This window comes from Gopherus evgoodei, chromosome 9 (assembly GCF_007399415.2).
Source record: "Gopherus evgoodei ecotype Sinaloan lineage chromosome 9, rGopEvg1_v1.p, whole genome shotgun sequence".
Taxonomy (NCBI): domain Eukaryota; kingdom Metazoa; phylum Chordata; order Testudines; family Testudinidae; genus Gopherus; species Gopherus evgoodei.
In genome coordinates, this window is record NC_044330.1 from 13,502,841 (window position 1) to 14,507,172 (window position 1,004,332).

At 41.1% G+C, this 1,004,332-nt stretch overlaps 2 protein-coding genes and 1 long non-coding RNA gene across 5 annotated transcripts; all 3 read right to left on the reverse strand.

Moving 5' to 3' along the window:
* Positions 1–26,285: 26,285 nt before the first annotated feature.
* On the reverse strand, positions 26,286–27,489 carry LOC115657657 (translation initiation factor IF-2-like). The gene is made up of 2 exons (XM_030575735.1): positions 26,794–27,489; positions 26,286–26,715 (listed from the first exon to the last, which is right to left on the reverse strand). The coding sequence occupies exons 1-2, from the start codon at positions 27,474–27,476 to the stop codon at positions 26,295–26,297; spliced, it is 1,104 nt and encodes a 367-aa protein (XP_030431595.1). The 5' UTR covers positions 27,477–27,489; the 3' UTR covers positions 26,286–26,294.
* Positions 27,490–34,643: 7,154 nt separating this feature from the next.
* NAALADL2 (N-acetylated alpha-linked acidic dipeptidase like 2) lies at positions 34,644–956,305 on the reverse strand. Of its 3 annotated transcripts, none has more exons than XM_030575533.1 (16): positions 956,190–956,305; positions 903,309–903,371; positions 732,606–732,697; positions 555,716–556,217; positions 440,547–440,820; positions 414,103–414,222; positions 371,038–371,188; positions 274,096–274,239; positions 264,540–264,632; positions 257,689–257,894; positions 255,466–255,585; positions 207,773–207,919; positions 163,398–163,493; positions 88,359–88,452; positions 78,641–78,839; positions 34,644–36,554 (listed from the first exon to the last, which is right to left on the reverse strand). In XM_030575533.1, exons 4-16 carry the CDS (start codon positions 556,207–556,209, stop codon positions 36,356–36,358), a joined length of 2,337 nt encoding a protein of 778 aa, XP_030431393.1. In that variant the 5' UTR covers positions 556,210–556,217; positions 732,606–732,697; positions 903,309–903,371; positions 956,190–956,305; the 3' UTR covers positions 34,644–36,355. The 3 variants fall into 3 exon arrangements, with proteins under 3 accessions (XP_030431393.1, XP_030431394.1, XP_030431392.1); XM_030575534.1 differs by lacking the exon at positions 956,190–956,305 and adding an exon at positions 906,875–906,943; XM_030575532.1 differs by lacking the exons at positions 732,606–732,697; positions 903,309–903,371; positions 956,190–956,305 and adding an exon at positions 701,627–701,695.
* Positions 956,306–969,376: 13,071 nt separating this feature from the next.
* LOC115657864 lies at positions 969,377–971,661 on the reverse strand. The gene is made up of 2 exons (XR_004002080.1): positions 971,563–971,661; positions 969,377–969,789 (listed from the first exon to the last, which is right to left on the reverse strand). It is a non-coding gene; the product is annotated as an uncharacterized LOC115657864 (long non-coding RNA).
* Positions 971,662–1,004,332: the final 32,671 nt, after the last annotated feature.

Here is a 1,004,332-nt window from a genome sequence, read left to right on the forward strand (position 1 = left end):
TCCTAAAAAACGTGGGCAGGAAGGGATGTGCTCAAAAGTTTCATGTACTGTGCTGAATCTTTGCATAATGCTGCAGCATGTTTCAGGTTTGTCATGAATCAAATCACATTTGGCAGATTTATACAGGTCAATTTGTGACTATACTGACTGATCTGCAGAGTAAGTAGGCTTAGCAGAATTAAATTTTTATTTTTTAATAACTTTGACAGCTAGTATCAATGTTTATTTAAGCATTTTAATTTTTGAAACCAGTATAAAATGTTTACGTTTACAAAAATTATGGGAGAGGGTGTCAGACAACAGGGGGCATCCGACAATAATTATTTAATGACAGTAGGTGCTGAGATTCAAAAAGTTAAAGCTTTTAAATGGTTAAAACACAAAATGTCAACATCATATGTCAAAATGTACAACGCAAATATCCTTTAATCAAAGTCTAAAAAATTCTCAAGCAGCATTTTTTTTTTATTTTGCCTCTCTATAAAAATTAGATCATCGTTGATGGAAATATTTTTGTCTGTTTGTGGGAGGACAGTGAAATTGACTTCACTGACATTCACCAATAACAATCTTATCCTTCCAAATCTAAGAATAAGCTACATGCTAGTTAAATGGAAAAGGTTACACTGAAAGTATTGAAACAAGAGACAAACTGAATACAGAACAGATATAAAAGCATTTTTCTCACTGCTCTCCTTTTCTTTATTTGTCTGTCTTTGTGTTACAAGCTACTAGAGCTGAATGCTAATAAGGCAAATCCAGCTAATAAACAAAACAATAATATCATGCATTTACCTAGGATAGTGCCTTTCATCCCAAAAGATCTCAAGGACTTCATAAACTTAAAATGATGTATGAACTATTTCTTCATTCATCAATGGAATACAGCCCCCTCTCCAAATACAATATGGTTTAACAGTGCACAAAATTCTACAGCCAGAAGGGTATCATATACCCAACTGAAATTGTAAAAAAGAAATTAGGGCAACACTCCTCGTGTTACGAAAAATTGAATGACCATACATGAAAAGGACCTTGGTTTTATAGCTCAGTAGAAAGATGGCACCTCCAGACACACAATGCCAGCTTAGCAGCACGCTGGCACATTAGTTTAGTACTTACCAGCACCACTTTTTTGGAGCACCTAGGTTTTTCTGGAGGTCTCCCATCTAACCATTGCCCAGGCATAAGCTTGCAAGGTATAACAGGATCACAGCAGAAGGTGGTTTGGCTGCAGATAATGTGCCATTATCCTCTGGGAAATTGGTAATGCCTAAGTGTTATCTAAGCAGCTGGGAATTTCAATTCCCATCAACCTCCATTGCACCCCTGACATTTTCTGTCTCATCAACCTTCTGATGAGTTCAGTACATACATTAATTTGATGCAGCATAATCCCAAGGTTTTTCTTTTGCAGTGTCTGAGATGTAGTTATTTATTACAATGAAATTAAATGCAGGAGAATGCAGTAATGATTCTTTTTTTAATGTATGCAAAATGATTTGTGAATTAATAGAGCAGTTAATTTCCCTTTTGTTTATCTTAGTAACCCAAAATGTGTCATCATTTGATGTCAACGTTACCACACATTCTGAACATGGAGTGGAAAGGATCCTTACCTACAGGCTGTCACATTAAGGATGAGAGAATCCTTATCAACTACAGAATGAATTGTCTATGGCTAATGCCAGAGTACTTAAAAGTACATTTGAAGTGACTTTTTAAGACTGATAGCTTTTCAGTCGAATGGTTTAAATAACTTTTGGTTTTCTTTTTCTCTCCTTCTTCCACCAGCGCCAAAAAAGCCTGTGGATTTAATACAAAATATTTACAGGGGTTTCAGCTGTCTACTCGCTTTTCCTCTTGCTGTCTGCACACAAAAGGGTTTTGAGGTAGCTATTTGTGCAAAGGAACATTTCTTTAAGAAAACAGATGGTCAAGTTCATTTTATTGAACACACCGTAGGGAACACTAACAGCAAGCATAAAATATGAACTCTAAATTAGACACGGAAGGCTTTGTTCTTATGTATTTGGTCTAAACGTATCACGGAAATGGCTGTATTCATAATTTTGGAGAAGAGAGGAGGAAAAATATTGTGTCTTAATGAAGACAAACAACACGGGAAAACACTAAATCTTGCCATTTTCAGCATGCAAGAATGTATGATAAAATCTTTACTGGCTGATTGATTAATTGTATATCAAAATCTACAGCAAACCCGGAAAAGGTTGAAAAAAACAGATAGTCTTGGCACCTACAAATATTTTTTTTAAATGTAATAATCAACATTTTTACCTTAAAAATCATGTGTGTATAGATGCTCAGATATCACAGTGATGGGCATGGTATGAGAACCCAAACAGAAAAAAAGTAAAGCATTTACACTTGCTAGTCAAAGACCCCAATTCACTGTAGGCTCCATAGGGAAGATCTTCAACTGGTGTAGACTGTCCAAGCTCCAGGGAAGTCAGTGGAAGTATGACATTGTACACCAGCAGAGAATGGTCCCCTAGATCTATACATCAAGTACCCAATAAATGCAGCCTTTCCCCATTCTTGCTCCTCCTCCTCCTCCCCCCACCTCCTCCTGCTGTTTTCTAACATCTTGTGCCTTGTCTTAACTTAGGCCCCAATTCTACAAAAAGAGGCACATAGGCAGAATCCTGCACCCCCAGGGACCCACGGAGCCCCTGTGTCTATGACACACTTCTGCTTGTTTTTTTCACATGGGCAAGCCTCAGGTGCACAAGTAGCTCCATCTGCTTTCAAGGTGAGATCAAGCCCTTGGGCTGTAAGCAACTTGGGACAAGCTCTGCATAGTGCTATATAGGGAGGCGATGTGTGCTAGTGCACAGCACACTGGACTGGGACTATTCTTGACTCTGCCATTGGCCTGCTGAGTGACTTTGGGCAAGTCACTTCATCTCTCTGTGCTTCAGTCTCCTCGTCTATAAAATGGGGATAATGATACTCACCTTGCTTGTAAAGCACTTTGAGATCTACTGATGAAAAAACACTATATAAGAGACAGGTATTATTATTACATAATAAAAAAATAGATCCATGCATCTCGGTAACATTTCAGACATGTATCTTTGAGACACAGGCCATTATAGCCATTCAGAATGATTCACATCATAAGAGTTTAAATGTCCCCATTTGCTTGTATTTATTCACGTATTTGTTTATAGGGCTCTTGTTTTCCTGAAATGTTTTAAATCAACATGGATCATGGGATTGGAAACATTCCCAGTAGTTTTAATCTTAGTTATCATGAATTGTTTTAGTGGCCAATGTTATAAAAGGAACTTTACAGACAATGAATGAATGAATGAAGCAGTCCTTTTCCCAATGAGTGTCCCACCCCATTTTAGACATGATGTGAGAAGTATCTGAATAATAGGAGCAAATAATAGGAGATGTAATGAGGAGAAAGGTGGATTTCAGCAATGAAATCATGTGGCTACTTAGTGTAGGCCTATCTCTTTCACAGAACCCCTAAGTTGTTGTTGCTTTTAATAAATAATTATTCTTATTCGTTTCTTACAGACATTATGAAAAAAAGTAAGCCTGGAGTGAGAGAACTGACCTGGCAAAATACAGTTAAGAAGGACATTCCATTTATATGGGATGCTGTGGAGAAAGGGACCGAAACACTTTGGGAGAAGCAGACAAACGGTCATCAAGGCTGGCAGAGTTGGGCAGATGAAAGGCTTGGAATAGGAAAAAAAAGAGTAAATGTTTTTAAAGCATTTAACTGACTTACAAGCCTACTTGTTATTTTGAAAGAAAACTTAGACCTTATCTACACTACCGGTTACTTTGGTATAACTTACTTCGCTCTGGGGTATGAACTATCCATACCCCCGAGCAACATAAGTTACACTGACCTAAATGCCTGTGTAGACAGTGCTGTGTTGGCATGAGAGCTTCTCCTGCTAACATAGCTACCCAGGAGCAGCGCCAGGGTTTTTGGAGCCCTAGGCGGGGGTTCTACCGCGCTCCCGGTTGTTGGCGGCAATTCTGCGGCTGTGGGGTCCTTCTGCGGTTCCTGGTCTTCGGGGCACTTCGTAAGTAAGCCTGGAGCGAGTGAAGGACCCGCCACAGAATTCCCACCGAAGATCCGGAGTGCAGAAGGACCACCCGCTGCCGAATTGCCGCCGAGGGTGGCAAAATGCCGCCCCCCCCAAATCCTAGTGCCCTAGGCAACCGCCTAAATGGAAGCGTCGGCCCTGTAGCTACCGCCTCTCATGGACACAGGAGTTATTACGCCTATAGGAGGACTCTCTCCCGTCGGCTTAGAGCATCTCCACTACAGCGGTGCAGCTGAGCCATTGTAAGTGCTGCAGTGTGGGTATAACCATAGGCACTTAGGAGCTGAGGGTGCATTGACTTTGAATGAGACTTGAGGCCTAACTCATCTTTGAAAATGAGACTAAGAGCTTGTCTAGACTGAGTTAATGGGTGGCAAACTGAAGTGTGAATCTACAGTGCATTAGCACGCTGCACAGTAACCAGCCATGTGGACCCTGCCACCATGAACTTACAGATCCCCAGTGCACACTGACCTACTCCCGTTTCAAAGCGGAGCACATCAGAGCACAGTACAGAACTTTTAGTGCACCGTAGCAGCATCCACAAAGACAGTTGATGCACAGCACATTAGCATGCTGTAGATTCCCAGGCCAGCTGGCTGCACATTCTAGTCACAGTCTAGACAAGCCTTAAACCCCTTAAATCACATAGGAAAATGTTACTCTAGCTCAGATATGCAGAAAGGGGTATGCAGTAGCTCCAGAGGCTATCAATAATCTGTCACTGACCATTTCCCTACTGTTTTGAGAACATCCTTTCTGTTTTTCTGGCACCTCACACTAAACATAGTGGGGTTTGCTACAATGTTTTTGCTACATCAGCTTTCAAACTGATTTAAAAAAAGGTTGGCTCTCAGACATATAAGAACTGAGCTTCACTCAACTAAAGACCATTTAATTTCCTAATTACCACTTTGTCATATTTGCTGTCACCATAGTCTTAATATGACCAGATGTGAAACAAACATTTAATCATTTCTCTATTAGTAGGAAGATCCAACGATATTGTATTTCAAAATATTGTTTGCAGTGTTGTTCCTTACCTCACCCACCTTGTCTTTCAAAATATTGCCAGTGATAAGATCAAAACAATGGGCGTCTTCTTGAATAAACAGATGCATATTATACTGTAATATATATTATTCAAAAACATATTGACCTATGCAGAAAGGCAAATAAATAAACTAGGGGAACAGATGGTTTTGACATTTGGTATGACACCATTTTTTTCTTTTGTGGGGCAAGTCATTTAATCTCTCTGTGCCTCTGTTTCTCCTCCCATTCTTTGTCTGTCTTGCTATTTAGACTGTAAGCAATTTGGAGTAGAGACTGTCTCTTGCAATGTGTTAGTACAGCACCTAACACAATAGGTGTCTAATCATAGCTAGAATTTACAGGCATTTTTATACTCTGAATAATTTATAATGATGAGTTTTTCAGCATTGCCCATGTGTTTGTTACGTTAATTTTTGGAGTTCTGCTTGGCTGTACCACAGGTTACCTTTCACCTAACAAAGTGAGTCTGGCCATTTCCTCTCCCTTTAATAAGAAACTTCTCCACTGCTACAGTATATACAGCTTTGTGTGGACTCAGAATGAAATCCAGGCCCTATTGAAATCAGTGCGAGTTTTACCATTGACTTCAATGGAGCTAAGATTTTATCTTTTGTCTCTGGATGAATTTCCACTTTGGTGATCAATAGAGAATACTCCCACTGCAGAATCTGCATATTCAGTAGGAAAGGTAAAAGGTCACTAACAATTTGTTTTGTTGGGAGATTTACTCATTCACTGGAAAGCGTAGGTTCTGTTGGGGAAGTCCAGACCTGGCCGACTTGGCAACTTCTTTTCTATTGCGGGGGGCAGAATGAGGGAGGAAAAGCTTGACTATGCACCCAGGCCTCTTTCACCCTGTATGCCCACTTTCTGCTGATCATGGCATGTTGGTCTTTAACTTCCTACTCTGATATTAGTCAATTACTTTCTGTAAATGTGAGAGAATATTGCCTCTGCCCTCCTTTTTCTTTGCCTTGACACTAATCTTTTCCAGTGGTTTCATGCTTTCAAGTATTTCGTGTCTATTATAGATGCACAAGCTATCTTTGTTTCTAAACGGCTTTGCTGTCCTTCAGTTAGAAAAAAACATCAAGGAATTTTGCAACCTTTAAAACTGAACACACATTAGAATTTCCTGGAGAAAGATAGTTGTTGACTTTTGGATTTATATTAATTGGGTGATATTTTCCCCTCTTGCCATGCACAGAACATCCATTAACATTAATATGATTGTTGCTGCAGAATAAGTTTGACCTTGTATATTGAGCACCACGGCTTGATATTAATATTTTCTGTACTTAACAGCAATCAGGGAAATCTAGCCAGTCATGTTGAATGATACATTCCTACCGTTGCACTATGCTCCTACTCACTCAAGAATTTAAGGCTTAGATAAGGGTGTTAAACATGTTATTCCTTTCCTTTTAACAGTGAATGACTCTGCTTGGTATTGAGAATGTTTAAAAATCAATATTAAATGTTTGATCTTTAAACACTTACATTTATCAGTGGTTCAAATACAATAAGTGAACTGAAAAGTAATTGTGGTACATTTCTGAAGTCAGGCAATCAAATACATGGATTTGTTTGATTTAATCTGAGTTTTTCAAAATTACGCTAGGTTAAAATTTATCTGAACACATTCAGAATGCTAAGGAAAAAACACATTAAATTAACGACTTAGTACCACATTGGTGATTTTTCACAACACGCACATATCTCCAAATCTGAGTAGCGAGTGCTAGGAACCAGAAATCTACAAGGTTGCCAAAAATTAATTAGAAGAGGTTTTTGTATAGAACTACGTGATGCTTATGCAGAGTAGAAAGGGGATACATAGTAGGATACTAACATGAATAAGAAGTGCTTTTGAATACAAAGAGAAGTTTGCCGAAATAATATAGAAGCAGGACCCCAAGAAATTCTCAAGCATTGGCAAAAGCAATCCTGTTAAGGAAAGGGCTGAGAAGTAGAGTTGTGTTCATAATCAGTGTTTTCAGTTAGGTGGCTGAATACAATTAAAAATAATAAAATTAAAGTAAAATTCAAAATTACAAGTCATTTTGACTTGAACAGTTGAAACATTTTTTTTAGAAAATATTAGAACTAAATGTTTTGACTTCTTTGGATTTTTTTTTAAAGCTAAGAACTCGTAAAATGTTTTGGTTGACCCGAACCTGCATTTTTTGGTGAAAAAAAGTTTTGTCTGCAAAATTTAACTAGCTGCACTGAGAACACTATATGGCAAAGAAATTAATTATAGGACACTAGTAAAGTCCCACAAAAGAATATAGAGAAAAGTGGAATTACATTGGGGAAAAATTTGACTCACACTACTTAACAATATCAATGTAACACTTCATTTAAATGGGTGAGAAGTAGAACAGCAGTACCAAAAGGGTGTCAATAGAAGTGTCAAACAGATTATCCTTGAAACCAGGTAAGGATTGTAAAAAAAATCCTGTTTCCTGATTGGTCCTCTGGTCAAGTGCTTCAGGTGAAAGAGACATTAACCCTTAGCTATCTGTTTATGACAAGGATCTACAGCAAGAATTTAAAATGACATGAGAATAGAAATCCATGCCTAAGGCCTTAGTGAAGACAAGAAGCATAGAAATAAACATGCTAGTTATTAATAAATTATTAACTTGACCTGCCAGTCACTTAAAAATAGAGCAGCCTTCAGGACAAATACAATGGAGCATTATTTTTAAGGATAACTTTATGAACAATAATCCCATGTATAGTTATGCAGGATGAGCTAAAACAGGGTGGTCAAATCTAATCTAGCGTATAGTTGGATAGGTACACTGCGTGTTCTTACCACTTCCCCTTGAAACATTAGAGAATGGCTTTGGCTGGAGACGGGACTTGACAGACTAATGGATTTACCTGGTGTAGCAAATCCTTTGGGTATGTTCCTAGAATTCAGGAGGAAGGGGCCATGGCATGCTACTAACCTTTCAAGTGCAGAGCTCTGAACTGGCATGTGGTATTGTTGATGGTCCAGTCATGCTCCTCTGTCATTTTTCACAAACCACTGCAGAGTTGACCATACTTGGTGGCCTTTGCTTGGAATTGTTTGGACGTTGCAAGTCAGGCCTGAGGTGCATTGAGCAAAGCCTGTTGGGGAAATGTGGATAGCATTTGAGCTACAATGCTTGACTTTAGCCAACCTTTTTTTTCCAGAACTAAAGCAAAAAATATTTTTGTAAACTCTTGAACTGAGATGATTGAGAGCTTGTGGAATACAGATGGGCACCTCTTAGATGATTATGGTTTTTTTGTAATGGATTACCACATTACAGAAGAATCTCATATTTCTTGTGATTGTATGGGATGAAATAAATCATATTAGATCCACTCAAGACCCATTCCATTAGATTGGGGAAAAAAGAAAAAGTTGAAAGGTAATATAATTTAAATTGTTAAAGAAAACATGTGTGTTATTCCTCTAACTTTGGGCATGTCACAAGTGTCCCTGTTTTATTACCTGTGGTGTTAATTACTTTAAAAACATTTTGTTGTAAGAGTACAAAAGCAAAAGTCATGAATAAAAAAGGAACTCTCAGACTTGGACATTGTTATAAGGCTGAACTTGTGGTTCAATTGTGTGTGTGTGATGCTATGCTTATGTTAATGGCTTAGATGAAATTTGCTTTGCTTCTCTTTTAAATGTGCTAAAGATAAGTAAATATATACTGCTAAGCTAAAAAAAAGCACAGGTGGTTCACTTTGTGAGTATTGTGATATAAGAAAAGACCATTAAAAGCCTTCGAACCAATATATTTCTCTGTTTTACTCTACTGCCTAAAGCACAATCACAGACCAAATTGAGAAAATTTAAAGGCTATTGAACACTGGAAATGTGAAATCAGCACCAACTTATTTAGCACAGATGCTAGAATGAAATGCAGGGGAAATTCACTGTATTCAAGTATCAGAGGGGTAGCCGTGTTAGTCTGGATCTGTAAAAGCAGCAAAGAATCCTGTGGCAGCTTATAGACTAACAGACGTTTTGGAGCATGAGCTTTCGTGGGTGAATACATGCATGGTTGCATCTGAGGAAGTGGGTATTCACCCACGAAAGCTCATGCTCCAAAACGTCTGTTAGTCTATAAGGTGCCACAGGATTCTTTACTGTATTCAAGGACCCTCAAGCTCACACGTATAATTGTGTTGCGTGGCGGGGTAGTCTAGTGTTTCATACGATGGGTTGTATTATAAAATATTAAAATACTTGTTTAAGTCTGTTTCCTCCTCATATCCCTCGCCCCCCCCAAAACGTCTTGGTAGTTTACGTGAGCTCCGAGCCCCACTATCAACATGTGCAACTGATTTCACCCAGTTACACCAAGTTTCATTAAGTCAGCATTTCAACAGCTTTTTAATAGCATTAAAAATTGTGCTCCGATTCCAAAAGGCCCTATGTGCATGGTGCTGAGCATCCTTACCTTTGCTGTGTGATAAGGGCACTCAGTAATGCTCAGCACTGGGCCTTAAATTTAGCTGAGCTACAACACAAAAATAGGGCCCAAGGTCTAAAGCATTAGAGGCTTGCTTCAGTTTAGAGCATCACTTATATGTACAGAAGCTTATCTGAATCATAGATGAACTAAGGTCCTGATCCAGCCAGGCACATAAGCACAAGTGTGACTTTAAAACCACGATCAGTCACACTGAGAGCTTCATGAGAATGTATAGTGGAACTACTCATGTGCATAAAGATACACTTATGCTTAGTTCTTTGATGAATTGGGGCTCTGGAGACATGGGAAATATCGGTGTGGTTATGATGGGTACGTTGTTATGGAGTTAGATAAAAAGGGGAATCAAGCAGGAACAGCAACAATGGCCTATTGACTCTAATAACAAACTGTGCAGATGACACAAACACTGCAGGAGTGGTAAATAAGGAAGAGGACAAATCACTGCTACAGAGTGATCTGGATTTCTTTGTTAACTGAGAGAAAGCAAACAATATGGATTTTAATATGGCTAAATGAAAATGTATACATATAGGAACAAAGAATGTAGATTATATTTACAGGGTGGGTACTCTGTCCTGGGAACCAGTGGCTTTGAAAAAGATTTGGGCGGGGATCATGATGGATAATCAGCTGAACATGTGTTCCCAGCGTGATTGTGGGGCCAAAAGACCTAAAGCTCTCCGTGGATACATAAACAGGGAAATATTGAGTAGGAATGGAAAGCAGCAAAGAATCCTGTGGCACCTTATAAGCTAACAGATGTTTTGGAGCATGAGCTTTCGTGGGTGAATACCCACTTCGTCAGATGCAACCATGCATCTGACGAAGTGGGTATTCACCCACGAAAGCTCATGCTCCAAAACGTCTGTTAGCCTATAAGGTGCCACAGGATTCTTTGCTGCTTTTACAGACCCAGACTAACACGGCTACCCCTCTGATAGTAGGAATGGAAAGGTTATTCTTACTTCTGTATTTTGCACTGGTGCACCCTCTGCTAGAATACTGTGTGAGTTCTGGTGTCCACAATTCAAGGATGTTGCTAAATTTGAGAGGGCTAAGACAAGATTAAAGGATTGGAAACCATGCGTTATTATGATAGACTCAACAAGCCCAATCTAGTTAGCTTAACGAGGGGAAGGTTAAGGGTGACTTGATTAAGTTTCTAAGCAGCTACACATGGGAAATAAACTTTTAGTAATGGGCTCTTCAATCTAGCAGCGAAAGACATAATCCAATGGCTAGCTAGATGAAGGCATAACTGGAAATAAGGCATAAACTTTTGACAGTGAAGGTGCTTAACCATTGGCACAATTTACGAATGGTTATGGTGGATTCTCCATCAATGCCAATTTTTAAAATCCAGATGGGATAGTTTGCTAAAAGACATGCTGTCCAAGTTATTTTGGGAGGAGTTCTACAGCCTATGTTATATAGGAGAGCAGACTAGATGATCACAGTGGTCCCTTCTGGTTTTGGACTCTATGAAGTATCCCAGCAAACCCAGCAGCCCAGTTAATAGCTGTGAAGAAGCAACTCCTCAGCCCTCATTACATAGCTGTTTTGCCAAGGTTGATACCCTGGAAATCAAAAGATACTGATCAGTAAAAAGATCTGCCCTGCAGGAGTGAGAGGTCAGCTGTGGCAGATGAATGGACAGTTAGGGTCTGTTGCAAGCAGGCTGTAACTTGGTGCTAAAGAGAAGAAAGGGCTTCAAAGGTAAATTCTATCTTCTTAGGGGCTTGAGGTGAATGCTAAGTATAGGTAAGGCACTTTGTGTATAGGTCTTTTGCTATTTTAGCTCCATTTTTTTCAGAGTGCTGTGTACTGGGTAAATAAATCATACTTTGTTTTGGAGAAGCTGCCTCAGCATCATTGCATACTGTTACTGTCCACAGGCTCCTGAAAGAAAATTCTTGCAGGTGCAAATATCAGAATTGGCAACCAGCGGGTGTAACTTGGAGACTCAATCAGACAGTGGGTGAATCATGGAGTCCCATCCACAAAGACAAGTGGAGGCATGGGCCTGTCACTTGAAAAGGGTGTACTAGGAGGACTGAGTGAGGGTCCCACAGAAAGAGCAGTTTACCCAGTGACCATGACATCAGCCTATCTAAGAATTTTGATGAATTTCCTCTTAAGACTTCCCTTTGTCAACAGGTGGTGGATAGCCAGAAGTAGCACTTTCTGGGGAAGCATTGGCCATGAGTCCATCAACAGGCGTGCGGAGAACCTCTCCGCAGCAGTAGGTGGGAGTGCTAGGATTGCTGCTGCTCTACTGAATACTCTTGGATTTCTCTGGTACTGTTGTGCCAAACTGTTTATGCACTCTGGTGAAGCCACGATCATGGACATTCCCAGAAAGAGGAGCACAACTAATATGAAATCCTGCTAGTAAAACAGGTGAGAATGCGGGGTAGAATTACCTGACCTAGTGCTGAAACTCAAGGAAGCTATTGATTTGGTTCAGTCTGAGGGAAGGTTCTGGCTGGGAAATCTCTGGCATGTCATCAAATTCACATTGGTGTCACTGAATGCAGAATTTGATCCCAACATATGTGATCTTGTGAAATATTAGAATCATGTAATTCAATGTTGTATACATTCAATGCAAGTCTTCTCCTTAATGATCAAGTTCTGCTCCGAGCTGCAACTCCAGAGTAATTCCATTGTCTACATCTATTTATTTTGAAGTCAATGGAATTACTTTGCATTTGCACCAGCATCACTGAGAGCTCTGAAGTCTATTTCTGCTCTCATAATCCTTTCTACTTTGAATTTCATGAGGTCAGATGTGAAGATGAATTTGTTGTTTAAGCTTCTTTCTCCTGAGGGCAAGCTTTATCATTTTTTCTACTGATCTTGTCTATAGACAAATCGATGGATCATGTTATGAATGGTATGTCATGAATAAGTGATTTATTCCTGGGCAGTTCAAATATGATATTGCTTAGGTTTTTGACTATTACTGCATATAAAGATTTATTCAAAGTACAGTATCAATGGCTAAGGGAAAGAATTGTTAGCTTTTGCCTTATGTCCTTTTGGAAAAGATGTATGCAATTGTACCCTTCAAGTTCAAATATTAGACCTGGTAGAATTTCTGTACTGACAGGCTAGGCAAGGATGGTCCAGTGGATAGGCCTCTAGCCTAGAACACCAAAGACTAGGCTTCCAGTCCTTGCTCTGCCACATACTTCCTGTGTGACCTTGGGTAAGTGCCCTAGTCTTCCTATGCCTCTGTTCCCCATCTGTAAACAGAAGATAACAGCAATTCCCTGTATCATAGGGTTGTTGTGAAGACAAACTGTGAGGTGCTGAGCTGTTATGTTATTGAGGGCCACATAAGCACCACTTGTCCTTGTTGAACCTTATCAAATTTCTTTTGGCCCAATCCTCGAATTTGTCTAGGTCACTCTGGACCCTTTCCCTACTCTCCAGCATATCTACCTCTCCTCCCAGCTTAGTAGTATCTGTGAACTTGCTGAGGGTGCAATCCATCCCACCATCCAGATCATTAATGAAGATGTTGAACAAAACCGGCTCCAGTACTGATCCCTGGGACACTCCACTTGATACCGGCTGCCAACTAGACATCAAGCCATTGATCACTACCCATTGAGCCTGACAATCTAGCCAGCTTTATATCCACCTTATAGTCCATTTATCCAATCCATATTTTTTTAACTTGCTGGAAAGAATACTGTGGGAGACTGTACCAAAAGCTTTGCTAAAGTCAAGATATATCACATGCACTGCTTTCCCCATATCCACTGAGCCAGTTATTTCATCATAGAAGGCAATGAGGTTGGTCAGGTATGACTTGCCCTTGGTGAATCCATGTTGACTGTTCCTGATCACCTTCCTCTCCTCCATGTGCTTCAAAATGGTTTCCTTGAGGACCCACTCCATGATTTTTCCAGGGACTGAGGTGAGGCTGACAGGTCTGTAGTTCTCCGGGTTCTCCTTCTTCCTGTTTTTAAACATGGATCTCCAATGTAGTTTGTTTCTGCTCCTCTACCCAGAGCAGTCACCTCAGTAAATCCAGCTTCAGATCCTTCTATTTTCATTGGGTCTCCTGGATTTGTCAGAGGACAGCCAAAATCCGTTTTGATGTCTCCACCTACTCCAGCAACTGGGGCAGGAACTCTGGCAACCACATCTGTGCCCCCACAGTCTGGCTTGGGAAAAAAGAACTTCTCCTGGCAAAGAGGGCTTCCATGTATTTCTGCTCCATCCCTCATTTGTAACTGTTCCCTCTTTCCTTATTCCAGGGGCCAGTCAGATCCCATTTCTGATATCTCTATTTGGTGGGACACACACACAGTCTTGGAGCACCCCCTTGCAACTGTGTATAATTTTGCCAGCATCCTTGGCTCCAGGATCTCTTCAAGGCTATCTGCCTTTTGCCAGGTCTTCAGTGGCTCAATCCTCCAGCCAAGTCACAAGTTCAAACCCTTTTGGAGTAACTACTAAGTCATGGGCCATGCTGAGTCACGCCTGTCTTAAAGTCAGCTTACGGAGCAACAGTGATTTTCCCAGCTGAGAATCTGGTCCATAGATCTTTTGCGAAACAATTATGTGGGAATCTGTATTTTTGAATATCTACAGTAGCAGGTGCAGCATGATGAAACATATGCTACTACCAGTTATTATAAATCTGCTTCTGTCAACCCTCCTGACAAAGCATCAGTAGAGTATGTCATGGACTATCAAGCTAAATGCTTCATGTATTAATTACTATGTTACATTGAATATTTCTCTGTTTGCACTTCATGCTTTATACAAATCTGCCTTTTTATTTCAATTGTGGCTCCCCTTGCTATTTTATAATAGCACATGGTAACAAAGTTATTGTTTGCTTATAGGATAATAAATTACCTTAGTATGAATAGAAGGCAATTACTCACTCATGGTGCTCCGCTTATGTCAGGCTAGGAGTGTGTGACTTGAACACTTTATAAATGTCAAAGTTTAGTTCTGTATTCATTGCAGGGGAATCCCACTGGAATTTGCTATATGAACTTTATGAGAGCAGGCATGTTAATTGTTCCATACTTACTGCATGTTAATATCTGCATATCTTGTGTCCTTATAGTTCTGGATCTTCGCTGTAGGTTAATATCATGTCCTTTCTCTCTGGAAAATGCAGTGACACACCACACAGAGGAAATTTACTCTGTTTTGCCCACCTTTCCTATAGAGTCCTGCATAGATAAACATCTGCTTGTCACCTGGTCAAGGCACCAATCCAAGTGTGAAACCTTTAGGGATTTTGATTTTGAGCTCTATTCGTATTCAGAGGAAAAAAGAGCAAAAGGATGCTTGAAATGTCAGGCTCGTATTTTATGGAGTGAACAGGGTGGTAGTTGCAGTGGTGGATGGATAGACTGTTTTCTTCTTCCTCTTCTATGGTTGCTATGTTCCAGTTTTGGCTATCAGAAGTCCCCTTTTTTATGGGTAGTAGGTATTTCTCAAAATGTAGGACTTCATTCTGCTCTCTTACTGCTCTTACCCCAGTGTAACTCCATCAACTCTGTGGTGTTATACCTCACCTACACGAATTTAACTGGGAATGGGAGCGGGTCCCTCACTGCTAATGTCTCTATATTCCCCAAGCAGCTCTTCACACTTGGACTGCTCCATCAATATAGAAGGCCCGAGTCACTTTCTCTCTTCCAGCCCTCCCATTCACTTCAGTCTAGACCCCGTTCCCCGACAACCCCTTAAACTTTCATCCCAAATTACATCACCACAGTTACATTTCAACTCTTCTTCATGATAGTCCATCTCTGTGCAGCATTTTCCCCTTTCTACCATACAAGGGTAATCGACAACACTTTCTCTCTAATTTTCCTCTCCAAACAGCGTTCAGTGATACTGAAGGACACTATATGAACCGAGATTGTGTTGTATAGTGGAACAAATAGCAGACACTTAAGGACTGACAGATAACATTCTCTTTAAGAGAGAGGGTCAATTTCCAGTACAATAGTTGCTAGCCAACAGATTATGAAAGGGAAATAAAGACAAGGCTGGCTTTTAGTTTTTAAGTGTATTCCCGATTGTGCTGGCAAAGTAACCCTGGACACAATGGATCAAATTAATCCCGGACACAATGCTGTTTATCTGTACTACACCAGGGATGAATCTGGCCCATTGGCTCCAAACCCTCTTGGATAGCTCCTGAAATCATATGGTGAATTTATATCAGAAAAGAGCTTTAATGTGTTTGAGGCTGAGCTACAAAAGGGTCAGATCTCCAGCTGGGGTCAGTTGAGTGTAGCCCAGAGTTTTTGGACCTGAGAGGTGAAGACTGCAAGTAGAAAGAGACACAAGTACGGTGGGAAAAAAAAAGAGTTGAAGAACAGTGTGAGGGGGCATCCCCCTGCCATCCGAATCAGGAGAAGGTTAACGAGCTCTTCTGGACTCAATCCTTACCTGCAGAACCTGCTCCAGCTGGAGGAAGCAAGCTTAAAAAGGAGAGCTGGTCACAGGAAAGGATGGCAACCAGTAGAAGGAAAGCTGCTGCCCCTTGGAAGGAGCTGTCTAGTTACAGAGTAGTGGAGAGGGAAACAGTTGACAAGCTTCCGCTGCCCACAAAGACTTACTAAAACCCAGAAAGACCTTTGAAAGGGTCGGTGGGAGAGAGGTTCTGAAACTGAGTTAGACCCTCACAAGAAACGCCCTGCCTATCACAGACAGCACCATGAAAGAAATCTTTGCTTTAGTGTCTTTGTATGTCTGCTTCAAGAAAATTTGTAAGGGTTTATACACTCTGACACTTATTTAAAGATAGATCTTGTCGAGCACCTTGGACTTCCCAATCTATTTCTTTCCCATTACTGGGAAGGTGATGAGCCAATTGTTGCCCTTAAGTACCACAGAATTGATTCAGCTCTCAGGACTACTCTCATAGCTACTTTTATATTCACTCCCTATAGGATACTAAGGCTAACTCGACAAGGCAGTTGAATTCTTTTTCAAGGGCAGAGGATTAGATGGTATTTCTAGAGGTTCCACAAGCTACTATTTTACACAGGATTTTTTTTTAAATGATCTATATCTCCAGCTAAACGAGATCAATGCAAAAGCGAACTGCCATTGCTAGTCTAAACTGGATAACTGAGTTTATGGGTCTGCTGGTATCAACATACATAGTTCCACTGAGGAATTTGAGGTAGGCTCTTCATTATATGCTTTTATGGTACTTAGCACAACATGGCCCTAACCCATGATTGGCATACCTAAGCACCGCTGCAAAATAAATATAATAATTGAACCAATGGAGCTATATCTACCCACACCAGCAGAAAATATAGGGCCCTGTATTACTTGCCAGAGTGGAAGATTTACCCAAGATATTTTTTTTGTTATATTCATAATCATTCACCATTTATACAAGCTACCAGGCTCTTTAAATTTAAAAATACATATATATGCTGGAAAGTACCATGAGAGCTTTATTAGACCTCATACTCTGAAAAAAGCTAGTTCCAGTGGAAGAAGACATCAGTTTCATAACATGGATGCCAAAGCGAAACAGCACTTTAAATTGATAACTAAAAAAATCTCACATACTCAGCTTGAATTGGTTACCTAAAACCAGCTAAAGATTTAGGACAGTGATAAAAAGTTGAATCTGTTTAAAAGTTTATGTTACCAACAGAGCTGAGTGAAAATTTTTTGCCAAAAATTGCAGATTTGAGTCAACTGAAATTTTTCATAAATTTATGTTTGCCAAATTACTTCAGTCCAAGAATAAAAAAACCACCAAAAAATGTAAACATTGTTCAACATTTTGTAAAGCAAACATTTCAGCTTTTCAATTCAAAATAACTTCTTTGCTCTGAATATCAATTCTATTTTTTCTTCTAAAAAAGAGGTTAAAAACCTTCAAAAATGGAACAAAACATTTCATGTAATCTGAAACAATTTAGTTCAACATTCATGGTTTGCTGACAATTGTGAAAAAAATTGTTTCAGATAGATCCAAAACACTTTTTTTTTTCACTTTTTTGGTTTGATCACTAAACTAAAAAAATCAGATATTCACACAGCTCCAGTTAGCAACTGCACACAGATACGACTGCAGGATCAGGACTTCAGATACTTGTATCAACTCCTTGATGTACAACTGACTTTTGTGTTCACAACAAAATACTATTTAAAGATAACTTTTCACAGGAAATATGTCATTGGTTCAAGCCTGAACTTGTGGCCAAAAACAAATCCTTATGCATCATATAATCTGAGCAGCTACCTTGAAAGAAAATGGGCTATTTTGGATATTATCTCCATTTTATTTGCTGAGTTCCATTGCTCTACTTGGGTAGGGTAGAGTCTATCAGAGGTTTAGTGCCAAAGGTAACCTTGTATTATTCACCAGAGTGTTCCCAGATGGCTTTTTAAGGACATAAGAGAAACTGAAGAGGCAATGAAATGTTAATTTCTCCTGTCTAGAAGTGGACTAATGTAACCATTCCTTGGTCAACATAAGCCAGATGAGAATTTTAGGAATTCTGGTTAATTATTGTAATTTAGGGATCTATCTTTTCATTACTTACCCTCATCAGTTAGATTTACATCTTAAAAGAGAAAGGGAAACCCTTTAAAATATTGGATTTGAGGATTCTGAGGGAATGACCAGAACAGGTAATGATCAAGTGATTCATCCCATTGCCCTTTCCCAGCTTCTGGAAAACAGAGGATAAGGACATTTCAGAGCATGGTTTTGCATCACTGCCTCTCCTGACTAATAGCCATTGATGGACATGTCTTCCATGGACTCATTTAGTTCTTTTTTGAACCCCGTTATAGCGTTGGCCATCATCCTTGGCATTCTCCTTTGTACAAAATCAGTGAATTATTTCTCTTCATATTCTGCCTGTTATTCAAAAATAACCACATATAATTGTTGTTATTATTTTAATGTGGAGAAAAGGAAAGCAGTTTGGGAATAAAACAACATAGTGTGGAAAAAACATAAATTTGGAAATACACATTCATTTTACAATGAGAACAATTCATTACAGCTCTTGAGTGCTTCATGAGTGTGGGAAAACTCTGCAGCTTCATCCAAACATTCCATAAATCTTACAGACAGAGTAGGCAACTCCTATTTTCCTGAGAGAGTAAGCACTTCTTTGTAATTTTAGGACATTTGTAATACAGGCAAACCCTAACTAGCAGGATTTCAGATGCTCTGAAATTTAGATACTATGGTCAAGGTTTTCAAACGGAATGTGTGACTACTTGAGTAATGCTGAAAAGAGTATTCAGAGTAGATGTTCAGCATTTTCTGCAAATTAGGCTCCCTCTAAGTATTTCAAATCGGGCACCCAAAATCATTAGCTATTTTGCAAACCTTGGTCACCCTAAGTATGAAATCCACAAAGAACACAGTTTTCTTTATCTGAAATTCCAATTATCGGATGTGTTGGATCTCTGCCCATCAATTCCTGGAACATTTGGGTAATTGGGATGTACCTATCGGTAAATTGTAATTAACATTTTAAAATGGTTCTGAATGTCTATTGATGTCCCGAGTGGCATTAGCTATTGCATCCCAGGTTCTTTTTTATATTCTCCGAGGTTCTACCATATTTTAGGGCCCTAGGATCCATGTTATGAACCAGCAGTTTGAGAGGAAATGGTACAATTCATTGACAAAGCCAATAAAAAATCAAAGCAAATGAAAAGAATTCCATATAATTCAGTGCAATGCATATTGGATTCATATCTTCATATTCCAGTTTAATCTCTAAAAAAATATAATTCAGGAAAAAATAAAGACTAATTCACAATTACAACCACTTTCACGTCATGTCAGTTTCTGCATTCCATTTCAGTGTCTTTCTTTATCAACACTGATATATGATGTAAAAATTATAGCAATGGTATAAAACAGGTAATGTGTGCTTCTTAATCCAAGTATGTAGAATCTACTTGCATTAATAGCAATTTTATCTTTTTTATTATACTATGTTACAAATTCATACAATGTAAACTATTTTCCAGAAAGAAGCTGTTATACCTCCACGCTGTGCCCTTTAATGTATTATAAAAATCAACCTTTCATTGCACATTTCCACACAGTATGAGATTTATTGGTTCCCTGGAATCACTATATCAAGTCTATATTACTGCAGGGTCAAAATCCTGGTTACTTAATCTTCTTCTGAATTGACTAGCTATCATTTACTATAGGTGAGCGTATTTTGTATGTTAACTCTATTTTACTATTTGAAAAGTTAGAAGGAGACAGAATGAGAGAGGCATACATTCACTGTGTTTCTCATATTCTGAGTCAAAGTTGTTCATTGATGATGCAATTTGATAGATGCTTTTTATAGCATTTTATAAAATGTGGAAATATTTGCATATTGCATCTGATCAGATAAATCCCATAAGAAGTTATGGGACACAGTTTCAGCATGAACTAGTGTTTTGAACATTAGCACTAATGACAGCACTAGGATTAATCCCCATGGGACAAGGCAGTGATATGAGGGCTCAGAGGTATAGAATGCATAGGTATGAGTACAATATTAAAATCCTTTACTGAAGCACAACAACAGAATTTTCCATAAGAAAACATCTGCTTATACTTCTTCACTTCATTCTTGTTCTCTCTCGTTGTGTACAAATGGTTAAAATATTTGAGTATAAAGTGTTCCCTGAATTCTTTCTGCTTTCATTGGATGAGGAATTACATTCATTTTCCATTTCTCTTAGCATACCAAATCATAATATACATGATAAGAGTATGTTGCCCACTAACTTCCATAGACTGCAGATGGAAAACAAAGAGCTTTTGTCTTTATCTCATCTGATGCAAACATGAAATATTAAGCATCTCCTTAATTCCCCTCTAGTGGACTCATAGAATGTAAAAAAATGCAGATGCTGAGGCCAGGAAATGAGGGCAGATGGGGGGAAAAAGTCCAGCTGAATGTATGAAAAGCCACAAATAGTGTACAATACCAGATTGCCACAAGGCAGAACATTCTAGTAAGTACTGGAAACCACTAGTGCCTTAATGTTCTGGGTGGGGCTGCAAAGCAGCCTCAAAACTGCTCTATCCTATATCAGCTGATCAGGGCTCAAGGTTATGCTAACTGGGAATCACAGGAGCACATTGGGAGCTCTGAACCATCTCGCCATTGTGACATGGACACAAGGGGCCTGGAGAAGGGGGAAGTCACAGGAATTCTCTGTGAAATCTCTAAACCCCTATGCACACTGGCAGAATTCCCAGCTGGCCAATTAAACCAACTTTCTAAATATTGTAGTTGAGGATTTGGCCCAATGACTGTGAACGTGCCAGTCATGCCTGATTTCCTGTCAAATAAAAGACGGTTACTCACCTTTGTAACTGTTGTTCTTCGAGATGTGTTGCTCATATCCATTCCAGTTAGGTGTGCGCACTGCGCATGCACATTCGTGGGAAGACTTTTACCCTAGCAACTCCAGTGGGCCGGCAGGTCACCCCCTAGAGTGGCGCCGGCATGGCGCTCGATATATACCCCTGCCAGCCCACCCGCTCCTCAGTTCCTTCCTGCCGGCTACTCCGACAGTGGGGAAGGAGGGCGGGTGTGGAATGGATATGAGCAACACATCTCGAAGAACAACAGTTACAAGGGTGAGTAACCGTCTTTTCTTCTTCGAGTGATTGCTCATATCCATTCCAGTTAGGTGAATCCCAAGCCCTACCTAGGCGGTGGGGTCGGAGTGAGAAGTCGCGGCATGGAGCACTGCAGAGCCGAAGGCCGCGTCATCTCTTGACTGCTGGACCAGGGCATAATGGGAAGCGAAGGTGTGGACGGAGGACCAGGTCGCCGCCCTACAGATCTCCTGGATGGGCACGTGGGCGAGGAAAGCCATCGATGATGCTTGCGCCCTGGTGGAGTGCGCAGTCACATGGCCCGTAGGGGTGTGGGCTTGTCATAACATTTTTCCCAGATCTGGACCTTAGCGTCCAAAATATGGTGTTAGCATGAAAACCTCCAAGCTTAGTTACCAGCTTGGACCTGGTAAAGCTGCCACCAGCCAGGAATTATACAGTGCCTAGCTCACTGTGGTCTCCCCAAAACCTTCCCTGGGGGACCCCCAGACTCAGATGCCTTGAGTCTTACAACAAAGGGAAATAACCCCCTCCCCTTGTTTCCTTGTTACTTCCTCCCAGGCTCCCCTCCCTGGACGACCCTAGGAGATTCCCTGCTTCCAGTCCTGGAAACACAAGTACCGAGAGATCTAATCTCTCCCCCTCACCCAGAGGGTATGCAAAGTCAGGCTTAGTAAATCTAACACAAAGAGATTTTCCCCTTGACTTCTTCCTCCCACCAATTCCCTGGTAAGCTGCAGACTCAATTCCCTGGAGTCCCCACTAAAGAAAAACTCCAACAGGTCTTAAAAAGAAAGCTTTATATAAAAAGAAAGAAAAAAGGACATTAAAAATAGGCTCTGTATCAAGTTGACAATATACAGGGTCAATTGCTTAAAAGAAAAATGAATAAACAGCCTTATCCAAAAAGAATACAATTTAAAACATTCCAGCAACTACACACATGTAAATACAAAAGAAAACAATATAAACCTATTGTCTTACTATCCTTGTAGTTACAATTTGGAAACAGAAGATTAGAAAGCCAGGAGATAGAAAAATCACTCTCAGAGCCGAGAGGGTCAGACCCAAGACAAAGAACTCACACCCAAAACTTCCCTCCACCCAGATTTGAAAAAGTCTTGTTTCCTGATTGGTCCTCTGGTCAGGTGTTTCAGGTTCCCTGTGTTAACCCTTTACAGGTAAAATAACATTAACCCTTAGCTATCTGTTTATGACAGGGCCAAGTCATAACAGATCCTGATACAGGACGTCACCCACGAGGAGATCCTCTGTGAGGAAATGGGTAGCCCCTTGATTTGGTCCGCTACCGCCACGAAGAGCTGGGGGGATTTGCAGAGCGGTTTGGTCCTTTTCACATAAAACGCGAGTGCCCGGCGGACATCAAGCGAGTGGAGCTGTTGCTCCCTGTGGGACGAATGGGGCTTTGGAAAAAAAATGGGGAGAAAGATCTCCTGGTTGACATGAAAGGCTGAGACCACCTTGGGGAGAAAGGCAGGGTGTGGCCTCAGCTGCACCTTATCTTTATGGAAGACAGTATACGGGGGATCTACCGTGAGGGCCCGGAGTTCCGACACCCGTCTGGCTGAGGTGATGGCCACCAGGAAGGCAGTCTTCCATGAGAGAGAGAGCAGGGAGCAAGTTGCTAACGGCTCAAATGGAGGACCCATGAGCCGAGTCAGAACCAGGTTGAGATCCCAGGTAGGGGCAGGGGGTCGAACCTGGGGGTAGAGACGTTCTAATCCTTTTAGGAATCTGGTCACCATAGGGTGAGAGAAAACCGAACGGCCATCTCCCCCCGGTGAAAGGTGGAGATAGTTGCCAGGTGAACCCGAAGGGATGATATCGCCAGGCCCTGCTTCTTGAGGGACCAGATGTAATCTAGAATATTGGCGATAGAAACCTCAGTGGGGAGGAAACCCCTCTCCGTGCACCAACAGGAGAAACACTTCCACTTGGCTGAGTACGTCGCTCTAGTGGAAGGTTTCCTGCTGCCCAGGAGTACTTGACGTACCGGGGTAGAGCACCGTAGTTCAGACCTGGTCAGCCACGCAGGAGCCACACCATGAGGTGCAGAGACTGGAGGTCCGGGTGAAGGAGCCTGCCGTGGTCCTGGGTGATCAGGTCCAGGTGAAGGGGCAGGGGGACTGGGTCGGCTAGAGACAGGTCCAGCAACATCAGATACCAATGTTGCCTGGGCCACGCTGGAGCTATCATAATCAAGCGGGCCCTGTCCCTGTGCACCTTCAGAAGGATCTTGTGGACGAGCGGGAACGGAGGGAACGCGTAGAACAGGTGCGTCGTCCACGGAATAAGGAAGGCATCCGCTACCGACCCTGGTTCCCGGCCTTGAAAGGAGCAGAACTTCTGGCATTTCCTGTTCCCATTGGACGCGAAGAGGTCCATCCGGGGACAACCCCACCTCTGGAAGAGTGAGAGGGCGACGTCCGGGCGAAGGGACCATTCGTGCGAAAGGAAGGATCTGCTCAGATGGTCCGCCAGCGTGTTCCGTACTCCAGGAAGAAAGGATGCCATGAGGTGAATGGAGTGGGCTATACAAAAGTCCCAGAGCCGTATCGCCTCCTGACATAGGGGAGAGGATCTCGTGCCACCCTGCTTGTTGATATAGAACATGGTCGTCGTGTTGTTGGTGAATACCGAGACACGGCGACCTTGAAGCTGATGGGAGAATGCTTGGCAAGCAAGGCGGACCGCTCTCAACTCCCGTATGTTGATGTGGAGGGCCACCTCCTGAGGAGACCACTGACCCTGTGTCCTCAGGGATCCGAGGTGGGCCCCCCAACCCAGATCTGAGGCATCCGTTGTTATGGACACCGAGGGCTGGGGCGGATGAAATGGGAGCCCCGCACACACCACAGACTGGTCTAGCCACCACCGCAGGGAATCCAATACCTCCCGGGGGACGGTGATAACCGCGTCCAGCCGATGCCTGGCCGGATGGTATTGGCTGATAAGCCAGGACTGGAGGGGCCTCATGCAAAGCCGCGCATAACCCGTAACGAAGGTGCAGGCCGCCATGTGGCCCAAGAGGATTAGGCACGTCCTTACAGAGGTCAAGGGAGCCGCCTGTAGACGCCGAATGATGGCCGACAGCGTCTGAAACCTGGACAGCGGCAGAATGGCCCTGGCCAAGGTGGAGTCCAGAATGGCTCCAATGAACTCTATCCTCTGTGTGGGAAGCAGAGTGGACTTGTCCACATTGAGGATAAGGCCCAAATCTCCAAAGAGCCTGCTGACCGTGCGGACATAGTTGAGGACCTGCGACTCTGACGTGCCTCGAATCAGCCAGTCGTCGAGGTAGGAGAATACGTATATGCGACTGCGTCGAAGATGGGCGACGACGACAGCCATGCATTTCGTGAATACCCTCGGGGCCGTGGAGAGGCCAAACGGGAGGACCGCAAATTGATAATGGTGGTGGTCGAACACGAACTGAAGGAAACATCTGTGTTGCGGGAAAATGGCTATATGAAAATAAGCATCCTGCATGTCGAGGGCGACGTAACAGTCTCCAGGATCCAGAGATGGGATAATGGTCCCCAGGGATACCATGCGGAACTTCTTCACATATCTGTTGAATTCCCGCAGGTCGAGGATGGGTCTGAGGCCCCCCTTGGCTTTGGGGATCAGAAAGTAGCGGGAATAAAACCCCTTGCCCTTTTCGTTCTCTGGAACTGCCTCTGTGGCTCTTTTGTCGAGGAGCGTCTGCACCTCCTGAAGGAGGATTTGCTCATGAGAGGGGTTCCTGAAGAGGGACGAGGGTGGGGGGCGGGAGGGAGGGTGCGAAATAAATTGCAGACGGTATCCCGTTTGCACCGTGCATAAGACCCATCGGTCGGATGTTATTTGGGTCCACACCAGGAGGAAGAATGAAAGACGGTTGGAAAACCGAGGGGACGGATCCGTGGAGAAAACTGGTACAGCATCCTCGGGTGCACCTTCCAAATGAAGGTTTTGGGCCAGGTGGGGCTTTAGAGGAGTTCTGATTCTGGCCCTTTTGGTTGCCCGATTGTCTGCGCCAGCCATTCCTGCTTCGGGGCCTGCTAAAGTCTCGATGCTGGTGGGGCTGGGAATAGGGCCGGCGCTGCTGCTGCTGAGGCCGGAAGGGCCTGCGCTGTGTCCCAGGAGTGTGCATCCCTAGTGAGCGCATGATGACCCTATTGTCTTTCAGGCTTTTCAGCCTGGGGTCAGTCTTCTCTGAAAACAGGCCCTGACCTTCAAACGGAAAATCCTGGATGGTGTGTTGGAGTTCCGGAGGAAGGCCAGAAACCTGTAGCCAGGAGATGCGGCGCATGGTAACTCCAGAAGCCAGAGTTCTGGCGGTCGAGTCTGCTGCGTCCAAGGATGCCTGCAATGAAGTTCTCGTGACCTTCTTGCCTTCATCAAGAATTGCAGCGAATTCTTGACGCGCATCCTGAGGCAACAACTCCTTGAACTTATCCACCGCTACCCAGGAGTTATAGGCATAGCGGCTAAGGAGTGCCTGTTGGTTAGACACCCGGAGTTGGAGGGTGCCCGCTGAGTAGACCTTCCGGCCTAGCAGGTCCATGCGCCTCGCCTCTTTGGATTTCGGTGCTGGGGCCTGCTGCCCGTGGCGCTCTCTCTTGTTCACAGACTGCACGACGAGGGAGCACGGGGGCGGGTGGACATGCAGACACTCATACCCTTTGGAGGGTGCCATGTACTTGTGTTCCACCCCATGTGTAGCCAGAGGTATGGAAGCCGGTGATTGCCAGATGGTATTGGCATTGGCTTGAATAGTCCTAATGAAGAGAAGGGCGACTTTGGTGGGAGCATCCGCTGAGAGAATGCTCACCAAAGGAGCTTCGATTTCCAAGACCTCCTCAGCCTGCAAGTTCATGTTTTGCGCTACACGCCTGAGGAGGTCCTGGTGCGCCCTGAGGTCGAGTGGGAGGGGACTGGAGGATGATGTTCCCGCCACTGCCTCATTGGGGGAGGATGAAGAGGAGACCCCCGGTAGGAGCGGGTCCACGGGGGGCTCTGTCTTTACCAATGCCTCTGATCCTGGAGGGAGCTCAGGGTACTGCTAGTTAGACCGGTCTTCCCCCGTCGGAGAAGGGGGAGGGCGAGACAACGAGGTCTCCGGAGCCCGGCGCTCAGATGTCGCTGGTCGTGGTAAAATGTGCTGAGAGCTCTGGGCTTGATGGTACTCCCAGGGTGTCCAGAAGCCCCACTGTTGTGGGTCCCTGTTCCTGCGGGGGGGGGGAAGTCTTGGAAGAGGGCAGCAGGCCTATCCATGTCCAGAGCGTACATGCTGTCTGCCTGTGATGAGACAGACGGCTGCTGGGACGGCCATGGTGGGGCCGAACGGGGCTGATAGGGCTCCCTCGGCCTCGACGTCGAAGAGCTCCTCGGTGCCAGGGACCAGTACCGAGAATCGTACCGGTGCCGGGATTGGGACCGGGACCTGCCGCCAGCGCAGTGCCGGGAGGTCGACCGGAACCTGCCACCGGTGCAGTGCCGGGAGGTCGACCGAGACCGGGACCTGCCGCCGGCTCGGTGCTGGGAGGTCGACCGGGATGCTGACCGCCGACGAGAACGGCTTCTCGAGTCTCGTTGCCGGTAGCAGCGACTCAATCCAGACCGGTGCTGGGAGTAGCGAGACCGCCTGGAAGATGACCGGCGCTGCAAGTACGACCGGTACCGCCGTGGGGAGCAGTGCCGGGACTGCGAGCGGCGCCTGGAGCGAGAACGTCCATGGTGCCGGGACCTCGATGGGGATCGGTGCCGGCTGGGCGAGCCCGGAGACGGCGCTCGCATGGTCGCAGGCTTGCCTCTAGATAGAACCCGCACCAGAGGCACCGGGGGTTGAGGCAGCGTGGGCTCAGTCAGAGCAATTAGGTCCCGTGCCGAAGCGAATGTCTCGGGCGTCCAAGGGACCAACAGCTCAACCCTGGATCTTATAGGGGAGCTATGAGGGACCAGACTCGACGGACCTCCGGGGCCCGGAGTCGACGGAACCCCTGGCGGCGAAGCCGCGGCAGAGGTAGGTGCCGGGCGCTCCGCTTGAGTCTGCGAGGTTGGAGTGGCAGACGTCGAGGGCCTTGCATCGAGTCCCGGTGCCGGGGAAGGTCGGTGCCGGGGCGTCTTTCCGGAGCTGGCGCGGTCCGGTGCTGGAGCGGGGCCGGCGCTCTGTGTCGGGGCCACAGGGTTAAGTGCCGCTTCCATCAGGAGAGTCCTTAACCTCTGGTCTCTCTCCTTCTTTGTCCTAGGCTTAAAAGCCTTGCAGATGCGGCACTTATCTGAAATGTGCGATTCCCCCAGGCACTTCAGACAGGCGTCGTGGGGATCGCTCGTTGGCATCGGCTTCTTGCAGGCCGAGCACTGTTTGAACCCCGGCGAACCGGGCATGGGCCCGGTGCCGAGTGCAGGAAAGGGCTAAAGCTCAAGCCCGCTAACTAAGTATATACAGCTATGCACTAAAAGTTAACAATAACGAGAAGTTCAACTACAATTACAACTATCTACAACTATGAGAACAATGAAACAAAGGAGAGCTAGGGACGTGGAGGACAGCTATGCCGTGCTCCACAGTTCCAACGACCGACATGGCAGTAAGAAGGAACTGAGGAGCGGGTGGGCCGGCAGGGGTATATATCGAGCGCTATGCCAGCGCCACTCTAGGGGGCGACCTGCCGGCCCACTGGAGTTGCTAGGGTAAAAGTCTTCCGACGAACGTGCATGCACGGCGCGCACACCTAACTGGAATGGATATGAGCAATCACTCGAAGAAGAATACTGCTTTGTGAAGTTTAGCACTGAATAAGCTTTTCATATGGCGTTAATTGAATTGGATGAATAAAAATTCTAACTAAGAATGCATCACAAACTGAAAATGTAGTATAACCATGAATTGTAGGCATAAACAAACATAGGAAAGAAAATATCTCCACAATCCCTGGCAGAGGAACCTTATGATTGTCTCTAGTCTTCAGAGCTATCTTTTTTTTTTTAAATCAATGCTAGGAGGACAAAAAAAAAAATCTTACAATCAACAGTCAGGGAGTTTTTTGTACCAGTAAATAGATTATGTTCTCAGTGTTAATATTTTGAAGGTTGCAATGAGGAGGTGCTCTTAAGAATCCAGAATAAAAGCTGAACCAACTGCTCAACTAGCAGTCCTTCCCCCAGCTCACTCCAAATGTGGCAGATGGACTAGGTCTCTGGAATCTGATTACACCACCACATTCAGCTCTCTCAGGTTAGTGCCTCAAAATGTCATCTTGGATACCTATAGTGACTCTATAATAAAGACACAGTAAAAGCCACCTAAGTGAGTTACGTTCAATACACTAGTGAATCTGTAAAGAACCTCCTTCCCAAGAGACTGCTTCAAAACCATACCACTTTAACTCAGAGGGCTTGTCTTCATTGTGGGGGTAAGTCAACTTAAGTTATGCTAGTCCAGCTACATAAATAACATAGCCGAACTTGATGTAGTTTAGGTCGACTTACCCCGTGCTGTGCTGCGTCGATGGGAGACGCTCTCCAGTCAAATTCCCCTGCTCTTCTTGGAAAAGTGGAGTACTGGGATTGACCTGAGTGTGCTTTGCCATCGATTTAGCGGGTCTTCACTAGACCTGCTAAATCGATCCGTGCTGCATCGACTGCAAGAGCATCGATCTCTCCGTAGTAAAGATCAGCCCTCAGTTCTGCCTATCAAACAATGCATGATAATGATCAGATAAAGAGGCCTTAATACCATTCTAAAGCAAGATGAGCTTCCCAACCATTGTGTAACATCGTTTAAAAATATTAAAGGCAGCAAGCACTTAAAAAAAACAACAAAGAATAGGTGCTTATTTCATTTTTAAAAGCCTCGTTGGGGAAAAACAACAGAGAAAAGTAGCTTAAACAAAATTCTTTTTTTTACCAAATGAATAGATAGCTGAATAAGCATAAAACTGTACTTACAAATGAAAAAAAATTCTGTTCAATACCTGTGTTCTAACTATATTTTTTAAATTAAGCCTCTGTTCTTATTCCAGGCCTGTGTATTTCCAAGACTAAAGGATTTACATTAATATATTCCAACATTTTTAATAAGCATCATGATTGTACCAGATTACAGTATATCACATATACATACACTATATACACTTATACTCTGTCTTGTGCTTTATATAGTACTGACCAAAGAACGTGAAAGGTTCCTGCAAACTTTTAAAAAGTTGATCCTACCTTTATTATCATATGCCGAGGGACACAAGGAATTAAGCAGAATATAAATAACTAATGCTCCTTACAAAATGTTTTGGGAAATGTTATCATTAAGCCAGCTTCTGTCAAAATTACTAATAAGTATTTACACTTGATTATGTCCACCCACTTTGTAGACTAAGCTATGGAAGCCTTCAATATGATTTATTCCATAAGTAGAATACTTAATGAGACACATTGAAATAACCTATTACGCCGATGATGTGATGACATCTTGTAACCCTGCATGAGCACCAAAATAATTGTTATAGGTGCGGCTGGTAGCACCACCTCTTATAGTGTTCCCAGCACTTCCTATTAGAAGACCCTGTTTTCAATTGCTTATAACTTTGCCAAACTTTTACCATTTGGACTGAAAATTTCCAGGCTGGGTGTTTTCCTCAGTCTGAGTATTAGTAATTATTGTTAGTACTACTACTGCTATTGGAAATTTTCAGTGAAAATGGTTCAATCGTTTCTGAGAATAAGGCTAGGGAAAAATACATTGTTTTGCCTATTTTCACAATATTTTGACAATGTGTAATTGAGAAGATCTAGCACCCTCAGGGAGTTGAAATTTTGCAGAGTAGTGGCCTTTGCGTCAGAGACGGGCCTTTTGCCATTCCCATGAAAATTTGCCCAAATTTGGCCAAGTGATAAACCTTTTACAAAAAATCACAGTTTGCACAGGCTCAGAAGAGATGACCAACATTTTAACAGATTAAAAACCTCACAGTAATTGCAGACAGCTCTGGCTGCCCTGGTCATGTTGGGACTTAGACCCTCATCTGAGAGGAGGGACCCTGTGCTCTCAATGCTCTCTCTGCTGGCCCCAGGCAGTGTAGAGGAGGAATCTGCCCAATTTGAATGCAGAGGGGAATAGACCCAAACCTGGGGAGGGGCTCAAGGAGTATAGACTGGTACCAAGAGCCTGGGGCTAGATACTGGGAACAGACAAGGAGCATGGGGAGAGACTAGGACTGGTGAAGAAAGAAGATGAACTGAAATCCAGTGAGGCAGAGGGAAGGAGGTGGAGAGAAGGGGAGACAGATGTTTATCATTATGATGCAACATGATGGAATTTGCTTTTTCGCTTTGCTATTTGAAAGACGTAGGAAATAACACACACAAAAGTATAATGTTAAAAGAACATTAAGGCTGCAAAGTCAATCACTCCAATTTAGGAAATGCCATATTTAAAGTTTTCTACATAAACTTGTTACCTCTTGTGCATATGCATGATGTAACAGTCTTTAATTACATAATCACATACTGTTTTTCCACAGGGCTCCTGCCTTATTCAGTGCACAGAATGAACAAGCTCTGAGGATCAGTCAGGGCTGTGTAGTGAAGGAGGCTTAGGACAGCACTAGGATTAATCCCTATGGGACACGCCAGCGGTACGAGGGCTCAGAGGTATAGAATGCATAGGCATGAGTACAATATTAAAATCCTTTACTGAAGCACAACAGAATTTTCCATAAGAAATCATCTGCTCATACTTCTTCACTTCTTTCTTGTTCTCTCTCATTGTATACAAATGGTTAAAATATTTGAGTGTAAAGTGTTCCCTGAATTCTTTCTGCTTTCATTGGATGAGGAATTACATTCATTTTCCATTTCTCTTAGCATACCAAATCATAATATACATGATAAGAGTATGTTGCCCACTAACTTCCATAGACTGCAGATGGAAAACAAACAGCTTTTGTCTTTATCTCATCTGATGCAAACATGAAATATTAAGCATCTCCTTAATTCCCCTCTAGTGGATTCATAGAATGTAAAAAAATGTAGATGCTGAGGCCAGGAAATGAGGGCAGAGAGGGGGAAAAAAAGTCCAGTTGAATGTATGAAAAGCCACAAATAGTGTACAATACCAGATTGCCACAAGGCAGAACATTCTAGTAAGTACTGGAAACCACTAGTGCCTTAATGTTCTGGGTGGGGCTGCAAAGCAGCCTCAAAACTGCTCTATCCTATATCAGCTGATCAGGGCTCAAGGTTATGTTAACTGGGAATCACAGGAGCACACTGGGAGCTCTGAACCATCCCGCCATTGTGACATGGACACAAGGGGCCTGGAGAAGGGGGAAGTCATTAGTTTGGAAAGATGTATAGTGAACAAGATGGGGATTGTGAGGAGAAAAAGCACAGTCTCATGGTCAAAGCAGTTGGATACTGTCCTGGAGAACTGGATTTTATCCCTGCCTCTGACACAAAGTTCCTTTGTGGTGCTGGACAAATCATTTCAACCAAACTTTACAGAGGTGGCCACTAACTGTCCTAATTTTCTGGGTGCCTGACTTGAGACCCCGGGGTCTGTCTTGTAGAAGTGTTGAGCACTTACAGAAGCAACAGAAGTCAATGAAGCCAGGCTTTAAACATACAAGTGCTAGGTGCTAAGTATGCTGCAAAATCAGACCCCAGACCTCTGAAACTGGACTTTGCTTTTCACTCCTAAATTGGCAGGAACTGGTAGTGCAGTGCTAGAAAGAATTTGCCTTCAGAGCAAAGGGAATGACACTCAGGCAACCACCTATCCAAGTTAAGGTCTGATCCTGAGAACCCTGAAGTCCCACTGAGAGTTAAAGGAACTTAACTTCTTCCACCCCACATAGCTGGACCTTGGAAGAGTGACATTAACATATTTTAGGGTAGTCACTTCCAATTATCCTTAGCTCAAAGGATGATAGCCCAAAATACAAGGCTTTGAGCATGGGCCCATCTCTTATCATTGTTCTCTTGAAAATGTATCTAAACCCAAACTTAGCATTCTCTCTCTCTCTCTCTCTCCCTCAAATGAGTCATAAATTTTAAGACCAGAAGGTATCATATTATGGTCATCTAGTTTGACTTCCTGCATAATACAGGCCACAGAATTTCATCAAACTCGTCTGGAGGAAAATATGTAGTTTATGATATTTAACTATCTCTATGTATTTTTCCCTATGAGTTTACACCCTTCTCTAGATTTCCTAGTGCATCCTGCTTTCTCTAGATCCATCTCTTAGACAGTATGTGTGATGACCACCTTCGTGCTTATGGGCATGGATTGAAAAGGGGATCTCCAGAGATAAAAACATGAGTCTTTACAGCTTGAGCTAATGGACTTGCAAGTCATATTTCTTTGTCCAATAAATAATGGCTTTGGAATCCCAGACAATTAGGCTGAGATTTTTCACACCAAATTCCCTGTAAAATGAATGATAAATTAATATTATAATAATGTGCATTCTTCAAATGCATACAGTAATAATGATTAAAGTGGGTAAAAAACATATGAAAGAACTACTCCTAGGGAGAAAAATGTAGTTAACTGAGAGACTGATTTGTTCCCCATGCATTGCTGCAGTGCCCTTCTTACAGCTCCTTAGATTTGAACAAGTCCTAGAAGCTATGATAATGGACAGAGGGCAGGTGAAGCAGTCAAGTGTATGGTAAATTCATTCTTGAATTTATCACATGGGTATCACCTCCATCTATGTGGGTGGGGATGGTACCATGTATATAAATTAGTATATGCACAATACTTGAAAAATAAAGGCACTATACAAGCAATATGTTTATTTGTGTATACTGTACAGCAAAAGGGGCTTGTTTTTCTTGGGTGAGAAAAACAATTCACTGTCCACTATGAAGTTAGTGCTGAAATTCCAGCTTCAATGTCCTTGTTATTTATATGATTTGATTATATTTTAGTTCTTTATGGACTCACTAAAATATGCACTAATAAAATCATGTTAGCCTTTTATTATCAACTACTTTACCATACAACTATCGCAAGCCTTAGGATTTCTGGTCCCGGCGAGTAGGAGCTCTAGCAATCAATGTATTTGTTATGCTGGGTTTGGCAATCGATGCTCATGAAAAGGTAACAGATTTTTTTTTAGTATCCCTTCAAGGAGTTTGCAAACATACCGCATTTTTAAAAAGGGCATTTCATTTATTTCAACACAATACCAGAAGGAATTTAGTTTGAGTAAACTATTACAAACACCTTTTCTTACCTGTGGAACAATTGGCTGAGAGAAAGATTCTATATTAGAAATTCACTATATATTTAAGGTTTTATCTTGCTATCAATTCCCTGACTCTACCAGACTACATGTAAAAAAACATTGGCAAGAGATGGCCTGCAGTACCTTTTCAAAAGAAAAGTGGTGCAAAAATTACCTGTGAGCACCCACTTACACCTCTAAAATCAGACGAGTTAGCATCTAGTAACCCATCAAGCCTATGCCCCGCAGGTGCAGGGGATCATCCCTAGGCAGACATATACTATAATGGTGTTATCTGAAGTAGAATACGTCAAGGTCTGTGACTTTAAAACTGGTTATGGTCTAACATCACTGGAGGAAGGTGGAAAGGAAAGTTAGTCAGGAATGATGAAGTTGTAACAAATGACACAGTCGTCTCAAAAAATCTCAATTTATACAATATTGGAAATGACAGAGATTGGATTAATGGAGATTGGGGGATTTTACATTTTAGACCCAGAAAGGGCTACTAGTCCTTTCTGGAAGAAGGAAACTTGCCAAGAGGTGTTGGTCTATATTTTAGGGCCCTTTATTGGAGCCTGATTCTGAACCACTGAAGTCAATAAGCACTTTACCATTGACTTCAATGGGAGCAGGATCAAGCTTGAGGGGATCAGTAACCCAAGGAAGACCTGGCACTAACCTCACAGCTGGGAGATTGCTCCTCCTCAACAAATACAATACAAATCTAGTGCATGCAATAAATTGTTAAATATTGTTGGCAAATACAGAACACACATATGAAGCAGTTCCAACCAGTTAGAAACCACGGGGAGGGGTGCTATTGGAAACCCGATGGCAGAGAAGATGTGCTATGGCAGAAGAAAATGGTGCCATGCCATCTCTTTAGAGTAGGTTTGGAAAGTCAAATTGCTCACCTGCTCCCTCCATATTAGAAGCACCTAGTGTTAGCTGAAAGGTAGAGAGTAAACCCTTTCCTGCATTAATAATGTATGACGAAATGTGATAAAAGCAAAGTTGCATGCACTCTATATCAAACATTGCAGCTATAGAAGTATGTTTTTGAAGAACAATATGTGGGGAAATAAAGACTCAGAGTTGTGATAAAACTCCCTCTTTTTACTTTGAGAACAGTACTGACATGAAGTTGCACCCTTTGGACAAATTTGCAATTTTCCTCAGGTGAAATTTTTCTACATTCAAACAGAAATGTGGCTGTTTTCATTATAAATTGAAATATCTCCTTTTTATTTTCATGGGCAAATTTGAGGCAACAATAAACTATTTAGGATCCCAGACAGCAACTCCTTTTTCAGTCTGGAAGTCCCGGTGACGTCTGATCATTTTTTCCTTGCAGCTCTAATGCCACACTAATCATTCTTAAAATTGTGTTTCTCTATATGCTCTACATTTTATTGTATGGAGTTATAATAATTTATGGATTTAAAGCCCTAAGTCCCAGTAAACTTTGGCCCCTTCAGTCACCTGTTTTGCAAAATTAAATGACTAGCATTCCAGTTGTCCTGTGTGCACTCACATTCACCTCAGCAGCGCAGGGAGGTACAAACTGTACCTGCTTCACCCATCAATAATTCCATGCTATGCAGTGGTAGAGGTATTACTGTTTCCCTCAGACAGGATTCCATTAAGGGAATACTGGTTTATGTTTCAGACAAGAGACATGCTTAATCTATTTGGGTTGTGCTGGCTATTCCAGAATCTCTGGAGGGGTGGGAACTGTAGATGGCTTGCATTACTATGATTGCACTGCTGTGAGTCCACAGCCTGAGTCCTGCCAATGAAACAATCAAGCCCTGTATCTTAAGAACTTTCCTAGGATTTTTAGATTTTGATTCTCATTTACGGTAAGGCCCCCTTATACCACTCTAGGAGAGACGGGGGCCCGTATAATGGATGCCATTATAAAAGTTGACAGTTTGTTAACCAGGGTAGTACTACTAGTTCTGTAAGGTTAGGCACTTCATTTCATAAATATAAACATTCAAAATGTTTTTGGTCAACTCTGTCGACTAATTCAGATCTTCCTAAATCATCTGAATTGTTAAAAACAAAAAAAAAAAACACACATGCTTTTCATTGCAATTAAAATTCTCCTTTTCTGGTGCAGAAACAGGATAATCAAAGGTTCTTAACGCTCCCAGAACCTAAGCAACATTCAGACTATATGCATCATCCACAGGAGTAAGGATGGTCTCAGAATGTTGGACTCTACCTGTAAGGTATTGAGTGCCACCTCCTTAGTCCTGCATGCCCTGAACACCAATAGAATGAACCCACATCCCTCAACTTCCTCTCCCCAGACATAAAGGGGAAAGAACAAAGATGAATTTGTTGTGGAGGTGTAGCAAATCTGGGTATTGGAGGACTTAAGGGTGAACCAATGAATTTTAGGGTACTGCAGTCATGATTTGCTGAGGTGCTGAACATTCACAGCTCTGAGATACTTACAACAGTGGGTGTTCCTCACCTCTGAAAATCAGGCCCTTAGCATTTTGCAGCAACTGTTCAGCACTTTGCAAGATGGAGCCCTTAGTCATAAAAATATATTTTACATATAAAAATACAGCAGATTTCCTTCTAAAAATCAAATCTTGAGTGTTATTCCCCCCAAGTATGTTTTTACACATTCTCAAAGAGACATCTGGGATTTACCGTGAACAGTGCAAAAGACTGTTTTATAGTTATTAGAATACACACTGTAGTACCTTTAAACACCGATTGAAAAAAAAAAGTTGAAAAAACTTTTAATCTCAAAGAAATGCTGGTCCGACTCGAACTTTTGCTTAGTGAATTGTAAACAAACTTCTTAGAATGCTGAGAGTTTTCTCATTTCTTTCCAGCAAAGGCAGTCTCAAACACATCAAGTCCTGCACTGAAGTAAACCTGAGCTGAATTGATGCTGTTCAGCACCTTTGACAAGGCTGCTTGAAGGGTCTCATTTGACTGATGTAGCTTGCAGTGCTCCAGTGCCTCTAGTAGTACTGAAAATTGGCTCATCTTTTCATCCAGCCTGTAAAGTATGTTTCTAAAAGAGAACAATGGAAAATGGTAAACACTTTACTCAAACAGATGAAAACAATTACTTCATCACAAATCATCAGGGATCCCTCAAAGTACCAGCTACGCTTTATAAATGATACATATCTATAGCAAACCTAGCCTGCAGCACACTGAAAAGATGTGTACATATTTATTCTGGTTTTCGAAAGTGCACCTGTCCATCGCTCTAGGTGCATGTACACTAAAAACATTTACAAAGCCTATGCAAGAACACCCAGATTCTTCCTTGTTCACTCAGTCATTCAAGATTCAATTGAACTGACACACTTAGGCCCACAATACCTCTCTTGAAGTATCTCATGTTCTCAGCAGGATTGCGTTTATTCCCTTTTAAAAGATTTAAGTTATTACTGGGGAACCTATATATGAAAGAAATATTTTCTTTCCTCTCTGCTCCTATTGCTTATTTCCCACTTTAATATTAGGGAGAAATCCTGGTCAGACTGAAGACAATGCAAAACTCTCACTAACTTCAGCAGGAATATTATTTCACCCAGAGTCCTCTGTGACATCATCACCAGTGCAACCATCTTTAACATTGCAGACTAAAGTCAGAGAATACACTAAAGCAGGGATCAGCAACCTTTGGCACGTGGGAAGCGGGAACCTCTGCGGGGAGCAGCCTGGGACGAACCTGCAGACGGTCCAGGTAAACAAACCGTCATGGCCCGCCAGCGGATTTCCCTGATGGACCACGTGCCAAAGGTTGCCGATTCCTGCACTAAGGAATAGCAAAACTCTTACAAAACAAAAACTGGTGTTTTCAGGCAACATCCTTACGAATTAACAAAAAATAACTAAAGATAAATACAGACAACATAAGATAAAAGCAGAATTATTCATACAGGATCCAATCCTGAAGTTGCTATTGCAGGAAAACCTACTGCCAGATTCTTTGGGAATTTTGTCTGTGTAAGGTGTTGCAGGATTGAAATTAAAGCTATTCAATGGTTTTCATGAGACTTCTGTAGGTCTTTTAAAGCAGTAATCTAAACGCAGTAGTAAATGCAGAAATCATTATACCAATTAAATAATCATGTAAATATCATAAAGCTCTACCCTAGGGGCACCTTTGATTGCAAACCAAAGTGTGTGAAGTTTCAGTTAAAAAGGCCATAAGTGATTCTGTGCAGGGCTTTATCCAGAAAAACACAGGGAGGAAGAAATTCCATAGCACGAACATGAAAACAGTAACAAAGAAAGCAGGACAGCCAAGACACTACATTAGTAACTTAATTACAAGACAGGCCCAGTGGCAACTCCAAATTAGTAATAAAACTGCCAGGGATATTCACCTGGAAGATAGAAGACTAGAAAAGAGTATCTGCTGCAGACTATTATCAGAGCCTTCTAATTACCAGAGGGAGTGGTAATGAAGTGGCAGGATAAATGGCAACTCAGAACAGCCACTTATGCTCAGTAGTATTTTGTGTATAGCAGTGTGTAACAAAATGCTATGAATCAAGTGTGAACTCTTCCGAGTATATGAAACAGCTCAGATCTTTAAAAATGTATTTCTTACTAGCCTTACCTATTTCTAATTCGTTTGCTCTTACAGGGAGTATTAAATACCCAAACAATAATTAGAATAGTGCTGTAGGAATGATAATCTTTGTATCCTCCAACAGGATAGCACCTAGCATATTTTGAGTGCTACACCAAAAAATAATCATTATGAACCTGAGTGTGTGTGTGTGGGGGGGGGAACTGCACGAGTAAAACAGGGCAGTGCCCACTTCAAAGATCTGTTTAACATGATTCTGTTACATGTGAACATGATGTACCGTAAATTTAAAGGCGACTGGATGATGCTGCCTGTAGTTACAGGACTTCTGTGAAGTATAATGAGTGAAATAGGTGCATGCTGATAGCCAGAGAGGTTTTTTTAAAGGTGAGTTGAGGGAGGACTGCTAGCCTCGCACTGGGTCCCAGAGCAGTCATGACCTTAGGGAAGTTACAGGTGAATGAGTTATTTAGAATACCATACTGCTCCTTGAGGGCTGGATCCTACTTGCTCTGAAGTCCAGGTTTCCGCATTTACTTCAAAGGGAGTAGGGTCAAGTTCTTTCAGAGGATATGTGCATGCCCCCCTCATGTAGTGTTCATGACATACTACAGCACACATGCTGGGGAGACTGGATGCCTGGTCATACTCTCAAACCATCAAGCCACACAATCTTGTGGGCAGTGGCCAGCACAGAAGCCAGTCACCTTCCTTCTTGACAGGTATGTTGCAGTCCTGTCTGGCAACGGGGTGAGGTGGAAAGAAGCAGCTCACTGTATGCTCTCTCTCCACTAAAGCATCCTTTACATGAAATAGAGGAAAATAACATTGATAATTTAAAATTATTTCAACAATGGCTTTTTTTTTTAAAAGGCTGAATTATGCCTAGCAATGAAACATACCATGGCATTAAGAACAGGAATACTTGTGGCACCTTAGAGACTAACAAATTTATTTCAGCATGAGTTTTCGTGAGCTTTCATGAGCTACAGCACACTTCTTCTTAGTCTCTAAGGTACCACAAGCACTCCTGTTCTTTTTGCGGATACAGACTAACACAGCTGCTACTCTGAAACCTGTCATGGCATTAAGGGACACAATTTAAATTGTTGAAGTCAATGGGAGTTCTCATTGACTTTGACGGAGCCAGAAGTTCATCCTAAGTACCTAAATGTTTTGGCACTGTCGTCTGCATTTAGGTACCTAGAGAAAGCTATAGGGCCAGATCTTCAACTTGTGTAAATCTTTATAAGTTAACTGAAAACAATGGAGCTATGACAATTTACATCAGCCACAGATCTGGCCCATAGAGAAGAAATGGCAACCTAAAGATGGCAAGATTTTGAGGTCAATTAGAAAGTGCATTTTAGAGGTGTATAGGGACCTATCTTTACCACTTCCACCTTGAGTATTAAAATTTACTGTAAACAAGACACATGAATAAAATAGATTGTTTATCTTTATGAACATCTATTAGGATCTTAACACATTTTCACTCTGCTGCAGTGATTCCAATGGCAGGTTGGTTACAGGCTATTATTTAAGTAGGGCTGTTGATTAATCGCAGTTAACTCACGTGATTAATTCAAAAAAATTAATTGTGACTAAAAACTGCGATTAATCACACTGTTAATAAAATACCAATTGAAATTAATTACATATTTTAGATATTTTTCTACATTTTCAAATATATTGATTTCTATTACAACACAGAATACAAAGTGTACAGTGATCACTTTATATTATTATTTTTATTACAAATATTTTCACTATAAAAATTATAAACAAAAGAAACAGTATTTTTCAATTCACCTCATACAAGTACTGTAGTGCAACCTCTTTATCGTGAAAGTGCAACTTACAAATGTAGATTTTTTTTGTTACATAACTGCATTCATAAACAAAACAATGCAAAACTTTAGAGCCTACAAGTCCACTCAGTCCTACTTCTTGTTCAGTCAATTACTAAGACAAACAAGTTTGTTTACATTTACGGGAGATACTGCGGACTGCTTCTTATTTACAATGTCACCTGAAAGTGAGAACAGGTGTTCGCATGGCACTTTTGTGGCAGCATTGCAAAGTAATTATGTGCCAGATATGCTAAACATTCATATGCCCCTTCATGCTTCATTCACAAATCCAGAGGACATGGTTCCATGCTGTTGATGATTGTTAAAAAAATAATGCATTAATTAAATTTGTGATTGAACTCCTGGGGGAGATTTATATGTCTCCTGTTCTGTTTTACCCATATTCTGCCATTAATTTCATGTTATAGCACTCTCAGATGATGATGCAGCACATGTTCATTTTAAGAACACTTTCACAGCAGATTTGACAAAATGCAAAGAAGGTATGTCATAAACAGATAGCTAAGGGTTAATGTGTCTTTCACCTGGAAAGGAGTAACCTGAAACACCTGACCAGAGGAGCAATCAGGAAACAAGACTTTTTCAAATCTGGGTGGAGGGAAATTTGGGTGTGAGTTCTTTGTTCTTTGTCTTGTGTCTGTGCCCTCTCGGCTATGAGAGTGATTTTTCTATCTCCTGGCTTTCTAATCTTCTGTTTCCAAGTTGTAAGTACAAAGATAGTAAGACAATAAGGTTTATATTGTTTTCTTTTGTATTTACATGTGTGTAGTTGCTGGAATGTGTTAAATTGTATTCTTTTTGGATAAGGCTGTTTATTCATTTTTTTCTTTTAAGCAAATGACCCTGTATTTGTCACCTTAATACAGAGAGACCATTTTTATGTCCTTTTCTTTCTTTTTATATAAAGCTTTCTTTTTAAGACCTGTTGGAGTTTTTCTTTAGTGGGGACTCCAGGGAATTGGTGGGAGGAAGAAGTCAGGGGGAAAATCTCTTTGTGTTAGATTTACTAAGCCTGACTTTGCATACCCTCTGGGCGAAGGGGGGTGGTGGAGATATTAGCTCTCTCGGTACTTGTGTTTTCCAGGACTGAAAACAGGGAGGGTGGAGTCCCTCTGTTCAGATTCACAGAGCTTGCTTCTGTATATCTCTCCAGGAACCCAGGGAGGGAACACCTGGAGGGGAGGAGGGGGAAGGGAAATGGTTTATTCCCCTTTGTTGTGAGACTCAAGGAATCTGAGTCTTGGGGTCCCCCAGGGAAGATTTTGGGGAGACCACAGTGAGCTAGGCATTGTATAAATCCCTGGCTGGTGGCAGCGTTATCAGGTCCAAGCTGGTAACTAAGCTTGGAGGTTTTCATGCTAACACCCATATTTTGGACGCTAAGGTCCAGATCTGGGAAAAATTTTATGACAAGGTACCAATGTGAGATTTCTAAGTATAGATACAGCACTTGACCCAAGATTTAAGAATCTGAAGTACCTTTCAAAATCTGAGAGGGATGAGGTGTGGAGTATGCTTTCAGATGTCTTAAAGGAGCAACACTCCGATGTGGAAACTACAGAACCCGAAAAATAAAATCAACCTTCTGCTGCTGGCATCTGACTCAGAGAATGAAAATGAACATGTGTCCATCTGCTCTGCTTTGGATTGTTATCAAGCAGAATCCGTCATCAGCATGGACGCATGTCTTCTGGAATGGTTGTTGAAGCATGAAGGGATATACGAATCTTTAGTGATGCAAGCTACAACAATGCCATGCGAACGCCTGTTCTCACTTTAGGTGACACTGTAAACAAGATGTGTGCAGCATTATCTCCTGCAAATTGTAACCAAACTTGTTTGTCTGAGCGACTGGCAGAAGTAGGACTGAGTGGACTTGTACATTCTAAAGTTTTACATTGCTTTATTTTTGAATACAATTATTTTTTGTACCTAATTCTACATTTGTAAGTTTAATTTGCATGATAAAGAGATTGCACTACAGTATTTGTATTAGGTGAATTGAAATATACACTTTCTTTTCTTTTTTACAGTGCAAATATTTGCAATAAAAATAAATATAAAGTGAGCAATGTACACTTTGTATTCTGTGCTGTAATTGAAATCAATATATTTAAAAATGTAGAAAACATCAAAAATATTTAAATAAATGGTATCTTATTATTGTTTAACTGTGCGATTAATCACGACTAATTTTTAATCGCTTTACAGCCCTATATTTAAGACAAATACTCTTAACTGACCAGAGTACAAATCAACATATAATGAGGCATATTTAGTTGACTAGTGAATGTAAGAGACAGGAGCGCTTTCATCATCATGTAAAAGAAGATCTTAACTTCTGTAATAATAATATAATTTAGGAACAGTTGATCTATTGCACAGCATGGTAGAAGCTTTTTGTGATGTATGACAATACTTTAAAAGCATAACAAGCAACATTAGAAGTATCTTTTAAAAAAGTTCTTCTATGGATTCTCACCAGGATCTTATATTTTCCAATTACTTATCTCTGCATTGCAAACCATACCACTTTTTTTTTTGCTGCATATAACGAATTCTCTTTATGAATCCTTACAAAGAGTCAGCGAATAGTATTTCATTTTGCTATCACCAGGTTTCATCAAATGAAAAAATGGCTATAATGGTACTCAGTTTTTAAATTTTCATGTATTTTCCAGTCAGTAAAAAGTGTTTTAATTAAAAATTACAACTGCTTTGAAAAATACCTCGCCATTTCACTTGCATGCATTAATATTGATATTCAATTGCTATACATAGACCTACACCTACATTTACTCTATGTAATTCAATCACTAAAACATTCTGCAACTGAAATCGTTTTTGTAGCCTACACTTTTAAAACAACATTAATTCCACCCTCTTGCCTAATCGTTTAAATATCTTCCTTCATCTTTAATTATTTTGATCTTAAAAATATAATTCATATAGTCAGCCTGACCCACACAAAACAGAGAGACTACTAAAAGGAAAGTGTAATACATTCTTGATGACACTAATGAAATTACAACACACATCACTCATCTTAATGGGTCTGTTTCAATGATACATCACAGTGACCTGAAAAGTACAGCTCCAACTAGGACACCTAATTAATAACTCCAGACAGTACTACTGAAAGAGATAAAGCATCTTCATATAACTGACAAATCAGTCTTCATAAACTAAGGCAAAGGGGCATATAAAATGAATTTTTTAAAAAAGGAATCTATAGTCCGTACAATGAGTCATTTCCATGTCTGCAAGCATGCCTGTCGCTGATGGAAGTAATGACTTTGTATTCTAATGCTGATTTTCATTATCATAACTGGGCATGGAATGCCACTCCTTACACAACTGAAATTAACAGGCATTATACCTCATGCCAGGAAGCTTCTCAGCGATAAATCACACTTGATAATAAGTCATGTCTTTCAAAACAGACTAAGCTGTGTATAAAGCATCAAAGAGTCCTGTGGCACCTTACAGACCAGTGGTCAGCAACCTATGGCACGTGTGCCAAAGGCGGCACGTGAGCTGATTTGCAGTGGCACTCACACTGCCCCAGTCCTGGCCACCGGCCTGGGGGCTCTGCATTTTAATTGAATTTTAAATGAAGCTTCTTAAACATTTAAAAACCCTTATTTTCTTTACATACAACAATAGTTTAGTTATATATTATAGACTTATAGAAAGAGATCTTCTAAAAGCATTAAAATGTATTACTGGCACGCGAAACCTTAAATTAGAGTGAATAAATGAAGAGTCAGCGCACCACTTCTGAAAGGTTGCTGACCCCTGTTATAGACTAACAGATGTATTGAAGCATAAACTTTTGTGGGTGAATATCCACTTCGTCAGAGGCATGACGAAGTGGGTATTCACCCATGAAAGTTTATGCTCCAATATATCTGTTAGTCCATAAGGTGCCACAGGACTTTTTGTTGCTTTTTACAGATCCAGACGAACACGGCTGCCTCTCTGATACTTAAGCTGTGTATACAATACTGTGTATAATATAGGGACCAATATATACCCCCAAATTATTTTAGAAGTTATATTGAAGCAATGGGATTATTAAAAGTAGATTACTGTATTTACCTTGCCACTGAAAGAGATTATTTTATTTGGGAGACAAGCATGTACAAACATATGAGGTGAATTATTGTGCCATTCAGATATATCTTCTATCCAAAGGGTTCAGGTTTGGATTTTGCAGACCAAAAGTAATTACTAAATCATTAGAATGTGACAGCAAGCAAAAGGTCCCAGATGAGTTGAGTTCACATTGTCTCAATGGGATCACACTAAAATCACTTATGGGAAAGTGCAATGAGTATCTCTGTCTGTTCTACTTATAATCAAATGTGCTGTGACTAGAGCTGTTTCAATACTCTTACAAATTCATTTTATGTATCTCTGAATGATTTGTAATTATGGTTTAGGGAAAAAAAAGTGATTTCTGACATCCTTTTTTATTTCCCCTCTCATCGTCATGAAAATTTTCAGTTCTGAATACACCTTTCTTAAAGGCAGGGAGCTTGTCCACTTTCATTTTTGTACAACACCTAATGCATTGCTGTGTTATGTAAACAAATAAATTATTGTAATAAATATTCCCATGCTGAGATTTTTAGATTCACAGGGTCTGGATTTATTACAGGATCTAGAGCACTATATATTCACTATCACTAGATTTGCATGAGATTTAAAAAAACGTGGTATACTAGTTTGTACCTATGAAAACTTTTTAAGGTTGGTGGAGACGAAGATTCCCCCTCTTCCTTTTCTGCTACTTATGTTTCCTACCTCAATCCTTTTCCTCTTCTTTCCTTCCTTTCGCCTTAAAATAGTTTATTCTGAAGTGGTATGACTATGGTATTGTCAAATGGTATGATGATGACAAAAGAGCAACATATTGCAAAATTCTGTCCATGGTGTATAATTTTTGTTGATCAGTAAAAATATCATTAGCTTTCTCATCATCATCGTCAAGATGGATGAGTAAGATTTTGTTCCTGGGCTGGTAAACTGTCATGAAATATTTGCAAGTCTGATTAAAGGTAAGAGGTCCTTCCCCACTTTCTTACTTCATCCTGTCTCCTCTTGTCCTGTTCTCCAATTCATTTGCATACTGCATTCTTAGTGGATGAAATGTTTCCACTGACAAACTAATCACATACTCTGTACTCTATACTCTCTGGAAAGCCACACTGTATTCAAGTATAACTAATGAGCACTTCTATGCATAAATAATAATACCTCTCTCTTACATAGTGCTTTCCATGAACAGATTTCAACATGCTTTACAAAGGAGGTAAGTATCATTATCCCCATTATAAAAAGTTGTAGGGTCAGATTTCACTCACAAACTTCTACTAAGTGGATTGCAAGAATGTAAATGAGGGCAGAATATGACTTGCAAGGCCAAATTCTCCATTTATGTACAACAGCGTAATCAGGCCAAACTACACTGATGTCAGCGGTGTTTCACTAGCGTAAAGAGAGAGCAGGATAAGATCCAATGTGGTTAGCTCAGGATAAAAAGTCAAATCTTGACTGCTCGGCAGAGTTGAGGATTTGGACCTTCAGACTAGAACTGAGCAACTAACTGATTTTTTCAATTTGGTGGCCAAACCAGAATATCCAGAAAAAAATCATTCATTTTGAACAGAAACTGAATATTTCTGGTTATTCTTACTGAAACTAACACTCCGCCAACCAATTTTGTTCAGGTCAATTTGAACTGACATTTCATTGAAAAAACCTTTTGAAATGAGAATGTCAAAATGATTCATTTAGGCAATGTCAAAAAGAACCAGTTCAGCATCTTTGAAGAAAAAAAAATCTGTTTCCTTTTTTTTCTTGGATGACTTATTTGCCTAATTCAATTCAATTTGTGAATAGTTTCAGTCATTCTAAAACTTCATTTTTGGGTGAATTTTATTATTTGACAAAAAAGTTTGGCCAGCTTTACTTACATTTATGAAAGAAAAGGAAGCTGGACATGAGATTCTTTCTTTAATTGCTCATGACAAAATACCAGCATTCACATGTTTTAAAGTATATAACAAATCATTCTAGCCTTGTGCATAGACAAAGCTAGCACAATTACCATCATAAAACTAACAGAATGTAAATCTTGATTTTCTGTTAATAAGACACTGATCTGTAAGTCCTTAGAAAAGATTTCAGACAGAAGACTGTATCCATAACAACATGCAGCCACATAGTTTAACTTTCAGCACATAAAATAGTAATTGCTTTTTTCTTTGACATTTTTATATTTTTATGGTTTACAACAGCAAAAATGGCCTCCAGTATTTCCTGACAGTTAATCACTGACTCAGTTATGGGCCCAGTAAGATGTACCTCTTCAAGTCAGCCTGGCATCAGCTGGCAGGAAATGTTCTCCCTGATGGACATTCAATGAATTGTATTAGCACCTGTATTCCAAATTCTGCACCTTGTACTGCACAGAAGGACTTCACTGGAGTTCTGTGCAGGGATAGGGGTCCACCGACATGGAACAAAATGCTGTATTGGGATCTACGAATGTACTATTTTTCCATAAATATAGAAATGCCAACAACCTTTCTGAGAGCTGCAGCATTTTTAAGCTGTCATAAAGAGAGTAACATTAAATTCCAATTTTTAAAATTTAATTACAGATAACTAATCCTCACAGCAAGCCCTGAATATCAGGTGAGACACAGATTGGTGTGCACAACTGGTATAGAAAAAAACACCTACATTTTTATAGAATACTTCAATTTGCTCTTTAAAATTCAGTTCTGCTCTTATCAAAGTAACTTCTGTAGCACCAGATTTTGATCTCACTCCCATGCTTTTTCCATTGAACTCAGTGGGGTTGTTCCTGATTCACTGTGAGGTAAAAGAAATCAGAATGAGGCCCACTGACTTCAGGAGAGCAGATTCAGGTCCAGGTCCAGTACAGCAGAATCAGAGCGTAAAGGGAAGTATCAGGAAGGCAGATGGTCTTCAGGAGCCACAAATGGATGTCTTCACTGTTAAAAAACAGTCCTGTGTAATGTATAAGGCATGATTCCCTGAAAGGTTTTATAGAAATTAATTAAATAGATTTCCCTAGAAATCAGTGTAAAAACCCACACAAAGTATCAGATCTTTTCAAAAGAATTTTAAAACCATCTTCTAGAACTGAATAGAAAGTGATACATCTCTTACAGAAATGTATAGGTTGCTTTAAAAATTCTATAGGATTTTTCTGTAGGCTCTTGGACAGTGGATTTGTACCTCTGAAAGTGATTAAGGCATATTGTTTAAAAATTAAAACAACTGTATCTTAAAATATGCTATTTGCTGTGAACATGTGGGTCAATGGTGTCAAATATGCTTTCTGTTATTTGTTGACTGATATTTAAAATATAACTCTAATTACCTCCACCAGTAGCAATAAATCTGAGTACGTTCCTCATTGGTAGATTTATGTTATGCTATTACATTGCACAGGAGAGCAGCATATGTTCACGTTGAACAATATAAAGCCTTTTTTTTGTTACAAGGATATCTCAGCCTGGGATATTGATTCAAATAATTGTTGTGCTACCATTTGAAGAAACTGAGTGTGGGTGAGCTCTGAATGTTTTCCGAATGGTGCTCACCTTATGTTCAGCAGCTACTGCAGGAATTTAGAACACAGGTCAGACAAATGGTGATTCCCAGTGCGGAAAAAATTCTAATTCAAAAAGTAGGAGGCAGCATCCAGTAGTTAAGAGTAGTACACCCTGGGAGTCAGGTGTCCTGGGTTCTATTTCCAGCTCTTCCATTGAACGCTTCTACCTTTTCTGGATTAGTAGTGATAATTCTAGTAATGGACCAATACTATTAAGATTATTTTTGTTTCCAATATACTTATTTCTTATTGTCCTTAACTTTGCTGGCCATAGATTTATCCTTGTGTCCCTTTGCTTCCCTTATCAATCTTCTAAAATTTCTAGCTTCTGATTTATATTCATGACTATCAACTTCCCCTTTCTTCCATTTGTTTTACACTATTTTTTATTGCTGCCTTCATCTCCCCTTTAAACCAGGTCAGTTGTTATCCAATGTGAGCTTCTTCCTCAACTGTGGGATTATGTCTTTTTGGACATCCAGTAAAGTTTTCCTAAATAACTCCCAATTATCATTCACGTGTTTTTAATGAAATTCTTCCTCCCAGCAAATCTGGCTCATAATTGTTTTTAGTTTTGTGCAACTGGCTCTATTAAAGCAGCAATTATATATATCACTGGTCTAGACTTTAATCTGTTTTCACATTTAAATGTGATCAAGTCTTGAGCATGGTTACCTAAGTTACCATTAATTTTTAGTTCTATAATCAGTTCCTCATTGCTCTTTATCTGTCAAGACATAGTCTAATACAGAATCCCCCATGTTGTGATGCAACACTTTTTGAGTTAGGACATTGTCATCTATAATGCTTAGTATTTCCAAGCATGTTTTAGTATTGGCAGCATCAGAACTCAAGCATTTGTCACTTAGATTGAATTTTCCCATGATCACACAGCTGTTTTCCTTCACATTATAGATAGGTGCATAAAGAACTGGTCATCTTGTTCCCCAGTGCGATTTGGTGGTCTGTAGCAGACAGCAACTAATAGCCCATCTTGTGCATTATCTGTTAGGACATTGAACCATAAGCATTCACAGTCAGTTTCTTATGAGATATCCGTGACTCAGAAACAGGTAATGCCATTTTTAGTATAGAGTGCTAATCCTCTTCCCATTTTGCCCACTTGATCCTTCTTAAATAGGTTATAACCATTGGTTTTAACTTTCCAATAATGAGAAACACCCCACCAGGTTTAAGTAATGCCAACTAGATGAAATTTATGCTCATAAATGAGCAATTCCAATTTCTTGTTTGTTACCCAGGCTCCTAGCATTGGTGTATAGGCAATTAAAGAATTTCTTCTCTTTGTGTCCTTTGGTTCCTTGATTAATTGTATTCTCCACAGCTCAATTTTATGCTAATAATGTACTCATATCTTCCCTCTTTTTACCTCCCCTTTTGTTATTAGTGTACCACCCTCCTGCCTACTCTAGCCAGCCTGCCCCCAAGACAATTAGTCCCCTTTCTATGAAGATGGAAGCCATCCAACCTACACAGCCCTTTATCCCCAGAGAAGGTGGACCAGTGTTTCACAAAACCAAAACCTTCCACCCTACGTTAGTCATTAGTGCAGATATGAATCCTCACCAACGGAGCCTTTCCTGTTGATTTCAAAAGCCTATTCAGTCAGAGTGACGTCTCATGTCTTGGCTCCAGGAAGGCAGCACATTGCCCTGTTGTCCATCTATCCCTTGCAGAATGTTGCTTTGATTCTACTGAGTACTGAATCCTCAAAAGGATCATTTGTCTTCCCTGGAGATTTGGAGAATCGTTTGTGGAGAAGCGTGATTTTCTTACAGGTCAGGCTGAGCTGCCATTCACAGATGTGTCCCCTACATATCTCCATTCCTTTGGACCAGCTGAAACTTGGTAGGTATCTTCCACAGTTTACACATAGAGGACCTGGTATTGACTGGAAACTTCTAGCTGTGTGGAATTCCCCCTGGTCCTCTTCTCTCTGGTGGCCAAAGCCTGCCCCTCCTCATCTATCTCCATCCAGGCAGAATGCCACTATAACCTCTTGCCTTCAGTGGTCTCCTCTCTGAATTCCTCTTTCTCGAGCTCCTTTCTTCTTTGAACCAGAGATACTGGTAATTTCTCAGCCTGGATGCCCATGAATTCCTCAGCTTCTCTGCTCCTCACGAGTGTCTCTACTTTTTCTTCCAATCCAAAAACCTCCTCCTCCAGCACTGCCACCAAACTTGCATTTAAAGCACAGGAAGTCCCTTCTAGCTTCAGATGGAAAGAAAACATGGCAGATCCGCTGCAGTTCACCCCCACTGTTCGACTCAAATTTAAAAGCTACTTATAAAAGTTAGCTACTTCCCATTTTTCTTCCAATATCCAGCTGTGTACTAATGATAATCTACATTAATACATTGCAAATTACAATGAGATCCCATTGTCAACCACTTGACATTGAAATCTGAATCTGTCAAAGGGAGATACAATAATAGTATGCACTCTGCTGTTACCATAATTGTAGCTATATTTGTCTAAAGATCAAACATGTTCTTACAGCTAAATTAATTCTCTATTTAGCTTGCCATACTTAATAAAACAAATCAAAACCAGAAGTGCAGAGCAGATAAAAATATACAAGCAAACCTTTGCTGAATATGCTAGAATAACACAACAGACAAGGTGGGTGAGGTAATATCTTTTATTGGACCAACTTCTGTTTGTGGAAGAGAAGCTTTCAGGTATCACAGAGCTCTTCTTCAGTTCTGGAAAAGGTAACCAGAATGTCACAACTAAATATAAGGTCAGACAGACTATAAAGCCTAAGGGGTTAACACGTTGCAAGAATCCACGTAAAATGAAATGGGAAATTGCGGAAGATGACCTTCACTGGCAATGCCACCTAGTGGTCAGGCAGGGCTGTGGTTGGTGGTCCTCCTTTCTTCTACAATACCATCCTGTGGGTTCAATCACTTCTTTCGGGCTCAGCTGTTCGTCCGGGTCACACATTCTAGTCCACCCCTTTCAGGGTAAACATAAAGGAAAGTCCAATAATGAAGACATCTTTTGGTGCCCAGGAGGGCTTCAGGACGTTCTCCCTATCTCTGGGACTTCCATCTGGACCATTGTGTATTCAGGGTTTTCCCCAGCTGAATTCTCTGCCAAGGGGACTCCTATTATTGTCTCACCTTTAGGTGCTGGTAGGGGAGCCTGGGCCCATCCACTCCACCGGGTTTCGATCCAGGGCCCAATGGTGGGCAGCTATATTCTGTACCTTGGGGCGCTAAACAACTGCCTCCCTGAAACACTTCCTACACCCGAGTGCCGCCTCTTTCCCCCCTGCAGGGTAAATTAAAGAACTGAACTGAAAATGAGGTTTCTGACCTTCCCAAACAATCATCAGATTCTCCAGGCTTGGTCAAGTAGGTGTGATTAGGCCTCAGGCAACAAGGGCTCCTCAGCTGTTGTTTCCCCAGTGTTCAGGCTTGTTCCCTTCCACTGCTTTTCCCCTTTTGAGCCTCTCTGCTTCACCGTTTAAGCTACACCTCTAGGACGTGCAGGCTTTGCGGTGCGGTGGCCTGGGCCCAGAGCTGCTCATTATCACTGTTCTCCAGTGTGGGGTTTCAACATCCCATCACAAGCAATTGACACCTCTGCAGTCATAGGACAAAGGAGGGTTAGTATGTTACAATTTGTTGGCATGAGCCATAAACCAGTTTCTCTTTTGAGACCATGATTTTCAGTATCTAGCAGTTATTAATTTAAGTTCCTGTGCTTGTCTTTTGAAGCTGTTGTGCAGGTTTCCTTTGAGGATAGGGACAGAGGTCAGATATGAATGGATCACTTGTGAAAAGGATTTGCCCCAGGTAATATGATGTTTTCGTCTTCTTTCATTTTTCTGTGCGAGTTCATTCAAGAGTGCAGTGATTTTCTGGTTTCACCCACATAGCTGTTGTTGGAGCATTTGAGGTGAACCTCATCCAGTGCACAAAGCGATCCTAGAAATTACAAGATATTACCTCCCTACTTTGTGTGTCTCATGTTCTGGTGCCAGCCCAGCTACAATATCACTGTGCCGTGAGGTGGCCAGAGGGGACACGAGCTAGGTTGTAGCATGCACGAATGCATGCAGTCACCCAGGAGGAGATCCTCTGAGAGGAGATTGGTTGACCCCTCATCCGTTCTGCGACCGCCACAAACAGCTGAGGGGACTTCCGGAATGGCTTTGTTTGCTCAATGTAGAAGGCGAGCGCTCTGCGTACATCTAAGGAGTGTAGCTGCTGGTCCCTCCGAGAAGAGTGGGGCTTCGGGAAGAAGACCGGGAGGAAGATGTCCTGGTTGGTATGGAAGGCAGACACAACCTTAGGGAGGAACGCCGGGTGGGGTCGCAGGTGTACTTTGTCCTTATGGAAGACGGTGTAGGGTGGGTCCACTGTGAGGGCTCTCAGCTCGGAGACCCTTCTGGCCGATGTAATGGCCACCAAGAAGGCCGTCTTCCAAGACAGGTACGTGAGCGAGCAAGTCACTAGTGGTTCAAATGGCAGGAGCGTGAGCCTGTTTAGGACCAAGTTAAGGTCCCAGGTAGGAGTGGGGCGGCGTGCGGGGGGGTAGAGACGCTCCAGGCCTTTAACAAATCTGGCGACTAGGGGGTGGGAGAATACGGAGCGGCCACCCTCCCCTGGTCGAAAGGCGGATATGGCCACTAAGTGCACCTTTAAGGAGGATGACGCCAGGCCCTGCTGCTTAAGGTGCCAGAGGTAGTTTAGGACCGTGGGAATCGGGGTCTGCATAGGGTTCACCCCCTGAGTAGCACACCAGCAGGAGAAGCGCTTCCACTTGGCCCTGTACGTTGAGCGAGTGGAGGGCTTCCTACTGTTAAGGAGGATATGCTGGACCGGTGCGGAGCAGCTGAGCTCCGCCGCGTTCAGCCATGCAGGAGCCACGCCGTGAGGTGCAGGGCTCATAGGTCCGGGTGACAGAGCCTGCCGTGATCCTGCGTGATCAGGTCTGGGTGGAGAGGAAGGGGAATTGGAGGGTCCACAGACAGGTTCAGCAAGGCGGTGAACCAGTGCTGTCTGGGCCACGCGGGTGCGATCAGGATTAGATGCTCCTTGTCCCTGCGTAGTTTCAACAGGACTTTGTGCACCAGAGGAAACGGAGGGAAGGCATACAGTAGGTTGTGGGACCATGGTAGGAGGAATGCGTCCATGATCGACCCGGGAGAGAGGCCCTGAAAGGAGCAAAACTCCTGGCACTTCCTGTTGGATTTGGTCGCAAAGAGGTCTATGCGGGGAAATCCCCACCTCTGGAAGATGGAATGAATGACATCCAGTCTGATCGACCATTCGTGGCATAGGAAGGATCGGCTGAGTCTGTCCGCCAGTGTGTTTTTGACCCCTGGGAGGAAGGATGCCACCAGATCTATCGACTGGGCTATGCAGAAGTCCCAGAGTCGAATGGCTTCCTGACATAGGGGAGACGAACGGGTTCCCCCCTGTTTGTTGATATAGTACGTGGCCGTTGTGTTGTCCGTGAGTACGGAAACACAACGGCCGTGCAGACGTCGTTGAAACGCCTGGCAGGCGAGGCGGACTGCCCTCAACTCCCGGACATTTATGTGGAGTGACAGCTCTTGGGACGACCAGAGGCCCTGGGTATGCAGGTGCCCTAGGTGGGCCCCCACCCCAGGGATGATGCATCGGTTGTTAGAGTCATCGACGGTGGCTGCGGTTGGAACGGCATCCCCGCGCATACTAGGGATGGGGTCAGCCACCAGTCGAGGGAGCGGAGAGGGTCGGGGGGGACCGTCACCAATACATCTAGGTGGTCCCTGCCCGGGCGGAATACGGAATGAAGCCACGTTTGGAAGGGCCTCATTCGGAGCCTGGCATACTTCGTCACGTAAGTGCATGCGGCCATATGCCCTAGTAGTGCGAGGAAGGTGCGAGCCGAGGTGATTGGGGAGACCTGCAAGCTCTGTATGATCAAGACGATAGTCTGGAAGCGGGGCTGAGGTAAGTACGCCCTGGCCTGAGTAGAGTCCAGGGACGCGCCTATGAAGTCCAACCTCTGTGTGGGGACCAGGCTGGATTTCTTGGCATTGAGAAACAGGCCTAGCTGGGAAAAGAGGTCTGTAACCACCTCGACATGTCACTGCACCTGTGACTGGGAGGACCCCTTTAGGAGCCAGTCGTCGAGGTACAGGAACACGTGGATTTCCCGCCGACGGAGGTGGGCGGCCACAACGGCCATGCACTTGGTGAACACCCTCAGGGCTGTGGAGAGGCCGAAGGGTAGGACTGCAAACTGGAAGTGCTGATGTCTGACCGTGAATCGAAGGTACTTCCTGTGCAGTGGAAAGATGGCGATATGGAAGTACGCGTCCTTCGTGTCGAGGGTGGCATACCAGTCTCCAGGATCCAGGGATGGGATAATGGTTCCCAGGGAGATCATGCGGAACTTCAACTTGAGCATCCATTTGTTGAGGCCCCGCAGGTCTAGAATGGGTCTGAGACCTCCCTTGGACTTGGGGATCAGAAAATATCGGGAGTAGAACCCCTTGCCTCTCTCGCCTAGAGGTACCTCCTCTATAGCTCCTGTTGTGAGGAGAGAATGAACCTCCTGCAGAAGGGTTTGCTCGTGAGAGGGGTCCCTGAAGAGGGACCGGGAAGGGGGGCAGGAAGGGGGTGAGGAAGCAAATTGCAGGTGGTATCCTTGCTTCACTGTGCGCAGCACCCAACGGTCTGAAGTTAACCGGGACCACGCCAGGCGGTTGAAGAAGGTAGGGGAAGGATCCTGTCTTGCGTCTGGTACGCCGTCCCCGGGCGCACCTTCAAAAGCCGGACTTGGAGCCCGGTGGTGCCTTGGAGGGCCCTTGGTTTTGGCCTCCCTGGGAGCCGGACTGGCGTCTGCGGCCCCCCCGACCACGCCGTCTACTGAGGTCCTGCCTCTGGTGGGGTGGGAAGTATGTGCGTTGTGCTTGGGGCCTGAAGGGTCTACGCTGGGTGGAAGGTGTATGCATCCCCAGCGAGCGTATGATGACTCGATTGTCCTTCAGGTTTTGCAATTTGGAGTCCGTCTTGTCCGAGAATAACCCTTTCCCATCAAAGGGTAAGTCCTGGACGGTATATTGGAGTTCCGGAGGTAGGGTGGAGGCCTGGAGCCAGGAAATGTGCCTCATGGTTATTCCCGAGGCCAAGGTTCTGGCTGCTGAGTCAGCCGCGTCGAGGGAGGCCTGGAGAGAGGTCCTGGCCACCTTCTTACCCTCCTCCAGGAACGCATTAAACTCCGGGCGGGAGTCCTGGGGTAGAAGCTCGGAGAACTTACCCACTTCCGCCCAGATATTATAGTTATAACGGCCCAGTAGGGCCTGTTGGTTGGCCACACGGAGTTGCAAGGCTCCAGCTGAATACACCTTGCGCCTCATGAGGTCCATTCGTCTAGCTTCCTTGGCCTTGGGGGCGGGAGCCTGTTGGCCGTGCCGTTCCCTGTCGTTGACCGACTGGACAACTAGGGAGGAAGGAGGAGGGTGAACATATAGGTACTCCTACCCCCGAGAGGGTACCATGTACTTCCTCTCCACTCCCTTAGCTGTCGGCGGGATGGAGGCTGGTGACTGCCACAGGTTATCGGCGGTAGACTGGATAGTCTTTATGAATGGGAGGGCTACCCGGGTAGGTGCATCGGCAGAGAGGATGCTCACTACCGGGTCCTCAACCTCTGGGACCTCCTCTACAGGTAGGTTGACATTAAGGGCCACTCTATGGAGGAGGTCCTGGTGGGCCCTGAGATCTATCGGTGGGGGTCCTGACGCTGAAGACCCAGCCACAGCCTCATCTGGCGAGGAGAAGGAGGAGGATACTCCGGGGATGAGGGCATCCTGTGCGGTCTCCTGCTCCTGGACTAGTTCCTGCTCGAGTTGACCCGGGGAGTCTGGTGGCGGCTGTTTATCCGACTCAACCACGGGGGGGCGGGAAACAGTGGCCTCTGGCACCCGATGTTCTGAGGCGGTAGAATGTGTCCGGGGCACGGGGCCACCCTGGGTCTGATGATATGCCCAGGGTGTCCAAAAACCCCACTGTTGGGCACCCGCGTCCTGCGGGCAGGGGTCCTGGAACTCTCCCAGCGGTACTTCGGGATCCTGGTCCCGTTCGTAATACCTACCCGCCTGGGAGGATGCCGACGTGCCTCTAGACGGCCAAGGTGGAGCGGCGAAAGTTGGCGCCGAGGTACCGACAGACCTTACACCTCTGGGTTGTGGTGAGCGGTGTCTGTATTGGTGATGGTGTTGAGAGCAAGACCGGGACCTGTAACCGGCTCGGTGCCGGGAGGTCGACTGAGATCTCGAGTCCCTCTGTCTCGATCTGCTCCTGGAGGCGTGGCGCCCACCGCGGTGCCGTGAGCTGGAGCGGTACGGCGAGTACCGGGTTGACGCCCGGGACGTCGACCGGTTAGCCGGGAGCCTGACTGGTGCCGGAAGCGTGAGCGGTACCGAGGTGATCGGTGCTGGGAGCCTGACCGGTGCCGAGGTGATCGGTGCCGGGAAGGTGATCGGTGCCGGGAGTCTGTCCAGTGCCGAGACCGAGATCGACGTCGAGAGCATGAGCGACGCCTCGATGCAGAACGTCCGCGGGACCGCGATCTGGAGCGGTGCCGGTCTGCTACACTGACCGAAGCTGGTCTGGTCAGGGTCGGTTTGCCCATGGAGTGCAGTACCCGCACCGGCGGTGCCGGGGGTAAGGGCAGCGGTGCCTCTGTGATCGCGATCAGATCCCTCGCTGCGGCAAACATCTCCGGGGTAGAAGGCGAAGCAGGCTCTACCACGGTGTGCACCGGGGAGCTGCCAGGTGCCGGACTCAACGGCCCTCATGGGGTTGGAGTCAACGGTACCGGCTTAGGCGGTGCCATGGCAGGTATCGGTGCCGGGCTGTCCGTCTTTGGCGCAGGCTCTAACTGCGAAGCAGTTGATGTCGGGATGATCTGCACCTTCGCCGCCTTCGGCCTCGGGGAGAGGGAGCGGCTCGGAGTCGGTTTCGGTGCCGGCGGAGGCCGGTGCCGTGAGTCCTTGGTGGCAGCGCTCGGCTTGCTTACCGGCTGACTTGTGCTCGGTGCCGAGGGCGGAGGTGTCAGGGCCGCTTCCATAAGGAGCTGTCTTAATCTAATGTCCCGCTCCTTCTTGGTTCTCGGCTTGAAAGACTTGCAGATCGAGCACTTAGCCGATAAGTGCGACTCCCCGAGGCACTTCAAGCAGGAGTCATGCGGGTCTCCAACTGGCATGGGCTTGTGACAAGCTGAGCACTGCTTGAAACCCGATGAGCCGGGCATGAGCTCCGGCTCCCGGTGCGGGGAAGGGGGGGGCCCCGATCCCCTCAAACTACAACTAATAACTACACTAATAACACTAGTTAACTTACTGACTAATAATTATATATATATTTGTACAACAATAAACTATAACTACTATATACAACGATAGCTAAATGAGCTGCTAGGGAGTGTGGAGGTCAGCGAAGCCGCGCTCCACAGTTCCAACGACCGACACGGGCGGTAAGAAGGAACTGAAGGGTGGCCGGGTCGGCTGGGATATATATTGGGAGCCATAGCGGCGCCACTCCAGAGGGCGCCCAGCCGACCCGCCTGGGTTGCTAGGGTAAAAGTTTCTCTGACGAACATGCACGCGGCACGCGCACACCTAACTGGAATGGATATGAGCAATCATTCGAAGAAGAACAAGTTTTATGGAGTATTTTTTTCCTTTAAAAATTCTTCTTCCACTGAGCTATACTTTATCTGTGGACACATTCTCAAGCACAACGTTTTCAATCTACAGGCCTATGCTGCTTTCCTGCCACCTCACTGAAGTCAACAGAGTTTCACTTTTGTAACAGAGAAAAAATGGGTCTGATAATTAAGATGTCTCTGTGACACTACCTCAAAGCAGCACCATGGAACTCCCATATTCACCATTGTCATATAATTGTGATATTTTTGTACAAAGTACGCCTTGTGAGGTATCATTTTGAAAGTCTTGATCCGTTGAACATTAATATCCTATTGGATTGTATGTGTTATCATTGGATGTGAAGTTTTCAAGTCTTGCTGTGTGTTACTGAAATGTGTTGTGAGTTCGGGAACACCCACAAAAAGCCTTTCTGGTACAACAATGGAATAGCCAGATAGCGATTAATGGCTCATCAACACCCATCAAGAACAGAATCCACTATCTTGGAGACTTCTCAGATGAGGTACGAATGGTATAGGGGCAGGCTAGCAGATGTCACAGCAAAGGTCTTTTCAGCAAGCGGGAAGAAAATATAGAAGAGGGGAAGTGACATCATCGCTAGGCCTCTCCCCTCCCTCATATTTTCCCCTTCATGAAAATATCTAACAGCATGGAAATTTCACCCATCTTTTCCTGCAAACACTTTCCAAAAGACTATACATTTCAGGATAAAATGAATAATTTGGGGAAACTCAACAGAAACTACTAGATAATCCAAAATTTCCACAGAGTATCTAATTCTTGCAGAAGTATTGAAAAGATTTTAATGTTCTCTGTTGAACTGATTTTTTAAAGTCAATCATAATTAAAATCACTGTTGATTTATCTAATATTCAGCATTGACTAAGTGGCAATTTCTCTTTAAAATGTGAAGAAAATTGCAAGACAAGCCAAAGTCATGGTTAGAGTAAGACATGAACATTCTACTTCACGCTGTGTTTAATCACATATTTGTGGTTTGCAGATAGAATCCATTTGTGTTGCCACAACAATATGGCACACTGTGAAGGATCATAGTGTTTATTACAGCATTTATCAAAAATTTATGCTCAGTACCTTGCTCTCTGAGAGGTGCAAAAAGATCAGACATTTAGAGCATGGGTTATGCTGAAAGTACTGCCTCCTAGAAGTATTAGAAAACAGCATGATAGGGCATGATTAGCAATAATGATAAAAGACTACAACCACAACAGGAGTTTGTAAGAGCATTATCATTATGATAAATCTACTTCTCCAAAAACAGCTGAATATTAGGCCCAGTCATGAGTAACGCATGGTACCGGTTTGCATCACCCCAAGGGGAGCTTGGGGGAAGACTGAAGCACAATACTCCCAATGCATGGGAGACATATGTGCACACACTCCACACTATGCTTTAGGATAGGGCAGACTGCTCCCATGATGCACCCTACCCATTCTGCAGTATGGTGTGGAGGGGACAAGGCCTTGCTTTGTCCAACCCCCTTTCCTCTCCTTCAGGGCAATTTTCACCTCCAAGGGCTCAGGAAGGAAGCGGTGCTTGTGCTTCCTCAAATGCATGGCTGTGACTATCCCAAGGGCTTGCATGGGCCACGCATGCAGTGTGTCTAGGAAAGCTTCTTGTGTCATTCAGGAATACAACTTATTCTTTGTGCTGCACTGGTCCTGCTCAGCAGGCTGGCCCAGAGGACGGCAGGGCTATGGTCTTATCTCCTCCCTGACCCTCCTAATCCCTTTTTGGGTATTTTGCACCACTCAGAAGAATAGGAAGTGACTATAATTATAGCTGTTTCTTTTTCTGGCCACTTAAGGGGGAGGAAGGCTCCTTTCTCCCTCTCCCCACCTGTGTAAGGGTTGGTACAATCTAGAAAGAAGAAGTTCTGAGAAAGCAACAAAGACATTTTCATTCCATGAGATTCCACTGGTGAAACCAACACATGAATCTGGCTCAAACTATGGAATTAACTAAAATGAATGTAGCAAACGTTATTTCAATTTTTTATAAGTTAGAATTAGTTATATAAGTGCTATTAGAATGTTCAGAATTTAATTGGAAATGATATCATTATTACTTTGTATGGTTTGCACAATATATATTTAGTGAGGTGTGGGTGTTCTCAGTATAATTCAGATCCCATGTCTCTCATGCATTAATTGCAATGGTATTGTCTCTTATTTCTTTAGGAGGTAAATTGGCAATTAAGAATTGCTATAATGCTTTTATCAATTATTTTTAAATAGAAAGAACTTGCACAAAAGATTTTCTGTATACTTAGTTCTACGGTCCAAACCACTTTTAACTATGTTGTGAAAGTGTTGAATATCTGACTTATAGTGTATTTATTGTCACTAGTCTTTACTATCCAAGCAATTTACAAGACATGAACTAAGACACATATTCTAACCTGAAGAGCTCACAAACCCAGGCTCTAATTCTTTTGTGGTATCTGATAGCACAGAGTTGGAGTAAATTGCCTGCCAAGAAAGTCCATATCCCGTTTATATCAAACAAACCTTAGTTTTATCAAATAAAGTATAATATCTTGTAAAAAAGCGATAAAGAGTCCTCTTTGTCGCTTTTTACAGATCCAGACTAACACGGCTACTCCTCTGATACTATATTATCTTGGATACTATACCGGTAGACGGTGATTAGTTTTCAAGTCTCTTGAAAATACTAGTTGTCTTCTCATATTTTCAGCACACTGAATATCTTTGCTTTATTTCCTGTGAATTATTTCTTCTTTAGTAGTTCAAGACCTGGAAATCTTAGGTTATGTCTACACTGGCAATTGAACAACAAACTTTTGTCTTTCAAAGCTGTTAAATCCCTCTCTCCCCCTGAAAGAAAAAAGTTTTGCTGTGACAAGTGTGAAAAGTGCACTGTCGGCAGGAGCACTCTCCTGCTGACAATGCAAACACTGCTCATTGCGGGTGGAAGGTTTTTGTCAGCAGGAGAGCCAACAAACAGCGGCTACACTGCACAACGTTCAGTGGCACGACTGTAACGACACAGCTCTGTCACTAAAAGCTGTGTAGTGTAGATATAGCCTTAGTGGCATTGCGTGTTGCTTTTTCAATTCCTAATATTTGATTGCATTATCTTTGATTTAAACCAACACAAACTACAGCTGAATTGCCTAGTAGCAGAAGAGATGTAAAGTAAACAAGATCGGGGAGAGGTTCTTGTTGAGAAAAGCAAGGTAGGAAAAGCATATCAAGAGGCAGGGAGGCTGAAGAGAAGATTATAGCGTACAGGGCAAGAAATGACTATGACGTAGAGAAGGATTTTAGCAGTGAGCATTGATTAGAAAGGACTTTTTGGTGGTACAAAAGACAACATAACAAGACTTTCAGTCAGAATATGTGGGTAACAGGACTCAAAGATGTCTCTGGAGTTGAAAGTCTGACAACATAATGGAGTTGTCAGCAGTGATAGAGAACTGCCATATAGGAGAAGGGTAAAGGAAGATAGATAAGTAGTCCTATTTTGGAAAAATGGAGTTTTGAAATGGCAGCCGAACACACAGCAAGAGCTATTGATGGGGAAAAAAAAAAGGAACTGAAAGTTTGGACAGACCTGAAGACACCAGAGATGGAAAAATCTGATTCACAAGTCATCAGCATGGACGGAGAAGAGGAGAGAATTTGCTTATCCTTACAGGATGGCAAGAAAATGATAAGAGACCTTCTTTAATTCTGAAAAACTTACAATTTCCTCCTCACTCTCCAGCATAACACACAGTGTTACATTTATAAATATCATAGCAGGTTTTATGATAAAGTGGATACTTATCATCTACCACAGTTAATTTAGCATGGTCTTTCTGGTATTCCCCATTTTAAAGACCAGAAAGACCATTGAACACATTTGGCTCAGGTCTCCAGTCAAAAATCTTCATAGATCCAAACTGACAGAATTATAATAAAGTTTGTTTAAACATTAAGTTACATGTTGCAAAACCACAAAATGAGCTCAAAGTGCAATACAAACTTGCAAAGTGTTTGTGACAAAAGAATTACTGTAATTCAACAGTTCTTTTTGCTGAAGTTTTTGTGTGTGTGTGTGTGTGTGTGTGTGTGTGTGTGTGTGTGTGTGAGAGAGAGATATTGCATTACATGAGTATCCATGTTACAATATAGGATTGGCAGGTCTTCTGGGAATATTTGTATCAGTAAAGCTTGTCCTCCATAAAAAACAATGAGAAGTTTGTTTGCACACAGAGATTTTAAAAGGGACTTCAATTTTCTTAATAAACATATCTTCTGAAGATGGAATCCTGGGGCATGTGAATTTTGTCACCTGAGAACCTACTGTAGCTTATCAGCTAAACAGAAATATATCAAGTAGACTTTGTACATATATCAGGAGTGAATAAATGCAACAGGGAAAGACAAAACTCAATCTGAAAGAAAAACATTTGCTCTAATGAACAACAAACACTTCAGTGGTATGAGATTAGCAGTAATGCAAAGCACATTATCATGTGGTGCTAAAAGTGTTTTTTCCCAGTGCCTCAATATCATTACGTTGAATTTAAATTTTAGACCAAAGTAGTCAATTATTTTTTGTCAAGGTACAAATTTCTTGGTTAAGGTTCAGACTCCAGAGAAACATTTTTCACACCGCAATAAAAATAATGGTAATAATAAATAAAAATATTTCACGGTCTGTTCAAGATCTCTCGTGGTCCAGATTTGGCCCACAGTCTGCCTATTGACTACAACTGTTCTAGATCCCTTTTTTCCCTATACTGTACTATTTCACATTCTAATGATGTTGTAGACTGCTGATCTGCCTCCTCAGCCCAGGATGTAACCAGTGCCATGTCTGAATCTGCTTCAAGCCTCTTGTCTCAGGGCTTCAGCTTTATTTCTTCCAAACAATTCAAATTCAGTACATCAATCATCCCTTCCCTAAGATTTCCTGCAGGAGCTGGCTAGTCTCCTGTAGCACTCCACTAGTCCTCCTGCAGGCCACCTGCCTGGGAGGCACCTCGCTCCAGGACCCACCATACTTCCTGTAGTTCTCCACATCCAACTGAGCCATTTGCTGGCTTTCATAATCACTTGATCATTAACTGATCAGTAATTGATTCATCACAGATGAGGCTGGGCACAACTCCTCTGTGACAGGAGTATTAGATAGATTACTTCAAGACATTAAAAAAATGCAGTCACTGAAAAATATTATTCAAAAAATGCATCATCCAGGGAATAAGAGTTTAGAAGCAGTCTTGTATTAGAAAAATGAATAACAACATACATTGCCGGAAGTCCTTCTTGAAAAAGGTAGCTGATGACAAGCTTACTTCTCCAGCACTCTATGTAATCATTTATGATCTCCACCAAAGTAGTCACAACAACTCAAGTATGATTTTATGCAAAAATTGTGACTGATAGATATAGCTTTAATGGACTGGGCAAAATTGGTAAGGTGCAGTAGGTGGACCTCAGCAATGGGTTTTATGCAAAGCTGAGTTTAGGGAAGGGCTTTTGTAGAGTCACGACAAACCTGTGTCAGTGCGGAGATACCTGTGCTTGAAGTGGCAGCATAATAGGAAGAATAAAAAATAGCTAACTGGAGCAGAAGTGACAGGCTAATCCCTTGCATGTAGTCTTCGCTCTCTGCCTTTTTAAGACTGAAGAGACTAGTAGTTTGCTTTTGATTCTGTTTTTTTTGTTTTTAGTGTCTCCTTCAGCTAAGAAAAGTATGGTGGGAACATCAAAGGAAATTTCAGAAACATCTGCAGTGAAAGAGAGTATCTCTAATGTAAATAACAAGTAATCTCAAGATGTGGTTGAGTTGTTAAAATGGACCACAAGGAATGAAACATACACCAAGCGAGGAAACCAATCCTGTTTGCATAGTATGTGTGTCATGAAAATACTGTTTGAAGTTCTCTCAGTTTCACTGTTGTGTTTGGAATATTATTGAATACTTCATAAGAACATAAAAATGGGTGTACTGGATCAGACCAAAGGTCCATCTAGCCCATTCTGTCTACCAACAGTGGCCAATGCCAAGTGCCCCAGAGGGAGTGAACTCAACAGGCAATGATCAAGTGATCTCTCTTCTGCCACCCATCTCCACGCTCTGACAAACAGAGGCTAGGGACCCCATTCCTTACCCCTCCTAGCTAATATCCATTAACAAACTTAACCTCCATGAATTTATCCAGTTCTCTTTTAAACGCTGCTATAGTCCTAGCCTTTACAACCTCCTCAGGCAAGGAGTTCCACAAGTTGACTGTGCACTGTATGAAGAAGAACTTCCTTTTATTGGTTTTAAACCTGCTACCCATTAATTTCATTTGGTGGCCCCTAGTTCTTGTATTATGGGAATAAGTAAATAACTTTTCCTTATTTACTGTCTCTACATTACTCATGATTTTATATACCTCTATCATATCCCCCCCTTAGTCTCCTCTTTTCCAAGCTGAAAAGTCTTAGTCTCTTTAATCTCTCCTCATATGGGACCCGTTCCAAATCCCTAATCATTTTAGTTGCCTTTCTCTGAACCTTTTCTAATGCCAGTCTCCTCTTTTCCAAGCTGAAAAGTCTTAGTCTCTTTAATCTCTCCTCATATGGGACCCGTTCCAAATCCCTAATCATTTTAGTTGCCTTTCTTTGAACCTTTTCTAATGCCAGTATATAATTTTTGAGATGAGAAGACCATATCTGTATGCAGTATTCAAGATGGGGGTGTACCACGGATTTATACAAGGGCAATAAGATACTCTCTGTCTTATTTTCTATCCCCTTTTTAATGATTCCTAACATCCTGTTTGCTTTTTCAATCGCCTATGCACACTGCGTGGATGTCTTCAGAGAACTATCCACAATGACTCCAAGATCTTTTTCCTGATTCGTCATAGCTAAATTAGTCCCCATCATATTGTATGTATAGTTGAGGTTATTTCTTCCGATGTGCATTACTTTACATTTTTCCACATTAAATTTCATTTGCCATTTTGTAGCCCAAACACTTAGTTTTGTGAGATCTTTTTGAAGTTCTTCACAGTCTGCTTTGGTCTTAACTATCTTGAGCAGTTTAGTATCATCTGCAAACTTTGCCACCTCACTTCTTACTCCTTTCTCCAGATTATTTATGAATAAGTTGAATAGGATTGGTCCTAGGACTGACCCTTGGGGGCCACTGCTTGTTATCCCTCTCCATTCTGAAAATTACCATTTATTCCTACCCTTTGTTTTCTGTCTTTTAACTAGTTCTCAATCCATGAAAAGATTTCCCACTTTTCCCATGACAACTTAATTTACGTACAAATCTTTGGTGAGGGACCTTGTCAAAGGCTTTCTGGAAATCTAATTACACTATGTCCACTGGATCCCCCTTGTCCACATGTTTGTTGACCCCTTCAAAGAACTCTAATAGATTAGTTAGACACAATTTCCCTTTACAGAAACCATATTGACTTTTGCCCTACAATTTATGTGCTTCTATGTGTCTGATAAATTTTATTCTTTACTATTGTTTCGACTAATTTGCCCAATACTGACATTAGACTTATTGGTTTGTAATTGCTGGGATCACCTCTAGAGCCCTTTTTAAATATTGGCGTTACATTAGCTATCTTCCAGTCACTGGGTACAGAAGCCGATTTTAAGGACAGGCTACAAACCATAGTTAATAGTTCCGATACTTCACATTTGAGTTCTTTCAGAACTCTTGGGTGAATGCCATTTGGTCCTGGTGACATGTTACTGTTATGTTTATCAGTTAATTCCAAAATATCCTCTAGTGACACCTCAATCTGTGACAAGTCCTCTAATTTGTCACCTGCAAAAGCCAGCTCAGGTTTGGGAATCCTCGGCAATGAAGACTGAAGCAAAGAGTCCATTTAGTTTCTCCGCAATGACTTTAGCATCTTTAAGCGCTCCTTTTGTATTTCAATCATCCAGGTGCCCCACTGGTTGCTTAGCAGGCTTCTTGCTTCTAATGTACTTACAAAACATTTTGTTATTACCTTTTGAGTTTTTGGCTAACCGTTCTGCAAACTCCACTTTGGCTTTTCTTATTACATTTTGACACTAAATTAGGCAGTGTTTATTGTTTTTACCTTTCTATTTACCTCACTAGGATTTGACTTCCACTTTTTAAAAGATGCCTTTTTATCTCTCACTGCTTCTTTTACATGCTTGTTAAGCCACGGAGTATCTTTTTCAGTTCTTTCACTGTGTTTTTTAATTTGGGGTATACATTGAAGTTGAGCCTTATTATAGTGTCTTTGAAAAGCATCCATGCAGCTTGCAGGGATTTCACTTTAGTCACTGTACCTTTTAATTTCTGTTTAACTAACCCCCTCATTTTTGCATAGTTCCCCTTTCTGAAATTAAATGCCACAGTGTTGGGCTGTTGAGGTGTTCTTCCCACCACAGGGATGTTAAATATTATATTATGGTCACTATTTCCAGGCAGTCCTGTTATAGTTACCTCTTGGACCAGCTCCTGCGCTCCACTCAGGACTAAATCGAGAGTTGCCTCTCCCCTTGTGGGTTCCCGTACCAGCTGCTCCAAGAAGCAATCATTTAAAATATCAAGAACTTTTGTCTCTGCATTTCATCCCGAGGTGACATGTTCCCAGTCAATATGGGGATAATTGAAATTGAAATCCCCCACTATTATTGAGTTCTTAATTTTGATAGCCTCTTCATCTAGTCATAGAAAATGTTGATAGTTCAACATTTTTTAAAGCATAAACACATTCAGTTAGGTGGTGGTGCAAAAATGGGCTTTCAGGTGAGATTTTCATGAAATGATGGCAGAAGGTTTTTTAAAGGAGTTTCAAGGATAAGAGACTGCAGCGCAGAAGCTGATGAAGAGGAGATACAGTACTCAGCATGGATGCATTGGTCTGATTGTCTAACAAATCAATGCTTATATATAGAAATTAATTTTGTCATCTTGTCACAATGAACCAATGGAGCTTTTATTCCCCCATGTGGAGAGTTGGTTAATTAGTATCACTGTAAGGTATCAGTTAACATTTCCATTGCCAGCAATTTCATCCAGGTTTCTGCATTTTTTGAGAAAGGGAAATATCTTCTCCTTTCCTTGGCATCCAGGTATACCTGTGTAGTGGGTGCAGATGGGATTAAGATGTTTTGACTTATCAGCATCTATAGAACTAGTTTTTATTACTGCTGATACTGACCACCAGACTGAGAGGATGAGATGGAAGAGAATTCTATTAGTGGTAGTGATAAACTCATGTTTACAAACATCACCTATTTGCCATCAATTTGATGATCTAGACCCTGTCCAAAGTTTCAGGGCCTCATCTTACTAAAGCAAGGAGAGGATCCTGCCCTGCTCTGAGGAAAGGCAAAGTAAGGGGACTCCTTTCTGTTCAAGCCAGCCAGTATTCACAACATTTGTCTCCAGATTCATCCCCAGCATACTGTCCACATTGGAAGGTGCCAGGGAGGGATCTGGGGGTTGAGATAAATTGTGTATATTGGAGGTTGGGGAATTTGTTGATGTGTTACTACTTATTAACCCTAAACCTTTCCTTCCCCAGATAATATATTCCTGTTCCCAATAAAGTTTCCATGTTATACTGTTATTTTGGGGGGTGTCCATTGTTTGCTGGGGTTTGTGTTGATGTACTTCATCGTTTCTTGTGTATTGAGTTCTATGCTCCTATCCAGCAGTGGTAGCATTATTCATTTTCCCAATGGACAGCACTCCTAATGTGTCAGGCCCAGTGAGGAGTCACCAGGCATCATGAAAAAGAAGTCAGCCCATTCAAGGAAAGGGGAGAAGCCACAGCAAGCACCTGGGAGAAGACTTGAGCTACATCTTGTGGAGGAGGAGGGGGACTATACTCCATCACTGTGGAAGTGGAAAGAACTGGGGGCATAAAAACTGTCCCTAAGAGGTTATATATTCACTGAAATATACATGTTTTGTAAAACTTCACAGAAACCTGAGTCATTTGATTGAGGACTTGTATTCAATTTGGAACACTATTTCTCCTCTGCTTTGTTTACAGACACACCAGGTGGTTAAGCACTGGAATAAATTGCCTAGGGAGGTTGTGGAACCTCCATCATTGGAGATTTTTAAGAGCAGGCTAGACAAACATCTGTCAGGAGTGGTCCATATAATTAGTCCTGCCATGAGTGCAGGGGACTGGACTAGATGACCTTTTGAGGTCCCTTCCAGTTCTAGGATTATATGATTTCTGGGGTTTTGTTTAAATGCACACACATTTTATTTTAACTTCAATGAAAGGTTTAGTTCAGGTTTGGACCAAGATTTGGGATGGTTTTTATTTTGTCTGATCCTCTTTTCCATAAATCCTTGCCACCTTTTCTCTGAGCTAAAAAAATAATCTTCCCACTATAGTGAGATGCTCTTTGTGCAATTAAATGAAATATTAGAGAATGTGGCCAAGAATTGTTGGAAGCTGTAGTCTTTAAAAGCAGCAAAGAATCCTGTGGCACCTTATAGACTAACAGACGTTTTGGAGCATGAGCTTTCGTGGGCGAATACCCACTTCCTCAGATGCATGTAATGGAAATATCCAGGGGCAGGTATATATATGTGTGCTAGCAAGCAAGCTAGAGATAACGAGGTCAGTTCAATCAGGGAGGATGAGGCCCTGTTCTAGCAGTTGAGGTGTGAAAACCAAGAGAGGAGAAACTGGTTCTGTAATTGGCAAGCCATTCACAGTCTTTGTTCAATCCTGAGCTGATGGTGTCAAATTTACAGATGAACTGAAGCTCAGCAGTTTCTCTTTGAAGTCTGGTCCTGAAGTTATTTTGCTGCAGGATGGCCACCTTAAGGTCTGCTATAGTGTGGCCAGGGAGGTTGAAGTGCTCTCCTACAGGTTTTTGTATATTGCCATTCCTAATGTCTGATTTGTGTCCATTTATCCTTTTCCGTAGAGACTGTCCAGTTTGGCCAATGTACATAGCAGAGGGGCATTGCTGGCATATGATGGCGTATATTACATTGGTGGACGTGCAGGTGAACGAACCAGTGATGATGTGGCTGATCTGGTTAGGTCCTGTGATGGTGTCGCTGGTGTAGATATGTGGGCAGAGTTGGCATCGAGGTTTGTTGCATGGATTGGTTCCTGAGCTAGAGTTATTATGGTGTGGTGTGCAGTTACTGGTGAGAATATGTTTCAGGTTGGCAGGTTGTCTGTGGGCAAGGATTGGCCTGCCACCCAAGGCCTGTGAAAGTGTGGGATCATTGTCCAGGATGGGTTGTAGATCCTTGATGATGCGTTGGAGGGGTTTAGCTGGGGGCTGTATGTGATGGCCAGTGGAGTCCTGTTGGTTTCTCTCTTGGGTTTGTCTTGCAGTAGGAGGCTTCTGGGTACACGTCTGGCTCTGTTGATCTGTTTCCTTATTTCCTCATGCGGGTATTGTAGTTTTGAGAATGCTTGGTGGAGATTTTGTAGGTGTTGGTCTCTGTCTGAGGGGTTAGAGCAGATGCGGTTGTACCTCAGTGCTTGGCTGTAGACAATGGATCGTGTGATGTGCCCGGGATGGAAGCTGGAGGCATGAAGGTAGGCATAGCGGTCGGTGGGTTTTCGATATAGGGTGGTGTTAATGTGACCATCACTTATTTGCACCGTGGTGTCAAGAAAGTGGACCTCCCGTGTAGATTGGTCCAGGCTGAGGTTGATGGTGGGGTGGAAGCTGTTGAAATCATGGTGGAATTTTTCCAGAGTCTCCTTCCCATGGGTCCAGATGATGAAGATGTCATCAATGTAGCGTAGATAGAGAAGGGGCGTGAGTGGACGAGAGCTGAGGAAGCGTTGTTCCAGGTCGGCCATGAAGATATTGGCATATTGTGGGGCCATGCGGGTGCCCATAGCAGTGCCACTGATCTGGAGATATATATTGTCATCAAATTTGAAATAGTTGTGTGTAAGTATAAAGGCACAGAGCTCAGCAGCCAGTTGTGCTGTGGCATCATCAGGGATAGTGTTCCTGACAGCTTGTATTCCATCTGTGTGTGGGATGTTTGTGTAGAGAGCCTCTACATCCATGGTGGCTAGGATGGTGTTTTCTGGGAGGTCACCAATGCATTGTAGTTTCCTCAGGAAATCAGTGGTGTCGCGGAGATAGCTGGGAGTGCTGGTGGCATAGGGTCTGAGTAGAGAGTCCATATATCCAGACAGTCCTTCAGTGAGAGTGCCAATGCCTGAGATGATGGGGCGTCCAGGATTTCCGGGTTTGTGGATCTTGGGTAGTAGATAGAATAACCCTGGTCGGGGCTCTAGGGGTATGTTGATTTCTTCTGGTGTTAGTGTAGGGAGTGTCCTGAGTAGATGCTGTAGTTTCTTAGTGTATTCCTCAGTGGGATCTGAGGGAAGTGGCCTGTAGAATTTGGTATTGGAGAGTTGTCTGGCTGCCTCCTTTTGATAGTCAGACCTGTTCATGATGACAACGGCACCTCCTTTATCAGCCTCTTTGATGATAATGTCAGGGTGGTTTCTGAGGCTGTGGATGGCATTGCGTTCTGCACGACTTAGGTTGTGAGGCAAGCGATGTTGTTGTTCCACGATTTCTGCCTGTGCACGCCGGCGGAAGCATTCAATGTATAGGTCCAGGCTGTCATTTCGACCCTCAGGAGGAGTCCATGTGGAGTTCTTTTTCTTGTGCTGTTGGTGGGAGGGCACCCGTGTATCAGTGCACTGTTCAGTGTTGTCCTGGAAGTATTCTTTGAGTCGGAGACGGTGAAAGTAGGCTTCCAGATCGCCACAGAACTGTATCATGTTGGTGGGGGTGGCAGGGCAGAAAGAGAGTCCCCGAGATAGGACAGACTTTTCTTCTGGGCTGAGTGTGTAGTTGGATAGATTGACGATATTGCTGGGTGGGTTAAGGGTACCACTGTTGTGGCCCCATGTGGCAGGTAGGAGTTTAGACAGCTTACAGTCCTTTTTCCTTTGAAGAGAGGTGAAGTGAGTAATGTAGATCTCCTGTCTTATTCTAGTGAAGTCCGTTTGTATAGAAGTTTGGTTATTAATGAGAGTCTCCAGGTTGGAGAGCTCTTTTTTGATGTTTTCCTGTTTGCTGTATAGGATGCTGATCAGGTGGTTCCTCAGTTTTTTTGATAGAGTATGGCATAATCTCTCACTGTGGTCTGTGTAGTATGTAGATAGCAGTGGATTTTTTACCTTTAGTCCAACCATCCTAGCCACCATGGATGTAGAGGCTCTCTACACAAACATCCCACACACAGATGGAATACAAGCTGTCAGGAACACTATCCCTGATGATGCCACAGCACAACTGGCTGCTGAGCTCTGTGCCTTTATACTTACACACAACTATTTCAAATTTGATGACAATATATATCTCCAGATCAGTGGCACTGCTATGGGCACCCGCATGGCCCCACAATATGCCAATATCTTCATGGCCGACCTGGAACAACGCTTCCTCAGCTCTCGTCCACTCACGCCCCTTCTCTATCTACGCTACATTGATGACATCTTCATCATCTGGACCCATGGGAAGGAGACTCTGGAAAAATTCCACCATGATTTCAACAGCTTCCACCCCACCATCAACCTCAGCCTGGACCAATCTACACGGGAGGTCCACTTTCTTGACACCACGGTGCAAATAAGTGATGGTCACATTAACACCACCCTATATCGAAAACCCACCGACCGCTATGCCTACCTTCATGCCTCCAGCTTCCATCCCGGGCACATCACACGATCCATTGTCTACAGCCAAGCACTGAGGTACAACCGCATCTGCTCTAACCCCTCAGACAGAGACCAACACCTACAAAATCTCCACCAAGCATTCTCAAAACTACAATACCCGCATGAGGAAATAAGGAAACAGATCAACAGAGCCAGACGTGTACCCAGAAGCCTCCTACTGCAAGACAAACCCAAGAGAGAAACCAACAGGACTCCACTGGCCATCACATACAGCCCCCAGCTAAAACCCCTCCAACGCATCATCAAGGATCTACAACCCATCCTGGACAATGATCCCACACTTTCACAGGCCTTGGGTGGCAGGCCAATCCTTGCCCACAGACAACCTGCCAACCTGAAACATATTCTCACCAGTAACTGCACACCACACCATAATAACTCTAGCTCAGGAACCAATCCATGCAACAAACCTCGATGCCAACTCTGCCCACATATCTACACCAGCGACACCATCACAGGACCTAACCAGATCAGCCACACCATCACTGGTTCGTTCACCTGCACGTCCACCAATGTAATATACGCCATCATATGCCAGCAATGCCCCTCTGCTATGTACATTGGCCAAACTGGACAGTCTCTACGGAAAAGGATAAATGGACACAAATCAGACATTAGGAATGGCAATATACAAAAACCTGTTGGAGAGCACTTCAACCTCCCTGGCCACACTATAGCAGACCTTAAGGTGGCCATCCTGCAGCAAAAAAACTTCAGGACCAGACTTCAAAGAGAAACTGCTGAGCTTCAGTTCATCTGCAAATTTGACACCATCAGCTCAGGATTGAACAAAGACTGTGAATGGCTTGCCAATTACAGAACCAGTTTCTCCTCTCTTGGTTTTCCCACCTCAACTACTAGAACAGGGCCTCATCCTCCCTGATTGAACTGACCTCGTTATCTCTAGCTTGCTTGCTAGCACACATATATATACCTGCCCCTGGATATTTCCATTACATGCATCTGAGGAAGTGGGTATTCGCCCACAAAAGCTCATGCTCCAAAACGTCTGTTAGTCTATAAGGTGCCACAGGATTCTTTGCTGCTTTTACAGATCCAGACTAACACGGCTACCCTCTGATACGTGGTCTTTAAAAGCAGTGGTAAAAATGTTAAATTCTGGGCAATTAGTGTACATCTTGTTTTCAGGGTTAAACAATCGCCATGTGTGAAGTCAGGTAGAAATTTTCCCTCAGGTCACATTGACAGTGACCATGGGTTTCTTTTCTCCTTTCTCTGCAGCATCTGGATGTGGGACATTTGCCAGGATTATCTGGATATATATCTCACTTAATTATTTCCCTGCCATTGTGAGGGCCTCAGGCACTAGGACACCTCATTCCCTCCTATTCTCTGCTTGTGGCACATAACAGTTTAGTCTCCTGTGGGATGTAATACTTTGGTCTCAGTTCCATTGTTGGACTCAGTGTGTAGGCGCTGGGTGGTGTTGGCCTGTGATACACAAGAGGTCAGACTAGATGATCAGGTGATCCCTTTTGGCCCTAAGCTCTATGACTCTAAATAAAAGAATAAGCATATCATGACAGAGAATTCATTAAACCTAATAACAAAAAATATCAGCAACAGCGTCTTAGAGCAAGCAATGGAAATCATCTCCACTTGATACAAGAGAGTAGCAGAAACAAACAAATCAGTAACCATCAGGCTAACAGGCTCAGTTTACACACACTGAAGATAATACAACACTGGCACAGTCATCAAAAGAAAAGACAAAATATCAGGTTCAATGTATTAGGTCCTAAGAGCCTGGAGTCCTGACTCTGCTCCTTTTCCTGTTCATGGAGCTCCCTTTCCCTCCCACCTCTGACTCAATCCCTTCACTACCCTCTCACCACAGCAAACCAACAGCCTTATGTTCCTTCTGTTTTATGCCCCCTGCCAAGCCTCCCCTCAGAACAGAATGACTTTGGACTTCTGCTAACAAGTCCCTACTCTCAATCTGTCTTTCAAATGCCATCTCTCAATACTGGCTCCTGATCTGAGGGGGTTGGGCTCAAAACCCATCAGCTGGGGAAGTATGGCTTATCAGGCACACATGGTTTAATAGATCAAAAAGGCACATGAATTGAATGTTTTCCAATTGCGGAGTCTGATAGGAAAAAGAACAAACTAAGTAAGGTTGGAAATGACTCCCCTGATACTGAGAAAATACAAAGACCTGGTCACTTTCGTGAACAGCTGAATAGCCACCTCATTGTCCTCCTTCCAATTCATTTGTAACGATGCCTAAAAGCTTAACAGTTAGGCAACAGGTGTTCAGAGATCACTGCCTATCATGCTGTCCAGTACTGTTTCATTGTGCTCCCCTTCTTGTTTTATACTTAGATTGTAAGCTTTGGAGCACAGATAACCTTTCATAGAATATCAGGGTTGGAAGAGACCTCAGGAAGTCATCTAGTCTAACCCGCTGCTCAAAGCAAGGCTAATCCCCAAACAGATTTTTTGTCCCAGATTCCTAAATGGCCCCCTCAAGGATTGAACTCACATGCCTGGGCTTAGCAGGCCAATGCTCAAACCACTGAGCTATCCCTGCCCCCTTTTTAAATATGCATTTTAATAGTGCCTAGCACAATGGGATCCTGACCCATGTCTGAGACTCCATACTACTATTCAAGTCAATATTATTAATAATAAAATAATGACTCAAAAATAAGAAAATCAAGAAAGCAGAACTGCACAGCAAAAACTGTGATAAAAAGTAAATTGGAAGAAAGAATGTGGCTAGCTGAAAGAAAGAAGAAACACAGGTTATGTACACATCATGCCTTCAAGAGAATAAAAAAAAACAACGTTCAAATAACCATCAATTTACAATATAAGGGCAGATTCAATTATAAGAACAGGAAGATGGATGGAAAATATCCAGTAGCTTTCAAACCTGGCCCTTCTTGATAATATCACAGTGAAAGAGGAAGGGAAAATATCAGGTTTAGGATTAGCGAACAGAGAACTGATTCATATACAATTTCTAAAAAAATGAGTTTTCATCCAAAAGTCAAATCAAACTTGAAAATAACCTTTTGTGAGGCAGGAAAAACTTTATCATCCCATTATTATTCATCTTTGTCCAGGTTTCTGGTTAAGACAACAAGTAGAAAGCCCTAAAATTTCCTGGTGGAAGCTACTGTAGTATATTTCCACTATGGTTGGGACCAGGAAATCTTGAGAGAGAGAGCATGTTATTGTGAGATTTTTCAATCAATGTTGCCAGATAATATAGATAATCATTCAAATGCTAGTGTTTTCCTAAACTAGACTGAACAGGCTTTTAGGGTTTGCTCATCACAGTAAGTTTATTAAAAGGGCATAATTATGTATGAAAATGATCAAAAATCAAAAGAACTTGAATTCCATCAGTTTACTAGAGTTATACAGTCACTCATTATTACTAATTATTTAATTGCATTAAAATAGGTCCAACTGACATCAGGGTCCTATTGTGCTAAGCACATACAGACAAGTAGTAAGAAACACTTGCTGTGCCAGAAATTTTACAATCCATGTAGACAAGACAGAAAAAAGGAAGGATCACTATCCCCATTTTACAGATGGAAAATTGGGACACAGGGAGGTTAAGTAACTTGCCCAAGTTTGCCCAGGAAGCCTGTGGCAAAGCACAGCCTAAATGTCTTGAGTCCCAGTCTAGTGCCTTAGCCACAAAAGCCATCCTTCCTTTTCAGCTTAGATTCTAGAAAAGAAAAATATAGCATAGGTTCAAAGACCTAAGGATTAAGGATAAACACCAGCCTGCCAATAGTGATTGAGAAGTGATGCCTGAACTTCAGTGCATTTTGTCAAGTACTTTGATTGAGCTTGAGAATATGAGTCCAAATGAATATACAGGAAGAAATATTTTTTTCATGAAGAATATGAGCTTTTTTAGTGCACACACATTCTTCCTTCAAACGACTATAAATTACAGTATTTATGGAATCTTAATGATGTAAACACAGTTGGAGCTTGAAGGTCAAGGCTGCAAACTGCATCCTAAATTTCTGTTTACAGATGAAGTACAGTATTTATTGTGGCACTGCTTGTGCTGCTATAGCTAAAGGTCTGCCTGCGTTGCCATTATAAACCACTATTTCAGAGGTTTATAACTTGCCCATCAATCTTCACATTGGGATGAAACACAGCACACAAGGTCTCAGCTTGGGATTGATTTTTGTTGTTGTTGTTTTCTTTACCAAATTACAAAAAGAAATTCATCTGGTAAGTTTTAAAGTTATGAGAGCAATAAAATAAAGGTCACTTGTTTCAAATACTTCTATTGTATAACCCAACTATAGCTTCAGTTTTAAGACAAATTTTACAGGCTAATTATACATAATTAGCACTTAATTCTTTAAATAAGGAATTCTCACCCCTCCTCCTGAAATCATTAAAAATACTGCAAATAAAATTGCATCAGTGGGTTAACATTTCCCTCCCAAAACGAGGCTATGGTGCATCTTGTTGTTCTTAAAACAAAAACAAAAAAAACAAGGAAATCAGATTTCTAGTTGTAGGATCTAAAGCTGGAGGATAAATTTAAAACGCACGTACATGCTAGCTTTGATAGTGCTAGTGTGCTACATATAGAGGAGCCACAGTGGTGCAGGCAGGCTGCCCGACTGTATACCTATGTTATCAGATGGGATTGTACATGAGTGGCTATCCTGCACCACTGTAGTTACACTGCTACTTTTAGTTCACTATCTCAATCAAAACTAGCTTGTGTATGTCTCGCTGAGCTGGAAATTACACTTAAAGCTGCAGTATAGGCATAAGTCTCCTTTACTATGTCTCCTGGCTATGTACAGGGGCTTTAAAGGATGCATACCATTTACTTAGTGTGAATGAGAATCAGGCCTGTTGTGTAAGGCACCTCCCCTTAAAATGGTTTGACTAGAGTCTTAGTCAAATGGCATTGTGGGATTCCATGTATTATCTCTTAGTGGCTCTGGATCACATTTGCTTAGTTTCCAAGGTGTATCAAATGGGGGTCTGTCCTGGGTCCAGTACTATTCAATATTTCCATCAATGACCTGGATAATGGAGCAAAGATTATGCTTATAAAATCTGCAGATGACATGAAGCTGGGAGGAGCTGCAAGCACTTTGGAGGACAGGAATAGAATTCAAAACAACCCTGATAAATTTGAGAATTGGTCTGAAATCAACAAAATGAAATTCAGTAGAAACAAGCACAAAGTACTACACTTAGGTAGAAAAAAATCAAATGCCTACAAAATAGAGAATAACTGGAAAGGTAGTAGTACTGCAGAAAAGGACCAGGGGGTTATAATGGATCACTAACTGAATATAAATGATGAAATTGTAATGATTCTGGGGTGTATTAATTGGAATGTCATGTAAAACAAGGGGAGGTATTGTTCCACTCCAGTAGCAAGCAGAGAGGCCTAAGTCAAAGTACTGTGTCCATTCTGTGTGCTGTACTTTCAGAAATGTGTGTACAAATTGGAGAGAGTCCAGATGAGAGCAACAAAAATTATAAAAGGTTTAGAAAACCTGACCTATGTGGGAAGATTAAAAACTGGGCATGTTTAACTTTGAGAAGAAAAGACCGATGGGGGACCTGATAAGTCTTCAAATATATTAAGGGCTATTATAAAGAGGATGGTGATCAATTGTTCTCCAGGTCCACTGGAGGTAGGCCAAGAAGCAACAGGCTTAATCTGCAGCAAGGGAGAATTAAGTTAGATATTTCGGAAAAAAACATTTTAACTAAGCACTGCAATAGACTTTCAAGGGAGGCTGTGAATCACTGTAATTGGAGATTTTTAAGAACAAGGTGGACAAACACCTGTCAGGGATGACCTGGGTATACCTAGTCCTGCCTCAGTGCAGAAGGCTGGACTAGATAAGCTCTTGAGGTCCCTCCCAGCCCTAGGTCTCTATGATTGTGTGATCTCCATGCTATTGTGAATTGCTCTTCACACAGGAAGGCAGAAGTACTTCTTAGATCAATTTCTGTAGACTGGAGGATAGTGAAAAGTTAAATTTACATTTTACTTCCATACAGAACAATTACACCTTATCAAGGAACACAAGATGATAAACATTGAAAGGATATGAAAATAAGGAGAATACAATATGACCCAATGGAAGTATTTCTCACTATTCAGAATCTAGACATTGCCTATTTAAAAAAAAATAATAAAAAGTACACATTTATATTAGGACAGATGCACCAGAGTGCTCTTGTGATGTAAATATAGTCATCAACCTATTTGAAGTGGTTTATAAAGCCAAGGATATGGCTGCTTTGTGATGTCAGAGCAACTCAGAGCAGCCAGTGAGTACTGCTGAATATGGTCTATCAGTCGTTCTTTGGTGAACATCATCCTTTATGCCACATGCTCAACTACTGTGAGAATGACATTGATTGGTCTCGCTGCAAATTTTACTCTTCTGTTAATATCCCCTTCATTATAGCTATAGGACTGATTCATTTGCATTCTAGGCTCCCCCTACAATCTACTTTTCTTATACAGTTACACCTGTTTCATACGATCCTCAATGCTTGGAATAATACCCCTCTTCTTAAGTACCAAACTTTTGACTCTCCTCCAAATCCTCCCTGGAGGACCCAAACCAATTCTCTTGGAGTAATTAAAGAGAGGAAGTCAGAAAAAGAAAAACATTTCCCATCTATTCATTTTGAGAAAACCATAAAACAACATGATCACTACTGAGCAGGACTTAAATTCTAAACATTTGGGTCTGGAAAGTTGTTTAGAACTATTTTAAAACATATGATTGGAACAGTCAAATGGTTGCCCTTAACCTAACATATTTTTTTAAACTAAAAAGGAGTACAAATTTCTCCAACTACCAAGTCAACTCAAGAAGCTGAAGTGACGAAGGCTCATTCTTCCTTCTCCAGAAGATGAAAGGTGGACTGCTTGAGACATTTAAAACTAGTCTCGACAAAGCACTTGAATATTCGATAGGGAACAATTTAGGAAAGTGGGTTATGAACTAAATGCCCCCAAAGCTTTAAAACTCTAGTTTTTATGAGAGGGAAGTTATGGAAGATGGCTGACTAAAGCTCTACCATTCAGACCAAGGTACTATCTTTGTCCCATTGAAAGTACCTAGACAGGGAAAGATAAATTAGCACACAAGTGCAGATTTTGTATAACACGATTCTGGATCTTCTGTAACTCAGTGTTGTTTAAATTTTTTTTGTAAAGTTTTTAATAAAACATTGAGAAGCATGTCAAATACCATTAGATTTCAAAATATTTTTTTTGAAAGCTTGCTGTACCATCTAACATAAGTATCTGTCATGCTGCTTGAGTTCCTATAGCACAGAACATCTTGTTATCAGTGATGTCATGACAGAAATGTTACAAAGATGCACTCTAATCACCTCCTGCACTGGTATGAATTTAATTTTTTTGCTGTAAGGATGATTTTTTTAAAATTTACCTTTCAACTTGGATTCTCACCGAGACTTTTAAAAGACGCATGACAGTTTTGAAAGCTAAGCAATGTGAGATGATTATTTTAGTTGGAATAAATGAATGGAGAACATACTGAACATCCTACCTGTAAAACCCTGGAGGAGCTTGTTGAACTAAGAAGTTTTTCTCCAAACCTTGCAGAACGTCATTAAGCATTCTCACTCGGATAGGAGCTCTCTCCTTGGGGTCATTAGCTGGACGCATCTCATCTGACTGGAACAATTCTGCACTGTCTCTCAGTCTTGAAGCCATTGCCAGCAACTGACGGGTGTCTAATTGGTCACCTAGTAATGATAACAGAAAGACACTGGTCTGTAAATGATTCAAAAGGCAATAATTTATTGCTGTCGATAAAATAACTTACACTTTTTTAAAATGGCCACGTTGTCTTACGCTGAAACAAAGGCATCTCCAGTGGAGTTAAAACCATGGATCAATGGAGCCTATAATCTATTTCACATGTACAGTAATTTTTGCAGCAGTACCAACTTGTGCAGTGATCTCTTAAAATCTTACAAGCTAAGAAGAGTCAGATCTGGCCAGTATTTGAACGGGAACCCCCCAGTGAAAACTCAGTTCTGCAAGAAGTGATGGTTAAATATCAGTAGCTGGAACTCTTCTTTCTGAGACAATACTGATCCAGTGCTGTTAGATACTGCTTCTCATGCCACAGATTCTGTACGTTAGTCTACTGCATATGAAAACCTATCCCTATAGTATATAAGCACCAGCTCCTGTCCTTTCTCCCTTTCCTCTCTCATAAAAAGCATAAAAGCGTACACACCAGAGCAAGAATTTGCTTGAATTCCATCTGTCATCTTAGAATACTAAGGATACTTAAACTTTGTAGTCCATAAGGTTATCTTGCCTTTATTATATTCAGCAGTCATGCAAGGAACCTATAGGCCTGTATGCTATAAGACATTAGCTTCAGCAGTTATCGTAACGTTTGAGGCTATAAACTTTGGCACAAATAAACAGCCCGACATTAACCCCTAAGTTTGGGGAACAGAGTGTGAGGGGGAGTTTTGTCCAAAGTGACACCAGCCAAAGGACACATGAGCTAACACCAGCTTTTGGAAAGTTTTGGAAAGAACATCCAACCACAAGAGTGTCATGGCAATGAATTGACATATTTGATAATAAGCTGAGATCATTAATATACTAACCTGTAGAAGGACATCCCAACATTAGTACGGTGAGGAAATACAAACAAGGAAGAGGAGAGAAACTCCTATTGGCACTATACATGGTGGCGTCGGCATAACGTATTATGAAAGCTGTGTCTCAGCCTGTGTGTACTAGGGGAGAAAGAGAGATGTGGCCCTTGAGACTGTCAGAATGACGGCCACTGGTGGTGATGATGAGGAAGATAATGGCTAACATTTTGGGTTGTTCTGCAGGAGATGGTGTGAGTGTGGATGTTCAGATGTACCTTCTGTATTATCTCTTATCTACTGAGTTAGAGTGTTTGTGACTTCGCTAAATGTATTAATAAATTATTGTAAATATAGAAGGTTTCCTATAATGTGAGTGTTGCAGCTGTTCACATCGGGGTTCCCAAATATTTACTAATTTTAATAATACTGGGCCTGATCTTGGAACAAGAACCTGTCAACCCTCAAAGTGGTAACTGAGAATTCTTAAGTAATCGATAAATATAAATATATTTAATAATCTGTAGATTGGGCTACAACTTCTTAAAAGGTTAATGACATTTGTAGAAGGAATTTGAAATGATTCCTCTAAGTTACAACTGTACCAGTTAACAGAGTCTGCATTTATTTACAGTTTAACACTTTAATGGACATTTAAGTGTTATACGCCAATGAGCTCAGTGTTTTCAAAATTATTAACAACACAGTGAGAGTTAACCTGACTTGATATTGAACAAATGAGAGCTTATACAAATGAACAGCACAGATTCAGTTGAGATTATTCCTGATTTACAGAGAAGGAAAAAAACTGAGATGCATGAATTGGAGAGTCTTTCGGCTTATGCAGTGTATTCCCACCTGCAGTACCGGGTATGCTCTCCTCTCAGTGCGTGCACAGATCCCAGTAAGGTTCACAGAATCAACAATGTTCCGGTAAGAGTAAGATCTACCTGGCCTATTAATGATGGAAAATGAAACCAGCAATTCAAATAAACCTCAAAAATTTTAAATGCTAAATTTGATCCAAACAAAACTTTCAGGACTTTAGAAATTTACCCATCAGTAGCTGAAAGTACAAATTTCAAATATTTTTGGATCTAAGATTTTAGCTCATGAGTATGTATAATTAACAGCAAGAGAAGATTACACAATTCCAAGATTACAAGTTAAAGGTACCAAAGTTGCTTGGTTATTAGATATAAACGGATATCAGAACTGCCACCAAAACCTCTTTGCGTACATGGATGGGTGGACTTTGGTGGGAAGAGTGCGTAACCATGATAGAAATAACATTATGAGGCTGAAGGATCACCCTGAACTTCCCACTGTTTCCTTGCCCTGAACAGAGTACTGGCTATTGATTATATTTTAGAAAGGGGGAGGGGAATTTACAGATCTCCCACACATTCTTCTGTCCACTGCATTCAAATATGGTGCACTCTGGAGTGATCCAAAATGCATCATCATGGTGGAGAAGATAGCGGCTGGGGTAGCAGAGGTTGCAACATTTGCTTAAGTATCAATATGAATTTCAGCCCAGGGAGAAGTCATCTTGAGGGGAAAAAGTGAGAGAGGGTGGATTAGAGTCAGATTCAGTTTTGGGATAAGATTTCTTTGAGGCATAGAGGAAGGAAAGCTTGAGCTGTTTCTAACTTTTTTTAACCTGTTTGCTATAAGGATGGATGATAGGCAGTAATTCTGTACCACTGTATTGACATAGTTATGGATTAGAACTGTGAAGTTTAGTTACATTTGTTGACAACTCAGTCAAATTTTATTTGAAGACATACAATTTAATCATAAAACGCAGAAAAAATTTGGAAAAATATTGCATAAAAAAATTAATGCTCTTATCTATCCAAGCTTATCTTCTATCCATGTTGGGTCCCAACAGCACAGGTTTTAGGTTAGGTGCTAGATTTCGGCTGATTCTAAACGGTTTGCCATAGAAGCACACTTCATATGTCTCAAAGTATATTAGACTGTATTAACCATCCTAAATAATCAAATGACAGTCCAGTCTTTTCATAAAACTGTGACATTTAAAGGAAGAGAAGCAATAATCTAATCACAAAATGTATTAAGTAACAGAAGTTTAATCTTTATGCTAATATTTTCCTTTGTAAAATCTTGTACTTTACTCAGAACTCTTCTCTTTCTGCTAATAAGCAATCAGCAGCCAACTAGAACTTATTGGTGTGATAATGAAAAAGCAAAGAAATTTATGCTTTGACCTAGATTTACATGACGCTATCTCCTGCTGTTTTGAATGCAAAAGACGTGAGACAATTTGCTGATTTGGTTTTTAGTGGCTTCTTGAAATAGCTTAATAGAATCACGGTGTTACTCCTCTCTTTTCATACATCCAGTAAAATACCTTATTTTTTTCCCTTGGATCTGAACATCAAGTTTGGGGTTTTTTGGATATCAACAAACTAACCCAATTTTTGGTGTGAATAAACATATGCTTGAATCAACCCAACAATCTCATTAGGGCCCAGTTATACTGTGTAAGTATAAAACTGTACCCTGCAAAATCCACCTGACAGTTTTAAAATATCTACTGAGATCAACAAAATGAAGGACAAGGCAAATTTATGGTTGAATTTGTTCATTTTAATTTTGAAATATTTAGATCTCTGCAGAGAGTGCATATGAAAAGGCCTTGGTCAGGGGTCCCCAACGCAGTGCCAGCGGGCGCCATGGCGCCCGTGGGTGCATCTAAATGCGCCCGCATCCTGGCTGGCGGTGGAGCATCCGCCGAATTTCAGCGGCATTTCGGCGGCAAGGCCTCTTGTTGATGCTGCTTCCTGCCGACAAGTGACATCATCAAGAGGCGTTGCGGCCGAAATGCCACAGAAATTCGGCAGCATTTCGGTGGATGCTCCACTGCCGCTACGGTCCTCACCTGGCGCCCATCAGACAAAAAGGTTGGGGACCGCTGGCCTAGGTTATTTCATTTAGAACCACCTTAGGGGGAATCCTGGCAAAAACCCCTTCTTGAGCTCCAAGCAGGGTAACGCAGATGTTACACCATGTCCAGCTCCCCATTCTTGGCCAGCACTGGTAGCCATGGACTCTCCATCTTCATGTCTCCTTTTGAAGCACCCAGGAGGAGCAGTAAAAACGTAAGCGAAATCTCCTTCTCATATCAGCAAAAGTGCAAGGATCATATACAAATAATGAAAGCTATTGAACAATCCAATGCAAGCATCATGTCTAGCTAAGGATACCCTTACATATTCTATGTATAATAGAAGGACTATTCATGTATGATCATTGCATTCTTGCCAGCATGAAAGGTTAAAATTCACTGCATTAGGAACATCTATTTAGTTTCATCAGCAACGTTTATATACCAAGCAGCATGCAATATTTAGAACTGTCATTCTTAATATAATACAAATGATTGTGCATATCAATGAAGCCACTCCAACAGTGAGTGTGAGCTTAGGGGAATAGTTCATCATTCTATATCTGGAAATGAGGCAATGTAGACCATCCTTTTTAACATAAAAACAAGTGAATGCTTATATTGGAATTTTTTGTTTTAAAACAGTGTGAGGTGTATTTTGCCCTCAAACTCACTACATCTCATATAAAATGATGAGCTATATATACTGTGTGTATCACACACTACAACTGCACTCATTATATGAAACAAATAATTTCTTTAATGTCTCTCAGAAAACATTAAGTATTTATAGATATTGAACTCATAAGGAATTAAAAGGGCATGAGAAATCATGTTATCCTAAGACAGTGGACTTCACAGATGAGACAAAGTGTGATTTATGTTATGTATAAACACAGAGGCTGAAACTGGAAGGGCAGATGATTCAGAAGAAAAGGATGTGTTAACTAACATCATTTTAAACATCTTGTGACACCACTCTAGAGAAAAGAGAAAAAATTATAAGTGTTATTTCACTTAAGGGAAAACAAGGGCACTTTATTATTCTACATTTTCTATTCTTTGTGCTGCACACTCCAGTATGAATCATGATGAATCATCTAGCTAGCTATTTAAAGTTGTTAAATAAATAAAAATGCAGGTACCAGAAAGGGACTTGGGATCCTGCATTCTGTTGATCACTGAATTATACAGCTGACTTTCAATGCACATGCTGTATGTGGATTTTATTCAAAGACAGGCTGCAATGGATAGATATTTATTCTAGGCAGCTGGATTAAGTGCAATAATGTTTCGCTTGTAACCAATTGCTTTTATAAAAAAAAGTACTGTGGAGGCTCAAGTATTTAAAAAGTACATTTAAGCCCTCTGACAGTAATATATTTCCTCACGACCATTTGGAAGAGCGTCACTGGTTGCAAGCAAATCAACCAATTAGAAAAGACCTCTCGAAATAGATGTTTGTGAGAAACAACTGATTTGTTCTGTGAATGGCTAGAGTCTGCAGGACCAGTTAGGGTACATTACTATCTTCATGTTTAGAAGATTTTGCACATTTAGAAAATCTTCTAAAAGCATCTCTATAAATCTTCTAAACATAAATCTTCTAAATGCTTTTATACAGTCATCAGTAAACCTCAGAGAACTTTACATTGTCCTCATTTCACAGATGGAAACCTGAGGCACAGAAGTGAAGTGACTTGCCCAATGTCACCCATCAGGCCAGTGGCAGAGCTAGTAGTCCCAGTCCAGTGGTTTTCCACTAGATCATATGGTTGCTATGTGATTCCTCAGTACTCCTCCTCCTTCCTGTACATTTTGTTACAACGGAATGGGGATAATGGTCATGCTTGAAATGTTTACAATGGGTGGTTGATAACAGGGCTGGTGAGAGAAATCTCGTCCCTGCTCTATGTCCCAAAACCTTAACAGTTTTATTACATGCCTGCTGTAGTAATGAAGTGTGAAAGAAGACCTGTGGTGTCTGTCTCTCCTTCTCCACCCTGCAACAGGTAGCCCCCCATCACTTCCAGCTCCTCTTTCCAGTCTCATCCGATTAAGCCATTATCTGGTACTACAGACACCATCAACATATAAGAAATTGTTCCTTTCTATTTTCTGCGTACACATACTACAGGCAGCAGTTTACTGGAGGGCCACATGCTACCTTGGTGATATAGCCCAAGCTGCACACTGAGCTGGGCCTCTTACTCCCACTACCCACCTCCATTTGCTGCTGTTTGCCCCAGGCTTCTCCAGCCATGCCTCAGGTCCATTCAGTCCATCTCCCCTTCAAACTGGGCTCCTCCCACAAACACTGGCCAGCTCTCTCTGCCATCCCCTCACACACAGGTGACAGGCATCTTAACTATTCATTGTCTGAAGTTCAGATGTTTAACTTTTTGTTACCTTCTTTCCCCCATCCCAGATCCCAGCTTGCATGGAAGGACAGGGACAGGAGCTCAGACTCTCCAAGAGGAGCAGGCTTTCCCACATCCCACAACACACAGTAGGCAGGGAGAAGGACTGCAGAGAGGTAGGACAATGTCAGATCCCAGCACAGACATAAGGGAGAATTCAGGGCTGACTTATACGCTCCTAACCCCCCAATTTCCTCTGCGACCCCTCACATTCTCCAACCCCTCCCATCCTCTCTCCTTTCACTGCCTCTAATCCCAACCTCTTTTCCTGACCCCTCTTCCCTCCCTTACCACCCATTTGCATTTTCCTCACTCCCCTGTAGCCGTAGCCCTACTCCTCTCTCCCCCCCCAGTGAGCATTCCCATGTATTATTTTCTTTTCAAAAAATAGTTTCAGTACCTTCTGAATATGCTGCTGTACTCAGATTACAATTCCCCAAAACAAAAATGCCCCTTTCATAGAGGCATTGGAACTATGCCTGCTTTTTTTACTTCAGATTTCTGCCCTGGGTTGAATTTCAGCTCACAGGGTGGATTCATGCTCAGATTCAATGACCATAACATACCCTCAAATCACCCAGGTCGGGCAATATAGAGGCAGTTTTCCAGATAGCTATATCTTGGGAACCACTTGGTGAAATGGCCCCAAATCTGGATCACTAACAACCCTGTACCCCCATGATGCACATCACATTTTAAGGCAATATGATTACCTATGTGGATTTTACAGTATTTAGAACAGTCCATCTTTAAACAGAAAACTGGTTTTAACCTTAACTATACCAGAATTGTCATTCTGCTACAATACCCTTACTAATTGCAGAATGTCAGCAGATTGTGTCTTTGGAAGGCTTAAGGGAAGGTGGTGGTGACTCATGGCAAGGACGGATGTTTTTCAGTATTACGACCATGCCTTGTGTAGCAAGTGCTTGCCATATTTTGCACATCTATGAGCACCAAGGAAGACAGCTTGGATGACAGGGAAGGGGGCTGGAGGTGTCAAGACAGGCCCACCGACAAGGATGGGCAAAGGTGGCAATTGCCTAGGGGCCTGTAAGATTTAAAAGGGTCTGGGAAAAAGTTCCCTGTAAGCTGTGTGGCTGCACAGAAGCCTATTTAGTGCCACGCAGGTGCTCAGGGAACTTGTCCAGGGCCTGGCCCCCAACCTGCTGTGGTGGCCCGGACCTGCCGCAGCCAGGGCACCCCTCCCCTGGCCCCAACTCTGCTGCGGCCTGGACCTGTTGAGGCCAGGGCACCCGTACCTAGGTGTGGCCGGGGCAGCCCAGCCCGGACCCAGGCGTGGCCAGCCCAGACCTGCTGGGGCCAGGGGGAGGGGTGCCTATTCTGCAGCCCCAACCCTGGAGCTGCGGTAGGGAGAGAGAGCTGGGAGGAGTCCTCTCTCCCTGCCGTAGCCCCAGAGCACCCTCCTGCACCCAAACCCCTCATCTCCGGCCCCATGCCAGAGCCCGCACCCCCAGCCAGAGCCCTCACACCCTTGCACCCAACCATCTTCCTCAGCCCTGAACCCCCTCCCACACGCCAAATCCCTCAGCCTCACCCCCACCACATGAATTTTGTGATGTGCACCAATATGGAGGTGATGTGTCACACATCACCTCTATATTGATGCACATCACCAAATTGGTTCCGCACATGGGTGGGAAAAATTAGAGGGGACATGGTGGCAGTGGCTGGGAGCCCCGCACCCTTTTAAATCACCCAGGTGGGCTGCAGGGCTCCTAGGCATGCACAGGGTGGTATCAGCAGCGGTGAAGGCAGTCGGTCGGCATGTGGAAGCCCTGGACATGCCAGAAGAGCACAGCTGGCAGCTCACCGGGCACAAGCCAGCGCAGGCTCAGCACTGCCCAAATGTCAGGCGGACCTTTTTAGGGGGCCCATTGACTGTTCTGCCCTGGGGCATGGAATTGCTGTTGGCAGGCCTGTGTCAAGACTTTCGGAAAATTATGGACAGCCAGAGAGGGTGCCTCCCAAAAACTATCCGAGGAGTGAGAGGGACAGGGATACATTGTGCTTGTACTTTGAAGTGAAGGAGTAGTTGTGGGAAATGTCTGAAGTGTTATTAAGAATTAATACTAAGGGGATGTGTCATGTCATGAGCCATTCCTCGGTGAAAATTTTCAGCTGAACTGCTCCAAAATAAAGTTATCGAGCTAATAAATAACCCAGGTAACACATTACTTCTTGTTTAACAAAAAATTAACCAAGAACATGGTGCAAACTTATGACCAATTAAACTCTGGCACTGCCAAACCAAGGAGGGCTCACAAACTCCTGTAGTTGATGTGCTGCAAAGAATTCTCATTCTCCATGTCTTGGGGGGTGGGATTTAATGGTTGTGAGACAGACCTGCAGTTAGCTGGATTCAGACAGTGGCACCACTATGGTATGCACGACAGTGCGTGGTTGGGGTGCAGAGCTAGACCTTTGTAACAAAAGGTGCTGCATCACAACTGTTTGCCTCTAATACATGTCCCTTTCCAGGACCATGCACTCCAATTCAATCCTTTGTGAATGCTCCAGGAAACCATCCCACCATACTTTTGCCTTTGCACTCCTCTGTTGGGATGCATTCACTAGTACCGCGAACATATCCTCTCCTCTCCCCGCCTCAACTGGAGACATGTCTGCCTCTCTATGGGTAATAATTCCCCTGCATGTGTGGGCCATGATGCAGCAAGTGATAAGGGAAATCTCTACTTTCTCCATGCAGGAATTGTCTTTTTCCCTTCTCTCAGCCTGTGATCCAAACACACAAACCAAGGTCATACAGTTTCAAACACAGCGCTTTCAGGATCTAACTGATAAATCAACTCAGACAAATTATTCAACAGTACATTATCCTGTGAAAACAGAGGCAAGTTGGAGTGATCAGCTGCCAATGTGAACTAGAGTATTAAATAAACAAGCAAGATGGCCACTTGTCAAATCGTAAAAGTTACAGAGCCTAAATGGCTGTGAAGTTCAGAGTCCCCTTCCTGCTTGTACTGAATATAGCATTAAATGGAAACAAAATCTTGCAGCTCAGTCATGGAAGTTGTTTATCTTTGACAGTAATTATGAGATGTTAATGTTAATTATCGATTAAACTGTTTTAGTAAGATCAGAAGAAATGTAAACAATTTATCCTATGTTAAACTAAAATTATGTTTCAATCAACATCATAGAAAGACACTGTTTGAGTAATAAAATAAGCAGGTATTGTTTACACTGAAACTGAGAATCTCAGTATTGAAATGTAGTTGAACCTTTTTTTTATGTTAGCTGAGATTAGTCTTGCTCGAATAAAATTACCTTTAAGGCTGTTCTGAACTTCTAATGCAATGTCCAGGGCATTAAACGGTAGAACCGGTTCACTGGCAATTTGCAAAGTCACCTCTCCTGTTAGCTGAAAGAAATCAAGAGAGATTAAATAATTTCTAACACATTTAATACTCAGCATTTCATTTGGAATACCATACAACTTCGTTACATTGGTCTGCCAGGGAAGCTGAATAAAACACACAGCTTCTTAAGGACAAGCTGAAAACACCTACACAAGACCCGCTGTTAACAAAATAATTCTAGTACAAAAAATTATAGCGAGATTATAATTTATGACCACGTTTGCTCAGTACTTTCCTATGGCATAGGATACTATTGGAGAGGTTTTTTTTAAAGAAAGTGTTCTTCTATTTCTAAAAGTAGGAAGCAAATTTAAAATGTTTCTTTTTAAAAAAAATTTACAGTAGAAAGGTGAACTGCTAAGACACTAAGGGCTGGATCCAAAACCCAATGAGGTCAAAGGGAATTTTTTCCACAGACTTTAGCAGGCTTTGGAGCAAGCTCTTAGCACTGAATCACATGAACGCAAAAAAACTGAGCTGACTACTCACAGCGTCTAGGGAGCATGTGATGGCTTGACATGAATAACAGCTTAAAGAAGGTGTTCTGACCCCACCTCTGTTGAAAAACCCCAATAACTTTCAGATCAAACACCCTGACCCTGTGATATGGAGGTCTCGGTCCAGCTCCAGGTGGATAGTAGCCCATGTTACAAATTTCATTACTACAAATGGCACTTTTGTTGACAATCTCAGAGGTAAGGCCAAGGACTGAACGGGCTTTGGAGGAGAATGCCTGTCATCTACAGGAGGTAGTCTCTCAGGCTTGCTTTGCTGCTGCGCTGTACCCACCCTGTGATTAAACAGAATTTCAGTGTCCAGGGCCATCAAGCCCATCGCCATTCAGGAGCACTATAAAAATACACTGACAAAAACCTGGGGAGTAAAAAACACTCACTCATCTCCTTCATCACTTGGCATTGCAAAGAAAGCTACAGGGCTATGCTCCAAAATGGAAGGAAGACTACAGGTCATGGTGGCAATGATAAGAAAAATGTGGATTGAATGGAATCATATTGTACAATACTTTAAAAGGCATCAGAAGACACTGATATAAGAAAATGTACCTTCCAAAAATCTACCAGAAGGCTAGAGGCTGAAAGTAGCATTCTAACTTTGCAATACAAAGTGGTGAGGAAAGACAACAGTGCTAACTGAGACACAATATTGGAGGAACTGAAAAGAAAACATCATTCTCTGCTGCACTCACTCCAAGAACAGATGAAGATGAAGCAACATCCCCCCCCCCCGTCCCCCCAAAAAAATCTTTATGGAAGGAGAAGATAAATGGAATCCCAGAACATCTCTAAAAAAAGCACTAGAAGAAATATGGTATTTGATCTGCCCACTGATTGATTTCAGCACGGAGATAGAAGGAGCACACTGTCCACAGCCTGAAACTCACATCCAAGCAGAGACCTGTTGTGAAGCTATTAAGATTTATACCTAAAGAAATAATACTGCAACTACCATATATTGAGGAAGAACAATGGTAAAAATAGATGATATCCCAGGACTTCATCAGAGAAGCTGGAGAACAGAGGAAGAACTGTAAGGGGGTGGGGGGAATGTCAATGTTAAAAGGTATGGAGTTCTAGCTGCTGCACTGATATTTGGACTTGAAATTAGGACAATTCTGTCCATAGCATACCAATGTTTGGAGGCCATTTAAAAAAAAGTGTCAATGCATATATTCAGATAGGAAAGGTTTTCTGTAAAAAGCATTGGGAAATGCTGCTTTTTGTGAAATATCGTGGAGATGCTATGGAAGAGAAGTAGCCCAAGAGAGGAAATTCCCAGATGCAGCAGAAATCTACAGAAACCAGGCTTCCATTACGGATCCTGAGCACTTGAAAGTTCAGCCCTAAACTCTGATCCCAAAAGGCCAAAGCCTGCAAATCCTTCCTTGTGCTAATACCACATGTGAAATGGACTCAGTTGCCCTTTACCCTAATCACACATCAACATGTATAAGTTGTTAGGGAACAACATGGCTCTAGAACAACTATCCTATTAAATGACAATGAACTGTGGGGAGGAGGCATAGCTTGGTGGTTTAAGCATTGACCTGCTTAAACCCAGTGTTGTGAGCTCAATCTTTGAGGGGGCCATTTCAGGACCTGGGTAAAAATCTGTCTGGGAATTGATCCTACTTTGGGGACGGGGTTGGATTAAATAACCTCCTGAGGTCCCTTCCAACCCTGATATTCTATTATTTCAAAGATAAAAAGTCCTAAGTATTGGGATACTGTCCAAAATATTTACACTTAAAATCATTATTGGCTCTTAATTTGATCAATACAAACCTTCACTAAATTTTGATTCATGATTATATAAATTTCTCTCAGTCTCCACACATCTTTGGGCTATGAATGCTATGAGACTGTTGCAGCTTCTGTCCAATGCATAGTTTGATACAAAACATTTGAGACTTGAAAAGCACTGGAAAATGCTTCTGTTGTGATATATCAGATGTGCTATAGAACAGAAGCATCCCAGGAAGCTGCTCCCCCTTTCACCTTCATCCCTAACAGCATCAATTTTGACTATGCTAAATTCCTCCTCCTATGTATGTTTCTCGAAAGCAATTTTGTTTTGCTTCTCAGCTACAAAAGATGAACACCCTATTGTGCTATCCATTAGATTAGGCAATACCAAGAAAAAAAAAGTTATGACTGAAGCAATTTGCAAATCTCATAGTTACAGTATTACATATTGCTGTGGACACTTTTGTATGTTTGTTAATGAAGTAATTGTAGTGTTTATTAAATCACATACATGGTAAGTTAACCTGAAGAAATCAATCACTGAGAGGAAAGCTCAGAGCATTGATTTGAGCCGAGTGAGTAATATTGCTGCAGAAACATACATCAAGCCCATGTAATGCAGCAAGACAGAAAAGGCCACTAATATCTTATTTATAGTCTTATTTTTGGATATTCTATCCCCAGAGAATACACATGCAAAATAAAGATGTGTTTCTCCCCCCTTCAAAACACGGTTCAGACTGACTACTAAATTATTAAATAGGAGGCTACTTTAGGGAAAGATACAGACAACATTCCTTTCACAAACTGAAATACTAAAACAAGAAAAATAATAATTGATTCCACCACCACATATTACCAGTTGTAATTATCAATGACAGTTCCTCATACAAGGATCACAATACACAATAACTGGTGTAACATACATGCAATTATCCAGTCTGAAGAACAATATTATAGTTAGTATACCAATTGATTGTGAGCTGTTTCTATTCTGTGATTTAGTATGGAAAACAACACTGAATTATATTTCTATTTCACTAAAGCTTTGGGTATCTTTTGAGAAATTGTTTCCTTAAATAATCGGTAACCTTTATAGTGCAGATCCAATTATTTTCAAGAGAAATGCTAGTATAAAAGGTTCTGATAATAGCAGAGTGCTACTGGGTATGTTACAAAAGGACTGAAAGGGAGCAGCATACGATTATTTCTTTGAACTGCTGCTTCCATCAAAAAGTTTTCAATATTCAAAATATATTTGACCTTTGCTGTACATAATCATGTTTTTTATGCTGTTTCACTGTCCAGCTAAAACATAATAAGAACTGCTACAGGTGATCCATTGACAGGCAGACATGAGATCCTAAGCAAAGGAAGAAATCTCCTTATAAAGCTCAATGGGTGAGTAACTAAGAAATTCCCAGGGATGAACTGAATGCCTCATCTAGCAAACACCTATTACTAGGCACAGTTCTTCTTAGCATATGTAGCCCCTTGACTTAAATAATGAGAAGCACTGGTTTAGAGACTAGACCTGGTAATATTTGCAGCATTAGACACTAAGTATCTAAGTTATGCTTACAAAGTATTCATGCACAATCACCTAGCTGAAAGCACAAAATACCATTAAAACAAACCCAATAGGCACAAGTTATGGGAAAAGGCTCTTTTGTCCCAGTCATATTTGCCTCAACTTCAAATTCAACGTATAGAAAATAATAATTATGATTATTTTGGTCTGACAAATGTAGTTTGGTTTCTGAAGTTAGGGTAGCTGGGAATGTGCTAGTCAATAATAAAACCTGTTTTCTAAATTTAATGTTTCTTTCCCTGGCTCTGCTCTCTTCCTTCTGGCTTCCGATGCACACACATCCATGCCCATCTGTCCCTCCTGGAGTCGATTCCCCTAGTCTGACCACCTACCCCTTAAACCCGTAGTTTGCACATGAAGACTCTTCCCATTCTGGCTTGTCTCCTCCTGCCGCTTACTCCTTTGCACCTGTTCCTCCATTCTGTCTCTCTCACCTCCCCAACAGGAACCCCCTAAAGCAGCTGTGCACTCTCCTCCTCCCTGCTCTCCAGCAGCACCAGGCTGGCTAGACAAAAGCAGGGAGAGCACAGAATGGAAGAAAAGAGATGCTCTCTGCCCTCAGTGACAATGTCACAGGGGTCATAAGGGAGGAGAAACACTTCTCACTTCCTGCGGCCCTGCTGTATGGCTGGGAGAGAATTCAGTTTACGGTGGGAAAAGCATAAAAGAAAATCCCCATGTGATGACCCATCACATTTTCTTATTTTCAGTGGGAGAATTTCAGACCACCAATCACTAGCCACTGCCCAACCCTCTCCAATGGGGCCAGGCCCTGAAATTTGAGAAAGCCTTTCTTAAGAAGGGATTCAGCATCATGTGACACTTTTTTAGGATAGCTGTATATTTGAATGTATTTTCCCTCCATCCGATCATCGACATCTTAGCATATCTGCTCAACAAGGAGCTCTACTTGCTGGCAGTTTTACCCAAGTTTCATCCAGCTCACGGATCTAAATGGACTATAAAAGCCAGCACTCAGGGACATCATGTGGATTTGTGACATTACTTGGAGGACTGCAAGGCTATAAACAATGAATGGATTACACTCATCTATAGATGTAGTTTTTCATCTGTGACAGATGTAATATTGGTAATATTCCTCATTTAATTCTTCACCACTTTCTCCAAGTGTACTTTCTACTATTCTAAATTGGAAATATTCTGCACTTTAACTTCCACAATATCTGAGGAAATCCAAGCAAATGGAAATTGCTTTTAAAAAGAGGGGCAGGGGGACTGTAGTGAAATGAACAGCATGTCACACTCTTATTATGGCCACTGAGACAATCACACCCCTTGTGGTAGACCACAACCCCCAAAATAGCATGTAATATGCCTTTACCTTACAGAATATGTATGCCACTTACCACAAAATGCTGCAGCAGTAACTGCCACTTGTTTACTGTCTCTACAAATGCGGTGTCCATCCTAACACCTCCAAGTACTTTCCCCAGCATGTACAATCTAGAAAAAATACAAACTTGCTATAGCCAAGAGTAGGCAACCCTAATTAACAAAATATATAATCAACCACCAAAATGATTACCTCACCTGAATAGCTCAGATCCAAAGCCAACCCACCACCTGACTCCCAATACAAAACCCTGAGATGCGGCAACAAATTTGGAACCTAACAAACCAGTAGGATTAGCAAATTCCAGATTTGTGGACCACTCACAGTGTCCTACCACTCAGTTTTGTCCCTGATGTAAGGAAAAAACATTTTAGCTCTACAAATTAAGGACAGGAAAGATAGCTCTGTTAATCTTGACAAAGGTGCTGATTTTACGCCAGCAAATTAGACTCCTACACAATTGTCAGTAATCCAGTATTTATTTAGGGCCTGACCCAAAGCCTGTTGAAATGGGCGATGGGGGCCTCAATTGACTACAATGGACATCGGATAAGACTGAACTGATTATTCTTGTGCTATTTTGAGCAAATCAATCATTTTTGGAGATTTGTATTCTAAATGTGAGATGTTTTATAAATTTCAATTTATTTTTCTTTTTACTATCCCAAAAGATGTTTTTCTTGTTACTTGATTTCTGTTTTGTCCACAAAGCAAAGATATTTACAAATTCCTAATATCAATCTTACAACATTTCTGTACGTTTTGTCATAGGTTATGAATTAAACGACAGTTATTCTGACATATATTAAATATGTAATCGCAGCAGTCATATATAGGATATGTGATCACTGAAGTCACATATATGGTAGGAAGAATAGCAGCATTGGTTTTTCACTCATATGTATGCTAGTTGAGCTATTGTTTACTTGCACTTTCAGAAAACGGTTTTGTATTCACGACATAATACTAAACTCAGTAAGGTATTGGGGTTTCCTGCACAAAGTCAGTTGCAGGACTGGGGGATGCACTGGTATATTCAATGTCTGGTAGAGAAACAGCTTGGAAATCTGACCTGGACAGGACAGAAAAATGAGGGGCCATAATAGACAGCCTCCACCTCCACATGCAAACTATGATGAACACAGTGATCATATTTAGCGGACACTGTGATATGAAAACCCTGTCCACAGTGAAATATACACATAAGAACATAAGAACGGTTCTACTGGGTCAGACCAAAGGTCCATCTAGTCCAGTATTCTGTCTTCCGACAGTGACCAATGAGAACAGAACAGGTAACCATCAAGTGATTCATCCCCTGTCACCCATTCTCAGTCTCTGGCAAACAGAGACTAGGGACACCATCCCTGCCCATCCTGGTTAATAGCCATTGATGGATCTATCCTGCATGAATTTATCTAGTTCTCTTTTGAACCCTGTTATAGTCTTGGCCTTCACAACTTCCTCTGGCAAGGAGTTCCACAGGTTGACTCTGCATTGTATGAAAAAATACTTCCTTTTGTTTGTTTTAAACCTGCTGCCTATCAATTTCATTTGGTGGTCCCTAGTTCTTGTGTTATGAGAAGGAGTAAATAACACTTAATCACTTTCTCCACACCTATCATGATTTTATAGATCTCTATCATATCTCCCCTTAGTTGTCTCATTTCCAAGCTGAAAAGTGCCAGTCTTATTAATCTTTTTCTTTATATGGCAGCCATTCCATACCCCTAACCATTTTTGTTGCTCTTTTCTGAACCTTTTTCAATTCCAATATATCTTTTTCGAGATGGGGTGGCCAGATCTGCATGCAGTATTCAAGATGTGGACATACCATGGATTTATACAGAGGTGATATTTTCTGTCTTATTATCTATCCCTTCCTTAATGATTCCCAACATTCTGTTCGTTTTTTTGACTGCCATTGCATATTGAGTGGATGTTTTCAGAGAACTATCCACAATGATGCCAAGATCTCTTTCTTGAGTGCTAACAGCTAATTTAGAACCCATCATTTTAAAGGTATAGTTGAGATTACGTTTTCCAATGCGCATTTCTTTATCAACACTAAATTTCATCAGCCATTTTGTTGCCCAGTCTCCCAGTTCCGAAAGATCCTTTTGTAGCTCTTAGCAGTCTGCGTGGGACTTAACTTCTTGAGTAGTTTTGTATCATCTGCAAATTTTGCCACCTCACTGTTTACCCCTTTCTCCAGATCATTTATGAATATGCTGAATAGGACTGATCCCAGTACAGACCCTTGGGGGACACTACTATTTATCTCTCTCTGTTCTGAAAACTGACCATTTATTCCTACCCTTTGTTTCTGATCTTTTAACCCAGGGATCGGCAACCTTTGGCACGTGGCCTGCCAGTGTAAGCACCCTGGTGGGCCAAGCCAGTTTGTTTACCTGCTGTGTTCGCAGGTTCGGCCGATCGCGGCTCCCAATGGCTGCGGTTCGCTGCTCCAGGTCAATAGGGGCTGCAGGAAGCGGTGGCCAGCATATCCCTCGGTCCGTGCCACTTCCCGCAGTCCCCATAGGCCTGGAGCAGCAAACCATGGCCAGTGGAGCAGCAATTGGCCAAACCTGCGAACGCAGCAGATAAATAAATTGGCCTGGCCTGCCAGGGTGCTTACCCTGGTGGGCTGCGTGCCAAAGGGTGCCGATCCCTGTTTTAACCAGTTGCCAGTCCATGGGAGAAACTTCCCTCTTATGCCATGACTGCTTACTTTGCTTAAGAGCCTGTCAAGTACAGATAGATGTGCCAAAATACACATCAGGATACTGTCTGTGTGGTTTTGTTGTTTTAGCACTGAGCTAACCCACATCTTAAGAGTTATTCCTTTTTGTCAGAAGTGTGCCCGAAGACTAGCTACATGCTATGCAAATCTCAGCGGGTGCAAGCCTTGAGCCTGTATTTGTAATACCTTTGGACATTTTTAGCTACACCAAGTGTAGAATGCCAAACAGACATCTCAGAACTGTTTGTGCCAAGTTACAAACAAAATAACTTTAAAAGGTAGGTAAACTGCTATATTTATCCTTTTGTGAACACTGCTCTTCAGCACTGGATTCACACCAATTCTATCTGCTACAGCAAATTAGAAATAGGTACTTGAAGTTTGAATTGAGCACCAGCTCCTCCTTTACATGTCAGTGTATTACTATACTGGACTTCCTATCCTCTCCTGTGCATGATCATTTTGTTCTGTGTTAGCCATTACTTTGTATTGTGCCATGCATTAAGAAAATGACCTTCTGATCTGCATGCACATATCATCATGTATTGGAGAAAATCAGTACATGCCCAGAAGCTGATTTTACTAGATACATGGTGATACACTTTAGAGTAAATAAAGGCAGAGAAGAAATTTACAGTAGCTGTGGTACAGGCGACTGAGTCTGTGACTGGGATTTAAGAGACCTGGGGTGTATTCCCAGTTAGGGTTGCCACCTGTTCAGATTTTCCCAGGCCAGGATCATTTCTTTTTTGAGGTAGCTGTCCTGGGAAATTGATACGTCTTCTCAGGACTTTAAAAGTCTTGGTATTTCTCAGCTGAGTCCCCCTCCTAGCAGCAGCCTGAGAGGTGACTTATCTTCCCCCTCCAGGGTGCTGCTGTTCCTCCTTCCTCCCAGCTGTTCCAAGGCTCCCCAGCAGTTCTTAAGAACTGTTAAGAAGCTGCAGCTTCCCACCTGACCAAAAAGCTGCTGACAGCAGTGAAAAGAGCTTAAGGCAGCACCCTACAGCACCCTGCTTTGCACCATGGTGGCAGCTGTTCCTGCTCAGCATGGCCCTGTTCCCACTCCCTGGAGAAATCTCCTATTTTCTCCCCACCCCCGTGCTCCTCTTCCCTTGCTAAGGGATCTCCCTTGTTTGTTTGTTTGATTTTTTGAGCCTCGGGGGTGGCAACCCTACATCGATTCATTGTGTGACCTTGGATGCAATGCTTGATTTGTGACAGAAGAGGTAAGGGGACCCAAGCAATAATGATGGCCTCCTCCATGCAGAGTAACCTGGTACTCACCATATGTGGGAGGCCATGCCTTGCATGCCACTGACAGAAGAGGAACCAGGGCTCTGCCACCAGAATGATAAGAGCCCCACCACAAATTAAGATCTGCTTGGATGATGAATTTAAACTCTAGGGCTCAGTTTTCCAGCCTCCAAAATAGGCACAATCTGATTGGTCATGTTTTCGCATCTATACCCATGGGTGGACAGTTGAAGGTGGGCACAGAAAGATAACATGCTGGCTGAGTTACTTGGAATATGGGGGTAGGAGGGAGTGATTCAGGTAATTTAGTTTTTAAAAGTAAATCACAAGACAAATTTAATATGATGCTTTTATGTCGCATGGCCATTATTTTCTGTCTTGCTTTACTGTCCTCATTATTAGCTCTTCATGGCAGGGACATCTTCCCAGGTATATGTACAGTGACCAGCACAATGGAGATCTCACTTCAGGTCTTTGGGAACCACACAACACAAGTATCAATAGTAGGAGTGTCTTGACCTTAATAAATCATAATATTCTGCATATACTTATTCTCTTTCATCAGAGAATCTTGGTGCTTGACAACCTCAAATATTCAAAAATCATGAATGACTCCGAAAGTCATGAATTTTTTTTTAAGAATAATAAATGTGGGGTTTTTTTATTTGCCTTTTGGTTTTTCAAAGTGCACTTGCTTCACATTTGAAAGTTTTTGTCTGCACAAAGGATGCTGAGGTTGGTTTTTTTTTTTAAATAAAAGCAGAGATTCTCATGCAATAGGATGATTCCTGCATCCAGGACTGTAAGAAAAACACAAAAAGTCATGAGATTCATGATAAAAATCAAAAGAGTTGACAACACTGGAATCTGAATGTGTATAAGCAGTGCTTATAGAGCAATCAAGCATCACTAAACCTATTATTGCACCCATTTATAGATGGGGGAAACTATGGCACAAAATAAATAAGTGAAGTGACTTTTCTCAAGATCATACAAGAAAAGATTAGACTGAGGCAGGAACAAGACCCAATTCCTCTGACCTCCCAGACTTCTGCTTTACCCACAAGACCTTCTGGGTGTGTGTGTTTTGGAGGGGGGAGGGGAGAAACATCTACTTAAAAAGTACAACTGCTAAAAATAATCAATTAAGCTTTGCCTACCTAGTCTATGTGGAAATGTCTAGATGAAATTACTATGAGCGGATTGAAAGACTGTATGCAAAGTGTAGTTATCAATGGTTTGCTGTCAAACTGGGAGGGTGAATCTAATAGTGTCCCACAGGGGTCAGTTCTGGGTCTTGTACTTTTCGATATTTTTATTAAAGACTTGGATAATAAGAAGTGGAGAGTATGCTTATAATATTTGCAGATGACATCAAGCTGGGACAGGTTGCAAGCACTGTGGAGGACAGGGTGAGAAATCAAAAAACAACCTTGACAAATAGGAGAACTGGTCTGAATTCAACAAGATGAAATTCAATAAAGACAAGTGGAAGGTACTTCATTATGAAAGTTGAAAAAAATCAAATGCACACCTACAAATGGGGAACAATAAGCTAGGTGGTAGTACTGCTGAAAAGGGTGTGAGGGTTAAAGTGGATCACAAATTGAATAAGAGACAACAGTGTGATGTAGCTGCAAAAAAAGGCCAATATCATTCTAGGGTGTATCAACAGTAGTGTCATGTAATACACAGAGTTAATAGTCCTGCTCTTCTTGGCACTGAGGAGGCCACAGGTGAAGTACTGTGTTCAATTCTAAGTGCCACACTTAAGGAAAGATGTGGACAAATTAGAAAGAGTCCAGAGGAGAGCAACAAAAATTATAAAAGGTTTACAAAACCTGATCTATGAGAAAAGGTTAAAACAATCATCATGTTTAGTCTTGAGAAAAAACCAGAGGCAGGACCTGGTAACACATTTCAAATATATGTTAAGGATTTTTATAAAGAGGATGGTGATCAATTGTTCTCCATGTACATTGAAATAGGATAAGTAATAGTCTGCAGCAACAGAGATTTAGATTAGATACTGAGAAAAACTTTCTAACTAAGGGCTTGTCTACATCAGAAAGTTGCAGCGCTGGTGAGGGAGTTACAGCGCTGCAACTTTGAAGGTGTACACATCTGCAGGGCACCACCAGCGCTGCAACTCCCTGTTTGCAGCGCTGGCCGTACTCCCGTTTTGTCTCGGGTGTAGAGGATCCAGCGCTGGTGATCCAGCGCTGGTAATCCAATGTAGACAGTTACCAGCGCTTTTCTTGACCTCCGTGGAAGGAGGAAGCCTCTGGTAATCAAGCTGGCTTCCTTTCCCGGTTTGCTCTCTCGGTCCCGGAGCCACCCAGCAAACCGCAGGGAAGGAGACCTGCTTGCTCGGGGTTCCGGGACCGAGAGAGCAAACCGGGAAAGGAGACCAGCTTCGCCGCGGTTTGCTCTCGCGTTCCCGGAGCCAGCCAGCAAACCGCAGGGAAGGAGACCTGCTTGCTCGGGGTTCCGGGACCAAGAGAGCAAACCGGGAAAGGAAACCAGCTTCGCCGCGGTTTGCTCTCTCGGTCCCGGAACCCCGAGCAAGCAGGTCTCCTTCCCTGCGGTTTGCTGGCTGGCTCCGGGACCGAGAGAGCAAACCGCGGCGTTCCCGGTTTGCTCTCTCGGTCCCGGAACCCCGAGCAAGCAGGTCTCCTTCCCTGCGGTTTGCTGGCTGGCTCCGGGACCGAGAGAGCAAACCGCGGCGTTCCCGGTTTGCTCTCTTGGTCCCGGAACCCCGAGCAAGCAGGTCTCCTTCCCTGCGGTTTGCTGGGTGGCTCCGGGACCGAGAGAGCAAACCGCGGCGTTCCCGGTTTGCTCTCTCGGTCCCGGAACCCCGAGCAAGCAGGTCTCCTTCCCTGCGGTTTGCTGGGTGGCTCCGGGACCGAGAGAGCAAACCGCGGCGTTCCCGGTTTGCTCTCTCGGTCCCGGAACCCCGAGCAAGCAGGTCTCCTTCCCTGCGGTTTGCTGGCTGGCTCCGGGACCGAGAGAGCAAACCGCGGCGTTCCCGGTTTGCTCTCTCGGTCCCGGAACCCCGAGCAAGCAGGTCTCCTTCCCTGCGGTTTGCTGGGTGGCTCCGGGACCGAGAGAGCAAACCGCGGCGTTCCCGGTTTGCTCTCTCGGTCCCGGAACCCCGAGCAAGCAGGTCTCCTTCCCTGCGGTTTGCTGGCTGGCTCCGGGACCGAGAGAGCAAACCGCGGGGAAGCTGGTTTCCTTTCCCGGTTTGCTCTCTCGTCCCGGAACCCCCCTTGAAGCCGCCCAACAGCGCTGCAGTGTGGCCACATCTAACACCACTTGCAGCGCTGGTTGCTGTAAGTGTGGCCACTCTGCAGCGCTGGCCCTATACAGCTGTACTAATACAGCTGTAACAACCAGCGCTGCAAAATTTTAGATGTAGACATGGCCTTAGGGTAGTTAACTCTGGCATAGCCTTCCAAGGGAGATTGTGGAATCCCTATGATTGGATGTTTTTAAGAACAGGTTCGACAAACACCTGTCAGGGATGGTCTAGGTTTACTTGGACCTGCCACACCGCAGCAGGCTGGACTTGACTTCTTAAGGTCCTTTCTAGTCCTGCATTTCTATGTTAACAAGCTTTGGCTGTAACTAAGTGTAGTTTTGGTGGACAGATTAAGAAACAGGAGATTTATATATATATTTTTGTTTAAATTTTTATTTATTTATTTTTTAAACAAAGGCTGTTAAATTACCCTTGGAACATTTTTATCAGCACTTATGGAGCGGCAAATGTATTATTTGTTCTTTCGGTTTAAAGCTGCCTCAGGACTAGGTCATGTTCTGAAAATCAGGGACAGATATATTTGTATATTTTTAACACTCAGTTGAACACAAGTTATCTGGCAGCTTGCATTTCAGGTCAGCAGAGGGCTCTCCGAGAGAAGCATACAGTGACTCTAAGGCTATAGCAGATGAACTAGAGAATAATCATTCACAAGATATAGTTGTTTCTGAACAAGGGAAAGTATTCATCATACTATGACATGTTATAAATATTAAATGCATTACTCCAAAAGGAAAACATTTCACCTAATATCAATTTATTCTCAGTTCAGGAAATATTGATCAGGAAGTAAATGAGTTAATGGACAAAAAATTCTCTGTGCGTGTGTGTGTGTCTACACACACACACACACACACACACACACACACACACACACACACACACACACACACCTACATTAAAATAACACTAAGGTTGCAAAGTCAAGCACTCAGAAGTTAGGAAATGCTAGAATCAAGATTGCCTGTGCAACCTTAAAACACCCCCTGGTGTATATGCATTATGATTTAGTCTTTAATTACATACTCACATACTATTTTTCCTACAGTATCTCTGCCTCATTCAATGCTTGTGATGGACAGTGCTCACTTAATAAGCAACTATACATTTTATTTTCTCCTTCTTGTTCTGAGTGTGATCTCATGCCTTATTTACAACATTTTATTCAAACCCTACCTGAAGACAGCACTGTTTGTTTCCTTATGGACTTTTCTATGGCATTTTTCAATATAGTGTGAGACAAGGGGGTATTATTATTTCCCATTTACCAGTGGGTAATTGAGGCACAGAGACTAAGGAAAACATCCACTGATTTTGGGAGCCTACTTTGATGCTTAGCACCTAACTTTACAGAGTAATTTAGCATTATATAATTATTTATATGTTCAAAGCACAGCTCCATTGATATTAGTTGCAGCTGTGAGAGCTCAGCACTTCTGCAAATCAGACCCAGGTTCTCAAGTCAGGCATCTAGAAAATAAGCAACTTTAATAATGTTCTTTAACACAGTTGTGTGTATTTTATATATTATATATAATTTAAATGTTCTCAATTTCTAACGGCAGACCATAGCCCAGCCTATAAGGCTACACAGGACAGGCATAATGGTAAGACAGACCCTGCTTATCTTGGTCCAGGGGGAATTCTGTGCCACTACTCACATGCAGAATTCGTATCCCCCACAGATTCTCCCTCCCTCATCCCCGCAGAAAACAGATTCAATCACATGGGGCTCCGAGGGGATGTCACAGAGTGGGATTCAGAAGAACTAATGGGGAGACAGTATTGAGCCGGGGCTGAATGGGAGCAGGGATGCAGGGACAGATGGGGGCAGGACAGGCTGGGGTCAGCCACGGTCTGTATGGGGGAGGCTCCCCAACAATCCTCCCCACCACCGCAAAACACCCTGTTCTATACTTCTCCCACCCGCAACCAACAACTCTCCAGGTTCACTCCTAGGCTCCTTCCCAGTAATTAGTTCCCTCGCCCTCAGCTCCTCCGTTATCCCTGACTCCCCCAAGCCTTTGCACTGCTTCTGAGAGATGCAGGAATTACATTTCTGTGTTGTAGTTTAAATTAATTATTACTCAAAGTTCTGTATTAATATGCCTAATAAGGAATCTATTTGTCAAAAAAACATTTCCTGGATCTTTTTTTGTTGTCTGTATTAGTGCAGACACACTTGCTGACAGGTATTTTGAAATAAGTTACCAAAATAATTGAAACTGGCATGAATGTGTTATTTTGACAAATAAAATATGCAGTGTTTTGCAGAATTTTATAATACTGTGCACAGAATTTTCAGTTTTTTGGTGCAGAATTCCCCCAGAAGTATTATCTCCATTCACCTATATGGCCTACCTGCATTACTACTGCAGGTCCTGCTGAGAGGGTGTAAAGGTGTGTTCCTGCATTTGTAGGTGGTTGGGGATGTGGGTAGAAATGGGCAGAGCCTTAGGTCCTTCCCCCAGCACACTGGCCAGCATAGCTGAATTGCCACAGAAATTAATAATCTGCTAATGGTCATGGCTTTCTGAGGCACAGTTCCTTCTATGAGCTGCTCCTGGATAACCCACTACATGCCACCCATTACACAAAGGTGGATGCAAAGGGACAATCTAGACGTAATTATTTTATTCTTGTTTTGTACCCATAGATGAAGGGAGAGCAGAAACAGCATGGAGAGTCTTCGGGGCATGCATGTAACACGCATTGCTGCCAGTAAGGGTTCATGCTTATATATATATTTATATCTGTTGTGATACAGCATGGCCAGAGGGCAGCAGGCGAGGGTTAGAAGGGAGCCTTATTCCCTATAAGGGGAAGAAAGTTTGCTATAGATTAATTAGAGCACCTGAAGCCAGTCACATGATAAAAACCCCTGCTTCAATCAGATAGTGTGGGAGTTGGAGCAGAGAGGAATTGGTGCTGGAGCAGAGAACAGTTTGAAGGGAAGCAGAGGACAGTTTGGAGAAGTGCTGCTGTGAGCTAAGAAGTCCAAGATGCTAGGTAAAGGGGCACCTGGCTTGTACAGAGGGAGGGCAGGAAGCCCCCCATAAGCAGAAGGGCAGGAGAGGGAAGTAGCCCAGGGGAAGGAAGTTCACTTCAAGTGGTTCACTACTGTCCTCAGGGCCCCTGGGCTGGGACCTGGAGTAGAGGGTGGGCCCAGATCCCTCCCTCTCCACTCCCCTCCTCTAGGACACTAGTGGGGCAGTTAACATTCCACTGTAGGGGCAAGAAATGGTGCCCTGAACCCTCCCCAAAGAAGAGAAAGTGTGAGACCCATCAAAATAGTGCCGGCAATTTCCCACACTATTGAAACTCTAATCTTTAGGTGTGCCTAAAATGTAAAAATAGTCCCAGATTTGGACCTTAGTGTCCAAAATATGGGGGTTAGCATGAAAACCTCCAAGCTTAGTTACCAGCTTAGACCTGGTAAAGCTGCCACCACCCAAAAAATTAGAGTGTTTTGGGGCACTCTGGTCCCCCCAAAAACCTTCCCTGGGGACCCCAAGACCCAAATCCCTTGAGTCTCACAACAAAGGGAAATAAACCTTTTCCCTTCCCCTCTTCAGGTGTTCCTGGAGAGATACACAGAAGCAAGCTCCGTGAATCTAAACAGAGGGATTCCACCCTCTCTATTTCCAGTCCTGGAAACAGAAGTACTTCCCTCTTCACCCAGAGGGTATGCAAAGTCAGGCTAGTAAATCTTAACACAGCCAGATTTCCCCCTGACTTCTTCCTCCCACCAATTCCCTGGTGAGCACAGACGCAATTCCCTGGAGTTCCCCACTAAAGAAAAACTCCAACAGGTCTTAAAAAGAAAGCGTTATGTAAAAAGAAAGAAAAATACATAAAAATGGTCTCTCTGTATTAAGCTGACAAATACAGGGTCAATTGCTTAAAAAAAATATGAATAAACAGCCTTATTCAAAAAGAATACAATTTAAAACATTCCAGCAACTACACACATGTAAATACAAAAAATATATAAATCCCTATCTGATCTTTTGTACTTACAACTGGGAAACAGAAGATTAGAAAGGCAGGAAACAGAGATCCTCTCATAGCCGAGAGGGACAGATTTAAGACAAAGGACTCCCACACAAACTTCCCTCTACCCAGATTTGAAAAAGTCTTGTTTCCTGATTGGTCCTCTGGTCAGGTGTTTCAGGTTACTTCTTTCCAGGTGAAAGAGACATTAACCCTTAGCTATCTATTTATGACAGGCCCCTCCTCTAAAACTTCCTGCTATTACAATTATTCACAGTTAGGTTTTTTCTGAGGAATGTGGGCTAAGTCAAGTGTTACGAACATGCATTGAGGAAGGGGTACAGTAAAATACACTTCACTTTATGCCATCACTCCATATCCATAGCTCATGCCAATAAAATCTTTGTCATTATAAACTATGTGTTTTTCTGAAGGAAAAGCTTTTTTTTTTAAAGCATTTTAAGAGTTTGCATGTATATTAATTTTATGTATCCCTTCAACTGTAAAGCCAGGTTGCCTTGGTTACCATGTGCAGGCCTGAATGAAACAAATATAGAAGATTGTTTTTAAATCCCAACAATTTTGCACAAGAACTCCCCCATTAATCAGGATGCCACAACTGTAGGGCAAAATGACCTTGTAAATTTCTGAATTTCTTTGACCCACCTTTGGAACAGGGAAAAGAAGGGGGAGAAATTATGTTGGATCCTTTTACAATAAACAATGGTGACAGAAGCTGGATAGTAGAAGTCTCAGAGAAGGTAGATTAACTGCACTGGAGTGCATGAGAGATGGGCAGTGGTGCATGTATAAGAAGATATAGTTCCCATTAATTGTTTTAAGCATAATTTGATGACAATCATACATTTACATAACACCTTCCATCTTGAAGGATCATATAATAGGTGACTGTCAAAATTGATATGAATTACAAATCAGTTTATCTTTATCCACCACTGAAACAAAGTCACATTTGGGGTAAAATGCAGCAACTATTTAACAGTGCACAGCCACACAACAGCACAATTTAAGACAGGAAGTGAAGAATACCTTTTCCAGTTTAAACTATTAGGTAGGAAGAGTACATTTACCAAGGTGGAATTTCTTTAGGACAATAGAGTTACCTCCTATTATGTACTGTTATGAAAAACACCACAGGAAGTTAAAGATGGCATGAGGTCAGAAGCTGGGATATCCAAAACAACAACACTGTGCCCTCCAATATTATCTTTGACCTTGGTGAGTGAGGGCCACCTCCAGAGCAGTCAACATCACTTCCTGAAGCACCTAAGTGTTTATTAGGGGCTCCTATCTGAGTCCTGATTCAGCTCAATCCTGTATAGTTATAAGAATGGACAGGGTCACAGCACAAAGCGGCACGACTTCAGAAAGCTGAATTACACCAATGATCATTTTCTTAGTGGATGTATGTGCCATTCTATACAGGCAACAGGAATCAAGCAATCAAAAGGGGTGGTGGTAAAAGTATAGCTTTAATTGCATATGCTGTCATAGGGAGGTTCAGAAGTCCTGGAGCAGCAGCAGCTCCAGCTTGACAAAAACCATTTGCACAGCAAATAATACTTTGTTTTATGGCCCTGATTAGTCAAGAAACTGCTCGCATTCTTAAAATTACACATGTAAACTAAGTATCTTGTTGAACTGGGGCCTATGCAGGATCTTCTATCCAAGAACAACAAAGCGCTTGCCAAAGTGCCATTTCATCACTAAAGACAATTCTTATGCTAAATCTGTAAGAGAGTCAATCAATCAGACTAAAACTTCTGGCACTGTAAAAGCTAGATGATAGTCACCAGAGGGTAGCAATAACAGATAATTCAGTAATAGGAATCTTGAACCAAAGCTTACAGTATAGGGCCTGATAACATCCCTCTAATCACTTGCCATTTACAGAAATGTATTTGATTTAATTGAACTTATAAAAAAAGCGCATCTCTAATCATACCTCATCAGCACACACTTATTATTCAAAAAGAAGCCATATGTATTACCAAGCACTCAATTAAAATAATGCATATAATCTGCTTCTGTATCTCATAGTCTTTTTCCTCTGATTATTCTATCGTAATTCTTTTCCTTCCATCAATTTTTAAAAAGAAGTTGTTCTTTTTTTCCCCTTCTGTACACTGCTTCTATTTATAGACTCTTCGGTGTCAAAGATCATAATGTCAGCAACAGGAAATGCTCCTATGGCAGTGAGATGTGTAACCCTTCAAGCCTCAGTGCATAATTATGACCTTCAAAATATGCAGCTACATGGGACCTGACTCAGCATGAAGGTTAGCAAGGAGGGGCTGATGAGGAGATGTTGTCCTGTTTTCTGCAGCTCAGAGCCTTCCCGAACAGGCAGTCTGTGTCCTGCCTGGCTGTGATCCTCTCTGACCTTTGACTTCTCATGAACATCCAGAGTCCCAGGAGAGCCTGGGAGCCAGGAAGAAGTCAGTCCTGGAACTAGAGGAGTCAGATTTGAAGAGAGTGAGGGGCAGTAGGAAATAAAGGAAGAGTATGAATCTCTGGGCTGGGGGAGCAGAGAAGCAGCTGCAGGGAAGCGATAAGGCAGTGGGATTTTGGGGACCAGGGCCAAAGAAATGTATCACAAATTCTGTCTACACTGCTTAGATTCAGTATTTATGAAAAAGGTCAGAGTTGTCTTTTGTCTCTCCTTCCCAACACACCTTACTGTGTGTTAGGTTAGTAGTTTAATCTGAACAACACTCCCCATCTCCCAATGCATAGTTGTGTGCATTTTCCCACTTTGGTCACCCTAACCAGTGAGGACTGGCACATCGGCAGCTGACTAAAAACAACACATTAGCTTGGAGGGACAGAGACTGGCCTACTGCACTACCAGGGAACCACAGGAAGCTGCAAGTATGTAGGATTGTAGTCACTAGAGATGGAAAAGACTGCTAAGATTATCAAGTCTATCCCTCTTCAGGGACACGTTAAGACAGGTCAGACACCACACTGATACTTCATAAAATCATAGCCAAAATGGAGGGCTATACAACACAGAGCTCATTGCAGACTTTCCAGGGAGGCTCAGTTTGAATATTCTATTAGACAACTCTTTTAATTAGGGTGAAATTAGGTGTGTACGCTTGTTGCTCATGGTCTAACTCAAATACATAATTTCTGTGCACTTGTTCCAGCTATATTTTTTAAGCAGCATGTCAATTCAATTTTGTGTAACTATAACTATTTATACAGAGCATGACACTTAGAATAAGAGGCAAGTACTAGACTGATATGAAGACTGATTAATACCTTTGGGAAATGGAGAGGAAAAAACACCTTCCAACTCATACCACTTTCCCTTAATTAAACCATGCGACTTACATGTTTTTTGTTTTGTTTTGTTTTTTTAAAGAAAACATTAAGGATGCATATGTTTGGGATTGAGTGAGCTCCCCTAAGGCTTTGTGACAATGCCTGGGCTGACATACTCCTTAAGCGTTAGGAAATCTCCGGCCACTTTGATGTACCTGCTGAAGTATTTTATTATTAGTCTGCATGCTCCCGAGGTTACTGATTTACCTGAAAAAAACCCAAAACCAACATTCTTCATCTTTCAAATCCATCTCCGAGTAACAAAGAAGAAAGAACTACGCGGCAACATTTCTCATTTCAGACTATTTATATGACTACTGTGAATTGTCTCTCATTTGCTTCTAGTGCTAGTGCACACACACATTGAAAACCTACTACTACTACCGGTTACTCCATTAGTTCAAGCGGCACAGGTCTGTTTGGTGCATCTAAGGTTCCAATTCTGGTGATGAACCATGTGAGTGTCAATGTGATGCCACTGATTTAATTTCTGGGTTTTTTTCACTTAACTTTTTACACACAAAAATGATATTAAAATAAAAATAAGGTTGCAAAATCAATCACTCAAAATGTTTTGAAATGCCAGAATTAAGGTTGCCTGTACAACTTAATCCAGCCCCATAGTGCATACGCATTATGGTACAGTCTTTAGTTACATGGTCACATACTACTGATTCCACAGATTCCCTAATTCATTCAGCGCACTGAAGAGACACTGCTCACTTCATATGCAATTGTTCAATACTTTGGTTTTTTCCCCCCTCATTGTTCAGTTTCAGGCCCCATGCTTTATTTACTGCTGTAGGGAAGAGACCTCAATATCGATGTAAACTTCATAGTAATAAAACTATTGTAATTTTTTATTCAGTTGTTACAACCTTGTTTGCACCTTATTGGATGTTAAGATATAGTTACATGTATGTTATAGCCAGTATGCTTAAAATATAGCCATGCTATAGCCAGTTAAGTAACAAAATGTTAAACCTAATCAAATACATTTCCGAAGGCTTCTGCTTTTGTCTTCCAAGGACAAGAAAAGATCAAGATGACAAACTGTGTAGAACATTCACGTTTTTAGCAAAAGATGTGACTCTGAAAGGAATTCAGGGTATGTGATCAGAGCAATAAAACTAGGTAAAGTGTACCAACGCTCACCGTCATGCATGAAATCCTGCTTGTGTTTTAAAATTTAAAGGAAAATGTAGTTAGAAATGTTTTAAATGTAGTTTATTTCTTAAATGTTGAAATGGCAAAAACATTTGTGAAATTCATACTTGCAAATATATTAGCTAAATGCAAAGCTGCTAATAGAGCTAAGTAAATGGTAATATACTTTATACACCAATTCGGAACCTAATGTTCTTGCTAAATTAGTGTAAGAAGCCATTTAATGATAAAATATTTACAATAATGGAGAATTAATTAATTACTGGCAGTGTGCAAACAAACCCTCACCCAGCTCGGAAAGCCAAGAAAAATCACAGTTCCAAAAACTGTCACGTAGAGTCAACAACTTAAGCTAAAGACTTTCTAAAAGTTATTGAATTTTAAAAGACTATTTTGAGAACTAGAAACTTTTATATAAAGAACAAGAGTATTTGGACCTTTTGAAAAGAGAATTTCATTTCCTGTCAAATTCTAATAAAATGTAAATAATATGGAGTGAATAAAAGGAGAAATATAATGAGCTTTGAAAGTTATCTGATGCTTCCCTGCCACAGGAAGCACAAAAGCAATTAAAGAAATACTGCATATTAATTAATAAACGCCACGTTCATAAGATAAAAAGGCTCCGAAGGACTACCCAAGAAGGTGTGGAACCACTGAATGAGTGACAGCAGCCAATTTGAATCTAAAAAAGCCTTTAGATGTGTTTTATTATAATTTCATGGAAATAGAAAGATATGAGAGACTCTGGAGTGAGCACCCACTGCCCACCCACTTTTCTAAAGCAGCAAGCACTCCACAACTCAATCCTGTCCATCTCTACAAGCAAGCTGCCACTGATAGATAAGACAAACACAAAGAGAATTTGGGGGTGTGGGGAGGAATCAGAAGAAGAAGAATGCAGCAATTGCTGACCCAAAAAAAGGGAAAACGCAAGCTTCACCATCCTTGCTGCCACCACTCCCACCATATCTTGAGACTCTGAGATCTACCACTGGGCCTTGTCATCCTGATCCAGAGAGAAGTTCTGCCCAAACCATGCCAAATGGAGAAATCCAGATGACATCAGCATCTCCATCAGCTCCAACTAAGTCCCACACACCCTTTGGGATGTGAGACTTTGTCTCCTGCCTCCCGCTCTCCCATATGTCCTTTTCCTTCAAGTTGTTTGTTCTCTTTCCTATCTCTCTCTTTTCCCCTTCTGTCTAATAAAAGTCTGGCATAGCTAGCCAAGACTATGTATTCTGCAACCCTGCTGTGAGCCTGTGACCAGAGAGGCAGATAAAAGCAAGGCCCTAAACAACCTGAGGCTAGTTTGCTAGATTTGGAGTGGCTAATTAGGCAATGTGCCATACCTGTGTTTTTCCAGCAGTAAGATTGCAAGTGAGAGTCGGTACCAGAGACAGAAGCTGGATTTCCTATCTTTGCCATTCTTCTCTCTTACGGCTTGTGTGTGTTTTGTCTTGTTTTCTGTTTTTGGAAATGGAATCGGCAACTCCATCCCATCCCAGCTAAACTCTTCTCTCTTTCTCCAAAATGAAACCTATTACTAATCTTGGCAGAATTCTATTGATAGATTTTTATCATTTCAAAGGATACAGATTTTTTTAAGCTTTTTTATATTTTTATCCATTTACATTTTCACAGTTATGGGAAACTATTAGGGAGTCAGGCAATAGATTTTTAATGACAGTAGACATTAAAATGAAAGAAATTAAAGCTTGAATTGTGCAAGACTATCAACATCACATGCCAAAATATACAATGTACATACCCTTAAAATTAACTATAATAAGTTCTTAGTCAGCATTTTTCTTACGTTGCATATCAGTAAATTTCAAATATCAATGGAAATACTTTTTGTCGGCTTGTGTGTGTGCAGTGAAATTGACATTTACAGATACAAATCCATTCCTTCCCAGCCTAGTTATTACCATCTAAGACAGCTATTCTCAAACTGTAGGTCAGGATCCCAAAGTGGGGCGCGAACCTGTTTTAATGGACTGGCTTAGGCTTGCTGGGCCTGGGGCCAAATCCATAGCCCAAGCCCAACTGCCCTTGGCTGAGGCCGTAGCCCGAAGGCTTCAGCCCTGGATGGCGGGACTCAGGTTGCAGGCCCCCTGTTGGGGCTGAAGTCCTTGGGCTTTGTCTTTCCCCTCTCCTGCCTGGGGTGATGGGGCTCAGGCTTTGGCTATAGCCCCCCCACCTCGGGCAGCTGGGTTCAAGTGGGCTCAGGCTTCGGTCCTCCCTCCTGGGATTGCGGTGCAATAACGTTTGAGAACCCTTGATCTAAGAGACTGTCAAACAAGAGGGTTTTTCCTTCCTAAGACTCTACAGATAAGGGGAAAGCAAACAAATACCATTACAATAAATGCCTTATTTAATAGTTTGCATTTCAAATACTTTAACTTTCTTTCTTTTCTGTATTTTTAATGAAAGAAGTTAAAAGATTTTTAATGGTGTGTTTTGTTTTCCATAGTACTAAGCAGGCTGAGGTTTCTGTATACCAAACCTTGTTTAAAACTGTTTTCATGTAGAACCATTTCAGGGTCAGATTAACACCTTTGACTCTTTGGGCTCATTTTATTCCATCTGAATTAATATAATCATTAATACTACAGGTCAATAGATCTGGACTATTTCAGACCAAGGAGGGGGAGTGAATGCAAAGCTGAGGGCCTTTTGGGGGGAACCTCCTCCTATCAATTCCCACTCTTTTAATCCAGTGGGGACCCAGGTTGAGTTTCTCCAGTGAATGCAGCTGAGCAACATCTCTCAGATAGACATATCCTAAGGCATGTTGGACTTTATATATGTCAAAACCTAATGCAAATGTAAACATATGGTATCCTATGCAATTAGCTAAGAAATGAAATCACTAAAACCGCCTCTGTAACAGATGCTGAAAAATACAGTTCCTGAGCTAGCTTCTCAACATGAATATGAAAGTCATTGTTCTGGTGGGATATATATGTCCAGAAGAGAAAGTTGCTATTTAAAATTACTGCACAGTAGCAATGTTCCACAGAAAGAGTCTGACTACAAACATTGCAATATAGTACATGCTAATGAAAAGAAACACACAATTATGCAAGACAATGTATATTTTAAGATCTGTTTAAGAGTAATTCACACAATTCCAGCAAATCCCCCCAAAAGTAGGCAAGGATACAGAAATCGATTGTTAACAGCTTCTTGATTACAAGCGTGTTCAGCTTATAAAGCATTGCTAAGAGCTTCTAAAGAGCCTTACTTAAGTACTGCCATTAAAAATATGTTGTCACTGTCCTGAATGATTTATAATCAGTGCTGCAAGTCTGAATATAAATATATTAAAGGGATAAGTTCTTCATGTTTTTATAACCTGACTGTCAGTGTTGTTAGACACCTCAAGCATAATGTATCCCTGGAGACCTAGGTTCAAGCTTTACTTTGGTTACATGTAATGCCTGTAGTGATTTCAGTCTAGTCCATGCATAAATAGCAATTGTCTTTTAAGTTCTTCAAGTCTGTGTCCAGGGAATGACCATTGCCTGGGATAATAGAGTCTTGGATCATAGCTGTGAGAAACATGATAGTGTGTCTTTGGGCAATACTATCCTTACTATCTTTCAAAAGCACCAAAAAGGCTCACTAGTATTCTGTTTTCTCAAATACAAATATACACACACACACACACAAATTCTGTTTTCTCAAATACACACACACACACACACACACACACACACACTAAGTCAACAACAATGCATAATGATTGCTGAAAATGGGATGGCGGAGTACATGACAAGTGAAAAGTGCATTTTAGGGGGCAAAGGGCTTTTATTTTTATTGTTAAACATTCTCAGAAGACTTGCTATTTTTTCTGTGTTCCACATCAGTGATCCAATTCAAACTGTGAGCTAGTAAACTTGAAAGAGTTTTACTGAAATCCAGCATACTTCAGTAGTCTACATCATAAGTTTTCTTCATTCTGTACAGAACTCCATCTATACTTTGCATTACAACACGAGCAAGTTAACGAACAGCTTTAATATAATCCATAGCGATCTCACATGTCCATGAGAGATTTACTCATCACTCAAATAAAGACTGTACAAGCAACAAACACAAATATATTAATTGTACCATATTTAGTAGGTGTGACATTCTAGGTACACAAGAGGGATTTCCAATTGATGGAAACACATGTTTGCTTTTTTGTATATCTTATGCTAAATATTGTGTAGAAAAACATATTTCTGCTAATTAATGCTTCTTCAACGAATCTAAACAGCATCTGAAAACAAACCATCTCATAATAGTTTAATCAACCAATATTTTACTGTGTAGAAAGATTATCCCTAAACTTGAATTGAACGATTGGACAGAGAATCCCTGGTAGAATCAATATAATTGAATTCCCAATTAAGTTTTAGTATATATGGAATGTATTGTCATGACTTTGATTTTGGGTTTTTTTTATCCCCTCAAAATACTTTAGCAAAATGAATGCACAGAAACTGAATTGTAACTAGAAAAAAAGTCTTTTTAAAATAAATTGAGCAAAAATGTTTTGTCCATTTTTGCATTTCTCACACATTCCTGAGATGTGCACATGTTCATGTCCTTTGTTTTCTTTTTTTTCCATCTAATTTTGGAATGTCTGAACTATTAGATGAATCATCAGGTGTTAAAATGGAATAATTAAGGGAAAATCCACAAGTGTTGATAATCTTCATAAAATTATCAAGCAAAAATTATCATAGCTCCAAATTTGCTGCTGCAATCGCCACAAACAATGAGCATTTATTTTATTTTCTCTGGAGATATTGCTACTGGAATAGCTGATGTTCTTAAAATAAGACAGGCAACCAGCAACCTGACTAATGGTTTAACATCAACAAGGTTTTATCCAGTTTCTTTCCAATGCTGCAAACATGTGAAGGACCTACACATCCAGCATCCAGTTGGGGTAAGAAAAATCAAATAAACCCTATTCATTGTTACACGCTAGCAACACAGTCGTCTACAAGAGATCAGAATCTGAAAGACTGTCAAGGTCTGAAGGTAGCTCTACATATTGGCAACGGGGACCCAGTTCAATTCTCAGACTCGAGGTTACAATCTCCAGGGGAGTTGAACCCCTCTACCTGAGGTCAGAATTGGGCCTGGTGTCTTTCAATAGGGGGCTAACTCTGACTAAATGACATCTGCCATGCACATTATTATGAATCATACACTTTCCCACAATGTGAGGAGTGCGTGTTGGAGGGAGAAAAATTATACATACAATTAATCTACAAAGTATTTTTAAGAGACACAGCGTTGTTCTTTGACAACTAGAATAGCATCATAGGACAAAAGTGCCTATTGTATTTTGGGACATTAACCTGCATATTTATGTGCTCGGATCTATTTTTTTTTTTTGCTTACTTTCTCTTCACTGAAGCAAAAGGCTCCAGACTATCTTTCTTGTCCTCCCAGTTGTAAAGAATGTCTTGCCTGAACTAAAAGATGGCTAGATATTTTTAAGATCAAGCTAATTCTTTATTTTCAAGGCAGTTCCTATGATCTGTTCATTACTAAAGGGCTTGTGAAAAAAATTCCATCACTGCAAGCCAGGCTGTAATCATATATATCGTAGGAAGGTACTTATTCCTGTGGACAGTGGCTAATATAACAATATACAGTACTAAAATAAAACACTTGCAGGGGCTCCATAAGTCTACTTTATTTTGCCTTCACACTCTTATTTTGTCTTCTTTTTTTCACTGCTGTGGCCACACAGCCCTCGAATGTGCTGCTAATGATCTGCATTTCATGGGATATGTCTTGCTTTTTTAAGTCCTGTGGAGAAATGTCTATATTTGTGATTGACGTTTTGATATCAAATTTTTAACCTGATGAATGTTATTGACCCATTGTGAGTGTGAAAGAGATGGCTTCAGAATAAAATGAAACTACAAGTCAGTGGGAAACCATACAGTCTATATCCTGGTAGCTTACTAGACATAGTGATGAAGCGTTGATGGTTAGATTTTTTTTCCCCTCCTGAGATCAGTTAAAAAGATTTAATAAACAACCTTACAATGTTCTTCTCTTCCTTCCAGTTGTCTCTGTCACTGTTCTTATAAAGCTGCTTCCAAATGCGTCTCTTTGTGACTTATTTCTGATACAGTACAGTAAGCCCCCATCACAGTTCTGCACGGAGCTATTCCTCTATGAATCTCTGGGTATCTCTAACAATAGTGAACAGTGACCCTTAATTTTAACAGGAAAATCAGTCCAATGGAAGGCTTCAAAGTCCTTCCTCATTCTCCTCCGATACTGCTACTTAGCACTGGCGTAGGGCTTCATCCAGAGTTCATTGAAGTCAATAGGTCACTTCCAATAGTGCTTTGAAAATATTAACTAATAGTCACACCATCACTGTGACATAGGTTAAGTGATGTAGCAAAGGCCACACAGGCAGCCTGTGTCCCTTGATGTGAGATGATCCAAACGTCCACAGCTGAAGTCAATGGTAGTTGTGTAGGGATGCTCAACACCTCTTGAGGTTTATAGGTCCTTAGTTGACTTAACCATTCTGCCTCACACTATTGTGTTGCCCTACCATAGTAAGAGGGTACATTAGCTACTCAGTAGAGGAACAAACAACTCAGCTGCAGGGAGTTAGCTGGCAAATGGAAGGGAATTTGTGGTGGATTTAATACCAGTTTAGGGGCCTCTTCTCTCCCATAGACATTAATTGGTCTGGCCTCTACCTAATAAAATATATCACAATGACTAGCTCTAGCTTCCATTTCCCAAACTCTTCAAAATTAAGTTGAGATGATATTAGTCATCAATAGGGTAAAAAATCAGCGGGGGGCACAGCTGCGAACTTCACACATCCAAAGGTCACCCCTACTAATGACCAATCCTCCAGAAATACACCAAACCGACTGTGCAATGCTCCACGCATGCAGAAGTATTTCTTCCTAACTCCTGCAATGATCATTGTATGTCCTGACTCATAATATTTAACTACCATCACAGGTATAACTACCAATGTTAGTCATAAGCTTATTTAAGTAGCTACTGTTTTAAATCAACCTTGGTATTTTACATCATTTAATGAGCTATCTCACACTATTTCAGGTGGCAAAGTAGCAAAAATAAAATAAAATAAAAATAAATAAAAACACCACCCAAAGAGCCAGTATATTTTAAATTATAGAATACACTCATGGGCCAAATTTGTCCCTGATGGAACTCTGTGTTTGGTACAATATTTTCAAAGTTGATGATCTCCCCCAGCAATAGCAGAAGATAAGGTTTTTAACTGATCCTTCTAGACCCATCAACAGCTTTTGATATGGCTAATCATGAGATTTTGTTGACCCACAGACCCAACGAGGGTAAATGGAATAGCTTTTGCGTGACTCTGTTCATATCTGGGAGGACTCATATTATAGTTGTGGGCATTTCTTCCTCTTTGCTGAGGGATTTCTCTTGGAGAGTACTACCGATTTCCCATAAAGACCTCCCTGAGGAGGTTCTATACTGTTTCCTCTCCTCTTCAATGTGTACATAAATTTGCTGAAATGATTAATGAGGAAACATGGCTATGATGTATTTTGTATGCTGATAACCTCAAGCTCTACATTTCCACCACAGCTGCTCTGACTGGAGCAGTGGAATGAGAAACCCACTCCCTGCAGGAATTTGAAGCTTGCATGAGGATTAGCTGGCACAAATTAATCCGGACAAGACTGACATGGTGATGGGATGGGAGAAGCAGATGGGACAGATATCAGCACCCTTACTGAGGATGTTTGACCAACAATTAGGTGTGTTTTTAAATTCCAATCTTCTTCTTAATCTACCAGTTGTGGCCAAAAGTACTGTTTTAATCTGCTGTTGTTAAGCAGAATGGAAATCATTTCTGTATGTGAGGCTGCACCTGCAACCACACAGAAACTGAAGCTAGTGGAGAATGTATCATCTGCATGCTGAGTGGTATTCCACACCAGATGTACATTGCATCAGTGTTTCTGGATTCTGCAGTGGCTGCCAGAATTTCTCCAGTTTTAGTGCTAATCTATAAAAACATAAATTCTGTATCATACTCCACTGCAGAAAAGGAGACTGGCCTTGTCATTAAGGAGAGGAGAGCTGGGTTCAGTTCCTGGCTCTCATATAAATCTTCTGGGTGACTTTGAACAAGTCACTGCTTGCCTTATCCAAAGCCCACTGAAGTCATTGGAAGGACTCGTTGACTTAAATGGTCTTTGGATCAGAGTCTTAATTCGTACCTCAGCTCCCACTTCACAGGGTGTTGTGAGGACAATCTTGTTAATGCTGGAGAAACTATAGTGATGGAAACTTTTTTTATGATTTGGATTTTTATGCACCAAGATTTGATATTTATATGGGGCTCCAGACTGTAACTGCTGAGTAAATATCACATGGTAATACAGTAATACAATACAACTGTTATTGCATAAAGTGCAGTTTTCAGTTCTCATGTTGCCAGTGCAGAAGAAAAGGGTGAATTGAATTAAGAATTTCCAGTAGGCCCTATGTTATCATCGCTGACATTGACTTTTAAATAAACCTCTGTCAGAGAACAGCCCCATGCATTTACATTGGCTATTGCTACACTGTAATTAGAATTCAGTTACATAGTAGCTTGTAATCTGTGCAATAAAGCAATGCCCAAGGAGAGCTGAAGGCCTTATATTTGAAGGTTTCTTTTATCAGTAAGCAAGTGGTAGTTGTCTTGATTTTAGCTGCCTTGGGTTTCTTAATATATTTTATTTCTAATGTTCAGAAGTCTGTGGAATTTCTCTCTTCTGTTTTTAGTTGTTAGGAGAATGCTAATTGGCTTAGTAAAGGAGAATTTACCAATACCGGGTTAAATTCTACTTTCATTTACAGCAGTCTAAACCAGGGGTGGGCAAACTATGGCCTGGGGGCTGCATCAAGCCCTTCAGATGTTTTAATCTGGCCTTGAGCTCCCATTGGGGAGTGGGATCCAGCCTGCCCTGTGCCAGCTCTCCAGCTGGGGAGTAGGGTAGGGGGCTTGCCCCACTCCACATGTGCCATGGCTCCACATGGCTCCCAGAAGCAGTGGCATGTTGCCCCTCCAGCTCCTACATGTAGGGGCAGCCAGAGGTTTTCGCATGCTGGCCTTGTCCCCAGTGCCACCCCCGCAGCTCCCAGTGGCCAGGAACCACAGCCAATTGGAGCTGCAGGGGCAGCGCCTGTGAACTGGGCAGTGCTCAGAAGCACCTGGCCATACCTACACGTAGGGGCTGGAAGGGGAACATGCCACTCCCTCCAGGAGCTGCTTGAGGCAAGCACTAACTGGAGCCTGCACTCCTGACCCCCTCCTGCCCTCCAAACCTCTCCATCCCAGGCTGGAGCACCCTCCTGCACACCCAACACCTCATCCCCAGCCCCACCCCAGAGTTTGCACCCCCAACTTTAGTGTCCCCCCTCCCCTGCATCTCAACCCTCTGCACCAGCCCACAGCTCCCTCCTGTACCCTGAATTCCACATTTCTGGCCCCACCCCAGAGCCCACACCCCTAGCTGCAGCCCTCACCCCCTCCCAACCCCCAATTTCATGAGCATTCATGGTCCGCCATACAATTTCCATACCCAGATGTGACTCTTGGGACAAAAATTTGCCCACCACTGCTTCTATTGTAATGACATGGACTTCAGAGGAGTTACTCTGACTCCATACTGGAGTAGCTGAGATCAGAATTTGGTCCCTTGAATTTTGAGCAGTGTTAGAAGAAAGGCTGAATAAATGCCTGTATGCATGTTGACAAGTTTCAGAGGGGTAACGGTGTTAGTCTGTTTCAGCAAAAACAATGAGGAGTCTTGTGGCACCTTAAAGACTAACATATTTTATATGGAAAGATTTTAGAATAAAGTTCCACATGACAAGCTCCTGTTTGCTTATGTCCTATGGCAGTGTTTCCCAAACTTGGGACACCGCTTGTGTAGGGAAAGCCCCTGGCGGGCCGGGCTGGTTTGTTTACCTCCCGCATCTGCAGGTTCAGCCGACCGTGGCTCCCACTGGCACAAGCTGAGGGACATGCCCCTCCCCATATACACTTTGGTCAGAACTAGGGTGACCAGCTGTCCTGATTTTATAGGGGCAGTCCCGATTTTTGCAGCTTTTTCTTATATAGGCTCCTATTACCCCCACCCCCGTCCTGATTTTTCACACTTGCAATCTGGTCATCCTAGTCAGAAACCCAATTGAATTGGGTGAAAACTGGTAAACTTGAAAAGCCTGATTTTACCAAAAATTAAGTGTTTCATCCAAATCAATAGGGTTCTGACCAGAAAAGGGGTGGCAAGTGATCCAGCTGGGAGTACAGCTTGACCTATTATTAACTATTATTATTATAATTAATTGTATTTGTATTGCCATAGTGCCTCGGAGCACCAGTCATGGCGCAGGACCCTGTTGTTCTAGGTGCTATATAAACACAGTACAGAAAGCTCCAGAGAGCTCACATAAGTAACAAAATGTGCGATCCACTAGTACAGTATCTAATGCTTAACATTATCCTCTGGCTACTACAATGTCTATGGCTGTTCCACCACCCTAGGCATTAGCTATTCTACTCCCTGTTCCTCCCTTCTCTGTGTCTAATTTTACCCATCTTTAAACTAAGGATAATGATACTTACACATATTTGTGGGCTCTGTAGATGAAAAGTGCAAAATCAGGGCTAAGTAGTGCTATGGAAAATGTTAAAATTCCTCTGGTGGATCTAGGATTCTTTTCCCATGATAAATGAGTTTATTTTTTAGTCTATCACTTTCTTTTCCCATCGAGTAGCAAAGCTGTAAAATAAATCCCAATTCTCCTTTCTCTCCCTTTAAGCAAATGTGTTTTATCATAAGTATTGTGTACTCTGCTGGGGCTTTGGACTCAAGAGATATGTCTGTTTAAATTACTCTCGTAATTTTAATAGTGTCATCTGTCTTCTAGTCAGTATTATATTTATCTCTTTTTAAAATTACATCATGTTACTTAATAACTGTAACTTTTAGTATCTGAAGTTGTAAGAACTTTTTTTAAACATCAAAGTAAGACTATCAACCACTTGAGATCAGAATACTGCTCTGGTGGTATTGTTGCCTCCAGCAAGCAGGCATCTGGCATCTACAAGACAAACAGAAACATGCAGTCCTTCCATAGAGGTTTCAAACCACAAGTCCTGTGACTATAAGGGCTGAAATAACACCTCACAGCAATCAACATGATGTTAATAAAACACTGGGCAGTCAGCTCACATTGCACTGAGTTTTGCTGTCATTTTAAATAAAAGATAGTGATCTGCATAAATTACATTTGGTATGTTTCATGATCTTGTGAAGAGCTTAGGTCTCCCTGCTTTACACATTGGTTAATATTGGTATTACAAGCATGCAAAATTCTAGTCTATCATTGTCAGATTTATCCTGGGGTGCTGCAGATCTGCCCAGAATGTAGTTCAAAAATGTGCGTGTAAAGGTGGTTTAAAATTCACCTTTGTACTCACCCAGGCCTGGTGCGGCCTCTACATGTGGCTTAGTCTACTCCGCCAGGTTAGAGCAGCATAAAGGACCAAAAGGCTGAAACCACAGCAGAAGATTTGAACAAAATGCCTGGACTTTCTGTCTACACCCTTCTTTCCTTGCTGTGCCATCAGCAACAAGAAGAAAGGGCTTAAGAATCTCTATTTGAGATGATCCTTCCTGCACCAGTTACACTAGCTTTAAGGACACATTCTGCTGGTAGTGTAATTTAAACTGGAAAATCTGGCCCTGAGTATGTAGCTTTGTATTAGAATTACTTTTGCCTAGTCATTTGGCTTGTATTCATTTATTTATTAGATTCCGCTATTAAATTATGATTATTTTTGTATAAGACCCTTGCATGCATAAGACCCTGTCGAGACATGAAAATCATCCACTGGGTCAGTGTCATATCATTTATCCTTCTTTTTGCCAGTGCTTGAAGTGAATGAGAATGACAGAGAGTGAGAGACCCTGATGAGATGAATGGAAACACATTAAATTTATGAATGAAAATTTAGAGTGTCATTCTACTCTTAAAAGTGACCGTGTACAAGCAGCATCTTCCTGCCCAGCAACCTGTTCCTTATCTAGCCTATCTAATTTATCTAGCCTTTACTATGGTATGCTTTATTGTAGTATCTGAACACATGGTATTCTAAAGAGATTATCTTCAGAACATCCCTGGGAGATATCGGTTAACCCTGTTTTACAGATGGGGAAACTGAACCTCAGAGAATTAAAGGGACTTGCCCAAGTGTAACTCTCCCCGTTAGTTTATTTTTCTTGAGGATGATGAATTTGTAATAATGATAATAAAAAAAACAGATTCTAAATTTTCATGGCTGTGTTTCTCTCACTGGAGTAAGCACCACCTCACTGAACACTGCAACAAAACAGGGAGTGTGCACGTCCAAAATGTCTTTTTACTATTTAACTTTTGGAATGCATTGAAAGTGAATTTTATTCTGCAGTGGAATTCCGGTGAACATTGAGCTCAGAAGGACAGTACTAAACCATACTTTGCACACAATAAACCGAACACCTTTGCTCAGCCACATGGTGCCATTACCACTAGCTATATAATTAAAATTGGCTGCAACATAAAAGTCCTTTTTGTTTATCCCACCATTAGAGGTGTTTGGAAAATGGTATTTTCTGTGAAAAAAAGTCCCAAACTGTCTGCTTAATGTTCAGAGCTTTGTCCTTATTTAGCAAAACACTACTCAGTAAAGGAAAGCACATTTAAGGATTGTGATGTGTACAGAGTATGGTGCCCTATTTTACCTAATAGATGATTCTTTCATTCGAAACACTTAAATACCTGTCTCCCACATGAATGGAAGTTGAATGGACACAATGCCCAGGGGTATTTTACTGATGAAGAACATTTTTTCAAAAGAATTTAAGCAATAATAAAACATTCCTGTTATGTAGATATAATTCTTATTAATGTCTCATGAAATTATTACTATTAGTATACTACAAATGATCATTTTTAATCTCAGATAAGTAAATAAACTGATATAACCTTCCCTGTATGTCACAGTCATGCCTAGATTGAGACAAGGCACCAGAATCATCTAACTCCATTTGACTAAAGGAACCTTGGTCCTATTAACTGGCTATACGTAAAACACAGGCTTCTGACAGGGGTTGGGTCATCACCCAAGCTATAAACCTTAGAGGAGCCTTGTTAACTGCAAGCCATGCTTCTGCTCAACTGCTATCAACAGCAGCATATCTCTTTGAAACTGACTGCATTCCATGTGGGAACCACCCCATTTGTTTGTTCCTAGATACCAGCTTGGTCAATGTATGATCTGGAGTCCCACCAGGGCAGCACAGCAAGACTTGGGCACTTAGGCCTGGGCTATACTAGCGGGGCAGGGGGAGGGTTTAAACTAAGATACGCAACTTTAAAGTCGAAGTATCTTAGTTCGACTTACCTGGCCGTCCTCATGGCGGCGAGTCGACTGCCATGGCTCCCCCATCCACTCTGCTTACTCCTCCTGCCGAGGTGGAATACGGGCGTTGATTAGCGGATCGATTTATTGCATCCAGACGAGATGCGATAAATCGATCCCCGATACATTGAACACTACCCGCCAATGCGGTAGGTAGTATAGATGTACCCTTAGTCGCTACCTTGAGGTTGGAGTGTGTGTGTGGTGGGGGGGATGGGGCGCAAGTGTTATGCAGAAGCCTGAGTAAATACCTCCCACTGAAATTTTCAAACTCTTGTGCAATACAGCGGGTGCTCTGGGCTGCATGGAAACATTCACAGGCATATGATTCCACAGAGTGAGATGCTCTGAAAGATTTGAAAGTGTCTGTACATAGCCAGATCCTGTCATACTAGCCTTGCTGAAAATGTCACAAGGCCAATGTGTTAAGAACAGCCCAAGGGGAGAGGGCAAGGGATACCTTGATATCTAGCATGGAGTTCCAGCTGGCCTGCCCAGCCCAGCGTACCCACCTCATTCTTGGTTACAATCTGTATGTGAAAGGTGTTATGTAATACGTCCTTGGAATGCTCATGACTCACTGATTATTAATATCACTGTGTAATGTGGGAGCAAACAACTGATGCAAAGGTATGAACATGAACTAAATTATAATTCTTAAAATGTGTTTGCCAGGCAAACAGAAGTTACCCCAGCCTAAACAAAGGAAAGTGGTTTCTCCATCTGGCAGTAATTTCCCAAGTACTTTGAAATACAATGAGAATGCATTGGCTACACCTAGGAGAGAAGAAATATTTTACCTGAGCTATAGAGACAGAGCAGGCTAAACCTCAAATAATAAGCAATTGAATCTACGGATTGAATACAAAGTTAGCGTATCATATAAAGTCTTTTATGAATGCCTGTAACATGCTGATGATTAATTGCATTGTAATTAATATTATTAGCACTATAGGAAGAATTATGAATACTCATTGATATTATGTTTTTAAGTGCCTAGCCAAACAAAGGAAGGAACAATCCCCACCCAGACAGGAGGGGGCAGCTATTTACCTGCTGTCTCCTGTGTAAATTAACCATGGTAGAATCAAAACAACAGAAGCCCAATTTATGTACAGGGGGATGAGGAAGGGAAGGGAAGGAACAGCAGGAGGTCATCTTCCTGGTGGACTCAGCAAGCTGAGCACCCAGGAGGGCTTCCTGCGTCCTGAAGCAGTCATTGAACTTTGGGAGATAAGAGCAAGGACAGAAAGCCATTATTATGTTTTGAGCTATGCAGAAAAGGGCTAGGGGCAGGTAGCTCAGTGGTTTGAGCATTGACCTATTAAACCTAGGATTGTGAGTTCAACCCTTGAGTTGGGGATTGGTCCTGCTGTGAACAGGGGGTTGGACTAGATGATCTCCTGAGGTCCCTTCCAACCTTAATATTCTACAGACACTTAAGGGCACAGAGTTTGGGGCTGGGAGTGCATAGGGGTAATCTTGCTGCCTTGTAACCAAGGCTGGTAAAAGCCAGAGTGGGGTTCTAGACAGGCTTCTCAGGGTCAGAGCTGTCTAAGCACACAGACACTCACAGTGTGACCTGCATGCTTCTTGCTGACTGTGAGCACCCCAGGCTGAGGTAAGGCATCATAGGGCAAGTGGTGAAACAATCCCTCACTGGTCCAGACTGCACCCCCCCTGCAATTAGTCCTGGGTAAATCCAATAGATGTTCAGTGTCTGCAAATGCCAGTTGCTCACACTATAGCAGACAACACAAACTACCAGTTCTTAAGGCTGCTTTGATACCATTGCCCAAAAATCAAATGGTAAAGCATCCAGCCACCTGAACCATCACTCTCAACTGGCACTGTAGACAGGATGATTGGTCTCTTTTGTTTGCACTCCTCTTCCACCCCTCTCTCACAATATAGATAGAAATACCTATTTGCAATATAAACCTGTCACTCCCATCCCCAACCTTGGGGAAAGTTTCAATCTAGCTTCAGAGTAAACTGACCTAATTCCTTCTGGGATTACAGCTACGGGTCTGTGTGTGTGCCTGTATGGTGTATTGCAGCACTTCTCAACCGGGGGTCTGCAGTCCCTTTTCAGGGGGGCTGCAGAGCCCCACAGCTGAAACCTGGTGCCCCATGTCCCAGCGCTGAAGCCGGTGGCCTCACTGCCCCAGCCGGGAGCGGCATGGGGCTGAAGCCGGCAGGCCACCTCCCAAGCCCCCGAAGCCAGGAGCAACATGGGACTGAATCTGGCAAACCTCCTCCCCAAGCCAGGGGCAGCAAAGTACTGAAGCCGGGAGCCGCAGTACCCCCTCCTGAAGCTTGGAGCCACACTGGGAGGCCCCTGCCCATATACAGCTTCTAGCTACCCCTTCGCGGCACCCTAAGTGGTTTTCAAACTTTTTGAACTGAGTCCCCGCTTTGAGTTATATTTTTTGGTTGCACCCCGCCCCCCCGCCACACACAGCACAAACAGGCTGGGTAGCCTCCTAAATAAGTCAGGGGATAGGTGCTCCATCCCTGGACCCTGCTGCGTGGAGCTGGCTTAAGTCCCACCAGCCCTTGCCCCCCCCCAAAATTGAAGTTAAACTATGCCTATGCCCAAGGGTTCCCCATTTTGGTCCGGAGCCCTGTGCTCCCCTAGCCCACGTGTGTTTTCATAGCATGTAGAGGGTGTACATAGGACACAAGAAACTCAAAGTGTTCCCTTCACACCTTTGCTTGCATTTTTGGCTTAGCTGTACCACTAAGCTAACTAAGTTCTGAGCAGCCCCTATGCACCTCTTAGCATTTAGAAAGTTACCACTTCAGTGCCAGACCAGGCCCCAAACCTGCTCCTTTGGAATACACAGTTCTTAGGGGGTTCAGCTGACTGGGGCACATCCAAACACAAAAGCCCCCTACGTGCCCAACTACCACTTACGCCTCTTTCTGGACACTTAAGAGACTATTTACACGTAAGCAGACATTTGAAAAATTCAGCCCTAATTAATACAGATGGCTCTTCCTTTGTCCACTGACTTATCTGAAAGGATGGATGTATACAGGGCCAACTCCAGGAACCAGTGGAGGAAGCACGTGCTTGGGGTAGCATTCTATCCATTCTAGAGGCGGGTTGGTTTTTTTTTTTTTTTTGGCTTCAGCAGTTTGGATGGCAGTCTGAGCAGCTTTTTTTTTCCTGTTTGGGGTGGCAAAAATGGTAGAGCCGGTCCTGGACGTATAAAGTCATTTCAGATGAAAGGCAGAACTGAGTTAGTCCTACAGTTGCATATGAAGACCATAAATTTTCCAGAAAAATGGTGAAGAACCAAAATGAACATGTGACACAACCTAGGATTGTAAATCTATGTTTCTCAGAGCCTGCTTTTCATTAACTCATGAAAAAAATTGAAATAATGTTTACAGGTTTATCTAAAATATGCATTTAATTAAGAGTCAAAGAATAAAAAGGCCTTAGCAGATTTAGAGCAAACATCTCTCAAATTGATTTACAGATCCTACCATGCAACAGATTTAAAAGTCCTACAACAGATATACAAAACTTGCCAATAAATTTGAATTGATTTACAAAACTCTGACTATGCATTGCAAGGATACAAGGATTTTGGAACTGTGCCATTAGGATCAGATTACAAACCCACCTTTAACACACTAGCTCTAAGGTTGGCTTTATAAATTCTGATCAGGTTGTCTGCCTCTATTTCCTTAAAGTTCAGAGTTAGTAATGATCTCCATAAAAGTTTATGCAATTTGTTTCCTGTCTTCCTCCAAAGCTCAACATGACGCACACTTCACCCACTAGGCATCCTGGCTATGTTGCAATGTGACAATATGTTACATTTTGTCACTTTTAGCCATGAGGTTTTGTATAATTTTATAGCAATAACAATATGTATTTTTAAAAGTGACAATAGATAAGTTTTTTTTAATTAAAGAGGGGTGTTTGGGTAGCTGTACATTATACGGTCAGCTTTTTGCACTGTGCACAGGAAATTAAGCTTTCTAAGGACTAGATTTTGACATGCTAACTCACACTGTGCTGTATCTGACTTAAGTGTGACAATGGGAGGTGCTGAGTTCTTCTGAAAATCTGCCCCTTATTTAGGTGCCTGAATGGAATATGAAATCTTTTGAAAATCTAGTCTCAACTGAGGGTGCTGAGCATTTGAAAATTTGATTCTACTTGTTTGATTCTACTCTGTTTGTGGCAGAGATGGACAGAGTGGTGAGATAGAGGAGAGAAGAATGGTGGAATTAAAGTGATTGGGGGTGGGGGGATAAATACAGAAGTGGAACCAGAGTGTACACAAGGTAGGAAAAGAGAAAGAAATAAATGGGTAGAGGAAGACAGAAAGGAGTCACTGAAGACAAAAGAGAAAAAAGATCCATGATTTGTGATAGGAAAAATAAGAGAAAATTGAGTGAAGACAGGAAGGAAAACAGATATAACAGCAGCAAGAGAAATTTAGTATGTTGCATTTGAAAAAAAAATGTATTCAAACAGAATATTGATAGACATATTGTAGTTAAATGCAGTAACTTGTACAAGGCTGCCGGAAGTATGTCTTTACAGGACTTGGCATCACAGGTGTTTTTAGGGTGACCAGATGAAATGAAGAAAATATTGGGACACAGGGTGGGGAGGGAGGGTGCCGGGTGCGGGACAACCACTCAAATATTGGGACGGTCCTGATTTTATCGGGACATCTGGTCACCTTAGGAGTTTTTCATCCTGGCTAGTAGGCATAGTCCTCCAGCTAATAAGTGCCAGGGAAATTTCTCAAGAGCAGATCATGGCAATCCTCACTACAGCAGCACATATCTAATGCGACATACTGTTCTGAAACCTGTTCAGCACTCACAGTATTTAAACTCAGAAACCTGATCACAATGACAGGGCTTTACATTCCTGATGAATCTGTGAACAGTGCCCCAGGTAGAAGAAGCATTGAGGCCTGCTATCAGTTATTAGCATTAGCTCTGTGTTTGTGGCAAGATGTGAATATCCTCTTGTTGATTTATAGGTGAAGTTGTTAAAATCTCCATACTGTGCCGTGGAACAAGCACATTCCATATAAACTTCCCCACAGTTGTTAGACATTAGCAGGGCCTTGATCAGGATTTTTGCTGTATGAGAATTAGACAGGTTTTACTGACTCTGAGCCAAAGAAATTAAGCAAATGCTTTAATTAAAACAGAAAAATTCACTATGAGAAGGGTTGATTTCGCTTCATAAAGTAAAATGAGGTTTTAAAGAGATTTTAAATCAATCAAAACTGAAAATCATCATCTATATTGCAGAATTAGTGATTAATCTGTTTTAGATATTTCTAGGGTGCCAGTCGTTGTAGCATGTAAGAGCACTATAGAATTTTAAGGGAAGCATTAAAGCCAACAAAAGGACTTTGCACTCTTGCCAGTCTATGGTTTGACTGCTTACACTTGATTTTCTCCCTCATTAGTGCAGAGAGACTTGTGCAAGGAGTCCTGGATGTGGTCAGAATGTGTCTTTTTCTGATCTCTTCCAGTAGGTTGTTCCACGCTCTGAACCCAGTTATACGAATGGCTTGCCTTTTGCTCCTAAGAGATTCACTCTAGGCCCGTCTAATTTCCATGTCTGCAGTGAATACAGTTATCTTGGTGGGTCATATATGGAGAACCAGTCATTAAGGTTGCCTTTTCCAATACAACATATGCAGAGCCAAGATGCTGACTTGGATCTGAGAACAAATAGGGAGCCGGTGACGATACAGAGAACTGGTGTGATATGCTCACAGTGGCTAGTCCTTCTCAGGAAATGGGCTGCTATGTGTCCCACTAGTAGTTTTGATGAACCTTGACCTACAGCCCTAGATGGAGTGAAGCAGAGTAACCCGCCTTGCGGTGATGAACGTATAGACTGTGGTTGCCTGATCCTTCTACAAGAGGAATGAGTGTAACTACCTGGCTAGCAGGAGGTAGAGAACATGTCTAATTTCTGTCACTATTATTATTAAAATGTCAATATGCTCAGTCCTGTACATAAAGACACAAACTAAGATATACAGTTCCTGCCTTGAGGAGATTACAATCCAAGACCCCAGGCCTACAATCAGCTCCACATGGAGCCCTACTAAAGGCCATGGGGCTCTGTATGGGCTCAGTGGTTTGCCTGCATACAGCAGCATGGTGGATTGGGACTAAATAGGCATAAATTTGAGATAAAAGAAATTATTTTATTCTAGTTTAAATACTGTGGAGGAAAATCTACAATGAGCCTCCACAAGGTAACTGTGGTGAATTGACAGTAAGATGTTGCCTAGAAAGACCACTCATTAATTGTGTCACCCAACCTCCCTAATATAGCCTTGCAACAAGATCAATAAATTCCAAGGCCAGAAGGGACTATTATGATAATTTAATCTGACTTCCTATATAACACAGGCCATAGAATTTCCCACAAATAATTCCTTGAACGTATGTTTTAGAAAAACATCCCAGCTTGATTTTAAAATGGTCAGTGATAGAGAATCCACCACAGTGTTTGTTAAATTGTTCCAACAGTTCATTAAATTCACCATTAAAAACGTATGCCTTATTTCCAGTTTGAATTTGTCTAGCTTCAACTTCCAGCCAATGGATCATGTTATGCTTTTCTCTGTTAGATTGAAGAGCTTATTATCAAATATTTGTTCTCCATGTAGGTATTTACAGACTAATCAATCACCCCCTAACCTTCTCTTTGTTAAGATAAATACTTTAAGCTCCTTGAGTCTGTCACTTTAAAGCAGGTTTTCTAATCCTTTAATCATTCTCACGGCTCTTCTCTGAACCTCCACTAATTTATAAATGTCCTTCTTCAATTGTGGACATCTACATCCTGCTCTTACATCACAAATCCACTACCACAAATATTACTAACTGACAGCATTGTTGGTAAGCTTAGTCGAGAGACCATAGACCAAAGCCCCGACTCAGCAAAGCACATGTTTAACTGTAAGTGTTTAGGGATCGACTTAAATAGGTGCTAAAGAGCTTTGCTCAGTTGGTCCCTGTCTGAGCATGGAAAGTGGATTACCCTTTAACCCTGGGAAATCTTCCCTTCAAGTTAGGGTTGAAGCATGTTTGCTGGGTAATGTGTGTAAGTGTATATTGCTAATGTTTGTTAATCCCTGTATAAATACAGCGCTTCAACCACTATGGCTCTCAACCTGGTACCTTCCACAAAGTGATTTTCTTGTTGTAGAAAGATTTTGAGAGGGTGAAATATTTTTTGGAAAACCCATAGAATTTTTTACTATATTCATTCAGAAATCCAAATTTGAAAATTTCTGAAAGTTACCCAGCCTTTGTCCAGGAAAAATCAGGCATGTTTTTGAGCACAGGACACTGAAAATGTATCAATCCTCCAGTTAAAGGTGACATTTTTGGTAACTAAAATGTTTATATTATTATTACTATTTAGACTGGAAACTCTTTGGGGCAGGTATGATCTTTTTATCACATGTACTTTGCCTAGCAATATGGGGCCCTAATTCCTGAAATTATCAGCATCCTACAAACAATAAAATGTATTCAGAAGATATTTCTATCTAAAAAGGGAAGCAGTTTGAATTGCGCTTTGTAGCTGGTACACTGAATTTTATTGTTTCCATCCATAAGATTTTTGTTTATGAAAAAAGAGTGAAAATGAATGTTTCTTTTTTTTTTTTTTTTTCAAACTAGGGTTACTCATGGCTCACAACATATTAACAGGCTACATTAAATGATGCATCAACTACACATCAGAGGTGGCAAAAATTGTACTGTAATAAGGTATAACTATACAAGGTGACCCGGAGATTACTATTTGACTTACAAAAATATTTCTTTGAATTGTGTAACAAATGCTATTTTTTATTTGTAACATTATTTCAAGTGTGATAATGTTACGAAGCAGCATGTCATACCTAACACACAAGTAAGGAAATATACCTTGCTTGCCTGTTTTCCATAGAAAACAATTACTAACTTAAAATAAGCTGAAAGGTGCAAGAGGCTTTTGGACTATTATGAAATTATAGAATCATAGAATATCATGGTTGGAAGAGACCTCAGGAGGTCATCTAGTCCAACCCCCTGCTGAAAGCAGGGCCAATCCCCAACTAAATCATCCCAGCTAGGGCTTTGTCAAGCCTGACCTTAAAAACCTCTAAGGAAAGAGCTACCACCACCTCCCTAGGTAACCCATTCCAGTGCTTCACCACCCCCCTAGTGAAAAAGTTTTTCCTAATATCCAACTTAAACCTCCCCCACTGCAACTTGAGACCATTACTCCTTGTTCTGTAATCTGATACCACTGAGAACAGTCTAGATCCATCCTCTTTGGAACCCCCTTTCAGGTAGTTGAAAGCAGCTATCAAATCCTCCCCCTCATTCTTCTCTTCTGCAGACTAAACAATCCCAGTTCCCTCAACCTCTCCTCATAAGTCATGTGTTCCAGCCCCCTCATCGTTTTTGTTGCCCTCCGCTGGACTCTTTCCAATTTTTCCACATCCTTCTTGTAGTGTGGGGCCCAAAACTGGACACAGTACTCCAGATGAAGCCTCACCAATGTCGAGGGGAATGATCACTTCCCTCGATCTGCTGACAATGCCCCTACTTACATAGCCCAAAATGCCGTTAGCTTTCCTGGCAACAAGGGCACACTGTTGACTCATATCCAGCTTCTCATCCACTGTAACCCCTAGGTCTTTTTCTGCAGAACTGTTGCCTAGCCATTCGGTCCCTAGTCTGTAGCAGTGCATGGGATTCTTCCATCCTAAGTGCAGGACTCTGCACTTGTCCTTGTTGAACCTCTTCAAATTTCTTTTGGCCCAATCCTCTAATTTGTCTAGGTCCTTCTGTATCCTATCCCTACCCTCCAGTGTATCTACCACTCCTCCCAATTTAGCGTCATCTGCAAACTTGCTGAGGGTGCAGTCCACACTATCCTCTAGATCATTAATGAAGATATTGAACAAAACCAGCCCCAGGACCAACCCTTGGGGAACTCCACTTGATACCAGCTGCCAACTAGACATGGAGCCATTGATCACTACCCATTGAGCCCGATGATCTAGCCAGCTTTCTATCCACCTTATAGTCCATTTATCTGCCCCATACTTCTTTAACTTGTCGGCGAAAATACTGTGGGATATCGTATCAAAAGCTTTGCTAAAGGGAAGGAATAACACATCCACTGCCTTCCCCTCATCCACAGAGCCAGTTATCTTGTCATAGAAGGCAATTAGGTTAGTCAGGCATGACTTGCCCTTGGTGAATCCATGTTGACTGTTCCTGATCACTTTTCTCTCCTCTAAGTGCTTCAGAATTGATTATTTGAGGACCTGCTCCATGATTTTTCCAGGGACTGAGGTGAGGCTGACTGGCCTGTAGTTCCCCAGATCCTCCTTCCTTTTTTAAAGATGGGCACTACATTAGCCTTTTTCCAGTTATCTGTGACCTCCCCCGATCACCATGAGTTTTCAATGATTCTTCTCCTTTCCCACCTTACACAATATAGCGCGGCGCCTGCATATTCCATGGAATTTGCCACATAGTTGTTCTCTGGAACCTACATCTTCATGTTCTTTTTTTTTTTAAATATTTGAACAATTGTTTCTGGTCCTTATTTTCAAGGAAATAATGCGAGGTGAAATTCTAGCCCCACTGAAGTCAATGACAAAACTTCCACTGACTTCAATAGAGCCAGGATATAGGTTTAGCCACCACTGTTTCATGGTTTCAAGACAACAGGCTGTGGGGTAGTTGGTTGCTGTTAAGGGTTGTGTGATGGGAAATGAGGAATTTGAATTTGAATTATTAATCTTCACCAACTGGAAGTCTTTCCTGTCCATAACATTTACTTTCCTCACCGGTGCCAAAAGTGCAAGAAAAATAATAATGTCCTCAATCTTCCCTACACAGGGATCAAGGTTCTCCAGAAGATGAACACTGGTGGGGTAAACTCTGTGGAGACAGTCTTGGTGTCTTTCTGTTCACTGAAATATCCCAGAATGCATCATTGTTTGATATCACAAACCCATTAATGGCAATGAGACTTCTGGTACAAAATTTGTCACATTGTGCGATACTGTCAGCAAACTAGGAAGTATTGAGAGAAGTTAAAATATATTTCTATGCTGAGTGTGCCCCACAGCCATTTTAGCAGAGATGTTCAAGGAGCAAGTTTGAGCTTAACTCAGTTTTTCACTTTTGCTCTGTACTTCACCTTTAACATTTAAAAATAGCACAGCTGTTACCAGACACCATAAGGCACAGAATCTGCTGGAGTTTCCGTAGTAAGATACATCAGTCTGACCATCCCTCATTACCATCAGTCAATCCTATTGGCCTCTAGCTGTAAGCAATCTCAGTCAGGGAACTTTGCCAATACTACAATGGTTGTGTGTCAAAGGGGAAGGTGATGACTGCAGCATGTGGACAAATCTTCCTGACATTACTGTCAGTGGTACTTCTGAAAGGTCTGTTCCAGAGCAATCTACTATTCCTATAGTAGACAGTAATCCAACGGCACCAACAGAAAACCCATTAAAATATTGGAGTGAAAAGAAACAAACATAGCCAAGACTAGCACAAATCACTTGCAAATGTACTTTTTTCTGCGCACCCGTGGGTGTTTGTTCTGAATGAATTTTAAGAGCTGCTGGTCTTGTGGTCATTGAAGAAGAAACAAATGTCACACCTGAAACCACAGAAATACTGAGAATTTATATCTCAATGCATTTTCGTTTTGATCCTGGGACACCTGGTTCTTTTACACTGCTCTAGGTATGTGAAGTATTTAAATTGCTAAAGGAACGCTAAAGTAGAACTGGAAACATAAAGACAAGTTATAATAGTATTCTTCAGGCTATCACACAGATAACACCGCAAATGAATTCACATAATAACCCCCCAAGATTTATAGCTGAGTACAATACTTACTAAAATAAATACAAGTCTCTCTCAAATAGCTACATAAAATATGCTTTAAAGATATTTTGCAATTTAAAGACTCTGCTCAAAAACTAGGCTGTCAATTCCTCTCCTTGTCATAGTACATAATCTAAAAATCAGAGGTCACGCAATGTTCTGCAAGATAGTACTGCAGAGACAAAAGAGTGGTAGTCATTATTTAACTGAAAATAAAGAAGTCAAGAAAGGATGTGGTCTCCTATTATGCTGATGCAGCTGATCTACCTTTTCATAATAATACTTAGCACTTGCATTGGAGAGCACTTATTCAACCGAGCTACATCGATTTAAGTAGTGAAACTGAAATAAGTATTTGGTTCTTAGTCTTCAAAATCTTTTTCAGTTTTTGAGCTACACTTATCTCAGCTACGGCAATGTAAATCTGGCATTATACTGGATGTGCGCTGTTTGTAGAGGAGCAGAATATGGCTTATTATTTAATTCCCAAAACGGTGCAGTATTTATAAAGCAGGAAAAAAAGCAGTTTTTATTCTGAGTCACAATGAATCACATTTGCAGCAGCTGCTGCCTCTGATTTTGCACCTGCAAATAAGAGTGCGCATCTGTGCTTATGGGCCCAGACTCAAAGTCTGGCTTGTGAGCTGCTTAAATCTGTCCAATTTTTTCTTTATATGCACACTATGAAAACATGTATGGCTTGATTCTGAACACCCTTACACCAGTGTAAACAGTGAGCAACTCCACTGAAGTGAGTAGAGGTCAGACCGGTGCACGTGAAATCAGGATTGCCCGGAGGGGGAGGGGGCAAGTGGGGCAATTTGCCCCAGGCCCCACTGGGGCCCCGCGAGCCCTGGCCCGGCAGCGGTCTGGGTCTTTGGCGGCGGGGGGCCCTTCAGTGCTGCCAAAGACACAGAGCGACTGAAGGGCCCCCTGCTGCTGAAATGACCTGGACCGCCGCCGGGTGAGTACAAGCGCCACAGCTCCCCCTCTTTGCCCCAGACCCCCTGAATCCTCTGGGTGCCCCACGTGAAATCAGAATCAGGCCTATATGTTCATGCCACATCCATTTGGTATGAAAGGGGTCACTAGCAATAAATTTTAACACAGAGGGAAATGTGAGTAATTAATAAAGGTTACACACTTGTACAGATGTGACTAAACAGATGCAATATCAAATCTTATTATTTAAATCAGATTCCCCAGAACCATATATCCATGGTTACAACTTGAAGAGAAAACAATGCTTACAGTATTTTGCCACTTTCTTTTTACTCATTTTCATTACTTAACATGAATTTTTAAAAAGACTTATTAGAAATTCTGCCTCCAGGAACAGTAATGATATTTTCAACATGAGCTGAAATCACTGAAATCTGGTTGCTTTTGTTTCATTGGATGCTTTGAAAAGCTTTACATGTGCCCACAGACTGGCAGTACTTTGTAAGGTTCTAAATAGTTTGGAGTAGGAAGTCTCTTCTTTATATCTGGTTGATTTTTTTCATTAATACTTTATTCTTATTATTATAAAAATAACTTTTCCATCAAAACATTTTCTTGGAAAAATATATGTTGGTAGAAATTTTCCAACTTGATTCCCCCTTCCCTCCAATGTTCATGATTTAGAAAAACCAAAATTTTCACAGAAAGTTAAAAAATATTGCCCTGAATTTTCCATGAAAAATAATTGGCAGTTACAACCAGTTTTAGTTTTTCAATATATGTTTGAATGGTACTAAGAACAATGGGGTCTATCCCTGAATGTGACCTCTAGGCACTACTGTAACACAAACAATATATAATAATAATTTGAAAACATTTCCTTGCCTAAAACAGTGGTTCCCACAATACCTTACTTCAAGACATGAAAGATTATAACCTTTTCTGCAGCTTCTTAGTTCTCTGAGAGACCACTGGGACTGCAACTGTTTACAGTGGATGCCCCTTTAGCTTAGCCATTAAAGTACAATTTTAACTAATCAAATGCTTTTGATAAATCTATGAAAATCATTTTACTTTTGTCACTGAAATAATGGTATAATTCCGTACCGTTAAGGAGAGTAATAGTATTGATGGTGTAGAGATAATCATGGATGATCACATGGAAGGACAAGGAAATAATTTCAGATAAAATAAGAATCCTTCTCACCTGTTCCAATACTGTTCTGTATCAGAAGTGAACATGAGAAGAATTTTTTGTTTTGAGTTTCTGAAATATTTACATAGGTGATCCTTCATTTCCAGTATCTCTCAAGTAGCAGGACAGTAAGTGATAAAATACCAATTTAAATGCTTTACTCTGTTCTCTTTTTGAAGTAAAAGGGCTGATAATCAATTAGGAAAGCCTGTTTCCTTGAGATGTTGTAATGGGGTCTACAAACCCCATACTGAGCTTAGGCAGTAGGGGAAGACAGGGAGGCAAGCAGCTTGACCACACCCACACACAGCTGCCAACCCTAAAGGCAAGTCCTCACAGCTGTGCCCAACAGAGGAAACAAGACCTCTGGTAAAGGAGAGAGTGCAGAGAGGGAGGGGGAGGCAGAAAGGCTTGGGACAGCAAAGGGGCAACATCCCTGCTCCAGACTGCCTTTCCGAGCACAGCTAGAAACTGAGGTAGGCTTCAGTCAAAGTTCAGAGTCAAAGAACACCCTGACCAGGAGCAAACTAAGGGGTTCCTAGCAAGCAGCGACCTTCCAAAGGACCACACCTGGAGTCAGTGACATATGCCCAGTCCAATTTTTTTTCCAGAGTTGCATGGTTTGAGATAAACATCAACATTTTTGGATGGTTTTCCAAAATGAATTTAAACTTTTGAGGTTGGCCTATTATAAATTCAGAAATGATGGGTAGCTGTAAAAACTTTTCTTTGATTGAAAAAGGGGGCTCTGATGATGGGATAGAGTGTCATCTCCACTACAAAATACACAAAAAATCAACTTAAAATGTGAAACATTTTCTAATCTGTTGAGATATGAGTTTATAGGATTTGCACCATGTTTAATCTAAAGTTAGAGATAAGCATTCAACCTGAGAGGTTGACTTATATCAGCTTTACTGCATGTCACCTTTCATCCTATCTTGATTACACAGCTCTCATTTTCTTACTGCATGTTTCAAAATTTCACTGAGCTTTCATCATGAAATTTTGATGGATAAGCCACGCTGTTGTGTCTGTCCAGGCAGATGTGCGATTAATGTCTGGCCAAGCTATGATCTTTGGGTACATTACTCTCCTAGACTACAATATATATTGATGAGTTGTGTCAGTTTTCATATACACACTTGTCAGTTGCATTACCCAGGTGATGAAAGCATAAGTTAAGAGTGCCATCAAAGTGAAAGGAGAAAATTTTTCAGTGTCATGAGAAATTAGTGAAGGATAACTCACAAAAATCTTACATTAAATCTGATGAGGCAAAATGTACAGAGAATCACAAACTTTAAAACAGGAGTTTTAAAGCAAGCCACATCTTCAAGATCCAGCAAAATTGTCATTCCTTTGGTGATATTGGAAGTGACTATAATTAAAAACATTTTGGATTTCTAGATTACATGTTCAAGTCAGTGCTTCATTCTTTTTGAGAATAAGCATGTGCACCTTGAGAAGTCACATATCATTACACCCACTGCCAAGAAGAAATTACTGTTGAACTATTTGTAGTCATTTGCTTTTATTTCTGATTCTCACATTGTAAACCAACAAGAATTTGAACATGTGTCTATAAACATTTCATAGAAGTACCATAGTTTTCAATTAGAGTATATGTTTTTATGACTAAATCTGTGCTAATACTGCTAGAAGTTCACCTGTTCAGATATTTATGATCAGCAGAGAGATAATGGTTTACATTGTCACCTGCTGAAAAGAAATTAAGATCCACAAGAACACTGAAAGACTTGAGAGATCTGATGAAGTAATGGTGAACATTATATTTTCATGAAGGGCACTTTGAGAGAAGTTTAGGTCACATTATATAACAATAGATTTGATTATTGCAACTTCCTTTTACCTTCTGCACAATATAAATTGTGTAGTTACTAGAGGTAGTGAAGCGAAGAGCACATGCTGAGGGTTCTGGCATGTAACAGAATTTAACTTCACAATTACTAATACTCTTTCTGTAAGGCAAATTTTATGAATGTCATGGTTCAATGAACCTGGACTTTTTTTTCCAAATCTAATAATCAGTGCAAGTTTTTGCCAACAATAATTTCAGTCATTTTTATTAAGAATTTCAACAAACAGTGATGACAATGATTATGACCCCCCCCTCCTCTAGAAATCTTTGAGAACTTTACACCTTTCATTAAAAGTTTCTTAGGACCAAATTCTGTACTCTGTCACAAGTCTGGAGTAATTCCATTAATCTCAACATCTGTTTAGTCATAGAATATTAGGGTTGGAAGGGACCTTAGGAGGTCATCTAGTCCACCACCCTGCTCAAAGCAGAGCCAAACCCCAGACAGATTTTTACCCCAGTTCCCTAAATGGCCCCCTCAAGGATTGAACTCACAACCCTGGGTTTAGCAGGCCTAGTGCTCAGCTTCTCTAAAAAGCAGTTCACTTATTTAGGTGCTTAATTTTAAGGCACCATTTATGAAAATCTTGGCCATTATCTGTAACATTGTTTTTATGTCTTTGTAATCAGCTATAAAAAAGCATTCTAATAAATGACCTCTGATTATGAAATAGCAATGACATTTTATTGTAGGTAAGAATAAAAGAATATGTGCATAAAATAAAGCTGCCTTGACAGTCAGGATATAGAAAATGAATGCTGCTTGCCAATTATTTGGATTGAGTTTGAACAGCTGTTGTAAAGAAATGTGCTGTCTGGTTATATTTTCAAAAGTGTATTCATTTGTATATTACAAAAACAAATTCACTGTGTCAGAATTCCTGTGTATTTAAAATTCTACCTCTGAGCCAGTTTGTTTTTTGAAAATTAGGGGTTATTCACTGATCACTCTTTTTACCAGCCTGCACTGAATGATGCAATGAATTCCCATCAGAAAAACAAAACAAAAGGCATAAGATTTCATCACATTGCAAATGCAAATATTAACTCCCTGCATGGCAGAAACAACGTCACAGAACGACAACATTTTGAGCATTGTGTGTTTTAAGTGTAAAACATTAAGCTGAAGTATACGGGAAATATTCTAACAAAGAGGAAAGTGAAAAATAAAACATGAAACATATCCATCTGCTGAACATGAGACACTTGTGCCCAGCTTCAGCAATAATTAAAATGAGTTTATCAGTCAGGTTTCTATCAACAGATGTCACTGCTGTCTATGAAAATTACCAGCGCAGGTTCCCAAGTAGAACGGATTGAATACATTCCAAAAACATTAAGCAAATACTGCTTTATAAAATGAGAAAGAGCAGGTAGATGATTGTCTCCTACTATTGTCATTCTCTGAAACAGGGAGAAAAGTTGAGAAAGCAGGAAAAGAGCTAAAAAAACCTGGTGGGGAGATGTTCCCTCCAGCTCCACTTAGGCCCCAATTCAGCAGAGCTTTAGGGCAGAATTTAAAAAACAAATGAACAAAAACTCAGGCCCAGGTTTGAAAAAGTATGCTCAGTACTCAATACACACTCACAAATGCAGAGCTCTTTCAAATATCTGTCCATAAGTGTTTTGTGGAATAGGAATTGGCTTAAGCACATGGTTAAGTACTTAGGTGAATCACAGCACTTAATAAGAGAGTACTCTCTGGAAATGGAAGTCATCTCTGCTGCCTGGGTTAGAGAGTCAATCCCTTACACAGCGCCATTCCCCCTGACCTGGGCCCCATACAGTAGCCCTCATGGTCCAGGCCTCCATGGAAAGGTGAGTGGGAATAAGGGGAAAATGAACATGCCCCCCCCATTCACACCCAAATATTTGTTCAGCATATTTCTTTTCGTGTCCCCTCTCTGCACAGTGGACTGTTCCTGAAAGCTGCAGACAGTGCAAGATGCCCTAGCAACATGACTCCAATGCAGGAGGATTTTGACAACTGTATATACCCACACCACCCTACAACTGAGGACACAATGGACACCAATTTCAAATTAAACTGCAGAGACAATCAAGATAGGCAGAATATAGTTACTCACACATTGCCATTTTGTCCTGGACACTAGTATTACTTTGACCTCATACATTTCTGTTTTACATCAGGATGGATGTTACAAGATAGTTACAAGAGGGTCCTTCCCCTGTACTGTATTCTCTCTTTGTTGGGAAAGAATATATAGTGTATTGTAGGAATTATTTTACTCTCTGGGTAATGAAGAAATTTGCATAATGCAAAAATAAAGACTGAACTGAAGCTTAACAGCAAGAAGGGACTGTACATTTAAAACTGCACCATTTGTTTACTGTGAAGAACATAAGATATTGAAATAGAAAACAGAATACCAGAATTTTAATTTGATTCTTCACCTATTTCTTGATGCTGATAAGAGGGTAGTTTTATATATGGCTGCAGTTCATTGTGATCTTTTGAACTACTGCTATGAAAACTAACCACTCAGCTTAACAGTTTGAATCATTAACTGGAATTATTATTCACATTGCTTTAGATTGTGACATATTCCAGACATCATAAATGACATTTATACTTACATTCTGTAAAGTATAAAGTGCTCTGAATTGCACAGGTTTCTACAGGTCTGTAACAATGTATTAAATGTAGTCCCTTCTCTGAATTGCAATTCACATACTATTGAGAGAAGGTGCAAGACGAGACTACAATGGTACTTGAGGATTTCATGATAATTGCTACACTGGTTGGCATTTCAAAATGAATATGGTCCTTTCACTGACATCTTTCATCATGTAGGGCCAATACTTTGTCCTTGATCCAGGCATTATATTACTTTTTACATGAATGGATATTCCATGCTAGAATCGAGGCAAATAATACAGTATTTAACAGGTAAGAGTTGTTAGATCTGGAGTTCATGGTACTCATCTGGGGATGGATCCTGCTCCCATTCAAGTCAATGTAAAAAACGCCACTGAGTTAAATATTGCAGGATCAAGCCCCTGAAACATAAGTGTTTTAACATGTTGCATTAGAAAACTGAAAAACTTTCAGAACAGAGATACCTATGTAATTGCTGTGCCAGTAAAGAGAATGATAACAGTACATTTGGTCAAATAAAAGATCATTCAATAAAATCCCATAATGAAGGCACTAGAGTACTGCATCATCTCCACATACTATGTTCTTAAGAGAAACTCAGCTGTAAGGAGAGTGTTCTACTAACCACAGGGAGCAGACTAGGAAATGGACTGTCTTTCCTGGAATTGTTTGTATAATGCCTAGGTTGTGGGGGGGTGAGGGGGGACATGCGGGGAGGGCTGATCCCTAATTAGGACTTCAATATGCTACCTCAATATAAAATGAATTAAATATAATACTTCCACAGTGTGAATTGAAAGCATCAGTGATCTCTCTTAGGAAAGAAAGAGAACAGCAAATTAATGCAGTTTTTGAGCAGCCAATGAATTAGGAAAAACACCATTAAAGCAATACAAAAAATTCTGAAATATCTGGGGCTTTTTCTGTTTTTTTCTTTCTTTGTGTAGACACTCATCTTAATAAGCACATGCCAACAATGAGGATAGAGCCTTTGGTAACTGAATTACCTTGACAGCCAATAATGTGTGCTCTTAGCAGTGCTGACATTGAAGAACAGGTCATTGCAATGCTACTTTTATGAAGTTTGATTCAGTGTTTGAACATGTACAACTGGTGCAGAATGAGACAACTGGAAATGTGGGAAGGACTTGAATAACTCCAGGCATGTTCTTCAGCCCTTCCAGTTAGGACAGCAAGTATCAGGTTGGTTCTTTCAATTATTGGATTTCAGGTTAGATGGGCAAGGATTTGGGTTGTAGTGTCTTTTCAAAATGTGTGTAGTAGTCCAACTATACTGCATTTGAAATAACAGCCAGCTGCTCCATGGAAACTAATTTGGGATGGGCTAGGGTGACCAGATAGCAAGTGTGAAAAATCAGGATGGGTGTGTGTGAGGGGGAATTTGTGACTATATAAGAAAAAGCCCCCAAAATTGGGACTATCCCTATAAAATATGGACACCTGGTCACCCTAGGATGGGAATCAATGGCACTTACATATTCAAAAGTACAATTAACAGAAACAGTAGATGCAAAATATTTTCATCATTCAGTATGGTAGCATTTTGTGGCCAAACAACCCACAACAAACAAAACACACCTTTAGAGTCCATGATAACATGGACTCTTTCAGGAAAATATACTAGTGGCTTCTTTGTATTGCAACAATGAGTAACAACATTCAGCAGAAAGAGACAGCTGTCAGGAGGGACTACCTCCATTATAGCCATTAGTGGCCAGCTAGTGGTGTAGCTGCAGCATTACAATCCCTAACAGACAGGGAAACCCACCATAAACCAGGATATTCCCTGGTCAGTATACCCTCTTTCAAGCGGGAGTAAGCTTCACCATTACAAAATAGATAGTTTGCCTATCTATACATTAACGGTTTGCAATTATACTAGTGGCTGGTGACAGATAGCTGTAATTGGACTAAATCCCTTGTTTGGATGATCCACCAGTCAGGAAGAACTGGGCAGATTACACTTGAGCAGGCAATGTTTACAGGCTTTTCCAGACTCTTCCCTGAGTAGGGTGAGCAGTGCTGTCCTGCAAAAGGATTGTTTAGTCACCTGGGATGATTTAGAACATCCTTGTTGCCCAGGATTCAAGGCTGATGACTTGAATCCCAAGCCTGCATTCAGGTTTGTAGTTATGGTTCCCAGTGTTCATCTACACATGAGCCTTCAACATTCACCTATTACCAAAGGATTCTTTCTTAATAATGAGTTAATGTCATCACATAAAAAACCTCATGCATGAAGACAAATGCACAGGGGCAATCTCACTCTCTCAGCTGCTGAAGTCAAAGACTTATGGCCTGACAAGTCATAATGACTGGGAACTTCATTAGGTGCAGCGATTGATGTCTTTTGTGCATTGTCAAGCCTTACATATTGGTTTGAGCATTGGCCTGCTAAACCCAGGATTGTGAGTTCAATCCTTGAGGGGGCCATTTAGGGATCTGGGGCAAAATCAGTACTTGGTCCTGCTAGTGAAGGCAGGGGACTGGACTTGATGACCTTCAAGGTCCCTTCTAGTTCTATGAGATAAGTATATCTCCATATTCTACAGTGCATTGTTGCATTGCCTTTCCAGCCATTGGGCCAACATGTCTCCTCTGCATAGTCTGCCAAAGGAGATTTAATATGCTGGGGATAGGAGTTTCCCCTCATGACTACTCTCTACCTGGTTCAACCTGTCAGTCAAAGCAGTGACCTGTGGTGTGGCCACTGCCACCACCACTGTGGCATAGTAGCAGCTACTTGGAACCACAGGTGAGAGCTGGGTGTGAAGTGAGGATCAATGAAAGAACCACTCAAAGAGTGCAGCTCTCCTGTCTTTCAGAGAACTACTCCTTCTATACCCCAGGCACCCATAACTTTTACATAATGATTAGATTGTGCTTAGTACAAATTAGCTGAGTGGCTATATATCCTGATGTTTTTTGCTTAAATTGCAGTTCTACTTTAAAAAGTGACATCAAAAATATATTGCTTGTTGTGTCTTAAAGAGGCCAGATAATTTTTCTTCATTAACAGATGCGCCCCCAGAGTAAAACAAGTAGGGTTTGGGCCTCAGAGGAACTGGGGGAATCAGGATCTGTAAGATTCTAGAAAAAAACAATGGCCTGAATTCCTCTGAACCTTAATTGAAAATATCTCTCAAGGTATGGCTACATTTGGAATTTCAAAGCGCTGCCGCGGCAGCGCTGCGGGAGCGCTGCCGCGGCAGCGCTTTGAAGTGTGAGTGTAGTCAGAGCGGCAGCGCTGGGAGAGAGCTCTCCCAGCGCTGCATGTAAACCACATCCCTTACGGGTGTAGCTTGCAGCACTGGGAGCCGCGCTCCCAGCGCTGCTGCCCTGATTACACTGACGCTTTACAGAGCTGTATCTTGCAGCGCTCAGGGGGGTGTTTTTTCACACCCCAGTTGCAGCGCTGTAGAGTGTGAGTGTAGCCAAGCCCTCATTGAAGTAAATGGGACTTTTGTTTTAGAACTGTATTTGCCTGAACACTGTAGAGAGAATGGACATAACTCTTAAAAAGCTGGGACTCGGAACATCATGAGTGTGCTGTGCCTTGATCTGACTTTAGGGAATCAGGATTTAATCCTTTTCTGGAACCCAAAGAATGGAATGGTTGGAAGTGTATCTATGTGAACCATGAGCTATGCCCGCATAAAACTGGGTGCAGTCTAGCAATGGCAAAGATACTCTAAAGCAGCCAGCTTCAATGGGGAAATGGCCACCACTCCCTGTTTAGCTGCACAGTTTTATGATGATCACAGCTCTGGCAGACTTGAGCACTCTAAATCCACCAGCTGGTAACAGTGCCCAAGAGACTGCATTGGAGCACAGTGTTTTCCGGCCATTCCAGCTCCAGCCGAGGATGCATGAAAGGGTGGCATAGCAGAGTGGCACCATGTGAGCAATGCAAAGGAAATGGAACAGGCCAGAAAATCAGGTCCAAAATAAATATCTTGATCAACAACTCTGCAACTTTAACTGATTTTTATTACCGGTACTTTTATTCCTCCCCACACACCACCCCTCAGCTATTTGAGTTCAAATATAAGGTGCAGAATTCCTTGAAGAAACTGGCTTTTATTAACAAAGAACATGTGGGCTCCCGGAAAATTCTAATCCTAGGAGAAGTTACAGCATACAGCAGTGTAGTATACAGTATCTGACCAAAGGCAGCTTGATTGTGTGTCAGAGCTCTTATTATCTTTACAAGAAAAAGAGGCCTCCTTTTACATGTGGCACTGAAAAAAACCCTAGACTTGATTTTTCCTTTTGAATCCTGTTATTGCCCTGTTCATCACACTTCAGACAGAATGCCAGATGAGGTGAAGATTCAGTGCTGCTTCATGTTGCCAGGTCTGCCTCTTGGTTTCATTATTCCATAGCGATTGTCAGCAACAAAGTATACATTTCCAGAATGGAGCTTTGTACAGAACATCTTATTTACTCACTGCTTGAACTGCCCTCTTTCATGGAGGAAGGATGGGTTGGAAAATAAACCACCTCACCTGTACACTTGAGAGAATATGTGTTAACTTCAGCCATTCCAATGAAACATGACTACGCGTCTTTGCAGAAAAACAAGTTCTGTCTTTGGACCAGCTGATCCAGATTGTTATTGCAGAGCAGAATTCTACAGTGCATATTCTGAGCTTCACTAGACTGAGCTGTAAACTACTAGTGACCGGCAGCATAGACTCAGTGTAAGGAAGGCTCGTAAATCAAGGGAAAGCCTGGTGCCTTAACTAAGGATGAGATTGTCTGGCAAATAGAATAAACATCTTAGGAAAGTGTTTCCACTACTAAAACTGAGATTCAGGCTATGTCTACACTTCCCATAGTTTACACTACAGTGGGATGCACCAAATTGCTGCACTGTAATTCACCCATTTGGACACTGCAGGGGTGACTAAAAGTTTCCTAGTTCACATTAAGGTAATCCTGTTTGACAATGATTACATTAACGCAAACTAGGAACCTTTTAGTTCACGCCAGCAGCATGCACTTTGGCACACACTGATATTCACAACCCCATAGTCTGAACAGCAGGGCGGTGTAGATAAGCTCTTAGTGAGAAGTCCAGAATCTGAGGCCAGGTAGTAAGAAGAAACCACCCTGCCAAAGTACAAGAGTGTGCTAGAATGTCAAGAGGCTTGACTGAAAAGGAGCAGGAGTTTGGACAATGGTGAAGAACTGTCCAGCTGGTTGACGGAAATGAACCATTTGCTTTGTTTTTAAACCAGGACTGTGGCTGGAAACAGTGTTTGAATTGTACTGTTCTACTCCTACACAATATTGTTCAACCTTTCAGTTGCTTCTACAGTAATTAAAGAAAATAAATGTGTGTAAGCTAAGGGGCAAAATACTAAAGTTTTTGTTCCCTGATCTTTTTCTCATAGTTTCAACATCACAACTATCACAGCAGTTCTAAGTTAAAGAAAGCAAGCAGGAGGGGAAATAAAAACCACCCTGGGATAAATTGTGGCAAATGTTTTTGCACATTCTCTCCTCCCTCCCCCCTCCACCAGTTTTCAACCAACTGTAGGATGCAATGAAATGTTTTCAGTTTCAAACCTGATGAAATTTCATATGTAGAAGTTTTAAATTTCTAAATTTCAAAATTTGATTAAACAAATCACATGTGATTTTTTCTCCCGTTTCTTCCAGCTATATTTAATAACAATATAGTCTCCCATTATTCTTCCTGAATGAACAGTTGCAGAATATGTTGTGCTTTTGAATCTCAGGAATGCAAGTTTTGGCTCTAGTCTGACTGCATTCAGGGAGTTACTATGACAGAATGGAAGAAAATACAGAAGAACAATCAGCAAGATGAGAATGAAATTATGTAGTATGATTGGGACATAACACTGAATAATCTAATAGCAGTGCTGCAAGACCCAGATTATAAAATGAAGGAACTCCTATAGTGAAACACCAGTGGGTTTTTTTCAGATTGTAGACAGATATTCATCCAAAGTACACATGAACTTATTATTAAAGCAGTGGTTTTTCTCCTACATATACACAAATGTCATGGGGTTGGTGTTCTTTCAAATACAAGGAGAAAGAATTACCGTAAGCAGCCCTGTTTGTTCAGTTAAATACCATCTCTTAATATTTCTGAGGCTGCACACTCTTGCTCTGTTGAACATGCCTATAATAGCTAAGGGGCTAGCTACACAGCCTTCTGGAGTAAGTGTGCTCATCTCAAGTCTGGGCCTCCTGCTCTGACCTGTCTCTGGTTGGCATCTCACAATTCTTCCACCCTTGGACTAATACATACCCTGTGTATACCAATCGCTTATCCCCCTTCAGTACCAGCTGTGTGTCAGGCACTTGCATGTCTTCTGTTCTGGAACTTGCAACCAGCAATATTGGCCAACAGGCTTCTTCAAACAAAAAATATTTTTATTTAGTAGGTGGAGTAAAACACAACCAGCCTAGAGTCGTACTTGGCCTCCTCTAATCTTAAGCTTCCCTACAAGCTAAATACTCAAAAGAGTTGGGAAAAAAGCCATTTCACCTAACCTGAATTTTTTCATTAAAGTATATAAATTCTGAAAAAAATTCCCACAATCTTTTTTCTGAAATGAAAACAATGTAGAAAAAAATTTCAAAAAAATCAAATTGTTTCAGTTTTCAAAAATGTATATTAATCTTTTACAATATTTCATGATGTCAGTAGTTTCACTATGTACGGTATGTCATCATACAATATAATCCTACAAAAGTCCTATTCTATTCTATTTTTAGATTATTTTATTTAGTGTTTGAGAAAACATTAAAGGCAGCTGCTACTTAGTACAGATTGAAACATCTTATTTTCTAGCTCAATTTATCTTCTGTCTGTGTTGTAACATAACCAGCTAGTGCCTCATTTACATACAAATGCAATGGCACCTGTTACACATTTGTTTCTTTTTCCTACTGGCCCCTCTTCTCTCTCTATTTTAGCAGTGAATGCAAACATTGTTTTAAGACCATTTTAAAAAGCTGTTTAAGAAAAAAACAAAAACAAATAAATATACAGGATGTTGCTGCAGTTGCAGCCAGTGGCAGGCTCCAGGGCTCCTCCTCCCCCCAAGTCCCAGCTCTCAGCAGTACATGGACCATGTCAACACTAATGCTCCTTTCAGTGGTAGCTGTTACTTTTGCTCTGCAGTGACTGTCAGTATTCAAGCTGGAGAAGGGAATATTTCCCTTTTTTTTTACTTCTACATTTCTTGTTTGTGATGTGCTTGCCCTTCCTGCTCTACTTACTTCCAAACAGCATTAGATCTTTAAGTAAGTATAGCCTATTATAATGCACCAGTGGAATAGTTCATATAAAGTACGGCTGTTATGCTGTTTTTCATTATAGTTTTCATGTCCCATCTGGAACAAAAATGTACATACAACTTGTTTGCAAATGCTATAGGGAGCTTATTTTATGTCAATCTATATTATCTCGAGTGTCAAGTATAAAAATGGTCCTTCAAATATTACAGCCCACTCACAAATAGGATCTAACATCTGTAGGTATGGAAGAAAAGAAACATATCTTTCCACATGGGATCACTTGAAAACCATTTACATGAACTAATAGAAGAGGTGCAGCTGGTTTCAGATGGTGCAAGCAGTGACAGGAGGATATTGGAGGGCATCTCTTGAGTGGGGGTAGCAGATGCATACGGAAAAACGTAAGGAAGACCAGTAAACTCCATGTTATGGTTTTCATCATACCCCACAGGATTTGAATGAAGGGGGATGAAATGGTGTGCACCACTCAAAGCAAAATGTACGAACACATGCAGAAGTAGTCAGAAATCATGGTCACTAAGGCTAAACTTGTAAAAGGTATCCTAGGATCCAGAGATTCCATGATTTTCACATTTCAAAACATGCATTCCTGACCTTAGTCATTGTGGAAGGTTTGCCATTTTCATATTAATTCCTACATGCTTTAGTATTTGATCGTGCATCGATTCAATATGTAAAAATATGCTAAGCGGGGGTCGATTTATCGCGTCTAGTCTAGACGCAATACATCAGCCCCCAAATGCTCTCCCGTCAACTCTGTACTCCACAGCAGCAAAAGGCGCAGGCAAAGTCGACAGGGGAGCAGCAGTGGTCGTCTCACCACAGTATCTTCACAAAGATCTAGGTAGCTGAAGTTGCATAACTTACATCAATCCCCCCCAAGTGTAGACCAGGCCTTATAAGTTATATATTTTCATATAGTTAATATGTTTGTTTTTGTAATATAGAATGAAAAATACAAAGATACTCTAAAGTGTAGAGAAAACAGGAATTGGTACATACACAAACATTTAATATTTATATAGTATGTAATAAATGAGATGTTTGTGATCAAAATGGATTACTTACAAAGGAAATGTCAGAGCCTACGTCCACACTACAGCTTTAAATCGATATTAGTAAAATCGATTTTATAAAACAGGTTTTATAAAATCGATTTTACGCGTCCACACTAGGGCACATTACTTCGGTGGTGTGCGTCCATGGTCCCAGGGTACCATCGATTTCCGGAGCGGTGCACTCTGGGTAGCTCAGTAAAAGAATAGGACCAATAACTTCGATATCCGTCCACATTAACCCTAAATCGATTTAGTAATATCGATTTTAGGGTTACTCCTTTCGTTTAGCTGGAGTACAGAAATCGATTTTAAGACCCCTTAAAATTGATTTTAAGTGCCTTGTAGTGTGGATGGTTACAGGGTTAAATCGATTTAACGCTGTTTAAATCGATTTAACACTGTAGTGTGGACCTGGCCACAGATAGTGATACTGCTGTATTCCTGGTACAGCTTCCTATAAAGTTTAGCTCCCTTGCTCTCACTCTCAGCAGAGAAGCCAGTGATTCAATAGGCACGGATACTTAAATGCCTCCTTCGGCCTCAAAAGGAAAGAAAAACTGAAATGCATTTGTGGACACTTTGTGCATTGCCAATTCTTGTGCTACACCTGGTCTCTGGGTCAAGAGTAAACTTCATTTACCCCAAAGTCTTGCAGTCATTCAGTTCAATTTCAAGAAAAGTGTTCATTTGTAGCCTCACCTAAAGAGAAGGAGTTGGAGTGTAATATATCTTTTGTATGTCTATAACCTGAATGGGACTGAGATATTTTAACTCAAGAAGAAACAAAGGGTACTTCTCCCAGAAACAGAAAGGGGGGGAGTATTTACTAAGGGATATTTGAAACACACCAGTTATTAAGGTATAAAGGCATAAAGATTATAGATTATACAACTCCCTCATCGAAATTTAGTGTAATCAGCATCACTGATAACTTTCTCAAGAGCTAGTGGTCAGAAGCCAGAACTCATCATAGAGCCAATTATGACATTTCTAGCACGCCTTTTGTCAGTTTGGTCCCTGCCAAAGTAGAATCAATGCAAAGTTTTCATTGCTGAGAATCCAAGTGCTGGTGAATGGCCCCACTGGCATTCTCTCAAGCACTGCCACTAAAGCTCTCAGCAATGTACAGTTCCTAAACAACGCATGTTGCCTATTAAAAGTTACACAAAAATATTTTAAAGCTAGTATTATTAACTCACATAATCTCAACTAGTTGATATGAAACTCTGTGAGACAGCTGCAGAATTGTATCGATGGGTCTTACTGAAACAAGTTAATATACTGTTAATGTTAATGGAATATCGCCAGATTTACCCCAGTGTGCAAAGAGATTCAGGTCCAAGTTGTTTGCACTAATTCACATATTGCCTATTCCTATGGTTAGGTACATTCCATGTCCAGCTGTAACAGTGCCTCGAGGCTCCAGCTGACAGATCACTAACTGTTGTTCGCAACTTGCTCCAATAATGAAGACGGGCCAATGCTTGTTTATACTTTGGTTACTTTGCCATTATAACACCACTTCTTCTACCATCAGGCAGTCCATATATTTCTCCCATTGTAAAAAATCTTTTAACCCATCCCAGGCCTTCCAGAAAACAACTCCAAATTTGCCTTCAAACTACTTGTTTTTAACATATGCTGATCTGACAGCTATTCAGAGCCATCTGAGCACCTGCATGCTCTGATTATACACTGTTTGCCTCTTAATTAGACATTCATTCACCATTAATTTCACCTGGTGACTCCAGGAATACCTTTACCTTGAGGGTATTCATTGGGTTAGATTAGTTATGCTAATCAGCCACCATAGGCTGACAATTAACCCTAATTAGCTAATCCTTTACTCTTAAACATAACCCCAGGTATTTATGTTTTAAACTTTTCATAGATTCTAGTACTAGATAATTCACACATTAGATTTCATTAAGGTTCCATGGTACCTCTCTTTGAAAATGCAGCCAATGGGGGCTTTCCCAGTGACTCCACTGGGCACAGGATCAAGCCTTTTATGCACAGAACAAGTGCAACGTAGGCAGTTGCAGTTGAAGTTTCTCCCACACTGATCTTGCCAGTGTGCGTCTGCTGCTCTGGGTGAAAGACAGTCTCAGTCTCCGTGATCTGTTTGATCTGTGGCCTCTTTTTTTAGACTGACACTGAAACGCCAGATGTGGTAGTGGTCCTGTGCTGTGAATAGCTAAGAACTAGGCTAAGACCACTGTGTCAGCAGGCTACCTAGAAGCCAGTCGACAAGCCACACTTATTCTAGAAACAGACAGGTTTGGTGACCTAGTTTACCCACAACCATTTTAGCTCTCTGTGTGGACAACAGCCATTATGAGCCAAGTATTTCACAAGCCACACATATCTAATTTACATGCAGTTTGGCATTTGATAATATTGTTTTAACATTTATTTTGTGCATATCTTTAATTGTACAGCATCTTCACAGTTGGATCAGAATAAATAAATCCCGATTTAATAAAGTAATAATCACTATCCAGCATATGAATTTCTTAATACTGTGATTTTAACATTTTCTCAGCTTCTAAATCTCAATTTGATATGACAAAGTTACTCTGGCTTCAGTGCATATATACTAACTGTGTCCTAAAAAAAAATTATGTGTAGATCTTCCAAGGGACATAGCATCATTCAAATCAAGCCCAAGCTGGTCACTAAAAAAATCATGATTGTAATAAGCAGCTGAGAAAGGGCAATGTTCTAATAGCATGGCACTCAGACTTCGATGCTTTCTAGGGAGATTTTTCTTTGGGCATTACAATTTGCTCAAGGAAAATTGAAGATTATGTATAGAGGCATAGATTACTGTTAAAATATTAATTTGCACTAGCAGCTGATGGACACTACTCAAATTAGGAAATGCCAGGATTTGAAGCATTACACACATGATTACAATATGCTATTGCCTGCTTTTTAGGCCTTAGCATGGACCAAGTGTCACAGATTATCATGTATAAAGTCCTGGGGTAGTCCACAATTCTCTGAGTCTACCTATATTCAGACGTAATCATCATTTTACCACACACATAAAACATTGGGAACAGATCCATGACCTACAGCTCCAAAAATACAAAACAAGCCATCACCACCACAGGTCAAGGCTGGCTTTAGGCCAATTCCACCGATTCCCCTGAATCGGGCCCCGCGCCTAAGAGGGCCCCACGCCTAAGAGGGCCGCCGGGCAGTGGGAGGGCAAGTGATCAAGAATCCCTTCCCTGGTGAGAGGCTCCTTTTTAATTTTTACTCACCCAGCACTGCTCCGGGTCTTCGGCAGCACTTTGGCGGCGGGTCCTTCACTCGCTCCAGGTCTTTGGCAGCACTTCAGTGGCAGGTCCTTCAGTGCTGCTGAAGACCAGGAGCGAGTGAAGGACGCGCCACTGAAAACTAGGAGCACCGCCTGGTGAGTACAAGCCCCACATGTTTTTTTACGTATTTTTTTTTTTTTAGTCATCTCTGCTGGGGCCCCATCAGAACTGTTCGAATTGGGCCCCGCGCTTGCTAAAGCCGGCCCTGCCACAGGTGTCTCTGCCTCTTGAGATAAGCAGCATAATTTTTCTAGCTCAGCAAATACTTGAATCAAATACCTGATATTTATTTTTACATCCCCTAGACAGCAGTGGTTCAATGTTCATATATATAGTATTTACAGACTAAATCAGCTGTTTAGAGCAAAACTTGTAAAAACTTTGTTTCTTCACTCAGAGATTTGTAGAAAAGACAGGTTGATTGAAAAGACATATGGCGGATATGCACATGGCTTATTGCTAATGAGGGCGTCACTCTCACTGTTACATTCATAAGGGCAGTCTATTAATTGGTCGATGCATTTAAAACATACACGATGTATTATTTTCTGAGTGTAAAGTGCAGAGAGTTTAAGAAAAACTCCCATTTGAAGATGGGATGGTACCACAGCTGGAGAAGCTGGAAGAGATGTATCAATTTTTAAGTGATACATGCAATTGTGGCAAGTACACTGATACTGCCTTTTCCATTTGTTTGTTTGATTTCATGTCATAAGTCAGCAGGATTCTGTCCTCTATGTTTAAGTTGGGTACAGAACAGCTTCAAGAATAGAAGTCAGGCTGGTGAGGAGGGAGTCTTTAAAAAAAAGCTTCTATGTCCGAGGTATGTAATTTAGCAGCAAAAATACCCCGAGTGCATGAGATAAGCTTTTCATACAACTGTGGGTGCATCCACGCTGCAACAAAAAAAAACCTCACACCAAATCTCAGAGCTCAGGTCAATTGACCCAGGCTCATGGAGCTCAAGCTGCAGAACTAAAAATTGCAGTCTAGACGTTTGGGCTCTGGCAGGAGCCTGGGCTTTGAGACTTTCCCCCATCACAAGTTTCAAAGCCCAGGCTCCAGTGTGAGCCCAAAGATCCACACTGCAATTTTCAGCCATGCAGCCCAAGTCAGCAGACCTAGGTCAGCCATGGCCATGCTGCGAGTGTTTTATTTCAATGTAGACATAACGTACCATAAAACTCACAGAATGCAAAGCACTTTGTAAGTATCTATTCACAGTTACCAAAAATCAGACACTAGGTGCTATATTCTCAGGTAGGGTAAATCCATTACACCAGCTGAAGAACTGGCCCAGTACTATAATAATTATATTAGTTATACAGGGGTAAGTGGGAGTAGGCCCACCAGTTGGTATTCTCTATGCATTATTCAGGTTCATGCATTTTAGTGTGCAAGACAATTTCTTCTCATCATTTTATGAATATGCAGGAAGCAGAGTCAGATTAAATATGATAACCAACACTATCCATGAACCAAACAGCATGCTGCTTTGAATTCTGACAGCACTGTCAGGGACCTCAATCAAATTTGAATTGCATTGTGCCAGAACTTCTAGGGTCAGCTCTAGTCAATACAATTCAAGAAAGCAGGACTCACATGCAGTAGGAATATGCTCATTTTTAAATCATAACCGGTGTGCCTATCAGTACAGTATATTTGGTGAAATGCTAGCCATGTATTCCCTTCATTTTGAAAAGACAAAATTCCTTTAACATGCTACATTATTTGATGAAAGGACAATGCAATGATTAGCTTCAGTTTAAAAAAGGAATCAATTGTTGAAAGCCTCATTTTAAGGAGCAATGTGCTTATAAGTAAGAAAAGCAACTAACTGCAGAAGCTATAATATTTCAAGTAATATAATGAAAAACAATAAAATAAAGCTCTCTGTGATGGAAAACATGTAGTCAGTATAAACTCCAATTTCAGCAAATGAAACCCTTTGTTTCAATGTAACTATACATTTGTGAATGAAGAAAGGCAAGACATGTCTGATATTTCCCTCGTGGGAAAGAGGGGTGTTGTAAAAACCTAGATCCAGTTTATGGGAGTTTGATTCTTTATTAGAAACAACACTCACTCTCCACATTTTACAGGTATATGCACTAGTATATTTTTTCCACTTATTTAATATGTCAGAAAACATATAGTGCATCGCTCCATATAGATACTCTGCATGGAATAACAATAATTTGATATAAAAAGAGAGAGCTTGGACTGTTTTTAAATAAGGCATAATTTGAGCACGTAGCTTCAGAGTATCACACAGAAAACGTAAAGTATCCTTTCAGATTAAGCAACAGTATTAAAAATGCTTATAAATTTATTTAATTGACTATCTTTCTTTACTTCTTAAATCTAAATGATATTTCCACTTTAGAGACTCTGGGTATGTCTACACTACCTGACGGACCAGCAGGTAGTGATCGGTTTATCAGGGATTGATATATTGCCTCTCATCTAGATGTGATATATCGATCCCCGAACGCACTCCTGTGGACTCCGGAACTCCACCAAAGATAGCGGAGATAGCGTAGTTGACAGGGGGAGCTGTGGCTGTCAATCCCGCGCCGTGAGGACTGGAGGTAAGTCGAAATAAGACACTTCGACGTCAGCTACGCTATTCCCGTAGCTGAAGTTGCGTATCTAACATCGACCCCGCCCCTTAGTGTAGACTAGGCCTCTGACAAAAGCCTGATCATTCAACCTGCCAAGATACATCAAGATTTCCTAGGTGTCTAGAGAATCGCATCAATAATTCTATTGACATCATTAATGCAACTTGGCTTTGAAAATCAAAAGACCAAATAAAAGAAGGTTATTTTGTCTCTCTGTTTAATTCATAAAAGGCTACAGAATTTTATTTTCAGAGTTACAAGATCTTAAGAGATATGTTTCTGTATTCCTATCCACTACCTCTGTTTTACTTTCACTAGAATAACAATGCAGATCTTTATTTTCAGGCTGCAGTATTCCAAGAAAAACCAGCAGGCATACAATAACTAGTAAACTCAAAAATATTCTAAATGGTTTGCTTTACAATGGGACAAAAAGAAAAAAACCCAAAACACAAAAGAACCAAGTCTCATTTATCATTCATAAGTGTGAAGTACAATAGGCTGACTTCTACTACTATTCATATAGTGACTGTGGACAAATGATCAAAAATAGAATGGGTAGAACAGGCACAGTTTAAATGATCTATATCACCATGTAACTGAAATTTCCTTTCTTTTACTAGATCAGACATTTCCATTAAGGGTAAACTGAAATGTGTTTTTTTCTTTTTAAAAGAAATAAAACTTTATTGAGCCTTTTCCCCCTTAGGGGGATCACACTGAAAATCAATACGCATACAGAAAATATATTTAGAGTTGGGAACATGCAGATGTATATATACACTGTCAGATTTTGTTCCCTACTAGTAATGTGAAACCCATGAGTTCTAACAGCTGAACAGATCATACAATTATTCCTTTTCAAGCATTCTCTCTTTTTTCCCTTTTCTCTCACTATAATTAATAGTTAGCTAAGTAACTTCACAAACTGTACAAAGACACAGCAAAACGGAGCGTAGCGGTATAGAACCTAAAAACTGACTCTGTTTTGCCAGGTAGCTTTTGATACCAAAGAGGACTGAGAACATCAATAAAACGTTTTTAAAAGTCTGACCATGAAGGCAAGAGAAGAAGTAGGACTGATTCTTGAATGCTGTTGCCCTGGATGAACTTCAATGTGTGCAATGATTCAAACCCATGTTTTTAAAACTATTCTACTGGGCTATTTATTACAGAATTAAGCTTTCTGCTGTGTAATAATTACAAAAAAAAATCTTACTATATCTCCTTTGTGTTTGCATTTTTCTTCTCGCTCTTGTTTGTTTCTGAATTCTCTTTTTCTTCCTCGATTTCCCTCAGTTTTATATTTCTATGGCCAGAAACTGTTCTCTCTGTCATTTCATCTCACTTCTTTCCCCTGATGCCTTTGTCTGTGTTGTGTTCTCTCCTGGTATCCCAATTTAAAATACAAAAATAAAAAATTCCCTGTTCCCTTTCAATTTCTCTCTCCTCCTTGCCTGTCTTTTTCCCATCCATCCTTCCCTTTGGATAGCAAAGGAAGTTCACTTCCGAGTCAGGACTGCAGAAGTAGGCCTCAAACATACAGATTCTGTCAAGCAAAGTGAATTAAAATTTGTATTTAAAGACCTTAGTGATGTGCGTGGTGAGCACGATATATTTGTGTGAAAGCAAGTCCAGAACTCCCGGCAAGTCCAGTTTGCTGTTTTCTGAACAACAATATGAATGAACAGTGTTATCCATGTCAAACAGGGATAGGAGTGCGGACATCTCGGCCCACCTCTGCTGCCTGATACACTTGAGATTTTCTGAATTCTCTTCCTGTCCTCAAAGGTTTTAACTGCAGATCAGTAGTGCCATCAGGAGAGGAGGGTTAAGACAATAGAGAACCTATCAGCACTATTATTTGACCCCAGTACTGTTTGATTTTTATACAGGCCCAAGCTACATGAAAATATACAGGCTTTGGCACTCCAATAGATTGGATGCCTGCAATCTATTGAGATATGTCTCCCCTGGAGCTAGAGGTGTGACCGCCAGCTTGAGGAGACATAACTGCACTAGATCTGATTGAGACAGTGCACTGCAAATAGAACCATTAGCACAGTGGCGCGAGCAGCAGGATGAGCTAACCACCTGAGTACAATCCTGTCCGAGACTCTAAGTATGTACTTGAGTGGCTAGTCTCTCCAGCCACAATAGCTGCAATTCTATTTTTAGCACACTAGCTTGATGAGAGGTAGAACTAGTATGTCTCCTCAAGCTGGAAATTATACCTTCAAGATACTGTGTAGACATACCCACAGTCGGAATACACTCGGGTGAGTGGTGTCCTCAGAATACAAGCTGACTGTACTCTACCCTGATCTCTTTAACGGTCCCACTGACTAGTGATGTTCTCGTGCAAAGGAACATGAGAAAAGACGATGTATGACTCTGAAGTCAACAGTATTCCCAGCCCCCAGCATTCAAAAATTATGAATCAGGCCCTCAAAAAAATCACAAAACTATTAAATAAAATTATGATTTTTAAGCCAATAAATTTTAAGCTCTCTTTGCCCTCTGGATTTTAGAGACTAAGCTGTGCTCAGGTCATGTTTTCCAGCTTTTCTCTGCAACCAGGAGGGCTAATGAAAGCTGAGATTCTCACAAATCCAGGAGTTGGAGCCTTAAGAAAAAACAACAAATAAAGTGAGACATGCTATAAAATCACAGGAGCTGTCAGCACTGTAACACTCAAACTTTCAAAGTTATACAGTCTGTTAGTGCTACAGCAAACTACAAGCATTCATCATCATCTACACTGCTGCTCTGCAAGACTTTTAGGACTTGGATCTTTTCTTATAGAACTTTGACTATCTGATATTAATTTTTGCATTTGAGAGTGGGTTCACATGAATAAATAAAATATTAAGCTCTTGGTAAGCAATCTACACTGTAGTATCTGCTCTGTATCATCTCCTCTGGAGTCCGACTCCTGACAGTCAGACTTCTGATAGAACCGTATACTTTATTCTTGCTATTTCACTACACATATATTGTATATAAAAAGATGCCCATATCCATATTGTACATTCTAAGCATGGACATCACTGAATGTACACAGTAAAATGGCAGTTGAGCCAAAATGTTTTGCAGTACATTTATGCTACCATATCTGGCCAGAATAATTTCAGCCTCTTTCTTTTATACGTTACCCCTTTACCTAAATTTCTCCAAGTACATACCTGTACTTTGAAAGAATTAAAAGCAGGTACCATTAATCATGTAAAAAATGATCTGTCACATTGTAACCCATAGCATGGAAATCAGGGTCAGCTAAAAAGACCAGTGAAATAGTTTCTAACAAAAAGAACCCTGATTACATATCCTGAAACTCTTTGGCATGGACATGCAGCCACCAGTATCAAATGTAGGGTTGACAGAAAACAAGCTTGCCAAGGAAAAATAGAAATGATATGATACCTCAGGCTCAGACACTAGAATACAATGAACAATTCAGGCTTTATAATTAATAACATGACTTACAAAGATAAGTTAAAGGAGCTGAATTGTTACAACAAGCAGCCATAACAGGCTGTAATTAATAGGTTATTGGCGACAGATCCAAAGTCCACTGAATGGGAATCCACTGACTTCAATGGTTTTCAGATCACACCTGAGGCAGTTAGAGGTACTCAAATCAGAAGGCGCCTAGGCTGTGCATCACTGGCCTTCTAAATGTTCATCTATTTATGGCTGACAGCTCTTGCTATCCAGTACAGCCTTGTTGCATCTCTCCACCATACAGGATGTGAGTATGAGAGAGAGAAAATTTTAATTTCATGGACCATATCCTCAGATGGCATAATCTGATTTAGCTTCATTGACATCAACGGAGCTACACCAATTTACACAAGCTGAGGATCTGGCTCCATGACTCTATGTTATATTTATCTCCATAAGAGTATTTTGGGATATAGCAAGAAACACACTGAGAAAATAAAGCTGTAGCATACAGTAACTCCTCACTTAACGCTGTTCCGATTAACGTTGTTCCATTGCTAATCTATTCGGGAACAAGCTTGTTAAAAGTTGCACAGTGCTCCCTTATAACGTTGTTTGGCAGCTGCCTGCTTTGTCCATGGCTTGCAAAATTCTCTGGAAGAGCAGTCCCTCCTTGTGGGGATTAGGACTATGGGGGTGTCATAAACAGATAGGTAAGGGTTAATGTCTCTTTCACCTGAAACACCTGACCAGAGAACCAATCAGGAAACCGGATTTTTTCAACTTTGGGTGGAGGGAATTGGGTCTCTGAGTCTTTTGTTTCTGTTTGCCTGCTGTCTCTGAGCTTTGGAGAAGTAGCTCTGTTTTCTAATCTTCTGTTTCTAAGTGTAAGGACAAAGAGATCAGATAGTAAGTTATATGGTTTCTTTTCTTTGGTATTTGCATGAATATAAGTGCTGGAGTGCTTTGATTTGTATTCTTTTTGAATAAGGCTGTTTATTCAATATTCTTTTAAGAAATTGCCCTGTATTGTGTTATCTTAATACAGAGAGATCATTTGTATTTTTTCTTTCTTTTTATATAAAGCTTTCTTTTAAGACCTGTTGGAGTTTTCTTTACTTCAGGAAAATTGAGTCTGTACTCACCAGGGAATTGGTGGGAGGAAGGAATCAGGGAAAGCTGTGTGCGTTGAATTGGCTAGCCTGATTTTGCATTCCCTCTGGGAGAACAGGAAAGTTCTTTTGTTTCCAGGATTGGAAACGGAGAGGGCAAGTCCCTCGGTTTGGATTCACAGAGCTTGTGTCTGTGTATCTCTCCAGGAGCACCTGGAGGGGGGAAGGGAAAAAGGATTATTTCCCTTTGTTGTGAGACTCAAGGGATTTGGGTCTTGGGGTCCCCAGGGAAGGTTTTTCAGGGGGACCAGAGTGCCCCAAAACACTCTAATTTTTTGGGTGGTGGCAGCAAGTACCAGGTCCAAGCTGGTAACTAAGCTTGGAGGTTTTCATGCTAACCCCCATATTTTGGACGCTAAGGTCCAAATCTGGGACTAAGGTTATGATATGGTGGCAGTAGGTGGGATCTAGACAGAATCCAGAAGCCAGTAGGAATATTATATTTTTCTTTTCTCTGCTAAGGGCTTTTTAGCAGAGAGAAACAGTTTGGTTTTAAAAGGGAACCAGAGAGAATTTTTTTTTTCTGCTCTCTCTAGCAGTTTGTGGTTTGCATGTTAAGCGAGAAGCCATTAAGAGACTGTTGAGGGTCTTTTGTCATGCAATAGCCCTCCCATTAGGAGGCAAGTACCAGCACTTATATGCATGCAAATAAAGTGGTTTTTCTGGTTTCCCTTCATTGAACATTAGCTAGAGAGAGAAAGGGAAAAAAGCACTGTTGCTAGGCAGACTCCAGGAGGGAACAGAGCCTGCAGTTCAGAAGATAAACACCGGAGGGCACCCCAACACAAGAAAACAGGAACCATGTCTACCAGGACAAAAATGGAGGCCGAAGACCAATTCAAAGAAGCTGAACACAGGCGAGAGATGGAAAAACACAAACAGGAACTAGAAATAAAACAAAAAGAGATGGAGATAAAAGAAAAGGAAGAAAACATGAAACTGGCAGCCTTCCAAAGAGAACAGGCAGCCCAAGAGGCAGCACACAAAAGAAAAAATACAAATGATCTCTCTGTATTAAGATAACACAATACAGGGCAATTTCTTAAAAGAATATTGAATAAACAGCCTTATTCAAAAAGAATACAAATCAAAGCACTCCAGCACTTATATTCATGCAAATACCAAAGAAAAGAAACCATATAACTTACTATCTGATCTCTTTGTCTTTACACTTAGAAACAGAAGATTAGAAAACAGAGCTACTTCTCCAAAGCTCAGAGACAGCAGGCAGACAGAAACAAAAGACTCAGAGACCCAATTCCCTCCACCCAAAGTTGAAAAAATCCGGTTTCCTGATTGGTTCTCTGGTCAGGTGTTTCAGGTGAAAGAGACATTAACCCTTACCTATCTGTTTATGACAGGGGGGCCGGCAGCCCCTCCCACCATCAGCTCCGCTAAATCCCCTGTAAGGTATGTGACTCGGCAGCTGCCCAGCATCAGTTCAGCTGTCCCTCCCCTCACTGCCATGTCGCTCCTGCTCTGCCCTCTGCCTTGGAGCTGCTCCAGGAGCTTTCAGCTTGCAGAGGGAGGGGGGAGAGGGGTGCTGATATCAGGATTTCCCCCCTGCCTCCCCAGCTGCTCCATACCCCCTCTCCACAAAGAGGAGGAAATATTTCACCCTCCCTCTTCACCACCTCAACCAAGCTTCACAATCATTAATTGCTGTGTTCAATATTAAACTGTTTGTTTAAAATTTTTTAAAAGTTATACTGTATATGTATATAATATCTTCTGTCTGGTGAAAAAATTTCCCTGGAACCTAACCCCTCCCATTTACATTAATTCTTATGGGGAAATTGGATTCGCTTAACAGCGTTTTGCATAAAGTCACATTTTTCAGGAACATAACTACAACATTAAGTTAGGAGTTACTGTACTGAATTCTACATAGTTTTATCCCAAGAGACTTGCAATGAGAAGTTGTGAAACTACTATAAAATCATATGCGATATTCCAAAATATTAAGAGGCAACTCTCTCATTACTTTATTAAAGCATGTTTTTTCTAAACTAATCAACATGTATTAAGGGACTATTCAAAGGCAGATCATTCATCATGGTCATGGTTCATCATGAAACTATGATTCATTAAATGATTCACACCTCCTCCAGCCTCTGGGTTCAAGGATGGGGTTCTTAGGATCTCCTTTTAAGTTGCTTTGGCATGACGGACCCATGTCATAACAACCATGTTTCCTGCCAGGAAGGACCAGAGGGGATTCCCTCATCATTACTGCTCCTTAATCTTCTGTGCTCCCAGCCTCTTGCAGCCTGAGGTTCAAAAGACCATGTTAATTTTTTTTTTAATCCAGAGGAGTTACTATCTGTCTTGTCAGTGAAGCTACAGTGCCTGCATGATAAAATCTGCACCCTGATAATCCTCAGGATTTTTTTGTTAGAAGTGTGTCCACAGCAGCTGCTTTTCTAAATGAAATAACTCCAAATGTGCAAAGAATTCAGTTCACAAGGCCCATGTATTTGTAGCTTATAAGACATCCTGTTCTTACACTCTTATAACTTAAGAAAAAGCATCTGATTGCATTAAGTTCAATTTGTTTGTAGTCTTACATCTTGTTAGAGCCAGGGCTTATTGGAGATGTAGCAGGGTTTATTCACAGCTGGGGAGGGGTGGGGTCTACTAGTGGCTGCAGCTGGGGATTAGCTCTCTCATAGTTGCAGTGCTTCCTCTTAATGGCATGGCCCTCTAGCCAGGTTATTATACAGTTTTCCCCTTCAAGGGTAAAAACGTCTCACCTGATCAGCTGTCTGGGTGCCATTCCAGGCATTCTTCCATTCAAGACTGACACTTTCTCTGAGGAATTTAGGCCTGGCTACTATTCCAGGTTCCAGTGGAGGGACCCAAGGCCCAGCTCCTCCCTACGGCCCTTTTCCTAACACCAAATTTCTCTCTTTATAAGCCTATTCCAGCTCCTCCCTCAGCTAGGCTTCATCAGTCATTAGGCCTTATCAGTCCTTGGCTCTCCTGCAGATGCAGCATGTAAGGTTAATTGGCCTATTTCACCTGTTCAGGTTTTGTATGGGGTAGACACTCCATCACAGGAAGGATGTGAGGAGGAAAGAGGAAATGAGGGCATCATGGAGGATCAGGGAAAGGTTGCTAGGATATACTAGCAGGTTGTTTGAAGGGATGCTCAGGTCATATTAGAAGGCTGAGAGAAGAGCCAGAAAATATTCAGATGTTTTAGATAAGCATTTGACCTTTGTCTTGTCAGTTTGGCCATTCATCAGAAGCTAGCAGGCAATACAATCATACTATATCTCTTCCACTGGCAGAACCCAAGTGAGGGGTTATCCAAAACCAAAAAGTCATACAACCTCCAATAACCTCTTCTCTACTGGGGAGGCTGGTGCCAGCCAGTGTAGCTCAGAAAGTGAGTTGGCCACCTTACCTGGAAGGTGCACTGATTCAGTGCCACCCTTCTGAAGGATCCAGGAAGAATTCCTGTGGTGTCCAGACCTATAACTTAGCCATTCACTTGTAGTAGATTTCCCACAAAAAGGATATTGATGGATGTGCAACACTCTGCCATCCATTTGGAGTCAATCTACTGCACCAATGGTACCAATTCAACTGTGCAACGTGTCACTGACCACGAGACAGAAAGTTACATAAAATACAGCTTATATAGGTTTACAAGTTTTCTTGGCTCATGCAATCTCATCAGTATCCCTAGTAGTGCACATAGCAATACTAATTTGACTGAAAGACGTTACTTTTAGCTATGAAATAAACAGACCCCTAGGAAGGAGACATTTCATCTTTGAAAACAGCTTGTCCGACTAACAAGCACAATTTGTCAACATGAAATAAAGCATTTGTGACTCAGGTAAGGCGTCTCAATTTCCCTTACCTTAGCAATGGTCTCATGCAGGTTGAAGAAGGGATCCAGCTCTTCAGTTACTGTGTTATGTGCAGGAAAGAGAGCTTCAAAGAGAAAGCTTGGACTCTGTGGAAAAAGGGAAGAGAAACCTCTTAGGACTCCAAATGATTTCTTTCGTCAGACGCTTATTGGATTTCGTTTCAAGATTCAAAGGACTGCACATTGTTTTAAAGTTTGTGCTGATTATTAGAGTTCATCTTACTGATCTAAACGACTCATTCCAAGCTGCTGAAACAGACACCAAGAGCCTAGTTTTATAACTGTTTCTGGAAGGATGGTTGTCTTCATAATTATATTTCCCAATACAGTTGAGTCTTCTACCTAGAAGAAGAAGATCCACACTGATTTCATTTTAAGCTAGCTAGCAATTTGATATTTGAGATGATCAAGTATGTTTAGTGTTCAGAAGATATACACATATGATAATAAGGGGGAGAGAAAGAGATCCTGTGTAAGAGTAATTCCACACACACATACAGGTCATTAATTTTTATGTGATGTGCACTTCTTTTTGTACAATAAGCAAGGAGGAGGTCAGATTGGCCCTGTCAAAGGCTCACACAAGCCCAGCCCCTTATGGAGTGGATTTGCCTCAGACTTCCAGAAAACAAATTAATGCTGAACTCAAGATAGCCACCTACATGTTAAATTCCTTAACATAAACAATATTCATTCACAGAGGTACACAGCAAATACTAATCAAGTTGTGGTCCTGACTGGCCAGGTTACTTGGCTTAGAGCAGGGAGATCGATCCTTCCTTTCCTCCCTCCCTCTCCTGGATTTACCCAAATGTGTCCCCCTAGCAGAAACAGCCATCTCTTTTTATCTGGCCTGCTGGGCCTTGATTGGCCTCTACCTGCTCTTGCCCCATCTAGGTGCCAAAGGACCAACTCTTGCTGGTTCTGCAGGCAGCTCATCATGGCAGGCCCCTCTAAGCCACCCTTTGAGAGGTAAACTTGCTCTTCTTCCCTTGCAGTAGGATACCTTCTTAGGGTGGGATGCACTAAGGCAGGGTGCATGAAGGCAGTGGAGCCTCTGGCAAGGGAGAACTGCCAGGTATATCCCCAGGAGCGGCGCCAGGGTTTTTGGTGCCCTAGGCGCAGGGCCAGCTCACCGGTCCCGCGGCTCCGGTGGACCTCCCGCAAGTGTGCCTGTGGATGCTCCACTGGAGCCACGGGAGCAGCGGACCGTCCGCAGGCACACCTGCGGGAGGTCCACCGGAGCAGTCTGCCGCCCTCCCAAATCCTGGTGCCCTAGGCGATCGCCTAGGTCGCCTAAATGGAAGCACCAGCCCTGTATACCCCCCACATCAGATCCCCTTTGTTGTCACAAGCAAGAATTGTGCATACTGTAATGTACTCCATACTGTAATGTACTCCACATGGAATCTAAACACCATACTAAACTTGCTCTCTCAAGTGAAGTTTGATTTAATTTATTTATTTTTATTTTTATTTTTTTACAAAAACTGATCAGGATCTGGTTGGATTTAGAATATTATGAAGCCAAACCTGATTCTAAACTGGCTGGGGATCTGGATTAAGAGAGTTCAATGCATAAACACTAACACCCAGAAAAACTTTCTAAAACCAAACATGAGAAATAAGTGCATGAAATAGTTAGGAAAAGAAATCTGCACCATTGTTTTATGTTTACAGTGAGCAGTGTGTGCAGGGAGAGAAAGGAACAGAGCTGTTAATCTTATTATTTGTACCACTTCACTGGACTCTGTATAAATTGAAGGGTTTCTTATGAATTCTCTGCAGAATGGCTGCTATCCTATAATCCTTTTTCTGAAAACTCTCCCAGAATTTCTAGAATCCAGTTTCCAATTAAGGCAGGGCAATCTCAGAGCAGATGTCTGTCTTCTTTCAGAGGCCACTCATCTTTCTCTGTGAAGGGGACACAGTGCTCAGACATTAACTGCCACTCATCAAGGGGCTAAGAAGAGAATGTATTATTAGTGAAATTAATTTATATTTAAGGTGCAAATAATGGCATCTTGGGGCAGGAATTGTGTCTTCATAGGGTTTTGTACAGCACCTAGTAAAATGTGCCCCCGATCCTCACTGGGTCCTCAGAGTGCTATTACAATACAAATAATACTACCATCAAGTAAGCTGAATTTGCACCCTCAGATCAGAAATGCCTAAATCATTCTGCAGTACTGTGTTTACATGGCTATACAATTAACTGGTGCATGCCTAAATTCTTTTGGGACTAAATTGCAAGGAGGATGGAGCACAGACTATGATATGGCTGAAGAAATCTTGAATTTGAGTTGACTATCTTATCTCTTCTGGCTTTTCTTTCCCAGCTGATTACTCCATGACAGACCTGTGGGCAATACTGACAGATATTACAGAACATTCTTAGAGGCATTTTCTTTCTACTGGACGATGAACCGATGGATATCTATGCCTGTCAGATTAACATCTTTGACATTTCTCCATCCAGACGTTTATTGACGTTCAATAGCCTCTGCCCATATCTGCCAGAAAAGACTCCTACCTAGTATGCACATATATTAAAGTTGTGCCTTTGGGAACTGTAAATCTGGCAACCATGTTTAATCATGTAGCCAGACCATTATTTCCAGTTAGAGATTGCAAGCTGTGAAGTGGTGAAACAAAGCTTTGGTTAAAAACAATGTTAACACTGCTCTGATCTTTAACTGGACTCACGTGTAATGCCTGCACCCTCCAACCTTTTCCACTTGCTTCTGATACCTAGGAACATTCTCAGGAAGTGAGCTGGAGGGAGAGAAACTAGAGGCTTTGTTTTAGCTCATGCACAATTTATAACCATGGCTGAGCCTGGCTCTTTCATACAATGGGTTTTAGGTTTTGTGAAGGGGAAGTAGAAACGCTATTTTGGCAAAAGCTTTAGTTGGTCTTAATTCCAATGAAGTCTGATCCTTCCAAGTTAAAATACTAACAGCCCATAAAAGATGTATGAATTATGCATCCACTGGTGAGTACAGTGGTATCTCTGTAATATACATATTGAGACATGGCAAGTCAATGGGAGCAGTGGGTGGGCAGGTAAAATTTGTCCCATCATTTGTAATTCTATAACACTTTGAAGTTTGGAGGAAAAACAGATATATCGATACATAGACATATAAAATGTATCAGTCAATGTTCCCCTTTCATCCTGGGGTGACTTTTTCTGATGGTTTCCCACTAGTCCCAAAACTTCCTTAAAAATAATATGATGGAATTAGCACACAGATGTATGAGTGAACACAAAGATTTGGACATTGTATAATTTGTCATAGAAGTATTGGAATAATAAATGATGTAATACATTGCTTGACGTTATTCTTCCCCTCAGAGGAATATCACATTTTTTGTAAGATCTCAGCTAAGAATACATATGAAGTCATTTATTATAAAGATACAATACAGACATCAGGACTGATTCATAACACCTATTCATCTTTATTTTAAATGTTTATACAGGAATTGGCTCTCAGAGCAAGACCACTTCAGTTATGGCGGGTAGTCTGTCTAACGCAGCAGCATTAATGCACTTAATTATCCACACAACTGCAATCAATCAATAAATAACTTAGAAACTGTCAAGGTTCCTTCCCCACTCTGAACTTTAGGGTACAGATGTGGGGACCTGCATGGACACTTCTAAGCTTAATTACCAGCTTAGATCTGGTATCGCTGCCACCAATCACAAGCACCACTTTTCTTCCCTGGGTAGCCTTGAGAGACTTCACCAATTTCCTGGTGAACACAGATCCAAACCCCTTGGATCTTAAAACAAGGAGAAATTAACCATCCCCCCTCCTTTCTCCCACTAACTCCTGGTGGATCCAGATCCAACCCCCTTGGATCTAAAAACAAGGAAAAAATCAATCAGGTATTAATAAAAAGGCTTTAAATTAAAGAAAAGAAAGGTAAAAGAAAACCCTCTGGGAGAGATTAGCATACCAGCTACTCTCACAGACAACAGATTCCAAACATAGAGGATGTTCCCCTGGGCAAAAATCTTAATACACACAAGAATACTCAAATTTGATAATTTCCTTAATGGTACCAAGACAAGTTACAAAGAAAATAAACATAAATCTATTTATCCCTTTCTAAAACTTACTACTCTGATAAGAGGCTGGTTCCTTGATCTTTTTCACTCAGGCTGAAACTGAAACTCTAAACAAAGGAAAATTTCCCTCCTTCCTTTTGAAACACCTTGTTCCCCCATTGGTTCCTCTGGTCAGGTGTCAGCTAGGCTAGGTGAACTTCTTAACCCTTTATAGGCAAAAGAGGCATTAACCCTTAACTATCTGTTTATGACAGAAATAATTACATTATTTTTCCTTATTCTTATGTACCTTATTAAAAGTAACTGAAGGAAACAATTACATTAGATTTGCCATATCAGATATGATAATTGGTCCACCTAGTCCTGTACTCTACCTCTAGACTTGATGCATCAGATGTAGCACATACACACACATATATCCCTTTGTAGTGAAGTTGTATTTGTGTATGCTGTTTGGGATGTCTGTCTCTTTTAGACGCTGACCTCTGTATGAACTTCCTATGTGTCCCCCTTTTCTATGTGCAGGCACTTCCTTCCAGACTACTATAAGCTAGGCAGTGAGACATACATTCATAAACATGTTCCTTATACATTCATAAACATGTTGCATCTGAGGAAGTGGGTATTCACCCACGAAAGCTCATGCTCCAAAACGTCTGTTTGTCTATAAGGTGCCACAGGATTCTTTGCTGCTTTTACAGATCCAGACTAACACGGCTACCCCTCTGATACATGTTCCTGTTGTTACCTGTACTTGAATCGGCTGACTGTCTGTTCCCAGGAAGACACAATGCCCATTATCCCAATGACTGTATCAATTAGGCCTAAGATATATGTAGAAGGAAAATTCCTTCCAGCTTCTGGAGGCAAACAGCTAACCCCATGAATCACAAGGTTTATTTCTTAATCTCATTCTTGCCTTAAACATCAATTTGTGAATTGCTCAGTTCAGCATTTATACTCCAGAAAATCCACATTTTACTCTGCACCACTGCAAAAGTGTGGAGAATGCTCTGAAAGAGAAGATACCTTCTTTGTGTATATAACAAAGCAGCCTCTGAAAGAATCTGCAAATATCTATTGCCAAATAGACCAAGATCATCAAAAATAGAATCCTAGATTCTGGCTCCTAAGACACCTACGTAAGTGGCTAGATTTCCTGAAGTGCCGATCATTCAATAGCACTCACTGAAGTTAATTGGAGCTTTTTTGTAGCCAACAGTTTTGAAAATCAGGCCACTTGTTTAGGTGCGGACAGATAGCCAATTTTAGGCTCCTAGTTTTAAAAAAATCTTGTCCAAAGCTTTTATGCTAAAATCTATTTTGAGCAGAAATGTCCTTTTAACCCACCACAGTTTTTATATATAAAGAATCAATGTATGTCATAAATAAAAGAGCTGTGTGCCGCATCCTAGTACTACATTCTAAACTATTTTAATTACTGTACTGTTGACTTGTTAATCCCTCCCCCTGGTTATTCTGCATTGCTAGAACTTTAAGCAAAAGGTGCTGCACAATACACACCAGAAGTACTCTGAATGTGCACAAAATGGCAGCACAAAATGGCACCTGGCATATGGTGATCATCATCATTAGCCAACAAGGAAACAGAATCGGTGCACAATCCTGTTTGATGCCGCGAGAACTTTGATCAGCAGCCATCAATCAAAGCTCTTCTTTTTTCAAATGGAATTACACAAACATAATTTTCTGTCACATTACAGCTGATGCAGAACACCATATGACTTTATCATTGATGTAAGGGCTTCAAAAAAAAACCATTGACATATGTCACAGCACTGGAAGCAGAACAGCTAGCTTTTGCAATATTTCTAAGGTGAAAAGTTAAAATAAGTGATGTGAGGGCAGAGATGGCAACACAGCACATTCATTATTACTCAGATCAGAACTTATTCATGCTGTGGGGGAGGGGACATCATCAGAACTAGTTCAAACCTCTGTGTGTCAAAGTTTGAATCTGTTTGGTTTTAATACTCAACCCCCATCACCCCGCCACCATTAGGATCTTTCTTTAAGTCCTTTCTTCCTTTTGCTAGTCACACAATTCTCATAGATCATCCCTACACACAATCTGGTAGCCTCCTGAACTACCATAGCTCAGCAGCCAAAGGAGAAAGTTATATCAAATATCTCTAATTAAAGTCAAGTAAATACGGTCTTTAATGGGGACTGGCAGATAAACCACTAGTTGCCACTTTCAAAATGTGTGGAGGAGTGACTAGGAGCCAGATTACCTTCCTCCTCTAGGAAGTGACAGCACCTCTTGGAGGACCTCCTCACAGAACTTCTTCTGCATCTGCTGCTCAAGTAAGAGAGATTTTGGTCTTCCAGATCTGTACAGTGGATACTCACCAAGGCACCCCAGGAGAAATAGGTTCTATCCCCATAGATACTAGCTCTGACTCCCACTGATGGTCTGATTGCCTCCGGAACAATGTTGCCATTACTTATTCCACCCCTGTGCTTGCATCCTCGCCTTTTGTTGCTCTGACAGTGGTTTAGAGTTCTCATAATATAATTTTCATAACATATATAAAAGTGCTGCATGTAATCCCCAAAGTCCCAGTGTAATGCCTTTTGCTCCTCTTTAAATCTGTCTTCTTAAAAGGAAAAACTGACAGGCAAAAAACACCTTTATTTTGAACTCAGCTCCAGAGAGCATCCTTTTCCCTTCAGCTTCCTTTCAAAATTATCAGTTATCCTCATCTTCCCAGTGCTCATTTAATGAAGCATTCTGTAAAAGTAGAAAGACATTGATGTTCCATTTTTCAAACAATGGGTCACTTCTGATTAAACTTCGATTGAACATTCAACTTTCAATCTTAAAACAAATTGTCTCCTTTTCTTTTTAATTTGGACCCAATTTCCTGCTGCCCTCAGGTCTCTTGACAGTAATTAATTGATTTATGAATCAATTAAAGGGGATGGGAAATGCAAAAAACCACCTTGCTTCCTTTCATTTATTTACGAGGGATATATGAATTGAAAGCTACTCTGTTTACTAGGCTCATTTTCTTGACTAATCCCATCCTTTCCCAATTAATAAGCTATACAGAATGGTTCCCTTTCATTTTCTAGGCACTACATTTGCAATCCCCTGTGTCCTCAGTTACAGTGCTCTTTCTATTTAGATTGCACCTTTCATCCAACACATTTTAAACGTTAATTAAACCTCACAGCATCTTTAGGTATTGAGTTTAAAATGTGGAAAGTATCATTCCATGTTTTAGAGAGCCACAGTTGATGCCATTAAAAATCAGCATTTACCACACAGTGCATTTCCCCTCTATTTAGAATAGCAGGGCTGACCTTATCATGAGGCAAACTGAGCCAGCCGCCTTAGATGTCAGATGGGGGGGTGGGGTGTGTGCCACTAGGACTCAGAGTGTAGAAAATTGTGCCTGCTGCTGTGCATATCTATTCTCTCTGCTCTAGATGCACAGAGATGGTGGAGTGCTGTGCTGGAGAAAGGAGGGCACAAGAGACATAACAGGCAGGCAGGAGAAAAGATGAGAGGGAATAACAGAAAGCAGCAGGAGCTTCAGGAAGAGAGAGGAGGAGCCTCCTCTTATGTACCTCTCGAGCACCCCCAGGAGCCTGGACTGAGTAACACCAGCTTCTCAGGGAGCTTCCTGTTTCCTGCTGTTTCCCTGAACCCACTTGAGGAGAACAGGCAGTTAACTGAAGTAGTTGGAGCCAGTTAGGCCCTTAAAATGCTAATATCTTCCCTCACTCAGGTCCTGCAATCAGCCTGCTTATTTGTCCCCTTCAACTGAGTGTTGAGAGCCACTATAGCTGGCACAGAACAGCAGTCATGAGTGAAAGAAGAAAACACCCCTCTGGGCAGCATTCAGAAAAAGAAAGCAAGCAAAGGAAGCTTTTCTATCTAAGCAGAAAGGAGCTCTCCTGAGATACATAGACACAAAATGTTCATGCTGAGCCTTCCAGCGCCAGTGAGGATGTGAATGGTGAGGAGATGCCTGATCTTCCAGTTAGTCAGAGTGCAGGTGACCTGGCAGCTACTGCAGCATTCATATCTCCATCTCAAATGGATGTAACCATGCACATTCCTGAAACAAAGTGTAGATCAGAGAAGAGTGTGGTGGAGGTGCAAGAAACAGCTGCTTTAGTTCTTTAAGTCTAGATGATCCAGGATTGTGGACCCACTTGAGCAGTAGCTGAGGGACTTCCTTGTACTGCATGGGCCACAGCAAGTAAAAAACTTCATGTTTCCCAAAGACAATGAAAATCGAAGTTTCCATCCAATACATTACTGGCGTGAAATCTCCAATGGTGACAAAGTGGAGAGGCCATTGCTTATGTACTCAAAAACCCAGAATGCTGCATACTGTTTTTGTTGCAAACTCTTCCAGTCTAATGTTTCAGCCACATTTGGTTCTACACGAACAAAGGACTGGAAAAATCTGGCTAGAAATCTGGCATGCCATGAGAAGGCAGCAAATCACCAAAGAACATTCCATAGGTGGAAAGAGCTTGAAATGAGACTAAGGTTAAAAGCCACCATAGATGATCAGCATCAAGAGAAGAGCGGCAAAGAATCCTGTGGCACCTTATAGACTAACAGACGTTTTGGAGTATGAGCTTTCGTGGGTGAATACCCACTTCATCAGATGCATGTATTGGAAATGTCCAGGGGCAGGTATATATATGCAGGCAAGCTAGAGATAATGAGGTTAGTTCAATCAGGGAGGATGAGGCCCTGTTCTAGCAGTTGAGGTGTGAAAACCAAGGGAGGAGAAACTGGTTTTGTAGTTGGCAAGCCATTCACAGTCTTTGTTTAATCCTGAGCTGATGGTGTCAAATTTGCAGATGAACTGAAGCTCAGCAGTTTCTCTTTGAAGTCTGGTCCTGAAGGTTTTTTGCTGCAGGATGGCCACCTTAAGGTCTGCTATAGTGTGGCCAGGGACGTTGAAGTGTTCTCCTACAGGTTTTTGTATATTGCCATTCCTAATATCTGATTTGTGTCCGTTTATCCTTTTCCATAGCGACTGTCCAGTTTGGCCGATGTACATAGCAGAGGGGCATTGCTGGCATATGATGGCATATATTAAATTGGTGGACGTGCAGGTGAGTGAACTGGTGGTGGTATTGGCGATGTTGCTGGGGCTTTGAGGGTGCCGCGGTTGTAGCCCCATGAGGCAGGTAGGAGTTTAGACAGCTTACTGTTGGTACCCCCAACCCACCCAGCAACATCGTCAATCTATCCAACTACACACTCAGCCCAGAAGAAAAGTCTGTCCTATCTCAGGGACTCTCTTTTTGCCCTGCCACCCCCACCAACATGATATAGTTCTGAGGCGATCTGGAAGCCTACTTTCGCCATCTCCGACTCAAAGAATACTTTCAGGACAACACTGAACAGCACACTGATACACAGGTACCCTCCCACCAACAGCACAAGAAGAAGAACTCCACATGGACTCCTCCTGAGGGTCGAAATGACAGTCTGGACCTATACATTGAATGCTTCCGCCGACGTGCAGAGGCAGAAATTGTGGAAAAACAACATCGCTTGCCTCATAATCTAAGTCGTGCAGAACGCAATGCCATCCACAGCCTCAGAAACCACCCTGACATTATCATCAAAGAGGCTGATAAAGGAGGTGCTGTTGTCATCATGAACAGGTCTGACTACCAAAAGGTGGCCGCCAGACAACTCTCCAACACCAAATTCTACAGGCCACTTCCCTCAGATCCCACTGAGGAATACACTAAGAAACTTCAATATCTACTCAGGACACTCCCTACACTAACACTGGAACAAATCAACATACCCTTAGAGCCCCGACCAGGGTTATTCTATCTACTACCCAAGATCCACAAACCCGGAAATCCTGGACGCCCCATCATCTCGGGCATTGGCACTCTCACTGAAGGACTGTCTGGATATGTGGACTCTCTACTCAGACCCTATGCCATCAGCACTCCCAGCTATCTCCGTGACACCACTGATTTCCTGAGGAAACTACAATGCATTGGTGACCTTCCAGAAAACACCATCCTAGCCACAATGGATGTAGAGGCTCTCTACACGAACATCCCACACACAGATGGAATACAAGCTGTCAGGAACAGTATCCCTGATGATGCCACAGCACAACTAGCTGCTGAGCTCTGTGCCTTTATCCTCACACACAACTATTTCAAATTTGATGACAATATATATCTCCAGATCAGTGGCACTGCTATGGGCACCCGCATGGCCCCACAATATGCCAATATTTTTATGGCCGACCTGGAACAATGCTTTCTCAGCTCTCGTCCACTCACACCCCTTCTCTACCTACACTACATCCACCTGTACAGTATGAAGCACAAAGTTGTGCCAGTGCCCAAAACTTATTACCCAACAGCAGATGCTGACAACTGATTGGCTTCATCTGTATTCAGGACCAATGCCAAAGTCTGTCATAGCATGAAGGAGAAAGACACATAAGAAGAAAAGATAAAGGGAGAGCAGTGAGCAGAACAAAAATACTTCTGAAATCTGCACTGCAGGCTCTCTCACTAATTCCTTCTTCCCACTTATCCCAAGTCAAGCAACTGGCACATGGTGCTTTGGCAGAAAACACACAATTGTATGCTTCTGTCAAATAGGTGTTTCATCTGCTATCAGCAAAAGTGCCAGCTTTCTCTGTTGTCTTTTTCTTTTGTTTACTTTTTGGGGGGGGGGGGGGGAGGGAAGCAGAAGACACACTTGGAGAAGCTTCAGAGAAAGACAAGAGAAAGCAGCTCATAAGCTACTACTTTTAATTCATTAGCAACCTTCTGGCCAATTTTTTTTATGAAGGGTTATATGATCTGGGAAGCTTTCCAACTACATCTGTAGAAAAGTGGAACATACAATACTAATTATACCAAGGGCCAAATTCTGTTCTCAAATGCATGGGCCAAGTTAATGTATAGTGTAACTCCTTCAGTATCAATGAATGTATGACATGCGGGTATCCAAGGGCAGAAGTTCCCAAGGAAAGGATATGGGGCACCCTCATCAGCAGAAGTTACATACATTCTAGTTACACAATGGATTTAGGGAAAGTCAGAACATGTTTCTGGGAGAGCAGACCACAGCTGATCTCTCCCAATCCAGTAAACGGACTGTGACATGTACTATATTTATGTAGAACATATTCAAAAGGAATGTGTAAAGTGAAGTAAATGTTGCTTTGCATATGGAGGCTGCCAGCACAAAAATTATTTAACAACAAAAAAGCATAGTTTTGTCATTGGCTGTGACATAACACAGTGTAAAGGAGCCAAAAATATCATTGCAAGCAGTTTTGCCTTCTGTGTGAGAATGAACACAGCCAGAGAAAGAACTTCAGCCAAGAGGCTTTTCTTTTATAATTTCCCTATTTTGCTCGGCACTAAAGAACTTTCAGTAAACAACAAAAACAAATCTATTGCTTGTGAACTTTCTGTTAAGGATATGCACTGACCTCATGAAATCACCAAAAGCAACTGCACATGATGGAAAACATTAATAATGCCTGCCCACTCAGAACAGACAGAGAATACAAGGCACAGAACTGAAGTCAATTTGGTTTACTGTTAAGCTGAAATGTAGCCAGACAAGCTCAAACCAACAATCATCAGAGAACAGAAGAATGCAAGCATTCTACATTTGTTTCCTTTAATTTTTTCTTCTTCACAGTTAGACGCAAACTGAAATGATCGCTGACAGAACCATAAATTCAGAGACTGCCAGACACAGGATGTGGTTTTTGATCTAGTAGAATGCCTGCCTAGCTTTGTTCCTGTCAAGGACCTTGCTACCTTATTTTACTCCCTGCTACTTGACTGCAACACTGAGGATACAGTGGGTATAATAAGTGGTAGTGATGGCCCCAGCCCTGAAGTTTGCAACCAGACTGAAACGTCTCCAAAGTCCCTGGAGCTTAGGAATCAACGTTCCAACTCAGAGCTATCACATGATAGTGGTGAAGAAAATATGACAGAGGTCTATAAAATCATGAATCATCTAGAAAAAATGTGTATTCCCACAATACAAAAACAAGGGGTCACACAATGAAATTAATAGACAGCAAGGATAATACAAAAAAAAGTACTTTTCCATACAATGCACTAATAACCTGTGGAACTCATTGCCATAGGATGTCATGATAGCCAAAATTATAATGGGGTTCAAACAAGAACTAGATAAGTTCATGGAGGATAGGTCCATCAATGGATATTAGCAAGATGGTCAGGGATGCAATCCCATGAGGCAAACCTAAATCTCTGACTGCCAGAAGCCAAGAGAGGAAGATGGGGTGGAGCTCTCCAAATTTGCCCTGTTTTGTACACACCCCTGAAGCACTGGTACTGGCCATTGTCAGAGACAGGATACTGGGCTAAATATACCATTGATCTAACCTAGTGTGGCAGTTTTTAATAATGTAGTTAAGTATATTCTTGCTCAGTGGCATCTAAGCATGCCAAAATACATTGATATGTTGTGGGCAATGGCTATTTACCACTCTCACAGTCTTAGATAAATAAATAGTGTTACCTCAGTATTTGCACTCATAACAAAGTATTCCCAATATTAAGTATCTGAGGCAACTGGCAAGTTTTTAAGCATGAGCACTTTACATATACATATCCTATATACATATACTGTATGTACATTTAAACTCATGATAGATCTACAGCTCTCATTACCCATCTGATTTGTACCTCTGTGTGGTCTTTTATACATTTATATGTTATTCAGACTTGCCATTAGCAAATCCAAGGAACTCAAATATTTGTGAATATTAAAATAATGCTCATGCAGAAACTGTGACATGCCTGCAGGATCATACTTGGTGCCTACGCATATAGCAATAGACTCCAACTTTGTGGGTTCTCCGGCATTCAAGCACCCACAAGCTGCCAGTAGGTGTAGGAGCACCTGGTGCACAGTGAAACTGGAAGGTGGAAAGCACCCACTGGCAAAAACAAAAAAGTTAGTGCTTGTGGCTATATGTACTGAATACTGGCAGCAATGCAGTTGACAGATACATATGTTAGGAAGCACAATGCTTTTATTTCATGAGCTGATGCATAAACTTCCAGTTTTTATCTTTGGCGCTTAGCATAAATTATTGAATTTACTGCACAGCAGAATGAGATCCTCCTTTTATCCATAAGCCAGATAGTGTGTGGGTGGGACTGTCACCATGCTGCAATACCAACTGGCTTCAGTTTTTGCTAAGAACAATAAATATCTGTGTGGGTGACAGGATGATTTATTCCTTGTGTCAACCATTTCTTGGCTTTTTAAAGTGGGGAGGAAGGAGGGAAATGTCAAATATGTGAAATTCCAATTCTTCTCTTGTAAGTATATTATGAACTTTTAACTTGCCCAAAATTCACTAGAGGTATCATACACATGAAGCTACAGATTTATTCAACTTATCAAAACAAACTTTTTTAAAAAAAATATTTAACCCAAATTTTGTAGCTGAAAATAAAACCTCTCTTTATAGTTTACTTCTACCAAGCAACGTGTTTAATAGATTTTGGCATTTAAACGCATAGTTCCATACAAAGATGTTTTCAGATCTGCACAAATGTTAGTGAGTTCTGCATTTAGTTCCAATGAATATAAATAAATTTGACTGGCATATGGAAGTTTACGTATTCCTGTGATATTTAGATTAGCCTTTAATAACCTAAGTAGAGAACAAAATGCTCTGTATAAATATTTGGAAGATGATGGGTATGCTGATGAGGTAAAGCTGTGAATTAGCAATCTTTCATCGTTTTTCTAATATTACCATTCCTGCCTGTTGCTGGGGATATTTTTAACATACAGAACATGCTGGAAAAGGAAACATCTTAATACAAAGCCTATGTTTGCATATAATGACCTGATGGCGTTTAACATGGAATATACTCAGATACTCTGGCATCTGTCAATTTTGCAAAATACGTTGGGTCAAATTAACCTCTGGTCTAATTTTATTGGAGGGATCCATTTGTCCTTTTGCCTGGAAGGTGAGTATCATGATCCTTTTTCCATTAAAGTGAAGGCTATGAAAGGATCCTCATCTCTGAGACTGAGGTTTCTACTGAGATTGGCAGAAGGACTGGATTTTAGGGATACTAATGAGTTGCATTTCAAGGACGATCTTGGGTTCTTTGGGCCTCTTCACTAACATCTTACCTTTCTGTCTATCTCACTCCTTTCTCTCTTCACATGCTACCTGCTTAATGATCTCACTGACTCCTCGCTAATACTATTCATACAACAGGAAGATAAGGAATAGAGAAGGCTCCTATCTGTGACCCGGAGATGAGATCCAATGCTGTGTTGGTAGGAACTTGTAAAACAATAGTACGGTACATTCTGGAGTAATCCCCAAAAAGACAACCATTGAGAGCCAGAGTCTGAATTGAGAAGTGTCAGGAATTGGCTCCCAGCTGCAGCAACTCTGACAGAGAAGGGATGCCCCATGGAATCATCAAAATAAGAGGGGTGGTAAGTGGCAATTTACAATAGGTCACAGAGGAGGAGGAGGGAGTTATGAGCTGGAACTGGGAAGCCATGATATACAGAGAAAAGGAACAATCTTCTGCACATCCCCAAATATAATACTAGCTTTTACTTATTTAATTCATGAATGTTTGCTAATATTTAGTTGTACACCTACATTTCTGATTTGTGTTTTCCATTTGTTTCATGGTTATGCTAAATGCAGTGAGATTTGCATCTATGCATTCTGAACTGCAATTAAGTCCAATGTATCCATTCTTCTTCAGAAATATTTTTGCTTCAGCACCAGAATTCTTGCTGGAAAAACAAAGCCAAGAGATGAGATGAGGAAATGCATTCAGCTCTCTAAGGGTCCAATCAATCATCCATTAAAGTTAATGGGAAGACTCTTATCAACTTCAGTGGACTGGTGAATCAGGCCCTTAATTATGGACCCAATTTCAAGCATAAACTGCATAAAAAGAAACAGCTTGGGATGTCATTGCAGGTTATCTGTTTAGAAAAATTCCAGAATTTACACTGGGCCAAACAAAAGGAAGACACAAGATGCACATTTCCAGTGATTAATGCAAAGTAAATGGGTTTAAAAAGATATTCTGAAAAAGTGCTCTTTAAAAATAAGCCCACCAAGCATGATAAGAATTAAATTTATGTAGGTGCAGTAAGGAAGGTTGGGATTTTTCAAAAGACCATAAGAGTTAGGTGCCAAAGTCCCACTGAAATCCAGTGGGAACTGGGAGTGAGATACTAGCCTAGATGCTTTGCTGGATCAGGGCCTTACTCTGCAAAAGATTTACAAGAAATAAAGAAAGACTCAAAGCATTGGGTAGGGTTTTATTTTGGCTATTTGTGGGATCATTATAAATGAGCAAAAATCCACTGTATATTCTTTGTAAAAGTGGGGTCAGAGGACTAAAAGATCTGTTTATATAAGCCAGTGATTCTTTCTGAGCTTTATTTTTGACATGGCCTCAATTCTAACTGCAGTTTCATTAAGCATGCAATCACTGCCATTTTACAGCCAGGTACCAATTGAGGCAAGTGCAGATTTTTTTTTTTAAGATCTCACACAGGAACTTTTAGGACTTTTTAGTGTTGCAAATTGATTGGTCTCATGATTAATAGCTATAAAATACTAACTGAAATGAGCCCAGTTAGACAATTTAGATTCTTCATTTTCTCAAAGCAGCCACAAAAGCTGCAGCACAGCTGATCATTGCCATATCTCTGTCTTATACATATACTCATTGTATCCAATAACCGCCATCACTGCTCCATTATTTAGAACAATTCATTTGCCTTTCTTTGTTTTTTACCAAAAAGTAAGTATAAAATGAATGACAAATGAATTGCAAAAGACATTTCTTTAACTCACATCATGAAGTCAGCATTCTAGCACAGATGACACAACAAAAAGATCATGTATCAGAGGGGTAGCCATGATACGTGATCACAACAAAAAGATCCTTGCCTTTACCATGATTGTGATTTGCTATTTCCCCCCCCCCCAACACTGGTCAACCACAGAGCTGAGAAAATGCCATTCCATTTTCTGTGCAGAGTTTATTGAATTTTAGTTACACTAGCTTTTGTTTGCTGTCACAAACATTTTTGCTGTGGTTTTACGGGCATAAGCAGCACATTTCAAAATCACATGCAAGCTTATTTGTGGAAAGTGAATGATAAATTTGCTTCAAACAATATTCACATCAGAAGAGCATTCAAACTCCTCTAGTCAGGGAGCAGGAACAATACCATCAGATTAACATGACAAAGCACAACTAGCGAGCATCCTCACATTTTAAATGTCAAATAGACAAAGACGTGCTGATGCTCAATCCACATCTTAAAAAAAAAAGACAACAAAAACAAATCAACTACACTCTGAATGGTTGTATACTTGATAATGGGTAAATATGAGGAAGTTTAATAAAAACTGAAGGAAAAAGTTAAGACAATTGCAAACTCACCATATAATTTAAAGGGAGAAAATAAATACCTACAGCTGGTCCAAATCGTGCTTCTTAGGAAAATGACTAACACTAGGAAAGTCAATAAAGTGTACAATCCAAAAGGAAAACTGAATCCAGGAGGCGGTAGGGGAGATGTGCTCCTTTCCAGCATTCTCTCTTTCAACAGCACAGATTTCTGGGTATGCAGTAGGGACATGCCACAGTTTCACCCCTCCTAAATATTCACCTTTGATAGGTCATCAGTTCTGGATGTACTAGATGCTCTAACCACTTGCCTTGGACTCTGCTATTCCATGGATGGGCGGTGTGTACAACCACCTCTTTCAACTTCCACTTTCAGTGTCTCTATCATGGGGGAACCATTATTTGATGTTATGCTGTCAACTTTCTGCTCCAGCCTAGACTACAGTATTAGCAGTTTATTCAATGATTACTTTCTAAAATGTATAATTTTATCAATTGCAAACATAATGAAATTGATATGAATTTTCAGTGAATTACAGAATCAAGGAACCTCATCACTATATTTTACAATAAAATAGCACCGTCTCATATTACCAATGCACCAAAACAAATTGCTCAGGGAGAAATCACATTTCAAAGCAAGCATTTTGGAAATGAAATTCCGATAGATCTTGCATGTCATCTTCTATGGGATCCTTTTAGTGTCAGGAAGAGAAATTTTACCCTCATTAGCTTTTGCTAAATGTCTTATATTTCCTTGATAGAGAGACTCTTGTGGCTTTAATCAGTCCTGTACTGAACATCAAGTTTTCATCCTAATGGATTTGGCTTAATATCATAAAGTACGCTAGTACATAAGCAAAGAAATTCAAAACTACACAGCACAGAATGGAAAGGTCAGTTTTTTCAGCAGTTCTTATAGTGTTGTATTTAGTATGATGTATTAGAAAGGTCTACAAACCATGTAATGTGCTTGAAGATAGACAAAGAATATTACAAGGAATAATTAAGATAATCAGATTTCGGGAAAAATTCTCACCTCCAATCTCGTATGATATACTACTCTCTCTTCATGAATGGTATTCTCAATTCCACCCATGGAACAAGAGCAGAATATAATTTACAATGTGAATCCAAGAGAAGTTTTCATATAGTGATTAGAAGAATTTGAGCTTTTTTAGTTGGAAAGAATTTTTAAAATATATTTGCACCATATATCTGCTGTAAAATGGCTTGATCCATAAGACAATTAGAGTCTTTCCACTGACTTGAGTGAATTTTGGATCAGGCCACAAAAAGATGAGCTGTGACAGGGTGTACTAGGCCCTGAAGCCCCCTGCTGGAGGCTTTGCAGTCCTATCACAGGTGAATCTTCCAGAGAGGCTGCAGGGAGCAGTCGTAGAATATCAAAGTTGGAAGGACCTCAGGAGATCATCTCATCCAACCCCTGCTCAAAGCAGGACCAATCCCCAAATTGCCCCTTCAAGGATTGAACTCACAATGCTGGATTTAGCAATTTGTTTTGGTGCATTGATGCTGAGCTATCCCTCCACATCAATCAGAACCCAGCAGCCTCATTAAAAGGAGCTGCAGGGCCTGAGCTGATTCAGTTTGTTGACTGGAGCCATAGGAGCAAGGATTGTGCCCCTGGCTAGCTGCAGGGCTGGAACGATTAGCTGCTGGCCAGAGCCAGGTGGGCAAGAAAGGTACCGGCACTGAGAAGGGAAGTGCCTTAGGGAAATGCAGCAGCAATTAGTAAAGGGATGCAGCAGGCGGTTGCTGTTTGTAGGATCCTTGGTTTGGGACCTGTAATAGTTGGTCTCCCCACCAGCCACTGGGGAAGTGGCTTAAGCCCTGAGAAGGGAAGCTTAAACAGGCCCAGGGAATAGGACTGCAGATGAAAACCCTGCCAATGAGGGTACTGTGATAGGCCCTGTTGGATTAGGACTGAGCCTAGAGATAGGGCTGCAAACAAAGACTGTACTGAGGGCACTGAGATAGATCCTGTTGGACTGTGTAGCCCAGAAGGGGTCTGGTTTGTGTGTATTCATATACGGATGGCATGTGACTCAGCTGAATGGCTGAATCACTGAAAATCCATCTGAGAAGTTCACTGACAACAGGGGTCACTGCAAGAAGCACAAGACAGAGAGCATGCAGGTGTGGGCACACCCAGCCGGCAGTGGCACTCATGTGAGATGAGTCACCCTGTCACACAGCCCAAAAACAATGGGATAGATTTGGATCTCAGAAGTACCCTTTGCTCAATGCATAATTGAAAAAATCTTCATTTTCCTCAGTTAAGTAGCAGGACTAGCCAGAAAGCAATTCCATTTTGCAAAAAAATAAAAACGAAAAATGTAGTTTTGAAATTTGTTTTTGTTCAGATACACAATGAAAAATGATTTCTTGGGGGGTGATACAGAGGGAACAAAATCTCAGAACGACCAATAGCCTAGTGGTTAGCACACTTCCCTCGATATTCAAGTTCCTGGTCTCCCACATCCCAAGTGAAAGCCCTAATCACTGGGCTATTCTGGAGTCCCTCATTCTCGTTTGCTTGCATCCTGGATCTGATTCACCTCCCTAATTAATTGTTTTTTATCTAAACAGATGTGTTTCCACAAAAAACATTTCAATTTTGATTAACTAGCATTTTTCAATGGGAAATAGCTTCATCAAGCAATAATAGTTGAATCTCGGTATCTTTCTTATATTTAGTCTGTTCTGTTTAACAAAGTATTGGAACAATATAAATCCATTGTCCCTAATTTCCTATGTTTTTTTTAAATAATGAGGAAAAGCAAAGCAACTTCCATTCTTTATACAGAACATTCTATAGGTGCATATTTTATGGAAGATTAGGACCATAGTCTCTCTGACTTATTCGTGATGAATAGTACCTTACTCCATGAGCACTCCCATGTTACATCTATACAGCTATTTGTAGAGTAGGGGACTACTCAACATAACGGTGGCAGAATTTGGCCTTTAGTAATTTTCTTACCACCTTTAGCCAGGTTCTGCCTGCATTTTTGTGCATGAAGTTGCGAATGGATTGCTAAATGCTAATTCACTGCAGAATGAATTGTAGAAGTTTGCACTAACCATCAGTAGTCCCTGTTCTCAGAACAAACACCATGACAGTGGTTTAAGAAATGAAAACAAATAAATACATTTCTATGCACTGCCCAAAAGTATATAGATACAAGCTCTATCATCCTCGTAGCTATTTATTATTAATATCTGTTTCACTAATTTTAACATTTATTCCTTATTCTTCAACAGTGCACCTTCACCTGCTCAGTGATTAAGTTATCTATAAAACAAATGTCTCTTCATCGCTTCACCCTTGCATCGCATTGAACTCTTTCCTCCACGCAATTAGAGGATTAGGCACATAGATGAAGATCACCTTCAGTCATACTAGCTCAGATAACAATCACAAGGGATATAAAACTTCATGCTTCAGGGCATGATATAATCTACAGGAGGCATGAAAAAAACATCCTCCACACCTCCAGAATAATATTGTACAGGTCGCCAAGTACATTTGTTCTCCTCCACTCCTAGCCTTTTCTGAAACATCCAGTCTAGCCATCTAGACTTAATACCAGACTAGATGACCCTTGGTATGATCTTGCATGGTAACTTATATGTTGGGGGTGTTCACAAAGAAAAACCTTCAGGATTATGTTAATTTTGAGACAATGCCATTTGGAAAGGGCTGAATCTGTAACTAGTTGATAGGTACCAAATACAAAGAGGATGTTAACAGAATACTGCAAGGCCATTTGTTATTCTGCTAAATTGTTCTTCCATGATATTAAGCAACACTGTATTCAAAGTTATTCACATTGATCAGTAAGACAATTCATGCAATTAGTGTGTTGACTCAATGTTTCATAAGACATTAACTTTAACAATGGCAGTGTGTTCTTACTAGCAAATCAACTAAAATGTTAAGGGGAATATTTAAGAGCCCACTTCACATATAGCAATGTATTAATGGCTTCTATTTAACTGAGCATCTCTTGAATGCACTACAAAGGGTTTAGTAAACACTGAAGTATGGTAAAGACGGTTAAAAAATGCAGCCCCTTTGGACAGGCAAAGAAAAATGGAGTACGCAAAATGGATGCATGCCAGTTAGAGGGGCATTGTAGTCAAAGAGAAAGTAAGGCAGGATGCATAGATATCTGTGATTCAGGCTCATAGGTTAAAGGTGACTCTAATGGCAATGAGTTAGAAAAGTAGGAAGCAGTCAAGTGGCTGACTACTTGCAGGGGTGTATTTGGGTCAGCTCATTTTGGAGTCTGGTCTCCTTGTCTTGGGGGTGGAGAGAGTGGGGGAGGAAATCAAACCTACATGCACACACTGCTAGATCTCTCAGCATTCTTTCATCTCATTAACCACTGAGTGCGGATGCCATGCGTATGAGTCCTAGAAGAAATAAACTGAGCAGCACTAAACATCAGCCAACTCTATTACTTCTGAGAGAACCCAGGAAGTCATTCTGAGCATCTGCTGCTCCTCCTCACAACGAACCCTCAATTTGTGGAGTCCAACAAGCACCAGCAATTTCAATCATCCCCTTCAACATATGCATGAGGTAGCTCCCACAACTCACACATCACTTTTGTGTAGAGGACACTCAGCTATACTTCTACTCAAACACAGCCTCCATTGTTTCCAAGGTCTCCCAAAGCCTGGAAGAAATAAACCAATGGAAGAAAAGCTGCTGGTCCAAAAATCCTGGGAGAAGAGAAATGATAAAAGGGAAGAGGAAACTACTTGGACATGTTTGTCAAAGCAGTAACATCCCCACCACTGAAGGTCACATAGCTGCAGATCCTCAGGGTAGCTAGCACACTCCTTTGAGTCCTGCTGAACTCTTCATTACTCTGGACAGAGAGCAGAACAGTGGGAAAGACTATCTTTTGACACATCCACTCAGACAAGGACCCACCACTGTGGGCCATGTCTCCAAGACTTAATAGTCAAACTACTGGAGCCCATTTTCTCTTGAGACAATGAAGGCAGAAGCCAAGTGGCAAAAAGTAGTTCACCCTCTTAAGCAACTGAGGCTGAAGAGAGCAAATCACTTCTTTGTCCACACACTTCCTGTTCACTTCCAGACTGAATTCAAAGTCCCAGTGACTATTCTATCAGACCCTGAATATTTTCGGATTAGCCTCTCTCAGAGGCTGCGTCCCTTTATATGATCTTTCAAAACAGCACTCTGCAGGACTAATGCCATGGGAGAAGCTAGGTTCAGACTCTCAAGTGTTAGATGTAGAGAATGCTCTCAAAAATGGGACCCTGGGGAATGCCTTGCTGGAGGGTATTTAACAAAGCCCTACTCCAGAGATTCAGAACAATATGCTAGATCTACCTTTCACTAAAAGTTATAGGATGTTGGTCATAGTGCAGAGAGATAGGAAAAGAACTGTACAAATAGAGGAGAGAGGGGGTAATCTAGAATTGGGGTAAAGATAAGACCAGGTGACAAAGTGCTGAAATGTTTAATAAATACCTATAATACAATGGTGAGAGAACCTCAGAAATACTTACAATGGAGACAAATCAAGTACTTCGAAGTAAAAGAAGGAAAAGGACCATTGTGATAGGGGTTTAGTAAGCCTTAGGTGCCTCTATGTTTTGTCCTCCATCATAGACCTAACAGACAGGAGCAGTAAGAGTAATTGTGATACTACTGACAGACAGACATGGTATCACAGGCAGGGATGAACTACCAGTATTTTGGGTTAGTAGCACAACAGCTGTGACTGTGTCAACATGATTAACTGTGAGACCAATTCTTTGTTTGCTAAGGCATGCGGTGCAAAATTTTTAGTGCAGTAAGTATTGTAGTTGGGACAAGGATGTACAGTGCCTAGCACAATGGAGTCCTGGTCCATAACCATGGCCGCTAGGCACCAGGGTAATACAGATTATTATAATATTGAATATTGTTAGGCAGACTCCACAGCCTTCTAATTTGTTTTTAAATACTGTAATTTGAACTGCAAATCCCATTTATGCTACGGTGTGATTTGTCAATAGATCAGATTATAGGTCATGGGACAAACCAGGGTTGAAATATTTACACTGTGAGATAGAGTTCTTTGCCTTACACATCAGATGGTTTGCCAAGATAGCTAGACCACTGGCTGTGTTGTCTTCCACAGTGTCATCTTGATATACTGTATATACAAGAATGCTTCACAAGAGCCCTGCTGGAGGGGAGGGAAGAAAACTCCAGTCAGGAATTTACAGTGGCAGAATCAGTGTTTGTTTGCAATACCTCCAGCTGCTTCCCATTAAAATACATGTTACATTCTCAGGTAAATTGCAGCTCAGATGTTGCAGCAGTGAAGACAGACTTTGTGACTGCCCCTGGGGAATATCTGTCTCTCTTGCACATGGTTTACTGGCTGTTTTAAGTTCTGTGGGCATATTCAGTCCACTTGAATCAATGGAGGGAAAAGTTCTATTTTTTTTTTTTTAAACAAGGCAATAGCAGTGGGGCAGGACAGTCAGTCAAAAGGATGGTGACAGCTGGGTGGTAGGTAGCACTTTTCTTGATTTCCATTTTGTACTTGTACTGTGAAATCTGGGAAACGGTAGGTTTTCTTTTTTATGCCCTTTTGAATAAAATCCTGAACAAATAATCTGCTAGAGAGTGTAAATTTTAACGGCTTACGTATAGTGAATAATTATCAGCCACGATCCTTACAATAAAATGTTTATGTTTGCATCACAGTTACTGGCAAATTGCTCTTTAGACATCTTTTAGTCTCTCTTAAGTGCGCCCCTTGGGGGACAGGTTTTGCTACCACCCTCTCTGGGTGTAATCACACAGTCCACCCCCTGTTGGGGGAAGTCTGCTTTGAAAGTGGGGTGTGAATGGCAGCTTGTGTAGATATACGTGTGCTAAAAGCAGCAGCAAGGATGCCACAGTGTAAGTACATATGAGGGAGGGTCAGGCAGGCTTGTATAGCTGAAGCCCACATCATAGTGTCCTCACCGCTGTATTTAGCGAGATAGCTAGCGTACAGCTAGCATAGGGTGTCCTACAGGAGCTGCCACTCACACTCCCAGTTGCAGTATAGACATACCTTCAAGACTGGCTCTCTGGGCTGCAGATCCCCTGTTCATCAATAGTATTAACCCAACAGGCCCAGCCGTGTTTGTGCCTGTGACAGCAGCAGATTAAAGGAACTCAAAGACAACTTCTTCAAAACAAAGGTTATTTGTTTACCCAAAGGTAAGTGAAAATCAGAGACAAAGGATAAAACAATAAAGGCCGAGATGGATATTTCCCCTTATCTAAACTTCTCTCTTCTTGCTAATACAGTCTATCCTTTAATCAAAAGTCCATGAACAAGAGAGGTCAAAACTGAGCTTCTTGGTTTAATTGGTGCACTGATGACCAATAAGTTATTTGGACTGATTACAAGGAAGTTAATTATTTACCTCATGTTACTTTCTAGCATATATGAGTCTTTAGCTAAGCCAAAGATGGGAAGTGCAAGTGGAGTTTTCTGTTGATTCCATCATTTCACCTACTTCAACTCGGCTGAAATCAATGGAACGTGATTTTCTTACAGTTACCATGAGCCAATAATAAAAACTCCGCTATGCATGAAGAAGGCAGAAAGGTTCACAAAAACCCAAACAAACAACAATGCTTGTTCTTTGTTACTCTTTGGGGATATATAGAAGCCTCATGGATGCTGCTGTCAGCCCCTCCCCGCTACCATTGGTACGAGTAGCCAGCACAAAGGAGTATGCTTGTGCTTCCACGTGAGACAGGCCACAATCTGGCCCACAGTGAATAGATGTTAGAGCCTGGTGCCCCTCAGATATTAGAGAAATGGAGGTGGCAAAAGTTTTTATGCTCAGTTTAAAACTGTACAAGTCACTAGCTTTCACAAGCAGATCAAAAAAACAAAACAAGTCATACAAAATGTCTCAGAGAGATTCAACCGCATATTTCTCATTGACCTAAATGGGTTCATGCTGCAGAATCCCATTCACTACTTTAAAACACACGAGGGCAATATATATTGGAGCTCTCCCAACACACAAATAAAAAAAGCAAGGATAGAAAAAAAATAAAAACATAACATGAAAGTTATTTAGACCCTAAATTCTCCCTGTCAAGGACAACTTCTGTTTTCCTTTCATGTTAACAATGGAATTTTGTTTTCTATTTTCTCCAAAACAGCATATGGTGTGGAAGCCTAGGCATCTAAATAATCAAATCAAGAAGCAGCAGTAAATTTCTCTAAAAAATAGTGAAAAAAAAGAAGAAAGAGTAAGAGGGGGGAGAGGCATAGACTTACATTCATTCTCTTAAGAGTTAAGATTTGGCAGCCTTTGTTTTTACACTGATGGTGGAATATTCACTCTTGAGGGCTCTAATGAAAGCTGAAAGTTACCTTCAAAAAGTTATGCATATTTCAACAGAAATAAAAATTATGCATTCTCTCTAAAGAGGATACAATCTCCAACTGTCAAAATTCTAAACTCTTCTACATATATTACATATCAATGGCCCTTTTAAAGAAACTCTTTTTTCATTTTTCTTCTAAATTAGCTTAGCGGGCCATGGTATTGAATTCTTCTGGTCCAGCCTGTGAATAATGTGACAGATAATTTTTACACTTCTTTTTGCCTGTACTTAAGTTTGACTGAAGATATGGAAAACAACTTTTATGGAATAGGTGGTAAAAGTAAATGTTCTGTAAGCCTTACATAGCCAGAGCTTGGATAGCTAGTATAAAATATTTTGTGATAAATTTATGTTCTGCAATAAATAATAAAAAAAAATCTAGGTACTTTTTTTTTTTTTTATAATTTACACTAAATTATTTTCTCAAAACAAACTGATAATGCTAGCAGTAATCTTGATGTACCCTGCCATATTATTGGAGAGGGAATGTAAGCTTCTGTTATGAGAGAACCATTATATAACTGGATGTGCTGAGAAGGATGAATAGTAAGTAGATAACATTCAAAACCGACTAGCTGTAATTTTAAGAATTTGTTTCTTTGTGAAACTGTAGAATGGTACGCTACCAAAAATGTCGTAATGGTAATAGTCTATTTCAATCTCTACAAAGGATCAAGACACTCCCGCCCTGCACATGCCTATGATTGCAAATGACATGAAAGTTATTTAAAATGCTGAACAATGTAACTTTAGTTAGTTTATAATGATCATGATTAAATCGAAACACAAAAAAATCACTAACTGGAACCACAGCAAATCAAGGTTTTATTTTCTACCTTATGCAGTCATGAAGAAGCCAAGACAAAGTTTTTAAAGCAGGGTTTCTCAAACAGGGGTTGCCGCTTGTGTAGGGAAAGCACCTGGCGGGCCGGGTCGGTGTGTTTACCTGCCCTGTCCGCAGGTCTGGCCAATCGCGGCTCCCACTGGCCACTTCAGCAGCTCCCATTGGCCCGGAGCAGCGATCCATAGCCAGTGGGAGCCACAATCGGCCAAACCTGCAGACGGGGCAAGTAAACACACCGGCCCAGCCCGCCAGGGGTTTTCCCTACACAAGCGGCAACCCCTGTTTGAGAAACCCTGCACTATACCCAATATCCAATTAGAGTAAATCAAAGTAACCTTGTTACAGCTGACTGCAAGCATGTCAAACCACAATTTCTTGAGGAAATGCTACCTGTGGCTTGTCTACTTCACCTATGAGAAAGTGTCCAGAAACCAAGTCTCTGGAGGCTTACAAAAATGTCAAGAAAAGGGGTAAAAGGGAATGCTTTATTATAAACCATCTACACCACAGTTGCAACTAAGGGCCTCAATCAGATTGTGGTCCCACTGTACCAGGCATTATATAATCACCTAATTCATTTCAGTCCCTGTCAAATGTATTCACATACATGTGCATTCTGATTTGCGACATCTGGAAAGGAGAAAGGCTGACTCTCAATATATGGCAAAGGCTTCTGCAATTGAGCTTGCACGGACCTCACTGATCCCAGTATTCCATACAGAGGGGGCTTCACTCAGGTGAAATGCAATTGGAATTCCATGTTTTGCAAACCTGACTTTACCTTTTTTAGGCTCTCTCATTAGCAGTGTTCCCTCTGAGAGGCAACACAGCCATGCACAACACAGGTGCCATCTCCTTTCAGAAAATGCAGAAAGACTGGGCTTTTTGAAATCGACTCTCACTGCACTTGAATGTAAGCACTGATGGCTTTTATTTGTAATTGCCAAAACGCTTTTCCAGGTTTTCTGTCTAATGTATTGCACTATAAATTTAGCCTCAGAGAGCTTTCAATGTTTATTAACTCATAACTAAAGCACTTACCAAATATCCCATAGTTTACTTTTGAGTTTTAAGCTGATCTGCTAGCACTTTTAAACTAAGCCATATTTTTATCATCTCAATGTCTTTATCTATGAAATATTCATCCCAGCTATGCTATGTAATGATAAGTGTAGTAAATCAGTAGGAACACAGTAAATTCCTTTTTCTAGTAAAAGCCATCAGGGCCAAATTGCATCTGGAACCTGGCCTGGTGCACAAGGAGAAAGAGACAGCACAGCAGCCTCCAGTCCACCCTGTTGCTTTTGGTATTATAATTATGCAGTAGGGTTGCCAACTGTCTAATCCAGAGGCGTCAAACTTTCTGGCCTGAGGGCCACATCCGGTTTCTGAAATCGTATGGAGGGCCAGTTAGGGGAGGCTGTGCCTCCCCAAACAGCCAGACATGGCCCAGCTCCCAGCCCCTATCTGACTCCCCTTGCTTCTCGTCCCCTGACAGCTCCCCCGGGACTCCTGCCCCATCCAACACCCCCTGTCTGCCTCCGGAACCCCATCCCCTGACTGCCCCCCGCCACCTCATCCAACGCCCCTCCTTCCTGACTGCCCCCTCGGGATCCCTACCCTCATTGACCACTCTGACCCCTATCCACAACCCCACCCCCTGACCACCACCACCCCGAACTCTTCTGCCCCCTTACTGCGCTGCCTGGAACACTGGTGGCTGGTGGCACAGCTAGCAGCAGGACAGGCAACTGCACCGCCTGGCAGGAGCTGGCCACGCCTCTGTGCAGCACAGAGCACTGGGTCAGGCTGGGCTCTGCAGCAGCGCTGCCCCAGGAACTCGCAGCCTCACCGCCCAGAGCATTGCACTGGCGGCGGGCAAGCTGAGGCTGCGGGAGTGGGGAACAACAGGGGAGGGGCCGGAGGCTAGAATCCTGGGCCAGGAGCTCAGGGGCCTGGCAGGAGAGTCCCACGGGCCATAGTTTGCTCACCTCTGGTCTAATCACACAAACCCAAACACCTTTGCTCTGCCCCTTCCCCGAGTCCCTTCCCCTGTCCTACCCCACCCCACTCCCTCTCTCCTCCCTCCCTCCATTGCTTGCTCTCCCCCACCTCACTCATTTTCACTGGGCTGGGGCAGGGAGTTGAGGGGGGTGCAGGAGGTGGGGTAGGCTCTGGACTGGGGCCAAGGGACTCAGCGTGTGGGAGGGGGCTCCAGGCTGAGCCTGAGGCAGGGGATTAGGGTGCAGGATGGGGGTGAGGGCTCTGGGAGGGAGTTTGGGTGCACGAGGGGATTCCGAGTTGAGGCAGAGGGTTGGGCTGCAGGAGAGGGTGAGGAGTGCAAGCTCTGGGAGGAAGTTTGCATGCAAGAGGAGGCTTCAGGCTGGGGCAGGGGGTTAGGGTGCAGGATGGAGTGAAGGATGTAGGCTCCGGGCAGTGAGGCTAAGGCAGGTTCCCTGCCTGCTCTGGCCCCACACCTCTCTGGAAGTGGCCAGAATGTTCATGTGGCCCCTAGGGGGGGAGGAGGTCCGCATGCTGCCCCTGCCTGCAGGCACTGCCCCCACAGCTCCCATTGGCTGCAGTTATTGGCTGTTAGTTACAATTAAAATGAAAGAACTTAGTTTACCCTCAAAATTTCCTCTATTTCTAACTAATACTGCTAGTGCTTCCTTGTGCTGGAAAGTTAACAATAGTACTAACCTGCTGCAAAATGCTTCAGAGGTAGGGGGAAATAGGCTATTTTTTAACTCCTGTACCTGTGCTTCAGATGTCCTTTTGTAAAACAGCTGATCTGACTACTTGCCCCCAGTGGAGTTTATTAGTCCAGCTACAGGGAGTCTACTGAACATGCAGAAAACTACCTAACCCAATTCCAGAAACTTCTGGGAACGGCATGCTAATTGTGCATTTGCCTAGCAATGGTGACCCAGACACAATTCATTCCTTTTTCCTCCTTTGCTCTAGATGTCTTAGAGAGAGATCTCTCCCTATTTGGCACATGAGTACACTAGCAGGTAGTACAACTGTTAACTACAAACCTGTTCACCCATCTGCTAGGCTGTGAAACAGTTTCAAAGACTTCAATCAGATTTACTTAGATTATGAAGGACATTTACAAGAGCGGAGTTCAACCTGTGGTGGATGTTATTTCATATGAAAGAACATAGCTATCCATTATTCATCTGAAGTAAACAGACTTATATAAAACTACTGTATTAGTGAGATAAAAAAAGAATAGAAACTGAGACAGAGGAAGAAAGAAAAAAGAAAGAAAGCAATACGCAAGGGCAGAGGAAGAGGGGAAATAATTAAGTGATGAAAGGATAGTCTCCATTATACCAGACATGCAAGCACTTACAATCAATCAATGCACAGAACTGGAACCAAGAACCACCAAACAGAAAACTGAATTCCCACACAGAAACTGATTCTGATCTCACATTACTGTAATGCCACTGACTTCAATAGTTGTTCCTGATGTTCAGAAATGAAGCTGAGAGCAGTATCATTAGGTCAGATTACAAAGGATGAATACAGGCAAACAACACAGGAATGCAGGGGCAAGATTAGAAAGGCAAAGGCACAAAATGAGCTCAAACTAGCTATGGGAATAAAGGGAAACAAGAAGATTTTTTATCAATACATTAGAAGCAAGAGGAAGACCAAAGACAGGGTAGGCCCACTGCTCATTGAGGAGGGAGAAACAGTAACAGGAAACTTGGAAATGGCAGAGATGCTTAATGACTTCTTTGTTTCGGTCTTCACTGAGAAGTCTGAAGGAATGTCTAACATAGTGAATGCTTATGGGAAGAGGGTAGGTTTAGAAGATAAACTAAAAAAAGAGCAAGTTAAAAATCACTTAGAAAAGTTAGATGCCTGCAAGTCACCAGGGCCTGATGAAATGCATCCTAGAATACTCAAGGAGTTAATAGAGGAGGTATCTGAGCCTCTATCTATTATCTTTGGAAAGTCATGGGAGATGGGAGAGATTCCAGAAGACTGGAAAAGGGCAAATATAGTGCCCATCTATAAAAAGGGAAATAAAAACAACCCAGGAAACTACAGACCAGTTACTTTAACTTCTGTGCCAGGGAAGATAATGGAGCAAGTAATTAAAGAAATCATCTGCAAACACTTGGAAGGTGGTAAGGTGATAGGGAATAGCCATCATGGATTTGTAAGGAACAAATCATGTCAAACCAATCTGATAGCATTCTTTGATAGGATAACGAGTCTTGTGGATAAGGGAGAAGCAGTGGATGTGGTATACCTAGACTTTAGTAAGGCATTTGATACGGTCTCGCATGATATCCTTATCGATAAACTAGGCAAATACAATTTAGATGGGGCTACTATAAGGTGGGTGCATGACTGGCTGGATAACTGTACTCAGAGAGTAGTTATTAATGGCTCCCAATCTTGCTGGAAAGGTATAACAAGTGGGGTTCTGCAGGGGTCTGTTTTGGGACCAGCTCTGTTCAATATCTTCATCAACGACTTAGATGTTGGCATAGAAAGTACGCTTATTAAGTTTGCAGACAATACCAAACTGGGAGGGATTGCAACTGCTTTGGAGGACAGGGTCAAAATTCAAAATGATCTGGACAAATTGGAGAAATGGTCTGAGGTAAACCGGATGAAGTTCAATAAAGACAAAGGCAAAGTGCTCCACTTAGGAAGGAACAATCAGTTTCACACATACAGAATGGGAAGAGACTGTCTAGGAAGGCGTATGGCAGAAAGAGATCTAGGGGTCATAATGGACCATAAGCTAAATATGAGTCAACAGTGTGATACTGTTGCAAAAAAAGCAAACGTGATTCTGGGATGCATTAACAGGTGTGTTGTAAACAAGACACGAGAAGTCATTCTTCCGCTCTACTCTGTGCTGGTTAGGCCTCAACTGAAGTATTGTGTCCAGTTCTGGGCACCGCATTTCAAGAAAGATGTGGAGAAATTGGAGAGGGTCCAGGGAAGAGCAACAAGAATGATTAAAGGTCTTGAGAACATGACCTATGAAGGAAGGCTGAAAAAATTGGGTTTGTTTAGTTTGGAAAAGGGAAGACTGAGAGGGGACATGATAGCAGTTTTCAGGTATCTAAAAGGGTGTCATCAGGAGGCGGGAGAAAACTTGTTCTCCTTAGCCTCTAATGATAGAACAAGAAGCAATGGGCTTAAACTGCAGCAAGGGAGATTTAGGTTGGACATTAGGAAAAAGTTCCTAACTGTCAGGGTAGTTAAACTGGAATAAATTACCTAGGGAGGTTGTGGAATCTCCATTTCTGGAGATATTTAAGAGTAGGTTAGATAAATGTCTACCAGGGATGGTCTAGACAGTATTTGGTCCTGCCATGAGGGCAGGGGACTGGACTTGATGACCTCTCGAGATCCCTTCCAGTCCTAGAGTCTATGAATCTATGAATCAGACTTGTATTGCTCATTACAGCCCCCTCAGACCATAGGTAAGGAATATAAAGGAAGCTGAAACAAAAACACTTCTAGAAGATTCATCCCTAAATAGAACTTTTATAAACACAGTGACCAATGTGTCAAATACTGTGGTTTGGCAATTATGCATATGTACTTTCCAGCATCATGGAGCACATTAATCTTTTATATCAAATGCTCTATTTACTGATATGAAGCCACACCATTGTGAAAATACAAATTTAGTACATTCAAGAATATAGAAATGCACTGTAAAAAAATAGAATGAAAAGAATAGCACTTGAAATTTACCCTTTCCGTGGGAATGTCTGTTGAGTCTAAGATTTTGCACCACTGATGTAGATAGTACACAACATGTAGAGTTACAATGATGGACCAAACTACTATGCTTTAGAATGTCTTCCATTTGTGTGGTTCTGAGTAAGATTGTTTCTGTAATAGTACCATTACGTGCCATTGAGCAAAGGAAGACATAGTCATGGACCTTCAGTTATAGTCTACATATCTTAGATACTTATATGGCCCCCACCACGTAATATCTAAGCACCCTCACAATCTTTAATGTATTTTTCCTTGCAACACTATTGCAAGGGAGAGCAGGGCTGTTATCCTCATGGTATAATGGGGAACTGAGGCACAGAGAGGCTAAGTGACTAGCCTGAGGTCACACAAGAAGTCTGTGGTGGAGCTTGGAACTGAATCCAGGTCACCAAGTCGTAAGCTAATGCCCTAACCACTGAACCATCCTCTCTCTATTAGGAGAGCTCAGATGTGTTCTCAGCACAACTCCTCACTGCTTCTATAGACTCCTCCACTGTTGCTTAAGATTTCCTACAATTAGCTTGAATAGTTTAGAAAACTGTTCTACACCATTTGTTTCTTGGTCAGATTCCACTTCAAACAGGGCCCAAAGAGCAAGGGAATCAGTGAATACCAACTCTCCAGTTGCTTGTGTATTAAACTTGGGCTTCCTCTTGTTGACATGATGAATCAATGTGACCTTCAAGCTGTTATCCATCCTAGAGGTAAAGCTAATGCCCCATAGCCTATGGAGACAGAGGTTCCCCTGAAGCAATAACAGCAGGACCCTTAGACAAAGGAGAGATTAATACTGTGGTTTTCCTGCTTGAAAACTCTTCTGACTTTATTTCTTACCAGGAGACTAAAATGCTGTGTATTTCTCTTAGTAAACAGATGAACTACATTTCACTTAGTACATTTTTATCCCAGCGGTTGGGCACTTAGTATGCAGTCTGCTTGCTCAGTTCTAACCAAAGGTGTTTGCCATCAAAATCGCACCTCCCTGAAACATTGCTTCAGTAGTTTAGCTAATTTCAAAAAAGATATTTTTTGCTCACTCTTCTGGTCTGAGCATTTCCTCTTACATTGCCTGCCAATTTACAGTTTTTATAACCTTCTCTCTGAGGATCAGCATTGCACATACCATGCAAGAAATATGTTTCCGTAGCTGAGCTGTAACTGTTGCTCTGTATATGACACTAGGGGGAGCACTCTTTGACCCTTTTGCCAGAGAGAGGTACTTTGAATGGACCAATTCTTAGATGAGTTGCATTGGTTTTACATGATACCATATGCTGTTTGACAGGTGTACGAAACAAACAACTATTGTACCTGCCAAAAGTTACTAAGCTGTGCATTGGACCTTCCTGCAAGATATAATAGAATGGATGCAACATCAGCATAATTTGTGCCTCTCTCAGAATGGTGCTATCATTTTTTGATACTCCCAGCCTCCTCCAGAAAGCAGATTTAGCATCCTTAAATTGCTCCTGAACTGCTCATGTCTGGTAGTATATAGCATACTATGAGAGCCACTGAACCAGTTTCATAAGGAAATGTTAATAAATCAATGAAGTGGCATATAAATGATGGAAGATTAACTGCTCACATAACCAATACAATAAATAATCAAGAGAATCCAAATTTAATCACGCTGAGTAACTTTGCTTGTACGAAAAACCCATCCACTTGCCTACATAAATTTGCATATTTTGCTAAGTGTTTCATTTCTCACATAAAGCAGATATCATGAGGTTCAGGGCAAAACACATTAAGGTCTGAAAGGTGCGGTACATCAACTTCAAGACTGGAGATAATATCTATCACATAATTTACTTTCAGGTATTAATTTACAATATGAGAGATAAAGTAACTGGATTTTCAACAGAGTGCGGTGCCTTAAAAGGTCAAATTCATTGTGTGACATTTAATCGAATGCACAAATATTTTCTTCTACAAGTTTAGCTATATTGCTCCATTATTTTCAAAACAAAATGATAATGAATAGTTGTAAAAATAACCTGAAGATGGAAAATGAAACTTTCTATAGAAGTAAAATAAGCAATATTTATGGGAACTTCAGTGTTAATACCATAAATGTTGCTACGGTTTTGATACAATGGAGTTTGCAGATTCTTTCACATGCCTTATACATAGTGAATACCCAGATCTGGAACAGAAACTACATGCAACAGCTGTTAAGTGTGTATTGGACCACAAGCCTGTCATAAATGTTGCCTCTTAATCTGAGAGCATCTGTTTTTTCATTTCCTTTAAACCAACCTCTGCATTGTACTTAATCTGAAACAGAATGATTCTCCTAATAGGTGCAACAATGTTTACAAATTGAAAACCTTCTTATTAAACCAAAGCTTGTGACTACAGACATTTCAATTAACACCATAATATCTTCTAAGGAGGATCACTCTAACATTTGGCACATCCATAGGTTACTCTGCATTTGTGAAATTGAATCATTAGCAAATTAGCAGTGCAGATGCCAAGCAAAGCTAAGGATGAAAAGAGATCCAGCCCTATTATTCAGTTGAATTTTTGTATCTAAACTGCTATGGGAACAAGTGTAGGCACAGAAAGTGCTTAACATGACAATGAAGGAAATTTGATGTTAAAATGCTTTCATGGTTAGAAATAAGAAAACAGATACCATTTTTATGTCCTCTTCTATCCACATGGTAGATTTTCATAAACATTGGCACCAATTTTCAAAGGTGTTTAGAGGTATTGGATGTCTAATTTGAGACACTTTAATATATATTTTCAGAAGGCGAGTGCTCAGAATTCCTGAATATCAGGACCCTATAAGATGTCTCAAGTTAGACAATGAAAAATTCACTTTTGAAAATGTAGACTATTACTTGAAAGGAGACATGATAAAAGTATGTAATATAATGAATGATCTAGAGAAAATAGCTCACAAACTTCTATTCTTCCTGTTTCCCAACCAAAGAATAAGGGGACATTCAATGAAAATAAAAGATGAGAAATTCAAAGTGATGAAAGGAAATATAATTTTCACACAACCTGTGATTAAACTGTGGAATTCACTGCCACATGAAGTTGCTGAGGCCAAGAATTTAGCAAGATTAAAAAGGGGATGGACATTTATATGGATAACAAGAATATGCAGAGCTACCATAATTAATTATAACAAACACATTTGTGGAAGAGATGTTAAACTTCATGTTTAAAGGCTTCAGAGTAGCAGCCATGTTAGTCTATATCAGCAAAAACAATGAGGAGTCCTTGTGGCACCTTAGAGACTAACACATTTATGTAGGCATGAGCTTTTGTCAGCTATAACCCACTTCATTAGCTGCATGGAGTGAAAAATCCAGTAGGCAGGTATAAATATACAGCATATGAAAAGATGGGAGTTGCCTTACCAAGTGGGGGGGTCAGTGCTAATGAGGCCAATTCAATCAGGATGGATGTGGCCCATTCCCAGCCATTATGTTTATGTTTAAAGGCGTAAGACTATCTCTAGTTGTTTGAGTTTAGGAGAAGACATAAATGTGGAGGCTAGATTACTTCACATCTTCCTTCTTCCTACACATTTATCAGAAGTGTCTGGGTTTGGCCACTGTTGGAGACAGGACACTGGACTAGACACTCAGTCTGATCCAGTACAATCTCTGTGATCCCAAATTTTCATGGATCTTCCACAATTTTTTGTTAGCATCAAATAAAATGCTAGATCTTCTTGTTAGCCACAAAGAATCCATACACAGAATACCCAGACTCTGCTCAGAAGAGTTTCATGTTACCCTGAATGCCTTTCCAAATCAGTTATACAGAAACAACAACATTTGAACAGGGAAACAGTGTACTTATCTGACCACATAGAAACTCTGTCTTTCTAAAGCTTAACATACAAGTTACACATCAGGAGTGAAATTCCATATCTTAAGTTGTAATCAAGTGGTGCATAGGGCCTTGTGCAGGTCTTCCTACACCCTGGGTGACTTTCACTCCATATTAAAGAAAAATAATCAGTTAATAATAAATCTCATTTTAGTTGATGAGTACAACCATGTGCATGGTGCTATAAAGAACAGTAAATAAGACACAGTCCTGACCTTCACATGGTGTGAGAAATAATAAAATGACATTCTAACTAATCACAGAATATTTTTTAAATGTTGGTCTTTATTTTCTTTCCCTTTTGAACCCAGGTGAAAATACCGAAATGAAAAAGACTCAATAGAATTTACTTCTCCACAAGCATTGTGTACCGTATTTACTTCATTCACCATAAAGGAAATAGTCAGTACGCATTGTTTATAATCACACTTGCTGATAATACTCCCATTTTGAAGTTGTCTCCAAAAATAAAGTTAAAGTCAGTCATTTTTGACTTCAGGGAAATCTCTCTGTTGATATTGTGACAGATGTTCAGTAAACCAAATGCTTGTTTTGTTACATCCCAGTCTCTCTCTCATACAAAAGGACAAAAAAATTGATCTAAATTTCCCCACAAGGAGTTACCTAGATAGGAACGTTTGCTGATTGCAGTATATTACTTCAAATGAGAATTGTCTTGATTTATTTTTAAAGTAAATAATAATAATAGAAGCAGCCTGAAAAATGTTTGATTCTTGAAAGAAAACAACAAGAAGGTTTTGTTGGCACAAAATATTTTTAATTAATTCTATCAACCTTCAAACTTCCCCTTTTGTTGACAAAAAATGCACTGCTAAAGTATGCTGCCATTTTGCAATGACTCTGGAAGGATTGAAGACTAATAACTTATGTGCACAGGGAGAGAAGACATCTAGAAGGATAATAGTGGGATTTCTGTTCATCTAAGGAGAGCAGAATATTTCAGTGCCTGGTGGTTTCACTCTACATGGCCAGAATGCTGGAATTACCAGTTCTCTTCCATGCTATGGAAATGGCAACACAGTTTACCTCTGCAATTAATATTGCACATACGGAGTCAAATTCACCCCCGTGCACAAGGCCAGCAGAGGCCAATGCATTGAGAACAGTGGGGTAGATTCTCCACTCTGCTTCAGTGCAGTGCAGTGCAGTGTGAGTAGTACAGGGAACCAATTGTGTCTTTATAATCCTCAGCCACCTAAACTTGGGACAAATTAGACCTGTGCCAGAGCAAGGTAGAATCAGGATTAGTGGTGCTCCCCTCCACCACAGTGATCTCTGTCCCACTAAAACTCCACCACAGAACACTGTCAGGATACACTCCAGATATACTCAGGCTAGGGGGAGAAGCAGGGGTTTATGCCATGGAAAGTCATCTTAGTGGATTGGGGAATCTAACTTAGTAGATGGAAGTTAGCAGCCGCTTGTAGATTGTAGAGTACAATTTTGCCCATAGTTTGGAGACAGATGTAAAATGCATTTTGAGGTTTTTCTTTCCTTGCCAGACAGAACAACAGAAACACACAGATATTCATTTTTTCTAGTAGCAGGCTGTCTGTCAAGTTGGGTTGGCTAATCCATACCGTGTAATTTCTTAGATGACATGGAGTCTTAAACATGTCCTTCAAAAGCAAGAAATTAAAAAAACCACTTCACATATCATGGGGTTACTGTGAATGCTGAAGATTACAATTATATTTTGATATTAATCTTACTATTGCAATTTGATTGTTGTGATCTGCTCTATCAAAATGCAAAAGACAGTATAAATCTTTTTAAATAGAACGGTATACCACTGCAAAGAACTGAGGTTTCTAAGTACTATAGAAACTTCCAAACATCTATAATAATCCATTAAAATGCAACCTACGTGGCATGGAATATCACACTGACATAACCTTATTCCCGGATTCTGGACCTTAGCGTCCAAAATTTGGGGGTTAGCATGAAAACCTCCAAGCTTAGTTACCAGCTTGGACCTGGTACTGCTGCCACCACCCAAAAAATTAGAGTGTTTTGGGGCACTCTGGTCCCCCTGAAAAACCTTCCCTGGGGACCACAAGACCCAAATCCCTTGAGTCTCACAACAAAGGGAAATAATCCTGATTCCCTTCCCCCCTCCAGGTGCTCCTGGAGAGATACACAGACACAAGCTCTGTGAAACTACGCAGAGTGAGTCCCCCTCTCCGTTCCCAATCCTGGAACAAAAGCACTTTCCTCTTCACCCAGAGGAAATGCAAAATCAGGCTAGCAATCCAACACACAGCTTTCCCCTGATTTCTTCCTCCCACCAATTCCCTGGTGAGTACAGACTTAATTTCCCTGAAGTAAAGAAAAACTCCAACAGGTCTTAAAAGAAAACTTTATATAAAAAAGAAAGAAAAAATACAAATGTTCTCTCTGTATTAAGATGATACAACACAGGGTCAATTGCTTAAAAGAATATTGAATAAACAGCCTTATTCAAAAAGAATACAAATCAAAGCACTCAGCACTTATATTCATGCAAATACCAAAGAAAAGAAACCATAGAACTTACTATCTGATCTCTTTGTCCTTACACTTAGAAACAGAAGACTAGAAAATAGAACTACTTCTCCAAAGCTCAGAGGAAACAGGCAGACAGACAAAAGACTCAGAGACACACTTCCCTCCACCCAAGGTTGAAAAAATCCGGTTTCCTGATTGGTTCTCTGGTCAGGTGTTTCAGGTGAAAGAGACATTAACCCTTAGCTATCTGTTTATGACACGCCCCCCAAATTGCAGACAGTGGGGGAGCTCACTGGCGGCAATTTTCTTCTAGAACTTGAAAATAAACAGATTAATACAACACATGCACCTCTACATATACTACTAAGTATATAACTAACAGACTTTTACATTTTAAGAACACTTTTTAACTACTGGATTCTGGGAAACTCTCACGGGAGAGTGCATCAGCAACTTTGTTAGAAGCTCCTGTGATGTGTTGAATTTCAAAATCAAAATCTTGGAGAGCTAAACTCCACCGAAGAAGTTTCTTGTTGTTCCCCTTGGCAGTATGAAGCCACATTAGTGCGGCATGGTCAGTTTGTAGTTGGAACCGCCGTCCCCAAACATATGGGCGTAGCTGTTCCAGGGCGTACACAATGGCATAGCATTCCTTTTCACTGACTGACCAGTGACTTTCCCTCTCAGACAGTTTCTTGCTGAGAAACACGACAGGATGGAAGTTGTGATCTGTTGCTTCCTGCATGAGCACTGCTCCTATACCACGCTCAGATGCATCTGTGGTTACTAGGAATGGCTTGTTAAAGTCCGGGGCCCTGAGCACAGGGTCAGACATGAGCATCGCCTTAAGCTGGGTAAAGGCTTTTTGACACTCATTAGTCCACTTAACGGCATTTGGCTGGGTCTTTTTGGTTAGGTCGGTCAATGGGGCAGCGATTTGGCTGTAGTGTGGTACAAATCGCCTGTAGTATCCGGCCAAGCCTAAGAAGGATTGGACTTGCTTTTTGGACCGTGGGACAGGCCACTTTTGGATAGCATCCACTTTGGCCTGTAGGGGGTTTATGGTTCCTCGACCCACCTGGTGCCCCAGGTAAGTCACTCTGTTTTGGCCTATTTGACACTTTTTGGCCTTAACAGTTAGTCCTGCCTGCCTGATGCGCTCAAAGACCTTTTCCAGGTGTAGTAGGTGTTCTGGCCAGGAGTCTGAAAAAATGGCCACATCATCGAGGTAGGCAACTGCGAATTCTCCCAGTCCAGCTAGTAGACCATCTACCAGCCTCTGGAAGGTGGCGGGCGCATTTCGAAGGCCGAAAGGAAGGACATTGAATTCATACACCCCCGCATGGGTGACGAATGCTGACCTCTCCTTGGCGGGTTCATCTAGCGGTACTTGCCAGTACCCCTTGGTTAAGTCTATTGTAGAGATGAACTGGGCACGTCCCAACTTTTCCAATAGCTCATCAGTGCGTGGCATTGGATAGTTGTCCGGACGAGTTACCGCATTTAGCTTACGGTAGTCCACGCAAAAGCGTATTTCCCCATCTGGTTTGGGTACCAGAACCACTGGAGATGCCCATGCACTGGTAGATGAGCGGATTATACCCATCTGTAGCATGTTCTGGATCTCCCGTTCTATAGCAGCTTGGGCATGAGGAGACACCCGGTAGGGTGGGGTTCTGATTGGGTGAGCATTACCTGTATCAATGGAGTGGTATGCCCGTTCAGTCCGTCCTGGGGTGGCTGAGAACAATGGGGCGAAGCTAGTGCACAGCTCCTTGATTTGTTGCCGCTGCAGACGTTCCAGGGTGGTTGAGAGGTTCACCTCTTGCACGCCACCGTCTTTTTTCCCATCGTAGTAGACACCGTCAGGCCACTCAGCATCATCTCCCTGGACTGTAAACTGACAAACCTGTAAGTCTCTGGAATAGAAAGGCTTGAGAGAATTAACATGGTACACTTTAGGCTTTAGTGGGGAATTGGGAAATGCTATGAGGTAGTTTACAGCTCCCAGGCGCTCTTGGACCGTGAATGGCCCTTCCCATGATGCTTCCATCTTATGGGCCTGTTGCGCCTTCAAGACCATAACCTGGTCTCCTACCTTGAAGGAACGTTCTCTGGCATGTCTGTCATACCAGGCCTTTTGCTCTTCTTGAGCATCCTTTAGGTTCTCTCTAGCAAGGGCTAAAGAGTGTCGGAGGGTGCTTTGTAGGTTGCTTACAAAGTCCAGAATGTTAGTTCCTGGAGAAGGCGTAAACCCCTCCCATTGCTGCTTCACCAACTGTAATGGCCCCTTAACCTCGTGACCATACACAAGTTCAAATGGTGAAAACCCTAAACTGGGATGTGGTACAGCCCTGTAGGCAAACAGCAACTGCTGCAACACTAGGTCCCAATTATTGGAGAATTCGTTGATGAATTTTCTTATCATGGCCCCCAAAGTTCCATTGAACCTTTCCACCAGGCCATTGGTTTGATGGTGGTACGGGGTGGCAACCAAGTGATTCACCCCATGAGTTTCCCACAGTTTTTCCATGGTCCCTGCCAGGAAATTAGACCCTGAATCTGTAAGGATGTCAGAGGGCCAACCTACCCTGGCAAAGATGTCTGTTAGGGCCAGGCACACAGTGTTAGCCCTGGTGTTGCCTAGAGCTACTGCTTCTGGCCATCGGGTAGCAAAGTCCACTAAAGTCAGTACGTACTGCTTTCCTCTGGGCGTCTTTTTTGGGAAAGAGCCCAGAATATCCACAGCTACTCGCTGAAATGGGACCTCAATTATGGGGAGTGGCTGGAGAGGGGCCTTGACCTGGTCTTGAGGCTTACCTACTCTTTGGCATACCTCACAAGACCGGACATACTTGGCAACATCCTTGCCCATCCCCTCCCAGTGGAAGGACTTCCCCAACCGGTCCTTGGTTCTGTTCACCCCAGCATGGCCACTGGGATGATCATGGGCTAAGCTTAAGAGCTTCTCCCGGTACTTAGTTGGGACCACCAACTGTTTGTGCGGCTGCCATTCTTCCCGGTGTCCACCAGAAAGAATTTCCTTGTATAAAAGTCCTTGGTCTATAACAAACCGGGATCGATTAGAAGAGCTGAGAGGCGGTGGGGTGCTCCGTGCCGCCGCCCAAGCTTTCTGAAGGCTGTCATCTGCTTCCTGCTCAGTCTGGAACTGTTCCCTTGAGGCTGGGGTCACCAGTTCTTTCTCAGACTGTGGACTTGGGCTTGGTCCCTCTGGAAGCGATGTAGGTGATGGGGTTGTTTCCGTTGCTGGTGAACCGCTCTCCGCTGGTGCACCTGAGGGTATTTCAGGCTCTGGCTGAGCCTTTTGGGTATGGCTGTCTTTTGCTTCTGCCAGTTCTGGCTTGCTGGCGCCCTCTGGCGTTGAGTTTGAAGATGTGGTTGCACTTGTTGGTACTGGTTGCTGTTCCAGTTCCGGGCCTGGGACTGGAGATGCTGTGGCTGTTTCAGTGGTAGGCATGGAATCCGGGTCCACTACCTCTGTCTGGGTCTCTGGTAACACAGACGGGGCGTCTGTGGATGGCTCAGGAACAGGAATGGGTCTGGAAGCTTGCCTGGTTTGGCTACGGGTAACCATTCCCACTCTCTTGGCCCGCTTCACTTGGTTGGCCAAGTCTTCCCCCAGTAGCATGGGGATAGGATAATTGTCATAGACTGCAAAAGTCCACATTCCTGACCAGCCTTTGTACTGGACAGGCAGTTCAGCTGTAGGCAAGTCTACAGCTTGTGACATGAAGGGGTAAATGGTAACTTTGGCCTTTGGGTTGATGAATTTGGGGTCAACGAAGGATTGGTGGATAGCTGACACTTGTGCCCCCGTGTCTCTCCACGCAGTAACCTTCTTTCCGCCCACTCTCAAATTTTCCCTTCGCTTCAAGGGTATTTGAGAGGCATCCGGGCCTGGGGATCTTTGGTGTGATGGTGGTGTAATGAATTGCACTCGCATGGTGTTCTTGGGACAGTTGGCCTTGATATGTCCCGGTTCATTACACTTAAAGCATCTTCCATCTGATGGGTCACTGGGCCGAGGTGAGTTACTGGAGACTGGTGAGGTTGAAGAGTAGGGTATCTGTGGCTTTACTTGGGTGGTATGTAGGGTCTTTGGCTGTCCTCGGTTGTAGGGTTTATGGTCTGTGTGCCCCCTGGGGTAATCGTTCCCCTTGACAGTAGCTTTTTTGCTTTCTGCCAGTTCCATCCATTTGGCTCCAATCTCCCCCGCCTCAGCGATAGTTTTGGGATTTCTATCTTGTATGTACCGTGTGATGTCTTCAGGAACACCATCCAAGAACTGCTCCATTTGTATGAGGAGGTTCACTTCTTCCAAGGTTTGAATGTTGTTTCCTGTTAACCAGGCCTCATAGTTTTTTGCAATGTAGTAGGCGTGTTTGGGAAATGACACCTCTGGTTTCCACTTTTGGGTTCTGAAGCGCCGACGGGCATGATCTGGGGTTATCCCCATCCGGTATCTGGCCTTGGTTTGAAAAAGTTTATAGTCATTCATTTGCGGCTTGGGCATTTCAGCTGCCACCTCTGCTAAAGGTCCACTGAGGTGTGGCCTTAATTCTACCATGTACTGGTCTTCGGGGATGCTGTACCCAAGACAGGCTCTTTCAAAATTTTCCAGGAAGGCCTCGGTGTCATCACCTGCCTTGTAGGTGGGAAATTTCCTGTGCTGTGGAGCAATAATTGGCGCCGGGTTGTTAGGGTTGGCTGGCACATGCAGCCCAGCTTTTGCCAAATCCAGTTCATGTTTTCTCTGTTTTTCCTTCTCTTCATTTTCTTTTTCCATTTGTTTTTGTTGTTTTTCCATGTCTCGGCGGTGGGCCGCCTCTTCTTCTTCTTGCTTCCTTCTGTGGGCCAACTCATCTTCTTCTAGTTTTCTTTTGTGTGCTGCCTCTTGGGCTGCCTGTTCTCTTTGGAAGGCTGCCAGTTTGAGGCTTTCTTCCTTTTCTTTCATCTCCATCTGTCGCCTGTGTTCAGCGTCTTTGATTTGTTCTTCGGCGTCAATCTTTGCCTTAGAAGTCATGGTTCCTGTTTTCTTGTGTTGGGGTGCCCTCCGGTGTTTATTTTCTGAACTGCAGGCTCTCTGTTGCCTCCTGAAGTCTGCCTAGCAACAGTGCTTTTTTCCTTTTCTCTCTCTAGCTAATGTTCAATGAAGGGAAACCAGAAAAACCACTTTATTTGCATGCATATAGAGTGCTGGTATGACTCTCAATGGGAGTGCTATTGTGTGACAATAGACTGTCAATAGTCTGCTAATGGCTTCTTGCTTACTATGCAAGCCACAAACTGCTAGAGAGAGCAGAAAAAAAAAATTCTCTCTGGTTCCCTTTTAAAACCAAACTGTTTCTCTCTGCTAAAAAACCCTTAGCAGAGAAAAGAAAAATATAATATTCCTACTGGCTTCTGGATTCTGTCTATCTCCCGCCACTGCCACCATGACATAACCTTATTCCCGGATTCTGGACCTTAGCGTCCAAAATTTGGGGGTTAGCATAAAAACCTCCAAGCTTAGTTACCAGCTTGGACCTGGTACTGCTGCCACCACCCAAAAAATTAGAGTGTTTTGGGGCACTCTGGTCCCCCTGAAAAACCTTCCCTGGGGACCACAAGACCCAAATCCCTTGAGTCTCACAACAAAGGGAAATAATCCTGATTCCCTTCCCCCCTCCAGGTGCTCCTGGAGAGATACACAGACACAAGCTCTGTGAAACTACGCAGAGTGAGTCCCCCTCTCCGTTCCCAATCCTGGAACAAAAGCACTTTCCTCTTCACCCAGAGGAAATGCAAAATCAGGCTAGCAATCCAACACACAGCTTTCCCCTGATTTCTTCCTCCCACCAATTCCCTGGTGAGTACAGACTTAATTTCCCTGAAGTAAAGAAAAACTCCAACAGGTCTTAAAAGAAAACTTTATATAAAAAAGAAAGAAAAATACAAATGTTCTCTCTGTATTAAGATGATACAACACAGGGTCAATTGCTTAAAAGAATATTGAATAAACAGCCTTATTCAAAAAGAATACAAATCAAAGCACTCAGCACTTATATTCATGCAAATACCAAAGAAAAGAAACCATAGAACTTACTATCTGATCTCTTTGTCCTTACACTTAGAAACAGAAGACTAGAAAATAGAACTACTTCTCCAAAGCTCAGAGGAAACAGGCAGACAGACAAAAGACTCAGAGACACACTTCCCTCCACCCAAGGTTGAAAAAATCCGGTTTCCTGATTGGTTCTCTGGTCAGGTGTTTCAGGTGAAAGAGACATTAACCCTTAGCTATCTGTTTATGACACACACTGAGTAAAACCAGATTCTGCATTTTTTTTATTGTGTTGTCTGTTTCCATTCACAATTACCTCCAATATTTTGATGTCTTCGTAAGAAAACTGCACAGTGGGAATCCCAAGATGGTTGATGAAATAATCAGAATCACCCTGCATCTGCACAGAACTCACATTGGATCCTGGGCACTTCATTTTCCCCAGACAGGTGAGGCTCTGTCTCTGAAAAAAACAAAAACAAATCAAGAGTTCTAGTTATTTAATTATTTGCAACTGACCTATAATGACTCACAATGATATCTGATATTTATGCAGTATTTCAGACTGAAGGACCCCAACACAATTTAAAAAACACAGGCCAGATCTTCTGCTGGTGCAAATCAGCATGCATCAGTTCACACCAGCTTAGGACCTGGCTACATATATAGACAGGAATAACTTAATCCACCATTTAAAGGCAGCAATCTCTGTGATGGAATGTTAAGAATGCACAGCACCATGACTGATTATTTCAGAGTAGGAAGTGAAGGTGAATATCATTTTCAAATGAAAGAGTGGTGCGGGAATTTAGGTAGGCAGATGCAATTACCCAAATTGGATATGATTTGTAGGGTTAGCATCCTAGTCTTATAAAGAGTGCCATGGGATTTTTAATGACCATGATGGGATAAAGTTTTTATTTGATTAGCACAATGTTCCTCTGACTGGGATCCTATGTGGGGGGCCACACAGAGATTACCCAATCAGGGCAAACTGCAAAGAATGGGGCAGGTTAATGAATATTTCAGATCTTACCCAAATATAACCTCACAGCCAATTCTTATTAACTAAACTAAAATTTATTAAAAAAGAAAAAAGAGAAAGAGTATAGGTTGAAAGATCATTATGCATACAGACATGAATAAAATCCTTAGGTCAGTTTCATAGTAGAGATGGTGAGCTTTACAGTTGCAAAGAGTTCTTTCAGAATTAGTTCCATAAATTATAGTCCAATGTTCAATATCAGGGTGACCCAGTCTGGAGCTGGGAACCTCAGTCTTGTGACTCAAACTTCCCTTCATGAAGCCTTAGCAGATCTGAGATACAGGATCAGGGCCGAAGAGTTCTTTTTATGGAATCCTCTTGACAGTAGGTGAATAACAGGTGAAGTATTGTGGCTTTGAAGTAGACCTATTTCCTAAGCATCACTGATAATTAGCTACATGGATTAGCATAGGGCAACTACCTATCATCCCCTGTTTACATAAAGTTTATTACATACTTCAAAGAGAAATGAAGACAATGATATTACCACATTCACAGTTCATCTAAATGTTAACATTCCATTTTGATCTTTGAATCAATAGAACACAGTGACAGACCAGAACTGTCTGGTTACATCATTAACCTCTAACAAGTTATAGGTAAACATAGACTACTACAATCACTATTTTTTTCCAATTCTCTAACAATACAAGTCTACATTTCAAAGATGTAGTCTATCTAACATGGCTATGTTAGCTATTTATAAGAAATTGCCTTAATAACCATTTACATACTTTCCTAATATGTCTTTAAAAGTAGAATTTAGATCATTTAGCCTGCAAATGGCTTAACTCTTTCTGGCTCAGTGTCACAGCTCCCTAACATCAGAGCGCTGCAGCAGATATCTGGTCATCTCACTTGAAATGCCAGTGATCCATGAAATGTGGACAATTTAAAGGACTGTGCTACAGTGGCTCACAGACAAGGGGTTAAGGAGTGAAATGCAATGAAAAGATTGAAACTACATAGTACACATTTTCTGTGCTATTGATTTAAAAAATTCTGTGCAATAATATCTTCATAATCCTCGTTCCACAGGAGTTCTTAATGGCAAAATCTTAGCAAGAAAAGTGCAGTAAATGAAAGCTGAAAGCTAGAAAATAAACCCAAGACTGAGTACTAGCATCATGTACTAATGTAGCTTTCAAATGCATTAGGTAATTACAAATAGGCAAAAAGGCTTTCAACATCTATTATAGAAAATAAACTGCCTAGCTTTTTTTAAGAATAGTAAAAGGTTAAAGTAGTCCACACTACTTGGACAACAGTCTGTATAGTATATTACAACTCCTTAGTGCCCTCTTTGTAATTTAATAGTCTGTTTCACAAGTGGTTTGTTCATCCTTTAACATTTAAAAAAACAAATACACGAGACTAATCAATTACAAATAAAGAGCCAGGTCCCTCTTTCTTCCTCATATAAAATAGAGCATGTATGACACCACAAGTAGTGTCATCTCTTTCAGTCAGATTGGGCTGGAGGAATGCATAATTCAACATGAATAAGAGCATTGGAATCTGGCCCAAAATTTATTTAAAGTACTTTGAGATGATATTCCGACTCTGACTCCAACTGCCAATTATTTTGTGGTTTCGCACTCTCATTTTCATTAAATTCTTGATTATTTGTTTCTCTCCTACTGCTATGTGAAGACCCATCCAAGCATCAAGGGAACCTGGCTGACTATCTAGCCAGAAGAAAAAATGGATCTGTCTCTAAACAAAGGGCCAGCTTCTCAGCTAATGTAAATTAGAGTAGCTCCATTGACATAAATGGAGCTAGAACAGTTTAAACCGGCCAAAATTCTTGCTCTTTAAAGTATAGAGAGAATATAAACAAAAACAGATATGAAAATTAAAAATTAATCGTATGTGCTCCTTGTAATCATAACTGTTAAAACATTTCAGACAGAAGTTTAAGTTGATGGAGTCCTTTCATTCCTGGTATCTCACTTAACCTCCCATTCTTTAAATAGTAGTTTTCAAACACATTAGGCAGACATTTAACAATTTCACAATGTGTGACTGTTTAAAGTGAAAAATCCATCCACTCAGTACTGTTATGAAACCAGCCAGACCCTGTACGCTATGTACTGGGAAAGGTTGTGTATAGATTAATGTGTTTAGGTGTCTTATGTGATCAAAAGGAAAGAAAAGGCAACCTTCACTTTTCAGAAATGTTGGAATCCATGTCTAGAGAGAGTGGTATACTAGACAGTATCTATCATTGGCCTTCCGTATGGGCCTGATTCTGTAACTCTCACTCATGCCGAGAAGTCAATGGCTTTATTTGATAAAACTGAAGTCACATTAGAAGCTGCAGAAACTTGTCTGATGCTCCTTATATACTCAGTTCAATAAAGAGATATTTAAAAATAACTAACAATACCTGCTCCTTATATACTCAGTTCAATAAAGAGATATTTAAAAATAACTAACAATACCTGACTTTCATACTTTAACGTATATGATCCACATAAAAAATGCAATATGACTTATGTGTCCACATACAAATACACGTACATAATATTAAACACACACATACACACCATTTAAGAGTTTCTGTTTGTGGAAACGATGCAGCAAACACAACTGCTTAGTCAAAGACAAATCATGTCGTGAAAATGTGTATACTATAGGTTAAAATGGATGTGTTAAGTCCAAATTAATTGTTATATATCTCTGACTATGAGTTATAATTTTCATGGGTCCCCTAAGAAATATCAGTCTAGAAGCATATTTAATTAGTGGCCTTCAGTAACTCCGTTGCTCCCTGCCCCCACAGCAGAGAAACACACATCTACTGTACAGTGCTAGTACATGGTTTCAATACTGAGTACCTTTTTGTTTCCTATATGACAATGTTACAGACCCCATCCCTCTGTACTTTGTATTAGAGTAATCTGACTACTATCAGGATTATGCAAATTGGTAAATAAGGTCTGGAAATGTATATCACAAAATGGGATGTTCACAATAAACCAGGGATTGGCAACCTTTGGCACACAGCCCATCAGGGAAAGCTGCTGGCGAACTGGGACAGTTTGTTTACTTGCAGCATCCACAGGTTCAGCCAATCGCAGCTCCCACTGGCTGCGGTTCACTGTCCCAGGCCAATGGGGGCTACGGGAAGAGGTGGCCCGGCCCATGCTGCTTCCCGCATCCCGCATTGGCCTGGAATGGTGAACCGTGGCCAGTGGGAGTCATGATTGGCCGAACCTGCGGATGCTGCAAGTAAACAAACCGTCCCGGCCCACCAGTGGCTTTCCTTGATGGGCCATGTGCCAAAGGTTGCCAATACCTGCAATAAACCATTAACATTTGCAGGTTTACTTGTATCTTCATGTAAAAACGGATCTTACTGCTAGTGAAAACTCAGAGTTGGAGCTATTGAATAACTACAGTATTTCACGAAAATGTCCAACATTTTGCCAAGTCAGAACATTTTTGGGAAAACAATGAAATGTGAAAATGTCAAATGCAGAGCTTTATTAATTTAACTGATAATATTTCAGAGAGATCTAATTGTCATGCATTACATTTTACATGCTAAATTTAAAATGATTTTTCCTCACTCACACTCTGATTTTCAAAGATCCAAGCATCTGTAATAGAACCTATGGATGCTCAATATCTCTGAAAAGAAAGATTGTGTTATAGGTGAGAATAATGGTGACTTGGCCAGAGGGCTAAGCCATAAAGGAGAAGCACTGAAGCTCCAGACCAGTGAGAGAGAAGCCAGAGAGTGAGTGAGTGACTGAGGTAACAGGCTGAGCGACCACTGGAAAGGATGCTGACAGTGACGAGCTGATTCCCCAGATGAGCCACAAGGAGGCACTGCTGAGCAGCGAATAGCAGACCCTGTGCTAGTCTGTTATTGGATTTCTGGGCATTTCATCTACATTAGATATTATGGGTTGTATTTCCCTTTCTATCTTCTGCAAATGACCTAATTGGTTTCAGATTTACTCTGTTAACGTGATTAGAATGCAATGGAAGCCATGCTATCTCAAATGGAAGAACTGTGCCAATAATCTACTTTTTCTCCTATGCGTATCAGCAGGGTCACTCTAGATTCTGAGGTTGGTCATTCATTACAGTTTTAGATATTTTTACAGTATTTTTTCTATAATCAGAGCTAACTCAAAATAAGTAACTGAAGCTCTGATCCAAAGGCCACTGAAGTCAATGGGAGTCAACTGGATCAGGCCCTACAATGGCTTCGTGTCTCCTAGAAAACCTCTCAGGAACTGCTACAGACTGATTTAGACTCTTGTGAGGCAGTAATGGACCAATCACATGTTTGACAGGACACAAGATGCCAAGGGAAAATTAAAAAGAAAGACAATGTTTCACAAGATGAATAAGATGCAGACCTTCAGAAACTTTCAATCTGATACATAAGAAGTGAACAGGTTTTATGGTCAGCATGACTGTCCAGATCAAGTTATATAATATCCATCATTGTGACATCTCTCATCTGTGTTCCAAAACCTACTCGTTTAGCATCAGCAGTGTAAACAAAGATTTTTTTAGTCATCCCACAAGGGAGAGCTGCTTTAAAAGTGTAATCCAGGATCCACAGAAGCAGCAGGGGGTGCCCAGCAGATGGGCTGCATCTGTACATCCCTTGGCTGCATCACTGCAACCCTTAACTCACCTGCTATGCCCTCTTCCTGGCCGGCTCTCCCCACTCTGGGGGCAAAGCTTGTCAGCTGAAGGACCCCCAGTGGAATAGGGGTTTCAAGCCCCTTGTAAACTTCTGACTCTCATTTAGGTCAATGGACCAAATCCAGAGTTCCTTACTCAGTCCTTACACAGACATGGTAAATAAGATCTGAGTTAAAAAAAAAAGGGGGGGGGGGAATTAAAGACTCAGGAAAGTCTGGCCCACTGAAAGTTGCAGGTGCCCTGCACCTCAAGATTTTGCCTTATCTGCTTAATACTTTTGTGGGTCATCAGACTTCATTCAACAAAAAGTGGTCCTTTGGTTGTTGAAAACTGATTGTACAATTTGGTCTCTCTGAAACACTTGTTCCTTAAAAACAATTCCTCATTGCCGTATATAGAACAACATAAGGGAAGACTTTTTACTATGACAGTCTAATAAAGTCTGACATTTTGTGACTGTTTCAGAGTGAATGCTCACTGACTATCACATAATACTTCATGCTTTTCGCAACAACACAATAAACTTGGGCTTGTCTACATGGGGACACTCAGGAAAGTTAATCTGAATTAACTACAGGTGTGAATTTAAACTGGATAAGTTAAACCTCAATAACCACCTACATGGATGCTTCTATTCAGAATTAAAGTAGCCTTAATTTGGTTTCGATTAATGTATTTTCCCCTTAGAAACAGCCACTTTTTAATTCTGATCAACAGGATTCTTAAAATGAAAAGCTTCAAGACAAAAGAGGATATCACAACACAAATACATGTTCACTTCAAACTACATCCATTTCATTCCGTTCATCAGTCTGCAAGTACTGAATCAAAGAACTACTTCTCACCATGAATGAATTGTGAAATGCAGTGGAAAAGAATATTGGCATTTCTGAGTCGACTGCTGGTGATCTTTCTGAAAAAGTGAGAGCATTGTGACACTCTAGCAATATGGAATAAATAAAAGCAAGTAAAAGATTCCTTATTATTAATTATTTTTATTATAGCGTTAGATAGTGGCACCGATGGAGGATGGCTGGACGGCACTCTGCTAGGCACAGTAAACAGTTGCTGTCCCAGAGAGATCTCCATCAAGGTTATAAGACAAGACACAACAGGTGGATGAAGCAAACTGGAAGGGGAGAATGAAGTAGTATTAACTTATTATAAATAACAAAGAGCACTAGTATTCAAATGATGGGGCAGATGTATGTGTAGTCATGACAGTGCATTTCGATACAATATTCTTTAAAACAACATGTATATAAGAATGTGACACACCCACAATGATTAGGGTTTGTCTACGTGGAGACAGTGTGTGTAGCAAGCTAGGATGTGAGTGTACAGAGTGTATCACAATTTGGAGTCAGAAGGCCTGTATTCAACTTAAACTTCATTCAGCTTCACGCTTTATGAATGAAATGTGGTGGCAGCATTTGAGCTGTATGTTCTCTGCAATGCAGCAGCTGGAGTCATGGAACTTGGTTTGAAGTCCCCCGAGCCCTGGATTTTGCAGATGCAAACTTAGCCTAGTGATGGACCTGGCAGAAGGAAGAGATCAAGCTGCATACCAACCTGGTCATGCAGAGGGATGACAACAGCAGGAAAGTAAAACTGATATTTTACCTTATTGGAGAACAAGACAGAGAGGTCTGCAGCACTCTGAAGATCACCACTGCCTCCAGCCTCAGCACAGCATCCCTATTGCTCCCCAAAATAGAATCAAACTGTAGAGTGATATAGGTTTTTCACTACTGAACACTAATCTGAAGAGGAGGAGATACAGCCTTATGTTACAGTCTTACACACACTAGTGGCTACATGCAATTTGGGGGACTTCTGAGGATCCTGCCACTACAGAGAGACACCAGGAGTGGACTAAAGGAGTTGTGAGGTGTGCAGTGGCACCCAGATATGAGGTGACTACACAAGAGGGATGAGTGATCTGAGCCAGCAGACACAAAATCCATAGAGATCCTACAGAGTAAGGATATAAAATGTTAATTGGTTAACCGGTAAACAGTCTTCTTGGTTAACTCACCTTAACTGTTACTCCTGGGCCAGCCGGCTGGCTGGCCCCAGCTACCCCACACCAGCTGGAGCGGCCCCAGCTATGCCACCTGGCCAGAGCAGGTGGAGTAGTACTGCCTGGCTGGAGCAGCCCCAGCCCCCGCCGGATCAGCCTCAGCAGCGGCAGCCGGTTCAGCCCCAGCTGTGCCAGCCAGCCTTCGATTAGTTGACCATTTAAACAAAGTATTTTAAATCATTTAAATGGTTAACTCTTTAAATGGTATTTACATCCCTACTACAAAGATACTGAGATTATCCATCCAGAGGCCAATCCCACATAGGGAGGAGACTCCAGAGAAACACATTTTACTAGACTTGAAGACAGGTGAATAGGATACAGAAATAGGTCACTCTCTGTGTGATCGTCTGTTGAGGAAACCAAACTATCCCAGACTATGTAACTGACTGAGCTTGTGGTAAAGAAGGGACTGCAAGTTGGCTACGTGCTAGCAACTTCTGGCCAAAGGGACATAGGTTGGGGATCTAGGTGTCAATTATTTGTTGTTAATATTTTATATTAAAATGTTTGTAAAATAGGGAATTGTATCATGATCAGTGGAACTGGAGTCAGAGGACCCAGGTTCACTGGAGAATTTGTTATTGAGGGAGCAGGGAATGCAGGGAATTAGACTGGAAGCAACTCTGCCACATGGACAGAGCAGTTCAAAGGTTAAATAAAGTTCCACTTGTTCAACGTAAGCTGCACTCAGCTTCACACTTGCTGGATGCACAAAGCCCCATGTTTTCGCAAATGCAAAACAACACAAAATGAAACAAAGAAAGAAAGATTAAAATGACAAAACAAAAAACTCACCCTGCAGCAGTGGCTCCTGCAGCTCCTCTCAGGGATGGGACTAGCTCCCCACCCCAGGTGCTATGACCTGGCTACCTGCAGCACCACTCATTCAAATGTGGCCCAACTGCCTCTCCGCCATCATGACAAAAGGACAGTTGACCCAAACCTGAGTAGTGCTGTGACCCTGTGCACTACGTCACAATGCCTCGAGCAAGAAGCCAGACCCAGCCCTATGGGACAAAAGCCATCGTTATGTGTGAGTTCAGGGTGGGCTTGCTCTAGACTGCCTGTCGGAGGTATGTTCTCAGACTCTTGTTTCCTTTCACACACACAACACAAAATCCAGGAAACACCTATGCACATGCTTAATTTCAAGCATATGAGCAGTTCTAGTGACGCCCGTGGAACTATTCATGTGCATGAAAATTACACAGACTAAAGACTAAAGTCTGAGGTCTACAAGTTCTGCTAAAACTATGACTGCAAAGCAAAAATGGTTTCCTTTAGCTTTTCATTACACGGTAGAATAACTTTCTCTAGTTTTTAATTCTATGGAGAAAACATATTTGGCCAACTAATAGAGAAAAAATAGAATATTAAAATATCTTCATTTTCCATTACTGTCCATGCACACCATACTTTTGTTAATATAGACCCTGGTCCTACCAGCATTTAGGCATATGTTTATCTTTATGCGCTTGATTAATCATAATGAAATCACTCAGATTGTTCATGTGAGTAAAGTTAAGTATATGCATAAAGGCCCAATTCTGCACCATTCAAATCAATGGGTGTTTTGCCATTGAACTGAAAGAGCATAGGCTCAAACCCCAAATATTTGATAGGCTGGGGTCTAATACTATCTACGTATTCTCTTTCTTTACCTTTTATATACCTATGGCAGCATCCCGAAAATTTTTGTTCACATGAACAATCCTTACTCATGTGAGTTATCCAATTAAAAAAATCTGGAAGGAATACATCTTTTTTTTTTTTTTTACTCAGTGCTTACTTGTACACAAGAGAACGTCTGTAAATACTATGCTTCTAGAAGCTAGCAGGACCGGGCCCTCTCATTTCATCCTACACCTTCAGAATTAAGCCCCAACCTGTTTTTTTGCTCAAGTGGAACAAAGATGAAGTAATAATTCTATGAGCCACCAAAAACAATAAAAAAACAAACAAAACATGAAATAGAGATGTAATCTATGTAATTACTCTATATTATAATTAAATAATGAGAAGGTTTGATGTTTTAAAATATCATTATCCTTCATGGTCCAATAGCGATATATTTGTGACACCAATGTACAAGATCAGTAGTTCTAGTATCTTAATGTTTAACTGCTTGGTTCCAGTTTTAGTTTACTAACAAGCACCAGAATGTAAAACACCCTTTAAAACATGAAGCTGTGAGGCCAATTAACACTATAAGAATAAGTTCACCCATAAATATTTAACACTAATATACAGAAGGAATGTTTTACATGCACCACACTGCTTTTCCCAGTTTATCTTCCTTATGAAGCAGATTCCAAACCATCAGTATTCTTTAAGCTAGTGGTCCTCATAATGTGGGCGCATGCCCTCCCTAGAAGGGAATGAAGGAATGTGCGGGAATGGGGAGGTTGGCGAGAGGGCCCAGACCAGCCCCCACAGAGAGGGAGTGCCACCTAGCTCTGCCCCACTCTCGGCCCCTGGTCCCAGCTCCACTCCCAGCTGCAGCTCCGTTTCTGGGCGGCGGATGTGGACATATTCCCTTACCGGTAAGGGAGGACATCAGTGCTTTAACCATTATGAAAGAGCAGTAAAGTTCATGGAAGCTGTTTTATATTTATTAAATAAAAGAAAATTTTCCAAAATGCAAGGGCTATTTTAAAAGAATAATCATTTTTGCAATAAAGAATATCTTATCCATTAAGACAAATTTGCAAACAACTCCTAATCAGTGGGAAAGACATAGAATAACCGCCCACTATACACAGCCCATCACACTTAATACCCACACAGGAATAGTGAGGAAGGTCATTAGGAACCTGCATTTACAGAATAAAGAAACATTTACCTTTAGCTCTTATTTTCCTTAGATCCCTATTATAATATATCTGCCTAGCACAAACTTCACATCTCAAATGTGGTTCATTTCTCTTTGTTTCCCTTTTCCATACTTTGTGAAGATGGCCTGCTTTAATGGTCACATTTTTCCTTTTTTAAAACTCAATAGATAATTTGAGTGTATGAAAATATTCTGGACTAAAAATAAGGAAATTCTGATCAAATTAGGCAGATCTACATTTGCCTGTCTCTTCAGAATAGGAAATTAGATCATAGGTAATATTTATTTCTTACATCATATAGTATGTAATGCTCCATTAAAACCATACAAATCAAGGTTATGTGTGTCTCCTCTTTGACTATTTTTTTTTAAATAGTGATTTGACCATTCTTAAATTTATGCTAGATAGCAAAATCAGTATAAAAAAAGTGCAACTAAGTTGATTAAACTTTTCTTTTTAACCTAAAAATGGAATTTCTGATTTCCAGTCTGCATTCTTTACATCAAATACATTTCCATAGGCTTCAATGGAGATTTGGTATGAGTCGCTCAAAATAACATTCTTCTTCCCTGAAGGCTGGAAAACTGAATTTTCACTGCGCCTCAAAATGAGGTGAGACTACACTTCGAATACTATCAACAGTTCTGAGGACCCAAAAGATATACACAGAGGGAATTCAGAAAAAATACAACAAAAATCTTTAAGATCATGGAGCAAGTGACTATGTAACCCCAATATTCTCAGAATGTCACCTCTTCCCAGCTTGTAGATCAGGGGTTCTCAGACTTTTGAACTAGTGACCCCTTGCACACAGCAAGCCTCTGAATGTGACCCCCCCTTATACATTAAAAAACACTTTTTTGTATATTTAACACCATTATAAATGCTGGAGGCAAAGCAGAGTTTGGGGTGGAGGCTGACAGCTGGTGAACCCCCATGTAATAACTTTGTGACCCCTTGAGGGGTCTCGACCCCCAGTTTGAGAACCCCTGTTCTAGATGGCACCTATGCATCAGCCAAGACAAATCAAAGACCTCCTACCCCTCATCATCAATATGGATCAAACCTGGGATCTTCAGTACGAGAAGTAAAGTAACTCCAGTGACTTATTTGCCATGACCTGAGGCTCAGTTTGCATGTTTAATGCCCTTCCGTTATTTATGAAGTAAGCCAGAAAACAAACTCAAGATCACAGTGTGTAAAAATCCAATCCCCAAAGCAGAGAATTTCCAAAGACATAACTAGGAACTCAAAATTTATTATAAGGGATAAAAAAAAATCGTAGGATGCATTGGACTAGCACAATTTCTATTTTGAATCTATTTGTTTTAAATGGCTTACTGCTCTGATGCAGGAAGCCAGTGGTGTTTATAAGCAATGCACACATTCATTATATATATATTTTTTTGACTGGCTAAAACATTTAGAGTACTCTGCTTGACTGAATAGTGCCAGATCTTTTCTTCCAAGTACTTAGCAGTACACAAATAAAGGTCAGTCCTAACTGTCGTATACATACAGAACTGTTATAAAACACAGCTGTGCTAAATGCAAATGAATCAGAGCTTTAGTACAAAACCTTTTGATAAATGGGGACCTGCTAAAAAATGCATGAATCGCCTAATGTTTTCTGTTGTACTAACATTTGTTGCTGATATAAAAACATTGGTTAAGTAGGTCCAGAATTAAGATTTGACAAGTATGACCTCCTTTTCAAAGTGGCTGATATTTTATATTCCATGGAAAAATGGATGTGGGTTGTAGATCATTGTAAAGGGCTTGAGGCATTCTCATTCTATCGTATATAGAAATAGAAATGTAGTGAACTTACTTCAATGCATTTCAATGGAATTTTACTCCATTATAATCAGGTTCCACTGAGCTAGTCCTGTTATAATTCAGCACTTATCATTGCCCAGATAGGTATTAAATAATGCATGCCACTAGGCTGTAGCCTCTCCTCTCACCTCTCAGCAAACTGGTAGAGGAGAGGACAAAAGGAGATAGAAGGAAGAATCCCTGACTCCTGTTTTGTTGCCGCTTCTTCCTTTTGGGAATGCAGATATGACTTTCTGAGTTTCCCCCACGATTACAACCGATTTCTATTGTAGTACTTCCCAGATGCCCCTCACAGTCAGGCTGAGTGCTACAGGAACATGCATAATATTACCACAATAATATTACCACTTATGTTTGTTCCTCCACTGACCCCCAGGTCCGTTTAACTTTGGAAGAAACCGTTTATTCTTGTCTTCTGAACTCTGGGGCTGCCCTTTCCACTGTTACTGCTAAGCCAAAAAAAAAAACACCTTACAAATAAAAGCATTCCGGTAATAAGTATAGGCAAAAAGCCGTTTAAGTGTCCTGTATTGCAAAAAGCTGCTGTAAAAATTTCTGGTGTCTCAGCCTCCCATGCATTTTTGCTGGCTCCTGACAGCCCAGTTAATCTTTTGGGCAAAAACCTGCTGTGTAAATTACGTGCTCAAATTCCCCCACCACCCCGCACCTACTGGCCGCTTCTAATCTATTAAGGGGGGTCAGCCAGCTTTCACATCTGCTTCCAGAGAGTTTACAATCCAGAGAACAGGTACAAATCAGACGAGAGGATACAAACATAATATTAGCTGGGCATCAGCTGTCCTTTAATTTACAGGATATGCCCTGTTGCTGCTTTAGACTGAAAATGAAAAACAAACAGAAACAAACCTATAAAAATAAGCATGTGGATTATTTTAAATGAGTCAAGTCTGCTCAATTAGTATGCACAAGATGTATTGACAGAAGTTATGCCTTGTACATTAGACAATCAAATTGCTTGAATTATCTGCTCATTCTATTCCAAACCCAATAGCAAATGACAATATAATACTGGTCAACCTATGTCTTACAATACTGAAATTCCATTTCCATCATTGCTATGGGTAATGTTAAAAGAAGCATTAGGAAAACCATTAAATACTGTACTGTGGATACCAAGAAATTATATATCCAGCCTAATTTCTCTTTCCCAAACCCATTAGTACCAGTTTGCCACTTTCCTTCTTTTTACACTAGAGACGAGACACTGGACTGCAAGCTTCTAGTTGAAAAGTTCTTTGCCACTACTGGCGAAAAGAACAGCTGTCAGAGCAAGTGTAAATCTGCTCACCAAAGACATCCTACCAAGTCTAATCAGAAAGCTGATTCAAAAAGACTGATGTGCAGAGCTCCAGTAGAAAGTCAATCTATTACCCTTTCATCCTCCCAATGGATTGGCTTACCATGCTGAGATCTAGACTCCTTCTGCTTGGTGTGTTCAACCCAATCTAACTGATATTCCTAGGAACAATTAAAGTTAAAAATATCTTCCCTGTCCAATGTGCTCCTGCTTCACACACATGCATCTGACGAAGTGGGCATTCACCCATGAAAGCTTATGCTCCAATACGTCTGTTAGTCTATAAGGTGCCACAGGACCCTTTATTGCTTCACACTGGGTCCTCTATGTTTCACATAATAACTTTTCTTTAAAAGAAATACTTAATGGCTCAGTCTAGCATTAACTCTTTTCAAACATATTACCAAAATATTTATTCCATGATATTGAAAATTGTCTTTTGTGTACTTTACTGCATCCTTTAAATTTTGCTCTAAGATACATATAAAGCAAAGCATTTTTTAAAAGTGATCTAGCCTTATGAACTAAGACAGTCTTTTTAGTTTTGGTTATCCTACTACATCATACGGATTCCCTTATTTAAGAATGTACAGCCAATTATCTTTCCACTAAACACTAAGTGACATCAATAGAATATTATTTGTGCTCTTTTTACTGAACCCAATAAAATCAGAATTACAAGCAATGACATTTCAGATATTGTTTAAAACAACAAAAGAGATTACTCTCAGAAGCATAAAACCTGCTTAGGAATAGTCATGCCGGCATTTATTCTGCATACTGAGGTGATTAAAAATATAGTTTGAAAATTTCCCCAATTTTTTTTTTGAACAAATCGTTTCAATAATATTTTGGGACAAAGTCCTCAGTTGTTATATATCAGCACACTGCATTGACTTCAGTGGAGCTATATTCATTTCTTCCAGCTGAGGATCTGCCCATTCTCCTTTCTTGCTGGTTTGGATTTTATGGCCACGTCCAGAGTAGGTATTAAAATCGATTTTAGGTACGCAACTTCAGCTACGGGAATAACGTAGCTGAAGTCGAATTTCTAAAATCGAGGTACTCACCAGTCTGGACGGCGCGGCATTGATGTCCACGGCTCTCCGTGTCGATTCCGGAACTCCGTTCGGGATGATGGAGTTCCAGAATCGATGTAAGCGCGCTCGGGGATCGATACACCGCGTCCAGACTAGACGCGATATATCGATCCCCGAGCAATCGATTTTAACCCGCTGATGCCGCGGGTTAGTCTGGACGTGGGCTTAGCTTGGTCTCTTTTGAATAATGCTCTCTGTTGTTGTTGGTTTTTTGTATTTTCTGTTTTAAGGACAGCAGAACTATATTAGAGAAAATGCCAGAACTCTTTCCCTATTGTGAGATTCCTTTCTTCACAGTGCAGCCCACACTTCGAAGAATTAATTGCATTTACCTTCCTTTGTCTTTAAATGTTTAGAGGACAATAACTGCTTCAGGATAATTTAATCACGCTACTCAGCACATGAACAAATGCACAGACCCCATAGTCATTGACCTAGTAGTTTTTCTCCCACTCCTTTTCTATCCCACATCCATCCTATATTCCAGGACCTAGAGAGCTTTGTTCCTTCCTGGGCAGTGATCAAAGAACACTCCATGGTTTCCCCAAATTCTCCTCAATCAATACTTTGTGCTGTGGACCTATATTGTAGTCAAGGTCCTCTGCAAAACGGGGCAGTACATGGCCCGTAGATAATATGCGAGCCAAATAAGAGGCCAAATACGCCAACCCTCCCACCCCCTCAAAAAAAAAAAAGTACAGCAGGGCAGTAAAATTTGCAACCATACACACGGATGCAGGGATCTTTTGCAGTCTCACCCTGTTACCATAAGTTAGAATCAGGATAAAGCTGCTGATTAAGTTCACACTGCCCTGTTGTGGCGGAGACTCCTTGTTAAATCTACCAGGAAAGGAGAGGTAGGGCACGATCCCTCTGGTCAAAGAGTAGAGAATGAGACAGGAAAGTCCTGCAGGAAACACAAGGAACCGTCAGGCCTGGGGGAAAATCTTAGGTTGAGGTTTATGTTTTGCAATTAGAACTAGAGTTACTAGTAAAGCCAATCCCCAGGAAGGGTAGGTTTGACAGTATACAGAGTGTGCAAATGTTTTGGAATAGTTTAGAACATCACAGATGACTATCATGGAAAAACAAAAGGAACATTCTTGTCCCAATGGTAAATTATAATTCTTTCCAAAGGCACAAGTTTAACCCTGGAAAATAACCAATGTAATTTACAGTTGGCAAAGCTTTTAACTTGCACTGAAACCACGATCTAACATTTAAGTCCCCTGATTGCATCCATGAATAAACAAGTCACTCCTTCTCTAGCCAATCTTTGAAATAGTAAGTTGCTTCCAAACATCATATAGAACGTTGGCTCTCAACCAGGGTTCTGGAGCCCCCTTGGGGGGGGGAGGGAGCAAGTTTCAGGGGCCGTCAAGCAGGGCCAGTTTTAGACTTGCCGAGGCTGATAGCAGAAAGCTGAAGCCTCCCTGTGGGGCTAAAGCCCAGGGCTCTGAGCCTTGCCACCAGGGGCTGAAGTCAAAACCTGAGCAACTTAGCTTTTCGGGAACCTCTGTGGCGTGAGGCCTCGGGCAGTTGCCTGGCTTGCTACCCCCTAATTGTGGCCCTGGCTTTCATAAGCAGAAAAACAGCATTGTGGCACTGGTGGGCCACGGAATTTCTATAGCATGCTAGGCAGGGCCTCAGAAAGAAAAAGGTTGAAAATCCCTGATATAGAACATGAAAAGCTACATGCTACATGCAAAACTCCCACTGATTTCAATGGGACCTGTGAAAACGGAATAATAGCACTATATGGCCATTCACAATCATCATGCTATCTGTACCAACTTCATTTTTCAGAAAGATCAGCCTGGAGCAGACTTATTAAAGCAGAGTTGAGGGCACTATGACCCTTGTCCTGCAGACAGCAATACAGATGGATGAATCAAATGACCCAAGAGATGCCATGTGATTATATTTTCTACAATATGAATCATTGCATGGTAGTATCATACACAGTTTACTGGCAGAAACTACTAATTCAGACCTCCTGTGTTTTCTCTGAAACACTAAATCTGAAGCCAAATTTTCTTCAACACTTCATCAGCCTATAACACAAGATGATTTCAATATTGTAGTATTTGTATATATTCCTGCCTTTCATCCAAAGATCTCAAAGTATTGAACATACACTTTTTGAGACTCACAATACTCTTCTTTAATAGGTCTTAAATCATTTTGATTAAACAAATGAGAGGAGGAGGGGTGAAGGCACAAAAGTCAACATTTTCAAGGCTCTCACTGGTTTCTGGTGCCTCCAATTTTGCTTGCCCAACATGATTTTCAGATGTGTTGACCGCTCACTACTCCAACTGAGATCAATGGGAACCATGTGCCATCAAAACTTCTGTGCATCAGGCTCAATGTGTCTCAAAATTGGGAACTCAAAAATGGAAGCAACCAAAAGGAGAGGTCACTTTTAAAAATTCTGGCCAAAGATTTTAAGTGAGTTGCTAGTGGTCATACTGCAAGTCAATGGTCAAGTCCTAATCCTGTCTTCCATTTAACCAGCAAGCATTTTCCCTTTGTTATGTGCTACACTGTAAAAAAAAAAAAAAAATTGGCAATAGCTTGTTTTATATCACTACCATTTAATTATAAGAATCCTAGTCTGAAAAAAGAAAAAACACAAATAAAATCTCAGTATTTTAAAATTTATATAATTAACCTTTCCTTTAATTGCAGATTTTTCCTGGGGGCTGAGGCAGGATTGTTGGACGTTGTCATGGTATAATCCCCTACTCTGAACCTTAGCGTCCAAAAGATGGGGTACCAGCATGAATTCCTCTAAGCTTAATTACCAGCTTAGAACCTGTAGCGCTGCCACCAACCAGGAATTCCAGTGCCTGGTACACTCTGGTCCCCACAAAACCTGGCCTGGGGACCCCCAAGACCCAGACCCTCTGGATCTTAACACAAGGAAAGTAAACCCTTTCCCCCACCATTGCCTCTCCCAGGCTTCCCCTCCCTGGGTTACCCTGGAAGATCACTGTGATTCAAACTCCTTGAATCTTAAACAGAGAGGAAAATTCACCTTCCCCCCTCCTTCTCAATCCCCCTCCCAGACTCTCCCTGAGAGAGAAAGTAATCCTAACACAGAGAGAAATTAACCTCTCTCTCCCCCGTCCCTCCTTTCTCCCCACCCATTCCCTGGTGAATCCAGACCCCGTCCCCTGGGGTCTCACACCAGAAAAAAAAACAATCAGGTTCTTAAACAAGAAAAGCTTTTAATTAAAGAAAGAAAAAACAGTAAAAATTATCTTTGTAAATTTAAAATGGAATAGGTACAGGGTCTTTTAGCTATAGACACTGGGAATGCCCTCCCAGCCTAAGTATACAAGTACAAATTAAAATCCTTTCAGCAAAATACAAATTTGAACTCCTTCCAGCCAAATACACATTTGCAAATAAAAAAAACAAACATAAGCCTAACTCACCTAATCACCTAGTACTTACTATTTTGAATCTATAAGAACCTATATCAGGAAGATTGGAGAGAAACCTGGTTGCACGTCTGGTCACTCTCAGAACCCAGAGAGAACAACCAAAAACTAACAGCACACACAAAAACTTCCCTCCCTCAAGATTTGAAAGTATGCTGTCCCCTGATTGGTCCTCTGGTCAGGTGACAGCCAGGTTCACTGAACTTGTTAACCCTTTACAGGCAAAAGAGACATGAAGTACTCCTGTTCTATTAACCCTTAACTATCTGTTTATGACAGACCTCTTTCCCCTATTAGACTCTTCCAAACCCACCTGTATCTGAGCAATCCCCTTTCTCCTCTACTCATAGAATGGAGAAAGAGATCTGTATTTCCTCTGTGTGCAGGGCAGGAGCAGGCTCTTGAGAAGAGGAGCAGGGGTGGAAGAGGAGTAGAAAGGAACTGTGGTGCTAGCTGGCAGGAGGGAAAGGAGCAGAGACAACTGGAGCAAGTACTGGTCTTAATCTTTCCCATTAGCTATGGAAGGGTACTTCTCCTCAGGCTTCCAAGATCTATGGACTATTGTTTAGGTTTGGGAAAGCTTGTTGTTTCTCATAGCCTACTTGCACTGACTGGTAAAATGCAGAGAGATCCAATTATTTTCTTAATGTGTACTTGATGTGTTATTTCACTAAAATGTACAGGAATGGAGCCTGGGGAATACATTCATAACAGCTTAGGCACCCAGTATGTTTTTACCACGGCTGATTGATCAGAGTAAGCTCTTAGTTATGTGCTTGCAAGACATGTGCTGTAGTGTTCTCTTACCTATTTGACATCAAGTGCTGTAGGACTAATGTCAAATTTAAAATCTGTTCAGGAAAAAGTGGGGTTTACTATTTACAGGTTTCAAGAGTTATTTGGCTAGGCTTTTTCTTCTAACAAACAGGCAAATCCTACAAAGGTTGATAATGTGTTTTATCTCAGAATTTATTAGATCAGACCTTTAAGGAGTGAAAGCTGATAGTTTCTAAATGTTGCACAATATAATTTAAGATGAACATATATTACATTATCTTTCAGGTTTTTATCCTTTAGAAGGTGACCTTCAAAAATTACTTTTGCAGCAATGAAGCTGAACTTTCAAGAATGATGCATGCATGGTATATAAAAGATATAAGTGTTTACATGGCACACATTGCAAAAGATAAATTGGCAGATCTGGTAAAGTGTAATCTATATCTGCCTACCCTTTTCAGATAGCAAAGAGCAGTAAAATCTGTATATGCACATTTCTGTGGAAGATACTGAGAGCCCTGGAGAGTTTATATCTACTTTGAAAGATGCAGATCACAGACACCATTATGGAATAAGATTTACTCCACTTAATAGAATAGAGTTGTTGTTCCAGCTACATAAGAAAGCTCTTTTCTTCTTTTTTTTTTAAACTCAAAGTTAAATCTTCCTCAGAGCACCACATCATCTGCATTTTGTTTCCTCCATCTTGATGCTGCAGAAACTTATACACACAAGTAACTTTATACATGAGTAGGCCCACTAAATTAAATGGGAATTACTCATATGCATAAACGAAGCATGAGTGAGAGTGTTTGCAACATCCAGACATTTGATTTTAACATCTCCAGGACATTGCTATCTTCATTCTATCTTGTACAGTATTAAGAAGATCATTGGGACTTAGCAAATAATAATAATCTCAGTGCTTTCTTTTCAGAAAATAAGAGCATTTTTGAGATTCTCTCTTCGCTTACAATTCACAGATTGTAAGGCCAGAAGAGACCATTAGATCATCTACTATCACCATCTGTATGTCATAGGCCATAAGAGATGGAGAATCCACCATTTCTTTTTGTAGTTTACTACTATGGTTAATCACCCTTACAGTAAAGCCTTTATGCCTTATTTCTAATTTGAATGTGTTTGGTTTCAGTGTCCATCTATGGTTTCTTGTTATGCCTTTCTCCACTAAATCCACAAATTTTATGAGCAGCAGTGATTTTATATTTATTTCCAGATCATTATTAAAATGTTGAATAGCATCAGGTCTAGCATTGACTCCTGCAGAACCCTACTAGAAAACACCCTCATTCAATGATGATTCCCCACTGACAACTATTTTTTTAGATATGTCAGTTAGCCAGTCCTTTATCCATTTAACATGCACTTTCTTGGCATTGTATAGTGCTAGTATTTTAATCTGAATGTTGTGCAATACCAAGTCAAATGCCTAACAAATGTCTAAATATATTACATCTACACAGTTACCTTTATCAATCAAACATGTATCGCATCAAAAAATGAAATCAGGTTTGTTTAACAAGTCCTATTATCCATAAAACCATGTTGACTAGAACTAATTATAATCCCTTTAATCCTTTAATTTTTTTATTACTTGAATTCTGAATCAGCTTTTCCATTATTTTGTTTGATACCATGCTAACTAGCCTATAATTACCTGGGTCATCCCACTTGCCCTTTTTGAAATATTGGTGGAATATTAGCAGTCTTCTGGAATTTCCCTGGTATTCCAAAATTTATTAAAAATTAACATCGGCAGGCCAAGGATCTCCTCAGACAACTCTTTTGGGACACTGGTGCAAGTTATTTGGGACTGCTGATTTTAAAATCTTTATCCCTAGTAGATGCTGTTTAACATGCTACCTATTTACAAAAGCACTGGAAAGTTCTTCATCTTCCTCATTTGATTTGAGTACAGCATCCTGCTTGTTTCCAAATATTGAACTGAAATATTTACTGAACATTTCTGTTTTTCTGCATCATTATTAACAATGTGTCATCTCTATCTAGTCATGGGCCTATTACACTGTTAGGACTTCTTTTGTTTCTAATAAACTACTTATTGTCCTGACAATCCTATCTTTAGCTTCCCACTTGGTAGCTATTTGCTATGTAATAATAATAATAGATGGAGATATATCTATCTCATAGAACTGGAAGGGACCCTGAAAGATCATTAAGTCCAGCCTCCTGTAGCAGGACCAAGTACTGATTTTGTCCCAGATTCCTAAGTGGCCCCCTCAAAGTTTGAACTCACAATGCTAGATTTAGCAGGCCCATGCTCAAACCACTGAGCTATTCCTCCCTCCAACATACATACAACAAGGATGCCCATTAGGGATGTCTCCTGTAGCTTTCTGTTCCTGTATTGGTATCATGCTTTACTACAGGGGCAGGCAAACTTTTTGGCCTAAGGGCCACCCTGAGTTTCGGAAATTGTATGGAGGGCTGGTTAGGGGAGGCTGTGCCTCCCCAAACAGCCAGGTGTGGCCCGGCCCTGCTCCCTATCTGAACCCCGCACTTCTCGCCTCCTGATGGCCCCCCCCGGAGTCCTGCCCCATCGAACCCCCCCGTTCCCTGACAGCCCACCCGGGACCCCTGCCCCATCCACCTCCCCTGCTCCCTGTCCCGACAGCCCCCAAAACCCCTGCCACGACTACCTCCCATTGCCCCATCCAACCCCTCTTCTTGTTCCTGTCTGCCCCCCCTCTCCCCCCCAGGACCACTGCCCTTTCCAACCATCCCTTCTTCCTATCCCCTGACTGCCCACAGCCTCTGCATCCAACCCTCACTCCTTCCTGACTGACCCCCCGGGACCACTGCCCCCATTCAACCCCTCTTCCCCACCTTCTGACCACCCCAACCCCATCCACACCTCCACCCCCTGACCACCATCCCGAACTCCCCTGACCTCTATCCAATCCCCTTCCCCTATTCCCTGCCCCCTTACTGCACTACCTGGAGCACCGGTGCCTGGTGGTGCTACAGCCACACCGCCTGGCTGAAGCCAGCCATGCCACCACATAGCACAGAGCACTGAGCCAGGCCAGACTCAGCAGCTGCGCTGCCCCAGGAGCTTGCAGCCCTGCCACCCAGAGCATTGCACCAGCAACGGGGCGAGCTGAGGCTGCAGGGGAGGGGGAACAGCAGGGGAGGGGCTGGGGGCTAGCCTCCCAGGCCAGGAGCTCAAGGTCTGGGCAGAAATGTCCCGCGGGCCAGATGTGAGCCACGGGCCATAGTTTGCCCACCTAGTCTGCTTTAATACATTATGTTCCACCTCTCTAGACTGTGTACTGGAAACATTAGTTTCCTAGTGAAGTCACAGAACTAATCTGACTTTTCAAAATTAATACCACCACCAAAAGAGCAACTGCATTGGTGGCAGCAAAGATGTACGTGCTCACAAGTCTTGAGATAGCTAGTGTTTGCCTTAAAACCGTATCTGCTCCTGAATCATATGATAACACTGGTCTACAATTTTTAAGAAGTTGTCTGCTTCAGAGATAAAATGTGATATTTATTATGTATTTTGATGTACTGAATTCAAATATGACAATTAAAACAACTGATTGGCTACTGTTTCTAAGATACTTAAGTTTTTACATTTTATGTCTATGTATATTGTGTAGATAGTAGAGTTTTAATCATAAATTGTAAACCTAGGTCTTTTCATGTGTTTATGGTTGCTTTACATGATAATATTTCACCTGTCCTGTTTATGTAACACTTTAAAAATCAGCAAAAGGGTTATATAAATAAAATTTATTATGAAACAAAAGGCAAAAAACTATTATTTACATAGTTTAGTCCTATTCAGTGTCTACTCGGCACTTCTTGGCTTGTCTCTTGTATTCATTAAATGGAGCATCTCTTGTCACTGTCCAGCAATAGTCTGCAAGCATTGATGGGCTCCATTTGCCCTGATAGCCTGCCAGGAGATTCCACTGCTGTAGTCTGGAGCCCAACAGCTCTGCCTTACTCTTGGGTAGTTCCAAATCCCTGACAAGGTCATTCAGTTCATCTTGGGTTATGAGGTGTGGTTCAGAGGAGGAGGATGGGAGAAAATGTGGGTCCTGTGACATTGATGGTTCAGGACCAGAAGTTTCATCCTCTTCCTCTTCCTCGTCTGACTCAAGTGAGAATGATTCTGGTGCATCAGGAACCAGCAGTCCTTCTCCATGGGGTACTGGGCGTATAGCTGATAGAATGTTTGGATAATGCACAGTCCACTTTTTCTTCTTTGACACACCTTTCCCAACTGGAGGCACCATGCAGAAGAAACAATTGCTGGTATGGTCTGTTGGCTATCTCCAAATCATTGGCACTGCAAAAGGCATAGATTTCCTTTTCCTGTTCAACCTCTGGCAAAGACTTGTTGCACAAGTGTTGCAGCATATGTGTGGGGCCCACCTCTTGTCCTGATCTCCAATTTTGCAGCCAAAAGAAAGGTGATAGGCTTTCTTAACCATAGTGGTTATACTGCGCTTTTGTGATGCAAAAGTCACTTCACCACAAACATAGCAGAAGTTATCTGCACTGTTCACACAAGTACGAGGCATCTCTGCTCACTTTGGCTAAACAGAAATGTGTCCCTTTGCAAAATCAAACACTGACAAATAAGAGAGCAAGACACTGTATGATTTCTAGAGCTGATATAGGGCAATTTGTTCAGCAGAGTGATGTAAGCTTCGTTATGATTGCATCATCCATGACTTCTAGGAATTACATGATGCAATTCATATCATGTATGATGCAATACCAGCTTCAGATTGCATCATTCATTGTTTTGCCTCAAAAGCAAGTACTGTCCAAACCTAGTCATAGATTTATTCATAGATCCAGTCAAAGATGTATTTTAGTCATTTCTGGTTTAAATTGAGATCCCTTCCCTTTATAACTCACTTATCCTCCGCCATTCCCAAGTCAAGGGTCGTATATACTGACCCAATAGCATATCTTGAAAACTAGACCCAATCAACAATTTTAAGCATCATTTTCATTCTCAGTGACCCAGAATTAGTAAAGTTGGACTACATTTATTTCAGACGCATTTTGGCTGTAGAGCAGTGCAATATGAGTATCTCAATTTTTATTTTAAAAACATTTCTAGCCCTCATGGTTGTGGAGAAAAGACTGAAAATGTAATGCCTTAAAGGCTTAAAAGGTAGAAGCAAATAAAAAATCCCCCAAATGTATTACTTTTAAAAATCTAAGGATTTGGAGGGTCTGATATAACTTTTGAACTTTTGAGGTAGGCATTTCTGAGGATAAACCAGATGACCTATTATATCTTTTTCTTTTTTTACTTATGATTCTGTGGATTTTAGAACAACATTAATCTGGGCTCTTCATTTCAGTTATAGAGGCAAATTAAGAAAACATACAAAACACTACTCTCATCACAGTTAATGCTAAATAAAATCTAGTGCCCTTTGTCTCTGGCTTTCATCTGCACGTGTCTTTAAAAGAACTATATAAAAAATCAGCTCATTAGCTGTTAATTCATACTGCATAATCTCTAACTCTCCTCCAATATTTCTACAAGAAAAAATGGACTAAATGTTGTTAAAAAATGCTGTATCTAGCCAATTTGGTATTAATCTTAGCTCAGATATGCACTCCTGTGAACCCTGTAAGGAACCATCTCCATATTTAAAAACACGGTTTGAGGCAGAACTTTCAGACAGAACATAACCCAATATCCATCTATGTCTTCTAGATTGTACAGAATTACATTTAAATTGTTAGATGGCTGTGTACACAAAGGATTAATTCAATAAATGACTGGATTTCTAGGCTTTCTAAACACCGACCATATTACCAATACATAACTAAGAGACATATAAAAAGAAACAAAACCAAATCTTCTTACATGTTTTAAAAATTATACCCTCTGAAGATTGTCTAAGAAACAGATCAAACTGTAGTGAAACTTACATGCAAAAAAGGTGGATGGTGATCATTTTAATTTGCATTTAATTCACAATGAATAATGCATTCAACACATTTTGCCATTTCCACTCTTGTTTTTGAACTGTCTGTGAACTGATCATGATTTTCTCCAGTTCGTCCATTATTGAAAAGTACTTGCTAAAAAAATCACTGCAAACACTTCTGGTTCTGTAGCCCAGGTGCAACTATTTAATATTCAGAATTCCAGCTGTTTTGATTGGAGATGCAGGCCAAATTTTTCAAACTTCAGAATTAGCCTCCTAAATCCGTATTCAGGAAGCTAAATAAAGGCACCAGATTTTCAAATCTGCTGAGCATCTGAGTCTCTCATTGACTCTTGGATTTTTTGGGTGCTCAGCAGCATCCATTGACAATGATACTGCTTTTATGAAGGCACAGGGTTGAGAAGTGACCAGCCTCAGGTCACCAAGCAGATCAATGACAGAGCTGGGAATTGAACAAAAGCCGCTTGATTGACTCCCAATGTCATAGTCTATCCACAGGCCCACACAGGTTTTGACTACAATAGTTTGGATACTTTTCTGCAGAATTAATTTGGAAGTCCCAGGTTTTATGTTATTTCTGATTCCAGAAACACCCCAGAATTGGCCACACCATCAGCATCTCTGCATTCCACATCAGGGTCCAGCTGTAACATGGAACTGCAGGCATGCACACAAGTGAAAAACTGTGATTTTAAAAAATATATATATTAACCAATCTATTTAAAAAACTGGATGAGGTTTTTTGTCTTTTGGGTGAAGGTTTGGTAGGTAAAAGTGACATGGAGGGAGTATTCTTATTTTATTCTAATCAGTTAGCCCATCTGTACTTTCAGCGTTGAACTAACCATCTGAGTTGTAATTGACAATTTTTCTTCAGTATTAGGTTCTATTATGAGTGACTCAAAGGAAAGTCTTCATTAAAAATAAGATTGCTGTAAAGTTTATAAAGTTCAATGGATCATTCAGTTGTTCACAGACTATAATCAGTCAGATTCCTCCTATACTAGTAAAACCTATAAGGAAAAGCTGACTCACTGCTTGTTTGTTTGTTTTTCCAATGTCATGAGTTCGCTGCATTATTTTATTTGCCAGAAAACAAAAATCAGCTAAGGTTAGAGCCAATATTAGATTATAAACAATTCAGCTTTTCCAGCCAGAGCCTTGTGATGCCAGGAGTGTATTAAAATCTTAACATCTATATGTCAGCAGAAAAGTAAGAAAAATGTGGTGGAAGAGAGAGAAAAAAACCTTTGAGATTTGCTTATGGAGAGGCACATACCAAAAACCTTTCCATTTTCTTGCTTACTGTCTTGAACACATTTTTCCAGATTCATTAACATGACATAAATAACTAGATAAATTGAACTATCAACATACAGACCTAATTTAACTCAACATAGAGGGCTTCCATAAAGCCTACGTGCCATGTAACGATTGGTTTAAGGAGCAGTTAAGTGGTTTCTAGGACTTGGTACATTCCCTCTGCACTGTGATGAATTTCACACCATACTAACTTAAATATGATGAAAGAAAAAGTTAAACTATAACTTCCTATATTTGCTTTTATACTTGGAAGACAACCACTGTGTTTCATTGCATTTCAGTCTTCAGAATGGAAAGTACTGTAATGTTTCTAGGAATATCCTTCATTTACTCACACCATTTCTTCCATGACTGAGCCTGAAAAATCTTTCCCAACCTACCCTATGAATCCAGTCCATACACTATGTAGGTTCTAACCTCATCTCTTTCGTGGGTTTGGCACTAAGATAAAGTCCAGCTCAAACTTCTGCTAGCCTTGGATGTTCTAGAGTGCCTTCCTCGCCACTATTCAGCCCACACTCTTGATTCTCTAATTATGGCCTGATCTAGTAAGTACCCACAAATTCCACTAAAGTCAGTGGGTGCTAAAGAGTTTCAGCAATTTGGATTAAAACAATTTGGCCTTATTTTCAATCAGTTTGACTATGTATGTGGGAAAGTTTACTAGAATCATTCAGTAGTAATAGTAGTAGTAGTACTTTGAAAAAAACAATCTCACTCCTTTTGAAGTCAACAGTAAAAGTCATGTCGACTTCAAGGGAGAACAAGATCCAGACCTGTACTTAGTAGAGAAGAAAAGGGACATAGTAAGTTGTTATGGAGGATATAAAAGGACCACACTGTATGACAAACCTGTGTAAGTGAAAAGTTGCGTACGATTTCCACACATCCTTTTCATAATCCACAAATTTGCCTTCCCCTTCAAACTAATAGCATACAAGCAGCAAGGAACATGCATTAGGAAACTCATCTAAGCTTCCTCATATTGGCACCACAAGGAAACACTAATAATATTGTTTATTACAGTAACATTCACCTTCTTGTTGAACGGCATTGCATGACATACCTATGCTGAATTTTTAGTAATTTATGTCTCAAAATCTGTCACTTCTATGGCTCTTTAAAGGTAGTGATCAAAAATGAGTTCCTGGAGCTGCAAAGTCTATTTCAAGGGGTTTATCTAACACACAAGAGTGCAATCTGATTGACTTCTCAAAACACTGGAGAATATGCTGCAATTGGAGTCAGTCATGCTAACTAAAAGGTGTTATGGGAGGGTGGGAGGAAATGCTTCTAGAATTCAACACAAAGAAATAAACAGTATTATTCTACATTAAGATACTTTCCATCTGAAAGCATTAAAGGAATTTTTATGTCGGGAATTATTTGAACTTGTTTACCACAGGTACATATTAAAACAAGTTTTGAAAACTGATATTGTATCACTGAAAATCCTCTATATAGTCTACAATCTTCCAGCAAGCTTGAACATATCCTTCTGCATGTCTCAAACGGCAAAATTATGTTCCCAGATTAGACAAATTCTATAGGTCATAAAAGTTAAGGGATCAAAACAACCTAATAGAGTCATCAGCAACACATTTTTCAAACTTCAGTGTTTAAAGTGAGGCAACTACCACCTGATTTTTAGAGTTACTAAGAACAAGCAGCTCACCCCGATTTAAATTGGGGCATGTCTACACCTGAATTATCAATTGAATGTAACATCTGTTAACTATCAACTCTGAAAACTGTAGAACAGATAAGGAGACAATCCTTTTAACTGCCTGTGGTTAATCCTAAGGGTCATATAGGGTTAACCACAATCAGCTAAAAGAGTTGTGACTTTGCTTACCTTAGAATTTTGAACCATGCTAAATTAAATGGTGTTAAAACATGAAGGTGCAGAGAATCCTCCAGCAAGTGACCCGTGCACCATGCTGCAGAGGAAGGCAAAAAACCTCCAGGCCTCTGTCAATCTGCCCTGGAGGAAAACACCTTCCTGACCCCAAATATGGTGATCAGTTAAACCCTGAGCATGTGGGTAAGACTCACCAGTCTGCACCCAGGAAAGAATTCTCTGTAGTAACCACATCTAACATCCTATCACAGACCATTGGGCATATTTACCTGCTAATAATCAAAGATCAATTAATTGCCAAAATTAGGCTATCAAGCTTAGTCTTGAAGCCAGATATGTCTTGTGCCCCAACTACTGCCCCTGGAAGGCTGTTCCAGAACTTCACTCCTCTAATGGTTAGACACCTTCATCTAATTTCAAGTCTAAACTTCCTAGTGCACAGTTTATATCCATTTGTTCTTGTGTCCACATTGGTACTAAGCTTAAATAATTCCTCTCCCTCCCTGATATTTATCCCTCTGATATATTTATAAAGAGCAATCATATATCCCCTCAACCTTCTTTTGGTTAGGCTAAACAAGCCAAGCTCTTTGAGTCTCCTTTCATAAGACAGGTTTTCCATTCCTCGGATCATCCTAGTAGCCCTTTTCTGTACCTGTTCCAGTTTGAATTCATCCTTCTTAAACATGGGAGACCAGAACTGCACACAGTATTCCAGATGAGGTCTCACCAGTGCCTTGTATAACGGTACTAACCCCTCCTTATCTTTACTGGAAATACCTCGCCTGATGCATCCCAAGACCACATTAGCTTTTTTCAGCCATATCACATTGGCAGCTCATAGTCATCCTGTGATCAACCAATTCTCTGAGGTCCTTCTCCTCTTCTGATACTTCCAACTGATGTGTCCCCAATTTATAACCAAAACTCTTGTTATTAATCTCTAAATGCATGACCTTGCACTTTTCACTATTAAATTTCATCCTATTACTATTACTCCAGTGTACAAGGTCATCCAGATCTTTCTGTAGGATATCCTGGTCCTTCTCTGTATTAGCAATACCTCTCAGCTTTGTGTCATCCGCAAACTTTATTAGCACACTCCCACTTTTTGTGCCAAGGTCAGTAATAAAAAGATTAAATAAATTGGTCCCAAAACTGATCCCTGAGGAACTCCACTAGTAACCTCCCTCCAGACTGACAGTGCACCTTTCAGTATGACCCGTTGTAGTCTCCCCTTTAATCAATTCCTTATCCATCTTTCAATTTTCATACTGATCCCCATCTTTTCCAATTTAGCTAATAATTCCCCATGTGGAACCGTATCAAATGCCTTACTGAAATCAAGGTAAATTAGATTCACTGCGTTTCCTTTGTCTAAAAAATCCGTTACCTTCTCAAAGAAGGAGATCAGGTTGGTTTGGCATGATCTGCCTTTTGTAAAACCATGTTGTATTTTGTCCCAATTACCACTGACCTCAATGTCCTTAACTACTTTCTCCTTCAACAATTCTTATAGTGATCACACAGACAAATAAAGTTGTAGGGACAAGTTCTTCCCGGACACCTATGAAAGCTCATTCATTTCAATAGAGTCATACCGGTGTAACTGAGGGCAGAACTGATCTCCGTCTTTTGCTCTTTATGCCTCATTTAACATCAGCTGGAAATGAACACGCGCTGCTGAAAAACACAAACGTTTGCCTCCCCCTGCTCTCTCTTTTTTATTTTGTCTCTAAAACTTTAAGGGCCAGATTGTGGCAGAGTGTTAAAGTCAAACCATGTGACTCCTTGACCTCTTCCCTCAACACACACACTTCTCAGCACAGCCTCCCTGTATCTTTGCTGCAAATACAGGGTGATAGCAGGGATTGTGCACCTAGTTCTGGTGGGCAAGAAATGGGCACAGAGAGGCAGAGAGTTTGGTAAAACCTTGGCTCTGCCTCCATCAATTAACCGCCCAGCCCTGCTGAGCTAGTATGGGGAAAGCAGGAACAGGTTACTTTCCCCTTGAGCCAGGGGGGCTGTGAGCAAAATCCTCATGTAGCTCACAGCATGCACCACTCCTTACACAGGAATGAGTCTAAAGGTTCAATCTATCCATTAAGCTGAGAGTGCAAAGAAGTGGAAGGAAACATTTTAAATGTCAGTGAATTTAGTGCTTGTGACTCTTTCCTGTGCACTCAGCCTGTTTACATTTGCCGTGGACAATGCACAAACAGTGGCAGCACAAGCTTTCCCTCATTGCCCTGGCAATCTAAGAACTTTGAGGGGTTGTGTTTTTTCAGTAAAACAAGAGCAAGAGAGACATACCCAATAGCATAGTGATCAGGGCTCTCAAGTAACCATCTGTTATGTGGGAGATCAGGGTTCAAATTCTGGGTTGAAGCAACAACCTGACTTTTGCTCTCCCACATCCTAGATGAATGTTCTAACCACTTGACATTTTGACCAGGAATTCCATTCTAGACATGAACAACATTCCCCGAATGTTTCACTAAAACTAATACATTCCTGCAAAATGTTTTGGTTTCGACCAAAAAAAAAAAAAAAAGCATGTTGCTGAAAAAATCCCAACCAGCTCTAGTCTCATATCATGACCTGAACGGACTCCCGCTAGTGGGACAGTGATAGCCAGGTATCCACACCATTCATATTACTGCCTGGTACCTCTGCTGAAGGTGTCAATTAACATCAAGGCAGCCAGTATTTTTGGAAAGTGGATACCTGCCTATTAGGAATTGCTGTGAGACCATTTCCATAGGTTAGCAAATTATTAATGACAATATCCTGGACTGGATTGGAACTGGTGACGCAGACCCAAAATGTGCCATGTTCTGGCACCAATCCCCTGAGCTGTTCAATCCCCCATGTGTCTTTTTAAAAGTACATATTAAAGAAAATAAAATGTCGAATTCCCATGTGTATCTCACAGAAGCCCAGTTTGTCCTTTATAGGGGGTCAGAAGTTGTATATTGCTCATCTCTACCCTAAGGAAATTATACTTTTTTGCACCATGGTAGTTTTCCTCTATCTATCTATCTATCTCACACAGATACCCACACATGTTCATTTATATCTGTGCATAAATATAATAGCTGGCTTTCAACTTTGTTAGGTCATGAGTAGGAGGATGAATTGTACCTCAGGAGAAGAAAATTTGGTAGTACCTTCCTTTAGTGGTATTTTAAATAGTTACTGGATATACTGCAGACAGAGTCAAAAGCAAGATGGTCAGTATTGTATTTAACAAAAATAAGAATAGACAACATTTGTGTTAGTTTTCTTTTCATGAAGCAAACTGAGTCCTTGCATCATTCAGAAGTTGCCCAATGTCATCTGCCTACCTCTAATTAGTTGATGCCATTGACAACCAGTCTCTGATGTACAGGATCAGACGCTGTGAAACTGACAGACTGATCAACTGGGGTGTTGTGACGAGTTGAATCACAGAAACCCCCTTGGGAGCTGCCACCTGATGTGCCAAGAGTACCTGTGCTCCTGCCTTCCCTGCCAACTTGGGACCCCATCACCCTGTCTTACTGAGCCAGACACTCCCGTCTGCTCCAACACAGACCCAGGGTCTGAATTACTTGCTCCAAAGCTGCAGGTTTATCTGAAAGCAGCTAACAGAAGTGTGCTTGTCTTTAACACTCAGATGCCCAACTCCCAATGGGGTCTAAACCCTAATAAATCCATTTCACTCTGTAAAAAGCTTATACAGGGTAAATTCATAAATTGTTCACCCTCTATAACACTGATAGAGAGAGATGCACAGTTGTTTGCTCCCCCAGGTATTAATACATACTCTGAGTTAATTAATAAGTAAAAAGTAATTTTACTAAATACAGAAAGTAGGATTTCAGTGGTTCCAAGCAGTAACAGACAGAACAAAGTAAGTCACCAAGCAAAATAAAATAAAATACGCAAATCTATGTCTAATCAAACTGAATACAGATAATCTCACCCTCAGAGATGCTTCAGTAAGTTTTTTCCTCAGACTGGACATCTTCCAGGCCTGGGCACAATTCTTTCCCCTGGTACAGCTCTTGTTCCAGCTCAGGTGGTAGCTAGGGGAGTCTTAATGATGGCTCCTCTCCTCCCTTTGTTCTGTTCCTCCCCTTTATATATCTTTTGCATAAGGCGGGAATCCTTTTGTCCCTCTCTGGGTTCCCATCCCCTCCTTCACAATGGAAAGACACCAGGTTAAAGATGGATTCCAGTTCAGGTGACATGATTACATGTCACTGCAAGACTTCAAGCCTTCATTTCTCAGAGCCTGACTCACAGGAAGGCCTGCCTGCAAACAGAGCCATCCAGTCAATTGCCTTGGTTAATGGGAGTTCATCAAGATTCCAAACCACCATTAATGGCTCACACTTTACATAATTACAATAGGCCTTCAAAGTTATATTTCATATTTCTAGTTTCAGATATGAGTGGTACATTTATACAAATAGGATGATCACACTCAGTAGATTACAAGCTTTGCATGAAGCATATTCCCGTTACTTTATATTCACTCATTAGCATATTTTTATAAAATCATATAGGCTGTAACATCGCAGGTATGACCCATCACAACTCAACGAGAAGCACTCAAATGTAATCAAAACAATCCACTTGTATGTGAATTTCAAAGAGATGTCCTAGACCAGCAATCATTAACCCATTTATTTGTAGTAAGAGAAATCAAGGCTAGATACTAAGTCTATTTGTCTGTGTTTACCTGTATCTTGTTAGAAGTTTAACAATGTGATCTAATTCGCTTGTAAATGCTAAAATCCTGTTCTTGTCCCACAATGCTTCATTACTGTATTCTGTTGATTCAGAGATCAAAAGGGGATATTATCATTTAGATGTGACTTGAGGTGTAGTAATATTTTTGTCCCAGGCCTTGGCTACACGGGAGAGTTGCAGCGCTGGTGATGGGTTTACAGCGCTACAACTTACTCACCGTCCACACTTGCAAGGCACATACAGCGCTGCATCTCCCTGGCTGCAGCGCTGGCTGTACTCCTGCTCTGCCTGGGGTATAAGGATTGCAGCGCTGGTGATGCAGCGCTGCTCTGCAAGTGTGGCCACCAAAAGCACTGTTATTGGCCTCCAGAGTATTCGGAGGTATCCCAGAATGCCTGTTCAGCCACTCTGCTCATCAGTTCGCACCCTACTTCCCTGGCCTCAGGTGATCCGCCCTTTAAATGCCCCAGGAATTTTAAAAATCCCCTTCCTGTTTGCTCAGCCAGGTGTGCAGTGCAATCAGAATCTTTCCAGGAGACCATGTCTCCACGCGCCAAACGAGCCCCACCATAGAGCAATGGCGAGTTGCTGGACCTCATCAGTGTTTGGGGTGAGGAAGCTGTGCAGTCACAGCTGTGCTCCAGCCGTAGGAATTACGATACCTATGGGCAGATCTCAAGGACCATGCTGGAAAGGGGCCATGACCAGGATGCAGTGCAGTGCAGGGTTAAAGTAAAGGAACTGTGGAGTGCCTATTGCAAAGCCCGCGAGGGAAACCTCTGCTCAGTTGCTGCCCCCACGACCTGCCATTTTTACAAGGAGCTGGACAAAATACTTGGGGGTGACCCTGCTGCCAATCCGACAACCACGATGGACACTTCAGAGTGGGTGGGGGAGGGGGAACAGAGAGGGGAAAGGGGGGGAGGAAACCGAGAGTGAGGGTACTGTGGTGGGGGGAGACATCCCGGAGTCCCAGAAGGCATGCAGCCAGGAGCTCTTCTCAAGCCAGGAGGAAGGTAGCCAGTCATAGCAGCTGGAACTTGTTGGTGAAGGACAAGCAGAGGAGCGGGTTCCCGGTAAGCAGCTTTTATTTTCAGGATGGAAATGTTTCGGGAGAGGAGGGGGGGTTAGGGCTGCATGCATGCATGCCTACATGTGGAATAGCCCATTGATGTGGTCTATCACGTCACGGTAATCGGCCTTGGTAATCTCTTCAAAAGTTTCAGCCAGAGCGTGGGCAATGCGCTTGCGCAAGTTTATAGGGAGAGCCACTGTGGTCCTTGTCCCAGTCAGGCTAACGCGTCCGCGCCACTGTGCCGCAAGGGGTGGGGGGGACCATTGCTGCACACAAGCAAGCTGCATAGGGGCCAGGGTGGAATCCGCATTGCTGTAGAAGACCCTCCCGCTCTTCCCAGGTGACCTGCAGCAGCGAGATATCTTCCAGGATTAACTCCTGTGGAAAATGTTGGGAGAGTGTTCAGTGTAGATGCCCCCTGCAGTACTTTGCTTTCCCCAATGCACAGAAACCCCTGTATATCCCTGAAGCAATCATTCCCCCTTACTCACCATTTCCTGCCTCCTGTGGGTTAGGTGCGCTCTGTTTGGTATGGGAAAAGTATGCTAAAGTGAAGACTGTAAACTCCTTCACTGTGTGGGAATAACTGTCTGGGTGAGATTATAAACAATGCAGCCTGTGTTAACTGTTGCCATTTTTGTCTTTCGAACAGTGTCCTTGACTAATGGACTGCCCGTATCATCCACTGGCCAGAGGCTACAAAACCTCAGGAAGAAGCCGTGAAAAAGCAAAGAAGACATGCTGAAAGCAGTTATGGATCACTCTGTCAGAGAGAGTAAAAAACTGCAGGACTGGAGGAAAAAAGTCCAGGACTGGAGAGAAAGGGAAAGCAGGATCCGCCAGAGAAACGCAGCGGCTAAGAAGAAAAGCACAAAGCAGCTAATAAGCATCCTGGAGCGCCAAGCGGACTCTATTCAGTCACTCGTAGCCATGCAGGCAGAGCACTACCGTGCAGGCCCCCCCCCATCCCAAAGCTCTTTCCCTTGTGCCCCAATGTCAGCTCCAAACCCCCTTCTCCAGCATCCAGGTTCTTACCACCACCAGCTGCCCCCAACACCTGTACGTTCACCAACCAGCCCTGAGAACTAGGACCCTTACCCTCTGCACTCAACCCCCATCATCATGCAGTATTTTCATCCTGAAGTGCAGCAATCATTGCACAGCACTCCAGACAGGACATATTCAAACCTCTTACTGTACAGTTCACCACCCGACCCTCCTGCCCTTTTAGGTTCCCAAAACGTTGTATGTCTGTCAAGAAAGTTATTTTCTTTTCAATAAATGAATTCTTCGCTTTGAAAACAGTCTTTATTATTGCAGAAAGTGAAAGATACCATAGGAAAGAAACAGGCACTGCAAATCATTTTAGGAAAAACAGATTCCTACTAACATTGTAACCACTGCACTTCACTCCCGTGCATGGCATCAAACATTACTGTTGGTTTTCAGCCTCAGATTCCTCCCTCAAGGCATCCCTAATCCTTGTAGCCCTGTGCTGGGCCTCTCTAGTAGCCCTGCTCTCTGGCTGTGCAAATTCAGCCTCCAGGCGTTGAACCTCGGAGATCCATTCCTGGCTGAATGTTTCACCCTTCCCTTCACAAATATTATGGAGGGTACAGCATGCGGATATAACCGCAGGGATGCTGCTTTCCCCCAAGTCTAGCTTCCCATACAGAGATCTCCAGCGCCCTTTTAAATGGCCAAAAGCACCCTCCACAGTCATTCGGCACTGGCTCAGCCTGTAGTTGAACCGGTCCTTGCTCCTGTCAAGCTTCCCTGTATACGGTTTCATGAGCCAAGGCATTAATGGGTAAGCGGGGTCTCCAAGGATCACAATGGGCATTTTGACGTCCCCTACTGTGATCTTGCAGTCTGGGAAAAAAGTCCCGGCCTGCATCTTCCTGAACAGGCCACTGTTCCGAAAGATGCGTGCATCATGCACCTTTCCAGGCCAGCCTGTGTTAATGTCAATGAAATGCCCACGGTGATCCACAAGCTCCTGGAGAACCATAGAGAAATACCCCTTCTGATTAATGTACTCGGATGCTAGGTGGGGTGGTGCCAGAAAAGGAATATGCATCCCATCTATCGCCCCTCCACACTTAGGGAAACCCATTTGTGCAAAGCCATCCAGAATGTCCTGCACATTCCCCAGAGTCACAGTTCCTCTTAGCAGGATGTGATTAATGGCCCTGCAAACTTGCATCAACATGATTCCAATGGTCGACTTTCCCACTCCAAACTGGTTCGTGACCAATCAGTAGCAGTCTGGAGTTGCCAGATTCCAGATTGCAATAGCCACCCGCTTCTCCACAGGCAGGGCAGCTTTCAATCTCGTGTCCTGGCGCCGCAGGGTGGAGGCGAGCTCCTCACACAGTCCCATGAAAGTGGCTTTTCTTATCCGAAAATTCTGCAGCCACTGCTCGTCATCCCAGACTTCCATGACGATGTGATCCCACCACTCAGTGCTTGTTTCCCGAGCCTAAAAGCGGCGTTCCACGGTGCTGAGCATTTCTGTGAATGCCACAAGCAATTTAGTGTCATACGCGTCAGGCGACTCGATATCATTGTCAGATTCCTCACTGTCACTTTGGAGCTGAAGGAATAGCTCAACTGCCAAAAGCGATGTGCTGGCGACACTCATCAGCAAAGTCCTCAGCAGCTCGGGCTTCATTTCCCACAGAAATCGCGCTGCACAGAAACCATTGGGAGACTCACAATGGCGCCAAACATGGACGGAAAAACAGTGACTGCTGGGATGTGAAGCGATGCACCACGGGGTGTTGAGACAGGAAGCGGAATGACCCGCACCTTTCTTTCCCCTTCCCACAACCCACGGCACCAAAATGGGACAAGGTGCTTTGTGGGATAGCTGCCCACAATGCACCACTCCCAACAGCGCTGCAAATGCTGCAAATGTGGCCACACTGCAGCACTGGTAGCTGTCAGTGTGGCCACACTGCAGCGCTTTCCCTACACAGCTGTACGAAGACAGCTGTAACTCCCAGCACTGTACAGCTGTAAGTGTAGCCATGGCCCTAATCTCTCCTCCAAATTTGTAATTCCCCATAGTGAACTGTCTTGATAGTTTGAATGGCTAATTACCTTATGTTAATGAATACAGCCAGTTTACCTGTGTGTGCAAAGAAAAGAGAAGATTAGCTTCAAAACAACACTTTGCTGTGCCTGTTCTTCACTGGAGAAAGGTCCTGCTGTGACAATTGCTGTCAAGAAGTTTATCAACTTGCTAGAAATCTATAAAGAAAAAACCATGGGCCTGATCCTTTTTATCTCAGATCTGCTTAAACTTTGACAGGGAAAGTCTAAGTCACAAGACTGAGTTCTCCAGGTTTACTCTGAATTTACCTTGGAATTCTCATGGAAGAACTTGAACAAACTCTTCACCAGGACTGCCTATTGGACTATAAACTTTTAAATTGATTCTAGAAAGACTTTTACACATCAGCAGCCTGCCCATCTCTACTATGAAATTGTCCTAAGGACTTTTCACATATCTGTGTGTATACTGATCTCTTAACTACGGCAACTCTCTTCCTTCTTTTTTCCTTTTATTACTAAAACCTTTAGTTTTAGTTACTAAAGGATTGGCATCTGTGAGATTATTGGGTAAGATGTGAAACTCATATTGACCTGGGGATCAGTGTCTGGTCCTTTGGGATGGGTGGCCCTAATATATGGTGAATCTGGTTTTCAGTAACCACTCACTATATTAGACTTGGCTGTCTATATGGGAATCAAGCGCCGGGATGCTTAAAGGGGACTTTATTTGGTGTCTTGGAAACTAGTATGGTATTACAGAGCTGTTTTGTTACTGGTTTGGTGAATCTAAATATAGAATAAACCAGTTTTTAAGATTCTCTGCCCTATTTCTTGGTCTGCCCTGAGTATAGCATCCTCAGGTTGGCCCATCCAGGCACCCAGTCACAGACGCATTCTGTAGTTCTTGCATATTCTTTTATTCCAACATAGACATAATTATCTTTTCCTATAGAATGCAACAGAATTGGGGCAGAACACCGTCTGTCATTCTTACAGGGAAATAACACAGAACCCAATTCTCCTCTCCCTTACCCCAGTATAAACCAGGAGTAATTATACTTAAATCCATTGAGTTACACCTGTTTTCCAACAGAGTTAGTAGTGAGATAGGAATTAAATCTTTAACCTCACTAGGTGAATGATAATAATAAATAAAATAATAATGATTGCATCATAACATTAATACAGATGACACTTTATGAACAAAGTAAGACATGCTCTGCCCTGAAATGTTTAGATTCAAACACAAGAAAAACCATGGGACAATAGCTCAAAGAAGAGATCACTGGTGAGAAATGAAAGTGAGTCTGAAGAAGGAATTTGGAGGAGGAGAAAAGAGCTTGTATGATAGAGAGTGGGAGACTCTTCCAAGCTTAATCAAGCTGTGTTTTAACACAGGACCTTTCCAGGTTCATTAGCTAGTTGGCTACTTCAGTTCAGCGAGACACATTTAGAAATCTTTATTGCAAATGCCCTGCTTTGCATTCAATAAATGTTATTTCATAATGAATCAGAAATCTGTTTGTATTTACAGCAATACAAGCATACTGTAAATTAAAGCAAAATATATGTTTCTGTTCTGATATGGTCACTCACACGGCATCTTCTACCTTACATACATTTTTGTGCCATTTTAAGTCAGTTAAAATATTACCTAGAGAGTCATGTGCCTGACGTGATAATCTTCTGCAAAACTGAAGTTAATGAAGCACAATCACATGCTTACCTGAGCCGTATTAGTATTTCAAATACTAGATTTCCCACTAACATGTATGAAGATGTATTGATTCTCTGAAAATATAATTCCTGTTATAAAAGGTGTAATTGTTTTTGATCTACGTGCAATTTCCTTTCTTTGATCAGAAACACCTGTTTTTTTAATTGTATTGAGGTCTTGGCTGATAGAAAGTCCTTCAGAGCTGTAACCGTTACATGTTTAAGGCTAATAGATTTTCAAGATTGAATCCGTCAAAATACATTTAGAAATTTTGGATTTAATACAGAAAAACAACTACCCAGACACTCTGGGATTTAACCAGCTTCCTGAGTAATTGGAAAGATTCACTATACCCAAGATCATTATGACCTTAGAAACCTCACAATCTAATGATTGCTTAAACTCCGTGTTGACACTGAGATGTGAAAGGTAATGTTTCTGATTAAAGTTCCTCAGAAGAGAATGTTTCAGTTCTTCTAATGCTAAATTCCCTATTAAAGTCTAAAAGTTTAACCTTCTCCAAGTAACTATACAATAAAATATCCACCACCAAGAGGAATACACAGTACAAAGACATGGAGTACCTAAACATTTACATCTTAAAATAGATATCTACAAAACAGATTTTGCCGTCATCTTTGTGGCTATGGTTCAAGAAACAGAGGTTTGAAGGGTCTGACCTGTTTGAAGTACTGAAATTTTTTATTTCTAGAAAGCCTGAGAAAACTGCAGAAATATGCTACTAATATTTTAAGAAGCCACAAAATTTTTCCTCTTTACACATGATCAACCCCAAATCCCCAAAGTGTGTATATTCATGAGGCAATATATTTGCGTGATCAATTCTACAAATATATTTTCTGATAGGAGGTAAGATAGGTCAGCAAACAAACGTATATTACATGTAGTTGGTTGTTATCTAAAGGAAGAGTAGATTCCATATAAGACTTGGGAGATTATCCTAATTATCTGTTCAATTTACTGAAGGACTGGATGGCTTACACAATTGGTAACAGGACAGGGAGCTTTTCGAAACTAGATGACTAGGTGTTTGAAAACAGCTCTAGTGAGTTGTCACAGAAAGTTATTTTATTGCTGTTCAGTGGCGTATGTGAAATGTGCTGGTAATATCAGTTCATATCCTATTGGATTTTTCTTAAACCACCACAATTGCTGCCTTTATTGAGAGATCCAGCAGTAAAGGAAAGAGACAGGCAGGCCATGAAGACTGAGCTACTTCCCAACTGCTAGAGATAGTCTAGCTGTTAATGATCATTACTGTTCAAATTAATGCTCAGCGGCACAACAATGGCAGAAGAGCGTGGGAACAGTTTTCAGTGAAGTTGTACCCGATCTCTGGTGAACCAGATGATTTAAAATCTGCAGGGTTGTGAATCTGGCATCTTTCATGAGCACTAGACGTTCAGTTTCAACTATCTACCTGAAACACCTTTTACTGTCATGAAGAAGACAATTTCAAAGGGAAATGATTAGAAGTAAACTGTTCTTGTAAATAATATACCTTATAGCATGAGTCATTTTGAACTGGACTGGACAAAGCATTCCTCTAGAAGGAAAGATCCTGTACTGGTTGAAGAACAGAGTAGGAAGCTTAATAGATCTTTTTCCATCTATAATTTCTAAAATACAAAGAAGTTAGGAGCTACTTAACACATATTTTTATCTGAGGTCAAACTAAAATAACAACTTTAATTTCTGAAAACCAAAATGAATGTGAAAGTCACATATTAGCTGAATCACATACGTTTTCAATAGGGGTTGCTGAAAAATTCCAATTATTTTTTGCAGGATTTTCACCTCACAACGTTTAGTTTTCTTCAGTGAAAACCCATAACATTAAACCAAAATGAATTTTTTCTGTCAAATGTTTTATTTTGCTTGTAAAGCATTTTTTTTGCTGAACAAATTAAAATGTGGGCTCTTTGGATATTTTTTTGTCTAAACTGATGGAAAGACTCCAATATTTAACCCAAGCCCTCCTGAAATATTTGAAAATTGGACTGGCTAGGTCCTATTGTTCACTGGTCTCTCATGTGGAAGCACCCTGAGAGAAGTTCAGACTCTGCTAAAAGATGATAATCTTTTGAAGGCCAAATGATCAATGACTTGATTTAAAATAAATTAAGATTTACAACACAACCATGCATATGGTTGTCTATCAGAGGATACATTTATTGAAGTAAGATACTTTCTGTTAAAAGTTCATTTTAAAACAGAAAAGGCCACCATATAAAAAATAAATAATAATGTGCATTTATAAAATACACTCAATACAAAAACTCAAGGCTTTAAAGTTTTATTTTTTAAACTTGTGTTTCCCTCTCAAGTATTTATATGGCATATTTGACATATAACATATTTATATGACATATCCGAGAGTACTTTGATACTAGAACTGTTTAACTCTACCTTCAATCTGTGAATCAAAATTTACTATTTTAAAAAGCAAAGAGGGAAGTGATGAGATCTTCAAGATTCTTTTTACATGTCTTAGGCTTACTAGCAGAGCTGATAGAAAAATGGTGTATTTCATGAAAAATTTGAAAAACATCACATTTTAAAATATTGTTTATAAAACAATTAGAAATTTTCTGACTATATATGTTTTTATAACTGATAAATTTTTGTTTTTTCAATTGTTTGGGTTTTGTTTTCTTCTCTCTTTTCTTTCTATTCCCCCTTCCCACATACCTTTTCCAATGACAAATGGCAAAAAGAAAAAAGGAGTTCCAGAGAAAAAGAAAAAGAAATAAAAGAGGAAGAAGGGAGAAAAAACAATAACCAAAACAACACATGAAAAATGTCAAGAAAAAGAAAACATTAGCTTCCTTTTCAGGCCATTTTGTTTACTTAAAATATATATATATATATACATACTTACTAAGAAACTGCCCAGAAGAGAAAGGGGATTGGTGGTGTAAAGAGAGGGATAGGAGCAGGGAGCTTGGTTTGCTAGACTCTAGGTACTTCCAGAAGGTGCAAAGGGCATCTAGTAACGACACTCCCTCTCACCTCCCCATTGCTTAAAAGGCAGAGTGGTGAATATAATTATGAGGTGAATGGCATGGTATATGTGCTTTGTGTTCCATCTCATAAAACCCTCATGGCTTTTTGGAGGAATTTAGTGAAGGTTTTCAGTAGCTGTTTTTCTAAGAAAGAAAGAATCAGCAGGGTTTTTTGGGTTCAGTAAAAGTAATTGCTCTATAATGTTATCAGCACTGACCATAGCATCAGGCTGAAAAGAAAATGGCAATTAATTTGTCAATCACAGTAACTTTTATACTTGTGAAATGTTAATTCTAGACAAATCCACTACTAGTCTTATTTAGGGGGACAGATTGCCAGCACCAAACAATCCTGAATTGTCAATGACAATCTGCCAGCAAATGGTGATTCATTAACGTAGCAAGTGAGTATATGGTAACTTTCCTTACAAAATAGTCAGAGGCACAAATGTTACTTGGCAGCATCTCTCTTTCATTAATGTGGACAGTAATTAGCATGCCTGAATAAAAAGAGTTCACACTAAACAGGTCAAGGTCTCAGAATTGTTTGAATTCCTCTTTGGCTAAATAATCCAAATATTTAAATTAGCCTTCTTCCTTAATTCAGTTTCTCAGACAGAATCCCACTGAACAGTCCAATTGACAGGCACATGAAATTAGTACTTGCAGATTGTTTCTGTATCAAGAAATAACACTCCCTCTGAATCTGCTAATTAAATGAAGATGTGACCTTCTATATGACAAACTATTCTAAAAAAATATTCCTCTCTGAACAGACCAAGTCCTTACTCTGTCCTTCCACAGAACTCACAGTTCCCAAGTTAGTACCCAACACACCACCTTCCCGGGCTTGGTATTATTGATAACTCAATAATAATAATACTAAATAAATCTCAGCTTGAAGCTCCTCTCTGACACTGGCTGTTCCTAGAGTTTCCCTGCAGGACCTCCTCTGCCTTAGGTCCCTACTTGCCTCTCCCCAAAGAGACACTCCTAACTCTTTTATTGGAACGAATGGACCCATTAGACAGCATGATTCAGCAGTAATTAATGTTAATGCATGGTGTTGGCACCTAAGGCTAGTGTGGGTCAGCAGAAAAATCCTGCATGGGACTCTACTCAGGGTCTTCGGGTATGCCATCCTGTTAGCTTCTCATTCGGTAAACATCTCAAGATGGGCAAAAGATATAATATGAACCTCTCCAAACTACTGCCCATCTCTTGGAATGAGAAGCTGAAATGAACCTTTCAGCAGATTAAAAATGTTTATTAAGTTCTAATATGAGAGAGAGATTTTGAACCCAGTCAAAATCACAAAGTGCAAGAAGCCTCATAGAAATAGTTTGTTCTTAAGAGATCCGAAGATCCAATTTTAATGCCTTTCTTTTGCTAAGAAGAGAGAAGAGAGTTTGTTCTAGGAGATGGACTGATGAAAACATTAGAGCTTTAGAGGTGCTCAGAAAGAAATATTCACTGCATATGGGCTGTAACATTTGGTGCCCCATCCTTGCCACACTCTTTGCACTCAAGTAAGCTTTCCCTATGTCACTGCTGACTGCAATCAGTGTTTTGGTGGCATTTCTTAGCAAGTTGCCATAGCTGAGTGCTCTGGGAGAAGTATATTTTTCTTCCCAACATCCTCTCACAGAATAAAACAAATTATTGTTTTCCCTTACGGAGGTACTGTAGTGGGACTGATTACGTGGTTAAATTAAAAATGGGATTTATTAAAACTGGAGAGAAAAAAATCTTTAAAGAAAGATACACACTAAAACTCCAAGATTTGTGTGACAGCTAGTTTTCATCTGTACCAGCTATTCTACATAGGTACCAATCATCTATCCACAGGAAAACAAGCAATCCTTTTAGGCAGGCTGTATGTCAGCGAAATCGGCCTCTAGTCTCAGGGGCAGAAAGGAAGGAGACACATTTTTTGCAAGAGTTTTTGTTAAAAATTTGCCTCCTCCTCTTTTTTTTTTGTACTAGCTTTGATTTCAGGTATGGGGAAGGGATAGCTCAGTGGTTTGCATATTGGCCTGCTAAACCCAGGCTTGTGAGTTCAATCCTTGAGGGGACCATTTAGGGAAGTGGGGCAAAAATCTGTCTGGGGATTGGTCCTGTTTTGAGCAGCATATTGGACTAGATGACCTTCTGAGGTACCTTCCAACCCTTATCTTTATGATTCTATATCATTCTCCCATTCTGTTTCCTTCCCCTTCCTAGTTTCTAAGGGTCCCCAGTGTTTAACCTGCAGCAAACACCAAAAATAAGCATTTTAGGTCCTCAGAACAGTGATATTCTTGCATTATTTATTTATTTAGTTAGTTAGTTAGTGTGTGTGTATTTTGAGTATTCAACAAAATATTGCTGGTGGTCTCTGAGACCCTCTGGCAAAGCTAGCAAGGAAAGTCCCATTCAGGAGTAGAACAGTGACACAAGTTGTGCTGCTGTGTTGAGAAGCTGAAGAGGTGCTTTCATGCCACATATACCTGCCATGGGTCCACAATATTTCACATTTCTATATGGCAAAACCAGAATAGCCATTTCTCTGTTCCCTTCTAAAACAGGTTTATAAACCCTGAATTACAGATTTCAGCTCCAGTTTCTGACAAGCCTTTTCTCAAAGGACCTTGTTTCTGATGAACTGTTAAATATAAACTACAGTATTTACAATTATCTTTGGCACTTGCTGGAGTTTTTCAGCACTTTTTACAACCTGCCTCTGTTAGCAAGAATCTAATATGAATGAATTGACAACTTCTGCAAGAGGAGGCAATTTCCAAAAAAACAGAACTCACTCCATTTAAGCTGATGTACCTTTGAGGTAATCTCATAAATATCTGGCCTTTTCAGCAACTACTAGAAGCGATATTAATATTCTTTATAAGAGGATCATTCTTCTCTTTAAAGTGAGTAGCACGGAAGTGTCCTAAGCAGATGGCAAATTGAGAGCACTCATGGGAACAGACAAAAGATCTGTGTCTGGCTTTTCCAGCCTTCAGGATATACTTGACATGAACTAACAATTCTGGCGAGTTTTTGGAAGCAGTACTTCACATAATTTTTTTTAAATGTCACAACCAGTGTGGCATTTATGCTAATTAAAAATGATATCACTGTACAAAAAATACAGGTTCCCTTTGTGGTATTTTAACATTGTCTTGTTTCTTTAACATTTTTGTGTGTCAGAGAAGAATGCAGAAATCCATAACTGCATTGTTTAGACAAAATATTGCCCTTGCTATAAAAAAGCAGATTGGGTGAGAAAAAGCTGGCTCCTGGAAGGAAAGAGTGATGATGATCTAGCCTTGCTTAGGATTCCTTAGCTACATGAATGATGAGAGAGGCTGGAAAAAAATAATGCACCTACTGCTACCACAGACATGATTGTATGGGACTGAGGATTGACCTCCAACATTTCCAAGAATATGCTGGTGTTTGGGCAGAGTGGGAGAAGAGAGATTTCATTTGCCTTCCATTACAGGGCAGCATTTTATTTCTACTATTATTATCTATATTACAATTGCATCTAGGACCCCAATCCAGGATAAGGGCCCTGTTATGCTGGGCACTATACAAGCAAGTAACAAGGCAGTTCCTGCCTCAGAGAGCTTACCACCTAGGCATTAGACAAGGTAAAACAGGTGGACAAAACAGACAGATAATCAGGATGGGGTAGGATAGGAAGAAAAAGTAACAAAACAAACAGTGTTTATCAGAAAAACAGAATACCTCATGGACTTAATGCCTTAAATATATGATTTAAAATTGCAATTTTCTGAGAGGAGCTGGATCCAGTTTTCACGGAAACAAGACTGCAAATTCTGCATAGTGGGATTTGCAGTCTATCAACATGGCACCATATATATATATATATAAAACATCTCTTTAAACCTTTATAACAAAATAAACCTTGATAGGTCCCAGGAATGATTATAATCATACCTATGGTTCTATACAAAATGTTCAGCCAAAAAAGGCCCCCTTTTTTTCCTGAGGTGAGGGGAGAGCCATCTTATATGTCAGTAATCAGTCAATCCTGCCTGGAATCCACGAACCCTGGACAAGAGAATATCTTTCTTTGCTCTGTTCCAGAATTTTTGCTTCTGATGTATGCTGGGATCCAGAAGTAGAAGCTGCCCAGGAAAGCTAAATTAATCCAACATTTGAGTCAGACTTGGGTCCTTTCTTATTAGCCGGTATGTTACCCTTTAACCAGGTGGTGTGACTCCCAGCTTGATGAGACATAATCACACTATGTGACCTCTCATTGAGCTAGTGTGCTAATAATAGAGTGTAGCTGTGGCAGCATGACCAGCAGGCTGAGCTATCCAACCCATTTATGTGCCTAGGGTCTCAGACAGGTAAATAACGGGGGATGGCAAGCCCCTCCTGCCACTTGTGATGTGACAGCTACATTCTGTGCATGTAAGTGTCCTTGAGCTAGGGATCACATCCTGGGGTTAACCCTGGGGTTAAAGCATAGAAACACCCTCAGATTAACTGGTTCACTTTTCACTGATAATAGCGTCTTACTCCTTCAGCATTGAACTGTGCTTGGCTACAGAAATTTGACACTCTGTTTACGATAGGAATAAACAAGTAATTGACTATCAGAGTTCCTTCCTTAGTTCTTTCCATATATGAGTATACAAAACCAAAAAATTGGCACTGAAATACATGGGTGGCTTGGTTATTTTCCATATGTCTTCCCTATGCTCAACTCCTATGAAGTGACAAAAGATTCCATGTTTTAATATCATCCTCATTAGTACTAGAAAACAGCATTCCCAGGTATGATGCCACTGCTTCAGTCAATCTGCAGCTTCTGATTCTCTTATATAACAATAAATCAGGATAATGGGAAAAAAGAATAAGGTACCAGCTGAGAACACGTAGGAATATGGGTGGCAAATTGTATGTATCTCCATTGATCTAGTCGGTCAGAAATATGTCCTGGGAAAAGCAACTAAAATGCAGGATGTAGAGCTGGGTGAAAGAGTGATTTTTCTCAATTGTGGCTGAACCAAGAATATTGAAAAGAAATTTTGTTTTGCATCTGACAATTTTTGTTTTAATTTCTTGCTGAAAGAAAATATTTTATTTCCATTAGACATTTTAAATAATTTGTTTTCGAAATGCTGAAACAAACCATTTCAGCATTTCCAATTTTATTTATTTATTTATTACCAAAACCATTCACCAAATGCACATTTTTAACCAAAAATCTATTTGCATGAAAAATTTGCCCAGCTCCACTAGGGTTTTCATTCAACATTCTTCAAAATATTTCCATTTCATTTTAAATGATATTGAATTCTGTAATCTTTGAGAAATTATAGAAAGCTTATTAGACCAATTTCTGAGCTCCATTATACCAGGGTAACTGTGGAATAACTCCAATGACTTCTTGCTAGCTACAATGGTGTAATAGAGTTCAGAATTTGACCTATTCACTTTATACACTGCTGATTATAGGAGCAGTAATTGTTTCCCTTTGTGCAAATTGTTACCGCTGGTAAATTTACAAGTTTAAATGCCATTTGATAAACAGCTTTTAAAGATCATAAAAGGAAGAGAAAAATGTGAATTGTGCTAATGAATAGGAAATATGTTACTTTAAAGCTGCCAAGAAGTGGAAAAGCTGAAGGGCATGTAAGCATAGTGAGACTTAGTATAATGAACTCTTGAGGGCTTTCCGTAGAGCTAGTATAGAAATGTAGCTTATCCTTTCTGCCCACTGTTTAATCTGTATGATAAGTATTTAAGTCTGTTTAGTGTGTTTACTTGATTGAAAACAGTCACTGAATATCAAAAAGGTTACAGTGAAGATGTTTTCTTTCTGTGGCACATAATAGTCTAGTTGCCTGTGAGCTGTAAGACTTCAGTCTAATTTCGGTTGTTGGGGGTAGTGTGTGGGTGGTGGTGTTGGCTTCTGATACACAGGAGGTCAGACTAGATGGTCTAGTTGTCCCTCTGGCCTTAAACTCTATTTGTCAGTATTCACTCAGAAGGATCTCATTGTGAAATTAAGTAAAAGCAACCAACGTAAATGGAAGAATTGTATCATCTGAGAAGTTGAGCTGTAAGGAGAATATCATATCTCTAACCTCTGTTGCCAGTTGCTGAAGAGAAGGAGATGCTACAGGATGCAAACTTGAGTTGCCTCTTACTGGGTTATGAAGGCTAACATAAGCCACAATGTTTCTCTGGAGAACTTTCTTGAGATCCTACAACATAAGCACAGCAATGGTTATTAATATGCATGATTATAATTAAGGCTTGTTTTCTTACTTTAGTTCCTTTAAGGGAAAAAATACACCCTATGTTTTTCCTCCACTATTATTCCCTAAGTATTACTTAACTTTATTTTCCTATAATATCATTTTAAAATCTTCAAAGGATATTTGAGTTTTAATTCTCTGTAGCAAAAGTTATAATTCCATTTCACACATGATCCGAACAAAATGCAAACAAGCCCTGGAGGAATTAAGAATGACTATAGCTTCAAAGCCAAGAGTGAAAACATTACATACGGTGAAACAACAAGAAGGGCTTTTAAACTTGCGCCTGACAGAAGCCAAATTTCAAAAGTAATCATTATTAAACAGTTAAATGCACTTGAATTTTCAGACCAGGAGCCCAAATTCAGATTTGAATTGCATAATTTATCCAGTGTTGTCATTTGACTACATTTTAAACAAGGGAAGTAGTATGTATGAACCACTTCAATTATCTTTTTTAAAAGATCCTCTTTGCTTTCTCAATAATGAGCTGCTCTTTGCATGAAGTGGCTCTTTATATTGAGTAGAAGAGGGGTAGCACCATTACATCTGATGTAAAGCTGACTTCAAGTGGACCTAAACAAATTTTGCTCCCACTCAGCCACATGGATTCTTTCAACTTGATTTTTTATCTCCCCTCTTGTTTTGAAGAATAATCAGGTTGGAAGGATGAGGTTTTGATAAGTGCTTGCTGCTTCCAACAAATGATAAGCAATTAACCCTTTATTTATCTATTATTCTAATTCAGCAGCCAGGAACTTCACTGCAGGCTTCTTTTTTTCAATTGATCAACGGCAATCCATTGGAATCTTATTTAAGCTGGATAGCATGTCTGATAAGCTATTTTCATTGAGTTGCTGCTGATTTACCATTCAGTTGAAGCTAACCGCCCAGGAATAGTGCATGTCAAATTGAATCTAACTTTTAAACCCACCTGGTTGATAACTGAATAGTTATTAGTCACGGGGACTCCAAAACATATACGCGATTAATGGCTTGCATGTATGGAAACTTCCTTCTCTCACTGTTCAGCTACACCAGGAGAAGGGCAGGAGACAGTGGATGCGGTTTACATAGTCTGCAACTTTATTTCTAAATGTCAGGGAATACCCAGCAGATAAATGTGTATAGTGCAGTTAATGTCATTCACAGCTGAGGTGGCCTTTTGTCAGCCCTGCATCAAGCACCGCTGAGATGCCAACATCTATTGCTAAGATTAATATGATTTAACCCAATTGCTACATACATAGGTGCCAACTCCACAGGTACTCCTGGGCTGGAGCACCTGTGCGGAAATCCTCCCCTTCAAAAATCATAAATTCCCCTCTTATCCTCATGTTTTTCTATCAGCTCTAATCAATGTGTTTTTGAAGCTCTCTGATCTATGAGTATTTATGCAATTAGTTAAATGTCCTATCAGTAGTCTCTCTTTTTTTTTTGTTAGTAAAAATATAATTCTCCTAATCATTTTCCACAGTAAAACAAATGTTATCTTGCTAGCTAACCAGGGTGCAGCTTTGATGGCACTAGGAGAGAGAGGGAGGAAAAATCTCATCCAGAAGCATCTGTCGTGGTTCCAATAGGATGAGTTCAAAGGGTCCAAATTGAGGTCCATGTAACTCAGTAGGCTAGATGGACACTGACATGAGTAAAACACTGCACAGTGGGGCAATATGTTTCCATAGGTCTCTTGCAGCTCCCCTCTCCAACCTCCAGCATGGAGGAGGGGAACAGTTTGGAACCTTGGTTTCCAGTCAAGGTCCCTGGGCAGGTCTGAGGTGTGGAACAGGCATGGCCTCCATGCTCAACGTCAGGCTTATAGTCCACCCAGGTCATTGGTGCCAGCTGTGGTGCCAGTTGAGTTCTGCACAGGAACAACCCTGCCACATAGTTTGGACTGTTTATCCCACTTAAGTAATTGTTTTAATATAGCTGCGGCTTCCACACAGCCATATTGTAGTGTCTGCTTTTCAGTTTCCATGGCTACATCATCAAATGTTTTCATTAATGACATTATCTCTTTCTCTCCTTTCTGTTTATAGTTTTTACCTCTGCCCATTCATATGAGCCAATGTTGCCAAATGATGTTCCTCCCCATGAGCAGAAAACAATGGTTCGATCAGGCCTCCAGCCTCTCTTAACTTTTAGCATCAAGGCTTGTATAAATGCTGTGATGACAGCAGTGCTACTGGCCCATTCTTGTCCACTGTAACCATATACACTGTTGTGGTGGCTACCAACTATGACATATCTATCTGAAAAGAAAAACAACACCATCGAAACATTTACTTCAGTTAGACTTTACCAGTAAAATAATTCCCAAAATAAAGGCTGTACTGTGCCCACACTTGATGGTGTCACAGATACAGATATTTAAGTACTGTCAACGCAAGCTTGCACGATCCTACCAAGATCTGTGCAAGATATATACAACTCTCTCTACTTGACCTACACCATCCTAATATAAGTACATGTGCTCCAATACAGAAACCAAATCAAGATGTTCACATGCTTTAAATGAGAAACCTATGATATAATTTATTTGGATTTATACTAAAGTACAATGAAGATTATCCATTCAACGCTCTGGACATACCTGACAATCTTTTAAAACAACTCTAATGGAGTTAATTTAAAATTTTATGACAAAACAGTTTTTCATTGGAAAATGCTGATTAGATTAAACTGAAATGTTTCATGGGAATATATTGATTTCATCAACATTTTCTATGAAAAATTATGAAAGCACTCCATATCAACGTTACTATTTTGACTGTATGATAATAGTCAAAATGAAGAACTTAGACTTTATCAAAATTAAGCACTTCAACCTGATAGAAATGAAACATTTTGATTAAGTCACTTCAATATTTCTGAATTCTTTTTTTAAAATTTTGTCTTATGGGAAATTTAGAAATTTTTTACTTTTTGTTCTGAGTTGGACAGAAAGGGCATTTCAAAATGTTAGAATTTCCTACGAAATTCTGAGTTTTGGCCAGCTCTAGATGCTAATAAAAAAACAGACCCATCAGTTATGACCCTTGTACTTTCATTCCTTTTCCTGATCTTCACTTATTGTGTCATGTCTACTGTTTAGATAGCAATAGAATCCTAAAAATCACTGGGTGTCAGGTTGGGTCTAGAGAGCAAAAGGGGCTTGGAGTTTTTTGAATCCTTTATTTTATCCAAACTGATTCATCCATTCTTTTTGTCAATTTGCTGAAGTGCAACAGGATATGTATAAATTGTCCACACGTTAAATCGCCTATGAAATTAAATGCTATACATTCCTTGGGGATATTTTCTGTGATTACTACCTACAAACACTTTTGAATTTGACATGTGCTCTCTAATTATAAAACTCCTCTCTATCAAAGTGGGTTTTTTACCAGAGTTTTGGTCAATGTAATACCCAGGGACATTCATAGACTCATTGACTCATAGACTCTAGGACTGGAAGGGACCTCGAGAGGTCATCGAGTCCAGTCCCCTGCCCTCATGGCAGGACCAAATACTGTCTAGACCATCCCTAATAGACATTTATCTAACCTACTCTTAAATATCTCCAGAGATGGAGATTCCACATTCTCCCTAGGCAATCTATTCCAGTGTTTAACTACCCTGACAGTTAGGAACTTTTTCCTAATGTCCAACCTAAATCTCCCTTGCTGCAGTTTAAGCCCATTGCTTCTTGTTCTATCATGGGAGGCTAAGGTGAACAAGTTTTCTCCCTCCTCCTGATGACACCCTTTTAGATACCTGAAAACTGCTATCATGTCCCCTCTCAGTCTTCTCTTCTCCAAACTAAACAAACCCAATTCCTTCAGCCTTCCTTCATAGGTCATGTCCGCAAGACCTTTAATCATTCTTGTTGCTCTTCTCTGGACCCTCTCCAATTTCTCCACATCTTTCTTGAAATGCGGTGCCCAGAACTGGACACAATACTCCAGTTGAGGCCTAACCAGCGCAGAGTAAAGCGGAAGAATGACTTCTCGTGTCTTGTTTACAACACACCTGTTAATGCATCCCAGAATCACATTTGCTTTTTTTGCAACAGTATCACACTGTTGACTCATATTAAGCTTGTGGTCTACTATGACCCCTAGATCTCTTTCTGCCATACTCCTTCCTAGACAGTCTCTTCCCATTCTGTATGTGTGAAACTGATTGTTCCTTCCTAGGTGGAGCACTTTGCATTTATCTTTATTGAACTTCATCCTGTTTACCTCAGACCATTTCTCCAATTTGTCCAGATCATTTTGAATTTTGACCCTGTCCTCCAAAGCAGTTACAATCCCTCCCAGTTTGGTATCATCCGTGAACTTAATAAGTGTACTTTCTATGCCAACATCTAAATCGTTGATGAAGATATTGAACAGAACCGGTTCCAAAACAGACCCCTGCGGAACCCTACTTGTTATACCTTTCCAGCAGGATTGGGAGCCATTAACAACTACTCTCTGAGTATGGTTATCCAGCCAGTTATGCGCCCACCTTATAGTAGCCCCATCTAAATTGTACTTTCCTAGTTTATCTATAAGAATATCATGCGAGACTGTATCAAATGCCTTACTAAAGTCTAGGTATATCACATCCACCGCTTCTCCCTTATCCACAAGGCTCGTTATCCTATCAAAGAATGCAATCAGATTAGTTTGACATGATTTGTTCTTTACAAATCCATGCTGGCTATTCCCTATCCCCTTACCACCTTCCAAGTGTTTGCAGATGATTTCTTTAATTACCTGCTCCATTATCTTCCCTGGCACAGAAGTTAAACTAACTGGTCTGTAGTTTCCTGGGTTGTTTTTATTTCCCTTTTTATAGATGGGCACTATATTTGCCCCCTTCCAGTCTTCTGGAATCTCCCCCGTCTCCCATGATTTCCCAAAGATAATAGCTAGAAGCTCAGATACCTCTTCTATTAACTCCTTAAGTATTCTAGGATGCATTTCATCAGGCCCTGGTGACTTGCAGGCATCTAACTTTTCTAAGTGACTTTTTACTTGCTCTTTTTTTATTTTATCTTCTAAACCTACCCTCTTCCCGTAAGCATTCACTATACTAGACATTCCTTCAGACTTCTCAGTGAAGACTGAAACAAAGAAGTCATTAAGCATCTCTGCCATTTCCAAGTCTCCCGTTACTGTTTCCCCCTCCTCACTGAGCAATGGGCCTACCCTGTCCTTGGTCTTTCTCTTGCTTCTAATGTATTGATAAAAAGTCTTCTTGTTTCCCTTTATTCCCATAGCTAATTTGAGTTCATTTTGTGCCTTTGCTTTTCTAATCTTGCCTCTGCATTCCTGTGTTATTTGCCTATATTCATCCTTTGTAATCTGACCTAGTTTCCATTTTTTTTACATTGTTTAAGTAGAGTACAATAATACGGTATCAGATTTTACTGAAGAGGTTGCTGCAATGTATCCGCAACATAAGCACTTTTTAATCATATCTCATGGCTGTTTGCATGTGTTTTTAAACAAATATAAAAATGAAAATCTATTTGTAAAGGCAACTATTTCTTAGATTATAGCTTCACCGGGTGGTACTGACAGAATCATTAAAACAAAACTGTACAGCTTGTCAGCAAAAATTAAATCTAAGCATACATAATTGAATATAATGAGAAATATAACTAATATAATTAGATTTCTGTATCCTGTGGCAGGAAAAAAAACTTATTAATATAATGCAATGGCAATGGGAAGACCTAACTCTTTAAACCAGCATGAGGATATCTTCCCTCATGTGGAGACAGGACATTCATGGATGTAAATTTCACCTTCTGCATTCCTTAGGGACCCACAAGTGCCTGCAGGAACCACTTCTATAACTAGATGTCTTGATTTTATAGAGACAGTCCCAATTCTTGGGTCTTTTTCTTATATAGGCTCCTATCACCCCCCACCCCCATCCTGATTTTTCTCATTTGCTGTCTGGTCACCCTAGCTGTAACAGTGGGATTAATGTAGGGTAACCAGACAGCAAGTGTTTAAAATCGGGACATGGTGTGGGGGGTAATAGGCGCCTATATAAGGCAATGTTCCAAATATTGGGACTGTCCCTATAAAATTGGGACATCTGGTCACCCGAGATTAGTTGGGATGCAAAGACTATATTTCACCACCCTCTCCGAATGGTCTATGGAAGGAAAGGATGGCAGAAAGATAGAAAGAGACCTTACAGGAGATGGCAGAGAAACAGTAGGTGGTTGAGAAAGCTGCCAAATGCCATCTTCACTCCAGGAAGTTCCTGCTGATGGAGAGGAGCATGGACAAGAGCAGATGGCTCTTTTGAAGCTACTTACCTGCCCACACCCCTCTCACCTGAACACTCACAGAAGCCCCCAGAGGCAGCTGGCTGCAGGAGCAGCACATGAGGGATAGCAGTCACCCATACAGCAGAGTAGCAGATAGGCAGCAGCAGCAGCTTCTCTTGCCAATCACTTGCTGGAGTAGGCAAGGAAACTGAGAGAGCATGACGAGAGGAAAGAGAAATAAGAATTGTGGGTCCCAAGTGGAGTAGGAAGAACCACCAAGTACTGTGGAGAGTTAGGATTTAGGCATGATAGGCAAGGACTGGGCAGCGTGGAAAATGTGAAATACAGGTGATTTCGTACAGTGTTTTCCTCTATCAGTTACACCTCCCTTTTGTACAGTGCCAGACCATTTGCTGTTTGCAGTCTATAAAACCCACATACATTTGATTACTTTTTAAAATTCCCCACAGTGCCTGCAAATAACCTACGCATTTATGCTTTCCCTTATTCCTTTAACATTATGGCTGGATTTCAAATGCTCTGGGAAAGTTTTTAAACTCTGTCTATAATACTTCTTAAACTAAAAATCAAAACAGATGGCTTGAGAATTGGAAGCCTTTATGGAGTAAAATCCATCCCTGATGCAGCTCCTTGGTTTTCAGTGTAATTACACCAGGGATCAATTTGGCATTCCCTCTGTACTCATAGGAGCACCAGGGAGAATAGCATGTACACATAAAACTAAAAAGAACCACATCAAAATGCCAAAGTAACAAATATTCCAGGAAAACATCAAGTAGGGAGGGATACAGCTACAATACAGCTAGGAGTCCCATTGATTTCAGGGTGACTACATGTTCTTAAAATTAGGATGTGCTTAAGTACCTACATATATTATCATTAAGTTTCATGTGTTATGCAAAATATTGAAGTTGATTAAAGTATTACAAGATGCACTGTGGGAAGCTGATGTTAGGGGTGAATATATGCCTGTTTCTTATTTGTTTGTTATTCTATTTTTAATTTGCAATTCAGTTGGTAGACAGATTTTTTCTAAACATGCTATTTTCTACTATTCAACCGTAGCTATTTTTCCAAGATAGCCATTTGCAAATATGCAGCAAATGAGAACATCCAATTACAAGTTCTTGTGGAATAAAACCTCTAACTGAAATTAAATACTCAAATAGCAATTGTTCTCAATTTTTTATAAAATGGACTTTGTTCTGGTGAAAGGTGCTGAATTGAGAGTGCTGCAAGGTGCAGACATTATTTCACTGACAGACGAGATAATGAAAGCTTTCCCTATTACTCCACCTCAGTGCCTCAAACCTGACCTTAATGGACAACCTCTTGTGACAGAGTAGTTAAATCAGCAATCTCTCTGCAGAAACTGTCAACAAGAGTGCTAACCCCGGGGAATTTTGATGATGGTTTGGGGAATGATTCCATTTGTCCATTAGGAATTGGACTGAGACCACCAATGCTCTGCCACATGCTGGTAAACAGCAATCAGACAACAGCTTTCACTACCGGCTGAAGTAGCCTTCCCTCCTTCCAGCCAAAGAGTTCCCATGGGGAGATTCCACTCATGTTCTACTTGTGCTGATCTTGATGACCTCCTATTACTATTATTATTTATTTATTCTCTGTATTACCGAAGTGCATATGATGTCTCCACGATTGCACTCTTTACTACTAGTATTAGAGCTGCGAAATGTTGTGAGCTGAGTGTGTTTTGTTGTCACAGTTGCTATTAGGGCCTGATTCTGCCACCCTTATTCATGTTGAAAAGTATCTTATTCCGAGAGTGATATCAACGTGAATACTCATGGTATAGGCTACTACTTAACATAAAGAAGGCTGCAGAACTGGGTCTTAAATTTTATCAAAGGTAAAACTGCAAAGGTTTGCATGCCCATCATCTCCACTAAAAATACAGTAGGTTCTAGTTCCTGGATTACATGGCTAAAGATTGTTCTAGGTCTTCTTTTCTATTAGCAATATGTCCACAATCGAGCCACAGTACAATCAGCTGCTACATATACAAATCACACACAGTGAGATTCTTGCATTCAATTACTTCTTAAAAAAAATTCATTCTATTTGCAAATGGATTAGCCACTAACATAAGAAAAGCCATGGACTTCCACTATTTTGATTGATGCACTGCACCTGCTTCCTGCAATACTAGCCAATATATAATTAAAAATATACTGTAACAATAGTCCACACTTAAGAAGAATTAAGCCTTTGCTAAGGTCAGATAGACTGTTTACATAGAACAAGTCAAACAAAGTAGTTTCTAGAATTTGAAATCCTAAGACATTTACTTAACATAAATGACAAAACAGTAATTTCATGAATGTTTCTAAAGACAATTATTGTTTATTGTGCAAGAACATGTTCATTGTACTGGTACCATCTCTCCTTGCTTTTTAAGCAATTCTCTATTTAATCCTCCTGTTGCTTCCTGGCATAAATCAAAGTATTTGGAACTATAATGGCCTTTTTAATTGAATATTTGTACAGCACATAGCACAAAAGGAACATGATATTTGATTGCAGTCCCTAGGATTACTGTTGTACACATAATTAATAATAATAAAGGTAATAATAGAAGTCATAGAGGTCTACGTACCGGGAAATGTAGATCCTTTTAAATACCCAATAACATTAGAAATTGTCTTGTATGTTGGGACTGTCTGAACATTTAGACTGATTATTCTCTTTTCTGTTGAGATAAAAACAAAAAATGCGAACATTTTAAATCAGCATTTATCAAGCCACAGAATCCTGTAGGCCATCAATTTCCCTTCTTTCCTTCTACCCACAGAAAGAGAAGAATATATTTTACACTTACTAAATTACATAGATTTCAGACAAAAAAAGGTAACTATCCTATCTCCCACACTCAGGTAACACTACAACCCTGATTGGTACCTCAACAGTGGGGACTGAATGACAGACTTCTAGATTCCAGACACATGAGCCTCTACTGACTGAGCTGAAAGACTCAGCTTCTTAAATGAAACTTTCAAGATATTTGCTAGGAAAAGTGCTTTACAATTCATATCATACAGAGCCTAATGCAAAGCTCAGTTTATAGTAGCCTCATCAACCTCTATGTATGGCCCAGTCACCACTAGAGGAGGACACATCCAACTCTCATCCCTATACGGGCTGTCAATTCTAGTCTCTTAAGGAGCTCCATGATGTTTGGAGTTGCATCTAAATGGCATAATTGGGCCAAAATCAGTATCAACATCCTTATCTGAAAACTGACTCAACCAAAATAAAATGTTCTGTGGAAAGATTGTTTTGTTCTTAAGCTCATAGACTATTATCCTTCCAGTGTTGTATTTTCTTAAACATTTTGTTTTCAAGTCTTGCTCCCTGATCTGTCTGAAGTGTTTAAATGATGAATGCATTGGAATATTTAAAATAAAACTAACTTGTGTCTGTCTTTATCAGAAAGATTTTCAAGCTCAGGTTCATTCTCTGATACTTTTGTAATGAGTTGATTTTAAAATTATATTCAGACTAAAACCATTTCAGTTTCATTCATTTCCTAGACCTCAGAAATGGATGGCCAGTTAATGATCGAAGCAGGTACAACAACGCCGAGATTCTTCCTTTGCTTTTAGGAAAATAGTTTAAAAAAAATAAATGACAGGTCATAACTTCAAATTATTATTCAATGCCTTATTCAGGCAAAATGTTCAGTATCATCAATGGATATGCCATCGTGTAAAAACTCGGTAAGAACTTAATAAGCACTTTGGCTCTGCCACAGAGTGCAATGGAAATGCCGAGTGAAGTTGGTGGAAGTCATGAGTACAGTTCAATAGAAAATTCAGATCCTATTAGTATATAATCACCACTGATAATTTCCATGGTGAGTCTTGTCTCATACTGATGTTAAGGTTAGTGTTCTGATTAACCTTATCCTTCTGACATTTTTGCCATATGTGTCACTGACACTCCTGAAGGAGAATGCCTTTGTTGTTTTATAAAAATCTCAAACTGTAACCTGGAATTTCAACTAGAATTTCTAGCTTTGCACAATAATGAATCCAAAGAATTCCCAGCATTGGCTTTTATAAAAAAACAACTTGAAAATGCTTTCTGGTATATGCTCTACAAATTATTCCCAAGACCCAATTTTTGATAGAAAACCATTCTAGAGCTGAACTGCTCACTCCTTTTAAAGCATTTTCAAGCCAAAGCTGATTTGACTTCTTTGTTCTAATCCTACAGCATTTAATAGTGGTATGTTTTATTAGGCCCCAATTCAATAAAGCTTAAACACATGCTAAACCCCACAAGACAACTAGACTTAACCATGTGCTTAAGTGCTTTTCTGAGTTAGTGTCTTAATCAACACTGGCTACTGAGACTTCAGTTGACAACAAAGCAACACAATATTTTCTTCTGGCAAGTGAGATGTTCTGGAATCAGATAATAAAATGAATAGACATACTGTACAGTACTCCAGTTTGAAGTGGCTTAGGCTTAAAGGCTTAGTACACCTGACAAAAAGGCTCAAGGGGGTTTCCATGGCATATACAGAAAAAAGTAAAATCTAATATTCTTTAAACAGTTCTGACAACAAATCTCGGTTCCTGATGCTACACGTCTGATGAAAGACTTTAAAGGTCTTGACAACATTATCTCTTTTCCCTAAATTCTCTGGCAAGCTATAAGAAGATTTTAGCTTAATACTGCTTGAAATACACTTTGTTTATCTAAGCCATAAAAATACTTCAGAAGTAAAAGAAAAGAAAGTGATTTATCAATATCATTAAAAAATTTTATGTTTTTTTCTTTTAACTTTCTCTTGACTTGAAACCTGCTAATTGTTACCTAGCTAATATACATAATCATTTGTTCCAACCATGGTTATCCATCACACAAGTAAAGACAAAAATGCTCAGCATAATTTCAAATATGTGTCTTCATAAACAAGGAAACATGCCTGTTTCATCTAAAATTGGATCTTGATGCTGGTCAACAAGTCAGCAAAACATTTTGTATTTGATAATTTATGCATTGCATTGCATCTCTGAAAAAACATAATTCTTGCATAAGAGTATATCAAATGGCATATGCAGAAAATTGATACTGAATATATTGCAATGTGCAAAATGCTAAGTATACTGTAAACATCTTTGACATAGAAGAACAGATGAATTGAGGTTCCTGCAATAAAAATCTTCCTTTCACTCTCTTTACTCATGCAAGTGACTGATCATCTAAATTCAGTCTCTTTGTGAAATCTGAAACATCCCTAATTATTTTCTCAGTAGTCTTTGATTGATTAGCAAACTAATATTGTCCAATATCGAAACCATTCTTCTATTAACTTGGATATTCATAATACCTGGCTTGGTCTAAAGACTTTCATAATTAATTTTTTCACTACTTGATTGAATCCTGTGGACCTAGACTAAAGAGATCAGGAATAAAACTATTTATACGAAAAGTTTCTGAGTGTAAAGAATGTCTGGAACTCAGTACTTAAAATTGGCTCTAAAGAGGGCAGACCTGATCTGGTATGGAGCAGATGTGTCCCTATGAATATCTGAGACAACTGTGAACTTCAAAACAATCCATATTTCATAGATAAATCTTGCCATATCCCACTCTATTTGGCAGAAGTAAAGATGTTATTTTTTCCGAGAGACCCAGGCTGCTGTTTTATGACCTATCAACCCAGAAGAATAAGTATTCTCCTCTTTTGGGACAAACACTCAACAATGAAAGCTTTTTTGGAGTGGGGGGAGAGAATGCAACTAATATGTCTTGGTCTCTTATAACTATGAAGCCTGTAAGGGTGATCTTTGAGGAATAATAGAAAGAAAGATATACTACAAGAAAATGCTGTAACATGATGATTAAGAATGAATATTGGCAGCATATAGTTTAAGATTACTTCTTTCTATAAATTTCTATGAAACAATAAGGCTTCCATTTCAAATAGTCACAGGGCAGCAACACCTAAGTATACTTGTGCCATCTAGACGTGGTAACATACATCACCAAGCTCCCTTGTGGCATTTTCCTCCATTTGCTCTTCTGGATTTATAATATAATGCTCATGTACTATGTCAAGAAACGACAAAGTTGTTCGCATATTGATATAATTGACTGATGGCACTGTTAGCATTATTAAATGAGGTTCTTTCTTTCAGCAAGCTCTGAAGAAGAAACACATATAACAGTATCAGAGTGCTCCATTCTACTGCTGACTGAGAGGATATATATGTGTGATTCATGATTCAAATTTCACAAATGAGGTCTGAATGTAAATCACAACAGAATGACCATTTGACATGTGGAATTGTGTGAAGCTAAGATGAAACAGGTTCAATATTTTAAAAAATATTTATTAAAAGATATTAAAAATATGCCACAAAACCTCTTTGGTTGCATTCAGTCATTTTCAGTTACAGGTATGTTTTACTTCTCCCTACTTTGCCAATGGTTGGTGTGATTTGCTTGCAGACTATAATAAAGTTTTGTATTACAGTAATTAAGGAGATTCAGTAATGATCAGTAATTACATTTTGTAGCTATAAGAGTGGTTATAAAACATGAAGTGATTCTACCCAGACTACAAACATTTTCACCTGAGTATGTGTTAGTGGTTATAACACGGTACTAGAAGTCTTTCTATTCCTGGTTCTCTTATTAACACCATTTGGTCTTGTTCAAGTTCTTTAACCTATCAGTGCTTTCGCTTACCATTCTGTACAAATGGATATAAACAAGTCTACCTCAGTGCAAAAGATATTATGAAGTTTATTAAGTCAATGTTTGTATAAAATCTAAAGATTCTCGAGGCTCTGTCTACACATAAAAAGTGTGAAGTTTTAACTCTTCTGGTGTAGTTAAGAAATATGCCCCTCCCCACTTCTTCATGTGGACAGTTACACTGATATAACAGTGCTTACCCCATTACAGTTTATTCCAGTAAATGTAGGGGAATAAACTATAATGATACAAGTGTGACGATGTGGTTCTGGCGGGACCCAACTGAGAGTGCCAATTTAGGACCAATTGCTCAAACAGGGCAGTCACAGCCTAAGGCTGGGGTCTTTCCGTCTCTAAGGCAAACCAAACCAGCCAGACAAAAATGACTTCGGTTTCACCCCACTGGCCAACCATAAGTCACACAAGCAATTTCCTTAGACACTCCAGTCTCCCAGTATCACCACCAGTCCCACTCGTCCTGGGGAAGAATGGTTATGAAAACCAACACCTCAATAAAAGAAAAAGGCTCTCTCGATCCCAAAGAATCAAGCCTCAGACCCAGGTCAATATACACATCAGATCTTACCCACAAATCACACTGTTGCCAATACTTTAGAATCTAAAATCTAAAGCTTTATTCATAAAGGGAAAAAGGTAGAGTTGAGAGCTAGAATTGGTTAAATGGAATCAATTACATACAGTAATGGCAAAGTTCTTAGTTCAGGCTTATTACTGCTCTGCAGGAGAATTGAACAAATTTTCTCCAGTTACCGTCAAATTAAAAAAAAGAAAAAAAGTAGCACATGTTTTGGTGCAATGATGGAAGCATCCACAATTTAAACATTATTTATAACTTCAGTGGCAAAGGGTCCATAATAAAGCTACAGTATGGGTGTATGGGCTGATGTTCTCCATATTAAACACACCAAGAAGTTTGCCAAAGAATAGGGGAGTGTTGGCATAGGATAGGAGTTAAATCTCTCTTCATCTTGCTGGAGTGTTTTGAGGTAACATTAATGAATTTTGTTGCTTTTAAGACCCACACCCCCCCCCCCAGAGACACCTACGATGAATACATTTTTAGAAACAACTACCAAAAAAGACTTACATCTTACTTACAGTAATATAATGTTAGGGCTATGACTACTAGAGTCAGAACCTGTACAGTAGCTGCTAAAAGCAAGCAGATGAATCTTTTAAACAATTTGTATCTTTTATGAGAACAAACCACACAAGCATTTTTCTAACAGTAAATCCAGACTGCCATTAAATAGATCAAAGTAGTCCAAATGCATTTAGCATGTGAGAAAGACAGCTTACCACATCTGTGGATATGATGCTCATGATGGTAAAAAACTAACACTAGTAACCAAGCAAAGTGAAGTTCTGCTAAATGCAAACCTTCCCACATAGCTCTTTCATTGTAAAAGTCAAATTCTTGAGTCAACCTCCCTGATATACAAGTCCTAGAATAGCATTGAACAGAGGCTGTGAAATATACCAAACTGAGCCATATTAACATAGCAATTTTGTGGTGTGCATCCAGCATCCTGCATTAACACAACTCCACAAACCTCATTTTCACTTATGACCCAAGGCAAAATTTTAAATACAGGTCTCAAGTGCTTGTAAGGCTTGAATATTAACCCACCTTCATCACTAAATCTCCAAAAAATAGTGCTAATAAGTGATTAGAATGTTCCTTGCAGCTACAGCTGTAAAAGATAGAATTGCTCAGATTCAGAAGTATTTCATGTGCGGGATACCTTCACAGATAAAAGTACATCAGAAACTCACTAATAGGCACTAATAACTCAGAGATCCAATTTAAATGATTGAAATTCATGAATCGGTAAGTAAGTGAATGAACAATAACAAAGAAAGGTTTCTGCAACACAGAACATACTTTGTTTATGTTGATAAATGTATTTTAGTTTTATGATAATACTTCATAAAGTTCTAGTAAATATGCCATAATATAGTCTGTAAAAATAAGGTCTATAGTATTATGAGACCTCACTACAGTACACTGCTCTTAAATCTTTGCTAAGATGCAGGGAGAGACCACAATATTTTTATTTTTACTTTATTCTTGGGGAGGTGGGAGGGGGTTATAAAATGTCTGGATTAATGAGGTTGTACAGCAGTAAACAAAACGCAAAACAAAATATAGGGCAAACTTTTATCCCTACAGTTTATTTCATAGCTGGTAACTATTTAGTATGCCTGAGATGTTTCCCTCCCGATCCTCCCAACCCCTTTGTCACATTACATCACTTGAAAACTGCAGGGCTGGGGGGAAAAGGAAGCAACATAAGAAAACTCTATATAAATGCTTAATCATTACTGACTTTTACAGCTTTTTGAAACACACTGACAAGAGAATGATGAGCATTTTATCCCAACAAATTTTAAGCCACCCAGTTGTCTGAATTGCTCATTCATCTCTTTTGACATCTAAGTGATGAGTTCTACATCAGAAGTGAAATATTTCTTATGCTTTCTTAGAATCAACTGGGAGTCTGAAGTATCAGCCTTCTAATATGTATCATTTTGCTCAGCAGGCAAATTTTTAAAATAGGTTAAATAGTACATAGATACATATCAGCTCAAATCTTTGATTCATTCCAACGAATCCTCAGCAAGGATCATAGGGTCTCAAGGACTGTGTGTCCACTACATGAAAGCAAGACACATTTTTTAGCTTTATGTGAAGTTGTTATTACAGACTCTCTTATTTAAAATCCAAGAATGCTCCACCTTGGTAACTTTAGATTCTATTTGGAATCAGACATAAGCTGTTCCCTTCCGGTCCAAGCTAAGATGAACCATGGCCAGATTTTTCCTAGGCAAAGAGTCTGACAAGCCCTTTACTCCCAGAAAACATGCAACTCCTGGTGTTCCAGGAAAATACAACAAACTGAAATAAACAATCAATCACCCAACCCCAAGGCTACCAGGCAAACAAAGCTGAGTGCCTATCCTTAGGATGATTCTGCCCTGGACCCTGAAAGCAGAAGTCTTGTAGAGCTGGAAGAAGGGCAGATCCTGTCCCTTTCTAGAACAAAGGTTGCCCATCCCAAACACACTTTTAAGGCTTGCTTGCTTCCCGAAGGTAGTTCAGCTGTTAGCGTTCCCTCTAAACTAGAGAGTTCACACATCTCATCTGGGATGGACAGGCACTTCTTTCTTCTGAAGGGAAAGTTCTTTAACTACTCCACTTGCTGATCACATTGCTTTACATTTTGTTGCACTGCCTCTGGCACTTCCTCCACCCTTGATGCCTTTGGGGAAGATGAAGTCCCTCTATAAAAAACACCTAGTCAAGTCTGCACAGAGGAAAATATTCCTTCCTGACCTCAGCAGTAATCACTTTATGTCCAGAAGCATGAGGTCTCACTGCCTTGAGATCTCACTGCCTTCATTCTTAGTACATATAAGTACAAATGCTAAGAGTGGTCATAAACTTAACCAACCTTTTTATGTTCTTGTTTTATTATATCCTTATTCCACAATAACTTCCTTAAAGTTGTAAACAACTTATACAACTACACACACACTGTACAATGGTTGCCCCTAAAAATGCATTTAAGGTTTGCTTTTTACTATAGTAATTGTTTATCACCTATAGATAGTGCAGGGAATACTGTATTAATGTTATTTATTTACAAAGGAAATTGGCAAAGCCTTTTTAAAGGATGGTGTTAACATATAGACCTAAAGCTGTAAGTTAGGTTAAAAAAACTGTTAATCAAAATTATCATGAAGGTTTGCAAAATTAGGCTAAGAAAAATAATAAAAAATGATAGCAAGCAAATTTTACATTGCTTATGGAGTGAAAAATATATCTAAAGGTCATGACTTATTTTTGCAGTCACTTAAACATATATGCTTGTAATTAGCACTAGATACTGTACTTGAACAACAAGTTATAAGAGTATAAGAAAAACTATGAGAAAGGAGTAAGTCTTTCAAAAGCATAAAATGTTCCAACTGCAAAGGGGAAAAAAGAAGTGATTAATTAAGAAATGTTACTATCTTTGTCGGCCAAAATTGTTGTGATCTTTTATACACTGGAAAATTGGTGTGTGTTAAATGTAACTGTCTAAACAATTAATCACAAGGTAGTCATTTGCTAGTAATAAGACAATAATAAGTTACACATTTAGCCACAAACTGTAATTTGAAATAAAAAAGGGGGGAATATAAGAAACGTGTACACTTTGAACCACCTCGGCCCGGTAGGAATAGCAGCCTTGTGGCCCCAGAGTGGGTCAGTAATTGCGTCTCTTCAATGTGCTGTTGTTTTCTTTGGTCAGGCAACCTGCTTTAATCAATTCAGTTGGCATTTACTATTTGAGGTTTCAGTAATCAATACTTTAATAGAACCCATTACTTACAATAGCCACACCACCTACATATACAAACAATACTGCAAATAGACTGGGTTACATAGATGAGACAATACAATGTGTGGCCTCGCTGTATTTTTCCTCTTATAAAAGATAGGCAAACGCAAAATAAAGATCAAGGGAGTATTTCTGTTTGAAACATGCAGTTCTCCTGGAAGGTTCTCTACACTTATTCCTTCATTTAATTTCTATGCAGCATCCTTTCTGGCAGACTATAGTTAACCATTTTTCTCAAATCAGTAATCAGTTTGTTAAGGCAACAATCTGAATGGGTATGGTCTTTGTAGAGGCATTCTGAATGCATTCTCCCTTTTCTCCCAGCCCTACTCAACACATTCCTTTCTACTGCTTTTGTTGACAGAATGCAGCCATCTCCAGGTAAGACATATGGAAAAAGTCCCCTTAGATATGGACACAAATACACATTACTGATGTTTATTTTCTAGCAAACAGATACAAACTAAATAATATGAAAAATGGTTCACCATTTAGAAATACTACATATGTGCTGGAGGCAGAAATAAGACACAACCCATTGCATTAATATGGTAGTTCAAATGCTCCAACAAGACCTAACAAACTGCACTGCATCACTAGCAACATCTCCAGGGTGATGATGCATAAAGTCAGAGGGATTTTCTAGTCAATAGCAGGAATTAAACTTTAATGCCTTGTACTAAGAGACTTCATACTCCTGAAATGTGACTTATAAAAACTGAATCTCGGCAGATGCAGTGTTTGCTGAAGCTGAAACTTGGAAGCAATGTGAATATGGTTTCTGAAACTAATGCACAAAACGCCTTATTTTAAAAATGGCTCTTTTATAGTACTTCACAGAATTTTGTTTTCACTCAGCCTCAACTTAGCAGATCTTTAGAGTGTAATTTATGGGCTTTTTCATAGCCTATTCTTAAAAGGCTGCTAGCAGAACATACTTACAATCAGACAAACCCTAAATTACATCCAATTACCCAGAATGTATTTGAAGTGCTTAAGGACCATTCCATAATGAATAGAAACCATCATCACCTGTCACAGGCAGTTTGAGAGGGATACACCCATCACTTTTGCTTCTGTTCTCAGGTAAAGAAACAAGTTTTTTGACTAGCAGTGCAGATATGGGTTGCACTAACAGTGATGTAAGGTTCGATCGGTTCTGTCTGTAGTTTCCATCTGAAAATGAATAAGAGAGAGCAAACAGCAATTCAGTAAATGAAAAATTAAAAAGGAAAATATTTCCAGAGTCTGCATAGGTCTTAAAACAGACAGTATACAGTTTATGATATAGCAGACTCACCCCTACAATGAAAAGTTGGATTTAGATTAGCAGCCATTACTCTGCACTTACATTAATGAAACAATTTTCAAGCTCTTCAGTGAAGTATACTACAAATACACAATATAGAATTTGGGAGAGTAATTTCTAAAGAAGCAAATCATCTAAAAAAAAAATCTCCTGTAGCACATATTAAATTGTCTGTGTGGTACAGATATGAAATGAGGGTGGCATGTAGTAAAAGGAATCAAAAAAGAAAAGAATTATTGGGATTCTATGGTTACCTTTGTTCAGTAAGGAATGAATGAGATGATACAATAGTATTAGAGGTGTAACGAGGCGGTGTGGCTCCCCTCCTCATCCGGGAGGGTTGAGCCCCATCACTCACCCAGAGGGGCGGGGCCACCAAGCGGAAGTCCCGCCCCTCAAAGGGTCAAGCGGCGACTCGGAAGGATAAAAGCCGGTCCTCAGCCCTCAGTTGGGGCCCAGCCACCGGCAGGAGCAGACCTGTCAGCGGGAGCTCCTGACTGGGAGGCTGCTGAGGCTGCAGGCCGGTGTACGGACTCGCCGGGACCTCCCGACGCTCGCTATACCGAGGAGCTGCCAGAACTTCCCTGCACCTGCTACAACGAGGAGCCGCCAGAACTGTCCCGCCCCTGCTGCGGCCCTGAGGACACCCTGGAACAGGCCTGGCCGGACTTCCCGGAGGAGCTGCAGGACTTGCCGCCCAGCCCTGGCCGTGAAGAGCGCCGTGGTGGGACGTCCCCGAAGCGGGTCTCATGAACCAGGTAGGCTCGGAGGGGGATACTGGAAGTAGCCTGGGGGCAGCCGACCCAAGTCAGGCTGCAGATTTCCTGATACCCATGGCAATGTGTTGCGGTCAGGATCCCCACTGACCACCTGCAGCGGTGATCACCGCTTCTAGGGCCCCGGGCTGGAACGCAGTGGAGTGGGTGAGCCTGCGTTCCCCCTGCCACCCGTCCACAGGTAGCAGAATTTCCCTCCCCCCCTCGGCCTGAAGAGGCCAGCTAAACGGAGATAACTGTGTATTGGTGCCCCACCCAAACCTAAGCCTGGGCCCCCTTTGACTGTGCCACTGCTCGGTCCTGTCCCAAAGGGCCCGAGTGACCCACACCCTTGCCAGTCCGTCCCTGAACCAAGAGGGCCGGAGCTGAGGTAACTGTGTATTGGTGCCCCGTCCAACCAAGGACTGGGCCCCCGTTGACTGTGCCGCCACCCAGTTCTATCCCCAGGGACCGAGCCACCCAGACGGTGAGCTACAGTTCCAAGGACCTAGACCCTCAGATGACAAGTCGAGGCCGGTGTGGCTCCCCGGCACTGCCCCCGCTTACAGAGGACAAAACAGACATTAAACACAATGCTGGATTCCAGAGCAAACAGATGCATAGAGAAATGCAAGCACAGTGCCAAATTGACTGGATTGTTTAGCTTTGCACAGATTTTTAAATGACACAAAAAATAGCAACATATAGCACTGGTGTTATTCAAGGAGCAAAAGACCTATATTACCATACAGAGCGAGGCTTTCACAAGAATTCTGAAAATAAAACAAACAAAGTAGACCAAACTGCACAGAACAATAGCCTCCTAAGTGTTCTACTCAGAGATCCTGACTTCTTGATGTGAGGAGAGCCAACATGCATATATCCCAAGCACAAAAATAAGAAATATATTCTTTCTTCTTTAAAGACCAAATCCTGCTCATTTCATTGATGCAAATGGGAGTTTCATTTGACTAAACTGAACAGGATTTATTCTCTAAATGCAAGTATGTTTTTGTAATGTAGGGGTGAAGGTTCAGCTGTGGGATTTCTGCCTGATTTCTTATGGACTCATGCTGAGCAGATGTCAATGGGGGACAGCTTACGTAAAAGCAGAATCCTGCAAATACAGCTACAAAGAACTTCGGAAGCAGTAGCATAAGCCTGGCCATATCAAAAGGTTCAAGCCAACTTTCAAAATCTCCCCCAAAATGACAGCAAAATTAATACACTTTGTGAGGTTGGAAGCCCAGAAGGGGGGAACAGTTGCAGTGAATTGATCCACGAGACAAGCTGGAACCTGAGCTCTCTCATTTGAAGCCATAATGCAAGCCATTTGAGAAAGTAATGGGAAAGGAAAAATCTCTTAAAAGATTGATGCAGTAAAGGAGGAAATGACTGTTATGAGAACAAACAAAAAATATTTAACATTAAAAAGGTAGAGTGAGTGAAGGAGAAAAACTGATTATTTCACTAGGGGACAAATGCAAGATGCTTGAGGAGGAAAACTCCTGACTTAATAAAGGATTCTCAACATGCCCTGGAACAAAAAGACTGATGACCTGAAAAACAGTCTAGGTAAAATCATGTTTGTTTAATTGGGGTCTTAGGATATGCTAAACTTCACAAACTGGAAGAATTTTCAGAATCCATGCACCAAAATGCCTTTCAGCTCAATGATAATGATTTGCCTATTACCAAGAGACATCCTGCAAGGAACTCACCTCTAAGAGCAACTAGGATCCACTGTTATGCAATTTCCAAACTCCCATGTACTGAAACTGGTTCTATAGCAAGCTAGAAAAGCCAGCAAAATCTGCTGTACCCCTGCCCAGACCACATAATTTCTAGTCTGGAAATCCAAAATAAGGGTAGATATTTGATGAGATTAAAAATAAACTCAGTGATAAAAAAAAAATCTGTTTAATCCAGCCTGGTTGAGGCTCGTGTGCAGTGCTTTACAACACCAAAAGACAGCTGGCTATTCCCTGTGATCTCCAAAATGCAGTCACAGGATGTTGGACCCATCAAGAATCAATAATATGCACTCTAATCAAATTCTACAAAATTACTAACAAAAATCCTGTTAGTAAACTAGCACTGAATTAAATTCTACAAACATCTGCATGTATGCTTCCTTTGCAGACAGTGCTGGAAATACTAGAGGCGTTCCAAGGTTCCATAACTGGCCTTCACAAAAAGCTAGTGTATTTTGTTATAGAGAAGAACCTATAGTATGCCTAACATACAGCAGAAACGCTTTCAGTCTGAGGAGGCTTGTAGAGTCCTGAAGCTAGCAAGGTAATGCTCAGTTATGTCTCTGAGGAGGCACAACCATGCTGTGGAGGGTAAAAGAGCACCATTCAAATAATGGAATCATAGAATATCAGGGTTGGAAGGGACCTCAGGAGGTCATCTAGTCCAACCCACTGCTCAAAGCAGGAACAATCCCCAACTAAATCATCCCACAGCCATAGGGCCCCTGGTTCACTCTCTGGGTTGTAGGCACCCAGGAAGAGGAATCACAGTCTAGGTTTCTACATATGAAGAAGATTTCTGATAGCAGAGAGCTTTTTAATCTACTGGACAAAGGCATAACAAAGTGCAGTAGCTGGAAGCAGAAGCTAGACCAGACCAGATGGTATTCACCCAAGAATTCCGAAGGAACTCAAATGTGAAATTGCAGAACTACTAACTGCAGTTTGTAACCTATCATTTAAATCAGCTTCTGTACCAAATAACTGGAGGATAGCTAATGTGATGCCAATTTTTAGAAAGGGCTCCAGAGGTGATCTCGGCAATTACAGGGCTGTAAACCTGACCTCAGTACCAGGTAAACTGGTTGAAACTATAGTAAAGAACAAAATTGTGAGACACATATATGACCATAATTTGTTGGGGAAGAGTCGACATGATTTTTTAAAGGGAAATCATGCCTCACCAATCTAAAAGAAATCTTTGAGGGAGTCAACAAACATGTGGACAAGGGGGATCCAGTGGATAAAGTGTGCTTAGATTTTCAGAAAGCCTTTGACAAGGTCCTTCACCAAAGGCTCTTAAACAAAATAACCTGTCCTGGGATAAGAGGGAAGGTCCTCTCATGGATTGATAACTGGTTAAAACAGAAACAAAGGGTAGAAATAAATGAATCCGTTTTCAGAATGGAGAGAGGTAAATAGTGGCGTCCCCCAGGGGTCTGTACTGGGACCAGTCCTATTCAACATATTCATAAATGATCTGGAAAAGGGAGTAAATAATAAGTTGGAAAAAATCTACAAATGATGCAAAACTCCTCAAGATAGTTAAGTCCCAAGCAGACTGTGAAGAGCTACAAAAGGATCTCACAAAACTGGATGACTGGGCAACAAAATGGCAGATGGAATTCAATGTTGATAAATGCAAAGAAATGCACATTGGAAAACAATCTCAATTATACATATAAAATGATGGGGTCTAAATTAGCTGCTAACATTCAAGAAAGAGATGTTGGAGTCGTGCATAGTTCTCTGAAAACATCTCCTCAATGTGCAACAGCAGTCAAAAAAGTGAACAGGATGTTGGGAACCATTAGGAAAGGAATAGATAATAAGACAGAAGATATCAAATTACCTCTATATAAATCCATGATACACCCACATCTTGAATACTGTGTGCAGATATAGTCGCCCCATCTTAAAAAAGATATATTGAAATTGGAAAATACTCAGAAAAGGGCAACAAAAATTATTAGGGGTATGGAACGGCTTCCGTATAAGGAGAGATTAATAAGACTGGGACTTTTCACCTTGGAAAAGAGACAACTAAGGAGAGATATGATAAAAGTCTATAAAATCTTGGCTGGTGTGGAGCAAGTAAATAAGACAGTGTTATTTACTCCTTCTCATAACACAAATTCAGACTACAGTAAGATGCATTTTTTTAACAGTGGGGACATTAAGTACTGTTGGAACAACTTATCAAAATATTTGAGTGGTTTGTAGCTGTGTTGGTCCAAGGCTACTAGAAAGAGGAGGTGGGTGAGGTGATATCTTTTATTAGGTCAACTTCTGACTGCTACTTACAACTCCAAATATGCTAAAGAGCTCTGCAGAAGGACTTAAGAAAAACTCAGCAACCATCTCCTGCACCTCAGATCTCTTTCTTCTTTGATGCGAGTATGATGTCTGCCAAAGAGGTTCATTGATGAGTTTTTTAGGTGGTTGAGGAGCCCAATTCATGCCCTGCATACCTTCCCACAGAAGTGACAGGTGTGATCTTGAAGGAGACAATAATTGTTGGCTTTAGTGTTGTGCCATCTGTCTCCTGAGCATGTCTGTTCTCCTCAAAGTGGGTTGTGGCTTGGTGTATAGTGTGTCACCACTGTGTTTTATTCTGTGCCGAGTCCTCCCAGTTTGTTGGGTTGATGCCTTCCTATTTAAGGTGTTTTTTAAGTACATCCTTGAAGCACTTCCACTGCCCTCCATGAACCCTTCTTTCCTGACTTAACTGAGAGAAGAGTAGTTGCTTCAGGAGGCATGTGTCAGGCACACATACACAGTGACCAGCCCAGCGGAATTGATGTTTCATGACCTGTGCTTCTACACTGCTGATGTTGGCTGCAGAGAGAATGCTGATGTTAGTACGTCGATCTTCCTAGATGAGGCAGCGCTGCCGGAACCCTCCAGAAGCTTGAGCTGTAAGTTACCCAGGTCTCACACCCATACAGAAGTGTAGGGATAACAACTGCCTTGTAAACCAATATCTTGGTGCTGGTTTGCAGATCCCTATCATTGAAGACTTCTCTGAGCAGTCTTCCAAAGGATTTGCTGACACAGCGGATCCTGTATTTGATTTCTGTGTCAGTGCTGGCTGTTTGGGAGAGTTAGCTGCCAAGGTACGGAAAATGGTCCACATTTTCCAGGGGTTTTCCAATGATGGTGATTAGTAGAGTACAAAGTGTAGTTTGTGCAGGTGAGGTCTGGTACCTTGATTTTCCCGATGTTGAGACAGAGGCATATGCAAAAAAATTTAGGGCACTTTGCAGGTCGGCCTCTGTGTGAGCAAAGATGATGCAGTCATCTGCATACTGAAGATCAGAGATGCCAATTCTTGTGAACTTAGATTTTGTCTGGAGACGTCGGAGATTGAGGAGTTGACCATCCATACAATACTCAATCTCAATTCTGTCAGGAAAGCAGTTACTGATGAGGATCAGGATAAGGATCACAGCAAGGTAAATGGAGAAGAGTGTTGGAGACACAGCCCTGCTTGACACCAGTGCAAATGATGAATGGTTTGGTCTCTGAGCTGTTGCAGAGAATGGTGGCAGTCATCCCATCCTAGAGTAGTCTGATAATGGAAATTAATTTCTGTGGACAGCCAAACCTACAAAACGCTTTCCATAGGACATCATGACTGATAGAGTCAAAGGCCTTGGTTAGGTTGATAAATGCCAAGAACAGTTCCTGGTTTTGCTCTCTGAACTTCTCCTGAATCTCTCATGCCACGAAGATCATGTTCATTGAGCCTTGGGATGGCCTGAAGCCACACTGTGATTCAGGGAGAAGTTCCTTGGCCAGGAGAAGGAGGCATATTCACTGATGACCGTGGCATATTGGTTGTGTGCTGAGCTTGAGCTGAAGAATTATGAGACACTCGTTGATCCCCACGGGAAGCTCCAAAAGCTGACTGGCGATCTTATTCTTGATGGCAAAGCCAATCCCGTGAACAGCTATCTCTTCAGGTGGTGTTCCTTTCCAAAAGAAGGTGTAGCCACCCCCATCGGTCCGGCGGGTCTTACTAAGGGCTGCAATGTGAACGTTAAGTCTTGCCAATTCTCTGGCAATTGTGGCAGTTCTTCTTTCTGGGCATTCACTGTGCTGAGAGTCCATAAGGATGCAGACATTCCAGGTGGAGAAATTCATTGTCTTATATCTCTTATTTTGGCTGCACTGTTGAGTGATACCACAGACTGCAACCATGTAGTCAGAAAAGTGTGAGACAGCCTATGTTTGGGGCACCTTTTTCAGCCCCCTCCGCATCTGGGTTGAGCAGAAGGGATCCTGAAAAGCCCTGCTCTGTCACAGCTGCTGCTGTTGAAATGCATTTCTGTTTCATCTAAGCACAAGATAACCGTCACAATGCTGCCGTCTCCATGCAGATTTGTGATTGAAGACTCCCAGAGATTGCTGGGCCTGTCTTCACCACCACTCATCCGTCACTGCAGGGCTTTGTATGGGTGTGAGCCCTTTGGCAGAGGCCAGCATGTGAAATCTTTTCATGTAGGGAAACAGGTGCTCGAGTGGTAACCACACGAGACTTGACAGGAGGAAAATCCCAACCCAATGGCAAAGCAATCCAAGAGAACCAGGGACCTCCCTCCTGCTGCAGCCCTCATCCACCTTCACAGCCACAGAGTACTACAAGGTCCTCTTATGCGCCCAATTCACTGTTGGGGTCTTGCACCTCACATATACCAGAAGGAAGCACTGCAGACAAGAAATCAGCTCATGCTCTCACATGCTGAAAGGAAAAAAAATATCAGGAAACCTACCTGGAGCTCATGCAGGAAATTGAAAACAACAGAAGTTGGTCCAATAAAAGATATTCCCTCACCCAGTAAGGATGTGACACATTCTCCACCAGAAGTCTTTAAATCAAGATTGGATGTTTTCTCTAAAAGATACGTGCTACAGAAGTGATGTACTTGATGCAGGAACCACTGTATGAAATTCTATGGTATGTGCAATGCAACAGGTCAGACTAGATGATCATAATGGTTTCTTCCAGCCCTAAAATCTATGCGCCTAGAGGGAACGAGTGACTTAGTGGTCAAGAATGAAAATGAGGGACAGAAATGTCACCTTGAGGATATCCATGTTTACTTAAATGTACAAGTAGTAAGCAACTGAAACAAAGGCACATGCAATAACAAAAAGGACTACTACCTCACAATTAATTACAAATTAAATATGACTTGAATGGGAATAAACTGTTTAAATATATTCATGTCAGAAGTATTCTGACATATCTGATAAATGATGAAGAACAAGTGAAAGGGATGTTTGAATAAATGAACTCACTGAAGGACAACCAACATACTAGAAATATAAACTTTATAAATGGACATCCAATCCTAATGTTGTAATTACTTTGCCAAGAAAGGCACACTGAGGAAAGGATCTGTAAATGCTGTTCTACTAAGTTTCTTTTCGCAACACCCTTCATTATGATGTGGCAATAGCAAATTCCTGGCACATTATTCTAATTATGTTAATAGTGCTTAATGTATAAACCCCTTCATGAGACCTAATGAACACCACTGAAGTTACTGAAAATAGAGGAAAAGGAAAACATAATTTTAATCTCAAGTGCTACACCCCAACTTGAAATTTCATGTATTGGATGGGATTTACAAAGGGTCTTAAAAGAGTTAGGTACTCAGGCTAGGATTTTAAAAGGAGCCTAATGCAGTTGGGTGCCCAAATCTCATGGGGTTTCAATGGGAAATGGATACTTAGAGCCCTTAAAACCTTTGAAAATCCCACCCTTCTCATGGGACTGTACCTATAGGGAGGGAAGGGATAGCTCAGTGGTTTGAGCATTGGCCTGCTAAACCCAGAGTTGTGAATTCAATCCGTAAAGGGGCCATTTAGGGATCTAAGGCAAAAATCTGTCTGGGGATTGGTCCTGCTTTGAGCAAGGGGTTCTACTAAATCATCTCCTGAGGTCCCTTCTAATCCTGATATTCTATGACTAAAGACAAAGATTACAGATGCAGGGCCATATTCTGCTCTGAAATCATAGTAACCATGGAGTAACTCCAGTGAAACCTATGGAGTTGTGATAAATTTATACTGTTGTAACAAAGAGCAGAATATATAGTCCATGTAGCCAATCAGTGTTAAAAACAATTTGCAGTCCACACATGAATTTAGCAAATTAACTGCTTGCTTTAAGGGAGCTAACCAGCTGAGTATGAGTAAAGTTTGCAAGCTCAACCCTGTATCTTATGGAATCCAAATCCTAAAGCCTTTGGGCAAGCAAAACTCCCAATGACATCAAAACTTAATTTAAAAAAAATGAACTCAAACAATAATTTGTATCATTTGCTTTATTCCTGATGAGAAGTAAAGATTTTAAGGCCCGAAGAGATGATTAGATCATCTAGTCTGACCTTCCATACAACACAGGCCATTGAACTTCATCCTGTTGCACCATTATGATTCAAATGTGGGTTCTTTTCCTAGTTGTTTAACATGCTGTATCACTTTTTACAAATAACAGCATCCTTGTATCTCAGTTTCCATATCTGTCAAATGGGGATAACAGTTTGTCCCTATTTTCCAGGGGTGTTGAGCGACTTAATTCATTACAGTTTGTACTGTGCTATAACGTCCTTGGAAAGTTGCCATTGTGAGAATATGATAATTACACTTCTACAGCACCTTCCATTAAATTCTTTATGCATCCACGTGCAAGCATAATCTTTCACACTGTCCTTGGAATAAAGAATCATAGGGAGAAGGGGGAAGTGCAAAAAATCTAAGAGGGACTGGGAAAGATTATGGACCTTTTTTACCCTCCTAACCACAGCATATTATTTTATCTCTAATTTCTTACTTTAATATTTCCTGATTATTTTTAAATACAGAGGAGTGTGTGGTGCAGGAATTATTTTGTGTTTGTTTTGATCCAGGTCCAGTGCACAGAAAAAGGGAGGACGGTATTACTATATGTTGCCATTTCTGTTTATTCAAGTCACCCTCTACAACGATCAGATCAAGCAAAAGAAAGTCAATAAACAAATGTGGCCCAAAATGTATTCTATTATTGACAAAATTCAGTAAAATAATTCCCCTTTTATGCCCTAAAATACTATTTTAATGATCTAAAATATATTTGAAAAAAGATTAACTGCGACTGAACACCGAGCCATAATTGTACATACATCTTTGACTTTCTGGTGCATTAATAATAAAATGGTATTCGTTTTGAAATATCTGAAGTGCATGCCTCATTAAATTTTCACCTAAAGCTTAATGGAAATTTGACAAAGTTTTATGTTGAGAACAGATACCCCAAGCAGGACTTTATAGCACACTACGAAAATTAAATTATGGCATAAAAAACAGAATAAAGTGTGTTTTGTTGAGTAAGAGGTTCTCTCCTGTTAATCCCCTTGACTGAAGAGTTAGTTCAGTGCATTTCCTTTGGTGATATAGATGTGTGTATTCTTAGCATTGCATGTGACCGCACTCTGACAAACACTTGATCTTGCACTAAGCCTGATGAAAATGTACCCGCTAGGTGAGAATCTCTGGCACTTACAGAAGTACTCTTTCAACAGAAATTCACCTCATTTTTTTCTGATTGAGTCAACACTTGGTGTGCCATCCCTGCTGCTTATTGTATTAATCATGATTGTTTCAGTTACCTTGTCTTTCTCCCACCCTGCCTCCCTATCTTCATTGTATCCATCTGTTGTTTCTAACTGTATGCTGAGAAAGGAATGAACTGTCATTATTAGGTATGTACAGTGCTTAGCATAATGGGATCCCAATCCCAGATTAGGGCCTCTTGGAGAGACAAGGACTTTATTATGATATAAATCATAATAATTCTGCTCTGCAACCCCTGTTCTCAAACCCTCAGTGACGACTATTTACTTTCTGTCACAGCAATCACTATTCCTAATATTGATGTGATTCTGCCTACCTGTCATCCTCTGTATTAATGCTGATGGAAGAAAACAAGTTGCGCTGTTCAGTTGTGGGAGAGATCAATGAATGTGTGAAAGGTTGTTAGATCCCTTCTACACCTTTAGAGTTGAGAAGCTCTGTGAAAACCACGTACCTTCTCCACAAACAGAGGTCTGGAGGCCATCTATGTTTCTCTCCCTGGGCAAATATAGCCCAGCAGATGGGATGTCAGTCCCCCCACCCATGTCTCAAATACGGAGAGTTCCATGGAAGTGGGTGTCGTGCAGTATGCATGTAAGGGGTGAGGTATATCAGAGGAAGAAGGTCATTTTGTGGGCATACTTGAATGGACTGCATACTTGAAGACTGCCTTATAGTGGTGGAAGGAGAAAATAACTTAAAGGTGGAAGGTGTCCTGAGAGGTATAGACTAAGGCCTGGTCTACACTGGGGGATCGCTCTAAGATACGCAACTTCAGCTATGAGAATAGTGTAGTTGAAGTCGACATATCTTAGATCGAATTAAAATTACTTACTTCGCATTCTTGCAGCGCTGGATAGACGGCCGCGGCACCCCTGTCGACTTTGCTTCCGCCTCTCGTACTGCTGGAGTTCAGCAGTAGATGGGAGAGCGATTGGGGATCGATTCACCGCATCTACACTACACGCAATAAATTGATCCCTGATAGATCGATCACTACCCGCTGATCTGGCAGGTAGTGTAGATATACCCTAAGTAATTGAGCATGCATGGGAAAACGTAGCCCTGGTATAGGAGAATACTACATTAGGAAGGAGTGCTCCCTGGAACAGATGACTATGGAGCACAGCTGGTCACAAGCAACCTCCCCTACTATTTTCATTCATTTCCTAATGAAATAAGCACAACTTAAAGAGCCTAGTAATGTGTGTCAACTCAGGAGTATTCTGTTTTCCTACCACTATCATTATTGGTAAGTGAAGGCAGAACACCACTTATGGTCTTTGTAAAAAAGGTCCAAAACTCTGAGATTCTGTAAGCAGGGTTTTAGTGAATTCACATGACTACAGGAATTGGGGTTTGGAGAAAACCATAAAATATCACCAGACTCTTGAAAAAATTGTGTATTGGCAACACCATGTGTGTTTGTTTATATACTTTCACACTGATTTGACTTTTTTTTTTGGTGGTGGCGAGGGGGTGGAATTCATCTTGGTTTACACTAATTGAGAGCGTCCCTTTAAACAAATGCTACTTTTGTTCTTAAAAACAAAACAAAACAAACAAAAACACCAAACAGGAGCACTTTGCAAGATTGGAACCCATGTCTCTAGAGGGAAAAGAATCTTGCATGATGGTCACTGTCATTTCATCCCCCGTCCCCACCCCCAACAAATCTGCTCAACCATAGAAAAGAAAAACGTCACTCCTCTGTCTCTTAGTACAAATCGCTTGGTCTTAATACCCACTTAATGTACTATAAAAACACTGTCAGTCTTGTTTCTTTTTACGTTAAATGGAACAGAAAGAAACATTTATTTTGCAAAGGCAAAACCACTGATACATGTTGAGGCAAAAGCACATTCCAGCTGCTGCACCTGCTCTCTCCCCACTTGCATTCCTTCCCCCGCCCCCGCTGTAGAATATTTAATAAAATAAAATACAAAAAAAATCTTTTCACAATGTTTTTATCACGTTATATCCCTCTTTCCACTCAGCTTGTTATAGTCACTTATCATTAAAATGACACAAACGTGGCTGAAATAAAGCAAAATTAAGAAATGTTTCTTCTAGGCCAATGGACTTGGTAAGTCAAGAATTTCCACCTCACAAATATCCCAGAGTTTTGTTAAATATTTAAATGAAAAAAGGAAATACAAACTTGGCTACAGTGAACAAAAGGGAAACAATCAGTAGGAAAATCATTTCCTTTTCCATACAATAGATGGAAAAGGAACTCCAGTAGCTGAAGGAGTTAATTATTTCATAAGAAATAAAAGTCCAAACTAACTAAAGAAAGGTACTTCTCTGATCTGATTGTGAATATGAACTTGGCCACTACCACTTGAACTAAAAGAAAATCTCCATTGACTGTCAGCAGTATAGGCCCTATGATATATACTTGAGCAGTTTGTATTCTATCTTGCAGATGGAATTGGTAGACATATACACTAGCAAATTCATCAAAATATACACAGTTCTATAAGACTTGATAAGAAGAAACATTATTATAGTAATTATCCCCCCCAAATCATGAGTTATGACTATGTAATGATGTCTACAAACCCTCTACTGAACACACACAGAGGGGGGAGGAGACTGTGACATACCAGGGTACTATCCAGACCAGTGGTGGGCAACCCACGGGCTGCCAGTTTGTTTACATTTGCACGGCTGCCCGCAGCTCCCAGTGGCCGCAGTTTGCCGTTCCTGGCCAATAGGAATTGTGGAAAGCAACACGGCTGTGTGTAATTGCAGCCTGCTGGCTACACTTGGATTACACTGTACTCTCACCATCCTTGGTTATACTGCAGTGTGACCGCAACACACTCCCAGTTTCAGATTGCCCCCAGAAATATATGCCCTGTACTGCCCTGCCCAGCCCTCTCCTAGACAGCACACATAATTTAAGTCTGTTACTCCTTTAAGGAAATAATATGTCAATTTATTATCTCAAATAGTTATTCAAACACTTCAGTTTAAACACTCTGAATCAGATAAAACAGTAAAACAAGATTATTAACTCCAAAGAGATAGATTTTAAGTGAGTACAAGTAATCAGGCATAAAAGTCAGAAATGGTTACAAGAAAAACAAAGATAAGATGTTTACTAATGCCTAACTTAAACTTTATTAGAGTCAAGCACATTTTTCACCACCTGCTCAGCAGATTACTGACCAAACTATCAGGTCAGGACACTTTGCCTCCCCCCCTGCTGCCAAGTCTAATGACTACTTAAAGTTTTCCTTTCAGGTGCACTGAATGCAATGAGCAGGAAGAGAGAAACAGGTATCATGAGGTGTTTGGCCCTCCTTTTTACAGTTTCAGCTCCCCTCTTGAAAAACAGTCCCTGCTGTGCACCAGGAGACCAAGAGTCTGTGTAGAAGGATTTTCCCTGCAGGCTCTTTCTCACTTGTTTTAGCTTTCTTCATTTCCCTCCCTGCTAAATTACTCTGTTTACTGCATTAATTCAAATTAAGCAGATCACACATTCCTTAGTTTAGGACAGACCTATTTGCCAATGTCTGTTTGGGCAGAGCTGTGGGGTTTGGAACATATGTAAATACCACCATACAGTAGGGTTGCCAACTTTCTAATCTCACAAAACCAAACACCCTTGCCAGACCTCTTCTCTGAGGCCTCGTCCCCACTCGCTCCATCCCCCATCCTCTATCATTCGCTTTCCTCCACCTTCACTCACTCATTTTCATTGAGTAAAGGGTTGGGATGCGAGAGGGAGTGAGGGCTCCACTGGAGATGCAGGCTTTGGGGTGGGGCCAGGGATGAGGGGTTAAGGTGCAGGAGGGGGCCAACAGGTTCGGAGTGTGTGAGGGGGCTCTGGGCTGAGGCTGGATGTTGTGGTGTGGGTGGGGGCATGGGTTCTGGGCTGGGGGTGCAGGCTTCAGGTTGGGCCAGAAATGAGGGGTTTAGGGTGCGGAAGGGGGCTCCAGTGGGGGGGGGTGAGGGCTCCAGCTGAAGGCGTGGGCTCTGGGGTGGGGCTGGGGATTAGGGGTTTGGGGTGCAGGAAAGGGATCCAGGCTCTGGCCAAGGATCTTGGAGTGCAGGAGGCAGTAAGGGCTGGCTTCCAGAGGAGGAGGCACTTACCTGAGGTGGCTCCAGGGAAGTGGCCAGCATGTCCCTCAGTTCCTAGGAGCAGGGGTGGCCAGGTGGCTCTGTACACTGCTTCCACCCATAGGCACTGCCCCTGCAGCTCCCATTCACCATGGTTTCTGGCCAATAGGAACTGTGGCGCCAGCACTTGGGGCAGGGACAGCACATGGAGCCCCCGTGGCTGGCCCTCCACCTAGAAGCCAAGAGATATGTCGCTGCTTCTGAGGAGCCACACAGAGTCAGGTAGGGAGCCTGCCTGTGCCACCAACTGGACTTTTAATGCCCCAGTCAGCCTTTTAAGCTTATTTAAGTGCAGCCTGCTAGCAACAGTCCAGTCAAAACTCTGGCTTCCACCAGCCTCAGTTACCACTTGCAGGGTGACCCAACACACCCCCATTCCCAGATTTTCTCAAAATACATGTGTTCTGCACTGACCAGCCCCCTCCTGGACAGTTCAGATATTAGAGGCCCGTTGCCCCATAAGGTGTCAATATATAACAGTTTGCTACTTTAATTAGAGTTACCAACAAATTCAGTTTAAACACAATACTAGATTAGTTTTGATTAAAGAATAAAACAAGCTCATTTAAGTGCAAAGAGATAGATTTTAGGTAAGAACTAGTACAAGGTATTAAAGTTAGAAATGGTTACAAAAGATGAGGAACCAAGTTTGACCAGTAGAAATGGGATAAAACAGTCTGTCTCCATCAGCAAATAGCTTTCCAAAAGCCAAAGGCATCTGGAAGGGAGAAGACTGAGGTCCTGCACCAGCCGCCTGGGAGTTGTCCTGTTGACATCAAGTATCTATCTCCTATAGGTACCTTTAACTGTCTCTATTTCCAGAATTCAGCTTGCCCACTAATGCTCTGGGAAAAGACTATAGTCCTGTCTGTCCTTCACTTCACCTTTGCAGAGTCAACTCCTACTGTGAACAATAACTGAACTGAAAGCTGAGCAAAGATCTGGTGATAAGTAACACACAGACTTACCATATCAGTCAACTGACCACTTCCTGAAACTCGATGTCTACAACACCCGCTGGATAGGCGGGTAGTGATCGATCTATGAGGGATTGATGTATCGTGTCTCGTCTAGATGTGATATATTGATCCCCGAATGCGCTCCCCATTGATTCCGGAACTCCACCAGGGCGAGAGGTGGAAGCGGAGTCGATGGGGGAGCAGCTGCCGTCGATCCCATGCTGCGAGGACGCGAAGTAAGTCAATCTAAGATGATCTAAGATACGTCAACTTCAGCTACGCTATTTTCGTAGCTGAAGTTGCATATCTTAGATCAATCTCCCACCCCCCCCATATAGACCAGGCCGAAGTGTACACACTTGTGTATGTGCACTAAAGATTGTCTCAGAGCTACTGTGAGCCTTTGTTTTGGAACAAGTTTCAGTCAAGATTGTTGTAAAATATGTTTAAAACTGAACTAGTTAACTGTTAACTAAGATTATAGACCATTGTGCACATGTCTACTATAGTTAATGGTTTCACACTGCCTTTTAAGTTTTAGCTATATAGAGACATAAAATGAGACCAAGCATGCAAGTTTTCTGAATTGTACTCAATCTATACAATCTGTCATAAGTGTAGGAATTTATTTTAGGTACTTCCAAATTCCAGTCAGATCCTGGGGCTAATATCATTTATTGGGAAATAGGTAACTAGGATCGGCTAGCGTACATTCATTTGGAAGGAGACCTTGATAAACTGGCAAATACTTAACCAAATGTTTTTGTGACCAAGCTATGAAGTGCTGTTCCTCTGTTGCATTAGCAGCACTAAAGTTGATAACTAATCGGTACAACTGAGGTCCTGGTCTGAGAGACAGTCAAAAATCTAAAAAAGTCACTTTCCAAAGACAGTAATTGAGTGTAAGTGCTATTTTCTAATGTGATTGTGGGATTTGATTCTGAAAACCTGAATGGTTAAATCGACCAATTTTCTAATTTGTGTTAGCCAAATCATAGTTCAATAGCACTTTTGCCTTCTTATATTCTATACTATTAATTGCTGTTAAGGACATTTAAGAAACTCTGCAAAACTAATTTCAATTGTTTCTTTAGTTGAGCAATCAAAATTAAAAGAACTCTAAAAAGGTGGTCTGGGTAATCAATTAAGCAGTTGTTTAATGAAGGAATGACTTATACCCTATCTTTCTTTAAAAAGTTAAAGATTTTACTAATATAAATAAATTATAAAATTTCACATTTATGCAAATTGCTTTTCACATGCAAAGGACTTTTCTAAATTTCCCAAATGTGGCCACTGATTTGTGGTGTACAACTTGAGACCCTTTTGGACTGATTTCAAGAGATGCTTAGCATCTGTAAATTTCACTGAAATGTGGGTGCTCAACACTCTTAGAAAAAAAAATCAGGCCCAAGATGTCTCCTCTGGGGCACTGAAAAATCAGTGACCTCTTTAAAAATGCTGACCACAGTACATTACACACACTGTGATCGTGTTACACGCATCTTAAATTGGGTACAACACAACATTAAGGATTGTGCACAAAAGAAAATAAATTCTTACTTAATGCTGCCCATTGTCCCAAATCACCTTCTGTTGCACAAATATCAGGGCTGGCTCTAGGCACCAGCATTCCAAGCATGTGCTTGGCGTGGCACTCCGTTTTTTATTTTTAGTTTTTTTGCTTTGGCGTCAGCACTCCGGCTTTTTTTTTTTTGCTTCGGCGGTGGCAGTCCAGCTTTTTTTTTTTTTCTGCTTGGAGCAGCAAAAAACCTGGAGCCGGCCCTGACAAAATTTATTTATAATAAAATATTCCTAATGCAAAATTGTGTCATGATGGAAATACTACCTGACGTGGCATCATAAAATGTACTACAGTAGGAATTAATTGGTGTTTCACTCAGAACAGTTTGGAAATGTTATTGCTCATGCTCAGGATTATGGTTTTGAATGAAATTTTTATCTATTAAACATTTCTGATTTTTTCCCAGTGATTAGTTCACTTCAGGAATTATATGTTTGCAAAGCGTGTATCTCAAATGTAGCTGCCTTTGTGCCCCTAGAGAACAGACCCCTGAACTGTGCTATGTCCTTCAAAAATACGAATCAAATTTACCTACCAAGTTTGACTGCGATAGCTTTTTATATTGAAATACCGTAGGCCATTTTGACTGAAAGTACCAAGTGGATTATAAGGTTTTTCTTCAACTTCATTAAAAAACATTCTTTGTGTAAGATCCATTTGGGTGTCTCTCGACTGCTTGTGTGCACTGGGGCCAATTCTTCCATACCATAACCCCACATGAGTGTTTGTGTCCATGATTAATTTAGCTCACCGTACTGATATGGAAACACATCCATTCCCATGGAATCTATTACTCTTCTTTTACTATAAGTCTGGATCATTCCCTTAAGAGTTCTTTGAAAGTGAGAACTTTGAAAACATAAAATGACACCATAAGAATAAGAAACCAATCAAGAGACACAAAAAACATTCACTTTATAGTTTATTCCTACCAGGATATTCCGTGCTCATAAAATTGGAATGATTGACCATCTGCAAGCTGTAGCCCTTTATATATTCACAAGCTAAATGCCGAGACAGCTCTCAGCAGTGCAAGCTTCCTTGCTTGGGATTTTATTGATAATATTCCCTTTTAATCCTGAAGGCTGTGTGTGTGTGTGTGTGAGATGATTCGTTCAGTATCTTGTTATGGAAAGCAGTAATTTTACATTTTTATAAGGCGAGGAAAAATTAGCCAGGGTGATTTGTCCGTAAAGAGCTTTTTTAAAAACAAACAAACAAAAAATCAACATAGCACAGTCACTACATGTGTCTACCCATTCATACCACCCCAAGTTGCTGACCATGCATTCATTGCTGGAGGAAGTTTTAATCCTGGCTGGGAATATTTCATATCAGCTGGAGTAATTTTTTTATTCAGTGTTGAGATGTTATTTATGAATGAAGCCCTTCTGAGGGTGAACAATGTTAGAATGCATAAGATATACAGAACTGCCCTCTTCTCTACCTCTCTTCCCCAGTAGATTAATACTGCTATGTGTTCCACACACAAGTCTTGGCTTGGGTGGATCTGACTAGGGTGACTGTTCCCTGCTCCCTATCTAGCTGCAGCACATCAGAATGAAATAACAATGATAATAATGCTCCAGCTGTAGATTTCAGAGTGCTTTGCAAAGGTGGGCAAGTGTCATTATCCCCATTTTACAGATAGGGTAACCGAGATGCAGCATAGCTAAGTGTATTGCCTTCCCTCAGGCTTCCCACTGGTCCTGGGATCCACACAGGGAAAGAAGGTGTGTGGGAGAGGAGCAGGCAGCTCCTGTATTATCTGCACATACCCTGCAGAGGTCACTGGAGCAAAATAACACAGCCTCTAGGTTTCCTTCCCCTTTGCATCATGGATCAACCATAAAGGATGGTTCTCAGAGTAGCCACCGACTGCAGGAGCTCTGTCAGCCAGGGTCCTTTGAGATTACAGTTTCAGATAAGGGGGTACCACAGACATGAGGCTCCATGTGGATGACCTTTAATTCTTGCTGAGCCCCCAGGGTATGAGTGACTCTTAGGGTATCCATGAAGTTGATGGGCTGGCCCTCTGGCCACTTGGGTGAAGGGAGAAATCCTGCCTTTTCCTAGGAGTGCTCAGATACCCTGGCGATAGGCACTGTGTAAGAATCAGTGGAATAACTCCTTCCTGCAGGAGAGGGTGATCAGGCCAATGGGTGGCAAAATAACTGCCCTGCTTATGGTTTAGCAAGTTTACAGCAACCAGAATCAGCATTTGGAACACACTTGACATCTTTAAATGAGTGTTCTGTTATGAACAAGCAAGCAATATTATGTACCACCTGATTTATTATTATTAAAAATAATAAAAATCTTATAACACACTATAAGGGAATGGAATGGAAATATAAAATCTTTAGGAAAACAGTGATTGTGATAGCTTTAGGATATCAGTGATTCAGAATCTCTCACATCCAGTATCTATGTTGCAGAAAATGCAAAATAAAGTTGCATGTGCTACCTGTAGTATGGGATGTGTAACCTATAAAAAAAATATGCATTAAATGATTTATTCCTCCATACATGTTTGAAAACCACAAAGCTATGCTTTGCTAGATAGTCCCATGCCCCTGACATGAGGTGACTTATTTTGGGCCTTGGTCTTGCCCTTGCCCTTCTTTGGATGTCATTCCAGAAGCTATTCATTGCTTTAATAACTTTGATGCTCTGTACTTCACTTTCCCTCAGCTTTTTTCCTCTCTTTTAATCTAATCTAGTTAAATCTTGATTTGGGAGAAAGTGTCAAGTGCCCTTACATTTTCATTATAAGGAACTGACTCTATGATCTTCAGACAGGACAAACTTCTTACATAAGGGATAAAGGATTTGGTACTTATTTGGAAAACTGATCAGAAGTCATATTTATGTAACAGCTATGTCGTGGCTTATGGGAAATGAGCTGATAATTTCAGTCCAGTTCCTATAGAATGGATGTCCATATCACACACAAAAAAAACAAAAACATCATCACCACCACCACCAGAAAAGGCGCACACTGTCAGCCCAAGTAAATATGAACACTAATTTATTCTCTTGCCCCTGGATATGGTCACTCTAGGCCAAGGCTGGGACAATTTGTCAGTAACACTTTCATTGCCTATGAAATAAAATGATGTCTTATAGCTGTTCCGTGAATTAACAAGGGACACCATCCTTAAGGATTTCAATCCTTGTTTATAATCCGGAGCATTTCATATGTACTAAAATTCCCTTTTAGAATTTACTTTTTTAGAAGTGGTTATTATATTATGTACCCCTCCTGTGTAATAATCTAATATTCTGATTATCAGGTAACAAATCTGTAGAAGAGGCATGCTGTATTGCAGTGCAATAAGGTACAGAACAACATAGACATCGTATTCCTCCTCCTCTTTGTTTCTTTGCTATAGTAATGAACGTCAAGTCATTTTTGCTTCGGCTTGGTCTACACTGCTATGTCAGTCATGGGTGTGAAAAAACCAGACTCCTGAACAACATAGTTATGCAGACCTAACCCCCAGTGTAGCCACAGCTATGTCGACAGAAGAATGCTTCTGTTGATGTAGCTAACTTTGTTCAGGGATTTGGTGTTCCTACACAGACAGAAAAAACCCTTCTACTGCATAGGCTGCTTCTACATCATGGCATTATGCTGGCATAGCTATGCCAGTATAGTGCCTATGGTGTAGAGACAGCCTCAGATTGCTTATTTCTCTCACAGTCACTTTGCTTAGCTCTTTCTACAGTTCCCATGCTTGTTTCTGATCTTATCATGCCTTTGTGTATAATGGCAGATACTTATCATTGCACTTGAGAAAGAGTAGTAAGACAATCCCCTTACTTTCTCTTTTGACTGCCATCTGTTAAAGCGTCGCCTCAGACAAATCAACAACATTCCATACTGGAACTCTGAATTGCAAATATGTCAACATCTGAAAACCTTATGAAAAATAATTTCCTCTGGAAAAAATAAGAGTCTCCGCTAGAAATTATTGCAGGAGACTAAATTAAGCTATATGGGAGGCTCTCCATGGATTTTACGGGGAGGCTGACGGTGGACCCTATACAACCAAAAAGAGGAAGACTACGGGTATGTCTACACTTAGAGCTGGAGGTGTAATCTTCAGTTTCAGGAGACAGACACATGCTAGCTCAGTCAGAGCTAGTGCACTAAAAACAGAATAGCTGCTACGGCACAAGCAGGGTCAAAGACTAACCTTTTTTTCCATTTGTTTTTTGAGAATGATCATGCAAAATACCCTCATAGTTTTGCTTTTCCCCATGAGTAATGCACAGCACTTAGTTTGTACTGAAAGACCTGCCGGGGCGCAAGCAATTAGGTACTAAGGCTCATTTTATATCTGCAGCAAGCCCAGAGGTGCTGGGGCTATGAACTTCCAAGCCTAGAGGTGCCTGGACTGAGCCCTGGAAAGCTCGGGCACAAGTTAAGCACTGGTAATGCATAATAAATCAAAAAAAATAAAAATAAAAGTTTTCTACCATCTACTCTTCAGCATTCTCACTCATAAAATAAACCAAAACATGTGTCTTGATTTTACAGTTTGCAGCAACATAAAAATAAATTATAGGAAAGCTACAATGTTAATTTTAGCTCTGTGTGATGTTAAAGTAAAAGTAATTTCTAACAGATATAACGATTAATCCAGTTACAATGTATCTATTGGTACCACTATATCTGAACGATTCCTGGGCTAATATTAAATTAAATGTCACGCATATGACAATGCAAATGCATACGCATACGCGCAAATGCATATGACAACCAAGTACCAAATGAATTACTACGATAAATGTGAAATTCCCATGCAATGATAGGATGATTAAAATAAAGTGAACCCTCTATATTTATGCATTGTTTTAAAGGTCTTTTAGCTAATGCTAAATTATAGCAAACCACGTCTTAATACACAGAAGAGTTACCTGATCAAAACACCCTGTAATCATAGTGTTATAAGATCTGCTTTCATAGTAAGCTTTCATACCCTCTGCATTTTGGAAGATGACTTTTTCATTCAGTGTCTTAAAAGCAAAAATTCTATTACTGCGATGTGCAGCTGCTTAAATAATGTAGAAGCTTGGCTCGTGTACAAATAGTAATTTGATTGCAATTGTTAGGGAGGTAAAAGTATGGCAAATTAAGCAAAAATGACATTTTTTCCAGAACAAAGGGGAGGATATCATCAGGATCCTCACATGACCTCCATCTGCAGTACATGTTCATTCTTGGAACAAGTCAATAAAACCTTAAGGCAGCAATTTTCAATTTTTATGTTCTCTAGGCCCAATTCATAAGTCATGTAATCTCTGTGCATGAATGACCTACACGACAGTTACATGGGAGTGGGGTTGGAGATGGGGGAGGGGGAATCACCTCTCACAGAAGACAGTATTAATAAATTTGAGTTGCTTGGTGTTAATCTCTCCCTCTGGGATATACCACACCCATCACTTAAGGCCAGATTTTCAAAGGAGTTTGATTGTACAAAGATGCAGATAGGCATCTAGTAGGATTTTCAAAAGTACTTACCTGCCTAGCTCCCATTTATTTGAATCTGACTTGGGCACCTAGGTGATTTAGAAAATTCCATTAGGTATCTATCTGCCTCTTTAGGTGCCTGAATACCTTTACAAATCTGCCCCCAAGAGCCTAAGACAACTGGGGCCTTGGGGGTTTTGTGTGTGTACATGATGCATTAGTCTGGCCCAGAACGTGTAAATTCTAATATGCATTATCATGTTGCATACCAACTGGCCTGCATAGATACTTCTGAAGTGCACTAAAAGTTCCCTAGTGCATGTTAACATAGCCCCATTTCAAACAGTTCTACAGTAACTCCTTGCTTAACGTTGTAGTTATGTTCCTGAAAAATGCGACTTTAGGCAAAATGATGTTAAGCAAATCCAATTTCCCCATAAGAATTAATGTAATGGTTGGGGGGGGTGGGTGGGAAGAGGTTAGGTTCAAGGGAAATTTTTTTCACCAGACAAAAGATTATATTATATATATGTATACACAGTATAAGTTTTTTTAAAAAAATTAATATTGTACACAGCAATCATGATTGTGAAGCTTGGTTGAGATAGTGAAATCAGAGGGTGTGATATTTCCCAGGGAATGCTTTACCGCTAAATGATGAACTAGAACTCAGCTGAGCCCTCAAAGTTTAACATATTGTTGTTAATGTAGCCTCACACTCTACAAGGCAGCACGAATGGAGGGAGGGGAGACAGCATGGCAGACAGGGACAGAGACACACAGTGTGTGTGAGAGAAAGAGAGAGAGATGCACATTGCCCCTTTAAGTACGCTGACTCCACTCTAAGTACATTGCCTTTTTAGATCAGGAAGTTGAGACAGCCACTGCTGCCTGCAAGGTCCCTCCATCCTGAGCCCTGTTGTCTCCTCGCCCCCGCTCTATGGAGATAGTGTAAACGGGTGGCGGGGGACACCCAGATATTAGCCTCACTCTTCCTCTCCCCCTCACAGCAAGCAGGAGGCTCCTGGGAGCAGCTCCAAGGAGGGCAGGAGCAGCACATGGCAGTGGAGGGAGGGACATCTGAACTGCCGGCAACTGATAGCCTGCTGGGCGGCTGCCACACAGGGAACTTAGGGGAGTGGGGAGCTGATAGGGGGGCTGCTGGTCCATCCTGGTTCCAAGCCCCCACCAGCTAGCTGCAATGGGCTGCTCTTTCTGCAAGCCGTGAACAAAGCAGGCGGCTGCCAAACAACCTTATAAGGGAGCATTGCACAACTTTAAGCATGTTCCCTAATTGATCAGCAACGTAACAATGAAACAATGTTAACCCAGATGACTTTAAGTTAGGAGTTACTGTACTCTGATACACATTAGGAAACTTTTAGAGTGCAGAAGCGGCATTCACATGGATCAGATAGTGTATGAGATGCTAGGACATGCTAGTATTTACACGCCTCTGGCATAGACTAACACACTGAGTAGACAAGCCCGTTGTCTTATTGATGATTAATGGGACTTAAGGTCCTATGCCATTTAGGCAATTTTGCACAGTTTACCTTTAATTAAACACTTGTCTGTCTACATTGTCTGTATTTGTTTATACTCATTCTGTAAGGAAAGTACAATCTCCATTAGTTTAATCCTTTGGGACCAAATCCTGCAACCAACTGTGTGGGGAGAACACTCTCTTGATAGTAGGGTCAGCACCCCATAGAAGTATGTGATTTGTAGTTTTGCTATTTTTGTGATTCAGTTAGAAGAATCTGCGTAATGAGTGATTAAATAATTTTCCTTCTGTTTACCCTTAACTATTCCCAATGAAGCCTGTTGCTTAGACAAACTGATGTACTCCCTTATCTGGCTGCCCTACTGAAGTGCTAAAATGTCTAGTCAAAGGTTTTCCTATTAGCATGAGGTCGTCATGGCATAGCCTAGATCAGATATTATGCACATTCTTTACATACCAGAATACACCAAGTGCAAGAAAAGTGGAGAACTTGGGGTTTTGTGTGTGTTTATTTTCAGTCCTACAAAGCAGCTGAAGTGGCTGGGTTGCAAAGATCTGCTTTCTTGTCCTAAACTATCTTCTTTTATTCTCCACTGAAGTAACTAATCAGGGCTACCCAGAGGACTCAGGGGGCCTGGGGCAAAGCAATTTCGGGGGCCCCTTCCATAAAAAAAAGTTTCAATACTATAGAATACTATATTCTCATGGGGGCCTCCTGCAGGGCCCAGGGCCTGGGGCAAATTGCCCCAGTTCTCCCCCCCCCCCCGCCGCCTTCGGGCAGCCCTGTAACTAATGCTGGTGCTGTGTGTTACAGGTCAACTTCTGAGTTGGTTCAAGAAAGACAGGAATATTGAAGCCTCAGCTAAATAAAACTTGGCTGTTGGATTTTCAGCAGAGGCTGAGGGTGCTGTGCCTCTCTACAGCATTCAGCTAAATCAGGGCCCCCATTTTACTGAAGAGAATTGTTTTACCTTTTTTCGGTTGTAAAGAAAAGATTATTGTTGTACAGTGGTGAAGAACTGTAGTGTTTATTAGAATGTCAGGCGAATAATGTACAATTTACAACTGTGGAGCACTTTTACAACTGGTAGTGAAAACTAATTATTCCCTGTAATATTTCTGTAAACCACCACTCAAACTTACTTCACTATGTACATTAATAATAATTATGGACACTAATCTAATCTATACCTATACTTTTTACAGGAAATAAGGAAAAAATTCTCCCCTGTTTGAATTATTCCTTATGTCCAGTAGAAATGTAAAGCATCATTGCTGGAAACAATGATAATCAACTCCACATATTAAGATTTACTTCAGAGTCTCTGATAATTTGCTACTGCTTTTCTTCTGTGAATCATAACTCTCTGATGACTAATGCTTCACTTATCAGTAGAATACTTCTCTCACCCAACCCACAGCAGAATTCTTAAGAAAACAGTTTGTACTCTGATCTCCAATACCTTGTCACTTGCAATTACAGCAAATTAGCCGTTTCATGCCTTTATAGCTAATGAAAAAAGGTCAGAAGTTTTTTTTTAAGCAGTGTAAGGCTGGCTCCCAGAGTCAAGGATTGGAGTGACCTAGCAGATCACCGGTCCAGATAACACTAGGGGAACATCACAGCATAACAGGCTACATTTTACTAACAGACACTTATATAGGGAATAGAAGCACAAGCCCCAGTTACAAAAGGGGTTTGAGACAGTGTTTTTCAGTAGTGCTTTGAAAATGCCCACATGTTCTACTGAGAATTTTTTTTTAAATGTAATATTCATTACAAGCTGAATTATAGCAAATGTTGCATCTGCTCCTGGCTTGTATCACAAAAAGTTTTGATTCTTCACAGTACTCCACTGACTCTTCATAGTCTTGTACGCAATTGCATTAACATTTCCTCCATCATGATGCTCTTAATGGAGAAGAGAATTTGACCCAGAATTTCACTGGCAACAAGCTATTTGTTAGTACTTACTGGAGAATGTAAATTCCTCTCCATAGTGCATATTAGTTTCTGGAACCATTCTCCTTGTAAAGAAAAGGACAAGAGTTTCTTTAAATAGTTTTCAAGTTCATTGTTTTGGTGAAGCTGGGGCTGCCAGGGAAGAAAGGTTCTATGTGACTAGTTTATATAAAATTTATATGATTCCAAGTATTTAAAGTTCATTCAGCATTGCTTTAACAGCAGAAGTATAACCATCCTTCTATTGATTTCGTCACTCTTATTTTTTAATATAAAATGTTCTATATGATTCTTGAACTTACCCTATCCTAGAAAGGAAGCAAAGTAATCTAGTCATCAGTATATGGTCCTGTAATCCAGGATTCTTGGTTTCAATTCTCTACTCCATCTTGTGGTAAGTAATTAAACCTCTCAGTATGACTGACGGTCACCGGCAGTTGGGGAAGAATAGCACCTCCTCGTTCTGCCCGAGGCCGGCCCTTCTCCTCCCCTCCCCTCCCCTCAGCCCAGGCCTGCCAACAGCAATTCCAGGCCCCAAGGCAGAACAGTCAATGGACGCTCTTCCACATATCTGCCCGGCTGCCTTAACTGCCGCCAGTACCACACCACCTGCGTGCCTAGGAGCCCTGCAGCCTGCCCAGGCGATATAAAAGGGTCAGTGGCCCTTGACCCTTTTAAATCACCTGGGCCACTTGGCAATTGCCCCCTTGCCTCCACCCCCCGGCCAGCGGGCCTGCCTTCGGTAGTGCCCCTGCCCCTCTCCATACCCTTCTGTCCCCTTCCCCACTCTGGAGCCCAGAGCAGCAGAACCCCACCACAGCTGCTGCTCCCCTGCTTCCCGCCTCAGGCCAGTGGCTCAGCCCCATCCCCAGCCCAACCCAAGAGTGCAAGGCGGGCAGTGCGACTGCAGTGCCCGCAACCCCAGAGTGTGGGGTAGACAGCACGGCCTCAGCCCCCTCCAACCCCAGCCCCAGAGCACCAGGTGGGTGGCACTGCTTTAGCACCCCCTAGCTTCCTCAAGTCCTAGGAGCAGGCCATCCGGCCCCAGCCTGGGCCACGAAAGAGTGGAAACTCTGAGGCACTTCTGGGGATGGATCGTGGACAGGGCCACGCCAGCTGTTAGGGGAGGCTCAGCCTCCTCCAGCCTATGATACCCACTGCCCATGCTTCTCAGATAACCAGTCTACACAGTATGAAACTGACAAAACGTGGAGAGAATAACTATCAGTTGACTCATTGCGTTCCAAGCCTGAAACTGGAAAAGGCATTTGTTCCAAAGTGTGAGATATTCCATGAGAACAACTTTTACTTATTTTGTGATTTCCTGCCCCTCTCACAAGCTCAAAAGCAGAAATGGACTTTTCCCTGGGTTGTGAATCCAGATTAGGAATCACAGGTCCAAACACTGCTGAAGCAAGTAGGTTCTGAGGGCAGGAATTCTGGTACAAGCTCTGCCGCACTTAGTTGTAAGGCTTCATGACCATTCATAAAGCATTTTAAGATCCTCAGATGAAAAGTGTTATATGGCTCTTTAACGCAGAGCTGAGATCTCTTTCAACCGTTCCCCCTCCCACCCCCTACCCCCTTGCAAAAAAAAATCCCCAATCCTGGGCATCTTCCCAGAGGGTGAATTCCAAACCACCCCACCATGGTACCTAAACATGTCCATCCAAAATTTGATAGTAGTTCTCCCTTTTTTCCTGGCAGATGGGGAAGCATAATCAAATCAGTTTATATACTGTTGATTACAGTTTTATAAAAGCATAGTATAATGATCAGTTGAGACAGCACCTCCATGGTGCTGTATCTTTGAGTGTTAAATTGTTGTGGTCTTGTATGTTATTTATGTCGTTAGAGTTCACTGGGGGATTTAGCAGGAAGTTCAGTCTTGTCTATGCATGCTGGAGCTGGTACTTGCAGCATTCAATAAGTCCCCATGATTTTTATAAGTGAGTATGACAAACGATGGTAGCAGCTTCAAGCTGGCAAAAGCACTTCTGCCTGAGAAGAAATTTCCTGGTCATGCAGATGAGACGGGAGTCTGAAAGTACCTCACAAGCTTCGAGCTGTTGCTCACTGTGAATGAGTAGACTGATGAGAAAGCAACACAGTACCTAACAGGGGGTTAGGATCAGTGGTGCAAGTAGATTTTAACTCTTACTGGTATGGTACCAACCTCTCCCCCTCCCCGGCTCCTGGAGCGTCGGCCCCATGTTCTGCTCCTTTTGCCACTGTGGTTCCCAGGAGAGCTCTGCGGTTCAGCAGATACCTATCCATGATACCTATCCATCTATCCATGGATATCTGCATCCGTGGGTATATATTTTTATCCGTGCAGCGCTCTACAATTCATTCTTGAAAATGTTTCTTTCTGGTACGGCGTACCAGCAATAAATATCTTAATAGTACAGCATACCCGACTGTGCCGGCTTACTTGCACCACTGGTTAGGATGCCAATACAAGTAATGGGATAGTGAAGAGAGTACACCGCACCAATGGTTCCATGCTTATAGGCTTAGGGCATGTCTACACTGCCCCACAGTTCTAGGGGTGTATGAATAGCAATGTGCACAAAAGTGCTGCGCTGCAACTCCCCCGTGTGGATGCTGCAGGTGTGAACTTAAAGTCTGCACTAACATAGTCCTACTCGGCATCCACAGGGGGGAGTTACAGCGCAGCACTTTGGTGAACGCTGCTATTCACACCCCCTTTGTGCAAACCGAAGGGCAGCATAAACACTCCCTTAGTCAGTGAAGAGCAACAAGACTGGGATATGAAGACATCTTTTGTCATCTTTTCACAGAACACCGGCCAGCACTAAGCTATCCATTACTCTGCTTGTGAGATTATTTTTGGACTTTGTATACTCCTGCTCCCCTGTGACCTGATGTTCAGGGAGCAGGAACTGGCAAAGGCCCCTTCACCTACACAGGAGAAAGACATGACAGAGTCTATATCAGTGACCTGACGACACTCCAGGAAGTAGAGGAACATGATGAGCCAGAAGCAGGCATTCCAGGCACAAGGTGGCTGAAAGAAGCAGACTATGTGCCCATCCAGGAAGGAGAGAAGGTGTGGCTACACAACTAGAAAAAGCAGCCTGGAAAAAATCCCAAACCTACTTCTTTTTTGAGGGACTTTACATGGTAATTTAAAAACTAAGCAACTTATTTTTGCTGACACAAAAAGCAAGAGCTTGTACCTCTGTAAGTATCCAGAACTGGTCCACATAGTGTCATTAAAAGAAAGGGGAGGACAAACACTGAGGATGCTCACCCATCATCCCAGAGGGATGCAGAGGAAGATTTGGAAGTTCCTGTGGCTCATAGAGGGAGACCACTTGTGGAAGAGGAATCCCCAAGGTGTCCTACTCTTGGGGGAATTCTGTGCCCTGCAGGGGACGCAGAATTCAAACCTTCTGCAGATTGCTTGACTCCCCCACAGAAAAATGGAGGAGCAAAGAAATCTGTGGGGAACATATGCCCCTTCTTCAGCTGCCAGGGCACAACTGCTGGCAGCAGCCAGCAGCAGAGAGCAGATCCCCTCTTGCCAGAGTGGTGTAAAGGAGCTTTATTGTAAATGACAGTAACAGAATCCTCAGCTAGGAAGAGCTATATGTGCTTTCTAGCTTTTTTTCCTGTGCCAGAAAGTCACAATGGGGTTAGATTACAGCTCAGGATCTATTTTACATATCCATTTTTTTAAAAAATGCAGGACAATGATTAGTAGAACTGTATGACTTTTATGTGTGAAAGTCTGAGCAATTTAAAGCAACAGTCACTAGAACTGTAAAAAGAACACCAACCACCAAAATAAAAGTTATGTCACTTACATGAAAATCCAGGATTATACCTGGAATGTATGGTCTTAATTACCAAGTATTTGTAACTTAACTTTCATGTGTTTAGGAAATGCTGAACAGTTATTGTGATATTTTTTTCTGTATGGTAGTTTAAATAAATTACCAAAATAAGTGAAATTGGTGTGATTATATTGCATTATTTTGACAAATAAAATATGCAGAATTTTGGATTTTTTGGCTCAGAATACCCCAGGAGTAATGCCCATGGGACCTCAGTACTCTTTAATCTTCAACAGTGTGTCAAAACAGATAGGCTTCATCTAAAGGACATGAACCCTGAACTAGCTGATAATCTAGATCCAACTGAATATAGTACAGTAACTGAATACAGAACTTCATCATCCTGAAAACCTGTGTGGATGCACACTAGCTGGTTTCCTAGGCGTTACTGTTTTAAATTCTTATTTAACTAGATGGGGCAAAGAAAGTTGTAATGACCTGTGCAGACACCACTTCCACTATTAGATGGTGCTGTATCGTTATCTTAGTTGTCTTGTATGTTGTTGGATCTGACCTGAGGCTCAGGGTTTAGCAGGCAGTTCTGTCCTACCTGTGTGTGCTGGAGCTGGTACATGCAGTGTTTCAGTAAATCCCTGTGATTCTATAAACAACTAAGCAAGTACTAAATTAGAAAACTTAAGAGATACAAAACATTTGATTTGGGATGTTCAGGACACAGAGCAACACACAGGATATGCCTACAAATGCAACGTTTGTACACTATTCTGAGAGTTGCGGGCAGATTTTTAAAGGTATGTAGGTGGCTAAAATGAAGTTAGCTCACTAATGGGTTGTTCAAATGTGCCTAAGCAGGTTAGGTGCCTAACTCCCTTTGAAATCTAGAGAGTTAAGCACTCTTTAAAACCCTTCTAGACACCTAACTTAATCTTGAGGTGCCTAAATATCTTTGGCACTGACAGCACTACTTCTATTCAAATGCTAGTCACTGTTTCAGTTGAATGGATTTTTTACCTGAAGTTACAGCTGAACAAAGCTGGTAAGATGCAACCAAAACTTTGCAAAAAGTAAAAATGATAGATGCTTTTGTCTGGTGCAGTTGAATCCATCATACTTATAAACACAAGCATGCACACACAGACAAAAATATGGTTAAAATGAAAGTAGCCAAATAATACAAATAAAAAGTATAGTTGGACTATTATGACAGCATGGGTTAAAGAATAGTTCTTTTTATAACAGAAATGTGTCACAAGTAATCATCACTTCCATGGTGTTTCATCTCTTTTCCAATATGGGTGGAAATAAATAGATGCCTCATTTGTAAATTTCATTGACACCGTACCATTAAAATGACATTTGATATATTATGTGATTGCCTCTTTACAACAGCTAACATCTTTTTTTTATTGTTCCAGGTATTGAGTTTCATATGAATGTGTAATCTAACAGTTGCAGTTTATAATAAACTCCCTTTTTCCTGCCACTGGTATCATCAGAAAGTTGTAGTTTGTCTTCAAGGATCTTTTTCTGCTGACAAATAAATAATTATTTATTGCTGCTTGAGTGTCAGAAACTATTTTCCCATCAACTACCAACAATATCTCAATTCTTGTAATGCTAAGGTTTGAGATAGCCTATCATATATGTCAGATATAATGGATTACACTTTTATTTTAGTTCTGTATCACCATTTATTACAAAGGAAAAATCAAGTGTTTTTCAGCCTTCATGTCAAGATACAAAATCATAACTTGATTTCAGTGCCAGCAACAGAACTGCTGAAGCAAGCCTAATATTTTCAGAGCAATAACAGAAGAGATGGCAAAATTCTATTCTCTAATCTCCAACAGAGAGCTGACCTCTGTTATTCCACTCTCCCACTTACATCAGGATCATAATTTTGTGCAAATTATTAAACTCCGTGAAATGGCTAGAAATCCACCTTCTGCACATGCACGAACTATTTTATTTGCATCTTCTTGTACAGAGAAATATTTTGTTTTGCTTAAAAAATTAAAAATAAACACAAGGCGGGATCTTAAAAGTGGGAGCCTAAAGTTAAGCTAATTCCATATTTAGCCTTTTAGATAAAAATGACCAGATTGACTCAGTACTCAGTAACACACTGAACTCAAAGGGAGTTGCTAGGTACTGAGCATTTTTTTTAAATCAGACTACTTTTCTTAGAAGTATAAATAGATGGCTATGAATCTAACTTTAGACACTGCTTTTTTAAAATCTTGCCCACAATAGCCATCTGATATTTAAACTACTGCATTTTGGACTATTAAATAAACATATTTGAAAAAAATTCTGCCATTCCATTCACATTGAGAATTTCCTTACTATGTAACTGGACAACTAGATCAAATTGTCCTTAGTTGGATCTATATGACATAATGCAGAATTTGGCTCAGTGACTTGAGTGGGTCTTCTCACAAAGGAAGGTAATAGTGAATATGAATAAAGCCTTCTAAAGCAGTCCCTTAATCTGATTGCAATTGTTAAACATGTCTGGTCTCCTTGGTAACAGGAATCAGCATCACCATGTCGCGCGACGGACACTTGACAAAATTACCACACTTAGCCCTGATCTACACTATGAGTTTAGGTCGAATTTAGCAGCATTAGATCAATTTAACCCTGCATCCATCCACACGATGAAGCCATTTTTGTCAACTTAAAGGGCTCTTAAAATCAATTTCAGTACTCCTTCTCGATGAGGGGATTAGCGATGAAATCGACCTTGCTGGGTCGAATCTGGGGTAGTGTGGATGCAATTTGACGCTATTGGCCTCCGGGAGCTATCCCGGAGTGCACCACTGTGACCGCTTTGGAGAGCACTCTCAACTCCGATGCACCGGCCAGGTAGACAGGAAAAGCCCTACAAACTTTTGAATTTCATATCCTGTTTGGACAGCTGATCAGCATAGGTGACCGTGCAGTCCCAGAATTGCAAAACAGCTCCAGCATGAACCCGAACATCTGGGTCTGATCGCTGTTTGGGGAGACAAATCGGTGCTATCAGAACTTCGTTCCAAAAGACGATATGCTCAAATATTTGAAAAAACCTCCAAGGGCATAAAGGACAGAGGCTATAACAGAGACCCGCAGCAGTGCCGTGTGAAACATAAGGAGCCCGGGCAAGCCTACCAAAGAACAAGAGAGGTAGAACCCCAGACATGCCACTTCTATGATGAGGTGCATGCCATTCTAGGGGGTGCCCCTACAATTACCCCACCCCTGTGTGTGGACTCTGTCAATGGATTCTCACGCAACAGGGATGCGGATTTTGGGGACGAGGAAGGTGAGGAGGAGGAGGACGTTAAAGATAGCGCACAGCAAGCAAATGGAGAAAACGTTTTCCGTCCTCCATGGTAGGACACTTTACCATGCCAGACCAGTAGCACGTAGTCTGGAATCATTGTATACCAAAGCATGGCAGATTATGGTCCCGGTGTTTGCTGGCATTCAAGCAACATCCATTCTTTATCTTGCTGTGTTATACTCAGGGGAGTGATATCATTCATGGTCACCTGGTTGAAATAGGGGAATTTTATTAAGGGGACATTCAGAGGTGGTCATTCCTGCTGGGCTGTTTGCCAATGGCTGAACAGAAATCATCCCTGTTGTGTGCCACGCAGTGGGAGGAGGGGTGAGGCGATCATCCCAGAGAATAGGGAGTGTATGGGGAGGGGCGGTTAGTTGGGTTTGTGCTGCACGTTAACCCGAAAACTGCAGCCCCTCCTTTTAAATGGCAAACCCATCTTAAATGGCCAACCCAACGGGTGCTTGGTCTGGGAAATGAGGGCACTGCTGTTTGAAACCATGTAATGTTAACAGCTTGGTTCACCGTGAAAGAGTCTACCCATTGTTCTCTAAAATGTGTTTTTTTAAATACTACTCTCCTTTTTTTCCCCCTCCCACAGCTGCAAATATTTCAACGCTCCCCGTATCATCTGTGTCCCAGAGGCTCTCAAAGATTAGAAGGCAAAAAAACTGCACTTGCGATGAAATGTTCTCTGAGCTCCTGCAGACCTCCCACACTGAAAGACCCCAGCACAATGCATGGAGGCAGACACTGTCAGAGTGCAGGAAAGCACTAAATGAACGTGAGGCCATGTGGCAGGATCAAGATGATAGGTGGCATCAGCGTGATGCGAGGAGGCAGGATGCAAACCTGGAGGCTACTAGAAGATCAAACTGAAAGTCTCCAGCATATTGCTGAGGTGCAGGAAAGGCAGCAGGAGCAAAGACCACCGCTGCATTCCCTGTGTAACGAACTGCCCTCCTCCCAAAGTTACAGAGCCTCCTCACCCAGATGCCCAAGAACGCAGTGGGGGGGCCTCCGGAAGTAGACTGAAACAAGGGGGTGGGTTTTCATCAAGGATAAACAAACAGAACTTTCACATCGTAGCCTGGCCAGTCACAAAACTGGTTTTCAAAGCTTTTCTGATGTGCAGTGCGCCCTGCTGTGCTCTTCTAACCGTCTTGGTGTGTGGCTGTGCATAATCAGTGGCCAGGCAATTTGCCTCGACTTCCCACCCTGCCATAAACATCTCCCCCTTACTCTCACAGATATAGTGGAGAACAGGAAGCAGTAATAACAACGGGAACATTGGTTTCGCTGAGGTCTAACCAAGTCAGTAAACTGCACCAGCACGCTTTTAAATCTCCAAAGGCACATTCTACCACCATTCTGCACTTGCTCAGCCTATAGTTGAACAGCTCCTAACTACTGTCCAGGCTGCCTGTGTACGGCTTCATGAGCCATGGCATTTAGGGGTAGGCTGGATCCCCAAGGACAATTACAGGCATTTCAACATCCCCAACGGTTATTTTCTGGTCTGGAAGGTAAGTCCCTTGCTGCAGCCATTACAGACCAGAGTCCCTAAAGATGTGAGCATCATGTACCTTTCCTGGCCATCCCATGCTGATGTTGGTGAAACATCCCTTGTGATCCACCAGTGCGTGCAGCACCATTGAAAAGTACCTCTTTTGGTTTATGTACTGGCTGCCTTGGTGCTCCAGTGCCAAGATAGGGATATGCGTTCCATCTATCGCCCCACCACAGTTAGGGAATCCCATTGCAGCAAAGCCATCCACTATGATCTGCACATTTCCCAGAGTCAGTATCCTTGATAGCAGCAGCTCAGTGATCATGTTCGCTACTTGGATCACAGCAGCCCCCACAGTAGATTTTCCACTCCAAATTGGTTCTCGACTGACTGGTAGCTGTCTGACATTACAAGCTATCGCCACTCGCTTGTGAACTGTGATGGCTGCTCTCATCTTGGTATTCTTGCGCTTCAGGGCAGGGGAAAGCAAGTCACAAAGTTTCATGAAAGTGCCCTTACCCACGTGAAAGTTTCGCAGCCACAGGGAATCATCCCAGACCTGCAACACTATGCGGTCCCACCAATCTGTGCTTGTTTCTTGGGACCAGAATCGGCGTTCCACAGCATGAACCTGCCCCATTACCACCATGATGTCCAAATTGCCAGGGCCCATGCTTTCAGAGAAATCTGTGTCCATATCCTCATCACTTTTGTCACCACACTGCTGTCACCTCCTCGCCTGCTTTTGCAGGTTCTGGTGCTGAATACACTGCAGGATAATGCCATGGTGTTTACAGTGCTCATAACTGCCACAGCGATCTGAGGGGGCTCCATGCTTGCTGTGGTATGGCATCTGCACAGAAAAAAGGCACGAAATGCTTCTCAGCCCTTGCTCTCACTGAGGGAGAGGGCCTGATGACATGTACCCAGAACCACCCACGACAATGTTTTTGCCCCATCAGACACTGGGAGTTCAACCCAGAATTCCAATGGGTGGCAGAGACAGCGGGAACTGTGGGTTAGCTACCACAGTGCAACGCTCTGAAAGACGATGCTAGCCTCAGTACTGTGGATGCACTCCACTGACTTAATGCACTTCGTGGGGACACACACAATCGACTGTATCAAACTGATTTCTAAAAATCAACTTCTATTAAATCGACCTATTTTCGTAGTGTAGACATACCCTTAGTGATGAACATTTGGGTGTGGGGGTTATGTCATTCAATTTTTGAAAAATTACCACAGCGCTCAAAATTCTTACCATGGACACGTTGCTGACCCCTGCTTGGTAATTGCATCTCTCCTAGCCACTGATATTTCACCTTCCTGCCAACTATTTATATCCTTAGGCTCCTATGTCAGTTAGGTGTTATAACACTGTGTGAAACAATGGCTAAATACCTTAAAAGTCTAGGCCTAAACTCTTAAAATTTTAGCCCCAATGATGGGTGCTGAGCATTTGGAAAAGTAGCCAAAGGCTCATCGAAAGATGAGCTCATCAAAGTCTTATCAAAAGCTTAAAGAGCTACATCAAAGGCAATCAATAAGGTTTTCTTCAAATATAGTGGAGAACTGAAAGAAGTCATGAAGTTAAGTAGGATTTCAGTTTGAGTTTACTAAACACCAATAAATAATACACCAATAAATAAAAGTATATTTCTCTTACATGTAGGCTGGTACAGAACCAGTATTGATGAGACATGATGTATTTATGCATGTACATGCCTTGATCACAATAAGATTTTGAGTTATAAATGCAGCTCTGAATGTTTAAATAATTATTCCCTCCCCTCCCCTCTTCCTCCACTCCCCCTGCCCTGCCCCTCTCACCCCCACCCCCAGCTATTATTGAACAGAATAAGGCATTACTTGAGATTAATAGGGCTAATTATGTTCACTTTCAAAATCTGTTCAATAATTTTCTGGTTCTTGCTTAAGAATAATTATCTTACGGTAGTTTGTTTTTTAACCTCTACGTAAAATCCTTAGAGGGAAAAAGGGCTGGTATTGTATAAATAAATAAATCCATTCAAAATCTGCTAAAACTGGGGTATTTTTTCTGCTGATAGGCTGGCCATGTGTATTCCCCATCTATTGCTTTGTACTCTAGCTATATATTTGGAAAAGGAAACTATTTTACTGTCTTGTTCTTGCAAGGTTCTTATTATCAAAATAAAAATTCTTGGAACTGTTGAGCTCCCAAGGACTCTTGAATTGTTTTATTACTTTGCTGGAACTGCATGTTATTGAAAATTGTATCGACTGGGGCTATTAGGTTTATGAAAAGGATTTATGAGTTCACTCCACTTGCTTTCACCAATCCTTTGATACCACTATTTAGACAGTGACTCTTTCTGTTTAGGGTAAGAAAGAATCTGGTAGAAATTCTCCTGATCCTTCATTCTGACCATCATTTAGTTGTTCATTTATTTTTGTTATATGTGCTTTTTAAATCAGGCCTGAAGACTATTTTGGTCAACACAATAAAGCACTGGCTTCCCCATAATCACCATCCGTGATCCCATACAAATAGCTCAAGGAAATAATGTACATGTTGTTATTCTGTTTCAAACAACTCAACTGAAAAGTCTTTGGTACTGTGGTGTGGCTTTGAAGCTCTAAACCCATGTTGAGTATCCCTCAGACTACACAAAGTTGACTATTTGTTGCCGCTTAGCTCACAGCACAGAGAAAGCCCCCGTCAGATTCTTTGGAGATATGTTATTAAACAGACAGTAAAAGTTCCTTGAGTACCCTCCCCAGCAGTCTCAAATACATCAGATAGATTAGTGTGCAAACAGTGAGTAAAATCTCATATCATATTACAGCATTTAGATTACTGCATTAGTTCTTTCTCTGATAGTGCATATGCCTTAAAAAGTCCATTAGTAGATATAAATAGCTTTGCATGTCCTAGGGCCAATCATACAACTAAGTCAATTGATACCTACCAGTGTAACAGAGGAAGATCACTAACCATCTATGCTGATCTACAAATTTCCATCTTTTGGAAGAAAAACTTGTTTTATATGTTAGAATTAGTCCTGGGCTTTTCCATCCCATCTGATGTGATATTTTGGGGTAATTGTCACAGGGAATAAATCAAGGCCTGTAACCTTAACTACTTTTGTTTTCTCTTTAATTTACAAGAGGGAGAGTGAGAGAGACCTATTAATTGACCTGCCATAGTAGAGACATTTCATATGCCTATCTTTTATGGGGATTCACTTTGTCTGTAATATGCTTATACTAAAAAGCAATGCAGTGAACACCCACCAGGATTATGTATTCATATGAGATGCTGATAATACCAATGATCATTTAGACAAATCTATCACCTAAATACTGTCCCAGTCAAGTCAAAAGGCTCTTCACAGGTGCAGGTGTCCTCTCACACAGGTTACATTGGAACCTAACACTGCATGTTGCTGCGTATGGTTCAATGTTCTTCAGTTGTAATTAATGCATTAAACCATAAGTATCAGGACACCACTCTTCTCATGCTATTTCCAGTCACACTAGAAGAAACAAGTAATATTGGAAATCTTATAAGGATTCTTGCTGTCAAGAGACTGGCAGTTCAATGTTTTGCTGTGTGTGTGCATGCACATACAATTTTAGTGCTTATGAAAGGCAAGCGTCTCCAAAATAGTCCAGCCATGTGTCTATAATCTGCAAACTGAACTGAGAGCAACTTAATGGTCAGCCACCAAACGGCAACACATTTCAATCACTAGCAACCTAGCTAAATTTGAACTAGCAGCCTAGAGGTGAAAAGCTCTAACACCTATTAACCATCCCCTTGCATAATCGAAATATCTTAACCTTCGGGTACTTCTTCAAACCAAGCTTTATTAAAGTTCATCCCACCATTAAAGCACTATACCCTGGGCCCTTTCAGCAGTGGTGCCTCTTAGCTGCATATCGTTTAGAAAGGCACCACACAGACAGCTTCAGTGGTGAAGTCAAGACGGACTACATGACCTAACTTCCACCCTCTAGATAGCCCTTCTATATAGAACACATCTACATCTGATAATCTGTAGATATGCGTTTACCACACAAAACATTGGAACAATTTACCATATATTCTCGATCATAAGCCGGTTTGTTTATAAGCCGCCCCCCCCCCCAAGATGGATAAGTAAAAATGGAAAATTTTTATGACACGTTCATAAGGCAACCCTATAATGCAGGGGTTGGCCAACTTTGGCTCCCGGGCCACCAGGATAAGCCGCTGGTTCGGCACTCTGGGGTGGGGGGAAGTTGATTTTCCTTTTGGTTCGGCAGGACGGCGCTCCGGGGAGGGTGGCGGGGGTGTTGATTTTCTTTTTGGTTCGGCAGGGCGGTGCTTTTTTCTTTTTTTTGCTTGGGGTGGCAAAAAAGTTAGAGCCAGCCCGGCCTGCAATGGCTTGGAACTGATTAAGTGAAATATACCCAGATAATCCTGGCCAGTGACTAGCACCCACATGCTGCAGGGGAAGGCAAAAGTTAAACAAACAAACAAACAAAAAAACCCAAATTCACTGCCAATCTGACTTGGGGAAGAATTCCTTCCTAACCCCACATACGATCAGTTAGGCCCTGAGCATGTGAGCAAGAACCAGCCAGAAAAACATGTGACTGAGAGAACGCTCAGTGCTGTCTCAGATTACTAACCCACCTCGTCCAGTGTCCTATCTCGAACTGTGGCTCAGCCTGATGCTTCAGAGAAAGGAGACAAAAAGACAAAAAATAAACCCTACAAAACCCATAGTAACACATGGGGAAGCAGGGTAAAATCCTTTTCTGATCCCCTTCCCCACAGGTCACTGGTTGAAGCCCTGAGACATGAGATTTTAGGAACACAAGACAAACCAGATAGGACCTTTATGGCCCCCACTATACAATCCAACTCATAAATTTGTCCCCCTCACTCTTAAAACTAATTAAGCTGTTTCCCCCTCACAATTCCTGTTGGGAGGCTGTTCCAGAACATCACCCTTCTGACAGTTGGAAACCTTCTTCTAATTTCCAGCCTGAATTTGTTCATGGGCAGTTGATACAAATTTGTTCTTGTGCCATCATTGTCCTTGAATTTGAACAGCTCTTCACCCTCCCTGGTGTTTATTCCTCTGATGTATTTATAGAGGGCAATCATATCCCCTCACAGCCTGCTTTTTGATAGGCTACACAAGCCACGCTCTTCCAGTCTCCTCTCATAAAACAGGCCTTCCATTCCCCCCATCTAAAAACATTAAAATGTATTACTGGCACACAAAATCTTAAATTAGAGTGACTAAATGAAGACTCGGCACAGCACTTCTGAAAGGTTGCCGACCCTTGCTCTAACCTCTCAGTCAGTTCTTTTTAAACCCTTTAAAAAAAAGTTATGTATAATGAGAAACATTAGATAAACAAGTGTTAAGTCATACTCAGAGTACGTTAACAGTAACAAATTCCTCCTGTAACCGAAGATCTGCCATCTGTGAAGGTACTGAAAAGTTTTTTCTCAAATATGCTAATTATCTTATCAAGGGGCTTGTTAATAACTGATTAATCCATCCAATAATTATATAGTTCAGCTAAAATCTGTATAACAATTAAATTGTTTTAATGCTTGATAATTATCGCCCACGCTGATTAGTGTGTGCTAGCAGTAAAGATTACCAACTTATATCTGAATGTCTATCACATATTTGAACTATACATGCTAATCAGGATGGTAAGAGAGATACCAAAATGTAAATCAATAAAAACAAAAACAAATTCCAGCAAATGATGTTTTTTCCGAAAAAAATATTGCGCAAGAGACTTGCACGTCAATAAGACATGCTTAACTTTACTACCATGAATAGTCCTATTGAAATCCACAGAATTACTCCTGGTAGCAAAGTTAAGCATGTGCGTATTTGCAGGATCAGGGCCCCAGGACTACTCACATGCTTAAAATTACTGATGTGCTAAAGTGCTTTGCTGGATTGGGGCCTGCACCAAAACTCTTATTAACTTCAGCGGTGCGGATCAGGCCTAAACTTCCTATGCTTTCAGATTTCCTGAAAAATATTGTATATTTATACTTCTATTACTCACAGAGATGGTTTTCATTATTCATTACTGCAGTAATTCATTACTCCTTAAAGGACTTTGAGATCCTCAAATGGAAGGCACTACAGACTGCAAATATAATCTCATTATAATGCCTGTCATCTTAAGTGATCCCACAGACTTTTAAAAAACTGACTTGATACATACTTTGTATGTATTTTTCCTCTTACCCCAAAATCAGCTTTACTTCACCTATCGTATCTGATGCAACTGAAAATTAGAGGCTTCCAGCTAAAGGAATCAAATCATTGCATGTTCCACAACAACTTTCATCTCATTTTAGTAAATGAAATAAAACAATTTAAAAAGACAAAAAGTCAGTCATCATTAGCAAAATAGCATTAGGAAAATATTTTGAGCCATTTCTCAGTGCTAAGCCTTAAACAACAAATTAATCGGAATGATTCATGTAAGTAAACAATATTTTAAAAAGCGGATCAGGAAGGTATGCCTGATCAATGCTATCACAAGCCATGTCTGCAAACTGCAACTTGGCACTTAACCCAATTTATATGCCTTCTGCTCCTTTCTCCTGCTATGGCTACATTACAAACCTATACAAGTGGAAAAAGAGAATCCCAAATGACTTTTGGCAATTTTTCCATCAATACCACTGCAACTATGGATCTCAGAGTTCAATATAACTACATTTAAAATTAAATATCAGGATTAACATGCAGCTCACACACAAAGCTGCAAAACAACTTCTGGAGAGTGCCTGTAGGTGTTCTTTGGATACCCTTGTATAGAATTTGGGTACTCTAGGAAAGTTGTTACACGAAGCACAGAGGGATGACAAATCAATTTCTCTTAAAAAGTCTTTTATGTTTTCCAGACCTGAAGATGAAGCTTTGATTGACGTAAGTTTATTGTTACAGTGTACATTCAAATAAATGAACTCTGACATAAAAATAGGAGTTTGAATGTAGTTTAAATATGTGACAGGTAGTCTCATGTAAAAAAATGATCCAACTGGAGATTTTTCCACATATTTATGCCTTTCCCTAATTTAAGAAATCTCTTGAATGCAATTTATTCCAATCAGAGCAAAGCAGAAGGGTAACTGTTATAAAGCTTTTAAAAATACAAACATTCAGGAGGAAAAAATCAACATTTTAAAAGTGAAGTGCTGCAGGCTCTCAATTCATTTCACTCCACAAAGGAATAAATTTAAACTCTTTAAATAACATGATATTAGCAACTCCTCATGTTCTTATGTGATATTTTCTACAATAAAGAGCTATATATCTAGATCATCTATAGTGTTCAGGCTACTTACAATACTCATTGCTCCTTAACAGATAACAAGCATTTATATTACTATATCAACTCCCTCGTATATTTACATAATAGACATTAAACTCCCACACAGATTTCCACCATAACTTCAACAACTACCACCTGTCCATTAAACTGTCTCTGGAACACTCCCACACCAGCATCCACTTTCTAGACACCACAATCAGCTTCAGCAATGAAATCCTTCAGACAACTAGGTACAAGAAACCCACAGATCACCACACCTACCTTCACAGATCCAGTAATCGCCCAATACACACCAAGAAATCTGTTATCTACAGCCAGGCACTCAGATACCACAGAATGCTCAAAGAAGAAAGTGCGGGATAGACACTGTAATACACTCAAAATCGCCTTCACCAAACAACGACACTCCACCAAAGAAGTAGATTGCATCTTTGAATGGGCCACACAAATATCCCGAGAGAACCTGCTTCAATACAGAAATAAAATCCCCTCCGATCGCAAACTGCTAGTTGTCATCTACCATTCCACACGGGAGCCCATACGGCGTATCAACAAACAACTGCAACCCATACTCAATGGGAACCCCATCTTGAAATAAATCTTTCCTGAACCCCCATTTCTGACCTTCAAACAATCCCTCAACCTCTTCAAGCTCAGCAGCAGCAGCAAGCTTCCCACAGACCAGGACACACTGACTCAAAGCAGCACCAGACCAGGGGTCCTACACAGGCCTGTCACAAATGTGGTGTACCTCATCCAGTGCACTAAATGCCCCAACCGCAACTATGTGGGTAAAACCAGACAATCACTGTGCTCTCAAAAGAACTCACACAGGAAAATGATTAAAAAAAAACACCCTGTCACCTGCAGATGAATACTTTTCATAAAGTGATCACTCCATATCTGACCTATCAGCCCTCCTCAAAGGGGGCCTGCACAACACTTTCAAAAGATGAGCCTGGGCACTTAAATTCATAACTTTGCAGACCTAAAATTCATGGACTGAATAGAAACATTGGATTTATGGCTAATCACAACAATCTATAACTCACTAACAACCTTCCCCACCCGCACTGAGCTGATTTTTTCATTTCCTTCCCTCTCTTCCTTATGACTGGAGGGGTGTTAACAGGCCTCTTCAACCTGAATGGTCCCTTGAAATGTGAGACAACTACTTATGTTAAACAATGTGTTCTATCTTGTATTTAGTTTCCCAGACCTGAAGAACAGCTCTGTGTAAGCTTGAAAGTGTTTTCTCTCACCAACAGAAGTTGGTCCAATAAAAGATATTACCTCACCCACCTTGTGTCTCATGCATTTATATTGTTGTTTTAGTCATTTAAGCAGGGCTTTCTTAAATTACTTTATGGTAGCATTTCTGTCTTTCTTCTTCTCCCACAAAAACAACACATAAGAGTATATTTCCCAAAATCTTCAGATTTTCCAGCCAAGTGTTTCTCATTGACTTTAATGAGATTCATGTTGCTGAAACCTCACACTGTGTATTGTGAATGTAAAGATTAATGTAACCATGGTTGTGAAAACAAAAAATTCTAACCCAAGATTTAAGATTTTAATAACCCTTTATGTATTTAGTCTTTGCAAATAACATTCCTTTCTAGCTAGCAGCATATACATTTGCATGGTGATATAATGTGACCCAACATGACATACTGCTAGCAACATGACAGCATTTTGACACTTTGTGAGACCTCATACAAGGAATGTTACATGGCAGAAGAAGGCATTCCACATGCAAAGTTGTATTTGTACATAAATGCCCATGGTAAATATTTGATCCAGACTAGTTTGTGTTAACCATTATACAAGAAGTAGTTTCCATAGGAGTTTATAATCAGAGGTGAAAGCAGCAAAGAATCCTGTGGCACCTTATAGACTAACAGATGTTTTGGAACATGAGCTTTCGTGGGTGAATACCCACTTCGTCAGATGCATCTGACGAAGTGGGTATTCACCCACGAAAGCTCATGCTCCAAAACGTCTATTAGTCTATACGGTGCCATAGGATTCTTTCCTGCTTTCACAGATCCAGACTAACACGGCTATCCCTCTGATACTAATCAGAGGTGGAGATCCTCACCTGAGGTAAACTGAAATTAATTTACACCATTGAGGATCTGCCCTACAAATAGGCATGGAAAGATTAGATTTTTACTGATATATGTCAGATGTTGATTTCACTATACACACCAAAGCCAATAAAAATGTCCATCAATACTAATTAAAATTTACAGGTAATATTGAAAGAAAAATACTGCTTGAGAACTTGTTAGCATTTGATTTTGTACATTTTGAAATGTGATGCTGACAACTTGTGTTTCAATGGTTATAAAGCTTTAACTTTTTGAATCTCAACTGTGATTAAATAATTATTATCTGGCTGCCCCACATATACATAATTTCCCACAACTGTGGAAAATTTAAACAGATAAAAATTGAAGAAAAAAATGCCTAAAATTTAACATTGCTATCCATTGAAATTATAAAAAAAATTCTGCCAAGCCTACCTATAAAACTTCCAAATATGCTAAAATTCTAAGGTCAATGTTTTCAAAATGATGTTGGGTGCCTGATCTGAAATGCCCTAAAGGGGCTTGATTTTCAAAAGGCAGATTCTCCGTACTTATTGAAAACTCAGTCTTCTTTGACGTATCTCCGACTGGGAGCCAACAATCACTAGTCACTTTTAAAAATCTTTTTTTCTGTTATCTGCAAAGACATGTTTATTGAATGAATGACATTTGTTTAATGTTTACAATACTCTGTACAGTTATACACTGATAGAATCTACATTAAATACATGTTCTTAAGGCAGGACTTTAAACAATCAAATGTTAATCAACAACTGTAATATGTTATTTTCTACATTTATTTACCTCATTATTAGTATAACCTTTTTACTGTGTTTTTTTTCCCATTGTTCCCAAAGTAATTTTACTGCAATACACAAGAGAAGAAAAAAATAGAATTTAACTTTATATAGCACTTTCTGTACTGAAGGCGTCTTACAGTGCTTTACAAAATAATGAGTTCAAAGTATTGGTAGTTCAGAGACTTTGAAGGCACATTGAGCAATCATTATATGTTTAGCATCAGAAAAATTTCAATAATAGATTTTTTTTTTCTGTAAGAAACAATATTTGCTACTGTACCTACATTATTTCTCTGCTTGTATTCTGTGGTTAATTCTCAACCTTTACTAAACGTAGTCTAGATCTAAGCTGTCAGTCTGACAGAAAGAACAACGTGCTTTTTACCCACAGAACAGACACAGTACAGACAGCAGCATGCAATATCCCTCTAGTCTGTCCATCACTAGGATTCCTCAGATTCTCTGCTGAGATGGCCACAATTAGTGCCAGTTGTGATGGTTTCCAGCTCCTGAAAACAATCATCTCCAATCACATAAGGTAGAGGCTCTCAACCTTTCCAGATGACTGTACCCCTTTCAGGAGGCTCATTTGTCTTGTGTACCCCCAAGTTTCACCTCACTTAAAAAAACTACTTGCTTATAAAATCAGATATAAAAATACAAAAGTGTCACAGCGCACTATTATTGAACAATTGCTGACTCTCATTTTTACTCTATAATTATAAAATAAATCAATAGGAATATAAATATTGTATTTACATTTCAGTGTATAATATATAGAGCATAATAAACAAGTTGTTCTCTGCATGAAATTTTGATTTGTTCTGACTTTGCTAGTGCTTTTTACCTAGCCTGTTGTAAAACTGGGCAAATATCTAGATAAGTTGATGTACCCATAGTTGAGAACCATTGACATGAGGCAATGAATAGCCAGCTGATAACTTTCAAACTATTGTGAAGATCAGGTCCTCAGTTGGTGTATGATATAGGTATGAAGTCAGTCGATTCAGTTACTAGACCTCTGAGCCACCTAGTCCCCTTTATTTATTTTTATAAATGCCCTGGAATCTAACTTTCATTTTGACAACCAGAAATAGAGAGAAGGGATCTCACATTAATGTATCACCTCAACCAACCAAACCAAAAAATGTTCAACAGTGTCACACGTGCCTCACTCTGAAATATGGCCTTGGCATTATCTCTGAGCCTAAATCCTGCTATAAAATCTTGAATGGATGACCTAATCTGGATTAATAAAAAGAGACAAATCCTGCAATCCTTAGTAATACAAGGATCCCACTGATTCTTCAGTCAGAAGAAAATTCAGTCATTGCTGCATACTCTCATTCTGTTTTCTTATTTCGCTATTTCTAAGTAGATACATATCTTATTAAAATCAATGTAGCAAATATTCATTGTGCAAAGATGATTCGGTTTAGTTAACAAATGAATTTTGTAGGTTAGAATGGAAACTATATTGTTTACCCACTAGAACATAATTCCAAAGTACATGTACAGTAAATTCATATTTAGAAAACACTTAAAACCTGAAAATGACATTCCTTTCTTTACATATTGGTGTTCCCATTCACTGCATATAAAATTCAGATTTTACTGGATTTTTATCAGGGTGAATTCTGTTGGGTCTATACAGAGAAAAATCCCATTGACAACAGTTTTTTTTTTTTTCTGAGTAAGGACTGCAGGCTTTAGCTTAACATTTTATCTCTCATTCTAAAGTGCTTTAAAACAACGTATACACAGGAATCACTTCACCCATCACCTCTGAGATGGAATCTGGCAGCTGTTTCTCAGTTCACCGCAGCATAACAAATCAGTTTAAAATGGGGACTACAGATGTACATCGTACCAAGTTAAAACAGTGTGAAGCATTTAGGTAGGCAGAATGTTGCTGCTAGAAGCATGCAAAATACGTATATCAAAATGCCAGTACTCTCGTGTAATTTTTTTTCTGTTTTGCTGAATATAGAAAATGGGTTGATTTTTGCAGGAAAATTTTGCAAAGGCACGAACATTTTGCACAAAAGTAGACCCATTATTTAGAGAAAGTTTTGAGCAAAAGCAGGCCCATTTCCAAACAAAAATGAGACCCAAAGGGACCATTTTACTAGCAAAAGTGTTTTTGAATTGAGAGCATGCAAAATATTAACATATCACTTGCTTTTTCTGCAAGAATAGTCATAGAATGAAAATTGCAAATATAGTTCAAGTTGATTAAATGATGAAAATTTTCAGGTAAATGCTGTGAAACAAAAATTATATATTTTGTGTACTCTAACAGCTACCAAAGCTGAATCAGTTCATAACATTGGGGTCAACACTACCTACTTTTGTGAATTTTATCGTTGTGCCATAAGATCTTTAGTGTTAATTTTTTAGCACCCGGGCCTCTATATTGGAGCACTGATTCAGAGGTGAAATTGCCACTTACACCTTTTCTTCCAGCTAGTCGTAGGTCACCCTCTTTTAATATTGATGGTTGTATCATACATATAGGTTTACTGCAGTGACAATACTAAAATACTGCCATACATTTAAATCAGTTTATTAGAGAACCATTTTATGAATTACACAATAGTCGTTTTAATAAAAACTATGGTATCAAATAGGGCCTTATTATTATAATTGTACAACACATTAAGAAGAAAAATAGCATGTGTTCTAATGAACTAAGAGAAAAGAACAGTGGTTACTATCTAGTTAAATGAAAGATCATTAAACAGGTGCATTAGATGAATAGTTTACTCTCTCAAATTTGCTTGCAAACTATCACTTAATAACCACTCATGTTACTGAATGGTGGAGGGGATGTTGCATGAACCCCTACTCAGAGAAAAGAAGAGATCTATTAAAGCACAGGAAATGAACAAAGAAAGAAGGGATTCACATTAAAAACTATCAGAGGAAGGCTTGAAGCTGCCTGTAAAATCTAGAAGAACATTATTTTATGCTTTTAATAAGGATATGCTTAAAATACCTTGAGGTGAAATTCAGGGTAGATATCTGAACATACTAGTGTTGCTATAGGATTGGGCAACATAGAGGAACAATTTCATTGAGTGTGTTGATGTAAATTGTAGAAATAAGCAATTATATAAAAATTATATCCTTGTTCTATAGTTCAGGAACTTTGTTATAATTATAAAAAATGTACAATGCCATTAAAATATTAATATTTTTTAAAGTTATTCTAAGCATGGTTTTAAATGACAAAACATTTTGTTTTCTTGATAAAATATGATCTGCTCAGAAATATATGACACACAAGAAATTTGCCATTAAAAAAGAGAAAAGAAAACACAGTTCTAAGTGAATTACGCACATAGGCCAAAAATGTATTCTAAAAGCAGGCAGAGCAGGCAAGATGCACAATGATCACTAGGCACTATCAAGAATCCAGTCTTCCCATGTTTGGCTAACTGAAAACGCTAACTCTACAAGTGCTCTACCCCTATATAGCGAATCAGAACGGTCATTAGCCCAATCCTCAGATGCCTCTACTTTTCTGTGATGTCAACAGATCCCACAAGTGACCACAGAGAAGGACAACCAACTGCCATGATAGTCCAAATTGACTGAATTTAATCTCTAAAAATTGCTATTCCACCATTTGAAGCTGTTAGTGTTTTGATTGCTGGTATCCCTTCAACGGCCTCACCAGCAGTCATTCTCAAGATAGGATCTCTAGTTAAATATATCATTTGCAATATCCAAAAAGTGAACCTACCAGGATGAAATAATCAGGAGCAACCTGTATCCTAGAATTTCCTTGACAAATTTTGGAGGTAAAAGCATGGTTTACATTTTTCCTGGGTCAGCTGATGTGACTGACAAATTCACATCACTGGCACAGCTACTCAGGAAGCATGATCAACCATACCAGTAAATATTTTCAGAACCTCTCCCCCAACTGTACAAACTTAAAACTCAGAGGATATCACTGGAGAAAGGCAACAGTGCAGCTGCCTTCCCTATCCCTCTGTGGTTGCCTTCCCTAAGAATCTTGTCCATGGAATCAAACACTGCACAAGGGGTGTCATCCTTCTCTTTTTGCTGGCTGTCACGTGGCCTGGGCACCTGGTCATCCCGCTGCTGCATGCAGCTGCTTGTCTTCAGCTGCAGGCAGTACACCCTTATCCATCTTGCAGCAGATGATGGATACCGCAGAAGAGCTACCAAGTTAGCTATCATGCTGTGCCCTCCTCCAATGCCACTGATAAGCAGCTGCATGGCAAGGCAGGCTGCCACAAGGCCTATGGAAAGGTGAAGGAGGAGCTAATAGGCTAGAATCAGTCAAGAGATCTGCTTCTCAATCTTCTATCAGTTCCTGCTGGTCAGTACGGTATACAAACTTGCCCAGCATGTCCCCAAAGGATTCCTCTACAATGCAGAGGGTTTGGTGCTAAACTGATCTATGTGCAGCTGCAATGCTGAAAGAGCAGGGAAGTAGAAAGAGCATAAAACCGTGATGGTAACAGTGGCAACCACTAAAAGAGGCTGAGAAGTGGCAAGGAAACCAGGCAATGTGATAATACAGGGTAGGGGCAGGGGAAGGTGAAGTGAGAAGGGTAAGAGGTGCCCCAACCAACCCCTAACCCAAACCCCACTTTACTCCCAAGAGGAGATTTCACCTCAAAAAGTAGAAGTCCACTATTGCTATTGATTTTACGTGGAAGGTGCTCAGATACTAAGGGTATATCTTCACTACCGGCTGGGTCAGTGGGCAGCGATCGATCCAGCGGGGACTGATTTATCGCGTCTAGTCTAGACACGATAAATCGATTCCCAAGCACGCTCCCGTCAAATCCTGTACTCCAGCTCAGCGAGAGGTGCAGGCAGAGTTGACGGGGGAGAGACAGCAGTTGACTCACCGTATTGAAGATACCACAATAAGTCGATTTAAGTACGCCAACTTCAGCTATATTATTCATGCAGCTGAAGTTGTGTCACTTAGATTGACACACACACCCCCAGTATAGACCAGGCCTAAGAGCTTTATACTGCCGCCCATCACCAAAGACAGATTCAACAGGAAGGTTGCATATGAACAGAAGATGAGAGCAGAGGCAGAACTAGAATGACTGAAGAACATACAGGGAGGTAAAAGTGCTAGGAGGGACGGGTTACGAGGTCACCTCATGTGAAAAAGGCCCAATAAAACAGCTCTGTCTCATACTGTCAGTTTTTATGCTTGGAGAAACTATTTTCAATAATATATACAAGTCATAGCAAACCTACAAAACTGAAGCTATTTGGTGCTCTTGTTTTTAAAAACACCCCTGATATCTACTACATTTCTTGCACTTGCCTGATACACTGATATTACTGAAAACAAAACTGTCATAAACAGATAAGTAAGAGTTAATAGAACAGAAGTACTCCATCTCTCTTTTGCCAGTAAAGGGTTAACAAGATCAGTGAGCCAGGCTGTCACCTGACCAGAGAACCAATCAGGGGACAGGATACTTTCAAATCTTGAGGGAGGGAAGTCTGTGTGTGTGCTGTTAGTGTTTGGTGGTTGTTCTCTCTGGGTTCTGAGAGTGACCAGATGTGCAACCAGGTTTCTCTCCAATCTCCCTGATACAGGTTCTTATATGTCCAGAATAGCGAGTACTAGGTAGATAAAGCGAGTTAGGCTTATGTTTGTTTTCTTTATTTGCAAATGTGTGTTTGGCTGGAAGGAGTTCAAATGTGTATTTGGCTGGAAGGATTTTAATTTGTACTTGTATACTTAGGCTGGGAGGGTATTCCCAGTGTCTATAGCTGAAAGACCCTGTAACATATTCCATCTTCAATTTACAAAGATAATTTTTACTGTTTTTCTTTCTTTAATTAAAAGCTTTTCTTGTTTAAGAACCTGATTGTTTTTTTATTCTGGTGAGACCCCAGGGGACTGGGTCTGGATTCACCAGGGAATTGGTGGGGAGAAAGGAGGGAAGGGGGAGAGAGAGGCTAATCTCTCTCTGTGTCAGGATTACTTTCTCTCTCAGGAAGAGTCTGGGAGGGGGAAAGAGAAGGAGGGAGGAAGGTGAATTTTCCTCTCTCTTTCAGGATTCAAGGAGTTTGAATCACAGTGATCTTCCAGGGTAACCCAGGGAGGGGAAGGCTGGGAGAGGCAACGGTGAAGGAAAGGGTTTACTTTCCTTGTGTTAAGATCCAGAGGGACTGGGTCTTGGGGGTCCCCGGGCAAGGTTTTGGAGGGACCAGAGTGTACCAGGCACTGGAATTCCTGGTTGGTGGCAGCGCTACAGGTACTAAGCTGGTAATTGAGCTTAGAGGAATTCATGCTGGTACCCCATCTTGTGGACGCTAAGGTTCAGAGTGGCGATTGTACCATGACAAAAACGGATGCAGCAATTCCAGTCAGACTTCACATTGCAGCTATGACAAATATTCTCTTAGTGCGGTAGCAACACTGAAGAGAAAGAGAGACTCAGATTGTAGAACCTGAACAAGGATTTTTTGTTTCTCTAAAAATAGCAGCAGAAGCAAGGCAGACCTCAGCCATAAAGGTCTTTCCCATACATCTGAAGCACTGCCTTTAGATTCAACTAAATGTTTGCCCTCGTTTTTCTACATAGTCAAACCAACAAAAATATCTTATTCGGAGAAATTTTGTGCTACATTAATGTCATATTAATACTGTATATTAAAATGATACGGTTGCTTGTGGGCGTAAAGTACTGCTGTCAAAGAAGCGGCAAAGACCTCAAAAGCAGCAAATAAATTTAATCATAGTTCTGAATTGCTAGCTGCTCCTGAGCATGACAACATTTGCTCTGGGATTTTGAGGAGAAGAAAAAAAAATCTATTTGGTGATGCTTGGTTCAATCTACCTGTTCTAATAACTACTGTTCCCAGTGGAAATTCATACAGAAGAAGTATTATCCCATAGAATGGGAGGTAATAGAAGGTTAGTGATATATTACCTCTGTAATAAAGAAAGGGACTCAAAGTTCCCCCACACACACAACTTGAATTGCAGAAGAAACTTTTTACCAAAACCTCAAAGCTTCTTCATCATCAGTGTACGTAAACGAATACAAATATCCTCCACATCAACTTCAAACAAGTAATTCTACAAACCAAATTAGTTAAATCCTTACTGAGTGACATTGCAATATGGTGTTGTGTCAGATGTTCATTGCTGTATTAAAAGAAGTAATATTTTGTCAATCTGGCGAATTTGCTAAACGGACTTTGAAGTCTTCCTGGTGTTTGCTAAAGAACGTTAATTACCTACACAAAAATGCCTGTATTAAAAGATTAAATCTAACTTATTTAATAACCTTAAAAAATAACGGTGCAAAAACATATTTATAAATATCTTTAAAATACAGCATTTCTTTGAAAGAAAAAAAGATAAGTTCACTGAAACAAGGTGTGAGAATAGTTCAGTGATACATTGCCAATATTTAACAGGCAAACCTATAAACTTTTCTGCTCAACCTTTGGTTAAATCCGTTGAAGCAATATTCATGTGTTGGAAGGGTGAAGTACTGTCAAATCGAAACTCTTTTTCTCTATTGAAACAAAGCTGCTTCATCATAACTATAATCAATGAGGGAGGCAATGCCACTCGGGAAAGCTTATATTTGAGGCAGTATAGTTAAGGCCCAGAGCCTGAAAAGACTTATGCATGTGTTTAACTTTCTGGACTCTAGGTAATCCCGATGATGTCAACGGAACTACAAAGAGTGCATAAAGATAAACATGTGCATACATTTTAGCAGTATCGGGGCCTAGGTATTCAACTTGTGTAATTTGAAATGTGTGAGAAGAGGGGTTAAGATACTGAACCCAGGGCCACCCAGAGGATTCGGGGGGTCTGGGGTAAAGCAATTTCGGGGGCCCCTTCCATAAAAAAAATTGCAATACTATATTCTCGTGGGGGACCCTGCAGGGCCAGCACAAATTGCCCCACTTGCTCCCTCCCCACCTCCACAGGCAGCCCTGGTAAAAATAAACCTTCCGCATCTTGGCACAACCCCAGTTTTGAGAAAACTTCTTTACAAGGTATCACTGGTTCTCAGCATTAGCTAGTGCTAAAAGGCACTAAAGCTCATTAAAATCACGGACGTCTGCTTTCCTTCAAAATGTGTTATGTTTTTTTTAATTGAAAAGCTGAAATTAGTCTGCCAAAACCTGAATATGGTTTGGGGTTTCAGAAGTGTGTGGCCATCTATTTGCTGCTTGCTGTTTGATTGTTTAAAGAAACAATAAAAAAATTCTGCTTAAAAAAAAATCCATACCTTCTGAACCACCTCAGCTTGTGACCAAATGCCTGAGCCCATCCACTCAGATATTTTTCCAGGTTTCTGATACTCTCTTGGCTTCCTTGACTCGTATCTGTCTCCATAACTTTGGATTCATTTAGGTTAGAACATAAGAATGGCCATACTGGATCAAACCAAAGGTCCATCCAGCACAGTATCCTCTCTACTGACAATGGCCAAATGCCAAGTGCCCTAGAGGGAGTGAACCTAACAGGTAATATCAAGTGATCTCTCTCCTGCCATCCATCTCCACTCTCCGACAAACAGAGGCTAGGGCACCATTCCTTACCCATCCTGGCTAACAGCCATTAATGGACTTAACCTCCATGCATTTATCTGTTTCGTAGAGACTGGCTCCATGGGATCCCTCACAAACTGGAGATGGTTACTGTGGGTTGGTCTTTACTACAGACTATGTACATACTCCACGAACCGAGCATTTGAGCTTGTCCCAGATTCTGGGACAAGCCTATGTTGTGAAAACTACAATGCTCAAAACAGCACATGCATGTGAATGGACACAGGATGCTAAAATTAAATTAACCCAGGGGTTCTCAAACTGGGGGTCAGGACCCCTCAAGGGATCATGAGGTTATTACTGGAGGTCGCAAGCCGTCAGCCTCCACCTCAGACCCCGCTTTGTCTCCAGCATTTATAATAGTGTTAAATATATAAAAAAGTGTTTTCAATTTATAAGGGGGGGAGAGATCGCATTCAGAGGTTTGCTACGTGAAAAGGGTCACCAGGACAAAAGTTTGAGAACCAATGAATTAACCCCTCTGAAGCCTCAGAGAATGCAGGGGAGGGGTGTCTCCCTTGGTAGGGTTGGGAAGGAGCTAGGTGATGCAGGATATTGCTCTTCTCATGTGATCCCCCCACCAGTGGCTAATTTTAAATGAAACTATTCTCCCCTAACATGAATCTCCCTATGGCACTGAAATTAAATATAAATTATAGTTTGGCATTTGAGAAGTGAAAGGGATGGTAGCCCTAATGGAAAACCTAACAGCTTGGCTCTTCTGCAAGCCTCAAACTGCTGAATGAGCTTCAGAGTAGCGAAGGCTGTGCCTCCCGAAGCAGCCTGGCCCTGCCCCCTATCCGACCCCCACCCATTTCCTGTCCCCCAACTGCCACCCCCCTCAGAATCCCTGACTCATCCTGCTCCTTGCCTCCTCACCATTCCCCAGAGACCCCACCACCTGGGACCCCACCCCTGCTCCCTGGGACCCTGTCCCCTGACTGCCCCGACCCCTCTCCAGCCCCTCGCTGAGTCCTGACAGACCCCAGGAACGCCCATGACCCCCGTTCCCTGTCCCCTGACTGCCCCCCGAACCTCTGCCACCTCCCTATCCCCTGACAGCCCCCCCACCTCTGCCCCTCCCTGTCCCCTGACTGTCCCCAAGACTCCCTGCCCCTTAGCCAACCCCCCCCCCCAGTCCCGGCCCCTTAGCCCCGGCTCTCCCCTCACCCGGAGCCTCAGCGCATCCAGGAGCTTCGCTCAACAGTGGCAGCGTGGGTCCGGCGGGGCCTGAGCTCTGCCCCGCTCAGAGCCAGGTGGTCAGGGGGTGGGGCTGCCAGCTCCACGCCAAGCGGAGGAAGCTCAGGCCCCGCTGGAGCTCGCAGCCCCACTCCCTGACCACGCAGCTCTGAACCGGGTGGAGCTCAGGGGCCCCACCAGACCCACGCTGCAGCGCTGTTCAGGGATGTTGCTGCGTGTGCTGAGGCTCCGGGAGCGGGGCGGAGGCTGGGTGGGAGTGGGTTGGGGCTGGGGCGAGAGCCTCAGCCATTCTCTTGGGGGCCCCTGATGAGCTTGAGGCCTGGGGCAAATTGCCCCACTTACCCCCTCCTCCGGGTGGTCCTGACTGAACCAGATCCTCAGCTGGGATAAATCACTGTTGCTCTATTTCCTATCAAGCCTAGTGACAAAAAGTTACAAAACACCATAGTAACTCTACTGCAAACTCCAGTATTTTATACCATCACCGGAGAACAATTTGTGTGTGTGTGTGTGTGTGTGTGTGTGTGTGTGTGTGTGTGTGTGTGTGTGTGTGTGTGTATTAATAAACAAAATAAAGAACAATTCTACAATACACCAAAAAAAAAAAGAAGTAAAATAGCAAAAGTAGAATACAAAATAAAAAGTTTTGTAAGAAAAGTGCGCACATTAAAGTGTCCACACCAGATGTCATGTATGAAGTTTTCGGTGAGATAATCAAAGTGAATAACAGTCCAGTTCAGATTTTGCTGGTGTAATTGGAGTAATCTTACTTAAGGGTGACCTATTCTCGGACAAGTTATCAGTGTATTTGGCACAAATTAGTTTCTCATAAAGGTCAGGCATAATGTACATGTCTTTTTGTTCTCTTTTATATTAACCTCTCCACCCCCATTGTTCTGCTTTAAAATAAATCCTATCACCCTTGATGCTGGCCTTATTCTATTCCAATGATGAAATAATGACTCTTAGTCCCACATCTTTGTCTTTAATTTAGAATTCTCCTGCATCTTTCCAATGCTATAGAACAACGCTGAGTGTTCAACAACCTATCACACTAGGTCAAAAAGAAGAATATATGCCTTTTCCCTGACTGCTTGAGTTTGTACAATGGCACCAGCAGTACAGGGTATGAACACAAGCCAGAAACTCTTAGACCTCAAACATTAATCAGTACAAATGAAACAACTGACATAGCTCTCTGACATCATGCTGAGTGGCACTACCTTTGTATTACACTTCTGTTAACTTTGGCACTAGCAATTCTTTGGCAAATCTAGGTTAATTTTACTCATCTTGGAATTTGAATGTCAAAAGTGTCCCTCTGATCCAATTAGAAATACTCAACACAAGCAGAATCTGTGCCGCAACATTTGTTTCCCCAGCATCATTAACTGAATATCAGCATTATTCATGCAAAAAGAATTATTGATTGATTGATTGCACTAATGGCAGAAGCTACAGATGCAGCAAAATGTCTCACTTCTATTTAGGCCTTGTCTACACTACACAGTTTTGTCAACAAAAGTCAGGTTTCATTGACAAACTAGTGCATGTGTACACACAAAAATGCTCTGCCCATCAATATAACTTTTCTCCTATGCCAACACAATAAAACTGCCAAGAGCCCCATGGATACTTTGTGGGGGCCTAGAGGCAATAACCAGTGGAGTCACCCCAAGGATAAAGTGGTGGATGAGGAGGTCGAGTTGGAGGAGGATGTGGGAGAACTGACATGCTTGTCTGGTGGCATGGCAAGCCAGGACCTCTTTTTGATGCCAGAAGGGTTTAACCAGTGCAAGCAGTCCAGATCTGGAGTGCTTAAAGAAGAAGATGGGAGCTCTGGTAAGTACTCCTTGTTCTTTAACAGTGCACAGCTACATAAGGTATATGTGTCCTTTACTTTGTTACATGGTGCACATGGGAGAAGGGATTGAAAGTGGAAACATGGACAATCATTAAGGATAAATACAAAAGAATAGTGGAAGCATGTAGAGACAAAATTAGAAAGGTTAAAGCACAAAATGAGTTACACCTAGCCAGTGACATACAAGGCAATAAGAAGAGGGTCCATAAAGAGAAAGATGAGGGAAAGTGTAAGTCCACCACTTAGCAGGGAAAGAGAGCTAATAACAGATGACATCAAGATGGCTGTGATGTTTAATGCCTGTTTTGCTTCAATCTTCAGTAAAAAGGTTGATTGTAACCAGATGCTTAACACAATATTAACAAGGGGAAAGGAACAGAAGCCAGAATATGGAAAGAACAGGTTAAAGAATATTTAGATTAGATAGATGTATTTAAATTCGTGGGACCTGACAAAATTCACCTCAGAGTATACAAGAACTTAGAAAATCTGTCTTATGAGGAAAGGTTAAAAAATGGGTATGTTTAGTCTTGAAAAAAGACAAATGATGGGGGGACCTGATAACATTCTTCAAGTATGATAAGGGCTGTTATACAGAGGACAGTGAGCAACTGTTTTCCATGTCCACTGAAGGTAGGACAAGAAGCAATTGGGTTAATGTGCAGTAAGGGAGGTTTAGGTTAGATATTATAAAAAACTTTCTAATTATAAGGATAGTTAAGAATTGAAACAGGCTTGCAAGAGAGGTTGTGGAACCACCATCACTGGAGGTTTTGAAGAATAGGGTAGACAAACTTCTATCAGAGATGGTCTATGTATAACTGGTCCCCCTACAGCACAGGGGGATGGGTCCTTCCACCCTATATGTCTACGCTTCTAAATGGCAACTAGCACCTTGTATTGCTGCATACCGGTCAATTTAAAATTTGTTTGCTATTCAGTGACATTGACAAAATGCCAACTCTCATTAAAATGACCCTTTTGTCGTAGTCTCTGTCCTCAAAATGAGCCTTATGCTACTGTCACTGTCCTCAAAATGCCTATTTTAAAAAGTTTAAAATGAAACTAAACAAGTTATATTTAGTCATGTAAGTGATCAAAGAACAATTCAGCAGCAATTTCACCCAATTTAATTGAGGCCGACTCAGAGGGCAATAATTTGCAATTAACAAGATCAAAGGGTATAGCCAGATCAATATTCTTATTGATTACTGTCCATGGCTGTAGAAATATCACTGGCTACTTTGAGAAGAGCAATAATGGATGCACACAGCCTAAAATATCTTACTGTACTGGCAGTGATTTATGTCTATACAAAAAAAAAAAGCACCATTAGGTGATGGTACACAAACTATTTTAAGTATTCAGTCAAAGGAAAAAAAAGGATATTAAGAAATAGGTTGACAGCTCCATTTATCAGCAGCTGGTCCTAGGTAAAGATGGTGAATTTCCTGTACCTTTCTGAGTAGGGTTACATTACATGCTATCAGTTATCATGAAAATAGGAAACTGTATGTGCCTCAGGGAGTGCAGCCCAAATACAATGATGGAGATTATACACACATATAAACAAAAGTAATGACAGCAGAAAAGCACATGTGGACATGCATGGGCACAACTTCAGAACATTTTCTGAAGAGACACCTGCACAAACTACACAGGTGTGGTGACTTTTGATCTCAATTGACGTGGATTTATGGCAGCTAAAAGGTGAAAAATAATGAGTGAAGCCCTAACCCCGGTGAAGTCAATGTAAAAAGCACCCTTTGACTTCTATAGGACCGCGATATGGCTATGACGACACTTGGTTCTGGGGCGCGATTCCCAGCTCACATAGACATACTCGTGCTGGTCTGTCCCCTTGTTCCATAACTTGCATTATACAAAAAGGTACTGCAGCCAGTTAATGAAAATCAAACTCTCCATTTTAATCTGAGTTGACTGATGGCCCTTTAACCCATTATCTGACTTTAAAATATACATTGGCAAGGACTGTTACTGACAATAAATGTGGTATTTAGAGTTTTTCAATTACAAGCTCTTCACATATATTTGTGCAGAATCTATCACAATATTAGCCTAGTCTCCTGTGGGTATCGTTTACTTCACTCTCATTTCACTTGTTGGGTTTTGTGATGTGGGCTGTGATTTACAGGAGGTCAGACTGCAGGATCTAGTGGTCCCTTCTGGCCTTCCACAATATGACTCTATAACAATAGGGCTATGACCTTTAGTGAGGGCTCTGGGCCATCTTGTAATACTAATATTAAGGGGGGGGATTTTCAAAAGAGTGTAACAGACTTAAGAACACAAGGTAAGTCAATGGGGTTCGTGATCCTAAGCCCTTTAGTGTTATTGGAAAATCTTCCCCTAGATAAATAAATAAAATTAACACAGTCCTGATCTGACCTATTATATTTCAAGATGTCTGCCACTTGGTAAAGGGTGTTCTCATGTTATAAGGTATCAGTCCTGCCATCTTTACTCAAGCTGAGTACCTTATTTGGTGAGTAGTCTGACTTCAGTCAATGGGACTGCTTGCAAAGTTAGCAAGGACAACAGAGCTGGGTCATAAGTATTTATATCTCACCAGAAATATGAAAAAAACCACTGTGTAACCCTAGAATATTTACTTCGCTGCTGCAAAATCAGGAGCCAGCAGAAAGACTTATAGTCAACTGAATTTCCAGAGAAATGCACAGTATTATGACAGGAAAGTGTTACTGCTTTCTAAATATTCTCTAAATCATATAACTCAGAAGACTTCTCCAATTATCCCTCAGGTACAAACACGACAGCGAGTGGTGCTGACATCCTGATATCATCAGTGATGCTGATGAATATCAGCAAAGTAAACAATTCAGACACATGCTGGTTTGTGCTCAATAAAGAGACGGGAAAGTCAATAAAATAATAAGCATTTATATGGCACTTTTCATCTTCAAAGAGATTTACAAAAATGTTGCCAAATGGAAAAGGACAAAACTCATGTTATTTTTTAAGCTTCTAAGAGTATATAACAAACTGTACAAAATTTTTAAAAAGACAAATTGTTTAAAAAAAAAAAGGGCTGCACAGCTCAGGAAATAAGAATACATTAGTCATCTAGTGTAAATCAAACTCAGGTGCTTGGCATCTATTCAGTGAACTATGGCCTTGATCCTGCACCGCTGAAGTCAACAGGAACCTGTGCTGATTTACAGTCTGGTGGCTAGATTCAATCCTGAGTTAGTCCATAGTGCAAAGTCTGCCGGGAGGGGTGTAAGTTTGTAAGGTTCCCACAAGACCCATAACGTAGCACAGCAACAATAATTTAAGAGAGGAAGCAAAACATAAGAGGACATGTTCTCTGCTGCTATAATTCAACGGAAATCAGTGGAGTTACATCAGCAGTGAATTTGGTCCACTATTTCCAGTTTACATCATATGTAGGCAGAATACAATTATTCAAACTAGATCTTAGCCAGAACACGAGAGCTATGTCTTTAATTTGTGTGAAAAGTGTTACAGAATCTTTAATGACCATGATTTTGCTTCCAAAATTTCTTAAAACTGGCTTCATTTTTAAATTAGCCTCAAAAATGCAGCTGCATCTGTTTGTATCTGCAAAATCCCACATTTACACACAAATCCAGGAACCAAGTGGCTAACTACCCAATTTATTTCCTTGCCTGGTTGTATGTTCAAATGGTTTCATCTTTACATTTTACAAGGGAGCCTGTGGAGGCCAGTTGAAAATCCGACTCACAGTACCGACAGATACAGAAAGCTGATACTCTGTTGATTCATTTCCCACAAAAAGAGATTAAAGCAAAACCAATATTTAGCTTCACAAACCAACTTAACTCATCAAAATTAAAAAGAAAGGGCTATTTCTCCAACAGTGTCCAGGTTTGGACTGAGACACCAAAAACTGTCGAGTATAAACATATAGCTTAAGTTAGTGCCAAAAGGCAAGGCCAATCTCTGTGTTTCACTGCATACATAATGCTAACACAGGTTTTTAAACTTACAGGATAAAGTCACTGCAAATTCCATCATGCATTGCCAGAACAGTCAAAATGATTTGACTGTACCTTAGCTTATCTTTTCACAGACAAAAAGCGAGGGCTGAAGCAATTATTAGCTAGTCATCAATCAGCTTAGAATATAACTGGCTATAAAAATAATGCTATTTTTCATTTCATGTACCAACTATCTGTAATAGAACTAAATCATCATCACTTATATTAACATTTTTCATGCAAAGATCTGAAAGCATTTTATAAACCTTACTTAAGCTTCATAAATAGAGCTGACTGGGAATTTTCCAACAAAACAGAGTCCCAGGGTGTGTGGCTCTGGGAAGTCCTGTCATTGGGAGAGCCCTGGACTGGGATGCACAGGCCTTTCAGACTCCCAGGTGAGCTGGTTCAGTGGTTTTCTTGTATAGGTTTAAATGCTCTACTTCTCTGCCTCACCTCCAGCTCTGGAAGGGCAGAGAGGTAGAGCACTACCTGCCTTCCCCCTAGCTCCAGGGGCCAGGTAGCTCCTTTCTGGCTTCTGGATCTAGGAGTCGGTAGAGAAGTAGAGAAGCCAGGGTTTTTGCCTCTCTGGAAGCCGAGCTGGAAGGCAGCTGAGAGGCTAAATAATTCCATTTCAGTTCTCATGAAATGAATTTGTTCTTTAAAACAACTTTCCACAAAATTTTTTGGCATTGTTGACATTTCATTCTACTTCAGGACAAAACTTTTTCTCTTAAAAACACAAAATATTTTACAGAAAGAAATTCCCCCTTTTCAGAGAGCTCTAGATGCTGGTGGCTGAGACAGAGAGAGGCAGTGTCTGCAAAGTGAGCTGAAGTTTCCCACAGCATGAAAATCTATAAAAAAAAAAGCTATGAAGAACTCTGATCTGATTCAAAACAAAAATAAAACTGACCTTTAAGTCACACATTTACTTCAAACACAAATAGTTTGTCGTGGGTGATCAACTCATGTTTTGCCCAGATGCTTACACCCTTGCAGTTTTTTTAGGGAAGTCATCTTTGATGGAAAAGTTAAAAGAAATGACAGAAAATATTAAAACTAAGCTGAAAACAACTCCCGCAGATCTCAATCAGGAACCCAATGAGGGAGTCTAAGAAGATGAGACAAATCATAGAAAAAACATGTGTGACGGGCTCACCATTTAACTATGGGAACCTGTGCTTTCTCATCAAGGAAGGGTTTTCTTCAACTGTATGAAAATAAGTGATACAAACATACAAAAATGATGGGGTCTAAATTAGCTGTTACCATTTAAGAAAGAGATCTAATTAAATCAACAGGAATTAAAGAGTGATCAGCATTCTGCAGGATAGGACCTATAACTATTAAAATATCATTAGCTATGTTGGGAAGCCAGTGCTGAGGGAGATCTTTAGAACCCTGGATACAGACCACGTTAACACTCTCAGTTTACAAGAGGTTTCTCTTCAGATGTTGAGGCCAACCAAGGTAATATCAAATAAAAACACAGTATGACACAAAAGTTGGGGAGTCTGATGGGGTTCTGGGAGAAGAATAATGGAAAGTGGTGGATTCAGATGGACCCCTTCATAAAAATTATGTACAAAGAGGAATAGCAAATGGCATAACTTTACACTAGGGATGAGTCTGATCACTAACCCTCAGTCCAAGCCCCTGCTCATCTCCCCGACTTTGGGGAAGACAATATCTAGATCCAAAGCCAAATCCAAATTCCACAGGCGGAGCCTGCTTCTCCAATGGGCCCAGAGTGGAATTTAGATTTTAAAGACTCAGATTCTGTGGTGGTGCCAATTTCAAACTCCATGATTCTGACCTGCTACTTTATACCACCTCTCTTCCATGGTAAATGATACTACTTAACTAAGATGTTGGAGAAGCTGATGTTAAGAGTTACCAGTTCTTAAAATTACAGAATTCTGGTTTTATTATATTTTTCTATTTTTAAAGTTTTAATATATTTTACATATTTTTTCTAGTCACATGGCAATGTAATAATAATTTTTGGATTTTAGTCTAAATAGGTGTTTGTTTTAGTGAAAGCCAACTTGTATAAATAAATCATGCTTTATAAAGGTCCTTCAGTCAGTGTACAGGTTACTTTATAATCTTTTGATACACTCAGCAGTAAGATTCACAAAGTAACAGTTGATGCTTGCCATGCATTACTTAAATAGGTATGATAATCTTGTTAGCTGAATAGTTGTGCCTCTAGCCACCCGATTTCACCCCAAAGTCAAGTCGCGAGAGGCCCAAGTACTCAGATTCACAACTGCATTTGATTATAGGCCTAGAAGATGGGCACAAATTACACTCACCACAAATGGAGACAATCCGTTGGAAAATGTGGCCCTCTGAGCCTTAAATCATACAGGATAACTTTTTGAGAAACTGTTGAACTAACTTTTAGATTTGCAAAACTAGTTCAAACACAAAAATACAAACCGTTTTTACACTGCAATTTAAACCTGTGTCCCTCCCTCACCTCTCTCTCTTCCCAAAGAATATATCTACTTAAAAAGTCAAGTTCTAGCTAAAGGGAAGCCAGCGCTATACATTAGTGACAGAAGAAAATCTCAAAACCTAGGCTGGCACAAATAAGTGTCTCAAGCATGGTATATAACTTGATTTTGTTTTTCATTTCTCTTTACTTCTCTGTTCCTTTCCAATAATGTTTAAATTCAATTTTCAAAACCGTCATGTACAAGTGGGTTTGAAACCAAGCAAATCATCCATAGTAATAATCACTAAACATTTAAACTACTACCATTTTTGCCTCTTCGAAACTACAGATATTTTCAGCAAACTATAAAAAGAAATATAATTGAACAAATCCATAATTACAACTATATTAGGAAGACATTTTCTATTCATATCGAGTATTAGGAGCTTAGATGCCTCATATAATTTGTCATTTATTTGAATTAATTAGACAAAGAAACAATCTATATCTTTCCCCTAAGGTCAAACAATTTCAAAAACAATGTAGAAATCTTAACTTTTCCAGTTGTCTGGTGTGTACCCTCATTAAGATAGTAGCACTAGAACTCCCATGACCTTTAACTAGTGGTACAAATGGAAAGAGATGAAGAATAGGTACTATGGGATCTGGAATGAAAGCACATTGTATAAGTAAACTGAATGATAGAAGAGATTTAACATGACAGTGATAAGTCAAAACATGATGTTTTCACCATTATGGATTTAAACTAAACATAGTTTATCTGATTCAATAACAATTTGGTACAGCAGTGACATAAACCACTGTGTTGATCTACATAGTTAGACAATACAAAATCCATCATTATATAGTCAGCTAATCCCATTTTTAAAGACAGAAAAGAAACAGGCAACCCTAATCCTGACCCTAAACTAAAATTAAAATTCACCCAGATTATCTACATAATCAAACCTGAATTAAAATAGTCACACATCTACAGGATAGTAATACACACTTATCTTCCCAGAAAATAAATCTGAAATTTCTAACAGGACAAAGAGAACCACAAATATTCCATTAAAATTAATTGTCACTAATCATTTTAATGTATTAAGAACGCAACAGAACTGTGAAAAATTTAATATATACTACACACAAACAAATGCTCTAATTTGTGTTAATATACAGTATATGTTTTTACATTATTATTTAGTGTTGGTCAGATTAGTCCTTAGGAATAATGTGTGTTCTGAATAGCATTTGTCACAAATTCAGCCCTGCTATGGTTACTAAATCAGTCACAAAGCAATCCTGATTTTCCATTAATATAGTTATTATTTTCTATATAGTTTGAAAGAAAAGCATCATTTTCCAACCTAGGTTATTCATTAACTGTTTGCTTTGATGATTTGTAAATCATTTTTCCATAGTGTGAGTTTAATCATCTAAGTCACATGGTATTGTTTCTACTCTTTGACTGCATGACAAATGTTTTGAACAACAGACTAACGAATAGATACCTGCCAACATGGGTCCAGTACAAATGTGTGGATGAATCAATCATAGTAATACTGATGAACCATTTGGAATTGAAAACAACAGTGATGGTCCAAATGCCCCTCAGAAATAACGCAAAATAATGCTAATTGAACTCGATGCGTTTGATGACTATGTTTGGTGCTCCTCTGTTGTTGATGGGCAAAGGCAAGAATGTAGATTGGAGGGGAAAAGCCATTCCTGTGATAGTCATGCTCCCAGGGAGGATGGGGGATACAAGGAAGTCCAAAAGGCAACTGTAGCACTATAGACTTGAAGCTTGGTTTCCTTGTGGAAAATTGAGCTCTGCAGAATTTCCAGGATCCCTGCAGAGTTTCCAACCATGCATTCCCTCTCTTGTGGAATTTTCTACAGTAGAGTTTGATCAGGCCCAAAAGTCTGTTCTTTTGTTCTCTTTTTTTTTCAGACAGTTTCTCAAAGTCAATTTAATTTTTTGACTGGAAAAGACAGTACCTGACTTTAAAAATGCCCTTGAGTTTGTCTGCCTGAGGCTACCTTCAGGTGTGTGCTATGAATGCTGCAGTACATACCAGCCCATCATTGGAAGAAGTGAAGCAGAAACCTGGCTTTTCTTAGGATTTTTTTTGCAACACGTCTCTCAATGAGCAAGTCTTCTCTGGCTGTCTGTAAGTGAACGAAGAAGGGAAACTCTCCCTGCCAAAATGCGGAAGCAGTTCTAAACAGGAGGTCAGGCATTTCCAGCATTTGTTGTATTTCCCAAGTTTACAGTTACTGCAATGACAGAGCTTGTGAAGAATCCATTTTGAACATCAGATACTTGGAGACAATATACTGGGTTTTTTAGCTTTGGACCACCTGGTGTAAGTTTACCCTTCAAACATTTCAGTCTACAGGGGAAATGAAATAGTTTCATCCCAGAGGGGTTCATAAGAACAGTTCTGATGGACACCCCAGGGAAGGGATTATTTTTATCCATGAGCCTTCCCTTGGACCATTTTCAGTTCTTTTCAAAACATGTTTTCATCTTGGAGGGTGGAAAATATAGCAGCTTTTCGATCCTCTTCGCTGTCCTCCTCCTGTCTTACTGACATCCTAAATTAAAAGTCTCTTCTGAGAGTGCTTAAGATTCTGTGTCGAATACAGGGCAGGACACAGCAGTCAGTTCAAGAGGAGGACTGAAGAGCAAAATGGTAGACAGCGGGTTAATAAGAAAACTAGGGCATGATAGGGAGCCCATCAAAACTGAATAACCTGGTCAAATAACAGACATGCAGCAAATAGATTCCGGACAGTCTCCTTTGTTGACAGCTTCTATTCACGTAGTGGGGCCTCACTCTAACCTATCTAAGAAACGGTGTCCACCTTTTCCTCTCAACTAAACAGGACAGAGGAGGTGATTTTGAATGACTCTTGTTTCTCGACCTTAAATTCTGAAGGAAAAAAAAATCCTCTTTGAGGTACAAAGTGGTAGAACAGAGATTCTACCTTAACTCAATCTCTTTCCCTTTGTGGATTTCAGACCTTTAATGTTATTTGAAGATGGCTTTTTCTGTGTTTTAATGGGATTAACATTTCTTAAAGGAGCCTCTCAGTTCAGTATGGATATGGCCAGCAGCTTTGAGAACTAACAAGGCACAAAGAGCTTTAAATAAGTTAAAAGAATGGTGGCTTCTCCTCCCCACAGCAAGAGCATGCTTCCAATATCTCTCTGTCCTCTCCCTGCACACTTCCGGTGCTAATACAGATGCTAAAAATGGAAATATTCCAGTATTTGAGATTCAGGGACATGAGGCAATGTCCCAATCCCTAACAATCTACTTTTGTTTCTCCTATAAACTTTGTTCGATATCGAACCTAAGACACTATGCAGTTTTAATCTCTGACAGTTCATGACAAATCAGCTGTTTCTAGGCCTGAGCTTGCCAGGTGCCTAGCACCTTGCTGAAATTGCTCAGCACCTTGCAGTATTGGGTGTGATACCAACTGCATTAAAGTCAGTGGAAATATTCCTGTTGACTTCAGTGGCTTTGAATCAGGCCCTTTCTGAATCACCCAACCTGTTGGCTAAAAAAAAAAATGCTTTGAAATTAAAGCAAAAAATCGGAGTCACAAAAGCCATGAGTGAAAGGGTGGCTATTAAAATGTAAAGATGCTGAGGTTGGGTTGTTGTGGGTTTTTGTAAGCATTCTGTTGTATTTCATTTCTTAAAATGCTGCAAGTAAGTCTCCTGAATTTTCAGATTATCTATACAACGTACAAAGGTATGTCTCATAAGCAACCCAGAGAATAACCATTAACACACCAAGTTAAATTCACCTACAACTAAACCAACTACATTTTTCACTTAAAATAGTCAAAAATCCCTAAGGGAAAAGAAAAAGGTCCTAATGAAATAGCACTATACAGGGCATTTACTGCACTTGTGTTAAATTACCATCTTTTCTCCCTCTTTTCTGTACAACACCGTACAGAATACTGTAAAATACTAAATAGGACAGACATTATATAAAATGGATATCTAACAAACTCCTCATTCTTTACAAATTACATCCACTGTACACTAGTGTTAGTGCACTGATTTCGATGGATACATTCTTGACTTTCATTGGGGAAAGGGAGAGCAGAATCAACCCAGTATCTTGATCCAAAATACAAAGTAAAGCCCCAGTCCTGCACTGAGAAATATGCAGGTGGACTCCTATGAGCATACAGTGCCTCATCAAAACAAATTGGATCTATGTAGGTGCAGGGGTCTAACTGCAGGGTTCTCAGTGCAGGACCACTCTCTTTATGTTTGCATAACATAAATGATGCTACTAGCCAACATATAAGGAAATGGTTTTCCCTTTCAGGGTGAGCCTGCTGTATTCATATTCAAAATAAACACAGTTACAAATAGTAATGCAGTTGGGAATTTAGCTCAGTTGGAATCAACATTTTAGTGGCACATATTCAAAGGCACAAAGGGTGGTTAGGTGCCCAACTCCCACTGAAAGTCAACGAGAGTTGCGTGCCTAAGTTCCATTTATACCTTTGAAAGTCTTTCCTCTCATGCTCAGCTTTTTAACCAAACCTATTGTGTCTGCAAAACTGAGTTAGAATTCTCATGAGAACAGACTTATGTTCCAATACTGCCAGTGTCACACGAAAAAGCTATTTTCATGTTATTTGTGTCTTCTGGTCCCAGCTGAAATCCAGCAAGGTGCACCCAGAAAAATGTTACCTCATCCTTTCAAAACAGAACCTAAAAAATGATCCCGTTCAATTCTAAGAAAAAGAGATTTAGAGATATTATTTTATCAAAACCAGATCAACCATCCTTAATTGCAATGCTAATGATTTGAACTGCACAGCTAATTTGGTAGGCACCAGCGAGTTTCACTATCTGCAAATATTCAAATATGCACAACCACATCTCCCTTAAAAAATGGTAAGAACAATTTTTTGTACATACTCAGTATTTCAAAGGTCATAGGGATCTTTCAGATTTGCAGATTTAGGAAGGAGTTGTAGTTTTCAGTTCTAGTAGTTATCTGATTAATTTTAAAGGGCTTGTGTGATACATTAATTGATCAGTTTCCATACAAGCAGAGTGGATAATATTGCCTTGGCATTTGACTTCAGTCTTGTAAGTTCTTCTACACTTCAAGAATTACACTATTTTCTGTGAAATAAAAGGGCAACCAAGCAAAAAGATCCTTGTGCAATTCCTGAGTTTGCATCTGTGCAAAATCTAATGAAAACATAATGTTATTAGGATCTTTTACTTTATAAGTAAACTATCTTATTCCTAATCACCAGTTCTGGAAATTGTGTGGCAGAAAAGGGGGAGAGGATAGGTAAGATGAGGAGCTGTTTGTTTGTAACATAGGTCCATATTCAGACCACAAGCTCAGCTTTCATAGGCCACTGGACAGATATCTGATGGCAATCACTCTTGGTAATGACCAACCTGGGCCAGATTCAAGCCAGCAACCTAGAGGTAAAGATTCTATATTTTAGAAATAACCCTTTATCTCAATAACTTCCCCTTTCAATTAGCAAGCACAACTGATTTGTTTTCCCCAACATCTTTGCCTTAGTAAAGTTACCCAAAATTCATAATTTTCAGTTCATGGGAAATGTTATTTTTCAATTTCCTGCAAACCAGAAATGCCACAAAAAATATTTTGGAAACATTCAAAATGAAATATGCTCTTGGGATCCCCTGCAGCTTCCCACTGAAATTGACATGATTCATGTCAGTTTCACTGCAGTCCACCAACTAGCCTGGGTGAAACTGATATGGAACACGTCAGCTGCTGGGTATCATGCACACTGCAAGCTCCAGAATAGTTCAGCCATGCAGACTGCACCAGGGCCTGGGACCTCAGAGCCTCTAAACTCCCAGGTCAGCTGATTCCCCAGGATGCCTGACTCCTGGAAGTAGAGTCATGGTAACTATTAAGTGAAACGGAGTCATTTTTGCATCTTCTATTAAGCAAAACATTTCAGCCTTACTGCATTGTTTATCTGACATCTCCATCTGTGTCTATTACTCTCTTCCATGTTGTGCACTATTAATTGAAAGCCTTCCCTAGGTCTTGGTCACTATCATCTCATCATTCAAAACACGCCTTGAGACTCATTACTGCAACACCTCCAAGAAATGAGCTAGTTTATATCCAGGACTGGTGCTAGGGTTTCTCGCGCCCTAGGTGCACGGCCATTTCACCGCCCCCCGCGCAGTCATGCCTGCGGAGTCATGCCTGCGGGCGGTCCACCGGAGCTGCACGAGCAGCCGACCGTCCGCAGGCATGACTGCGGCAGCTCCACCGGAGCCACGGACCAACGGATCCTCCACAGGCATGCCTGCAGCAGGTCAACTGGAGCCGCCTGCCACCCCCCCGGCAAAATGCCACCCCCCGAATAATCCTGGTGCCCTAGGATTATTTTCACCCACCTTTCATCCTTTATTGCCTTTCTGAATGGAAGCTCCTCATGGTAGAGAAGATACTGGGGCAGTATCTCTTATGTTTGAAAGGTAAGTATCACATTGTGGCTGTACTGAAACAGAAATAACAATATCATAAGAGGCACAGTGCACTGTATTTACATGTTTTTATCTGTCTCTATATCTACTGGTGGGAAGTTTTACTTTTTTGGTTGAACCCCTGATTGGAAGGGGCTTCCATAGCTTTAAGTCTCTGGCAGTTACTGCTTATAATTTTTATTTCTAAAAAAGAGAGAGACATAATAATTATAAAAAAGAAATCTCCCCATTATTCTTTTAAACAAATTCTTTTGTATTAATAGAATTTGAAGTCAGAAGGAACAATTATGATCATTTTGTGTGACCTCCCACATAACACAGCCTGTAGAATTTCACTCAGTAATTTTGTTTAGTGAGCTCATAACCTCTCTGGGCTATGGAGTATCTTTTAGCATGATAATCCGTCTGGATTTAAAGACTACAGGTGATGGAGTATCCACCACATTCCTAAGTAAATGGTTCCAATAGGTAATTGTGCAGCTTATTTCTAGGCTGAATTTCTCTAGCCTCAGCTTCCAACCACTGGATCTCGTTATGCCTTTTTCTATTGGATTAAAGAACTGTTTATCATCAGAAATATCTTCCCCATGTAGGCACTTGCAGATTGTCATCAAGTCACCTTTTAGCTTTCTCTTTGATAAATAAAACAGATTGACCGTCCTTAGTCTGTCACTGTATGGCATGTTTTCCAGACCTCTTTTAGCTCTTTTATTAACCACCTTCAGTTTTTCAAATACTCTTTAAATGAGGTTGGCAGGCTCCAGAACTGGACACATTATTCCAGTAATGGTCTCACTAATGTTATATGCAGATAAAATAACACTTCCCTTCTCCTACTTGATACTCTTCTCCTTATACATCTAAAGACTATCTGCCCTTTTAGCTAGCCACAGCAATTCATTGGTAGTGCATGTGCAACTGGTTATCTACCATGACTGTTAAATCCTTTCCAGAGTCACTGCTTCCCAGGATACAGTCGCTCATCTTATAAATGGGACCTACATTCTTTGTTCCCAAATTTCAACCACTAGTGGTCACAAGTGGTAAGTACGCAATAATTAAGAATGGCAGTTCCCTGAATGCCTTCTTCAGCTGACGCTACATATAACAAATCATATATTTATGAGAAGTGAGCATATACAACCTACAACAATTAAATCCTCAGGACAAAAAGAGAGAGACGCAAAATATAGGAAGCCCAAAGGTAATGACATATAAGTACATTTTATGAAGTTACAATTTTTAACATGATTGTCGTCTTTAGAGAAACAGCTTTTACTCTTCAACACCAAACAGCTACTCTGAACTGAGTTTGAGATACCATAGTGGCATTCTGACCTGTAAATAACATATTCTGTTACATTTTGAGGCACAGCGCTGCTGTACTATTGTGTTCTAGTACATAATTTAGTAATTTACAAAAAAAAATGTGAAGGAAGAAATCAATACTGTGAACTAGTGTGTCAACTTTTCTCAATGTCATAATCCCTCAGTTCATGTAGCAGATCAGTACATTTACTAAATTAGCAAACAGGAAGGTCCAGTATCAAGCAATGAAATCATGATTAGGAGTCCAGTATTCTATATCCAGATCTGCTGCTAACCAACTCTATAATCCCGAGTAAGCCACTTAAACTCTTTGCCTCAGTATCCCTAACTGAAAAAATGGGGATAGTAATGATACTTAACTTCTTTGGTAAAGCATTCTGAGAACTGAGTATCATTATTTTTAAAATATGATGGCAGCTGAAAATGAAACATCCTCCTAGTGATTGCTGTTGAAAACTCACCATTTATCCAATTATAATTTTTAATAGCAGAACATTTTTAATACATAAAACAAGCTATCAACCCATCAGTCAGGTTAGCTATTCCAGGTTATTTTTCTAAATATTCTAAGGACCATCATGTGGTTAATTCTAGCTAAATTTTGATTCTTTAACGGTGATCTCTGTATGTAATTGTTTTCAGTTTAATTTTTTGAGTATTTTTTTTTAAATCCTAGATATTAGACATGTGGATCCTATATTCGGAGTGCCCTTCCAGTAATTAAAACCATCACCGTAATCAATAATTACACAGAACTGTTAAAATTGACTGCCAACCACAAACATTATTCATCCACCTCCCATAACTCTTTTAGATTTGCAGTGTGTGTGTGTGTGTTGGTTGTTTATTAACAGAATGCAAACACACATGGCCAGAAACATGGAGTAACCAAGAAAAGAGAAAACCATACCTGCATAAATAATGACAATAAACAGTTTTTCTAGTGCTGCATGGCAAACAAATAAAAATGCCAGTGATGATATTTGCAGAAGCATCAATGACTAAAATGGGCAAAGAGATAGCATTAGTGATGAGTGCTTCTGGAAATCTCACCCCATTTATATAGAACTATCAGACTATTTCCAGATATCCATTTAACATATTGCTAACTGGACACAGGAGTTATTTTTCTCACAGGGAGATTTCACTAAGAGTAACTTATGTGCAGCTTTGCTTTGTAAAGTACTAGCCAAGATAAAACAGCTTTATTGGGGTTTTCTTTTTTTACCCATAATCTATAGTTATGGATAATGGAGAAGTAATTTGGCAGGCTGCTTGCTCTCTGGCAAAACAATAACTTGCTCTCTTTCCCGCATCCACTTAGCGGAAAGAGTCAGATTGATGTAAGAGCTGGCTCACTCTTATGAAAACAGTCATTATGACCAAACAAGTTTAGACAGCTTCTTCTTGAAAAAGTATTTCTATGAGAACTGTATAGATTACTGCAAATTGCATTACTCCAACAAACTATCTACAGTCTGAGTTTGCCAAAGAATATGTACGTACACTGAAATTAAGATACATTTCTGTATTTAAAATTGTACAGGAACAAAAGGACTAACTGGAGTCTTTCCATTAATTTCAATAGGAGTTGGACTGAGGCCAATATAGATTTTAAAAAGTTATAGCAAATTCCCACAGGGTCTGTTACAGATTCAGGGAGCTAAATTTGGAATGTCTAACATCCTTGTTGTACACACAAAATGGACAAACATGCAAGTACCCATTTGCACAGAGAAACAATGGTTTTGCACATTAAACAAGTGTGCATGCACATTTTGGGAATGCCACCTTTGAAAATGTGGCCCAGAGAATAATCTCAGTATTTTATCCCTATTTATCTGTTACGAAGTTAGCAAGCAGTATTTAGATTCTTTATACTACTTTCATATAAACTATTGTTTATACTATGTTGATGTTACATGAGTGGAGTGAAGTCCATTTAACATGCAAATAATGCTTTTTGCTGCAGTATTATCACACAATAGTGATACATGTGTGAAATACTGTATCAATAATTTTGAACAAACCCCTTACTAAAAATTAACAAGAATTTTTTATTCTCCACAGCTTTATAAAAAAGAGTCAGGGATAAGTTGAAAAGTTCTTATCCAGATCCACCGAAGAGGAAGGGTATTTAGACCTAGGCTTTTTGTTTGAGGCTGATTTCTTTAGGACAGGAACTTTCTTTTATTTCTGTGTTTGCACAGTGACTAGCCTAATGGGATCCTGATCCATGACCATTGCTTATTGGTGCTATGGTAACGCAAATAATAAATACTACTATTGCTGCTTATTTATATTGGCAGGTGCTGTATAAACACAAAATAAAAAGATACTCCCTCCTCCCAAAAGTTTATCACCTAGCCATCAGACACTTGGAAATAAGATTTCTTTTCTCATCAGCCATCAATCAAACCCTGAAAGGTGCTCACTTCAATAAAGGCTACTCTTCTGAATTTTCCTTTGTTTCAAATGGGAGTTGAAGTTAATTTTTTCCCTCTTGAATACTTCCTGTGCATCTAATAATGGATTATGTTAGTGCAATTTACTGCTGATTCAGAAGTGCGGAATCACACCTTTACAGATAAATATAAATAATGAGGCATGAATGGTATTGTTTGAGCTTTTTTTTTTCCCTTCAGGTCATGGTGGAAGATACTTGAAACCTGTAGGACCTTCTCCAACAGATCATATTAATGCTACAGTTGAGCACATCAAATTTTGGATTTTTAGTACTTGATATTTGTCTTGTCCATGTCACTCTAGTTCCTGGCAGAGGTGCGCAGCTGGGAGGTGGGGGGAGGAAGCAGGCACATGGGTCCCCCCAATAATTGGCAGGGGCACAGAATTCCTCCGGCTCAGGGCTGAGGTGGTGGGGAGAACCAGCTCCTCTCAGCCCAAGGGCTGTGGGGACAAGCGCGAGCTCCTGCCAGAACTGGGATGGGGGCAGAAGAGAGGGAAGAGTGAGCTCTGGCCAGGTGGGGGTGGCCCCACAAAATGTGCCCCCGCAAAATGGGTCAAAGTTAAATTTCTGCCCATGCCCCTGGTTCTTGACATTTCTTTCTAACTGCAGCTGACATGCTTCTTCACTCAATCACTAAAACAGTATTTTTTTTTTAAAATACATGTAAGGACTATATGTGCACTCTTGTAAGTTACTTCTGTCTAAGCAAATCATGGTGATATGAAATCAGATCTTACGCAGAACTTTGTTCAATTCTTTGAACATATAAACTTTAATTAACCCAATTATATGGACGGAGGAAAAAGAGGGAGAGATGGCTCACTAACCCCTCAAAACAGCCTATTAATGTCTCTCTCTATTAAAAGAAATCTCTCTTATGGAAATATTTCAACTGTTGGATGTTAATAATTTTATAGTAATAAAGGACTCAATTAATGTCACACGGTCCCTTTTTATGGTATAGTTAAAATGTAATGAAGTGTAAGTGAGATGTCTGAGTTTCCTAGTTAGCCATAGAATAAGTAAAACCCACAGAATGGCAATAGAACCTTCCCCAAGTATCCTCCTCCTTCAAAGCCCCCCAATTTCCTATAGGCACAAGTCTGTACTTTGGACTCTTAGGAAACACAGAGCAAGGTCTCTGGCCGAGAGATGAGTACACCATTAACTGCAGCAGAAGCTAAGAGTGCTCAACATCTTGCAGAATCAAGCCCTAATAGGCCTGATCCAAAGCCCATAAAACTCAATGGAAAAACTCTTAATGACTTTGAAGGGTTTTAGATCAAGCCATAAAAGAGGGAATCTCAAGAAAACTCCACTGTCTTGTATATTTGGGAAAACAACTGAATGATTTGTTATGTAAATCACAATTGGCATCAGAAAGCACCTAGATTTTCTCAGTACATCATGCACTGACTGCATTGGACACAAAATGTGTCACCACCTCTCAACTGAGCCCCATGACCTACACCTTGATATAGGTTATATTCCTCATTCTCTCAAAGATTAGAGAGAAAACAAATTATGTATAGATGAAACACTGCTAATCAAATAAACCAAGTGGAATAAAAATAGTGTGGCTTGGATATAAAAACATTCAAAGGATGATTCTCCACTGGGGAAAAAAATGGATCTGTCAGCTAAGGAGAACAAACGGAAGAATGATTGATTGAAGTACTGCCATGAGCTGAAAATATTTTAACAGGCAGCAGTCCTACCACAGTCCTGAACATTAATATATTGTTTCCTAAATCTTTTTTATAGTGGTTGAAATGGTTGAACTTTACGGTCCAACAGTATGTATAAGAAAATATACTAATTGCAGTAATAGTCTATGAATTCAATGAGCTGGAAAAAAGATACAACTGCACTGCTACCTTTTAAAGGAAGAGTCTTCATACTTAGGGAAAGATCTGACATGACTAATAGGCTGCATCAGCAATCCTTCTTTCTCAAACATAACACATCCTAATATTCCTCTTGTTGCATCTCCAGTAGGGTCTGAGTTTTATATGGGACTACAGGATATGTTAACCTCTATTTCTGTATGTCTGAAGTATACACTGGCCTGACCAATCCTGAAGTTATTCAGATCACTGAAAAAGGGGGAGCAAAAAGGTTCTATAACTGGGTCACTGTCAAAGTCTAAGAGATGGTATTGTTGCTCATTCTTCTGACACCAGTGTCACCCCTTTGCTGAGCAATATCAGATGTCTGGGGTCTTGCAGGTCAGCTTCCCAGTGAATGAGAAATCAGTGACAATGTCTGGGAATTTTCTAAGCATAACTTGCTTTATTTACACATATACATCAGCTCTGGACCAGACATGATCACAAAAAGCACTCAGGCATTCTTCTCTTCAGTAAATCTCAGCCCACATACCACTGCCTACTTCCCATGAAGCTACTTTGAGACCAAGAATGTATGCTAGCTAGACAGATTAAGGCAGACAACAAACTCTCCTGAAACTTAACACTGCTTTTCTCTACCCAGAACTATACAAGTATTTCTTCCAAAACTAAAAATTTGCTCACACACTATGAAAAAGTACTTAGAAGACTTCATGTAACAGTGCCACCTGGTGACACATGCCATAACTTTCAAATGGTCTTCCAATACCTTCAAGCAGCCTTTCATGGATCCTGGCCTACAACTCCTCCAACCATGATCCATTGAGGCTACCATGAGCCTGGGGTTATAGAAGCCACACAAAGTTGTTACAAAGAGGGCAGGAGACTAGAATTGCTCCAATAAATATTATTAGTATTTAAATAAATATCAGAAGTATTTAAAATATGTTCTGCTTCCCTCCAACCCACAACACTTATACTGTATTTTTTTTAATTTTTGTTTTTCTTCAGTTGCCCGTTTAGTACCTTTCTTTCATCAGATCTGTAGTTGTTTCTGCATATGCATGGTATTAGCTAGAAAGTGCAGGTTACCTCCCCCATCTAGAAAAAAAAAAGTACTTTGGTAACTAAGTGAATAAAATGGGGGAGGGAAGTTGTGTCCTTCTCCATTCCTTTCCAGTGGCCTTAATAAGGTTTTTTTTAATCATTTTTTTCTCTCTGCCAACAACTATGTTGGTGAGCTGTCAGATGGATCTACTCAGCAAGTTGCATGCCCCCTTTAAGGTCCTGTGATGGAATGAAGACAGGTATTTGGTGAAACAGCACTCTGATCACTCTGGCACTAATTAACTTCCCCAGAAGGTCTGATTGGGGAGTGGAATTTAATTAGCTAATATGCCTGGCAGGCTGAGCTAAAAGATCAATTAGACCATCAGCTGAAGACTGATAAAAAGGGCACAGGAAGGAAGAACAAGAGAGAGAAAGGCTATCTGATCCCAGAGTCAGACATCTCCAGGAAGGGAAATCTCTTCTTCTCTAGGGCCCAGAAAAAAGAGCTGAGGAAACAAGAGATGTGGTAAATAGTATTGCTGCAAAAAACTGTAGAGAAATTGGTGGAAAGAATGTAAACACATGGTGTAGCTATCCAATCAACAGAGTCTGAGCAAGTTCTGTGGTGCCAGAAGGCAGGAGAGGAATGTGTTCTGCTTCAGGTCCTCAACAAATACAGTAAGCCATCAAGGCCTACCTTCAACCACACAGAGTCAGAGAAGCTACCCAAGTGATAAAGGATTGCAGGACTGGCCCATAACCAGCATTCACTTCACAAACCATTTATCAAAAAATAGAACAGATCAAAAACAATCCCCACCATGTATCAAAGGGTCTTTAAATAAGACCTAATAAAAATATTACATCCCTGCCATCCACCTCATTGCCCAGCAGCCACTGTTGTTAGAGGGCTATTATTTGATGTTTGCAGTTGAGGATAATAATAATATATCCCAGTATTTCATCCATTTAATTCCCCACTTAAACTTACAGCTTCCACATTAAAATTCAGCTGATGCTTCTAATTCAGACAATTGTGTTTCCATTTTTAGTCCCTAGATTGGGTTACGAATGACACCTCATAATTGTGTTGGAATGTACTGCCCTTATATGTTTCCACCTTAGGCATTGCATCAGTTACTCATTCTCTTGCAGGTCATTGGTAGCAAATGCAACAGCAACTTTTCCTTTCCTTATTGTCATTCTAAATGACAAAGTAATGAAGTGGTTCTATGCTCTCTATAGTTAACAAGAAGTTTTCCTACTTTATTCTTGGAAAAAATGGGGGAGTTAAAACAAACCACTGAACAAGAGTGAAGGAAAACAGACCAAACCTACAATATAGAGCAGTGGTTCCCAAACTGGGGTTCGTGAACCCCTGGGGGTTCGAGAAATGTTACAGGGGGTTCTTGGGGAAAAAATCCCTAATGGCGGACAGAGCTGTCCCTACGGACGCTGGACAGCACAGGGCCAGCAGCCCAGAGCCCCTGGACTTCCAAGAGCTAAGCAGATCAAAGCAAGCATATCGATCACACTGAGGAGATTTAAACTTCAAGACTCCTTATAAGAAATGGAAAAGGAGGTTGATATTTTTTGCTGTTTTTAAAATTAAATAGGCAGCTAGTATTGTTTTTAAAATTATTATGAAGAACACGTTTAAACTTCGTTGTAACGTGCGTTGTTTGCCTGGACTGCTCAAGACCTGAATGCTTGTGTAAGAGGAACTCTTTGAGTTGGCTTCTTAAATACCTTCATACTGTTTCACATCTGACACTCCTTGATGAAACATAGGAGCCTTGTCTTATAACAGGCTTTTTCAAAGTGATAAAAGCTACGAAAATGAGATCTTGGAAGAGTGTTGCTGTTTTCATAATGTAATAAAAATATTGTAATGATAAATAACAATTATTAATAAATAGTGTGTAATAAATAGTGTGTCATAAAAACAAATTTTATATTCCCAAGATCACTGCTTCTATAATTTATACTCAGGTAAAGGAAAAAATCCCTGGAAATATTCATTTTTACGAGGGGGTTCGTGAGACTTGACATTTTAGTAAAAGGGGTTCACGGGTTGTTAAAGTTTGGGAACCACTGATATAGAGTAATACTTGACTTAATTTAAAAGAGAATTGGCTCCAGTTAATATGGAAAGTTGACATTTTAATTGTGCCAAAATCATAGTTTGTTCTCATTCTTTATTTTGTTAATGGACTGCTTGGAAGCAGAAACTATAAAAAGGTTACTAAAAGACTTTATAGAAATATCAGAGGGGTAGCCGTGTTAGTCTGGATCTGTAAAAGCAGCAAAGAGTCCTGTGGCACCTGATAGACTAACAGACGTTTTGGAGCATGAGCTTTCGTGGGTGAATACCCACTTCGTCAGATGCATGTAGTGGAAATTTCCAGGGGCAGGTAACTTACACTTAACTTTCCACTACATGCATCTGACGAAGTGGGTATTCACCCACGAAAGCTCATGCTCCAAAACGTCTGTTAGTCTATAAGGTGCCACAGGATTCTTTGCTGCCTTTATAGAAATAGTTCATCAACACATACAATGGAGCTTCTGCCTGCTTAGAATTGCCACAATACTCTGTTTATCTTTCTCCTGTCCAATTCTGCTTTTCCAGAAGGTGTTGAGTTTTGGACAGCTCTTTTCTACATGCTGGCTACTGGAAGGATTCTTGGGCCTTACAGCATGTATAAGAGCTGAGTACGTTCTTTCCATCCTAATATAGTTCACATATATTCAATATTATCAGTACCACCAAGAATTGGTTGTCAGACTGAATTTATTCTAAACTTAGCTGCACACTCAGTTTGCAAATCATAGACACAAAACCAGGCGAATCAGAAGGAAAGACAGTCAAGAAATTCAGGACCAAATCTTCTCTCATCCTGCAATCATCATCCAAGAGATGGAATAGCATGCATTTGCAGACAGCAATAGTGAGCAACCAGCATATGATCAGATGATAATTTGGTTGCATGGCAGCACTTTTGCGACCACAGTTCTTTCACTACATTGTAATATGCATGTCAGGAAATGTTTTTCACTAATAACATCGAGTTACTTACGCTTTAAAATCTATAATGAGGAAAAGTTAACAAAGCATGTTTTAATCAGCAGTAGGTCAAAGTGAACTACAGAATTTTTAGTGCACGGCAGCAGGTTCCATGCAGCTGAAGAGTCACACATTGTCACGCAACACATCACCATGTAGACACACCATAACAAAAGGGGGCTGAGACTCAAAGTAATTAATTGATTTTGCCAAGGTCACAATGCAAGTCTGTGGCAGAGCCGAAAGCTGTACCGGGATCTGCTGAGTCCTAGTCCACCTCCCTAGCCACAAAACCACCTTCCATTTATTATTTGTTTTAAATAGAAGTTAAGAGATTTTTAAAACTTTATTGTAGATATATTGTGAAAAACACTGAACTCCTGGGGGCATGACCTATAATTTCTCTAATGTCTTCCATGCATTTGACCCACTCCCATTCTGAGGATCCTCTAATTATAGTGTTGATTCATTGGACCAAAAGCCTCAAAACAAAATGCAAAAATATAACTAGCACTACTTTCTTGCCAAATAAAAAGGCAACAGGAGACGCACAACAGCACTTTGATACATGATGCCTGTCATTCTGCTGTCATTAGTTTTGAAAAAACAAACAAACTATGAAACAATTGTTTAAGCAACACTGAGTGACTGATTGTGGCCAAACACTGCGGGAGTCGGTGTCATGCTTAGCACCCAGTTGTTATCTGTCACTGTATTTCCTCTTTAACTCCCTCTTTGTATTTGTTAGGGGGGCAGTGGAGTAGAATAGAAATACTGCTCTGAACAGTAAGTTTATTGGATAAATTCCATTGTCCTCCTCTCTCTACTTGAGTGCATGGACAGAGTTAGTATTCTGAACCCTCTTGTTGCGAGGAACTGATGGAAAATGGAGGCTCGAAGAAGTAACTTCTACAATGTAAGCATTGTAGGAAAAAAATCATAAAAACAGAACCTGACCTGAAATGGACGGACATTAAAACGCAAAAGAAAGCCTTACCGTGATCACAGAGCTCCTGACTTAGAAACAAGAATTGTGTATGTCAAGTGTTAAGTAAGGATTTGTACTGTTAAAAATCACTGTGTTAACATTTATGGTGTAATCTGCAAATCTTTTTGCAGATTTGCAAATTGACTTCCTGACTCAGAAAGCAGCTGAAAGCTGTACCTAAATCCTATATTAATTTTCAAATCAAAGCTTTGTGGGTAAGACTTACTGGCTGGCTATGAGAGTCAGAGGGTAAATCCTCACACTCTGGGAAGTGCATGTCTATATAGCCAACATGGGTGAAATCCACTCCATGTGGGGGGCCAACACAAAGCTCTATGGCCCACTTAAGCCTTTAACTTGGGTGTGACGGGATTCAGGGGCTCTGCTTGGTCCCTAGTGAACAAAGGGTTAATTACAGCTCGGCTTCCCCTGCCCTTTCTGCAGATGCACAGAGCAAAGATTTTCTGAATGGCTGCTTGGATAGAGAGAAGGCGTTAGTTTATCATCCTCTGACTTCACTGGCAACGCACTGATTTATATGAGCAGAGGACCCGGCCAGGACCGGCGCTAGTGTTTTTAGCGCCCTAGGCTCACAGCCATTTCGCCGCCCCACACGCTGGTCCCGCAGCTTCCTGCGGACGGTCTGCTGGTCCGCGGCTCCGGTGGAGCTGCCACAGTCATGCTTGCGGGAGGTCCACCGGAGCCACGGGAGCAGTGGACCCTCCGCAGGCATGACTGCAGCAGGTCAACCAGTGCCGCCTGCCACCCCACCTGGCAAAATGCTGCCCCCTAATAATCCTGGCGCCCTAGGCAATTGCCTAGGTCGCCTAAATGGAAGCGCCGGCCCTGGACCCGGCCCAAGATCTTTGGGAAGGTACCACATGAAGGGTTCAGAGACTGGGCTGAAACTCAAAACAGGAATATTTTCTGTTTCCTTTCTGATCATGCTAAATTATTCTAATTCCTTGTTCTACACACAAATACCTGAGGCAAAGATCTTGGTGACAGCAACTGTTCCCCCCACCCCACTCGCTGCTGAATCAGTCCACAGACTTAGAATGGGGTTTAAGTGATGCACAAGGCCTTGTGCCCACTCTCTGAACACGAGTAAATGTTGCCCTGTGACAATTAATAGTAAAACAGGAATCAGTCAACTACATACATTCTTACAGATCTCTACTTTTTCTTTTGATACCCATATGTCTGTAAGGGCGTAAAACCAAACTCACTTGCTAGGATGTAGCACTCTGATGGAATGATGCTGGGGTCTCAGCCAACCATCATCTCCGCTCCTATTTCATGATTATTCACTGATATTTCTGATACTTTTTTGGGGGCTGGGGTGGGAATGAGATGGCACAGTTTGTTTTATTGCCAACGCCAATCATTCTGAAACAATGAGTCAGGCTCTAAAAAATCATAAAATTGGGTTAAAAATCATGAGGTGTTTTTAAAAAAAATACATTTCAAGTTGTTTATCTGAATTCTGCTTATAGACATAGAAAGAGAGAGAAACAGAGATTTTTATGATTGGACTCAGATCACATTTTCAAGCTGTTCTCCAGAACCATTAGAGCTAGAGACTTACTTAAAAGCTTTTCACCATAAACATGACAGTTAGAGATTGCAACTCCCCCACCCCTCCTGAAAGAAAGAAAGAAAGAAAGAAAGAAAGAAAGAACACAAGCTCAGATTCTCAGTTGGTAACAGGACTCCAGGAGATGAGGATTTTAAAAAAATGCAACATACGATTAAATCACAAGATTTGACAATACTGAATGTGGTATCTACATTCACATTACTTCAAAACTGTCTGTCAACCACGCTCTCACTAAAAGAGAACATGGTACAGTTGTGGTAGTTTGTTTAGTTATTTACTAAAATATATTTATGTTGAGGCATTATTTATATAAATTTTACCTAAATATTTATTAGCCCTTCTAATTTTAAGGGTTTTCTATTTCTTACTTTTGAAAAATACTCCATTGATGCTACCTTCCAAAAGCCCAGCCTTGCTCATACTGGACAACCATTAGTCTTTCTACATGTTAACGTCTCATCTAGTAATTAGGTTTCTCTGAGATCTTCCATGACAGCCTATGTAACTTTTCTTTCAATGGATTAGGAACACACTGTGGTGTTACACAAAGGAGGTAGGTAGGCAATATTGTTCACATCACTAATAAATCACAAAAGCACCATCTCTATACAGCTGCGTTTCTGAAAGGGTTTTTTTGAGAGGTTGGAATGGAGAGGGGTTTGTTTGGCAAGGCATTGACACATTACTTTTTTCATTGCCTAATGCTGGGTTGCTAGTATGAAAAGTAAAAATAATGTTATACAATATCTAACAGCTTGCAGGAATTACAGCCGCTTGACTCTTAACTGTCAATGGCTTGGCAATATCGGTTCAGTTCTGTCTGAATGGCAGAATATTATTGAAAATCCCTTGTAGGACTGAAATAAATTGTTGGTGGAGATTATGCAGTGGAAAAGCTGAAAGATGTATGACTTCTGGGAATCAAGAAAGATTCGAGGTGCTCTAAAACACAAGTAGATCCCAGCTGTTCTAAAAATGGTCTCGTTGTCATGAATGTTATATTAGAAAGGAATGTACTGTCACAAAATGACAACTTTAGCTGACATCTGTTGTAAGGCATAAATTTTACCTCCCAAATAGATAGCACAAGCATTTGTTCATTACATATTTTGTACAGTGAAGTCCCAATAGCATACAATTTTAAATAAATATGCAAATCATTGTGTTATTATTCTAAAACATCTATGACTTCAACAAGGCTTTTAAATAACCCAAGAGGCTTTGTTCTTTTTTACTCACTGAATAGACCCAACTGTCAGCCACCTAAAAGTAACACATAAGAGGTATTTGAAGTTATACACATTTTCTGCTCATACGTGTTGTAACTGAAAATGAAACAGCTATCATAGTTTCAAAAATTTATTCAAACCATTCTCATGGCCTAGTTTTTGCACATGAAAAACATGTCAGGAAACAAAAGCATTTCGCAAGAAACTGATTATTTCCCAACCTCGCTTTGTGCACATCACACGGGTGAACACTGATCAGCATCATCTCGTAAGGGATCCCTTCCATGGGATTGAGAGATCAAGCTCTTTAAACTGTCATTTCCTCTATTCCGTTAATCTCTTTTGGTTTAGGCCCAACTCACATTGTTGTGGTTCTTTCTAACAGGGTTTTTTCCCCCATACTTGTAAAAGTTCCCTTGAAGCGCACAATTAACAACTCCGCTGCTATCTCCTGTTAACTGTCCCTTATACCCTGTTCCCCACCTGGAAGCTCTACAATGGCACAAAACCACCACCAGGTGATTTGGGGGGACAGAAGGAGGAGCACACTCTTCTCTCAAATGTTAATGTTTCCATCTCCCAAAACTTATGCCAACCCCTGTACTAAGTACTCTTGCAAGCTTGTACTGATGGTGGGAACTGTCCTGGTCCCACTGAATGGGAGCAGTACCACACTGCTGCCTTTAGTAGTACAAAGATACAGCTATATGTGCTTCAGAGTCTAATTGTGTGGAGATCGTTGACTGAATTTGTCTCTTCAGCTTCTCACATCACCCCAGTGAAACAGAATTTTGGGCTGTGCCCAATAAAAAAATGCTTCCCAGCCTTCACTACATCCTGCTCTTCTCATTTCCAATGGGATAAAATTTGTTGTGGAGGAGGAGGCAGACAGGGAAAACCACGAGACTACATGAAGTGTGAAAAATGAACAAATACTTTTGTGTTGGGAAGATTGAAAAAAAAAGAATATTATGATAAATGTTGCCTTTAATCTAATTTCCCTCTGTGACTTTATGCATATAATATGATAGTAGGTATTTGTGTAATGAAAAAAGCAGTTTTCATACCCCCACCTAGAGAGGAATTGTTTTAGTAGTGGGGAGTATTTGTCTGTCAGTAAGTGGTACATTGTAGTATTATCTTTTTTAAATAGCTGCTGAGCATGGCTAGCAATGGGCTGGAACAGAGATCAAGCTGAGTTAAAGATTGGTTGGTTTATTCTATTTTGCTCAATTCAGGCTACACAAGGCAAAATTTCAATTATAAATCTAATTACACCTTTAACTGCCTAAACAATCAGCCAGCTGACTTTCCAGCGATTGCTTCCTGCGAGTCAAATGCAGGTGCACTTGCAGGCGTTAAGTTTGCTGCACCTCAGAGACACTGTGTACAGTCCCAGCCTCCTAGCACCCTTTGTCCAAGAACATTGTACAATTTCCTCTGAACATCTGGCAGAGTTCAACTCTTCACTGAACTGTATGAGCAAATGTATCCATGTAACTGAAGTTCACATATACAGCTAGGTTGATAGCCATAGCAGGCCCATTTCACCATTTCTTTACCTCTCCAGTTGTCATTTACACCAGTGCAAAGTCAGTGTAACACACTACCCAATCAAAAAGGTAAACTTTTACATTCATTTTGCCCTTGTGTAAAATGGCTGCACAAGGTGCAAGGCAATGGTGAACTGCGCCCAGCGTGTTCAAGCAATGTCTATGGTGAGAACAAAGAAAAGAGGTCATTCCATCGTCTTGGCTTGTTGACACCACATTTCTGTATAAGTGCAACCCTTCTGCCTAGTCTCACTAGGGAGACATGAGCTTTGAAAATAGTGGCAAATATCATTGTTGAGGAATGCAGAATAGGTCAGCTGATTTCTCCCCTGGTTGTCTGAGAGAGAGGAGGGCAATCTTGTAACACAGTGATCCACTGCTGAGGAAGAGAAGGCCAAAGTGGGAGAAGAGCAGTGATGAGGTTAACCTAAATGGGTACCCTAATTTTGGCTGACTCCTGAAGTCTCATATATAGACACAGAGTAGAGAGGACCAGGAGGAACCAGTTGTAGGGTGCTCATTATAGAATTAGTATTCATCACTCCATTCGTCAGTCCCTCCTTATAGAACTAAATGTCTCAGATACCTTAGGGAAGTATCCATCTAAAGAGATAGTCACCTCCTACTATAGATCCCCCTTGGCTTTAGAGGCACTGAAGAAGCCACTGCTGCCTACATGCTGCTGAGAGGTCCCATCTTGAATTGCTTCGGTGAGCCTAGGTGCGCACCGCATTTATAGCTTCACAAAGCCCCAAACAGAGACACAGAACTACATTCTCCAGCTGAAATAAAACAGGAAATTGCAAATAACTTATCAAAGGGGTAGTCGTGTTAGTCTGGATCTGTAAAAGCAGCAAAGAATACTGTGGCACCTTATAGACTAACAGACATTTTGGAGCATGAGCTTTCATGGGTGAATACCCACTTCATCAGATGCATGTAGTGGAAATTTCCAGGGGCAGGGATTCTTTGCTGCTTTTACAAATAACTTATGTTTGCCCTACACATAGGAGCTGGAGGGAAATGCCAGCTGCTTCTGGGAGCCTGCCTTAGCTCTGCTGTGCTGCCGACTGGACTTTTAGTGGTCTGGTCAGCAGTGCAGACCGGAGCCGCCAGGGTTCCTTTTCGATCAGGCGTTCTAGTCAAAAACTGGATGCCTGGCAACCATAGGCCTTGTGCTGTTGGAGGTACAAACATTCTTGGGAGTCTATCTAAATTTCTGGTGCAGCTTCATAAGGATACATATTTCTTCACTTTCTGTGCTAAACTGAGGTAAGTTGTCATCTAGTGGCTGAGTATGGGAACTAGCTGCTCTTTTTTATTTTGTCAATGAGCTACTGCGTGACCTTTGACAAGTCACTTAACTTTTCTCACCTTGTGTCATTTGTAAAAGGGGGACAATAATGCTTACCCACCACTGTAACATCCCTCCCTCTACTGATGAAAAATACTATATAACTACATAATACTATTGCCGAACTATAGCGTAATTTTACCATGTGCTGCTCAGTAGATGTCATGTTTCAGTCCAGAACTAGAGCAGATGCAATGATAGATGCAGTAATATCTGTATACTCTATGTGGGGACCTAAAATTAGGCACACCAATTAATTGTCTGATTTTCAGATGTTCTGAACATCTGAACTCACATTGAAAACAAGAAAAAAAAATCAGGCCACTTATTTAGCAGCTGAAATGTGGTATATCAGATCCAATGGTGTGGCACCTGGTGGCAAACACTGGATTTATACAATTTATGGATGACATAAGTTCAAATGCATTTGCTTTTACTGTTTGGAATCATTAGGTTAATATATTCTGTTATACTGCATGCAGAGCATGTATACGGGGAAAATTAATAATTCTTTCCACAGTATAGACCCGATCCCAAACCCACTGAAGTCTATGTAAGTCTTTCCAGTAAACATAATGGGGCTGCATGAGGACCCATGTGCAGTTAAAATTCATTCATAAATATTTTCATGCATTTATGGGAGAACAGACCTAAATACTGCATAATCATACAACCAAGTGGGTATGTAGCACTTTATCTATTTCTAGCATTTAAAATAAATATGAATCTACATTTTCATACTGAAAAATGTATGATTCTCTGTTATAAAACATTTGTTAATTACATTTTAAAAACTATCCAAAAAAGGAAAAAAAATCTTTGGAAATGATATATAGCACTTTCAGATCAATAGAATTACTCTGTTAGTTATAAGCTTTTGTTCTGAAATTTACTTCTCAAATGTAATTTTACATTGAGGCTTTCCTCATGTCATTAGGAGACTTGTAAACACAGATTTTGTATAAAATACTTCAAACTATTTACACAGCAGAAAAGGTAAATGTGCAATAGAAAAAATATGTTGATATTAAAAGCTGAGTTTGTGAAATACACTTCTTTGAAAGAACAAACAAGTAAGCGCAATACGGATCATGTACAAATCAGAACGGTTTATAAGAAAACACCTTAGAACAGGTCATCTTGCACGTGCATGATAGACATTGTTAGACAATGCTGCTTTCTAGTTAATTTCTCCTCAACTTGCTGCTTCAAATAAGTGAAATATCACAAAGCAAAGGACAGTGAGGACAAGCTTAGGTAGAAAGCAGCAAGTCTCTAAACCTACAGAATCACTGGATTCACTACAAATAAAGCAGGCATATAATTGCATCACATTCCAAGTGGTCCTATGTAAATACTGCAGAATAATTGACTGAGCTCAATTATATATATATATATATATATATATATATATATATATATATATATATATATATATATATATATATATATATATATATAAAGCAGGATGGCACAGGAGACAATTATTGTAGGTGAAGCTCATTTGCATTCACTTTCCCAGCCCACTCTCTATGACTTTTTAAAGTTCAGCTCATTTTTCCTCCTTTTTAAAGCAATGTTCATCTTTTTAAAATGAAAGCAAATACATTGGAATATTTTTTTCCTAATTAACCTGCTCATCTCATCTAAGTCCCACATCACTTCTAGCCCTGCCCTTATGACACAGTCCTAAACCATCAAGTTTATACCACAGTGGAAAAGACACCAGCGCTGCAAATTAAATATACTGTCTTGGCTACTGAAGATTAACAGATATGTCCATAGCAAATGCACTGCACTAACATGCCTTCGGTCTCAAGCAGTGCAGTTAAAGAGCACTATACAGCTTTTTTTAAAAAAACACATTATTTATAAAACCAGAAGACAACAGAGGGAACATGAAAAATCAATATGTAAGACAGGAAACTCATTGCAAAAATTGACTAAAAGGCTTTGGTAATGGAGGAAGAAAATTCATTTACAAATGACAGGCAAAAATACTGTCTACTTATTAAAATCTAGAGCTCGTTCCTTTTGCAATCTCCCTCTGACCTCTTGTATTAAAGAGCTCATGGTATCTGCATGTTGTGAGAGATGAGACAAGAGTATCTATGTGTTTTCTCATATTTAAGCCTTTTAGAACCTCTGAGTCACTCTTTGAGATAATGACTGCCTTTCTCTGGCTACCCCATCTGTGGAGTTCAAAATTCTCAAGATTTATAAAAATTCTCTTTGTTTCTACACTGTAAAAGTAATGCCTCAGAGACTCAGAGGTACTGAGCACCTCCAGCTCTGATTGTCTTCAATCTGTGGGTGCTAGGCACCTGAGAAGATCAGTCTAATGTCCCGAGCCCTGAAATAATGAATAATTTTATTCTTCTCCCCATAGGTCTGTATCCAACTGCCATGGAAATGAATGGGAATCTATCTATCGTGTTCAGAGAGCGGTGAATCAGGTCTTATTTGAATACAAATTGCTCGCACGCAATGTGCGTATTCAATTAAAGCTGAACTTTTCCTTCCCAAATGCGACCTCAGGTTTCCAACCTCATTAGGAGTAATGGGGTACAAAATATTTAAACAATAAACAAAAGATAAAAAAGTAACTTCCTCACTAGCAAATGGCAACTTTTACTTTTAAAGCAACTAAAAAGGGGGAAACATCTAGGGCTTTTAGATTTGAAATGTTGTGAGGGGTATATTGCTAGTCTCTAACGTGCACTAGGGCTAAACAGTGTCTCTAAAGTACTGTGGACTATAAAAGGTCAGAGGAGCTTTTAAACAGGGCTGGGGAAAAGCCAACAGTTGTGCAGGAGCCTACAGTTCAGACAGAGACATCCCTTGGGGGAGGATTTATTAAAGGAGAAATTCTATATCCTACTAAAGAGAAGAAGATTAAGACAAACAATTAAATACTGACAAATGTTATAAATGCTTGCATACAAATGCTAAAAGCCTGAATACTAAAATGGGCGAACCTGAATGGCTGGCATTAAATGAGGATATTGGTGTAATAGGCATAAGAGAAACTTGGTGGAATGATGATAATCAATAGGACATGGTAATACAAAGATACAAAATATATAAGAATGACAGAGTAGGTCAGGCTTGGGGGGAGTGGGGAGTGGCACTAAACGTAAAAGATCTTGGAGTCATCATGGATAGTTCTCTGAAAACATCTCCTCAATGTGCAGCAGCAGTCAAAAAGCTAACAGAGTGCTAGGAAGCATTAGGAATAGGGTGATCAGATGTCCTGATTTTATAGGGACAGTCCTTATATTTGGGGCTTTTTCTTATATAGGCACTTATTTCCCCCCACCCCCTGTCCCGATTTTTCACACTTGCTATTTTTCACCCTAATTAGAAAAGAGATCGATAAGAAGACAGAAAGTTTCATAATGCAACCATATAAATTCATGGTGTGCCCACACCTTGAATACTGCAGGTAGTTCTGGTCACCTTGCCTCAAAAAAAGATAAATAAGAATTGGAAAAAGTACACAGAAGGTCAATGAAAATGATTAGGGGTATGGAACACCTTCCATGTGAGGAGAGATTAAAAAAAGTGGGATTGATCATCTTAAAAAAGAGAGGACTAAGAGGGGGTATGATAGAGGTCACAAAATTATGAATGGTGTGGAGAAATTGAATAACGAAGTGTTATTATCCCTTCACATAACACAAGAACCATTTCACCTAATGAAATTAATAGACAGCATGTTGAAAACAAACACAGGGAAATATTTCTTTATACAACGCACAATCAACCTGTGGAACTTGTTGCCGGGGGATGTTTTTGTGAAGGCCAAAATATAACTGAGTTCAAAAAAGAATTGAACAAATTCATGGAGGATATATCCATCAATGGCTATTAGCCACGACTGTCAGGAATGCAACCCTATGCTCTGGGTGTCACTAAACCTCTGACTACCTGAAGCTGGGACCAGATGACGGGGGGTGGCTCACTTGATGATTTGCCCTGTTCTGTTCATTCCCTCTGAAGCATCTGGCACTGGCCACTGTCAGAAGACAGGATACTGGGCTATATGAACCATTGGTCTGACCCAGTATGACCAGCCTTATGTTCTTACACAATATTTTAGAGAAAGAGACTCCTCTGACTAGTACCAAGATGCCTTATGGTCTGGAGTGGAGGAATTTTCTGGGAAAATGGCTTTTTATTGTAATGGAAAGAGCAAGTTAAGGCAGCTTTCAGTAAATTTTGACATAAGAGCTATGTAAGGAGAAAATAAAGAGTGGATTTATAATTAATAATGAATAATATTTATCACTTACATAGCACCTGACAATCTTCAAAGAGCTTTTAAATCAATGAACAATGTCTTGCAATACCATGGGGAGGCAAAGTAGTAAAATAAATAGTAATGCTTAAAAATGTACCCGAGGGCTAGATTGTGCAAATTGCATAAAATGTAACACATAAAAAGGGAAGGATCATCTCAGGGGGATCTCTTAGAAGCCTTCAGGACAGAATTCCGTCCTTGATTTATGTAGGTGACAATAAGGAAGAGAGGCCCCTTACTCCCTCCTCTCCAATTGTGCACCCATATAAAGATTAGAGAGAATCTCTCCCTTAGATACCTAAAGTATCTTAACCTTGGTATTTGCAACATTCTCTAAAAATACTGCAAGCACAGAGATGAAGCTATCTAAAATACAACTGGCAAGTTTTTATGCGTGACTATTCTGTTATGACCCACATTTCCTTTTCTTACAGACTGAGAAAAAGAAGTGTCTTCTTAAGGTCACACAGGCAGGGGCAGAGAAACAATAAAGAACATAAGAATAGCCATACTAGATCAGAATAATGGTCCTTCCAACCCAGTGTCCTGTCTTCCGACAGTGGCCAAAGCCAGGTGAAATCCAGAAACACTGATTCCAAGTCCTGTGCTCAAGGGACAGCACTATCTGTACTTGACTGACAGTATCTGCTTGAAAACCTAACCCTATTATTCTGCCAGATTATATTTAATGGATTTTGCCAATTCTCCATTTAAAGTGGGTTGCTGTCCAACCCAGATGTAAGGCGGAGAGCAGGGAGGTGGGCACGAGAGGGTATCGCTAAGTCCTAAATTACGGGCTGAATAATCCTCAAAGAGGAAGCCTGCAAGCATACAAAATTGAGAATAAGCCTTGGGCTGGATTTTGTACTGTTTTATTTTGAGTTCCTTTTGTGAATGGGCCAGTTTTGACTGGCAACAAGCTGTGTGAACTCTGTTTGGAGCAGGGTGTGGACGTCACCTGCTCACACCCTCCTTTCTCTCCATGATCTAAATGATGCAATCCTTGAATTCAGTGAAAGTTTTATCTACGTACTGTTTGAGGACTGCGGGATTTGATCTCATATGTTTAAACAACACTTGCTTTATATCTTTATTTGGAAGATGTCACTCTGTTAAATTTAGTTACTTTCCCTTGCTGCTTGTATGGTAAAAGGGCAGGTACTAAAAGAATGTGAGTAATGAAGATATACTGTGCTATATTGCAATAATAAACATCTCTGTAAACCATGCTGTTCAGTTCTCCATTCGCCAAGATTTGGTTGCTACTACCCAATTCCTACTACATGATAAGCGTCCAGAATGTATTTACAAAATAACAACAGGAAAACCACCATCAACATTGACACTTCTCTGAATAGAGCCGGTCAGAAATTTTCCAGAAGAACATTTCTCTGTCAGAAAATGCTCATTTGTCAAAACTGAAACGTTCTGAGGAAGGTGTTGATTTCTACAAAATTCTGACAAACCAGGCAGTTTCTGATGGAACCATGCATGGTATTATCCTGTCAGTTCACCAACCTGGCTCCTTTGCAGCCTTCCTAGTGAGCTGATGAGAAGCCCAGAGTCTGGAAGCCCTGGCTCCTAGCTTCTCAGCAGCCAGCCGGGTAACTTGTGCCAGAGTCAGCAAACCCAAAGCTCCCAGTTCCTCAGAATTCCTGGCTCCTAGGTTCCCTGTGCTGCCCAGTTTCCCACATGGCAGGTTGCTGAGGCCCTAGAGAGATCAGAAGAAGCCTCAAAAATATTTAGAAAAAGGTCAAAATGAAATGTCATTTTGACTTTTCCTAAATGAAGTTTTGGAATTCCTGTTCCTTGGGGAATTTCAAAATTTCATGTTTCATTTGATTTTGGAATGACTTTTTTTTTAAAAATTGGTGTTACCCATGGAACAGGAGTTCAAGTGTCTGGCCAGCTCTGTTCATTAATAATCTCAGCAGAGAAGTCAAAGACTGAATAAACATGGAAATTAAACTGCTCTCTCAATCCAAACGGGTCCCTGGACATAGTTTAAGTACACTGGAAGAATAAAGAAGAACACCTCCAAACCCTGCTCTTCTATGAGAGAAAGGTGAGGAAAGAGAATGACAAAGGTGACTATTGTACCTATTCTGTGAATAGAAAACCATGTTGTTCCAGTAATGTGGATAGAAGATATCAGTACCTGGGAATGCTCAGACAGGATATTCCATGAAACTGATTCTACCACCATTAATCACTTTATTAACACATCACTATGCATGCAATCTCATTTAATTTTATGCGAGTGGGCACATGGGGGAGCTATTTACCATTTCCCTATACCAGCTGCAAATTATGTCACTACCACCCCGTGCCATTTCAGTTGCACTGACCAGCTCACTGGATGTGGGGGGAAACTGAGTCAATGCATCAGTCACTCACAGACTCTCCCTGCCCTCTCCTTTCCCATCTGCTTACTCCTGTGTGCCCATACCTAAGGTCTAGGTAGCCCATGCAGAATATAAGAGGTGGTGAGTATTAATTCCCCTTACACCTCTGCACACAAGTCGTTCACATCACACCCACTCCCACAAGCCTTTTGCTTTATTATAACTGATTTCGCTCCCATCCGTTTTATGGCTCACATAACTAGCTGTGCACAGGGATCTGATGTACAGAATACTTCTGAACAGTTTATATCTACTTTCTTTAGTGCTATAATTTCTCTGTGAAATTCTTGAAAAGAACATTACACTGGATATTCCTCTCAATATAGTAGGATTGTATTCAATTGAGCTGTTATATTTCAGCATTTAAAACTGATAGCCGTTTCTATCATGCTTTCTGAAGAATTCTTCATGATGTAATTTCCGTTCCCCCACTGCATAGATAGGAATTCTATTACTGAGTGCCTTATCTTAGGCACAGGGTTCTTACCACTCATAGTGAGGACACTTTACTATTTACATACTAAGATTGACAAATAGGTTCTGTCCGTATCTTCGTTCACTGAGCCATTTTTTTGTCTGAAGACAGATTTGGTTTGAAATGATTCTGAAGTGTAGCAATAGCAAAACCAAACATATCTCTGGCACAGCAAGCTGGGCAAGAGAAAGTACAACATTCAAAAAGTGAAAATACAAAAAATGAGAAGGGAAACTCATCATACTTCTCTGTAATGCACTTTCCTATGATCCCCCTTCTGCCTATTGATGTCCCCAGAGCCCTCGCAGCTCCCTAGATCTCATGTTTCCTCCACTGCAGGGCTCCTTAGCCCCCAATTCCTAAATCCAAGTCCCAAGCATTGAACCCCTCAAATTCAAGAGTGACACAAGGTAGACTCGAAGAAAGATTCCTGAGAAATAGACTGTCCTTAAAAATCAAAACCAGGCAAAACGGACAGAGGCTGACAAAGGCCCAAAGGACAAATGGCTGTTATAGTGGAGAAGCAGCAGAACCAAGATTAACAATGTCAAATTAGGAGCCAAGGACATAGTAAAGGGCCCAAAAGATGCAAACAAGGCAGTAGCTATCTTTACAGAGGAGCCCCTGGACGACTCCTTGCCAAAGCTATATTGGTTGCCCTTTACAGGCAGATAAAGGGATTGTGCCACTAACAGATATGAGGTACATTCATCCTTCACCCAGCATATCATTATTGATAAGTCCTAAATTGATCCACATATTGAAGCTCTTCATTTTGTCTCCATCTTCATAAAAGGAACACTGAAACTTTTCACAAATTCGGTCCAAATTTGGTGAGCAGTTTTGGATGATAAACAGGTCAAAAGGATTACTTTCAACCATTTCAAACCAAAATATTTCAAAATTTTTGTTTCAAAACAGTATTTCATTTAGAAATTTAACTAATATTTTTTAAAACCACACACACACACAATGGTAGAGAATTGGGAACCCCCCCAAAATGATCTGAAATGAAAAAGAATGATTTTTTGGATCAAACAGAATGTTTCATTTGATCCTTTTGGCAAAAAATAACTAACTAACTAACTAACTAAATAAATAAAACAACCAAGAAAATTCAGTTTAAATTTAAAACACACCATTTTTTTTCAGTTCAACCTCTAAATAATAATAATCATAATAATAATTAAAAAACCAAGTATTCATTCAGCTCTAATTCTGAGGCCAGGGCGAAATTTACTGTGGGGAAAAGAAAAGAAGATTCACTACAAACAGAAAGAGGCTGATCTGCACACTGTACATATTATGTAGGTCTTATTAGGACATTTATTAACTTTGCACCCATGTCATTTAGTACAGTGGCGGGAGTAGCGTGCAAAGATTTGCTTAATCAATGATTACCTTTGGATCACTCATAGGTCTACAGGTTTCCTACTAAAATGGGACAAAGTCTGCTGCTGTCATCAGTTTTCAGTTACAAATTACATTAAAATCCCCATGCTCTTTTTCCTTTACAGATTTTGAAGTTTTCACCAAAGACCATTCCTTTTCTGATCTATCTCATGTGTGTTACAGATTACACTTATCCCAGGACAGTAATGGTAACAGTTTACACTCTCCCCTTGGCAATGGATAAAGTGCAGATGGTACCCTCCAGACAATGATGTGCTGCCAATATTTTAAGCATGGGCTTCCACAAAAATCCCTGCCTGGAGTCTGTGATAAACTCAATTTACCAGGGGCTATGTGCTGTGCTTGCAGGGAAGAGGGGTAAGCATCTGGACAACCCTGAGTATTTGTCCCCCAAATTTTTTTTTTAAATACCTGATGCAATATTACAAAGGTAAAACATTTGCTTTCCAGTCTTATTTGTATACAGCCCAGACACAAGTTAATTCTGGCCAAGGTGATTTATTGGCCTTCAGAGAAGTAGGAAAATCATCAGAGACAGAGAAACCATTCCAACTTGCTCCACCATTTGGTGACACAGCTTTTTAACAAGAGGATCCCAAGAGTTCTCTTCAGAATCCCTTCAGTTTATCATTGCATCCAGATTATCACAAATACATGCATCTGACGAAGTGGATATTCACCCACGAAAGCTCATGCTCCAATACGTCTGTTAGTCTATAAGATGCCACAGGACTCTGCTTTTACAAACACTGATGAATGTTGTTTAGAGACTTAAAAACAGGTGCAACATACATTAAGGTTCTAGCACAAATCATCAGCCTTCTTAATTCTCTCTGTTCCTCTGTTAAGGTTATCAGCTTTTTTTCTTGCAGTTCCCTCCGAAACTAGAGATTGGAATCTACACAACCCAAAAGAGCATTTAGTGTAACTGTCAGGAAAACAACAAACAAGGTTTAGACAATAACCCGGCATCCTACTATCAGCGTATCAGTTGTAATTAACTTTATTTTTCATGTAGCGTAAATGAAATGTTATGCAGTCAGCCAGACTGATAAACAGACCACTTTTCACAGGGCTTCATGAAAGGATTAAGAATAAAGCTCAAAGAGTGCTACATTTACTTCTGTAGTTCCCACGGCAGTTCTAGGTCAGGTATAGTGAGACACTGAGAAAATGTGCAATTCCTTTCCCATTGAGCTGTCAAGACACTTCATGATGTGAATAGCTAACACCCTTCTCTGACAACTAGGCCAATGTTTCTATTTTCTGCCATTCTAGTCATGAAGCATCTCAGCATTGCCTCAGTTGAAGTAATGCCAATTCGAGTCAGCCTTAGGATGTCTGTGTTAGTAACTGGACCAAATATTCTTGATGAAGCCTTGTCACAAACTCATAGCATGATTCTTAATACTTTTTTCCATCTAGCTAGATATTAAAGGAGGTTGTAAAGCAGAAAAGATAGCAGACAGGCAGAACACATGTTCACTGAACTGACAGAACAAAGATTTTAAACAGAACGTATAGTCTGATATGCTGCAGGTAGAAATTATTTTCAAAACCATTGTTGTGGCACACTAACATTTATGTTTAATTAACATCTTTTTTTTTTTATTTCAGATATTTCAAAAAATGCATTTGCCCTCCTATCGCTTAACAAAGCAGAAGTTCATTAGCTGAAATGACCAAGTCTGTTCAGGCAGAATTGAAACTAGGCAAGTAGAACGTATATCATATGAAAGTGTTATTGGCAAAGATTGTACAAGAGATCATTGCTATAACCTCTTCTGATTACACTGCACTTACATCTATAGCCAAATGCCCCCACCGCCCACAACATGCCAGCACAAAGCCCAGTATGTAATGGAAATTGATTCATTAGTGGTGGCCAGATCCTGGAGAGCCCAATTCAACACAAACCTTTGAGCTGTGAAGAGAATTGCTGCACAGTGACTTTCTACAAGGATTAAAGGTGGAGTGTGAATGTACTGACAAAAGCCAGCATGAGGAGGTGTGTAGTCCACCTACTCCTACGAAGAGTCTGCAGTAGCCTTTGGATGCCAGTTATGCAACACTATAGCCTACATCTAGGTTATGAGAGTGGATTCTATCCCTTCAACCATATTGCTCCTCTGTGTAAAGCCCTTTCACTCAGGGTTTGTGCCTGAGATCAGGACTGGGCTTATTGTTTCAGCTCATGTATTATTTACAAGCACATTTAAAATGCCACTTAGTGGGCAGACCTAAAATAGTACTTACCAATACTGGGATAACCAGGTGTCGATGGGTCTCCTCCACTGTTTAGGGAAACCATGAATGCTTTACCACTAAGATTTTGAGTCTTTGGTAAATCGCAAGGATCAACATAAAGGAGGACGCCTCCAAACCCCGCCTCTTCTAACAGAGAAAGCTGAGGAAACAGAGAAACAAAGGTTAATCTTAACAAAAAGCTTTGACACCACAACACAGTAGCTTCTATATTAAAAAAAAGGAAGAAAAGAAAAACAAAGTGATTTAACTCTGTTTCCCCACATTTACCTAAAAGACATTTTCCAAGCATAATGGCAAAAATAAGTTCTCATGCAAACATAAATTAAACAGCACATGAAATGAATTGATCTGACAATATCAATCTAAAGTCCATCTCAATTTTGCAAAGTATTGTATTGTAACTACATTACTTAGGCCCTGATACAGCAAGGTATGGAGGCACATGGCTAACCTTAAGCATATGAGCAGTCCTGTAGAAGTTACTCAAACGCTTATGCACATAGCTTAATTGGGGCCTTGTCAATTATATGTCATATTTTAAATAACTTGAGTAGATAAAAATAATCCCTTCATTTTGAAAATTAGACAATTTTTGCTTATATTTTAAGAAGGTTATACTATGTCAATTTAGGAGTTTATATATCAACGGACAGTTAATATTGAAAACTGGGGGGGAAATGCTGGTGTGGAAAAAAAAATGTTACTCTTACTTTTTTTAGTCTCTCCAAAGTAGTGTAACATGATGCAAAATGCTGCAAATTTCAATCTTTCATTTAAAAGGGGTGGGGGTGTGTGTCTTCCAGTGGCCAGTATGTAGGCATCACAATGTAAACAGATTTGTTTCTGCCCAGATAAATCAGGCCTCCACTAAAATGATAGAGAGATTAATTTACTGTAGAGATTCAGATTCTAGATTCCTTCATTAGCACTAAATCAATAATGAGCTGTTAAAAATGTAACAAGGAGCTCCTCTAGAATCCAGCACATCTACAGGTGAAACCATCTATTTCCCAACTGTTGGCGTATTGGGTGGCTGGTTGAAGAATGATCCTATTTGGATTTTTGAAAAAGGGCAACCTGACTTCTGGCAACATCACCAAGTGGAAACCTGAAGTGGGTGAGGGGCATGGGCTCAGGTGGTCAATGTGAGGCCTCTAGGGTGACCAGATGTCCTGATTTTATAGAGACAGTCCAGATATTTGGGACTTTTTCTTACATAGGTGCCTATTAGCTCCCACTCTCTGCCCTGATTTTTCACACTTGCTATCTGGTCACCCTAGAGGCCTCAGAGGTGGACCACAGCTACAAGCTCCATCCCAATACCAGCTCTGCAAATAGGAAGATTGACGTGCCTCTATATAGGATGGGGTTTACTGGGTTGTTTTTCCGACAGGTGAAATGGCAGATGACGGAAAGAGGAAACTACCCAGGGAAAAGTCATGGGAGCATATCAGTAGAGCTGGTCAGAAAAAAATAATGACAAAACAGATTGTCTTTGGAATTTGCCAATTTGTTGAAATCAAAACAAGCTGCAGAGATGGTTCAATTTCGGTGAAATTTGTCTGGAAATGAGACAGCTTTGGAAACCTGCCTTCTTTCCTGCCAGCTCACCAGCTGCACTGCTGAGGAGCCTGAGTTTACAGGATCCACAGCTTGGGGTCAGCCAGCAAGGAGAACTATCCTGGGGCTAGGAATGCCAGGGTTCTCATAGTCTGTAGCTTCAAGGCGGCCATCCATGCAGATGGTCTCTGATCTGGAGACCCTCGGGCTTTCCCTTCTGCAGAGAATTATGAAATTTTGGGGTTTTGTTCTGAACTGGAATAAAAAACAAATTTCAACATATTGAAATCCTCCAGGAAACAGAAAGATCTTTCTCCACACAGCCCTGTATATCAACCTGTACTATGTCTGAGGCCACTCCGGCATTTGAGAGGTGTGTCACCAAAGCTGGTGTTGCCCTCTTAATCCCAAGTCTCTGCTTTTCAAAGAGAACACTGTTTATTCTGGGAACTCAAACCTTCTGCTCTAAGACCTTCTTGCAGACAGAGACCTCCTCAGTTCGCAGCTACAGGCCAGCCTCCTCTTGCAGCAGCAACACATACACTGAACACTCTACTCTGAATTAGCTCACTCAGTGTTCCCCCATCCTATTCTTAAAAGTGCAGCACCCATATTTCTTATTATATATTTTATATCACCACTAACAAAAATATATACAACAGATAAATGTTCAAAATTATTACTCAATATGCACAATTTGGATCTATTTCTAAAACATCTGTTCCAAGGACCTCACACTGGCGCTTCATGTTTTGGCCTCAGGGTGGAAAATGTTTTTAATGGCCTTCTTTGCTAGTACTAAGCTTACAGTGATATATGGTCCTTAGCCCTTGTTTCCAAAGCATGGGTCAAATTCAGATGTTGTGTAAAAAGGTGCAACTCTACTGTAGTTTTATGTAACATCATAGTCCATCCTACAAATCTTACTCAAATAAGTAACCTCTGGAAGACAGTAGGACTATCTGCTTGAATAAAGACAACTCATATGAGTAAGAGTTTGCAGAATCAGATTTTAAATGAGTATAATAGATGTTTTTTAAAGGGTTAATATGGGTGAGAGTCCTAAAATGTCGCGAATGAGCAATAATAAAAAGTGGCATGTCAGTTAGCTATTGCAATGTTCTGCCTCCTGTTTTTACTTCCATCTTCAGATAGTCATCCAGATAATAAATAGTGTAGGCAATCATTGAGAAGAGAAAGAAGCAGCATTAAAAACCAAGTTGTTTGACAGTGTGTTTAAAGTTACAATTGCCTCTTTTCCTCAGTGCCCATCGCCTTCTCCAGTTACATCTTTTCCTTCATCTCTCCATTTATTATAATAAATAATAATAGAAATAGAAAAGTCAGTAAACATATACAAAGTCATTTCATTTATTTGAAATGTATTTTAAAAACTTGACATTTAAAAAAATATTTTTCCAATATTAAATTCTTCTGTTTCATTAAGAAAGGCTGCATGTGTCATAGTCACATAATGCAACAGCTGCTGCTTCTGCCATGGTTACAGAGAAAAGGATGTTGTATAAGTGAAATTATGGGGGCAAAGGGAAGTCTTTTTGAACCAGAAAATGAAACTTTTCATTTTGAAAATGTCAAAACAAGATATTTCAACAATTTCAAAAACAGTTTCAAATTTTTTTTCTTCAGTTTGGGAGATTGTGGAAACCAACCCTTTCCCGCAAACAGTTCCTGTTTTCATCAATCAACAGTTTCGGACAAAACCATTTTAACCAGCTCAAACTACTACATTCTTTTAAAAAGATGAACAAACTGAGGCACAGAAAAGATGGACCTTTACGTTGGGATTTTTCACGGTTGCCCTAACTGCTGGGAGCACAGCTGAGCTAATGTTGAGAGCTCTTGAAAATCTCACTTTTAGGCCTTAATTGTCTTGCCCCAAGTCATACCGAGAGACAGTGGCATAATTCAGGATCAAACCCAGGAGCTCTTACTCCCAAGCCCTGATTTTCACTGGCAAGTTGGCAACAGTGCACAATTAAGAGAATCAATGGCTGTTGATGCAATAAAGGCCTAACATTTTACAAAGGCTTTTGGAGAGTGAAAAAGCTGATCCATGAACAGGGAAGTGTTGGGGAAAGTCTTGGTTTGGTCGGGGAGCTTTGTTTGGGGCAGGTTTTATTGTGGGATGACTGCTCAGTTTTAATGGAATTGGCTCTAAATTTTGTCAAAAGAGCCTAGGATAACAGATGCACAACTTTTTGTGTGCGGTATAGTAACTTTGTCACAATTCTCAGGATGCTGATGGATTATACGGATACTGAAAAACCCTCTCTCCCCCAGCCTCATTTGCCTAAATAGGAGTCTTGGTGATACAAGTTAAGTCAAATAGTCTACTTGTGTTTGAAGGGGAAACTTGCCAAACTATAGCAAGGTTATTGTCTCTTTGTAGGCAGGGGCAGGGCAGGAGAGGGCGCTGGTGAATGGCCTCCCTGAGGGCAGTTTCCTTGAAGACTTCCAGGATTCTCCCCTGGGAGCTATAGTCTCATATCTGGTCTTTCCCTATGTACAGCAGCTGCTGGGAACTGCCTTCTTTTACGTCCTTATTCCACTCTGACATGATGGACAGGGTCAGAGGGGCAGTGCCAGCCTTGGCCACAGCAGTTCTGTAACTCCTCTCTCACTGGTGCAGGATTTATAAACCCCATCACAGGCATGTTATAAACTGAACTAAATAATAAAACCACAATGGGCACCTGACCTCTGGTCACTTTAGTTCACTCTCAATCACACGTTATATTAAGACTCCATCTGTCAGGGATTTATAAAGGGTTAATATGTCATAAGCATGTCACAGTCAAGAGTAGTATGCATGAGCACATCAGTAGATGTTATGTTTTGGCCTGTTGTGCACTGTAACAATTGATAAACCACTCATAAGAAGAGCTATTGATCACCACTGACTCGTAATAATCTAATTATAAATCAAACCTTAATATAAAGTGTGACCAGACTCATGCAAGCCCCAAATCTGCAACAGACTGTTCATGAACATGTCTTTGTGTTCATCTGAATCCCCTCTGAAGTTAGCAGGACTCTCTCTGTACATACAGTCAGTTGCAGTATAAAGGTCTGTTTGCCTATCCTCCTCCCTGTTCCTGTCACCCCTCACAACCTTATTTCTTGATTCCCATCTCCTCTGCAATTTCTACGCTCTGCAGCAGCGGTTCTCAAACTTTAGCAACCTGAGGACCCCATTTTGATTGAAAATTTTTCATGGACCCCCAAGCCAGCTTATAATTTTCCCTGGCTGTGCTCAACCCGCACCTCTTCCCACTCCCGCTCCGCCCTTGCCCCTCTTCTTGCCAACCCCTCCCCTGAGCGTGTCCCATCCCCACTCCTCCCCCACAATGCCTCCTGCATGCTGCAGAACAGCTGTTCAAGCAGCATGCAGGAGGCACTGGGAGGGAGGGGGAGGAGTTGATCAGTGGGACCGGTGGCCCCAAACATGACTTGCGGACCACCTGGAGTACCCTCGCAGACACCCAGGTATTCACAGACCCCTATTTCAGAACCACTGCTCTATAGGATAATATCAGAAGCAACCCTGTTGTTATTGTTAAATATTTCATATTTCCAATGGAAGAATTTTTCATGTAATACCGTACATAAGATGTAGGAGCAGGATTTTATAATTGTACTATGAGAATTAATGTATGATTTGATTTTATCCTGTCAGCCAACCTTTTTGAACAGCAGAAAGGAATGACAGACCAGAACAACCCTTATGACTGATTATGGTCACCCCAGGTGCTTATGGTGATTATGGTCACCAGCGCAGGAAGCAGGTGCTTGGGACAGCCAATGGAAGGGGATGGAATGTCCAGGTCTTCAGTGGCAATTCGGTGGCAGGTCCCTTGGTCCCTCTTGGAGAGAAGGACCTGCTGCCGAATTGCCGCTGAAGAATGAAGCAGTGCAGTAGAGCTGCCACCAAACTGCCGCCAATCGTGGCTTTATCTCCCCCCCCCCCCTTCACCGCTTTGGGCAGCAAAAAAGCTGGGGCTGGCCCTGGGTCACCTTTTTGTTTTAGGGTAAGTTACAAAGTCTACTATGGTTTCTTGTATGTATTACAAATTAGGTACTCTAGTTAAATATACATTTCTTTGTTTTACGGTTTAGAAAGTAAGAGACAGGATCTTGTATTGTGTCTATGATAAGGAGATTAGAGGAACGTTGAAGGCCTGGGCCCCAGTGTAAAATGTTTTGATTATAAGACTTAGGAAAGCTTAATTTACAATGCCTTTTCTTGCTCAACATAAAAATTGCTGTATAGCTTTAACTGTAAAAGACAGTTTGTGTGAATGAGGATTGTATGAATCAGGAAAAGCTAAGGTGTGAAGGCCATTGTTATAGCCAAATGGTCAAGGAAGGAGGCGTGAAGAGACTTAAGGACACCATCAATGCACATCCATAATGAAGAAAGAACAGACTGATGACCCTGAGGTGAAGGCTGGCATCCCTAAAGACAATTGATTAAACCTAAACCAGGATAAGATGAACCTCTCGGAGGTGTATTGGAATGTTTACACCAATTAAGAAGTAACCAGTCAGAAACTGACACAGCAAAATCCATAGACTTCAACAGAGAAAAAAGACTAAGAACAGGGTGCTTTGCCCTGGTGTTTGGGTTGCCACACTCCAGGAGCATCGGTTGGCAGGACTCTGTGTGTGTGTGTGTGTGTGTGTGTGTGTGTGCGTGTGCGCGCGAGACACTAAAAAGCATATGCTAACTGCTGTATTCTCAATAAATGCAGCATTTTTGCCTACTCCTCTACAAAAGATCCAGTGTGCTTTGTACAGCATAACAAAGATACATATTAAAGCACTGCATATTGATTTACAATCTTGTATAGCAGATTTCTGCTGTCACAGGAGATGGCATTCTTCTGGAAAATGGCTAGCACAAACATTACACCTCAAAACACTAATTTAATTTTAAAAAAACCAACAAATTAACTTCCAAGTGCATTTCACAGTTTATAAATGCTGAGAAGTGCTTTTCATCACTGTGATAATTCAGACTGCTGTTCTGAGAAAAAACAAGACCTCTTTCTTATTTAATTATTTTAGCACTACTCAGTATTGCTGGTGTACTGGAAAGAATCTCACCACATACAATTCCGAGTACTGACACCCTTATATACAGGAAGGTAAGATTATTTTATTTATTATTTATATTGCACTAGTGCCCAGAAACTCCAGTCCTGGAACAGGGCTCCACAACACAGAACAAAACAAAACAAAAAAAGCCCTGCCCCAAACAGTTTACATTGCTGCTGTACTCGCCACTTGTCACATTCTGTAAAGAATGAGTATGTCTTCATAGCAGACTTACCCTGAGTTATCTTCACTTGAGGTGAAGTGCCTCTCAAGATAGCCTAGCTCAAAGGAGAATGGTCTCACTGCAAAATGACTCTCAGGTTATATCAGAAGGTTGTGTTAGCAATTGACAAGCTCTGTCAATTCAATCTGTAGCCAATAGCACCTGGCAGGCAAGCCAACTCAAGTTAACAGCACCACCGCACTCAAATTAAGTGTTTGTGTATGCGAATGCAATTTGAATTAGGAGCAACACTTAACTCTGCAGTGAAGACAAGCCCATGTATCATGAAGCAAGGACATGACAAACAATATCCATCACTGGAGATCATGTGTTGTGAAACATGAGAGGGCAGAGATAGGATTGGGAAAGCAAAGAAGAGGATACAAAGATAATTACCAGTAAATTATTTTATCTTGTAGAGTTTTTCTTCCCCAATCCCACAACACACCAGAGACTAGGGGCCAAAATCAGAAGTGATAATTAAGGTAATGTAAATTAAACCTTTTATACTAACTTAAGACTCCCTTGAACTCAGATTGTATGAGGCCCAGTTACACCAGATCTATCAATGGGTGAGGGAGAGCAAAATTGGTTTAGCTTGTACACTAAGGAGTTGAAATAAGGGTGTAAATTTAAGTACTTCTTAATTTGATTTAATGTACACTTTCTCACACCATCTTCCAGCTTCCTTCCTGCAGCTGCAACTTTCCCTCTTCCAGCCTGAAGATGGAGGGAAGGTAAAGTAGTAGCCAAGGACAAGTGGCCAAAGTCTTAGAAAACCCTAGTGACTGTCCCAGGATACCTAGAGAGGATGCATGGAATCAGGTGCTCCCCCCACAGGAATCTTGACTTGGCTTTCAGATCTGATCTGACACTCTCATCTGTCTCTCTTCTAATCCTTTTTCTCTCATCTTTATTCCCTTTTCCCTCTTCTTTCTTTGCTGACTCTAGAAGAATGGGAAAGGAACAATGAGGCTGGGGCAAAGCTAGTGTTGGCTCTTAATCTCCTTCATGAGTGACTACCTATTTTTACCTGCTTGCTTCTCAATAGGTGGACACGTACCATACACTGGCCCTGACCCTCCATTGCAGTGTACCTTGTGCAGTCAAAGTGAGCGGAATATGCTTCCAATGTTACACAAGGTGCAGGGCAGTGGAGAATCAGGTCCTAAATCCGCCCCACTGTAGGATAAGAAAAGACATGACACTCGGCAATACAATTTTACTAAACATAAGGGGGCCCCCATTCAAGTAAGAGATCACTTTTACTACTCAATCTCAGCTACAACCCAAATCAAGTGACATTTTTCTCTCTCTCTTACTGGGTCATAATCCACTCTCAGTTACATTATGCAAACCCACTGTGTGTGATCACAATATAATGACTATAAAATAACTATGGTACATTTTCTAGCAGTGGATTAGTGTTCAATTTTTTTCATTTTATCTGGGTTATTATATATTTTAATTATTAATATACTGCCAGCGGCACTTAAAACAGCTTACATTTCCTAAAGGGCACTGAGCACAGCATGCTATCATATGCTGAAATTAACTTCAAATATAGGACCCTGTCTCCATTAAACATTCATTTTAGCCATATGCTACTATTTTTTATGACCAAATATGTATAGTTAATATAAATCCAACCCTTTTTAATGCAGAAAATGTGCCTATGTGTCTTTAGGTCCTGATTTTCATTTATATTAAGGCTCCTTTACACCACTCGACTAGTGTAAAGAGGCCTAAAAGTGAGTGGAGAAGTATAACAGTTATCAGTGTGTGGAAAAAAATATGCCTATTACTGGTAAAGTAACCTTAATTCTGAGATAAGTCATTTTATTTAGCAAATGTAATAAAAGCAAGTTTTTTTTTATTAAACTCAATTAGAAAACTCCTAAGTAGGGGCTTTCTAATCACATTGGGGCATTTCAGGCTCTGTGGGTCCAAGTTTCCACCTTTCCACCTAACGTAGTCATTGGAATCTGTACCAAGTGAGCGTCAAGCTACTACTAAACCATAATATTTTATATTGCATTTGTAACGACACCACAAGGAACCAGCCAATGGAGAATCAGGGTTTGTATGTGTCACCAGGATACGGCCAAATGCACGAGGCAATGCATCCAGGGAATGTGGCAAAATCAACAACACACCACATGGCCCAAGTCTCTCTTAGAATATGTCTATACAGCAATTAGACACCCCTGGCTGGCCCATGCCAACTTACTCAGGCTCACAGGGCTTGGTCTAAGAGGCTGTTTAATTGCACTATAGGTGTTCTGGCTCAGGCTAGAGCCTGAGCTCTAGCACCCTGCGAGGTGGGAGGGTCCCAGAGCTCAAATATCTACACCACAATTAAACAGCACCTAGGCTGAGTCAGCTAGCACATCCTAGACCAGAGAGGATGCAGAGGGGTGTTAATTGCAGTGTAGACATACCCTGAGGTTCTCCTAAACTTTTGCCTACTTTTGGATTCAAATGCCTCAATTCTAGGAGCACCATGAATCCTTTATGGTACAGCTGGTTCTTCACTGTTACTGTAGCAGGGCCTGATCATTGCCTAGGCATTTAGATAATAGGAATTTTTTAGACCTTCTCCATTGATAGCTATTCTCGGAATCTGCATATTGCTGCCACCCCTTATTTTCTCTCCTGCCCAGAAAATGTGAGCAGATATAGCCTAACGTTTCTCCCCAAGATCGATGCAGATGTGGTTCTTTGGGACAACCTACGTCTTCTCCTACATGGAAACCCTGTGATGTGTAAGAAGTGCATGAACTGGAGTACCCTTTGTACCAATGACACACTTAGGAGTTTATTCAGTAAAAGTAAAAGTTTATTAATATACAGAGAATCAGAGATAACACCTTTCAGAATAATGTATACATAAAGAAAACAACTGGAGGAACTATAAACATCTGAGTCATGCAGCTTTCTATGTGTGTTTCAAAGCAGAGGTGAATTACTTTTCAGGTATAAGATACTTTTGGAAAAAACAACGGTAAAAAGCACCAATCTTCACAGAGACCAACAAAGACAGGAATGTGTGAAATTAAGTAGACCAAAAAAAATGTACTGGGATTTCATACAAATTTCAATACTATAAAATTCAATATTCAAATATATTAAAAAACAATCCAAATAGCTTGAAATTGATTTTCTGGGTTGTTTTGTTCCGGGGTTTTTTGAGGTGGGGGGGTTGGATTTCTCTCAAAGTTTGTGGAAAAAACTTCCACCCAATCATAGGATTTACCTTTGACAGATTGGGTTTTGTTTTTTATTAGCCATATCAAGGGAGCATTGCCTCCATCTTAACTATGTAGGAGGGAGTCATCTCTGTATAATGTTTGATAAATTGTTAAAACAAAAAGCTGCTTCCAAAAGGTTGAACTAAGAGCCCCTTCTATGTTTTCTATGAGAAAAGCAGTAGTACGTGCACTACACACACACACACACACACACACACACACGCACACACACAGGCAGCATTTCTTGTCCATTACAATACTAGGACAGCAATCCTACTTAACCCCTGTGCCCATAAGTTTATAGTTAAATAGTCTCACTGAAGTAAATGAGACTAGTCATTTGTTTAAAATGAAGCATGTGCATAAGTGTTTGCAGGATCAGGACCTAATATTATAATTACACTTCTATGCAACATGGCTAGTTGGCGTTGGTTATAATAAATAACCTGACTCAGTTTGAACAGGTGCGGTTTGTAATGGGCAATAGGAGTTGTTCATTACTGACTCAGAGGTCCTACTTTACTAGCTGGACAGGTTACAAGTTGTTAGTGAATTATTCTTCCCTGCTGACGTCCCAATTAATATAATAAGGCCTTGCAAGCAATTCCCTTCTATTTTACTAATTGGAAATGCCTAACACTATCAATTGGGAGGATAACACCATTTCAGCTGTTCGAGAACCTCATGGATATCCTGCTTTTTAATTTCTAAAGCAAATTTCCCAAGGAGAAAAATAAAACTTTGCACAGTGCAGATTTAATTGGATGCTACCACCCTCTTATACATTTGCTATAAAACAGTAAGTTCATGAGCTTCTATAGTATCACAGTTGAGACTGGAGGGAAAAAAGATGTATGCACATCTACATTTTTATATAAATCTTCTAGCCCACATCTTTAACAAATGAGGTAGCAAAGGTCCATTTTAGTTCTGATCTAATTTTTGAACACAATATTAAATGTTTAATCATGCTGCTACAATTCCCATCATAGATGTCTAGGGGCAGAGTTCAAGAGAATTTTTTGGTTAAATAGTATCCCAGGAGGCTTACACATTCACTGATCCACCCCAAGGTGCTCTGTTAAGATAGTATAGTAGATGGGTGACATATCCAGTTTAATGCCTGAGTGCTCTGGGATGATGAAAAGAATACCTCTTGGCTATACAGCTCAAACACTGTCCTTGTCTAATGAATGACACTACAGCAACATTGAACAAACAAGACTGGGAAAAGGACCCAGGTGCTTAAAACTGCAAGTAGCTGGCAATGTGGGTAACTGATCTTATAAATGACAGGTTGTTCCTCACAAAAGATTAAGAAGGTGGAAAATGTACTAAATTTGAAGTAAACAAAACTCTTCTTGGCATAATTCTGAAGTTCTATAAAACTTAAAACACAGACAGAAATTTGTTGGTACTACTTACCACACCAAAGCATCATGGCAAAATGTTCAGCCTTCGATGAATTTATTGTCATATGAACAACAGTTAGAAATTTATAAATTCATAGATGATAACGCCAGAAGGGATCAGTGTCATTATCCAGTCTGACCTCCGGCATAGCATAGGCCATAGGACTTCCCTGACTCAATTCCTGTTTGAACTACAGTATATCTTTTAGAAAAAAAAAAATCCAGTCATTATTTAAAATTGCCAGTAACAGAGAACCCACAATCACCCTTGCTAAGTTGCCCCAATGATAAATTACCTTCACTGTTATGAATTTGCATCTTTTGTCTGAATTTGTCTAGCTTCAACTTCCAGCTAACAGTTCATGCTACACCTTTCTTTTAGATTGAAGAGCCCATTATCGATGGTTTTTTTTTGTTCCTCATGTAGGTACTTATAAACTATAATCAAGTCACCCCTTAACCATCTTTTTTTTTTTTAAGATGAACACACTGAGCTCCTAGAATATGTAACTAAAAGGCATGCTTTCCAATCTTTTAAACACCAATTCTGTCTTGAACTGTGGACACCAGAACTAGATGGTATTCCAGTAGTAGTTGTACCAATGCCAAATACAGAAGTACAGTAACTTCTCGCTTAACATTGTAGTTATGTTCCTGAAAAATGTGACTTTAAGTGAAACAATGTTAAGCAAATCCAATTTCCCCATAAGAATTAATGTAAATAGGGGGGGTTAGGTTCCAGGGAAATTTTTTTCACCAGTGTAAGGGTGCAGACTCACGCTTGCGGTGCCTCCTGCTGGTTGGCTGGTGATCCACCTTATCTCACTCAGGACCCCGTGCCCCTTCCAGGACCCAGTGCCCCTTCACTGGGTTTCTGCCCCCTTGCAGAACTCCTCAGTCTCAGGGTCTCCCCTCCCAGGGGAACACCCACCCATTATTCCTACTTCGCCTCAGTCTTGGTTACTGCCAGTCATCACTTAGCCCCCGTTCACTGGGGCAGACTGCAGTTTCAGCCACTTATCACAGACAAACGGGTTTGGACCTGCTGCCTGTGCCTACCCATGGGCTGCCCCTTTGCAACCCCAGTACCCAGTTGGCCTGCAGCCTGCGGGTTTCCAGGCCAGAGCTCCCCAGATCCTCTTGCCTTCCCCCAGCCCTGCTCCACTCAGGTTCCCTGTCTCTAGCTCCCTGCAGCCAGGCTCATCTCCTTCTATAAACAGAGAGAGACTCCCTGGGCTTCTGGCTCACAGCCTCTTATAGGGTCCAGCTGGGCCTGATTAGGGCATGGTCCCAGCTGAGCCTACTTTCCCCAATCAACCCGGACTTCTTGCCCCAGCCACAACCCTCTCCTGGGTGGTTTTAAGCCCTTCAGAGCAGGAGCGGGGGTCCACCCTGCTGCAACCAGCCAGGGGGAGCCGCAATTGGCTGAACCTGTGGACGTTGCAGGTAAACAAACTGGTCTGGCCCGCCAGAGTGCTTACCCTGGAGGGCCACGTGCCAAAGGTTGCCAATGCCTGCTAAAATATAACCCCTCTACTCCTACTTGAGATTTCCCTGTTTAAATATCCACCATGGTCACATTAGTCATTTTGGCCACATCATTACACTGGGACCTTGTGTGGAAACTAGCAGTGCTGTGGATCTATCACAGCATCAAGCATGGGAAAGCAGCCTGCATGGTACTGCTGCTCGCTCTCCAGCAAAGATGGGTGGGGAGTAGGGTGACCAGACAGCAAGTATGAAAAATCGGGACAGGGTTTGAGGGAAATAGGAGCCCATATAAGACCCAAAAAATTGGGACTGTCCCTATAAAATCAGGACATCTGGTCACCCTAGTGGGGAGTGAGCAGAGTTTTGACAACTGAGCCAACACAGAGGAGGAAGTAATCTGATCAGGTAAAGGGCTGAAACAGATTATTTCCCTGTGAAGCAAGAGGATACCAGGGACCAAACTCTGATTCGGAGTCACAATTCCGTCCATGGCCTGCTCCTGGGTGCTGTTCCCTGGGAGCCTTGCATAATATTTCTCCCCTGGTTTTACCCTGGTAGGGCTTTTTTGGTTTGTTTCCCCTCTCCCGCAATCTCTAAACTGATTAGATACTAAAAAACAATTTGGCCCATTCCTGCAATCCTTATACAGGCAAAACTCCTAAGGTCACACTTGCAAGGACACAATACCAAACGTATACAGAATTCAATATTTTGTCCCATATTTTCAATCTGTGCTTGTCATGATTGCAGTTGTATAAAATAAAAGCAATTTGTTACACAACAGCAGTTTTTAAAAATGGAAATTTTTACAATAGAATACTTGGATGTTTAAATATAAACCAGATATACTGCCAGTTCCCCACACTAGATTTCAGGAAGCTTTAATACAAACGAAGTGCATATTTTATTGCCGGATCTTGCTATCCAGTGCGAAGAAATCCACAAAGTTCAATTCTAATTAAAATTGAAATTGAACTACAATTCCCTGGAAACTAGGGCTGGTTGGACTCAATAAACTTTACTTAATTTATTTCAGAAACAAAATAATTGAATTGCTTACAGTCCAGAAAAAAATGCTTACATTATTTGATGAGTATATGACACAAAATCTTTTACACTATTATTGCATTCCTTATTCTCCATGAAATACTATATATTTTAAGTAACCATTTAGTGGAGCACAGTGCGTGTAATAAATGCCATTAAACATTTCAACAAGCATACAAAAGAAACATTCCAAAACTCTGATAGCATTTCCTTGTAAATAATGGATGTATTATTCTATCTGATGTTTATAACTCCATTTTAGACTATTTATTTCCAAAATTTTCTCTCTCTACTGAGTGAGCACTCAACGCTGCCAGGCCAAATGCCAGCTCTGGTCCAGGCTGCAGGCTTTAGCTAAGAACTGGCAAACTCATAGCTGGAGATCAGACCAGTTCACATGTATATTAGGCCTGGTCTACACTACGCGTTTAAACCGATTTTAGTAGAGTTAAACCGATTTAACGCTGTACCCGTCCACACTACGAGGCCCTTTATATTGATATAAAGGGCTCTTTAAATCGGTTTCTGTACTCCTCCCCAACGAGAGGAGTAGCGCTAAAATCGGTATTACCATATCGGATTAGGGATAGTGTGGCCGCAAATCAAGGATAGGCCTCCGGGCGGTATCCCACAGTGCACCATTGTGACTGCTCTGGACAGCAATCCGAACTCGGATGCACTGGCCAGGTAAACAGGAAAAGCCCCGCAAACTTTTGAATTGCATTTCCTGTTTGCCCAGTGTGGAGCTCTGATCAGCATGGGTGGTCATGCAGTCCCAAATCCAAAAAGAGCTCCAGCATTGACCGTACAAGAGACACTGGATCTGATCGCTGTATGGGGAAACAAATCTGTTCTATCACAGCTCTGTTACAGAAGACGAAATGCCAAAGCATTTGAAAAAAATCTCCAGGCTATGATACAGAGTCCACAGTACAGTGCTGTATGACAAGTGTAACAGAAAGCCAAAGAATCAAATGGATGCTCATGGAGGGAGGGAGGAAGGGAGGGGGTATTGAGGAGTCCAGCTATCCCACAGTCCCCGCAGTCTCCAAAAAGCATTTGCATTCTTGGCTGAGCTCCCAAAGCCTGTAGGGTCAAACACATTGTCCAGGGTGGCTCAGGGTATAGCTCGTCAATGTACCCCCCCCCCGCGTGAAAGAAAAGGGGAAAAAAATCGTTTCTTGACTTTTTTCAGTGTCACCCTATGTCTACTGCATGCTGCTGGTAGACGTGATGCTGCGGCAGTGAAGAGCAGTATCCACTCCCCTCCCCTCCCCAGTGGCAGACGGTACAATATGACTGCTATCCGCTCATAATCAGCTCATAATCAGCTCGTGAGTGCTCCTGGCTGGCCTCAGGTGAGGCTGACCGGGGGCGCCTGGGTAAAAATAGGAATGATTCCTGGTCATTCCCAGTAGATGGTACAGAACGACTGGTAACCATCCTCATCATAGCAACTGGGGGCTGAGCTCCATCAGCCCCCCCCCCCCACTTCATGTATAAAGAAAAGATTCTGTAGTGCCTGGACTATCATAGCAGCGGGATGCTGGGCTCCTCTCCCCCGCACTGCTTAATGTCCTGCCTGGACTATCATAGCAGCTGGAGGTTGCCTCCCCCACATTTTATCTCAGTAACAAGTCAGTGTGTTTCTTATTCCTGCATTCTTTATTACTCCATGACACAAATGGGGGGGACATTGCAACGGTAGCCCAGGAAGGTTTGGGGAGGAGGAAAGCAATGGGTGGGGTTGCTGCAGGGACACCCCCTAGAATGGCATGCAGCTCATCATTTCTGCGGGATCTGACATGGAGCGGCTGTGCTCTCTGGTTCTCTGATACACTGGTTTTCTAGTACACTTGCCCCATATTCTAGGCAGGACTGACTCTATTTTTAGATACCATAAAGGAGGGAATGACCCCCTGGGTCATTCCCATTTTTGTCTTTGAGCCCCCGGCCGACCTCAGCCAGGGGCACCCATGACAGCAGCAGATGGTACAGAATGACAGATAACCGTCATCTCATTGCCAATTTACAATGGCGCAGCAGACGGTACAGAACGACTGCTAACCGTCTCTGCCGTCATGCAAAGGCAAATGAATGCTGCTGTGCAGCGCTGCAGTATCACCTTTGTCAGCGGCATCCAGCGCACATATGGTGACAGTAAAAAAAAGCTGAACGGGCTCCATGGTTGCCGTGCTATGGCGTCTGCCAGGGCAATCCAGGGAAAAAGGGCGCGAAATGATTGTCTGCCGTTGCTTTCCTGGAGGAAGGAATGACTGACGACATTTACCCAGAACCACCCGCGACAATGATTTTTGCCCCATCAGGCACTGGGATCTCAACCCAGAATTCTAAGGGGCGGGGGGAGACTGCGGGAACTATGGGATAGCTACGGAATAGCTACCCACAGTGCAACGCTCCAGAAATCAACGCTAGCCTCGGACCATGGATGCGCACCGCTGAATTAATGTGTGTGGCTGCGTGCACTCGACTTTATACAATCTGTTTTACAAAACCGGTTTATGTAAAATCGGAATAATCCCGTAGTGTAGATGTATCCTTAATGTTGCTCAAAACAGGTACTAGTCTTATAAGAAACTCTGTGAAAGGTTTGTAAATTGCTGCGTGCATTAACCTCACTTGTAATGTTGGTATTTCATGCTATAAGAAAATATGTAAGTTTTGCTTTATAACTTTGAAAATATTTTCTCTGAACTTGTGAACCCAGGCACAGGAATCAAAGACTCTAAGCTGAGACAGAGATCCCCAGAGGTAACCCCTGGGTCTGCTCTGAAAAACATAGTCTGGGGTGTCCTGAATTTGGCATCCTCAGCTGTGACCCACTGAGGCATGATGACACAGATCCTCCCCCCTAGCCAGGGTGGGGCAATGGTACTGTCTTCTTTGGGGCTTCTAGCTCTGCTGTTGGTTTTAACCCTTCCAGTTCTTGCACTAAGTGAGGACAAAGACTAAGAAATGTTGTTACCTGCTGCACAGAGCATATGTAAGGGGAAGGCTTCTCACGCATTTTCTGCCCCCGTCTTGCGCATTCACAGTCTAGCCTGGTATACTGAAGGATGAAGTTCACTATGTAATGGTATGCTCCAAATATGATAGAGAGACCCATATTCAAAGTAAATTCCTTCTGAAAATAAAATACACTGGTATGATAGAACTGGAAAAATTTTCTTCAATTAAAAACAGTTCATTTTTTTCGAAATGAACATTTTCAGGTTATTTTAAAAGAAGTTTCAATTAAAAAAACTGAATAGCACCTTAATCTTTTTTTTCTTTTCAGTTTTCAAAAGCCAGAAACAATGTACAAAACTGTTTTTTTCAATAAAGCAATAAAAACCCTCAAAATTTCCATGAAAAGTTTGAAAACATTTTTCATTTCTTTCAAAAATTGTCATGGAAATTCTTAGAATTATTCAAGCAACTCTAAATACAAGTGAGGGAAAAACCCCTCCTAAATAAGACTTTTATGACTCTTCTGAAGTACAGTATTTGCATACAGCAATGTTTTGAAACATAGCAAACTGGAAGAATTTAATCATAATCCAAGGTAAATTAAAGGGCAATGGTATGAGGGTAGATTAGATCTCTTCAAAGCAGCCTAACCATGTCCCTAACCCCAGATCAGACAAAGTGTCCAGCAGTGGAGCTTCTGATCTTGAAGCTGTCAAGCACACACCCTGTGAGTGGCAATGAATTTTAGCTTTGCTACTGGAACAGTATACAAAAGATTGCTCAAGGAAAGTTTGTTCTGTAAAGCTATCAACAGTGTTACATCTAGTTGAGCCTCATCCTCCCTGATTGAACTAACCTCGTTATCTCCAGCCTGATTCTTGCTTGCATATATATACCTGCCTCTGGCAATTTCCACTACGTGCATCCGACGAAGTGGGTATTCACCCATGAAAGCTCATGCTCCAATATGTCTGTTAGTCTATAAGGTGCCACAGGACTCTTTGCTGCTTTTACAGATCCAGACTAACACGGCTACCCCTCTGATACTGATTTAATAAACTATTATAATTTTCTGTCTGATATTTACAAGTCAAAATTGTTGTTACATTTTAGCCCATGTTCCTGATGATAATTTAATGCAGTGTCCTAACAGGTAATTTAAATAAAAAATGATGTTAAATGTATTCAAGAAGTGCTATTTATGTTTATGCATCACTGAATACATTCCAGCTTGTTTTTTTGCCATAGGCTACATCTACTGAATGTTCTTTATTTTTTGGCTATACACAGTGCAAATTGATAAAGTGGGCATCAATTGCAATGGGATATTTTAGAGAAAAGTAGGAGTGGGGTAAAGTACTTTTCATTACAATAAATAAAATGTTGCAGGGACTGGGTTGTGTTACAAGCAAGAGCATTTCTCAAAGTTTGTAAGTGAATGTATCCTTCTAAAGGCAGCAAAAAGAAACAAAAACTGTAAGTTAAAACTTCTGAAATTCATAGCTTGGACTTCCATCTTTTGGCCACTGAATTTGTGACAGACATTGGTGCCAGTGTGAGGGGGACTGGGAGTATTTACAAAATGCACCAGTTGCAGATATAATATATGTCCCATTTTTGATACGGATGGCATAAGACAATATGCACATACTGCAAGCGGCATGGACACTGTTCAGCTTGGTGCAGCTATGTGTGGATGCACTGTGTCCACAAATGGTTTATTTTTAAGAGGTGAGATGTTACACATCTGAGCCCTACTAATAATGTTATTTTATAGTTAAATATGACCACCGTCTGCATTTCCAGTGTTATCATTGTTATTTATATTATAGTAGTGCATTGTACAAGCACAGAACAGATAGTTTGTAAGCTCTTCAGGACAGGAACAAAGTAAGACCACCACAGGCACTAACAAGAACACAAATCCAGAACAGACAGGCATGCACACAGATAGCAGAATTAATACTGCCTGTGCTGCATTGCTAAACATGATAAAACAGCAGTGGAGTATTTACTGAATTCATATGACAGTCTGAAGTGTTTATTTTCATGTGCTTCTGACTTCCATCAACTGTGGTACGTTACAATTACTCCTGGGATTTTGGATGCCATTCCTATTATTCATTTAGCTTCTACGTTAATGCTGCATAATTGCCAATGTTTACAAACATTTTCCCTGAACTTGTCTCCAAATAAATTGGGCTCTGTATGTGTAATGGCCCCAAGCCACTGAAGAGTTCTGCAAGTAGAGGATATTTGGGAGTAGTTTACACTATCCCACTTTAAAATTATTTTGGAGAATATTTTTCCTTGAACAAACTTAAGCTGGTTTTTAATATGGCTATGTTGATAATTTCAGAAGTATTAAAATGTTCATAAACAACCAGATATGCTAATATTGATCTGAAGCAATGGAGGCATCATAGACAAATGTGACTCTGCAATCTTTCATCCCCCAACAGCCTCTCCTCACTTTATGTAAAATTACAACTTAAACTCTGCAGTATTCCCCCATCAGTTCCCTAACTACATTTGTTAATCACTGCAACTCAAAACAATCACGTGGAGATAAACGGGCTAAAGCCTTCCTAGTGCCACTCTCTGGAAAATGACAGAAGCCTTGTGGTTTTACTAGCCCCATGTGTGTAAATGTTGTAGCCTGTACCTCAGTATTAGCATATGCTCTTCAAAGCGACATAAATTACAATTAACCTTAGTCTTATAATAATTTAAGGAACATTTACTTGATTGGTAATAGGCGTTTAAGATCTGTAACAGCTGTTTTTAAATGCAACTGTCTTCAATTATACTGAGAAACAAACTTTCTCTTATTTCACTATTCTCACAACTACTGTCTAGTAATCTTGTACGAAAAGCTATTTCTTATAAAAGCAAAATAAATTTATTCACTGCTCTTCCTGCTGACTGTGTTCTATAGGCCAGTACACAGCACTAAGGTTTGGTGCTTTTAGAATAACGCTTTGAAGGCAACAGCACAGCCCATATATTGCCAATACCAACTGTGTATTTAGATATTTATTTTTTGGTTTAATTTTATGTTTTTAAATGCAATACATAATGCAGAATATACTGTATAAAATTTCAGGCACAGCTATACATCATCTGGGGAACTACATAATATTAATTGGTTGATTAATATTTTACTTTCATTTACAGAGATGAGCCAAGGAATTTTCACTACTTGGTTAGCATGCCTTTAAGTACATCAATACAGGAAAATGAACTTATTTATCTTACTTATTAGAAAAACAGTCACAAGTCAGCAACGATAAAAGAAATGAACATAAAAAGTGTGCCTTGGTGGAGAAACTCCTTTTGAAAGCCATAAATATTAAAGACATTATTAAAAAACTTTAGTTGTGTAAGTTCTTTATAAACTATCAACATTAATCCTCCACTTGCAAGTTCCCCTGGAAATCCAGAAATTCGAACTATATTAAGCCTGCACTGTTTTCATGACTGAAATATTACACTGGAAGTTCTCAAGAGTGCCTTTTCACTCATTGTGCTATACAGTGGACATTCATAGTGAACATTTTGTGTTAGTGACTTATATGACGAAGAACAGTTGCAGCTTCTGTGCAATTTGGGTGAAGTATAATTGCAGGAAAGAGATGAACAAGTCAACAATTGCTAGTTTTAGTTCCTAAAGTTCTTACTTTTTCATTGTTTCCATTCAGCACACTGATAAATCAGAGCTTTGCCACCCTGTCTGACCTTCTAAATATCCTGTTTCACTAAAATGAAATAGTAGAAAGAGCTTCTTGGAGAAGGTCTGGAGCTAAAGTGCTTGATGAGACCAGAGATGGCAGTTGTATTAGTCTGGCAATCACAGAACACTACAGAGTCACTCATTCACTCGGTGAGAAAACATCCTCCGCACAATAACACCAGTATGCTATTAGACCCAGAAGCATTAATACACAGTTATGCCCAAACCTTGTCAGCAAGGAAGGAGTGGAAAATGAGAAAAAACTGCCAGATGTATTGCCATGAAGATGGACTACGGAGTGATTAGGAAAGGAGGGATTCAGTATCAGAGCAAGGACATTCTGAGGATATTCAGAAAGCTTTGCTAGTAACAATGACCCCCAAAACAGGTAATGGGCAGCAAAAGTACTAAACTCATTCTTGTGATTCACTAGGTCAGTTTCCTTCTTTCACCAGCAATTCTTTGGGGAAGTTGAAAGAAAATATATTTCAGAACCTTATATGTGCTAGAAGCAAATGCAATTCTGCCAAGATAGGTTCACCGAAAAAGATTTAGCACCACTTTAAGTTTCTAAGAGTCCATTGAACTGACATCTAGGAAACATAAACATGCAATAGTATAGTTAGAAGATGACAGGGAAAGAAACACAGTAAAATTGGTAACACATCAATTACAGTTAACACTCGAGTTTTATTTTAAAAGACAAAACTTTTAGTAAAAGCTTTCAGGAGTCCAAAACCCCATCAAAATGCAACACCATACTGTGACAGGTTCTCCCCAGGGTGCTACTTGGAACTGAGGTGCAACTGAGCCCCCCTAACCCAACAGCCTGGGCTCCCTTTTACTCTGTACTTCTGTGACAAGCTGCAAAATCCTCTCTAGCCTGCATTTTCACCAGTATACATACAGTTAGGGACATACTCAGCTGCAGTTTCATGCAGGCAGACCCTCTGCATGGGAAGACTCCACCTAAGGCACCTTCCAGCTCCTCCTGGAGTGTAAACCCAAAATTATACTGTCATGCACCGCAAGGGGACCTGTACAGAGTAAGCTCATAAAAGTCACCCGCTCCCTCAATGAGGAAAGGAATATGCAACAGCATTTTGCCCCAAGTTATGATTCCCACATACTGGTTTAGATAGAGCAAAAATAAGTTTATTAACTACAAAAGATAGACTTTAAGTGATTGTAAGGGATAGCAAATAAATCAAAGCAGATTACCTAGCAAATAAACAAAAAACACAAACTCAGCTTAATATACTAAACAGATATGGTGAGAATCTGCTATTCATAACCAAAGTGATGACACAAGCAGGCTGCAGATTCTTAAGAAGTAAGCTGAATTTGCTTATAGTTTGGATCCCCAGGTTTTCCATTCAGACGCTAAAAATCCCTTTAGCCTGGGTCCAGCACTTCCCCCGGTTCAGCCTTTGTTCCTCAGGTGTTTCCAAGAGTCTTCCTGGGTGGGGAGTCAGTGAAGAATCAAGATCATGTCACTCCCTTGCCTTATATAGTTTTTGCATATGGCGGGAACCCTTTGTTTCAAAGCTTGGTTCCCATGTCAGTGAGTAGAAAAATGCTGACATCTCGAGATGTAGTCCAACAGCAGGTGACCTGGTCACATATCCTCGTAGAGTCAGAGCAGCCATCTCCCACTGGCTGTTTATCTCCCAGGTGGTAGATAAAATTCTAAGGCCTATTGTTTTTAACTAACGGCTCATTAACCTAAATGGGCCCTTTCCAGCCAGCAATCCAGACTGAGATCATTTTGCCGAGCGGGTGTTGCACAGAAATAGCTACATGTGAAATAGATACATAGTCAATATACATAACTTTGGATTCAAAATGATTCAGGCATACAAACAGGATAATCATATTCAGCAAATCATAACCTTTCCACTGACACCTCACCTCACGTAAAATACATTATAATTTTGATATAATTATATCATACTAATATCACTATGAAGAATACGGGATGCGGTGTCACACATACAATGAATGAAAAGACTGACAGTGAAATGAAGGAAGCATTCAGATACCACAGTGATGAGCACTGTATAAGAACCTACACAGAATAGTAGGAACTCGGTCTGGCATGATCTTGTGCAACAGCTTTGTGAGTATAGCAGGAAGTGTAAAGAGTAAATAGAAATTTCTCTTCTCACCCACTAATTCCTTTTCTCTGGTGACAGCACGGTTGACAGCTGTGATTGATGAGAGATCTTTGCACTTACCAGTGCTTGCATACAGTATGTAATGTGAAAAGAAAGCCAGTCTGAGGACACCTAGCCAGATTACTCTTTCAAAACTTAATAACAGAAAAATAAATATTTTAAATATAATGGAACCATTAACAATTACATAAAACATCATAGCCTTGATTCTCCACCTCATTACACCAGTGTAACGTCACTGAATTCAGTGGATTTACACTGGCATAAAACTAGTGTAATGGAGAATCAACCCCATAATGATTTACATATGGAGAACATAATTCCTATCAACAGCAGGAATAATGAAAAAAATAAATACTAGGGCAGACAAACTATGACCCAGTTTGCCAGTAACTGATGAAGAATATGATTAAAACAGCTGTTATAGAAGTTTAATCAGCAACAGACATAATACCCACTCACATGGATGGGGATCACTCTGCCAGTCATGCATTCATCAGAGAAACAACAATGACAAAAACATTCCCCTTTCTCTGACAAGTGGCTGGGTGTCGTCACTGACGGAAAGTGACAAGCTGTACAGAGTTGAGTCCTGGGAGGGTAATTAATGCAAGACAAAAAATTTTTCTAAGTCTACCAGGCGGACCTCAATAAGTCCACAGGATTTTTTATATATATATACATAAAAAGAACGAGTGTGTGTATGTGTGTTATACAAACACATATTTATACATATACATGTATATGTATAATGTGTGTGAATATGTACATGTACATGTGTATGTAAGTCTTAGAAAATGAGTCCTCCTGAAGACATTATTGCCCACACCACTAGGTCAATGAGTACTTTGTGGGCTGAGAACAGGGGAGCGTCGTCATTAAAGGACATCAACATGGTAGCCATTGGGATGGACATTTGCGAACTGATCTCCAACCATCTGTTCAATTCACACTTCAGTTTACAAGCTTCATGAAGAAAGGTGAACAGTTGGGGCAAGGTGAGAAAGACAAAGAGAACTTATTCTTAAATGGGAGAAAATCTATAGAAGGACTGAACCACCTCCTTGGTTTCAAGTGACAAAAACAATCAACCGCGAAAGCACAAGAGAGATTTTTTTTTTTTTACTCAAAGTGAATTGGCTCCCATGTAACAGGCACACATACCAAGCAAGTCTGTAACAGGGATAAATCAAAGTCTGCTTTATTCCTTACTGGTTTCTTGTAATCATTCAGGCTCTGCCCATGAGGCCTTGGTGCAAAATAAAATTTGCTTAAATCTCTAAAATAGGATGATTAATCTCTGTTAGAGGAAGAAGAATCATCAGGGTTATAACGAGACAAGAGGTCCAATGGGGAATCTTAGATCCAAACACTTCCCATTATCTTTGGCAGGGCCGGCTCCAGGAGTTTTGCTGCCCCAAGCAGCCAATAAAATAAAATAAAATAAAATAAAAAGTAAAGCCACGATCACGATCTGTGGCAATTCAGCGGGAGGTCCTTTGCTCCGAGCAGGAGTGAGAGACCCTCCGCCGAATTGCTGCCAAATACCTGAACATGCCGCCCCACTCTGGAGTGGCTCCCCCAGGCACCTGCTTGCTAAGCTGGTGCCTGGAGCTGGCCCTGATCTTCAGAAAAGTTCAGATCCATAAATATGCCTTTGCACTGTGGCTCCTCTCTCACAACAAAGAGCTCAATTGTGTCATTAAGGCACTGATCTGGTTTGGAGCCATGTCACCCCTGGGGAAGATCAGAAAAGCAGAATTTCTCACCAATCTCCCCCGGAACACAAGTACTGCTAAGCCCTTTCACAGGATGGGAGGGATAGCTCAATGGGTTGAGCACTGCCCTGCTAAATCCAGGGTTGTGAGTTCAATCCTTGAGGGGGCCACTTAGGGATCTGGGGCAAAAATCAGTACTTGGTCCTGCTAGTGAAGGCAGGGGGCTGGATTTGATGACCTTTCAAGGTCCCTTCCAGTCCTAGGAGATAGATATATCTCCTATTATTATAGGGTGCAGCTTACTTCCCCTGCTGCACTAGGCTTCACTGCAGGCCAGTGCAAAGGTCGTGTGTGGCAATGGTTTCTCTCTGCCTCTTTGGGTGCACCATGTTCACCCAGGGTTAGCAGAAATTGAGCAGCCCTGAGTTCCAGGGGGAATAGACCTCCTTGTATCATCCCCACACTGTGTCCTCACATAAAGGCCGGAGAAAATCTGGCCCAGGCACAGCATGACCCCTAGCACCATACTGAGGCGTTGGTTCAGTAATTATTAGGGGAAAAGAGTAACTTGCTAAAGCATCACTTTTGTATCCTTATCTCTGCCTCACAGGTCTGACAATCAGCCACATTTTTGGCCTAGCTTTACTCTACCCACCTGGTGAGGCCTGACAGAATCACAGCACAAGGTAGCACTGACTGTAGAATTCCATAACCCACTTACAACAGATGGAATAATGTCTCCTTAGCAGAAGTAGCCAGTTTTGATTTTGATACTTTTCAAAGAGTCAAGTTTGAAAATGACTCAATAAAACAAAATGGCCTACTGTATGCAGCTCAAGGTCAAGATATTTCAGAGCAGCCCAAGTCACTGTTGAAAAAACAATACTCAATGAGAGGTAACAAGTAGAACTGTATGAAACCCCGCAGTTTCACTTTGTGAGGGCTCACGAAAATGTTTTCTATGTTGTGAGGATATTATTTTGTAAGTAAAATGAAATAGTCACCAGGTCAAAAAGCAAATGAAGAGAGAAATATTTAGGCCCTATTCTTGGGTTTCTTCATTTTTGGGTAACAGCCTGAATAAGCTGGGCCAGGTTTTCAAAGGGGCTAAAAATCTGCAGCTCCAACAGAAGCTGCAGGTGCTCAGCATAAAACCCTAAATACCTCAAACTGGATGCCTAAAAACGGAGGCACCAAAAAGGAGTAGACTCTTTAGAAATGTGAGTTATATACACCCAGATTTTGAGTGGTGTCCATGAAATTTATGATTTAGTGGGTTGGTTCCCCATTGGGAGAGAAATTAATGAGACAGTGAGTCAGGAAATTTCTTCTTTGACTATTTCACTGGAGCCTAATCTTCTTCACAAAGAGAGCAAACACAAGAGTACAGTTTCACAGAATTAATTCTAATTGCAGAACTCCAAGTGGAGCACCCCAGTCCTGGGGCTCCATTCCTTTCAGTAAGTATTGTGAAATTGAGCATTTTATTCTTAATTGGAATGAAACCAAATTTCAAAATATCAAAATCCTCCACAACATAGAGTGGGTTGTCTAATGGGTGAGTATGTAATAGACCCAGGCAAAGTGACCGAGCAAAAGACTGTTTAAGGTGAAGTAGGCAGTGAAGTATCTTTGGTATTGAGGCCTGGGCTAAGTCCAGGCCATTTCAACTGGCCAATATCAGGAAACAGTTCGACTTATGTCCTAGATGCTTTTCTGTTTTGTGTCAGTATTTCCTGGACTTGTAGAAAGCAGTATCCACCTCTGATGCTCAGCCATGCCATCAAGTGCCGTAACATTGGGTTTGGAGTATCTGACCACGATGCTGGGAGAACAGGTCTTGGTGGGCAGGGAGCTGGATTGGAGGCTGAATAGATATTTGCATCAGATATGTCAGCCAGGACTGGTCAATATGGAGCCACGAGAATGATCATGGTTTTGAATCTCATTATGTTTGAAATCACTCTGGGACTGAGGAGATAGTATACAGCAAGTCTCTGTCCCATCACAGGAAGAAGACATCTGGTAATAACCCTGAACTGCGGCCTCATCTGCAGCAAAGTTCTCACATTTTGCATTGTCCTCGGTGGGGAACTGAACTGAGGCAATATCGATTGTGTGATGGAGTGTGAAAAGACCATTTGTATTTGGTCAGTGACTGCTTGCTCAGGAAGTCTGCTAAGACAGACTTTTCTTCTGGCTTCACCAATGGGCTGGGGTACCAAGAGTCAGCTCTAGTGAGGATTTTGTCAGTGCCTGGGGAACTGGTGCCAAGGCTAGTGCAGAGGGTTGATACCAGCTCTGTCAGTCCCATTGCTGAGGTAGTTGCCTGAGTTGGCTGCATTGACAATCCCAGCACCCTGTAATGATTTTGATGAGGTTTTTTTCTCTGCCTTCCTCTCGCTGCTGGACCAAGCAGTGTTGTGTCTCTGAGAGGAGCACTCACTGAGGATGACCCCTCAGGTTCCTAGGAAAGGGAATATCTCATCTGGTTCTATAGTGATGCTCATTGATTACTCAAGTGGATGTAGCTTGAACTTCATGTCCCTTGACGTGTGGGACTTCAATGAGAAGGACTTTCACACCACAGAGGATGTGACTTTTCCCCAAACAGAAAAGGTTTTGGCTCTCCCTATCAACAAAGGGGATGAATCTGTTGCAGTTCAGATCAGACTTAAAATGTGAAGGTTTGGAATCTTCCAGTGCTGATTACATGTGCACCTCACCCCACTGTACTGGGGATATGCAGTGGGAGTCTCGCTCTAGCTTCTCTTTTTATTTGGGGTGGGGAGAAGGTCCAAACTAAAAGGGAAGAAGGATTTGTTCCAAATAAAAACAGCTTAGAATGAGTTTGAGGCTCAAGATAAAAACAGCAGGTTGAACACTTCCCAGATTCTATCCTGCTGCCACAGACAGTAAAAGGACACCGAGGGAGGGTCATGGTTGCTCCACCCTTTATATCCTCACACAGGAGCAGAAGGAAGCATAGGATGCATTCACAGCCCCAATGGACACTTCTATTAAAAAAAAAAATCTGATCTCCAATGCTTGCAGCACAGGTGCAACTACAATGGGATCCACACTGACATATCTCGAAGAAGAAAACTTTTTGAACTGCTTATTTTGTTAAGAAAAATAAAAGCTGCTACCACTGGTATTTCCTTCCATAAATATATACTCTCTCATACTGCTCAAACACAGGAATACTGCTTATTTATTCAATGATTAATTTACATAACCATATATTTTCTGTCTATATGCAGCTTGTATTGTTCCACTTTATAATACATAAATTTGCTAATATGTACAGGAATTATATTTAGAGACTGTTGTAAAATTCAGTCATATTTTATCATGCCTTTCCCACTGACATTATTATTCCAGATCATTCTGCCCTCTGTAAAATTCACAAAGCAATAAAATACCATGCAATATCCCTCAGCATAAAAAGCCCAGATGATTTGAGCTAGAAGATTGAAGTACATTAATGACAAGAGGCATGGCATAATACGCAACTTTGACCCCCCCATCCTCTCCCCCCCCCCAAAAAAAAGGGATGAAAAAAACTAAATCAAGAAGCAGATTTCCAAGGAGTTCCAATTTAAAATAAAATTCCTGAAGTGTTAAAATGGTAACACCCCAAGAGACTGAAACCAACATCAGCAGACATGGTGAGAAGCATCACTACCCTTTTGAGTGGGGGTGCGTGGCCACCATCTATTACGCAATTTGTTCACAAGTAATGGGTACTGTCGGATCCCCAGTTAGACAATGGTAATGGTAATGGTTAGATAATGGTAATGACCAGGATATATGTCTGTGACCATTTTCTCTGATGTGGACTTTGCCAATATGATCCATGCCTTTATCATATTAGACTACAACTATTACCACACTGCACCCTACATAGAACTATGGCTTGACACAGTTGCTGGCAGGATATTTGCATTAGACATGGAAATCACTCCTCTCTTCTGCTGGTTCTAATTAGCCCACACCTTTTGATCTTTAGGTCAAGATGCAAAGTCCATGTGTTCCACAGGCACTTGGAGAGAGAGGGCTGAAATTTGTTCACTAGGGTCTGCAGGAGTGGGGTTTTAAAAATATTGTTTCCTGAGTTTTGGGGGGAGGCTGCTGTATCTATTTTTGTATTTTGGAATTTATGGAAAGGTGCATAGAGCTCTGGATAAGTGCTTTCCTTAATGCTTACACAAATCTAAACAAAGAAAGAAATCTGTTCAAGGCAAAACATGTATCAGACAATGCTTTCTTTAATCCAGTGGCTCTCAACCTTCCTAGACGACTGTACCCCTTTCAGGAATCTGATTTGTCTTGTGTACCCCTAAGTTTCACTTCACTTAAAAACGACCTTCTTACAAAAATCAGACATAAATATACTAGTGTCAGAGCACCCTATTACTTAAAAATTGTTGACTTTCTCATTTTTACCATATAATTAAAAAAATTGGAATATTAATATTGTACTTACAGTTCAGTGTATAATATATAGACCAGTATAAAGAAGTCATTGTTCGTATTAAATTTTTGTTTGTACTGAGCTAACTAGTGCTTTTTATGTAGCCTGTTGTAAAACTAGGCAAATATCTAGATGAGTTGATGGACCCCCTAGAACAGGGGTTCTCAAACTGGGGGTTGGGACCCTTCAGGGGGTTGCAAGCTTATTACATGGGGAGTCAGGAGCCGTCAACCTCCACCCAAACCCCGCTTTGCGTCCAGCGTTTATAATGGTTTTAAATATATATTAAAAAGTGGTTTTAATTTATAAGGGAGGGTTGCACTCAGAGGTTTGCTATGTGAAATGGGTCACCAGTACAAACGTTTGGGAACCCCTACCCTAGAAAATCTCTCTGTACCCCTGGTTGAGAACCACTACCCTAGAAAATCTCTGTGTACCCCCAGGGATATGTGTACTCCTGGTTGAAAACCACTGCTCTAGTCAATAGGAACTCAGCTGTGGAACACTGCAAGCAGCTCATCATTTTGGATGAGATACTATGCATGTGTTTCATATCTCCACAGTTCATAACATCAATATTTCAATAATTACAGTATTAAATGGACTTCAAGAGAGTTTTTTTCCAGAGCAAGGACTGCGGAGATAAGATTCCTTCGCTAAAGGAGATTTGGATCTTTCAATGTGCTGAATATTCTGGCCCTTAACCAGCAACACACTTAAGCATGTGTTTAATCTTAGGCAAATAAGTAGATCCACTGAAGTCAACTGAGACTGCTCACATACTTAAAGTTATGTGTGTTTCAGCGCTCTACTAGACTGGGGTCTGAATGCTGAGATCCTTGCAAGCCTGAGCCCTAAATCTCTATTGAGAGGTAATCTCTGTTAAATATTAGTCTTAAATAAAGCTCCATTGAATTTGATTTCAGGTTTTAAAGTTCATGTTATACTTGCTCATTGAATATTAACATTATTAAGCCTTAGCCTCATTGCTCAAGCAAATAGTTTTTATTCACATTCATGGTCCTATATACTTCACTGGGTCTATTCCCATAGTATGGACTGTTTGTGTGAGTAAAATTGTGCAGAGTTTGGCCCAATGGAATTTATCAAACACATTGTGATGACTGGATAGATGAACATCATATGATACAATATCACAGTCCTCTAACTAGAACATTTTATAGGTATTCATTCCACAAGGAAAATTGAGCTTGCTTTGTATTTAATTTGCACTGTTACACCACATCCTGTGATAAAACACAATTCCACTATAAGCAAAAAATGTAAATGTCCTACTTACAACACAGAATAAGGAAACTTTTAGGGTTTGAAATACATGTGAAAAATTTCACTCTGCACACAAACTTGGCAGCCAGTTCTGTGAATTATTTAAGCAAGGTTTTGGACCAGATGCAGGCCCACACTAGGCTCTCAGCTGTCACTCAACCCCCTTACTTCTGACCCCTAAGGTATACAGCAGTTTTTTGTTCATCTGATTTTGAATGGACTGGGGTTTGTTACCAGCTGTTACATTTCAGACCAGCCCAGGATAATACTGGGGGAAACAGTGTTAAGCCACCACCATCACCACAAAACACTGCACACCTGGGTATTCCTTATTTGGATGGGGAAGGGGGAGCACTAGATCAAAACTGAACTGGGGGTGGATTAATCAAGTCCCAACTAAACAAACTACATCATTTTGTTAGTCCTCATCACCCTCCCTTTTGAATCTTTCACTCACTGACTCTGCTTTCTACCAGAATATCCAGTTCAAGTTTCTTGTCCTAAACTTCAAGGTCCCTCAGAGTTCTTCACCCATCTCTCATTGTGTTGCTGTCACATTGCCCACTTCTGCCTCCATTCAATCAACGTCCCCAGCCACAAGAAGGCACTTGTTCACGTATCCCAGGAATGTCTTCGTGCTTTCTTTCATCCATCCTTAATGTATTGAACATTGTCCTTAGAATGATCCACAAGTCTGCTGCCCGCCTCCACTTTCAAATCCTTTTCCAGGACCCACTTCTGCAGTGACAACTATAGAAATCAGTGAACTATGGCTAGGCTGAGAGAAAGCTGGGAAAATCTATAATATTAATAAACCAGACGTTATAAATATCAACTACAGTATTGCTAACTCTCAGCATTTAAAAATCATGCATCAGGCCTCAAAAACATCATAACATTGATTTGGGATTTTTAGAAGTAATAGATGCTGGGTTCTGTTTAGTTGCCATCTGTTTCTGAGCCTCTAGGATTCATGTTTCCAACTCTTTCTCTGCAATGATAGGGGCTAGAAACTTTTTTTAATGAAATCTGAGATTCTCACATATCATATGTCTCCAGGAGCTGGGACTTGAAAGAAAAATACCAATTAATCTAATCTGCAATGTATGCACATGCCATAGAAAAGGAACAAAGTACATCTAAATACGCCTCCCTGGACTCAACATTTTGCTGTTTTTATCTTATCTGGCTCCTATTTACTATGGTATTAGTTTCTGCAGCAGCATCCACAGGCTTTGATGCCTTACGCTATCACCCCTGCAATGCCATTTTCCTTGGCCAAGGCAAAGGATGTCCTTCAAAGACTCCTTCCTCTGCAGCAAAGTTTATACTAATGTGCAAATATGGTACTCAGACAATTTCTTAAGTATGGTATGACAAACAGGATGAAAGATACACAATTATCACAGCTACAAGTAGGTTCTTAGCACATTTGTCCATTAAGGTAGGGTATGTAATTTTCTTCTTTTATTCCAGATGCCTTCCATGCATTTCATTTTTAAGGTTCTTGTGCACTGTCTCAATGAAGAAGTACCTTATATTGCAAAGCACAATGAGAGCCAATAAAGTCTCTGTAAACTTCAAAATTTATCTGATGTCAAAAGTGGCAGGTCTAATGCATCAACTAAGTCACTGGAAGTTAATCTGACATTAAAATGATAAACATGGTTATTAAAGGAGAGAAAGACCTACAGTAGTCAGATGCACTGAGCTAATTAATCTCTGATCTGTCATAAAGATTCCTTAAAACTGAAATTCTAGCATCATCTGAATCAGCAGATTTGGACTCACCTGGCAACCCACATAGTTCACTGTATGATAAACAGGAGTAGGACAAGGTTAAGTGGATTACATTTTATCTTTTCTCCTTCGAGATCCTGGTAGGAATCCAGTCTGAAATTAGTTTGTTGGGTCAATTCCCCAATGGACAGTTTATATCATAAAAACATCCCATAACTGAATACTGCTATAAAAGGCAACACAATCAGTTTCTACTCTGGGGAAATTCAAGATTGATTTAGAAGTGAAAAATACGTCTCTTTCTCACGGAAAGGGTGTTCTTTCTAGGTCATGTTGAGCTCATTTGTGAGGCTGTGTGGGGAGGTTCTTATAATGCCGGCATAATAACCTGTGGTGGAATGTCATAAATAAAAGGCTCAATTGTCAGTGCAGATGTTCCTATAACCTTCACAAAATGCAAACTCTCTCTCCTCTAATTTAAACCACTGCATGCTGTACTGGTAAATCTCTATCGCTGCACTTAATGTCTATTTTCAATTACAAAGCCAGGATTATCATTATTAGGAATTATGTTTCTCTGCCTTTATTTTTTAAAATCTTTGGCTAAAATGTAGATTTCTTGTGGTTGTATTTTTAAGATTTAAGGTCATGGGGATTCAGGAGATACTCATGAAAAGATACTGGCTAGTGACTTTTACTTCAAAATATTCCCCATGAATATTAGCCTAAATTTGCATTATTCTTGTGTTCTTTCTCAGTGAAGTCAGGAGACAGATCTTTTCTAGTATAAGTATCTTTGGGTGAAACTATGTATCAAAAGTGTTCACATCCTTATCTAATCAGGGAAAAATAGCATGTTACTTTTCTGACCAATCACCGCTAATCACCACAGCTTAAATTTCGAATTTGGAAAATCAGTTGCTTACAGCAAATTGCTCATGATCAACTCAGAGAAGCTTAAACATAATTTTAAAGAATGTGCAGAATATATTAGAGTAGCAAATACATTCAAGAAAACTGCAGTCTATTTAAAGAGAGATACCATGAATAGAAAGGCAAGGCTAAATTTGTTGGATAAGTTGTGCTCTGTGAATTATTCACTCACATCTTGTGACAAGTAATAAAAGGCCCCAATTCTTTTCTGAAATACACATTCTTTTACAGTTACTGAACATGCAAATTGTAGAGGAATTTTTGTGTGTGCAAAAAATGTAGTTTACTGCTTTCTCCAAGCAAAGTAAGTGAGACATTCCAATTTATCACTGCTGCAGCAATTACATTTGTACCCACAATAGGCTCAATCCTGCTCCTATTGAAACCACTTTAGAGCACTGACTTCAGTGGGAATAGAAGTAGGCCCCAAAGGCCAATGGTGAAATCCCTACTTTAGGGGGACCAGGATTTCACCCCATACTCCACTGTGTGGAATGGAAGGAAGGCAGCAAAAGGTGCAGAACACCTTAAGCAGCCTGCTACCACACTTTCTGACCCAGAGACCAAAGAAGCTCCTCCATGCAAAAATCACTTGGTGGAGGCTCCAGGAAAGGTCAACAACTGCATGGCATCAATTCCCCTGAAAAATGAGAATTATCTGTGTAGAATGATACTGACCAATCGGTAATGTTGTATATACGTTTCCTCTCCGGATTTAAGAACCCACCCTCAGGGTAATCCTCAAGTGAAGAGGCCATGAAAACATGAGCACTTCAGGAGCCATGTTACCATGAAGTGTGGGGGTTGGGGAAAGTATGGAGACAAAAGGCATCCTCAGGGATCACCTTGGTCTCCAATAGGTGTCTTAACATCCACGTGTATCTTGTGCTGCAGGATGAGGGAAGCAGATTCCACCCCCAATACAACTATTTGGAGGAAACTTAACCACTGAAAATTCATTGCATGTCTTAACCCTTACATGTTTTTTTGTGCATAAGGGGCAACCTAAACCTGAACATATTTCCTTGTGACTCAGGAAAACCAATTTTTCTTATACCCCTATTAGGCCACTTCCTCATTATTCAGCAATGTTTCCAAAATAAATCAGACACATAGGGAAAAAATGGGAAAAAATTATTACATTTAAAAACAATATTTTTTTACAAGGGACAAGAAATAAAATCATCAGACTTTTCTGAGGATTTAATTAGTAATTTTTATTACTTATTAACTTTTAGTACTAGCAAGTCGAGGCTATTGTATGACTGCTGTATCGTTACTGCTAAAAACAGTTAACTACTGTTCCTTTACTATACCTGCTGTGTTGCTGGCACTCGCTTTAAATCGCACTGTAATCAGTGGAAGGTTAGTGCACACTTGGGTAGGTTCATTCTACTTCAGTGTATCTAGAATGTTTGGAATCAGTCAGTGGTTAATATAATACAGAAATCTTGTCAACTCCAGTGAGCTATCAGACATACAAAAACCTGTGAGACAATTCTTATTACATATATAGCAACATTTCCCAGTTACAAATTCTTCTTGTCCAACACAGAATATAGACCTTGTGACAGAGTGCTGAAAGCAAGCAGCTGACCCAGCACTCTGGTCACTTAGGCTCAGTTTCACCCCAGAGAAACCCTGATTGAGGGACCAAAAACTTAATTACCTAATCAGACTATGGGCAAATGAGCTAAGGGGCTAATGATCCCATCAGCTGAGAACGCAGTTAAAAAGCTCAAGAAGGAAGTACAGAAGAGAGGGGCTAGTAGAACCTAGGGGAAGCTAGGTCTCTGGCTGGTGAGATTGCTTCTGCTTCCTCTCCCTGGAGAAAGGGCTGGAGATTGAATGACATTGTGGGTAGAAGTGTTGCACAGGGATTGTGATGGTGGCTTGGTGGAGGTAACAGAAATAAAAACTTTCAGATGTGTTGACAATCAAAAGGTATCCAAGACTGCTTGTGAGGAACTCCAGGGCATGAAAGGAGCATCCCCAGTTACAGGCTCTGATTTAGTAACATACTTAAACACTTGCCTCAACTTAAGCACCTGTGTATTGACTACTAAGTCAATAAGATTACTAAAATGGTTTCAAATAGTTGCATGCTACAGAACCATGCTGAATTAAGCATTTAGTGATATCACTTTGAGGAACAAGTAGCTAGCCTCACCCGGAAAGAAATATGTTCATAAAATGCAGCTACAGTAGGCCTTAAGATACGACTATAGGTGTGAATTTTGTAAATTTGCTAAGGTATCAGATTTTAAAACTGAAATTTAACAAACTAGATTTGCCAATCTGATGAGTATTATAGCCAATATTAGAATGGAATCTAATACGATAACACCTTCTCTATTGAATTCAGGAAGCAACAGCCTACTAATTTAACACTAGGTTCTTTCCAGGTCAACTTTTATCCTGAACAGCATTTCTTACATCAGGACACTCAGCAGAAATGCTAAGTTCCTGTTCTGTTAGTGGGCCATGCAGTGGCAAGGTATTCCATACTACGCAATATGGACACAGAAGATCTGTCCTTGCAGGCCTTGTTGCCATGAGGATCACGCTGAAAAGTTTTTATGAAGAACAAAAGGATGAAAACTTCATGCTGGAGAGGAGTAGAATCTCACCCCTTTCCAGTATCATTCAATATCTTATCAGCTATATGGTTTTGAAAGCCCTGGATTACATATACATGCGGCTAAGAATTTATTTCATCAGCTGTGCTATACTTCAAAGCAATTTCCTCACAGCGTAGCCATTTCACTTGACTTTGCTTCATTTATCAGGAGTTGGCATATAGACAGTAGATTGGATGCTTGAATTTACTACTCATTTACTTTTTAAAAGCTTGGTAAATAGAAAATTATGTCTGGATTCCACACATCCAAAATCTGCATAAAGCCTCAGAACCCTCCAGAATCAAGTTTTAGTATTTGAGGCATCCTCCAATTTTGAATAGATGCCAAATACATTTTTATTCAATGTAGCCCTTAGCAGATATAATACATTGTCAGAGGTGGAGGAGGAGGTCACCCATCTTTTAGAAAATAGTGATTCTTAACCTGAACAGGAATAATTTTTCAAATGTGCAATTAAACAACTAATTAAGCATACAAATACATAGAACTATTTTCTTAAGTGAAAATTAAGTACTGATTGATATTGAAAATAACTCACTATTTTCCTATCCATGGCTCACTCAGAACTCAGGGTACACTCCTGCAGAGAGAGGTTCCAGGCACTCATTAGTGATCCAGTGGCATCAATTTGGGTCAGGCCTTCCGTTTGGAGCCCAACTATCCATGCAAAACAGTGTCAGGTTTTCAAAACATTCAGGGAAAAACTGTTGCATCAGAACTGCAGTAGTCAATATCTTCTTTTGCTCATTAACTTATACATTCCCTCCTTTGCCATTCTAATAACTTGTTTCTCCCTCCATTTAAACAACCCCCAGATTCTGAAACCAAAGACGAAGTAAGCAGCAAATGACAGTAGATTTTTATTGATGAAACCAAAATGATGATTTTTTTCTACAATTCCATTTCCAACTCCTGCCAGATATTAACTGCATGTGTCAAGACCAAGACCAAGCCTTCAAAATATTGTACTTGTTCCTTCACAAGAATCTTCCCCCTCCCCCATGAATCTTTTGCCATTTGGGCCTTTCTCTTCTCATTTATTTCCATACGTTTGATCAATAGGATTAGATGTAGGAAGATCTGTTAGCCACTTCATATTTATCTGGACTGATAGGGAAAGATTCACATTTGCAGCTGAGTTGATTATAAGGGGGAATAGCATGTTGTTCCACCTGGGTCTATAGCTCCAACTCATGGACTCACATGATCATATTCATCTATTGGGAGGAGATGGGTTTTGTATTTTGCTGGGATGGGAGTGGACATAATGTATCTAGCCCAACTGCATGTGAAGAAAACCTTGAAAATATGATCCTAGCATGGTCCTCCTAAAACAGGGTGAGATGGTCCTGTGAGGTGGGAGGCCCCACCCGCACAAAGAGAAATGGTATTGGATCCCCACCAGACCAGTCCATGCCCCAGCTATCTCAAGGAGGGGTAGAACCATGTCAGAGAGAAGGGGTCACAAGGATGTGTCTAGGGCTTCAGATTACCTTAATCAACCCTAGGTTGCATGGCTGACCATCTGACCCATTAAACTGATGTGATGTAGGACTATCTCCCACTCAAAGATTAAGAGAGTAATTGTTATAATCCAAAACTGGGGGAACAAGGCAGAGTGATAATGTGTGCTTCTTATAACCTGTCTTAAGTGTGACACACTTTTCTCCATAATCCTTACATACACAGGCTGGGATTTTCAAAGGGCATAGGGAAGAAATTCTCCCAAATCCCACTTTTGCCCCCCACTTACCCCACTTCTGCCCCGAGACCCCGCCCCTGCCCCGCTGCTTCTCCAAGTCTCCGCCCTGCCCCACTCCATGCTCCTGCCCTCCATCGCTCACTCTCATCCACTCTCACTCACTTGTTCATTTTCACTGGGCTGAGGCAGGGGATGTGCGGGAGAGGGAGACGGCTCTGGCTGGGGGCCCAGGCTCCGGGATGGAGCCACAAATGAGGGGTTCAGGGTGTAGGATGGGGCTCTAGGCTGGGGCACAGGTTTGGAGTGAGGGAGAGAGTGAGGATTCTGAGGTGGGGCTAGGGATGAGGGTGCAGGAGGGGGCTCCAGGCTAGGGGTGGAACTGAGGGTTTCAGAGTATGGGAGGGTGCTCTGGGCTGGGGCAGAGGAATGGGGTGCAGGAGGGGGTATGGGCTCTAGGATGGGGGTGTGGGTTCTGGCCTGGGGCCAGAAATGAGGGGCTCAGGGTACCTGGCAGCCCAATTCCTCCGGAGTGACAACAACGCATTCAAATGTCTCCCCTATCAACTTTCAGTGGTATTTCCTATTACTCCCATTTAAGCTAAGTAGAAAAATATCTAGTGTCCCAACTCAGAGATTTTAGAATGCTATTTTCTCAATTACATTGTGCTAACCATAAAAGTGGGGAGGGGCTGGAGAGACAAACAAATAATGTTTTCTAAAAATTGATATTAACATAATGTATTGAAGTTAAAAATTATGACATTTCCCAGTGTAATTATTAAAAATGGGCATTTTTGAAAAACAAAGGATTTTTAATATTTACTATCAAGTAAAACCTAATTCATAAGTGCAACCCACTAACCTTTGCATAAATGCACTTTTCCAAAAACTTTATAACAGTTAAAAAGCAATCATGTTACTATTTATGAAGACAGTAAATTATTAAAATAAATATAGATATTTCTGCATTAAAATAACATTTCATGTAATGTATTTTTTAAACTATGTTAAACTGTGAACATTTTTAAGCTAGAGTGGTCGGATCCTTGAGGTTATTAAAAGTTAATTTAGGACTGAAGTTATGCTTTATATTGAATCCCAGTTCCAAATGATTAAATCATGATTGGTATCTATGAGATTTCTGAGAAAGTGAATCAGGCCTTTAGTGCTTCTGAAACAAGAAATAAGTTTGCATGTTATGATTACTGTCTCATTCTCACCTGTCCTAGAGGACAAGATTGCTGCTTGTTTTATGTGTCCAGGCCGGTTGAAACAGGGGGTATATACATTACATGGGCTATGCACCTTGAACTTCACACCACTGTGGGGAGAGCAGGACTGCTACTACCCTCCTGTCATGGTCTATAGGGAGTGCTCAGAATCTCTCCCCACCAACCACTTCCAAATGCACCCAACAGGGCATAGTGAGTTTGTGCAGAGGGCAAGTAATCTGCTACTATTACAGTAAGGGAATAAACAGGAAACGAACTGTGATTCAGGCCACATCCACACTACAGAGTAAAATCGAAATTAATAAAATCGATTTTATAAAACAGATTTTATAAAATCGATTTTACGCGTCCACACTAGGGCACATTACTTCGGTGGTGTGCGTCCATGGTCCCAGGCTACCATCAATTTCCAGAGCGGTGCACTCTGGGTAGCTCAGTAAAAGAATGGGACCAATAACTTTGATTTCCATCCACACTAACCCTAAATCGATTTAGTAATATCGATTTTAGGGTTACTCCTTTTGTTTAGCTGGAGTACAGAAATCGATTTTAAGACCCCTTAAAATCGATTTTAAGTGCCTTGTAGTGTGGACGGGTACAGCGTTAAATCGATTTAATGTGTTTAAATCGATTTAAGGCTGTAGTGTGGACCTGGCCTCAGAGTCACAATTCATTCCCAGAAGCAGGGCAGCTATGCCAGCCCTTTACTTAGGGCAGATTGTGAAAACATAAACTGCATTTATCTTTTTGTCATCCTGCATTTTATAGCATCAGATTAGGAAATTTCTATCTTTGAATGGAATAGATGAGTCTGAATGCTGTCTCTTGAGTAGGTACTTTTAATCACGAACTGGTTTATTAGTCACCTATAGTGAAATTCATCACCTTCACTCTATAGTGAAATTCAACACCATTCCTCACATAAAGATCAAGTGACCCATCTTATCAATTTCTATATCTATGGGAGATGGAGGGTAGATTTAACAGGAGGATCAAAGTTCAACAACACAGCTCCTCTACAGCCACGACTCCAGTTGCATCCCCCATTCTGAATCCAAACAAAATGTAGGACCTGATTCTGCAAACGTTACTTGCACCGAGTAGCCTTTACTCATGCGAGTAGTCACACTGAAGTCAATGGACATCTACAGAATCTGGCCCAAGGTAAGTGTCATAGTTCTTTCCTTTTTCCTTCTTCCCCAGGCTTCCCATCCCGTAAACTGTCTTCAATAGACCCATATAAGATACTAAAGATGGGATCAAACCAAAAGACTCTATTCAAACACCCCAAAAAGGGTTTAGAATTTGATCACAGATGCAAATTTTGCAGTCTGCCAAATCTCTATAATGGACCAAACAAACTCTGGATCTTAATTTTGTAGCTGGCCAGAACTGCATAAATCAGTGCCATGGGAAGAATGAAAACTGCATATCCAAAGACCCAGAATGCTGAAGGCTTCAAAAATCCAGATCTATATCCATATTTTACAAGTTCTATATAAATTGTCACCAGGTGCGTATCTGAATGAACAACTGTTTTCCACACACACAAGTTGCTTTTTGCTGAGTATGATCTATAAAACCAAGGAAATGTGCTTCTTGTGAACTCAGGCCTAGCTTTGCTAGTAGTAAAAATGTACTGTGGTCTTGTGGACTTTCTCCAGTGGACTCAATAAGGAGAGAGAGAAAGAGGAGGCAAAAAAAAAACAAAAAAACCCAATATGGGCGGGATATGAAGGACAAAGAAACGATAGAGGAGATTGCAATAAAGAGATACAGAGACAAACGGATTGACAAAGTAAAGAGGGGGGGATTAAAAAGTAAGGGGACAATTGTAAACTACAGGACAAGGATGATGTCTCTGCATATACCTGCCATGGTAGCACCCCACTCTTGATTAGGACCTTTGGACGCTACTGTAATATAAATATAATAGTTTTAATATAATCATGAGGGATTAAAGTTCATTAAATAAGGTAAATGTGAGTTAAATACAAAATTTAGGATGAAAAACAGGAAATAAGATATTATAATTACAGCTTCGCTTGGAATCAACTTTCTGTTTTAACATGCTGTAAAACAAAGTACGTGGAAGAAAGAGAAGGAAAAATAGGCAAGGAGGAGGGGAGGGTCTGGACAAACAGAAATGGAAGACTCAGTAAGTACGTAAACACAAACAGAATGGAGAACAGTTTTAAAAAATTCAGGGGTAAAATCCAGGTTCTACTGAAATCATTGGGAATTTTGCCAGGGATTTTAATGGGCCAGGATTTCACCACAGTAACATAACAAGAATGGTTAGCCCTACGTGTTTTTTCATTTAGAAATATTCCATACCAAAGATTAATCTCTTTCATATATTTTTCCACTACTTTAACAGAGAATACAATTACTTCAAAGCCAAGTAGGACTCATCTCAATCTGTATCCTAAAAATGAGGGCTTGGGACCAAGAAAGAAGAATTATTAAGGGAGGGCAAATCTTTCCACATATTGGCTTTAGTTCCCAGGCAGACGAGAAAGGCGGGTATTTTAGACTTCAGTAGGACTTCCTGACATGTTTAAAGTCCAGAATGTATAAGTATTAGCAGGATCAGAACCTTAAACCTTAAGAAATCCTCTTTGTAGGTGATGTATATAGTGGCATTACCCTTTTTGTACTGCAAACTTTGCTTCTTATTCAAGACTGTACTAAACAAACCCTGATTGCAATTTCATTGTTACTGGCATTTAACAATGAAATGCAGCATAAGATCTATGCGTGAGGCTGCTGCACATGTCAAATTCTGACAATGATTACTGACCTTTCATGTATATAATGAGATTGGCTCTAAATAATTTAGATACATAACTGAAATTATTCTGTTGAAAATGGCATTTTCATTGCAACAAAGATTGTTTCTATTCAAAAAATATTAAGCAGCTATTTTATGAACCAGTGTCCTGGTCTTCATTGTGATTTCTGTGGCCAGTGGAGCAGCTCTGGATTCCTTTAATTATAAAATCTGGAGATACTGGTCTTTTATAATTGCTTCTGTGAATTGGGCATGAAGTGTCTTGTTTAATTATTCACTAAGCCAGCAGAGTGTTTTGAAATACCAAACTAATGTAATTCTTATTTATAAAATATTCACAATAAAAATAGGGTTTTTAACATCAAAAATATAAGTCAATTTTTATATAATATTTGGATCCAAGTTGAGTCTCAGATGAAAATGAACAAACGTGTTTAATCTCTGTGCTCTCCACCAATATCAGAGATGGAAGGAAGCACACACACACACACACACACACACACACACACACACAGCTAGACAGCAAGAAAGGAGGGAAAACAGAAACTACACAATATGCTCGTTCTGAGCTGGCAGTTGGCCTTTTATATGTCTCTTTAAAATGTCTTTCGGGTTGTCCGCTATATCAGAGGATGTGGCTGGCCTGCAGCGAAAGTGGAGAGCTAAAGTAAAGTACAGATGCTTTAGGCAGCATGCCCTCACACATTTTATGGCAGAAAACTCCATAAAAGTTAATGATGTTTTCATCTCTACAGTTCTTCCCTCCCTCAGAGGTAGTATGAATGGGAAGGAAAGCTATGAAGCCAATGGCAGCATTGCCACTCGGCCAGCTTGGGTATGTATAGCATATACAATTAAACCAGGTTAAAGCAAACAATTGTGAAGACCAAGAACTGTCTCATTTGCAGCCTGCCTGATAGGCCCCATCTGTTTATTCCTCCTGTGCTGTATTTTTATTGAGGATCACTTCACAATTTCAATGTCTGTAGAGCACAGTCATAGCAAGTTAAGCAGCTATGGATTTTGAAGGTAACCCAGCGGGCTTGGGAAGATCCTCAAAAGCCTGAGGTTAAGCAGGCACAGGCTGCACTCAGCTTCACCTCAGGGCATGTTTAAGCCTCCAGCAGGCCAAGTACTAGTTATGATGTCTGAGTCAGAGATTTCAGTCTAAGACGACATGCAAATTTCAGACAGACAAGGCTCCAGCTACCCCTGCTCTCAGTCGCTTCTTTTCTTGGACTCATTCCCTCTGTCTCCTACAGATCCTTCCCTAGCTGTAAGATTTACACCACCAAGGGAAAATATGGCACTATCAACAGGCAGCCTCTGATTCTGCATTATACAGTTCAATAAAACAGATGGCATATCAAAACTGGAACTAAGCAAATGCCGCAGACACTTGCAAGAAAGAATTAAGGAGTCTATTAAATGCCAACAAATACTGGCCTGCTGCGATAGAAATGGCAACACAAGGCCCCATTTTAGAATGTGGAAATGAACAACAAAAGAAATTACTCAGATAAAGTACATCAGACATGTAACTAACCTTATAGAGTAAAGGTGATTTTCCTAGCTTCAGAAGTGCGATTTTATTGGTCACATTTGTCATGGCTTGAATCAGGACTAAATCTTCTACAGTTCCATACTGCATATCAATGACTTCTGCCTGTAAACAGAAAAGGTAATTAAGGCTCTACTGTTAGCCATTTACCATTAATGCTTGTCCATGGTGCATTAGTCAGCACAAGAGGGAAGTAAATTCTACTGGACATCAGTATGTTGCGCACTGACTGGTCCGTGTGGACCCTGCTACTGTGCTCTAAAAGTTCCCTAGTGCAGAGTAATGTCTCGCATTAGGGAACTTGCAGCGTCCAACATGCTAGTGTGCACTAGAATTCACACCCCTTTAGTAAGAATTGACACACAGTGTAAACAGGAATTCAGTGTGCTCTTGCCACTGAAACAAAATTACCTGTAGAGCAACAAATTGCTCGATCAAAGTTCTATGATTAACTTATCTCTATTTCCCAATCATCTTTAAAAACTCCAAAGAGCTTGAGAATTAAACATGACTGTTAAATACACTTCTTTCCGCAGTTTTCCACCACAATCATTGGCTGTGATTTAAGGGGCCCAACAATGTTCAGCTATGATAGTGATTTGGCAATGATTCCTGTAATCTAAGTTCATTAATGTAAATATAACATTCCATGCTCTACATACTCACTGTAGCTGTAGGATCCAAAATCAACAGAATTATGCAGATGCAACCAGAACTGAGAAATCTGCTAATTCATTTTAGTGATTTTTTGAAGTGAAATCACAAATTCATATAATATTTCAAATAAGCAAAAAATTATTATATTAGTCACTCAGGACAATAGCCTAATTCCCCCGAGTCTGCCACATTTGTCTTGTGAGATATGGTTCATATGGCTCTTGAGCTCTCTATGTATAGCATTAAAAACCCTGTTTCTAATTATCTATCCATCATCCAGGCATTTATGATGAGATTATCACTGTAGTATTTGAATGACTGCCTCTGAAATTCTGCCATTAAGAAATGGACTTCAAAAAAATTTTCGGACTTCCCATGTATGTGTTAGCCAGCCCATGTGGAGTCTATAATTCCTTATTGAGCTACTGCATAAGGACACTGTGAGGCCTTACTAAATACTGTTTGTAGAGGGCTATATAAGTCAAAATGTTATTAAAGCCAAGCACTAGGAGGAGTGGAAAAATAACTCACAAATTCTTTTTTTTTATACTGGAGGATTTCTTTTCTCCCTTCCCTCATAATTAAAAAATGACAAAAGAGATTTCGTTCATTGTTTCCACACAAATTCACCTTTGGGCAGAAAGGAAGCATGGAGGAATGTCAGCCTCATGTTGTCATTTTGGAATATTGTCCAAATATTGGTTTTGTCAGGATTAGGGATATAATATGCACTGTGACCACCGCACAGAAATACTTCACCAAGAAATCAATCATACAAACAGCTACAAATCAGTGCAGGTACAAGAACATTCTTTCAGTGTAATAATAATTAAAAATAATAATAATTAATAACAACCACCACACACCTCTCAGGGAAACTGAATAAAATCAAAAGAATTTATCAAAGTAAGATTCAAATAATCCATAGAGGAACTGTACAGTACAAAAAGGGCTTACTCCATAGTAAGCAAATTTTGAGCAGTTGTAAACCTTAATGCTAGTAAATTTAAAGGCCAAATTTTTTAAATGTAGACATCTAAACAAATTTATTTTTAGAAGCTGATTGTGGATGCTAAGCACCTTTGTAAATCAGGCTATTTAGCTGGATGCCTAAATATATATGGAGTCAGGTGTCCAATTTTAGGCACTCATATCTGAAAAATTTGACTGAAATCTATCTCTCAAAGTCTGAGTTGAACTGGTAAGAAACCCATGTCTTGAAGCCCCTTTGTTCTTGAGTTTACTCTTCACTAAATTTTCAGGATAACAAGTTTCTTTCTAAGACGGAAGCACAGGGATTGCTGTGATGCAAAGCAATGCATCATGGGGCATTGGGACTGGACCCAGGATGCCCTGCGACCCCCTCAACCTTCCCACAAGTCTTAGCAGCAAAAGAGAAAGAAGTGCTTTGTGGGACAGCTGCACAGAGAGCACCGCTCCAAATACTCCTGCAAGTGCCACAAGTGTGAACACGCTATTGCACAGGCAGCTGTCAGTGTGAACACACAATGGTTTTCCTTCTGTGCTCTGTGCGCGGCGCTGTAACTGCTGGCGCTGTAAGTTCGCCTATGTAGACGAGTGCCCTAAATATGCCATGTATAGTGAGTGCTGCCAAAACCATGATCCTGATGTGTCATGCAATGTAATAAAATGCTTCAGCAACAGGAAGACATTACCTTTAAAAATCAAATACTGAAATGCAAGGGCAGAAAATCTTATAGTTTACACAGGTGATTTTTAAAAATGTGTTGTTTCTAATGTCTAGAGAGCATGAGAACTGCTTACTAAGAAAACACAAATGGGAGCTATAGTTCAGATAAAATTTAAAGTATATTATTGGTGTTGTGAAGATGTTATTTGAGAGAGATGACAATAGCACAGTTCATGAGGTTTTAAAGATAGTGGAAAATATTTCATGTTTTTACCTACACAGATAGTGCCAACTAAAAAATTTTGCAGAAGGAACATGAGCATAAACCACCCCTGACAACTGAGAACAAAGAATTCACTAATGTACTGTATGGAAGTTTACACAAAATTTTACATCATTCTATAGCTCCCAATTTTTCTTTCACAAAGTGCCCTTGGAAAATACATATTATAAACAATAATTACTTGGAGTCTCAAAAGCCAGAATGGTTTGAGAGGTTATAATAAAAATATATATGCTGCATTCTGAGGAGGCCTCTGATCTAGTTCCTTTGTGAAATGTGCCTTTTCCACTTATCCTCAAGCAAACTGAAAATCACAGATTTCACTGCTCAGATGGAAAAAACCACATCGAATTTTCTCCAGGCACAAATCCGTATACAAAAATATAATAGGGTAAATTGTCAATCCATTTGCTTCCACAATGTGCCTTTGTGAAAATGAGGTGCTCATTTATATTCATAAGAATGGCCCTATGTCAGACCAAAGGTCCATTTAGCCCAGTATCCTGTCTTCCGACAGTGGCCAGTGTCAGGTGCCCCAGAGGGAATGAAAAGAACAGGGAATCATCAAGTGATCCTTCCCCTGTCGCTCATTCCCAGCTTCTGGCAAACAGAGGCTAGGGACACCATTGCTGCCCATCCTGGCTAATAGCCACTGATGGACCTATCCCTCTGTGAATTTATCTAGTTCTTTTTTGAACTCTGTTATGGTCTTGGCCTTCACAACATCCTCTAGCAAGGAGTTCCACAGGTTGACTGTGCGTTGTGTGAATAAATACTTCCTTTTATTTGTTTTAAACCTGCTACCTGTTAATTTCATTTGGTGACCCCCTAGTTCTTGTGTTATACGAAGTAATAACAATACTTCCTTATCTACTTTCTCTACACCAGTCATGATTTTATAGACCTCAATCATATCTCCCCTTAGCCATCTCGTTTCCAAATTGAAAAGTCCCACTTTTATTAATCTCTCCTCATACAGAAGCTGTTCCATACCCCTATTCACAGTTGTTGTCCTTTTCTGACCCTTTTCCAATTCCAATATATCTTTTTTGAGATGAGGCAACCACATCTGCACACAATATTCAAGATGTGAGTGTACCATGGATTTATATAGCGGCAACATGATATTTTTTGTCCTATTATCTATCCCTTTCTTAATTATTCCCAGCATTCTGTTCACTTTTTTTGGCTGCCACTGCACATTGAGTAGATGTTTTCAGAGAACTATCCAGAATAACACCAAGATCTCTTTCTTGATTGGTAGCAGCTAATTTAGAGCCCATCATTTTATATGTATAGTTGGGATTATGCTTTCCAATGTGCATTATTTTGCATTTATCAACATTAAATTTCATCTGCCATTTTGTTGCCCAGTCACTCAGTTTTGAGATATCCTTTTGTAGCTCTTCGCAGTCTGCCTGGGCCTTAACTATCTTTAGTTTAAGATACCTCTATTCAAGATGCCTCTGCTTGTATCATTCCTACTAAGTACTCCTAGTTAGGCCTTCCCACCTCTCACTTCCCTTTGTATAAAAGAACTATAAGTGTGCACAGTTAGCTATTTGCACACTTCCTGCTTCACAAGTTATGAACTAACTTCCTGGTGAATGTTGTATCTTGATCTAAGACACTATATACTGTGCTTTTCTAAGTCAATACATGATCTCGGCAGGAACTAATTCATTGAAAAGTCTTACAAAAATATGATTTACTAGGTACCAAGATGGTGCTCACTGCTGTGTATAATACTAAGGAATACATGTTTTTTTGCTGTAAGGAGTTTACAATGTAAATTAAAGGTAGGATCAAGAGCTCAAGTTAATTAACTATTCTCATGAAAAAACTCCACGTATAAAGGGTGTAGTCCACTTAAGAAAGAACAGTTGTTAGGTATAATATATGTTAAGGCATGGGAATGGTTAATTATAAAAGGTAATTTAATTACTTTTCTTTCACTTACAGGAACTGTGAAAGTTCATTATATTAAGGGTTCTTCTTATGTGAGTGGATCACCCAGGGCTTCTGTAAGTATCTTGATTCTAGGAATACTCATGCCCCCTGCATTTCTCTATAATTTCGAACTGTTTCTCTTGCTGTCAGTTCTCTTTGATATCTCATTTCACCTTTTGAGGGATATGGATAAACCAAATGCACTTGGTGTACTAACCTGAAGCACCAAATCTGAGTGCCAAAGTAAGATGTCATATGTAGTCAATGAGTGCCCTTAAAAGATATTGCTAAAAGTTTGTATAACAAAACCTCAGTGGGGCAAATGACAACACTGCCCTAAAATCTAGCATTGAAGTTACCATGCGCTGAAAAGAAACATATGTTATGTAAAACCATACAACAAAAATTCAACTACTGCTATTAAGGAAATTACTAATCAAGAGAGTTAGTAATGAGTCCATATACATTTGGTAGTACATTTCAGAAACCCATAGATGAACATTGGTGCATTTGGTGTAACCATGCAATACCCATTGACTCCAGTAGAGGTTTTTATGAGGGAAGAGCTTTGTCCCTGGAAAAAAAAAAGTAATTATTTTTATTGATTTTCATAAGAAAGAAACAATAAAATGGTTAATGAGGTAATTTGCAGCTTGTAAATGTTTCTAAATGCTTCACAGGACTCTCAATAGAATTGTGGAATTATACCACTGGTAAAAGCTGATTTAACAGAGATCTCTCATTAAATACATTGTAACATCATAGAGTCAGGATCAGTCATTTAGATTTGTAGTGTTTAGCACAATGGGATTCAGGCTGGTGGAAACCTTTAAGTGCTAATTAATCTAAATTATAAACTATAACTATCACATAATTAAAGCTGTGCTTATATTTGATTTTTGGGTTTACTTGCTGATCCAAAAATTAAAAAATATATATATTTCAGGTCAGCCTGACCATTTTTTAAAAGATGTTCAGCAAACTGAACAGCCAAAAAAAAGTTCAAACTAAAACAAAATGTTTTGATTAGTTTTGGAGCTTTTAAAAACTTGAGGTGTTTTTTTTAAATAAAACTGAAGTGAATTTTGTAAAAATAAAAAGAAGTAATTTGGAATTGAAAAATCAAAATGTCTTGGTTTGAAAATGACTGAAACAATTTGGTGAATTTCACATAAATTCACAAAATGTTTCTGTCAACCCGAATCTGCATGATTGAGGGGAAAAAATAAAGTTTAATCCAAAAATTTCATCCAGCTCAAAAAACATTGAAATATGTTGTTAAGGTATTTTACTAAAGTGTGTTACCATGTCAGTAATCTATTCCAAAATCTATGTCATAAAATATAATTTATGCCTTGTACACCTATGTTTAATTTCTATATATATCCCCAACATAACAAACCCTAATTCAATGAATACAAAGATTAGACTCTGCCTTTTTGTTTTTGTTTTCAGAGATGCTTACAACAGGATATAATCCTGATCCTATACATTCTGAATATGGAAAAACCCCAAACACTGGAAGCAAACTACTGAAAAACTGTTCTTCTTTGGTAGAATAATGCTATTTAAAAAGAAAGAAGAAATCATCCTTTTAGGTGCCAAAAAAAGAACTCTTGTGTACATGGTTTAGATATGCAAGGGAAATCCTTTTATGCTAAAATTGTGAAACTACTAAACAACGAGTTGTCTCATCCATTTGAATTGGGTACTTACTCTTTGAATTATTTCATGGTATGCAGTTTGAAAGGCATGACTATTTAAAAACGAACTCTGATGTACTGTATGGAATTAAGCAGTATCTCCCTAAGCATGAAATGAAGTAAGGGTAGGTAACAAAACAACATTTTTAGAAGAAGATTTTATTATTTTTAGAAATCCCAACAAGCTATTTGAGGCACTGTAAACAGATAATTACATACAAGAAACTATATTAAAAGATTATTATAGCTGCAAAATCAAGCACAGAACAGCAGAAGGTGCAGTAGAGTGCTCCTGCTTTGACTTCTGCTGAGGACAGTTGGCAGAGAATGAGAGACCTGGAACTGACTGCCTATGGCTGCCACTGTACACACTCAGCTGTCACCATCCACTGCCCAAGAATAGTTCAGACACAGTGGAGAATTATGGCCATAAAGAATAAAACACCACTAGATCTGTTATTGAGGAGATTTAACTATTCTAAATCTACCTTCCAACTTTTTGTCCTGCCTTTTACATTGTCCTAAAAAGAAACTGAAGAGTCTTTTGATGTTGTGGGCATGATTCCCGTCTCTCACTTTAAGTTGGAGCAAAAACAGACACATGATGCAAACGGTGTCAGAGAGAAGAAGGAGAGGGTAGATGATGAAGGATTTTTTCCCCAAAGATAGGTTATTGTTTCTTGTTTCTGCTGGAAAATAAACCCAACCATATTTTCATTGATCCATGTCTGATTTAAAAAACAATAATAAAAAAGTTGTTCTTCTAAACTTATTTCCTTCCCATATGAAGCACAAAAACACTAACCCCCCGCCCCCCAAACCCACTATGCTTATAAATGTTCCAAGACAGACTACCTCCTGAGTCTTCTGGGGAGTTTTGCATTGTCTATTTAGTTCATAAGTAATTCACATTAGGAACTCTATGACCTCATATGCTGTGTCCAGTCAGCAAATAATAAGGTATTAAATCTATGATATCTTTCATAGCTATCGTTTCATCCATCCATGGGTCATCTGGAAGGGCTTGATATACTTTCAGATAAACTTCAGGTCATTGCAAAGAGAGATCCCTTTATCAAAGCCCCTAGTGTAGGGATGAAGGTCAAAGTTTTAAGTTTCATTTATTAGGGAACGTTTCCCAAGGGTAAATACTAATACGGGCCTGATTCTCATCTATCTTACACTGGTATGAACGAGGCGTCACCCTAGCGAAGATAATGGAGTTACTTCGACCTTAGTTCCTCCTGTGCTGCTGACACATTGGGCAGTCCAGTTCCTGCACTGATTACAGTTGATTTCTAGTTGTGGTAATTCTTCCCAGGCGATGCCAGCACATTCAATATCCTCTGTCACTGTCTTCTGCCAGCTCTTCCTTGGACTTCCTTATTTTTATCTTTCCTCCCTTGGGTATCAAATTCAGTGCTTGTTTAGCATGTCTCCCATCTTCCATACGGTGCACATGTCCCCACTACTTGAGCCTTCTTTCTTTGATGATATTTTCTATCATATGCTACTCTATCACATCCCTTATTCTCCTATTTGTTATTCTGTCTTTCCATGAAATCTGTGATATCTTCCTCTGCTATCCGTGATAGGCACCCTCCAATTTTTTTGTTGTTAGCTACGTTCAGCAGCCAAGCCTCTGCTCTGTACAGTAGTGTGCTCTGTACAATCAGAAGTATAATCTTAACTTCAATTTGGTATGGAGACCTCTTTCACCAGATATTATTCATCATTCCAAAAGTAGTTTGCTTTTCCTAATCTTGTATGGATTATCTTTATCACAAACACCTTCAAATCTCATCACACTTCCCAGATAGAATTCTACCTGTTTGATTTCTTTTCCATCCACATACACTTTTGCATCTCTTGTCCACTTTCCTCTTTCTGTTTTCTACGCATTTATTTTCAACCCAATTTTTGCTGCTTACTGTTCTACCTCTGAAGTAAGGCCAGTTGTTCTTTCCATGTCATACTTAGTAAAGCAATGTTGTTGTCAAAGTCAGCATAACTCTCTGCTAACCATTTTACACCATCTACCCCTTCACTCAGTCTATTGCTAATGCAAAGATTGTTGATAACACATTCTGGTCTAACTCCAGTCACAATATTCAACTGTTCACCCTGGCCTGTATCTGACTTCACTGTGCATCTTCTTCCATCACATAAACTCCTTATTATGATGATCAATTTATCTGTTACCCCATACATTCTAGCAATATTTCATGGATTCTCTGTCTCGGTACTATCAAATGCTTTCTTAAAGTCAATAAAGTTTTTGCCAATCAGTAGATTTTTTTGGTGATCTGTCAAAGAATGAATATTTGTTGACAACATAATCTACCTGGAAGGAAGCTACCTTGTTCTTCCAATACCATCTTATCCACTGCCTTCTTTATTCTACTAAGCATGATGGTAGCCAATACTTCGTCCAGGACTGATAGCAGTACAATACCTCTATAGTTTGTGCAATGAGTAAGATCATGCTTTTTTGGCAATGCCATGATGATACCATCTTTCAAGATACCTTAGTGCCAGTGGAGTTGCACTTATGTAAAATCAGCATGAGACTTGATTCAGGCCATTAGTAGCAAACAGGTCCTTAAACCTTCAGAAAATATACAGGAAATTATTGACTTGGGATCCCTAATCAGTAGCTGAACATCCAACCACCATAAAAATGTCTCAGCATGTTGTGCAAAATGATCAGAGTTAGGGTGATTTTTTTAAGGCAAAAAAGTCACTACCCTCCAGATCAGAAATGGCTGCTCTCTCTTCACTTAACCTCCAATTTCTAACTACCCAGGACTCTCTCTTCTATCAACTCCTCTATATGTGTTTTGGAGATTGACCATAACTACAAAGTCTAGGTGCATTTGGATTCCAGGGTTTTGGTTTCTCTCTCTTGTGGTAGCATTGCAGCAGTCATAGCTATGACATCTTATTGTTTCCTACAAAACAAGTAGGGAAGCCCTAGGTTCTATCACACAGAAAACTCTGTATTATAGTCTTCATCAAATTATTTATACATACTTACATTTTGCAAGCCGGTTTGAATAGATATGAGGTCCTGCTTCATGAAGTAACTAGTCCCCTATTCTGTGAGTTCATTAAAATACTTGTTATTCCTATCTGTGAATAATTGCACATCCTACAAAAGATTTACAGGGCCAGGTTACACTGGTTACACAGGTTACACATTGACTTCAATTGACCTTCTTGTAGTAAAAGGTTCTAGTAAATATGACTAAGAGTATTAGAATCTGGCCCATAATGTCTGTTTAGAGTAGAAAGAGATTTTTCACACCCATATTTGCTTTAGATATTTTAAACTGCACATAGCATTGCATCCCACCTAAAATCAGTCATCTGCTCAGGCACAGATAGTTCAGTGCTTTATCGAAGACAAAACCAACTTTGTATTTCTTGGAGCTGAACGTTTTGGTAGTAAACTTGGCCTTCACGATAAGTTGAACTTACATATCTATATATCTTCCTCTTCTTGAAAACATCTTTAGTCAGCTATGTTCCATTTAGCATTCCACTGAGGGAAAATCTCCTGAAGTTCAAGGTTTTGCCTTGTTCCCATTTTCTGGAATGACACTGTGAATATTTTTCACATTTATACTAGTTTTTTCTTTTTTTTTAATTCCCAGGGTTACTGAATTAAAATTGAAACATATTTCTAGCCAAGAGGAAGAACTGTGCTATGTACTAGGGATCCAAGACTGTCACAAAATCTAAACCTACATAAATGAACACTTCCCAGGTAATCTTTCCATAACCTTTTTTCTATTCTTTCTGTTGTATGCTTCATATTTTCATCCTATTTATTTATTATTCTTTTCTCTCCGTTCTTCCATCTCCACTCCTTTTCTTCTACAGTTTCTTAACCAGAATAAACCTAATAATAAATGTGTCAAACTTTGGAACACACAAAATCCAGTTGAGTTTAAAATGAGGCAAACATAGTTTCCCTATCTTTTCTAAACAGATATAATATACAAATTCTGGCTTTTTGTGTAACCTAGAACCAGACATTTCTACCTCTGATGAATTTACATTCTGGTAATTACCTTTGATTTTTACACATAAATGGGTCTCTCAAACAAACAACTTTGCCTTTGCTACAAATCATTGCAGAATATGGGAAATTTTCAGACTTAAAAGCATCATCAGCAATTTTCACTTTAAAGTCTTTAAACTCTGTTCAGGAATGTCTGATTATCAGCCATCTCCCAAAGTTCACTAGTCTGACATAAACTTGTAGCCTCTCTAATTATTTTTTGTTATTGTTTGCCCACTGTAATTTGCATCCCTCTCCTTATAACAATTTACTGGACTGATATATTGTCAGTGATAATGCTTTTCTAAGCAGAAATAACAACCTAAAGTTACCACTTGTCTTGATATGGGAATAATTATTCATATAATTATGCAAAAGGCCGTCAATTACACAGGCTAAACTAGAACTTATGGCCACTATAAATTAATCAAAACAAAAGGAAAAACCCAGAAAAGTCCATCTAATAAAAACGTAAAAGAAAAATGTGTTGCAACTTCTCTACAAATAAATACGTTATACACCCTACCCTCAAACAATATATTATATGTAGTTATATAGGCATGAATTCAAGCTGGTTGAAAAAATTTCAAGAAAGCAGTTTTCCATGGGAAAATGATGTTTCAGCAATATTGAAATGTTTTGTGGCAACTGTCAATTTTAATTAAATTTGACTGAAAAGTTCTGAAACTATTCATAGCATTTTGTATCAACTTTCCTATTTTATTTTTACTTCTATATTTATATATATTATATTTACATATAATATTTACTATTATATTAAAATTTTTCAATATTATCAGAACATTTCAGCATAAGATCATTTACATGTTTCTCAGTTTAAATATTTCAGAACTTTCATTCCATTTTCCAACCAAGTCTACACACACACACACATATATCCATAAGTATAAGTAAGTGTATGCATCCACATTGTGTTATATACGTGTAAGTATGTGTGTAGATAGAAAGATAATATGTATCTATAAAGATATAGCTACACATAAATGTGCAAAGGATGAGATAATCTACTATTCCATGAAAACAATGAGGAGTCTGGTGGCACCTTAAAGACTAACAGATTTATTTGGGCACAAGCTTTTGTGGGTAAAATACCACTTCTTCAGATGCATGGAGTGAAAATGACAGGTAGAGGCATAAATATACTGGCACATGAAGAGAAGGGAGTTAACCTTACAAGTGGAGACCCAGTGATGACAAGGCCAATTCAATCAGGGTGGATGTGGTCCACTTCCAATAATTGATGAGGAGGTGTCAATACCAAGAGAGGGAAAATTGCTTTTGTACTGAGCCAGCCACTCCCAATTCCTATTCAAGCCCAAGTTAATGGCGTTAAGTTTGCACATGAATTGTAGCTCTGAAGCTTATCTTTGAAGTCTGTTTTTGAGATTTTTTTTGTTGCAGGATGGCTACTTTTAAATCTGTTATTGAGTGTCCAGGGAGACTGAAGTGTTCTCCTACTGTTTTTTGTATATTACCATTCCTGATGTTTGATTTGTGTCCATTCATTCTTTTACATAGAGACTGTCCAGTCTGGCCAATGTACATGGCAGAGGGGTATTGCAGGGTTGGGGTGTACTCTGCTCCCCAGTGGCGAGAGGCCCTGGGCAGCTATCCCTCTTTCCCGGTAGGGAATGGTTAGAGGAGAAGGCTCAGGTGGTTTCCCCTGGCTCTCGGTGGGGAATGGGTAGGAGAGAAGCCCCCCCAGACGGCTTCCACCCACTTCCGGTGGTGAGCAGCCTGTCAGAAGTCTGTGAGCCTGTGAGGCAGCCAGGCTCCTAGCAGGAAGCTGCCAGAAGAGCTGAGACCAGGCTCTCAGCTCCTCACATTGCCCTTCTCAGGTTGGTTGAAACACTCCTGGGGAGGACACGCACCTCCGACTCAAGGAGAGTGGTGTGGACATGCACCACCTCAGTAATTAGTAACCTAATAAAGCTCCATGAGGGGAGTAGCTACCAGCGCTGGTGCACTGTCTACACAGACACTTTACAGCGCTGAAACTTGCAGCATCCCTGAGTGAGAAAGTTGCAGTACTGTAAAGTGGCAGCATAGACAAGGCCTTAGGATATATCTACACTACAAACCTAAGTAATTCTTAATTTGTCCTTTCCTTAGTTTAGCTTCAGATGCTACCCTATGTAGACTGATGCTCATTGTGTTAGTCATCTCATCACTGCTAACCTTTTTGGTGAAAACTGAAGCAAAGATTGCATTTAACACTTTGGCAATGGCTGCATTTTCTATTATTGTCTTTCCCTCCTCATTGAGTAATGGGTCTTGCCTGTTCTTGGTCTTCCTCTTGTGTCTAATGTATTTGCAAACATGTTTTCTTGTTACCCTTCATGTCCCTAGCTAGCTTAATCTCATTTTGTGCCTTGGCCTTTCTATTTTTATCCTTCAGCGCTTGTATCATTGTTTGTATATTCATCCTCTGTAATTTGACCTAGTTTCCATTAGTTCTACCTAGTATTCCACTTTTATTAGAGTTGATTTATGGATATGTACTTTGTCAACAATGCATGTCAAAATATACAATTTGTGTTTTAATAGTTAGAAAGTTTTACCTTTCTGAATGTGTCTACTGTCAAATAACTATTGTCTAACCCTACCCCCACAGACATTATTGTCCGACCCCACAGTTTCCTGCAACTGTGAAAATTTAAATAGCTAAAAAAATTAAGAGCATTGATATTATCCACTGAAATTTATAAAAAATCAAATTCTGCCAAGCCTATTTAGAAAACTGCATACGTGAATTGGCTGGCTAAACATGATCCATGTGAATATAATCAGGCAGAGAGATGCATGAACATGTAGTACTCCAAACATAAATCAAAAAGTTAAAGAAGCTTTAATCAATCTAGATGAGCAAAAGGGTAGTTTTGACAACTGAAATGACAACTTTCACATTTAATGTGAATTTACTTGCCTTAAATCATTACACAAACTATTGAACTAAATCAATTCTTTAGGGAAAAGGGCGTGTGAAAACATTACAAAAATGTTTTAAAAAGCACTAAGGCAATGTTTTAAAAAGAATACTGGATGAAAAACACAAAATATTTCTTTGAAAGTGGAGTCAAGTATTTTTCTTACAGATATTTTATGCAAATATCATTTAATATTATAGAAACTCAACCAAATCAATAATCAAATAAGATTTTTATGTGAGAATAATATAGTTTTATTTGATGTTTAATCAAGTAGATATTTGCATTTTTCAGACACTAAACATTCTGCAAAGCAGCTTTGTCCCCTTACAAAAAGTACAGAAAGGGTGGTCTGGAGAATCAGATAGTACCTTGATTATAGAGAAGTGGCAAAAAGTCAGATCATACAGGTTTTCAGTATCTTCTGATGTTGGCTTTCCAATTTCATTTTAAAGCTACACTCATTTTTTAGCACTGTCATTAATTATAGTTCTGTATTGATTACTAATGGGTTTCAGATTTAACAAATGAATGGCTAGAGTGCTTCAAACAGCAAACATTTGTGCTATGAGTACATTATTCTTGATGACTGATAGCAGGGGACAGAGGCAGTCACAGAATGGGATTCTGCCACATACTCTTCCCTGTTAAACTCAGTTGTACCGTAGATATGTTTGTGGCCTCTGCTGCTCCTAAGCAGGGGCAACTACTTTCTTGAATTGTGCCAAATTGCCTGTCAATGTTTAGGACAGTTATCCAGGCCCCATGTCTGGCCTGAGACTGAGTCAGGTGACCAAGGATCATGTGAGAGAAACCTGGAAGCAGGGCTGCATATTGCACAGCAACTGAGACCTGCAGGGAGCAGGAGACATAGTGGACTTCTGGACTAGAACTGTGGTAGAGTTGGAGAGAGCCAAGTTGTGGGAAGAACCTAGGTTCCTGTACTCAACTAGTGGGCTTTTTTATTATTATTTTATAAGGTGATATACCTATCTCATAGAACTGGAAGGGACCCTGAAAGGTCATTGAGTCCAGCCCCCTGATTTCACTAGCAGGATCAAGTACTGATTTTGCCCTAGATGGCCCCTTCAAGGATTGAACTCACAACCCTGGGTTTAGCAGGCCAATGCTCAAAGCATTGAGCTAGTCCCCCAGAGTGACTAGGATAGGAACTGCTTGTACCTAGTGAACTGTTTATTTCTTGTTAAGTCTCATTAAACCAGACCCCAAAAGGTTGTGTAGGGAGGACAGACATTATCTGAAATGTGTGTGTTTATTGGAGAGCCACAGAGGAAACTGAGGCCAGGATGACTAGGTGCCAGGATAGGTTAGCCTGACCCTCTGACACTAGGGTGACCAGATGTCCCGATTTTATAGAGACAGTCCCGATATTTGGGACTTTTTCTTATATAGGCACCTATTGCCCCCCAGCCCCTGTCCCGATTTTTCACACTTGCTGTCTGGTCACCCTACTCTGACATCATCCAACTCATTTAGCAACTCTCTTATGTGGATAAGGCCCCACAATACTCATGCAACAGCCAAGCAGGATACCCAGTTTGTCTTCAAGTTCTGGGAGGAGTTATTCCCTAAAGCAGAGGTGGGCAAACTATGGCCCACGAGCCACATCCGGCCCACAGGACCCTTCCCTCTGGCCCCCGAGCTCCTGCCAGGGATTGGGGTCAGGACAGGCTTGCGGAGGAGCCAGCCCAACGTCCCAGCAGTGCAGTGAGCAAGGAGGAGGCTAGCCCCTGGACCCGCCCTTTCTGCGGGGCCAGGCCATGCCTTGCTGTTTGGGGAGGCATAGCCTTTCCCAGCATTCCCTACCCAGCCCTTCATACAATATCTGAACCCAATATGGCCCTAGGGCCAAATATTTTGCCCACCCCTGTCCTAAAGCTACATTTGAATCTTGAAAAGAGTTTACATTAAATCCCATGCCATCTGGTATTCAGCATTGTCTCCCCGACATATGTTAGTTAAAGGGGACAAATGTGTGGCATTCCATTTACATTTATTGGTCTTGTTAAACCCCTGAGGATTAGCATAAGCATAAGTAAACTGCCTGGTTTAATTTTTTACAATTATTAAATGCATATTTTAATGGGAAATACCAATAGGTAGAAGAAAGAAGGCCACCTCTGGCAGAAAAAAACATGCTGGAGTATGGCCCTGGGGAAGACAACTGTACATAAATGTTCTTCCCAAGTCACTCCGTCAATGAGAGGGAAGGTGTATGGGTCCCAGGGCCAACAGATATCTGATGATCCACTAGAAGCTCAGCAACCCTTTTCCTCTGTACCTGCTATGGACATCCTGCTTACCCTCCAGTCCCTGACAAACTCCCCAGCTATTGAGATCCTGTGTCATGGGGCAGTTCCCCAACACAGAGGAAGATGCCCTGATGGTGGGATCACCAATCAAAAGACAGGCATGCAGATACCATAGTGATGGGCATGGTGTGAGAATTAGAATAGTCAAGGGACTTCGTGGACAAGTGAATGTAGACTGAGTATGCATTAGATGGATTTATAGCTGGTGCCACAGATACAAAATGGGGAGAAAAGGAGGGGAAAGGAAAGACAAGTATGTTATAGTTCTGACATAGACCTTCCCCTTCTTACAAACAGGACCTGATGAGGCTCTTCTACATCTTGTGCACAGAGAGGATTGCTAGTCCACCTTCATGTGAGACAGGGAGATCTGATGGGAAGGGTCTCCTGTCTGTCACTAGTGCATGGTCTGATGAGATTGGGATTAAATTACATTGTTTCCAGCAATCGTGGTAGATTTTTGAGGAAGCTGGAGACTTACTGCATGCATACTTAGATACAGGCAATATTTAATAGTAATATAATTACCTGCCACCCTTAGAATAATTACGGACATTATTACAGAACTGTCATCTCATGAATACACTGAAGAAAACCTAAACCAAATTCTTCTTGACCCTCTTTTTATGACCCACATGACCTTGACCAATCAATATTCCAGAGTAATGAGTGTAAAACTGTCAGGAAATAGAAAACCTTCTCACTACAAGCAAAGAGCTTAACATGCACTCATCTAAATTCTGATTAAGATGCAAATTTCCCTAATAATCTATCATTCAACATCAAAAGTCCTATTCCTGAAATTCTACAAACACCATTTGTCTTAGTCTCGGCATTGTGTGCAAAATTGGATTGTAAATTTGATAAACATCATAAACTTTGCACCATAGCCACCCTTAAAAATACTTAGCAATTTTGCCTTAGATAAATATTAGATGAGGTCACCTTTGTGTTTGCAGATCTCCCTGTACACTGCATATAAAAATTGTAGAGAACACTGCAGTAACCATTTCTATTTAAGACAAAGCTGGAAAGTTTTGCATATTTTTGGGTTTTCAAAGAGTGATCATTGATTAGTCACAATATATTCAGTGAAACATTTAAGTTGAAATGATCCACGTCATTTTTTGGGCTCCCCATAGGAGTAAATGGATGAAATTATATGGCCTGTGTTATGCAGGAAGTCAGAGGAGATGATCATAATGGGCCTTTTTGGGCTTAAAAGTCTGTGAATTTTAGAAGTAAATGCTAGCACTAACATGGATATTTAGAAAAAAAAAACCTAAGGAATTGAAGTCTTAGTTTAAAATCTTATTTACTGATATTTCATTTCTAGATTATCATCCTATTTTAATCCTCTACAAATACTTTTATGATTAGATCATGCCTGAAAGGCATTAGCTTGCATCAAGTGGAAACCTTCCTCCTAGATGTCAATGCAGCATGCTCTCTCCTTCAGGCCCGGCAGCTTGGTTGGCTGAAGCAGATGAGGGTTGAGACCATGGCCTAGCCTTCTCCCTCATCCACCACCGCTAGAAAGTGCTAGGGTGAAGCAGTCTCTCAGTCTGTAGACGACAGAGGGTATAATTTTGATTCATCTCTGAATGATGGCATAATTCTGCACAGGGTGGTGCAAGGGGAGGAGGAGTAGGGGGTGGTTGGGAAGCACCTTGCAACACCACCCCATAATGGTATTTAATCACCTTCTCTTTGAACTGCGACATACAGGGACATATGACAAATGGGAATAAGGCTGGTATTTCTCATTACTAATTCACTTATTAAGGCCCCTAATGAATGAGAAAGAGAGTACTGCCTATTTATTATGAAAGTCAGACACAAGACATTTTAGTCTTTAGATTAATTTATAGTTAATAGTAAGGAGGGTGGGGGAGGAGGAGGGAAGCTCTCTAGAATCCAACCAAACTTTTAAGCTCGGAGTTGTTTACATATGTCTTTTTTTTTCTATTTTTAACTTGTGGAATAATTCTGGGACTGGAATCAGAACTGTGAGGCACAGCAAGAAGTGCATTTCTGAGGTATGTCTAGCCACAACCAGAAGTAGAGATGGAAAACATGAGACAACGCCTCTTCTCATGACTCTTCCAGTCTGATTTGCAGATTCAGGAATTTGGATAGCTGAAATAGGCACCTGCTTATCCAAACTGCACCTTGATGCCAAACATTGGCCTACCTTTTTTTTTTTTTTTTTTTTTAAAGAATTTTAAATTTATGCATATCTTGGTGCAACTGTATCAACGTCAAGACTACTTTCTTCTGGTTTCTTCATCTTTCTCTGAAAGATTTTCAAGAGACCTTTGCCAAAAAGAGTCTTCACTAGGAGAGGCTATGTTAGCTGTTTGTTTCAAATATTCCAGTTTGGTCATCTTACAATGGCTTTGAGCCTATGGCTTTCTATGGTTATACAACTCCTGAATGCAGTCTGTAAACAGGCCACCATCCACTTTCTTATAGAAAATCATGTAGTAAAGCTTTTAGAAAGTTCTGTGAAATCCATCCTCAGCAGAACTATTCTGAACTATTTGTCACCTGATACTTCGAAAGAATCAAGTATTTTAATCACACCTTTTATTAAAGAAGCTATAAAAATAGTTCTCTTCTTGATCTGTTTAGCTTAACATGTTCCTGTGAATTTTTCTCTTAATAAAAACTGATTGGCAGTGTCCTCAAGTGGTGATCTAAGAAGACTTATGTTGTTGACTGTCATCTTGTCCTAGTAGGTTGGAAATTACAGATTTTATCAATGTTGCCATTATTTCAAAGCATTAAAAAAGTGGGTTTTTTCGCTCTCCTAGACAGAGAACAGCTATCTTGTAGAAAAGTATCCATGGATTTGATGCCATTGCAATAGTACAGGACAGCTATTTCTTTTTTAGAGTCTATGACAATATGTCTAAATAACATGCAAGATAGGACATATTGTTAAAGGCTCCTTCTGACATGATATATCATGCTGTATCAAAGAATAAAACATCCCATTGCTTATATGTCCAGCTCTAATTCACAGCACATTCCAGTGTTATTTATATTTACTTCTTTTTTCCTGCTCACCAAGCACTTAAAATTAATATTCAGTGCAGTGATCCAAAATGTTTATTTTTATAGTGTGTCTATTTCAAGTTCTCATGGTAGTCTGACATATTGCTGGTAGAGCAAAGATCAGATTATTATGGCCAATAAAACAGTATGAGAGCCTTACTGCTCCCTGTGGTAGAGGATTAAATATCAGATAAGCAGGGATGTCCAGGCAAGATAATATGTTATCTATCTCCAACTACAGTGACTTTATATTGACAGTGTTCCTACAATTTTAGCACTTACTGTCCTTATTTTCTGAGGAACAGAAGCAAGTGATGTCTTATTCTTTATTGTATTTTATAATCATCCATAAATACCACAGTGTTGAAGGGACTATTAAATAGCTGTTTACCCGAAAGGTTATTTAATTTTTAGATTGCAAGTTGTGCAGTTGCTTAGAGTAACAGGAATTCAGGGTTGTAGAAATACAGCATTTCTTACTATACATAGTTCTAACACTAGCTTTAGTTAGTGGGGGAGGGATAGCTCAGTGGTTTGAGCATTGGCTTGCTAAAACCAGGATTGTGAGCTCAATCCTTCAGGGGAGCCACTTAGGATCTAGGGCAAAAATCTGTCTGGGGATTGGTCCTGCTTTGAGCAGGGGGTTGGACTAGATGACCTCCTGAGGGCTCTTCCAGCCCTGATATTCTATGAACAATTCCAAAATGGTTTCTATTATAAGCCCATTTTCACAGTCACAACTTTCACCTTTCAATCTGACATTTTCCATATTGGCTCTCCATCTGGAGGTGACATTTTTTGTTAAAGTTTGAACAAATTTCCTACAAATCATTTCTGAATACTGAGACTGGAAAAAACAAACAAAAATAACCCCCCACCCACTTTACTTCATTTTAAAACAAACCAACAAAAGTCCCACCAGAGAGGAAGAATAAACTAGGGTTTGAAATGTGAAATATAGCCTGAAAATACTCTTAAGGACTAGCATCTTTGCATGGCTTGAGAAAAACTGCTATTTAACACAAATATATCATGAGAAAATTGCATACTAGAATATTCACTTGAACATTTCCTTAAGCCTACATGTGTACTTTTAAACTAGACTTGGACAATTTTTTTTCAGAGTTTATTCAATTAAAAATGCAATTTTGATCACCCCAAATCTATTCACAAATTTGATATGAGTAGTTTCAGCCATTCACAACACAGGCAAAGGAGGAGGAGGGGATGCTGCTGCTGCTCACCCCAACTTATAAATTTTAGCCCAGCAGTTAGGGCACTCACCTGGGATGTCAGAAAGACAGGTTCAAATTCACACTCTGCAACAGACCCGAAATGGACTTGTTTGTGTCACCAAAAAATCCAAAATCATTCATATTTTATTTGATCCTAACAAAAAAAAATATACTTGGAACTACGAAACTGAAAAAAAAGATGAGTTATTTGCCTAGTTCTAGTTAAAACAGATGTGTTACCCATGTGCTCACATTTGGTTCAAACAGCTACGAGCTGCTGAAAGAAGCCAATTGGTTACCACTGAGCAAGCAGGGCATGTTCAGTCATGATGCAGAGAGGCTTCCACATAGTTTGGTATAAGCTTTATGCCTGCATTGACAAAAAGTATCGGAGTTCAAGGCTGTAAGGAGCCTCAGATCATCCAGTCTGTCCTATACACCACAGGCCACAAACACTACCCAGCACTCACACACTAAAACCAAATTAGACTTTTAGTCTCCTTCCCCTCCATAATTTTCCTGGTCCGTTCTATACAATTTCAGAGAAAATTATGTCTAAGGGTCAGCCACTGACAGAAGTACTTCCGCTGATTCCCATGAAACAATCTCTCTTCCAGGTGGCTTTCTCGGTGCTTCAGTGACTAGACTGAGCACACTTCAATCCTGATTAAAAGTGGTGCAACTATTGACTTCTGCCTTGTTAGGCCACATCTATAATACGGGCGCCACAGCAGCACAAAAGACAGTGCTGTAGCTACTCCCCTGTAGCACAGTCACTTAGATGTCTCCTGCAGCAATGGAAGGAGCTTCTCCATCTCTGTAGAAACTCCAGTTCAGTGAATGATGGTAGCTGGATGGAAGCATTCTTCCATCGACCTTGCTGTGAATTCACACCCCTGAGCGCTGTTGCGATGTCAACCTAACTTTAAGTGTTGACCAGGCCTTACACTAGTGTTCAGCTTGATGCAGTATCCTCATCATTCCATCAACCTCCAGTGCCTTTACCCTTCCATTTACTTCACAGCACTGGACTATAATCAACACACCATGATTTGCAGTCCTCACCAGTGGATCAGCACTGCTCTTTCTCATCCATTCCTAGCAGCGCAAAGATATTAGCGCATGCCTGATTAAGTGCACAGATATGTAAGTGTTCATTGATTGGTCCAACAAGTTTACAAGATCCATAGTCAGAATTTGTAAGTCCACCAACCCAGCAGCTCTTTTTAAAGGAGATTGAAAATGCTGTAGCTGAATAGTTAAGGAATAAAAAAGACAAAAAATCTTCAAGAATATCTAGTAAGTTATAGGGGCGGGAAAGTTAGTGCAGCACTCAGGTAGCACAGTTAAAAATACAAAAAAGCAGAAGATTAAGCATGATATTTTCTACTAATTGCCATTTGTGCCTTTGAAAAATCTACGCCTCAATAGTTAAACTTCTACCAACAACATTGCTCTGGCCGCAGCACACAATGTTCTCTTTTGTTTTACTAGCAAAATCTGTAGTTTGAAATATGAAACGTTATGCCTTAAACAGATACCATAAAAAAAATAAGAAAATGTGCAACATGCCTTTGTGAAGGCTGTCATTGTGAGGATAACTTTTGTACTTCCTGATCATGATTTTAATTGTATAACCTTCACATTGCATTAACACAGCCTTTGGCATATAATTATAGCAGAGTGGCAGCTATGCTATAGTTAGGGTTGAGCATCACTTTCTGTTTAAAGGTCAGCTGTCCTTGAAAATCCACACGCTTTCCCAGATAGTCTTAAAATTTGCTGTGCTTCTTAGGGGTGTAGGATAGAGTTAATAGTTCAAATACGGGATCATTTGAGCAAGGAGCTCTCAAGATATAGTCCCCCTCAAATAGAAGGTCAGCTGTTTATCAAAAAACAGCTGATTTTTTGGGGGGTACATCTGGGACTCAAACTACAGCTGTATCCTCCCCAAACCAATCTCAGTCACTTGGGATTTATCTCAACTAGTGCATAGCAGCGACTGTCTGTCTGGAGAAGCAATAGTGAAAAAGTTACTGGAGGAAAATTTGAAACTCCGTGTTAGTAGATGCTAAAATGTATAAAAGAATGAAGTGTGCATACACAGGAAGACTAAGGTTCAGTTCAAGCCAGGCGGTTTGCAGTCAGTGTTCTCTCACACTAACCAGACAGCTCAAGGGGATTTGCTGTGGTTACTGAACCTGAGCTGCACCCAAACAGTGTGATTGCAGGTAGGCATATCCATGCTTGTTTTAGTCTGGCTAGCACATCTAGCAGACAATAGTTATGAAGATGTGAAGGCACAAGCTTCAGTGTGGACTAGAAACCAGAAGAAGTAGCCAGGGACTTCTGGTGGGTTTGTACTGGGGCAGCTAGCCCACACTGAAGTCTGTGCCCCAATACATACTAGCACTCTTCCTTTACAGATGCTACAGAGTACATGAGTACTGTAGGATTAAGTTTAACACCTTCTCTTTGCTACATCAAAATTTAGGTTTAGGTTAGCATAGCATAGCAAACAAAAGCTACATGCACCTGGCCTTCATCCAAACATCAATGGTACTCCATACAACCACCCCAGGCTTTTACATGTTATTGCCCCTTCACTCTGGCCATTCCTTCTAACACATTGCCTCATTAAGCTCTGGAGATCACTGACACACATCCCAACAGATTGCAGACAATTCCTGTGGCAAGAAGACATCTCTATTGATGCAACCTACAAAATTCAGCTTCAAAATGAGGCATACTTGATCCTCTCCTCCAGGGGCAGCTCTAGGTATTTTGCCGCCCCAAGCACGGCAGGCAGGCTGCCTTCAGCGGCTTGCCTGCGGGAGGTCCCTAGTCCCGTGGATTTGGCGGCACGCCTGCAGGTCGTCCGTTGAAGCCACGGGACCAGCGGACCCTCCGCAGCATGCTGCTGAAGGCAATCCGCCTGCTGCCCTCGCAGCGACTGGTGGAGCGCCCCCTGTGGCTTGCCACCCCAGGCACACGCTTGGCATGCTGGTGCCTGGAGCTGCCCCTGCTCTCCTCATATCATAGTTATAAACTCTGCCAAGCTGCTCCAATTAATCCCTCAACCAGTCAATACAGCTACACCTAATACAGTGAACACAGCTGGAGTTCATTCAAAACTTTGGACCACAACACAAATAATGGCATATTCTCTTAGAGCTTTTGCATGTGTATTTATTATGCCATCCCACCTCCACCAACCCCCTATACTGAATCATTCCTGATTCAACAGGACAACCTTCAGGTTGCATTGCTGGGGTGGTGCGTACCTTCACTTTCAGTTTTCATTACCTTCATTCTCTCTGTCCTACTTCCACATTCTGGAAAGGCACGAGCACTACTGCGTAACCTTAATTCTGCATTAAGAAAGTTTTGGGGCAATTAACAAGAAGCCAAACTGTCTTTACTTACATTACAATAATTTATCTCCAACCTGTGTTTGTAGCCAAGGCTTCTTAACGAGTATGGGAATTAAGAACCTGGTACTGCAAGGTTTTCAGCACTTTGCAGGGCCAGAATTGGGGTGAAATTCACCTGTGCTCAGAGAACTACTAAAGCATCTATGCACCACTTGAGTCATATTTAAGCTCTACTTGGCTTAGATGGTGTATTAGCTATGTGCTGGATGTCTCAGAAAAGGGGTAAATTTAACTCTAAATGCATAATTTAGATGCAACATATTTTCCTTTTTTAATATAATCTGTAGTTAGCCACATTTTTCCCCTATTTTCACAAAGTAGGCAAAGTGTTTAATCTTGCTATTAAATTGTGGTTGATACTCAACTTGTTAATAAAAATATATTACAAAAGTGTCATTATTTCTTCAAGATGACCTGGTTTATGCTAATTTATTTACATAACCCTTGTAATATGTATTTCACAGCTGACACAGCAGCTCTCTTCAGAGCCCTACTGTGACATGCTTCTCGTTATGACGGGGTAAACAGTGTCACCTTTCCAGTGCACAGTGAATTACAGAGAAGTAGCAAGGCATGTCATCAATCACATTGCATTAAGTTGGCTTTTGAAGTAGATTTCAGATATCACAAATGCTATTTAGGCTGTTAGGGAATGTACAAATTGGACAGCTCGTATAAAATGGCCATATGATGAATGGACATGACAGGTCTTCAAAGAAAAGGAGCATTGCTAGTCTACAAATAACTTTGTCAAAACAAAAGTAAGACTGCAGCTGTTTTGGTAGCCTGGCTACTACAATTTAAGAATTATTTAATTGCTTTTTCTGCTAGAAGTTCAAACAAATATCATTGGTATCAGAAACTCATGTTTATTTATGGACCGTAAATTCTATGTCAAGCTAGCCCCTGCTAAGAATTTGCATTAGGTTTTGAAAATTAAAATGATCCATATTATGCCAAGTTTGTTACAAAGTATCTTTTACAAGAAAAACGGAAAAAAAACCCAACCCTGCAATGTTTCAATCACAGGCAGGCTATTTGACATCCAAAGTAAATGTAATTTGCTGCCTTACTTCATGTGATTATGTCTCCCTCTACTGGCTTATTTTAGTAACGATGACAACCTGCTACTCACAGTTTAAGATACTTACACATTTAGCTCAAATGTTAGTGATCTGTGCTTTAGGCATTCCAAGTCCAAGGTTAGATCACTGCTAATAACAATGTAGTCTAGATAAATATATATGTGGTCATGGTTCATTACCACCGATGGGACTTGCACTTTGTGGACCTATAGACACTGAGGAAAGCCTTTTCTAAGAGCACATGCATATAATCCATTGGGGTCTAGCCTTTTCTAAAACAACATCCGTATAAACCAAAGATCATATCTCTAGCTGCTGTTCTGAAAACCCTGATATAGCTAAAGTAATTATTCCTTTGGCTCAAGTGATAAGGGTGCGTCTTTTGCTTTTCCTGCTGCAAGATCCAGGGTTCAATCACCACTAATGTCTATGCAGGCTGTGTGTATATGCTCCTGCTTCATTATGCAGAAGTCCTAGTAAATAAAGAACAATTTTGAAATGTAATTTAAATTGCTGTGTGGTGAGCTGACATTGGTAAAAAAATCTTTGATTTTGCAAGAGTCTTCATTTTAGTCCCCAGAGAGGCTAGCTCTCTTTTAGCCTGCAATTTATGAGGCCCCTTATTGGTTAAGGATACTCTGACACTTGTGGGATTAATCTCAGAAACTACAACTGTATTTTTATCTCATTACAATTAATGCTATGGGTTTATTAAAACAAAGGGAAACTGTATATTGAATTTTTCCAGTTGACAAGACTCCCACAGGGCATTATATCCTATCAATACCTGCATATACTGTGCTCGGGATGTCTACTCAATCAGCTGTTGAACAAAAGGTAGGAATACCCAGAGGAAATAGAAGTCATGTGGACTTTGAAAATTCAGTACTGTCACAAAGACAATACAAGCAAAATGTAAAAAAAAGGTATTGTATTGCAGGTATCCAAGTCACTACGGGTATGTCTCCACAGCAACTAGACACCTGTGGCGGGCCCGTGCCAACTGACTCAGGCTCAAGGGGCTTGACCCTGCGAGGTGGGAGGGTCCCAGAGTTCAGTCTTTAGCCCAAGCCCGGAAGTCTACACAGCAATGAAATAGCCCCACAGCCCGAGGCCAAATCAGCTGGCAGAGGCTGGGTTTTTCTTTGTTGTGTAGACATACCCTAATATACTATAAAGCTCATAGTGATGGGCAATGTTCAGAAAGTATAAAGGTTGAGGGCTGCAGTGCGAAACTCAACTTCCTAGCCACACTTCTTTGGTCTATTCATATTTTAGCCATGAAAACAAACTAAATTTATTTTTGAAGCATGGGGAAAGAAAATAAGATAAAAAGCATCTGCTTCATTGTGTGTGACACATCATGTCGTGGAGAGGAGAAAGATGACACTAATAATATCAACAATGGAATTTATATTGCATTTGCCTTCTTCAGAGCACTTTACAAACATTTATGCAGCCTCACAACATCCCTGTTGGCTAGGTAAGTAAGATTTATAACCCCCATGTGGACACTGAGGCAGAGATATTAAATGAGTTGCCCAAGGCCAGAGATGGAGAATGTGTCAGACCCAGGATTATCATTCATGGGTTTCTGGCACCTAATCCTGTCCTTAAACCAGATCTCACTGCTAAGAAACTCATCCTCCCTTCTCTGAGTGCCTCTCTCAAGTGTTAGTTGGCAGGGCTTGCTCAACAGTGCCTTCATGCAAGCATAGGGAGAAGATAAAGTTCTAGACAAAGCTCTCTCAGATTCTTATATCCAGTTGAAAGCAGGAAGCGTAGGCCCACCATTTGAGAAACAGCTGACATTTAATTGTAAAAATACAACAAAACAGATCATTTCAGGTTCATTTCAAGGTCTGAGCTGAGGAGTGGGCTACATCTTATGTACCTGAATCTGTTTGCTCATCTCTAGCCTGAAGTTTTCACCATTATTCCCATGACTTGCCAGTTAAAGACAGATGGAAATTGTTTTCTAATTCTATTTCACTGTAAGTGACAAAAACAAATGACTGTATTACCTCAAGAGTTCCTTTGGCAGAGTAAGCGGCATATGAGTACAGAAGGTCTTGGCTGTGAAGTTTTTTGGTCTCCCTGTAACACTTCTGTCCACTAGGATAAAAGCATTCACCACTATTTTTCAGAGTTACTGTATTTGAAGAAGAGCCTGGCAGGTCAAGCAAAACAGAGTAATTTACTAGCTGAACATCTTCAAGGCCACAAGACGTCCATCGAACCAGAAGTTTCATCGCAATGTCTGTATCTTCTTCTTGCCTAGGCAACTGTATCAAATCTCTGGGGGTGGGAAAAAAAAAACCAGAAATAGTACATTTTTTCAAAAACACATTCATCTTGTACAGATATAGCAGTTCACAATTTCATTAATGTGAGGCAAGGAATTCATGATAGATTATCATATAATACAACAAAGCACATTTCATTATCTTTGCATGTAATTCCTATCGGTCATCAGAAAAATAAAGAATAATTGTTGTCTTTTAAGAAAAATATCCTATTGGAATTCCAAAATCCCTCAGAAGTGATTTCAAATCATGGTATAACTTGTAAAGCATTCAATATTTACATGTAGAATTTGCACTTCCATGCTGAAGTATCTGCTTGATAAATCTCTGGGTGCTGGCTTTTATCCCTATAGCTACTGTGGCTACAAAATTATGTTCAGAGGAAATATTTACTTTTTAACCTCAGACCTGATCAATTCTAAACAAGATTAATATTTAAAATTTATAAAATAACTTTCATTTATGAGTTTAAACATTAGAAACATTAATTCCACCTCACAAAACCTTACAAATTAGCAGCAAAGAATCCTGTGGCACCTTATAGACAAACAGATGTTTTGGAGCATGAGCTTTCGTGGCTGAATACCACTTCGTCAGATGCATTAGGTACATTTTACAGATGGGCAAACTGAGTCACCCATTATCACACTGTGATTAACTGACTGAGCTTGCAATAGAAATCAGGGATGGAATCCTGGCCTCAGCGAAGTCAACGACAAAGCTTCCATTGACTTCACTAGGGGGTCAGGATTTCACTCTATGCATCTCGAGAAGTATGGGGAAAGGCTCCACATTTTGATCCACTGATGAATGTGAAAACAAGTTCTAAATATTTATGTCCAGTTTTTTTTAAACTAAGTCTACTAATTTTTAAACTTTTTTTTTAAACTAAGTCTACTAATTTTATATTTAATCTATTTAAAAGAATCTTTCTAAATTCTATAGTATTACAATCTCCACAAAGTAGTGGATCATAATTAAAACATTGCACAGGAGTGTGATAGGGTGATGCTGTCTGGAGCACACTCCTGCAGCAGGCTGGGAAATGACAGGCACTCCTACCTTAGTTACCCTTTTCAGAGTTCCCAGAGTTTTCCCAAGTGAGGTTAATTTATTACAAAAGTCCCATGCGCATAAATCATAATAAAAGTCCCATAACGATAATCCTGATTTACCCCATGATAGTCCAAACAGCATCTCTCACCATGCCTAAACATCTCTCACCACATCCCAGCTCTCCATGTGGCCCTCGCCTGTCCTTGTACAAGGATGATCCCCACCCCCCTTCAACTCGAGTGCAACCCAGCTCTTCCCAGTGGGACCCTCACAGCCTCTGTGCTGGGATCATCTTTGCCAAAGGAACATTCCTCACTTCCCCTGGGCCTCTCACAACTCCTCTGAGTCCAGCTCTTCAACTCCAGAGATTCCAGCAGTTAAGCACCTTCGCTGCTCCCTGCCTTCAAGGCTCTTCAGCCCTGGCCCCAGCTCAGGGTCAGGAGGCAACTCCCTCTGCTACTACTGCTTCTCTTGCTTTCAGCCCTGGCCGTGACTTGGGCACATCAGCCAGCAAACCCCTTTTGCTGCTGTCCTACCTTCAGCTTTTGACCAGGTCTGAAACATAGTCTCCCAGACAATCCCTCCCTATTCCTAGGGAAGGCCTGTCATGAGCATTCTGCTCACAGCAGCTTTCCCCAGGGACTATCTCTTGTCTTCTGACTTTTCCACTGACTCACCAGGACTCCCCCTCAGTGGCTTGCTCCCTGACCTTTTCTAATTATAATAATAGGAGACATACCAATCTCCTAGAACTGGAAGGGACCTTGAAAGGTCATTGAGTCCAGCCTCCTGCCTTCACTAGCAGGACCAAACAACCCTGGGTTTAGCAGGCCAACGCTCAAACCACTGAGCTCTCTCTCCCCCCAGTCCTTAGGTGCAGCTCTGCCCTCTTAATTGTCCAAATGGAAGCACCTGCTCTGGCATACAGGAGCTGGATCTGCTTCATTCACAATGCGCAGCCACCCTTTGACAAGGAAACTCACAAAATCTACGATCAGTAGCTTTGGAAGGGTTGGCAATTGTCCATTATCAAGAGATTAGAACATCTCAGTGGCATAATCTATGTTGAATTTTAAGACAGCCAAAGACATACAAAATTAAGGCATGGTTACAGGGGTTATACTTTGCTGTAAAACTGCATCTTTAACTTGATTTTCAACCACTGCTAACAATTGCCATAATAATAACCATTATTTTATAGCATCCAGCAGTGCCATAGTATGGTACTTTACAATGGCAACAAAGTTAAGGAATTTACAGTTTAGTTGAAATACAAGGCCATCCACAGTGTAACAAAAGAGCAGAAACTCCACGTTCAAGAAGTTCAGAAGTCAGTGGCACAACTAGATTTTTAAGAAATAGCCCAATTTTTTTTAAAAACTCCTTATTTAATGAAAAAATAACTAATATTCACTGGGCACCCACTAGGTTTTTTTGTTTTGCTTTTCCAAAAGTCCCAGCTTTACAAAATGATTGGTTTGAATCAAATCTATCCAACACAGGAGAGTTCATCTGATGTAATTTCGTAGGGGGCTGGAGGGAGGGGATGATGCTGGAAACTAGCTACAGTTAAACATTTAGCCTATATTCACTGAGCAAAACAATTTGCAAAGCTGAAAAGAGCAGTTTCACTAAGTATCATAATATATTATTTGACAGAAAGTTTTCCTCAGCCTTGATATCCACAATAAAGGGTTGTCCGGGCAGCACAGTGAAGTGTCATGCAAAACACCCGAGCCTAGAAATGATTTGTCAATACTCCTCAGTAGGCTGACAGACCACGAATAGGTTGATTTTGGCTTTTCTGGGCCAAATACAGTTTATATCACTGCTGAACACCTGCTACTGGATGATCCACAGAGTGGCATTAATGAAAGAACTGAAGGAAACAATGAATCTAGTCTGACCAGCTTCAGAATGAACGCCAAGTGAATAGCACTGTACATCTAACAGTAATTTTAGTGGGAAAATGGAAAACTAAAATGAAAGGAAGATAAAATACATTGATCAATATAACATACCCTCCCCTTCCATCCCCAACTCAGAATCATTCACCATACTGTGGGGAGCTCTGAAGAGTAGTAGCCTTGTTGGCATGCTGAAAGGGTACTAAAAGGTCTTTGCTTGGATATGTAAACTGCCTGCCATACAAAATGTCATTAAATGGGAAATCATCATTGAGTGGGTGTGTTTCCAGAGGGATCCCCTGAGAATCAGTTTCTGACCATATGCAATTCAACATTTTTATTAAGGACATGGAAGAAAACAAAATCCTCATTGATAAAGTTTGCAGCTGACACAAACATTGCAGAAGTGGTAAATGATTAAGAGGATAGGTCACTGATACAGAGTGATCTGGATATTAGCCAGGATATTAGCCTAGCTATGAGCCAGGAGGAGCAGAGCCTCTATCTGCCAAAAGCTGAGAATGGGTGACGAGCGAGGATCACTTGATAATTACCTGTTCTGTTCACTCCGTTGAAGCACCTGGCATTGGCCACTGTCAGCAGTCAGGATACTGGGCTAGATGGACCTTTAGTCTGACCCGGTATGGCTGTTCTTATGGATAGCTTGGTAAGCTGGACACAAGCTTACCAAGCAAAAAAGATGCATTTTTATATGGCTAAATGTAAATGGATACATCCAGGAATGATGACTGTAGGCGACACTGAGAGGATGGGGGACTCTATTCGGGGAATCAGTGACTCTGAAAAATGGGTTGTGGTGGATAATCAACTGAACATGAACTCCCAGTGTGACACTGTGACCAAAAGAGCAATCCGGGGAGGCACCCTGAAGAATCTCAAGTAGGAGTACCGTGGTTATTTTACCTTTATATTCATCACTGGTCCGATCACTGATGGAAAACTGTGTTCAGTTCTGGTACCCACAATTCAAGAAGGAGGTTTATAAATTGGAGAGGATTAGAGAAGAGCCACAAGAATGAATTAAAGGATTAGAAAATGCCTTATAGTGATAGACTCAAAGAGCTCAATCTATTTACCTTACTAAAGAGAAGGGATGACTTGATTACAGTCTATATGTATCTACATAGGGAACAAATATTTAACAATGTTCTCTTCAGTTTAGTAGAGAAAGTTTGGCTTGAAGTTTAAGTTAGATAAATTCTGAATAGAAATAAGGCAAACATTTTTAAAGGTGAGAGTAATTAGCTATTGGAACAATTTACTGAGGGTTGTGGTGGATTCTCAATCACTGACAATTTTTAAATCAAGACTGGATACTTTTTAATAAAAAAAGATCTGCTCTAAGAATTATTTTGAGGAAGTTCTGTGGCCTGTGTTATATAGGAGGTTAGACTAGATGATAACAATGGTCCCTTCTGCCCTTGGAATCTAGGAATCTATAAACAAAGTAACAGGCTTCAGAAATTTTATATTGAACTGAATTAACAATTCAGTTGTGTTAGGCCTGAAAAATACATGATTATACAACTGAGACTCAGAGATATAACCCCAAACCAACAGTTAGTGAATTTAGCTTAGACCTCGCTTGTACTCCTTAGACTAGCTTGTGACATTTGCTTTTCTGTGCTTAAAGGGCTACATTTTTAAAGGTATTTAGGCATCTAAAGATGAAGATAGGCACCGATTGGGATTTTCAGAAGCGACAAGCTGCCTAACTCCTAGGGTAATCAATGGATGAACAAAACAATGAACAATTGCTAAAACACCCGCAGAAATCCATTGGAGTAAGGGCCCAGACAATTTTGAAAATCTCACTAGTCGCCTATCTGCGAACCAAACAGCCTCAACCAAAGTCCACTGAAATCAATAGAAAGACTTACACTGACTTCAGTGGACTTTGGAACAGAAAAACATTACAGGAAAAGGGTATTTAAACCTCTCTTTTTAATAATACTATCTTATAATTTAAAACGCCATTAGTTAAGGAACATTTACTATAAACACAATGTCACCCACAACCTTATAAAAGTGAAAAAGATATATCATATCATATTGGTGATGCATTAACAACCTTGCGTGACAACATGTTACAACTGCACCCCAGGGTATAGTACACTTCAATGGCTAATGCCACCTACAGGACATTAGAGGTTGCAGCATATGTTATTGATTGCACATGCAGACCAAAATATTTGAAAAACCTCTACTGAAAGAGACTAGATATATTATATCTGAATGTAATCTGTACAATAGTCAGAGACTGCTGTACAGAGTTCAACTTCTTTACAAGAATGCTGGGCTTATTTTAAAGACTTCAGAGATCCAGTCAGGAGGAATAATTGTCAAAGGTCACTCTCCAGATTTAATCTTTTTAATTTATCTAAAATAAATCTTCAAGCAGGTTGCACAAAATGGGCAAGTTAATCCAATCAGTAGTACATTACAAGTCTCCAAGTTCATCTGCTATGCTCTTTAATGCAATGACAAACTTGGACAGTACAGAAACATACGAAGTCATTTTATTAACACAGTCACTACTTCAAGATCCACATTTCCCACAGGTGTTAGAAACAGTAATAGAATAAATAATTGGAAGAAACCCATCCCATACAAATAAGGTTATGGCACATTTCAACAGCCACCACTCTGTTGCAATAAAAGGCAGTTTAATTTTTTTTTAAAGGACACAATTATCAAATTGTTCCCTCAATAATAACGAAAGATGCTTTTTACTCTATAATTAAATGAAGCATGCCTTTGAAACTTTTGTGACAATATACTTGACTGAATTACAGAAATGAATATACTTTCTATTTACTTCATAAATTTCCTTACACCCTATTAAAATCAAATTGCAAATCATGGCACATGTGTTAAACAACTCAGCAGATACTGGGTGTCTTTGATAAGTCTAATGGAGAACAAAATAACACAAACACTTTTTGGCAGTTTAATTAAAAAGATTGAGCCAAATTTCCCCCTGATGTAAGTCCACTAATTTCATTGATTTACATCAGGGATTAATTTGGACCATTATTGTTTGTGACAGGCTGGTTAGATAACAGAAACAATGCCACAAGAATAGTATTTCCGACAGTACTCCAAATTCAGAAACCCAGAAAGTACTAGAAGGGTTTTTTTTTTTCTTATCAGTTAATGAGAAAAAGCAACATTACACCGGACACATTGCAGAGTCACTTTCTGCATCCTACTAAAGTTAATTTACTTATTTTTTTTTTAATTTACAGAATATTAAGGCTGGTAACAAGATAGCATGTGTGAGCTGTAGAAAAGAACAGAGTGTCTGCATCATCATGCAGTTGCTACTGAGAATGTTTTCAGTACCTAAAGCTTCAATAGAAATGTTATGGCAATTTTCATTTACACTGCTGCCTTGAATGGTGAGCCAGTTTCTGATACCCTTATTCGCTTTATAATTTGTAATACTCTATTCAGCAAGTTGTTCCATGGAAATCAATAGTGATACTGCCAAGTGAGGTACTACCCTCGGGGCCACATCTTCAGCTACTCTAATTCTGCACAGCTCTATTGAAGTCGGTGGACTTTCATTGGCTAATGATCTTCATGTACATAAGGGTATTAGAATCTGTCACAAGTACATTACATGAATAACAACAGCAGAATAATATAATGGCTTTCATCTGCGGATTTCAAGAAGCTTTTCCCAAATTAAGCTTTAGAACACCCTCAGAAATAGGCAGACACAAAAGACTTAATCCTCCTCTTACTTCAGACAGAAGAAAGTCATCAGAATGTGAGTAGGGGGCCCTACTGGGATACAGGCAGCAGAAGAGGTAAGGCAACAAGCCCCCAGAACAGGTGTGCTGACCACCTATTTGCTGCCACCTCCCTGAGCCAACGGCCACCTGTCCTACCTGTCTCTATCTCCCCACACACAGCGATCGCTGATCTCTACCCTCTCCAGGCACTGACCATGTGGGGTGTGGGGGCTGCTGCCTCCCTTTCTCTGTGAGGGCAGTCCCCATCACCGTCCTTGAAGCTAGGGGGTCTATAGGCAACTAATCTCCTCATTCTTTCTTCCCCTCCTAGTTAGCAGCAGACCTACCTTCCTCCTCCTTCCCTTTACTGGCCTCTGGGAGTGGCCACAACAGTTTCAAAGCAATACCGAAATAAACCACTGGCTGCACATGTCCTAAAAACAGCACACAGCTATTTCTCTGTGATGACTATAAGAAGTGAAAAATAAAAAGTAAACAAAAGGTTAACTATCAACATAACCACATGATCTTGTTACCATAATGCTTGACTTGCCTTTCATTTCCCCTTGTTTTGGTTTAGGACCCTTAACTGTGTTCCCATAAGGAAAGCTTTGCAGGTACAACATTCTGGTATAGACCATGCCTTGCTGGTTTCATGACTGAATTTCAGTGATAAACTCATTAGGGCAGGGAGGATGCCTTTACTTGTGTCTGTTATGTACCTGGCACACTTTTGCACCTTGGGTGCAGTGTATAATGTTACCTATTACGTAATCAAATTTAGAAAACCTGCTGAACTGAAGCATTGAGACAGCCAGTAGGAGCAAAGAAATCTGATACTGGTGTCATTAAATCTGCTTTCCTTGGTCTGTGTAACCAGTATTGGTCCTCCTGTGCAAAGTGGATTGATTAAAAACACTGATTTTAATCAGAGTTTACATTAACAAGCAGAAAACCTTAATTTAAACTGATTTAGTTTTTATTAATAAGTGTACTATTTAATTATTTTCCCAAAGAAAGGTTTACTCTCATTGGTTGGTATAACCATTAAAATATGTTTATTTGCAACCTAAAATTCGTACTATTCCTCACTAAGCAGAAGCGTACACTCTATCGATACACATTTATTTATACAAAATTATATAGTTTAACATACATTTATGCACATTATTAACTATTCCCTTTTTATGTTAGAAAGAGGTGAATGAAGCTACATTTCTTATTTACTAAATTGTGTTTTGTTATTCAGGATTTCTGTCAAGCTGCATTTGGATGTAAACTGGAATTCAGTTACACTTGGCACCAGGGCCGGCCCATGCATTTAGACGGCCTAGGCAATCACCTAGGGCGCCAGGATTATTGGGGGGCGGCATTTTGCCGGGGGGGGGTCAGCAGGCAGCTCCGGTGGAGCTGCAGCAATCGTGCCTGCGGAGAGTCCGCTGGTCCCGTGGCTCCAGTGGAGCTGCCGCAGGCATTTCTGCGGACGGTCCGCTGCTCCCGCGGCTCCAGTGGACCTCCCGCAGGCACGACTGCAGCAGCTCCACCGGAGCTGCGGACCAGGGGACCCTCCACACGCACAACTGCGGCAGGTCCACTGGAGCCACAGGACCAATGGCCCTGCGCCTAGGGCGCTAAAAATACTAGCGCCGGTCCTGCTTGGCACAAGAACAAATGGGTATAAACTAGCTATGAATACATTTAGGATGGAAATTCCTGAGGTTTCCAACATCAGAGATGGGGTAAGGTGCTGGAACAGCTTTCTAACAGCAGTGAGGGCGTGGGGGGGAAACAAAACCTAACTAGTTTTAACATGGAGATTGATAAATTTATGAATGAGATTATGACTAGGTGCTTGTGATAGCAGGAGACTGGATTTGATAGCCCATGAGGTCCATTCCAGTTCTCTGTTCCTAAATACTTAATTCCCTCCTGTATACCTTGTGCAGCCATAATGGAGATAATAGGTTTTACAGGCTGAATGTGAGGGCAGCACTAGACTCAAACATTAATTAACGAACTAGGAACCAAGACAGAGAAAGAGGACACAATGTTTCATTAAGGCCAAGATGCAAATCTTAACTGGTTTTCCTTCTTTGAAATGATGAAAATATCAGGAAAACTTTGAGGAAGACATATTCTTGTGCTTCTTCTCGAAGACAGAAGACAGTTTATAGTCCCTGACTTGCAGAATGGCCCAGAGACTAACTGCAAGAGATTACAAATTGGCCAGTATTCTTTAAGCCTGGAAGTGCTAAAGATGATAAAGTAGTTTACAAGATGATGAGCTGCACAGGTAGCAGTCATAATGTTAGGCTTTCCATCTCAACACAGCAGAGTGACAACATCAAAACACAAAGCTGTACCGGGTGACTATAAAGAGAAATGAACACATGCGCAACAGAGGAATTTCATTTTAAAACTGATGACCGTGGGGAGAGTAAGGGTAAAGCAGCGCAGTGGATACTTATTTGCTCTAGCAACACTTCTTTCACCATTGCTTGCTAAAAGAGATAACTAGTCATATCAGATAATAGGCCAGATGTGCACTGCTGAAAGCACATCAGAAGACTTGGAAATACATGAAGTGATTGCTGAAAAACTGAGATTTCTTGCTCCCTAAATCAGAAGTTAAATTTGGAATAATTTCCCTATTAACACCACATTGCCCTTGTCTAATGGATATAATAATGATAATCACTAAGATATAGAGTCCTTTATCAGAAATTCCTATTTGATATAGATGCAAACAGTAAGGTTCTTAATAAAAGACTGATAGAATTCTATAGTTCTGAGAGAAAAACTATAGAGACAGATTTTTTTTCCTTCATGTGTGAAAAATCTTTAATGAGGACTTTGAGAGGAAATATCTGCAAGGATTTTAAAATTGAGATTCTCTATCCACTTTCTCCCTGGGAGTGGGGGGTTGCCCTAGAACTGGTTGAAGAACCAGTTTTTAAAAAATACAACTGTCAAAGTTATTTCAGTTTTTTTTAATCAAAATTATTTTGTCATCACCAAGTCATCAAAATATTTAATAAAATAGCCATCAACAATTTTTTACTTCATGAAAACTCACTAACAAAAAAATTTCAAACACCTCTTTGCTAACAATTTGCTCCAACAGTGATTTTGATAAGAATTTCAAGAATGATGTCACATTTTTAATTAAAAAAAATAAATCAGTTTCTCTCCAAAAAAAATAAGGGTTGGAGGTGGTCAGTTTTGACCAAGAAAAACTGCTCTCCAGTAATGCTAATCTACCCTAGTTTACCCCCACCACAAAAGAAAAGCTGCTTCCATACCTGACAGATCACAGGGGATTCATGGGATGCCAGGGCCTTTTTGTCAAAGACTTTGTACAATAGCAACCTCAACATTTTCCTTCTCCCGCTCCCTCATAGCAATGCAGCTGTGTTACCAGGCAATCACCCTCAGCTGCACTAGTTCCTGGAGACCAAAAATCTGTGACTGTATTAACTTCACAGGCTGTCATAATTTTTATACAAGGCCATGAAATGAGACACATGTCCTTGCATGCTGTGAGTTATCTCTGCATGCAGACAGGCATTTTCTTCTCATGTCCCTTCCTGCAGGCTTTTATGGGACTTTGCACAGACATTCTACAGTAGCAAATTCCAGGACAGAATCAAGTTCCAAGACAGCATAAGAACTTTGGCCCAGACCATCACCTCTTGCAGAAAAGACACCTTCACATAATCTCCTCTGCAAAGCAAATGTGTCTCATTCAAATTATGGAAGAAGTGACATGGAAAATATCTGTAAAGAGTTGTTTTTTTAAATGGAAAGAAGTACCACAAGATTTAAAGCAGAAGATAAATTATTCTGTGGTATAAAAGTAGAAAACCATAAGAATTGATTGTTTCTAAGTACAATATACCTGTATTTTGTATGAAGCATAAACAGTTCTTTAGCAATATACAGCAACTGTGCTTTATTACTGACAAGATGCATGTCATAGCATAGCACTGGCTGGAATGCTCTCATGAGGTAGGCAGCAGTGTGCCAGATGTGTCTGCCTCAGCTTCCCCTCCAGAGCTCCCAGAAATAGTCCTTAAAGGCTTGCCAAGGGTCTTGGATATAAATCATAAAATTCCATAACCACAGTCCAAAATTCCCCAATATAGTCTAAACAATATATGCAACAGAACAGCCCCCGCATCTTTCCTTTACTGGCCCTCTGGCTCAGAACCAGCATTCATCTCATTCTGCTGCTCTCAGCCTTCGGCTCTCTCCAGACTTCTTTGGCCAGGACTCACTGACTCAGGAAGGTCAGCGGGCTAGCTCCTCCAGCTTCCTGATAATCCCACACTTCCAGGGAAGGTCAGTGGAAAGCTTTCTGCTATCTGCAGCACTGCCCAGAGACTTCCTCCAGTGTGAATTCCTAGGCAGTTTGGACCTGCCCTTTCCCTCATTGACCCAGATAATTTCCCCTTTTCCAGACCGACTCTGTGCTCTAAGGGTCACCATATTTCTCTCTTTATAGGGCTCAGGTGCCCTCTTTTAGCCCAATCGGTGAGTCACAGTTGACATTGGCCCTGCTCCCTCTTAAAACACCAATGTCAACCTGTGACATAACCAAATTCTGCTCTCCTTAAAATGATACTTTTCACTGGTTAAGTTCCCAGTCCCAAAATGATGTAATGAAAGATATCTCAAACAAACACACACCTCTGTACTTGTACACAATGAATTTGCTCAAGACAGGTAGTGATGCACATGATGCATCAGAAGTTAGAATCTGCGTAAATATTCCCACAGTTCATCTGATTAAAACTATTACCATAAAATACTGTAATACAATCAAAATGGAGATTGTTTTGAAAGGTCATGCTACAGTACACATAATAATTTAGAAACTCAGATCCATGACCAAAATAACCTAAGAGCAATCAAGCAGAAAAGATGATCATCACATTATTTATAAAATTATTTTTCTTTCTGCTTCCTCACTAGCACAGAAAGCAGGATCTACATTTCTATCTACCCACATACTTGTTTACGTATTGTTTTTTAGTGTGTCTACCACCGAAGTGCTCTGAAATATTATGCAATCTTTAGCTTCTCTGGTGAGTATGTCAACAAGGATGAAAATTATCATGCAGGGTGTGTATATGTGGGTTTGTGTGTGAGATGTGGATATTTGTTTACTAAGAAGTAGACTAACACCAATAGCCCATTTCACTATGAGCACCAAAGAGCTGTCTTATGATAATGACCCTTGATCTTTTGATCTGAGCCTGAAATAAGATAATTCTGCAGATCCCCTTTATCAATGCAGCCATAGAATCAATCATAGAATATCAGAGTTGGAAGGGACCTCAGGAGTTCATCTAGACCAACCCTCATCTAGTCCCCCAATTTTGTACATTTGTTTCCAATTTTATATTTAAAATATGTCAATGCAAATGGTATTGTACCCAGTGCTTCTTTATTCTGGAACTTGGACAGGCAAGATGGCAGCATTGACACATGCTAATTTTGTGATGGCTGTGGGCTACAAGAAATTAGAGGAATTCAGCACGGGATGTATTAACCTAACCCATACACCTCCTGTGTATGGTGTTCTGTCCCATGTAGTGGCACCGAGACCACTTAGAGAGAGAAATTAATGAGTTTGCTCTACAGCCTTGGCTAACAGCCAGCTGGCTTTTAGTTCATGCGGTACAGGCTCATGCAGGTTCAATCCTGCCCACCGATGACTGGGGTCTGTCGGCATTACATTAATGATACTGCATACTTTTCCCTTACAGAAAGATTTGAGTATAGTGGTTGCTTGTCTAATCAGATTTAGATACACTTCCTAAATCATAAACAAGAGAAACAATGCCTGTCTACAGTGCCAGCCACAAATGCAAAACCATAGTAAAACATTATTTTCAGATGCTCAGTATGGTACAGCAATTAAATAGGGTGCAAATTATTATTATGAGAGGTCTGCTTTTGCTATGCATCATCTTTATGGGCAGTGCCATTCCACCTGCAAGTCAGTCCCAACACCTGGGAATAGCTAACAGTAACTTTCCTGACAAAGGTTAGCAATTGCTATCTCAGCACTGTGGCTCACTCTCCAAGCCATATTCCTTGAAATCCAGTTCTGGCTGACATGGCTGACGGAACAATTCATGCGTAGCTCAACACAGTGATGAACGTATTGTTTGTCCTAATAGAAGGGAAAATTAGAAGCATATTCCACTCTATTGTAACATATTATAGGAGCATTTGCAAATCTTGATATATATATATATATATCTGCTTTCTGAATGTTGTAATATGGTACCTACAGTATAGTGATGATGCTATTAACATAAAACAGTATGATTTATGGTGGGTTTTATTTCCCATATAGTATAGTATAAATTTGATTTATAAAATTGAAAACAAAATAATAGAATGTTGTGGTTTCAGACACTTTTACAGTCCTATAACAGAAAAATGGTTTTGATTTATTTCCAGGATTTCAGTATATTGTGTGGACAAGTGCCACTGGGTAATTTTGAGGAAAATACTGCAAGAGACCGGACTCTTCCATTTAGAAAAGGATGTATTGTGCATGCCTGGTAATATTTTTTTAGTGAGAATGTCAATTTTTTTTTTTTGCACCATCACAGTGGCTGGTTCATTCATTTGTATAGAGACAGAATGAAGTGCCTGTAAACTGGTAGTATTAACATGATATAATACACAATAGACACAGGCCAAATTTTCCATCTTCCTAGGAGATCCTTTGTTGATAGATTAAAGAACAGTCATAAACCTCTGTCTAAGATTCCTTTTGAGCCTGGCTGTACATATTTTTCTCTGCAAGCCTCTATCAGCTTACTTCTGTTTCCAACAGCATCAAACAGATATTCACATTTTTTAATACTTTTTTTGTTTGAACTAAAAGGATACTCCTGAAATGACTGCCAAGGTGAGTCAGAAGGCAAGCTCTGCATCTTAGTGCAGGGTGTTAGGAATGGACAATCTGTCATACAGTAGAACTTGAATTACGAACACCTCGGGAGTGGAGGTTGTTTGTAACTCCGAAATGTTCGTAACTCTGAACAAAATGTTTTGGGTGTTCTTCCAAAAGTTTACAGCTGAACATTGACTTAATACAGCTTTGCAACTTTACTATGCAGAAGAAAAATGCTGCTTTTAACCACCTTAATTTAAATGAAACAAGCACAAAAGCAGTTTCCTTCTCTTATCAAATTGTTATTTAACTTTCCCTTTAGTTTTTAGTAGTTTACATTTAACACAGAACTGTACTATATTTGCCTTTTTTTTTTTTTTGCGGGGTTGAGGGGGGTCTTCTGCTGCCTGATTGTCTACTATCAGTTTGTAACTCTGGTTCTACTGTATTACCATTTGTGTTCCTGAAATTTGCATAGGTAAGTCTCATCTGTAACAATGGGAAAACAGACAATTTATTGTTCATGTATTGTTCATGTACACTAAATTTTAAGAAGTCAGTAAACACACTATGGCTGAGATTTCCTAAGCTGCCTAAGAGATCTGGATGCCTAATGAGTTTTGACTTCAAATGGAAATACGGCAGCCAGATCCCTTAGGCAGCTTTGAAAAATTAAATTTAACTGTATTCCTAGAGATCACTTTCTATATTTTCCTGCAATAAGTTGGCACCCATAAGATGATCTGAAAAAGAGTCCGGGTCTTAACTATGAATTGCTTTGGTTTTGTTGATGCAGGTGACAACTTTTCCTGGTACACCTGGCATCTGTGCACATCTTTTTCTGTAAAACAGCAGTTGTTTAGTCTAGTGCTTTACTAATTTCAGTGGAACATCCACTTGAAGCAGCATTAGGAACAGAAACACAACATGGTAACGTGCATTTTGTGTGTGGCAGTACTGTATATGCTTCAAGTGTCCATACAGTGGCCTTTTAACTGCGTTATTGTGCGGAAAAGAGCAATTTTATTTGGAACATTCTCTTGTAATATATCACCCATTTAAACAACATTAAAAAAAACTGTTCTGCAGATTAAATCAATATTAGTTTTAAATGTTTAATAACTCCATACAAATTCACATTGTTTTAAACTGACATGATCTCTCCCTTTTGTGTTAATATAAAACTAAATTTTTTAAAACCACAACAATGAGATATCTGATGACTGAGATTAGATGAAGTTATCTTTCTTTTAGACTATCAATTCTACTCAACTCCTATGCACATATTTTAAGGGTTCAGAGGACCCCCCCATGTTATTATAGGTCATTTATTCATATGAATTATAGCCCAAGTAAAGAAGAAAAATAATATTGCTCAAACCATTTTTAACCCACCACGGTATTGTTAGCCTAAACAAGCCTTCTGAGTAGAAATGTTATACAAAACTACGATACAGGAAAGAGTTTTGCAGTGTGGTGGTTGTTTTAAATTCATTCTCTTTTAATATCTGTGAGATTCAAGATTGATGTTACATTTTCAGTTACTAAGCCTGTAAGTTTAATTCTATGAGAATTATTAAGGACTCACATGTATATTTTAAGATAACTGATCTGTGCAGATATTTGTTGACATCCATGACAGATGTAGAAATGGGGAGAAATTGTAAATACGTTCTGTATTCATTCCCGTCTTGTCAAGACCCTATGGTGGCAGAAAACATGACTTTTCACAAAATCTGGCTCTTACATTTTTTCAGGAGACAGATACAGAAGACAGATGATAAGCAATATCTTAACTCTTATAACACAAACAGTACCTGGCTAGATCCATCAAAAAAATCAGCAATTGATGTTTGCACAAAACACCTCAATTAATCCACAGCTTCAGTTTTAAAAGATAAATATCTATCAATAAGCAGTTCTGCACAAATGCATTTTATATTTGCAAGGGGTGTAGTACACACTAGCCTTGTTTATATGATGCCCGTTCATGTCTCCTTTTAATCTGAAAACATTTACCCTTATTTTCAATACTGATCAAAAATATAAATCATTTCCAAAGCACGTATTTCATTCTTCAAATTTAAAATACAATCTAGCATAACGGATGATATAATTAAACTGTAGAATTTCAGGATTCATTTGCATCCACAAATTCTGTGCATGTAAATCTTGCATATATGACACATATGTCCTGATGTTTCACTGTGGACTGAATCCAGGAACTGCAGAGCTAAGAATACGACCCTCTATCCGGTATCTATAATCCTTTGTGGACCAGCCACTAGAAGCAGGGCATATAACATACTGAACAGTAAGTTACATATGCATCATTTGCTGGGACATCTGTATTGGAACAGTTAGAAATTTGGCTTATACATTTGACAAGAATCATCTTAGAGGAGCCATATTTTCAACAACTTCCTTTGGCTAGTGCAAATTTCACCTGCAAAATTATGTGCCACATTTCTGCATCTTGAAGTTATATTTCATGTGGAAAGCTAACTGCTCAACCACAGGTGCAAATCCAGCAATTAGAGGTACAAATACTCTAATATGCACCAATAATTCATTCACAGATACAAAAATATGAGTATAAATGTTTCAGGTGTCAACTGCCAATGGAAAAGGGAGGATTTTAAACTCTTTCGAAAATACACCCACAAATGATCCTGTGGTGAAGGAAATGCCCAGGGACTCAGAAGATCTAGGTTCAGTTCATGACTCTGCCACAGGCAAGATTGTTTGATTTTGATAAATAATTTAATCTCTTTGTGCCTCAGGGAGAAAAATCCTGCAGCAGTGAGTCTGAGAGCCCGGGTCAACAGATTTAGCCTTGTGCCACCAAGCTAAAAATGACAGTGTAGATGCTCAGGCTCAGCCTCTGAAACCTGGTGAGGGGCAAGGTGTCATAACATTTTTCCCAGATCTGGACCTTAGCGTCCAAAATATGGGTGTTAGCATGAAAACCTCCAAGCTTAGTTACCAGCTTGGACCTGGTAAAGCTGCCACCAGCCAGGAATCTATACAGTGCCTGGAGCACTGTGGTCTCCCCAAAACCTTCCCTGGGGGACCCCAAGACTCAGATGCCTTGAGTCTCACAACAAAGGGGAATAAACCATCTCCCTTCCCCCTCCTCCCCTCCAGGTGTACCCTCCCTGGGTTCCTGGAGAGATATACAGACGCAAGCTCCGTGAATCTAAACAGAGGGACTCCACCCTCCCTATTTCCAGTCCTGGAAAACACAAGTACCGAGAAAGAGCTAATCTCTCCTCTTCCTCCCTCACCCAGAGGGAATGCAAAGTCAGGCTAGTATATCTAACACAAAGAGATTTTCCCCCTGACTTCTTCCTCCCACCAATTCCCTGGTGAGCTGCAGACTCAATTCCCTGAAGTCCCCACTAAAGAAAAAACTCCAACAAGTCTTAAAAAGAAGGCTTTATAAAAAAAAGAAAGAAAAGGACATAAAAATGGTCTCTCTGTATTAAGGTGACAAATATAGGGTCATTTGCTTAAAAGAAAAAAAATGAATAAACAGCCTTATTCAAAAAGAATACAATTCAAAACATTCCAGCAACTACACACATGTAAATACAAAAGAAAACAATATAAACCTTATTGTCTTACTATTCTTGCACTTACAATTTGGAAACAGAAGATTAGAAAGCCAGGAGATAGAAAAATCACTCTCATAGCTGAGAGGGTCAGACACAAGACAAAGAACAAAGAACTCACACCCAAACTTCCCTCCACCCAGATTTGAAAAAGTCTTGTTTGCTGATTGGTCCTCTGGTCAGGTGTTTCAGGTTACTCCTTCCCAGGTGAAAGAGACATTAACCCTTAGCTATCTGTTTATGACACAAGGATCTTAGTGCTCCAGTCTGAGCCTTAACATCTACACTGTTATTTTTAGCAACATAGGCAGGGCCGGCGCTACCATTTAGGCGACCTAGGCAATGGCCTAGGGCGCCAGAATTTTTTGGGGGTGCTATTTTGCAGCGGGGGGCGGCATGCGGGTCCGGTGGACCTACCACAGTCATGCTGGCAGACGGTCCTTTCCGCTGCTGGAAAGGCTCCGGTGGAGCTGCCGCAGTGATGCTGGCGGACGGTGCGCTGGTCTAAAGGCTCCGGCGGACCTACCGGAGTGTTGTTGTGAGGTGCTCAGATAATATGGTGATGGTGGTCACAGTAATACTTGGAGAGAGAAACAGAAATTCAACCCTTACAGTTTAACATAATAATTTCTTGACATTTTCAATAACTAATGATAACAGAAAGTTATTGTAATGCAGCTAAGCAAAACTCCCCATTGATGCCATATGAAATTAACAAATTTACCTATTTAATACTGCAGAGGTTCTCAGACCTTTCCATACTTCAGGCTATACCTGAACAGAGATGTTTTTTTACATATCCAGCTTTCCTCTCCCATGTACAATAGTGCAAAACACCTCCCCCCCCCCGCAACTGTGATCACATAGTGGCAATAACAGCAACTGCATATATGAAAACATAATATTAAGAAACCATTTAATACATTTTCCACTGCCTTGTAATGTCATTCAGCACATGAAAGTACTGAGCCAGACCCTCCATTTCACTGGAGCTATGCCAATTTGCCCTGCCTGGGAATGTGGCCCAGTAAAAAGAGTTGGCACAATATGAGAAGCCAAGCTTGCCACAGACCACTACTAAATTTTTATTTTTATTTCTGATGTAAGACAGGGTCTGAATGAGCTCTCCCCTCGCATCTATTGAGGAGCAGGCTATATTTGCACAGCTACATTTACTTTGCCTACTCAGAGGCAGATTAGCGGTTTGTGGGCCCTGAGCAAGAACAAGTGAGGGCACCTCCCCATCCCTTCTGCCTGCAATCCCGCCACCTCCACCGCCCAGCACTCCTCCTGGGGAAATAGGGTCAGGGCATGGGGGCTTTCCCAGTTTACCCAGGACTCCTGTCAGGGAATGAGGTCCGAGTGCAGAGGGAGCAGGGCAAGCCCTCATGCCCCAATCCCGCTCCCTGGCAGGAGCACCAGGTGGAAGGGTGCACGGGACTGCCCATTTTTCCAGGGGCACCTAAATTGGCCAGGGCCCCTGGGCACGGGCCCCATTGGCCCAGTGGCTATTCCATCACTGGATCAGCAAACAGACCTGCTTTGCCAAAGTGATAAATTTTGGCTGTTTTGAGTTAAAATTAACTAGGCTTGAATGCAGATGTGTTTAAATGTTATCTTTATTATATGACTAAAGAGAAGAACTATATCTAATATGCCTTAATTGAGAGGTCATTCTAATTTAGTGATGCCATACTCAAGTGGAAGTCAGAGGGAAGTCAGGGTGGGAATGGATTTTGCTTCATGGTGGTGTGCCTCGCTTTAAAGAGTCCTACATACTGTTTGATTTCCCCACCTCAGTGATTGAAGAAAGAGCTGATCAGACTCAATTTAGAGTCCTTGTTTCTGCTTAGTGATCACTAGAACTGAAATCACAGATGAGCAGTAGGGCTGCCAACTTTCTAATCGCACAAAACTGAACACCCTTGCCCACCCCCTGCCCTGCCCCACCTCTGAGACCCCGCCCACACTCACTCCACGCGCCCTCCATCGCTCGCTCTCCCCCACTCTCACTCACTTTCACAGGGCTGAGGGAGGGGGTTGGGGTGAGGGAGGGATGATGGCTCCAGCTGGGGATGCAGTCTCCAGAATGGGGCCACCAATCAGTGGCTCAGGGTGTGGGAGGTGGATCGGGTGTGAGAGGGAGTGAGAGCTCCAACTGGGGGAGGTGCTGGCTCTGGGGTGGGGCCGTGGATGAAGGGTTTGGTGTATAGGGGGTGCGGGCTATGGGAGGGAGTTTGGGTGCAGGAGGGAGTTCTGAGCTGGAGTAGGGGGTTGGGGTGTGGGAGTGGGTTCAGGGTGCGGGTCCGGACGGGCGGTGCTAAATGATTCTAAGTACAATTTAACTTACCCTCTCAGTGACACACAGATTACTTAATTATCAGGCGTGGTGCAATACAACAATGACTGTCAGTTGGTATTTCTCCCCCATGGTGAAATATTCAAAAAATATTTTGCTATTTATCCACATTCAAGATAGCTACTGAACTGCAACAATCTTATTACAGAAGATAATAACAGTTCCAGACCCCCAACATTGTCTACTTCTATTTTTCAGTAGCCCAATGAAATTGAAGAGATAAGTGATATCCCTCATATTATCCACAGGGAAACAAGAAAAGCTTAATGTCACGGACCCTTTGTCAGTTTTTGCATATGAAAGATTTGGGTGAAAGGCTGCATTTTTGCTGGCAAAGCAAGACTGACCTCTCTCTGCCTGATAAAGAGGTTTTAGTCTTTAAATGCTTAAAAGAAAAGGACTAATCCTACATGCAGTTCCTTTCTCACACACAGTAAATTGTAGTTAATAGAGGAATTTACTATTAAAAGCTTCTGTATACAACAGAAGCCATTTTAATTAGCAAACCTCCCATCTTAAAATGATACCCCAAAGTGTTCCATAAATCTCAAATAATTTGTTTGGTCAATCATCACTAGAATACCACCCACTTTTTATCAGTTGCTAAAGTTTAGCATAGGCCAAGTTTCACTGCATATTACATATGATGATAAAACCCCAAGCACACAATATCACAGGACATGGTTAGGCCCCAATCCTGGCTACTCCATTTGTAATAAACCCATTCTGTGCCTCAGACTGAAGAATCAGGCATCCTACACATAATTGCTCTTGCAGTTATGATAGCAGCTGTCATGAATATAGGGGGAAGGGTAGCAACCTTTATGTATGCAGTAGCATAAAATCCCTCCTTGGCAGCTGTACTGGATTGCCTTCCTGTACAGGGTTGGCATCTGACCAGAAGGACCAAAGAGGAAAGAAGATACTTCAAATCTGGGGGGCGGGGATTTGGGGTTTTTTTGTTCTGTGTGTGGTTCCCTCTGTCCAGAGTAGCCAAGCAGGTACAACATCTCCTGAAAATAGACCTGGAATAATCCACTTAAAACAACAGAAATTGTGAGCACGGCAAGGAAATGTCTTAGGTTATCTTTTGTTTTGGCTTGTGAATTTTCCTATGCTACAGAGGTAGTTTTATCATGTTTTTGCAACTGTGAAGCTGAGCCCAGAGGGGAATCTTCTGTGTTTTAAATCTTTTTATTACCCTGTAAAGTTATCTTCTATCCTGAATTTGCAGGTGTGACTCTTTACTTTTTTCTTTATAAATAAAGTTCTTCTTTTAAGAACCTGATTGATTTCAGTGTCCTGAAATCAAAGGGTCTGGTCTGTGCTCACATTGCTAAGGCAACTAATTTGTAGCTTATTCTCAAGCCTCCCCAGGAAAGGGAGTGAAAAGGCTTGGGGGGGATATTTTGGGGGGATAAGGATTCCAAGTGATCCTTCTCTGAATTTTTGTGTAAATCACTTGGTGATGGCAGCAATACTGTCCAAGGAGAAGGAAAAGAATTTGTGCCTTGGGAAGTTTTAACCTAAACTGGTAGAGTATAAGCTTAGGGGTCTTTCATGAGGGTCCCCACATCTCTACCCCAGAATTCAGAGTAGGTGGAGGGTAACCCTGACAGTAGCATTTTCACAAAAAGTTGCTTAGCCTCCCTTTTAGATGCCACATTGCAGATAGAGACTCCTCTTTCAAAATTATGGGCCTGATTAGTCTCTTTCTTATACTGGTTTTATACAGGTGTAAAAACTCCCTACTTAAGTGGAGTTACTCCTCATTTATACAAGTATGAGTGAAGAATCAAGCCCTCTAAATTCCAGATAGCACATGTATGAAGGTTTAGATGGGTTAAAAGACCACTGCCAATGAATCACTGCAGTGAAGAAGGGGGAAAAAAATCCCCTAGGAGAGAAGTGCTCACATATAACCCCTTTTTTTGTAGTTAAAGCACTGACCCAGCAAGACTTCACAAGGATATAATTTTCTTTTCTTCACAAACTATAGGGAACATGTCAATGTCTCAGTAAAATTTGACCAGCCACATAATGAAGTCCAAGTGGCATCTTTTACTTCCCAACGCAGTTCCATTAGCTTAGCTCAAGAGAGGACTATGTATCTGAATAGCAGTGGAAGCTTTTTCCAATGCTTTTTATACATAAAATCCACTGATCATAAAATCTTGAACCTTTTAGCCCAGCTGGTGGTGTTTTGTCCGTTTCAAATTAATCATTAGTCTTCTCTGTGAACCTGAAAAGTGATTAGATTGCATCACTGAGTCTGTATGTCATAGCTAATGGGCATTTTTGTTTAAACTGTATGATTAAGTTCCTTTTAAATAGGAGTCTAGTTCCTGATGAACACTAAGGAATTAATAAGTAAGGGCTGGTAATTGAAGTCCTAGAGAAATAGAGTAATAATTAGGGAAACTACCTACTGGTTAAAGGGTCCATGCCACTCATGTAAATCACAGTGATTTAGAGGATAAATGATTCCCTAAATAAACATTTAATCTTTGAAAATAAAATAAATATGGTAGATAAACTAAGTTTCTAGCTCAAAAGGTTAGAAACAGTTAACCATATACAGGACACATATGGCCACTTATGAAATTAATAATAGTATGTCTCCATTTCTTATCACTGTACATTAAATTTATAGTGTAATGCAATTGGGATTGCAGATTTCCAGCTGACATTGTGGAAATTTAGATTTATTTGTTAAATGTTTTATTGTAATTGTGCTTGAGTCTAGAGCATTTTGTCAGACATTACATAAACTGCAGTAACAAATATATAAACAAACAGAGAAAGGAAAGAGGCCTATCACCATTTACACCAAATTATATAGCCAAAAATCCTCATGTGAATTTAATCACACTGACATATACCAAATACATTTAATCTCATCAGCTACTCTTTAGGAATTGTATCTCACTTAAAATTTAATATATTACATGGGCACACGCATGCACACCAGGCCCTCACATAGTAAAAGCTCTAATATCTGTAATAAGGTTGACCTTCCAACTCTGACATGAGACTGAAGATACCACTCCTGACCACCAACAAAAATCCTGGTTTAGGTGGAAGTAATCCCAAATCCCCTCCAAGCCAAGTTTCTCATGAACATGAGCAATCTCTCCAAGAAGATAAAACATACACAACACCGAGATTTAAGATAAACTCAACAGTTGAATGATTATCAGAAGTTTGTTGACCACTTTTAAGGTCATGCTTTTGTCTCCTTACTCTTCTTTCTCCTCTCCAATCATTCTATTCACCTGGCGCTCAAGAGGCCCACTGGACCCACAAATTCCAGGAGGTCTCCTTCCTATGTGGGTAATCTGTTATGGGAGATAGAGGCCTTGAGCACGACACTGCCTGTTGTGCTCTCACAAAGCGGGGCAAGATTATGTAAAAAGCTCGGCTCAGATTTTCAAGTGCTCAGCACCCACCATTGGGTCCAGATTTACAAAAATTCTCAGCTCACATTTAGGCAACCAAATATGTGTCAGATTTTCTAAAGAGCTCAATATCCAAATTGCAGCACTCTTTTGAAAATCTGGCCACTTCAATTTGGGCCTAAATGGGAGTCAAGCACTTTTGATATCTCACATATATTACAGGTCAGGGAACCCAGACTGCACTAAGAACACATTTTATCCCGGGAAGCCCCAAAACTCATTTGATTAAAATAACCAGCCAATGGTATTGCCATGCCACGGAACCAGAGATACATTTTGGTGAAGGCAGAGGCATGTGGAGGGTCCGAGGGACAAAGTAGGTTAGTTTAAAGTGTGTTTCTACTGTAACTAGTAACTCCATAAAATGGAATGGTAAGATGCCATGTTTATTGCATTTCAGTGATTCAATTTTGCCCATTTTACAAGTAAAAAGATTTTGTTGTCACTGACAAATCCACAAACTTACCTTGGGAATAACAGTCAAGACGGGTTCTTTCTTCCCTGAACATTATCACCAATAATAAACAATCTGCTGGCCAAATTATTTTCTTACTTACATTTCTGAAACCCCATTTTCTTCCAGTTATACCTTCCTAATGATATTTGTGCAACACTGTTACATTTTCTCTGAGAAAATCATTATTCCCCTTCAACCTGTTCTTCAATGGATATTATGACAAAAGGAGGGAGAGAGACACCATGAGACTGCCCATTTTAGTGTATGCAGACTCACTTCCTACCTCCTGAAAATGACTTTTTATTTCCCTCTTGAGACCAGAATTCACTTGCTTACTTCTAAAGGCTGCTCTACACTAATGCTGTAAGTCCATATAAGTTACACTAGTTCAGTTACGTAAGTTACGTAACTGAAGTCAACATAACTCAGGTCAACTTACAGCGGTGTCTACACTGCACTATGTAAATGGGAGATGCTCTCCCATCGACATAGCTTCCGCTTCTCGGGGAGGTGGAGTACGGACGTTGACAGGGGAGCGCTTTCCTTTCCTTTCCGTAGTTCCTTTTACTGTAGTTCCCATGGTGTAGCTGACTCTACATAAGGAACTTGTTCTCTAAATTTAAGACAAAAGCTTGCTTGTTCATTCTATTTTTCTCCCCGAGTTTTAGCACTTTTCTGTCTGACAGCCATCCAGCCATACAACAAAAATGAGCACTAAATAAAAGTGCATTTCCCCTCCTGTATTGCATGGATAGTCTGCCCCACTCCTAGAATCCAATCCAAAAGGATACACTTATCCCAAAACACAGTTCATATGACAATATTAAAATGGTCTAAGTCATCTACAGTGTTTCCTGCGTTCATAAAACTAAAACTTCAAGGCAACATTTGAACAACTAAAATACAAGTAAGAGAAAAAGCAACTGCAACATGCAGATGTTTGGGAATTAGAATCAAGATTTCAAGATGTCCCCTAGTATTAACTGTGCTTTAATGTGCAATCACCTGAATTGCTTACCGAAAGTATAAATTGTAGAATGTGAATGTTAATACCGAAGGCCAGATGGAGGTAGCTGTTACTAGGCAATAAAGAAGAAAGTAAGCTACGCAGAAACTGCAATATCAATTAAATCTTTGGAAAACTAAAGCAGAATCATTACATGTCAAAGGTAAATTCTGGTTTATTTTCTTACCTTCCTCTCCACAAAGAAATTGAGGTTCTGAGCCTCAGCTTGTTCTTACCGTGATATTAAATAAGTCACACATACAAAAACAAACAAAACAAAACAACAAACAAGAGCATTCAGTACTGCACTGGAATGATGCATATTTCCAGTGAGACTATAGGTTCAAAATAGAGTAATATTTTTTACATTTCAGAGGGCACAAAATATTGGCATGGTCTTCTTTTATTGCTTCTTACGTCTACCCTTAGGCTGAAAAGTCATCTAGTAGCTATTGATTTGGTGGAGGGATTCTGGAAGACAGTGTGCCAACAATTATTAGCATTAATACCATTTATATTCTGTAAAAAGTATGAACAAAGCTAGACAATCACAACATGCCATCCCCATGTTCTCAAGACTCTATGACACATTTACTAGCATTCTAAGGATAAATATCAAAATGGCATAACTAATAAAAGATTGGGGGTGGTCCTTGATATACTTTATGGAGGAAGACAATCTATAGCAAATTTGCATCTTTTAAAACAGAACTTTACCAACCTACCCACAAGTGGAGAAGTCTATAAAGGTTGTCTGAAACATGAATGTAATTATACGTTAACCAGTGCTTCTCCAAGAACCCTGCTGTTGGAGAAAGTCATGGTCCCATCAACAATTTGCCCCCTAAAGATCCTGCAGTATAAAGTAAAAACAAGGGTGCGGCTTTCATTCAGTTCAATCAACTAATAAAATAAGTATGCTGTGTAGGTAAATTCAATCTCCAAAAGTTCAAGGTACACCTCTACTCTGATATAATGCGGTCCTCGGGAGCCAAAAAATCTTACTGCATTTTAGCTGAAACTGCGTTATATCGAACTTGCTTTGATCCACAAGAGTGTGCAGCCCCGTCCCCCCGAAGCGCTGCTTTACTGCGTTATATCCGAATTCATGTTAAATTGGGTCATGTAATATCGGGCTAGAGGTGTACCTGTAATCCTCTGTGCTAACAGATTCTTCAAATAGGGTATATATTTTCCTACTGTGCCTGTAAAATATATCATATTTGCCAAATAGCTTGCTCTCGTAACCAGAAACTAGTACAACAAACAATAATAAATAGTTAATAGGCTGCATAACAACAGTTCAAATTATAACCTAATTAATGTGAGATTATTGGAACACAAATGGTTTTGATAAATAATAGCTTTTAGCATCAAACTTGTACTTTGTCCATTAACGTAAAAGAAGAATATCCAATATATTCAAGTTGTGTGCTTCTGAGTAAAGCCCTGCTGCTACAGTTCTTCCCAAAATGTAGCACTGTTGCAATTCATGTTTAGGTGAAGCTTATGGTTACATTTAGCAGTGACTTTTATGGTGGAAGCTTTCCAAAGCACATAAGAAATTTAGGAGAAGTCTCACTGAAAGTCAATAGGACATGTGACCCTAAATTCCTTAGGTGTTAGAAAAAATCTCCCCATATATTGTTTCACATATCAGGATTTTCATAGCTAACATAACTAATGTCACAAAAATCCAGGGTGCCAGCATATTGTATAGACAGAACAGAAAAAGCTTCAGACACACAAATATCTGTGTCAGTCAATCTGAATTCAGAAATAAAATAATAGAAAACTAAATTTGTAAAAGGGAGCTGTCCTCTTTGCTTTGTCATCCTTCTCAGGCTACCAGCTGCTTTTGACTCTACCTACTCTGCCCCTTACTCCTCTCTCTGGTCTTTTGTGACTTTGTGCTATCTTGGTTTCTCTTACACTCCTGAAGCTGTTCATCTTCCCTTTTCCTAGTTTGTCAAAGTCTCTCATGGCTCCTTCCTCAAAGTCTTCTTCCCCCTATATCAGGGATGGGCAAACTACAGCCCGCGGGATTGCTCCCTGTGGCACTGCAAGCCCCGCACCGGTCTGCAGATGCGGCCAGCACCACGTCCTTGCGGCCCCTGGGCGGGGGGGCAGAGGGCTCCGTGAATTGCCCATGCCAGCAGGCACTGACCCCGCAACTCCCATTGGCCAGGATCGGGGAACCATGGCCAATGGGAGCTTCAGAGGAGGTATCTGGAGGCGCGGCAAGGGCAGAGCATGTGGAGCCCTCTGCCCCTCTTCCCCAGGGGCCACAGCGCCACCTTGGAGCTGCTTTAGGTAAGCAGCGCTGGGCCAGAGCCTGGTGCGCAAACCCCTCCTGCATGTCACCCCCAACTCCATGCCCTAAGCCTCCTGCCCCCCTCTCCTGAGCCCCTTCATGTACCCCGCACTCCTCCTACACCCCAACCACCTGCCCTGAGCCCCACGTGCACCCTGCACCCCAACTCCCTGCACTGAGCCCCCTCATACACCCTGCCCCCTCCTCTTCCCCAATCCCTTGTCCTGAGCCCCTTTCTGCACATTGCACCTTCTCCCACACCCCACACCCCCTCACGCACCCCAACCCCCTGCCCTGGCCCTGCATACAATTTCCCCACCCAGATGTGGCCCTTGGCCCAAAAAGTTTGCCCACCCCTGCCCTATATACATGCTGCTTGGGTGACCCAATAACTCAAATCCACCTCTCCTCCCTTATCTCACCTCACATCCCTTCATGCATGTCCATGTGGCAACTCAAACTCAACACTGCAGCACTCACTGGCTCATTTTATAAGCTCACTGGTGAGTCTCTATAAATCAATAATAAAATAATGCCAATAAACCACTGGATTAAAAACAAACAAAATCCCAAATAATTAACCTGCCTTACAAACCGAGAGGAGACCATTAATACCAGCTACTTGAGCGTGGAAACTGACAACAGCTGTCTCCCCACAGCGACTGTCTGGCAACTCAGGATGGGAATGCTCCTGGGCAAAACTGGAACAGATGCAGCTTCAGGAGACATTCCAAAAAGAATGTGCTTATGACAGTAATTTACTCATAGTGTTTGTCCAGACCAGGGGAGTAGACCTATCGCAGAATACAGAGAGACTTTAGCTGCTAGAAAACATTTTGTCTTATTAAATTTTGGCTGGAAAAATACAACTTCTGCCTTTGCCATTTGGACCACTCTTCTGACAACAACATTGCAGGTTATCTGTACTGCACCTGGATCCAGTCAATCTGAGTCTGTTACACTTGAACATTTAAGGCCTGATTAGAAACCCAGTGAAGCCAATGGGAAAGACTCCCATTGGCTTATATCAGTTTTGAATCAGGTCTTTATAGCACAGTGGCAAAACATCCAAGGCTCCATATGATTAAAACTTTCAGCAAAGGTCTAGAATTCGTAGTTATAGCAAGGAAAATTAATATTAGAGTGACAAAATCAGAAGTGAAAAAAAAACAGTCTTGAATATGGGGATGCCAGAGACAAGGTGGGTGAGGAAATATTTTTATTGGACTAACTTCTGTTGGAGATCCAGAATGGTTGTCTGTAGGGTTTCACTGTGGAAGCTAATTGTGGTTGTCCAGGAAGCTGATGCTAGAGTGAGACTGCCTCACAAATTTGCACCATAACTTCAATAACCACAACACATCCCTTAAACTCTCTCTGGAACATTCCCACACTAGCATCAGTTTTCTGGACACCACGATCAGCTTCAACAATGGAACCCTACAGACAGCCATATACAAGAAACCCCTGGACGACTACACCTACCTTCACAGATCCTGTGGCAACCCCAAACACACCAAGAAATCTGTTATCTACAGCCAGGCACTCAGATTCAACAGAATATGCTCTGAGGAGAAAGTCCAGGACATACACCTTAACTCACTCAAAACTGCCTTCACCAAACAAGGACACTCCACCAGAGAAATAGATTGTACAATTGAATGGACCACCCAAATACTTCAAAAGAATGTGCTTCAATACAGAAAATAATCCCCTCCTACTGCACACTGCCAGTTGTCACCTACCGCCCCATATTAGAACTTACATCATCATCATCACCACCACCATTCCCACAACCACATTGGTAATTGGGGCACCACCACTGATGAGCAATCAACCAATTGTCTCCACCCCGACAATTGTTTGTCAGTGCTTGAGTCTCTCCGAAGTCCATTCCTGTCCACTCTTTTATGTTGTCAATCCATCTCTTCTTCCATGTACCTCTTCTTCTCTTCCCCTGTATTGTCCCTTGGAGGATGATCTTAGATAGGCCAGATGACCTTGTTACATGGCCGTACCACTTCAACTCGCACTTCTTCACGGTAGTCAGGAGGTCTTCATATGACCCAGCATATTGGGTGATGATGTTGTGGACCTCTTCATTAGTAACGTGGTCGAAGTAGAAGATGCCCAGGATTTTACGGAAGTATCTCATCTCTACTACCTGTATTTTCTGTTCAAGTTCTGCCGTAAGGGTCTGCGTCTCACACGAATACAGAAAAATGGAGATGACCAATGTGTGCAGCAGTTTACATTTGGATTCCAGGGAGATGTTCTTATTCCTCCGCATTGGCTTCAGCTTTGCCACTGCTGCTGCTGTTGTTTGCAAGGTTCTTGCCCGAATTTCTACCTTGGATCCTTCATCAGTGATGATTGCCCCCAAACACTTGGAACTGTTTCACTGTCTCCAGCTCTTGTCCACTGACAGTGATATGTGAGCTGATGCTAAGGTGACCAGATGTCCCGATTTTATAGAGACAGTCCTGATTTTTGGGTCTTTTTCTTATATAGGGTCCTATTACCCCCCACTCCCATCCCGATTTTTCACACTTGCTGTCTGGTCACCCTAGCTGATGCCATCACGTTTGTTTGTCATATCAGTTACATTATCTGAAAAGCACTGAGTGCTATTCTACATTGGGCTAGCATCTAAATGTAGCAGACCTGTTGTTCCCTTTCAAAATTTATCTATTTCCTACACAAATGATTAACAGTTCAGTTCAACACTTTTTTTTTTAACCAAGACAGTTAACTCCTACCATTTTGCTCTTCATGAAATCCAGTAGCACTACTTTCTCCATCTAGGATTCAGAACAATTAAAACTAAACACTGGAAACCCACAAGGAAACCACTATTTTCTCTCAATATTTCATAATGGCAATAAACATATGTTGGACAGCCTATTATTTGTAACATGAGGACTAGCTAGGTAAGTGTGCACTCAAGCCAATCTTTATCAAACTAAATTTAGGATTAGAGTATGGGACTGGGAGGAAGGGATCCAATGCTGGGTTCAATTCTGTGTGATGAGACAAGTCTTTGTGCCTTAATTCACTTGTTTCTAAAATGGATAACATCCAGGGCCAGTGGTACCATTTAGGTAGCCTAGGCAATCGCCCAGGGTGCCAGAATAAATGGTGGGCGCCGTTTTGCCAGAGGGGGCGGCAGGCGGCTCCGGTGAAGCTGCCGCAGTGGTGCCTGCGGAGGGTCCGGTGCTCTGCGGCTCCGGTGGACCTCCCGCAGGCATGACTGCAGCAGCTCCACCGGAGCCGCGGAGTACCGGACCCTCCACAGGCACCACTGCGGCAGCTCCACCGGAGCCGTGGGACCAGCACACGGGGTGGCGAAATTGCCATGCGCCTAGGGCGCTCAAACCCCTAGTGCCGGTCCTGATAACATCAGTATTCCAGAACCTACCTTGCAGGAGTGTTTTGAATCTTAAGGTTTGAAAAGCATTCAGAAATTCAGATTAAAAGTCTTAGTCCAAATTACTAGTAATATTACAAAACAAGACCAGCTTACCTCTCTTTGGGGGCTGATCTGCAAAGTGCTGACTTCTATAAGCTTACTAGTGCAAGGACTTGCTTAAGTGCTTGCTGTACTTCCACTAGCATATCATCCATTCACTTTGGCTAATAATAATAGGGGCACCTAATTTGTCATCTGTCTGCAACAAACAATGGCTGTGTAATTTAATATACTAAGTGGCCCAATTATGTTTTTAAACTGCCAGAATTATCCACTTTAGCTATACGTGTAAATGATCAGAAAACCTCACACAAAGGTCAAATTAAAGAAAAAAAAGCCTGCGTGCCTAAAGTTAGGATCCTAAATCCATATTTAGGCATGTAAATAAGTAACCTGACTTTAACAGGAGTTGCTGGATGCTCTGTTGAAACTCAGGTCACTTATTTAGAAGCCTAAGTAATGAGTAACTGACTGACAATCTTCTGGGGGAAAAGGGTTTTTCAGAAGTAATTGGCCAATCACCCTTCTCCACCTTCTTCCTAGGTCTCATGGGACACAGCAAAGGAGCTTCTATTTACTCAGCAAGGGAAGTTGAGGGGTCAGAGAGAGGATATTTCTTTCATAGGATGTGCATAGAGTTGCATTAACAGTATGAGTTTCCTAATACTCTTTTAGTATAAACAATGAGGAGTCCTTGTGGTACCTTAGAGACTAACACATTTATTTGGGCATAAGCTTTTGTGGGCTAAAATCCACTTCATCAGCTGCATGGAGTGGAAAATACAGTTGGGAGATATTAATACACAATACATGATAAGATGGGAGTTGCCTTAACAAGTGGGTGGTCAGTGCTAATGAGCCAATTCAATTAACATGGAAGTGGACTATTCTCAACTGTTCTGATCTCTGAAAGTAAAATACTTCACAGAACAGTAATAATCAGAAGGACCTTTAAAGCTGTATTACTAATCAGATATAACCAATCAGCTAATACTGCTCCACTCTTTAAAAATAGACCGAAGACCTTCTATGTAGTTCAAAATTACATAATTTTATAGCAAATTTTCCAAACAACTGCATTTTATATGCTCAAAAGTCAATCCAAAAATATCTTATGAATTTGCTACATTGAATAATCAGTGACTGGAAGAGCCTTGACAACTGCATAACCTGCATCCGTTATTTTCAAATCTAAGTCTGATGGTGAACAAACAAACAAACAAGATGTCTGGAACACAACCTGCTTTTTCTACCTTGGACATGTCTAGCTACAGTTCAACTCGTCTCCTGCTAGATGAAGTATGAACCCTATGAGACATAGCTACATTGGTGTTGCTCCTTGATCTAGGAAGCATTCTGCACTCAATGTCATTCAACAAAGCCTTGGAGAAAGCTTTGCAATAGTTTTCAACCTCTCTTTTAAAGGAGGGGAAAAATGCATTAGGCTGTCCTGCTGGGTGGACACATTCACTTATTTCTCTGGGTTTCTTTGTAAAATGTCCCTTTAACTCTGAAGAGTCATGCCTGTCAGAAATAAATGAACACTGAAAGGGAGAAAAATGGACACTTTGTTACAAACTAGGAAAGGAGGATTTTTTTTCCTTGAGAATTTTAATGTTGATGTCACACTCCAATGCCCTCTCTCTCAGGGATTCCCCGGGGAAGGCAGATCAGTATTGTATGTGGCTAACACTGCTGCAAGCATCACAAAGCATTTTGGGGAGGGTCAAAGGTGTGAAAGTGGGGAATGGAAAATTCCTTTACAGGAGTATGAGAGGCCAAGGTGAGGGGGGGAGAAGAAAAGCAGAGAGTGGGTTAACTCCACGCTCCTGCTAGGCCAAAAGATAAAATGCTCAAGGCCACAGCACACATCTGACTCTCAGCTGCCAGCCAAGAATGAGGGGGGGCGCAGAATGGAACAGACAAAGATGCTGCAGAGCTAGCCATAACAGCCCAGTTTGAACTGTCACAAAAAGCACCAGGAACAGAGGTCACGGAATTGAACACCCCCAAAGGAGCCCAGAACTTAAAACCCTCCTGAGAGCTGGAGCAATTCGGAGAGCACAGCAGATTCTCGGATGCCATAGGCCCAGGACAGCACTCCTGTCCATCTGTCTCCCGCCTCTTCTTCTTACGTTACACCCAAGCCTGGCCAGCTTTGGGGTAGTGCATGTGTGAGTATGAAAGTGGGTTAGGGCTTGGGGCTCTAATGCTTTCTTTCTTCCCCTGAGTGACGTGAAGGGGCTAATTTTTCCAAGGGGATACTGAGCAACTACCATTCCCATTGACTGAATTCAGATTTGTGGCTGTCCAGCAGCATTGAAAAATCAGACAATTAAACCTTCACAATCCAGTGATGTCAAAGGATGTCTCATACAAACAGCACCTTTGAAAATCAGTCCCTAGATCACAACATTACTATACATACGGCACTATGGCTTTCTAATTAGGTTAATTTCAGAGCAAGTCCAAGGTGTTGCACTCAAACCCAGAAAATGTTGGTACCACACAAAGAGTAAAACATCAGGCTTAATTGGTCTAGGGTTGTCAAATTTCTAATTGCACAAAACCAAATACCTTGCCCCAGCACCTGTCCCGCCCCTTCCCTGAGGCTCTGCCACCCCTTATCCCGCCCCTTCTCTGAGTTCCCATCCCCCGCTCACTCCATTCCCCCCTCACTTTCACCAAACTGGGACAGGGGGTTGGGGTGCAAGAGGCGTTGTGGACTCTGGAGTGGGGCCAGGGGTGCAGGAAGGGGCTCCAGGCTGGGGCAGAGGGGTTCAGAGTGTGGGAGGGGCCTCAGGGCTGGGACAGAGAGTTGGGGTGCAGGAATGGGTGTGGGCTCTGGGGTGGGACCAGGATGAGGGGTTTGGGGTGCAGGAGGGGACTCAGGGCTGGGGCAGGGGGTTGGGGTACAGGAAGGGGATTAGGGCTGGAGCAGGGGGGTTGGGGTGGAGGGGGAGGTTTGGGGTGTAGGCTCTGGACAGGCGGCACTTATCTCATGTGGCTTCCGGTAGCAGCCGGCTTATCCGGCTCCCAGGCAGAGGAGCTGGAGCCTCTGCAGGCAGCGCCCCCACAATTTCCATTGGCCACATTCCAGTTGAAAACTGGATGCCTGGAAACTGTAAAATGGTCACAGTATCACACATTCAGCATCAACAAAAATTAATGCACATTACTGAACATCTTTAAAAAGTAGTAGCTTTCCTCGCCTCCTCCTTTCAGAATACTCAATGTCATCGGTATGTGACAAGTTGAAAAGCAGTTGTGTTATAAGTTATAGAAACATGTCAGAGGTCAGCACTTACAGAAAGCATTATTTAAAGCATCATTTCAAGAGTTTTCTAATGCAGAAAATAAGTGTTTTGTAGTGATCCTCCTGAGTCACACATATGAACTGATCAAATCAAAATAATTCTACCAATGAAGGGATATTTTTTCAGACAGAAGATCTCTTGTAAAAACACAGAGGCAAAGTACGTGTTCATGTTCATTTTCTTACAAAGTTAAATTTTATAAACCTAGCAAATCTTTTCATCACCCACAAGGTGCTCCTAATTTCAAGTATTTTCAATCATTTTTATGACTTGAAAATTACTTAGAAATTGTGATTTATTATCTAAAAATAAATATGCAAAAAAGAAAAGAAAAGTAGATGCTTCTTTGCAACTTCTCTTTGTTACTACGGCATCTCACTTTAAAAAAAAAAAAAGATGCACCTTCCATTAAATGTGGATGTGACAGATTGCTGTAATTTTCAGCAGCTAAATGCCTCTGTCAAACCCCTTCAGGCATTTTTAGAAAGTGGTTCTTAGCCTTAGAGGTAGCAATTCTGAGCTGCTTTTTTTGATGGGGATGGCATGGGCAACAGCTTCAAACTGTATTCATTTTTGTCTGAAGCTTTTGTCAGCATCTTTCTAAAAGAAAGAAAATGACAAATCTACTAAAAATAGCAACTGACACCATGAGACCAATCTGATTCAACCTGTTAATTTTAGAGGTAATATAAAATAGTTATTAAAGTCAGTGAGCAATAACGCTTCTTGTCTTTTAATGCTGATATCTTTAAGAATAATGAGTGCAGCTCTGAAGCAGTCTGCACCGAGGTCTATCATTTACTAAATATAAAATGTATTAATTAAAATTGTGAGTTGGTGTTTGCGAAAGGTTCAGCCTTAACAGCCCCAGAGGACTTCTACCTCCATCTATCCACAGAATAGGTGCAAGCAACACAGGCAGCCATAGTGCAAATTTCCCTGCATTGCCCCACAACATACAACATTCACATACCCTTGGCTTTTCTGTTGACTCTGACAAAGATGTTGTGTACCAATTATGGTATTGGTCCTGTGATACAGGCCCTTGTCTAATATGAACTATACTAAGACCAACAATCAATTAGGTATTCTATTTTAGTAACAACCTTCTATAGTAATGAACTACTTTAGCTTTTCATTGTACCAATATTCTATTGTGCTACATAAGTTTCCCATGTAACTGAAAAAAATACGGAAGTGATAAATCTGAAAGCTTAATAGGCACTTAAATAGCAAGTTGACAGGTAGCTTATAAACACATAAAAACAACATATGAGATGAATTGTGATCTGATTTTTTCCCCCAGCAAATATTTCCAAATTGATTGAGAATGTAAAAAAGTAAACTGCAATTATTATACCTCAGATTGTCAAATAATTTCTAGTCAGCATAGCATTGGAACTTCTATTACAACTGAAGACTACAGTTGTAAGCTGATGGCTGTATAATGATATGACACTCTGCATATGGTCATAAGAAGGAAATATGTGATTAGTTATTTTTGACAATAGCAGAGTGAGCAAACATGAATTTAAATGTGATTATCTTTTCAATCTCTTGACAGTCAGCCATAGGAGAGAATGACCATTGTTTTGAACCCCAAAGTTCTGCTGTTTGTGTTTGGGGAAGTTTTACAACCTGCATTTCACGGGAAGCCAGAGGAGATGATCACTGTGGTACCTTCTGGCCTTGAAATCTATGAATCTAAGAGGCATATTGTATAACCCTTGTTGACTATGCTGAACAAACATATGTTATTAATTATTATGATATGCAGTGTTGTTATAGTTGTGTCAGTCCCAGGATATTAGAGAGACAAGGTGGATGAAGTAATATCTTTTTATTGGACCAACTTCTGTAGGTCAGAGAGACAAGCTTTCAAACTTACACAGAGCACTTCTTCAGGTCATTTTATGATTTATGTCATATTTATTATACGTTCATCAGTTGACAACCGTAGTCTTTAATTTTAACAGTGATTCCAATGCTACTATGACTAGAATTATTTGGCAATCTGAGCTATAAAAAATTGAGTTTACTTTTTGACATTCACAAATCAGTTTGGAAATATTTGCTGGGGGAGAAAAATCAGAAAATGTCCTGAAGAAGAGCTTTGTGTAAGCTCAAAAGCTTGTCTCACTCACCAAGACAAGCTGCCCCAATAAAAGATATCTCACCCAGCTTCTCTCATTAATGTATAGTTACAATTATCATTATTATTATTCTGCCCAAAACTATGTGAGGCACTTTACAAAAACAAGTAGACCCAGTGATTGTTCCAAAAATGTACAATCTAAATTGTAAACAAGGGTCATAAATGGACAAAATAGGGTGAAATGGGAGGGGAAGAATGGAGATGACAAAAAGATCACACACTACTTCTGGCTACTTCATTTAGGCGCCCACGTGGGAAATGAAGTTTTCTGAACATCTGGCCTAACGTGTATATCTCTATTATGATTGTGATCGTTATTGTGGTAGCTTTGAAGATACAAATGCAGTTCATTAATTAAGCTCTTTTTTTTCTTGATGTGATGTGTTTTGATAATTGCAAAAGGGCCTGAAGCAACATATGAATATTTTTGGCAGTGCTACCAATATTGCAATTTTATCAAGAGTTTCACAATATTTTGTGAAGGGATTTTAAAGTCTCAGCTCCTGGAATGGTGGAATAGTGTGAGAATCTCAGCTTTAAAAAAGTCAGTCTCTAGCATTCACAGTTGCAAGGAAAAGGCTGAAAATGTGATTCAAAGAAGGCTCAAAAATAAGGATCAAAAATAAGAAAGCAAATAAAATCCCCTCATTTTAGAAATCTCATTATTTTAAGCCAATCACTTGATTTTTTGGGAGGTGGGGGGGGGATGGAATATTGCCTACTTATAAAATAAAATTATACAGGTGGCAAAACTGAGGCACAGAGGGGGTAAGTGGCTAGCACAGTCTACAGGGAGTCAGTAGCAAAGCCAGGAACAGCACACAGGAGTCCTTTGCCCTAGCAACTAGAAAACCCTTGGTCCTATCATCACTAAGTTATAAACCAAACTACAGGGTTTATGTTTCTGTAAAATGATGGAGGAATAATAAAAGTGCTGAGACAAAATCCACTTTGATTTCTACTGATGAAGGGAAAAGGACTTAAACTAGTATGTTTAAGTAACACTCATTTGCTGTAGAATAAAGAAAACTATTTTAAACAGAGCTCCTACTCTGGAAAAACCCAAGGCTAACAATTGAATTTTTTACTACAGAGGCATTACCGTTGTTAAATCAACAGCTAGAGAGGGGTTTTTACTTTTTCCTATACGTATATTATTAATGCTTTCATTTTCTTTTGTAATCTTGCACCAGATGGAGTACACATCTTGCAACACTTTCTGGGAAAAGAACAATGAACACCACAGTTCCATTTTATAGGTTTTAGATAATTCCAAAGAAAAAAGTATGGTTTAAAGTTAACTGCACATGCTAAACTGAAGTAATTGTTTGGCATACAATTTAACTAATTAGTGGGCTGTTTCTCACAAATGATTACTAATGAACTAGACACCGACATTATTTTTAAGAGGAACTAAAGGGTTCATTTGAGGTCATTCTTGGGATAAAAAGATGGGTTAGTCAGTTATGCAATTACCCCACCTCCTCTCCCGATTACAAACAGAGTGTTAATTGGTAAAAGGTTCATTCTTTTAAACTGTGCTTGTTAGTGTAAGATTGAAATGTTCTTTAAGAAACGGGAGTGGGTAGAGAGGAGTCACACAGAAGTGTTCTGAATGCTGTGAATAAACTTACTGTAGAAAAAGGAACTTAACTGAGATCCACTGGGCTAAGCATATTTCTTAATTGTCCTTTATAAAGCATATTTCTTAATTGTCCTTTATAAAGAGATGGCTAATTTAAGGTGCAGTCTTGCAGTTCTGAAGCAGACAGAAATCCTGTTGAGTTCAGTGGGAGTTTGAATGCCATAGGAAAACAGGATTGAGCCAAAACTCTGTTTATCCCATGTTAAGCTAGTCTTCAAACATTGGTCATAGTTCTGTTTCTTATCTACTGCTGTTTTGTGACAGATTCAGTAAATACAAGCCTTGCCATAATTCATGACTTCCATAATAGTAACCACCTTGGCCCACTTTCAAAGGAGAACATAAGTCCTGAGAAAAGGCACCTGAGTAGCCCCATAAATATGTCATTACTGTCCTCCTCTATAGGAATTAACTAATGTGTTTTTTAAAAAGGTATGATGTGATGCCATGCATTATAATTTGAAATTGTACTATAACCTACTAAGGTTAATGCTACCAGCACACCATTTCAATATAGAAACCAAGCCAAGTCCTCTGCCGTTACAGTAGCTCTCACTGCCATATATAACAGCACAGAGCAATAAAAACAGTGTTTGTGTTCAAATTAATCTAAAATGCATTTTCACCCAGGCTTGAACAAACTTTTAAAATCTTAATTCGCTGACCTTCCTTAACATAGCTAAGTCAAAAAAATGCATTCATGCATGGAAAATCTGTGGTACACTAGTAGACCACTTCTCAATCAGTGTATAAGGAATAATATACCCTTACTGTACATGCTACATCTGTAATTGTAGCCACTGGCTTCATGTGTGAGACAATATCTTTTGTTGGACCAACTTCTGTTGGTGAGAGAGACAAGCTTACACAGAGCTCTTCTTCAGATGATCAGTCTCTTACCAGTGCTTCTCTGTGTTGCACCTTTACTGGAAAAGCCTTAGCAATATGGTATTGAAAATATCTGTCTCAAGGAGCTAACTTTCTTCACCATTCACATGAGTTCTTTATTTGCAGGAAAGATGTGCCTTCAGACACCAAGTCTGCATCTAGAATTGCACTTCCAAAGCTCTTGTGTTAGTAGCAAACACAACTCTATTAACAATCAGGATGTTTTTATGTCTTTATTTGTCCATTGCTGACAGTTTCTTAGTGTGATGAATCTGCTGAGAATTGGATTCAATAATTTTCTTCCCTTCTGGTGACTCAGAGCATCACACACTAGCTGGAAGGGATCCAGCAGCAGAAGCAGCTGGCAACAGGAGAGCTGATGTCCAGGAGGAGGTGAGTGATAAACATAAAACAGAACCAAGTAAGCAGGATAAGGACCAGCAGCAGCAACAATAGGATATAAGGAAAACAGCCTGCAAGCAAGGGGGATAAGGGAATCGTTATGTCTAGACGACAGAAGAAAAATGCAGAGGCATTGAACAAGATAACAGGACTAACATCTAGTATTGAATTAATACCATTATTAGGATTCTTTCAGTTCCTTATTTACTTTAAAACTCCTTATTGTCCTTAACTGCTGGTCATAGATGTCTCCTTGTCTCCCTTTGCTTCCCTCATTAATATTCTACTGTTCCTAGCTTCTGATTTATATCCAGTACTATCAGCATCCACTTTCTTCCATTTCTGTGTCTATATATTTTAATAGCTACCTTCAGTTCCCTGCTAAACTAGGTTGGGTTTTCAACCATTCCGTCTTATAGACTCATAGACTCTAGGACTGGAAGGGACCTCGAGAGGTCATCGAGTCCAGTCCCCTGCCCTCATGGCAGGACCAAATACTGTCTAGACCATCCCTAATAGACATTTATCTAACCTACTCTTAAATATCTCCAGAGATGGAGATTCCACAACTTCCCTAAGCAATCTATTCCAGTGTTTAACTACCCTGACAGTTAGGAACTTTTTCCTAATGTCCAACCTAAATCTCCCTTGCTGCAGTTTAAGCCCATTGCTTCTTGTTCTATCATTGGAGGCTAAGGTGAACAAGTTTTCTCCCTCCTCCTGATGACACCCTTTTAGATACCTGAAAACTGCTATCATGTCCTCTCTCAGTCTTCTCTTTTCCAAACTAAACAAACCCAATTCCTTCAGCCTTCCTTCATAGGTCACGTTCTCAAGACCTTTAATCATTCTCGTTGCTCTTCTCTGGACCCTCTCCAGTTTCTCCACATCTTTCTTGAAATGCGGTGCCCAGAACTGGACACAATACTCCAGTTGAGGCCTAACCAGCGCAGAGTAAAGCGGAAGAATGACTTATTGTGTCTTGTTTACAACACACCTGTTAATGCATCCCAGAATCACATTTGCTTTTTTTGCAACAGTATCACACTGTTGACTCATATTAAGCTTGTGGTCCACTATGACCCCTAGATCTCTTTCTGCCATACTCCTTCCTAGACAGTCTCCTGCCATTCTGTATGTGTGAAACTGATTGTTCCTTCCTAAGTGGAGCACTTTGCATTTATCTTTATTGAACTTCATCCTGTTTACCTCAGACCATTTCTCCAATTTGTCCAGATCGTTTTGAATTTTGACCCTGTCCTCCAAAGCAGTTGCAATCCCTCCCAGTTTAGTATCGTCCGCAAACTTAATAAGTGTACTTTCTATGCCAACATCTAAATCGTTGATGAAGATATTGAACAGAGCCGGTCCCAAAACAGACCCCTGAGGAACCCCACTTGTTATACCTTTCCAGCAGGATTGGGAGCCATTAATAACTACTCTCTGAGTACGGTTATCCAGCCAGTTACGTACCCACCTTATAGTAGCCCCATCTAAATTGTACTTTCCTAGTTTGTCTATAAGAATATCATGCGAGACAGTATCAAATGCCTTACTAAAGTCTAGGTATATCACATCCACCTCTTCTCCCTTATCCACAAGGCTCGTTATACTATCAAAGAACGCTATCAGATTAGTTTGACACGATTTGTTCTTTAAAAATCCATGCTGGCTATTCCCTATCACCTTACCACCTTCCAAGTGTTTGCAGATGATTTCTTTAATTATCTGCTCCATTATCTTCCTTGATTGTGACGTTTTGAGCATCTAATAAAGTGCTCTTAAACAATTCCCAAGCATCATTCACATTTTTCTGATTAAATTCTTCCTCCCATGAGTCTCATAATTCTTTCCAGTGTTGTGAAATTGGCCCCTTTAAAGTACCAATTACATAGATATTACTGGTTTGGACTTTATTCTGTTTGCACATAACAAACATGATCAAATCATGATCACTTGCTCCTAGGATACCATTAATTTTTTAGTCTGTGATCAGTTTCTCTTTATCTGCCAGGAAAAGGTCCAATATAGAATTCCCCTATGTTGGTTGCAATATTTTTTCAGTTAGGAAACTACTGCATTAATGGAGTACAAGCTACTGCAATAATATTTATGCTAACTGAATAAACCATTGAACTAGGCCATTTTCACCCTTTCCTTTCTACCAGGTTTAGTAAATTATAATCCTTTTCATGTGCTTACTGAGAACCCGCCAGGTGCTAGAACCTGTAAGGCCTAGTTGCTTAAGCTTGCTTTTGAGCTGATGATACAACAAGCACTCTACCAAGAACCTCAGTGGCTTGTGATCCAGTGTTCCAGGGATCCCTACAGATGGGACCAAGAACACCATTTTAGAGCCAAATTGTGGCTGACTCTTATGTTGGTTCACAGGGAAAGGAGGAGCAAAGCAGGAGGAAGTGGAGCAAGGAATCTCATTTCTCCACGCAGCCCACACAGGCCAACCACAACCTGCAGTCCCTGCACTCCGGAATCACTTCCCTCTTAGTGCACCCTGGGTAGTCAGGGAAGACATAAGCTTCTGGCCTCCCTTCTTCCCTGAATCCCCAAACACAAGGCTATACCTTAATCTAGCTTTTCCTTTGGCTTTGGTTCCTCAGTTTCTCTTTTGATTTGTGCTCTGGGGGGGGGGGACTTTGCTGTTCGGAAGGCTTCATTTACATGCTCTTCAAGTTTAACTGAAGAACAAGAACAAATGGGGCTGTTCCCTCTTGCAACAACATAGTTTTCTCTCTCTAAACCTGCTTCTGTGCTTATGGTCACCTCCCAATTATGCTCAACTGCTTTAGTTTACATGAGATTTCCAGCCCCTGCTAAATTTATTAGTTATCAGATATTAAATCCAGGATTAGTCTGGGGGAAGAGTTTAGTAGTACTATGCATATAACGAATGTTTCATTTCAGTGGCCAATCCAAACCACACCACACCACATTATTTTGGGTCAATACTAAATGTTTTGTGTGATCCAAAATGAAATGTTTCATTTAATTTGTGAGTTTTACCTTTCTTCATTAAACTGAAGCAAAATTCAAAATGAAAAGTCATTTTGAATCAGAAAGTTGAAATGTTGTATCTCAAAAATGTAATCAAATGGTTCAACTTTTCCAGAATTTTGGGTTAGTTTTCCAACCAAAACAATTAAATTAATTCTACATGATTCACAAAATATTTCAGTCAACCCAAACCTTCATTCTTCAGTGAAAAAAAGTTGCCTGCAAAATTTTGCAGCACTCTAGTCGTCAGTCTGGGAACAGCACCTAGCACCTAGTCTGGGAACAGCACCTAGCATCTTCATCTTCATCTCATTTGACCCAGCTGAATGAATGAACCAATGTCAAGAAGATTTTGGGGAATCGATGACGGCTAGTTCTGAGGCTCAACTGAGATAAAACAGAGGTCACGTTGGGTAGGCTCAGGGGAAAAAAATGAAGATTTGGCATATAGGTTAACATTTTGGGGGATCTTACAAGTGTTGGGATGATTCCTGGATGTTCAAACAGCAGCTGTGGCCCAAGAGAGTTTTCATCTCTGTCTGTTGAAAGGAGCACAACCATTTCTCATAGATATGGCTATTATAAAGTACATTCCTTTTAAAAAGATAGTACCTCACCAAAAACCTCAGCCAGCCAGATTACATTATATTTCAAACAGTGAGTACATCATTAATTGGATTCACCTTTTAATTTGAAGTGGTATGTATACACACACTATGGCTCAGAGGGCTCCTAATCCCATCCCTCTGAAAACCCAGACATAATTCATCCCAGGGGATGTCAGTGAGAACACAAACTGTAAACTCAAAGCTGGAGGGTTTTGTTAGAATTGCCAGGTTTTCAGGATGTAATTATAGTCTTACTCTCTGTGTATTTTGCAATGACATGTGGGATGTTATTTAATAATGCTAACAATACAAACCTATCTTCCCCTCAAGACCATGTTTCCTTGTTAACCTCACTTCTCCTCTGTCATCTTAGGGCTTGGCTACACTTGAGCTAGAGCGCAATAAAGGAGCCCCAGGCACTCTAGCTCACTCCCCGTCCACACTGGCAAGGCACGTAGAGAGCTCTGACTCTGTGGCTACAGCGCTGCTGGTACTCCACCTCAGCGAGTGGAATAACGTTTGCTGCCCCCCCGTTGGAGTGCTGCGGTGCCAGTGTGGACGAGGTGTTGCATTACTGCACTCTGATCAGACTCCGGAAACGTCTCATAATCCCCTTAAGTCAAGCGGCCACTCCTGTCATTGTTTTGAATCACTGTAGGAACGCATGATATAAAAAAGCTAAGTATTACTATGATTATGTCTATTGCAGACACACTTTTTATAACAGAGACCTACATACTGTGCTGCATAGCTTTCTGAAACCATTGCCTGTAATACAACAGCAGGGCGTATCATGAATAAAGTCACACTTCAAAATCACAATGAATACTGGCAATAATGATTATGACTTTAATATACTAGTAAGGTAAGTCTTATATTAACAGCATCTGCAATCATGCAAACATAAAAATATCACCCAGCAATAATCAAATATTTTAAAATATGCACTGCTAAATTATACTGTACCGTGTGCTAGATTAAGAACTCTTAGATATCTAGTAATTGGGGGCATGATATGGGTTCAAAGACCTTGAAATGCTCTATAATAGATCACAAGCTAATATTAACTAAGAAAACAGTTTATTTCTTGACTTATGATGCAAACAAAGAGCTGCCTATGGGAATAAGTACAAATTAAATGCAGTTAATATACTGTACCTCCCCCAAACTCCATAGGTTAGAAGCTGAGGGAGGAATAAGATAGTAATAGGAGGAGTGTTTTTTAATCAGTTCTGCACTGCAAGGACAAATACTAAAGTCCTTACTCAGTTGTTTATATAGAGCAAACACATTTTCAGCAGTTAAGGTGATTAACTACTGGAACAAACTACTAAGGGAAAAGGTGGAGTCTCCATTTTTTGATGCCTTCAGATCAAGTCTAGACGTATATCTGATGTGATCTGTTCTGTTCAATATAGAAGAAACTGGATGAAATTCTATGGCCTTTGTTAAACATGAGGTCAGACTATATTATCAGAAATGGTCCCTTCTCACCTTAGAATCTATGAATCTCTAAACCTAACCCAGTTACAATTCCCTTATTGACTCAGTCAGAGTTTTCTATAAGAACAATCATTCTGGGTCAGACCAAACGTCTATCTAGCCCAGTAACCTGTCTTCCAACAGTGGCCAGTGCCAGGTGCTTCAGAGGGAATGAATAGAACAGATAAACATCAAATGTTCCATCCCCTGTCACCTATTCCCAGCTTCTGGCAAACAGATAATAGGGAAACCATCCCTGTCCATCCTGTCTAATAGCCATTGATGGACCTATCCTCTATGAATGGGGACTGAACAAAACATGAATAAGAACCTGAGGATTTGGCCCATACAAAAACAAAATGGTCAGGAGATTGAGAGTCAGATTTTCATTTAAAAAGTGAACCCAATCGTTGCATGTTTGATTTTTAAATTAAAAAAAAAAATACTGTGACCAGGTACACACATTCTATCTTGTAACCCTGTTACAGGGAAACCTCACCACAGTTTTCTATAAAATAGAGTATCTAGAATGTTATGTATTTGATGTCTTAAATCAAAAAGAGTTCAGTAAAAGCGAATCCAAATTCAATACATTTTGGAACTAAAATCAGGTATACTTGTGTTTCAGCAAAATTATAGTTAACTCAAATCAATACACATTTTAATTAATTCATTGCCTGTTAACTATACTTTTTCAGATTAGTGGTTACAGCAACTACATTTTGGCAGTTTTACATCAGTGATTGTAAATAAATACCTATGGCCTGCTTAATGTGTTACAATAAAAACAATCGAAACAATTGAAATATACCCAAAATCTGAGTAACTGGAGTTATTGAGAGTGTATGCATAGAGATTAGGTTCTGACTACTATTAAAATAATGCTACACTATAAACTTAATGCGTTTTTTTGTCAATGGAATTTTAAATTTGGATTTCCACATGACAAGGAGGTGGATTGGGCTGTAAGTCAGAAGGAAGCCTGATTCTAAAGGCCTGTCTACAATGCCCCACATTTCAGACTATGAGAGACTGAATAGCAGTGCGCACCAAAGTGCTGCACTGTAACTCTCCCATGTGGACACTATGGTCACGAGTGAAAAGGTTCCTAGTTCACATTAATGTAACCCTATTTAAAGGAGATTTTAAATGAGGAACATTTTAGTGTGTGCTCACAGCATCCACACGGGAGACATTACAGCGCAGAATGTTGGTGCATACTGATATTCACACCTGGGTAGTCCAAACTGGGAAGCAGTGTAGACAAGCCTTTAGAAGCTGATGATTGATTGTATGTTATCCTCATATCTTAAAATAAACAATGGGAAACAAACAAGGACTATTGGCTGTCAAGGACAAGTATACTTCCATTATTCCATACCTCTGGTTTGATCTTGTGGTTAGCTGGTCTTTAAAGTGGTCTGAAAAGCCTTTCATAATCTGGGAGAAGCAACATTGGCAAAACAGTGTGCAAAGCATGCCCCTCAATGACTGATCTTGATTTATTTTTTGGGAGGGAGCAGATCTGCATCCCCTCTCCCCACACACACCCATGCTAAGCACTGACCTGGCCTATTGTTAGGGCAGGGTTGGCCAACCTGTGGCTCCGTAGCCACATGCGGCTCTTCAGAAGTTAACATGTGGCTCCTTGTATAGGCACCGACGCTGGGGCTGGAGCTACAGGCGCCAACTTTCCAATGTGCCAGGGGGTGCTCACTGCTCAATCCCTGGCTCTGCCACAGACCCTATCCCTACTCCACCCCTTCCCTGATCCTGCCATGCCCTTGCTCCTCCTCCTCGCCCCTCAGAGCCTCCTGCATGCCATGAAACAGCTGATTGGGAGGTGCAGGGAGGGAGGGGGAAGGCACTGACTGGAAGAGCTGCCGGTAGGTGGGAGGTGCTGGGAGCGGTGTGGGAAGCTGATGCAGGGGGCTGCTGACGTATTACTGTGGCTCTTTGGCAATGTACATTGGTAAATTCTGGCTCCTTCTCAGGCTAAGGTTGGCCACCCCTGTATTAGAGAATCAAATGAATAGTGTGTGAGGCTCTGAATTCTTTTTGTTTTTAAACCCAATGTTTTCACTGTTCTTTTAACAAATATATTTGAATTTGAACTGCATTCCAGAAATAAAAATGAGATGATTAGAAATGTTCTTTTTTTAAAATCAGACTAAATAAAGAATATTCACTAATGAAAAAGTAAAAAGGAAACAGCTAACTATTTAAAGGAATAGGAAATTAAGCTGAGTATAGGGCGATGATAAAGAAGCTTGCTTGATTAATGTAGGTAATTATACATGATCCGTATTTCAAGATTTACATACAGTAGGTGAGGGAAATACTATAATGGTATTAATTAAGCCCCAAAGCCTAAAATAATTTAGCTCTGAAAGGGAAATACTTTAGAGAGTTGCCTGGATCAGATCTTCCAGAAATCTGTCAGTAGCATTAAGTTATTTAAAGGTGAAGTATTCCAGAAGGAACTCACCTCTTATCACTTTGTTCTAGCAAGCAAAAAAAGGAGCCTCTGGAGACACCCAAACACAAAGAACGGCCTTGCAAGCCCAGTACAACAGTCTATATTCAAGTCTTTTCCTCAGCGTGATCAATCACTTTATCAATGGCTAGGTACTCAGTGTGCTTTGCAAGTGGGTTAAGCCAATGTCTAAAGTGTTAAAAGAGTTCTGTAGCAGTGTTTCAAAAGTAAGTCTTTTTTCTTCCTAATGGCTAGCAATGCCTGTGGTTTTTGGATGGGAAAACTTGTTTGTTTCCATTTGCATCTGCATTATGGGTACATCAGTTGTGTAACTCCATACTTAAAAGTGAGTCTAGATTTCCACTCTAAATCCTTATTTTCTACCCTATCTGCCATTTGGGTGAGTTGTTGTTTGCAAATCGATATGCTTACAACCAGACATGAGAAGAATTAGTTCTCAGAATCTGGAAAATGCTGGATTAAAGATGTTTAGGTGCTACTTTGATTTTAATTCCTCTTCCCCTCTCCAAGCATCTCATGATTTTCTGGTCTAATTTCTAGCAAGGTTCAGAATACATTCACAGAGTCATTTCCTGAGCACATGGTATTGGCCCAATACATAGTGTAGCGTGCTGTCCTGTAACGGGATGTCCATTGCGCCCCTGCGTATTTGGCCCCTTGGCCCCACTCCTCACAGACTCAGGGGCACTCCAAGCTGGAGCAACACCCAAGCTCTTTATTTGTGGCTGTTTCCCACTACCAGTTTCCTACTATATACAGGCTATTTACAATGGCTTGGCCTAACACAGGTCTGGTCAGCAACAGAGTAAAAGGCTCCTACTGCTCACTGAGCCTCTCTTCCCTCCTGGTTTCTGCCCCCCTCTTCACTCGGGGTACGTCTACACTACGGGATTATTCCGATTTTACATAAACCGGTTTTATAAAACAGATTGTATAAAGTCGAGTGCATGCAGCCACACTAAGCACATTAATTCAGCGGTGTGTGTCCACGGTCCGAGGCTAGCGTCGATTTCCAGAGCGCTGCACTGTGGGTAGCTATTCTGTAGCTATCCCATGATTCCTGCAGTCTCCCCCGCCCCTTAGAATTCTGGGTTGAGAGCCCAGTGGCTGATGGGGCAAAAATCATTGTCGCGGGTGGTTCTGGGTAAATGTCGTCAGTCATTCCTTCCTCCAGGAAAGCAACGGCAGAGAATCATTTTGCGCCCTATTTCCCTGGATTGCCCTGGAAGACGCCATAGCACCACAACCATGGAGCCCGTTCAGCTTTTTTTTACAGTAACCGTACGTGTACTGGATGCCGCGGACAGAGGCGATACTCCAGTGCTACACAACAGCATTCATTTGCTTTTGCATGATAGCAGAGACGGGTACCAGTCGTTCTGTACCATCTGCTGCTGGTGTAAATTGGCAATGAGATGACGGTTATCTGTCCTTCTGTACTGTCTGCTGCTATCATGGGTGCCCCTGGCTGAGATCGGCCGGGGGTGCAAAGGCAAAACTGGGAATGACTCCCCGAGTCAATCCCTCCTTTATGGTTTCTAAAAATAGAGTCAGTCCTGCCTAGAATATGGGGCAAGTGTACTAGAGAACCAGTGTATCAGAGAGCACAGCCGCTTCGTGTCAGATCCCGCAGAAATGATGAGCTACATGCCATTCACGGGGGGTGCCCCTGCAACAATCCCACCCGTTGCTTCCCTCCTCCCCCAACTTTCCTGGGCTACCGTGGCAGTGTCCCCCCCATTTGTGTCATGAAGTTATAAAGAATGCAGGAATAAGAAACAATGACTTGTTAGTGAGATAAAATGAGGGGAAGGCAGCCTCCTGGTGCTATGACAGTCCAGGCAGGACATTAAGCGGTGTGGGGGAGAGGAGCCCAGCATGCCGCTGCTATGATAGTCCAGGCAGGACAGAATATTTTCTTTACACAGGAAAGGGAGGGGCTGATGGAGCTCAGCCCCCAGTTGCTATGATAAAGATAGTTACCAGCCGTTCTGTACCATCTACTGGGAATGACCGGGAGTCATTCCTATTTTCACCCAGGTGCCCCCGGCAAGCCTCACCTGAAGCCAGCCAGGAGCACTCATGGGTTGATAACAAGGACGGCTACCAGTCCTACTGCACCGTCTGCCACCAGGGAGGGGAGAGGAGTGGATACTGCTCTTCACTGCTGCAGCATCGCGTCTACCAGCAGCATTCAGTAGACATAGGGTGACATTGAAAGAAGTCAAGAAACGATTTCTTTCCCTTTTCTTTCATGGGGCGGGGGTGTAAATTGACGAGCTATTCCCTGAACCACGCCGGACAACGTGTTTGAACCTACAGGCATTGGGAGCTCAGCCAAGAATGCAAATACTTTTCGGAGACTGCTGGGGACTGTGGGATAGCTGGAGTCCTCAATACCCCCTCCCTCCCTCCATGAGCGTCCATTTGAGTCTCTGGCTTCCCGTTACGCTTGTCACGCAGCACTGTGTAGCCTGTAGATTTTTTTTCAAACGCTTTGGCATTTCGTCTTCTGTAGCAGAGCTTTGCTAGAACAGATTTGTTTCCTCATACAGCAATCAGATCCAGTATCTCCCGCACGGTCCATGCTGGAGCTCTTTTTGGATTTGGGACTGCATTGCCACCCATGCTGATCAAAGCTCCACACTGGGCAAACAGGAAATGACAATCAAAATTTCGCGGGGCTTTTCCTGTTTACCTGGCCATCACATCCGAGTTCAGATTGCTGTCCAGAGCGGTCACAGTGGTGCACTGTGGGATACCGCCCGGAGGCCAATACCATCGATTTGCGGCCACACTAACCCTAATCCGATATGGTAATACCGATTTTAGCGCTACTCCTCTCGTCAGGGCGGAGTACAGAAACCGATTTAAAGACCCCTTTATATCGATATAAAGGGCCTTGTAGTGTGGACGGGTACTGCGTTAAATTGGTTTAATGCTGCTAAAATCGGTTTAAACGCATAGTGTAGACCAAGCCTCACTTCCTCCCAGCCATATAGCTACCTAACGAGGCTGGCAGGTGCTCAGTCAGTCAGTGATTAGGAAAACCTAGGCTATTTACCCAGCCTCAATTCACTTCCCCTGATTGGGGCCAGAGTAGCAAGAGCTGATTGAGACTTCCCCAGCAGCACCCTGCCACAGGTCCATATTATACACCTGGTATTTCCTATACATGAAGGGCCTATCCCAGGGAAAATGACTTTGGTATCTTTGTCCAGTGGGTGCCATACAAAGTAGGAAAAAAATCAGGAGAAAGAAACCTGGTAAGTGTCTTGTCTGATCCCTACTATTTTTTGGGACTCTGGAGCTGGTGAAGGAAAAGGTGGGGACTGGAGAAAGGGACCTGATGTGGAGGAAGCTGGGGTCACAATGAGGGAAAAGCAGGTGGGGCAAGTGAATAAATAATTTCAGTTAGTCAAGACAACAGCAGAGAGCCAAGAGGACCCTAATAAGCACAGGCAGCACAAGGAGAGGTGGAATTCAGAATTGGCAAGTGCAAGGTAATGCTCACTGGAAGGAATAATTTTTAATATTCATACATATAACTGTAACCAACCAGTATCACTGTGGACATCTCAGTGAAAGCTTCTGCTCAACAGACAAAACAGTGACAAAAGCAAGCAAAGTGTTACAGAGAATTCAAAATGGGATAGAGCATAATACTGAATATATTACAAAGCCATTATACAAATAAATGTTCACCAAGAATACAGTGCTCACTTCTGGTCACCCTGGGTAAAAGTTTCACAGAGTGACTCAGTGAGCTTATTTTCAAAAGGGAATAGGCACTTAGAGCCAAACTTAAGTATTTGGATGCTTAAAGATGCATACAGGCACCTACTGAGATTTTTCAAAAGTACTTAGGCACTTAATCCCATTGGAATCATCCATAAAAATGTCTAACCCCTTCTGAATCTTATTCAGCTTTTGGCTTCCATTATAGAAATCATAGAAATGTAGGACTGGATAGGACCTTGACAGATCATCTAGTCCAATTCCCTGCACTGAAGCAGGACTAAATTTTATCTAGACAATCCCTGACAGGTGTTTGTCTGAACTTTTCTTAAAGACCATCAATGACAGAGATTCCATAACCTTTCTAGGTAATTTGTTCCAGTGTTTAACTACTCTCACAGTTAGGAAGTTTTTCCTAATGTCTAACCTAAATCTCCATTGCTGCAATGCAAGTCCATTGTCCTCAGTGGATAAGGAGAATGATTTATCACTTGCCTCTTTATAAGAACCTTTTGCATACCTGAAGACTGTTATCAGTCTTCTCTTATCCAGACAAAACAAATCCAATTTTTTCAATCTTTCCTCATAGGTCACGTTTTCTAAACTTTTAATAATTTTGTTGCTCTTCTCTAGACTTTATCCAATTTGTTCATACCTTTCCCAAATTATGGTGCCCAGAACTAGACACTGTACTACAGCTGAGGCCTTATCAGTGCTGAGTGGAATAATTTCTTCTCCTGTGCTGCTAATAAATCCTAGAATGATACTCACTTTTTTGCAACAATATTACATTGTTGACTCATATTTAGTTTGTGATCCACTATAACCCCCCCAATTCTTTTCAGCAGTACTCCTTCCTATGCAGTCATTTTCCATTTTGTATTTGTTTAATGGATTATTCTTTCCTAAATGTAGTACTTTGTAAGTGTAGTAGCATTTGTCCTTATTGAATTTTGTCCAATTTATTTACCATCATTTCTCTAGTTTGTCAAGATCATTTGAATTCTACCCTCTTACGCTACCTGTGCAGCACAGCACTTGTAGCTCCTCCCTTTACATTCCATGGCAGAGAGTTCCACAGATTAATTAGGTATTGTATAAAAATGCACTGCACTTAACCACTTTTAAATTGGTCACCTTTCAATTTCATTAAATGCCTCCCTTTTCTTATACTTCAACAGAGGAGCCATTGGAGAATCCAAATTACCATCTTTGATAGCATTTCTTCTTAGCTCGGTATACTTTTATCATGTTCCCTCATGTTAATATCCTCTCTAAAGTAAACATTCACAATTGTTTCTGTCTTTTCTCAGATGGAAGCCTCTCTGTACATTTAACATTTTTTGTTACCCCAAACTCCTTTTTCCACACTATCTTTTTAGAGATGGGGTAGAATGTTCAGAAGTGCCTGCATGACTTTGGAGCAAGAATCACATTTTCAGAAGTGAATTGGTATCCTAACTCTCATCGAAAATAAATGGCACTTAAGGATCCAATGGCTAGATTCTAGGTATTTAGGATCCTAAAAATGCAGATAAGCACTTAATAGGATTTTTCACAAAAGCACCTAGATGCCTAACTCCCACTGAAATCTTAAAAGATAATCATATAGTATGTTACCAGTACGTTTCAACACTTTGAAATGTCTGGCTTTAAGTTTAATCTCAGCTTTGAATGTCCTCGGTTTCTATTGTTTGATTACTGTACTACAGCATTCTTGGGAAAGGTTTTATTTTTAAAAAACCTTAAAATTACAGACATACTCTCAACTTTAACTACATCTTACAGTGTTATTTTTTTTGCCTGGGATTCTAATCAAATTCTTTGCCTGGAGACAGAGCACTGTATATAAAAACAGCTTGAGAACTGCTCGTGAGAAGACGATTGGCTTCTGGAATATGGTTAGAGTATCTGTTTTGCTATCTTGCTCCTGGAACCTACCTTCTGTATGTAACTAGAAGCTACATATTAGTTAAACATATTTAGGTGGGAATCTTGTCATTCTTTAATATAAAACTTTACCTGTGTGGGAGAATTTACGACAAAGGCAGCAGATGTACTGTGTACAAGTGAATATCTAAAATCAAATTTCAGCAAGGACGATGTTTTGCATGCAGCCTCAATGTAAGTGACATAAATTGCCAAATATTTTTAACATATGGAAATGTCTATATTAGTTTTTGCATATTTCACAGGGAAAGATGCACTCAAGATCTCTGCTTAGTATATATATATATTCTTTGAGTTGATTATAGAAATTTCTATGTTTGAAGTAGTGTCACTAGATCCATCTTCCTAGGCTTTAAAATGGTGTTGATTTCAGTTTAATTAGCACTGGGAAGCATTTGACAATTATGCCCCTGAGAAAGACCAACTGAAAAAATAGTAACTCCTCCACTGAGATAGGGCTGGCAAAATCCAATCTTTAAAAATAACCAAGGGTGAAAGTAACTCACAGGACTTACTGGTTCGGCCAGAGTCCTGGGGGGTGGAGGGAGGGACCTCATTCGGAAGAGGTGGGGCCTCAACTGGAAGAGGCAGGGCCTCAAGATTTAAAGGCCCTGGGGCACCAGCTGTGGCTGAGAGTCCCAGGACCTTTAAATCTCCCAGGGGGCTCCCAGCTGCAGAGGTGGCTGGTAGCCCCCGGGGGGAACTAAAGGGCCCGAGACTCCAGCCACTGTGGAGCTCTGGGCCCTTTAAATGCCAGTCCCAGCCCAACTGCCGGATATGCGGGCTGGGGCCAGGGCCAGGATTTAAAGGACTCCTCTGAGTTCCCCACCGCAGTGGGGAGCTTGGAGGAGCTCTTTAAATGCCGGCCCCAGCCCTGCTGCTGGAGCTGTGGGCTGGGATTTAAAGGGCTCAGGGCTCCCCGCAAAGCTCTTTAAATCCCCGCCGCAGAAGCCAATGCGGTCCAGCACGGCATACTGGCTCTTGCTGGTATGCCGTACCGGCTTCCTTTCCCCTCTGAAAATAATCCTCAAATAGAATCTGGCATGCAGATAATGGGGGAAAAAATCATGAACAGACAACTCATGTTTATTTCACAAATGTTAGAAGACATTAAGTACCATCCTAAAACAAACCCTGAAAATAAAAAACTTGTCCAGGTTGCCCAGACCCTAAAGTGGTTGTGCAGATGTTTGTCAGGAAAGCCAGGATCACCAATGATGGACAAAGAAACAACACATGAGGCCCCCAAATAAATGAAGTATGCTTGACAATATTCCAAGCCTATAATTTGTTGGCTATAGTAAATAAGCAGAGTTCAAAGCAATGTAATAAAGGGATCTCCATTCTAAACAAACTGAGGCGCTGCCTGCAGTCATTGGGGGAAAAGCCATGCAAGCTTGGGTGAATCTTGACCTCTTTCATCATTGTGGCTTGTGATTGGATGTTAGATGGAGTGGGATCTGAGTTACTACAGATAATTCTTTCCTGGGTGTCTAGCTGGTGAGTCTTGCCCACATGCTCAGGGTTTAGCTGATCGCCATATTTGGGGTTGGGAAGGAATTTTGCTCCAGGACAGATTGGCAGAAGCCTTAGGGGTTTTTCACCTTCCTCTGCAGCGTGGAGCATGGGTCACTTGCTGGAAGGTTCTCTGCCCCTTGAAGTCTTTAAACCATGATCTGAGGACTTCAATGGCTCAGACACAGGTTTGATACAGGAGTGGGTGGGTGAGATTCTGCAGCCTGCATTATGCCGGAGGTCAGATCATAATGGTCCCTTCTGACCTTAAAGTCTATGATTCTATGAAGAACAGCTTCACAGAGTGACTGCTCAATACTCACATAGTAGGTGGCCTGTTGATGCACCAGGGAAATACATAGTCAATACTTCAGTTAAAATGGACTGATGAATGTCCAATGAAGAGGGTCCATTCAGTTTACTAAGAAGATGTCATTTGTATTGGTTCTTTCTAACACTCTGCCTGTTCCACAGAGAACATTTCAAAATACACATTATGAAATTAAGATCAAAGCATACGAGTACATGATAAAAGAACCACTGGAACACATATTTGTAGCCTACATTTGCAATATAATAAAAAGGAATCATAGCTAAAGGAGTCATATGTCACTGACTTTTAGCATCCTAAAAGGTGACCATCACAAAATTACTGCAACTGTATTAACTGATTTTAAAAGTATATATTTACCCACAGTTACTCCACAGTGGTTGGTCTGAAATGTTGAAATATTTCTCTAAACTTGGAACAAGAAATAATGACTGTATTTCCATTTAGAAACTCAGTAAATGTTGATGGGGGTCAGGCACGGCCGGTGCAAGGATGTTTCATGCCCTAGGCAAAACTTCCACCTTGCGCCCACCCCGCGCCCCCACTCTGAGCTCCCCCGCCCGCTGCAGCTCTCCCCCCTCTGCCCTGAGGCACCCCCCTTGCGGCAGCTCCCCACCCCCCACCCTCCGCCCTGAGCCACCCCACCCCAGCTCACCCCTGCTCCGCGCACGAGCACGCTGTGGCTGCTTCACTTCTCCCGCCTCCCAGGCTTGTGGCACCTAAGCTGAAGTGAAGCAGTTCACCCCTGCCCTGCCTCCTTCCTGAGCACGCCGTGGCTGCTTCACTTCTCCTGCCTCCCAGGCTTGCAGCACCTGCACCCGCGTCCTCCCCAAGCACGCCGGGCTTCTTCACTTCTCCTGCCTCCCAGGCTTGCAGCACCAATCAGCTTAGGCACTGCACGCCTGGGAGGCGGGAGAAGTGAAGCAGCCATGGCGTGCTCAGGGAGGAGGCGGGGCAGGGGTGAGCGGCGGTGGGGAGTTCCCCTGCATGCCGCCCCCCCTTACTTGCTGCAGGAGGCCCTCCCCGTGCTCCCCTGCCCCAGCTCCCTCCGCCTAACTGCCGGCAGTGACTGGGACAGCCGAAGATCCGGCCGCTACGGTCGTTGCCGAAGAAAATGGTGCCCCCCAAATCCCAACGCCCTAGGCAACCGCGTAGGTCACCTAAATGGTTGCACCGGCCCTGGGGTAAGGGGAGAAGAGGGTGATAGGGAAGACATTGCTGTATCAGACAGGAAAAGTTCTAAGAGAATGCCAGGAAGGAACTGGGAAGCCATCTCAAGTGAATTGCATCATGGAAGCGCTAACAGGCTGACTAGAGACAGTATGTTGGATGTGCCATAAGAATGCAGTTTAAAGTCCTGCTGTAAGGTGATCAACTCAGAAAGTGGCAACTAAATGCAAGACAGTAGATGCAACTGTGACACTGGCAGACCAGGTACCACCTCATGCCAAGGGCCCTAGGCCTCACTGTACACTGACAAATGCATAGCTAGAAACCGGGCTGGCTCACCTGTGTGCAAGTATTGTTAAAATAGAATCATAAGACTGGAAAGGACCTCGAGAGGTCATCTAGTCCAGTCCCCCAAACGCATGGCAGGAAAAAGTATTATCTAGACCAGGTATTAGATTTTTGTGTCTGGACTTTATGACATGCTTGTAAATTGCTTCATGCCTTAATCTCACTTATAATATTTATATCCTATGTTATAAGGTAATTTTTACATATTTGCTCTGTAACTATAAAAGTGGTTGCTACAAAACTGGAAAATCTCCCAGTCAGAAGAGACGCATTACCAGGTGTGAAATATTAGTTATTACAAGAGGTTTTGTCTCCTGACCAACAGAAGAAGGCCTATAGACATCAAACAAGCCATTGAGGGACATCAGAGAACAAAATACTTTGTTGATGGCTCCCCCTCCCCCTCCGTCCCCTCACCCCCGTCCATGAAGAGGAGACATGTACAAAGGCCCATCCCATTAGCTTGAGCTCTGGGGAAAGGGAAGGAAAATCCCTGTCAAGAGAAATTGTTATCTCTATAAAAACAAGGAGTCCTTGTGGCATCTTAGAGACTAACAAATGTATTTGGGCATAAGCTTTTGTGGGCTAAAACCCACTTCATCAGATGCATGGAGTGAAAAATACAGCAGGCAGGTATATATATTACAGAACATGAAAGGATGGGAGTTACCTTAACAAGTGTGTGTGGGGCGGAGGGGGGGAGATCAGTGCTAACGAGGCCAATTCAAACAGGGTGGATGTAGCTTATTCCCAACAGTTGACAAGAAGGTGTGAGAATGGGCCACATCCACCCCTGTTAGCACTACAAAAAGTAACTTTCCCTCCGTTGATATTTACCCTTTCTTGTCAACTAATTACCCCTTCTTCACAGTCTGCCCGAAAGGCTTGTATTTATACTCATGAGCCACTCCAGGCAGTTTGATAGTAACAGTGAACCAAATTCTGTCCTTGGTTAAACTGATTTAATCACACCAGAATTACACAGGTGCATCTGAAGCTAGGTTTTGGCCCAATGTGTTACTGTATGTAGCGTAGCATGAACAAGGCATTAAACTGCTACAAGTAAGGACATAAAATTGAACAGATAGTCCTCATTCAGCACCTGTAAAGCTAGAGAGCTGAAAACAATGCTAAATTGCTTAAGTTTGCAGCATCAATAAGCTATATCAGGAAGTTACAAAATGTGTCTCATGACATCCATTCCTACTCATAGACTCATAGACTCTAGGACTGGAAGGGACCTCGAGAGGTCATCGAGTCCAGTCCCCTGCCCTCATGGCAGGACCAAATACTGTCTAAACCATCCCTAATAGACATTTATCTAACCTACTCTTAAATATCTCCAGCGATGGAGATTCCACAACTTCCCTAGGCAATCTATTCCAGTGTTTAACTACCCTGACAGTTAGGAACTTTTTCCTAATGTCCAACCTAAATCTCCCTTGCTGCAGTTTAAGCCCATTGCTTCTTGTTCTATCATTGGAGGCTAAGGTGAACAAGTTTTCTCCCTCCTCCTGATGACACCCTTTTAGATACCTGAAAACTGATATCAGGTCCCCTCTCAGTCTTCTCTTTTCCAAACTGAATAAACCCAATTCCTTCAGCCTTCCTTCATAGGTCATGTTCTCAAGACCTTTAATCATTCTTGTTGCTCTTCTCTGGACCCTCTCCAATTTCTCCACATCTTTCTTGAAATGCGGTGCCCAGAACTGGACACAATACTCCAGTTGAGGCCTAACCAGCGCAGAGTAAAGCGGAAGAATGACTTCTCGTGTCTTGTTTACAACACACCTGTTAATGCATCCCAGAATCATGTTTGCTTTTTTTGCAACAGTATCACACTGTTCACTCATATTAAGCTTGTGGTCCACTATGACCCCTAGATCTCTTTCTGCCATACTCCTTCCTAGACAGTCTCTTCCCATTCTGTATGTGTGAAACTGATTGTTCCTTCCTAAGTGGAGCACTTTGCATTTATCTTTATTGAACTTCATCCTGTTTACCTCAGACCATTTCTCCAATTTGTCCAGATCATTCTGAATTTTGACCCTGTCCTCCAGAGCAGTTGCAATCCCTCCCAGTTTGGTATCGTCCGCAAACTTAATAAGCGTACTTTCTATGCCAACATCTAAATCATTGATGAAGATATTGAACAGAACCGGTCCCAAAACAGACCCCTGCGGAACCCCACTTGTTATACCTTTCCAGCAGGATTGGGAGCCATTAACAACTACTCTCTGAGTACGGTTATCCAGCCAGTTATGCACCCACCTTATAGTAGCCCCATCTAAATTGTACTTTCCTAGCTTATCTATAAGAATATCATGCGAAACTGTATCAAATGCCTTACTAAAGTCTAGGTATATCACATCCACCGCTTCTCCCTTATCCACAAGGCTCGTTATCCTATCAAAGAACATTATCAGATTAGTTTGACACGATTTGTTCTTTACAAATCCATGCTGGCTATTCCCTATCACCTTACCACCTTCCAAGTGTTTGCAGATGATTTCTTTGATTACCTGCTCCATTATCTTCCCTGGCACAGAAGTTAAACTAACTGGTCTGTAGTTTCCTGGGTTGTTTTTATTTCCCTTTTTATAGATGGGCACTATATTTGCCCCCTTCCAGTCTTCTGGAATCTCCCCCGTCTCCCATGATTTCCCAAAGATAATAGCTAGAGGCTCAGATACCTCCTCTATTAACTCCTTGAGTATTCTAGGATGCATTTCATCAGGCCCTGGTGACTTGCAGGCATCTAACTTTTCTAAGTGCTTTTTTACTTGCTCTTTCCTTATTTTCTCTTCTAAACCTACCCTCTTCCCGTAAGCATTCACTATACTAGACATTCCTTCAGACTTCTCAGTGAAGACCGAAACAAAGAAGTCATTAAGCATCTCTGCCATTTCCGAGTCTCCCGTTACTGTTACCCCCTCCTCATTGAGCAGTGGGCCTACCCTGTCCTTAGTCTTCCTCTTGCTTATAATGTATTGATAAAAAGTCTTCTTGTTTCCCTTTATTCCCATAGCTAGTTTGAGTTCATTTTGTGCCTTTGCTTTTCTAATCTTGCCTCTGCATTCCTGTGTTATTTGCCTATATTCATCCTTCGTGATCTGACCTAGTTTCCATTTTTTATATGCCGCCTTTTTATTTTGTAGGTCACGCAAGATCTCAAGGGTAAGCCAAGGTGGTCTTTTGCCACATTTTCTATCTTTCCTAACCATCGGAATAACTTGCTTCTGGGCCCTTAATAGCGTCCCTTTGAAAAACTGCCAACTTCCCTCAGTTGTTTTTCCCCTCAGTTTTAATTCCCATGGGACCTTGCCTATCAGCTCTCTGAGCTTACCAAAATCCGCCTTCCTGAAATCCATTGTCTCTATTCTGCTGTACTCCTTTCTACCCTTCCTTAGAATTGCAAATTCTATGATTTCATGATCACTTTCACCCAAGCTTCCTTCTACTTTTAAATTCTCAACAAGTTCCTCCCTGTTGGTTAAAATCAAGTCTAGAACAGCTTCCCCCCTAGTAGCTTTATCAATTTTCTGAAATAAAAAGTTGTCTGCAATGCAGTCTAGGAACTTATTGGATAGTCTGTGCCCCGCGGTGTTATTTTCCCAACATATATCTGGATAGTTGAAGTCCCCCATCACCACCAAATCTTGGGCTTTGGATGATTTTGTTAGTTGTTTGAAAAAAGCCTCATCCACCTCTTCCGCCTGATTAGGTGGCCTGTAGTAGACTCCCAGCACGACATCACCCGTGTTTTTTACCCCTTTTAGCCTAACCCAGAGACTCTCCACCCTTCCGTCTCCTATGTCCATCTCCACCTCAGTCCAAGTGTGTACATTTTTAATATATAAGGCAACACCTCCTCCCTTTTTCTCCTGTCTATCCTTCCTGAGCAAACTATACCCATCCACACCAACATTCCAGTCGTGTGTATTATCCCACCAAGTTTCAGTAATGCCAATAATGTCATAGTTGTATTTATTTATTAGCACTTCCAGTTCTTCCTGCTTATTACCCATACTTCTTGCATTTGTATAAAGGCATCTAAGATACTGGTTTGATCTTGCCTCCCAGCTTCGCCCTGACCCTCCTTTCTCTCTGCCATTATAGCCCGTGCTCCCTCCTGTTTCCAACCCATCTCCCAGGTCTTGTTCCCCACTTACCTGTGGGCTTTGCTCACCTGTCCCCGTCGAACCTAGTTTAAAGCCCTCCTTACTAGGTTAGCCAGTCTGTGCGCAAATAAGGCCTTTCCCCGCTTCGAAAGGTGAACGCCATCTGTTCCTAGCAGTCCTTCCTCCAATAGCATCCCGTGGTCGAGGAAGCCAAAGCCCTCCTGGCGACACCATCTTCGCAGCCAGGCATTCACCTCCACGATGCATCTGTTTCTGCCCAGACCCCTACCTTCAACAGGAAGAATCGAAGAGAATACCACCTGTGCTCCAAACTCCTTAACCCGTACTCCCAGAGCCCTGTAGTCACTCTTGATCTGCTCAGCGTCACACCTCGCAGTATCATTTGTGCCCACATGGATGAGTAGCATGGGATAGTAGTCAGAAGGCCGGATAATCCTCGACAAAGCCTCTGTAACATCTCGGATACGGGCCCCTGGCAGGCAGCATACCTCCCGGGATGAACGGTCAGGGCGACAGATGGGTGTCTCCGTCCCCCTCAGCAGAGAGTCTCCAACCACCACTACCCTACGTTTCTTATCAGTGGTGGCAGCAGACCTCCCAGCCTTAGGGGTACGAGGCTTCACCCCCTTAACTGCTGGGGGTGATTTCTTCTCTCCTGTATCAAGAAGAGCATAACAGTTATCTTTTACCACAACAGGAGGGTTCGCAGCAGCGGTGGAGCACTGCCTGCTGCTAGAAGTAACCAGCTGGCTATGTCCACCCTGAGCCTCCTCCTCCACTGGTGTGTCAGATACACCCTGAGGCATCTCCTCCTCCACTGGTGTGTCGGTAGTCCTGTCAACTGGGACAGCACCATCAGCTGTCTCCACATGAATACTGTCCAGGAATTGCTCATGGACATAAATGTTCCTCAGCCTGGCCACCTCCTCCTGTAGCTCTCCCACCTGCTGCCTGAGAGATTCCACCAGCAGGCACCTTTCACATTGGATGCCACCCCCAGCCTGGATATCAGTAAGTGGAAATTGCAAATTACAGTCTTTGCAAGCCCACACCAGAATCTGGGTAAAAGCATCCATGCTTTGGTGCTCTGTCTGGCTACAGGCACAGGTGGAGGAGACAGAAGCAGTGCTGGCACAGGTGTTGCGGGTCCTCCTCACCATTGTAAGCTTCCCTCTGTCAAACTCTCGCAAATTCCCGTCTACAGTTCCCTGTCCGCTCCTCTCTGCTGTAAACAGAAAGATTTTTGATGTGGCTCAGGTTATGGGTTCAGGGGACCAATGGGTCACAGATGAGACCGACAAGGGACCCCCCCTTCCTACTCCCCTTCCAAACTCCCTTGCAAAACTCCCTGTTAGCAGCTCCTGTTCTCTAAGCTCCCTGGTCGCTTGTGCGCAGCTTTATAAAGCCCTGGCCTGAGTGAATGCCCCGCCCACTGGTTAAGGTTCAGCCAATTACCAGAGGCTTCTAGCTTTCAAACCTTCCTAGTAGCTCCACCTCCAACTGCCAGCTACAGCACACGGTCCTTCAAACAAACAAAACAAACAGACTGACAAACACAAGCTCAGCACACAGCAAGTAACCCCCAAACACACACACAAACCCAAACACTGCAGACAGTCACTTACCCCACAGATGCTGTCTGTGCTCCTCCTTCACCTGGAGAACTCCCTTGCAAAACTCCCTGTTAGCAGCTCCTGTTCGCTGCTAACTCAACATATAACTAAACAATAAAGCAGCAAACATCAAAGTCAAGTCGAACCTACATAATGACTCACTTAGGGAAACTTCTACATTCACAGTTTATGAAACAACTAGCGAATGATAACATGAGGAATGCAGAAAGCTAGAATGTAAAAATGTGGGGACACCATGCTGGAAAAATGAGAAGCCATAAAGGGCCCTTTTAACAGTGTAGTTCAGGCACAGGAGCCAGCCAAGCCAGTAATGACTGGCCCTAGCTAAATAGGGGACTCATTCTGGAGGATGCCAAGTGTACCCTGCTCTTGAGTACATTCAGCACCTCACAAGTTCTGCCACAAAGGCAATAATTATGGCCCATAACTTCAACGTAAAACCAACACAAAAGCATGCCAAACCCATATAAACAGTCTCAATTGCTATAACCCATAGTTTAGTAACTAGAAGCCCAAGTCAGAAGGAGACTCCTCAGTGGTGTCCACGTGCACATAAATTACAACACAGTATAGCCCAGGTGTGCTCATCTTGAACAAACGTCAGTTTTCAGTTATCTCCCTAAGGGAAATAGCTCTTGTGCTCCCAGATCAGTGGAAACATTGGCAGGGAAATCCTCCTTGCCTTCCTGAAGTTGCTGCTGTCTGTCGCTAAGAGCAGTTGTACATATGTGTGTGTGGACAGCAAGTTTGGAGGTTGTTGTGAGGCACATGGTGGCAGTGGAGGGCAGACATGCCCATTCTCCACCCTGGCCCCTGTTTTATACTGCAAACTTGCAAGAAAGCAATGAAAGACCTAATCCTGGTGCCATTAAATCAACAGAGAAACTCACATTCATCTCAATAGTTCAGGATCAGACCCCAGATGCACAAGGACATCAAGACCCATTACAGTGTAATCTAGAGTTTAACTTTATTTGCCCCAACTCACACTTGTGCTGGAGTGCAAAAATCTTCTGCACCAAACCAATATTTGCATGATTCAGACCATCATTCTATTTGTACAACTCAAAGAGGGCTTCCATGAAGCAATTTCACCACACAATGGATAAACTGCACTCAATCTTCAAATGTGTTTGTAGATTAATCACATAACACATGGAATTATAGTGCAATTTATTACTTGCAATTAAAAAAAGTCTAATTTTCTTCTTTAAAATGGAAAAATTTCTTTTGCTTTATTCACACACAAAGCTAAAGTAAAACAGCGTACTAAAACAAAACAAAAACAAAGCAAAAAAACCCATCCCTATTTTAAATCAGACAAACTGCATTCAACATATTTACACTCATAAAAGTACAAAATGTGACTTTATATGGCAAGATCTACAGATGGCTTTAACTCCTCACTTATTTTTAGTGAATGGGTATGCTACTATATTTTTGTTTGCTTATGTTCTTCAACAAAACTTTCCTTTTCCGGCAAAGAGTGGGGTACAGAAAGTGTCTGCATCATTTGCATTGGTATTTTGTACAATTCTCAAGAACAAATGCAATCCTCACCATTTCCAGCTAAAATATTGTATGCATATTCATGATTCATTACATTCCCCTTTCCCTGTGTGAAATTAGCTGCCTCTTATTCACCCAAGACTGTGTTAAAAAGGCAGCAAAGCAAACACAATGGCATCCATCTACTCAAAATGTACGTACAGTAATTTTTGAAAATTCAGTTGTATGGACATTGAAGGGAAAATAAAAGATATTAAGTTATATTGGTCTCATTTTTACAATGTATGTTAGATACCATTCAGTGATAAGTATTCATAGCCCAAATCAGATAAAGAAACATGCTGGGCTAAATTCTGTTCCCCGATGACACTGGTGTAAATTCAGAGTATCACTAGTGTGGGTACTTCAGATTTACACAAGGATTACTAAGATCAAGATTTAGCCCACTGTGTTATTTTTATTTTACAGAAAAGAAAGCAGAAGGCACTGTATAGAGTGATTGATACAATGTAGAGAAAAAGCACCAGGAGACTATTGTCTCTCTCAGCATAAACATTACTCTCCATAGACCTAAGGAAGAAAAACGCTAATGAATCTGAAGTTTAAATTCTTGAATAAGGGGTTGGTCGCTTTTTAAAGAGGGTGGATAGGAGTTTATGCATCAGTAGTAATCATGTGACAAAAAGGCCTTCTTCCCTTGCATCTCATGTCTTTTTGCTAGCAGATCCTGTCCTGCATCTGAAAGCTGTCCTGCTTCTTCAATAATTCGATATCTAGTCTGACGTTACCCAAGGTGTACTTTGAACTTGCTTCTGCCCTGCAGCAACAGGACCGTATCACATATTTGTTCAGCACAGTATGCTAGTCCCTTACTCTTCCAACAAGAAACACTGTCACACACTTGAGCCCACAATCAGAGAGAGTCAGAAGACGATGGCCATTGTTTGCAATATATATTTCTTGGAAGTCCCCTTCTGTTTTCAGGAAGAAAAATAATAGAATCATAGAAATGTAGGGCTGGAAGGGACCATAAGAGGTCATTAAGTCCAGCCCCCTACTCTAAGGTAGGACCAAGTAAACACAGACCATCCCAAACAGATGTTTGTCCAATGCGTTTTTAAAAACCTCCAGTGACAGGGATTCTACAACCTTCCTTGGAATCCTATTCTAAAGCTTAACTAGCCTTGTAGTTAGAATTTTTTTTTCCTAAATCTCCTTTGCTGCAGATAAAGCCCATTACTTCTTGTCCTACCTCCAGAGGATGTGTAGAAAAATTGATCACCATTCTCTTTATGACAGCCCTTAACATATTTTAAAACTGTTACCAGGTTCCCCCCACCTTCCACAGTCTTCTTTTCTCAAGAATAAACATGACCATTTTTTTTTAAACCTTTCCCCATAGGCCACATTTTTGAAAACTTTTATCATTTTTGTGGCTCTCCTCTGGTCTCTCCCTAATTTATGCACATCTTTCCCAAGGTGTGGCGCCCAGAATCGGACACAGTACTCCAGCTGAGTCCTCACTCATGCCAAGTAGAGCAGGACAATTACCTCTTGTTTCTTATATAAGACAGTCACGTTCATACATCCCAAAATGATATTAGCTTTTTTTGCAACTGCATCACATTTTTTTATTCCTATTCAATTTGTGATCCACTATAACCCCAAGATCCTTTTCAGAAGTACTACCACTTAGCCAGCTATTCTCCCTTTTGTAGTTGTGCATTGACTTTTCCCTCCTAAGTGCAGTACTTTGCACTTGTCTTTATTGAATATCATCATGTTGATTTCAGATCATTAATATTTTCATTAATGACTTGGATAACAGATTGGAGAGTATACTTATAAAATTTGCAGATGACCCCAAGCTGGGAAGAGTTGCAAACATTTTGGAGGACAGGTTTAGACTTCAAAATGACCATGAAAAATGTAGAACTACTTCAAACTCTCCCTTACCATTGTGAAAATTACTATCTTCTTTTTCTCTCTGTCAGCATAATTAGCAACTGTATTAGAAGTGAAGCCATAGTTCTCTCTCCTAACAATGGAATCATGAGCATATGCACAGTTGTCAGTTTACTCTTTTGCTCTGCTGGGCGGCAGAGACTGGGATGAAAGTAGTTAATTAACTCCATCCTTAGGGTGTAATGGAGTGGTTCACATTACTCAATTGAAACTTCTGTGGGCAAGGAGCAGGGCTAACTTGCACCAAAATTCCAGCCAACAACTTCCAGGGGTTTATAGCAACAAAGATGGTGCCTTGGACTCAGACTTCTGAGGCTGATTCTACAGAGTGAAAGTTGGCATTTGCAAAGGTAGTAGTTTGTCCTACTTCAAGAGAAACAAACTCACCTTAAAAATACTATCATCACTACTTTACCTTCAGAGTCACATTAAAATGTCAACCAGTTTTGCAAATAAGCATGATTCTCCACTCAGCTGAGTTACTACTGGTTTACATAGGTGTAAGTGACACAAGAATCAGTCCCACAGTCCTTAATCAGCCTTGATTTTGGTATTGCCAATCATCCTTACTTTTTACACTCCTATTAAAAATTCAGTCATTTAACAGACATCAGGGAACTAGGGAATGGGAGATTCAGCCACCATATCAAGACAGCTATGAGGAATGTCAACAGAACATAGTGGCATGGGAACCCTCTCCAACCTACTTACCTTCAAAATTGAGTTGGGTGGGTTTAGATGGCCAGGAGTTCCCTATGAGCTAGTCTGCTACATAGCCATCATTTTACTAAATGAGTGTTGTGCAAAGAACCATGCATATCTTAGTAGCATCAAGAGGAATAATGAAAAACACATGGATTAAATACAATATCCAAAGCAGTAAGAGTTGAGCAATATTTTTATGCATGTACTATCTTTTAAACAGTTGTCTTGGGTTTTTCTACTGTTGGGAGGGAGGGGTGGTGGTTAATTTGCTACAATTTAGCTGTATTTCTTTAAGCAAAACTACATAATAGTCTAATTTTTTGACACCACTATTGATACAAGAGTTAATACCAAACTAAAAATAAAAAGACAAGTCTACAGGCTTCTCACAATTAGGATTCCTTTATAATTACAATCCTAGACGTCCCTTTTTTCCACAGCCTTCAAAACCAGTGACAGGTAGGATTTCAATGTTCAAATTAAAAACAAATATAGAGACTAGTAAGTAAAATTAATTACTGATCACATTACACATAATTCAATATATACTAATAATACATGTTGTCCACTTATAATGGACTTCGCCCACACAAGCATATTCACATTATCTTTGTCTTCTAACTAGTGCAGATATTTATAAAGACAGTTCTGCTAGACAAAACCTGTGACACTGGGCATCCTGCAGCGATTACAATCTGATTTCAAATCTACGCCACTTTATAGTTTGCTGTTAAAATAAGAAGATGAGGTTATTGAAATAATACTAAACTCCACTCATTTTCTGAAAGCCATCTGATTGGGCTTATGTGGGATGCACCCCTATACAAAGGCAAAATCTCAAATATTAATGTATACATGTGACAAAACCAGGCATAAATGTTACAGATAGGAAGACAACACAGTTTAGCAAACAATATAAATATTCTTCTCTCAGTAAAGTTTTACTCTAGTAACTCATTTTGCTAATATAAATCAATTAGTTAATCTGAAATTACAGCAGTGTAAGAAAAGAAGCAGGTCCAATACTATTTTATATTTACATGGCACTTTTCACTATGAAAGATTTCAAAGTGCTATATATATTGTATATATCACTGAACCAATGAAAGGCAGCCATACCTGGAGTGAACAGCAACCCACTCACATGGCATGCTGCACAGGACTTGTGGAAGGGAACTTCTGTCCAAAACAAACTCCTACTCATGACATGTTCACTAGAGCTGGGGATTAAATGCAATTTTTCCTCTTTTTTTCCTTTCCAACATTTTATTCTACATGTTATTAGGGTTGCTAGACATCCAGTTTCGACTGAAATGCCCGGTGGAAAAGGGACTGTGGCAGTTCCATTCAACATAGCTGACTGAGCTGCTAAAAGTCCAGTCGGTGGTGCAGCAGGGCTAAGGCAGGCTCCCTTCCTGCCCTGGCTCTGAGTGGCACCCAGAAGCAGCAGCATTTCCTTGCAGCCCTTAGGTGCAAGAGCAGCCAGGGAGGCTCTGTGTGCTATCCCCACCCTGAGTGCCAGCTCTGCAGCTCCCATTGGCCAGAAATGTGGGGTAACTGTTTGTATGCTATATATTTTGAAATAAATGATTTTTGTTTCCCATGTCCTTTCAACTGCCCTGACATCTGTGCTGCTTTGGCTGAGCTATACATATTCATCCAATTTTTAAAAATGAATGCACCTTGACTGCGTTCATATCTCTGTTGCACTTGCATTTCTTGATATTCTAGTGAGGAAGTTTGACGGCAGAAATGTTTGTAGACAGTGCATACTGACAGCATACTGGACAATATTAGTGGATAATGTGAGCATTTGCCCAGATGTCTGAGTCTCAGAGGAATGTTCTGCCAATCAGAGAACAGAAACAATGACATGTGACCTTGGCCCAAATCCAAACCAAGCAAGGCAGCTCAGATATGGAATACTCTCAATAAAACGTTTGTGAATAATCTACACTGCAAGAATTATTCAGTATCTAGTAAGTCACCCAGCACCCAGTAAGTGAGGAAACAACAACTGGATGCCATGGTTATGGATGCAGTAGAAGAACTTGAATAAAATAAAACAATTCGAAACCCCTACGAATGGTTAAAAAACAAAGCATCCTATAGAGTCTTCTGTTGTAATTCATAATAGAATTTGTAGGTGAACAAAAACAAGAAAAACCCTACTCTCTGAAAGCTAAAATAAATCAGAACAATCTGAAGTCTTATGAATCTGACTTCAGATTTAGAATCAGCAAGAGAAGAGACAAAATTCTTATATATTTTAGGGCCTGCTCTTGCAACCTTTAGTCATTTAAACCATCTCATTGAGCCAAATACTGCACTTATTCCCACAAGTGTATTAAAAACAAAATTTACCCTGGCTAATGCAAAGAAACTACTCATATAAATAAAGCAATGCAGGATTGGGTCCTTAAAGGTCTAGAGATGAGAGGGATTTAGCTAATCAGTAACGTCAAGTTCAGGTAACTAGGGGATCTGCATTCTGTTCCTGGCTCTGCTAGAGACTTGTTATGTTATCTTAGAAATTTCAATTATTAATACTGCTGTACATGACTGCCCTATAAAAATGCAAAACATTAATGTAATACTGGCCATCATACTGGACTCAAGGAATTTCACACTAGGGCATTTACTCCCACTCCCGCAGATGTCCAAAAATAGAGCTTGCTTTTAAAAAAAATCCAATATGTATTAGAAATGAATCCTGCAGCTAATAATGTCAGATTTTATTTTTCAGTGAAAGGCTGCCCTTACAAATTAGTTGCAGATTCTTGTTACTTGAATTAAAATTCCTGATATTATTGTTTTAGTGCAGTCTAAATATTGGTTTTAGAATACCTCTGTAAACACACAAGTACACAAAAATCACAGCTGTCATATTCTTTTTCTAATAACACTCTGAAAGAGAGATGTGAGCGGGAAGGCAAGAAGAGGACTTTACAGCTGAGATAAGCAGAGCTGAGGTACTTGCCATTCGTTGGTACAAAATCCGATAATCTTATTTATGAGTGGCTCCAGGACATAGTGCAAAACCAGCAGAGGCTCTTGTCATCAGCTTTCACATGTAATAGACTATCTTACATATTTTGGCAGCAACCACAATAGCTCTTGAAGCTGGTATTCAGAGAAAACAAAATATTTTCCATTCACATCCTCTGTGCTTTTTTTAAACTTTCAAACTGCATAAAAACATAAGATCAATTTTAATCTGCATATTACATGACATCCAGATAGCTCATCTCCAAAGTTGAGGAAACATATGCTGTCAGCAAAGGACAAAATGATCTCTTTGATTCTAATACCTGTGATAGTAGCATGATAATAACTGTGTGTGACAACTTCTCCCTCCTCTCAAAATAATTATGGCTCTCCAGAATTCAGCATCTGTGTTACCAGATGTTCCTGTCAAACATGTAAGCAATGGGCACAGGCACAGCATAAGTCTGGCCAGCATGCATACTTCTTTGTCTGAAAACCTCAGCAGCTGCAGGTGGTTTTCAGAAGCCCAAAATTTGAAACACCATACCATGCAAATCCGGTTACATGAACAGGGAAAGAGCATCAGCAAATAATGCATTGTGTCCACAGGGGTTCAACACAACCACTTTAGTTTGACTGAGACTGACATTTCTCCCACCATACTGCAAGATGATGTCAGGACAATGCTAACTGATCTCAGACCAGAATATAAATAAATTAATTAATTAATCGCAAACTGGCAAGAACAAAAATGAATGTCACTATAAATTTCTGATAAACTGCATGTTGAAGTTAAGGCAACCAACCACATCTTAATGAAGGTTTGGAGGAAAATGCTTTAATAGTCAGGCATAATATTTGACAGTTGAATGACACATTAGCTATTTAAAAAACAGATATGTGAAGCAGAATTTTGAAACATAATCAAATGTATACATCATTCTGACTTAAGACAGATACTTATAACTTGACACCAAGCTCATTGCTTGCGGATGATAGCAAAGGTTCTCATATAGCAGAGATTTCATAGAGAATGTTACTTCACATTTACCACTAAAGTGTTGCAATTTGAAATCAAATTATCTTCAGTAAGGAAGGAGTCCAAACCCTAGCTAAAATTTGTGATCCAGAGTATGCATATATAGAGGGCCAAATTAATTGTAGCCATGATTACAAAAATTTGCCCTTTAGCATTTTAGACATACAAGATTACTGTGCTGTAATATTTAATAATGAAGTTACCTGGCATTAGTATAAGAATTAAAAAGCAAATGAAATAATCCATCAATCACTTTATTTATATACGGCTTTTTCATAGTAAGCATCTCAAAACATTTCGTAAAAGAGAGCTCAAACCTTTAACTGAGGTTAGAAAAATTCACATAAACATGTCTTTGTGTAACAATTAGTTTGTAAATGAAAAAAGAAAAAAATAAAGCCTGTTTATAACCTAGATATGAAAAAACTGACAAGTGGAGAGTAAATTTAGAACATTCTGGCACAGTGTTGTGCAGCCAAAGCACAAAACTACAGAAAGTCTGTTAGCCAAAGATTGCATCCATTATTTAGTGACTGATCTCAAAGGAATACCGGGTCTATATCAACCTAGCCCTCCAGATAAATAATCAAGGAACAAATCACTAACGGTCTTGTTTTAGAAGCACCCTCAAGCATTCCAATAGTAAAATCTGTCAATGTTTCCATTATACACTACTTTTTCATAGATGTATAACTTGGTTGTAAGAATTTACTCCATGCAGACACACTGTTTGCAAGGTCTCAGCTTTCCAGCAAATTACATAAACTGTGTCTAAACATGTTTAAATTAGGGCTGTCAATTAATCACAATTAACTCATGCGATTAACTTAAAAAATTAATCGCGATTAAAAAAACTAATTGTGATTAATCACACTGTTAAACGACAGAATACCAATTGAAATGTATTAAATATTTTTGGATGTTTTTCTACATTTTCAAATATATTGATTTCTATTACAACACAGAATACAAAGTGTACAGTACTCACTTTATATTATAATTTTTATTACAAATATTTGCACTGTAAAAATGATAAATAGTATTTTTCAATTCACTCATACAAGTACAGTAGTGCAATCTCTTCATCGTGAAAGTGCAACTTACAAATGTAGATTTTTTTATTATATAACTGCATTCAAAAACAAAGCAATGTAAAACTTTAGAGCCTACAAGTTCACTCAGTCCTCCTTCTTGTTCAGCCAATCGCTAAGACAAACAAGTTTGTTTACATTTACAGGAGACGCTGCTCCCTGCTTCTTATTTATAATGTCACCTGCAAGTGAGAACAGGTGTTCACATGGCACTTTTGTAGCCGGCGATGCAAGGTATTTATGTGCCAGTATGCTAAATATTTGTATGCTTCTATGCTGATGATGCTCATTAAAGAATAATTAGTTAATTAAAATTGGGAGTGAACTCATTGGGGGAGAACTGCATGTCTTCGGCTCTGTTTTACCTGCATTCTGCAACATGTTTCATGTTATAACAGTCTAGGACAATGACCCAGCACATGTTTGTTTTAAGAACACTTTCACCGCACATTTGACAAAACTCAAAGAAGTTACCCATGTGAGATTTCTAAAAATAGCTACAGCATTCGCCCCAAGGTTTAAGAATCAGAAGTGCCTTCCAAAATCTGAGACGGATGAGGTGTGGAGCATGCTTTCAAAAGTCTTAAAAGAGTAACACTCAGATGCAGAAACTACAGAACCCGAACCACCAAAAGAGAAAATCAGCCTTCTGCTGGTGGCATCTGACTCAGATGATGAAAATGACATGGGTTGGTCTGCTCTGCTTTGTATCGTTACCAAGCAGAACCCATCATCAGCATGGACGCATGTCCTATGGAATATTGGTTGAAGATGAAGAGACGTATGAATCTTGAGTGCATCTGGCATGTAAATATCGTGTGATGCCAGCTACAACAGTGCCATACAAACACTTGTTCTCACTTTCAGGTGACATTGTAAACAAGAAGCGGGCAGCATTATTTCCTGCAAATTATAACCAAGTTTGTTTATCTGAGTGATTGCCTGAACAAGAAATAGGACTAAGTGAACTTGTAGACTCTAAAGTTTTACATTGTTTTATTTTTGAATGCAGTTATTTTTTGCACATAATTCTACATTTGTAAGTTCAACTTTCATGATAAAGAGGTTGCACTACAGTACTTGTATTAGGTGATTTGAAAAATATTATTTCTTTTTGTTTTTTACAGTGCAAATATTTGTAATAAAATAAATATAAAGTCAACACTATACACTTTGTATTCTGTGTTGTATCCAAAAATAATTAAATAAATGGTATTCCATTATTGTTTAACAACGTGATTAATTTTTTCATCGCTTGACAGCCTTAGTTAAATGATAGAAGAAGTAAATTAATTAATAAGTTAAAATGGTGAGGTTTACTGGATTTTAGTTGTGTCTTGTAATCTGAACTAGAAGATCTGGGGATATTTTAAAACAAAAAAGCACTTTACAAGCTCTAACAAAACTCTGTGGATTAAAGCTGGCTCTTGAACTAGAGAGTAAAATTAAAGTATGTAGAACTTGATTATCAGCTCCACTTGGACTCAGCCTCAGGCTTTGTCCTTACAATTGATGTCATTTTATACAATTATAACTGAGTGTGCATATCAGGCAGTTTGGCATTTGAACAACATAAGCTACACCTGCAATCACTTGTTCTTGCAAAATGATGACATTATTATTGAATAATAATAATAATTCAGTAGCTCCTAGAAGCTCCAGCTGAGGTAAGGACTCCAAAGTGCTGGGTACAGTATAGGCATAAAATGAAATACATTCCCTGCCTCAAAGATTTACAATCTATATAAATGAGTTGCCAGATTTTAAAAATCAACACAATAAATTGTTGACTTTGTTACTTCAATCAGGATGCACAGTAAAGTTTCTTCCGAATTATTTTAGCAAACATGTGCATATCAATGTGGTATCTATCAAGCTGTATGATTTACTCTATATAGTGATTATCTCAAAACTATAGATTTATGGCATTTTTTTTCTTTTGGTCTAAAAATAACCTCCAGCATTTTATTTCATTTAGCACATATCTGCTAACACTTTCAAGGCACTTCACCAACCAAACAGAAAATATTAGAATAATTCAAGATCACATCATGGTGCCATAAGCTTTAGAAATATATAAAGGGTAGATTCTGAACTCAGTTACAGGTCTGTCACATCTTACGCACATTTAACATGCGCAATTTCAGCTTTACGCAGTCGGCAAAAACAACAAAAAAAGAGAAAAATAACAATTTTAATACTGTAACTGTAGTGCGGGTCATTCTGCCCGCCATTCAACTCAATGTAATTTTAACTATACGCGGTTTTTGCTTTATGTGCTAACCGCAAAACAGAACCCCTATGTAAGATGAGACTTGCCTGTACACTGTTGTGAATACAGATAAACTCCAATGACACTGGAGTAATTTACATCAGAATGCAGAGCAAAATTATTGACCACTTTCAAAGTCGGCTAAATTGTGAGCACTTATTTAGTAACAAAATATGGTATTCCAGAGAGTTAGGGCTAATGCAGCAAAAATACAGGCAATTCCTGTTTCATCCCTTATATGCAATCAGAGCCAAAAGTGTCATAGAACTAAGCAGGAGAGGCAGTACATAGATTGAGAAGTGTGGTAGGGTGAGTGACCTAATGGATTAAGCTTCTATCCATCTAGCACTTCAAATGTTAAAACAAAAAAATTAAACTTAAATCCTTTATAAAAATATACTTCGCCTTTGCCATAGAAGAACAATCGTTCCTGTACCATATGACAGGAGTCATTAGGAGAAACCACACAAACCATACACATTCTGAATCTACTTTTCTTAAACACAGGGCCGCCCAGAGGATTCAGGGGGCCTGGGGCAAGGCAGGGGAGCTGCGGCGCTTGTACTCAGCCGGTGGCGGTCCGGGTCTTTGGCGGCATTTCGGCTTCGGGGGGCCCTTCAGTTGCTCCATGTCTTCGGCAGCACTGAAGAGTCCTCCGCTGCCGAAATGCCGCTAGAGACTCGGACCACCACCGGGCCAGGGCTTGCAGGTCCCTTGTGGGGCCCGGGGCCTGGGGCAAATTGCCCTTCCCTCCCCCCGAGCGGCCCTGCTTAAACAGTTCACTTAGACACAACATAGTGAGAGTTACTGTACTGTATAGGAATTGGGTAAGTATCTCTTTCAATACTTTGTGAGCCCTCTACTGGTATCTGCTATGGTGTTCTGGGTTTCAGAAACTAACCACAGCAAGTGTGCATGTTACTGGGCTTCGGAGATGTGGATATTGGGACCCCACCCACTATGCCCATGTGATTTCTTCATACTATTATTGTTGTGTTAAGGACAAGAGGCACAATAATTGCTAATTAACAGAACCACTGAGAGTCCCTCGTGGTGCCACAGCTGTAGTAGATGAGAGGAGAGATGGGGGCCCCTGTGAAGATGGCCCTGGCCTCCATTGGATAAAAAAGGATCCACAGTTTTAATACGTGAGCCACATGATCTCTTCCATGTAGTAGGGTGACCGGACAGCAAGTGTGAAAAATCAGGATAGAGGGTTAGGAGAGCCTATATAAGAAAAAGACCCAAAAATCAGGACTGTCCCTATAAAATCAGGACATCTGATCACCCTACCATGTAACAGGAGGGCGAAACACCACCTCATCATGAATAGAATAATAGAGGGGAATAGTTCAAAGAGGATCCTCATGGATATTTCCTAAAACTGAGCCAGCTGCCATAGGAGGGGACAACACAGCCTTAAATTTCAGCCTTAACTCTATTGGCTGTAGGGATGTGATCTGGTAAGATCTTCAGTGTTTTCAGAATATAGGGTTGGGGTTTTTTGGTTTTTTTTTGTGAGCCTCAAGTCATTGCAAAGTCAGGAGAAAATAAAATGAGACTTCAAAATTTATGAAGTTTGCTCTTCCTAAGGGAACCACAGACCATTGTTGCTGCCACAATCTAAATATGTTGCAATTTTTGCAATAGCGATGCTGGCAAAGCAGCAAAGAGGGAATTAGATTAATCCGGTTGGGATGTGACGAAAGCATGGAAAAACAATTTCCAAATCCATAGCAGTCAGGCAGGATTTAATTTTTATATTTCTGAAATAATATTAAAAAAAATCCCCTTGTTTTAATAGATAATGCCCTAAATTCCTCATATCAGTGGGAATGGGCATGTGAGAACATTCCAGAGAAAATATTACCGAGGTCGGTTTGGCTTAGACATTCATTACTGCCAAGAATCAAATACTCAGTTTTATTTTGTAAAAGCAGCAAAGAGTCCCGTAGCACCTTATAGACTAATAGAAGTATTGGAGCATGAGCTTTCATGGGTGAATACCCACTTCGTTGGATGCATTTTATTTTGGTTTAGTAAACAAAATTGAATATCAATATCAACTCCATCAGACACCATAATGGCATCTCTGTATGTTATAATTAAGGATAATATTGTGGCACGGATTCTGTGAGTTTCAGAGAGCCCCATACATCTTCTGCTTGAGCCACGAGGTGGTAGGGCCGGAGCTCATAGGTGCTGGAACTAGGGGTGCTGGGGGTGCTGCAGCACTCCCTGGCTTGAAGTGGTTTCCATCATATACAGGATTTACAATTTGGTTCAGTGGTTCTCAGCACCCTCACTATATAAATTGTTCCACCATCCCTGCCAGAGCTGTCAGCCAGCAGCAGCCCTCTCCATAGTGGCAGGCCCCTCCGGAGCCATCAGCCTCTGTGAGTGGTGGGTGTCGCAGAGGGGCTTGGGCTTTCATGCCCCCTGCCTGCTCGGGCTTCAGTCATCCCCCTGTCAGTCTCCCCTCCATTATTTTTAGTAAAATCACAGACAGGTCATGGGCTTTCATGAATTTTTGTTTATTCACCGTGACCTGTCCATGACTGTTACTAAAAACAACTGTGACAAAATCTTAACCTTAGTTATAATGAAGAAAAATGAAGACACAAACTCCAAAATGCAACAGTACTAAAGCTGTAAAGGCCAAATGCTACAGTCTTTAATCAGGCAAAACTCGCTTTGACTTCTTTAGGAGCTTTGCTCAAAGAAAGTCTGCAGAATTTGACCACAAATGACAAAATATGGACAAATCTTTCAAAAGGAGATAAAGACATTAGTGGGACTACTTACAGAGGAAGGTACTACCCAATGTGAGTAAAAGAGGCAGAATCTAGCCCTTTATAGCTTTAACTTACTCTGCTGTTCTTTGTTTTGGTAGTTTGGTCTGATGTTAAATTACTAGAAATCACAGTATTTTACATTCATATTTGGCCTTTTACCCCAAAGGGCTTTTATAAACTACACTGTACGATAAACAGAATTCACTTCCACCATCACTGAAATTGTCATTTCCTGATTGGACAACAGCAACGGATTAGATGTGTATATCAAGCTTAATATAAGAAATTAGCAACAACATCGAATCCAATTTAAACTGCAGGTGGAGTTTAGGTAGGCATAATGCAATTACCTATATTAAAATCTCATCAAGAAAGCAGAGCTAATATTCCTACTTTGGAAGGAGGAGGAGAGAGTAGGAATTCTGAGGGTAGGAATTCTGATGACAAAAAACAACAACAAAATCCTGCAAACAAACAACAGACAAAATCTTGTCGAGGTTCTGGTTTTATGTCTTATCTAAAGCCAGCACTTCAGCAACACTAATTTCTCTAGGATATTAGTTGAGTGCTGACTCAGAAAGAAAAAGAATACCACTCACCGACAAACCAAAATCCATTTCAGGTTTGCTCAATTATTTTCCATCAAAGTAATTACCAAGTCCAACACTGCTTAGCTTACAACATCACAGGCTCAGCTGTTCATTTTTGTGTGTGATTTATTGTTTTTTTATTTTTAATAAAGGTATATATCTCCTGCCGAAATCATACAAGATCCCAGTCTTTTCTGGACCTAATGCAATTTCAAAGGAAACAATTATTTCATTGATATTGTGATGGTTATGTGGACACTATTTGATCTCTGTAAAAGTCTAGGGCAGCTGTTCTCAAACTGTGGGTCAGGACCCCCAAAGTGGGTCATGTAGTAACTTTGTTGTCAGAAGGGGGTCATGGTGCGATGAAGTTTGAGAACCTCTGGTCTAAGGCAATTGTATCAGATGTCTCAGCCACAACATTTCAAGCCATACATGAATAGGTAATATTATTCTCTATTTTCAAAATGTTGAGTTATTTCCAATTATTTTGGATATGAAGAGGACCACCTTCTTGCAGCCCCCCATGGGCCTCGAGCGATTGGCTGAACCTGCGGACGCGGCAGGTAAACAAATCAGCCTGGCCCACCAGGAGCTTTCCCTGAAAAAGCGGCGGCCCTAGTTTGAGAACCACTGCCCTACACAGCTCTCTACACACCCAAACAGTGCTTCCCACATCTACACTGCTATTTTTAGCACTGTAGTGCTAAATTTTAACTATAGTTAAATAGAATTATAACTATATTTAACCAACTATAATCATAATACTAATGTACACAGGGTGTGTAAGGTATGTGTGGCTACATGCTGCAGTGAAAAGCAGGCTGCATATACACTGAAGCATGTACCTATACACGGCTGTGTGTGGCTTCACATGGTTCACATGGCAGTGAAAGGCTCTGGCAGAAGGGAGACAAAGGGGAAAGGTTCTGGCAGCATGGAAATATTCTAGCAGGGAAAGGCCCTGGCAGGGCCTTCCCTTTACCAGAGACTTCCATTGCTGTGTGTAGCTACATTTCGCATTGTGGACACCACCTACTTTTCACTCCAGAATGCAGCTACACATACCTTGTAGATAGGTATAGATAAGGCCTATGGCTATAATATTGATAATATAATGTTAATCTTAATAATGTTCCTAAGATTTCTTCTCACAAAAGCACTTTCTATTGAATAGTTTTGCTTTACCCTAATATTTGAATGACGTTGTTTGTGGCTATGATAAATGTATAACTATATAGAGTGCATGAATCATAATAGTGGATTTTGAAACAAATTTAAACCATGTAACAAAGTCAGCGTCAGCACTGACATCAAGCCCAAACCATAATGGTTTGAAGAATCTGCAAGGTAGAAGCAGGGCTTGTTTTATGAATAGGAACATTATAGGTAAAATCAAAGAGACCATTCCTTCTTGATGGAAGTCCTAGATAAAGGTTGAGGCCATGGCTACGCTTACAGTTCTGCAGCACTGGTAGTTATAGCTGTGTTCGTATAGCTGTGTAGGGCCAGCGCTGCAATGTGGCCACACTGATAGCTACCAGCGCTGCAGTGTGGCCACATTTGCAGCATTTGCAGCGCTGTTGGGAGTGGTGCATTGTGGGCAGCTATCCCAGCATTCAAGTGGCTGCAACGTGCTTTTCAAAAGAGGGGGGTGGGGTGGAATGTGACAGGGAGCGTGGAGGAGACACAGAGAATGGAATTTTGGAGTTGACGCTGTTCTCAGCTCCCTGCCTTGCAAGTTCTAAGGACTGGAAGACACACAGTGCCCATTTTTAATCATTTTAAAAGTTCTGACCCCCTTCCCCCACCCCTCTCTCATTCACTAAATGCAAATTATGCACTCCTAAATAGCCGTCAGACCAGATAAGCATCTGCTCAACATGGACTTCCCCCTCCCCCTCTGCCGTGTGAGCATGCTGTTTCTCTCTTCAAGCAAACAGCTGTGAACATTCCAAAGTAATTCCCCTGCCTGCCTCCGCTCACTCAGCAAACACTAGCTGTGTTTGTTTTTTAAATAAGCAGTTTGGCTGAACTCCGAGCTCTCCCTTTCTTCCGGTTTGTTGTGGACAGGAATTCTGGGATACCTCCTTATACCCCGGAGGTCAATAAAAGCGCTGGTGGGCGTCCACACTTGCTGACCAGCGCTGGATCACCAGCGCTGGAATCGCTACACCCGAGGCTCGACCGGGTGTACAGCCAGTGCTGCAACCAGGGAGTTGCAGCGCTGGCCGTGCTTTGCAAGTGTGGCCACATCCTAAGTTGCAGCGCTTTAACCCCCTCACCAGCGCTGCAATTCTCTAGTGTAGCCATGGCCTAAGATAAGGAAATGCAATTCGTTGTCTATTTAGTACAATCTTTTCAAAAGAGTAGTGCGTTCATAATTGGGGACAGATTTTCAAAGTGCTCATCTCCCACACAGGAGTCAAAATAAGTACACATTGGGTACTGGGCTCCTTTTAAAAACTGGTTTTCAGTGTCACAATAGGAGCTGCTGGCTGTTGACAGCTCTTGAAAAACTGGCCTTCATTTTAGTGCCTAAATATGAGGCAAAACCTTTGAAAGATTGGCCATATTAGAGGCCTAGTTTGGAAATCACCTGTTCCATAACTGTAGCTACAAAATGATGAGAATGCTTGCAGATAACTCATATTCTATTTATAACAACATATAAACATGGAGTTTATGCAAACAGTCTAAATAATAAGGGGGGAGATTTTCAGAAGCACAAATGAGAGTTGGGGCTTAACTGCCCTTTGTGCCTTAGAAAATCTGCCTTTAAAGAGAACAAAACTAATAACGTTAACAGAATGATTAGGCAGAAACAGACCACAACATTGGGAAGAAAATGAGGCACAAAAAGAAACTTCCTGATTGTGCAACCATAAGTGATGTAAATCAAATCCTGCCAAAAGCTCAAGGGAAAGACCGAGTCAATGACTGAAAAATAAGATTCAGATCCAAACAGTGCTAGAAGGGAAGGAAATCCTGTAGCGCCATTATGAAAATTATGCACAGCATATGAACAGTCAGATGTCCTTTTTTCTGGCAGGAAATAGTGCTGTCAGATGAAGCTTTAGGCAAAAGAGTTATCGGATTCACATTATTTAACTATGGCTGAACACCTTCGTGACACACAGCTCTGAGAAGGGATCAAGGAAGACATTTCTGGGTGAGTTCAAAACAGCTGTAGAATTCAACCACACTGTTTGAAAAAACTCAAACTTCCTACATGAATAAGCCAACACTTCACCTAATATATACAGTGAATATTCGTGCTAGTCAGAATTTTTTTTATCAAAATGGTTTGTCAGTTAAAAACACTATTTACATCAAAATCAAAATGTTTAGAAAAATGTGTTGATTTTGATGAAAATTCCCACAAAAAATATATATCTAAATGGAATTTTTTGATTTGGAAAAATATTTATTGGGGGAATTCCGAAATTTCATTTCAAATTGTATGTTTTTCATTTTTAATATTACTTTTACATTAGTTCATGACATAAAATACACTATTACTACTGAGATGTTATTGATAATAATGAAAAAAAGATTTCCAACACTTTTTGTTTTTTATTGAAATTTGTTGCTATGTGGGAAATTTTGAAAATATATTCCTGTCTAGTTCAGAACAAAAAATGTCAAAACATCAAAATTTCCTGTGAAATGGAAATGTGTTTCAACCAGCGCTAGTAAATATATTCAAACCCAATTTGTACCAGTCAACAGCTACCACTACTGGACACAGTAATCTTATTTTATTCTGGTTTCTTGGGTTGTGAAAGAAAGAATCTTACCTTGTGAACAGGTAGTGCACACTAGAAACTAGAGAGGTCTTCTGTGAGAAGATTTAATCAGAATGCAAAAGTATCTCCTTGATTTACAGAAGAAAAATAGATGGATAGGTCAGTTATGCATCTCTCTCTCTTCCTTACCAGGTTCAATAGTCTCAAATGAAAAATAAGATTGAATATAGTCTTTCTGATTCCCTTGAAAATAGAAAGTAATGGGAGAAAAAGTTCTTCAGTCTTAGAACAATTTCTAGAGAACCAGATTTACCAATGTACTCTCAGTGCTCTTCTACAAGATCCCCCATCTCAAGAGGCCCTGATGACTAAGGGGGGTGTGGGGGGGGAACTGAGCAGTGTTGAGACCCTGTGTGCCAGGTCACAATGTCACTTGTTTAAACCATGATGAAGGAGGAGCGGCTATGCCAAACATGAGCAGTGAGACATGTGAGTATGAGGCAGGCAATGGGAGCTGGACAGCTGGGATTGGGAGGAGCCACCCTAGCCTGGGATGGGAGTGAAGCTCTCAGCTGGGGAAAGAGGCGACACAAATGAGTGGTGGGGAAGGTCCTGGGGGACAGGGCCGGCTCTACCATTTTTGCTGCCCCAAGCAAAAAAAAAAGCCGCCCAGACTGTGCCACCCCAAGAATGGATGGAATGCTGCCCGTTAGCATGTGCCGCCCCAGGCATTGGCTTCCTCCGCTGGTGCCTGGAGCCGGCCCTGTTGGGAGAGGTGGGTGTGGGACTGGCAGTGACTAGCGGGCTATTGGAGTGGGGAGAATTGGGGGGCTGCAAGTGAGAGATTGAGGTAAATGGGGGATGTTGGTTGGGGGCATGAGTTGTGGGGGCTGTGGAGGGAATGAGGGATGCAGGGAGCAATGGGGTTGGGGGCTGAGATATTGGAAGCTGAGGCACGGCCGGCTCCAGGTTTTTGCTGCTCCAAGCAAAAACAAAAAGCAAAACAAAACAAAACAAAAAAACCACCGGAGTGCTGCCTCTTGAAAAGTGCAGCCCCAAGCACATGTTTGGAATGCTGGTGCCTAGAGCCGGCCCTGAGCTGAGGTCAGCGGGATCTATGTCAGGGCTGTTGGGATGTGCATGGGGGCTATGAGGATAAGTGAAAGCTGTTGGAAGGTTGCTAGGGTATATGTGGGGTGGGAACAGGGGCGGCTCTAGGCACTACCTAAACAAGCAGTGCTTGGGTTGGCAAAATATATGGAGTGGCATAATGCTGGGGCCCCAGCTCAAACCTGAGGCAGTGTCCTGTCCTGGATCTTGACCACCCCAGGGGGTGGTAACCAGCTTGTTGTTCTGCCACCAGGGTGTGGAGGGGCAGGGAGCTGGTTAAGTGGAGAGGTGTCACGGTATAATTCCCCACTCTGAACCTTAGCGTCCAAAAGATGGGGTACCAGCATGAATTCCTCTAAGCTCAATTACCAGCTTAGTACTTGTAGTGCTGCCACCAACCAGGAATTCCAGTGCCTGGTGCACTCTGGTCCCCCCCAAAAACCCTGCCCGGGGACCCCCAAGACCCAGACCCTCCGGATCTTAACACAAGGAAAGTAAACCCTTTCCCTCACCGTTGCCTCTCCCAGGCTTCCCCTCCCTGGGTTACCCTGGAAGATCACTGTGATTCAAACTCCTTGAATCTTAAAACAGAGAGGAAAATTCACCTTCCCCCTCCTTCTCTCTCCCCCTCCCAGACTCTTCCTGAGAGAGAAAGTAATCCTAACACAGAGAGAAAATAACCTCTCTCTCCCTCTTCCCTCTTTCTCCCCACCAATTCCCTGGTGGATCCAGACCCCGTCCCCTGGGGTCTCACACCAGAATTAAAAAAAACGATCAGGTTCTTAAACAAGAAACTTTTAATTAAATAAAGAAAAAACAGTAAAATTATCTTTGTAAATTTAAAAAATGGAATAGTACAGGGTCTTTCAGCTATAGACACTGGGAATACCCTCCCAGCCTAAGTATACAAGTACAAATTAAAATCTTTTCAGCAAAATACCAATTTGAACTCCTTTCAGCCAAATATACATTTGGAAATAAAGAAAACAACCATAAGCCTAACTCGCTTTATCTACCTAGTACTCACTATTCTAACTTATAAGAGCCTGTATCGGAGAGATTGGAGAGAAACCTGGTTGCACATCTGATCCCACTGAGCTCCCAGAGTGAACAACCACCAAAAACTAACAGCACACACAAAACTTCCCTCCCTCAAGATTTGAAAGTATCCTGTCCCCTGATTGGTCCTCTGGTCAGGTGACAGCCTGGCTCACTGATCTTGTTTACCCTTTACAGGCAAAAGAGGTATGAAGTACTTCTGTTCCATTAATTCTTAACTATCCGTTTATGACATGAGGGTATCCCTGTCGCTCTCTCGAGGGCAGCGGCCACCCCCACCCCAGGCAGGAGCCAGTAGCACAGCCCTGCCCCGGCTGCAGAGGACAGGTGGAACATGGGGCCCAGGCGAGCTGTTCATCCTCAGCTTGTCCCCGCCTCTGCCTCCTCCTCCTCCCCCCTCTGCTCCACCTCCTGCCAGGGAAGGGTAGAGGGGAGTGGAGTGGCAGCCCAGGGTAAACCGAACTTGGGCCGAGGCCAAGGCGAAGACCAAGGATGAGTGGGGCTGGGATCCAGCAGCAGCCCCAACCCCCGGGACCGGCAGCAACGGGAGATGAATCCACCTCGGGTCAGATCCACAGCAAGGTAAGAGTTGGGCAGGACGGGAGGATCCCTGGGACCCCTGGGGAGCTTCTGCCTGCTGGAGCCCCAGAGGCTGCAGCCTCCCTCTCCAGCCCTGCAGAGCGCGCCGGTGCCTGGAGTTTCCTTCTGCCTCCTCCCCTGCAGGGGGCGAGTGACCTGGCAGAGAGGGGCAGCATCTGTCCAGCAAGTCCAGCACCTCTTCCTTGACTCCTCCAGCCCCAGAGCTCTCTCCATTGCATGCCCCTCGGGTTCCCAGTTGGGAGACCTCAGCACTGGGAAAACGCCAGCAGGGCTGGGTCCAGTGTGTATCTGAGCTTGTGGCAAGCTCTCTTGTTCCAATGACTAGTGCCTTACCTATGGCAAGTATAGTACTGAAATAGGAGCGTGACATGAAAAATATCATATCACGTTCTGACATGATCACTTAAATCTGTTTTGCGTTGGTGCCAGTGGTTATAGGGATAAAATGCCGGGACAAAAACGAAAATGACTTTCCGGTGCTGCCTACCAATAACAAAGAGAGAAATGGTAAAACGACTTAGAAAAACTATCTCATACTTCAAAAAAGTATTTTAAAAAAGTCAACAATCAAGAAAAAAGCCCTAAGCAATGCATTGAAGGTGATTATTCATCAACTGATGAAGACCAATCGAACCAAAGATTACCTTTATCAACTGATAAAGATGAACAACAATCTGCAAAGATTAATCTTCACTAACTGATAAAGACAAACAATCACAATCCATCCAAAGACTTACTACTTCAGCTGAATAGTCCAGAAACTAAGAACTGTTATCCTAAGGGTCTAAAACTGAAGAACAATTATTGGAAGGTGGAGAGGCTGACATAGGATCGGATCTAAGTACATGGCTGACAATAATTACTGATGCAATGCGAATGATTATTGTGAATAAAGATAATTCAAAACTAGATCCTATATTTGAATATCCATTTAATAAGTTGAATCATCGATTTATGCCATCCAGTATGAAGAAAAAAAAGGAAAAAAGGGGAACAAATTAATAGATCGTGGTTAGTGTATTCACAGAGCAAAGATGTAGTTTTTTGGTTTTGCTGCAAACTCTTCTGTAACTCGGACATTCTTCTGAAAACTGCAGGTTTTAATGACAGGCGAAATTTGCATCAGCATTTGAAAGAACATGAAACATCAAAAAATCATTTACGCTCATTGACAAATTGGATTGAGCTGTCAAACAGATTACGTTCGGTACAACAATCCACGTGGTGCAGCAGCGTCAACTAAATTCAGAAATTCTAAGTTCGCAAACTGTGTTGGAATGTTTACTGGCAATCATTAATTTCCTAGCCAAACAGTGCCTCGCATTCTGTGGATCCTCGGATATTTTATATGAGAATAACAATGGAAATTTCTTAAAATTGGTTGAGTTATTGGCAAAATTTGATAATGTTATGGCTTAGCATGTACGAAGAGTGAAAGATGGAGAGATTCACACCCATTATTTGGGTAAAAATACACAAAATGAGATAACAGAATTAATTTCTCTTCGAGTGCGTAATGAAATTTTAGCAAATCTGAAACATGCCAAATATTACTCAATTAATTTAACCAGCTAAGTTATGCAGAACATAACCATAGACATATCCGAGGCAAAGATGATTTTGAATAAAATGCTGGAATATTTTAAAAAATACCATTCAGATGAAGGATTTGAAGAAACTGTCAAAGAAGCAACAACAATTGCAGAGGATCTTGATTTTGAACCGACGTTTGTATCTCAACAATTCATTCGTCCTCGGAAAAAAAACAAGATAGTTTTTTTATGTGGCTCATGATGATCTTATTCTCGATCCAAACAAAAGGTTTAAAGTTGAATGTTTCTATTGTATTTTGGATGTAGCTATAACTTCCATTGAAGAAAGATTTTGTCAGCTGCATGGTCATTGTGAAACTTTTGAATTTTTATATGATACTGGAAATATTAAAAATCAGTTTTCCAAAGAAGACCCCATGAAGCACTGCCAAGACCTACATTTAGCGCTCACTACTGATAACGCTAAGGATTGGACCTGTTTCTTTGACCTTGGGACAGGCCACTTTTGGATAGCATCTACCTTGGCCTGTAGGGGTTTTATGGTTCCTCGACCCACCTGGTGCCCCAGGTAAGTCACTCTGTTTTGGCCTATTTGACACTTTTTGGCCTTAACAGTTAGTCCTGCCTGCCTGATGTGTTCAAAGACTTTTTCCAGGTGTTCTAGGTGTTCAGGCCATGAATCAGAAAAAATGGCCACATCATCAAGGTAGGCAACTGCATATTCTCCCAATCCTGCTAGCAGACCATCTACCAGCCTTTGGAAGGTGGCGGGTGCATCTCGCAGGCAGAAAGGAAGCATATTAAATTCATACACCCCCGCATGGGTGATGAATGCTGACCTCTCTTTGGCAGGTTCATCTAGCGTTACTTGCCAGTACCCCTTGGTTAAGTCTATTGTAGATATGAACTGGGCACGTGTCCCAACTTCTCCAATAGCTCATCGGTGCGTGGCATTGGATAGTTGTCTGGACGAGTTACCACATTTAGCTTATGGTAGTCCACGCAAAAGTGTATTTCCCCATCTGGTTTGGGTATCAGAACCACTGGAGATGCCCATGCACTGGTAGAGGGGCGGATTATACCCATCTGTAGCATGTTTTGGATCTCCCGTTCTATAGCAGCTTGGGCATGAGGAGACACCTGGTAGGGTGGGGATCTAATTGGGTGAGCATTACCTGTGTCAATGGAGTGGTATGCCCGTTCAGTCTGTCCTGGGATGGCTGAGAACAATGGGGCGAAGCTAGTGCACAGCTCCTTGATTTGTTGCAGCTGTAGACGTTCCAAGGTTGTGGAGAGGTTCACCTCTTCCACACCACCATCACTTTTTACTTCGTAGTAGACACCTTCAGGCCACTCAGCATCATCTCCTCCCTGGACTGTAAACTGACAAACTTGTAAGTCTCTGGAATAAAAGGGCTTGAGAGAATTAACATGGTACACTCTGGGCTTTAGGGAGGACTTGGGAAATGCTATGAGGTAGTTAACAGCTCCCAGGCGCTCTTGGACCATGAATGGCCCTTCCCATGATGCTTCCATCTTATGGGCCTGTTGCGCCTTCAAGACCATAACCTGGTCTCCTACCTTGAAGGAACGCTCTCTGGTATGTCTATCATACCAGGCCTTTTGCTCTTTTTGAGCATCCTTTAGGTTTTCTTCAGCAAGGGCTAAAGAGTGTCGGAGGGTGCTTTGTAGGTTGCTTACAAAGTCTAGAATGTTAGTCCCTGGAGAAGGCGTAACCCCTCCCATTGCTGCTTCACCAACTGTAATGGCCCCTTAACCTCGTGGCCAAACACAAGTTCAAATGGTGAAAACCCTAAACTGGGATGTGGTACAGCCCTGTAGGCAAACAGCAACTGCTGCAACACTAGGTCCCAGTCATTGGAGTGTTCATTCACGAATTTACGTATCATGGCCCCCAAAGTTCCATTAAACCTCTCCACCAGGCCACTGGTTTGATGGTGGTAAGAAGTGGCAACCAAGTGATTCACCCCACGAGTTTCCCACAGATCTTTCATAGTTCCTGCCAGGAAATTAGATCCTGAATCTGTAAGGATGTCGGAGGGCCAACCTACCCTGGCAAAAATGTCTGTTAGGGCCCGGCACACAGTGTTAGCCCTGATGTTGCTTAGAGCTACTGCTTCTGGCCATCGGGTAGCAAAGTCCACGAAAGTCAGTATGTACTGCTTTCCTCTGAGGGTCTTTTTTGGGAAAGGACCCAGGATATCCACAGCTACTCGCTGAAAAGGGACCTCAATTATGGGGAGTGGCTGGAGAGGGGCCTTGACCGGGTCTTGTGGCTTTCCCACTCTTTGGCACACCTCACAAGATCGGACATTCTTGGCAACATCCTTGTCCATCCCCTCCCAGTGGAAGGACTTCCCCAACCTGTCTTTGGTTCTGTTCACCCCAGCATGGCCACTAGGATGATCATGGGCCAAGCTTAAGAGCTTCCCCCGGTACTTAGTTGGAACCATCAACTGTTTTTGTCGATGCCAGTGTTTCCAGTGTCCACCAGAAAGAGTCTCCCTGTATAAAAGTCCTTGTTCTACAACAAAACGGGATCAATTAGAAGAGGTGAGAGGCAGTGGGGTGCTCCGTGCCGCCGCCCAAGCTTTCTGAAGGCTGTCATCTGCTTCCTGCTCAGTCTGGAACTGTTCCCTTGAGGCTGGAAACACCAGTTCCTCCTTAGACTGTAGACTTGGGCTTGGTCCCTCTGAAAGCGATATAGGTGATGGAGTTGTTTTCGTTGCTGGTGAACCGCTCTCCGCTGGTGCACCAGGTGGTATTTCAGGCTTTGGCTGAGCCTCTTGGGTATATTTGTCTGCTGCTTCTGCCAGTTCAGGCTCGCTGGCGCCCTCTGGCATTGGGTTTGAAGATGCGTTTGCAAGCGCTGGCGTCAGTGCTGGCAAGGGTTCTGGTGCTGGTTGCTTTTCCAGTTCTGGGTCTGGGACTGGAGGCACTGTGGCTGTTGCAGTCGTTGGCAGGGGATCCGGGTCCACCACCTCTGTCTGGGTCTCTGGTAACACAGACGGGGCCTTTGTGGATGGTTCAGGAACAGGGATGGGTCTGGAAGCTTGCCTGGCTTGTAACCATTCCCACCCTCTTGGCCCGCATTACCTGGTTGGCCAAGTCTTCCCCCAGTAGCATGGGGATGGGATAATTGTCATAGACTGCAAAATTCCACATTCCTGACCAGCCTTTGTACTGGACAGGCAGTTCAGCTGTAGGCAAATCTACAGCTTTTGACACGAAGTGGTAAATTGTCACTTGGGCCTTTGGGTTGATGAATTTGGGGTCCACTGAGGACTGGTGGATAGCTGACACTTGTGCCCCAGTGTCTCTCCACGCGATAACCTTTTTTCCGCCCATTCTCAAAATTTCCCTTCGCTCCGAGGGTATTTGAGAGGCATCTGGGCCTGGGGATCTTTGGTGTCTTGGTGGTGTAATGAACTGCACTCGGTTGGGGTTTTTGGGGAAGTTAGCCTTTATGTGTCCCAGTTCATTACATTTAAAGCATCGCCCAGCTGACTGGTCACTGGGCTGAGATGGGTTACTGGAGACTGGTGAGGTGGGAGAATAGTGAGTCTGGGGCTTTCCTTGGGTTGTAGGTGGGGTCTTGGGGTGCCCTCAGGTATAGAGTTTATTGTCTGTGTGCCCCCTGTGATATTCGCTCCCCTTGACAGTAGCTTTTTTCTTTTCTGCCACTTCCACCCATCTGGCTCCAATCTCCCCCGCCTCGGTTACAGTTTTGGGCTTCCGATCTAGGATGTACCTTTCTATTTCCTCAGGAACACCCTCTAAGAACTGCTCCAATTGTATTAGGAGGTGCATCTTGTCCAGAGATTTAACATTGGCTCCTGATAACCAGGCATCATAATTCTTTCTAATGTGGTAAGTGTGCCAGGTGAATGACACATCTGGTTTCCACCTTAGGGCTCTGAACCGCCGATGGGCATGCTCAGATGTTAGTCCCATTCTGATCCTGGCCTTGGTTTGAAAAAGTTTATAATCGTTCATGTGTTCCTTAGGCATTTCAGCCGCCACCTCTGCTAAGGGTCCACTGAGCTGTGGGCTCAGTTCTATCATGTACTGGTCTTCAGAGATGCTGTACCCAAGGCAGGCCCTTTCAAAATTTTCTAAGAAGGCCTCAGTGTCATCACCTGCCTTGTAGGTGGGAAATTTCTTGGGATGGGGAACAATAACTGGCGACGGGTTGTTGGGATTGGCTGTGTCTTTCTGCTTAGCCTGTTCTAATTCCAGGGCCTGCTGGTGTGCCTCCCTTTGTAGCTCTATTTTTCTTTTGTGGTCCGCCTCTTTGGCTTTTTGCTCTCTTCGTGGGCTGCCTCTTCCCTGGCTATTTCTACATTTATTAGTTCCATCTTTCTTCTATGTTCGTTGTCTCTTTCTATGGCTTCTAGCTTTGCTTGTTCCTGTCTAATGGCTTTCTTGGAACTCATGGCTCTTGCTTTTTTGTGCTGGTTGCTCCCTCTGCTGTTGAGTGTCTGGAATGCTGCAGCTCAGGGTGGCTTGGCACAGAGACTTTCCAACACTTCCTAGCTAGTTTTGCTTGCAGAATTAGAAAGAAAAAAAACCATTCACTTGCAAATGTGTTTTCCTGGTGTTTGCTGACTCACAGCTGGAGTCCCTTTGTTTAACAAAGATCCTTGTTAAACCCTAATGCCTCTGCCTTCAGGCAGTCTTTCTGCACAACCAGAAAGGAGAAAAGGGGAAAAAATTGTTTTTCTGGCTGTAGTTTTAACCCCACCCCCACCTTGCCTGCTTACAAACAGCTAGCAGAGAGAAAAGAAACAAAATAATCCTACTGGCTTTTGCTTTTAAACTCACTGGCTTTTGGATTCTATCTTTCGCACACGCTGCACACCATGTCAAGGTCTGATTCCCCACTCTGAACCTTAGCATCCAAAAGATGGGGTACCTGCATGAACCCCTCTAAGCTTAATTACTAGCTTAGAAATGATAGAGCTGCCACCACCCAAAAATATAGTGTTTTGGGACACTTTCTGGCCCCCAAATCCTTCCCTGGGGACCCCAAGACCCAAAACCCCTTGGGTCGCACAACAAAGGGAAATAAACCATTCCCCCCTCCTTTCTTCCTCCCAGATTCTCCCCTCCCTGGGTAACACTGGGAGATCCCTGTGATTCAACTCCTTGAATTTTAAATCAGAGAGGAAATTCACCTTCCTCCCCTTCTCTCCCCCTCCCAGACTCTCCCTGAGAGAGAGACAGTGATCCTAAGACAGAGGGAAATCTGGCTTTTCCTCCCCTCTTCTCTCCTCTCTCCCACCGATTCCCTGGTGAGTGCAGACACCCCTCCCCTTGGGTCTTACACAAGAAATTAAAAAAAAATCAGTCAAGTTCTTAAAAAGAAAAGCTTTTAATAAAAGAAAGAAAAAAAGTAAAAATTGTCTCTGTAAAATCAAGATGGAAAATATTACAGGGTCTTTCAGCTTATAGACACTAGGGAGAATCCTCCCCACAACACAAATACAAGTTGCAGCAAACAGAGATGCAATCCTTCCAGCAAAATACACATTTGCAAATAAAGAAAACAATCAAAAGACTAAACTGCCTTTCTAACTGGTACTTACTAAATTGAACAGAAGAGGCTGTTTCAGAAAATTGGAGAGTCTGTGTACATGTCTGGTCCCTCTCAGAACCCAGAGAGAACAAAGAAAAAACCCAAAAAGCACAGATAAAGGCTTCCCTCCACCGAGATTTGAAAGTATCTTGTCTCCTGATTGGTCCTCTGGTCAGGTGTTCCAGGTTAACTGAGCTAGTTAACTCTTTACAGGTAAAAGAGACATTAACCCTTAACCATCTGTTTATGACAGCTGCTGACACTGATGCAGTAGAATTGTGTGATGAATTAATAACTTTATCTGAGCTAAGAAGTCCTAAAACTTCTTCTCTAAAAGTATTAGAATTTATAGCAAGAAATGATTTTTTCACTCCAAACACTGCTATAGCATTACACATTCTTTTAACATTACCAGTATCAATGGCTTCTGGTGAGTGCAGTTTCTCAAAACTGAGATTACTAAAAAATTATTTGAAGTCCATCATGTCTCAAAATCGTTTGTCAGGACTCGCGTTGATTTCAATTTAAATTACTATTGCAAAAAAAATTAGATTTCACTGACTTATTAAAAGACTACACAAGTATAAAAACCAGAAAAATGCAGTTCATATAAATTCTTTTAAATTATGAGAAACTGGAAGACACTAATGTTTTTCATTAGTGTATAGCTGAACTCTAATTGTTTGTAATTGTGATTTTGTTAAAATTAAATGACTACGCAAGTATAAAAACCAAAAAAAATCAGTTCATATAAATTCTTTTAATTTATGAGAAACTGGAAGATACTAACATTTTTCATTAGTGTATAGCTGAACCCAAATTGTTTGTAATTGTGATTTTGTTAAAATTAAATATTAAAATTGCACTGGTAGGAAATTGTTTTATGTCACTAACTACAAATTCTGTTTTCATTTTTTTTTTTAATTTTAAACAGTCAGAACAAAACTGCAAAGTGCAAACGTGTAAAACCAAAAATAAGAGGTGAGGGGGAGCCAATTTTTTTTTTCCTTGGAGCAACAAAAAACCTAGAGCCAGCCCTGGGTGGAAAGAGCACTTGTGGGGGGGGCTCTGTGTGGGGTTGGGAGGAAAGAGGGGTATTCTGGGGTCTTCGTGGAATGTGGTATGTATGGGTGGGGGTGCTTTGCTGTTTAGTTTACAGAAGGTTGGGCCCTCCCCAATGTTTATTTGAGCCTTGAATATTGGCTTGTGGAGAGTCATTCAAAAAGTGAGCTGATTAATTCCATTATTTTCACAAATAATCAGGCAAACCATAATGTCATGACTTCTTTTCATATTCAAAAACACAGGGTCATTGTAACTCAGTGGTCCCCAACGTGGTGCCCGCGGGTGCCATGGCACCCACCGGGGCATCTATGTGCACCCGCGTACTGGCCGCCGGACAAGCATCCGCCAAAATACCGTCAAAAAGCAGTGTCATCAAGAGGCATCACTGCCGAAATGCCGCCAAAAAGCGATGTCACCAAGAGGCATTGCCACCGAAATGCCGCTGATTTTCGGCGGCATTTTGATTGTGACGCCTCTTGACGTTGCTGTTTCTCGGTGGCATTTTGGCAGGTGCTTATCCACCGGCCCCGGTCCTTGGTGGCTTGTCATCCGGCTCCCGCCACCCAGAAAAGGTTGGGAACCACTGCTGTAACCTGTTACTCTAGAAGCTGGGATTCAGTCCAGAATCCTTAGAAATCAGAAATCTGCTAACATTGGTTGTCTTGCACAAATCATTTTTTTCTAAATTGATATCAGAGATTTCAAAGCATTGGGGTATTTCTGAAGAACAGCTTTAATTACCACTGACATTTCTGTGCAAGAGAAGTAAATGTATATGATGGATTTTGATTTCTCTTCTCATGAGCTATATTTTATAAGAACTGCTTATAATAAATTGCTGTACCTGTGAAGTGCCATTTTTAAATCAAATTCACTTTTTTATACAAATGATTTGATCTCAAGACTTTTGAGAGAGAGAGAGAGAGAGTGTGTGTGTGTGTAATCCTTCAGAATCACAAGTCATTGAATTTCACCCAGTTACTCCTGTGTTGAGCCTCCTGTTTTGTGTATGGTTAAATTATATCTTCAAATCAAGACTGCATATTCTTCAGGGGGATATCAAGAAATGGAGAATCAACCGCTTCCCTTGGTAGTTTGTTCCAATGGTTAACTGCCCTTTTTTTAAAAAAAAAAAAAAAAAAAAAGAAAAGTGCCTTATTTCTAATTTGAGCTTGTCTGGTTTTTGTTATGCTTTTATCTACTAGATTAGAGGCCCCACTACAGCCCAGTATTTTTCCCCATGAAGGTGTTTATACACTGTAATCAAGTCACCTCTCAATCTTCTTTTTGATAAGCTAAACAGATTGATCTCTTTTTAGTCTCTCATCGTACATCATTTTCTCCATGTTGTGTTTCATTTGAAAAATGGCAAGAAAGTAAACTCCTTTCACCTATACACTAGGCTTACAGAAATATTTACTACTATAAAACAAACACAGAACAGGAGATTATGTCACAGGGAATAAAGTGCTGACTTGCAGCTGAAATAAGTACAACATAAGAATTTTAGATCTTGCATGAAAACCAGGACTCTGCCAATTATTGCTCCCATTGAAGTCAATTGAGTTATGCAAGAACTTTGGAGGTCAGGATTAGAATTCAAAATGACCTTGACAAACTGGGGCAAGTAAATAGGATGAAATTCAATAAAAAAATGCAAATATTACACTTAGGAATGAATAATCAATTGCACAAATACAAAATAGGTAATGACTGCCTAGGAAGGAGTACTGCAGAAGAGGATCTGGGGGTCATTGAGGATCACAAACTAAATACTTGCAATACTGTTGAAAAAAAGTGAACATCGTTCTGGGATGTATTAGCAGGAGAAGCAATTTTTCCACTCTACTCCACAATGATAAAGCCTCAGCTGGAGTATTGCGTCCAATTCTGGGCATCACAGAATGACGTGGACAAATTGGAGAAAGTCATGAGGAGAGCAACAATAATGATTAAAGGTCTAGAAAACGTGACCTACCAGGAAAGATTGAAAAAAATGTGTTTGTCTAATAAGAAGAAAAGAAGTCCAAGAGGGCATGATAAGGCTTCAAGTAGATAAATGGTTTTTATAAAGAGGAGGGTGATAAATTGTTCACCTTAACCACTGAGGACAGGACAAAAAGTAATGGGCTTAAATTGCAGCAAGGGAGATTTAGGTTAGGCATTAGGAAAAACTTCCCAACTGCAAGAGTACCTTTGTTAAGCCCTGGAACAAATTCCCTAGGGAGGTTGTGGAATCTCCATCAGTGGAGGTTTTAAAGAACAGGTTAGACAAACACCTGTCAGGGATGGTCTAGAAAGATAACATTTAGTCCTGCCTCCGTGCAGGACACAGGACTAGATGACCTATCCTACATCCTATGATTCTGTGATTTCAGCAAGAACGAGACAAGGCTCTACAAATGTTATCTGCACAGCACTTGTATACACATTTATACACATTGTATAAGGTGGTGATAATAAGTGCCCCATGACAAAATGCAGAACCATTTGAGAAAATGCATTAAACGTATACGCCTTGTGAGGTGCTGAGAGACCTTTACTCTATCTGACTTCACTGAAAATTGAGGGCACTGGTAGGATTGAGCCCTTAGTATCTATCTAGGCATTTATACCACATTCATCATCTTCATGGTGTCTGAGCTCCAGCAAGTCGACAAGAGCTATAGGTACTAGAAAGGGAGAGGCAGGTAAGATTAGATTAGAAATCAGGCTTGAACCTTAACCATGGTGAGCAGCAATAGTGAACACATAGGGTATGTAATATAGGCAGTATATCTATAGCTAATATATATGGCCTGGTCTACACTGGCAGTGACGTGTAAGGTCCACATAGCTACATGCCACAGTGAAAAGCAGGCTGCATCCATACTGCAGGAGTCTTTTCCCATTGCCTCCCCCGTGCCAGAGCCTTTCCCTGCATCAAAGAAAGGCTCTGGCCTTAAAAATAGCAGTGTAGATGTGGGAGGCACTGCTTGGGCGTGTAGAAAGCCAAATAGGGAACATACCCTAGGATTCGGGCATGTCTTTACATGCCTAAACAGTGCCTCACTGTCTAACATCACTATTCATACCTGTGCTCGGGTGGGGCAGGCGGTAGGAGCCTGCAGTGTTTGTACTCCCCAGGCCACTGCAAGTGTAGGCATAGCCAAAAAATAGCTGTGTGTGTGCACATACACACAACACCAATATAAATTAAAAGATGGGCATATCTAACTATTGCGGTCACATCACAGGAAATGGCCTTTATGGAACTCATTTCAAGTGAAAAAACTAAGGAAATTAGGTTTTCCATTAAGAGAAAAGACATACCCATACTACCTCCCCAAACACAATATCTTATTAATCTTCTTAGCACGTAAATAAGCCACCATACAGAATTAACTCTTTCCTTCTCATAGAAGGAAGTGTTCATAAAACAAATGCTCTCCAGAAATGTTAACATTGAAAAATAAGTTTATTGATACTGAAGAATATTATTTGTACTATGTAAGTTATTTGCATTGCTAGCAGCACAGTGGCAGCTTCCATTTGCCTTACACTGAGAACACCATGAATAATTCATTCCTTGCCTCAATCTCTACATCAGTGACAAGAAATGGAAACCTTATTCATAACAGTATGCCTTTTTTTCTAAGCTTGTGTATATTTAATAGTGTACGTCATTGTCCCCATCATGCCAATGCTGGGGTGTATTTATTAAAAATAAAAGCATTCAATAACTATTGCCAACAAATGGTCGTAACACAAATCATTTCCCAGCATTAGCACCTTTTGCTCCTGAACAATATTCATAATATTTATAGATTGACAAAAAATTGAATTATATAGTTGAGACTTGAACTGCATCAGACTTGGCCTTGGGGGGGAACTTCCGCTGGGAGCAAATTCCAAAATTATTAAGAAAACTCTCCCTGTTCTACTAGGATTTCAACAGTAAGAGTTATCAGTACAAGAGCATTCTGACAATTCCCAGCTGCCACGACAGAGCAGAGGGGAGGAATTCCTTGACTTTTGTCATTTAAGGATTTTTACACAACCACCATCTTCTGGAATTGTGCTCAGAACTAAACTGGGAGGTCTTCTATAGCAAAGTCCAAATGCTGGGTATTCAAGTGAAACTATCATCTTTTAAAATTGGTGGCAATTATCTACACAACATGAAGCTCCTGAGTAGTCTTTAAAAAGGTAGCCACAATTTCCAAGGGAAAAAAAATTCCTGCCCTCTCTAGTCTCACCCATAGACTTCTATCACCATATCCCACTGAAGTATAACTCTCACATGCTTGTATTCATGCACACCTCTTTCCTATGGACTTGCTAAACTTTGCTGAAGTAGCCATGTGTCAGTGGGCCTCAAAATATGGAGAAGCAAAGCTCTCCTTTTTGAGCCTTCTCTACCAATCTAACATACATTTTTAGCCTTCATAAAAAAAATCCAAACACCAACCACGGAAAGTTCCCACACACACAAAAAGAAAAGACAAAAGAATTACTATGAAAGGTATAAAAACAACGGGGAGTCCTTGTGGCACCTTAAAGCCTAACACATTTATTTGTGCATTAGCTTTCGTGGGCTAAAATCCACTTCATCAGATGAAAGATGTGTTTCAGTAGAGTCCAGTCAACATTAAAAAACAAATTACACTTTTTTTGCAAAGATAATAGTGAGTGATAAAAGATTATATGGTAAAAGGGAATTGGCTGGGTCTCTTAGCTGCTCCTTTCTAGGATTTGTAATGTGTTTGTGTTTTAAAAGTGGTGTAGAACTTTTGTCAGGAAAGCATAATTTGTTATTGAGTGGTCAAAGGTGAGGGTTAGCTACATTACACTGAAACACACTTTAAACCGTAAAGCTTTTGTTAACAATTTTATTTGGGAATCTAAAATTAAAATAAATTAGATGTAAATAGAAAAATAGGGAGGGAAAAAAGTCCTATATGTAAATAATCTATCTAGGCTTTTGGGGGCAGGAACCAACTTTTTGTTAAGTATTTGGCATTAGGGTCTATGCGCAGGGCTCCTATGTACTTCTGCAAAACAAATAATAAATAATAATGTATGGTCAGACCTTACTTTAAGAGGTTAGAATAATCCCTACCAAAGGCTGACACTTTACTGTTATCTGTGTTAGTGAAAACAAAAGACGCACTGATTCTTACTTCTAATAGACTTTCATAATACTACTGTAATTGCATGGTTACAACAATGTCTCTATGGGAGTATGAGGAAAAAAGATTAACTTGTCACACCAGGCAGATGGATGAAAAACACTGTGTTTAAATTATTTAAATTAATATACAAAGACAAATTAAGATACAAGAGCTGGTCAGGAAAGGGAATTTTGTTTTGTAGAAAATTCTGACATTTCAAATTTTATTATGTTATATCCATACATAGTTTAATATAATATAAAAGTTGAAATTTAATTAATTAAAGAAACACAATGCAAATTAAGTGTTTCAACTGTTTCTAATTTTAAAATGTCATCAAAATAGACACACTCCCATGAAACATTTCAATCTAGATAGAAAAGTGTTTCAGCAAATATTTTTTCACCAGCTCTGTGAAACTGATACAAAGTTTTCACCATAATACTCCATAAGCTATGTTTACGGTTCTCCTAGTCCAACAGACTACTAATATAAATCAGATCTGTATTAAATGTTTTCAAAGGAAAACATTGACATACAAATTGGACATCTGATATTTTGATTATCTACTGGAACTGAAGACAACAAGGAGAACTAATAAATTATGCAAATTACATATACATAAACTTTCTGAACTTTTAGCTTGCTGGCTGCAAAATGAAAGGACATTCATGGAGATATGTTTATGTATAACAAGGAAATGTAATGCTTTCTAATGCCCCTTAAATAATCTTGATTAATTGAAAGAGACTTTTTAAATATTATTATCAGTGCACAAAAATGCTTGTTTGTTTTGTGTATGAAACAGTGTTAACCATAAAGGTCATGATACTGTAAATGCTAATGCAGGAAATGAACTGCGTATGTACATAAAGTTGCTCACCAAGTAAGAGTCTGGAGAATTATACACTAAACATGCAAAATAATAAAAAAAAGATATATTTCCTTGGAATATTTAATAAAATAAATTATGCCTATAATTTAATTAAAGGATTCTTTTTTTAGATGCCTCACATATATAGTGACATTCTTTCCTGAAATAAGAATATTCAGAGTCATTTATTTCAAAATCAACAAACAGACTGGCACATTTTTCAGAAGTTTAGCTGGTTCGAATTTAAAGAAGTGCCTATGAAAAATATCCACATAACCATGTACTGGTATCACATAATGGAGTCTATTTAATTTTGATTTCATTGATTTAGAACATACTCAGCCTTGATCCTGCATTCAAAAACGCAAAGGTGCAACCTTGACCTCACATGGTTCTCAATGCAGGATCAAGGCCTATAACATGTAGGTGGAAGGTGACTTGTGTTATGCTAATGGGCAAAGATATACAAAATCCAATCCTGTAATCTTCAATCCTGCAAATAGTCTCACTGGACCAGATTGGGGCTGGTTGGATGATCCCAGTGGGATACTGCAAGAAGCTGTCACCATCTTGCAGTCCCAGTAGACTAGCCAGCTATAGTGACAGTCCCTGAGCTCTCCTGAAGACAGCTACTGCTTCCTGTTAGCAGCCCTTGAATACAAGCATCCTAAAAGAGGACGTGTGTGAAAGACTTCTGATAAGCAGTGTGCATCTTTGAGATAAATAATTCCAGTGATTCTTCTGGAGTGAGGCACCTCTGTACAACACAACACAGTTCTGTGGCTAACAACCAGAACTGAGTCTATTGACACAAACAGGAGTGTGTGTATACAAGGATAGACAGACCAGGGCTTTACATCCAATCTTTATCCAAACACAGGAACAAAATCTGCCATCAGAGACATGGGCAGGTTCCCATGGAAATGGCAGACTTAGTACTTCAGAGGGTTTATATCACCAGCACAATTCCATTTTCTTGAGGCTGCTGTTTTTTCAGTATGGTCACAGGGCTGGATTCTAATCTCACATACACCAGTTTTATGTCCTTCTAACTCCATCAATCTCAAAAGAATTACTCTTGTTGACACTGATGCAAGAGGAGAATCAGACCGCTTGTGTCTGAGCCTAGCAGTGTTCCCTGAACTCTTTCCCCAGAGCTGTACTTGCAATTATCTTGTGACTGACTTACCACAGGCAAAAGTATTCACTGCACAAACCCAAGTTAATGCTTCTAATGATTCATGTGATGACACTTTCACAGCAAATTCTAACCTCTTAATTCCTGTGAAAAGCTAGCAGCACTCAAGGTGTTTGTAACATTGCTTTGGAGTGGAAAAGAAAAAAAAACAAAAGGACCCCTGTGTCTATTAGTATCTATCCTAAGACTGTTCAACATAACATGGAGTACCTGGGCTTTACTTGCCAAATAAGGTTAAGGAAGTACTGGCTGCCTGCAATTCAGCTGAGAGGAAAAGCCCATGTCACACTCCACCCATGCCATAACTAGTCTCCCACATCAGTAATTCTCTAACTAGCCACATCCAAGTTGTGGCTTCCACATTCTGGTGTAGTTTAAAACAGCCAAGAGGTGTTAACGGAAAGTGTTTCCATCCCTCTAGGCAGGGCTTTATTTACTATAGGGGTAGGCAACCTATGGCACGTGTCGAAGGCAGCACGCAAGCTGATATTCAGTGGCACTCACACTGCCCGGGTCCTGGCCATCAGTCCAGGGGCTCTGCATTTTAATTTAATTTTAAATGAAGCTTCTTAAACATTTTAAAAACCTTATTTACTTTACTTACAACAATAGAATAGTCATATATTATAGACGTATAGAAAGAGACCTTCTAAAAATGTTAAAATGTATGACTGGCACATGAAACTTTAAATTAGAGTGAATAAATGAAGACTCAGCACACCACTTCTGAAAGGCTGCCGATGCCTGATTTAGTACCTAGGCAGCTTGAAAGCACTCATGAACCCTGACTCCTACACTGAGAATCATTCTTGCCTGTGTGGATAACTTGTAGGGAAGCAAAAAGATGACTGGACAAGGGGGAATGGCGAGAGAAATGGGGAGGGATAGAAAGCTGGAGGCTGGGGAGGATGACAGGAAGTGATGGGGGGGTCTATGCTTAAGTAGGGGGAATGGCACCAGCAACATGACAAAAAGGGTGGGGGAGGAGGGTTAGAGAAGGCAAGTGCACAGAAAAATTAGAACACAACCTGGGAAGAAGATATGCTCAAATACCACACTGATGAGCTTGGTAAAAAAAAAAAAAAAAAAAAGGATGGAATGCACACTAAAGAAATTGAAAAGAAACACAAAATGTGTCACGACAACCACTAATGGTATGATACTTCTTTTAAAAATGAGCTGGCATGTATGGACAGGGAAGGAAATACAATAAAAATAGTGAGACTGAGAGAAACATTCTGAGGCAACAGAAGGATAAATACTGTTTTCAGTCATTTTATCCTGCTCTGCTTTCTTCTGTAATATTTGCATTTTATCTTGTTCTGAAAGAAGAATGTCACAAGGATGCTTTATTGTGGGACAGGGGAGTTGGTTAACTAGGTAAGAGGGAGCACCGTTTCTCACACCCAACTACCTCATCCCTGTCCCCATGACACAATTTTCAGTCTGTGATCTACATTACAAACGGACTTCAATTCTTACAGTTCCACATCTAAGACTGTGAATAGGTCACAGCCCAGCACCATATGCCTTTGGTATTCTGTCCTATCTAAACCTAAAAATGTAGGGCAATATTTTCTATCATCTCTTCATTATTGTTAGTAATGTATGCAACCATTACAGTCCACATATGTTGCTACCCATTACTTATGTGCAAATGTCCATTTTTATGCACTGATGTAGACTTTTACTTGGGCAAATAGGTGCCCTTGGATATGCTGCAGGCTTTACTAAGGATTCCAGGGATTGGACCCTACAGAAATATACAGAAAAGTGATTTCATCAAAAGAGCTAGGTCTGTTTTGAGACGTGTCATACTATAAAGTCACAATTTTACAGGAAAAAGCCCTTCCTTTTAATATATTTTATATTTGCTTCTGTATGGCAACTTCTGTACCTTGGAACCACATGTGCTTTCCAGCTGAACTGAACTGAGAATAGCAGCCTCTTATTGAAAGGCTATTGTAACATACAGTTATTAAAATTGATTACTATTCAGACAATATCAATTTCATTATCCCTGATTGATTCCCAGCAATGCTCCTTAAGAGCCTTCATTCTTGTCGCTTCAATTATGAGTGCTCCATGAACAATAGCCCAGTACTGCACAACTAATTGCAGTCCTGCTGCTCTCAGTGAGATTGGAGGCAGTCTGCCTTATTAGCAGGCCTCAAGTAAATGGCTGTCATAGATGCTGACGACAGAAACCTGGATATCACAGCCACACCAAATAGGGATGAAAAAAATCAAATAAAAGCCTTCAGGAGCATGAGATTATGTACACAGGTCAGGATACTGTATTAACTGCCAATTGTTTCAGTGTATGCTGTGGAATTGAAATACTACACTTAGAAGTTGTGCCTGGAGGGCACAATGGATTTATGTTTTCCAGGAAGTGCATCCTAAAAAGAAGTTTGATGACGTTGAAGATTCTGTGCCAAGGAAGGCCTTGAGACGTTTCCCAAAGAAACCCCTTCCCAATGCTCACTGCCAGGATCCCTCACTTTTGGAAAAATGAATGTCAAGCCCTAACTGCATTGTACTGTATGATAAAGATGCTGAGAGCTAATAGAGATAACTCAGTAGGAGCGAAACCCTTCTAGTTGTTCAAGCAATTAGCTGACATTCAGTGGATTCAGTATAACTAATTAAATTGCTAAGGGATTTTGTTCTGAAAGGTTTGCTTTTCAATCTCTCTCCAGCTATGCCCCTAGGACCAAAATTGCTGACTCTCCTCCTCGTTTTAGGTTACTAACATTGGATAGCAATGTCTGGTTTCCGGATACCTTTGCATTTTGTTACTGAAAGCAAATGGCTTAAAATGTAAATAACTTGCCTGCTGAGTATAGTATGTGTGTGATTCTGTCAGATTCGGTTCCTTCAAGAAGCTAATAGGTGGCTGCAGCTGTGAGACTGGCAGGGGTGGCACTGTTTATGGAGACAGATGGCAAATAGGTCCATGGCCCAAAATGCTGCCACTTAGTCAATTTGTGAGAGAGTTACAGAGAGGTTTTCCTGCAGACAACAGAATATTCAAACATGTCTGGCACAGTATTTTTAGTTATAGTCTAATGTAGAGTCCTGAAAGCATGGGAGACCAAAAAGGAGATGAGCACATAAAAGCACCATGAAAAACTAGTACTGGAAAAGTGTAGGGCAACAAAAATGATTAAGGGTATGGAACAAATTCCGTATGAGAGGAGGTTAAAAAGACTGGGACTGTTCAGGTTAGAAAAGAGACGACTAAGTGAGGAAATATGTTAGAGGACTATACAACCATGAGATGTATGGAATCACAGAACTGAATTGAACTGTAAGACTGGAAGGGCCCTTGAGAGGTTTTCTAGTCCAGTCCCCTGCACTCAAAGCAGGATTAAGTATTAGCTAGACCATCCCTGGCAGGTGTTTGTCTAATCAGCTCTTAAGAATCTCTAATTACAGAGATTTCACAACCTCCCTAGGCAATTTATTCCAGTGCTTAACTACATGACAGTTAGGAATTTTCTCCTAATGCCCAAACTAAACTGCCCTTGCTGCAATTTAAGCCCATTGCTTCTTGTCCTATCTCCAGAGGTTAAAGAGAACCATTTTTCCTCCCTGTTCCTTGTAACAACCTTTTATGTACTTGAAATATGTTATCACCCCACTCGTATTCACGTCTCCAGACTAAACAAACCCAGTTTTTTCAATCTTCCCTCATAGCTCATGTTTTTTAGACCTTGAATCATTTTTGTTGCTCTTCTCTTGACTTTCTCCAATTTGTCCATAATTTTTCTGAAATGTGGCACCCAGAACTCGACACAATACTCCAGTTAAGGCCTAATCAGCTTGGAGTAGAGTGTAAGAATTACTTTTTGTGTCTTGCTTATAACACTCCTGCTAATACAATGAGAATGTGAGGAGGGAAGTGTTATTTACTCCATCACGTAACACAAGAACTGGGAGCTACCCAATGAAATTTACAGCAAACAGGTTTATAACAAACCTAAAGAAATACTTCTTTCCACAATACACAGTCAATTTGTAGAGATACCAGGAGATGTTGTGAAGGCCAAAAGTATAGCTGGGTTCAAAAAAGAATTAGATAAATTCATGGAGAATAGGTCCATCAGTGGCTATTAGCTAAGATGGTCAGGGATGCAACCCCATCTCTGGGTGTTCCTACACCTCTGACTGCCAAGTTGGGACTGGATGAGAAGGGATTGATCACTCAGCAGTTGCCCTGTTCTGTTCATTCCCTCTGAAGTATCTGGCACCAGCCACTGTCAGAAGAGAGGATACTGGACTAGATGGACCATTGTTCTGACCCACTATGGCCATTCTTATGTTCTTAATATTTTGTGATTCATAGATGGCTACAGCCTGTACCCATTTGTCATGTTGCAACAAAAACAATGCTCAGAACTGATTTTTCCAAACACTATTCATTTATCCTTCACCTAAGGATAAGTTGGTGACTCTGCCTCAGATTGTGTAAGAGTCAGTGCTTAGATGTGCTGCCCCAAGAACAGCCTAGGGAAGGAAATATGATTCAGAGAATCACAATTCCCTCCCTAACTCCCCTATCGATTCAGGAAATGGGAGGCATAATGCCATCCCTTAACCAAGCATTTTATTTCTCTTCTTATGCTTGTTCAGCTCATTCTAGTGCCTACTGGGAAATGTAGTATGTCACAAAAGCCCCCATTCCACTTGGGACTAACTTAAACCGCTTTAGCTGTCTATGAGAGCTGGGCAGGTACTCAGTGGACATGGACACTGGACTGCCATCTAAGCCCTAACAATAGTTTTGCCACAACAAGGTTGAGGCACACTGGCAGGGTGATCTCAGTGCCCATGCTTTCCTTGTTCTGTACTTAAAATAAATGACAGCAGTGCAACCCAAAAAACATAGGTTATCAGAGAAAATTTACGTTGTGTCGAGATATTGTTACTGGGGGATGATTACACGCAGCATTCTAAATTAAGCAAGAAAACAAATATAGTGTTCTGAATGATCACACTTAACTTTATAGTGAAGTACTGTATCTACTGGACTTCTACACACTGATTTTAAGAATTAATCCCTTTGGATTGGTTTTATTGTTATGAATTTGATTGACAGACTATAACAGTAGTGTTTATATAGAACTCTTCCTGCACATCAAAATTAGGCATGCTTTTCTTCTTCACTGGAAACAAAGGACTTAGAAGGCTGGGAAATTCCTCCTTTGTCTTCAATTCCATCATTGTTTGATCTGCACATTACAGAAACCAGTTAAGACATTTTTAGTGATTTAAAGAGTTTATAAACTGGTAATTTGTCCTGAATTTGTGATTTTCTTTCTATTTTCCCTAGCACAATACTACGTAATATTAGCGAGAGGCAAGCTATAAGAAGAAAGTCATTAGGCTGGGCTGTCTTAGATAATAAGGAAATTTCACAAGGGACTAGTTACTTATTATGCCAATATGTATGCAAGACTCATTTGGGTTTAATTCATTACTATATCACACTGGTGTAGTGCTTAGGGAAATGATTTTTAAGCAATAGAATGCACTTCACTTATATAGGACATATCTAGAACACAAAATGATTTCCCAAATCAAATATCTAAGCTTCGTTTTTTAAAAGGTTATCGTTAAAAAAATAATCAACTGTGGGGGCAAAATGCCTTCTGAGAACCACACTGCGGACCTGAGATACAAAATGTTGTGGGCTTGTGATGCTGAATACAGTCTTGAATCAACAAATTTTGGGTGAAATTCTGACCTTTCTGAAAGTCAGTGGGAGTTTCCTGATCATCGACTATAACTAGCATTAGAAGGATTAAATTTACACTCTTGGACCTCCCTGTTTCATATTCAGATTTCACTATAACCAAACATAGTTTATAGATTGCAAGACCAGAAGGGAGCGCTGTGATCATGTAATCTGACCTGTATAACTCAGTCCACAGAACTTCCCCAACATAACTTCTAGAGCATATTGTTTAGAAAAAAAATTCAATCTTGATTTAAAAATCGTCAGTGACAAAGAATCCACCACAACCCTTGGCAAATGGTTCCCGTGGTTAATTACTCTCACAATTAAAACATGCATGCCTTATTTCTAGTCTGAATTTGTCTAGCCCTTGGATCATGTTATTCCTTTCTCTGCTAGACTGAAGAGCCCATTATTAAGTATTTGTTCCCCATGTAGATACTTACAGATTGAAATTAAGCCATCTCTTAACCTTCTCTTTGTTAAGATAAATAGATTGAACTCCTTGAGTCTGTCACTATAAGGCATGTTTTTTGATCTTTTCATCATTTTCTTGTGGTTCTTCTCTGAACTCTCTCCAGTTAATCAACATCCTTCAATTGTGGGCAACAGAACTGGACACAGTATTCCAGCATGATAACACCAGTGCCAAATACAGAGGTAAAATGACCTCTTTGCTTCTACTTGAGATTCTCCTGTTTATGCATCTAACCATCACATCATCCCTTTTGGCCACAGTGTCACACTGGGAGCCCATGTTCAGCTGATTATGCACCATGACGCCCAAATACTTATCAGAGTCTCCCTTCCTGACAGTATGGCCTACATTATTTGTTCTTAGCTGCATGCAATTACATTTAGCCATAGTAGAATGCATGTCGTTGCTTGCACTGAGCTTACCAAACTATCCAGATCACTCTGAATCAGTGACCTGGTCCCATCATTATCTACCATCTCCTCATTGTTTGTGTCATCTGCAAACTTTATCAGTAAGAGTAAAGAACTGTTTACAGTTACATTTTGAGGCCTATCAGTTAGCCAGCTTTTTTTTACTCCATTTAATGTATGCCATGTTAAATTTACATACTTTCTAGTTTATAATCAAAATATTGTGCAGTACCAAGTCAAATAGCTTACAGACCTTTAAGTATATTACATCAACACTATTACTTTTAATCAATCAAAATTTTGATCTCATCAGAAGAAGATTTTCTGCATTATTATTGATAATTCAACCATTTCTATGTAGTAAAGGACCAATACCATTGTTAGGATTCTTTTTATTCTTAATATACTTAAAAGCTCCATATTGTTCTTAACTCTGCTGGCCACCAGTTTCCCCTTGTGTCCCTTTGATTCCCTTATCAGTTTAATAGAATACTTAGCTTTTGACTTATATTTGTTACTATCACCTTCCCTTTTCTTTCTCTCTCTCTCTCACCCACACATGTAGAGAGTGAGAGCTACCTTCACTTCCTTTCTAAACTAGGCCAGTTTTTTTTTACTTTGTATGAGCTTCTGACTTGATAGTGAAATTGTGGCTTTTTGAACATCTAGTAAAGTGTTCTTATACAATTCCCAATTAACATTCATATTTTTCCGATTAAATTCTTCCTCCTAGCTCATTTGGCCTACAGCGGTTTTCAGCTTTGCGAGACTGGCACTTTGCAATCACCAAGAATATATATATATTTTACTGGTTCTGATTTTACTCTGTTTGCATACTATAAATGTGATAAAGTAATGATCATTGATATTTAAGCTAACATTAATTTTTAGTTTGTGATCTACTCCTCTTTGTCTGTCAAAAAGAGGTCTCACATTAATCCCGCCCAACCTTAGGAAAACAAACAAAAGGGCCACACTGATCTTCATAAGATATTAATACAAAGAGAAACAGAATGTATATGATTCCTTTACATAAAAATCCACAAGACCCAGAGACATCTTTCCTTTGAATATTAATAATCCATAAAATTCAGTATAGATTTTATTGCAACCGTCTGGGTCTTGGATTTCTAGAGGTTTCCAAGAGATCCATAGTCCATATCCTACCAGTTTTTTAAAACATATTTCTATGTTCTCCAAGTTATTATGCATGGGTATGGAGAGCACTGGGATAAGGTGAAGAGCGATATACTTCATGCAATTTGTTTGGCTTTTTTTTTTTTTAAAGAAGTCTTGTACTTCCACCTATATTTAATAGGCGTATTAATAATTAACACATATATCGATACTAATGACCCCCAACTGACCACATAGTTTGTGGAATGGAAATCTGTAGATTCACTTGGCCAGTGGCTGCCAAGGAGGGTGCTGATTTCAATTTCCAAAGAGCTAATAAAGAAGATTCCAACTTCAGTCTAAATGCATTTAAGCCATAAACTTTTCTTATGGAGGAACACTTAAACTTGCATTCTAGAAGGAGGCTGCAATACAGTAATGGAGAAATGATCCTTATCTCAGGCTCTGCACTCCACCATACACACTCACCAAAGCACCATATACACTCACCCCCACTGGTATGACTGAGCCAGAGTTTACTGTCCTTTAACTGAAGGCTGCAAGACATATTCTCACAGGCTTTTGTGTAAGAAATGGTTTAAGGGTTTGAAGATTTTTTTTGTAGCATTTTAAGTCATTAAGCTTAAATTACGGATTGCATTGTACACCAGTGACAAATCAAATCTTAACAGAGATGGATTTGTGAGATTCTGAAGGGAAGATCACCATCTGGGATCAGGACCAAATGCCCCCTATAGTACAGTGAATTACAGCTATGCATATTATGAAGGGATCTACACCTTTCTCTTGTAAAGTCCTAGCTGTTGCTATAGGGAATGCCAGTTTCACAGTGAAGAGTGTGAAGGATATATGGAATGAGAAACAAAAGATAATTGCTGGTAGAATCTGCTACCCCAAACAGAATGGGAGAAGAACAAGAGGGGAAAAAATCCATCTCCCAAGGTACTTACCATATGTTCCACTCTATGCATCTGATGAAGTGGGCTGTAGCCCACAAAAGCTTTTTCTCAAATAAAATTGTTTGTCTCTAAGGTGCCACAAGTACTCCTGTTCTCTAAGCCACTGGCAACTGTATTTAAGTTGATGGAACATAGTTGATTGTGAGACTAGTTGAATGTGATATTAATAGAGTAAGTGGGAATCTGTAGTTATGGTCTACTTGAACTCAGTATAGGAATAGGATGACAGAGGGCAGAAGTACAAAGGGTATTAGATTTCAAGAAATCATAATTTGGAGAATTTAGAAATCTGATGAGTAAGGTACAACAGAAGGAAGTAGTAACATCCTTCGGTGTGGGAAAATGTTAAGGATTCCTGAGAGGCAGTCTAATTAAGGCATAACAGACTACAGTTTCTGTGATAAACAAAGAAAGCAGCAAATAGGCTAAGTCCAGTGTAGCTCCCTGAGGGGAAGCAAAAATATATGAGGGTAAATGAAAACTTGTCCTGGAAAGGGAAAATGAGGAAGCAAAAATATTCAGATAGGCACAGCTTGCAGGGAAACAGAAGGGCAGAGAAAACAAGTTAATGCTAGCCAAAGCAGTCCAGGGGATTCCATAGATATATCAAGTGAAAAAGTACCTGGGAGAAAGTAGAACCAACGTGGGGGATGAAATTAAAACTGAGATAGCTGAGATAGAACTCCCTTGTCAAATCTGTCTTCACCATGAAAAATATGGAGGTTTATATAATGAGTTACAGAAAGCAGAACCAGTCATACTAACCACTGATAAAGAACAGGTAAGTAAATAGTTAAAGGAAAATTTAAATATAAATGAATCAGCTAAGCTAAGGGCACAGCTACACTAGAGAATTTACAGTGATGCCACTGCACTGGTGGAGCTGCGCTGCTGTAAGCTCTTTGTGTAGCCACTCTCAGTCAACAGGAGAGAGCTCTCCTATCATCTTAGCTACTCAAGCCCCCACGAGCGGAAGTAGCTATGTTGGTGGGAGAAGCTCTCCTGCGGACATAGCGCTGTCCACACTGATGTTTATGTCAGTATAATGTACATTGCTCAGAGGGATGGTTTATTCACACCCATGAGCAATATAAATTATGCCATCATAAGCTGTCGTGTAGACATAGGCTCAGCCTCAATACTGCTACAGGTGCCTTTAGCCAGGGCCGGCTCCAGGCACCAGCAAAGGAAGCAGGTGCTTGGGGAGGCCAATGGGAAGGGGCGGCATGTCCAGGTCTTTGGCGGCAGGTCCCTTGGTCACTCTCGGAGGGAAGGAGAAGCGGCGCGGTAGAGCTGCCACCGAAGTGCCGCCGATTGTGGCTTTATCTTTTTTTTTTTCTTCGCTGCTTGGAGTGACAAAAAATCTGAAGCTGGCCCTGCCTTTAGCTCAAGGATGTGGTAAGCTTTGCTGTTGCCGGAAAAGATACCCAGTTTTACTCTACTATGAAGTCTATTTGGCATGGAACAGCTGATTTCTATGGACCATGTAATCATTTGTTTCTGAAACGTCACCAGTCACTGTCAGAAACAGGATTTCAGGCTAAGGACAAACTTGATCATTTCTGCTCCTATCAAGAACTTTGTAAAACAAGGAAGTCACAGACTTCAGGTTAAAAAACTGCAGCATCTCTCATCCATTACCGCTGAAAATAACTCATTTGGTTTGTGAAATTTATTTTTGCTTTCCTTGGCAGAATAAACAGATAAATGTGCCAAATTCTGTCACTGGAACACAATCTGCAAAAAAATCAGTTGTCTTATGAACTGATCTGGAAAGAAATGCAAGTTTTAAAACTGCTGTAATATTCCATAATAAAGTTCTGGTACTTGAGACATTTCTATCGGTTACAGCTGAAATTCCTACCTACTAGTCACCGCAAACAATATAATTATTATATTATATTTCTCCTATCCAAATGCATTTGGTTTGTCAAAAATATAATACACCAGAAAGGAAAACCATTCCATTTCAGAAATTATATTCAAATGTACACCAGCATTCACTCAAATATATTAAGGACTTTGAAGAAGAGAGACATAGTTTTGCTTCCTTTCATCCTTTGACAGTCTGGTCTATCTGCATGTTCTATGTCTAGCACAATGGGACATCAATCTCGGTCCGAGCCTCTAGGCACTACTTTACTAAAATAATAAGTTAATAATAACAGTGATTTAATTCAAAGAGGGATGGCAAGGAATAAAATGCTTTACGATGTACTAAAAATAATACTTGCAATACACTCAAAATTAATTCTCGTTGACATTATTACAAAAGTTCCCGTAACGCATATAGCAGAATGCACAGACAGCAGTAGCACAAAAAGGTAGAACCATTCAAATCAAGCAATCAGACACAGACTCTTTGAAGTTTAAGACCATTCCAGATATTTTGGCTGTGTATGTTTCTTAAGTATCAAAAGTTGTGTTTATAATTATACTGTCAAGTTGTTTGCATTCTTATACTATCACATTTCTATGGTGAAACTGAACCAACAAATCTAAAGGTTGTTTGCTAACTGGAAATCTTTTTCCATTACTGCCCTTCCCCCCCCCCCACGTCTGTCTAAAAGGCACATGAAATTCAATTATCTCTATCCGACCTCATAAAAATGAATCTTCATGACATGGCTGATTAGAATAGTCAGCATTACATATTTATGTTTATGGAAAATTCCTGCCTTTAGGCAGAGATGAAAGTAACTTAAAAGGACTTACTGGTATACCGGAGTCCTGAGTGGAGGCATGGCCTCAACATGAAGAGATGGGGCCTTTCAAGATTTAAAGGCCCTGCGGCTCTGGCTGTGGCTGGGAACCCTAGGGCCTTTAAATCACCCCAGAGCTACCAGCTGCAGAGGCGTCTGGCCCTGGGGCTCGGGATGAATTAAAGGGCCTGGGGAATCCCTGCAGAGGCCAGATCATCGGACCCTTTAAATCCCTGCCCGAGCCTGGCTGCTGGAGCTCCCGGATCTCCCAGCAGTGTCCGGAGCGCCGGGCCCTTTAAATTCCCATCTGATCCCGGCTACCAGAGCTCCAGCTGCACTTTAAAGGGCCCGAGACTCCCTGCAGTGGCCAAAGCACCAGACCCTTTAAATCACCACCACGGAAGCTGGTCCAGTCCAGCACAGCATCGTACTGGCTCTTGCCGGTACACTGTAGCGGCTTACTTTCACCTCCGCATTTAGGGATCAGTTCAGTATTTAAAGGATAAATGCATACATTATATTTATGCAGGAATTTAGTTCAAGTGCAGCTACTCTGGCTGTATTTTTAGATGACTGCAGAGAATAAAATATTGCAAAATATATTCATAAGCGTTCATTTGCACAGAAACCTCAAATTCACTTTGATGGTATTTACAATTGCAACCCTTATATATTTGTTTTCCCACAAACATTCATATGAACTTTTATTAGTCTCATTTATTGTTCACAAGAAATTATAGAGTGAGGAAGTGCTCAAGAGAGTTCAGGACTGCACTTGCATCTGGACTGAATTAATCTAGCATCTAAAAGGTAACTGACATTTAAAATCTATTTATATGAGTTAAATTGGAGTCCAGTGTACGGTATTGTATTCCTATTGGCTAGAGATGCTTGGGAACATTGAGACAATATGCTGTTGCAACTCCTGTTCAGGATTGCACCTGTGTCCAATTAATTCTGGAGTCTTGTCTCTACGAAGGGAGAGCACCTTCAGGAAGCTGAGAAGAATAGCCTTGAAGATCTATGATTCTTTGAAATTCTGTGTTCTTTCTTTCTCTCTTTTTGATTATTAAATGTCAGCATTTTCAATCCTATCCTTTAGTTCAGGGGTAGGCAACTTACGGCACGCGTGCCGAAGGCAGCATGCGAGCTGATTTTCAGTGGCACTCACACTGCCCGGGTCCTGGCCACCGGTCTGGAGGGCTCTGCCTTTTAATTTAATTTTAAATTAAGCTTCTTAAACATTTTAAAAACCTTATTTACTTTACATGCAACAGTAGTTTAGTTATATATTATAGACTTATAGAAAGAGATCTCCTAAAAATGTTAAAATGCATTACTGGTACGCAAAACCTTAAATTAGAGTGAATAAATGAAGACTTGGCACATCACTTCTGAAAGGTTGCCGACTCCTGCTTTAGTCTTTACTCAAAAATATTCCCACTGAAATCACTTGTTAGGAAACCAAGCTGATGTTTTGTGGTTCCTCAATATACAATGTTAACAATAAAAACATTGAGTGAAATTCTTGTACCACTGAAGTTAATGCCAAAGTCCCATTGTCGTCAATGGAGCCAGAAAATCACCCATTGTGCTATATCTTACATTATTGTTTTCCTGTAAAATATTATAGGGCAAGGGCAAAATATACTGAAGATGTAGGGAAAGAGAACTGACATATTTTACACTACAGTACAAATGATATACTGCTGTTCATTAGTTTGGGTAAGTTCAGTTTACTCATTACAAACACCCTTCCTCCTTCCTCCAGGCCACCCATACAGTTCACCTAACCATACATATAGTTCACTTAACCAAAGTTTATCCAAAGTTTAGGACTTAGGCCATTTTCCTCCACAGTATCTACCGTGGTCTTTTTGAAAATCCCACTAGATGCCTATCTGCATCTGCCCTAACCGCTTGATCAGCCTTCTCCAACTATATACAGTATGGTCTGTCCCTATAACTTTCTTCGATCTCTCTCTCAAAGAAAATTATGAAGACAAGTTAAGCCATTAACAAGTGTCGTTCCATTAGGGTCACAAAATTTGATTGTCGTCAATGGAGTTGGAGTTATATCAGGGTTGCATTTAGCCTATAATATGTTTCTTTTATAAATATGTATTTAAGCAATTTAATATTTAGACAACTTAGAAGGTTCTACCGGTATAATTTATCATGGTTTCTGTGGCACTGAACAATGAGAAGGCAGAACAAAACAGTTTATTTTACAGTGAGTCTTTGTTGCCTTTCAGCGATCTGAGATGATCTTAGTCCTGCTAAAAGATTGGACCATTTACAGGCACTAGACAGATTTCTATTCTTATTGTGCATGTTTTTCAGTATTTCCCTACTGGGGGTTTTACATACTTTAGGAAGATAATCCTTACCTAGGCTGTGTCGCTAATTAGAACATTTAACCAAAGCCAATAATTACAACTGTGCTAAATCGCACTGAAATTTTACATTGAGTATGTTCCATGGGGGAAAAAAGGTCTAAAGAACAGAAGATAAAAGCCAAAACAGTATTTTATTGGCTGAAGATCTCTAGCATTCTGTCTGGTGGGTTAGGGTAGTATCCACGCAGGAGGCAGAAGGCCAACATTAGACTCATAGAAGTCCTGCATAGTGGCTGATCTCAGGGGTCACAGATGGAGCCATTGCACAGGGATGTCTGTGCACCCTATTTTCACCTCAGAAAAGATCTCCTTACTGCCCCTGTAAAGTCTAGTGAGGACAGACTCAGTCAGAGCAGGACCACTGTTTCATACTTAAGTGGATCTAGTTGCCTTATACCCCATACAACCTGTGCAGAGAAAGTACAGCTTCTATCTCACATAAGGCCCACTCCCTAACCCTGTGTTTGGCAGGTGACTTTTACTGCACCCACACAGAATCTGAGCCAAAGCTCAATGAAATCAATAGAAGTCTGTCCATTAACTTCAATGAGTGCTGGAAAGGTCCACAAGGTATATCTACACTGCAACAAAACACCCACAGCTGCCCCATGTCAGCTGACTTGGGCTTGCAGGGCTCGGACTGTGGGGCCATAAGTTCAGTGTAGATGTCCGAGCTCGAGCTGGAGCCCAAGCTCTGGACTCCACAAGGGGGAAGGGTCCCAGAACCTGGGCTCCAGCCCCAAGCCCGGAAGTCTACACTGTAATTTTATAGTCCCATGTCCTGAGCCTTGTAAGCCCGAGTCAGCTGACTCAGGCCAGCCATGGATGTTTTATTAGATACCATAAGGTCCAACAATTCAAGCTTTAGGGGGGTGCAGCAAGTTCTTACTCTGGCCCTCACCACATATGAAGGTGACACAAATGTTGTTAATGATTAGTTTTAAACCATCATGAACTATATCAGTTTTCTTTCCTTCTATATCTTATTTAGGATTGTAAATACAGTCTTTTCTCATTGTTGAGTCTGGGCCAAGAAGTAAGTTAGGAAAATTAAATTAATGCCATTCCACCCTAACATTTAGAAAAGGCAAGTTAAGCAGCTGCCAGCTATTCTAAGTAATTCAAAGTACATTTAAAAAAAACTTACAACAATATATAGTCCATCTTGTCAGTTTGTTTTCAAGCTACATGTATGATGTGTTCTATATTGTTTATATTACATATGAACAGATTTCCTTGCAATAGCTCTGAGGCTTGCCAAACAGATGTTGAGGGAAAACAACTTAAAACATTCAATTTACAAAACAGAAAACTCAGTTTTTCTAAGGCCAACATTTTGGCCTGAGGCCATCTTTTGGGTAATAATGCATACTAAAAACAGTGTTTATCTATCTATCTATCTATCTGATAGAGTATTGATAGCCAGCCACTCAAAACTCTTGTCCGATAATACTTTATCAAAAGACTAATGCTACTGTAACGCCGACAGACCCCGGTAGGCAGCAGGTGGGACTGAACTAGGGACCTCTGGAGCTTAATGCATGAGCCTCTTCCGCGTGAGCTAAAAGCCGCCTGGCTCTTAGCTAAGGCTATAGAGCAGGCTCATTTTAACTCTCTCTAAGTGGTCTTGGTGCCACTAGATGGGACAAAGCACCACATCCAGGAGGTGTGTGGGTTACACTACCACAAAGAAAAGCGACCAGCCCCTCAAAATTAAACAGGTTAAACAGATAACAGGGTAACAGCTGTATAAACATTCCCATTCAGATTCTCCATAGGGTCCAAACTATCTGTGTAAAGCTTTCTCTATATGTAAGGTCCATACTTTCTTTTTAAGTTCCAATCCTGCTACAAATCAGCAATCAGACTTGACAGTGTCCTGCTTCACAAGAGTGTAACATGCAGAGCTCGGCTCAAAGGTATGTAAAACCTCTTGTCCTCAGCATTCACAGTTGCAGAAAAACGGTCAGAACTTCCAAACACATAAGGCCTGATTCCATACTCTGATACCACAGTGATGTGTCCTGTATAAATAGTTTGATCAATGGCTACTTCCCCAATAAAAAAATCAGTGGTTTCAATAAGTGTTTTGCAGTATTGCCCACCCTCAGAATTCAAAGGTTATAAACTAGTCCCCCAAAAATCATGATATTGGCTTTAAAAACATGATACTTGGGGAAAAAACATGTCAGTCTTTTTATTTGTCTACTGGTTTGAGGACCTTCAGTGTTCACATTTTCAATCTTGTCTTTGTATCCATGTGGATGGGATCTTTCATATTTAAAAAAGTAAGCCAACACTGCCAGGTAATCACCTGTCTCCTTGAACTAGGGCTTTAAGAAAAAAACACCAAAAATCATGTCAGTTGTCAACACTGGTTTTGAGTGAGCCAGGACTGAATCCAAAGAGATGATATTACTCTATTTTTCATTATACTCTTGCTTCTACAATCCTGCACACATCAACACTGAAATATCTGGAGGGTGTCTGTGTACATATACACACACTTGTTTGCTTTTAAATAATTACAACCTTTACATCAGAATCTAGAGATCTGTCAGATAAATATGGCTACAGCCCAACACCTTTTTAACATAATAAACCTATAAAAAGACTGCCAGCTTTAGCACTTGCTTTGAATGGTCTGAATTTGTCAGTCTGTGCACATCCAAAATCATTTCAGGGTTTAACAAAATAATGTTCCCTATAAAAATAATCCCTCATTTTACAATAGGATTTGGGTCATTATGGAAGTATTTTTTTAACAAAGTTCTGCATTAATTTTATACATTTTTTTTCAAATCATTCTAAGCCCCTTACAAGTATATCTGATGCAAGTGTCACAAACATCATGAGAAAGTTGAACACAAGCAGCAGAATTGATGTTTGCAAACAACATACTGTACAGAAGAAACAAAAGATTAAAAGAAAGTGTTTACATATTATCAGAAACGTTAGCTACCAGTGCTAATAATAAATCTTAAAGGTACATACCTGAAAATCTTTTGAATATTTTCAGCTTTGATTTCCTTGAGAATCTCGTGGTAGAAATGAGGGTCACTTGGTTCTGAAGAAGTGGGGGAAGGAGGACATTTTTTTTGTGCATAATATCCTATTAAAATTCCAAAAATAAATAAAATCAAAACAGTGCAAAATAGTTTAAATATCCGACAAAAGCTGCAGCGGTTGCTCTTTGGTGCGGGTCTTGTATAATGTGACACATAGTCCGGGTCTTCCTGAAGTCGCTGAAATCTTCCTTTAGGGGATGCTGAGGGCTGAATAGGCTCGAGATCAATGTTAGTATTTTGTGAATTTCCTGAATGGTGATCAACTATGCCATCCAGTTGGAAATGGTCAAAGCCAGGCTCCTCCAGCTCTTTTTCCATGTCCCATTCTAGTTCCAATGTGGTGGCCTGGAGGTCATCATTGTCAAGGTATTGAGAGTGCCCCTGTATTCTCTGGTCTGCGTTCACTTTGCGATAAGCCATCTTTTTTTCTATTAAAAAATGACAGAAAGCAGTATTTAAATATTTTCGAGCATCAGTTCTGTCTTCATATGCAATAGTGTGTGACTCTCATCACACTTAGAGGGATGTGTGTGTCCATATTTAAAGAAAAAATTGAGTCCACAATGTTGCATTCTTCCTAAGCATAACCTTCTTTAATTTTTTTCTCAGTGTCATTATACTGTCAGTGTTTCTATTAGCAATTCCATTTGGTATTAAAGAAAAGGTTATAATAATGGTAATAGCATATTAAAAAGCATGAGGATGTAAGGAATATTTCAGTACTAACAAGGGAACATACAAGTTGTCCTAGTAGTTTTTTCTGCATCTTTAATTTCTATAGTTCTCTAATATAGCATTAATCCAGTGAGTACAAATGTTATATTTTCAAAATGTCCAAAACAAGTATTTATCAATATACTTCAACATCTTTTTGGAGCTATTGCACATGGCACATGTCAATTTCTGTACACAGATTTCATTTCACTTGACATCTAAGTCAACCATGCTGCTCAAGTAAAATACAGTGTCTAGTACAATGGGGTACTGGAACACGTCTAGGACTTGTAGGCTTTATGGGTAATACAACAAATAAATAAAAATAAAGTTAAAGAAAACATAAATAAAATAGCTTTATTTGTCTGATTGCAAAGACAAAGGAATGCGGGATTAAAGTTTGAAATTTGAGGGTGACACTCAACTTTACTTACACATCAATAAAAGGCTTCCATTTGGATAGACTGTTCTATTATTTACTGGTATTAAAATGCATAGTTTCTGAATGACTGATGAATTTACTTTGAAATTGTCCCAGCTGCTTTGCTCCAGTTAGTTTTTCCATTTTAATGAATCAAATTACTGCCAGGTTGAGATTCTTACCTAAAGCATTTACTTAATAGTAAAGCATAACTCTAGCAATTCTAGACATTTCTACAGCTGTGTGAGCCTTCTAAGCGGAACTCTGACCTCTAATACAAACATTCAAAGTCAATTCTCTACAAATCATTTTTAAACTGACTGCAGTGATGAGGCTCAGTTTTCATCCATACTTTGACAATAGACATTCCATCACTTGAGCATCAGCAATTTAATGCTTTTCAAACATCAGACAGACTCATCAATTAGAATGAAATGCAGATACACATATTAACGCCTCACAATCATGGATATCTGAGTGACATCCGCACTGCTACCTTCCTTGTTGCACATTAATACATTTTCTTGATCTAAGACCTCGCTTCCAGATGGCATTTTCTGGGTCACATACTGGATGAACCCACTTTATATGACAAAATAGAAAAAGAGTTTAGCCATAATCTTTGAAAAGAACAAAAGGTTACAAAACAGTATGATCTACTGAAACAGCATATCATACTTTAAAAAAAAAATTGTTTTGCTCTATACAGTATCTAATTTACAAATCCTGTTTCCCTACAGAACAGCTGCCATTTCAATGTCCCTTTCCTAAAAACAGACACAGCAGACAGGCTTACAACAGCCAACAGGATATCCACTTAAGTTATACTATACCGGATTTTATAGCACAGCTCCCACATACATTTTGCACCCGATCCCTCCATCCCTACTCAGACAAAACTCCCACTGACTTCAGGGGAAGTAGATACAGATGCTAAGATATGACCCAAAACAACATTTTAGAGGGTCAAGGTTACAGTCAGATTAGCAGCCAATTAGAGGAGCTTAAGACCATGCTTGAAAGAGATCAGCAGTCTTCCCAACTTTCAAGGCTGAAAGTCCATTGCCAGTTTTACCTAAGGCTACTGCAGTATCCGCATCATACACTTGTATTTCTCAGTTACCAGTGTACTACTCTGTTAGTTACTACAAGGGAATAACTTCAATATTGCAAATATAGGGGTTATCTAACTGCAAACATTTGGACCATGATTTACCCATAGATTTAGCTTTACGCTTATATGTAGTCCCAGTGAACTTCTTAAATGATTGGAACAACTTTAAATCAGAAAAAATAAGTCTGTGAAAGTCTGGTTTGCTTTTAAAGGAATAAAAACACAAAATGTACATTTAATTAACCTTTCAAAAGAATTTGACACAGCTAAGAGTTCAAATAAACATGCCAGTATTAACTCATTCAATTTTGCTGGGATGGGACATTGTTTTTTTTATTTTAACAATGACCTGGAGTGATGTTCTTGAAAATCTTGCTACTGCTCTTAGATAAACAAGGGCTTGATTGTGCAAGGTGCTGAGCACTGTACCCTCCATCTAGCAAAACCTGTAGGCATGTCCTTAAAATTATGCATGTGCTTCAGTGCTTTGCAAAACAACATCTAGAATCCCAAGAAGGCCCTGAGCCTGCAAAAGCTCTCACACACATTTAAATTTATGCATATGAGTAGCCTCACTGGGTCTCCAGCTCCTTTGTTAGGGGTGGAACTGGGTTGCATATCATCAATATACTGTGGTCACAATTAAAAACAGTCAGCCCTTATGGACAGCTGCCAAACCACAAGATCTTTGCAGACCTGTATTTTACTGATTTCTATGATGAATTAATTTAAGCTTTTGTGTATATGTTCCTTTAAACACAAACCAAAACTTTTTTTTTTTAAAGCCATTTCAATCAATTAAAATGTCAGCATTCCACAACAGGTAGAAAAGAAATAACTACCCTATGTCAGATCGTGTGGTGACAACTGTCACTAACTGCTAACTTTTTATGGTGGCCACTGTATACTGGGAGTATGCAATTAATGTATGTATTTATGACATTTAAAATGTATGTTTCAATTGAATCTATATTAATAAAGGTCATTTAAATATCAGCTTAAGCACATTACAAACATTTCTTTAAAGTGTTGTTATTCTGCATAAACAGTAACCACCTTTTCTTGAAATTTAATAGTGCAGCCATTTTATTTTTACTCAAAATACCACAATCAGTTAGACCATTTACTAGATCAGGGATTGGCAACCTTTGGCATGTGGCCCGTCAGGGAAATCTGCTTCCCTCTATACTCACCATAAGAAATAGTATGGGTGGTTGGAAAAAATGACTTCTAATGGTGTTTTTTCATCTTGATTTTTTGCATGTCATTGGTGGTTTGTCTCATTGTTCTTTATCCAGATTGTTTTTGTTGTTGTTGTTTTAAGCCCTTATAATGATTTTGTACCTACGACTACTGTGGGTAGGTGGGAAGACAATATTGAGTCTCCTTACAGGATTTCAGCTCAATATTGCCGCAGTTATGGAAAGTTAAAGTGCCTCCCCTCAAAGCTAACACAATGTCAACTGTTTAAAGGGAAAAACAGCTGCCCTCATTCCTGAAATCAAAATACTACACACACACACACACAAGGGATGGGAACTTTAAGGTAGTAGAGGGTCACAAAATCCACTAAAACCCTTTGGTGGACCAGGGTTGGGTGATGCAGGAGGGTTGGGAGCATTGGGTTCTGCCATGCCGGGGTTATGTGAGCAGAGGGAGGGGAGACCTTTGGGGGAAGGCAGGATTAGAAATAGAGCCCACCCCTCACTCACTCCATGGCAGCTCCTGTCACATGGGTCTGAGCCTGGCTCCTCACTCCAACCTATTAGCACTTGCCATAGTGTCACATGATGCACAAATCCACACATAGGCATGGACCTCCTCCTGTGATACTCCACCCAGTTCCTGGCACTACTGGATCGCCTAATCTTAGATGGGATGGGCCAGCCTGATGTACCCCCTGTGCAACCAGTTTCACATCCCTGAGACAGATATTTCAGAAAGCCTTTGAAGAGATCCCACACCAAAGGCTTCTAAGCAAAGAACACAGTCATGAGATAAGAGGGAAGGTCCTCTAATGAATAAGTATCTGGTTAAAAGACAGGAAACAAAAGGTAGGAATAAATGATCAGTTTTCACAGTGGAGAGAGGTAAATAGTGTACTGGGACCTGTGCTGTTCAACATATTCATAAACGATCTGGAAAAGGGGTAAGCAGCAAGATGGCAAGTTTGCAGGTGACACAAAGCTATTCAAGATAGTTAAATCCAAAGCTGACTGTGAAGAGTTAACAAAGGGTTCACAATGCTGAGTGACTGGACAACAAAATAGCAGATGAAATTGAAAGCTGATAAAAGCAAAGTAATTCATATTGGAAAATATAATCCCAACTATATACAAAATGATGGGCTCTAAATTAGCTGTTACCACTCAGGAAATAGATCTTGGAGCCATCATGTATAGTTCTCTGAAAACATGTGCTCAATGTGCAGTGACAGTCAAAAATACTAACAGAATGTTTGGAACCATTAGGAAAGGGATAGATAATAAGACAGAAAATATCATGACAACACTATATAAATCCATGGTACGTCCACACCTTGAATATGGTGTGCAGTTCTGATCACCCCATCTCAAAAAAAGATGAATCAGAACTGGAAAAGGTAGAGAAGAATAACAAAAACGATTAGGGGTATGGAACCATTTCCATATAAGGAGAGATTAAAAAGACTAGGACTGTTCAGTTTAGAGATGCAGAGACTAGATGACAGGAGATGGATCATCCAGTAATTGCCTTGTTCTGACATTTCCCCCTGAAGCATTTGGGCACCAGCCACTGTCAGAAGACAGGATACTGGGCTAGATCTGGATACTGGATCGCTGGTCTGACAATGTATGACCATTCTTATGTCCTTACCTATAGATAGCTATAGATATATGATACACACAATATTTATATATATACATATATGGGCTGTCAATTATTCGCAGTTAACTCATGCGATTAACTTAAAATTAGTCACTATTTCTCACAGCTTTAATTGCACTGTTAAAAACTAGAATACGAATTGAAATTTATTAAATTTTTTTTTATCTTTTTCTACATTTTCAAATATATTGATTTCAATTACAACAAAGAATACAAAGTGTACAGTGCTCACTTCATATTATTTTTTATTACAAATGTTGGCACTGTAAAAATGATAAAAGAAATAGTTTTTTTTAATTCACCTCATACAAGTACCGAATCTCTTTATCATGAAAGTGCAACTTACAAAGGTATTTGTTACATAACTGCACTCAAAAACAAAACAATGTAAAACTTCAGCACTTACAAGTCCTCTCTGTCCTACTTCTTGTTCAGCCAATCACTACAATACACAAGTGTGTTTATATTTACATGAGATAATGCTGCCAGCTTCTTATTTACAATGTCACCCGAAAGTGAGAACAGGTGTTCTCATGCAACCTTTGTAGCTGGCATCGCAAGGTATTTACATGCCAGATATGCTGAACATTGGTATGCCCCTTCATGCATCGACCACCATTCCAGAGGACATGCCTCCATGCTGATGACACCCGTTAAAAAAATAATGTGTTAATTAAATTTGTGACTGAACTGTATGTCTCCTGCTCTGTTTTACCCACATTCTACCATATATTTCATGTTATAGCAGAGTCAGATGATGACCCAGCACATTGTTTGTTTTAAGAACACTTTCACTGCAGATTTTATGAAATGCAAAAAAGTTATCAATGTGAAATTTCTAAAGATACGGCACTGAACCCAAGGTTTAAGAATCAGAATCTTTCAAATTCCAAAAATCTGTGAGGGACAAGGTACGGAGCATGCTTTCAGAAGTCTAAAAAGACCAACAGTCTGATGTGGAAACTACAAAACCTAAACCAGCAAAAAAGAAAACCAACTGTCTGCAGGTGGCATCTGACTGAGATGATGAAAATGAACATGAGTCAGTCTGCGCTGCTTCAGAGTCTTATCGAGGAGACACCATCATCAGCATGGATGCATGCCCTCTCAAATGGTGGTTGAAGCATGAAGGGACATATGACTTCAAAAGGAGCAGTAGTAGGCCAAAGGTAAAACTTTCAAAAGTGCCTAAGTGACAAAGGATCCTAGGTGCCATTTTCAAAAGTAACGTAGACATTGTGATAGAAGCAGAGCTGCTCTGTGGTAATTTTTGAATACTGCATGTTGACCTAGCTATTGGAATTTTTACCATATGAATATATGGGTTCAGTTGAACAGCGGGCTAATAAGGAAAAAAGTAGGAAGGAAGAATAGCTCAAAATAAGCCACCCTCATCAAACACTCCAGGGTTGTTACAGGACAATGGCAGAGCTATTGGTTCTGAGGAGTCCGGCTCAACCTACTGAACTGTTTTTTAATGAACAGAGCCAACTCCCTCTCCCCCCAGAACTGACAAGAACAAAAACTCCAGTTGAATAAAAAGAGACTATTTCCAGAGGGGTGGTAATTACTGGGGAGGTTTCTGGGGAAAGCAGACAGATACAGACTCCCACTGGGGTGTCTGCGGAAACTCGGCCTGCTTAGGTGCCCTTCAGGGGATGGTAAGCCTTTACGTAAGACAGACGTCCATGAAGCCTGTCTGTTTTAATATCCTTTCTCTTTAAATTTGTTCTATTGTGAAAATAAATAAAATTTGGGTTAAAAAGGTTGGCTGGTCACTATCTATATTCACCACTGGTCACAAACTCCCACAGGAAAGTATCACAGGTGCTGAACCCAGCTGGACTTGTTTAGTAAGCATGGTGGCTCCACAGGGCCTAATCTAAGGGTGGGACAATTGTGTGATAGCTGTAGTTCTGTCCCTGAGCTCTCTGAATGGAACCCTTCAGCCTCATGCCTTTACTTCTTCCGAGGATGCAGCAATCTCTCTGTCCCCATGACAGGATCCTAAGATAGCCTAAATCTCACAGGAAGTCAAAGTGCCTAAATTACTTTTGAAAATGGGACTTAATCTCCTAAATCAATTAGGTATTGCTGAATGATAGGCATAAGCAGAGGTGATGCACTGGGAGGATGAGGGGGGAAGGCATGCGGGGTCCTATCCCCCCCAGATTGCTCAGTCACAGGATGAGCTAGTGAGGTGCAAGCAGCATCAGGAAGAGAGAGCCAGAGGCAGGAAGAACAGCTGGGAGCTGCAGGAAGGGGGAAGAGGGGTGCTGCTTTCCAGGAGGAGGGATTTGGCTGTGGGAGCATGATTTGAGTTGTTCCGGGGTTGTGCCTCCCACTATCAGCAGGCATAGGTCGTCTCCGGGAACAAGGCAATAGAAAATTAGGCCTTCCTCAAATTCCAAAATTTGAGGGCCAGATTTTCAATTCCTCAGCACTCACGACTGAGGCCAGATATTTCAGAGAGTTCAACTCCTACATATGTATCTTTATAAGGGCCAGATTTTCAAACATGACCAGCACCCAAGAGTTCCCATTGTGACACCTATGGCTATACATTCTAGAACTGCTCAACACCCAATCTGGCTACTTTTTATTTTCATGCCTAAAATGGGAGGCAAATCCCATTTGCAGGTGCTGAGTTCTTTTGAAAACCTGGCTCTTCGGACCTACTCTGAAGACAGAGGGATTTGCATAGATGCAGATAAGGGTAAAATTTGGCCAAAGATCTTTTATAACTGGTAGTGATGCACAAGATGAGAAGAATGACTTGATTCTCAGACTTAGGATGAGATAACAACAGGGCTGGTAATTAGGGGAAAAATCCATTTCTAAGCAGAGCAAAGTTGATATGGAAATCAATGTGAAGTACAATGAATATGGAGCCCCACATTGCTCTTTTACAAAGCCATGTTTTACAGTAGAAACTTTTAAACTCACTGATATTTGTAACGTGCTTTCAGATAATAACATCTTATGTCTAAATATCTGAAGGCACTTTACAACACTAAAAAAAATGAAAAATTACAGTTTTTTTTATAACATACATTCTGTAAAATGTCATTCTCAGTTGTTTATTCAGTGGGATTAATTGAGTTTTATCAATTTCAATCCTGAAGTGGGACCTCTAGAAATAATAGATTATAGAGCTAAAGAAGGCAAGATTTATAATTGGGCTATATTGGTGTTTATGGCAATCTATCAAAATATAGCAAATCATTTTATGCATGGCTTATAACAGAAAATAGACTAACATTTTCTGCTTTTTGGAACTATTTACATAATTTTCTGCATTTTTAAAATATTTGTATCTGAAGAATTCAGAGAACAAGCAAATATATTTCACCATTGTACAAAGTGTATTTTCTGGGTGAATTCCAAAATGTTAAAGCTAAAGTTGCCATGACAACTGCTGCAGCAAAGCATACAGTATGTGTATGAACATATATTTACTGAGACATATATATACACATTAACTGACACACCATAATTATTGCTAATTAATCTATCCAGTCACATATATTGGACACAGTTCTGCTCTCAGAAAATCAAACAATATGCTAATTTAAGTCAACTGGGCTATTCCAACCCATAGAAAAACCAGAGGGAAAGCAGAATCATTGTGTGTATGATATACAGAACAAGATGGTTTCCAAATACCAGTCAGTAAAGCCTTCAAGCTATAACCACTTCTTCTTGGAACTCAATACAAAGGCCAAAATCACTATAAGATATTATATTGCAGAGTTTGGGCTACTACAGCTATGGGCTAACAGTGTAGTAGTAATCTGTCTAGTAACCTTTGACCTTCTTTTTTGAGTCTCTTCTGAAATAAGCTGTCAAATCTCAGAAATGCCCAAGTTTGATCATTTGGGTCTGCCTAGAGGTGTAATTTTGCATGGTGTACAATTCCTGTGAATTCATCACAATGTGTTATTTCACACATACTCAATGTGGTGTGACATGCAGCCTCCTGAATGAAACTGAATGTCCTAATGTGCAAATCCTGAACTGAGCTTTATTCCTTCACTTTAAAAACAAAAACTCACATGCTTTAACTCAACTCAAACAATCAGTGAATTTATACATATAATATAAATGTATCCCTCTTTTCTGTTTTTCATTTCTTGATAGAACAGCAGTGCCCTGGATACACAGCCCCCATACTAGATACTAATCTGTTCAGTCTCTCTGTAAGCATCTGACCTAAAATCTAGTATGTTTGTATTCATAAGACAACGCTCATTTTCCAAACACACTTAGGTCCCGTATGATGGAGTAAATCTACATTTAAAGCTATATATCTCAGCTGCATATCTGCTTTTGATAATTTCTTATTGGGTTTTTCCTCTTTATTTTGAAGTCAATCCTCAGTATTACATAACATAAACAAAAATTGTTGTAGCTGGAACTGACGCTCTTCCAACCCACCCAGTTGTGACCTTGGGATAGCAGATAAATGTTCTGTCCTTGGGCATGTGGCTGGAGGCGAAGATGCGCTGCTAATTCATTTGATAGACCCTGTTTGTTTCATTTCACTTTATAAAACATTCTCAACCATTCTTCTATGTATCTGCTGAGAGGAATGAGGATGGGGTATTATACTAAATAGAATAGGAAAAGCTACCACTAAAAGATCATCTCCATCGTTCATCCATCATGCCACCATTCCATTCTGTAGTAATCTATGTTATTACTCATTGGAAGTTAACACTAATGCTGTTAATGGACTTTCAAGTAAAACAACTTCAATGTAGCACTGCATGTGTTTCATTTTCAGAATGTATAGCCACCACTATCCTGGATTATTACCAGAGACTGAACCTCAAACATCCAGCATTAAGAACATTGGTTTGTATCTGTTGAGTTAAAGGATTATCATCTTAACTGTTAGCTCCAGTAGACTCGTATCCTATGTAGAACTGTCTCTAGAAGGGGCGCAACAAACTGAACAATCAGTTACATGTGCATTTTACAGTTCAGCTCCTTTAACAGCAAGACTTTTCAATTGGTCTTCTTCACCTTTTAGACTAGGCAACATTTTTTTTTAAATTAAAGTGAATAATTTAGTTATTTAAGCTTAAACTGCTTAATGTTTAGACCAGTCATTCTCAACTCTTCTGAACTATTGTACCTCTTTCAAGAATCTGGTTTGTCCTGCATACCCCAAGTTTCACTTCACTTTAAAATTGCTTGCTTACAAAATCAGACATACTAATACAGAAGTGTCACAGGCCACTATTACTGAAAAATTGCTGACTTTCTCATTTTTACCATATACACCTCTACCCTGATACAACGTGATCCGATATAACATGAATTTGGATATAATGTGGTAAAGCAGTGCTCAGGGGGAGAAGGGGGGCTGCGAACTCCGGTGGATCAAAGCAAGTTCGCTATAACATGTTTTCACCTATAGCACGGTAAGATTTTTTGGCTCCCGAGGGCAGCATTATATCGAGGTAGAGGTGTAATTATAAAATAAATAGATTGGAATATAAATATTGAACTTACATTTCCGTGTGATACTCAAGCTTGTTTTTCACTTGTGAGCCTTGTCTGAAGCCTGAACCCCAGGTGATGGGACTGACGCATGTAACTTAGGTTTGCGGGGCCCTTTGTGGAATGGGGCTCTAAGCAATTGCCCTGTTTGCCACCCCTTAATGCCAGCCTTGCACTTGCGATCCCCCTAAACCCATCCCATGGCAACCCTGGGGGCTGCAACCCCCAGATTGCAAATAACTGATCTACCTGAGTTGAGTGCCCCCTGGAAGACCTCTGCATACCAACAGGGTACACGTACCCCTCGTTGAGAACCACTGATTTAGAGAGTACCTCCTTTGTTTTAAAGAACACATTTGTGTACATAATTGAAGATGAGGGAAACTGTGCACTAAAACTAGGAGAACAAAAAGGATTTCATACAAGGGTACTTAGTAAGCTGAGTTAAAGCAGAAAATCGATTGTTCTACCCTCTAATATATGGTTAACCTAGATTTTGTGAGGTATTTCAGCAATAGCCATTTGAAAAAGCATAATGCGTTGAGATATAGACAAGAAGGCTGATGGTTTGTATTAAATCAGTAAAACACATACAAATAAAATGTAATTCAAACAAGATAATTTTGGACTACAGAATATTTCACATAGATCATTAAACTTCGCCTGGATACCTCTCTGAAATTGGCAATTGAAAGCTAGTAGCATCAATGTGAAGTTTATACATTGTCAGAATGTTCTTGGCTGAGTTTCTCCATAACAGTACTGTGAATCAGAACTGTGTTTGCTTTTTCTAATGTAAGTGCTTTAGTGGTATGCATTGGACATCCCTGATCTCTGTCAACAAAGAGTACATACCATATTCAGCAAAGGAAGGCTATGTTCTGTTTTGTTAGACATATAATGCACTTGCATGTTCTTTATTACTTTTAGTATATTAGGAAGATTTAGTAATAGTACTATAAATTACATGGCTTTATGTAGATCTAACATGGTTTGTATTTATTTTCCAGGAATGCTAGATATACTATATAGAGGGCAGTGTTCTATGGAAGAATAACTAATGAATCAAGATTCAGATGATCCTGAAGTCTAATCCTGGCTCTGTAACTGACTCGCTATGTGACCTTGGACAAGTCATATTACCTTATTGTCTCAGTCCCCCAATCTGTAAAGTGGGGATAATAAAAAATGTATCCAATAATGTCCTAGGAGTGTTGTGAGGATTGATTAATGATCAATCATTTGAATATTTAAAGCATTAAATATTACTATATACCGGCATTAACCAAATGGGCCTAAAATTACAGGCATCCAGTTTTAATTGGGTACTTTGTACCAACCGCAACTCCAGCAATCATCAATTCCAACAACTCAGCATGAGTATAACTGTGATATTTACTCAGGCAAAACGGTCATTGATTTATGAACTATCAGTGAAATCGATGGGAGTTTTGCCTGAGTAAGGACAGCAGGATTGCAGCCCATTACTCTACCAATCTGCTCCGAGTCCTGGAACTTTGAGTTTGTCCCCCTTTTCCAACCTACCGCAAAAGGCCACTCCCACTGGACTCAGAAATATTCCCAACTGTTCATTTTGTATCTTCTTTGTCCACTGGCTACTCTGCACTCACAGCTCCTTTTCAAGAAACCCATAAGCATTTTAAAATAATGCCCAAGGTCACAGGAAGCCTATGAATTTAGCGATGCAAACGTTTGCAAAAGAAAGGCAATTTTATTTCTTACTCTTTTCAAGTCTTAGTTTGTATTTGTTATCAAACCAGTTGCAACAGCTAATCTCAGTGCAAAGGAAAACAATCAGTCAGCCAGCACTATATTTGGTGTCAATGTTAATCTGATTTCCTCAGTCATTTCAAAGATCTTCCATAGCAATGTTCTGTCCTTCACTGCAGTCTGCAGAGATCTTCTACCTCAAACTCACCAAACCTACACCAGTCTATAAAACAAGGAAGCCCAGTTTTGAGCAAAACAGATCTCCCAAAACCATTATATTTTCCCTCCTATGAAATATTAAAACAAGCTTATTTGCAGGAAAATGAAGCCTGTTTATAAACACAATTCTCATGATTCCCCGTGATAAAACCTCCATAGATAGTAAATATTAAATAGAGGGATACCTCTCCATCTTCTTTCATTTCTGGATTATTAAGTAAATCCATTTATTCATGTCTGAATACTGGGGATATCATTGAAGAATTTTCCAAAGCTTTCGTGATCCATTCCTAACTTCAAGCACTCAAGAGCTGACTGACTGTCCAGTGATATGCCACACACCCTTTTTCCAGCTCCTCGTTAGTCATCCCCTACAATGATGACCCTCCTCTATTCCGCCCATGATAACTTTCTCTAGGTCATTTACATCTCTATACGTGATGTGCACAGACAAGTTTGTGTCTGTTAATTTTCAACATCAAGGTCTGCATCGCTCTATTAATATTTTTAACATAAGCATTAATCTTTTCTGTCCAGGATATTCACAAAATCTTGAGTATCATTTCAGGATTGCCACATGTAAACCTTCTGACTCTGAATCCAAATCCTTCCTGCCATGTCACCCATAACTTAGGGCCTGAAAAACTGCTGAACAACACACGCTTTGCTGGAATGGCTAACTTGGTGTGTTTCTAAGCTTAACTCTTTTTATGAGCATGAGTTTTTGAAGACATAAGGGACCCAAACCTGCTTCCACAGGCTTCAGTGAGAACAGGAACAGGCCCTCAGTATTTAAAATAAGACCCACTTCTTCACTTACACCGGATTTACAATGGAGTGACTCCTTTATTTCAGTGGATATAGTTGACTCCTTATTTGAAACAGTGTAAGTGAGAGGAAAATCAGGTCCAAAGTCTCGAGTGAAAAAGTTATCTGAGCTGGTTAAATATTAAAAACAAAATGACTAAATGTATAATTAAGTAAAATCAAGAAAGTGATATCAGGAAGCATTTTGTACATTTGGTTACTGTAGTTTCAAGAATTACAAATTTTATTTGCTGCTTTTGTACAGCGTGTTTAACAGCAGTATACACTGTATTTTACATACTCAGGTATATTTATAGTTTTTAGATGAATTAAAACTATTACAAAGCCTACCATGAACTATTTTAAGTACTCCTCACAGCTTATATATTTTATTTATGAATAGGTATATTACTAAAAATAAAAGATCTCCAATGGCACATAAAAGTAACACTGTTATGAGATTAAATGTCAGGCAACTGGCATGAAAATGTAATATTCATTAAGTCATAAAATATAGACAGCATTATCACAGGATCTTTATACTGTCAACATGCAGTCCGAAACAACCATGTTTATTACAATAAGGTAAATACAATGACTAAATATGCCTCTAATTTCAAGTGTAATTGTTCCATTAAATAAATACAGTATTTTTTCAAACCTATTTCTATTTGTACCTAAGATCTGTCCTTAGTACAGATTCAAAACTGCACTATACACACTTATATACTGCACTTTTAGTACAGATTTAGCTGCACAATAAATATTTATAGTGTATGATAGCATAAAGTGTACATGGCAAAGAAAACAGCTTAATTACTTGTCTTCATATACTTGCCAAGAAGGCTAATATAATGCAGTAAAAGATGTGCCAAAAGAATACTCCCTCAAAAGTAGAAACAGCTACAATAGGTTAAAAGAGACTATTGCATCATGGGACTATGTTAGAAGATATACATTATGATTGTAAATCTAGATATCTTGAAAATCCACTCACTCCTACGTTTACTTATGGGCTTTGAGAATAGTTAAAGATTATAATTTGCCTGATTAAATGTGGTACATTGTTATAGATCTGAGCTGGAATTTTCTATTTTACTCCTTTATAAAAATTTAAACCAAAATAATCACAATAGATTGAATTATCTATTGCAACCAGCATCAGGGACATGAATGTAAATAAATTATAGCTTGAATAATTAAGGTATTTATTAGACCTAGAATGTCACCACTGCTGGAGTCACATATTAAACTTATCTCCACTGCATATTCTTATTCACTGATGTCAAACAGGTAGACATTATGACCAAAAGCTTCAACCATGAGTGGCTAAAGTTCCACAGGATGCATGTGACATGATGGGGATAGCACTGGACAGGGATTCAAGAGAACTGGATTTGACTGCCCTCCTGCTCACTGGCCTGGTGGCTGATCTTGGTCATATCACTTCATTTCTGTACATTAGGGATAATGATACTTACCTTCCTTTGCAAAGCACTTTGAGATCTATGAATCTGAAGGGTTAATTACAATACCACCAAACCCTTACATATGATATAAAAGTGACCTGATTTTCAGAGATGTAGAACATCTGGAACTCCTATTGACTTCAGTGACAGTTGTGGGATCTCAATTTCTGTGCAAAATCACTACGTCACTTTTATTTAGATGACTTCCTATGAATTGAGGTGTCCAACTTTAGGCATCGACTTTGAAAAAAACTGGTCTCCATAATGTGAATTCTATGAGAGGACTAAAATCTGTAATTCAGTCAAAAGACTAAATATTTTAGCAAGAAATATGCAAAGGGTATTAACTTGAGATATGTTGAAAAAAGCAATAAGGACAAGAAGCTAAAAGGACCTGGGGGCAGTTGACACTTATTTTGCCCAGATGTAAATGATTACAAGATGCGCAAGGAACAGGAGAATCAGGACCATATTATCTATTATTGGTAGTATACAGAGCAAAAACATCTTAGCATATGACCTTTACAATATGTGCACACTGCTCTTAGAGCCAAATATGACTGGAATGAAAAGCAAAATCTGTCATCTGAGTTTTGTGTTTTTTATATACTCACATGTATTGATAAATCTTGATTTAATCCTGTGGTTTCAGATCTAAGGTCAAGCAGTATTATATCCAGTTTGTGCAACATATTGTTATATCCAGAGCCGGTGCAAGGATATTTTGTGCCCTAGGCGAAACTTCCACCTTGCGCCCCCCACCCTTTGCACATCAGTTCATTGAGGGGCAAATCCCAACGAACCTTTATAGCTCTAACTGCACCTGTTAACTCTTGATTATTAAAAAGAGATTTCTTAATGATCAGTAATGAATACAATCATACAATACAAGGGCAGAGGGGATATTTTATTATTGGGTTGTAAATCTTTTTCTCTTATAATATAATTCATACATGCTGCTAAGAAGGAAGGTCTTGTGTGTGAGTCACATGCCTGGGAATGAGCAATTCCATGTTCTATTCCCAGCTTTTCCTCAGAATTCCTGCAACACACACATTTTTCTCCCTTGCAAGACAACCCAGAGGAACATCTAGAAGAGTTAGCTCTTGCACAGACATATCCTTGGGCCAACGTGACACCCATATGCCTCATTTTCCATTGAATAGGCACATTGCCTCCCAAGAACTCCAGAAAGCAGGGATAGGGAGTGTGCATGCTACACCATCCCTAGAGAACATGCTACCATATTTGCAACCAATGTGAAGAAAGGTGTAAGGGGAACATGACCAAGTCTGCAGCCCAGCACCTTTTGAGGGAATCTGTGCACCAAGGGTACCCAGAGTGAGTCCCTTAAGCAGGACTATTTGCAATCATGTACTATGTGTCCTAAGGTGCAAGGCAACAGTAATATGCCAGTTTATGGTTAAAGAGCACTTCAAATGCCATTGCATCTACTAACTGATGATTAGACAATACAGCACTGAAGCACTTGCATAACTTCAACCATGTGAGTAGTCCTGCTATGTTTAAAGTTACTCACATGCCTCAGTGCGTATAGCACGGGGGTTGGAGAAATGCTGCTACTCTGGATGGAGTTACGTATTACAATTCCTATGGCACTGGGTTTTAAAAATATTAATATTAAACACTTATATTGCCAGAGGCGTCAACCAAGTTGGGGCCCCATTGTGCTAGGAACTAAATTGATACATAGTAAATGATAGTCCCCAGGTGTTTGCAGTCTAAAGACATGATATAACAGGTGCACAGACAAACAACTGGGCAGGTTGTCAGTGGTGCCTATAGCTGTGGGATGTTTCTTTTAGAATTAAATCCAAATTAATAAATAAAGTCACTTGGCATAGCCTACCAAGAATCAGCTTTGCAGTTGACAAATCCCACTCAGTTGATTGCTCCTCTGACTTTCAGCAACTTTCATGAAAATCTAGGCTCTTTATCTCAGATAAAAAAATGTATTTCTCTCTCCCCATCCTCTGGAAACCTAACTACTTGGTGGCTTCGTTGGTATGAGTTCATTGATTTTCATTTGACTTTCAAAATATGCTGTGCAAATATTTGAGTAACAGTACCTCAAAAGGCAGAAAAGGGAAGAAAAAAAAAAGCTTGCTTTTCCATACTTAATTTTCAAAGTCATTTTCTTTCTTTGTGAATTTTTAACGATATTAAAGTTAGTAAAACAAGACTTTTTTTAAGATGTGACGGTCCAAGTATAAACAAACTCACTTTGTATAAACACATTAAAATACTTTATATTTACTTCTCAACCATATAATTGGTCTTTTTTATCTGAAATCTGAAGAATATTCTCATTTTGCATGTTAAGCTATAATCTAGTACTTCTTCTGAATTCTGTACCATTGTTCTGGAATGTAACCAAGATTTTCAGTGGTGAATACCGAATCTGCTTTTCAAACACAGAAGGCCAAAAATGCAATGTTATGGGATATTAAGTTATTGAAGAACCCTAAATACAGAGGCAGAGCTCTTCTGACTCACACTGGCAGACAAACTAAATCAGTCTTATGAGCGCGTAGGAGGATACCAGCCCTGCAAAGATGGCGGTGCTGCTAGAGGGAGCAGCCGTGCCTGCCGCCCCTCCTGCTGAGGCTGTAGCCTGTCAACCCCCCCGGCCCCCTGGGGGCTCCTGCAATGGATGCATGTGGGCTCCAGCCCCCATGCACCCCCTACCCTGGCTCCTCGCTCACCACACTCGGGCTCTGCGGCTCTCGGGAGCGTGAGCCGCTGCTGCCCCTCCCCAAGCAGGCTCAGGGCCCTGTGCCCCAGCAGCAGCTCACATGCCCGGGAGCCGCAGGGTCCAAGCACAGCAAGGGGGGGTCCAGGGGGTACATGGAGGCTGGCACCCGCATGCATTTGTGGCAGCCTGCAGAAGCCCCGGGGGGGGCGCATCAGGCCGCAGACTGGGCAGGAGGGGCAGAGGGTGCTGCTGCTCCCCGCTAGCAGTGCCGCTGCCTTTGCAGGGCTGCTGGCCCCCCCTGCGCCGTGCCGGCTCCTCCATGGCTGGGGCTCGCGGCCCCCACAAGCCGACGCTCTGGCTTTCCGGTGCCTCTGGCTTTCTTGTGCCCGAGCCAGGGCACCGCTTTTTGGTGCCCCCAACCACTTGGTGCCCTAGGCAACCACCTAGTTCGCCTAGTGGTTGCACCGGCCCTGATTATATCTATGAAACACAGTCCCCAGATGTATTTGAGACAGATTTCCCACGTTTTCTGTTCAAATAAGGTCTGACCATAGAAAAGACTGAGCATCTCCTGTGAAGTGCTAGGATTCCTTAACTCTCATCAGTAGCAATGGAAGATAGGGGTACTCAGTAGCTTCCTGTAGGATCAAGCCAACAACAATTTTCCACCATACATCAGAATTCAGTATCTTACCAATTAAGCTGCTGTTGTTTAGGTTTGGCTCTTTCTATACATTCAGACTTTGGTAATTATCACTAAGATCTTTTATTATTTATTGTACCTAACATGCAATCTAAAGAATAGGAATGGTGACAAATATCATATGTTGTAGAATCTTTAACCCAAGACTGGGCTATTACAATATGTTCTGTGTTTGGGAGGCAGTGAAAGTTACAATTTGTTAAATTCATGGTTGCCCATCTCCTAGGTATTACAGGCTGATCTGAGCATGTCATCCCAATAATCCACACCTCATCCTGGAAATCCAATACCAGGTCTGTTAACAAGATCCTGGATCTTGTCTTCAATGTTCTAAATGGGCAGATAGCTCGTGGGTTATCGACCCACAGAAGCAAAAGGAAAGGAGGTCATTTTGTTGTCTGTATATTGTGTCTTATAATATAGAGGACTCTTCCCCTGCTTTCTGCAGAAGAAGTTGTAAGGTAGCTGACATTTCGCTTCTTTTAGGATACAGAATGTGACAGAAGGAGTCACTGAATGAAATCCAGTCCCAAGTGAAGCAAGTGGGAATTTTTCCATTAACTTCAGTGGAGCCAGGATTTCACCCACTGTGCTCTGTCTTACACAGAGATATATTTGTATTTTGTTTTTTTTTCCTCACTCTGAAGTCAAAATTATCTAGGATAAAATTACATTTTGTGTTTTGGTTTCTGTCTACCACCAGCTCTGCACAGAAGTTGCATTTTATGGGGATATGAAGACTGATAGAGCCAGGGTTTCCAGGACCCAGGCATGTGCTTAACTTTAAGTACACAAAAACACCCACAGATCTCAGAGGGATACTCTCATGCTTAAAGCTAAGCACACATTAAATGCTTTGCTGGCTCAAAAGCTTAAATGTCTACTGTTTAGTAGACCCACTATATACACCCACACTAGATGCTCAGCTTCTTAACTATGTTTATTGCACAGGGTAGGGAAGAGCTAACAAACTGAAATTTCTTATTCTTAAGAACAATGATTCAACTGTTTTGAAATAATAAACTATATAATAATGATCTCCTAAGGCATATGTAGAAAATATGTAACATTTATCTACAAACATAATGCATTTCTTTACATCTTCATTCCAGAAGTAATAATTTGTTATTACAAATACTTTACTGCCATCTTTTGAGAAACAATAATTAAATCTAGAAAAAATGCTTAACTATACCCAAAACAATCAAGGCTAACAGCCTGGAGGGTGAAGTTGCCCAGTACATCTGCTGAGTATATTTACTGCCTTTTTAGCACTTTCTTCAATTCATAAAACCCACATAAAAGAAGGTTACAAATATTTCTAAAACATGTACACAGATGGTGATACAGCAGGTAATAATTTAATTAAATGACTCCTACAGCATGAACAAATTGTTCCAAAGGTAAGTAAACAATATTTATCCTTCAAAAAAATAATTTCAAGTCTGATTTTTTTAATTGCAGTGAAAATCCCTAGGTTTTTTTGAATTGAGCAATGATTTTCTACTCTTCTCTCACATACTTAAAAGCAGTAAATTAACAGCAAATGCATTTTTCATCATATTTCATTCTAGCAAAAAAAAATTATACAAAAACATAAAAGGGAAAAATGCAAAACTAAAAAAACCACTGCATATCAACATCTTCTGTAAGACAGGAAAATAACTATATTCACTCAGTAACCGAACAAGACGCATTAGCTATTTTGCAGACACAAAGAGGTCAGAAGGATGTATACATGATAGACTCTCTTAAGTCAAAACAGAGCATCTTCTCTGTAAAATGTGAAAGCATCAAGGAAGTGTTAGGCTTAATACTTTTTTTTTTTTTTTTTGGACAGACATAATGATCAAAGTGAAGAGGATGAGAAAGGAAAGCAAGCAATATAAATAATTACAAGGAAGATTTTTTTTATGATTATTATTTCTAAACTGAATTAAGCTCATTAAAACAGTACATTCCCAACCAAAAATTCAAGGGAAGAAATCAAGACTATTTGGAGAATCTTTGGGTGACTGGTAAGTAGTACTCCCTACATAAGAAAAGGAAGTGTCATTTTGGATACATGGAGTAGAAACATGAGATTCAAGAAACTAAGTGGAGTCCAAAACATATAGGGTTTAATTAACACCCCATCAAAGTCAGTGGGAGATCTTTCCATTAACTTCAAGGAGCTTCAGATCAGGCCCATGGAGATTTATCCTGAGCATCCCATGGGTATGAGAATAAATGGGTAAGAAAGACAAAGTAAAATCACAGAGAGGTAAAGCAATGTCATGTTTGAAGAAATAAGAGAAGGTGTGTTACAGTGGTGCTGTTACAAGACTCATTCTGTGCCCCAGCAATATCTCTGTATCCCTCAGAGAAAGAAATAACGTAGCATCAAAATCACTGTGGAGTGACAAATAGTCCATATATATATATATATATATATATATATATATATATATTATACATATATATATATATATACTGTCTTTTAGTGAGACTTCATAATTTGAGAAGATAGGAGATGCCACAATGTGTTTACAGTGCAATGTAATGTTAAATAATGGAATTCCACTGTAAAATATGGGATGGGAGCTGACTTGCATTTGCCAGAGAACCTTGTCTTCCTGTTAAATGAGAAGATGGATACAGGGATTTAATGGGGATTCTTTATATTTAATTTATTGCTGATCAAAAATTACATATCATCTATATAATAAGATTAAAGGACTGTCACTCTGTATGTCAGTGTGAAATAATGGAAAACAATTACAAGCATGGTCAACAGCTCTTTTTGTTTAAAATATCACCACGTTGAATCATGACTGAGAGTCATAAGTTCTCAGTCATTTTTGTTTTGCTTTGTTTTTTACACATTACTGATTATATGCATATGACAACACGGGCTTCCACCTAGTAATAGGTTATATATTATGAACAATTGGTTCAAAACCACTGTCTAATAAATCACTTGACTAATACTGTCCACAGTTTACCGAGCTGGTTGATTGATGTGAAAATGTATTTGCCTAATGACTTAAGCAACTAAAATGCAAACATTCACTGAATAAAGTGTTCAATTCATATTATTTGACCAACTCTAATTAGAATGCATGCATTTCCTAGCTGGCTCCAAGAGTGCCTAGGATGTTAATAGTTCTGCCATGGATTTTGTGATGAGGGCAGAATTTACCATATTAATGTATTTTCATAATGTTCTGTTTTATAGATAAACCAAGTTCATCATGTTAATTCTAGTAATGTGCCCTTTAAGCTCCAGATGGGTGCATGACTCCCTTGTGGGATACAGAGGAGAAGACTAAAGCAGCAGTTTATTAAAGTGCCATTTTGTCTTAGCAATACAGCTCTTTTTCTAGTTTTGTTTTTTTTCTGAGTACTGTACAGCGAAGTGTTAGAACAAGTAATATCCTAAAGACATAAAAGGGTAAAAAAAACTGGATGGGAGGAATATTTGCAACAGTTTTGTTCTCATTTCACTGTGTGTGTTCTCACAGTTTGTTGCCTTTTGTATTAGCAAAACAATAAATAGAAGCATCACAAAAGGTCACTTTGACGTAAAAACATCAAAATCCCCAGTATTTTTTTCCAAACTGGCTTATGCATTTGTAGCTTGAAATGTTAAATGAACAGTGAAAATGTATTAAAAGAATTCTCTTAAGAAAAACATCTTCACAAATATTTTGTGCTGTGCTCATTACTGGAAGAGGCAGATCTTAATAAACATGACATACTACTGACCACTGATTCATTTTTCATCTCAAAATAAGCAGATTTTTGTTTTTACATTAAATGCAGCTTGATGAATCTTCAGTTTACCTTCCATTCTGCCTACCCTGAATGGTAAAAGACAAACTATTAAGTCACAACATGTAGTTAAAGTCATCATATTGGTCATAATGTACTATTATATAACATCATATGCTGATTTTTATAGGAATGCATGACAATATTGAACTGTACATAAAATGCTTGCATGTTGTCAATACTATTCACAGACAAAAATCTTTGCTAACTGTTAGTTAAGGTTGCTCTCATCGATAAACTAAATAAAAAAAATAGGAAAGAGAAAGTTAAGAATTAAATAGGATTAAAAGGCTGCAAAATCAAGGACTCTCAAGTTAGAAATGCATGAATGACCATTGCCCATGCAACCTTCATTCGTCCCCTTTGTGAGCATGTATTATGATCTTGTCTTTAATTAGGTGCAGAAGTGACTAACTGTGAAAAGTCTGGTGTCAGTGACTTGCCCAGCATCACATAAGAATGAAAGGCAAGACTATTACCATGCTACATTGGCACAGCTGCACTGTGTGCTCTCCCGTTCAACAAGAGGCGGAAGCTATGTTGTGGGGAGAGTGTCTCCGCCGACATAGTGTGGGGTAGACACTGCTCTAAGGCCTGGTCTACACTGTGTGTAGGGTGGGGGGTGGGGAGGGGTTATCGATGTAAGTTACACAACTTCAGCTATCTGAATAACGTAGTTGAAATCGATGTACTTAGATCTACTCACCACAGTCACTTCGCTGCAGTGAGTCGACTGCTGCTGCTCTCCGTCGACTCTGCCTGTGCCTCTCGCGGCAGTGGAGTACTGCAGTTGACAGGACAGCACTCGGGGGTCCATTTATCACAACTAGTCTAGATGCGATTAATCGACCCCCACTGGATCGATTGCTACCTGCTGATCTGGCAGGTAGTATAGACATTCCCTAAGTCGATGTAGCTTACGTCACTCAGGGCATGGCTTTTTCACACCCAAATGACGTAAATTATATTGACTTAGGCAGCAATGTAGACAAGCCCTCAGTGGCAGAGGCAGGAATAGTATCCATGTGTCGAGGGTGAATTCAACTGCCTTAACCATGAGACTACCTCATTCACTACAAACTTCAAACTTCTGCAACAAGTCACCAGGGTTTCTACAGACAAAAGCCTCCTTGACTACACCACTAGGGTGGCCAACTGTCTAATCACACAAACCCAAACACCATTGCCCCGTTGTCTGCCCTGTCCCTTCCCCAAGGCCCCACCCCTGCCCTGCCCTTTTCTGAGACCTCACTCCCCCCCTGTTCATTCCAGCTCCCCTACCTCCCTCACTCCCCACCACACTCACTTTCACTGGGCTGGAGCAGGGGCTTGGAGTGCGGGAGGCAGTGCAGACTCTGGGTTTGTGGGGTGGGGCCGAGGGGTTCAGAGTGTTGGAGGGGGGTCTGGGATGAGCCTGGAGTAGGGTTGGGGTTTAGGAGGGGATGCAGGCTCTGGAAGGGAGTTTGGGTGTGGGAGGTGGTGAGGAGTCAGGCAGTGGGAGAGAATTTGTGTGCAGGCTCTGGGCTGAGGCAGGGGATTGGGGTGTGGGATGGGGTGCAGACTCTGGGCTAGGGGGTGGGGCCAAGAGATTCAGAATTTTGGGAGGCGGCTCTGGGCTGAGTCTGGGGCAGGGGATTGGGGTGCAGGAGGGGGTGCAGGCTCTGGGAGGGAGTTTGGATGAGGGAAAGCGACTGGCACATCCCTCTAGCAGTGGCTCCTAAGTGGGAGAACCAGGTGTCTCCGTGAGATGCCCCTGTCTGCAGGCACCTCCCCTGCAGCTCCCACTGGCCATAGTTCCTGGCCAAAGGGAGCTGCGGAGTCAGTGCTCGAGTCTGCAGCAGGGCGCGGAGACCCCCTGTCCCCCTCCAGGGGCCGCAGGTACATGCCGGTCACTTCTGGGATTAGCATGGGGCCAGAGCAGGCAGGGGGCCTAACTTAACCCCACTGCGCCATAGGAATTTTAGCACCTAAAATCTCCCAGTTTGGCATCAGTAGCCTCCGGGAGAGAGGGCCTGATTCCAGGGGACTCCTGGCAAAATTGGGAAGGTTGGTAACCCTATACACCACCCAAATTCATCCTCAGTGCAAATCTATCCTATGCACAGAATGAACCAGGGATCCTGAGTAAAAATATGGGATCATGTAATTAAAGCCTGTTTCATAATGCATATGCACAAGGGGTCAAATTAAGTTTGTACGGGCAATATTAATAGTGGCATTTCCTAATTTAAGAGAGTTTGACTTTGTAACCCTTTATGCTTTGAAATCCTTTACTTTGTATTTCCTAATCTGTACGGTTTAGGTATTGATGAAAGCAACCTTAACTAATGTTAAACCAAGTTTTTTGTTTATGAATTTCCAATTTTTTAAATAGAAAATCGCCTATGTATGTGATATTTAAATAAAGCCCTTACACATTTTTGCCTTCAATGTATATTTTATTGCCACTCCTATCTCTGCAAGGATCCATATTCCACCACTCAATGCCATGTTGACCAATACATTGAAAGTAATTAAATTAAACTGTATTCAAACAAAACAATTTTTTTAAATGCAACTTAAGTTTTACTGCAACTTTTAAATTACTAGGGACTTATAATGATAATTTCCTGGTTTTTTTTCAAATGGTAACTATTAAAAAAGCAGAAAAACAATTCACAAGGAAAGGAGCTGGAATACGCTAATTTATTTTCATGTACCCCTTTTTGAGGAAAGTAACAAACTGAACTTAGCACCAGAATAGCAAGAGCAAAACAGGCATTCTAGAAGAATAAATATCCACTGAGAAAGGACATAAATCTGAAGACTAAATTCCACTCTTAAAACCTTGTATTTGGTGTGTATTAAATTATAACTGTGAAACATGGACATTTGACCAATCGATAAAGAAATTAGAATTCTTCAAGCTATGGTGTTACAGAAGAACTATAAAACTATAATGGACAGTCCACATAACCAATGAAGTAGTACTGAAGATTATTGGAACTCAGCAAACACTAGTCAGAGATCTTATGAAAAGAAAGATTAGATTTGCAATGCATATTTTAAGAGATTCAGTGGGTGATGCATCTTTACAGACACCGGAAGGGAAAGCCAATGGCAGAAGAATGTGAGCCAGAAAAAAAAAAGATCTTGGATGGATGATATTGTATCCTGAGGGGATCCAAAGGACTATCCATCCACAAGAGTCTAGCAGAGGCCCATACAGAATAAGCTACTATGGTTGCAAACCTCCAGTAATGGAGATGCCACATAAAAAGAACAGCAGCAACACATAATTACCCTCAGTGCAACTTACCACAATGCAAACCAAAAGGAGCATGGCAGAAACATATCCAATCCCAGTCTGCTTTCATTACACTTCCTCCTAGGACTCTGCTTTGTAATAATGTTATGGGAGTCTGAGTTAAATCAGTTATCAAAGACAACTGCTACCATGACAACCAGAGCCCTAATGGCTCTCCTTAAGCATGCAAATGACTGAAGGGAGGGAGCAATGAGTGGCTGATTATCTTGGATGTCACAATTAGGGCTGTCAAGTGATTAAAACAAATTAATCGTGATTAATCATGTGATTAATCGTGCAGTTAAACCATAATAAAATCAAATTTATTTAAATATTTTTGGATGTTTTCTACATTTTCAAATATATTGATTTCAATTACAACAACAAAATACAAAATGCACACTGCTCACTTTATATTTATTTTTTATTACAAATATTTGCATTGTAAAAAACAAAATAAATAGTATTTTTCAATTCCCCCACTAGAAGTACTGGAGTGCAATCTCTTTATCATGAAAGTTGAACTTACAAATGTAGAATTAGGAACAAAAAAACCCTTCTACATTCAAAAATAAAACAATGTAAATTTTTAGAGCCCAAAAGTCCATTCAGTCCTACTTCTTGTTCAGCCAATCACCCAGACAAACAAGTTTGTTTACCTTTACAGGAGATAATGCTGCCTGCTTCTTATTTACAATGTGAGCTGAAACTGAGAACAGGCATTCCAATGACACTGTCATAGCTGAAATCACATGATATTTACATGCCAAATGCGCTAAAGAGTCCTATGTCCCTTCATGCATCAACCACCATTCCAGAGAACATGTGTCCATGCTGATGACAGGTTCTAATCTATAACAATCCAGAACAGTGCAGACCAATGAATGTTTATTTTCATCATCTGAGTCAGATGTCACCAGCAGAAGACTGATTTTCTTTTTTGGTGGTTCGGGTTTTGTAGTTTCTGCATTGGATTGTTGCTCATTTAAGACATTTAAAAGCATACTCCACACCCTGTCCCTCTCAGATTTTGGAAGGCACTTCAAATTCTTAAAGCTAGAGTTGAGTGCTGTATCTATCCATAGAAATCTCACAGAGGTACCTTCTTTATGTTTTGTCAAATCTGCAGTGAAAGTGCTCTTAAAATGAACATGTGCTGAGTCATCATCCGAGACTGCTGTAAAATGAAATATATGGCAGAACGCGGATAAAACAGTGTAGGAGGCATAGGAGTTCAGTCACAAATTTAATTACTGCATTATTTTTTTTAACGAGCATCATCAGCATGGAAACATGTCCTCTGGAATGGTGACTGAAGCATGAAGGGGCATATGAAGTTTAGCATATCTGGCACGTAAATACCTTGCAATGCCAGCTACAGAAGTGCCATGCAAACATGTGTTCTTACTTTCTGGTGACATTGTAAATAAGAAGTGGGCAGCACTATCTCCCGTAAATGTAAACAAACTTGTTTGTCTTAACGGTTGGCTGAACAAAAAGTAGGACTGAGTTGATCTGTAGGCACTAAAGTTTTACACAGTTTTGAGTGCAGTTATGTAACAAAAAAATCTACATTTGTAAATTTCACTTTCACAATCAAGAGATTGCAGTACAGTACTTAAGAACATAAGAACGGCCATATTGGGTCAGACCAAAGGTCCATCTATCCCAGTAACCTGTCTTCCAACAGTGGCCAATGCCAGGTGCCCCAGAGGGAATGAGCAGAACAGGGAATCATCAAGTGATCCATTTCCTGTCGCTCATTCCCAGCTTCTGGCAAACAGAGAGTAGGGATGCCATCTCCAAACTTCTATTCTGTGTTGTAATTAAAGTCAATATATTTGAAAAAGTAGAAAAACATCCAAAAATATTTAATACATTTCAGTTGGAATTCTATTGCTTAACAGTGTGACTAAAACTGCAATTAATCGTGATTAATTTTTTTAATCAGGATTATTTCTTTTTTAATTCATCACATGAGTTAACTACAATTAATTGACAGCCCTCGTCACAATGTTACCGCTCAGGCAGCTGTAGGGGGCAGCAAATGTTTGGGGTGACGGAGAAAAGGGAGAAAGCAGTGTTCTGGTTTTCCCAACTTTCCTAAAAAATTCAACAGTATGCAAACACAAACTACATATTGGAGATCACTCCACACATATTAATTAGTGGCTGAAATTTGGTTCCAGTTCCATATGGCGTGTTTACAAGAAAGGGGTCTGTAAAATAAGGTGTGCCACTGAGGTACAGACCATAAAAAAGAACATTTTCATGCCACCTTAATTATGGTCATGCTACTGTAAGACAATACTATTACTTATTTACTGCAATATATTTAAATACAAAGTATTTGTACGTTATTTGAGCAAACTTTTGTTTTAAATAAGTGCCAAGTTTCACTGTCTGGGACCAGAACCTGACCTCTGATGAAGATGCCTTGTGATCAGACTGCTGCAAACCAGCCTTATCTCTGTTCTAACCAGGTATCTGGGGACTCCCCTGACATCAAGGAACAGCCAGCTATCACAGCGCTAATACAGCCAGCTCAAAACCACCTGTTCCTGGCCCTCCCAACACAGGGGTGTTACAAGAGTGATAAATCAATGAGATATCTGTATATATATGAATATGTAGACAGTTAACATGTATACTGCCAACTACTAGCACATAAGACTAAATAACAGTGTTCATGAGTTGGTACGCTGAGTAAAGTTATTGCTATGCACTGCACAAAGGTGTCGTCATCTCAGTTATCAACAGGGGTTATGCCAGAAGCATGTCCAGAGTTCATTGAACTCTAACTATGTATGCTGGTGTAATGGCGTCTAGGCAATCTATACAAGCCAGTCCAGGTTAGAGTATCCCTGAGGCCGCTCTAACTTAGGTTGAGGCCAAACTGACCCTGTCTACCCCAGGGATCAGCAGAGGGCAAAGTTTCACTTAGAGTCAACTTTGTTCCTCTCCTACTCCCAGCTGTGATGGGAAGAGCTCTAATGCAAATGAAAATTTGTACCCTAACAGTTTACCCATTGACATTTTTCATATGGAATTCATTGTTCAAAAGGTTTTTATATTATAGTACAGAGTAGTGGTAAGTAGAAATGTGAATATTCAGTGTTAAAACTACATCAGTCTACCGACTGATAAATAGTAATGTTAGCTCTAAAGAAAGAAACCTATGCCCTAAAATTCTAACTAAATCCCATTACTAAATCCATAGTGATACACCCACATAGCTTTAAAAGATGTCAAATACTATTCATATTTCCTCTTTCCTCTTCCCTCCTCCTCCCATTCAGGCTTTTAGAACTGCCTAGTTATTGCACAACCTTCTCCTTACCTGCAATAATTTGGCAATACATTATTTCGTCAAATGGAATATTGGACATATCCACATTGAGTGTATCATTCTAGTGTCAATCACTCCGTGTGAAAAAAAAAGATGGCATTGACCAGTAAGTTGATGGAGTGGATAATACTACAGAACTATAATAATTTCTCTCTTTCAAGGTTTTCATGATACTCTGCGCAAACATTACAAGTGAAACCAAGCTGTGTTTAAACTAAAGTAAGCCAAGTACATTCATGCAGCATTGGACTAACTTTTTTGAACAGATTCTCCGGTAACCATCAGAATGTATACATGCATAATGGAACAGCATTGTCAAGCCTGAGAAAGCCATCTCATTAGAGTACTGAACAACCATGACTATGTCTCTCCTTTTGATATTTGCATATATACTTTTTATGGTAAAAAAAATAAAATTACTGCGATTGTGTCACAATCTGGTAAGTAAAGGTACATGTGCTGAGATTCAGCCTCAGAGCTACAGTTGGCCAATAAGTATTTTTCTGTGGAAAATGTCACTTATCTTCAAAAATGTTTGGATTAAATTGGCTGAAATCTGGAAAAATTATTTTGTGGGGTTTTATTTTTTTGACAACCTCCCTTTCCCCAAATTTTCATGAAAATTAAAAATAAAAAAAAATGTTTTCAGTTAAATTCTTGTGTGCAGAAATTAAATAAATTTCCCAATCTGCTCATTTCCCAATCTAGTCACTTTGTAGAGTTACCAACTCCTGTGATTTTATCTCAAGTCTTGCAATAATTGTTTTTGTCTTAAATCCTCAGCTCCTGGATTCATGTAATAATGTGAGAATCTTGTCTTTTAAAGTAAGTTACTATCCCTTCAGGTTGTAGATAATATATTAAGAATATGAATCCTTAAGATTCATAAACCAGAAATAAAATAAGAACCCAAAATGTATTTTTTTTAAATTTAAATTTTTTAAACCAAATTCATGAATTTCAGGAGGCCTGACTTGTGATTTTTGAAACTTTGGGATTGACAACGTTGCTTTATGTGTAATAAAAATTCAGAGTTGGGGGCGGGGGAATTACTTGGACTCCCAAAAATGTATATATAAAGAGAAAAAGTTATAACACTGTCTTCCCCTCCTTTCTCACACCTTCACATGCTAGAGATCCAGAATTGTATAAAACATAGCTGGCCAAATTCATCCCTGAACTAACTCGCTTTACTTAAATGGAGTTATACAAGGCATGAATATGGCCGAATAACTGACATAAATGGAGACTACAATCCTAAAGCTTACAGGGATTTTAAAAGATGCCTACTTGACCAGTATATCTCCTGAGATTTACTGTTTTATCATTGCACAAAGAGGTATGAGACAAACATGCAGAAGAGCATAATGTTTCTACAAGAGGATTAGTTTTACAGTCTATATGTTAAAACAAATAAATTGTACATTCATGGGCAGAAGTAGGCCACATGCTGAAAAAGCCACTGGACTCGTTTCAGAGAAATATTATATGATTAGAAAGCCTTTGCTGTTCAACAGACTTCAAAGCCAGGTCCAGTGGTTATAAAATGAATTTGTAATGATTCAGTTATAATCGGGGAGACTCTCTAAGTGCTGAATGGACTCAGTGACTAAATTAAAATACTAGTTTTAACAAATTCCTGGTACCTACAATGGTCTAATAATTTTCCATTTAAATTATTTGTAGAGATATATATGATAATGTTTTATGAAGACAGGTGAAGCTATGAGCATATACAGATATAGATAGCTGTAGGCACCCTTCGCTAGAGGGGCATCTGAACTTTACTGGGAGTGTTCCAGTTGGGAAGAGCCTGTGTGCTGCATTCAAGCCTGAGAGACCACAACTCCCATGATGACTTGGGGGAAGAGTGAGAGACTTTCTCTTGCAGGCAGTGCAGGCAGAGCAGCTGGACAACTGCATTTTGGGGAGAGGAGCCAGATTGCTGTCCTCTGTCCATACCAGGAGCTGCTGCTAGGAAGCCAGAAACTGCTGCTGAGAGCCCGCAGGGGCTTTGATCGAGCAGGGAACCTCCGAGGCTATTGGTGGCTTCCCTGGAGTCAGAGCAGAGACTGTTGCTGTGCTTAGAGCTGACTGAGGTGGGCCTGCAATGAAGAAACTGTGAGTAACCCCCACTCTGGTTTGGGAAAGTACTTCCAAGGGAAGAGGCACAGCAGAGAGACTGAGCCTGAGGAGGGGCAGAGTGATCTTCCCACCAAACCAGGACCCAGAGCGGCTGACCTTTGGTGGGGCCAGCTCCAATCGTCAGCGGGGTTGTGCAGCCGTTTGCCTTGGCTGGACTGATACACAGAACCAACAAAGTGCTGTCTCCAGCTGCAGATCTTCCAGTGCGCCCACACAAGCGTCTAGGACTCTGAAATCCAGAGAAATGTACATTGTGGGGAGAGGGGGTGAATGGTGGCAGTGCAAATGCCAGTTAAATACATTTCATTCATTACTGTGTAATATATTTAATTGATTTTATTCAACTGTCCCCTGTGGATTTAAATTAGTAGTGACATTTAATCTTAGTCTGTTATATCCTGTTTCTTTAAGTTGTTAAGTAAAGGTGTGTTAACTCTAATTTAATTATACTAGACACATATTATTTATAATTGGGATTTTGGAGTTAGATCCATGCCACAGATTATTATTAATTATTATTATAATAGGTTTATTCCTGGAGGTTCCCAAGGCACGCCATTGACTGTGTACAGGGGCCAGCTAGATGGAGGCACTGTCAATTGTAAATTCCTTTAGGAGTGAAGGGACTGCAGCAAAGGGGTCATTAGAAGATTTCTACCTATCCAACATACCTAGGATCTCCTTTAACATCAACAACATCAGGTACTCAGGCGACTGTTGCCAGGGCGGAAAGGGGGGTTACATATACATATATATATTTAACAATAAGCTTTGATGTCCATCTTCCACTTTTTTTTAAAGTCATGCAAAAGATACATCAGACAAATATTTATATACAATGGATTTTAATACAGATATTAGAGAGTCTAAAAGTTTGTCACTAGCATGGTGACATTTTAACATGAGGTTGCATATAAGAGCTGCTCAATTTGAAATCAAATTATGTAATGCCTCTGTATTTGTGGTCTTTGGCTGATCCAAAACCCAGTGAGATCAATGAAACTCTTCCAACTGACTTGAATACACTTTGAATCAGGCTCGTTAGCCCAAAGAAAAGCCAACAGAAACCTAATGCAACATGTTCAAGAACATATTCTGATCCCACTGATGTCGAAGGCGAAACACCTAGGATGGACATCAGGCTAGATGGCCTGACCCGCTTGACGGACAAGAGTCTGTCTTGATAGTAGATGACAGATTTCCAATATCTTTGAATCTTAATAGCTTTCTGATCACATGGCCACTTCTTGTTTTTCAAACATTTGCTTCTACAGTGACTTGTTGAGGTAGAGCCACCTTCCATAGCCTGCATTTGCCACTCCTGGTGTTTTTCCTTTGTCAGGGACACAGTAGACACATTACTTCTATCAATACACATTAGGGGTAACTGCATAGCTTTCATGTAGTATTTCTTCTGTTTTTGTCTCCAGGCTACTTCATAGTTAAGTGCCTTTCGCTCAGGAACCTTAACAGATGTTGACCCCCTGAACATAAGACTCCAGAACATACACACAAAAAACCCATCCCCAAACCTTGAGAACCCAGTAAGCCTCAGTGAAATTTAAATGAAATTCAGCTTCAGTTTAAGTTTTCAGCTGAAGTAAGATGTTTGTTATCTGTTTCCTATTATAGTTCTAGTATTGAATGACAACTGCTGAAAGGTAGTAACAGGGATGAGACTTCACATGGGAACTCCATTTAAATTTAGGATAGCATTTAGATGGAAGCCTGCTATAATATTATAGCAATTAAAAATGACCCAAACAGCACGCTTCTGCTCTATTGTAACAATATGTTTCATGGATGTTAATTCTGCGTCAGATTTCCCTCTTATGGTATGTCTGCACTGCAGTCAGAAATGCACTTGCAGCATGCGTAAACACACTGGAGTTAGCGTTGATCTAGCTAGCTTGAATAATAATAGCAAGGAAGCAGTGACAGCATGGATGTCAGAGTGAACTAGCTACCTCAGTATATATGCAGAGTCCCAGGTGGGCTCTTACAGCCCATGCTGCCATTGCTCCACTGATATTTGTAGTTGCACTAGCTAAATCAAAGCTAGCTCAGGTATGTCTACATGTGCTGCAATCGTGCATGCTGCAGTGTAGCCATACACTCAGATACTAACATTTCCAATTCTACTTCAGCAATTTGCAGCAGGAAAGACTTCCCATTTGTCAGTTATATCAGTGTGCAAAAGAATTAACAACATAACAGGATTGGTGATGCCTTAGGTAATTTACTCTCAAATGAAGTGTGTTCATTAATATAGCTAAGCAGGTGTACTTAGCTATTATATTTACATTACATTCTACTCAATTTGGAATTATATATCTGGATGGACAGTGAAATACAAATGCATTAATGCAGCATTACTATGTCTGTGATTTCTATTTCTAGTAGTCAGTTCTTTTTTTATGTGCTTTAGGTTCTTCAAAGCTAAAGCGTCCCCAAACTGGAAATCTGGGGGGTTGAGCTTAAGGAGATTTGTTTGGGGTGTGTGTTATTTTAAATTATTTTAAATTAAAAATACAGGAATAAATACATTTCTTCAGAGCATAAGGCATGTGCCAGTCTGTAGCCCAGAAAATTTTTGCTAGGGCTAAATTTTAAACTTCTTGAAAAATGTATTTATGATGAAAACCCAGGCAACCCCTTAATTATAGTAGTGACAGTGTGACAGATGCTGCTAGGAAAAGCAATGGTATACTGTGAAGCTACCACTCATATTTCTATATGATACCCGGTTAAAGATTTACTCTGCTATAATACCAGAGGTTCCAAGTGGGGTGTGACAGAACTTTGAAAGGATCTTTGAATGACCAGTCCGTCTAAATGGTTGAGGAAAGCAACCAATGATTTATATGAGCTAGGGTAAACATTGTCCCAAATCATCTCTTACACAAAGGGGGGTGAAAACTCCAGTACCACCCCTTCTCCATGAAGAGCAGAATATACCTCCTTGCAATGTCCTTCCTGACTCCAAAGAAACTCCTTCATTGACCTGGGGGTGTCTTTGCATGGGAAAGTGATATATGGTGTCCGTTCGCCAGTCCCATGGGATTCCATACAAAAGTCAATACTGATCATGGACTTTGCTGAATGTCCTTACTCTTATCCCCATCCTGTGAGTTTTACCAAGGGATGCAGTGGGATCCAATGCAGTCTCCCATGCCCATTTTCACTGGTTATTTTTAAAATAGACAGTTACTGTGACAGACAGCCCTCCACAAATACAATTTCTATAGGATCTTTATCAGCCTGTTTAGTTTTCTGATGAATGCATCATGAAATTCACCTAATTGGAAAATAGTTGTTGCCCATTGTTAAGTCATGGTCCCTCCCCTGGCCCAGTACTTAAATATGCAAATACTTTCTCCAATTCACAATATACATAGCTGAGGGAAAATAATAAACAGACTTCAATTACATTTTATTTCCTGATTATCAGAAAGCAGCAAGTATTAAAGTACAAATTCACAATACCAAAGATACAGTAAAGGTTGGAAGAATATTACTCTAAAGGTCACATTATCTTAATGAAGTTCCACTATTTGACAACATGGCAATGGTATTAAAGCAATATACTCCATTTAACGGAAAATGCTCTATGAGATCCATGCCCTCTGCACTCTAAACAGAGACATTAGTAATTTTCTTAAAAGGTCACACACACAATGTGTTATTTAAAAGCAGGCCTTTCCCAGTGATGAATATATGAATAAGGAACATCAGACATAGAAGTATAAGATTGTTCTTTTAAAATGCCATGGTCTTTTTCATCCTCATGTGAAATAAGATTTGTCAAAAACAAACAAAAAACCCCTCTCTCTCTAGACCACCTTTTTTTTTTTTGCGCTGTGGGCATCGTAGTCCAAAATTCTGCCTCTGATGTGTGCCTGGGATCACTGAATTTGGCTTGCAACTTTCAGACAGACTTGAATTTCAGCCTTAGGCTTCTGTAATTCTGTGTTATAAGCAGAACTCTTCTCCATCAATTTGTTTTCATAAAGTGTTTCGCTCTAGAGTCACTGCTTCCTTTCAGCATGCAGGAAAAGCAACACAACATTCACTTCTTAAGTGTTGCCGATGTTTTGTATATGAAAAAGTGGACACACTGGTAAAATGTAACACCAAGTACCTTCCTCCTTTGCTTTGAATGTGAAAGTCTGCACATTACTCTAAAGTTAGCAATGTTACATAAGAAATCACTAAAGTGAGTTCCTGGGAACTGTTCCATAACAAAAGAATATGACAGCACATTAATGTGCCACTGAGCTGTTATGACTCAGATAACAACATATGAGAAATACATTGCTGCCTGGAACAATATTTTCTCTATCCCTTTTTAAACCCTCATGGCACAGTAGCTTGTATGCCAACTGGGAATGGGATCCTATTTAAAGGTTATTAAAAGGGCAAAACCCAAGAAAACATGATCAGTTCTGAAAGCTCACTGTTTTAATGCACTGACATTTTTGGATATGAAACATGAAGTTCTGAGATGAAGCAAACACGATGAATAACAACGCAAACGAGGATGCCGACCTTGCAATAACTCCACCCACACAGAGGTCGTGCAGGATCAGGGCTTAGGAAATGTGTTTAAAAGCTCATTCGTTATTTTAATCTTAACTTACCAAGCTTTTCATATTTGTTACAGAAATTTAAACAGCAAAAAATCAAACAAGCTTGAGTGTTATGAGAGTAGATTCTCAAAGGAACACAAATTATAATTTAGCCTGAAAACACTGTTTTCATGTAAATAGTTTATTAAAATGATACTCCCTTGTTAACCTTCTTTATCTAACCTTAGTAGGTTGTTTCTATTTGCATTTTAATTATGATATTTGGGGGAAATAGTCTTAACAGTTTTGCAGAAATATTAGCATGGTGAAATATTATTAGTCACGTATGAATTCAGAAAACACTTCACCTCTGCCATAAGATATGTAGATTTATATCAAAATCAACTGAATCTGGGCCTGGACTACACTACAGAATTACTTTGGTATAACTACGTGTGGAATATTCACACCCCTGAGCGATGTACTTCTGCTGGCATAAGCGCTGGCATAGAGCTGCTCCCACTGAAATAGCTATTGCCTCTCGCGGAGGTGGAGTTATTAAGCCAATGGGAGAGCTCTCTCCAGTCAGCTTAAAGCATATTCACTAGACGCGCTACTACAGTGCAGCTAGCCGCGCCAGCGTAAATTTCTTGTGTAGACCTGCCCCAAGCAATTTAGGGTATGTCTACACTGCAGTTAGATACCCACAGCTGGCCTGTGTCAGCGGACTCAGGATCATGGGCCTCAGGCTAAGGGTCTGTTTAATTGCAGTGTAGATATTTGAGCTCAGGCTGCAGCCTGAGCTCTGGGACTCTAGAACCCTGCGAGGTGCGAGAGCCCAAGCCTGAATGTCTACAGACACCACAACTAAACAGATCCTTAAGCTCAAGCCCCACAAGCCTAGTCAGCAAGAATGAGTGAGTTATCTAATTGCAGTATAGGCATACCCTTAGGGCCTTTCTGGTGTCCTGGTCCTTACTGAGGCCAAAATCCTACTGGGTCGGAATACCCGCTCCCATGGTGAAACCCACACGCAGGGGAAAAAGAGGGAGGGAATTCTTGACAGAATCCACTTGCAGACTCCTTTCTCATCGTCCTGTCCCAGATAGGTTGCCTGCCACCCCTACACAGACCATGGGGTCCACTCAGAAACCTTGCAGATATGCATTGGAAGCCAGGACCATTTGTGTGGAGATAGTTCTATGTTCCAGGCAAACCACCCTTCCTATCCCTGATAGCACAGGGAACAATGCTACCAGAGACTCCCAGGGTATAAAAGACCTGTGGTGTGGCCACAGTTGGTCCAGGTCAGATGCCTTCGGTGCCTGGGGCTCAAAACTGCTGTGTAGACCCTCCCCCCTTGCAGGGTCCCAGAGTTCAAGCTCGAGACTAAGCCCAAACAGATACACAGCAACTTTACAGCCCTGCAGCCCGAGCCTTAGTGAGCTGACCTGGTCAGCCAGAGGTGTTTAATTGCTGTGTAGATGTGCAACCAGTGGCCATGGCTTCCTCATGCGCTCCCTTAAATGACAGTCCCTACCACAGTGTGGGTTCTGTGGAAAAGATAAGGTAGCCCCAGGCTAGATTACATATGTTGGGGGATCTATGTAGGATTGGTTGGAGGATGACGTGCTTTTCCTCTGGTATGCCCAGTCATCTCTTGGTCCACCCAGTCCTCACTCATCCTGCACATGCAGTTCCCCCTTTGCTTCAGACCACTCACTGCAAGGTTTGGAGGAGGTTGCCACAATGCCACAGAGGTGACTGAACCCCCATTTCCACACAAGTGTGGTGAGATCCTCTCATGTACATCAGGGCAATAGGCATAAACTCCTTCTCTCCACATGAACTGAAATTAAGGGAGGTGAAAGGAAAACTCCTAAGGGGAGGAAAGATGGTCTTGTGAGCAGAGCAGGCCTGGGACAAACTTCAGTTCTACTCCTATCTCTGCCACAGACTGTACTATGACCGTGGGCAAATCAATGGCCTATATTTTCAAAAATGGGCTCTAATTTTGGGTGCCCAACTTTATATATCTACAGTCTCATTTTCAGGATTGCTATCTGACCGCCCTCAGCTTTCATTAACATTATGGTCTTCAGCGTAAGCTATGGGCCTTCAGGACTTCTAAAAATGCAGGATGTCTAAAGTTGGGCACCCAAAACAAGGGGCCATCTTTGGCACTTGTGGCTATTTCTTCTCTGTGGCTCTGTGTCACCATCCTGTAAAATGGAGCTAGTGATACCTACTAACCCAGGGTGTTATAAAGCTAAATTAATTAATATTTGTAAAATGCTTTGACATCCTCAGGAGGAAGGTACTATAGAATTAGAAAAAAATATATACAATTCCTGTAAAGGGATTTAGACCTTACAGATCAGCTATTAGTAATATAAATACTTTTTTAAAAATAAACAAATTATGACTGATATAGTTTTTGCCAAATTAACAGGGTAGTGCTTTTTTGGAAGTACACTTCTGTACCTTATTACTGCAATCACATTTTAATTTCATGCTTCCTTAACTTTTCTGCTGTTAATTTTACTCCTTTAATTCTATCTAATTTCTAACATTTTTCTATTGTGTGTTGTGAAAACTGGAAGAAAATCATAGTTTTCAGACCATTTTAATTAACACAAAGTATATATATTTTCCCAGTGTGCTTATTTATTTCCACTACTAGAAGTCTTCTGAGATCCCATGGTATCCTATGTATATTTCATCAAGTCCTGTCAAAATCTTTGACAACTGCAGCAGAAACCCACAGCAGACTTAAAACAACTGCAATCAAAATAAAAGGAAAGATACCAACTGACTTCAATAGGTTTTGGATCAGGCCCTATAAGTGTTGAGATGATATGTGGTTTTGAACATGTAAGTCTTCAGTCAGCGCTGACTAAAGTCCAAATTAAGTGATAATTTGATTATAATTACAGCTGGTCAAAATTTCTCATATTTTTTTTTCCATTGAAAAATGTCCTTTTTTCAATTTTTTGGTGAAAAATTCTTATTGATAGAAATTTACTTTTCAAAAAATTTCTGAGATATTTCTTACCAACATTTTAATGAAAAGTCACTTTTGAAATTTTAAGAAAATACTATTTTTGGCAAATAAAAACAATCAAAAATATTTTGATAAAAATTGTAAGAGTTATAGAAAACTATGCAAAATAACCCCAAAACTGGTTCATTCTGAACCCTGCAAAAGGAAGACAACTTTGAATTTTTTGCACAATTATTTTCCTGATTTTCAACCACCTCTGCTCACGGCAATGGATAATTTATTTTCAGTATAACGCTGAGAAATGACATGGATTCTTTTCAACTTGGGTTCTTGGCCATTATATCACTCTTTTCCCAAGTATCAGGGATGCTTGTCAGCTTCATAACCACACTACAACCACTCCTCAATGAGCAATGCAAACAACATCTATATAAGGAGATTCCACGGTTGTGAGTTCGAATCCTAGAATATCTGTTTAGTCAGTGAAGTGATGGAAACAGTTACAAGAATGGCAGAGAGCTCTTTTTATTGAAAATATCATCAGGTGGAATCACACTGGGATTCATGGTCTGTCACTGCCCAGTTTTTAAGTTCTCAGCCATTTTTGCCTTTTTTTACATTTTACAAATTACACCTGTACCGATAACATGGGCTGTCACCTAACAGAAAAATAATCTATCACAGTACAATCTTGTTTATCAGAAAGTCATGCATTCAAAATTAAATCAATGAGACTATTCATGTAAATAAAGTTACTCATGTAAACATTTACTGGCTCTGAATCTGTTACCAATGAGCCAGATTCAATGCACCACAGACTAACCTGCATTTACACAAAGAACATAATGCTTCTATATAACAGTGTTATATAACAAACTGGTATCAGAGTCTAACCCAAATAATATCTGCTCCATCTCGCCACCAATGGATATTAAGGGGGGCATATTTGGAACTTTTGCAAATGTGATTTTTCACAAATCTTTCACTGTTGTTACTGAACTTCCTATATATGCAGTCATGCTTTCTGTTATCTTTTACAATTGTCATAGCTTACCTAAAGCAAAATGTAATTACAGCAATTCTGTGAGGGACTCTGAGCAATATGCTGAGAGAAGAATGTAGAAGTTTCAGCTTCTTCCTTTATGATTTTACTATATTAATTTGAAGTGATATGGAGCTTTTCTTACCATTATTTGGTGCCAAGTAATAATAAAAGAAAAGAAACACTTTATTTTAAATTTAATATCTCAGGGAAGTTACACCAATACCTTACAGTTATTAAAAAAAAAAAAAAAGGATCCAGATAAGGACTTCTTGGGAATGAAAAATCCTTTCCATACTTTTAGCAAGACAAGCTACAAGTATCTTAAGATGAGGGCACATCTGTTGGTAGACCACTTTTTCAAAAAAATCATGCCAACAGTTTAGCAAGCTTGACTGCCAACCAAATGCTTTCATGAGCTAAATATTTTCTTAAGTACTGTTCCAAACACATTTCTGAGCTAGTTTTGATAAGGTGCCGAATGGTGATATACAAATTTTATCAATCAGTATGATCTAAGATGGCAAGAGTACAATAAATAGTCTGTTCAAGAATTTTACATCCAATGGTGGAATGTGTTATTGCAAAGGAATGGGATAAGATCATTTTTATGTTAAAAGGGGAACAAACTGGGCTTTGAATCTTCAGTATGTTGGAAATTTCTTTCATCTTGGTTTCAACTCCAGCTTAATCTAGTGTGGGATTTTAGAACAGAATAATTGCATTTCTCTTGGTCATTAAGTATCATGCAAAGATGCTAGAAATAATATGTTTAGTAACCCGCAACATCATATCACTACATTACCATGTCAGCCTAGTCCCTTATGCTGTGGGCATACCGTGTTTTGCACCTTAGCCTGTCCTTTTGCAGCTTTGTCCTGTATTATTTTCAAAGCTGCTATGCTAAGACATCTCTTCTAAAATGAACAAAATGACCATTCAGTGTTATTTTCCATTGGCATAATGTTCTCAGCAAGCAGTACAGATTTAAAGTACGTCTGTCCTTTGAGCTGGGGGTGTGATTCCCAGCTCAAGATGACCTATTCACACTAGTTCTCGTCAAGCTAGTGTGACAAAAATAGAGTACACATGGTGGCGCAATCAGTCAGACAGGCTAACTGTCCCTAGTATGTGCCTCTGGTCCCGGGTGGATACATACTCAGGATGCCTACCTACTCATGCCAGCTTGGCTATGCTCTATTTTTAGTACACTAGCTCGATCAGATCTAATGAGAGTATGTCTCCTTGAGCTGAGAATCAGACCCCCAACTTGAAGGGCAGACATACGACTAGAGGGCTTCCTGCCATATGGGTAATCAAGCTCCATTGATTTGTCTTTCAACTTTCCTTTTATCCTCTATAGGTTACTCAGCAGGGACCAGAGTTCTTTGAGATGGTCTCTACATATTCACAGAGCAATCTGGGTGGTGAAATCTGGCTATGACACTGTCCACTTGGGGTGCTCTTGCAGTCCCAGTTGCCCTGGGCTCACTGGTCTCGAACATTCTGAATGCAAAATTAGGAAAATGGGGCATGGCACAGCTGCCTCATTTCCTTCCACCACCTCCGCAGCGCTGAGATTGTAATTAGAATTTGGCAGAAGAGGGGAAGATGTACAGGGAGTGTGATCATGCTGATATATTTATGTTTCTGTGAGAAGCCAAGTGGTTGTTGGGGCCTTACATGGACTGTTGCTTTAATATCCTGAGTTCTTCCAGGGTTAAATTTGGCGAGCATGAATGCATATGGGTTTAAAAGGAAGGAAAGAAACATTAACATGAACTCCTGCAATAAAACAACCAAGCTTCTCACAATCCTTCGTAAGGTACATAACGATTTACATAAGGAATAAATAAACTAACACTATAAAGCTTCTGTGCTCAGCTAATCATTATTTACACACCTCCCTCTTCTCAGCAACGATTTCTTTCCTTTCTTGCTAAAAGCTGATTTGCAGTCAGTAATTCACCATCACTCCACAAAAGAATTCTGTAAATTAAACCACTGTGGCCCCAACCAGTACAAATGATAAATGCACACACTTATCTCAGACCAAGTCTACCGGATATGTTTTAACTCTAGGCTATGCCTCTGGGAGAGGAGCAACTAAAAATCCCATCCAAATCTGCTCTCAAGCTTTTTAAGCTTGACTTCTCCTATTATGTCATTTACTGCTCTATATTACTATGTGACTCAAGTGTCACAACAGTGGGTGAGAGTTTAAATGTTCCCCCTCCCCGGCTCTCCTGCAAAATGTAAGTAAGTGTGACTTCACTGAAATAAAATGAGGTAGAAAAGATAGCTGGCTAATGGACTGTAATATTTTAATTTGCTAGAAAACGAAAGAAATGGAAGCACAGAAGGCGTTTCCTAGACCAGCTAACTGTGATGGAGCTTGAAGGACCCTTTGTCCCTAAAGGCACACTGCTGAATCAGAAACACGCATAGCAAGAAACATCTGATTAAACAACAAGTGCGCAAAAGCAAAAGGCAGAAGCCTCCAGGGCCTTGTTAATTATCTCAGGGTTGAAGTCAGTAAGAAGGCTGTCTCACAGATTCTAAGGCAGTCAGATGGCAATGCCAACGCACTAACGTCCCCAAGGTCTTGCAGTTACAGCACCGTCATATTTCAAATGACAGGTAATACTTATGAGCACGCCGACACTAACCTCCTCAATTATATTCAATGTCAAGGTTTTACTACTGAAGGAACTGCTAATATCCAACATATATATTTCCTGACAAAAGGTACTTTATCAAAGGGAGGAGTTTGGGGTATCTGTTGCAAGATGCTAAGGAAAGCTTTTTGACACTCACAATGGGAATAATGTCCTTTTTGCAAGCTCCCAACTGATGAAATAAATATTGCCTTAACTTAGTGTAGCATATAAAAATCATATTTACTTTGCTGACTGTGAGTGCCTTCTCATGGAAATCTTTCTCTGCCTTCAAATGCTGTGTAGATGCGGAAAATATTCTCTTGGCATTTATTTGAACTTCCTCTGAACAAAAAGGCACAAGGGGTGTCTTTTATTGTAATGCCTCAGGTGCACCAGGAGGCAAAACTAAAAAGACAGAATGCCTTCCACTATCCAAAAAGCGTAATCATGCATGCCCTGGAACAGTTTAGTGCAATTATAAAGAAAAAATAAGAACTGAATTTAAATAGACATGAAAATATGCTTTCCCATTTATTAGGAAATCTGCTCTTTTCAGAATTTAACCAAACATACTAACTACTGAATTGATGACATTTAACTTTATAGTAAAGAAATTAGCTGACACAGATATGGCCCACAGGTTAAAGAATATTGTCTCATTAAAGCTTTCTATCTGCTCTGGATGCACCTATCCCACTTTCAATTGTTAATGTGAATTGGAGGTACATTCCACTTTGAGTAACACCAGTTTAAATCCAAACTAACTCCCAGCTGCCCCCCATTTGCATTAATGATCAGAGAAGGTACAGCGAGATGAGGCATGTCCAAAGCAGGCATAAAACTCTAAAGCCAGGTCTACACTACAAACTTATATCAGTATAACTATATCGCTCAGGGGACCTAGTCCCCTGGTGTAGACAGCGCTATGTGGATGGGAGACTTTCTCCTGTTGATGTAGCTACTGCCATACGTGAATTAAGTATGCCAGTGGGAGAAGCTTTCCCATTGGCATAATGGTGTCTTCACTGAAGCACTACAGTCACACAGCTGTGCAGCTGCAGTACTGTATGTGAAGACAAGCCCTAAGCATTAAAATAGCACACTGGGACACAGACTATTTAAATGTTGTACTTCAGTTGGAACCTTTTTTATCCGCTATTGTGATAGGTAATACCTACGATTCCTATAACTGCAAGGGATTAGAGGAAAAATAATTTTTCCTTCTGTTTTTTCAGTCTGTTTACTTTGTATTTAGAGAGACAAGGTGGTTAAGATACACCTCTACCCTGATATAACGCAGTCCTCGGGAGCCAAAAAATCTTACCATGTTATAGGTGAAACCACATTATGTTGAATGTGCTTTGAGCCGCTGGAGCACGCAGCCCCCCCAGAGCGCTGCTTTACCGCATTAAATCCGAATTTGTGTTATATCAGGTCATGTTATATTGGGGTAGAGGTGTAATATCGTTTGTTGGACCAACTTCTGTTGGGGAGAGAGGCCCACTTTCGAGCCACACAGAGCTCTTCTGCTGTTCTGGGAAAGGTACTCCAAGTGCCATAGCTAAATGCAAGGTGGAACAGATTGTTCAGCATAAGTAGTTGACACATATTCTAAGGGGACATTCAAGGTATGGTGGCCCATTAACTCTGCTGTAGTCATAGGACAAAAAGGGGGGGTTAATGGGCTACAGATTGTTGTGATAAGTCATAAATCTGGTGTCTCTGTTCAGTCCATGATTTTGAGTGTCTAGCAGAGTTACGAATTTATGCTCCCAGGCTCATCTTTTGAAAGTGTTGTGTGGGTTTCCTTTGAGGATGAGGACTGATAGGTCAGACAAAGCAATCACTTTGTGAAAAGTGTTCACCCAGCTAGGGTGTTTTTATCATTTTCCTGTGAGTTCATTCAAAAGCATAGCGGTTATCGAGTTTCACCCACATAGTTATTGGGGGATGTGTAGGACCATGGATCGTGAAAGGAGTGTTGTGGGTTGTGTCGATCATTGTAGCAGTGGAGATATGTCTGCAGGTTTTACATCTGTTCTGTGAGGGGCTGGTGCCACTTTGAGTTCATGTGTCCTGTGAGGAGCTTCTGTCTGATGATGAGATTGGAGAGGCAAGGAGGGTGGGGGATGTTTGAAGGCAGAAGTGGAGGTTCAGGAAAGGTTTCTTGTGTAGACCTGTCCTAAGCAATTTAGGGTATGTCTACACTGCAATTAGAAACCTACAGCTGGCCTGTACCAGCTGAGTCAGGATCCTGGGGCTCAGGCTAAGGGGCAGTTTAATTGCAGTGTAGATGCTAAATCTTATTCCTATTTATTGTAACTATGCCATCAGGATGCAAGGAGGAAGGAGAAAATACCCCACCAGACTTATTCAATTTGGCCACAGCGGGAAGAAAAAATTGCTTCCTCATGCCAAAACAGGTGATCGGTAAGACCCACAGTCTCCAAAACTACAGTTACATTGAGGGGGTGAAGCTACTGAAATAGAGCAGAGAGGCTCCTTATGGCCGGAATTAGGGTTTAAAATAATGAAAGGACAGAGCAAGGAATGAATCATCACCCTTCCTCCTCTGGCTGGCCAACGGGTGGATAGAGCCTCTGGAGAGGGAGTGGTCACCCTTCTGCCCCTGCCAGCTAGTGCTCTCCTGCCCCTTTCTACTGGGCTGTTCCAATCCCTGCTAAGGTGGATGCATGGCATTCTGGGCAGTGCTATGGCTCAGGGTAGCCTGGGCAGGTGGCCAGGGGTCCTCAGTGATACCCAAGTTAAACAGGGGCATTCCAGCTCCTGGTGCAGCCCAGGATCAGGAAGGTACACAGATGGTTTAAGAACCACTTGAATTCCCCCCAAGCTGTTAGAGGGGTAGTTTACAAGGAGACATTACTGTATGTGACTTTCAGAAAGCCACCCAGCAAGTCAGAATATAAGAGTTCTATCTCCCACTCTTTAGACACTAGGCAAAGCAGCAGGGTTCGCGGGGAGGGGTTGTTTATTTGTTTTCAAGCTGTTGACTGTTTGTTTTTTTTACCTTCTGCAAAAAAAGGTTACATTCTGCTATATTATATTAGTTCAATAAACTATCACTATATTTCTGTATCCAGTTATGGTTGTATTATACTGAAATGGTACACACATGAAAATGAAAACAGAAGCAAGTGGGATAAGAATATCATATAGTATAATTGCTATAATACTGTCATAGGACTTTTTTTTAATCTTTGTCATTATTGTATTACACTGGCCTATTTAAATTCATTTGTAACAGTGACTATGAATACAAGGTAATGACATGCATTTTTATGTTTTTGAATGAAATTTTACCCATGTTCCAGATGGGAACCTGGGCTATATTTTTATAGGAACAATGAGACATATCTCCAGTACTAACATTCTACATAAATTTGCATACATTACACTTATTTAAATGAAGAGGCAAAAGTTGTTTGTACTATGAATCACACTGAAGAAAAATGCTGAAAGATTCCACTTTGCAGAAAAATACAGGCAATTTGCCTTTTTTTAAAGTAGACTTGAGTAGATGAAAGTGGCACTTTACCTGAAAAACATCCAACTCTATGCTGAAATTCCATTTATTTCTTATTATGGGCCCTAATATAGTTCTAATTCTATGTACACTATGTATTTTATTCTTCATGATCTACATTTGATAAATAGATTACACTAATCCATCACCCTTTGGAAAGGAAAGCACCAGAATTTAATACCAATTCCTTTTCTTTTTTTAGAACACAACAATCGCATTAAATATTGGCCCAGCAACTTCCTTTTTCTCGTCTACATTCTGAAACACATTAAGTGATAAATTCTGGCTTTTAGGCACTGCCCGCACTGAGGGGTAGGAAAGGGCTATGCGTCAGTGGCAAATAGAGGAAGAATTGTGTCTGAGGCAAATACAATGCCTCCTAGATCTCAGGGGGATCACTCACACTCACACTCTGTCATATCGTTTAACAAGCCAATATATACCACCCCGTGTTGACCCAGCTCTGCTCGGCTATGCAGAAGACCAAAAGGGGTATAGGTGATGTAAGGGTTGTGTGTGTATGAATGAGTGAGGCTGACCTCTATCAGGAAGTTCTTGGGGTTAAGCAGAATAAAGCCTGTGTTTTTAGACCAGCACCAGTTCCACAGGTGTGTGTGTGTATGAGATTTAGATAGCACATAAGTTTGCAATAAATAGATTCACTGCAGAGTGGAGACTCGAGTACTGCAGACAATGGTCTTGCCCAGCACTTGTGGAGTCACTTTTATTGCTACGAGTGCCATATTTCCCACATCTTGAGAGTTAAGAATTATGGGAGGTATTTTCAAAGGCACAAAGGAGTTAGGAACCTACTTCCCACTGGTTTTTCAATCTACCCTTGAATCAGGGTCAGGATCGGGAGCAATCAAGACATTTTTCCCTGGGGTAGAAGGAGGCAGTGGATGTCACAGTGAAATTGTTGTGGGAGTGGTGGGAAAGCTAAAATAATGAACCAATCAAGTTGGGAGACATTACAGGGAAAACATGAGGGCAATCATCTGGGACTTAAAAAAATGGGAGGGAAAAGTATTCATTATATTTTACACAATAGCACAAGTCATAAAGTAAATGTTTGGGTTTAGAAACTGGATTAGGTCTGGATTTTCTAAAAAAACTGTATTTGCTTAAATATAAATGTACAATAAAAATATTTAAGAGGGTGTGTGAGTGACAGAACTGTAGATATAATAATACACAAGTCTTCTGTAACACAACTGTACATTTTTAAAACTTTGAAGACGTCCAATGGGGCTTCGCACGAATCAATTGCCTGGCTGGAAATTTTTGATATAATTTATATACATATGCCTATGTGCCTTATTAATTTTGAACTGTAAAAACAAAACATGTTATATTAAAGCCATAATAAATCTGTTTATCTCTGTCCTCTATTTCCTGAATAGGGTAAGGAGAGAGTGAAAGAAAGAGAAGGAAATACATACAAGTGTCTTTATATGGCATTTATGGGACAGAACCTGTCACTCATTCTATGTTGAGTAACAACTTGTTCCAGGAGCAGGCCCAACTTTCGTCACTAGGACTACTAGGGGAGTAAGGTACTATTCAACATCTTATTCATCTTCTTCAAGAAGTCTACTAAGAGAATAAGGGTAGCAGAATCTGGCCTTATGTCTATACAAACTTAGAGCCTTAAATTTATCCTGCCCTGATAGGCAAAGTCCATTAAATACCATGAAGTACTCGTAAAATGTCGCTTTTCTCTGCACGTGGAAATTTAAGGCTCTAGGACTATATCAGGACACTACATGCTTGCAAAGCTGTATTTCAATATTAACAGAGGCTCTTGAGGGCTTATTTGAGATAATTTAGTGTCTGGCTACTCAGTCCTTTTTGAGCAAACAGCTGGATCTGTAATAAAAAGTTATCATGGGTTTTCTACCAACAATTCCAACTTTAAAAGTCAGTGCTCATTGGAATTTATTTAAATCTTTACACCTGCCCGTATAGAATTATAGGACTGAAAGGGACCTTGAGAGATCATCTAGTCCAGTGCCCTGAATTCATGCCAAATATCATAGCAGATTTAAACTATTTGCTCCTTTATCTGAGCATCAAAATGCACCACCAGTTTTCTATTTAGTTCCTGCTGCAGAGTGTTGCACTAAACCTCATTAATTGTTATGTTATGTTACTTTTAAAAATCATCTATTATGATCTGGTGTTGAATATCACATTTCTATATAATTCACAGTTTTCATCATCTTGTTAGCCTTTCCAAGCATCTGTGTCCAAATCGTGTGACCTACATCTGTGCTTTCAGCTCTGACTTCCTTTTTAAGCAAACAAATAGTAGGCAGAATATCTCAGAATATCAGTCTGTCCCTTTGGCATCACCCAACACATGGCAGGGATATGTAATTGCAGCTTTCACATTTTCATCTCTTGTGGATGAATTTCTGACCACACGTATAGGTCACTTGCCAAACTCAGGGCCTGGAGAATTAGTATTTTTCTTTTTTCATCGAGATAATTTTTCCTAGCATCTGTCAATTCCCTCTGTTATGGATTGTCAAAGAGGGTTGCAGTTATGGTGCTCCCTGCTCTGTGGTTTTTTGTTTTTTGCAAGTGGATCTATGTTGGGACATATTAGTTATTATGTAGGGCAAGGTTCATATTCTCCATGAACTTAGTTACACTATTTTTCCTTTATTTGGTCATATTCCCAGAATCAATATATTAAAGCTTCTTCCCTATCCCTTTCACTAAGTTGTGTTGAGTAGTCTCATTTCTAAATGGTTGCTGCAAAATGTTTGTGGTATTCTTGTATATGTTCAAACATTTTTTCACCTTCTAGAGCTGCCATTTTGGCATGAAGACTATATTCTCATTCACTGATTCCATATGAATGGATATTCACTTAAACAGAGATGGACAGCAGTAATAGTGAATTGTACTCTGCCTGTCTGGAAAAAGGCAATTATTTTCCCTTAATTCTTTAGTTTGGGGGTATCATCACCCATGCCCAGATAATTAATACTGCAAGGGCCTGATTCCAGAAGGTCTTGAGCATGCTGGCCTTGATCTAGGAAAGTGTTTAAAGTGCACAATAAATCCTATTAACTGCAACGATACTTCTCACATGCTCAAAGCTTAGCATGTGTTTAAGGACTCTGCTGATCAGGGCCAGATTACTCAGCACCTTGCAGGATCTGAACCCAGATGTCATGAGTCATAATCCAATATCTTAACCATAAGATCTCTCAACCCTGACAGGTCAGTAGCTTACATACACTCACCTTTCACCTCTGGAGTCTCAGCTTCAAATATCACAAATGAAAATAATGTCCATAGTGGAAGTTTTTTTCATCATAAGACCACAACTCTGAATTTATCCCATTTCTGCAAAACTGGAAGTCTTCATTCACGAGAAGCCCAGGAATGGAATGAGGGGGTGATTAATTTAATTTGTGTTTGAAGGAAACAGAACATTTCCATACCATAAGATCTTTTCAACACTATTGGCCCTGAGCTTTCAAGTTCCCCAAATTCACAGGTAATTTAAAAAAGAAAATAACAAACCAAGCCATTGTTAGAGAACAGTTTTAAAATAAAGACAGCCTGTCACATGAGACTAAAGTTAACTAGCAGAAGAATTCCAAATATTTTTTTAAAATAGGAAAAAAGGCTTCAAAAACAAGGAACTATACACAGTCTTTACCAGCAGCTGAAGAAAAAAAAAAATCTAACAAAAGCCCTGAAGCAATTTTTGAAATGCTGCTTTTAAAGCTCTCTAACTTAAATCATCGCAAAAGATAACATATTATTTTAGACACCCTCATTTTCCTCACCTTTCTTCCTGCTTAATAAACATTTAACATAAAATCCTATTTGTATGTCATGTGTGGGTGGCAATACAAGTGAGATTCTCATCTCTCTTATTGTTATATATCACTTAGAAATTTCAGAGGATCCTTCCCACTACTCACTGCTCCAGAATACACAGGTTGCTCTGACAACGAAAAGCCGGTACTTGCCACTGTAGTGTATATAATTTTGTCAGCCAAGTCAACCTGTTGGCAGCTTATTACAAAGCAAAACCGCAGAGAATAAGCAAGGTCTCACCCCTTTTTCATGCACAGTAATATCCTTTATCCTAAACAGTGAATTATTTAAAATTAAATGGAATATTTGAATCTCCCAACTATAATCCACTCTATGCAGTTTAATATATTACACAATTTCTGTATGCTCTTTCTTAATGCCCTTCATAGCTCCTAAATGAGCAGGCTTTAAATACGGCTTTTCTGTTACCATTGCTTTTCTGTTTTGCAGTTCCCAACAGTCCACTTAATAATTTAACATTTTCCCATTAGATGTAAACATTGCACCTCAAATGTGAACCTTAGTGATATACACTGGAGATGGGTCCAAAGGTGAACCTTCATCCTTTGACCTGTACCGCCAGTAAATGACCTTTGTGATGCTTTCTATGGAGCTCTGGCTGCAGTTTAAGGCTGTCCTCCCCTCAGAAGAAACCCTGAGGGAGGGCAAGCAGCAGGGTTCAGTTTACACCACCTGGAGCCAGTTTGGTTGAATGTAGTCTGTTCATGAAAATACATAAGGCCAGGCACAAAATCTCACCCATCACTATCACGAAGATGATAATGGTGACGATAAAGATATTTTATTCTCTGATTCAAAAAGACTTGATCATCGTGGGCAAGTAGAATTTTATGAGGCTCCTTTAGTGTTCCTGGACAGTAACATTTCCAAAAATCATTTCAATTCTAATATTTTCCTTTTCCGAGTCCACTTTCTATGCAGCTTGCAGTCCTAATCAATTGACAGGCTTAGCTAAAGGCCCTCCCTGCCCCAGTCTGCATTGGATCTGATTTGCTTGCAAGGAATTCCAAGCCTGATTTTCAAAGGTACTTAGCCTCAGAAATACCCAGTTGGCTTTTGATTTGTGGATATGCAGTGCTTTTGAAAATCAGGCCACTATTCTTTAAAAACAATGTCATAGCAACTTTGCTGTTATTTTAATGGATGAATACCGTGGCATGGAGTGCAGAAAGACATATATATTTGGACAGTTCCTTGAAATGACAAGTATGAAATCCCAATAGGAAACTGCTTATATTCTAATGAAGATATAATAGAGCAATCTTAGTGTCTGAACAATGAAACATCAGAGCTCGAGTCTGACAGTGTTTAAGGTCAGACGTTCAGAGTTATACTCTGCAGTCATTCATTATGAACAGAGCTTATACGCACCTCAATATGACTGATAAAACACTATGTTTCCCAAGTTAAGAAAAAGAAAAAGCTGCAAAGAAGAGTATGTGCACCAAGGAGGACATTCCAGCTTTGATCATCGAGACTTCTGGTTAAAGCATTAGGACACAAACTGTGGAGGGCCTGGTCTCTTGTAGAGATAACTGGTCTATATCACTTGGAACTTCCCAAAAGTATCACCATCATTTTTTTCCAGTTTGGGGGAGGGGCGGGATTTGTAAATATTTATATGAATTTTCTTATATTTTCACTTTAAAAAAATCTAAAACTAACAAAGCATTTTCAGCAGCTTTATTAAAAGCAGTTATTTGGAGATAAGAAATACCTGAATGCCCCAATCTAATCTACCCTCAACTTTTGGAAGGTTGGGATCCGAAGCTGAATCTATTATTTGCAGTTGACCACTAAAAATGATTAAACCAAACCCAGGAACAAAAGCCCCAATCATTTGGGGGTTTTTTTTTGTTTGGTTTTTTTTTTATTATATCCTAACTTTTTGGCTCTTCTCTGGTTACACTTTTAATTTTCAAACATTGGTGTAATCCTAGTTAGCCATTTAGAAAGTGAAGCTTGGATTTATTTTCTGTTGGTAGTAGCAGTAAGCCATAGTTAATTAAAGAATTACAAATTACAAACATTTTAGCAGTCTTATTTGGTTACTTCGATTCTAAACTGCAAAATCCGTCTTGTGTGAAATTTTGGCCAGATTCTCTGATGTTTGCCACCTATCAGGAAAATTGAGACAAATTGTGCACAGACCTCAGCTGGCTTATGATTTTCACTGGAAACAAGATAGAAAATCCAGTTTCATCTGGTATTTTGAACTTGATCTTGGCAAAATTCAGTGCTTTCATATTTTTTTTTTAATCTGAATTTTCAAATTCAGTCAAATCCTAAACTCCAAATCAATCTATGGGGATACAAACACAGCAAATCAAAAGATAGGTTTACACAAATCCTGGTGAACCAACATTTCTGAGCGTCTCCCACTTGTACTGGATACTGGCATAGTAAAAAAAAAAAAAAGTGTTGTTATTAGCATTTAATCCACGGAAAAAGAAAACAAATCAGGAAAAGACAAACATCCATCAAAATTCCTCAAACTCTCAGCATTCATCAGTTATTTTCATATACAAAGCAAAATATTTTAAAATCGTAAAAGCCAAAATCAGTGTTACTCATGCAAAACGACCACTGGTATAATGTTATGTCTTGTGGAATGTGGCTCGGAATATGAAACCCAGTGAATCCAAGATACAGAGGCTGACAGTGTTATGTTCTACAATTGCTTTATACAGTTAAAATACAATCCACCCCAAAATAATAAAGAAACTGAAATTAAATTACCAGCAAACTCATAACTGAGGTCCCTATTTGGTCAGTTTTCTAACCAAATTATTCTATTTGATTCGTTTCTCAGGAACATAGATAAGTGCCAGCCCAGTGTTCTGTGACATATCACTGATAAGGATCTGCCTTTTCTTGTTTAACCTTATGAGCTATGAAAACAAAACTACTTTGGATCTGTTGCAGTTCTTCTGTATGCCACGTTGTAGATATAGTACAGGGGAGACGTCTTATTCTCACTGTAGATTAGTTTGGCAACAGGGGAGAGTTATGGTGTGAAATAAGCTTCCTAAAAAGAACATTCCCCCCACCCTCCGCCACACACTAATTTTTATTTAGGTGCTGTTTGTGCCTTGCCCATGATCCAAGAAAGCTGCCTTGAGCATGCAAAAAGACAGAAAGGACCTCACTGCTTTCACTGGAGGGTGATGAAAGGCTGCATGCTGACAGCAGTTCCTAAGAGTTTCCATGCCTGACGGGAACAATGCCTTGCAATTCTCTTAGAACACTGCACCATCTTTTTGCAAAATGTAGCACATGCTCTCCCAGTGTTTGTCCTCTCCTTTACACATCCTATACTCCAGAGATTATTACTGATCCCTTGTGGGGGAGTGGCAGGAAGTCAGTAGAAGCAGAATGCTTACATATCCATGCAGGGCCAGACAATAACATAACGTACTAGGCATTAGTGGGGGACTGGTCCTGCTTTGAGCAGGAGGTTAGACTAGATGAGCTCCTAAGGTCCCTTCCAGCCCTGATATTCTATGATTGTACATTTTACAAATGGAGAAACTGAGGCACAGAGGGAAGGTGGCTTGCCCACAGTGCTGATTCCCAGTCATATATCCTTGTGTCTAAAAAGTACTGTTTCTCAGACAAGACTGTTAAATCCTCAGATTATAATCCTGGAAGGCCCTGACATTTGTAATGAACTGATTTATTTTTAAGTAAGTTAGAGGAGCAAAATACAAAAATAAAACAGATGTTAAAAGCATGTTAAAGAAAACCTCATCGAACAAGTAGTTACAACAATTAAAATGAAAATTCTGCAGTAGTTATTGGTCGTTTTTTAAAAATAATTTCAAATAGTTGGGAAACTGTGAGGCTCATAAAAGTAGCTACAGGGCTCCAAACTTTTATAGCAATATTTTTCCTGTAAATGATTATAATATATTGATTATTGGTAAAAAGACCATAACATGGTTACTATGTTGCTCACAAGATGTTTTTCAGCAAATTCATTTGTCTGATTTTTACTATCTGATGCAAATGTCTCAGATCCCCTATAACGTGTCAGAATGTTAATGTGTAGAACTTTTTAAAAAGTTTATATTGTTATAAAAAGGACTTTAACCCTACCCCCTTATTAAATAGGCCTCTTGATGTTATATTAGCAGATTATTCAGCTAAAAACCAAGAAGTAGACAAATACTATTGACATGTAACAGCTACAGAGGTGTGAAGTATTTGCAACAGAAGATGAAGCTATCTGAAATGTTAACTGTTTCACATTTCTTTATAAAGTAAAAAAAATGGACCAATTTCACCAAGCAGTGTTTTTCAGAATTTTGCCCTCAGAAATAGGCCTCTTTCCCATGAGAGCTAAGTAAAAGATTGAACATGCTCGGAGTAAAAGCAGACTTTGATTATTAACATTTTGCAACTTTCTAATTATTTTGCAACTGCAAATATTTTCAGCTGTTGTATGCAGCTAAGAAAGTGCAAAGACATCTGATTTTAGCTACTGGAGAAGACTTAAAAAGACGCCTTTAACTCTGGTTTTAGTAAAAAGATCACTTTGCCTTTAAAATGCTAGAAAAGATCAAATACATATGGCAACTTTTACCCAGAGACTTTCCACAAGTTTTTTTGTTTTTTTTTTTAACCAATTACAACAGAAACATTTTTTGTCAGGACAGTTCAACATACATTCATACATGTGTCATGCTTAGTACACTGACAGAGCTCCTGGGATGTGAATGGCTTTGGAACAAGAAAACTGGTTCTGATGGAGAATTTGCTACACCTGTATCTGAGTTAGCCGTTCCTCAAAGATTAGTATGTTTCCTACAGATGAATAAGATACCCATAAAAAAAAAATCAAAATAGCAATTGGCAACTCAGAGTCAACTCACTTCTTTTTAACTTCATAATGCCTTGTAGAGTCACAAAAAGTCCTATGTGAGATTTTCAGGGAAAGGTGTGGATTTTCTGACTTCCAATCAGTTACAGTTAATGGAAAGCGAGAGTCAGATTTCGCCACCTTTGGAGGCTACATGTTTTGCCAGGGGAAACCAGTGCAGTATCGGACAGCCAATCCTTGTCATCAGTTTTCAGGGAAAAACAAAAGACACTAACCCCCAAGAACGGGACTTTGAAACAAACAGCTCTACTTCCCCCTACTAGTGACGTTAACGGATGTTTTATGTACCACATTTGACAATGACAAGAGATTCCAGCATGAAATAGCCCTTTCAGTATTTCTTCACTACAACTGGGAATGTTGCTACTAGCTGACAAGCAAGTCAGTATATTAAGAATGATTGACATCCCTGAATATAAACATGGAGGCTTTTCATCTAAGAGATGGTGCAACTGCTACAGATACGGATATAGCTTTTGATGCTTGTTATGACGACTGTGCCACTACATTGTGTTCAGAGAAGGCCAACAATCTTTAAGACTCTCCCCTCAACCTGCTCCATTTTCTGTGTGGTTCCCATGCTTCCCTGCTTTGCTTTCTTTTCTGGTAGCAGCCAAGTGAAAACTATGAATATTCTGATCCCTGAAATACCCGTGCAGAAAGTTTCATGGACTCAGATGTTACACTGCTTCTACTAGTGCGAATGGAACTGTCAAATAGGGGGAAAAAAGATGAACGGGGGGGAAGGGGCACAGAGACCCAACAAGGGTCGACAGCTAGGGAATAGCAACCGGCAAAAAGAAAGAGGAGAACGAAGAAAAAACAGATGAGCTGAGCATCCTACTTGTACCTGGATTTCCATTAATTGCACCAACACTAGTGTTTTTCTCCTCCTTCGGCCACACTTTTTCTTCTTTTCTCAACAAGAAAACACTAGAACAGTTACCTCGATGCCCCAGTTGCTTCTCTGGAACAACAGTGATTGTTAAAAGTCCAGCATCTCCTAAGAGCCAAACTTGTTCCCCGGCCTTTAATCTTATTAATGAAAAAAAGCCATTCTCTCTCGTTTCTGAAAGCTGAAGCAAGCCTGACATCAGACTTGTATGTTCATCAAAATGAAACCAGCCCACAGAACATTTCACAGGCTTTTGCTTATGTCAAGAAAGAATTTTTCTGGAAAGTTTGAGGAAAATGGGCCAATGGGTTCTAGAGACATGAAAGTTAAAAAAATGAATGAAGTCATCTCCTTTCTTGAATGTTTTCTTCATTTTGTTATTTAGTCGGTTATTTTTATCTGTCGCTCTTTTAGGAACTGAAATATTTCACCAGTTTTGGGGTAGATTTAAGGGAAAATGTGCTTATTAAAAATCTGTCAATGTATATTATGAACATTGAAGTTTATAGTGTCTTCATTGGGATCAGATTCATAATACCTGATACAGATTTAAGAGAAGACCCACATACATACTTTATTATCTATTCTTGACTATTTACAGCCAGCAGAGGGGCATTGCTGGCATATGACCTAACCAGATCAGCCACACCATCACTGGTTCATTCACCTACACATCCACCAATGTAATATACGCCATCATATGCCAGCAATGCCCCTCTGCTATGTACATTGGCCAAACTGGACAGTCTCTACGGAAAAGGATAAATGGACACAAATCAGACATTAGGAATGGCAATATACAAAAACCTGTAGGAGAGCACTTCAACCTCCCTGGCCACACTATAGCAGACCTTAAGGTGGCCATCCTGCAGCAAAAAAACTTCAGGACCAGACTTCAAAGAGAAACTGCTGAGCTTCAGTTCATCTGCAAATTTGACACCATCAGCTCAGGATTGAACAAAGACTGTGAATGGCTTGCCAATTACAGGACCAGTTTCTCCTCTCTTGGTTTTCACACCTCAACTGCTAGAACAGGGCCTCATCCTCCCTGATTGAACTGACCTCGTTATCTCTAGCTTGCTTGCTAGCATATATATACCTGCTCCTGGAAATTTCCATTACATGCATCTGAGGAAGTGGGTATTCACCCACGAAAGCTCATGCTCCAAAACGTCTGTTAGTCTATAAGGTGCCACAGGATTCTTTGCTGCTTTTACAGCAAATTAAATGTACATTTTTTTTTAAAAGTCAGAAATAAAAACACATGCAACTATAACATTTGCTTCTCCTTTTATCCTCCTGGCTAGATAATCAGAACATTCCTTGTGGCTTGAGCTCACTAGCAACAGCTGCAAGGAGCAACTGCCTACACTTGGAGCTGGGGGTCTGAATCCCAGCTCGTGTACATATACTTATCCATCTAAGACCACAAACACCTTCTCAGGATGGCTAACCCACTCAGTCGCTTGCATCACCTCAGACACACTCTAATTTTAGTGCAGTAGCTCGATTAGCACTAGCGTATGTTTCCTCAAGCTCCAAATGTAGACAAAGCCTTAGACTCACCCATTTGGCTACAGGGGGCAGATGGCTCATGATTGCTGTGTATCGAACAGTTGCTGTTTTCACATCCAAGATAGCTATGTAATGAACTTGGAGGAAAAAATAGCCAACCCTGGTATTTTCTGTGCTTAACACCAAGGATCATTGTACTCCTTGAATTTGGAGACAAGAACTTAATACACAGAAAGCACTAATGGACTCAAACAACCTCTCAGACTTTGTGGGGAAAAGAACTACAGCCAAGCCACAAGTTTTGAGTGAGATCCTCAGTTACTGTAAATTGACTCCAAATTTACAATAAATAGAACTTCTTGCGTAACCTTGGGCAAGTCCTTCAGTCTCCCTGTGCCTCAGCTCCCCATCTGTTATAGGGGATAATACCTCACAGAGGAGTTTTGAGGATCAATAAAGATTGTACCACTCTTTGAACTTTACTTATGAAGAGGCCTCTGTAAGAGATAAGTATTATTATTATTACTACTGATCTTGCACATTACCATTTATTTCAGCTTGCTGAAACTACTGAGAACTTTGGCAAATTTAACATTCAATCATCAAATAGCAACAACATTATTTTAATAAATCAAATATGAGAATCACTATGTTGAAGTCTAACATTCCACAATCTGTCAATGCTACCAGGACCTTAATGGACCACCAGAAATGCTTACAGGACCAATATATTTTCCCAGACAATCGTTCTGGACCCAGTAAGATGAAAAAAAAAACAAATTTCTGAAGTACCTTAGCATACCACACATGCAGAATTATAGTCCATTTAAGAGCACATACTCATCTCTTTACAATGCGTAATAAAAGATGCCTGGTATGAAATCAAAAGCTCTAAGTTTGATGGGTTTTGAAAATATTCCTGTACAAAGTATTTATTTTTTGTAAGCTTTCTCTTCCCTTTCAAAATCATTGTTTTTAATCAGGCCTTCTAATATGGCCATAAGCAGTAAGGCAGAAAAAAGAATAAATATTTCTTCTTGTGTCGTCTCAAATTTGATACTTTTATCCAAATGCCAATTCCTTCCATGGATAATGATATTTTATGAGTTATGTTTCTATTTGATCTCATATCATGGGTGTAAAAAATTAATATTACAGTAACATGATGACCACTCATGCAGGAACCATACTGAAGTCAACATGCGTCTCCTGTGCTAGCATATGAGAAGTTTTTATTCCTGGCCTATTGCTTTAATCTCTGCATGCTTGTTGTGGGGTTGATATACCCCGCTGGACCGAGAGAGACAAAAAACAGAGGTTACAACTCAAGTGGCAAGAATTCCCTCGGCTGTCTCTTGTCCCTAGGCTAACAGGGCCCGGTCTCCAGGTTCAATACAACTGCCCGTCTTCAGAGAAGTGCAGCCTAGTGGCCAAAATCTATGTGGCTGCCCTTGAGCAGTAGTGTGTGCTCTTCGGGGTGGTGACTGCATCCAGTGGTGGGTGCGGAGTAGGATAGAGGGACTCAGGCCCACCCTATTCCATTAGGTCCTGACCTGGGGCCCTGAGGGACTGGTACTCCTGCATTCAGGCTTGGTCTCTCTGCAACAGTTCCGCTCCGTGGGTCGCATCCTACCCTCACTTCCAGCATCAGTAGTCTCCCAGTGTCAACTCTTTTCCGTCATCCTCGGCAGTTGATTGGGTGTATACAGGGGCCTCGGCGCAGTTGGCCCCTGCAGTCTGGGGCTTCTGCAGCTTCCTGGCAGAAGCCTGCAACACATATCTGCTCTCCTCCTCAGTCAGCCCAGACTGAGCTGAGCTGCTCCCTTTTATGCCTTGCTTCTAGTCCGAGCATACCCAGCAAGGGCCAGGGGGCAGGGCCTCTTTAGCCCATAGAGTGTAGTTAACCCTAGCTGGGCCAGTGTGGGTTACAATGCCTCTCATAGTTCTTAGGATATTTTGAATAGATACCACTTATCTTGTAGATTCAACAAACAAAAACAAAGTGGTTAACTAAAAGCTGGCACGAATGCCTGTAAAACAGTGCGCACTCTCAGTGGCTAAACAAATCACCAGGTGCCAAGCTAATAACAAAGGTTAAGTTGATCAAGTATTGCAGAGCTCTCTGTTCTCAAAACCTTATTCAAGAAAGTCTAATAACCAGATGTTTACAACCAAGTTTTTGTACTTAATGGTGACCTTTAGAAGTACTATATGTTTCCATGGCAGGAAATGCATGTTATTTGGTCATTACATTTATAAGTTGAATTAGTCGGGCACACTCTAATTATTGAATAACTGTTTTGTGAGCAAGAACAATAAAAGCCTTTACCATCTTGTTTTCCTTGAAATGAGCTACTAAGATTAGTGTAATCCTCAAAAGAACAAGTGCAGTGGCTGTGTCATAGAAATACACTTTATTGCAGCTGCTATTCTTTCCCTGAACGTTGTATATAAAACCAAACCATCAATTTGTATAAGAAGTTAGAGGACAGTAAGAGGAACAAATACTCTTTAGATGGTATGCTCTGCATGGGTTTAAATCAGCAAAACAGATCTATAAGAAAGGCCTATTATTTCACAAGATGATATCTGGCTGTAGAAATATTATAGAGAACAGTCAATGTTTCTCTTTTGCAACTCGACATCTTCCATCTTTAAAAGAATGCCACGCTTGGATATATTCATTGTACCTATTAGGTATGCAAGTTGCATCACAGCCCCCTGAAAGGTTGACAGATCAACTGCTGGAAGAGTATGCCTGGGGGGCGGAGGGGGAGAGGAGAAATGTTATACTTAAATGATCGAGCCTTAATGAAGCCTTCAAGCAATATTGGTTTAGGCACGTTGTCAATCATTTACATTCAGCGTACTTGTTAAAAGAGCCACCATATAGGCACCTGATGCACAAAACTCATCCTTACTAACAGGAGGTGCAATATGAGGAGGGAAAAAAATCCTCTAACTAGCCACAAGCTAAAAACAGACACCATCTGATGCAGGAAGGGTGAAATCCTCACCCCACTGAAGTCAATGGCAAAACTCCCACTGAATTGAATAAAGGCAGGATTTCAACCAACGATATGTTTTAAGGACAAACTGCAATCCTTACTCCTGTGAGTATTCACTGAGGCCAATGGCCTCAATTTTGCATGAAGCTATGCACAGGCTGACTCCTGTGTCCACTTAGAGTTGCCGGGCATCCAGTTTTTGATCGGAATGCCTGGTCGAAAAGGGACCCCAGTGGCTCCTGTCAACACTGCTTACCGGGCCATTAAAAGTCCGGGCAGCAGCACAGCGGGGGCCTGGGGCTAAGACAGGCTCCCTGCCTGCCCTGGCTCTGTGCAGCTCCTGGAAGCAGCACCAGGTCCCTACGGCCCCTAGGCACATGGGCGGCCAAGGAGGCTCCATGTACTGCCCCTGCTTTGAGAGCCAGCTCTGCAGCTTCCATTGGGCAGGAACCGCTACCAATCGGAACTAGGGGTGGCACCTGCGGGCACGAGGGCAGCAAGCAGAGCTTCCCTGGCCGCCCATGTGTCTAGTGGCTGCAGGGACCCAGTGGTAGCTTCCTGGGAGTCGTGGTAAGCACTGCTGGGACCCTGCACCCCCTCTCCCACCCAAACTCTCTCCCGAAGTCTGCACCCCCACCCCTACCCCCATCTCCAGCCTAGAGCCCGCTCCTGTACCCCAAACCCCTTATCCCCGGCCCCACCCCAGAGCCCCTACACCCAGCAGGAGCCTTCATCCCCCTGCACCCCAACTCCCTGCTCCAACCCAGATCCTGCTTCTGCACCCCAAACCAGTAGTGTAGCTGGGGGGGGAGCGGGGCAGCAGCTGCACCCCCACTGAGCACAAGTGGCGCCTTGTCACTTTCCTGGCGCCTTTGTACTCACCCAGGGGAGCGATAAATAAAAAGGCACCACCTGTTGCAGTGTTTTTATTTTACTCACCCGGCGGCACTCCGGCGGCAGGTCCTTCAGTGCTGCCGAAGACACCCAGAGCGAGTGAACGGCCCGCGACCGAAGACTCGGAGCGCCTCCGGGTGAGTAAAAGCGCCGCAATGGGTGGTGCCTTTTTTTTTTTTTAATCGGTCCCCCTGTTCCCTCCACCTGTCTACACCACTGCCCCAAACCTCTCATCCCCGGCCCCACCCCAGACCCCGCACCCCAACCCTCTGCCCCAGCCTGGTGAAAGTGAGTGAGGGTGGGAGACAGCGAGGGAGGGGGGATGGAACAAGTGGGAGGCAGGGCCTCAGAGAAGGGGCAGGGCGGGGGAAGGGTCTCAGGGAAGGAGCAGAGCAATGGGAGGGGCATGGGTGTTCAGTTTTGAGCGATTTAGAAAGTTGCCAACCCTATGTCCTCTGCAGCATTGGAACCTATAGGCGTGAGAACTACTGACATCAGTTAGCAAGATCAGGAATTTAGTGTATTGAGGAACACAGCCGATCTAGAATTGTAACTCAAGAAGTGCATTCGTCAGAGGGCACAGTTAGTTTTTAGGTTTTTAATAAGAAAATGAGTTTCAAGAACTAGCACTAGCATTGAGACATGTCTGTCATTCAAGCCCAGCCAGAGTGACAGTGGAAGCAAATCCCCAGCACATCTCTGCACCAGCCACTGATCCCCAGGGTGTAGAGTGGAGCAGCACAGCCCCTCTCCTGGCATTTTGCAGTCTATGGGAAAGGATTCCCCTCTCCTACCAGAAACCTCTGCATCAGCACCAGGTACTTGCGCTACATGCAGCTCAGGAAGGATTTCTGCCTCAGTGAACAACACCGGCGTTTTTTTTGTTTTTTAAAGTCTCTCTAGCTTCTTTCACTCCTTGCAAGGTCGTAATGAAATTGACTTCCAGAGCCTCAGCCAGAAGAGAATTGAGCCCCCTGAGCAGCATTTCCTATACGCACTCAAAGCTAGAAACACTCAGCTCCACTTGACAATCCTAGAGCAGTTTCAGGAATATAGACAGACTAATTAAGTGGTACATAAAAGAAGCACCTAACAGGAGGCCACTCCACATACTAGATTATATTCCCTCTTAGTGCTCCTCATTACCCATGCATGCAAATATATTGTCCCAAGACTTTCCTTCTAGGATAATAGACTTTTTCTGACAAATGAATTGGTCTTGCAGATAAATATCCGAAGTATCCAGTTTACTAATGCTGCCTCGTGTTTCCTTTCACTGGAAGGTGCAGAATTGAAAGTGCCGGTATTTCTGACATGGATGCACTGATGCAAAGATGACCCTCCTATTATGAGACCAGCTCTGCAAGGGGCTGATCACCCTAAACTTCCACAGGACTTGATTTTGTTCAGACCGTATGCCTATCAGTAGAGGGAGAGAGAATGCCAGGAGCCTTTCCCTTCACCCCCACATACTTACATGGCTGTCAGGATAATGCAGAATTGCTGTCATGCAGGGGATATTCCAACCCTACTTAGTGTCACAGAACTTAAGGCCAAAAAGGAGCATGAGATCATTTAGTTTGATTTATCCCATGGCACCAACACCATCCAGTATCTGCACACTAAACCCAACAACCAAAATTAGATCAAAGTCTTAAAGCCCACAGGAGACTAGATTATTATGTGCCACAGGTGGAGAATCAGAGGACCTGAAGTATATCAGTGCCCAAGGCCCACACAAAGGCAGGGAAATGATGAAATATATATATATATAAATACACATACCCAGATATACCCAGATAATCCTGGCAAGTGACCCACACACTGCAGAGGAAAGTGAAAATCCCCTGCGGTCACTGCCAATCTGACCTGGGAGAAAATTACTTCCCGACCCCACATATGGCAATCAGTTACACTCTGAGTGTGTAAGCAGGAACCAGCCAGCCAATCACCTGAGAAAGAGAATGCTTGATGTCAACTCAGAGCTCTAGCCCACTGTATCCAGTGTCCCATCTCCAGTCATGGCCATCCTTGATGCTTCAGCTGAAGATTTAAAAAACAAAACAAAAAACAAAAAAAAAACCAGAATACATTGGTGGGAGGGAGAGAGCGAATCCCTTCCTGACCTGCAGGGGCTGGCTAAAACCCTGAATCATGAGCTTTTATAAACATAAGACAAACAGGAAGTTTGCTAAGCCCTGACACCTCCATCACAGGCAATCCTGTCATGTTAGGGTTAGGGTTATGGTCACACTCATATAATTCGTCCATTTTTAAAACTAATTAAGATGTTTTCCCCCACAACTCCTATTGGGTGGATGTTACAGTAACTCACCCTCTGATAGTTAGAAATCTTCTAATTTCTAATCTGAATTTGTTCATAAGTTTATAACCATTTGTTCTTGTGCCAACATTGTCATTAAATAGCTCTTCATCCTCTCTAGTTTTAAACCACACCCCTACCCCAGATATATTTAGAGAGAAAAATCATATCCCTCTCAGCCTTCTTTTTGCTAGACTAAACAAGCAAAGCTTTTTCAGCCTCCTCTCATAAGATGTGATGGCTAGGGAAATGGAGACTGTTGTGATTATTGAATATGAGTGGTCCCAAGACTGATCCTTGAGGAACTCCACTAATAACCTCCCCTCCAGTCCAATAATTCACCTTTCAGCACAACTCAGTGATATGGTTCGACGCAGCCCCACACAATAGGCCATACCAGAAAGATCTAGATCAGAAAGATGAAGGCTATTGGTGCTGAAACTATCACTACCCCTTCTTTGCTTAGTGAAGGTTTTCCTTCTTTCTGCACCATTAACAAATGTATTTATTATTCTGCAAATAAATCTTCATAGCAATTAAATCCTTAGTTATTATGAAAATGCTTCCATACTGTTGTAATAACAGAGGATAATACAGTCAATGCCACTAATCAAGAGGTTATTCTTTAAATAATTGCTGTATTTATGAGTAATCAGTGATAAATATATGTTGTTATTCAGTACACTGAGTACACAAAATCTAAAACTTTTCAGATACATGTGATTATTGTTACACTAACCTTCAAGTGAGGCATGTATAGAAACATCTTCCAAAACTACTGTGGAGTAACTTACAAGTGACCCACCTCTCACACAACTCTCTCTCTTCCAAGGAACTGAAAATTTTTTACAAACATTAAGTAAGTCTCACAAGTCTCCTGAGAGATTAGTATTATTACCTTACTTTTACAGATAGGCAAAGTGAGCAAAAAATTTAACAGACTTTGCATAATGCTACATAGCACAGAGCAGCAAATCCAGGATTAACACTCAAGTTTCTCTGTGCTTTAAGCCAATAGATCATGATCCCTTAATATTTAAACAGAAATCTTTCATGTTCTCTTTAACATTTAGGGCTTCAGACTGAAGTTCAGTCCTTACTGAGAAAAGAACTCCTACTGAGTCATTTATTATAGTACACAAACAATTTATAATAAAAATAATCAAATATCCACTTTAACTATAAAATGCAATAATGTTTCAATCTACTTAATTCAATTCTGAGACACTTATTCAAGAACCAGGCATTCAATATGTATTAATGTACTAGTACATTTTAATTCCTGAACTCATTTATTCCATTTATCTACCTGTTGCTCCAGTGAGACAGGTTGTATCAGTGGTTCACTGATAACTGTTATCTATAGAACAATTACATTCATGATAGATGCTTGAGATACGAAGTTAAATTACTGATACATATGAAAACGCCCAAAGCTATATCTGTCCCCCGCATCAATAATTTATGCAACTGAATTTTTAAAGAAAAAAGTACACCCCTTTCAAGGTACCAAGCAACAGAAGTTTCATTTTCATTCGTTTTTCTTTGTTTGTTTCTCTTCTCCCCTGTGCATTTGGACAGTGTAACTGTGGTCAGATTATTTATACCTTGCATTTTGAGAGGTTATTAGAAACGTTGATTATTCTTTTAAATCAAAAATATCACTTAAATATTTGATATTTACATTGTAGGTAAAGAAGATGAAATAGGTAGCATCACCAGCCTTGTTTCTGGACTCCATTCCTGGAATTTGTTAATTGCCTGAAGCACTCAATCTTCTCTTTTGTTTCATCTATTGTAAGGTTTCTAGTTTTCAGTCCTTTGGTATATGGCAATGAAGCAAGGAACTCCTGACATCAGAGTAGATTACTTGCACTAATCTTAGAGATTTGTAGCAAGATATGAGGAGCATATAAAATTAACATGTAAGCAAACTTGATCACCTACAAAGCACAGTCAACCAATAAAATTTTTTAAAATCCTACTCTGGCAGCCTGTGAAATCAAACAAAATCTTAATTATCTTTACTAGTAGAAGGACATTTTAGAGAAAGAGTCCTATCTAACTTTTTATTTGCAAATTAAAACAAAATTTAATGTCCTCCTAAAGGTGATTTACACCTTGAGACTAGCTACTTTCTTATGGACATGGAAGACCATATGGTAGTGTACTGAAGCAGGAAGGGACTGACACAATAAGAAAATGGCAGATCATAACCTGTAAGATGAACAAGTCCTGACCTCCCCTGACCACAGCTTACCCCCTTAAGCAGGCCTCTGTCCTAAATATGCCTCCCCAACTCAAGCTGCTTGGTCCCTTCATCACTCATGCTAGGAAGCAGCAGGGGCAGTAGACACTCAAAAAGAGAGAGAGATCGGATAATTAGACAGAATCTTCCACGGTGCCCAAAGCAGTTCTGTGCAGAGGGTTGGCAAAGTTAGAGTATCTCTTCTAGCACTCATCAGGATACGCAAGGGGAAGAACTAGAGGGATGAGAGAGTTCTAACTAAAGAAGTGAGGAGATGGAAGTTCCAGGAGCAAAAAGGAAGATAGAGCTACATATGGGAGGAGAATGGTAAGAGCAAAGTTTTCTTTGGTTCTAGTCCGCTGCTTAATGATATTCCAATGACCAATTAAATTTAATTTTAAAAAAAATTGCATCAGAACATTAGGGTTTACAAGAAATACCAATAACATTCAGAATTCAGTTTGCCATTGTGAAGTCTTAACTCACCTTGAACTTATAATTTCTATGCAGAACAGATCTTGAACCAATATGTGCTGCAACATTATCAGTATAATGAGATGAGCATCAAAAACAATCCCAAAATATTCCTGATCACGCAACTAATACACCTCTACCTCGATATAACGCTGTCCTTGGGAGCCAAAAAATCTTACCGTGTTATAGGTGAAACCGTGTTATAGTGAACTTGCTTTGATCCACTGGAGTGCGCAGCCCACCCCCTCGCAACAGTGTTTTACCGCGTTATATCCAAATTCATGTTATGTCGGGTGGCGTTATATCGAGGTAGCGGTGTAGTTTCAATATGGTGCTCTAGGACAGAGATTCTCAAACTGTGGTCTGCAAGCTCCATTCAGGTGGTCCATGGATAGCTCCCTCTAAGGTGCGTGCCTGGGGGGCCACAAGAGAATGTAGGGCCACCCACCTAATTAGTGGAGCAGGTGAGGCTCCACTAATTAGATGCCTGGATGCTGGAGAAGATTCACATGTAAGGTGAGCTGGTGGCCTTGGGGGGAATAAGAGATAGGTGGGAGGGGGTAGTGGGGTGAGAAGAGGGGGTGGAGGGAATTTGGGACATGCAGGGCTGTGGCAGCCAGAGAAAGAGGTGACTTTCCCCAGCTCCAGGGCTGTGGCTGCCGGGGAGAGACGTCCCTCCTTCCCATCCTCAGTTCTGGGGCTGCTGTGGCAGGGAAGAGACCTCCGCCTCCTTCCGAGCCCCAGCTTGGGGACTGCTGTGGCAAGGAGAAGACCTCCCTCCTTCTGAGCCCCAACTTGGGGGCTGCTGTGGCGGGGGAGAGAAGGCACATCCATCACACTGGAAAGGTAAGACTACTGATATTAAAATATGAGTAGTGTGCTTTTATTTGTAGAACAAAAGATATTAATTATTATTAAGCTGTTTTTTTTAATATAGCGCTTTTATCCAAAACGCTTCACAATAGTTAGCTTATGGTACAAACAACATTTGGAAAGATCATTACATGGTCCGCCGAGACCCTCAGCAATTTTCAAGTGGCCTGTGGAAAAAAAAAGTTTGAGAACCACTGCTCTAGTACATAAGGTTCATAAAGCAATCTAGGTTATGATGACCTAAAGCTCTGGGATGAAGCCTGTGCTCGACAACTTTGCTCCTCTGGCACAACACAACTCTCTAAATTAAGGATAAAGTTTGTCTGTACCAGAGACAGAACTTTCTCAGGAGCAAGTACAAGACTGCAGTATGAACTCCCCCAGGAACTAAGGACCACAACATCACCACCTACCATTCCAAATATAAGATACATTTCTTTGATTTTTCCTTCTCTAACATAAACACACAGCAGCATACATATTCAAAAAAAAAAAACACAACCAAAACAAGACATTCCACTGCACACACTTCTTCCCTCTGGGTAGAGGATGAGAGAACAAACAACACGTGGCAGATGTTAGACAGACCACTTACCGCAACACTGGAAGGTGAGCAGACACTACAGTTTCCCCATCTGTAAAATGAAGATACCAACCTCCTTTGTAAATCACTTTGAGATCTACTGATGAAAAGTGCTATATAAGAGACAGGCATTGTTATTATTATGGTAGTTAGTGAGGTATAAGTACCTGGAGAGGAGAGAACATCATCTGTTTTCATAAAGATTTGGGTGATCTTTCATGGAAGCTGCATAAGAAAAAAATTCAGGGTCCTGTGGATACTGGGAAAAACTTCTCTTCCTTTCTGAGTTATGGGACTATAGGACAATCTGCCATAGGATGTCTTGGGAGCATTAACTCAAAGATGCCTACAATGGTTCTTGTTGGAAAGTTTCATTTTGCCCATACTGCTTAGAATGGGAATATGCTGGAATTGATACTATCTCTCAAAATAGAAAAGACTTCTTGGAATTCAAACACAATAGCTGGGTGTGCCTGCCAATTAGCAAAACCCACTTCATGGCAACAAAGGAGAAGTATGGACTAGGAAGACTTCAGATGAACGTCTACAAATTCTTATTTGAAAAAAAATCACTGTCTAACATAGCTGATTAAAGCCTTATTTTGTTTAAATTTCAAAGCACCGGACCCTTTATACATCTTGATTGGAAACTATCATGCCACGTGTTGAGCATAACCCAAATTCCTAATGTATGAGTTGGTCCATAAAAAAATCATAAAGCTGTTTCTCTTCCTATTGATTAGATAAGACAATGGCAAGTACTGGTAGAAATATCTAAAAGCATAAGCTAATTCTACTAGATAAGGGCCGAGGAAACAAACCAGAAGTCACATGTCTGCATAGTTTTTCATTATCTGATTGAACAGAACTGGCACAAAGATTAGACAAATCACCACATAATTCTACTTTTGAAGCTCTCATAGGCATCTAATCTCTAAAGGTCAAATTATCTCTTTCACACATAAATGCTTGCAATAAATGACCTCTATCCATCTCAAGGAGCATGTGGTTTAGTGGATAGTGGGAACCCAGAAGGGAGGAGGAAAAGGAAAGGAGATTTTAAAATGTTGAAAGATAAATTTAAAAAATGAAGGAAAAAAACCTCAAGAGGAGAAAGAATAGAAATTACCAGAAAGAAAAAGGCAAGAGAGAAAAGGAGGGTGAAGGCTGAGACATAGGAAAAAGATGAGATGGAGATGTATGCCAATCAATTAAATGGGCATGGCTCCATCTAAGAAAGGTCAGAAACCATTGACCTTGACATGGATTATCAAGTAATTGTTTGGCAGTACAGTGATATGACTAGTGTTTGATATGGCTCCCAGCTCATCACATACAGCCAGAAGAACTGCAGCAATACATGTCCATGAAATACTTTGAAATAGAAGCCTAGGCCAAACATTATATAAGGTAGGGCTTATGTTTGTCCTTCATTTCAAATTCCAGATATCATGGCCTCCATTTGTGCAAGAAATCAAAACAGTTTCTCCATTTTCCCATGGCAGGCTCAGACTTCAACCTTCCAACTTGAAACTCAGACCAAAAGGGCAAAACATGGCTCATCCTTTCTCAGACCAATACCATGCTGCGCTACTTCACAGAGAATGATTCAGACCAAAAGAATGACTGGAACCTGGCAAAGGACTAAGCAGAGATGTATTCCTCTAATGAGGCATTTAATCTATTTTCTTGTACATGATACTACACGAGCTTCTGTTGGGTCTTTATGGGCCAGCAAATGGTGGTATCACATACAACGCAAATGTCAGAGAACATTATAGGCACACAAACAGAGCAGCTGGAGATGTTGTTAAAGCAGCATAGGTCAACTGCACAGCCATTTGCTTTGGGAAGCTTAAACTTGCCCCAGGCAAGCTATTTGATAAAATGTAGCTCATCACTTAATGGGTTTGATGTTAACCTGTTGCAAAGGATGTTATCGACTAGCTGAGCAACAAGTTATTCATCTGAAATCAAGCAGTTTCAGAGAGAAGTTACAAATTCAGAATGGCACATTGCACACAGGCAGTACAGTCTCACGTTGGCATAAAATAACTATTTCCCATAGAATGTTCTGCCCTACTGTTGTGTTCTGGCAAACAGATGTGTTCTGCTGACTACATTTCAAACCCAAATGGAGGTCTGTGAATCCCATTATTCAATCCTCTTTCTGTCATCTTTAATTTGCCAAAATGGACAAATAATCCATGATATAAATGTGGTCATTAGCCCATCCTATTGTAAGAAAACAGCTGATTTGCTTTTGCCACTATTAACATAACTTTATCTTGTTAAAATGGGCCGTATTGCATGTACTGTGCTGTGGATAACACAGGTTTCACGCCAAAACATGTCGAATTGAGTATTACTCTGTGCTGTATATCACCAGACACCTTAATCAAAGACTGATCAAGAAGTATCTAGAATAATATATCCTGAAAAAAAAGAAGTTAAGGTGAAATTAATCTTCTAATATAAAATCATATGTCTCATAACTATGTCTGATTATATGCAAAATGCAATAAATGTACAGCAAGACAAAAGAAAATATCTCAGTCATCTATTACAGTCAAATAAACAAGTCAGATTACTTTCCTTTTCAGAAGAATAGTGCAGGTTAGTCAGGCAAAGCACTTTATTAGAAAATCCCTTCCAAAATGGCAGATTAAAAATTTCATGGAGAGATGAACTTTTAGCTGAACTGTTGCTTCTGGTTTCATGCCCAGTAAATGTTTTTTTTCTATTTGAATTTCATATTACTATGCCAACCATTAGTACACATGGTTGGAGTCCACCTCCTTCTTTTGCAAAAAGCATCATTTACTGCTGCTATTATGTTTCAATCAAACATAGAAAAACTCACCCACCATCTACAGAGCTGTTTTCTGAGTCCAAACTAGACAACTGCATGTCAACAATATCCAGTAGTGTCTTCTTTTATTTTTATTTTTTTTAATTTCAGACATCTCAAGTACATCTATCCCAGGATACAGACACACTGCCAGATCATAAAAAATGTAATCAACCAAAGACAGAAACAGCAATAAAAACTCCAACATCCTTTTTCTGTACAAAACTAGCTGCTCCCCATTGCAAACTCCAAAACCCACTCCTACTCAGACCTACCCAAAAGGTGGGCTTAGCCCTAAGGATGAACAGATTTGACTTATTTCCAAGCAAGGTAAGAAGGGATTTCTAAAATCACAGAGCACTTACAGAAATACTATTTCAACCTCAGCTGCTTTTCTTATATACCAAGGATATACCCACTTGCATATCCACATTCATTTCAGCTGTGGCTTGAAACAGGGCAATAAGACTGTTTTCCTAGGAGGCTGTGATGGAGAATAAGCTCCAAATCAAAACACTGAAGTCTCTCTGGTACCCTTGGAGTGATGGAGTCTTCCGATCCTTCTTTGCTTCCCCTTCCCCTAGGAAGTGGCTATAATTACATTTGTCTCATGTGGGGAGCTTTCACAAGTGCTCTCAGACAGGAGACCCTGTAAGAGGAGGAAAATTCTCTCATCTATATCTGTGCCACATACTGTAGTAGCAATTTGTAGCAACTTGTCATTTTATTATAGGGATTGGAAATATAGCAGCATAGCAAGTGATCTTCCAGAATGGTAAGGTATGTATTTATCTAGATTATATACTTGCTTTTCTTAGCTAAAACAAATTCTTTCCACATTTCTAAGAATCTATTTTGGATAATTAGAGTCAAAAATACTGTTTTATCCTGCTCAGCTACATTCATATATTTTTAATTTGATGGAAGAAGCAGAAAAACTCGATTCATCTAGGACCTGGATGCTTAATTGATGTGGCCTGATATAGAGTCTAGACTGATTCGATTTAGTGCTTTAACTTTGTCTATAAGGAAAAGAATGGCATCATCTGGGTATCCCTCATTTATTTCCCTGTCACTGCAGGACCTTGAGAATTGGTGTACCTCCATTCCTCCTGATCTCCTCCTGTGGCACACAATAGTTAGGTGCTTGAGGGCTGTAATACTTTGGTCTAATTCCAGTTGTTAGGTTTAGTGTGCGGATGGCTGGAGAAGGGGAAACAACGAAATTTCCAGTTCACTGTTAGGTGGGGGGGAGGGGCTGGATGGAGGAAATGGATTAGACCTGAACTGAGCTGGAAAATTCCACAAAACTTTGGCAAATTGAAAAAGTTAGCAAAAAATGGATTTCAGGTTGAATGAAATGATTTGTTTCGCCCAAAACGAACCACTGCACTTTTTCCCAGGCACTTTTTAATATGAAAGTAAAACACACACACGCATGACTAGATTCACAAAACAGGAACTGGAGGAAGTGTTGGTGCAGTGGTTATGGCACTCACATGGGATGTAGAAGACCGAGGTTCAATTTCCACTTTTGCCTGAAGTAGAAAAGGGATTTGAACTTGGGGCTCTCACATTGCAAGACTGCAACCTGCACAATGGGTTATGGGACATTTTGGTGTAAGTATTTTGCAGCGTCTCCTGTTGAAACTGCTCTACTATTTACAAACAAATTGAACAGTCACTGGAGCAGAGACTTGAACTGGGTTTCCCACTCCCCAGGTGAGAGCCCAGTCACCAGGCTATCATCATTCTCACTATCTCAGGCCCAATGACTATTCAAGTATTTTATACAATGTGGAACAGGTTTATAACATAAGAACATAAGAATGGCCATACTGGGTCTAACATATGTTCCATCTAGCCCAGTATTCTGTCTTCTGACTGTAGGAGGCTCCAGATGCTTCAGAGGGAAAGAACAGAACAGGACAATTATCCAGTGATCCATCCCCTATCATCCAGTCCCAGCATCTGGCAGTCAAAGGTTTAGAGACACCTAGAGCATGAGGTTCTGTCACTGACCATTCAGCAGAAGAAACTCACCCCAGTCTATCCTGTAGCCCAGGGGTTCTGGCCATTGCCTACAATGAGGGAGAGCCATTTCAAATCCCTTCTCCACATCAGGCAGGGGCAAATTCAACCCTCATATTCCAGGTGAGTGACATAACCACTGGACTGAGTGTTATAAAGTAAGTGTGCAACACAACCACCACTGTTGTCATGCCAAATTCACAAATAGTTTTGGGTAGACTGAAACTGCACTTTTTTGGTAAATAAACTATTTGTCCAAAAATTTTCAGCCAGATTTATTTAGAACTTCTAATTCTTGTTACTTTATCTACTGGTTTCATATATATTCACATGCAACTAGTGCATCTAAATGTACAATACCTGCTTATCCTTGAATAGCAAAGTTGGATCCTTTTTTAATAGTTCTAGTTTGGTTCCTAATGCCACTCTACAAATCTCCCATCTCTGAGAAGTACCAAATAATTCAGTCAATTATCAGTAAGTTAATACAAGAAATACATTAGATTCCCTATGTTATCAGCCTCCTTAGGTCACTGCTGCATGGGTTCCCAACTACTGTACCTTGAAAAATTGTTCATCTTGGAGGGTCCAAGGACATGCTCTAGGGCCAAAGGACTCTTCCGGTGTTTGCTCTTTGTGAGACTGCTACCAGCCAGAGGTCTCAGCCTTTCAAGACTGTATTTATTAATCTCGTAATAAAAGGTTAAGTATGCCAATAGGCAACAGTCCAGCAAAATTCTGCAGTTATCCAAAACCCTGTAACACTATTAAATCAGTATATTCATATTAATTGTACTAAACTAAATTAGATTAATTAAAATTAGAAGCTAAATTCACGAGAAATGATCGGACATCTTATTTCCCTTTTTTTATTGCCTGAAATTTTGACACTCGCTTGTGCCATCTTCCCTCCCCTCCCAATAAAAGTACTTAGCAGTACTCAGTCAAGTTAACTAATTACTTATTACTTTATGTTGCATAAGTATCTGATTAAGCACCTGATTAAAAGTGTACCTCTGTTAAGTTGAAGTGTATCAACATGGACTAGCTCCAATGTGTTTAAATGTAAATTAAAACTTTCTGAATTAAACACATGGCCTGATGATAAAAAATGGGAAATACACCATGTGCATCTGCCCGGTCAATTTAACCCTTTCAGCCCCTGTCAGTTCTGCCATCTAGCCCCCCACTTCTCTAGCTCTCATATCTACCCAGCCTCCCCCCTCCATCAGCTGTGCCCTCCCCCAGCCTCATCTCTGAGCCTACTGTGGATCTTTAGCCCCCTCTCCCAGGCTGGGAGGGGAGCTGCAGTAGGGTCCTCCCTGGGGAGGAAGTACAGAGGTTCTTCACCCTCCATGCCCTTCACAGGATGGGTGTTATGGGGGTTGGGGTGTAAAGGGAGCGTCCTTGAGCAGCAGGGCGTTTTTTGTTCCCTCCTGCCTTCCTGTGAGCAGGGGCAGCTCCTCCACTCCTTCCCTGTCCCCTCCTGTGACAAACAGGCTAGACTGCTTAAGGGAGAGAGAGAGAGGTCTGCTGTTTCCTGAGCACTCTGATTGGTTGTAGCTTCCCAGGAGCCAGGAGGGAACAGCTGACTCCAGGGGGCCAAATCCCTTGTGGACAGATCTGGCCCATAGCCACTCATTGAAGAAGAGCGCAGTAAATGACATATTTTGGGGACCCTTAAAAATCCAAGGCCCCTGGCTGCAGCCCCTAAGAAACCTGTGTTAATCCAGCCCTGCTCCAACGCATAATACTTGAGTATCCCAGTTAACCTTTTCATGCCCACTTTACCACTGGGACCAACCCAATGTCCACTGAAGTCAATGGGAGTCCATTGACATCAGTAGGGACCAGGCTGTGTTTTAAGGCTCTGCAGGCTTCTGTCTTACATCTCTGATGGATGGAATGTTCCTCCAGTACAGTTAAAGTCTTCTGGAGGATGGCCAGTTAAGCACACTCTCTCATTGTTGTAGAGATGGAAACTAAAAACTTCGGCTCCACTGCTGCCATATCTTGTTCTGGATGTGGGCACTGAACCAGCTGTCCAAGTAACAAATGATGGCCCTAATTATAAATGTATTTCTTCAGTGTTCCACACAAAATGTAAGAATCTAATATTTTGCAGCTGATTTATATCCTTTAGGGGTGGAGTCAGTTTTAAAAGAGTCCATTTGTCTTTGGAACCAAGAAAACACCCCAAAATTTACTCTTCAGGATTTATACAGAGGAGACACACCTCTTTCTCTTTTTAACTGGATGACAGTAGAGAAGGCTTTATATGTGTGAGAGGAGCAGTCTGCGTTTCCAGCTAGCAAATGCCTTATGAATATCTCTGCTCTGAGAATGTGTGACTGTATCGTGAAAGGGAGCTAACCTTATTCCTTTGTATGAAACAATACATTTGAATGGAATTTTATACAAATCTAGCAGCAATTGAGATATTTTACTTAATGAGAGATTCCATGACTATCAGCCTGGTTTTTGCTTGAGTCCCTCAACCATGACAATATAATTAAAAGTTGTGAATGAGCTATCAAGTGCCATATACAAAGATGAATTGACAGAAGTCATTTTTACTACTCAAAAGCCTTCAGCTTCATATATCATAATATCCTGTTAAACAAGCTCACTGATACAGGCTTGAATGCTAAAGCAGTAGCTTGGTATAAACCCCATTGCACTCTTCAAATAGGCGTTTGTGTTTCTTGCTAATCACTAGGACTATGTACATTGCTACAATTAAATTTTGTATCCTTAATTATCTCATTTCTTTATTAAATACTCACTAAAGATTGGGAGGCAAAGCTTGCAGTGCTCTTGTATACCAGTGTTCCAGTATTCAGCCTCAACTGTTTTATTTGCAATGTTTTATTGTCGTGATGAGATGTTTTACTTGTTTGTGTATAAGTTTAATACTGCAGTTGAGTATAGTTGGTGATGATCAAAATAGCTATCATCAACTCTTCTCTTAGTTTGGTGTTGTAATCTCATCAAGGCAGGGACCATATGTTTGTTATGTGTATTGTGCTAGGCACTGAACAAAATGATACCTAGCTCTTATTTAGTACTTTTCAGCTGTAGATCTCATAGCACTTCCCAGTCTAAGATTTTGATCCTCACAACTCTCCTGTGAGGTAAGGAACTATTATAATACCCATTTTACAGATGGAGAATTGAGGCACAGAGAGGGCTAAGTGATTTGCCCAGGATTATACAGGAAGTCCATGGCAAAGCAAGGAATTGAACCTGGATCTCCCAAATTCTAAGCTAATATCTTAAACACTGGACTATAAATGGGGCACTAAGGCATGACTGGGCCCCCCTAGGCATTACCACAAGGCAAATATTTATTATTATATTTGAGCAACCCAGTTAACACATCTAGGTTATTCGAATAAAATGAAATCTTAGAGGCAATGAATGCTCAGATTGGCATTTTTTAAAAAAAGTCTTATTCTCTGAGGAGGATAAGATGTAAACCATCACCCTAAAACACTGATTATGGTGAAAAAATATGTGGAAAAGCAGTTATAAACCCAGCTTCATTTTGGGGGAGTATTATACTGCACTTGTTGGGTTAATAATAGATCTGATTCCACCACGAGGGAATTTGCTTCTATCCCTGGGCTCCTCTGCAGAAAATGTGAACTTAATCCCTAGAAGAAACGCACTCCTTTACAAGAACAATTGAATGACAGCAATTTTGATCAGAAAGTGTGGAATTCACCCCAGCTTAAAGGGCCAATGCCAGGACTATACACTGCTTAAGCTCTATTTTGAGTGGGTTAAGTGGGACAAAGCGATGAACAGACTTTTTTCTGGCTCTCCACATGGGTAAATTTGACCTAAAGTGTCTATCCAAATAGGTTCTCCTTTCTCCATATTCATGTTATTCTTGCATCTTTGCTAATCTGGTCAGTTTATCTATACTGCGCAACAAGAAGCTGTTATTTCTATCAGCGCTACAGAGCCAATGTTGCAAGAAGGAGAAAACAGGGAGAAAACTGGAGAAGTTCTTACTGCAGAATCAAGATAGATCACAAAGAAATCTGAAAACAGATCACTGCAGCCCAGTGAGTAAATCACTCCATGGCTGCAGAATTTAGCACAGGCTTTAGGAAGATCTCATGTGCCGACACTAAGCATTGCTGTCCATGTTAGTCATCCGTGGGAGTTAGAAAGCCAGAGAGATTGTAAGTTGCCTGCCTATTTCCAGCACATTACCTAAAAGTTTTGAATTAATTACAACAGAATCCCATGCCTTTTATCCATGGGAACACTACCGGCACAGCATGATTTTCAGATATCAGGCTGAGCTTCCAAATTAGAAAAATCTTGTCTGGTGTTGTTAAACAGCACAAATTTGATATTGAAGTTCTAGCTGAGAATAAGATAAGATTCACCTCAGAGTCATTGTCTGGCTATGCTAGAAGGAGGACAGAAGGCACTGGATGTAGTTTAATTAGGCCGCAACTTTATTTCTAAATGCCTGGTAATACCAGGAGATAACACTGTACAGTGCTAGAATTCCATCATCATTTAAATACACCCGAGGGGACCGCTGTCAGCCGTTCTCCTTTACCCACCCTGGTCTGCAGTCAACCTGCTGCTGGGATGTCCCCTTCCCCTCAAACGAGTGTTAAAGGGGGGCTATAATGGAGGGGGGGTTGAGTCCCTTCTGTATAGTAATAGGAGCCCCAATCCCCCATTTCTGCTCCTTTAAAGAATACATCCTTTAAATCCTTTACCAATCCATGTTATCTGATCACCATATTCCTTCCCTACAGGATACCTGCTCTGTACATCGGCCCCATAATGCCTTGCAACATCATAACCTAACCCTCATTTCATTTTTTGCCCAAACTAAGCCCGCAGCCCATTCTGAGGAAGGTGAACCCTCCCACACACCTTGCCATGCCCCTAGCATAACACCCACAGCGGCTCATGACAAAACCTGGTCTTTAACTACTTCCATGGGTGGGAGGATGAGTGCTGCTCCACTTGGTCCAGGTGAAAATGGGCTTTTCCTGCACTGGCGTGAACACAAACAGTCACCATTGCCCTTCTGGTCATGTGGGGGGCAGATGGATTAGGGACCCCAATACTGATCTGGTATGAAGCAGCCACAGTAAGTCACGCTCCGGCTCTCTTGCCCTTTTAGGGGCCACACACCTTTTCCAACAAGCCAGACAATGCCTCCTACCACTTAGCGTGTGGTGAAGTCACCCTAATATCAACTCTTTCAAGGACAACTGGATTTTAAGTGATAGAGTAAAAGTGTATACTTGTTTTTGGTTTTACTTGTTAAATGTATAACATTAAAAATGTTTATATAGCTAACACATGCAGGACCAAATTTGCAATAGTGGTGTGCAAAGGAGGTACTATTTACATGCACACACTCATGAAGTCCGTAAATAGAACGCACACACGAACATTCTCAAATTTTTGATTTACTTATGTACATTAGGCATTGCGTGTGCACCCTCATTTCTGTACCATTAAAGATTCTAGCTGCAGCAAGCAGCATTCATTTGCTCATACTTTTAGAAAAGGATGCTGCACGTCATTTTACAACCCACAACTCCAAATATTTTTGTTAGGGCTCACCCGTTTCCACTTCCAATGCGAGAAAGAGGTGAAGGTGATAACTTTGTTAAGCTGTTCCTGAAGCCTATCTGTTACCTATGTCACTTTCTCAAATTTCAACCCATCCATCCACATCCAATAATACTGTGATCTTAGTCAGAGCACATCCATAAAAAAAAAAGATTAATCGTTGTTATGCAGCCACTTGATGATAATGGCAAAGTTGACATCTTAAATCACAGCTATTTCCCTACGATAGCCAAGGGTCTAAGAAATACCTTTTAAAATAGAGGCAAGTGTAGATTAGAGAAACTATACAAAAGCAACATTTACCATAAAATGTGATACAAACAGTCCTGGGCAAAAGTGTTATAAAAGCAACTCACTACATAAATTAGGCTTTATATATTCATTTAGATATTTTACAAGTTAACAGCTGTAGTCTGATATAAATCATTCTTCTCCATGTAAATGTTAATACTATCAAGAATTTGCTTATGTCTCTGGGTTAAAAATACAGAATTTTACAACTAGATTTTAATTCTAACTGGGAAATACTCTGTTTTCAAAGGTTTCAGAGTAGCAGCCATGTTAGTCTGTATCCGCAAAAAGAACAGGAGTACTTGTGGCACTTTAGAGACTAACAAATTTGTTTTCAAAATTGTATAAAAGTGTGTGGTCCTGAAAAATAAGCCCTTCATATACTTAGTGCCAAGTAAGTACAATGTAGTTCATTCACACTCTGTTTAAGCATCTCAACCATAATGTAAAGAAGGAACCTTCAGCAGTGATACTAATAAAAACATACCCTGCATTTGATATAGGTTCATTAAAACAAATAGAGATAGGGCAATTCTGGCCTGATTAATCTGTGCATGCCTGGCACCTGATGACTGAAACAGTTCCAAGTATGTGTGCGTTTTAAACTAGGAGCATCTGTACTGTGTATGAGATCCATCCTGCATTGTGCTGATCATTCTGACCATCCGGCGAAATATATATGCATGCAAGTGGCCCCATTGACTTAAACATCACCACTTGCGTGCTTAAGGTTTAGTATGTGTTTAAGCACTTTGCTGGATCACAGCCAGTATTCCCAGCACAGTGCAGGATTGAACCATATATATGAGCTATTCAGTTTTAAACTGATTCAAGGACATCAGATCTGATCAAAACTCCCACCCTCTGCGGTTTTAAAGGATACTTAGTATTGTGTCTTTGCACAATAACAAAAGTGTGATGGATACTTTACAGCCAAAAAAGAAAAAAATGAGTGGGGGCACCCCAGTAGAGGTGCAAGTGATGAATTGTTATTTCTATGCATACGACTCATTAGTTCTATGATTTTTCAGAAGGGCTGCGGGAGAGTGGAAGGTGCAGTGTTGGTTCTGTTCGTTAGAGTCAGGCACCCTGCTCATTAAAACAAACTGTCATTGGAGTTGTGCCCACTTCCCGCAAGACTCTATTTGCTTCATTGATTGTAAGGTGTTTGCCACTGATTAAATAATATGTGAAGCCTGGCAGGGTTTCTGAATAAGCACTGTATGAGCTTAGATAACCCACTGAACTTGTAAGACTGCAGTTTGATTTCTGGACCCACCAATCTAGCCAGTAATTGCAATCATACCAATATACTAAAATTAAAAAAAAAACACCTTGCCTACTGTATGGTACATCAAACAGGTAATAAATTATTGTAAAGCTAGTGGTGGGGGGGAAGAAAAGTCTCAGAAAATCAAAGCAAGATGTTCTGAATCTAGCACAGCTGAATAATTGCTTGTACTAAATAGGTTACCTCCAGTTACATTTTTCATAAGATAGTTGAAAAAGTACACAAAAATTACACGTAAAGGGACAGTCTGAAAGAATTTACAGCAGTGAGTAAAGATCAGACTGTTTCTTACCCAAAGTAAGGGAGACAAAGCCTATGCCGTCTCTCCTGAGGAGCTTCCAATGGAAGGTAGATCTTATTTCACAGCCTGCTGCTGTGGGAGAAGCCCAGTGGCTGATGAACATGTTACACCTCAGCTTTCTCTTAATGATATTTTTGTCACATGATGATTTATAACTTGGAGTATGGATTAGGTGTTGCTCTGGATTTAAGGGTGTGTATACCCCTGAATGTGATCCAGCTAATCACAACCATATTATGTGCATTCAGCCACCCAGAAATAGAACACGGCATAGTTAAGGGTTAATTTGGACACAGGCTTTTAGAAGCAAGGTCATATCTAGCTGGCAGTTTCTGTTAATCAGAATGGGAGAAAGGGACAGACCAGTAAATAATTGAGACTAAACATCTTGGCAGTTCAAAAATCTTGAGTCTAGACGCCACTGACATTACAAAGTTTATTGAAAGTTAGAAAAGTGATGATCCAGTTAACTGAAGGACACACCAGGTTCTTGGGACTTATCCCTGCAGTGAATGCAAACTCCAAGAGCATCAGTAGGAAGGATTTCAGTCACTTTAAAAAAAAGTAGCCATTGCAGGCCTCTACTCAAGAAACGAATGATAGGCGGAGGAGGGGGGGGAAGGAATCTTCCAGAAGAGGTCCTCCCTCCTGATCGCAACCTTGACCTGCAGTTTAATAATAATATTATAATAATTATCTCTTTGATTGGGCTTTTTGTTCATAGATCTCATAGACTCATAGACTCTAGGACTGGAAGGGACCTTGAGAGGTCATCGAATCCAGTCCCCTGCCCTCAGGGCAGGACCAAATACTGTCTAGACCATCCCTAATAGACATTTATCTAACCTACTCTTAAATATCTCCAGAGATGGAGATTCCACAACTTCCCTAGGCAATCTATTCCAGTGTTTAACTACCCTGACAGTTAGGAACTTTTTCCTAATGTCCAACCTAAATCTCCCTTGCTGCAGTTTAAGCCCATTGCTTCTTGTTCTATCATTGGAGGCTAAGGTGAACAAGTTTTCTCCCTCCTCCTGATGACACCCTTTTAGATACCTGAAAACTGCTATCATGTCCCCTCTCAGTCTTCTCTTTTCCAAACTAAACAAACCCAATTCCTTCAGCCTTCCTTCATAGGTCATGTTCTCAAGACCTTTAATCATTCTTGTTGCTCTTCTCTGGACCCTCTCCAATTTCTCCACATCTTTCTTGAAATGTGGTGCGCAGAACTGGACACAATACTCCAATTGAGGCCTAACCAGCGCAGAGTAAAGTGGAAGAATGACTTCTCCTGTCTTGTTTACAACACACCTGTTAAGCACTTTACAGGTTGGTATTATTACCCCCAGTTTACAAGCAGGGAAACCAAAGCACAGAAGTATAAGGTGACTTGCCCAAGGACACAGAGCAGGTGAGTGGCAGAGGCTAGAACACAACCCAGGTCTCCCGACTCCCACTCTAGAGCATTATCCACCAAGTACTGCTTTCCAGTAGCACACTCTTCTGCCATCCTGGCATCTGGAGTCTCCTGAAATTCACATATTGGGTAAATGCATACATAAGGCTATTGGCTTCCTCTTGTGAGTACCAAAAGGCAGAGTACAACTCTTAAGCAGTCACTGGCAAAAACGTTAGGATATAACTTTTTATATTTAATATTATTGAATGATGAAGTCCATGACAGAGCTGGTCATGAACTTTTTAACTACTATTTTTGGTCAGAAAATGCAGATTTGTCAAAATCAAAGCTGTTTATTAAACGCAGTCAGGATCAACATTCTGTCTCAATAAAATATCAGAATTTTTTTTGAAATTGTCATAATTGAACACCGACAAGTTCAAAATAAAAAATTCCAGTTTTCTGGTTCGAAATTCCTTTTTCTGTCTACATAAAGCTAATTAGACTGAAAAAAAAAATTAAAAAATACAAGGTCATACTCAAAATGAAACACTTGGATTTACCTGAAAATGAAAAAATAATATTTTTGGTTCATTAATATTTTTGCAATTCTGACTTTTCATACCAGTCTGAGACAGAAAAAAAAAAATCAAACTCTTTAAAATGTTTGTGCAACAGACAAACCACTTCTGCCCTTACTTTGGTCAATCATTGGATGGCTAGAGCACTTTACATTTAAATTGATCAAAAACTCGAGCCACAAAAGTTTTTTGGGGGAAAACTTTGCCAAACTGCTTGCTCTGATGCAGAAGGAAATGAGATATCTGTGAGACGCTAGCAGATCTGACTGGTGACATCTGAAAGCAGGTAGAGACAGTGATTTTCTACCTTGTCTTTCTGAAAGATAGTAATATGTTATCATTTGGCATGCAGAATTTTTGCTTAGGAAGCTTTAAATTCAAAATCTCTGCTTTCCTGAAGTTTTCATCGATGTGTTAACGTTGTTAAATGTTAGTGTATGTTATTTTATTCCAAATTTCCGAAACACCATTTTAAGGAGTAAGGCTCAGCCCTGGAACTTCAAGGTCCAGCTAGGCCATTAAGAGAATCTGAAGACTTTTGACACACTGGGACCAAGTGGTGGCGTGAATCCTAATGAAGTCTGAAGTTTTCACCAAAGTATACTACTCCACAAAAGAACCAACGTCCTAATCCAAAGTCCAGAGAAATCAATGGAAAAAGGCTCCCTCTGACTTCAATGGACATTAGATCACATTCCAGACTATCCATTCCCAAGAGATTCAAGGGAGAGAGAAGCAGAGTGAAGCACTCCATGAGGATCACACTGTCTGACTGTTCATTAGGTAAGAGTTTATCTGGAGTGGAGAGCAGAAGTGGTATGTGGCTTCCCAGTGTCTGTGGTTCTTTAGACAGTCTCAGACACAAAGGAAGTATGCAGGGAAGACGGACTCCTCTGTTCCATTCATTCCCTTTCTTCTTTACCAGAAACTACAGAATGGACTCTGTAGGGTTTCATACAGTAAACTCTGAAGATCCACAGGAGATTACTCTCTTCCACTCACAAAGCAGAGGGGACTACAACATGGGACTATACTTTTAGACACCCATCCTCTGCTGGGATCCTCACAAGTGGACTGTTACACCTATATAGAAGCTCACCAATATTCATGGGTCTTCATGCAGGTGCAGCAGTCCAATCACATGCTGTCAATTACAGGATAAGAACATTAGATCAGATCAAGAAAATAGTCTCACAAATGAAAATATACCTTGGATAAATTTGTATTTACTTTTGCTTGAATTTCGGCCTCCACACAAATTAAATAGAGTTACAAACAGTTAGAAGCCAGTATGTCCCTGGTTAGCTGGGCAGGTTCCTAAATTAAAGGTTACTAGACAACTTGCAGAACCATCACTGCTGGAAAATGGAGAAAGTGAAAAAAAATGCTCCTGAGAAACACTATCACAATTAAATTAACGGGATTTTGAAAGGATCCAGGAAAGTTCCTGCAGCTTCTGCCTCCTTTATAATGTCATGTTTTTAATTTACCTCATTTATATTAATGAATAGTGGATTGCACAACTATTAGCATGATTGAAAATTGCACTAATGCTCAGTAAATCTACCTCTAATTATTATGATTAATGAGAATTTGATCATCTTGGACCAGCTTAACAACCTAGAACACTTGAAACTGAGTAAAAGAGTTGTTTTTTGGTAAATCGGGTCTTCAGTCTTTTTTATTTAATGAAAATCTAAGCAGTCCACTCAACAATATTACCTCCTAATTCACTATAATCATCCATTTACAGATATCTGCATAGGTTATGTCTCCTCCACCTACATATTTACCTGAAATTAATTTACTTCAAAATTGCATTAAACTTAGCCCTATGATTAGTTTAAGACCGTAGGAATGTTCCATTCTGTAGTTGGATAACAACTGTAGCCCTGCTGCTTTTTCACCACTTAGCTCCTGAACATGTGCAGGGTGCAATTATTTATGTCTTACTCCCAGTTAGACACATTGGTATTCACTGCCACCCATTTGAAAGAAAATCTTCTCAATTTGATACATAGTTGCTGGCATCCTGAAACCACCACCTATCACACTAACCAATCTTGTCTGACCACTTCCTTGTATTTCCCCATCTATCAGTCTGCACCGTCTTTTGTCTTAAATTTACTCTGTAAACTCCTTGAGGCATGGACTGTCTTTTTTAGTCTGTGTTTATACAGGACCTAGCACAATAGGGTCTTGGTGCATGACCAAATGGGGCTTGTAGGCACTACAATAATACAAATAATAAAAATCAACTTCCAGACATTTTAAAAGGCCACAATCAACTTCAAATGTAGTTTGTGGGAGTTTTCTTCCCTCCTCTCACATCTGTTTTTAAATCACTTTAAATAGTTTCAGGGACTATACCTGATCTGTGGTTTGTGTGATGGGATGTCCACCCAACACAAAACTGACAGGAGCTAAGGTGGCCAGGTAGGTCAATTAACTTCACAGGCTGCACCTGGAGCAAGAACCAGGGAGCAGGGAGCTAACTGGAAGCAGGTTCAGCTGTGCAGGAACAGGAGGGGCTTGTATAAAGTCCAGGAGAGGTGAGCAGTAAAAGGACTGATGGGAAAGGCTGCAAGAAGGCAGGCAGCAGTCAGTCCCTATGAAGAGGGAGGAGGGTTTTGGAGCTAGTACACCCAGAGTGAGAAGGGGAACCAGGTGTGGTAGGAAGCAGTCCAGGGAAGGAGTATTGAGGTCTGAGAAAGGAAAGCCCAGAATTGCTAAGCTGAGGGTTCCTGGAGTGGAACCTGCAGTAGAGGGTGGGCCCGGATTCTGCTATCAGCCACTGAGGGAGTAGCACCATGGGGCAGTGAGAGGGAAGACTGCCTAGGACTTCTAGGGAGAAGGGACTTTGCTACCCCAGAAGGGGGGAACACTGTATTGCCACATGGAGGGCCGAGTCACAAGGAGGATGTTGCAGGTCCTGGAACTAGAGGAGCTGCAGACCAGAGAAAGGGAGAGAGTCGGAGTGAGGGCATTCAAACCATGGACTGGGGTGGCAGCCTTTAGAGATAATCCCCAGGGTGACCCCGGGAGGAGGCACTAGCACACCAGTGAATGGTGTACCAGGGACAGTTTGACAACCATATTTTTTATAGAATGTTTTTCTCCCATTTCTGTGGGAAAAGACAGGAGAAACACAAACGGGGAAACAAACGAGGGGAGAAGTGAAAGTGTACACAAAATGTGGTCAAAAGCACAAAGGAAACTGGAAACAGAAACAGGTTTATTATGTTATCAGTTATAGTAATCTTACAAAAAACTTTTTTTTTTTTTTGTGAAAAATCCATTAGCCACGCAGGTCTATTTATAACAGTAGATACAAAATTTTCAGATGACGTGCTTTTTAAATTAACAGTCCCTTTAAGTTAATATGAAGAATTTTTATTAAGTTTACGGACATGTCTGAGCCAACAAGTTCAAGTCCAAAATTAGACCCAAAGTTTCAAGAAGTTCAACAGTGTTCAGATCTGGGATTATAGCAGTAGGAAGACAGCTGCCAAGTTGCAGAGAGGCAGACATCCATCCAAAAAGGATTCAACATTTCAATTAGGACACATCACTAGTTAAAATATGAATTTCCCTTCTCCTTACCTTCCTCAAATAAAGTCACCCATCTCTTGAAATTAACGAAGAGTTCTTTAAGAAATATTACAAATATTTGGTGTAAAGGACCAGTTTACAAAGTGATAGAGAGGGCTCTATATAAAACTGATCTGTCCTCATTACTATTTACAATCCACCAGTCGGTGTATCATCGCCAATGTTATCAGTAATTACTTAATTTTCCTCAAAACAATTGCTTAAAATATTGAATTGCATTGGGCTGAGTACTGATCCTTTCAGCACTTTACTGATCCCACCTTGTTGAGGAGTTCCCATTAGCAACTACCTTTTGAGATCTATCACGCAGCCAGTGGTAATCCATTTAATATGTTCTATACTGATTTTTAATATTTCCAATAGGACTTTTCTGACACAGTATTAAAATGAATAGCTACGAAGGTTCTATTTTAAAATATAGATCAAAAGTCCAGGAACTGAAAACTACTGACTGAGAAAAAACTTGCTCCTACTTGAAAGTTTCATTTATAAGCTGTAAATTATATACCAGGTTTAAACAAGTTTGAGTACTGTACTTCTCTCACATTTGAGGTAAGAACATTCATTCTTTCGGATGTGTGATTCACAGAAACAGCATAGATTAAAAGAGAAAGTTGGTAGCTAAACAGCAGGGTGGGAAACCTTACAAGTCATCAGTGGGAAACTTTTCTTGAAGTGGAAGAACCAGCCTCAGAATTCTCACATCAGTCAGGGAGTGTCCTGCACATGACTGCCTTAGCCTTTAAGGCTCTGTCACTGATCTGGGGGGCAGTTCTTTACTTAGCATTTGCATATTCACAGAGCCTAGCAATAGTGTTCGTAGTGGTCAAGTGAAGCTCTCTGAGCCCACCGCTGAATTTGGTTAGCGGTCACTCCTCAACAACGTGTATCATTGTTTGATCTGCATCGCCACTGCAGCTTGGACTGTCTTGAAGACCCCAATGGTGCTGGTTGGCTGCATAGAGGCCTTGCCCAGTCTGGAATCAGTTAAGAAGGGCCTGCTGATGATGTGGCAGGTTGAATCCAGGCAGGTGGGCAGTAGGGTCTCTGACAAGGAACTGACTGGTGGTTGAGATTAATTACCAGTCTTCCTGCCACAGGGACTCTGATGACACGTCCTAGCATGACAGCATTGAAAGAGGTGTAGCTGGTGAGCTAAAAAAGGTTGTTGAACAAGGGCAAGCTTGGGTTGGCATGTACCTTCTCAAGCAACTTGCCAGCTGCAATCTCCCTCCTAATGTAAGGAGGAGTAATGTGGCTCAGAATTGGAAGCCATGGAAAATGGGATGGTCAGAGAATTCCTGTGATGATGCGCATTGCTGAGTTGAGTTTAATACCAATAAGTTTGGTGTATGCTGACCAGCTCCATACTGGTTGTACTCTGCTATTGAGTATGAGGTGGCAAGGCCTGAGGTCCTTAGGGTTGGAGCATCCACCCCCTATGAAGAACCTGCCAGTTTGTTGCTATCTTGCTCAGATGGCTTTTGTATATCTGTGTTTGGTAGAGAGTCATGCCTAAGTAAACTGAGTATGCTTCATGCTTCAGCCTCTGGCTATTCATTATGATGTTTAATTTCCTCTTAACATTGGCATGGTGGGGGTGGAATATGCTAGAAACTGCCTTGCAAGTGGCTAGCGTGAAGGCACCATATCTTCCAGTAGTCAGCCAGCTTTGCAATGTCATCACTCAGAATCTTCTCCAGCTCAGAGAAAGTTGGAGCCCGTAGCCTGCAACAGATGTCATCTGCATAGATAAACTTCCATGACTAGGTTGGTGGCAGGCCATTGATGTATAGATTGAACAAGGTTGGGGCTAGAACAGACCCCTGGGATAACCTGTTCATCTGGGACAGTTAGGCACAAGTGCATTCCAATACAAAGGGGTGTATGAACACTCTTCAAGCTCACTAGCAAAGCTGTGCAAACCTCACCTGTTTTGGTTTGCAGGAGGTTCAGCAAATCTCTGGTGAATTAAGTTTGCAAAAGGTGTAGGCCCCCACCTCTATTGTAAACTGATGCATTACAAAGCAGCCATATAAAGCCTTTTGTTAAATAATTTTACCTTTACTAAGAGTGAGACTGACTTCCAAGAAGCAATAAAAGTGAAAACAGAAGCACATCATCTCTGGAATTAGACAGGTGCAAGCTTGGATTTTAGTAATTACAATATACCAAATTTTTCCTGTTCCCAAGCACTTACAACTAGTTGAAATGAATCACATATGATGCAGTGTTGTAATTAACGCATGTGTAACAGACTCAGATAATTAATGCTGGAGTAGTTCGCTGTGCTGCAGAGTATATCCCAAACATCTCTTACTTTAAGTTATCCTCTGGAGACAAGCAAGAGGCCTCATGGCCTCTACCCAAACATGTTTAATCCTGTTATCTCCTTCTAAATCTTCAGTGAGGGCTTATCCCTTCTCTTTCTCCAGTAGCAGGACTTGGAAAGATTTTTTAGTCATGTTTCTGCCACTTCTGTTGGTTCTTTCACTCTGGGAATAAGGTACCGAGAGTGCCTCAAGCTAATAAATTCAAGCTCTTCTGCTGATGGTCTGAAACCATATAAATTTCATCTGGTTTCAGCCTCACGGGGAAATTTTCACACAGCCATGCACATTTAAGATGGCCTTGTAGAACCTAGAGCCCCTTTGCTATGTACTTTTAGCCTTGATTGACCACACAAGGAAGGTCCCACTCAGACGCTGAGGGGACTGAAAACATAATTTGCTACTATTACATATATAAGATAAACATATCTGAAAGCATCCATGTGTGTAAAATTACTCTAATCTTACAAAATATGTTTGTGCCTGATAGTATATTACACAACATTCTTTCATCTATCTGCTTACCTTACTGCTGTTATCATAGATTTTCATCAAAGAGTGGAAAGTGTTTTAAATATAGGTATAGCTCTGCCAACAGTAGATTGGGTGATAGTGATCAAGATTTAGGAGTAACATCAATACATCTGCTCCATTAAGTAAGACCATTGAACTAATACAGTGGTTTTCAACCTGTGGTCCACGAACCCCGGGGGTCCACAGACTATGTCTAATCTTTCCAAAGAGGTCTGCACCTCCATCTGAAATGTTGTAGGGGTCTGTAAATGCAAAAAGGTTGAAAACCATTGCATTAATGACACTGGAAAGGAAGGAGGATTATGCACCACCTTTGGAGTTACACTATTTCCACTGATGGCTACTAAAAAGAGTGTGTAAAGGATCACAATAACTAGGGGCCGCATACTTTGTTTCAGTAGGCCAAGCTTATTACATACACGAGGGGCTCTTTGCATCCATCCATTCCCCACACAAGCTCCTTGTGTTTCACTCTCCTGTCCCTCTCTTTTTCAGGAACTTCCTGCAACTCCTCATGGCCTCCCTGCCAGGGTTCTGTGTTCCCTCCATTCCCCTTCCTTTGGCTTGACTTTACAGCTACAACCCAGCTCAACTGCTCTCCTCCTCAACCAGCTCCTAAATGCTGGGCTTTCTCCTTTTGTAAATCCTACTGCAGCATACATGTGGCAGGGAAGTGCTAATTAAAAAAAGATTGGCTAGCCCTAGGCATCTTGGCCCTTAAAGGGGCAGGCTATCCCATGACCGCTTGCTCTGTGTGAACCCTCATTCCTCCCCTCACCCACATCAGATGCTCCATCTGGCCCACATTACTAGCTTTCCTCCTTGCTAGGAGCTCTATGTGTCGTCCCCCCTTCCCTACCCCTGGTTCTCCCAGTCTCCCCTGGCCAGGGCTTCTGTTTGTCCTATTCCCCCCTTCCCCCATGCTTCTCCATTCCCTCTATTACCATCATTCTTCTTTCTGACTGGGTGATAAGTCATTCAGGGTGTCAACAAGTTAAACTCTATTGGGAGGATAAGCAGAGATGAGATGGGCTGCTATTATGCTGGAAGGCATTAAAGGTTGCTATCAAAGAAGTTTGATCTATAGACAATTGCAAAAGGGCTTCAAGCTGTGACTGTGCTAAAGAACTGGCCAAGGCTTCGTATGTTCCCTGTTTTCACACTTTCAGTTTTCCAGTCATCACCAAAATGCACAGGGTTCCGTACATCGCTGTCTAGAACAATTCCTGACATTTAGAATTGACTGATACAGAACACAGAGTTCAGAAGTTATCGCATTACAGACAGAGAAACGCCATTGAGCATAAGGCCTTCACAAGCTTAGCCAATAATCAGGGGAATGTGGTAATGAAAGATTAAGACAAAATATGAGAACCTAGTTTAGATGAGTGTCCTTTGATGAGAGTCTCTGTGATACCAGCATCTCCTTGGTGTTTGCTCCTTTAAAAAAATGCACATGTAAGAGAATCCTAATTCTGATATTTGTGGCACCTTGCACAGCAAGAAGTGCTATTTACAAACAAGAAAATATTGTAAAGCCCTTCTCTGTTAGTTGGGTCACTTTTCTGTTTTACTCCTCTGTCTATAATTACAGGGAATTCAGGAAAAATACAGTTTGCTGCAAGGAGACATGAAATAAATTCATGCTGGGTCTTATTTCTGTGTGTGAATAGAAAAAAATGCACCTACCTTTTATTTTTGAAACGATCCCTAGGAAATCCCCACTGATTGCACCACAGCTTTTTTAACACAAAGAAGAGATAATGCATGGGGTTCTCTACTGGTAAACTTAAACAACAGAACTCCAAATATCTGTGGTTTGTACAGTGCACTATGAAAAAAAATGTTTGCTTTCACATCCAGAAGCCAATAATGGCATATTCAAGACACCAATCGCTGCTGCTCACAAAATCTAGGACCAAGGCAAACCCTGAAGAGTTTGTGGTATCTTTGCACTTGAAATGGTTAACCCAAGGATTTCAAAAACAGGTGACTAAAGGATATACTCCTAAATCCATAGTTAGATATCTAAAGAAAGTGCCCTGATTTTCAAAAACATTGAGCAATGGAAACTGCTAGGTGGTCAACGGTTTTAAAAATCTGGTCCCTTTATTTAGGTGCCTAAATATAGATTTAAGAGTATATCTTTTAGTCACCAGTTTTTAAAAATCTTTGCCTTAACTTAGTGCTGTATTTTTTCAACATTTAAATTCAATCCTTTTCTTTTTACAGCAATACCAACGTTATACAGGTAACATGAATTGGTAGGGGAAGGAACGAACAATTTGAAATATATAAACACAGAGAGTGTTCTACAATCCTACGGACACAACAGATCCATAATCCACAAAGCAGAGATGTCACCACACAAACTATTATCATTAATGCAGGAAGTAGTATTAGATAGGAAGACAGATAAGTGGGCTAACAAAAGTCCTAGGGGAGAATAACCAAGAAATCTAGCCTCCAGGAAATCTAAAAAGAAATGGCGTGATATACATAATGTGTTCCTGCCAGTTCCCGTGATCTGCACTTTAAAAGACTGGAGATGAGCCTTTTCTATATAGGGGCACACTATTTTGCTAAATACTGCACATCTGCTTTTCATAGACCTTCATCTTTCAAAGGCTTCCCTCAAGAATACAATACTTTCTTGAGAAACCCAATTATGGAAAAAACAGCAGGTGAATGTGTTAGAGTAAAATGAAAAGTAAACCTGGTCCTGAGGCACCTTAGGACATCATAAAAACAGTGCAAGGAGGGCTGCTTATATAGAGAGATAAGTTAGCAAACTGAATGAAGATGGAGGTTTTCCCCTGTGTGTCGTTAGATGAATGTAGCCATTTTTTTTCTCCCAGGTGGACCTCGGCATATCACATGCAACTTTGTGAACCCTCTGCTGACTACTGGCATGTATGTGTGGCCCTGTTGTGCATTCTTTGGAAATAAATGTAGAATTATTTTTATAGAGCATGTGATTTTTCGTTATAAATATTCTGTAAGACATTTATTCTCAGCAAATCACTTTGGACCAAGTCAGCATAATACTATGAAGTGCCCACAGATGTCTTAAAATTTCTTAAATAAACAAACTATTTTTCCTCCAAAAGAGTTATGATGGCAAGATTCATTATTATTGGTGAATGGCAAAAGAATATTCAGCTAACAAAGCAATTGATCTGGCTGAAGTTCCAGAGAGGCTTTGTTATAGCTGATACAATATACTTTATTAAAAAAAATTGTATCCTTGCCAAAAAAAGGAAATCAAAGGTTATTTCCTAATGTCTAGTTACAAAGGAATATTTCTGTTTAAATGAAAAGGTAGCTAAAAAGATTCAGCAAATAGTTTAATAATGTTTGAATTACTTGCCTATATCCAGTTCATATGGGAAACACTTCTCATTTGCTAGCATTAAGTTCTTAATTAACTCTCTAACAGTTCCCAACTCTCAGATCTACCTACTCTGGTAGAAAGGATGCAGCCTATCACCAACAAACACAGCACATTGTGAAAATCTAAACTAGCAACATCAGGAGGTCAAGTAGAGTGTTTAAATATTTTATTCAATTAACTTTCTTCTTCTTGAAAATATTACCTTTGGCTGTATAGTCACTGAAGTTTGCCTGTTTTCTGATAGTGGCCAATGCCAGGTGCACCAGAGGGAATGAACAGAATGGGTAATCATGAAGCGATCCATCCCATTGCCCATTCCCAGCTTCTGGCAAATAGAGGTTAGGGACATCATCCCTGCCTATCCTGGCTAATAGCCATTGACGGACCTATCCTCCCTGAACTTATCCAGTTCTTTTTTTAACCCGGTTATAGTCTTGACCTTCACAACATCCTCTGCTGAAGAGTTCCATAGGTTGACTGTGTGTTGTGTGAAGAAATACTTCATTTTGTTTGTTTTAAATGCCTATTAATTTCATTTGGTGACCCCTAGTTCTTGTGTTATGTTAAGCAGGGAATAACGCTTCTTTATTCACTTTTTCCACACCAGTAATACATTGCAGTTAACAGGCCCATAAATGGATGAATATTACTTGTTTTTAAGCATACTCACAGCTACCATGTTGAGAAGTTACTTTGTAGAACAAGCTGGTCTTACAAAAATGAAGTTTGATCCCTGCTACCAACAAGCTGGAAAATACATTCCGACCTACCAAACAGTTTAAGAGGAATACCAAGCTAGCCAAGTCTCTGAAGTTCTGAGCAGGAATATTTGAGAGTTTACATGACCTACCACTGACTTGGCTTTTATATTAGGGAAATCTGCAATAGCACTACAGCATTGTGTATACACCACAGTGAAAAAATCAGGAGACTAATGTATCTGGCAGAAGTAAAGGAGAGAGGTAATCCCCTAAAATTAAACCCAGATTTCCTGGAAGAAATCCTCATCTACTGATATGGTTAACCAATAAGTAATGAAAGCCTTCAAATACCAACTTTATAGGTCTATTACATATAATACCAATCTAGGAAGAGTACTAAGCATGAACATGCATACTGCAGATAGCATACGATAGTGAGCTGAAAAAAAATTATGAATTCTCTGTAAAAGAAAACCCAACCCAATAAACTGATTTCACATTTGCTATATTCACTGAAGTTCTGTAATAGTTCTAACAGCTATTTCTTGTCCTCCTTATTATATTTCTTACATCCTTCCAAAACTATAGAGACCTGAGATGCACAACATATTTAAATCATGATCACACTAGGGCTGTGATATGTAATATGGCAATTACCTTCATAGTGTTAGATATGATTTTTTACTCTCTCTCTCTCTCACTCACACACACACACACGCACACGCACACAGAGTCTGATACCTTTATTAGCAAAAATACTGCACTATTAGCTCATTTTTAATTTACTCTAGTATCACCCCTTGGTAATATTAGAGACCAGATTATATACTTTGCTGGAAACATTTAACATTGCTACGTATTTGATAAAGAGAACATGGCTGCTGAGCTGGTGATCTTTTGCTATGAAAACATACTGTTCCAAGTTAGCCAGAGCAGAAGGAACAGCACAAGTAATAACATAAATGGGCAATAAAGTTGAAATGAACTTTCCAAGAAAGAGACAGACAGGTGACAGTAGCAGGAGTAGTGAGTATCTGACCTCAGAGCTCTGTCAATGCCCATCCTTCTGCAATCATAGGAAATTGATTGTTTGGGGAACCCCCACTTGACCCTAACAGATGATCCTGGCTCAGTGTTCTGGAGAAAGCTGGAAAGCAAGTTCCCTGTATATCAAACCCTGGAAGAAGTATTTATTTTATTCCCTTGAATGCTAGTCATAGAATAGAATATCAAGGTTAGAAGGGACCTCAGGAGATCATCTAGACCAACCCCCTGCTCAAAGCAGGGCCAATCCCCAGACATATTTTTCCCCAGATCCCTAAATGGCCCCCTCAAGGATTGAACTCACAACCCTGTGTTTAGCAGGCCAATGCTCAAACCACTGAGCTATCCCTCCCCCCATAATAAAGATATCCTATCTCCTAGAACTGGAAGGGACCTTACAAGGTCATTGAGTCCAGCCCCTTGCCTTCACTAGCAGGACCAAGTACTGATTTTTGCCTCAGAGGCCCTCTCAAGGACTGAACTCACAATGCTGAGTTTAGTAGACCAATGCTCAAACCACTGAGCTATCCCTCCCCTCTAGTATGTATATGTTAGTAATCAATTGCTGCTGGAAGTTTGGTTCCCCACCATCACCCTAGCTTTACAAGAGCTGGCAGCTTTACTGTAACCAAACAAATCGAATACAACTTCTGAATATAGAACCCAGCTTTTAGATAGATAGATAGATAGATAGATAGATAGATAGATAGATAGATAGATAGATGCTTAAAAACTGATCTACACCACTTGAGGAAGAGAGTGAAGAAATTACATTTGCTTTTTTAGTAAGTCATATTGAAATAGTGTGACACAAAAAGTTCAATACTCAATCTGCAGCTGACCCCTTTTCTTTGCGCCAAAAGTGGGAGATTCTGTGCAAGGACAGCTGGGCTTGCTAGTATTAATATTGAAGGAATAGATGTTTGTTCAGAAAGTTTGACATAAACCCTGCCTACTTTTCTTATACAAAGATGTGTAAATATAAGGAGCCCTACCCAAGAAATGTGTGTTATTTAGAAGTAAAAACCACAAGATTCAGGAAAAAATTCAAGGAAACAGCATCCAGGTTTATTACTGACGTCTATTTTCACTAATAAAATAGAAGTTTAAAGAGAATAATGAACAATGATTGCCACATTCTGCCTTATATCTGTCCTTGAAAGACATTAGCACTGTCAAGGGAATAAAAGGGAAAGCTATAGTATAATACAGCTATTCGTTACCTTGATCAGTATTTAAAGGAGGAATTGCTATTCTTAGAGAAAGATTATATTCAGATTACTCCTATAAATTTCGTAGAAGAAAAACCATCAAACAGCAATCTTAGACTTTGCTTTTCCACTAGGCACTGTAAATTCTCTTCTGCAGTGGCTGGGTTCAACCTGACTAATATTTAATTGTGTGCAGCAAGAAGGATGCTTTCTGAGCACAAAGCTATTCCACAAACAAGAGCACAGGATGCTAATGCTGCGTGATGCTGGCTTTAGCCTGTAAACTGATCAAAATAACTGCAATATAAAGAGCATAAAATATATGAAATCTCTGTGACAAAAAAATACGCTCTTGACCTTCTTTGTGAAACATGCACTACTATGTAAGTCATGGTGTTGCCATTCTGTGCTTCAACCAATTATCCCCTTTAAGCACTCTCATAGATCAGGCAGATTACAGGACTGCGGTCAGAGGTGAGGATTTAGGTGAGCAATGGTTCTACCTTCAATAGCCAAATTATGTGTTCCATTGTGGCTAATAACGTCTGCATTTCATTAATCATTTCAGTAAGTCACCTGTCTGAGTATGCTTGATTAGAAATGAGCTGTGTGTCTGTATGCTGTAGGCTGCTAAAAAGTATCCTAAAAGACTGGTGTAATGCAAGCAACAACAACAAAGAAGTGCAGATTAACATAGGGCTCAGACTCTGACCTCAGTTTCACAGGTGTAAATCGTAAATAACTGAGAGTCAATGGAATTTCTTGGGATTTACATCAGTGTAAACAAGATCAAAATGTGAACCAACTACTGCATTTTCATACTCTCTACAGTGAGATACGTCCTGATGTTGGTGTCTCCCCCCCCCTTTTTTTTTTTTTAAATATTAACACTGGTCATGGTATTAAGCTTCTAGCAAAGCTGTGGGGACGTTCCCCTCTTGTGTGATCTGGACCGGTGATCTGCTAGGTCACTCCAATCCTTGCTCTGCTGTGAGAACCCCCACTCCTGAGCTGTTCACACACAGCCTCTAGCCTGTAAGCTGCTCCTTGGATTGTGCAACCAAACGATACTAGCCAATATCTCCAGTCCCAGAGATAACCCTAGGAACCTCCCTCTTGCAGTGTCCAGTTATGCCCACTGGATGATGCAAGCTTATATGAGTTCATCAATTTAACAAAGGAACTGATATGCACCAGGCTTATTATCCCAAGGGGAGTCTCTGACATGCTTCACACCAAATGCACCGCTTCAGATAGAATAAACAAACAAATGTATTAACTATAAAGATAGATTTTAAGTGATTATAAGTCAAAGCATAACAAGTTAGATTTGGTCAAATGAAATAAAAGCAAAATGCATTCTAAGCTGATCTTAACACTTTCAATGCCCTTACAAACTTAGATGCTTCTCACCACAGGCTGACTGGTTGCTCTTCAGCCAGTTCTACCTTTTGATCAGCGCTTCTGTCGCTTGGTGTGGGTGTCTGTAGATGGAGGTGGAAGAGAGAAGAAGAGAATGGCAAACCTCTCTCCCTTCTATCATGTCCTTTCTTTCCTCTTGGCTTCCCCCCCCTTCATAGTCAAGTGGGCTTTACCTCATTGCCGTCCCAAATTGACCAAAGGAAAGGGGGTGACTCACTCGAGAGTCCAACAGATCCTTTGCTGTTGCCTAGGCCAGGGTTCTTTGTTCCTTTGAGGCTGGGCTGGGTTTGTCCCATACATGCCCTGATGAGCTGTGAACTGCCCCTCTGTTTTGAGTTTTTGCCTGGGTTTCTTTAAGCCATGAGGATACATGTTCAGCCTCATAACTATATGCATGAAATTATAACCTACAACATTACTGTAACAACAATTACTATAACATCACCATAACAATTCCCAGAGCATCATGAGCCTTCCAAAGACACCCAGCATGACAAACTTTGCATTAGATACCACACAATCATATTATAAGGATGAACATGGGGGTGTTGGGTGTTCCTCCGAGGTACAGAACATCACACTGTGCTTTTTTATTTGCTGTTGTATTTATTGAATATAGCCACACTGAAAATTATATTTTCTAATTAGTCATGTAACTGTCCTAAAATATACCATGAAGCTATTTTCTCAAGTTTTTTGGTAATGCCTCTACTTGTACCTGTTACTAATCAGAAAGCTCGCTGAACTTGGTACTTGCCTCCTACAAAAGGCACCAATGTCACTGTATGATAGTTATGGCCCTTATAATGAAACAGTTGGTTCGCCATCATTTTAAAAAACTGTACCTCCCAACTCTATTCTATATTTAGCTTCTGTCTGCCTAGTGATTCAGAGGCGAGCATTATTTTAAACAAACGCTCAGGACTACTCTATAATCAGTATAAGTTCTATTATACACTAGACTCATGACCCTTCAATCTATATTATCTCAGCAATTAGCCTTTTGGTCTGCAGAATAAATCAGATGGATTCTAATCTCAACTTCCCACATCTCATGTCCGCATCACAACTCTCAGATACATGGTCATAGTATAACAGACTTGCAGCCCTATACAGCACAGATCAGTTGAGTCCTGTCTAAACCCTAGCTTCCAAGTTTGCAGGATATAATATGTAAAATGGCTTCTATCAGTTTCCAAACCCTTAGAAATCTACAAAAACAAACCATTCTAATTATGCTAATCAGCTATCTGGTTATCCAGAAAAAATTCTCAGGAGGCTATTTTTCTTTCCCTCTGCTAATCACACACTGATGTAAAGTGAGACTCGCCAAGTCAGTGTGTCAGGACTGCTAAATCTTTTATATTTTCCTCCTTTGCTCCTTTATTCTTGGACAACATTTTGCTCCAATGTTGTTTTATTTTGTCTATCTAGGTTCACCTATTGCTCCCATTACTGCAGTAATTGAACACTTCATGCCCCTTACTGCCTAATCATGATCTCCACCTTGATGGGAAAACCCAAGGAGATGTCCCTGCTAATATTGATATGCAGTTAGCAGACTACAAGGCACTCAACCCATGTGCATCACTTTCTCAGTACTTCATATTCAGCAAACACAAACCTTACTTCTCTCAAACCGTAGACTGTTGCTTAACTTGAGGGCTGATTTTGAAAATGTAATTTCTTATTATCAAAAGGGGGGGGGTAAAAATAAAAAAATAATTGGTGAAAATGGAAAACTGCTAAGCTATCTAGGTCCCGAATATCTCTTGTTTCATAAATCACTTTCCGCTCCCACCCCTATTTCAGTTAGTTAATTATGACAACTACTAGTTACACAACATTGCATTTCTAGACATTGTTTTTACAGAATGAATAAATCTACTTCCACATTATCCTTATAGGACAGTAATATAACAAATGGAAAGTAATAAGCACTATAACGAAGGTACACACTAAGTTATTACTTCTAAACCATCCTCATTATCAATCAAATGAATAAACTGGTCAAACTCATAAGACTCCCAGTACACTTCTGCACCTCAGTAGAAACTGTAAGAAATGTAATTAGGGCTATGAATGTAAAAAAAGACAAATTGCTTCCTCCAGCATTCATTTCTCAAAATTCAAATGCTATGTTCTATTTTTTAAATCAACAAAAACTGTCACTATGGCCTGGGTTATACAGGAGCTCGGACTAGATCATCACAATACTTTCTGGCCATAGAGTCTCTGAATGAATGCATCTCTCTTTCTCCAGCATGCCAAAACAGATCGCATACTCACTCTAACTGAAATCCTTAAGCAAAATTCTTAGCTAACCCTAGATATTCTCCTATAATTGACACAATTTCTATTTGCTGCCACACTTTTCATGCATTTGATACATGTTCTGAATTTTTTTTAAACCGTGCACTAAAAAAAATAAAATAAAAAAAAAATCTGCCCAATCTAAGTAAATTTGAGGACTTTCAAGGGCTATGTTCTGCATATCATGGAAAAAAAATACACAGGAGGTAAAAGCTGTTCTCAAGTTCACTAAGTATTATGTGGTAGTGTGTGTGTGGAGGGGGGGTGGATACTTCCCTGAGAAATGGACAGGAGGAATAGCTCACCAATATAACAGGAACTGGTTCATTGTAGCTCCTTATTCTCAACCTTATCTTTAAGGCAGCACAATTCCTTCAGGACTTGAATTCCTCCTTATTTCTATCAATCCACCCAGCTTCCTATATGGCACCCAACAACAGGGAATCAGAGTGCCTTATCTCCAAATTGCCAAAGGTTTTTTACAGCATAAGGCAGAAACACACAGAAATCTACACTGGAAGTGTTAACTTCCCTGGGTTTTCCACAATGGCATGACTTTCCAGCATAGATACAAAAAGGCTTTCATAAATTGGGATGAGGGCAGGACACCTGCCATGTTGGATCAGTTTACCTCCCCGCAACAGATTTTGGGCCACTGTTTTCTTCTACATATACCCACTACTCAAGATATAGCGTTCGGATCAGATATCATGGTGTTGTGGGCAGTATCAAAATGGAAATAGATTAGATTAAGATAGTTTGGAATGAATTAGGGTAGAAAAACAGACAGGGATAGATCAAGATAGCCAGATTACACAGATTAAAATAAATTGATAATATGGATAGTATATGACCCCTACTACATTCTCTCCCAAATGAGAATTTATAAATAGGCTTTCTGAGGTTCAGAAATGAGTTTCATTGTTGTAGAAAATTTTAAAATATTTCGAATCATTGATGAGTGAAAATGCACACAGTGATTTATCAGGGATATATTGTCAGTTGTTTTATGTGTACAATACAGCATCTTCCTTTCACTTTTGGGAAGAGGGAAGGGAATTTTTTTTAAGAGATCCCAGATATCTCTTGTTCTCGAGGCCTCTGTTGAAATGTGTATATTTCTGCCATTGGAAGTGTTGTAGTGCTTGTCTATGCAGCTCCACATTTCAGACTACAGGGATGAGAATTGCAATTAGGGTGACCAGATGTCCCGATTTTATAGGGACAGTCCTGACGGTTGGGTCTTTTTCTTATATAGGTGCCTATTACCTCCGCCTCATCCCGATTTTTCACACTTGCTGTCTGGTCACCCTAATTGCAATAGACGCTAGCATGCTCTGCTGTAACTCCCAGTGCAGATGCTGCAGGCACAAACTAAAAGGTACCTAGTTCATGTTAATTTAGTGCTGTTCTGGATAGGAACAAACCTCAAAAAGGGGACAAAAAGATCATTTTAAAGCATAGCTAGAACCAGTTTATCTATTCTAATGCAAAGTAGTTTAGGCTTTCCCCCAGAGGGGCTGGGATTTGGATATTTTAGGGGATGGACATATTATCTGACAATGGGAAAGAGTGAAAGGCCTGTCAGATGAAAGATAAAGAAAAGGGAGCCTTTTTAAACAAAAAATGAGAACAGAAGAGTTAGTGCATCGCTGAAGTCAAATTAAGCTCAATGAGAGCAGGAGCAAGATACTCGTCACCCTTCCATAATTTCTACCATTCAATAAATAGCTGCACAAAGCCAAAGAGAGAAGAAGCATCATCTTAATAGATGTAGCAGGGCTTTCTCTAGAAGGATTCTTTTAGGTCTTCTTGACCAACAAGTGTAGTTCTTCCACTGGTAACTCACTGACCGAGTCATAGAATTATAGAAGATTAGGGTTGGAAGTGACTGCAGGAGGACATCTAGTCCAATCCCCTGCTCAAAGCAGGATCAACTAAGTCACTTATTTGTAAGATAGAACCATGGATCTGGAGGCCTATTTTTGATGAAATTTTGCCACTAGTTTCTCCACAAACTTTAGACGAGGGGTCGGCAACCTGGGGCATGTGTGCTGATTTTTAGTGGCATGCTGCTGCCAGCCGGGGTCCCAGCTGCCGGCCCTGATCAGCACACTTCCAGCTTGGATTACAGAATCCCAGACCAGCAGCACGATAAGCTGCTTAACCCGCTGGCGGTCTGGGGTTCTGGCCGCCGGCCCCTTGCCAGCTGGGGTCCCGGCCTGTATGGATGGAACCCGGGCTGGCAGCAGGCTGAGCGGGGCTGGGACCCTGGCTGGTAGGGGCCAGTGGACAGAACCCCAGACCGGCAGCGGGTTGAGCGATTCATCTCGCTGCCAGTATGGGGTCCTGGCACTGGTCCCACTCAACCTGCGCTGGGGATCCATCTGCTGCCTGCGCTGCTGGTCTGGCATACGAAACCTTTTACTGGCACATGAAACCTTACATTAATGAAGACTTGGCACACCACTTCCTAAAGGTTGCCGACCCCTGCTTTACACTCTATGGTGGGAGAGCCTTCTATAAAATCATTCATTCTATTTAATAAGTCAAAACTGTATCTAGCTGGATAGGCTCCAAAGGTACTTATTTAAGATTGACAAGAATTAGTAGTCTGGATCTTCCTGTTAGAGTCCAATGACATGGACACTTTTCCAAGAAGGCTTTGAAATAATTCTTTTAAAAAATAATCATTATTCTTCTGAAAGACTATGGAAATTATACTGTTGTCAACATTTGCCATGAACTGACAGATTTATCTCCTCAAGAGACCTTGCTGGAAATGTATAATGATTTAGGTTGCATAGGATTATAATTAAGCATTCTCCAGAAGGAACCTAAGAAACCTTTTGCAATAAAAACGTCAGGAAAAGGAAGGTTGAAAATACAGAACCTTTTAATCAGAGGTCTAAAAAGCACAAATCTGTCCACAACAAGGCCATCATAAAGTCCCTACAAATTTGTTTTTCAAGAGAGGGCAACACAGATCTTGGAGAAAAAATTCATTCTCTAAATCACAGAGAAAAATAACAAAAGAGAGAGACATTGACCAAAGTGTGATCGGTGCCTTCCCTGTTGTATTGAATACTTTAAAACAGTTTACTACAGTGTATTGTGTATTGCATGTAGTGATGCTGAAACGATTCTAAAACATTATTTGGAGTCTCTTCCTTAGCCATATTTAGAATGCAATGCCCTAGAATGCCCAATTGTTCTTAACTCTGACATAGTTGTCAACATCTCCTCTCACTTATAAAGAGGTGAGAATGAGAATTGATGGTGCTGCATGACGCCCCACACAAATAACACACCATTGTTATTTTTAAATTACCTTGAATCTCAGTCTGAAAAGCAATTCTGATCGCTGAGGGGTAAGCGAGGTAGTGAATCAGATGAAATAGAACCTGTAGGGGGATGCAGGGGAAGCAAGCAATCCCTGGATGAACACAATTTTCACTTTTATACAGACCTCAAGGATCCTGTCCCATACTTCAATGCAAGCATGGCCAGTTGGATTTGAAATGCAACTGAAGCATGTGATTCTAGTAATTATCATGCTAAAAGGAGAGGGATGAAGGAGATTTCTGAACTTAGATAACTAGCAAAAAGTAATTCAAAACAGTTTTTATAGTGTGCTCCTGTTATACTGAGCAAAAATAACCCCTATGGTTATCATCAAAAGCTATGAGAAAGCCTACATTGTTTGTACTACCACCCCTGTGCCTAAGGGTGAGCCTATAACAGAAGTTGTTCAGCTATTTGTATGGTTACCATAAGTCTCTTGCAAAAACCAATGCAGAGCAATGTTGGAGGATAAGAAAGAAATGAATGAGAGTGGTCGAGAGACAGTAAAACACAAAATGTGACAGCTCTTGAGACCACAAGGTCAATGAATACTGCTTGACATACAGAATCCATGAGAACTTTCTTTCATCCTGGAAAATTTATATTTAAAAACCAAGTAATCCTGCATATGATACTGCCTGCCTAATTTTAGTAGCTATTTCTTCCTCTGGGACAGGATCAGTGGTTTGAACATTGGCCTGCTAAATCCAGGGTTGTGAGTTCAATCCTTGAAGGGGCCATTTAGGGATCCGGGGCAAAAATCTGTCTGGGGATTAGTCCTGCTTTGAGCAGGGGGTTGGACTAGATGACCTCCTCAGGTCCCTTTCAACACTGATATTCTATGAATAATTTAAGATGTTCTTACATTTGGAAGCAGCATTTCTGAAAAAACTCTAGCTATACCTGTGCATCATTCCCTTGTTTGCAAAATCAAGTGTGTTTCTGCACTGTTTGGCTCGCTCCCATTAATTTTTATTTATTCATAATACTTGGATAAAGTATGGCACGCTCAACAAGCTGCTGTTAAAACTGAACTACATAATCAGTTATATAGCTCGTAATCCAGAAAATCCATATTTTATTAACAAAGGGCACTTTTCAAGATTATAATCCAGGTTTTTTAAATACTCAAGAGATCAGCTATTAAAATGCCCCACATGTAGGAAGTAATTTAAAGAAGTAGCTGTGAGATTCCTGAAATGTAAATAATTTAGAAATGTTACCAAATGTAAAGTTTTTCCTCTGCATTTATCTTTGCACCTGACAGACAACTGCTACCCTCTGAGATGTTCTCAGTGGGCCAGATTCTGCTTTCAGTTATGCCAGAGTAACTGTGAAGCAATTCCATTAACTTCAGTGGAATTAATCCAGATTCATTCCTCTCTTACCAAAAGCAGAATGTGGCCCATTAGATGTCAACTATCTGCTGTGTTGAATAATAAAATTCTACTAGCTAATGTGTCATTTGAGCCTATGTTATCTTCCAAGCCAACAGTAAGTATTCAAACTGAGCCAAATTCAGCCATGCATTAAACAGATGTAATTCCATCAATACCAGCCTCTTACAAACTCAATGTTCCTCAAATGCAGCTGCCCAAAAGAGTCCTGACTAATAGTACTTCTGGGAAAAGAAAACAGTCTCAGGTTGGGCCCCAAGAAATGGAGGCACCCAAAATCACTAGTCACTTGTGAAAATCCTGCCCTAGAGTTTTGTGATTCTATAGTATCTACACACTCGCACTGCTGCTTCAATGAGCACAAGTTGTTTGCTTCAGTTTATTTTCTTTTTAAATAAGAAACAAATATTTCAAGCAGAAAAGAATGTGACCCAAAACCCTACAGTCAAACACCCCAGAACTTTGATGGACATTAAGAAAGTAATGTTTTTCTTGTGTGGAATTAGAGACAGTTGATTTTATTTATTTTAAAAGGCAATAAAATTATTTTGAATCATCAAGCTGTCCCTCACTAACCTTAGTAGCTATTGGGAATGGGCAACAGGGGATGGACCACTTGATGATTACCTGTTCTGTTAATTCCCTCTGAAACACCTGGCACTGGCCACTATCAGAAGATAGGATACCGGGCTAGATGGACCTTTGGTCTGACTCCAGTATGGCCGTTCTTATGTTCTTCCTCTGCCTTCTTTACTTTGGTTTTGTCATACCATTTTACTGCATCTGGTCTCAAATTAATTCATAGGCTCTGCCACACTGGAACCAGATCTACTTGTGTGTTTTTACTGTACCTAGTACAATACAGCCCTGAGCTTGCTGGGGCCATTAAGTGCTAGTATAACAAATGACAGTTTTTTCAGACCATTGCCAAAAAAGATCAGACTCCTACACTATAAACTGTATATTGAACAGGCTTTCAAACTGTGTATCATGAACCACCGGTAGCGTGCAGAGGGGTGAATAGAGAATGGTCTGGTCACAAGGCCCAGGCTCCTCCTTATTTCCAGCTATTAAAACTTCATAAGGACAGCTAACATTAATTTTGCACCTACAGAGGGATATTATGCACCTATGAATGGAAGGTGAGTGGTGCATGTAATTAGGAACTGGAGAAGAGGTGGTCACAGGGCAAACTTTCTACTAAGAAGCTGTCCATGCTATGAAAAAAATTGAGAACCATATTTATATTGGCAAAAGCCAAACAGAAAGTACTATGCACATCCAAAACAGGATCCTTTGATTTAAGGCAAAAAGTAAGTGATATTGTCGGCATCACGACTGTTATAGGGATAATTATCTTGACTCGCTCTTCACACAGAGAAAAAGTCGATTAATGAGAGTTTTCTCTGAGTACTCACTTCAAGATTTGTCTCAGCAGTATTAATCTGGTAGGAGTTCAAAAGGCTGTTCTGTTTTTAAAACCTAAAGATTTGAGTTTCTTTGATTTGGTTTGACTCTTGCGGAAATTCAGTTGTACCAAAATTCTATTCCGCAGTTGTATACTGTATGCTCTGATGACACAGATGGTGATAAATGTATGCTTGTCAATGCCATGTCTCAAATTTAATTTCAAAGCACACAGCAAATAAATTCTATGAGATGCTTATGCCGCAATCTACTTTGATGTTTAGATACATGGTTGATCTATAATTCCATCTTTCCTGTGTGGATCACTATTGCACAATGTCAAAGCATACACAGGCCTAATGGGGGGAAAAAAACCTCATTTCAATACTACTTTCCAACCAACTCTAAGGAAATAACACCACAATGTTACTTCCTGCAGTAAATCTTCTAGTTGTTACTATCTCAGTCCTGGGATTGAAGGATAAAAAATTTTATGAGGAAAGCCTAATTTAACAAGATGAACCATTAACTGGGAATATAAATTTATATTTTCTATATGTATTATTTGCTAGATAAGTAGAATTTACCAGATTTTTTTTTGTTTTCCTTTAGATGCATCTAAATACAAACAGGAAAAATATATCTTCTAAGGAGCAAACGTTACTTTTTTCCCCATCTTTGATTTTTAGCTTCTCTTTTTAACTTTCATTAAAGTTTTGCAAATAAGAAAGTACAGGCTACAAAAGAAGAAGTCATATTTAATAGACTACAATAAGTCATAGTTCAATCAATCCGTATTAAATAAATATAGTGTATGATGCCTTTAGGAGAGAGAAAGTGAAAGTTGCACCGGCAGACCTGCTCCTCCTACTAGTTTCTTCATTTCCTTCCGTTCACAGCTCTGTGCCATTTTTCATACCATTATGCCTAGAGCCAATCCCCTATTCCAGGGGTCTAAGCAGCCTCATTCAGCTTCTATAAGTTTTTCCTACAAACTCATTTCTTTCAAGTAGGCTTCCAACCATATTGTCCAGCCACATGTTCTTATTATTTGTGGCACATTAGTTCCTAAGGTCACACTCAAGTTCAGAACTCCATTATACCAGGTGCTGTACAAGCATATAGTAAGACACATTCTGCTCTGAAGAGATTACTGTCTAGTAGATAAGGTGGAGGACCATGGGAGAAAGGAAGTATTAATTCAATTTTACAGATGGCGAATTGAGAGAACAGGCAGATAGACTGATTGGCTCAAATTCACAAAGGCATTAAACACATCCCTCTTAAGTCCTAGGTCAGTTCCTTGACCACAAGACCAGCCTTTCCTCTTGCTTCATACACACTGTAATTAGCTCACATTGTAGCAAAAACATGTTGGGAGGATTTTTTTTTAAATGACTCTGGCACTAATAAGACTGGTACCAAAGAAAATCACTCTGCTTTTCTACACTGCATCCTTTACCCACTCCTTTGTCTGTATTATGCCTGTTTAGATTCGTGGCAGGAAACTCAGCTTTTTGTATGTGAGTAAAGCTCCATGCACAACAATAAAGCTCTATCAGAATAATAAAAATATTTCCTCCAAATACAGCTCTTGGAAATCACAAACTAACAAGACTGAAGATGCTGCACTTCTCTCTCTTTTTTTTAAAATAAATTAGGCTTATTTTAGTTAACTGAATTTGATTAATAGAGTAATAGATTTGCTAGTAGAACAAATCGAAGAGGTATTTGTGTGAATGTTTCATACTGCACACATACAGCTACCAGCAAGAATCTATAATATTCTTTTACTCCCTGATGTGTCTCAGGATATACAACAGAAAACTTTTTCTGGACACTGTACGAAAAACAATTGCACTATCAACCTCAATGTATTATTATGCACCATATATAGCATGGAGTTTTACTTAAGTCAGGTTCTAAAATATAACGTTTAGAAATAACTTCATTTGGGATTTCTATTTCACAGAAGCCACTCAGAGCAGAAATTAGCTGTTGCCCAACTAACATAAAAGCAGAATTAATAATAGCATGTGGTACCATAAATTGTCATGGAGTGCATTATTATTACTATAGGCAGGGCTGGTAGCACTGTTTATTATGAAGGTGTCCCAACATTTCCGTTATAAGACAGAGTCCTGTGGAAAAAGTAGTACATGATCATGCAATCAAAAACTTTATCATCATGCATACATGCAAAGGGGACGGATTAAGATTGCACAGACCTAACGTTCCAAAGCTTGACTCTGCAAGCTTAATAATATTCATTTAATGTAGCTGTGTGTGCATAACCTAATATTTATAGCGTGGTCCACTGACTGTGTCCACAGATTTGAACGGTAAAAAGGAGGCTAGACAGACATTCCCTGCACTCATTTGCTTGCACTAAATGCAGAGATTTTGAAGGCTTCTGGGCTAGGTCAGTAGTGAGGAGGCAGTCAATTAGCACATTGAATTAACTGATTGGCACTGAAAGAGGAGGACACGCTGTGGCAAGCTGGGGATGAACCTGATGCTAAGACCTAAAGGGGGATTTACTCTTCCTTGCTGGAGTTTCCTTGGTATGAGCACACTTTGGACACTTGCCTCCACTCATAGCCAACACAAATCTGCATGTAATGAGCCAGATCCTCCTGCTGGTGTTAATCAGCATAGCTCCATCTAAGTCCTTAGAGCTACATCCCTTTATGTTAGCTGAGGATTCAGCCTGTACTCCTTTAATTATAAGTTCTGTTGAGGGAAGCATTGATGTATTTGACTCTTAAAAGGGGTAAGCCATTCTTTGTATATCTAGTAAGTAACAAGCATATTTAAACTACATGTGGCATGCAGAATCCTTTGCTGCCGTGAGCCTCTCAGAAAAACCCAAAAGACACATCATAATAGCACCTTAACTAGAAAGTATAAAACAAAGAAAACTTTAAAATCCAGTTAAGATTTGTTAATGTAATTTATCTCCTATCATTTTTCAGAGCTTTCTCTCTTTCTTTTCGGCTCAAGTCCCACAAAGTATATGGCGGAATGCATTTACGAGGGGCTGTTACCCATAAAATGATGCTTATTGATGTGGGCACAGCAGCAAAATGAGAACAGACACATGCATGGAATTGAGTGGCAGGCCGCAACTTTTATTAAACTTCAACAGAAAGGAGGGGCACTATCCACCCATCACCCATACTCTCCTATACTAGGCATTTAATTGGTTCCAGTCTGGGGATCCCAGGGCTCTTTATCATATAACCCATAACTGGTGCCTGGGTTACATGACTCCTTACCATATAACCCACAAACCATGGTAGACTCTCCTCTCTTTGAGTCATAGTGTAACCCACACACCTCCTGGGTGTGGTGTTCTGTCTCATCTAGTGGCACCAAGACCACTTAGAGAGAGACAAAATGAGTCTACTCTACAGCCTTAGCTAACAGGAAGTTGGCTTTTAGCTCATGCGGTAGAGGCTCATGCACTAAGGTCCAGAGGCCCCAGATTTGATCCCACTCATTCTGTCAGTGTTACAGTAGCATCCTCCCCCTCATTGAGGAGGTTGAGTGTGCAGCAGGATGGGGACCTCAGCCCACAAAGGCCACAAGGTCTCACCCTGTCACATGAGCCCAACACCAAAATCCCAGGTCTTTTACCTCTCAGAACCATTCATTTTATTCTCTTAACCACACTGGAAACCTGCTGCAACTTGTGAGAAGCAAACACCACCCTCTCAGTAATGTACCATGCGTATTCCTACTTAAGCCACTGTGGCCTGCAGGTGCTGCGAGGAAGGCAAAAATCGCCCTCGTCCTCCGCCAACTGGCCCATGGGAGAATACAATATGCCTTCCTGCCCCCTAAAGAGGTGATCAGCTAGTCCCACGGCATCTGTGAGGCCGGGTTTCAATTCTTTGTTCTGGTGGGTAGGGTGAGCTGCTGGAACGGAATGGAAAGAGCTTCCTGGGTGGATCTAAATTCTGGGAGCTGAGGAATGCTGGCAAATCAGCAGCCCTTTCCCCCAAGCTGGCCAATAGGTGCCAGGCATTCCCAGGGGAGGAGCTACCTATTGTCGCCTGGCGAGTGTCTCACTCCCTGGTTACTGGGACTGTCCCCCTTTCACCACTGGCCCCATCAATTTCCCTCACCGATTCATCCAGGTGGGTGACATTTTATTTTGTTTTCTTCACAGACTAGAAACTATTTAAGGCAACTGGTCCAAGGGTGAAACAGTTCTCCGATTTTAACATGGCAGCATTTTCTGAAGCGCTAACATCATATTGAAATATCAATATTTCATACGCAGGGCCGCCGAGAGCGGGTTCAGGCCCCGGTGAAAAAAATTTTGGGCACCCCAGCAAGGGCGGACCGGCTAACCAGGGCCAACGAAGCTGGGGAAGCCGGGCCCCAGGCCCCCTTCTGGACCGCTGGGCCCCAGTAATTTGTACCGGCTTCTGCCTACTCCCCCCTCATTGGCCCTGTTCATATGTAATACACTGGATAAAAGGATCAGCACTAGAAGCCAGTTCTCCCCACATTCCTGGCTTGTCTAGCAGCTCTGAAGTGGTTAATTTCTGTAGCCTCAGGGCAGCATTAACTCCTGTATTGACAATTTACAGATGTTTTACTCACCTAATTTGTTCCACTATTCACAAAAAGATGCAGTACTTCAGTAACTGCCACATTGCATTTTATCTCTAAGCTACAGAGCTCTCTCTTTTCTAAAAAACAAACTCCACAAATGCACTGATATCACATGTAATTTTGGGTATTAGTTCCAGTCATTTCAGGGAAGACATGCAAATAAGACAAGTGTAACAAATACAACCTTCTGGATTTTTTTTTTTATTGTAATGGCTGTTTGAAAGTCATTTATTTATCAACAGCTTTTCCTTTGTAAGTTTAATTTATTTTACCTGAACCTACAGTATGTTGGAATTATTTCAGTAAGGCGTGCGTGTGCGTGTGTGTGTTTTGATGTAAGGCCGTAACTGGAGTTTGCGTGATGATTAATGAACTTTGTTACTCAGAAGAGAGTGAGAATTGGTGTGTGTGTCAGGGTGGAACTGAAGTTACTAAATGATGGAATGAATACCTTAAAGGCTTCTGGCCCAAAAAGTTGATTTCTGGACCCAACTAATGATACCTGAAAGCATAAACAACTGTTTTTAAATGAAATTGATTGGTAAGGTGCAAAGGCTCTTCTACAGTCAATGGCATCTTCACCCTTGAGAAGGGAGATCACTCTGGTTTACCCGGAGCAGTGAGAATGGTTGAGTCTAATCCCTTTCCCTCAGATACAACATACTGTACAGAGCAATGGGCTGTTCATCACAGCATTGCCTTGATGTCCTAGTAGAAATGTTCTTTGGTTTGCTTTTTATTTATTTTAGATTAAAAGTGCATTTGGGGTCAAATCCTGATTCTACTTAAGTCAGTAGCAGGGGGAACACCCACTGATATCTGTTGGAGAAAGATTTGTCCCTAGGGACTAATCCAAAGCCTACTGAAAACAATGGGAGGAGACTTCAATTGACTGTTGATCAAACATAGGACCTTGATTAAGGAAAGCAGTGAACCACATGCTTAAGTGCTATCCTATGTAGGGATGGACTTGAGCATGTGCTTAATCTTGATTTCAGTGTGCTTAAGCATGTTTAAAGTTAAGCATAAATACTTTGACTCAGTCTTTAATAAGGATAATGAGGAGCTTAGGGATAATAGTAGGATGACAAATGGGAATGAGGATATGGAGGTAGATGTTACCACATCCGAGGTAGACGCCAAACTCGAACAGCTTAATGGAACAAAATCGGAGGGCCCAGAAAATCTTCGTGCAAGAATATTAAAGGAACTGGCACATGAAACTGAAAGCCCATTAGCAAGAATTTTTAATGAATTGGTAAACTCAGGGGTTGTACCATACGACTGGAGAATTGCTAACATAGTTCCTATTTTTAAGAAAGGGAAAAAAAGTGATCCGAGTAACTATAGGCCTGTTAGTTTGACATCTGTAGTATGTAAGGTCTTGGAAAAAATTTTGAAGGAGAAAGTAGTTAAGGACATTGAGGTCAATGGTAATTGAGACAAAATACAACATGGTTTTACAAAAGGTAGATCGTGCCAAACCAACCTGATCTCCTTCTTTGAGAAGGTAACAGATTTTTTAGACAAAGGAAACACAGTAGATCTAATTTACCTCAATTTCAGTAAGGCATTTGATACAGTTCAACGTGGGGAATTATTAGTTAAATTGGAAAAAATGGGAAACAATATGAAAATTGAAAGGTGGATAAGGAACTGGTTAAAGGGGAGAATACAATGGGTCGTACTGAAAGGTGAACTGTCAGGCTAGAAGGAGGTTACTAGTGGAGTTCCTCAGGGATCGGTTCTGGGGCCAATCTTATTTAACCTTTTTATTACTGACCTTGGCACAAAAAAAGCGGGAATGCACTAATAAAGTTTGCGGATGACACAAAGCTGGGAGGTATTGCTAACACAGAGAAGGACCAGGATATCATACAGGAAGATCTGGATGACCTTGTAAACTGGAGTAATATTAATAGGGTGAAATTTAATAGTGAAAAGTGCAAGGTCATGCATTTAGGGATTAATAACAAGAATTTTAGTTATTAATTGGGGACACATCAGTTGGAAGTAACAGAGGAGGAGAAGGACCTTGGAATATTGGTTGATCACAGAATGACTATGAGCCGCCAATGTGATATGGCCATTAAAAAAGCTAACGCAGTTTTAGGATGCATCAGGCGAGGTATTTCCAGCAAAGATTAGCGGGTGTTAGTACCGTTATACAAGGCACTGGTGAGATCGCATCTGGAAAACTGTGTGCAGTTCTGGTCTCCCATGTTTAAGAAGGATGAATTCAAACTGGAACAGGTTCAGAGACGGGCTACTAGGATGATCCGAGGAATGGAAAACCTGTCTCATGAAAGGAGACTGAAAGAGCTTGGCTTGTTTAGCCTAACCAAAAGAAGGTTGAGGGGGGATATGAGTGCTCTTCATAAATATATCAGAGGGATTAATATTAGGGAGGGAGAGGAATTATTTAAGCTTAGTACCAATGTGGACGCAAGAACAAATGGATATAAACTGGACACTAGGAAGTTTAGACGTGAAATTAGACGAAAGTTTCTAACCATTAGAGGAGTGAAGTTCTGGAACAGCCTTCCAAGGGGAGTAGTGGGGGCAAAAGACATATCTGGCTTTAAGACTAAGCTTGATAAGTTTATGAAGGGGATGGTATGATGGGATAGCCTAATTTTGGCAATTAATTGGGCAACTGATCTTTGATTATCAGTAGGTAAGTATGCCCAGTGGTCTGTGATGGGATGTTAGATGGGTTGAGATCTGAGTTACTACAGAGAATTTTTTCCTAGGTACTGGCTGGTGACTCTTCCCCACATGCTCAGGGTTTAACTGATCGCCATATTTGGGGTTGGGAAGGAATTTTCCTCCAGGGCAGATTGGCAGAAGCCCTGGAGGTTTTTCACATTCCTCTGCAGCATGGGGCACAGGTCACTTGCTGGAGGATTCTCTGCAGCTTAAGATCTTCAAACCACAATCTGAGGACTTCAGTAACTCAGACATAGGTTAGGGGTTTGTTATAGAAGTGGATGGGTGAGATTGTGTGGCCTGCATTGTGCAAGAGGTCAGACTAGATGATCTTAAAGTCTATGAGTCTATGTGTTGAAGTGTTTTCCTGAACCAGAGCCTTCGTGAATAAATTTCATTTGGAAAATGTCTTGTATTTTGTTGATTGTGTGACTTGTCCATAACAATAAAAAACAGTATGCTTGAATTTCACATGACTGCTCTATATGGTGCACTTGTGCCTGTTTGAATATGGCATGGAATTTTTTATTTTGCTTTCTGCAAATCACAGACCCCTTCCAAAGCTTCTCATAAACAACAGGCTAAATGAAAACATAGCTGGGGCAAGGATCTTTTAGTTTTGCTTTTTATTGAACAGGAAGTTAAATTCTCAAACAAACGGGCAGCACAGCAGCACATAAAGGCAATACTTTTTTTTAGGTATTCGTCAGTACTAAGTGCAATTCAAACTTTTGAAGTTTAATTACAATTAAGATGTTGGCAGAGCAACCTAGTGTCCCTACAGTTGTACCACTAGTTAATCTGATAATGGCTTTTCAAATTGGTTCTAACTAGAGATGAGCTGAAGAAGCCCCAAAATTCAAATCCCAGCCTGTGTTTTGAACACTTCAAAAACAGTGGTGGGCACCCTGCGCCCACATGTGGACCATCAGGGTAAACCACTGGCAGGCCACCAGATAGTTCCCTGCAGCCCACACCACTTCCCGCACCCAGGAATGGTGAACCGTGGCCACTGGGAGCTGTGAGTGGCTGTGCAAATATAAACAAATTGTCTGGTGGCCAGTCAGCGGATTACCCTGATGGGCTGCAGGTTGCTCACCACTGCTTCAAAAGTTTTGCAGTGTCAAAGACAGGGTTTTGGCATTTTTTTCCACACCATAAGCATTTACACAGTTCTTGTAGTATTCTGCTTTATGACACTAAATATTAACTTATTAGTATATCCTTGTTTAATTTAGAATTAGGAGAGTCTTGTCAAAAATCACATGACCTTAAAAACCACAGTTGGACACAGCACTATCATCTGATGGACAGAGTATGATTTGTGGCAGAGCTATTCTGGTGTTCTCTGTAGGTTTGCAGGAAGTTGGTAGGACACGAATGGTACCTGGAAAATCATGGAAGGGTAGAATAGGATTTTTTTTCCCCCTTCATCAGTGTATGTGGATAGGATGCATATTGGGGATAGGAGTTTTGCTGAACAGTTCTTGCATCGATATACCCATATTTTCAGTGTTATTTTTAAAATTACAAATGTTTCATTTCCCCTCTGTTATCCCTTATAAGGACCTGACAACTAGGGAATGATGGTGGTGGTGGGGGAGAGAAATATATATTATATATATATACACACACGTTTGTATATATATATATATATATATGTGTGTATGTGTGTGTGTGCATATATCTATATATAGATATAGATTAGATACACACATATATATATACATATATGTATATCTATATCTATATAGCTATATATATATCTCAAAAATTTCAACAAATCAAAATTTTTAAGAAAATGAGGTGGAAAACTCAAGGAAATCCTGGTTTTATTTATTTATTTATTTATTTTTGGTTGTTGTTCTAAACAGCTCTAAGTAAGAGGCACCTTCCAAACACATTGGATTGTCTGAAAATCTGGTCTTAAGAGTGATCAAGTACCTTAAAACTTGTCCATGTACCTTCTAAGTAAACAGTTTACTGCCAAATTGTGGGACAGATTATTCAATGAGAATTCTTAAAACATAAAAGTTTCTACTACTATAATTTCCAGGAGAATGAAATAAATCTTCATTTTGTGAAAGTGTGTTACTCATGTTTCTCTTTACATCTAAAAAGGGATCATTAACATTTAAATTAAAAAAAATACTGAGTTCTACGCCTAAGAATGAATAACCCGCAAAGCAGGAAATAGTATCTAGCATCCAGCAAATTGCTCCCAATTATGACATGTCAGATTTGTTATTCAGGCAGTACTGAGAAGACTTGGTGCAATATCATGTACCCAGAAGTGACATGATTCACAAGCAGAAAGACACCCAGAGTGCCCTTACAACAGTCACTGCTGCAGTTTTGCACGAGGGGAGGGGAGTTGTTGAAATTTCAGCTATCCTCTTACATCAGCAAGCAGAAGACACAATTAACCATAAATGATGGGCCCTCATGTATCACTATATTGTTCAAGTGACATTGGTATTATGCAACAGTAGATACACAAAGAACAAAACATGCCCTTTCAGTCTGGAATTCCATTTCATTTCAATTTAAGGAAATCTCCAAAAAGAAAGAACAAAAGTGAAGTCCCCTCGAGAGGGTCTAACCCAAACTCTAGTACAGTCAATGGCAGTCTTTCCATTGACTTCAGTGGGCTTTGGATCAGGCCTACAGAAAAGCCGTTTTGTTCTCAGAGCTACTAATGGATTCTATACAGTAGGGTGACCAGATGTCCCGATTTTATAGGGACAGTCCCAATATTCAGGGCTTTTTCTTATATAGGCACCTATTACCCCCCACACTGTCCCGATTTTTCATACTTGCTATCTGGGCACCTTAGTATACAGGGAGCATTCTATGACATTCAAAATGTGCAGTAGACAGACATCACAATATCATAGCTACATTCACCACCATTAGGACAATATCATGTTACTTCAGGACTAAGTTTTAGAAAATGTAAATAAAGTTTGTGTTCCATCATGCATTTGCCCTTCTTCAGAAAGCTCGGTGCAGACCTGGCATTGAGTGTAGCTCCAAAACATTATTACTGGTATCGCAATAGCATCTAGACAAGACACCAACCAAGACTGAGCCCCTATTGTGCTTGTCACTATACAAACACATAGTAAGAGACAATCCTTGCCAAGGATAGCTTATAACCTACACAGACAAGACAGGCAAAGATTTTTTTTTTAAATAAGGGCTACAGAACAGTTCTTGGATTTCGTGTGTGTGTGCTCCTACCCACAATCTTACACTTACATTGTTACCTCAAAGCACTGTGGGCAAGGTATGAGTTGTATCCCAAGTGGAACCAGGTTCATAATGACAAGCATTTTATCTTTATGGTTTTCTTAATGCATAAGAACCATACAAACTGATTTTGATTGTAATCAGTCAGTTCATGAAGTTTATGGCTCTTCCTTAAAAGACAACAAAGCCTGCCCACGGCAATCCATTTCCTAATTTCTGACCCACTTATGGCAAAGTAAGCCACGGTAGAGAAGTTTCACAAATGTATTGTTAAAACAGATAAACCATCACCACATCATAAATTAAATGAACTGTCTCAGCCTTCAAACATCAGGTATCTGCCATGACCCAATATAGGGAAAGAAATGTTCATGGGTCAGGCTGAATTTCCCTTCTTCTCTGTTACTCTCCCACCCCATCTCCCGGTGAAATTAATGTTGGTGAAATGATGACAAGCTGAAGACTGCGTGCTGTTTATTCATGAAAAATGTAGAGTGGAAACAGCAGTGGAAGCCTCTGCCAATCTGCTTCTAAGGAGCTGCTGAAACGGTGAAATAATAATCCAGCCCCTGTACCAACGCAGCCCTAACTCAATTCAATGCCAGTACGCTAGGTCACCAACCAGTGCTGAAATGGATAACCAAGGTAAAAGAAAATAAAAGTAGTTAAGCTCTGGAATCAAATGTTAATTCTGAATTCTTATTTTCTAATTCCTTCCTGTTCAGTGTGCAAACTAAAAATCTTTTTGAATGAAACAATTTAAATAGAATTGCAAAAGTACCATAATATGACTAACACCATTAATTATTTTTGCATTGATATGGTACCTTTCATCTGAGACTATTATAGGTGGTGACAGGGTGCCCCACCCCACACTGGGTTCTCAGGAGTTAATAGAGCCCTAGGGAGACTGCGCAGGAGGCAGCCAATCAGAAAAGGGCTGCGAAGAGCAGCCAACCAGGGCAAGGCAGGCCTACATAAGGGGCTGCAGACCAGAGCAGTCACTCTATTTTTTTCCCCCAGTCACTCCTTGGAGCTTGAGGAGGACTGGCTGCCTTGCAGGCAGCAAGCAGCCTGGATAGAGTAGTGCTCGAGGCAGCGACCTGGGGAGCTAAAGGCAGCTCCCGGAGGGCTGCAAGGACCTGCAGGCTGAGGCCAGGGCAAAGAAGATGCGTGGGCCATGGGGAAGTGGCCCAAGGAAACGTACTGAAGAGATGGAGCAAGCACCACAAGCAACAGCCTTCTACAGAGTCCCTGGGCCGGGACCCAGAGTAGCGGGTGGGCTTGAGTCCTCCCCACACGCCTCGCCACTGAGGAAGTGGGCCAGACAGTTGCCACTGAAGGAAGTGGCTGGACAGCAGACTGTAGGTCTCCCGGAACGGGGAAGCACAGAGTGTGGCACAGCCGGAGGACTGTGTCCTGAAGAGGATGCCACATGCCTTGGAGTAATGTGGATCCTGGATCAGAAGTGATGGCGACAAGAATCACCAAAAGAGAGGGAGCTGGTGAGCAAAGCTAATCCCCAGGACAGCCAGCAGGAGGCACCACAGTGGTGAGTGGCACCCAGTCTCACATATGGCTTTAGAAATACTTCTGACATATAACATCAGATACACAGACAGATAAATTGAGGCACAAAGAGGTTAAGTGACATGCCCAGGGGCCACAGAGTGAGTCAGTGGCAGAGACAAGAATGAACCCAGGAGTCTTGACTACCATGTCCCTTGCTCTAACCGCTAAACAAGAATCCTTCCCTAAAATACAGTAGCTTCAGTTCTTTCACACTCTACAGTTAAGGGTATGTCTACACTGCAATTAGATACCGATGCCTGGCCTGGGTCAATTGACTCGGATTCCCGGAGCTTGGGCTAAGGGGCTGTTTAATTGTGGTATAGACACTTGGGCTCAAGCTGGACCCCCGAGTGTCTCAGAGCTCAGGTTCTAGCCTAACATCTACACCGCAATTCAACAGCCCCTTAGCCTGATCCCGCGAGCTCAAGTCAGCTGACCCAGATCAGCTCTGGATGTCTAACTGCAGTGTAGATGTACCCTAAGGTACAGCAAGTAGTAGCAAGTCTCAGAACCTGGGTCAATGGATACAGGCTTGTAGGACTTGGGCTACTATGCTAAAAATAGCTGTGTAAACTGTGTGCCTCTTGCTGGAGCTCAGGTTCTGAAGCAGCTCACCCCTGTCACAGGCTTCAGAGTCTAAGCCACAACATCTACCTGCTATTTTTAGCAAAGAACCCTGAACCACTCAAACCTGAGCCTGTCAACCCGGGCTCTGAGATGCACTGCCATGGACTGCCTAGACATCCTCTTCGACTGATTAGCAAGGTTTCTGGTTTTAATTTTTTTATTATTTGTTCCTAAATGTACTTGAAACACCAAGTGTCACCCCGCAATGAATTACTGTGGCCATGGTGCAGGACTGGGCCCTAAACCTCCAATGAAAGGAATCCCAACATGAAGCCATGCTATCATCTTCAATATTTTATTATGTATAAGCCATTGTTTAAACACTTACAACCCTTTGGGAACCTCTGCATGACAAAGACATGCAAAGAACAGGATTTCACTGAGGACATTAGTTTTGCCCAGTGACTATGCTTAATAACAGCAAGGTTTTATAAGTAGCAAGTTCTTAACAAAACCAAGCAAAGAACTAGATTACCACAAATCGTTCTGAAAACTAACCACCGCAGAAATAACTTGTATTTTGCAGTTAACCGCACAAGTAATTTGACTAAATTTATATCTTTCGGTTGATACAGTAAACACAATTCAGCACCAACGTAATAACTGACTTTTTAAAAAGTCTGTTACTAGCAAAACAAACCATATAATTACATATTTATGCTAGTTACTGCTAGACAATGGAACACAGGAACAGCATACTAATGCAAATGGAGCACAGGTGGTTAGCCAGATAAGAGCAATGCCCTGTATTATAATAGGGTAACTGTGTCTTACTTTTTAAGATTTTAAGATACCGGCCATTGTGTCTCTTACAAAAGATGAAGTCTCATGTTGAATGAGCCTGTCATTTTCAGTGAATTTCCATATCATGTCAGCAGTGACAATGCAATATAGATGCTCCTGACAGGCACTTTGGTGAAATTGTAGGAGGAAATTTAATCAGCAAGAGGTGAACTGTTTGTATACAGGAACCAAACAACACAGCAAGAGACCCCGAAGTAAGGTTTGCTATAAAATGTGGTTCATTAGTTTTTTCAAGTTGGACTTCAATTTGGAGTGATAAGCTAGTTTATATCACATTTTCGGGTTGGTTGTCTTACTTGTTGGTTAATTTTATAACAACTTAGAATCCAAAATTAGTTTTGATTTCTGAAAGCTAAGACCTCCTGAGTCAAAACTTAGAAGTTCTGTCCACATGAAGATGGATACATGTTCCTCTTTGCTTTGGATTTAAAAATCTATCTAAAAATTAAAAGATAGAAGCTTTGGGGACAGAAGCTTTGGGGACACAAACTTGGTATGTGAAATACAAGAGGTAAGTCATATTTTACAATTATGATGATATATAAAATGGCTAATATGATAACACTTGAGTTTAATAACACAATATACAGATTCATTGTCCCAACAGACTCAATAAATCAGCCAAACACTGTTCAAAATGATTCATCTTTGATATACTCTCTTGCCACCTGAGCTTTGCTGAAGCCACAGCATCCCTGAGTGCATCTGAAAACATCAATTACTCTTGCATGAAATTGAACTTTATGAAGAACAGGAAGTTACTGATGATCTTCAAATTCTGCAGCATAATGTAAATGTTTATCTTTCTACTTGGCATAATTTAAACATTTATACACTAGTAATTTAGAATAGTTGAAATAGCTGCACAGTTTACAAACAATGACTGCACAATAAAGTAACATTTTAAACACCACTCTTTTCAAACATATCTTAGCACTGTGATATGCAGTTCTAACACTCCTATTACAGTATTCCTCCCTCAAAATTGTATCTTTACAACAGATGTGCATATTCAAAGAATCAAATGCTAACTTTCCAAAACAGATATTCAAAGGAAAATAAAAACTAACGTAAAATGAGAAGCATAGCCAATGCTGACCTTTTAGCCACTAGAAAATATGAACTGCACAAGTCAGGAAATTACACTAGGAAAATAATATTGTCTAAAAGCAATGTTCATCAAGGAAAAAGAGAATACAACTATATAGATTTCTTATTCTTTGAGAAATGTTAGTGAACATCTATGGAGAATTCTTAACTAAAATGTGATTTCCTGAAGAAGATTTGACAATTCTTCTTAAACTTCAATTGCTGGATAGATTCCTGTAGACAAACGCCTCTGAACATAACTCCAGACAGACAATAATTGATAAAGTGTAACTAAAGACAGCTTCACACAGATATATAGGAGATGCTTCTACTATGTAAAAAGCCCAAAAAATTATTTCCCATGTGCAGATATTGTTGCAAGGACAAGTCAATATGGCTATATAGGGCCCAATTTTGCATCCACTGAAGTTAAGACTAAGCTCCCGTTGATTTCAGTGGTAAAGGATCATGACCACACTCTACTTCACGTGTGCTTGAAACTCCCAAAATCTACATGCAACTCAATGGCTGTTTAAGGATCACAGAATTTTCTGGACCCATCTAACTAAAAATCACAGCATTGACAGCAACATATTTCATGGATACTCTTCATTTACTATTTAAACTGCTACGGAAAACAGTCGTGGACTGAGAGCTAACATTTAATGGACTGAAAACTAGTTAAGGGGTAGAAAACAAAGAACAGAAGGAAACAGTATGTTTTCAGCATGGAGCGAAGTAGGTGCCCCAAAGACTGATCAGAAGTCAGCGCAGATAATTGCAAGGACAATGATTGCTGCCATACACACAAAAAAGCTCACTGCTAGAGCAACTTAGGGCTGAGGTAGAGACATATTTTCCAGGGACCATACACAAATTTTAATGTTTTTCATTCTCACCTGGAATTTTTCTTAAAAGCAAAAGGCAGCTTGTACAGACTGCACGGCATCATATTCACAAGTTGATTTTGACTCATGGTGGCCAAGAAGAGAAAACAGTGCACATGATCCTGTGCAAACATCTAAGAGCAAATAGGGATTTCATTTTGGAAAGCTCATTCAGTGGCACTTTTGCTACTGGTTCCTTGCTTTATGTACCCTTCATCACACTTCTTTTTCTTAAACACAGATTTTGTCCTTTTTGTCTGAATAACTTTTTTGTGTGTGCGTGCACACTTGGGTGCCCTTAGAGGCACAGTAATAATGAGTTTGACATACACACACAAGATGAAATGGTTTTACTGAACAGCAAGGGGGGAAAACATACTTAACTTTCTCCATACCCTTTGACAAAAAGAGAAATTCAGCCAAATCCTCTGGGTAATGGAACTTACTCTTATAATAGAAAGGAACCATGATGGGTAGAACAGATTGAATCTAATGGAAAAAATGGACTCAGTAAAAAGGTCTTGTTAAGATGTGTATGACTGCAGTGAGGCAAAAGTTTAAGAAGTTGGCTTTGGTTCCAAATTTTATCCAAACACTGGCATTTGTGTACTAGATTGGAAATCTCCTACAAACAAACTCCGTCATAAGATTGTATGTATCTGTCTACTTAACAGCATGTCAAAAATACAACAGAAAACCACCTTTCCAGCTACGTAAAAACAAAACAAAACAAAATGACCATATTGGGTCAAAACCTATGGTCCATCTAGCCCAGTATCCTGTCTTCTGACAGTGGCCGCTGCCAGATGCTTCAGAGGGAATTAACAGAACAGGGCAATTTTGAGTGAGCCATCCCCTGTCATCTAGTCCCAGCTTCAGGGAGTCGGAGGTTTAGAGACCCCAAGAGCACTGGGTAGGGTTTTTATGCAGTTTTACTTACGTTGTTTTATGTCCTGGCTAATAGCCTTTGATGGACCTAGTCTCCATGAACTTATCGAATATTTTTTGAATCCTGTTATACTTTTGGCCTTCACAACATCCAGTAAAAATGAGTCCGACAGGTTGGAAGCGTGTTGTGGGAAGAAGTACTTCCTTTTGTTTGTTTTAAACCTGCTGCTTATTAATTTCATGGGTTGACCCTGAGCTCTTGTATTATGTGAAGGGGTAAATAACATTTCCCTACACCATTCATGATTTTCTAGACCTCTGTCATATCCCTCTTTAGTCATTTCTTTTCTAACCTGAACAGTCCCAGTCTTTTCAGTCTCTCCTCACACAGAAGCTGTTCCACATCCCACGTCTAATATATCTTTTTCGAAATGGGGTGACCAGAAATGCACACATGCACCATGGATTTATATAGTGGCAATAAGGTATTTTCTGTCTTACTTTTTCTAATGGTTCCTAACATTCTATTAGCTTTTTTGACTGCCACTGGGCAGATGTTTTCACAGAGCTATTCACAATGACACCAATATCTCTTTCTCAGGTGGTAGCAGCTAATTTAGACCCCATTATTTTGTATGCATAATTGGGATTATATTTTCCAATGTGCATTAGTTTGCATTTATCATAATTGAATTTCATCTGCCATTTGGTTGCCTGGTCAGATCCCTGTGAGAGCTGTTTTTAATTCTTTGCAGTCAGCTTTGGACTTAGCTATACACTGTATCTGAACAAGAAAGAATGAAGACCAGTGAACATGAAAAATATTGGATGGCAGGGGATACAAAAGAGGCAGACCAATTTTTTTGAAACTCTACAAATTTTAAAGTTTCGGATCCTATTTGGTCCAAACTGGATTGCCCATCATTAACTACAGGTATCCAGTTCAGATTTAAGTTCCTGCATAATTGAAATGCAGGGAAATAATCAATATTCATGGGCTTGCTTCACTAGCAACTGTGTTGCTTTTCCTGGGACACTTAATTCCCTGAAAAAAACATAAGCCCCATTCACGGACCACGGCACGCTGAAGACTCTTATTAGCTTGGTTCTGAGGCAGTTTCAGTTACTGAAGACTGGTACAAAATTAAGTGACGAATTAAGTCTGAGCCCAAGTTCATCAACTGTCTTTAAACAAACATCTGTTTCTGAAACCACAGCAAAAGGACATTTCATTTAATTAAAGAAGCATTTTAGAATTATGAAGGTGGTTTTTTTGTTTAATTTAATTTAAAAGGTATCAATTCACATCATCTGGAGCTGACATCAAGCCGCAGAATGAATGATCTAATTCTCCTTGGCTCAATAGCACACTTTAGTCAAAGATAGGCTCTGCTGGACCTTACTCTACGAAGTAATGATAGTACAAGCTGCAAAATTAGGACAAAATTAGGACATAAACAATTTTGTTGAGCTTAATAATGTCTTTTGCTGTCTACATTCCAGAGAAGGCAATAAACAGGAACAAAGTTAAAATGACCTCTTCTCATTACATAAATAAAATAAACAAAAGTAACCTGGGACTACACATGTTCTGTCATGGAGCCTGCTCCAGATTTTAGAGCCAAACAATTTTTCCTCCTTGTTCTGCATCTTGCTTTTGGCTAAATCTACAGGACATGCCTCTTCCACCCCATGCCAGGCCCAGTTAAGGAAGCGGACAACAGAAGGGCTAATCCGATTATTCTCGGTGAACATGCTGCCAGCTCCATGGGTTTCAAGAGTAATCACAAGCAGTTGTTATAAAAAAGGTAGGGAGAGCAGCAGGGATGGTGGGGTTTATTTTAATTTGAATGTAAAAGATGCCAGATTGAAAGGCCTGAAAATTGAGATGCTGTGTTTAGCCACAGAACAGGTACAGAAAGGACAGCAATAAATGGTTTACATTCTATGTCCATACAGTGCAAGGCAATATACCAAGATATGTTGCTGATTTTTAAGATGTTTGCTTAGACCTGAAAGGAGATCATCAATACTACTGCAGGTAGGACAGAGTTTTCATGTATTAATGAATTTTAGACATTACAGACCTAGAATGGAATGCTGAATGTATAATTTTACATGCATCTTTGGTGCGCAAGGACTTTGCAAACAAGTAAGAGACAGGAACTGATCCACAAGAGGTACAAGTGGTATTTTAAAAACAGACAAAACTTGTAAACAATAAGACTGTGTGGGCCTCTCCCTGGGCTTGCTGTATGTCCAACTCTCTCTAGGCCTTTCCTCTACTCTCTAGCAACCGGTGCAAAAATTGTCTTCTCTCTTCCTGCAACCCTCCTCCTTGTATTTTAAGGTGCAGCAGAGTCACACTGCCAGTCTATAACCACTAGGTGCCGGATTTCAGGTTCTATAGTTCAATCTCTCTCCTTTCCCACCATTTAAAAAAAATTGTAATATTGCTTTCTTAATGATTCCCAATTTTCCTGATGCTTTTACCAGGTATTTAAGGGTAACTTTTGTCATTTAAAATCCCCTTTGCACATTTCACACTGCCTTTGCTTTGTGTTTATTGAGACCAAGTTACTGTTTAAGCCACAGTATCTGATAAGTATTTGAGATAAAGCTATCTCAGTCTTTTGCTCAAGTTCTTGCTGTATGTCAGCATTTCTGATTAGGGCATCATCATGAAATCCTTTCCCTGTTGTTTCTTTTGTCCATACTTCCTGACACTCCCCTCTTAGTTCATTAGTTTAATTTTAAATTCTTATTGAAAGGAATCTGCCATTTTGCAATTTTTACAGCATTTTTTGCTACTTTGTCTGCCACCCTCATTTTTTGCTGTCCCAATATGCTGTGGGATCCATGCTATTTCAATTGTGTACTCCCATCTGCATCACTTCTGTTGTCAGTAACAATATTTCACATTAATTATATCATTTCTGCTGTCTGAATCTGACAAGATGACAATGGAGGTAGGTCGCACATCCAGTATCTAGTACAGGGGTGGGCAAACTTTTTGGCCCGAGGGCCACAATGGCATTGCGAAACTGTAGAGGGGGCTGGCTAGGGAAGGCTGTGCCACCCCAAACAGCCTGGCCCCCACCCCCTATCTGCCCCCTCCCACTTCCTGACCCCAACTGCCCCCCTCAGAACCCTCGACCCATTCAACCCCCCCTGCTCCACACCTTCGTCTCTAACTGCCCCCCAGGACCACACCCCCTATCCAATGCCCCAGAGCAGTTCCCTGACTGCTCTGACCCCTATCGTAGGGTGACCAGATATCCTGATTTTATAGGGACAGGCCCGATTTTGGGGGCTTTTTCTTATATAGGCACCTATTAACCTCCCACCCCCATCCTGATTTTTCACACTTGCCCTCTGGTCACTCTACCCTATCCACACTCCCACCCCGACAGCTTCCCCCCCCCCAGGATTCCCACACCTATCCAGACCGACTGTTCCCCATCCCCTCACCGCCCCCCCAGAACCTCCACCCCATCCAACCACCTTCTGCTCGCTGTCCCCTGACTGTCCCCAGGGACGCCCTGCCCCTTAGCCAACCGCCCCTCCCCCCAAACCCTTACCATGCTGCTCAGAGCAGCAGGAGCTTGCAGCCATGCCGCCCCTGCTGCCCGGCAGGAGAGGCGGGCCAGAGTGCTGGCAGGGCGGGCCAGGAGCTCAGGGGCTAGGCAGGATGGTCCTGCAGGCCATGTAGTTTGCCCACCTCTGATCTAGTACACCACCACCATCATCTCTGCTAGTTTGTCTATCATAATGGCAACAAAATGTGCTAGACTACTGTATTTTTTTATTCCAAATGTTGGGATACAGAATGCTGCCTCCACTCTCCCTATTTTCTCATCTTTAGATCCATCCACAAATATCTGGCAAGGTTTGCCCTGTTTATCACACATATATTGAGTTGCTATTTTTAATACATTTAGTTCTCCTTTCCAATTTTAATGTCATTATATAGTTCCACATTTATATCAGGGAGACGGGTGATTCTCCACCCATAATACTTTTTCCCAATAACTGCATATGCTAATATCTTTTAGGTCTTTCTTTTCTCTTAGTTGCTTTGTCTGTACTTCAGTCCTATTAACAAGGCATTTTTGGTCCTGTCCATGTTGTCCACTGAATTGCCAGCATTCTTCATATATTTGTTTAGTGTGGCCAGCTTCCCTGTCTCTTATGACTTCTGCCCAGAAGGTTAAGTCCAAAAATTTCATTCTCAATGCTACAGGCATTTCACCTGCAACTATTAGCATTACATGCAAAGGGGTCATGATGAACATACCACATGCAATGCATAATGGACTTGGATTGAGTCTAGCTTCCTCAGATTCATTTTTGATGCTGAACTAAATGCTTGGCATCCATACTTCAATAATTGGTCTTATTATTCCCTTATGAAGCATTACCATTGCTTTCTTACTCATGCTTCAGGTGGTGCCTAACATACTTTTAAGTAGATTGATTTTACCTTTGAAAATAATGTAGATAAATGTAGTGTGGTCCTTCCATGTTAGCTTGCTATCAAATGTCACCCCCAGGAATTTGTAGCTTTTAACTATAGCTGTACGTTGTTCATATACAGACAATTTACAGTCTTTTCTCATTTTCTTTTAGTGCATATTATTCCTGAGAATTGAAAATGTAAAGCCCCATATTTCCCCATTCTTTACTTCTCCTAAGGGTTTCATTTACAGTATTTGCTTCTCAGCTATTTCCTGCTTTCTGTTTTTAGTCCATATGGCACAGTCACCTGCAAACGAGGAAATGCCTATTCCTGAACTCATCTTTCCTTTGGTGATTATTTATCATTACATTGAATAAGGTAGGGCTGATGACACTCACCGGTGAAGTACAATTTGCGATTATATATATACTAGAATAGGATTTCCCTAATCTGACCTGCATAGTTCCTTTACTTAAGAAATCCTTATCTATATACTTCTCCTTTTATGCCCATGGATGCTATTTTATGCAAAAAGCCCCGTCTCCATAACATAACATATATGCTTTTTGACTATCTAGGAAAACTACCATCCTATATTCATTGTTTCTCATACTTTTGTGCTTCCATCTGTACTCTGACTATATGATCAGCTGTAGTCCTTCCCCTTCTGAACCCACTTTGCCTGTTGTCTGTCAGTCCACTTCTCTCCAGATATGTTGTTAATATTTCAGTCACCATTCTTTTCATGGCTTTATCCATATATGATATAAGGGCAATTGGTCTGTACACATCTTGTATCACAGCTTACTTCGTTTCCACACTGGGGCTACAACAGCATGTTTCCACTCCACTGGTAGTTCACCTTTTCCCCATATACTGTGCTACAGTTTTTAACTCCCTTCATCCAGGTGTTTTAGCAATTTGTTACCTATGCCATCATTCCCTGATGCAGACTTTTTGTTATTATTTATAGCTTTTTAAAGTTCCTTCATACAGAAGTTTTCATGTAGTATTGTATTCTTTTCCTCCCCCCACCTCTTCCCGTTCTCATGTTTCTCTTTAATTATTTTTCCCCTTCATATGGATTTCTATAATCTGATTTTCACCATTACTAATGTGTGGAATATTTCTACTAGGGTTTCTATTTTTTTCTTCATTATAGCTTTTTAACCCTGGGCTTTCTACAATTAGCCTTGGTACAGAACTACTACTCCATATTCCATTTATTATCTTAATCTGCATATATATGTCTGATGTTTTCATATATATTTGTGTTCGCCACCATACTTTCTCCAGCTTTCTTTTTTTGACTTTTTAATAGCCCTCTGCACGACTGCCTTGGTTTTTTTACATTTCAATAAGTCCTCATTGTTCATTGTATTTTTTGCTTTCTTATATGCCTTGTTCCTTTCCTTATTTTTTTTCCATTCCTCAGTCCACCATGGTATACAGTTGCTACCTTAGGGTGACTTGATATCTTAGGTATAGCTAACTTCGCTGCCATCATGAGTCCCTTAGCTATATTGCTACTAACATCCTCAGTGTCATCACTTATACACTGTTCATCAATATTTCATTGTATTTGCTTCAAATACTTCTCAGTTTGCTTTTTTAAATATTCCAAGTCATGGGCCTTCCTCCATCCTCAGCAGTACTGTTACCTTGGCATCCTGTAAGTAATGATCACTTCTCATTCCCTCTTGTTTATGGGCTTCCCAGATACATTTGTTTGCTATACCACTTGGCAATTCTGAGGTCTAGACAGGAGAGATTTCTGTTGGCTGTATTAAACCTAGTGGGTGTAACATCATTCAATAGGACTAGATTATTTTCACCAATTAATTTCTCTAGACAGTTGCTGTTCTTATCCTTTTTTCCACTTCCCCATAATCCGTTATGGATTCTTGGGTCTCCTCATATATTATGTCAAGTATCAGAGGGGTAGGCGTGTTAGTCTGGATCTGTAAAAGCAGCAGAGCCCTGTGGCACCTTATAGACTAACAGACGTATTGGAGAATGAGCTTTTGTGGGTGAATACCCACTTCGTCGATGCATGTGCTGCTCATATATTATATGGGTCTATTGCAACTTCAATTATTTCTGTTAGATCCTGAATTTCCAGTTTTTCACAGGGGTTGTAAACATTATATATTCTCAAAAATGGGAAATTAATTTTCATTGAACTCACCATGCAGTTACACTCTATCTTGTAATTGAGGTGAAGAAACTACAATGAATTCATTTGTTTTCCTCAATGAACGTAAACACTCCTTCCTACTTCTTTATCTTGCCATAGATGCCATATCCTGGGATTCTGAAATCTAGTTTTCCTATTCACCATGTTTCTTGTATGCAAATGATATCAGGTTTAGTAGCCTTATCAAGGATATTAGACAGTTGTTCCTGTCTGTCCATGTGCTATTCAGCTATATGTACTCCAACTGTAAACAGTCAGTACTATTCTATTTATCCTTCAGTATTTCCTTTAATTAGAATTTTCATATTATCTGTTCCCCCAGTCTGTGATATGCAGTTTATTACTTCAGTCATCAAAGCTATTAATGTCTATTTGTCTATGGATATGTCTTCTCCTATTTTCCCTGTAACACCCATCGTATCCTTTGATTTATTCTGTTGTGTGTTTCTCTCTTTATCCTTACTAAGTTTCCTTTTCTCTTCCCCTTTTGGTCTTAAATGTCTCCTATTAGCTTCCACCTATTTTTAATTTTTGTTTTTTTGTATCTCCTTAGCTTGTTTTGGCAATATACAACCTCCATATGCTGCAAGTGCTTTCCTCTACACTTGAATTCTGTCCCTCTACACAACTGTGATGGAAGAGCTCTCTTCCACATTTACTGCATCTAATTTTCCCTTTACATACATTTGCCACATGTCCAAACCTTTGGCACCTGTTGCACTTCACTGGGGGTGGAATATATGGTTCTAATCAAAAAATCTGATATCCAGTTATTGTCTCTTCCCCCTGCTATCTCCTTTCATCATCTTCTAGACTGGTTTCTGTATTCTCCTTTGTATCTTCTGTCACCCCTCCATGTACAGTTCAGCCAGGTCGGCTGAGCTGCCCTACCAAGCCAGCCTGATTGTAGCCTGGATCCCTCAGCCTCCAGCCCAGACCCTACCAGCCTTGGGCCACCTCCATTGAGCTCTCAGCGAGATTGCCACTTGATCTTCTCCCCCTCCTTTGGCCCTTATTAAGGTGCCTAAAGGACAACTGAGTTCTTGTGGTGATCTGGCCCCAATTGTGAGTTAAGGGTTTGGTATTCTGTGATCCTGGTTCTATATCAGGGTTCTCATTATGCTTTTTTATTTTTTTTAAACAAATTTTCCTTGCTTGAATGTAAAGAACAAACCTTCCTCACTCTGTGCATTATATCCTACCCAATCAGGGAACATGAAAAGATTTATTGCAAAAAAACCCCAAACAAACCCAACAACATGTGTTAGATATTTTTTCTTTTGCCATTATTGAACTGGAATTAACTTGCAAAGGAGAAACAGCCTGTCTGGCTTATTTACCTTCAAATGTTGACCCTCTTTCCAAAGGCCTAGAGACAATCTACTGTTCCATATACCCACTGTCGCTCTGACTGCTAAAGATGGTCTCCCAGGGCTGTTCTTCATAGCATTCCAGCCAAACAAAATGCCTCACATTAATATGACATGTTTTGTCACCCAGTGTGTTCTTAATCGCTTTACCATGTACCTGCTGGAATGCAATCTGTCAGTTTGCAACCTCAGATACCTGCAAGCACCATAGTGTTCTCTCATCCTTTGCTCAGGTACTTTAGTTAGGAACAGATACATTAGAGAAAGGGATGATGCATCAGGCACTTGCACTTAGGGAGGAAGGACTTCCTGTAGAAGAGCTTCCAGTTACCATCACAAGCGGCTCATCTGAAATCAACTTTGGTCATCACCTATGTCCTAGTTCATATAATCTGCTGTCTGATGAGTAGCGAGCAAACCCACTCCATACTCACCATGCAATGCTGACACCAGTCTTGCAGGGCCGGGCTAGGCTCTTTGCTCCAAGCCTTGAGACCTGTCGCATGGGACTGCAGCATTATTCAGGCTTGCTTTGGCTCTGTCATGGTAGAAGGGTGGCTGGGCCAAACTTGAGTGGTGCTGTGACACAGTGATCTCTGTGGCTTCAGTTGAGCTCATGAACCCACGCTAAGCAGTTCCTGGATAGGATTTACATGATGAAAGTATGCATGCCAGGTGAACCAGAGACACCATTCCACCAGGGAAAAGAGGACTTACAATTTAACCTCTCTTTCCCTTGGGTTTCCTCTGAGAATGATTTCATACTACTTTTAAATGCAGTGAGCTGTACTCTGGCTTTTGAAGCCAATTCTGCATGAACAAGGGGGAAGGGTTTAAGCGTATCAGATAAATTAAAGCAGGGAGATGGGGCCTAAGGCTATAACTACACTGCGCACTTTACAACAGCGCCGCTACAGCTGCTCCGTTGTAAGGTAAGCAGTGTAGCTGCTCTTTATTGCCGGGAGAGAGCTTTCTCAGCGACAAAATAAAACCACCTCCAAAGAGGGGCAGTAGCTTCATCATCGGGAGTGCGGCTCCTGCCGACGAAGCACTGTCCACACCCGCACTTTTTGTCATTTAAAACTTTTGTTGTTCGGGGGGGGGGTGTTTTTCACACCCCGGAGCAAAAGACATTTTAGTGACAAAAGTGTCACTGTAGACAAAACCTAAGCACATCCAGTGCGCCAGCAACAGTTTCAAGAGGAGGATGTTGGCAGATACTTTGCCCTGAGGGTTGCTGGGCGGAGTGCAGCCCGAGAGCACAAAAATACTTTTTTAAAAGGGTGCAACGCGTGCTACTTTAACACATGTGGAAAAGGTGTGTGTGTGGGGGGGGGGCTGAATGGAGGCAGAAGAATTCCCAGCACCTTGCACTCAATGAGCGATCACCAGACGTATTCTGGCTTCCTCCAGCACAGAAGGGAAGTCAGCATTTAGCTCCCAGGTCACATTCCAGCCTGTCACTTGCAGTACTTAACACCGCTGGCTGGATAACACCTTTAAAAGAATGCTACACCCGTTATCCCCAGTACGATACTGAACTCAATGAGGGAAGCAGCACCTCTCTCCATGTGCAGTCTGACAACTGTATCTGAAACTGAAAATTGTAATTCAGCTCCTTGGTTCTGAGCCTGCTCTGTCTACCTAAATGGTAACAACTTGTGACACTGAAAAAAATACGAGGACCTAAATTTCCATAACTCACTTTCTATTACACTTTACTACAGGCTTAGCAAATTGAAAAACTACAGTGTACTGATTTCCCTGTTTTTTTTTTTATTTTATTTTTTTTGAGTGGTCATGAAATTCAAGCCCTCTTGAATACAATGTGAGTTTTGTCACTGCCTTCAAGGTCAAAATTTCACCGTTCACATTTTAATGAGATGCTTGAGGTTTACACGGTGACATGAGTGTTCGATCTGTCAGCCCAGTTTTAAAGCAGGAAGGATGGAAGCTGGTTTCTAATTGCTGGCATTTGGCCCTTAGAATTGTCACTTTTCCACAGCACTGAAATACCAATTTAATGATAATTGTTGTTTCAAATCCAGTTTGCATATGGCAAGAAGCAAATCTTATGTGAATTTCAACATGTTAGAATTGGCAATATATGGGTGGAGCTGAGATGTTCTCATTTCCTCCGGAAAATGCAGATTTGTCTTATTACTGATGTTTAAAATATAAAAATAAACAGAGAGGCCCAAGGCTTCCATTCTTGAATTATTCTGGAATAGCAGTTAATATTTTCTTGCGTCCGAATTTGCATTCCCAGAGTCTGGAATGTAAATTTCTCCAGAAGTGGCTGAAAAAAAAAATCTGGTAAAAATACTCTTCAGCAATAAAATATTTTTAGCATATAACCCTCCCACAATTATTTTTAGTATTACTATTTTACATTTGTGCATCTTCAAATCCTGTGACATTTTTAATTTTTATCCTATATGGCAATACTATTCAGGCTTAGCAATAAACAAACAAGCAACTTTTCTGATGCCAGAAGCTGAAGATCAATAGCTATTTCACAAAGTTTATGGCATAATTAAAATGTGTAACAGGAATAATTTTCTTTTCAACCCTCAGGCTAAGTCAAGAATTACTGACTAAGACAAAGTTATGTGGAGTAAAGTTTTTATTATGTTTATGGATAATATAAAGGAGTTTATGGTTTTTATATGTAATCTGATGAGTATAGAAACAGTGAAGAGGAAAATTCCTCTGCATGGGCAAAACATCAATTGTAAAAGTCATTTTAGGCAGGTGTGTGGAGGTAGATTTGCCACTTTCCTTTCATTCATGATCACCTAAACTTTAACCTGGAAGCATGTGAATTTAAGAGAATTAACTTACACATGAGTATTTGCATTCATTTCAATGGTGCTCATATACTTAGAGCATTGTGAAGTCTTTGCAGGATTGGGCTCAGAGGGACTGTGTGGCTTTTGTTTCAAAACAAATGAAAGGGGATCTTACAACCCACTCCTTCAGTTGCATAAAAGAAACAAAATCACTGAGAGAAAGTGACCAAAATGCACACAAAGACGACAAATATGAATCAGTCTATTTTCATTTGTTTCAGTTTTTGTACATTGGCAACAACTCAAAGGAACTTCAGGCAGTATTTGCTGAGTGTGCCGTAGGGATGCCAACCAATCACTCCAGAAGTAACTGACTCATTGGCTGAAGAGAGCCACACGTGGGTGTCTAAGAGCAAAGGGGAAACCTGACACCTCGTCCAACAATGGTTGATAAAACATGCATGGTAAGAACAAACAAAATTGCAAATGGGAGTGTAAAATTATTTGATGCATTGTACTTCTGCTCTACTTCTTATCAAGGTGCATGCAAACAACCTGACATAATACACTTTTGGTGTCCAGTGGACACTGCTTGAATGTCTACAGCATTTATTTCTAGTTGAACAATTCATAAACAGCTTTATGAAGCAAAAATCAAGCAACATACCTGTAAGAGTTTATATTATTGTGGTCACCACTTTTACAAGACTATATGATAAGTTTGTACCAAGTATACCCTGTGAAATATCATTTGAAAAGTCATAATATGCTGAGCATCATTATCCTGTTAAAATATGTGTAATGTCATTATGTAAAGTTACAAGATTCTATTCTATGATCGTTACTTAAATATGTTGTAATTCTAGATAGCAGCCTCAAACCAGTTTTTCAAAGACTCTAAAGACACACTAGCACTGTAGACAAGTCACCTACTTAAGCAGCCATCCTCCAGCAGTTGGGAGAAGGTGTGAAGAAATTTACAGTTCATCACAGGGATGATTCAAAAATCATGTCCAGAATGCATTGCATATCACAGTGACTCAGCAAATGTGCTCATGACATCAACAGCTCTCAAAGAACTGAATTATGGGAGAGTGGTCCCAGGCTGAAAGGAGGCACAGCCTGTGACATGTACAACGGTGTATGTTAAGACAAAACCTTTGCTTTCAAGTTCACTCAGCTTGTTAAGTTAGGCATTAGCTTACTTATTACTCTTACTTTCTTTTGTAACCAATCCTGACCTTTATGCATCATCACTTGTAATCAATCAAAATCTATCTTTCTGTAGTTAATAAACTTATTTTATTGTTTTATCTTAACCAGTGTGTTTCGATTAAAGTGGGTGGGAAACTCCACTGGGATCAGTGGCATAGCCAGGTTCCAACATCAGGGGGAGCGAACACATTAAAAAAAACCACCACCTGACATATCAAATTACTAATTACATACTTTTAAATTCGTTGTACATATTTATTTTGTACTTAAAATAAAAACACAAGAATGATATTGTTTTACAAGTACGTGTGTTATTTTGCATTTAAAATATAAAAACAGTTTTACAGTATGACATCTATTTATATTGCACATAAAATCAAAACAATAAAAACACGTTATTTACTTATTTTATATTTCAAAGATAAGATCAAAACAATATGATAATCTATGAAGCAACTACAACAGCCTCTTTCGTCTAAGCTTCATTCTAGCAAAGTTATCTATTACTTTATTATAATCTACTTCAGTAGCCAATTATCTTTCAATGGAGAGCAAAGCTAACCCAGACAATCTATCTTCACCCACTGTAGAGTACAAGTAGGACTTTGTAAGTTTGAGTCAGCTAAAGGATCGTTCCGCAACTGCGCTACTTATTGGCAAGGTTAGAAAAAAGTGGTACAATCTCGGAAGGTTAGGATAAATGGAACACATATATCATTGGTGATCATGAATTTCAGCACATTGTTGATGGTGAGTTTCTCATCGACACTTGACTTTACCCTACCGCTAGTGTTCATTGTCTCTTTGTATATGTCTTTAAATGAAAGAAACTCTTCCACAGTTTTGGGTTGACTGTTGATCACATCTGAGTACGTGTCTGCCAAAAATTCTAATTTGTTCACATTATCCGCGTTGTCAAAATGCTTTGGATCTAAACCAGTAAATTTGGCAGCCACATTTTTAAAATGCTTGAATCTTTTACTTGTGCTATTTATAACAGAATCTAAGGACACTAAATAGGATTCAACTACGAATTTCTCCCGGGCATCAAATATTCCTTCTTCATCCTCTGCAATTGCCTCATGGAATCTTTTTCTCTTATGTATTCTGTGCTGCTTATATTCCATAGTAATATCATGTTTTTGAGCTAACTCGGTTGCTTCATTCTCAATCTGTTTGAATTCAGATTCAAATTCACTTTGGATGTTTCTCACATCATTTTCAAAAATCTGAATCAAATGAGAAGCTGTTACCAGATCTAGACTACTTTTCTGTAAATATGCGGATAAATGGAAAGCCTTCTTTAGCACTTTACTCCAGAATATAAGAACTACTAAGAATTCGTAAGTATTGAGAGTTGCCAGAATACTCTTTGCCTCAATGAGCTGTTTAGGAGTACAATTTTTTTTATCTCACCATCCACAATTCTTTGTAGGGCAATTACTAGTGCTGGTAAATTTTGCAAGACTGCCTCTACTGCTGACTTTCTGGACACCCATCTGGTATCATAAAGTTTCTTTAGAGTTAGTGAGAAAGATTTGGTAAGATTGCAGTGTTCTCCATTTAGCATTGAAAGATGAGGTAAACTGCCAGAAAAAAAAGTATACAGACTTTCTAGAATTCCAAAAAACAACCGAGTTTGAATACTGGAGCTTAATGCATCAATCAGAATTAAATTAAAATTATGTGCACAGCAGTGCGTAAAGAGTGCATTTGGAGCAATTTCCCATATCCTTGTTGGAGACCTGATATTTCACTTGACACGGTGCTTGCTTTTGCTCCATCGTAAGACTGACCATAACACACAGTTATTGACAGCCCCAAGTTTTTGATTGTTGAAAGAAGAATGTTGAAAAAATCTTCGGTACTTGCTCCAGGTAATTCGCCGAACGGTATAAATCGTTCCACTGCATCACTGTTTACTATTACATATTGTAAGGATAAAGAAAACTGATCAGTTCTGATATCAATAGTAGAGTCAAGAATTACAGCAAAGTACTTAGCTACTTTGATTTCAACTACTATCTTTGATAGAAGCTCAGCTGATAAGGACTGTATAAGATCATTTCTTATGTCAGGGTCAAGATATGTTGCATTTTGATCACTCAGTAATAAATGTTGTTCCAGTAATGTATCATTTTAGCCAACAGCTTAATAAATTCCAAAAATTGCCTTCATTTGTACTTGGGGAACCTAAACCTCGATACTCGCGATGACCGCGGAATGCCAATCCCTGAATTCCGAAAAAGAGAACTGCATCTGTGATACGTTATAAAATCATCCTATTTTTTTTCTCTCTCTCTTTCCTTTTCTTTCCTGGTTAGAAGACCAGCCAAGACTGTTCTATCATTGCACGAAGGAATTTGGTAAGGAAAAGTTCTCTTTCTGCTTTTTTGTGACTTTCACTTTTTTCGTGTTTTTCAATTTTGTGCGTATCTTTAGCAAATTTCTTGCAACCAGTCTTTGGATCACTCCAAGCATCTGACTGGTTTGCAAAAAGCCAACAAGCAAAACATATCAGAGTGTTTGCTCTTGGTGAGTAAACCAGCCAGTGCTGGTCAACTCTACGACCACTTTTCACTTGTTTTTGTTTGCACCAAGTTGCACTGAAAGGACGTCCAGCTTCATCTTTTGGAAAATTGTCAAAATTATCTTTACGTCCTTGCTGACAAGGGCCTAACTCAAGCAGAGCATGTACTAAATCAGGCATTACAGGTGTGTCACAAAACAAGTGTGGATCTGCTGGGTATTCCCTATGTGTGTCAACAATAGCACGGAGTCTTGCTGTGTCATTCTTGTCCTCTGCATGATAGTCTGCCGAAGTAATCAGGTCTTCTGAGGACTCCATGTCCACTACCTGTGCAGCCACAGGAGCCTGGATGCTGTAACCAGCTCCTAGGTTGAAAGCAGGTACTAGCAAGTCTTCAGAGGGTTTTACCTCTGGTGAAGCTGCAATGGCTGGGGCACCATCTCCAGCTCCTGGGCTGAAGGTAGGTAGCAAGTCTTCAGAATGTTCCACCTCTCAAAAGACGTGGGCGTGTTGAATGAAAAGTAGGCCTCCACCTTCACATATTTTGACAATTCTTTTACTCGATTTGCATCTTCCTTCATCTTCTTTGTGTCCCACCCAGGTAGTTTCTTCTTCTTAGGGCACTTATCCATCCCTTATCAGAAACAAATAAAATAAATATGAATAATATAAGATTGTTTTTAAAATGTGATTTATTTTAAAAACTGTCCACACGGCAGCCAGGTCAATTTCACAGCTCTATGAATTTGACGCCTGTCGAATTTGGTCAGCAAAGTGTTAAATGATTTGTTGAAAAGGCACCACTTTATTCAAAACTAGAGGAGAAGCAAAAACAATCCACACACTAAGAAGTAATCAAACAGACTGAACACTTTGAAATTATCCAAAGGGTTCAGCACTTGTTTATACTGCAGGAAACAATTCTTATGAGTACGCGCACTTGTGTGGGTGCCTGGATGAGTGAGTGTACATGTCAACCGATAAAAAAATGCACCAACAAAATGGCGAAGACAAAATGTTTAAAAAAATGTGGGTTTCTTGGCTCTTGCAAGGGATTCGCATGTTACAAGACTGACTAATGCTATAGGGGTAAGTGTTACAAGTGTACAGACGACGTTTCTACTGCATTTGATTATGTGATGGAAGCTACTGCCCAATACCAGGGGCTTTCCTCCCCCCATGCACCATACCCCCTGCAATGCCAGATTTGCTGTGTCACAAGCCCAAGGCTGGGTCCAAGCGGGGAGGTCCCACCCTTCCCCACTCTGCAACCCCCTCTGCCAGCTCGGGAGAGGCACCAGAGCTAAGCACTGCGAAGTTGGCCCAGCCCCTGCAGCCTCAGCTCCCTGCATTGTCTGGAACCACCAGATTTCTGCCTTTTTTAAATTTTAAAAGCTCCAAAGGAGAAGCAGATTGCTCATGCCAGGTTCACCTTCCCTGCGCATTGCACGGCTGGAGTCCCGGCACAGCAGACTCAGGAGTGGGCTGGGGTCTGGGGATGACCAGCTACTGACTTGATCCTTTGGGCTCCGCCCCTGTTCTCAGCTCAGCGCCCGGATCCACTCCAAGCAGGGCCACCTCCAGGCACCAGCTTATCAAGCAGGTGCTTGGGGCGGTAACTCGGGAACGGGGTGGCACTTTTATGTATTTGGCAGCAATTCGGTGGAGGGTCCCTCACTGCCGCTTGGAGCGAAGGACCTCTCGCTGAATTGCTGCAGATCACGATCACGGCTTTTTTCTTTTTTTTTTTTTTTGGCTGCTTGGGGCGGCAAAACCCCTGGAGTCGGCCCTGGCTCCAAGTCCCCAAGCACTCTGGCTCGCAAAGGCAGCAGTACTCCCCCCCACCCCTTAATGCAATCCCAATACTGCCGCCCCAAGGCACCTGAGCCCCCAGGATCCCAGTGAAAAGGGCTGGGGGGGAAGGAGTTGGTTTGCTTTCTGAAAGGCAAATTCTGCACAAAAAAAGCAAGTCCCACTGATGGGGGACGCCCTAGCTCCCAGACCACGGCTGCAGCCCCAGGGCTGGAGTAGCTCTAGCTTCCTGTCTTGGCCTCAGGGTTGGGGGAGCTCTCACTCTCGCCGCAGCCCAAGGGCCATGGCAGGAGGGGGAACAGAGCTTCTTTGGTCTTGGGGCCACAGTCAGGGGGCAGAAAGGAACAAACAGGTTGCAGGGCCACAGTAGGGGGGCAGAATGGGGCAGACCGTGAGTAGAATGGGGTGGGGCTGTAGGGGGAAGGAGCAGAACGGGGTGTGACTGTGGGAAGGGCGGCAGGCGGAAGGGGCAGGACAGGAGCGGGACTACAGGCAGAAGGGGTGGGGAGGGGCCCCACACTTGATCTGGCCCAGGGCCCCACGAAATCTTAATCCAACTTTGGGTGAGATGTTTACAGAAACCTCAGAGGATTCTGTTTTGCAGTCAAATCCAAAAAAGCTGAGCCTGGTTTTGGGGATCTGCCACAAAAAACATTTGCACAATCCAGGAAAACACAGCCTCTGTAATACCTCCAGTATCAGTGCCTTCAGGCATCAACTGCTGCATGCACATCACATTTAACTAAAGCTGCCCAGAGGCAGCATGAGCATCTGCACACAATTATTCCAAATATTCTTCCCCTTCCATACAGGCACAAATGTATGTTCTTTGCTTGTTAAGCACAGTTGCTGCTCCCTCCCCACTCCTAAATTATCCTCCTGATTTAGCTGACAAACAGGGCTGATAACAGGGGTGCCGCTGTCAGGAAACGCTGACCAGGCCCCTCTACCTGGTCAACTCAGTCCTTTTATTGGAAAGCGTTACTTTCATGAAGGCTCTATTTCTTCCCTCTCTCTTCAACTGCTTTCCACTGCCAAAGCTGGCCCCAGCCCCTGCTCGAACTGTCACAGAGAGGTAAGAGAGAACCCGGCTGCTCCTTTCTGATGGGCACAGTAAAGGAGATGGAGTACAACTGCCTCCTCTACCTGGTCCCTCACTTTGTTCCCTCTCACTACAGCCACTGCTGGGATCAGGAAAGATGGAAAATGTGCAAGAAAAATTCACACGAGCAACTCAAAAGTGAGAGATCTCAAATTATCTAGGAGGGGCTCCGGGCCAATGCAGGAGGCTGGGGTGTGTGGGAGGGGGTACAGGCTCTGGGCTGGGGGTGCGGGTCCCAGGGTGGGGCCAGAAATTAGGGGTTCTAGGTGCGGGAGGGGGCTCTGGGCTGGAGCATGGGGTAGGGATGCAGGGGGGTGAGGGCTTTGGCTAGGGGTGCAGGCTCTGGTGTGTCACCAGGGATCAGGGATTTGGGATGCAGGAGTGGGCTCCAGGCTGGGGCTGAAGGGTTCAAAGTGCGAGAGGGGCCACTGGGCTGGAGGTTTGGGGGTGTGTGGATTTGAGGGCTCCAGCTGGGGGTGCAGACTCTGGGGTGGGGCTGGAGATGAGGGATTTGGGGTATAAGAGGGTACACCGGGCTGGGATTAAGGGATTCAGAGGGCAGGAGGGGGATCGGGGTGGGGCAGAGACGCAGAGGGGTATGTGTGCAGGCTCCGTGCAGTGCTTACCTCAAGCTGCTCCTGGAATGAGCGGCATGTCCCACTTCCCCCTCCGGCTCCTACTCAGTGGCGCAGCCAGGAGACTCAACGCGTTGCCCTGTCTACAGGCACCGCCCCTGGCAGCTCCTATTGGCCACAATTCCTGGCCAATGGGCTGGGAGCCATGGAGTCAGCACTCGGGGAGAGGGGACGCAGGCAGCGTGTAGAACCGCCTTGCCACACCTCCACCAGCAACAGGAGGGACCAGAAGCAACTTGTGTGAAGCTGCCCATGAGCACTCTCCATGGACCTCAAAATGTTTACCGCGGACACAGTTTCGGTATCCTAGGTAGACATATTTTGTAGGGATATACAGGATTTATATTTAAATTTCAAGAGTTTCTGTTTGTCTTTTATAAAGTTTAACCTGTATAGGCAGACATCTTGGGTAAGATCTGAACTTCTCACAGCGTCTGAGTAGGAGCAGCCCATGAAATCATAGGCAAAAATAAAAATATATATGGGTTTATTCTAGTTGCTGCAAAATGAGAATGCATAGTCCAAATATTTAGGAGCCTCCATTGTGGCTTTTTAGCTTGTGAAATCGGATCTGTATCATTTGCACCTTTATCTAAATATGATCAGTTTAAACATTCACTTGGACCTGCAGAGGCAGTGGCCAAATGTGAACGGAGAGCTCATAAAATAGAAATAACTTTTATATGGAAATCAGAATTCAAAAGCATGGTTGAGTCAGAAACTCAATGTACAGCAGCAGTCAAAAAAAGCGAACAGAATGTTGGGAATGAATAAGAAAGGGATAGATAATAAGACCAAAAATATCATATTGCCTCTATGTAAACCCATGGTACACCCACACCTTGAATACTGCGTGCAGATGTAGTCACCCTATCTCAAAAAAAGATGCACTGAAATTGGAAAAGGTACAGAAAAGGGCAACAAAAATGATTAGGGATATGAAACAGATGAGAAACATGACGAGAGATTAATAGGACTGGGACTTTTCAACTTTGAAAAGAGACGACTAAGTCAGGATATGGTAGAGGTCTATAAAATCATGACTGGTGGGGGAAAGTAAATAGGGAAGTATTATTTACTCCTTCTCATAACACAGGAAGTAGAGGTCACTAAATGAAATTAATGGGCAGCAGGTTTAAAACAAATAAAAGGAAGTATTTCTTCACACAATGCACAGTCAACCTGTGGAACTCTTTGCCAGAGGACGTTGTGAAGGCCAGGACTATAACGGGGTTCAAAAAAGAACTAGATAAATTCATGGAGAATAGATCCCTCAGTGCCTATTAGCCAGGATGGGCGGGGATTGTGTCCCTAGCCTCTGTTTGCCAGAAGCTGGGAATGAGCGACAGGGGATGGATCACTTGATGATTACTTGTTCTGTTCATTTTCTCTGGGGCACCTGCCACTGGCCACTGTTGGAAGACAGGATCCTGGGCTAGATGGACCATTGGTCTGACCAAGTATGACCGTTCTTACATTATGTAACTTATCCTAGTATGTCCAGTTTGTATAGGGGAAGGTCAGCAGACTCCAGCTGTTAGATTATTGGGATTGAAAGAAAAAAAAATATGCCAGTCAAAAAATTTACAAAATATTCTTTGTCCTTTGAAGTGGGAAACTAAAACAAAATAAAAATCACCAAATACATGCTTGTAAAACTCTCCAGGGTCAAATTCTCAGGTATGCATGCAGCTCCCACTGGAGTCACACTGTCATTGAAAATGGCCTGAACCTTTGAAAATGAGGATGACTACTGACTACACTTAGTTGATTTCCGCTCTCCAGAATATATTTCTCAAATGGGTGAAGGATGCTAAAGGATGGTGGGCAAAAAAAAAAAAAATGGGGCTCATCAGCATTTGAGGTTTATATAGGTCATCCAGTAAGAAAAATGATGTGCAAGAAAAAAAATTCTAAAATAATTTTCCATGTAGTAAGTCAGAATCTGCTTTCTGCTACATTCCCCAGCTGCAAAAATGTTGTTAGCGCATTCTAGTGCATTTTAGGATTTGACTTCCTTCAACTTCATCATCAAAACAAGGGAAATGACAATTTTCTGACTATTCCTTAAGATCTTCCCCTCCTCTCCCAAAAATCCACTACCTCCTTCAATCTCTGCCCCACTTATTGCATTGACATGTGCTATTCCCCTAGCAATGGGCTCCTGTTTCAATAACAGGCATGCTATATTAAGAAGCAAATCATGCCAGCACACCTGTGAAAACTGGGAAAGGATCCTAATTTAAAAGCAATCAGTAGCTGAGAGCAGGGACTGAACATCAGAAATCCAGGGTTCTATTTCGAGCTCTGCAACTGACTCAGTTGATCACCTTAGGTAAGACAACTAACCCCACTGTGCTTCAATTTATCCATCCTTAACACCAGTATTTTAAGGTTTTATTATTATTATTTTTTACTTGTTTAGTGAGCTGGGTTGTTTCTGTCAAGCCAAAACTAAAATCCAAACAGCTGTTCTCAACCACAATTGAAGCGAGGAAGCAAAGCAATAAAGATTACATCTGTGATGAAAGAGTTAAAACATTTGGCTAGTGTTATAATGGTTTATGCTGAAGTCAAGCAAAGTGCTCTGCAGTGATCCAGGTGCTGCTGGCTCTGTGGGACTGTTTGAATCACATACTTTTGATAGCACCTGGACAGTGATCAGTACATACTTCCTCAGTTCTCTACATTTGCCACTTGGAAATGGAAGTCAGGAATCTACAGGAGGCAGCAATAAAATGAATTATTTTAAACTACCCATTGTGATCGCTCCTCGTTGGTGAATAGAGCCAATCTATGTCAGACATGTGACCACAGAATACTCTCGCTATTATCATTCAAAGCGCCAAAAGGAGTCCAGTGATGTTCCACTAGTACTTTTCCACAGACCAAACAGGCACTGAAATGTTCAAGGACTAGGGTCATTATGTGCAAAAAAAAAAAAGCATTTTACAATAGGCCTTCAGAATTAGTACCTTCTGCTACAAATCCACCATTAATAAGTAAAACTGATTGCACTGCTAAAGAGCATTATTCAGAGTGCTCCTAACTTCTGAGCCATACTTTGTTAATTCACAAGGGGGCTTACTCATCCTGACAATGCAGCTGGCTGGAGTAGACACCAAGGCCCTGGGGTTCTCTGTGTAAGATAGGGTTGCCAACTTTGGTTGGTTCCTGGAGATTTCATCAGATGACATAATCTTTAAATAAAGATTAATCTTTAATTCCTGGAGATGCCAGGACAATCCTGGAGGGCTGGCAACCCTGGTGTAGGGGGGAGAATCTAGAGGATCCATGGAGAGACATCTTCTGGACCACTCTCTTCCCAACCCCAGTTTTACTCTGTACCATGCAGTGGGTGCACATTCCTCATGTGGGCCCCTGAAATCATCTTCATACCCCTTTGTGTAAGGGGAAAAGGGGATTCTCATTCAGGCCTGGCCTAAATTAGAAAAGTTGCACAAGGGTAACTACATCAGCGTAAAAATCTATGAAGTTATCCCAGCTGAAAGCCCTAAAGAAGACACACTGTGGGCTCAATCTGAAACCTGTTTACATCAATGAAAGAATCCTACTGACCTCATTGGCTATTGTATTAGGACCTTAACCAGTTGCTGCTTCTCAACCCATTGAAACCTTACTTAACTATTAAGCTAAACTAATCTAAACGTATGTCCACATTCAATTTTTAAAAAGTGATTTAATTATACCAATGCAATTTTTATCATACAGACAAGTCCTAAGAACAAAATAAAATATTTCTAGCTGACATTTTGATAATCCTCATATGTGACAGTGACCTCCCAGGCCTCCACCACCAAAAGCTTGAGCTGCTATAGCTTGAACTAAAGCACTAAACCTCTCTGTCTGCAGCTGTGAATAAGATTTGGGGAGAGGGCGGAGTAGTTGGGGGCGGGGGCGGTGGGGAGAGAACCATATTATACATTCTCACCAGACAGACTAGACTCTCTTTGGTCATCTTTCATTGCTTATGGGATGCAATAAATTAAAACACAAAACAATGTCCTCTTGAAAGCAAACATAAGTTACTAATGTTATTAGCCCTCCACATACTGTTTCCAAATTCTCCAAATCGCACATTAAGATTAAAGAAAGCCATGCAAAGGGCACTGCATGCAGGGATGCATCTTGATTCAAACTGTAACAAAATGCACAAGCATGGTAAAATAATATCACAGAGTTTTCTCTGCAAGTGTAAAAATATAGTAAGTGTCCATGGATTTTTAAAATACGCTCAGTTGAATCATTTTGAACCAGGAATCAATTTAAAATCAACAGTCAAAAGGCCTATTGTTCTCTGTTTACCCATTTCAGAGCCGCACCCAGACCCTCTGAATGCAAATTCAAATGAAAACGAAAGTGTACAGCATTTCGACATCAGCGTCTGAAAATATTTACAGAGCAGATCAAGTGATAATAGCAGCAAGAGAGTTAAGGAACAGATTTCTCAAGTTACTTTAGTTGGAGTGAAACAGAAAATTGCAGTGGCAGTGTGACCTTGTATTTCTGATTGACCAGATGGCTGGAACTGTCTGATTTATGAAAGCCTGAAGCAGAAATACACCTTTCTTTATCATCTGATGCTATTCAGTGAAATGACGTGGCAGCCCCCAACCAGTCACTAGTGTACAAGTTTCCTCATCTCAAGACCATCAATGGCATTAATTTTCACGCTTATAGGCAGATGTTGCAGAGAGGCTAACGAATGAATGGGACTGGACTTCTGGGACTCTACAAGTGGTTCCCCCACAACAGAACATTAAGAGAGAGAGCAAGGAAGTTTGAGCACCCGCTGCTCACGCTGTACCTATTCTGTTAATAAATGAGGCCAACCTCCAGGACAGTCAGTCTGGCACCTTCAGCAATTCACACAAGCACTACATCCACTACAAATAAATACATAAAGAAAGAATAAATGCAGCCATCTTGTCATCAGTAACTTTGAGAGGTCTTTGGCGCAAACTCTTTAGTTATTGATTTTAAACATCAAATCTCTAATTATTTTGGAGCATTTCTAAAACAAAACAACCCAGAAAGAATCTAACTTTCAGGGCAGAAATGCAGAAGAACAGGATGTTTTGTAAGATACAAAGGATCACATACACTTCTTATTTTTCTGAAAAGAGCCCTTTCACCTGATGATCCTAATTCCAACCTCAGTTACACTGCTGTAAGTCAGGAGTGACGCCATTAAAGTCAGTGGAATTATGCTGGTGTAAAAATGGTACAAATCAGGTCAGGTTCAGGGCCATGTACATTGATTGAGTTACATAAGACACAATGGGATTACCCAGCCCTCATTTTACACCAGTTTTGCACTGATATAATTCCTCGGGTATCAGTGAAGTTACTCCTCATTTACACCAGCATAACTGAGATCAGAATCAAAACTGATATGTCTGAAGAGTATGCAGCCGTATGTTTTTCCACAATTCAAAATGAAAAAAAAATAAAATAAAATCCTCCTGTCATCATCATGACATGCAAAGGACTTTCAGACTCTCAGGCTAGAAGAAAAGGGTCATGTTACCTTTTCTTGCTCCCAGAAGCAAAAACCCTGGATAATACTCAAGTCAGTGGTGCAGTTTATGTTAGTAAGTGGCTGCAGAATCAGGCCTAGAGAGAGAAAGACTATGACACAAAAGGAGCAGAGAGAGAAAAATATTCTGATAAAAAATAAAAGCCTGATTCTTCTCTCTCAACAGTTTTACGCTGCAGTAACTCCATTGATCATAATGGAATTAGTCCTGATTTATATTAATGAGAGGAGAATCACACCCTGAGTATGGTTAAGTTCACACACACACACACACACACACACACACACACACACACACCATATGTGGGGGTACTTGTGCCAGCATATCTTTTGAGGAAAGCAACAGAATCTGCTTCCCTTTGGCTAGAAAGCCACCCGCTGATTTCAATTGTAGGACAAACGTGTGAACTAAAAGTAGCTTTGTGATCCTTGCCAACCCAAAGAGTAGTTAGACTCCAATTCCATGAGTTTTACCCATCAGCAATATGCAGAATTAATGGGGACTTCTCAGTTTCACACTTGGAGAAGATTAAAGAAAGAATGAATTGAGCAAAGGGAAAATTTAGGCTGAATGTCAGGGAAAACATCACAACTGGAAAGATCTAGAAAGTCATGGAATAGCCTCTCAAGAAAGTGTCACAGTTTGGAGTATTCAAAGCTGGACTGGAGAAATGAAATCCTCATATTAACGACACAATAAACAAGGACAATGCAAGCTTCCCAACCACCCCACTCAGACTTCTACTAAAAAAAGACCAGTGTTCTCAGCAAAGATCATGGAGTTCTTTTCTAACAGCTACCCTTGGTGTTGGTACTGCTTACAAGAGCTGCCTTAGCATTCACAAGTCAATGTTATGTTAGCACAAAATGACAAAGAAAAAAATGAATAAAAACGGGAACTGAACAGGAAAAATGATGTATATTTTTCATTCCTGGCTGCGCCCAGCTCTAAACACCTGTTGCATGCGTCTGTAGTACCAAGATAAAAACCACAAAGCCGATTATCTCCTAAGTAAAATGGTTGGGAAATAACTAAACTTCATTAGAAACAGCAACCTACAAAATCCACAGGTAACCTTATGGTTAAACACTGAGCTTCTCTCAACAATGGAAGACTTCCACACACTGCTAACTGCTACCACAACTGTGGCATACTCTCCCACACTCCTCTGGGTTAATGCGGCATTTCACAAAAAAGAACAGGCTGCAAGCCCCGAAATTTGGCTTTCCTTCTTTCTCTCAAAATGCTTGCACATGCAGAAACAAGTCACCGTCTGTATGTCAAGCAGCACATGTTGCTGTTGCTGAAAGCAAAACAGAAACATACATCCATTGTGACCAACCTAATACCCTTTCTTTCAGACCACGGAGCTGTTTCATACATTGTGTGTACTTACCTTGCAGGGATGTATTAGGTAAACTTGTTTCATTCTCTCCCATTTAAAAAAAAATTCTGTATTAAGCAGCCAAGCAGTCTCAAGTTGAGTCAGTTACTGTGCAGGTTTTGACCTCCAAACTTTCTACTGTAGCGCTGTAACCGTATACCTGACTTTCTTCTGTGAATAATTAGTATCCTGCTTCCTGAGTTACCTGGGCTTGCCTGACCTGTTTCTCTATGAAGTGACATCACACCCTTTGATCTCTCATGCTGCATTAACATGTGCTTCAGACAACATTGCTTTGTCTAACTTAGGACACTTCTGTTCATTTTCCCCAATTCCTTTTATTACTTTCACTTCTGTAGGCAAAAAGCTCTTTGAACAACTTTTATCATGAGCAGATAGTGTCACAGTCAAAACGCTGAAGCTTTTAGAAAGTAGTCATTGATTTTAAAGATTCTCTACATTTCCATTTCAGAGGGGAAGCTAAAAATAAAATGTTGACTGTCATGCTAGTCTATGTGGGAGAGAAACTTTACAGGCACAACTGTTGAGCACAGAGAAAGATGAAAATTTGAGGTAGGGTGGCATTGGCAAAATCCTCATCAGACAAATTGTGTGTGTTTCACAAAAATTATCTCCAAGAAAAATGATTTACCTCAACACTGCAATTTCAAGACTGTTTTGACTGTATCATTGAAGAAGGAAGGGGAGTACAAACAAAACAAAAGGGTTATTTTCTTTCTCTACCCTTCCCGCTCTAGCCCAAGGACACAAATGCGAAGATAATCTTACCCAAACTGCAAGTTTGTGGTCTGAGGAAATATTTACTCTGTTCTCTTACATGAGGCAAACAAGAAGCATTTTCATATATTCATGCCCAATTTACCAAACAAGTATCATTGGCTTTTTAACTACTTTATTTTATTTTATCTTGACATTTACATGCATATCTACAAAATATAAAACAGTGCTGATAAACTGGAGCTATAACATTACTCTGAGGGAACAACTACAACAGAAATTGAATTAAATACTATTAAGGAGATACGGCAATATTCAGCTGTGTTTAGATCACTTATGGGTATGTCTGTGCTGCAATCACGGGATGTGATTGTAGCGTGTATGGACATATGCGAGCTAACTTTAATCTAGCTAACATAGGTACTGGAGAGTGAACCTGTTACAACATGGGTTTCAGCACGGGCCGTACAAGGCTGCCCAGAACGTTGGGAAATTGCTCGTTGGGCTGGCCTGCACTGATGCCCAGGCTGCCATGGCTCCACTGCTCTGCCACCTAAGCTAGTTAGATTAAAGCTAGCTTGGGTATGTCTACACAAGTGGCAATCACACCCAATGGTTGCAGTGTTGACATACATGATGAGTACAATCCAATCAGTAACGCTAGACATGAGTCCCTTCCTTACAAAAAAAGGCATATATTTTTAATGTTGATTTTTAATGTTTTTCTTCCTCTAGCTGCAGCAAAGCACGAGAAGAATGGTTTCAGAGTGTGAACAAAAGCATAAAGAAATAACTGAGCTTAACATGCAGTATGAAGATTTCAGTGTTATCTAGCAGCTTCCTCTGATACACTAGTAACTTAATGGCATTTTATTTCATACTCACTAGACAATTTCTCTTATCTACACACACAAGTATTTTTCAAACATCCTCAAAGAACCACCACCCTATTACAAGAGACACAGCCTAGCAAAAAGAGCACAGACTGTGTGCCAAGACTGCTGTGTTCTACTGCAGATTCTATCACTAACCCGCTGTGACACCTTGGGAACTCACCTCTCTGTGCCTTGGTTTACAGTATGTAAAAGGGGAAGGCTCATACCATACTGATTGTCATTTAGAAACTGCACCAAAACCTTTGATTAAAGCAGAGATGACACAACTGTTGATAGCGGGGGCGTAATTTAAAGGTTCTGAGAGGAATGTGACTGCCACATAGAGGTTTTCAAACTGTGGGGTGCACCCCCCAGAAGATTGTTGAGGGGTGGGGCGGGGTGAGTGGCGACGCCAGGCGGCTTGGGCCAGCGACACTAGGCAGGGGTTGGTTGGGCCAGGCCTCGCACGGTGGGGCTCAGGGAGGGAATGCCACCTCCACCCCCATTCACCTCAGCAGGCCACTCAGCCTGTCTGAGTTTGGCATGCAATCAAAAAACTGGGGAGGGGGAGATGGGCATGACCCCATACACCGCCCCCACGTGTTGCCTCTGGATTAAAGGCAGATATAGATGCAATATTTTTCATTTGCACATTTATTAAGTAAGGGAACGAGATCTTCTTTCACAGAGGGATAAACAAGCATAGTGTGTAGAAAATGTTCTATACTTTAAAAAACATGAATGGAGAAGGATATTTAGTCTCCAGAACATGAAACATTCATACATAAAGCTTGAGGCAGGCAGAGAGAGGACGCAGGAGTCTCATACGCTTTCACCGCACAACTGTGACAACAAAATCTTCATTCCTCATCTTCAATGCACAATATTACAAGCCATGGTCCTTCCTTGAGCAGAGTATATCATTAAGTTAAAGTATAGGCTGTGGTGGTTTTATGATGTACCTGAAACGAGGCCCAAATGAACCCATTACATATGCTTTCCTGAACATACTACCTATACCAGGATTTGTTTCCATCATACGCGAAACCCCGAAGATAGAAGGCATGTTGAAAATGCTTTAGTGAGGATACACCATTCCTGCTTCTCATACCATGTTTCTCTGCAAAGTACTTCCAACTGCACATTTACAAACATTAAACTCTTTGATGCCCTGTGGGGGAATCTGAGTCCAAATTAGAGCTTAATCCTCTGTTTGTTCAACCCAACGGGCTGGGCTAGAGCCTGCTCATTTCTTAGCTGGAGGGAATGGTTTATGTCTACCTGAGTAACTCCTCCAGCCAATGTACTTCAAGAGGGGTATACATAGGCCACAAGAAAAGCTGTATCCAGCTCCCCTTGGCTGGAAAATGGGTCAAGTCCAATGCAAAAAGCATCTATGGCTAAATCCTACTTTCACCCCAGTTACCAGGCCCTGTACTGGGACTGTCAAGGTAGCAGGGATGGCATCCTCCTGTCATGAACGATGGGTCTGAGTTCACTCAGCTGACTATGGGGCTAATTGGCTCAGCCCTGAGGCCAGTTAACGAACCTAGCTGGGATGTGGCAGAACCATCTGACTGGCCAGCCCACCCTATTGACTGCAAGCAGCCTACAGGTCTGTATTTAATCTCAGCAGCAGCGTGTCACTGGCTACCCAGGGCTCACATCCCCAACTGGGATCGTTCCTGCTCCAACCTTGTTCTCAGCCTTGCTCCAGTCCTGCTCCTATCCTAGTCAAGTCTGTTCCCCTGTTTGGTTCCCGACCCTCTGCTCTGACTCTTGGCTCTGATGCCAGGTTCCTGACTCTGGCTCTGATCCCCGGCCTCTGACCACTAAGCCCGACTGCCCATGCCCCAGTCCAGGACACCCTCTGCCTATGTTACAGAGGGCTAGTGGAGCTGCTCTGTGGTTTTTGTGCACCACTCCGCCCTCTATGCAACCTGAAAACCCCTGTGCACTGGATTGCTCCATGGCACACAGAAGGTACAAACCTCCCCTCATTCGTACGTTGCCCCCTTGTGGAAAAGACCCTCACTAGTTCAGGGCTTTCCACTCCCATGCATGGGGAGCGTGATCTGCTCAATATTAAAGACACTGTCAGGGCAAAAAAAATCTAAATCCTGAATCCCAGTTAGGTTCTCTATTGCAAAGTATGCAGTATTCTGTTATTATTCTGTCTACATTGGTCTCTCTCACACATGCACATGCGCACGCGCACCTAAATGTCTCATTCTATTACCATTTCTAAACAAAGAGGAATTTATCATGATTTGTATGTTCTTTTACAACTGTGCAGAGGTTGTATTTTTCCATTGAAGACTATGCACTCATTTTTTTTCCAGCAATGAAAAAAGAAGTCTGAAGCAACAAAGAGAAATGTTCATTCTAGCTGCTGAGTGCTGACATTCTGCATTTGGCGGCAGGATTCCTTCTGATTTTAAACTTTTAGCGCCTACTGAAGTGTTCTGTGGCTCTTCAGGTTCCAAAGTTTTATCACATCGCCTTCTATTGATTTTTTAAAAATATATTTAAGCTTCTGAGAGTTAAGGGAATGACAGTTTTGAAAAGGTTTCTTCTATTTTAAAAGAAACTTACATTCAGAAACAGTGCAAAAAGGACTGGAATACAATTGTTTTCACACTCCCTTTTCAACAACTGCTTCTAGTGGGGTGAGGTGGTTAGTTCCATTTTATGTTCCCCTAAAACTATTCATTATGCTCAACTACGTGTAGCAATTTAAATGGGCTGTTTCCCAAAGAATCAATCCTAGTTCACCTAATTTATCTGTAGAATGACCCAAATGTAAAATACAGGAGTTTCCACCCCCCAAAAAAGCACTAAAATTGCCTTTGTTGTAAGCATAGAAAAATGCAAGTCAACAGAGGCAATTTTAGTTGCTTTTTGGGTCTTAGGAGGTCATTGATGAAGAATGCAGGGAAATGTAGTTTGCTAGGGTGTAAAACTGGTTTTCAATTATATTTCTGTTGAAAGAGAAAAGGTAAATGTTGACTCATATGGAGGTACATGATAAAACAGGTGTGTGTAACATAATGAAAATAACAAATCAGAGATATAGCAGGTGCTCCTGAAATTGAGTACTTCCCACCTACAGAAATTAAGCTTACTATGACACTTGAAAACTGGCACTTGCCCAAGTACCCTGGGGAAGTTTTTATAACACAGCAAGAACATAGGTGTGTCAAGCACACTTACTGGACTCTGAGCATCTGACACCTCCACAGATCTTCCCCAGACACCATAGCTAACACTTGCTGCATATCCAGGTCTTATCTGGATGAAACACTCCCCATGAAATCAAAAACCAGCACCCAGAAAGCTGATCACTAGATACTTACCAGTCAAACAACTGTAGGCAAGTCAGTTCACATAAGCATACAAGACTCCACACCCCTACGATCCCATTACACTAAGATCCCAAGCTTCTAACAATCTGCACAAGGTCACTGATCTGTAGGGTGACCATATTTCCCAAAGGGAAAATGGGACATTGTGTGGGGTAAGCCCGAGCCCTCCCTCCACTCCCCTTCACAGGGCTGGTCCAAGAACGCTCACCTGAGGCCCCCTCCCTGCGCAGGGCTGGTGTTGCAGCTCACCAGAGCCCTGCCTAACCCCTGCACAAGGCTGGGGCTGACATCGCAGCTTGCTCAAACCCTGCCTGCCCGCTCCTGAGCCCTGCCTCCTTTCCTTGCATGGGGCTGGCATTGCCGTTTGCCTCCATGCATGTTCCTCCTCACCCCACTTTGTTGACAAAAGTGGGCATTTGTCCTGTTTGCTCTTGCCAACTTGATCAAGTTGGCAAGAGCAAACAAGACTAATGCCCACTTTTGCCAAAAAAGTTGGGATGTCCAGGACAGGTTTAAAAAAGGGACTGTCCCAACATGGATGTATGGTCACCCTACTGATGAGGAGGCCTTTCACCATCTACAATCTCTTTATAAGAAGCCCACAATCTGTCTCACATTATGCAAACATAGCTGGATGATGCTGCAGGCCCAGTATTAGCACATCAAGTCACCCCGTCTACTCAAAATACACTACAGACCTAGGGCCATTACAAGGCAAGGACAGAGGGGGAGTAGCCATCATAATCCAGTATAACTTTCTATGGAAAAGGGATCACCTTGACACAAAAACCTTTGAGGGTATCCAAAAGCTTTGCAGATCCAGAGAGTAGTCCAAACGAACAGCCTACTAATCCCAAAAGCAAAGGTTTCCTACAGGAGCTGCCTGAGATGCTGTTTGACATGGTGATAAAGCTCTCAAGTCTTGTTTTCCTTGAAGACTTCCAACATCTGAGAACACCTCTGATGCAATGGCCCTACTTATTAATCTCTGCATAGTCATATTTTGGACCTGATTTTCGGACTGGATGTAGCTAAAGGGAAGACAAGAAACACCGTACTTATCCCTTGACTGGCCTCTGCCTCTTTCAGGCTGAGATCAGAACCTACCCCTGCTACCCAAATAAAATGAATGAGTTTATGAAGGTCCATCCTGGAAGCTCATGGACCCAAATCAAATTCCATTTACCTCTTGATTACTGTAATTAATTAAACACTATGGAATTGCACCCTGAAAAGGCTTCATGTAGCTCATTCAAGACACAGCAAGCCACCCACTAAGCAACACAGACTACCAAGCATACATCATCCCTGTGATCTGTCTCTCTTTGCTAGTTTTGTAGGGATTGCAGAGTCAGGTTCAATATTTCAGTCCTCCTCTTTCAACAGCTTCAAACAACAGCTCCCAGTTACTTAGGGACTACTACACTCTATATGTTCATGACTTCCACTTACCGTTAGAACAATGGAATGGTCATCTTCAATAGTGAAATAAACCTGGGCAGATAACAGCTTTCTTGGCAATAGGCCCTCCAACCTGGAACTTGCTCCCAGAAATAAGGCTAACAAATGTCAAAAACTTGAGGGCAAAATGCAAAACCCACTTCTTTGACATAGCTGGCACATATTAATCCCATTTCAAAATAATAGACTATAGTCCAGGTCTTCCAGTTGGAGGTGAGAAAGAGAATTGGGCAAATGATTAGCGATTTTGGGTGCCCAACTTTAGACATTTTGAAGGAGTCTGATTTTGAGAAAGTGCTGAGCATCTGAGCCTCCGAAGAACCAGGCCTCTCTAAAGGTGCTTCAAGTTGTGCACCAAAACCTGAAGCACAAAATCATCACCAGTCACTTCTGAAAATCCTGGCCAACATCTTTATGTAAAAACTTGATAAGTTGCAGAGGTATTCAGATAACACGCTGATTGGGATCATATTAGAATCTAGATAGATGGATAGGTAAGAATAGACACATTACGGTGATAGGCCAAGTGCCATAAAAATCTGGCACTTCACTATTATTTATTATTTGTAATGCAGTGACACCTACTAATCACAGCCCAAATGTGCTAGGCACTATAGAAACATACAACAGAGTAGGCCCCTGTCTCATAAAGCGCACAATCTCAGTGAGGGTATTAAGTACATGTGAAATTTCAGTGATATAATTGATTTTCTTCCCAGGATTTGGAACAGAAAATTCAGAAAGTACAGAAAGGTCTTTTATGCAATGAACTTTATTCACTTTCTGAGCCAGTCACCCTATAAACATGCGACAAGATTAACAGTAAAGGTACTGTGAGAGGGACAGCCCTTGCACAAAGCCTGCTGGTAGTGACTGAACTGCCATTCAAGACACTGCTTAGGGATTACATCCATTAAGATAATTAGTACCTAGCTTTCCGCAGTGGTAAAAATGCCAGTAGAGACAGGGGAAGACATGGTGATGGCACGTTTGTTTGTTTGTTTGTTTGTTTGTTTGTTTGTTTGTTTGTTTGTTTGATGGAGAGAAGAGGGACACGAATATCTTATTTCATGCATAACATAGGAGTGTTATGGATAGAATTATAGCCCCTTTCTTTAGTCTCCTAAATTACAGCCAGTCACTCATTCAGCCTACAACCTCTATTAAAGCTGGAGAGGAGAAAAATAGATTTGTCCTTGTGTGTGCCTGTTTTTACAGAGAAAATTGTCTACGCATAAAGCAAGAAGAAATAGTCTTGAAACACAGGAAAATATACTTTCCATGTCTGTACAAATGACAGATCAACAAAAAGGTGACTGAACATTAGCACACACTGGCTGAGAGTCTGTGGAATTGAGTCTGAGCTACCGCAAAGTGGAGTTTATAGAATCTAGACATGAAATTACCTTCCTTCATCAAAATTAGAGGACAGTTTTAATGAATTTAATTCTGAAAGGGACCTGAGCAAATATCAATCTCCCTTTGCTCAACAGCAGAGCTAGAAAATAGCCTCTCTGGGTGAAATTCACCTAGCAACACAGGTCCTGCAATATGAGACAGACACAGCTGACAGCTGCAGAGCACACAAGGGGAGATGGGGTGATGGAGAGAGGTGGTAGAGCCATGGCTGTCCTACTTGCCTTCAGCAGATCTCACTTCTGCACTAGGAGGGGGCAGGCACCAGAGTGTGGCCAGGAGGCAACAATTTTGTTTGGCAAAACTACTGAGGTTTCAAATTTTGTTTTAATTCTGCATTGGGGAAAAAACACCCAAGACTTTTGGAATGTTTTTGTGAAAATGTAATTTTCAAAATGTCTGTTTTGGGATGAAAATTTAAGGGAAGGGACGCATGAGTCACAGCAGAGCATTTTATCCCAGATCACCTGAAATCAGGGAGAGTAGTCTCTTTATCATGAGCCTTTCATATCCCAGGCCAACACCCTATATATCAGTGGCCAGCTTGCCTGCAGTTTGGTGGAGCCACTGACCATGAACTCCTGCATAGGCATGCACACAAGTCACCACTCCGAAGTTGGAGCAGTTTCCTGTCTCTGGACCAGAGAGATCATTTTCTTTTATTTTGAAGTATTTATTATTAGAGTTAGTGGGGGATTTTTCACAATTTTTTTTAATCACAAAGTGTGGATTTATAGACGTCAAAACTTTTAGCAAAAACACAGTTCTGACTAAACTTTTGCTGGGAAGGTTTCTCCTGTCTAGGATGGAACTTCTGGTTCGAGAGAGACAGAGAGAGAGACAGAGAGAGAGAGATCCAGAATAGCCAATAGCCCATTTGGGGATAGGTGGTTGTCTCTCGTTTTTCAAGAAAAAATTCAAAAAGATCTAGGTTTCATTCCAATGTGGAATGAAAACAAATATTGAAAGCCTGAAAAAAAGTGTCTCTGAAGAAGTGGGTTTTTTATCCACGGAAGCTTATGCCCAAGTAAATCTGTCAGTCTTTAAGATGCCACCGGACTCCTCATTGTTTTTGTGGCTACAGACTAACATGGCTACCCCTCTGATAATTGAAAGCCTGAAATCATTCATGAAAAATGTTTGGTGTTTCGGCCAGCCCCATTTATTATCGCACTCATCACCACCTCAGCGGCTGAGCACTGCACAAATGCAAATGTATTAAGCATCATATTGTTCTTAAGTATTTTATCCTCATTTGAGAAACAAGGAAACAGGCAGAGCAGGATTAAGTGACTTTTTCCCAGTCTCGTAGAGAGCCTGAAGCAGAACCAGAAATGGGCCTCAGATTTTCCAAGTCCTAGTCCTATGCATTAACCCTGACCCCATCCTCTCTCAGACTTAATTCCAACCCTCCTTCCCATCCAGTCCATGAATGATTCACTTGCACAATATCCATTAATTAGGGTTGTCTACAGATGTGAGAGAGAGACAGAAATTCTCCCAAAGGAAGCAATGACTGGCTAACACTAACCAGCCATAGCAAGCAATTTATATGCTTTCACTGCTGTCTTTATTGATACTATTTTATAGCACAAAGAAATGTGAGGAAACCAATACCGCCAATTAAATAGCTACAACATTAGGTCAGACTTACCCAACAGTAGTGTCTAATCTGTTATCCATGTGCCATACAAATACTATCAAAGGAGGAAGGTAATGAGGTTGAAGCTGGGAATCAGAAATCTGCCACTGACATCTGAATTCTTCCTGTGCCATCAGATGTTGCTCAGGGCATGAACGGACTCTACCATTCCTGTCTATACTGGGCCACCCTTTGCATGTTCTCTGTGTTGTTAAGTCCCATACATTTTCCTTTTTGGAATAGTGTTTGATGAAGGCCTCTTTTACATGTTCCCCAACAGTCCAATGGCAAACCCATCATGGCAGAAGCTCTTGCTTCATAACATATGTCCCCAATATTTCCATCTTCTTTGCTGACATGATATTTGACAATGCCTCAGTTTTCCTACCTGTAAAAAGAAAACATTTTCTTTTTCCCTACCCTGTGCCTGGCCTGTCTATTTAGATTGTAACTCTTTTGAGCAATAAGTCTTGAGATCTATGTACAACTGCTAATACAATGGGGCCTGATCTCAGCAGAAGCCTTTGTTATTATTTGTACGACAGTAACACCCAATCACTTCCTTGCACATAAGAATATTTAGCTACCTCAGGCTCAATTATTTAGGGTAAGGATGGCACTTTGAGACTGAAGGAAGGTAATTAGAACAACATGACCAGAAACATAATAAAACAGCAGATATTTTGCAAAAAAAATGGAAAAAGAGAGAAGTTTGATGCCACAAGCTTTATAAAAAGAGAAAGCATGCTATCTGGTAATAGAACCCAAATTTAGGATGAAGGAAAAGAGGGCTGGATTTTGTCGCTAGCCATCAAATAATATTATGTTAACTTTCTGCATGAGACATGAAGTGTCATGTTTGGAGGGATCTTATGGCAAGTGAAATTTAGGCTCATTTCCCAGAATTCTGAAAGTAATCTTCTCCATTGGCACAATCTGCATCATCAACTCCAAGCCTTTCACTTCAAGCCAGTAAAGCAGAACTGCTCTTTTTGCCCACAAAAGAAGTTTATTTTCCATCCTTTAAGATAAGCTTTCCATCCATGCTCACTCCGAAAGGGACAGAGGTAGCTGAGAAATAGCAAGAATAAAAAGCGAACAGCTTCATGTTGGTGTCTGCAAATTCCTGTTATCAAACAATCCATAAATAGAAGTGCAGAATGTTTTCTACCTTTTTTTTTTAATTCTTTGGGGGGCAAGAACTGTCTCTCTCGGTATATGTACAAGAACTAAGAAGCATCTAAACTGTACCTGACAGGGAACAATATGAGCTCTTTATGTATGAGGATTATCTCGGTGTCTGCTAAATATAACACAGTGAAGTCTTTTTATCCACAACTCAGGCAGAAGATGGGACAGCAGCATTACAGGCATCCCTATACTGCACTGTCAGTATGCTTACACCTGTCGTGGAAGCACCAGCTGTCGAAGGCAAGAGAATAATTCAGTCTCTATACCCATCCAGTCCTTAGCCTCAAAACTGCATCTGAGGACAGTTGTGCCAATTAATTCCAGCTGCCTGGAGGCTCATTTGTTTGGTACTTAGCTGAGACCAGATGTTAACGAGCATATCAGATGCTAGCTGGCCAAAGCAAAGCCCTACACTCAACTCATTACTCTGTCTGTAACATGGTAACTTTGGAGTGCTGCACATGATCAACTCCAAATTTTCAGGGACTATTCTGGGCATCCATGGGCAGAACCTTGTTGATTTGGGAGCAAATATGAACATCAGAAAAGTCTGATCCAGAGGAAAATCAGGGGCCCCAGACTTCCAGCTGGGAAGGCAAAGGAACCTCTCTGATATGTGTGGGCAGCAGCAGAAGGTGACAGAGGCAGAGGAAGGCAGGGGGCAGAGACACAGAGGGGAGCACAAGGTGCCTGCTGTGGTGGAAAGGAGAAAGGAGCAGGGAGGAGGAGGACAGAGCTCCTTGCATAAAGGAGAGGATAGGGGAATTTGCACCGAGTTCCTGACAGAGCTGTAGTGGGAAATAAACACAATTACTGATTCCCAGTCCCAGCCCCACCTCCCCCAACTCCAACTATTAGACAAGACTCCTTCCCTGTAAATGTTATACAGGACTAAACATAGTTTATAGGCTGATTGCGGGATCTAAATTCAATATTATAACCTGGCTTCTTTCTACGCTTGATGCTTATGTTTGTGGCTGAGTTGTGCACTCCTGCCTTCATAAACAGTTTCCATTTTCACCAGGCCCTCTCCAAGTTGCATCTCCATAGTGCCTGCACACCTTGGCTCATATGTGCAGTAAAGAAAACAGTCAGCAGGGCTAACTCCGACATTTTGTGATGGATTTGCAAAACTATCTCTCTCACATAGTTTCTGTGCACTCAGGATCACGCCATTATATGTAAAGCTTCCCTGAAAATCATCTGCTGATCCTGCCCAAAATTCCTAACTTGTTCTATCTGATTTTTGGTTCTGTTCCCCTACTCTTCTACTTCAGGAGACATGGAGCTCAGCATGTAAATTTGTTTCCTATGATATTATATACACAACTAATTCATGGGAACTGGGACGGTGCTGCATGAAATACACACCCCTAAAAGTATCATGTTTCTGAACCAATGCAATATTAGTAACACACTTGTTTTGGCTATTAAAGGGCCAAGACAGACACATGCGATCCAGCTCGGAAACCAAAACACCATCATAGGTAGGACATCTTACTATAAACCTTTTAGGTATAAAAGAAAAATAAATGAACTAATATAGTATTTACTTTAAACAAAACACGACTTCTGGTGTTCAATTCATCCTTGATGAAAAGGACACCAGATGCTTGGATTTTTGAAATGGCTTTTCTAAATGTACAGAAAAGCACTTCACATTTGTAAGGAAGAAAAACGTGCCTGTTCTTGAGAAAAACTCCTTCATTTATTTCTGATGCAGAGAAAAACAGCCCATGCTGCGCTGAAAAGCATTAACATTTCATACATTCGCATACAAACTGACAGTTGCAATATATTTTCCACACAATTATCTACGTACACTAAAAATTGCCGTAAAGCTCCATTTCAGAGACAGCTCATACTACATAGGGTGTAATAGTCTTTTTTTCATGTTCTGAGCAATATAAACGTTTCCCCTCCAGGAACATTGTCACTTTTGACCGATGTGAGATCTCACAAGTGGAGATGAGGCAGACGCTTAACAAGACTTAAGGTCAGTAAGAAAATCTCTCAAATGGAACATTTTAATTAGGTCCACCAATGAAAACAAACTGCAAGGAGGTACAAGGAAGAAAATAAAGGGAAAAGATTTTTTAAGAAAATCATTAGATACTTGTGGAAAAGAAGAAATAAGGGTAAAGATTTCTACAGTGCTTTTATAAAGTAACAGCCTTCTGACTGTCATTCCCCCTCCCACCTCCTATAGGTGTCAAGTGATTTTAAATTTTGTTTAAACAAATGCGTAAACTCAAATTCACATTTAATTAGGATTCCTCCTCACTGTATAAAAGTAGCTGGTAGGGGGCAGCAATATGGGACACCTTTTCTTCATGGAATTAAGGTACAATTTTATACAAACCATTTTGTTCTCTATAGTTTCTTATGCCACTGTCATCACTGTAGTATCTAGGCACCATCCATTAATGTATTAAGTGATTAACTACATCTACCACATGTAGTTCATTGTGAATCTCAAGGTGCCCCGGGAGGATGAATGGATGTACAATGGAGTGTACCAGTTTGGAGCAGAAAAGGGGAGTTCAAAACTTTCATGATTTTTTTTAGACAGTCTTTGGTAATCCACTTGTAAAATCTGTGTTACATCCTGTAATGCCTAATTCATTACATAATTATGAACGTATGTACTCATTGTTTCCAACAAATGAATTAAGTGGCCCAGGAGCTGTGACACACCAGAGGCAATTGTGATGTGGTAGATTGGGAGTCTATGTCCAAGGTTCTGACCCAGCTGACACCAATGGAATTGTGACTATGGACAAGTCCTTTAACCTCCTTCTCTCCACCTCAGTTTTATCATCATTTTGGGGACTGGTGTTTTTCCATAGAAAATATCCATTTTTCATTATTATTTTTTTTGAGGAAAAATGAACACTTCAGTTTTCAGCAACCAAAACGTTTTGAAAATGTTTTGTTTTTTGGCAATTAAACACTGAAAAAGTTCAGCTGGCAGATTTCATTGTTGTTGTTTTGGGGAGGTTGGGGCCCTACTGGCTAAATTTTTTAAGCTTTCAGATGCCAAAAACAAAAGAAGGGGAGGTGGAAGGGGGAGGATGGTTATCAAAACCTCAAAAATTCTGTAAAAATATATATATTATCAACATTTTTCATGGGGAAAAACAACTATTTCCTAATTAGCTCTAATGCTCACCTATTTTTTTGTGAAGCGTGTTGAAATATATGGATGAAAGATCATGTATAAGTTCTGTTATTTTTAGCAATATTGTGTGTAGTTATTATTAGCAATATTTTTATTCACTATTTATATTGTGGTAGTGTGACAAAGTGGGAATTTTCTGTCATATTTTTATGAATCCTATGTGTGCGTCGATTTCCCTTATATGCCATATTGTTACCAGTGAGTAGAAAAGGACTGTTTGCTCTCAGGGCAGACTAGGATGTGCTTGAGACTAAGTAAAATTTAGCTTTAAGTGAAAGAACTCTTGTGTTGTCCTGTTTGTGCCAGCCATCTATTGGTCATATGGCCGTGTCTCTCCTGATTTACTTCTTGACACCTCCTCACACAGAGTAAAGTTACCAAGAGCTTTGGGTTGAAAGAACCCTGGGTAACAAGGGGACATAGGTATGAATCTCACCTACCTGTCTGAGATTAAACAGGTCATTGGAAAGAGACTGATTGAAGCTGACCCTGTATCAACAGAGAATTTGTGAAGCCAATGGTGAAGTCAGTCAGCAGGACACTGACACGTAGGGACCAATGATCCATAGGGAGATAGAGTTCCCCATCTCTCAGCAGAGAAGCTAAGCAACATCCTCCAGCTCAAGAACAAGGGACTGGGAATCTGTGAGGTGAGGGGATAAGAGTTGGAATGAGCTGGCGCTCTATCACCAGGAGTCTCACCATGGAGATCAGACAGAGAATTTGAACAATGGGGTTCACTACAGCTTGGCTGGGCTCTGTACTAACCAGAATGGCCTATACTTTAACCTTCAGTTCCCTATGTTAATCTCAGCGTGTTCTATGTTGTGTTCCAGTTGGCTAATAAACCCTATTGTTTGAGTGTCAGGGCTTGGCTACACTGGCACTTTACAGCGCTGCAACTTTTGCGCTCAGGGGTGTGAAAAAACACCCCCCTGAGCGCTGCAAGATACAGCGCTGTAAAGCCTCAGTGTAATTAGTGCCACACTGTAAATGCTTTCGAGCTACACAGAGTTCTTCAGGTCTGGGAAAGGTACAGAGTGTCACAGCTAAATACAAGATCAAACAGATACTTTAGCATAAGGAGTTAGCACATATTCTAAGGCCATGGCTACACTCACACTTTACAGCGCTGCAACTTTCGCGCTCAGGGGTGTGAAAAAACACCCCCCTGAGCGCTGCAAGATACAGCGCTGTAAAGCCTCAGTGTAATCAGGGCGGCAGTGCTGGGAGCACGGCTCCCAGTGCTGCACGCCACAAAGCCGTAAAGGATGTAGTTTACATGCAGCGCTGGGAGAGCTCTCTCCCAGCGCTGCCGCTCCGACTACACTCACACTTCAAAGCGCTGCCACGACAGCGCTTTGAAATTCCAAATGTAGCCATACCCTTAGGGACAGTTCAAGGTGAAGAGGCCCATTAACACCCCTGTTGTCATAGGACAAAAAGGGGGATTAGTGGGCTACAGACTGTAGTAACAAGCCATAAATCCAGTGTCTTTATTAAGAGCATGATCTCAACAGAATATATTATTATTAAAATAGTCACTAGTAAAAACAGTGCTTTTCACCTTCAAAGCTCTTTACAAACATTAAAGAATTTAATCCACACATTATTAGATATGGAAGCTAGTAACTCCTTAGCTGCAATCCCAGCTCTTCTGCTGACTTGAAGTGTGACCTTGGGAGGTCACTTAGATTAGGACACATTCCTCAGCAAGCGGAAATCTGTAATGGCTATTAGCCAGGATGGGTAAGGAATGGTATCCCTAGCCTCTATTTGTCAGCTGGTGGAGCTGGATGTCAGGAGAGAGATCACTTGATCATTAACTGTTAGGGTCACTCCCTCTGGGGCACCTGGCATTGGTCACTGTCAGTAGACAGGATACTGAGCTAGACAGACCTTTGGTCTGACCCAGTACGGCCGTTCTTATGTTGTGCCCCCAGCCAGCCAGAGGTGCCTACTTTTTTCTGCTCTCCACATTTCAGTTCCCTGGTCCAGAAAATAGGGATAATAATACTGACTTCAGTAACACAAGTTTAGTTATGTTGCTGAACGAAGACATTGGCATTGAAGGTGAAGTGGGGTTCTGTGGCCTGCCTTGTGCAGGAGGTCAGACTAGATGATCAGATTGGTCCCTTCTGACCTATGAGTCTATGAGTCTAAGTGATGAACAGAGCAGTAACAAACTCATTTTCAGTCCACAGCAAGAAAGAAAACAAATATTTACTCCCCCTCCCCATTAATTTGGCTTTGAGTCAAAGTATGAGGATTAAGCAAATTTAATTTGTGTACAACAAGTTTAAACGACCAATGTATGTGAGATGATACTTTCTTCGTTGCAGGCTCAGAAAACACCCCCGTAGATTAGTATAAAGGGAAAAGAAAAAAAGGATTTTGCTGCCTTTCAATACACCCCATCATTTATAATGGTGAAGAATTGCAAGAATTTATTTTTTTGCAAGATTATATTTTTACTCTAAAATCTTTGCACCGCTAATTTCCACCAACTCTCATCTTGGTGAACATGTAGTCGTCATCAAAAGCTTGAAATCAAAGGATAAAATGAATGATGAAAGCAAGCAGGCTTAAAAAAATACCCAAGGGACTGAAAAGTGCTTTTCTAATATTTGTTGGCAAGAGAACTAAAATGCTTATAAATGCCAACTAACGCTGAACTTTATCTTGCACAACTAAGAAGAAAAGCTCACTGCTCTGAAAACCATACTGAGAAGGTTGAAGTGTAAAACCCTTGGTGAAATGAAATCAAAGGCTTTTCCTCTTTTTAAAATCTATTTTTCCTTCAGAAACTTTTGGAAATCTACCCTATAAAGTATGTATGAGGTGGATAGAATCCTTCCATTGGAAAGGGTTAATAACTTCTACAAATCACCCTGCCCTGTAGCAGCAAATGAGGAATTTAGACAATTGATACTGTATTACCACATTATTTCTCTTGATGGTAGCAGGGCACTCCTACCAGCAGCTGTTTCCCTGAACATACCAAGTCAGACTGTATCCTGTGGAGCAACAAAAGCTGGCAAATGGCTCCCAGGCTAAGAAGTATATTTCAGTGCCACCCTAGGAGATAGTTTTGACTGACACCTGATCCCCACACTGAGAGATCAGTTTTGATTAACAGTGTTAACTTAAGGAATGAATTTGGGACCACTTCACTGCAGATGCCCTTGAGAGGGTATAGACACAGGGATCACCTTCTGGCTCCTTATCTTCCCAAAAAGAAGACAGGCGAGCACTCCCCAAGTGCAGGGGAGGAGGTGCTGCCAGGAGCACTGAACAATCTGGAAAGGAGTATGCGAGACAGATTGGAGTCACGCCTGTAGCACTACCATCCCAGCACAATGGCATGCATCAGTGGCCTGTGCTCAGTCAGCTGCAAGCTAAACCTTCTCTAAAGATTTAGGAAGGGTAACTGGTGAGCGTGCTCTCCCAGGTACTCTTGCAGGGCACCTAATCTTTAGGCACTTTCTTTCCCCAAAACAGTACAACTCTGACACTAGGAATCTTAACTGAGCCCTAAAGATTCAGGCCAACATTTTCATGTGTGCATTAAATTTGAGTTCCCGGCCTGAGACACCTGGGGCCTGATCTTCCCCTCACTTACAATGGTGTACAGTCCATGAAATTACACCAGTGCAAGTGAAAAGTAAATCTTTCCCAAGGGACTGATTTACACATATGTTATGCACCTGCATTGGCATTAATGGCAGAGGCAGGTGTTCAGTGCCTTTCAAAAATCAGGCCTATGGCAGCTCAGAGGTTGGGCACCCAAAACTCAGGGTACTCAAAATTAGTTGACAGTTCTGAATATTTTGGCCCTGGCATGCTGACAGGGATTGCACTACTGTGTCCTGGAGTAGTTGCAGACCCAGCTAGAGGGTATAGATAGATAGATAGATATAGATATAGATAGATCCGTATTTATGAAGCTCTACACTTTGAGCTATCCCCTGATTTTAATATCTAAAATACAAAATAAAGCATCCTCGGTCTGTCACCACTTATTTCCTTTCCCAAATAGCTCACTGTTGGAGTCCAAATTTCCCAATGATGGTGGGAAAAAATCATGTTAAAAACGTGAATTTTGCAGAACTTGGAGGATCATAAAGAACACTGAGTTATTTGCTATTTCTTTTTTGCTCTCTGTAGGTAGCAGGTTCAGATTTATTGAAAAACAAGGTGGGGTATTCTGCAGGGTATAGTGTTACCTACCAATGGGGTAGGCTATAAACGAATAGAAAATGTATACAGTGTATAAGTTACTGTGGGTTGGCAGCAGTGAGAACTTTTATAAATAACATTTTGTGTAATACTTATGCCTCATCTCTCAACCACCAACCAGTTTATTAAGGAAACACAAACATCAGGTTGCCATGGGAACAAAACTGTTTGATGTGTTGCATCTTCCACAGATTCCAGGATTGCAGGAGCTGTGAGTTCCTGCTGAGTGCCTGGTAAGCCTGACTAGAATGCACATGGAGTGTGACAGTTTAAACAGAATGGACCAGATTCATCCACAGTGCTACCATGAAGTTATTTTTTCAGCCTTTAGAGAGCAATGCTAGCAAGTGTTTATACTGGCTCCTTTATCACCATCCATACTAAGAAAATCCTTGTGTCCTGCAACTCCCTACTCTTCATTAAACGTAACCTTCTCCACTTCATGGCTTAAGCCTTCCCAAAAGAAGTTGGGGAAATCCCTCCCCTAGAAGGAAGAGCCTACTGCTACGATCTCAGAGAGGAGGTCAGAAGAGAGCCACACTCAAAACTCAAATGAATCCGAGGAGGTTAATTCAATTCGTGCACTGCCATAGGCCCTGAACTTGCACACATGGAAGTCAATCAGTTTTGCCATTGAATTAAATGGAACAAGATGAGGAAGAGAAAGCCCATAAACAGCAGACCCCTGTAAGCATAATAGCCAGCTATTTACAACAGAAGGAACTGTCTCCTTTAACCCAAGTGTTACGAGTTTGTGGTTTTGTTGCTGAAGGTCCCAGGTTTGACCCCAGCTGACAACTGATTTATATACCAGGCCACATTTCGTTACATTTGTAACTCATCATCTCCCCCTTCCCAATTGCTTTTCAGTTCAAGTTACCCATCAGCTATGATTAAAAGAAATGCCACATTTTGGGGAACAAAAGGTTAAATGTGATGGAGATAGGAATTTGAGGTGCAAGGGAGAGAGGCTGAAGAGCATTATTTTGATCTATCACGTTACTGCCATTTTAAAGGAAAGCAACAAAATTGTGAGTCAGACCACACTGGCTAATTGATGTCCTATCTAAACTACAGATGTTAATTCTGTCATCAGACTGCCACACTTAATTAGGCCCCCGTGATTCACTGGTGCAAAATCTTATATATAGGGCATGATTTTTCTGAATCTGTGGCTTGACTTCTGCATACGTTATTAAATTAATGTGACCCAACTGCACAAGGGATTTTTTAAAAAATGAATGCAGCCCCTGGGTGAAAGAATAATTACCATTGCAAAACTGTTAGTTTACAAAGATCTTCAGAACTCAATCCTTTTAGCCTGACTAAGAAACATTTATAAGGATTTAAAATGTACAGTCCTGAAGGTAGGGATAGGATGCCCATTTTTAAAACAAATATATCCCATATAGCTTATTCCTACAATGTGTGTGTTCTTAACCACTAAACAAGATCAACTAGAATGTCTTATATAGAGCATTTCTGCCATGGAGTATCATTTCACACTATCCTTTCATGAATCTCTTTTAGGATTAAATACTATATTCATGCATTATTCCTAAAACTATTCAATGCATATGTTCTAGAGGAAGGAAAGACACAAACCCATATCGTCTCCAGCTGGAGAAAAGCTGACTTTTAGATCAGCACAGTTCTTCCATTCTGCTGAAATTTGCAATAACGCATTACTTTTCTCACTTCCAGGCACTATGCTGTATTTTAGAATCTCACAGCTATTTGCTCTGTATTTACTTAATACATAAATACTGTGTTTAAACATATCTCTAAAGATGTTTTAATTCCAAACCAACACTGAAAAGGAGATCTAAAATTCATCACACATGCCCCTTTCTGCCATTCATACTCCATGCTTTCGTCTGATGTGCCTTAATCAATAAACTGTCTTAATATAGCTGATAAAGTGGAAGCTAAGGCAAAGCAAACAGCACAGAGGCCAAATGCAAAAACAAAACATTTTTCACAGAGACATTAGCTATGTGTTCATAATTAAAGTAGGGAATCGGAATCCTTTCCAGGCTGCCAAATGTTGCTTACGGCACATACAAAGTTTTGCCATCCTAGGCCACTCTTTGCACATGCTCTTTGTTATAAAGTCCCAGGAGAAAACTAAAAGCCCAGCAAAGGAATATCTGAATGTTACAGAATGAAGAAACCAATTTAAATATGCATTTAGCAGTAAGAATAGTTCTTCCACTTCATGCCAGCTGTGACTTGCAAATAAAACATACTAGTTATATGCAGACATTTCTCGAGGAAATTGCCACATTAGTTGGATCGTTACCAGACATGCCAAAGGAAAGGCTTTGTCTTGTATGTGTATTTTTCACTCGTGTCTCTCTGTATAGCTGTTATAGCATAATGTAGTACTGTAGTGCTATAATAGAGAAGTAGCACAATCTAGTCAACTGAGTAGGATGACCAGATAGCAAGTGTGAAAAATTGTGACGGGGTGGGGGTAAATAGGTGCCTATATAAAAAAAAGTCCCCCAAATCAGGACTGTCCCTATAAAATCAGGACATCTGGTCTCCCTAGAACTGAGCATGATGCTAGGAACCCCTTCAGTTTTGCTCCTGCTGCATTGTGCAGTCTCAGATACACCCTTTGACTGCTCTGGGTCAGATTCTCAGGTGTGGCATGGCTACTTTGTTCCATACCTCAGGTGTAACCGTTCTAGGGAGGATCACCCAACATAAGTGTGATCTTCCCATACCGTAGAGATATCATATCTGCTCTCACACCATCCTTTTTCCCAGCTGCCAGCATAACTAGAGAAAAGCAGCATGGCCAGGATATGCTACATCATGCTGACACCAATCTCTGACATTGTTTCCACCACTTGTAGTTGTTTTAAGGTAGAGCAGCCCTGAGACTGCCAACTGCTGAGCTCAAAGATTTTATTCCTGAGTCTCTCACACACATACACACACACCCCAAAGCTCAGAACACCAAAAATCCATTTGAGTGGCCTGGCTTAATGTCTTATATATGTTACAACAGAGCATAAAAGATGTACAAATACATACCAAAACAGGACAGGTAAAATATGCCTCATTAACCATAAAGTTGTATATTCACGCTCCTACTACTCAGTCAATTTCACTGTGTGTCAAATCCTGCCCTCCTTGCTCAGTCTAAACTCCCACTGAAGCCTGTAGCCACTGCTGGACAAAAGTGGATGTTTTAAATCACCAGAACCTAACTTTCCATTCTACCATAACTGAGTTCCACCTGGGAGAAATGTAACACCTTTTTGGAAGGAGCCACTCCTTTGTACTCCTGCATGATGAACACATTGGCTCCAAAAATGCCAATGTTGTAAAAAAAAGCATAGAGAGTGTGGAATGGAGTGGTGAAGCACTAGAATGGGTTACCTAGGGAGATGGTGGAATCTCCTTCCTTAGAGGTTTTTAAGGTCAGGCATGACAAAGCCCTGGCTGGGATGATTTAGTTGGGAATTGGTCCTGCTCTGAGCAGGGGGTTGGACTAGATGACCTCCTGAGGTCCCTTCCAATCCTGATATTCTATGATTCTATGAGCCTCTGGGTCTATGCTTCACAAATCCTGGTGAATGGGAATCCCTAGCACAAAGACAGCAGTTGGCAATTCCAGCCCACTGGGATGGAGCAGCACCGTAATAGTGCTGCTTCCCCAGAGCTTCTTCCTCAGACTCAATGGAGAATACCCACACAAACACCTGTTACTTTGAGATCATGTGGGTTTCCTGTATTGCACCTCGCAAGCCAGTTCTACTACATGCTTGAGGGAGCTTTTCAAAATTGCCTAAAGGAATTAGGAGGACAAGTCCCATGCTCCTAAATCCCTTGCACACTTCTGAAAATTCCACCTTCTGTGTTTATATGTCATGACGATAGGACTCTCATTCCCACAAGACTGAGTCAAAATAGTCTAGTTCAGTTTCATAAAAGAACAGCCAACGAAAGCGTTATAGCAGTTTCCGAGGATACAATGCCAGTTCCACAAATATTTTTGATAACAGGAAACCACAAGGTTGTACACATTAGAGAAATAAGATTCTATTATATTCCTGAGCAACAAAATTAGAATTAAGAAATGCTGACAACAGCAAGTTTCTTGTTCAATTACCATAGCGTCCCATTAAACAGGCTATATAGTTTTCAGTTACCTAACAGAGAAACTTTATAGTTTGCTCCAAGGTATAAAAACATAATTAGTAACGGAATTTCTGCACAAGAGGTTGTTATCCTCTGGACAATTGTGCTGATGTTCCTTTGGAAACAGTCTCGCTCTGTTTTTTAGTGCTTTTGAACAGAATATGCTTTGTGATGCAGCGAGGAAAATCTTACATTGTTTAGCATTGCAGGGAGTCTCGCTACAATACAGATAAAAGTGGTGCTGTATAATGCATTCAGTTGGCATAAAACATACTAATTACTAACGTGGGTTCAAACCAAAAACTTGGGCCCAAATGTCCATGAAATTGAGTAAGTTTCTTTCTCTTATTACTACTATTGATTCATGAAGATGCTACCTTCATCTCCTTCAAATCTCTCCTCAAGACCCATCACAAACACAAACCGTACATCCAAACAATAATGACTAGACTGAGGGGCAGTCAGGGAGATGTTGGGTTTTTTTTTTCTTTAATTCAGATGATTGATTATGCACACGGCTAGACTATGTAATTTATCTTATTACTGTTAGCCTCATTCTCTAACCAGCCTCCTATTGCTTGTGAGGATACTTGCTTGCATCTTGTCTTAAATGAAAATGTAAACTTTTTGGGATACAGACTGTATTCATATCCATTAGTACAGGTACAATGTCTAGCATTGGGTCCCTGGGAACTACTACAGTAGTACAAATAAATAGATGAGATTATCTAACAACAGCGCCGCCCAGAGGATTCAGGGGGCCTGGGGCAAAGCAATTTTGGGGGCCCCTTCCATAAAAAAAATTGCAATACTATATTCTCGTGGGGGCCCCTGCAGGGCCCAGGCAAAGTGCCCCACTTGCTCCCTGCTAGAGGCAGCCCTGGGAAAAATAAACCTTCCGCATCTCGGCACAAATCCAGCTTTGAGAAAACTTCTTTACAAGGTATCACTGGTTCTTAGCATCAGCTAGAGCTAAAAGGCACTAAAGCTCATTAAAAGGGCTGGACAAATATCTTCTGTCAAAACTTTTTTTGGATCAAAAACTAGGGGTTTTTAAAAAGCAAAAAAAAATCACGGACAATGTCTGCTTTCCTTCAAAATTTGTTGTGGGTTTTTTTAATTAAAAAGCTGAAATTAGTCTACCAAAACCTGAATATGGTTTGGGGTTTCAGAAGTGTGCCGCCAAATGTTTGCTGCTTGCTGTTTGATTGTTTAAAAAAACACTAAAAAATTCTGCTTAAAAAGATCCAAAACTTTTGAACCACCTCAGCTTGTGACAAAACGCCTGAGCCCATCCAGTTAGAGATTTTTCCAGGTTTCTCAGACTCATATCTGTCTCCATAACTTTGGGTTCATTTAGGTTAGAACATAAGAACAGCCATACTGGGTCAAACCAAAGGTCCATCCAGCCCAGTATCCTGTCTACCGACAATGGCCAATGCCAACTGCCCCAGAGGGAGTGAACCTACAGGTAATATCAAGTGATCTCTCCCCTGCTATCCATCTCCACCCTCTGACAAACAGAGGCTAGGGACACCATTCGTTACCCATCCTGGCTAATAGCCATTAATGGACTTAGCCTCCATGCATTTATCTGTTTCCTAGAGACTGGCTCCATGGGGTCCCTCACAAACTGGAGACGGTTACTGTGGGTTTGTCTTTAGTATAGCTTATGTACATACTCCATGAACTGAGCATTTGAGCTTGTTCCAGAATTTGGGATGAGCCTATGTTGTGAAAACTGACATGCTCAAAATAGCACATGCATGTGAATGGACACAGGGTGCTAAAATTAAATTAACCCAGGGGTTCTCAAACTGGGGGTCGGGACCCCTCAGGGAGTCACAAGGTTATTACTGGGGGTCGCAAGCTGTCAGCCTCCACCTCAGACCCCGCTTTGCCTCCAGCATTTATAATACAGTTAAATATACAAAAAAGTGTTTTCAATGTATGGAGGGGGAGTTGCACTCAGAGGTTTGCTATGTGAATGGGATCACCAGGACAGAAAAGTTTGAGAACCACTGAATTAAATCCTCTGAAGCCTCAGGGAATGCCCGGGGGCCGGGGGGTGAAGGTGTCTCCCTTGGTAGGGTCAGGAAGGAAGTAGGTGGTGTAGGATATTGCTCTTCTCATGTGATCCCTCCCCCAGTGGCTAATTTTAAATGAAGCTACTCTCCCCTGACATGAATCTCCCTATGGCACTGAAATTAAATATAGACTAATTTGGCATTTGAGAAGTAAAACGGATGGTAGCCCTAATGGAAAAGCTAACAGCTTGGCTCTTCTGCAAGCCTCAAACTGCTGAATGAGCTTTAGAGTAGGGAAGGCTGTGCCTCTCAAACAGCCTGGCCCTGCCCCCTATCTGACCCCCTACTTCCTGCCCCCCAACTGCCCACCCCCTCAGAATCCCCAGCCTATCCTGTTCCTTGCCCCCTCACCATCCCCAAGAGACCCACCACCATGACCCCGGGACCCCACCCCTGCTCCCTGTCCCCTGACTGCCTCGACCCCTAACCACCCCCCCACTAAGTCTTGACAAACCCCCAGAACACCCACAATCCAACCCCCCCATTCCCTGTCCCCTGACCCCCCCACCTCTGTCCCCTCCCTGTGCCCTGACTGTCCCCAGGACTTCCTGCTCCTTAGCCAACCCCCCCGGCCCCGGTCCCTTACCCCTGGCGCCCCGCTCACCCGGAGCCTTAGCGCATTGTATCCAGCAGTGTCCCTGAACAACGGTGCAGCATGGCTCTGGCGGGGCTCCTGAGCTCCGCCCCGCTCAGAACCACATGGTAAGGGGGCGGGGCTGGGAGCTCAGGAGTCCCGCCGGAGCCACAGTGCACCGCTGTTCAGGGACACTGCTGGATCCATTGAGGTTCCAGGTGAGGGGCAGAGGCAGGGTCGGGCTAGGGCGGGAGCCTTGCCCGTTCTCTTGGGGGCCCCTGTGGAGCCCGGGGCAAATTGCCCCACTTGCCCCCCGCTCCCCCCCGAGTGGTCCTGTCTAACAATAGTCTAACTGGATTTTTAGTGGAAGACGGGTACAATTTTCAAAAGTCTTTAAGAGACTTAGATGCCTAAGACCTATTTTCAAAAGTGATCTTGATACTTAAGACCCTGATCCTCAAAGGAATTTGAGCTGCCTAACTCCCATTGAAATTATGCTATTTCCTCAGTCTACAAATATCAGCTATATACAAGGTACTTGCTACACATAGCCATCTGCACTCATGAGCCATTCACATGTTTTCCCAATTACACTCAGTTATACAATTTAAGACAATCTCTTTGTGAAATAGGAATAAAGTTGCTAAACTCAATACGTAGCCTCAAAGACTGTTACATTTAATCCGACTTGCAATGGAAATCACCAGGGCCGGATTTAGGGGCAGGCAACCCAGTCAACAGCCTGGGGTGCCAGGCTTGGGATGCTGGTTTTTTCGTTAGCATAAGTAAATACAGATTTACAGATCCTAGTGTGCAAATGTATCGTCTTATATGACAGGGATAAATCATGCATGCAAATCGATCAAAGTTGTGAAATGGGCTGCAAATGCCATTAAAAATAAGGTATACAAAATTTTAACAAATGAAGGGTGGGAGCACCAAAGACACTCCTCTCCTGGGGTGCCATCTGGTCTATGGCCATCCCTGGAAATCACCTTTGAACTCCCATGCTTGGCACTGTGAGCTGAATCTAGTGCTAACCACCAATGTATCTTCTATCTACAAAGATCTTCCAGAGAACAGCCATCAACAGCCACAGACCATATTACCTCTCCCTAATGAACCAAAGAACACAGACAATTAACAAACTAGAAGGGAAAGCCACTTCTTGGGCTAATGCTAACCCCCCACTGTTCAAAACAATTCTCACTGAAAGAGCAACTCTGATAGTTTAAGCCAGTCAAGTCTCTTGTATTCCTTGTTCCACAAGATCAGGGACTGGATGAATTCACAGCCTGAGATGGTGGGAACATGGGAAACAAAAGTAGATTAAAAAATATTATATTTTACCTACAGCACCATATTCTGAGTCCCAGATAATTCATTCTATTTAAGATCCAGAAGTCTCAGTTTATCACTATTAGGCATTTAGCTAATTGGTGTTAATTCCCAGAGTGGTCTTCGACTAAGCCAGTAATGACTCCACCTTGAAGAGGCTACTACAGAGATCACAATTCAAAGCAAGCTTACCCCTATGCTTCACTAACTTCTAAAAGCAGATGTTTCCTGAGTTTGCTGTGTATTACTGATCCTTACCATTCCATCACCAAATACACAGAATTCTCAAAAATCCAATGATAGTCCATTTCAGGTCTAGCAATGCAATATTTCTTACTGAATGTGCTTATCAGCCTTAAAGCAAAACACCCTTAAGGAATACAGAGTGGGAGTTCACAACATGCTGCCTCTTTCTTTAAATAACTATTGGATTTTCTGTCATTCCCCTTGCTTTTACAGAAGAGCGTGCAAAGAAAGATGGGCAACATATGAATCTAACTCATCTACCATTACACATTAAGATATTAAAATCCCAATGCACAAGTCAGTCTTCAACAGCTCTAGAGATGACCCAAACTGTTGCTGAATCTTTGTTTATTCTTTGGGGCCTTCAACAGATCTTCCCCAGTTGCCAGGCAACTGTGATAATATTGTTAGGTTCATGGTAACAGCCATAATGGCTACCTTAAAAAAAAAAAGATGATAACAATTATGTAAAATATGATTACTTTCTTTGTGATCAAAAGTATCATCATTTTGAATATTAATGTCTAAAGTTCCTCAGTCAAACCACACAATTCATATAATTGCTCTGTTAAAAGTCAGCGTTAATAGCAACCCTTTAGAATATCTCTAAAGCATGTGTTATTAGATTCAATTATTTGAATTATTCCAAGTTCTGTACAGAGCAGCTGCAGGAGAAAGAAACATGTACACAACCCTTCCTTTTTATGTAAAGGATTGCTAGGAAAAAACACAGTTCAGGCACATCATGGTTGAAGCTTACTGTGCTTCTTTAAATAGAGCTCTTGGGTATTTTACAATATCTCCCATAAAATTTAAGATGTCCTGGATGGGGAGAAAACAGGTGATGCAAGATACATATATTGCAGGGAAACAACCCTACGCTGGAAAGAGGAACTAGATGAAAAGAGAACTTCTGCACTTCTACAATTCTAAGAAAAACATCTGATTTTATCACTGTATATACTTTAGCCATTGCACAACTCCAGCTTGCTTTTTAGGGTGATCAGATGTCCCTATTTTATCAGGACAGTCCCAATTTTGGGTTTTTTTCTTATATAGGCTCTTATTGCACCCCACCCCCCTGTCCCAAATTTCACATTTGCTGTCTGGTCACCCTATTGCTTTCAGATGTGGGCATGCACATGGCTGTACTTGTCATAAAACTGGCTTCTGCTCACGTCCGTGCATGCAACAACAGAAACATCTTTACAAGCTAGAAGAGTGTATTGTGTGTGACACCAGGGTCAACATCAAAAGGTAGATGGTTCAAGAGCCCACATTCCAAAGAAAAGAAACAGGAAGACTGTTCCTGCCTTCTATTCCAATCTTGAGAACTTAAAAGCCGAAGTAGAAATTCTCTTGTCATTTCCAGAATCCAGTTATAGGACTTTTGTTATTTTTTCCACTAAGAACCTACAGCATGGAAATAGGGATTTCATGTGTACAATTTTATCTAAATTTATTTTGTTACATCAAACAATTGGAGGCACATACAGTGGATGACTAGTCACAATTTCTACACTCTTAAATCTGAGATACTGCAGCTGTTTCCCATTGAAGTACATAGGGAAACTGCTGCATTTCAGGTCTTGTCTACATTACCCACTGGATTCACAGGTAGCGATCGATCCAGTGGGGGTTGATTTATCACACCTAGTCTAAACATGATAAATCGACTGTCGAGTGCTCTCCTGTTGACTCCGGTACTCCACCAGGATAAGAAGTGCAGGGGGAGTTGACAGGAGAGCGTCGGCCATCCACTTACCGTAATGAAGACACGGCAGTAAGTAGATCTAAGTATATCAACTTCAACTATGTTATTTACATAGCTGAAGCTGGGTAACTTAGATCAATCCCACCCACCCACCCCGCCACACACACCTAGTGTAGGCCAGCCCTCAGCTATTACTCTGTGGTAACTGCTGGCAAATAATGAATACTTAAATGGCAACCACAATAATTCCCTCAATATATTTTAGTGAAAGTTCCAGTGTCACAAGATTTCACCATTATAAGTTCCTTCCAACTCCCTTCATCAGCAGTTTATTAAAGCTTCTTAAAATTATCTTTTTATACACCTTTGTCCAATGAGCGCAATTTAGGTAAATACAGTGCTCACAACAGCTTCCCCAGCACTTACCTACCAGTCATATATGAATAACTGTGGTATTTCCCAGAGAGCTCAGATACTGTGTCTGTCATTAACTGCAGTGTTTTAAGTACCAACCTCTGCATATTAACTGTAAAAAAATTTTTAACTCTTGTAATGGTCTCTGAGGGATATTCCCCATTTGATGAGTGTTCAACTTCCATTAATGCTGAAGGAAGGACAGGTCAGCCAGTTACATAGTGGTATGACCATGAGGAAGAACAAATCAGTTACAACAGAAGAAGGCAGGTGATAGGATATTTGTTTTGCAGTCCCACCCTAAAGAGCTGAGGTTAGCCTTGTACCCTCATCAAGAGGAGAATTCACTAATTTTTAAGTATTATTAAAAACCTGATCAGGGTCTCCATACTCAGCCAAAACTTCTATTAGACTTGATCAGGCTCTAAGTAACTATCTAGCTCTAAATATCAAGAGACAGGTCTGAACCAAAACCAGGCAGCTGAACACTTTTGAATTTTTGAGATGTTCAAAATTCAAACTGTCATCCGGATCACAGTTCTGAGGCATGATCCAATATCTGTTAATAATAGGGGATGAATAGGGCTCACAGGTAAATCTGAGAATTAGGGAAAACAGCCTACATATTAATATTCAGCTGTTTAAAGTTTGGGGAAAGGTTAAATAATTGTACTTGCAAATTAGAACTGGATTCTTGCTTCCCCTAATCTTCAGTTCCCATGCATGCCACGCTACTGAGATCCAAAGGCTTTATTAATTGAAGAATACTCATTTTGCATGATTTGAAAGAGAGAGAGAGAGAGAGAGAGAGAGAGAGAGAGAGAGAGAGAGAGAGAGAGAGAGAGAGAGAGAGAAAAATAAATTATGCTTAAGGTCAGTGCTCAGTATATGTAACATTGAGAATAGTTACCTATAGAATATAGATAAGTAAGAAAGACCTTGCAAAGTTATTATGTGATACATTTTCATGATTTCTCTTGTGCACTGACATAGGCCTGCCACACTTTGCCATAAAACATATAGTAAACTACGCAATAATCATGAGGATTGGGGCAGAACACAAAGCTGCTGACTCAACTCATAATGTTTTAGGGCTAGTGTACTAGATGTGAGAAATGCGAGTGAATAACGTCAGGAAAAAAGAACAATAAAATGTACAACATGACAGAGCCTGCATTCCCTTAAGATATTTAATTGTTACCCTTATTTTTAACACTTTGCTCTTTTTTGCACCATAAAAAACAAACATAAAGCTTACTTTGTTTTAAACACACTTAAAAGATAAAACAACGAGGAGTCCTTGTGGCACCTTAGAGACTAACAAATTTATTTGGGCATAAGCTTTTGTGGGCTAAAACCCACTTCATCAGATGCATGGAGTGAAAAATACAGTAAGCAGTATATATATGAAAAGATGGCCACAAGGACTCCACAAGGAGAAGGACTCCTCATTGTTTTTGCTGATACAGAGTAACACGGCTACCACTCTTAAAAGATAAAGCAGTCTGGGGTGATTGTGTTTTTGTCTGTTTCGTTTTTAAGAACATAGCAACACTGTTTCAATGTTGTAAGCAGGACACGGAAAGTAATTCTTCCATTCTACTGAGCTCTGATAAGGCCTCAACTGGAGTATTGTGTCCAATTCTGGACACCTCGCTTTGGGAAAGATGTAGACAAATAGGAGAAGCCCAATGGAGGGCAAAATAAATTATTAAGAGTATAGAAAATGACTTACAAGGAAAAATTGAAAACATTGGGTTTCTTTAGTCTGAGGAAGAGAAGACTGGGGGAGGGGGGCATGAAAATCTTCAAGTACGTAAAAGGTCATTATAAAGAGGAGGGTGACTTTTTTCCCCCTAACCACTGAGGACAGATTCAGTAGTAATAGTCTTAAATTGCAGCAAGGGAGATTTAGATTAGCTATTAGGAAAAACTTGTCAGGATAGATAAGCACTGGAAGAAATCCCCTAGGGAGGTTGTGGGATTCCTGTCACTGGAGGTTTTTAAGAACAGGTTAGATAAACACCTGTCAGAGATGATCTAGATAATACTTAATCCTGCCTTACTGTAGCAGGTATGGACCAGATGACTTATCAGGGTCTCTTCCTGTCCTACATTTATATTATTCTATATTTCAGAAGCTTGGGAGAATTGCAATTGCAACATGGCTTTAAATTATTAATCTTCTGCTGCCTTAATAATGCAAACTTCTCATTCAATTCTAGTGATCTGACTTTCAAATACATTTTTCTCCTTAGCACAATGGCAAAACTCTCTCCACAAAGTGAAAGTAAATAGTTACTATGAAACAAAAAGGTAGAAGCAACATGCAGTATAACAGGTTGTTTCACATACCTTAAAGCCAAGACAGCAAGGATCACTGTTTGCAGACACCTTTTCATGAAGGCATATTTCTAGTCTTGAGTAACAATCTCTAGATTAATCCGCTGAAAAGGAAGAAATTATTCTATTACATTTCATGACAAATTTCATAAGGAAATCCAAGAAATTGGAGACGGTTCAGGTAACAGTCCTGGGAATAATAAAAGGATTAGAAAACCTACCTTATAGTGATGACAACATGCTCAATGTATTTAGCTCAACAAAGAGAAGGTTATGAGGCGACTTGATAACAGTCTATTAGTAACTACATGGAGAACAAATATTTGATAATGGGCTCTTATACCTTTCAGAGAAAAGGTATTACAAAATCCCATGGCTGGAAGTTGAAGCAAGACAGGTTCAGACTCAAAACGAGGCATACATTTTTAACACTGAAGAGGCTTCACCACTCGAACACTTACCAAAGGGTTATGGTGGATTCTCCAAGATGGCAATTTTTAAATCAAGCTTGGATTTTTTTCTTTTTTTTTAAAAAGATCTGCTCTAGGAACTATTTTAGGGAAGTTCTATGGTCTCGGAATCCATGAATCTAGTTACCATTATACAGTAGTATTTAGAAACAAACAAACAAAAGTTACTGTTTCCTTGATATCCAAAACCCCTCACAAGATACATTTATGAAGGCTTTGTTACTCCTTTTCAAATGGTTTGCATTTAAACAAAGAGTTTTCACTCTATCTGAAGAATTTAGAGCTAATTTTTATTCAAAAACAAAGAAACAAAAACCTTCTGTTCAGCATGATCTAATAAATAGGATCATAGGTTAAGAGGCAATGAGGTAGGTTCCACTCCTAGCTCTGTTATTAACCTGCTAAAGAAAGCTGGGCAATCTCTCGGTGCCTTGTTTATCCCATCAATGAAATAAAGACAAAACTACTTATCTTCCTAAACGGGGCACTTGAGACCTCCTATCACATCAGGCAGAGGACCATGCCTGGCACTTAATCTGACATGGTTAATAGCATTCCCTTTCATTTGTGCTGGACCACAACAACTTTGCATTCCCTGCTGCATATCACATATGGACTTGCAGGATCAAGAACTCCCTGCACACCAAAAAAACAAACAACCCACATTTTGTTCACTAAAATCTAATGTAGAACCCATTTTCCCCTACAAGCAGGATGAGACTTGTTTAATACATGAGAGAGGAAACCAAAGCTGTGTGGACATCCAGGTGTTCTCATGTCAGATCAAACTGTCTATATTTATTTCACAGACCATTAATCAGGGTATAAAACATTGCAATTGCTTTTGGTTGATTACTTCTTTATTAAGAGTTGCTTTACTAAAAAGAGCATTTCTTAAATAATCTATCACGTCAGCAATACAACTCTCACTCCAATTCCACAGCCAGCTCTGAGTACTAAACATTTATTCTCTAACTAAAATATTTCACACATTGAATTAATTATAAATTAATTATAAATGCAATCTGTCATCTGTAGCTCACAAATCTCCCCCTCCCCCCCCATTCCAGTTCTCTGGAATGTGGGATTCCATACTCCTCCGCTGGCCAACCTTGTCACAACCTGTGCACTGAAATAAAAAACAGCCCCCCACCCCCATCGTGTGAAATATAAGAGCATCTATTTAATTATTTTCTCAAACACATCACACACAAAAGCAAAATGTCTCACTCAGTAATGAGAAGGCAGGTTGGTGCAAACTTAAACAGAGCTGCTACTTGTCCTGCAGGATCTTGGTACTGATGCACTAACTGTAAACTAATACAAAGATACTACAGATAATAAAGTAATCCCGCCGCTGCTACACAATCTCTGGCAGCGCAATATGCATTCAATTAGAAAGAAGGATCGATAATAACTGAGAGGTGCTTATTATAATCCACTGAAAACACAGTAGCATGCTGGTAATGAAAAGGCTGTATTAGAAAGAAGGGCAGTATCACCTCCTTCCAAGGTCTGCCATTGAAATTCACATTGGGAATCCATAAAGCCATCAGAAATGCTCAATTTTAATTGCAAAGGCTTCAAACATCACCAAGCAAAAGAAAGAAATAATGCAATAAAACGGTATGACTGCAATGTGGGCCCATAAAAATTGAACCATTTGTACAATTGTATTGCTAGAACATAATAACTATGTTTAGCAGTCACACTAGAATCAAATATTCTGCCCATTGGAAAAAAAAGAGAATAGAAAAGGATGAGGCTCTCTAGATATGCTAGGACTGTATTCAAAAAGTCAAAGGGGAACCTGGTTTTAAATAAAAGAACCAAAGCTGTAAGGTTCATAGGAGCACCCAGTGCCAAGTTTAGCAGCCCCCTGGACAGCCTCTTGGGAGGTAAGGCATTTTACAGCTAGGGAACTGAGGCACAGAGAAATTAAGTGACTTAACCAAACCACACAGGAAGTCTGTAGAGGAACATGGAACTGAACCCAGTGCTAGAGTCCTATCACAGCCCCCTAAGCAATAGTCCATCCTTTCCCCTTAGCTAGTGTAGCATTTGCTTTGCACTGAAAAAGCTGAAGATGAAGTAGTCAAGTGCAGTAGTAGAAAGCCAAGCAGTCCGTCAGTCACAGTGCATCTTCACTACAAGGGACTCAGCCTGGCAAGCGAGACAATAAAACAAAACACTGCTGCCTTCAAAGAAGAGAAAGAAACACCATTAGCTCCACAGTTAAGCCATATTTTGCCCTTCAAAGTACAGACAGAAAGATAATTAAGGTGACAATGAATATCAAAGCCGCAGAAGTTTAACATGATGAAGCAAATGATATTTCATTTGGGGAAAAAATAATTCCTTGACAGTCACAAACACATATTGTACTTTTTTTCCTTAAAAAATAAGAGACTTTGAAATGGTAATGTCTGTAGTGGTGCATATTACACTCATTATTTATTGGGCCTGATACAAAAACAGCTCTTTCCCTGGGCCATCAATAGGCATGTTTGCTCAGATGAAAGCTTCACTTTAGCAAAGCAGTTTATCCGTCTTACAGTTTTATTGCTTAAAAGATGAATTATAAGATTAAATCCTCCTTACTGCTAAGCCCCAGAGAGAGCCACATTATAAATATCTCATAAGAGGTTAGGAGTTTGGACATTAATAGTTGATATTAGAAATCTGAGACAGGCATTCCAAAAAGGCATTAACGGTAATGGGGCTTACACACACGAATCAACGGAGAACAGCCACTAAGTTATGGGGCTAGTCAGTTATGATACATATTGTTGTAAGAAAACCAACACTAAACAACTATTAAATAGGAGTATGTTCTAAATCAAGGGTTCTCAAACTTCATTACACCACGACTATCTTGTGACAACAAAAATTACAACATGACCTGGGAGGAAGCACTGAAACCTGAACCCGCCCAAGTCCCGCCACTGGGGTGGGGAGAGTGGGGGCAAAACCAAAGCCCAAGGGCTTTAACCCCAGGCAGGGGGCCCATAACCTGAGCTCCAACACCCAGGGCCAAGCAGTGGGGCTCAGGTTCGTTTTTTTGCCCCAGAAAGTCTAACGCCAGCCCTGGTGACCCCATTAAACCACTTTGGGGGCCCAACCCATGGTTTGAGAACCAGTGTTCTAAATAGTTTTCCAGAATACATCCACTTAGAAGAAATAAAAAACAATTAGGTCCAATCAGCCTATGACAAAGAAATCAAAATAAACTAGACCCCCATTTTGCAAAGGTTTAACCATGTGTGTAACTTTGCTTGTGTGAATAGTCTTGCTTAGGTCGATGGAAATACTCGTATCAGTAAATATATTCATATGCTTAAGTGCCTGAAATGCCAGGGAGCCAAGATTTACATTGGAACTAAAAGAATTAACAGGATGGAAGGTGAATTGTAAAGTCCACAACCTCTTTGACCGCAAACAGGGTAAGGTTCTTTTTCCACTTCAGTTGTGCCGTGGACTCATTCTGTACTTGGGTAAGTCACCTGATTGGTTTAAGTTTCTCCATTTTTACAATGGGGACAGCTCTACATAACCTCAGAAGTCCCTCAGACATATTTAATTAATCTTATTGAAAGTTTAAGAGATCCTTAATGAAAGATGCTAATGTGTTATTAATATAAAACTAAATCTCCTTACAGATTGAGGAATTAGTTTGAGGCTGCGTGGTCTAGTTTTTAAAGGGTCTGGGGCTCCCTGCAGTTGCAGGAACTCTGGGCCCTTTAAATCCCCACCTGAGCCTGGGTGCCAGAGCTCTGGCGGTGATTTAAAGGGCACAGGCTCCCCGCAGCAGCTGGAGCCCTGAGCCCTTTAAATCACCACCGGAGAAGCCAGTACAGTCTGGCACGGCATACCGGCTGTTGCCGGCAGGCCTGGTACAACCATTTAGGAGACATAGGCAGTCGCCTAGGGCGCTAGGATTTGTGGGGGCAGCATTTTCTTCAGCAGCGACCGTGGCGGCCATATCTTTGGCCGCCCCGGTCACCCTGGTGGCCGCTGGCATTTAGGCGGAGGGAGCCGGGGCAGGGGAAAGCAGGGAGGGCCACCTGCAACAAGTAAGGGGGGGGGCAGCACGCAGAGGAACTCCTCACACCAGCTCACCCCTGCCCCGCCTCCTCCCTGAGCATGCCATGGCTGCTTCACTTCTCTTGCCTCCCAGGCTTGCGATGCCTAAGTTGACTGGCGCCGCAATCCTGGGAGGCGGGAGAAGTGAAGCACCGACAGTGTGCTCGGGGAGGAGGCGGGGCAGGGGTGAGCTGCTTCACTTCTCCGGCCTCCCAGGCTTGCGGCGCCAATCAGCTTAGGAGCCGTAAGCCTAGCAGGAGGGAGAAGTGAAACAGCCACGGCATGCTCAGGGTGGAGGCGGAGCAGGGGTGAGCTGGGACGGGGGAGGGGGTGCCTCAGGGCAGAGGGTGGAGTGCTGCCGTGGGGGGGGGCACCTCAGGGAGAGGGAGGGGAGCTGCCGCGGGGGTGGGGCTCTGCGCAGGATGGGGGATGGGGGAGGGCGCAAGGTGGAAGTTTCACCTAGGGCACGAAACATCCTTGCACAGGCCCTGGTTGCTGGTATGCTATACCAGATCGTACCAGCTTACTTTCACCTCTGGATTGCAGTCACTTGCAGAATCACACTCTCTCTTATACATGGCTAGAGCTCAGCCAACAGCTAGCCTCATATCTTAGGTCACATCTACACTACAAAGTTCAGTTGACATAAGTTACCGACAAATTTGTATATTGCTCCAGGCACATGTGTAAGCCACACACACACACTTCTAGAGAGAGATTAAGGAGTTTACTCAACGGCCTCAACTAACCGCCGGTTAGCTTTTAGTTCATGCGGTAGAGGCTCATGAAATAAGCTCCAGAGTTCCCAGGTTCAATCCTGCCTGCCAACGACCGGGGTCTGTCAGTGTTACACATGCACACTTGCCTGCTTGTGTCAGTGTAACATCAATGTTCAAGCATGGTGCACCACAGGTAGGTATCCCAGTGTGTCCTGTGTGGTGCCTTTGGGGACATTTTCACGGTACTTTGAGGGATAATAGGAAGTCACCCTTGGATTTCTAGGAATTAGGGGTCAAATCCCCACTATGCCACCTTCTGCATCACATAACACTTTTCACATCCCATATTTTTTGTGCAATTTTAAAAACTTCTACAGCCCAGCGCTGCACTTTTCAGTGTCCTCCCTCTCTCTCTGACAGAAGCATGGAGCCTGAAGAGCTGAGCACAATTCTCCTGTGTGTTGCTAATATAGGATACATGATTCTCCAGTATTTGCACAATCAGGATTGTGATGAGGATGATGTGGAGATTGTTGAGCACACTAACTGCACAGTGAAAAAACAATACCAGGTTGCTGCTGGCATTCATGGAGCAGCACCGCACTATGCAAGAAACGAGCATGGACTGGTGGGATTGCATCATAATGCAGCTTTGGGACAACAAGCAAGGATAGCAGAACTTTCAGATGTGCAATGTTGCATTTCTTGGGCTGTGAGCTGAGCTTACCCTAACCTTCTGCATAGTGGGAAAAGGACCAGGAGGAGCAGCAGGAAGTGCATGAAAACATCATGGGATTGCTCAGGCAGCAAACCCAAATGTTGCAGGCCCACAACAGTTTTTCTGTGGTGATGTTGAAGGTCAAACAACTTTCTCTTCACATGTGTCAAAGGGGAAAAGCATTGTAAAGTTTTTCAAACAATCAAACAAACAAACACCAGCAATAATTTTTCAACATCCTTTAGTACAGCAGTTAATTTCATCCACGAGTAAGCATTGTTGTAGTCAATGTGCATCTTCTTCTATTAAATGTCTCAAAGATATTCAAATATGCAAGAAGGCTCATCAATCAGCTACTGTTGAAGAGATGACGACCAGATGTTGCCCCTGAGTGATCCACAAGGACATTCTTGATGACAATGTCTTTTGGATTCAAGTGTCAAAATTCGTCTCACTGTTGAGCCCATACCTCAGTTCATTCAGAATATGGAAATGATAGTTATGTATTGTCCAGTCTGATACCAAGAACAAGTTCCTGAACATAAAGGAAAACTTATTTGTGGGTCTACTGAATGCAGTCCACTTACAAAAGCTGAAGAGAAAAAGATAATTGACAAAATAATATTGGGGGGGGGGGAGAGGAAGAAATCAAGAGATCACTCCTGCAGATATTGTTGCCTGCCTTCTTGATCCATGCTTCCAAGGCCAAGACATTTCTAATGATGAATTCAATTAGTTTGTTACCTTATAGTGGCTCTTGAAATTTTAAAGGATATAGAAACAAAAAATTCAGACAAATGACACAAAGCAAGACGCAGCGCGTTCAGTAGTAAAACAATGTGGAGTGCAATCAAAGCAGTTGATTCAAATCAGTTTGCTCCTTTGTCAAGGTGAAAAGGGTTGTGTTCTCCTTGCACTCCAGGTACAGTAGCAGAAATTCTTAACACTTCTGTGTACTACTGCATGCATGGAACAAAACTGGTCGGTTTGAGGAATCATCCATTCAGAAACTGAAGTAGACTGAAGACCTCTAACTCCACTGCTGGCAAACGGGTGACCATATATCCCAATTTAAGATTAAATGAGGAAGTGGCAAATGAAGAATGGACTCAATATTTATCAGATGAAGAGGAAAAAGGAGATACCGATGAATTTCATGATGGCAACAAATACATAGGTAAAGCACTTAAACTGATAAAGAAAAAGATGATACTGAAAAGCAACATGCCTGAAAAACTTGGCCTGCTGCCTACCCAACATAAGTGCCTTTAAAAATGACTTTTTTCCCTTTATAGTTGCAATGTGTTTGTTTTATTTCTGTTTAATTTCATTTCTCTTTCTTTTGGTAACTGTTCAGTCTCGAACAGCATTGACATTTAAATGCTAACCTAACATTGTTTAAAAAGTAGCAATTTTTTTTAAAACTTCATTTCATGTTTTTCTGAGTTAAAATAACTTGATTAAGTAAAATTTAGATTTTGTAAGTAGGCATAAGTAAACTCAGCCTTTTAGAGACCATAAAATCTTACTCTTTTCTGTTACTCTTCTAATAAATTACTGCTTTAAAAACATTTGATTTAAAAAAAAAAACACTTTATTTGACAATGTTTGGCCAATTATTTTCAGACCAGTCACATTTCCAACCCTACTCCTGCATGACACAGGCCTTAGAATTTCATTCAAGTACCTCTGAAACATAGACCCAGTAATATCTTTGAGATTTGCTCTCCTCCTCCTATTCCACTGAGCTCAACAGATCTGGAAAGAGTCCAGTTAACCTTACACCTTGCCCTTACTCATGTTCAAGAGACAATGAACTGCAGTTAACCACACTAAGCAGGCAAGTTTGTTGTTTAAACATAGCCAAGTTATCAACAGGACACAGAAAAATGCTGCTAGAAGCAGCTTCTTATAGGCAATATCGAAATCCCCAAAGAACAGCCAAAATACAGTAGGAAATGAGCTGATTGACTCCACGCAAAACAGTGAGTCTGATATGGCACCACTAGGAGCCTTTCCCCAAATAAATGGGCCAGGTTTCAGAGACAACCTATAATGAGGATGTCAGCAGTGGGGCTGCCTCCTTAAATCTATGCCGTCTCTCTTCACCTCCATGGCAATAGTTAGCTGCTCTCTCGTCTCCAGGGCAATGGTCCTACCATTGTGAAGTCAGCACTGATTGTGCTCTCTAGCCATGTAAAGGTCACTTTTTAAACTCACTGAATTTTCCTGTAAAAATCCCAAAAACATTTAAATACCAAGAATCTCCACTAAACACCAAGTGAACAAATAGTTCCCAAAATATGGCAGGCATCGAATGCATTCCAAATAGAAAAAAAGTCACCTTGCCTGTTCAAGCCTGCTTCAAACAAGAATGTATTTGAAAGAAGATACTCCAGTCCTTAATCCTAGCCCGGGGGCTTCAAAGAAAGCTTCCCAAAAAGTATCTGAGTCCTTTAAAACTAAATGTATATACATCTGCAAGTCAATATGACCCACATGTGTATGCAACTCCTGTCACTTTACCCAAAGGGAAATAGGTGAAGAGAAGTCATTTGGCACTTGGTCAAAAAATTAGTGCATTTGAGTGTTTAAAATATTTTTTACATTAATATTTGGGATAGTTTTGCATTCTAACGCTAGTGATGCTTAACAAAAATCTTTGAAACAGCTCCTTCCTCTGTCCACTCTAAAATGTGGAGGGAGAGACGGATAACTAATACACAATGACTTAAGTACCTCTTTATGAATCTATGCATTTCCCATGAACAGATCATGATTTTCTCAAATGTTTCCATCATTCAAAATATAATTATCACGTGAATAATCTTGTCAGTAGCAAGTAGTCCATCAATATTTGTAATGAATTCAGTTTTGACTAGGCACATAGGTCACATGGTATGTATCTGTCCCCTGATTGGATAAGCATACCTTTTAGGATCAGATTTCCAGTGCAAATATTTTCAACTAAACAATTTGCAACATTGGCTAAAAACTAGAGCTGGTTAAAATTTTTGAAACAAAAGAGATTGTGGTTAAAATTGACTTTTTTCCTTAATTTTTTAAAAAATCTGAATATTTTAAATTAAATTTTCAGAATTAAAAAAAAAATTCTATTGTTAGATCAAATGGGATATTGAATTATTCTTTTGTTTTTGTAGGAAAGGGAAAAGGAAAAGTGTAGGAGGAAAGTGTTAAGGAAAGAGAAAACAAAAAAATGAACAAAAATTAGAAGAAATATTTTCAATAACATTATTTGTGAAGATTTTTGAATCAATGAAAACTCATTTCTTTTTAAAATCTGTAAAATGAAAACTTGAGTAAGTTTTTTGTTGATCCCCCCTTCTTTTCAACCAGTTCTACTTAAAATTCACTTACGCCACAATCATGCTTGTCATTTAAACTTATTTGCCAGAATTCTTACAGAAAGCAAATAGAAAGGAAGAACAAATACAACCTAAGTGATTTCTGTATATGATCATGAAAGCTTTTTCAAGTATTTTCCCACCACTAGTTAGACACTACAGTTATCCATGTTTCTTATGGATTTTTACTGGATCCAATATAGATCTAAAATCTCGCTAAATAAATCTCCCCATGTTCTCTTTTACTGCGCAGCACACAGGAAAGCAAGACTGCACAAAAACTGATTGATGACAATCAATGGGGAACGGTTGTATCATGATCAGGAGAACTGGAGTCGGAGGACAATCCATAGGGTTTAATAAAGTTTTACTTGTTCCACTCAAACTGCATTCAGTTTCACACTTTGTAAAATGAAACAGCGGAGGCTTTACCACACATTTTCCTTAACTAGCACACACCACTCCACACAAACACTATGTAACTGGGTGCTATAGAAATTTATGGGGGTTTATGAGATGTAAGTAACTAGTAACTAGATGCTGCATAATTTCCTTTTAATGTGGTGGTTGAGTTTATTCTGTATGGAACAATATTAACAGCCCTTATAGTCTATGAGTTCATGAGAGAATGTGCAGATGAACTGAGCTGTAGAAGTACTTTTTCTCTCATTTTGCTCTATGCATATTGCAGAGTCAAATCGATTGTATTCTTTTAAAGGAGACTTTTTTTAAGAAGTGGTTTGAAAAGGGCTATTATTTGGAACCACAAAATTTAAAATGTGAGTTGTAGTTGACTTTTTTGTATCATCATTGGTGATCCCTCAATGTTGAGGATGATCTCTTTCACAGGTTTTATTTTTCCACGCGTTGACAGACATTTCAGGTGGTGTTGGAAGACAGGGTTGCGCCGTGATTGCTGTGTAACAGTTATCTTTCCTTTCTTTTCTGGCATTTTTCTGTGGCCAGGGAAAGGCGATTTTCCTCAGAAGTGGATGTTCCCTCTCTGACAAGTCTTCAACTGTTATCCCTATCCTGGGCTGCTGTCTCCCAGTGTGTGATGTCAATGCCATATCTCTTGATGTTTATGTTGAAGGTGTCTTAAAAGCGTTTCTTTTGGCCTCCCCATTTCCTTTCTCCTTTGGTGAGCTGGGCATACCACAGTTCTTTTGGTAAGCATACATAAGGCATGCGCGCACAGTGTCAGCTCCACCTCAGCTGGTGCTGGACACTGACATTAGTGCGATGATCCTCCCACTTTATGTTGAGGATCTTCTGAAGAAAATGCTGGTGCTGGCATTCCAGGGTTTTCAGGTGTTTTCTAGAGGTCACTCAAGTTTTACAGCCATAGAGGAGAGTTGGTATTACCACTGCTTTATAAACTGAAAGTCTCGTATGTGTTCTGATGTGACTGGCAAGACTGGCACAGTGAACTGTGTATTGAATCTCGACATCTATGTCTACCCTCTGTGAGAGATGGCTGCCAAGACAGGCAAAGTAGTCTACATTTTCTAGAACTTCTTTGTTGATGTAGATCTTCCATGCTGAGTATGATGATTGCCAAGGACTAGCTGGTAGAGAACTTTTGTTTTCCCAATGTTCAGAGTTAGCCCTAGGCTTTTGTAAGCTTCAGAGAAGCAATTAAGGGCTGTTTGTGGATCCTCCTTTGAGTGTGTTTTTATATATATGCACATGTTAAAGCAAATGCATTATTTCTGTTTCAGTTGAGGTGAAGTTGGATGGTATTTCATTCTTTACTGACTGAAACTTTGCTCTTCTCTTGCCTTTTAATGCCTCAATATTTCTGAAGGCCCAAATTCTAATCTGATTCCATTAGCTCCTGGTAGAATTCTGCCCAACGTTTTCTGTATTCAGTCACACACAAAAGTAATATTTTTCAAATATAAAGAGCATATATTCATCTTGTAATATATCCAATAATATATATACTCAATAATCCCATACTCATGAAATTATGCATGATATACATACAAAATTCAAAGATGACAAAGTGTATTTTATTCACTTACATAACAAAACTGTATTATACATATTGATATTTGCTATCAAATTACACTTCAGTCAAAGAGAATGTTCTTTCTTAACCACTTGAATTGAGTCCTTCTGGAGGTAACACCTTTCACTGAAGTATAAACTTGAACTCGGTCAGGGGCATACATTATTCTCTGTATCACTTACTTGCCACTAAAACTCTATTTTTAGTCTAGTACTTTACCAGCCTGAACATAGTAAACAGCCTTCTCAGTGGTGTAGAGAGACGTTATACCAACCAAAACACTGTCCACGTGGCTTCCCAGATTCTTACCCAGGAACAAGAGAACCTTATCTTGATTCTTCTTCTGGATAAGTTTTATGAAGTTGGAGAAGGAGAAATCATCTAATGTAGGGATTGAGCCTGTACTCAGTGAAGTTCATGGGTAAATTCCCATTGGTTTCCCAGGGGGAGGATTCATCAAGCCCATATACAACGTAAGCAAATTTTCAAAGAGAACTACAGAAACAACAAGGAGTCCGGTGGCACCTTCAAGACTAACACGGCTACGCCCATACTTGACACAAAGAGAGCTACGTCAGGTACAGCTTTGCCTGCCCTGACATGAGTTCTGTCTTCCTCGCGAGTTTAATATTTGGGTCTAGACTGTGCCTGACCCTTGTGTATGGATAGTGCATTCACTTCCCAATAGGCTCCCAGAACAAGGCTCAGGAATAATGACAGCCTTGGTGCTAAAGAAACTACACATACTGCTCTTCTTGGTTTGCCATCCCATGCACTCCTCCATAACACCCAGCAGAGCAGGCTATATGCACCATCCTAAGGGACTGGTAAAGGTGTGTACTCTCACCCTGTGCCACTGTATCTTCAACACTTATAAGGCCCCTATTACTAGAATATCTGAGCACTTCTCAGTCTTTCATGTATTTATCCTCAACACCCCAGTAAGGCAGGGAATTACTATTATTCCTGTTTTGCAGATGGAGAAATGAGGCACAGCGAGGGTTAGTAACTTGTCCAAGATCACACAGAGATTTGGGGCAGAGCAGGCACTTGATTCCAGTTCTCCCAAGCCCTAGGCTAGTGCCATAACCACTGGACCATCCTCTCAGTGCTGAAGGGAATCTGCCAGAGGAGGGTATGAGCATAAAGGGAGCTCAATAAAATCAGGCATTTGTTCTAATACTGGTCCAATGCATCTTCAAGACGAGCAGAACAGAGCCTGCCCTGGAACCCTCTTATCTTATCTTATCTCAATGCAACTTATGCAAAGATCCAGTGCAGTAACCATTGTAACCCCTCGGGGTTTAGAAAGCATGGCCCTTTTAAATCTTTTTCCTAAGGAGGGAGGGGAGCAGTGAGAAAAAGAAGGAAAACTCCAGGTGGGGCTCTGGAGCGGAAGAAAGGAAGAAGGGCTGCAGCAAGCAGGCTCTCCAAAAGTGAAGCAGCAGAAAACCTACCTAAAGCCTGGGAAGGACAGAGTGGCCATGGGGGACACCTCAGAACAGGAGCCAGGAGGAGCACTGTGCCAGGGAAGAATCGCCCGAGAAGGACAGGCCGGAGCTGGACCCAGTATCACTGCTGCCCAGAGCTGCACGGGGCTGTGAGTACTGGGGCTCGTGACTCTGCATTGGAAATATGAAGGGAGGCTGCTAGCTAGTTAAGTGAGGAGGTAGTCGACTTGTGTGGCTTTGCAGAGAGCGGCAGAAGAGGGCACCGGAGGGAGTTGTTGGGGAAACTTTAAGGGCACCGAAAACAGCCAGGAGTACCCAAGACTCAGCATTGGACTGGAACTTTGCTCAAGCCTCCTGAATTGTATGCAAACATATTGCTCATCATCTGCCCTTTCAGACTGTGCTACCACTGGGTCTGTGGGGCCTTGGTTTGAATGCAGCCCTGTTTTACTACTTCCTCTATATTTCCCCTTGTTGTTTTTCTCCTCTCATCCTTCTGTAAATAAATATCTCCCTTTCTTATATCCGTTGTACTTTTCTGGTGTGCGTATTCACACTGGGGGGTTTGGAACAGGTGCCCCTGGGGTGAAAGGAACTTTCCATGCTGCATTCCTGTGTGTACCTTCTCTTGGCGCTAAAGTTACACTATATTATATTCAATGTCTTGCAAAATTGGATCCCATAAGAAGGCTAATGCTGCTCCTCTTTCTGCATTTTCACTACAGACAAAGACATCAAGCCATTGTGATAGCTATTTTTGCAGGGCAATATTTTCTTGCAGTGAAGTTGCTGGAGCCACTACAGAAAGATGGCAGCTTCACCATTACAAATCCAAACTTTTAGTGTGTTTTGGATTATGTGTTAAAAAAAAATGATGAGCTAAATCTTGGGTAACAATGTCTCCAAATAACTATTATAAATGTGTTTTTTAAATCTACTTGGTTATTTTTTAAGTGCCCAGGGTTTAACAGAGTTTAATGGCATTAACTCCCCCAATCAGCAGGATTTGTCAGGACTAGAAAGGAGACAATTAGTTCAAGAAATAAATAAATAATAATAATAAGCAGCAACCCCTGAGGATACTCCCCAAAGAATGGCTGTTTGACTATCCACAGATAAAGCCGCTGCTTTGCTTAGCACTTTATACAAAATATTTACCGTGTCAAACTCTGACACCTCTATGTTTTTTTAAACGCTACTGGACCCCATTCTGACTACATAGCAATGTTATATTGGCATAATTTCATTGAATTCAATGGAGTTACTCCTTCCTCATTTGTAGTGATGTAAATGAGATCAAAAACTGGGAAGCTGGTTATCAGAGCTGGCTGAAAAATGGTAAATTTTACTGATGAAAAATGTGTCCTTTTTTATGATCACAAATTTCAAATATTTTAAAATACTTTTAAATTAGACTTTAAGAGCACTCAGAAGCTACCCAAATTCTGATACTGAATTCACACCCACACCTAGATTTTAATTGAGTTTGCCAGGAATATGGATCATGCCATGAAATGGGCAAAGTTATAAGCGCCTGAAAGATCCCATTAGCACACCAGTCACTGCTTTTCATTTTTGTTTTACTGATCTTAGACACTTTCTTCCCCTCTACTACTGAGGGATAGCTCAGTGGTTTGAGCATTGGCCTGCTAAACCCAGGGTTGTGAGTTCAATCCTTGAGGGGGCCATTTAGGGATCTGGGGCAAAAAAATCTGTCTGGGGATTGGTCCTGCTTTGAGCAGGGGGTTGAACTAGATGACCTCCTGATGTCCCTTCCAACCCTGATATTCCATGAGACCAGAAAGATTATTAGATTAAATCTATATTCACTACTACTTAGAGCAGCAATATCAATTGTTTCACGTCTACTGAAGGTAGAATAGAAAGTAACAGGATTAAAATTTCTAACTGCAAGGGTAATTAAATTCAGCAATAGGCTTCCAAGGGAGGTTGTGGAATCCCCATTATTGGAGGTTTTAAAGAACAGGTTGGACAAACACTTGCAAGGATGGTCTAGGTTCACTTAGTCCTCAGCAGAGTAGACCAGACTTGATGACCTCAAGGCCTTTCCCAGCCCTATATTTCTATGATTCACATGCAAAGTTTCTACAGCAACTTTTTTTATTCACTCATTAAGCAAAATACCAATTAGCTTTTTATTATAGACAATTAAAAATCTGCACGCTAATTGACATCCTCGCTACTCAGTTTGAATTTAAAGTCTATTCAAAAGGAAATTGCAATGAAAATTCCAGTGGTAATAGTTTACCATTGTATTCTTCCCTCTTAACAAGTAGTAAATTATTCCTGACAAATATTGCACACATATTTTTAATCTAAGTCATTTAGAGACACAGAAGCAACCTATCTTGTTATCCATTAAACATCACTGAAGCCTGAAGATTACAGGTTTCAGAAAAGCAACAGAAATGTAATCAACTGACTTATTTCTGCATGACAGGAAATTGGGCCTGGGCGTATGCACCTGGAAATCATGTAAGTGAGAACAGGCAAAGTGTTGCTTTATGAAAACTATTTAGGTGCTTTGAGCTCAAGGAACAAATGAAAAAACAAACAAACCCCACAGTGTGAGCGTGGCTTCATTCAGTTACAATTACACCTGAAAAAGATCAACCTGGCTGAAATGGCAGCTTGGTTTCTGGTAGCAGATATAAAAAGACACTAATTGGAGGAGCGTGATTACACACACACTCATGTGCACACACACAAAGAGAATATCAGGAGATTAATTAACAACAAAAAGCCTAATTATCCTCTCCACTAGGAAGCCCTGAACGAGGGGAAAAAGCCTCTTGCAAACTTTGAGATTCACTTTACAGTACTCCCTTCTCATCCTCTCCTCCACTGCGGAGGTTGAAGAAACAACCCAAGACATCAACATGGGGGTGAAGGGGCTGCTTCTGTAGGGCCTAGGCTAACTCCTCTGAGGAAAACTGATGATGCCAGAGGAGGATGATTATTGTTTGGGGACAGCCTTAAAAACCACTAGTTCTCAAGAGGACTATGAAACAGCTGTTCCCTGGTTTCGGTCCTAGAAAGGCCCCAAATCCCACTGAAGCTCACATTGCACGGTTTGCCAACTGCAATGAGGTTACCAAAAGCAAGGAATTAGTGGAGGCAAGACAACAGGTACATTCAACCCAGTTCTGCCCATGGAAGTGCAAGGGTGCACTGAACCCAAGCAGATTTACCATTATGAATTTGAACCTAGACTCAAAAACATGGTGGTCATTTAGACAGCCAATACCGCAGAGATGATTGTTTCGCACAGAGTTCGTTCACTTGCTCTCCATGTTTACCCCTACTTTTTCTCTCCCCCCCCCCCGACATCATCTTCTTCGTCCATGTCAAAAGGCAGACTATCACACTATCACGTGCAAGCACAGGATAGTCTGAGTGTCAGGAAGGAGGATCTGTAATCTACACATAGAGTGTTTAAACAAGGCTTTGTTGGGAGGTTTCACATAATTCCACCAGGGAACAGATCTTCAGAAGCAACCTCTTCCTGTGAATGAGAATGCCAGCAAAGCTTAGGGCCCCAGATAATCTCTCACAGGTGGGTCTGACAGTAGGTGATCTAGATAGCCACCTCTGAGGGCTGTACTTGGAGTTTGAGGGGTTATGTGATCTTTCAACAGCACTGCAGCAGAGAAATGAGAGACATATCCTCCCGTGGAACAGACATCTCACCATTAGCTTGGAGTGATGGAGATTGTCCGCAGGAAGACATCATCTGCCCAACCACAAAAGAGCCTGAGGTTGCCAGGCACCAGTAGGTGAAGACCTCTTATTCTTCTGGAAACCTTTGTGGTCTGTGCAATGGGCAAGGGCTCCACAGATGCATGAGGCCAGGTTCACTGGAGCTGAGCAACACAGTTGTAGGTATTAAAAATCCTTTTATTTCTGACCCTGTGGAGAGATGAACTTGCAAACACATACCTTTGGTTACACCAGCAATCCCATAAATCTAAAGCATACCAAGTACAGAGCCACTCGCCCTCTTTGTTATATGGCCCTATGTCCTGTAAACAGCTTCACAGGCCCAAGGTCCAGCAGACAGATCTCACTGGCCCATGACCTAGAGAGAGTGTATTTCTGACAGGAACAAAGGGTTTCTCCTGTAGTCTATCCACAGGCTTTAAGGCTTTCTTCTCTAATATGCTCCAACTGTCAGCTCCTCCATACATTTTTAAGAAAGGAGAATGTAGTTAGGACACTGTTTTAAGGCAGCCACTAATTGCACAATTATGCAGGTGGATACTGTGCACCAACAACAGCGGTTCCCCTACAGATCTTAGTTTTGAGTATCAGAGGTGCTCAAGCTGCTGGTGATGACAATTGTCCTCATACAGTTCATGCACAACATTGGTGGGGATCTTTGCCTCTCTCCTCAGTTTTGCTCTTTGCCCAGTCAGACTGCACTATGTAGTCATGTTCATTTGGATAGGCAGGTGTTTTGTCATGGTGGGAATAAAATAAAAGATAAGATTTCTGGCACTTTCATCCTTGAAAAGAAAACACCTTTTACAGTCTAAAATATAAACCCAAGCCAGCTGTGCAGCTGTCCGGAATCCTTGGATAAATGCATTTCCAAATTAAAACTATCATGTAACATAGAAGTACACTGACTGACAATGACAAAGCTTAAATCAGGGGTAGGCAACTTATGGCATGAGTGCCGAAGGCGGCACGCAAGCTGATTTTCAGTGGTACTCACACTGCCCAGGTCCTGGCCACCAGTCTGGGGGGCTCTGCATTTTGATTTAATTTTAAATAACACTTCTTAAACATTTTAAAAACTTTATTTACTTTACATACAATAGTTTAATTATATATTATAGACTTATAGAAAGAGACCTTCTAAAAACGTTAATATGTATTACTGGCATGCGAAACCTTAAATGAGAGTGAATAACTGAAGACTCGGCACACCACTTCTGAAAGGTTGCCGACCCCTGGCATTTCTCCACCTCTTATGTTACCATTATTTAAGACAATTATTATCTGTTCAAAGTCTCTTTTGCACACTGCATTAAACTGTATCCATCAAATTGCTTGCAGGCACAAAAAGATAGATAGCCATCTTATTAACACTATTCAAGCTAAAACCAAATCCTTCTTTGGCTTTTCTGCTGTTTGCAAGTGAGACTTGTTGCGACCAGACTAATCTGTGAGGGTGCAAGACTGAGACAGACAGCAAAAATATTCTGGTATTTGAATGGATTGGACGGCTTTGCTGCTTATCAAAGATGTCTACACTCCCACTGATATGACCTGATGCAGAACTTAATGTGGGCTAAAATAACAGATGGAATCACAACTGGCCAACAATGGATTTTCAACAGTTTGAAACAAAATTATCCTCTTATGGGACACTGTCAGATCAAATTTGGCCTAAAATTTAGGTTTTATGGAAACAAACTTTGCAAAACCAAAGACAGAAACAGCTTCCATGGCCTTTGGCCGTTAAAGTTCCAAGAAAGATTGTTTTAAAACAAACAAAAAACAACACACATTTTTCCACAACATATACAACGCAAACACTGTTGGGCTTTGAGCCTTGTAGTGCCTGAAAATCAGGAGCTAAAACAGACTAGAAACCAAAGTGACACTAAAGTATTTTCAATATCCAAGGTAAGAGAAATATGAGTTAAACAGCAAAAGAAAAATCTAAATTCCATTTTGAAACCTTTGTTTTAATAGTCTAAGTTGTTATGAGTAAAAATATGTAGGAAGTGTGGGTTTAATATATTTTTAAGATGACAGTGTCTCTTGCCTCCTTTCACCCACTTTTTCGAATTTGAAATGCAATGAAATGTAGGAACATGAATAGGGTAAAACTTGAATAGGTCAACTAATGTTTAGTGCACATTTTGCTTAATAGGAGCCGTGTCAGGGAATCTCTGCAGCCCCCTGATAATGGTGTTTCATTTTGGCATCTCAAGAGGGTCGTGCTTGGTTTTTGGGCACAGCTTAGAAGAATACCACTGCTTCCCTAACCCCCAGTTCAACCTCTGCAAATCAGTGTCCGCAACCTAAACACTGCAGCCTTCTGCTGGCTAATGAGAGCCTGAGAGTGAAGGTGACTCTAAACAAAGCTGAAGTGATTTTCATTGTTCAAGTTGAATAATGAAAGAAAGTAAACACAGTGACAAGTAAATCAGGTTTATAAAATTCCTTCACTTTAATAATGTGAAGTCTAATAACACAGTTAAGGAAATTTGATTTTTATTAAAAGATATATCTTTATCCTAACAGTGTCCTTTTAATACTTTTCATAAGTATTTTTATTTACTCTTAATATTTTGCTTCTATTGTAGATCCATGTACAATAATCTGAATGATTCAATGCAACCTAAATGTAACGATGAAACCTACTTCTTCCTTTTTCGTTATTTTAAAGCCTGCCTCAGTGGCTGAGAGAGATTATTTTATCATCTATACTAATTGCATTATTGCATAGAAATATGGGGTTCAAGGGAAGGATTGATCATTTATGTGCAACATTGACTTTTGAATTCAAATAGCTAATCCTTTGATCAAAAATTTGAGGCCAAGTCAACAACCACACTTGTGACATTTGGGTTAATTCTAAAATCTGAAGTTGTGAGCAGGTACCACATAGAAGAGAATATGTAACCACAGATAGAGCTTCTAACTTGCTGAACAAGAAGAAAAACGCACCACAGCTCACCCTAACAATTGCTATCTGCTTTGCATATTGAGATTTGTGAGGTTTTTCTCAATCAAAAAAAAATGAAAGTGATCTGTTCACAGCTGCAGTAGTTGAACTCAGTTTGTCCACACATAGGTTTCCTTCATTGAAGGCAATAACCTGCTCTCCCTAAGGGAGGCTGTGGGGGACAGGGGCTCTCTAAACCCCCCTACAGACCCAGCTGTCCATCACTTATGCTGTCTTTCCTCCCTCCAGTTCTTGGCACAGAAGGGGTTCTCTGAGTCAAACAAACAGGCAAAAGAAAGATCACTTCACCTCTCTTTCCTTTATGAGAGAGGGGAACCTGAGTGAAAACAAAGAAATGCAGAAATGGTCTGTCTCTCAGGCGGTCTCTCTGGATCCAGGTCTATGAGCTCGGTCCATCCGAGTCTACTGCCCCTTAGTGGGACCTAGATTCAACCCCTCCTCTTGGGGCAAACTGCTTTGCTCCTGGTTCATATGGCTTTGGGAGCAGTGTGGCTTGTTACTGTCCCTTTCTCAGCTGATCCGTCTCTGGTGTCAGCCGTTTCTGGGTTGGAGCAACACTGCTCCTCCTTCTCCTCTTCACCCCACCTTTCCTGTGGCAGATTTCCCTTTTTAACTCCTCCCCCTCCAGGCAGAACAAATCTGGCAGATGCAGCTTATAGTGCTGAACAGGCCTAGAAGAGCTCATTAGTCTCCTCTCCACCAAAGTGAGGGCATGTCCCTTCACAAAGGCATTGAAACGCTCCACCTGCAGTGAACCTGGTTCTTCCCTGTTGGCCCTCAAAAACCAAGCTAAATATGAAACCATAATGCAGATTGTGACAGGAACTATTTCTACATCATTAGCGTGTGTCACTGGCCATAGCTCAATTACAAAAAAAAGAAAAAGTAGTGTTAGAACGCTCCCAAAGGTCACTCTCCGATCATGAAAACAGATGCTCTTTTTAGATCAGTCTAAATCGGGTGATTTTCTCCATTAAGTAGCATGAAATTTAATCCAGGTGGTTTGATTAATGGAACTAACTGTTGGAAAAACTGCTTTGGAACAGGAAATTGACAACAGGTCAATGCTTCAGTCAGAGACCCAAATTTGAACCCCAAGGCAGAACATGCTAAGAGTTTCACAGAATAGGAGGCCAATCAAGAAAACAAATATTAGCACCTCCCAAGAACAAGAGTTGAATGAAAAATATCAGTGCTGAGTACAGCAAATTAACAAAGCCACCAACATAAAATGCTAAATAATGACAAGATGTTTTCTTAAACAAGAAATATCTCCTGAAAAATAATCTCTATTAGTTGTGGAGTTAATGACTGCAAGTCTGTCTGGGGATTGGTCCTGCTTTGAGCAGGGGGTTGGACTAGATGACCTTCTGAGGTCCCTTCCAATCCTGATAGTCTATTATTCTATTATTCTAAGTGAGTTTGGTTCACCCACACAGACACAAGAGGACAAAGAGCACAGCATAGGCGAGAAAATGCTGCTAATATTTTAATCGGAGGCTTTCACAAAGTGTTTCTCCTAGTCTGTGAGAAATTCCATGTACCAAGTGTGCCTGTGCTTCCCGGGAGAGCGAATGAGGGCACAGATAATCTGTTTATTTTCATATTTATACAAAATGACTTTCATAACCAAGAATGGAAACAACACGATGGTAAATTTGGTTGTATGAAGTTACCTGTAACTGAAATTGTGTAGGTTTTATTAGCAAAACCATAACCTGTGCACACTGAAGGTGTAAATACCTGCCAATTTGATGCACTCGGCTTTGTTTCAAAAGCGAACAATTTGCCTTTCAGATATATTTTTACAATACCCAGGGAAAATTCATAATTTGGCAATATCCAGTAAGGGAATGAACTCTACCAGAGAAGAGGCAATCATTGGAACTTCCCTTCAACTTCCTGACAGCATTTAATAATGAGCCCCCCCGTGAGCCCGCAAAAGCCTTCTTCAACATATCACTGAGTAAAGGTAACTCAGGCCATGTCTACATCTAAAATTTTGCAGCGCTGGTTGTTACAGCTGTATTAGTACAGCTGTATAGGGCCAGCGCTGCAGAGTGGCCACACTTACAGCAACCAGCGCTGCAAGTGGTGTTAGATGTGGCCACACTGCAGCGCTGTTGGGCGGCTTCAAGGGGGGTTCCGGGAACGCGAGAGCAAACCGGGAAAGGAGACCAGCTTCGCCGCGGTTTGCTCTCGCATTCCCGGAGCCACCCAGCAAACCGCAGGGAAGGAGACCTGCTTGCTCGGGGTTCCGGGAACGAGAGAGCAAACCGGGAAAGGAGACCAGCTTCGCCGCGGTTTGCTCTCGCGTTCCCGGAGCCACCCAGCAAACCGCAGGGAAGGAGACCTGCTTGCTCGGGGTTCCGGGAACGAGAGAGCAAACCGGGAAAGGAGACCAGCTTCGCCGCGGTTTGCTCTCGCATTCCCGGAGCCACCCAGCAAACCGCAGGGAAGGAGACCTGCTTGCTCGGGGTTCCGGGAACGAGACAGCAAACCGGGAAAGGAGATCAGCTTCGCCGCGGTTTGCTCTCGCGTTCCCGGAGCCACCCAGCAAACCGCAGGGAAGGAGACCTGCTTGCTCGGGGTTCCGGGAACGAGAGAGCAAACCGGGAAAGGAGACCAGCTTCGCCGCGGTTTGCTCTCGCGTTCCCGGAGCCACCCAGCAAACCGCAGGGAAGGAGACCTGCTTGCTCGGGGTTCCGGGAACGAGACAGCAAACCGGGAAAGGAGATCAGCTTCGCCGCGGTTTGCTCTCGCGTTCCCGGAGCCACCCAGCAAACCGCAGGGAAGGAGACCTGCTTGCTCGGGGTTCCGGGAACGAGAGAGCAAACCGGGAAAGGAGACCAGCTTCGCCGTGGTTTGCTCTCGCGTTCCCGGAGCCACCCAGCAAACCGCAGGGAAGGAGACCTGCTTGCTCGGGGTTCCGGGAACGAGACAGCAAACCGGGAAAGGAGATCAGCTTCGCCGCGGTTTGCTCTCGCGTTCCCGGAGCCACCCAGCAAACCGCAGGGAAGGAGACCTGCTTGCTCGGGGTTCCGGGAACGAGAGAGCAAACCGGGAAAGGAGACCAGCTTCGCCGCGGTTTGCTCTCGCGTTCCCGGAGCCACCCAGCAAACCGCAGGGAAGGAGACCTGCTTGCTCGGGGTTCCGGGAACGAGAGAGCAAACCGGGAAAGGAGACCAGCTTGATTACCAGAGGCTTCCTCCTTCCAGGGAGGTCAAGAAAAGCGCTGGTAAGTGTCTACATTGGATTACCAGCGCTGGATCACCAGCGCTGGATCCTCTACACCCGAGACAAAACGGGAGTACGGCCAGCGCTGCAAACAGGGAGTTGCAGCGCTGGTGGTGCCCTGCAGATGTGTACACCTTCAAAGTTGCAGCGCTGTAACTCCCTCACCAGCGCTGCAACTTTCTGATGTAGACAAGCCCTCAGTGACGAGGGGAGGAAGTGCCTCAAGCAACATCTCCTTTCTTCCCAGTGCTCAGAGCAACACTGTAAGGATTCAATAAATCCTGCAAACTGAAAGGGAAACGAGCTGGAAGCAGACTCTTATGATTCAAGGCTTTCTTGGACTGCGATAGGGATATTACAATACAAGATCTTGGTGAAGGAAGAAGATATTGAAGGAGAATCACCCGTAAAAAAATCCGTTATTTTTTTCCCAATCTAAGGGTATGGCTACACTTACAGCCATACAAGCGCTGCCGCGGGAGCGCTCCCACAGCAGTGCTTTGAAGTGCGAGTGTGGTCGCAGCGGCAGCACTGGGAGAGAGCTCTTCCAGCACTGCAGATACTCCACCTCCCCGTGGGGATTAGCTTACAGCACTGGGAGCAGCGCTCCCAGCACTGGGAGCAGCGCTCCCAGCACTGGGGCACTGTTTACACTGGGGCTTTGCAGCGCTGTAACTTGCTGCGCTCAGGGCTGTGTTTTTTCACACCCCTGAGCGAGAAAGTTGCAGTGCTATAAAGCACCGGTGTAGCCAAGGCCTAAATCTCCAAGAAGAAGGAACAAGTAGTATGATTCCATTAGTAGCAGAGGTGTGCAGGCACACTCACACACACACACACACACACACACACACACACACACACACACACACACACACACACAAAATATAGCGGGAATCAAGCAGTGCAGTTCAACTCTCAATGTGATAGAATAGATGTACTGGTCTAGCGACTGCCAGGTAGCACGCTGGAATCAACCAACAATTGCAATGCCTCTGGTCACTCTTGCAATGCTGATTGTTGCAGCAACCGTATGTATCTCAAACAAAGAACTGCAGGAAGAAAGACCCAGGATAAGATATTAAGCAGGGAGATAAGTTGTACCTTATGCTTATAGTATATATATATTGTCTTCAAGATAAGATCTCCAACAATTTAGCTCAAAAACGTTCACGAAAAAGCTAAAGAAAAGTAATATCTAGCACTTAAATCAGAGGATAAATATCTCTGCCTTGACTTGATAGCAGAAGGTCAAGAAAAAATCTTGTTATTAGCTACAAAGAAGTCTAACATCAAGAAGTGGAATAATATTGTATCTCAGGGGGGGAAAAAGTATTACCTATCTTTTCTATTCCTGATGGAATCCCATAAGGTTTCTTTCTTGTCAATTTCAAAAGGCCAGTCACTGTCTCAGAGTGCTTCTTGTCAATTTTAAAGCCACAGTCTAGTCTTTGATACCAAGATAAAAGCAGCAGTTGCTGGTGTAGAGCAGCACAAACTGAGAATAAGGCACATTTCAGTATTTCAAAGAGGCAAGAGTTGCAAAAGGGTTAGTACGAGTAGACTAAGAAGGAGACAGATAAGGTAATATTCTGAAAGAAAACAGAAAATAACTTGTTGATGTTATACTCAATGATAAAGTTCACTTTGGGCCCGATCCAAAACCCTTTGAATTTGATGGGACTTGTATTGACTTCAACAGGCTCTGAAATCTCCTTTATCTCCTGTGAAATTATATCAAGAATGATCTTTTAGTTACCTTGGTTTAGTTGGCATGTATGGCACATTTTGCATTCAACTGTCATTCCTCTGAAGAAAGCCAAAATATGCTCAAAATATCTGAAGACATGGGAAAGAAGAGGATGAGTGAAAAACTGTGTTTCTCAGTCATAGGACTATGACAATTAATTTGTTTTCAAACTGTGCTGTCCCCTTAAAAATAAAATGACTTATTTTTCAAAACTTGTATTTCTCATCAAGATTCATTCTGCATATCTATTTTCTAATGGAGTGAGTGTGTGTACATATATATAAATAAAAATCCTACCAAAAACTCAATTTCCAGCTTTACACCTATTTTTCCTAAAAATTTCTGCATTTTGCAACTGCTAAATTATAAAGTTCTCAAAAATGAAATTTATTATGACATAACTATAGATAATGGTGTGTCAGCATTTTTATTCAATTATTTCTTTCTGTGGGGTTTATAAAATCAGCAATAAAAATGTATTCCAGACTGAACCTTAACATACAAGGTCTCAAGGTTGCTTTTAACTTAGAGCTTTAAAAAAACTATTCACTTTACATTCCTTGTCTGCCCTGCTTCAGCAACAACCTCTCCACAGTTTCTATACGAGTCAAATGCTAGCCATTTTGTTAAGGAAATCCAAGAGCTTATTCAGTGATTCTTCAATCCATAGCACAAGCGTAAAAGAGGTTTCCTGCCGTAATGGACATCTAGCCACATTAAACAAAAGTAACGTACAAGGACAGCATAGCTAACATACACTGCTCAACAGAGCGTACAAAAACCAAAAAACACCCAACCAGGAATAGCAAAGGGCTGATTCAGGCAGCCCTAAAGTGCATTAGTAGAGCTGTATGAAGAAGGTCACACTGTCTATGTGGCTGCCTTGCTTTCGCTAGTGCTATTAATCCCTCATTTTCATAAGCACCAACATTAATGCAGAAATCTTATAACCACTAATTGATTTCCTCAATAGGTACTTTTTATACATGATACTATTCACAATTGGCTTGGCTAATCCAAATCCAGCTAATCCACCAATAATAGGCACTCCAAAAGGTATGATACAATGGCTTCATTGCTCTAGTGAGTATGAATTGCAATGGTCTCTACATTATGAGTGATCTTTCATCCCATAAATTAGCTAAGCATTCAGCAGCAAGATATACATTTTATATGCTGTTTTGCTCTGAATTACCTTCTTTGCCTGGGTGTTGGTCAACCCCTTAGCAATGTATGTTTGTAATTAGTTACTGACACTCTTAACTATCCGCTCACTAGCAAGTGCCATTATAAATCATATTGATTTTTAAGACTGTACACTGTAAAAATCAATATTCTCGTAGGTGCGGCAGAGATGACATCAGAATAACAGAGACCTGCCTGCTCCGGTGTATAAAACAGAAGGCCCAAAACCAGGGCAGTTCCACAAAACAGAAATATACCTGAGAGCAAGAAACAAGCATTACTCAACCTACGACTGATCTACATTCATGCTAGAGCACAATCTTATGCGCATCTCAAACTAAATGTATAAAGTAATATTCATATTTGACAAGACAAAGGATGCAATTTGACTTGTTCAAAGGTCATGGAACAATGACTTATAATCATTCTGCAGAGTGAAGGAGAAACAAACGGTTGGATTCTCTTCTTTGGCCTGGTCTATGCTTAAGAATTAGTTCAACCTAGCTAAGTCACTCAGGGTTGTGAAAAATCCCATGCCCTGAGCACTGTAGTTAAGTCAACCTACCCATGGTGAAGAAGCACCAAGGTCGATGGACAAATTCTTCTGCCTCTCAAAGAGGAGGATTAATAGAAGCCGTAGAGCATTTACACTATGGTAGTATAGCAAAACAGCTGCAGAGCTGTAGCTAAGCCACTGTAGTATACACATACCCTCAGTTACATTAGTGCAAATCAGGAGTAACTACACTGATAACGGAATTATGCTGGTGTAATTGGGATCAAAATCAGTCACAACCATTATCAGTATGCCATCTCGTAATATATATTCTTATCTTTTCACAACCTCTGATTGCCGAATATTCATTTAGTAAGAAACAGATCAGGAGAGAATATTGGTGTCTGCAATGTACCCTGCATATGTAGTGTAACATTTGCAAATCTGTATGGCCATATTAAGAAACAGTGTCAACTATTCACAGCCCATTCACCAGCTCCAAGCTTGTACTATAAAAACCAGGCCAGTGTGAACTAAACAAATCCAATACTTGGAAACACATATGGTAAAGATAAAAGAGCTAATAGTAAAAATCTGTGACTATTACAGTCTGACTGCAAATTCAGGCATTTAAGTATCTCTCAAATCCCTTAAACCTCATGATATGTCAAGTCTAACTAAAATCAAGAATTGTTAATTTCAGGAAATGTTGTTAGGCCATAAGAAGCTGTAACCTTTAAGCAAGTTACAAAATGCTTTTTACTCTTACTACTGCAAAAATTCACTTGTTACCAAAAGTTTAATTGCAAAGTCAGAAAGCAACCTGGCAGCTTAAAGGGGTTCTAAGCGCTTTGATTTCTGCATTTTTTGAACTACCTGCTTACCAGTTTAGTATATACCTCTAAACAGAGAATATCTGCTTTAAGTCAAGGACCAGAAGATGTAACCATAATGGGGTCTCTTCTGAACCACATTCCATGTGGCTCAAAGTATATTTAATTGAGGCACAATATTCATATAATACTATCAGAGGGGTAGCCATGTTAGTCTGGATCTGTAAAAGTAGCAAAGAGTCCTGTGGCACCTTATAGACGAACAGCAGTTTTGGAGCATGAGCTTTCGTGGGTGAATACCCACAAAGATGCATGCAGTGGAAATTTCCAGGGGCAGGTATATATATATATGCAAGCAAGAATCAGGCTGGAGATAACGAGGTTAGTTCAATCAGGGAGGATGAGGCCCTCTTCTAGCAGTTGAGGTGTGAAAATCAAGGGAGGAGAAACTGGTTTTGTAGTTGGCAAGCCATTCACAGTCCTTGTTTAATCCTGAGCTGATGGTATCAGATTTGCAGATGAACTGAAGCTCAGCAGTTTCTCTTTGAAGTCTGGTCCTGAAGTGTTTTTGGTGCAGGATGGCCAGCTTAAGATCTGCTATTGTGTGGCCAGGGAGGTTGAAGTGTTCTCCTACAGATTTTTGTATATTGCCATTCCTAATATCTGATTTGTGTCCATTTATCCTTTTCCGTAGAGACTGTCCAGTTTGGCTGATGTACATAGCAGAGGGGCATTGCTGGCATATGATGGCATATATTACATTGGTGGACGTGCAGGTGAATGAACCGGTGATGGTGTGGCAGATCTGGTTAGATCCTGTGATGATGTCGCTGGTGTAGATATGTGGGCAGAGTTGCCACCCAAGGCCAAGCTCGAGCTAAAACCCTCCAATGCATCATCAGGGATCTACTACCCATCCTGGATAATGACCCCACACTTTCACAGGCCTTGGGTGGCAGGCCAGTCCTTGCCCACAGAAAACCTGCCAACCTGAAGCATATTCTCACCAGTAGCTGCACATCGCACCATAGTAACTCTAACTCAGGAACCAACCCATGCCACAATCCTCGATGCCAACTCTGCCCACATATCTACACCAGCGACACCATCACAGGACCTAACCAGATCTGCCACACCATCACCAGTTCATTCATCTGCACACCCACCAATGTAATATATGCCATCATATGCCAGCAATGCCCCTCTGCTATGTACATTGGCCAAACTGGACAGTTTCTACGGAAAAGGATAAATGGACACAAACCAGATATTAGGAATGGCAATATACAAAAACCTGTAGGAGAACACTTCAACCTCCCTGGCCACACAATAGCAGATCTTAAGCTGGCCATCCTGCAGCAAAAAAACTTCGGGACCAGACTTCAAAGAGAAATTGCTGAGCTTCAGTTTGTCTGTTACAGCTATCCCCCTATTCCATTTTGTTTCTTACAGCTGTCCCCATACTCCATTTTGTTTTTGTTCTCCTCCTGTGGCCACCCTTCCCTGGCTGTTAAGTTGCTTACCAGGGCCACTGCCCTTCTCAAAGGGAGGGCCTCTTAAGTTGTTTAACAAGAGCCATTGCCCTTCTCAAAGGGATGGCCACTTGTGCTGCATGCTAAATGGGACCACTGCCCTGTTCAAAGGGTTGGTCCTGTTATCACCTCATTGAACCTGGGCTCGGTGTGGGGCAGGCAATGTCCAGAGCTGCAAGACCTATTGTGTTTTTAAAATCCTGGGCATGAGTCATAGGCCTCATGTGCTTTCGAGTCACCTATTGCACAGGACTCTGCCCAGACATGTTTCTGTGCTCAGCTGCCTGGTTTTTCCCTGTGCCTCCTCCCCTGTGACAGAGGGAGCCTATCAAGATTACTGGCGGGAAACTGCCTGAGTTTGCCTTTAAAAACAGACATTTTTTAAACCAACTTCAGAAAGGTTCCTGCATTGCTGCCTGGTCTGATCAGCCTGGGGTTTTGGGGGGTCCTTTCTCCGCTCTCGTTTTATTTTTGAGTGTACCCCCGGTTTTTAAACTCCCCCCCCCACGAAGAACGAATTGCTACCTGAGAGATCTCCTGATTGTTGAGACTGTACCGAGCCTTCTGATGTTCTTGCTGCTTCTGCCTTTGCTGCTGCCTTGGGGACTGGTAAGAATCCCTCTGTGAAACTTTCCCTACTTTTATTTTATAATTTTAGCTGCTGGCTCTGTTTCCCCAGGACACAGACTCAAGCTAAACCTTGGTCTGTGTCTTAAAACCTCTCAAACTCTGCAGCGTTTTGCTGCTAAAAATAAGTTTGTGCCGCTGCTAAGCTCTGCTCCTGTGGGCTTTGCCTCGGGGCTCCCTGCTTTCAGCTGTATCTCTTGGCTTCCGCCACCATCCCTTGGCTTCCTTGGGGGCTGCCTTGGGAGCTGTATCCTGGGCACATACCACTCTGCCCTCTGTGACTTCCCCATAGCATAAGGTGCACCATAGGTTTTGTTTTTTTAGTTTAATAAGTCATAGTTTGTTAAGATTGTAGAGCTTGTAAGTTCACCTGCCTTGTTATAGTTTACTGTTTTGTTGCTCCGTATAGTTGCTTATTATAGTTTTTCTTAGAATTGTGATATTTGTTGTTTTGCCTAGTTGTTGGTTAAGATAGATAAGGTTTTTGCTGCTTGAATTCGTCTCCCCGCTGTCCCGATCTCTCCCTGAACTTTCCTGTGTCTGTTTTTCCCCCGCTCCAATTCCCCCCTCTGTGTACTTCTCCATGTCTCCCTGTTAACCCTTTGCTGCTTCCCCCCCCTCCGCATCTGCATCACCCTCCGAACTTCCCCACACTCCTTGCTGCTTCTCCCCCTGTGAAACTTCCCAAACCCTTTGCCGCTTTTTTCCCTTTGTTTTTGGTGTCCACTTGTTGCTTAAACCTCTCTCTATTTTTACACTTCTCCGCTGCCCCTCCCCTACCGAAGATCACCATCACACTGCTCCATTGTCCTTACCCTGCAGGGCTTCAGAGTCTCTCTGCTGCTTCCAGCTGCACTCTCCTCTCATCAGTTACCACTAATCATTCACTCCCCTCCCCCTTCCTGTTCCTTGACAGATTATCTGCTATCCTAGCCTCACAAATTAAGTCATTACTTTTCTTTTATACCGTTACATTGCATAAGTTCACTTATATTCACATTTTACTTGTAATTATAACACCCCATTGGTTGCTTCCACTTTTCTGATATACTTTGTATTTGCATTGATACCATTGTGTTACATTGTATATAAGGCCACTAACCACTTAATACATTCTATCTAAGATTGTTGACCATTTTATATAGAAGCTACCATTTTATTTTGCATTTCTTTTTGATACGCTTATTGACTGTACTGTATCCCAATTGTGCTGAACCCCACTTACTGTACCCCACTGTTAGAACTCCCTACACTGTTCAGTAAGAACCCCCCCATCATTGTCTATTGTAAACACCCGATACACCCCATCCCATCATATTTCATTGTTAAATTCCCACCACTTCCTTTTTCTTTTAATAAAGAAATTAATTGGCACCCCACCTGTGTGGTAATCGCTCCCCAAAATCCCATATACCTGCTGGCATCTGCAAATTTGACACCATCAGCTCAGGATTAAACAAAGACTGTGAATAGCTTGCCAACTACAAAACCAGTTTCTCCTCCCTTGGTTTTCACACCTCAACTGCTAGAAGATGGCCTCATCCTCCCTGATTGAACTAACCTCGTTATCTCCATACCTGCCCCTGAAATTTCCACTACATGCATCTGACGAAGTGGGTATTCACCCAAGAAAGCTCATGCTCCAAAACTCATATAATACTGAAATAAATTTTTGTTTTACACATATGACCATGAAGAAAGACCTACTTTTCACCATTTGCTGAAGAAGAATAAATCCAGCTGTATAACCCACATGATACGCTACTTCACATAGTGTATTCCAAAGGCGCAGTCAGACAATGTTGTACACATGTTCCCAATTCTACGGTTCCATTAGGATTCATTACATTTAACTCTCTACTGTGTTCAGGACCCATCATGCTGAAAATGCATGAAATGAACTAGCTTCTTGGCTGATTTTCCAGAGAATCTCCCCTTAAAGGTTTAAAAGCCACTGAAATGTATGCCCCACAGAGCAGTGCAAGAAACTCTAATCTCGTAACAGTAGAGGGAGGAGTGAGTTTATATTACAAAATGTAGATGTTCTTGCATTGCACTTTCAGGCATCAGCTCCAAAAAGAATTTGATGTTATAAAGACACAACTCAGCAGCAGCCAGTGTTCAGCTTTCTAATTCCCACCGAATGAGGGTAGAGGCAGTGGGTCACTACTGTTGTCCCCATTTACAGCTGTGGAGTGGGACTCCTGACCAACCCTCTAAAGATACCAGAGGACAAAAGAGGAAGGCAGCTTCCATTGAAGAGGATTCCTAGTGCTAGAATGCACCAGCAGAACAACTTGTCCACTTTAAGGAAGGGGAACTCTGACATTCTGGGAGAACGAGGGCTTGGAAAGTCTATTTGGAAAAGTTGTATGAGGGCTAAAATGGAAGGTATGAAGGAGTGGATGGATTTAAGATTAGTTTAAGCTTCCAATTAATGTATCTTCCCTTCCAAAGCAATAACAATTTACCTTGAGGAATCATCACTTACATAGCTGTAGCACACAATTTTACTAAGAACATACAGTGTTCTAACAGTACTCAATAATAACCCTACTACACATAACCACCATACTTATTCATCAGCTGTTGGCAATGGTGATAAGGCTGAATGCTGTTAATAATGTCTTTTCTGAACTCTGATGACAAACTTTGCCCCACAGTGGACATGAGTGGGGCCCAGAATCAGTTGGGGCTGCAGAATATCATACAAACAAAACACAACACAAACTCTTTTTACAGCGTGGCGGAAATGCCAAAGCATCTGCTTGAGGACATGGTAGGAAATGGAGAGTGTGGTGGACTATCCTTTTCCTTTTCAGAAGGGCACAAATAACATCTTTTCACCACATTCTGCCTCAAGCATCTTATAAACTGAAAAAAAGTGTAAACTTGCTAATCTCAGACAGTCACCACACACACGGTACATGCTTCTAAGTCTCAACTTGTGACTTCTCCCATACTGCCTCTTCTCCTGGGAAGGAACTCCCCATCAAGTCTGCTACAATGCCTACAAAGCACTTGACAATGCAAGAGAACCAGTGTGCTGTGTCTACTGCTTATTATGCTAATCATAGTTGTCTCGCTGTTAGCTTGCGTCCCCCCTTTGTGTTTATTATATCTATTGTCTCTTGTCATATACTTAGATTGTAAGCTCTTTGGGGGCACAGACTGTCTTTTTGGAGGGAGGAGAGAGGAGGACATGTACAGTGCCTAGCACACTGGAGCCCCTGATCACCAAATTGGGACTGCTAGGAACCACCACAGTGCAAAGAGTAAATTATTATTATTTATGAAAACTGCAGCAGATTAATTGATTTTGGGTTGTTAGTGAAACAATAAATTCACAAAACAGTATCAGTCTACTTCAGACAGAAGCAGCACAGAAGATTACAACCCAGATGCCTGACACACTTTAAAAATCAAGAATACTGTTAAAGGAAAGGTCATTTTTGTGGGGATTTTTCTTGTAAATACAACAATGAAACTGGTTTTTGCAAATGAGCAGACATGCTTCAGACATACATGTATAGACAACTTATGTGCAGGTTAACAAAAGTACCTCTTGCCAGATTTGTAAGAGAAATGTTGTGGAATTGTGTTATTTATGTTAGGCAGGCAAACAGCTTCTAGTGATCATTTTCAGCATCAAACAGAGAATGAACTGATGCCAAACTGATTAATGTAGCTGCAAAAATCTGATATATTTGAAATTTGATTAAAGAATCATTTGCAAAAAACCTCACTGTTTTTTAATTAGATTACACTGCATATGACTGCACCAATTAATTATTTGAGAAACACCCATTTTGGAAAATACATATCTCCAGCTTTGGTGATTGGTTATTTATTTCTGATAGGGAAGTTGCTTTTTATTCTTTCGGAGAAGAGGAGAACCTGATAATTGTTTCTGTCTTCTTTTTAAAGAACAAAACGAAGAAGTATGTAGAAAAAAATATTAAAAACAACACATTTAAACAAATTATTCAGGCCTTAAAATTTTTTTGATTGTCATACATAAAAAGATAATTCCTGTATGTTTTTTTTTTCAGGTAAAGTTAAATGATCTATCATACAATTCAGTACAGAAGGAAATGCCTAGTAGATTTGGGGGGGGGGAGGTTAAAACAGGTGTTTATTTAAATATTAAGTGTGCATTAAAAATAACATAAGCTCAGCATCAAACCCTGAAAAATAGTAAGGTCATCTACCAATGCTAATTTTGAGCATTGGTGGTAAGTAATCGAATTGTTCAGAGAGTATATTAACATGCAAAAAAGTGTCACCGGTTTTCCTATAGTTCAACAGGCAGTACTACCACCTCTACCTATATTTAAGGTTGCCCAGAATCTCCCATTTTGAGACCCCTTTTCAGTTGCTTATAATTTTGCCAAATTTTAACTGTTCAGGCTGAAATTCTGATTCTTCCATTCTGGGTGTCTACCTCCAGCTTTTGATTTGTTTGTTTAAGTTTCAGCAAATATGGTTGAGCTGTTTCTGAAAATGAGATAAAGGGAAATATGTTGTTTTGCTGTTGTTAAATGGCTTACAATAACTTCTTTGAGAAGCTCTAGCATCTCCATGTTTTGAAGCATAGGCTTCAAGGTTAGCAAGGCAGTCGCCTTTATGTTATGGATAGACCTTTTGTATCCCTTTGAAAGACTGTCCAAATTTATCCATGCTATAATGCCTTTGAAAAATCTCAACTTGTACATGCTCAATAGAGACATTAGACCTTGGCAGCTAAATTCTCCAAAGATTCAATTTGCAATGAGCATGCTCCAGCCCAGGGCTGCAGGGTCTAAGGAGAACTTTCCCGGCACTTGCTGCTTGCCACTGTGGTGCTGGGCATAGGAACGGAGAACAGGGAGACTCTCTTTCCTGTCTTCTCAAATCCCCTTCTGCTGGTGCCCAGGCAGTGTGGCGGAAGAAACAGTTGACTCAAATGCAAAGGGGACAAAAAACAGACCTCTGGGTGGAGAGCCAACAGCAGCAGGAACAGAATAGGACAAGGAACCTGGGGGAGACTGGGTCTGGATGGTCAAGGAGGTGATGAAGATGAGATGGGACAAAGACACCAAAAAGGGAGCGTATGGAGACTGGTACAAGAAGATTGTGCAGGGCAGAGAGGAGGAAAGAAACAAGACAGACACCAGCTAGAGAATACAGGAGAAAAATGGGTTAAGCTTGGTGGAAAATGGGCAGAGAAGTCTCAGACCACTAGACAACATTTCCCTCCACAACCTGGAGTAGATCCCAAGATTCTAAACTCTCAACATTCCTTTGCAAATATCTGTGGAACCCAATAGTAAAATGTCTCTCTTTCATCCCACTGTTGTGCTGGCCCATGTAAAGGATGACAACCTACTACTGCTATCAATTAGTCTGTCAGATCAAGTGGCAGAGGCCTAATGCAGTGAATCTAAAGATTCCAACTCTACTGATGAACTATGTGGGTGTTAATATGATTCCGCATAAAAGAATTTCTGGGGTTTGAGTTTGCTTCTTTAAAAGCCTAGGGAACCGCACACAAAAAATGTTAAAATAACATAATTAAGATTGCAAAGTGAAGTACTCAAAAGTTAGGAAATGCCAGAATTAAGGTTGCACATGCCACCTTAATACAGCACCCTTGTGCATATGCATTTAAGATCCTGTCTATTTACACAATCATATGCACTTTTTTCGCCCAAAGGATCCCTGGCTCATTGTGTAGGACAATGCTGGGGTAGGACAACGCTCTGAAGATAAATCAGAGTTGTCTACTGAAGGAAGATGATGTCAGAAGAACTCCAGCCTCATTTGTTGAGGAAGCTGCAAAGTAATGTAGTGAATTAACCAGGTGATTGCAGAAAGAGAGAGAATGACCTCATGGTTAAGGTATTTGAATGATCTTCCTGGGAAACTGAGGTACCTGCCTCCACCACAGAGGTGCTAGGCAAGTGACTTAACTATCTGTGAAACATTGGCTTAACTATGGTTACTTTTTCTGGGTGCCTAATTTGACACCCTGGGGTCTGATTTCTATTTGAGATTCTGGGGTCTGAGCTCTCGAAGCTGCAACTGAAGTTCAGAGTACAGCTCCTCGTGGTTTACAAAATGCCAAATAATGCTAAGTACTCTGAAAAATCATGTCCTATGCATTTAATTTTGGGTATCCAACTTTATGATACCACAGTTCCCCATCTGTAAAATGTGGATAATATCACCACTTCATCTCACAGGAGTCTTGTGAAAATAAATTAAAGTTTCTGAAGTCTTCAGAACCAGAATTGAAAGGTTTACAGTTCATACAGCATGAGGTCATACATTGAACAGTGAGGATAACAAAACACTGAGTGTTGCTCAATCAGAGAGCACTGTCCACACTGTCCACTGAGAGAGCAAGGTGTCATATGGCAAAATTGGTATGTGATTAAAGACGAAATTGTCATGCATGCACTCAAAGGAGCCAAATTATGGCTGTAGCAGCAATCTTAATTCTGGCATTTTCTGACTTCTGAGTGCTTGACTTTTGCAAATCTATCTTTTAATGTAATTTGTGTGTAATCAAAGTAAATACTATGTTGCACTGAAATATCACATCTGCTGAATAATTATTATTATTTTTATATTAAAAGTTCACGTGGGTCACAAATCAAGTCATCCTTGTGACCACACAAACCTGATCTTTCTGTCCTGAAGCAGGAAAAACTCCCACTGACCTCAACGTAAGTTGAATTGAGCAGGTGAGACCTCAGTAGATTCCAGTATTTTTTATCCTTCTAAAATAATTTTTTTGGAAATCCTTTAATATAAAATTATTCCAATTTGAACAAAATAAAACAATCTGAACTTCAATGGAAAGTTTTGGTTTCTGCTTGAAAACATGTAGTTGCCTGCTGGCCACGAGGAAGACACTCTCTCACTCTGTTTTAACACTGATCACGTAATAGTTGGCAACTGGGCCGGAGGGGAAGGGGGGAAAAACCAGTTCCAACACTAGATGTGGGGGGCGGGAGCTTCTTCAGGGAAGATCCTGACAACAGGGGAGTTGAGAAATCAGAAACTAGAGGCTGAACTCCAGCCAGGTAAAGCCTGGGACTCAGAGTTGAAACAAGACCTAGCTTCAGGAAGGAATGCTCGGGATTCCCTACCTAAGGGTGAGACAGAGAAACGCACACTAAACTGGAGGGCCAGCATGCGCCCAGACGACTGAATAAAATGTACCCCTAGAAGGGGAGTGTTTTGGGTTGTGTTTTTGAGTTTACTGAGGAACCAAGAGGGGAAATAGGCTGGGTGCCACAAAGTGATCTCTGGCCACAAGGAAGTGCTCACTTGATGGCCAACCCTGTTACACTCCCCAGAAGAGGGTACCATACACCATGGTAAAGGTAAATACTGAGGTATGATAAGCCTCCATTTTTATAAAGGCAGCCACTGTACTTTTCGTCTTAGCTCAATCATAAGAAGTCGCATCAGAAAAGGTGATTTTAAAACAGTTCATGTCTCACTCCTGCCCTTCAGTCCTGGATTCTCTGCAAGAGATTCTCAGCAGGAGAAGCTAGAAGCAGAAATGCAGTACCAATCACCTATTGAGAGAAAATCCTTTTTTGGAAGACAGACTACAAAATGTGCAAGAACAACAGAGAGCCCAGTTGACTGAAAGGATTCAACTCATCCACTATAACCTGTCCAAAACTGTACAGTTATCATATGTATTGGTGCAGCTCACTTAACACCCATTGGCAATCCAGCAGCCCATTATCCAGTTCAAAATGAGGTGAGTGCAGTGACAGATTCTTCACTTCTAAATCTGTCTGCAAGCACAAGAGATATAGCATTTAAAAAAAGTGCAGAGTTCCGCAAGTGGTACCCAATCACAAAAAAGACAAACCCACAACTCTGGTCTAGATTCTTCACCCCAGGCATAGAAGCCCTAGAAATGGTAAGGGAGTTCACCTGCCAGTCAAATCATTAGCTTTCACCTCATAATAGCTCCTTTCACATGCCTTCACCCTGCATTAAGCAGTGGGTCAGAACCTTAGCTGGTGCAAATTAACTTCATGGAGCTGTTCAGTTGAAGATCCAGACCAGCACTGGTATGTACTTTCAATATATGATTCTTCCTCTTCTTTTGACCCACCCATACTCCCGTCCCAACTCCTTTATTGGCTTGCTCTCACTCTTCATCCTTGATTTTAGCTCCTTGGCCTCACACTTAAAAGTGAGCTACATTGTATAAACAAAACTGATTTGTTTACACGCTTTATGGTTTATAGGAAAGCCTCAAATGTTTTCTGCTTGTTCTTCATGTTTGAAAAAAATCTGGTACTAATAATCTTCTTTTTGCTGAAGATCCTTCAAGGAAAAAAGACAGGATCTATTACTCCTGGGGAAATTCTGTGCCACCGTGCAATGCAAAATTTTGCAGAAATTGATGTTTTTTGTGCAGAATTTCCTTTCCCCCCACAGAAATGGGCTGCAGTGCTGCTGGCCACCACTAGGGGCTGCTGGACCCCGGCAGAGCCCAACTCACATATAAAAGACACTGCTGGGTGAGGGAGCTAGAGCAGGGATTCTCAGACTTTTGTACTGAGGACTCCTTTCACATAGCAAGCCTCTGAGTGCGACCCCCCCTTATATATTAAAAACACTTTTTAATATATTTAACACCATTATAAATGCTGGAGGCAAAGCAGGGTTTGGGGTGGAGCCCCCCGCCATGTAATACCCTCATGATCAGGGCCGGTGCAACCATTTAAGCAAACTAGGCAGCTGCCTAGGGTGCCTAGTGGTTGGGGGCACCTAAAAGTCCCCTCAGGCGAGGAGGTGGAGTGGAGGTGAGCTGGGGGGGGGCGGAGTGCGGAGAGGTCCACCCGCAGTAGCGGGGGGGCTCACAGGGGAACAGCTCCCCGCCCCAGCTTACCTCCGCTCTGCCTCCTCCGCTGAGCACACAGCCCAGCTCTAAGTCTCCTCCAATCAGCGCCGCAAGCCTGGGCGGGGAGGAGAATTAGAGAGTGGAGGAGGCGGAGCCAAGGTGAGCTGGGGCGGGTTACCCAGGCAGAGTTAGCTTCCAGGGAAGGGGGGGAAGTCTCCCCTGGCAAAGTTAGCTGCCGTGGCAGGCGGGGGAGAGGGGGGGAAGTGTCCCCAGGCAGGGTTAGCTGCCGTGGCAGGGTGGGGAGAGGGGGGAAGTGTCCCCAGGCAGGGTTAGCTGCCGTGGCAGGCGGGGGAGAGGGGGGAAGTGTCCCCGGGCAGGGTTAGCTGCCGTGGCAGGTGGGGGAGAGGGGGGAAGTGTCCCCAGGCAGGGTTAGCTGCCGTGGCAGGCGGGGGAGAGGGTGGAAGTGTCCCCGGGCAGGGTTAGCTGCCGTGGCAGGGTGGGGAGAGAGGGGAAGTGTCCCCGGGCAGGGTTAGCTGCTGTGGCAGGCGGGGGAGAGGGGAGAAGTGTCCCCGGGCAGGGTTAGCTGCCGTGGCAGGGTGGGGAGAGGGGGGAAGTGTCCCCGGGCAGGGTTAGCTGCCGTGGCAGGCGGGGGAGAGGGGGGAAGTGTCCCCGGGCAGGGTTAGCTGCCGTGGCAGGCGGGGGAGAGGGGGGAAGTGACCCCGGGCAGGGTTAGCTGCCGTGGCAGGCGGGGGAGAGGGCGGAAGTGTCCCCGGGCAGGGTTAGCTGCCGTGGCAGGGTGGGGAGAGGGGGGAAGTGTCCCCGGGCAGGGTTAGCTGCCGTGGCAGGCAGGGGAGAGGGGGGAAGTGTCCCCGGGCAGGGTTAGCTGCCGTGACAGGCTGGGGAGAGGGGAGAAGTGTCCCCGGGCAGGGTTAGCTGCCGTGGCAGGCGGGGGAGAGGGGGGAAGTGTCCCCGGGCAGGGTTAGCTGCCGTGACAGGCGGGGGAGAGGGGGGAAGTGTCTCCGGGCAGGGTTAGCTGCCGTGGCAGGTGGGGAGAGGGGGGAAGTCTCCCCTGGCAAAGTTAGCTGCCGTGGCAGGCGGGGGAGAGGGGGGAAGTGTCCCCGGGCAGGGTTAGCTGCCGTGGCAGGCGGGGGAGAGGGGGGAAGTGTCCCCGGGCAGGGTTAGCTGCCATGGCAGGGTGGGGAGAGGGGGGAAGTGTCCCCGGGCAGGGTTAGCTGCTGTGGCAGCCGGGGGAGAGGGGAGAAGTGTCCCCGGGCAGGGTTAGCTGCTGTGGCAGGGTGGGGAGAGGGGGGAAGTGTCCCCGGGCAGGGTTAGCTGCCGTGGCAGGCGGGGCAGAGGGGGGAAGTGTCCCCGGGCAGGGTTAGCTGCCGTGGCAGGGTGGGGAGAGGGGGGAAGTGTCCCCGGGCAGGGTTAGCTGCCGTGGCAGGCGGGGGAGAGGGGGGAAGTGTCCCCGGGCAGGGTTAGCTGCCGTGGAAGGCGGGGGAGAGGGGGGAAGTGTCCCCGGGCAGGGTTAGCTGCCGTGGCAGGCAGGGGAGAGGGGGGAAGTGTCCCCGGGCAGGGTTAGCTGCCGTGGCAGGCAGGGGAGAGGGGAGAAGTGTCCCCGGGCAGAGTTAGCTGCCGTGTCAGGCGGGGGAGAAGGGGGAAGTGTCCCCGGGCAGGGTTAGCTGCCGTGGCAGGCGGGGAGAGGGGGGAAGTGTCCCCGGGCAGGGTTAGCTGCCGTGGCAGGCGGGGGAAAGGGGAGAAGTGTCCCCAGGCAGGGTTAGCTGCCGTGGCAGGCGGGGGGCAGGGGGGAAGTGTCCCCGGGCAGGGTTAGCTGCCGTGGCAGGGTGGGGAGAGGGGGGAAGTGTCCCCAGGCAGGGTTAGCTGCCGTGGCCAGGGGGAAGAGCGGGGAAGTCTCCCCAGGCAGGGTTAGCTGCCATGGCGGACGGGGGGGGTCTCCCTGGGCAGGGTTAGTTGCCGTGGGGGGACGGGGGGAGAGGGGTTAGCTGTCGCAGTGTGGGGGGTAGCTGCTGCGGGAGGGGCTCCCCAGGTCAGATGCTGAGTTAGCTGCCATGAGGGGGGTGGGGTTAACTGGGTGGGGGGTGCAATGTGGAAGTTTCGCCTAGAGCGCAAAACTTCCTTGCACCGGCCCTGCTCATGATCCCCTGAGGGGTCCCAACCCCCAGTTTGAGAACCCCTGAGCTAGAGGGTTCCTGGCAGCTGCAGTTCCCAGCACGCCCCGAGTCAAGGAGACGGTGGCATGCAGGAAACTCCACTCAAGCCTGGAGCATCAGGCTGTTTCTCCCTCTCAATCCTGGTTTCTGGGTGGTAGGGGGCTAGTGTCTGGGCTGAGAGAGGGGAGGCCCAGCTGGGCTGTCAGGGAGGGAGGCAGGGAGGGGGTGTGAGTATCTGGGTAAGGGTGCCCCCCATGGCTGGGTTCTGGTGGGAAGGGGTACAGGTGTATTGACTGAGAGGTACCTCATGGCTGGGCTCTCGGGGGGTGCAGGTAGCTGGGCTGGGGGTGCCTGAGGTTGGACTCTGGGGTGAAGGGGGTTCAGATGTATTGGCTGGGAGGGTCCTGCAGCTGGGCTTGGGGTAGGGGTGGAGATTGTGAGTGTCTGGCCCCCTGTCTGGGCTGTGGGAGGGAAAGGGACAGAGAAATAGGAACTGGTTTGTCATAGGGGTTTATTTAGCACTCTACGCCTAGGGGAATTTTTGTGCGTGTCTGTATTGTTGCAGACCTACTTGCGGACAGGTATTTTGAAATAAATTACCAAAATAATTGAAACTGGCATGATTATGTAGCGTTATTCTGACAAATAAAACTTGCAGACTTTTAAAATATTATGTGCAGAACTTTTTATATTTTGGTGCAGAATTTCCCCTGGAGTAATAAGTGCCTAGTGGGGGCACAGGAGTCTGTACCCAAAGCAGTAGCCCTAAACCTTCCCAGCTGAGGACAAAAGCGCATTCTGAGGCCTAAATTCTCTGATGGGTGCAAAGGAGTTGAAGTCAGAGGAGTTGTGCCAGGAGATAATTCCTCCTCTCATCTTACCGTGGGAGTAATAAGAGTCCTATCACTAAGAACTATTACTCAGAATGAGATTCTGGGGGACTCTAGTTTTATCTGCAATACAAAGTCCTGGTTACTCTTTTAGTTCAAGTGTAAAGTTTGCAGGTTCAATCCCCACAGACAATCCATTGTGCAGGGAGGGGACACATGATGGTTACATGATTCTGTCATTATATGCTCAGAACACAGTGTAAAATTATCCTCCTCACATAGGTAAACTGAAATTCTATATGAAGGCCCTTACCGAAATGTAACAAAACATATAAGCTCCTATGCTATATTATCCTAAACACAATTTAAAATACTGTATTTTAAAAAGCCCATCCATCGGACACAAAAAATTCAGGGGCTTCTTTTATCAACCAGAGTCATTTACCCAGGTCACTTTCATTGCATTCAATGGATTGTGTGATATAAAAGTTCTCCCATGCATTAACAGAATACTATCTGGAGTTCAGCACTTCATAGCTGAGAGTTTCATCTATCATGAGAAATGTGTTTTCAATTACCATGATGTAACTATGTCAAATTATAATTATATCACGTATGTCACTTTCAGTTTCAAGTACATGGTGCAATTTTCAACTTGGCCTTTACTAATAAAAGCACATTGTAAATAAATAAAAAGTCTCACATGATTTTCCTCATGAGGAGAGGAATGAAAAATGAGTCACATGTGGCAGATGTTAGTCACTTCACTTAATACATCACTGGAAGATGCTCCACTGCCATGGGGATGGAATAAGAATTTAAACAGTACCATACAGAAGACTTGTTTGTTGGTGTGACCTTACTCATTCTGCATTATATATTTACACTAATACAACTGCATTTAAGTTATATGAGCAGTAATGATCACTTATCATATGATCATTAAGGGCCAATCCTGCAGCCCTCACTAAATCCCTAATCACACACAATTTATGACCTACAATGGTGATTTTTGCCCAAATATCAACAAAGGATTTCAAGATTTAGACCTAAATGCAATTCTGGTTTGATATTCTCCTAAACTTTAATATTTGAGTTACCCTCATTAATATACTTTTGAAATGACATATGCTGGCAAGTCTGATGTGCATTATTTTTGAACAGCAGCTAATATAAGATGCAAAAATCACTTACCTGATTTACAGTGGAATCTGTACTGTGTTAAAAAGTTAGCATATTGGTGGATTGCTGATTTTTTCAATCATATAATACAGTTAATTTTTAAGTGACTTGTGATTATATGCAAAAGATGTGTCTAATCTAGTTTTAAATATTAACAATCTGTGCACATCAATTTGTCAAGTGCACATGGGGTGGTAGTAACTGACACCCTTCTAGTAACTTGGCTATTTTAAAAAGACCATTTTTCACCAAATCCCCACCCACTTCGTGGGATAAATTAACACCCACTCTCACTTAGCATGAAACAAGATGTACAAGAGGTTTAGGTTGACAGAACATCAGTTTAGGGCATTTAAGTAAAAGAAATGTTTCATAGGCATCTTAATTACAATAAATGTTATTAACTTCACTTTGTGACAGAAAAAGCCACCAAATGTTCTAATAATGTTTCAGCTTTATTTGTAATTTTATGTTTAGGATTTTGAACTGAAAGCAGCTCTGCAACAGTTCTAACACTAATAGCATACATATTTTCCATCCTAAAATAAACACAAAGATGACATTTATTAATCATACCTTTTAAACAAGGACTATTTAATTAAAAGCAAAGCCTCACTCTATCTGATGACCCACAAGGGATCACTAAACATGAAACAGAAAGAGATGCCGGAGACTCCCATTCAATGCATTTTGATTCTGCTCGGTGTATTCCATCTAATCTTTTGATAATTCTGATAAAATATGCTTATTATCAGAGTCTAATTTAAGCTTTAATGATGCAAAAAAGTCTGAGATGTTCTCAATGAAAGCGGAACAGTATCTGTAAGAATGTAGCCATAGCCTACTATAATCTAACCAAAAAAAAATTTCTGGCCAATTAGATTTGATTGTGTTAAACAATGACAAAGCACAGGCGTAATTAGATATAACATACAGTATTAGCGAGTCACTAAATGCTGCTGCTGGTTAGCAGCATTTTATGCTTCCTGTAGTTTGCCATTTCCTTTCAACTTGTGCTTTAAACAAGACTCAGATTAAATGTAATACTCAGAATCATATTTTTCTCTTAATGTAGTTATAACCAAATTGTTTCCTGAATTTTATTTCCCTGCTCTGAATTTAATGCTTACTGCAAAATACATCAGTAACATTAGATGGAGGTTATGGGACTTTTGTTCCCATACTGTGAGACACAGGAAATAGTGTTAACAGTGACATTCATCAATAAAAATTTATATGTAAATACACATTTCAATTCCCTACCCCAAAGAACATTGGGTCCTCTGTTTCCCTTTATAATTAAAAAAAAACATGAAACTGTTAAGATCGATTGAAATTTTCCTCAAAATAAGCTCCCCAAGATAACGTGTAGCACGTAATCCAGTGCTGAACGAAAAACTTAGTTATCAGCAGTAGTCATGACTACAACCAGCAATTAGCTACACACAAAGAAAAACACATGAATATACTGATGAGGAAAATGTAGAATGCTCTGTTATCTACCTGCATATGGCAAACTCGGTAGAGGAGCAGTCATGATTACAGAGTAAATTTACATATTCCCTTGTGTGTTTAGAGAATCACTCCTATTGAGATGGCAGGGTCTGATGGTTACTGCTGCAAAATAATTTACAATGGGCTAAATATGCATAAGTTAAAGCCTGACTAAATGAGCCATATACTCGGGGAGTTTCTCTGAGACCTGTCTCCAGACTTCACTCTGGCAGGTAACCCAGCCTCTGCAGTTGGTATAAGCCCACCCTGTAGAAAGGCGGGGGAAAGAGAAAGGCGGGTGGTTCCCTGTAATCATGAATCCTCTAGTTCTGCCCATCCCCTGAAGCCTCTCCCTTTTCACACTGTGCTGCTTGCAGGGAAACACCCTGAAGCTGTGATTATCAGCAGCAGCTCCACATGTTTCAATCCCAGGAAAAAGATTTATTTCCAACTCCAAAAGAGGTCAGACTTGTAGTATAGTAATAGATACATTCTGCTCCCAAGTCAGACCACTATATGCTACAAATTTACACTGGATTTACAAAGGAGAGCAGAACTTAGCCCAGTGCTCCTTCTAGGACTAAATTATACTCTCAGTTACACCTGTAAAACCCCATTTTCAAGTGCCTTTCGTTGTAAGAAACTGTTCCAAAGACGTCATCGGAAACAACAAGAATATCAACCCAAACTTCCTCCTCTGCATTGGAAGATTTAACATAGTTCCCTTGAACTGGAAATTAATGTCTGTTGGTGACCACTCTCATTATAAAGATTATGCATCATCATCAGGACTGGACACAGTGTCACTTCATTTTGAGAAAGAAAGTCTTGCAACATTCCATGACTCCATGAACCTGGAGTAGGGGTAAAACAGCCCATCCGCTCTAGCAGAAACTCACACACACACTAAACTTCTGTAGGGATTCCTCATTCTCTTATTAATAATAAAAAATAAAAATTAAAAAAAAGGCACTGTTCATTCATAGATCTCAAAGCAATTTTCAGGGAGGGGGCCCTATATTTATCCATATTTTGCAGATGAGGAAATGGAGGCACAGCAAGGTGATATGACTCGAGTGTGAAAAGACAGACAGGAAGAGAACCCAGTTCTCCTGCAAAAGCTGAGGAAGGGAGAGGTGGCAAGAAAATATAGGCAGAGAAATAGTGTCTTGGAAGATTTCATCACACGAGGAATAAACAGAACCTCAAAGTCACTCTTCTCCAGTTCGCTCCTCATTTCTCTACTCACATAATGGCTGCTTATGTGGCATCCACCAGGCCAGGGTTTCCTTCACAATAAAGGAGTACTTCAGTAATTCCACTTCAAACTGAATCCCTTCCCAGCTGATAACTCTAGATAATGGGATAATGGTGCCTTGTGGAAGGAAACTTTCTTAGGCCCAGTTAGGGATCTAGTCCTTTGGAACACTCTGCCAAACTGCTAGTTCTGTTGTGCCCTGCTCACGCTACCCAAACGCCTCTGATCACTCCAGTTCTCTTACCACGGACACCCACTGCATGGAATGGAGCTGCAGACCTCTCAGACAGTAGCTGCGATGAAACAGCCAGGGGTGCTGAAACAATCTGTATAGTGCACGTGCTGAGAGCCATTGAATCAAATTGTAAACCCAGTACATGATAGAAACAACTTCAAGCCAGGAGGTGCAGCAGCACCCTCAGCACCCCTAGTTGAAGTACTATGGAAACAGCTCACACAAATGGTATGGTCTTTGTTTTGCACCTTCAGTTTTATGCCCTTCCCTCTAATTGGACCATTTGTTAGAAGTCAGGCGTGTGTGTGTGTGTGGGGGGGGAGAAATTAAGTGCTCGCCCTGATTAGATGGGAAGTTTCACCAGCAAGGATTATGCAGCCACACCTCCCTTTCCTGTCATACCTCAGGTTAGCAGGAGTCAAAGAGCAGCCCCACAACCGAGCTGCTTGGAAATTTCCCACTCCAGTGTCTATAGAAGCAGTCACTTTTCAATGCACTCACTTTTCATTTTTTTCTTAAATCCACAGAAAGACTTAAGTCACAAAACGGCACCTTATAGAAATGTCCAAAGTTGTGAGGTTAACTCACAATGGCTCATCTAAACCCAATCTTAGAATCTTTCTCCACAGGAAATTTGGCAGCATGCATTAAAAGTTGAGTAGACATCTTTGTATTTACAATAGGTTAACATACAATCGCAACGAATGCTAGCAACATGCAAAAATGCATAGAGAGGTGATATATCAGGTAAAGCTCATAGCCAATTTGTAGAAAAGGCTATAAAATATTCTGGTTCCAACCACTAAGTAAATTTTGGTAACTATTTGAGTTAAATCAATACACCCATTCTTAACATGTGTGTGTATAAAACAGCTCTTTCCTGTAGGAGACAAGGGGGGATATTTTCAAAAGCCACAAATGGAAGTTAAGAGCCTATCTTTCAAAATCTCCCCCAAGATGGTAGAATCAATGTAACAAACTACACACATACACCCCACAAGTCCTTAAGCTATTAACCACCATGAAATATTAAGCCACTAACCTCTTACTTGATACAAACAGCATAGGAACGCCCGTACTACTGCACTTGATTAAAAATCAAGTAGTCATATGCCAACACGTTTGGCAGAAAACCTTGTTTTAGCCATTGAAAAAGTGTAGCACACTGGTAGCTGGTAAAAGGCTAATCTCACGTGACATGGGTCAGGGTTACAAAATGTTAGGTTCCTTCCCCTTTCACATGGCAGGAGGTAATATACAACTTCCATAACTCTGCTGAGTTTAAATTCAAAGCAAACATGTTATAAAGCAAAGGAACTGAACATTCATTATTTCCTGTTCAGTTTGAGTCTACAAGCTCAGGTCCATGGACTTTACGGGGAAAAAATACAATTCGCTTTATAAATATCTGGTCATGTCAATCATGCTGTACAAGTGCAGTCTACAGTGGAATGGAACAGCCTAGCATAAAGCAACCCAGTCAAGAGGTTCACATCTAATGAACTAAGAAAAATGGGATGCCCCCACTAAGCTGAAAAGTGCTGACCCCTGACAACCAAATTCAAGCTCACATGGAGTTTAGGGCAGAAGCCTCCCTTTAAAAAAAAATGAAAGAAAAAAGAAAAGAAAAGAAAAGAAGAAAAGAGATATATCCAGTATATTCTTCCACAGAACTTATGTGCAATCTGTGAGTCTTCAGATACCTGACAGACACTGCTGTAACTGGTCATATTTATCATAGTCATTTATACTGTTCTTTCTTGGCTTTTTGATCAGTGACTTTCCTCTTTAGCCAAGGTTCAGATAAATTCTTTATCCTTCCCATCCATGCAGTGCACAAGGGTTATGGGATTTGTCACAAGATAGCATTGAGACTCTATTTGTTTATGATTTCTCTTTGTTGTGTAGTTTGCCCCCCACCTCCACACATACCCTTTCCACAAACACTTCTCAGCTGCTCTAGTCCCCAAAAATCACTAAGACCTTCTGAGCCCCCAAATCACTTATATGGCCATAAGACTATTATGGAGAAGCTAAATGTATTCTTTGAGTTAGTCTTCATTGCAGAGTATGGGAGGGAGATTCCAACACTGGAGCCATTCTTGTTTGTGACAAATCTGAGAAACTATCCCAGACCAAGGTGTCAATAGAGGAGATTTGAAATAAATTGGTAAATTAAACCATAAGAAGTCACAAGCACCAGATGGTATTCACCCAAGAGTCCTGAAGGAACTCAGATACCACAGTTAGTAGTTCTGCAGTTATGTGTGTGACCAAGCATTTCAAATCAGCCTCTGCTCCAGGTGACTGGCAGATAGCATCGGCCTGCTAAACCCAGGGTTGTGAGTTCAATCCTTGAGGGGGCCTTTTAGGGATTTGGGGATTGGTCCTGCTTTGAGCAGGGGGTTGGACTAGATGATCTTCTGAGGTCCCTTCCAACCTAATAATCTATGATAGCTAGCGAAATGCCCATATTTAAAAAAAGGCTCCAGAAGTGATCCTGGCAATTACTGGCCTGTAAAGCCTAACTTCAGTAGCAGGCAAATTGGTTAAAACTATGCTAAGGACTAGAATTATCAGACACACAGATGAACATGATATGTTGGGGAAGAACCAACACAGCTTTGCTGAGGTATGATTTCCCTTTACAAATCTATTAGACTTTTTTTGTGGGGATCAACAAATGTGTACAAGAGTGATCCAGTGGCTATAGTGTTCTTGAGCTTTCAGACAGGGTGACCAGACAGCAAGTATGAAAAATCGGGATGGGGGTGGGGGCGTAATCGGAACCTATATAAGAAAAAAGATCAAAAAATTGGGACTGTTTCTATAAAATTGGGACATCTGGTCACCCTACTTTCGGAAAGCCTTTGACCCTCACCAAAAGGATCTTAAGTAGAGTAGGCAGTCATGAGATAAGACAGAAGGTCCTCTCCTGGGTCAGAAACTGGTTAAAAGATAGGAAACAAGGGATAGGAATAAATGGTCAGTTTTCACAGTGGGGAGAGGTAAAATAGCAGGGTCCCCCAAAGATATTATTGGGCCAGTGCTGTTCAATATACTCATAAATGATCTGGAAAAGGGGTTGTCATAAACAGATGGTTAAGGGTTAATGTCTCTTTTACCTGTAAAGGGTTAAGAAGCTCAGTAAACCTGGCTGACACCTGACCAGAGGACCAACAGGGGGACAAGATACTTTCAAATCTCGGTGGAGGGAAGTCTTTGTTTGTGCTTTTTTTGTTGTTGTTGTTCGCTGTTCGCTCTCGGGACTGAGAGGGACGGGACATCCTTCCAGGCTCTCCAAATCTTTTTGAATCAGTCTCTCATTTTTCAAAACTGTAAGTAACAGTCAGGCAAGGTGGATTAGTCTTATGTTTGTTTTCTTAACTTGTAAAGGTTTCTTTTGCTGGAAGGATTTTTACCTCTGTTTGCTGTAACTTTAAATCTAAGGCTGGAGTGGGAGGGTTCCCTCTGGTCTATATGAATCTGAGTACCCTGCAAAGCATTTTCCATCCTGATTTTACAGAGATAATTTTTTCCTTTTCTTTCTTTAATTAAAAGCTTTCTTTTTAAGAACCTGATTGATTTTTCCTTGTTTTAAGATCCAAGGGATTGGGTCTGAACTCACCAGAGACTGGTGGGGGGAAAAGGAGGGTGATGGTTAATTCCTCTTTGTTTTAAGATCCAAGGAGTTTGGATCTGTGTGAAGCCTCTCAAGGCAACCCAGGGAGGGGAAAGTCTGGGAGGAAAAGGAGGGGGATGGTTAATTTCTCCTTGTTTTAAGACCTAAGGGGTTTGGATCTGGGTTCCCCAGGGAAGGTTTTGGGAGAACAGAAAGTGTGCCAGACACTAAATTCTGGCTGGTGGCAGCGTACCAGACCTAAGCTAGTACTTAAGCTTAGAAGTGTTCATGCAGGTCCCCACTTTTTGTACTCTAAAGTTCAAAGTGGGAAAAAAACCTTGACGGGGTAAACAGTAGGGTGGCAAATTTTGGCAAAATTACTCAAGATATTTAAGTCCAAAGCTGACCACAGAGAGTTACAAAGGACTCTCACAAAACTGAGTGACTGGGCAACAAAATATAAGATGAAATTCAATGCTCATAAATAAAAATTAACGCACATTGGAAAACAATCACAACTATACATACAAAATGATGGGGCCTAGATTAGTTGTTCACTCAAGAAAGATCTTGGAGTCATTGTGGACAGTTCTCTGAAAATATGCACTCAATGTGCAAAACGTCAAAAAAACTAACAGAATGTTAGGGACCATTAGGAAAGGAATAGAAAAGACAGAAAAATATTATAATGTCACTGTATAAATACCTAGTATGCCCACACCATGAATGCTGTGTACAGCTCTGGTCACCATATCTCAAAAAACACATTAAAATTGAAAAAGGTGTAGAGAAGGGGAACAAAATGATTAGAGGTATGGAACAGCTTCCATATGAGAAGACTGAGACTGTTCAGCCTAGAAAAGAGATGACTCAGAAGGGGATACGATAGACGTCTATAAAATCATGAATGGTGTGGAGAAAGTTAATATGGAAGTGCTATTTACCCCTTCACATAACACAAGAATCAAGGGTCACTCAATGAAATTAAAATGGCAGCAGTTTGAAAACAAACAAAAGTTAGTATTTATTCACACAATGCACTGTTAATCTGTGGAACTCATTGCCAGGGGATGTTAAGGCCAAAAATATAACTAGGTTAAAAAAAGAAGGAGAGAATAGGTGCATCAATAGTTATTAGCCAAGGTGGTCGGGAATGCAACTCCATGCTCTGGGTGCCCCTAAGCCTCTGACTGCCAGAAGCTGGGCCTAGACAATAGGGGTTGGATCACTCAATAAATTGCCCTGTTCTGTTCATTCCTTCTGAAGCATCTGGTACCAGCCACTGTTGGAAGACAGGATGCTGGGCTATGACAGACCATTGGTCTGACCCAGAATGACCATTCTTATGTTCTTACACATGATCTCTCAGGGCTCCACCTAGGCTAGCCCTTTGGGGACAATGTGGCAGAAAAACAACACAGGCATAGCGAAGGAATTTCTTAACCATAGAGACTACTCTTAAAGCACTCAAGAGTTTGAAAACAAACAAGTTTCCTCACTTGGCCTAACATAACCCTTCCTGTGCATCTGAGGTTTTTCAGCATTTCAAGCTGGGCAGAGTCCATCCTACACATCCCTCCTGCAAGTCCTTGTGAATGTCGATGGTTGCTTCTTCCCCCATGAACAGAGCAGTACCCTATCTTAAATATAGGCTCTGTCTCTTACCATGTGCTCCACTGGGAAGTTCCAACCTCCCTCCTACCAGACACGTTCCATGCTCTGTGAACATCCTTCAGTAGATAGTTCACTGTTCTAGGGGGATGGGCAAGTAGTTCAGAGAGAGTCAATGGCCCCAGATTACCATTTTGATGGTTTCCCTGTGATAGTCCTTCAACGAAGTGTCCAGAAATTTTCCCAGGGAGGATAGCTATCTAGAATGCAGTACAGTATGCAGGGCTGGCTCCAGGGGTTTTGCCGCCCCAAACAGCCAAAAAAAAGAGCTGTGATAGCAATCTGCGGCAATTCAGCGGGAGGTCCTTTTCTCTGAGCGGGAATGAGGGACCCTCCGCCGAATTGCTGCCGAATAGCTAGACTTGCCACCTCTCTCCGGAGTAGCCGCCCCAAGCACCTGCTTGCTAAGCTGGTGGCTGGAGCCCGCCCTGACAGTACGCTGTTCTCAGGCAAGTTTAGACACGTGTTCACCACCACACAAAACGGAGTTCGTGATTTGATACAGACATCTCTCTCTCTCACAACTGTTCCGTCGCTTGATGCGAATTAATTGTAACTATTAAATATGGGTCTGGGAGAGGGAAAACACAGAGGTGTAGACTGCTGAGAGGACAGCAGAGAGAAGAAAGACTGAGATGCGAAGGAAACGTCCCTGTCAGTTTAAGTTAACTAGAGTCTTCTTAGGAAGCACAACAGACGTAAGTCCTCAAGAGTGACTTGGACAACATTATTATTCTAAAATGTATTGTACATGGTCTACCTGCCCAATTTCAGTCACAGTGAATACGTACCTAGCAACTGATGCAAGAAATCATTAACTCATAATAATGTAGATTTACATTGTTACCTGCCTTTTCATATGGGTTCCAGTTACTAGGCAACACACAGCAGCTATAACAAATCTAAAAGGCAACTGTTCTCACAGAGTCGCTGATAGGGCGTTCTTTAAAATGTGAATGCCCGTCTTCATACATCTCATACTAGAATTTAATGCACTGAGATCACACAGCTCACTTAAAATGCAGTGGGATAGTAGTTGCTCTTCATATCAGAAGTTTTGGCACACTTTTTACATTGCAGGACACACTCATATTGCAACAGGTAGATGGTGTTTCAATCCATTTAGACTTTTGTAAAGAATCAAGTGAAAAATCAATACCACCTTCTGTACAAATAAATGCACGGGCTGTTTGCACATCACAAGAAAAACTGAACCCTGAGACCTTCATCAGTCAGGATGTTATGTTTCTTACATCTTGATAGCTGTAAGTATTTCAGTAGCAGTAACAACGACTCATTACCTGGGACAAGTCTGTTTGAAGTAAGTGAAAGGAAAGCTGTTCTTTGTAGTTTGAGATATATATGGCATCAACTGAGGAGTCTCTCTCCATTACAGTCTTCAAATCAATGCAAAAAAATATCCCAGATGGAAACGGGGTGTTTATGCCCAAGATAATGGCTGGGGGGGTATAGCTACACCACCTTGCAAAATCATGCTAGGTAGTGCTGCTCGTATTATACTGGAAACTATATCATGTTAATGAGCGGTTATAACTAATTGTACGTGAGTACTAGATGCCTAATTCAGATGAACGTAACTGCAATGTCCACTGTTATATTAATTTGGATGGAATAAAAATCAGCCAAAGGCGCTAATATAACCCCATCACTGTCCAGCGTTAAACACTGTTAAACATGATTCAGGGTTTAGTATACAGATTATCTCAGTCTGCTTAGAACCATGGTACACCAAAGCCTTTTAACCTTTTATTAAAGATGAAGAAAAACAACAGTTAAAGTACTGAAACGTGAAATATGAAATAAGGCTTTCATTTTAAACAACATCCCTTGTCCTCTTTCCCTTTAGCTGGAGAGAGTTTTTAAAAGGAAAAAAAAACAACCCTTGTCTAACAGTCTCTGAGATGTATCAAAGATGGTAATAACAGTTCTTTTGGGGAAAAAAGAGAAGAAAGTTAGCAGAGATGAGCAGAACTGTTTTGTTCTTGCTGTTGTTAAAGTCCCATCTTATTCCATTTCAGACAGTGACTGGGATTTAGCAGGAGCCAGTGGAGGTGGTGATGTCATCTGGGTCCCTCTCTCTGGCCAGGTCTGGCCCTGACATCTCTCAATATCAGGATGTTGAAGGCCTGGTGTCCCAGGGGATGGTGGAGATGGCAGTCGTGATGATGTATCTCATTCAAGTAGCTAATTTTTCTCCCCAGAGTCTTTCTTTAAGAACTCAGAAAGGGAGTGGTGGGAGGAACAACTCATCCTTTCAATATTTTGTCCACCAATTAAGCCTAGTTTCTGACACACCAGTTTTGGTTCACTGATTTCTAGTTCTACACATTTCTTCTTTACCAAGTGTGATCTTAACACAGTCCATGAGTTACATCAGTAGGCATTTTTGTTTGGACTGTTTGTCAGTCTGTCTTCCTTTCATATTTTTTTCCAGTCAGCATAGGTTATCATAGGCTATTGTGACATCCTATGAACTTTAATGCATGTTTTTACATGCCAGATATCAAGGGAGTGAAGTCCCTTATCTTCAGCAGAAGCATGGGATTTAGGGAAAAAGAGAGGTAAGTGTATAGTTTGATTGATGTTGAACTCGGGAGAAACTTGGGGTATAGTCTAAGAGAAACCATTTCTTTGTGAAACACTGTATAAGGAGGGTCCTGCATGACCCTCCTGGCCAAAGTGATAGCTACTAAGAACACCACGTTAACAGACAGGTGGATCACGGCATATGTTGCCATAGGTTCTAAAGTCAGACCTGTAAGTGTAGAGAACGACATTAAGATCCCATTGAGATGTAGGTGAGCACTGATGGGAAAGTCCTGATCAGGGCCGTCATAAACCGTACTATAGTTGTGTGAGTAAAGGAGGAATGTCCTTCCACCAGAGGGAGGAAGGCACTAACCACTGTGAGGTATACTCGCAACAAGCTAATGGAGAGTCCTGAAGTCTTCATGGACAGGAGAAAGCCTAGGATACCCGGGATGCTCACCAGTATCCGGAGAATGTTGGTGAAGTTGTGCTCAGGCCAAAAGGTGTCTCCATGTGGCCAGATAGAAAGGATTCTTCTAGAACCTGCTATTTTGTCTAACAATACCTGAACAGGGGCTGAGCATGACTGCACTATTTCCGATGTCCATCAAAACATGAGGTTGTGAGATTGAGATGCTATATTTCCCCCCATCCTGGGTTAGCAGATCTGGGAATGGGCAGATCCTGACTGAGGGGAAAGCAGACATGGTTAGAAGTTCTGTGAACCAGAACTGTCTGGGCCATTAGGAAGTTTGGAGACTGACATTGGCTCTCCCCTATGACCTGTGGAATGGCATGTCTGAGGTTGTTTGTCCAGGATATAAGAAGGGCATCACCCTGGAAGTTGTAATCCCATGGCTCCTCTGAAACAATATAGGGGGAGTTTTCCATTCATTTGGGATGGAAAAATTTCCCACAGAAGAGCATCCCTTTGTGTAAATATATGACTTAGGATTGTGTCGTGAACCTCCCACTCATGGTCTAGCAAGAAGCTTCTGCTTAATTTCTCTGCAAAGGAGTTGTGAATATCCAGATGGTCAATGTCCAGAACCCAATGTCCTCCAGTTGTGGACAAAGAGTGTGAGATGCACACACACCCCATATCCCCCCCACCAAAAAAAAAAAAAAGGTGGCAGGGGATGAGTTAGGTGGCACCAGTGGTGGTACATGGATCTCGACCAGTAAGTCAAAAATGGCCCTTGGCCAGTGATTGAGAGTGAGTAGAGGTTGTGGAAGTAGAGAAGGCTGAGAAACCAGACTTATGAATCCTCTGTCAGTTGCACAGATGCTTGGATGGGCTCTGGTAGTAAGGTGCATGAGCAGGAGTTGGCCATAATTTACAGGACTGTCTCTGGGGTTTCCTCCTAGGGACTGGAGCTTAAATCTTCAGGCAACAGGGCCTCAACTCTCTCTGCAGAGTATGGCTATCTCCTCTGACTCATCCGTGTCCAAGAATTGCTCTGTTGGTAGAAGCAATGCTGTTGATACCAGGGCATTCTGGCCAGATGCTTGGTGGTGGGATGCTCCTGGGACATGGATGTAGACGCCTCCTCTGGACTCAGGACATCTCTCAGGAGAGCCAGGGCAGAGAAAAGCAGACACTGTGGACAAGAGAGGAATATATCCAGCAACATTATGTAAGTCTGCATACACCCTGGTATCCAAGGGGTTCCGGCAGTCAAGTCTAAAAGACCTGGTGCATCTGCATCTGCCAAACAATCCTTAGATGAATGAGATAGTACAAACAATAGGTCTACCGTAGAAGGAACTGGTGAATATCAGTCCTTACAATTCACAACAGAGCTTTCTTTTTTACTTGCTTTATCCTCCAGTTTGGGGGTCTTCAGCAATGCTGGTTCCTGCATGACATCTCACCCACCCCACCTGCACGGGCTTGGGGATAAAACAATCTCTTATGAACAGCCCTTGACCAGGATCTGCCCTTATGCCCATGAAAGTGCTTTCTACCCTCATGTGGCGCTCTAAAAGAAGGGTCCTTTGGCTTAGGTGTTGGGGGCTCCATCCCAAGGCACTTGCTTGGAGGGGCACTGCTGGTTAGCTGAGGTCAGTGTACAATGGGATCTCCTTGTCCCAGATCACAGAGGTCATAGCTTTCTCCAACAGGTTCTTTCATGAATTCTGAGTGGGAAAGAGAGAGACAGAGTGCACTTTGCAGAGATATGTGCCTCACCCAGACAGTAAAAGCAGTATTGATGTTAGTCACTGATGGAGGAGTAGGTGAGGGCAGGAAACCCAATTCTTCAATCCCAAGAGTCTGGGCACAGTCCTGGAGCCAGACAGAAGTTCCCCAATCAGGAAGAAAGAAAGATCTGTACTAACTATGCTATAAACTTTAACTCGGATAAACTGCTTACAGGATACAGCCAACACACTCAAATTCCCATGAAACACTACAAAGCTGCATGATTTCTGCCTAGCTATCTATACAGACAAACCAGAATCCCTTGCAGATTTCTCATATAAAACAATAAGTGGAATAAACTTGAATTATAAACCTAGTATAATATATAGCTTCTGTAACCCATTCAAAACTTCTCCTACAATGCTATCAGGTTAGTCCATGCAGCAACTGACCAAATTAATGGTCATTATAAAGCAATATATTCTCAGTAGGACACTATTGCATGTATGTGGTACTGGCATAGACATGTTGGTCCAAGGCTATTGAAGAGACAAGATGGGTGAGGCAATATCTTTCATTGGACCATCTTCTGTTGGTTAGAGAGACAAGCTTTTGAGCTTACACAGAGCTCGTCTCTCTCACCAACAGAAGTTGGTCCGATAAAAGATATTACCTCAGCCACCTTGTCTCTCTACAATCCCTTTTATTACTTTGAGCAATGCAATGCATGACTCGCACTGCAAAGTTATTGTAACACAGGAACACATGGCAGATACTCCAATTTGTGGCCAAGAGGTCTACACTGTGTTCTGAGGATCCACAGTGTCAAACCTGGCTGTCTACGCTTTGCATAAATTATCACAAAATATAGCTTAATGAGTCTGGTTGGTAGTCACCTTTATTTACAGAAATCCAGCCGATTAAATAACTTTATAATACCAAAATCGATTACTTCTGAACACTTAACATTTAGAGTATGCCTAACCACGCAGTCTGGCACATCTCTACACTACTGGAGGTCTCTGCTCAAGAGAAGATGAAATAGGAAGGTCAGGACTGAGGTGCACTGCATGAATACTGAGTTAGATAGGTTTTGCTCAACCCAGTGTTTAGTGCATCCATTTCATAAGCTTTTAACTCATTTACAATTAAAAAATAGAAAGCTGACTTCAGACCACTAAAACAAAAATTAATCCCTTCCACCATATTTTGACGAAGTGAGCCGCTGCATTAAACTGTCCATCTAGGAGTTATAGAATGTTTTCTTCGGCAGCAACATCACATATTAATGAGCTTATATGGATACTGTGCAATTTTGCCTGCAATTCTCACAGGACGTGCTTGTAAATGAGGTGACCACCTCAATGAAGCAATCCTATTAATTAACAAAGGAAATGTATTAAAGTATAACCTCATCTAAAATAGCAAGCAATGGAATCAGCTACAGTTAATTGTTAATGCAGCACTTACAGAAGTGTGAAGTGCAAAGAACTAGGTGGGGGTGGGTGGGCAGGCACAGCTAATGTATAAATTAAGATGTTTATTAAACAGGCCTTTAACACTACTTGGTGGGATTGCAGGGGGGTAGTATGATTAGTTTTATTCTCCCTGAAAGGGAGCTCAGCTATGATACACTTGGGAAACACAGGTAACAGACAATAGTCTGTCATGAATGCTTACACAACATTGGCCCAAATCCTGCCTGATGCTAACTCAGCCTGATGTCAAAGGGGACTCTTCACAGGTGAGGTGCTGAGTGCCCTCAGACAGAAATTCCCAAATTTCTGATTTAAAGTTGTCTGTTAAACAATGGCTGTGAATAATTTTTCTTATGGGGCTTAATCATCATCAGCAGACTGCACTGTTTTGAAATCCAACGTTTAAAATTAATGCTGTTTTGACTAGATAGCGTAGGCCGGTGGGTAGAACTAACAGCTGGGGACTATGGACAAAAAAAAAGCTCTCGCCAGAGGCTAGGTTTCATTCTTTTTTCCCTACTGCTTTCTTTTAGTGATTCATAAACAAAAAGTCATAAAATAAGCAAAAAAGAGTCAGAATAGCCCTCAGAACAGTAGGTCCCTATTGCCAGAAAACTACACAGCTTCTCAGCCATCCAGGAGGGGGAAAGTCACACTTTACCCTCTAGATATGGGACTGTCACAGCCACTTCCCCATCTCCCATGAAAGAGGCAGGGGGCAGGGTTAACCTTTCATGCTCTGGGGCTTGTAGAGCACCTCCCTCTCTCTCTCTCTCACACACACACACACACACTTTCTGTCCACTGATGGGAGGAGTGTGACATTCAGAATCAGGTGTCTGGTGCAAATATGAAATTAAAGTTCCCTTTCTGTGACTATTCCACAACGTTTGTTTAAAATTTGCCAGTTCAAGGCCCCAGCCAAACCTCTTTTAAGTCAATGGAAAGACTCTCCTTGAAGACAATGGAGCCTTGATCAGGTCCTCAGGAAACATACCAATAATTAAACTCATTTGCTAAAATATTCATAGAACATGAACACAAGGAGTGTGAACAGAGTCACAGCAAATTCATTGAATGTTTTGAACACAAAATCAAAGTTTGTGTTTTTTGGTGTATTCCAGTCTCTTTCCAGTTAAGAAACTATGGAAAGTCAAAGAATAACAGCAAAAGAATGTCAGTTTAACTTGATTAGAGCTAAGGCTGAGCAAATAATTAAAAACAATCTCCCAGGAGGTGTCAGCTGCTATGCTTTAATGCCCCTATATTGCAGTTAAGCCCAACCCAAGGAGAGTTTCTACCAGTTTGGAAAAAGTCACAGCCTATTGACATTTATGCTGAGAAATCCCTTATGGAGATTCTTAATTAATAACTTCCCAAGTCATTGAAAAGCTCTAATGGGTGATCATCCTAAGTGACAAGTGTGTTATCAGTGCCAGTCACTCCCTCCCCTGTTTCATTCTTTTCCAACAGATGAGCATGAAAGATGACTTCCCTTGGGAACCCACAGAGTGAAAAGCCTGATTCAATCAGCCCACCCAGGAATAGCATGAGGCAGAGACGATGAGAGTGAGGGCATCTCTATTTTCCAACGCAAGTTGCATTGGTATAAAGCTGCCACCATTAATTTAGCACTTGTGCTCATGCATTCTTGGCTACAGTGCTGTATGTACACCGAGAATGCTTGTTTTGATGCATAGTTTTGGTGCCCCATGGTTACATATCCAAATATGCAACTCACTACTGTTCAGCACTCTGTCTTTTTGGAAGTTTTGGTAATGCATGGTGGGTCAGAAACGAGTCATGCTGGAGTGACTGGGACTGGGGGCAAGCTCCCATCAGACAACTTTCTCCATCCCACAATGCCATCTTAATACCATAATTTTTATACCTATTTTGAAAATACCTCACACCCATCCACAATGTGTTGCTATCCACCATCTGTGACAAAAGCATGGGGCCTGCACAGCTTTGCACTACTGTCATGAACACTGCAAGCACAGGACACACGATCCTCCAGTATTTGCAGCACCATACAATGAGCTAGAGGAAGACGACAATTTTGTGGAGGGCAGACGACACTGGGACATAGCGAGAACCAATTCAAGATTGTTGGTGGAGTTCACGGAGCAGCTGCAAAGGATGGAGCACTGCTACTGGGCCTAAGAAATTAGTACTGACTGATGGGATTGCATCATAATGCAATCTTGGGATGATGACTAGCAGTTGCAGGACTTACACAAGGCCACATCCTGGATTTGTATGCCGATCTCACCCCAGCCCTTCAGCCCAAGGACATGAGATGGAGAGCTGCACTGATAGTAGAGACCTGAGTGTCAATCACACTGAAAACTTGGAATGCGGGATTGCTACCAGTCAGTGGAAAGTTATTTTGGAGTTGGAAAATCCACTGCAGGGAAGGAAGTTATCATGCAAGTGTGCAGTGCCATTTATCACTTGCTACGCAGGACTGACTCTTAGCAACTTACAGGCCATAGTGGATGGATTTACAGTAATAGGGTTCTCGAACTGCGGCATAGAAATAGATGGCACACATCCTTATTTTGGCACCAGACCACCTTGGCAGAGTACATCAACAGAGAGCTATTTTTCTATGGTAAAGGAAGTGCTGATGGATCACCTGAGACACTTCATAGACTTCAGTGTTCACTAGTCAGGGAAGGTATATGACACTCACATCTTTATGAACATAGAACTATTCAGAAAACTATAAGCAGAGACTTGCTTTCCCAGTTGGCAAATGACCATTGCGAATGTTGAAATGCCAATAGTGATTCTGGGGGTCCTAGCCTATCCAGCTTCCTGACTCACAAAGCTGTGTGCCTGCCACAGACAGCTCCAAGGAATGATTTAACTACTGGCTCAGCAGGTGCAGAATGACAGTTGAATGTGCTTTTGGATCTCAGTGAAAAAAAAACAAAAACCACTGTTATAGCTGCCCTCTGTGTCCTGCATAATATCTGTGAAGCAAAGGGGAGAAAGTTGTCACTGGAGCAAAGGTGAAGCAACTGTCTGCTGAGTTTGAACAGCCAGACATGAGGGTTAGCAGAAGAGCTAAATACAATGCTATACAAAACTCAGAGAAGCTTTCAACAGAGAGCCACAGTAATCCATTCGAGTGTACTGTGCTCTATCTGGCCCTGCAGTTTGGGGGCCTGTTAGAAATTATGTGGTGAACATCTATGAATGCAACACTGACAATATGTCTTTTGATTTTGTGGTGAGTGCTGTATACTTATGATTATTACACTGATCCTATGAGATGTGTCACTGTACAGCAACACCTAACTGGGTGCTTTCACTAATGCCAAGCATTTGGCAGCATATGTTGGGAATGAATAAAGATGAATCATTTTCTAAAGAACAGAGTTTTATTGAGTAATGAAAACACATTAAAAATGCAATGCAAGTTAAAAGCAAATACATTAAAATCTTAATAAATTTATGAAACAGAGCTTTAAAAAAAAGGAAAGAGAACATCAATGTCAATTTTAGCATTACAACCTCATATGTGAATCTGCTCAGTGTATGTGAAGCTGCGGTTGTCCTTAATGTCTTCCAGTATAGAGGGTAGGGATGCCACGAGGAATGTTGGAGGAGGAGAGGGGAGTGTATGGAAGAACTATAATGGAGTTTTCCATGAACCACAACATGAGGCAAGCATGGGATAGTTGACCATCTAGGCCTGAGTTTACAGCACCTGCATTTGTTGCTGGAAAAGCCCCATTATGCCCTGCTCCATCCCCCTTTCCTCTTCCTTCCTGTCCACTCTTTCCTTCTCCATACAGTCCACAATACTCATCCTCCAGACTCTGTCCAGCGTCTGATGCCTCACTGGGTGGCCAGATCTCATTGTACATGTCATCTCAAGTCCTCTCCTTTCTCCTCCTTATCTGGCTCAGGGGCTCTATGGGTGTGAATGGGGAACCTCTCCTAAAGGCCACAACAGTAGTAGCTACAGGTAAATACACAGAGGTACCATTGCCAGTACAGTCACAGTAGAGAGTCAAAGTTAAGATTCAGAATTCCCTTCCCTTGATCACCTAAAATTTTAAGCAAAACACGCTCATTGATACTTCTACTTTGGAGCGTTTGTGCATGGTGCCACTGAAGGCAACTGGCCATTGTGACTAAGGCCCACCAGGGGTGAAGCAAACGAGGAGGGAATTGTTCAGTTGCATGAAACTATTAATATAGGGAAATGGCACCAAACACTGGGACCATTCTCCACAGGTGGTGGTGATTTTAGCTGATCTCTCACTCCTGATAGTGACAAAGGAACAGAGAGCACACCTGCTATTGGTGTCCCAAAGCCATCCGGGCCCATAGGCTGCTAGCCTGTTTCCTATAGTGGTGCCTGCCTAAGTTATCACCAACTAGCATGGGAAAGCATCCTACCACAGAGGCAAAAATAAGGCTGCCATCCCTAGAAACCGTTGAGAGAGGATTGCAGAGTACCTCCATGAAAGTTTCACAGAGATCTCTTAGGAGAATTCCAGGGACATCCCTGGATGCATAAACTGTGCCACATGTTCCCCTCCCCTCCTTGCCTAACTCTTTAGGGGAATGAACAGCACATAATGCTACCTCTCTTTGTAGATCCACTACCTCTTCTAGTAATCAGTAAGTCTATAGCTACGTCCTGTTAAGTTGGAGGAATTAGCACTGTAATAGGTGAGCCTATAAATTTATTTCCCAAGGTTCCTTCCCCTGCATCGGGCTCACATGTGCTCGACTGCCAGGACTGACCAGACTGTGGTGGAGTCTCAAACAGGTACTGGCTCACAGCATAACTAGACTGCCTCCTCCAACCTTAGATCCTCCTCCTCTTCCTCATCCTTGCTGTTCATGCCAGAAGCGTTTGACTTGGGTTCCTCAGAGGTATCCACAGTGGTGTGCAGGGTATTGCTGGGGTCTCTGCCAAGTATGGGATGCAGGCTTTTGTAAAAGGTCTGCAACTCAGCATCAGATCCTGTTGGCCTCCCTGGCCTTCTGACATGCCTGCCGCAGTTCCTTCACTGTCACATGGCACTGCTGCTGATCCCCTTCTCCTGTATCCCCTGTGCAATCTGCTCATAGATGTCCATATCTTTATGGCAAGACTGTAGTTGTGAATGCACAGCCTCTTCTCCTCACAGACCTAGGAGATCCAATATCTCCTGTCTACTCCAAGCCAGAGTGCATCTGGAGCATGTACCTGGCATGGGCAGTTGCACACAGCTGCTCAGGAAAAGGCATTTCAAAAATTTGCAAGGTTTTAAGGGTGAGAAATGCTTCTGGTTTGCCACAGTAGAGTTCACAACTGTAACCAGAGCAGTCAGTGTCAAGCATTGTGGGACAGCTGGTGGACTGTTATGGTTAACTTAAGTAACAGCGCCTATGTTCACACTGCGTCAACCTCAACCATGGCTCAACATCGCTAAGGGAAGTGGTGTTGCCATGTCAGCGTAACAGTGCACTTAAATCAGTGAGAGACAAATTCAAATGTTGACACATGCAGAACTAGGGAGATAAAAGGCAGCTTACATTGGCCTAACTTTGTAGCGTAGCCCAAACCTTAGAAAACAGGACAGAATATTGGTCATGAATTAGTGGCTACAAGACCACAGAAGTTTTAAGCTCCAGTCTACACCCAAAAATTAGACTGACCTATCTACATGACTCAGAGGTGTGAAATTTTTCACACTGTGTGTAAAGCAGTTAGGTTGACATAACTCCCACTGTAGACACAGCTACGTTGATGGAAGATTTCTTCCATCAATCTAGCTACTGCCCCTTGAAGAGGTTAACTACATTGATGAACTACATCTTTGGAAAGCGTGTTTCCATGTCTACATGACAGCATTACAGTTGCAGTGCATAACTGTGCAGCTATAGCCACTGCAGTGTAGATAGGGCATTTAGTTACTCAGAAGCTTTTAAAGTTTTATAGGTTAGCCCTCATTTCCCCAAACTGTAAACAGAATAAGAACCATCAATTCTTCTGCTGACTCTTGTTTAAACTCTGCTTCTTCTTAGTCAGTTGGGACGAACAGACTTGCAAGCTGAAAGATTAAAGAGGCTCAAGGAAAATTTCAATAAAAAGTTCCCACATAACAGTCACTAGGATTTCATTTATAGACTCTACAGCTAATGAGATGTTACCTTTTCTGGATTTATTATGGTTACAGCAGTTAAACTAGATATTTCTTCACAAAGTAGGGATTCTGCTACAAGTACATACATATCCTGCACCCAGAAAAAGAGTACCAAAAGACCAGTTCGCAGAACACAGTAAATTTGCCTTTCAACAATTAATCAGGAAGTGACTGAATAGACCAATAGCAGAATTCTTTCCAAGGAGAGAGACGCTCATTATGGCCTGCTTTATAGTGTTCAGTAAATGGGATCAGAAAAGGGAGAATGTGTTTCCTGAGAAAGCTGCTAATTGAGAATCCAGTGTTAACTGAAGAAAATGAAGCCACTAAACTGCATATATATATGATTTGTGGATAATTAACCTCTAACAAAGACTGTACTATGGACACAAGCACGAAGTGTTTCTCTCTGCCTAGCAACAAAACCTCCCTTAGCGAGTTTTAACTTCAGCCATATCTTCCTCATCTATACGAGGATCTCAGACATTGGGGTAGCTAGGCAAAAGCAGTATTAGCCAAGATGCTGAAGAAGAGAGAGAGTAGCATCCAGTCTACATATGGGTGGCATCAGAGACAATTTAGTTTCTCCATTTCTCATACCAATTGCACACAACTACTGCAGAAGTACAAAGGAAAGAATAAAACCCAGTGGCACTGTATAGGTGAGAGCAAAGAGGGAAGAAAGAACTGCAGCTGTCCATCTTTTTATGATCATATCACAGAACTCGAGGAAGGATTCAAGCCACGGTTTAGGAGAAATCCAGGAGTATGAGCATGGATGTTTGCCATGGATCAGCACCACCACTGTTGTTTCTGTCCGTATCCTGCCCTGAAACCTGACTGCCCAGATACTGACTGGGAACAGATATGTTTTGAAAGGGTTCTCACTTTGTTTCTCAATAAGCTTGCTTACAGAAAGGAAAATGGCATCTCTTCCCAATATAATACAGTGTTGGTTCAATTCTGGCTCTGAGGAAAGAGTCTATCTCTGAATCATCAGCAACATCTGAGTTTTCCCTAGAGGGTCTCTCAGCAATTTTTCACCAAGGATGGGCGATTTTTGCACTCAAATCCTATCAGGCTAATTTGGATCTCTGTGCGTCTAACATCAATTAAATTTGTTTTATTCTCTGGTAATGTCATAGCTTTGAATAAACATTATTCAAGCTTTTATAATTATTATAGGACTCCCTTCATAGTGTCATTTTGGTCCTATTTTAACAAATATAAACAGGGTTTGTTCATTTTTTTAACCAAAAAACCTCTGAATTCATGTACAATTTATTAGATCTTTGGCTGGTTAAATATTTAATAATTATTTCAATACAACTCTTAAGTTAGAAATATTGAAATTAGTCATGTAAAAATGGTTTTAAACTCAAGCACTAGAAATGCACATTTTGTGCACTTCATTTCATTTCATAGTTTCCAAGAACTATTACAATTTTTAATAAACTTGTATCTGAGATTTGAAGCCAAACACTTATGCTCAAAATGCATGAATTGATTAATTAAAAGACACCCAAAGTGGTAATAAAATGTTTCCCCGGTGGTATATTGCAATAAAGTTGTAAAAAAATTATGTTTTATTAATCCAGCTGCAATTAAAGAACGCAGCTGTCCTATTTGCATCCCAATGTCCCACTTTCAGGAAGAGGACAAATATTTTTCATTATATATTGCCTACTGGCAAACATTTTTCTTGGTCCAGGAGTGATGTCTCCTAGGCATGGCTGCTTCTTGTTATGATTGCAAACGGAGTTCTCCAGGTATCATGGGCTTGCAAATGCTAAGAGTCTCTTTTTTTCTTACGATATTGCACAGTTCAAAGAGAATGATAAATTTTCTGCTGAAATCAATGAAACTGAGCAACAGATACACACACACACACACACACACACCATGACAGTATTTGATTAACAAGCCTGTCAAAACATCTTTAATTTACTGAGAAACCCCACTCATAAATCAGTGTTGTAGCCTCAATATTTTTATTAACATCACAAATTAAAAGGTATAGTTGTGACTGACAACCACGACAAATACTGAGCAGAATTTCAAAATATCTTTGTTATCTACGTTGTTTTTTTTTAAAAATCCTTGAACGCTTAATAATATTCTGCTACATTCTTCTAAAAAGCCTTCTTCCTTTTGAATGTACTATTATTGTAAAAAATTATATAAAAATCAGTACACGATCCTGCTCTGAAATCAATGGGAGTCCCGTCCCCATCACTGACTTCAGTGGTGGTAGAATCAGGCTCTATGTTCTTAGTTAAAGGGCCTACAGTGGCCGTATAGATCAAAAGAGTTGGAAGTGGTGTAAACTTAAGTGAAACACATCTTCATTTCTCTAAAAAGATATAGCCACTGTGTTTCAGCTAGAATCCAATACAAGGTGATCACAAATAATATTTGAATTATATCCATCACAAAACCCAAGCTAACTCAGTTTTGAATATGACCTTAATAACACTAACTCTAAACTGAACACTTCAAACCCTTTGTTTAAAGTAAAATTTGAATAAAAAAAATATGATTTGCAGTCCACAAAGGAGATAAGCCTTTAATAAGGCTGCCATCATTTTCTAACAACTTTTTGACAATATATTAAGCACAGCAACAAACCCCTCAAATGCAATACTGCTGCAAGCCACACTAATGAAAACTGCTGCGTTATCTGTTATAGGTGACAAAAAAGGTGAAAAAATAATCAGATTTCATAAAATGACCAAGATTCTAGGACCAGCAAGAGATAAATAATTAAATAGCCTTGGAACCCACATCTGATGTCTAAAACAGTGAAGCCAAAGCAAATATTTGAGCAGAATGGCTGACAACACACAAATAAAATCTTAAGGAACAGAAAATTACAGTTTTATTTTTTTAAACCTTAAGTTACATTTTAGACTTTTCCAAGTTTGCTTTTATTATTCACCACTCAAGACCTCTAAGTTCACACCTGTAATGTCCACACAGGGATGTTATGGTCCAGCACTTTAGTGCCAGTCAACATAAGTGTGCCCTAAACTCATGTGGCCTTCACACTGCAGTAAATCTTACCCACTACATAAAGGGAGGTTGCAATGCTGCCACTTACTGAGCTTCACCTGCAAGTATCTAAGGCTACGTCTTCACTACCCACCGTATTGGCAGGTAGCAATCGATTGCTCGGGGATTGATATATCGCGTCTCATCTAGATGCAATATATCAATCCCCGAACGCGCTTATATTGATTCCGGAACTCCACCAACCCGAATGGAGTTGTGGAGTCGACATGGGGAGCCGCGGACATCAATGCCGCGCCGTGAGGACGGTGAGTAATTCGATCTTAGATACTTCGACTTCAGCTACGTTATTCACGTAGCTGAAGTTGCGTATCTGAGATCGATTTTCCCCCGTAGTGTAGACCAGCCCTAAGTGTCCTCTACTCTTCCTGAAGTCCAGTGTGCGCTTAAGGTGGCCTCTGCATTCTGTAGCATCGGGGTCCTAGGAATGTAAAGAATTCTTTTAACTGGGTAGCACTAAGCAAGTCAGGAGCAGAGCCAAGTACTTTCAATATTATTCACAAATGTTTTCGCAAGTTCCAAACTGGGCTTCAATCTAAGCAGATTCATACCCTATTTCTGATGTTCTCTTACATCCTTCCTTCCCGCAAAATATCGTTTGTCACCCCCAAGTCCAAAGAGCAGCCTTTCGGGGGGCAGGAGGAGGGACAATAGTTCCAAAGGAAAATGATGTTTCTCAACCTAAAAGGTAATTGACTGCGCTCCATTTCTTTAGTACACGTCTACAAATGGATGACTTTACTTTACTAAACTGAGAGAATACTTGATCTCTTCTCACCCTGCTGCTAATTAGGACACCATTTTCTTACAAATGGAAGATCCTTTTTTCCCCACTGGTATCTCCTTAGATATGTAGAAAGTCAGCACTGTCATCCCTCCTACTATCTTGCACTCTACAGCATTATTTTCACTCTGTAGCAGATGGATACTCTAATGCATCGAAACCAATCTCAAGTCTTCTGAATTAATGTCTGACTTCAATATCAGTTCTGTAATGAGGAACTTTGGGGAATGACAGAATTATTTAAAAAAAACAGGTACGGAAAGTCACCAGCAGCACAGGAGATGGAGCAGTTTGGAGCATCCTCTCTTCCCACAGCTATAGGAGAATCTATCATTCTTTCAGGAAGGAAATTGAATCTAGTAGTGATAATGCTGTTATTTATTTAAGTGTCAATAAGTTTCAATTTGCCTGTTATGTCAGTATTTATTTTTTAGATCAACTTAGTAATTCTCATGCTGAAGAGATGGCCCCTACTGAACAGATTTCTAGGTGAACAGTCTAGCAACTTTTATTCACTGGATCTAGAGAATGGCTTCAAAAGAAGGTTTTGTCTAAGTAAGGATGACAGGAATAGGCCCCAACACTGGGATTTGAGGACTGATTTGTAAAATTATCATCATCATCATCATCCCCAGCTTCAGTCGAACAATCACATTGGATCCAAAGATCTGGGTCAGTTTGTGTCCATACTTGATCCAAGATCTCTTCCACCCATTAAAAAAGTCTTCCCTGTCTTTTGCTGAAATCCTGCTATGGATTTCCATCATGAGGACTCTGTAAACCTGCCAATCTCTGCTGAGCTGGCTGCTGTCTTCAAATCTTACACTCTCTGTAGCATTTCCAGGAGCAGAGGTGCATGCTATGTGTGGTTCTCATTGATCCAAAGAAGCCTCACAACAGGGAGAGAGAGAGAAAAAAAAATCTAAGAAAAGAAAGAAAAAAAGAAAAGGTAGCACCAAAAAACAGTGAACATTTCACCAAGTCACATTCATCAAAAAAAATATTCAGAACCATTAAATACATGTGTGATAACTACAGTAACATTTGAGTATCTCAACACTGAAAAGTTGTTACTTGCCATGACTGACAATTTCTCCCCTTCACAACAGAACAAGAAAACATGCTGCTTCCTCTCCCCACATCCCATACTGCAGCAGGCATCATCATCATCATCATCTACATTTCTCACAGAGAGACAAATACAGAATTCTAGTGACTTGCATAAGGCTACACTGCTTTTCAGTATGGGAGACGGGATTCATACCATGGAGTTCTCAACTCCCAGTTCTGTGGGTAGCTCTGTAAACCAGAATGCCTCAACTTTAAAATCTCAGGGCCTGACTGTCATAAACAGATAGCTAAGGGTTAATGTCTCTTTCACCTAAAGCACCTGACCAGAGGACCAATCAGGAAACCGGATTTTTTCAACTTTGGGTGGAGGGAATTGTGTGTCTGGGGGTCTTTGTTTTCTGCCTGCCTGCTTTCTCTGAGCTTTGGAGAAGTAGTTCTGTTTTCTAATCTTTTGTTTCTAAGTGTAAGGACAAAGAGATCAGATAGTAAGTTATATGGTTTCTTTTCTTTGGTATTTGCATGAATATAAGTGCTGGAGTGCTTTGATTTGTATTCTTTTTGAATAAGGCTGTTTATTCACATTTCTTTTAAGCAATTGACCCTGTATTGTATCATCTTAATACAGAGAGACCATTTGTATTTTTTCTTTCTTTTTTATATAAAGCTTTCTTTTAAGACCTGTTGGAGTTTTTCTTTACTTCAGGGAAATTGAGTCTGTACTCACCAGGGAATTGGTGGGAGGAAGAAATCAGGGGAGATCGGTGTGTGTTGAATTGGCTAGCCTGATTTTGCATTCCCTCTGGGGGAATAGGAAAGTCCTTTTTGTTCCAGGACCGGGAACGGAGAGGGGGAGTCACTCTGTTTGGATTCACAGAGCTTGTGTCTGTGTATCTCTCCAGGAGCACCTGGAGGGGGGGGAGGGAAAAAGGATTATTTCCCTCTGTTGTGAGACTCAAGGGATTTGGGTCTTGGGGTCCCCAGGGAAGGTTTTTCAGTGGGACCAGAGTGCCCCAAAACACTCTAATTTTTTGGGTGGTGGCAGCAGATACCAGGTCCAAGCTGGTGACTAAGCTTGGAGGTTTTCATGCTAACCCCCATATTTTGGACGCTAAGGTCCAAATCTGGGACTAAGGTTATGATATGGTGTAGCAGCGGGTGGGATATAGACAGAATCCAGAAGCCAGTAGGAATATTATATTTTTCTTTTCTCTGCTAAGGGCTTTTTAGCAGAGAGAAACAGTTGGTTTTAAAAGGGAACCAGAAAGAATTTTTTTTTCTGCTCTCTCTGGCAGTTTGTGGCTTGCATGTTAAGCAAGAAGTCGTTAAGGGCTATCACGAGTCTTTTGTCACACAATAGCACTCCCATTGAGAGTCATACCAGCACTATATAAATGCAAATAAAGTGGTTTTTCAGGTTTACTTAACATTGAAGATTAGCTAAAGGCACTGTTGCTAGCCAGACTTCAGGAGGCAACAGAGCCTGCAGTTCAGAAGAGAAACACCGGAGGGCACCCCAACACAAGAAAACAGGAGCCATGTCTACCAAGACAAAAATGGAGGCTGAAGAGCACTTCAAAGAAGCTGAACACAGGCGAGAGATGGAAAAACACAAACAGGAACTAGAAATAAAACAAAAACAGATGGAGCTGAAAGAAAAGGAAGAAAGCATCAAACTGGCAGCCTTCCAAACAGAACAGGCGGCCAAAGAGGCAGCACACAAAAGAAAACTAGAAGAAGAAGAGGTGGCCTACCGAAGGAAACAAGCAGAAGAAGAGTTGGCCCACTGCCAACAAATGGAAAAACAACAAAAAGAAATGGAAAAACAACAAAAAGAGAATGAAGAGAAGGAAAAACAGAGAAAACATGAACTGGACTTGGCAAAAGCTGGGCTGCATGTGCCAGCCAACCCTAACAACCCGGCGCCAATTATTGCTCCACAGCACAGGAAATTTCCCACCTACAAGGCAGGTGATGACACCGAGGCCTTCTTGGAAAATTTTGAAAGAGCCTGTCTTGGGTACAGCATCCCCGAAGACCAGTACATGGTAGAATTAAGGCCACAACTCAGTGGACCTTTAGCAGAGGTGGCAGCTGAAATGCCTAAGCAGCAAATGAATGACTATAAACTTTTTCAAACCAAGGCCAGATACAGAATGGGGATAACCCCAGATCATACCCGTCGGCGCTTCAGAACCCAAAAGTGGAAACCAGAGGTGTCATTTCCCAAACACGCCTACTACATTACAAAAAACTATGAGGCCTGGATAACAGGAAACAACATTCAAACCTTGGAAGAACTGAACCTCCTCATACAAATGGAGCAGTTCTTGGATGGTGTTCCTGAAGACATCACACGGTACATACAAGATGGAAAACCCAAAGATATCGCTGAGGCGGGGGAGATTGGAGCCAAATGGATAGAACTGGCAGAAAGCAAGAAAGCTACTGTCAAGGGGAACGATTACCCCAGGGGGCACACAGACCATAAACCCTACAACCGAGGACAGCCAAAGACCCCACATACCACCCAAGTAAAGCCACAGACACCCTACCCTTCCACCTCACCAGTCTCCAGTAACTCACCTCGGCCCAGTGACCCATCAGATGGAAGATGCTTTAAGTGTAATGAACTGGGACATATCAAGGCCAACTGTCCCAAGAACACCATGCGAGTGCAATTCATTACACCACCATCACACCAAAGATCCCCAGGCCCGGATGCCTCTCAAATACCCTTGGAGCGAAGGGAAAATTTGAGAGTGGGCGGAAAGAAGGTTACTGCGTGGAGAGACACGGGGGCACAAGTGTCAGCTATCCACCAATCCTTCGTTGACCCCAAATTCATCAACCCAAAGGCCAAAGTTACAATTTACCCCTTCATGTCACAAGCTGTAGACTTGCCTACAGCTGAACTGCCTGTCCAGTACAAAGGCTGGTCAGGAATGTGGACTTTTGCAGTCTATGACAATTATCCTATCCCCATGCTACTGGGGGAAGACTTGGCCAACCAGGTGAGGCGGGCCAAGAGAGTGGGAATGGTTACACGTAGCCAAACCAGGCAAGCTTCCAGACCCATTCCTGTTCCTGAGCCGTCCACAGAGGCCCTGTCTGTGTTACCAGAGACCCAGACAGAGGTAGTGGACCCGGATTCCATGCCTACCACTGAAACAGCCACCGCATCTCCAGTCCCAGGCCCGGAACTGGAACAGCAACCAGCACCAGCAAGTGCAACCACATCTTCAACCGCAACACCAGAGGGCGCCAGCGAGCCAGAACTGGCCGAAGCAAAAGACCGCCATACCCAAAAGGCTCAGCCAGAGCCTGAAATACCCTCAGGTGCACCAGCGGAGAGCGGTTCACCAGCAACGGAAACAACCCCATCACCTACATCGCTTCCAGAGGGACCAAGCCCAAGTCCACAGTCTGAGGAAGAACTGGTGACCCCAGCCTCAAGGGAACAGTTCCAGACTGAGCAGGAAGCAGATGACAGCCTTCAGAAAGCGTGGGCGGCGGCACGGAGCACCCCACCGCCTCTCATCTCTTCTAATCGATCCCGGTTTGTTATAGACCAAGGACTTTTATACAAGGAAATTCTTTCTGGTGGACACCGGGAAGAATGGCAGCCGCAAAAACAGTTGGTGGTTCCAACTAAGTACCGGGGGAAGCTCTTAAGCTTAGCCCATGATCATCCCAGTGGCCATGCTGGGGTGAACAGAACCAAGGACCGGTTGGGGAAGTCCTTCCACTGGGAGGGGATGGGCAAGGATGTTGCCAAGTATGTCCGGTCTTGTGAGGTATGCCAAAGAGTGGGTAAGCCTCAAGACCAGGTCAAGGCCCCTCTCCAGCCACTCCCCATAATTGAGGTCCCATTTCAGCGAGTAGCTGTGAATATTCTGGGCCCTTTCCCAAAAAAGACGCCCAGAGGAAAGCAGTACGTACTGACTTTAGTGGACTTTGCTACCCGATGGCCAGAAGCAGTAGCTCTAGGCAACACCAGGGCTAACACTGTGTGCCTGGCCCTAACAGACATCTTTGCCAGGGTAGGTTGGCCCTCCGACATCCTTACAGATTCAGGGTCTAATTTCCTGGCAGGAACCATGGAAAAACTGCGGGAAGCTCATGGGGTGAATCACTTGGTTGCCACCCCGTACCACCATCAAACCAATGGCCTGGTGGAAAGGTTCAATGGAACTTTGGGGGCCATGATACGAAAATTCATCAACGAATTCTCCAATAATTGGGACCTAGTGTTGCAGCAGTTGCTGTTTGCCTACAGGGCTGTACCACATCCCAGTTTAGGGTTTTCACCATTTGAACTTGTGTATGGTCACGAGGTTAAGGGGCCATTACAGTTGGTGAAGCAGCAATGGGAGGGGTTTATGCCTTCTCCAGGAACTAACATTCTGGACTTTGTAAGCAACCTACAAAGCACCCTCCAACACTCTTTAGCCCTTGCTAGAGAGAACCTAAAGGATGCTCAAGAAGAGCAAAAGGCCTGGTATGACAGACATGCCAGAGAACGTTCTTTCAGGGTAGGAGACCAGGTTATGGTCTTGAAGGCGCAACAGGCCCATAAGATGGAAGCATCATGGGAAGGGCCATTCACGGTCCAAGAGCGCCTGGGAACTGTAAACTACCTCATAGCATTTCCCAATTCCTCACTAAAGCCTAAAGTGTACCATGTTAATTCTCTCAAGCCTTTCTATTCCAGAGATTTACAGGTTTGTCAGTTTACAGTCCAGGGAGATGATGCTGAGTGGCCTGACGGTGTCTACTACGGCGGGAAAAAAGACGGTGGCGTGGAAGAGGTGAACCTCTCAACCACCCTGGAACATCTGCAGCGGCAACAAATTAAGGAGCTGTGCACTAGCTTCGTCCCATTGTTCTCAGCCACCCCAGGACGGACTGAACGGGCATACCACTCCATTGATACAGGTAATGCTCACCCAATCAGAACCCCACCCTACCGGGTGTCTCCTCATGCCCAAGCTGCTATAGAACGGGAGATCCAGAACATGCTACAGATGGGTATAATCCGCCCATCTACCAGTGCATGGGCATCTCCAGTGGTTCTGGTACCCAAACCAGATGGGGAAATACGCTTTTGCGTGGACTACCGTAAACTAAATGCTGTAACTCGTCCGGACAACTATCCAATGCCACGCACCGATGAGCTATTGGAGAAGTTGGGACGTGCCCAGTTCATCTCTACAATAGACTTAACCAAGGGGTACTGGCAAGTACCGCTAGATGAACCTGCCAAGGAGAGGTCAGCATTCGTCACCCATGCGGGGGTGTATGAATTCAATGTCCTTCCTTTCGGCCTTCGAAATGCACCCGCCACCTTCCAGAGGCTGGTAGATGGTCTACTAGCTGGACTGGGAGAATTTGCAGTTGCCTACCTCGATGATGTGGCCATTTTTTCAGACTCCTGGCCCGAACACCTACTACACCTGGAAAAGGTCTTTGAGCACATCAGGCAGGCCGGACTAACTGTTAAGGCCAAAAAGTGTCAAATAGGCCAAAACAGAGTGACTTACCTGGGGCACCAGGTGGGTCGAGGAACCATAAACCCCCTACAGGCCAAGGTGGATGCTATCCAAAAGTGGCCTGTCCCAAGGTCAAAAAAACAGGTCCAATCCTTCTTAGGCTTGGCCGGATACTACAGGCGATTTGTACCACACTACAGCCAAATCGCTGCCCCATTGACCGACCTGACCAAAAAGACCCAGCCAAATGCCGTTAAGTGGACTGATGAGTGTCAAAAGGCCTTTACCCAGCTTAAGGCAACACTCAAGTCTGACCCTGTACTCAGGGCCCCGGACTTTGACAAGCCATTCCTAGTAACCACGGATGCATCTGAGCGTGGTATAGGAGCAGTGCTCATGCAGGAAGCAACAGATCACAACTTCCATCCTGTCGTGTTCCTCAGCAAGAAACTGTCTGAGAGGGAAAGTCACTGGTCAGTCAGTGAAAAGGAATGCTATGCCATTGTGTACGCCCTGGAAAAGCTACGCCCATATGTTTGGGGACGGCGGTTCCAACTACAAACTGACCATGCTGCGCTAAAGTGGCTTCATACTGCCAAGGGGAACAACAAGAAACTTCTTCGTTGGAGGTTAGCTCTCCAAGATTTTGATTTTGAAATTCAGCACATCACAGGAGCTTCTAACAAAGTAGCTGATGCACTCTCCTGTGAGAGTTTCCCAGAATCCAGTAGTTAAAAAGTGTTCTTAAAATGTAAAAGTCTGTTAGTTATATACTTAGTAGTATATGTAAAGGTGCATGTGTTGTAGTAATCTGTTTATTTTAAAGTTCTAGAAGGAAATCGCCGCCAGTGAGCTTCCCCACTGTCTGCAATTTGGGGGGCGTGTCATAAACAGATAGCTAAGGGTTAATGTCTCTTTCACCTAAAGCACCTGACCAGAGGACCAATCAGGAAACCGGATTTTTTCAACTTTGGGTGGAGGGAATTGTGTGTCTGGGGTCTTTGTTTTCTGCCTGCCTGCTTTCTCTGAACTTTGGAGAAGTAGTTCTGTTTTCTAATCTTTTGTTTCTAAGTGTAAGGACAAAGAGATCAGATAGTAAGTTATATGGTTTCTTTTCTTTGGTATTTGCATGAATATAAGTGCTGGAGTGCTTTGATTTGTATTCTTTTTGAATAAGGCTGTTTATTCATATTTCTTTTAAGCAATTGACCCTGTATTGTATCATCTTAATACAGAGAGACCATTTGTATTTTTTCTTTCTTTTTTATATAAAGCTTTCTTTTAAGACCTGTTGGAGTTTTTCTTTACTTCAGGGAAATTGAGTCTGTACTCACCAGGGAATTGGTGGGAGGAAGAAATCAGGGGAGATCGGTGTGTGTTGAATTGGCTAGCCTGATTTTGCATTCCCTCTGGGGGAATAGGAAAGTCCTTTTTGTTCCAGGACCGGGAACGGAGAGGGGGAGTCACTCTGTTTGGATTCACAGAGCTTGTGTCTGTGTATCTCTCCAGGAGCACCTGGAGGGGGGGGAGGGAAAAAGGATTATTTCCCTCTGTTGTGAGACTCAAGGGATTTGGGTCTTGAGGTCCCCAGGGAAGGTTTTTCAGTGGGACCAGAGTGCCCCAAAACACTCTAATTTTTTGGGTGGTGGCAGCAGATACCAGGTCCAAGCTGGTGACTAAGCTTGGAGGTTTTCATGCTAACCCCCATATTTTGGACGCTAAGGTCCAAATCTGGGACTAAGGTTATGATACTGACCCAAAGGCCACTGAAGTCAATACAAGTCTTTTTTATTGATTACAGAAGTTTCGGATCGGACCTTGAATTAGGCAAAATAATCTATGCCTCCTTACCTCACATCAATTGTTTCCTTACATAAAGCTGGATTATACCACCCACAGGCAGGTTGTGTAGTACTTTATGCTACAGGTAGTCCCACTGAAACTACCAGGGTTGTCACTATTGTAAAAAGGCAAATTCAAATTAAGATAAAAATAAAGATGGTCCTAACAAAGAAGCCAAATGTGACACAAGTAAAGTCTTGCCACGTGCAGGCCAGGAAGGTAAACAGGCCCATCCAAAGTTTAAAAAGAGGAAGAAGTGCTCTTTAATCACAGCACTGGGTGTGTGACACCCAGAATTCACAAATCTGATTTACACTGTTTATTATGTACCAACGGTACAGAACAAAGCTACATAAATATGTGCTGGAGCATTTGGAAACCAACAGAACATTCTGAATTTGAGACTACCCAGGAGAAGCAGACCTGTCCAAACTGATGTTCCATTTATATTTCCCTATTCATGGCTGCCAAGGAAGAAGTTTTCGTGGTAGTTCACTCACTCATTTCTTCCTTCCTCCAACCCAAACCAGCCTGTCAAACTGTAGTGGGTAGGCTGAGCTCTGTGACAAACACAGCATTGTCCAGACTGGTTGAGCAGAGTAAAGCACAACTACTATAGTGTCAGACAATGAGATGTACGATAGATAAAAGTGAGGGAAAGTCATTACAGGAAGATATAAGAGTCTGGCCTTACAAACAAAACAAAGATGGAGCTTCAAAATGAGGAAGGAAGACAAGAATAACTGTAGGACTCAAGAGGAGAAAGAGGGAGGATGCATGAGAGAAAGAACATCATACAGTTTGGGTACTGGTGAGAGAAGAAAATATAGTGAGAGAACAGTGAGTGCCCCAAAAAGAATGTGAAAAAAGGAGGTTAGATATACACACACAGAAAAAGCAGGTGTCTGTGGGCATATAGTTAACATGGCGTACATGTAGACAGAGAAGAATCCATAAAGGAGAGAACGAAAAATGCTCTTAAAACTGGGGTTTCTCCAATTCTCAAAGACCCCATTGCATTTCATCTTCAAAAGACGCAAGACGTCCTCTAAACCATCTGTGAAAATATAACAAAAATTTCCAAACCTGCTCCAAGTCATTCCCATTTTGTTGCTCCAAATTAAAGGAGATATTTGCAGCCAGCTAAAGCGTGGCAGAATTTCTTTTGTTGAAATATGTTGTAAATATTTCCCTCTTTTAAAGAAAGGAATACGAAGCTAGTGAAGACAGGCACCTAGACAAAGCAATTAATACTATGGCTTTATTTTTGTCTAAGGCCTTCTGCTTTAAGATACTATATCTTCTTGTCCAGTCCATTGGTGAATTAATATTACCTCACAAATAGTCTTTTGACTTTAACAGATATATAAATTATGCCAGCTCTTTCTTCCAAAGGAATTATCAATTCAAAGCATAAAATGTCAACAGCCTGCAGGATACAAAAAAAAACCACAAGGAGAAAATTCACAACTTTACACTGATATTTTCTAGAATCTTTAGAATGCATAACTTGGAAGAAATGAACTCTATGACCAGGATACACAGTACAGAGGGAGCCAGATTTTCCAGATAGCTCGGCTATCTAGTGTGAGGAAGTGGGACTGTTCTTAATGTTTCCTCTGAGTGAGGAGTATTGACCTGGGAAGGTTGCAGGGGAGTTTGGCTGGGACTATCTGCATGGGGGATGGGAGACTTCCCTTGAGGGAAGATACCTGAGGACATAACATGAGAACCCAGGAAGGGGGTTGGAGGCCAGGTGACACCTCTGCCTGGGAAACTGGACAAAGGCTGGGGGAAGGGCTGGGGGAAGGCTGAGTGGGACCGCTGGAGGGAATCTCAGTTTGGAGCTGGCTGGGGAAGGGAAGTGAGTGCAGACAGAGTTGTCTGGCTCGCTGGGCCCCAGAACGGACCCGGCTGAGGGGTCCTGTTCTCTTTACCTACAAGCTCGGTTTTAGACTGTGTTCCTATCATCTAATAAACCTCTGTTTTACTGGCTGGCTAAGAGTCACATCTGACTGTGAAGTGGGGGTGCATGCAGGACCCTCTGGGTTCCCCAGGACCCCACCCGGACACACTCATTGTGGAAAGCACACGGAGGGGCATATGCTTAATGGTCCAAGGTCAGACCCAGGAAGATGAAGCCATGTGAGCTTCTTGCCCTGAAGACAGTTTGCTCCAAGAGAGAGGAGGCTCCCCAAAGTCCTGACTGGCTTTGTGGGGAGCAGTTCCAAAGCATTGCCCGGGGACTCCATGACACCTAGTCACCAAAATACAAGAACAGATTTTCCAGTATGTTTAGCATCTGTTGTGATGCTCATAACCTTATTTGCCCAATGGGCAGCCAGCACACTGAGCCCTTCTGCAAGTCTGGCTACCTATTTTGGTACTTAAATGCAAGCCGAGCTATTTGGAAAATCTGGCTCAGTTGTGAGAGCAGAGCTCTTCTGAATTTGGCTCTAATAATATGTAAATCCCCACCACCACCTCTTTTTTGCATTAAAAAGAAAAGCAAACAAAAAAAAAACCCAACCACATTAGAACTCTCCCCCAAAAGCATCTCAGACAACGCGCTCTCAGAAGTCACACAAAAGCTGGCTAGAATCATGCTGTCCTTGCACATTCTATAACATTTGCAACTAAAACGGTGGCAATGCATCCAGATCAAGTTAGGCTCTCTCACATACCTTACCTGCATCACTCTCCTGGAGTTTCTACATTACAAATTCTTGTATAGAAATAACAACCTCTCACCATTCTGCTCTGAAAAGATATTTCACACAATGATTTAAAGCTGAAGCCATTCCAATGAGGGAAACTCTTCGCAAGATCAGGGTCTCATTTGGATACAAAGTCAAATAGGGCTCAACCGTGATGATAACACCCACACAAGCACCAACAGCAGCAACAACTTATCTGGGAATTACACACAAGGAAGTAAAGGGGACTAAGAACCCCCTTTTACATCCCTGCAGGTGCTGTCTGGGCACATGGGAATATATGAGGACAGGGAATAGTATACCACCTCCTGGGAGGAAGCTGAGGATGAACTGTGATTTGGTGTGTAGGGGGTGGTCCTCTGAGTCACTCCGCCAGGTTACTCCTGGAGTGGTACAGCTTACATACCCCGAGGTCTCTTCAAAACAAACAAAAAAAACACACACACCTTGGTTTCGAGGGGATTTATTTGTGTTGCATAAAATATGTTAGCAGTCTTTTTAGTGGTTGTTTGACAAAAAACAATATTTCAAAAGGACCCAGAGCACCAAAGGCCTTTTCCATTATGTGAAACATTTGAAAACTTAAGATGAGTTCAGGAAAAAATGAACTCCAGAAGGCTCTAAATATTACAAAAGCAGCAGGCTTTCACACATTAGAGCAGTGTGGGTTCCTGAATTCAGTTTTGAAAGAACCCAAATAAAGCAATAATGATCTTGGCACGGACATTTCCTGTGGATTAATGACCAGCTGGGAGGAGTTGATGGCTCACAGCGCAGCCAAGGGCCATTAACCCCAGGCTGTCATTAATCCCGAGGAAATGCCCTGTGCCAAGATCATTTTACTACTCAAAAATGAAAAGGGAGTATGGACTATGTAGATTTTCTTTTTAAATGAGTGATGCTATTCAGTTGGTACCTACCGGGCACAATGTCTCTGTAACTATCTATTTGAGTTAAAGACCATCTTATATCTAGGGCTGAGTCTGAATGCAACCACTTGTGTTCCATACCCACAAGGGTGGGTAACATGGCTACATAAACTTGACATTCCCAGCTGGATCAAGATTTTGCCATAGCCCTGTGCCTCCTGATCACCTGCTAACTGCCCAGTGGTCAGTGTAGCTGGAGAATATGCTACAGCTTTCTACATCATGTTCAAAGCTGTCCAGTCATGCTCAACCTTTTCCCCTCACACCCTTTGAGGCATTCTACATGCATCTGCCTTTCTCAGGCAGAAAGCCCACAGTACTACCGCTCAGTTGCTACAGTTCTTCAACAATCATCCTACTATTCCTCACAACCACCACCACTTACCAGAAGTACTATGCACCTGCAGTTTCCATTGACTTCAATTGGAGCAATGGATTTTCTACGCTTCTGAAAACCTTATTTAAAAAAAAATCAGCCCCAAAACAATCCAGAGCACTCTTTGATACACACTATTTGGTTTCACAAAAGTCGCATATCAATATCAGGCAGAAATGGATATACATCCGGAAAAAAAAAAAGCCAAGGTAAAACAGTATTAAATCAATGCTTACTAGATGACATGTCACTGCAAAAAGTATTGTTCATGTTTTGCTAATAGATAACTTAAGTGCTTAATTACGATGCTTGCTTCTGTAGAGATGGGAATAATTTTGGCTAGAATTTTCTGATCAGAGTTCACATGTGCAATTCTATGGACACATATTGCCTCCAGTACCATAATATTGGAGCATCTGAATCTTTAAAGAATTTATCTTCACAGCACTCCTGAGAAGAAGGGAAATACTGTTATGCCCATTTTAATGATGGGGAACTGAAACACAGCACCAAAGTGACTTGCGCATGGTCACACACAATTTCCTGTGTAAGAACAGGGAATTGACCAGAAGCCTCTCAAGTCCCAGACTAGTGCCAACCACTGGCCCATCTTTCCTGACCCACAGAGAAGGGAAGCCAAATTTGAGGAGGCAGGAAGCCTTTGATTTAAAAAACAAACAAACACACACGATTCTGTGGGGGTGGGGTGGGGGTTATATCTTCAGCATGTCATGGGTATGTATGCGAAGATCATGTGGCCTAGCAGCTTTGCTTGTTGGTAATGAGGCAACAGTGGTTTGTCTTTTTGTTGTATTATCACTGCTTCAAACATCCATGCATCTGCAGATTTCAGGTTAAGAAATATTCTGCAAGAAGGTTTTAATTACTTCCAAGTTAAATGAGGTCCTGGAGAAGTGTAATTTCTCAGTGTAGTTTTTAAGTCTCCAGTTGATCTCATTTGGGTCATTTGTAATTTGTCCATTCTCCATCTAAACTGCTGGGATGCCTGTTCTTTTCTCAGGAGTAAAACAACAGCTACCAAACTTACTTTCCCTCTGCTTTGATAATCAATCTACTGTTCCGTTGTCTGTGAAAGACACTTACCACTTGGTTACAGAAATTCTTGGTTGATTTTGGTGGGCAACATTTGATTTGGGTGGTTCGCATTGTCCTTTCCAATCAATATTGCTATTAGTTTTTAGCTGAGCTCATTATACAGAGTATATCTCCTTAATGGCCTTTCCTCTGCACTCAGGAAGAATATTCTTTTCGGGGATTTAAGCTTAGTACACTCAGGGATTTTTCTGTGGAGTAAGAGTATGCCAATGTGTTTTTGTTTAGACAACTTCATGTCCTGATACTAAAGCTAATGGTACCTGATCTTGTAAAGAGCTGAGCACCCTCGTCTCCAATTGACTTCTATAAGAAATGAAGATACATAGCACTTTGAAGCATCAGGTTCTTACCAACAATATCCTGTGTGATCAGAAGTTAATGATCCACACTCTCTCTGGAAGTATTTGTGGTCCCTCAGATTATACACAGAAGTTACTAGGAACAAACAAAAATGCATGAACACCTTTCCGGAAGGACTGAGTAAAACCATTACCTTTTTGCAGAGACTTGTTACCTAGCTGTCAACTCTCCACACAGTGATATTATCCCCACATCAGAAAATAGCATTGGAGGTTCTACCATCTATTTGATTAACAGAGAAGTAGAAGACAAGGCAGGTGACGATAACAGTAGACATATCAGCCAGCCAGTTCTCATACAGAGAAGCATGACACCATGGTTCAGAACACAAAAGATCAAGTTAATTCTCTTTCTAAGGCAAATCCAAATAAGTAGTTCCACCCACCTTTCAGAAGGTGGATCTATCCCAGGCTCTCCTCCTACAAACTAACACAGTCCTGCCACTCTCAGCTATAAACACACACCAAATTCTCATTTAGAGAAAGAGGAGAAACTGCAGCTGTTTCTACTTCTTCACACACAATCAGGCCAAACCAGTCATCTTCCACACCATTCTCTAGTTTCTGCTTCCTGCTTGTTAAATAATGCAGCTGACCCATCTCCCAGACCCTTCACTCTTTCCTGCCTATCCCTAAAACTTGCCAATAAGCATAACAGAGGAAAGAATGTGGAGGTTGGACTTTTTTTTTTTGGTGACCCTTCAGAGCCTGATTCTCAGTTACATTGCCAGGATCTACAAAGGTGATACAACACTTTAATGACTAGAGCAACAATGGGCTTCATAGAGCCTGAGCCTGTTTCCCAGGCTCCCTATACAATGAATAGGGGAGAGATAGGTGCCTGAGAATGGGAGGCACAAAAGACAAGTTGTTAGGCAGGGAGCCACCTAAACTAGCTAGTGGGAGATACTGATAAGAGAAGAGTGTCCTAAGCTCGCTCTCTCTCTCTCTGTTAGGCACCTAAATCCCACTGCAGGAAGGCACCTATCTCTGCTTGCAACATACAGCAGAGAACCCCTCTCCTGGAGTTAAGGCAGCTTAGGGGCCTAAGTCATTTCTTTCAAGAAACAGAGGAGGAGGAGGAGCCTCCATTATAACTTCTATCCCTGTGGTTAGCACACTTACCTAGGTTGTGGAATTCCCCTCTTTCAGACAGAGGGGAAAAAAGTGATTTGAACAGGAATGTGTCATGTCTCAGGAGAGTGCACTAACCTCTGTCCTGCTGAATCTGTTCTGCTGTGGATCAATAATTAAAGAGTCATTAGGGATAGGACTGCAGGTCTCCTTTCTCCCATGTGGGTGTCCTAACCACCAGCCTACAGAGTCATTCTCACTCTCTCTAGCACAATACCTATTTAAATATGTATACCCCTCCCCCACCAGAATATCCCATAACCCAATGGTAGGGAACTGTCCTAAGTGGTGGGGGAACCCTATTCAAATCCTTTCTATCAGGCAGAGGGGGAACTGAACTCAGTTTTTCCACATCCTAGGTGAGTGCTGTAACCACTGGGCAAAAAGATATAAAGGAGGCTGCACTACACCAGCTGCTCCTCCTTCTTGATTTTGAAAGGGCACACCCACCATCTCAGGTCCCACAGGCAATATGGGTGGGGGAACACCTATCTACCTCTGCTTTGTGGATTGTGCTAGGGCTTAGGCCTGAGACAGGTGCTCATACATGCCCAGAGGCAAAAACTTAGGCATCCAAAGAACTTTTTCAGCAGAAATTTAGGCACCCAGTGAGTATAGGCACCTATAGGGTTAGGCAGCAGCTGAGCTGGGATCACAGTGATGCCTAAAACTAGGGTTTATATACCTAAGTACCTTTGTGAATCTGGGCATCCATTCCTGCACTTGTGCAGGAGCAAATAGTGGAGCATTAAGATGGCTTTAAGCTACCTTTGCATTCCCCTATACCGGGTCCATGTAGGGACCTTCCCTCTTATGTGCATACAATATGTTAAGGTCTTTAAATACATGTTGACATATTGCATGTTCTCCAGTAACCCTGCCACATTCAGTGCACAGGATAGATGATGAGTGAAGTAGAACATCATAAAAAAAAGAAAGAGTAGTCTCTTGTTTTGGACTGGGTTCTATTTCTGGCTCAGCCACACTCTTACTGACTGACATTCTGCGCTGTCTCTCTCAAGGCCTGTGTGTTCACTACAATATCTTTAAGCTATCTTCTTTAGGCCCTCCTACTCCCAGGCTGCTCTGGGGGCTGCAGAGGCCCTGGAGTACTTTATACAGCTCCAAGGGTCTATGCAAGTTACAGCAGCAGCCCCTGGACTGCCCAGAATCTCTACACCTGGCATGCTCCTCCCATTCCCAGTCCTGTCCACAGCATGCCCCTATGCTGGGGCTTGCAAAGGACTCCGTTGAGGCCCACCTTATGGCTGTTTTCCACAGTTAATGCATTGATGCTCTCCTTCCCTGGTTGGATATAAAGTTTTTAGAGATTCCTTTTGCCACCCTCTTTTACTCTCCCTAAAGGTGCTGAGTTGAGCATCTCACCACCTAAGTGACACTGGGTGTGGATGTTAAAATACATACATGCAAAGTGGCTATATTTAAGTTGAATAGGTAACTTAATGCTGGCATTTCCTCAATTCTGGGTGTTGACTTTTTTAGTTAATTTTCATAGGCAAAAGCTGAATAAAAATTGAAAAGGTGAGGGAGGCTCTAATGGGCCCAACATGGGCAGAACGATCTCTGTATGAAGACTAGGTGAAGTCTGGCCACCAGGTTCTGTAGTTTTGACAGGAGTGGTGTTGATAACCATTCCACATGGTCATTAAATTTCTGCCAATTTGCCTTGTGAGATTTTATTTGTGAATTTTAACCAACCAATTTTGACAGAGCAAATATTATCGTCTAGTGAAGTCCCACTCTAAAAGGTGACTCCGTAACAAAGTGAGTTTCTATACTGGGGGAGGGATAACTCAGTGGTTTGAGCATTGGCCTGCTAAACCTAGGATTGTAAGTTCAATTCTTGAGGGGGGACCAGTTAGAGATCTGGGGCAAAAATCTGTCTGGGATTAGTCCTTCTTTGAGCAGGGGGTTGGACTAGATGACCTCATGAGGTCCTTCACAACTCTGATATTCTATGACTATTGTATCTCTGTGAATTCCAGATCAAAGCAGCTCAGTGTACAAATAAGAAGTTTCATCTAACTCCCATCCATGCCAACTCAGCCTAGGATCCAAATGTTAAGTTTGGTTATTTCTTCCTGTATATCAACCAGTAATAAAGATTCTGCAGGACAAACTATTCCTGTATATTTAATTGCCTTAAAAGGGCTCACAAAGGTGCAACAGAAGACAGAATTTGCCCTTGCAAAGGGATCTTGCAGTAGTTAGCAATTCTGTTAATGCTTCTTCAGTACTTCCCTCTGTCTGATTTAAAGATAAATAAGTTTATTCCTTGACCCAGGCCTCTATATGCACAGCACCCCAAGTAGTAACACCTGAAGTGTTTTGGTAGCATTCCTTTTATCTTTTTTCTCTACTTCTGAATATAGAGAGCAAGACAAGGATGAGTCTTTGTTTCAAACTCCTTTTCATCCTCCGAAAGCCCAATCACAGCTCAGCAGACATTCCCTAAAAGAGAGTCTTGTACATTTTATGGACCTTTTGAATGATTTATGTATTTTTAAAATTAGAATACATTTTGGTCAATACTTCTCTTGCATTCCATTCTCCATGCTTTAATCCTATTTTGCTTCTAAACCAGAATTACGGGAAGGCATACCAACTTAGTATGCAGATACCAAGGGAGTGGTTACTCTAGAAATTCTCATTTCATCAGTCACAAGCAGTCAAAGAACAGTCTACAAAATCAGAAGTTGATGAACTAAGGAAACCTTTGAACCCTATAATCCTAAATTTATTTCTAGTCAGTAGGCGTCATGGCCAACTAGATCAGCGCTGTTTTGATTTTTATGAACATACATATAACAAAAGTATATCTTATTAAAATGAAAATGGTACAGTTGTATACACCTTGTCATGCTGTTTGGGGAAGGTTGCAGAAATAATAGATTGTTATAATGAATGAGAAAGACCAAGTTAGAAGGCAGGAGGTCAAAATTCTACTCATTTACACTGACATAAATCTAGAGTAACTCTATTGATTTTGGCCAAGAGTATTCTGTCCAAGCTATCCACAGAACTGTAAATTAGGTCATTTTTCTTATTATTCATAGCAAGCATTATTCTCAATAGATTTCATGCCCAGTTTTGAAAATTACGTGTCAGATTCCTCTCTGTTACATCAGTGTAACTCTGGAGTAACTCCATGGACTTAAAAAGACTTATTCTGTATTGACACCAGAGTAAATAAGTTTAGAATTGGCCACAGTAGTTCAAGTACAACAACATTACAACTTTTTAGTTCTTATTTAATCTAAATGAGCCTTTCAAACTTTGGAGGTGTACTCACCACCGAAAGGATGAGATCTAATGCTTGTTCAATCCCGATATGATTTTGTTTAGGTATTGGAGTTTTAATCCTGAACTGACTGTTCTTACTTTGTCTAGATTTATATTACAACCTTAACACTAATTAAATATATTTTTTCCTGCTTGACTTTTTTTCCAGGTTGTATGGTCAGTTACTCTTCATTATGTGGGACTGTCTTCCTGTTTCAGTTCCTCCATAATCCTGTTTGTTGTTAATCTCATCTTTCATTAGCTTCTGTGTGTAGAAGATATAGTAGTTCCAAATAAGAAAGCTATTACTACTTTGATACAGTAATTGGACTTCCCACTGTGTGTGCACAAGCATCTTTAATTCTCTCAGCACCAGTTTATTGATTCTTCTAGATCAAAATTAGAGAAAAGCATCAATAATCGCAACATGTGAGGATGCTGTGTACAGTGCAAAGTTTAAATATTTATGTGCTCAGGTGAATCTTCAAATGTTAGGGAGAAAACACTTGCAAGTTCCTCTTTTGAAAAACTGTATCATTAAAGAATTGTATTTTTTAACTATTTGTGCTGTAACATTTAACAGTCCATCTGCAGCTTTAAAATTCATGGGGCAGAGTATTACAAGTGCCTAATGGATTTGGGAGCATGAACCCCATATGGGATTTCTAAGGGAGTTAGGCATCCAAATCCCTTTTAAATCTCTCTTCTAGGTCATCCAGTGGACAGTGTGTGCAGGAGATATACCCTACAGATAAAAGAGGACAGATATAGCCTATAGTTCCTCCTCAAAATGTACTGGGGTGGATGGAGAAATGGGGGACCAGTAGCAAGAAAAGATTTGCAGGTCATGGGGGCAGGGTGCCTATTGGGGACTGTTGAAGGGATGTTGTTTGGGAGAGTATTGAGACTCCCTACATTTTAGCTGCTTAGCTGAACCCCTAACTTGTATAAACACCGAGGGATCAGATATTAACATTGAAATTGCATTAAATTGCCCAAGACATGCCCTGCTGGTCTCACCACCAAGCTGCTTAAGCGCCACGGCTTCTTCTTAGCATTGTGACAGGACATTTTTTAACTTGGCAATAGTAAATTCACATGATTGGAATTGTGACCGGCACATCTGCACAGTGGCTAGCCGCACACTGATCCTGAAACAGTGTGTCTTTCTTTACTGGAGCCTATGATGACAAGTATCAAGTTTCTATCTTCAACTTTGAGTTCTATGGGCTCAAAATTCCAATTAGAACATATGGGAAAAGAGAAAAAACTGAAACTGACAGCTAACTAAACATGTTTTTTGTTTTTTGTTTTAATTTCTATTAAAATACCGTAATTAGTCTTTGGGCTGACACCAAGCACGGACAATTTCAATCCTCAAAGGAGTTTGAGAAAGTTAGAAGCATCTGAAAAAGGTTAAGAATGCAAAGTGCATCTCAACCTTAACTCCAGCATTTGCAACTGTAATAAAGAAAAGGGCTATCCCAAAATCTTACAGGGGAAGGAAGGGAAATCTTACTGATTCTCTAAAGGAGCCTGGGAAAAAGTATAAGATAAGATTGAAGGAGAGTTTTGATGAAGCATTTTGTATTTCTTCTTAGATATTCTCAGTTCCCCAGGCTTGATGACTCAGTCCTAAGTCAAAATGGATCTCTCCCAAATCAACAAGTACATCCCCAACATCTGAAAGTAGCGAATGAGATAATTCTGAAAAGTAAAAAAATAAAAGAGTCCAAGAACATCATCTCAACAAAGACAAATTGCACTGCCGAAAGAAGCTTTTGCTTTGGAAGTCAAATATTCTCCCCCTCAAAGAGCCTGCTTTCAATCAAAGGTGAGGAGCGCACTTCCCGTATACAGAAATCTTCAGCCAAACCATTTAATATATGCAGTCAGCAAAGCAAGCCTGCTCCATTTCCAGCTGGAAACTCCAGGCCAAATATCATGCTAGGATAATTTTATGCTGCATTCTGAATACTGAGATGCTACAAGTGACAAAAAACCTTCAATGTCTCAAGAAATGGCAATGTTCCAGCATGACACACAGCCTGAAATGATTTAGGAAAATGATCAAACTGATTTCAGCCTCACTTTTCTAAATAGGTCATTGATTCTGTTTGTAATTTATCTGACAATTACTGTCATTCTCAAAACAATTTGTTTCAATTGTAACTTATACAATTAAAAGCAGGCATATGCTAATCTCAGATCTTGTAATTACAGTTAAGAATGTTATAGTCTTGATTATATAAGTATGTGTTCTATTCATTTCATTACTCCCTAAGTGGACAATTCCCATTTCATTTGCCACATGGAGACAAAATTTAACCTCTTAACAATCTAAATCAAGCATCTAACGATGATCTTGATGGTTTTCTACTTCCTTTAAACAAAGGGGAGCCATAGCAGTTCAAATGCAAGTAAAAAGCTCCTAACTTGATAAAAGCGGTATTGTGTTAACATTGCTGGATCCTTAAAATAGGATTTTTTTGCTTTCATAATATAATTAGATTTTTTTTTTTTACTTAAAACTTTTCAGAAAAGAACCAGTCAAACTAAAAGCAACTTCAAACTTCAGTGGCAAGAACCATGGAAAAAAAATCAACATTATATTGACCTGTGCATTAAAGATAAGAATTCACAATGATCCCAAAGCACCTGTACTGACTGCTTTAATAATACACATTTTAGAGTGCAGATGAACAGGCATCAGATTAGATGAGCCCAGTATTGTATTCCGTTCAGGCTTTACTATCTATTCATCTAAGGCTTCAAAAACTTCCTTGACTGCTTCATGGTGGTCTGTCCTAGCTCTGAAATCAATTCATTTGTAGCTTGAAAAATTTCCCTGAGCACATAACATCTGTGCCACCATTCTTTCCAAAAGCCACACGCCATAAACCCACCTCTCTTTAATTTACACTTCCAACATTCACAAGCCCCAAGCAGATGACTCCCACCACAAAATGCATCAGTTCTGTTCCCAGTCAATTTTGAGTGACAAAATCTGCATCATTTAACTGTACGTGTGTGTCAACTCCTGAGTCAATTAGTGCTGCCTCACCCACCCCAAATAAAGCAAAGAATGCTTGGTCCTATCTCCTCTGCTGCAGCCCCCACTGCTGTCATGGGCGCAAATAAAAACTTCTACCACCAAGCTCCTCCTATACCTGTGCTTTCCACTCCTCACATCACCTTGCCTACTCTTAAAGGGAATTGTAGCCCAGTGATTGCTCTGCTTCTCACTCTCAGCACACTAAGCCAGTGCAAAGAACAGTCCAGGGGCTGGTCTTTCCCTGTCTCTCCCCTATATGTCCTGTGAAAAAAATGTGAAAGGTCCAACCACTTTGCTCTTCCAATCATCAAAAGCAGCTGGACATCTCGGGTGCTTTGCTCTCTCTCCCCCCAGCTCCACCACCCAAAGAAAGGCTCCTTTGCTTCACTCAACCCAAAATTTGTACTCAGTCTGGAAAAGTAGGCAAGTCAGTTTTTCAGGCCCTGTTAAAACAGCTACGACTTAAGCTGCTGGTGTGATGACATCACTTCCTGTCATGCTGATCAATACTTTCTCATTGTTTCCTTGTATTCCCCTACCTGTAACCATCTATTGTCTCATCTTAGAATGTAAGTGATCTGGGTCAGGGACCATCTTCTTTTTGTGTTTGTACAGCGCCTAGCACAATGAGGTCCTGATCCATGACTCAGCACTATGATAATACAAATGAACAATAAATAACGAGCTCCAGGTCTTCAAAATGATTGTAAAACTCAACTGCCAGAATCAGACTGACAGAGACAGACAGCTAGAGATTCAGATTACTAATGGAGAGCAGAGAGAAAATCTTAGACAACTGAAGCATTATACTAGCCCTACTATAGAGAAGGGCTATCTAAGAAACAGCTTTTCAGAATATTGAGATTAAATCAATGTATTAATCTGTGTCTCGTTTCCCTAGTCCATAAAATGGGGATAATGATGTTTAAGACAACCTGTGCACAATATTTTGGGTGAAAAGCCATTTTGATGATTGTAAATGCTACATATGTACCAGCCCCACTACCAGGGCATTGCTTCAATATGTGCTGAGAATGAAAAATGCCAACTTCTGAATGACCAGCCCCATTTCCTGCAACTCTCCGCATTTTTCCTGGAGGTCTCCCATCAAGATACTAACCCACGCAACAAAAATCTGTTTATCCTTATGACATCCTTGCCTGGAAGGAAGGTGCTATTATACCTCTTCTTTTACAGATAAGGCACAGAGTCTCCTCTAAAGTCACACAGAAAGTCTGTTGTGGAACAGGGACTTACCCCAAGGTCTCCTAAATCCCAGGTTCGTCCCCTAACTACTGGACCAAGCGTCTAAACGGTTGGGTAGCCAAAAAACCTAGTTCCAGATTCACTCCACCAAACTTGGCAGATTTTGCTTCCGGACCCTCTGAGATAAAATTGCATCTCAGTTTGTTCTAATTTTTCTATATTGAATGTGTCTGGAGAAGCTTGCAAGGTCAGAGCACTAAGCTGAATTTCATATATTTCCTTTTTTATTTATCCTTGTGGGAAACCAGAGCCCAAGGCATATATTGTTAATAAAGTCTGTTTCTACTGCTTCTAAGAGTGCTCAGTGCTGAAAGGTCTCCTAATTGAACCAGTATTTCCGACCATTCAAACAGATATCTATAAATAAAGTGGAGACACTGAACTAAGTGGAATTATCCTGTAACCCATGTGGGATATTCATGCTGATGAAGCATCTTCTAGGTCAAGTCATGCTATATACATCTTAAAACCAAACAAGGAGTTCTAAAGTCATTCACCAATGCACACTTTTAAAGAAATACATTCTTCTCAAATTCTTTTTTGCCTATCCACAAGTCAATCTCCAATCTGTCAATATATAAGTCCCTTTTAAAGGCCTTCTTCAATCATGCTTCGTACAGTCAATTGAACTGAGGGGCATAAATTACCTCCCATTGTTCCCTGTGACAGAGAGTTAAGGTATTCCTGCTTGCAGGGCCGGCTCCAGGAACCAGCATTCCAAGCTGGTGCTTGGGGTGGCAATCTTCAAGGGTCGGCAGTCTATGTTGTTTTGCCCCTAAACAGCGCACTGAATTGCCGCCACGGACAGCGGGGGCAGTCCGTCTGCCCTTAGGGCGGCAGGCGCGTTTCCATGGCAGCGGCAGTTCAGCAGCAGCTTCTATATTTAGCTGTCCACAGCGGCTTCAGATAAACATAGAAGCTGCCGCCAAATTGCTGCCGCCACGGAAACGCACCTGCCACCCTAAGGGCCCATGGACTGCCCCCGCTGTCCATGGTGGCAATTCGGTGTGCTGCTTGTTTCAGCGAAAAGTGCAGAGCCGGTCCTGCCTGCTTGGATGGGGTTACGAAGTTTCTGCCTATCCTTCTTCATTGTAGCTAACTGGAATTGGAAAGGCCTTGCATGGTTCTTATCCAGAGGTTTCCACTGATTGATTCTGGTTCTAGTTTTGAGAGTGTTTTTGCAAATAAAGATAGCCTTGAAGAAAGAGATGCAAAGAGACTTGTAGCTGGGACTTGGCTGGTGAGTCTGCAAACTGGTTTATGTTCCCTTTCCCCTCACCTGCACCTCCTTGTCTGTCTGTCCTTAGATAGTAAACTCCTCAGAGCAGGATCTTCTTGAAGGTTTGGAAAGCAACTAGCACATCATGGACACTTCTGTAAATTAACAGCTATTGAGTTTAATAATGAAACTCTGCTCCTAATGCAGAATGATTAGGAGAGGTCTTTAGAAAGCCCAAGGGATCAGGTGTTCATCTCTCCTTGTAAAAGGTTTGATGTTACAAATGAGTGGAGGTTCACCTGTAAGTAATAAGGTCCAGGTCCACAAATGGACTTGGGCACCTAAACCCCAGATTTAGGCACTACTGCGATGCACAAGCCCCACACTCAGCTGCCACCTAACTCTGTAGGCACCTAATCTCACTTGGCACTTACATTTTTGCTGTCAAGATTAACTACTTGCCTATGTTTCTGCCTCTGGGCATGTGCACGGGTGCCTCAGGTGGACACCCGTATATCTATCTCATGCCTAAGCCCCAGTGCGATCCTCAAACCCCTCCTATCTCACCTGTGGGTCACCATCCCTTAGGCTACTCTAAGCACACACACAAAATCCATGAAGGGGTGGGGCTTAGGATACATCTTTCTCTTTGGAGTCACCCATTGGTTACCTTAGGCAGCTCCCTGCCTAATAGGCTGGCTTTTGTAGATCCTATTCACAGGCTTCTTTCTCTTCCCATTCATTGTATAAGAAACCTAGGCACCTAACCCAGAGTTTGGGGATTTCATTGATTTTCAAATTGCCTAAAACACCTAAGTCTCTTTGTTGATCTAGGCCTAAGTGCCTTTGAAATTACTCTCTCAAACATTTATTTGTAAAAAATGCAGTTAATACTCTGCTGTTTACTCAGGACAAACCCAAGCCCATCTGGCAAAAAAGTGGACTTACTGTTACAGCAAGTTCTTCAAGCTTTCACAGTGCTGGATAAAACATGCGATTTCTGGAGGAGTTATGCATGAGTCAGCCCCAGTGGTGGCTATATATATAAAGGAAGATCAGAGTCATACCTCTGTTGAGTTCAAGCACTAATTACTGAGGGAAAAAATTCTAGTAAATAAAATAACCATGATATCCTTTCTCCCTCTTCCCTCCACTAGCAGCAAAACAGTCACAAGTATACATCAGGGAGAGCAGTGTTATTTTAACTCAGCATCTCAGCAAGCCTGAAAAAACAAGAGATTTAAGAGACAGCTGAGAAGTAGTGACAGGCAAGATTAGCAGCAGCAGCAGCAACACTGGGAGAAAATATTACAGGAGAAATATTCATTTGATATGACTCAATATCCACATTATGATGTAACAGAAGCTTATTTATCAGTCTGCCAGTTATTAGGATTTGGGAAAACTAATGAAATCTGGTCTTACACCGTAGCCTTTATAATTTGTATCTTTCCATTATTATGTAATTTCATATTTGCTGTTCCATATTAATCAGCATAGCTCTACTGAAGTGAATACACAAACTGACATCAACGGAGCTAGGTTGATTAACAACAGTTGAAGAGCTGGCCCAAATGGGTTAACTTGCAGACTGGGTGCTACTCAAGGTAAGCCAGAGTAGCAAAATTTGACTTCATTGTATATACAAAAGAATAATATGGTATAGAAGACATGAATAACCTGGACACTTGCAATCTGCTAAGAAATAAAGAACAACTTTATCTACAGAACATCAGTCATCTTTCATAATAGTGGGAAAAGATTTGCATAATAATAATACCACAACTGCAAGGTTAAACCCATTAATTTATTGGGAATGGAGAACAGACTACAAAGGTTGGTTGTGGCAAAAATTGCTTTCTGCACTTGTCTTCTCCACCATCAACTATGTTCTATGAGCACAATTACTGTTGCAAATTCTATTGTTGCTAAATGGAGAAAATTACTTAGCGTGGAGTGTAGTGAGTGCTTCACTTTTAGGAAACATATTAATCTTGAAAAACCTCTAATTAACATTGTTCTCTCAGCATTCTTTTCACAAGAAGAAGCAGTAGATAGTAGTTATTCTGATCAAGGTTAACCAGACAAGCAGATTTGTGCAATAACTTGAGCACAAAACATCTTATCTGTTTCCTTTTTTTCCTGATTGTTAGGACCATCTGTAAATCCTAAACTTTAAAGAGGAAAAAAATAAAAAACTCACTATATAGTCCAGGTCCTTTAAAGTTTCTCCTGTTCTGCAGGAAGGGTGTGGTGTGTGCTTTGTTTCCTTTTTTTAAAAAAAGGAACTCAAAGAAATTTTAAATCCTCTCAAGTTTTCACTTTAAGAGCCCACCATACCCTTTATAACCCTGAAATCTGATATTAAAAAGTATGTTATATCTCAGAAAATACTGTACAGACAAAACATGAGCTCCAATTATGCACCCACCAAAGTCAATGGCAACATTTCCAAGAACTTAACTGAGAGCAGATCAGGCCCCCAGTGGAATAACTAGAATTTTGAAAGAACATCTCCAAAAAGCACTAAGGAAGAAAAATAATGAAGGCAAATTGAAATATACTACAATTGCACCTTGATTTATCTTGCTTTGACAGTTATAATCATCATAAGAGGAGAACATATAATATTGGCTTGACATTTACAATCAACATGAATAAAAAGAGGACCCAATCATTTTATAAATGCTAGGAGAATAACAGCAGCCAACAACCCTATAAAAGGCAAGGCACATTGTATACAAGTGCACGAAGACAGGTCAGCTTTGTCTAGGCCTGTCACTCCAACTGAAATTAACAATGCTGCCAAAATCATATTAGCGAGAATCTGTTCATGCTTTATGTATTTATGTGTGGTTTACTGACCACTTCAGACTGAGATGAACTGTTTAGCAACTCTAATGAAAGACTTTTTAAGATGAACACTAAAGGGTTTTGTATGCAAACAGTTAAGGTGCTGGGGGCAATGACTGCTCTTCATAAATAAATGCATCATGTTCTGTAAAACATATACAAATGTTTCCTGTGACTTTGCGACAAAGAGGCCCATTGGTGACTCACTCCTCTGTGTCAGCAACTCTTGTCAGGCCTGATATACTCCCTACACCTACACACTGTTGTCATGATATGCACCCAAAATGTGGCATGTAATATCGTTGAAAAACTATTAACTCATTGATCATTAATAGTCTTGTGTGATGTATGTACAGGGTGTGTTTAAAGAGTTATAAATATGAGCTAGAATTATGTTCTTAAAATGTGTTTGGCAAGGAATGAATAAGCACAGCCGTCCCTAGACAAAGGGATATGTATTTGTTTCTCTGACCAGTCTGGTTATCAGACAGAGATAATGAAGGTAAATTTACATAAAAGGTAAATAAATCCATCCAACTAGCAAGTGAGGGAGATAGCCTCTTAACTATCATGACAGAGGAAAGAGACTGAAAGAAATGTACATTGCGTCAGCTCATTGGTGGACACAGCAAGCTGAGCACCTAGTTGAATTAATAAGCTGCTGTTTACCATCTCTTTACAGGAGTAGTGAATTTAATAATGTCTGAGAGTGTTCCAGGAGAGGGCTGGAGACTACAGAGCAGACAGTTTTGAGGAAATTCGGGACTGGGGGTGTTGGGATCACCTTGCAAAAAGTAACTAGGCAGTGGAAACCAGGCTGTGACCTGCATGTTGGCTCTTGGTGTCAGGACTGTGAATCACAGCAGCATTTAAGGTATCCAGGCTGGCAGGGCAGGTACTGATCTGGGCTGAACCCCAAAGCATCACAGACTTAAATATCAGTCTTGCATTATCAATACATTCAATATAAAGCAGGTGGTAACCTTACATATCAGAATGCACAGCATACATAGTATACTGCTGCAAAGGGGCTTCACTCCACCCGTGGAGAAGTGCTTTGATACATGTGTCCACAACACAAATCAGGCAAGAAGAGAATGGGTTACATTCTCTACGACTTTACACTTTGTGCTAATCCATTGACTTTAAAGATGTTGAATACAGAGCAACGCAGAGAAGAAAACAGGGTGGAATCCTGGCCTTTGGTAGTCAATGGTAGTTTTGCCATTATCTTTAATAAGGCCAGGATTTCACCTCCGCCTCAAAGCGTAACTATAGTTTGGGGGTTGTTCTCAGGCTTTTTGGTACTGTTCTCTGGGGTTTTGGAGATGCAGAAGCATGCCCTTTTTTCCACCTTCCAGAGGTCTCTGAGAAGTTTCTGAAAATATACATGGAGTCCTAGGAGGGAAAATAATATCAGTATTTTATTAAAATTATAGAAAAGCCCAAGATAAGTTATAATTACAAACAATAAGTGAATCTGAAGAGTTTATTATATCACTTTTCTGTGTGCGTGTCTGTGTCTATGGTTGTCATTAATTGCAAGGATAAACTAATGTAGTATTGATGGGACACTAATGAAAATCAAATTAGAAACTGGTACATAAGTGTTTTTGATTAATTAACATTTTTACTGACAGTTGCTCTAGCATAAATTTTCTTCAATGTCATTGAATGCAGCCATTCATCAGTATGATAGTTCTAACATTCCTTCTAATATTTTATGTGGAATCTCAGAAAAATGAGTACAATACAGTTTATTGTAAGCTTTTTGAAAGAGACCTTAAAAGTACCCATCTTACCCACTGTGCATGGACATTTATGATCTCATGTCACTACAAATAGAAGTAGGGTTTTGCCTTTGTGTCCTGGAACAAAGATTTACCAACTAGTGTTCATCCTCCAGCCCAGAAATAACTACATTTCACTGGCAGTATAGGAAAACAGTTTGCAAAGCTCATTGGGATCCATAAGAATGTTAGTAACTACATATCTACCTATTAAACAGCATCTCATTGAGTGTGAAGTCAAACTACAGTTTATGGTAGTTTTATACTCAGATGAGTTTTCATTTCACTTCATATATATCCTATTGTTAAAACTTATTTCTTTTCAAAGGCAGATCTAATTAAATGCATCCACTTCATGTTTGAGTACCAGGTAATGGTTTATAGGTCACTCTTCTCCAGTGCGAAGGTCCAGTGGTGCTGGAGTCATTAAGACTAATTGCACTTGGTGATTTCAATACCAACTCAGATAAGCATGCCTCTGGACAAGCTCAGAATTTCATGGCAATAATAAGAACCATGGGACCGTCCCAGGGAGTCACTGTCTCTGCTTATAAACCTGGGCACATTCTGGATCTGAAATTTCGGTTAAGACTGAAGATGAGAAAAGTGGATCTTATACTTTTCATTGATTCGCCACTGTCCCATGTTGTTTGAGGTCTCATATGAGGTTCATCATTTATCTCACTGAGGAGTGGGACCTGTTTTGATGATCTATCCTTGTAGGATGCTAGACATGCATTCAAATAATACAATGAAAAAGTCCAAACAAGTAGGCAGATAACATAAAAAGATTCTACACAGCCTTGAGGGAGAATATTGTTCAACCAACCAATCTACGGATGATTTTTAAAAGATCTTTTTTTTTTCACTATTGATCCAGGAGTCACTAAACAGTCTCTCTCCTGGCTTTATCCTCACAGCTCACCATAATATGCCAATGACTGATGATAGACAAAGTAAGAGGGGAGAAGGCTAGAGTACCTGTGGCAGAAATCCAAGGCTGAATCAGCAAAGTGTAACATATCAGAACTGTTCTAATTTTTGAGTCAAATTTTTCTCACTATAAAGAATTACCATATAACTTTATTAATAAAAATCACACAGATCTTCAGATCTGGAGTGAACTGTTTACTCCCATGGAAACAGAGCAATGTCTCAAGAGGACAAATGTCCCTTCTCACTTCTAAACGTCCCCAAAATTAGGACTCGACTGTGACTTGGACTACATGTCCATGCAACGGAGTTAAGAAACCTCTCATTATGTTTCTACCTGGATTACCCAGACCTTGGCATAAAGAAGGCATGAGCAGGGAGGAGCAAGGAGTAGGCAGAGCCTTGGATTCATCTTCCCAATTCCCACTTGCTGTATAGTTATTTAGACAATCTCATGCCTTGTGACATGAGGCAGCCTACTCTTTCCACCTCTGTCTGTCTAATGCCATGGTTTTAGCTCAATTATAATCTGTTTCCATAACAGTGGCAACTTTCTCAATGGTTTTCTTATGTCATTGTTGTCCTCCTCCTTTCCATCTTCCACCAGCTGCTATTCAGACAAGGGCTTGTCTAGGAATACAGTTTTTTGATATCTGTACATGTCCAAACCAAATCAAATTATTGTCTCTACAGTCTGCTGGCCAGTCCTTTGAAACATATCAGCAATGGTTACCTTTTCCCACTAGTAGATGCCAAGTATTCTTCACAAGCCTCGTTATGGAATAAATGAAGTTTCCTGTTGTGGGTTTCTAGCATTTGCCAAGTTTCAGAGCATATAACAATGTGAGTATCACAATAGCATAGTACAACTTTGTCCTAGTTCTTCTGTGAATCTCCTTATTTTTTCAAACATTTGCCTGTCTGGAAAAGGCTCCACTTGCCTTCCTAATTCTTGCTTCCACTTCCTGCTCGGGTTTGCCATCGGCACTAATTGTGTTTCCAAGATTTATAAACTCGTTAACCATGACACATTCTTCACTATCAATCATACGGGCAACATAATTGCTGACTCCTTTTTCAATGATCTTGACTTTCATTTTCTTTTGCCTGATTCTTAATCCTACTTTTTGCAGCCTCATATTTGACATTGGAAGTGGTCTTTTTCATAGTATTAACATCTTTGTCTGACAGACCTATATCATCTGCAAAGTTGGGATCGTGCTGGCCAGCATGGCAAATCACCCCCCTCCAGGAGCAAGGAGAAATTTGTGACTCTCAGATACAATGCTTTTGAGTGCTATACCTAGGCACACCACCCTTGCTCAGAGCTGCAACTAAAATAAAAATCTAGCCCTCAAAGGATGTTGAGATTGGAGCCAGTCTTACATTCTAATGTTTCCATTTCTTACTCAAATAGCAGAAGCTTCTAATTAGCTACTGGATGTGAACTTGCTGACTGAAGTATATCTGCATGGATGGAGTCCTTGACGGAGTTTTACTATTATCATCATCAAGTATGCTAGAATTTAATGCAAATTTCTTAATGCTTCGCACAGTGCTGTATAATAAAGACTTCTATCCATGTACACTGAATTATGTATAAGTCACATTTGGTCTAATCGATACAAAGAACAAATGGTCCCTTTACTAAATGTTTTGACAAACAAGGGAATGAAGTCCTAAAAAAAAAAAGAAAAATTGCAGCTTTTATGCCAAATAAATACAACACAGAAGAAAGCAACTTGCTTCCTGAAAACGTTGCATGGAAGCAAAATGGAGTTTAGTGCCTTTGTTACAATTACTACCACAAACTGAAGAAATTCCATTAATGGAACCTAGATTGAAGGAGACAACTGTGATAAACCTTTCACAGATTTTCAAACTAGAGTTTGTCTTAAAAAGGAAGAGTAAATCTCCATTTATCTTTCTCTGTTATATACAGAGAGTTACTCAACATGGCAACCAAGGAAAATATGTCAGGTCAATTAAAGATTCCCAAAGAAAACAAAATTACCTTGCAGTGCTGACTGTAAGTATCCTTATCTGTAACAGATGTGAAACAACAATAAACCAACCCACCCTCAAAGAAACAAACAACAACAACTTGGGAAAAGAGATTAATGAGACTTCTGTCTAGTTCATAGGCCTTGGGGGGGGAGAGAGAGAGAGAGAGAGAGAGAGAGAAAATAAATGACACTGTGTTTGGGCTTTTATCTTCAGTTGCATGCACATGTCTCCCATTGGATTTACTTGAAACTACATGCACCCTTTGAATGAGGCCCCAGTTTGGCCCATTTTGTTACTAATTTTGAAAAGGCCCATATGCCTGTTAGCCATGGGCCAAGCCAAACTAAACAGGCATTAAGATGTAATAAATTGCCCTGTTACTCAGAAATACGTAACAGCAGGGATTCGTTTATAAGGTGGCGCAATAAAAGTTATGTTGGCAGGATGTGATTCTAAAGAATTTATGAAGAGAAGTTCTCACAGATAATAGGTCTTCTAGTACAGAGGCAGTTTGGTCTAATGGTAGAGCAGTGAACTGGGAGCTGGGGGGTTATAGATACTGAATAGCAATTTGTTTTTTTCCAAATTTCTGCCAGTATTGTGTTACCCACACTTGTGCAAAACATTTATTAAATCTTATTATCTCAAGCCAAGGCCAGGTAAAACAAAAGAGGATTTTTTTTTACAAGTTGTGTTATCAATTCTTCTTAATTATACACTGCATTTCAGAGATTTCTCAAAAGGACAGGGATCGGCAGCCTTTGGCACACGGCCTGTCAGGGAAAGCCGCTGGTGGGCAAGGATGGTTTGTTTACCTGCAGCATCCGCAGGTTTGGCCGATTTCAGCTCCTACTGGTCACGGTTCACCGTTCCAGGCCAATGGGGGCTGCGGGAAGCGGTGTGGACTGAGGGATATGCTGGCTGCCACTTCCTGTAGCCCCCAATTGGCCTGGAACAGCAAACCATGGCCTGTGGGATCTGTGATCGGCCGAACCTGCGGATCCGCATGCCAAAAGGAGCTTCATGACAAAAGTTGCCGATCCCTGATCTAGGAAATGAAACAGCTTGTACTCTTCCTACTATTATGGCCTGAACCTACTCCCATTGATTTCAGCAGGAAGAGAACTACATCTTCAGGCCTATATCCTCAGATGCCTATTTCTCATTGAAATAAATGGGAGTGAGGCACCTACACACGTTGAAGGGTCTGGGCCTTCTTACGTTCAGCAGAAATCTTAAAAAATATAGGGTGTTTTTCCAAAGTCAAGTAATCTTTTACTAATATGTCTACTGTATTTCCTGACAAAAGCCTTCAAAAAGGAAGTGGAAAGCTGCTATAATACTCTTTCATTTATTAGACCACATTTAACTGCCACATGGTTAACATATTACCTTTAAAAGTTTTTTAAATAATTTATTTGCACCATTATCCAAGCAGCATCTCTGCATTTTATAATTTTTTATTTTATTTTATTTTATTTTATTTATTTTATTGTTGCTAGGATGGAGGGGCTCACCCTTCCAAGTGATAGCCATTGTTGTGCCACTGGGAAAGCTGGGAACCTACCACTAAAGAAAAAAGATCAATGTAAAATAAGTAGTATGTCTGTGCACCATTCAGAACCATTATTTTTTTTAACAGAATAGTTCTTCTCAACATAAGAATTCATGCAGGAGAAGCTGGTTTACTACCCCTGATTACATTGAGCATGTTCTTTCTAGTTCTTGAGAGTAGCAGGAACAGAACTTCACTGAAGATCCTGATAACTACAGCAGACTACTTAGACTCATAAGCTCATCCATTTCTACCATTAATAAATGGATCTTCCATCTTTTCCCCAAAATATATTTACATTTCCTTGGCTAGCTCAAAACCAGCAGCAAATTTCCATGTAATATTCCATGCCTAAATCACTGAAAAACCAAGAAAAGTCACTGGATCGCTTTTGCAATGATAACCATGAGCTCAGAGCTTTAAAATAGGGATTTTGTAACTAGATGAAACAGGAGCTATCAATAAATCCTCCTCATGTGGAATAATGACACTATGAGTCTGATTCTCTATTCCGTTAGCCTGCTTTTATGCTATGTGAAGGACTTAGCCAGAGTAAAAATGGTATAATCAAATGGAGAATCTGGTCCTACGTTTGAAATCTATTTGTGTCTCATACAAGAAATGCAAAAAGGAAGAAACAGACTTTTGAACATATTACAGTATTACAAGACATTACCCTGGATAATGAAAGAGTCTAGCGGGTGGCAGGGTGGTAATATTAGATACATTTTAGTAATTCCACTGTTTGCTATTTGCAAAGGTGCAGCTCTCTCAGAAAACTAATTTCTGAATGGCTCCAGGCCAGATGGCAAACAGCTATTGCAACGAATTGAAGAGGTACTGTCATGAAAAGAACAAAAAAGATGTTCAGAATGATACAACCGAGTTATGTTTAATACTAAATGTATCATTTAAAATTATTTTAAAAAGATAATCTTGGTGGTTTTTTGCATAAAAATCCTTTCTAAAATATTTTTAAATTGATTTTTTCAAAGAAAGCATATACGTTAACTAAACCACTCAGATTGAAATATACAAAATGTAATAAAATATAATTAAAAGTGAAATAACAAATGATCAGACACGGTACTACAGACAGCAGGGACTGTCCTTTGGCCAGATTCTGATCTCAGTTACACTTGTAAAATCTGTCTTAACATCACTGATTTCAGTGAGTTTACACCAGATTTATACATTCTGTAACTGTGACTTAATTTTATCTCTAAAGAAAGCCCATAAACTCAGTCAACTATTCAGATACCACAGAACACTCCATTGTTGCATTTGTTTTTTTCCTTAATAGACTGGGAGTCAAACAAGAATTGTGATATTTCTAGAAAGAAAATCAACCCTTTAGAAGCCACCTGATTGAGAGGGTTCTATTTTGTGGGATAATATCCTACAGCTTTATTCACATCTTGACAAATAAATCAAATTTCCATAGCATATACTTGTGCCAACTTTTCATGTTACACTCTTTTCAACAGATGTTCAAACTAAGTTGGCAGAGTGAAGGGCCAATACCAATTCACTTCAGCAAAATATGTTCACTAGCCAATAGCAAGGATGCCATCTGAGCCTCATTGACGTGCTCATGCAGATCAGGAGGTCTGATAAGGGAAACTGACGGAGTGAATAAACCCTACACTAGGACAGAAGGGGATAAGGAGCAGTTGTGTACTCAGGAGATTCCACTCTGCCACACCTGCAGAGCCTTCTCCAACTAGAGCAGGAGCTTAAAAGAGAGCCAGACGGCTCAGCAAGGGGGCAGACAGGAAACATTTATTTCCCAAATGCCTGAATTAGGGTACAGTAGTAGTCCGGGATGCAGGGGAGATGTTTACATGTGGTAGCTACGCCTGAATCCAGAGACACAGAGGGGACTAGCCTTTCCCTAGGACTAGAGAATCCTTCATTCTAACTTCTGGTGCGTCATCTGCAAGGCTTTTAATCATGCCTGGGTCTGGGAAAGCAAGAGGTAGGAAACGGCCCAGGGAAGCAGTTCTATTACCGTGTAAGGGAGCAAACACAATGGATAATCTGGACCAAGGGCTGAGTTACTACATACTAGAAGAAGGATCACCACAGCGTCGGAGTGATTGCTGGCAAGGGATACTGAAGACAGAGCACTAGAACCCAGTTATCTAACCACTAGGCAACACCACTGGTAAGCCCAGCCCTGTAACAGAAACACAACAGGACAAAGGTTCATAATTTTATTTAAGGCCCCAGTTCAGATTTTCGTAATTCTGGCTATTCGAGACAGGTGGTGAACTGACCATATATCTTAGGGCATTACTTGGGTTTGGCAGAAATTGACACAGAATATTGAATCAATGTCAAAAAGGGGTTAGATACAGGTTTGCATTATGAATCACCAACTCAGTTGCAGATTGTTTAGATTTGTGAAGGAAGGATCTTGGTTGGGTTGTTTTTCTGAGTCTTTTGTTCCATTATATTAAACCTCTTCATCTAGAAAATCCTAATTTTTAGCTAAGTAACAACAAAAGTTGTCCAAAAGATGACACAAGAAGGTAGCTTACGCAGGCGAAAAATGTCTGCATCTAACACTAAGAAACACGTCATAAGGTTTTGAAACCCAAGAAGGGGCAGATTTTGCTAACTTTGTATAGTAACAATCTGAGATAAATCTATCTGGGTTTAAACCCTCATAATTAGAAATATCTTTCAGGCTGTCCCCTATTTCCTCTTATTTAGTGGAAAAATGAATATAATTCTAACCTGAATTGAGCAAAACATACTAAAAAGCAAACTAAAAAAAGTTAGAATTATAAAGTTGCATTAAGGAATTTCCAGGTGGGAGAACGTAAACTGATGTTATGCAGCATGTTTGCAATGGTTGTAGCCATGTTGGTCTCAGAATATTAGCGAGACAAGATGAGTGAGGTAATATCTTTTATTGGACCACTTCTGCTGGTTAAAGAGAGAAGTTCTTGAGCTACACAGAGATCTTCTTGAGGTATGGGGAAGGTATTCAGAGTACCAGAGTTAAATACAAGGTAGAACATACTGTTTAGCATAAGTAAACACATTCTAAGGCCTTGTCTACACCACAAAGTTGCAGCGCTGGTGAGGGAGTTATAGCGCTGCAACTTAGGAGGTGTACACATCTGCAGGGCATCACCAGCGCTGCAACTCCCTGTTTGCAGCGCTGGCCGTACACCTGTTGAAACTCGGGTGTAGAGGATCCAGCGCTGGTCATCAGGTGTAAACACTCACCAGCGTTTTTCTTGACCTCCGTGGAATAAACAGGTATCCCAGCATACCAGAGGAAGCCTCTCTGGTAATCAAGCAGGTCTCCTTCCCCGCGGTTTGCAGGGTGGTTCGGGGAATGCGAGAGCAAACCGCGGGGAAGCAGGTCTCCTTCCCCGCGGTTTGCTCTCGCGTTCCCCGAACCCCCATGCAAGCAGATCTCCTTCCTCGTGGTTTGCAGGGGAGTTCAGGGAACGCGAGAGCAAACCGCTGGGAAGGAGACCTGCTTGCACGGGGGTTCGGGGAACGCGACAGCACACCGCGGGGAAGGAGATCTGCTTGCACAGGGGTTCAAAAAACACCGGAGCAAACCGCTGGGAAGGAGACCTGCTTGCAGGGGGGTTCGGGGAACACTGGAACAAACCGCTGGGAAGGAGACCTGCTTGCACGGCGGTTCGGGGAACCCGACAGCACACCGCGGGGAAGGAGATCTGCTTGCACGGGGGTTCAAAAAACACCGGAGCAAACCGCTGGGAAGGAGACCTGCTTGCACGGGGGTTCGGGGAACACCGGAGCAAACCGCTGGGAAGGAGACCTGCTTCCCCGCGGTTTGCTCTCGCGTTCCCCTAACCCCCCTTGAAGCCGCCTAACAGCGCTGCAGTGTGGCCACATCTAACACCACTTGCAGCGCTGGTTGCTGTAAGTGTGACCACTCTGCAGCGCTGGCCCTATACAGCTGTACTAATACAGCTGTAACAACCAGCGCTGCAAAATTGTAGATGTAGACATACCCTAAGAGACCACTCAAGGTGAGGTGGTCCATTAACACCTCTGCAGTCATACAACAAAACAGGGGTTTAGTGGGTTACAGATCATTGTAATAAGCCATAAATCCAGTGTCTTTATAAAGACTATAATTTTTAATGTCAAGCAAAGTTATGAATTTAAGCACCCAGGCTCATCTTTTGAAGGTGTTGTGCAAGCTTCCTTTGAGGACAAGGCCTGAGAGGTCAGATATGCGTGATCATTTTGTGAAAAAGTGTTTGCTCACGTGTGATACAATCAGGCACACTCTGTTATGATAAGGTTTGAAATAAGAATCTGCATGGTATTGCAATGGGTGCCCGTGGCAGGGCTACAGAAAGCAGCAACAGCATGATTTTGGTATTTGGCATGGGTTGGGGTTAGGTAAATTGCCACAGTTCCACTATTGTTATATCAGTTCAGAGAAATTGCCAAAGAAGTTAATCAGTCCAAGACTCTTAGGACAGGTGATGATCTTGCTAAGTTTATACTGTCTTTTTTTCTAATTTAATTTATTTATTAGCCAATAGCAGACTGAGGTCTTGATTCTGTGAGGTACCAATTGCCTTCAGTTCACATTTAGGTTTGTGGGAATGCTCAATGTCTTGATGGAATCCAGGGTTAAGTATTCTCTAACTACAGACAGAAACAGCACAGATGTCAAAGAGGTGAGTGTCTCCATAACTTTGTGGGAGGACCACTTCTAGATCTGAAAGGTAGCAAGGACGCCACGGGCAATAAGTTTCTCCCCTTCCCTGCTAAGATTAACAAGAATTGTGCCACCTGTGATAATAGGTTTGGTGATGTGAATATCCTGTTTACTAGCAATTAGAATTAAATCACTAACTCATTACACCTAGGCTGCTAGACTAATAACTTTCAGGCTTTAATGATATAGGCTGGATTTAAATTTAAAAACCGCCCTTGAATGGAAGTCAGAAAACGCAAGAAGAAAGAGAGGAAGACATGGAAATGAACAGTTCTGGAAAACATCAAGCACCTCAACATGAAATGGGAAGATTTGGAGAGAAGGGCGGTTGACAGGCAAAGATGGCAAATGTGGGTAGCCCAATGTGCAGCAAAGCACGGAATGGACGAAGGTTAAAAAAAAAAATAAAAAGGATTGAAATAGCTCATCTAAAAGTAAAAGGTTTTGTATCACCAATACTGTGAACTATCCATAAAGTGATCTATGACTTTCCCTCACTTAAAGTAGAAGTGGAACATCTCCATTTGTGGGGATGAGAGGACATCTTTTAGTGTTCCAGTCTAGAGCTCCTTCTAGAACTGAACAACCCTGTTTCCTGTGTTGTCTTGTCAAGAACGGTAATTACAAAATTGTTTCATCACTGACCGTTGAGGAATTAAGTTTCTAAAGAGAGGTTCAGATTTTTATTTATTTATATAAAGACAGCAGATGAGAAACAGCTCCTTATTAGAGAAAAATCTGACCTCACTCTTAGCTGGAGTAGGGCCCAACGTTTTTGAAAAAAATATGCTGTAGATAACTTACAGTGCCCAGTAACTGCTTCCTGAAACAGTAACAGTTCATGCACGATGCATTAAAAAACTGTTTTCTGCTGTTCTACCTGTGTATTATTTATCATCTTATACACAACGTGTCTAGTAGCGATGGATAAATATTTGAAGTGAAAGATGCATCACTCCCAATCTCTCTAAGACGCAAGAAGGTTAAAAAAAATCTCAGTTCCATTTTTTTTGTGTGCTTGTTGTGTGATACAAATCATTAGGTAAATGAATAGAACATACTTTTTTCTTGCCTTTATGCTCCCTATAATTGTAAATATATAATTACATAATTTCACACACACACATGCACTCACCATTATTTTATTGTTCTGTCAGCTTAAACCTGAAAAAGCGTAAACTCACAGGTAATGAAACTCAACATTAAAACCCTCACATAATCTTTCTTAATCACCAAGAATAGCATAATTATAAGATGAGGTAAAAGTATAAGTGATAGTTTTCAGCTACAGAGTCGAAGAGGTCAGGGTGACACAAACTCAATAAACACTGAGAGTTATGAAAATATCAGGTTGTGAAGAAGGAAGTTCTAGACGAAGGCTACACAAATATATCTTTGCATGTACTAAAATGGCACAATTTGTGCAATGTATTTAAGACTGCTTCAGTGTCTCATGGGGTTTATAACAAAGGAATTTTCCTCCAGGCCAGATTGGCAGAAGCCCTGAAGGGTTTTCGCCTTCCTCTGCAGCCCTGGGCACAGGTCACTTGCTGGAAGGTTCTCTGCACCTTGAAGTCTTTAAACCCTGATTTGAGGACTTCAGTGGCTCAGACACAAGTTTGATACAGGAGTGGGTGGGTGAGATTCTGTGGCCTGCATTGTGCAGGAGGCCAGACTAGATGATCATAACGGTCCCTTCTGACCTTAAAGTCTATGATTCTATGAATCTAAAGCCATATAAAATGTGCTGAGGGCTGTATCTTGCCACAGGAGGTCATCCCATGAGCAAAGCTTTTTACCTTTTTAAATCTGTCTGATCACTGGTAAATTAGTGTGTAAAAATGTAGCTTAATGTGTTTTTTCCCCCTCTGTTTTTTAAACAAATACTTCCATCATGATTTTGAGCATAGTATGGTTTTCAGTGCTTTTGGCTCTACACACAGAAATGAACAGGACCAAATAAGCAATGCATGGCCTTCTGAAATAAAAATAAATCTATCATGTAGGATATAGCCACATCAGATACACATCATCCTATGATGATGCTTATTCAGTACTCCAGAGGAAAGCTATTAATCAGAAGTCTCTTGTCAACACAGAGGAAGGTATTCTATCCCTACTTGTATTTGGCGATCAGTTCAAACCTGTATTTGTGAACAAGAAGGAACCATCATCTTTTTGTTTTGTTTTGTTTTGTTTTGTTGTGTTTCTGTTTTTGTTGGAGGATGGAGGGGTATTAAAAACTGACAAGACACTGAGGTTTCAAGATCCAGGTGATGTTAATGGAAATTAACATTTGTTCAATATTTCCCAAGCACTTTGTGGCAAATTCTGTCCTGAAGTAGAATGGCATTTTCAGAGCATCTAAGCGAGATAAATGTACCAAATTCCCACAGGAAATCAGTGGGAGCTAGGAGCCTGATTCGCAGAGTTGCTTCCAAAAATCCCACCCTTGCATGCTACCCCTCAGTGAGTTTCAAGTGCCTGATCCAACAGACCACTGAGGTCAATAGGAGCCTTTCTATCAATTTCATTGGGCTTTGGATCAGGCCTCAATTTCTTCTGTTGTGTTATACACAGTGTCAGTTCTTTCAGATGGAGAAAGTGACAGCAACATTGTGTAAAGCCCCGTGGAAACTTACAATGTTATGTACATGTTTTAACATATTATTAGTAAGGAAAAATGAAATCGTAAAGAGAACGCTAGATGATCATGTATAACTGTAATCATACACTTACCAGAAAAAACTGAATATCCATCATCTATTTATTTCCGTGTATTAATACTGTTATAATGGATTTAGTTATAACATATCAAACATTCACTAGACAAAACAAGACAAAACTTGTGCAGTTATACTATGAATATTTCCCCTCTAGAACAGTTATGTGATAATTAGACTGTCTCTAATGCTTGCAGTTTAATAGCAGAGAAGTGCCCAAACAAAAGGTTTGCAGGTCTGTGAGAGGCAAGGAATTAAGTGCACACTCCAAAATTTTAAAACAGCTAACCACATACAGAAACGAAAATCAAGATTTATGTCAATCCACCCGATGTAAATGTTGCCTCACCATATATAGAATACAGTGAAACCTATACAGGAGATAATTGCATGTCTTGACAGGCCTCAGAGTATTTCCAAATGTATGTGTTAGTTTAAAAAGTTTAGGATTTCTTAAGTATATTTAAGCTATAGAAGTGCAGACATGAAAAGGAACATTAATTCATAGGATGCAGGAAGGGCTATTTAAATGTTTAAATAAAAAAATCTCTAAAATCCTCTCATTACATCAGCATAGCACCACTAAAGTCAATGGAGTTATGCTGTTTCACAGGAGCTAAGGATCTGTCCAGATCAGATTTTTATGAATAAATTACTACACTGTGTGTCAGAGCTGGGTTTAAAACTCACAGGGCCCGTTTCCAGAGCTAGCATTCAAACTGTTAGACCAGCTCAAGTACTTTATGGGCCAAATTCTGCTTAGTTACAGTGGTGTAGGGTGACCAGACAGCAAGTGTGAAAAATTGGGACAAGGGTGGCAAGTAATAGGTGCCCATATAAAAAAAAGCCCCAAATATGAGGACTGTCCCAATAAAATTGGGTCATCTGGTCACCCAACAGTGGCATGAATTTAGAAAAATGCCACTGAAGTCAAAACAGTCCTTATATATAAATGTTTGTTTACATAAAATGTACACTATCTGTATAGTACACAGTGTGTATAAATATGATATAATGTAGACAAATCCAAGCATGTTCATGAATACTACTGGCCAAACTCTGCCTTAAACTACACCTGTTCAGCTTAATTTATTCCAATCCTATTGAACTTCTAATTCAAAGGATTGCCTTCCTACCTGACATTATGAAGAGTATAGTTAAAAACAGCTGAGAATGTGTTTTAAGTCTGATATAATGGGAGCAGGCCCTGTGGTAATCCCTCTAATCTTCCAACAAATGATCTAATCTCTCTTTTCCATTGAGTCTCTTTCTTTCTTCTTTGACAAAAGACATGTGCAATAAGGTTCTCTCTTCAGTCAACAAATCCTCTTAGCATCACAATCATTTTTTTTCAAGAAAGGAAGGACACACAGAACTCAGCTTGCTGTGTCAACTGCTGGAGGCCTCCAACTGCTGCAAAAGCTTACTGCAGTTTTGATCCATAAGTACCTGGGAGCAAGAAAAACTTGGACTGCAATGTGCATCTCTCTTCCAGATTTACAACTATTTGTCTATGCTGCTGTCTAGTCAACTGCTGTATGATCCTGTAATCATGTTTTCCTAAGTTGACAGTATAATACAGAAACCCCGCTCTTCCTTCAGTTCAGTTTGCCTAGAGTAAAGGCTGCATAACAGCGTGTCAAAAATCCTCTCTCCAAGATAGACTGACAAGGACTTTGCCTCTCAATATTAGGGTTCAGGACAAGACAGTGACATCGACCTAATTATTAGAAATGACTGTGCTTGCTACATATATCCAGACGTTTGAATGGGGTGGACCATGGATGCCAATCTAAGCCATTATGTCAACTGGGGAGAGGAGGTGTTATACTTTGTGTTTGGGGATGGAAAATACCCAGAACCAGAACAAGTTATTTTTTTCCCTTGAACTCCTAAAAATAGAGAGTAAGGCAAGAAAAATATACTGCTAGAGCCAGAGCCTGCCCTGGTAGGTGATGTGAGGGGAAGCAGGGGTACTGGCAGAAGTTCTGGTAATCCTGCCAGTCAGGATGAGAGACCACAGGGCTAGCCTGGGAGAACTGTCTCTGGACTACACTTTACTGCTGCTGTACAGGGGACCAGTGTGCACTCCTGGCTAGTATGTGCTGCTGGCTGTAATACACACAGCAGCTGGTTGGAAGTTGGACACAGCCCTTAGCACTTGAAGCAGCAGTGCATGGGCCAGCGGACTATCCAATTCCTCCACCACCGTAGGGTGCCTTGAACACAAGGGACAGTTCCCACCATGTTGCTTACATGGAAATAGGATCATGATGAAGGGCCAATGGGAAGTAACTTTACTGCAGCCCTGAGAAGGGTGGTGGCCTCCCCACCCACTTGCTAAGAGTGGGAGCAGCAGTTATGCAGGGGCTCCACAGGGGACCCAGAGCTGTAATTCCAGTAGACCTATTGCAGCTACATGGAGGTTGGGGAAAGATACTTTTTCTCCCTAGCAATCCCTGAGAAACTGCATTTGGGCTAATGACAGTGTAGTCTACAGTAATTAAATACTACTTGGCCAGATTTCAGAGTAGCAGCCGTGTTAGTCTGTATCAGCAAAAAGAACAGGAGTACTTGTGGTACCTCAGAGACTAACAAATTTATTTGAGCATAAGCTTTCATGGGCTGCAGCCCACTTCTTTGGATGCATAGAATGGAACATACAGTAAGAAGATATTTATACATACAGAAAACATGAAAAGGTGGAAGTACCCATACCAACTGTAAGAGGCTAATTAATTAAGAGAAACTATTATCAGCAGGGGAGAAAAATAGCTTCTCTTAATTAATTAGCCTCTTACAGTTGGTATGGGTACTTCCACCTTTTCATGTTCTCTGTATGTGTAAATATCTTCTTACTGTATATTCCATTCTATGCATTCGATGAAGTGAGCTGTAGCCCACGAAAGCTTTTGCTCAAATAAATTTGTTAGTCTCTAAGGTGCCACAAGTACTCCCCGTTCTTTTTACTTGGCCAGAATCACTATCGTTGCTGCGCTTGTTGTACCCAGCTGACAAACACTAGGAATTTTTTCCTAGCATAGTTTAAGGCAATACACTGGAATTAACTGGCTCAGTAAACATAAGAAAACATTAAAACAATGTTTAACAGCAGGGTACAACATCTGCCTCTGTCAGGTCATTCGCACTTAAGACAGTTAATGTATGAGACTAGGAGGTTAAAGGAACAATGTCAGTTTAAAAATCATACTACTTTCTTATTTTTTTATTATGACACCTATGATTATGATACGTGACGAGACTAGAAGGAAAGGATTTTTCTCTGCTTTTTCAGTTGACACAAAATCCTAATAATAATAAATACACAAAGCAGTCAACTCTTGTGATAAAATCACAATTCTTACAATAATAGATATTTTTCTTATAACCCCCCCTTCTGGAGTCATGTGATTACATGAGAACCTCAGCTTTCATTTAAAAAATAAAAGTAAGGTGCTGGGCTCCTGGCTGAAGGAAAAAAAGGTTGAAAACATGAACCCAAAAGGTTTAACAACAGAAGGAAAATAAAAAAGCATCCAAAATGGGTTTTTTGCCTTTAAATCTCATGATATTTAAAACAATTTCATGTTTTTGGGGACTTAACTCATGATTTTTGAATGCTTCCAATCCTAATCTTCTGTGACAACACTGCAACCACAAACATTCAAAAATCATGAGTCAGGTTCCTAACTGGTTAGTTTCTTCTGTTGTTTGTTCCCCTGTTGATGCTTTCACACATCAGGGGACAGAAAAACATTTTTGCAAAACACAGGAAAATTTTACTGTAAAACCACAACAACTGACTGGAAGACTCGGGGCAGCTGTAGGAGCTGAAACTTATTTAACAACTCTTGTCTACATTTCAAGTGGTCAGTGTCTCTTTTTAGAATGAAAAATATAATCATCTATTGTTTTATAGATCTGGGCAGAGAGCTACTAAGATTCTTGCTTTCAAAAAACAAAACAAACTACCACCATTAAAGAATAAAAACAGAACCCGAAAATGGCAATTTTAGAAGACAATCAAGGCAATAATTATGTTGAAACAGCTACAAGCTGTGATCAAATACTCTATAGGGATGCACTGTTACTGATTTCTTACAAAACACTTTTTAAACAACATCTCTGTCGCCAAGCTCAGAAAGCTTATACTGTTGCTGAAATCCATTCCTTGCCAAATTGAGACAAATTCATAGCCCTTCATTTCATGGTTGGAAATTGTAGGCCGAAAGCATCTCTTATTTCTAATCACAGCCTTAATTAGAGAGATCTAGGCTCGCATCTCTGTAGTTTAAGGGTCTGCCAGTATTTCCATTAACTAACCTTGTTTTAGGGGCTTATTACTAAAACAGACACTCCAGGGAGGTTGTTGTCAATGGAGGATCTCAGCATGGAAGAAAACATGCTTTACAAAATTTGGCATGTGAAGCTACTTCGACAGAAATAGGGCAAGATCAAAATTAACACTTAAAAGAAAAGGAGAGATGTGAGACAGCCAATTTCAGAATCAAAGAAAAAGGTGCACTGAGCATTTAAAGAGAAGATATTTTACTATACATGAATGCACAGAAAGGCATTACATTTCAGGGAAAAAGGAGGCAGGCATCTACCTGATTTGCTTGTCTATTTTTTCCCCTCTAGGTCTGAGGCCCCAGTCTTGTAACAAGCTACCATGCTGACGGAACCCTCCACCCGCAGTGACTTCATTGCAGGATTGGCGCTTACATCTGTTTTGAATTATGGTTGCAACCTCTGCATAGGATCTCTCCCAAGTGGTGCCTGATCTTCCTTTTATTCAGCTAAGGCTGTGCCTATACTATAAAGTTGTACTGTTTTATAACTACATTAGTCCAGTTAAAACAGCACATCCCCCCTACTGTGGATGTAGTTGTATCGGTATAACTGTGCTTATACCTGTGTAGCTATTCCCATATAGGAAAGAGAATGAACCAGTATAAGGCATGCTTATACTGGTATAACTGTGTCCACATTGGGGTTGTACCTAACTCACATAGTTATGCCAGTACAAAATGTGTGTATAGACCAAGCGAGAGGTTCTGTTCGCTTTTTCTAAGTACTGTCAGATTTCGAAAAGACAGACTTAGGATCAAGCCAGATTTGTTTCCTGAACAATGTGTTGCAGGCTTTGACCTATCACATTATAATCCCATTTTCAATTGCTCAATCCAATCGTCTCTAATTGCATAAATTCATGTGTTAAGCCACTTGTCCGCCTATGGCTCTTCATTCTTTCCAGGTCCTAATGGAGCAATTCTCTCAGGAAAGTTCTTTTTCAATACTCGGGATGTGCCTTTCTTTTAGCTCTTAAAATTTTATTTCATAGTTCTTAAAACTTTTGGGGAGCAAACAAAAAAAATGTGGCCTCAGATACACTCCGTAATTCCACATATCGTACTAACAGACTGCTAAATTCCATTTTCCAATCACAAGAGTGGGAAAAAAGTGTCAGTTAAACCAAATGTTATTAAAAAACTATATATTCTCCTACGGTGAGACATTTCATGCCAAGATTCAACCTAGGCTGAACAAACTTTTACGGCTGAGTTACACAGCTCTGAAATTAAGGTTTTTGATAGAAATGCAGGAAACTCCTTAACTACAGCAGCATTTGAAGACTTTGAAGGAGCCATTACAAGCTACTGCATGAATGATCCATAGAGAACAGCAGTATGTGACATACTTCCACTGTAAATTGGTGTATATAGCAAAGTAAAAAGGTAAATGAATTGTACCATTATAAAGAAATGCAAAAATCAAGGCTTCCATTCCAACTTCAACATTACCTGCTGTGCCTTGTTACTTCAGCTCTTTTGTTACTTAAGATCAAACCCTAATCTCATACTCTTGCAATATCTAGATACAACAGAGCAGTGAGGATGCACTGAATGGGAACTATTGCCTTGGATCATGTGGATAACTCATATTAGCATTAACAGGAGTTAATGCTTATCAAGAGATAACAATATTCCAAAGCATTCACTTGGCTTCCATGTTTGGACCTTTAGGGGAAATATTTTAAGCACTGCAGAGGGTTTCAGCTATGTGAGTCCTATTGACTTTACATGAATACAGTACCTTTCATGCAAGAACTTCAAAGCACTTTGCAAACATTAAATTAAATCTCTTGTAATCCTGTGAGGCACGTAAACATTATCCCCATTTTACAGATGGGAAAATTAAGGCAGACAAAATAACTTGCACCAGGTCACATAGTGCATCTGGAATACCACCTAAAACACATAGACTCCCTGTCCTATTTATCCAGAAAAAACTACAGCACCAGCAGCAGAAGTGCAGGCTTTCTGACATCACCCCACCAATATCCTCAGCTTCGTTGTGCTAGCGTAACCCTCTGGTTAATGTGTGTGTGTTACAAGTTCCCCAGTGTGCCAATCCACAAAGAATCTGATTTATCTCTAGAGCACATGGGCTTTTTAGCTCTGGAGAACCCCAGTTCATTCCCCAGTGGAGGCCACCACACTTTCTACTGTACAAAAACACAGGAAACAACAGTCCTTGCCCCACAAAAACCTTCCCTTTAGCTTTTATTCCATCTGCAGTGGCAACTCTTTCCTGGTGAAATTCATCCCTGTACAGAGGGCCAGCATTGTGGTGCATACGCCTTCTCTTCACTCTCTCTCTGCAGGGGTGAATTTCACCCTATTAGAATATGTTCAGGGTTTGAGTATTAAATTCCTGCATATACTTTCTTTCAACTTTCACTTCAACATCTAAAAGGTCAGCTCCTCTTATTTAGCAGCATAGTAGCAGTCAGATTTAGAGTAAACTGCAGTTAGTGTCTGTTTTGAATTGAATTATTCCTTGTCTATCACAGCTAATATTCAGCCCCGAAGCCGTCCCACTAGAAATTACGAGACCTGCTACCTGTCGGATGACTGAAAGCACTCACTCAAGCAACCCATCAACTGGAGGGGATTAGCTCACAACTGCTGCAGCTATCAGTGAAACAGCAAGTAGCAGGCAGTTCATTTTACAAAAACTTAATGGAGTGCATGGCTCTGGCTGTTTAATACAAGCACTGTCAACAATTTAAGCAAAAAGTCTCAGCTGTCACGGCTGACAAGCTGAGCTGAATTATTTATCACAGCAGACTAAATAAGGGGCTGGTGGAGTGGTATCTGGTGTTACTATCCTACATCTCCATACTGTGGATACAGATAGCATGCATATGGCGACTTGAAATACACTGGCAGTGGCACAATCCTATGACACTGCAATACGGTAAAGTTGTTTTTACCTTCTTTCCTTCATATTTTAACAATCATACTATGTTCCTTTGCTTTGCTCACAGCACAATCAAATACAGTCTTCCCTGTTTGCATCCCCAATATTTTTGCTGAAAAGCAATACCACAAAATCACAGACCACCAATTCCTCAGCTGGCATACTCATAATATGCTGAGTGACACCAACTGAAGAACTGGCCCATTGCGTCTTCTCCATTGTGCATGAGTTTTTGCCCAGACGCTTCTGCTAACTAACTCACCAGGGGACTGATCTCCTATGCTTAAGCACATTTGTGTTATTTAACAAAACAAAACAAAACCCATCCTAACCAGTATTTACCAGGAAGGATTTATCATGCCAATGCTGAATTTACACAGTCCACTTCTTTATGCACACACAGTGTCTATGTGCACACAGTCAACTGGACTTAAAAATCTGTTCTGCATGTAAAGTGTCTTCTTAAAATATGAATATTATTTATTCACTGGAATTCATCTGGCAGGATAGGAAATCTCTACTGGAGAGGAGGAATGTTAAGATTCCAGGACAGTAACTAGGAAGGTGTTTCCCCTGTTACAGACTCTTGGCAGTTACCCATCTATTGAACAGAACTGATCGAAATCTATTTGCAAGTAAAATATGAAAGGAACAAAAAAAAATTGATAACACCAAGTTAGAGTGAACTAACTGTACTTGGTGCATAGATGGTGAGCAAAGACTAAGATTAAGCAAACTACAAATCCCACTTGTTTTACTTTTATCTTGCCCACATGCCACAAACCTCCATTTGTCTTTCTTATCAACCTGTATGCATCGTGTCATAAACCTAAACTGTGAGGTCTTTAGGGAAAGGGCTGTCTTTTTTCACTATATGTTCTTTCCGCACCTAAGCACTATAAGAACTTAGTCCAGACTGAGGGCCTTAGACACTACTATAATATGCATTGAGCAGTGGTCCCCAAACTGTGGGGTGCATCCCCCTAGGGAGGCACAGAGGAATGTTCTAGGGCATCTGTGGCAGGACCCAGGCTATCCCCTATGGAGGACAGGGAGGGAGAGCCAAACTTCCAGCCCCGCTCTGCCTGAAGACCAGCTCCGCAACCAACCTCATTTAGCCCCGAGTCCTGCTCTGCCTTCAGGCCCAGATCTGTCCCCAGTTTCACTCCACCCCAGCCCCACTCTGTCCTCATTCCCTCTCCGCCCCCAGCCCAGCTCCTCCTCTAGCCCCAGCTTCTCCCCCATCCCAAGTTCTGGCCCCAGCTCTGCCTGCAACCCAAGCTCTGCTGCTGAGGAAGCCTTGGCTGTGCAGTAACCGGGGGAGGGGACAGATTCCATTAATGGTAACAGGGGGGTACAACTGGAAAGGTTTGAGCACCATTACCATAGAGGGGGCTATTAATGAGTATAAGTTATAGAGGCAGCATGGTCCACTGGAGTGAGCACTGGACTTGAGGCAAGAGACCAGGAGTCTACCACGAGCTCTTCCAATGACCTGCTATGTGACCTTCAGCAAGTCACTTCACTTCTCTGTACAAACAAATGTTTACAAAATACTGTTATAAATTTCTAAAATCTTTTTTAAAAGCTACTTTAAACCAGTTGTGACATTTTTAAAAGCAATAATGAAAATATTTCATCTAAACTTTACTAAATTAAGTAAATTATTGATGAGACATTTTAAGGATGCAAAGTTGGAAATTAACATGTTCCCCTAACGAATGTTTTTAAACATTCAACATATGATTACAATGAATACGCTGAGGGTTATATATGTGTACAAGTCCACAGATGTGATAGTGAAGATCCCATGGGAGAAATGCTCAGGGGACTGTCTTCTGCAGGCATCAAATATGTCATCTGGGACATACAGTTAAGTGGATGCTTCCTAAGGGCAGCTGCTGAGTGTTAGTGAATTCATTATTACGCCTATATATTTCCTCCCACGCAGATCATTAATGCTGATTCAACTCACCCGAGACCAAATCCTCATTGCAAGCATCCCCAAAGCTCTTTTATTCTTGCAATAAATTAATCTATCTCCTTAATATTATGCCAAAACTCTGCATTGAAATGCTTTCTGGAAATTTTAAACAGGGATATTGTCAGCAACTATCAAACACTGATGCATGCAGCATTTTCTGTTCATGCCATTAAAAAGTGACAAACTGCCCACTCACAGAGAGGATAATGTCCAGTTTGAATCGAAATTCAAGTGCCAACAAAAAAGTTTTTGAAACTGACTCCTTGTCCTGTCCTTACAAATTAATCTTTTGGGGGGGTCAATGCTAAAGGATTCTGATTACTGCAGAGATCATCGGGCGTGAACACGATGCCTCCCATACACCAATAAAGACAAAGAAGGGAGACAGATGAAATCACAAACAGAAGAAGTTAGGTGTCCAACTCCCATGTGCCTTTGAAAACCTCTCCCAGGAAGGGAAGGAGGAACCGTTGGAAGAGATGGGATGCACAAAGAGATCTGAAGTAGAGTGAAGGTGCTTGGTGCATGAAAATAGGGCGATCCAGTCTGTTTCAGTGACAACAACAAACCATTTTTCATTTAGTTTCCCTCCTCAAAGTTTAAGGTGGGAAAAGGAGACTAAAGGCGGAAAGGAAGGAAGGAAATGAGGCAGGGCTTGTGAGCAATGACAGTGAAACTACAGAAGGGGTCAAGTTACAAAAGGCTGTCAGGTGGGATGAGAACAACTGAGTTTGGCGTGGTAGATAAGTGGAGAGATTCAAGGATATTCACCCATTCAGACTGCAGCTGCTCAGTGTTGCTGTCCACTATTGCACACCAAGTGCCCAGTATTGTAGCTACTGTATGATCTGCTCTGGGAATACTGCATAGCTGGACCCTCTCTGGAATCCTCACAATGATGATCTGAGGCTATTCCAGCATGCAATATGTTAAATATTATTATTAATAATAATGTTTATTCTGGATTGTCTAAGGGCCAAATGAGAAAGGGGCCCCATTGTGCTATGCAGTGTACAGAGTAGTAGATGGTCCCTGTCTGAAGAGCTTACAATCTCAACAGCCAAGGCAGACACGGGGTGGAGGAAGGGGTATAACACATAAGCAAAGTGAACAAGCTTATGGCAGGAAATGTCATGCTAGCACCATCATTTTTTAATTTAATTTAATTTTATTTTTATTTGATTTTGGTGGGGGGATTAGGAGGATCAGCTAAAGGGCAAGAAAAGTGAAGAGGTAAATGGGGTGAGGAGGATAGCAAGGAGGAGAAGAGGTAAGAAGGGTAGGTTTGGAGTGAAACTGAGGTGAAGACACTGTGAGGGAGGAGAAAGCAGAGTGTTGGAATAAATAGCCTATCAGCACAGGGCAGAGAAACCCAGTCAAAACAGTGCAGTACATTATTACTGATATAATATTGTGTTCATACCATCATCAAATAACTGTTTTTCTCATGTACGTTAGTGCTGGGATTTGAGGAGGAAAAGTGAGTGTCTACAAATGTGGCGTTTTCTGGAATATTCTCCGTAGGAAAGTTTTATGGGGCAATTATTTAAATTTTTATCAAGAAAGGAGAGAAAACTTGCATGAAAAAGCCAACTTGCTTCATATTTTCTGCATTTCCTTTGCTAGTATAGCATTTTTATTTAATATATGAGTGTAAGCTACTTGGGTGAATCAGCCATTTCATCAACAACAAACCATTTTTCACTTAGACAGATTTCCTCCTCAAGGTTTCATTCTTTAGTTTTTTAGAGTGTGTTGGTTACAATTGAAATAAAAACAGAATGTCTTGGGATGTAAAATAGCCCTTTAGCTATTTAGATGTAGAGTTCTTACTTCTCAAATATCTTCCCCATTTCTAGGCATCAAGTGGCTGCTTCTAATATAGTTTCCTGTAAATCATTTGAGAACCTGATAACACTTTCTGTCTTCTGCCCTTATGTAAGAAATCCATGTGCTGCAGACAAGAGATGATTACTCTATAGCTCACATGCAAACATCAGAACTGAGACAAGAACTCTCATCTTTCATTTCCAAAAAAACACAGGTCTTTATCACTTGAGCTAAAAGTCCCTTATTCTCTATGGATGAAATTCACCTCTGGCAGAGGATCATCACTTCACTTAAATTATAATGATTATTGTTATTTGTATTTCAGTAGCCCACTTGATCCCTCAAGAAATGGTATGAGAAGTGCACAGGCATTGTGCTAACTTTTCTGCAGAGAGGTGAATTTCACCCTGCAGGTGAACCATTAAGGGACAGCATCTCTCAAGGCCACGTCCAGACTAGGAATTAAAATCGATTTTAGATACGCAACTTCAGCTACGAGAATAACGTAGCTGAAGTCGAATTTCTAAAATCGAGGTACTCACCAGTCTGGACGGCGCCGCATCGATGTCCGCGGCTCTCTGTGTCGATTCCGGAACTCCGTTCGGATTGATGGAGTTCCGGAATCGATGTAAGCGCGCTCGGGGATCGATACACCGCGTCCAGACTAGACGCGATATATCGATCCCCGAGCAATCGATTTTAACCCGCCGATGCCGCGGGTTAGTCTGGACGAGGGCTCACTCATACAATGATAGAGTATTACTCTGCCTTGTTACTCTTCCCTGTGTGAGTTCTAGGCAGAAGTTATCTCCTTATTTGACAGAAAACAAGTTTGGCATCCAAAGCTTGGAACAATAAGCTTTTGTTCTCATAACCCAGAAACTCCTTTTTCCTTGATTCTAAGGCGAAGCCCGTTGCTATAGTGATACCACACTAAATTGCAGTATCACAAAATTAGCATTATGACTTCTCTGCAGGATCAAGTAGGAGGGAAAATAAAAGGAGACAGGCTGAGGAAAACTAAATAATGAATGGAAATGGGAGTAAACATCAGCAATCTGAAAACATCCAGTAAAGACACTTGCTAATTACATAGCTGAAGAGTGCTTAACAAATGAGTAACCAACCTTCTGACTGGGTGCTCAACAAAGGGCTCAAAAATGCCAACAAAGACAGCATATCATCTCATAAGAGCACATTTCAGGAAGAGCTTTAACGCCATCTGAACAGTCAAGATTTTAAATTCAATTAATCACAAATACAAAGGGTAGAGGGGAAATAAACCCACCCAGATAAATAAAAGCTAATGTTTTAGCAGAAAACTGCCTTCTAGAGTTATAGATTTGAAAAAGAGCCATGCTTAAATTCTACCAGCCTGTGAAAGAACTCCTCCCCACCAATTCAGCCAATCAGTTAGTAACGTGACATCATGCTTCTCAGAAGACATCATTAACTCAAACACACAGAAAAAAAAAAATAGAAAGTAAATTACAACATCCTAATTTTACAAAAATGGATAAACTGAAACAGGGAACAAAAACAATCACATAATTCACACAGAAGATTAAGAATTTTAAATCATTAATCATGTAATTAGAGCAAAAGTAATAAAATAAGTATACCATTATAAATTACAGGACATTAATTCAATTCCAAGATGTAAACAAAAAAACAAACACATTTCAGAACATGAAAGCTCTTACACAAGAATAGAATCAGAACAGGAATGAAAGAGGTTTTCTCATTAGACCAGTCTCAGCCAAGAAAAAAGATTAATTGGGAACAAAAAGGTACCCAGAGTTACTCTTCCCCCCTAAAACGTTACTGAGAATATCTGGCAGAGCCAATGAGGCTGTAATATGAAGACGGGTATCCAGGACCCCCTCTCACCCATTGTGCACATCAAGACCATCCAAATAGTGAGCTTGCACTGTGTCGTCACGTAAGAATTGTATATGTTTGGGACAAAACAAATTGTAGCATGATGCTGCATCATAAAATGATAATGTTTGCAGCTGTAAATTGTACCAGCTCATTATCATCAGCAACACAACATCACAACGTAAGTGTATGTCATGATTACGGTGTGACATAACTTTGGAGAACCTTGAACATTACCTGTGTTGTATTGCTGCTCCAGAACTCAGGAACATTTCTCCTGTGTGAATGGACATTGCCACTATATTCTAGTTAATAAAAGTGTCACAGAACACATGATGGCAATGCTTTCTCGGGAGTCTGATTCTGCCTCTCTTAATCATGTTAAGTCATACCGTACTCTGCAAGTCACCTCTTATATACTTTACTTGCAGAGTAAGGTACTACTCAATAGGAGTAAAGATGCAAAATTGGTCATTTTATTCATTTTGCTACCCAAATATATTTTTAGTTTTAACATAGAAAGTTTCAGGAATGACAGAAATTTAATAGGTTTTCAAATAATATCAGTTAAATTACAAAAGTATCTCAAAGGTTCCCATAATTACCAACACCGTGGACCATGACCTTCTTCTCAACTGCTATGATTATTTGCAGGAGTCTTCAAAACACATCTCATGACCTATCCCTTCAGTCCAGCTCACAAGACACAAAATTAAACACATCTGGCCACCTGTTTTTTAACTGACTATAGAGAAGCTGAAAGTGCAAGTCAGGTGCTTGTCAGGGAAAATCCCTTGTATTATCTCAAAAAGATATCAAAGATGTTCAGTGTGTGGTGCATGCCATTGAGAAAATACTGATACAGGAAGATGCCAAGGAGACAGAGAGGGGGAGAATGCACCTGCTGTTCCTCCATAGAACAAATGACAAGAATACTTGTGGGGAAAAAAACATTTTTTCTAAGCTGGTTTATCGAGAACATGGAAAGGACATTTCTTCTAATTAGCTTATAAGGTCATTACCATGAAAGTTAATTTTACGACTACTGTAGAAACAGCACAAACAGAGAAATACAATTTCAATATAATTTTATCACTGAAAAACAGAAGCATATTACTGTATCATGGATGACATAAAGGTTGTTTTCTCCAAGAGAGAAACTATATAGAAACATACAGTATTAATTTCTAGGTTTTTACTTTCCTGGATACCGTTCCCTACCCTGTCACCTACTATTTGAGGTCTCCCTTTAAGCTCTTAATGGGTAAGATAATGCCTTAGTAAGAGCAGGATGCCTGAAACAGCAGAAACAGGAGATTATAGACAGGGGCAGCTCTATGTATTTTGCCGCCCCAAGCACAGCAGTCACGCGGCTTTTGGCGGCACATCTGTGGGAGGTCCGCCAGACCCACGCCTTCAATGTACCTGCCACCGAATTGCTGCCGAAACCGCGGGACCGACGGACCTCCCGCATAAACGCTGCCAAAGGCTGCTGCCCTCACAGCGACCGGCAGGGCACTCCCCGTGGCTTGCTGCCCCAGGCACACGCTTGGTGCGCTGGTGCCTGGAGCTGCTCAATTATAGAGGATGTATTTTAGCTGCCTAAGTCTCAGAAAGGAATCCTGGTCCTTTCAATGGCATATGATCTAGTCTTGCAGGGTGAACTTCACTTACTGTTTTGATTGTCTCAGATCATCCTGTACCCCATGTCATTAAGGCCAACCAGTTCCTTAGACGCTTTCTGTTCAGAATGCTATCCTCCAAATGCACCACTATTTTATGATGGTACAACTGCTCTTTTATTTGCCCTCTCACCATGCCTGTTTCCTCTATCCAATTGCTTAAGACAATCACACATCATGAAATGCTGGTGCTGACAGGACTGGGTAATGCACTTTTGAGACACTTCTGAATGATCTCTTATCCCCCTCTATGCTCCACTGAAGTTGTATTTCCCCTGATTTATTCCATAGTTCAACCTGTCTTTCCTCTTGCCACCCAATGACCACAGATTGTGTTCCTTTTGTGTATGAATTCTCAGACAGCCACAGTTTACAGTGTCTTGGAACTCTTCAGAAGCATACACACGCCACACCATACCGGATCCATGGATGTCATGCTCTGAGTCATCTCCCTAGTCTGTGTAGGCGTTCAGAAAAAGAGATCCAACACTGGAATCCAGAGATTAAGGGAGAAAACGTTACAGAGAGTCTCTTGTGTGGTTTTTCCACAATGGGCAAGTTGATGCAGTCATCTTCTATATGACCATATGCATAAATGATGTCTTTTTTGGAATATGGATTTCCTCTTGATGAACTGTATTTCTTCCCTCTCCTTGAAGACTACATAAAATACTTAGTGTGATGAGAGGGAATTTGGTCATCTCTTGGAATCCTAGGTTCAATTCTGCTGCAGCTGTGAAAAAAAACAAATATATGATACTCATACAAACCTGCTGGTTTTGTTTCAACTTTATATTTAAGTTTTGACATTAAAGAATTCAAGTATCAAAGTTAGAGCTTCCTTGTTCTCCATTAGCATAAATATTCTTGCATTCCACTTCCATCTTCATTACCCCGGCCCCTCTTCTGGTTCCCTTTTGCTCCCCCAAATACACCACTTTCAATAGACTCAGAATAATGACTCTGGTGCTCATCAGTCGCAATCTTCTTATTTGCAGCACAAATAACAGGACATGTCTCCAAGAAAAGTGCACTGATGTTTGGGAGGGGATTGAAATCCTGAAACTTCCTAGATTGCACTACCATTGGTAAGATTTCATTGGCCATCAACCTCAGAGAGGCAAGTCTGAAAACTATGGAATGAATAAACTCTCTCAAATGGCAGTGTTTGATGAGGGCAGTTTACTGGCAATGATGCTGGCATCATACATTATCCCATTATGATAATATTCTTACAGGAGTTAGTCCAAACAACACATTTTAACTAACTGATGTTATAACAAAGTGACATTTGTGACAGCATGCACGAACATATGGAGAATAGTTTAGGATGCAGCAGGAATCAGGAATAATTCAAGCTAGATTTGGTCTCATTGAGATGTTTGTTTTCCTTGTCTTCAATGTGCTGAGTGCTCCCAATCTCTTTCTGGTGCTTATCCTTCAGAAAAGGCATGTGAGTGTGTCCCACATCCAAGAGGATGATGCTATAGCCTATGAGAAAGTGAGTGATGAACAGAAAAGCATGAACAGTTCTGCTGTCATCTTAAAAGCAACTATCTACACTTCCTATGCCCAAATAATCCATGCCACCCAATATGGGCAGGAGAGAAAAGTTATATACATTAATGCTTTTACCTTTGCCCCCAACAAATCTAGTGTGATGACAAGAGGCATAATTTCAAATGGTAAACCACTATGTTGGTAGCTAATGTGAACTTCTCATGCAACATCCACACTACCTGTGTGGCACAGTTGTGACAATTACTCACCATTATACAGCCCTATAGATCAAGAGATAATAAGCGTGTTTCCTTGGTTTGATGAATAGATTGTTATATAACATATGGAACACAGGTGATTTAAATGCCAGTGATAGTGTAGATTGAAAACTTAGAGAGACATATCAACAGATCAGGAATAGCAAGGACAGTAGCATTGCTGGCTTCCTCACACCTGCTGGGGTTCCCTCAAGACCTTTTCCACTTGGTTCCCCAAGAACTCAGTTCATCCCTCTGGTTCCTTTATTTCGCATACAGCAAATCTACGCTGAGTAGATGAGACTCAAGTGTAGCAGGTGGATATAGGGCATACCACACAGCCAAAGTTACACAGCAAAACTTTTCCTTATATACATTTTTACTCACACTAATAACACATGCATTCTTATCTATACATTGCATCACACGCTTCAGGATTGGCTTGGTTACTCTGCAGGAACCACTCCCTGACAATATGTTCTCTGTAAATGGTACCAGGCTGTTTCCCCTTATCTCAGCTAGCACAGACATCATGTCTCTAGCCCACTCATCCATTTACCTTCCCAATCATGCCCACTAAGAAATGAGGCAAAGAGAGACACAGATATCTGCCTCTTAGGAATTGTACTGAAAACACCATTTCATTTCATATTCTTAGATGATGGTATTTAGCCACTAGTGAGCTAAATTCAAGCTTGGGATCTAGAAATAACAGGATATAGTTTCTCTTAACCCCAATACTCAGACTCAAACACATCTTACAAAAGTCTCTGCCTATAACAGAGGCTCTCAAACTATGGTCCGCGGAACACCAGTAGTCTGCGAGCTCCATTCAAGTGGTCCGTGGATAGTTCCCTCTAAAATGCATGCCTGGGTGGCTGCACACGAGAGAATGAAGGGCCACTCACCTAATTAGTGAAGCTGCGCAGGCGGTAGGTGGGAGTGGGATGAGAAGACAGGGTGGTGGGGAGAATTTGGGAGGTGCAGGGCTGCGGCGGCCAGAGAAAGAGGCAGCTAGAGAAACAGGGAACATTCCCCAATTCCAGGGCTGTGGCTGCTAGGGAGAAATGGCCTTCCTTCCCAGACTCAGCTCTGTGTGGCTGCTGTGGCATGGGAGAGAACCCCCTCCTTCCCAGCCCCAGCTTGGGGATTGCCACGGCAGGGGAGAGAGGGCACATCCATTGCATTATAAAGATAAGACTACTGATATTAAAATATGAGTTGTGTGCTTTTATTTGTAGAATAAAAAAAATTAATTATTATTATAGTTTTTTTTATGTAGCACTTTTATCCAAAGCACTTTACAATAGTTAACTAACGGTACCAACAACATTTGGAAAGATCATTAAGTGGTCTGCTGAGACCCTCAGCAATTTTCAAGTGGCTCGCGAAAAAAAAGTTTGAGAACCACTGGTCTATAAGACAAGATCTATTCATGTGAAAATGGCACTTTTTGTTCAGTTATCAGAACTGCTCGTATGCATTTTCAGAATCCTAATTGCTCCGGTTAACCCTGCAGTGCTGACAACTCAGAGGACATGAATTGGATTGTATTCCTTCTTAAGCATAAAGGGAATTGTTTACTAAGTTCCAATCTGATACATCTGTGCAAATAACATTACTTAGGAGTTGCTCAGGATAGACAATGAGGTTGTATGATGAAACTGAGGGTCTAATCTAACCATGAAAAACTTTATCACTGGTAGTGATGAATGGGAAGGAAGAAAAACAGCTTGACTTTCAGAGCCCAGATTGAATTTACAGAGCTGAAAGTTAGAAATACTTTCCTTTCACTTGCAAGTTATGAAGGCAGAAATCACTGACAGGAAACAAACATCGCACTGCGCATCATTTTTACACAGTCATTTTTCCAGTAAGAAACACATTTTGCAAGTTTCAAAGAACAGTGGTGATGTCAGTAAGCCTTCCCTGAGGTGTGTGTATCACTGTGCACTCAGAACATGTTCACTTCACATCCTCCATCCCTGACACATGTCTAACAGGGCCAAAGAGAACATTATATGGCTTTAGGGTGACCAGACAGCAAGTATGAAAAATCAGGACAGGGAGTGGGGAGTAATAAACTCCTATATAACACAAAGCCCCAAATATTGGGACTGTCCCTATACAATTGGGACATCTGGTCACCCTACATGGCTTCAGTTTCCATAGTAACACAAGGATTGTATCCAAAGCCAGGAAATCCCTGGGTAAGGGGGAAAAATTGCCTTCTTGACCTGAAAACCCCCCCAACAAGCAAACTGTGATAGTCCCATACTGAAATAGAATTTGTGCTCCTGAGGCCCTTTGAGTTACAGTGCAATTTCACTATCTAGCAATGTAGTGGCTTCCCTATAACAACAGATCTTACAATGTTACATGCTACTATAAATACCAGGACTGCCATTTATTCTGTAAACTAAGATATGCATCTCCAGTCCTGTGTTAGAGATAACCACAATGGGCCTACAAAGTATGTTTCAACCTCTGTTCCTTTTCAGCAATTTTATTTGATCAAGTTATCATGCTCTTGGGGGGGGAAGGGGATATTATAGTGTGTTTTTGAGGAGATTTGAAAATTAAGGAACATGATGGAAACATTATTCACATAACATACTTATAATCATTACTTGGAGAAAAATGAATAAATGTCAAAGAATATGTGAATAGAATCTGAAAATGTTTAATGAACCAAGGAATAGCAGTGTGGTTGTACTTTTGTGCCTGAGATGCTCATAGGTTTGCATTATTACTATTTCAACAGTTTTCTTTTTCTTCCTATCACCAGGAAAGTAATTTATCATGTTGCAATGAGGGTCCGGCAATCACAAGATGATGAGTGCATCTTTTGTGAAAGGACAGGCAGTGTAATCTGTGTCTTAAATATTTCAGGAAGCAATCAAACCTATATTGTATATTGAGAAGGAAAAAGACAAAAAGAGAATATTTATCAGGCAATTTACAGCTGAAATTTCAGGTGACAATATGGATTTCTCAACTGCTACAACTATGTGGAAACAGAGCTTCCCCTCTGGGGGAATTTGCTACTGTTGTCAATCGGTTAAGATAATTTTTTCTCATTATTTCATTTTTACTTCAGTTTAAAGTTTTAATGTAATGTTAAGCCAGAGCACTGTGAAAATGATATCAAAAGCTACCTAAAACAACAACTATTAAATAACACTACATATACACACAATCCTATCTTTGGTGTTTAAAAAGCACCAATCACAGCAACGTGTAGGCACTTTACTATCCAATAACAATGACAATAGAGAAACTGGAAGATGCATCTGACAGCCAACAAAACAATTCTAATGATTTTGTACTTCTAAGATCAACATATTGGACATGCTGTTATCATAAGGTTAAAGCAACTGGATTACAAACACTGCAACCATATTTGAAACTAGGAGCCAGATCCTCAGCTGGTATAAGTCAGCATAGTTCCTTTCACTTCAGTCAAGCCATACTAGTTTACACTAAATGGGGTTTTAGCTTCAGGTTTCTAAATCATCCAGTTAATCTGCTCCATAGTTCTCAGATTGGTTGGGGCCTTCTCTTTTTTACCTCTTAGAGAAATGAATCTTGTGGCCTAAAAATTGTTTTGCTGCTGTGGACTCAAAAACCGCAGCTATACTTAAACTAAGAACTTCTATTTAGTTTAATATTCTGATAACTTTTTATGGAATAAACTTTGCAAATGTTTGTAAATGGCTAGCACTCTTACTGGAGAACAAATGGCTATCAGCAAATCTGGGACCCTATCTTGCAACCTTTATTTTTGAAAGTATCCCTCTGAAATTAATGAAACGGCTCAAATCTGTAAGGACTGTGTGTGTTCTAGGTACAGGCACATGAAGACACTGCAAGATTTGCCGGTCCCTTCAGCACCTTTGAGACCTGTTTTGTCAGTGGAAGCAGCCAAAAGGAAGTGGAAAGATGAAACTTTGAAAAAGCCACCAGAGACTGAGCTGATGTAATTTTTCCTGCTTGCTTTTGTTTTCCTTTTCTCTTTCGTGCCGTTTATCTGTCTTTTTGTCTTTATCCCAAAATTAAATTTTGTAATTGTACTAACCAGTTTAAATGGAGGACTGTTTGCTCTAATTAAACTCTGAAAGGATTAAATGCTTGTGTTTTCAATCTCCCTCTATGCAAAGAAGAATCAAAGTCTCAACTTCAAAAAAATGCTGCGTTCAGAGTAAATTAAATCCATTTATCTATTTGCATAATAAAAGAGGGACAATCTACACAACACATCAACCAAACCGCTTTTCCTCCACCGCACAAAGTACATAGGGTTTCTGTGGCATGCTTTAGACTTGCAGTCAACGTAACCTCTTCTGACAGGAGCAAAAGGGAAGCGGCAGCAGTAGCACTTACATAGCTGCACAATCATCTCCAGAAGGGACTGTCACAGTCTCTGCTCAGCCTGACGGACGAGATAGGCAAGCGAGCCCTTGGTGAGACACTGTGAATATAACCAGTGTTTTCCCAACATGGCCTGAGTTCCTCCTGGCTTGACTGACAGCTGGGAAGAGACTGCATAGCCCCAATATGGTTTCCAGTTTATGGCACTGGGAAAAGGGGAAAACAGAACAGATCACCCTAAACCCTTAATTTCAGAAGTTATGCAGGAATTACTAGTAGGGTGACCACTAGAGGGGATGAAGAAAATATCAGGATACATTGGGGGAAAGAAAGAAAGAAAGAAAGAAAGAAACGGAGTCCACTGGCAGAGAGAGAGAGAGAGAGGAAAAAAGAAAAAACCCCAGAGTCCCGGACTTCCGCTGGCAGAGGGGGAAAAAAAAAAGTTGGAGTCCCGCCGGTGGAACAAAACAAAAACAAACAAAAAACCAGGAGTGCGAAATATCAGGACAAATTGCGTCCCGACCAAACATCAATCGGGATGCAGGACAAACACCTAAAAATTGGGACAGTCATGATTTTATCAGGACTCTGGTCACCCTAATTACTAGAGCCCTTGGGCTGCAATAACTACTGGGCCTTCAGGGCATCAACACAGAATGGTAGGGGTTGGAACTGACACAGAATGTTACCAAGGGGATGAAGGAGCAGTGGCTAAAGGAGATAATTTCTGTGACTTCTCAATCTGCAGGTAGCTCCATGCTTTACTCCTGGGAAGCAGATGATTCCACTCCTCCCCCTTCCTCCCTGGAACATTAGGTTGCAAACCACAATCAGGACTACTTGGCCCCATGAGCAGCCAGAATTAAATTGATCTAGTTTAGGCTATTTCTTTTTAATAAATGCAATAGTTTTAATCAAATTTGCTCAGAGGGTAGAAGATTAGTTAAGAAGAGAGGTAAATGCAACATTAGATTAAGGTATCACTGGAGATTAAAAATGTAATTTTGGTTATTACCAGTTGTATACGATGAATAAAGAATATGCAATATGCAATTAAATTCAGCACAATATGAACACCGATGGAGAAAAATTAATCTGATATGTAGGGCAGAAAGGTCATGAATACTTAAACCCAACTCAATTTTGCTTTGCTCTATTCATTTTCTCTAAGAGGCAACTCGGTTTAAATATTTCTGGGTGCAAGGAGAAAGTCTGTGACTAAGTTCTGCCATGCACGAACATCACCTTGGAATACAGCAGGGTAATAGAGCAAATTGCTCTCAAAAAACAAGGTCCCAATCCTGAAGCTTGTTTTGTGTGAGCATATATCTCCTTCCTGCAGCCACCTGGAAGACAGTGGGACAGGGCTGCAGCAGTTCAGCTGCATACAACATGTAGCAGGATCAGAACGTAACGGAACAACATACAAGGGTGTAAAAAAAAAAAAAGGATGATTTTTTAAATTTTAAAATAAAAGGCTTCCTCTATCTCAGTGATAAATCTCAGAGATTAGAATTTATTATTTGATTGGATATCCAGTGTGCATTAGCTTGTTTCTCCTTGTCTGTGAGGCCATTCATTCCTCTATGCATCTGACAATCTTTTAGAAATGTCAGCAATGCTGGGCTAACATGCACTTTTCTCACTCCCCTCCCCACTGAGAATAATCGACAAGCATCACAACCACCCTTGGAAAAAATAAATTTGGAACTAGGCTACTTTTGTATAACTATTAAGAAACATATAACAACTGAGTAACAAAAACACATAAAATACTCAGTAATACCCACTTAAATGAACAGCATCTCCATTTATAGCAATTATTTTTTTTCTTTATATGTGATCAGTCTCCTACAACACTAGTTATTTTGCCTGATTTAAGTACAAAGGGTTATATCGGAATACATCTTAATTTTTCTTCTAATGTTAATACTGCTTTAAAGTCCAATCCAGCTCTTATTGGACCACTGAAAACCTGTGACTCACCAAAACCATGGAAGTTTTGAACTCTATAACATTTGTTTGCAATTCATAATAAATGTCCAACACAAAGGGTTTTCCATAGATTCCAAAGGCCAGATGGTACCACTGTAATCATCTGACCTCCTGTCTAACACAGGCCATAGAACTCTAAAATAACTCCTAGAGCAGATCTTTCAGAAAAAACATCTAGTCTTGACTTTAACATTTCCACTGATGGAGAATACGCAATGAATCTTGGTAAATTGTTCCAATGTTTCATTAACCTCACCATTAAAAATGTACATCTCATTTCCAGCCTGAATTTGTCAAGCTTCAACTTGTCAAGCTTCCCCATATAGATACTTATAGACTGCAATCAAGTCACCCCTGACACTTCTTTGTTAAACTAAATAGATGAAGCTTGTTGAGACTATCACTGTAAAGCACGTTTTCAAATCCTTTAATCACTCTTGTGGCTCTCCTCTTAACCTGTTGCCATTTACAAACATCCTTCTTGAACTATTGACACCAGAACTGCACACAGTGTTCCAGCAGTGGTTACAACAGTGCCAAATATAGAGGTAAAATAACCTCTCTACTCCTACTACAGGTTCCCCTGTTTTGTGGTTGAAGCTCCACACAGCTGCAGTCATCTGCTTTCATGCAACAAATTCCAGAACCAGGCTCTCTTCTTTTAAACTAGCACAGCAGTTTGATGTAATGGTTGGGAGATCTTTTTCCCACTCCTGTACTCTTTTTCCCCCAAAATGTTTGTTAAACATGCCACAGTCCAGATCAAAATTGTTTTATGGATTAGTCTTTTGTCTTCTGAATTCATGAATCCAATAAGAGTCCATCAGTTTCATTAATCTGATAACAAATTCGTGAATTTGATAAAACTGTCAATAGGCATTTGTAAAGAATTTTAATGGTTTCGAGATAACCAAATCATACTGAAGCACTTTCCTGAAAGCATCAATTATTTTGTTAGTTTCATAAAACCATTCATTTTATCCTTCCAGAATAAATTATATATTTTGTTCATTATTATCCGCTTACTTCAGCCCAGGCAATCTATTGATACTACTCTTCTAAACAATGCTTCTTAAACTAATTCAATTGTATGTGTACGACAGATAGATTTTAAGGCCAGAAAGGATCATTATAATCATGTGGTCTGACCTCCTGCATAATACACATCATAGAATTTCACTCAAATTCTGCATCAAGCCCTTAACTTCTAGTTGAGCTAGTGCATATCTTTTAGAAAGACACATGGTCTTGACTCAAATACTTCTTGTGTACAGAGTCCTTCATTTTTCCTGTGTTTTTTAGATTTGTCTTTATATGCCTTTGTAAGTATCTGCAAGGGGAGAAGACTTCTTAAATTGGGAACTCCTTAGCAGACAGAGCTTGATCAAATCACCTTTTAACTTTCACTATGATAAATTAAGTAGATTCACTGGAAAGCAGGCTTTCCAGAAGTCAAATAATTCTTGTGATTCTTTTCTTAACCTATCAATTTTGTGTGTGTGTGTGTGTGTGTGTGTGTGTGTGTGTGTGTGTGTGTGTGTGTGTGTGTGTGTGTGTGTGTGTGTGTGTGTGTGTGTGTGTGTGTGAGACTAAGTATCAGTTATTTAAGGAGAAATATCAATAGATCCTATGGGCTGGAGAAAACAATTAGCAGTGAAAATGACTACCCCCAAGACTCTATATTGCCCCTTTATGATGTGTCCTCAATCTGACCCATTCGTCCTCAATCTGAAATCTCTGTTCCATGGTGTATATGGGTCAGCCAGTTCCACTACTACTCTGTTCCCATGGTGTACTGATTTGCATGCTTGAAGAAAATATTCTGTCAACTGTGCTGTATTGCATTTGGTTATCTATCTAAACATTCACATCACTTCATGGGAAATTCTCTTGTGGTGTAGCTTTTATATCTAGTCTGCAATAAAAGGATCCTGTAGCCTTTGCACATTAGTAATGACCTCTGCTGTATACATTTCAGTGCTTCTACTAATTTATTTATTCACTTCTTTGCTTATTTAATGTGTTTTTCTATCTAGACCGGAAAAGATAGCCGAGATTTAGCACAGAAATAGGTCACGCTAGGAAAGTGGCACAGTTTCATCTACCCCACTGGAGTGGGCAATTACTTACTTACCCCTTATGTGTCACCCAGCTCTGTGGATTTGGAGCCAAGTTTATTTTGTTCCTCAGAACTCAAATTAATCTCACATAGACCTTGTGGGATAGACCTTACACAGGAAAAGATTGTCATCCTTCTCCATTGTGTTTGTAAAGAAAGCCACTGTGCATGGCTTGTTCTTCTCATGCTAGACTACAAATTATAGGGAGAGATTGGTAGGTGATGATAAAAACTAACTCCCAAGGCCACTTAAGCATAATCTGAAACCAGCTGAATATGGACACTGGAAGTGGAATTGTGCAGCTCACTACACTGCAATCCATGCTTTTTGACTAACTCTTCCAGCCAGTAAGTGCACTCAGAGATCCATTTTACTAGCATCTCTAGACACATGAGACCTGATTGATTTCAATACTCTTCAGGGAGAAAAGCCCCAGTCTTAGACCAGAACACTTGATTTTATTCCAAACTTTTCCAAAAGCTTGTGGTGCATCATTGTCATGTAAGCCAAAATTTACAAACATGGGTGCCTAAATTAGACACTTAAATAAATGGCCTGATTTCTAGAGGTGATGAGAATCCATCACTTCCCTTAAGCTGTTCCAGGGCCGCCGCTACCATTTAGGCAGCCTAGGCAATCGCCCAGGGCACCAGGATTATTGAGGGGGTGGCATTTTGCCAGAGCGGGCGGTTGGCAGCTCCAGTTGACCTGCCGCAGTCATGCCTGCGGAGGGTCTGTTGGTCCACAGCTCCAGTGGAGCTGCTGCCGTCAATGCCTGCGGACGGACGGCTGCTCCCGCGGCTCCGGTGGACCTCCCGTAGGCATGCCTGTGGCAGCTCCACCAGAGCCACGGACCAATGGACCCTCCGCAGGCATGACAGCGGCAGCTCCACCGGAGTCACGGGATCAGCACGGGGGGCAGCGAAATGGCCGTGCGCCTAGGGCGCGAGAAACCCTGGCGCCGGTCATGAGCTGTTCCAATGACTAATTGCCCCTCACTATTACAAATGTGTGCCTTCTTTCCAGGTTGATTTCTGTAGTTTCATTTAGTTGAATCCAAGTGCATGAATTTAGGAATCTGTGTTTGAAAATTTTGGCCTGTGGCCACACATAAAAATAAGTTACAATAGTTGTAATAAGCTACTGCTGACTATTAAAAACGCTCTACAAAGAAGCTCCAGTGGGTCAGAAACATGAATATATGTAGAGAGAAAGTCATCTGTTCTTTCAAATATTATCAACCACTAGAAAACATAATGGGGGGAGGAGGAACCTTTGCAAGCATTCTTGCAAATCAGAAAAGGGTAGCCTGTTAGCAAGGCATTCTCATGCCCCAAGTTTCTTCTTACAGGTAGGAAAGAAGCTATACCTGTGTGACACTTATTTCAGCATGAAGAGTGATCAGTAATGTAAAAATACTTATTTTGAAAGTTAGATCTTTTGTTTATTTAAATATTATGGTTGGGATTTTTTTTTTTAAAGTAGATAAAAAGTAGATATGTAGTTACGATTTAAAAAAAAAACACTAAATGTGTAGTCTAGGAGTTTAAATTTTAAATTGTCCCTTTAATTGCATGCAGTGAAGTCACATTAAAGTTTGAGAATACACTGTATGTGATGTTATTAACACCGTAACTCTGCTGGAGATGTTGGTTGGGAAACTCCTTCTGGTGATAACTGAAGATAAGGTGTCCCAGTTTTAGGCCTATCAGCTGCATTCTACACCACTGATTACGAGGTGGTATTGAGCTCTTACAGTGACAGGCAGAATTGCTTGAATGGCTCTGTTCCTTTCTAAGTGATCCCACAAGACAGTTTGAGGCAACTGTTTATTTTCCTGGAGGGGCTCTCTCATTTTGTCATCGCTCTACATGGAGCAAACAGGAGGGCTAAGAAGGAGGAGGGGTGGGTTGAGATATCTTCAGTATACTGAAGACACCCAGCTGCACATCTCCATGTGTTCTAATCCTACTTAGCAAGGGATCGCTGATCCCATGCTTAAGAGAGATTGTGGAAGGCTCAGAGTTAAAATCTCAGATAAGACCAGGATAATACTTATATCAGCACCTGTTTGACAGACATGATCACAATTCAGGAAAGTGCTCAAGTATGTGCTTAAGTCCTATTGAAGACAATGGGATTTAGGGCTTACGTCAACTGTTTGCTACTAAGGTTCCCAATGTGGGGATCCTCTTGGATCCCCAGTTGCTTCTGGAGTCAGGTAGACCTTAGCTACCTATGTATTTTCTGTCACTTGTTCTTACCAAGAAGGTTGCCTCCTTTTCTTTAAGACTCAGACATCACCATGGTTATTCACAGCTACCGTCTCCAGTCTGAATTACTGCAGTGCACTGAGAAACGGCAGTCAGAGCGGAGTGTAGCTAATTAAGTAGCGTTCCATTATGCCATTTGCAGTACCGTCCATAGGATTGCCAGGTGAAGTTTAAGATGCAAAGGTTTAACTTTACAAAGTCCTAAATGTTTTGGTTCCTGGTTAGAGATGGCCTCTTTCTCTCTCTTCCCACCATGCAGTATTATGGCAATTAGACTCAGAGTTTAAGGCCAGAAAGGACCACTAGGCCATCTATCACAGGCTACCAACAGCATCCAGCAGCCGCACACTAAACCCAGCAACTGGAATGAAACCAAACCATTACAACCCACAGTACAATAGACTATAATGTGCCACAGGCAGAGAATAGGAGGGACCAGGGCTCCAGGAGATCAAATGAAAAAGATCCTGTAGGATAAACAGCAGGTGTGCGGCTGCAGGATGGTCTCAGTGACAGATCCTTGGCTCTAGAGCTCACTTCCACCCATCGCATGCTACCATCTGGATTTGGTGACCTTCAGAGCAAGCTTACCTGTTTTCCCAGGCTTTTATGGATAGCAGAAGAGAGGCTGATTAGCGTTACAAGGTGGATAATAGGAAGGACTGGGCTGGAAAAGCTTTTATGGAAGGCTCATCTTAATGCTCTTTTGACATGTTTATTTACTGTTTGTGTTTTGGAATTCTAGGTTCACCTAGCCAGCTCTGGAGAGGCACAATGTATTAATTGAATTAAATTCATTTTAAAAGCTCGGGAATATCATAATAAATGGTACCGTACTTAGCAAAGTTCATTTACAATCCTCCATTTAACCCAGCTATTAAAACTTCACTTCTTCCAGCTACAATGCCTAATATTTTAATATTTTAAGTGGCATATTCATTTAAGGTTTGCCATTAAATGTTTTCATGGAAACTAGGTGCTTTAGATGGAGAAAGGAACTGTTAATTGGTATTTAATACGAAGCCTATACAGTTTTAGAGGTGCGCTATTGAAATGCAGATGAGCCTGGATTATTCAAAACAGGGGGAGAGGCATGGATTTTGAAATGTTAATTAAAAACACATGGGATATGAAAGAGGAGGGGAGGGAATGAATCTGTTGACTATGAGAAATAAAAGAAATATTTTATAATAGAGCTCCAAAAATAACAGTAGGAGTAACAATGGGGAGAGATGGAGAGCAGAGGAGAGTGCTTGCAGTACACATGCTAACAAAAGGCTCTGTTAATCATTGTACCCTACACCTGAGTTCAGGCAATCAGTTTATTTATACCATTGTCCACAATAGATTATTGCACCATCGTTGTACTCAATGACAGCCCAATTCAGCTCCTGCTGTTGTCAATGGGAGCTTAACCACTGACTTTACTGGGATGAGGATGGGACCCTAAACTAAAACCCACATAAACTTAATTCTTCCCATTTGTGCAGCTCCCATTGCAATGAAAGAAGTTTACTTACATGACTTCAAGTCAGTCATTTAACTTCCATGGCAATGATATTAGTTTGAAAAAAATTGATTATATGGACTTCTAGAGAGGGAGGGAAACTGCAAAATGTACTGGAGATGGCTAGGGGCATAAAAGACACTTCTCCCATGCAGCAAGTCACTCCTGATGTCCCTTCCAAATGAACATGTTATCCATGCAGAAGTAGTCTGCTACACTTTACCTGTCTGCCAGTATTCCTCATGTCCCCATTACCTGTGATGCCCTCTCTGCACCTCTAGATCAACCAAGCAAAAATAAATAAATAAAATCTAACACATATGGGCTCAATTCTGATTTAAGTTACAGCAGTCTGCAAATCAGGAGTGACTCCACTTAAGTAAATAAACTGCAACAATGCAGGCCCAGGGTGAGATTAGACTCAGGCCTAAAAATGTAAATGAAACCCTTATTCAACTGCTAACAATTGACTTTAGTCAGTAAAAATACACTATTTTTCACGTTATAACAGTAAAATACATATCACACGGCAGCCCTATACATCTCTCCCATATAACAATACAAGTATGAACTCATGTGTTCAGCACTTCTGTGAGGTAAGTATCATTCCCATTTTACAAATCTGAAAACTGAAGCTGAGAGGTAAAAGGATTTGTCAAAGGCCACAGAAGCCGACAGTGTCATTAGTGGACTTGCTCCAAATACCGTGCTCTTAACCATTAGATTACAATGCAAATGTACTTCTTTCCTGAGCTGCTTTGCCAAAATACATGGTTGTTTTACTGCACTGCTGAGCACATTAAATCGACAAGAAAGGAGTGCTGCTTAACTTAGGCAATGATGTTTGGGCACCTCAGCAATGGACATAATAATAATCCCTGACACACAATCGCATTTTTAAAATAGGCGGCATTTTCAACAGTTGTATGGCATGTAGAACATCAGATCCCTCTGCAAAGTACAGTGCTGACATAAACTCATTCATCCAAATGCATATGCTTTCCCATTTTGTCATTTAGCGTAAGCAAGTTAACTATATGAGCTAATTTTAGTTGCTCTGCTATATGTAGGATCAGTGTACACCAGAGTTTTTGTTTGCTTGTTTTACATTAACAGAAAGAAATCAGACACTGCCAGAAACCTATGAAAGCGTTAAATGAGGTAGATAATGGATCCAACTGCCACAATGTATTGTCTCCATCTGCTGGCAGGAGGGTATTGAAACACCATTGTGATGTAGCTATTCATCACTAGGGAAAACCCTTAGAGCAGTGGTCCCCAACCTTTTCGTCTGGAGGACCGTGGCAGCGGTCGAGCATCCGCCGAAATGCCGCCGAATTTTGTCAGTGGCAAGCAGCATCATCCAGAGGCATCGCCACCGAAATGCTCGACTGCCTGCCAGGATGTGGGCTCCTTTAGATGCCCCCGGGGGCGCCCTGGTGCCCACGAGCACCGTGTTGGGGACCACTGCCTTAGAGGGTTGGCAGAGAATGCTTAACTTCAAAGGTATTAACCCCTTTATCCAAAGTCTAATCATAGAGACCTAACACATAGGTGAAAACACCTAAAGGAGAGTACACTACAGAATTGGTCTCCTCCATTTTCCAACCCCACTACATTAAACAGAATCCCGATGAGTCTCTCACCTTAGGGAAATGCTCTTTGGTGTCCTGGATCTCCTCTAATTCAAGCACAAAGAGAAGCCAGCAGAACCTGTGTAGTGTTGGGAGACACCATTTTGAAAAGCATGTGTGTGGTTTTAGGGGTGCTACTGATTCATAGACTCAGACTGCTCCAAATGGTGGCAGTAATATAACATTGCAGATGCTCACTGAGACAATGGGGAAAATACAGAGTGCTGTACCAGCTTGTATTTTTTTCCCTTTGTTTTTATTTCCTTCTGCTTTGTTTTCCTCTCTGTTCATGGGTGAAGAGTGTTGGTCTTTTTGCTTCCTGATAGCCAAAGGATGCAAAGGAGAGAAATTGTTGTAATGATCTCAACAAATAAAAAACTGGGGGAAAAGCCAATACAGGCAAAGGGAATATGTCAGTATTTCTCAAACTGGGGTTGCCGCTTGTGTAGGGAAAGCCCCTGGCGGCCAGGCAGGGCTGCTTTGTTTACCTGCCCCGTCCGCAGGTCTGGCCGATCGCAGCTCCCACTGGCCGTGGTTCGCTGCTCCAGGCCAATAGGAGCTGCTGGAAGCGGCATGGGCCGAGGGACGTATTGGCCACCACTTCCCGCAGCGGTGAACCGCAGCCAGTGGGAGCCGTGATCAGCCAGACCTGCGGATGCAGCAGGTAAACAAACCGGCCTGGCCGCCAGGGTCTCTCCCTACAGGGCTTTCCCTACAGGGTCTTTCCCGCCAGGGCTCTGAGACTTACACCCATCCCAGGATATCAGAGCCTGGGCTCCAGCCTGAGGCCAAATATTTACACTGCTGTTTTTAGCCCCATAGCATGAGCCCTGTGAGCCCAAGGCAATTGACCCGGCTCTGAGACCATGGGTCTTTTTTTATACCGGGTAGACATACACTATGTAAATAGTATGTCTGATATATTTAAGGGACAGCCACCATATTTAGAGGCCTAGTTCTGCACTTAGTTATATTAACATAAATCCAGAGTAACTCAGCTGAGGTGAACGGAGTTATACTGGTGCAAATGGGCATAGAATCAAGCCAAGAGTATTTGCTGCAAGATGCTGGAATATGTTAAAATAAGACAGTAAACTTACATTCTAATTCAGATTATACTGATTTGCAGCAGCACAGTGCCACATGCTGCACTAACGGAATAGTATACTAATTCGTAGAAGTCATTCTGAACAATCTTTATAATCAAACACCTGTTGAGTTTTACGGTATTAATATTTTTAAGGTACTTAAAGAACAGATTTTCTTTAGTTATCAAATAAGAGTTTTCAAAATGAGGCCTTATGGATAACTAAACATCTGTATTTTTATTGCAATTGAAATTAATCCATCTTTTCCAATTTAGCATATAATTAGTTCAATTCTAATTTCATCTAATATAATTAATGGATCATAAAAGACTAGTTACTAAATTCATTAATGACATTTTAAAACTGGCATGAAAATTATATAGTCAAACTTTTTATGTACAAAACTAATGGACTGTAAAATTCCATTGTTTCAGCAGGTAATATTGGAGTTGGATTATTTTTCTCTTAAAATAATAATTTATTTCAGTATTTTTTGTTTTGACCTTCATAAAAAAGAAAATTGATGTTTTTCTCCCATAGCTATGTGAACAAACTATAACAGTGCATGCACACAGGTGCACTTATACACAAATAAACCCCTGCTGGTTACTGGGAATTGCTAACAGATATTCCTTACCCAGGGACCCATTTTCCTTACTCAGGGAAAGGAAACTGAGTGTGTTTCCTTGAGATATTTCTAATCATGGCTGGTGCTCAGATGCTATGATGGTTGGGGACCAATCAGATTGAAGAGGGAAGAACCTTGTTCCACTTCTTGCCTTTCCTCAGCAGCCTGGCCTCTGGTTTGTAGGCTGAAGAAAAATCAGTAGGAATCCCTACTGTCAACCTCCAGCCCAGATCCCCTGTGTGGAGTCTTGATCTTTTTAGAGCCTCCCTTAATGAACTTTCATCAGGAAAAGCCCTTCTAGAGGGCTAGAATATAGTCCACATCCAGCACGGCACTGCTATTCAGGTCTTCAAAAGACCTACTGAAATCAGATGGGCAAACCCTAAGGTCTTGCTGCACTTTTTACCTACTTCTTAATCATGCAAAATCCCATTAACTCGGGAGTTCGGTTTGCCTGAAATAGTGCCTCAGGACTTCTCACTGTGGAGCTTCTTCCTAAGGACTGAAGGATTTTTACCCAGAGGGAGAACACCTCCCGCTGTGGTTTCCTGGGGAGGTTGTAGCAAAATGCCACTGCTGGAAAGAAGAGAGTCCCTTCTCCTGTTGAAGTACATTGATTAAATTATTGACATCCTCATCTATATGAATAGTTATTACCTGAAATTAAACCTAAAATTAATGTGATTAATTAGCTTTTCTTAAAAGAATTCCCCAACTGTGAGCTAATTTGCCAACTCATATAATCTTTATGGTACACTGTCAATCATTACTGAGGACAACATATATTCAAGAGCTAGTGCAGTGTACAGAACATCCTCCTTCTTTGGAGAGTTTTAGCTTTTACATACACTTTGCTTTGTCTTCAATTCCATAGGATGGCCTTGATTCTGCTGTTGCTCTGCATTCAATACTTTCATAGACTTACCTGGGAGTTATGTGGAGCCAGAGCATTGGAGCTGCCGTCTTTTAAAAGATCAAATATTAAAATTTAAATATTAAACTTTTTTTTTCTTTAGTGCAAAAATACCCTGCTGGTGTTAGTATATAGTGCAATAACTTTTCTACCCACTGGGGTTACTTTCAGAATTCAGGGTTACTTAAAAGAAAATGTTTTACTAAAACCTTTCACTATTATTATTTTCAAACACAGGTATGTGCAAAAGTTTACAGAGACAATAAAAACACAAGGCCTGCTTCATTGGCCTGACTGACCTTCATGGATCACTAATTCTGGAACTCATAAAAGCCAGTATGGCCTCTGGCCTAAATAAAAGAAGCCTCAGGGCTCTTCTAATTTATGCCTTTTTACCTACAGCCATAAGAGGGTATACTAGCAACTAGCCCAGCACTCTGCTCATGCTTCCTTTGCTTTGGCCATGCTGCCTATCCAGGGAGTTGGGGGGGTGTATTGTACAGCTGACTCTATGCCACCCAGGGAATCCAACAAAGGGGAAATCCCAACTAGCCAGATGCCCCTGATTTCCAGTCCATTTTTAGCTATGGAGCAGCAAACATGAGACATAATGGAATCAGGCCTCAGTCCCTGTCCCAAGGAGTTTATAAGCTATAGACCTGATCCTGATAAAGCAATGGGAAGACTCCCATTTACTTCAATTTACAGAAAGGATGATATGACGTAGGGAGAGATGACATCAAGCAAGGGGAAAGTCTTAGCTCCACAACCTATAGAAATTACTACTGCATCAACTACACTGCTACCTCGATATAACGCGACCCGATATAACATGAATTAGGATATAATGCGGTAAAGCAGTGCTCTGGGCGGGGGGCGGGGCTGCGCACTCCGGTGGATCAAAGCAAGTTCAATATAACACGGTTTCACCTATAACATGGTAAGATTTTTTGGCTCCCAAGGACAGCGGTATAACAAAGTAGAAGTGTATAAATTTTAGCATTCATAAATATTCTTCTCTATCAATGACAGGCTTGTAGCTGATAAAATATATGCACCTCTATAACTAGAAAAGGAAACATTTTACAGAAATTGAGATCTATAATTAGTTTCTTGTTTTGGGGTTTGCACAAAGCAGGGGTTTCTGGGTGCTTTAAGCAGGATTTAATATTTTTAAATAGTTATACAAATCAGAGATATTTAAATAAACTTGAAATGTGCATGCAACATTGTTTCTTTTTTAAATAACATTTAGGTCTCGTATTTCATTCAGTGAGCTAAAAATGACTCCATCTACTTAATACTCTTATTTACATAAATAAGGATTAATAGATGTTATGTTACCATAATTCACATATGAGTATATCTATATGAAGGAAGAGTAATCAGTGCTTCCCCTTAACGGGAAATCAATGGGACCCTCAGAGCAAATTTAACTTAGTCTCATATTTATTTTTGAATATTTATTCCTAAATCATATTATTCCAAAAACAATAAAACATGTGTATGATCGATATGTATTTAGCTTTAATACTCTGAAGCAATCTGGTAGCACACTACTTACCACATACACACAGATTTACACAACAGATGTGTAGCCATTACGGGTCATTGAATCATGAAAGCATCTTTTAAACTAAATTATAAATATACACTTTCTGGCACACTAGCATTTGCTCTAAAATGGACCTTGCCAATGTTTTCCATGGCTTAGTGACATCCCAGTTGGGTTACTGCCAGGCCCAATAAAGGGGGCTAGGCTTATGTGTCTCCTCTGTAGCAAGCTGTGTCATCTCTGCTTTACGGCGGACAGCAGATTCCTAGAAACATAAACAGTGAAGAACAAACCAAATAAATAAATAAAAATAAAAGAGAGTTATACAGGTATGTAGTCTGCATGAACTCATTCTACTTCCTGGCCAATCAGAACCTACAGTCTGGTGACCTCCTTGGCACCATGTAACGTTCATCTGTCCATGCAGAGTAAAATTTACATAAGTGATTCAAGAGCCTAAGTCCAATTTTCATAAATGACTTAGGAGACTCGAGGCTAGGTTTCCAAAGATGCCTAAAAATGAAGACAGAGGCTTAGTGGGATTTTCACAAGAGTCTAAGCAGATTAGGCATCAGACTTCCGAGGACCAGATTTTCAACAGGAGTTAAGATATGTAACCCGCTAAGGCTTTTTTGAAAATCCCAGCAGGTGCCTATCTGCATCTTAAGTCACCTAAATACCTTTCAAAATATGACCTTTAGAAGCCTAAGTCGCATTGAAAGTCCATAAGAATTAGGCTGCTAAGCCACTGTACATGGGTCAGGGAAAGATATATACTACAGTTTTCAGAATAGCCTTCTTTCAAAAAAAAAAAAAAAAAAAGAGTTTGGAATATCTTCCATAATATTTTTGTTCTGTTTTGCTACAACTAACAACTCCCTGGGACAGGTTTTCCATTTGTGCTTAAACAAGCACGTGCTTAGATAGGCAATTCATGGATAAAGCCCTGGCTACATCAAAGACCAAATTTCAATCTATGAACCACCATGTCAGCTGCACTTCTATGGGACAATACAGATCACAAAGCCCACGACAGAGTATATGACAGCTGAAGGCAAAAGTATTTTCAGTCAATGGAATCCAGCTATAGAAAGATCTTTCAGAGAAAACTAGGCCCATTCAGAGTCTGACAAGGTTTAGGAAATGTTGGAAAATCTTCCCCTTTGAGAAAAACTTTCCATGATGATGTTTACAATAAAAATCAGACATCCCTTTTTATTCCTAAACCCCTACTAAACCTCTTTCCAAAAAAGCCACCCTACTCCAAGCAGATGTTTCAGCCCAAAAAGAGAAACATGCAAGAGATTCCATGCAGTCTGGTAGATTATTGCTAGTGATTCTATGCACAAGGCATTCAGATACTACGGTGATGCGCAGCAGTATGAAACAACCAGACGGACTGACAGATTTTGCATACTGATAAATAATTAAACAGAAAATATTATAAACTTCTAAGAAGGTCTGTCACTTTTTACATTAACTACAAGCTTCAGAAAGCCAGGAATTTCAAGAGTTCCATAAACTCATCCGCCACATGCCTATATTCTTACACTACTTTGCCACAAAGCTGAGGACTAACAGGAGAGACCCATCCCCTTGTGAGCTTTCCCTTCACAGTTCTTGGGCTATGTTTTGTGTCACACCATTTGAATATTGTTTCAAGACAATATACTTTTCACATTTAACATATTACTACTTAACATTTGTAAACAGCATGATGGGTGCACACTGCCTTTTACACAATGCATAGTCACGGCCCCTTCCTTAAAGGGATTACAATATTAACTGACAGGGCTTGTCTACATCAGAAAGTTGCAGCGCTGGTGAGGGAGTTACAGCGCTGCAACTTTGAAGGTGTACACATCTGCAGGGCATCACCAGCGCTGCAACTCCCTGTTTGCAGCGCTGGCCGTACTCCCGTTTTGTCTCGGGTGTAGAGGATCCAGCGCTGGTGATCCAGCGCTGGTAATCCAATGTAAACACTTACCAGCGCTTTTCTTGACCTCCGTGGAAGGAGGAAGCCTCTGGTAATCAAGCTGGTCTCCTTTCCCGGTTTGCTCTCTCGTTCCCGGAACCCCGAGCAAGCAAGTCTCCTTCCCTGCGGTTTGCTGGGTGGCTCCGGGAACGCGAGAGCAAACCACGGCGAAGCTGGTCTCCTTCCCCGGTTTGCTCTCTCGGTCCCGGAACCCCGAGCAAGCAGGTCTCCTTCCCTGCGGTTTGCTGGGTGGCTCCGGGAACGCGAGAGCAAACCGCGGCGAAGCTGGTCTCCTTCCCCGGTTTGCTCTCTCGTTCCCGGAACCCCGAGCAAGCAGGTCTCCTTCCCTGCGGTTTGCTGGGTGGCTCCGGGAACGCGAGAGCAAACCGCGGCGAAGCTGGTCTCCTTCCCCGGTTTGCTCTCTCGTTCCCGGAACCCCGAGCAAGCAGGTCTCCTTCCCTGCGGTTTGCTGGGTGGCTCCGGGAACGCGAGAGCAAACCGCGGCGAAGCTGGTCTCCTTCCCCGGTTTGCTCTCTCGTTCCCGGAACCCCGAGCAAGCAGGTCTCCTTCCCTGCGGTTTGCTGGGTGGCTCCGGGAACGCGAGAGCAAACCGCGGCGAAGCTGGTCTCCTTCCCCGGTTTGCTCTCTCGTTCCCGGAACCCCGAGCAAGCAGGTCTCCTTCCCTGCGGTTTGCTGGGTGGCTCCGGGAACGCGAGAGCAAACCGCGGCGAAGCTGGTCTCCTTCCCCGGTTTGCTCTCTCGTTCCCGGAACCCCGAGCAAGCAGGTCTCCTTCCCTGCGGTTTGCTGGGTGGCTCCGGGAACGCGAGAGCAAACCGCGGCGAAGCTGGTCTCCTTCCCCGGTTTGCTCTCTCGTTCCCGGAACCCCGAGCAAGCAGGTCTCCTTCCCTGCGGTTTGCTGGGTGGCTCCGGGAACGCGAGAGCAAACCGCGGCGAAGCTGGTCGCCTTTCCCGGTTTGCTCTCGCGTTCCCGGAACCCCCCTTGAAGCCGCCCAACAGCGCTGCAGTGTGGCCACATCTAACACCACTTGCAGCGCTGGTTGCTGTAAGTGTGGCCACTCTGCAGCGCTGGCCCTATACAGCTGTACTAATACAGCTGTAACAACCAGCGCTGCAAAATTTTAGATGTAGACATAGCCTGAGCTCAACAAGACAGAACATGGGAGCAGATATGCAGAGTATGAATATAAAGTAAGCAACTTTGTTACAAGTGCTATATGATGTTACCTATATTCTAAGGTAATATGTGGTTTTATACCTATTTATTACTGCTGCTGAAACCACTGGAGTTATGTTACAGCTTCATCAGATTGCAATACATTTCTTCAAAATTCCTACATACTTTCAAATTTAAGCAAACTCTTGGGAGCATAGCCATTCAGTATTTCAGCTGATATCTTAGCAGCTTTGCTGCCATCTCTCAAGAGAACTTGTTAGGTATAATACCTCTATGGAAAGGTTTAAGTAATCATTTGTTCCATGTCCTGAGAAAGGTAAAAATAATTATGTTCTCATTTCAATGGGAGGCCTTCATCTTTACTAGGACAACCAACTGCATTCTATAATGTGACAGACTTTAGAAATAGCGTCCTTAATCTAGGGAAACGGTTTTAGTATTTCAGCAGTAGACATCTGAAATGCCTGTCATAAGGAAGCCGTAAAAACAACTGAACAGATATTTCTTCTTGCAGAGGGTGGAGAGTGAATAGCTAAGGCATCACATGGAGACAAATCAGTAAAATATTTGTATCTGTCAAGCTCCAGCTGCCCTGAGGTTTAGGAAAAATCTAAACGAGTGAAATATGAAACAAAGAGAAATGTAATGGGCTTTTCACATCTGATTGAGGGAAGCGATAGAGCTGTTGAAAAACTGATATCTATAAACCAGTGGCGGGCAACCTGCGGCCTGCAGGCCACCTACTGCCCATCAAGATAATCTGCTAGCGGGCCGCGAGACAGTTTGTTTACATTTGCCCAGCTGCCTGCAGCTCCCAGTGGCTGTGGTTCGCCATTCCCAGGCAATGGGAGCTGCGAGAAGTAGCAGCCATCACATCCCTGTGGCCTGCACCGCTTCCTGCAGCTCCCATTGGCCTGGAACAGAGAACTGTGGCCACTGGGAGCTGCAGGTGGCCATGCAAATATAAACAAACTGTCTCACAGCCTGCCAGCGGATTACCCTGACAGGCGGCATGCGGCTTGTGGGCTGCAGGTTGCCCATCACTGCTATAAACAAAAGGTTATAGTGTTTGTTATGGCATAAATGTTCCAAAGGTAGCTGCACCCTGGAAAACTGTAATGCCAGGCATCATCTCCCCACTTCTCCCTTCGGTGGATACAAGTAGTAGGTGAAGCCTATCCTCTGCGTCTCTGGTAGTGTAGTCAGTGTGGTCCCCAGTCCTACTCCATTTCACAAGTTCCCATTCATTCTACCTCAGCTCATGTGCTGTCCAAGCCTCCTTCTCTACTTGTGTCACTTAGGCAGCAGTATAGTGGATAAGTGAAGAGAAGGAACCAGCAGCAACAGTGTGGAGAAGAAGAAGGAGGTTGAAGGTATCCAGGAAGGGACCGGCAAAATGACAGGTTATTATTACGCTGATATTCCAGAGAAAAGAAAGAACAACTTTTCCCATTGGGAGAAATTGTGAGGTGCATTGGCATAGAGCACACTTCATTTTCTAAAAACTTCGTTGGGGCATTTTGCGAAGTTCATCCATGAGCTTTGTAATTACGAAAGAGAATTCAACAGATGTTACACAATGCATTTAAAAAGTTATTAGGTCCATGTCCAAACTGATTTACTAGTGAAATGGTTTGCAACTCACAAAAGGATTTTACCTGTTTTTTTAATTATACCTACTTTTTTTTTTTTTTTAATAAACTGCATTATTCCATTCAGGGCCAGCTCTGCCTTTTTTGCCACCTCAAGCGGTGAAGCAAAGGAAAAAAAAAAAAAAAAAGCTGCCGTCGAACTGCTGCTGAAGAAGAAGAAATGAAAAACCTGCCACCGAATTGCCACCGAAGAAGAAATGAAAAAGCTGCTGCTGAACTGCCAACGAAGAAAAAAAGACAAAGATAATGCCGAACTGCCGCCAAAGAAGAAGAAATGAAAAAGCTGCCACCACACTGCCGCTGAAGAAAGAAAAAGCTTCCGCCAAAGAAGGGGAAAGAAAAAAAGTCAGAGTGCCGCCCCAAGAATGGATGGAGTGCCACCCCTTCAGATTTGCCACCCCAGGCAGCTGCTTTCTTAGCTAGTGCCTAGAGCCAGCCCTGATTCCATTATGTGTACTGCATGCATTATATATGTTGATGAAAAAGTAATTATTTTCTAGGATGATAAATCCTTTTTCTAGAAAGAGGTAGGTATACATTGTAAAAAGAACACATGCAGCCCAGGAAAATAATAACGCTCCTCATAAGGTCACCCTTATTTACTGAAAGTCCATGAGTTCTCTGAAGTTTACAAAGTTGGCAACACTTGGCTTGAAGTGCTTTGAAAAGATTGCAGATGCAAGTCATTCTAACAAGAGAATATCAGTACATAGCTTAGTGGGGAAGAAGTGGCAGCAGTACTTTCATAGATTCCAAGGCCACAAGGGAGCACGGTGATCATCTAGTATGTCTTCTTGTATAACATAGGCCATATAACTCCCCTAAAACAATTCCGACAGCATATCTTTTAGAGAAAACATCCAATCTTGATTTAAAAATTGCCAGTGACGGTGCATCCACATCAAATCTTAGTAAATTGTTCCAATGATTATTTCCCTCACTGTAAAAAATTACACTTGATTTCCAGTCTGAATTCATCTAGCTTCAACCTCCCGCTATTGAATCAGGTCATACCTCTCTCTACTAGACAGAAGAGCCCATTATCAAATACTTGTTACCCATGTAGTACTTACAGACTAATCAAGTCATCACTTAACCTCTTCTTTGTTAAGTTAAATAGACTGAGTTCAAGTCTATCTTTATAAAACATGTTTTCTAATCCTTTAATTATTCTTCTTGCTCTTCTCTGAACCCTTTACAATTTATCAACATGCTTCTTGAATTGTGAACACAAAACCAAACTTGCAATCTCATCAAAAGAAGATATCACATTAGTCTGATGAGATCTATTTTCCGTATCCATTTTAAAATACTGGCAATTGTAGTACCATGCAGAGGTTGTAGAAAGAGGCTTCTAAGCGCTGCTGGAGCAGTTTGCACAAGAATGCCCTATTTGCCTATATTTGCATGACAGAAAATGGTCTGAACAATAGATTTAGTCATGACGCCCATATTCAGTTTTTTGCAAGCCTTAGATAGCCTAACTCTTGATGCTGAAAGCTTATAGTTCTTCTAATGGAGATTTTGTCTTCATATTATGCAGATTTTTACAAATTGGGCCATCATTTCTTGGTTATGGTTTTCTGAAAATATGTTGATACATATGCTGGTACAATTAACTTTTGTGAAAATAAAAGCAGGTGCAAAATATTTGCTTCAGTGGATATGAGCTCTCTTCCTTGATGCATTGAGAAGTAAAGTAATTAAAATGTTCATACTAGGATTGTGAAATATTTTGCTTTGGGCAACACTGTATATTTACATATATAAAAAAATGTCACTGGAGCAAATCATGGTCCCATTGAAATCCATGGAAGTTTTAATAGTAATAGTAAGAAAGATGTTTTAGTAAGATATAAGATGTAATGTTTACTATTAAGACGCTTTAATAGTAATCCTAGAAAATGACAGCATTGTAGCCACATCTCATAAACATGATTTTAAAAAGTTCACTAACTAAACTGATTTGAATGCAATTTATTAATTGGTCAAGCTATTGCTGATCATTTCCTAATTCCTTTCCTGCTAAATAAGTCTGCAGGCCTGATACTATTAAAATCAATGGCAAAATTCCTCCTGAGAAAGAAAAGAGGGTTACTCACCTTTGTAACTGTTGTTCTTCGAGATGTGTTGCTCATATCCATTCCAGTTAGGTGTGTGCGCCGCGCGTGCACATTCGTCGGAAAACTTTTACCCTAGCAACTCAGTGGGCCGGCAGGTTGCCCCCTAGAGTGGCGCCGTCATAGTACTTGATATATACCCCTGCCGGCCCACCCGCTCCTCAGTTCCTTCTTGCCGGCTACTCTGACAGTGGGGAAGGAGGGCGGGTGTGGAATGGATATGAGCAACACATCTCGAAGAACAACAGTTACAAAGGTGAGTAACCGTCTTTTCTTCTTCGAGTGATTGCTCATATCCATTCCAGTTAGGTGAATCCCAAGCCTTACGTAGGCGGTGGGGTCGGAGTGAAATGTGGCAGAATGAAAACTGCTGAGCCAGAGGCTACAGCATCTCTTGACTGTTGAACCAGGGCATACTGCGAAGCAAAGGTATGGACCGAGGACCAATGGAGCTGCGCGACAGATCTCGTGGGTAGGAACACGAGCCAGCAAGGCAGCAGATGAAGCCTGAGCCCTGGTAGAATGCACGGTGATGTGGCTTGGGGAAATATGAGCCAAATCATAACAAGTGCGGATGTACGCCATCACCCAAGATGAGATCCTCTGAGAGGAAAACAAGCAAGCCTTCCCTTTGGTCTGCTACCGTGACAGAGCTGGGGCACCTTACGAAATGGTTCTGTCAGTGCAATATAAATGCGAGCACTCTACAGATGTCCAGGGAGTGCAATTGTTGCGCCCATTGCGTTGAGCTGTGGGTAACATGAAAGGCCGAAACCACCTTAGGGAGCAAAGCCGGGTGTGGTCATAACTGCACCTTGTCTTTGTGAAACCTAGTGTACGGCGGAACCACTGTAAGAGCTCTGAGCTCGGAGACTCGTCTGGCCGATGTAACAGCTACGAGGAAAGCTGTCGTCCAAGACAGGTATAGCAGAGGGCCGGTCGCGAACGGCTCGAATGGGGGAGACATAAGTCTGGTTAAAACTAGGTTGAGGTCCCAGGTTGGGGTTGGGCTGCGCATCTGAGGGTGCAAGCGCTCCAAGCCCTTGAGGGACCTCGAACCCATAGAGTGTGAGATCACGGAACGTCCACCTTAGCTTGACTGGAAGGTAGAGATGGCTGCCAAGTGTACCCTCAGCGATGATACCGCCAGGTCCTGCCGCTGAAGGCCAGAGGCAGGCCAAATAGAGGGGATCGAGACCTCAGTAGGAGCAAGATCGAACATATTGCACCTGTAGAAGAAACGCTTCCACTCGGCCAGGTACGTTGACCAGGTGGAAGGCTTCCTGCCACCCCGGCTCAGTTACGCAGCAGCCACACCGTGAGGCGAAGAGGCTGCAGGTCCGGGTGACGAAGCCTGTCGTGGCCCTGAGTGATGAGGTCTGGGTGGGGTGGCAGGGTAATTGGGTTGGTTATTGACAGTCCGAGCAACGTGGTATATCAGTGCTGCCTGGACCACGTTGGAGTGATCATGATGATGCGCGCTCTGCCCCTGCGGAGTTTGAGTAGGACCTAATGAACCAGTGGGAACAGTGGGAAGGCATAAAGGAGTTGGCCTTTCCACGGCATCAGGAGTGCGTCCAAGATCGATCCCGAGGAGAGATCTTGGAAGGAGCAGAACATCTGGCATTTTCTGCTCTCGCGGTGAGCGAACAGGTCTATGTGAGGAAAAATCTCCACTTCTGGAAAGCAGAACGCCTCACATGGGGCAGAGTGACCACTCGTAAGACAGGAAAGACCTGCTGAGTCAAAGCGCCAAGGCGTTCCGAACACCTGGGAGAAAGGACGTCACCAGCTCCATTGAGTGGGCCATGCAAAAGTCCCAGAAATGGATGGCCTCCTGACAAAAGGGGGGAGGACCATGTCCCTCCCTGGTTATTTATGAAGCACATCGCCGTTGTGTTGGCTGTAAACACCGAGATACCACGGCCTCACAGCTGCCACTGGAACCCCTGGCACTCCAGGTGGACTACTCTCATTTTGGGGGCATTGATGTGGAATGCCAGCTCCCGAGAAGACCAAAGGCCTTAAGCTCGGAGGTGACCATGAGCACTCGAGCAGAGAGATGACGCATCCGTCGTCAGGGGCAGTGAGGGCTGGGGCGGATGGAACCGCATCCCTGCCCACACCAGGGAGGGAGTTAGCCACCACTCTAGGGAGCCTAAGGTGCTCAAGGGAACGGTGACTACCATGACCATTGGCTCCCTGTCCGGGCGGTACGCCGAGGTGAGCCGGACTTGGAGAGGACGGAGGCGGAGCTTGGCGTGTTTGGTTACAAACTTGCGGGCAGCCATGGACCCAGGAGACTGAGACAAGTGCGAGCCGAGGTCGTTGGGAAAGTCTGCAGACCTCGGATGATTGTTGCCATCGCCTAAAACCACGGCTGTGATAAGCAGGCTCCGGCTAGGTCGGAGACCAGGATAGCCCCTAGGAAGTCCAACCTCTGCGTGGGAACCAGAGTGGATTGCTCTATAGTAATCATCAGGCCTAGACCTGTGAATAAGACCATGACGATGCCCATGTGCTGAGTGCTTTGTGTCTCGGAGTCTCCTCAGATAAGCGAATCGTCCAGATATGGAAAAACGCATATCCGACATCAGCGAAGGTAGGTGGCGACTATGGCCATATACTTGGTCAATACCTGTGGGGCTGCAGAAAGGCCAAACAGTAGGACCGTAAACCAGAAGTACTGACAGTTGGCTAGAAAGCGGAGGTATCTCCTGTGTGGAGGGAAGATGGCGTTGTGAAAGTACGCGTCCTTCATATCAAGGGCGGCATAGCAGTCCCCAGGAGGCAAGGATGGGATAATGGTTCCCAGGGATACCATGTGGAACTTCAACCTTATCCTAAACTGGTTGAGTCCGCGCAGGACTAGGAAGGTCTGAGACCTCCGTTCGAGTGGGGGACTAGGGCATAACAGGAGTAAAACCCCTTGCCCCTTTCGTCCGTCGGCGTCTGCACCTCTTGTACGAGGAATTGCTCGTGAGAGGGGTCCCTGAAGGGGGACAGGGTTGGAACAAATTAGAGGTGGTACCCATGCTCCACCATGCGCAGGACCCAGTGATCTGAAATTAACTGGGGCCACGCCAGGAGAAAGCGGGATTGGGATCCCGGCCTGTGACTGGTACACCGCCCTCAGGCGCACCTTGGAAGGTTCGTCTTTGGTCCCAGTGGTAATTGCGAGGGACCTTGACCTTGGCTCTTTAGGGGTCCTGACGTTTGTCTGCGACCACCTTGGCCTCGCCGTTTGCCAAAGTCCTGTCTCTGGCTAGGCACAGAGTATGGTGGCTGGGGACAGAAAGGCCTGCGTTTGGTCGCTGGCATATGCATGCTGAGAGAGCGCATTAGGACCCTATTGTCCATCAGGCTTCGCAGCCTGGGGCTGTCTTTGCCGCGAAGAGGCCTTTACCAACAAAGGGTAAGTCCTGAATGGCATACTGCAGCTCCGGCCGGAGGTTTGAAACCTGAAGCCATGAGATGCACCTCATGGCAACACCAAAGGCCAGAGTCCTGGCTGCTGAGTCTGCTGCGTCCAACGAGGCCTGGAGGGACGCTCTGGGTACCTTTTTCCCCCGTCCTCCAAGACGGCAGCGAACTCTTGGCAGGAGTTTTGAGGGAGAAACTCCATAAACTAAACTACCTTCACCCAGGTGCTATAATTATAGCAGCTAAGCAAGGCTTGTTGCTTTGCTACCCAGAGCTGCAGGGCCCCTGCAGAGTACACCTGGCGGCCAAGTAGGTTCATTCGCCAAGCCTCCTTCGGTTTCGGGACTGGCGCCCGCTGGCCATGCCAATACCTCTCCTTAACACACTGAAAGACTAGTGAGCAGAGAGGAGAGCGGACAGACGAGTAGTCGTACCCCTTAGAGGGCACCATACCGGGTCCTCTACCTCTGGGACCTCCTCCACCTCAGGCTGTCGGGGGGCGTATCAGAATCGTGGTCCTGAGCATAAGATCTGCGCATGTGGGATGACACGGATGCATGTCTGGATGGCCATGGAGGTACTAAAAAAAGGCATGGGCAGAGTCTCTGACTCTATCAGACCTTGCCCAACTCGGCACCGGGGACCAGCACCGGGAGGCGTACCGGTACCTGGAACGAGATCCAGACCTGCAACCAGAATGGTGCTGGGAGGTCGACCGAGATCTCGCGGCTCGGGGAGAGGCTACGGGAGTCACGGTACCTGTCGCGGTGCCGGGAGTCAAAACGGTGCCGATAGTAGCAGGTCGGCAAACAGGATACCGACCGGTGCGGCGAGTGCGACCAGTACCGATGAGGAAAACAGCACCGGGACTGCAAGTGGTGTCGGGTGTGCTGACGGGACCTGGAGCATCTGCGGGACCGTGATCATGAACGGTGCCGCTCTGCTGTGCTGACAGAGGACGGTCATATGAAGAGACTGTATTACCCGCACCGGCGGTGTCGGGGTCAGGCAGCATCGACTCTGTCGTGGCAATGAGATCCCTCGCCGTTGGTAATGTGTCCGGCGTGGAGGGAACAGCAGGCTCAACCACAGTGCATACTGGGGAGCTGTCAGGCACCGGATTCGACGGCCCTCGTGGGACCGGGATCGATGGTACCGAGGTCGTCGGAGCCTCGGTAGGTGTCGGTGCCGGGCGATCCGACTTAGACGAGCTCTCTGGCTGTGGTGCAGTTGTCACGGAAGCAGCAGGAGCAGTAAGCTCAACCACGGTGCATGCCGGGGAGCCGTCAGGCACCGGACTCGACGGCCCTTGTGGGACCGGGATCGACGGTGCCAACGTCGTCGGTGCCTCGGCAGGTGTCGGTGCCGGGCGATCCGACTTAGACGAGCTCTCTGGCTGCGGTGCAGTTGTCACGGAACCAGCAGGAGCAGGGGGCTCAACCACAGCGCGTGCCGGGGAGCTGTCAGGCACCAGCAGGAATTGTAGGCTCTCTCGACCTCGGAGGAAGGGAGCGGTGCCAAGTCAACTTCGGTGCCAGCGACGGCCGGTGTCGAAAGACCTTGGCAGTACCGGCGGGGTCCGGTGCCGAGGAGGCGCTTCTGCCAGCCGCTTGATCATCGCTCGGTGCCAAAGGTGGAGGGGTAAGTGAAAGTCCCGCTCCTTTTTGTTCTCGGCTTAAAAGCCTTGCAAATGGGGCACTTAGCTGTCAAGTGTGATTCCCTGAGGCACTTCAAACAGGAGTCGTGTGGATCTCCCTTCGGCATCGGCTTCTGGCAGGCCGAGCCCATTTTAAAACACGGTGAGCCGTGCATGGGCTCCGGTACCGGGTGCAGGGAAGGGGCTACTTCCTGAACCCCGCTAACTATTACTAAACTAACTATGTTAGCAAAGAAAAAACGTATAACTATACAAATATATATAAAAAAGGATTATAACATAACTATATACGAGAACTACGAGTAGCTAGGGAAGTGGAGGTCAGCTAAGCCGCGCTCCACTGTTCCAACGACCGACACGGGCGGTAAGAAGGAACTGAGGAGCGGGTGGGCCGGCAGAGGTATATATCGAGCACCATGACGGCGCCACTCTAGGGGGCGACCTGCCGGCCTACTGAGTTGCTAGGGTAAAAGTTTTCCGACGAATGTGCACGCGCGGCGCACACACCTAACTGGAATGGATATGAGCAATCACTCGAAGAAGAAGCAGAAGTTGTCATCAGATATGCTACAATAGACAAACATAACAGTAAGATTGCTTTATATTTAAAGAACAGTATATTGTATAAGAATAAATGTTTAGATACACAGATATAAAATACCACGTGTGTGTATGTGTATATATCAGATTTTAAGGCTAGAAAGGATCATCATGATCACCGAGTCTGACCTCCTGCACATTCCAGGTCACAGAACTAAACTCACCCAGACATGTAGTAGATCCATAACCTCTGGCTGAGTTACTGAAATCCTCAAAATCAATATTTAAAGATCTCAAGTTACAGAGAATCTACCATTTACTGTAGTTCAAACCGGCAAGTGACCTGTGCCCAACTCTGCAGAGGAAGGCTAATTGTGAACTCTTTTCCTACACTTAATAATTTAAATTAGATTGTGAGATCTTTTGGCCTGGGACAGTCATTTACTTTGCCACTGTACAGCTCCTAGTACAATGGAGTCCTGATCATAATTGGGGCCTCTAGGAGCTATGGTATTACAAATTAATAAATAATAATAGAATTCTCTCTCAGGGTTTGATTATGAATGACGAGTAAGTAATGGATGAATAGTGTGACAGAGATGGTGATTTCCGGCAATATCCTGGACAAATCTAACTGAATTATGTTAAATCTTTTAAATTAAGTTTCAATATCTCAGGAGCTCACTGAATTAAAAGGTGAATATTTGTGTTATTGTGGGATTGTATGTAACTTGTTTAGGAGACATAACTGACATAACTAAAGTAAATCTTGGGAAGCATTATGCACTTCAACATACTCTTTTAAACAATGGGCTAAGCTAAGAATGAACTGTTAGTTGGCTAGTTTTCCTAGGAAATATAGGGGAGGAGGGGAATGCAAATACCCACCTCTGAACCTGATCTTCTGAAGCTTTGCCCTGAGGAGGGGAACTTTGTCTACAAATTACCATCTCCCAGGATCAAAAGGCCCAAACAGAATAAAGGAATAACTCTCTGACTCATGAGGGTTCTTTTTTCTGAGCCAAAGGGGTTATGAACTTGTAACCACAGAAAACTCTCTTGGTGGGATTTGAAGGACTGATCACCAGCCAGAGCCCTTAAGGGAGTTGAGGTGATCTCTGGAAAACTTGTTAGCGGGGGGAGTAGGTTCTGGTGTTATTTACTTATTTTTTCTCTGTAATGCTTTTACCTTCAGAATAAATGTGCTTGCTTAGAAAGAACTTTGTGCTAACTGTGGCAATTACCATCTCGGAGGAGAAACGTAAAGCAGGCCTATTTATGCTATTGGACATGGTGGGGAATTCACACTGTAGGCAGGGTCTGTGCAGCCTGGAAATACCACAGTCAGAAGGGAGAAAGACATTTCTCTGCCCAAGAGAAGCAATGCCTGGGGAGCAGAAGCCTAAGAGTGGATGTCTTTGCTAGTTCATAGACGGGGAACACAGGTGCAGTTGCCTTGACAAATAGTTTAAAGACCAATGTCCGAGAAGTTTTTGGATAACAGGTGTTATGAACTAGATCTGAAGTTGATGGACACTTCCGCCTCCCCTAGTCCCCAACTTTTCAAACAGCAAATTATCACTAGAGTTTCAGTTGCCCAAAATAAATATATGTACTCCCATCTCCAGCTGGAAATGGCATTCAGCTCTGTAAAAGTGAGAGGAGTGCTCTGAAAGAAGCACTAATGTAACTTTAAAAGACACAGCATTTGAGGAATAATAATAATAATAAACCCTCACTTCCACTTTTCCCTTCAATTGCCTCTTCATTTCTTCCCTGTGGGAGAGACAGCAGGAGACAAAAATGAAGATTGTTAGGTTTTTTCTTTTTCCTTGCGAGACTTTAGGCTGCTAAATGCTGTGATTTTTCCAAACTACAGCCCAAGCACAAACATTTATTAGTCTTCTTCCTCTATGCTTGCCTTTAGCCCTAAAAATTAATATCAGAAAAAATAAAAACTGTTCAACAGTCACAAATATATGGACTTGTTCTTGCACAGTGCCCACTGGCATTTGTCAATTAACAGAGCAAATATTGATTGTCCTATATTGCTTGAAGCAGAAGGCTGAATGTAATATGGTACGATCAAAGGAACTGTTTTACGTCTTAGGTGGCGGGTTACTTGCTCTTGCCTGCAGGCACAGGAAACTGTCACAAGGCGAGCTCCCCTTCCCTATGCATTTCATTTTTCAACCAGTCCTCACACTCCTCTGTAGGTTCAACACCACCTGCTTTATTTACAACATCTTATGCAGGTTCCTGTCCCCACAGCATAAGGCTTTCCCCAAGCTTCTACCTAAGCACAGGGTGAGAGAGGGGGAAGAGATCTCTCCTCTCTGAGAACCTGGGTTTCTTTGCCCTTCCTTCGAGCCTTCCCTTCTGTCTCCCTTTCAACCATTCCCAGATGATGAGCTGAATCTTCTAGTTAACTGGTTAATCACCCAGTCCTTAACCAATTATCTCCCCAATTTAGCTGCTGCAGGGAAGCTTACAGAGTGATGAGTCTACTTCCACTCTGTCACATGGCCATTCCTGCCTCATCCATGCAAAATTCCCTACAAGACCCTGGGAGTACTGACTGAGTAAGGAAAGCAGGATCACGCTCAGAGTCACTATTTCTTTTACTAACCTTTTGGATTTCTCTTTTACATGCCTATAACCTTTGCTAGAGCAGGAGATGTGCTTAAGATATCCTGTAAAGATGCGAGTGATGACACTGAGTGGAATTTTGCTCTCCCTAGGCTGCATCATGCCTGTTAGACACAGCTCAGAGTAAGAGCCATTCCCCCCAAGGGGTAGCACTGGGAGGCATTCTGCCTCATGGAAACAGAATGCCTCCTTGACTCTCCAGCACACAGGGCCAACACTTTGGTTACAGGTGCAGCCAGCTGCTGCCTTTGTGTCAGTTCCACTTGGAGGGCAAATGCAGGGGGAAGGGGGCCTCATCCTTACCCCCTTTGGTTTGCTCTGCACTCCTAATGGAGTAGAGAGGTAACCTCCCTGCCAGAACTTTACATAGGTGACACACGGCTTAAGGAAGGCTCATTACACCCTGCCCAGTCCTCTGCTGTGCACCTACACAAGGGCCAGGCACGAGCAGAGTCACAGTGTGGGATTACAGACTAGTTGTGTCAATCTGAGGGCAAGAGCACATGCCATATTACACAGGATCTGATCCTACTCCCCTTGAACTCAGGGAAAAACATTGCAATGAGCAGGATCAAGCCTATTGTGCACGTTTGTTGGATACACGGTTTGGCTTTACGAGTCATATCCTGTGTAACAGTCAAGGGAATAACTAACCTTTCCAATCCACAGCAAGTTTCAGTGTTTTGTGTGAAACAGAGGAGAATAAAGTTTGACAAGGTAGGGAGTTAAAGATAAGAAAAAAAATCACTTTTTCTCATGCTACATGTTAGAGTATCCACTGATCTGGCTTCCAAAATGTACTAAGCAAATTGAAAAAAAAGACACAGGGAGTGAGAATGAATCTTAAATCAATTTGACACAAGAAGCAAGGCAATTACACATACCAAATTACACCAGGATTTTATGATGGCGCCCAACTTCCAGTCTACCCTTCTGGGAGGAAACCTGATTTGATGAAGTGACTTTTAAAGGACTTATTAACAATTCAGTTGTACCACTTTACTAGAATCACTCTGAATCAGCTAAAAATATTAGTGTAACACAGGGGAGTTGGCGGTCCAAGTGACTGCAAATGGGATTAAAAAGACCCTTTCACTGGCCCAGGCCAGCAGTAAATGAAACTCATTAGTAATGACTCATTACACTGTCTAATGGTCATTCAGCAGTATATGAGAAATAAATTGCTGGTCTCAGTCCGGTTCCTAGTGACCATGTCATAAAATACACTACTGCGACTAGTATGTTTGTTGCCAGACTTCCTAGACATCTAGGAACTGAAACTGAACTCCCTTTGAACAGGTCCCACTAGGAGACATTAGCACAACAGCCTTTTAGTACCTACGCCAAGTCTACACTACACGGTTAAGTCAACGTTTGTTAGGTTGACTTACAGCCACCACAGTAATTACTGCAGTTTTTCCATGGTCACACTACCCTTCTTCTGTCAGTGGTGCGCATCCTCACCAGGAACGCTTGCCTCAATTTAAGAGGGGCAGTGCGGGGGAGGAGGAGCTCCTGTTGACCTAGTCAGTGCTTCTCAGGGAGGTGGAATAGGTATGCTGACGAGAGAAGACCTCTGGCTGGCATAGGCAGCAACTTCATTTAAGTGCTACAACAGTGCTGCTGAAGCATTTTAAGTGTAGACAAGCCCTCGGAGAGGCTAAAAAAGGCGGGTGGGGAATTATGATTTTTATACACTCTCTCTGCGGGCTCTGCATTACAGTTCACCATAAAGCAATCCTTTCATTGCTGCCCAGACATCAGTGCACAATTTACAGGCCTGGTTCTGCAGCCCCTGAACAGCAAGGCAAATCTCACCTATGGACTTGCCAAGAGACCAAGCAAAACCCATAGCCTGATAATGCAATACTTCTATATGCTGCAAGTACCATAATTGTGCAAGAGAGTAGCCAACAAACCATCTTCTTTTTGCATTAGGTGATAAATCTGGCAGCCTAAAACCACTTCTCCCCCTTTTTGGAGTCTCTCTCCTGTAAATATTTGTAGATAGTTAACATAAAATAAGCTTGTAGAAACCAGGAATGCCTGGGTTCCCATCCATTTTGTCCAAGTTTTGGTGGAACTCAGCAGATTGGCCACCTGAAGAAGGAACCATACGTCCCGTGGAGCAGGTGAAACTGAAAGCAGGGAGGCTGAGTGCATATGTGCCTTAAGGACTGTTCCTCCTCAGGCCGGTCTCAAGTTGACACCATCCCTCACCGCTTTTGGCCTGTCTGGGTATATCTACACAGGAAAGACAAACTTGCAGTTGGCCCATGCCAGCCAACTCAGACTCAAGAGGCTTGGGCTGAGGGTCTATTTCATTGCTATGTAGACTTCCAGGATCAGGCTGGAGCCCAGGCTCTAGGACCCTGCCATCTCACAGGCTCCTAGAACCCAGGCGTCAGGTGGAAGTCTACACAGCAATGAAAAAGCCCCACAGCCTGAGCCGGTTGGCTCAGGGCAGCCCCAGGTGTCTAGCTGCTGTGCAGACATACCCTCAGTGACATCTCCCCAAATCTCTGCCAGAACTTATCTACATGTAAAGCCTACTCTACTCTGAAGCACGAACTCTCTGACCCTGGGCAGGACTGGAACTGGTGAGTCCATAGGGAGATCAGGTGCTTCAGTGTTTCCATTTGTTCATTATTTTAACATGATCTTTTTATTCTAACCAAGAAAGGGACTGTTTGGGTGAGGTGGAAGAAAGAGGATCAAACCCTCTAGTCTCTTTCCCTCACATGTTGTCAAAAATCCTTCCATCTGCCTCACACCAAAATACTCCCCTACTCCAAATCCCACACTGGTGTCTTGTTTTTCCATTTAAAATATCAAGCCATCTTTATATTGTTTAGTCAAGCTACATGTATTTAGATCTTCATCCTGCTCTGGACACAGACACATGGCCCTTTGATTTTGTTAATCTAAATTTTTTTTAATGATTTTCCTTGTAGGACTCTATGGTTATATTAGTTTACAGTGGCTGCCAAAACTCACAACCATCTGTCATGAAAAATATATTTTTTGTCTTGGCACCGAGTCTCTAGTACTCTTCAATCATCACTGAGCAAAAGTTTATTTTTCTCATATTTCCTTTAAGGCAAAAGTACACAACATTTTTGTCAATTTTAAATTCTAAGACAAATACTTTCACTTCCAGTTTGCTTCAACCAAGTCATCACTGAGAGACAGTGCAGCCCTTCAGGAGTTTTATTACATAAATATGCCATCTAGAAAACCTATATGTTGTTCTACAGGATTATTTTATAGCCCTACAGTATTACCATGGTGATCTGTAAATTACTATGCAGTCAGAAAAGATTAATTCGTTCCTCTCTGGAATTAATATGCAATACTAAAGGATTATGTTATGGTCCTCTTTAACTACTTATTATGCTCTGCAGAAATAGAGAGATACAACTTTAAAATATCATCACATTTATATTTGCAAAATGCGGTTTGCCTTATGTATCATTTTAGTGTGACACGCTATGCCATCACAATCTTCCTTTGCCTTTTGCAATTCAAGTTTTTACAGATGGTAAAATCTTAATTACATCTATACATTAAATTAGAGAACCTAATCCAAGTCCTTTCCAAAAGTAATTGAGTACGAGTACTATTTATGCGAGTTTTGTCATTGATTTCAGTGGGGCCAAGATGTCACCCCAATTTTAGCAGGGGGGCTGTGATGCTCAGTCATTCTTAATTTTCACTGGGATTTTCAAAGCAGCATAAGGGTTGGTATAATAAATGGAACCAAAATAACATAATCAATTGCAATTCATGCCTTTTTTACAGCAGTTCAAGTCTCTGTGTGGACATTCTTATTTTGGAATAAGCATGCTCCATTTCAAAATCATTTCCTATTCTACTCAATTACATTCTTTCAAAATAGGGCACTCTTATTCCAAAATGAGAGCATCTACACACAAACTTGAAGCAAAATAATGGAAGATGTGAATTACAGCCCCTTTGGTTATTTTGGCTGCATTTACCATGTAGACAAGGCCTATGGGAGTTCCACACCCAAATCCAGTGAAAAATCAATGAAATCTGAGCTCCTTTGAAAACCCCAGCCAATTATTTGCATTATAATAGTACCTAGGGGCCCTAATTGGTTAACAGTGTCCATAGTGCTGAATACTGTACACATCCAAAGGAAGTCCCTGTTCCAAAGAGATCACAATCTAAGATTCTAAGGACACATCTACACTACAGATGCTACAGAAGCAGAGCTGCAGTGCTTTAGCTGTACCACTAATGCTTCCACTTACACTTCTCTAGATTATCCTGCTAATATGCCCATCAGGGAAATATATTCACCACAGATAAGTCCCTCCACCTCCCAATTAAGTCACTATTCATTTTGACCTTATTAAGTCAAAGCTTGTATTAGCATCTAAGAGCCAGTGTGATAGCACCCTCACCCTCTACCCCTTAATCTTCAGCTTTTAAGAAAATAAACCAAACATTTCTCCATTAAAGTTGCTTCACAGTTTGTTTTTTGATGGTTAATCTGTTTGGACATTATTAAATGTGCAATGACTTGAGGCAATAATGTCATGGTGATCAACTAACCAAGTGATTTAGCAATTTTTCCTTTCCCAGTCACAACCCTAGAACAATTCAGTGGCTTGGACCTGACCATCATGTCACAATGAAGAACGACGACCCATTTCACCTGGGTTACTCTTTGAAATGCAAATTACCTGAACTCAGCTCATTCAACCACACAGACAAGTAACTGGAAAATGGCTGTTAGCGCTGCTGAGGGTAAGCTTTATGGAGAGCTTCTGTTTAAGTGCCCTTGTTCGTATGAATATTGCTACAACACTTGAAGTGATGTTACTGATAAAAGAATCTATAAAATTTCTGGAAGATACAAAGGACAAAGCTGGTTGGATGAAGCAAGTTATTATAACAGTAACTTGAGGATAAGTCCTGTTTAGTTTTTAATTGCTTCAAAGACCAAATAGATTCAAGGTAGTTATAAGCAACAATCTTTATATGTGAATGCCAAGGAGTTATTTAGGCTGGAATATAGATGGCTATTACTAAGGGCCAGATTCCGATACCCTTATCTCATGTTGAACAGTACCCTATTTCATGGGTGGTCCCACTGAAGTCAAAGGTCATTCATGGAGCAAAATGCTACTCCCCATGAATGAGAGTGGCAGAATCTGGCTCTATTTTAACCAAAATGACCCTTAAGGTCTTATTAACAGTCAGGAATTTTAATTCAATATTGCCATTTTAAAGGATCAGGAGAAAAAAAACACAAACAAACAAGGTCATGAAGAAACCCAAAAGTAAAAGTTAAATCCTTCTGGCTCTTCCTTCCTCATCTCCTATGTCACACAGGCTGGAGTGGTTCATGACTGATTGCCAACCTCGGGGCAGAGTGTCAAAAAGCAGGATGGAAACCCCAAACTGGTTGTATGTTCTACAGTTAGATTTCACCAACCCAGTAACAAGTGCGAACTCCCAAAGCACTATATCAGTCACAGACAGTCCCCTTGTACATTCCAATCTGTATTGCCACCCAGGCAGGCTGGATGATATAACAGATGGTCATTTACAACAAAAATCATGCCAAAATTAGAGAAGAGGAAAGTGATCAGGAATAGTCAGCATGGATTCACCGAGGGCAAGTCATACCTCACTAACCTAATTGCCTTCTATGATGAGATAACTGGCTCTGTGGATGAGGGGAAAGCAGTAGAAGTGTTATTCCTTGACTTTAGCAAAGCTTTTGATATGGTCTCCCACAATATTCTTGCCAGCAAGTTAAAGAAAGTAGGAAAAAATAAATGAGAGAGTTATTTACAGGTTAAAGCAGGCAAATATATAGTGGTTAAAAGCGCCAGCCTTTGATACGGGAGACCAGGGTTCAAATCCTGGTTGGTACCCCTAATGCATCACCTGCCTACCTCAAATATGAGAGCAACATGAACTAGGAGAGTCATACCGGCTCGGACGTAGCCCAGATTAACAACGTCCGTGCCAGATGTTGAGGAACCAGGACAATCTGACGATAAGTGGGCTACTGGAACAAACCATTCATGGATGAGACAAGAGAACCTGGAATTGATGGAATGCTACTATAACAGTAGACCTAATGAGAGAGGCTATATGAAATGTATGAGGGGACTATGGATAGACAAAAGACCTACATCCACACTTACTGAGAAACAGCTAGTTACCCAACGCTTCAACATAGTAAAGAGGAAGCTGCTCTCACAGCTTGAGATAGACCAACTCCACATTACATCCCAAACTCAAGAAGGCCTGGAAGAACAAGTGGATGTGCAGCCCACTCCTGAAGCTGAAACTTCACTGCCGCCCCCTCCATTGCAGAGCACAGCAGCTGATATGAGGCATAAGATCATGGAGAAACTAGCTACAGTCAATCCTTGAGACCAATTACCAAGGCTCAGTGGAGAAGTACCATCAGATAGTATGTTAGAAGATGCCAATAGAGCCCTCATGACAATCCCTACTACCACCATAACTCAAACCAATGAACTGGTATATGCTACAGCCTCTGTAATCCTGGAGATGCTTGGCTATATGATCAAGAAGAACAACAGTATGTACCCACCCTGGAAAATGAGGTTGGAGGATAAGACCAAGGCGACTCGGAGAGAAGTTAGTCAGCTAGTGGAACTACAGAAGGGTGTAGAGAATAAGGATAAGACTCGGCTACTGAAAAAATAAAAGGGCCTGACTCCATCTGATGCCTTAGAGACTGCTAAACAAAGGCTCACAGCACTGGCTACCAGGCTAAGGAGATACACAACACAATAACAGCAGAGCCACCAGCAGCAGAAACTGAACAGTACTGGAAGAACATATGGGAGAAAGAGAAGACTCATAACACCAGTGCAAAGTGGCTGCAGGACCTGAGAACAGAGCACAGCAATCTCCCAGAACAGAAACCAGTTACCATCACAGTAGAAGACATCCAGCAGCGGGTCAAGAACATGAAGAGCTGGACAGCACCTGGACCAGACATGATCCACACCTACTGGCTAAAGAAACTAACAGCAGTGCATGAATACCTAGCAGCACAGATGAACCAGCTGCTGGTAGCAGGCTCCCACCCAAACTGGCTAACACAAGGAAGGACAGTGCTGATCATGAAAGACCCCTGCAAGGGAATAGAACCATCCAACTACCGGCCAATAACCTGCCTCCCCACAACATGGAAAATCCTATCAGGTATCATAGCCGCCAAGCTACAGGACCATATGGGCCAGTACAAGAGCACAGCTCAGAAGGGCATTGGGAACAAGAGCAGAGGCTCAAAACATCAGTTGCTCATAGATAGAGCAGTCACCCAAGACTCAAGGTCTAGACAGACCAATCTGAGCACAGCCTGGATTGACTACAGGAAAGCCTACGACTCAATGCCGCACACGTGGATCTGTGAATGTCTGCTGCTATACAAAGTCAATAGGATACTAAGGACCTTCCTCAAGAACTCAATGGAACTATGGAAGACAACACTGAAAATTAACTCAAGACAGCTTGCACAAGTGGCCATCAAGTGTGGCATATACCAAGGTGATGCACTGTCTCCACTGCTGTTCTGCATAGGGTTAAACCCCCTCAGCCAGATAATTACAAGGACTGGATACGGGTATGGGTTTAGGAGTGGAACTACCATCAGCCACCTCCTCTACATGGATGACATCAAGCTGTATGCTAAGAATGAACGAGACATCGACTCGCTAATCCACCTGACGCGGATTTACAGTGAGGATATCGGGATGTCATTCGGACTGGAGAAGTGTGGCCGGATGGTAGTGAACAGAGAGAAGGTAGTCAAGACTGATGGGGTGGAACTACCAGCGGGCCACATAGCAGACATAAAGACCAGCTACAAGTACCTTGGCATCCCACAGTCACATGGAAACCACGATGAGGAGGCAAGGAAGACAGCAACATCCAAGTATCATCAAAGGATAAGACAGGTCCTGAAGAGCCAGCTCAGTGGGAAAAACAAGATCCACACCATTAACAGATACGCCCTGACGGTTATCAGATACCCTGCCAGTATAGTGAGCTGGCCAAAGGAGGACATGGAGGCTGCCGATGTGAAGACCCAGAAGCTCCTCACAATGCATGGAGGTTTCCACCCCAAGTCCAACACCCAGAGACTGTATACCAGCTGGAAAGAAGGCAGGCAGGGCTTGGTGAGCATCAAAGCCACTGTCCTGGACGAAACCCGAAGCATCCAGGAGTACATCAGTAAGATGGCCCCCAAAGATGAGCTGCTGAGAGAATGCCTGAGGCAGCAGCAGACATGGGAGGAAGACCAAGCAGAAGAAGTGCCATGGCAAGACAAGATCCTGCATGGGATGTACCATCGACAGATAGCTGAGGTGGCTGACATTGGGAAATCCTACCAGTGGCTGGAAAGGGCTGGACTAAAAGACAGCACTGAGGCACTGATCATAGCAGCACAGGAACAGGCACTGAGCACCAGATCCATTGAAGCAGGGGTCTACCATACTAGAGAGGACCCAAGGCAGCCTAAAACCACTCCTCCAATGAGGTTGTCAATAATTTAATCAATCTTTTCTGACTGCATAGACATAGTGGCAGGATGTAAGATGCAGGCAGGAACAGCATACACTGAACGGCACAACCAAGTGGCTGGCACTGTGTACAGGAACATCTGCACAGCGTATGGGCTAGATCCTCCCAAGACCAGATGGGAGATTCCACAGAAGGTTGTGGAAAATAGCAGGGCTAAGATTCTGTGGGACTTCCAGATCCAGACGGACAAGCAGGTATTGGCCAATCAACCAGACATCGTGGTAATGAATAAGGACCAGAAGACAGCGATGGTGATAGATATAGCAGTGCCAAGTGACAGTAACATCAGGAAGAAGGAATATGAGAAGCTGGAGAAGTACCAGGGCCTGAAAGAGGAACTAGAGAGGATGTGGAAAGTGAAGGCCAAAGTGGTCCCAGTGGTGGTAGGAGCACTCCGGGCTGTGACTCCTAAGCTGGGTGAGTGGCTCCAAAAGATCCCAGGAACAACATCAGAGCTCTCTGTGCAGAAGAGTGCAGTGCTAGGAACAGCTAAGATACTGCGCAGAACCCTCAAACTCCCAGGCCTCTGGTAGAGGACCCGAGTTTGAGGAAGACACATACCACCCATAGGGGTGAGAGGGTTTTTTATATATATATATATATATATATATATATATATATATATATATATATATATATATATATATATATATATATATATATATATATATATATATATATATATATACATACACACACACACACACACACAAATGAGTTACAGTCTATGATTCCATAAAATGACAGAGTTGAAATAATCTGTCAGCACTGAATGTCTTTTGGGGCTAACCAATGTTGACCCTGGAGATCTCTGCTTCTGTTCTGTAGCTGCAGCCCTGTCAGAGTCTAAACAGTAAAAGAGAGATGAAAAATTTTCTTGTCGGCTATCTTTATTTCCTTCTTCCAGCATTCTCGCTAATAGGACGAGCTCTTTTGCAGGTAGCCTCTTCATGGGTATGCAGGGGCAATTAGCAAAATCTTTGTACTGTGATATCCCACAATGGCCCATTTAGTTTTGATAATCCTTCCTGATGGGCAAGAGGTAACACTAGGGATTTAGCATTTTGCACAAGGTACAGTTTTTCCTTGTTTGGCGAGCTACATAGTTCAGAACAAACATTTTACAGCTATAGCACAAACACTTCAGCATTATCTTATAGCACGGGATACAGACATTATAAGGAGGATTAATACATGTAGCAAATTACAGGCATTTCATGAAATCTAAACACATTGTTTTAAGTCCAATACCCATGTTAACCATACTAATACACAGGCAAGCAGGACTAGTTTCCAGCAACGAATTTGTCAGTGCTCGGCTGAGGCATAAAGCCTTGGCAAGAGCTAGCATGTGGTCTGCCAGTGTGTCATCCTCATCCTCCCCCTTTCCACTTTCTCCTCTTTTATTTCCCTTCTCCTGTTCCTTTCTTTTCCTACCGTGAAGCAACCTCTTCTCCCCAGAAGAGCTGTACATTGTATTTTATTTTAATTTTATTTTATTTGCTTACATAGCATCTGTGAATTAGGATAAAAAGACTAGGAAGACAAATGGAAATGACACATTTTCCAATAATTCTCACAGGAAAAAAAATCCTGTTGAGTTTTAGAAACAGGGAGGGAAGACAGATAAAGAGGAGTAAGATATGTTGAAGAATTTATTTATTTATTTATTTTAAACAGTTCCTCTTTCAGAACTTGGACAGATCCACTTTCATTGCTTTTTGGATTTTTTTTCTTCACTCTAAGGGCTGGTCTACACTAGGGGTGGGAGAGAAATCAATCTAAGATTTGCAACTTCAGCTATGAGAATAGTGTAGCTGAAGTTGAAGTATCTTAGTTTGACTTACCTGGCTGTCCTCACAGTGGCAAGTCGACTGCTGCAGCTCCCCCGTCGACTCCGCTCACTCCTCCTGCTGAGGTGGAGTACGGGCGTTGATTCGGGGATCGATTTATTATGTCTAGATGATACACAATAAATCGATCCCCAATAAATCAATTACTATCCGCCGAGGGTAGTGTAGACGTGGCCTAAGAAAAAGCTGAACATATTTTACTGCAAGCAAACAGCCTGGATAATCTGAGTACAAGAGCCAGCCAGAATAAAGGAATTTTAGCAGCCAGTAAGAACAGCCACATATAGCATACACATTGCATAGCCACAGTACAATTATTGAAAAATAACCAGACAGTGCTAGATTGTGACTTTAGACAAACACTGCACAAAAGGGGGAGGGGGGTGTATGTTACACCATACCTCGAATGGGCTCAGAAAACACTAAAGCAAAGACATAGCTCTGAGTCACAGTTCCCCCTCTTCTCCCTCCTTGCTCCTGGCAGGCAGTTACTTATTAATGGCCTACACACTGGCTCAGCCGCACTGGCCAGTGAGGGGTTGGTAGAGCCAAGCCTCTTTCATCTTGCCTTTCCTGGTTCATGCCCTGCCCACCTACTCCAGGGAGGGCCAAAAGGAGAGACTAGTCTTATTACCCTTGGGTTTGGGTAGCCAGTATAGAGATGTTAAGGGAATTCTTATTCCCTGTGAGTCCCTTACCCATGCATTGTCCAAGTCAGAACTTGGTCCACAGTGATTTTGTTAAGTGACTAGTTTGTGCTAGTGACAGTCACCAACTAATCATGAGTTCCTCAAACTAGACAATATTGTTATTGAGAAATAACTACATCATTTATGTACAACCAACTGCAGCTCAGAGAATGGTGGAGAGGGAGAACCCATATATGGTGGAGAGGGGGAACCCAGGGAGTTATACAGTACATTACAGCACTCCCCCCTTCATTCTGACTGGCTGGGACAATTCAATTTCAGTATAATTCCAGGTAATACTGTGAGGCTAAATATCACTACTTCATTAGGCGACTCATATATCAAAGTCTGAGCTGCTGCCCATTTGCCAAATCACAGTTTGCCAAGATCTTTCTACCATTCAGGACACCATAGAAGAATTGCCTAGATTTCTCTGAGCAATACTTGTTCACATTCTTATGTTTCTCTGTTTCTATTTGCATAAAAACCATTTTACTGTAATGTTAAAAGGCAAATGTTTTCTGGGTTTGCAATTGACAGTGCTGTACATTACGGTATTTTCACCTCCTCATTTTTTTTCCCCAATTTCCTTAGGTACTGTAGTCTGATTCATTATATCAATGTGTATATATAGAGAGATTCTGATTCATTGTATCAGTGCATCAACCTTACAATGTCTGATTATTACTATTTCATCAGCCTTTGCGCTGGGAGAGATCTTTTCTGTCCTTAGTCCTGCTTCACATCTCAGATTTTCTCCTAATTTACAGTTACTGAATGTAACAGTAAGCAGCTCACTACATCATACTGTGACTCTTGGAGAGTCCGGTCTCAAGGTACTGAGCACTCAGCCCAGGGTGTTTGTCAAAGAGAACAGTTCTAAACCATTAAGTACTTGAATCAAAAAAGAGAAAGTTACAGAAACTATTTTAAATATAAATATTTTCAAATTTGGTTTAGGTACTTAATTTTAATTAATCAAAACCTGTTTCTTTTTAACATAATTCCCTGGGACTGTGAGAACCCAAACACAACACCACTGTGCGAGTACATGAGAACGGGAAACTGAAACTAACTGTGAAAGTGATGCTTTTGTGTCAAATCTTAATTAGGAAGGAAAAGCCAGGGGTCTTTTCCCGGTTTAAACAAACAGGACTGACAGTTATTCATATACAAATGTGGCATTTCAGATATAGTAGCATTTTAATGCTTTTATTAACAAAACTGAAACTAACCAAGTTATTTTCACTGACCAAGATGAATGAAGTACAGAAAGTAAAACACACCAGCATGAAAATCAAATGGCAAAGCAGAAGCCTGATTATGTTTACATTGTATAATCCAGTCTGCAGGAGTTCTAGATGTACAAAAACGGATGACTGGGACCTAAAATTCTTTCCATTTCTTGGTAACAAGGAGAAAATTTCAAAAAAAAAATTACTTCTCTCTTGACACCATCCTTCTAAAAAATATATATTCTATGGATGATACCTCAGTTTAGAGGTAAACTTTCAAAAGTCTTTAGATGCAGTAGATATAAGTATATTAACAGAAAACTGTTTGTAAGCCAATGCTACAAACACTTGCTGTTGGGTTTTTTGCTTGGCACTTGAAAGTCATTGAGAATACAGTAATAAATCTTGCTCTTAGGGTGATCAGATGTCTTGATTTTATAGGGATAGTCCTGATATTTGGAGCTTTTTCTTATACAGGCTCCTATTACCCTCCACCCCCTATACCAATTTTTCACACTTGCTGACTGGTCACCCTACTTCCTCTTGGTATTACTGTTTGTTACAAACTGTAGCTACCATACATGATTTCCATTGCACTTTACCACCAGAACACTAAACACATACAGAAAATACATAAAGCTAGAAAACATGTGTCATCCAGGTAAGGTTACATTTAAGCTCTGTCATTATGAGCCTATATACAATCGCTATAGAAAGAATCATTAGCAGAATTTCAATTGAAGTTGTCTTGGCATAGTAAATTTAGCAAAATGCATTCCGTACTTTTGATTCCTAAAAGCACAAAGTGCAAAGAGCAAAATAATTACTTAAATATGTAACTGTATTGAAATGGCAGTGGTGGCTCAGCGGCTTCAGAGGACTGTTTCCAATAATTCTTCAAACTCGAGTTCCAAAAAGGATTTGCATTCTTACGTTCTTTAGACTTTTCCAATAAAAACCTTTTTAATATCAACAATACTGCACTAGCCTACTTATCTAGCCAGAAAACATGTTAGGAAAAATAAGAACTTGCTCATTCTTGGATATTTACAAGTAAGGATCTGCACAGCAAGAATGTCTTATAGAAAAGTGCATTGTAAAAGAAGTAGGGATAATATGCAACATCTGAGGGAAAGAATGTTAATAATTTAGGAATATGGCTATAAGTTCCTTGGTAACAAAGAAAAAGTATAGCCATGTGCCTTTTATAGGCATAGCACCGTTGTTTCAATATATATTCCTCTAAATAATCATCGCATTCATATGTATTTCTGCAGGGAAGAAACTATGAAACATCACTTATTTTAGCAACATTTTCAAATGTGGACAGCTTTCGACATCTCTGATTTGCACACATTCGCAATTTTGCCTGTTGGATGCTCAAAGAGGAAGAAATAACACACTCTTTACCAATGGCCCAAACTGTTGCACAAATATTAATGAAAGGTCACACACCAAGCTCTTACCCTGGGTCAAATGAAAGAAGCCCAGAACCATCAAAAGCTATTTCCAATGTCCAGCTGAGAAATCTGAAACAGAATAACAAAGATAGTTTGTGACAAACCTGACAGAGTCCTCTGGAAGGAGCAAAATCAATTGTGACATTTTTCATTTATTTGTAAATGCCTCTTTGGCAGTACTCTCACTCAAAATGACAGTTGCCTGTTACAGACTGGGGAGGTGATGGTAAAATAGAGGAATCCTGACAATTGCTTTAATGAAATTCTGCATTAGGACCACTCTAAAGCTTTCCCCCAACAAGCAGCATGCCCTTCACTTTCAATTTCGTATTCCCCTAATGTGGAAAGCATTAACCCTGTGAAAAACTGAAATCACCCTTCTTTAATCTGCCTCAATGCTCCATTCTCACCCTGTCTTCCTCTCATCTTTCCCATTGTAAGACAGAATTCCAAACATATATTTCAATAAGTATAAATGCCATAAAACTGTTAATATTTTGCCCCTCTTGCTCATGCTGTGTCTTACCTTACTCAACGAACGGTCACACTGAAGAAAAGAGGACTACCCAAGATAAAGGTACTATATTCAACATTAGTAAGAATGGCAGAATCTAGCTCTTTGTAATAAGTAGTGTCCCTGTGTCTACACTAAAAACATTGTGCTGTTAAAAGTGCCTACAGGAACGATTTAGGTTACTGCCTATTTTGGAAACATTTATAATCCAGGTTGAAATTTAGCTTTTAAGTAATTGCTGAGAGAATGAATACATTGGAGGTAGGAGCAAAGAGGGAATCTGATTTTTGTCATTGACTGCAAAACAAAAGGACATATTTGACAATATGGAATATTTCTTGCACTTCACTTACTCAGCTATAGCTTCAGTTTAAGACATTAAATTTCTCCAAAGAATACTTTATGCCATAAATCAAAACAGAAAATTGAGATGCTATCCTACTTTCCTGTTAGTTACTATGCTACTGAGGTCTGACCTTGCAGCCTTTTCTCACATGAGATGTCTCACTGAAAATAACAGGACACTACTGCATGAGCAAGGATAATTCACGGGAGCAAGGGTTGCTGGAGCCAGCTCTTCTACTACTAGGATTATTATTATAAAAATGATATCCAAAGCAACATGCAGACAAACTTTTAACTTTTCCCCCACTTAGGGTAGTAATTATTTTATTTCCCCTTTACATGTTAATACTCCTGGGTTTATAATAGCAATGACCTCCAGGTCAAGTAGCACTTCCTATCACTCAATGACCAGCTGAGCTAAGAGTCTGAGGCAAATAACCCCATAAAGCCAGCCAGTAAAGTTTCTAGGAAATTCCATCCCTATCAGTCATTGCTCCTTAAATGTTCTCTTATGACTACATAAGATGCTGTGTCAAGCTATGCATTTTAGATTGGCACCTTGACTGCAACATACACAGCTTTCAGACATCTGTAAAATTAATTCTTCCCTGGCTCTGTTTTTTTAAGCTGAACTGCCAAGAGGGACAATTTTTTTTTGGTATGCTTTACTGCTCCTTTATTAAATATAAAAGCTGCTTTGATAACTTTAAAAAAAAAAAGTATCCTGATATCTGGAATCTCCTGCCAGTAACAGTGCAAAGATCACACAGGAACGAGGCAAGACTTATAAGGTTCAATTTACATTCAAGGATCACGAACCTTTAAAAGACATGACTATTTAATGCATGATTACATAGGCATGCCTTTCTGTATTTCTGACAGACTGTTTCCTGGTTTTACTAAAAGACTGAGAAACTACAGTAGTGGATTGGTAAACCTGGATCGGCAGCTTACTTAGAATCTTTGTGTTTAGATTTGTCTCTTACTAAGTATTCTTTCCTCAATTGAAGGAGAGGGGACATTAACTCTGCAAAAAGGAAATATTTGCTAAAACTCCATAGCAGACCTCACCAGTGATAGCAACAGACAGAACTTTAGACAACATGTCAGCAATCATAGATGATTTAAATATGGCTGGCTGAGAATTTTCTTTCTAAGCCTTTTTTCAGTGTGCAATTGGGTTGTTGATACAATGGACTTCTTTTTTTATGTCAGCTACACATGCCCTCTGAATGAAAGCTGGGAAACCATAGCTCATGTTATGCAAGAACATAAGAATGGCCATACTGGGTCAGACCAATGGTCCATCTAGCTCAGCATCCTGTCTTCCAACAGTGGCTGGTACCAGATGCTTCAGAAGGAATGAACAGAACAGGGCAATTTATTGAGTGATCCATTCCCTGCCTTCCATTCCCAGCTTCTGGCAATTGGAAGTTTAGGCACACCCAAAGCATGGGGTTGCCTTAGTGCCCAACTTGCTAATATCCATTGATAGACTATTCCCTGTGAGTTTATTTAATTCTTTTTTGAACCCAGTTATACTTATGGCCTTCACAACATCCCCTGGCAAGGAATTTCATAGGTTGACTGTGTGAAAAAGTACTTCCTTATATTTGTTTTACATCGGCTGCCTAGTCATTTAATTGGGTGACCCCTGCTTCATTTGTTCTGTTCGGCGTTCTTGTGATGTCCTATTTCCACTAGATTTCCGTCCTCTAGATAGTCCTTTAGCAGAAAGAGGGAAGTCAAGACAACAACTTTTCCATATACAAAAAATCTGAGGTCATCTTTATGCATCACAAAGAAGCAACAAAAGCCCTGCACCTTAACTTGAATGGCCTAATGCACCAATGCTCAATCACTCCCTTTAGCCAATTCATTCATTTCAAAGACCTATAACTTTGCAAAATCTGGCCAAGATTTTCAAAAGTGACTAGTGATTTTGGGTGCCTTAATTTTTAGGGTGTCCATCTGGAGCCTGATTTTTTAAGTATGGGTGAGCAGCACTTTCTGCTAAATATGCCTTTAAAAAGTGTCTCAAACGGGCACCCCAAATTGAGGCATCTAAAATCACTAGTCAATTTCAAAAAATTGTGACCTTTGTATTTAGGTTTGTCTCTTACTACATATTCTCTCCTCAATGTAATATGAAATTTTATATAATATGTAATGGCCCCAATACCTCATTCCCTGAGCACTTAAAATTCCTGTGGAAATTAATGTGAATGTGGTAGCTGCAAGAGTTTCAGGACTGCCCTGGATTCTGGGCCTGACAGAGTCTAGAATATTTTAAAACAAAGAAATATAGTGCATCTGAAAACAAGCCTTCCATGGCAGTTTCTTGTTGCTAATAACCATACTCAAAGCTCAAAAGGCACTTCATATTTCACTTCCAGAAATATATAGTTACTCATAGCAACCTTTTAAATTTCCATTTAAAGTATAAAGAGTCAGATTCTGATTTCAGTTCCACTCACTGAACTTCATGGAAAATAATGAAATTACTCTGGGATTTACACCAGTGGAACAGAGATCAGAATTTTAGTCCTGAGGAAGGCTGCACCACAATGCAGACAGGTGATCCAGAGGCACAGTGGAGCAATAATGATAAACACCACATTCTAGAGGGAGCATAAATTTTAATGATGTCACACATAAAATCCATGTTTTAAAGGTTACAAAACAGAAGCAAGCTTACAAAGAAACCACATACATTATTCAGGGATGTTGTTGGGTGCCTGTTCTTCAGATACTTTAAGAAGTAACATCCCGTCCCTCAATAAATAACTGGAATACACTGTACTTACCTGCACGTGGACAGAAAGAAAAACACATGAGAGTTAAGCAAATAATTCGTACCATGAATATATTCTTTTTTTCTGCTAACAGAATGCCCACAGTCAGAGTGCAGTTTTTCAACTTTATTTGTTATTGATCAAGTGCGTGTGTTTGGTCAAATTATTTTAGTCTCAGGAATGACCATGAATATCTAAAACTGGAGCTGTGATGCTTAGTTGTGACTTGTCAGGTAAGTCGCATGATATTGTTCCTCTTCCCTGACTGTGCACATCAGCATCTGGTGTGAAACCTGCACATGCAGATTTCACATCAGGTTTCTATGAATACCTGCAGATGAACATATATGTCAGCAAAATTGATCATGCAAACAATGTTAGAAAGTGAATAAGACAGGCATGTGAGTGTGACTAAAGCAAGTTCATTTTACAAATTAACAATATTAGAATTTTTTCATTATTTGCCAAGACCTAACATGCAAACCTTATTGTGCCAGGGTGAGGGTAATGCTCGTCTAGTCGGCATTGACTGCTAGTCTGCTACAGCTATTTGCCAGAGAATTTCAGACCTTCTAACACAGCTTGCTGCATGAAGCATCCTCTCTCCCCTCTTCACTTACTCCTGCCAGACACCTCCCACTCAATTCCAAATTGGGGCCTTTCCAACTATTTTTCTGCTTACTTTCACTCTGCGCAGTGGCAGGAGCATCTGGCCTTTGGACAAGAAAGGAAAGTTACAGTAGATCTTGTACAGGCCAAGATTTTAAAATACAGGAACTTGATGGCTCCCAGGTCCATAGTTAGGCTCGTAAGCACAAAAGACGCAATTTTCAAAAATGCTTTGTGTCCAACTGTTCTTATTGATTTCAACCGGAGCTGTTGGGGGCTCAGCACCTTAGAAAATTTCAGTCACCTATTTAGGACCCTAAATCTGGATTTAGGGTCCTGTTTTTGAAAACATGGAAGGTTTTTTTCCCCTAATTTTAAAGAGAAGGGAAAAATACCCTGAACAGTCTATATTATTATCTACTTTTTTGCAGTTTAAATAGATTTGACAATTTTCCTGTTTCTTTTTTATGCACAGGGACATAAATATATAGATACACACACACACACCCCCTCTCATGGCCAACACATTAGGGATTGAGCCTCGAGAGCTAAAAGCATGGGACGCTACAGCAAGAGCAGTAGAATCAAGGCTTTGCCACGGGAGGTGTAACAGCCCATATTGTCTGTGGATCAGCACAGAAGGAACCTGTAAAACAAACAACACACACACACACACACACACACACACACTTTTAAAATGATAAAATTTGTGATAAAATTCTAACCCAAACTCAGGTGACTTAAGTTGACAGTCATTTCCCATAGGTTTGTACAGCATAAAGCACAACCGATCTAGCTGGACTCTAGCAGTTAACGCAACGACACTGAAAACATTTATGCAAATATTGTGTGCATGGGTGAGCATGCTATGTTTATATCTTATTAAATCTATTGTTAATTGGTAGTGTATTGTATGAGAAAATAGTCTCACCCTATTTTGTTTTCATAAGACAAATTGTATGGAAAATTGGTGAGATGTTGAGGATTCTTAGGGGGTCAGGTGTAGGACTTTTATTTTAAGGTAGGCACAGAGTCAAATTCAGCATTGAATTTCACCCATGAAACCTGCGTTAAGTCAATGGGATGGCACTGGGTGGATGTCAGACAGAATTCAGCCCTCTGCGCATAAGTCAGAGTTGCCTTAACACATCTTATTTTCAACAGAAGAAAAAATTATTACTTAAATTTGGCCTTTCTCCCCGTGATGTAAGTTGCAATCTATCCAAGTCACATGACATTTATGGGTGCGTAACGCACCACCTTCATACAACTTGCTCATTCGACCCATATCTCTGGCCTCAAGTGTCTGAAGCACACACCAATTCAATGTACACACCATGCTACAGGTGGCTGAATAGGAGATTTGACATTTAAAATGTTTTATTCATTTTCCTCTAATAATTCCATGCTAATGCATCTGGGAGTCGCACTGCCTTCTAGCCTGTGATCTACTCGTAAACCATCAGACTGAGTCTGAGAGTTTGGGTGTTAAGGTATCATTTTTATTAATCTAATTTCAACTATACTTAATAACCAGCCTATAAGGAGAATAGTAACATAGTACATTTTACATAGCCTGGTATTTAAGGTGGTGACTTTGGGCTAATGAGTCACCATTAATATTGAACCTTGACACTCTTTTTGTTCTTTAAGTCCACAAAACGATTTCACCAGCTTTACTGGATTTTGTCAAACTCAGAAAAATTGCACTGCCTGAATGGGATTTTCACATTTTTCAGTAATTTATGTATGTATCTACATCCTCCTGGCTACCTGAAAGACTGCCTCTCTTTGGGTGTGGCTACACTGCATAGCATACCCAGGTCCACGTACCCATGCACGTGAGCCTGTATCTGTGAGCAGCCACACTGCATTGGTATGCATTCCTCAACCCCGACAGGTACATCCATATTGGCAATGTGCTGACACTTGTCTGATGCTGTGGCTTCTGGAGGTGTATCCCAGGGTTCTTAGCATGTTACTAACTGTAGCTGCTCTAGGTTCTGTTTCATGGTGCACTTAAGGAAGAATTTGCCACACAACACTTGTACAGAAGTGCTTTTAGTCCACCAACACATTCAGCCAAGGCCTTTCTGGCTCTGCATGCTCCTTGCTACCGGAGACAGGCCATGGATCCAGCACTGATAGATCTTTTTCTGCTATTTCAGGTTTTGGGAAGAGTACCTATAAATGCTGGTGGACATTTTGGCAGTAATATCTGTCCTTCCGAAAACAGTTACCAGAGGCAGATACAGACATGGCAGCAGCGACCCAGGTGATGCAGCTGATTCTTGCTGCAATGGCTGAAGATTCCCCACATGGGGACCAGCATTTCCAGAGCAGAACTACAAGCAGACTGTTGGACCGTATCATCATGCAGAACTCAGCCGACCAGCAGTAGCTGTAGAACTTACATGAGGAAGCAGATCTTCATGAAACTATGTGAAGATCTTAGAGCACTGTGTAATGCTGGCCATCAGTAGCAATGCTCCAGCAAACAGCCTCTTGGTTTCAAGGGAGACATGCTGGAGTAAGACATTTTCTGGGAGGAATCCTCAAGCCTGACATGAAGTTCCCACCAGAACATCAGTGTGTTGACCTTCAGAGCATACCGCAAAGCTAATTTCTTCTCCTGGATGGAGCGGATTGAAGGCTATGGCCTGGCTTTTAAGAGAGGCTTTATGTACGGTGGATAGGCTGTTGGGGTATTTTTCGACAGATGCATCAACGTTAGAGAGGAAAGGTAAATCTTTTATCAACGATATTTATCTTATTATTATGTTTTAATGTGAGCCCTGGAGCCATGGATGGATGAGTGATTTAAAACTAATTTAAAAGAAAAATAAAAAAGAAAAATGGAGATAACAATGAGACCCTCAATAGTCACTTTGCCTCTACTGAGGCTGACAAGACTGTCAGACAGGGCTATATCAATTTGAATATTCCTATTATATCTAGAGGCCATAGGTGCTGGAACTAGGAGTGCTGGGGGTGCTACCGCACCCCCTGGTTTGAAGTAGTAATAACAACTCAAACACATGGCTTCTGCCTTTGGCATCTCTGCTAGGGGCTTGGATCAGGCTTTTAATGCCAATTGTGGTGGTTTGTACATTATGGACACTTAGCCATTGCGCAGTACATTGAAGTTCGCACGGGACAATGAATAGCGATCCAATGGTTATGAAGCTATCCCTAACTGCTGATCTACACTGGCTTTAAACCTGTAACCTTGCATCTGAAGGCTCTGTTTCCAATGACCAGGCCCCTAAGCCAGTCAGTGCCTTGTAAAATCAGCTATTTAAAAAAATATATCAGAAAGGCTGAATTACAACTGCATAGTACAAGCAGTCTCTCACAAACTTTTACTTCCAAATAGCAAAGTTTTCTCTTGTACCATCTCGCAACTTCAGGATTTTTTGCCTGTGACCCTAGAAGGCTGCATTGTGTACTTGTAAGTAATCTATCACCATTTGCTTGCATTAAGTATCCAATCTTTATTTTCCTTAGGAAATAACTTAAAAAGAAAATGAACAAACATTTGAGAATTCATGTAATGGTGAACTTTAGATAAGATACATAATTGTGCTCCTGCAAGATATAATGACTTTCCCATGGGATAGAAATGTCTTGGTAATAATTCAAGAATAGCAAGAATGTAAGATATAAGCTGTTTTTTTTCTGGATGGGATAAATATAATTTCTCACGGCAGTGTATATCTTTCTTAAGCCTCAGGTGGTTTTAAGTTAATGAGATTAGTTCCAGCAGGCAGTGAAATCCCACGAGATAGGATTTATATTTCATCGGTTTTCACTTCGTCCAGCAAGTACAGTGTAGTCAATCTTTGTGTCATTCTGTTATTGTCCTGGCTTGGGTCTTGTTTTCAAACTCAAACCAGGCTAAAGCTGCTCATAACTTTGACATAAAAGCTTAAGCAAAATGTAAAGAGCATGTTTTAATGTTTAGGGCAAAGAAAAGGAGCAATCCTTAATCCTTCCCTCCAGACTGCGGTTTTATTTTATGTATATGATTAACCATGTGTTAATGTGTCTGTATTTAAAGGCTTTAGTGCAAATATCAAAACATAAGCAATGAGATTGTAATGGAATACAAATTAATTTCCATTATTCTCAACAAAAATTCTCCTTTTAATAAGAAATAAAAATAAATTTGTGATAGGTTATCATTCGATGCTAGTGGAGGGGAAAAACAATACTTTGTTCTAATATGGTCATTACGAAGGCAGACATTAAAACAAAAGGCTGGGAAACTGGCAAGCTCAATGGAATTACCTTGTATGCTTCCTGCCCAAGTTGGTAGAAACCAAAATTTGTTCCCATCTGACACTATTATTTGAAATGGAGTTTTACTCCAGTTCCCCATGCTGTTCACCAAAGTGGTGCACAAGTGACACTCCTATTGCCAGTCTCAACAGCAAAACCAATAGTTAATAGGCATGGACACTAAACACTGCTCTCACCCCAGCTGTTTTCTCCATGCCAGGGCTGAGGAACATTGATAAGGCACAGTGGAGGGATTCAGCCAGTACGGTACGTGTTTGATATTTAAATACTGACCTTTCAGCTTCCAGGGCTGTTAACCTTGCAACTTAGAATTTGCTGCATAGGGCTAAAATGAAGGCCAGATAATGAAAATGATTTGTAAGGCCTGGTCTTCATTACAGTTACATCAACATAAGGCAGCTTATACATTGACCTAATTATATCAGTGTCTACACTACAGCTTTGTCCCACCGATATAAGTGCTCTACTACACTGACATAATATCTCCACCTCCATAGAGGCATAGGGCTTAGGTCAGTGTAGTTAGGGTGATGCAGTGTCTGCGTAGACCCGTGGGTCTCAATTTTTTTTTTACTGGTGACCCCTTTCACATGGCAAGCCTCTGAGTGAGACCCCCCCTAATAAATTAAACATATTTTTAAATATATTTAACACCATTATAAATGCTGGAAGCAAGCAGGTTTGGGGTGGAGGTTGACAGCTTGTGACCCCCCATGTAATGACCTCCGGACCCCCTAAGAGGTCCCAACCCCCTCTTTGAGAACCCCTGGCATAGACACTGTTACTTACATCGGCTTTTAGCTCTCCTATCAGTTTCACAGCTCCAGCAGAACTGTGACATTGACAAGAAAGCTGGGCAGATAGAGCTCAGCTGTCCCCTGCTCCCCTGGAAAGCTCAGCGGCTAGACCCTGCTCCCAGCTTGGAGCTGGGGTGACAAGCCCAGACAGCTGGACCTCACTCCCGGCAAGTTGGGGGAGGTTGTAGAAAAGCCAGTGCTGCATGGGGCCTTAGAGAGCTCTTTCCCTATACAATACAAGAATGACCAAGAGTGCTGCTTTCTCTCGCTTTCAAAATAACATCAATATAATGGGCCTAACATCAATAGAATGACCTTTGCCCAGTACTTCACAGTAGTTTCAGGCTTCTTTTCATATATTCATAGACTCTAGGACTGGAAGGGACCTCGAGAGGCCATCGAGTCCAGTCCCCTGCCCTTATGGCAGGAAGCAGCCTGATTAAACTACATATCCCGGTAGCATATAGATAGATCTATTTTTACCACAGTCATTTAACTTCAAAATACAAAATAAATCCACTTATCCAAGCAAAGGACAAGTCTAACGTTCCAGCATGCCCATCTCCAGGCTGTCACAAAGGAAAGCATGTTTGCATCCATTTTAACTTACAGAGCTGGCTTTAAAGAAAAAAAAAAATGTTTTATGTTTTACACTCATGAATCTACTTAACCTTTTCCTTTTGTGCCAGATCTCTTATTTCTTCATCTCCACCCACTGTAAAAATGTTTTCCCTATTTCAGCCTCCTGCACTATATGTAGCAGACAAGCGTCTCTTGTTACGTGGGTCAAGTCCAATGCCCCCTCTTTACAAGAGATCGGGCTCACTATATTACAGCCTTCAGATATACCAAGTTGAAGAGAAAGCTGCCAGAAATGAAACACAGGGATGAGTTTTCAAAAAGAGTGAGGCCCAGTTTCCCTACTTGCAGGCTCACTGGACTAGATCCTTGTTGACATAAATCAACATAGCTTACTTGACATGAAGCAATGCCAGGTCATGCAAACTGAGGAGGTGGTGCTCAATACTTGACCACAAATGAACTACAAGCACAAATCTGAGGTCTTAAAAACTCAACTACCTGACTTGTGGCCAGAATCAAGTAGACAGAGGTGCAAATATTCCTATTGATGTATATTTTTGTGGGTGCAAACTGTGATGGCAAATATCGAGGCTGCTCTTCTGAAAATTTACCCCATGTCTCCTGTCACTATCTGTAAATGATTGGCTAACGGAGAAAATATGCACATTCCCCCAAGTTTAAGCCATTGAACATTTATGGTATTGCAAAACCTTGTCAAGCAAGCGCACTGACACTGATTTCAATTAAATCTAACAAGCAAATATAATTCCAACAATATGAAAACGAACTGCCAGGGTAATTGTTCTGGAAGTGCTGCAATTATAAATGTCATGAAAATGCCTTACGCATTCTGTTGGCATAAGAAAGCTCGCGTGGTAGACCCAGGGAGCCCCTTATGTGCACTTTAATAATCAGCAGATGATCTTCAAAAAAGAGAAGCATCTTAAACAGGATATAAAACTTCTCCCTGGAAGTTACAAACTTACCTGAAAATAGATAGATTTTCAGATGTATGTACATGGCTGTGTTATCAAAAACAAGTGTTCTTGTAAATAAAACACAGCCTGCAAGATGCTTCCATATATTCATAGATTTTAAGGCCAGAAGGGACCATTATGATCATCTAGTCTGACCTCCCACATAACGCAAGCCCAATAACTTCTGCATCAAGCCCATAAGTAATAGATTGAGCAATGCATTGCCACAAATAATTCTTTTTCAAGAGGAACTTGTTTATATTGTCCAATTATTTGGGAAGATGCTAGCTACATCAATAGAATTATACATCTACATTTTAAAGTGTCATTTCAAGGCCTATTAAAATCACCTAGTTTGATCTGAATAACGCAGGCCATCGAGTTTCACCAAGTGAAAATACCTACTTTAACCTTATTGTGCCCACCTCTACCTGAGGTCAGCTGCCACTCTGCAGTTTTTCATTCAGAATCTGACTGACTAGTACTTGCACAATTGCCCAAGGTGGCTTCCCTATTGAGCCTCTATGCAAGGACCGGTCATCACAGTGTTGAGAAGACCATACACTGCTAATAGGCACTAGTTGCCTGAAAAGGGTCAGGGTCCTAGCCCCACCTACGAAGGTGAACAGAGCTGGGCTGATGGAGGGGAGCACATGCATCCTCTTCCAGGAGTTCATGAGTCAATCTGTAGCTATAGGGCAGCTACAGTAATAGTTTCAAACTGGATTACATGATAGAAACTGATAACAAAAACTTCTGTGCTCTTTTTGCTTTGCGGCTATCCTAAAGCTAAACTATTTTGTGGAAAAAGGGAAGAAAAATAAAGTTACAGAGAAAGCACTCAAGCTGACGTCCCGCACACTTGCATTTTTGTTCCTAGGACTGGAAGTCTGCCTGTCACTACTGGCTTGATATGTCAAATGAAGACTCTAAAGCGGAGCAACAGATCAACCTAATGCTTTAGAGGGGCCATTTTTGGGATAGGAGAGAGCTGCTGGCACAAAGATGATCTATATGAACAAAGACAGGCTACATGAGTTTGAGGAAATGTGGAACCTTTTAGAGAGAGTTTTTGGTAGAAGATAAAGAGACAGAGAATGAAATGGACAGATTGTCAAGGGAATTTTTTTTATTTTTTTTGATTTTACATGTACTTTAACAAGTATTGATTGATACATTCACAGTTTCATTGCAGCGAGCATTAGATTAGGACTACTGAACTAACCTGATATGTTGTATGACAGCTGGAAAAATTAAAAAGCTTTCAAGCTGTGATCCTGTCAGATCTCAGAAGCTAAATAGGGTCAAGGCATACAAATAATTGGATAGGGAATTTCTACTGAAAACCTAGATGTTGCATGTAATAGTAATGGGGATTCGGTGCAGTATGAGTCCCTGTTGAACCAAAGCCCAAGGCAAAGTCTGCTGGAGGTGCCGCCATTTTAGGATCAGACTTAAATTCAAGGTTCTAACCACTGTGATCTTTAAAGATCCAACTGCAGTTTTTGCAAATAAGTTGTTGACTCTGTTTTTCTGGCACAACTCCAGACAAGGGTGTGGAGGGTAGAAATATCTTCTTATATCTTCACATGGAGTGTTCCCTTCACAAACTCACACACACTGCCACATCAGGAAGGAAGGTGGGTATCAGATGCCTCAGTAGCCCAGATTTCAGAGAACTGCCTCCATGGGACCACAGTCCCACATGTAGGTAGGGCCAGGGGCAGCAGGTGAGCTATGGGTGCAACAGGAATGCACTTTTTGCCCCACCCCCACCCAACACCTACAGACAACTTCATCCAAAAGGCAACGTAGCCTTCATTCTCCACATCCACTTCTCTTTGGAATGAAATCTCCTTCGAGAGCAGGTCCCATGGCAGCAACTACAGAGCTACGCTTCCTGTAGGTCCTTATCGTGTGTTAATCTGCAGCTAGCCCACGTAGTCAAGAAACATATAAAATGTGAAATATAATCTCGATACTGTGAATGACGCTATCAGGTAAATATTATCAGATCCTCATTCCCAAAATGATATGTTGCTCCAGAAGCCACTAGGTCACATCCCACCCCCACCCCCCATGGGGAAATATGTTACAGTGATTTTATGACTGCCATAAAAGATAGGATTTCCACTTCACCACTGTGGAACTGATTTCTGTACCCTGTCTTAAATAAATAAGCTGGAACCATGACTTACTTCTTTGTTGAGAAAATAGATAACTTTGAATATTAAACTTTACCTGCCATTTCCTTGATCTTGACTTGCCATGACAAAGGTAGAGCATCCTCATCTGCAAATTACTAAAAACAATCAGCTGAAAGATGTGACCTTGGATGGAGCAATGTTAAATTGGCCAACAAATTTTTTCTGAGGCATCACTGTTATTAACCTGTAATTTTTTCATTTCAGTGTGCCACTGATGCTTGGCAGGTTATAATTTTTCATTTTCGCAGTTGGTTGAAGCTCACTGAAGTAGAGATTATGGAGATAGTGGTGGAGAATTTTTACAAAGGGATTTTTCCCCTTTCACTCCATCATATCAGGATACAAATACAAAACAGGTTCTCTTTTTGAGGTGGTTTATCAGTGAGGCGTAATGAGACTGATGCTTAAAAAGTAACAGCCTTGTAGCATTGCAGTGCTAAGAACTGCTCCTATCCTATTCCAAAACTCATCAGCCTTCCAAACTGCTGTAGGTCCAGAGCATAGACACGATCTTTTGAGGGGCACAAGTGTAATGACACCCCTAAATGAGCTGTCATGGGCAGGGACTGGATTTGTGACCACCGGGTCTAAACACATGAACCTCTACTGCTTGAACTAAAGGACCATTTCCATTAGCTGTGACTGGGAGACTCATCAATTTCTTTATTTGGTCTAGTTGCCAGAGGGAGACAAAGACCCACATTGTGCTTGTGTAAATTATACACAAGCATCTGGTCAATGCTTCAATTAAGCCACCTTCCTTTTGGCCAGCTTTGTTTCTTTTCATGTTAAGAGTCCAAGAACACGATGTAACTGGGTCAGGTCTTCACATTACGACTGCATTTACTCCCCATAGTTACCTTTGAGAGCAGCTGAAAGAAGGATGAAGAATATTACTATATGATTCCTGACACACACACACACACACACACAAACTTTATTTTAGGTCTGAAAAAAGTGCCATATCATGTACCATATTGTGCCATTTATTTTTAAGCAGTCTTCATTCATTATCACTGGAAATTCCATTTAAAAATCGATGACTTGATATGGCCTAACAGCATTTGTCTTTCACATGTTGCGCTCAGGAAAGAAAGGAGGACTGGAGGGGAATGTACAGGCAGAGAAACACTGATTATAGAAGATGCACAGAACTCGATTGCATTAAGCCTCATTCACTTGAAGTAAATTCTCCTGGTACCTCCTTACGATAGGTTGTCTGGGTTCTCTTTTCTGTATAGAGCTCTTCTAACTGTCAAGTAGTTTATCCAAAGAAGAGAAACTCAAACATGCAAAGGGCCCATTTATCTCCACACATCTTCACTAGTGCCAGAGTCTCAGTCCCTTTCATACTTCCCAGATCTCCATCTGTCAGGCCAGCAGATGCAATGAACAGCTTCCCTATTACTTCAGTTTGGAACAACACCTCCCATTTTAACTTCCCCTTTGAACAAAACTGTGTAACTGATTTAAAAACACTTCAGGATATGAATATTACAATCCTCTACATAAACAAGACGAATGCAGAAAATATGGCCTCATTCTTTCACAGCCTTAAACATGCAGTATCATTTCACCTGCTCTGCATGCAATGCTATCTAAAGCTGCTTCCTCCTTCACCCGTGCATCAAGGAGAGCCAAATTTAATGAAAAATCTTTCGCTTTGGCTATAAGTCAGCCCTGAACATGAATTTTATGAATACTTTTCAGTCCTGCAACATTATCAGAATAAATATTTACAAGCCCTGCTCAAAGCTCATCCCTGAAGATATACTGTTAAAAAAAGGATACAAACACCTTAAAATCAGTATAAGGTGGAGCACAGTTCATTGTGAAATGTACATCATCCTTCTGGAGACACACTAGTCACTCTTATGTACCATTATTTAAAACCACAGAGTGAAACCATACCACTAAGGGCAGAAACAGTATCTGAAAACACATAGTGCTTTGGAGAAAATCCATTTTTAGTCTACATCCTATTTATTTATTTTCATAGGTCAGATTTAAATGATGAATTCACATTTTAGTTGTAAAAGGAGCCCTGTCCCGCTACTAATCAAATCAGTGTGAGTTTTGTCACTAATGTCAGTTGAAGTAAGATCAAAGTCAAGTTCTTTTACTTGGTCTTGTATCCTGTCTTTACTTTCTGTCTTAGATTGCAAGTATTTTAGGGTTATGAACCAGGCAGAGAAGCAGGTTGCCCGATTTCAATCAAAAGTTTTGACGGAATCAACACTTTCATAGATTCATACTCATAGATTCATAGACTCTAGGACTGGAAGGGACCTCAAGAGGTCATCGAATCCAGTCCCCTGCCCTCATGGCACGACCATGGGAATATATTGATTCCATGTCAAAACTGTTGACCCAGCATTTTTTGATAGAAAAAACGTTGTCAGCTTGACTCGATCCTCTCAATGCATCCAATGGTGTAGTTACGCCAGTATGTCAAGGAATCACAGTGTGCTGCCCCTAATTCTGTGCTAGATCACAAACCAATGACCTACACGTATAGAATTACTATAATACTAGTAGTAGTAGTACCAACCCATACTATACAATTTCTACTAAGATAAAACTCTAGGTATACATTTGTTATTTTAATTCTGCTATTCTAGTGCAGGAATGTAATTTAAGCAATTGGGCAAAAGGATGGATTTTAGCAACTTTTTGTGTTTTAGCGTCAGTGATTAGTTTACACAAATGAATCACTACTAATTCCACAATTTGTTAGATAATCCTTAAATGACCATCTGCACCAAACAGCTTAGTCTTTTCAAGTGTGTGCAAAGGAAATAAACGTCCGTATCTTGTGATCAAGTGATCAACGTGAGAAAATTTTGTAAAATCTAGGAAAGCCATTCTAACAATTGCAACAGTGAAACTAGCAACACAAAACTGCCAACGAAGCTTTCTCTTGGACACACTTCTTCCCAACTTTATTCTCCTAAACTATGGAAACTCACAATGGGCCTGATCCAAATCCCAGTGACACCAATGCACAGACACCTATTGACTTCAGTGAGCTTTGGATGAAGCCCTGTACCAACCAGAGCCATTCATAATGGAAGTTCCAGTTCCCAGGGAGTCTCTGTAACCAGGAATATCTGTCAGTAAACCCACTACAATATGATCTCTGTTAAACTCAGCTGAGTCTTGAATTCCTTTAGCTTTCTCATTAGGTAGTTAACATTTGGACGGCACTCTGAAGATGCAGAGCTACATTCCGCTGATTTAATCTGGAGTAACCCCTCATTTCTACTGGACTTTCTCAACATTTCTCCAGCATAATAAAGAAAAGAATCTGGCCAAGAATTTGGAAGTTGTTATCTAGTATTATGTTTCTTCCCTTTCTATGGTGGGTCTAATATTCTCATTTAAAACTTTCAAACACTTAAATCTTTGTTCACAGGGCTCAGATAGGAGTGCCCCAGTGATCTGCTGCCAATATTTTCAACAAGGGCTCCCTGCTTTCAACTTGTATACCTCTTTAGGGGCAACACAGAAAGTAGAAAACATTTTCCTCCACAATCTCTACTGCCAACCTCCCCCCACATACACACACTAAATGGGGAAATGCAAAATAAAACAATCATCAAAAGTTTTTATAAAATTGTTTTGGGTCCAACAAAATGTTTCCTTTCACCTGAAACATTCTATTTTGATTTTGAGCATTTAAGGTTCTTGGATACTTTAAAACACTTAAGGAAATTTAGAAATAAAAAGTCACTTTGAACAGAAAAAGCAAAATCTTTTCATTTTGACTTTTGGGGAATATTTTATTGGTTTGGTTTGTTTTTTCCCCAATGTGAACAATTAAGTGAAACTGACACAAATTCAAGTTTGCATTTTTTGTTGAATACAGTTTCATCCCAAAATTTTTGCCCAGCTCTAATTATTGAGGCAGGTGAGGAGGTTCTCATAGGACTTACATCCAAATCTCCATATTAAAGACCCCTCCCATGACTCTGTGTTTTGGCAATCAGAAAGGTGATTGCAAGACAACATGTGGCACTCCACCTATTATCCCACCTCTATACCACTCCCAGGTCCCATTGTTCCCGAGTGAGGGACAAGAATTCAGAATTCAAATGCCAATCTCAGATCCCCAAACATGGATCCACAGCCACTCAACCCCCAAGCTGGCACCAGACACACCGTTCCACAATGCAAAACAAAAGACATGCTAGTCAATGGGGAACAGTATTTGATATTCTCAGAATAAGTGGAATTTTAGAAAACTATTGTAATCCTTCTGGGCCTGCCTAAAGCTACTGTACTCATGTACAAATCAGTGAAACCTAGTTTTAGAGAAACAATTCATGAATCTTCATTCCTTACACATAAAACTATCACAAATTTTCAGAGGGAATACACTTTATACAGCAACTTTTGGAGAAATCATTATTTTGGCACTGAAATAAGATATTTAGTTCTTAAGGGCTGAATTCAGTAAATATTTACTGCAGCTTTTTTTTTGCTGGACAGAGTTTTCATTGAGTTTAGCCTTAAGTTTCCACCGTGGTAACACATTTTAACAGTTTAAGCTTTTGTTCAGGGAATATCCTCATGAATTTATTACTCTAACCTAACTTTTGTTTCATACTCTTTTGCATTATAATAAAATAAATAAATAATAATAAAATAAGTACTTCCCCCCCCACACACACAAAATTGCTCTTAATTAAAAATACTTGCTATTTTCCCACTAATGCAGGGGATGTAAATGTCACGCCCTTGAGTCAATGGGCTTTGCAACACCCTCAGGGAAATTCATCCCAAGGGAGGGCAGGTGGTGTTTGCACCAGCCCCTGGAAGTTTTGCCACGGAAGGACAGTCTTATCTTGCAATTACGGTTGCATAAGAATCAAAGTAACCTATGGGCATTTTGACCATGCACCCATCTCTAGTCAGTCTTGCCAATTTTGGGGGACTGGAATAATTCTTAAACAGTGAGGATGAGCTAGGGCTAGCCAAAATATTTATGGATAAACTTTTTTTAAAAACTAAACAAAGATACATGTGGAAAGCATCTGCTTTCCTTGGAAGTTTTCATTCCATCAACAAAACATCAAATTTCTCCACAGAAAAACCCCACCACTGCACTTTTCCAACCAGCTCTAATCTGAGCCCTCTGAAGCACTGAGGTTGTGTGTCTAACTGCCACCACACCACACCCAGCTGTTGCTGGTGGGTCTGAACACCCCTATTTTTTTCTGTGGATGCTTGAGCCCTGGAGCATACAAGGAGTTGGCGTCTATGGCCTGGGCTACACTAGCGGGGGCGTTCGAACTAAGATACGCAACTTCAGCTACACCATTCGCTTAGCTGACGTCAAAGTATCTTAGGCCTTGGCTACACTGGCGCTTTACAGCGCTGCAACCTTCTTGCTCGGGGTGTGAAAAAAAACACCCCCCTGAGCGCTGCAAATTACAGCTTTGTAAAGCGCCAGTGTAAACAGTGCCCCAGCGCTGGGAGCACGGCTCCCAGCGCTGTAAGCTAATCCCCTTGAGGAGATGGAGTACCTGCAGCACTGGGAGAGCTCTCTCCCAGCGCTGGCCCCACGACCGTACTCACACTTCAAAGCGCTGCCGCAGGAGCGCTCCCCGGCTTTGGAGTTTCGCTTTGGAGTTTCGAGTGTAGCCAAGCCCTTAGTTCAACTTACCTGGCTGTCCTCATGGCAGCGAGTCAACTGCCACGGCTCCCCCGTTGACTCTGCTTACTCCTCCTGCCGAGATGGAGTACGGGCATCTATTCGGGGATCAATTTATCGCGTCCAGACAAGATACGATAAATCGATCCCCGATACATCGAACACTATGCACCAATCCGGCGGGTAGTATAGACGTGCCCTATGATCCACTCCCATCCTGGTGGATTCCCCATTGTTGGGATTCTGAGCAATAGGTAATGCTCAGTAACTAGCAGATCCTGGGAATGCAGTTAGCCCTATATCTGCAGAATAAGGCCCAGACAGTGCTAGCTGCTCCAAAACCTATATTCATGCAGAGTTATACTCAATGTGGAGTGCACCATGTGGAGCAGCTTGCAGGATCAGGGCTTAAACAGACACATTACTCTGCACCCAGTGAAAACATCTTAGCACTGAGTATATACATTCCGCTATTAGAAATACATTAATTTCTTTGGGGTTTGACACTGGATAAACTGTGTGGCAAATATGGAGGGTAGTTGGATAAAGGTATATTGTAAGGACCCCTGCAATAAGCGTGTGCTGCGGACCTGTGGAATCGGTGGACGCTACACACAGCTCATGTGGTGCTTCATGGTCTCAGACACCATCCAGGGGCATCTTCACTGAACACATCACCAGCTACCGACAGTACCAAGAGACGTGAGCTGGAGCGACATTGTGCACTGACTACAAGAAAAGGACCAAGAGACTTTGTCCATTGGACCATATGAACTGGAACCATAAACTCACTGAACGTTAAATCTCACCAAGTGAGGGTCAATCCATCCTCATCATCTTATCCACTCATTATACTCCACACCTCAACAGGGCCATTATATGAACAACATACCCTCATATCTCAATGTCTGTACTTTGACCCTTTAACTCTCAATCGGGGATACTGCTGATTATGTATTCCTTACACCATCCGACCTTAAACAGAACTTCGCACCCCTTGATAATCCAGAAACTTCTACAATTAAACTCTGTACTGTTCACTTTTTTAAAAAAATCTTAATAAAAATATTTTATCTGGCTCTGTCCTGAGATTTCTGGTATTCTTTATCTCCAGTGGGGCTAAGACAGGTCACAAAAACAAACAGCCTCTTCCATGGAATATTGGCACTTCAGTTCACAGCTAGAACCAGGAAGTGTAATGATGCATGGTAAAAGAAAGTAATGGGGTGGGGGAAGTTATCAAAACAGAACAGTCTAAAACCTAGCAGCTCTTTGATCCCCTTTAGTGGCTTATCCTCAGGCACTGCAGGGCTTGATCTCAGGCCCAAGGGCTGGAGCCTTACCTTCTGTGCCACTGTGCTGCAAGGTGATGAGGGAACTGACCATCAGAAGCTGACTCAGTGGGGCCAGATGAGTAACAGCAGACTGTTGACTGGACACCACGGAGGATAAGCCTTCCTGCTCTTGTCCCATCCCTCATCTGAGTAACTAGTTCCTAGGCCTATTGCTGCCCTGCCTCCTCTCCTGATTCTTCTTCCTGCTACTGTGTCTCATCCCTGTTTCTGTTACCATGCCTTGTTCCTTGCCCCAACCCCAGCTGCTGATTCTGGCCTTGATCCTTGGCATGACTTGGCTTCTGACTCAGATTCTGTCTTAACCCTGGGCGAAACCATGACCCTACTCCTGGATCTGACCACTAGGTCTGACAGTCCACATTAGGGGCACTGACATGTATAGATGTTTAGGAGCCTCCTACTGTCTCCCAGTCAATGAACCTGCATCTTGACCAGGAAAGCATTTAAGCATACGTTTAAGCATACGTTTAAATCCTTTGCGATAGACCCAGGCTAGCTGGGTACAACAAAGTAGTAGAAGGCAGATATACTGGCCACTGGATTAGCAGTTTTCTGTTCCCTGACTGACCAGAGCAGGGGCTGCTCCAGACTAATGAGAACACTTGACTCCAATTAACCTGCGAAGAGACAGGGGAATCCATTAAAGTAATGTGAACACCTGACTCTAATTAAGGCCCTTTTGATACTATAGAAGGGGCTCACTCCAGTTAAGTATATATTTCAGTGCAACTTTGACTGAGGACGTTCTGCTGAACTGGGGCTACGGCCCTTTTGTTTGGGGATTATACATTCATGCTTGTAGATCCTGAGACCTCAGGCTCAATCCCCACGGGTGCCTGAGACAGTGAAATCATTACAGAGCCTTTCTCAAACCTCAAAAGTATTTTAGTGTGGTTTGGCAGAAAGTGTAGGCAAAGTCTCTTATTTTATCCATTTATTCACTCATCCCTAATCCAGATGGAAATCTAAGCTTTGAGTGTGGTTATAAGGAAGTCTCAAGAGGAACAAAAGTGACAAAAACAAATCTTCATCAACTTTTCACAGCTAAAAGACTGGAAAGGGTTTAGATCATCTATGAAAAAATACTGCAGACCTTGCCAGTTCATGTTTAAAGGAATAGCAGCTTATTAAAATATAATACATTAAGTTATAAAAAAGATTAATACATTTTGGAAAAATAAACTGTCAGCCACAGTTTATCAGCTCTACCATGTCTTATCCCGAAATTCAGGGATTCATCAATCACACATATTTACTTTGGCTCTTGCTGACCTGTTGTTTGGGACATGTGACGCAGTCAAGAGACTATGTGAAAAAACATCAGTACTACAACTATGTCAACACCCTTCAGAAATATGGGGTCAGAAAGCATGCCTCTCTTTAATTGTACAATATCTTGGATAAACATATGTGAAGTAAGATTTCCCCGGTACCGTTTTATTCTTAGTTATGAAGCCCTGGTGAACTGAATTTTCTCAGTGCTAAATCTGCAGTTAATAGTGTTGGTCCGTTTAATTTTCATCAACCATTCATTGTAAATTACAAACAACTATCAATAAAACTGACTAATAATATGCAGCGCAGAATCCAATTACTGTACAACAACAATAAGGGTGAAACAGTTCTAAAACAGAGTGATTATACACACAAACACATGCACACACATTGATGGATGGACATGGACAGGCAGTACCTACATAACTATCTAGAGTGATTAGCATTAAAAAAATTCCAAATTTACTTTGATAACTAGATAATGCAGCCTTAGTACGTGCATTTCTGACTGAAAATCAAGGGAATATCTACAAAAACACTGCAAATAATTAACTAAATAACTGTGCCTAAGTAAGACATCTGAAACAATTTAAAGGCAACCACCTGTCCATCCACCCAGATTAGACGACTACTTTGCTTGCCAATAGCCTGCTCACCAAAAGCAAGAGAGTATCGCTATTATAATTAGTTATTTGTATTATCAAAGTATTTAGGAACCCTAGTCATGGACCATTCTCCCAATTACACAAATCGGAGAGCTATTCTTTGTAATGAACAGATACCAACATTTCTGAAACAGAGGTGTTAAGGCACACAATAGTTCAATGAAAGAAAAAACAATGACTAAAATTGGTCTTACCAACTCTTGCAATATTTCAAGTCCTAGATCAGTTCTAGAAGAACCAATACCAACTCAGAGATTTCAACTGAAATTATATAACCTTAGATATTCACTTTTTTTCTATCTGATAGCATTATGTAACCTACAATTTTTCTGGCCTCCAGGTCTTAACTCATTTAGTGTACACTGAATTAGAGTGCACATGTGTAACTATTAAGATACTGCAATACATTGTGAATTTCAAAAGTAAAGTGCTGGTCAGAAAAAGGTACAACAACTACATTTAACGCTGATTTGTACATCAGCCACCAGCATCAAAGGACCAAAGAGCATGTGAGACAGTGCTTAGTTCTCCCTTCAACTTTCCCTAGAAAGGTTGCAACAAAGCACAGGAGTTTATTATTTTTTCCCATTAAAAAGCTACCCCTTAATCATGGTAGAAGCCAAAACAGTCTAGTCACTGACCGTGGCTCTGAAAACAAATAAAAAAATAGAAAAAGAAAACACCAATTGTACAGACGTAAAATATTGAGATTGAACAGAAAAGAAAAAAGAACGCTTAAAAACAATGTTTTGTTTTACTTTAGCTGAATAGGCAGAAGGGTACTTCTCAAAAAAATCTCTTCTGTAGATATGCAATACAGTTTCTTTTTAATCTAACTGCAATCTGTGTATTTCTGTAGGAATAAAGGAACCTACGGGAACCACTGTTACTACATCTTTACATCACATTCTTCCAAAGTCCACTACCAACCCAATGTAACAGGCAGATGATAAAGCATATATTTCCCTCGACACAAGTTCAGTGGCATAGACTACAGGATAAAAAGGTGAAACAGAAAGGTAAATATTCAACACCAATCTTTTGCAGAAATGCTGAAGGGAATAAAGTCAAGATGTTTCTTGTGATTTATACAGTAATTCTGTCCCGCAAGTTGCCCAGGGAAGTTTGAATGCTGTTTACATACCACATTTGTTTTCTAAATTATGCTTGCAAATTGCTTTGCTAGGTTGGATTATTCCAAAGGTAGAATAACAAAAATCTGCAGATTGTAAATTTTTTCCCTTGCAATTCTGCAGAATTGTACTCTGAGGTTTAGCCCTTCTCATTGCAATGATATAGCCTCAATGTTGTAATGAGATGTACTGCTGTCTTTTGGAGCCTCTGTCATAATTGGAAGACAGTGTTTGAGCTCTGAATATCCCTATTCATTATTATCATTTACATCTAATGCAGCAACACCTCTGGAGCACAGAAGAGATGTGTTCTGGGAACCCATCAAAACAAGATGGTGGTCAGCTGCATTCCACACAAGCACTTGTCTCTATATAGCTTTCATCTTCAGACCTCGGTACAGTGAGTTACAGTAATCTAATCTGAAGGTATGAAGTCATCTGACAATGACGGTCGCTAGAAAGATCCTTATCTGGAATAAAGGCATGAGATGAAGATGAGAAAAACCCTTTTTTGGGGGGAGGAGGAAGTGTACGGGGAGACTGTGGCAAACCAGTAAACTGCCTGAAACCACTATGGCTTAAAGACAGCCTTGTCAGCAAGCTGTTAAAAGCAAGTCTCAGCTTGACCGAGGCAGGAGGGGAGAGGGGATTCAGGGTGCCACCGAAAGGGTGGCTTGACCCCGCGTCCTTCCTGATAAGAATTGGGTTGAAAATGCTGATACATGCATTTGTAAAGGGCAGGATGTACCCTCAGGAATGCCTATTGTAGAACTGATAAATGAAATTGTTTTTAATTGTTCACTTTATTAACGTAACTTCTGTTCACCATTCAATACACTTGCCTACACTGTAACTTCTGTTTCATATTGTAATTCAAACCCCATTTTAAAACACTCACTCCATTTTGTAAAAGCTTCCTCCAACCTTCATTTTTGCAAACCCTGCTGTAATCTTATTAGTTTAGTTTAGATGTGTGAATGAGGTATGTATGAATGATGGAATCAACCTCCAGCCCCAACCTGTCCTGATGAGATAAAGTTCAAATACCAATGGCTGAAGACCTAGACAACAGCCCTAAACAAAGTAAGGCCATGTCTACATCTAAAATTTTGCAGCGCTGGTTGTTACAGCTGTATTAGTACAGCTGTATAGGGCCAGCGCTGCAGAGTGGCCACACTTACAGCAACCAGCGCTGCAAGTGGTGTTAGATGTGGCCATACTGCAGCGCTGTTGGGCGGCTTCAAGGGGGGTTCGGGGAACACGAGAGCAAACCGGGAAAGGAGACCAGCTTCGCCGCGGTTTGCTCTCGCGTTCCCCGAACCACCCTGCAAACCGCAGGGAAGGAGACCTGCTTGCTCGGGGGTTCGGGGAACGAGAGAGCAAACCGGGAAAGGAGACCAGCTTCTCCGCGGTTTGCTCTCGCGTTCCCCAAACCACCCTGCAAACCGCAGGGAAGGAGACCTGCTTGCTCGGGGGTTCGGGGAACGAGAGAGCAAACCGGGAAAGGAGACCAGCTTCGCCGCGGTTTGCTCTCGCGTTCCCCGAACCACCCTGCAAACCGTAGGGAAGGAGACCTGCTTGTTCGGGGAACGCGATAGCAAACCGGGGAAGGAGACCAGCTTCGCCGCGGTTTGCTCTCGCGTTCCCCGAACCACCCTGCAAACCATAGGGAAGGAGACCTGCTTGTTCGGGGAACGCGATAGCAAACCGGGGAAGGAGACCAGCTTCGCCGCGGTTTGCTCTCGCGTTCCCGGAACCACCCAGCAAACCTCAGGGAAGGAGACCTGCTTGCTCGGGGTTCGGGGAACGCGAGAGCAAGCTGGGGAAGGAGACCAGTTTGATTACCAGAGGCTTCCTCGGTGATGCTGGGATACCTGCTTATTCCACGGAGGTCAAGAAAAGCGCTGGTAAGTGTCTATACTTGATTACCAGCGCTGGATCACCAGCGCTGGATCCTCTACACCCGAGACAAAACGGGAGTACGGCCAGCGCTGCAAACAGCGAGTTGCAGCGCTGGTGGTGCCCTGCAGATGTGTACACCTCCTAAGTTGCAGCGCTGTAACTCCCTCACCAGCGCTGCAACTTTCTGATGTAGACAAGCCCTAAGAAGCATCCACCTAAAAAGAAAAGGACAACAGAACAACAGAAGGAAGATCAAAGCCAGGTTCAAGGCTGAAAGTCACGCCTGCAATTGATGGGTGATCAATCTAAACCCAGAGGCAGCGTGACACAGCAAGACCTATAGACTTTGAATCCAAACTAAAAGCCTATAAAAAAAGAAGGGTGAGATGAGAGACTCTGGGGGTATGTCTACATCTAAAATTTTGCAGCGCTGGTTGTTACAGCTGTATTAGTACAGCTGTATAGGGCCAGCGCTGCAGAGTGGCCACACTTACAGCAACCAGCACTGCAAGTGGTGTTAGATGTGGCCATACTGCAGCGCTGTTGGGCGGCTTCAAGGGGGGTTCGGGGAACGCGAGAGAAAACCGGGGAAGGAGACCAGCTTTGCCGCGGTTTGCTCTCGCGTTCCCCGAACCACCCTGCAAACCGCAGGGAAGGAGACCTGCTTGCACAGGGGCTCGGGGAACGCGAGAGCAAACCGGGGAAGGAGACCAGCTTCGCCGCGGTTTGCTCTCGTGTTCCCCGAACCACCCTGAAAACCGCAGGGAAGGAGACCTGCTTGTTCGGGGAACGCGAGAGCAAACCGGGGAAGGAGACCAGCTTCGCCGCGGTTTGCTCTCGCGTTCCCCGAACCACCCTGCAAACCGCAGGGAAGGAGACCTGCTTGCTTGGGGTTCGGGGAACGCGAGAGCAAACCGGGGAAGGAGACCAGCTTGATTACCAGAGGCTTCCTCAGGTATGCTGGGATACCTGCTTATTCCACGGAGGTCAAGAAAAGCACTGGTAAGTGTCTACACTTGATTACCAGCGCTGGATCCTCTACACCCGAGACAAAACGGGAGTACGGCCAGCGCTGCAAACAGGGAGTTGCAGCGCTGGTGATGCCCTGCAGATGTGTACACCTCCTAAGTTGCAGCGCTGTAACCCCCTCACCAGCGCTGCAACTTTCTGATGTAAACAAGCCCTGGGTAACATTCTGCTGCCAACATGGAAGGACATCAGTGCCTGCCCAACAGAGATCCAGCTTGTCCTTGTGCCTGGCTTTCCTGGCCAGTTAGCCGCCATAAGCTATGAACCCAAGCTACAAAATCAAGCTATGAACTTAAGCTATCTTCAGGACTGGTAACTATGCAGCTGCAGAACATCTGGTGTGTGTGTGCGTGTGTGTGTGTATAGGTATTAGGTATAATGTGTGTGTATAAGAATTAAGATATTAGTTATTAGTCATAAATCAAATTGTTATCATAATAAATGTGGAATCTTTGTCTTGTCCCCTTTAATAAGATCCTGCTGGTTTTTACTGGTCTAAGTTAAGTTTTAACTTCTGTGCCAGGGAAGATAATGGAGCAGGTAATCAAAGAAATCATCTGCAAACACTTGGAAGGTGGTAAGGTGATAGGGAATAGCCAGCATGGATTTGTAAAGAACAAATCGTGTCAAACTCATCTGATAGCGTTCTTTGATAGGATAACGAGCCTTGTGGATAAGGGAGAAGTGGTGGATGTGATATACCTAGACTTTAGTAAGGCATTTGATACAGTCTTGCATGATATTCTTATAGATAAACTAGGAAAGTACAATTTAGATGGGGTTACTATAAGGTGGGTGCATAACTGGCTGGATAACCGTTCTCAGAGAGTAGTTGTTAATGGCTCCCAATCCTACTGGAAAGGTATAACAAGTGGGGTTCCGCAGGGGTCTGTTTTGGGACCGGTTCTGTTCAATATCTTCATCAACGATTTAGATGTTGGCATAGAAAGTACGCTTATTAAGTTTGCGGACGATACCAAACTGGGAGGGATTGCAACTGCTTTGGAGGACAGGGTCAAAATTCAAAATGATCTGGACAAATTGGAGAAATGGTCTGAGGTAAACAGGATGAAGTTCAATAAAGATAAATGCAAAGTGCTCCACCTAGGAAGGAACAATCAGTTTCACACATACAGAATGGGAAGAGACTGTCTAGGAAGGAGTATGGCAGAAAGAGATCTAGGGGTCATAGTAGACCACAAGCTTAATATGAGTCAACAGTGTGATACTGTTGCAAAAAAAGCAAACATGATTCTGGGATGCATTAACAGGTGTGTTGTAAACAAGACACGAGAAGTCATTCTTCCGCTTTACTCTGCGCTGGTTAGGCCTCAACTGGAGTATTGTGTCCAGTTCTGGGCACCGCATTTCAAGAAGGATGTGGAGAAATTGGAGAGGGTCCAGAGAAGAGCAACAAGAATGATTAAAGGTCTTGAGAACATGACCTATGAAGGAAGGCTGAAGGAATTGGGTTTGTTTAGTTTGGAAAAGAGAAGACTGAGAAGGGACATGATAGCAGTTTTCAGGTATCTAAAAGGGTGTCATCAGGAGGAGGGAGAAAACTTGTTCACCTTAGCCTCCAATGATAGAACAAGAAGCAATGGGCTAAAACTGCAGCAAGGGAGATTTAGGTTGGACATTAGGAAAAAGTTCCTAACTGTCAGGGTAGTTAAACACTGGAATAGATTGCCTAGTGAAGTTGTGGAATCCCCATCCCTGGAGATATTTAAGAGTAGGTTAGATAAATGTCTATTAGGGATGGTCTAGACAGTATTTGGTCCTGCCATGAGGGCAGGGGACTGGACTCGATGACCTCTCGAGGTCCCTTCCAGTCCTAGAGTCTATGAGTCTAATATAATTGGTATAACACTATTGGGGTCTCAAGGCTGCAAGCTCTGGAAAGACCCACACCTGATTAATCAATAATCAGAAGTAACCTCTTGCTCGATCATTAATACTGCTTACTTAACAAGGTTTCTTTAATTACTAATGTATAAATAAGGAGAAAAAGCTTGAGATAGGTGGGACTTGTTTCGGGACTGGCCTCTCCCTCTGGATGCATCTTCTGTTCCCCAGTGGCAGACGGGCTGCCGCTGTATCACTTGACAGTCACACTCAGCTTTGGTAATTATCAAGGGTTGGGGGTGTTTTACTAACTTATTGCGGACGTGTGTAAGTGCTTGAGACTAAGTAAAGTTTAGCTTTAAGTGAAAGCACTCGTGTTGTCCTGTTTGTGCCAGCCATCTATCGGTCAGACGGCCGTGTCTCCCCTGATTTATTTCCTGACACCTCCTCGGACAGAGTAAAGTTACCAAGAGCTTTGGGTTGAAAGAACCCCAGGTAACAGAAGGACTACTGATTTGCTAGATTTACTCACAGAACTCCAAGACTTTGCATAGCTTTGGTGAATGGAAGGCAGATGACTTCCTTGTATTGGTTGGGCACTGTCCTAACTAGTTCTTCCACAGATTTCTCCCTTGCAACAAGTATCACTTTGCTCTTGACTGGGCTCAGTGTTGATCGAGCTGTTCTTTATTCACAAACTGTTCTCTTGTAAGCACAATAACAGCCTCAAGATACTACTGGCTGCATGCGTGGAAAATGAGATACCTGCACCTGTATGTGGTTGGCAGTGAGTCTGTCTCATCAAATGACCTCTCCAAGTGGGCTCATGTCAATGTTGAAGAGGAGACAAAAAAGAACTATCAGCGCTGAAACTCGCAGGTGGGAACTTCTCGGGGAAGAAGTTACCCAACACCACTCTGGGTCCTTCTGAAGATGAATAATTGGAGCCACAGTAGGGCTGCACCATCTGATCCAGCTACATCATACAAACGGATCAGCAGCAACTGAGGTGAACAATGTGGAAAGCTATAGACAGGCTCAGTGGGATGAGCACTGAGATGTGATCTCTATCTGTTGCTATACACAGATTATTATGTCACTCCGTGCTGTGCCCCAGTCTAAAGTCTGATTGTGAAGTATCCCAGATGTCACAAATTGCTGGAGCTTGGTTATCACTCTGTGTGTGTGTTTGTGCGTGTGCGTGTATGTTGTTTGTGTGTGTGTTAACATCTCAGTCCTTCCATTCTCCCACACTCCCTTTTCGGTCTCATGCTTTGCCCAATCCTCTCTCCTTAATGCTCCTTTTGAAATTTTATCCTATGCCAGACTCCGTTCTGTAATTCCGTCCCTCTTTCTCTGTCCATTTCTGACACCGTCTCCTTCTGTTCATGCTCCAAATTCCCTCTCCTCCAATTACGGTTTAAAATTCACTTCTTTCACCTAGATTGTCATCACTAGGGTATGTCTTCACTACCGGCCGGATCAGCGAGTAGTGATCAATCTAGCAGGGATTGATTTATTGCATCTAGTCTAGACACGATAAATCGATCCCCCAGCGCTCTCCCGTCAACTCCAGCTCAGCGAGAGGCACAGACAGAGTCGATGGGGGAGCGGCAGCAGTCGACTCACTGCAGTGAAGACATCACAATAAGTCAATCTAAGTACATTGACTTCAGCTACGTTATTCATGTAGCTGAAGTTGCGTAAATTAGATTGATCCCCTTCCTCACCCCAGTGTAGACCAAGCCTCTGACTAAAACTTTATCAGCTGCCTGGCTAACATTCTGCCTTTTCTTTCTATTGTATTCATCCAGTTTAGACTCTATACTCACTGGGACAAGAGATGGTCTAATTTATGTCTGTTTTGCAAAGTACAATACACACCAAATAAATAATCGAATTTTCCCTACAATTTCAATTTGAAATGATATTCTTATTCTCTTCCTTTCAGCAACAGCATGGTGTAGTGCAATTTTAAACTGCTGTCAAATTCTAGGTGGCTACATTCCAGGGACAGGAGAAGCCAATACTCTCTGCAAGCTATATACAGCAACATAAAGTTTCCTATCACTCAGATTCTTCTGGATGAATAAATGTAACATATAGTAATGGATTACTTTTATGTGTGGGGATTATAATAGCTGCCTTTCAGGTTTTCTAGACCTTGTAGTTAATTAGTTACTGGGTCAACTGAACAAAAATAAAATCTACTAAGGCAGAACAAAAAAAAATTATATTTTCACCTATAACATATGTAATTTTAAAAGGAAGATTAACTTTGAGACTTAAATAGCTTGACAGTGTCCCTTTAAAATAAAATCCATTTCAACTTGTTGTGAAAAAAATAAATTAACTTTGATATATTTTTGTATGATGCCTTTATTTAATTTTAATGCCATCTCAGGACATCAGTGATTTCCAGACATCTGAACCAGTACTAAAAATAGTTAGGCATGAAAGGTCAGGATGATTTCTTTCTTCTTTTATCCCATCTTTCTGAAAAGTATCCTTAATTAGTGCCTTTCAACCGAAAAAGCATTTGAAATGTCTCTATTAGGCAAACAGAGAAGAAGCTCCAACACACACACACAGTCTAGTAGGTAGGAAAAATAATAAGCTACTTTGCTTAGCCACTAAGAGCCTTTTATACAAATAGAAGAACCTTTTGTATCACGTCTAGCGGTAAGCCTCAGAGGACCATACAGAAGCCCGTAACGCATCAGAATTAACAGTATTTTCTGAGGACACTCTTAATCAGCAGAGGTAGAAATGAGATTTTTTTAAAAAACATCTTTCAAGTCTCTCCATCGTTTGAACAATATCACAATTGCAGGAGCCTCTTTTGATGCTAATTTGGTACCTGCTTCTCAATAATGGAGAGTACTCCTGAATGGTCTTTATACTGGCTACAGCTCAGGAAAGCATCCCTGTTCAGAGAAGAACTTAAGCACGTGCTTAATTCCCACTGACAATTGGATTTAAACATATGCTCAAAAAGATAAGCCTGCATTTTAGTGCTTTCCTGAATCCAGGACTAGATGAAGAGGGACCTGAATGAGGTCTAACCCTTGGACTAGATGAGATACTTCATCATCATATTTACAATGCACTGACTGGGACCCTATGAGTCTAGGACCCATTTCAATTACTAAAGAGACTTGGCTTGAATGGATCAATTTCATAGTTAGAAATAAAGCTGCATGTAGCTTTGAACAATGTTAAGCTATTAAGGAAAGCAACTCATCTACTTACCATTCTTACAAGACTTCCTTAGCACTGTAATAATTTAAAACACAAATTGTGCTTTATCAAATGTTTCAGCTACAGTGATTCGATAACAATAGCACATTAGTATATTTTATATATATCCAAATGTTAAGTGTGCTAAAGTTGAATGAAAGGGAGTAGCATTAAGCACAGTGTAAAAGAAGCCTTAGGGCATGGCTACACTTGCAAGTTAGAGCGCATTAAAGCAGCCCCGTGCGTTCTAACTCACGACGCCTCCACACTGGAAAGGCACATAGAGCGCTCTGACTCCGTGGCTCGGCGAGTGGAATAACGTTTGATGCACCCCTGCTGGAGCACCACGGTGCCAGTGTGGATGCCCTGGTCTGTTAATGCACTCTGATTGGCCTCCAGAAGTGTCCCATAATGCCTGTTCTAGCCACTCTGGTCATCAGTTTGAATTCTACTGCCCTGCCCTCAGGTGACCAACTGTCAGAACCGCCCTTTACATTCTTTGGGAATTTTGAAAATCCCTTTCCTGTTTGCTCATCCAGGCATGGAGTGCTCTCAGCAAATCTTTCCAAGTGACCATGCCTCCACACGCCAGGCCATCCCCAGTATGGAGCAATGGCAAAGCGCTGGACCTTCTCAGTGTTTGGGGAGAGGAAACTGTCCAGTCCCAGCTGTGCTCCAGCCGTAGGAATTACGATACCTTCGGGCAGATATCAAGGGACATGATGGAAAGGCGCCACGACCGGGACGCACTGCAGTGCAGGGTTAAAATGAAGGAGCTGCAGCATGCCTACCGCAAAGCCCGCGAGGCAAACTGCTGCTCCAGTGCTGCCCCCGCGACCTGCCGTTTCTACAATGAGCTGGACGCAATACTTGAGGGCGACCCCACCTCCACCCCGAGTACCACTATGGATACTTCAGAGCTCAGTTCAACAAGGCAGAAGGAGGAGCAAAGCAGGAGTGAGGGTGCTGAGGTGGAGGAAGACACCCTGGAATCCCTAGATGCATGCAGCCAGGAGCTGTTCTCAAGCCAGGAGGAAGGTAGCCAATTGTGGCAGCTGGTGCTTGGGGAAGGACAAACACCAGAGGAGGTTCCCGGTAAGCAGCTTTTATTTTGGGAAGAAAAGTTATTCGGTGCGTGCTCTTGGGGCAAGAAGGGTTACGGCTCCGTGCACGCCTAAATGCAGAATAGGGCATTGATGAGCTCTCTCGCATTGCAGTAATCGGCCTCAGCAATCTCTTCAAAGCTCTCAGCCAGAACTTGGGCAATGCGCTTGCGCAGGTTTCTTGGGAGAGCCACTGTGGCTCTTGTCCCAGTCAGGCTAACATATCCGTGCCACTGTACCATGAGGGGTGGGGGGACCATTGCTGCACACAGGCAAGCTGCATATGGGCCAGGGCGGAAGCCGCATTGTAGAAGAAGACCCTCCCCTGCTTCCCAGGTCACCCTCAGCAGCGAGATATCTTCCAGGATGAACTCATCCTGTGGAAAATGCGGGGACAGTGTTCAGTATAGGACTCCCCTGCAGCTGTTGGCTCTCCCCAAGGCACAGAAACCCAGAGGACAGTATGGTCATGAAACAATCAGTCCCCCTTGACCCTGTGCTTTCTCACCATTTTGGGGCTCCCGTGGGTTATGTGCGCTCACTTTGGGACAGGCACATTATGCTATTGTGTAGACTGTGCTTGCCCTCCTTAAGTACAGGGGATCATTGCTCTGTCTGGTGTGAACAATGCTGCCTCTGTTAAGTGTTGCATTTTGCCTTTACAGATGCAACCTTGAGATCTCAGTCGTCCATGTTCTCACCGGCTGAAAGACTCCAAAGAATTAGGAAGAGGCCACATAGAAGCAAAGACGACATGCTGCATGAAGTAATGCACCCTTCACTTAATGAGAATCTAAAAGCGCAAGATTGGAGGGAAAGTGAAAGGAGGATCCACCAGCAGAATGAGAAGCACTGGCACAAAAGCACAGCTCACTGGCAGCAAAGCACAGATCAGCTGATAAGCATTATGGAACACCAAGCAGACTCAATCCAGGCACTTGTAGCCATGCAGGCGGAGCACCACCGTGACTGTCCCCCCTGCAGCCCTTGTCCCAAAACTCTTTCCTTTGTGCCCCCATGTCACCTCCAACCCACTTTCCCCAACATCAGGGTTCTTATTGCCAACAACTGCCTCCAACACCTGTAGTTCCACCACCCAGCCCTGAAAACTACGACCCTTACCCACTGCACTCAACCCCCATCACCATGCAGTATAGCCATCCTGAAGTGCAGCACTCCTTGCACAGCACTCCAGACAGGAAGGCTGAGTATGATAACAGGACATACGCAAATCTGTGATTGTACCGTTCTCCACCCCACCCCCTTGCCGTTTCTGTTTCCCAAGCAGTTGTGTTTCTTTTCAATAAATGAATTTTCTTTTCAATAAATGGATATTTAGACTTTGAAAACATTCTGTATTATTGCATAAAGTAAAAGATATCTTAGCCCAGGAAAGCAACAGGCACTGCAAGTCAGTGTAGCAACCACAGATTCCTACTAACATTGGAACCACTGCACTTCACTCTAGTGCAGGGCACCAAACATTACTGGTGGCTCTCAGCCTCAAATTGCTCCTTCAAGGCATCCCTAATCCTTGCAGACCCATGCTTGGCCCCTCTAATAGCCCTGCTCTCTGGCTGTTACAATTCAGTCTCCAAGTGTTGAACCTCCGAGGTCCATACCTGAGTGAAGCTTTCACCCTTCCCTTCACAAATGTTATGGAGGGTACAGCATGTGGATATAACCGCAGGGATGCTGTCATCGGCCAGGTCCAGCTTCCCACACAGAGAGTGCCAGTGGCCCTTTAAATAGCCAAAAGCACACTCCACAGCCATTATGCACTGGCTTAGCCTGTTGAACTGCTCTTTGCTGCTGTCAAGGTTTCCTGTATAGGGTTTCATGAGCCATGACATTAAAGGATAAGTGGGGTCTCCAAGGATCACAATGGGCATTTTGACTTCCCCTATGGTGATCTTCTGGTCTGGGAAAAAAGTCCCGGCTTGCAGCTTCCTGTAAGGCCAGTGGTCCAAAAGATGCATGTGTCATGCACCTTTCTGGGCCAACCTGCATTAATGTCAATGAAACGTCCACAGTGATCCACAAGCGCCTGGAGAACCATAGAGAAATAGCCCTTCCAATTAACGTTCTCAGAGGCTAGGTGGACTGGTGCCAGAATTGGAATATGTGTTTCATCTATCGCCCCTCCACAGTTAGGGAAACCCCTTTGTGCAAAGCCAGCCACAATGTCATGCACATTAATTACCCAGAGTCATGGTTCTTCTGAGCAGGATGCAATTAATGCATCACAGGGCATTGGGACAGGACCCATAATGCCCTGCACACCTCGCCCCCTTCCCACAAGCCACAGAGCCAGAATGGGAAGAGGTGCTCTGTGGGATAGCTGCCCATAATGCACTGCTCCCCATGCCGCTGCAAGTGCCCCAAATGTGGCCACGCTAGTGTGCTTGCACCTGTCAGCGTGGACAGACTGCAGCGCTTTCCCTGCTGCGCTTTCTGAAGGCTGGTTTAACTCAAAGTGCTCTACATCGTGCCCTAAGGGCTTGGCTGCACTTACAAGTTAGAGCACATTAAAGCAGCCCCACAGGCCAAACTCCCCACACTGGCAAGGCACTTAGAGCGCCTGAACTCTGCAGCTGGAGCACTCCTGGTAATCCACCTTCAGGCCCTGTATGTCTGTGTAGAGTTAGTAAAGGCTTTTCTTACTTTTGCGTAAAGAGCAAAGACACAGTCACACTACACATTCTAGGTCAGATAAACGCCACTGATGGCGGTGCAGCTTTATTGATTTACCCTCGCTGGGAATCTGGCCCTCTATATTTTTCACAACTACAGTAGATTCCACTTATTAGCAACCCCTCAGCTGCCAGCAAAAAGTTCCATTATCTGGCAGTTGCTAGTAAGCGGAAGGCAGGTTTGTGAGGCAGCAGGCAGGGAACGAAGTGCTGGGACATGCCTTACCTGGCTACACCCCTGCAAACCTTCCTGTGGGCAAGGTAGCAGCGGGGAGGAGGAGGGCTGCAGCCTGGACGCAGGGTTTTCTACAGGGAGTAGGGGCACTGGAGGCCCCCCAGAGCTGCATGGTACCTCTCCCTGTGCTCTCTGGGGTCAGGGCTCAGTATGCCCCAGGGAAGAGCCCGCGGAACGCAAGGAGAAGTCCTGTGCAGCTCCGGGATCCAGACTGCAGCCCCCCTTCCTGATACTGCTTTCCCCACAGCCAGCCCCTTATCTTCTATTAGAGTTGCCAGCTTTCCAAAACTAGACACCACATGCCTCCGACACTCGCTTTCCCCTACTCCTGTCACTCAATCCCCCTGAAGTCCTTATTCCTCCCTCCCCCAGGACTCACGTGCTGCCTGCAGAGCTGGGCTGGGAGGAGCTGATGCAGTGCCTGCCTGCCTACTCAATTTGGGCACAACAGGGCGGAGGGGGGTTGGTCCTGGAGTGAGGAGCCGGAGAGAGCCAGAGCCCTGGGAGGCTGAGAAGGCAGGACGAGTTATCACAGGCAGTGAGCCCGGCCACCCACCCCACTCTTCAAACCCTGTGCACTGTCAAGATCCCTCCTTCTCCAGCATCAGCTGCTCTTCCCGCCCTCCCGGTGGTGGGAGCCAATTTCAAAATTCATTCGCAGATAAAATCCAGCCCATCAGGCAGAAGTAGAGCAATATTTGGGCTTTTTTCTGATCCCAGAGGCATCTGTTTTCAGAACTAGCTCCTTCATATTGTAGCTCCTTGGTACTGATTCCCAAATTGATTCCCAAATTGCAGTCACTGCAGTAACCGAACTTTTGGTACCTGGTCAGCCGTTCTGATTGGACACTGTGTAACACCGACAGTAGCAGGCGGGATCGACCCGTGGACCTCCGGAGCTTAGCGGATGAGCCTCTACCGCAGGGGTAGGCAACCTATGGCATGGGTGCCAAAGTTGGCACGCGAACTGATTTTCAGTGGTACTCACACTGCCAGGGTCCTGGGCATCGGTCCAGGGGCTCTGCATTTTAATTTAATTTTAATTGAAGCTTCTTAAACATTTTAAAAGCTTTATTTACTTTACATACAACAATAGTTTAGTTATATATTATAGACTTATAGAAAGAGACCTTCTAAAAACGTTAAAATGTATTACTGGCACGCGGAACCTTAAATTAGAGTGAATAAATGAAGACTCGGCACATCACTTCTGAAAGGTTGCCGACCCCTGCTCTACTGTATGAGCTAAAAACCAACTGGCTGTTAGCTAAGGCTATAGAGCAGACTCATTTAATTCTCTCTCTAAATGGTTTCGGTGCCACTAGATGGGACAGAACACCATACTCAGGAGGTGTGTGGGTTACAACTGCACAGGTCCCCTTTTCACCAGATAATCTGATGTGCAGTCTGTCTCTGCAGGTTTGAGGGGCTTCTACCCTGAGAAAGTGCTGGGATGGGCTAAGCACCATCCACAGGCAGGTTTGCAAGGCTGCAACCAGGAAAGACGTGTCTCAGCACTTCCTTCGTGGGCTACAGCCCCACAAACCTGCCTGCAGCTGGGGCCTCTCTTCCAAAAAAATGTTAATAAGCAGCATACTGCGGCCAATATCCAAATCCCATTAACATTAAACACAATGGGAGGGAATTGTTCCCAGCAAAATCTTACTTCTAACTGAAAATTATTAATATCTTGGTTGCTATTAAACAGCATGTACTGCAATTCAAATGATAATGTCGTTGAGGTTTACAAATAACAAGAAAAATAGGAATAGTTTGAATTAACATAGTGGGAGGGGAACCTCTGCTTCTGGGATTTTCTGACTTCTGAGTGTTTGCTTTCTCAATCTTAACTTCGCACTAATAAGAGATTTTGTATTTAATGATTCCATTTCTATTTCATTTTTAAATGTACTGCACATCTTACTTGCTCTGGAGAAGTGGTACATCCTTTAAATATGTGTTTAGAAAACCTCCAAATGTGTCTATGTGCATGTACAAAATGTATAGCTTTAAACATCCATAACTTCAAAGCTAGTGATCCCATTTACTTCCAATTTAGATTTTAAAAATTACGTGCAGGGCTACAAAGAAAGTAAGAGTGAAGTGTCTTTCAGTCATTTGGGGATTATGAGAGTGCCTATAGTCACGTTTTCATTATAAGAGTATTTACTGCAGAAAAATTTCAGCCAGATTACACAGCAAATTTATTTTTTCCACACTCATATTCATCAAAAACAGCTGATCCAATTTCTCTCAGGTTTTTCCATACATGTTGATCTTTGGGCTGAGACCAAACAGAGAAAATATCAGCTCAAAAGGAAATGTTTTGAAAAACCAGGAGCATGTGAATAAAGAGGTTATAACAGAAGCTGGAACGCAACCTAAACAGCTGCCACTGTTGCAAACCACTACAATGGAAATACAAAGAGGTCTGATAATTGAGCTGAATCAGGAACACTTCCTCTATCTGGGAATTAAAAACAGCCCCCATTCCCTATGGCGATCTCTGCAAAGTGACATTTGTCTTTTACTTGTGTAACAGCAAAGTAACCACACACAAGTCATACCTAGTCACAGACTACATGATACTTTTAAAATAGGGGCACCCTACTTTATAATATGTAATAAATAGTCATTAAATATCTGGTTTTCTCAAGGCTATAGAAATACTCTGTGGTTAGGGTGACCAGATGTCCCGATTTTACAGGGACAGTCCCAATATTTGGGACTTCTTCTTATATAGGCTTTTATTACCCCCCACCTCCTGTCCTGATTTTTCACACTTCCTGTCTGGTCACCCTATCTGTGGTAGACCCAGGAACTGAACTCAGATCTCCTGAACCCCAATCCAGTCCAATGCCCCAGCTACAAAACCATGCTGGCTTGCATACACTAGTGTCTGCCTTCCTGGAGATGGAATATGTAATAACCTTTTAGCTATTAGCATTTTTATAAATATTATTTATGTTTATCCATGCTGGGTATGGGGTAAATACAAACAGACTTACAGCCTGAAGTAGTCGATCAGCTCTTAGCAGAATGCATGTATGCACACAGTACATATTCAGTTTTTGCATCAGAGCTTTACATCCCTTTGCAGAAAAATCGTTTGAGGCGATCATTACAGAGAAGTCCTAGTATCTGGTGGCTGCTATGTCTATAGACCTTCATGGCTGAACACTTCCTACCATCTAAAGTACAGCATGTCAGATAAAGGGCATTTTCCATAGCAACATGCTTTACCAGACCAAGAACTCCTTCCCTTAATAATGGCAATTATTTTCCATTGCTGTTCTGCGAGGCCCCTAAAAGATCAGGACTGCAAATATTTGGATAGGCTTTCAAAATTCATTTGCAGATAAAATCCAGTCCATCAGGCAGAAGTAGAGCAATATTTGGGCTTTCTTCTGATCCCAGAGGCATCTGTTTTCTCTTCAGAACTAGCTCCTTCATATTGTAGCTCCTTGGCAATGATTCCCAAGGCAACAGTTACTGGCAGCAGCAAGACCGCAATGCTCAGTGGAAGTCCTTATCAAAATTCTTCACCTATTCCAGACACGGATTGCATATGTCCAGAAATTCAAAAATCTCCTTCGGACTCCAGTTTAAATGTCTCTGCAGTGAATTGTGTGGCCAATTTCTGAGGCAGGGATCATGTGGATTTGTTATTGCTAATCATGACAGAAAGCTAAGATATTCCAAGCAAATATCTGCACTGGAAGCATGTTCTTAAGTATGCTCCAACTGTTATTATTCCAAAAACAAATTAAGCAAGGAAGTACCATAGAAAGCCAATTAGCTAATTCAGGCAGCAGTACAATGTAGATCACTACCCTTATTTCTATCTAACATGATGTTCTGTGATTCAGAGATGTCTCTCCATTAGCATATATTTACAAAAAAGGCATATTTAATAGTGTTAGCCTTTAACTGCAGTTCATAGTTCCCACATATGAATTCCTATGAGATCATGTAGCCAAAGATGTATTGCTTTCATTAAAGATTTCATTATTGGCTTATACCATATAATTTAGACTCGGTGGCTCAAACTTCAAACTGAAAGCCAAATTTTGTTTTCAAAAAAGTTTGAAATCAAGAGTTTAAGTATTTTTCAGGATTTTTAGAATTTTTGTAGTGCCTGAGAGACGTGTCACATTGACAGTGAAGAACTGGTACGAAGAGATGGGGAAAGAGACAGGACTGACACACACAGACAGCCTGGAAGGGACAGAGGCAGAAGGGATCAGGATCAAAGGGAACAGAGGCAGGACATGGATTGGAGCTTATGATTCTTGAGTCTCACTATTCCTTTGCTGTCAGCAAATGTCTGTGAAATCCACTAGCAAAATCTGTCTTATCTCCATGTGGCAGCCAGTCCACAGCAGTAGTAGACCATTAGCCTACATATTAGTTACTCCACTAGCTCAAGTGGCAGAAGTCTATGCAGTGGCTCTAAAGGTTCCAATCCAAGACCTGTGTTAGTAGAGTCAGAATGATTCCACTTGTCAGAATTTCTGAGGGCGTGCGGGGAGATGGGGTCTCAGTTTGCTTTTTAAAAAAAACTGGGAAAACTATGTTAAAAGAATGTTAGCATTGCAAAGTTAAGCACTCTAAATGTAGGAAATGCCAGAATTAAGGCTGCCCACGTAACCTTAATTCACACCCTTCTGTGTATGCATTAAGATACAGGTTTTTAACTACGAAGATTTCTGTTTAAAATGTAGATTACATGATATGGCCCATCATCAAGTCAAATTCTCCTTTTTTCCCCACAGGCCAGGCATGATATCAAGCCTCCATGTTAACTGGGGGCCTGACCCTGAGAGGAGCACATCCAATCTCCACTCCCCATAGGCTTCAAGGTGATTTGTTGGTGCTCAGCACTTCTTGTAATTAGACCACATGTTCCTAATCTCCAGGCACCTTGAAGAATTGCTAGCTTATGGGACGTGCTGAATTTGTATTATTGTACACAAACAGCTGATGTTCAGTTTATCCTCATCAAAAAGATACAGAGTGGCCTAAATGCTGCTTACTCTTTATGAATATTCCCACTGGGCTTGATTCTTCTCTCCCGCTGGTGTAAAACTGGTGCAACTCCATTGACTTCATTTACCACCGTGAGTGGACAGTCAGGTCTTAGAGTCAAAGGTGTCTTACCAGGGTATAATCGGTGTAAGCAGAAGGAAAGTCAAAGCCCATAGATATCATTGGGTCTATTCAGGGGAGTAGAAAGTCGAAAATAGCTTCAAGTCTGATGTTTTCACTTGAACAAACTCTCTGAGCTCCACCAGTCTTCTTGTCCTAACTATGGCAAAACTCCCATTCTCTTCAATTACCTTTAGATTATTTAAGCCATGTTTCTTCCTTGAAAAAAAAAAATGTGCTTTGAACTATTTGATTCCAGATCTCTGCTGAACTCAATCACTCCCAATAGCTTTCTCTTTCTTTAAAATCAGCATTTTCCTACATGTGTTCATGTCTAACAAACCTATTGCAGTTGGCAACATGCAAATCTGACCTTAGACTTTGCCTCTCCAAACTCCTAAAACAGCTATGCTGTACTGAGTAAATGACCTCCTGGTAGAGTCCTTCAGTTTCACTCTGATCAAGAAACAGTTTGTCCACAGGCAATGATTTTAGGGTGCCTGGTTTTTTTGGTTTTTTTTTTTTTTTGTCTTTCTGCCAAAATACCAGTTACCAGAAAACTTTAAAGCAAGGTTTATTTCCACCAACTCCACCTCCACCCATATTATGTAACTCCACTGTCGGACAGTACAATAAATGTTTCCAAAAAGATAATAAAATTCTAGGATTTGATGATTTTAAATGAACTGGTATCAACTGTAATATGACCTGTAAAACTACTAATTTCACCAAGTCAATCTGGAAGAAAGTTGTAGCTTCAGCAAGATACAAAACTTACTGGGAGCTCGACATACAAACACCATCTGCTCACTCACAAAAGGTATAATGTTTAAAACAACAACATTGCTTTCCCTTCCCCTCTCTACCACAGTTACACTCCTGATGGAACAGAATAATTCTATTTATATGGAAAGCCTGAAAAAATAAAGCACTGAAAAAACAGAAGCATATGGACAAATAATTCTGCACGGCACTTAGAACATTCATCTGTAGAATAAGAGCCATAACACGCTGAAAAACATACTCCTGTCCACCTGGAAATTGCCAATACGCATGTTGTTTTCCTCAAATGAAAGTGTCATTCCTCACTAATTACATTATGTAGTTGCCTAGTTAGAGGTTTGCCAAAGTAACCCTTTGCTAACCACTAATTCTATTCAGCATGGCTTTAGATTTTACCTTCGATATCTGAAGTCATGTATAATTGTCATAGTAGCCCTTAAAACTAGTGGCCAGAACACTGTACAGAAGATAGCAAGAATTTAATTTACTTAATTTGCTTAAAAATTTACAAATTATTTTTTATTACCAAACATTGAAACAAATGCAAAATTTCAAGCAGGCTTTGAAATAATGCTGAATATAGATGCACATATAAAACAGCAGTCAAGTTAAAACAATGCTCCACTTAACTGTTTTAAACAAATTACCAAACTGCCTGATTGTAAACCCAATTTAAAACTAAGAAACAGCAAACTTGTTTTAAAAAAAAAATTATTATTAAAGGAGACGAAAGGGAAAAATTTTAAGCACATGGCTAGATATAAATAGGAATATTGTCATTCTCATAGCTATAATGTCAGTACAAAAGAAAGGTTTCGTCATATTGGCAAGCATCTCTATCCTGTAACACAGGTTAATGAATGAAATAGCCTTTACAGGATTTTTTTCACTGGCAGTGATTTGTATGCCTTCCATCCATGATCTCCAAGCCATGAGTTTTTCCATTTTGCAGAGAGAAGATGGATTAGAGCCCTTCCACTTTAATTTGCTTATTGTGTATTCTTCTCCATCATTTAATATCAATGACACCTCTCCATGCATGCTATCCAGCTTTTACATTCTAAGAAATGTTCTTCTTAAATGCTCATGTTTGTCTTGAATGTTTCATGACACTGGTAATACTTAATCATTCAAAAACCTTTCCATCATGACATTCTTCCATCTTGCAAAATGTCTCTTTCTAGCCTATATTCTTCCATTCACTTCAGCTTGGCTGGAATATTATGTACCAGATGGTTCTTGTTAAACACACTTCAAAAAGCCTTTGCATCTACTGTGATGTTTTTCCTCCTGCATGTTAAACATTATTTTGGTCCCCTGCATAATGTTCTTTTGTAAGCAGTCCTATGATCACTGCTTCAGGGTCTTTAGGGATTTGCACAAAAATGTCACTTTCACTTACCAGTCTGGCCAGGTCTTTTCATTTATCTTGATGCTCTTCTCCTTCTATTTGAGGATGGTTTCTGAGATCTTCTCCAGAAAAAAGGTGAAGAGTTTACCTGAGCAAAGTCACACCTCATCTGACTTCACACTTCAATTTGATTTCTGCTCTCTTGTCAAGCTTAAATGTCAAGAAGACATTTCATGACTCTTCTTTATTATTCTTTTATTGCTTCCTATATTGTTTCTATGTCCACCAAGTCAAAAACCTCTCTCATAGTCCGCCAAAGTCACGTAAAGAAGCGAGAGCCAAAAACTGTAGAACATTCCTGCTGGCTCTTCACTGCAGGAGATAACATATTGTAATGCAGATTTTCCACAGATCTCTGCAGGATCTTGCAGGTTCTGTAAATGCCTCATGTCAAACATTACAATAAAACTTTATTTTTCCAGTTGTCTTCGTTGTAAAATAATTTCCTGTATTCCAAAGAAGTTGATCCATTCTGCTATATGGAGCATGCTCCAAGAAAGAGATTGAATTCCACCCTCTACCTACAGCTGACTGAACCCAAGAGCTTCTTTAGGACTAATTCAACAATTCCTTTGTAAAGACTTTCATAGAACCCTGACTGTAGACTTATGAACCTAGTTCTTGTGGTCCTTTTTTGTAAATGAATTCATACTACTCTTGCAGTGTCTAAGTCTGGTGGCATCTTTCCATTGTTCAAGAACTCTTGTTGGCAACATAGCATTCTGGATCTCCAAATCTCAGTGTACAACTTGTAAAGCATAACCATAATTTCTTGGTACTTCATTAATTTTCAAACTCTTAATAGCCTTTTCAGTTCCACCTGTTCTGATTTCAGCAATATCCTTGTGTGATGAAGAATCATCTTCTAGGTAGCTTAATTCTCTTATGTATTCTTTATAAATGCATAGATTATAAGGCCAGAAGGGATCATTGTGATCATCTAGTCTAAACTAGATATCACAGGCCATAGCATTTCCCTGAATTAGTTCCTGTTTGAACTAGAGCAAATCTTTTAGAAAACCATACAACCTTAATTTAAAAATTCTAGTGATGGAGAATCCACTACAATCCTAGATAAACTGTTCCAATGATTAATTATTCTCACTGTTGTAAATTTACATCTTATTTCAAGTCTGACTTTATCTAGCTTCAACTTCCAGCCACTGGATCTTGATATACCTTTGTCTTCTAGACCAAAGAGTCCTCTCCATTGTCAAATTTCTGTTCCCTACATAGGTACTTATAGACTGTGATCAAGTCACACCTTAACTTGCTCCTTGATAAACTAACCAGATTGGCCTCCCTGAGTCTTTCACTATAAGACATGTTTTTCAATGCTTTACTCATTCTCATGGTGATTCTCTGCACCCTCTGCAATTTTTTTACATCCTTCTTGAAGTGTGAATACCAGAATTGGACAAATTATTCCTACAGCAGACACAGTAGTGCCAAATACAGAGTTAATATCATCTCTCTACTCCTACTCGATATTTTACAGCTCAGTTTCTGTTCAAATCCTTCCTTCAACATTGCCTGTAAGAAGAGAATAAAGAGCTAATAAGAACAACAAGTTTTAAGTTACTGTTATTTCCATGGGTTCTCAGTAGGTCCCTTCTTCTCCCTGCTGGTCTGTTAGATGCAAATGTAACCCACCCTCCTTGGTGTGGTATTCTGTCCCATCTAGGGGCACTGAGACATGAGTGAGAGAGAAATGAATTAATGAGTCTGCTCTACAGTGGTATCTAACAGCCAGTTGGCTTTTAGCTCATGGGGTAGAGACTCATGCACTAAGAGCCAGAGATCCCATGTTCAATTCCGCCTACCGATGACCAGAGTTTGTTGGCATTACACAAGCTCTACAGGGCAGGGTCCATCTTAATTTTGTGTCTTATAGTGAACTAAGCATATTGTTGGTGCTAAAAGAAATAATAAAAATGTTCAGTGTTTCTATCAAGAAAAATTTCTCATTGTCTTTATTTACTTTAGTATTTTTCATATCTGTCCATGCATTACTTTGGATTTAGCCTAGCTACTCTGTGCATAGTTTTCTGGAAGACTATATAATATCCTTAATCACAGATATGATACTGAGTTTGTCTTTAACAACGAACACAAAACGCAAAGTTTTGACATGTATTTGCTATATTATGTCCTTGTTTCACAGTAAGATTTCTGGATCCACTCTATTCCAGCACACTTGGAGACTAAAGATCAAACTCAAAAGGTGCTGAGCACTCTCAATCCAATCCAGAAAAGCACCTGCATAACTTTAAGCACCTGATTAAGCATGTGTGTGAGTCCATTGAAACTAAAGCTAAGCATGTGCCTACAATCTTTGCTGGAATGGGCTAAGAGCGCTCAGCACTTTGCAGGATTGAGCCCTTATGTATTTTGACACAAGCATACTATAATATTTAAAAATCAATATATATTAGTTTGGTTTCCAGTTATTTTTCTTCATGCTATAGATGCCTGCTTTCATACAAGTTAAAAAGGAATTCAAGAAATGTTGGAGGATCCCATTCCTATTTCTTTTTCCATTTTCCATTGTAAATTAAAGCTCATATTCCATTTATTCTGGTTTATGTCACTATAAATCGCTTTCTTCAAAGTCGCAAATCCCATTGAAAGGAATATAATTTCAGCTGGCCACCTGCAGGGGTCAGGAAGGATTTTCTTCCAATGTATTCTGCAGATTTTTTTTAATTGTCTCCTTCCTCTGAAATACCAGGAACAGCCACAGCTGGAGATAGGGCATTGGGCAGGGGTTTCTTGCTCACCTGCTCAGAGGCTACATGATCACCATATGTGGGGTCGGGAAGGAATTTTTTATCCCGGGTCAGATATGGGGAGGGGAGGGCTTTGCCTTCCTCTGCAGCGTGTGGGTGCCGATCACCTGCCAAGATTATCTGGGTATATCTCAATCATTTCCCTGCCATTGCAAGGGCCTTGGGCACTGGTGGTGCACCTTGGTCTTGCCTATTCTTTCTTGGTTGCACATAATAGTCTAGTCTCCTGTGGGCTGTGATACTTTGATCTAATCTCGGCTGTTGAATTCAGTGAACAGGTGCTAGGTGGTGGTGATGGCAGCCTGGGGCACACAGGAGGCCAGACTGGATGATCTGGTGTTCCCTTTTGGCCTTAAACTCTGATTAATGATTAAGCCCAGATATGGTCCAGAGGCCCAATTGAGGCCCAATTTACAATGGCCTGGAAAATTGTTGCAGTAATATCTTGCTCAGTAAAAATAAATGAGACCTAAAAAAAAATCAGTATTGAATACACGGAACAGTCAGGATTTAAATGAAGTAAAACTCTTAAATTTGCATGCCACTGAGGCAGGCAGAAGGAGGCTGAGACTCCTGACTTTCATGCTGCAAGCACCTTTGACTTCACAGGGGCCAGGAGTTCACTCTTTGACTTGATGTGACCTTTGACTCAATAAGAGATATAGCATATTTGGATATTCATATACTTCAGGCCCACCTGTGTCCTCTGCCTTTATACCTAGCCATAAAGAAGCAGAATCAATATTGTGTGCACAGCTTTCATTTTGTCATTTCCTGCCTTCTGAGTACTTAACCACCCCAACCGTAATGTTTTCTAAATGTGGTTTCATTAAATGAAATTTCGTTGGTTTTTCAATCAAGCGTACAAGCTAGAAAAAGAGAAATTCCATAACATGGAAGTATTTGGCTTGACATCATCAGAATCTTCTACCCTTAGTCCTTTTCTGTGCACTTTGGTAGGTGCACAGGATGGAGACTCTCAAGTTCAACCCTTAGAATTTATGCATTTGTTGAGGTAAGAATTCCTGCATAGCCCTTCCTCCTTTACAGCACAGCCAAGCAGGTACAGTGCAAAATTCTCCAACTGCACATTTTACAAGCTAGTGAGACCATCACACATGAAATGCACCTCCATGCACAGCGTTTTTAAACCTTTAATGAGCCAACTCTTTTCAAATCAAAAATCAGTTTTCACAAGAACACTGGAAGACACTTCTTAGTTAGAGCTAGTTTCATGCCAAATTTCATCTATCAACCCCTTTGCCCTTTAGGCAATAGACGTACGACAAAAAGTCACAAGGACAATTTTTAAACAACGAGAACATGTACCCACTCTCCCGGCTAGAGCTTGTTTACACAAGTTTTATTTTTTTTTTTTTTTAAAACACTAGAGCAGCTACACCAATGAAGCTGCACTGGTGCAAATCCCTAGTGCAGCTCTCTCCACCAGCATCAGAAATTATTTTGTACTGGCACAGTCTACCACAGGGCAAGACACATCAAACAAATTCTTAGTGTAGACAAATAATCACAGGGGAAAGGAGAAAAAGAAACTAAAAATTCTACTGACAAGAGGCTAAAGTTTCCGAAAGTTATAAACAGAGGGTTCAAACAGAACATTTCTGCAACGGTTGCTATGGAGGGCAAGGCTATTCCTATAGTTATAATATGATAGTGCTTTATTATATCTTAGAAAAAGGGAATACTACACATGTGGACGCTTTCTCAAAGAGGTCTCTTTGTGTGCTCGAAGTGTAATCAGAAAATTGCCCAAGATCTCATTCTTTGCTTCCTAAGCTGATTCTATTCTCTCTAGAGCAATTTGATTTTGACACTTCACTGCACAAAAACCTAATAATCAACAGAGCAAGACAGCTGCAAAAATTGGTAGCCAATATAGCAGCCTTGTGAAACACTGGTAGTGTAAGCTCCATGGATCTGCTGTTTGTGAAGTTTATAGAGACAAATGATTTATTTCTGCACACCAATATAAGAAGAGTTCTGAGTAGTGATTCATGCTAAAGATCATTGTACTCCATACATAAAATTACCAAAAATATATGGACGAGACATAAATGTGATTAATATGGAGTTTATAAAACCACATAAAAGATAAGGTATGGCATATAATAAAAATGAGTATGACCCAGTACAGTACTGCTGTTTTGTATGCTGTGCCCCACCACAGAAGGAATGAGGCAATAACAGGGAGGTATTGTTTCTATAGATAACAAAAGCCACCAAGTGCACATCGCAGATCAAAGCAAGAATGACACCAAGATGTGTCTTCACGGCAAGGAAGATGACAATCCCCTCTATTACAATTATTATTATTATTATTATTATTATACAATTATTATTATTATAGTGCTTTAAACATTCGAGTAGTGTGCACGCACACACACACACACACACACACACACACACTTTACAGTTATTTAATACTCAGAACACCCCTATGAGTGTAATGATCCTCATTGTACACATGGGGAAAACTGGCATACAGAACAGAAGTGATTTACGTAAGGTTATACAGCAAATTAGTGAAATGGAATGCAAAAAGTTCCCAGCTCCATGTCCTGTGGTTACTCCACAAAACTACTTTGCCTCTTCTCTCACATTATACTGCATATGTCCACATTCAATTACACACAATCTATACACACAGAGAAATGTATATACAACACAACCGTATTCAAAATACTTACAAATTGAAGTAATTTACCCTTCACCGTGACATTTACTATATATTGTTCCTATACTAACATTTAACATGCACATTTTACCAAAACAATAACAGTAGACATGTGATGGCCACCTCTTGCTCAACACACTGGGGATTGAAGCAGGGACCTGCAAAGCCCCAAAGTATGAATGGCCAAAGGCACAAACAGGACCTGCAATACATTCACCAGTAGAGCTGCACAGCAATTTGTTTTTAACAAATAGTTTATTCACCCAAAAAATGCAGCTTGGGGCCAACTGGAACTATTTGTGAATTCAGAAGTGTGAACAAATTGTTTCCGCCAAAAAAAAAGTCAAAATATTTTGACATTTTCAAAACAAAACATTTTGACTTTCAGAACAACATTTTGTTGAGAAGTTTAGCTAGATTTAGTTCTACAAAAAGAAGTAAATACACCTTAAAAACAAACAAAAGAAATAATTTGAGTTGAACAAATCACTTAATTTGACCTGAAATGATTTTTGTTGTTGTTTTGGTGAGAAACATTTCCATTTTAGGTCAACCTGAACAAAATTTTTTTTGGTTTAGCCACCAAACAAAAAAAATTAATTATTCACTCAGCTCTGTTCACCAGTGACTTACAGATGGACTTTCAACATATCGTCAGCTAACTTTTTGAAAACATTTTTTTAAACTGAAGAAAGTTCATTTTAAACCAAGTTCCTTCCTGCCTGCCCACTCAGGGCTGTAGGGGAAGACCAAAGTGCAGGTGACAGTTATGTAACCACACTGAAAGTGAAAGAACTTGGAAAGACAGGCCCATGTTCTAGTGAAGATGGAAAACTTGTGATACAGGAGATATTGGATGCTGTTACTGTAGTGAACCTGAGTGCAACCTGTGACAACCATTCAAGCCATAAATATCTTTATACTGATGTATACAACTGGTGGTTCACTATACACAATCCCTTTCCTCCCGCCCCATTTCTTCATATATAGTACTATGAACCAAATTCTGTGCTACTTACTTGAATAAAAAAATCCCACTGACATCAACTTTGCTATGCTTGAGAAAAACTGAAGCATTTAACCCATTAATATTGGATTAACTAACAAGATTTTCTACATTCAGCAATGTGAATGGATCTTCTGATATCTCTGAAGAGAATCAAGTGCTTTTCACCCTTGTTTGAAAATTTTTAAGGGTGAGGAACCTAAAATATATAGGTTAACATGCAGGACTTTCTAGGAAAACTTCATAATGCTTTATAATCATTTCGATTATATTAACTGCTGTTTATTCTGCATAAAATTGCACTGCTTAATAAAATTAGAACATACAAACAAAACAACTTGCCTGCAACTCTAAATCATTTCTGTTTAACTTATTTTAGACAAGTAATACATACAACACTTATTTTCTGTTCTAGACTTATCTCTGCACTGAAATGCTTTGACTGCAAGATGAACAAAACTGGGAGTAGGCTCTTTTCTTGTCCTAATTTTGTTGATACTGGAAATAAATGCTGGATTATGGCTGTACTTGGCCTCTTACAAAGGCTCTCTAGATTAAGAATCTAAAAATATGTTGCATTGGTTGATATACAGTAGTTTGGCATTGTTACAGTACATACTATCTAATGCCCTCTATATAGAGATTACTAACAAAATTGCTTGTATATGATATCAATAAAAAACTGTACTGAGTGATTTGAAAAGAAGCCTATATGAAATAGGTTATTTTTTTAACAAGACATTCAGAATAAGATCTGAATTCTCTGTTTTCTTTCCTTACTAAAGATTTGCTCTCTTTAGATGAACGTAAGAATGGCCATACGGGGTCAGACCAAAGGTCCATCTACCCAGTATCCTATCTTCCGACAGTGGCCAAAACAGGCAATCATCAAGTGATCCATCCCCTGTTGCCCATTCCCAGCTTCTGGCAAACAGAGGCTAGGGACACCTTCCCTAGCCATTGATGGACCTGTAAAAGCAGCAAACAGTCTTGTGGCACCTTATAGACTAACAGACTTATTGGAGCATGAGCTTTCGTGGGTGAATACCCACTTCGTCGGATGCATGGACCTGTCCTCCATGAACTTGTCTAGTTCTTTTTTTAACCGTGTTATAGTCTTGGCCTTCATAACATCCTCTAGTAAGGAGTTCCACAGGTTGACTGTGCAGTGTGTAAAAAAAATATTTCCTTGTTTGTTTTAAACTTGCTGCCTATTAATTTCATTTGGTGACCCCTAGTTCTTGTGTTATGAGGAGTAAATAACACTTCCTTATTTACTTTCTCCACACGAGTCATAGACCTCAATCATATCCCCCCTTAGTCGTCTCTTTTCCATGCTGAAAAGTCCCAGTCATATTTATCTTTCCTCATACAGAAGCCATTCCATACCCCTAATAATTGTTGTTGCCCTTTTCTGAACCTTTTCCAATTCCAATACAGTTTTTTGAGATGGGGCAACCACATCTGCATGCAGTATTCAAGATGTGGATGTGCCACGGATTTATACAGAGGCAATATGGTATTTTCAGTTTTATTATCTATCCCTTTCTTAATGATTCCCAACATTTTGTTAGTTTTTTTCACTACTGCTGCACAGAGTGAATGTTTTCAGAGAACTATCCACAATGACTCTAAGACCTCTTTCTTGAGTGGTAACAGCTCATTTAGACCCCATCATTTTATATGGCTCAACTATAACATTGTCAGTACAGTTCAAGTCAGACAATGTCCTCAGTGAAGTTCTCGTTTGCTGTATTTGCCAATCCCATAGCCTTTACATAGTAATTCTTAATTATGGTCCTAAACCTGAACTCTAATTCACACAGGGAGACTATACCTCAATAGAGTCTGACTGAAGTCAATGGGGTGCTACCTACATGCAGGGAATTCAACCAGTACAGACCACACTGCATGATCAGAGCCTACATTGGAATCAATGAACTACTCACATGAGCACGGATTATCTGAGTGAATGAAGATTGAAGGGCGGGGGCCTTGGACGGGAAGAAAGAGTTTGGATAGATTTATATCTTTGCATGCCTTCTGGAAACAGGGTTTTCTACATGATTTTAATAGTTATTTTAAAAACCTAAGAGACATTGGCCTTTGCGGAAATTTTCTAAAATATCACTGATAAAAGTCACATAGCACTAATGATCTTCATGCTTCTGAATTTTTAAAAAATCTTTCAAAGCCTCATAAGGGATCAGAGAACAATTCAGTTCCTCCAAGTGTGTTACACTTTGTTTGTTTGTTTTGTATTTTTTGTTGTTGTTGCTTTTTTAATAGAGGCTACATTTTCTATTTCTCATCAATTTTACAAGTTAAAAAAATGTTTGTCCCTAACTGCACAGAGAACAAACAATACAAATCTCTGGTCAGAGTAACTCAAGGCAACAAGTTAAAACTTAGAATCAAAGACTGTGACAATACAACTAATCATGTTAGTGCAAGGGATATTTGCAATGCAGATTGCCTGTTACATTGCAAAATTTTAATGAATTCAAGACAGCACTTTAGACCCAGCTACAAGAGAGAAGTTATGTTTCTGGGTAGCTTGAATCACCTTCTATTTGCATTATGCAGATAACAGTGTCAGAATAATGAATTTCCAGTTTTGTCTGACATCTAATATGCCCTGCAACAACAAGAGACAACTAATTTTTCAAAGTTTGCTGACTTCTTGTTATTGGTGAGCAAATTTAGCAGCAACCCTCATTTCGATACAGAGAATTTAAGTTGTTAAAGTATTTCCACATTTTGATACAGAAACTCTGTTGGAACAAACAGTTCACAAAACCCATCAAGATGTCTTCTGTATTCTCAAAAGAGCCTCTAAGTATTTCCCGATTCTTTAAGAAAAATAAAAAATCGGTGCCTTTGCTTTCACAAACCTTTGTCCCGTTACGTTATTTCCAACACTTCTTTGAATGTACATGTATGCGTAGTACCTGATGCTCATGCAAGGACAGGTCGAAATGCCCCCGCTTTTCTAAAAAATGTGTTTTAAAAGACCAGAATAAGATCAACGTTAAAGCCAAATACTGCGTTCTTTCCTCAGGCAAAACTCCCAGCAAAGTCAGTGGGAGCTTTGCCTGAGTAAGGACGGGAGGTTTTATTATTCTTCCCTCGGGTTCAAAGACGATTTCTTTAAAACACTGCTGAGCTCGCCACAGCGTCATTCGGAGTCAGATTTCCCCCGCTCGGAAGGAGCCTGCCCGGTCCAACAGGCCAGGAGTTCTCTGGTCAGTTTCTCTCTGGCTCTCCCACAAACACAGGCGTGACTTGTTACACAATGAGTGGCACTGTAGCAAGCCCTGACCGATTGCACTGCCGTGGGGGGGCTTCTCTTCTGCTACACATCCACACGGTATTGCCACAACAAGCCATGACCGAGTGAGGAGCGAGGACCCTCACTGATCTCTAAGCACACCCCACCGAGCCCTTTGGCCACCCCCGGTCAGGAAATGGCTCCAGCTGGCAGGCTGCTGCAGCTGCTCTGGACCAAGCCTCAGCTGAGTGTCAGACACTTCCTCCCCGCCGCTTGGAACAGCCCATCGCACCGCGGCTTGGAAGGGAGGCGAGCCCGAGCGGCGAGCTCCGGCGGGGGAGGAGGGCGAGAACTCGGGCGCAGCGCGCTTGCAGCTGGGCACAGCTGGAGCAGCAGCAGCGCCCTACTCGCCTGCAGGCTGCACCCGGCGGGGGGCGTTCGCCCAGGCGCTCCTACCCGGGGACGCCTCGCGAGTTGGCAAACTTGCCCCCGCCCTGTGCAATTCATCTCCGCGTGTCCCATTACCTTGGAGAGGAGCGAGCCCGGGCGCGGCGCGGCGCGGCTGCACTCCGCTGGCTGGGCAGGGAGGGTTTTCAGCAGCCGTAAAGCGGAGAGAGCCCTTTCCCTTCCCTGAGCGGCTGTGTGTGCTCGTTACAAGAGATCAGCCGGCTGGGCAGCCCCAGCCAGGGCCAGGGCCAGGGCCAGAGGGAAAGAGAGCAGCTGAGTCACGGCCAGGGAGACGTGTCTGCACAGGGAGGAACAGGGTTTAAAGGGCAGGAGGCGAGGGGCTGTGGCGAGGGGGGGGGGTGGATTCCTGCAGAACAGAACTAAAGGGCAGCAGTAAAGAAAAATCAGAGCCCAGCCCCGTGGAAAAGCACCCCTTGCCCCACCCTTGCTCTCCAGATGGTCACTGTCCTACATTGAAACACGCCCTTTCGTCAACATGAAGCCAAAGAGGTGTTCTGTGTCCTGCTGCCATCATTTAGGGATTTTATCCTCAAGGGGCTCTGGCAAGTAGGAAAGTGTCATCCCACAGAGGGGGAGGCGGGATAGGGTAGCTTAAGGGCATTGTCTACACTACACAAGGATGTTGACCTTGGTTACATCACCATACAGTCACCACAATAATTAAATGGCTTTTGCGTCTCCACTAGAAGTGAAAGTGAGCTAGTACGAGCCTGTACTCCGTACCGGTAAGAACCCACATCGGCCCATACCCAGCCCACATTAAAGTGGGGGGTGCAGCAATGTTAAAGCACTGCCATGGCAAAGGGCCCTGCAGTGCTTTAATGTCCCAGCCCCATTGCCCCACCCCCACCACCTCTGACGGGCAGGAGGGGGCAAAGGGAGCAGTTGCCCTGGGGCCGGAGATTTAAAAGGGCTAGTGCAGCAGCAGCATCTGGAGCCCTGGGCCCTTTAAATCAACATGGAAGCCCCGGGCAGTGCGGGCCAGGGGGCCTGGAACAGCTGGTTAGGGGATGCCCCCAGCCCCGCCCCATCCAGGGGCCAGAGGACCCCCGCTCCCCAGCCCGTACCGGTAAATATCCTAACTTACTTTCACCCCTGGTCTCCACACTATCTATGCTCCTAGTGTCCGCAGTGCGCATCGCTTACACCTATTGCACTGTCAATGTGAGCCATCCTAGGATGGCTCCTGAGAGCCAGCAATAGTCAATATAAAGCAATGCACTGACTGACACTAAGTCAACCTAACTACATCAACATTGTCTTCGCTAGGCCTCTGGGGAGGAGATGGAGATCTTAAGTTGGTGTAGCAGGGCAGTTAGGTCAGCAGGAGCGAAATTTTAATGTAGACACTTACATAGGTAACCTGTCTTGCATCCACTTTATTCTGGCCTGACTAACTTGGCCAGAGCCACACAGAAAGTCTGTGGCTGAGCCAAGAATTGAACCCAGTTAATGGGTGTCTCACTCTAGTGCCCTAGCAACTAGACAATCCTTTCTCCTAGCTGAGTGTGGCTTATTTTGTCTAGGAACTGGCCTAAGCTCTACTGCCCAAAGCACTCTTCTGCCAGTGTACGATGGGTCTGTGTAACCCACACACCTGGGTGCAGTGCTCTGGCCCATCTAGCGGCACCAAGACCACTTAGAGTTAAAAGAGGCTGCTCTACAGCCTTAGCTAAGAGCCAGCTGGCTTTTAGCTCTTGCAGTAGAGGCTCATGCTCTAAGCTCCAGAGCAGAACCACGGAAGACCCAGAACAAAGGAAGGACACCTCCCTCCCCCCCCCCGCCGCCAAAGTGCCACTGAAGACCCAGACTGCCACTGAGTGAGTAAAAAAAAATTAAGGTGCCTAAGGCGTGGGGCCCTCTTAGGCATGGGGCCCGATTCCAGGAAATCGGCCTAAAGCCAGCCCTGCTCCAGAGGTCCCCAGTTTGATCCTGCCCACCAACGACCAGGGGTCTGTTGGTGTTACATCTGCACTAGAAGGAGTTTTGAACATAGCTATCCTGCAAGCCCTTTCTAATGTAGACAAGGCTTAAGGGAAGGAGACTAAGCTCTACCAGTGTAAGGCACTTTTATATCGGTATAACTGTGTCCACACTAGTAATTGCACTAGCATAACTACTTTGTATAAAAAAAAAACCACCGCTGAAATAGTTATATCAGTAAAAAACTATGTAAACCACAATTAAGTTTAAAATCATGAGTCAGGAGCCAAATCATCTGGTTTGGGTCCTGTTTCTTAACAATCTGGTTTCTGAGCCTAAAAGCTGAGGCTTTAAGAAAAACAGTAAATATTGTGAGATTTATGATAGAACTGCCAGAGTTGGCAACAGTGACAGTTGGCCACAATCTGCAGCGGAAATTCTGACCATTTGTCTAACTATAGTTAAGTCTTTGAATGTGGTTGTTCAATAAAAAGTGAGCCTGCCCATATCTGAGGGTTGAGTTCTCATTTTCTCAGGCACATTAAAATGAAATAATACTGCCGCTGCAACTGCCTCTCTGCATTCTGCTTGCTGTTTTGGACAATTGGGCCAGGTTTTCCTATTTTTATGCTCTAGTTTTTAGAGTGTCTGACTCTCGCTTGGGCTTCTGTGTTTAGTTTTGGCCATACTTCACTATACATTAAAATGTCATTGGTACCACCAGCCTGAAGCTATGAGTCTCAGCTGAGGTTATAAAATCATTTATTTCAAAAGTAAGTGAAAATTCTAATACCCAAACAATATTACAGACAGCATCCATCTGGTTTGAAATCTACACTGAAATACAGACCAGCCCTAGTTTAGGCTGCTTCACTCCTTTTGGCTGTGTCTGCAAATAGGTTTTATTCCAGGTTCCACTTCAAGCCAGTGGAGAATAACCTGATAAATCTGGAAAGCATCTACACTTAGCTCATTCACTTGTACCTGCATCACGTGTTGATAGTGTGCAGGCATCTCAGTCCTGTTGCTCTGCTTAGTCCCTCCTTTCATCCCCTCTCCTCTGACTGATGGCTCTGTCCTACTGCTGTGCTCTACCCTTTCCTGTTCGTATCCTATTTGAACAGCAGCTCAGTTCTCTTTGTCCCATTCCCCATCAGACCTCCAGTCACGTCCCAACTGACTGGCAGCTCCATGCTGTTATGCCTTTTTCCAGCTTGAAAGCTTTTCTATCTCACCCATAGAAGTTGGTCCAATAAAAGATATTACTTGTCTCTCTACTATCCTGCGATAGACAGGGCTACAACTACACTGCATACATTTTTCCCACTCAGCCCACTTTCAGCCTCCTTGAGCTGCAACCAGGATGCCTGACTCCTTTCCTTGCCCAACTAGCATGTCTGCTTGTGCTCTGACTGGAGAAGGATTTTTCCCAGCCTCATGGGCCAGGTTCATGAAAGGCATCTTTAGTTCCTATACGTCTATCAAATAAGTGATTCTCACATTTCTACTTTAGTAGTGCAGAAGCCCCACAGATAATTGAGGACATATAAATCTCTACACATATAGAGAAGATATCGTTTTGTGCTGTATATGTAGAGTAAGTAATTTAGGGAACCACTAAGGATCAGCCATTTGGAAGGGGGTCCGAGTGAGGAGCGAGGACCCTCACTGATCTCTAAGAACACCCCACCGAGCCCTTTGGCCACCCCCGGCTAGCCACTTGTTTGGCTACCTAAAAAACTCTGTATGTTACTGTTCTAATGACCCATCCTCCCCACACTCATTCTTACATGGTACCTGCCAGATTCTATCAGGATGAGAGAAACATATATTCTGCTTCCCACAGTACTCAGGTATAGCCAAAGGCAAAGGTCTGAGTTCATTGGCAAGGAAAATAAACCATTTTGGCTTGTGACTCAGGATCACAGTCTCCAGAGATGATTCTCACACACAAAAAAGTGATGCCTCAGCATCCAGAATCATGCAACTAGGGTCTGAAGAAGAGAGCTGCAGGTGAGATTACATCTGCAAATTTAAAAACAACATTCAGGACAATGAAATGTAATACTGCCCCTTCCCAGGAAAGCCTCTTTTGGAAGGAGGAAAAATGTGAGGTGATTAAAATGAAAAACAGCACCAAAATTATGCTACCAAAATTATGGCCCCAATTCAGCAGTGTTTATGTGCTTTAATCCATCCCCATTCAGCCAAGTCCTTAAGCATAGACTTAAAGTCACAGTGAAATCAGTTTAAGGTTATGCATGTGCTTAAAGACTTTGCTGAACTGGGGCCTCTGTTGTGAGGTACTGTACTGGCAAGAGATCACAAATGCCAAATTACAGTCACTGCCTGCCGGTGTATTAAAGTTGATGCTAAACTGGCCTGTTTCTTTAAGGTGGAAAGTGCCTCCCAACAATACAAGCTTAAGCAATTAATTAGTTCAACACTCAGTTCAACAAAAACAAACTCTCTACTCACAGTATTGCAGGCTGAGAACTTACTGCTTTAGTCAACTGCAACAGAACAGAGTAGGAGGAAAACTCCAGCATACAAAACAGAAGGAGGGGCAGAGCATGACTCCACCCCATAATACTCCGAGCAAGTTCCACTCAGTTAATCCTAGCATGATCGCTTTATGACACTATGGTGGGTTCACAGGCCTTGAGATGGGCCAGCAATGATGCAGAACAGCATAGCTCAAGCAGAGTGGACAATGTGTACTTTGCATGCCACACTGCTGGCTAAAATGCTTTTACTGGTCATCCAGTAAAGAACGAGTTGTAGTAATCATTGTAAAAACATCATAAACGCATATTTTAGGAAAATGAAAACTAAAAAAAAATACATAATGAAAATTTTACGTTTCCTCACTAAGGATTACAAAGTCTCGAGTGGTAAAAAGTCCTATAAAAGCATTTAATACCAGATTTTCTGGTAAAAGCCTATGGCATATGCTTTAACTCGACATTCCCCCCCCCCCCCATTTTAAATCAGGCCAAACTGTAGGGAAGCACCCTCTCGATGCTTCTAACTACTAACCTTGACCTATTAACCACAACAACAAGCTTGTGTTTGTTCTTGTTTGGTTTGCTGGTTGATTGGCTGTTTTTTTACAGCCTGGTAAATGATTTATCTGCTCTATTTGTGTGGAGCAAGAGTGACATCTAATGGCTTGTGTTGTTAATTACTGGTGTGTAATCTCTATTTGAGCTTTATTAGGGATAAAGGCAATAGTGTGAGTTGTAACTGAGAAACAGTTCAGCATATCTGTGGTAAATCATACTTTTCACTCCTTGCAAGCAGGAAGTAACTTATGCACTTTACATACTTAGCCTCTGATGTAACAATGACCTCGTGAGCAAACCTCTGTTCTCACAGGGAACCTTCCTGACTTCAATGGGGCTCTATATAGGAAGGGGAGTCCTCAAGCAAAAATCTGATATCAGGATTAGGGCCTTTCTAATCCTGCACTGTTTAATTAAGCAAGCCACCCCACTGAAGTCAATGGGAGTTTTAGGTGTGCATGGAAAACAGCATCAGGCTTTTAAGCACATATGTGAAGAAGTGAATTGACAGAAACCCCAGCTGTAGAACCAAGAAACAAGATGTGATGAAAAGGCCTGAAACACCTCTGTGTGAACAATCTCTGCTTTTTACACTGCAGGAATTAATTGAAGTATGTATTTTGTCAAACCGATCTATGATTCGACAAGACATTAATGAAATGAATAGACAGAGACTTAGGACGGGTGCCAAGAATGGCCGTTTTAGACCTACCAACCTTGGAAAGGACCTTTTAAAAAACAAACCTGGAAAAATACATTACATACCGTTAAAAGTCAATCAGAACAGGAGTACTTGTGGCACCTTAGAGACTAACAAATTTATTTGAGCATAAGCTTTTGTGGGCTACAGCCTACTTCTTCAGATGCATGTGATGAAGTGGCCTATAGCCCACAAAAGCTTATGCTCAAATAAATTTATTAGTCTCTAACGTGCCACAAGTACTCCTGTTCTTTTTGCCGATACAGACTAACAAGGCTGCTACTCTGAAACCTGTTAAAGTCAATGTTATCTACCAATGAAAGCCTACTGCTAAGAACAGCAGATAAGGAATTAAAACATTAAATAAATGTACGGTATTATGTGCTAGGGCTATTGGTTAGTATTTTATACAGCACCATACACATGGATGGCATCCGAGTTTACAGTTTATGGCCCCAACCTCACAAAATATCCATTTCTACTCAGTACATAGTGATCTGTCTCTCTGTATAGGCAGGCCTCCATACTCATACATCCCCATTGAAGCCAATGGGGCTCCACACACATGCAGCATTCTGCACATGAGGTGCAGGTCGTCGGATCAGTCCTATATGGTAGGTGATTTTCACTGCCCTTGGAGATGGATCACAAACCAAAAAGAAGTGCAAGATATTAAGACAATTACATTACATACCTGTTATACTTTAGACAGCAAATACTTATTTACTAAATGAAAGGTATCTATATTGGTCTATTTATATACACACATATATTTGCTGAAAACGGGATGAATTTCAAATCCATGTTCAAATGCTCATTTAACTACTCGATGGAGGCTGCAATGATGGAGAGAAATTGTGTGGATTGAAGTGAATTTCAGAAATTGGCTCCAATTTTACTGGGCTCTCACTCTCAGCAAGTACACAGAGCACAGGTGGACTAACATTAGAACTAAATAGAAAAACCAATCTATATTCACCCTCATTGAGAATTGAAACCGGGATGGGTAATTTGTTCTGAGTGGGAAAGAAGCACTACAGACTTTAGTGCTACAGGCTATTTTGGGTCCTTATCATTTAACGCAACAGGGAGTTTCTTCACATAACTGGACCGCCAATTGTTTTTGAACAAGATGATAAATACTTGCTGCAAATGTGTCCTGCATAACAGCTTTTATTTCATCAAGCATTGCCTTAGCATTTAAAATTCACCCAGGTGATGTGAACAGAAGCAAAGCTTTGCTTTAATTTAGAACTGTGCTGGGTTTTGTTGTCCTTGGGTTATTTTTATTTTTTAATAGTAGCAACATTTTATTTAAAAGCAGATCTGGCAAAAATAATGGAGAGCCAAGAAAGTCCCAACAACTTCAGACTCCCTTTGGTGTGTTAAAAGATGAGGACCCACAGAGCCTACAAGGTGTAATTTACTTCAGAAGAGAGTAGCTTATAACCTATGATTTTAATGATTGTCCTATAACCAATCATTTTGTCAAGTACCAAATAATGTGTGGTTAAACTAAATGTTACTCTCTTATTCTTCAGTAGGATGGCATTTTATGTAATCAGTTCAGATAAGAGAGTTTTCACATTTTGGGGGTTGGTGATGGGCATGAGGATTTTTTCAGAAGATATTTTAACTCAAAGGTTTCAGTCTTGGATGTATTTTTGGAATCATTTGATGCTTTCTTTTATAAATAAACGAATTAATAGATAAAAACCTTCTTTACAAACCTGGATTTGTGATAACAAATCTGTTATGGGACCGGATTCAGATCTCACATATACCAGCGTAGATTGGGAGTAACTCTGCTGAAGACAGTGGAATCACTTTGGCATAAATCAGGAATAACTCCATAGTTATGCAGTCATAAAAGAGATAAGAATCGGATTCCTGTATCTTTTATTCTCTCTTAATTCTCTTATGGCCTGATCCTCCACCATTAAAAATAATGGGGCTTTTACAACTGACTTTGATAGGATTAGGAGCTTAGTAGGGTTAAAAAGGTTAAATATTTTTGTTGCCGGAATCTCCCATATAGAGCTTTTTGCCAGACTGAGGTCTAAAAGAGATGTTTGCAGTTCAAAAGACTTATTTCCCTCTCTCCTACTCATGCTGTACCAAAAGGAAGAATGGAAATATTTACAGAACAACTGCCCCTCAATAACCAGAAAAAAATCACTGCCAAGAAATTTGCTGTTCCACAGGTCTGCTGTTACAGTATATTCAGTGTCACCGATACAATCTTCCACTGAATTCCTCTGAATGTAAAATACACACTACACTAGCAAAGGAAGCATATCTAGTAGTTAAAGCATAGAACAGCACATCGAGAGATGTGATTATGGAGGAAGGATGTTTGGTATGATTATCAATCAAATGTACTTATATGGCTTTTATTACCATAGAAAGCTCAAAAGCTTGTCTCTTTCACAAACACAAGTTGATCCAATAAAAGATATTGCCTTACTCACTTTGTCTTTCTAATCAGTGCTTGACAGTCTTTAATGTATTTGGGCATTTGAAATCAATGGGAGTTAGGCATCTAAATATCTTTAGAGACATGTCCCTTTATTAAACACCCATTTGAAATAGATCTGCAATACCATGAACAGCAAGGTCTACATGGGGCAGTTAGAGAGCAACACATTGGTGCCCTTTACAAATAACCCCCCTCTAGTTTGCTTTGCCCTGATGTATTGACAACCCCTTATTAAATCTTGCTTTTAGGAAGACGGGTTGAGTCTAAAATTGTTTGTGACTGAAGTCACAGTAAATTCTTTTCAAAATCATATTTTAAAAAACAAACAGACCAATCACTATCCTAATGAGTCAAAACTTTTCCTTCAAATTCATCCTGCAGAGTCATTGGAGCCAGTGCCCACCATGGTATCTCCTCATGGAGATATCTAATTAAATGAGCCACAGGAATTAAATGACCACATGAAAAGTCAGTAGTGGAAAAATGCCATAACTTGGATGCAAAACCATCATGAGACAGATTTCTGAAGTAAGGAAGACAAGTGAAAGTTACAGCAACAGGAGACAGATTTGCAAAACTTTCTGCAAGTTACAGTATGAACCACACGCAGGAGGAAAGAAAATTATAGAATATCCAGGGAAGTAATTTTTTTCTGCAACAAACCTTTGAAACCTAGAGACATGTGGACTGTCTAAACAAAAATCACAGCAACTAAAGTATTTTATCCTCTTCATCTCATCCCAGCTGTAATGACCATATAGAATTCTGTGCTGTGTATTTGTTTGTCCCATTAAAATGTAAGCTCTTTTGGGCAGGGCCTGCTTATTTGTTTGGCACAAACTCCCCTATTGAACAATATTGAGTGCACACAAACAGGGCTATACTCCTAATGTTAATCCGTTCCCTGAAGCAAGCTAATTAAATCTAAAAACTGATAAAATGATGTTACAGTTCTCACATAAATCAACAGAATCAAGGGCATTTAAATTTAACTCACTGCAGAGTCTTATGTATATAACATGGAACAGCACTTACAACGCATCATTAGAAATGTAATCGGAACATTTTATTCTAATATAATTGTTGCAGGGCCAGACTGGGAACCCATTACTGGGCAACAGTGAGTGAGTACATGGTATGTCTCATTGATGTCAGTGAAACCACTCCTACTGTAGTGAGTCGGGGTGTGCGAATGTGTTTTGTATTACAAGCTTGACATGTTCTTGGTTCCGCTTTTATCTCTGCATCATTTATTTGCTAGAGCGCCAAATGTGCATAACAATAACACTGTGCACTCCAATAGTACTCTCCATCCAAGGTCGCCAACGTGCTTTGCAAACAATAACTAGTTAAGTAGATCTGCATCTGAAAGGTGTTCAGAACCTTGAGAATGACCCTGGGTTACCATGACTTTGTACCTGGGGTAGTTTGTATCTCCCTTGGTTAAATGCTGCCAGGAACATTGACGCTGCCCTACTTGCACCCCGATTCCAAGACTCTTAAGGGACTTTGCCAGGGTGCAGATTTGCTGGAGTGCAGGGCTACCCCCACTACAATCCATCCTACTGCAGATCTGTAACAGTGACATCCCCCGCTTCTCCTCTGCCCCCACCATGTGGCCGGCTCTCTTGCAGAGATGGCATTGAGCTGCACAGAGCGAGTGCTGCACATTTCTAGGAGCCCCCAGCACTAGGTGTATTCCCCAAGGACTTCCCCAGTGCAGGGATTTTCAATCTTTTCTGAATCACTCCCCACCTTAGGTTAGTTTTTTTTTAACTTGGAGGCTCCTCCCCCACCCCACCCCCCAAAATTGAGTGAATGGCATTGTGACCTGGTGCACAATGCCACTCAGTTGTAGCCTGGCTGCCCCATCCTATGTCATAATGGAGGGGCAGCTGGACCAAATTTGAGTGAATGGCATTGCAATCTGGTGTTTGCCCTCCCCCCACACTGAATTATGAGAAGATTTGCCATGAGACACCCCCGCCCCGAACGTTTGACATGCCCGACGCCCCCAGTTGAGAACCTCTGGCCTAGTGCAATAAGCCTCTTGTGCCATCATTTACAACAGTTCACAGGGGTGTAAAAGGCTGCCAAATCAAAATGACATGTTACATTTCTTCTGCACTGTTGTAAATAGTATCACAGAACCATGGCAAGGTGGGCTTAAAGGTTTCAGAGGGAGTTAAGGGGAGTCAGCATGGACCAGGCTTAGGGTTGCCAATTCTGACTGAAGCTATTCCAGGAGATTTTTTCCTCAACAGGAAGTAAAGTTATTTTCTTAAAATATCCTATTAAAATCTCCCAGATTGCTTTCAATAGTCACCAGGAGATAGACGCTGACTCCAGGAGACTGCAGGCCAGTTCTGGAGGGTTGGTAACGCTAACCAGGCTTGTGGCAGGTGAAGACTCACTGGCACAGTGCCTCCTGCTGGTTGTTCAGGGAATTAGCTCTTTTCCAGCTCCGGAGTGCCCTCTGCCAGCTGCTGGCCTCACCTGCTGCTGGCCCTGGGTCCCTCTTGGATCCCAGTGTCCTTTGCTCAGGGGTTCTGCCCACCACAGTACCCCCTCTCTCTGGGTCTCCCCTCCCACCCCAACCCCCTATCCCCACCTTGGGTCAGTGGCTACTGCCAGTCATCATCTAGCCCCCACTCACTGGAGCAGACTGCAGTCTGTAAACCACTTACCATTGGTTGGACTAGCTGCCTCTGCCTACATCTGGGCTGCCCTCTGCAGCCCCAGTACCTTTGTGGGCCTTTAACTCAGCCTGCAGCCTGGGGCTCTGCTAGGCTGGAGCTCCCCAGCTCCCTCTGCCCTTCCCCAGCACTGCTCCACCCTAGGTACCCACCTCAGCTTCCCAGGCAGCCAGGTCTCTCTCTTATGGTCCCAGCTCAAGTCATAGCCCTTTTATAGGGTCAGCTGTGGCCTGACTGGGATGTGGCCTCAGCTGTGCCTGCTTCCCCAATCAGCCTTTCCCCAGCCACAGACCTCTCTAGGGCTGCTTTTAACCCCTCCAGGCAGTGGGATGACTACCCCGCTACAAGGCTGTATGCCTCTCCACATCCCTGTGTAATAAGCGTTTACATGAAACGAACTTTGACACAAATAGTTATAAAATTCTTGGGGTGAAGTTTGACCTTTGATTGGTGGATGTGGCTCCCATTAACTCCAGGATGAGCCATGCACATGCATCAAAAAAAGCAGACTCTGGGACTGACATTGTTAATACAATCTGCATAATCACTTAATATATAATCTAGGGGACAATCTCAAATGTAGCGAAAGTGGGTGCCACACTATTAATTTCATTAGAATTGCATCTGTTCCTATCAGATCTCAATTTGGCCCTTCACTGATCTTTTATTTTATTTTTGCTCTCAATTAAATGACAGCTTAGCTGATTTAATCTGTTTTAAAAAAAATAAAATAAACAAAGAGTTGACAGCCTGACTCACTCATCCTAATGCAGTGCAGTGCGTTCAAGATATTATTAAACCTTGTAATTTCAAACACACTCGTGTGATTACAATTTAGATGAGAATTCATGAGTTTGAGTCCCACGTTATCTCCTTCTAGTGCTTGCTCGGGAAGCACAAGCCCTTTAATACCAAACAGAATAAATAAATTGCTTCCATTCCTGAGACTGCGAGGGGGAAGTCCTGGCTGTTTTAAAGAGAATGTTCATTTTTTGTTAAATGCTGGGCTAAAGGGGGAAAGTACATGGCTGGTAACTGGAAACATACTATGTTTCCAGATGGCTAGAATGAAATTAGAAAAAGAGCTGGGATATGGAGAAGCAGAAGGGGGCCAAAAAAAGACCATGGGGGGAGTTTCTATCATCTCAGTGCTTCTGTTATCAGATGGCGATGAGGGTCATTTAGCAGTTTCATTGAGTCTCATTTCATTTTGGTGTTATCTCAGGATATTAACATTTTTATTTCATGTGGCCAACAGAGCTTTGAAGGCTAACGGTGATTGAACTGGCTTTAAAGCTGGTTGCTACTTTAGCGGCTAGGCTTTAAGTAGAATGAAAGATCATTGTGGACTAATACATGCCTACAGGTGCCATCGTGTAAGGGATATATTTTTACCAGCCTAGTTCATTTTTATATTGCGTGATGATGCACAGAGCAAGACAACAAGTCAGCCTGGAGTGGATGGTTTTTTGAAGTGTGATGTCTCGTTGGTACAGATATTTCTAGGGATATGAAGAGCTGTCAGAAAGCGGTGAAGAAATTTAGGGATTATTAACAAAAGAGAAAGCAGAGGATTTATCAACAAGGATGTCATTTCTAGGAAACAAGATCTATTCTTAAAAAAAAATAGTATTCACAGCCTCCAGGGGAAAATTACAGCTTTTTAAAGAAATGGCAGAAAAAGTAGCAAGGGCAAAAAAAGTCAAATGACAACAGATGCCCTCCTTGGTGGGTCATTTGAATTTTGCCTGAAGGGTAATCCCAATGGGGATGGGTATTTGCACTTCGTTTAGCAGCATCCACAGCAGGGATAAGGCGATTTAATCACTTTATTAGAATAACACTGTCATTAAAGGAGGATTTGGGCATGGGGGGGTGAGTATTTTTAGAAAGATTCAGCTGGATACCAGGTCTCAGTGATCAGCTTGCAGTTGCAGCTGTTTATGGCTGCATCAAGAACATTTCTGGCTAGGTCCTTGGTGTACAAAAAGATTGGCCTGCTGAGAATAAAAGTATTTAAACATTAGTAGGTGTCCTAGTTAAGGATAGATCCTTGTTGCACCTAAAAAATAGAAAATCTGGAAAACTCCATAAACACATGCAATGTCTGCATAATAGGTCTTTAGTGTCTAGAGTAGTGGGAGTCCAGCTAATCCTCTTCTGTTGTTTTTAAATGCCTTGCAAGAGTCTGATCCTTGCCTCCACACAGCAGCGTTTTTTAGGATACCTACTGTCCCAATTATGCAATGAGTACCACCCAGGCAGACCTCTCCATCCAGGTGGAACCCCATTGACTTCATAACCTGTAGGTGTAGGACCTAGGTTCCCAAGCTACAGAATAGAGTTCTGTAGCATGTATGAGAACGTTACAATGAAGTGTTCCAAACCAGCAGTAGCATTTTATCAACTAAGTCAAAGACAGCTTTTGTATTTTCCTTCATCCTTCCCTCTCACATAACCACCTACAGCTGTTACTGCTCACGTACACAGTCACTTGTTTCATTTACAGTAAGTTGCATCAATTGTTACATACACAATTTCCTGTGTTGAGTAAGAAAAGGGAGCGCAGCGCCATTTCCAAGCATTACACTGCTAGCCAGAAGAATTTTCCTCTAATTACTTCTACAGCGTGATCGTAACATCTTGGGATCAAGAGCCCAAACGTCATCAAATCTGTCCTTGTTTTTATTCTGGGCTGTATGCCATTTTCCAAATTGAAGAGCTCAGAGCATTGGTTTGGAGCACATGAGCCATGTAGGAGCTTGGACTCCCACTCACGTGAATAGCATTGTTCCTAAAGTGAAAACAGAAAGAATGTTAAGAACAATTTGTTCCAGGTTTGTTAATCTGTCAAAATGCGAAGTACCCCACATGAACAGCTGTCTAGAAAGCTGTCCTTTCTTATCAAAATTTTGTAACACGTTTCAATCCACCACCCTCCAAAATCAATCACAGGCAGTTTCCTGACATGTATAAATAATCTGGTTCGTTGTTGCCACATATTTTGTGGGATCGGTATGTATCAGGATTGCATTGTAAGAACAGAGGAAATAGTTGTTCTCCATACCTTATGAAGAAGGGTTAGTGCTAGAAATAATGAAGAAGTGATAGGGAAATGTGTGATATGTGCAGTGAAATTTGATCTAAAAATATGTAACATGGATACGGAAGGAAGAATAGGGAATGAGCTAAACACTTCTTGTGAAATACAAGGAGGGATTGTCTAGTGGCTACGGTAGCCTGGGAGTTGAGAAACCTGAGTTCTGTTCCCTGCTCTGACGCAGACTTCCTGTGTTATCTTGAGCAAGTCACTTAATTTCTCTGTGCCTCAGTTCCTCATCTCACACGGGAGCATGCTTTGGATAAACACATAACAAAGATTTATGTGATCAATATTATAACATTGGGGATCTAAAAAAGATAGACCTCTGGGGTGAGTGGTGCTCATTTTTGCCTATGCATCTTCATGAGTCATGCCTTAGCAGTCTGCCTTGAAGCTCCCATGATCTGCCAGGCAGCCACGTATAAGTACCTCTTGGAGGCTAAGCAGAGGTAATTTGCCCCCTCCCTGTGATGGTGGGGATGCACTTTCTGGGGGTGTTGGAGTAAGAGTGAGCTGTGGACATAGTCAACTGCAAGGTTATGGAACAATAACTACTCCTGGGGGAATTCTGCACCAAAAAATTAGAAATTCTGCACACAATATTTTAAAATTCTGCACAATTCTGCATATTTTGTCAATATAATCATGCCAGTTTCAATTATTTTGGTAATTTATTTCAAAATATCTGTCAGCAAGTAAGTCTGTAACAATACAGACAACAAAAAAGATTCAGAAAATGCTTTTTGACAAATAGAGTCCTTATTAGGCATATTGATACAGAACTTTGAGTAATAATTCACTTAAACTACAATATAGAAGCATATTTCCTGCACTCCTTGGAAGCAGTGCAAGGACTTAGGGGAGTCTGGGTCAATGAAGGAGCTGAGGGAGAGGGAAGTAATTGTTGGGAAGGTGCCTGAGAGTGAACCTGGAGGGTTGTTGGGTGTGGGTGGGAGAAGTATAGAATTTTTGTTGGGGGTGGGGAGATTAGGGAATTGGGAGCCTCCCCCATGAAGACTCTGGCTGACCCCTAGCCTCTCCCATTTAGTCAGGCACATCTGCCCTTATTCTGTGTGTCCATGTACCCCCATGCTCCATTCAGCCAGGCATATCTGCACATGTCCTCACATGGCCCTGCACCCCCACTCCACCCTGTCCCTATGTGTCCCTGCACCCCCATTCAGCCATCCCCACTCCCCTCATCTCAGTGTGTCCCTGCACCCCTTTCCCCATCCCTCTGTCTCTGCACCCCCACTCAGCCACCCCCACTTTCCCCCATTCCCATATGGCCCCACACCCCTGCTCTCATTCAGCCCCTGGCTCAATGTTGTCACCCCAATAGCTCCTGTGCCCCTGCCTGTCTGTCCCCCCAGTAGCCCTTCTAAATTCCAGGCTGTGTGATCCCCCCCCAGCAGCCCCATGAGCCCCACTCTGTCCATCCCCCCATATCCCATGTTTCCTCACCTGGCCCCGCAGGCAGGATGCTGTGCGGAAGGCAACCTCTGCCCTCCCTCTCTGCAACTGGCTGCTCTAGCCCATGAGCCCACTGCGTTCTCTTCTAGCACCACCTGCGGGGGGGGGAAGGTATAACTGCAACTTCCCTTCACCTCCCCATCAAAACTGAGGGTGGGGGGGGCGCAAATCTGGGGGAACATTAATTCTGTGCTTACACAATGGTGCAGAATTCGCCCAGGAGTAAATGTCCAGTGCATGAAGAGGATTTGCATTGCACAGGGAGGCTGTTCCAGTTGGAATGGGTTTATCTAGGTACTGACTGAGTGAGAACCTGACCAACTGTTGTGGAATTAGCCAGACTAGTCAAGGCCTCGACTGTTCTATATAGGGAGTTAACCACCCCAGTCCCGATGCTCTGCACTCATGCAGGCTCATTTTGATGGTGTCAGTTTAATTTAAAGAATGTGCTTAAATCAATCCCTTTTCAGCAAAGCACTCAGGGACTCACTTAACTTTAACATGCTTATCTTGCAGTCAATTGATTTTAAGCATTTGCTTAAAGTTAAGCATGGGCCTTAGGGCTTTGCTGAATCACGATCTAAGTGTATGGTAAAGCAGACATTTAATGGAATTATAGCAGCACAAAACAATAAATTCAGTTGCTGCCATTAAACTAGATTAGTCTGAATTCTTATGGGGCTGAAGTGCTTTTATACAGGGAGAATTCAAATCTTTAAAAGTCCACATATTTGATGGGATTATATCAGATGATCTTCCCATTTGGTAATCTTATTACCAACTGTGTAAATGTATAAATAAGTTTGGCCATTAATAAATATTATTACTACAATGTAATGTTATAATTAAAGATAGACTTGGCCTACATAATAAAATATTAACAAAATTATATATATTTTATAGTGAGCACATGCCTGTTTTAACAAATAACACTGTGGGATGATTTACTTTTTGATTATATAATGTGTAGAAAACAACAATCTTGTTTATAAAACCAGATATTTGGTTGTATGCTGTATGAGGGAGGGATAGCTCAGTGTCTTGAGCGTTGGTGTGCTAGGCCCAACGTTGTGAGCTCAATCCTGGAGGGGGCCATTTAGGGATCTGGGGCAAAAATCTGTCTGGGGTTGGACTGTATGACCTCCTGAGGTCCCTCCTAACCCTGATATTCTATAATCAGCTTCAAAGCTGTCAGAGTGCGTTTCTTCAGAAAGACATAGCTGTTGCTTCTCTTTAATCAAGTTAATATTAGCAATAGTGGCTTCAACTGGGAACAAATAATAAAAAATTTATTCTAATTCAGTCTTATTCTAAACTCTGCGGTACCTGCAAGACAATAATTCAGGGCTCTTTTACTTCCCATCAGAATGTTTGCCTTTTATTACATAACTATCATGGACTTCCTTGGATCCTTACCCATCACACATCCAACCTTATCATGTCTAAATGTCTGACAGAATCTTTACATCATGATATCTTAGACCAAGCTGACTTTGGGCCAGTGCTACTCCACAGACTCTCTAAATGTACTGGAAAGGGCCTGCTCCATGTAGGCTGCAGCTAACATTATAACCCTTGTAGTCCAGAACTGCAAAGTGGCTAGTATTGTTCAATCAGGCGCAGCTCATTGGCTGTTTGTTTCTCCTTTGTTTTACTCACTTCCATTGTCATAGACCTTTTCAAGGACATTGCTCTCTCCGGGCTTCTATACCTAGAAAAACTTTTTTAAGTCAAATTCATACAGGCATTAAAATAAAAAATTGCCGCATGAAGAAATCCCTTTAAGAGATCCCTCTCAGCAACATCCATTGCTCTCTCTATAAATCCACTGACATTTCCTGAGTAGTCTTTACCAGAGAGGCTCCTACAGTGCTTGCAGTTCTTTACATTTGCACTCCTGTGGAGGGCTTTAATTCCCTTTGGAGGTGGCTGCCCCTGCTAGTATAGGCAAGGTGTAAATTGCACCCAGTGCTCCAGCAGAGGTAAATCAATCCCTAAGGCTGAGGTCAGCCTCCTTATCTGTTCTTGCTACAACTTCCAATGCTAATAATGAGATCTACTGCCATCATTTTACAGTCTCTTAAACACTCCATTGTTGGAGATGATATGTGCATGCATTGCGTAAGGAAAGAAAGAGAAAGCATTACACAGTCAAACTCATTTTGCACCCTCAGACACATGTACCTGTAATTAGACAAGGACAGCTCAGAAGCAAAGCAGGTCAATTAATCACAGCTCAGCTCATTGTTTCCTAACTCCATTGACTTCTTACATCTTGAATCTTACATTTTCCCCCTCTACTTCATAGCCCCATAACAAAGTAATCTACTATCTCCATTTTATATTTCCAGTTTAACTTGTGCACAATGCACTCAACATATAATCGATATCACTCACTGCTGATATTGCATGTATCACTGCAGCAATAATAATAATATATACAGCAATATACTACACATGGGAGTGGTAAGGGGTTCTGTTTTTTGTCTTAGTTTTCAGCCTTGACAATTGTCATGGTATAAACCCCCACTCTGAACCTTAGTGTCCAAAAGATGGGGTACCAGCATGAATTCCTCTAAGCTCAATTACCAGCTTAGTACTTGTAGCGCTGCCACCAACCAGGAATTCCAGTGCCTGGTACACTCTGGTCTCCCCCAAACCTGGCCCGGGGACCCCCAAGACCCAGTCCCTCTGGATCTTAACACAAGGAAAGTAAACCCTTTCCCTCACCGTTGCCTCTCCCAGGCTTCCCCTCCCTGGGTTACCCTGGAAGATCACTGTGATTCAAACTCCTTGAATCTTAAAACAGAGAGGAAAATTCACCTTCTCCCCTCTTTCTGTCTCCCCTTCCCAGACTCTCCTTGAGAGAGAAGGTAATCCTAACACAGAGAGAAATTAACCTATCTCTCCCCCTTCCCTCCTTTCTCCCCACCAATTCCCTGGTGGATCCAGACCCAGTCCCCTGGGGTCTCACCAGAATAAAAAAACAATCAGGTTCTTAAACAAGAAAAGCTTTTAATTAAAGAAAGAAAAAATAGTAAAAATTATCTTTAAATTTAAGATGGAATATATTACAGGGTCTTTCAGCTGTAGACACTGGGAATACCCTCCCAGCCTAAGTATACAAGTACAAATTAAAATCCTTTCAGCAAAATACAAATTTGAACTCCTTCCAGCCAAATACACATTTGCAAATAAAGAAAACAAACATAAGCCTAACTTGCCTTATTTACCTAGTACTTACTATTCTGAGTACATAAGAGCCTGTATCAGAGAGATTGGAAAGAAACCTGGTTGCACGTCTGGTCACTCTCAGAACCCAGAGAGAACCACCAAACACTAACAGCACACACAAAAACTTCCCTCCCTCAAGATTTGAAAGTATCCTGTCCCCTGATTGGTCCTCTGGTCAGGTGACAGCCAGGCTCACTGAACTTGTTAACCCTTTACAGGCAAAAAAGACATGAAGTACTCCTGTTCTATTAACTCTTAACTATCTATTTATGACAACAATATATTATCCTTGTTACATTTCATTAGCCAAATGACAGCACTGTTTTTGAAACTATCCAGGATGTAATTGATATAAACTGGGGCATTGTTAATAAAATTTGGAGGAAAAAAAATTGTTTGGGTTTTATCTACAAAGTTGCCAGTGTCAAAGGAGGGCTTTCTTATCCAAATACTTTGCATTTATACAGCACCTCTTAGGAAAGTCAATAGAAAATGAAGGTGCTCAAAATAAGGTTGGATCCTGCAACTTCCTGTGCATGGGCAGAGTACTGCACCCAACGAAGTCTGTGGGATCTGTGCAGATGCCTATAGAAAAGTGGCAGGATCAGGGCCTTATTTAGGCGCTTGACTGGGGATACTAGGTGCTGATCTTGACTATCTCTTTTTGATCTAAATGATGTGCCCATAAAGTTAGTTGGAAAATGTTTCTTTGTCCATGGAAAATTTCAATACAAAGAAAATGAATCAAAATTTGATTGAAATTGAAAAATTGAAAAATTTCAGCTGAAAACTAAAATTTTGAGGCCAAACTTTTTCAGCTGAAAATTAAAATTTGAATTTGGAAACATGGCCTACAGGTTTTATTGGAGATGTAGTTTGGAAGCTCATGCCCCCATTGTCCTCTATAGGCTGGACTACATCTTCTATAATGTACCAAGATTTCTCTTCCTACTGAGTATCAGAAGGGTAGCCATGTTAGTCTGGATCTGTAAAAGCAGCAAAGAGTCCTGTGGCACCTTATAGACTAACAGACGTATTGGAGCATGAGCTTTTGTGGGTGAATACCCACTTCATCAGATGCATGTGATTCACCCAGGAAAGCTCATGCTCCAATACGTCTGTTAGTCTATAAAGTGCCACAGGACTCTTTGCTGCTTCTTCTTACTGAGTCACCACACTGTATCCCGGGAGATGTAATCCAGCTGGGGAATCCAGAGGAGAATGGAGGCACAAGGCACCCAGACTATTCCTCCCATGCGGCTCTGTGGGTATATTTCCAAATCAAAATGTTTCCGTTTTTGTCTGGAAAATGAAAACTTTTCAGGTTTTTTTTTTTCATCTGAAAGTCAAAATTTTCTGTGGAAAGCAAATCTAAATCCAATTTTCCATTGAAAAACAGTTTTGATGACAATTTTTTTGATCAACTCAACTTGCCCAAGATCATACGCGAAGCTTGTGGCATTGCTGGGATAAGATCTCAAATCTACTGACATCTGTTTCTATATCTTAGCCAAAAGGCTATTGTAGCAGAAGAGCCAGAAGTTATAAAGTGGATAATGGTGACTCTCACAAGTCATTTATTCAAATTTGGAAAATAATGCATTTTCCATACTAAGGAACAACAATAGAGAAACAGAAAGATCTGATTTAGTAAATCCAGTCTGGCTTGCTTATTTTATAGTAGATATAGCTCACTAACATCTTGCAATTTCCTGATAGTAATCCAAAATGTGTTAAAGAAGGGCACATGAACGGAACACCTTATTTACTAAATCAGAATTATTTCCAGAAAAGCTGAATACCGAACAAGCAGCGTCTTGCTGTAATTTACAGCTGGCCTCCTGTTTACACACTGATGTCTGTTTTTGTGAAATATACAGAAAATCTCTCATTTCGTGCAACCTAAAAGCAACTCTGCAAGATCTCATCAAGCAATTTCTCATTGGGCTGCTTAATGCATTATTCCACATCCATAAGAAACAAAGGCTTGGAGGTCAAATTAACTCAAGCAGAGATGTGTCACGTTAGTGGGCAGGAACGAAGCCATTAGTTTATGTTACCACTGTGTCTGACAATGTTATTTTGACCATTTTCCTATAGTAGCTTGGATTTTCTTTACCAGCTTCTCAGCCTAGTCTGTTTTGCTGGCTCTTGACGGTCAGAATATTGTTCAAATGAGTTTTCTTCTGATCTTCTTACTCAGGCTCTCCATTTAAGTGTGCAATTGTTAAGATATATACAAGATGTACGCTTGTCAAAGCTAGAGCAATTAAATCAGTCTTAACTATGGAGCCATGACTAACACCCATATATTTTACACACACACACACACACACACACACACACACACACACACACACACACACACACACACATTTTTAAAGCTTCTGTGCACCTGTTGTAGCCAGATTATGCTTGGGCTTTACACACAAACCTGCACTTTGCTGAGCACAATTTAACTAACTGTCTATTAGTGCTTCCTAGAGAGCTCCCAAAAAGGGGCAGGAAAGAGGCAAGACCATGACCCCACCCTGTCTGTTCCAGGAAGCAGTACTGGATAGCCACAGACATGCATGTATTGTAGCCTTGCATATAAGAAAAGTATTGATTAATGCTGTAATGCAAGTAGAAAACCAACAGGCTCAAGGTAAGGATGGTTTAAGCTAACAAAGGCCTGAGCTTGATATAACGAGATGACAGGCAAGTGACCATAAAGCACAAGAAGCTTGCATTGCAATAAATAAGATGTGCTAAACACCAATGGATGTGACAGAAGAAAACCAAAAACTGATAGTTTAACTGAAGCGCACAAGATGTCTCAGCAACAATACTATGGCAAGCAAGTGACACAAATGCTGATGAGTTTGATGTAAATGGTTAATTAATTTATAGGAATTAGGGGATCTCAACAGAAGAAGGGTGTGGCAGTTCAGATAAGTAAAAAGGGGCTTAAACCCTCACGGATATGTATATGATATAGGGAGCATCAGCACGACACATTATAAAAGAAGTTACCTGGTCTGTATACCATGAAAGATGCCAGGATGATAACTACCGGTACTGAGGATAAGGCTAATGATTAAGACTTTGGGTTTCCCTGCCAGAGATAGTATGAGTAATGCAAGTGCTGGACGTTTTGTATTCTTGCTAGCTCACTTGCTATGCTGTGATGTTTGTGGTTTGGTGTGCCATTAAAATTGTTGATGCTTCAAAAGTTATTCCCAGCTTATAAGTGGTTCTCGTGTGCTCATCAAGGGTCTCATATTAATCACAATTCTAACACTATAGCTGACCTGTCTGAACCCTGCCAGATTATATCTATATCCAAATGCCAGCATTCTCAATCCTTCTAATAATGCATTCAACACACAACTGACATCACTCGCTGCTGGTACTGCATGCACCCCTGCAGCACTAATAATATATACAATACTATGCCACACATGGGAGAAGGGAATATTCAAGGAGTGTTGCAGCAGGTGCACTCCTCATATTTTCCAGGGAGTTCTCAAAGACCTGTACTTCCAGGAACTTTGCCTGGGATGACACAATTTCTTATTGCCCGACCCAGGCCAGGCCTGTCCCCCATTGTTTTGGGAGATGTTTGTTTATTACTGAGTATAACCGTGGTTATGTAACTAGAATTGTCTTTGTTGCTCATCCTTTCAGCTCTTACCTTCATGTAGGGTGACCAGATGTCCCCATTTTATAGGGACAGTCCCGATTTTGGGATCTTTTTCTTATATAGGCTCCTATTACCGCCCACCCCCGTCCCAATTTTTCACACTTGCCGTCTGGTCACCCTATCTTCATGAATGATCTGTCCTTAACATAAGGAGATATGGAGGCCATAAGGCAAACAAGAAGTGGGAGGTAATTCAGAGCACAGGGAGTACCATGCAGTGCTGAAGCAGGAAGGACAAGGAAGGAATTTCAATGTGGAGGACTCCCTGATGGCTTACATGGAATTTAAGTGATGCATAGGGGCCTTTTGTTGGCTGTTTGTGCAAGGATCATTTCATTCACACAACACTTATCGGTCATATTTTGTAGCTTTGTTCATAAGTAATGATGGAAGCTGAAGAAGGGTTTTTCACTGTGAATAGAAGTATATATACAGGAGTGTGATAATGGCTGGTGACTGGGTAAATGCACGGTCCCATCTTTTTTGTCATTAGATGAATAATTCTGCAAACACATACCTATCCACTCTATCACCTTCTGTATATCTCAAACTATTACTTGTGCCAGAGTTACTGTATAGTGGCACAGTTGGGGTATGCTGTGAAAATTCTGTACAGTGGAAGGTTTGATATATAGAGAAGGAGAGAGAGGGAAAAAAAGACCAATTTCTTCACCTCAGGGGCAAAATTGAAGTTCACAGGTGTGATGGATTGAATAACACTTCATCACAAGAGCCAATTTTCTACCTTCCCCCCTGCAGCTCTTAGAACATGGATTTAGATTTGATAAATGGTTTTTCTTTTTTTTTCCCCCCTGATATTTTTTTTTCTTTGTTGAAAGGCAAATACAGAATTTTGTGATTTCCTGTGCTCACCAGAAGCTCGCTATTTTTAGCAAAAGCCATTGTTCTCTCTAAACAGGTAGCTGACTGATTAATTATCTTTATTTTTTTATACAAGAGAAGAAGAATTCTTTCCTTGGTGAAAATAAAAGGCTGAAAGGAAAGAGAAAGCCATGAAAAGATTAATTATTGATATTATTATTATTATTATTATTATTATTATATTTGTATAATCATAGCATCAAGGAACCACCATCACAGACCAGGCCTTCATTAAACCCTAACACAAAACAAAAAAGATAATCCCTGCCCCCAGCCCCTATGTACTTAATTTACATAATAATATAAGAATAGCCATACTGGGTCAGACCATTAGTCCATCTAGCCCAGTGTTTCTCAAACTGGGGTTGCCACTTGTGTAGGGAAAGCCCCTAGTGGGCCAGGTTGGTTTGTTTACCTGCCCCATCCGCAGGTCCGGCTGATTGCTGCTCCCACTGGCCGCGGTTTGCTGCTTCAGGCCAATGGCAGCTGCTGGAAGTGGTGCAGGCTGATGGACTTACTGGCCGCCGCTTCCAGCAGTTCCCATTGGACTGCAGCGGCGAACCATAGCCAGTGGGAGCTGATATTGGCCAGACCTGCAGATGGGGCAGGTAAACAAGCCGGTCCATCCTGCCAGGGGCTTTCCCTACACAAGTGGTGACCCCAGTTTGAGAAACACTGATCTAGCCCAGTATCCTGTATTCTGACAGTGGTCAATGCCAGATGCTTCAGGGGAAATGAACAGAAAAGGGCAATATCTAATGATCCATCCTCTGTCATCTAGACGCAGCTTCTAGCAGTTAGAGTTTAGGGACACTATGAGCATGAGGCTACATCTCTGACCATTGTGGCTAATAGCCACTATGGAGCTATCCTTCATGAATTTACCTCATTCTTTTTTTTTAACCCAGTTGTAGTTTTGACCTTCACAACATCCCCTGGCAACAAGTTCCACAGATTGACTATGCAGTGTGAAATTCTTCTTCAAGTTGGTTTTAAATCTGCTGCCTATTAATTTTACTGGGTGATCCCTGATTCTTGTGTTATGTGAAGGGGGTGAATACCACTTCCTATTCACCTTTTCTACACCATTCATGATTTTTATGTGGGGGAGGGATAGCTCAGTGGTTTGAGCATTGGCCTGATAAACTCAGGATTGTGAGTTGAATCCTTGAGGGGGCCACTTTAGGGATCTGGGGCAAAAATCAGTACTTGGTCCTGCTAGTGAATGCAGAGGGCTGGACTCAATGACCTTTCAAGGTCCTTTCCAGTTCTAGGAGATAGGATATCTCCATTAATATAATATAGATAGATAGAGAGAGACCTCTACCATATTACCCTTTGGTTAGCTATTTCTAAGCTGAACAGTCTCAGTTTTTTTAAATCTTTTCTTGTATGGAAGGTGTTCCATACTCCTAATCATTTTTTGTTGCCCTTCTTTGTACCTTTTCCAATTCTAATATATCTGTTTTGAGATAGGGTTACCAGATCTGCGCACAGTATTCAAGGTGTGGGTGTACCATGGCTTTATATAGCGGCATTATGATATTTTCTGTCTTATTTTCTAGCCCTTTCCTAATGGTTCTGTTAGCTGTTTTTGTTTGGGTGGAAATGGTAGGCAGAGATGCAGAATGGAAGAGAAATAAGTTGGGGGAAGAAAAAAGTAATTGAAAGCCCTGACTCGGTATGTCTACACCTTGGGCTCTGGGGTGTGATTCCCAGCTCAAGGGAATATATTTGTGCTCACTCATTGGAGCTACCGCACTACAAACAGAATGTAGCTATGTAGAACGTACAAACAGGCTGGGTTGTGGGACGGTCTAATAGCCCTGAGGATGACAGGCATCTACTTGCGGCAGCTAGCCTGTCCCACTGCATACACAGTGGCATTCTATTTTTTGCATGCTAGCTCAATCAGAGCTGGCATGTGTATGTCTCCTTGGACTGGGGGTGTATCCTGAGTGAAGTACTTCAACATGTGCATAACTTTAAGCACCAGACTAGTCCCACTGACTTCACCAGTGTATTCGGCGGTGCCACTAGCTGCTAATCCTGGGGGTCTTAAACATTTCCCTCTATGGATCATTTCTTTGGAATGAGAATCCTAATATGGGCCTTCTCCCTTCTCACGACTGATTCCCCCACTTTCCTCACAGCCACCCTAGTGCTTGATTATATGGAACAATAATGTTAGTATGGAGAGAAGATGAAAATGAAATTGTTTTAATGCCAATAGGTTTGGCTGCATTCACTAATTTCAATAACCAGGGTTATTAAAAAATCTCAGATTTGATGATATTCACTGGGGCTAATTACCTGCAGTGCTTGAGTATTGAAATCTGTATCCATCCCTGTCTGAATTCAAATGCAAAACTCCCCATGCCACTTCCCTCCTTGGGTACGACAAGCAAAATGTGCTTTTCACGATTAATCTAAGCAGCCTCAATGTACCTGAATTAGAAAAAGAACAGGCTAGCATTCACATCATCTGCATTCAATCCAAGAAGGAACTAGAAAGTGTGACTAGCATTAAGAAGCCCAATTAGGAAACTTGATGCCGTAGGACAAAAGACTTCTATTAAATAAATGCTTGTTGAAGGCCGATGCAAAGGTGACTCCCCATTGCGGAGCTCACATTAGGGAGATTATGATAAGACCTTTGAAGAGTAGTCTTTGGTTTTTGCCTTTTTGCCTTTCTGTTGTGCAGGCCTAAAATTTGCTTAAGAACAATTAAGCTTAATCCGAAGGGTCTAGCACAGGGGTCAGCAACCTTTCAGCAGCGGTGCGCCGAGTCTTCATTTATTCACTCTAATTTAAGGTTTTGCGTGCCGGTAATACATTGTAACATTTTTAGAAGGTCTCTTTCTATAAGTCTATAATATATAATAAAGTATTGTTCTATGTAAAGTAAATAAGATTTTTAAAATGTTTAAGAAGCTTCATTTAAAATTAAATTAAAATGCAGAGCCCCCTGGACCGGTGGCCAGGACCTGGGCAGTGTGAGTGCCACTGAAAATCAGCTCACGTGCCGCCTTCAGCACACGTGCTATAGGTTGCCTATCCCTGGTCTAGCAGATCCGTAATCTCAACTCATCCCTATATAAGGTGATGGTGAGTGATATGGGTCAATATTGCATAGTACCCAGCGCAGTACTGCAAAGAGGCTGACTGTTATACTATGGCTCCTACAGACCTGTGGTAAAATGTTTTGATAAGCATGCAGCGGGTACTTTCAGTCTCTTTCACAAGCCATGTTACCAGAGAACTGAAGACACAACTGCGTTTCTGCCAAGGTGTCACCTTGGAGCAGAGATCACCAAAGTGAAACTGGGCTAAGACAAGAGTTCTAAAAGTGTTTTATAGCCATTTTTAATATGACAGTTGGTCTCTGGTGGCTCTGACTATTATCCTTAATACATAGCACCAGCCAGAGGTGCTTTTTTCATTGGGTTAATTCCCTCGTGAGAGGCACACATTGGTGTCATTAAAATGATCCTTTTAGTTAATCTCCACTTGCAGCATCTGTGTCATTCAGTCACAAAACAGCAAAAAAGTTCGTCAGATATATTTTAGGAGAAAGAAAGGCTGTGTGTTTCATGGACTAAAGGGAGGTTTTTGGACAGGTATCCTGGTCCCAAAAACCCTCTGTGGCTCAAATCCTGAATTCTATATTTATCTTTATTCAAGCAAAACTACTGCTGACATCAGAGTTTTGCCTGAAAAAGAAGCGACAAAAGATCTCCTGCTTTGGTCCTATAAGCAGGCAAATTCAGACAGGGTAAAATTTACCCCTGTGCAGAGGGCCAGCCAAGGTCTATGAGTCACAAAAGTCCCATTTAAGCCTATTTTGAAATCATAAATCATACATATTAATGCTTTGGACTGCAGCTATGTGTCTAGAAACTGCAGTCACAGACAGGACCCCATTGTGCTGTAGAAATAGGTCTTGTTCTGGCCCGTTGCACAAAGTTTTGTGTACATAGAGAGAACAGTAGTTTTTCCTATCTGCAAATGGATTCGCAATTGTCAGTCGATTAAGGGGTCTTTCCTTGGATCTATTAACAGGTTGCCATGGAATTCTTTTTTGCTGGAGTTTGACACAACTTAACTCTGTCTTAATCATATTTCTCCACTTCAGTTTACTGACAGAAGCTCCAGGGCACCTCTGTTTTTTATTACAGCCCATATACAATGATGACGCCATTCCAAAAAATGTGTGCCACTCTGGGTTCTATAAACTCTATTACCTGTGATTTACTTGGTGTGTCTGGAGTTTTCTGAGATGGAAGAAGTAGAGGAAAGGAGGAGAGGTAAAATGCTACAGACTCTGGGGTCCATCAGCACATGGCTTTGCGGTTAGGATCTGCAGTTTAGAGACAGTAGTGTCATTTCTTCCCTTGAATCATATTCTTCCTGTTTAATAAGCAATAATAACTCAGTCTGACTCCCATTATAATCAGTGAGGGTCTTGCCATTAAAGTCAATGGGAGCTGGATTTTAATCTGGAGAGTTTCAGAGAGTGCATTTCTTGTAGAATCCCCGCTGCTTATATTCTGGGCTAATAATGCCTTATAGGGAGAGGCCTGCTGCCACACTCCTATATAGGGTGCAGCTTACCTCCTCTGTGCGACTAGAAGCTCTGCGGGCTGGTGGTTTGAAGGAGGGAAGAGAGCAGAGCCATGGGCCTCCCTGCTCTGTGCCAAGTTTGGGGCACCTGTGGTCCTAGATGAGTAGAGAGGGATCAGGGACTGGAATTCTTGCATAAAGGTCAGCCAGACTCTGACTCTTGGGTTAAAAACCTGGCTCCACTGAAGTCATTAAGAGTTTTACTATCAGTCAGAAGTGTTCGTGTCCATAGATTCTGCCAGCTCCACTGATAATTGCTGGATAGTTACAAGAAAGTGAAAGACCGCCAAAGGGATGCCAAGATTTTGCCAAAGGTCTGATATCGTCTAAAGATGATCTATATTACAGTAGCACTGTGAAGTGCTCTTGTGGCAGGCTGTTTAGTGATCCCGGCTTCTCCTAACTAGCTTCCCTTTATTGACCTCAAATTAGCCCCCAGTCCATCAACTTAACCTAAAATGAGTCTATCAGCCCCTAAACCCCAGGACTCGCAGTCTTTCTTTGACGCATTGTAAGGTTCTTAGCAGCAGCCTGTCATGGGGCTGGGGCCTTTCTGCCTCTTCAGTGCTCTATGATCTCCTTACTTTATAGCTGGGCTTGTTCTTTGTACTGGCTCCAGCTGTGAGTGTTTGCCTTCATGACTGGCAGTTCTGCTAGGGTGTAGTCAGCTTGGTTGCCTGTAAGCAAGGAAGACTCTCCACAGGATTTTTTGCTAATTTAATACAAAGGCTTGATTTTGATATTCACACTTTGGATGGTTGCGAAGAGGCCTGTGACCAAAGATTATGGGCCAAATTTAGACCTGGTGCAATCTCCATGAAGCCACTGTGAGGCGGATCCCTTCAAGTCCTGTTTGCATATCGTGCTGATATTCTTCTGCTGCATGTTTGAGCCCAAATGTCATTCTCAGCCATCTGTATCTCCCTGCGGGTGTCCAAAATGTGGGGAGTACATGCTTACCTTTTTCAATAATACGTATTAATATCTGCCTTTGGCAGCAAGTACTGAGAATAATTTAGCTTTTGCCAAGTAAGTACAATTGTAGACATTTGGTAGTGAGCTAGTTTTAGTGCTTTGCTTAAATTGCTTGTTTCTATGCAAATGCACAGCTTGCCTGGCTCCTCAATGGCTACCAGGCTGCTTATCCAGCTTGCGAGCTCAGTGACTTTAGCAATGATTCTTTCTTTTTACATTGGCTTTATTGCTCCCATTATTTTTTTCTCATAATGCAATGACTACTCTGTGAGGCGGGTGATCTGCTGTCTGAATCATTTCTAAGTATAATATGCCTGGAAAACAGCCCATGTCTTCGAAAACATCTTGGTAATCTGTCAGTGGCTTTGCTACAGGGATGCCACAGTGCATTTTCTGCTTTGGCTGCCTTTTTTTTCCATTTTGCTTGTGTGTTGGAATCATTTGTCCCAGGTTTAGTGTCACTATGTTCATGCATTTCCATGGTTTAGGTGAAAGGAGTGACTTCTATGTTGTTTATGCTACCTGAAATTTCAGCCTATATACTTTTCCTTGATATTCTGCTTGCAGTTTACATTGTCCTAGTGGTATTATGATTGTACCATCATTTTAAATTTGGCTTTTCTTGGTTGCAATTTAACTTTCCTTTCAGGCTTCTCCTATGCTGCTTGGGTGAATGACCTCTGTGTCTGATGCACGGCGGCTTTGCATTTAGATGTGTGCTTGTAGCCCTTGATAGAGTTAGTGTTGGGTTGCTGAACATTCTCATTCAAGCTCCTGCATCTTTCGTCCCTAGTACAAATGACTTCATTGTTTAAGATTTGATAACTCCCTGAGTCAGCTATTTTGCACAGTTTGCCAATGTAGGGGTCTGCTGTTTCTCCAGAGTTTTCCATTACCCTTTGGGAAAAGATACTTTTTGGATATGACGTTGTTTGTGGGTTGAAAAAGCTTTTGACGCACTTCTAGGATTTTACAAGGGGTTTCCTGGTCTGCTGCTGACATACCCCTACTTAGAGCAGCTGGCAGCCTTTGTCCATTACAGCTATTATTATGGCTGTTCCAGCCAGCCCCATTACGATTTTGTAGTTTTCTCGCTGTGATCTAAAGAATGTTCATTTGCTAATCTTGTCTCCTTTCATGTCAGGGACAGAAATCGGATAGGCTGTGATAATAATTGTTTTTTCTCTCTTCTTTCCCCCCTTGTGGTTGGTTGGGTTCATTTGGCTTGCCAGGGGGAGGGAGGCTGGAGCATTTTAGCCACATATTGTAGCAGTGATGTTGCCTGACCAGCATGAGACTTACTGGTCTCTATCTTTTTGTCTCCTGTCCTGCCTTTCCTGGTTGTACATTTTATAGTTCATTAGCTTGTGCAGCAGTGACCCTGACTGTCCTCTCTCTTCCTCTGCACTGGAGTCCATTTTCACTCCTCCTGAGCCACTTCATCAATGCAGAAGCGCTGATTTTTTGTTGACTTAGTGGCACTTTCTGCTTTATTCTTAGGGGTCTCCAAAACAGAACACCCGGCCGTCTCTTTTGATGTAATCAAATGGGCAAGTACCATAAAGTTATTTTCCTTTACAAGCCAAACCTGCAAGGGAATTTTTGTTGTTGTTCATTCTATTTCCACTGAAGATGTAAATATCCTTGTTGCTTTCACCACTAGCGGAGACAGGGCAAATGTCATATTCACAGAAGCAGAGTTGGCTTTGAAAAACTATTCATTTTTTCCTTTTGCTTTCTGAAGCTTCGCTAGGCTCCACTAAAGCCTCTCTCTTGTACAGAGAATCTGGATTGAGAAACAACAGGGACAGCAGTGCCATTAGGTGATGCAAAAGGGAAGTGGGCAGTCTGGTCAGGAATGAGGAAAAGAGATTGACAATGGGTTTTTTTCAGAAGCTGAACCGTTTTTGTTTTGACCTCAGTATTATGATCAGGAATCCTCAGGGACAAGAGCAAAGAAAAGGGGGTGGGGCTTGTACTATGATGTACAGAATGTTGGGAATCTCTAAGAAAGGAATACATAATAAGACAGAAAATATCATATGGACTCTGTATAAATCCATGGTACGCCCACATCTTGAATACTGTGTGCAGGTATGGTCACCCCATCTCGAAAAAAGATATATTAGAATTGGAAGAGGTTCAGAAAAGGCCAATAAAAATTATTAGGAGTATGGAACAGCTTCCGTATGAGGAAAGATTAATAGGACTGGGACTTTTCAGTTTGGAAAAGAGATGACTGAGAGGGGATATGATAGAGGTCTATAAAATCATGACTGGTGTGGGAAAAGTAAATAAGGAAGTTCTATTTACTCCTTCTCAAAGCACAAGAATTAGGGGGTCACCAAATGAAATGAATAGGCAGCATTTTAAAAACAAATAAAAGGAAGAATTTCTTCACAGTCAATGCGCAGTCAACCTGTGGAACTCTTTGCCAGAAGATGTAGTGAGGGCCAAGACACTAACAGGATTTAAAAAATAACTAAATAAAGTCATAGAGGATAGGTCCATGAATGGCTATTAGCCAGGATGGGCAGGGATGGTGTCCCCAGCCTCTTTTTGCCAGAATATGGGAATGGGTGACAGGGGATGGAACACTTGCTGATTACCTGTTCTGTTCATTCCCTCTTGGGCACCGGGCACTGGCCACTGTCGGCAGACAGGATACTGGAATGGATGGATTTTGGTCTGACCCAGTATGGAAGTTCTTATGTTCTTATTTGTGACCTTATTTATATCCACCCATTCCAGTTCTTCATGTGAACTGCAGTGATCTTGGTTTGTTTTCATATTTCATTCTGAGACAGTGAGTCAACTAGGTAACTCTAAGGCATTCCCTCTGGAGAGGTAACTACTTTTGGTGACAATGATGGTTTTATTCAGTGCTATGCAGACTCAAAATGTCTTTATCATTCCCCAGCAATATATAGCTCTCCATAAACTTCTCTGAACACACACCATGCATGTACTGAAAAAAAATTTAAAAAACCCCAACCCAACAGAGTATATCTCTCTCCTAGTATGTTGTGGCAGGATACTATAGCTCGATCTCGGGTTGAAGTCGCATCCAAAAGATGGCACCTTCAGTAGTGCACTGTCCCTACTACATTCTTCTGTCGACCTAGCTACCGCCTGCTGGGGAGATGGATTACCTATGCCAACAGGAGAACCTGTCCCTACATTAAGTAATCAATCCAAAATACCTACGTTCAATTATTGCCTTTTGTAAAATTACCACCTACCTTACGTGACCCAGAGCAGGACAGGGAAAGAAATTAGACATGAACAAAGAGGAAAAGTCCTCATGTTACTGACTGTGAGATTATGGGTCTCAGGCCCCTATCCACTATGCTTTAAAAGAAACAAATTGTTCAAAAAAGTCCTTTTTATTTAAAGCTGGTTGGGAATTTTCTGACAAACTGGAAAGTGCCAGTTCATTGAATTTGAGGGGACGCCAAGGCTTCCAGGGTCTTTGGCTCTGCAGCAGCCCCCAGGTCCCGGGAAATATATTTCCAACACGTGGTGTTTCCGAAATAAATATTCTTCAGGATTTCCAGTTCATGGGAAATCCCGAGTTTCAGCCAGCTGCCCTTCACTCGCTCTACTATTCTGGGTACAAGAGTGAAGTTAGAGGGCCTGGAAATAATGGCTCTTTTAGCATCTTTGGAAACCTATTTTATCCAAAACAGTAAAAGGGTTCATTGGGCTGAAGGCCACTGTGAACAATTCATGGAAACGGGAATAGGGCAGTAAGAAGTTTTTGAAAGCCACTTCCATAATGAATAAAGGGAAGATGTTTGATAGTTAATAAGGGTAACAGGAGTAGTTTTTCCCCTCAAGTTTGCTTACTGACTTTCCTTCCACTGACCTACTTTTTGTGAATCAGCGCTGCTCCAGTTGGTGCTAACGCTTGTCAATACACTTCAACCTCATCCAGCACAATCCCGGCTGGGGCTCCTTTCTTCGTCCCACCACCTTGTACCTGTCAAGTGCAATTTTACTTTCTCTTTCTCTGACAGGAGGAGCGTGTCTGAAAACAATGACACACACTGCATGGGAGAAGGGAAATGTTATGGATACCGTTTGCCCCATAAGGACCCAAGCACAGCAAGCAATAAATACATAATAGCTTTTTCAGTGTCCTGGGTCAGATTTTACATTACACGGTCATCTCTCTATAGGGGCACATCACACCTTCGACCAGTGCTGCTGTATCACGTATCCAAGTGTCTACATGTATTCATTTTCATTACACCTGCCCTCCCTGCTCTTTTCTCTGACAAGCTTGGGATGTCAGAGCTTCTTTACTAGGCCTTTATTTCACAGACCAGCATCAGCTAGGTGGCCCATGGACAACTGCAGCATGGATTTGTTTTTACAAAAGGCATCTACACAACTTGCCTAACCAGCAGTTACCTAGTTTGCTCACACTGGACAGCATCAGTTTACAGATCGTACCTGCTGTTGTTCCTCCTGCATCCTCTGAGTTATTCCAACCTATCTCCACTAACTGAAATTAAAAGGTTTCAGTGGTAGCCATGTTAGTCTGTATCATCAAAAAACCTGAGGCCTTCTTGTGGCACCTTAGAAATGAACAAATTTATTTGGGCATAAGCTTTTGTGGGCTAGAACCCGCTTCATCAGATGTATACTTCACTCTCTGGACACTTAATAACAGACCTCAAAGCGGCAATTCATCAACAAAAAAACTTCAAAAACAGACTCCAATGTGAAGCTGCAGAATTGGAATTAATTTGCAAACTGGACACCATCAGATTAGGCCTGAATAAAGATTGGGTGTGGTTAGGTCATTACAAAACCTAAATTTAACTTCCTCAATACTAATTTCTCCCTACTAATTACTCACACCTTCTTGTCAACTGTCTGTAATAGGCCACTCTCTTACCACTTCAAAAGTTATTTCTCCTCCCTTGGTATGCTGCTGTTAATTGATTTGTCTCATTAGACTGACCTAACACTTGGTAAAGCAACCCACATCCTTTCATGTATTTATAACTGCTCCTGTATTTTTTACTTTATACATCTGATGAAGTAGGTTCTAGTTTACACCCAAATAAATTTGTTAGTCTCTAAGGTGCCATGAGGACTCCTCCCTTTTTTTGAAATTAAAAGGTCTTTTATCAGGTGTTTATTGGTTTCAATATCCCATTCCTAGTGGTCCTATAACTCAAAGAAAAGAGGAGGAACTGGACATAAGGAGCCAGATTCTGCTCCCTGATACCAGTAAGGCTCTCTTATGCCACTCTGGCTGTGCAAAGCAGCTTTAAACTCACTTTAGCCAGCCATTTTAGCCAGACTTCCTTGGCACTGGGGAAATCCCAGGTGCTCTAGCTAGCTCTTTGCCACCCTAAACCAGTTCACATGCACCCTTGTATTCCAGAGATCCTGGCTGCTGGAAGGAGGCCGTGTGAAATTGTTGCAGCCACTGAAACTAAGAGCAGCTCTAAATTTCACCTGGGCCATGGAGAGTTCCTGCTGGCTGGAGGATAAATTATCCACAAAACTTACAGTCACTTATGTGATTTCCGTCCCTGCAGTAGGCACCAAGGCATCAAACAACCAATCCTGAGAATCTTGATCAAGATGTTTTGGTGCTGTTGCTTCTCTTTTCCTTTTGTTTTAAAGGATGGGTGAGATTTGCAGAAATTTCTTTAGTAAAGGTTAAACTTTCTGATTTGGAATTGTGCCTCTGGAGATAAACAAAACCACCACCACTCCAGCATCCTTCTGGAAAGAAGGAGATTTTTAAAGAAGAGTGCTCTCACTGAAGGAAATATGGAAATTGGAAAAAATTATTGAAAAAACAATTTACTTGGCCAACATTTTTTGGCATTTCCTTTGCTTTGTGTTTTAATTAGGCTTTCTTTTCTCTCAGACATTTTTCTCTACTTGCTTTTGCCCTGAATTCATTTCATTACACATCTTAAGATAAATCCTGCTTACTCTAAGAAGTCATGCTGGAAAGAGTGAGCAAGATTTGAGGCTGTAAATATGTGGCCTAGCTCCAAAGCGGGATGACTTAGTGTGGTTTTGTTGTTAGTTTCTTTTTGGTGTGCCCTATGCACTCTATTATCAGAGGGGTAGCCGTGTTAGTCTGGATCTGTATAAGCAGCAAAGAGTCCTGTGGCACCTTATAGACTAACAGACATATTGGAGCATGAGCTTTCATGGGTGAATACCCAATTTGTCAGATGCATGTAGTGAAAATTTCCAGGGGCAGGTATATATATGCAAGCAAGAAGCAGGCTAGAGATAACAAGGTTAGTTCAATCAGGGAGGATGAGGCCCTCTTCCAGCAGTTGAGGTGTGAAAACCAAGGGAGGAGAAACTGCTTTTGTAGTTGGCAAGCCATTCACAGTCTTTGTTTAATCCTGAGCTGATGGTGTCAAATTTGCAGATGAACTGAAGGTCAGCAGTCTCTCTTTGGAAGTCTCCTATGCACTCTGTGGGATGGAGGGGATGGGAAAAGGACAGACTGGAAGACAGCAAGGCAGACAGCTCTGCAGCAGTGAAGATCAACTGGCCAACTGAGGGCTCAGACACTGGCCATAGAGGTTTCATGAGCTCTGAGGGGCTAGACTAGCTGCCAGAGGTTGGATCTATTCTCACACATGCTCTGTAGCAGAAGGGGAGGATTCTTCCCTCACAGGCTCTTGGAAATTATTTGTATACAGCAGGGGTCGGCAACCTTTCAGAAGTGATGTGCTGAGTCTTCATTTATTCACTCTAATTTAAGGTTTTGCATGCCAGTAATACATTTTAACATTTTTAGAAGGTCTTTCTATAAATCTATAATATATAACTAAACTATGGTTGTATGTAAAGTAAATAAGGTTTTAAAAATGTTTAAGAAGCTTCATTTAAAATTAAATTAAAATGCAGAGCCCCCCTGGACTGGTGGCCAGGACCCGGGCGGTGTGAGTGCTACTGAAAATCAGCTCACGTGCCGCCTTCGTATACAGCTTGGTTTATGCCTGGAGTAGGCCCATAGCCAGGGGAATTTTATGCTCTCACACACTCAGGCACTTAAAATGTAAGTTTGAAAGAGGTTTCCATTACAAAAGTCCCTCTTCTTAAAGCTTCATAAGGATGGAAGAGTTATAGAAACCTGCTGAATGATTTCTGCTGCTTTGCACAGCATTAGTATCATACCCAGGCAAAAATCTCATCCTCTGAGTTACTGGTTGCTTGCTCAATAAGTCTAGACAAAAGTTACATACAAAATATGATGATTGATGATAACTATTTATATTGCATTAGCGCTCGGGATCAGGGTGCTGTGATGCTAAAAGTTGCACGAACAGGAACAAGTGGATGGTCCCTGCCCCAAAGAGTTTACAATAATCTCTCTACCTGTACAAAACCTAATTGCATCCATTGCAGAATGACTCTCCCAAACTGCTCCAAGCTCTTATTCAGCACTTTCTTATATCGTAAGGAAGTCATCAGATTCTGGCTCTAGCCATCCAGGGGAAGACGTTAAGTGAGCTGAAGATTTCTCGCAAAGATCACCCTGACAGCAGCTAACTCTCCTTGAAACCAGGGGAATGCTAGTGTGAGAGCCTCATACAGTTATAACGGGCACTGGAACCATATGAGGGAAGAGGCAGTCTTTCAAGTAGATGGGACTGAAGGCATCTACAAGTGAACGCCAGAAATCAGATCCCATGGCACTGGGACATAATGCTCTTTATGGGAAATCATGCTGAATTAGTGGGCAGCTGCATTCTGCCCTAGCTACCATTTTTGAATAGTCTTAAGGTAAAGCCCCATCTCGAACACATTGCAGCAATCTGATCTTGAGGCACTAGGTGAATCTGACATGATCTACATCTGAAAGAATAAGCCAAACCTTCTGACTAAGCATCACCAGTGAAAAGCGCTCTTACCAACTGCTGCTATTTAGCAGCAGTGGGGGGATACAACACACCTTCCCCAGGATGCAAGCCTGCACAACAAATGGCACAATATTCCACAGTCTCCCCCCATTGCTTCCTCCCACCCTCTGAACATCAGCTCAGTATTATCTGGGTTGATCTTACAAGAGCTAGCCCCCATTCCCACTCTGGTGTGGTAGCTACTCATCCACACTGGGTTAACAGCAGAGAGGAAGATGTCATCCCCATTCTGAAGACAGCACCACCATATCCCTTCACTAATCTGCCTGGCGGGCCCACAATATGGGCCACATCCTCCATTCTATTTAACTTAATTGAGTTATGCCAATTTATGCCAGCTAAGTATCAGGTCTCATACGTTGCACAGGATGGGTGACAGATGAGCATCTTGTGGAGCTCCACATGAAGGAGATGAGCAATAAACCTGTACCAGGGCTCTCTATGAAATAAAGTGCAGAGCTACTCATGAGACACCCAGACCACCAGCCCAGGTAGAGCCCCACGGATGTGCAAACACCTCACGATCAGTGGTAAAGAAGGCAGTTTATGTACGTAAAAGAATCACCATGAACACATCTCCAGTCTGCTCCAGGAGCTAGTCACCTGATTCACCCAGTGCAATCTTGATGCTACGCGGAAGCCTAAAACCAGAGAGAGGGAGAATTCCACAACATGTTCTGCTTAGTAACAAAGGGATTGCTATTTATTTTTATTAGCTTTAAAAACTCTCTGTTCTGGAGATAAACAATGGGGCTCTTAGGGAGGGCAGACTCTTGTGTAGGAATCTCCAACCCTGGCCCCTTTTGTGCAGCAGAAACACAGCAGTTCCACTGTAGCCAATACCTCCCAAGATAGTAGTGAGCTAAGATGGAGCTGCATAAATCCAGCTATGGATCCAAGTTTAATGTGCTGATCCCTATTTCTGTACTGGAAAAAAGAAACACCCAAAACTCTGGATCTAAACATCCCAGAGCTTAATAGCAGTGAAATCCATATATAGGATTAAAATGTGCAGCTTGGTTCTTCATTAGTACTAAATTCCAGTCTGCTGGTTGGGAATGTACAGTTTGAATGTGACTCAAAGGACGCTGACCTGTTAGGGCACCAAAGGTGCATATGAGTCTGATAAGAGGCATTCTCCAATATCAGTGCATCCTTTTGACAACTTTAACACAGCTTCCCAGTGTGACCTTCACAGGTAGCACAGAGCCAGATGGTAGGCCTATGGAAGCTGCAGTGTTTGCATTGCACTGTGATGAATGACTGTTTTAGATGATCATCATGTTTTTACTCTATTACTATATTCCAATGTGACTTCCAGCAACACACTTCGTTAAGTATACGGCTGTAACTGAGACTAAGAATGTCCTATGAGTGTGCTGTCACTGACTCAAAATGAGGCCAATGTTTTTGTAGGTGGCGTAGAACAGGCAGTGTCAAGATTTCTGGTTTCATTGCAGCATGCCTGTGAGAATCGGACTGGGGGAGGGAAAGGGGGAAGAGATTAACATAAATTCTGTTACAGGAGCTAACTACCTCAGCATTAAGAAGAAAATCAAGAAGTCTCCCATTTCCTAGAAGCACTCTTCATTTAATTACCGAAAGCCAAACGAAGCTATTAACATGGCAATTAAATATGCTGCACAATCTCCCTACCTCATCTCATCAGAAAATGTCACATGTAAATCAGGCCTCCTTAATACACCACAAGAATCAGTGCTTTTGTTCAGTTATATCACAAAGGCCTCAGTGTTGCCTGAGCAGCTGGTTGTCCAGTCAACATGAGCTGACTGAAATTATGCCATCAGATAACTGACCCGACTTCACCATAAAACAGAACCAGTGCAATCTGGTGTCATCAGAAGAAGCTGAAGAACAAGCTTTTCAGGTCTTCAGAAATCTCTAGGAGAGACAATGCATCTGTGAAAATCAAGCCATCTTTTGGAACAAGAAGATCCTAGGTTACTAGTGAATCCCTTTTGAATAAATGTGAAAGCAGAAACCAAGTGAGAAGCACAGCGTCCTGAGCCTCACTTTTCTCTGCTGCAAGGTACTGGCTTTTCAATCACACTATTGCTACTTTCAAAAGCTACTCAGATTGATACCTTGAGTAAGTATCTGTCACTCCAAGGTCCCCCACCTTTCTATTATCTATTTATTCTGGGATAGTGCCTCACCAGGAAGTTCATATAATTGCTTTGTTCTCTTAGCAGATTCTTTGGGCTAAGAGAATCCCTGGAAGATTAGCAGTGTTAATGAGTTCTGTGAGAAGCTGGTCAGATGCTCTGACTCCTGTTCCCTGAAAATCAGAATTTTCTGTCTATCAGTACTTTCACCTCTAACCCTTTTAACTGGAAAACCAGTTCATAGAACTTCTAGAGATCGACAGTATGGACTTCTGCTTGGTAGTGATCACAACACGTTTAGTAGGTAGGCTGATGCTTTTCTTAGTGATCTCTCCCCAAGCTTTGCTGTCTCATTGAGACAAAAAACATTTTTTTGCACACCTGTGACCTGAAGCGGCACACCTTTGGCAGTTCCATCAGTTTTGCTCTGACCTTTTCCTCCCATTTCATCTGAATCCAGTCTGAAGTTCACAGGTTTCAGATATTAAAAAAACAAAACAAAACCTAAAACAAGTTACAGAACTCACCCTCTGCGAACTAAAATGATCAAGTTTTGCATAGCTCTCCTTATACAGTAACTTGTTCTATCATGGCACTGCTGCTCAGCTATGTCTCTGGCAGAGTACGATTTACAATTATTTAAATCAAATATAGCTCTGGAGAAGCAGTCAGAGCTGCTTGTGATCTTGTCTCCTGGATGTTAGGGACCACACAGAGGGCTAAAATACAATGCGCAAAACCATCTGCAACAACTTGGCATGGATCCATCTATTGTACGGCTTCATGCTCAACACAGATGGGTTAAAACAGTGCTCTCTCACAAAGCCAGTGAACTGTGACATTATAACTAGAGGCTGCGAAGCTGATATTTGATATGCTACTCAATTGTAATAAAACACCCTTCCCTTTTGGGCAATTTTGCTAATGTATATCTTATCTTCTTCCAGTGCCCCCAAAAGGCCCAGACCCCCTTTCTACTCTTACCTCCTCTCACATGTTTTAGTGACTAGCTTGGTGAACACAGACACATTAAGAGCTAGGTGGAGAGTCAGGAACGCCATAAAGCTGACTCCACTACCTAACCAGTGGCTGCACTTGTTAGCAACCAGGTGGGTATGTCTTCACTACCCACTAGATTGGTGGGAAGCGATGGGGCCAGTGGGGATCGATTTATCGCGTCTAGTCTTGGCACGATAAATCGACCCCCGAGCGTTCTCCCATCAACTCATATACTCCACCACTGCGAGAGGTGCAGGTGGAGGCGACAGGGGAGCAGCAGCAGTTGACTCACCACGGTAAGTCGATCTATGTACGTTATTCATTTAGCTGAAGTTGTGTAACTTAGATCAATCCCCCTCCCACCCACCCCCATTGTAGACCTGGGCACAGTCTTGAGTACCTAGTCAGCGTCAATGACAGTGATCTCCTGCTGGGGGGAGGAGCCAGATAAACTCCAGACCCAGAGGCAGCCACCTGAGGTTCTGTTGCAGGTACTGTCAGATGCTGATGACATCAGACGGCTTTCTGCATTTTCCCCTCAGGACCATCTCTTCCCTGTGCTGACTGGCTGTTCACTCCAACCTGCCCCTCCCTTCATAGTCTCTTTAGCTCATCCCCACTTTCCTTCTCTCTCTTTTCTCCCCTGCTCTATTCCATCTTACCTTCCTCTCTTCCATGCCCCCTCTCTGTTCCTGTCAGTCCATTTTTAGTTAACCCCTTCCTAACGAACCTCCCCACCAAGAATGAAAAAAAAATTGTTTCACTAATAGGACGTTTGCAAACCACCACTTTTGCAAACCACCACTTGTCTATTTAGATCGTAAGCTCTTTGGGACATGAACTGTCCCTTACTCAGGGTTTGCACTGTACCTTGCACACTGAGTCCTTTTCTCAATTGGCACTACCATAATAATAATAAAGAGGATGTAATTGCTGCTATTCTGACATGTAGTGACGTACACACTTTGTAAACCAGTCTATCTTTAATCTTTATCTAACTCCTATTATTGTAGTGTCTGAGTACTTCACAGTCTTTAAGTATTTATCCTCGCAACAGACCTGTGATGTAGGGAGACCAGGAACTGAGCAACAAGCAGACCAAGTGACTTGCCAAAGCTCACACAGGAAAGATGTGGCAGAGCTGGGAATCTAATGCAAATCTTCCACCAACCATGCGAATGTCCTGACCAGTGGGCCATCTTTTCTCTCTAGTGAGAATGACAACACAAAGTGCAAAACAATGGAAAATCAAGCCCAATGTGCCTAACATGTTTTTGCCTGTTGTTATTAAGTCATTTCCTTTAACTATCTGGGGTGAAATCCTGGCCCCAGTGAAATCAATGGGAATTTTACCATTGAATTCAATTGGGTCAGGATTTCATCCCTGAAGTTTTGTCTGCTGGAGCTCAGTTTATAAGTGGAACTATTTGTAACAAGTATCACAGTCATCTTGCCAAAACCTATTTCTGTATTTTCTTTGAAACAAAGTATTCACTGGACCTCATGCTGACAAATGCAGGGACAATGCCTGTATTTTGGCCGTGAGTTGGTCCATGCAAATTCATAGCCTATTCCATTTGTCCCTCCTGCTAAAGGTGTAAGGACATGCATAGCAGGCACTGCTGGGTTTGGGTGCATTAGTCTGCAGCCCTTCACTTCTTAGCTATGAGGTGTTTTCTGCCCCTCCTCCCATGGCTCTTGTCACAGGGGTCCTATAGAACTGCATCTCTCTACCATTTTCAGAGGGAAAAATCACCTTCTGCACATGTGCAGCCGTTGATGGCTGTGAATTTGCTGGGCATGTGCTACTCAATTCTGACTCCACCCAAACCTGCATACATTGCCTCCAGGATGGGCACCTATGAATCAAAGGGGGCTGCTTCACCCGTATGAGTGCCTGTACCCTGCTCTGGCAACTCACCTACATCCACTTTTTCCATCCTCTGCTGTGCAGACTACTCAGATTCCAAGCAAGTGGCGTGAGATGGACTGACTCAGGGCAGCCTGATACAGTGCCAGGACCATAGATGTTACAGTGCTCATTTACACCTGTTTGGAGGGAATTTAGGTTCTGGACTATAAGTTGTCTCATTATTATTACTGATTTGAACTTAAAACAAATATATTCCAGAAAGAACTAAAAAGATTTTCTTTCTCAGCAATAAAATGTCTGTGGTTGGTTGTACTAATTTTCACAGCAATGTTGTCAGTATAGTTATTTACTACAGGCACGAGGAAATGAATTGAGAAAGACTTGAAGGAACATGTGGCCTAAACCCATTCCTACTTTTACATTAGGTCCTTCCAGGTCAACAGGGAAGCACATCTGTGGTGGAGTGTGGAGCAGCTTGTGATCACTTCTGGTCACCCCATTTACAAAAAGAATATTGTGGGAATAGAGGGGGTTCAGGGAGTGACAATGAGAATGACTAGAGGCATGAAAAAACCTCTCATCTGAAGAGATTGAAAGGATTGGGACTGTTTACCTTAGACAGAGCCGAATAAGAGGGGACATGATAAAAGCACACAGAATAAGGAATGGTTCAGGTTAATTGTTCTTTTCTTTCTGAACAAATGGATGTTTGGCAAAATCAAAAAAGTAGCAAACTTAAAAGAGAAAAGGAACTACTTTTTACCCCAATCTGCTGCTGTTACCCTGTGTAACTCATTATAACAAGGTATCATTGAGACTAAGAGCTGGGCAGATTTCAAAAACGTATTAAACACACATCTGGACACTAAGAGCATTTAGAGTTAGGATTTAAAAACTCCCACGAGTTTAAGAAAGGATATAAACCCTCCTGCTTCAGGGGATAAGCTAACCTCTGACTAACGGAGTGGGGACAGAAGGAAACTTTCCCTGTAGGCAGGTTATTCCATACATGCTGACTTCAGGGTTGGTTGCACCTTCTTCAAACAGCTGGGACTGACGGTTGATGAAACAAGATACTGGATTAGATGGATCACTGGTCTCACCCACTATGGCAATTCTTATATTTTGTATGTTTTTCTGTATGTAAGTAGAAGAATTTGGTCTCCAGGCTTTCATGGTGAGCCTTTATTACCCCATACAAAATTCATAGAAAAGAGAAAGAAAAGTCTTTAGATATGAGAAAACAAGATAAACCGAAAGTCCAATTAAAAGACACAAAAAGAGTGGTAAAGATAAGAAGTGAAATGAACAGAGATAATGAAACCTTAAAAATATCAGAGTTTACAAACCTGTGCAAGACAATAGGAACAGTGATGAGAGAGGTAATGAAGAACAAAATTGCATTTATCAAGAAAATGGTTTTTTTTGGTAAATTAACATCTTGAAAGCAGTAAGAAGAAAGGAAAATAAAACACAATTGCAAAGACTGGAATGCTATCACTGTCAAGAGAAAGGTGAAACTGAGAACAAAAACATTATATACCTCACAGTACTCCAGGTCTGTGATTTAACTAGATTGCTAAAGAAGATACTTCATTAGTGAGGCAGGTCATGGGCAATAAACAAAAACTTCATGGAAGCCCATGACCTGTCCCTGACTGTCACTAAAAATATCCCTGATAAAATGGAGAGGCGGGTTCAACACCCACTGCTGGGGCTCTGAGGTCCCCTGCCCCTCCATAGAGAGGAGCTCCAGGCTTCCTCCCGTGTGGCAGCTGAGCAGCTTGGAGGGCAGCGATGCCACCTGCGTCGAGTGGGAGCTCTAGAGTCCCCTGCCACCTATTGACGTTGCCGCTTGTCGGTGGCATTTTGGCGGTGACACCTATTGACATTTATGCTTGTCAGTGGCATTTCGGCGGATGCTTGTCAGCCGCCACGGTCCTCTGTGGTTCATTGTCTGGCGTCCGCCAGACAAAAAACGTTCGGGACCACTGCTCTACTCTGTACCTCAATTCTCCATCTGTAAGACTGGGATATTATTTCCCTACTTCACAGGGTGCTATGTGGATAAAAACCATGAATGATTGTGACACTTAGACACTAGGCTGATGTGGGCCATAAAGTTCCTAAATAATTCCAGCTATGCCAACATCAACCATGGGGTATGAAACAAGACACCCAGGTGTCTGGCTACCAACCAAAGGCCTAATGTAAAGAAATGCCCCATCTCACTTTTCTTCCCTGCACTGGGAATTTGGCTATCAGTCCAGCACAGACACCTCAGTTGGGACAACACAGATGTGAACATTATCCCTCACCATCCAATCCCAATTCAGATTTGGAGACAAATGGCCAAATTCTCCTCTATTTTACAACCTGTACAACCCAACTGAAGCCAATGGTCTTCTAATGTATTTGATAGGAAGACCTAGCAATCAGCCTACCAACATAACCCATTATTTTAAAAAAATGTAATTGTAAAACCTGGATCAGCACATTAGTAACATTGTATCATTGTATTAAGGTGGTATCACTTCAAATAAAATTCTTTACTTTTCAAGAACAAAATGTCAATACTGTCATAGACATACCAATATTTGATTAATGTAACATTAACACGATGCCCTCCCTCTACATAAACATAACAAAGTATGCAAGAGAAGGTATCCTCAGTTGCTCTTGAACAGAGTAATTTGAGGCTGGTTCCCTGGAGGAACCTCCTTTTATGAGCCCTATCATTCCCTTAGCATTTGAATTACTCAATCACTGGAAGCCATTGCTTACTCAGTGGTCAATGGAGGAAGGAAACACGACTATGACTGATAAAGCTCATGGCTCAACCATTCCTGGCACTATTGGTTCCTGGCACCTTGATGACTCTACAAAAGGTCAAAATGCCAGCACTTGGCTAGAGAGAAAAGCAAAAAGAAGATGTCCTTCCTCCAGGTACACCCCTTCTTGATCCTCTGGCAGGGCACAGCAGTTCAGACCCAAAAGTGAACCAGCAGCCCACATTCTCTTTGCCTTCCACAAAAGTTGGCATAGCACAGTGGGTCCAGCAGCTGAGAAAGGGAGGGTAAAGTATAATTATATTGAGCTGAAAATTAATAAACATCAGTACTTAGTTTCACATTGTGACAAGGTAATGATTTTTGGACATTACTCACCTTACCTGGATTTGAACAAGTATCCTTGAAATAAAAGCTTCTCTATCTCATTTCATATTACCTGAGCCATCTTGATCCCATTTTCAGAAGTCCAGATTTTGATCTCAGTTATTCCAGTGGAAATCCAGAGGATTGCCACCAGTTTCAATGGACTTGCTCCAGATTTACACTAGTGTAAGCAAGAGAAAAAATTGCTCCATGATGTTCATATCATCAGAGCTACCCAACCACACTTATCATACCAGTGCAGTAGCCTTAGGATGGAAAACAAAAAGGTTTTACAGCTGTATCTTATATCATCAGTCAGTGAAATACCATGGAATTTAATTTGTAAGTACATTTGAAAACATTTCAGGACTTGTCAATTTATTCAGAGCTAGTTTGTTGTTTCAGGCAACTGTCAAAGATACTATTACAAAACAATGCAAGCCCCATACCTTATTTTACACAATACTAAAAGCTGAACTTGTGCATAAAGACATGGTGGTCAAATATCCAAGAATAGACATTGCCCATGGTCACATTTCAAATGTACAAGGACCTAAATTCCACTACAGTTTCCCTTGACACTTGTAACCATGCTGGGGAAAAAGTCAAAACATGGCAGATGGAGGGAGATCACAGGAGCTGGCTGCAGCTTAAGAAATTCTGGCAGAGTCACCAAGTCTTTTCCTGATTGTTCCTGGGCTGTGTATATTGGTGTGACAGCTATACTGGGGGTGAAGTGTTTTTTCCCATCCCCCAAAACTGGCTAACTCTGCTTGCTTCTTGCTGGGGGATTGAAGGGCATGACTCCACCATTCCCTCCCTCTTATTACAATGATAATCTATTTAAGTAACTAATCCACAGAGATTTGGAAATATCCAGGGGATCTTAGAAAACATGGCCATATTTATTTTCATCAACCATGCTTTTAAGAAACCCACAGAAGTCGAAACACAGGCTCCTGACCCAATCTTTTCCTCAGTGAAGTCAACAGCAAATTTTCCATTAGCTTCAACAGGAGCAAAACTAAGTGTACAATATAGTTAATGCCTTTTGTACAATATAGTTACAGTGTTGTCAACTCTCACGATCATATCTTCAGACTCATGATATTTGGTGTTTTTCTTAAAGTTCCAACAACTAGTACTAGGGCTTGTCTACATGGGGACACTAAGGGCTTGTCTGCATGAACAATTAGACTGTGGCAAGCTGAGGTGTGACTCTACCCTCTCTCTCTAGCCAGCTGTGGTCCAGTTGTTCATGTATCCAGCAGATGCAGGTTAACAATTTGTTAATGTGCTTTGAGCTAGTCCCATTTCAAAGAGGACTAGCTCAAAGCACACTAACAAACTTCTAACACACATCAGCATTCGGATAGTTAGTCCACAGCAGGCTAGTGTGGAGGTAGAGTCACACCCCAGATTGCCACGATCTCATTGTTCTATAGACAAGCCCATAGGAAAAGGAATCGGAAATAACTAAAGAAGTGATTCACTTTGGAAGTGAATTAAGATAAACTCAATTAAGGCCACATTAATTTTGTCTGAGACTGTCCACACAGAGGTTTATTGCAATTTAACAACTAATTCACTTTCAATTCACATCTTTAGTTAATTTGGAATAACTTTCCTGAGTCTCCCTGTGTAGCGAAACCCTTCGGTATTACCTGAGAATCCCAATTTCCATTTTTTAAAACCAAGTCAATTTCTCATCCTCGGAGCTGCAGAGAAAACCCTACACACTCCAACCCCAGAAAGCAAATAAAAAGAAGTTAAATGTCTTATTTTTTTAAATGTCATGATTTTTGAATGCTTGGGATTGCTGGTGCTGTAGTTTATACTGTATACTGACATCAGTGTTCATTTGGAGCTACTTCATTGACTCTAAATTTACATCAGTGTAAAAGAAAGTAGAATTTAACTCAACAGTATGTCTTGTTTCATTTACTGTTCAAATAATGGGAGGTGGACAATGGGTGAAGAAATAACAATGAAACACACAGGGTTAGATCTTCAGATGGGGTAAAATATTATAGTCTCAATAACTTCAACCGAGCTACAGCGATTTACACAAGTTGAGGATCTGGCCCATATCGACTATATGCAGAAATGTCTTTAAGCACAATTTTTGTTTAATTGTAATATTGACAAATATGGTTTAGCCAACACACTCTCTGTAACGGCTTCATTTGCTGAGATGTTATGCTTGTCAGAATGTCATTAAACGTAGAGGGCCTCTCTTGTTTGGACAATCATATAAATGATGGCAGGCACATTTTATAGCGCAGCTAACTATTTGATTGCATTCATAAATCCAGTAGTCATATGCACTTGCAATTATTTTGGGGGCAGGGGGGAACTGGAGGGTGAGATGAGCCATGATGAACACTGAGGGCATGGGGGCAGATCTTTAGCTGGTATAAATTTGTCATAGATCCACTGAAGTCAATGGGGCTATGATGATTTACAGCAGCTGTGGCTCTGTCCCCTAACAGTAGGAATGCAGAAGCAGATGCCAACTCCATCTCTGTACTTAATACATGCACTTATCCTTGAATTGTCTCCACACTGGGTGAACAGATAATACTCTCTGTTTACACGCTTTGAAGGTCTGTGACTTACAACATATTCATCAAAATACAACCGATGTATATAATGGCCCAGAAAACATATTTATAAACATATTATGACTAATTAATTTTTACACCATTCTCAAAATTCCTGTGCTATTTTATCTTCATTTAAACTACTGTTTCTAGTTACCATATGACATTGACCTGTAGAGTCTCATCATAGCTTGACTGAAGTCATCAAAAGCTTTCACATTGACAGGAAGGGGCAGGAAGATTAGGTCCTCAGTGGGCCCTAATTTACCATTTTAAACATTATATTTAATTTCTGTTAGTAGATAAAATATAATAAACATTCTAAATAAACTTTATTTTTTCATATATGCATGAATTATCGGGGCTATTTGGTCACTACTTAAGACAATGAAGATTGAGTTAGTTGCACATCAACATTTTGGAAGCTGGCGATCTATCAGTTCAAGGTGATTTTATAATTTTTTTCCCTCCAAATATATTTAATCAGTTAGTGTTTAGCATTCTTACCCTACACGATGCCTTTAAATCAAGTTTCCGCTGGATCTGCCAATATGAAATCAATTATGCAACAACATTAAAAAAAAAAAACAAGACAAAAAGGAACCTCATGTTCTGCTTGTGGTTAATTCATTGATTCTTCTGTATAATTCTATTGGACCCTTTATCAAATGCAGCTAATTTCTGGCT

Bases quoted from the DNA above. Each gene is read 5' to 3' on its own strand.
- LOC115657657 (XM_030575735.1), bottom strand. From the start codon at position 27,476: ATGGAAGCGGCACTTAACCCTGTGGCCCCGACACAGAGCGCCGGCCCC. The intron at 26,716-26,793 runs GTCCCGGTCTCG...CGCTGGCGGCAG, and splicing joins CAGCACCGAGCCGGCGGCAG to GTCCCGGTCCCAATCCCGGC.
- NAALADL2 (XM_030575532.1), bottom strand. From the start codon at position 701,669: ATGGGAGAGAATGAAACAAGTTTACCTAATACATCCCTGCAAG. The intron at 556,218-701,626 runs GTAAGTACACAC...ATTTTTTAATAG, and splicing joins ACCTAATACATCCCTGCAAG to AAAAAAAGATGGCTTATCGC. The intron at 78,840-88,358 runs GTAATTTTATTC...TATCATTACTAG, and splicing joins AGTTCAGAACAGCCTTAAAG to GTGACCAATTAGACACCCGT.